The sequence below is a fragment of the Heteronotia binoei genome, chromosome 8 (genome assembly GCF_032191835.1).
Source record: "Heteronotia binoei isolate CCM8104 ecotype False Entrance Well chromosome 8, APGP_CSIRO_Hbin_v1, whole genome shotgun sequence".
NCBI classification, from domain to species: domain Eukaryota; kingdom Metazoa; phylum Chordata; class Lepidosauria; order Squamata; family Gekkonidae; genus Heteronotia; species Heteronotia binoei.
The window spans coordinates 5,891,703-6,978,672 of record NC_083230.1 but is presented as its reverse complement, the minus strand read 5'-3'; the positions used below and the strand labels follow the sequence as shown (position 1 = coordinate 6,978,672).

The window sequence follows — 1,086,970 nt, the reverse complement described above, 5'->3', positions numbered from 1 at the left end:
TTATGGATTTCTAAGCATGGGGAAAATGTCCCCAAAATTTCTTATGCAGTCCTTGCAACAAATATGGTCTTTATGGAAAGGCACTACCAGCCACAGGGAAGGCTTCTTCGGAAGAGTCCCCTGAACCAAGCACATGGAAAACCCACAGAGGGGCTCAGAAGTCTCCATGCCCAAGCTGGAACCCTCAGAAACGCTCTAAAGCTATCAAGACCCAAGCACTTAACGGTTCTGTTTCTTTGGATACGTCATCATCAACTATCCACTTACCAGGCTGAGATGGAAATTCCTCTGTATATTTCAAGTGCAGTTTCAATAATTTTTGTTTGTTCTCAAACCAGTATCTGGAAAGTAACTACGGTATATACGTATATTTTATGTGTGTGTGTGTGTGTGTGTGTGTGTATATATATATAAAAAATTAGGCCTGATGAAGCAGTCTGAGCAATAGTGGCTGCATACCCTGTCACACAGGAGGGATAACTCATGTTTTCAACTCCTGCCCACCCAGTTCTGTAGCATACATCCTCAGCCAGAATCAGCAGAGGTCTCTGAATCAACGGGAAAACCATAACCCTGGAGGCTTTTAAATCAGTTGCTGAGGGAGACCTCACAAGAGGGGTGGGTGTCAGGACCCTCCTGCTATCTTTGCACATTAATCTAAACAGCAACTTTTTGACTGACCACCATAAATGCCCCATTGTGCATGAGTTTTCCAATTTGAGCTGTCAAGTGAAGGGGCAGAAAATGAGAATATGTTGTTTGTTTCTTGAGGAAAATTTAAAAGATGAGTAATCCATTTGTTGCATATAAAAGAAGCAAACAGAAACACAAAGTTTAGGTAGTATTAATGTTAATAATTCCAGATATTTTTATTCATGAAACAAACATATTCAGGGTTCTAGTTTCAATCCTGGATAGAATTTTTCCATTTTTTTTTCCAGTTAACTAAAGGATACTATTTTAGTGACAACCATTTATCTTTTAACTGCTGTTCCACAGTTGCCTTTCAGAGATCTTTGAGCGTTCAGTGGATAAGTACAGATATATGGGAGGGGGAACTTTGACAGCCTCCTTTCCCAAACAGATCTTTTTCTCTACTGTAACTTTATTGCCAAGTTGTTATAGCATTAACTCTACAAGAATGAGCTATTTGCAAGTCATTTTCTGTACTGGACTTTCTTCATATTGGCGACAAGTCTCCATGGCAAGAGCCATTAGAAAAACGAGCCCCCCCCCCCCCCCAAAAAAACCCTTTTAACTAAAAAAAAACTGACACAGATTATTAAGCAGAAATTGTAAATGCTAAGCAATCAACTTTTAAAAGATGCAAAGGTTTTTTTGTAATATTTCTTTCTACATTAAATGAAACAATTTTGTTTAGCTGGTCTGCTGCAGAAGATGGTTCTTCAAATCTCCAATTATGTGTTATATTTATTATCCATGCATCCATTTGTATTAGAAGTAATATGAATTCTGTAAACTGAAACTGCAGATGTTCAGGGGAGTAGCATAAAATAATTATTGCACATTTAGCAGTGATCTGTATTGGTTACATTTGGTGCATGTTAAAACAGCAGAATAGATGCAAGTTTATTACAGAATAACAGAGTTTCAGCTGGCATTTTTCTTAACGTGGGTTAGAAAAGAAATAACCTGCTTCAGTGGCAGGAGACTAATTCAGCTTGTAGAAGGTCCTTGGTTCAGTCTCTCCTATCTCCACATAGAAAACCCTGGGGAAGGCCTGCCTGAGACACTGGAGAGCTGGAGTAGTCAGATGGTTTTAGATGAGGGGGGGGGGGAGCAGTTTTATTAGACCAAAATTGGATAGGGGTGCTTTAGCAAAGTTGACATGTAGCACATAAATCCAGAATTAATGCGGAGTACAGCTTGTGCGGAGATGTTCAAAACCTTCACGCAAACTATGTCTTACTACATGCTACCTTATAAAGTAGGTCAGTAATATTAATGCCAGGGGCCCTGTTGCTGAGGAATATTGGCTGACCTGAAGTCTCCGAGTGAATTCATGGCTGAGAGGAGATTGTAAGTAGGGATTCCCTGGCTCGCATCCATATTTGCAGATGTTACACTGTACCAGCCCTGGAATATTATGTAGGTTGCTTTAGCTAACACATCCACCTTTTACCATCAAAGCACATGGATGTGCTTTTAACATCTCATTCAATTTATGTTATTGTTTTTTTGTACAAGATCAGTTTTCCCATTTAAAAAATAAAAACATAGCTTAAAGTATTTACTAATGCATCAGAAAACTGTTGACAGAACCTGGTACTAATGGTCTGAGTTATTTGAAACTAGGCCAACATATGTTTAGGAATCATATTATTGTTTGGAAGCGACTAGAAGGATTATCTGATCCGGTCTCCTAGCCCGCCTCAGGATTAACTAATTCTAGGGCTTTATGCACTCTGTTGATATAAGAGATTAAAATTCAATGCTAAGGAAGTATGCAAAACAAAGAAAATTTGTCTACATGTTTTATGCAGCATATTCTAATTCTATGTATATTTTCAAAGAATTTGGAGAGTTTACAGAATGAACTAGATAGTGAAAAGGTGACAGTACAAAGATTGAGGTTGAATTAGCAATAGGCTCTATCTGAAATGACCTTGGAGAAGCTACAGTTTGCCCTGATGGGAAGACATACAAGTACATGGAATTCCTTGGGCTGTGTTTGTCCTGCTTGTACTATTAGAATGTGTTAGTTCGAACTCTGTCATTGCCTGTATGAAGAAAGTCTGACTTGTGGCTCTTGGCTTCAAGACGCTTCGTCATGTGAAAGGACAGCTTAAGTTCAAATTTTAAAAAATGTTCCGAATGAGGAATAAAATGATGGAAACTAAAATGAAAATAACAGGACACTTGAAGTTTGCCAGCTTTCAAAAAAGAGAAACATTTTGGTGCAGTGGTTAAGTGCACAGACTCTTATCTGGGAGAACCAGGTTTCAATCAATCAATCAACATTTTATTTATATCCGGCCCTCCCCGCCAAAGCAGGCCCAGGGCGGCTAACAACATCAAATACAGTAAATTATACAATAAATATTTAAAAACAGTAGCTAATTTAAACAGTTTAATTTAAAATTTCTAAAATTAACATTCTGGTGCTATTTCAGCATGATGGTGAAAATCGCTTAGGCGAGTCCCTCTGTCATTTTAATCGGCGAAGGCCATCCCAAAAAGGATGGTCTTGCAGGCCCTGCGAAACTGTTCAAAGTCCCACAGGGCCCGCACTGCTTTTGGGAGCTGGTTCCATAGGTGTGGAGCTACAATAGAGAAGCCCCGCATGCGAGTGCTCTGCAGCTTTGCCTCCTTCGGCCCGGGGATGGTCAGTTGGTTCTTCCCTGCTGACCTCAGTGCTTTCTGGGGTTCATATGGGGAAAGACGGTCCCTCAGGTAGGCAGGACCTCGGCCATATAGGGCTTTAAAGGTAATAACCAGCACTTTGTAATGAATCCGGTATGTAACTGGCAACCAGTGCAGTCCGCGCAGCCCTGGCTGTATGTGCTCCCATTTCGGGAGCCCTAATAGCAGCCTAGCCACCGCATTCTGCACCAACTGCAGCTTCTGGGTTCGGCACAGAGGCAGCCCCATGTAGAGGGCATTACAGTATTCCAATCTTGAGGTGACAGTTGCATGAATCACTGTTGCTAGGTCCTGATGCTCTAGGAACTGCCTTGCCCGCCTCAGATGAAAGAAGGCTGACTTAGCAGTGGCTGCTATCTGGGCCTCCATTGATAGTGAAGGCTCCAGTAGAACTCCCAAGCTCCTGACCCAGTGCGCCACTTTCAGCGGCACCCCGTCAAAAACCGGGAGAGGTATTTCCCTCCCCAAAGCGCCCAGACCCACGGAAAGGACCTCTGTCTTCGTCGGATTCAGCTTCAACCCACTCAGCCTTAGCCAAGTTGCCATGGCCTGCAGTGCCAGGTCTAAATTCCCTCGGACGCAGTCAGGCCGGCCATCCATTAGCAGATAGAGCTGGGTGTCATCTGCCCGTACCTCTGGGCAATCTGGGCTAGGGGGCGCATATAGATATTAAATAGCATTGGGGAGAGAACTGCACCTCCGGGACAGCTCACCCCCGATTGCCACCCTCTGTCCCCAACCCTCAAGGATGGAGGGGGAGAGCCATTAGAACATAAGAACATAAGAGAAGCCATGTTAGATCAGGCCAATGGCCCATCCAGTCCAACATTCTGTGTCACACAGCGGCCAAATATATATTTATATATATATATATACACACACACACACACTGTGGCTAATAGCCACTGATGGACCTCTGCTCCATATTTTTATCTAACCCCTTCTTGAAGGTGGCTATGCTTGTGGACGCCACCACCTCCTGTGGCAGTGAATTCCACATGTTAATCACCCTTTGGGTGAAAAAGTACTTCCTTTTATCCGTTTTAACCTGTCTGCTCAGCAATTTCATCGAATGCCCACGAGTTCTTGTATTGTGAGAAAGGGAGAAAAGTACTTCTTTCTCTACTTTCTCCATCCCATGCATTATCTTGTAAACTTCTATCATGTCACCCCTCAGTCGACGTTTCTCCAAGCTAAAGAGCCCTAAGCGTTTCAACCTTTCTTCATAGGGAAGGTGTTCCAGCCCTTTAATCATTTTAGTTGCCCTTTTCTGAACTTTCTCCAATGCTATAATATCCTTTTTGAGGTGCGGCGACCAGAACTGCACACAGTACTCCAAATGAGACCGCACCATCGATTTATACAGAGGCATTATGATACTGGCTGATTTGTTTTCAATTCCCTTCCTAATAATTCCCAGCATGGCGTTGGCCTTTTTTATTGCAAACGCACACTGTCTTGACATTTTCAGTGAATTATCTACCATGACCCCAAGATCTCTCTCTTGGTCTGTCTCTGCCAGTTCACACCCCATCAACTTGTATTTGTAGCTGGGATTCTTGGCCCCAATGTGCATTACTTTGCACTTGGCCACATTGAACCGCATCTGCCACGTTGACGCCCACTCACCCAGCCTCAACAGATCCCTTTGGAGTTCCTCACAATCCTCTCTGGTTCTCACCACCCTGAACAATTTAGTGTCATCCGCAAATTTGGCCACTTCACTGCTCACTCCCAACTCTAAATCATTTATGAACAAGTTAAAGAGGATGGGACCCAGTACCGAGCCCTGCGGCACCCCACTGCTTACCGTCCTCCACTGCGAAGACTGCCCATTTATACTCACTCTCTGCTTCCTATTACTCAGCCAGTTTTTGATCCACAAGAGGACCTGTCCTTTTACTCCATGACTCTCAAGCTTTCTAAGGAGCCTTTGATGAGGAACTTTATCAAAAGCTTTCTGGAAGTCAAGGTAAACAACATCTATCGGGTCTCCTTTGTCCACATGTTTGTTCACCCCCTCAAAGAAATGTAACAGGTTAGTGAGGCAAGATCTTCCCTTGCAGAACCCATGCTGAGTCTTCCTCAATAACCCGTGTTCATCAATGTGCCTACTCATTCTGTCCTTGATAATGGTTTCTACCAACTTTCCCAGTATTGAAGTCAGACTGACTGGCCTGTAATTTCCCGGATCTCCTCTGGAACCCTTTTTAAAGATGGGGGGGACATTTGCTACCTTCCAGTTCTCAGGAACGGAGGCAGATTTCAATAAAAGATTACAGATTTTTGTTAGAAGATCCACAAGTTCAACTTTGAGTTCTTTCAGAACTCTTGGATGTATGCCATCCGGACCCGGTGACTTATTAGCCATTGTAAAGCCAACCCCCTAACCCCTATGTCGGCAAGGCGGCGGGTCAGTAGTCGATGGTCGACCTTGTCGAACACAGCTGACAGATCTAACAGCATCAGCACCGCCATGCCACCTCGATCCAGATGCCACTGGAGGTCATCTGCCAAGGCGTCCAGTACTGTCTCCGTCCCCTGACCTGGACGAAAGCCGGACTGGCAAGGGTCTAGGATGGAAGCGTCATCCAGAAAACCCTGCAACTGCAACGCCACTGCCCTCTCAATAATTTTACGTAAAAACAGTAAATTAGAGACCGGTCGGTAGTTTGCCAATTCGGCCAGATTTGCTGTACGTTTTTTTAGGAGGGGGCGGACCATAGCCTCTTTCAAGGGTGTTGGAAAACGCCCCTCCAGGAAGGATCTATTTATGATGTCCCGTAAAGGACATCTAAGCTCCCTCAGCCAAGATTTAATAAGCCAAGAGGGGCACGGGTCCAGATCGCAAGTTGTTGGGCATGCAGAGGAGAGAATTCCGCCAACTTCCTCCAGGCTAAGTGGGTCGAAGTGATCCAGAACTAAACCAGAAGACAGGCATGGAGCCTCCAGTTCATGTACTGTATCCAATGTGATGGGCAAGTCCTGGCGGAGCGACATGAAAATTTCGCAAAAGCCTCACAGCCTATTTCTAATTCTCTCACATTTGTTCCGCCTTGAGGCAGTGTAGTTAAGTTTCCAATTATTATAAACAATTGTGCCGGGCACAAATTTGCAGACACAATCCTGGCTGCAAAGTAATCTTTCTTTGCGGCCTTGACTGCCATCTCATAAGACCTCATAAACGTTCTATAGGATGTTCTCGTCGTTTCGTCAAGAATACGCCGCCACTGCCTCTCTAGCCGTCTAAGCCCTTGTTTCAGCTGACGTAGCTCCAAGGTATACCATGGAGCCAGCCATTACACGAGGGCGCAGAGGGCATTGGGTGCGATCTCATTGATCGCCCTGGATAGCCGATCTTGCCAGGTTTCGACTAGGGCGTCAAGGGAGTCGCCAGGGGGCCAGGGATCCCGTAGAGCCATTTGAAACCATTCCGGGTCCATCAGGCTCCGCAGGCAAGCCAAAATAGGCTCTCCGCCCATACAGGGTTGGGACAGCGTCTCCATACGGGCCTTGAGGGCTAGGTGATCCAACCATGGTACCGCTTCCACCGCGATATCGTTCACCAGAATCCCAGATGCAAAGATCAAATCTAACGTACCCTGCCTGATGCGTAGGAGTCGTAACAAATTGAGAGAGTCCCAATGTCGCCATGGAAGATACTAAATCCATCGCCTGACTGAAGGCCGCGTCGTCGGCATGGACATTGAAGTCACCCAGGACCATAAGCCCTGGGTACGCCAACGCCCAGCCCGACACCGCCTCCATCAGGGATGGTAAGGCGCTGGCTGGTGTGTTAGGCGGACGGTACACCAGCCAGATCGCCAACCCCTCTCCGACATCCCACGCCAGACGGGCACATTCAATACCATCGATCGTTGGGGCCGGGAGAGCCCGGAAGGAGTAACCCTTTCATATGAATAACGCCACCCCTCCCTCCCGCCCACTAATCCGTGATTGGTGAAAGATCAAGTAACCCGGGGGGTCATCTGGGAGAGAGCCACCGTCTCCCCCTCTCGCACCCAGGTCTTGGTCATGCAAGCCAGGTCCACGTACTGCCGAAGCAGGAATTCCCTGAGGATCGAGGTCTTATTATTTACGGACCTGGCGTTGCATAACACCAATGACAGGAACAGGCAATTTCTCTTGGCCCCATTACCTGTCCCCATTGGGATGGGAAGTAGACTGGAAGGGAGCCGAGCACTGTTTTGTCTCCACCTCCTTCCCTTGCACTTCTGTCTATTCCCACCGTCATACCTTCCCCTCCCCAGGAGCACTGGAATCCCCTGGCCGAGCATCCACACCTATGCCCCGGTATGATCTTATTAATAATAGGACGGCCTCACCCACCTAGCTGGATTGTCTCAATTTATAGCTTAGATTCCCAGCCCACCCTCCACATTCAGTCCCCTGGTTATCTGACTCACTATAATTTGATCAAATTTAATTAATATCAAAACCCACCCTAATTCTCCCTCTAATTGATTAGTCAGAATTAGCTACTTTCTTTCTTAGCACATTAATATGCCCCAATTCCTATGCCCCCCCATTCCTATGCCCCAATTTAATGTGCTAATATAAATAAATAAATAAATAGATAAATATGCTTTGAGATATATAAATAAATAATAATAAATCCAATTACTAATCAATTACATAATCTCTAATTAAATTAAGTAGTAATTCCAATTAGTGGTCAGTAAGATCTTCTATCCAACAGAATGGAAGTCCAGGATACTGAATTAGAGAGGTAGATTAGAATATTGTTCTTAAGGTGCTGTTGTTAAAGTGCCAGTGCTTGCAGATGTCCGTAAATGTTCTTAAAGTGTGGGTGCAGTTCATGTGGGTGCAAATTCCTCAGGACCTGTTGGTACTCACAGCTTAGGTGGCCCGGGGGGGGGGGCGGTGAAGCCTTCCCTGTTCCCTCCCAGCTGTTTGGCTGGATCCCTGCAGCTTTGGCTAGGAGGTTATAGCCCCATCGGCGCCACCTCCAGCTGTTCCGCGGCTCTCGCACACACTCTGGACCTCCCGACATCCGAGCCCCGTACAGGGTTTCGCAGTCGGGAGAGCTCCCAGCTACCGGCCCAGCCGCGCTTCGTTGGCGTCCGCAGGGTGGGACGATGAGGGGAGGGCGAGGGACGAAGATTGGGATGCTCACCGAGGCCGACGCCCCAGGACCAGTCCACCACTCCGCCCACTCACAACACCCCAAGAGGTTCCCCAGCCTCCGTCTGCAGCGGCCACCGGCTGCACCGCACAGACTGCTCACCGCGCGTGTTCTCGCTGCACCGGCCTGTACTGCACTCCTTTCTCCGGCGTTGGTCGGGCTCCTCCCCTATGGATGGGTATTCCCACTAGGGATGGGCACAGGTTTGATTCCCCACTAGGGATGGGCACAAACTAAATCACAAATCATGATTCATGCTAAAAATGGCTGAATCGTGGTTCATTTCAAAACGGTTTGTCTGATCCTACTGCACCCAAACACGAAACAAACAAACCTTTTTTTCTTGGCATGTCATTTGGTTTGTGTTTGCTTCATTTTTCCAGATAACCTGGCTCTGGCATGTTCACTTCTGGTCAGTTTCCAATGAAACTGACTAGAAGCAGCAGTTCCACTCTCCCTGGCCCCCTGCAGCTTCTAGTCAGTTTCACAGGACACTGAATAGAAGCACAGGGGGCGGGAGAGTGGAGCTGCAGCATCTAGTCAGCTTCCAAGCTTCCTGGGGGTTAAACTGATCAGAAGATGCAGGACAGCTTGCCTTTCTTTCCCCAGCTTGTAGGAGAGCAGTTTACTGGGAGCACCTGCTTTGGGGGGCTGTAGCTCACCCCCCCAAAAAAAATCCAATTCACGCCGAACTTAGAAAGCAGGTAGAGGAGAGTCTGCTGAAGAGTTTGCCACATGTTAGGCATCTCTAGTCTACTTGGGGACCTGTTCTACACTTTCCCAAAATGAATGAACCAATGCACCATGAATTGTTTGGGAAATTGGGGGGAAACATGAAATGAACTGAATTGCCAATTTGGGCAACCCAATGAACCACAAAATGAAACAAACCACCATTTTCATGTTCTGTGCCCATTCCTATTCCCCACTCCTTTGCATGCAACTGCTGGAGTGACTGGGTCAATCATAATTCTGTCAGAGGCTGTTTTGTAAAGAACAGTCTCTGTTAGAGTTCTCAGCCTCACCTACCTCACAGGGTGTCTGTTGTGGGGAGGGGAAGGGAAAGGAGATTGTAAGCTGCTCTGAGGCTACTTCAGGTAGTGAAGGGTAGGGTATAAATCTTCTTCATGGTCTCTGTGCTTCAGACCCATGGGATGTAGTGCACCTGTGCTGGCCCCAATTGGTACTTCAAAGCCTAGATAGAAAGGGTTTTCACACCCTTTCCGGTGACATGTGCAGGGCTCCACAACGCATGCCCACTGGGACAGACACGAGGATCCCGCCAGTTCCTTTCTGACTGCCATAAGGATAGGATCTCTTTCCTTCATCTCATTGGTACTTACCTTCATTTGTTAAATTCATTGATACTTCTCTACCTTCTCATCTGCACTATTTCATCTTTCAACACCTAGAGAATGGGAAATTTGTGAATTAGTGACTGAATTCCTCTGGTTTCCCCTGCCTCCCTCCCCCAAGAGGGCCCAGGGCTTCGCTCTTTGCCCCTCTCTTTTACTCCTGCTGCCGCCATATGGAAAAACTTTGGGGGTGCTTCAAAAGGTGCACCAAGTGCAGTAGTAACAGTCCCCCAACAGATGGCCATGCACTCTGCCTCCTTTGCCTTGGGGAATCCCACCACCCAGAGACTTGCACCTACTGTGTGAAATTCTTCTAACAGATCCGCAAAATCTGAGCCACTAGAATATGAACCGCTCTTCTAGAATTGGCTCTGTTGGTATCCAAAATGACCTCCTCTCAGGATGACTCGGGACACTCCTCAACATCGACCCCATCAATGTCAACTTCCACCCAGGCAACCCTTGCTCAATCTGATGCCGGCTGGTCAGTGCCAAAATGCCTGACTGTGGCATCATATTCAGATACCTCCACTCCTGCTAAGAAACACAGAGAGGGTAAAAAGCATAAAAGGGACAAGGAAAAATGTCACAAAAGGGACTCTGACGAAGCTAAGAGCCTTCGCCATTGTCCCGAAACCTCTTTGCCTCTCTGCATCCCAGAGCCATCCTTGGTTCCTCCAGTCCTGCTGGACTCACCAATATGGACGATACAGCAGTCAAAGACATTGACCCAATCAACTTGTCCCTTGAATTCTGAGATTGACCTAACCCAACAAAGATCTCACTATTTTTCATCCAGCATGGAGGATAGTCCACCTACTAGACTGATGCTGACTCCGCACAGACCGGACTGGCCTACAGACCCACCCAACAGTCCATCACCTCCAGTTTTCAACCCTCTTGCACCTATGACTCCTTGCTTGTTTGGTGTAGTGGTTAAGTGTGCAGACTCTTATCTGGGAGAACCGGGTTTGATTCTCCACTCCTCCACTTGCACCTACTGGAATGGCCTTCGGTCAGCCATAGCTCTTGCGGGAGTTGTCCTTGAAAGGGCAACTGCTGTAAAAGCTCTCTCAGCCCCACCTACCTCACAGGGTGTCTGCTGTGGGGAAGGAAGATAAAGGAGATTGTGAGCCACTCTGAGATTCAGAGTATAGGACGGGATATAAATCCAATATCTTCTTGACCACAGATCCTGCAAGATCTGGACAAAAGACCTCACGCAACCTAGGAATTTCCACCTCTTCCAGATTCACCAAACAGAAATCCTGGAACAAATCTTGGTCATGGAAACCCTTCAACAAATCGACCAATCCTGGACCCCAGATCTCATCCAAGCCAATCAAAATCTTCTTATGAATCCAAACAAAAATTCTCACCATCTCAGATGGGCAGATCCAAACCAACCAAAGTATCCAAACAGGGTCTTTGACCTCCACACTGACCCACTACCTGTCATCTCTCATCCCTCTGTACCCACCCACCTTCCTACTTACTTACCTGCATGGAGACCAATAACATCAGACCAGTGGATGCTATCCATTGCAGAGGGATGCAGAATAGAGTTTGTTCAGACTCCTCCATATCCCAGCCTCATAGTCAATCCTCCATCTGCCGCTCTTCTGCAAGAAGTAGAAAATCTTATTGAAAAGCACACCATAGAACCAGCTCCATACACCCTGTACCCCTCTGGGTTCTATTCCTGATATTTTACAGTTCCAAAAAAAGATGAAGGATGGAATGTGGATGGCCACGTTAGACCTCCAAAATGCTTATTTCTACCTGACCATTCATCCTCACTTCAGGCCATATCTTCATTTTGGGGACCTTCATTTTCAATACAAGGCACTCTCCTTTAGGATATTTACCGCCCCCCATATTGTCACCAAAATGGAGGTGGTCATAGCAGCCCACCACCACCACCAAGGGATAACCATCTTACCCTATATTGTTGACTGGCTAGTTGTGGCACTATGGGGAAGCACTATTCATGAGTGTCCAGCCATTTAAGCACTCCTCTCTACTCTGGCATTCTGAGGGCCAAACCCAGAGGTTGGAGTTCTGTGATTGGATCGCTCAGCAGTTTATTATCAGGTATGGGGAGCAGGAAATTTGTATTGGGACTATGGTGTGTGTGAGAAGTTATTAAACTTTTCCCCACATGCTATTATCTTGACCTGAAAGTACCAGGAGAGTAGCTTGGAGAAATGTTGACTGCGGGGTGACATGATAGAGGTTTACAAGATAATGCATGGGATGGAGAAAGTAGAGAAAGAAGTACTTTTCTCCCTTTCTCACAATACAAGAACTCGTGGGCATTCGATGAAATTGCTGAGCAGACAGGTTAAAACGGATAAAAGGAAGTACTTCTTCACCCAAAGGGTGATTAACATGTGGAATTCACTGCCACAGGAGGTGGTGGCGGCCACAAGTATAGCCACCTTCAAGAGGGGTTTAGATAAAAATATGGAGCAGAGGTCCATCAGTGGCTATTAGCCACAGTGTGTGTGTATATATAAAATTTTTTTGCCACTGTGTGACTGGATGGGCCATTGGCCTGATCTAACATGGCTTCTCTGTCAGAACTTGTAACTATTGCTGATGCTTCACTGCCTTGTAACCAGTACTTGTATTGTGATCCCAGTATTGCTCATGTATGGATTGTAACTGAACCAAACTGACTCCAAGTTGTAACCTCCTAATAACCCCAAGTGCCTATGTAGCAATTAACCTTGCCCTACTGGTATCCAAAATATTTAGGGCTGTAGACTGAATTATGATGTGTCTCTGTACATTCTCACACTGGTGCCCTTTGAAGCCAAGCCGTGTGGCCTTCAGAGCGAGGAGGCAACCTCCCCGCTGATAGTGGATGGTGGGAAGACAGATGTGCTTGCAACGGTGTGAATTGTGGCTTTGTGATGTGTTTGCTTTAGTGTATAAAACTGCGCTGGTGCTGGCCCTCGCCATCACTGTTATCTCGTCTCTTCCAGTACTTAGTTCTCTCTAATAAAATCCTAGCTTTGTAACCAAGTATGGGATCCGTTTGAAGTTCTTAAGTTCTGACATTCTCTTATGTTCTTGCAAAGTGGAATTATTTGCCCTATTGAAGCAAAGAATGGTGAAGCCAGGAGTAGTAGTAGAAGAAGAAAAACAGGTTGCTTAGTAGCCACTGCATGGATTTATCCAAGTTATTTTCTGCCACTGCAAAAGCTTCTGTAGGTGTCCCAAAAGTAATTTCATCCTTACTTTTGTTTGGAAGTGAGCCTCATTGACTTCAAGTAAACTCTTTCTTTCTTTCTTTCTTTCTTTCTTTCTTTCTTTCTTTCTTTCTTTCTTTCTTTCTTTCTTTCTTTCTTTCTTTCTTTCTTTCTTTCTTTCTTTCTTTCTTTCTTTCTTTCTTTCTTTCTTTCTTTCCAATTTATGTCTCGCCCTTCCCACCGAAGCGGCTCAGGGCGGCTTACAACATATAAAATCTAACATAGGTTTAGCTTTAAAACATCAATTTACAACAATTTAAAACAGTAAGATAATAAAACATATAAACCAGCGGTCTGTCGAAATGTACACTACAACCGTCCAAAGTTTCCAGTGTCAGTTAGTTATAAGCCAGCTGGAAGAGGACTGTCTTGCAGGCCCTGTGGAACTGCCCAAGGTCCTGCAGGGCCCTCACCTCTTCCAGCAGCTGGTTCCACCAGCAAGGCGCCGTTACCGAAAAGGCCCGGTCCCTGGTAGATTTCAGACGGGCCTCCTTTGGCCCGGGGATTACAAGCAGGTTTTGAGAACCCGATCTCAGTACTCTCTGGGGAACATGTGGGGAGAGACGGTTCCTAAGGTAGGCAGGTCCTAGGCCATATAGGGCTTTTAAGGTAATAACCAGCACCTTGTACCAGACTCGGTATATTATTGGCAGCCAGTGCAGATTCCGGAGCCCCAGCCGAATGTGCTCCCATCTTGGGAGCCCTAATAACAGCCAGGCAGCGGCATTCTGCACTAACTGCAACTTCCAGGTTCAGCACAGGGGCAGCCCCATGTAGAGGGCATTACAGTAGTCCAACCACGAGGTGACCGTGGCGTGAATCACCATTGCTAGATCGTCGTGCTCCAGGAAAGGAGCCAACTGCCTCGCCTGCCTAAGATGAAAAAATGTAGACTTGGCAGTGGCTGCTATCTGAGCCTCCATTGTCAGTGAAGGCTCAAATAGTACCCCCAAACCTTTGACCTTGTGCGCCGCTGTCAACGGCGCCCCGTCAAAAACTGGCAGAGGGATTTCCCCTCTCGGGCCACGACGACCCAAGCAAAGGACCTCTGTCTTCGCTGGATTCAGCTTCAATCCACTCAGCCTAAGCCACCTAGCCACCGCCTGTAATGCCTGGTCCAAATTTTCTGGGGCACAGGCAGGCCGTCCGTCCATAAGTCGATAGAGCTGGGTGTCGTCAGTGTACTGATGACAACCCAACCCATACCTTCGGGCAGTCTGGGCAAGGGGGCTCATATAGATGTTAAACAACATCGGGGAAAGTACTGCCCCTTGAGGCACTCCGCAATCAAGCGTGTGTCTCCGGGACAGTTCATCCGCAATCGCCACCCTTTGTCCCCGACCATCAAGGAAAGAAGAAAGCCATTGTAGGGCCAGCCCCTGAATCCTCGCGTCGGCAAGGCAGCAAGCCAGCAACCGATGGTCGACCATATTGAGTGCTACCAATAGGTCTAACAACATCAGCACCGCCGAGCTGCCTTGATCCAGATGCCGTTGAAGGTCATCCACCAGGGCAACCAGCACTGTCTCTGTCCCATGGCCCGGGCAGAAGCCAGACTGGTGGGGATCAAGGACAGAAGCATCCTCCAGGAAACCCTGTAGCTGCAACGCCACTGCCCTCTCGATAAGTTTGCCCAAGAAGGGCAAATTCGAGACTGGCCGGTAATGTGCCAATTCGGCTGGGTCTAATATTGTTTTTTTTTTCAAGAGGGGACGGACCACCGTCTCTTTAAGCGATGATGGAAAATGCCCTTCCGTTAGGGATCTATTTATGATATCCCGTACAGGATATCTAAGCTCCCTCTGGCAGGTTTTAATAAGCCAGGAGGGGCACAGGTCCAGATTGCAAGTTGTTGGGCGTGCAGATAAGAGGATCCTGTCAACTTCCTCCAGGCTGAGAGCACCGAAACCATCCAGAACACAATCCAAAGACAGGCACAGAGCCTCGGGTTCGCTAGCTGTATCTAATATGGCAGGGAAGTCGCAGCGGAGCGACACGATTTTATCCACAAAAAAGTTTGCAAAAGCCTCACAGCCAATCTCCAATTCATTAGAATTTGGTCTGCCTTGTGGCAGCGTTGTAAGAGTCTGAATTATGCTAAACAATTGTGCCGGGTGCGAAGTTGCAGACACAATCTCAGCCGCAAAGTCTGTTTTCTTTGCGACTTTGACTGCCATCTCATAGGACTTCATAAACTCTCTATAAGATGTTCTAATCACTTCATCTCAAGTACGCTGCCATTGCCTCTCTAGTCGTCTGAGTCCCTGTTTTAATTGCCGCAACTCTTGGTTATACCAAGGTGTCAGCTTTAAACGAGGGCGCAGAGGACGCTTAGGTGCGATCTCATTGATGGCTCTGGAGAGCCTGTCATTCCAGGACTCCAACAGGTCATCTAAGGAATCGCCAGGGGGCCAGGGATCCCGCAGCGCCATCAGGAACCGTTCTGGGTCCATCAGGCTCCGTGGGCGAGCTAAAATACGCTCGCCATCTAAACAGGCTTGAGGTGGGACATCCACACGAGCCTTGAGGGCATAGCGATCCGACCATGGCACTGCTATAGCAGCAAGATCGTTCACTAAAATTCCCGCTGCGAAGACCAAGTCTAACATGTGCCCCGCCTGGTGAGTGGGCGTTGTAACAATTTGGGAGAGTCCTAGTGTCACCATGGAAGACACCATGTCCATCGCCCGATTGGGGGTTGCGTTATCGGCATGAACATTGAAGTCACCCAGGATCAAAAGCCTTGGGTGCTCTAATGCCCAGCCTGCTGCAGCCTCCATCAGGGATGGTAAGGCGCTAGCCGGTGCATTAGGCAGTTGGTACACCAGCCAGATCGCCAACCCCTCCCCAACGTCCCACGCCAGACTGGCACATTCAATGCCCTTGATCTCCGGGGCCGGGAGAGCCCGGAAGGAGTAAGCCTCTCGTATGAACAATGCCACCCCTCCCCCCCGCCCGCTAGTCCGTGACTGGTGAAAGACTGAGTTAAATAAACAAGGTTAGCCTTTCCTTTGTTTTTCTACGATTGCAGTGTTACCCATGGTGGAGTTGTTAATCTGAACCATACCTGCAAACATTTGAGACTGAAATCATTAGAATAAAACTACAGTTTTATTGTTGTGAAGTAGCTGTGAGTTAAGTAGTTGTTAAGTAGCCATTATGTTACTTGGAATTTCCTGATCATTTTGTCTCCACCAAAACAAAAGAAAACTCTGGCCCTCTAGCCCAACAAGCTGGAGCCAGGATGCGCTGAGGTTGCTGAGAGGCAGCGGGTGAAATAATTGGGAACAGAGCAAAGTGCGCTTTTTGTCAGAAATTAGATGAAATATTAAAGCCAGAAGCTGCTGTGGCACAAGAGGATCCTGCAAAGCTCGTGTCACGAAAAGACAAAAGAATAATTTGGACAATGCTTCTGAAATAAATGCAGGCATTCTCTTAGAAATGAGAATTAGTTTTTCAACAATTTGGAATGGGGAAAGGGACAGAGGGTGCATGAAAAGGCAACATAAAGGGAATGAATATTATATGTTAAGCAGCAAGTGTCCTCTTTCCACAGAAAGGTTCCAAAACTATGCCACCTGACCAACAAAGCATCTTCTGAAAGCACTCAGGCAACAAAACGAGACAAAGATATAATGTTCACAGAAATTGCACATGGTGCTTGGAATTATTTTGTCTTTCAGAGCAGCTATGGCCAGGGCGTTTTTTTGAGCAGGAACGCACAGGAATGCCGTCCCAGCTGACTTGGCATCAGGGCAGCAGCAGAGTTATTGTATGTGGCAATTTGCCATCACAATACAAGGGTAAACACAGTATCATATCCAGCTGGCTTGGTATCAAGGGGTATGGCCTAATATGCAAATGAGTTCCTGCTAGGCTTTTTCCACAAAAAAAGCCCTGGGTATGACCCTCCTGTAATAAATCTTATTAGCTAATGATATCAAGAGAGTCTTGGAAGAATTTGCCAAGAAATTAACATTTGATGGAATGTAGTATAGCCAAACAACTGAGGTACATGTTCTGCTAAGGTGTAGGAGATTACAGGAGGCAATGTTTTGATTGAACTGCACTTTTGTGGATAGTTTAATTTTTGATAAACGAATGATCTTGCTGATACCAGGCTTGGAATTTTGTATTTAGGAACCTATTTTGCTTGGGCTAAGTTTTTATGTTGTTATTTTGGAACATGTTATATTTTGTATACATTGTATACATACGGTTGTGATGACAACCCTCATCTACGGCTCCGAATCGTGGGTTTTATACCGTCATCACCTACGACTCCTTGAGCGCTTTCATCAGCGCTGCCTTCGCACCATCCTCAACATCCACTGGAGTGACTTTGTGACCAACACTGAAGTCCTCAAGAGGGCGGAGGTTACAAGCATCGAAGCACTGCTGTTGAAGACGCAGCTGCGCTGGGCAGGGCATATTTCTAGGATGGAAAACCACCGCCTTCCCAAGATTGCTCTGTATGGCGAACTTTCCACCGGCCATCGAAATAGAGGGGCACCAAAGAAGAGGTACAAGGACTCCTTGAAGAAATCCCTTGGCACCTGTCACATCAACCATCACCAGTGGTCTGACCTAGCCTCAGATCGCAAAGCATGGAGGCACACCATCCACCAGGCTGTCTCTTCCTTTGAGAACGCACACATAGCTGGTCTTGAGGACAAAAGGAGATTGAGGAAGAATCGCACTGCTACAGCACCAACCCCAAATCAGATTTTTCCCTGCAGCCACTGTGGCCGGATTTGCCTGCCCCGCATTGGTCTTGTCAGCCACCAGCGAGCCTGCAGCAGACGTGGACTACTGCACCCTTCTTCAATCTTCGTTCGCGAAGTCAAGCCGAGAGAGAGAGAGATATTTTGTATAGTTTTGTAAACTACTTTATTCACAGACCAAATGGGATATAAATCTTTTGAATAAAAATGTAAATAAAGCATATTTCAACTAACACCACAATATTAATCTTGTCTAGAAGCGAAGTCCACTGCATTGTAAGTATGCTTAGGATTTTAGGAGGATGATGTTTTTATGTGAATGTTTTGAATTATTTTTCCCAAAGAGCCTTTCTATCATCTCTGCTTTGCTGCCTTTTTGTTAGGGTTATTATTTTCACATTCTGACTTGGCAGTCTTTTTAGACCTCATTCAATTTTTACATGAAAATGACTGCACTATGCTAAGAAAGTCCTGTGAGCACAGTTGTAATCCTCAGGGTCTGCCGTGCAAGGGTAGGATGTGCTGTACAGTGCAAAACTGAAATTATTGATGAACAGATTCCTAGCCATCACGGGTTCAGAGCAAATATGGAAAATGGCCCTGTGGTCTTCTCCATATAGAAAAGGCAGGATTTTATAAACTGGATAAACTATGCAAATCTTAGAAAATGTATCGTAAGGAGGTTGGAATTTGTGAATGTGTCTCTTCTGTGAGCTTAGCACATTGGAGTGCATTAAAAAAGAGTAATGTTTCTAGACCATTGTAGGTATCTTCTGAGTGAGCCTTAAGTGTTCAGAAATGGCTCTGGCCAGTTGTCCATTATGACTTGGAAGAGGTAAGCCCCACCCTTAGCTGAAAGGAGGGGAGCAGATGGGTCTGTGCAAAAGAGAAGTGCAGTTTTTTATGTTGGAAGTGAAAGAACCGGACAGGCAATACAGTAAATAGGACAAAGCAGTGGAGGATCTAGACACTCTCAATGACTGTGCTATGGAGCAGATGGTCACAGAACCTACCAAGGGTGGAGCAATTCTGGATTTGGTCCTTAGTAATGCTCAAGACCTGGTGAGAGTTGTAAACATGATTGCACCGTTTGGGAGCAGTGACCATAATGTTGTTTGTATAAATAGGAAGTTGCCTAAAAACCCCCAACACAACCACTGAAAGGAAAGGTAAATAGGGTCAAAACCCTTGGGGAAGCTTGGAGGCTATTTAAAACTACAATCCTAGAAGCTCAAATAAAATATATACCACAAGTCAGGAAAGGCACAAATAGGTATTTTAAAAAGCCTGCATGGTTAACAAAGTAATGGAAGCTGTAAAAGGTAAGGATTCCTTTCAGCAGTGGAAAGCTAGTCCAAATGAGGTTAATGAAAGGGAAGTCTGTGATCAGGCAGGCAAAAAGGGACTATGAGGAGCATATTGCAAAAAACATAAAGACCAACAATAAAAATTTCTTCAAATACATTAGAAGCAGGAAGCCTGCCAGGGAGGCAGTGGGGACCTTGGATGACCAAGGGGTAAAAGGATTACTGAAGGAGGATAGGGAAATGGCTGAGAAGCTGAATGCATTTTTTGCCTCCGTCTTCACTGTGGAAGATGAGAAGTGTTTGCCCACTCCAAAGCAGCTGATTTTGGGAGGGGTGTTGAAAGACCTGAGTCAGATTGAGGGGACGAGAGAGGAGGTCCTACAACTGATAGACAAATTAAAAACTTCGAAGTCACCAGGCCCGGATGGCATGCATCCAAGAGTTCTGAAAGAACTCAAAGGTGAAATTGTGGATCTCCTGACAAAAATATGTAATCTTTCATTTAAATCTGCCTCCGTTCCTCAGGACTGGAAGGCAGCTAATGTCACCCCCATCTTTTAAAAGGGTTCCAGAGAAGATCCAGGAAATAACAGGCCAGTCAGTCTGACGTCAATACCAGGAAAGTTGGTGGATACCATTATTAGCGAATTAATAGGCATACTGATGACCAAAAGTTATTGAGGAAGATTCAGCATGGGTTCTGTAAGGGAAGATCTTGTCTAACCTGTTAGAGTTCTTTGAGGGGCTGAACAAACGTGAACAAAGGGGACCCAATAGATGTTGTTTATCTTGGCTTCCAGAAAGCTTTTGATAAAGTTCCTCATCAAAGGCTCCTTAGTAAGCTCAAGAGTCATGCGGTGAAAGGACAAGTTCTCTTGTCAATCAATCAATCAATCATTTTATTTATATCCCGCCCTCCCCGCCGAAGCAGGCTCAGGGTGGCTAACAACATTAGATCAAATACATTAAGTTATACAACAATGTTTAAAAAAGTAACTAATATAACAATTTAATTAAAATTCTAAGCTTATTAAAATTAACATCCTGGTGCTATTTCAACAGATGGTAAAATTACTTAAGCAGTCTCTTTCTTTTAATCGGTGAAGGCCATCCCGAAAAGAATGGTCTTGCAGGCCCTGCGAAACTGATCAAAGTCCCGCAGGGCCCGCGTTTCTTCCGGGAGCTGATTCCACAGGTATGGAGCCACAACAGAGAAGACCCGCATGCTTTCAGCGGCACCCCGTCAAAAACCAGGAGAGATATTTCCCTCCATAGAACGCCCTGACCCAGGCACAGGACTTCTGTCTTCACTGGATTCAGCTTCAACCTACTCAGCCTTAACCAAGTTGCCACGGCCTGCAGTGCCCGGTCCAAATTCACTGGGACGCAGCCAGGCTGGCCATCCATTAGCAGATAGAGCTGGGTGTCATCCGCATACTGGTGACACCCAAGCCCATGCCTCCAGGCAATCTGGGCAAGGGGGCGCATATAGATATTAAATAGCATCGGTGAGAGAACTGCTCCCTGAGGCACCCCACACTCTAGTGTGCGCCTCTGGGACAGCTCACCCCCGATTGCCACACTTTTGTCAGACTTGGAACTTCAAATAAGGACGAATCATTTTGTTTCAAAATTAATCCATTTATTCGAGAACTAGTAGTCTGGGATAGAAGCAGATTGAGTTTGATACATTCCAAGGTTACCCTTGGGTTTTTGTAGAAGACAGTAGCATAACAATAAAATCATTCTCACACTCTGAGAGACAGTTGTCTGTTCCCATACCCCCTTATCTCATTCCCAGGAAGGCTCCCTGCTGGTCACCTTGAAGCATACCATCTTCAAAGGTTTGGGGCGCCTGTGAATGCCAAATGAGAAATTCCTCCCATGGGATTTACAACCGTCCCTCTGCGTTTGAAATGCACAGCTTTTATACTCAGGGTTAGTAATAGCAAACAAGATGGCGTTAGTTAGGTCAAGAGAACTCATTTAAGCCAGATACCTTTTGAAGCAGTTACAATGTCTGACATACTGCCCCCCCTAAGCTCGTGCTCGGGGTTTGTCTGGGTGCAGTAGGTAAAATTTCTTTAGCAGTTGGGGGGCCCGTAGGTCGGTTGATTTGACCCACTCATCACAGCTGCTGGGAAAGTATTTCCAGCAGACCAGGTAATATAGTACCCCCCTTTGGATCCTGGAGTCCAGGATCACTTGCACCTCATGGTGGCTCTGGCCCTTCACTTGAATAGGAGGTGGCTCTGGAGGGCGGGGGTGCCAACACGTGGGTCCAGGATCTTTGCGAAGAAGGCTGCAATGAAAAACAGGGTGGATCTTACTAAACATCTTGGGTAACTCCACTTCTACTGTCACCTTGTTGATTACCCTCTTGATTTTAAAGGGCCCCAGGAACTTGTAGGCCAGTTTCCTGCATGCTTGAGGCAGGGGAAGGTTCTTGGTTGACAGGAATACACTCTCTCCCTCTTTGAACTCCCATTGCGGGGAGTGCTTCTTGTCAAAGTGGGCCTTATAGTCTCTTTTTGCAGCTTCGAGGTTTTCCTGGATCACCTCCCACCCTTTCCTGACTCCTTCCCACCACTGCCTGCATGAGCTAGGTGGCGCTGTTCCCTCCCCTGCAGGCAGCGTTGGGAAAGGCCTCCCTTCATAGCCGTTCATGATCTGAAAGGGTGAGGCTTTGGTCGAGCTGTGCAGGCTGTTGTTATAGCCATACTCAGCAAACGATAACAATTCGACCCAGTTGGACTGTTGGTAATTGATGTAGCACCGTAGGTACTGTTCTAGAAGCCTGTTCACCCTCTCTGTCTGTCCGTCTGTCTGGGGGTGATAGGCTGAGCTCAATCCTTGCTCTATTCCGGCCATTTTATAAAACTCCCGCCAGAAGTTGGCAACGAACTGCGGGCCGCGGTCACTAATGACCTTCTCGGGGAATGAGTGGAGTCTAACCACGTGGTGGAAGAATAGTAGGCTAGTTTTTTGGCGGTGGGGAGTTGCTTGCATGGTATGAAGTGTGCCTGTTTGGAAAAAGTGTCCACGACCACCAAAATTACAGTTTTCCCTTGTGAGGGGGGCAATTCGACTATAAAGTCCATTGATATTACCACCCAAGGTCTGGAGGCGGTGGGTAGGGGTCATAGTCCTGGCGGCTCCCCCCCCCCCTTCTTTGCCATGATGCAGGTGGGGCACGATCCCACGAATTCTGAGATGTCTTTTTTCATCTGGGGCCACCAGAATTGCCTATTCACCAGGTGGAGGGTTTTCACGTACCCAAAATGCCCGGCTATTTTGCTGCAGTGACAGTGCTGCAATATTTCTTGCTGGAGGCTTTTAGGGACATAAAATTTTCCATCATAGAACCAGAAGCCTCCCTCCTCTTTCTCCACACTCTCTGGTCTCCCTTCTCCCTCCTTCTCTGCCTCCTCTCTCAGCTGGCTGCCCCCCCCATGGTTCTAGTGGTCCCGTTTTCTTCCCCGATCTGGTAGTTTCTCCTCCCGCTATCGCGGAGGAGGGAATGAGGGAATCGACGACCTCCTCTTTCTGGCTTTCGTGTTGTGGGAGGCGAGATAGAGCGTCCGCCAGAAAGTTTCTCGAGCCCGGTATGTGCTTTAGCACAAAGTCGAATTTGGCAAAGAACCCTGCCCAGCGGATTTGCTTGTCCGTTAGCTTCCGCCGCCCGGTTAGGGCTTCTAGGTTCTTATGGTCTGTCCAGATCTCAAATGGGACCCTAGCTCCTTCTAGCCATGACCTCCAGGTTTTTAAGGTGGGTCACTGCGAAAGCCTCTTTGTCCCACACCGACCAATTTCTCTGCTCGTTCGAGAATTTGCGGGACATGTAGGTGCAGGGTCTGAGTCTCCCCTCTGGGTCTTTTTGCATTAATATTGCTCCGATGGCTAGGAAGGAGGAAGGAGGAGAGCCATTGTAAAGCCAACCCCCTAAATCCTACGTCGGCGAGGCGGCGGGTCAGTAGCCAATGGTCAACCGTGTCGAATGCGGCCAACAGATCTAACAGCATCAGCACCACCACACCATCTAGATCCAGATGCTGCTGGAGGTCATCCGCCAAGGTGACCAGCACTGTCTCCTTCCCATGACCTGGACGAAAGCCGGACTGGCAAGGGTCTAGGACGGAAGCGTCATCCAGAAAACTCTGCAGCTGCAACGCCACTGCCTTCTCAATAATTTTACCTAAAAACGGTAAATTAGAGACCAGTCGGTAGTTTGCCAATTCGGCCGGATCTGCTGTACTTTTTTTCAGGAGGGGGCGGACCATAGCCTCTTTTAAGGGTGTTGGAAAACGCCCCTCCAGGAGGGATCTATTTATGATGTCCCGTAAAGGACATCTAAGCTCGCTCAGGCAAGATTTAATTAGCCAAGAGGGGCATGGGTCCAAATCGCAAGTTGTTGGGCGTGCAGAGGAGAGAATTCCGTCAACTTCCTCCAGGCTGAGTGGGTCAAAGTGGTCCAGAACTAAACCAGAAGACGGACACGGAGCCTCTAGTTCATGTACTGTATCCAATGTGATGGGCAGGTCCTGGCGGAGCGACGTGATTTTGTCTGCAAAAAATTCCGCAAAAGCCTCGCAGCCTATTTCTAATTCTCTAACATTTGGTCTGCCTCGGGGGCAGCGTAGTTAAATGTCCAATTATTTTAAACAATTGTGCCGGGCGCGAAGTTGCAGACGCAATCCTTGTCGTAAAGTAATCTTTCTTCGCGGCCTTGACTGCCATCTCATGAGACCTCATAAACGTTCTTTAAGATGTTCTCGTCGCTTCGTCAGGAGTGCGCCGCCACTGCCTCTCTAGTCGTCTGAGCCCTTGTTTCAGCCGGCGTAACTCCAAGGTATACCATGGAGCCAGCCTCACACGAGGGCGCAGAGGGCGTCGAAGTGTGATCTCGTTGATCGCCCTGGATAGCCGATCTTGCCAGGCATCAACCAGGACGTCAAGGAATCGCAAGGGGGCCAGGGATCTCGTAGAGCCATTTGGAACCGTTCCGGGTCTATCAGGCTCCACAGGCGAGCCAAAATAGGCTCTCCGTCCTTACAGGGTCGAGGTAGCATCTCCATACGGGCCTTGAGGGCTAGGTGATCTGACCATGGCACCACCTTCACTGCGATATCGTCCACCCGAATCCCGGACGCAAAGATCAGGTCTAATGTGTGCCCTGCCTGGTGCATAGGAGTCGTTACAAATTGAGAGAGTCCTAGTGTCGCCATGGAAGACACTAGGTCCATTGCCCGAATGGAGGCTGCGTCGTCGGCATGGACATTGAAGTTATCGAGGACCATAAGCCCTGGGTGCTCCAACGCCCATCCCGCCGCCGCCTCCATCAGGGATGGTAAGGCGCTGGCTGGTGCGTTAGGTGGACGGTACACCAGCCAGATCGCCAACCCCTCTCCGACATCCCACGTCAGACGGGCACATTCAATACCATCGATCGTTGGGGCCGGGAGAGCCCGGAAGGAGTAACCCTCCCGTATGAATAGCGCCACCCCTCCCCCCCACCCGCTAATCCTTGATTGGTGAAAGACCGAGTAACCCGGGGGGGGTCATTTGGGAGAGAGCCACAGTCTCCCCCTCTTGCACCCAGGTCTTGGTCACGCAGGCCAGGTCTGCATCCTGCTGGAGCAGGAATTCCCTAAGGCTCTCGGTCTTATTATTTATAGACCTGGCGTTGCATAACACCAATGACGGACGCGGGCAATTCCCCTTAGTCCCACTACCTGTCACCGTTGGGATGGGAAGTAGACTGGAAGGGGGCCGAGCACTGTTTTGTCTCCACCTCCTTCCCTTACACTTCTGTCTATTCCCACCGTCATACCTTCCCCTCCCCAGGAGCACTGGGATCCCCTGGCCAGGCATCCACACCTATGCCCCGGTATGATCTTATTGATAATAATAGGATGGCCACACCCACCTAACTAGATTAGATTATCCCAATTCACAGCATAAATCCCTAGCCCACCCTTTACCTCCAGTCCCCTAGTTGTCTGACTCACTATAATTTAATCAATTTCGTTAATATCAGGATCCACCCTGATTCTCCCTCTGATTGATTAGTCAAAGTAATTTCTCTCATTCTTAGCACATTAGTAAAATGAAATCCCCCATTCCTATGTCCCAACTTAATGTGCTAATATAAATAAATACGTAGGTCAATATGCATTTAAATATATAGATACATAATAAAATCCAATTGCTAATCAAATTATAAAATCTCTAGTTAAATTAATAATAGTTCCCATTAGTGGTCATTAAGATCTTCCATCCGACAAAGTAGGAATCGAGGATATTGAGTTAGAGAGGTAGACTGGATATTGTTCTTAAGGTGCTGTTGTTAAGGTTAAAATTAAGGTGCCAATGCTTGCAGGCGTCCGTAGCGCTCTTAAAGTGTGGGTGCAGTTCTTAAGTGCAGTTCTTAAAGTGCGGGTGGTGTTCACAGTTTAGGTGGTGGTGGTGGGGTAAAAACCTTCCCCGTTTCCTCCCAGCTGTTTAGTTGGAGCCTTACAACTTCAGCTAGGAGACTATAGCCCCGTCGACACCCCTTCAACTGTTCCGCAGCTCTCACCCACACTCTGGGCCTCCCGGCATCTGAGCCCCGTACAGGGCTTCACGGTCGGGAGAGTTCCCGGCTACCGGCCCAGCCGCGCCTCGTTGACGTCCGTGGAATGAAGATGAGAGGATGAGGGTGAGGATGAGAGGGGGAGGGGTGGGGCGAGGGGCGAAGATTGGTATATTCGCCGAGGCCAACGCCCCGGGACCAGTCCACTACTCCGCCCACTCACTACCCCCCAAAAGACTCCCAGCCTTCATCTGCGGTGACCCCCGGCTGCACCGCACACTCCGCTCACCAGTCCTACCCTTTGTCGCGCCGAGCCGCACTACAGTCCTTTCTCCGGCTTTGGTTCGGCGCTTCCCATGCGCCAGCCCACGGCCGCGCCCCAGCTCTACTTCGGCGTCGGCCCGGACGGCAGCGATGTTCCTCACACAGCGGGCACCAGGAGCTTTCGTCGCACCGGCCTGCACTGCACTCCCTTCTCCAGCGTTGGCTCAGCCCTTCCCATATGCCAGCCCGCGGCTGCGCCCCAGCTCTGCCTCGGTGTCGGCCTGGATGGCAGCAATGTTCCTCCTATAACAGACACCAAGAGTCGCTGCCTGCGCCGCCACCCCTGTCGTCTTGTAAATTGTAAGTTGACTGTCCAGTTAGCGTTAGTCTGCTATTGATGGTTTGTTGTTATAGCTATTGCTATAGTTGTAGATGTAGTTGTTGTCAGCCGGCGGGAGCCCTAGCACCTAGGCTTCTACCGCCGTCGCCATCTTGCTCTGTGGATCAAAAACTGGCTAATTAATAGGAAACAGATAGTATAGATCAGCAATTTTCTCAGTGGAGGGTGGTAAGCAGTGGGGTGCTGCAGGGCTCTGTACTGCGTCCGATGCTTTTTAACTTGTTCATTAATTATTTGGAGTTGGGAGTAAGCAGTGAAGTGGCTAAATTTGCAGATGACACAAAATTGTTCAGGGTGGTGAGAACCAGAGAGGATTGTGAGGCACTCCAAAGGGATCTGTTGAGGCTGGGTGAGTGGACGTCAACGTGGCAGATGAGGTTCAATGTGGCCAAGTGCAAAGGAATGCACATTTATAGCAAATTTAGCACATTTGTATTTATAGCAAATCCTTGCTATAAATACAAGTTGATGGGGTGTGAACGGGAGGAGACTGACCAAGAGAGAGATCTTGGAGTTGTGGTAGATAACTCACTGAAAATGTTGAGACAGTGTGTGATTGCAATTAAAAAAGGCCAGCGCCATGCTGGGAATTATTAGGAAGGGAATTGAAAACAGATCAACCAGTTTCATAATGCCCCTGTATGAATTGATGGTGCAGTCTCATTTGGAATACTGTGTACAATTCTGGTCATCGCACCTCAAAAAGGGTATTATAGCATTGGAAAAAGTCCAGAAAAGGGCAACTAGAATGATTAAAGGATTGGAACACTTTCCCTATGAAGAGAGGTTAAAACGCTTGGGCTCTTTAGCTTGGAGAAACGTCGACTGCGGGGTGAAATGATAGAGGTTTACAAGATTATGCATGGGATGGAGAGAGTAGAGAAAGAAGTACTTTTCTCCCTTCCTCACAATACAAGAACTCGTGGGCATTCAGTGAAATTGCTGAGCAGCCAGGTTAAAACGGATAGAAGGAAGTACTTCCTCACCCAAAGGGTGATTAACATGTGGAATTCACTGCCACAGGAGGTGGTGGCAGCTAAAAGCATAGCCAGCTTCAAGAGGGGATTGGATAAAAATATGGGGCAGAGGTCCATCAGTGGTTATTAGCCACAGTGTGCGTGTGTATGTATGTATGTATGTATGTATATATATATATACACACACACACACACACACACACACATTGTGGCTAATATATATATTTGGCCACTGTGTGACACAGAGTGTTGGACTGGATGGGCCATTGGCCTGATCCAACATGGCTTCTCTTATGTTCTTGTGTCCCCCAATAGCTACCCTTTGTCCCCAACCACAGAGGAAGGAGGAGAGCCATTGCAAGACCAGCTCCTGAATCCTTGCATCGGTGAGGCGGTGGATCAGCAGCTGATGGTTGACCCTTCTGGTATGGAAAGAATTCCTGGATTCATTTAATGGTGTATCCTTTTGGAGGGAGGGCTGGCAAGTTGAAGGAGAGTTGCAGGTCATGTCTGGATAATCAGGCTTTGGCATTTATTTTTTGGGCAGTGGTGTGTGGAGGAATGACTAAAGGAATGGTTTGAGGCAGGCCTGGTGAAGGACTTAACATTTCTTGAGTTGTTCCCAATTGTGGTGGCAGTTTGGTTATGGACCAAGGTCCTCCCCAATCACACAGTGCACTTCTGGTGTGACAACCTAGCAGCAGTCCACTTGATTGATTTGCTCACTTCAAAGTCCTCCAAGGTTTTGGCATTAGTTTGGGCCTTTGCATTGTGCTGTCTTTGGTTCAACATATTCTTTAAGGCTAAACATATGGCTGGGGTTAATAACGGGGTTGCTGACACTCTGTCTCACAAACAGATGGAGAGGTTTCCTCAACTTACCCCATACGAATGCCACCAGAGCTGTGGCGGCTTGGAGGTCTAAGGCCTAAAGGGTGATTGGGCTAGTTCTGATGTCTAGCACCAAAAAGGCATATAAGAGGACAGGCTGCCAGTTCAAGCTCTTTAGGGCTGCAGCGGGTGTGGCCAATTCCTGTGGCCCGGTTGATGCGGTTTTGTGTAATGCACAAACCTACTCATTTTGAATTGGGGCAGCTGCCACAGCAGCGGCCCTGGGGTATTCAGACGCTGGCATTCAGAAGTTAGTGCATTGGAAATTCCACTTTTATAAATCTTATGCACACAAGTTTAATTAATTAATTATTTTTCTTTAATTTTTATTCTGCCCTCCCCATAGACTGGGCTCAGGACAACTTATAGGTCATGTAATATTATGATAGGAACAGAAATATGGTTTAAAATCCAAACAATTAAGATTTAAAGTCCATGCTTAAAACCAGACTAGAGTTGCCACAATAGTAACATCCAGGTTAAAAAGCTTCTGAACATTATCAAAGAATGTTGGGTTCTTAGCTGCAGTCTGAGCTGACTGACAGGGAGACCAAAGGATGGAAGGTTTGGGCACCCCACTACCTCAACTGAAAGCCCAGCAGAACAGCTCCATTTTGCAGGCCCTACAGAATTGCAGTCCCGCAGGGCGTGATCTCAATGTTGCCTGAGGGCTTTATTCACTACCAAGTTGTGTTCTTGTTTTAGGAGCTGCCAGGTGAAGCAAAGAATCTCCATCTGTGGCCATAGCATGGTTTTCCAGGCTTCTCACTGGGCATGGATGCTTTGGTTTGCAGTTGGTCTTGGTGAGTGGGCCTCTGTGGAATGGTTGGGGTGGAGAGGCATGAGATGGCCTGGCCTCATTCCGTTCTTATTTGAGGAAAGATGTGGTCCTCCACCTCACATTCTAGTGTTCCACCTGGACCAAGAAATTGGATTGGATTGTTGAAGGGCAAGGCCCTGGTCATTCAAACCTGGTGCTAATTAAGAGCAGGTGGCCCAGGCTGTAAATAGTGTTATCTGCAATGTTGCTTTGCCATGTGTGATATAGCATGGGGGATCCCCGATGTTTGGATCAGGTGTGCCATAAGGTGAATAGGGAAATGAAGAACGCAATGGAGGGTGGCCTGGGGCAATTTCTACTGCAGTCTGCTATACAGGTTGAGCAGAATGGCCTGCCTAGGATTGACAGGGTGCATCTATCAGACAAGAGCAATTATTATTATTATTATTTATATAAATATTTTTATGTTTTATTAATTCTTATAAAATTGACCATTACAACATATGTTTGTTACATTTACAAAGAACCCTTCCTCCCCCACAACCCTCCCCATCTACTCTTAGTCTTTCCCCCTCAGCCAAGGGCACAAAGTCTTGATCTTCCACTGAATGTCCTTCCTTGTTTCTTCCGACATCCATTCTAGATAGGGCTTCCATCTGGTCTCGATTTCCTTGACTTTATCTTCCCACGTGGAATTCTTGTTGATTGATGCCACGATGTCAGACTGTATGTAATCAAACAAATAGTTGTGCCAGGTTTCTATTGACCATTTAGTTTTAACTTTCCAATCCAAAGCAATGACCGCCTTCCCCGCTAATATCATCGCCTTGGCAAGGTTTTGAGTGGGTCTATTTAGTGCCGGACTTCCTGTTGTACTTAACAGCATCAGGTTAAAGCCAATGGTTAATGATGCATTGCAGACTTTTCTAATAGTTTCAATAATTTCCCCCCAGAAGGGCTTAACCTCTTCACACTCCCACCACATATGTGCAAACCAACCCTTAGATTGTTTGCAATGCCAGCACTTGGAACTCATTGGAACACAAATATATTGGCTATTTGTGCCGAGTGTCTTATACCATTTTGTGAGAAATTTATATTCCAGTTCTTTAAATTTGATTACTTTAATCTCTTCTAGTCCTTCCAGGATTTTCCCAGCCAACCTCTCTGTTATCTGGCCTTCATGACTCCAATTCTTTTGTAAATATACTATTAAGAACATAAGAACATAAGAGAAGCCATGTTGGATCAGGCCAACGGCCCATCAAGTCCAACACTCTGTGTCACACAGTGGCAAAAAATGTTATATACACACATACACTGTGGCTAATAGCCACTGATGGACCTGTGCTCCATACACTGTGGCTAATAGCCACTGATGGACCTGTGCTCCATACACTGTGGCTAATAGCCACTGATGGACCTGTGCTCCATATTTTTATCTAAACCCCTCTTGAAGGTGGCTATACTTGTGGCCGCCACCACCTCCTGTGGCAGTGAATTCCACATGTTAATCACCCTTTGGGTGAAGAAGTACTTCCTTTTATCCGTCTTAACCTGTCTGCTCAGCAATTTCATCGAATGCCCACGAGTTCTTGTATTGTGAGAAAGGGAGAAAAGTACTTCTTTCTCTACTTTCTCCATTCCATGCATTATCTTGTAAACCTCTATCATGTCACCCCGCAGTCGACGTTTCTCCAAGCTAAAGAGTCCCAAGCGTTTCAACCTTTCCTCATAGGGAAAGTGCTCCAGCCCTTTAATCATTCTAGTTGCCCTTCTCTGCACCTTCTCTAAAGCTATAATATCCTTTTTGAGGTGCGGCGACCAGAACTGCACACAGTACTCCAAATGAGACCGCACCATCGATTTATACAGGGGCATTATGATACTGGCTGATTTGTTTTCAATTCCCTTCCTAATAATTCCCAGCATGGCATTGGCCTTTTTTATTGCAAACGCACACTGTCTTGACACTTTCAGTGAGTTATCTATCATGACCCCAAGATCTCTCTCTTGATCAGTCTCTGCCAGTTCACACCCCATCAACTTGTATTTGTAGCTGGGATTCTTAGCCCCAATGTGCATTACTTTGCACTTGGCCACATTGAACCGCATCTGCCACGTTGACGCCCACTCACCCAGCCTCAACAGATCCCTTTGGAGTTCCTCACAATCCTCTCTGGTTCTCACCACCCTGAACAATTTAGCGTCATCCGCAAACTTGGCCACTTCACTGCTCACTCCGAACTCTAAATCATTTATGAAGAAGTTAAAAAGCATGGGACCCAGTACCGAGCCCTGCGGCACCCCACTGCTTACCGTCCTCCACTGCGAAGACTGCCCATTTATACTCACTCTCTGCTTCCTATTACTCAGCCAGTTTTTGATCCACAAGAGGACCTGTCCTTTTACTCCATGATTCTCAAGCTTTCTAAGGAGCCTTTGATGAGGAACTTTATCAAAAGCTTTCTGGAAGTCAAGGTAAACAACATCTATCGGGTCTCCTTTGTCCACATGTTTGTTCACCCCCTCAAAGAAATGCAACAGGTTAGTGAGGCAAGATCTTCCCTTGCAGAACCCATGCTGAGTCTTCCTCAATAACCCGTGTTCATCAATGTGCCTACTCATTCTGTCCTTGATAATGGTTTCTACCAACTTTCCCGGTATTGAAGTCAGACTGACTGGCCTGTAGTTTCCCGGATCTCCTCTGGAACCTTTTTTAAAGATGGGGGTGACATTTGCTACCTTCCAGTCCTCAGGAACGGAGGCAGATTTCAATGAAAGATTACAGATTTTTGTTAGAAGATCCACAAGTTCAACTTTGAGTTCCTTCAGAACTCTCGGATGTATGCCATCCGGACCCGGTGACTTATTAGTTTTTAATTTGTCTATCAGTTGTAGGACCTCCTCATTTGTCACCTCAATCTGACTCAGGTCTTTCAACACCCCTTCCAAAATTAGTGGTTCTGGGGCGGGCAAAAAGTTCTCGTCTTCTACAGTGAAGACGGAGGCAAAAAATTCATTTAGCTTTTCAGCCATTTCCCTATCCTCCTTCAGTAATCCTTTTACCCCATGGTCATCCAAGGGCCCCACTGCCTCCCTGGCTGGTTTCCTACTTCTAATATATTTGAAGAAAGTTTTATTGTTGGTCTTTATGTTTTTTGCAATATGCTCCTCATAGTCCCTTTTTGCCTGCCTGATCACAGTCTTGCATTTGATTTGCCACAGCCTGTGTTCCCTTTTACTAATCTCACTTGGACTGGTTTTCCACTGCTTAAAGGAGTCCTTCTTACCTTTTACAGCTTCCATTACTTTATTTGTTAACCACGCAGGCCTTTTCTTATGCCTGTTTGTGCCTTTCCTAACTTGTGGTATGTATTTTAAAGTATGTATTTTATTTTATCTTTATTTGAAATCATTTTTCTATATAATAACCCCACTAAACCCTTCCTTTGTTTAGCCATTACTTTATATATCTCTTCCATTGGAGCGTCTAACCAGAGCTCTCCCTTTTCACTGATCTTTTTAACTGCCTTATATAAGCCTGCTATGTTTAACCAGTATTGTTTACCTAAATCTTCTGTAATTTCCTGTAAAGGTTTTAGTTTACCGCCCCTAAACATATCGCCCACTCTATAATAGCCTTTATTTTTTAGCCTTTCCCACCATTTTGTAACTTGCACATCCTTAACAATAGCTTCTAGGGGCGTCCATCTTGAGACCTTCCCTAGCCACTGTGGGTACCATTTCATCTAGGTTTCTAATGATGCTCTTCTGGGCCCTATTGCTGATTTTAGATTTTTTGTCGACACTGTGGAAAAGATACCAAATCTTCCAATACCTCTATTAACTGCATTCTCGAAGTTAATCCACTTCTGTACCTTTTCCTCACTCAGTTCTAGTAACGCTCTTAGTTGGAAGGCCTCATAGTATTTATTTAAGTCTGGGATTCCCCAACCTAATTCTGATTTAAGGTTATTTAGGATTCTCTTATGAAACCTACAATTTTTATTATTAAAAATCCACACTTTAAGTGCTTTATTCCATTGCTCAATTTGATTTTTCCTCAAACCTAAGGGCAACGTTTGGAATAAATACATTAACTTTGGTATCCAGAACATTTTGAGGGATCTTATTCTAGTTGATATCCCTAGTAATTTATGATTCCATTTATTCATATCTCTCTCTATTTTCTTCCATACTTTACCATAGTTCTCCTTTATCATTTTGTCCATATTTTTTGCAGGACTATCCCTAGGTATTTAAGTCTCTTAGCCCCCATTCCTATATTCGTAATCCTATTTATTTCCTGTCTTTCCTCCCTATTAACATTAAGGTATAGAATTTCTGATTTTGCCATATTCACTCCTAGCCCTGAACACTTTTCAAAATCTTCTAAAATTATCTTAATCTCTTTAACTCCGTCTTTGGGATTTGACATAATTACTATGATACCATCCGCGAATAAATTAATTTTCATTTCTTCCTTACCTGCAGACAAGAGCAATTATATCCTTTTTTTTTTTTTAACATGCAGCAAGGGGTTTGGGCAGGTCTGGCCTGCCTGGTGAAGGCTGGTCCTAAGCAGAGGTTTGGCCTTCACAGTGGCAATTGTGCAGGCGAAGAAAAGCAGATCCAGTGAGCACCAAATAGCATATTCCTGGGGGTTATGGGGTCCATCAGGACCAGCCTTCAGTTCCATGGGCCAGAGCTAGGAATGGGGACTACCTTTGGGACTGCCCTGGCTAGGCTCCTCCTCACTAGTTTTGTGGCTTTGAAGGTGGTGCTCCAGGGCAGCTACCAGTTTGCTGTGCCAGCTGGTTATGAGCCAGAGGGAAGGCTTATGCCTGGAGCAAGTGCCTTCCCAATGGAGAGCAAGGAAGTGGTCCTAGAGTGACCCCGGACTTGCTTATTCTGGATCCGTGTTTTCCTCTTGCCACACAGGATGTAAATAGTAAATGAAGTCGCCCTTGTTTAAATCCAACACAGTGTCTGTCTCCTTCTTCCAATGGGGGTTGGGGGGAACAAACTTTATCAAAAGCTTTCTGGAAATCTAAGTAAATAACATCCATGGGGTCACCCTTGTTCACATGTTTCTTCACCTTCCCAAAGAACTCTAAAAGGTTAATGAGACAAGATCTTCCCTTACAGAATCCATGCTGGTTCTTCATCATTAGCGTTTGTTCATCAATGTGCCTATTAATTCTATTTTTAATAATAAATTACACCAACTTACCTGGTATCAATGTTAGACTAATCAGCTGGTAATTTTCCAGATCTCCTCTGGAACCTTTTTTAAAAGCTTGATACGAGTCCAGATTTTATCAACTCTTCCATTCAGCTGTCGATGGAATACCAACCAAGTTTATTATAAAGATTCAGGATGGGCATGAACCAAACCACAAATCATGATTCATGCTAAAAATGGCCGATTCATGGTTCATCTGCTCCCACTGCACATGAACATGAAAACAAACTGGCTTTTCCCCTTTGGGCCAGTTCAAATATCTGGTGATGTCATTCAGCCTCCAAGGGGCCCCAGGGGGTTTTATGAATTTGATTAATGAGGTGCTCCACAAATTCCTCTACAAGGGAGTGGTTGTTTAATTGGATGATGTATTGACTTATTCTAATGTCCTCCCATCCCGTGTGAAGCTTGTGAGAGAATTGCTAAAATCCTTGTATAAAAATAAACTGTACACTACATTTTCTAAATGTGAGTTCCACAAAGAGGAGTTGGATTTTCTGGGATATAGAGTGTCTCACCATGGCCTGGGGATGGACCCTGCAAAGGTCCAAGATGTATTAAACTGGGAACCCCCTAAGACCAGGAGGCAACTCCAATCCTTTTTAGAATTTGCCAATTTCTACAGGCCTTACATAAAAAAAGGAAACTTTGCACAGACAGTGCTGCCATTGACTGACTTGCTAAAGACAAAGGGGAAGGGGCCAAGTGGGGCATGACCAAGTGCCAAACTGAACTGGAGTGAGGACTGCCAGCAAGCATTTTGACAGTCCTAAAACCTTGTTCACTTCAGAACCTGTGGTGCGCCACCCTGATGGAAACAGAAAGTTTGTGGTCCAAGTAGACACAGGCAATGTTGTTGGGGAGAGATAATGCAAGAGGGCCCCAAGGGAAAACTGCACCCTTGCACTTACATTTCTAAAAAATTATTGGAGTCTGAGAGAAATTGGTTGGTATGGGACAAAGAGGGGGCTGCTGTCAAATTGGCTCTAACTAATCGATGCCACTGGTTAGAGGGCTCCCAAGCGCCATTTGAGGTCTGGACAGATGACAAGAACTTGCAGGCTTTACAATCCCCCTGGTGCCTTGGGACCAAATAACTTAGGTGGGCAGAGTTCTTCTAAAAATTTAATTTTACTCTCACACATTTACCTGGGAGGTCTAACTTCCTCATGGATGCACTGTCTCACCTCCTATGTTCACTCCTGCCCAACTAGGAGGAGCAGTAATCAGGCACAGGAAGCTAGCAAGACCCATTCCAGCCCCCGGGTGGAGAAAATCAAAGCACTACTAAAAGAAGCAGGGTGGGATTACTTTGAGGGGCTCATGCAGGGGAGAAATGACTTTACAAAGGAGAAAACCTGTATGTTTCTAAATCTTTGAGAGCTGAGAATTTACAACACTATCATGATAGTAAGCTAGCTGGACATTTTGGGTTTATCAAAACATTGAATTTAAAAAAGAGATAATTCTGGTGGCTGGGCATGCACAAGGACATATCCCAATATGTGTCCTCATGCCCCACTTGTTTAATGGGAAAGAACATAGGAGGGAAGCCTCCTGGTCTCTTGCAACCTTTAAAAAACCCATGGACTTACCTCCCAGCAAGGGGAAGACCATCATCTGGGTTGTAGTGGATACATTTTCCGAACAAGCCAAATTTGTGCCATGTGCAAAGCTCCCAACTGCTAAGAAATGAGCTAAGCTCTTCTTCTTCTTCTTTTTTTTAACTAGTTTTATTAAGTTTAAATGAGAAAGGGGAATAGAGGAAAATTATTGAAGAAAAAAAATTAGCTTACAATTGTTTCTACCATAAAAGAAAATACAGAGTTCATTATACCTGCAAGCATCCAAATTTTACCTAAATATTACCATTAAATACTACAAACATTTTGTGACCTTTTATGACTTTATATAAAACTACTACTTTGCATAAATACCTACTGATAAGCTCTCAATTAGTATCTATCGTGTTACAAATCAGATTCATATATTCTTAATACCTACAGAAAGAGAAAAGAGAAAGAAAAAAGAAAGGTAAAGGAGGGAAATGAACAAGAAATCTTAGTCTACCATAAAACCTTATTTACTACTGAAAGAAGAACAAGCTTACACTATAACAGTCTCAGTGTCAAGCATACAAAATCTTGCTAGCATACAGCTGTATTGTTTAGTCTTTTCCTCTGCTGGTGCATATCAAAGCTATGTAACCTATTCTCTAGTTCGCACCTCTTGTAACAAATGTAGAAATGCCAGCTTTGAAGATAGTACTTCCCAGGGAAGATTTCCCAGGCTTGAGCCTGGGACCCAGGATGTTGCTAACCACAAAAGATAACCGAACCTGTGATTGTAGCTTCTCACATGCCTGTGTGATCCTAGCGATCTCTAGTATCTCTTTGATGTATCCCTTAAAACCAGCTACTATATGTTATACTGTATCACTTTCAATCTGGTCCTTCCACAGACACCATGGATTATCAATAAACCAATACTTTGTTTCTAAATCATCGCTTGGTTCTTTTGAAATTCCTATGCTTGACATTTTGAAAGTGAGCCACGTTAAGGTTCGGCTGACCTGGCAACTTTCGAACTGAATGGCTGAAGGAATTCCAGATAACAGTGAACCTTTTAATCCACTGGGAGACAAGATAGAGGTGCGGACCCCCCCGTGGCACATCTTAGACGCAAGGAGAGTTGCAGGGCGTGGGTCCCTTCTACACATACAGCAGCTGTTCATCACCCCACAGAAGTGGGAACCGGTTTGAGGGATGAGATGCAAGCCAACGCCGCCTTCATGGCCCAAGAGATGTAGAGGCAGATCGACTGTTTACTGAGGCCAGGGGACCCGAGGGGGATACCGGGGGAAAGACCATCCCCAGTGCCACAGCTCCCCACTCAACCAGCGATACCACACACACCCCCTCGGCCCTGCCACTTCCCGCACCTCCATTAGTACCGGCCCAACCGCCGGTGGTTCCAGCCTCCTGCGACTATGGAAGTGGTTGGGAACTTGTTGCGACCTTTGACGGGGACCTCGAAGAAGTAGAATACTTCTCCATCCAGGCCATTGGGGAAACACATTTCCAGATGAATTTAGCAGAGTAGACTATCTGGGGTCCAAGCTCAAAGGGGGTGCCAAGAGATGGTATGAGAGCCTGTATGAGATCCGAAGCCCAGAGCTGGACACGGTAGCAGCATTCCTGCAAGCCCTACTCACCCAATACGAAGACCCGCTGCAAGAGACTAGAGCCTTAACCGCTTTGCGGGATATGCAGCAGGGCTCAAAGTTGGTGCGTGAGTATGCCGCCGAGTTTAGAGCTAATTCAGCCAAAGTCTGGGGTTGGAACGAGCTGATGAAAATAGAGCCGTTCCAGAGGGGCCTGAACGTGAGTGTACTGGATCGTGCCCTCCAGCAGGCGCGCCCCACCATGTACAGCTGGTGGGAGAGGTTGAGACCAATATGAAGAGAGTGGCCCTACAACGCCAGCAGCAGCAAGGGGGAAAGGGGGGACGTGAGTCTCAGGGGCAAAGATCGATGTGAGGAAGGCCCCGCAGGCGGGAGGAACCACTAAAGTCCCGCTGACGTGCAACTGCTACCGATGTGGGGACCCCAATCATCTGGTGGTTAATTGTCCGGAAAGACCTCGAGGCCCCCATCTGACTCCAAAGCCCATCACGGCAGCACTGAAGAAAGCCCCAGCTCGTGCTAGAGAATCGGCAAAAGGGAGCACCATCACTCCAACCATAACTGAGGAGGAAACCATCATCCTAGGCGAGTTGAGTGAAATGTCCTGGGAAGAGGAGCCGGCGGAAAATGAGGACGGCCTGCACTGAAAGGTGCCGAGCAGCAGGTCGTGGATTTAACGGCACCACTGAGGGTGAGAATAACTGGATCTTTATTTTTTGTTCTATTGACTTTACTAAATCCAAGACAAGAGATTTGTGCATGTGAGAGCCCTAATAGACTCCGGGTGTACAAGGGAAATAATTATCCCCAAATTGGTAGAAGCACTCGGTCTCTCACGAACCCCCTTTCCCCATCCCATCCAATTTGAGCAGATGGATGGTTCCGTAATGAATGGGGAGCCCTGTGTGGAACAAACTCAGGCGGTGCCTGTAGGCATAGAGAATCACCGGGACATAGAGCTATTTGTGATCGCCCCCTTCACCTCCTTCGATGTGGTCTTGGGAGTCGGTTGGTTGGTCAAACATGAACCAAACATTAGATGGGGGGATCAGAGATAGACTTTACAGACAGTAAGTGCAAGTGAAACCAGTGGATCAAGGCGTGGGGAGCAGACCCTCCCCCCCAGAATGAGAAATTGTGCTTAGCAGTGGAGGAGGTCTGGTCTATCCCTAAAGAATACCGGGACCTAAAAAGAGTGTTCAGTGAGGAGAAGGAGAATGAACCTCCCCTCCCCTCACCGGCACACAGACTGTGCAATTGAACTCATCCCTGGCCAGGAGCTACCCAAGGCGAAATTGTACTCCAGGGGGTGGGCTGAAAAAGCAGAGCTGAGAAAATTCTTAGACAAGAACCTCAAGAGGGGCTTTATCAAGTTTGGCTTTATAGTAGGTATTTAGCTAATTGGTAACATTCCAAAATAAACTTACTTGCAAGGTATAGTTCTGTTAAAATAGAAAAAGTATGTGTTGTGAGAGCAGGTGGGCATTCACCTCTTGGTGCCATCAAAATGGTGATCGTTACGGTGGAGTATTGGAGCAACAAGAGGCTCAAGGACAAGCCACCACTGATTTCCCAGGCCCCTGTTGAGCTCCCTGCTGTCAGGGTACCATTGCCTGAGCTCCCCCAGGGGTACCATAACTGTGGCACCCCTCCTACCACGTAATTCGGGGTGGGGCACTGGAGACAAGCTCCGTGGACTGCCGCCGATGATGAGGCGCCGAAACCTGGAAGCCCTAGAAATGAGATAAGCTTTTCGTGCAGCGCATTGTGCAATTGCATTCCTTCCCAGACAGAATAATTTCCGACAGACACTCTGACTGATTTCACACTAACCTTGCTCCATGGCAGGTTTCTCCAGTGGTAACTAGCGATTTCGCAAAAGCTGCTCTGCACCGCCATTTTTCATTGTGGCAACCCCTGATTTGATGCACAGCAATGTAAACCTGTTTTTTTGGAGTTGCTGCAATGAAAAATGATGGCGTGAAGCAGCTTGTGCAAAAATGCTAAGCTTGCTCTGGAGAAAAAGGGAAGCCTGCCACAGAGCAAGGTTAGTGCAAAATCAGTCTCTCTGTTTGTAGTCAAGTTCTGGAAGGAATTTCTTAGCTTAATGAGCATGGAACAGGGGCTTAGTTTGGTCCACCACCCAGACACTGACAGCCAAATAGAAAGGACTAATTAAATATTGGAACGGTTTCTGAAATGCTACATAAACTATCAGCAGGAAGATTGGGTGGATCTATTGCAGTAGAATACTGCTACAGTAACAATCTATGGGGACCTCTACCTTTCAGGTACTGCATGGGTTTGAGGGCAAGCCACTACCAAGGTTGGACAGGATCCCGTCTGAGTCAGGTGGAGACTCCAGAACTGCTGACTTCGGGAGGGGTGTTGAAAGACCTGAGTCAGATTGAGGTGACAAGAGAGGAGTTCCCATGACTGATAGACGACTTAAAAACTGATAATTAGTAGGAAGGGAATTATTAGGAAGGGAATTGAAAACAAATCAACCAGTATCATAATAAAAAGGTAGTCCCCTGTGCAAGCACCAGTCGTTTCCGACTCTGGGGTGATGTTGCTTTCACAACACTTTCATGACAGACTTTTTACGGGGTGGTTTGCCATTGCCTTCCCCAGTCATCTACAGTTTTCCCCCAGCAAGCTGGGTACTCATTTTACTGACCTCAGAAGGATGGAAGACTGAATCAACCTGGATCTGGTTACCTGACCCAGCTTCCGCTGGGATCGAACTCAGCTCGTGAGCATAATGTCCCTGTATAAATTGATGGTGCGGCCTCATTTGGAGTATTGTGCACTATTCTGGTCACCACACCTCTAAAAAGATATTATAGCATTGGAAAAAGTCCAGAAAAAGGCAACTAGAATGATTAAAGGTTTGGAACACTTTCTCTATGAAGAAAGGTTAAAACACTTGGGGCTCTTTAGCTTGGAGAAACGTCGACTGTGGAGTGACATGATAGAGGTTTACAAGATTATGCATGAGATAGAGAAGGTAAAGAAATAAGTACTTTTCTCCCTTTCTCACAATACAAGAACTCGTGGACACTCAATGAAATTGCTGAGCAGTTGGGTTAGAACCATTAAAAGGAAGTACTTCTTCACCCAAAGGGTGATTAACACATGGAATTCACTGACACAGGAGGTGGTGGTGGCTACAAGCATAGACAGCTTCAAGAGGGGATTGGATAAATATATGGAGCAGAGGTCCATCAATAGCTATTAGCCACAGTGTATTGATGGAACTCTCTGTCTGGGGCAGTGATGTTCTGTGTTCTTGGTGCTTGCGGGGGGGCAACAGTGGGAGGGCTTCTAGTGTCTTTGCCCCACTGATGGATCTCCTGATGGCGCCTGGTTTTTTTGGTCACTGTGTGACACAGAGTGTTGGACTGGATGGGCTATTGGCCTGATCCAACACGGCTTCTCTTATTTTCTTATGAGACCTACAGAAATGGTGGACCCAATTAGCAGTTTATTGAGCTATGGTAGAGGAAACCCTGAATAAAGCTAAAGAGGACTATAACAGCGCGCCTCGCGATCTCACTGGATCGCTTCTATATGTGGCTTATGGCTACCCCAGCTCCTCTTCCACCTCAGTTCTTCCTCTTGAATTTTTACCTCACGACTATGGAACTCAAGGGGTGGGTGTAATATGAATTTCTCACTACTAGTCTCTTCGGGGTGGGTGGGTGTTGTTTTGCTTTCAGATGGATATAAACTCAGTTTGTAGGGGACCACAGCAGCTTTGATAGTTTTCCTAATATACTGGCACCAGAGAACTTTAAAGTAAACCACAGAAATTTATTATTACACACCGTCTTCAACTGGGGAATGGGAAATATATACATGGGCTATATTGTATCTCAAGCAGTTAACAGTTTCTTCGTAGTTCAGGCTTTATAATATCTAGTTTACTTAGGTCTCTCAGGTTTCACAGATCATACAGCTTTCACTCTCCAACACTATTCTGGGTTGGCCTCTTGGGTATAATGTGCCAAGTCCCTTAAGTTGACTGGTGTCTCTTCTCCCAGCCCTTCAGACTTCTAGACCCACACCTTTCCCTCAACCACCTCTTTAGCTCTCAAGAGAAGTGTCTCTGTGTCTGTGACCTCTCAGGTCTTTTACTGTGACTCTTCTCTAGTCACACACAGCCCCGTGGCTGTCTAAATAGAGTGAACAGTGAGCTTTGCTTCTCTCGAAGACTCTCCTCAGCTCCTGTCTCAGCTCCTTCTCAGACCAACTGCTCTCTTCAGCAGTCTCCCTCAGACTCCGTCAGACACTAACTGCCCTCAGCCGTTAGCTGTCAATCACCTCTGAGAGTTCCGAGCACTCTGGCCCCCACCCTCAGATCACCTGACGCAGCCTCTAGGCATCCTTAGTTTTCTTGTTAACCTGTTCATTACCGTCACAAGGACTACAAAAAACTTGCAGATTGCAAAAAGTCACCCCAATGGGACATAAAAGAGGGAGACTCTGTATATCTCTACAATAAACTTACATGGTGCCCAGCAATGCAAAAAACTGACATGGAAGTACTTAGGACTGTTCTCTGTTTAAAAACCTGATCAGTAAGTTGTTGAACTGAAGAATCTTAAAAATATTCTCCTGTTTTTCATTGTAGCCTCCTGAAGAAAGACCCAGGACCAGACAGATGGCACCCTGAGACAATTCCTCCCCCCCCTCCCATGGTGGATAATGAACCTCACCAAAAAGTGCAACAAATTTTGGACCTAAATTACAATGGGGGTCTTTGTATTATCTCATAAAGTAGTAACATTTTGCTCCTAGTCATAACAAACAATTGAAAGCTTCTCATGTCTGAGCATCTGAACTTGTTACTAAATTTCACTCCCACTATCCTGATAAGCTTGGGCCGAGTTGATTTTCAGGTGGTGGGGGGATAATTAAATATACTATCATTGTAAGATTGTTATAGCAATGGTGATATCTTAATGTTTTTAATGTATTATGTCTAAATCTGTTTTAATTGATTTTATGTAACATTTTATTGATATGTAAGCCACCCTGAGCCTGCTTTGGTGGGGAGGGCGGGATATAACTCAAATAAATAAATGTCAGAACCCTCCCAGTTTCTGTAATGTTTGGTTATGAAACGTGATTTATGCTAAAGATGACTGATTCATGAATTGTTTGAATTCTGAAATCACTCTTATGCTGACCCTCTGTCAGACAATGGGATTTCAATTCAGCCAGACCTTGAAGTTGATACAAAGTTAGGTTTTATTTGATAATCCATAGGCAGAACATGGAGTCATTGAGACTGATAGTCTAAAGCTTGCGAAGCTAGGCTTTAAGGAGTACACATCAAAGGTTTACTACACAAAAGCATAATTCAAAACATTGCTAACAAGAGGTGCTAGGATTCACACAGGTATGTTTCCCTGCTTCTCTGGGACAGCCAAACAGTTGTCCCTGAGGCTCTTTATCTTCAAAGGGGAATTGCTGTTGTTAGTAGGAAGAGAAGGGAATGTTTACATCAAGCACTATTCCTTTGAAATGCAAGGCTTTTTCTCATGGTTAGTAACATTGGTTCAAGATGGCTACAGTTCAGCTAAGCATGCATCTCAATACAGGTTACATTGTCTGACACCCTCCCACCAGGGCCATCTGATGTGGCCTTTTGATAACACTTTTCCTCCTTAAGCCAAGCAGTGTTTTGATTACCTTGTTGTTTTTATTGCTGTGACTAGAATGTGGGGTTTAGTTGGGGAAGTGGGGGGAACCAAGCATGACAGAAATTGGGAGGGTTTTGACACCTGGGGAATCATGCCAGGCTCTCTGGAAAAAATGAACCAAACATAAACCAAATGACATACCAAGAAAAAAAAGCCAGTTTGTTTTCATGTTTGAGTGGAGTGGGATCAGACAAACCAGTTCAGAATGACCCAGGGAGTAGTTTAGACTTGTTTGCTGGATGTATGTTATTCTTGACAAGTCACCAGCAGGGGAGAGACCTCCAGTAGTAAATCAGAAATAAAGCTTCATCTGTCTTTAGAAAGAGAAGTCTATCTGAGTGCTACTGGCAAATCTCACACCAGCCCCCTGTGCTTCTAGTCATGTTCCAGTGAAACTGATTAGAAGCAGCAGCTCCACTCTCCCTAGCACCCTGTGCTTCTGGCCAGTTTCCAATGAAACTGATTAGATGGGACACCTGCTTTGGGGGGGGGGCTGTAGTTTGGCCCCCTGGAATCCAATTCTCACCGAACTTGGAGACCAGGTAGAGGAAAGTCCACTGAAAAGTTTGCCATGGTTTTGGCCTCTCCTGGGGGCTGTTCTACAACTTCCTGAACTGAATGAACTAATGAACCACCAAATCAGGCAGCCCAATAAACGATGAAATGAAACAAACCACCATTTTTGTATTCTGTGCCCATCCCTAGTAAAGATTTATCAAAACGTGATTTTTTTAATTATTAAAATGTGTTACATAAATGCTTTATTATTTACCAGTATCCTAGAGAGGAAGAGATGGTTTCTAATTGCAGAATATTTGTTACACAAAGCATAGAATCTCACCGTCTTGTCATATTAGGTCAAGAGCTATGATGTTAAACTGTTCCATCTCTTGTAAAGTCCGTCATTCCACAGAACATTAGAAAGGGGATACTCCTGTCACCAGTACTTGGTAATATCAGTAGCATAATATTTATTTATTTTATCAAATTTACATTCTGCTCCCTCCTCCCCAAAAAGGACTTTATATGGCTAACAGCATATAAAACACACCCTATAAAAACAGCACAAAAGATACAATAAGCAAACTTTAAAAATATAAATCAATCTATCTCCATTAAAATCTTTCCACTATATAGTAGGGTGATTGCTGTATCAAAATCACCCAAAGTCCACCCGAAAAAGAGCAGACTCACATGCCCTGCGGAACCCAGGGAAGTTCCACAAAAGACACAACTCTTCAGACAGTTGTTTCCACATGACAGAGGCCACTACTGAGAAGGCCCTTGCTCTTGTTGAACAAAGAGGACAGTTGTGGACCAGGGACCTTCAACAAATGCCAAAATGAAGATTAGAGAAGATAGGGAGGATGGTGCCAGGACAAGCAATCCTGAAGGTATGATGGTTTCGAGCCATTTAGGACTTTAAAGGTAACTGAGGCTGCTGTAGGATAGGTGTCACTTGCAATGACCAGAACACTGCTGTCAGCAGTCAGGCAGCTAGCTGTGTTCCCCAGTGGTCTGGGGTGGGACAGTCTTCACATCTGGGATGAAGCTCCTCCTTTTCACAGGCAGGGTCACCAATCTTTATGATTCCAGGAAGGGAGGGGCTTCTCCCACACATCCCCAGTCTTCAACCCTGTCTTTGGCAGCAGGACATCCTTGACAGCTCTCCAGAGAATGCCATTATTCCAACAAAAACAAAAAAACTCAGAAAATTAAAAGAGAACTGAGAAAGAGATAGATGCCATGTGAATATTCACACGTGAAGGCCACATCGGCTACAAGCATAGCCAGCTTCAAGAGGGGATTGGATAAAAATATGGAGCAGAGGTCTATCAGTGGCTATTAGTCACAGTGTGTGTGTGTGTGTGTGTGTGTATTGGCCACTGTGTGACAGAGTGTTGGACTGGATGGGCCATTGGCCTGATCCAACATGGCTTCTCTTATGTTCTTATGATCTGATGGGACTGTCTTCTTCCAGTGAGGAAGGATATTCTTCTGCAGGGTTCTATACAACACTCCAACTGGGCCTGCTAAATTTAACAGCTTGGAGGTTGAGCGATGGCAACTTGCAGAGATAGGATATTCAGAGGTATTGGTTAATACCATGGTAGTCTCTAGTAATGGGTCTAAACACCTGGAAGGTTCTCCAGTCTTGAAACTGCATGAAACATAGAATAGCCCTCCTTTGAGCAAATGTAAGAGAAGTACTTTCCTTCTCATAGGTAGGTTTAGACAAAGGGCTTAATATCAGCTCTCTCAAAAGACAGGTGGCTGCTATTTCAACTATTAGGGGAACAAGGAAAGGGCAATCCCTACCCCAACATCCTCATTTAGAAGATTCCTAAGGGGGACATCCTTAATTGATTATTTCCAGGTTCATTGTTTCCCAATCTGAAGTTTGAATGTAGTACTCAAGATGTTATCCAGGGCTCCCATTGAACCAATGGCTATGTGTCCTCTTAAGGAACTTACCTTTAAGATTTTCTTGTGGGCAGGCCCAGCCCTGGGGTGCATGGTGCCCCAGGTAGACCAACTACCCACCACCCCCTCTGCATGGGCACCCACTGTCCTCCATGGTGCCACAACTTAGCGCCGTGCTCTGCCCCCCCCTCCCCCGTGCGCTCACAGGAGCAACACCATCCTCCTGCTTCCCTGCTTCGGCGGGCATCGTAGTACTGCGTTCTCTTAATAGCAAGAAGGTAGAGGCTTCAAAGCCACTTCCTGCTGCTTGCTATTAAGAGAACACCCGCCAAAGCAGGAAAGCAGGAGGATGGCATTGCTCCTGTGAGCATGCCGGGGGGAGGTGGCCTCTGGGAAGCTCACAGGGAGGAGGCAGGGAAGGTGAACTAAGGAGGAGGAGAAGGGCCGGGCAGAGGAAGATGATGGCAGGCAAGAAGGGGCAGGTGGGCTACTGAGAAGAAGGGCCAAGTGGGCGGATCTACTGAGGGTGGGAAGTGGCGGGCGGAGGAAGAGGATGGCGGGCAAACTACTGGTGGGGTAAGGGAAAGGGAAGGGCTGGTGGTGGCAGGGGAAGGCAAACTAGGCAGTTGTCTTGGGCATCAGGAGGGGGGAGCCCAATTTGACACTCCCCCTTCCCAGCACCCTAGGCAACCACCTAGTTTGCCTAGTGGACGAGCCAGCCCTACTTGTGGACGTTACTTCGGCTAGAAGGGTGTCAGAACTGAGGGCCCTTTCAATAAATAAGGAACTTTGTAGTTTTCAAAATGACAGAGAACTGCTGCAGCTAGCAAGGTAGATTTCACCTTTCCATTTATTCCCAAAATAAATTCCACATTATTCTTCCCTCATTTTACCCCAGTCTTAAGCACTATCAGGAGAAGGAGTGGCATTGTCTGGATGTAAAGGGGGCTCTAAGTTTCTGTTTTGATAGGACAAGATCCTTTTGTAAGACTTACTCTGTTAGTATCTTTCAGGAAGGCTTTTAAGAACAAGGAGTATCCATATCCACTATGAGTAGGTATGTTAGAGGATGCATCATTCTGGCTTCTAAGGCCACAGGTCTGGATCTGTCCCAGGGTATCACAGCCCATTCCTTAAGAGGGGCAGCAACCCCAGCAGCCTATAGACCTTTTCCATCTCTCAAGATCATATGCAAGGCTGCTACTTGGATGTCTGTGCATTTTTTTCACCAGACACTACAGGATAAAGTGGTTTCAGCTGAAGCAGCCTTCAGAAACCTAGGAGCCTGGCCAAGGAGCCAAGTTTTTCCCTCCTTGGGGCACACTGCTTTTATATGTCCCATCTGTGAAGATTGAAGCAGCCCTGGACCACTGGAGAATGGAAGATCTGTCTCACTTACCATGACTCTTCCTTCTCAGTGGTCCAGGGGGTGAGGCAGGTTTTTCCCAGCCAAGGTATTGGAGCTGGCTCTCAGTGCTGAAGGGGTCTGCTGTCAGAATTCAAGTTCCTATCTAGCCACTGTCACTATCCATCTTGGTGTTTGTTGGTCAGGGAATTGGTGGTTTCCTCCATTCTAGTTCCTCAGATTCTGAGAGGTTTTTGATTAGTTCCAGTCATTAATCAGGAACTTAGCTAATGGTGTTTTCTGAATTGTTGATCGTTATGAAGAGGGAGAGTTAAAGCTTGGAAGCAGACTGGGGATCTGTGGGAGAAGCGCCTCCCCTCTGGGAATTACAAAGATAGATGGGTCTACCTGCAGAGAGGAGCAGCTACATTCCAGATGTGAAGACTGCCCCACCCCTGGACCACTGAGAAGCAAGATTCAAAGTAAGTGAGATAAATTTTATGTTCTGGAACACTTGCAGTGTCTGAAGCAGTTTCTTCAAAGGCAGCCCTGCATAGAGTGTGTTACACTAGCCCAGTCTCAAGGTGACTGTTGCATGAATTACTGTGGCAAGGTCCTCCCGCAACAGATAGGGAGCCAGTTGGCGGGCCCAGTATAGATGGTAAAGCACAGGGGGGGGGGGTTGTCACTGAGGACATGTTCAAAGCCCTATACATCTAGGGACCTGCATATCTCAGGGACCATCTTTCCCCATATGCGCCTCATAGAGCCTTGTGCTCATGGAGAAATATCTTCTGGTTGTCCCTGGTCCAAAGGACATTTGGCCAGCCTCAATTAGAGCCAGGGCCTTTTCAGCCCTGGCCCCAGCCTGGTGGAACAATTTCCAGTCAGGACCAGGGCCCTGTGGGATCTACTGCAATTACGCAGGGCCTGTAGGAGGGAGCAGTTCCACTGAGCTTTTAGTTGAGCCAGTGGGTGTCCAAATTCCTCCATCCGACTGGTAGCACTGGCCTTGTGACCAGTGGCCAACATCATCATCATCACCACTCAGAAGATTGCATCATAGCATTACTACCAAGGCATTATACTATGGTTTTATTCATTTTTAAAACTTTTTAAAAATACATGTGATAATTATGTTATTTTACTGTTATGTCACGGCTTATGTGACCTTTAACCTGCTCTGAGCCCACTTGAAGGGAGGGTGAGATAAAAATTCTTATTAAATAAGTAAATGTTTGTCCATGGAGAGCAAAGAATCAAGCCATATCCCCTAACTCCTGACAGTAGAAAGTTGAACCCATCAAGGGTCGGTAGAAGATACCACCCCAGAATAAGATTTAGAGACATCTGCAGCAAGAGAATGCCAACCTTCTTGCTTCCTACTGATTTAATGGCCCTTGATATATCCATGCCTAGATTTTTTTGATAAAAAGTGACAGTCAATTTATTTATTTATTTATTTGATTTATATCCCGCCCTACCCCACCGAAGTGGGCTCAGGGCAGCTCACAACACAAATGTTCTAACAATGAAATTCGAAATTATAAATACAAAAACAATTTACATAATTAAAACATTAAAAACATTAAAAAAACCATTAAAATCAGTACATCAATCCAACAATGTGCTATCTATAAACTTCCTTCAGTATTTTAGTACTTTGGTGCCGGTCAGTTATAGGCCAACCGGAAGAGGACTGTCTTACAGGCCCTGCGGAACTGTCCAATATCCCACAGGGCCCTGACCTCTTCCGGTAACTGGTTCCACCAGCAAAGGGCTGTTATTGAGAAGGCCCTGTCCCTGGTTGACTTCAACCGGGCCTCCTTTGGCCCGGGGATTACGAGCAGATTTTGGGAGCCAGATCGCAGTACTCTCTGGGGAACATATGGGAAGAGACGGTCCCTAAGGTAGGCAGGTCCTAGACCATATAGGGCTTTAAAGGTGATAACCAGCACCTTGTACCGGACTCGGTATATTATTGGCAGCCAGTGCAGTCCCTGGAGGCCCGGCTGAATGTGCTCCCGTCTAGGGAGCCCTAATAACAGCCGAGCGGTGACGTTCTGCACTAGCTGCAACTTCCAGGTTCGGCACAGGGGCAGCCCCCTGTAGACAGAAAATGGACCACTAACTTCCACCCAAGCAAGCTCTGATTTCACCAATCTTATGTTGTCCCACAGATTCTACTGATCCTTTATGTGTGAGAGTAATACTCAGTAGTCTCTGTGTATCCATGCTAAATCTTAAAGGGACTGTGGGATGTGTTGTAGAGAAAACTGTCAAGCATCACTGAGGAAAAACATACAAGACATTTGAGTTTTTTTCTAGTAAGAGTGATCATTTCACATTAAAGCTAATCCATACTGAATTATCCAGGACAGAGGGCTGAGGGAAAGCCAGTCTCAAAACTGTCATTGGTTCAAACCATTCTTCTCATACCCTTTTATGACTTACAAGTGCAAAACTACCCTACATTGTTAATTCACCACCACCATGTTCACTTTTTCTTTGAAATGACACTTTGAAAACATACTTCCAAAAAAAACCCCTGTGATAAATGGCATTAATTCCTAACAAAAGGAGTCTTCTGGGTGATTTGCCTGTTGGGATCTTTAATTCATGAGCTGCATGTCCTGTAGATTTGCCACCTCACTTGAGCTACAGAAGTTATTTATGAGGGAGGAAAGCTCATCTTTAACATCATGTGTCTGAGCTGTCAACAATGAGACATTTATAATGAGGTAGGCATGCCTCCTGAAGGTGATGCCCTGCTATTTCACTGTAATATTGTTCGTTTGGAGTCATGGGGGGGGAGTTTTTTGCTAGCAAATAGCATTTATTAAATGCACAACTCTGTACAGATTGATTGCCAAAGTATTTTCTTAATTTTCCACAAGAGAGCCAAGTTAGTGTTAAATTGTGCCCTGGTGCTCTTTTCCACACAGGTGTGCAGAACAACCACCACCACCACCACCTTTATTGGCTTAACAGCCACATTAGTGACAACAAGGAAAAGAGGCAGTCCAAGCAGTCTTGGCCATTTCTACCAATACATTACTCTTCTTATAGATACAAGGTACAAACATTTGACCAGTTTCAATCACCAATTGGTTTCAAGGAAATAATTTTAAAAGGGTTTTACATTCATCTTATTTCCCTACATGCTCTTTCAACAAGGGTTCAATGAATATGGAGCGAATATCAAGGTAATAAGTACAGTACAAAAAGACATTTTCAAGGCTTTCTATGTCCTGCCTACTACAAGTGCATAACCTGTTAGCATATGGGATTTTGTGAAATCTCCCATAAAGTAGATAACATTAAAACATTAACATTAAAATTAAGAAGAAGATATTGGATTTATATCCTGCCCTCCACTCCGAAGAGTCTCAGAGCGGCTCACAAACTCCTTTCCCTTCCTCCCCCACAACAGACACCCTGTGAGGTGGGTGGGGCTGGAGAGGGCTCTCCCAGCAGCTGCCCTTTCAAGGACAACCTCTGCCAGAGCTATGGCTGACCCAAGGCCATGCTAGCAGGTGCAAGTGGAGGAGTGGGGAATCAAACCCGGTTCTCCCAGATAAGAGTCCGCACACTTAACCACTACACCAAACTGGCTAGTGAATAAGCTCTATAATAATGCAGGGCACTTAAACAGGAGAGATACCTTACCACATACTCATAGAGTAGAGTCCTCAAACCCAAGGTGAACATCTATCTTTGGCAAAGCTCCTAGGATCCTGCATCTCAATGGCAAGGGGTCTTTGATCAGTACAACAGCTGATCTTTCTGTCAGAGAAGATAAGTCATCAGTGCTAATCCGTATTGATTTAATTTTGATCTAATGACTGAGACTTCCTCAACATATGAAAAATGAGGCTATTGTCATTAATCTGAAAATGAAAAATTAATAGTATTGATTCAAGCTTTGGTCACAAGGAGTCTTTGATTAGTTTCCAGGCAGAAGGCCACACAAGGCACAGCTGTGCAGAAGAGCAATGATAACAGTGAATCCCCACAATTAAATTCCAGATGTGATGTTATTTTGTGTATATGAGTGCTCCCTTTGATTGTGCTCTGTAGGCTTACCAACCTCAAGGAGGTTGTCTACTCAGACTGGCAGCGGCTTTCCAGGGTCTCAAGCTAAGGTTTTTCACACCTATTTGCCTGGACCCTTTTTAGTTGGAGATGCTGGGGATTGAACCTGGGACCTTCTGCTTACCAAGCAGATGCTCTACCACTGAGCCACCGCCCCTCCCCAGAGAAATGGTCCAAGACACCATTGGTAGCCTCAGATTAGGTGGGTTCATCACCATGATCCCTGTGCAATCCCACTTGGGTACTGTACACACAGACCTGATGCAGAGAGAATTTTGAAGCTCAAAAAAGCCTAGTGGCATTCTTTCCCACCCCACCCCACCCCCCATGCTGTTTCCCATCTTTTTCAGTATGATAAAGAGGGAGTGGGCCACCTTTTCCTCAGTTGTCTCTCTGCTCCTGCTGAGAGAGGCTCATCATCAGAAGCTCTGTCTTTTCTTACTCTGCCAGCCATAACTGCCAACAACAACCGACTTCTAATCATCCCTCAAAGAGCCTTTCCCCTAAACAATGGTGCAAAAAGTGCTCTTCAAGAAATGCAGGCCCTGTGGGTCCAAAATCCTCCACTCAGGTGACAAGTGATGACTTTTATGCATAGGCAAAGAGTCTGATGTCTCGCACTGCTCTATTTGTTGCCAGTTCACGCTCGAGGCAAGGTGCGACAGAGCTTCCACCTAAAAGCAGCATGTTGGGGGAAAGTTCTATCCATGCCAGCGGAGAAAAAATAACCAAGTTCTATTCTGCCCTCCGACAGCAAGAGGTGAATCCAAACATCCTTGGTTCCAACGGTTCCAAGACCAACACTGGTCATTTAGGATCTGGGGGGGAAAGCATGGAGAAGAGCACACAGGCTTTGCCCCTGCTTCCCTGGAGAGTAGCTCCTTGGAACCACCAATTAAAAAAAAATTCTGCATAAACATAAACACCTGGTGAAGCCTGCAACGCTGAAGTAATCATCTATCCCTTCTCACCCTCATCATAAAAGACCTAGTCCCTCAAAAGTCAGCTTTGGAACCAGTCCTAGAGTCAATCCCCATGCTGAGAACACCTTCCCTCTCAGGTCACTCAAAACCCACCTCCGTTCCATCTCAAAAGGCATAGTGCAAGCCTCAAAATCCCCTATCCCATCTTACCACCCCTCCCTTACGATTCCATTTGGAATCAATCAGTCCCAATGAAGTTATATAATGTCCTGTCAACTGCCAGGTTTTTGGATGAGGCAGTGGGCATCTATTTTGGACCAGCTGGTCTCCCCTCTACTGCCCTACTGGACTACTGGACGTGGCGCTGCACAGTGGTACCATTCTGTGCTACACCACCTTGCTGTCATATCATCTTGCTGAATTGTTTTGTTGCACTTTACTGAATGTTGAAATTGGTTTTATTATTATTTTATTGTGATTTTATCTCTGATGTACTCTGCTCTGAGCCCCCAATTGGGAGAATGGGCGGAATATAAACTAATAATAATAATAATAATAATAATAATAATAATAATAATAATAATAATAATAATAATAATAATAATAATAATAATAATAATAATAATAAAAAGTCAACATCTCCAGCACAACTACTATGGCCAGGGTTGAAATCCCCTCAGTTCCAACTTGGCTGGTGGCAAGTGAAAACTGAGTGATTTAGCCTTAGACTACAACCAGCCTACATATGAGGACAGAGAGACAAACTGTGCTTCTGAAACCTCACCCAAGCATAGCATACCAGAATTCTCTATATTCTCCCCTAGCAAGGACCTATGTATATACAATGGACAACTCATTTGAATGACCAGATCCCTCAAAATCTATGTTTCATGCGCAGCTCCAAGAGCTATAGATCTGGTGTTTAGAGTCATGCATCCTTGTAGAATGTAAATTCAGATTTGGGCTAGAACATGCAGAGTGCCAGATAGATTTCCATTAATCCTGATCAGAAAACTCATTTGCACTAACCTGCCTTGCACTACTGTTACCTTTAAACTATTACCTTCCAAGTGTTATATTTGCAGAACTTGCCTTAAAGTATATAGTACCTTTTCCCATGGATTCTAGGCCCAAAGTCTGGGGAACAAAGAACAATGGACTTCTATTAGAATCTTTGCTCAGCATATTAGATATGAGAGGAAGCCTCTTCGTTAGCAGAAACTTGTTATCATCATTTGTTCTGTAAACATCTTTCAGTGGAGAGTAAGATATCTTTTCTACCTCCAGGAGCCTCTCTCTCGGAGGAGGTCAAATCCCCCTGCTACAGCAGAATCTCTGTTCTTGCACATTCTGGAGCTGGGCCAGAAGTCTACACTGGAGTCAAACAGGGAAGGGGGAGAAACCGCAGATATGAGGTATGGGAAGTGAGAGTCGGAGGCCCAGATTAGCGACCACGGGTGATATCAATTCATCTCTCGCTTCTATGGGACTTATTTGACCAATGAATGTAATCAGAATGTCAAAGGCCAAAACAGGTGTAGCCAGTCTGTAAGTTGGCCTTTGTTTACAGGAGGGTATAAGATGTTGTGACTATGGGGAAGGATTTTGAAGGAGAACGAAGGAAGGGGGTGTGAAGGGCTGTTCTCCTTCCCACATTAATGTGAAAAGAATAAAAAGATCTGCACACCAACTCCTCTGCACCTCTGTTGTTTGGGAAGTCCTTTGTTTAGGAAAAAGGGGACTCTGCCTAAATACAACACAGGATCACGGGATCTATCACCTTCCCAGTAATGAAAGAATTGTAAGAAGGCACTACTGAACCTTGACTACACCAGCATTTGTGATGCCTTCTGCTTGGTGTATTGAAAACTAATACAGAGTCAAGCAACCCAATGCTAACTGAATATAGTCATGGACCATATTCAAGGGAAGAATAAGGACACTCCCATTGATAAGGAAGGCCATAAACTAGATAGGGTAGGCAGAAAGATCTATACATCCTCCACATTTGGCTTTTGATCACCAACTATCAATGTATTATGGCTTACAATCAACTCGTCCTTTAGGATGGCATCTCACCCTATCTAGAAACGTTGCCCGATGACAAGCATAGGCTGGCAAAACTCCTAATAGCTTCAAAGCTATCCAAATATCAAATATCAACAGCCAAACATTTGGCAGATTGTTTAGCCCACAGTCTTGTTATGGCAGTTGATCTACAAAGACACTCCTGGCACAGATCCACCATGTTTTCCCAAGAAACTCACACAAGAATAGAAGACCTACTCTTCAAGGGTACAGACTGCTTAAGCTCCAACATGGATGAGGTACTTAGCAAAATGTAAAAAGACTAGCTAACTGATAGGGCCTGAGGGATGATCAGATCTACCCTTTCCACCACCCAGCCCAGGCCATATTTCAGGCCACTCTACTCCATTACCAGAAGAAGAAGTTACTTTATACATCCCCTTTCCTCTATGACCAGAACTTGCTGTGTACCTATCAGCCAACTATCAGTACAACAAAATAGAAGGTTCCCTATTTGAAGGTGCAAGACCAAACCACAACACATAAAACCACCAACTGATGAAACTGGTGTTTTGACAACCACAGCAATGCACAACACAGTCCAATAGCCAACCAAGGATAGGAATTTCTCCACCCCACCCAGCAAGATGTCTTGCAAGACCAAGAGGGTCAGATAATTTCTGGTCAAAAAGAAAGTGTGTGTGTGTGGGGGGGGAATGAGGCCCATCCTAAACTTAAGAAGTTTAAACAAGTTTTTGTTAATAAAAAAGTTCAGAATACTTTCTGTTCCTGATGTCCTTCCTCTATGTCATAAGAGAGTCAGATTTGTGTAGTGGTTAAGAGCAGTGGACTCTAATCTGGAGAACCAGGTCTGATTCCCCTCTCTTCCTCATGCAGGCAGCTGGGTGACCTTGGTTCAGTCACAGTTCTCTCAGAGCTGTTCTCTCAAGAGCAGTTCTCTCAGAACTCTCTCAACCTCACAGGATGTCATTCCAAGAGTCCTTTTAAAAATGAGACAGGAATGCACATTGGCCATTTTAATAGCCCCTTTTGGTCAAGGCAAACTTCTCTCCCACAGGAGTATGATCGCTTTCTACAGAGATCAGCAGTCACCAGAAAGCCTTATGCTAGGTTTGTCGTCTTCAGAAAGACATGCCTAGATCAGAAGGTCAGGTTATACCTGGGCAGTTGAATGTGGGATGTTAATTTCTTAGCATATTATGCTGGAATTCTTCAAAACCCCAATATGAGTATCTTCTCTCCATCTCATCCTTTGTTTGTTTTGGTGGCCTCAAGAAGGGTTTCCAGGTTTCTCCTAAGACTCAAATCACTTTTGGTAGTCTCCACTATTTGGATCTGCTATTAAGACCACTCAAGGACTTCTTGTCTGCTCCAGGGCTGGTGCTACCCAGTAGGCCAGGTAGGCGGCCACCTAGGATGCCACCTGGCCACAGGAGAGGGTGGCAGGTGCCTTACCGCCCCTGGTGCCCTTTCCCTGCTGCACTCACCTTGCCAACACCTCTATGCTTGGAGGCACTCCAAGAGCCTCCGAGCGCATGCGCCACCCTGCCGCCCCCTCTCAGTCTTCCTGAGTCTGTGCTTCCAGTGGAAGTGCAGACCTGGGAATGCTGAGTGGGGGCAACACAGCGGCAGGTGTTCTCAGAGGCACTCAGAGCCTGCCCTCCCTTGCTGTGCTGCCCCACCACTGCCATGCTTGCTGCCACCCGCTTCTCCTTTGCTCTCCTCTGCCTTGCCATCCAGCTGGGCCAGGAGTGCTGTGGCGGGTGGCACCGGGGAAGGGGCTGAGTGGGGGCTGACTCTTCTTGATGTAATTCTTCTTCTGTGGGAGAGGCTGTCTGACAGCTCCGCTCCTTTTCCCTTGCCAGGGGCTGGCTGTGGTGGAAGCGAAGAGGTCTGGTCCCTCCTGGTGCAACCTTTCTGCTCCCTTCAGCATGCACCACCAGGCCAGGAAGGGGCCTCCTTCAAGACAGGGTGCAGCAGCCCAAGCTATCCTGGGCTCTTGGCTCCCGTCCAGGCCAGGAGAAGGTGCAGCACTCTCAGAGAGCTGCGCACACAGACTTTCATCTCTTCCTTGATTTCTCTTTTAACGGAGTGAGTCCGTTTCCTGCTTCTTTTATTTTCTGGAGGTCTCGCTTCTTTCTCTGTTTCTGCCATTTGTGTGTTTGTGTGAATGTGGAGATGAAATGGCTGTTGGTGTTATTTGAGGAGAGGTTCGGGCTTGGACAGGGCAGCTGCTCATAAATCCTGGGCAGGCCTTTCATCTGCTTGGGGGGGGGGGGACTCCTGTTAACCACAGAGATGGAGGGCCAGCCCCCAGAGAAGGGCTCCAAGCCCCAATAAAGATCAGACCAGAGAAGGGTGGAGAAAAGCCTGAAGTCCAATGGGATGGGGGTGGGGTGCCCACTGGCCTCTCTTGGCCAGCAGTGGAGCTAGGGCCAGACTCTGGCCACAAGTTTTGCCAGACACTACTGGATTCCACTGAATCCTGAACTAGGTGTTCCTAGGGTCATGGGACCTTGCATTTCCCTACCTGCTGGCTGGCTGGCCAACCTCCAGGCAAGGCCTGTCTGCATTACTGACCACTATTCCTTCAGAGGAGATAGTTGCTGTGGAGGGTGTCCTCAATGAAGGGAGGTCCCAACCTGCCCAGGCCCTCCCCCCGTCTGCAGGCATTGGCCATCCTCTGGGGCTGGTGACAGACTCATCTTGCCCGGCGACACAGCCACGGGGGATGGGTCTTGCCAAGACCAGGGTGGGGAGTTGGGGAGGAGAAGGTTTTCACACCATCCCCTGCCCAATTTGCCACCCACAAAGTTTACCCGGCAGTCCCCCCTTTTTTGCCAGCTGCTGGCTTGGGCTAGCCATCTTGCAGCCTTAGCAATAATACAATACCTGGCTGGGGAAGGGGGAAACCCTTTGCCTGACTCCCTGCCCCCCGCAACCTGGCTTGGAGGACACCCCCTCCATGACCCTCAGCTCTATCTGCCCACCCTGGTGCCTCTTTGCCTCCTCCTGGCTCCATATGAGGTGAAATCACCGCTGGGTGGGTGGAGCGCGGCTGGTGGGGGCCTCAGGGGGCAAAACACCCTGGCGCCATCCCTGGTCTGCTCAGCTGCTTTGCTCAGAATTGTGTCATTCTCAGATATCCGTAAAGCTGCTACATGGTCATCAGCATTTACATTCATCAAACACTGAGATGCACCTATGGGAAGAGCAGTGTTATGCAGCCTGTTTGAGAACTAACACCTGCCTCCTTGGTGAATAAGCTTGCTAGTCTCCTAATATGGGGCCATACAAAAGCCATTAATATAGTTAAAGTTATTTCTTTGTTTGTTTGTTTATGGTCCGCCTTTCTCATTCAGACTCAGTGTAGATTACGCAATATAAATCAGTGCAATCATGAAGAAATATCTAATAAAGTAATAAGACTAGAATTGCAGAAATCTGAAACGTGTATTCATGACATGTTTAATAGTACAGTAAATTGTATTACATAAGCAGAAATACAACGCAGTGAAAGTAAAGCAAACAGACAAAAAACAAAACAAAACACATGAGAGTAGTATAGTCCATAGTCTTGTACTTTCAATTCAACATCTTCCTGAATAATTCTGTTGTAATGCAGTCCTATTCTTTTATAAAAATACCGTTTTGAACAGTTCTGTTTTCCATGGTTATAATTAGGTGGTCTTTTGTATAGGCACACATTCCTCCTTCCTTTCCCTGTTATGGCATCGCTGAAGTTAGCTGTCTTCTAGGGCTCCCAAGAAACGAAAAGTGAATGGAGGTAAGGAGTGCTCCCCTCTCTGATCATGCGTTGGTTTGGGCAGGAAATGCCAGCATGCCAGGGAAGGCTTCACGCTCTTCTAACTATCAAAAGTTCTAGAAAGATGCAGAAGTAATCTCTTCTGCTGTTCTGTGCAATCCAGAGTACCAATATGCGTCTGCCCAAAAGACCACTCAGTTACCAGTAAGTGCAACCTTGTTTTATCTTGGGCTCACTCTGACTCGAGATGCTGTCCCTAATGCTTTCCAGTTTTGATACTTTCCAGTTTTGATAGGCATTTTAGTGATGGAGAGATTACTTCCCTAAAACATTTTGAACTAGTCCTGTTCAGTGTCTTTGTTTCCTCTTGCTCCTGCACCATTTTTTACTCTAGTAGCACACCATTCTCCTTCCACGATTAGTCCCACACAATCATCAGTATCATGCAGCAAACAGAGTGCTGTCACTCTTCTGAATGCACACTCAGATCTGGCCATATGAGAATGATATTGAAGGCAAGTAAAATAAATTTAGAGTGAAAGAGAACTAAATGTAGATAATAAATGGCACATTTTCACAACTGGTGAGAAATAGGTGCAGGGACAAATAACTGGTGAGAAATAGGTGTTTTTCAACCCTGCCAAAAAATGATCATGACAAGCTTTGTTGTTTTTTTCTTAGCTGTAATTTAAACACACTACTTTGCATTCTTGGATGCCTTGTGGAGTGATTTTAGTGGCGCTTAAATATGAAAAAAAAAGTTCAAATAGGTTTGCATGAAGCTTACTGATTCAGAATCCCACAAATTGGATAATTGCAAATTAACACAATATGCCTTTCTTCTTGACAAGGGGAACAGGGGCAGACAGCGAGGATGTGGCTGGCCGGATGAAACCCCATTCCAGGTTGTTGGCGAGGAAGTCCCACAGGGCTGCTAGCTCTGGTTCGGACATGGGGTAGAGCCGCCCATGGGCACGGGTGCCCCTGGGACCAAATTGATGGCGCAGTCATAAGGCCGGTGGGGAGGGAGCTAGTCGGCCCCGTTCTCCTCAAAGACATCAGCAAAGTCTGTGAAGTCCGGGGGAAATAGAGAACCAGCAGCCGGGGCAGCGATGGTCAGGGTGGTCAACCGGGCCTGGTGAGAACAAGGGTTCTTGAAACTCAGTTTTCCCTGTGCCCAGTCCATGAGGGGGCTGTGCTTTACAAGCCAGGAGAGTCCCAGAACGAGGGGAAAGCGGGGCATGCGAGCAACATCGAATTGTACTTGCTCGTGATGGTGTTGGATCTGGAGTGTGACCGGGTGGGTTTCCTGGGTCACCAGACCGGAGCAGAGGAGGCGCCCGTTGATGGCTTCGACCAGGGTCAGGGTGTCTTTGTCCTGCACCGGGATCTGGTGTTGCTTCACAAAGGCCACATCAATGAAGCAGCGGGCAGCCCCAGAGTCGACCATGGCACAGCAAACAGCCAGCACCCGTCCGGCAAGCCGAGTTTGACCAGTACAAGGTGGCTGCTTGCTGGGGGTTAGCAAAAGCTACTGCCATATGATCCAGGAAGCCCTGGTAGTCAGTCAGCAGAGGCAATGGGGCTAGAAGAAGCCCATTTAGCTGCCTGCCCCTTTAAGAGGCTGACAATGAAGTATACCTTGGTCTTGTCATTGGGGAAGTCTCTGGCACGTAATTTGATATACAATTTGCACTGTGCCAGGAATGCAGGAAACTCCTCCACCTTCCCAGCAAACTCTCTGAGGGGAAGCACCGGGCATTTGGATGGGGCAGCGACAGTGGCTTGCAGCTGCTGCTGCTGTTGCAGATGAACCAACATTTGGGTGAGGTGCTGCACCTGGGTGAGCAAGGCTGCTAGCTGCCCAGAGCCTCCGCTTACCTCCTCATCTATCTTCTGAAGTGAGTGTGTGGGTGGAAGCAATCTGTCACATTCTCAGGACACAGGCAGGAGGAAATCTAAAGCTGGTCTGAAGTCAAAGTTCAGGGAGTCAGTCAGGAGCCCAGTCACCGCAGCAAAATCACAAACCAGAAGCAGAACTCAGTGTCCAAAGCCAAAGGGTCAGGATGCCAAGGAATTCAAACCAGTCAGGAACTGGAATCAGGAAGGAGCGTGGATGCAAGCCAGGGAATTGACTTGTTGCTTCCATGAGGTTGCCGAGTCCCGGGCGTGAGTTATATGGGTGCCTCAATCATCCTGCTTCTTGGGTGGTCGTAGTTCTCCTAGTAATCAGGGCTAAGACAGTAGAAGCATTGGCATGCAGCGCGCCTGTGTTCTGCCAGTGTTTGTCGAAGACGGCTGCTCATTCTTGAGATGGGAGGGGGAGAGCTTGGAGGAGACTGATTGTCAACAGCCTGCGTGGGTGCCTGGAATGTGGGGAGAGTGATTGATGGGCCAGCTGTTGGTTCTTCCTGGTCTGTTAACCCTTCCAGCTCCCCCTCCTCAGGGCTCATGACACCCAGATCACACCATTGGTACTTAAATTCTATTCCCATTGAACAAGTTTCATGCTTTAAGTACCTGGGGGTCATGTTTCAAGCGAATGGAAGAAGAACCACCAATATAAACATGATTATCTCAAATGTCAAAACGAGTGCGGGGGCTATCCAAAAATTCTACTGGGGCAAAGGGGGTAAATGCATAATTGTGGCCCTTAGATTGTTTAAAGCTAAATCCCTCTGCCAGCTAACATTTGGTGCCCCAAACAACACCACTACAAACTAAAAGGAAGATTAGGCTGAGAGAGAGTGACAGGTCAAGGTCACCCAGCAGGCTTCCATGGAAGTGTGGGAACATGAACCTGGATCTCCTAGATACTGATCTGAAACTGCACCTTTTATACCACACTGGTTGTCAGTCTTCCCTCCCCCTGGCAAAAATCTGGCCAAGTTGCAAAAGTCATGCAATACCAAGTCATTCAAGTGAGTTGTTCTGTTGCCGTTGCTGGGTCCAGCCAAGTAATGCAAATTGTGTAGAAGCTGCTGCTGGACCCAGATGAGTTGTGTGGTATTATGTCATTATGAGTTGTGTGGCATTATGTCAAGAAAGGTTGAAACGCTTGGGAAATTGCTGAGCAGACAGGTTAAAACAGATAAAAGGAAGTACTTCTTCACCCAAAGGGTGATTAACATGTGGAATTCACTGCCACAGGAGGTGGTGGCGGCCACAAGCATAGCCACCTTCAAGAGGGGTTTAGATAAAAATATGGAGCACAGGCCCATCAGTGGCTATTAGCCACAGTGTGTGTGTATATATAAATTTTTTTGCCACTGTGTGACACAGAGTGTTGGACTGGATGGGCCATTGGCCTGATCCAACATGGCTTCTCTTATGTTCTTATGTCATCTCGTACACACCACATCACCTGGATGAGTTGTGCAAATTGCATGGCAGCAAGTTGGCTGGTAGTTGTTGCTGGACCTGGACCCAATTCCTCCAGGGCAAGAAGGAGGGGAACAGGAGTGGACTGGGATGTCAAAGCAGCCTTGGAAAGACCCGCCCCCCCAGCCCTTTAACCAACCAAAACCAAGATTTGAAGGCAGGCAAACCCCACAAAATCTCAGATGGCATCAATTTCATAAAACTACAGGTGACGCGTCTATTATTTTAGGGAATTTTAATCTCCCTCAACATTTTTTTTTTTAGATTTAATATTTTTCTTCAAATTTGGAGCTTTTCTCAGGTTTGCAGAAAGATCTGTCTAATCTGTTCATGGCTCCCATCTCTAAATTTTCATATCTACAAATGGGTTCACACTGAAAATTAAATATATTAGTATTTATCTGAAGATAGCATACATCAATACTCTGCTGTATAAAACAGCATTTAAATGAAGAATAAACTGCACTTTGAAGATGAAGAAAGGAATAATATTTTCCCCATGCCCTTAAGATTCACAAAACTCCTAATTTCTAGTAACTGTATGAAATATACATTTCAATATGTTGTTTGTAGAAAAGGCTTTCTTGACACAGGGCTGCAGCAGTACTCATGACACAAATTGCAGAGGACACAAAAAGGTGTTCAAATACATCAGCATGACCCTATGATTCTGTGACTGGGCTTGGTTTTAGAATGCATCCATTATGTCTTTCTGTTGCTAAGGAGGGCGAGGGACTTCCAGCTCTGTGATTTGTATATAGAAGCAGTAATCCCATTATCAATCATCAACAATAAACTATGTCACAGCAGGCATTCATATGGTCTGCGGTGATATGCAGAAGCCATTACCATGTTCACTATGACACAGTACACATGACTATGCTAACCAGCATTTGGATTATCAGGAGTTCAGATAATTAGAATACTACTCTGGGCCAAGCTATACTGACATGGTCCTGTTTGGGTGTGGAAAATAACATCTAGATAAGCAGGAATTTTGGAAAGCATTGTTAATTTTTATAGTGTGTAGCTGCTTACCATTTGGGGCAAAGTGCTTGTGGGCAAAGTGTTCTATGTAATAAAATGCATATCTGTAAGAGCTGCTTTGTAGATCATAAACTCTTGGTCAGAATTTTATGTAACGCTGTTAAGGCTGACTTAAGTTTTGAACTGGAAATCTTTGCACATCACTAAGTATGCAGACAATAGTGTTTGATTAACACTGCCTGCCTGTTTGATCCATGGAGAAGAGGAAGACAGATGGATTTTCACCATGCCTCATTGCAATTCCGTCTTCTGTAGGTCTGGTGAGCAATTTATAGGGATCATTGTTTGAGTATTTCTAGTAAAATGGTGTGTGTGTTTTAAAAAAGAAAATGGACCCAATTTAGACTTAGTGTGTAAGATATTTATGTATAGCAATACATCTGTGACTTGAATCAATTTATATATGAACTAGGGTTGCCATATTTGGTTTGGGTAATTAATTGAAACAGGAGGGTGGTGCGAGGGGAAGGCAGAGTTTTGGAACAGGAGAAATCTTGGCAAGGATTCTGTGTCCTAGAGCCCACCCTCTAAAGCTGCAATCCTTTTTGCAATAAAATTGCCACGGGTTAGCCTATGGATCCAGGAAGCACCTGCAACATATCTGCACTGAGAGAGAACCAAAAGAGATCTTTAATAATCTCTTTGTTCCTGAAGAACCTTGATGCTAAAGTAACTTTTCAATGCCCTTCTTCTCTGCATCCATTTCATACATTTTCAAGGGGAATGTCAATCATCTACATATAAACATGGGATCAAAGGTCTGTTTAACATGGGATTAATAATTACCTCATTGATGTGAACCAGAGCTTGCTGACCCCAGGGAAACTTCGCTGCCCTCTTGACATACTGTATGCTTAGAAGATAATATTAGATGATTGATTTCAATCAATACTTACAAATATTGGCTCAAGGAGTTGTAGCAAACCAAACCAAATGAAGCTATCAGTGACTTTAGCAATGTTCAGGCATCTTCCCCCCACCCATTATCTGCAGCAACAAAGCTGAGGTTTACTGGAGGAACAGTATTTTCATTTCAGTTCTAGGGGAATGCCTATTATTCATCAATCCAAGCCACCACAGCAAGTAGACTGAGAATGAAATGGAAACAGTTTAAGTCACAAATCTTTTGAAACCATGAAAAACAAGGAATGTTTGCCTATTGAGACATGAACATAAACCATTTAACACATAGTCCTCATGTATTACAATCTGTTCCCACATCTGCACCAGAATTTGAATCGCCATTTTAGGAATATTCATAAGATTTAGTACCTATAATCTCAAATCTCATATTACTGAAGTAAAATATAAGTGTAAAGATAAAGGGTGCAATATATGTCGGGTTTATAATAAAAAATACTGTCAAACACAAACTAATCTGGAATTAGTTGCACTGGTAAATGTGGGGAACAATTCAAATGAAGTGTATTGTAATTGGCTTGTAATGGAATACTTTCGTTTTCATTCTGATAATTTATATTCTTGCTTCAACTATTAATTGATTATAAATGTAGATAAATACAAATGTAATTATAAAGAGGGTTCATTCATTATCCACTGGGTTTTTTTTACCAAAATTACTCTGAATTCTTATTCTCTTGGACTATACAACAAAGTATGTACATTTAGCAATTCAAATGATTTCTTAAGAATGTAAGGAGGAAAATATGTTGCCTGCCAGAGTAGCATGAGGCATCCATATAAAAATTGTATCAGCAAGTGTCTACTACTTTCAAAGTAAAAATCAGAGGACTTCAAAAGAGAAGACATTTCTCCACTGTGTGACGTTGAAGACATTTAGTCCTTCCTTGAAAGGAAAATAGCCCAAAACAAAATGCTTTGATTTGGGGTTTATTTTTAAGTCACTAGTCACTTGTGAAATTAATATCAGATTACATTCCCTACATTATCTTGAAACCAGAGAAACCTAAATTTACAAAACATTGAATCAATAGTCTGTATGACTTAATAAATAACATGACAGTTAATAACTCCAATATAGAGGCATTGTCTCTAATCAGCTGCTTTTTTAGTCTGTCAGTGCCTGAACTTCACACTGGTTAATCACACAGTCTTGAGAATGTACTCAGCTTTATCCCACTAGGAGTTTTCAACTATCTTTTATTTCAGTTCAATAATCTAGGCTTTTGGTCACTTCAAACCAGTTGCCAAATTCTTATCTTCCAGGATGATAGTCTTTTCCCAGTGGATGTTAAGCTTAAAACTGGAAAACTAATTTCCCTCTCAAGTTATGTTTCTTTGTTTCACGTACAGATACTCTTTGTACTATTGGAGCAGTCTCTTCCAGAGTCTATTCTTTTTCCAAAGCCACCCCACACTGGCTCTGAAACAGACTCTGCTTTTTAGACACTTCTCACACTAGAGAGTCTCTCAAAAGCCACCACTCACTTCTCCAACCAACCTCCAACTGCCTGCACTCTTCTTAACAGTTAGCTGTGGTTCCCCAATCAGAGCGAGTTCTATGGGGTGCCAATTGGGTCAGCTAACTCATTCTCTTTCAAGCAGCACTGCCTTTAAGCATGCCTCTGCTTGCTGTCTGTCACACCTCCAGACCAAAGAATGGCATCCAGCAGAGGGAAGAGGACTGATTTGTCTCAGCAGGGGGAAGGGGGAAAGGGAAGCCCCTCCAAGCAAAAAGACTTACATGCAGGTTGCTGTGAGTTGGAGTGGACCCCCAGGCAGGCCACCCTCCTGGAGGTCATTCCCACGGGGATGCTGGCACAGCCAAGCAAAAGGGCTAGGGGGAAGGCCCAGGAGACAAATACTTGCCTAGTCAGTGAGATAATTGCCATGGATGGGCAACTTTTGACCATTGTGGAATATGTGGCCTTTCACTGGCTGCTGTGCTATGTTGTTCCATAATATTCCATCCCCTCACAAAGCAGAAGTCCATCAGTGGCTATTAGCCATGGCGTATTGTTGGAGCTCTCTGTCTGGGGCAGTGATGCTCTGTATTCTTGGTGCTTGGGAGGCAATAGTGGGAGGGCTTCTGATGTCCTGACCCCACTGATGGACTTCCTGATAGCACTTGAGTTTTTTGGCCACTGTGTGACACGGAGTGTCGGACTGGATGGGCTATTGGTCTGATCCAACATGGCTTCACTCATGTTCTTATGACCCACAGCCAGTGAGTCATGCCCTCCATGCACCACTATGCAGTGGAGATGGTCAAGACCAAGCTGTCCAGAGCATGAGAGTGGATCATGCACTTCATGGCAGACCTGTGGAGCAGAAACAGAATTTGCCGTGAGCTTTTGCTTCTGTTTCTGTATTCATACAGCTTCCTCCTCGTGTTGGTTTTACAACAGAGACTGGTGGAGCAGCCAGTAGCATGGCTACCTCTCCCTCACAGCCCACTGGTGGCAACGGGAGACGCTCCAGACTGCTGGGGTAAGACCAGGGCCCTCGGAGACAGGGATAGTCCTGCCGTCAGGCTACAAAGCAGTTCTGCTCCATGCACAGGGAAGGGTTGCAGACCACATGGCAAAGAACTTCACTGCCATGATCCATGCTAGCCTGAGGGAGTAGGTGGGCATGGGGTCGCAGCTACATGGTCATTGATGCCAGTGTCAACATGCTGGCAGCAATGAAGGCTGTGTGCCTTGGGGGCATCATCTGCCTGGCCCACACCCTGCATCTTGTGGTGAGGGGTGCTCCTGAGCTGGGGAGCAGTGTCAAGCCCACCTGGAATGCAGCAACACTCAAGATGCACTCTTTGTTGCAAGCCTGCTAGCATCTGGCTGCTCACTTGTCTTACAGTGTCAAGTCTGTGCACTGGCTGTGCAAGAGGCAAGTGAAGGGAGGACAGGCATGTGAAGTGAGGGGAGCCTGAACACCAGCTCAAACAGGACATGCTCACCTGCTGGAACGCCACCTATGCAATGATTGTGTATCTGGTGGAGTGGAAGAACACCATATAGGACATCATCTCCTCAATGCCCATCATGCACAGGTGACAGGAGCTCAACATACGCTCCAATGAATGGCTGGTCCTCTCCCAAATGGTGCATGTCCTGAAGCCCTCCCAGGACACCACTGACATCCTCTGCTCCCGTACAGCTAGCCTGGTGAAAGCCATCTACTCAGCTACTCAGTATATTCTACATTTTTCATACTATATTATAATTTTTATTTTAGTGATCTTGTCTATTATATGGTATATTCTAAATAACTTCATGGAAATTTTTATAGAATTTTAATTCAACCATTGTAATAAAAAACACAGACTAATTATACCCTTACTATATACTGTCATTTAGTGTTGTCATAGACTGTTGAACCATTAAATGTGTCTTAAACCATTCAGTCATGTAACTACAATGACTGATTATGATAATCACAGCAGATTCACAGAAGATTCACTGCTTATGATCAAATTCATCTTTCAATCTTTGATTAATGTACTTTGTTAATTTTGCCATAACTGCATATTTTTGCCCCTTGTCTATCTAGTTCTCAAGAGCTAGACAACCCTCAGTTTTCCACTTAGTTGCAAATATTACTCTTGTTGCAGTTAACATATCTGAGCAGTTCATGCATTCTATTTATGCTTACTGGTAGAATTCCTAATAGCATTGTCTCCAGTGGCAAAGCAAATTTAATATTCAATTTTTTTTTAATTTCGGTATATATGTCCATCCAGTATTTGCTATTTTTTCACAAGACCAACACGTATGGAAAAACATACCATCTATTTATTTAGAGTTCCAACATAATCCTTTTTAGTTTTTATCCATCTTCTCAATGTCTTTTGGAGTGATTTACCAGTGATAAAACATTTTATATTAGTTTTCTCTAAGTGCTTGACGAACTGTAAATTTTATATATTTTGTCTGTATCTTTCCCCATTGCTAAAATAGAATCTCCTTCTCAAAGTTCTGCAATCATTTAATCATATGTCTTGACTTATTCTGTATTGTATTGTAAAAGCAGTTTGTAGATATGTCCTAGAAGGTGATATTTTTTGTTCAATATTATTTTTTCAAATTGTCAAATTCCTTCATGTGTCTCCTTCTGAATGTTTATCTTCTTTCTTGATGGAAGTTGAAGATATGTTAACCATTGTGTCTTTCCCTCTTCTTTGTTAATTGCTTGCCAGGATTTCCGTTTTCCATTTTTATCAATCATGTCTTGATATGTTATAAAGTCATTGTTTCTCCTCTCAGTTTTATCATGGTAAGCATCTAATGGTGACATTAAAGATGATATTGAGGGACATATTATTGTATTATGTAACCACCAGGTTTTTTAAAATAAGCTGTCTCTAATAATATTGTCAGTACTTCTCAGATTTTTAAAATGTTTTCCTAGTGTCTGGGTAAGCCACCCAACAAATCAGCTGTTTCCAGTTTTATCAGTCTTTCATTTAGGTTTTTAATCCAGTCAGAGTAGACCAGGGGTGGCCAAACTGTGGCTTGGGAGCCATATGTGGCTCTTTCACAAATATTGTGTGGCTCTTGAAGCCCCACCGCCCCAAGCTGGTTTAGAGAAGGCATTTCTGTCTTAAATCACTTCTCCTGTCAAGCATGATATTTCTGAGCATTAATTTAGTATGCATTTTTGTGTTCATACTTCCCCCATCCTCCTTTCTATTATCCCTCTTTTCTGAATAAAGATCTCTCTTCCCCCAGTTCCCCCATCTGCGGACTCTCAAGGATGCAGGATATGCAAGTAATCTCCCTACTGTAAAGCAGAAGTGCCTCTCCCCCGAGTTCCCATACATACCAACAAGTCAGGAATGTGTGGGAATCGAGAGATGTTATAGTATCCAAATGGGTAGTTGATAGTATGCTTTGAACCTTCTATGCAATTCACATCTGTATGTTATGTTTTGAAGTTATCTGAACTTTGTCTTTGAAGTAGCCTTTAAGATGCCATGCTTTGTAACATTCTGTATCACTTCCAAGGTATCGTTCTTTGAGTAAGTGTTGGATTATCAATAAAACGAGTCTTTGATTTAAACAATAGCTCGATTATTCGAAATACCGATGCTTGACATCTCCAAGCCAAGCCAGCCAGCAGCTTGGAGAATGCATGCAAAGCTAAAGTTGCTTTCTTTAGACCTCCCCATCTGTTTGTCTTCCTTCCTGCCTTCCTGTCTGCCTGCCTTCAGACATCTGACATTCATGTCTAGCAGCTCTCAAACATCTGATGTTTATTCTATGTGATAAGCAAGTTTGGCCAGCCCTGGAGTAGACTATCTCTTCTAGTCTTCTTGAATTTTTCCCAAACTTTCAGTTACCTTAAAAACTTTCAGTTACTTTCTTTTCTAACAGGCATATTTATTCCCAAGTATTTAACTGAGTTAATGACAAAGTCACAGCCAGTGGTTATTTTAATATTATCTTCTTAATTTGATAAAAAATTTAAAATCTTAGTTTTTTAATTATTAATTTTAAATCCTGAAAAGGAACCATACTTTTCTATATGATCCATAATAGACTATTGTGTTTTGTGAGCTTAAAATTTCCAATACTACATCATCTTCGTAACTCTTTAATTTAAATTCTTCTATGTCAGTTCTGTGTTCTTTGATATTACGGTCTTGTCTGATTCTAGAAGTAAAAATTTCCATTGCAAGACTAAACATAATGGTGACAAGGGGCATCCTCGTGTCCCCTTCTCTATCTGGAATCCAACAGTCATCATACCATTGATTAATATTTTTGCATTTTGTTTCATGTAAATCCCTTGGATTCAGTTCAGTGCAAATAATTTCTTTAATTTTTATTTAAAACATTTAATGCCACCTTTCCACCCAATAGGGCCCCCCATAACCAGAGGCAGCTTGTGAGGGAATGTGCAGTTAGGAAAGGGTTAAACACATTTCTCTCCCAGTTCTGTTGTTGTTTTTTGTAGCCACCAACATTAGCCAAGATGTTTCACATAGCGGTTGAATGAAAAAATACTTTGCCAGTTAGAAAAAGCTTTGAAAATCTTGGTGGGCCTTTTGATAATGATTAATTATAAGAGGGAGGAGGATGTGAATTTTGGTTCTTTTTAATTAAGGGTACCTTTAATACTAATATTTTAAGTATAGTACACCGGCGGGGGTCAAGTAACGGGGGGGAGGGGTGGTTAGAAAGTAATATATGGGATAGAGGAAAAAAGTAGTTACTAATGATGTAAGAAATTGAATATACTACCATATGTTACTAATAAAATTGTTTGAAACATAGAAAATCTTGGTGGGCCAGATCATATGTACATCAGAAATACAGAACAATATTGAAATATGTAATGACACAGCAGAAGAATTCTGGCATGAAAGCTGGACTTTTAACACCATTTTGAATTATGGAAAGAAAAGTGTCCCAATTCTACCATCACTAAACAATAACTAGCAGATCAGCACCATTTCATCATGCAAAACAACTTTTTCACAGCAAAAGAGCAAGATGAAATAACAGCCACTCAAAGGAAGAATATGAAGAATAATAAATGAAACCAATCGAGAAGTAGGCTATAGAAATGAAGTTGCTCTTCAAAGACTACTATTCAGTAGCGAAATATTGCCAATACATCAGCTAACCTCTGTACAGGAAGAACTGAAGGCAAAAATCTTAGAGCGTATTAACAGCAAAGAAGACAAAGATTACCAGTGCTCAGAACAACAAGAAAGAATTTGCAAAACTAATTGAAAATATCAATGCAGTGATTGAAAGTATCAGGGCTTTTTTTGAGCAGGAAAACAGTTCCAGCTTTCTTGGTGTCGAGGGTGTGACCTAATATGCAAATTAGTTCCCGCTGGGCTTTTTCTACAGAATAAGCCCTGGAAATTATTAATACAAATAGAACTAAACAAACCAATTGTTGCGTAGTGCAGCAGTTGTAGTAACAAGAAAACTGGAAATTAAGAGAAAGGAAGTTATTTTAAGTCAAAAACAAACTGGTAAATGAGATTTGAGGGAGGGGAATCAACAAATGTCATTCAGACTTAAGCCCCTTAAAATAATTAAAAGAAAGGAAACAAGAAGGAAAGAATAAAAGTAAACCTCAGAAAGAAATATTGGTTAGATATAAAGACAATAGTCCAAGTTGCAAAAGAAATAAAATAATTGTTGCAATATCCAAGAACACCAAGAGGTACAACAGTAGTATCCAGCAATACAGACTAAACTTCCAGTTCTAGACTAACCAGAGACAGCTCTACAAATCACTAGAGGGAGATGAAAAAGTAGAAGTAAAAAACAGCAAGCTTCTGGAAAGAACTCTGGTAAGACTAAAAAAAGAATACAACAAAAAAGTCACCTGGATCACAGATTTGGAAAACAAACTAAAAGCAAAGCAAATGGAGGGTCTTACAACAACCTTGGAAAACCTAAACAAACAATTATAAAAGTGAAGAACTGAACAATGCCTGAAGATATGAAGTCCACAGCTATTGGCTTAAAAACGTTGGCAAGTCTTCATTCACAATTGGTGGAACAGCTTAATGATGTGCTCTGTTCCAAAATAGTAGAAGATTGGATAACAGCTGGTAGAACATTTATCATTCTGAAGAAGAGAAAAGAGTTGTACCAAGTAACTTCAACCCCGCTACCTGCCTCCCAACAACTTTTAAACAACTGTCAGGAATTGCAGACAATTCCAGTCAGGAATAGCTACAGCTCAGTTCAGTTTTACCACATGAACAAAAAGGATTTTCCTGAAAATCCCGAGGCACTAAAGATCAGTTTCTGATTGATAAAATGGTCTTACAAAATTGTAAAATGCAGAAAAACAACCTGAAGGTTGCTTGGATTGATCAAAAGAAGGCATTTGATTCACTCCCACATACGTGGATCCTGAAAACACAATAAATGATACGAATCAGACTGTAATAACTTTTATTAAAAATGCCATGAGTAAATGGAACCTCAAGATGATAGTGAATGGAGAAGAAATTGGAACAGTTAATATTAAATGAGGAATTTCCCAGGGAGACTCACTCACCTAGGGACCACGGCTCTTTGTCATTGCCTTAAAACCACTCACCATAATTTTCAATAGCTCAGGCCTAGGATACCAGCTTCCAAATACAGGCCCAAAGATGTGACACACTGTATATAGATGACTTGAAAATATGTGGAAAGTCATCATTGGAGACTGATTCAAATATTGAGCAAAGATATAGCAATGGAATTTGGCCTTAACAAATGTGCAGCATTAGCACTGAATAGAGGAAAGGTGGTTGAACAAGAAGAAATCAAGTTGCCAAACAACAACACACTGAACTTTGAAGAGAATTCAAAATATCTTAATACTTTGGGAGCTGACAACATCTAACATATCCTTCTTAAGAAAAATACAAGCAAGGAGTACTACCAAAGAGTTAAAAAATATATTGTGAACAAAATTAACTGGAGACAACATAGTAAAGGCGATTAACATGTGGGCAGTCCCCATTCTGATACACAGCTGGCATTATCAATTGGAAACAAGCAGAATTAGAAACAATAGATTGCAAAACTACCAAGATAATGACAATGTATCACTCACCACACCCTAGAAGTAATGTTAATTATCTTTACTTACCAAGGAAATTAGGTGGAAGAGATTGCCTGAAAGTTAAACAAGCAGCTGAAGAAAAGCAAGTACTGAATACATCAAGAATAGCAAAGAGAATTTTCTAGTAGAAGCATACAAAGCAGACTTACTTAAGGTTAAAGAAACAAAGAAATATTACAAAAAGATTGTGATTAAAACACACTCTGACAACTAGAAGGAAAAGCACTTGCATGAGCAATATTTGAAAGACATAAGAGAATAAAGTTGATAGTGAGAATACCTGTTAGTGGCTCCAAAATGGGCACTTGAAGAAAAGACTAATTCTAGCTGCATGAGAGTAGGCATTCGGAACAAACAGTATAAAGGCAAGGATTCAAAAGACCACTGATAACAGGAAATGTCGACTTTGCAAGAAAAAAGGATGAAACAATTGGCTACATGGTCAGTGTCTGCAGTAAAAATGCTCAAACTGACTATAAAGAATGTAATGATAGCTGCAACTTCATGTTGCAGTGAAATTTTTGCAAGAAGTATGGCTTACCATCAGCCAGAAATTCATGGGAGCACAAATTAGACAAGATCATGGAGAATTATGAAACAAAGATTCATAAATCTTTGATTCATAAATCTTATGAAACAAAGATTCCATTTATAAACAGCTAAAGCACCTGGAGCATAACATCCATGATAACACACTTCAGGGAATAAAAAAGAGAGAAATTAGGTTTGGATCACTGACATTGAAATCCTAGGAAATAGCAGAACAGAAAAAAACAGGAGAATACCAAGACCTGGAAGCTGAGCTAGAGCACCCCTGGGAGAAGAATATTACTGGCAGGTTTAGGGCAAAGGCTGGTGCTGTTATTCTACCTTGGGTTTCAGGGATACACAAATGCAATGACAATCAACAAGGCAAGAACAAGGTTTACAAACCAGTTCAAAGTCAAGGAAGCCCAAAGTTCAGGGGTGAGAAGAAAAGAGGGTCCAAAGCTTTGAACCAGTGCAGGATGCAAGGTCTGCGTTTCTAGCTGTGAATACAAAAGGATAGCAAGAACAGAATACCAAAGCAGCAAGCCAAGGTAAAGCTGGCCAGCGCACCAGCATCCAAACTTGCTTCCACACTGAGCCTTGCTCAGCATGTTCCTTTTATCTGCTTTATTCGCCCCAAGCCCAGGTGTTGCTTCGTACTGCTGAGTTCATTGTCCTCCAGGTGCAAATCCTTTACTTCCCTATCAGCTTGTCATTCTGCGCCCAGTGCCAAATCTACCATTGTGCTTAGGTGTGCTTAAGCACAGGGCCCCGTTGGACAGGGGGGCCCCATCTTCCTTCCAATTTTTTTTCAAAATCCTGCTGAAATGCATTAAAATATATCTCTATCTATTCAGCATAAGCTTTTCCACATATTACTAACCTAAAATCAGGTGGATCTACTTAAACTTTTCAGATATAACGAATTTAAAAGCTGCTCCATACGTGTAACTTGATAGCAAATGGTGAAAACAATTGCAGTTTTTAGCAAGAAAAGCTTGTCATTCAATATCAGAAAAGACATTGAACGATTCAGCATAACATTGTACACAATATAACATATTAAAAATATTGTTGTATTGGTGAAAATCTCAAGTTTAGCAGCCAGCAGCAATCAATTCATAAATGCAGTCTGCCATGTGTGATTTTTCCTGTTGCTGAGTGCGAGCGGCGATATCATTTGGTGTTAGGGGGATACAAAGGGTAAGGGAGAGTATGTGTGCCTGTGAGCTCGTGTGCATGTGAACGCTTCCAGTTATGTGCCATAGACAGCAACAGTTTTTGAGTGGTTTTCTTGAACAGGTGTGTGTGTGCGCCTCTCTCCTCTATCTTCCTTTCACTCCCTCTCTCTATTTGTGTTTGTGTGTTCTGTATGTGTGTGTGCATGTCCACGCAGTGTTTGTATATGCAAATGGATTTGCCTGTGGTCTACACAAATTTGTTATATCTGAAAAATTCAAGTAGATCACCCCAATTACAATAGTGAACAATGAGTTATGTATGTGTGTTGGAAAGTTGTGCGTACGGTACATTCTATCAGTGGGTGAAAACATGCTATTTACATGACGTGAATTGAACAGGACCTCCGCTTAGATGAGCTATGAATTCCAACAATATCAGAAAACAAAGACGCGAGCGTTGCACTTACATATATTGAGTGTGTATATTTACACACACATTCATATATAATTATATTTATTTATGGGTTAATTTTAGTTCGCTTTATTATTACACACTTTAGAACTTTCCATACTTTAGAGCTTCCATACCAAAGTTTGCCTTGATATTATTCGCTTAGGTGCTGATGAGGCGTTAAACACCAACTCTCTCTCTTTCCAGAATCGAACCCAGACAATTGATATTACTGCTCCAGCTTTTTAATCCTAACAATGAGTAGACGATATGAAAGTGGTGCAAGTAAAAGAAAACGTCAAAAAGAACAAAAAGGTATAGTCAAACATTTAAAGCCAATCACATCATTTGGCTTTGCATACCCGAAACAAACAAGTTCAACTGCAGATGCAGAAGATTCAGATGCATTACTTGGCACCCAGGAACATATTTTAGTTGCAGTACCAGTGGCACCCCAGAACCTTCGTCTGTAAATCCAAGTACCTGTGCCACCCAAGAACATTTGTCAGTAACTCCAAGTACCAGTAGATCCACAGACACAGTAGCTTTAGTTTCCTCACCAAATGTACAGAAGCGAGTGTTTGCTCTTCTACTGATTTCGTTGTCAAGAATGATGTAGGTTTATGGGGAGGGACGGTGGCTCAGTGGTAGAGCATCTGCTTGGGAAGCAGAAGGTCCCAGGTTCAATCCCCGGCATCTCCAACTAAAAAGGGTCCAGGCAATAGGCGTGAAAAACCTCAGCTTGAGACCCTGGAGAGCCGCTGCCAGTCTGAGAAGACAATACTGGCTTTGATGGACCGAGGGTCTGATTCAGTATAAGGCAGCTTCATATGTTCACATTGAGCGATGAAGAAATTTCATACTGGATAGAGAAAGGCCCTTTGGAATGTCAACACTGGGATGGACCTTTCACAACTTCAAAGAGAACCTACAAAAACCAAACTCATTCTTGTTCAAGAAGTTTATTCTTCTCCACCAAAATAAATGGAGAAACCTACCCTTAGGAATGGCTAGTATATTCTCCAACAAAAGGAAAAGTCTACTGTTTTGTGTGCAAACTTTTCTCAAAATTCTCCAAGAATGTTTTTTCAACTACAGCTCTAGCTTCTTCAGGATTTGATAACTGGTCTCATCCTCAAATTATTAAGACCCATGAAAATTCAAGAAGTCATATGGACTCTATGTTGACCTACTTAACAAGAAAACGCAGTCAGATGCTTACAACAAAGCTTGATGAGCAAATCAAAGCAGAACAGGAATACTGGAGGCATGTACTTCAACGAGTGATGGCAGTGATTTGTCTGTTGGCAGAATTTTAGAGGAGATGATGAAACCATCGACTCTCCAAAAAAATGGAAACTTTCTTGGTTTGCTGGAATTGATTGCCAAACTTGATCCCTTCTTACGTGCCCTCATAAACCAGTATGGAAATAAAGGAACTGGCCATCCATCATACCTATCCAAGACCATATCTGAAGAAGTTACCCAGCTAACGGCTAAAAAAGTTCTTGAAAAAATAGTGAAAGATATCAAAGAAGCAGGGTATTTTAGTGTATCAATTGATTCAACACCTGATGTTTCCAATGCTGATCAACTCACTGTAATTGTTAGATATGTTTCTCCCCTTGATGGAATACCAGTTGAACGATTTTTGGCATTTATTGAACTGAAGAATCACACGGGGCAAGGAATGGTGGAACTGATACTGAACTTCTTTGAAGATCTTGAAATTTATTTCAGTAAATGCAGGGGTCAATCATATGACAATGCAGCTAACATGGCTGGAAAGTATAATGGTGTTCAACAGAAAATTCTAGAAAAGAATATGTTTGCAAAATTTATTCCCTGTGCTGGACATTCCCTAAATCTGATTGGAAGAGCTGCAGTTGACTCTTGCCTGGATGCAGTGAATTTCTTTGCTGTGGTAAATGAACTTCATTGCTTTTTCTCTGCCTCTACAAGAAGTGGGCAGTGCTGAAAAACCTCTTGCCACCAGAGTCAGAAGTTTTGCAACATTTATCCGACACAAGATGGGAGGCCCATTCCAGAGCTACGACAGCCATCAGTGAAAGTTATGCAGACATTGTTGAAGCACTCAGTCACATCCATGATGATGACACTGAAAAGGGTGATACTAGACGACAATCTCAAAATCTTTTGCAGAAAATGGAAGAATTTGAATTTGTTTTCATGCTTCGTCTATGGATAGGTTTGCTTGAGCAGTTTCACAAAGTAAGTAATGCCCTTCAAAGTGCACAGATTTCATTGACCACATGTGCAGACCTATACAGTTCACTTCTGCAACTTGTTTCCAGCACACGGGAAAATTTTGATGAAATTGAGGAGCAAGCAAAAACTACTCTACCTGATGTAGAGTACAAAACTCTCCAAAGAAGGCATAGAGTGCGAAAACGACAACACAATGATGGCAGTGCAACTGAAGCCTTGGATGAAATTCCTCCAAGAGATAAGTTTAGGATACATTCATTTATCTCTGTAATCGATGTTCTTCACTCAGATTTGGAGAGAAGAGCCACTGTGTACAGGAGTGTTGCTGACAATTTTTCATTTTTAACTGATCTGCAAGCAACGAGGGAACAAATTCTCCATGGTGTCAAGAGACTAGAACAAGAATATCTGAAGGATGTTGATCTCAATCTTGTTGATGAACTCTTGCCTTTCCACTTGTATGTCAAACAGGCTCATGCACAAAAAGAAAGTTTCAGCCACCAAGACATGTACCAGATAATAAAACAGGAAAAAATCCAGGCTGCTTTTCCAAATGTGGAAGCAATTTTCAGATTGTTCCTGTGTTTGATGGTAACTAACTGTTCTGGAGAGAGATCATTTTCCAGGCTGAAAAGTATCAAAAGTGACCTTCGTTCAACCATGTCACAAGAGCGGCTGTCTGGTCTGACTATTCTCTGTATAGAGAATGTTAAACTGCAACATTGATTTTGATGATATCATTGATGAATTTGCAGTCAGGAAAGCTTGAAGGAAGATGTTTTGACATTAAATTACCTACCGTAAATGTGTAAATAGCCTTAACAGGGTAATATGAAAACATGGCAATTTGATTATCTGACTGTTTTGTGTAAACAATAAACCTCTCCATCAGTCATCACTGTATGATTTAAGATCGTTATTTTCAATGACATTTAAGATTAAAATTTTTGTCAATCTTCAAAGGTTAAAATGTTACATAATGTTTATATTTAATTACATGATGTTGACTATAATGACTGTCCTGTCTGTTCTCTTTCATCAAGTTTGACTATTTCATCATGTGACCTGGGTTGGGGCTTTGGTTAATATATAATAGCTTTCAAGTTTGTTGTAATGTACATATCTGACCTATAGCCCATACAGTCTAGACCTGAATTTAGCCATAAAACTCCCAAAAAACATTCCATGAGGCTGAGCTCTGATAATTCAAAAATTTGCCTAAAACTTTTGGAAAATAATGATTGATCAGGTCTCTCTCGGCTTGACTTCGCGAACGAAGATTTAAGAAGGGTGCAGTAGTCCACGTCTGCTGCAGGCTCGCTGGTGGCTGACAAGACCAATGCGGGACAGGCAGATCCGGCCACAGTGGCTGCAGGGAAAAGTCTGATTTGGGGTTGGTGCTGTAGTAGTGCAATTCTTCCTCAATCTCCTTTTGTCCTCAAGACCAGCTATGCGTGCGTTCTCAAAGGAAGAGACAGCCCGATGGATGGTGTGCCTCCATGCTTTGCGATCTGAGGCTAGGTCAGACCACTGGTGATGGTTGATGCGACAGGTGCCAAGGGATTTCTTCAAGGAGTCCTTGTACCTCTTCTTTGTGCCCCTCTATTTCGATGGCCGGTGGAAAGTTCGCCATACAGAGCAATCTTGGGAAGGCGGTGGTTTTCCATCCTAGAAATATGCCCTGCCCAGCGCAGCTGCGTTTTCAACAGCAGTGCTTCGATGCTTGTAACCTCCGCCCTCTTGAGGACTTCAGTGTTGGTCACAAAGTCACTCCAGTGGATGTTGAGGATGGTGCAAAGGCAGCGCTGATGAAAGCACTCAAGGAGTCGCAGGTGATGACGGTATAAAACCCACGATTCGGATCCGTAGATGAGGGTTGTCATCACAACCGCTTTGTAAACATTGATCTTTGTGCCTTTTTTCATTTGCTTGTTGCTCCACACTCTTTTGTGCAGTCGGCCAAATGCACGGTTTGCCTTTGCCAGCCTGTTGTCAATCTCCTTGTCGATCTTGGCATCTGAGGAGATGATGCACCCCAGGTAGCTGAACTGCTGGACTGTCTTCAGTACTGATTCACCCACAGTAATGCAGGGAAGGTGATAATCTTCCTGGTAACGTAATATTTTAACTACCAACTTTTCTGAGCATGTATGCCGGACTGCCTGTGTAAGCATGCTGGGCCTACCTCCTTCAGGGCCCAAGTAAGGGGTCTCATAACTAGCACAGGGCCTCATTTGTCCTAAATCCGGCACTTCCTGTGCCTGCAAAGATTCTGCTCCAGGAATTAGCACCGATTGCTGTTGGGTGATCAGACAGGCACTTCTTCATGTCTCTAAAGCTGTCAAGTGCTCTCTCCTTCTTTTGCACTCTGCTGGTTCAGGAGAAACCAGTGGCAGCTGATGCTCTGATCTCTGTGTCATTTCTTTCTTCTCCTGCCAGAATTAGCAGCCTGGCTGCAGCTGGAAAGAGTTCTCACTTCCTGATGTTTCTCTTGCTGAGTCTGCTTCTTGACCCAGCAGCTCAGGAGGTATTCTACCAGTGCGGGCCCAACTCTTCCATCTGGCTGACCTGTGACAGTTAAGATTGTGGAGTCCTTGGAGCAGTATCACGAAACACAATCTGGGCACTGAGAAAATAACACCAGCTTAGCTTCCAAAGACGGTGTTGCTTAGAACAGCAAGAGTCTTGTAAAGATACATCTGCAGTTCTCAAGAACTTCCCTAGATAACAAACTGCAGAACAGCATCTACCAGTCAAATATCTGACTGTGATCCTTCTCCTTTTCCTCCTCCTCCTCTCGTTGGGTCCATTTTTACACCTGGAACTAACTGAAGATGCTGGTTACAATTTATAAACCCACAATTTGAGTTCTACTGCTGTTTGCAATAACCAAGATCATTTGAGAACATCCCTTCTATTCTGGCATCTAATTCTGACTTCCAGATCAGTAGATTTATCTGATGCTGCTCATAGTACCTTTTTACGCACGTAAATCATATCAGACATCTACCTTAAAAAATCATGTGTGATATTAAGTCTAACTAATATATTTTAATAAAACTTCAATGGATTGTTACTAATGTGACTTTGTTAGTCTGAGTACATTTTTTAGGTAGTAGTTTTTGTAAATTTGTTTTTTAAAAACCAGACAAGTGATCAATAATGTATTAAGAAGAATGGGTCCTGTGGTGGTAGTTTTGTAATGTTAACACTGTTTGTCACATTAGGAAAATGTGCCAGATTTAAGCTTGTAGTCAAAGGGAGAAACTTTTTGAATATTCTCTTTTATATTCATAGTTCATTAAAGCTAATGAGCAACAACAAAATGGTAACTTAAGAACTTCAAAAATATGTATTGTGAAAAGGAGAGAGAAACAGAAATGTATTGTTACAGCTATTGACATTTAGTGATGAAATGATAAGATTTTAAGGCAGTGTAACCAATAAAAGATTTTTAAAAATCAATTGTTCTGAAAAATGACTTATGACAGAAAGAAAGTTGAGTATCATTCAGACTGGATATAAATTCTGCCCTGTTTAAGATCAAACTTTGTCCGAGGAGGAAGAAAAGATGTTATAACTCTGTTTCTGCCAATTAATGTGCAACCCTGAGCCTGCTTCGGCAGGGGAGGGCGGGGTACAAATAAAATTTATTATTATTATTATTATTATTATAACCCCTGGCTGGAATTCATCCAGAAGGAGCATTGGCTAAAGAATGCCAATCAGCCATGGTGGCAGTGGGGCCTTTGGGTGACAAAGAACTGAAAGATTGCTGAAGGAAGTAAGGAGACTGCAGAGCGATAGAATGAATTTGGCCCTGACCTGGAAAGTCGAGGCAAGCTCAATCTCGTCAGATCTTGGAAGCTAAGCAGAGTTGACTGTGGCAAGTACTTGGATGGGAGACCTTGAAATTTACAGTAGTTGGGAGGACGGGGGCAGGCTTTATTCAGCCACCTCTCTGAATATCCTCCAGGTCCCCAGCAGGAGTCAGACACAATATGTTGCCATGCCTTCCAGGTGAAAACATGCAAACAAAATACAAAAAATATCACCCCCTCCCCCCCCCCAAAAAAAAAGAGAAACAGAATGAATTTGACTTACTGGTTTGCAGTATGGAAAATCTCTCTCATGGATTGCTGCCTTGACGTGGCAAGAGGGCTTGTGCGGTTCAGTTAGGCTGTGGGCTATGCCATGTAGGGCCACCCAAGATGAACAGGCCACAGTTGAGATCCCAGACAAAATGTGTTCCACTGGCAAAGGAAATGGCAAACCACTCCAGTATCCTCCAGTATCCTTACCATGGATAGTAACAAAAGGCTAAAAGATATGGCACTGGAAGATGAGCCCCTCAGGTCAGAAGGTGCCCAATATGTTACTTGGGAAGAGCAGAGGGCCAGTACAAGTAACCACAGAAAGAATTAAGCGGCTGGGCCAAAGCCGAAAGGACGCTCAGCTGTGGATGTGTTTGATGGTGAAAGAACAGTTTGATGCTGCAAAGAACAATACTGTATTGGAATGTGGAATGTAAGATCTATGAATCAAGGTAAACTGGATGTGGTCAAACAAGAGATGGCAAGACTGAACATTGACATCTTGGGAATCAGTAAACTAAAATAGACAGGAATGGGTGAATTTAACTCAGAGGATCACTACATCTATTACTGTGGGCAAGAGTCCCATAGAAGAAATGGTGTGGCCTTTATAGTTAACAAGAGAGTGAGGAAGGCAGTAATGGGATACATTCTCAAAAATGACAGAATGGTCTCAGTCCATATCCAAGGCAAACCATTCAATATCACAGTAATCCAAGTCTATGCCCCAACCACTGATGCAGAAGAGGCTGAAGTGGACCATTTCTATGAAGATCTACAACACCTTCTAGAATTAACACCAAAAAAAGATCTCCTCCTCATCATAGGGGACTGGAATGCCAAAATAGGAAGTCAAAAGGTAACCAAAACAACTGACAAGTTTGGCCTTGGAGAACAAAATGAAGCCTGGGAAAGGCTAATAAGAGTTTTGTCAAGAGAACAAATTGGTCATAGCGAACACCCTCTTCCAACAACCTAAAAGGCGACTCTACACATGGACATCACCTGATGGGAAACACAGAAATCAGATTGATTATATACTCTGTAGTCAAAGATGGAGAAGTCCTTACAGTCAGCAAAAACAAGGCCTGGAGCTGACTGCAGCTCAGATCATGAGCTACTCATCGCAAAATTCAGGCTTAAACTGAAGAAAACTGGGGAAACCATTAGGCCATTCAGGTCTGTCCTTGATCATAACTCTTATGAATATACAGTGGAGGTGAAGAATACGTTTAAGGAACTAGAGTTGGTAGAGTGCCAGAAGAACTATGGACAGAGGTTCGTGACATTGTACAGAAGGCAGCAATCAGCAGCATCCCAAAGAAAAAGAGATGCAAGAAAGCAAAGTGGCTGTCCGATGAGGCTTTACAAATAGCTGAAGAGAGAAGGAAAGTGAAAGGCAAAGGTGAAAAGGAAAAATTCACCCAACTGAATGCAGATTTCCAGAGAACAGCAAAGAGAGATAAGGAGGTCTTCCTGAAGGAAAAATGCAAAGCAGTAGAGGAAAATTATAGAATGGGAAGGACAAGAGATTTCTTAAAGAAAATTGGAGAAATCAAGGGAACATTTCGTGCAAAGATGGCCATGATAAAGGAAAAAAATGACAGGGACCTAACAGAAGCAGAAGAGATCAGGAAGAGGTGGCAAAAATACACCGAAGAATTATACAAGAAGGATTTCTATGTCCTTGACAACTATGACGGTGAAATCGCTGACCTCAAGCCAGACATTCTGGGGTGTGAAGTCAAATGGTCTTAGAAAGCATTACTAACAACAAAGCAAGCGGAGATGACGGTATCCCAGTTAAACTACTCAAAGTCCTAAAAGACAATGCTGTTAAAGTGTTGCACACATTACGTCAGCAAATTTGGAAAACGCAACAGTGGCCACAGGATTGGAAAAGGTCAGTTTATATTCTAATCCTAAAGAAGGGCAATGCCAAGAAATGTTCAAACTGTCGTACCATCGCACTCATTTCACATGCCAGCAAGGTCATGTTAAAAATCCTACAAGCTAGGCTTCAGTAGTCTGTAGATCAGGAACTTCCAGAAGTTCAAGATGGGGTTCGGAGAGGTAGAGGAACTAGAGATCAAATTGCCAACATTCGCGGGATTATGGAGACAGCATGGGAATATCAGAAAGACATCTATTTCTGTTTCATTGACTACACTAAAGCCTTTGTGTGGATCACAACAAACTGTGGCAAGTCCTTAAAGAGATGGGAGTACCAGCCCACCTCATATGTCTCCTGAGAAATCTATATGGGGTCAAGAAGCAACTGTCAGAATGGGATATGGCGCAACTGATTGGTTTAGAATAGGAGAGGGGGTTTGACAGGGATGTATATTGTCACCCTGCTTATTTAATTTATATGCAGAGTACATCATGCAGAATGCCGGCCTGGATGAAGCACAAACCGGAATTAAGATTGCCAGGGAAAACAACAACCTCAGATATGCAGACGATACTACTCTAATGGCAGAAAATGAGGAGGACCTAAAGAACCTCTTGCTGAGGGTGAAAGAAGAGAGCACAAAAGTAGGCTTGAAACTCAACATCAAAAAAACTAAGATCATGGCATCCGGCCCCATCACACCTTGGCAAATAGAAGGGGAAGACATGGAAGTAGTGACAGACTTCACATTTCTGGGATCAGAAGCTTTTAAGGTGGTCGTGCTTATTTACTTTGAGGCTGTTCCAAAGTTTTTTCATGGTTCCACTGTTTCTCTTATTCTTGCCTTTGAGAAGTGAGACCTTTCTTTTCCCCTTTACCGTTAAGATGGTTTTTTCTGTTTGTATTACCCATTTTCTCCTATTACTCTCCCCTTCTTCTCCCATTTCTATCTGACAATCTGGGCATCTGTACTACTTAAACTGTGTCTTTTTCCTGACTCTTTGACTCCCTAGGAGGCATCGTGATTCACCTATAGGATTCTTCCTTAATTCTGCTAAATTGTTCTTAAATCCTATGGTTATTATTTGTAATGACTGACCTCCATTTTATATCTCGAAATTGCAATAAGGTTAATAGCCCGATCAAAGCAAAATGAATTTGTACATACTTAAAAAAACAAAATGCGAATGTTGCTTTCTTACAGGAAATTCATCTTAAAAATAAGGACAATTCAATCTTTCGTTTGCATTGGTTTCCCTTGTGTTTCGATTCCCCGGGTATCTCCCATGCTAGAGGGGTAGCAATATTATTCTCCAAAATCACCCGATTCACGTGTCAGGCAATTAAAAGTGACGATCATGGTAGGTACCTTTTTCTTAAAGATTCTTTAAATGGATTGGAGGTTACCCTAGCCAATGCATACACCCCAAATTCAGGGCAGTTACATTTCATTCAGGAGTTATTCTGCGATTTAAAGAAATTCCAAGAGGGACCCCTTATTTTAGGTGCTGTCCTCAATTACTTAGTGGACTTGTGTCTTGGTAAAAAACCTGCACACCCTACTAGGCATCATGCAGCTAACTCTTCTATTAAATTATCTAGCCTCTATAAGATTTTAGTAGATCATGATTTATTAGATGCCTGGAGATGCCAACATCCTAATGAATTTGATCATACTATTTTTCAAGCCAATTTCAAACATATTCTATAATTGATTATATCCTTATTTCAAAAAGCCTTGCTAATAATTTGAGGTCCACTGAGATTGAACCCATGCAGATCTCAGATCATGCAGGGGTCTCTTGTTCATTTTGAGAGGTAGCCGCAGTAGAAAAAAGTTTTTCTTGGCGTCTTGACCTTCTTCTTCTTAATGACAGTAATTTGTTAAAGAACTTATCAGAGCTTACGCATGAATTTTTTCATGATAACCTAAACAATGAAGTCCAACTGCACATAGTGTCGGACGCCTACAAAGCCTTTATTTGAGGTCACATTATTTCCCTTGCCGTAGCACACAAAAAGAAATTAGATGCATTACGAAATGAAACTGAGGCAATATTAAACTGCTGGAGTTAGAGCACACGAGAACTTGCAATAAGAAGACTTATAAGAAGTTGCTTGTGGAAAGGAATAAACTCAAAGCATTAGAGGTTTCTAAAATAAGGAAAAACCTATTGTTTACAAAGCAGTCATACTGGTATCGGAGCCCACAATCCTTGAGGCTACTTGCCTGGAAAGTAAATAACGCACCGCAAATTTTAATATCTCCCACATTTGTGATGCATCTGGCACTTTACTTACCTCCTCTAAATTGATCACCCAAGCTTTCCACTCTTTTTATTCAACCCTTTATCAGTCATCGAACCCATCAACAAATTCAATCAAATCTTTCCTTCAATCCTCCCCAGTAATGAAATCTCTTTCTGATTCGCACAGGGACTTCCTTGATCAACCAATTGATGAAATGGAATTATAGGCCGTCATTAAGTCTGCTAAGTGTAATAAGTCCCCAGGGCTAGATGGCCTCTCTGCAGAGTATTACAAATCTATGAACTCTATTGTCTCGCCATACTTGCTTGAAATTTTTAATCATGTTTTAGAATCAGGCTCTCTCCCCGCATCTTAGTCCTTAGCCAAGATCATCTTACTTCTTAAACCAGAGCGAGATCTTTCTGATCTTAAGTCATATCATCCCATCTCCCTGATGAACCAAGATTATAAATTATACACAAACATCTTAACCCAACGTCTCAATAAAATCATAGGGGAATATACTTCAATTGAGCAAACTGGTTTCATATCTAGGAGAGATATGACAGATAGTGTCAGAAAACTTGTTAGCACTTTATTTTATTGCAAACATCATTGAATCGCGAATGCATGTCTTTTAGCCTTATATATAGAAAAGCTTTTGACACAGTCGAGCCTGCTTTCTTGCAAGTACTCTTGAAAATGATGAATGTTGGGACTAAATTCCAATGCACAATAGCTGCACTTTATGCCACACCACAAGCTCTGTTGCAAATCAATGGTATGCAATCTTCAATATTTTCTATATCCAGAGGCACCTGCCAAGGTGTCCTTTATCTCCTTTAATATTTGCCCTCGTAATTGAACCTCTGGCTGCTAAATTACGAAGTGATCCTCTCGTCAATGGTATTTCTGTGGGAAATCAGAAAATTACAATTAATTTATTTGCAGACAACATGATTTTATTTCACATCCTTTGACCTCTCTGCAGTGTATCCACCAACACATCAACTCTTTTAGCAAGATAGCAGGCCTCAAGATCAACTCAGACAAAATGCTTTTACATCCTATAGGGCTTTTCTCAGAAACGCAAAGGTATATCAAAGCTTTGTATCCTTATAAATGGGTTTCCTCTAAATAGAGATATTTCAGAGTGCAGGTCCCTCTAAATTTGGATAACCTCTTGAAGTTCAATCATTTGGAAATCAACAAAATTATTAGGGAACAAACCTCCCACTGTTCCTCTAAATTGCTTTATTTCATAGAACATGTAAATTTAGAAAAAATGATTCTGCTTCCTAAGATCATCTTTTTATTCAGAGTGCTCCCTATTGACATACTGAAATTGCTTCTTAATAAGTGACGGAAATTGATCCTCAGTTTCATCTGGTTATATAAAAAGCCTAGAGTGAGCTTTCCTAAACTGCGCCTCCCCACTAAAAAAGGTGGATTGGCAGCACCTGATATTAGCCTATATTATGAAGCGATTATACTAACAAATCTAATCAAGCACTATAGAACTTCATATCTCACCGAATGGAAACAAATTGAAGATACGGATCTTCTATTTCAGGGAATCTATCTGGCACAGCGATAAAAAAATCTTTAAACAACATTTCAATCCTTTTTTACATGCAGAATATAAAGTCTGGCGCAAATGGGCATTTGGGAAGATGAGAGCATATCCAAGCCTCATACTTATCTCTTTTATTCTTACGGCTGCAAAGTGTGCAATCGCCTCTAAATGGAAATCTTCAGAACCTCCTTCTATCAGAATGTGGTCCCATAAGCTTTGGGAATATTTCCTCTTGGAAAAAATTACTTTTAAAAAAAGAAAATAATCAAATCCAGACTTTTCTTCTTCATTATTCACACACATTTGGTTGCCATATTTAGCATGGAAATTCAGCACCTCCATTAACCCCTCTTCTTTTTAAGTCGAAGAATACCTCTCTCTACTTACCCTTCTTTAATTTCTTATCTTCTTTTCTTCTCCCCTTCTCTCTTTCTTTTCCTTTTTCTTCTCTTCACTCTTCCTTCTTCTTCCCCCCTATTTTCTCTTCCACAATAAACCTTATTTTTTAAAATTCCCCACCAATATCTCACTTCTTGTTGATAACAAGTACAATTATACTATATAACAAGGTTAGTGGCTTTGTGTACTTGTGTTAACCCTGTTACTGTCACCTACAATTTTGCATTGTGTGATTTCTCTTTATTATTCTTGAATGATATAATATTGTACTCTTATGTTACTCTTAATAAAGCTTATTTGAAACTATATACATGTGTGCATGTATACACACACACACACACACACACATACATATTAGTTTATATTCCTTTACATAATCCCGCTTCATATATGTGCTGCCCATATATTTGATGTTTGTCTGAGCATTGCATCTGTATATGTGTGGCCTTTTCCTCTTTGATCACCACTAAGTTGGGAAAAGTAACTATCAAGTGAGGAAATACAATCCTTGCTGTTGCCCGCAGGGCAATAATATCTCCGTAAGTACTACATCCACTTGCATTGCATCCTAGTCCTTTAAAACTCAGTGAAATGTTTAATTTTATGCTAGTGACTGTGGAGATTTGTTTTGAAATCTATTTGAACTCGTAAGTTCTGGAATTAATTTTCACAATGGCGCAATATAGCTGGTATTCTGTTTTTCTCACTAGCAACCTGAGGATTTCCTAAACAATTTTGAAAAAGGGTGAGAAGAGCAAACAGAATGTTAACATTTTTAGTTATTGAAAAAGAAATCAACCATTGTCCTGGAGCTCCCATCAAAAGTGTTATTAGTGATCCCAAACTCAGAAAAGAATAATTTCAAAGGCTTTGATTTTGATGGCTTGTGATAAAGTATGGCTGCTTACTCAATAATATTATCTTCATCACCATTTTAGAAAATAGATTAAGACTGACAAAAATAAAAAGTGCTGATATTAATAAAAAGTGACTGAGAGAGATGGCTGTGTATAATCATTTGACAGCAAGTAAGAAAGTGTATCAGGTTGGAAAACCAAGGGGGGAAAACAAATTTTATGTGTACTGCTTTAAAACAGAGTTGGGCAGGCGTATGAATGATGGTCATCTTAATGAACCCCCAATTACCAATATGACCATTACTTTTCACAAAGCAACATGTCAACAGTCCCTTACATTGATAGCATTTGGTCCAGATTTCAATAGCCTACAGATGCTTTTCAGAATGTGTCAGGGGCGGATTAAGGCTCACTGGTGCCCTAAGCACCAAGTGGTGCCCTAAGTGGTGGGGGAGGGTGGTGGCTCAGTGGTAGAGCATCTGCTTAGTAAGCAGAAAGTCCCAGGTTCAATCCCCGGCATCTCCAACTAAAAAGGATCCAGGCAAATAGGTGTGAAAAACCTCAGCTTGAGACCCTGGAGAGCCGCTGCCTGTCTGAGAAGACAATAGTGACTTTGATGGACCAAGGGTCTGATTCAGTATAAGGCAGCTTCATATGTTCATATGTTCAATCTTGGTGCCCCCCTCCTTTCCACACTGACCCAGTCCATTTTAGTTGTTAACCTGTCTGACCAGATATACAATGCAGGTTGTAGCAATACAAAAAATTATTCATATGATAACACAATATACTGTACAAACTAAGCCAAGCTTGGGCTACATAAAGTTCTACAAAAATGCAATACAACATCTATTTTAATATTTCACAAGTTAAATGTTTCAAAGTTCCAATATTCATGACCTGAAAGGCATTTTTCTACATTTCATTTTCACAAAATCACTGATAACATCCTTGAAATAAATACTTCTCAGAATGTCTGCTTCAATTGTTAATATACACAGTGAGTTGAGTGTTTCTTGAAGCATAACTGATCTATTTGGGTTTTTTACACGTTTCAGTTGTGAGAAAGACCTCTCTGTTGTGCAGTTGGTGACCATTAATGTTAAAATATTCTTAAGGCAATTTCAACATTTGGAAAGGCACTCTCTAGTTTGTTTTCTGTAATTGTGTTGTAAAGTTCCATGTGAGTGAAAGATGTTTTCTTGGTTGTTTTAAACTTATGAAGAACATATGAATGGAACTGCTGAAGCTCTGTAAACAATGTGTTGTTCATGTCATCTGGATAAGCATCAATGAGTGTCTGACAAGTCTTTGAGTACCTTTTACTTTCTGATAATGTGGAATTAGCACCTTGTTGGGTGGCATTAGGAACATCTGTCAGACGAGAGAATCTGTCTGCTATTTCAGTGTACACCTTTTGTCTCCTCCTCATTTCCATTTCTAACTTTTCAACAATTACATAAAAAGTGGAGATAAGGAATTTGTCTCTGGCACTGAGAATGACCTCTGGTGCATTTTCATCATTGGGCATTATCTTTCTTATACGCTTATGCGTTTGAGTTGCTTTGTATTCTACATCAGGGAGCATGTCCTTTGCAAGTGATTCAAATCTCTCAAACTCATCTCTTGATGAGTGCAACTGGTCTGCCAATTATGAATACAAATCTGCACGTTTGCAAGATCACATTTTCGCTTTGAAGAAGTTGACTTTTCTAAAGTTTCATTCCAAAAATTTGGCATGAACACAAATTCCAGTTCTTGCATCTTGTTTACAATATTCTTTGCCTCCCTTCTAGTGTCACCTTTTTGCAACTGGTCATCTGATAATCTTCCAAAGCTTCCAGAATCTTGAAGAGTTGATAATTGCTGCAGTTGCCACAGCATGTGCTTCCCATCTGGTGTCTGAAGGTGATTTCAACACTTTTTCATTTCCAATGCAATCTTTGAGAATTCTCCACCAAGCAGTTGAGGCTGAAAAGAATGTATAGAGCAGTTATACAGTGAAAAATAAATCTACTGCAACTTGACAGCAATCCACAGCACTTCGTCCAACTAAATTTAGTAAATGAACTAAATAGCAAACTGATTTGCATCCAAAAGTTTTTGCTGCATGCCATTGTAACGTCCAGACATGTTGGCAGCATTGTTGTATGACTGCCCTCTGCATTTAGCAAAATCCAATTTACAATCATCACATATGTACTTCAACACCTGCTGTGCCATAGCTTCACCAGTATGGTTTTGTAATTCCAAAAATGTGATAAACCATTCAACTGGCTGTCCATCTTGCAAGTATCTGAGCACCATGCTCAGTTGGTCAACATACAAAAGATCAGGCGTTGAGTTCGCAGACAGACTGAAGTACCCAGAAACATTAATTTCGTCAATGATGATGGAGTGCATTTTCTTTGCTATTAACTCAATAAGTTCCTTACATATCGTTTTGGACAGGTACGAAGGGTTGCCTTTTCCAGCATTGCCATACCATGATATGTAAGCGGCCAAGAATGGGCCAAACGACTTATCAATTCGAGTAGTGCCAAATAATTCCCATTATTGAGAGACCCAAATTTTTCCACTTTTCCTCGGAATGCCAATCCTTGTTCAGACAGTGTGCAAATGACTGCTACAACACGCCAAAGCATATTCTCCCAGTGATTGTACTCCTCTTCAATTTATTTTTCCAGTGGCTGTGTCAAGCCTAAGCCTTGTTTCCAAGTTAAATATGTCAACATGGCATCTCAGTGAATTGTACTTTTTTCATGGTTGTCAATTACAGCAGCGTTTCACCAGTCACTGAATTCCTCATTTCTAGCAAAATGCGTTGACCCTTTGGGCACAAATAGTTTACAAACAAAACAGTAAACTGATCCTTTTGAAGGAAAGTACAACAGCCATTCTCACTTGTAGGGTTCACCATTGGCTTTTATTCCAAAAAATATCTTCTGTGAACAGTTATCTCTTTGGCTTCTCACTGATGAAATTGATACATGATTTGTCAAATGGCCCATTGTGATGCTGACATTCACTGGGTCCACAAGCAACCCAATAAGTCTCATCATCACCATAAAATTCATCCCACAACCCTGGGTCCTTAGCTTTGTTCATTTCATCCTTGGTCAGTTCTCTAAACTCCTTGGACAGTTCAAAAGCATTTACACATCTTGTCGTGGAAGTGGGTCCAGGTTGCGGCACTTCATCATGTACAATGTCATCATGAAAATCTGGCCTTGCACCAACACTGCCCGTTTCTGATGAAGGAGATAGATTTGATTCACTTCCTGCCTCTGAAGACTGACACTGGTTTTGATCTGGATCATCTTTGTCTGCAGTTTGTAAGAAGAAATCTGTCAGCTTTGCTGTCTTGGCTACAACAGACAGATTCTTTTGCTCATTCTCTTTTGCACATTTTCTCTTTTGCGCACCACTCAACTGAACACACTTCATTTTTGACGTTAACATGAGGCTGAAATTAAAAAGGGGCAGAGAAGGTCATTGAAATGACTGTCATGACAACTGAATTTGGCTCCATCATTTTACTTTTAAACACATGCATTTTACTTTTAAACATAGCCTATAACACTGCACCCCGCCAACAAAAAATAGAAGATAACCCTAGGGTGCACCATGATCAATTAGCACTAGTTTTATCATTATTACTTTTTTTTACAAATCTTCATTCTTTTTTTTTTTTCTCTTTTCACTCTTTTTCCAACTTTGTGGTGCCCCCTTGGCCCTGGTGCCCTAAACATATGCTTAGTCTGCTTAATGGTTAATCCGCCCTGGCTAGGCATAATCTTACAAAAATGTATTCCAGATTTGGATTAAACTAGATTTTTCATCTGGGTTCTAGTTTTCAGAGCCTGAAGATTCAAACATATGGAGCGCTGGAAGAAGATTCTGCTTTATAAACAAAACATAAAATAAAAAGGAAGAGACAAGATAAAAGTTGAAGGATTTACATAAGAGAGGAAGGGGCCGAGAGGGAGAGCTAATATAGAAATGTGGTGGATAGATCCCGACCCACTGGAGTAGGAGAAGAAAAAAAATCTAAGATAGAATTCAGCAACTCCAAAAAATTTTTGATACTGCTGACGACTTCAGAAGACATTAGAATCACTCTGATAGATCAATAAGATTTGCATTTTCCTGCCACCTCCCCCCCCCAACATTTGTTTTATTGTCTGTTCAACAAATGGCTAGTCTATCCAATTCCTGACTCAACCTTTTCTCATGTCAGTATTAACAGTTGGTTCCCTGAAAATCCCATCTTCTAGCTCCATGTGTGTCAGATATATTAGAGACCCTCCCCCACCCACATTCCACAAATGCATGACTACTTCTGTCAATTAGCAGTAGTACTTGCATGTTGAGTAGAAGATGTTTGTTACCTTGCATAATGTTGTGTACTTTGGAATAACTGCCCAAGGGAAAAAGCAGTGGAAATGCTGGGGAAACTTACCCAGAATGTGTTGTGCTGGCTATATCAAAGGCTATTTGCCTGTGCTATTTTGGCAGTAAAGTGTGGTATTATTTGCCTGTTGCATTTATGACCAGTGAGATTCATGGAACAGACACACTTTAAAAACAGCCAGCTTGATTCTCATCTGTGGCTTCCAGAAGGTTTGGTTTCCAAGGCATTAGCCTGTTGGAATGGACTTGTGAACTGTAACTTCACTGCAGGATGCTCCATTTACCTTTGCTGTGTGATAAATACTTGTGGTGGATTGTGTGTTTTCAAACTCCCATCCAGTTCTGACAAAAGTAATTTTAAAAATTCTCCCTTAATCAACATTTTGGAAAAAAATATGAAAAATGTTTTTAGCAATATTGTGTCTGTGAAGCAGGTGAGTTTTGGTTTAGGACAGATTTGGCATTGTAGTCAGATAAGACAGATGGCAGTGGCTTCCCCTTTTGGGCCTAGTGTGTAGAATACATGTCAAATGCATGGGAGACTGGCCAGGGAGGCAGCCTGTGTGAGGAAAAGGAAAAAAGGTAGACCAGCCACAAGATGTGTTCCATGTTATCAACTTGTTCTTCCTTGAAATGGGGGAAATGGGAATCTGTCTCTTTGGCAGGGAAAACAGCCCAACAGGCATTCCCTTGGACTGTGCCATTTTTGCACTTTAAAAATGCTGTCAGGTATGCTATCCTTTCCAATTACATTTATTGACTCCTGAATGCTCACATTGGTTATGCATGGATGCTGGATGGAGACCAACAAAGCTACATTAAAGCCTGGAATGCTGTCTCCTGTCTGCTGAGGCTGAGGTTCTCCAACCTGCTCATCCTGCATGTTCAAAACCAAATGCTTTTGTTATGAATTATTCCTTTAGCCTGAGATTTTTATTTGGCTTTTCATTTCTCCTCCTTGTTGAGTCCCCAGCACATTTGCTCTTTCCCCAAAGATATGGCTTGCTCTTTCTTGTCAATTACATAGGTCAAACTAGATAAAAAACAAGAGGCACACACGCAAAACAAACCAATACATACAGACACCCACCCACACACTAGAGCTTTAATCCTGGTTTAACTCTATCCCCAAACTGACTTTCTACACTAGAATCAGAGAAACCAACTTTATGACTCTATGATTCTATGGTTTTAGTGTAGAAAGTCAGTTTGGGGACAGAGTTAAACCAGGATTAAAGCTCTAGTGGGAAATTGGTTAAAACGATAGGAGCAAGAAGCTAACAATGTTAATGAGCATTTGTTGTGATTTCTGAATTAAATTTACCACTATGTCATGCCAGCATCCCTTTCTAGAGGAATAAAATAACAATTGGACATTTTTATTTTATTTATTTTATTCCATTTTTAACCCGCCTTTCCCATAGAACAGGCTCAGGGCGGGTTACATCATAAAAACAGTCAACAGTAAAAACAGTAAAAGACCAATTTTAAAAATATATATATATAATCTAAAATTACAAAGACTAAGATGGCAGATGCTGTCTCACATATGTGACCTCTTGTCCAGGTCCAGCGCTGGGATGGAATGAGGGGGGGGGGGGGGGAGGCTGGTAACATTGGTATATTGATAAATGTGTTTTTATGTATTTTACTGTATTAATTATTAATGCATTTAACCTGATTTACTGTTAGAGTTTTACATTGTGAGCCGCCCTGAGCCCGCTTCGGTGGGGTAGGGCGGGATATAAATAGAATGAAATAAAATAAATAAATAAATAAACAAGTGACGCCCACTGCCTCAGCTGAAAGCCTGGCGAAAGAGTTCTGTTTTGCAGGCCCTGCAAAACTGAAGCAGGTCTCGCAGGGCCAGGATCTCCAGGGAGAGCTTATTCCACCAGGCAGGGGCCAGGGCTGAAAAGGCCCTGGCCCTCGTCAAGGCCAGATGGACGTCTCTGGGGCCAGGTACTACCAAAAGTTGTTGGTTTGCTGATCGTAAAGACCTATGAAGCTCATACAGGGAGAGGCGGTCCTGAAGGTATGTTGGCCCCTAGCCATATAGGGCTTTAAAGGTAAGTACCAATGCCATGAACCAGATCTAGTACTCAATGCATAGCCAGTACAGTTCACTCAGCACAGGATGGATTCATGCCCATACAGGCAGCAGCATTCTGCATCAGCTGAGTTTCCGGAGAAGGGCTAAGGGCAGCCCCATGTAGAGAGAGTTACAATGATCTAGCCTGGAAGTGACCATTGCATGGGTTACTGTGGCCAGGTCATGGGGATCGAGATACAGGACCAGCTGTCTGACCCACCTCAGATGGGAAAAGGCGGATCTGGCAGTGGTGGTAACCTGGGCCTCCATAGGCTCTTCACCCTTGAAGTGGCCATCAATGGGAGCCTGATCTCTGATCCCAGCCCCCTGTAACCTAGACACATAACCTCCATCTTCAATGGATTCAGTTTCAACTGGCTCTGTTGCAACCAACCAGCCACAATTTGCAATGCCCTACCCAATTCCTCTGGGGCCGAATCTGGGTGGCCATCCATCAGCAGATAGAGCTGGGTGTCATCTGCATATTGGTGACACCCTAGCCCATACCTCCAGATGATCTGGGCAAAGGGGCACATGTAGATGTTGAATAACATTGGGGAGAGAATTTCTCCCTGCGGCACACCATATTGTAATGGGTACCACTGGGATAGTTCACCCAAAGCACCACCTTCTGTCCCTGACCTTGGAGAAAGGAGACCAGTCATTGTAGGGCCAGCCTCCATATCCCTGCATCGGCAAGGTGGTGGGCCAACATTTTGTGGTTGACCGTATCGAATGCTGCTGACAGATCAAGAAGGATCAGCAGCACCGAACTGCCTCAGTCCAGATGCCTCCAGAGATCATCCATCAAGGCAACCAACACCGTCTCTGTCCCATGGGCAGGGTGGAAGCTGGACTGGAAGGAATCCAGGACAACAGTGTCCTCCAAGAAAGCCTGAATGGCCACCTCCCTCTCCACTACCTTGCTCAGGAACGGCAAGATTGAAACTGGGCGGTAGTTTTCTAGGACCGTAGGGTCCAGATATGGTTTCTTCAGGAGAGGACAGACCAATGTCTCCTTCAAGGCCCCCAGGAATGCCCCTGTTGAGAAGGTCAAGTTGATGATCTTCCTCAGGGGAGTTTGTATGCCATCACTGCAGGCTTTAACCAGCCAAGGATTAAGGGGGCAAGTAGTGAGTTTCACAGCAGCCAGGGTCTTGTCAACTTCATCCTGGGAGAGCAGGCTGAAATGGTCCAAAACTGGACCTGAAGATGGGCAAGGGGCTTCCAGTTCCATTATTGTATCAATTATGGCTGGGAGGTTGCGGTAGAGCAACAAGACTTTATCTGCAAAATAATCCGCAAAAGCCAGGCAGCCTACATCCAATTCCCTAGCGTTTGGCATGCCCTGAGGCAAAGATGTTAAGGATTGAATCAGTCTAAATAATTGAGCTGGGTGCGATTTTGCAAAAGCGATGGAGGCAGCATAGAACTCCTTCTTAGCTCACTTCGTCGCCATCTCATAGGTCTTCATAAACGATCTATAAGATGTTCTTGTAGCTTCATCTCAAGTCTTTTGCCATACTCTCTCTAGTTATCTCAGCTCCCATTCATCCACCTCAGCTCCAGGGAATACCATGGAGCCAAGTTGGTATGGGGGCGGAGAGGGCGCTGGGGAACGACCACATTGATGGCTTCAGAAAGATGGCTATGCCAGTTTCCCACCAGCTCAGCCAATGGGCCACCAGGGGGAATTGGATCCTGCAGAGCCTCCTGGAACCTATTTGGGTCCATTTGGCTCTGAGGGCAAGCATAAATCTGCTCACCACCTGAACAGGGAGGGTTAGGTGTGGATAGCCGGGATAGCACTTTCAGGACAAAGTGCTCTGATCATGGCACCTCATCCATTGAAATATAGTCCACTCCAATCCCCGAGACAAAGATAAGATCTAGTGTGTGATCTGCTTGATGTGTGGGAGCTGAAACAACTTGCGAGAACCCTAGTGCTGCCATGGAGGACACCAGGTCCTTAGCCTGAGAGGAGGTCACATCCTCTGCATGGACATTGAAGTCTCCCAGAACCAATAGTCTGGGATACTCCAATGCCCAGGTGGATATCGCCTCCATCTGGCCAGGCAGGATACTGGCTAGTGCATTAAGCAGACTGTACATCAGCCAAATGGCCAAGCTCTCTTTAGCATCCCACACCAGGCCTACACATTCAATGCCAGCAATCCATGTCTCAGGGAGCATCCTGAAGGAGAAAGTCTCCCAGATAAGCATCGCTACCACCACCCCGCCCATTAGTCCAGGACTGGTGGAGGACTGAAAAACCTGGGGGGCCACCTGCCGCAAGGCAACGGTTTCACCATCTTGCACCCAGGTCTCAATCACACAAGCCAGATCTACTGCCTGTTCCACCAGATAATCCTGGAGGACAGAGATCTTATTATTGATAGGCCTGGCATTGCACAGCACCAGTGTTGCAGAAGGGTATACTTTCCTATCTCCTCAGCCAGCATCTCTCAGGATGGGACAAAGGTTGGAAGGGGACCGAGCATATCCATATCTCTGTCTCCTTCCTACAAATCACCTTCTCCCACTGCCATACTTCCCGTGCCCCAACAGCACTGGGATCCCTGACCCCAGTGTGGCCTCCCCCATTGGAACCTATTGGCCCACCCTGGGCCCACGAGGTCTCTGGAGGCAGACACTGCGGCGTACAGCTTTGGTTGATTCAACACTGCAAGCAACAATTTTCACTACATAAACTGACCTCCACCTCCCCAACTCGTAAACCTATACTTCCAGAAATAAACTAATATAAAATATCAATATAGTCTCAATACTGATTAATTAATAAGCCAATTCCATATGCAGGGAAATTTATCCTTACAATCCAGAACTACAAATCCCTCCCCACCCTACACTAATATTAGCCAATTGATCAACAGAAGAGAAAATTAAGGCAACCCTAATCCATGGGGTGTGTGGAAGGATATGATAAAGTCAGTTAATTCCCTCTGGAATGCAACAGCACAATGCTGCTGTGCTTGGAGCGAGATGATTTCCTCACTTATCTCTGGATGGCAGCAGTCCAGTTTATAGCACAGTTCAAAGTTGGGTTGTTAGGCAAGGAAGAATTTGTTCTCCTGCACGTGGAAAGAACCCTGCCATATTACATTTATCTTCCCTCCTTCCTCTATGTTTGGAAGAGTTCAAGAAGGAATTGGAAAATACACTTTCACAGCTTATATCCCCCCCCCCCCCATTTTTACCACCTGTAGTGTCTTGGGATTAACTAGAGCACCGCGCGGCCATGCAGCACAGGCGACCAGGGGAAGTCCCTTGGTCGCCCTGCGCAGCGCGGGAAAAGTATCCGCCAATCAAGATCGGTGGCGGGAAGTTTGACTGGCCGGGATTGGACTGGCCAGCTGGAGGGCGGTTCCGGGTTGAATGTATATAAAGCGGGTCCCGGCCCGCGTTGCTCTGTTCTGTGATGTACCATCTAATAAAGTATGTTGCCTTCTACACGTCTCGTCTCTGAGTACATTACACCACCCTTCCCAACCAGGATATGGTTAGGAGCTTTACTCTCTTTGCAGCTTAGAGTGGGAGGGATCCAAGAATTTTCCTAATTATCCCCACCCTCAAATTCTTTTCGCTTCAAAATGATCTGAGTTCTTGAAAGTCCAGAGCACTCTACAGTGTATCTGGGTGGTTAGCTGGTCTAAAATAGCAAGGATTGACCAAATGTCACTCCTGCTAGCCTTGTTCTTAAAGGAGGAGGAGTGGCTCAATAGAAAACTACCTGCTTCTCCTTCTCATATAGAAAGTCGCAGGTTTAATCAAGTGCATATTAAGTTAAGGTAAATTCCATCGTCGTGGGAGACTTTGGAGAGGATTTGTTACTAGGAAAAGACAAGTGCAAGGTTGACTAATGGCAGCTTTATATATATTGAATCCTGGGTTTGGAGGGCACTGAAGGCCATGGCCGACCGGTTAAAGCAGAGTTGACTGAAATTAAATCCATCTAAGATGGAGGTCATATGCCTGAGCTGCAGGGGAGAAGAATTAGGGATCCAGCTCTTCACCCTTGACAGAATGTTAATGTCAGCTCTGATGGTGAGGAGTTTTGGCTTGATCCTGGATGCCTCATTTTCAGTGGAGGCCTGGTACTTTGCCAGATCAAGCCTTTTATCATATTGGTTCCCTACGTCTCCCCTTGTGACTTAGCCACAGTGATCAATGCAATGATCACCTCCAGGCTGGATTACTGTAACTTACTCTTTGCAGGGCTGCCCTTGAATCTGATGCGGAAACTTCAGCTGGTTGAAAATGCAGCTGTGTGTGTCCTTACTGGGATGCCTGTGTGAGCACACTTACAATCAGTGCTCCACCAGCTGAATTGTTCCACGTAAGTACCAGATCAAGTTCAAGGATATGGCATTAACCTTCAAAGCCCTATGCCAGTGATGGCGAACCTTTTAGAGACCAAGTGCCCAAACCGGAACCCAAAACCCACTTATTTATCGCAAAATGCCAACACGGCATTTTAACCTGAATACTGAGGGTTTAGTTTAGAAAAACAACTCATAGTGAAATTAACAAACTGAAAGAACATTTGGTCTGGATAGCATTTGCTTAGGAAACCAACAAAACAGTAACATGTCAGAATGGGAGAATGATGGCGAGAGTGTCATAAGGCAATAAATGGAGGCTGTTCATTGCTCTGTTGCTTGCAAGTCTTGGTTAAACTGAGAACATGCCTTTCCCAGAGGTGTTCCTGTCCACCTAATTTACTTTTGAACGTGTAACATACATTATAAACATCATTCTAGTTTGCCATTAGGAAAAAAGAATACATTAAAATATAGTGTGTTTAGTAGGAGCTGGTAGTTAGGGTGTTCAAATCAGATCTGGGAGGTCCTGATTCATATGCCCACTCTGCCCTGGCAGCTTTCTGGGGAACCTTGGACCAGCAATATATTCTGAGTTAACCCGCCTCATAGGTTCCTTGTGAGCTCAAAAAGGTTGGAGTGCCCCATTATCTCTCTGAAGGAGGCCCAGTTAGGGTTGCAGGTTTGGGTTGGGAAATACCTGGAGATTTGGGGGAAGGAGCCTGAGTTTGGGGAAAGGTGGAGCTTCAATGAGATGTGACTCTATAGAGTCCACCTTCCAAAGCAGCCGTCTTCTCAAGGAAGACTGATCTCTTATCGCCTGGAGATTAATTGTTATCCCAGGAGGTTTCCAGCTACCACCTGGGGGTTGGCAACCCTGTTCTGCACCCATGCTCAGAAGGGTATAATGCCACAGGGTCCACCTTCGAAAGCAGGTATTTTCTCCAGGTGAACTGACCTCCGTCACCTGGAGATCAGTTGTAAAAGCCAGCAACTTCCAGCTACCACCTGGAGCAGGGGTGGCCAAACCGTGGCTCAGGAGCTACAGATGGTTCTTCCACAACTATTGTGTGGCTCTCGAAGCCCCCACCACACCATCAGCCAGCTTGGAGAAGGCATTTGTTTCTTTAGAGCCCTCTCTGTGGGCATGCACGCTCCCTCCCCTCCCCCCCCCCGTGCACGAGGCTCGGCTCCCCCCCCTTCCCTCCCTCCCCGGAGCTGCAATACAGTCCCCCTCACTTCTGGCTTCAAAGTGTTAGAAGGTGCCTCGGCCGCATTGAAGCCAGTAGAGGAGGGGGCGAGGGAGCGCAGCTGCATTGCCACTCTGGGGAGGGAGGGAAGGTGGGGGGGGGGAGGCACAGGGGGGGGGAGCTGAGCCTCGTGTGCGGGGGAGGGCGAGGGAGCGCGCATGCCCACAGAGAGGGCTCCAAGTGCCGCCTCTGGCCCCATTGCCCTATGCAGTCTGGGACCAGAGTATCTGCAGGACCATTTCTCACTGTGTCCCCTGAAGAGCCTTGTGTTTTTCAGATCAACATCTCCTGGTGATCCCCTGCCCAAGAGATGTCTGCCTAGCTTTGGCCAGAGCCTTTGTGGCTCCAGCCTGGTGGAAACCAGGGCCCTGCAGGACTTCCTACTGTTCTTCAGGGCCTGTAACAGAGACCAATTTCACACTAGATCTTTAATCCTGGTTTAACTCTGTCCCCAAACTGACATTCTACACTAGAATCAGAGAAACCAACTCTGTGACTCTCTGATTCTATGATTTTAGTGTAGATTGTCAGCTTGGGGACAGGGATAAACCAGGGTTAAAGGTCTAGTGCGAAATTGGTCACAGAGCTGTTCTTCCTGGCCTTTTGAGGTGGGGGATATCCAAGTATAATGCCCCCGCCCCAGGCCACCCACCTTCTCCATCCACCAGCATTGTGTGCATCACTTTATGCTGCTACTTTTGGGAGTCTTACCCGTTGCTAAACTCCAAAACATCTGACTATGCATGCCATGGAAATTCCTTGAAAGCACTTTAACCACATTGAAACTATCTTGTGATTTATGTTATAGTGGTAATATATTGAATTTTATTGTATTACTTAAAAAAATTAAAGATGTTCTATTTATATGTTGTAACCCACCCTGAGCCCTGCTCTCAGAGGAAGGTGGGAAGTCATTAGAATTAAAGTGTTAGAGACTGAGCAAGTTAATTTCGCCATTACCTTTTCCTTGTCTCTTTCTAACCAATGTTTAACTGTTTGCAACATCTCATACTGCCTAAATTCTGGGGGCCCTGGTGATTCAGGAGAACCACAGGGCTGGGCAAATCATGTTACTTTTATTTCATATCATTTTGAGGCTGGTTGTGGGTGATGTGAGGGAGACTCAGGGGAAATTTGGGTTAAAAAGATTAATTCTGGCAACCACCCATCTCGGAACAACAGCCAATGTGGTGTAGTGATTAGTATCACATTAGGAACATGATGGAACAGAGTTCTGGAACCTCTTCACAGAAACAAAATTCTCAAAAAAATGTTTAAAAGTTCATGAGGTGCACCCATGTGCCTTGCCTTTATTTCCCTCTTGAGATTTCCAGCACCTCTGGAAGGGGAGGGACGGTGGCTCAGTGGTAGAGCATCTGCTTGGGAAGCAGAAGGTCCCAGGTTCAATCCCTGGCATCTCCAATGAAAAAGGGTCCAGGCAAATCGGTGTGAAAAACCTCAGCTTGAGACCCTGGAGAGCCGCTGCCAGTCTGAGTAGACAATACTGACTTTGATGGACCAAGGGTCTGATTCAGTATCTCGGCTTGGCTTCGCGAACGAAGATTTAAGAAGGGTGCAATAGTCCACGTTTGCTGCAGGCTCGCTGGTGACTGACAAGACCAATGTGGGACAGGCAGGTCCGGCCACAGCGGCTGCAGGGAAAAGTCTGATTTAAGGTTGGTCCTGTAGCAGTGCGATTCTTCCTCAATCTCCTTTTGTCCTCAAGACCAGCTATGCGTGCGTTCTCAAAGGAAGAGACAGCCTGGTGGATGGTGTGCCTCCATGCTTTGCGATCTGAGGCTAGGTCAGACCACTGGTGATGGTTGATGTGACAGGTGCTAAGGGATTTCTTCAAGGAGTCCTTGTACCTCTTCTTTGGTGCCCCTCTATTTCGATGGCCGGTGGAGAGTTCGCCATACAGGGCAATCTTGGGAAGGCGGTGGTTTTCCATCCTAGAAATATGCCCTGCCCAGCGCAGCTGCGTCTTCAAAAGCAGTGCCTCGATGCTGGTAACCTCTGCCCGCTTGAGGACTTCAGTGTTGGTCACAAAGTCACTCCAGTGGATGTTGAGGATGGTGCGAAGGCAGCGCTGATGAAAGCGCTCAAGGAGTCGCAGGTGATGACGGTATAAAACCCACGATTCAGAGCCATAGATGAGGGTTGTCATCACAACCGCTTTGTAAACATTGATCTTTGTGCCTTTTTCCAGATGCTTGTTGCTCCACACTCTTTTGTGCAGTCGGCCAAATGCACGGTTTGCCTTTGCCAGCCTGTTGTCAATCTCCTTGTTGATCTTGGCATCTGAGGAGATGATGCACCCCAGGTAGCTGAACTGCTGGACTGTCTTCAGAACTGATTCACCCACAGTGATGCAGGGAGGGTGATAATCTTCCTGGGGTGCAGGCTGGTGGAGAACTTCTGACTTCTTCAGACTAACTTCTAGGCCGAATAGCTTGGCAGCCTCTGCAAAGCAGGATGTCATATGCTGCAGAGCTGATACCGAGTGGGAGACGAGTGCAGCATCATCAGCAAACAGTAGCTCTCGGATGAGTTGATTCAGTATAAGGCAGCTTCATATGTGCACATGTCTCTTTTCCCAGAAAAAAAGGCCTGACCACAGCTAATCCTGTTCCAATGCCCACTCCGCCATGAAAACCCGCTGGGTCACCTTGAACCAGTCACCCCCTGGCCCTCGCTCTTCATTTCCTCCACGGATTTTGTAGCGAGGGTGAAGTGGAGGAAGGGAAAACGAGGTGACCCTTTCTGTTCTTTGCGAGAAGAGCATGCCGAAGCTGTTGCACCAAAGAAGGGAGCCGCAAGCTTCGATATGCATCAGAAGGAGTCCTTTAACCCCCCCCCCCTCCAAAGCCCACTGAGGAAGACGAGCGCGGTGGAAGGCGCTGCCCAACTTCACGAGAGCAGCTGAGAAAGCGCCCTGGGGCGGGGGAGCAAGGGGAGGGGGGCGAAGAGGCGGCGGACCAATCCCGACCAAGCGCCCGTCTGTCTCCCCGCCGCTCTCTTTGCCTCGATTTGCAGCAAGGGGAGGGAGGAGGGGAGAAGCGGGGCAGCTTGGCCGAGGGGAAGAAGCGCTTTCCCGCTCTCGCTTTCCCCCGGCTCGCTCTCGCCCGGCCTCTGCTCCAGCCTTGGCCGCGCTCCCTCCACAGGACGCAGGACGCGCTGCGAGCGCCAGTTGCCCCGAAGAGGGCGCGGCCGGCGGGTGGGCGGGGAAGGCGGGCCGGGCCGGGCAAGCGCGGGCCTTTCGGAAGGGGCGCCGGAGCCCCGCCTCCCTCGCCTGCCTCTCGCGGCGCCGCTCAACTTTCTTGCCGCTACTTTGGCGCTCGCCCGGCGGCTGTGCGGTGCTCTTGGATGCGCGCGGGGCGGCGAGAGCTGCAGCATGGCCCGGGCTTGCTCCTCGTTGGCCCCGCTGCTGCTGCTGCTGGTGTGGGGGGCGCGGGGCTCTTCCCCGCGCTTCTCGCCCTTCTTCTTCCTCTGCACGCACCACGGCGAGCTGGCCGGAGACGCCGAGCAGGGCGAGGTGCTCGTGGCCCTCCACGTCGCCGGCAGCCCCACTTTCTACGTCCCGGGCCACGAATATCACGGTAAGGCTGCTCTCTCTCGCGCGCGCTCTCCCCCACCACGCCGCTCCCCGCGAAGCCTGCGCTCCTGCCGAGGGCACGACGTTGCGCTTTGCTGGGGGAGCCTCGGGGTGAGCCGCTGGGGAGGGGACTTGGGCGCGGCGGCGGCGGCGGAGTTGCAGGCCGCCTCTCGCTTCTGGGGCACGAGGGCGGCGACAAAAACCCGGCCGCTGGAGGTTGCGAGGCTGAAAGGCTGCGCGGCTGGCTTATTGCGAGGACTGCGCGCAGCAAGGGAGCCGGCCGCTTTGGGCTGCTAGCTGCCTCCCGAAGCAGGTGGAGGGGGACAGCTTTGGGGTCGGATCTCCGGGGAAGGGGCCTCGAGAAAGGCGGTGTCGAGCCCTGGGGTTCTTTTATTTCAAAGAGGGGTCTCTCGCTGTACCGGCTTGCTTGGCCGATACGTTCAGCGTGGGAAATGGGCAGGAATTTGGAAATTAAGGAATGCGTCGAAACCGTGCGGAGTCAGAAAACAGAAGAGTGGGATCTCCTCGACTCTTTTCTGGCCGACGAATGTGCTTTTGTTTTCCGGATGTAAACTTCTCTCCTCTAATGCAGCTTTCCCTATCCAGTTTCCTCTTTTCAGAATTTGCACCGTTGGTTTCTGAATGCCCTTCTTCGTTTTCAGCATTTGTGCGTGGTACCAACCCCCCCCCCCCCCAATCAAGGCACCCTTTCCCCTTTACTTTTTATATGCAGTACAGATACCTTGTGAAATAATAACACTTTTGCCCAACAAGGTGGTGTGCATGTGCTGAGTCCCATGGGGATATTTAGGAGAAAAGTTGACATTGTGAAAGGAGCACGGAAGAGACTTGTGTTTGCCTGCACACACTCAGGACAATAATTCACGGATGTTTTAATAATATGATTTATTGTTTAGGATGCTGTAATTCAGACGCATTTTGTTGAAACAAGAGCATTCAGAAAAGATGACCTTAAATTTCTGTGTCTTTGTTCATTTAAATGTCAGGCTATTGTAGCAGTAGCTTGTTGGATTGTTGTTTTTGAATCGGAGGGTGCTGGTTTCTAAGCCTTTTGTTGCTCCTGGGGTCTTGGGAGACCCATTATCGCAGCCAGCGGGAGGATATGAGGTTAAAATGGAAAAATTCTTGCATGCTGCTCTGAGCAACTTCTGTAGAACATGATCAAATATTAGCCGTGTGCCTCATTTATTTAAATATAAGGGGTGTGGCATATGGATTTTGGATTAGAATGGATCCCCTGAAAGGCAGGTGGAGCGAGCGGATGAGTTTGATGAGGGGGAGAGTTTGAGGTGGCTCGTTTGTGATCTATCTCGGCAACCCTGCAAGCATTTAGTTCTAAGTTCAGTGCAGTTTACTGCTGCAGCTGCACCTGCCTTTTCAGGCATGAGCCTCAGTGGACTTGGTGTGATTAATGTCTGCATAACCATGCCTACATTGTGGTTATTGATCTTATTGCAGGATTTAAGGCTTCCAAGACTTCAAGAATTTAAACTGCTGCTTGTCTGGATGGTTTCTGGGGGTGGTATTGTAACTAACCCTGAGTCTTCAAGACAGGGTGAGATTTTAAAAAAAAATACTAGTTAATAAAAAAGAAAGTGCAGACAGGTGCTTCTGGCTACTTTTCTGCCTCGGTGATTTAACATAAGGTTATTTTATTGATTTAATTAGAACTTCAGGAACATCTAGTTGAAAGGAACCTGTTCAGATAGATATAAGCTGTTGTCTGGAATATCTGTAGGTGCTTTCCAGCATTATTGTTAATTTTAACCATGACCTAAAAGGAAAATATGTGGTTCCTAATGACATTTGTGTGTTTTCTGTGTTGTAAATTATGAAAACAAACACATTTTTAGGGGCTCTTTTCCGTTTTGGTCTCATTCTCCGTTGGAAGTATGAATATTACTAGCCTCAAGTCCATTTTAGCTTTTCTTGTCTCAAACCACAGGTTAAAACCTGTTCCGCATTGGAGGGAAAAAACCAGCTGGCTTTCTCGATACCCTTCTCATGGGATACACGGCTATTCTTTAAAGGAAGTTCTGGTTCTGGAGAATCATGCAAGAGCCAATCCAAATCTCTCAGGATTTGGAGAGAGATTTCTTACTGTCCTTAATGGCTTTTGGAATGTGAGCCCCTTCTGTATAGAGAGTAGGGTTTTTTTTGTTTGGTAAATTCACATGAAGAAATAGAGTGGTGCTGTTTGAAGGCTATCCATTAACTTCCATAAGAGTGATCAGTATGATTGTGACACAGACTTGACCCTAGAAGTGATTGAGTTTTGTCACTCAGTATGACCTCAAGGTGGGGGCAGGGCGGCAGCTTCTATAGTGAAAACCACCACCATTTGGTTTTTCTCCTGCATTCTGTTTCTACATTGTCAGCATTCATACGGGATGTGAAAAGAAGTGAGAACATTTGCTCAAGTGGGCAAATTGTCACCACAAAAAACAAAACAAAAGACCCCCACTAAATAGAACAGGGACCACAGTGTGAAAGTAAGACTAAACAGAAGGAGGTAACAGCACAGTATAAAATGAATCAAAGCTCCAAAATATTTAAAATGTTCATTAATTATATGCAGACTCTATAAGGAGTAAATTGTCCTAATTAACTGTCTTATTAATTGATCAATTAACGTATTAATTAAATAATTCCAATAGATTGATCTACTGAAATGATTGGAAGTATTGAATCAATAAGTGAATTGATCAATTAATAAGACAGCTAGTTAGGATAATTTAGTAATGGAGTCTGAATGTAAGAATTAATGAACAGTATTTTGGAGCTTTGATTCATTTCACACAGCGTTTCATTATTCTGTTTAATTACATAGAAAACAGCTAAGGAATTCCTATTTTTTGTGTGAAGATGCATTGGGAACTTGAAGCTCAAGCCCAATGTGAAAGGAGTTGAATCAATTAGAGATATAGTCAATAAGGAATAAAGGCATCTGAGTGGAACCATGTTGCTTTAAGTCAGTTCTGAAAAGGTCTGCATTGGGGAAAGGGACGTAGCTCATTGGCAGAGGGTCATGTTCGTGAATAGGGTTCAGTTTCGATTACAGCATCACAAGTGAGAGGCAGGACTGAGAGAGACCTCCTGGGCACTGTCAATCAGTTACTGATCTTGATGGCCTATTAGACTTTTTTTATCCAAAAGATTCTATAGTGTTATGTTTCTTGTCATTGTCTGGGATATAACCCTCTCACATAAAGTTGAATGCTTATCACTTATTTTACATCAAGGGCTCAAGACTCACTGTACTTCCATTCCTAGGGTTGCCAGGTCCGACTCAAGAAATATCTGGGGACTTTGGGGGTGGAGCCAGGAGCAAGGTTTTGACAAGCATGATTGAACTCCGAAGGGAGTTCTGGTCATCATGTTTAAGAGGACCGTGTGCCTTTTAAATGCCTTCCCTCTATTTTGAAATAATGAAGGATAGGGGCACCTTCTTTTGGAGTTTATAGAATTGGACCCCCTGGTCCAATCTTTTTAAACTTTGAGGGGTGTGTGTGTTGAGGAGAGGCAACAGATGCTATGTGGAAAATTTGATGCCTCTACCTCAGCCCCCCCCCCCCGCCTCCGGATACCCACGGATCAATTCTCCATTGTACCCTATGGGAACCGGTCTCCATAAGGTATAATGGAGTGCCCAGCAGACATGTCCCTCCCCCCACTTTCTGATAACCCTGAAGTGGGGGGAGGGCCTCCAAACTGGGCAATCCCCTGCCCCCAGCTGGGATTGGCTACCCTATCCATTCCCAAATGAAAGCCTTTGGGCTGCCTTAGAGGAGGGATCAGGGTTTAATGGTAGAGTGTGCGGATGGTCTCATGATCAATCACCAGCATCCCCAGTTGAAAGGTGGTAGCTGATGTGAATTAATTTTACCTGAGACCCTAGAGAGCCAAGCCCAGTCAGAGTAGACAGTATTGACCTTGACCAATGAAATGACTCGGTAGAAAAGAGCTTTCATGGTTTGATATGCCAGATCAATGAAATGTATGAAAATTCTCCTATTGACTGGTAGACATAAGGAGTCAGGAATCTTTCACATATCTATAATATGAAACTGATGCTTAATTTAGGCATTTACAATTTTTCTTTGATCTTAGGAGCCAGTCCAAAAATTTAGGAGACTGGTTCATGTTTCAGCCTTCTGAGTTTTGTATTTTAACTACCATATTTTCTAGTTATGGCTTCCACAAAACCTAATCCTAAATTCTTCATTTTCTTATATAATCTTATTAAAGCTATGACAAAAATGTTCTAGTATTTAAATAAATTTGGGGTAATTTTTCTTGTCATTACAAGGACATAAAAGCTAACCTCTAATTTCTCCCCAGTTTCTCATAGTTTCATTATTGCTTTGCAAAGATTAACTGAAAATTGGAGGTGGTAAGAAAGCAATTGGTAAATAAATGATCCATTTTTCATCACTGAATTTGTGTAAACTTATCATATAAACAAGCAATGACACCCATGTACAACAAAACATTCTGATTTGAAATGACACATAAACTTTGTACTTCTGAGGATCACTGGCTGACACTATAATGAAATTTTTGCTGAAAATATGAGGCACAGCAATGAAATTTCTTGGCACTATGGCATCCTCATGCTTGGGATTAGTCAAGCTCTGTCTTAAATAATACAATAGCAATATATACACCAGAATTAGGTAATAACTAGGACCTGAATATTTCAAAGGTTTAATAGCACCCAATTCTAACAATACTTGGAAGTAAAGGAACATGCATTTCCAACAAACTTATTGCTAGTTAAGTGTGCAAAAGATTGCCATCTGGGAATAAATGCAATGAAACTTCTGAGTAATTACAATTTAGGACTGGGCTGTTAGATACATTAAACTTTAAAGCTGCATTCCTATGTATGTTTAGTGGAAGTAAACTGCCATGAACACAGAGTTAATTCTGAGCAAACATGTATACAGTGGGGCAAAATGACTTGGTTATTATTTTTTTCTCCTTTATCCTTGGTGTAATTTTATGACAAACAAGCTACTGTTTCATTTGAATCACCGTTTGAATTAAATGTACCTTATATACAATATAGCTAAATTTAAATGTAATTCCAAAGAGCAGGGGTGGGGAACCTTTTTTTCTGCCAAGGGCCATTTGGATATTTATAACATCATTCGTGGGCCATACAAAATTATCAACTTAAAAGACAGTGCTCCGCCAAGGGAGAATGTTTCAGGCTGGCAAAATTAATGCAAATAATTGTTTTTCTATTTGAAGTCGTGTGGGGAGAGCCTAATTTGGCACGCACGCACACCCAGCCCGCCGCCCTAGGCAAATGCCTAGGTTCAGGGATTTTTTTGTAGAAAAAGCCCAGCAGGAACTCAATAGCATATTAGACCACATCCTGTAATATTAGCATATTAGATCACAAACTCACTAGCATATTAGGCAACACCATTTGGGATAATCAAGTGCAAATTGAACTGGTGGTAGCTGGCTCCTACCCCCCACCCCTGTCACCCCTCCCTCCCTTCATGCAGAAACTGTAGCTGCTCCCAGCAGACCTCTAAAGGCATGCACATACCCCCAGCAGCAGTCCTTCACAATGCCCACCACTCAGGCTCCACAGAGAGAAAGAGAGGAAGGAAGGGGGGGAGAAAGGGAAAGAAAGGTAAATAAAGAAATGGAAGGAAGAAAGGGAAAGAAAGAAATGGGGGGAAAAAGGTAATAAAGGAAAATGAAGAAAGGGGAATAAAAGGAACTAAAGAAATGGGATAAGAAATGGAAATAAAGGGAGGAAGAAAGGGGAATTAAGGGAAACAAAGAAATGGGAAGAAATAGAAAGAAAAGGAAATAAAGAAATTAGGGGAAAACTTACCTGAACTGTGACAATGACTTTTCCATACCCTGCAGCAATCCTGGCCAGCCACCCAGGCCCCAGGAAAGCCACTGTGCAGTGCAGCTGGGCCCCATGATCCCTGCTGGCCAGCTGGGCCCCAGGGAGGCGCTACACAGTGCGACTTGGCCCACAATCCTCTCCGGGCCCCAGGGAGGCTGCCACATGGCTCGGCCCAGCAATCCCTGAGGGCCAGACCAAGTGATTTTGAGGGATGTAAACAGCCTTCAGGCTTGACGTTCCCCACCCCTGCCATAGAGCATTTTGATCCACTGCATGAGAACATAAAAGCAGCTGTACTGTATCAGTCCTATAGTCCATCTACTCCAGCATCTTGTTTCACACAGTGGCATACCGCTGGAGCAGGGCAGCCTGCATTGGGTCACTTTTCTCTGAGTGAAAGGTAGGTTTTGAAATATTTGAAATAAAGAAATGAATACTGTTACTCCAAACACTGGTAATGAGAGGACACACTTCTTTGTCCTTCCACCTGCCATGTACATGAGGCAACATTCCTGCCATGTGTATAAGGTAACACATGACTCAGACACTCTACATTTAGGCCCATTTGTTTACATACTTCCTTCACTGATCTTTTCCCAGGGAAAAGTAATGTACCAGAGCAATATCTGGTAGAGCATTGCTTTGGAAAGACTTTGTTTTTTATTGTTAAATTCCTATGTCATCCTGGTTTCCTTTTGATAAAATAATTGGCTAGTTTTGTCCTGAGTAATGCTGTAGGTTTGCATAAAGGCCCTGTGGAAACCCTGCTGCTCTTGTCTAACTCTACGGACCATCCATTAGTGTGCTCTAAACTATAGTAACCCTGGGTCCAGAAAGACTCCCAGGTGTGAAGTATAAATATGTTCTGATGAGTTTTTTTTTAACCTTTAATTTTAACTAAGTCCCTTGAATGGTGTTGCCAGGCCTGAGTTGGAAAATACCTGGAGACTTTGGGGGTGGATCTGGGAGAAGGTGGGGTTTGGGCAGGGTACAGCGACATAGAGACCACTCTTTACAGCAGCCATTTTCTCCAGGGGGGCTGATCTCTACCAGCTGGAGATCAGTTGTAAAAGCAGGAGATCTCCGGGCCCCACCCGGAGGCTAGACAAAAAGAAGAGGGACTTCTGGTGTAAAAGTGCAACACCAAGTAGAAAAAGTCAGGAAAATGCCATCTGTTATATCCAAACAATGATAACATTTGTTGTAAACATCTAAAAAATATTAGACGTTTCAGCAGTATTAAAAAGAGTCCGTGGCAAAGACTCATTAACACATTCCAGCAAGTCCACAACAAAGACTCATTCTCTGCGTTCTTAAAGATACCATACAGCATTAGGTTTCCTTCTTTGAAAAACATTCCTCACACCAAGTTCACAGAAAGATCCTTATGTGAGCAAAAGTCCCCCTCAATTCCATAATGGACATTGTGATCTCTGGCTTAGTGATCAGGATGCTTAAACATGCAGAACTCTCACATATCTGTACCAGGCATAGGCCTTGCCAAACCTATGCCAACTGTTTTAGGGTTTCAGTTATCCAGGCGGCAAACATACAGCTTGGAAACCAACATAGCTACACAGGCTCCCAGTCATCATCGCGTTCCAGTCTTGGCTCTGCGGAACAGGAGGAAAGCACGCCTGTCCTGAGCTGTCCAGCGCCATGGTTTCAGCATCGCTTCTCTAGCCTCACGGTTCCAGCCTCCTGATTCAAGGGAAGCCATTGCCCGGGCCAACAACAGCAGCTATCACCCTCCTGTCTCGTTGGGAAGCCATAGGAGCGAAGCAGGAGACCCACGTATGCAGGGGGTACATCGGACTTTGCATAAACTCATTGAACCTGCTGTAAGCTGCATCCTGCCAGTCATCCTAAGCCAGACACCAGACAATGGACTGTGTTACACCAGATGTGTGAAAGACAAAGGATATACCAGAGGTGGAGGCCGCCACCATTGTGTTTTGTTTCGACAGGCCTTTGATATCCAACCAGGAGAGAACTGCCACCCGACATCATATAGAGTTCAGAAAATAAGAACTCGCTTATATTGTAGTGACGCAGCACCACGAAATGGTTTTTAAAAGTTTAAATTGTCATTGTAATTATGTTTTATTGGTTTTTATTAGCTTTAACTTGAGAATATGAATGTTGTCAGCTGCCCCGAGTCTGCTTGCGGAGAGGGCGGGATAGAAATTTAAAGTAATAAATAAACAAATAAATAAATAATTTCATTGGGTGCCACTCTAGATAAATAATTTGGCTCTATGTTGACCCTTCCAGATAACCTTATCTAGGAATGTTAATCCCCTCACCCTTAATCACTTTCCAAACATCATCCTGGAGCATCTCACTTTCCGTATGTTATGCCCCATATGACCCTGCATCACTGCCCACCTGACCCTGTGTCACAGGTCATCTGACCTGTCCTGAGGGTACCAGGTAGTCTTTAGAAGGTCTAACACACCACTCCTCAGGTGCACAGCAGACAGTGCCTCTACCCTTCTGTTTAGATACACCCCCAGAACCTGATCAGTTCAGGGACCCAATAGCATTGATATGCAGGTCGTATTGTGCCCACCATTTCCTATTTTCTTCACCATCGGAGACTGAATTAGAAGACAGCTGGTAGGTACAGTATTCCCTTGCCTGTGTTTTACCCTCATGTTATCCCCTATCCAATTCTTACTGTTTTTCCTAGGACTGTATGATTGTGGAATGATTTAATATCTTGTATGCTAGATATATTTTTCCAATTAAAAACATTCATTTATTAATTAGTTTCCTCGTTATTTAAGGGGAAATTCTTGCAAGGCATCTCGTGTATAAACAAGTTCTGTATCCCACTGAGCCATCTTGCCCACTGCTTAAATTTCCCAACCTCTGTTGAGGGCAATTTGGCTTACACTTATAGGATTCAATTCATAAGTTAAGAAATCTGTAAGTCCAGTAATGTTCACAGAAAGTCTGTCCATGCTGACTGGCATCCCATGTTTCATTGCTTTTATCAAGACTGTTGACTTTAAAAGGAACCAATAATTCCTGTTGCTTTCACCCTAGTTACAAGCTCATATCTTGTACAAACCTCTTTCCAAATGCTGCTTTTTAATTTCATTGCATGCTGAAATAGGAGAAGAATAACAGATTTCTGTACAACTTCCTTCGTTTTACATCTTTATATCTCCTTCATGGCCAGTTTTAAAAGCTGTTGTGATTGAACACATTTGCTTAGGGCAATAGTTGATTAAAGCTATTTTTAAAAAGATTCCAAATGAGAGATTCTCCTACTTTCCCATCTCTTATTAATGTCTGGCGCTTGGGCCAAAACAGATGTGTCACTGCCCTCAGTTATGCAACCAGGAAAGAGAACAATATCTCACCTTCAATAGTGTCATGTGCAACTTTACTTTGTGATCCCAAAGTTGTTATGAGAATTTCAATAATGCCTGATAAAAACCGCTATCTTTTTTACATGCTTCCTTTCTTTCTGTAAACATTTCCTGCTTGCTCATCTTGTTCAGTGAGAATAATCAGTGTTTTGCTGTTCTTGATTCTGCCTTATCCCTGATAACGTAAGATTTTAAAGGCACCACTACAATGTTTGATATAGTGTGTCCTAACTGTTGCTGCTGTGTAAAACATCTAATCAACATACCTTCTTCAACATAATAAATCCATAATATTCCATCCTCACCAGACATGCTATTAAATATTTAAATTATGCTGGATATAAAATAATACGCTATTTGTGAAAAAAGTTTTTTGCTTGATATTTAAGTCTGTTTCCTAATTTGAGCATAGCAAATATTTATTGGTTTATTAGTCCAGTGCATTTGAATTTAAAAGGATTAGGATGATGATCTAGGCTAGCATAAACAGATAGGTTTGTGATATAGCTCTCATCACACCGTCTTTCCAGGCATTTAATTGGCTCTCCTAATAATCCTATAGATGTTGGAGGGATTAAAATAGTTTAAATCAAAATGTTCTGATTCTGGTGTTTTGTATTAAGGCATTACGATGAATAATAATCTGCCACTTTTTTCACTGTAACATTCTACAGATGGGAAGAATTCAGAATTCCATTTAGAATAAGACAATATGGTAACTGTAATTTTGGGGGAATCTTTTTAAGCTTTGGGGGGGGGGAAAGCAAAATTTAGTTCATATTCTTAATGTAGAATTAGAAGCCCACAAACATTTTTAGTATTCTGTAAATACAAGTACCTTGGAGTATGTACAGCCATTACTCTTCTTCCTTGCTTTTGATTTAGATAATAAAAATAAAGAGTACACCTTTCAAAACCAAGCTGAAATACTGATTTTCTGCACTGGAGTAGTATAAGTCAACTTCTAGGTGCTTGTCTTCCTCAGTTTCAGAACATGGACTTGGGAAGTCATACCAATGATAAACTAAAACTGTATGTAAAGTGGTAAAGAAAGAGTTGTGTCTAAGAGAGTTGCCCAAGAATAAGTGACAGAATGGCTAAGTAGTAGGTGGTTCTTATAAAGGGTCACAAGACCAGTTTGGAGATTGATTCCCTGGCAGAAAAGGTTATTGCTATTCTAGGATTAATTTAGAATATGTTCAGGTTAAACTGGAGCTCAGTAGCAGCTTCTACAAACTCTGCAACTTATGTTTATCATCTTCTAGTTTTGGCCAAAATGATGTCATCCCCAATGCAGATCATCCTCACTTGCTCATGAATACACACATGAAACCACTTTATACTGAATCAGACCATTGGTCCATTAGGGTCAATATTGTCTAGTCCAGGGGTGGCCAGACCTGTTTAACATGAGAGCCACATATAATAAATGCCAGATGTTTGAGAGGTGCAATACATGAACATCAGAGGTTTACGAGCTGCAAGACATGAAGGAAGGAAGGAAGGTGGAAAGAAAGCAAATAGATGGGGGGAGGGAGGTGGAAAGAAAGCAACTTTAACTTTGAATGCATCCTCCAAGCCTGGCCTCAGATTCAGCAGGAGCTCACAGGAGCAGAGCTCCTGAACCTTTCTGAGGGTTCCCCCTCTTCCTCCCCACCTAGCTTCTCCATTGAATAGTAGGTGCAGCTGCATAACAATCCTTGGATTAGGGAATCAACCAGCCAGCCACCAGGAGCTTTCCCACCTCCTCAACAGCGCTCATTAACCCCTGGAGAAGCCCACACCACCCTTTCTCCACTTCTTATGTTATTTTGGATGGTGGGTTGCTTGCTAACCTTTTGGTGGTGGGGCAGCCCAAGAGAGACCCAGGTGAGCGAGGCCTTCTGGGGCTGGCTGGATCTCTAGCCGGCCCAAGCAGGCCTTGCCCGTCCAGGGCTCTCCTTTTTTCCATCGGGTTGCTCTTGGCTTGGGGGGGGCAGTGACATATGCTAATTAGTTATGCTAATGGGCTTAACCACCTATTTTTCTACAAAACGACCTGCTCCAAGCTGACCAATAGCCAGTGTGGACTTTGAGAGCCTCACAATGTGTGTGAAAGAGCCATATGTGGCCCTCGAGCCACAGTTTCGCCATCACTCATCTAGTCAGACAGTCAGCTGCTGTCCAAGGTCTGAGACAAGTTTCTTTCACATCACCCATTGACTAGTCTTTTTTACTGGGGATTGAACCTGGGACTCTTTGCATACAAAATAGAGGCTTTTCCACTGAACCACACAGCCCCTTTCCCCACTCACTATAGGAAAAGGTTGATTCTGCTTACTTAGTCCAACCCAGGATCCATAATCTTGCATTGATCCATGTTCTCATGATAGTCCCACCTTCTGCATTTTATCGGTTGTGATCTAGGTCTATGATCAGGGGGAAGATCTGATGACTCAGGAAATGAGGAAGCCTGGGTTCCAGAATCAACCCAGCAAGCAGATATCCCACAAGTGACTCCCAAGGACAGCAGGAGGTACTCCAGGAGACAATATTGTCTCCTCTGTTTTCTTCTTTAGACTACTCTACTACTTCCTCAGAACCACATATAGTGCAGGCTAGCACTTAGCTGTAGTGTCAAGCCATGAGGCAACAGGAAGCATTCCAGCCCCTTTGGAGCAGTTCTTTCTGTAACAGAGCATATCCCCATTAATTTTCCCAGGGAAAGTGAGGCATTAACTGCAAACCTGTGTCCAGGGCTGCATAAGCCTATATCCAAACGTAGGCTACAGCAATACACCAACCTCTCTCCATACCATTTAGGCTTGCGTTCAGAGACATAGTAACATAACTATCCATGATCCTGACTGTTACTGACTATGCTGGACTCTTGCCAGTATGCCCCAGGGATGTCGGGACTGAAACAGAAGGTTGTCACAATAAGTGTGTGTTGATGGACTGCTCTTAAGAGGTTTCCTAGTACAGCAGTTTCAGAGAGCTGGGAGGTGAAAAGTTAATTCTTCACTAGAATGCAGAGCTTGAGAGACATGCAGCTCCCTCCTCCCTGCTTTCCTCTGATTGGCCAACACCAGTTGAATGCTGAGGGCATGGTCTTTTTTGGAGTCTTTTGGCCAATTGGTGTTTGGAAAGTCAGTCAGTCATTCAGCTTTTGACAGTGCTGGTTGGAGAATTTGGTTGTCAGTCAGACAGAGTCACCTTCGGAGTGAAGGGAAACGACTCCTTGCCTTAACAGTTTCCTGTCAATTCTGAGGAAGAATTCCATATCAGAACTGAATGTCCTTTTTTTTTTCATTTATTTATTTATTAAGTCTAAGGTGTGAGTCACAAATACAGATACAAAACATAAATAAATCTTAATACAGCAATATCTGTGTTACATACTACAGAGTACAATCATCCATGTGGAGGTGAGTGTGGATTACTTCCATATCTTGAAAGAACCTGTATGGCATACCGAGAAGATCAAGACGTAAAACATAGAACAAAAGAGCAAACAAACAGAAAAGAGGAATAACGAAAAGCTTGCCTTGCCTTTTCCATTATAGCCTGACAATGTGTCAATAAAAGAATTGCCGTGTTTACATTTAATTCTTGTAATTTTTTTTCTCAAGCCAATTGTAAAATTTCTCCCATTTTCTGCTAGCTTCCTCTTTGGACACACCTCTTAATAAACTGGAAAGTATGTCCATTTCGGCAGCTTGAAGAATTTTATCAATCACTTCGTTTATGTCCGGGCAGATCTTTTGTCGCCAAAGTTTGGCAAACACTATCCTCGCCGCTGTGATCATATAAACCGTTATATATTCATCCTCTATAGACACTTCTTTTTTCACCAGGGAAAGAAGCATCACCTCGGGTTTAAATTGTATATTCGTACCCAATATTTCCTTTAACATGTCATGGATCATTATCCAATATTTCTTAGCAATTTTGCAGCTCCACCAGATATGAAAACAACTTTTACCTCACTATTTTCAACCCCTAACTACACCTCTTCAATTCCAGCCTGTTAAATGAAATACATCTGTTTGAATATTATAGTGCCTCAAGTGCCATTTGATGGGGAAAACAAGAGGGTCGCTGCTTACCCCATCGAGTTCCTGGGCTGGGCTAAAAGACAGATTAGATCTTCATGATGGGGTGGGACAGTCAGACTTTTAAAACAGTAAGTAAACCCACACTAGTTGGGCCTGCTCACTAGTTGGGAGCAAATTTTTGGTGGGAAAATCTTCCTGAGAGTGGGAAAATGCCAGGGGCCATCATAGTATGCTTCCTTCAATGCGCCTCATTATGAATTTGCTTTTCCTGAACTTGCTATGGGGATTCTTTGGAAAATGTGGCTTTTTGAGTGTTACCCAGAGATCTTGGTAAAGTGCAGCTTGAAAGAACTGACCCTCGGCCCCTTTGGCCAGTTGTCCCTTTTGCTAAGCAAAGTACTAGAGGGGAGGGGGACACAAGGAAGAGCCAGAATGCAGTCTCAGATGTAATGCGGGTTTTGTTCTGAAGTTGTGAGCTGGAGCTGGGTGGAAACTGGGTTATTGTGGATTCTGTTTTGTATGAATGACTCCCCCAGGGGAAAATTGGGTTGCTTCATTGGCTTAAGCTAGCTGACGTGCAGTTGGATGCTCAGTCACGTGCACACACAGAAGAGACAACATGAAGAGGGGTACTGATGATGGTCTGGCCCAAAAGTGTTGAGAGGTCTGTGGCAGCAGTGAAACAAGCAGAGGAGGCAGGGAAGAAAGGCAGGGCGAGCCAGGAAGACCCACTTGCTAGGAGACAGCTGACCCGAGTGACACCACCATCACAGACTAGGGTTGCCAGCCAATCCTTAGTTGGAGGCAGTGGATCCCTTGGTTTGGAGGCTCTGCTCCTGCTTCAGGGTTATCAGAAAGCAGGGAGTGGGGTTGAATGTCCACTGGGCACTCTATTATGCCGTATTGAGACTGGTCCTCATTGGGTATAATGGAGAATCTGTCCATGGGTATCAGGAGCTCTGGGCAGTGGTTCCTCTAAGCTGAGTTAGTGTGAGCTAGCTCACGTTTTTTTAGCCTTCCAGCTCACACATATTTGTCTTTGCTCAGAAAAAACTAATTGATGCAATAGCTCACAACTTTAACGCCAGTAGCCAGAGCTTTTTTTGTAGAAAAAGCCCAGCAGGAACTCATTTACATATTAGGCCACACCCCGATGCCAAGCCAGCCGGAACTGCGTTCCTGTGCATTCCTGCTCAATAAAAGCCCTGCCAATAGCTCACAAAGTAGGATTTTTGCTCAGAAAACTCCACATCTTGGAGGGAGTATTGGCTATTGGGGGGGGATTTTTTTTAGATAGAGGCACAAAATTTCAACATAGAATCTGGTGCCTCTCCTCAAAAATCTCCTGAAGTTTCAAAAAGATTGGACCCGGGGGTCCAATTCTGTGAGCCCCCAAAGAAGGTACTCCCATCCTCTGTTATTTCCAGTTAAGGGGAAGCACTTGAAAGGAACACAGTCCCTTTAAATGTGATGGCCAGAACTCCCTTCAGAGTTCAGTCGTACTAATCACAGCCTTGCTCCTGGCTCCATACCCAAAGTCTCCTGGCTCTACCCACAGATATTTCTTGAGTTGAACCTGACACAGAAGGGGCCTGGAAACTGAGGCAGGGGATAATGTCCTGGGAGCAGCATTGGCTAGCAGATTATTTTGAAGCCTCAGGTCAGGTGGGGCTGATGAGGGAGGGAAACAGAGAGAGAATCCCATTGGCTCAGAAACTGTGAATGAGATAGGCCTCATCCCTAATTGGAGTGCATTGGCCCCACCTCCAGGTGGCCTTTATTAGATACAAGCCCCAGGCACCTCAGCAGTCGGAAAGTGGACCAAGGGTTGGGAAGAAAAGGTGTTGTAAACCCACTATGCTGAAACATGTGTGGGCTGTACTAAAGAACAGAGGAAGCTGGAGGACGCACCCACTCCAGATTATGACCCCCCAGGCAGAGTCTGTCATGCCTTATTCCTAAACCTTGGATTTTCCTGAGTGTGGTTGTCATTTCCAGTTGGGATGTGTGGGATGTGATCTTCTTATGCCTCTCAGCCCAATTTATAGTATCAGGAGGTACAGGATATCACATCCCACACGTTGTAGGACATAACACTAAGGTGTGCGTGTCTCAGCTTAAGAAAAGCTAGCAGACACAGGTCTGGTCCACCACAGGTCTCATTTTTACTTCCCCTCCCCTACAAAGATAAATTGGGCTAGAAATGAAAGAACTGAAAGGATAGCAAACACATATCACCAGTTTGAATTTCAAAGAAGCTTGGCCTCTACTTGTAACAGGGCATGAATTTCTGAATGGGAGATCATATTCCAACTCTTCCACTTCTGAAATACTTCCATCACTTGCAATGAACTTAACTACTCCTCCACTTCACTCTGTTAAGAAGGAACAAGACTGTGGAATCACAGACTATATCTCCTTAATTCTGCTAACCTTTATAGCTGTTTTGGATGGTTTTGCATGATCTTCTGATGAAGGACATTTGTACTTTTCTTAAGTTAGCAATGAATCATAAAACTACATTTTCTGGTTAGGAGATGGCATTTTTACATTGACCAGTGGGAGAGGAAGAGTTGACTCAATATACAGATATCACATTGTGGTCATTCTGTCATTTCCTCTGATCCTCTTTGTGGGGAGGGACCTCAGATATATTAATGGTCTAACATGCTCAACACACAGTAGTCTACGTATGGCTCTAATTTTGAGATTGAGTGCAACAGGCCTTTCAGCTCAAGAACATAAGAACATAAGAGAAGCCATGTTGGATCAGGCCAACGGCCCATCCAGTCCAACACTCTGTGTCACACAGTGGCAAAAATTTTTATATATACACACACACTGTGGCTAATAGCCACTGATGGACCTGTGCTCCATATTTTTATCTAAACCCCTCTTGAAGGTGGCTATACTTGTGGCCGCCACCACCTCCTGTGGCAGTGAATTCCACATGTTAATCACCCTTTGGGTGAAGAAGTACTTCCTTTTATCCGTTTTAACCTGTCTGCTCAGCAATTTCATCGAATGCCCATGAGTTCTTGTATTGTGAGAAAGGGAGAAAAGTACCTCTTTCTCTACTTTCTCCATCCCATGCATTATCTTGTAAACCTCTATCATGTCACCCCGCAGTCGACGTTTCTCCAAGCTAAAGAGTCCCAAGCGTTTAACCTTTCTTCATAGGGAAAGTGCTCCAGCCCTTTAATCATTCTAGTTGCCCTTCTCTGGACTTTCTCCAATGCTATAATATCCTTTTTGAGGTTCGGGGACCAGAACTGCACACAGTACTCCAAATGAGACCGCACCATCGATTTATACAGGAGCATTATGATACTGGCTGATTTGTTTTCAATTCCCTTCCTAATAATTCCCAGCATGGCGTTGGCCTTTTTTATTGCAAATGCACACTGTCTTGACAGTTTCAGTGAGTTATCTACCACGACCCCAAGATCTCTCTTTTGGTCAGTCTCTGCCAGTTCACACCCCATCAACTTGTATTTATAGCTGGGATTCTTGGCCCCAATGTGCATTACTTTGCACTTGGCCACATTGAACCGCATCTGCCACGTTGACGCCCACTCACCCAGCCTCAACAGATCCCTTTGGAGTTCCTCACAATCCTCTCTGGTTCTCACCGCCCTGAACTCTAGAAGTGTTTGGTCTAAAACACACTTGGAGGGAATTTGGAGTTGGTACTCCAAGTTTTGATTGGCCCAGGAATGGAACTCCCAAATTAGAGAGTAACCCATAAATAGGGGAGTTGGGATGCAAATCTTTGTCATACCTTTGTTTACAGAGCCCAGAGGCTGGTGGAAGAGAAATCTTGAACCATCACTCATGGGGAAATTTGTTTGTTTTGTAAGTAGATCAAGAAAGAAGCTGTATTTCTTTTAATTTTCTACTATTCTGCATTGTTCCACTATCTTCGCCAAATATCTTTGTATTCAGGATGTATGCTTAGTCAGGTTTTTTTTTTTGTAGAAAAAGTCTGGCAGAAACTCATTTGCATATTAGACCACACACCCTAACACCAAGCCAGTTCCTGTGTGTTCCTGCTCAAAAAAAGCCATGTGCTTAGTTAATAAAAGTAAAGCACACCCAGCTGGCTGTTTGAGTCATGGTGAAAAGACAGGAGGACAGGGAAAGACAAGCTTTGTTTATTTCATGTACACAGAAGTATACAGGCTGGCTGGGAAGAATCTGACCCATACTGAGACCAATATAATTCTACTGTCTGTGCAGAAAAGATTGGTTTTATGTTCCATGATTTAATGTCAAATTATTCAAGACAGTTGAGAGACTGACCAATATTAAGAGGGAGATTCATCACAACAGTATATTCCTTATCCACCATCTTCACATCATTAATGCTGATCTGAGGCAACGATGTTTTGGGTTTTGTATTTACATTTATTCATCTAGACAGTAGCTGCAAGCTCCTGTAGCTCCAGACCCCAAATTTTAATTTGCTATCCTTTTACAGAAATGTTTCTATAGCAAAACATCCAAATTTATGATGAAAGCCAAAGGGCACTTTCTTTCAAGGGGATAGTTAAGTATGTGCTTAAATACTTAAAACCTTTCATTTTAAATAAATGGGACTGAATATGCTTTGCTTTGGTTATACCCACTAAATTTTCTGGAGCTGAAATTTTTACACTATAAAAATATAAAGAAATAAAGCATGCATAATTCAGGTTTCCCTCAAATTTGCTTGAGAGCCGGTTTGGTGTAGCGGTTAAGTGTGGGAGAACTGAGTTTGATTTCCCCCTCCTCCACATGCACCTGCTGATATGACCTTGAGCCAGTCACAAGTTCTTGCAAAGCTTTTCCCCTCAAGGTGGGCTGTATGGACCTTTCCCTCCCCTAACCCCGCCTTCTCTAGGCTTCAACCCCTAAATCTCCAGATGTTTCCCAACCCAGAACTGGCATTCCCAGGACATCAGCCCACTAGGACTTTTCTCAGTGGCCTTATTAGACGATTTGCCCTTGAGCCAAGTATCATTCTGCCTTTGATGGTAGAATGATGGTAGCTTGGATGGTGAGGTCTCCAGCCCCTCCTTCCAGGACAAGAGGAGACAAGGAACAGGCAAGGTCTGGAGAGACAAGAAACTAACAGCCAAGTGCTGCTCTACCTCTGATGAGAAGGCAATTTTTGAATGCCTTTCCTCATTAAAGAAAACAAACCTGCAAATAAAAATAAATCTTTCTCATCAGAAAAAAGGATTTAGGCTAGGCCTTAATCTGCAGTTCTGGTTTTCTATTTAAAGGAAGTGTTACTATAGGGAAGTATGGGAACCTTCACCTACAGTTTAAAGTGGCAGAGTCTGTTCAGCCACTTCAGCCTTAAACTACTAAACTAGACCAGGGGTTGAGACTGATGGAGAATATTAGTGGGCGTAGGGGAGCTGGGGGGGGGGTGCTTTACAAATATATTTACCGTACTACTATTTACAAGCAAAGAAAATGTTTCTTGAAGAAAGTTCCTGTGCTGAAATTGGATCACCTTCTTTTCTTTATATTTGGCAGCTATGGAAAAATGTGTCATAATTTAAAAACCTGCTGTTTCTTTAGAAGAGACTGTTTGGCTTAGTATGAACTTTTAAAAAAGGCTTTGTTCCTATGCTGTAGTCCTCTTAATGTCTATTCATATTTGATTTGCATTGCCAACATTATGCATGTTGTCAGAGGCAGGGGGAAAATCTGTTTTCTAGAAAAATAACTATAAAGACCTTGAAAATATATAAATCGCTTTTTAAGGGGAATAGGGTTTCTGCTGAAATGAATAAGAGGAAGGGGTTTAACCAGAGTAAGTCAGTCAGATGAATGAAAAGATACACCTGTAACAATTATAATGTCAATTATTGTTTTTACTGTAGAGATATTGAAAGTTACAGTGCTGTTAAGACGATTAGTATATTTAAACTGAATATAAAGTGGTTGGAAGGGGTGATCTTGGCAACATTAAAACATATAACCCTTTTAAAACAAATAAAAATATCACTGCATTTATATCTGAAAACACAGAAGTTCTGCTTTTGACATCTTGTAGGAGATACAATTAATGTGAGCTAATGTGATGAGGGTTGATGTAAATACTGTAACTCACAAATCCTAGGTCTTAGAATTTTTTATGCTTTGAAGACCCTACTCAACATGTGGTAGCCTGAATATTTTTGATGGCATTGAATGGGTAACACTGCTTTTTTTCTATTAATGCGATGTAATTTATTAAGTGGTAGTGAATGTGTGTCTGCCTCCTATATTGTTTGACCTCGACAAAAGATTTAACAGTAGTGGAAGAATGTGGAAGACTTCTTGGACAGTTGTGTTCGTGTTGCAGAGTGCTGATATCTCCCTCTTTTGTATCACTGCTATATTACAGAATTTATGTTTCTGCCATTCTTCAACTACCACTATTAACAAAAGCAAAACCCAACAACCTCCCAAACAACCTGTGTGGTTAGATGGATTAGGTATGGTTGGCTGTGTTACCAACAGACATTTCCCCTGTTTCCTCTCTGGTTTTTGTGGTCTGTCTGTGTACATGTGATCTGTCTGTCCTGTTCTGTTCATTAAACAATATATCACAGTTTCTGACAGATCTATTATTTCTTGCTTCACAGTAGATGCATTATTAGGTTAAAAGTGTGTCTGCCTTGACAAAGCACAGACTATTTGGATTTAGTAATCTTTAGTAGAATTGCTTCTAGATGCAAACAATTGCATTTAAATGGATGCAAAGAAATGTCTTACAGAGAGGACTGGGCCTTTTAAAATGGTTATTGTTTTACACAGGTCCTGAATCTTCTTTTTTATTGGAGATTGGCATGTTGGAAGGGTTTGGGGAATATGCTGATATACCTTATGCTGAATGGAATATACTGATATGAGAATAGTATATTCTATATCATATATAGTATATGATAGTCCCCTGTGCAAGCACCAGTCGTTTCTGACTTTGGGGTGACGTTGCTTTCACAATGTTTTCATGGCAGACTTTTTACGGGTTGGTTTGCCATTGCCTTCCCCAGTCATCTACACTTCCCCCCCAGCAAGCTGGGTACTCATTTTACTGACCTCAGAAGGATGGAAGGCTGAGTCAACCTCCAGCTGGCTACCTGAACCCAGCTTCCTCCGGGATTAAACTCAGGTTGTGAGCAGAGTTTAGGACTGCAGTACTGCAGCTTTACCACTCTGCACCACGGGGCTCTTATTCTTAGTTTGCGAATATTTTCCAGTTGCAATCTTGACACATACCACAACTTTCATAAAACTTTCATACCACAACTTTCATAAAATGGGTTCAGAATGTGAAACTTACACACTCAGAAAGTCAATGGCATCTTGCTTTGATTATTCACAAAATAGGTGTCTGGACAGTTATGCTTTGAATCAAACCACTGGCTTGTCTAGCCCACCACTGTCAACACAACTTGGTTGTGTGTCTTATGTGTCTCTTTCCTGCCTCTGAGAATTCCTCCTGCAGGTATTGTCAGGATGTTCAGATAAAAAATTGTTTATTACTTTTACCTGTCCAGCCTAAAAAGCATATCCTTTATACTCAATAATATAAGAATATGTACATCGACTGCAAAGTCTGTGTGAATAACAATTTTATGTTATTATATTTTATACGACTATTTGAGCCACTATGTATTGAAGTTCCCCAGGTACTAGCACAACATGTATCCTCTAACAAAAAATAGAATTTATATCCTGTGGTAAAATCAGAAAGTAAGTATTTCATTAAGACCTGATTCTCAGGCTCCCACCCTTCGATGGCACTCAGTTGACGTCATCAACAGAGGTGAAGAGCCTGTGGGTGTTCCTTGATGCCTTTTTATCTATGGAGGTTCAGGTCACCACTACTGCAAGGGCTGCCTTTTTCCATCTGAGACGGGCCTGGCAGTTGGTCCCCTATGTCAGCAGTCCCCAACCTTTTTGGTACCAGGGACTGGTGTCAAGTCGGCAGATTCAATAACGAGTCTTTGTTGATAACAAAGTAGCTAGTTTATTGATATCATGGTTCTCGACTACAGGGAGATTGAAAGACTAAAGATCATACAGTAGAATGCAATCATATAGGTATACTTCAAAGGGATTCTTGAGGGAGGGGTACTATGCAGGGCACATTCACACATTGATGTTACAATTTCGTTCTCAGGCCTGCTTTGGCCTTGAGCGTCTCTTTGGCTCCAACCTCCCCCGATGCCCAGCCTGAGAAGGCCCAATAATCTCTTTCACATATTCCCATTTCAAAGCACAACTACATAATAAAGGAAAGGAGGGGGGTGAGGAGAGTTCAAGCTAGCATTGGAATACAGTATGGCTTTACCCAGGATGCTTCTCTCCTGAACCAAAGATTGAGTGCAGGCCTGACCAAAGTTAAAGCAGACTTGACAATTGGTTTTGTGGAAGACAATTTTTCCATGGATCAGGGGGTGAGGCAATGGTTTTGGGATGATACAATTGTGCACTTTATTTCTAAAGTGTTTGGTGTGTTGGTTAAGTGCGCGGACTCTTATCTGGGAGAACCGGGTTTGATTCCCCACTCCCCCACTTGCACCTGCTGGAATGGCCTTCGGTCAGCCATAGCTCTCACAGAGTTGTCCTTGAAAGGGCAGCTTCTGGGGAGAGCTCTCTCAGCCCCACCCATCTCACAGGGTGTCTGCTGTGGGGGAGGAAGGTAAAGGAGATTGTGAGCTTCTCTGAGACTCTGAAATTCAGAGTGGAGGGCAGGTTATAAATCCAAAGTCTTCTTATTACTACTACATTGTAATATATAATGAAATAATTATACAACTCACGGCTTGGTTACTAATAGGCCATGGACCAGTACTGGTCCATGGAGGAGGGGTTGGGGACCCCTGCCCTACCTTATCTCCCACGATCTAGCCACAGTAATTCATGCAACAGTCACCTCCAGATTAAATTATTGTAACTCTCTCTATATTGGGCTTCCCTTGGTCCTGCTCCAGAAACTCCAGCGGGTGTAGAATGCAGCAGCCTGGTTATTGGCATCAAGGCCTATGTGGGCGTGGATGCATCTGGTGCTGCGCGAACTGCACTGGCTACCTCTCGAGTACTGGATTTGGTTTAAGGTTACCTTTAAGGCCCTGTACAGCCAGGGGCCTGCATATTTTAGGGACTGCCGCTCCCCCATATGAACTCCCCCCCCCCAGGTTCTGAGGTCTGTTGCTCAACCCCTTCTCATAGTCCCTGGCCCTAAGGATGCCCAGCTGGCTTCAACGAGGGCCAGGGCCTTTTCGGTCTGGGCCCCTACCTGGTGGAATGAGCTCCTGTGGGAGATCCGGGCCTTGTGGGACTTATCAAGGTTTTGCAGGGCCTGTAAGTTGGAGCTCTTCCGCCAGGCTGCTAATTAATCCAGGAGTGTCCTTTAAAAGTCATCACTTTCCCCAGCATTTCACCATTATGGTGTTATGTCGCACTGTTAGTCATCAGCCACATGCTGTTGGGTGGTTTTGCCGCCTATGTCTGTAAGATTGTTTACTGTGCTGCTCCTATTTTTGAATGTCTATTTTTTATGATATTATCTTAACTCTGTTGCTTTTCTGTTGTAAGCTGCCCTGAGCCTGCTTGTGGGATTGGGTGGGATATAAATCCAAAAATTAAATTAAATTAAAATTAAACTTTAATTCCTAGTTGTCCATAAAAATAAAATGTATTTAATCACTTTGAGTTCAGGTGATAAAAACAATCCTGTCTCAGACTAAAATCAAATCCATAGTTTAATGCTATAGTATGTTTGCTGCTGAAGAATTTCTTCCATGTGATAATTTTTTAATTGTCACGATCACTTATAACCAGTACTTTTGCAGCCCAGACTATGCAGTTACTTCATTCAGAACCCTATAGCCCTTGGGGTTCCAACACTTTGCCTTTTCACAGTTTTCCTGTCAACCAAAGACACCCTGTTTCTACATTTATTTCTTGCTCCTTTCCTCAATGATTCCTCTTTCTGTGAACATTCTGCCTTGAACTTTTTACATTCTCAGATCTTTGTTTATTATCTTCCTTTGCTCAAGTTTGCTGCTTGATAGCAGGCATTTGTTAGACCTTCTCTCCTACCCAAGTACATGCAGATTTGGGGGAGATCTGTAGTCTACTTATAACAGTATGTAGTGTAGCTCACTCAGGCTAATAAGAGAAAAGTAGAAAGAATAATAAAAGTAAGAAATAAGAGATAAAGAGAATACATTGGTTTGGATCCTGTGGTATATTTATTATGTACATGTATGTATGCAATGGGAAAGTGTGCTCTTTAGGGTTGCCAATCCTCAGGTGGGGGCAGGGGATCCCCTGGTTTGGAGACCCGCCTCCCACTTCAGGGTCATCAGAAAGTGGGGGTGGGGGATGTTTGCTGGGCACTCCATTATTCCCTATGGAGACAGATTCCCATAGGGTATAATGGAGATTGATCAGCAGGTATCTGAGGCTCTGGGGAAGCTGTTTTTTTGAGGTAGAGGCATCAAATTTGCAGCATAGCATCCGATGACTCTCCTCAAAACACACTCCAAGTTTTAAAAGGATTGGACCAGGGGGGTCCAATTCTATCAGCCCCCAAAGAAGGTGTCTCATTCTTCATTATTTTCAATGAAGGTTTTTAAAGGGTGTGCAGTCCATTTAAATGTGATAGCCAGAACTCCCTTTGGAGTTCAGTTATGCTTCTCACAACATTTCTCCTGGCTTCGCCCCCAAAGTCTCCTGGCTCCACCCCCAAAGTCCCCAGATATTTCTTGAATAGGACTTGGCAACCCTAGTGCTCTTCCCCCTAATGTCTGTGTGATTTAGTTTGGTCCTATTGTTTCAGTTTCCAGTTTTGTATGTTGGTTGTTGGAGTTGTCTCCTTGCAAATAAACAACTGATGTTTTGAGCCAGTTTGTCTCTGCTGAATGGACCTATGAATGGGTGCCTGAGTGAGTAGCCTAACCTGGAAACCCATAGCCAAAGGGGGACATTACAGATCCAAAAGAGGATTTCTGCACACAGAAGACAGCATGTGATTTTTGCCAATTCCCTTCATCCTGTGGCAAACCTTTGACTCGCTCCTTATGCTGTTCCTGGAGGGGTCCTGATTCACAGATGGAAATCCCTTCCGTAAGTGGAAATTATCATTGGATTTAAGCCAACGCTTGGCCATGACAGAAAGTTCACCGTGTATATCTGCAAGGCAAATATTGTTCTTGGCTGCCTTTAGCAATAACAAACTTCCCTTTTAATATACTGTTCATTTCCTTTCCTTTTTAATATACTGTTTTCCTTTTCCACTAACATTTTCAAATATGTCCCATGTTGTACTAGTTTAATATTTCCTTTACTATGAAGTATTTTTGTTGTCTCAGTTCCTTTTTACTGTTCTTTCAAATGAGTCATTTTAGCAAAGTCATTTTGGTAGCCTAACACTTTCAGCAATTATTGTTTCATTGTCTTTAGTTATTAAGTTGGTATTATATTAATTTCTCAATAAATTGTAACCCATTATCACTTTCTTTGTGTAAATATAAGTTTGTATTTTATGCTTGTGGAAGTACACAATATTTTTTATTATTATTTAGGTAGATTTATACTCCGCCTTTTCTCAAACAGGCTTTGGGGAGATTACATCCAAGTAAAATCAATCAAATACAATAAAACCAATAAAATGCAATTAAAAGCAAAACAACACAGCACAGTGCTATAACAAAGGCGGGTGGGCTCATAGTGCAGGTTGGAATATAATCAGTGACCCAGATATAACAACTCAGATGATGGATCACTGTGGGGGAGGATCACAGATGGTATAGGCAATGAGGAGAAGGACGCCCGCTTGCCTCAACCAAATGCCTGGTGGAACAGCTCCATCTTCCAGGCTCTACAGAAAGGTAGCAAATCTGGTAGGGCCTGTATCTCCATAGGGAGCTGATTCCACCAGGTTGGGGCCAGGACTGAAAAGGCCCTGGCCCTGGTCGAGGCAAGACAGACGTCCTTTGAGCCAGGGATGGCCAAAAGATGTTGGTTGGCAGATCGCAGCAACCTTCGGGGCTCATATGGGGAGAGGCGGTCATATGAACATATGAAGCTGCCGTATGAATCAGACCCTTGGTCCATCAAAGTCAGTATTGTCTTCTCAGCGGCTCTCCAGGGTCTCAAGCTGAGGTTTTTCACACCTATTTACCTGGACCCTTTTTAGTTGGAGATGCCGGGGATTGAACCTGGGACCTTCTGCTTCCCAAGCAGATGCTCTACCACTGAGCCACCGTCCCTCCCTGCAAGTCCCGCAAGTATGTCGGTCCCAGGCCACGTAAGGCTTTGAACGTCAATACTAGAACCTTGAAGCGAATCCGGTACTCAGAGCAATTGCACAGCATCAGTCAACTGCTTGCCTGTACAGGCAATCCAGTTAGGAGCCATGCTGTCACATTTTGCACCAGTTTCTGGAGTTTCTAGATCAGTCTCAAGGACGAGCCTGAGTAGAACAAGTTTCAGTAGTCCAACCTGTAAGTGACTGTTGCATGAATCACTGTAGCTAGGTCCTGGGATGTCAGATAGGGTACCAACTGTTTGACCTGCCGAGGATGGTAGAAGGCAGATCACACAACTGCTGTGACCTGGGCGTCCATGGAAAGGGAGGCATTCAGTATCACACCCAAGCTCCTCACCTTCTGAGCTGGCACCAAAGGGGCACCATCTAGGGTGGGAAGTCAGATGCCCGATCCTAATCCCCCCCGACCCAGGTACAGGACCTCCGTCTTATTTGGATTAAGCATCAGTCGGCTCAGTTGCAACCATCCCGCCGTGGCGTCTAATGCCCTTTTAATTCAGATGGTCTGGGGCGGTGTCCAAATGGCCGTCCATCAACAGATAGAGCTGGGTATCATCTGGGTATCAACCTCAATATAACCAAAATCTCCCAGTTTACAGAAGGTTGCTTGTCCATTTGGCTGGAGAGAATTGTTGGGACAAGCCTAATAATAATCTGGGAATTCCATTTATAGGACGGCATATGAAACTCCCAAGCACTTTAAATACTTAGTGCTTAGGACTGATTTGTCTTGTTTGATGGCAGGGCTGTTTGAGACGAAGAAGATGGTGTAGAGAAATAATCCCCCCCCCCCTGCTATACCATCGTCCTGATCTAAATCAGGGTCCTGAGTCCTGACTATTTAAAAGGGGGGAAATGCTTGGTAATTCCTGACACAGAACTGTCAGCATTGTATCTGTTTTGGGCCTGTATGTCATGGGTGCTGGGGACCCTTCAGAGGAAGTTGAGTCTGATGAGGAAACTGTGCCCCTGCCACCTGCACCAGCGCCCCTGCCTCCTGCTGGAGAAGATCCCAGCCCCCCTGCCTCGCCCTCTCGGGTGGCTCGTGTGCGTGACCGCCTCCGGCAGGACCTCAGGGATCGGAGGAGGGCGGCACGCTCACAAGCAAGACGCTCCCTGAGCCCTGAGTTCTGAGAGGATTCTGGCCCTTCTAAGAGCAAGGATGCTTGAGTGGTAACAGGATCCTGGCTGCCTCCCTGAGCCAGCAATTAGCCCAAACGGGCAACAGCCAGCAGAGGGCTATATAGCTGTGGGCTTTGGGAGGAGGCTTTGTGGAAGCAACTAGTCATCTCCCTGACATTCTAGCATCCACTCCGGCTTGACTTTGGTTCCTGACTCCCTGACTTTGGCTTTGGACTTCTGGACTCCCTGACCTCGGCTTCTGGACCTCAGACCTGCGATACTTCTACAGTGATTCGGATTTGGCGCCTCGGACCCTCCTGCTTACTGGCTACAGACCTCGGACTGCCTCTGGACTTTGCCTGACCCGGCCCCAGCTGTGACACTGTACTTATCATAGTTATGCAGGTGTGCTTCTTATTCTTAACAGTTTTATACCACCATACTGTTAGTTATTGCCTGGTTTTCTGGGGAACCTTGAACTTCCTTAGAAATGTATTCTCAGCCCAAGTGTGGATTGAGTTTTAGCTGGGAAGGCCACAAGCATGCTTAAGTCACATCCTTAAGGGTTAACATACAGATAGACCTGACTGAGAAGAAAAGGCAGAAGAGGTACCAACATTCCAGTCTTATCTATAACAGAAACTTGCACTATACTTTACTGCATTTCTACTGTGTTTCTGAGCAACAATAGAAGTAGGGTGTTCTTAGAGCCCAAACTAGATTTATCTGGTCAAGGCACACGTAAAGTAGAATTTCTTTTAGCGACATAAATCCTGTCCAGTGAGCTGTTGCCAGCCTGGCAAGATGTATCAGTAGTGTGTAGTTGACTGTCACAATGAAAATATGCTGGATTTGGCAGCCAATTAGCATAGATATATGCTAACATGTGCCATTGTGTCATCAAGTGTATATAAGATCGTAACCATTTTGAAAGAAGGTAGAGCAACTTGGTATTGCAGGCTTTGGCTTAGCTCTGCTCTCCGTTTATTGCAATAAACTTTCCCCCCTTCCTCCTTCACCTGGTCTTTTATTGGTTTGGTGTAGTGGTTAAGTGTGCGGACTCTTATCTGGGAGAACCGGGTTTGATTCCCCACTCCTCCACTTGCATCTACTAGCATGGTCTTGGGTCAGCCATAGCTCTGGCAGAGGTTGTCCTTGAAAGGGCAGCTGCTGTGAGAGCCCTCTCCAGCCCCACCCACCTCACAGGGTGACTGTTGTGGGGGAGGAAGGTAAAGGAGATTGTGAGCCGCTCTGAGACTCTTCGGAGTGGAGGGCGGGATATAAATCCAATATCTTCTTCATCTTCTTCTTATCGGTCAGGGACATTCAGATTTGCAGATTTGCACAACATAGGGGTAAGTAATGGCAGTAAGTGAGTCTGTGCACATCTGCTAGAATATGCTTTCGCACCCTCTGCACACATACTGATAGATCTCAGGGGTTCCTCAGCAAACAAGCTGAAGGTTCCCAGACAGGAAAACTTTGCAAACCACTACCCTGGAATAAACTATGTCTTAGAAAGCTGGCTATCGTTGTTCTGTGATAGAACTGTGTGTAATCTGAGAATGATTTATCGGTGGAGTTTTGGCGCTGTCATAGCTAAAACTTTTTGGCACTGATTACACCAGAGTAAAAGAGTGAGAAGCCAAATGGGCTCTGTTGTGTTGCATTACAGTTCACACTGGTCAGTTTATTTATAGATAATGAAGAACAGTTTAAGTTCAGAAACAGTAAGGGTTTTTTTGTGCAGTTTTGGCAGCTTTCCTGGAGCGTGACGATCTAGCAACAGTGATCCATGCTAAGGTCACCTCGAGGTTGGACTACTGCAATGCCCTCTACATGGGGCTGCCCTTGTGCCAAACCCGGAAGTTGCAGCTAGTGCAGAATGCCGCGGCCCGGCTGTTATTGGGGCTCCCAAGATGGGAGCACATTCGGCCGGGGCTCCGGGTTCTGCACTGGCTGCCAATAATATACCGAGTCCAGTACAAGGTGCTGGTTATTACCTTTAAAGTCCTATATGGCCTAGGACCTGCCTAACTGAAGGACCGTCTCTCCCCACATGTTCCCCAGAGAGTACTGAGATCGGGAACCCAAAATCTTCTCGTTATCCCGGGCCAGAGGAAGCCCGCCTAAAATCTACCAGGGACAGGGCCTTCTCTGTTATGGCCCCTTCCTGGTGGAACCAGCTGCCGGAAGAGGTGAGGACCCTGCGGGACCTTGCTCAGTTCCGCAGGGCCTGTAAGACAACCCTCTTCTGGCTGGCTTATAACTAACCGGCACAAGAAACTAAGTGTAGTTCTATTAGACTTCTGTTATCCCTAATGTTTTAAATGCTTTAACTGTGTTAAATGCTTAAACTTAATATTTTTATGTTGGATTTTATGTTGTGAGCCGCCCTGAGCCACTTGGTAGGAAGGGCGGGATATAAATCATAAATAAACTAAAAAAACTTTCCAGCATTATCAGGGCCAATCTCAGGTTGGAGGGGGGAAGCAGTATCCCTGTGCTAAGTGCAGCACCAGGCCTCTTCCTCTGGCACTTCATCTGCCCCTTTCACACATGTGCTCATGCACACTGGCTAGCTGCCTGTCATGTTGAGAGTTTGAGAACGATGACTTCAATTCCTCTGGTTTCTCTACAACCATAAAATAATCCCAGGGGGATTTAGAAGTAATCTCCAATTTCCAAGGAGTGGTGCTTGGGACAACACTGGAATACAGCTTTCATGCAACCATGGCTCTTTTTCATGCATGCATTTGCATTTGTTTATATCCTGCTTTTGTCCCCAGTGGCCTAGAACTTTGTTCTCCCTTTGTTTTCTCACAACAATGCTGTAAGGTAGGTTAGGCTGAGAATATGTGATGGGTCCAAGGTCCTGCAGTATTACCATATATTCAGGGTTTTTTTTTGCAGTAGGGACTCCTTTTCATATTAGGCCACACACCTAGCTTACAGTAGGCCCTGTAAGAAGAGCCCTGTAAACTCTTGGAGGATTGGCTGCATCAGGGGTGTGTGGCGTAATATGCAAAGGAGTTCCTGCTACAAAAAGCCCTGCATATATTTATTATTAGGGATAGGCACAGACCTGAACCCAAGCCAAAGTCTGGCCTGGACTTTGCCCGGTTTGGAGTTTGCAAGCTGAGGTCCAGGGAAAGCGTCTTCCTCCAAACACTCACCAAGCTTTTCTGCTTGGTTTGGCTCCGTGTTCAGCTTCTGGGTGGTGGCAGGTCCCACCCCTGGCATGCCCATGTCATCCATAAGTGATGCAAGTGCATTGCTGATGTGCTCATGTCACTTCCAGTTAATGCAGGTATGCTGGGATTTGGTTCAGGGCTGCCCAGTTTGCGAGCCCTGGACCGACCTGTGCTTTCCTGGTCTGTGCCCGTCCCTATTTATTATTTATATAAGAACATAAGAAAAGTCCTACTGGATCAGACCAACGGTCCATCTAGCCCAGCATCCTGTCTTACACAGTGGCCAACCAGTTCCTCTGGATGGCCAACAACAGGTCATAGAGGCCAAAGCCTTCTCCTGATGTTGCCTGGCTCTGGGATTCAGAAGCTCTTGCCTCCGAAGGTGGAGGTTTCCCCTAGTCACCATAGCTAGTAGCCATTGAGAGACTTGTCATCCATTAATCTCCCTAATCCCCCCTTTAAAGCTGTTTATTCTTGTGGCCATCACTACATCCTCTGGCAGTGAATTCATATTTTAATCATTCTCTGTGGGAAGTAGTATTTCCTTTTGCCAATCCTGAACCTCCTGCCCATCAGTGTGCAGACTTTTATCTGGGAGAACCAGGTTTGATTCCCCACTCCTCCACTTACACCTCCAGGAATGGCCTTGGGTCAGCCATAGCTTTCACAGGAGTTGTTCTTGAAAGGGCAGCTGCTGTGAAAGCTCTCTCAGCCCCACCTACCTCACCTGTCTGTTGGGGGAGGGGGGAGGTAGAGGAGGTTGTGACTGCTCTGCGACTCTGAGATTCAGAGAATAGAGTGGGATATAAATCCAGTATCATCTTCTTCTTCTTCATTGGATGCTTCATTGGATGTTCTAGTATTTTGGGAGAGAGAAAAATTTCTCTTTGTCAACTATCTTTACCCCATGCATAATTTTATAAGCCTCTGTCATGTTCTTCTTAATCATCTTGCATTCTCTCCTCTGCACTTTCCCCAGCTCTGCAATGTCCCTTTTGAGATACACTGACCAGAACTGTACACAGTATTCCAAATGAGGCAGCACCATAGATCTATACAGGGGTATTACAATATCGGCTATTTTGTTCTCCTTTTTAAACAATTTTATTAATTAGCAATATATTGTTGGACTGATGTACTGATTTTAATGTTTTTTTAATGTTTTTTAGTGTTTTAATGATGTAAACTGTTATTGTATTTAAAATTAGAATTTTATTGTTAGAACCCTCTGTGTTGTGAGCCGCCCTGAGCCCGCTTCGGTGGGGTAGGGCGGGATATAAATCAAATAAAATAAATAAATAAAATAAATAAAAAATATTGTTATAGAAATCTATAAGAAATTTTAAAATAATACTAAATAAAACCAATACATCGCTTTCCACCCCTTCTCCTTGACCCCTGCCAATGTTTTAAAATTAAAGAAAAAAGAAACAAGGTAACTTAAATCAAGAATCCCCATTTTAGAACCTTATATCAATACGGAAAAAATAAAAATATAAAATAAGAAAAGTTAACTCTATAAGTTCGTTTTCATTTTTCAGTAAAAAATTTTTTTCCCTTTATAAATTCTAGTCTATTATTCTACCTCCTTCAGCTTTTATCAAAAATCACTAAGTTTTGAAATTTCTCCCATTCCTTTCTAAAGTTCTCCAAATCATAGTCCTTTAAGATTCTTGTAAGTTTATCCATTTCACTCCATGACAAAACTTTTAAAATCCAGTCCCATTTTTCTGGTATTTTGTCTTGCTTCCATAGCTGCGCATACAATGTCCTTGCAGCTGAAAGCAGATACCACACCATTGTTCTATCTTGTTTTGGAAAACTTTCCATTTGTAATCCCAACAAAAAAGAGTCTGGAGACCTCTTAATGTCATAACCTAAAATTTTTGACATTTCTTTCTGAATCATTTGCCAAAATTGTTTTGCTTTTTCACAAGTCCACCACATATCGTAGAAAGATCCTTCATGTTTTTTACATTTCCAACATGTGTCTGACACCTGATTATTCATTTTTGCCAGTTTCTTAGGTGTCATATATCATCTCTACATCATTTTATAACAGTTTTTTTTAATGTTATAACATGTCGAAATCTTCATAGAGTTCTTCCATAAATACTCCCAAGATTCCATTTGAATTTCTTTATTAAAATTAATTGCCCATTTTATCATTTGAGATTTAATTACTTACTCTTCTGTTGACCACCACAATAGTAGTAATTTATAAATCCTTGAAATCAACTTTTCATTGTCACCCAACAGCATTTTTTCCAATTCTGTTTGCTCCTGTCTTATGCCTTCATTTTTAATGTCCTGTTCCACCAAGCTCTTAATTTGTTGTAGTTGAAACCAATTATATTTGTATTGTAATTCTTCAGCTGATTTTAGTTCCACTTTTCCTCTATGTATTTGTAATAGTTGGTTGTACGTTAAACACATCCCTGCATCAGTTTCTGAAGATAATTTTAATACTTCCGTTGGCACAATCCATAATGGCTTTCTCTCATCACCATATTTTTTATATTTTACCCAAGTACGTAGCAAGTTTCTTCTTATATAATGGTGTGAGAAAAAACCATCCATCTTATTTTTCCCATAAAACATATATGCATGCCAACCAAAAATATTTCCATGACCTTCTAACCCCAGCAGCTTCTTGTTTAATAACGTCATCCAATCTTCAATCCATACCAAACATACTGCATCATGATACAATTTTAAATCCGGCAGCTGGAAACCTCCTCTTTCTTTTGCATCAGTTAAAATTTTCATTTTAATTCTTGGTTTCTTGCCCGCCCATACAAATTATGAGACTTTTCGTTGCCATTTACTGAATTGTTTATTGTCCTTCACAATTGGAATTGTTTGAAATAGAAACATAATTCTTGGTAGAACATTCATTTTAATTGCAGCAATTCTGCCCAGCATAGACAAGTTCAATTTATTCCATTTTATCAAGTCTTCATCATGTTCCTCCAAAGCTTTTCATAATTTTTTGTATACCAATCTATATTTTTCATAGTAATTTCCACACCTAAATATCTTACTTTTGAGGCAACTTCACACTCTGTTACTCTTTGCAGTTCTTCCTGTTGACTCTTTGTTATGTTTTTACACAAAATTTTCGATTTTTCTTTATTTGTATAGAAACCTGCCAATTCTCCATAGTCTTGAATTTTATGAAGCAGCAATGGTGCCACAGATAGAGGATTTTCATTAATAAACATTACATCATCAGCAAACGCTCTGAATTTATAAGAAAAACCCTTCAGTCTCAGCCCCTCTATTCCTTTATCTTCTTGTATTTGCATAAGCAATATCTTTAACGTCATTATGAATATCAATGGAGATAGAGGGCAACCTTGCCTTGTACCTTTGCTGATTATCATTTTCTCTGTCAAATCTGCATTTATACAGTCTTGCTAGTTGCTCAGTATATATCACCTTAACCATTCTTATAAAAGCTTCTCCAAGTCCTAATTTCTCCATCACTGCAAACATAAAGTCCCAATTCACATTATCAAAGGCCTTCTCTGCATCTGCAAAGAATAACGCCACTTCTTTTTCAGGATGCTTCTCATAATATTCAACAATGTCTATGACAGTTCTAATATTATTTCTAATTTGTCTTCTGGGAAGAAATCCTGCTTGTTCCTCTTTAACAAAATTGTTCAAATGCTGTTTGAGTACTCTGCTAGTATCCTAGCATATATTTTGTAATCGTTATTAAGTAATGAAATTGGTCTATTGTTTTTTACATTTGTGGTGTCTCTATCTTCTTTTGGTATCAACGAAATTATTGCTTCCTTCCATGCATTTGGTATTTTCTCATCAATCCTTATAATATTCATCAATTTTTGACGTTTTGGTACTAACACTTCTGCGAGGACTTTATAAAATTTTGCTGTGAAACCGTCTGGACCTGGTGCCTTTTCCAATTTCATTGAGTTTATTGCTGCTTCAACTTCAATTTTTTCAATTGGTTCATTTAAGACTTTTTCCATATTTTCTGTTAAGGGGCTTACCTGAATTTTCTGTAAATATGCATCTATTTTATTTTTATCCACCTTTTGACCTTGAAATAGCTTAGCATAGTATTTAAAAAATTCCCTTTTAATTCCTGCTTGGTCAACTATTTCTTTAACTTCCAGTACAATTTAGTAACAAATTTACTTTCCCTTTTCTTTTTCATTTGCCAAGCCAGGTGCTTTCCAAGTTTATTTGCTCCTTCAAAGGATTTCTGTTGTAATCTCTTTAGGTTCCATTCTACCTCTTTATTTAACAAATGTCTCAATTGATTCTGCAGAACTGTAATTTCCCTTATTATTTTCTTTTTTCCCGGGTTTTTTTTAAGTTCCTTTTCTTTTTTTTCCCAATCTCTTTTTGGATGTCCAACAATTGTTTCTCTTTATCTCTTTTGTCTTTATTATTCATTGTGATTAAAAGACCTCTAATTACAGCTTTATACGCATCCCACACAGTTTGGAAATGAATGTCCTCGTTTTCATTTATTTGAAAGAAAGTTTTAGTTTCTTTTTCTAGAGACACCACTATCTCTGTTTTCTGTAGCAAATCTTCATTTATTCTCCATCTCCTAGTCTTTTTCACACTTTTTGCCGACCACATCAGTGGATTGTGATCAGCCCTAATTTAGGAAGAATATCTATTTTTTTTGTCTTAAGTCCAAAATCTTTTGTAGTTCATAACATATCAATTCTTGAGAAAGAGTTATGCCTTGCTGAAAAAAAGTATAGTCACGCACCTTGGGATTAAATTTCCTCCATATATCTTCCAGATTTTCTTGCTTCACTAAATCAAAAAATGACTTTGGTAATTTCCCCTCCTTACTTCTTCTTCCTGATCTGTCCAAGTCATTTATAATTGTTCCATTGAAGTCTCCCATTATCATTATTTGATCATAAGTCACTTGGTCTAATTTTTGCATGATATCTTTGAAAAAAGAGTCTTTTGCCCTATTTGGGGCATACAATCCCAACAACGTCTTTTTATCATTCATCATCACTTCCACAGCTAGATATCTGCCTTCACTGTCCTTAAAAATCAATTTTGTTTAATATAAAACAAATAATATAAAAATCTTGTTTAATATAAAAAAATCACACCCCTTTTTTTCTCCTTAGCCAAGGAAAAAAATTCTTTTCCCAATTGTTTATTCCATAAAAAATTGTAATCCAATTGTTTAATATGTACTCCTTGTAGACAAATTATATTACATTTTTGTTTTTTTATCCATTGAAATGTAGCCCTTCTTTTTTGCGATAAATTTAGTCCATTTACATTCCAAGATAGTAATTTGTAATCCATAATGGTTCTTCTTTTTATTCTGTATCCCCAAATCCCCTATTTTCTTCAAAAAACTTTCGCAGTTCCAGTACATTTGTAATTGTAATCCTTTTTCCTGCATGTTCAAAACTTAGACCTTCTGGCAGTATCCATCTGTATCTCACGTCCATATCCCACAATTTATCTGTTAGCTTTTTATATAGTCTTCTGTCATTTATAACTTTTCTTGGCAACTCTTTCATGATTCTTACTCTCCTTCCCTCAATTTCCAGTGTTTTTTCAAATTGCTTTTTTAAGATCTTTCCCACCATATCTCTTGTAATAAATTTGACTACTACATCTCTTGGTAATTTGTCTTTCTTTGCATACTGGGAATTAACGCTATATATAGTCATACAAATAACTGGATTCATCAGAGTATTTCTAAAAACTCAGCAATGATTCTTATTATAGATATCCTTAAATCAGAACCTTCCTCTTCAGGTACTCCTCTCAAATGAATCGCAATCTTGCAGTGCTGCTTTCTCTTGCAGTTTATTAATCATGGAATCTTGATCTTTCACCTTATTTTCAACCACATGTACTTTGTTTAACATTGTTTGTGAATCCTTTCTAAGATCTTCAATCTCTTTCTTTATTTCTGACTTCACCACCTCTAGTTCTTTAACTACTTGCTTTTTATTTTCTGTTATTAGGTCCTTCATCACTTTGATCAGTCTTGCCTCCATGGCATCTAGTTGTTCTTGTATCTTTGGCATCTTTCCTTCCTCAAGTGAAGCAGTCCTCGCACATGTCAGTTTTGGCAGCTTCTGCTCTGACATTCCACTTCCCTCACTGCCATAATAAAATTTTGGGTTGATTTCGCCAAATTAAAAATAAACCACTGGATCTTAAAGATTAGGAGATGCCCTTTTCAATGCACCCAAAATCGCCGTCCTCAGGGCTTCCTAGCCTGTGATATTAATTTTTAAAGTATTTAAAATAGACAAAATGGTGGCCGCAATTTTTCTAGCCCTTTTAAAATTTTCTTTTTCTCCAAAAGGCCACCAAAACTGATACCTCCAATATATTCCAATATGTTTCACTCTGTAGTAGTGAAATCTGCCAGCTCCAATAGTTTTTAAAGTCCCGTTTTTCTTTCTTCAGAGTTTTAAATTATTTTGACCTTCTTTTAATGGCCACCGCAATTTTTCTATGATTGTCATGTCCTAGAGAAGGCCAGGAGGTCTTTAAATTCCCTTCTTTCAATGGCCTCTTCCTGCTTTTCTTGCCACGAAGTCCCGTTCTCGATGGTTGAAAGATCTCGCAATACAATCTATACGTTACTTCCTGTGCAGTCTTCCAGCTCAGCAACATAATGACGATGGTTTTTTTTTACAGAAACCGCAAGTATTCCAATCATAAGGGGTTTTTTTGCCTTTAACTTTGCTTCTAAGTCTCCCAAAAGTCTTAAAATTACCCCCTTCTCTTGTTTATAACTTTAGAATATTGTAGCTAATTCCAAATTTCAATCTTTATCTCAAATAAAGTTGGTTTTAGTCCCGGAATGAAAGATAAAAATCTTCTTACCTTGCAGACAAATTTAACCTTTTAAACACCGTCCTCTTCAAGGATTAAAATTTAGAAATTTAGATAGTCCAAAGAAAGCTTGAATCTTGATGAATTTAAGTCAATTTAATGACCATGGAGACCCTCTGTAGATGCTGGAATGCAATTCTTCGATGGGGACTCTTCAAAGTCTCAAAGGAACCCCGCTGGGACTCCTTTTTCAGCCAAAGTAAATCCCCTCAGAATATTCCATGCACATCTTGGGCTTTTCCCTCACTGAGAAAAGTGGGCAGCAGGCGTTGGATTCACCTTCTCTACCCAGAACAAAGGCTCCGGTCCGCTCCTCTTTTGAGAAACAGCTCAATTCTCCATGATCCAACCCCGGAAGTCGGCCATTTTGTTCTCAATCCCTTTCCTAATAATCCTTAACATAGAATTTGCCTTTTTCACTGCTGCACCACACTGGGTTGACACTTTAATTGAGTTACCCACTATGACCCCAGGATCTTTCCCCCTCTCAGTAAGTTCAGACCTCATTAGCCTATATTCAAAATTGGGATTTTTTTGTCCCAATGTGCATCACCTTACAGATACCCACATTGAACTTTGTTGCATTGCTGCCCTCTCACCCCATTTGTGGAAATCCTCTTGAAGCTCTTTATAGCCTTGGTTTTGACCATCCTGAATAATTTGGCATCATCTGCAAACTTGGCCACCACATTACCCATCCCCAGTTCCAGATCACGTATGAATAAATTAAATAGTACCGGCCACAGTACCTATTCTTGTGGGACCCCACTGCTTACTTTCCTCCATTGTGAGAACTGTCCATTGATTCCTACCCTTTTGCTTCCTGTCATTTAACCAATTGTTAATCCATAAGAGAGCATGTCCTTTTACCCCATAACTGCTATTTTTACTCAGGAGTCTTTGGTGAGGTACACATTGGGCCAGAGGGTTGAGAACCTACTGGGTGGGGGATTCCACCCTCCAACCGGGGTCTTGGCATACCTAGTTGTGGAAGCAACTGGACAAGGGGCTGAGAACAGCCAGTGGGGCTGAGTTCCTTGTGGAGACAGAGCTGGGCTGAGCTTCTGTTTGAGAGAGAGTTTGAAGTCAGAAGGGGGCAAAACCAGGCATCTTCTATGAGAGAAACTCTCTGTGGAAGATCTGCCAGCACATCAAGGCAGGCTCCTTGTACAAACTGAGATCACACAAACACTCAGAAGGGAAGACTGGATTCTGGTGGTCAGCAGGGTTTCCCAAGATTCAGACCAAAAAACTAGCTGGGACTGAGATACACAGGAGTGAGGGGCTGGTATTAGCTCTCAGAGGTGTGAGTCCTGAAAGCTAGTATGGATGTCTAGGAGGGAGAATTAATCTGGCACCAGTCAGGAGTTCTCTCTCTGTGTAGAAAAGAGTGACTGGCAATTTGTTATTTTTATTATTTGAGTAGCCAGAACATAGGGCTATATTACCTGAACTGCAAAGCATTCCTAGTGCCCAGTAGGCACTGCCTGCCTATCATAGAGTTCTGTAGAATTCTAAAGCCTACCTGTTTGGCAGGGCCGGATCTAGGGGGGTGCAGAGGGGGGTACTTGCCCCGGGTGCCAACAGAGGGGGGCGCCAAATTGGATATGAAGTCCATTGTACTCTATGGGACCATAAGATAGAATGGCCCATAAGGGAGCGCCATTTTTTAATTCCCCCCCCCCCCTCAAAAAACATGTAGATCCAGTCCTGCTGTTTGGTAGTTTAAAAATCTTCTGCCAGGGTTATATATTTAATTTTACCTCAGCCTGGCAAATCTCTGTTTAGTAATTGATTATTCTGCCAGCCATCTGCCTGCCAACTGATTCATCATTATTGATCAGATCTAATCAATATTAGATTATCTCCGTTGCCTTTTGTTATCCAATAAATCTTTTTTGTGGTTTTTGAATTTAAAACCATCTGGTGCCTATTTTTTAGAGGTCTGACAGGATTTCTGTGTGTGTGCCTGAGGGAAGGTGACTGGGGAAAATTTAGAGTGGTCACCCTCCCAAGCTGACTGTGACCGGTTTCTCACAGGTACATATACGGGTTAGTAGATCAATGATCTCATATCTGAGTTCCTCAGGAATTCTTGTGTGTATGCTACCAGGATTTGGAACGTACTGGGTTTTAATTTCCCCAGTAGGTCTAGAATTTCATTTCTGGTAACCTCAGTTTTGATCAGTTCTTCAGACTCCCTCTTCCTGAAAATAGGGACTGTGGCATGGGTGTATGTCCCAGGGCTGTAGCCAGGATTTCATGTTTGGTGGGGCCCACAGCAGCATTTCTTGTTTGAGGGGACCACCTGGTTTGGCCCTAAACACTTACTTTGCTTCTCAAGTAAAGTTGCAGCCCCCCCCCCCCCGCCATTGGTCTAACTCAGTGAACCTTCCAGGGGGATCAGGCTGCAAGTAGGCTTCTCTCCCCCATGCTGATCGAAAGCCCCTCCCTGCTGGTCTCTCTGGCCAGGCAAAAGCAAAGCCTCCTTCCCGCCCTCCCGGAAGGAAGTGCCCCCCTTGGATTCCAAGACCCCCCCGCTGCCTCTGGCCACTGAGGACCCAGCTAGCAGGGGCTTGTTTCTGTTCCGAGGAAGGCTTCCTCCCTCGGCACCCCAGCATTTGGAGGGTCTCTCTCTCTTTCCCAGCGCTCTTTTGTGCTGGTATGACGAGGTGATCCCAGGAGTGAGACCTGTTCCTGGGGCATGAGCACTCGGGAGGGCCAGCCGCTGCAGCAACCACAGGGGCCTGGTCAGCACAGTGGTGGCTGCTGCTGCTTGTTTTGAATGATGTGGCAGAGAGGAGACGAACAACAATGCTACCGTAGCAATGCTGCACTTGTTCAGAGTGGTGACAAGTGGTGGCAAGCAAAGGGGCAGATTGGAGGCCCTCCAATGGAGGGGCTATACAGATGGAAGGTGGGTTTGAATGGAGTAAACTGCTCCCTCCACTCGGACCTCACTGTAGCTACGGTCCTAATATATCCCATGCTTTCCACAGTGAACACAGAAACAAAGCAATCCCTTTATTCCTTTGTTATCCCTGCTGCTTCTCTGTCTGATTTCCTGCTCCAGATATATTTAAAGAAATGTTTATTGCTTGTCTTGATGCCTTTAACAACTTGCTTCTTAAAATCTTTTTTTTTTGCATGCCTAATTATTAACTTACATTTATTTTGCCAAAGCCTGAGGTTCCTCCTGTATAATTCACTGGGGCAGAACTTCCATTTTTTAAGACACCTTTTTACTTTTTATAGCTTTATATATCTTGCCTTTCGCTCCAGTGGAGACCCAAGGTGGTTTCCATCATTCTCTTCTTCTCCATTTTATCTTACAGCACCTTTGTGAGGTAAGTTAGACTGAGCGTATGTGACTGGCTCAATGTCACCAGGCAAGTTTCCATGTCAGAGTTGAGGTTTGAACTTTGGTTTCCCAGATTCTAGTCCCACATGTTAACCACTACAACACATTGACTCTGTAGTGGGGTTTTGCTGCTTTTCTCCAGCAGGCTTTTGATCAGGAAAAATAGGAGATCATCCCAGAAACACCTACAATATCACCTCCTTTGATTTGTGTCTTGAGGGAGTGAAATGCAACTTGTAGATGAGAAAACCAAGCTCTGCTGCCTTCTCTGGTGAAAGTCTCATCGTGAAATGGGAGGTCCTGTGATGTTGCAGGGGTGATTTCCTGCGGGAGTAGCAGCATATCAGTGGTGCTCACGCTGTGGCTCAGAGAGCTGCATTTGCAGTTGCCATCAACTGGAGGAGTCACATTTACTCCCACCCATGGGGAGGCAGGAGAGCTCCATTCTCCCATGGGAAAATTAATCTTGATCCAACCCACTGCTTTCAGGAATAGCCGGCTGTTACTTTTAATCTAAACAAACAGGAGGAGTTAAACTCAAAAGTTGCGTAGGAGTAAGTATTTTATTATTTGATTGCAGTAATCTAAGATTGCCCTTGATTTTTCAGCTAGTTATTGTAAATATATAGTTCCTTGAGGTGTCTTAGATTATACATGCCCACACTATAATAGGCCCAGGACATATTTTAAGGAAGAATAAAACAAGACTGTGATTTCTTATTTACAGCTCTATGCTCTAAATCAGAAACCATGTGGATCTCTTTCTTAAATTGGTTGAGAAGTAAGAATGTTCACAGAAATAGGGGTGTAGTGAGTCAGAAAGGCATTCACTGCCATGTATGTTTCCTTAGGAATATCCAGGGCTGCAGGAACGTAATTCTGGCTGGCTCGGTGAAAGGGGTTTGGCCTAATATGCAAATGAATTCCTGCTAGGCTTTTTCTACAAAAAAGCTTGTGTGAAAGATGGTGATGTCAGGCGGTGTGACCTAATATGCAAATGAGTTCCTGCTGGGCTTTTTCTACCCCCCCCCCCAAAGCCCAGGGAATATCAAGATCACACTCCAGGATCCATGGATCTGAACCATGTATCTTTGAAAACCTAAGCTGAAGCCGCATCACCACTTGCTGTGTGTACTCTTCAGTCATCAGGCAAAACTTCTGTATGCATGATAGAAGGGTCTGGGTTTTTTTAAAAAAAAAAGAAATGGAAAGATTGTTAAAAGTACAAATTAGGGCATTTTGAATTCCATGGTACACATATGATTCTTTAGTATGTATGCCACTTCCAGCTAGCCATTGTGTGACTGGGATTAGAGTAGTTTACAGTTTACAAATGTTTACAAATGTTCATTAAGGCTGGTGAATTGATCAAGAGAAACAAGGCTATAATATTTGAATTGCTCTTATATCTGTTGGTAGATGGAATTATATCACTATTGACCCCTTGCTATTTCTTCAGCATGATTGAAAGAGGTAATTTGTTCCCATCCCAGGCTACATCTGCACAGTTAAACCCAGCTGCTTGTGTGTTTCAATTGTGTTTTTAAATTTTCTTTAAACCCTTCCCTCCCTAGTGTTTTCTTAAGCAAATGGCGCTGAAGTTCTTTGTGGGTGGTGGTCTGTCTAGTGCTTTCTAACAAAGAATTTGATGATTTCTCAAGAAACATCCTCCAATTCATCTTTGGAGGCTGAGTATTTCACAAACAATGGGACAAGAGTGCTGGGACTTGATGATGCTGTAGAGAAAGAAATTGGAATAATGAGGGCAAGATGAGCTGAAAGATTTCAAAAGAAGCTCCGTTCAAGCAGCCTTAAGGGAACTTACAAACTCATTCATTGTTAGCTGATGATCTGTTTATATGACATAAACTCGGAACACAAGCATACAAACATTTTTGTGTATATAGGAATGTCTAGATGTCTCTTGTAGTTTATTGATACATTCGTTCCTTGTGGTCAGGCATTTGCCATAGACATTTTATAGTTTTTTGAGCATTCACCTTCTAGAATTTACCTTACCTGCGCAACAAGTGACATATTATAATTTATATATCTTGTTTTACTAGTAGACAACTTATGAACGACAATTGTCTTAATGGACTCCACTTCGTGTTGAATGTTGGATCTATGCGCACAGAACCCCCAGTTTCCTGTGAACTTCTGTGCAAACTGAGTGTGCCGTTAACCACAAGAATGTTGCTAAAACAGTCTCCCCATATTAAACAGTCCCCCCCTGTTGGGCGTTAGGTATAGAAACACTGTGGTGTGTTGGCTTTACATATTTCATGCTCATAGGACAAGGGAATTTACTCTTTTACAAGATCATAGATAGCTTGATGATGTCCCAAGGATGCCGTTTACTGTCAAATCTTCTGGTCATCATAACATCTCTTAACCTACCTAGTTAGTGTGTTGAAGCTCCAAGTAAAGTCTGGGAAAGTAGGTAACATTTTGAAATGCACAATATTATCTTACAAAGTACTTTATTACTTTGTTAAGGTTGTTTAAATATATGATATTAGCAAATCTCAGTGTTACTGAGAAGCGTACAAGAGAGTGTGAGAACACAGATTTTTCATTACAAATCAGTGGTAGACTACAACATATATAATGACATTGCAGTTTATATATCAAAGGTATTTACCAAAGAATGAGGAAATTTATTTTTTTAAAAAGAAAGTAAGACAGAAATTAGTATTAAAAATGGAAGGTAAAAGGCAAAATTACAACTTTTTGTGAGTACAAGTTCACCTACTGATGCAGAATGTCAGATGGTTCATTGTTTTCTTTCATGATATCCCTTCTAATTTTTTACTCGTAAATTAATGCAAAACATTGTAAAAATGGGACTTTTTATCCTTTTTGCACTTATGTGCCTTGGATGTTAGCTTATGCCTTTTCTTATAATTTGTGTTCTAACAATCCTCTTTTGTTCTTGGTGTGGGAAAGGTCAATTGCTTGAACAGTCGTTTGGTACTCTTCTCAGGTCTGGATTTAAATTTAGCTTTTGTCTCCTAAACTGAGGGGGAAAGCTGTGGAAAAAAGGAGGCCTTACTTGTAGCCAGTGACACTTGAGTAAGGAGACTACTTTGTGGTCCTAAATTTTCCTGGCTTATGTGACATTGATAAAATAGGCTTTGGCTTGTAAAAGTTTATGTAAAGATAAACCAGCCTTTTAAAGTACTATGGGAATTTTCTTATTTAACTACTTAAAATGTATTAAAACAATCACAGATGCATTACTGTGATCATATAGTAAACTCAGAGAAGTCAACAATAGTTAAAACCTTTAAAGGACAGAGAAAGAGTTCTTAACACTACTTTTAGGAATATTTTAAAGCAGAACAGAAATTAATTCTGCCATAATGATTTCCCAGTCTAGGAGAGAACAGAATTTGAATCAGAACCTAGAAAACAACAGCTTAAATCAAAGGCACCCCAAAACAAGCAAGTTCACCTAACCAAACATAGATAAAGTGCCAGACACATTTCAAGGGGGAGAAAATGACACAGATGTGACTGCTGAAATGTCAAGGCTGAAGAAATATCACAGATGTGGCGCTTCATCAGTGTTTGCTACTTTGCTGTCCTTGAAAGGTACATGGAGAAAAAGATTTCTTCAGAAATTCTTGATCGGACAGACATGCTAATATGGAAGAGGCTATACTTTAGATCAGGGGTGGTGAATTCGTTTGTTATGAGGGCCGGATCTGACATAAATGAGATGTTGTTGGACTGAGCCATGTCGGGTTGGGCTGAGCCATGTTGGGCCAAGTCATGTGTGTACCTATTTAAGATTAGGTGGCAGAAATATAAACTTTATAAAGGACATAAACACAATTAAATATATATATATATTTTAAACTTAAAACGTTAGCACTTGTTGGTCTTAAAGGTCCTTTCTTTGTATCTCTCCCATGGAATCCAGGGAACTGGGCTGGGCAAAGGAAGCTCTGGCTCTTTCCTTCCTTCTCCAGGGTACCTGGATGGGGAGGAGCCTCGGCCAATAGAAGGAAGAGAGGCTTGGCTCAGTAGCTTGGCTGTGTGATTGAGAGAGCCTGGAAAAACAAGCTCTGCTTCCCCCCTTTCCTCCCCAAGGGAGGAGCCTCAGCCAATGGAGAAAATAGAGATTTTGCTCTATAGCTCCTGTGCAATTGAGCAAGCCTGGCAAAGTAAAACAGATTTTACTGTTTTAGCATGTTGGAATCCGCCCTGAGCCCTTATGGGAAAGGACAGATTGTAAATGTACAAAATAAATAACTAAATAAAATAAAAATAAATATCAAAGATTTCAGGTTTTCACGGCTGGTAACATCATTAGGGTTTGTAGAATCTTTCGGGATCAAGTGCCGTGTTCTACTGGAGAAAGACTTTCTCCAGTAGAACATGCCACTTGATCCCGAAAGATTAACATAAGAACATAAGAACATAAGAGAAGCCATGTTGGATCAGGCCAGCGGCCCATCAAGTCCAACACTCTGTGTCACACAGTGGCAAAAAATGTTATATACACACATACACTGTGGCTAATAGCCACTGATGGACCTGTGCTCCATATTTTTATCTAAACCCATCTTGAAGGTGGCTATACTTGTGGCCGCCACCACCTCCTGTGGCAGTGAATTCCACATGTTAATCACCCTTTGGGTGAAGAAGTACTTCCTTTTATCCGTCTTAACCTGTCTGCTCAGCAATTTCATCGAATGCCCACGAGTTCTTGTATTGTGAGAAAGGGAGAAAAGTACTTCTTTCTCTACTTTCTACAAACCCTAAAAATAAATAGTTACCAAGTTACCAATAAATAGTTACCAAGTTACCAAGGGTTGTGCCCTGCGTTCCTAACTTTACATATGGAGTTACACTGGCACAAAATCACGCAAACACTGTAGTGAAGTCCCTTCCCTGATGATAAGATTGCAGGACGAGGCCCTCTTGACCAGGGGCAGTGAACGTAAATGATCTGGATCTGACGTAAATGAGACCTTGTTGGGTTGGCCACGTGTGTCATAAAATGTAATGCCAGGCAGGGGAGATATAAACTGTATAAAGGACACAGGCAGACACAAGTATATTATTTTTTACTTAAAGTACAAACATGCTTAAAACATTAACACTCTTGCAATATTCTGTTGCGGATGTTCCCATGCTGCCTGAAGTGGGAAGTTTACAAAATCATAATCTTCCCCATACAACTCCTGTGAGGCAGTACAGTAATAGAAGAAACAGCAATGTATAGTGATCAGTATCACTGCTATTTGGAAGGCTTATGTTCAAAATCCCCAGTCTATAAAAGGAAACGGATTTGGTGAACTCGGGCTGATTCCACATTAGCCTTTGCTCAGGTTCCAGCGCTGTTTTCCCTGGGGCAGATGTTGGTTTCTGCACATCGTGACCCGGGGCGGCAGTTGGACCCGCCTCCGAAGCGGTATTGCCCTGAGTATAGGAGATCGGCAAAATGCGAGAAATTTATTTTTGATGCGGTTCCGGGGCTCGAAATTTACGTGCAGAACGCACGCCAATGCGCTTTCAAACTTCTCGCATCAGTAGAACACACCCACATAACTCCACGCCCATGATTCCGCCCAGTTATTTCGTCATACTTTCTTAATTTTACTCCCTTTGAAAATTATCCAATATTTTCCTGAAATAGAGTAATTTTTTTAAAAACAACTTATTTTTTGCGTTTCAGCGCGAAAAATATATATCGATGTAACACGATTTTCTTTTACTGAATACATCCCTTGCTTCCACCTGCCCCCATTCTTTATGGTATTCCACGTGATTTTGATAATGTGTCATTGCATTATGATTACTTTCTTCCCCCCTCTGATAAAAATCACTCCTGACTATTATAATTTTTTTTTTCAAATAAGATCGTTACAACGCAACTAAATAAATAGCGATGTTACACGAACTTCTTTAAAGATGCACGATTGCCACCTTTGTCGATCCCCCCCCCCCCCATATGGCCTCAAACGGGAATGGAAATTTGATTAGGTTTATAGGTTTATATTTTGATGGGTTGGGGGAACTTTCTCCCTTAACCCCTTTGCATAAATCTCCCCCCCCCCCACCTTCATGCATCTGTTTGTAATTTGTTATAGCTTTTAATGGAAAAGTGTATGTGTCAGACACTGGAAAAATACTATGATGAAATGCTTAGTTTAAATGAATGTGATGAAATGCTTAGCTTAACTGACTCCATTTTCTAACCTCTATTACTAACCATGGGAAGAGACCTTGCATATCAAATTAGGAGCATAGTTGTTATTAACACTGGTGTGAATTCCTGTCCCTGGAACTAGCAAAGGCAATTCCCCTTTGAAGATAAAATGCCTCCGGGATGGCAATTTGGCCATCCCTGTGAGATCAAGGACCGCAAAGAGATAAGAGAAAGTTACTGTGTGAAAAGTATCACTTCATGCTAAGAATGCTTGGGAGTGTAGTTTTGTTTAGAAACCTTTGATGTGCAGTTCCTTAAGGTAACTCCTCACTGGCACAAATGTATCAGTTCCAATCTTTCCACCCTCAGAAACTATGAACTCTCAAAGCCTTAAACTTTGTATCCAATGGAGTCTGGTTGATTTGAAGTTCCATTGTCTGACAGTGTGCTTAACATTCAGCGTGTGTGGATAAAAATGGTGGATCGCCGACTCAGGGCAAAAGGAAAATAGATGACTTTGCCAGTATCATGCCTCTGGCATTACGTTGTAACACAAAGACGATTACGTTGTAACGCGAACACCCATGCGTGTTAAAAAAAAAAAGAAATGTATGAGGGAGGGGGAAATTGCTACGATTGTGGGGGAAACTCTGGGAGCAGCAGTAATGCAGGATCAGAACACACGGAACAGATTGGGAATTGAATCCGGGAGAAATCCTCTAGAGTGGAATCGGGAAATCACACCTGCATGGAACAACCTCGGAGTGAAAGGGAGGAAAACGCCAAATGCGGAATCAGCCACGGTCTGGATAAATACTTTCAGCTAATCCACTGCACTGATTTGCTTTGCACACACACAGACATGCGGTGGCAAGGGGAGGGGGAAGCATTCCCAGTTGCACCTGGGAGAACTGCAGCATAATGAGCTCAACAGAACACACACGCGCGCACACACACACACACACACACAGAGTAGCAAGGTACAGGAAAGCTCATACCTTGACGAAAACTTTGTCAGTCTTTAGATGCCACTGGACTCAAACTCAGGATGTAACCAGGATTTTTTGGCTTGTGGGACAATGTTTTTTCTGTGGGGCAGCCATTATGCTTATATTTATACTTAAAAGAACTATCTGCATACTTATAAGTTATAATGAAGACGAGTGCAAGGGAGTCAGAATTTACAATCCCTAATAAAGTGTGCTCTATTTGCATAAACCTTCCACAGGCCACTGCAATTCTTACTACAAAGAATTAGGAATTATCCGATGCACACAGTTCAGGATCTCCAAACAAAGCAAAGCTTGTTAGAAGAAAGCAGACTGTATAATTGTATTCACCAATCTCCATTATGTGTGCTAACTTGGGGTGGGGGGAGGACTTTTAAGATCCAGTGAACCTATCTAGCATCAGCATGAGTTTTGGAGCCAAATCCAGCATTCTCAGAGTTCCAGCTTTCATTTAAGAAAAAGGGGAGTTTCTAGCCCAAGTGGTCTCCCCTTGGTCTCGAAAAGAAGACTTTGGGGGATCCTAGAAAGGGAAGGATTCAGCACCAAGAGCAACTCTGCAGTACTCCCAAACTGCATGACAACCCCCCACCCCTCCCCTTTGGAATCCTGGAGCAAAGCCTGGAGGAAAGGGGGGGGGGCAAAGGGAGCATGACAAAGTGCCTCATTGGGGGTAGCTAAAAGCTGGAGAAGGAAGAGGGTGATGAGGGGCAGCAGTGGCAGCTCCACCACTGGAAACCAAGCTCTAATGCTCAGCAGAATCAAACTTTAGCACTACCCAAGAGCCATCTTGGGGGGGGGGGGTTGAATTCCTGGTGAAAACATTGTGGCAGTAAGGGGCTGAGATAATAGCTCTTTTGGTACCACATCTCCAGGCTCTTTGTTGCTTGCTGCCATCCAAGACAACAAATCAGCCGGCAGGCAGTCAGGGGTGGGAGCACTGGCTGGTGTGGCATGGCACACTACAGTACAACTAAAATGGATCTTAAATTTAAAATGGTTTTAAAATCCAGTTTTCAACAGGGAAAAGTTGTTGGGCATGGAGGGAGAGTCAGGAGGCGTGGCCATGGGCCATAGCGTTGCCAATCCCCAGGTGGGGGCAGGGGATCCCCCAGTTTGGGGGCCCTCCCCCTGCTTCAGAGTCATCAGAAAGTGGGGGGAGGGGAGGGAAATGTTTGCTGGGAACTCCATTATTCCCTATGGAGACTTATTCTCATAGGAAATAATGGAGAATTGATCCACGGGTATCGGGGCTCTGGGGGGGCACCATATTTGAGGTAGAGGCACCATATTTCAGTATAGCATCCAGTGCCTCTCCCTAAAATGCCCCCCCCAAGTTTCAAAAAAATTGGACCAGGGGGTGCAATTCTATGAGCCCCAAAAGAAGGTGCCCCTATCCTTCATTATATCCTATGGAAGGAAGGCTTTTAAAAAGGTGTGCAGTCCCATTAAATGTGATGGCCAGAACTCCCTTTGGAGTTCAATTATGCTTGTCACACCCTTGTGTCAGACATTGTAACTGCTTTAAACTGCTTTTAGTCTCTTGACCTGACTAACTCCATCTTGTTTGCTATTACTAACCCTGAGCATAAAGCTGTGCATTTCAAACGCAGAGGGAAGGTTGTAAATCCCATGGGAGGAATTTCTCACTTGGCATCCACAGGCACCCCAAACCTTTGAAGATGGTATGCTTCAAGGTGACCAGCAGGGAGCCTTCCTGGGAATGAGATAAGGGAACAGACACTGTCTCTCAGAGTGTGAGAATGGTTTTATTGTTATGTTACTATCTTCTACAAAAAACCAAGGGTAACCTTGGAATGTATCAAACTCAATCTGCTTCTATCCCCAGACCACTAGTTCTCGAATAAATGGATTAATTTTGAAACAAAATGATTCATGCTTATTTGAAGTTCCAAGTCTGACATTTTGAGTTTGACACCTCCAGTGTCTCCTGGCTCCACCCCCAAAGTCCCCAGATATTTTTTGAATTGGACTTGGCAACCCTAATGGGTCAACTCAAACTTTGCTTTGCACACGCACAGGCATACAGTAGCAAGTGAAGGGAGAGGTGGACCCAGTTGTGTCCAAGAGAACTGCAGCATAACAAGTCCAATGGCACACACAAAGTAGTAAGGCACAGTCTTGAAGAAAACTTTGTTGGTCTTTGCTTTGCAGTTTGCACACACACAAATGCCTGACAGCAAGGCAGGGGGAGGAGGCAGAACCAGTTGCACCCGGGAGTTGCACCTGGGCAGAACCAGTGGCAGCATAATAAGCCCAGTGGAACCCGTCTGTGCACACACACAGAGGAAAGCTCATACCTTAAAGAAAACTTTGTCTCAAGGTGCTGCCGGACGCAAACTTTGGTTTGCAAGGTAAGACACACGGCAGCAAGGGGAAGGCAGACCCAAGCAATGAGGGGGTGGGATTTGCATGGGAAAAAAGAGGAAGCATTTGATCACTACCTTAGGGACCGCCTCTCTCCATATGTTCCCCAGAGAGCACTGCGCTGCAGCTCACAAAATCTCTTAGCAAACCCTGGACCTAAGGAGGCCAAACTTAAAGCAACCAGGGAACTGGCCTTCTCTATAAAGCCCCCCAATGGTGGAATCAGCTGCCGGAGGAGGTGCGGGCCCTGCGGGACCTCAATCAGTTCTGCAGGGCCTGCAAAACTGCCCTCTTCCAAGAAGCCTTTAAGATGTAACCAGAATAAATATTACGCTGCCGGATAAATAGAGACTGTAGCACCACTGTACTGTTTTAACTTTTTAAAACTGATTTATATTTGTATTTATATTGTTATTGATTTTATCTGCTATTGTGATATCATGATTTCGTATCATGTTCTGTAAGCCGCCCTGAGCCTGCCTTGGCGGGGAGGGCGGGGTACAAATAAAAATTTTCTTTCTTACTTACAGCCACTGGAAAAAGCTGGTCAAGTGGAGCTGCCAATCGCACTGCTGACTCTAACAGTAATTGGCAGTACATTGTTAACGGGAGGGAGGGAGGATGGTGGAGTACTCTGCCCATGGGCCAAATTAAGACCTCCACAGGCAGCTTGCGTCCTGTGGGCCGTATGTTTCACACCTCTGCTCTTAACTGTCCCATCAAACAAAGAAGCTTATTTGGTGGGTGCATGAGACAAGGTCTTTTCAGTGGCAGTCCCACGATTATGGAACAACTTCCCCACAGAGTGCACTTGGCCCCCTCTCATTAGATCTTTAGCAGGTAGTTGAAGATCATTTTTATTTAGGACCACTTTTGGTTAAGTTTACTAGCATCCTTTTCTGCCTTATTGGAATTTAGATGCTATTATTTCAGTATTATTATTATTAGAAGTGTTTTGGAGGTTTCCTTGGTTTGTTTGTTGATTTTTGTCAAGGTATGAAATTTATATTTTAACATGGGCGTTTTAGGTTTTTATTTGTATTCTGGTCACAGAGTATAATAAATTGTATTACTATTACTAGTATCTTAAGTTGTGATTTTAAAAATTTTAAATGTATTTTATTTTATGGTTGTATCTGTTGTAACCCACTTTGAGGTCTGTAAGGAAGAAATGTGACTAATATTTTTATTTATTTAAAACATTTAAGTTCTGCCAGAAGATCATGGTGTTGGGAGGATTCTGGGTTTGGGTATTTTCTTGTAGTTGTCCTACTTTGTAGGGGTGGCCTGCAGTGGGTAGTTTTGGGGTTAATTGGTATAGTTAGTACAATTCCTGCTAGTTAGCAGAGTGCTAACTAAACTTTGAGCCCCGTGGCACAGAGTGGTGAGCTGTGGTACTGCAGTCCAAGCTCTGCTCGCAACCTGAGTTCGATCCTGGTGGAAGCTGGATTCAGGTAACTGGCTCAAGGTTGACTCAGCCTTCCATCCTTCTAAGGTTGGCAAAATGAGTATCCAGCTTGCAATCAATCAACATTTTATTTATATCCCACCCTCCCCGCCGAGGCAGGCTCAGGGCGGCTAACAACATCAGTACAATAGGTTATACAATAAGTATTTAAAATCAGTATTTAGCTTTAAAACAGTTTAATTTAAAATTTAAAATTAACATTCTGGTGCTATTTTCAATAAGCATGATGGCGAAAATCACTTAGGCGAGTCCCTCTCTCATTTAATCGGCAAAGGCCATCCCAAAAAGGATGGTCTTGCAGGCCCTGCGGAGCTGTTCAAGGTTCCGCAGGGTCCGCACTTCTTCTGGGAGCTGGTTCCATAGGTGTGGAGCTACGATAGAGAAGGCCCGCATACTTGCTGGGAGCAAAGTTTAAATGACTGGGGAAGGCAGTGGCAAACCACCCCGTAAAAAGTGTGCCATGAAAACGTTGTGAAAGCAACGTCATCCCAGAGTCAGAAACGACTGGTGGTCTACTCTACTCCCCTGAGGCAGGCAAGTGTTTGCCCCAGAGACACACGCAGAGAGAAAGCAAGATATCACTGTCCTTGGGGAGAGCTCTTTGATGACCAGATTTCCCAGACTTGAAGAGAATGTTATTCATTTCATTGCAGTAGCTCTGCTCCCCACCACGGGGGAGAGGGTCAACGAGATGATGATGATGACCCATGCTGCTCTGTCTTTTATAGGGTGTCCAAACCAACGTCCCCACACCTACATTACATCACCCTGGGCAGATTGAGTGCATATGTATCTTCATGGTGAGCATGTGCATTTCTGCATGCTTCCTGCATGTGCACTGTGCGTTGCAGGTGTTTTGGAAGAACAGAATAGGGGATCTTATCTTGACTTTTGGCACCATTTGCTCTCTGGGTCGGGATTCTGGATGACCTTCAGGCCTGATAAATCAGTCTCCTAGCTGTCTTTTGCTCAGCATGAAGGATACAATAAGACACTCTTCTTTCCAGATGGTCAAGCTGACCCTGTACTGACTTTGTGCTGCCTTTGTATTTAAGGAAATCCAGACATGCCTGCATGTTTCTTAACATGACTGTGCTTCAGACAATAGAGAGACCTAGCTATTTATTTTATTTATTTTTGATGACTTATATTCTGCCCTCCCCACATTCTAGAGCAGGCGTGGCCAAATTGTGGCTCAGGAGCCACATGTGGCTCTTTCATACATATTGTGTGACTCACAAAGCTCCCATCACCCCATCAGCTGGGTTGGAGAAGGCATTTAAAGTTATATCTATCTATCTATCTATCTATCTATCTATCTATCTATCTATCTATCTATCTATCTATCTATCTATCTATCTATCTATCTATCTATCTATCTATCTATCTATCTATCCATCCCTCTACCCCTCTACTCCTCTACCCCTCCACCCTCCATCCTCCATCTATCACCCCTCCCTCCCTCCCCTGTCTTCCGTCATCATCCCTCCCTCCCTCCCTCCCCTGTCTTCCGTCATCATCCCTCCCTCCCTCTTCTGTCTGCTCTGCTCCTTCCCTCCCTCCCTTCCTCATGGCTCTCAACCCTCTACCCTCTATCCCGCTATCCCTCTATCCATCCTCCATCTATCATCCATCCATCTATCATCCCTCCCTCCATCTTCTGTCTTCCGTCATCATCCCTCCCTCCCTCCCTCTTCTGTCTGCTCTGCTCCTTCCCTCCCTCCCTCCCTCCTGGCTCTCAAACATGTGACATTTATTGTATGTGGCTCTTACATTAATCAAGTTTGGCCACCCCTGGCCTAGAGAATGGCTCAGAAATAGTAAAGAAATTGATCTGAGCTTCAGAAAGGTGGCCTTACGCTGCAGAGTCAGTTTTCTCATCTGTCAATGGGAGGGGGCTTTTGCACTGTGACTATCTCCTGTTCCCACTTGTAGCAGGCATTGCTAACAATTGTTGAGGGAATAAGAGTTACTTATCCAAAATATAGTAGTATAATATGGTGCAGGAGAGGCATTTGCAGTACTCAAGTTTGAGGAAGATGATCCTCCTCCCATTCCAGCCTATGTGAGGCACGTTGTTCCTGCTTCTGCAGTTGGGGTAATAGAGGATCCATTATGCTGGTTAATGTTGGACCAGGACCGAGGGGGTTTAGATGCCAGGCGTGCCCGTAGTGCTGTCCATTTCTGGCCCTTGCACTGGTATGGCAGTACATTGGAATGATTCTGAGTTCCACCAGTGTACCACAAGATCTAAGAAATCAAAGGGAAATTTATAGCACAGGCATGCTGAAAGATCAGCATACAAATACATTAACTGAACAGGACAAAATAAAAAAAAATGATGGGAACAATAGACTGAAAAACTATACAAAAAAGACGAAAGGATGACAGATTCCTTCCAAGAAGAATCTTTTGAAGAAGACCCTGCAGTTTTAGAAAGTGAAGTGTAAAGCTGCATAGAGAGCAGTTGGGAGGAACAAATCACCTGGAGTAGATGGGCTATCAATCGAGCTGTTCCGAGCCACAGAAACAAAATCCATCAAAATCTTAACAAGAATATCCTCAAAAATGTGGAAAACAAAACTGTGGCCACTTGACTCACATTCCAATTAAAAAAGAGGAGCCACTGCAAGCTGGCTTCAGCTGACCCCGCCCTCTGCCTGAATTCTGAGTTTGTAACACAAGTGACCGACCCTCATTCTGGTTTTGGATTGTTGTATTTGTCACAGCTTTTGATGGCTTGGGATTGGGTTGGATCCATTTTTGGAGGAGGCCATACCCGCTTGTTTTGCAGACCCTGCTCTTGGAGCTACAGCTATGCAACCTCAAGCCCATAGCCACTAGGGTTGCCAAGTCCAATTCAAGAAATATCTGGGGACTTTGGGGGTGGAGCCAGGAGACACTGGGGGCGGAGCCAGGAGCAAGGGTTTGACAAGCATAATTGAACTCCAAGGGAGTTCTGGCCATCACATTTAAAGGGACAGCACAGCTTTTAGAATGCCTTCCTTCCATAGAAAATAATGAAGGTTAGGGGCACCTTCTTTTGGGGCTCATAGAATTGGACCCCCTGATCCAATCCTTTTGAAACTTGGGAGGTATTTTGGGGAGAGGAACTTGATGCTATACAGAAAATTTGGTGCCTCTAGCTCAAAAAACAGCCCCCCCCCAGAGCCCTCGATACCCGCAGATCAATTCCCCATCATTCCCTATGGGAATCTTTTGTGGAGGTGCATAATGGCTGTGGGGGTGGGGCTTCCCCCGCTGGCCAACTGGCTGGGGGAGGGGGGAAGCCTGTAAAACCAGGGGATCCCCCGCTGGGACCTGGGGATTGGGAAGCCTAATAGCCACCAGGCAGGTCACTGATGCCTGGATCCGTACCCTGTGCTGTGCTGGCCTGTGCTCCAATGACTGTCACCAGTAAAGTTGTAGCCAGTTTTTTCTCTAATCCATCTCTGGTCGGATTTTTTTGTTCACTTTTCTCTGGCTTTCCCTTTTAGTACTGCAAAGTACATTTATTATTATCATTGCACTTTTCAATATTTTGACAGGCATGTATTACTTTAATGTTGTATTTCTTTCAGTATACCTTTTATATTTTGTGGAAGCAGTATTTGGATAAACTGCAAATATTCCTCTGTATATTGAAACCCTTTTGTCAATATAGTGATGCATATCTCAGAAATGCAATTTATTTTCTATCAGTAACATACAAAGAGTCAAAATTGTCTTACTTTAAAGATGCTCCATTATTTTAAAGTAAATAGTTCACTGCTGGTGGTTTCATTTGCTAATCAGAAAGATAATTGTTTTACAATGGTAAGAAAAAACAGCTGCAGTTGCTATAGAAAGTGTAAGGAGTATTTTAGCATAACAATGAGGAGCAGCACCTGTCTTTCTGAAAATGTTCTGCAGTTGTTCTGCTGGCATTATTTCCATAAACCTGCACTTCACAGAAAATGCATTTAAAACTATAGTCATGGTTAAGAACTTATTTTCATTTTATTCTAACATTTATATCTCCTTGTATGAACAGAAAATATTACATTTTCAAATGTATTAATTCCTGAACTTAATATACAATATAAAAAATGGCTTCCTGAGAGTTCCTTTGGTAAAAGCAAGGAACTAAGTATATGCAGTGGAATTGTCTAGGTCAGAGATGTTGAACTAATTTGTTATGAGGGACCGATCTGGCAAAAATGTCACTTTGTTGGATTGGACCATGTGTGCCATAAAATATAACACAAAGTACCAAAGATATAAATATTATAAAGATGAGTTCAGATGCCCAGTGGCAATAGGCTTGATTGGATTAGGTGCGATATGCAGAGGGGTAGTAGGTGTGGAGATAGTAATGAGACAGGAAACCTAGGTCTCAGTTTGGTCCAGGAGGATGCAAAGAATAAATGGACATAAGTCTGAAGAAGTGAGCAGTGACTCATGAAAGCTCATACCCTGCTACAAATGTTGTAGGTCTTCAAGGTATTACTGGACTCTCCCTCTTTCTACAGCTGTAAGAAACCACAACATTTAAAAACCAGTGGGGGGAGTTTTTACCTTCCAGGACATTCAGTTGCTGACCTAAGAGCAGGGATTACAAAGGAATTTCAGAGGGAGGTTAGAAAGAGAGACTGCTGAATGGCAACTAACTGATAATGAAGCTCAATGCATCCTCCTGGGCTGACTTGAGAGCTTGGTTTCTTCTCTCATTACCAATGGCTGCTATTGTTATTTGGCATCTGAAATCATTTAACTCTTTAAGATATAAAGACAGATGGACTCACATTCTAGCTTTATCTGAAGAAGTGAGCAGTGACTCATGAAAGTTCATGCCTTGCCACAAATTTTGTTAGTCATTAAGGTGCCACTGGACGCTTGCTGCCTTCAACCAATAAAGATTGCAAGCGGGCTTCCGGGGTTGGAACATGGTGAGCTGACCTGTCTCTCACAGAGGGGCAGTACGAGTTCTTTGTTTAGGACATAAAAGGCATTTTAATGCCTGCTGTCTACCTGTTTCGAGTAAAGGAACTTGTCTAGAACATGCTTGTTATCTCGAGGGGAGAGACTTTGGCTGATAAGAGACCCCAGGAGGGGTTTTTTTTTTCGGCTTTGAAGAACCCCTGATGAGAGATTGCATCCCATCGTCTACAAAGACTCTCTGGAGTCATTGAATTGACTTAAACTCATCAAGGTTCCAGCCTTCTATAGACTATAATAACTTCTGAAGGAAAACTGGACAGTATGAGCAAGATTAGATGGTGCTAAGGTAAAAGTTTCTTATCTATCACTCCGGGAGCAAATTAAGACTGTTTAAAGAAAAGTGCTAAGATCCAGAACTATTTGTCAAAGTAAGAAATTAAGGAGAAGTGGAAGGGGGTAAAGATGGAATTTTTGAAGCTAAGAGAAAGCAGTAAAGTGCAGAAAAATACTTGCTGTTTGGAATTTTTGTGGCTTTGAAAAAAAACCCTAGCCATAACAAAGCTGCAGACTCTCATGACGAAGCAGGAAGTGACGACTCCTTCAAGTATCGTGAGATTTGCAATCATAGAGAACGGGACTTCATTGCCAGAGAGTCAGGAAGCAAGTGGCGAAAGAAGAGGAACTTCCAAACATCCGGGTATATTCCAGAACCAGGAACCATAGAGAATCATCGGAGGCCATTATCGAAAGGCCAAAGTTTTATTAAAAATAAACTGGATTTGGACTATAAAAACATTTAAAACCAACACAAATCATCCTCAAATGGCGAAATAGTTTGGACTATATATTTGGAAATAAAGACTAAGCCCTAGGGGGAAAAGGAAAACTTTTTAAAACAGAGGCTTGAAAACATCACAGCCACCATTTTGGGGAATTTAAGAACTTTAAAAATTAATATCTGGAGCTAGGAGGCTCCTAGGATGGCAATTTTGGCATTGCTGGAAAGGGCAGGCTCCAATCTATTGGATGCAACCATTGGATTGTGGATTGGTGAGAGCAACTAAGATCCCATTATAAGCAATGGGCAGACAGTAATGTCTGATCAGAAGCTGGGATCTAGAGTTACACGTTTAAGAGCAGCCTCAGTGGGAGAAGGGAAAATGTCTAAACAAGTCCAAGAACAATTGGACGCTATGGAAACAAGATTATTAAAGGCAATGAAGGAATTAATAACGGGCAGTGGAAATAAATTAACTAAAGAAATAACCAAAGAAATCAACTCTAGTGCTGAAGAAGTCAAGAAAGAATTTAAGAAGGAGACTGAAGAACTTAAAAAAGAGTCTCAAGCAACAGCAAAAAAACCTGAAGAGATTGAAGCTAAAATAAGAGACCAAGATGCTACTATCAAGAAATTGCAGGATAAAGCAATATTGCAAGACTGTAAGTTGATGGAGAATATGATTCGCCTAAGGGGAGTGCCAGAGGCTGACCAAGAGGATTTGAAGATGTATATGGCTACAATTTTGGCTGAATTTCTGGAAGAAGACCCAGTTGAGGTGGAACGTATGTGTGACTATATATATAGGGTCAACTCAGAATTTGCCAGAAAGCGCAAGCTACCCAGGGACGTGGTAGTGAAATTTACTACAAGGGATGTGGTGGGAAGGATCTTAACCAAGCAGTTTAGTAGCCCAATGGTTGTGGAGGAAAGCAGAGTGAAAATCATGAAGGAATTGCCAAGAAAGGTCATCAGTGACAGAAAGCAATTCAAGAAACTGACTGATAAGCTAAGAGAGAAGGGCATAAGATATAGATGGATTTTACCTGAAGGTCTCAGCTTTGAGTATAATAGACTGAGAAAAACAATAGTGAACACCCAAGGCATGAATGAATTTTTGGTGGACAATAAAGATTTCGAGGGTACAGAATAATTGTAAAAACCATTATGGGTTACAAATTAATCTCATGGAATGTAAATTAATTTAACTCACCTCAAAAAAGAAAGGCAATTTTTCATTGGATTAAAAAGCAGAAATATAATATAATTTGTCTACAAGAAGTACATATTAAGCAATTGGATTACAAATTTTTATGGAACAAAGCTTTGGGAGAAGAATTTTTCTCGCTAGCAAAAGATGAAAAAAAAGGGAGTGGTTTTTTATATTAAAAAAGAACTGGAGCCAAAATTGGTTTTTAAAGACAATAAAGGTACGTATATTGCGGTGGAGGTATTTATTAATGAGAAAAAGACATTGTTGCTGGGACTATATGCCCCTAATGGGGCGAAAGATGCTTTTTTCAAAGACATTTTGCAGCAACTTGACCAAATGACTTATGAGCATGTAATGTTAATGGGAGACTTTAAGAACATAAGAGAAGCCATGTTGGATCAGGCCAACGGCCCATCCAGTCCAACACTCTGTGTCACACAGTGGCAAAAAATTTTATATACACACATACACTGTGGCTAATAGCCACTGATGGACCTGTGCTCCATATTTTTTATCTAAACCCTTCTTGAAGGTGGCTATACTTGTGGCCACCACCACCTCTTGTGGCAGTGAATTCCACATGTTAATCACCCTTTGGGTGAAGAAGTACTTCCTTTTATCCGTTTTAACCTGTCTGCTCAGCAATTTCATCGAATGCCCACGAGTTCTTGTATTGTGAGAAAGGGAGAAAAGTACTTCTTTCTCTACTTTCTCCATCCCATGCATTATCTTGTAAACCTCTATCATGTTACTCCGCAGTCGACGTTTCTCCAAGCTAGAGTCCCAAGCGTTTCAACCTTTCTTCATAGGGAAAGTGCTCCAGCCCTTTAATCATTCTAGTTGCCCTTCTCTGGACTTTCTCCAATGCTATAATATCCTTTTTGAGATGCGGCGACCAGAACTGCACACAGTACTCCAAATGAGACCGCACCATCAATTTATACAGGGACATTATGATACTGGCTGATTTGTTTTCAATTCCCTTCCTAATAATTCCCAGCATGGCGTTGGCCTTTTTTATTGCAAACGCACACTGTCTTGACATTTTCAGTGAGTTATCTACCACGACCCCAAGATCTCTCTCTTGGTCAGTCTAGGGTGACCATAATGTCTGAAGGCCAGCCAGGGACACGTTGGGGGGGGGAGGTAGGGGTGCGCCGCCGGAAACAGGAAGTGACGTCACTTCCGGTGACGTCATGCCACCACAGGAAACAGGAAGTGACATCACTTCCTGTGACATCACTTCCCTGCGTCACCTGCCAGAAATGGGAAGTGACATCACTTCCTGTGACATCATTTCCCCCAAATGACATCATTTCCCCCAAATGCCACTGCCGGAAACAGGAAGTGACTTCACAGCACTTCCTGTGACATCCCCAAAAATCCCCCAAATATCACCGCCGGAAACAATTTTGTTCTGAAATCCTGTATATACTTCATCAGTATATGGGATAAGGCCCTTTCTCAACTGTGCTGCATAATGCAGCCTACTTATTTTGTCCTGTTTGCTCTGTTGGCTCTATCTGCGCCACCTTCATCACTTTCGGGGTGTGGATCCCCCAGTGGGGTGGTCTCCCGACTCCCTCCGCCGGCTGTTTCTGATAGCCCTGCGCCCCCTCTTTCATTTGATATGTGTCCCGTGCGGGTGCCACCCTCCCGCCGGGAGATGCCGCAAAATGAGCCCCCTTGAGGCTTATGGCGGCAGGGCTCGGGGGAAGCGAGCTAGACTGCTGTTCTTTTGAGGGGTTATAGAGTGTTTCGAGCCCGTCCCTGTGGCATCGGTCCCATCGTTGTGGGGCCCAGGGGGCCGGCGCAGCGGCACGCCGAAGCAGCCTGTCACTAATAACACAGGTCGAGATGCAGGACAGGAACCCGGAAGTGACCGACAGGCTGCTTCATATCACTTTACCACTATTACTCTGAATTAATTAATATGAATACATTAGATTAATTTAATATAAACTACTTCGACCTAGGACAAATTACTTAAGACTTTCAATCTCTTATAGAAATATTTAAGGTTGCTTTTATTAATTCATAATAATTCACAACATTTAATATTAAGCTTAGGACATGATTCAATGTACTGCTTAACCTTGAGTCTTTTTGTGCACCAGGGCATCTATCTTTGGTAGAAATGTAGTTCAATAATTATTGAAACAATATTTTGTTTAATCCACATGTTGAAGGTTTGTATTTAGAATGACTACTGCTTTGTGGATAAGATCTGTTAATTTTAGTATTGCTTTTATTGAATGTTAATGTTTAAAAACAAGTCAAGCTCTTTTCTTAGTTCTTACTAACCCAATGGATAATCTTATTAATGATCCTTTGGTTTAGTTTATATTTCATTAGGAAGAACTTTTGTTATATATTTATTAGGTTTATGGTATAAGTACTACAGTTTAAGGTTAGTTTATGACTTCACAGTAAGAAATCACTTGTTTAAAACTACAATCTCAGTTGTCTGTTTTATAAACCTAAATTGACAGGTAGAAGAAAATGCTAAATTGTGTCTAATTTATGTTATTTAAAACTTAAACCCCTCCTTTTTAGTTAGCTTATATACGTTTCTAGCTAGGGGAGTAAAAGTAATTTCCCCTAAACACTTTGAGCAGAAGGTTATTGGAACCTGTCCTCCTATAGTGAGGAGTTTGCATATTTTTCCCCCTTGATCGCGTTAGTCATAGGAAAAGGGGGAAAACTTATAAGCAAATTTGCACATTTCAAATACAGTAGAAATCCAAACAGAATAGTATCGAAAATTTCTTTGTCATGTAAGGTCATTACTTGGAATTGTAGAGGACTTAATAGTCCCATCAAGGTTAGAAGACTTTCTAATGTGGTTTGTAAGAAAAAAAGTCAATTTTCTTTGCCTTCAGGAAGCACATCTTGACGGTGCCAAGCATCTTAAGGACAAAATAGTTTCCAGGCCCCTGGAACATCCAAAGCCATCTTGATTTCGAAAAATGTCCTGTATGTATGCAAACAGATAATTTCAGACCCTAAAAGCAGGGGCATCTTTATTACTTGTGAGCTAGATGGCTCCCCCTTAATGGTGGCATCAATTTATGTCCCAAATTTAAACCAAATTGAGTTCCTCAGAGACATTTTTTAAATACTTCTGATTACCAGCAAGGAGATTTGAACATAGGTGGTGACTTTAATATGATAATCAACTCTAAGGTAGACAGAACATACAAGCACCAGAAAGGTAAAACCAGAAAACAGAAACAGTATTTTACAAACTTATAATTTGGCAGATGTCTGGTGAACTTTAAACCCAACATCAAAACAATTCACTTATTGTTCCACAGTTCATGATGTCTATACCCATATAGATAATTTATTGATATCAAAAACACGAGTTAACCAAATTTTAGATGCAGACAATGGCACATATACATTGTCAGACCACGCACAGGTGTCAGCCATTTTAGGTAAAAAGACAACAGATGGCAAAGGCTTAAACTGATCAATGAATACTTTATTATTACAAAAGGATCATATATGTACCGAAATAAACAGAAGAGTATTTCACTCTTAATTCCAGCTTTGGAGTGCCCCAGGAGATGGTGTGGGATTCCTTGGGGTACACTTATGTCAATGACTGCTTGCTGCAAGAGAGAGAACAAATTATAGCAGAGTTGCAAATGAAGATTAAAGCCTTAGAAAATAAGCATATGAAATACAGTGGTAAAAAAAAAACTAAAAAAACTAATCCTCTATTTCAGGGGTGGCCAATGGTAGCTCTCCAGATGTTTTTGCCTACAACTCCCATCAGCCCCAGCCAGCATGGCCAATGACTGGGGCTGATGGGAGTTGTAGGCAAAAAACATCTGGAGAACTGTTTGGAAGGCTTAGCCAGAGAACCAGTCCTACATAACTGTTATCTCAGCAGTATTGTGGTGTAGAAGAGAGAAAAAAAATAAGGCAAATATATTTCAGGCAGATCTATATGATTTGTGCTGTGTTTACTCTTTGATCATCAGGTCTGTTTGTGAATGTGAACTTGGAAGTAAGTTCATTTTAAATAATGGGTACATTGTTGAGCAAATGCAACACTGAATTTTGGAGTGCACCTCCATAATTAATTCAAGATCCATCTTCAAGGACTGTGAGCAAATTTATAATCTTTTGCTGTCTAGTCTTGTACAGCTCAAAAAGATAGACTGTGATACGCTATATGGGTGTGCCATCTCCTCTTTCAGATTTCTCTTAATTTCAGCTTAATTTATTAGGAGAGACTTTTGGCCTCTGGTTTGCTATTCAAGCACCTTGACTTCTGAGAGTCTAGAAATCACCCATTTTTGTCTTGGAGGCTTCTATGGATTCGGGCGCATAAGCGCTGCACTCCTGGTCCTCCCCCTTCAAACAACCTTTTTCTGATATCCTCTGCCACAAACTGAACTCTAAAACAATGGGAAAAGTGGGGGGAACTAAAGCTAAATCACCTCTGAGGACTTCAACAACTCTCAGGAAGTTTCTAGCACAGTGGGGGGTGATGACAGGTAGCAGGTCTGAGCTGAGGCTACATAACATGGCTGCCAGTCAGGCTTCCGACTGAATGACCAACTCGGCCCTCACTGTATGTTTCAGGAACCCATAGCCTCCCTGAGGACGAGCCTTCTGGAGGACTTACAAAAGATTTTACAGCCTTTAAAATCTCAACTTGCTGTTCTGCAAAGCAATGTGAAGGAAGTGGAAAGCACAGCAGAGACAGCTATGCAGAATGGTCTGGCAAATCAGGATGGTATTAGGGAAGCTGCAAAGGCATGAACAGTGGGCTAGAAAGAGAATCCTATTCCTGAAAAATAAATCAAGAGGAAGGAATCTTAAATTTCATGGCTGGAAGAAGATTCGGCGCATCTGACACCCTCTTTTGGTAATTTGACTGATCACTGCATTTCATATTCTAAACAGAGTTGTCCCGTTCGTCTTAAAGGCATACAGGGTTGGACCTGCGGCTTGGGATTGAGAGACATTGTTGTGGAAATTGCTGTTCCAAGGGTGAGGAGAAAGATTTTGGATGCATCTAGAGAGAACCATGAGCTGCTTAAGGATCAAAAAATTTCTGTGTTTCCTGATCTCTCAGCTGAAACTCTGTCTAATAGAAGGCTCCTAAAGCCAGTTGCTACTGCTCTCAGAGAAGCCAACGAGGACTATGTCAGGACGGATGATGGTCCTCTGTAGAGGCTCTACTCAGTTTGTCAAAGATCTGGATTCTGGGGTGCAGCTCCTGTGAAAACTTAACTTCCAAGTGTGGTTTGAATGTTCCGCAAGTCCTGGAACTGCACCCAAGAAGCCCAAGGGTCCAGGAAGAAGAAATTAACTAGAGTTCACTGACTGTTGCTTCATGTTTATGTTTTGTTGTGATTTGTTTGACAATCTAACGTGAAGGGGGGGGGGGAGATGCACTTCGTTCTTTGGTCTCTTTGGCAACAGAGGGATGGTGTTCCTGAGCTGTGAATGCTTTTTTGGCAGGGTTTCTGGTGGGTTCTTTTTTGGGATTTTTTGGGGAGGGGAGGGATTGGAACACAAGGGGTATGTTTCTATTCATGTGGAAGGGACGGGTTAGAATGGCGAGGGGGGAAGAGGAGGGTTTGTTTGCTTTTGTTGCCAGGCTTGCTAAGGTTTTCCCCTTTATTCGAAACACTAAATTTCTCTTGCAAGGCTTATTGTTACTTTTGGAGTTACAATGTATCAATTTAGCTGCTACTTCTTGCGCTTCCCCATGCACCAGGATCCGTTGGTGTGATGGTGCGAGGAAAACCTCTGCTGAGTTTGCTGTTCTCCATGCGCACGAGCACTCCTTACTATATATGCCACCTTTGTCTGTCTTAGTTTTAGTGATTACAATATCTATTCTCAAACACCTTCGGGGTGGCATTTGGCACGTTGGGTTTTATTGAAAAAAGGAACATCATGATCTGGAGTTCCTGCTTTTTTAGGCCGGGAGGCTTGTCAGGCTGCATTTTTGTTTACGCCTGGTCAGGATTGAATCGATATTCAGCAAGGCTTCATGCTCAGTATGCCAAACTGTCCAATCACTTATATGGATACCTCCCCTGTTCCCATTACTTGGCTTGGACTTTGTCTGTACAGCAAGTATATGGGCTGATTTCCTGTAATTTCTCTGTTATGAGGTCTTTCTCTCCCAGGCCATCCAAGCTTTCTTACAGGCCACTCCCCTGTCTCTTACATCTTGTTTTCATATGTTTCTTGACATCAGATGCTACACAGGGATGCAGAGGTGTGCCACTACTTAATTATGAGCATCAGTTCCTATATTTATGGCTCCTTTAAGAGTTTTGACACTTTGTCTGGGGGTCAACAATAGAAAGAACTCATGCTTACCTCAGAAGCCAAAGGGCAGATGTTGTTTTCCTCCAGGAGTCACATTTGAAGAATTCTGATAATTATCTTTTCCGGTCAGCATGGTTTCCTCTTTTTTTTTAAATGCTCCAGGGTCCTCTGAGTCAAGAGGGGTAGCAATCCTCTTTTCTAGACATACCAGATTTGTGAGCAATTCTGTAGTAAGTGATCCTGAAAGTCGTTATCTCTTTGTGTCAGGGTTGCTGGATAATGAGGCAGTCACTTTTGCAACAATATATGTGCCCAATGTGGGTCAGATTTCTGAGAAGTGTTTTTAAAGCTACAATCTTTTCAGCAGGGCCCAGTGATCATGGGAGCTGTCTTGAACTATCTAATGGATCTTACACAAGACAAAGGGTTGTGTAGTTTGCCCATTTCACACTCTGATGATTTGAGGGCTCATCCAACAGCCCTTAAGAAAATTAGAGAGGAGTTTGACCTGATCGATGTCTGGAGAGTTTTGAATGAGTCTGCTAAAAGACTACACCCATTTCTCAAGTCAATACAATTATTTTTCAAGGATAGATTGTATTCTGGTGTCCCGTTCATTTGGTAACTCTTTATCTTCAGCTAGTATTGAGCCCATGTGTTGGTTGGAGCATCCTGGTATGTGTCTTGCAAACTTCAGTTTTTTGATTCTGCTTTTATGTGGCGATTAAACACTCTGTTGTTGAATGATGCATCGGTTGTTTCAGAAATCTCAAAGAACATTGAGAACTTTTTAAGGGAAAATACAGAAGGTGAGATAGCTTTGCCTATTATATGGGATGTCCATAAAGTGGTTATCAGGGGTAAAATAATATCCTTGGCGACAGCATGCAAAAGGAAGAAAGATAGGTTAAGGTCAGATATGCTGACCAACATAAAATACTTAAAAGCTGCACATAAAAAGACAGGCAGTAATAGGATTTATAGGAGACTGTTGGCAGAAAGGAGTAAGTTGGAGGCTTTGGAGGTCAGTAAGATTAAAAGCAACCTGATGCTCTTGAAACAAACTGATTCGTACCAACATTCCCAATCCTCTAGGCTTCTGGCTGTCAAGTCTGCTTTAACTCTGGTCAAGCCTGCACTCAATCTTTGGTTCAGGAGAGAAGCATCCTGGGTAAAGCCATACTGTATGCCAATGCTGCTAGCTCGAACTCTCCTCACCCCCCTCGTTTCCTTTGTTATGTAGTTTGCTTTGAAATGGGAATATGTGAAAGAGTGCCTTATTGTGCCTTCTCAGGCCGGGCATCGGGGGAGGTTGGAGCCGAGGAGGTGCCCAAGGCCAAAGCAGGCCTGAGAACGAAATTGTAACATCAATGTGTGAATGTGCCCTGCATAGTACCCCTCCCTCAAGAATCCTTTTGATGTGTACCTTATATGATAGCATTCTATTGTATGATCTTTAGTCTTTCAATCTCCTCGTAGTTGAGAATGTGATATCAATAAACTAGTTACTTTGTTATCAACAAGGCCTCGTTATTGAATCTACTGACTTGACACTGGCTTGGAAGGTTAAAAAAAAGGAAACTTAATTCTGTTGTCACTGGTGTTAGAGATCGGCATGGTGACCTTCAAACCTCATCTGATTCCATTCTAGGTGTTTTTCAGGATTACTACTCCATGCTTTATGGTTCTACCAATCTGTCAATAGAATCTATTGACAAATTTTTATGTTCAGTCTGGTCATTGAGATCTCTTTCTGAAACCCATAGAGAATACCTTGATCAGCCAGTAGATGAATCAGAATTGGAGTTGGCAATATAATAAGTCTATATATAATATATAATAAGTTATATATAATAAGTCTATATAATAATGTCTCCAGGTATGGATGGTTTTCTGTATGAATTTTATGACCTTTTGTACATGTCTGAATCCGCATTTGTTAGAAGTATTTAACTATACTTTGGATACTGGCTCGATTCCAGACTCTTGGTCGAGGGCCAATATTATTTTGGTGCCTAAGAAGTATAGGGATTTGAGAGACCCAAAAGCATATAGGCCAATTTCATTAATGAATGCGGACTATAAGTTATTTACTTATATCCTCACTCAAAGGCTAAATAAGAAGAAGATGAAGAAGATATTGGATTTATATCCCGCCCTCCACTCCGAAGAGTCTCAGAGCGGCTCACAATCTCCTTTACCTTCCTCCCCCACAACAGACACCCTGTGAGGTAGATGAAGATATTGGATTTATATCCCGCCCTCCACTCCGGAGAGTCTCAGAGCGGCTCACAATCTCCTTTACCTTCCTCCCCCACAACAGACATCCTGTGAGGTGGGTGGGGCTGGAGAGGGCTCTCACAGCAGCTGCCCTTTCAAGGACAACTCCTACCAGAGATAAGGCTGACCCAAGGCCATGCTAGTAGGTGCAAGTGGAGGAGTGGGGAATCAAACCTGGCTCTCCCAGATAAGAGTCCGCACACTTAACCACTACACCAAACTGGCTCTCCATTATAGGGCACTACATAGGGATAGATCAGATGGGATTCATACCTGGCCAAGACGTGACCAATAATGTCAGGAAACTGATGTGTTGCACTACTGTCATGGTCATGGTGTTTTCTGGTGCTTGATGTAGAGAAGGCATTTGACATGGTGGAGCTGTGATATTTACATCGATTATTGGACCACATGTGCTTTGGGTCAAAGTTCCTGAAGGTGATTAAGGCATACTCTGAGCCAAATGTGTTCCTCAGGATTAATGGTCTTAACTCTCTGCCTCTGGTTTAGTCTCGGGGAACACAAGGGTGCCCATTGTCACATTTTCTTTTTGCTCTGGCAGTGGAACCTTTAGCATTAGCAATTTGTGAGGACCCAAATATATTTGGAATACATCTAAATGGTTTATGGGTGGTTATTAGCTTGTTTGCTGACGATATGGTCCTGTTCTTGTCAGGTCTATGTACTTCGTTACCTGCATCGAAATCTCTTCTCACTAAATTTGGTTTAGTGGCAGGCTTAAAAACAAATGCAAGTAAAACTATTGTCCACCCAATTAATTTTTCATCAGAGATGGCTTTGTTAAGAACAATTTCAATTATGAATGGGCAAAGACGACTTGGAGGTATTTGGGGGTGCAGATTCCTTTGGATCTGAAACATCTAATGCGTCTAAACTATGTGGCTGTGAGACAGAATATTCGGACGCAGCTATTGCACTGTAGCTTGTTGTATTTAACTTTATTGGAACGGGTAAATGTTATTAAGACTCTTGTCTTACCAAGGATTCTTTTTATTATGCAGTCAATTCCAATTGATCTTCCAAAGGGATGCCTGAGAAAATGGCAACGGGATCTTTGTGATTTCATCTGGTGCTATAAGAGGCATAGGCTCAGTTTTTCTGTAATCACAGCACCGGCTGAAGAGGGTGGCTTGGCTGTTGTGGTTCTTGGTAGATATTATGATGCTATAGTTCCAACCAATAATATTGTAAAACAATACCAAAATAGCTATAAGATGGAATGGAAGCTGTGGGAAGATTCTGTCCTGCAGGCCTCTTTTCATGAGACTTTATGGAGGCATTCAGGCTCAGCTTTAAGAAAGATTGATCACCCATTTTTGCAGGCTAGTTTTTCAGTTTGGTTTCATTATAAAATATGACTATCATTATAAAATATGACTATCTCTCCTCTTGCTGTTTTTTTGGGTCAGGAATGGTTCTATCCAGGTTGGCACTGCAAGGCATTTCCTAAATGGAGAGAATGTAATTTATCAAGGTTCATTGATGTTTGCACAAAGGGTGTGTTGAAAGATAAGTCAGTTCTGGAAGATGAATATCTAGTGCGCCTTCTGTGGTTTGAGTACTCACAGTTAAAGAGCTGGTTACATAAGTTTCCTATTAGGTTAATCTCACCTACTTTGAAAATGTGCTGTTTCACGAGGTGTAACCTGTTAGGGGACTTATTTCAAAAATGTGTATGTTGTTTTGATCACTTAAGCCTCTTGATACCTTTTGCCTTATCAAAAGGCCTGGGAAAGAGATCTTGGAATTACTTTTACCAGTGGGGACTGGAGAGATAGCTGGTCTTCGTCGTTATTTTCTTCAAAGTCCCTTAATATTAGAGCTCAAGCTTTTAAAGTTTTGTCTAGGTCAGGGGTCCTCAAACTACGGCCCACGGGCCAGATGCGGCCCACTGAGGATGTTTATGCGGCCCGCCGGGTTATGGCAAAATCAGACCGGAAGTGACGTTCGACCTAAACTCGCGTTAGCAACGCACACTTCCGGCACTGGGCTGAGGCGGTGGAGACAGAGTGTGAGGTGATACCGAGGTGAGGTGAGTTCCCAGGCTGGGGTGTGTGGTGTGGGGAAGGGAGAGAGATGCAGAAGACGGAGAACTGATGGCCCGCGGCCTTGTACAGTAACTGCAGTCTGGCCCTCCAACAGTCTGAGGGACAGTGAACTGGCCCCCTATTTAAAAAGTTTGAGGACCCCTGGTCTAGGTGGTATCTGACACCTGCCCAGTTATCGCACTCCACTCCTAATGTTTTTAGTTCTCTGTGTTGAAGGGGATATGGTGAAAAGGGGGTTTACTTTCATATGTGGTGGACATGTCCGCTGATTTCTTCATTTTGGTCACAAGTCATTATGGAAATGTTTTATATTATGGGAGTAAGGATTCCATTATCTCCTAAAATTTGTCTCCTGAACAATTCGGGATGCTTTTAGACTTTCTGAATTAAAGAAGGAGTTGATTTCTTTGCTGCTCAATGCGGCAAAGTATGCTATTGCTACACTGGAGACAGAATTCATCTCCTTCATTGGTGGCCTGGTTAAGCAAATGCTGGGGGTATTTAGTTTTGGACAAAATTACACATAATTTAGAAGGGAGGCATACTCCACATTGAAGGTCAACTATTTTAGCAAAGTGGTCCCCTTTTCTGGGTTACTTTTCTCATGGGAATTTTGGTTCAACTGCACATAATATACTGGCATTAATTTTTTAAATTTGATTTTGCACTTTTTTTTGTACTTGTGGTGCATTTGGATGATAATAATAATAATAATAATATTTAATTTGTATCCCGCCCTCCCCGCCAAAGCAGGCTCAGGGCAGCTCACAACACAGGCACTTCAACAATTAAAACAATACATATTATACGTACATACATATTATAAATCAAACATTTATAAAATTAATCATCATTGTAATTAAAAAAGCATTCTAAGATTAGATTAATATTAAAATCTTGATGTTATACATCGTACAGTTTTTCCTTGGCGACGGTATTCATTCAACAATATGTTGTAAGATCATTAAGTAAAGGCCAGCTGAAAAAGAGCAGTCTTGCAGGCCTTGCAGAACTGAGCAAGACTCCGCAAGGCCCGCACCTCTTCTGGCAATTGGTTCCACCAGTGGGGGGAGAGATCGAGAAGGCCCTTTCTCTAGTAACTTTCAGTTTGGCCTCCTTCGGCCCGGGGATTGTCAATAGATTTTGAGAACCAGATCGCAGTACCCTCTGGGGAATATATGGGGAGAGACGGTCCCTAAGGTGTGCAGGTCCTTGGCCATGTAGGGCTTTAAAGGTAATAACCAGCACCTTGTACCGAATCTGGTACACTATGGGCAACCAGTGCAGCTCCCCCAGCCCCGGCTGTATGTGCTCCCATCTAGGGAGCCCCAATAACAGCCTCGTCACTGCATTCTGCACTAGCTGCAGTTTCCGGGTTCGGCACAGTGGCAGCTCCATGTAGAGGGCATTACAGTAGTCCAGCCTTGAGGTGACCATCACATGGATCACTATTGCTAGGTTGCTGCGCTCCAGGAAAGGGACCGGCTGCCTCACCCGCCTAAGATGAAAAAAAGTGGATTTAGCAGTGGCTGCTATCTGGGCCTCCATTGACAGGGCAAGCTCCAGCTGCATCCCCAAGCTCTTGACCTTGCACGCCACTTGCAATGGCGCACCATCAAATGTTGGTAGGGGGATTTCCCTGCCCAGATCGCTGCGACTCAGGCAAAGGACCTCTGTCTTCGCTGGGTTCAACTTCAACCTACTCAGCCTGAGCCAGCCTGCCATAGCTTGCAATGCCAGGTCTAGGTTTTTTGGGACACAGTCAGGCCGGCTGTCCATCAGTAGATAGAGTTGGATATCATCAGCATATTGGTGACAGCCCAACCCTTACCTCCGGGCAATTTGGGCAAGGGGGCGCATGTAGATGTTGAATAACATCAGGGAGAGCACCGCCCCCTGTGGCACCCCACAATTAAGTGGGTGCCTCTGGGACAGTTCACCCCCAAACATCACCCTTTGTCCCTGACCATCAAGGAAAGAGGAAAGCCATTGCAAGGCCAACCCCTGAATCCCTGTGTCGGCAAGGCGGCAAGTCAGCAACTGATGGTCGACCATATCGAATGCAGCCAATAGGTCTAACAACATCAGTACTGCTGAGCCGCCTCGATCCAGATGTTGCTGGAGGTCATCCACCAGCACTGTCTTCATCCCATGACCTGGGCGAAAGCTGGACTGGTGGGGATCTAAAATGGAAGTGTCATCCAGAAAACTCTGTAACTGTAATGCTACTGCCCTCTCAATAATTTTACCCAAAAAGGGTAAATTCGAGACCGGCCAATAATGTGCCAATTCGGATCACAGCCTCCTTAAGGGGTGTTGGGAAAAGCCCTTCTGAGAGGGATCTATTTACGATGTCCCGTATAGGACATCTAGCCTCTCTTTGGCAAGATTTAATTAGTCAGGAGGGGCAAGGGTCCAGATCACAAGTTGTTGGGTGTACGGTGGAGAGGATTCTGTCAACTTCCTCCAGGCTGAGCATGTCGAAGCAATTCAGAATTGGTCCAGAAGACAGGCACTGGGCCTCAAGTTCACATACTGTTTCCAATGTGGCAGGGAGGTCGCAGCGGAGTGACGAGGATTCTTTTTAAATTCCACAAAAGCCTCACAGCCAGTCTCCAATTCCCTAGCATTTGGTCTGCCCTGCGGCAGTGTTGTAAGATTCCAAATAGTTCTAAATGATTGTGCTGGGCATGAACTTGCAGACGCAATTTTGGCCGCAAAGTAGGTCTTCTTTGTGGCTTTGACTGCCATCTCATAGGACCTCATAAACTCTCTATAAGATGTTCTAGTCGCTTTGTCTCGAGCACGCCGCCATTGCCTCTCTAACCGTCTGAGCCCTCGTTTCAGATGCTGTAATTCCGGGGTATACCACAGCGCCAGCTTAACATGAGGGCACTGAGGAGCGATCTCATTGATGTCTGTGGAGAGCCGACCCTGCCAAGACTCCACCAGGTCATCGAGAGAATCGCCAGGGGGCCAGGGATCCCATAGAGCCTTTTAGAACCGCTCAGGGTCCATCAGGCTCCGTGGGTGAGCCAAAATAAGCTCGCCGCCTAAACGGACTTAGGATGGAACATCCACACGAGCCTTAAAGGTGAAGTGGTCCAACCATGGCACTGCCTCAGCGGTAATATCATCCACCAAAACCCCGACTGCAAAGACCAAATCTAACATGTGCCGCGCCTGGTGAGTGGGCGATGTAGAGTCCCAGTGTCGCCATGGATGACACTAGGTCCATCACCTGACTGGAGGTTGCGTCATCAGCATGGACATTGAAGTCGCCCAGGATCACAAGCCTTGGGTACTCCAATGCCCAGCCTGCTACGGCCTCCATCAGGGACTGGAAGGAGGCCGAGCACCACCATGTCTCAGTCTCCTTCCCTTATATCGATGTCTTTTCCCACCATCATACCTTCCCCTCCCTAGGAGTACTGGAATCCCCAGGCCAGTCATCCCCCACTGATCCCTGAGCCGCCTCAGTGGGGAGGGCGGGATATAAATTGAATAAAATGAAATGAAATGAAATCTCTGCCTCAGCCTAGGCCAGATGTAAACACAACTCACCACCCCACAATTAATTAACTCCCCAACCCTCTCCGCCCTTGCCAATCCAATTTCCTTGATTTATCAATAACTGCCAATTCCAATGGTTAACTAATCAATGTTTATTGGTGGCTAGCTGACTTTGTTGGATCATAATTTTGATTATTATTTTGACTGTGATCCTGATTGTTAATCTGTTTATTGAAATAAACACACACACAGAGAGAGACAGAGAGCTTTTTTGTAGCAGGAACTCCTTTGCATATTATGCCACACACCTCTGATGTAGCCAATCCTCCAAGAGCTTACAGGGCTCTTAGTACCAGGCCTACTGTAAGCTCCAGTAAAAGTATCTTTCTTACAAAGTCATTCCTGCTACAAAAAAAGCCCTGTATGCATGTGTGTACACACACACACACAACTAACTATATTCCTTTTAAAGAGGCTTCTTCCAGCAATTTCTGTAAAGGCACTACTTTTAACTCAGGGATGCCTTGATTATGTACAGAGTAATAAGACCAAAACCAGAAAGACCCAGAACCAAAACAGTGGATAACAAATGTAATATATGTACTGTAAAACCGACTATATGTTTACTCCGCATTGAACATTTTTGTGTAATGGTAGTTTATTTCCCAAGCACACATTTACTTTTTTGGTTCTTAGTTCCTTTGTTGTCAATAATATTAACACAGGTTTCACAGAAGTCCTCTTGTTTGTTTGTTGACTCTGTACTGAAGCATAATTCAGCAGCATAGTTGTTTAATATTCTAGACCAGGCTTTGATCTACAGAAGAGGTACAGGGATGGAATGGTGGAAAGGGACAGATGGGCATCCTTTTAGTCCATGGTCTTTCAAAATTGAATTACCCTGAAATAATCTTTTTGAAATCCAAGGGATGCATCTAGAACCATGTAATATAGTAATGTGTTTGTGGGATCTACAGGGCTGGAATCATGGCTCAGTGGTAGAACATCTGTTTTGCATACTGAAGGTGCTATGATTAATTCCCAGCATCTGTAGTTAAAAGGATCAGTTAGTAAGTGATATGAAAATCCTCGGCCTGAGACCATGGAAAGCTAGTACTGACCTTGATAGACAGATGGGTCTCAATAAGTCCTAAGAATTTTTTTTCAAAACCTGAATAAAAGCATGTCAAAATTTATCTGGGTAGGGAACCCCCCCCCCCCGAATTAAATGGAAAATAATGCAAGATACAAGAGACCGGTGGGGGAGGGGGGGTTGGCATTGCCGGACTGGCAACTGTATCATAGAACTTGTGCTCTGGTATGGGTACGGGATTGGATTGCCTTGGACAATAAAAGGTTATTAGCCATTGATTTAAGACTAGGATGGCATGCTTTTACATGGTACAGCATTCGAGGCCATAAATATTTTAATAAATCTTTACTATCATCATGGAACAAGATAAAAGAAAAGACCTATAATAAAATACCACAATGGATCTCTCCATTAGAATCATTCACCCAACCTCAGCTACTTAAAAAAGATAAAATAATTAGGTACCAAGATATCTTGACATCAGAAGGTAACATGAAGGATCAAATAAAATTAGAAGAGCAAAGCTTGACATTAGATTGTTGGCCTAGAACACAATTGATATCAAGAGATAAAATGATTGGGCTTTGTAAGGAACAATGTTTATTTGAGAAATTAATATTAGGACCGGAGGAAAAACTGATAAAAAGTATGGGTATTTATTTCAGATCAAATTAGAAGAGGAGACAGTCAAAGAGACAATGATTAAGTGGTCGCAAAATTTAGGGGTTGAAATAAACATTGATCAATGGTCTCAAATATGGAAAATAAGTTATAAAATGACAAAATAGGTAACTCTTAAGGAAAATTTGGTAAAGATGTTTCACCGTTGGTATTTAACACCCAGTAGATTATCAAAAATCTATCCTAAAACCTCAGACTTGTGTTGGAAGTGTAAAGAGAAACCATACGTTTTTTCACGTATGGTGGCTATGTAAAAGGGCTAGTAATTATTGGGGGAAGATACACGAATGGTTACCGAAAGCGTTAGGCCTCCCAATCCCCAGGTCCCAGTGGGGGATCCCCCGGTTTTACAAGCTTCCCCCCTCCCCCAGCCAGCTGGCCAGCGGGGGAAGCCCCGCCCCCACAGCCATCATGCACCTCCATGAACGATTCCCATAGGGAATGATGGGGAATTGATCCATGGGTATTGGGGGCTCTGGGAGAGCTGTTTTTTTAGGTAGAGGTGCCAAATTTTCAGTATGGCATCTAGTGCCTCTCCCCAAAATACCTCCCAAGTTTCAAAAGGATTGGACCAGGGGGTCCAATTCTATGAACCCCAAAAGAAGGTGCCCCTATCCATTATTTTCTATGGAAGGAGGCATTTTAAAAGTTGTGCTGTCCCTTTAAATGTGATGGCCAGAACTCCCTTGGAGTTCAATTATGCTTGTCACACCCTTGCTCCTGGCTCCGCCCCCAAAAGTCTCCTGGCTCCACCCCCAAAGTCCCCAGATATTTCTTGAATTGGACTTGGCAACTCTAGAAAGCGTTGAAAAAAGTTAATAATAATAATAATAATAATAATAATATTTTATTTTTATATCCCGCCCTCCCCGCTAGGCGGGCTCAGGGCGGCTAACAGACACGGGAGTCTCATGTCTGTTAGCCGCCCTGAGCCCGCCTAGCGGGGAGGGCGGGATATAAAAATAAAATATTATTATTATTATTATTATTATTATTAACTTTTTTCAACGCTTTCTAGAGTTGCCAAGTCCAATACCTTTTACGCCACAGATTTTTTCTCCTTAGTATGATGCAGCAAGAAATTGAGAAAGAAGATAGACATATAGTAGTACATTTTGTAACGACAGCCAGAATTCTCTATGCCGCTTATTGGAAACAGATGCATGTACCTACAAAGGAAGAGCTCATAGGAAAAATTTTAGAAATTGCAGAACTAGATGTTCTGACTGATATGGTAAATGGTAAATCTAAGGAAGAGGTGTTAGCTAAATGGAATAAATTTTATGACTGGCTAAAGTAGATCAAAATAAAATATGTAAATAGACCATGTGAATGGAGGGAACAGTAAGGATAATGAAAATTGAAAGGTGAAATTTATAATTATTAGTTAATATTAATATAAAACTCTTAAAATTTGTAAGAGAAATGTATTACTAATTGGAAAGGATCTTAGTATGGGAAAACGGAGATATATCCCTCAAACAAGATATTGTATAGCTCATTCTACACCTCTGTACGTAAATTTAACTTGGTTTTTACAAATGACCTACTTGAGAAAACTGATGAGAAGTGTAAACATTATGTTTCCCCCCCCCCTCTGTTATCATATTTGTCATTTCAATGTTGTGATAATATGTGTGAAATTTTAGATAGATAGACAGACAGACAGACAGACAGACAGACAGACAGGCAAATGGGTCTGAATCAGTACAAGGCAACTTCATGTGTTCGAAAGGGGACATCTGGTGTTGGACATCTTGGTGAAGATGCATGAGTGTGTAAATTCACTAAGAATTTTTGCTGCAGTGTGATGTCACAACTCCTGCAGTTACTTGTTGCACAGGCAACAGGCTACATATTGTTTTCTCCAAAATCCTTGTTGTTTTCGTTTCTGCAACTGAATTTTTCACATGCCACTTAGATGACTGACCTATTTTTTAAAAGTATCTTTCTTAGAACAAATTCCTGTATGCTCTAGTTTGGAGGAATTCTGCTTAAGGAAACAAAATCATGGAAGATTATGTTGGTTGGAGTTCATACTCAGCAATGAAGAAATAGTTTTTCTACCCCATAATTTTCTTGCTGTCTACAACTACCCAGGAAGGATGCAATGTGTTACAAAAATAAGGGTGCTGGTCTTTATCTAGAGCAGGGATGGCCAAACTTGCTTAATGTAAGAGCCACGCAGAATAAATGTCACATGTTTGAGAGCCTCAAGACATGAACATCAGATGTTTGAGAGCCACATGACAGGAAGGCAGGCAGGCAAATAGATGTGGGGAGGGAGGAGGGAGAGAAAGAAAGCAGCTTAAACTTTAAATGCATTCTCCAGGCTGCCAGCTGGCTTGGCTTGGAGAAGTGATTTAAAGAGAGAAATGCCTCTTCAGGCCAGCTGATGGGGCAGTGGGGGCTTTGAGAGCCACGCAATATGTGTGAAAGAGCCACATATGGCTCCCGAGCCGCAGTTTGGCCACCCCTGATCATTTTTGTAGTGTAGTAGTGCATTGAGGCTTGACAACTGGCTTCAAGATCCATAGCTGAAGTAGCTGGTTTGTTTTTACAGTCCTCTAGAGAGATTCAGGGGGGTGGCCATTTTGGTCTGAAGCAGTAGAACAAAGCTTGCGTCCAGTGGAACCTCTAAGACCTTGAATTCTGGGAGTCTGCTGAAGCGTGCATGCATGTGGAAACTTATACACTTTGTTGGTCTTAAAGATGCCACTGGATTCAAACTTTGTTTTGTGCTTCTAGAGGTAAAAGATGAAATTTGTTTAACTTTTTAAAAATTGTGTTTGGAATTATTTATTAATTTTGATTTACTAGGCTGGGCTCAGGGCAGTTTACATCAGGAGTGAACACGACACATCATAGAATTAAAACAACATTTAAAATGCATTAAAACAATTCATCGGATGATGGATAATTTCAGTGTCCAACCCTCCCCCCCCCCAAAAAAAAATAGCTTGAAACAATAGGTTCCGCTTTGCTAATTTTAGAAGAAAAATGGTAATAGCAAGTGTGTTATAACTATAGCTCTCCATAGGCCAAATTGTTTAATGCAGATTGTGTAGTGGAGGAGAGAGTGAGCATGCACTCTACTTGTTCTATATATGTCATTAGTTAAGTATGTGCTGAAAAATGTAACACCCATTACATGCCTACTCATTGCGACTGGGTTTTCCTTGCATTTTAGATCTGGATGTACCACATAATCTAAGGCTACATATATTGCATTTGTTTCTATTTGAATGTAGTGTCAGAAGCAAGGAAGGCATACTGGATGGGTCTAGTAGAAATATATCTTCCCGTGCTCTCCTTCCCTGGCTTTGTATTGTCTGATCCAGTCCCAGAGGCTGGAGTTTTGACTGGGGGCGGGGGGTCTGAGTTCAAACCCCCACTCAGCCAGTCACACATTCTCAGCTGCCAGTAGAGTTTTGGATCTGGTTCAAGCTGTTGGTTCTAACCTTTAAGGCCCTGAGTGCCCAGGGGCCAACACACCTGCAGGACTGCCTCCCCCCCTTATGTACCCCAATGGGCCTTACGATCAGCGGATCACCATCTACTGGTATTCCCCAGCCCGAAAGACATCCGTCTAGTCTCAGCTAGGGCCAGGCCTTTTGGGTCCTGATCCCAGATGGTGGAATCCGCTCCCCATAGAGATAAATGCACTGCGAATCCTATTACAGTTCCAAAGGGCCTGTCAAATGGAGCTGTTCTGCCAGGTTTTAAACTGAGCAAATACACAATAACAGACGGTGGTTAAATTCCTAAAGATACAATTTTAGCTACTTACAAAATTTATATGTATATATTTTAAATTAGGATTTATGAGAAGTTTAAACCACCAAATTCTTTCAGAATGCATTCAAACAGTATTCTTTTGATTCCTGTATGTTGATACAGTAATAAAGTTCAATAACGTTTAAATCACCAAATTCATTCAGAATCCATTCCAACAGTATTCAGTTCATGGAGGCAGTTCTTGGGTGTCGAATACAAGATTCTGGAATTGACACAATTTATTATAAATAGAAGAGACATTGCATAAGGACTTTGAACTAGATGGGTTTATTATTGTTGTTCACTTGAGTCTTTTCAGTCCTTTGTCCCTACACTATGACACTTTCTTGGTCTTCACAGTTATTGGTAATGAGGGGGAATCAAACCTGGCTACTCAGCTTCATACCTGCCAGATGAAGGGCCTGTGCAACTACCAAGTAGATGTGATAGATTGAAATTATGTGTATTACTTTTAGCTAGGGTTTGTTTATGATTGTATAAAACAGATGCTCACCTCTTGGGCTTTGTGTTGCCCTCTGACTGACTGACCTGTAGTGAGGAATTTTGCATCTCAGTGGTAAAATGTCTCAAACTAGCATGAGATGGAACTTTGAGGAGAGGTTTTTGTGTGAATAAAATATCCTAACCAAAGGGAAAGTGATAGAAGTTCTGTTTGAGCAACCAACTTTTGTGCTCTGAAGACCTTACTGCCATATTGCTAGACATGCTGGCATGTCAAATCCCAGCTTCCATCACCTTCAGCCATTCAAGGTGCTTCTAATTGCATCCCTTGGGATTTGGAAGGCTTTCTGTAACCAGCTATATTCTGTATCAGCATTCATGCTGCTGCCATTGCTGCATTCTTTTTCTTCCAGAAAGCTAGTTACATTACAGTATAGGCTCCCAAATTGGTGTTTGCACCTGGAGCTGCAGAAGATTCACATTACTGTGGATTTCCAGACTGACTTAATCAACAGTAACATTTACTTGTACTGAAGATATTTTAATGCATTAAAATTGATGTTACCTTCTCCGAACCAGTTCTGGGAGAGCAGGTAACAACAACAACAAGGCATCCTTTTAAAGAAACCCCAAAGTCCATTCTCCAGTATTGAGTAACACCCCGATATCAGTGTTAATATACACAGATGATGCACTTTTGTTAGCTCGGTCTTCTGTGGGCCTCTGTCAGCTGCTCAGGACCTTTTTGGAATATTTTGGCAGTTAATCAAGGCAAATCTAAGGTTACTGTGTTATCTAAATCTAATGGCCTGAAGAAGTATAGAGCAAGTTATTTATTTTTGTTATTTAGGAGTCAGCTTCCAAGCTAATAATAGCACCTTAGTCGTGACAAAGGCCGTAATACAGTGACTCCTACATTTTTTTACAGCAAAGTTGACCAGTTTGTTCCTGCCATTATTTCAGTTTCTAGTGCAAAACTAGGTGGTTGGCTTCTCTGTGGAGCTCTGTAATGGATTGAGACCAATAGACGCTAGATTCCCTTTTGTTATTATTTTTGCGGAAGATCGCAGGGATGCTAAGTTTCATTTGATAACAGGCAAAAACGTAAATTCGTCAAAAAGCTAACACTGGCAGTTAGTGAAAGTATTCTTTACTGGCACAGACAGTGTTAGTTTTTACTAACAATTATAATATGATGGAGGATTAAAGATAGCGGCTAAACGTAAAAACTGTTTCGTAATAGGTGATTTTAACTACCTGCAGATTGATTGGGTCAATATGTGTTCTGGTTGAGAGAAAGAGATTGAGTTTCTTGATGCTCTCAATGACTGTGCTATGGAGCAGATGGTCTCAGAACCTACCAGGGGTGGGGCGATCCTGGATTTGGTCCTAAGTAATGCCCAAGACTTGGTGAGAAATGTAAAAATGATCGCACTACTTGGGAGCAGTGACCATAACGTTATTGATTTCACCATTTGTATAAATAGAGAGTTGCCCCAAAAGACCGGCACAACCACGTTTAACTTTAAAAGGGGTAAATTCTCTGAGATAAGGAGGCATTTGAAGAGGAAACTGAAAGGAAAGGTAAATACAGTCAAAAACTTTGGGGAAGCTTGAAGGCTATTTAAAACTACTATCCTAGAAGCTCAGATAAAATATATACCACAAGTTAGGAAAGGCACAAACAGGTATAACAAAAGGCCTGCATGGTTGACAAAGAAAGTAATGGAAGCTGTAAAAGGTAAAAGGACTCATTTAAGCGGTGGAAAGCTAGTCCAAGTGAGATTAATAAAAGGGAACACAGGCTTTGGCAAATCAAATGCAAGACTGTGATCAGGCAGGCAAAAAGGGACTATGAGGAGCATATTGCAAAAAACATAAAGACCAACAATAAAAATTTCTTCAGATATATTAGAAGCAGGAAACCAGCCAGGGAGGCAGTGGGGCCCTTGGATGACCAAGGGGTAAAAGGATTACTGATGGAGGATAGGGAGATGGCTGAGAAGCTGAATGCATTTTTTGCCTCCGTCTTCACTGTGGAAGACGAGAAGTGTTTGCCTGCTCCAGAACCACTAATTTTGGAAGGGGTGTTGAAAGACCTGAGTCAGATTGAAGTGATAAGAGAGGAGGTCCTACAACTGATAGACGAATTAAAAACTAAGAAGTCACCAGGTCCGGATGGCATACATTCAAGAGTTCTGAAAGAACTCAAAGTTGAACTTGTGGATCTTCTGACAAAAATATGTAGTCTTTCATTGAAATCTGCCTCCATTCCTGAGGACTGGAAGGTAGCAAATGTCACCCCCATCTTTAAAAAGGGTTCCAGAGGAGATCCGGGAAATTACAGGCCAGTCAGTCTGACTTCAATACTGGGAAAGTTGGTAGAAACCATTATCAAGGGCAGAATGAGTAGGCACATTGTTGAACATGAGTTATTGAGGAAGACTCAGCATGGGTTCTGTAAGAGAAGATCTTGCCTCACTAACCTGTTGCATTTTTTTGAGGGGATGAACAAACATGTGGACAAAGGAGACCCAATAGATGACAGCAGAGAAACAGAGGGTTGGATCTCTCCTGAATAGAAAAGGACAAGTAGTTTTAAAACATGTTATATCATTATAACAATTTATGGTTGAAAGTTACAAATGACACATGGCTTTTGTCCGTAATAAAGAATGGTTATTTTTTAATTTTAATTCATTACTTCTGAGAGCCAGTTTAGTGTAGTGGTTAAGTGTGCAGACTCTTATCTGGGAGAACTGGGTTTGATTCGCCACTCCTCCACTTGTACCTGCTGGAATGGCCTTGGGTCAGCCATAGCTCTGGCAGAGGTTGTCCTTGAAAGGGCAGCTGCTGTGAGAGCCCTCTCAGCCCCACCTCACAGGGTGTCTGTTGTGGGGAAGGAAAATAAAGGAGATTGTAAGCCGCTCTGAGATTCAGAGTGGAGAGCGGGATATAAATACAATATCTTTTTCTTCTTTTTTATGACAGGGACCTGTATCAATCATTCCTCCAGAGGCCTTTGCCTTATTGTACAAAGGGGCAATTTCAGAAGTTAACAGATTCCAGCCCCTGGGGTTTTTTTTACTGTGATTTTTCAATAGTAGATAAGAAAGGAGGTGGAAAGCATCCTATTCTAGATTTGCTAAATAGAATATTTATGTGTACCAAAATTTCAGATGTTGTCATTACAAGACATTATCCTTCTATTGCAAAAAAAAAAATCTTTGGTTCACCATTATAGATCTTAAAGACACATATTTCCATGCTTGTATTCACAAAATGTGTAGAAAATATCTCAGATTTATGCATGGAGGCACAGCCTATGAGTATATGGTTTTGCCCTTTGGCTTAATATCTGCTCCCAGGGTATTCACAAAATGCAGGGGTCATTTTGTAGAAAAATAGGTGGTGGAGCTCATCCAGGTATTGTTATGCAGCTGCACATACTATTCAATGGACAAGGAGGTGGAACTCTCAGAAGGGGGAGGTGGAACTCTCAGAAGGGGGAGGTGGAACTCTCAGAAAGGTTCAGGAGCTGTGCTCCTGTGAGCTCTCACTGAATCTGAGGCCTGACAAAATGCATGTCTGTTGTTCTTTCACACTTAAGACTCAAATGTTGTGTTGTTTATCCTTATTAGGATTAATGGCTTTTTGTGGCAGAATCTTGTATGACACTTCTATTTTCTGCTGATAAGGTTAGACAGACACTAGTCAATCTGGGACTGATAGTTAATGAGGATAAATCTTCTTTTGAACCCACTCAACGTATAGAATTTATAGGAGCCATTTTGGATTCTAAGAAGGTAAAGGCTTATCTACCCTATCAAGGGCTAAACTAATTAAGGCCTTAGTGCAGAAGTTTAGGTCATGTAGACCTAAATCAGCCGATCTATTCAGCAATTGTTAGGCTACATGGCGACCCAGTGCAGTTACTCCACATGGTGCAGTTACTCCTCATGGTTATTCATGAGACCATTACACAACTGGTTTATTTATTTATTATATTAGACTTGTTGGCCACCCTTCTGTGCAAGCATAGCTCAGGGCATTTTACATCAAGGAGAATACAATAATAAGATGGTTAAAACAGCATTAAAATATATAACATCCACAATAAAACAATACATTAACCAAGATGGGAAGAAATTTTTTCAGTGTCCATTTGTCCCCGGGTAGGTAAAATATAGGGAGGTGAAATGGGGGAGGGGCTGGGATGGGACAGTCACTGTCCTCAACCAATGCCTGGTGGAACATTGGTGCCTTGCAAACAATACTCCCTCTAAACTGTGGGGTCTTGTGAGCAAAAATTCTACTTTGTGAGCTACTGCATACATTAGTGTGCTCTGGGGCCATTTTTTTGTGAGCTAAGACAAAAATGTGTGAGCCGGAGACTAAAAAACTGTGAACTAGCTCACATTAACTCAGCTTAGAGGGAACACTGCTTGCAAGCCTTACGGAATGGTAACAAATCCCATAGAGTGTGAATGTTTTCAGGCAGAGAGTTCCACCAAGTGGGTGCAAGGGCCAAAAATGGCTCTCTGGCCCTAGTCAAGGATAGCTGGATCACTCTTAAGCTGGGGAGCACCAGGAGGTTCTTATTTCCAGATCCTAGTTCTCTCCCTAAGCCATATAGGGAGAGGCAGTCCCGAAGATATGTTTGTCCCTGACTTCTAAGGGCCATGAAGGTCAAAAACAGGATCTTGAATCAGATCCGGTGTTCCACCAGAAGCCAGTGCAGCTCGTGCAGCACTAGTTGTATATGTGCCATCCAAGGAGTCCCCGTTAGGACCTCTGAGCTTCTGGGTCAGGTAGGACAAAACTATAGTAATCATATAGGGCAAATTATAGTAATCTATTCTGACCATTGCGTGGATTACCATAGCTAGGTCGAGATGAGACAGGTAAGGAGCCAGTTGTCTAATCTGGCACAGTTGAAGGAATGCCAGATTGGCAACCTTTGCAACCTGGGCCTTCATAGACAGGGAGACATACAGCGTCACGCCCAAGCTCTTAATGGCTAGGGCTGGTGTTAAGAGCACCCAATCATGAGCTAGGAGATGACAACCCAATCTCAGCTTTCCCCCACCCAGCCATAGAACCTCTGTCTTATCTGGATTCAATTTTAGCTGGCTGTTTTAACCACCCAGCCACAGTGTCCAGTCCTTCAGCTAAATTCACACGAACAGCATTAGACTGGCCATCCATCAACAGAAATAGCTGGGTATCATCAGCATATTGATGACACCCAAGCCTGAAACTTCACACCAGCTGGGCAAGGGGGCACATATAGATGTTAAATAGTATCAGGGAGAGAAGTACCCCCTGAGGGACTCCGTATTCCAGGGGATACCTGAGGGACACTTTCCCACCCCCAGCGCCACCGTCTTTGCTCGACCATAGAGGAACAAGGTAAGCCATTGTAGGGCTACCACGCAAATCCCAACGTTGGCAAAGCAGTGAGTCAGTAGGTGGTAGTCAACTGCGTTGAACGCTGCTGTGAGATTGAGCAGTATCAGCAGGGCTGACCAGCCTCAATTCAGCTGCCAGTGAAGTTCATCTGGGAGGACAACCAGCCCTGTCTCCATCTTGTGGCTGGGGCAGAAGTTGGACTGGAATGGATCCAGTGCCAGTGTGTCATCCAGGAAATTCTTGAGCTGCTCTGCCACCACTCTGTAAATTACCTTACCCAAAAAAGGAAGGTTAGAAACTGGATAGTAATTGGTCAGATCTATAGGATTTGAGTTCAGTCTTTTAAAGAGAGGGTTAGCCACTGCCTCTTTCAGCCCTGCTGGAAACATTTCTGAGTCCTGGATAAGTTGATAATATTTTCTAAGGGGCCTTACAACCCCTCACTACTGGCTTTCACCAGCCATGAGGGGCACGGATCTAGGAGGCAAGTGGTTGTCAAGCATGGTAGGATTCCACTGGAAATTAATTGTTTTAGGGTCCTCCATAAATCTGGTCTGTTAAATATCATGGAGGACCCAGGTATGTTAACTCTGTTATTCTTCCCCCCTCCCCCTTCTTGCTTTATTACTTGTAAAGTAGAATAGAGAGAAACGAAATTAACTTGAGAAAGAATAATCAGCACCTTCCCATACATTCCTGTCTGGGAGTGTGAAACATCTGGGGAAAGCAAGGACGAGATACTGATAACATTGTGAGAATGTAGACATTTATGATAGTTTATGTGTTAGGGCGCATCCCTCGCCCCCACCTTTGGGAACCCTTGGAAGTATGCCTTAAAAGTATTGTATCAATGTATCTTTAGCATCATTCTCAAGAACCTGTACTAGGAAAAAGTATCAGTCTATCAATAAATGTAGTTTTGTATCAAACTTGACTCGTCATTGAAAACCGCATGCTTGACAGTGGTTGGCTTAACAGCACCCAGAATCCTGTCAACTTTGGCTTAGGAGAGCCGGCTGAAAGTGTCAAAGACTGAGTCCGGAGACAGCCAGGGGGCCTCCAGTTCATGTATTGTATTGGTGTTGGCTGGGTGGTCATGGCGGAGTAAAAAGACTTTATCTGTGAAAAAGCTCACAAAATGCCTCACAGTTTATAGACAAATTACTATTATTCTGGGTTTTCTCTGAGAGGGACGTAAGGGATTGAAGTACCCTAAATAATTTTGCTGGGCAAGAGCTGGCAGACGGAATGGAGGCCACATAAAAATCTTTTTTAGTGGTCTTCACCACCATCTCATAGGATTTTGTGTATGTCCTATAAGATATTCTTGAGACTTCATTGCAGACTTGTTACCAAATTTGCTTCAGTTACCTGAGTTTCTGTTTCATCCCCCTGAATTCTGTTGTATACAGGGGAGAAGTTTTCTGTCAGGGACAGAGAGGATGTCAGGGGCAATTTTGTTGATGGCCTCAGAGAAGAGAGTTGCAGGCCTCTATCAGCTCATCTAAGGAAACACTGGAGGGCATCGGATCCCAAAGAGCATTCTGGAATCCAGTGGGTCCATTTGTCTCTGTGGGTTAGCGAAAATCTGCTTGCTACCTAGGGAGAGCCTTTCAGCACCAGGGGGATGATCCCTGGGTTAAGCTGTCAATTCTCAGGCCTGTTATCTACTCTCTTGCTTGGCAGTCAGACATTACTAATCTTCTCAAAGTTATCCCCATGGGCTACCGGACCCATGACTGTCTTTACTGATGTCTTGCTGCCTGGTTGGGGATTATGGTTTCCATATGAAATTTACACATCAGTCTATTGGAGCGTAAAGGGGTAGACATGCGCTTTCTTCTTTTGCAGATCTCCTACAAGGCCATCATGTCCTTCTGGCCATGGACAATACCACTTCAAAATTCTGTGTGAACAAGCAAGGAGGCACAGGGTCCACTCAGTTATGTGCGCAGGCAACAAAGATTTGGAAGTGGGCAATAGAACATGACATACACATCACTGCAGTTTATATATCAGTGCAGTCCAATGTGTTAGTGGACAGACTGAGCAGAGGGCTTGTGTCCAGCAATGAGTGGTCACTTTCAGACTGTTACCTGAACCCCATCTTTCTAGACTGGGGTTTCCTAGAAATAGACCTTTCCACAACTGCATCACACAAAAAGTGCGCCCTATTTTGCTCAAGAGCAGCAGTGGGTCAGGGTTCATTGTGAGGTGTTTTCCAGTTTTCCTGGTCTGGTCACCTTCTCTATTAAGGCGACTGTTTCAGCTTCATATGTGTTAGTTAATGGTTCCGTTGTTTTTTCTCTGAATCTAATTTTTTTTTTTGCACAAGAGGTACTTTGTTTTATATCTCTTTAAATGAACTACTGCAAATGATGTCCTCAAGGTCCTGTATTTCATATTTTGCATATATAAGATGCAAGTTCAGTCCCTGAATCTCTAGTTAAGGAACTTCGTGTGTAAGGGCTGGAAAACACCGTTGCCGCAGAGAACTGAATTCAAGATTTGCACACTTTAAGACTGACAGCACTAAACTGAATTGGTAAATGGCATTTCAGGAAAAACAGCCCTGTGTTGATGATATTATCTTATTCAGAACCTTAGGAAACTTCTATTTTTCATTTACCAGCATGGACAATAAAGATATAATATACTGTATATCTGAGGGAGAAAAGACTGTACACTTATTACCCAGAATGCAGTTGATAAGAATTTGTAGTATACATTGTATTTGCATTTTTATATAGAAATCCACATTTGTCCTACTTTGTATTTACATATGTTCAGTATAAGCTTCTAGTACTGTAGAGTACAATGTTACATGGAAAGTAAAGGCTATTGTCATTTAACTCCGAGATCCCCAACCCCTGGGCCATGGACCGGTACTAGGCTGCGGAGTGAGGTAGAAGCACTGCACCGTCCCTTTCACCTGCCCAGGGCCCAGGTGAATGAAAGAGGCAGCGCATCCTCACTCCAAAGCACTACCTCTTTCATTCGACTGGGTCCCAGGCAGAAGGGGCAGCACAGCAGTGACTTTCACCTACTCCTCATTTAAAGACCCCCATGGGGGGCAGGGATGAGGCAGCAAAACCCCCAGCACTCCCACCAGTCCGTGGAAAAATTGTCTTACACAAAACCGGTCCTTGGTGCCAAAAAGATTGGGGGCCACTGATTTAACTAAATTGGAAACCATTGTGGGGGGCATTATCGTTTTGTTATTAATTGAATTGTGGCTAGACCAAAGAGCTGGCGTAATGTTTCTTGTGTAAAATAGTTTCATCACTGATAACAAAATGCACAGGGTGAGCTGGAGGAATTTGATCTGATTAACCTCCAAATGATTAGTGTCAGCGTGCATTACAAGACTTTTGGAAACATATGTTTTAGAAATGAGTGGCACTGTTAAAATACAATAATGGTTACTACTACTAAGACATTGCAGAGTAGTTGAGTAGGAAAGGGAAATTTACAAAGCAGTTCTAATGCAATATGTTTCTTGCTGATTTGGCCATCTTTCTTGCTGATTTACGGTAACTGTCCAGGTGTCGGCAGCAGGGTTGTGGGAGGAAAATACTTTCAATGACCATGATGGTCCCCTGCCAGCCAGCACCCTGGCCCATTTGTGCCCAACCCCAAGATAGCCGTGACCCTTGACCAGTCAACTTACAGAGGTGGCAGGAGGCAGCAGAAGCCAGAGGCAAGGCAGCGAGAGCCTGCAGAGGCAGTGCAGCAGCAGTGGAGGCAAAGGAGAGCCAGTGGAGACAAAGGCTGTACAGCTGGTGCCTGCAGCAGGCCCAAGGCATCTGGGCCCGGCTGAGACACTCAGGTGGGGGCAGGCAGCAACAGGCTCAATGAAGGAGGAGCCAGCCAATGGCTGGAGCAGAGGAGGTGGAGCCGGGTGAGCAACAAGTAGGCTCAGAAATCATGGGGACACCTGCTACAGCGCTAAAGGTAACATGATCCCACCCTTTGGTAGCCAGAACTCAGATGGGAATGGGGTGGGCATGGCTATTGCAGGGGGATTGCAGGAAGGGATGAAGGGCTGCCCCACCCACAGAGACCAGCCTAGGCCCAGTGGTTGTGGCAGGGGCTGGCTCCAGCAGGAGGGTGGGATGGATTCCTGGGAAGAGGAGGGAAGGATATAAAGGAGGCTCCAGTGGAAAGGTCGGGGAGGAAAAGAGCTGGGTGCTGAAGCTGTGGTGGAAAGTGTTCCAGCTGGGAGGAGGAGGACCTGGGTGAGCTAACCCCCTCCCCTCCCATTCTGAGGCTTCAAAGGAGTGTCCCAATGCAGGTAGCATGGTGGCAGAAGGTGGGGCAGGCAGAGCATGACAATGTGAAGAATGCAGGCACTACCTGCATAACTGGAGGAACTGATGTTGCCTCAGTGTGGGAGCGCTCTCTCTCTAGGGCATCCAAGGGCTTGCCCTGCTTGCCTACACCACCTGGCTGAATGAGCAGCAGGGATGACTACTAGGGTTGTGCAAAAGAAAAAAAAAATGGAAAAATTTGGATTTGGGGATATTCGGGGCTAAAAAATATGAGAGGCTATATGCCTCCTAATAGCAGATTCAGTAGCCAAATCTGATTTGGGAGATATATGGCTATTCCCGAAAATACGGCCCCATTATACCCTATGGGCCATTGAAATCAATGACAAAATAGGGTATAATGAAGTATGGCTGGGGGGCAGGGGGTTTGAGGTAGAAACTCCACATTTTCAGGGAAGCTTCAGGAGACTCTCTCCTACAGAACCCCCAAGTTTGGTTCTCCTGGATACTATTGTTGCTTTTTTTTTGCATGATTTTTTGCTGCACAGTGTGATTTGTTGTGAACTTAAGATTCCCAGGAATCCAGGTCTTTTAAAGTTCCCCCCCCCCCCCCATTCTGGTTGCTGGGGATGGGATTGGTGGTGGGTGTTAGTGGGTTGCTGTGTTTCTCTGTGTTGTTTTGTCTTATACAGACTTGTGTTTTTGCCCTTTTTTTTCCTGGATGGGCCTTGCAGCTGGTGTTACTAATACAGTCTTGTGTTACTCTTTGTGACTTGCTTCCTCTGGTTGCCTGATGATTCTTTCTATCTTTGTTGCAGTTTGAAATCAGGTTTGGGTTCAGTTGATTTTGGCCTTATTTGGGGGGGGGGGCATTGTTGCTGGGTTGGTTGACAGTCAGTAAGAACCAGTTAGAGTTTGTGAACCAATCCTAAGTTCACAACAAATCACATAGTGCAGCAAAAAAACATGCAAAAAAAGCAACCATAGTATCCAGGAGAACCAAATCACAAGACATAACCCCACAAAGGAAACACCAGTAAACTCTTTAAAAAACATCTGTCAATGTCCACACAACTGTAACAATAATTAAATTTGCAAACAACCACTAACACAACTTGTGATAAGAAATTTAACCAAACAATTAACAACAGTGAACAAAGCACCTTGCTCCCCATCCAGCAACAAAATAATAACAATAATACAGTAATATTTTGAAAAAAAGTTCTGAAATATTTCTACAACAAACTTTTAAACCCTACACAAAATTTTAATTTCCACCCCACCCCAAAAGAAAACCATAACCCACCCCAAGCAGGCACTCACCCTAAACAGGGTTATAAATAGAGACCAGACGCTCTTTTAAAACCAACAGTCTGAATTCGGGGGGAAATTAAGAGCTGAGAAAGTTATGATGTTCACTGAGATAGGAAGCCAATATTTCTATGAAGTCCTGGGGGTTCCTGGGTCTCAAGTATTTTTGCAGTGACTGGTCTCTCAGCTTTGTTATCATAGATAGGAATGCTTCTTTCTTCAGATGTGCCATGCCAGAACAAAGAACTAAAATAAGCACAGTGCAGTGACAGGTTTCCAAGTCACTTCCTTTTAAAATAAGCCTAGAGATGATATCCGTGCAGCTTATTGCCACGTAAGTCAAGGTTCCCCTTGAGCAGCCTTGTTTTTTCATCAGCTTCTTTTAAAACCCAAGTGCTCCAGTTTCAGTAACAAACAACAAGTGGAGTGTTGGGGGCTCTCCCTCAAACCCTCTGCTCCTCAAAAATCAGTTTTCTCACTGTTATTACAGTGGGAAAACTGACTGATTGCTTTTCCCCCACCATTGGGAGAAGTAGACCTTTTTCGGTCCGATATTTTTGAAATGTGGGGGATATGTAGGGGAGAGGCCCTTGCAGCTACCCTGCAAATTTGGGGCCTCTAGCTCAAACCCCTGCCCCCCAGGTGTACTTCGTTATACCCTATTTTGCCATTGACTTCAGTGGTCCATAGGGAATAATGGAGAGTTAGGGGCACCCTCTTTGGGTGCCCACAGAATTGGACCCCTTGGTCCAATCTTTTTTAAATATGGGGGTTCTGTAGGAGAGAGTCTCCTGAAGCTTCCCTGAAAATGTGGAGCCTCTACCTCAAACTCTTTGCCCCCCAGCCGCACTTCATTATACCCTATTTTGTCATTGGTTTCAATGGCCCATAGGGTATAATGGGGCTGAATGGCCACCGAATTTCGGCGGCAATTCACAGTTGCAGTATACGGCTCCCGAATCAGATTAGAGAATCTGATTCGGCTCTATACTGCTTTAAAACAGCTGAATCAGTATTCGGTTCGGCAGAACCAAATGCACACCCCTAGTGACTACCTGTATTTGCCCAACTCAGGACAGACAGTTGAGCCCACAATGGCAGGCAAAGATTTCAAAAAACTAGAAAAAGGAGGGCATCCTGGGAAGATGGAGCTTGCACAGTTTGGGCAATGGCTAGTGGAGCATCAAGCCAAGGTACTTTGGGAAGTAAGACAGCAACAGTATGAGGCACAAGCTGTCATCCTGCAGGATTTTTTATTATTCCAGGATGGCACTCAGTCACTCCCTGATGCCCAGAGGAGGTGGAGTTGGTCCTGTTGGGGGCCTGGGTAGGGGTACCTAGCTGGATCTGAGATTGAGATGGAGGCATTTTTGGAAATGTTTGAACACCCCACTGAGAAAGCCCAGTGGCCATGAATTCAATGGTCGGTCATCTTGGGGCTGTACCTCACAGTTGAGGCACAGGCAGCCTTGACGGCATTAGAGAAAACTGATTACACAAAACTGAAAGCAGCTAGTAAGAGGTCACCTTGGAAACCCATCATCAGAAGTTCTGTTCCCTGACATACCAACCAACAGGTTAGCCTTGGTCGCTGACCTGAAGGACACCACTACCCATTTGCTGCAGTCAGCTACAGAGAATGGGAAATGTATTGTTGACCAAATAGTCCTGGAGCAGCTCCTACAGAGCCTCCTGCCACAGACCTGGCACTGGATAGCCTGCTGGAAACCCCTGGGGCTGAATGAGGCCACTGAACTGTGGGAAAAATTCTTAGCCACCAATAGAAGGGATCACCCCTGGGAAGGCCCCAAGGCAAGCGGCTGTGGTGAAGTGGACCTTGGGGACTGCCTTGCAGATTGGCAGCCCGGGACCCTGATAGGTTCTGGAGTGGCCAGGCTTGTATCCAGACCTCACAGCCTGGGCTGCTGCTGCCTTGGTGGAAGAACCTAAACCCAGGTTTGGTTTGTCAGGGGACTCCCTTGCTCCCATCATGGCCTGAGAATAAGGTCCCAATGACCAGACGGAACTCCAGAGAGCATGGCCTGTATTTCATCTATGGGCAGTGCCTGTAGCTCACAACTTTAATACCAGTAGCTCACAAAGTAGAATTTTTGCTCATAAGACTCTGCAGTTTAGAAGGGACATTGGAGGCAGGTATGTCAGACCCTCCAGATATGGCAGATCTTCATGTCAATCCACCATACTCAAATGGATGGCCTCATTGAGTGAACGAACCAGACAGTGAAGACCATGCTTTGCAAGCTGACACACAACTGGTCCCACACCTGGGACCTCTATGACAAGCGTGTCAAACATGCAGTTCAGGGGCCGAATCAGGCCCCTGTAGGGCTCCTATCAGGCCCCCATGCAACTGGCTGTCATTTGCTTCCTTCTCCCTCTCTCTTGCTTCCTTCTGCATCGCCGCTTGCTTTGCCAGGCTTGCTCAATTGCACAGGAGCTACAGAGCAAAACCTCTATTTTCCCAGTTGGCTGAGGCGCCTCCCTTGGGGAGGAAGGGGGGAGGAATAGCTTGAAGAAGAAGAAGAAGATATTGGATTTATATCCCGCCCTCCACTCCGAAGAGTCTCAGAGCGGCTCACAATCTCCTTTACCTTCCTCCCCCACAACAGTCACCCTGTGAGGTGGGTGGGGCTGGAGAGGGCTCTCACAGCAGCTGCCCTTTCAAGGACAACCTCTGCCAGAGCTATGGCTGACCCAAGGCCATTCCAGCAGGTGCAAGTGGAGGAGTGGGGAATCAAACCCGGTTCTCCCAGATAAGAGTCCACACACTTAACCACTACACCAAACCGGCTTGCTTTGCCAGGCTCTCTCAACTGCACAGCAGAGCTACTGAGACAAACTTCTCTTCCTTCTATTGACTGAGCCCCCCCCCCCCAGTCCCTGGGGAAGGAAGGAAAGATCCAGAGTTTCCTTTGCCCAGTTCCCTGAATCCCATGGGAGAAAAACAAAGAAAGCTTCTTTAAGACCAATGAGTGCTAATTTTTTAAGCATGTTTTAAGTTTTTTAAAATATATATATTTGTGTTTGTCTGTGTTCTTTATAAAATATATAATTCTGCTACCTAATGAACATATGAAGCTGCCTTATACTGAATCAGACCCTTGGTCCATCAAAGTCAGTCTTGTCTTCTCAGACTGGCAGCGGCTCTGCAGGGTCTCAAGCTGAGGTTTTTCACACCTATTTGCCTGGACCCTTTTTTGGAGATGCCAGGGATTGAACCTGGGACCTTCTGCTTCCCAAGCAGATGCTCTACCACTGAGCCACCATCCCTCCCCAATCTTAAATAGGTACACACGTGGCCTGGCCCGACATGGCTTGGCCCAACCCAACATGGCCCGGCCCCTCAAGGTCTCATTTATATCAGATCTGGCCCTCATAGCAAATGAGTTCGACACCCCTGCTCTATGTGGATTACTTAATATTTGTGACTCTGGAAACCCCCGCAAGCTTCAATATACTTTGCACTTTTTGAACTCCTCTACAGGTGATCCTAGGTCTGGTGGGCAACCAGTGGATGAACAAAACTGCCAGCAATGGAAGCACCCCCCAGCAAATATTTTCAAAACCCAAGGGACTAGCTAGAGAAAGCCTTGGCAGAAGCACAGAGAAATCTGGAGCAAGCCCAAGAGGCTCAGAAAACGTGCTATGACTGAGGCATACAAGAATACTCATTCCAGCGGAGGCTAAGTTGCTAGTCAACCAAGAGGCTTTGGCTCTCACTGTCCTCTGAGTCCTGGAGCCCTCCTTGTACAAAGTGCAGTTTGAGCAGAACCAGAGGTAGCAGAAACACCTCCATGTCAATGAACTGAAGGAGTGGCTCCCTTGGGATTTGTTAGCCCCCTGCTGCTGACCCAGACAAGCTGACAGAAGGCAAAATGCCCTGGGGTCACCTTGGGCCAGATGGAGACAGGCCACCCCTTGATCCTGACTCGAACTTGGAAGAGCAGGAGGACATCTGGCAGCTGCTGAGCCAGGTACCAAGGGTATTCTCTCTCCAGCCAGGATAGACCAGCCTAGCCTCCCACTATATCCCCACCCCGTCAGGCAAGGTGTCTGGGTCCATTGGCAGTCCATACTCAGAAACAGTAGGATATGGTTGGCTGGGAGATTGATGATGTGCTATACTTCAGGATAATTGAGCCCTCTCAAAACACATGGAGGAGTCTCATAGTCCTTGAACCAAAGCCAGACAGTAGTATATGATTTTGTGTGGACTACCATGAAGTTAATAAAGCCACCCAGTTCGATGCCTATGCCATATTGAGGGCAAACCTGCTAATAGATCAGCAGGGAACCGCACAGTACTTAACAGCCCTCGACCTCAGAAAGGGGTACTGGCAGGTACTCAGGCTGACTGCGAGAAAACTGCCTTCGACCCCCACAGGGCTTATTCTATTTCTGTATGGTGTCCTGTGGACTCTATGGGGCTGCAGTGATGCTCCAGGAATTAAGTCAATTGGGCATTGGCTGTGCAATGGTCTACATTGACAGTATTATAGTCTGCATCCCTGACAGGCCCACCCATGTCCAGCACCTCAAGAAGGTCCTACAGGCCTTGGAATGAGCCAGTTTAAGAGCCAACCTGAAGAAAAGCCATGTGGGATTCTGGGAGTTGTGGTACTTAGGCTTCTTAGTAGGGAAAGGACAGCTCCACCCAATACTCAATAAAGTGACCACCTTGAAACGGAGCTTTCAGCCAGCTACCAAATGGTAGATGAGGTGTACCCTGTGCTTAATAGGGTATATACCAAATTCATACCCCACTTTGCCATCATAGCTAGCCTTCTAACAGAAAGCTTGCAGAAAGGACAACTGAACATGATCAAATGGGACCCGCTCAGGCTGAAGGCCTTTAATGCCCTTCAGTCCAGCTTATCCTTTGACCTGGTGCTCCAGAACCTGCATTTTGGCTTCCCATTCTTGCTCTAGACCAAAGCATCCAGAACCAGTCTGGGGGCTGTTCAGTCCCAGTTTGTAGCGGGGCAAAAGCAACTTTCTGTTTATTAGCCGTAAACTACAACTGGTGGAACAGAAATATACCACAGCAGAAAAGGAGGCCTTGGCCATCAAGTGGGCAATTGGAGCCTTCCAACACTACCTGGGTAACAACCACTTCACAATAGTGGTGGGTCATGCACTGTTACTGTGGATGTCTTGGATGAAGACCACAATCCCCTTGTACTGAGATGGTACCTGTCTTTCCTTCTTTGTAGTTTCACGACCCATCATCACCTGGGTGAGGCTCACCTCAGTGCAGACTATATTTCCCAACTCTTCAAAAATGCTTCCCCAGGTGACTGGCTAATGGGCCACAGGAGGAAGACACTTCCAATGTCTGCACTGGAGGCCCACCAGTTGATAACCCTGTCTGTAGCAGGGTGAGTGGTAGCAGTGGAGGCAGAGGAGAGACAGGGAAAGCCAGTAGAGACAGAGGCAGTGCAGCTGGTGCCCGCAGTAGGCCCAAAGCAGCTGGGGCCAGCCAAGGCATTCAGACAGGGCCAGGCAGCAACAGGGCCAACAGAGAAGGAGCCAGCCACACCAGGACTTCTGCAGCCAGTTTGGTGTAGTGGTTAAGTGTGCGGACTCTTATCTGGGAGAACCGGGTTTGATTCCCCACTCCTCCACTTGCACCTGCTAGCATGGCCTTGGGTCAGCCATAGCTCTGGCAGAGGTTGTCCTTGAAAGGGCAGCTGCTGTGAGAGCCCTCTCAGCCCCACCCACCTCACAGGGTGTCTGTTGTGGGGGAGGAAGGGAAAGGAGATTGTGAGCCGCTCTGAGACTCTTCGGAGTGGAGGGCGGGATATAAATCCAATATCTTCATCTACCTCACAGGGTGTCTGTTGTGGGGGAGGAAGGGAAAGGAGATTGTGAGCCCCTCTGAGACTCTTCGGAGTGGAGGGCAGGATATAAATCCAATATCTTCATCTACCTCACAGGGTGTCTGTTGTGGGGGAGGAAGGGAAAGGAGATTGTGAGCCGCTCTGAGACTCTTCGGAGAGGAGGGCGGGATATAAATCCAATACCTTCATCTACCTCACAGGGTGTCTGTTGTGGGGGAGGAAGGTAAAGGAGATTGTGAGCCGCTCTGAGGCTCTTCGGAGTGGAGGGCGGGATATAAATCCAATACCTTCATCTACCTCACAGGGTGTCTGTTGTGGGGGAGGAAGGGAAAGGAGATTGTGAGCCACTCTGAGGCTCTTCGGAGTGGAGGGCGGGATATAAATCCAATACTTTCATCTACCTCACAGGGTGTCTGTTGTGGGGGAGGAAGGTAAAGGAGATTGTGAGCCGCTCTGAGGCTCTTCGGAGTGGAGGGCGGGATATAAATCCAATATCTTCTTCTACCTCACAGGGTGTCTGTTGTGGGGGAGGAAGGTAAAGGAGATTGTGAGCCGCTCTGAGGCTCTTCGGAGTGGAGGGCGGGATATAAATCCAATACCTTCATCTACCTCACAGGGTGTCTGTTGTGGGGGAGGAAGGGAAAGGAGATTGTGAGCCGCTCTGAGACTCTTCGGAGTGGAGGGCGGGATATAAATCCAATATCATCATCATCTTCATCTGCAGCCAGGACACAGGAGGTAGAACCAGGCAGGCAACGGATAGGCTCAGAAGACATGGGGATGCCTGCTACAGCACCAGAGGTAACATGATCCCAACCCCCCATTAGCCAGAACATATCTGGGAATGAGGTGGGCACAGCCAGTGCAGGGGAAAGGGAGATGGGCTCTCCCATCCACAGAAACTGCTCAAGGCCAATGGATGTGGCCTGGTTGTGACAGGCATGGACTGTCACAGTAGGAATGGTGGTATGGACCCCTGGGAAGAGGAGGGAAGGATAAGAAGAGTCTCCAGTCAAGAGGCCAGGGAGAAAAAGAGCTGGGTGCTGAAGCTGTGGTGGAAGGTGTTCCAGCTAGAAGGACAACCTGGGTGAGCTAACCCCTCCCCTCCCATTCTGAGGCCTCAAGGAAGCATGTTAACACAGGTAGCACAGTGGCAGAAGGCAGCATCCCCCTGGGAAGGCAGGCGGGGTGTGACAGTAACATAGTTATAGAAAGTCATACAATACCTTGCTGAGCTTTTTTATTCATTGAGTTGGCATTGCTTTGTATTATTTTCATCTGCTTCCATGTTGACTGTATGATTTTTCTTCCACATCAGATTCCTGTAATACTGCTGGTATACATAAAGATATAAAGTTGCTTTTGCTGTGATTCCTTCGTTTCATTTATCCATGTCTAGTGGATGGCTTGGCCTTTGTAATCTAAGAGACAGAATAAGAGAGAGTTTCCCCTTGTACTCTTCTTTCATAGCTTTTAAACCCTTAAAGTCACTTGGACAATCCAGATTGGGGATGTTCCTGCCTGTCCCCGTCCCCCCCCCACATTAGTTCTAGCCCCATACTGGTTTGGTTTCTCTTGATATCCACGTGCATTTCTGTGTCTTCAGTTTTCACGGTTTGGATTCCCCACCCCCCCACCCCGAAGAGATTCCACTTCTTTTGAGACTACTTTTAATCCATTTTCCTCCTTGAATGGATCTTGAGTCTGCTTTTTCCTATTGCATAATGTTTCTATTTGTTTTCTTTGTCCCACCCACCTCCAGCCCACTTTTCAATGATCAGACTGTCATCATCATTAAACCGTTTCCTTCCGCAGAAGAGTGGTTTCAGTGTTTTAAGAAAGGGCCTAAAATATCGCTATAGTATTGTAATGATAGTTTAAGCAGGTTCTCTGAATTCACAGCTTTCTCTCTGTATAAAAAAAGTAAGGCTCTAGTGCCCTCCCTCACAGAGATATAACAGGTATATCTCTGTGAAGAAGAAATCAGAGGCTTTTTTTAAAAAAAATGAAAGCTGGGAATTCAAAGAACTTGTTTAAACTATCATTACAACACTACATTGATATATCTATATTTTAGGGCCATTTTAATAAAATGAGGGGGTGCTGTGACACCACCAATAATGATATTGATGCCCACAACACCCTCCCTTGAAAATCTTCATTACTGAAGGTATGTGTGGAAGAAAATAAACTGACTCTACAACTATAAAAATGCACAGGGAGGGCAGATGTATGGAAGAACCCTGCCCAGACTGATTCCAGTCCTTGTGGATTGGCTCAGGAGTAATTTGAGAGTGTGAAAGAGGTCTGGGACTCTTTTGCTGTTCTGGAATTAGTGATCACTCAAATCGTTTTCAAAAAGTCAATCTAGAGTGAATGATGGTATGTAGAGAAGGAACAGTGGCACATTCTGTCGATGTTAAAAACAGACCCTACTGAAGTACATGCTCCCCCTCCCGCTAAAAAAAAATACAAAGGGTGCCTCTATTTCTGCTCTCCAGGGTTGCCTGGCAGCAGGAGACTGGAGCGGGACAGGGATATGGAGGAGCAACCCTTGGCAACAATGTGACATCACTTATGGGAAAACCTGGAAGTGACATTATACCTCTTTAGGAATCACTGGGAACAGGTGAAGCAATAGAGTTTATGACAATTCCTAGAGAGGACTGATGTCAGATCTGGGTTTTCACACTATTGGACCGATGGCTCTTCCACTGGTGCTTCAAGCAGTGGTGGGAAATGGGAGAGTGGGGGATCCCCCACTTCTGGTGGGGGCCTGGCAATCCCGCTGCTCTCATAGTTTATTGAACACATTAAGGCTGGAGTGTGGAGAAGGTCCTGTTGCTGCCATCTTGCTCCTCACTTCCACATTAATTCACTGATTGTCTGACAAGAGTTCAGAGACACATATTGACATCTGTAATATCCATAGGTAGTTCTACAGGCGATCTTGGCAATGTATGTTTTACAGTAAACGAAGAACAGTTGGGTTGTATAAAACTTAAAAAAACCCTCTTTACATAAGTATTCAGGACCTTTGCTGTGCTGTCCTAGGTATGACTACTCAGCATTCTAATGGGAAGAAATTATGACGAAGTCTTTCAAAATACTGAAGCCTGCAAATTATTAACTTTCCATTTGAAACAACAATGTGATTTTATAGTCTTTGCAGAAAGTAGCTACAAACTTTGATTTAAAATAATGTAAAAAACCCCAAACCCCAAAGTCCCGGAATAATTAATGGCCCATATCCATTGTCTGTCAAGTGCAATTGCAGAATCCAAGGAAACTTTTTAATGATCTTGAAGTTTCATATTTGAAGCTGATCTTTCTAACTGTAGCTGCATGAAGGAAATGTAATATTACACGAGGATGGCTTCTGATCTAACGGATATGTATTGACTGATACCACCAATCTCCAATTTCATTCTTCCTGTGTAATATGCAAAGAACTGAAGCTTCCACATGTAGGTAGTAGAGTAGCTACTCACCATACACAGATAATGAGTGATGGTCACAACTGAAGCCGCTAGGTTTATTTTGGCAACTGTCAGGTACATGGAATGTACATTCTTTATCTAACTTTCAGTATTTAGCATGTAAATAACCTATGACAAAACATGTTGTTTATATAAGTGAAAACATTTCTTTGTTATATTTAAGAAGTATACTGTGAGGAAAATTTTTCCTGATTTTCAAAAGGAAAGGCGATGGCAGAGTTTTAATTTCATTTGAAATGGTGCCTCCTTGAAGGTGACTTGAATGCCATATGAGAATAATGAACCTGAGTGTAAGCAAACTTTGTAAATAAAGGCTGTAGACATGACGTTTTTAACATCTCTGTATATACCTGTAATTTGTGTGTGAATTTAAAACACCCTATTTTTCTTGATGACATTCTTTGTATTAGAAACCTAGTTAGGTAAATAGGTATATTATAAAAAGGTACTGTATTTTAATTTGTGGCTTCCTTAATTTCCAGTGTAATTAGAATACAATCCTGAGTGCCATTGGCTTCGCATAATCATAATTCATGTTCCATTAGAGGATATATTTCTTTTTAAATGGAGGGCAGTACTTTCAGAAGCCTATGTTTAGCTAGCAGATTTTTAATCTAAAAATAAAGCACAATTCATACAAGCATTCAAAGATCACAGGGTTATAATAACTTCCCAGTAGACAGAGATTATTGTATCTTTAGCAGTTTTTTTATTTAAAAATTCCATTAGTTATTATGTTTACAATGCTTGCTTATCTGATGATAGTAAGAGGATAAAGGGTTTTTGCAAAACAAAGCTGAAAATCTAAACACAATACTCATATTCATATACTTTTAATAATTTAGTGAGAGCAGGGCCAACAGTATGAAATTTTCATGTTCGGTTATCAAGCAGCCAACTTCACATAAACCTGAATAGCTTGAACAATAAAATAGGCTCTAAACACAGAGGCCAATACATTCTTGCTAGTGTTCCTGGTTTACATGAATGAAAAGTTAATTACGGTAATGAGATTGATCACTTTTTGGATTTAAAAAAAGGAAAAAGCGGAGGGTGGGAATAACTGGATGGTTTTCACACTGGAGGGAGGGAGTAATAGGTTCTTCCAAGATTTGTGTTGGGACCAGCACTATTGAATTCATAAATGATCTGGAAGTAGAGATTTGCAGTGAGGGAGCAACATTTGTGGATGTCACCAGGATGGTGAAAACACAGGAGGAGATTATGAAGAGCTCTTAAAAATATTTCCAGTTTGGCAGAATAGCATATGAAGTGTAAAGTCAGTACAAGGTGATGTATATTAGGGCAAAAGTCCTAATTAAACCTATGAATGGGGCTTGTACTGTCAATGACAAACCAAGAAAAAGACCTTGGGGCTTTACTGTATAATTCAGTAAAAATGTTCTCAGTATGCACTGGTGATAGAAAAGGCAAATTCCATATTAAAGATAACCAAGAAAGGGATCAAGAATGAAACTACCTTAGAAATAATGCCCTTATATAAATTTCTGGTGTGACCTATTTAGAATGCTGTGTAGTGCTGGTGGCTTCATCTCAGAAAAGATATAGAAAAACTGGGGAAAGGTGCAGAAAAGAGGACACTAAACAATTATGAGGCTGAAGTGCCAGACTACTAAGACAATTAAAGCATCTGGGGCTTTTCAGTTTAGAAAAGAGATTGACACAATGTTTGTGTAAAATGTCATCAAAACGCAGCAGATTTATGGGGACTGTATAGGATTCTCAAGGTGAGAGACAAACATAGATGATAGTCTTCCTCTGCATGGGGACCCTGGAATACTTTGGTGGTCTTCCATCCAAATATTAACCTGGGCCAACCCTGCTTAGTTCTCAATATCTGATGAGATCAGGCTAGCTTGGGCTATCCAGGTCAAGGTGATTGATGCAATATAAATCTATAGATTATGTATGGAGTAGACAAAGTACACACAGAGACATTTTTTCTCCCTCTCCTGTAATACTAGAACTCAGAATAACCCCACAAAACTGCTTGACAATAGATTCAAGACAGAGAATAGGAAGTACATTTTCACACCATGTGAAGTTGACTTGTGGAACTCGCTACCATACAATGTGTTGATATCCACCGGCTTATATGAGTTTACAGTAGGGTTGCTAGGTACCCCCCTGGCCACCAGCAGGGGTTGCTAGCCACAGTTTGGGAAACTCCTGGAGATTTGGAGATGGAGCCTGAGGAAGACAGGGACCTCAGTGGGTACATGCCCATAGAGTCAACTTTCCAAAGCAGCCGTTTTCTGGTGGGAACTGATCTCTGTAGTCTAGAGATGAACTGTAATTCAGGGGGATCCCCAGGTCTCACCTGGAGGCTGGCATCCCTAGTTTACAGATTTGTGGAGTACAGACAATCTAAGAATGTAATAACATAAGAATAGCCTTACTAGATCAGTCCAGCATCCTGCTTCACATAGAGATGAACCAGGTGCCATGGGGACCAACCAACCGGCCACAAAGGTCCTCACACAATGTTGCCTCCCAGCATTGGTTTTTAGAGGTTCACTGCCTCTGAATGCGGAGGTTCCCTTTAGATACTATTTTTTTATTTTTTATTTATCTGGGATTTATATCCCGCCCTTCCCACCGAGTGGCTCAGGGCGGCTTACAACATATATAAAACTAACATAAAAATAAATTACACTTTAAAATTAACATTTCATAAGAAGTAATTAAAATCCAACATTTGTTATAAATATACATATCGTTAAAAATCAGACAGCGGTCGTGAAGCTACACTCTATTCAAATTCAAATACTGATTCGGTATTTCAATATTCAGTAGTCGGTATACAGGTATACAGGGATACAGGGCCGGTTAGTTGTGGGCCAGCCGGAAGAGGGTTGTCTTACAGGCCCTGCGGAATTGAGTGAGATCCCGCAGGGCCCTTACCTCCTCCGGCAGCTGGTTCCACCAAAATGGAACTGGTAGCTACTAATAGACTGTCCTTCACAAATCCATAAATTGTTCCCTCTCTTTCTCTGGATTGCACAAGTGTGCATCTTTACTTGCTTCCACCTCTTAGATCCAGAAATGTCACTCACCCTGTCACCACCCAGAGGTACTGGTTTATAAGTTAGATTCCTTCAGGCCAGAAAGGGAAGGCTCCCCAATTCTCTTTCCTCAGGTCTGGATGGTAGAGTGACCTTAAAAAGACCAGCTCATGGTTGAAATAACTCAAAATTACTCTCCCCATGTAGCTGAATCTGTGACATTTATTAACTGCAGCATTCTCCTTCCCTGTTTTCATCTCTAGACCTCCCCCTTTGCAGAGAAACCTGTACTGATGAAGTTGAAATTATTTATTTAAAACATTCATTAGCTGCCTTTCCTCCTCAAGACAGCTTACAAAACAGATAAAATAAAATGCATTAAAAACATAAAAGCCCCAATTTAAAATCGCAATTCAGAACTGCTAATAAGTTTAACCAAATGTGGTCCTAAGTAAAACCAAATGCCTCCTAAAGTTCAAAAGTAAGGAAATCAGGCATACCTCCCTGGGAAACTTGTTCCGTAATTGCGGGGCTGCCACTGAAAAGGCAGTCTCTTATGTACCAACCAAAAAAGCTTTTTGATAGCACAGTTGTAATACCAGGGCCCTAACCAACAGACTAGCTGCAGCATTCTTCAGCATTACCATCTCCAAACACTCTTCCAGCCCAAAGCAGAGCTCACTGCAGTAGTCCTGTCTAGATGTATATAAGGCATGGATAAATGTGGTTGGATCTGACTGAACCAGGGACAGTTGCAACTGAAGAACCAGCTGAAGCTGGGCAAAAACATTCTGAAGCCACCTGGTTTTCTAAGGGGACTGCTGTTGAGTAGCACTCCCAAGCTTTGAACTTGGCTTTTCAAAGGGAGTATAACCCTATCTAAGACAATTTGGATTGTAAAATTAAATTCTGCACAGGCATGGAATGTGATTTAAGGTTAATTTCTATTTTGTATGTGTTGTGGCTGTTTAGACAGAACAAGCTCTGAAGAAGAAAACTTGTGAAATACCAGAGTTTTTCTGAATAACCTTCAGACTTCTTAATTCAAGTTATAGTAGTGAATTGTTTTCTCCATTACCCACCCCTGCCAATAGCATTCAGGAGGACAAGCATCACACAGTAGAGTTTTTCAAAACCATAGAATTTCACAAATCCTGACATATTCCAATCTGGTGGGGAGCCCCCATTCCCTTCCATTTCCTCCTGCTGGCACTTTAAATACCAGCAGACAACAAACTAGGGTGCCTGGAGGTCTCCCATTATAGCAAGAGACCTGGCAACCTTACACATACACTATTTTCCTGGTGAGGAGGTGTATAATGGTCACTTGAAACCTTTAGTGTTCATAAATTAATTAAAGATTCTAAGAGGCTGGGAGACTGATCACGGTAACATTGACCCAGTTCCAGATATTCCTTTACTTTGGCATATGTATCTGTGGCTGCAAGACTGATTTCTGTTTGTTGTTGTTCAGTCGCACAGTCAAGTCCGACTCTTTGCGACCCCATGGACCAAGTCACGCTAGGCCATCCTGTCTTCCACCACCCTCCGAAGTCCGCTCATATCCATATTTGTTACATCAGTAACGCTGTCCAGCCATCTCATCTTTTGCCGTCCCCTTCTTCTTTTGCCTTCTGTCTTTCCCAGCATCAGGGTCTGCTCCAGTGAGTGTTCCCTTCTCATTTGGTGGCCAAAGTATTTGAGCTTCAGCTTCAGCATCTGACCTTCCAGGGAGCAGTCAGGGTTGATTTCCCTTAGGACAAAAACTATACTAGTAGGGACCTAACAGAAGCAGAAGAGATCAGGAAGAGGTGGCAAGAATACACAGAAGAATTATACAAGAAGGATCTCTGTGTCCTTGACAACTATGATGGTGAAATCACTGACTTCAGGCCAGACATTCTGGAGTGTGAAGTCAAATGGGCCTTAGAAAGCATTACTGACAACAAAGCGAGCGGAGATGATGGTATCCCAGTTGAGCTACTCAAAGTCCTAAAAGATTATGCTGTTAAAGTGATGCGCACATTATGTCAGCAAATTTGAAAAATGCAACAGTGGCCACAGGATTGGAAAAGGTTAGTTTATATTTCAGTCCCAAGGAAGGGTAATGCCAAGGAATGTTTGAACTATTGTACCATTGCACTCATTTTACATGCCAGCAAGGTCATGTTAAAGATCCTACAAGCTAGGTTTCAGCAATATGTGGATTGGGAACTACCAGAAGTACAAACTGCCTTTTGGAGATGTAGAGGGTGACAGTTGGTCGCATCAGAGGATGTAGGACATCTGATCCCACGCTCCATCCTCTGACCCCCTAAAATCCTTCTCCGACGCATCAAAAATCCTGCTAAAAACATCCCAACACATGGGGAAGACAGGCCTGCCTTAATTTTAAGGCAACAACGCTTGGTTTTTTTCACCTAAATTACCTCAGCCTGAGAGCAGCCTGAACAAAGCAGTAACAGCTAAAATGGTGGCCGTTTACCCGAATAGTCCTGAAATACTGGGTTTTTGACACTGCTTCAATGACTCTATTAAAGCCATGGAAGAATCCTTGTTACAGACTATCTCAGATAAGATCGCTTCGTTGTTACAACCTGTTACATTACAAATAACTGAACTTACTGCTTCAGTCTCTTCCACAGCACAGATCCCTGATTCTGCTTATAACAACAGTTTAATGAACCAGGAAGCAGGTCAGAGGGCACAGGAAGAGATTATCATTTTGAAGGACAGAACTATACTTCTTGAAGGGTCTGTGAGATAAGGAAAAATTAAATTTCATGGGTTTGCTGAGGGCACTGAGAATTCTACAGATTTAACTGTCTTTATGGGGCAGTGGCTAGCCTCCACTTTAGCTTTGAAACTTTTCCAGCCATCTCAAGGGCTTCAAAATGAACTCTGCCTAGAGATATTGCGGTAACTTTTCTGGATGCTAGAGTAAGAAGATGAATTCTGAATGTGGCTAAAAAAAAAGGTTTCTTGCTGTACAATGACTGTCAGATCTTAGCTTTTCAAGATATTTCACCTGTAGTGCTCCAGATAAGATGCTTGCTGAAACCTGTTACTAAGAAACTGCAAGAGACTAAAGTTAAATATCGCTGGATCACTACTGAAAAACTGATGGTCTCTTTACATGGCAAGCAGTTTTTTTTGCTGATAATGAGGAATCAGGAGAAACCTTACTATACATTTAATAGACTCAATGAAAGGAAACTGTCTCTATTATCTACTCCTGAAAAAACATTTAAATCACCATCTCTTTAAGTTTAGTCTCCAGCTGAATGTTGTTATTTTGTAATTTCCATTGTCGTCTTCATCTATTGCTGCTGTTGTTCTGTAGTGTATCAAGAAATGTCATGCGACCCGACGGGGGGGGGCAACTGGACAGTCCCAGGAGCCCCAGCGCCGGGAGCCTGTCCCCGCCTATCTCCAGCTGTGGCGGGAAGTTCAACGGGGCTGGATTGGCCCGACCAACCCAGTAGGCTGTACCCGGGATTGTACATAAGCGGGACCCGGCCCGCGTGTTCGCTCTCTTGCAACGTGCTCCTAATAAACCATGTTGCCCTACTCTCGTCTCCGCTTCGAGTACGTTACACTGGCGACGAAGGTGGGATACTAGCCTCAGCGGCTACGACGGAGATCTGGGCAACAAGCGACTGCCGCCGCCATCATGGCCAACCAAGGCGGAATCACCGGCTACCTCGAGCCCTTCGACCCAACCAATCCAGAGGGATGGGAGTCCTACGCGGAGCGGGTCGAGTTCTACCTCCGGGCCAACAAGATCACTGACGCCGGAGCAAAGAGGGACGTTCTCATGAGCGTCTGCGGGCCTGCCACGTTCGAGATCGCCAAGGGTCTCTCGGCACCCGCCCGTCTGGCAGAGAAATCCTACGACGAGATCATCCGACTCCTCACGGGACACTTCTCACCACAGCCTTCGCGGGTGGCTCGCAGGTTCCTGTTCCACAAACGGGACCAGATCGCGGGCGAGTCCGCCGCGGACTACCTGGCGGCCCTCCGCAAACTCGCCGGGAACTGCAGCCTCCCCCAACTGGAGGAAGCCCTGGCGGACAGATTCACGTGGGGCCTCCGCGACGAGAGGCTCCAGCAGAAGCTCTTCGCCAAAGAAGAGCTTACTCTCCAGGCCGCCTTCAGCGAAGCGGTGGCATGGGAACGAACCGCACGAACGTTTCCCCGGGCCAAGATGGAAGCTGCCCACCACGGAGAGCTGGACCACGACGGCCCCGAGGAGGAGGAAGCCCATCAGCTACGCCGCCCAGCCGGGCCACCCAACAGAGCGACCCAACGCCCCCGAGCGACCGACCGACCACCAGCGTCGGAGAGAGCCCCGGCCACCAAGTGCGCCAGCTGCGGCGGCCCCCACGAGCGGAGAGACTGCCAATACCGGACCTGGGACTGCAGGAGCTGCGGAAAGACCGGCCACATTGCCAGGGCTTGCCGAGCCAAGCCCAACCGCAGGAAGCCGACCACGTACCACGAGTCCGCGGAGTCCCACGCGGTAGACTCTACGTCCCTACAGGTACTGAACTTGCCCCACGATTCCCCCGATAAAATCAAAGTGGCGGTCCTTATAGAGGGGAACCCCTGCCAAATGGAGGTGGACTCAGGGTCCTCCATTTCCCTTATTGCGGAAGAAACCCTAAGAGAACTGTGTCCCCGCCAGCGGCTGCAACTTCGGCCGGCAGACTTCATACTCCGGGACTTCCAGAAGAACCCGGTGCAAATTGCGGGGTGGGCGCGGGTACAAGTCGAGCGGGGGTCCTTCCACGGCCCGCTGGACATCCTGGTGGTTAAGCGCCAGCTGGCCACCCTGCTAGGTCTGGCCTGGTTCAAACCCTTGGGAATCCGCGTGGAGGGGGTGGGCCAGACCATAACGCCCCGGGGGTTCGGGGAGATTTGCAAGGAATTCCCCGAGGTATTCGATGGGTCCCTAGGGAGCTACCGGGGGCCGCCCATCTCCCTGCCCCTAGACCCCACGGTCAGACCGATTCGGCTCAAGGCCAGGAGGGTTCCGTTCGCCTTGAAACCTAAGATTGAGGCAGAGTTAGACCGCCTCACGGCACAAGGCGTCCTCGAGCCGGTGGACTACGCCACCTGGGAAACCCCCATCGTTACCCCCATCAAGCCAAACGGGGAGGTGCGGATCTGTGCCGATTATAAATGCACCATAAACAAGGCACTACAGGACAACCCCTATCCAGTGCCGGTGGTGAGCCATGTCCTGGCCGCCCTAGCGGGGGCTAGGATATTTGGGAAGCTAGACCTGGCCCAGGCCTACCAGCAGCTCCCAGTAGACAATAAGACGGCGGAGGCCCAAACGATCGTGACCCACAGGGGGGCTTTCCGGGTAAAGAGGCTTCAGTTTGGGGTTAGCGTCGCTCCGGGGATTTTCCAGAGCCTAATGGACGCTCTCCTTAAGGGGATCCCAGGAGTCCAGCCGTTTTTCGACGACGTTTTAGTCGCCGCCCCGGACCCCGATGAATTCGGCAACCGCCTTCGAGAGGTGCTCCGCCGGTTCCAGGCAGCGGGGCTCAAGGTCAAGAGAGAGAAATGCTTGCTGGGGGTTCCACGGGTGGAGTTTCTGGGGTTCGCCGTTGACGCAGCAGGAATCCACCCCACGGAAGAAAAGACCCGAGCCATCGTGCAAGCCCCGGCTCCCACTTGTAAAGCGGAGCTCCAAAGCTTCTTGGGGGTGCTCAACTTTTACCACTCCTTCCTCCCCCACAAGGCAGCCCTGGCGGAGCCCCTTCACCGGCTGCTGGACAAAAAAGCCCCTTGGGTTTGGGGCAAACGACAGGCCGCGGCGTTTCAGGCGGTCAAGGACGTCCTGGTGTCCAATGCGGTGCTCCACCATTTTGACGAGGCCCTCCCCGTCATCCTGGCCTGCGATGCGTCGCCGTATGGGGTGGGAGCAGTCCTGGGGCACCAGCTTCCGGACGGGAGGGAGGTACCGGTCGCATATTACTCCCGCACGCTCACTTCAGCCGAGCGCAACTACGCGCAGATAGATAAAGAGGCCCTGACAATCGTGGCAGGGGTCCGAAAGTTCCATGAGTATCTATATGGGAGAAGGTTCACCATTGCCACGGACCACAAGCCCCTCTTAGGTCTACTGGCCCCAGACCGACAAACCCCCCAAATACTCTCACAGCGCGTGTTGAGGTGGAACCAATTCCTCAACTCATACACGTACACACTGGTTCATAGGGCCGGCAAGGCTATGGGACACGCGGATGCGCTTAGCCGTTTGCCGCTTCCGGAGACGGGTCCGGACCCCGCACCCGCACACCAGGTCATGATGATAGAGAGCCTCCCAGAGCCGCCCCTCCACGCAACGGAGGTGGCCAAGGCCACCCAGAAACACAAGACACTGGCACGGGTGCTCGACTGGGTGGTGAGGGGGTGGCCAGAGGGAAACATGGGGGAAGAATTCAAGCCTTACAAGGCGAGGAGGGAGGAATTAGCCGCACACAAGGGCTGCATACTTTGGGGCAGTAGGGTAGTGATTCCACCCCCGCTCCAAAAGCGTGTTCTAGAATCCCTACACGAGACTCATCCCGGCATAGTGCGAATGAAGGCTCTGGCCAGGAGCTACGTCTGGTGGCCGGGAATGGACGGGGAGATCGAGGGCTGGGTCCGCGGGTGCCAGACCTGCCAGGAATCACGGCCCGAGCCGCCCAGCGCCCCCGTCACTAGGTGGGAGTCCACCCGGAAACCATGGTCGAGACTCCATATCGACTTTGCGGGCCCATTCCAGGGGCAGACCTTCATCATAATGGTGGACTCCTACACCAAATGGCTGGAGGTCATCCCCGTAGGGTCCACCTCGTCCACAGCCGCGATCAGAGCTCTGCGCAGGGTCCTATGCACACATGGCATCCCGGACACCATAGTCTCTGATAACGGGGCCGCCTTCACCTCAGCCGACTTCCAGGCGTTCCTGCAAAGATATCTGATCAGGCACATAAGGTCGGCTCCCTTCCATCCGGCCACCAACGGCCAGGCGGAGCGGATGGTCCGCACAACAAAGGAGGCCCTCGGCCGAATTGTACAGGGGGACTGGGACCACAGGCTGGCCGCGTTCCTCTTCGATAATCGGATCACCCCTAACCCGGTCACAGGAGTCAGCCCGGCTGAGCTCCTCATGGGACGCAAACTCATAACCCGGCTGGACCGGCTGCATCCCGACCGAGCTTCAGACACCCGCGGGAGCCCCGAAGTCCGAGACGCCGCCCGGGGCTTCTTCGCGGGCGACCCAGTTTTCGCCCGAAACTATGCAAGGGGCCCCGATTGGGTGGCGGGGCGGGTACTGAGGGTAACCGGGTCCCGCCACTACGACATATCAACGGAGGGGGGCCAGGTACTACGGCGGCACATTGACCAGTTGAGGCGCCGCACCCTTCCGGAGGCCTCCACAGACACGGACGAGGCTATATCCAGCGAGGAGCCTAACGGAGACCGCCTAGAGGACGCGATCCCAACATCCGAGATGCGGGCGCCGGAGGTACCGGAACCGACCGAGCCCGAGGGATCCGCTGAACCGGACGGGCCGCCCCCGTCCACTCCAGGACCTACCGAGGCACCATCCTCGGCGGCCGCGCCGCCGCCACCGGGACCCCCCAGACGGTCCACTCGGGAGCGCCGGCCCCCCGCATACTTACAGGACTTTGTACATTAACCAGGGGGGTAGGGGTGTAGTGTATCAAGAAATGTCATGCGACCCGACGGGGGGGGCAACTGGACAGTCCCAGGAGCCCCAGCGCCGGGAGCCTGTCCCCGCCTATCTCCAGCTGTGGCGGGAAGTTCAACGGGGCTGGATTGGCCTGACCAACCCAGTAGGCTGTACCCGGGATTGTACATAAGCGGGACCCGGCCCGCGTGTTCGCTCTCTTGCAACGTGCTCCTAATAAACCATGTTGCCCTACTCTCGTCTCCGCTTCGAGTACGTTACATGTTCATCATTCTTGCTGAATTTTTTCTCCATTATATTTAAAAATATGCATTATACACATGGGTTTGATGTATAGGTGACAGCAAGTAGGAGTTGTTTTTTTGTTTTTGTTTTTTTGATTTTCAGAATTCCAAGCTGATTATATGACTCTCCCTAGTAATGAGTGTGATAGATCAAGAACCTACTAAGGGGGTGGCTTTCATTAGAATGTTGTAGGGTTGCCAAGTCCAATTCCAGAAATATCTGGGGACTTTGGGGGTGGAGCCAGGAGACTTTGGGGTGGAGCTAGGAGACACTGGGGTGGAGCTAGGAGCAAGGGTGTGACAAGCACAATTGAACTCCGAAGGGAGTTCTGTCCATCACAATTAAAGGGACCTCACAACTTTTAAAATGCCTTCCTTCCCTCCACCCTCCCCTTCTCTGATTTCTTTCCCCCCAGCAAGCTGGGGACACATTTTACTGACCTCAGAAGGATGGAAGGTTGAGTCAAACTGGAACCGGCTACCTGAACCAGCTTCCGCTGGGATCGAACTCAGGTTGTGAGCAGAGGGCTCCAGCTGAAGTACTGCAGCTTTACTGTGTGGCCCCTTTAAATGTGATGGCTAGAACTCTTGTGCTTGCCACACCCTTGCTCCTGGCTCCACCCCCAAAGTCTCCTGGCTCCACCCTCAAAGTTCCCAGATATTTCTTGAGTGGGACCTGGTGTGGGAGGGGGAAGCCAGGCTCCCACTGCCCCCGCGATACAACTCCGCATCCCAGCAGAACCGGCCAAACTCCTGTCGCCCAGCAGCCGCCGCTCACAGCAATTGCCCCGAGCTGCCCTGAGCCGCTCTTCACAGCCCCGACATGCAGCTGCGCTGTAGAGGCCCGTACCACGTCGCTTGCCGCCTACGGACGCTGAAACCGACGACGTGGCTCTCCCTGTCGAGAGCCACGAGAGAACTGCGCTGCACAGGTGGGAGCCAGGGCTTTATAGCCCCGACTCCACGCCCCCCCCCTACAACTCCCGGATGGCCAGGAAGCCGACGTCAGCCTTCCTCCTTCCGGGAGGGCAAAGCACAGCCCCCAGCCCCTGGCTGGAAAGGGGGGGAGTGGATGCACCTGCCAAGTGCATGCGGGGGGGGGAGGAGGGAGGCTCTTCTCCGTTTCACTGTAGCTGCTCCTCCGAGATGGGCTCAGGCTGAGCCCATCTCGGAGGAGCAGCTACAGTGAAGCGGAGAAGAGGCAGCAGCCATTTCCCCTCCTCTCCCCCCACTTCCATTTTTTTGGGGAGCGGGGGAAGAGGCTGGAAATCCTGGGGTCCCCCGCCAGGGCGGGAGGGTTGGGAAGCCTAGAATGTTGTCATTACTTTCATTTCTCTTAATTTGAAACTAATTGTACATGGAGCTAGTGCTTGGTTATTGGCTAAATATAATTGTTGTTTTTTTAGAAATGAGATATATCAATGAGAAGAGGAAAAAATATCCAAGTTTGTTAGGTGATTCCCCTCTGTACAGTTGTTAAGGCACCTCATTAGGGTGATTTCATTACTTTTACTTCTCATATTACATACCTAAGTTTTGATTTTATTCTTCTTGAAAGGTCAGTGCTTTAAGATTGGTTATGTATGGGCCTAGGAGGTAATACAATGGGAAGAGAAAAAAAATATCCAAGCTTTTTGTATGACTCCTCTATATAGTGCACAAGGTATATTAATAGCTTTATTGGTCTTCTCCAAGCAATTATACGTGATCTCCTGTATGAAAATGTTGCTTTGTTATATTGTAATTGCAATTCCAGTAGGAGTCCAGGAAGCCTCTGAGTATTTCAGTAACTTTCCAAGCTCTCTGCTTTCAGATGAGCCTCCACACTGTAAGTCAAATGGCAACTTTGTTCAGTTACATGGCATCAAAGTGTTATAAGGTATCTTCCTTTTCCCATAGCTAGGTTTAATTACTGGTATGTATTCCAAAGAGTAAGACGGGAGGTTGGTTAATCTCATATACTCCAAGCCTTTAATGTGACTCTCCTCTGTATAAATTCTTTTGGTACTGATAAGTGAATTGTCAGCTCCAAGCTGCATATATACACTCCCCTGTATGTCTAAGATACTGTGTACAAGGAAGTATAATGGGTTCTTGACAGAGGATATTTTAGCTACTTGGAGAGGGTGGGGGGGGGGAGGAGGGCAATGTTGAAGGAATCGTTTGTCTCCATTGTTGTTTTTTTGTTCAGTACGTTGGTGTTTTCTTACAGAAGTCCGGTTTAGGTACGGACACTAATTTTCTAGTTTTTTCTTATTTCTTTGAAGGGTGAACAAACATGTGGACAAAGGAGACCCGATAGATATTGTTTACTTTGACTTCCAGAAAGCTTTTGATAAAGTTCCTCATCAAAGGCTCCTTAGAAAGCTCGAGAGTAAAAGGACAGGTCCTCTTGTGGATTAAAAACTGGCTAATTAATAGGAAGCAGAGAGTGAGTATAAATGGGCAGTCTTTGCAGTGGAGGACGGTAAGCAGTGGAGTGCCGCAGGGCTCAGTACTGGGTCCCATGCTCTTTAACTTGTTCATAAATGATTTGGAGTTGAGAGTAAGCAGTGAAGTGGCCAAGTTTGAAGATGACACTAAATTGTTCAGGGTGTTGAGAACCAGAGAGGATTGTGAGGAACTCCAAAGGGATCTGTTGAGGCTGGGTGAGTGGGCTTCAACGTGGCAGATGAGGTTCAATGTGGCCAAGTGCAAAGTAATGCACAATGGGGCCAAGAATCCCAGCTACAAATACAAGTTGATGGGGTGTGAACTGGCAGAGACTGTCCAAGAGAGAAATCTTGGGGTCATGGTAGATAACTCACTGAAAATGTCAAGACAGTGTGCGATTGCAATAAAAAAGGCCAACACCATGCTGGGAATTATTAGGAAGGGAATTGAAAACAAATCAGCCAGTATCATAATGCCCCTGTATAAATCGATGGTGCGGTCTCATTTGGAATACTGTGTGCAATTCTGGTCATTGCACCTCAAAAAGGATATCATAGCATTGGAAAAAGTCTAGAAAAGGGCAACTAGAATGATTAAAGCTTTGGAACACTTTCCCTATGGAGAAAGGTTAAAACGCTTGGGGCTCTTTAGCTTGGAGAAACGTCGGCTGCGGGGTGACATGATAGAGGTTTACAAGATTATGCATGGGATGGAGAAGGTAGAGAAAGAAGTACTTTTCTCTCTTTCTCACAATACAAGACTTTGTGGTCATTCAATGAAATTGCTGAGCAGTCAGGTTAAAACGGATAAAAGGAAGTATTTCTTCACCCAAAGGGTGATTAACATGTGGAATTCACTGCCACAGGAGGTGGCGGCGGCTATAAGCATAGCCAGCTTCAAGAGGGGGTTGGATGAAAACATGGACCAGAGGTCCATCGGTGGCTATTAGCCACAGTGTGTGTGTGTGTATATATATATATATTTATAAATATATAATTTTTTTGGCCACTGTGTGACACAGAGTGTTGGACTGGATGAGCCATTGGCCTGATCCAACATGGCTTCTCTTATGTTCTTATTTAAGGTACGTGCGAAGTGCGTAATCTCATTCTATAGAGCCAGTTTGGTGTAGTGGTTAAGTGTGTGGACTCTTATCTGGGAGAACCAGGTTTGATTCCCCACTCGTCCACTTGCACCTGCTGGAATGGCCTTGGGTTTGCCATAGCTCTGGCAGAGGTTGTCCTTGAAAGGGCAGCTGCTGTGAGAGCCCTCTCAGCCCCACCCACCTCACAGGGTGTCTGTTGTGGGGGGAAAAGAGATGGGAGATTGTAAGCCACTCTGAGTCTCTGATTCAGAGAGAAGGGTGGGGTATAAATCTGCAATTCTTCTTCTTCTTCTATATTATCTAGAGCTCTTTAGTAGTTTTTGAATTTATTATTTATTTTGCTGGTACAGGCATGGCCTATGTTACCAGTTTCTTTCATTAAATGTCAGAGGTCTTAACAATTGTATCAAACAACACAGAATACTATCTCATATTATGAAGTTTAAGCCACAAATAACATTTTTTACAGGAAACTCATATTAAATCTAATTAAGTCCCAGTTTTGAAATCTTCCTGGTTTAGTGCCCTATTTCATGCAGCTGGATCCTCAGAATCTAGAGGTATGGCCATTCTTATTGCAAAATCAATCCGTTTTGAACCCCACAACACTCTTCAGGACCCTCAGAGTCGCTTTGTTTTTGTAAAAGGTCTACTTGATGGTGACTCTTGGCTCCATATACGCCCCTAATGTTTTACAAATTCAGTTCCTAAAACATGCCCTGAAAATTTTACAGGATTTCTGAGGAGAGGTAATCTTGGGAGGAGATTTAAACTACATTGCAGATAGGATCTTGGATAGATCAGGTTCTAAAAAAATTAAAAATCACTCTTAGTCATCCGAACCTTACTGCATATTTTACTGCAAAAATATGCACTTTGTGACATATGGAGGTTAAAAAATCCTTTAACGAGAGACTACACGTTTTTTTCTCATCATTTTCAATCATACTCGTGCATAAATTTCATTCTAACCTCTCAGTCCTTGATTGGTAAAATCCTCACAGGCAGATATAGAAGCTAGAGCCTGATCTGTTCATTCTCCAGTAACCTGTTCTATAGAATCTTTTGAGCAGCAAGACAGGGAAAGACGCTGGGTTATGAATTTAGCAATTTTTCATCATGAGAGCATTAGACAGCAAATTTCTAAAAGTATAGCTGACTTCTTTAAGGAAAATTCCCCACATGTCACTGCACTTTCAGTTCAATGGGATGCCTTTAAGGCAACCCTCGAGGGCAATTAATTGCAGTTACATCTCACCTAAAAAAATATAAAGAGGCAATCAAACATCTAATGGTCAACATAAAATCCTTAGAGGCTCTACATAAAAGAACAGGTAGCAAAATGATTTTCAAAAAACTAACCGCTGAAAGAAATTTATTAGAAACCTTAGAAAGTGATAGTATTCAAAAAAGCTAATTTATACTAATTTGTACTAAACAAAAATACTGAATTAGATCCCAGATCAACATCAAAAAAACTAAGATCATGGCATCCAGCCCCATTACTCCTTAGCAAATAGAAGGGGAAGACATGGAAGTAGTGACAGACTTCACATTCCTGGGATCCAAGATCACTGCAGATGGTGGCTGTAGCCATGAAATTAAAAGACATTTGCTCCTTGGGAGGACAGCTATGACGAACCTGGGCAGTATAATAAAAAGTAGAGATATCACCCTGCCAACAAGTCCATATAGTCAAAGCAATGGCATTCCCAGTAGTAATGTATGGCTATGAGGGTTGGATAAGGAAGCGCAGAAGAATAGATGCTTTTGAGCTGTGGTGCTGGAGAAGACTCTTGAGAGTCCCTTGGACTGCAAGAAGATCAAATCAGTCAGTCCTAAGGGAAATCAACCCTGACTGATCCCTGGAAGGTCATCTCTTGTCCTTCCTATTCAATTATTTTCCTCTATTGCTTTGCATTGTTCCTTCAGGAAGGCCTCCTTATCTCTCCTTGCTGTCCTCTGGAAATCTGCATTCAGTTGGGTGAATTTTCCTTTTCACCTTTGCCTTTCACTTTCCTTCTTTCCTCAGCTATTTGTAAAGCCTCATCAGACAGCCACTTTGCTTTCTTGCATTTCTTTTTCTTTGGGATGGTGTTGATTGCTGCCTTCTGTACAATGTCACGAACCTCCGTCCATAGTTCTTCAGGCACTCTGTCAACTCTAGTTCCTTAAACCTATTCTTCACCTCCACTGTATATTCATAAAGGATGTGATCAAGGTCAAACTTGAATGGCCTAATGGCTTCCACAGTTTTCTTCGGTTTAAGCCTGAATTTTGCAGTAAGTAGCTCATGATCTAAGTCACAGTCAGCTCCAGAACTTGTGTTTGCTGACTGTAAGGAGCTTCTCCATTTTTGCTTGCAGAGTATAAAATCAATCTGATTTCTGTGTTGTCCATCAGCACATCAGGAAAAGGTGGAATATAAGTCTACTAAATAAATAAATAAATAAATAAATAAATAAATAAATAAATAAATGTCCATGTGTAGAGTTCCTTTTTAGGTTGTTGGAAGAGTGTGTTTGCTATGACCAGCTTGTTCTCTTGACAAAACTCTATTAGCCTTTGCCCGGCTTCATTTTGTTCTCCAAGGCCAAACTTGTTACCTTTTGACTTCCTACTTCAGCATTCCAGTCCTGTATGATGACGAGAACATCTTTTTTCGTGTTAGTTCTGGAAGGTGTTGTAGATCTTCATAGAACTGGTCCACCTCAGCCTCTTCTGTGTCAGTGGTTGAGGCATAGACTTGGATTACTGTGGTACTGAATGGTTTGCCTTGGATACAGATCAAGATCATACTGTCATTTTTGAGACTGCATCCCGTTACTGCCTTCCTCACTCTCTAGTTAACTATAAAGGCCATGCCATTTCTTCTATGGGACTCTTGCCCACAGTAATAGATGTAGTGATCCTCTGAGTTAAATTTGCCCATTCCTGTCCATTTTAGTTCACTGATTTTCAAGATGTCGATCTTCAGTCTTGCCATCTCATGTTTGACCACATCCAGCTTACCTTGATCCATAGATCTTACATTCCACGTTCCAATGCAGTATTGTTCTTTGCAGCATCGGACTTTCCATTCATCATCATCAGCTGAGCGTCCTTTTGGCTTTGGCCCAGCCACTTCACTCTTTCTGTGGTTACTTGTACTTGCCCTCCGCTCTTCCCCAGTAGCATATTGGGCACCTTCCGACCTGAGGGGCTCATCTTCCAGTGCCATATCTTTTAGCCTTTTGTTACTGTCCATGGTGTTTTCTTGGCAAGGATACTGGAGTGGGTTGCCATTTCCTTCTCCAGTGGATCATGTTTTGTCTGAGTTTTCTGCTGTGGCCTGTCCATCCTGGGCGGCCCTCCATGGTGTAGCCCACAGCCTCATCAAACCATGCAAGTCCTCTCACTGCATCAAGGCAGCAATCCATCTATTTAGGGAATTTTAATATCTCAACACAGAATTGCTTCATTTGTTGGTTCCGCTGGGGAATGGAACAAGGCTTTTGAGTCATCCCTTTCATTTCCCCCTAGGGATTACTCAAATGCTTGCCAGCAATTTCCTGTTTTGGGCCACTTCCAGTTTTGTCATTTGGGTCCCTACCCACCCCCAGAATGCTCCCCAAAGGCCTCTGCTGGAAAGGTAAGGGCAATCCTAGCTCTATTTTGTCCTTCCAGCTGATCCCAAGGAGGCTGTAGAAGACCTGAACTAGTACCTGGAGTCAGTTTTGGAGTGGATGTAGGCTAATAAACTGTAAATTCAATTCCAACAAGACAGATATCCTACTGGTGGGCAGAAGGTCTGACCCTTACCACCTGCTCTGGATAGGTTATACTCCCCTTGAAGGAACAGGTTCATAGTCTGAGGGTGCCCTTGAACCCAGGACTGCTGCAGAAGAAGAGGAGGAGGAGACTGGCCTTCACTACCTGAAGGAGTCTCAGAGCAGCTTACAATCTCCTTTCCCTTCCCCTCCCCACAACAGACACCTGGTGAGGTAGGTGGAGCTGAGAGAGCTCTAACAGAACTGCTCTTGAGAGAACAGCTCTTGAGAGAACAGCTCTGTGAGAACTTGTGACTGACTCAAGGTCAAATAAGCAGGTGCACACAGAGAAGTGGGGAATCAGACCTGGTTCTCCCAGATAAGAGTCCATGCACTTAACCACTACACCAAATTGAAGAAGAGAAGGAGGAGATAGGATTTATACCCCTCCTTCACTTTGAGTCTCAGAGCAGCTTACAATCTCCTTTCTCTTCCCCTCCCCACAACAGACACCCTGTAAGGTAGGTGGGGCTGAGAGATGGATAAGCAGGTGGCAGCTGTGGCCAGGAGGGCCTTTAACCAGCTTCAACTGGTTAGCCCGCTGCAGCTTTCTTGGGCTGAACGGATCTGGCCATTGTGGCACATGCCCTGGTTACATCTACATTACATTATGGTATGTGGTTTGCCCGTGAGGAATGGTCAGAAACATCAGTTAGTGCAGAATGCTACAGCCAGGATATTGACTGGAGTCGATTGTAGGGACCATATCACTCCAGTCTTGGCGCATTTACACTGCCTCTTAGTTTTTCTTTCAGGGCAGAATTCACTGTGCTGGTACCTTTAAAATCCTCTATGTTTTGAGACCAACATATCTGAAGGATTGCCTGCTCTCTCAGGAACCTACCCAAGCCTACGGTCATCTTTGGAGACCCTACTTTTGGTGCCCTTGCTTTCTGAATTTAGGCAAATAGCAACCCAGGACAGGGTCTTCTCACTCTTGAGACCAAAAACTCAGAATTATCTCCCCAGAGAGATTTATCTGCCTCATTCCGTTGCCATCTTCTGTTAGTGCATGAAGACTTTGTTTCATTTGGCATTTCCTCAGTGATTTTCCTGCCCAATGTTTTAATTTATATTTTAATATATATTTTAGCTCTGGTTTAAATTGTTTTCATGATGTATTTTTTGCTGGGTTTAATGTTTTTTTAAGCTGTGATTTTATAACGTACTTAGTAGCTGCCTTGATGAGGGCCTTACGAGGTGGGTATAAATTTAGTAAAATTTAAAAAGTGTACAGACCCTTCTGGGGATTTTTCTCTTTGACTGACTTATGTAATGTCAGGACCAGCACCACTCAAACAAGCTTTACTTTATGTTTCTATACGTATTTTAGCTCCAGTGTTAATTGCTACAGTTTTTTTGCTGGGTTTAATGGCTTTAATGATGCGATATTATTATGCATTTTAAAAATTATTAGCCATGTTATGAATGCAGAAAAAGGGGTATAAATATAGTAAACATTTTAAAATGCACAGACCCTTCTGAGGATTTTTCTTCATGAATACTAGCATATTTAATGTCAGAAGCAGATCCATTAAAACCAGTTCCACGTGATTTAGAGACGAAGCTGCAGATGTTATGTGGTAAACACAGTTGTTTGTTCACTTGTTATCATAGCAGTAGAGATTACATTTGTGCATGCGCATGTTGTTTTAAAACCATGCCCCGGAACTGCAGTCTAATCAAATATGCAAGTACAGAAATGTGTTTGCAGTGTACTCATTTTGTGAATTTTATCACTAGAGATTCATGTTGCAGTTCTTAATGAATAGCATTAAGGAACTGTTACTCCAGTTGTATATGTAGATTTGTGAGGCGCAGAAGCTGATTTTCAAGTATGTGCCCCTGTTTTGATTTGCTTCCTGCTTAAGGCAGGCCCTTCATTTCAATGTTGTCTTGATGTTTTCTTTATAGTCTGCAAAAGTGAATGTTCAGTTTAATGCCAGAGAAGAGGTTGACTTTCATTAAATACTCAGGGCACTGGCTATGAAGCTATTTAAGGACAAGTTCAGCGATCGTGCACTGCTTGTGTTTGCCATTCATGTATTCTTAACCTATATTTTGGGGAGTAAGATTTAAGCGTTTGTTCCACATCTGCCACATTTGTATGTCAGGTCCATGCAACCTTGCCATGCAAGTGGGTTGGGATTGGTTTACAAAACAGACATTTGGGTTAACCTTTTCCTTTTGGCAGCAACCGTAGGCAGTGAATAAAGTTTTAACAGCACGGGTGACAAAAAGTGTTGGAATCTTTCTTGGATTTGGGAATCTTCAGGTTTCTTTTCATTTCTTCTATTTCAGTGACTATTTCAACAAGCACCTTTTTTGATGGTTTGCTGGTCACAGGACTCTATACATCTACCAGTGTTCAGGCTTCCCAGAGTATTGGTGGGTCCAGTGCTTTTGGATTTGGTAAGTCCCAAATGATTTAATAAAAAGAGCATTATATGTAAATATATATATGTTAATATCAATCTGAAACTATTTGGCCACTCAGCTTTTAAAATCTTACTCTTTTAAAAAGCTTGACAAGATCTAAACAAGATCAGTCAGAATGTGAATTAAATAAAATAGTTTTCATTGCAGAGCACCCTGAAGAGTAGAGGGCCAAGAAGGAAGGAATTACTTAACCCTTCTCCTACCAGCCACTTTTCCTGAAACTGTCCCCCCCCAGCTATTTGCCTTGCATAGGAGTTGCCAAGTCAGACTCAGGAACTATCTGGGGACTTTGGGGGAGAAGCCAGGTGACTTTTGTGATGTCATGTCCTGTGATGTCATTTCCAGGTTAAAGTTCAAGTGATGTCACTTGGGGCTAGAATTTGCCTTAATCATCAAATACAAATACATGCTGCAAATAATTGAATAGCATAATATTATTAGTGAGAATTGCCTGCGAAAATTGGTGCCAGGAAATTCTCACTAATCACTAACTGCAGTTCTCTCTAATTACGCAATAGTTGTAAGAAGCAGCCCTTTCCTCACTCCCTACAGCATGGGGAGAACATTGTCATCTGAATCTATTTGCACCAATTTGCACAGGTAGTTCTCACTAATAATATTATGTCGTGTTATCTGATTGTTTTATTGTTTTAATATTGTTTTGTTTACTGTCTATTTTATGCTGTTAGCTGCCTTGAGTCTGTATGGAATGGGTGGGATAGAGATATAATGTAAATAAATAAATAAATAAAATGCCTCCTCTAGGCATTTTACAGCTAGGATAATAATCCAAAGCCAATAAAAGCACACCCATTAACAACAAAGCCAAAAAAACACAACCATAAAAAAAATAGGACAATATTATTACAACATGCCCGGGCATAACAATAAGATAAATTACAGAATGAGCAGCGTAAGATGATTTAAGTAAAGTGATCTGCAGTAGGGTTGCCAAGTCCAATTCAAGAAATGTCTGGGGACTTTGGGGGTGGAGCCAGGAGACTTTGGGGGTGGAGCCAAGATCAAGGCTGTGACAAGCATAATTTAACTCCAAAGGGAGTTCTGGCCATCACATTTAAAGGGACAGCACACCTTTTCAATTCCTTCCTTCCATAGGAAATAATGGATAGGGGCACCTTCTTTTGGGGCTCATAGAATTGGACCCCCTGGTCCAATCTTTTTGAAACTTGGGGGGTATTTTGGGGAGAGGCACTAGATGCTATACTGAAAATTTGGTGCCTCTACCCCAAAACACAGCTCCCCCAGAGCCCCAGATACCCGCTGATCAATTCTCCATGATTTCCTATGGGAATAAATCTCCATAGGGAATAATAGAGTTCCCAGCAGACATTTCCCTCCCCTCCCCCCGCTTTCTGATGACCCTGAAGCGGGGGGAGGGCCTCCAAACCGGGGGATCCCCTGCCCCCTCCTGGGGATTGGCAACCCTAATCTGCAGGCCCACAGCACACCATATAGCATTTAAAAGAGAAAACACATTTGTTTTAAAGTCTAGTTAAAAAGAGAGAGAGAGAGAGAGAGAGTATTTTAGGGTGGAATCCAAAAGAAAGAAAGGTGCCAGGCAAGTCTCCTGAGGGAGGGCATTGCAAAGGCAAGATTTCATGCAAGGAATCAATCAATCAATATTTATTTCAGTCAAAGACCAGAGCAGCAATAAAGAAAGACCACTCATAAGAGAAGGACTCAGTGCAGGCTCAGTGTTCTGATCTTCTTGTAACATCCCACTAGTGCTTCCAAGGTGTTGAGGTGGTCTTAATGAACCAAAATGACAGCCACGGCATACTTACAGGCAGCAGCTGCACACACGAATACACATAGTTCTCTAGGGGTAAAATAATGCGTTGAAATAAATGTACATAGGAGGGAAGTATGCTGGTTAGAGTACTCACTAGGTCAGGTCCATTGAGCAGAGACAAGCTGGCTCAAAGCATCAGTGCTTTATTTGTAAGGACATAACTCCAGGAAGCATGAGCTTCAGCTGTTATATAGGAACATGACATACATTGCAGCACAGACAAAGCTGAAAGGAAAATGTGGAATGGATCTTCATCAAGGTCCCTGGGCCCTATCTGTATGGACACAGAGACCTTAATTGAAAATCCACTCCACGTTCTCTCCGCAGCTTTGATGGAGAATCTGTTCCATGTTTTCCGTGCAGCTTTGTCTGCGCTGCAGGCTGCAAAGACAAGGTAGAAAAGGCAGGGAACTGAAAGAACAGGAAACTTTATCAGCCTTGGCGCTTTGAACAGTGAGGCCAGGAGGGGGGGGGGAAGGGGGAGAAGAGACCCAGGGGCCTTATTAAAGCCCTGGGTGGGCCGGTTCTGGCCTGCAGGCAGGACATTTGACATCCCTGCTGTAAGGTTACCTTCACGCTTGAGAGGAGATGGATGGAACATGATAGCAGGGTCTCAGTTAATCAGACCTTTTTTTGTAGCAGGAACTCCTTTGAGTATTAGACCACACACCCTTGATGTAGCCAATCCTCCAAGAGCTTACAGGGCTCGTAGTGCAGGGCCTACTGTAAGCTCAGGGGGGTGTGGCCCAATAAACAAAGGAGTTCCTGCTACAGAAAAAGCCCTGCAGTTAATTATTTTCAGCATTCCTCAGTTAAGGAGGGTACTTCTGCCCATCAGTCTCCAATTTATATGTATTTATTTCCTTCTCTATGTTTTCCTCCGGATTTAAACCAAAACAAATTATGACCATCAGGGTTTGGTTTGTTTTTTTTAGCAGGAACGCATAGGAGCGCAGTTCCAGCTGGCTTGGTGTCAGTGGGCGTGGCCTGATAAGCAAATGGATTCCTACTGGGCTTTTTCTACAGAAATGCCCTATGTGAAACAATGGTGATGTCAGTGGGGTGGCCTAATATGCAAATTAGTTCCTGTTGGATTTTTTCTATTAAAAAAGCCCTGGTGACCATAAAAACTAAGCTTGTTGTTCCAGCTTGGTCCTCTCACCTGTCATACAACGGTAGTATGCCATAGGCTAGTTTGCTGCTCACCCTCTACTTATATGTATGGACTATTAACTTCCATTTCAATGTATCTGAAGAAGTGTGCACGCATATGAAAGCTTATACCTTGAATAAAAGTTTGTTGGTCTTAAGGGCGCTGCTGAACTTGAACTTTGTTCTGCTGCTTCAGACCAACATGGCTACCCCCCTGAATCTACCAACATGCGGACGTCACTTATGGGATGACCCAACACTTATTGAGTGGGTAGGCACGTTTCAAATTTTGATAAAAGAAAGTGGGCACTGCCACAAAATGGCTGCTGTGGAGGCAAGGTCAATTACAAAATGTTGGGGAGTTACAGAAGATGGTAGAAGGTTCAGAGCCTGCAACAGAAACAGCTGCTTCTGAATGATCTTCTTAATAAATGAGCAGAGCAGAGAAAAGCTAGGATTAGCTCTTCCTTTGAGGGAAGAAATGCTATTTGGTTTCAGTTTATTAAAAAAGGGAAAAGTTTGCTCCCATGGGCATAGGGTGTTTTTTTTGTTTTTTGCTGTGTTCAAAACTTTTTGGATTTTATCCACAAGAAACAAGGATGCTCCAAGAAACACATTGGCACTCCAGGTGCCATGCTGGTTCCAATATAAAGTCTGCATCTAGTGCTGTCTGTTAAACAAAGTTTTCTCTCCTAGAAAATAATAGAAATTTCATCTGAATTTCTCTAAGGTGAATTCCTCAAAGTGATCCAGGGCTCAGAGTGCCTACTCTGAAGTATTGTATTTGGCTTTGCCAAGAGAACCGATGATTGCAATCAGTAGTTGCTGTACGGAAATAGCTGTGCATAACTGAAGTGTGCTTCAAGTCAGTCGAAGAACTTCATTGTGTGTACAGATGTTGTATCTAATTTTGTAAATGATCTGTGGATGTTAATTATACAGAGACCAGACCCTGGTGTGTAAAACAAAATTCACTTCCTATAGCAAGCTGAATGTATTCCACCAGCCACATAAGTGTCAAGCGCCAAGTAAGCAATAAAAGTGGGAATTGTATCATACTCCTGGGCTGAATTCAGATGACCAATTTGAGCCAATATAGGCAGCCCCCCCCCCCCTCAGCTGGATTAAAAAAGCAAAGTCAGGCAGGCACAACTGCTGCCTGTCCCACTCCTGCACTCACTCCATGGATCAGATAGGTGGCCTGATAAAAGGTATCTTTTATCCACAAGATAAAATTCTTCTGCCGCACTCCATCCATCTTTCTGGGCATCTGAACGCAGGAATGTTCAAGCGAGGCAGATTGGCGGTGTGAACCGCCAATCTGCTCTAGGCACTCACAGGTATTCCTCTTTTTAAAAAGAACTGCTCAGAGTGTATGAGCACGTGTGCTAAGGGGATTGTGCACAACGACCGCACGAGCAGTCCCAAGTGCCCTCGTGCAATATATGGGCACATTGTGCGGAAGCATCTGATCGGGATTTGGCTGTTCCAGTTTGGGGCACCACAGCTTGGGATGCCTCAGTGCTTGCGAAGCTGCCCTTCTATACCTCTGCCCTATTGGTGCTGCCAGTTCTATGGTCTGGCTACATTAAGGTTGATGGGTGGCAAGTGTAAGCGTGCCCTATAAGAGACCAAGACCTAAGTGTTTTGTAAATGATTAGTTTAGAGTAAGTTGCACTGCAGTCAGTCATTCCAAAGCAAACATGGATTGAATAAAGCTTCAAGTTCCAAATCTGGCTCATAGCTCTTGAGAGTCAAAGGACTAGGTTAACAACTGCTTTGTTTTATGCATGTTGCATTTCTCTGTTTTCAGAAATGATCTAACACTTAAGGCTTACGTGACGGACTGCCCTTAGCAACAGGTTTCCAATTTTAGAGAACTGGGAGGTGAAGAATTCAATGGAATGGAGAACTTGAGTGACAGGCTGCTGCCTTCCACCCTTTCCTATTGTTGGCCAGTGCCAGCTGAGGAGAACTATATGATTAGCTGATGAAGGCATGGTCTTTTTGGGCAGTTGGTCTTTGGGAAGTCAGACAGTCAGCTTCTAACAGAGGCGGCTGGAGTCAGTGAGTCTGACAGAGTCAGTCAGACAAGTTCACTTTTGGAGTGAAGGGAAACTTCTGTCAATTCTGAGGAAGAATTCAGTATCAGAACTGAACATTTAAGAGTCAGCTTCAGCTGAAATCAGTTTTACACAGATTGAGATTTTGGGATTGAGATTTTGGCAATGCCGATTGGGTAGCATACTGAAACTCCCAGTCAGGCCAAAAGCAAAGCATTGTCTCTTCCAAGAAGAAGAAGAAGAAGATATTGGATTTATATCCCGCCCTCCACTCCGAAGAGTCTCAGAGCGGCTCACAATCTCCTTTACCTTCCTCCCCCACAACAGACACCCTAGGTGGGGCTGGAGAGGGCTCTCACAGCAGCTGCTCTTTCAAGGACAACCTCTGCCAGAGCTATGACTGACCCAAGGCCATGCTAGCAGGTGCAAGTGGAGGAGTGGAGAATCAAACCGGGTTCTCCCAGATAAGAGTTTGCACACTTAACCACTACACCAAACTGGCTCAGTTGCCCAGTTGCGTAGGGGGGTTTGCTCTGAGGAGACCCCTGGTCTGTTATGAGGGAAATTATATTTAGACACTTTGGGATATTGAAATGAACTGTGGTTTCCAAAAGAGGAAGAGATTAAGTATACAAATAAAGAGACCATCTCCAGGAAACTTGAAGAGTCATAGGAAACTCTTTGAAAAAACATTGTAACTTTAAATAAAATAATCAAATGCCTCTCACTGTTAAGATCCAAGAATATATAAAAATAACTTCAACAACACTATTTCGATTGTTAAAAGAAGCATAATAAGTATTAACAACAATTTTTATGCCAGCATGTCCAACCCCTGACAACATGTATTCAATCCCTGCAAGTTAAATAAAATCATTATTTCTGTTTGAAAGTTATAAGAGGAGGAGATTGGATTTATACTCCATCCTTCACTACCCAAAGGAGTCCCAGAGCGATTTATAATCTCCTTTGCCTTCCCCTCCCCACAACAGACACCCTGTGAGGTGGGTAGGGCTGAGAGAGCTCTTCAAGAACTGCTGTTGAGTAGAACAGCTTTAAGAGAACTTGTGGCTGACCCAAGGTCATTCCAGCAGTTGCATGTGGAGGAGTGGGGAATCAAACCCACTACACAAAACTGGCTTTCGAGTGCCATTTGAAAGAGGAAAACAAGAGGGCTCCTGCAGGGCTGACCTGCCCACTAGGCAAACTAGGCATTTGTCTAGGGCGTTGGGAGGGGGCGCAGAATTGGGCTGTCCTCCCCTCCTGGTACCAAGACAAATGCCTAATTTCCCTCCCATGCTGTTGCCGTTTGCCAGCTTGCTGGCTTGCGGTGGGGGTGGGCAGGCCACCTTTCCCCCCTCCCCACCTGGCCCAAGGGCGTGTTCAGAGCAGCAGCGTCAGCCTCATCCTTACCCGCTTTGATGTAGCGACGGGCATCTCAGTACAGCCTTCTCTCTTGAGAGTGGAGGGAGTGAAGCAAGTAAGGATGACAGCATCGCTTCTCGGAGCACACTAGGGGATGGGGTGGAATGTGGTGCCACGTTGTGGGGCCACAGATAAGAGGAGAGGGGGGCCACCCAGGGTGTGTGCCTAGGGCCCCCCAGGTGCTTTGACTGGCGCTGCTTGCCCTGCGGGTAGTGGGGTGCTGCTGCCGTGGAGGGGGGCAGCAGACAATGAGTCTGCCTGGGGCGCCACGTACCCTAAGGCTGGCCCTGAGCTCCTGCTTTCCTGTCACGTTCCAGGGTTGGGCTAAAAGACAAATTAGAACTTTGTGATGGGATGGGATAGATGGACTTTTAAACTATAATTAAATCCACAGTACTTGGGGCTCCTCACTCACAGCTGGGAACAAATTTTTGGTGGGAAAACTTGCCTGAGAGTGGGGAAGTGCCAGAGGTCCATCATATTTAAGGCTTATGTTACTTCCTAATGGGAGTCATACAGCTCCCAGCTTTGAGCTCATTTACTTGAAATCAAATCCAGCTGATTTAAGTGGAACTGCTTGCAAGTAAGTAAATTTAGGATTACAGCTGGAGTTTGTCTCTCTGAATCACTGCACCAGAAGTAGTTAGGTTTGCAGTATAACACCTACTGCTGCATCCCACAGCTGGGAGCTTTATTGCACTGTGTTTTGATGCGACCCAAGATTAGGAGGCTTACAGTTTCACCATTGGAATTTTGGTGTAGAGGTTAAGACGAGTGGACTCTAATCTGGAGAACTGGATTTGATTCCCCTGTCCTTCACATGAGGCCTGGGCAGTCACAGTTTTCTCCGAACTGTCTCAGCACTTCCAACCTCACAAAGTGCCTGCTGTGGGGAAGGAAGGGAATGTGATTGTAAGCCACTCTTGAGACTCCTTGGGGTAGAGAAAAGTGGGGTAAAAATCCTACTTTTTTTCACCGTGGATACATTCGACAGTTCAGTTTAGCATGTTTTCTCTCTAAGCTGGAGGGCGTCTTGTGGGTAATTCCCATCTTACAATTAGGGAGGCAGGAACTAACTTCATTCACTTCCTATTCCTCTGGTGGGAGTCCCCCTCAGCTTCAGTTCTTTTCCTGCAACAGTAGGGAGAGCAGATAGGTTAGACTCTGCCTATCCCCAGGACTGGCTCACCTGCTAGGCAAACTAGGCGGTTGCCTATTGCGCCGGCAGGGTGGGGGCAGCAAGTTCAGCCTCCCCCCTCCTCCCTAGGCAAACGCCCAGTTTGCTCGCTCCCCAGCCGCCTCCTTCTTCCCTTCGCCACCCCATGTCTATTTCAATGCCGGAACAGGGCTCTACTGCCGCGTTCCTGGCTATCTAAAGGTGACCCCGCCCCTGCCAATCAACTGATCGATGGGTAAAACCATGCCACACAGCCCCGCTCACTGTCTGTCAGGACCAGCGTCCTGAAAGGGTGGCCCCATTGCTGCTGACTCTTCTCTACTTCCCAGGAGTTTGCGGGGGACCTGCAGGGGACTATTCCCTACAAAACCCCCAAGTTCCAAAAAGATTGGGCTAGGGGGTCCCATTCCAGGGGCACCCAAAGAGGGTGCCCCCATCCTACCATTATACCATATGGGCCATTGAACTCAATAGCAACATAGGGCTGCAGGGGGGTTGAGGGAGAGCCCCCAAAACTGCAGGGAACCTGCAGGGGGCTCTCCCCTACAAAACCCCCAAGTCCTAAAAAGATTGGGCCGGGGGGGTCCCTGTCTGTGGGCTCCCCAAAAGGCCCATTTTGCTGGGGAAAGCCCTATTAGCCACTTCCTCCACTATAATTGCTGTGGGAAAAGTGGCCAGAAGAGGGTTTGAAGGAGAGCCCCCAAAACTGCAGGGAACCTGCAAGGGACTCTCCCACATGCAACCCCCATGCCCCCAAAAGACTGCACCTATCTGTGGGCACCCCAAAAGGTACACTGCTCCCAATGGTGAGAAAAAACCAATTAGCCACTTTCCCCACTGTAATTATCATGGGAAAAGTGGCTCTGTGAGCAGGGTTTTTTGGAGAGAGCCCCCCAAACGGTTGTGGAGCTTCAGGGCACTGTCCCACACAAAACCCACAAGGTAAAAAAAAATTGGACCAGGGGGTCCAATTCCTGGGGCACCCAAAGCCAAACCTAACTTCAAACCAGAGAATCTCTATAGGATGCCAATGCACTACATTCGTCTATCTACTCTATAATATATGCACCCTGGCATCAACATAAACCCAACTGCCAACTTCAGTGCCACACAAAACACAATCTGGTCAAGGTCTGCTCTGCAGACCTGGTTTTAGCAAACTGAAATGCCAGCTCTCCAGCCCTGCCCCAAACAACACAGGGAGAGCTGGCCAAACACCAACCATGCTGGTTCCGGGTCTCTCACCCAGATGCCAGCTTCTCTGCCACAGAACACACAATCTGCAGATGCCAGCTCTCCAGCTCTGCCCCAAACAACTCAACTCTCAAACAACAGGAGCAGTGTACCACACCTAGGTCTACATCTGTATTTGACACAAAGCAAGATGAAGCATTCAGACTTACCTTGAGTGATGAACGGTTGGCTGATCTAGGCTTTTTGGCATTACCCAGGGTGTACCATGAGGACGCGAGCCATAATTGCATCCCAAATGTGGGAGATGTATGGGAGGGCCTCAGAGAGTGAGAGGGAGGGAACCATTCCCTATCTCTCAGCAGCAACACACACCAGCCATCAGTGTCCCACTAGGGAAACTTTAGCCAAGATGTGGCTGCCCTCCTCATCACAGCCCCCCCCCCCCAATCTTTCACCTCCAATGAAGAAGAAACTGAAGGAAAAGAAGAAATAGAGGACAAGAAACAAAGAAGACATTGGATTTCCTTCACTCTGAGTCTCAGAGCAGCATATACAACAAATCACACAGTCTCCCTTACGTCTCTCCGCCCCCCCCCCCCAGCAGATGCCCTGGGTTCAGTCAGTCAGTCACATTTTAATTGTATCCCGCCCTCCCCGACTGTCGGGTCTTTGGTGCCCCTCCCGGTCCCCCGGCATCGCCGTTGCCCCACCCGGGCACTCTGGGGCGTTCCCCGGAGGTCTCAGAAACAGGGGGGTGGGCACTGGGTTACTTCACCGCAGGCCCCCGTTCCCTCCTGGCTGTGCTATGGCTCCTGTCCCTCTCTCTCGCGAGGCAGCCTCTTTGCGCATCAGCCAGCTCTCCTCAGCGACCTCCTCCCTCCCTCCTTTTATGCTTCCCGACCCATCCTCCCCCCTCCCAGGACCTGCCCCTCTCTGGCTCCTCCCCCCTTCAAAGCCCCAGACACCCAGGAGAGGTGCGTCGGGGCCGGGCTGACTGGGCGTGCCTCAGGCGTCCCAGCCCTCAGCGGCGTGCTGCAAGGGAGCGTCTCGTGCTGCGACGAGCTGAATGGCTCTCCCTCTTGCTCTCCGGCGTCTTGCCCCGGCCAGACCTCACGGACTCGAAGCCGGGCTCGCCGTCTGGGAGGCGTCGCTCGGGTGGCTGCTTTCGCCCCGTCAGTCGAGGTGAGGGGTGGGGCCTCCACAGGGGCTTGGAGAGGTGGGGGGGGCTCTTGGGGCGATGCCGGGGGCTTGGAGCGGCTGGCAGGCGCCGGGGGGTCTCCTCCACGCAGTCCCTGCCCGGGCTGGGCGGGACACCGACCAAGCGGCTCAGGGCGGCTAACAGCATAAAATTCAATACATACATTATATAATAAATAACATTTGAAGACAAATTAAAATCCATAAAATTCTAAAAACATTAATACATTTAGTGCTATTCATCGGCAAGTTTACTTGGCAATTTAGTAGTATCAGCTGGTGAAGGCCATTTGGAACAGGATGGTTTTGCAGGCCCTGCGGAATTGTTCAATGTTGACCTGAGAGAGCTCTCACAGAAGGCACCCTTAAAAAAAAAAACTCTGAGAGAGCCATGGCTGACACAAGGCCACTCCAGCAGCTGCTCTGCAAGCAGAGGAGTGGGGAATCACACCAGTTCAAAAAAAGATAACAGTCCACACACTTAACAATTATGGCACTCTGACTGGAGCTGCTGGTTTTTCTTAGCCCTTTCAAAAATTCTATTGGCTACGATGACTTGGGGATTGGAAAAATTTTCTTTTACTGCTCTGTGCTGACTTCATGCAGCATTTTTTCTGAGTCAGGCAGGCAGCATGATGGGATAAATGTTGGGGCTGGGCCATTTTCCTGCCAATCAATTGACCAATTACTGGGCTCTGGGCTGGGGCTCTTTCTGGGCTCTCTCTAATTTTATTTTAGGGAGGAGTATTTCCCTGACTTCTCAGACCAGACTGAGAGAGGATGCAGGCACAACCAGGAAAAAAGTATCAGATAGTCCCTCCTAACACTAGCCTAAGAGATATGGATCCTATTTAAATGCCCTGCCCAAAAAAACCAAAAACTCCAAGAGTACCAGACCAGAAGACCAAAAAACAGCAGGCAAACCAAGCCCCCCCCCCAAAAGACCTTCAGGCCACAGACAAGTGGCCTTTGCCAAGGGTCCACCAAACTAGGCTATCAACAGAGGAGAGACCAGGAAGGGTTACCAGCCCCACCCCCACCCAACCAAAAGAAGAAGAAGAAGATGATGATATTGGATTTATATCCCGCCCTTCACTCCGAAGAGTCTCAGAGCAGCTCACAATCTCCTTTACCTTCCTCCCCCACAACAGTCACCCTGTGAGGTGGGTGGGGCTGGAGAGGGCTCTCACTATACATTTTTGTAATACTGCTTTGTAAAATATTTAATATACTTTTGGGATCAATCTTAAACTTGCATTTTAATATCGTTTTTCATTTCTGCATCTATCCAGTATTTTCTTGCTTTCTTAAATGTCTACCACACATGGTAAAATGTTCAATCCATTTTTTTTGATATTTCCAACACTTTCCAATGTATATCAGTTTTTGTACTGTATTTGTGTGTAATATACCATCTGAAATACATTTTTTACCAATTCTCCCTTAATATTTATTATTCAGTAAACTTATTTCCGTTCGTTCCTAGATTTCCCCTTTGGGTCATGAATATATACTTTCTCCAAAATTTTACTTCAATTTAATAATACAATTTTTTACTTGCTCTGGGGTTTTTATTATTTATTTATTTATTAATTATTTTCAATTTATCACCCATCCTTTCCCAAATGGGCTCTGAAATAAGAGGTGAGACCTGCAAGAAACTTGCAGTTAGGGGGCATTTCCCCACTTTCCCTCCCACTCCCCAGCTGTCTTCAGTTTCTCTCCCCTCCAATACCCTCTACCCAGAGTGGTCTGACCTACTTGCCCCCCCTCCCAGCAGCTGCTCCCTGCTGAGTGCCCAGGGGAGCAAGCCCAGGCCAAGTGGCATTGAGGGCAGAATCTCACCTGACAGGGAGAGCCAGAATAGCAGCAGGTGGAGAGGCAGTGGTGAAGAGAGGCTGAGGAGCACTGCTTCTTAGTCCCAGGAGTCAGACAAGGTGAGGGGGCACTGTTTGGGGGCTTTCTGACTCTCTGAGTACCTGGAGGAGCAGGACTAGCAGTGGCGGTGGCAGGGGGCCCATCTTGGCCTGAGGTGGAGAAAGAGGTAGTGGGGAGAGCTGGAGGAAACCCACTTTGCCTCAGGCCGCTGGGTGAGGGGGGTACTGCCACCATGGCTTGGAGGATGACCTGGCTCAGCTGAGGTGCCTCCTTCCCTCACTCCCCTCACCAGATGAGGTGCTAGCTCCTCCCTGAGGAAGAAGATGGAGGCCTGGCCTTGTCCTCTGCCGGGTCACTCTGAGGGAAGGAAGGCCAGTGTAGGGAGCTGTGGCCTCATTGTTCTGAGCCCGCTAGTGGCTAGGTAAGTTGTGTTGTCTGTACATGTGCAGACAGCACTTTTTACTTTGGGGGGGGGGGATTTAAACCTTTCAGTGTATTTTTGTAAGGTTTCAGATTTTTCTGCAAACCTGGGGAGTCCCCCAAGTATGCAGAAAAACCTCTTTTCCCTCCATGTGCCCCAGATGTGCAGAAATTAATATCTGCACAGAGGGGCCATGTTGGAAATTAGATATATAGTTAGCATTTTTAATTTTTTTCCCTAGTAGGTGCTTTGAATCTCCAACGGTTAATTGATCAAAAATTGTTTTCTCTCTTATTAGGCTATTTGTTCTTTGAATTTGATAACAATCACAAAATATTTTTCCTTCATCTTGAGTTTTTTACCAAGATTTTATTTTTCCTTGTTTATCCATCATATACTCATAATTTATATAGTCAGCTCTCTTTCTTATACTAATATTTCAATAGCCATCAATTGGTGACATCAGTATTGAGGTCGGTGGACTTATTCTATTTCTGCATTGAACCCATGTTCTTAATAGTCCTTCCGTCAAGAAATGATTGCCATCTTTACTTTAAATAGTTCTTAATGACGTCTTAGTCCATAAATAATTGAGGATTCCTTCTTTAGAATCAGTTTTCTCCAGTGTAATGTTCCTTATGTTTGGATTTTTGATCCATTCTGATATCCAGACTATTGTAGCTGTTTGATGGTACAGTTTAATATTTGCTACACTTAAATCACTTCTCCTCCCACCTCATCCTGTAATGTTCTTCCTCTTCCTCCCTCTGCTAAGGACACAAAAGCTGAGGACACAAACCTTTTATTGTGTGCACGTGTTGTTTTTGACTTATGGTAAATCTTATTCTTGGTTTCTTTCTGCTTCATACAAAAAATGTTTATTGTTTTCTGTCATTTTTAAAAAAAAATCTTTTCAACTATATGAATTTGTAATATTTGAAAGAGAAAATTTAGCTTTGGTAGTATGTTCATTTTAATAGTGAAGGTTCTTCAGTCTTTCCCATCTCTGTAAATCATCAATAATACTTGCCCAGTCATTTTGGTCAGTGGCCCCCAACTTTTTTTTTGTCCCAGGGACCGGCCCCAGGGCTGGCCGGCCCACCGCAGCCCCAGAGCCAGCAGCCATCCCCCGCCCTCCCCGTGGTGCCTCCCCCATTTCCTCCTCGCTTCTCTGCCCCGCCCCCCACAACCTTGCCGCCCACCCCCGCGCAGCCTCAAACCCCCCCCCCCCGTTTTTACCACTTTAAGGCAAGGGAAGGTGAAGCGCCTTCCAGATCAACCTCCCCCCCTGCTGATCAGCTGATCCAATTGGCTGGGAAAACCACAGCAGCGTGGCTGTTTCAGCAGTTGCTCACCGTTGCTGCCGTGGTTTTCCCTGCTGATTGGATCAGCTGATCAGCAGGAGGCAGGGGAGGTCGGCCTGGAAGGTGCTTCATGGCACCTTCCCCGGCCTTAAAATGGTATAAATGGGGGACAGTGAGGCTGCGTGGGGGGACGACGAGGCTGCTTGGGGGGCTGGGTGTGTGGTTGCGCAACCCATTTGGAAACAGGCCACGGACGGATAGCAGTCTGCAGCCCAGGGGTTGGGGACCCCTGATTTTGGTAATTATCCTTATATGATTTGGTAATTATCCTTAAATAAATCATCATTTTGCCCTTTTACATTTTATACCCAAATATTTTATTGATTTTTTTTTTTTTAGTAACAGCACATTCTGTTTTGTTCTATCTCTTCTTGTTCTGCTTTGGTTACTGCTAATCAGGGCTTTTTTTGTAGGAAAAAGCCCAGCAGGAACTCATTTGCATATTAAGCCATACCTCTTGACATTTCCATTGTTTCACACAAGGCTTTTTTTGTAGAAAAAGCCCAGCAGGAGCCCATTTGCATATTAGGCCACACCCCCAACACCAAGCCAGGCAGAACTGCATTCCTCCTCATTCCTGCTTAAAAAGAAAGCCTTGCTGCTAATAACATTACCTTAGTCTTCTTTTTATTTAATTTATATCCGGAATAAATTGGTTTGTTTGTTCCACTGTATATTTTAATGAGATGTTTGGTTTTGTTACTGATATTACAATATCAGCTGTGTAACTTTTCATCTTATATTCTTCTTTATCTTATTTATGTCTTGTCTGATTTTTATAGCTAAAATATCCAATGCTAGAATAAATAATAATGGTGATATTGGACAACCCTGTCGAGTTCTTTTTGCTATTTCAATTTTTCCTGATGAAGTGCCATTTATTAGAATTCTGGCTTGCTGATATGACTGATTTATATAGTTAATAGTAGCCTAATTGTGTATTGAAATGATTGCCTGCTGAGTGGAGCATTTATGCACTAAGCATCTGAGCGTGGCAATGGAGCTCGATCAGACTGTGAGAAAGTGCATGTGCAGAAGCCAATTGTGCTGGACTTGCATGCTTAGGAAAGACTGTGGTGCAGAAAAAAGCAAAGCAAGCTTTGAAACACTGATGAACAGATTGACAAATGATCAAACTGATAATAAAAACAGGGTCCGTGTATACAGCCTGTGAACAGGATGCAAGCCAAACTGACAGGTGTTAGAGCAGCCCTACCTAGGATACTCCATTGGTTCATTTTTTACTAACACAGTCAGTGTTAGCTTTTGCTATATATGCGATTCTGCTTGTTATCAAGTCTTTATAGATTGTATGACTGGTAGAGCTCCTTTCTTAGCACTCAGGATTTTCCTTCAGTATATTAAGAACCAAACTTTGGCTGATGAAGATTGTCAAAATGGATTCCTGTTTATCTTTTGGCCACGTTTTGTAATTCCTATGGAAGTTTCACAGTTGTTCGTTACTTGTTCAATCTTCTGTGGACTATGATGTCGATAGTGTATTTTTAGCATAATGTATTGTGATTTTAGAAACAGAGCGTGGCAGAGGTGGGGCAGGGGAGGATTGTGAATGGGAAAGAAGTTGCTATCATAGACGCACGCTGATTCTGTTGGTAATGTTCGAAAGATGCACAGACTATACTACTGCTACTACTATTATTATTGATATTAACAACAACAATATTGTGTAGTCTAGCCAGGAGATACTAAGATTGTCTGGCAGCCAGAAGTTCTAGCTCTTTTAAGCATTATGCACCACTAGGTGGTGAGCTAGATTTGTTTTAAAGGCAAGAGGTGTTTCAGAGGTGATTTATCATTGCCTGCATCTGCACCACAACCCTGGTATTCCTTAGAGATCACTCTTCCAAATACTAGCCAAGGACAACCTCACTTAGTTTCTAGCCTGGGCTATCCAGGTCAGGGCTAATACAGACTGACAGGCACAAAAGATGTAACCATTTTAGGGAAACATTGCTGGCACTAAGCTTGCTCCGTACACATAAGTGTATGCAGAGTTAATGCGCATGAGGGGATGTTCACCTTTTATGAGCACAGCACCTTTGTGTGTACATAGGCTCTCTCGTCATGGTTAGAAATGTTCAGAAAGCAGCACTTTTAGTCATGGAGACAGAGAAAGAGCCTTTGCACAACAGGATAAGTACTCTGTTCGCATGATGTGAGCACATATAGGTAGAGGCAAGGTTAGAATATTCAGTCACAAGCAGGGGTGGTGCCAGCATGCTCATTCCCACCTGTTTTCTTCAAGTCTTGATCCTGTGCAGACATGTCATTAGTGCAGAAGGCCATTACATCAAGGTGCCTGCCAGAATCTGCATTAAAGTCAGGTCTGAACACCACATTGTAATAAACATATTATGGCATTAACTGGGTGTTGGAAACAGAAAAATATTGTCTCCCCAAATGTTCCCTCTAAGCTGTGAAGTGTTGTTGTGAGGAGGGGTGAGCACAAACTGAAAAAATAGAAGGACGCAGAGATTTGGGGTTTGGGGTTTTTCACAAGCCCTGAACTTCCACAAACTGGTCCATTACATGAAATGGTTCATAATTTGTGGGTTTGTAGGCAGGAAGTGAGCTCTGAAAATAGATAGAGCGATAGACAGACAATTTTGAAGTATAATTTAAACTATTTTTAGAATGATTTAAACATTATAAGTGAAAACAGAGGGTGATTCTGCACTCACGTTGGTTGGGGCGGGCTTCCATTTTGGGGCAGAGCAAGTTGGCGATTTCACGCCAGTTGCTCCACGCCGGCATTTTGCGTGGAGCAAACCTGCGATTTGCCCCGCCACAGTGTAAACCTGAAAAAACAGGTTTACACTGCAGCAGGGAAAATCGCGGGGTTGCCCCACGTGAAATGCCAGCGCGGAGCAACTGGTGCAAAATTGCCAGCTTGCTCCATCCCAAAACGGAAGCCTGCCCCGGACCAACATGAGTGTAGAATCACTCAGGATCAAGCCAAATTTCATCACAAAAGATAATAAAATGGTATAATGCCATACAGTGCATACATACATGTAGTTTTGTTTGTTTTATTCTTTTAATTTGTAATCTAAAATTGTTGTTTTAAATGATTGTTCACTGCTCTGAGTCCGCTTGCAGAGAGGGTGGGATAAAAATCTAAAGTAATAAAAGAATAAAATAAAATAAGTCCATCCTCCAAAGCTGCCATTTCTTCCCAGGGAATTTTCTGTTGTTTGGAGATCAGCTAAAATTCTGGGAAGTCTACAGGCCTCACCTGAAGGTTGGCAAGCCAACTGGCATCACCAGCACTCTTTTTTATCCACAGGGTTTTTAGCCTGTGCTTCTAGGGCCCACCTACTCACCCAGTTGACCCCAAGGACCAATCCTTGTGTGTGTGTATATATATATATATATATATTTGGCCGCTGTGTGACACAGAATGTTGGACTGGATGGGCCATTGGCCTGATCTAACATGGCTTCTCTTATGTTCTTATGTTCTAATCCTGGAGAGCCAGTTTGGTGTAGTGGTTAAGTGTGCGGACTCTTGTCTGGGAGAACCGGGTTTGATTCCCCACTCCTCCACTTGCACCTGCTGGCATGGTCTTGGGTCAGCCATAGCTCTGGCAGAGGTTGTCCTTGAAAGGGCAGTTGCCACCCACCTCACAGGGTGTTTGTTGTGGGGGAGGAAGATAAAGGAGATTGTGAGCCGCTCTGAGACTCTTCGGAGTGGAGGGCGGGATATAAATCCAATATCTTCTACTTCTTCTTCTGTATAGCAGGCCGTATAAAGTAGGGTTGCCAACCTCCAGATGAGACTTAGACATCTGCCAGAATTACAACGGATCTCCAGACAACAGATATCAGTTCCTCTGGAGAAAATGGCAGCCTTTGATGCGTGGACTCTATAGCAGTTTACTTGATGAGAGCATTTCCCCAACCTTGCCTTCCACAGACTCCACCCCCAAATATCTAGGAATTTTCCAACCTGGAGTTGGCAATGCTGGTCTAAAGCCTGCTCCTTCTCCAAGCCCTTGTGCTCTTCTTGTGCTGTGCAGCAGGAGATGTTCAGTGTCTAAGACACTTCAGTTTAGCAACTGCCAAAAGCACTAACATTTGGATGCTGCATTCTTAATTAGAACTTTCCTACATTAAAGTATGGAGAATAAAAATGTGCAAGTTTCTTTGCCTGATACCTAGTATCAACCAACAGTGCCATTCTTAGATAACTGTTTACTTGTATTCAATTTAAATGCTTTCTATTTTAGAGAGCAGTTCATAAATTAAAGTACAGATTAATAGATTAACACTGTAAAACAATCTTTAATTTACATACACTACAGATAGGATTGCAAATATACACTCAATATTGTGCAAGCACCAAGTTGTTACCGTTCCATGGGGTGATAACATATCACAGCATTTTCTTGGCAGACTTTTAATGGGGTGGTTTGCCATTGCCTTCCCCAGTCATCTACACTTTACCACCAAGCTGGGTACTCATTTTACCGACCTTGGAAGGATGAGTCAACCTTGAGTTGTCTACCTGAACCCTGCTTCCACCAGGATCAAAGCTTGGACTGCATTATTGCTGTGCCACGGGGTTCCTTTGGATAAGATTAAACCAGTGTAAATAAAATTATGAAGAAGGAAAGGGGCGGAATTTGGAATGTGATACAAAGAGACAGGGAAAGTGAACTGCTTAACTGAAATCCCACCTTCCAGAAGGGCTAGATCCTGTCCGTTGGTATTAAAAGTTTAAAAAGTAAAATAGTTTTTGGTGGTAAATGAATACACTCATGGATTATCCTACAATCATTTTGTCTCCTCAGTATGTCAGAAAGTAAGTCACTGACTTCATATAGCTTGGAGATATACAGTTCTAATATCAACACACAATGTGTGATTACTCCATACCTAAAGATCACACAAACTGAAAATTATAGCTGTCCTTCTCTGCATGTACATTTTCTTTTCAAGTACGTATCTTTTCAAGACAAGCCTATTAATCTTTTCAATGATTATAGTTCTACAGCATATGTCAGAGCACATATCATGTTTAACTTTTGTATAAAGCAGCAGCAGAAGCTTGACTGGGGATGGCGGGGAAGGGAGCACACACTTGTCTGCCAGAAGACAGAGGGGATCTGTCTGAAGCAGCCTCCAGCAGCCCTGCCATGGGCAAGAGGAAGCTGCAGCTGCAGATGGCCACCAAGCAGGAGAACAGCAGCACCCACGAGCAGCCCAGCATCTTGGGCATGGCTAGCAGGCCCAGTGATGCATCTGAAACTGCTGCAGAGTGCTCCAGTGCCACATCCACGGAGCTACCTGCACCTTCTTTTCTAGCACACCAACAGGGGGCAGTTGGTGCTCAGTGAGGAGGAGCCGCCCCCGCAGCCTGGTATCAGCTGCTGGAAGTGAAACTGACTGCTGCCCAGGGCCGTGTGAATGCACAATAAGACGCAACAAGGGTTAGGGATGGGCACAAACTGTGGCGTTCTGTTTAAACAACTTTCAGAAGCAATGAAAATGCCCAGAAGTGAACATTTGGGGGTGACTGTATGTGTGTTGAGGGGAGGGGCAGGGGTAATAGTAAAGTGTTGTATATGTGAGCTGAAATGTGTATATTTGAGGGTGTTCTTGCCTGGCTTATTGGAGTCTGTAAGACTGAACTTGGGGACTTGGGAACAATATAGTAGGATCAAAATCCCTGCTGTCCTGCTCCAATCACAGGTCCCCTGCTGGTTTGAATGATCCAATAGTGTGTTTGCGTGGGAACCCTGAGTGTATATAGGTAGGCCCTGTTGGCCCAGTTCTCCAGTCTTAGAGTGCAGCCCTATACTATTCTGTACATAATAAAAGAGCTATGATCACTACCACCTTGCCTTTTCCTTGTATTGAACCCACTATATTACAGTGGTGACAAGGATGGGATCCTGGTGAGTGAGCCCAGCAACTGGCACCATGTCATGAGCCCTGAGGAGGGGGAGCTGGAAGGGTTAACAGACCAGGAAGAATGGCCTTCCAGTGCCTCAGCCGAACAACCAACAGCGGGCCCATCAATCACTCTCCCCACATTCCAGGCACCAGCGCCGGCTGTTGACAATCAGTCTCCTCCAAGCTCTCCCCCTCCCATCTCAAGAATGTGGAGCTGGCTTCGGAAAACACTCTCAGAACGCAGGCACGAGGCGTGCATTGCTTCCGATCTCTTAGCCCCGAATTCTAGGACAATTAAGGCCACCCAGGGAGCAGGCTGATTGAGGTTCCCATATAACTCACACCCGGGACTTGGCAACCTCATGAAAGCAACAAGTCGATTCTCTGGCTTGCATCCATGCTCCTTCCTGATTCCAGCTCCTGACTGGTTTGAATTCCTTGGCACCCTGATCCTTTGGCTTTGGACACTGACTTCCGCTTCTGGTTTGCGATTTTGCTTTGGTGACTCGGCTCCTGCTTGACTTCCTGAACTTTGACCTTGGACTGGCTTTGGACTCCTACCTGCCTGCGCCCTGAGAATGTGACACATCGCACCATGCCTCGCTGCCTATGTGCATTGCACCACCATCACTGAAGGGATGGCTGCTACACCAGGAACGGTTCCAGAGTTCTATGACGCCTGCCCCGAGCAATGGGAGACCTGCTGAAATGTCTGGAGTACTGCATTGAGTACCACTAGATCGATGAACCCAAGAAGAAGTCACTGCTTCTCAGCTCATGCAGCATGAATACCCAGGAGCTGGTTCAAGGACTCATGGCACCCACCACAATCAAGGAAGCATCATTCAAAGATATCATCATGGCACTCACAACCCATTTTGCACCACAGCTTACAGTCCTGGCGCGCCGTTTCGACTTCTCTGAGCGCCGCCAGCAACCCAATGAGCCTGTGGGTGACTACGTTGCTTTCCTGCACCAGCTGGCACTCTGCTGTGATTTTCCCCGTCTGCACAAAGCACTGAGGGATCGGTTCATCTTTGACTTATAAGACAAAAAGCTTTCTCAGAAGCTGTTGGGAAAGGACAACACCGATCTAAAAAAGCAAGGAGGTTACATCATACAAGAAGTCGCGGAAGGAGTGACCAACGGCCACTGCACATTGAGCCGCATCCTCATAATCTGATTCAGAAGACTCAGGGGCGATGATGCTCTCAAGTTCCACCAGGTGGACCCAAACTGCCTGCCACCATGTGCGACCAAGACTGTGCCTGCCCTGGTGTGCGCCAGCTGCAGGCAGCCACACAAGCACTGCTCCTGCACATTCAGGGACACTGTCTGCCACCAGTGCAGAAAGATGGGTCATCTAGTGCGATGGGTCATCTGCCATTGCAAATCGACCCTCCAAACATCGGGGGGGGGGGGGTACAACCTGGTGCCAAAATGGCTGATGCCACGAGGTTGCCCTGCTTGAGGAACTGCACTTCCTCACGGCAACAGCTGGACAGGTATGCCAACTTTCCATGCCTTCCCTGGAAAAACTTAAAATGACTGTTTTAATAGAGGGTGCTCTATGCAAAATGGAGATCAACTCAGGGGCCACCTATATAGTCATCTCGGCCCAGACCTTAAAGAAACTGTGCCCTAAGAGTGGACCCCAGCTGCATCCATCCCCAGTCATTGTTTGGGACTTCCAGAAACAGGAAGTCACCATACGAGGGGTAGGGTTCTTCAGGGTACAATACAGACAGTTCTCGGGAACTCTTCCCTTGATAGTGGTAGAAGGGGCCCATTGTAACTTACTGGGCCAGGCATGGTTCAATCCCTTGGGGATCCAGGTGATGGGAATCCACCAGACCCCCACTAGTATGGACTTCCAGAGCATTTGCGAGGAGTTCTGTCAGTTTTTGATGGTACTCTAGGGACATATATGGGACCTCGCGTGGCATTGCAATTTAACCCCAATGTGCAGCCCATAAGGCTGAAGGCCTGGTGCGTACCCTTTGTTCTGAAACCCAAAATTGAGGAGGAACTAGACCACTTCATGGAGCAAGGGGTCCAACGCTCAATGGGAGACCGCTATTGTCTCCCCAGTGAAGCCCAGTGGAAGTGTCCACATCTGCATAGACTAGAAATGCACTATCAATAGGGCACTACAGGACCACGCCTATCAGGTCCCTGTGGTCAGCCATGTCCTGGCTTCACTGGCAGGCACCAAATTTTTTCGCAAGTTGGACCTGGCTCAAGCATACCAGCAGCTCCCCATGGACATCACCACAGCTGAGGTCCAAACCATAGTAACACACTGGGGCACCTTCCGAGTCAAGCACCTACAGTTTGGTGTCAGCATGGCCATGGGGATTTCAGAACTTAATGGACTCTCTTTCAAAAGGCATCCCTGGGGTCCAGGCATTCTTCAATTATGTGCTGATCACCACTGCAACAGAGGAAGAATTCGCCTTCTGCCTCCATGCAGTGCTTCAGCGATTCAGTGCAGCAGGCCTTAAGGTAAAGAGGGAGAAGTGTATGCTGGGGGTCCCAACAATCGACTTCCGGGGCTACATGGTGGATGCTAGTGGAATCCACCCGGCGCAGGAAAAGACGCACCAGCCCCCACCAACAAGTTAGAGCTGGAGGCATTCCTCGACCTCCTGAACTTTTATCATGCCTTCCTCCCCCACAAGGCGGCAGTAGCAGAGCCTCTATATAGACTCCTGGACAACAGGGTTTGGAGTCACCGGCAAGCTACTGCCTTTCAGACAGTAACGGACATCTTAACCTTGAATTGTTTGCTGGTGCACTTCGATGAGCGGCTGCCTGTCATTTTGGCCTGCGACGGCTCCCTATGGGGTGGGTACAGTCCTGGCTCATGTGCTGCCAGACGGCTGTGAGGTCCCAGTAGCCTGCTATTCAAGGACATTGCAGAAACCAGAGCACAACTATGTGCAGATTGATAAGGAGGGTCTGGCTATAGTGGTGGAGGTAAAAAAAAATTCCATGATTACCTCTATGACTGACCCTTCACCATCCTTACAAACCATAAACCCTTGAGTGACCTATTTGCCCCTGACCACCAAATGCCCCAGATGTTGTCACCACTGGTCTTGTGGTGGTCCATCTTCTGGCAGCGGCGATGAGGCTCAGCTCTAGCACTTGGGCAGTAACCGGGCTGATTCTAAGTTATTTGAATAGCACTGAAGGAGGCTTCTCCCCCCCCCCCCATTTCCAAAAATGAGGGAGGGGGTGAAATTCATCCTCCTCCAGCCTGCTATTCAAACAACTGAATCAGCTGGGGGCCTGCTGAAGTGGGTAGAGCTGTCTCCAAGCCTCCTGGCCTTTCTGCTCACAGAGGAGGGGGAGGGGGGCAGAACACAGCACGGCGCTGGGGAAGGGAGGGGAGGGGAGATGGCAGTCCGTGGTGCCTCGTGTGCGGGGGACGGAGGGCAGTGCCGCTTTGCTGTGCTGCAAAGGGCAAGTGGGGGGTGGCAGGGGGGTGGAGGACAGGGAGTGGTGGCCTAGTTGCTAACAGGCCACAACCTGGTAGTGGGCCATGGCCCGGAGGTTAGGGACCCCTGCTTTAGTGGAAACACTGGTCTCTACCATTGCCACTAACAAAGAAGCACAGCATAACAAATTTACTTTATTTACTTCCTGGCATATATTCAAAAGAACTGATTGGAAATTGAGGGTTTGCAAATGATTAATTGTTCTAATATAAATTTATTCATTCCTGAGTCTGTTAATGTTTGATATTGAGGGGGGAAATAAAGATAGAAAGCAGCTCTTTCATTATAATAGCCAAGAACAAGGGAGATATATGAGAAAAAACCCATTCCTTAACCAGACAGAAAAGATTGATAGGAGAAGCAGGTATCAGTAGTAGAGGTCAAGGTATGATGAAATTTTTGTTTATTATTTCACAAACATTTAATATTATTGCCATATATTGTTCACATTCTGGGAATGTGAAGCTGCAGGCTGCTAGGATTATGCAAGACTGAGACTAGGACTTGGATCCAGCATTCAAAAATGGAAACATAAATGGACTTAGCACAGTTTCACTTATTTATTTATTCTTTTATTAGATTTTTATCCCACCCTCCCCACTGAAGCAGGCTCAGGGCGGCTCACAACAATAAAACAATGCACAATATACACAGTTTAAACAATTAAAATAATTAGAACAGTTTTTCGTGCTAGTATCATTTAGTATTGGTGGTATACAATGCTCTCAAGTATCCTCCTATATCGGCAGTTCAGTTAAAGACGAACCAGAATAGTGTTGTCTTGCAGGCCTTGCAGAACTGGGTGAAGTTCCGCAAGGCTCTAACTTCCTCTGGCAGTTGGTTCCACCAATAGATAGAAAAGGCTGTGGTTTTCAATCTAGCCTCCCTCGGCCCAGGGTTTGACAGTAGGTTCTGCGATCCAGATCAAAGTACCCTCTGGGGAACATATGGGGAGAGATGGTCCCTAAGGTAGACAGGTCCTCGGCCATAAAGGGCTTTAAAGGTGATGACCAGCACCTTGTAGTGAATCCAGTATACTATTGGCAGCCAATGTAGCTCCTGCAACCCTGGCTGTATGTACTTTCACCTGGAGAGTCCCAATAGCAGCCTGGCTGCTGCATTTTGCACTAGCTGTAGTTTCTGGGTTCAGAACAAGGGCAGCCCCATGTAGAGGGTGTTACAGTAGTCCAATCTCGAGGAGACCGTAGTGTGGATCACAGTTGCCAGGAAGGGGACCAGCTGTCTTACCTGGATAAGATGGAAAAAGGCAGATCTGGCAGCGGCTGCTATCTGGGCCTCCATTGATAGAGAAGGCTCCAGTAGCACCCCCAAGCTTCTGACCCTGGGCGCCGCTGTAAGTGGCACACCATCAAAAGCTGGTAGGGGGAATTTCCCTCCCTGGACCACCGCAACTCAGGTAAAGGACCTCTGCCTTCATCAGATTCCGCTTCAGTCAGCTCAACCTGAGCCACCCAGCCATGGCTTGCAAAGCCAGGTCCAGATTTTTTGGAGGGCAGCCAGACCGGCCGTCCATCAGTAGATAGAGCTGGGTATCATCAGCATACTGATGGAAACCCAGCGCATACCTCTGGGGAATCTGAGCAAGGGGGCGCACATAGATGTTGAATAGCATCGGGGAAAGCACCGCCCCCTAAGGTACACCGCAATTAAGCAAGTGTCTCTGAGATAACTGTATGAAATAATTATGCCAGGAGCTAATCTGCAGATGCAGTCTTGGCCGCAAAGTAAGCTTCTTGGTGGCTTTGGCTGCCATCTCATAGGACCTCATAAACTCTCTATAAGATGTTCTAGTCTCTTCATCTCGAGTATGCCTCCAACGCCTCTCTAGCCGTCTGAGCCTTCGTTTCATTGGCCACAGCTCCGGGTTATACCATGCAGCCAACTTAGAACAAGGATGCAGAGGGCATTGGGGAGCGATCTCATCAATGACCATTGAGAGCTGGTCATACCATGACTCATTTAGAGAATCACCATGGATGACACTAGGTCCGCCGCCTGATTGGAATTTGCTTCATCAGCATGGACATGGAAATCACCCAGGATCAGAAGCCTTGGGTGTTCCAATGCCCAGCCTGTTACGGCCTCCATCAGGGACAGTAAGGCAGTGGCTGGTGCGTTAGGGGGTCGGTACACCAGCCAGATCACCAAACCCTCCCCAACATCCCACGCCATACCGGCACATTCAATGCCATTGATCTCTGGAGACAGGAGAGTACGGAAGGAGTAAGCCTCCTGTATGAATAGGGCCACCCCTCCCCCACTGCCCGCTAGTCCGTGATTGGTGAAAGACTGAGTACCCTGAGGGAGCTACTTGGGAGAGAGCTACTGTCTCCCTGTCTCGCACCCAGGTCTCAGTCCTGCAAGCCAGATCCATATCCTGCTCAAGCAGGAAATTCTGAAGGACTGAGGTCTTATTGTTTATGGACCTGGCATTGCACAACACCAATGATGGAGGCAAGTAATTCAACCTGGCCCCACTACCTGCTACCGTTGGAATGGGATACAGGCTGGAGGGGGGGCCGAGCACCTTCATGTCTCGGCTGCCTTCCCTTATATCTATGTCTGTTTCCACCATCATATCTTCCCCTCCCCAGGAGTACTGGAATCCCCAGGCCGGTCATCCCTATTGGTCTCCGCAGCAGCCTCAGACCGACATATGGGATATGCAGCTTACAACCCTGTGTTATCCTGTAACTCTTCCCTCTCCACCCTTGCTAGCCAAGATCGCCCTCTCTAGTGTAACCTACAATATCCCCTTGCCAACTAATCTTCCTATATAGTTAATTAATTCTAATCCCTGCCCTCCCCTACTCCTACCCAAATTAATTAGCTAATAATATATTCAATTTACCCCATTGGCCAATTAATTCTAAAGACACGCCTATCCACAATTTATACTCCCAATCAGTTAGCCAGAACACAGTTAAATATCTTAATAGCCAATTAATTAAAAACACTCAGTTCCCCCCAATTAATTTCACTACCCAATTAATTAACTACTAATACAATAGGTCCAATTAATTCAGCAGCCAATAATCATATTTTATAAACCAATCAGTATAGACATAAATTGAAAGTTCTTATAAGCTAGCAATGGAAGCCAGCAATAGAGATTTTATTAAATGGACATTGACTAAAGTGCAAATTTAATAAAGTGCTGAGATATTAAGTGCAAAGACGTTAAGGCAAGTTCTTGTGCGACACACCTACCTATATGTTACAGTGTCCAGAAATTGGTTGCGCAATATCTTGTGTCAGCAGAAATGCATGTAGGGGTAGAATAAGTTAGACTAAGCACAAGCAGCCTCTACCTGGCAGCCCTGGACTTCCTTCGTGTTTATTTATTTAAAATATTGATTAGCCGCCTTTCTACCTTACAGAATTCAAGGTGGCTTACAATATAAACACAACTGACCCTGCTAACTTCTAAGATCTGAAGATATTGGGCTAGCCTAGGTTATCCCTGTCAGGGCAGTAAAATGCCACAAAATGAGCATCTAGCATCTCTAGCAGCATCTAATAATATAAACTCCTTGGGCTGGATACAATGTGATCTTCTTCGTAGTCTTCGTGCATCACACCCATGGACAGCCCTGTAGTTAACAACTTTTTGCTTGGGGGCCGCATGTGTGGCCTCTATTATATGTGTGAAGCTGCCATACCACGCTCATAAATAATAACTAATAAATAAACAATAAATACAACTGGTTTATTGCACAAAAATGTTTCAGGTTTATTGTTATTTAATACAGTAGTAGTCAGGAATGCATCCATATTGATTTATTTGTGAGTGATTTCTTATAACCAAGCAGCACTAAACTGTTTTTCCGGAACTGGGATATTGTTAGCCTCTGTGGTTTCAGAACACAAGAAAGGCAGGAGAAGGCTGACTTGCAGGTGTCGGTGGAGGCTCCAAAAGTCACAGTGGCTGCAAAGGCTCTGTATTTGGGGAATTAACCTTTATAAGAAAATAGCACACAAGAGCATTATGGATGCTGTTCTTTTCTTTCAATTGCTGACTTAATGGTGTTCTAATGTTCCCTTTAACAAGATCTACTTCTTTAGCAAAGTCATCCTCACTAACATGTACTAATTGTAGAATAGGCTTTAGTGCTTCCACCTCTAAAAAAGATTCTGCATTAGGAATCAGGGAATCCAAAGCAGACAAGTATTCCACATGGTGACTAGAAAACCGAGTTTCAGCCTCTGAAATGGAATAATCATGGACTTCAATGAAAACCTGTTTTAGGTACATATGAGAAGGCATGTCACGGCTGGCTCCAGCACCTCCTTCTTCTATGAAATCTTGGAAATGTTTTTCCTTCCTTTTTCTTTTGACTCTTCTTTCTGCTGTATCAACAGGTATTCCGTTCTGTTCACATACTGCAGTTGTTTTTCTCATGAGCTCTTCAACGAGATGTCTGCTTTATTCTCCTCCTTTTAAGGGCAGAAATGCAAGCATTCACCACCTCTGAAGCTTTCCCTAAGTTCATGTGTCTGTTTTGCAGTGCTGCATTACCTGGCTCAAATATAGACAACACCTCTTTCATTAGAAGAAAGCAAACCTCAAATTTACACATGTGGCATGTAGACCTCTTGCCTCCAATCGCAATTCATTACAAGCTGCGGCTTCCCCTTCAGGATCTGCTAGGTTATGGAGCACTTCCAGCACCTCTTTGAAGTTACCACTTACAGCTCTCTCTGTTGCCAAATGTCCAGTCCATCTGTGTTCTAAGAGTCTCTTGAGCTGTGAACTAGAATTCAGTTGGTTCACTCAATGCTTTCTGGTGAAGTTAAGAACATAAGAACATAAGAGAAGCCATGTTGGATCAGGCCAACGACCCATCCAGTCCAACACTCTGTGTCACACAGTGGCAAAAATTTTTATATATACACACACACTGTGGCTAATAGCCACTGATGGATATGGAGCACAGGTCCATCAGTGGCTATTAGCCACAGTGTGTGTGTATATATAAAATTTTTTGCCACTGTGTGACACAGAGTGTTGGACTGGATGGGCCGTTGGCCTGATCCAACATGGCTTCTCTTATGTTCTTAACTTCACCAGAAAGCATTGAGTGAACCAACTGAATTCTAGTTCACAGCTCAAGAGACTCTTAGAACACAGATGGACTGGACATTTGGCAACAGAGAGAGCTGTAAGTGGTAACTTCAAAGAGGTGCTGGAAGTGCTCCATAAGCTATTACATGTGTCAAAAAACTGCTTCACAGTTAATATTTTTGAGCATGCACTGACAATCACAAGATGCAACTGGTGATTGTAGTAGTGTATGTATGTTACAGTTTTACCAAGTTTCTCTTGAATTTTTTTTTTAACTCCACCAGACCTGCCCGACATAACACTAGCCCCATCATAGCACTGTGCTATTAGCTGCTTTGGATTAAATCCATAGTTAGGAAGAACTTTAAGTAGGATTTCAGATATGTAGTCTGCCGTTCTGTGAAAGTTCATACAAACCCAGAAGATGTTCAGCTAGTCTGCCATCTTTTACAAATCTGACAACAACTGATAAATTTTCAACACTACCGAGTCTCATCAGCTTTTATGCAGAAGAACCACTTCACTGGTTCTGTAAGGGGAGGCAATTTGTTCTACCACCATTGATCCAAGGCTAGAGCTTACTTCATTTTGAATTTCTGGGGATGTATAAGAAGCGTAGCTAGGTGTACCTGGAACGATCGCTTGGAGTTTTTCATCAGTCTTTATGGTATGAAGAAAGAAGACTGTGAACAGTCCATCAGGTCTGGGTTTCTCCTGTTGAGCTTTCTCGCTAATTGATCCATGGCCCTCACTACCATGGAAAGACAGTTCATTTACAGCAAGGAACTGGATGTGTTCTGCAGTGCTCCTTACATAATACCTGCTCTTCATGATCTGCTCTGACCCAAACAGAGTATGAATTTCTTTTCCTTGTTCTTCTCATTGTGACATTGCCACCATGTGGATATTAGATGTGCAATGTCTACTGAATTCCTTCTTGGACTCTAAAGCAGTCCTCCAGTTACCAAAACCAGAAACGATAGACACATCATCCCCTTCCCCTTCCTTGGCAAACTTGCAGCAGGGAAAACAGAAAACGTTGTCAGTTGTGGCAGCGTATTCCAGCCAAGGAAGGCCATTGTACCATCTGCTACTAAACTACCACTTTCTGCTCCCAAATCTTGTTTTAGGGAAATTTGATAGCCGAGACTGCGAAGGATTTTCTGCGCCTAGATCTGAGGGACAGGTTGGCGCTCTTCTCTTCCTGGCCAGCTGGGCTCCAGAGGATGGCTGGGGTCCAAAATGTCTGTGTCTACTTTGAATTATGAACCTGTCCATTTTCTGACAATAAATTATAGAAGTTTGACTGTTGGCAAATGAGAACCCGATATGCAAGCCAGAGTCATGAATTTTTTTTTTAAAGTTTCACCATATCAATACAAAAGGAAGGGAGAATCAGTGAAAATACGCCCCCCCCCATCTTATAGAAACAGGTGTGCCTTTGTTTTAATGCTGTGGAAAGACTTGCCAGCAAATGTATCACCTGTTGACAGGCACAGTGCCCTCCTACGTACCTACCTAGCCACAAATAATAGATCTGGCGGAGTTAGAATACTCAGGCTGGTGGTGGCTCTTCGGGGTCTCAGACAGAGCTCCAACTAGTAAACAAACAAATAAATTACTGTGAACAAAGATACACAAAGTGAATTGCCTGCTTAGACTGGCAGTGGCTCTCTCTACAGCACCCACTGCCAGAGCTCTGTAACTGACCCTGCATTGGGGTTAAGGTGAGCAAATAACGCCTTACTGCTGCTGCTCTGGTTATCAATATGAGACCAAAAAACAGGCAGGTAGGCCCCATAGGGTCCACACTCGGCTGCATTGAAAATACACAGAAGGGGAATCAGTGAAAAAATATCTCCCATCCTGTCAGAAGTCTGAGGTGCTTAGTGCCATTTCAGCTTCTCATTTCCAGCTGCAGATGGCCCAAAGCTGAAACAGGAACCAGGCCAGACAAGACACTAGGCCAGGAGAAGGGACTGGAGAAGGTTTAGCCCAGGGCAGTCAGCAGCATCCCCCCAGCCCACCTCAGACACCCACCACCACAACAAAAAACCCAGTAAAATCAAAAACACACCGAGAATCAGACCAGACAACAGCAAGCCCCCTCACAAGCCCAAAGAACTATACATCCGCAACTGCTACAACACTTAGCACAACTTCCATAACAACAAAAACAGCATCTTTCTATCATGCCATGCTGTAGATGTGACTTGAAAGCCCCCCCTGCCCCTACCTCAGCTGCTCTCGCTCTCACTCTAACCTGAAATCCGGAGAGTCCTGCTGAAGGCTGCACACAGGATAAGCGGAGCACTGGAAATGTGGAACAGGCACTGAGACTCCTCAGGAAAGTGAAAGCCAGGTGGGCTGTGCATGCTGGACAATGACAGAAGACTTGGGAAGACCTTGCCAGGCTACATGGGGCTGTGACAGCCAGGCGAGGCAGAGAGGCTCAGTCAGGCTGCAGTACTCTCAGAGCTGCAACTGCTGTGCCAGTAGAACCTTTTTACCTGGCAGGCCTCTACATCAGTGTTGTGTAGAGCCCACACACTTTTGAAACTGCCCAAATGAGAGCCCAATCCACTATGATGGCACTTTATACCACCAAACAGGGATAGATCCAGGAAAAGGAAGATGGGGGAGTCACCCACTCTGCCTTCCCCATCATGAATGATTGTCATAGGGGAGCCTGCCCTACGCTGAGTCTCCTCCTCCCAGCCAGCGTTGCCCACCTTTTTATCATCTCACAGATTAGACCACATGTACAGAATTCAGGAGGCGGGTGCTGAGCTTCTTTTTTCTCATCCCAAAACCCAATTTGGTTGTTTTCTGTTCATCCTCTAAGGCTGACAGGACCCATTCCTCCCTAGATGGTGTAGGCTGGAAACTCTATTCTGCCGAAGCTCTCAGCATCAAGACAGCCAGTTACACTGCTTGTATGGGCAGGTACCAATATGCCCTATGGGAGCAGCTTTCTGAAACTGCTGCAGATTTTCCTGATGAGAAGTTTGCCACTGCTAAATGCATTCAAGAGGAAGGGATGATTTTAGCAAAGCAACAACTTAGCTCTGCAAAACACATAGGGGACATCTTTGCAAAGACTCTCACATCTGCCATAACAGTTGTCATGCCTGGCTCCATTCTACTGCTCTCCAGCCAGACATGAGAGCTTTCATAGAAGACTTACCCTTCGATGGTAATGGTCTTTTCAACTCTATGATGAATTCTGTCCTACAAGAGAGGGACAAAACCATTAAAAAACCCCTTACATAATCTTGGGGTCTCTTCATCAGCACATCCCAACAACAAAAAGTCTTGGTCCAAGTACTTACCAGAGACAGTCCTTGGACCAGTCTTGGCACTTGAGACCTTCACTGCCATCTCCCAGGCTGTCCTTTGGCTCTAAGTCCAAGTTCTCACCTTTGGCTCCCCCAATTCTGCAGAGTGAAGGGTTCCAGGACACCAAAACAGGGTCTTTGACTTTTCTGGCAACCCATCTTCTGTCCCCCCCCACACACCTTGGACATTACCTGTCTGTCTCCATACCTACCTGCTTGGTGGTGCATCATATACAACAAATGTGTCCTATCATAGAGGAGGGGTGTATGTGATAAAATTCGCTTAGACTCTGTCTTTCCCTGTCTTTGTCTCAACTCCACCTTCTCTGGTCCTGTTGCAAGAAGTACAAAATCTACTCAACAAACAGTCCATTGAACAAGCTCATCAAGGTCAAGGATTCTACTCTTACTACTTTACGGTTCCTAAGAAAGATGGAGGCTTACGACCCATCAAGGATCTTTGGGCTCTAAATGAATTCTTCACTTACCACAAGTTCTGCATGACCTCTCTACCCAGTATCATGCCTCTCCTCAATCATGGGGGCTGGATGGCATGCTGGACCTATAGGATGTGTACCACAGGAAGTACCTCCGCTTTACCATTTGAGAATGCCACTACCAATATAGAGCTCTTCCGTTTGGAATCTCTACCACCCCCTCCCCCGGTCTTTACCAAGACCATGGTGGTCATTGCCGAACATCTTCGTCTGCAAGGATGAACTATATACATTGATGATTGGGTACTAGTTGTGTTAAAACCATGTCTCTTCCAGAACATCTCATCCACTTTTGTCCTGCTGGAAGAACTAGGTCTGTGGGTGAACATGAAAAAGTAAAATCTGACCCCATCCCTGCGTGTTCAATTCATAGGTGTGATACTGGACTCTCACATCTGCAGAGCATTCCTTCTGCTTTAGAGAGCTCATAAGATCATTCCATTCATACAACACCTTAGATCCTGAAGAATTGTGCCAGCTCTGCACATCCAATAGCTCCTAGGGCTGATGGCCCATAGGGAGGCCCATAGTTACCTCATCAGGCTCAACACCACTCAAACTTTGTGGAACTCTTGGTGATAATGCATGCCCTCCATTCATTCCACCCTCTTCGCTCTTGATATATGGGTGGATTGCAGCACCCTCAACTCCTTCCCAGGGGAGTTGAACATACAAGCCGATCTCATGAGTTGGAAGGGGCATCTTTACATGAATGGGAACTCAACTGGAAGTTTGGTGTAGTGGTTCAGAGTGCAAACTCTTATCTGGGAGAACTGGGTTTGATTCCCCATTCCTTCACATACACCTGCTGTTGTGATCTTGAGTCAAGTCACAAGTTCTCATAATGCTGTTCCTCTCAAGAACAGTTTCTGTTAGAGCTCTCTCAGCTCCACCTACATCACAAGCAGATTTTTAGTCTCCAGATCACACATTTTTGTCTTAGCTCTGGAAGGATGGCCCCAGAGCACAACAATTTATGCAATAGCTCACAACTTTAATACCAGTAACTCACAAAGTAGAATTTTTGCTTACAAGACTCTTAGAGAGAACATTGCTCACAGGGTGTCTGTTGTGGGAAGGAGAAGAGAAAAGTTGCTTTCCTTTGAGTAGTGAAGGGTGAGATATAAATCCAAACTCCTCCTTCCCCGCAACCAGTTTTCTGCTTGTGGGGTTTTCCACAGAGCAGCGTATTTACCACCCGTCTAAACAAAAGATGCCCAGCATTCTGTTGAAGGGGAAGGGGTTTGGACTTTGACTCTTATTTCCATGTTATTCTCTGTTCCCTGCATATGAAGAAATCCTTTTCAGGCTCTTCACTATCTGCTTTAGATTTTCACTATCTTGAATGACTGAGTGTCATCTGTAAACCTGACTTACCTCACTGACTACACCTGATTCTAGACCCTTTTATTAATAAGCTAAATAGCACTCATCCCATTGTATACCTGCACAGGACTCCAATACTAGCTTCCTTCCTTTGTGAAAGTTCATTTGCTACTGTCCTTCCTGTTCCTACCAGTTCTGGATCTATCCCATGACTACTAAGAAGCCTTTGATGAGGGACTTTCTCAAAACCCTTTTTGAAAACCACAATATCTACTGGATTTACCAGTAGATCTACATCTGTGCTGACAGTAAATATTCAAAAAGGCAGAACTTCCCTTTGCAGAACCCATGTTGACTCTTCCTCTATAAGATTTGTTCTTCTGTATGTTTTAAAACTCTGGCTTTGATTATGCTTTTCACCAATTTACATAATTAAAGAGATGTATAGTTTCTTAGTTCCTTCTGGATAATTTTTAATGATATGTTGCTTACATTAGTTTTCCAGCCTTTCAACAAAAATTTTAATAACCAGTGTACATTTTGAGTTAAGAAGCCAAAATGTCACACTCAGGTTCTTTGAGAACTTGTAAGTATAACTTGTTTAATTTTTTGACAGGTTTAGAGCATCATTTCTTATCTCATCTGTTCAACTAAATTCTTTGAATGTCCTCCCAGTGTTTAAGGTGCAGACACCTCTTCTGCATAGTCTGTGGTGAAGACACAGAGTTTTCATTTAATTTCTCTCCAGTTCCATATAAATGTGCTGTGAGATTGTGGAGCACTAAAGACATGAAAAGGAACTGTTTTTCAGCTGGTGTTTTCCAGTACAGGAAGAATGAACTATCACTCCGTGTAGGAACTGAGAGAGCTGCCAGGAAAGGCAAATGTCAGTTGTTGACTAAAACCATTTATATCCTCAATCAGTATGCAAAGTATCAAGTAAAATTACAGGGAATGTGAATGGGATGCTCTGATCTAGCTGTTGTAGAATGCCCTGAAAACATAACCTGTGCCATCTCCAGGAAACACCTCTACAAAAGAAAACAGCCTTGCATGGTGGTGAAGGAATCAGACTTTCCCACTTGAAAGGTCTGATTAGCTCTTTCAAACTGCTGATAAGTACCTTTGATTATTTATCATCCTCTCCATTGCAATCTTAAAAGGACACCCTTCAATTCTGTGTCTACTGGGGCCATGAGAACTCCTTGGTCAGATCCTAGTTGAAATTGTTATTTGACGAGTCACTGTCAGAGGAGCTGAGAGGGGCCCAGGTCACAGTGAGCTTAGTGCATTTCCAGATGTTCCAGGACACTGAGCAGAATGGGTCCACATGTCTCCGTGAAAGCTGCAATGTAAGTGCAAAGAGTAGAATTTTCTAGTTTTTAAGGCAAAGATATAGAGCGAAAAGTTTGAATACGAATTTATCTGCCTTGAAAACAAACATCCCAGAATGTGCTGAAAGTCTGTCAGACCATTACCACCATATCTTTTTTCATCCTTAGTTGTTTAGGTTCTTATCTGTTTAGTTACTGCTCATACAGCTATCGCCTTGGAAAATGGAAAAAACCTTACTTAATGTTATTTATGTGGTATTTAATTATTGCTCCTATATATTTTTGTCACGGGAAAGGTAATGGAATCATTTGTATTTGATAGTAACTGCATCACCTGAGCTGTCATATTAGACAATTTGGTATTTTTAAGTAGAGGAGTGATTAAGCTAGTCCTCAGCTACTTAAGTATGATATATTCCAGAAACATGCATTCAGTGGTTTCAGCTTTATCACATGAACATCTGCAGGTTCTGTTAGCATATGGTACTTTATAATATCTACCCTCCAAAACTGCTGAAGGAAGGGCCTTCATTCTTTGCTAGAGTAAAAGATCTTCTGAGCTTTGATACTGTCAAACAATAAAAGTACTTTGACAGTTGCATAGGAAGGACAGTACCTAAATGAAGTATTGAACGTACTCGACGCACCCTAGTGAACATAGTAATAATATCCAACTTTCTAACACACGTTTTTATTTGTCTAATTATATCTTTGGTCTCTGTTGACCATTTCTTTCTTTCTTTCTTTCTTTCTTTCTTTCTTTCTTTCTTTCTTTCTTTCTTTCTTTCTTTCTTTCTTTCTTTCTTTCTTTCTTTCTTTCTTTCTTTCTTTCTTTCTTTCTTTCTTCCTTCCTTCCTTCCTTCCTTCCTTCCTTCCTTCCTTCCTTCCTTCCTTCCTTCCTTCCTTCCTTCCTTCCTTCCTTCCTTCCTTTCTTTCTTTCTTTCTTTCTTTCTTTCTTTCTTTCTTTCTTTCTTTCTTTCTTTCTTTCTTTCTCCCTTCATCTTGCTCTCTCTTTCATCATCATCTGTTTGTCTAGTACTGCTGATGCAGTTATGCCTTAAGCAGAAGTTAGAATCAAAAATTATTTTAAAAGACTTTACTCAGTATTATTTCTTTTGTACTTGATTATTGTGCCTATGAATTTTGCCACTGAGAGGGTAACATGATCATTTGTATCCGACAGCAGCCATGACACCTGTGTTCGCACACTCAGCAATTCTTTATTTTTAAGTAAAGAGGTGACCAAATTAGCCATCAACTCATTAAAATTAGGGCACTCCATAATCATATGTTTGAGAGCTTTGATTTTATCATAAAAGCATCTGCATGTTCTATTAGAGTATGACTAGTAGTCGAGGCCCGCTGTGGGGAGACATGCAACAGACTCTAGGTCACTGACAAGTATAGCTGGGGGGCACTGTTATTTGTTTGCTGGGATGATTCGCATTGCTCCTTAACAACTCATCATTTTGCAGATTACTAACCCCATATTATAAATGTATTCACGACTACTAACATCCCTTGGATTTCTTAAACATTCAGTGCTCTCTGTTGTGGGACGTTCCCAGTTTGCACCTGTTACACAGCAGGGGCCTCGCAGGGCCTTCTACTGGCTGCCATGACTCTGGTAGGGGTCTGCATGGAAGGGCCCAGAGCACCCAACCACCCTTGTCTTCCAGTTTTCCAGTGCAGCCTCCTTCAGTGAGATCCAGGGGCTATGAGTTGGCATCCCCGCCCGCCGGAGCCCAAACCTATTCAAGTGAAGGGTCAAAGTCATCATGAGGTGCAGGAGATATTGGATGCAAGAGAGAGAAAGGGGGTATTATACTTCTTAGTGCGCTGGAAGTATTTTCCCCCTAGTTGTAATGAGTAGGTGAAAGCATCCGACCTCCGAGCCCCACTCCTCCTCAAAAGATTTTACCTACTGCACCCAGACAAACCCCGAGCAAGAGCTTAGGGGGGGCAGTATGTCAAGCATTGTATACCCCTTCTATATTACAGAAGTCAGACCTTAGAATTGTTATTTTTATATTAGAGAATTTAGATGGTAGAAATGTTACTAACCCAAAGTTAGAAATGTGAGTACACCAAAGTAGCAACCCCCACCTTTCTTCTTTCGCTTTTACTAACAGATGCAGGAATGTCCTCTTTGAAGATAAGACCTCCTGGGACTTGTTCCCAAGCCTAGCAAGGCCTGAACCCATGATGTGCTAGCCGCAATATAGATAAGGAATCCAGAGTGTGAATTTCACATGTGAATGTAGAATTGTTTATAGAACCTTTGATGTGCCATTTTAAAGGTTGTATTCTAGTGTTACAAAGTATCAGTTCCAATCTTCAGCTCGAATGAGCCACATGGATTATCAATAAACCTAACTTTGTTTCAAAATCCAAGGACTGGTTATTTTGAAATCTCATGCTTGACACCCCCAGGAGGACAGTCCAGGCCCTGCTGGCACAAGGTTGATCGTCAGCTGCTCCTAGGTGCTGAGGCCCACTATTTCCAGGTGCTGCAGCCAAAGGGGGAGGCCCAAAGGCTCACCTGCTGATGTGACTGTCCACTGCTCCCAAGACCCCGAGGCTTTCTGCTGTTTCTCCCACTCTCTCCCTCGGTCTCCACACTGCCCGGCAAATCAGTCACCAGATCCACAAGGTCTGCAAGATATCTCATCATCTTACCAAATCCCACGGGCAGGTAGAATTTCTCAAAGCTGCCTTAAAACCAATAACTGAGAATAAAATTCCGGCAGAGCTCACTCAGAACTCTATTCTGGCCATTATCTTTCTTGTTGCATTTGAAAGTAGGAATTAACAGTGCTCCACTTGCAGACTGGCAGGATAGATCACTTCTGGTTCCAGGACCTAGACTGCGACATCTTTTCCTGGTAAAGATTTTCCCAGAGTACAAACAAGACTCTGTTTGTCTCGTCTTTTGATTAAAACAATTTTATGAATGGCATTTTTTCGTTTTCTAAAAAAATGAAGAAAAAAGGAAAGGAGAAAAAAATAACAAAATATATACATTTGCATTCACAGGTAGTATGTCATTAACTTATGAATGGCATTTTTAAAAGTGTAATGTGTTACAGAGTGGTAAAGCTGCAGTACTGCAGTTGGAGCCCTCTGCTCATGACCTGAGTTCGATCCCAGTGAAAGCTGGTTTAGGTAGCTGGCTTGAGGTTGACTCAGCCTTCTGAGGTCGGTCAAATGAGTATCCAGCTTGCTGGGGGGAAAGTGTAGATGACTGGGGAAGCAATGGCAAACCACCCCGTAAAAAAATGTTGTGAAAGCAACATCACCCCAGAGTCGAAAACTACTGGTGCTTGCATAGGGGACTACCTTTACCTTTTAATGGGGCCAGAGGCTTGTTTATCAGGTCAACACACACGGCAAGGCTCCAAGAAAAATGCACGTTGTGCTGACCAGGAGGAAATGAGGTTCTTGAAGGCAGAAAATTTCTTATATGTTATAAGTCAGTGAAGCATGCTCTGAAATTCCTTATTTTGCTTGTCAATATGAATCTTAAGACATGATGCCTCTGGGACATTTGCTGTTTAATTATGAATAACTGCACTTTGCAAAAAACAAGTTTCCAGCTATGACTTTACTTTTGAATGTAACATAACCATAGTCTGAAGAAACCATTGTGTTTACTGAGTAAAAGTATACAGCTTTGTATTATGATTTAACTGAGTGCTTAACCTTAGACAGATCCTTAAGTAAACTACTTGGATTATACTAATGTTGCTGCTACTAGCTCTCTTAGTGCATATCTGTTGGTAATAACATCTTTTTAATAATCAAACAGCAGTTTCCATGTTGACCATGTGCATTCTGGAGCTGTAGAAAGATATTTGGAGCTGTCTATTCAGGGGTGGAAAATGGTCAGTAAAATCAGTAAAAGTCATCTTGGTCCTTAATATGACAGTTTTAAAAAACTGGTCAGTAAATCAGTATTTCTTTGTTTTCATTAATGTGGTTTTTTTTTGTTTTTGTTACTGTATTTTGGGGGAAACATGGTGACTTCCCAGTGAGAAGACTGCAAATGCAGTGCAGAAAGCTGTTGAGAAACAAAAGAGTTCATCAATAAACCAAAGATAAAGTAAAAACAAAGACAAGTCTTACCTTACAGTAATTATGATTTGTTCTCACAACGGTTATTTTATGTATGATTTTTAATATGTTTTGCTGTTTTATGGTCTGCAGTATGTGGGGTTGTCAAGTGTCTTCTGCCTGCCAGTTGGGAGGATTTGGGGGGGTGTTCCGGGGTGGGCAGGGACGTGGGTGACATGCTGACATCACTTCCAGAAGTTACGTCATTGCATCGGTGATGTTGGGGTGAACTTCTGTGGTAAAACCAGCTACAAACCATGGAGTTTTGTCCAAGAAGTAGGGCATGGCCCCCACATAATGACATCACTTCTGGAAGTGATGTCAGTGAGTCACTGATTACATGTCGGGACAGCTGTTTGGGGTCAGGGTTTCTCCTGTCAGTCAACTGGCCAGCAGTGGGCCAGAGCCCACAATTTCAGGGGATCCCCTCCCCCACCTGGGGACTGGCAAGCCTAGCAGCATGTGGTTATTTTAAAAAGGGAATTGTTTTTTGCCTTCAGTTTTGTATAATAATGAAAATGTCCTATCTTCATTTTAAAAATTAAAAAAAAATGGTGCACAAAGGGGAGTGTTATGTGGATGGTGGAGGTCAGATAATTTTTTTAAAATGAAGTCTCAGTTTTACTTTACTTTATTGATAGGCTGAAACTAAATTGTTCAGTAATTTGTCAGTTTTTGGCCAGGTTGTTTTGGAATTTTTCATCAGGCTTTGATTATATATAAGCAGTAGTTCCTATTTGGTTGGTATTCTGTCTTCTGGTGCTCTACCTGCTAGGTTCAGGGGCAATGTTTTGCTTGCATATCTTGGCACGAAACACTCAAAACTGGGAGCAAGGAGTAGTGGTGAATTACTTCCTTCCCCCACCCATGATATTAGATCTTTCTCTTGCTCTGCAATCATAGGGAATGTGAGAGATTGTGGATGGAAAATGGATAGAGGTATGAATGAATAAACTTTATTACAGTCATAGACCAATATCAAAGCTATAACACATCATGTGGAAACCCTCCTAAAATACATAAACACAATAAAATACTTAAAACTTTTCCCCAGCTATGCAGATCCAGGATAACTAAAACACATTTTTTACCAATTATAAAATCCAAAGTCAGTTCAAATTTATATAAAATCCTTTAGATCATAATATGTAAAATCATATATAACCTAGAATTCAACAGTTCATGCAAGACATACAATTTTCTTTCACAAGGTAATGGCAGAATTTAGCTATCTGTCTAGAGATAGATGGACTTGCATCCACCAAGAGTTTCTCTAAACACGCCCCGTCCGCATCTGCCATTGGTTTAACTACAAACGGGGAAACAAACCTATCCCTATGTACTTGGTGGAATGGACATCAAAAAAACATATGAGTCATCGACTCCACCTCTCCCGTAGCACAAGGGCAGCGTCGGTCTTCATACGGGACTTTTCTATATTTCCCTTCTAACACCTTCGAGGGCATGACTGCACATCAAGCCAATGTAAAGGCTCTTCTGTGAGCTGATACCTCCAAATAAGAAAAGTACTTGGCCATCCTCATAACATATTTAGTCTCAGTAGGCGCCAAAAAAGAAGGGGCCTGTTCTAGATCCCTTTGTGTCTCTATATCACAGATTCTTTGTTTAATAATACTTTTTGCTTTGGCATTACTCTGCGCCAAGAGGTTTTCAAGTGAGAATCCTATGCTTTCTAAATTGCTTCTAACCAATTGCAGCCACCTTGGCCTGTAGAGGACTTGAATTATTAGAGGGAAGAGACCTTTTTTGTTTGTATGGATCTTTAGCCATTGATATGCCGAAGATAACATAATTCTGGCCTCAATTCTCATTTGCCCAGTTTCTAATCGCAAAAGGGCATTTGGCACACCTGGCGGGAGCTGCAAGATGTTACGAAGAAATTTTGATTGCATTTTCTCAAGAGCCTGTAGTTTTTTAGCCGAAATGCCCAAGTTGATACCATAGAGCAATTGTGTTAAAACTTTGTATTGGAACAGTTTCAGTGCTGCCGGAACATAAAAGCCCCCCTTAGTACGAAAAAATCTCAGGATAACATACATTGTTTTCTCAGCTTTCTCCACCCTCATCTTACAATGTTCAGTGTAGGCGCCTGTATCCTGAATTACCATTCCCAAATAAGTAAATTTTGTAACTTGTTCTATTTTCTTCCCTTTCATAGTCCAGTACCTCTTCTTGGCTTTTTTACCAAATGCCATCACTTTTGTTTTTTCAAAATTTATTACCAATGAATGTGGAGTGCCATAGGGAGCTATTCTCTCGCCAATGATGTTTAACACCTACATGTGCCCTCTTGCCCAGATTGCCTGAGGTTTTGAGCTGGGTTGTCACCAGTATGCAGATGACACCCAGCTTTATCTGTTGATGGACGGCCATGCAGATGCCACTCCAGACCATTTGACCAGGGCACTAGAAGCTGTGGCTGGATAGTTGCAAATAAGCCGGCTGAAGCTTAATCCAACTAAGACGAGGGTCCTATACCTGAGCTGAGGAGGGTTAATATCGGACATCCATCTCCCCACCCTGGATGGTGCTCCTCTTGTGCCATCCAAGAAGGTGAGGAGCTTGGGCATGACACTGGATGTTTCCCTTTCTATGGAGGCCCAGGACACAGCAGTTGTGTGATCTGCATTTCATCATCTTCGGCAGGTCAAACAGCTAGCATCCTATCCGACCCACCATGACTTAGCTACAGTGATCCATGCAACGGTCACTTCCAGGTTGGACTACTGTAACTTGCTTTATGCAGACTTGCCTTTGGGTCTGATCCGGAAACTCCAACTGGTGCAAAATGCGGCAGCACAGCTGGTAACTGGATTGCCTCTATGGGCAAGCATGTCAGTAGTTGAATCTATCTTTACACAGTTTGACAGCTCAAATGTGACAGCAGGTGATCTAGCTGGCATGCTAGGTCACAGTGACCTTATCTACAGGCCGGTTCTAGCCGGCAGAGGACAGGTGGAAAGGACCTGCTGAGTCAGCATAACTGTGGACTGCCAGGATTGGCTGATGGAACTATATATGGATTGTGCTTGCAATGCACAGATCTCTCTTCGAGAGTTCACATGCTGGCGCAGCACTTTGGTCCTGTGTTTAATGTATCTTTCTGCACTAGTGAGCACGTTGTATATATATTGTAAATACACTGTTTTAGCACTAGCTGCAGGTGTCTGGCTCACTTCTTTACTGGGGCTCACCGTTGAGCACATCACACCGCTCTCTCTGCAAACACCCGCACCGACAGGGTTATGGGCCCAGGGCAGTTCCGCTGCGCGGAGGAGCAATGTGAGTGTTGAACTGACCGAGAGTTGTGAAGGAGCCGGAGGCGAGGAACGCCGGTTGAAGGACAAAGAAGTACCAGCTATCTCATTCCGAGAGCCAGAGGGAGGACGGCAGCCAGGTGTGTGGAGGAGTCGGTATCATGGCTCAGCAGCAGCTTGCAGTGGCCGTCAAGAAGCTTAACTCAGCCAACTACGCGGTGTGGAGCCTGCGAATGGAACACTATCTTAAGCGTGAGGGTCAATGGCTGTTTGTAAGTAATCCCCCTGCCGTGTTATCTCCTGCCGAGACTGTGTTGGCCGAGAAGGCCCTGGCAAATATTGTGCTAGCAGTAGGAGATGACCAGTTGATATATGTGCGTGGGAAGGACACTGCCAAGGCTGCCTGGGATGCGCTCAGTGGGGTCTACATTAGTACCACTGCAGGCTCCCTAATGTCCTTGACCAGGAAGATGTTCTGCACTTTAATGCCGGCTGGAGGGTGTGTGAGGCAGCACATCAAGAAGCTAACAGACTGCTTCGTTGAGCTTGAAGCCAGGGGCAAAACTGTAGCTCCTGATGACAGGGTGTATATTTTGCTGTCTTCGTTGCCGCCGGAGTTTACACACCTAATTACATCCCTGGAGACGGTTGATGTGGCGACTCTGACTATGGAGTACGTGTGTGCCCACCTGCTTGATTTCCAGGAGAGGATTGCAGCTGTGAGCTATCCGGGAGTGTCGGCTGGAGAGCGTGTGGCTATCGGCTCGTCTGGGAAGGCGTCCAAGAATGAGCCGGCTTGTGCTGCTGGCAGACAACCAAAGGCTGAAGTGGAGCCGACTGCACTGTCCGTCAGGCGTTGCTTTGGTTGTGGCTCTTCCTCGCACCTGTTGCGCGTTTGCCCAGAGAAAGGGAAGCGGTGTGGACGGAGGCAGCGAGGGCAGAGGACCACCAGCAGATGTGAGGAAGAAGCCCGGCTGGTCACTTCTGCAGGAGAGAGTACCGGGTCTGTCTGGATATTAGACTCTGGTGCAACAAGCCATCTCTGCTGCGACAAGGAGCTGCTGAGAGATGTTGATATTCCTGAACTCAGTCATGTTAGATTAGCCGACGGTACTGCCTCGGCTGTTACATGTACTGGCTGTGTAGAGTTTCCTGTTTTGGATTGCACATTCCAGCATGTTTTGTGTGTCCCCTCATTAAGGTCAAATTTGCTAAGTGTCAGCATGCTAATTGATGATGGCTATCAGGTAAAATTTGAAAAAACCTGTTGTAAGATCTTAGGAGGTGGGGGGAAGCTGCTTGCTACTGGGAAAAGAGATGGGAATGTATATGTGGTCCAGAGTCATTGTGCCCAGGCTGCACAAGTGTCAAATGTGCCAGTGCACAACCAATGCATCCATCTGTTACATAGAAGACTCGGGCACTGTGGGTTTAATGCATTGAAAAAGACCCTACAGATGGTGCCAGGTCTGAAGGTGAAGCCCTGCAGGTGTTTCTTAGACTGCCAGGTCTGTAAAAAGACTAAGAGCAGGGCTTGTGCAGTAGCTAGGAAAAGCACCAGAAAGAGTGAGCGTGCTTTAGAGCTCATTCACCTCGATGTGATTGGCCCATTTCCAAAGAGTCTGTCGGGGAGGCAGTATTGCCTAGTGGCTACTGACGACTATACCAGGTATTCCTGGGTGTTTGCCATGAAGCACAAGTCCGAGGTATACAAAATGTTTACTAAATGGGCAAAAGCGGTGGAAAGGGAGTTGGATATGCATATCAAAGCTATTCAGACTGACCGCGGGGGTGAGTTTCTGTCAAATGAGTTGAAACGTTGGCTGGAGAGCCAGGGCATTGCCCACAGATTAGCTAACCCTGCCACGCCCCAGGAAAATGGGCTGGCCGAGCGGCATGGAGCTGTATTACAGAATTTAATGTACAGCATGTTGGAGGATGCCAGATTGCCAATTTCTTATTGGGCCGAGGCCATGTACTCTGCAGTATATCTTTGTAATAGGATTTGGAGCAAGGCTGTGAATGACATGCCGTATAGAAGGCTATATGATAAAGTCCCTGACTTGCGTTTTTTAAAGGTTTTTGGGATGAAGGCTTGGGTTACCATTCCCTCGGAGAATAGGAGGGAGGGAGCTGGCCGGGCAGTAAGCCTAACTTTTCTGGGCTACAAGCCAGAAGCAAGGTGTTATCGCTTTTGCGATAACAGGGCCAAGCTAACTTTCAGTAGAACTGCCAGGTTTAATGAACACAGCAGGTGGCCTGAGTTACACAGTACTGAAAGAGAACTTGTATTGCTGTTAAGTACTGATAACAGTGCTGGAGTCCTGCCAAGGGAGATTAAGCAGGAACAACAATCTCCCGCCCAGGAGGTGGCAAGCAGACAGGCAGAAGAAGGTGAGCCCAATGCTGGCACAGAGCCTCAGGTGCCAAGTCAGGAAGTGGAACTTCCAAGTCAGGAGGTGCAACCTCTCAGTCGGAGGTGGAACCAGCCCAGGAGGTGGCAAGCAGTCAGCTTGAAGAAGTCGAGCCCGGTGCGAGTGCAGGGCCACGAGTATCTGCCAGAGCCACAAAGGGTATCCCTCCTGTTAGGTATAAAGTGCCATATGTAACACTGGTAGTTAAACCAGACCCACCAGGGTTCCAAGAAACACTCAGGAAAAAGGCTGAGACGTGGAAGGTCTGGGTGGCAGAGTGTGAGGCACGTAACAAGGAGGCTGAGGCCAAACGCCAGAGGGAACTGGCTGACCAGGACAATGATGATGAGTTCCTGGATTGGAAATTGTAAACCTGTAAATGTGATAAGTGTATGATACTGCTGTCTAGGAAACAATGTGTAGGCATGTGTGTGTAACATTGCATAACATTGTGTATGGTGTACAGTTGTCAAGTGTGTATGTAAACTGTGTCCAATGTTTAGATTCACTGTGTACGATAGATTAGGAGGTGTGTCAGTAGTTGAATCTATCTTTACACAGTTTGACAGCTCAAATGTGACAGCAGGTGATCTAGCTGGCATGCTAGGTCACAGTGACCTTATCTACAGGCCGGTTCTAGCCAGCAGAGGACAGGTGGAAAGGACCTGCTGAGTCAGCATAACTGTGGACTGCCAGGATTGGCTGATGGAACTATATATGGACTGTGCTTGCAATGCACAGGTCTCTCTTTGAGAGTTCACATGCTGGCGGAGCACTTTGGTCCTGTGTTTAATGTATCTTTCTGCACTAGTGAGCACGTTGTATATATATTGTAAATACACTGTTTTAGCACTAGCTGCAGGTGTCTGGCTCACTTCTTTACTGGGGCTCACCGTTGAGCACATCACACCGCTCTCTCTGCAAACACCCGCACCGACAAAGCAGTCGGCCGATGCTGTGCAGATTGCACTGGTTACCAATTGAATACCGAATCTGCTTCAAGGTTTTAGTACCGACATTTAAAGCCTTACGCGGCCTGGGACCGACATGCCTGCGGGACCGCCTCTCCCCATACGAGCCACGAAGATTACTGCGATCAGCCAGCCAACACCTACTGGCCATCCCTGGCCCAAGGGACATCCGGCTTGCCTCGACCAGGGCCAGGGCTTTTTTGGCCTGGTGGAATCAGCTCCCTGTGGAGATCCGGGCCCTACCGGATTTGCTTCCATTTCGTAGGGCCTGCAAGACTGAGGTGTTTCGCCAGGCCTTCGGTTGAGGCAAGCGGACGTCCTCTCATTTCACTGTTTATACCTTCTATTGCCCTCCCCCACAATGGGCTAGAAAACTATAACAAGCTGAAATATTATATTTTTTCACCTGAAAAACGTGCCTGCCCGCCTGTGTATATTTTTGAGTTATGTTTTTACTCGTATATTATTAAGTTATGGTTGTATTTTAACTGTTTTATTATGACTGTGATCCACCCTGAGCCCGCATGGGAAAAAGCGGAATATAAATTAACCAAATAATTAAATAAATAAATAAATATTTTCCAACTGCAAGGTGGGTGGGAAGACAGCAAGGGCGGAGGGTGAGTGAATATCATGGGTGGAGTTCTAAGGGTGCAGGGGAAGTTGAGAGGAAGAAGTGGTTGGGGGGTGGGGAGTAGTTGGAGGAGGGAGAAGTTGTGGGGGGTGGGCAAGGGTGAGGGGAGCGAATGCCTTCACTTGGGTGGATAGGAAGGCAGCAAGGGGGGACGCTTGCCCAGAGCCTCTTTCTTGAGCCGTTGTATTTTTCCTCTCAACAGGTCTTATTCCTAGACACTGTAATAATTCATGCACAGCAAGACCACAGCAGCTTAGCAAGTATGTCTCTGTTCACTAGAAACAAAGCAAAATTTTGTTACAAGATCATAGAGCTGTGCTATGCTGTGCTATGTGCTTTCTTAGGTATCCAAGTGCCTCCCTGTGTAAACAAGAGTTTTAATTGATTGCTAATTCTGTTTTGCCCTGCTTGAGGTTCCAAACTCCCCTGGAGGGGCTTTTCCTTTCTGCCTCCTAGCAGCTGCTATCACCACCTGACCAACATAGGAGTTTTGCTCTGAGAGGACCAGGACTCCTAGTTTCCCTTCCAAGCTCATAGCCTTTGTGTCAGAGTCTTCTGCTAGCCCATTGCCTGGCTACCACAGGGAAAGATGATTGCCTAGCCAGTTGCCTACTGCTTGCCTTGCTGCCTGAGGCTCCCCTTTAATATAGTGTGCCTGAAACAGTGTGCTGTGGGGGAGGTCTATGTGGTACAGACAACCACTCCCAGAATCCAAAGTTTAAAGTATTTATTAAAATGATTACAAGCATATTTTAGCACCATGCCAGGTTGAAGCAAGGAAGAACAAAAAAAGTGGTAAAATGCAAATCCCGTTCCTCTCTCTAAAACATGCCCTAACTAGATGTTAAACTTAGGACAGGCTCTTTATTTTATGTATCCTAGTTCTCTAAAGATCTGCCATTACCTTAACACTTGCTCTTTGGGCCAGCCTCATGGTCCAAAAATGGTTTCCTGCTCCCCACTTCAGACAAGAGGTCTGTCCAGGTCAGTATCCCAAGGAAAAGGGAGACCGCCTTCCCTTTGCAAGGCAGTTTTTTTTTGTCTCCTCCTCCCTCACCCTGGTCAGCTCAGGTCAAGTCTTCTTTTCCTGTTGTCTCCTGGAAGTCCCTTCCTGTAACCTATCTAGCCATTAATACCTCCACCTCTATTCCCTGCTTGAGGAAGGGTAGGGGTAAACTGGTCCATCCCATTGTCTCTAGCAAGACCTATTAACATTTCTTAAGAGCTGCATCTGGAAGGCTATGGGCTAACTTCCTTCCCCCCTCCTGCTTGTTCTTAGCTGAGAGGAAAAATAGTTAAAGTGCAGAGTGAAGTCTTGCTCATTGCCAGCCAGCCAGGAAACAATACATTTCTTCACAGGGTGTTTCAAAGACATTTCATGAAATAGTTCCGATTCTGTTTGTCGCCAAGTGTTGGGGCAATTGTGGAATCTATGGTATGTTCTAGGCTGCCTCAGGACATCAGCCTTTTACCTCACTGGCTAATTGGAATGGGAGATCCGTTGTAGACAGAGGAAATGCATGCCTCCTGCTATTATTGTATTGTTAAGGAAGGGGGAGAGAGAGGAAATAGGGTTCTGTATTTGTGTTTTTTGGTCACAGGATGTACAATTTAAAAAACAATATAGAATGACTGCAACATTTGGAGAAAGTTTTAGACTACCTTAGCATGACATTCTTGACCCACTTCAGTCCGGCTTTCGCCCGGGCCATGGGACGGAGACGGTGTTGGTTGCCCTGGTAGATGACCTTCAACGGCATCTGGACCGGGGTGGCTCGGCAGTGCTGATGTTGTTGGACCTATCGGTGGCGTTCGATATGGTCGACTATCGGTTACTGACCTGCCGCCTCGCCGACGTGGGGATTCAGGGGCTGGCCTTGCAGTGGCTTTCCTCTTTCCTTGAAGGTCGGGGACAAAGGGTTGCGATCGGGGGGGAACTATCCCGGAGGCGCACACTTGATTGTGGAGTGCCCCAGGGAGCGGTTCTCTCCCCGATGTTATTTAACATCTATATGCGACCCCTTGCCCAGATTGCCCGAAGGTATGGGCTGGGGTGTCACCAGTATGCTGATGACACCCAGCTTTATCTGCTTATGGACGGCCGGCCGGTCTGCGCCCCAGAAAATCTGGATCGGGCACTACAGGCCGTGGCTGAGTGGCTCAGACTGAGTGGACTGAGATTAAATCCTGCGAAGACAGAGGTCCTTTGCTTGGGTCGTCGGGGACCGGGGGGGGGGGGGAAATCCCCTTGCCAGCTTTTGACGGTGCGCCGCTGACGGCGGCGGATAAGGTCAAGAGCCTGGGGTTGCTATTGGAGCCTTCCCTAAAGATGGAGGCTCAGATAGCAACCACTGCCAAGTCCGCATTTTTTCATCTTAGGCAGGCAAGGCAGTTGGCTCCCTTCCTGGATCGCGATGACCTAGCAACAGTGATCCATGCTACGGTCACCTCGAGGTTGGACTACTGCAATGCCCTCTACATGGGGCTGCCCCTGTGCCGAACTCGGAAATTGCAGCTGGTGCAGAATGCCGCGGCCCGGCTGTTATTGGGCCTCCCAAGATGGGGCACATTCGGCTGGGTCTTCGGGCTCTGCACTGACTCCCAATAACATACCAAGTCTGGTACAAGGTGCTGGTCATTACCTTTAAAGCCCTATATGGCCTGGGACCTGCCTACCTGAAGGACCGTCTCTCCCCACATGTTCCCCAGAGAGTACTGAGGTCGGGAACTCAAAACCTTCTCACCATCCCCGGGCCTAAAGAAGTCCGTCTTAAGACAAGCAGAGACAGGGCCTTTTCCATAATGGCCCCCACATGGTGGAACCAGCTGCCGGAGGAGGTGAGGGGCCTGCGGGACCTTACTCAGTTCCGCAGGGCCTGCAAGACAACCCTCTTCCGGCTAGCCTACACCTGACTGGGAATAAATGTAGCTTATTAAACTCCTGTTAATTATATTGCATTTGATGTTAAGGTTTTTAAGTTTTTTAGGTTTTAAATGTTCTGACTTTTTAAATGTTAAATATCAATTTAAATTCTGTTTTATCGTCTGTTGTGAGCCGCCCTGAGCCATTTTTATGGGAAGGGCGGGATACAAATCATAGAACAAATAAATAAATAAATAAATAAGTGTATCTCTGCAGGCTGCTCAAAGGGCTTCATGTCCCTGGCTTACTTTGTGACAAGCCAAATGGGCTTCAGGACCCTCCCTTCACACCAGAGGCTCATGCCAGGAACCAAGCAGATGGTAAACCAGGAGAAATGACCCTCGGCATTCTCATTAGAACAGTTGGGCAAGTTTTAATAGGCCTCATTTGCCTTGTGCGGTATCTAATACCCTTTGAACTGCCACTTTTTTGTTACAAGTCAACCACCACCATGTATATTTTAATAGGGATTATCAAACACATTTTGTCCAGAAGATGTACCACTGCCCTCCACTGCTAATTAACCAAGTTTAAATAATCACTGAGATCTGAGATAATTGGAAAGAGATCCTATTTTTCTCACCAGTACATAATTACTAATTAAGAGGGAGATAAAATACCGATATCGCTCATATCTGGGGGAATCTAAAAGTAAATTGAATTGTTAAAAGGAACCAAATTGACATTGGTCAGCAAAGTTTACATTTTGATTTTAGTTGATAAATTTTCCTCTTTCATAAATATTTCTAGATGGGAATGAACCTTGAGAAACCCGTACAGATAAAAATTTGTTGTACTGCCAAGTATGCTTAATATACTTGTCAGAAGATGTGAAATTGACCTCACGGATCTTCATTGCATTCTACGCTATGCCTGTAGCTGAGGAGTGGAAGCATTATTAATCCAACAGATTTTTTTTTTCTTTTCAACCAGCTAATAATACATGCTCAGACTTTTTCAGTTTAGAAAACAGACATAAATAGAAACTGTACTAGTCTTTCTTATTGTGCTTGCAGCACTATATATTTCAGATTTATTCTCAAAAAAATTTAGAAATGCATTTCAGAATAACAAAAAGGGGTGCCTGGATAAATGGTTCTGAAATAATTATTTAATTATATTCAAGATAGATACAACATTCTTGCTAACATTTAGGACAAGCGTAATTTAAACTTTTAGGGATTAGGAACAGTCATAACAATTTTTTGCATTGCAATCAGTATTCTTTTATTAGTTTTAATTAACATACAGAATTTAAAGATACTATAGTATTTATTACGAATTATTTATCACATTTATAAATGTGATTCTGGAAATCATCCTTCCTTCAGTTACCTTTGTATGGTAGATATGGGGTCGTTCTGTTTTATCTTCCTAACAAAACCTATGAGGTAAATTATGCTGGAAGTTAGTTGTCTGCTAAAGTGAGCATCATGGCTGAGCAAGGTTCTGAATGCTGGTCTTTCCAGTCAGAGTCCTAGACACTAATCTTTATAATGCAAGGATTAATTTGCCCTGCAGCAATCAGACTCAAATCTAGCCCCATTGCAAAGATCAAATCCAAATTGTTAAGGTTAAGCAGAATAAATAATTTTCTGTACTTTTAGGAATTTTCACCTCTTTTCTTCCTGCTGCATTTTGTCCCAATATTACAGGCCTCACAAACATTAATAAAAACAGTTTTTCTGGGTTTATCCTCCTCCTCAAATAATACAGACCTTTAAAAAATAATACTATATTTTGTATTTGCAGTAGAAAGAATTATTAATACCCTCAAATATACAGTTTGATACCAATATGAGCATTCTGCAAGAATGTGAAAAAAGATCTTTTATCTTGCAAGCGATGGCTAAGGAAAAATGGGTATTTTTACAACTAATGTATTTGGCTTTATTGACTTAAAAGACTTATATTTTGACAAAAAGATGAGCATCTTATGTGAATTTTAAATACTGAAATGACCATATCTGCCATCTTGGAAAATGGTGGAAAAACATTCCAAATTAGAATGTCTTCCCAAGAAAAGAGCTTGGAGACTGTGGTGAGATGGTTAAAGCAGAGCTGATTGAGACTAAGTTCTATGGCTGGGGGGAGGGGGGACATGGGTTTGGAATGCCTGCTCTTGGCTCTTGATAGTATATGCCCTTACTACCGGCACCAACTGTCAAGTGTCTGGGTGTGATTCTGGATGCCTCCTTGTCACTGGGGGCCAGATCATAAATGTTGCCAGACTGGCATTCTTCCAGTTGTGCCAGGTCAGGCAACTAGCCCCTTCCCTGCACTGCCCTGATCTAGTTATGGTTATCCATGCAACGGTCACCTTCAGGTTAGACTACTGTAGCTTGCTCTAAATAGGGCTGCCCTAGAGGTTAACCCAGAAGGTCCAACTGATCCAGAATGTGGCTGTGCAAGTCCTTACTGGGACCCCCTGCACAGCACCCATTCAGCCTGTGCTGTGCAAGCTGCACTGGCTTCCAGTGGATCAGATTCAAGGTTATGGTGCCTTCTGGACCGCCTCTCCTGGTATACCCTCAGAGCCTGAGAGGTCATGGCGGTCCCTGCCAGAGGGGATGCCAGCTCTCTGAACCCATGGGCCCCAGTAGCTTGGGCCTCAAGATCACCCTTCACCATTCTACTTTTCACATGGGTGGGGATCCCCTGGACAGGGGAAAGCTTTACAGCTAAGAGTTACCATCTCCAAGTGTGAGGGCCCAAATATGCAGTTTCGGCAAGCATAACCAGAATTGAGGTGGGGGGTTCATGGGAGGGACTGCATATCTGTATGGGTGCCCAATCCCCTCACAGTGCAGGCTCTCAGCATTCATACAGCAGCAAGTGGTTGCTCCCAGCAATGTGGGTCCTGGGATGCTTCTGTGCTTGTGACACCTGTTTGCTCACAGGTATTGATGCCCTTCATCCTCATAGTTGGGGAAAGCAGAATGGGTGGGGCACACAACGTTGGCTGAGCCCCCTGCTCTTGCTGAGGGTAGCTGACATCTACCTCCAGACTCTGATAGCCAGTTGTGGGCCTGATCTGAATATCAAAATTTCTACCTGGGTTGTTGGAATGTGGTGGTGGCTCAGGATGCATGCCCCCAGGATTGACAGCCTTGGAGGATTCGGAGAGAGGGAAGGGCTGTGGCAAGATGGGGACTCCATGCCTGGGAACATGGCTATTGACAAGAGTTATCTCTGCGGAACCTGCAGCTGCATCCAATGGCCACAGGCAGTCAGGCTCTTCAAACTGGCCCAGGGATCTTCTGGGCACCACAGCCCTCCACTCTCACAAGCCATTCTTTTTTTCACCATACTCTGAACAAGGTAAGGAGTGACACTGACAATAGAGCTTGGGATTTCTGCCAGGTGTGATGGTAGTGGCATGGGGTTGCACCCCTGTCAGGAGGCCACATTGAGTTTTTTGTAAACCTAACATAAATCCAGGTCAGGGGTTCATGGGAGGGACTACTCCTGAATGGTTGGCCAATTCCCCCCACACCCAATGCAGGCCTCTGACATCCATCCAGAAGCAGGCGGATGCTCCTAACTCTGTAGCTACTGGGCCCTGAAATCATCTTGGGTTGCTGCAACCAGTTCGGCTGGTGTCCTGATGGCATTGTTCATTACTGTTACCATCGAGGGGAGGGGGAAGGCATCCAGTATGCTGATGGGCACATTCACTGTTGCACGTGTCATTTTGGCCAACAGAAGTTGGAGTTTCCTGGTATGTACTTTGCAAGCCCCTCATCTGCATGGGAAAATTCCCTGGGACATTTGGGATGCAGATGGCTGAAACAGGCCTCCATAGGGGACCACCCTCTGAAATTTTCCACCTCCACTCAGCTGTGCTCTGCTCTTGCCACCCAGCCTCAAAGAGATGTCAGCTTCTACAGGAACATACCTCGGTAGTGCCGAGGCTAATGCCTGGGTTATCAGCCCTCACAGTCTCCAGAGCATCAGGGTGTGCACCTGTCTTAATGTGCCCTGTCCCCATCCAGTCCCCCCCCCCCCAGCTATCTCCCTGATTGTTGGTAGCTTTTGCCTTGGCCCAGCAGCTTAGGTGGGGCCAACTGGGCATTTGATGGGGGGACAGTGCACTCGCACATCAGATCCTTCCCACATCTGAAGCTACTGCTGTGCTGGCATCAGCTATCAGAGGTGGTCCCACAGGTGTCCTGCCCTCACTGATTGCCTGCCCTGCATAGGACCCGTCACCCACTCCCACTTTCCATAGTCCACAACAATCACTGACACATGGCACGGTGGAAGGAAGTTATACTGTCATCCAAGGGGTAGGAAAAATGCTTACCCCGTTATTTCCCGGCCAGTGCACCATTTTAAGTAGCAGGTAAATAACGGAGCGCCACACATTTCTAGGTATGAAATGATCTACTTTGACATCAGAGCTGAACTTAGTCAGGCATAGCCCCCAAAATGACTAAGTTAAAGTTTTCCTCATGCAAGCCGTTTTTATTCAACCCCAAAACAAGCAGGCAAGCCTCCTCAACATTTCCCCACCCCCTCACTTTCCTTCCAGTAATTTTCCACTCCGCTGCCTCCATGCCTTATCAGCTTAGCAGAAGCTCCTTTGAGGGGCCTCTTTTATCTACTTTTACAACCTTGAATCCACTCCCATTTTGGGCTGTGTGGCCTCCAACAGTCACTCTAAATGTTGCATCAGACATTCTCTTCTGAAGGCAAAACCATATTTTCATTTATTATTATAGGGGTATTCGTTAATTATTCAGGGGTCCCTTTTCAGTAGCAACTTCCAACAGGTGTTGATATTTTCACTTGAAGACCACTAGCAATTTTCTCTCGTGAAGGAATTTCAAGAAGGCTTTCTCAGTCAAGCAGCCTAGCTGGGATATTAAAGCCAGGCTAGCTTGACCAGGGATGTAGATGACTGAGGAAGGCAATGGCAAACCACCCCGTAAAAAGTCTGCCGTGAAAACGTTGTGAAAGCAACGTCACCCCAGAGTCGGGAACTACTAGTGCTTGCACAGGGGACGACCTTTACCTTTTTTTAGCTTGACCAGAGTTTGTAAGGAACCAAGAAGCACCACACTGTTGTTTCAAGATGAGCCTAAAGTGTGTCACAATATTAGTGGATGCGACTGAAGCATAGATACAACCAGGGTTGTGTGTGTGTGTGTGTGTGTGTGTGTGTGTTTTTTAAGCAGGAACGCACAGGAACGCAGTTTTGGCTGGCTTGGCACCAGGGGGTGTGGTCTAATATGCAAATGAATTCCTGCTGGGCTTTTTCTACAAAAAAGCCCTATGTGAAACAATGGTGACATCAATGGGGTGTGTCCTAATATGTAAATGAGTTCCTGCTGTGCTTTTTCTACCAAAAAAGCCCTGGATACAACATATTAGGTTGTTAAATACTGCTCTTTAATTGCAATGCAAATTGCATATAGTTCTATATTAAAAGAATAGGTAAACTAAGTATTTAGTAAAATGATATTTAAACAAAGTATTTTTACATTATCTTGTGGCACTCCAGTAAAATACTGGTCAGTACTTATATCTATGGTCTGGTAGGCTTCCCAAACCTCCCGCTCTGGCGGGAGACTTCTGGGTTCGCAGCCTCATCTCCCGCTCTTCAAAACTCTGGAAGCGGGGGTGGAGGGGGGGAGAACATACCTTTAGGCTTCATGTTGTAGAGCTCCTGAGCCGTTTGCAAAATGTCTGCCCCTTTAAGGCTGGGCAGGAAGCAGAAAGGGCTTCTGAGAATGGCCCCTCCCTTTCTTTTGCTTTCGTTTTCACAGGAAGTAGAGTTGTCCGGAGGAAGATCTGGTAAGTGTGTGTGTGTGAGAGGGAGGGGGCAGGGGATTCCCTAGTTTGGAGGCCCTCCCCCCCTTTAGAAAGCGTGGGGGGGAGGGAAATGTCTACTAGGCACTCTATTATTCCCTATGGAGAACGATTCCCATAGGGAATAATAGGAAATTGATCCGTGGGTATTGGGGGCTCTGGGGGGGGGCTATTTTTTGAGGTAGAGGCACCAAATTTTTAGTATAGCATCTAGTGCCTTTCCCCAAAGTACCCCCCAAGTTTCAAAACGATTGGACCAGAGGGTCCAATTCTATGAGCCCCAAAATATGGTGCCCCTATCCTTAATTATTTCCTATGGAAGAAAGGCATTTTAAAAGGTGTGCTGTCTCTTTAAATGTGATGGCCAGAACTCCCTTGGAGTTCAATTATGCTTGTCACATCCTTGTTCTTGGCTCCACCCGCAATGTCTCCTGGCTCCACCCCCAAAGTCTCCTGGCTCCACCCCCAAAGTCCCCAGATTTTTCTTTAATTGGACTTGGCAACCCTATGGTCTGGGCATCTGCTAATTTAGGGAAACTGCTATATTTGATAAGGTGATCTCTTAGGTTTAATCCTGGCAGGTAACATTTGCGGTCATGTCAGCTTTTTGTACTTCATGATTATTAAATAGCTTTATTATTATTGAAAAATTGAGTTGTGAATGAATCTCTGATGTTACTTCCTCAACTGCAGAAACTACAAATACTCCTTTCCTGGGTCAGACCCTCCTTTCTTCACCTCTTCAAAGAGAAAAGCTTATTTCTTTGGTGCAGGGTAAATAACCTCAGCAATTTCCAAGAATTTGTTCAAACAGTTTTGCAGAGAGGTCTACAAAAATTACTAGCCTGCATATATCTATGTTACCCATTTGTAGGATAAGAGTACTCTGGAAAAAGATAACCCAACTTAATTACATTTTACAAAATCATCTCTGCTTTGTAGAGTAGAGAAGATGTTTATTAATTACAGGTGACTGGTGAAGGTTTTAAGGTTTTAAGTGTTTTGACTGTTTTAACTGCTTATATATTTAAATGTTAATTTAATTTTTGACTTATTGTCTGTTGTGAGCCGCCCTGAGCCATCTTTGTGGGAAGGGCGGGATATAAATAATAAATAAATAAATAAATAAATAAAATAGTAACAGTGGGAAGAGCAAGAGTCCAGTAGTACCTTAAAGATTAACAAAATGTGTGGTAGAGAATGAGCTTTCATGAGTCACGGTTCCCTTGTTCAGGCTTGTTTCCATTTAATCTTTGCATCCTCCTGGACCAAACTGAGGGCTAGGTTTCCTGTCTCATCCTGGGTTGCCAAGTCCAATTCAAGAAATCTCTGGGGACTTTGGGGATGGAGCCAGGAGACTTTGGGGGTGGAGCCAGGAGACACTGGGGTGGAGCTAGGAGCAAGGGTGTGACAAGCATCACTGAACCCCAACGGGAGTTTTGGCCATCATATTTCAAGGGACGGCACACCTTTTTAAATGTCTTCCTTCCCTCCCCTTCTCTGATTTCACCTCAGAGGCGGAGCGGGCGATGCCACTGCGCTGCTGCCGCCTCTTCTCTGCTTCACTGTAACTGCTCCTCCGAGATGGGCTCAGGCTGAGCCCATCTTGGAGGAGCAGCTACAGTGAAGTGGAGAAGAGGCGGCAGCGCAGCGGCGTTGCCCCCTCCGCTCTGCGCTGCTGCCGCCTCTTCTCCGGTTCACCTTAGCTGCTCCTCTGAGATGGGGCGGCTTGCCACGCTCCTTGGCGCCGTTTCCCCCCTCCCCCCGCTTCCATTTTTTTGGAGAGCAGGGGAAGAGGCTGTAAATCCTGGGGTCCCCCGCCTGGGCGGGAGGGTTGGGAAGCCTAGTCTCATCACCAATGCTGATATCTCCATGCCTGCTACCCCTCTGCATATCACATCTAATCCAATCACACCTGCTTGTTGCCATTCAGCATCTGAAATAATCTCTGTAAAGTTTATATCTCTGCTACCTCATGTTACATTTTATGGCATGCATGGCCTAGCCCAACAAAGTGACATTTATGTCAGTTCCTGCCCTTGTAACAAATGAGTTTGACACCACCGCCTTAGATGCAGGGTATTTCATTCCTCAGCCGATATACTGTCAAAATATTATGTGGTAGTTGTGTTTCTTATTTATTTTTATTCATTCACAAGATTTGTATCCTGCTTCTTGGTCTCCATGGGCCACCAAGGCAGCTTATAAATCTAAAAAAATACAAATTGAAATATAATCTTAAAAGCCATTGGAATTAACACACAAATATATAATTAAAACCAAAGCTTAAAATAAGCATAAAAGATAAAAGCAACAGTTAAAACATTGGGGAGGAAGGAGAGATCATTGAGGGAATGTCTAGTAAAAAACAAGTCTTTATCTGCTGGCACAAGAGGGCAACAGAATCTCCTTGGGGAAAGAATTCCAGAGTTTTGGTGCCACTAAGGCACGGCACCCAAAGCAGGCCCTCTGAAGATGACTGCAGTGGTCGTGTAGGTTTATCTTCACTGCCAATATTTTCTCACTTGAAGCCAAGAACCTGGCTTCCTTGCTAAGGTGTCTGTATGTTTTAGTGCTGTGCTTATTACTATTGGGAGGAGGGAACCTTGGTCACAAAGTCCTAAGAGCATTTAAGGGCTTAAAAAAACACAGAACACAAAAACTCTTTGCATAATTTTAAGGGTGATCCTGTTATTTTTGGAAGACTTGATTTATGACTTCTAGCCTCTGCAGTTAGTAAAGTGATTATGCAGAGAACAAGGAAGTACCAGGGAGAAAGAAGTCGCATTAGCATACTACAAGAGGGCTGAGATTAATGAAGGTTAAAAAATGGCTGAGCTTCTGATCTGCTAATCTGCTTTACAAGGAAAACAATTAAGAAGCCATATCAGACTCGCCATGTTCCTCTTACTTACCTATGTTCCTTTCAAAAACCAGTGGGGTAGCATAAATATAACTTGAGGGGAGGAATTTGGCAGCAATCCTTCATCTCTCACGAGAACACTTTCTCATTAAAGGCAGATTGACAGTTTGGAACCTCAGCCATTTTTATTCATTAATTTCTGCCCCCTGCTTCTGTGTTGGTGTGTCTATTTTTTAAACAAAATCACTGATGCATTAACATTATTACATCCTTACAGAAGTAAAAGTGATAATTACAAGACTCAAAATAACACGCTAAGATTTTAAGCATCATGTTTTTCAAATGGTAAGCTTGCATCCACCCTTCCTGTGCGGCAGGGGGATCTCCCACTAAAACAGGGGTGTTGAACTCAATTGTTATGAGGGCCGGATCTGACATAAATGGGACATTGGGGGCCTGGCCATGCATGTCATAAAATGTAATGCCAGGTAGCGGAGAAAAAATTCTCCATTTTTCTTAGACAACACAACATTCTGCATCTACTTTTCTCATCTTCAAAGATGCCATTATCACCAATGTCTTGCCAAACCACACACTTGCCAAGAAAATGCTGCAATGGAAAAGGGTGATTGTTTTTAAAAAGACTCATATCAATCCACAGCAGTGAGGCCATTTGATTTTAGTTATAATAGTGCTTTGCACTTAGTTTCAATTGCACATGGCATTTTATCATTTGGGGAAGACTGACCCTTTTAGTGGCTTCCCAGACAGAATCAGGCACTGCACAAGCATTGTAAGAGTTGCAGTGGTTGCAATAATACAACAAGCAAAATAATAATACAACAAACAAACCTGGGCAACTGTGACACAACACTCTCTCACAACACTATGACACATTTCCTAACACTCCAGCAACCAACCAGAAAACCACAGAATTGGACGGGACTTCGAGGGTCATGTAGTACAATGCAGGGAATTCACAAATACCTTCCCACTCCACCCCCAGGTACCCCTGCTCCATGCCCAGAATGTGGCAAAGAAACCCCTCCAGGATCCCTAGTCAAAATCATAGCATGATCTCGTCACATGTGAAAGAATTCCAGCCACTATCTGCTTAACTGCCAGATTACCAGGAACCTCCAAAAGAACAGAAAGGGTATGTACTCTGATGCAAGTCAGCTTCCTTTGGATTTTCCAAGGGAAAGCATATTCTCCTGAGGAAGCCATAAAAGTTTCCCAAGAGCCAAAAAATGTGGCTTTGGGCACCCCATGAAACTTAGTAGCTGTGCCAGTCTCTGAGTTCCTTCCAAGGTGGGTGAAACAACTAGAGAGGTGACTGAAATCATGCCAGCGAAATCATGCTCCCCCCTTCAAGTCTCTTCCTCTCCCGCTACAGAGCCCTGAGCCTGTGGTCTGCATATGCCTACGTCTCCACCTGTAAATATGATGACATTCTTCTGGTGGAGCTATCAAGAGCAGGGAGACAGCCCCAGGCAGGATGGAGGGCAGAGACCAATGCCCAACTGGGAAGATGGCGTTCCCAGAGGAACAGACACTGGTAGCACAGGGGAGTTGAACGGCTAGCCTAGGTTTGGATCCCCTTCCCTCCATTCCCCAGCACCCATCAGAACCAAAGCCACTGCCAATCACAGAAAAGTGTGCTTTCTTACACAGATTTCTTAACTCTTCCAGAGGCACATAGGCTGCCCCAACTTCTTGCAACTGCTGCTGCCACTGCCCAAACACTTTGGCAAGGCTGGGCACCTGGCTGCTGGCTCCCTCCCCCTGCCTGCTCTTCACACAGCCCCCACAGACGCACCCAAACACTTTGGCAAGCCTGTGCAGTTGCTCCTGGGGTCAAGGCCACTCCAGTAAGCTCTCCCATGAGAAGAGGCTGTGCGCCCGGCTGCCAGTGCCCTCCCCCAAGTCCAATTCAAGAAATATCTGGGGACTTTGGGGGTGGAGCCAGGAGACATTAGGGGTGGAGCCAAGATCAAGCATAATTGAACTCCAAAGGGAGTTCTGGCCCTCACATTGAAAGGGACGGCACACCTTTTCAATTCCTTCCATAGGAAATAATAAAGGATAGGGGCACCTTCTTTTGGGGCTCATAAAATTGGACCCCCTGATCTAAGCTTTTTGAAACTTGCGGGGTATTTTGGGGAGATGCACTAGATGCTATACGGAAAATTTGGTGCCTCTACCCCAAAAAACACCCCCCCCAGAGCCCCAGATACCCATGGATCAATTCTCCATGGTTTTCTATGGGAAAAAATCTCCACAGGGAATAACAGAGTCCCCAGCAGACATTTTCCTCCCCTCCCTTCACTTTCTGACGACCCTGAAGTGGGCGGAGGGTCTCCAAACCGGGGGATCTGCTGCCCCCACCTGGGGATTGGCAACCCTGGACATCACCCTAGAGTCGAAAACGACTGGTGTTTACACAGTGGACTAACTTTTTACTTGATCTTCATACAACCCCCGCAGATGCACCCAAACACCTCCACAAGGCTGTGAAATTGCTCCTGGGGCTGAAGCCACCCCTGCAAGCTCTCCTGCACGAAGAGGCTGTGCGCCGGGCTGCCCACTCCCTCCCCCTGCCTGATCTTCACATGGCTACCAGAGACGCATCCAAACATCTCGTTGAGGCTGTGAAGTTGCTCCTAGGGCCGAGGCCTCTCCAGCAAGCTCTCCTGTGGCAAACGGCTGTGCACCCAGCCCCTCACTCCCCCACCCCGATCTTCACAAAGCCCCCACAGACTCACCTAAACACCTCGGCAAGCCTGTGCAGTTGCTTCTGGGGCGGAGACCACTCCAGCAAGCTCTGCCACAGCAAGAGGCTGTGCGCCGGCCACCCACTCCCTGCCCCTGCCTGATCTTCACATGACTGCCAGAGACGCACCCAAACACCTCCTTGAAGCTGCGAAGTAGCTCCTAGGGCCGAGGCTGCTCAAGCAAGCTCTCTGGTGGCAAGAGGCTGTGCGCCCGGCTGCCCACTCCTTCCCCTGCCTCATCTTCACACAGCTGCTGCCCAGAGAACTTTTAGAAATAAATATATCTTTTTAGTTTGCTCACACTTAGCAGGGATGCCAGCCTTCAGATGGAACCCAAAGATCAATTCTTCTGGTGAAATGTTGCAGCCAAACCAGAACTATGCAGTAGAGAGGAAGCAGTTACAGCCAACGAGAAAATAGCAGTGGGTCACATGACCTGCTGATCAAACCAGGCAGCTTCTTGATCAGGCAGAATAACAAAACAGGTGGGAATCTGTCAGTCTGAGCCCTGGATTGAGCTGTGGGTTACATAGCCTACCCCAACTGGGTGTGGGGGAGTGGGGTGTGTGCAGGGGGTTCCCCTACCCACGTGGGATGGATTGAGAGCTTCGACGGGCCGGTTCTGGCCCATGGGACTGACGTTTGACACCCCTGCTCTAAAACAACATTTATCTAAAAAAAATTATCTCTGAAAAAATTAGTATCTCATGGTTTTTAGCATGCAGGACTTTGTTAATAGATGACCAATTTTTTTCTTGCACTGAGCACCACTGAATGGGAATGTGGATCTGGTCCCCTTGCTAGAGAATTTCAGCAACAGCCAGTAGTAGTCAAGTACTATGCAGGTACTTTTCTATAGAGTGAGTTGCTCAGTGGTACGTACTTTGCAGCTCACAAGAACCACATTCACAGTTAGCATGAACAGAAAGAATCACATTTACTTTCATCCCTGGCACACCGTCTAAGACTGGTAGGGGAATTTCCCTTCCTGGACCACGTCGACCCAAGCAAAAGACCTCTGTCTTTGCTGGGTTTAGTTTCAATCTACTCAGCCTGAGCCATCTAGCCACGGCTTGTAATGCCAGGTCCAAATTTTCTGGGACAGTCAGGCCGTCCGTCCATGAGTAGATAGAGCTGGGTGTCATCAGCACATTGGTGACAACCCAACTCATACCTCCAGGCAATCTGCGCAAGGGGGCATATGTAGATGTTGAACAACATCGGGGAAAGCACCACCCCCTGAGGCACCCCGCAATCAAGCGTGTGTTTTCGGGACAGTTCACCCCCAATCACCACCTTTGTCCCCAACTATCGAGGAAAGAGGAAAGCCATTGTAAGGCCAGCCCCTGAATCCCTGCGTCGGCGAGACGGCAAGTCAGCAACCGATGGTCAACCGTATCGAACACTGCCAATAGGTCTAACAACATCAGTACCGCCGAGCAGCCTCGGTCCAGATGCCGCTGAAGGTCATCCACCAGAGCAACCAGCACTGTCTCCGTCCCGTGACCCGGGCAAAAGCCGGACTGATGGGGATCCACTCTGCTGAATTCGTCAGGGAAGGTATTTCCCCAATAATGCATGAAGCTATTCGCTTGAATTGAGACGTACTCTACCTCTTCGGGATCCCCGTCGAAGGTGGCATCCAGATCTCGTCCTCTCCCGTAATCGCGGGGTATGAGCGGTAAAGGAGGTGGAGGTAGTGGCTGTTGCCTTACCAGAGGGGGTATTGGTCCCCCTCTTGTATCTGGTGGCTGCAGCGCTCTCTCCAATTGCCTCCTCATCTTTTGGGCCATGAAAATAGCATTGGCTTGCATCTCGTCTCTCAGCCCCTTGGCCATTTCTGCCATCTCGGTTCTCACTGTTTGGAGGAATTTCCGGGCGTCGGGATTTGGCTCTTCCTCCTCGTGGCTGTTCTCTGTCTCCCCTGTCATCTCCCTCTTCATCCAGGCATGGTCGCCCTCGATCATCCCGGCCATGTCTTCCGCTCGCCTCCGAAGTGCTCTGGTCGCTTTCCTCCCCCGCTCTTGAGCACAGGGAGGGTAATGGCAGGATCTCTTCTCTCCGAGCTGGTGCTTCGTCCATCAAGGAGGTGGACATTCTAGGGACCCACACTTTAGGGGTGATAAACAGCTGCTGCATGTGCAGGGGAGATCCTCTCCCTGTGGCTCTCCGAGCGTCGAGGATGTTCCATGGAGGTGTTTGCACCCTGGCACCTTCTCTTCTTAGCTCATCACATGGTCTCACTGGAGTTATGGGGAGTTTTCCATTGTCTGGAGTTCTCTCGGCCATACGGTCAGAAAGTTGCCAATTCGGTTACGTCCCTAAGTAAGTTTACTTCCAAATCATCATGTGCATGGTCAATCATCGATATTTCTCAATAATCAAGCTTTTATTGTTTTTTAATCAAAAGCTGCTTTATTGTTAAAACTCCATAGCTTGCCCAAGGACAGACTCCTTGGAAGTAATGACATACATAGCATTGCATAGTAACTTATAGGCATGCTTCAAAGGGAATGGTTACAGATAACTTCAAAAGGATAACATAAAGATGCAAATTGAGTTGAGGGTTCAAAGGCTACTCACTAGTATCTCTTTATGACTAAGGAATGTCAGCTAATAAAAAAACATCTCCCTTTCTCACACATTCTCTGGGAACCAATAAAACCTGGCTGTGTGAATCTGGAGGAGAGGCACTCTACACCGTTAGCACAAGGTTACTCTAAACATCCTGGGTCCAGATGGATTTATTATGCACCCTTTGGTTAGAAGGAGAAGACAGGGAGGAGAAAGAGCATGAAGAGTGTTCTGCTTTGCATCTGGCTTGTCTGCTGAACACCATTAGAAGTAGCATATAGAAATGGCATGCTTGACACCTTGTAGTTTTGCACCATTTCTGCTACAGAGAAAGCCAGGCCTGTGACAGAAATCATAGGCCACCTTTTAAGCCTTAAACACCATGGCCTCATTAAAATAAACCTATCTGTTGTCAGCAAATATGTACTGCTAGAAAAGTGAGGGAAATGGGGGTGGAGGAAAGAGTCTAAGCAGAAATTTCACATCTAAAGCCTAGCAGGTGACAAATTTAAAGTGTTATTTCACAGGAAGAAGAACAGTAATTACTATACTGCTGTGACTGTTTTCTGCTTAATTATTCTCATGCAAACATAAAAGGAAAAGTTGCATAAAGAAGTGGAATTACTTAGAAGTTTTATTCAAGAAGTGAAAAATAGTTTCCAAACGTGAACATGGTCATATATGTACAAAGCCCTCAATATGAGGTGTGAAATCTCTTCCTTCTCAGTTTGTGTAAGAGGACTACCAGCTACAGATCTTTGGCAGATCTGTTTCGAAAGTGGAAAAAGGCTGAGGTGTGTTGTCTGTGTGTCTGGGAAAGCAAAGGAAGCTAGAATTCTGATCTTTAAAACTAGGTTAGATGTAAGAAATAGTGGGTATTCCTGGGATGGGTGCTACTTATGGTGAGAAGGAGAAAATGCTGAAAAACCAAGGTGAGTTCATGACACATGATGACTGTGGGTGGCACTTCCACCCCAGTGGCCCCAGCTTCCTCAGCTGTCCCATCTTTTCCCAGTCTGGCCATCCTCCCTCTCTTCCTGTGATTATAACTACAAAGGGATTTGGGTATCCTTGGGAAGCACCGCACTGTCTTGCTTTTTTGGTTTTGTTCCTTAGCCTGGACCATGCACATGCTTTTAACATGGTTTTTTTTTTTTAAAATAGGGTTCCCAATCCCCAGGTGGGGGCAGGGGATCCCCCAGTTTGGAAGCCTTCCCCCTGCTTCAGTGTCATCAGAAAGTGAGGGGGGGAGGAAAATGTCTGCTGGGCACTCCATTAATCCCTATGGAGACCGATTCCCATAGGCCAGGGTATAATGGAGAATTGATCTGTGGGTATCTGGAGCTCTGGGAGGGGGCTGTTTTTTAAGGTAGAGGCACCAAATTTGTAGCATCGGATCCAGTGCCTCTCCTCAAAACACCCTCCAAATTTCAAAAAGATTGGACCAGGGGGTCCAATTCTATGAGCCCCCAAAGTAGGTGACCCTATTCATTATTTCCAATTAAGGGAAGGCATTTAAAAGGTGTATGGTCCCTTTAGATGTGATGGCCAGAACTCCCTTTGGAGTTCAATTATGCTTGTCACAACCTTACTCCTGGCTCCACCCCCAATGTCTCCTGGCACTACTCCCAAAGTCTCCTTGCTCCACCCCCAAAGTCCTCAGATATTTCATGAATTGGATTTAGCAACCCTATTTTTTAGCATAGTTTTCATTTCTTGTGAAGCCATTTTGACATGCTATAGCAGGACCGTACAGGAACTGAGCAGGGTGGTAGCTAACCAGCGGGCCGTGAGGCCCAGCCTCCCCGATAGTTTTGGGGGGCCCTCAACCCCCATCCCAGCATTTTTAAAGGGCCCAGCTAATCATTGGGCTCTAAATTGCACCGGAGGGACTGCAGAAGCAGCCACTGGCCTCCCAGATGATTTAAAGGGCCAACTGATCAGCTGATTTGCACGCTCTTTAAATGGCCTGGGACTGGCAGCAGCTGCTCCTGGGCTTTCTTCCTGCACAATTTGAATTGTGCAGGAAGGGGGGAGGGAGCCCCCAGCCTTCCCAGCTTCCATCTCTCAACTCCTCGGTCCCCTCCCCCCCTCCCCCATCTCAGCCCCCTCCCCCTAACTACAGGGCGGGAGCTGAGCTATTTGCTGCTTCTGTTGCCTATAGATTACATATATTCTTATCTAAAGCAAGATTTTAGCCGTGATTCCTCTGACCTGCAGGTTTTGGTTATACACTACTGATGTTGGCTCGGCAGTCAAAAGACTGTTAGGTGTTTGGGGAGAAAGTGGCTTGTGTTCTTTACAGTGTTTAAAGTCTGTGTTCAGAAAGAGATGTGGACAGAACTGCCTATAATACTTAATTATATTCTAGTGTTTCTTAAATCCAAAATAGTAAATTGACAACAGACACCAAAACTTTAATTTCTTTTGCATTCCTGCGTTGAAGTTGTAACTGGAAAAGCATGTCTTGCACTGTACTTCTTCTGGGTTTGTCAATTTAATAGCCTCCAAGTTGTAGTGTAGTGACTTGTTTTCCTGAGTCCATTGTTTTAATTTGGTGTTACTAAAGAATTGTCATTCTCTGTTGCTCTGCTGTTACATTTTTCTCTCTATCTGGTGGGGGTGCTGCCTTAGGTTTTTTGGTAAAATCTAGTTTGGAAACAGAAATTGTATTTGAGTGGTGGCTCTAAAGGCTGATATTGAATTGAACAATTTCTTAAGTTTGTTGAGTTAAAATGGTAGCTTAAAACTCATTTTTCAGCTACAAAGCTTTCATTTAGACCAGAGGTGTTGAATTCATTTGTTGTGAGGGTCAGATCTCACATAAATGAGACCTTCTTGAGCCAGACCATGTGTGTTATAAGATGTAATGCCGGATAGCAGAGATATAAACTTTATAAAGGACACAAACACAAATATTTTTTTAAAAAAACTTCAAATAAAAAATTCTTAAAACATTAGCACTTTTGCAATATTTTGTTTATTTAACAATCTCTGATAACGGACTTCTCTTGCTCTGAATTATTGCAACAAAATCTGGAGACAATGCCTGTGCTGTAGCAATCTTGAGTATGCTGTTCAGGTGTGTATCTGTAAGTTGCAAATCTACTTTTGATTTACTGACATTCATTACTGAAATCTCATGGTCAATTATTTGAGCCTAAGATGCAGAGGTAAACAAGTCAAGTCAAATTTTATTGTATTAGCCATTGGCCGCAACAAGATTGCAAAACTTTCAAGTACTACAAAAAATATTACAGTAAAATACCATAAAGCTAAAACTACAATTGCATGAATAAAATGATAGAATTAGACAATAAGATTGAAATAAGATAAACTGGTCTACATGTTAGCCCTTATGAGACTGCCCTGGCTCTGATCTTCTTAGCAGCAAAAGCAAAAAGAGCAACTCTATAGGATACAAATTCATCTATACAGGGCTTTTTTGTAGAAAAAGCCCAGCAGGAATCATTTGCATATTAGGCCACACACCCCTGATGCCAACCATTGTTTCACACAGGGCTTTTTTGAGAAAAAGACCAGCAAGAACTAATCTGCATATTAGACCACACCACACCCCCTGACATCAGGCCAGCCGGAACTATGAAGAAGAAGAAGATGAAGAAGATATTGGATTTATATCCCGCCCTCCACTCTGAAGAGTTTCAGAGCGGCTCACAATCTCCTTTACCTTCCTCCCCCACAACAAACACCCTGTGAGGTGGGTGGGGCTGGAGAGGGCTCTCACAGCAGCTGCCCTTTCAAGGACAACCTCTGCCAGAGCTATGGGGGAGGTTCTCAATGGCTTGTGAGCCACAAATGCAAATACGATGGTCTGATGGAATTTTAAATTATCAATCATCCGAAAATGCTGTGTACAATGTTTGAAGAGCCAGTTTGGTGTAGTGGTTAAGTGTGCGGACTCTTATCTGGGAGAACCGTGTTTGATTCCCCACTCCTCCACTTGCACCTGCTAGCATGGCCTTGGGTCAGCCATAGCTGTGGCAGAGGTTATCCTTGAAAGGGCAGCTGCTGTGAGAGCCCTCTCCAGCCCCACCCACCTCACAGGGTGTCTGTTGTGGGGGAGGAAGGTAAAGGAGATTGTGAGCCGCTCTGAGACTCTTCGGAGTGAAGGGCGGGATATAAATCCAATATCTTCTTCATCTTCTATCTTCTTGAAAGAGCAGGGCTGTGAGGGACATTCTAACATTGTAATTAGATAGTTTTGATAGATAAACAGCTCTAAAATGATCAAATATGAATAGCTGATACCAAGGAGCTACCTTTGACTTTATAATAAAGGAATGATCCATCACAGCATCTATGCTAAATATCCAGTTCCTAAGTTGTAATTTATCGCCTGAAGCTGCAAATAGTATCTAATATCTGGAAAGGATATTAGAAAGAAAACCAGAGTGTATGGGGTCTTTTGTTGTTAGCAATTTCAGAGATTGTTGGTTTAAAGCAGGGGTGGCCAACGGTAGCTCTCCAGATGTTTTTTGCCTACAACTCCCATCCACCCCAGCCATTGGCCATGCTGGCTCGGGCTGATGGGAGTTGTAGGCAAAAAGCATCTGGAGAGTTATGGTTGGCCACCCCTGGTTTAAAGAATTAGAACTAGACAGATTAAACTTCTTCCAATATTTTATAATTGCAAAATTCATCCTTGCCATAATAGAAGGAAGTCCTGTTTCGGCTCTCATAAGTGCTGCAGGAGCTCCCCTAGGGAGACCTAGGATTCGTTGTAAGAAATAATTTTGGATTACCTCGAGAGTAGATATAATGTCCTCTTTCCAGCCCCACACTTCCGCACATATAATAAGTGGGGGACAACCTTACATTTAAAAAAATTCAGAACTGGATCAATTAAACGCCCACCCTTTGTATTAGAGAAGTGTACAATGGACCCAACAATCCTTAGCGCAGATGATTTGACTTCTACCGTATGAGTTTTCCAGTTCAGTGTTTCCTTAAAAGTTGCACCTAAATATTTAAATGAACTACATTGTTCAATTTTTTGTTGTTGTTCAGTTGCACAGTCGAGTTTGACTCTTTGCAACCCCATGGACAAAGTCACACCAGACCCAGGTCACACACACCAGGTCTTCCACCAAAGTCTGCTAAATCCAGCCATCTCATCTTTTGCCGTCCCCTTCTTCTTTTGCCTTCTGTCTTTCCCAGAATCAGGATCTTCTCCAGTGAGTGCTCCCTTTTCATTTGGTGGCCAAAGTATTTGAGACTCAGCATCTGACCTTCCAGGGAACAATCTGGGTTGATTTCCTTTAGGGCTGGCTGATTTGATCTTGGGTTTCCTAGAATAGACCAGTGGGAGATTTTGGGTTTTCTTCTAAAAACAATGACTTTTGTCTTTGCATAATTAATATTTAGAGGTCCTTCTTTACAATATAGTCCTAGTTGATGTAAGAGCCTTCTCAGGCCAATTTTGGTCAAAGAAATTAATACCATATTGTCTGCATATAACAAAATTGAGATTTTGTGTTTTCCCAGAAAAGGTGGGAAGAATGGGGGCCTGACAAAAACTGAAATGGCTGGGCATTGAGAGCTTTTGTACATAAGTTGCTTAATGTTCTGATCAGCCAATGGAGAAAATAGAGGCTTTGCTCTGTAGCTTGATTGAGCAAGCCTGGCAAAGCAAGCTGTGAAGCAGAAGGAAGCTGGAGAGGGAGAAGGAAGCAGGCAACAGGGAGTTGCTCATGGGCCTGATAGGAGCCCTCCGGAGACTTGATCCATCCCCCAGGCCACATGTTTGACACCCCTGATTTAGACTGTTCTGGGCTTTAAAAAAAATCTAACCTTTCAATCAGTTGTTTAATTCATAATTGGAATAAGTTTCACATAAAACAAAACACTGCAAATTTATATCTTGAGTCTGAAATGTTTAATTTTTGAAGTTATATTTTTGTATTCTGTCTTAAGGCCTTTTTATTGTGTATGTGTCTTTCTTTTAAATGGGAGCAAGCTATTGTATCTTAGCAATGAGTAAGCATTGAATTGTCTCGAGGATAATGTAACAATGGTTATATCAGTTAAAAAAAAACAAGAACAATTCAGTAAACTAAATCTTCTAGATGTTTGTGGAATTTTTCAAGTCTCAAGTACTGATTACCAGAGAATTTGTAGCTTGATGAATGCCATCAAAACGAAGATTAGAAATCAGCTGGATATGGATCACCTGGAGAACTTTATTATTTATTTATTAATTCCATTTCTATCTTGCCTTTCCCACAGGCGGGCCCAGGGTGGGTCACAGAGTCACATAGAAATTGTGAGTAAAATGGCAATGAATAGAAATGTAACAATAAAATTAGTATGAAAATCAACCGTGCGCCAGACCAGGGCAAGCTTGCCTTGATAACATGAGAGGGCAGAACAATAACTGGGGTGTTTGAGGCTCTGAGATGAGGATGGTAATCTGGCAAAAATGGGACTCATAGATGTTATGGGATTTTCCCTGGCCAAGACACTGGGGAAAGATTCCCTGCTAACCGACAATATCCACTGTTTGTAGGAAATGGATCCTGAGATAGCTGAGTCCACAAAGGAGTTACTTTCAAAAATGAGAGTCATCCCTCCCATCTGAGGAAGTCACTGACTGGGGAAGGAGTTAGAGTGTCAGATTAGGATTGAGGATCAGTGGGCATTTTTGCAAAAGTCACTTTACTTTTCAGTTTACATATTTCATAGGATTGTGGTGAGGTAAAGGGGGTGGAGGGGTATGTAACATGAGAAACAGAGTCTGAGAAGTGGCCAGGGCTGATGCTACCCCAGAAGGCCAGGTAGGCCGCTGCTTAGAGCATCACTTAGGGGCAGCAGGCACCCCTCCCATTGTGCCACGTTGGGCGCCCCACCACTGTGGTTGCCCTTGCTGCCATCCACCTCTCTGCCGCTCTCCTCTGCCTTGCTGTCTAGCCTGATGGCCTACCAGGAATACTGCAGATGGGTGGCAGCAGGGACGGGGCTGAGCGGGGACAGTGAGGTGAGAAGCCCAAGGGGGTGCCAATCTGGATCTGGCTGCCCCAGCCCCCTGCTCTGCATGTATTTGCAGAGTGATGGGAACTGAAATGCTGTTAAAATACTATACCAAAATGGGTTTTTCTTCTTCAGTTACAGATGAAAAATATCATGCATTTTAAACTGGTATTTTAGAAACTGAAGTTGCTTAGTTCTGTGGATGCCCCCCATGTATACGTATTCAGTGCAACAAATCACAATATCATATATTATTTTGTAATTTTAATAAAATAGTAATACATGAATAGTATTATTAATACCAGGCATTTATCACTTTGCTTTTTCTGAGATGATGCCAATTTCTTAAACCTTCAACTTTGCTCAAAGCCTAATGTGGCTGAGCAAAGAGGGCAGGCCAGGGTGAGCGCCCCCCTCTGGTGGCTTGCTGAGCGAAGGGGTGGGGGCGCAAGTAGGTAGCCTCGCCTAGGGCACCAAAGCGCCTGACACCTGCCCTGGAGGCGGCACCAGGAAGTGCTCCGTGTTCATTGATGTGTTATTTCATTCTGCCTTCGAAACAGTAAGGATAACAAGGACAGTAGTGAGAGCTGCTTCCCTTACATCCCTTCTGAGGAACAATTACAATACAGATGTACAGTTGAATCATTTGGGGACTGTACCACTTCAGAATGCAGATTCCATATTTGAAATGCCCTCTTCCCATGGAAGTATCTCTGATGGCATGCATTAGCGTGTCAAGCAGAGAACTAAGCTCAAGCTTTTCTCTCTGGCATGGTGGCATGGCTGGCTTGCTGTGGTACTTTTAAAAACGATAGACTAACAAAATACAGTTTCCCACCTGTGCTCTGAACTGATATTGTCCAGGGGGGTCTATGCCATCTGCTATTTCTGTGTATGTGAACTGGCTTTTGATCTTAGTCTGGAAACCTGCAGAGAAATTTAATATTTTCCACTTATATGGAAACATTGCTATATTAATGTTAATTTTTAAAGAAAGAAATGTAAGAAAGAGTTATATGAATACTAGGTAGGAGAATAAATACATAAATCCTAACTATGGTGTAAGTAGTGCATCTGCAGTTCCATTTTTCCTGTTCTGAAATTTTCAGTAACTTCCTAAAATGCACACTGTCTGTGTGTATTTACTTTAAATCTCTGTTTACTTAATACTCTTCCCTTCTGACCGCTCCCTGCCATTTTATTTTCTAAGCATCCCTGACTGAGCGTGAACGTCCTTAAACAGTCTTTGTAGCAAGCACAGGCATCTCTTTCCGACCTCTCATCACAAATACATATGCTTAATAAATTGTACAAAGAATCTCATTCAGTTTCTTGGGGAATTATGCAAATCAAAGGCTATATTCTCCTCCCAGTGGGCTCTGATTTGCATATGTGTAACTCATGTCAGCTTGAACTCATAAATCCCTGAGAGGAAAATACATCTCTAGTGGATTCTGATGAAAGGCTTGCTTAGAAAATGTTAATTAACTGCTCATCACACAGAGGTCATTTTAAAAGATTAAGGGGGAAACTATTAAATCCATATATTCTGGTCCAGTTCTTACTCTATCTTGAGAGGTACTACATGAGTACTGTAGAGTGGTTGTATTTTGAATTGTTTTCACAGTGCTATCTTACACTAAACTTTAGGTAGGGGTATGAACTGAGAAAATGAGGTTCATGGGTTATGGCACACCTGATTTGTGAGCCACAAACCATCATAAACTTTTAGGTGCCAAACAAACCTGTGAAGTTTGTGATGAAGCAGAACAGCCCCACAGCATGCTAGAGACACTAAACTCACAGGGGATCTCTGGCTAACTCTCCTCTACTTGTCCTCCAAGTTTGGTGAGTATTTACAGGGTCAGAGTTATGGCCCCCCAAAGAAGGTGCCCCCAGAAAAGTGCTTTTCTGGGGAAATGACAGGCACAGGTTCAGGGTGTATAAAATGAACGACCTGCAGACTACACACACCAGACACACAGGGAATCTCACCCTGCCGCCTGTTTCCCTACAACACTTAAGTTGGGGGCAGATTACATTTCTGGGGTTCCAATTATGGACCCCTTTAAAAAGGTCTCCCCGGAGCTCTCTCTGGAAAAGACAGGTGCAGTTACAGGAGTTTGTACAGCTCAGGAGCAAGCCAGTGACACCAAATTCACAGGGAAACTTCACCTGGGTAGACGCCCCCCCCGCAAAAGCAAGACACTGGAAGCAAGCCAAGCATCCTCCTATGTTCATAGCCTCCCCCCCAAACACACACAAGTGTCCAAAGGCAGTTTCTGAAGGATTTTCTCAGGGATTTTATCAGTGGGGGAATTTCAATGAGAAAGGTTTGGGTGTGGGGTCAACCCACTCTCACCTACCAGAGGTGATCATCCTCCCACTCAAGAACACAACTTGCAGGTGAGATCACCCAGAGAGGAGAATGAATGATGGGATATGAAGGGGGACAACAGGAGGTCTGGAGCTTACCTTGTGAGAGCTAGAGAGGCGTAGTCCAGCAGAGGGAGGTTGACCTTGAGGAAAGCCAACTCGTCTATCCTAGCCAGGTCCAGGTGGGAGTGGTGGGGGCTGAGAATGTCTCCCAGGTGAGAGAACACTTGCTCACTTTAGACACTGCTGGGAGGGCAGAGAGGAGACTCATGGCTACACAAGAGAGGTCAGGCCAGATGACAGCCTTCGGTGACTAGTGCTCCAAGAGATCTGTATCAGTGGGCTCATGGGACTCTGTGATGTACTCCCTCACTATCACTCATGCTGAATCATCCACCATTGCATGCCTGTTATCCCCATTGCTGCTGACCTCTCAGTTTACTGCTGACAACCAGTAGAGGGGCTTCTCACTGGTTGGGCTCCTTGAGGCAGAGGTGCTGGGGTTGTGGCTTCTCCTCTACCTCCTTCTCCCCAATGAGTTCCTGCTGGGCCTTTTCCACACAAAAAAAAAGCCTTGCTGCCAACACTCAACAGAGGAGAGGGTGTGGAGCTGAGCTGAAGATATATATATATATCAGGGGTGGCCAACAGTAGCTCTCCAAATGTTTTTTGCCTACAACTCCCATCAGCCCCAGCCAGCATGGCCAATGGCTGGGGCTGATGGGAGTTGTAGGCAAAAAACATCTAGAGAGCTACCATTGGCAACCCCTGATATATAGCATTCTGATCCTATAGAGCAGAATGAAAACTCTGTTATTGGCAGCCAGCAATGCCTGTTAAGCATTGGAGGCTCCCTATTGGTGTTTTCAAGGCTGAAGAATCCCGCCCCCCATTTTGCGTTGAAGTTTGGTAAACATTTTGATTGAATGGAGACTGCCTGTCTGAAAATGTATCCATTCACGAAACTGCTTGAACATTCTGGAAAGTTCGTGCTGGTTGACCTATCATGAACTTTGCAAACCATAAACCGGCCAGAAATCATCACAAATAGTTCACAAGGCAGTTCATGCCCACCCATATTAAAGTTGGGCTAATAATACCAGATACAAAGCCAGTTCAGAATTTATTTTTCCTAACTCGTGAGTAATTCATGTGGGCAAGTGCACCTTTGGAGGCTGTGGAATATCACAGTGTGCAAAGCATTCTGGAAAATGCAAGTATTTCTTCAAGGAGATAACTAGTACAGTCTTCTCCGGGTGTCCATCACTCCCATTCTGCTGCTCACCAGACTGCTTACACGCATAAAAGTGGAGATTAGTATTCCTGCCCTATCAAATCAAGATTTAATTTGGCTTATGCAGCCCAATGAGGCAGGGAAAAAAATTTGGGCTAGTATGAACTTTATGTTTCTGCTGAAAAAGACAATTGCACAATCACTCAGGGATGCTTTGTGTCTGGATGTGTGAATGTGAGGCGGGAGATAAAGGAAGCAAACAAGATGAGTCATGTTCAGGAAGTTCACTGAGAGGTCTTGGATGAGTCTTTCAGCTGAACAGCTATACTAGAGTAGGCTTGCCAATCCCCAGGTCCCAGGGGGGGTTCTTCCGCTTTCCCAGTCTTCTTCCCACCCCCAGTCAGCTGGCCGGCGGGGGGAAGCCCCGCCCCCAAAGCCACCATGTGATTTTTTTCCTCCTCCGGAGGCTCCAGTCACTGATTGGAAAGGCTTCCTCTTGGGATGGGGTGTCTGTGTTACTTGGAAGAAGTTGGCTGCAACTCATGAGTAGAGAGGCCAATCCCTCACTTCAGAGTCGCCAGAAAATGGGGGAGGGGAGGAACGTCTGCTGAGCACTTCATTATTCACTATGTGGAGATCGATTCTCATAGGGTATAATGGGGAATTGATCTGGAGGTTTTGGGGGCTCTGGGGGAGCTGTTTTTTGAGGTAGAGGCACCAAATTTTCAGTATTGTATCTAGTGCCTCTCCACAAAGTACCCCCCAAGTTTCAAAACGATTGGACCAGGGGTTCCAATTCTATGAGCCCCAAAAGAAGGTGCCCCTATCCTTCATTATTTCCTATGGAAGGAAGACATTTAAAAAGGTGTGCTGTCCCTTTAAATGTGATGGCCAGAACTCCCTCGGAGTTCAGTTATGCTTGTCACACCCTTGTTCCTGGCTCCACCCCCAAAGTCTCCTGGCTCCACCCCCAAAGTCCCCAGATATTTCTTGAATTGGACTTGGCAACCCTATACTAGAGCCTATTTCAGACCACATTTCTAAGAAGAATATATGTGTGTGGGGAGTGGAAGTGAGGCAGTATGTAGGCTCTGTGCATACCTTCAAATGAACATGTGTAGGTTGGAAATGGAATCTGCTCCCATTATTTCACCATCAGCCCAATCCCCTGTATAGGCAGGGTGTTTTGTTTTTAAAGCAGGAACACACAGGATCACAGTTCTGGCTGACTTGATGTCGGGGTGTGGCCTAATATGCAAATGAGTTCATACTGGGCTCTTTCCACAAAAAGTCTTGTGTGAAACAGTGGTGATGTCAGGGGGTGTGGCCTAATATACAAATGAGTTCCTGCTAGGCTTTTCTACGCAAAAAGCCCTGTTTATATGTAGTCTGAAAAAGTCTTGGGTTTTGAGGTTTTAGAGATGTTTTGGAACCTACTATGAGCCCTTGGGGCAGGACAAGAAAAAAAATAAAATATTGATAATAATGTGAATATGGGCACCTTTTTTAAAAAAAATGGCCAACAGAGAGGAGGCCAAGGACTTTTATAATGCTCTTTAATGATGGCCAGTGTTTCCCCCAATAACCTGGGATCTAATTAGGGTTGCTTGCTCTTGAAATAAAAACAATAATTTTACTTGAATGGAGCCTTGGAGCAGAGCCTAGAAAATTCTTCTGGGCATAAGAGTCTCCCCACGCAGTTACATTTCAGTGGACCACAACATAGTACAACTATGCCATAATTGTGTGTGAGTGTGGGTGTGTGATATGCAGGCCAAACTGGTAATGCAAAGAAGTTAACCGAATCACAGATGTGTCACACATATTCAGTGTTTGTCAATGAATTCAAATGTGTAGAACAATATTACTCACTCCATGTATCTTGGAGGGCGGCTTTAGTCCTTACCATCAACCAAAAGAGCCACATGACTTGACTGCTATGTTCCTTGTGCACAGCCTCAAACACAACGCACATTCAATATTAATATTAATATTAAATGTATACAACCATAACTTTTTAAATTAATGGAGTACCTCTGAGCAAGTAGGGTTGTCTCTCCCTTCCACAGTTGAACATTAGCCAGCCCTTGTATGTCTAGAGTGGGAGGGCTTGCAAGTCAGACCTATGGCGCAGATCAGCATGCAGCTTCTCAAGAATGCCAGAATTCCTTGATTGTCTGGATGTTTTTTAAAAAAAGAAATGCTTCCCTATGCCAAAAGAACCCTTCAATCTGAACTCTAGTGTTGCAAGAGATTGGGTAGTTACAACTTCTCTGTACTCTGTGGGAACTACCTGTCATGGGTGCTGGGGACCCTGCAGAAGAAGCTAAGCCTGCAGAAGAAACTGTGCCCCTGCCACCTGCACCAGTGCCTCTGCCACCGGCACCAGTGCCCCTGCCTCCTACTGGAGAAGATCCAAGCCCCCCTGCCTCGCCCTCTCGGGTGGCTCGTGTGCGTGACCGCCTTCGTCAGGACCTCAGGGATCGGAGGAGGGTGGCACGCTCACGAGCAAGATGCTCCCTGAGCCCTGAGTTCTAAAAGGATCCTGGCCCCTCTAGGAGTGAGGATGCTTGAGTCTCAGCAGGATCCTGGCCGCCCTCTGAGTCAGCAATTAGTCCAAATGGGCAACAGACAGCAGAGGGCTATATAGCTGTGGGCTTTGGGAGAAGGCTTTGTGGAAGCAACTAGTCACTTACCTGACGTTCTAGCATCCACTTTGGCTTCTGGACCCCTTGTTGTTGGCTTTGACTTCTAGACCCCCTGACTTCGACTTCTGAACCTCTGACCTGCGATACCTGGACTGTGATTTGGTTTTGGCATTTTGGGCCCTCTTTGCTCACCATCTACAGACCTTGGACTGCCCCTGGACTTTGCCTGGCCTGGCCCCAGCTCGTGACACTACCTGCTAACCACAACCCCCAATGAGCAATCGCCTTGCCCACTTTCCTGAAACATGACATAGAAGTCACATTGGGGAATGGTGCACAGAAGAGCCATGTGTAGCTGCTGAACCACGAAGTATCACTGATGTAGAAGCTAGCCTAGATTTTAAAAAATGGATGGAAGACTACTCCCCAGGCAAAACAGGTGATTCCCTGTTAGAGAATTCAGAGACCACTTTATTACTGTCAGTTTGCTTTTACAGCATCCAGCATCCAGGGACAAGAAACATGCTGACAGGCACCCTTTTCCCCTTCCATGTTGAACTGGAACATATGGAACCCTAAATGTATTTTTAAATACTTAGCTAGCTGCTTCTAGTGATTAAACAATGGAATTCAATCCAAGCGTTGTAATTTTTGAAAGAAAATAAAATCCCTGATAGTCACAGAACTCGAATAAACTAAAATAATTCCCTTTTAATTCCCCTAATCCCCATACATCCCTTTCCTGTGACCCCTTCCTTTCTTTTAATGTGTGTGTATGTATATGGTCCAGTCTCAAACAAAACAGTGGCGCAGGGCAATCTCAATACAAATTGTGCTTGTCAAAAGAATCCCCCCTCCCTCCTCCTCTAAAGAAGTGTGCATGCACACGAAAGCTTATACCTTGAATGAAACTTGGTTGGTCTTAAAGGTGCCACTTGACTCAAACTTTGTGCTCTCTCTCGCAATTACAGTACCAATTATCAGTGTGATTTGTTAAGGAAGTCTGTTTGAGTCTTGGAGAAAAGGGAAGCTTAGTCGATCCTAGAACTTTTTGTTATGCTCAGGCTTCCCTGCGCCCCTAGGAGCTGCAGTCAGAACTGCACCTTAAAAATAAAGGGGAAAATGTTTGGCTGGAGGCAGCAGGATGCCTTCAAAGGTCTTCCTTAAGTTGTGCCCGGGGTGGGCTGCACCCTCCCCGTACCCTCATGGTATGTCACTGGTAACGGTAAACCTCATCCCATCCTAGAACTGTGGTCGTCTATTATCTTAATTTGTAGAGAGTAAAATCCATTTGTCAGCCCTCCGTTTTCAGTCAAGCCAGTTATGCTGTCAAATTTCCTTGTTGGACGAAGCTGTGATCCCCTAGTTCAACTATGGCAGAGTTTCCCATTTAAGGTGTAGGCCCTGATAACCTTTCAGCTCAGGGGAAGAAGAAGAAGATGTTGGATTTATATTCCGCCCTCCACTCCGAAGAGTCTCAGAGGGGCTCACAATCTCCTTTACTTTCCTCCCCCACAACAGACACCCTGTGAGGTGGGTGGGGCTGGAGAGGGCTCTCACATCAGCTGCCCTTTCAAGGACAACCTCTGCCAGAGCTATGGCTGACCCAAGGCCATGCCAGCAGGTGCAAGTGGAGGAGTGGGGAATCAAACCCGGTTCTCCCAGATAAGAGTCCGCATACTTAACCACTACACCAAACTGGCTCTCCGTTTGGCCAGTAGCAGTAGACTACCTGCTACTGCTGTCATCAGCAAGAGAAAATGTTTAAGATCAACATGACTGTGTTATGTTCCCAGGGATTCTCCAGAAGGCATAACTTCTGGAGAAAACCTGGAATTGACACAACACAGTAGTGCCAATGTCCTCCTTCATGTTTCTATCCCTCCAGACCTCTGTGGGTTGCCAGCTGCCATTCCAACTACTTGGATGAACTTGCACTCCCTCTTGGTCAGAAGACTGATCCAACACTTTACATGGCACATGTGTTTCCTGAACCTAACACTCAATAGTAGTTTTGTATCCCTAAAAATCTGTCTGACCATATCAGGAAAGTCTGGGTGACCCTAACTCTGCAGTGTCTTGGTGGCCCTAACTACATCTTTACTTCTGGGGAGCACCAGTTATCAGCATGGAAATCACAACGGCTTTCAGTTTTCACAATTATATTTTGCACATAGAGCAGATGTTGGAAAGAAAAATGCATACTGGCACTAATACAGGTATGCTGGGCATGATAGGAAGTCATTCCAGCCCTAAGACAGTCTTCTGTAGCACAAACTCATGGCCAATTTTGGCTGCATATACTTTCAATTGTTGTCTTTTCTAGTTCATGCAACTTTTTAAAGCTGTGTACAACTACTTTGGTCATTTGTATGACTAATACATGCCTTTTTACTGTGGTCACTGTCTGGCTATGCCTGGCAGATGGTCACTGCAATGGCCTCTCCTGCATTACTGCATCCGTAGCAACACCTTCTCGCTGGTCCCCCCCGTTTTCACAGAGTTTGCTACGTCATGGTGCGACCGAATTGTCCGGCGGTATAACCGGATGGGCAGGCTGGGCCCACCAACTTCGTCAGCCTACGAGAAGGAAAACTCTAACATCAAACCCGGGCAGATAGAGCTCGTTAATGTAACACCTACCACCTGGAGGACTCACTGCCGGCGTCCCGGCTTACTGGGCCATGGCAGATGACCCCCAGGTGAAAGGGTGGAGCCAGTACCGCGCACACTGGGCTTCACCTAAAAAATTCCTCTGCGCAGGCCTGAAGGGCATATCCACACACACAACCCACAACGCATCAAGTCCTGCAGCGATAGGCAAGGGGCGAAACGGCAGGTGGAAGGTGCCACTGGAAGCCGCAGTCCCGATCCTGCATGTAGGCGGTTCAGGATATTGGTCGCCTGATGCTAACCCGGAGATGAAAGCATCTTTCGGCAGCACCCTGAACGACCAAGCAGCCTTATCTAGGGACAGCACTGCTTGCTCCACACGGAGAGAGGCCTAGAAAAGGTGGCCTAAACAAAGCTCGTCTCCCCCACCCCAGTTGGCTAGCCGCGGTCAACGGGCATCCTTACTTGCGGTCGAAAAATAACAACAAAGAAAAGGCATGCACCTGCCTCACAAAGTGTGCAAAGACTAAAGCTTGCGTGTTGGAACATCAGAACCATGCTTGACACAGTAGGCAGTGGTCGCCCTGAACGACGCTCTGCTCTAGTTGCCCACGAACTTCTCAGGTTGAATATCGACATAGCAGCTCTCAGTGAGGTCCGTTTCCCTGAGGAAGGTAGTCTTCAAGAACATGGTGCTGGCTATACCCTCTACTGGTCGGGTAAGTCAAAGGCTGAGAGCCGCCTTTCTGGCGTTGGCTTCATGGTCAGGAACTCCATTGCCTCCAAACTCGAAAACCTTCCAACAGGTCACTCAGATCGCATCATGTCCATGCGCCTCCCACTTCAAAGCAAGCAGCATGCAACACTCTTCAGTGTGTATGCCCCAACCCTTCAAGCAGATCCTGCAGAAAAGAACAAGTTCTATGCTGATCTACGCAACCTCGTACGGAAGACCCCTACAGAGGACAAGGTGATCATCCTTGGCGACTTCAATGCCAGAGTAGGTAAAGACTCGGAAGCCTGGAAAGGAGTACTTGGCAAACACGGCATTGGCAACTGCAATGACAACGGGCGCCTCCTGCTAGAATTCTGCATGGAGCACCAGCTCACCATCACCAACACTATCTTCCAGCAGAAGAACAGTCTGAAGACAACCTGGATGCACCCACGGTCCAAGCATTGGCACCTTATCGACTACATTCTGGTGTGCCAGAGAGACCTTCGCGATGTCTTACACACCCGAGTAATGCCCAGCGCAGAATGTCATACGGATCATCGTCTTGTACGCTGCAATCTCCGTCTTCACTTTAAACCCACACCCAGGAGAGGAGGTATCCCTCGGAGGAAGTTTCAGGTTGGCAGCCTCCAGTCAGCCGAAGTTAAAGCTGCCTTCCAGGCAAAACTCCAGTCAAGAATTGAGGACCTCAGTTGCCCCACAGACCCTTCTCCAGAAGCACTCTGGGAACACCTAAAAACTACCGTCCTGCAGATCTCTGAAGAAGTCCTCGGGTTCTCCACAAGGAAGAACAAGGACTGGTTTGATGAGAACAATCAAGAGATCCAAGAATTACTGGCAAAAAAGAGATCTGCCTACCAAGCACATCTTGCTCAGCCCTCCTGTCCTGGGAAAAAAGCAACCTTTCGCGCTGCATGTAGCAACCTCCAGCGCAAGCTTCGAGACATTCAGAACGAGTGGTGGACCAAGCTTGCAGAGAGAACCCAGCTGTGTGCAGACACTGGTGATTTAAGAGGGTTCTACGAAGCCCTGAAGGCAGTATATGGTCCATCATATCAGGCTCAGAGTCCCTTGCATAGTGCAGACGGCCAAGTGCTCCTCACAGACAAGGCATCCATACTGAACCGGTGGTCGGAGTATTTTCAGGTTCTCTTCAGTGCCAACCGCGTAGTTCAAGATTCAGCAATCCACCTCACCCCACTTCAACCGGTGAAAACAGAGTTGGATGAGATCCCCACCCTAGAAGAGACTGTTAAAGCCATCAAGCAACTGAAAAGTGGCAAGGCAGCAGGAGTTGATGGAATTCCACCAGAGATCTGGAAGCATGGGGGCACAGTACTACATAGCTCACTTCACAAAGTACTTGTCACCTGATGGGAACAAGGCAAATTACCACAGGACTTTCGCGATGCAATCATCATCACCCTATACAAGAACAAAGGGGAAAAGTCAGACTGCTCCAACTACCGGGGGATAACCCTGCTCTCAATCGCAGGCAAAATCCTTGCCAGAATACTCCTGAACAGACTGGTGCCCACCATTGCAGAAGAACTCCTCCCAGAGAGCCAGTGCGGCTTCAGAGCTAACAGGAGCACCACCGACATGGTATTTGTTCTCAGGCAGCTCCAAGAGAAATGCAGGGAACAGAACAAGGGTCTGTATGTGACTTTTGTCGACCTTACCAAAGCTTTCGATACCGTTAGCAGGAAAGGCCTGTGGCAAATCTTGGAACGTTTAGGATGTCCCCCAAGGTTCCTCAGCATGATCATCCAGCTACACGAAGACCAGCGAGGCCAAGTCAGACACTGCAACGACCTCTCGGAGCCCTTCCCAATAGGCACAGGTGTAAAGCAAGGCTGCGTTCTCGCGCCAACTCTCTTTACGATCTTCTTTAGCATGATGCTTCAAAGAGCCGCAGTAGATCTAGATGAGGACGATGGTGTCTACATCCGCTATCGCACCGATGGCAGCCTGTTCAACCTGAGGCGACTAAAGGCACACTCCAAGACAATGGAAAAACTCATCCGAGAGCTACTGTTTGCTGATGATGCTGCACTCGTCTCCCACTCGGTATCAGCTCTGCAGCATATGACGTCCTGCTTTGCAGAGGCTGCCAAGCTATTCGGCCTAGAAGTTAGTCTGAAGAAGACAGAAGTTCTCCACCAGCCTGCACCCCAGGAAGATTATCACCCTCCCTGCATCACTGTGGGTGAATCAGTTCTGAAGACAGTCCAGCAGTTCAGCTACCTGGGGTGCATCATCTCCTCAGATGCCAAGATCGACAAGGAGATTGACAACAGGCTGGCAAAGGCAAACCGTGCATTTGGCCGACTGCACAAAAGAGTGTGGAGCAACAAGCATCTGAAAAAAGGCACAAAGATCAATGTTTACAAAGCGGTTGTGATGACAACCCTCATCTATGGCTCCGAATCGTGGGTTTTATACCGTCATCACCTGCGACTCCTTGAGCGCTTTCATCAGCGCTGCCTTCGCACCATCCTCAACATCCACTGGAGTGACTTTGTGACCAACACTGAAGTCCTCAAGCGGGCAGAGGTTACCAGCATCGAGGCACTGCTGTTGAAGACGCAGCTGCGCTGGGCAGGGCATATTTCTAGGATGGAAAACCACCGCCTTCCCAAGATTGCCCTGTATGGCGAACTCTCCACCGGCCATCGAAATAGAGGGGCACCAAAGAAGAGGTACAAGGACTCCTTGAAGAAATCCCTTAGCACCTGTCACATCAACCATCACCAGTGGTCTGACCTAGCCTCAGATCGCAAAGCATGGAGGCACACCATCCACCAGGCTGTCTCTTCCTTTGAGAACACACGCATAGCTGGTCTTGAGGACAAAAGGAGATTGAGGAAGAATCGCACTGCTACAGGACCAACCCTAAATCAGACTTTTCCCTGCAGCCGCTGTGGCCGGACCTGCCTGTCCCACATTGGTCTTGTCAGCCACCAGCGAGCCTGCAGCAAACGTGGACTATTGCACCCTTCTTGAATCTTCGTTCGCGAAGCCAAGCCGAGAGAGAGAGAGAGAGACATGCCTTTTAATATTTTGCTCGACAGATTTGAAAATGTCATCTTACATATTTTTTTCAGACTCATGGTATGATAGTTTGCTCATATGAATCCAATTGTCAATTTAAAATGGTGGTTTAGGCTTAAATGTTAAAAGGTTTTATGACTTTTGATAACTTTTTAATGAGTATCCTTAAAGCTTTTCATGGAATGCATTCTAGAATTAATCAGCAAAAAATTAGTCAGTGACCTAGATAAATAATTGTTTCCATTTTAGGTTGAGAGCAATATTTTCTATGCCACCTTGCTATGCTGGTGAGATTGCTAGTTGCTTAATAATAGAAGAACAACTGCTATAAAATAATCTCAATGCTCGAAGCAAGCTAAATCTGACATAACCTGCTGAGTAGTAAAAAAACCTCGGGTCTTCCAGAATTGCAGTGTGCTCTCCCTTTGTGATGGGTTAATAATTTATCAAGGCGTGCTGACCCCTAATTGATTGCAAAAGCCAGCAAGTGTTTCAGAAGTCTCTTCCATTCTATCAAACTAGATGGATTTTCCCCCCTGTGAAGCAGAATGTAATCACCCAGAAAAAAATCAATCAGCAGCTGTATGTTAGATATGCATAGTTCACTTAGGTGTTCATTCTAAATGCCAGTGAGTGGTTGTTAATTGTGTAGTTCTAGTTAGTTTAATGGGATTATTGTATGAGAGCTGGTTACAGAATCATTCTGTACATTTCCTTTTTAAACAGGTAAAGTATAATAATCACAGCAATGAAATATTTAGGTTTCCTAATAAACTGCTCTGTGCCATAAAACTGTCTTGTTGGCACAAATTATGACTTTGTCTAATTCCAGCAAACAGGGTTGATGTATGGACTCCTAACAGTGGCATCGTTCAATTTAGTTGGCAGGATTACCGCAGAGTAGAGTAAGTGATCATAGAGTTGCCAACCCCCAGGTAGTAGCTGGAGAACTCCCAGAATTACAACTGATCTCCAAACTACAGAGATCAATTTCCCTGGAGAAACTGGCTGCTTTGGAGGGTGGACTCCATGACGGGAGTCCTCTTGCCAAACCCCAGTCTCCCAAGTCTCCCCTCCTCCAAAGATCTCCAGGAAATGCAGCTGGTGACCCTATTATTAAATCTACTAAATAATGATGTCAAAGGAACAGGATTATCTTCTGAGAATCCAAAGTATTTCTGCATTTATCCTTTCCCCTTCAAGGTCCTTTCACACATTATACGGAAAGAAAACTTTAGTTTTCTGGAAGCGTACATTCAACAGGGACCTACAGGTTCTTGATGAATATAGCAGTAGGACAGGCATCTTTACATATAGGACACATTCAAGTTTTAACAGTATCTAAATGTAATGTATAAAACAGTCCCATGAAAGAAGAATTTTACATTTCATCAGATGCTCTGCATTAGAAGAACGAGATTAGAGTCCAGTAGCATGTTAGAGACCAACACAATTTTGGGGGTGTAAGCTCTCAAGAGATGAAGTTCCCTTCACCGTGGAGCTTTGACTCTCAAAAGCTTATACCCTGAAACACTTGTTCATCTCTAACATGCTACTGGAGTCTAATCTAGCCCTGGAGAAATGACAGCTTTATAATGTGGACTCAATTGAAGCTCCCTCTTCTCCCTAAACTTCACCCTTTCCAGACTCCACCCCCAAATCTCCAGGAATTTCCCAGCCTGGAGCTGGCAACTCGAGCTCAGGTTTCAGATAACTGACCATATTGTAGTGAAATCAAGTAGCACGGTGATGAAAAGATTCAGTTGTGAAATGGGAAGTTTCCAGTTTATGAACTCATGAGCTATAAGTAAGCTCACTCTGAGGTTTAACCCCCATCTGCAATTTGAAAGTCCTAATACTGAGCGAGGGTGTTCAGATCTTACCTGGCTCTGGGCGGGGGATGTCACCTGGAAGTGATGTCATTGCATTGGGCACATCGCACAGGAGACGCTCTAACGTTGGGTTAAAAAACCTACGATGCCAAAGAGTTTTAACCGAAATGCTAGAATGGGGTGGCCAAACTTGCTTAATGTAAGAGCCACATAGAATAAACGTCAGATGTTTGAGAGCCGCAAGACATAAACATCAGATCTTTGAGAGCTGCAAGACAGGAAGGAAGGAAGGAAGGAGGAAAACAAATAGATGGGGAGAGGGAGGAGTGAGGGAGATGTGGAAAGAAAACAACTTTAAATGCATTCTCCAAGCTGCTGGCTGGCTTGACTTGGAGAAGTGATTTAAAGAGACAGATGTCTTCTCCAAGCCAGCCGACAGGGTGATAGGGGCTTTGAGAGCCACACAATATGTGTGAAAGACCCACATGTGGCTCCTGAGCCATAGTTTGGCCACCCCTGTGCTAGAACATCCCCTGCATGGCATGCCGAGTACAATGACATAACTTCTGGGTGACATCATTGTGTTGGGCACATCGGGTGCTGATGGAGTTCTTTAGGGGTGGGGATCACCCTGCCAGCCAGCTCCATGCTGGTGGGTTGGAGGCCTCCAAATTGGGAGAAACCCCACCCCCAATGGGAGGCTGGGAACCTTATACTGACATCACAAGATTTCTGGAAAGATTTTTGAGGTTGTGAGGAAATAGTGACACATTAAAGTACCAAATAACTATACTTGATTATTGTAATTTTACTTTTTTGAGCCAGATATGGCTGCAGGCCTCTATTAGCTACTGGGACCCAGCTGGTATTGGTTTTACAGTGTCCTTGACCTGGCCTGAGTTATACAGGTGCTTTATTATATCACAGATGTAAGAGAACAGCGTACGTTATGTATTGCTGTATGGCTAACTTTTCATTTTCTGGTGTGTGTTCTTTTTTGTAGACTTAGGTCAGGCATGATATATAGCTAGTCACCTTAATGGCTTCACAGAAAAGTAATATACAGTTGAGAGAAAGACATAACTGGGTAGTATGGGATATAAATTATTTCAACACAGTGAGCACACACAGTAGAACTCAAGGGAAATAGAGTTCAGAGAGGTTCTACTTTACATTTAAGTAGTGTATGATATAGTGCTGCATACTTGCTACAGTCCTTGAATGTACTCCCTGGTGCCCCATATTCATGTACAGAATCTTGGAGGGGGATGTGCACAGTTACGGCTCTTATATGTGCAGTCAGAACATCTTAACGAATTACCTGAATGTTATGAGCACTTCCAAGCAGAAGCAGATTACTTTTTAAAAAGTAAGTTCTGCCACTACATGTGTGCCTTGCCCCTGCACCATGGCGCATATTGTGTGTGTCTGTTCATTCTCATATGCAAAGCTGATAGAGAGAAATCTTGTAGGTGGAGTGAATGGCTAGACTGCTTTGGAAACCAGTAACACAGCATTAGGGATGTCAGGAGTAGAGAACAAGATGAAAATATTAATTTTCTGCGTATGTGTCCCTCTGAAATATTGAACAACATTCCTTTTAGTTTAACAATTATTTTAATGTCCCAAATTCTTTTTTCCCCATTTAGCTCAAGTCTATCATTTGTTAAGCGCTAGGCTTGAAAGGAAGGATTTTTCTGAATATGCTTTATAAACAGATTTTCAGGGCTTTCATATTCTTGTTCAGGAGATTGTGTGACAATTCTTTTACATGAACAAGTGCCAAGAAGGGTCATAAGTCTGTGGTGAGGGTACATGATGAGTAAAATAGCATTTTGAGAATTCATGCTACAGCTCATAGGGTTGCCAGCCTCCAGGAGGGGCCTGGAGATCTCCTGCTTTTACAATTGATATCCAGCTGGCAGAGCTCCCCTGGAGAAAATGGCTGCTTTGAAGAGTAGACTCTGTGGCATTGTACCATGCTGAGGCCCCTCCCCTCCCCAACCCCCACCCTCTCCTGGATCCACCCCCAAAGTCTCCAGATCTGGCAAATCTACTCCTATTGCAATTCTTCTGCTCCACTTAAAAAATGAAATTATCACTATCCCAAGTGTAAAAGAAGAATCTTTGGGCAAATTAACAACGCAGGCCTTTGGAGTAAGGAATGTACTGCATCTGCTATCTCCTCGATGAAAACTATGCATTTATTTGAAATATTTAAATTCCACCCCCACCCCCCAGTCAACAGGACTCAAAGTGGCTTAAATCAGCTTAAAAACAGTTCACATCTCAGAAATATCACATAACAGAAATACAAAACAGGCAACAACTACTCACGAGCCGTCACGAGCCAGTTTGGTGTAGTGGTTAAGTGTGCGGACTCTTATCTGGGAGAACCGGGTTTGATTCCCCACTCCTCCACTTGCACCTGCTAGAATGGCCTTGGGTCAGCCATAGCTCTGGCAGAGGTTGTCCTTGAAAGGGCAGCTGCTGTGAGAGCCCTCTCCAGCCCCACCCACCTCACAGGGTGTCTGTTGTGGGGGAGGAAGGTAAAGGAGATTGTGAGCCGCTCTGAGACTCTTTGGAGGGGAGGGCGGGATATAAATCCAATATCTTCTTCTTCTTCTTCAAAGACCCTTTAGAAAAGCTCTACTTTAGAGTGTGCAGAATCTTGTCAAGGATGGTGCCTTCTTCACAACCTCAAGAAACCCATGTGACAGCATGGGGGCAGCCACTGCAGAATGGTGAGCCCAAACAGAAAGAGTTCTCACCAACTACCTGAGTAGAGGAACTACTAATAGTCCCTGACCTGATGATCAGAACTGTCTTGTGGACATGTATGGTTGGAGGCAGTCCCACAGATATGAGGCTCCAAGGTTATCAAGAACTGTGGTCTGAAAAGCATGGGAAGGTATTTTTTATAAAGCTAGTAGGGCTACCTTTATAGAAATATATGGGTCTGGTTCAGAAAGATGCTTATAAAGAAAAAGGGCTTGTGAACTATACCACTGTGTGTAGGATGTAGTATTATCTTGCTGTTAGTACATTATTTTTTGCTGATATAATACTATTTTTCTGCATTGTATCTGGATGGTCCATTGGCCTGATCCAACATGGCTCCTCTTATGTTCTTTCTTTCCATGTCTTTCTTTCCCTTTCTTTCTTTTCTTTTCCTTCCATTTCATTTTTCCCTTTCTTCCTTTCCCTTTCTCTTTCTTTCGTTCCTTCCATTTTTACTGGATGAAACTTTTCTGTTCATCATACTGTTGACATAGCTCTGCCAATGAAAAGTTGGCACCCCAGTTGTAGCCACCTGGCCTTCCTATGAAATTTCTGTGGGGCAGAAGAAGATTATTGGAGATATATACAGCAATAATGGAAGTGATGGTGCTATGTTATGTGAACTGATACGTTCCAGGAAGGGTTTACCAAGGTCCTTGTATATTTGGCGAGCTTACCAGACTAATTATTCCCTGAAAAGGGAACACCACACACACAGGAACAGAAAAGCACCATGCAAGGGGTAGGACTTGGAGGAGCCTAATTCTAGATGAAAACTGGTTACCAGGAGTTAGTTTACTCACAGATATAGAATATGCAGCCCTAGCTGGCTCTTTGTTTGGACTGCCAGGCTTGGAAGCAGGGAATGGAGGGAATATAAATGGGTCAGCTTGCCTAGTGGTAAAAAGAATCAATGGAACATCAGAAGTCATGAGTAACCTGTTGTTAGATCTCAAAGCAACAGAGAGGGCCACACCCCAAAAATTGTATGGCCATAGATTGATCCTTAGAGCAAATCATGAATGTGAAGAGTGTGAATGTGTTATCTGAACTGAAGTTCATTGTCTAACTTAAGTGACCATTCCCAATCCCTAGAAGCACATGTGAAAGAACAAGAGTTAACTAAGACACCATCAGCGAAGAAGTATTTGGAAACCTATTGGGAGGGGTTGGGAAATGGTTCCAAAGCCTGGGGGCAGATGTCAGACTTGTCCTCATGTATGCCTATTTATGCATAATCTTGTTTGTATGCTTTTGCACACTTTGGTATTCTTTTATCTGCTTTTGTATTCAATGTATGTTCTAGCTTAGGTCATGTTTGAAAGCTATAGCCAAAAGCTTCTCCCCCAGAAGAAGAAAACAGAAGACCAAGACAGAGGCGTGAGATTGATAAAAGTGGAGTGTACATGCCTTCCCTCCACTTGATCAAAAAAAGGAGGGAGCTGTAGAATGTAGATTCAGATTTGCACTAGAACATGCACAGAGTGCCAGATAGATTTGCACTAATCCTAATCATAGAACTATATTTGATAAACCTGCCTTAATATAGTTGACACAGGCACATAGTGGTCTTTGAGAACAAAGAGAGAGAAAGCACATTGCATATTATAAAGCTCTTTTCTTTAGCAAGAGTACATTTTCAGGGTATGTTCTGTAAACATCTTCTGGGAGAAAGTAACCAATTCTCCTATCACCAGGGAACAGGGCAGAATGACCCCACACAGTAGAGATTTCACTTACTGACACATTTTCTGGAACCAAGCCAAAAAAATCTAGAAGAACTTGCACAACATCCCTTGTCTATCTGCACATTCTTAGAGGAACACCTAACCACAGAGTTCTGTCCAGATGCTGGATGCCAGGAAGGCAGGAGATTGGGAGTAGAGAACAAAGAAATCCCCAAGGAATCACCTCGCCCTGAAAGAGATGAGTTTCTTTAAGCCAATGAAATACCACAAAAGGCCAAAAGCAAGAACTTTGTAACCAATCAACTAGACCTGTTTTGTTATCAAAATTGTACTGTTATTGTATCAAAATATACTGTTTTGTAAAGGAAGGGGGAGGAAAAATGGAGGATGTTGGTACAGAGAGGGAACGGCTTTTCCTCCTGTCACTAGTGGAAATAAAGGAATCTCTGGATCAACCCACTTGGACCTCTGGCTGTTGAGTCTCTTAAATTGGACTGGGGAACTCAACTATTGGCACTAATGGTGTGTGCAACACTTTCCATGTATTTCTTTTCCTTTCCTTTCCTTCCATTTCATTTTTCCCTTTCTTCCTTTCCCTTTCTTTCTTTCCTTCCATTTTTACTGGATTAAACTTTTCTGTTCATCATACTGTTGTTGCAGACATAGGAGCTCTGCCAATGAAAGTTGACACCCCCACTTGTAGCCACCTGGCCTTCCTATGAAATTTCTGTGGGGCAGGAAGAGATGTGGGCGAGAAAGAGATTATTGGAGATATACAGCAGTAACGGAAGTGATGGTACTATGAACTTGGCACCATTTTACTAGTCCTGCTTTTAACAGCTGTCTGACACCAAAATTAAGCTCCTCCTGTAGATATTAAAAAGGATGAAAGACATTCACTGGCTAAATATCTGCACAACAGGTTGCTTTTAAAGGCATGGGAAACACAGCCAGTAAAAAGCTGCAAGATCTTCATAAATATCCTTTTGGGGATAATTGCAGAAAAGCTTGTATGAACTTCATATAGCTTGAAATTAATTCATTAATTGCAGTACAATTCTCTGCTATCTTTCATAGCAATTTCCCAGTGTTTCAACCAAGGAAAAGTACAAGAAATAGCAGTTAAAAGATTTTCTTGAAACCAAGTAAGCTTGGTTGTAGCTTGAGGCATGGTTCCAGTAGTAGCAGCTGAAGGAAGGGCCTACTAAATGTGTCAGCATTTTGAGGTTGGGCCCAGTGTGGGTGGTACACAGTGCTGGCATTCCTGATGGCAATGGCAATAGCACTCCCAACTGCATACACTGGCCAGTGCTGTTGAGGAAGTTATGTGCCGGCAATTGAGCATGGGCATTAGGAGTGGTTGCCAGCTGGAGAAGAACGCACAAACAGGTGCATGCACAACCCATTTATCGGAAAACAGATAAATCAGATATTGGCTTATCCTCTCTTCTGGAAAATTATGGACTCTATGATGCATGGTGTCTTTTCCACCAAAATGAGAGAACTACACATACTATTTGGCAAGGCATAACATTTACACACGTATAGATTATATACTTTTATCTCAGACCTTTATGAAATCTCTATTGGACATACAAATTGGCATAAAAGTATGGTCTGACCATACACCAATCCTTTGTATGCTAAAACCATTCAGACACCCACAATCAGAGAAACGTTGGAAATTTGATTAAAAAAAAAATTATTAGTTGACACCATAAAAGAACAAATTGTCCAAGGCATACATAACTATTTTAAAGAAAACAGCACAGATGAAATCTCTAAATACACTATGGGACGCATCTAAGGCTGTTGTTGGAGGAATGGGATCTTCCTGTGCAATCCACTTGAGAAAAGAGGAAAAAAAATAATTTTAGAAACGCAAGAAAAAATTGGACACCTGGAATTCCTCCATAAAAAAACCTGGCAGTTCGCATATATTAGAGGCAGAATGAAAAATTTTGCAAGATAAACTGAAACAATCTATAGATAATTAACGTATATCAGACATAGGTACTGGAAAAAAAACCTCCAAAATCAACCAAATACTTAAAATGGAAGGTCAGGCAAAAACAATGATTCCCATATACACTCACTTGTACACAAAAAAAGGAGTTAAACAAATTGAAACACAGAAAATTGACAAAATTATGACTGCTTTTTATATGAAACTATATCCACCACAAGTCCAGAGACATCTAACATTAAAGAATTCTTAAGCAAAAAGGGACTGCTGTTTAAGCTGAATCCCTACCATATACAAATGTTGGAGAAAAACATTACAGCAACAGAAGTCCTAGAATCTGTAAAACAACTGAAATCAAACACCACACCAGGTAGGGATGGTCTTCCTCCCGAATATTATAAAATCTTTAAAGCAGAATTGGCTGGCCCATTGACAACACTTTGTAATCATATTTTGGAAACAGGCTCTATGCCTAGAACATAGTCAGAGGCCAATGTTATCAATTCCAAAACCAAACAAAGACCGTCAAGACCTGGCCTCTTACCCCCCAATCTTACCCCCAATCTCACTCCTTAATGTTGACAACAAAATTTTTACCAAGATACTGGCAAACAGACTAAAAATTATTCTACCTCACTACATAAAGCCAGACCAAACTGGTTTTATGTATAAGAGGAATATCGCAGACAACATATGCCTTTTAAATGTAATTTCCCACTGTAAATCCAATAACCTTGAAGCCTTATTACTTTCACTAGATGCCACCAAGACTTTCGACAGTGTGGAAATTCCCTATTTGAAAATGGTATTAAATGGCATGGGATTTGGCACTAAGTTTAACAATGCAATACGTGATCTGTATAATGAGCCCTCAGGCAAATTACTAATAAATGGACTCTTTACTGAATCAATACCACTGCAAAGAGCAACGAGACAGGAATGCCCCGTCTCCGCTTCTCAACCCCCCTAATTAAAGATATAGACATAGGAACTCTCATAAAATATCCTTATATGCTGACAATGTTGTCTTGTGTCTTTCTAAACCTTGAGATTCACTGCATGAAATACAGTCAGTTTTACACAACTTTAGCTTAGTCTCTAGACTAACTTTTAGTCAAACAAAATCAGATATCTATCCCATCAATGTATCCAAACTAAATATCCAAAACATTAAACAATCCTTTCCTTATAATTGGATTTCCAAAAATTGGAAATATTTAGGTGTGACTATACCCTCACAATATCTGTCACAAACTTCCACCCCCTACAAACAGAAATTAGAAATTCAATTTAAAAATTGAACTATTTGACACTAAATTGGACTGATAGATTAGATCTCATCAAACACTTTCTCCTCCCAAAATATCTCTATCTCTTTCGAACAATTTCAATTGAGATACCTAGGAAACATATAGATTCTTGGCAGAGAGAATTTGTACAATTCCTAAGGGCAAAAAACAGCTGCGAACCAACAAAAGGACTCTCTATAGAACAACACGGCTTGAAGTCCTTGAAATACCAAATCTTACATTATATTATGAGGCTTCCAATCTAGCCTCTCTGTTTAGGGCCCTAACCTCCCCCAAATTTGGCATGGGTCCAACTAGAACTACAAAATATCCTACCTTTAAATCTATTTGATTATGTATGGAACTCAAATGCTAAGAAATCCAGAACTAAAGCTACTCTCACAAAAACCTATTTACACACATCTATCAAGATTTGGAATAAATATAGGACATGGACTATCCCAAACCTATCCACTCAGTCTTCATATATGAATCAAGAATGGTTGCCTAAAGAAATTGCAGATATACTGACAATATGTTACAATGCAGGACTTACTCGAATTATAGATTTTTTTAACAAAGGGAAGCTCTTAGACAAAGACAAATTGGAGCAAAAAACTGGTTTTAAATTATTGTGGTTACATTATTTTCAAAATGAAGTTTTTTCTCTGTTCCATTAATACAGAAAGCTCTGACCAGACCTCTAACAGAATTTGAAAAACTGTTACATTCCTTATCTACAAATGACTCTAAATTTATCTCTAGAATACACAAAACTCTTCTTAATCTAGGTCATACACCATCTCTGAAATATCAAAAGTTTTGGCAAAAAGACTGCAATGGAAACTTCCTCACCAAAGACTGGAAAGAAATATGGTTGTTCCCATCTTACATCTCTAAAATCATACCTGTCAGATTACAATCTTATAAATTGATAATGCGGTGGTACCTACTTCCAAAGGTGCTCCACCACATAAATAGCGACATAAGCCTAAAATGTATAAAACAATGTGGCGAAATTGGAGACTACTTTCATTGTTGGTGGACCTGCACGTATACACAGAACTTCTGCAAACTTATCATACAACATATTGCACTTATTACAAATACATACCTACCTTTGAAACCTGAAGTGCTTCTCCTCAGTAAATGGGTGGATCCTGGAAAAGATAAAGCAAACTTGGAAAGAATACATATGTTAATGCCCGCACTACACTTGTGGCACACTGGATAGATAAAAATCCCCCATCTCTCCTAGCATGGCAACAAAGTCTTTGGGAATATTTTATAATGACTAAGATTTCTATTCAGTCCCAGGTTCCTTTGACCAAAAATTATGAAACCCTTTTTATTGCTGTATGGTATCCAGTAATAAGTTACCTATCTGAACAAAATGTCCTACCACGCAGAATGCTTTATAGTAAGATGTTATGCTTTTAAAATGGAAATGTTCGTACTGTTTTAGTTTTCTGTGAATTTTGTCTTTGACATGGATTGAACAATAAAAAAACAGGTGCATGCAGGTGTGGGGGTGGAAAGAGAGGACCCTGGGAATGGAATAAAAACTGCCATCCCTGTGAGATATCATGATGTGAGATGGCTAGGCTAGGCAATCTGTGATGTCATGGTAATCTGAGTGCTGTTGAGTTGTCTGTTTATAAAATGTTTTTATTGTATTTTATGGTTTTAGTATACGTTGTACTCCGCCCTGAGCCCTACAGGGAATGGGCGGAATAGAAGTTTACTAAAATAACTAAATAAATGAATGAACGAATGAATGAATGTATGTATGTATGTATGAAAAAGTTGCAGACCACCCACTTTCCACCCCCATTTTGGCTCAGCATGAGTTGCAGAGAGATTTTTCTGAAAACAAAGTTACTTCAGAAGAAGAGGCAGGTTTGGGGGAGTGCCCTGGAAGTGACATCACAGGGCGTTTTCATTCAGTGTGCCCTGGAAGTGACATCACTTGGCCCTTGACCTGGAAGTGACACCACATCATTTCCTGTCTCCTGGCTCCACCCTCAAAGTCTCCTGGCTCCACCCCTGAATTTTAGTGTGCCACAAAGAAGGAGTGTAGAAATAACCGGGCCACTGGAAAAAAAAGTTTGGGAAACCCTGCATAGGATATAATGGAGAATTGATCTGTGAGTATCTGGGGCTCTGAGGGGGCCTGATTTTTGAGGTAGAGGCACCAGATTTGCAGCATAGCACCTGAAGCCTCTCCCCAAAACACCACCCAAGTTTCAAAAGGATTGGACCAGGGGGTACAGTTCTTTGAGCCCCGAAAGAAAGTGCCTCTATCCTTCATTATCTCCAATGGAGGGAAGGCATTTAAAAGGTGTGCAGTCCCTTTAAGTGTGATGGCCAGAACTCCTTTTGGAGTTCAGTTGTGCTTGTCACAATCTTACTCCTGGCTCCACCCCCCAAATATTTCTTGGATTGGATTTGGTCAATCCTAAACAGTTGGGAATGCATACAAATGGCTGAAGTGGCCAATTTAGCTGGAATCTGTATTCTGTTGCATGAATGGTGATAAACACAGTATTTGGAAATGGTGTTACCAATGTTGTATCAAAATAATATAGCAGTATTTCGATTATGTAATTACCATTCTTGCTGATCATGCATGTTTTCTGTTGTTTGGGATCTTGGGCACAGCTCAGCTATTTGTGAATTCTAGTTGCACAAAATTTTGCTTTATTTTTGACAGTTAATTGAAGCTGGGGCCCAGATTTCCCATGGGTTGTGCCTGTGACCCTGCAGGGAGGAGGGAGGGCAAGGAAAATAACGGCAGTGGTGGCTCTTACCAGCAGGTTGAAGGCTGGGCTGTGGCAAGGGTGAGAAGCTTGGCCCTGCCTGGGTCCACAGTTGGAACTATCAAGGGGGGCCAGAGACGGCAGAGGGGCAGGGGTGGCCCTGCACTGCCTCGAGACTCCCTCAAAAGAGTATTAGATTAACTCAGGGCTTTTTTTTAAGAAAAAGCCCAGCAGGAACTCTTTTGCATATTAGGACACCCCCCCTGACATCACCATTGTTTCACACAGGGCTTTTTTGTAGAAAAAGCCCTGTGGGGACTCATTTGCATATTAGGCCATAGCCCCTGACACCAGGCCAGCCGACTGCGTTCCTGCTTTAAAAAAAAAGCCCTGGATTAACTGCTTCTTAATAGAGATTAAGAGTTCAGTTTGGCCTTCTTGTCTTGCTTTTAAAAAGATAGTGAGAACATACCAGATGTATTTTCATATGTACCTGTTGATTATATCCTACATACGTAGTTAAGAACCAATCAAGTATTTAGATAATAATCACATGATTAAGAGGGAGGAGATTTGGCATTAGATAAAACTGGTGTTTTTTTCTATAAAAATGCATCACCATGATAGCCAAATCTGAGATCTCTGAATGAAAGTCTCAGAAGATTAGGTGAGATTTTTGTGTGTGTGACTGGGGTTTATATGAAAATCCCTTTATGCCAGGGGTATCAAACATGCAGTTCAGGGAGTGAATCAAGCCCCCAGAGGGCTCCTATCAGACCCCTGAAGAACTGTCTGTCATCTGCTTCCTTCTCTCTCTCTCTCTTGCTTCCTTCCGCATAACAGCTTACTTTGCAAGGCTTGCTTAACAGCATAGGAACTACAGAGCAAAGTCTCTATTTTCTCCATTGGCTGAGGCTCCTCCCTTGGGGAGGAAGGGGGAGGAATAGCTTGCTTTGCCAGGCTCTCTCAATTGCACAGCAGAGGTACTGAGCCAAGCCTCTCTTCCTTCTATTGGCTGTGTCTCCCCCTCCCCAGTCCCCTGGGGAAGGAAGGAAAGAGCCGGAGCTTCCTTTGCCCAGTTCGCTGGATCCCATGGGAGAAATACAAAGAAAGCATCTTTAAGACCAATGAGTGCTAATGTTTTAAGCATGTTTTAGGTTTTTAAAAATATATATTTGTGTTTGTCTGTGTTCTTTATAAAATTGATATACCTGCTACTTAATCTTAAATAGGTACACACATGGCTTAGCCCCTGCGTGGCTTGGCCCAACCCCACATGGCCCGGCCCAACAAGGTCTCATTTATGTCAGATCTGGCCCTCATCACAAATGCATTCAACACCCCTGCTTTATGATGTTTAAAACAATAATTTGTAACCCATAGGATACTGGTAAAATATTACTTACTAAAATATGATTAAGAAATGGTAGTTTCTCTGACAAATTTAGCACTTGTTTTTATAGTAGCTATAGGCTTAATTTTCACATGCTTGTATCTTTGAATGTCTGATACTGGATGGGATCACACTGGGAATTTGGCATGGCGGTATCCCGACTTTGAAAAAGCTGTTGCTCTTTGATGGGTACTGCAGCAATCACAAAGCCCCCTGCCCTGCTGCTGGGAGAGGCAAGGGCCGCACGTGTGCAAGAGAAACATTCAGACTGCTCCTGCACGCGCGGGGTGGGTACATCATGTGCCCTGGCCATTCAAACAGCTGGGAAATGCGCCCTGCATGCATTTTAGAGATTTGCTACCGGGAAGTTCTCAGTGGCCATTTAATCTGGTCCCAGCCCATCTTAAAACAAGCATGGGACTCAAGGGGCAGGTGTGTGTGTGTGATCATACACATTAAATCTGGAGGAGAAGCATGGCTACATTGGGCCAAATGTCTCATGTGGTCTCGCCCAAAGTCTCTGAACAATTTTGGTCTGGTTTGCTGGCTTTTGTTCAAACAGCAGAACTCACAGTTATTTCATTTTGTACTATCAGATTCAAAGGTTGATAGACAGCCTTTAAGAGACAGATCTTGGAGATATCTTGTGCTAAATGTGTTCGTTATGATAATAAAATAGAAATAGATACATTCTTTTGGAAACTTTTAGTCCAGATTGTTTAATTACATCTGGGAATAAAACATCCCATTATAATAGTTTCATGTGAATGGCAAAGGCTGCAATGATCATCCATGAATCTGAGATTGATGCATTTCATGGGAAATGGGAAAGCCACTGTTGTCATAATGGGCGTTGATTATGTCTATAAGCTGCTAATTCATGCCTTGTTTATTCTGTACAAGTAAATACCAGAACAAAGTCAGGATGTCTTACATGGGGAAAAGTGTATTTGTGAACCATCAAAGTCAGAATGTCTTACGTGGGGAAAAGTGTATTTGTGAACCATCAGTTCATGGTAACTTTGTTGTATTTGTTTTCTTTTAATTACCTTTGTTATTTAAATTGTTGCAGGGTCAATTGAAACTGCTGGACTTTCAGTATATAAACATGTAGCAAAAATGCTGTGCAAGTCTACCTAGTGCAGGGATGTGCGTTTGACTGTTGCAAGAAATATACATGCCCTTTAAATATTCTTAGTAATTTTACTTGGGAACTCTATCCTGCTATTCTTTTTTGTGCATTTAATCAAGCAATGTGATTTTTTTTTTCGCTTGCAGTGTCAATATTTATTGTAAGTAATCACAGGCAAAGTATTTCCTTAGGTGCTATGTTAAAAAAGAAATTGTAAGTATTACACTAGGAAAGTATATTGATGAATTTTCATCAAACATTGTTTTGTTTAACTGAGTACTTAAGTTCAAAAGTCTGAAAATTAACAGTATCCTGCATTTTTAGCTGACACCCAATTGATTAAACACCCTTGTTTTAATTCATTACTTAACACAATCGTAAATCTCCAGGGGGGTGGACTTTGTGTTTAAATGCTAATGTTCCATTCTTATTTTATGTTTTATCATAGGAATTATGTCTGATCACCAGTTTGGAAATCAGTTCATGTGCAGTGTGGTTGCATCACATGTAAGCCATTTACCAACAACAAATCTCAGTTTTGTTTGGATTGCCCCACCCGCAGGAACTGGCTGTGTGAATTTTATGTAAGTATCTGGTGCTGTTATTGATATTGCTAATCTAAGGTTCTTTCACTGTGGCATATCTGCAGAAAAAAACCACCTAATGGATTGGATCCACCAGATTACTGTAGAATTGTTCTGTTCATAAAAGGATAATGTGAATGGAAGGTGTCCTTCCTTGAAGAGGAGACTTCTTCTGTGAACATGATTCTTCCATGAACAGAAGGGTACTTTTGGATCCAAATCTATGGAAATAATGCACGCACATTCATAAATCTCAGTGTCAATGAATTATATTTGAGGACCTTAATTCAGTAGGAAATCATAGAGTTGCTAAAGATCAGGAGGCCATCAACAATTGCTGCCAGGCAAAATAACTGTATTTAAAATGGAGATAATTGTTAGGGCTTTTTTCAAGCAGGAACGCATGGGAACACAGTTCCAACTGGCTTGGCATCAGGGGGTGGGGCCTAATACGCAAATGAGTTCCTTCTGGGCTTTTTCTACCAAAAAGCCTTGTGTGAAACAATGGTGACATCAGGGGTGTGGCATAATATGCAAATAAGTTCCTGCTGGGCTTTTTCTACTAAAAAAAAGCCCTGATTGTTAGACTTGGGGAGGATTAAGCAGTTACTTTCTTGGTTTATACGAAGTGCCTTCTGATAACTTTGGCAGTTTTATGAGTTTTGACACTCATAAATTGTTCTAATATGAAGCCACCAGAACGGTTTGACAGTTTGTTTAAGCATGGTGGCTGAAACATGCAGGTTTCTTGAAATGCTGCAAGAAGCAGCAGGTATAGATGAAGCAGGTAAGATATTGAACAAAATTTGAATCCAGTGGCACCTTTAAGGCCAAAGTTTGAGTCTTAAAGTTTTGTTCAAGGTATGAGATTTCATGTGCATCTGAACCTATGAACCTATGAAGCTGCCTTCTACTGAATCAGACCCTCCTTGGTTCATCAAAGTCAGTACTGTCTTCTCAGACTGGCAGCGGCTCTCCAGGGTCTCAAGCTGAGGTTTTTCATACCTCTTTGCCTGGCCCGTTTTTTGGAGATGCCAGGGATTGAACCTGGGACCCTCTGCTTCCCAAGCAGATGCTCTACCACTGAGCCACCGTCCCTCCCCAAAGAAGAAGTGTGCACACACATGAAAGCTTTATATCTTGAATAAAACTTTGTTGGTCTTAAAGGTGCCACTAGACTCAAACTTTGTTCTGCTGCTTCAGACCCACCAGCTACCCATACCCATCTGGATCTATCTTCAGGTAAGATACTTTTTTTCTGTGTGGCACACTGCTCTGAGTGGACCAGTTTACAGACCATCCTAGCTATCTTATGATGTACAACTAAATGTCTGAATTCAATCTGCAGTTTTATCCTGCTTTTCAAAGCTAGAGAACCTTTGCTTAAAAAACCCTCTTTGATCATTACTAATAGTAATCCAATATTATACAAATTATATTACTGCCCTCGAGGCTATCCGGAAACTCCAGGTAGTATAGAACGCAGCGGCATGCCTGCTAATAGCATCGTATGCGGCCAGTATTGTGCCACTTACACTGGCTGCCAATCAAGTACCAGATCCATTTCAAGATTCTGTTGTTAACCTTTAAAGCCTTACGTGGCCTGGAACTTACTTATCTGAAGGACCGCTTCTTCCCATACGTGCCCAGAAGAGTTTTGTGCTCACAGGATCAATATGGACTGGTTACCTCCAATCCAAAGGATGTCCATTTAGCCTCGACCAGGGCCAGGGCCTTTTCTACCCTGGTTCTGACCTGGTGGAATCAACTCCCCCTGGAGATCAGGGCTGTTCTACTAGGACTTTGGGTGAGGCGGCGGGCATCCGTTCTAGTTGGCCTTCCTGCTCTAATTCCCAGTTTATTAAAGCACTTAATTCTATCTGTGTGGCCCAAATAGGTCACCTTAATATTGCTGTCTGTGATTTATTGTTTTAATTATTTTAAATCAATGTAATTTTAAATTGTCATTTATTGTGATGAATTTTATTTGCTGTTGTGATCCACCCTGAGTCCGTTTGGGGAGGGTTGAATGGAAATCCAATAGATAGATAGATAGATAGATAGATAGATAGATAGATAGATAGATAGATAGATAGATAGATAGATAGATTTACTATCATTTGTATATTATTGGATAAATGATTCTGTTTAGGATATCTTAAGATTTGCAAATAAGGCATTAGAAAATGGTACCTACTTTGTATTGTTGGTTCTGTTTGAACTGAATGACTCATATAATTACACTGGTGATTTATCTGTCCTTTAAAATGAGTCGCATTTGGAATAGTTTTGCATAGAAGCTCTGGTGGCGTGCCACATGGTGGCTGGCCAAGTTCCCTCTATTTGTGGACATTTACAGTTAACTGGCTTTCTGGGTCTACATACATCCCAGGAATTGTGGACAGGTAATTTTAAAGCAAGTAAATTTGTAGTAACATTCATGCCTTTTGTGTATGCAATGTGTTGTAACAAAGTTTTATTATTACTGTTATTGTTAAGGTAATAGGATACAGAAAAGGGGGTATCAAAATCAGAAAGTCATTAATCAACAACAGTTAGTACATTTTGAGGTCACAGTTTTGATGTTTGATACGTATAACAAAAGTACAATATCTTTTCAGCTTAATTTCTCAACAATAATTTCTCAGTGTCCCTATTCTTACTAAAAAAGAAACAAAAAATACCCAAGCATGTCAGATTATTAACAGAGTAAAATAAGGTTTTCAAAGTAACATATATGATTCTTTGTTCTTAAAATATACTCTGAATATTGCTTACTTGGTATTATTAGGTAGATATATAGATTATAACATATATACATAACTATTAAAAAACCCCATTATACACTAATAGTGAATATAATTTCTTCCGCTCTCTGTTATCACTGACATAGGAATTCAGGAGATTGCCTTATAGTGGATCTCCTCCTTTCGCCATGGTCAGGGACAGAGGGTGGTACTTGGTGCATATCTCCTCACAACACCCACTTGAATGTGGCATGCCACAGAGGGAAATTCTCTTACCAATGATGTTTAACATCTGTATGCATCCCCTCACCCAGCTAGCCTGGGGGTTTGGGCTGGGTTCTCACCAATATGCAGATGACATCCAGATCTATCTGTTGATGAATAGCTGTCTAGACACTGCCACGGATCATCTTGCTGCAGAACTGGGGGCCATGGCTTGGTGGCTGCAGCAGAACCAGCTGAGGCTTAATCCAGTGAAGATGGAGGTCCTGTAGCTGAGCTGGGGTGGAGTGGAACTGAGTATAAGGCTCCCAGCCCTGGATGGCTCACCACTTGTGCCAGCCCAGAAGATGAAGAGCCTGGGAGTGATCCTGGATGCCTCACTCCCTATGGAGGTCCAGGTCACCACAGTTGTCAGGTTGGCCTTTTATTATCTTGGGCAGATCAGCCAGCTGGCACCCTGCCTCTCTCCTCAGGACTCAGCTATAGTGACCCCTGCAATGGTCACTTTCCAGACTGTAACTCGCTTTATGTGGACTTGCTCTTGGGCTAATATGGAAGCTCCAGCTGGTACAAAATGCAGCAGTGGACATGCCTTCAACTGGCGCTGCACCATTTGCACTGGCTACCTATCAAATACCGAATTCACTTCAGGGTTTTGGTATTGACCTTCAAAGCCCCGCATGGCCTGGGACCGACATATCTGAGGAACTGCCTCTCCCCGTATGTGCCCCGAAGGGCTTTATGCTCAATAAGTCAACATCTGCTGGTTGTCCCCAGCCTAAGGGTTTTCTGCCTAGCCTCGACTAGGGCCAGGTGGAAAATGCTCCCATTAGAGATCAGTTATTGTTTTGCAGGGCCTGCAAAACGGAGCTGTTCCACCAGGCCTTCGAATTAATCAGCGGGCATCCAAATTAAATTTAATTGGCCTTCCTTGCTGAACTGGATAGAGGTGGTTCGGTGGTACTGATGCTTTTAGACCTGTTGGCCGCATTCGAAACGGTCGACCATCAGTTACTGACCCACTGCCTTGCTGACGCTGGGATACAGGGGTTGGCCTTACAGTGGCTCTCCTCTTTACTCCAGGGTCAGGGACAAAGGGTGGCGATAGGGCAGGAGCTATCCGGATGGCATCCAATTGTATGTGGTGTGCCACAAGGGGTATTTCTCTCCCCAATGTTGTTCAACATCTACATGCACCCCCTTGCCCAGATTGCCCAGAGGTTTGGGCTGGGGTGCCATCAGTACACAGTTGACACCCAGCTCTATCTGTTGATGGGTGGCCGGTCCGATTCCTCTTCAGAAGGTCTGACCATGGTATTACAAGCTGACAAAGATGGAGGTCCTGTATCTAAACTGTGGTGGTCTGGGAACAGAGATCTCTTTACCAACCCTTGATGTCAGCCAAAAATTTTGCCACAGCCTCGCTAACCTCCCCCTCAGTATCATTCAATAAATAATAACAGGGTGGCAGAATAGACAAATCTGGGGAGAAAGAAAGCTTACAAAATAAATCTTTACAGAGATTATGATAAAAGGAACAATCAAGCAATATATGCTGAATTAAGTCGGGAATATTCGCTCCACAGGAACAGAGTCTGTCGCCTAAAGGGTCTTGATGATATCGCCCTTGTAAAACTTTGGAGGGAAACGCATTTAGTCTAACCAACATAAATGCCCTGCGATGGCTTGGAATGGTTAAGTCTGATAGATAATGGGGCATTTTGCCACAGAAAGCATAAAGACCTAAGGAAGCTGGGGAACAAATATAAGGGTCTGTTGGCTGTAGTTTCGTTTCCTCCAACTCCCATAGTCCTTTTTTATTTCATGTATATACATGAACATGTAAGCCACCCTGAGCCTGCTCTAGTGGGGAGGGTGGGATTTAAATAGAACAAAAGAAATAAATAAATAAAACTATTTCATCTTTAGATACCCCAATCAAAGTTTAATGACATCCTTTTGATTTACTGGTTCCAGCTTGAAACTGTATTAATTCAATCAATTTTGTCTCTTGCTCTGAAATCAGGTGGTTTTAATTGTTTCAGATGTTATGTTTTATTGATTTTAATTGTTTTAATCTTGCTGATTTTAATTGTTCTGATCTGATCTGCCCTGAGCCCATTTGGTGAGGTAGGGTGAAATAAAAATTCACTAAATAAAAATAAATAATAAAACAAATTATTCCAGGAGGTGCCTTTTTATATCAAATAATACAGGATAGACTTCACTTATTACCCTTGACCATAATATGAATAATATGCTTTCCACGTCTGCTGAAATTCTTCAATTGGTCTTTTATTTACTAGGTTCATTAACTTTGCTATTACAGCATATTCAGCTACTTTGTCACACCAGGCTTCTTTTGTTGGACAGTCATCTGTCTTCAAAATAGATGCAAACTATGTTCTTGCCACTGTTAACATATAGCTGAGTAATTCTTGTGACGTTTTTTCAACATTATTTGGAATCAATCCCAATAACATTGTCTCTGGATTTAATGGGAATTTAATTTTAAAAATTTTCTGAATCTCTTCATGAAGTTCAATCCATTATTTCCACATTTTTTGCAAGACCATCACATGTGGTAAAATGTGCTCTCTACTTCTTTACATTTCCAGGAAGTTCCTTTATAATTCTTGTGCATTTTGTGGATAAACTACCATCGGAAGAACATCTTGTACCAATTTTCTCTTAAGACCTGACAGGTTGTAAATTTAATACCTTTCGTCCATAGATTTTCCCAGTGTGAAAGGGATATCTCTTTGTCAATGTTCTGTATCTATTTTATCATGCATATTTTGACTTGTTCTATCTCTGTATTGTATTGGAGTAATAATTTGTAAAGCCGTCCTAGCAAATGGTCATTGTGTTATGTGATTAGTTTTTCAAACTCAATCAAATCTCTTACTCTTTATCCTTCTGTAAAATGATCTTAAGTCTGAAAATTGACTGAAAGTGAATTAGCCATATAAGAAGGGAAGGTGTTCTTCCCTTCTTCTTTTATCTTTTGCCAAGGGTTGATTCCATCTTTGGCATTTATCATAGCTTCGTGAGTTAAAAAAAAATCATTATTTCTTCTCTCATGTTTATTATGATATGCATATATTGGTGATATTATTGGTAGTATCATGGGGCTGATTCTTTTTCTTTTTTCTTTTCTTTTTTTTTTCAGTTTCATTAATTTTATTCATCCATAACAGTACATAAAAACCAAAACAGTAATACCACAAACAGAATAACATAACACATACCACAAAATAATGAAATACATACCTCCTTAAATATCATCCAATCTTAAACATCTTATTCAATCCCTGTACCAGAATTTATAGGATTAACATTATCCTATAACAACCTTCCTTCTTCCCGGTTAAGATGTAACTGTGGCATAAAATTCCCAATATTCAACTTATTGTGCGTTTTCCAAACGAAAATTAACTTTAATTTTAATAAAACTGCCATTATACAACGTATAGAGTATTATAATCTTTTTTCCTGACCTATTTTAATTTTTCTCTAACCACATATATACCTTTTCCCATTTTTTTATTGCGTCCTCCTTCAATTTTCCATGTATTGTGTTAACCAATACGTCCGTTTCCATTAACTGCATAATTTTGTCAATTAGCTCTTCCCTTTTTGGGGATGTTTTAGATTTCCAGTTTTGAGCCAGTAACATTCTAGCCGCCGTTATGATGTAAACTACAATAAATTCATCCTCTCTAGGAACCATCCCACGTACTAAGGATAATAACATAAACTCCGGTTTAAGCGGAAAATTAACCTTCAAAATTTCTATCAGAATTCTATGAATACCTTTCCAGTATTTTTTGGACACCTTACATGTCCACCATAAATGGTAATAGGTTCCTATCTTCACTCCGCATTTCCAACAATAAGGTGGGAAGTCATGGTTAATTTTATTTAATAAGACCGGTGTGATATGCCACCTGTGAAAAAGTTTGAAGAAATTCTCCCGATAGTTAACCGGTTTTATGATCTTAAAATTGTTCCGCCATAACATTTCCCATTGTTCCAACGTTATATTGCCTTTTAAATTCGATGACCATTTTATCATTACGTTTTTAACCGATTCATCCTCCAATTTTAATTGTAGTAAATAATTGTAAACCTTCTTAATCGTTTTCCCAGTCTTATCTGTTATTAACATGTCAAAATCAAAATTTGTTCTCGTAAACCCAACAATTTTATCACAATTATATTTAGCCAAAATTTGGGTCATTACCCACCAATCCAGAGAAATTCCACTTTGTTCTAAGTCATCCTTCCTCCTCATTTTGTTCTCATCTAATAAATCCGAATATCTTAGAGATTTTTCCGGAGACCACAGTTGTGGTCGAATAGATGCCTCCATTGGGGATAACCACCTAGGCGTTTTATCATAGATTTTCCTTTTTATTTTTGTCCAAGTTAGCAATAAAGACTGACGAATTAAATGATTTTTAAAATAATTTTGTGGTTTCTTAATATACCACATATTAGCGTGCCAGCCAGCTTGTAAATCGGCCCCTTCTATTGCTAACACACGAGTGTTTTCTAACAATACCCAGTCTTTCAACCAACAAATTGAACAAGCAGTATGATAAGTCTCAAAATCAGGTAGCCCGAGACCTCCATTCTCTTTTTTATCAGCTAGTATTTTCCAGCCTATTCGAGGTTTCTTTCCCTGCCAAACATAATTTCTAGCCAATTGATTTAATTTCTTAAGAAAAGAAACCTTCATAGCAAAATTCACCGATTGAAACAGGAATAAAACTTTGGGGAGAATATTCATTTTCAGTAATGACACTCTACCCATAAATGAAAGTTTCAAGTTAACCCAACATTTAAATAAAGACTCTATTTCTTTTAATAAAGGAACATAATTATTTTCATAAGTGGCACTACACTTATCCGAAACAACTATACCTAAATATCTAATTTTTTTCTCTCTTTTAAATCCTGATATTCTTTCCAAGTCCGCAATTGCCTGTGCCGTCATATTTTTGGTTAACCACTTCGACTTACTTTTATTTATTTTTAAGCCGGCAACCTTCCCGTATTCTTCCAGATGATTTAGAACCTTCTCTATTGAGTCCAAAGGATTTTGCAACACAAGAACCATATCATCTGCATAGGCTAGTATTTTATAGTTTTCTCCTTTGACCTTTAACCCCTCAACTTTGTCATCGAACCTAATTGAGTCAATTAAAACTTCAAGAGAAAAAATAAACAGTAAGGGAGAAAGGGGACAGCCTTGTCTCGTACCCTTGGTAAGATGGATTTCTTCTGTTAAGTCACCATTGACAATTATCTTAGCATACTGTTTGTCGTATATGGCCCGTATATTATCAACAAATTTTGCCCCACAATTAGATTTTTCCAGGAGTTCCAACATAAAATTCCATTCTAAATTATCAAAAGCTTTCTCCGCGTCAAGAAATAAAAAGGCTAATTGTTTGTCCCTATTAAACTCAGAGTATTCCAAAAAATTAAATAACAGCCTAACATTTGTGTGCATTTGTCTTTTTGGTAAAAATCCAGATTGATCAGGATGTATGATTTCCCTCAGTACCTGTTTTAATCTATTTGCCAAAATCAACGTAAATATTTTATAATCTGTGTTTAATAAGGATATAGGGCGATAGTTTCCAATATTATCAGGATCTTTCCCTGGTTTGGGGATAAGAACTACATTACTGTACCTCCAGGACTCTGGAATTTTAGCCGAACACCAAACCTCATCTAAAAGATTTTTAAAAGGATCTAATAAATTCTCCTTAAAGGTTATATAATATTCAGGAGGAATACCGTCGGGTCCAGGCGCCTTATTACTTTTAATTTTTGTCCAAGCTTCTACTATTTCAAACATCGTAATTGGAGCCGTTAAAGTTTCTTTCTGTTCATTGGATACTAAAGTCCGGACCCTGTTCCTCAAATAGTCTTGTTGTTCAGACTCATGCTTTTCCTGTTTTCTATATAACTTCTTATAGAACTCCTGCACTATAACTTTCATTTCTTCTAAAACCGAGGTATTTTGCCCGTTCTTATCCTTTAACGATTTTATCACTTTTTTCCCTCTTTCCTTCCTGACTTTGTACGCCAACCACTTACCCGGTTTATTAGCGTTCTCAAAAAAAAAAGCTTTGGAATAAGCTATCTTTCTTTCTACCTGATCTGAAAAAATTAAGTGAACTTTATGTTGGAGATTCCTAATCTCTGTCCTTAACTCCTTTAATGTGGGATTGGTTTTCAGCAGCGATTCCTTAATTTTAATTAATTCCGACCATTTCGTCAAATTACTGCTGTCTTCCTTCCACTTTCTAGCACTATAACTAATGACCAGTCCCCTAAAAAAAGCCTTGCTGGTTTCCCAAATAGTTGAATAAGAAACGTCACTCCGGGTATTTATATGAAAAAAATTTTTCATTTCTTCCTCTATGTATCGGATAAATCTTTTTTCCCTCATCAGACTTAGATTCATTCTCCATCCTGACTTCTTTTTTGATGTACTTAAAGATAACATAATAGGTGAATGGTCAGCAATTGTGGAAGGGAGAATTTCGACTTCTTGTACCGCTTTCATTAATCCCAAAGAAATCCAGGTCGAGTCTATCCTGGACCATGAAGCATGTCTATTTGAGAAATAGGTATAATCTCTGGTATTAGGATTAAGAGTACGCCAAGCATCCACTAAGGCGAATTCCTCCACTGTTCTCAGAAAGATTTCAGGGAGGGTATTACCACTTTTGACTTTAGATTTCCTTTTATCTCTTATTGAACTTCTATCTAACTCTGGATTTTCAACCGCGTTTAGGTCACCAATAATACATAGATTATCGTAATCAGCTTTGGAGACCCTAAAGTTTTCGGTTCCGGCGGGACGGTGCAGTAGCGTCTCGAGTGAGCTCCTCGCGACGAACTGCGAATTCAGCCTGTTGGGGGGCCTTCGGGTCCGCACAACCTCCAGTCGAGGGAGGTAAAGTGCGCTAGAGAGCAAGGGGAATAGTGGGGAGCCGGTCAGGGCAATCTCCAAGTGTTCACCCTTTGTCTTGTGCACCGCGGCTGAAGGCGTCTACGGACGAAAAAGTTCCAGCCACCGGTTTCTTGAGGTGGGCTGTGGTTGGCGGTGGTGGAGTACAAGAGGCGAAAAGACGTCTTTTTTTTTTCTTTTTTCATTTGTTGCTGTTTATTTGCTATCCTCCTAACTGCTCAGCGTTTTAGGCTCCTCCCCGGTTGGGGGAGAGAGTAAACGAGTTGGCATTGCACCGCGGCAGCAGGACGATTAGAAAGAAAAGTGCCGGCGTTTATTTGACATTTCCTTTTTTTCTTCTCCTTCCTGAGTGGCAAGTCAACAATACGAAGAGCTTTCTCCCTTTTTCTATTTCGGACTACTAATTGGAGGGGAGTAAGAGGCTTCCTATGTAGTTCTTTTCTGGGGAAATTGCCGGTCATGAAAAGGTTAACTAGAAGTATTGACGACGGAAGAGAAGCGTGGGCGTGACCGGGCAGGGACGTGGCCGGGCGTGTCGACGCTGTGGAGAGCGGGCGGAGAAGCTGATACGGGGCGGGCCGTCCAGAGAAGCATTCGGCGCGGCGGACAGACGCGGAGCGCTGCCGTTTAAAGAACAGGAAACAAGAATGGACTGTGAGATCTAATTGGATCCAAGGTCGGATACTTAAGGAAAACTATTAATGCTTAACGCACATTAAGATTCACATCGGTGGCTCAATCTTGTAGACTCTGACTCAGGCTTTTATCAACAGTGGGCGGAGTTACCCATTGTATTGACTACTGATGAAGGGATAATCGACAGTGGTCATCTTTAAGCTCTGCGATTTGGGCAGCTGGTGGGTCAGCTGTGTTTTTTGACTTACGTCTTTGTCCTTTTTTTCATGGTGTTGTGATATTGTGATACTGTTGCTCTTGCTGGTAGAAGAATACAATGTCCCAACCAGTGAAAACAAAATTTTTGCCTGGGCAGCCAAAGGCTGTAGGTGCTGCCTTATCACAAGAGGTGGTTAAAGATATGCAAGCCAGCTATCTAGATGCTTTAAATCAATTGAAGGCAGATCTAACCAAGCAGATGGAGGGGGTTGTCAATAGAATGGAAAGTCTGGATAATAAATTTAGCGATACAAAGAAGGATATAACTGAAGTAGTTAAATTAACCAAATTAATAGAAGGCAAACTTAGAACAATGGAAGGGAAAATGGAGGAAATAGAAGTTAAGCAAGAGAAATCAGAGGTGAAAGTGGTCCAGATGGAAATGGATCAAGCTGAGTATGTACTCAGGTTTTTAAACATCCCGGAGGAGAAGAATGAAAATCTGGTTAATGTAATGAGTGAAGCCTTAGCTGACCCGTTGATGATGGAAAAGTCAGATGTAGAAAAGGAATTTGATTCAGTATATAGAGTCAATACTATTTATGCTAGAAAGAACGGGCTCAGCCGAGAGGTCCACTTAAGATTTACACGCAAGCTGATTAAGGAGAGAGTTTGGAAGGAAGGAAGAGACCAGCAGCTGACTATCAAAGGGGTCAAAATAAAAATAATGAAGGAAATACCCTGGTCGGTTAGAAGGAGGAGGAAAGATTATTGGCAGTTGGCCCTTGCCTTGCAAGGAAAAGGGATTATGTATAGATGGCTGATCCCTGAGGGGTTGCTGTTCACATACGGGAATAATAGATACAAGATAGATTCAATTGCTAAAATGGAGGATTTTTTTAAAACCCACATAGGTAACTGGCAAAAAGGGAAAAACAAGGCGCAAAATTCCAATGACGTAGAGAGGCAATCAGACCAAGTAGATTCATCTAAAGAACTTCAATTATCAGATCTAGAAGAGCGTGAAGAAGGAGAGGTTTATCAAACCGAGGAAAGAAAAAGGGAGACTAGATTACAAAAAAAAAAGAGACTCCAATAGATTAGGGGAGAAGCTAATATGGCAAATAGATTAAAAATTATTTCGGTTAATGTTAATGGTCTCAACTCTCCTCAGAAAAGGAGGAGAATTTTTTTACAGTTAAAGAAATACGACACAGATATCACATGCTTACAAGAAACCCACATGAGGCAGAAAGACGGAAAGCTTTTACACTATAATAGACTGGGTAAAGAGTTCATCACTTCAGAGGTGGATAAAAGAAAGAGAGGAGTGGTGACATATGTCAAGGAAGGTATACAGGCTGAAATGATTTTTGAAGGTAAAGAGGCAAGAATGCAGGGAATCGAAATAATAAAGGATGGAAAAAAAATTTCTTTTGATTAATGTTTATGCACCCAACCAAAATCAAAGATTATTTTATAAGGACTTATACTCTAGGGGCTGATTCTTTTTCTTAAAGACCCCCAAATATAAAATAAGCTGTCTCTGATCATGTGGTTTTTATTTTTCAAAGTTGCTTTTTCAATCCAAAGAGAATAATGCCGTCCATTCTCTAGCCTGCTGCTTCTACTTTCATTAATACATTATTTGAACTTTTAATCCATTTTGCAATCCAAATTAGTTTAGGTGCTTGATAGTAAATAAATACATTAATTAATATCAGGAACTGCCAATCCTCTATTTTTTTCCCATCTTGAAACATTTTAAATTTAATTCTTGGGTTTTTGCCATTCCAAATAAATGCATTTATTTGCTTCTGCCAGTCTGTCAGATTTTTTCTCTTGTATAGAAATTGGTAGCATCTAAAACATAAAATTCAACTTTGGCAGCAAGTTCATTTTTACTGTGGATATTCATCTCAGCTAATGCTAATTTTAGTTTATTTCATTTGCCAAGTCTCCTTGTATCGTTGTCCATACATTTTTGCAGTTGTCCTTAAACATTTCCTTTTGACAGATGTATATCCAAATACTTAACTGTCTTTAATGTTGTTTCACATCCTTTAATTCTCTTATCAGTATCTTTTTGCTGTTGTGTTAAAAAAATTGTGATTATTATAGTTTCCCCCCCTAAAAACTGCCTGCCTTGTTCATGAATGGGGTAACAGACTATAGCATCATTATATGGCCCAAAATTTTGCAGTGTTGTCAGAGGATTGGTGGGAGGCCTCTTTTATTCTGCAACAGCTTTTCTAGTTAAAATGTATTTTGCTGTTGTAGCCAAGTTCCCTTCCTTTTTCTCTACTGTAGAAAAAATGGAAATTTTGTGAGCCAAATCACATTGTGTGTGTGTGTTTATATATATATATATATATAATACACAAAAGTATTTAGAGATCTTCCATCAGCCAGAAGTGCTTAGAGATCCCTGTGTTCTTCTGGCTCAGCTGTGTGTCATATATGTGCCCCAGGCCTACAGATAAACCCTCATTAGTTCCCCTGCCACCTGAGGAGATTTATCATACTGACTGCCTCAGGTAAGGTGTAAGACAAACACCTTAAGGAGATGTGTTCATGAATGAAGGGGTTAGCCAGGAAGGGGACATTCCATTCATACAATAGTATGACAGAAGTTGGGATAGGAAATCATATTTCAAACATCATACATCCATACCAGAGAAAGGTGGGCTAAGGCATGATCCCCTTATTTGCATCCGAAGGCAGACATTAGGCAGCATCTTAGCCATTAGAACATAAGAGAAGCCATGTTGGATCAGACCAATGGCCCATCCAGTCCAACACTCTGTGTCACACAGTGGCCAAAAACCCTAGGTTCCACTAGAAGTCCTCACACTGTTGTCCCTCCCAAGCACCAAGAATACAGAGCATCACTTGCCCCAAACAGAGAGTTCCAACAATACACTGTGGCTAATAGCCACTGATGGACCTCTGCTCCATATGTTTATCTAATCCCCTCTTGAAGCTGGTTATGCTTGAAGCTTCCACCACCTCCTGTGGCAAGAATTCCACATGTTAATCACCCTTTGGGTGAAGAAGTGCTTCCTTTTAACTTTTGAGACTTTGTGGCATTGGACAGTGATTAATTGCCCAGCTGCTGTTCCATGGACTCAGAAGTTTATTTTATCTGGGCCATGTGGAAATGGTATCTTCAGCAAGGGAGGCTGACATTTTTATTGGATGCCCACCACCTCAACCAAAGGCTTGGCAGAACAGCTCTGTTTTACAGGCCCTGCAGAATGGTAGAAGGTCCTGCAGGGCCATGATCTTACATGGGAGCATGTTCCATCAGGCTGGGGCCATGGCTGAAAAAGCCCTGGTCCTGGTTGAGGCTAAATGGACATCCCTTGGGCTGGGGACAATCAACAGATCATGATTGGCAGAGTTCAAAGCTCTCCAGGGCACATATGGGGCAAGGCAGTCCCTCAGGTATGTTGGTCCCAGGCCACCAAGGCTTTAAAGGTCAAAAACAGTACCGTGAAGGGTCAGGTATTCAATTGGTAGCCAGTGCAATTGGCATAGAGCTGGCTGAATGCATGACTGCACAGGCAGTGCGGTCAGCAGGCATGCTGGTGCAAAATGCAGTTTCCAGATCAACTGCAAGGGCAAGCCCACATAAAGCGAATTACAGCAATCAAGCCTGGAAGTGACCATTACAGGGGTCACTATAACCAAGTCCTGGGGGGAGAGGTAAGGGGCCAGTTGCCTAATTTGCTGAAGATGATAATTGCTCTGCACATCTTGATTTCTAAGTGTGTGAGATGTGCATACTTAAGTTTTCAACTGAGATTAATAAATTTTAGCACTTCGCTATATGTTAATTTTATATGTTAATTTTTGTAGCACACACAAATCCATTTTATGATCTGTATGGATAAAAAATATATCAAAGATTTCAGGTTTTCACGGCTGGTAACATCATTAGGGTTTGTAGAATCTTTCGGGCTTAAGTGCCGTGTTCTACTGGAGAAAGTTTTCCTTCCAGACGTTTCGTTCTCAGCTGCAGAGAACATCCAAGAAGGTCAGAGCGCCTGCTCCGGCTGCAACGCCACTGAGGATGTTCTCCGCAGCTGAGAACGAAACGTCTGGAAGGAAAACTTTCTCCAGTAGAACACGGCACTTAAGCCCGAAAGATTCTACAAACCCTAATAAAAAATATAACTGAACTCAAGATGTAATAAAAGTTTTAGTAAACTCAGTTTTTAGGAAAAGAATGAAATACTTCTTGCATGACCATGTTATACTGCCCCCTCATCTCCCACAGCTTGCCAGACTGGGCCTGGGAACCCTGAATCCACACTGAACATCTGGAGAAAATGCAGGATAAACATTTTAGATACATAAATAGATGTGTCTCAAAATTTCAAAGCATAACAAATCTATAAGACAGGTTGACTTATCTTCAAACTACATGCTGGTAGAGCAGGGATCCCTAACCTTTTTAAAGTATGTGAGCACCATTGGAATTTTGGCAAAGTGTTGTGGGCATCATCACCTGAAATTGGCTGCCACAGGAAGGAGAACCAGCTACAAAATGGCTGCCATAGGAACCTTAAAACGGCAGTGAAAGTTAAGCAAAACTCTGACAGCAGCTCCAACATGAAAGCCAGCATGATATATTGGTGAGAGTGTTGCACTAGATTCTGGCAGACTCAGGTATGAATCCCCAGTCTGCCAAACAGATTGTTGGGTTACCTTGAGTCAGTCACATACTAATAACTTAACCTTCCTCACAGGGTTTTTGTGACTTTTTTTTTTAAGTACATCATTTCAGTTTTGGACAGGTAAACCACTTTTAAAATTTAAAGATACTATCAGCATTACACTGTAAATATCAAAAAATTAATCCAGGTCTGTAATGCACTCGAAGACGAGACTTGTTGAAGGCAACATACTTTATTAGCTGGTACATCACAACAGAGAGAACACGCGGGCCGGGTCCCACTTATATAAATTCCCCAGAACTGCCCCCCAGTCTGACCAGTCCAATCCTGGCCAGTTAAACTTCCCATCACAGATCTTGATGGGCGGGGCGTCTAGCATGCTACATCCGGGGACCCATGGGTTTCCCTGGGTCGCCTCTGTAGTGGTCGCCATGCGGTACATTAGCTTATGTTTCAAGACATAACAAGGTCTGAACCATGACATTCTATGATGAAGATGATACAATAAAACCCCACAAAAGTAGTTTGCATTGGTATATAATGAGGGCTTGTGACACACACATGCACAGAGAAAAGCAGGGAGATAACCCGACCCACGGCTTTCCTTCCCCACCTCCACTTATGGGTAGCCCCTCCATCCCCGTCTGGTCAGTGGGTCCTTTAAATGGCTGTTTTAGCATACCCCTCCTACATGAGTTGAATCGCTGGGGAAGGAGGAGGACATGGCAGAAGCCATGGTGATGGCAGGGAGGGTAGGCCACGGGTTGGGGGGCTCTGCCTAGAAGTTAGGGGCTATGAGCCTGAGTTGAAATGATTACTAGAATAACTTGAATAGTAATTTCAGTGTCTTTAATGAAGAACATTCTGATGGCAAGTTAAACATGCAGGCATTAAGTCTGCTCACATTGAAGGAAGAATATGCATATTTGCTAAGTGCAGAGATGGTTAGTATGAGGCTTTTCTGACTATGGGTAAAAGCTGGCACTCTTTCATTTTCATAACTGTCAGGCATAGTCCAGCATCTCCAGTAGTTACATTGGCTTCCAACCATATCTGGTAACACAGTATTTGTACATTTGTGAATCAAATTTAGATGAAAAATTACCATTCTTCATCTCAAAAGCCATTTGCTGCTCATTTAATGAGCCTCAAGATGCCATTTGCAGCACATGATAACGCAGCCAACTGAAGCATCTGCCTGGGAAGAGATTATTTTAATTATGGACTTGTGTTTTTTGTACAAGTGATCCCTGAAGAACAGCTTACTGCTAAAGGAGAGGTGCAATCATGCGTGTTAAAACCTAGAAGTTCAAACTAAAAGGTCACAAAAACTGAGATGAAGACTACATACCTGTAGTCTAGTTCTTTTGTACTCTCATGGCAAACCACCCCATAAAAAGTCTGCCATGAAAACGTTGTGAAAGCAACGTCACCTCAGAGTCGGAAACGACTGGTGCTTGCACAGTCCTTCCTTTTCCTCAACAACAACATATTAAAATAAAATAATGGTCTTTCCAACTTTGAGTTTTAGGATGAAAATGAAGCCAACAGAAGAGCAAAGCCTGATGCTTGTTTTAATACGTGGACTGAGAAAATGATCATGTGATAAGACACCTTATGAGATACTTATTAGGGAAGTTAAACTCCCCAACTACTGATATATAGACAGTTATTCCAAGGAACGTTTTAAGATACTTGGCACACACACAAAAATCCTCCAAGTACCACACTAATGTCATACAAATCCTAGATTCAGAATAGTTTATACAAATTAGGGAAGGCTGAATACTTTTGTTGCACACACCCCTGATGTAGCCAGTCCTCCTGGAGCTTACAGTAGGCTCTGTACTAAGAGCTCTGTAAACTCTTGGAGGATTGGCTACATCAGGGGTGTGTGGCCTAAAATGCAAAGGAGTTCCTACTACAAAAAAAAAGCCCTGGGCAGATTCTTCGTATAGCAAATTGCTGTATCAGGTCATCAAAATCTAAACCTTCTGCCGCTTCCGTCCTGAAAACATGTGCCAGTTCATAAAAAAGGAAATTTCAGTTTTGAAAGCAGAATAAACTATTGCAACAAAAGTATTCAGCCTTCCCTAATTTGTAGAAACTATTCTGAATCTAGGATTTGTATGACATTAGTGTGGTTCTTGGAGGATCTTTGTTTATGTGCCAAGTATCTTAAAACGTTCCTTGGAATAACTGACTATATATCAGTAGCTGGGGAGTTTTAACTTCCCTAATAAGTATCTCATAAGGTGTCTTATGAGCATTTCATGTCTACATATCCAAAAGGACATTATACGACTTTGCAAAATGTATTTTAATTATATTATGCCTTTCATTTAAATGCTTGAATAGATTAATATTGGTTTAGTGCAGTTAAGGAGAACATGTCTAAGAGATTTTCTAGTCAACTCCTGTTCTTTGTAGCCAGGGCTGACCCTGCCACGAAGCAGACTAAGTGATTTCCTAGGGGGGCAGCCGTCTGGGGGTGCTGAATTGGGTGCCTCCCATGTGTCTGGGTGCTGTTATCAGTGCAGGGGAGGGGTGCCAGATTTTAGCCTTGCCTACAGTCCCAGACAGTCTAGGGCCGGCCCTGTTTGTAGCCTGTACAGCTTCTATTAATTCGAAATGTATTTCTTATTCACTGTAATCATAATGAATTGATAATAATGAATTCATTTACTATTAATGTGATTGTCAGGTCTGCTTCCAAGATGTAAAACGGCATTGACTAATGGAGAGTGTTTGTTTTAATTTGACCTTGTTAATTTAACAATCAAGAAAGGTTTTCAACAGCTGTGAATGAAAAGGCGGCTATCACAGTCTTGTAGTGCAAATAATTTAGTATTCCACGAATGGGATGCCATTAAAAATGAAGAGGCTGATGGGAGGGGTAATAGCAAGCCCTCACCATAACTCTCAGTCTTTGAGCTCTAAAAAAACTAGGAATGATCCCTCTACAGTTCATTTAATTCACTGCCAGAAGATGTAGTGGTGTTCATTTCCATAGATGACTTTAAAATACGATGGGACAAATTCAGGGATGCTGGCTAAAGTCATGATGTTGAGTTGTAAGGAATGCCATTTGTTAAAAGATTTTGGCCTGAGGCTTTACTTCTAGGCATTGGGGAGGGGGGGAGGGGTTGGCTGATCAGTTTGAGAAATAGAATTCTGAATCACTTTGATCCAGCAGAGCTATTCTAAGCTAGGAATGATAATTAAGCTACAATCAGGGGAGGGATGGTGGTTCAGTGGTAGAGCATCTGCTTGGGAAGCAGAAGGTCTCAGGTTCAATCCCTGGCATCTCCAAAAAAGGGTCCAGGCAAATAGGTGTGAAAAAACCTCATCTTGAGACCCTGGAGAGCCGCTGCCAGTCTGAGAAGACAATACTGACTTTGGTGGACCAAGGGTCTGATTCAGTATAAGGCAGCTTCATATGTTCAATCAGTTCCTATAAACAAGCACATTAAAATAACATATTGAACATATTAATTGAAAGCCTGCTGAAATTAATTTTCACTTGGTGCCTGTTTTCAGATGGGAGACTTAGTAGGCCATTCACAGGAGTATTTTCCATAAGTATAGCAACATTTCAACAGAGAAAGCCTTCCCTCCATGGCTGGTCAACCAAAGCCTATCAGAAATTTAACAGGCAATAGTAATGTCTGTTGAACTGCTGGTGGTATTTTATTGTTTTTCTTGGTTGCGTTGGGGTGTGTGTGTGTGGTTTGGTCAGCTTTTGGTTTCTGGGTGGTTGGCCTTTGCTTGGGTGTTCCTTCGGAGCCTGAGACAAGTTTGACGACGCCTGGTGGTGACCTGACCTGTTGAACGGCTGGTGGTGTTTTAATGTTTTTCCTGGCTGTGGTGTTTGTGTGCCTTTGTAAAGACTTTTGGGGTGTCCACGTGTCCTGTCTTTTTTGGCCTTGGACTGTTACTTAGAGGAGAATCCCCTGCAGCTGCCCTGCAGTTTTGGGGGGTCTCCCTCAAACCCCCTATCTGCCAGTTGCCTTTCATTATGTTGCCTTTCACTCTATGTTTTGCCATTGACTTCAATGGCAAATAGGGTATAATGGTGGGATGGGTATTAGGGAATTCTGTTTGAAATTCTATTTCTTTATCTCAAACAGTACAATGGATCACTGGATCAAATAATCATTGAGAGGCATTTAACATGAAAGCAAAAAACATATTTATTACTACAGGGAAAGGGTTCTGGGAGATGAAAATAACAAATACTAAAGGAACTACATCCTCACGCTAGAAAACCACATGCTTAATGGAAGACTACTTCCTCCTTCTTAAGAACATAAGAGAAGCCATGTTGGATCAGGCCAATGGCCCATCCAGTCCAACACTCTGTGTCACACAGTGGCCAATACACACACTCACACACTATGTGGCTAATAGCCACTGATGGACCTCTGCTCCATATTTTTATCCAATCCCCTCTTGAAGCTGGCTATGCTTGTAGCTGCCACCACCTCCTGTGGCAGTGAATTCCACATGTTAATCACCCTTTGGGTGAAGAAGTACTTCCTTTTATCCATTCTAACCTGACTGCTCAGCAATTTCATCGAATGCCCATGAGTTCTTGCGTTGTGAGAAAGGGAGAAAAGTACTTCCTTCTCTACTTTCTTTATCCCATGCATAATCTTGTAAACCTCTATCATAGGCTTCCCAACCCTCCCGCCCTGGCGGGGGACCCCAGGATTTCCACCCTCTTCCCCCACTCCCCCAAAAAACGGAAGCAGGAGGAGGGGGGGAAACGGTGCCAAGCAGCGCGGCGAGCCACCCCATCTTGGAGCGGGCGGCCGTTGCGCTGCTGCCGCCTCTTCTCCGCTCACTGTAAATGCTCCTCCTCCTTGACTCGCTCGGCGTCCTCCTCCTGCTGCTGCTGGCGGTGTCGGGGTCAGCTGGGGAGGATGCTGGGGGTGAACAGCATCAACAGCGGGGGTTGGGGGGGCCGCTGCGCTTGCGCTCCATGTGCTCCTCGTCGGTGCACTATGGGCGCAACAGGCGGGGCGCGGAGACCTTCTGCTATGGCTGGCTGCAGCGCTCACGCACCCTCAAGCCTGTCCTCTACACCGACCGTGTAGTCAGCCGCCTCTAGCAGCAAAGCCGCCGCCGCCCCAAGCCCCAGCAACCCCAGGTGGGTGAGCGCCCTGCCCTGCCCCGCTGCGGCACGGGAGGGACGGAGGCCGGGGGGATGGAGCTGCCGAGGCCCGGTGGGTTGCCCTTGCCGCCCTCCCTTCTCTGCTGCCTTCGCCGCTTTCCCGGGACAGGGCGGACGGCTTCTGTGGCCCCACACCCTCTTCGGAGGCCCAGTTGCCCAGCGGTGTTTCCTGCAGAAACTACCGGAAGAGCAGGGCCACTCTTCTTGGCTTCATTTTAGCTGCTCCTCCGAGATGGGCTCAGCCTGAGCCCATCTCGGAGGAGCAGCTACGGTGAGCGGAGAAGAGGCGGCGGCAGCGGCAGCCGTTTCCTGCCCCTCCCCCTAGCTCCACCCCAGTGTCTCCTGGCTCCACCGCCAAAGTCTCCTGGCTCCACCCCCAAAGTCCCCAGATATTTCTGAAATTGGAATTGGCAACCCTACTCTATCATGTCACCCCGCAGTCGACGTTTCTCCAAGCTAAAGAGCCCCAAGCGTTTTAACCATTCTTCATAGGGAAAGTGTTCCAAACCTTTAATCATTCTAGTTGACCTTTTCTGGACTTTTTCCAATGCTATAATATCCTTTTTGAGGTGCGGAGACCAGAATTGCACACAGTACTCCAAATGAGACCGCACCATCGATTTATACAGGGGCATTATGATACTGGCTAATTTGTTTTCAATTCCCTTCCTAATAATTCCCAGCATATCGTTGGCATTTTTTATTGCAATCGCACACTGTCTTGACATTTTCAGTGGGTTATCTCCCATGACCACAAGATCTCTCTCTTGGTCAGTCGCTGCCAGTTCACAACCCATTAACTTGTATTTGTAGATGGGATTCTTTTCCCCAATGTGCATTACTTTGCACTTGGCCACATTGAGCCTCATCTGCCACGTTGACGCCCACTCACCCAGCCTCAACAGATCCTTTTGGAATGCCTCACAATCCTCTCTGGTTCTCACCACCCTGAACAATTAAGTGTCATCTGCAAACTTGGCCACTTCGTTGCTTACTCCCAACTCCAGATCATTAATAAACAAGTTAAAGAGCATGGGACCCAGTACTGAGCCCAGTGGCACCCCACTGCTTACCATCTTCCACTGCGAAGACTGTCCATTTATACTCACTTTCTGCTTCCTATTAATTAGCCAGTTTTTGATCCACAAGAGGACCTGTCCTTTTACTCCATGACTCTCGAGCTTACTAAGGAGCCTTTGATGAGGAACTTTATCAAAAGCTTTCTGGAAGTCAAGCTAAACAACATCTATTGGTTTCCCTTTGTCCATATGTTTGTTCACCCCCTCAAAGAACTGTAACAGGTTAGTGAGGCAAGATCTTCCCTTACAGAACCCATGCTGAGTCTTCCTCAATAACTTGTGTTCATCAATGTGCCTACTCATTCTGTCCTTGATAATGGTTTCTACCAACTTTCCCGGTATTGAAATCAGACTGACTGGCCTGTAATTTCCCGGATCTCCTCTGGAACCCTTTTTAAAGATGGGGGTGACATTTGCTACCTTCCAGTCCTCAGGAATGGAGGCAGATTTCAATGAAAGATTATGTATTTTTTTCAGGAGATCCACAAGTTCAACTTTGAGTTCTTTCAGAACTCTTGGATGTATGCCATCCGGACCTGGTGACATTAGTTTTTAATTCGTCAATCAGTTGTAGGACCTCTTCTCTTGTTACCTCAATCTGACTCGGGTCTTTCAACACCCCTTCCAAAATTAGTGATGCTGGAGCGGGCAAACACTTCTTGTCTTCCACAGTGAATACAGAGGCAAAAAATGCATTCAGCTTCTCAGCCATTTCCCTATCCTCCTTCAGTAATCCTTTTACCCCTTGTTCATCCAAGGGCCCCACTGCCTCCCTGGCTGCTTTCCTGCTTCTAATATATTTGAAGAAATTTTTATTGCTGGTCTTTATGTTTTTTGCAATATGCTCCTCATAGTCCTTTTTTGCCTGCCTGATCACAGTCTTGCATTTGATTTGCCACAGCCTGTGTTCCCTTTTATTAATCTCACTTGGACTAGCTTTCCACCGCTTAAAGAAGTCCTTCTTACCTTTTACAGCTTCCATTACTTTGTTTGTTAACCTTGCAGGCCTTCTCTTGTTCCTGTTTGTTCCTTTCCTAACTTGTGGTATATATTTTATCTGAGCTTCTAGGATTGTAGTTTTAAATAGCCTCCAAGCTTCCCCAAGGGTTTTGACTATATTTACCTTTCCTTTCAGTTTCCTCTTCACATGCCTCCTCATCTCAAAGAATTTACCCCTTTTAAAGTTAAACATGGTTGTGCTGGTCTTTTGGGGCAACTCCCTATTTATACAAATGGTGAAATCAATAACGTTATGGTCACTGCTCCCAAGCGGTGCAATCACTTGTACATCTCTCACCAAGTCTTGGGTATTACTTAGGACCAAATCCAGGATCGGCCCGCCCCTGGTAGGTTCTGTTACCATCTGCTCCATAGCACAGTCATTGAGAGCATCTAGAAACTCAATTTCTTTCTCTCGACCTGAACACATATTTACCCAATCAATCTGCGGGTAGTTAAAATCACTTATTACGACACAGTTTTTATGTATAGCCGCTATTTTTAATCCTTCCATCATATTATAATTGTCCTCTATCTTTTGATTTGGTGGGTGATAACGAACTCCCATAGTGAAATTTCCTTTTGGGCCCTGTATTTCGACCCAAAGCATTTCTATTAGGGAATCTAATTCTTTGACCTCAGTCTTACTGGACTGTATGCCCTCTCTGACATACAGAGCTACCCCATCTCCAACCCTTCCCTCCCTATTCTTCCGATATAACTTATATCCAGGAATCACCGTGTCCCACTGATTCTCCTCATTCCACCAAGTTTCTGAAATTCCCACAGTGTCTATGTTTTCCCCCAACACTAAACATTCCAACTCACCAATTTTACTTCGAACACATCTAGCATTTGTATACAAACATCTATAATTTCCCAGGCAAGTTAGGCCCGCAACCTTCCTCCTGCTGCCTCGAGACCTTGGCAGGCAGCCCATACTGTTTTGTCACCATCTCAGTGGACAACTCTGATCCATTACCCGGTGGAAAAGTAAGAGCTAACCCTTCATCTCTTTGAGATGAGTCCTCTCGAGCCAGAGACATTTCATCTCCTGTTGGCTTTCCCCCAAGATTTAGTTTAAAAACTGCTCTGCCACCTTTTTGATTTTAAGCACCCGCAGCTTGGTTCCATCTGGGGACAAGTGGAGACCGTCTCTTTTGTGCAGCTCCCGCTTGTTCCAGAAAGCATCCCAGTGCCTAACAAACTTAAACCCTTCTTCCCTACACCATCATCTCATCCACACATTGAGACTTCTAATTTGTTCCTGTCTCTCCAGCGCTGCACGGGGAACAGATAGAACTTCTGAGAAAGCTACCTTGGGAGTCCTGGCCTTAAGTCTCCTGCCTAGCAGCCTAAATTTTTCCTCTAGGACCTCACGACTGCATTTCCCCACATCGTTGGTGCCAACATGCACCATGACCACTGGCTTCTCCCCAGCACTGTCTATCAGCCTATCTACAACACACGTAATATCCACTACCTTTGCACCAGGCAAGCAAGTCATCATATGATCAGTACGCACTTTTGCCACCCAGCTGTCTACTTGCCTAAGGATCAAAACACCAACTACCAAGACCCCCCCTCTCTCTGCCCAGGGATGGTTCCTTGACGTGAAAGGATACGTGCTCACCAACTGAAGAAGAGGTCCCTACTGAGGGCGCATTCCCCTTATCCTCAGCCCGGTGTCGTGTTCCCTCTTGACCCTCATGCCTCCCTGGCAGCAACGGGGATGCAATATTCAGAGTGGGGCTCATCTAAGACATCCCCAAGAGTCTTCCCCGGGTATCTAACTGACTGTCTCTGCTTCTCCAGCTCAGTCACCTCGGCCTCAAGGGTACGAACTCATTCCCTGAAGACCAGGAGCTCCTTGCATTGAGCACACACCCAAGACTTCTGTCCTCCAATGTCTTTGAGTGGTTGACCACCCTGAGCTCTCAGGTATGCAGGTTCAAGAGGTATTTTAGATTCTTTACATTCTCTCATGCCAAGAGATTCTATGAAGTCCATAATCTTTCATCTTTGGCACAGTTGAAAAGTTCCATCCTCCAGTCTCTCAATCGGTATTCCTAGATAGTGTTTAATATCTCCAAGTCTTTTGACTTCGAACACTTTGTTCAGCTTTTCAACAATGTCTTTAATGTCCCCTTTCTTCTTGCAGCTCATGACCAAATCGTCAACGTAAACCAGAGTCTAGTGTATATGCAGGATTTGGCTTTCCCTTGCTCAAATTCTTGTTGCTTTAGTAGTCCAGTTATTTTGTCATACCAACCTTTCGCGACCTATTTCAAACCATACAGTCCTTTGTTGAGTTTGAAAACATAGTTCTCTTTGCCAGGGACTTGAAAACCTTCAGGTATTTCCATATAGATTTCCTCTGATAGCTCACCATTAAGAAACACTGTCTTAATGTCTAGGTGCTTTACGGGCATATTTCTAGATGCTGCCACACTCAGTAGTGTTTTAAGGGTAGCACTTTTGATAACTGGTGCAAAAGTCTCTGAATAATCAGTTCCAAATTCTTGTGCATAGCCTTTGGCTACTAGCCTTGCTTTGTACAAGTCTATAGTTCCATCATCTTTGTACTTTATTTTGTAGACCCATTTGCATCCAACAGGCTCTCTTCCTGCAGGTAGCTTTGTAAGAATCCATACATCTTTTTCATAAATGGATAGTATCTCTTGTTCCATTGCTTGAATCCATTTCTCCTTTTCTTCATTAGATATATCACACACTTGTTTCCAGTTCTTGGGTTCCTCTTTAGGTTTCACAGTCTCTATACATCTCACAGTGTCACAGTATCCATATTTCTGTGGTGCTTCTTTCTGATCGTCTTAAAATGAGTGGCGGTTCTGTCGCTCCCTGTGGTGCGGTCCCTGTTTCCCCTTCTGGTTCAGTAGAGTCTTCAGAAGGTAGACCTGCCGGTTCACCAGTGGTCACTATAGGTAACCAACTATACAATCTTCAGAAGCATCATCAGTAACCTCAGGATCAGATTCAGGTACACAGGGTGCGTTAGGCAAATCACTGTCATCCACAAACACAACATTATAATGTTTGGTCTTATTCAGCTTTGGATCATAGACTCTGTAGCCTTTTCTCACTGAGGGATACCCTACTATGAATCCAGTCCTTCCATCAAGCCCCCCTCTATTTTTTCTAGGAACATATGCATAGGCTTTTGCTCCAAAAGCTTTAATGTGCTTAAGTCCTGACTTCTTGCCAAACCAAGCCTGGAATGGAGTAATTCCTGTTACTTTTGAAGGTATTCTATTGTGGATATTCACTGCTGTATTTACAGCTTCAACCCACAGGCCTTTAGGTAATCCAGAATGCATGAGCATTGCTCTGGTCATTTCCTGTAACACACGATTAAGTCTCTGCACTCTCATTATGCTGTGGAGTGTATGGGACAGTGACTTTGTGTTCAATTCCTTCTATTTTCAAAAAAATTTAAACTCAGTATTGCAATATTCACCACCTCCATCTGTCAGCAAGCTTTGAGGTGCACATCCAAATCTGTTTTTAACCATGGCAACATATTCTTTAAATTTATCAAGAGTCTCATCTTTTGATATGAGAATATAGACAGTGCTATATTTTGACTTTGCTTCTGTGAATACTGAGAAAAATTTATTTCTCCCAATCGAAGGTTTTATAGGCCCAACAACATCACTGAATATTGTATCCAAAAACCTTTCATTATGCACACTGCTTTTTCCACTGAAGCAAGGTGCGGTTTCTTTTGCTCTCAGACAAACATCACATCTTTCCTTGGATTTATCACAGTGCACAGCATCAAGTCCACAATCTTTTAGCAGCTTCTCAACACTCTGCATGCTTCTGTGTGCTAACTTTACATGCCAAGCATAAACACATCTCCTATGGTCACACTTTCTGCCTTCCGTCTGGCAAACAGTCTTTCCCACAACATCAACATCATCTGACCTTTCACTTAAGTCCATAATATAATGAGCTCCATTTCTTTCATCCAGTTTAAAACTAATTCCAGAATTCTGAATAATTTCACCATCATCTCCTTTATCAAAATATACAGCATAATTATTTCTTATAAGCATTTGGCTTGAAAGTAAATTTTCAATTGATTCAGGCGCATAAGCCACATTTGCCAGTCTTACTGGAAAATGGCATTAAATGGCATTAAATCTCCATCAGTGGTAAGCAATTTCAGTTTGATCTCACCCACACCACAAACTTGTAAGGGTTTCTGGTTGGCACCTATCATTTCAGGTCTCTGACTTTCATCCAACTCTGAAAACATGCCTTTATATCGACAAATATGCATAAAAGATCCACTATCAATCAAAAATCTTCCTCTTTCATCAATAAAATTCACATTATTAACATGCATGCTACTTCTGTTCTTTTCTTTGTTCCCACCTGGGCCATGTGGCTTGGGAAATTTCTGGTTTAAAAATTTCTGACTGCTATTATTTCTATGGCCACGAGATGGTGCCCATGTTCCCTCATTTGAAACATGTGCTTTAACATTGCTATCCCTTTGTTCAGTAGCAGCATCACAATTATTACAATTTCTTGCGATATGGCCTTTTTGCCTACGTCTATGGCATATTATATCTCTTCTTGACTTATTCCTATACTGTGGTTTCAGGCTTAATGCAGACATAGAATCAGACAGTTCAGTGTCCTTGTCCCCAGATCTGGAGGCTACTTCCTCCTTGATAGCATTTAACAGACCTTCCAGACTCAAATCTTTTTGCAGTCTCAAAATCATATTAATTGATTTGTAAATACTGGGTAGAGCTTTCAGTATAGTTGAGATTAAGTCTCGTTCTGCAATAGCCTCACCAAGCTTCTGTAGTTTGGATTGCATGCACATAAGTTCCTTCAGATGTTAAGTCACATTCTCCCCTTCTTGCACTTGAAAAGCAAATATTTTGCCCTTTAAATCATGAATAGTGCTTATGGGAGTTTTGTTATATTTATTTTTAAGACATTCAATCATTTGTTTTGCAGTTTTAAGATTGTGCAATTCAGGAATTTCATATGCCTCGAGAGACTGTAAAATGAGAGTTTTTGCAAAACCATCTAGCCGTTTAAAATTTGATTTTTCTTGCTCATTCTCAGGGGGATTTTCAGACAAAGCTCTTTCATCTCCATAAATCTCAAGTCTTTGCATTAGGAGCAAAAGCCAGAAAGAGAAATTATTCTTAGTTAACTTCAGGGTATTAAATCCTGTCATAGGTAGGTTACTCACGATCCCAAGACCAAAATTTGCAGTGGCTGCTCCTGAAGACATGGAAACAGAAGATCCAGTGGCTCCTCTCTCTGGGTTCGACATTTTTCACAGCAATCAGGCAGGACAGGTTAAAGATTCTTCCTTCCTCACTGGAGAGAAAAGGCGACTGAATGTGCGCGTGTGGTTACAGCAAGGCTCTTCCAAGGTCTCTGACATAATTCACAGAAAAAGGGTTAAAAAGCTCCAAAAATCTCTCGTTAGCACATCTGAGGCAAGTTAGACAAAAGTAGCAGCGTTTTCAGATCAAGACAATTTGAATTCAAAGCTCATTTAAATCAGGATGCTCTCAGTAATGGCCAGAGAAAAAAAAGCATCATTTTAAAATTGAGGCTTGTCTGCACAGCATAGCAGTTTTTTTGCCTATTGCTTTCCAAATGCTCTCAAAGGCGATCCAGATTTAAAATAAATCATTTAGAGTTCAAAAAACAATCCATGCTATAAGCTGCCAACTTGATGGCAAAAACCAAGAACCATCTGATCTGCTATCAATTTTGTTAGCAAAAACCATGCCATCTGCTAGCAATTTTGTTAGGGAATTCTGTTTGAAATTCTATTTCTTTATCTCAAACAGTGCAATGGATCATTGGATCAAAAAATCGAGAGGCATTGAACATGAAAGCAAAAACATATTTATTACTACAGGGAAAGGGTACTGGGAGATGAAAATAACAAACACTAAAAAAACTACATCCTCACACAAGAAAACCACATGCTTAATGGAAGACCACTTCCTCTTTTTTCTTGACCTCTCTGCCTGAATGAAGGAAGTCACCTGACTAACTGACGAAACAAACAAAACAGGTTTTCCTGCTTCTAGACCTTGATTGACAGCAGTCAGTATCTTCTTCCTAGGTCATGCAGACAACAGGGAATCAGGCACAGTGTTAACTCTATAATGACTGGAGCTTTAGAACATTGCAAAGGACATACAAATACACATATTTCCAACAATGGGGATACCCTCTTTGGGAGTCTCTGGAATTGGACCCCCTAGTCCAATTTTTTGGGACTTTGGGGTTCCTTGGGGAAGAGTCCCCTGCAGCTACCCTGCCATTTGGGGAACTCTCCCCCAACCCCTGTCCCCCCGGCTGCCTTTGATTATACTCTGTTTTGTGCCATTGACTTCAATGGCCCTTAGAGTATAATGGTGGGATGGGGGCACCCTCTTTGGGTGCCCCTGGAATGGGACCCTGGTCCAGTCTTTTTGAGACTTTGGGGTTCCTTGGGGGAGAGTCCCTCAAAGCTGCCCTGTAGTTTTTGGGACTCTCCTCCAAACCCCCTCCTCTCCGGGTGGCTTCTATTATACCCTATGTTGCCATTGGCTTCAGTGGCCCATAGGGTATAATGGGGCCGAGTATCTGGAAATATCCGGATATCTCCTATATATTCTGATATACTGGATACTGGTATTCAGAAATATCTTGACTTCCGGATACTTTGGCCCTGAATATTTCCGGATCTGGATATTACTGAATTTTTGTTTGTGTGTACAGCCCTACTGGCAAAATAAAGTTACAGAAACAAGAACAAAATCAATTTAAGGCCTTTTACTGGACCAATCAAATTAGTGCAAAATAAAATTAACCATGAAAGAAAAATGGTGTAAGCCAGAAAGAAGTGGCAAGTCCCAGTCAGAGAAACCAGCCTTGACTTTCTGGACTCCTAAAAGACTCTCCAGAAAAGGTTTGTTTTCAAGAGCTGTTGCAAACTTGACAGCCAGATAATCTCCCTGGGATGTGGGTCACAAGTTTGGAATGCAGAGTGAGAAGCCTCTCTCATCCCCACCTCCTTCCTTTCTCTATCTCTCCTTGCCTTCTGTCCCCCATCTTCCCCCTCATCAAAAGTAACTTGACAGGCCATGCATGCCCTTTGGCTGGCATGCATCCTTTTTCTTCACTTGGGGATTCCTCCCCCCTCCCCTCCACAGGAGGCAAAGAGCCAGTCAGTGGTGGCCAAGGCCAAGGCCAAGACCTCCCTCCCTACAAGCTGCCTCAAGTCTCTCCTTCCTTCCTCCATCTGTTCTCTCTCTCTATTCCCACCTCTTTCACTCTTTCCTCCCATCTGTCTCTCTCCCTCCCCTCCTTTATTTGTCTCAAAATGAGGGAGCTATTGCTTGTCAAATGCATCTCTCTGTGAAAGAGTTTATAGTGGTGGCTGTTGAATGAATACAATGGGAGACAGGTTGTTTGTGACAGGTGAGCTGCTTTTGCTTTTCCAGTGACTTCTTCTGGATCTTGTATGTCAGAATAGGATCTTGGGAACAGACACAATTCAAAAACTTCAGGAAACTAAGGGAAAGTTGGATTTTTTGCTGTGGGATGTAGTTTTGATGGAAATCTTTTCTTGCTGTTTTCTATGTGATGCACATTGCTGTTTCACAGTGCTGAGATATTGAGAACTTTGAAGAGTGAGATGCTTTCTATAGCTCGGGCAATTTTTCCCCAGATTGCCAGCTCTGAGTTAGGAAATACCTGGAGATTTTGGGATGGAACCTGAGTGGTGGGTGTTTCTTTCTGACACACTTCCGATGATGTCAGGGGGTGTGGCATATGCAAATAAATTATGCAAATAAGTTATGCTAATTAGTTCCTGGAAAGCTTTTTCTATTAAATGACCCCTGCTCTTCTCGAAGCCCGGCTTTCTGGCTGGGCTTGGAGGAGAACAGCCTTGCTCTGAGGCTGCCTCCTCTTGCAGGGGAGGCAGCCTCTGATTGAAGCACAGCAGCCCTGCGGACCCTATTACCTGCCCAGCAGCCTTGCAGGGGAGGCAGCCAGGAGTGAGGCACAGCAGCCCCACAGCCCCTTTTGCCTGCCCAGCACCTGGGTGGATGAAAGAGGCACCGCCGCCTCACTTCAACCCCTATGGGGGGGTAGCAGGTGTTGGGGTGGTCTGGAGTGGCAAAAACCCCAGCGCTACCCCTGCTTGCTGCAAGCACTTAATGATGATTTAGCCACCAAAAGATGAAGTTATATGGAAGAGAATTTTCTGTGTATCTGTTTGCCTGTCACATTTGTCTTACTGTTTCACTTTCCTTAACATTGGTTGCAAATATAGCTAATAATAATAATAATAAATAACAATGGCCTGGATCCCACAGGTCCCTTCTCCTGATGCAAGAGGCTAGTGGAATGGATCCAAGTGATCTAACCCAATAAAATGTGCAAGAATAAAATAATTTTAAAAATGATAAAGCAACAGTAAAAATAACTATAGCGGTAGAAAAAGCAGACAGACTAATTATTGGGGAAAGTGGAGGCCAACAAAGTGAGGTTAGTTTGGATTCCATGATATAGTAATGCAGAGGCAGTGCAAATATATCTAATGACAGAGTTCCATAGTTGGAACCCCACTTTCCTGGATGCCTGAGCTTCCCTATAGCAAACACAAGGAGCTTGGAAAGTGTGAACCCTCCCTTTCTCCATTTAAAAAATATCAGATAGTGATGTGCGCATAAGCGCATCTTTGCTTCACTGTTTTGAATCACCATTTGTCCATATCTGCACCCAACACTCTTGTCAAGAGTGGGAATCCCCAGGGGAATTGTATTTTAGTGACAGTTCTCCCCGCACCCCCGAAAAAACCCTTCTATTTCTTGAAGTTGGAAAGCCATGGAAACAGTTCCTAGTTAGGCTCCCATTTGGCAAGGAACCTGGGGAGGCTGGCAACCCTGCTCACTATCTCACTTCCCCCCATGCAAACTGTGTCAGCAGAAAAAGTGTTGCTGTTGGAGATCATCCCAACAGTAAATGTCCTGAAGTCAGTGGGGCTACTCTCATGTCAGTCTGCATGATACTTACACTCCCCTTTTCAGAAGTGCCACAGTACTTTGCAGAGGGATTGTGGAGCTGTCAAAAAGGAGCCAGAGCTTTGGATACATGCTTAAGCACATGAGCAAAATACCCCCCCCCCCAAAAGCTGCAACACTGAATAATTGACCACAGGCGAGCATGCAGTGAAACCAGTTCAGGGTAGCATATCTGATCAAACCTACACAATAAAACAGTGTATTTTGAGCTGCGGTCAAATCATGCCAAGCCTGTAGTGTGACCACAACCAAATACTCAGGTCTCAAACTGATGAACCTCTGTACTGTTGTTTAAATACATTAAAGTGCATTTTGAGCAACCTCGTCAGGAAGTCAAGGTTCAGAAAGTCCTAGACCAGTGTTCTAACAAAGAACAAAATGCCTGCTAATCTAGAACCATCTGAACCCTACCTTTGTGTAGTCTGTCAGTTCTTAAGGCATTTCCATACATCTGGCAGCAAGCTTGATTATACTAGTTACAAGCAGGCATAATTTCATTTTTTTTTCATTATACAAAACTATTGAGAATTGCAAACATGCAACGTCCACTATCGATATATCAAAATTGGGGGAAAAAAGAAACAAGCATATGATTATATACTGAAAGTCAAAACAAAGTTGAGTTGGTTGGTCCTTAATTCTATTACAAAAGAAAAGGGGAAAAACCTTAATACTGGTACTCAGTAGATAGCACTAGTCACTTCTTTAAAAGCTAATATATTCATCCTTGTTTGCTAAATATTCCATAAATGGGATCCAGTCAGACATAACTTCATGATACCTGGTCTTTCGATCTTTCCTGACACATTTCAATCTGGTTGTAATCAGAAGCAACTGTTCTGGTGCTTCAGAATGTAATTATGTTCAGATCTACTTAAGCAACATCTTGCTATGTCTTCTTGGCTGTATACATCAGCAGCTGGTTTCCAAGTTAACATGGTACAATAACTTGGTTTCAATGAGAAAATTTTGTTCATATCAGAGCCGATTGAACTTCATATTCCACTGAACCCAGGGCAAATACAAATATAATATACTGGTAAAAAGATTTTATTCATAGAAGAAAAGAGTTCAGTTGTCAGTGAAATCCCCTAATTAGGATTACAATGAAATCTGTCCTTTAATCCACATCTCATAAATAAACCCTAAATTTGGCATTGCTGGGACCTAAAACATTTGTTCTCATTTGGTGGATACATTGGTAGGATGTGTGCTTCTTGTGAGGAGTTTGGCTTCAGAATACATTTCATGGCTGATTTATGAGCTTCTTGAAAAAAACAAAGTTTGTAATGACATTTTAACAAACCCTTAACTGAATTAGCATAACAAATAGCACTGTAATAATACTTTTCATGCTTCTGCATTCTTGCAGATTAACTCTCACTAAGAGAGCCCTTGCCAAAGGCTGAAAGAAGTTTTGGGAGTTTTGACAGTCTGTTTCCTTACAGCAGCCTACTGCTGAGTTGTGTAAACCAGAACTAATTTATATCAGCAGCAATATCTGGCTCATTTTCTACAGACATGTTTTAAAAAAACACATTGATAGATTCACAACCAAATCATATTGACCATATATTTACACGTGAAGTTGCCTTACATAGATGTAGATCATTTTCCTTTTGGTCTATGAGAAGTGTCAGTTTATCCAGCAGGGGTTTCTGTTTCTTGTCCTGTTTCCCTAGAAGTAGGGTTTTGCTGAACTGCAGAGTGGAGAGTAGACGGAATTGTTTTTACTTGTTCCTCCTTTCCCTGGCCACCTCTTATACTGCCAAGAGGTGTCCTGTTTTTTCTCCTTGACCTGACTTCCTGCCTGTTTTTACTTGCCCCATAGGTCTAGTCAATGGGTGTGACCTCCAAAAGGATCTCTGCCCTGACGAGAAGTCCAGACCACGCACTGTTACCCAAAAAGGCAGCCTCCAATTTAGTTGGGGGAGTTACCCTAAGGAGACAGATCGCCACCAATGTATACCAGGAATTTTATTTTATTTTATTTTATTATTGGATTTATATCCTGTTCTCCTCACCGAAGCAGACTCAGGGCAGCTCAAATCAATAAAACGTTTTCAGTACTGAACTTTAACCATTAAAACATTGAATGGTATAAACAATTAAAACATATTAAAACAGTTTGGTGCTAGTGCTAAATTCCAATATCTTCAGCCCTCTTGAGTATCCTCATTTATTACTATCAGTTGAAGGCGAGTTGAAACAAAGTTGTCTTACAAGTCTTGTGGAACTGGACAAGATCCCGCAAGGCTCTTACTTCTTCTGGAAGTTGGTTCCACCAATAGCGGGCTGCTATAGAGAAGGCTCTCTCATGGGTGGTATTCAATCTTGCCTCCCTCAGCCCAGGGATCAATAAAATATTCTGTGTTCCAGATCTAAGTACCCTCTGGGGAACATATGGGGAGAGACAGTCCCTAAGGTAGACAGGTCCTCAGCCATATAGGGCTTTAAAGGTAATAACCAGCACCTTGTAGCGAATCTGGTACACTATCAGCAGCTAGTGCCGCTCTCGCAGCCCAGGCTGTATGTGCCCCTAAGAAAACTCTCAAACCAGGCAGATGTTCAGCCAGAAAAGCTATTTTATCAAAAGAGAAATAAAAGGGTGATACACACAATACAAACATACTTAAACACATACAAGTCAGGCTTAGAGAAAATCAAAGAGGAGCAGGAGTAATTGTTGTGGTTGTTATTGTTATTATTATTAAATTTATAGACTGCCCTCCCCCAAAAGGCTCAGGGTTGGTGTTCATTATAATAAAACATACAACAGGTAAAATACAATAGGAGATAATAAGCAAATTAGTAACCAATAAAATCAGTAAACATCCTCCAAAATAAATGGTATAATAGATAAGTTTTCACTCCCTTTGTAGGGCAGATCATGGAGTGGGCATGGGGAAGCCATGACAGAGTGATGGTACAAAAACTGTTGCTGCTCTCAACCATAGGGCCAGTGAAACATCTCTGATTTATATGCCCTGTTGAACTTAGTGAGGTCCCACAGGGCACAGATGTCACTAGGCAGAAAATTCCACCAGGCTGGGGTCATGGTTGAAAAGGGAGAAAGGGCTATAATTACAAGATTTTATAGAAGTCCACAGAAGCAGCAGCAAAATGACCAGTGTTTCACAGAGAAAAGAAGAAAAGACCCAAACAGATTTGGGGTACATGTTGTTGGTACCAGGAACAAACACAGGCACACTGCTATGGAGCAGAGTGCTACAGTTGTAGGGGGAAATGCTCCCTGCGGCAGTCTGATGTGGTTGCCTTCCAAATAATAACTTGATGGCGGCTTTGGAGTTGGACAATGATTTTGAAAAACCTTGATGGGTTTACCTGAGGTGAACTATAAGCATTAATGCTGCTTGATAACCCTGTAACCACCAGACAGGAAAACTACCAGGCTGTGTAAATACTATTAAATTTTGCAAAATTAGGGTACATGGGTGAAGGGAGGCTCGATCTTGATGAATTTAGTCTGTGAGACAAGATGTTTATTGGGAAACCAGTGTAGGGAGGAGGCTGTTAGTGAGTCAGCTGCTCTCCAGTGTAGGGAGGAGGTTGTTAGTGGGTCAGCTGCTCTTTCCTACACACTATTTGTCTTCACTTGTCCTGGCTGTCATCCATTTTGTGTCATTTTTAGGCCAAGCAGTGCATTGCAGCTTATGATATTTGAGGTAATATATATATAATGGACTTTTTAAAAAAACAAACAAGTCTAAATTTTAATAACATTTCCTTTTTCACATAGATTTCTAGGTACTTGTATGTTTCTTCTAGGGGTTTCAATCAGATATACACATGCTGGACTTACACCCAGAATTAGCTGTTTCGAGTCATCTTGGAGACACCTGAAAAGATGCAAAGCATTCCTGAAATTTTAGGAGTAATGCAAATTTACCTTCTAGAATTTCAAGGAAAGGGATGCTGGTCTGTTAGTTGGCATATATCTTTCTTTGGGAAGAGAGACACCCTCTAACAGCTGATGGTTGGGTAGATCTGGCTTCCACCCATGGCCCTTTCAATTTTAAAAGGCAAAGGATCAAACTAACCCTGAACTTGACTTTCCATTTCAGTATTGTCCCTGGGGGCTTCTCCCTGTCAGTCTCCCCAATTTTTTAGGACCCTCAAGAATACCCCAGCTGGTAGCAGCACTTCTGAAGAATGAAGGTGACAAAAACAGTGTCCCATTGGAAATCTGGACTGAAAATTACTATGAACATTTTTGAAGTGTGCACCACTGCTTTTTGCCATCTCAGCACTATAGTCACTTGCAAAAATATGACAGAAAATTTCTCAAATTGCTCATCAAGAGCACACTGTAATTTTATTTGTGGCTGATGTAGTAATCAAATTGAAAAACCTGTCTGAAGCTATTCTAGAGCTAAAGTATTTAAACAATATACAAAAATTCCATATAAATTGTGATAAATCTGAAAATCGTATTCTTAATTGTATTCAACAACAGATTAAAGAATTAAAACTATACTCTGTGACAGTTAACTGGGATACCTATTAATGTACCTGTAGCAGCAACCTTAGCTGCTGGTGGTCAGGCAGAAACAAGGCCACAGGCGAAATCAGGAAGAAACAGCCGTTTATTTAACGTGTACATGGACCCCAGATCAGACTCATGTCTAAATGAATCTGGGAGCCCCGATTTCAGGAAGGTCTACAGTTTTATAGTCACAGCCAATCATTTTCAGGAAACAATCGCACAATTACAGGAAAGGACCACCCCATATCCCATACATCAGTACAAGTGTCATATTACTAAAGGAACAAGGAGGAGACAGGGAGGGTCTTTCCATACATGGCATTGATGTTGCTAACACTCTTGCAGCAATATCCTTCATCAAAAACACATTTGCACCTTTGACCTGCTCCCAAGACATTTTCCAAGGTATATTTGCTCAATGCTTATTCCAGCCAGTTTCTAGTTCCTCTTTTCGGCAGTTGCAGCAGAGCCGGTGGGTGAAGGATTAACTTCCTCTTTTGCTGCCTTATGCTTCTACAAGCCGAACACACTACTAACTTCCCTTTCCTTACTTTCACAATCTAGGAGGATTATTTCACTAGCATCTAGCAAGCACTTTTAAAATCTCTTTGACCTTTTGTTTTCTTGCCCTTGTGCCTAATTGATGGCTTTCAATGTACCTTATTTAATATCTTTTTATTTCAGCCCTGCTTCATACCCAAGAAAGTGTCATAACTGAGGAAATATAGTCTTGATATCCTACTTAAATCCATTAAAACTTGCAAGTTTAGAGAAATATTTCTTACTTAGAATCTCTGCAGTAAAATATACACAGCTAAATTTGGTTTTTATTTTTGAAGTTACCATTTTAAGTCTGTATTCAGATAGTGGTAAAATACAATGTGAAAATGATACATCAAGAGAAAAAAAGGTATGTGTTAATAAAAGTGTCCTGTGGATGGATTAGCAGTGACATGCTCAGCAGAAAGCCAATGATGTCAGTGAGTTTAGAAAGTGTAACTCTATTTAAAATTCCACCGTGAGCATCAAATCTTAGATTTTACTTTGTTTTGTGTCAGTTCAATTAGATGGTCTTGTAGTTACAAAACTCTGAACCAAAAATCTGGATAGCAGTGAAGCTTCCTTTTTAAAATCCTGACAATTAAAGTGTTTTCAAATATCTAGTACAAAATCTTAAAAAGGCCTTCTGAGATTTTAAGCTCACTTGCTAGAAAAACAATTTGCACTTGTAGATAGAAAATTAGCTCCATTAATTTCACCTTAGTTTTATCACTTTATAGAATCCCTTTTTTATAACTAGGACATATTCCAACACTGTACAAACTACAAAAAATAAGGTTTGTATTGCTTAATTTATTGCTTCTCTATCACCCTCAATCTGGTGAGCAAATGATGAATAAAACACAAAATAGCTTCTTTGTAAAGATTTAGTCTTTTCATCATCTGTAATGTGTAATTCAGTTAAATATGAATAAAGTTGTATTTTAAAAAAATCCAATGATGTTTTGCTTTTAATTGTGCAGAACAGAGGGTCAACAGTTGTGAATCAACTAAATGAGATCAACCTTGAATATGCAATAAAATGTTCGCTATGGGTGCCAACCTCCATCTAGGGCCTGGAATTCTCTTAGAATTACAACTGATACCCAGACTACAGCAATCATTTCCCATGTAGAAAATGGTAGCTTTGGGAGGCAGACCCTGTGGCATCACATCCTTATTCCGCTCTCAGTGCTCACCAAAGTCTACCTTCCCAAAGCACCACCCCCAAATCTCCCAGAATTTCTCTAAATGAAACTGGCAGCCCTAAATTGTACACACTTCCTGTGTAATATCCAATGTAAATTAGAGATATGGGTCTCTTGACTGGTGGCAGTAAGAAAAGCCAATATTCACAATTTCCTTGTATCTCAGCGCTGCCTGCCAACCAGGCAGTGTCTTGATCTCCAGCTCTCTGCCCATTGCTTTGGTTCCACAGAGGAATTTGAGTAGCTTGCAGTAGTCTTGCCTTTTGAATTGCAGCTCTTTCGACAATGTAGTCTCTTGCAGAGAAAATATGAAAAGAAAAGCCTTCAGGCAAGTAATTGGCAAGTGAAGCCTTTAAGCTCTCTTTAAAGTAGAGCTATTTACTCAGCTCTGAGGAACCTGCAAATCAGGTTGGTTCTGATTTCAGATCCATTTCTGTTCACAACGCAAGGAAGGGCTTGATGCCTTTGTGTTACATTTATGGAAGAGGAATCATGAAATTTCAAATTATTGGTTCTAATGACTGACTATCAGTTCACTCAGTAAGATTTTTAATATGACATTTTCATAGCATTTCTGGAAAAGACGGTTAAGTGCTACATAATACGTACCTAATTTAAATATCTTAGATGGTGTAGAGGAAACTGATGAGCTGGGGTTTTTTTTGCTTAACTACCCTATGGAGGTGGTTTAACATCTGTTATACTCAGTGCATTGTACTTTGCATTTTCTGTGTTAGAAGTGTCATCAGAATAATGAAATAGATTCACACTGATACTGAGTAGCTATAGTATCTGATGTAAAGCTAAGAGAACATAAATAAAGAATGATGTTTAATTCATAATGAGCACCAGTCTGTAGCTTAAGCAAGTGTTATACTGAGAATGTCACAAACATGTTTTACAGTTACTTCTTTTGACTGTACAGAAACACCGTCTACATCTATTGGTGCAGATTATTAAAATTAATATGCAGTAGGGATGGGCACAAACCGGGAAAATGGTGGTTTGTTACATGACCTCCCTGAACTGGTTCATGGTTCTTTCTGTTCATAACTTTTGGAGGTGGTAAAACAGCCCCCCAGTGGGCTAGAGATGCTAAGCTCACAGCAAGGCAGCTGCCCCACTCGCCTTGTTCCGATCTCATTGCTCCTTTCCCCTCATTGTCATGTTCTCAGGGCGCAGGCAGGAGGGAGTCTAAAGCTGCTCTGAAGTTAAAGAAGTCAATCAGGAGCCGAGTCACCGCAGCAAAATCGCAAACCAGAAGCAGAAATCAGTGTCCAAAGCCAAAGGGTCAGGGTGCCAAGGAATTCAAACCGGTCAGGAACTGGAATCAGGAAGGGGCGTGGATGCAAGCCAGGGAATCAACTTGTTGCTTCCACAAAGTTGCCAAGTCCCGAGCGTGAGTTATATGGGAGCCTCAAGCAGTCTGCTCCCTGGGTGGCCAAAGTTCTCCTAGTACTCAGGGCTAAGAGATTGGAAGCATTGGCGTGCTGCATGCCTGCGTTCTGCCAGTGGTTGGTGAAGACGGCTGTGCATTCTTGAGATGGAAGGGGGAGAGCTTGGAGGAGACTGATTGTCAACAGCCGGTGTGGGGGCCTGGAATGTGGGGAGAGTGATTGATGGGCCAGATGTTGGTTCTTCCTGGTGTGTTAACCCTTCCAGCTCCCCCTCCTCAGGGCTCATGACACTCATCAGTTCTGCTGGATTTCGCACAAGCTGCTCCAAGGCAGTGAGTTGCCCCCCTTATTTTCAAGTTCCCTCTGCGGCAGGCAGAAACTGGTTTTCAGAGTACCCTGCCTGCTGCAGACGGGACTTAAAGAGAGGCGGAGCAAGTTGCCACCCCAGGGCAGCTTGTGCGAAATGCAGCAGAAGTGCCACGGGAAAAGGCACAACGAGACCAGAACAAGGCAAGTGGGGAATCGGTCCAAGTGTCCAGCTGACTCTCCTCTACCTCCTCTCTGCATTTGGTAAGAATTGGATTTAGGGGGACAGAATTACAGCACACTAAGCAGGTGCCCCCCCAAAAATGCTCTCCTAGGAGCGTGTCAAGCTGCCCCTGTGCAAGCTAGAGACATCCAACTCACAGAGGACTTCCCTGGGATGCCCATCTATCTGCCCTCCAGGTTGTGTGCAGATTGGCTTTTTCTTTGGGGGTGGGGGAAGGATCCTAGAGTCCAAAGTGTGACTGGGAGAGGTGTTTTAAAAATTGCCCCACTGTGTAGGGGGTGGGGGAAAGAATCCTTCAAAGCCTTCCCTAAAATCAGCCATGCAGCAAGCAACTCTCTCTCAATGACTAACTAAAGGGAAAGCAGTTGACTCAGGGTGGAGCATATATAGTCTGCTCCTATATAGCAGAATGGGAGCTCCGTGGTTTGCTCCCAGAGTTGCCAATCAAGCTGTGGACAACTGGTATGGGTGTTTCTAGGGCTCTCCACTAGTCTGTCCCCAGTGTTGCCTAGGAATTGCTTGAATCGGTTCCAGGCTGTCTGAAGAATGAAGTGCTTTAACAAACCAAACAAACCTCCACGGGGAAAAGGCAGTTCATTTTGGGGTTGAGGAATGATGCGAGCAAACAAACCAGAAGGGAAGGTTCAGACTTCCGAAATGGGTTGACTTCTCAAGAGGGAAGTTCAAACATCCAGAAATGTGAGTTGAATGTGTGGGGGTCAGTAAGCAATGGACTTCTTCCGGTGGCTATTTACTCTGCATCCAACTTGCCTTACAAAGGGTTAAGTATGACCTGGGGAATGGCTACCAGATGTGGCTGTGTGAATCCAGCAACTGTACTGGTCCAAACTGCCTGTCTAACTGCAGCTCAAGGCAAGGTGTTAGTGCTGAGGGTTTTTGGAGTGAGAAATTTACTGCTTGTGATTCTTCAAAATGAAAATCAGCAGTCAGTACCATATGCACCTGCAGGAGAATGCTTCCTGTTGCTTGAAAGCCATATTTTTCTATGTAATTTGATGTGTTTCTTTTATCCTAATGGGATGCAAAAAGTACCCAAGGAAAATGAAGAGCAATCTTGATAATTTCAAGCATTCAGTCAACTGAATTTTTGTTTTTTTTCTGAGACTGATTTAGGCTGGTTTGAACATTAACTACCCATGCATCTCATCTTGAATAGCTGTTCCCTGTGCTTTAGCTGACATCTGTAAAATACAGCAGAGGGAGAAAGGCTGTTTCTTTACAGCAGATTGTTTTGTGGGGAAAGTTTTGAATGGATGCTGAGAAATACATATATGCTGCAGCCAACTGGCAGGTGTTAACAACCATTACTTCCATTTCCCTATTTACAGCAAAAAGGGATTTGAAATCGATATTTTCCATGCAAGTAATGTCCCTGGTTCTTATATACATTGTTGGTGGGGAAGGCTGGTGATTGAATCTCTCTGGTGCTGGATTCACTTTTTGATTTTATATATCATGGGGATACATTTACCGTTTCTCCAAGAATCCTTTTTATCGACATATTGGCCATATTTACAACTGTGGAAAGATAAAGTAGAAACCATTTGTGTCCTTATCGCAACCACCCGACTAACAATGGCGACATTTTGGAAAAATCCTAAAGTTTGGGATCATTTTGTTATGGCTAAGTTAGCAGATAGTATGACACAACTTACAAATGCTAATCACACTAAATTTCCCACTATTTGGTACCCAATTTTGCAACACCTTTCAGAAAATGATATAATCCTTGAGCTATTTATAAGGATTTTTTTGCAGTTTTAAATTTCTGGTTGTTAATATTTTATGTCTCTGTGAAATGTTTTTGCTACTGTACTCTGTTTCTGAATACATTTTTCTGAGAGAGGGAGCATGCATGGGTGCCTTGCATGGTCTTCAAATTGTTAGTTGCAGAGCAGGTGAGCGCAACGCCCACTCTTTTTTCTCACAGGAGGGAAGGGAACAGGGTAGCTGCCCGGTGGCTGCTCTTGGGGGTGGGGCTTGGGGAAGGGCTGGAGCCTGCAAAATTGGGAGAACCCTTGCTCCCACCTGGGGACTGGCATCCCTAAATCAGGGAGTGTGTAGAGCAGCCAATCAGACAAGCTTTTCGCTTCAGGGAAGAGTAACTCCTTATCTCCCAGGTTCTCTGAAAGCAGCATTTTAAAACCTGCTTTTCAAGTGTAAACTGTCACAATAAGCTATACACAAGACTACAGAAAAAGCTTGCCTCACTAATTGGCAAAAGTTAATCAGAGTTCCTTCTCTTTCTCCGTATCCCCTCCACCCAGGGGGCTGGTGGATACTGAAATAATCTGTCATCTTGGATATAAGACATAGTATTTCTTAGTACTGCTTTTTGATGCATTGTTTTAATGTATTTTATATCATGTGTTGTGCTTTAGCAAACTGATGTAAGCCACCCTGAGCCCTGTTAGCAGGGAATGGGCAGCCTAGGAAATAAAAACAAGCAAACAAATAGAGATATGAATGAACTTTAGAAACTGGTTCGTTCTGTTTGACATCCCAGGAGTTTATCTGAAAGGAACAATTTGGTGATATCTTTGCTGTTCTTGTGAACTAGCTCAACTATGATTGCCAGAGTAACTTGAACCTAGCTGAACTACCAGAGTGGCCCCCTGTTTGACCTGCTGATTTTTTTTTTTTTTTAGTTCAGAATAATTTTTTTCAGAAATCATATACAGGATAACAAGTATACAAAGCCAAAATTGACAGTTTACAAATAGATTGTTACGTGTTAATATGATATAAAAACAACTGGTACATTAATGCCAAACCAAAAAACTAGAATTAGGTGCGCCCTGCCCCAAAATACCACAAATTAAGAATGGGAAGGCCCCCAGTGCAGATTTAATTCTTCCCAAACTCTTCAAAGCCAGGATATATTGGCAACTTCATTCACTCAGATAAATGTGAAAGGAGTTATGCCATTTGCTTGGAGATATGTCGTAATAGTAGACTGACCTTTATTGGCGTATCAAAAATAAAAAATACATTAAAGTTCATAATGTTTTTTTTTAAGATAGCAGTCAAAACAATTGTAAAGCCAGCCAAAACAAGATTAATAAGTTAATGGTTTCCCTAATTCGGACTGCAGACTGAAGAAAACAGGCAACATTAAAGGTTATGAAAAAGTTATAACTAGAAAGTAATCTCTGGACCTTAATACAATTGGGAAGACCACACCAAGTACAAAGAAAGGGGTTCAAAATTTTTTCTCAGGCCTTAATGTAAAAAGGGCAGTTTAATAAAACATGAGAAACCGTTTCCATTGTGCCCAGACTACAAGGGCACTGTCTAAATTCATAAAGGATTTTTTTACATCTTTCAGAGAAGAAGGCTGACGGTAACATGCTGATCATAATAGTATTTATTTATTGAATCTATAGACCACCCTTCCCACAAGCAGGCTTGGGACAGGTTCCATCAAACATGTACAACAATAAAAACACAACATTAATAAATGTTAACACAACAACAAAAACACAACAACAATAAAACAACAATAATAAAACACAACAATAAACAACAACAATAGAAACACAACAATAAAAACACAACAACATTCTACTCTTAGGACAGAATGGACTCCATTTTTTGCTATCAGCCCAAAGGGCAGAATGGACTGTATAGTAGCCTATGAATCCATAGGACAGAATGGAGTCCATTCCATCCTATGGGCCTATAGGATACAATGGAGTTCATTCTGTCCAATGGACCCATAACAAATTTGGTCTGGATAGCATCAGTTGTGTGGAAAAACAGTAAAGGCAATAAACATATCATAAATGGAGTACGATTGTGAGAGTTCACCATCCCAAGGCAATAAATCTAAAGTTCTCCACTCTCACACAAATACTTCAACCTCCCTAGCCTGCTGCAGATCCACCTTAATCAGGCCACCTTTCTAATTCTCTTTTTAATCTTCCTTTCTAATCCACTAATCAGTTGCAGTTCGATCATGGGTTGTTCCCTCTAGGGCTTTTTTGCAGAAAAATCCAACAGGAACTCATTTGCATATTAGGCTACACCCCCTGATGTCACCATTGTTTTATACAGGGCCTTTTTTGTAGAAAAAGCCCCGCAGTAACTCATTTGCATACTAAGCCACATCCCCTGACATCAAGCCAGCCAGAACTGCATTCCTGTGCATTCCTGCTAGTAGTAGATAGGGGGCCCCTATCATCATCAAGCCGCATTCCAAAGTGACAGCTGCCCTGCCCTCACATGCACGTGCACACGCAAAAAACAAATGCCATATATTTCCTTATGGGGGAGTGACACAACAGTCCCCGATGGGAGGCTAGGGATCCGCCCACCCCAAGGAATGCTGGATGTTTCCTAAGGGGGAAAGGAGGGTCAGCCACAGGTGTAGAAGGCTTCATATTGTTTGGGGAAAGCGTGTTTTGCAACGCAGACATTATTAAGAGAATTGTGGAGATGCAACGGCTCAAAGCGGACATAGTTTGGAGAGGAGTCATACCCAACGGATAAAATGATGGCCTTAAAACTGAACACGGCTAACCTTATACGTGTAACATGTCCCTTTAACATCAGGTTGCATCAGGTTGCGTGTCGATACAACTCATGCTCTTTAACTTGTTCATTAATGATCCGGAGTCGGGAGTAAGCAGCAAAGTGGCCAAGTTTGCAGATGACACTAAATTGTTCAGGGTGGTGAGAACCAGAGAGGATTGCAAGGCACTCCAAAGGGGTCTGTAGAGGCTGGGTGACAACGTGGCAGATGAGGTTCAATGTGGCAAAGTGCAAAGTAATGCACATCGGGGCCAAGAATCCCGGCTACAAATACAAGTTGATGGAGTGTGAACTGGTAGAGACTGACCAAGAGAGAGATCTTGGGGTCGTGGTAGATAACTCACTAAAAAAATGTCAAGACAGTGTGTGATTGCAATAAAAAAGGCCAACACCACGCTGGGAATTATTAGGAAGGGGATTGAAAACAAAGCAGCCAGTATCATAATGCCCCCCTGTATAAATCGATGGTGTGGGCTCATTTGGAATACTGTGTACAGCTCTGGTCACCGCACCTCAAAAAGGGTATTACAGCATTGGAAAAAAGTGTAGAAAAGGGCAACGAGAATGATTAAAGGTTTGGAACACTTTCCCTTTGAAGAAAGGTTAAAACGCTTGGGGCTCTTTAGCTTGGAGAAACATCGACTGCAGGGTGACACGATAGATTATACAAGGTTATGCATGGGATGGAGAAAGCAGAGAAAGAAGTATTTTTCTCCCTTTCTCACAATACAAGAACTCGTGGGCATTCAATGAAATTGCTGATCAGTCAGGTTAAAACAAATAAAAGGAAGTACTTCTTCACCCAAAGGGTGATTAACATGTGGAATTCACTGCCACAGGAGGTGATGGAGGCTACAAGCATAGCCAGCTTCAAGGGGGGGGGGGGTTAGATGAAAATCTGGAGCAGAGGCTATCAGCCACAATGTGTGTGTGTGTGTGTATATTGGCCACTGTGTGACACAGAGTGTTGGCCTGATCCAACACGGCTTCTCTTATGTTCTAATCATCATCTGCAACTTGTGTTTCACAACTTGGTGCACACTTAAAGTCACTGTTACTTACTTGAGCCCTTTTTAAGATTGGCAATGTGTGGTGATTAACATGTTCTTCTTCTTTCCATTGAAGAACCTTTCTGACTATCTCCATCAGAAAACACTGACTCCAATTGTCTTCTTCAGAAACCAACTCTTTGGCTACTGAGCCAGATGAAAGACCAAATGCCAAAGACCCCTTTTCCTCCAGGACAGCTGCTTTTATTTCTCTAGCAGCTGATGCTGACCAATCAGAGAGTGTGTAGAGCAACCAATCACATTAGCTTTCCACTCAAGGAAAGATTAACTCTCGAGCTCCCTGACTCTCTGAAATGAGCAGTATTTTAAAAGCTTGCTTTCCTAGTATAATCCATGGCAGGGCTGTTTGTGTGATGTGCTCTCAATTCCTATCTGCTGTCGCAGGCCTGTGGTTTTTTTCTCTGTCAGTTATGGATGATATAAGACTTTAAGGCTTTCAGGTCTTTAAAAATCCAGGCTTCTTATTTTAAAAGAAGTCAAAACTCATGGCTTGATCAAATCTTGAATTCGGACGATAATAAGGAAACAAAGGCAGTGTGTTCATTGTTTTAAAAATAGTGTCATTATTTCTCTGTTTGTCGGAAAGCTCTTGAGGTTGCCAGTAGTAAAATTGCTTTAGCTTCATCCACTATCCCCCCTCCCCACCATCTCTGGGCCAGGCAATGAATAAACGTGTATTATAGCCTTATAATCCTTGCCAAGTTCCCACATGGCTAATGCCATTTGCACGGCTAATTTCTCTCCACTGTTTCAGATGGATGTAGCTAGTGTAATTGGCTTTTCATGGTTAATTGATGAAGAGTCATAGGAGGAAAATCAGCCAAACAGTTTAAAATACCACAAATTACAAGTTGCATATATTTTTGTAACATTGATTTGCTCCTGCTGCTGGAGTATGTTACCATTGTTTTAATCCAGCAGACATGGAGGCCCGTAAGTGGAAAAGGAAGACCACTGATTGCTAGTCAGAACTGCTTTCCTTCTTCAGGCACTGCCAGCGCTTCAGGCAGGTCTTTAGGATGCTGTCTGTCTTGATTAATATATAAGTAAAATCTATGATGCCTGCCATCCCAGCAAAATGTAATCTAATTAGTGAAATTTTAAGCATTCCTGATGTTTTCACTCCCACACATGCATGGGAAGATTTCCGTGTTCTCAGCTGTGAAAAGTCATGGGCAATTTTGTATAAACTGGAAAATCCATTACTTCTCTGACAAACATGTATCCTTAGCTATGGTTTTAATCTTTAGATCCTACTCCAGATGGATGGGCTGGGTTTTCTCTATGTAATTCTGTGTTCTTGAAGGCTGAGCCAACATTTGTTTACTATTTTAGCCCTCTAGCCTTGGGAGCTCGTCTTTATGGCACACGTTTTAGGCTAGAGTTGTGTTTCTGCTTTGTTGCTTGGGTACACGTAATCTCAGCTGTTTGCATGATTGCCTGGAGCCATCATTAGTTGTTTCTTTTTTTGTCCCCTAGTCTGCAACTTCTGTGTCTGTGCCGACAATCATCAGTAATTTTACTGAAGCTAAGTCCCTTGGATAAACCTCGCCCAGAGGATCACCTTTCATGCTGGGATGTCGTGTGATGTAGCTGGGGAACATGGAGAAGGAAGGTTACTGAGTCCCAGTTTTATTCTTTTGATCCTAGCACAAGGAGTGAAAACTGCCAGTGGCATAGCTGAGGTCAGCACAAGGACTGCTCTGAGTCAGATCAAGCAAACCTGTGCTACAGTTCTTTCAAAGATTAAGAAACACAGCTGGCATTATTCAGGCAGTCCCGGACTGTAAGCAAAAACTTCATTGCCTTTGTTCCATTTTGGAAAAACATCATCATATCTTTTATATTTGTACATCCATCTACTAGAATCAAGATGTATGTCTTTCTAGAAATGGGTTGCACATTTGCACCAATATCTTCCTTGGTTAACTGGACCTTTACATGGAATTAGAACCTTGCTTGACCTATTTATCTGATCTGAGTAGGGCTGAGTGAATTCTCCTCTTTCTGTTCCAGGCCTCAGCACATTTGGGTGCCAGGCTGCCATTGCAGGTTGACATTTTGCTTGTGGCAAATACAAGATCTGGCACCCCCTTCCCACTTGTTTCTTTCATCTCCTACCTGCCTGCCCCACTTTCCCTCTCATCCCGTGCCTCACTGTCCTTCCACCCCACCTTTCCCCTCCCACCTTCTCTTTTTGTTCCTGCTCCTTCAGCCAGCCACTGTTCTGGTGGGTCTCTCTAGCAGCTCTCACCCAGGCATAAATAATCCCATGTTTTACTGCTCACGTGCTTGGCTTTCCCCCATACGATTGTTGGAGAGAGGAAGTGTGTGTGTGTGTGAATCCATGCTACCCTCAAGTCCTTGGAGAAAGTGTGGGATAGTTATATAATTGTGGGATGATTTTATAAAAACTGAAATTAGGCCTCTGTTGTCTCTGGTACATTCTGTATCAGTCTCTTATTCCTTTCTTTGGTTCATCTTCCCATAAGACTTTGCAGCCTTCCTGTTCATAGGCATTGCTTTGCCTGTCCCCTTCTGCCTGGGAACATATGAACATATGAAGCTGCCTCATACTGAATCAGACCCTCGTTCTATCAAAGTCAGTATTGTCTACTCAGACTGGCAGCAGCTCTCCAGGGTCTCGAGCTGAGGTTTTTCACGCCTATTTGCCTGGACCCTTTTTAGTTGGAGATGCTGGGGATTGAACCTGGGACCTTCTGCTTACCAAGCAGATACTCTACCACTGAGCCCCTCCCCTAAAGTCAGTATTGTCTACTCAGACTGGCAGCTCTCCAGGGTCTCAAGCTGAGGCTTTTCACGCCTATGTGCCTGGACCCTTTTTAGTTGGAGATGCTGGGGATTGAACCTGGGACCTTCTGCTTACTAAGCAGATGCTCTACTACTGAGGCACCATTCCTCCCCATAGCTTACATTCCAAGAGACATGGGTACCAAGCAGAATCTAAATATTCTGATTGCCAGTTTGGGAGGGAGATACCTTAGCTCCTCATCTTGTGTGAAAAGCTGTCTCAAGCTTCTTGACCTAACAGATAGTAAACTAACTCTGAACAAAGTTCATATGGTCAACCTATGTGGGACTGGGTGTTCTTGGCAAGTTCATCATTTTCTTGGTTTGACAATGCAAAAGATATATATTGCCCATGTTAACCTTTGTTCAGGGCTGTTTGCCAATAACTCTTGTGAGGGTCCTTGGTGAACAGACAAGAATATTCAGTCTAAATTAAATATACAGTGCACTTATAACAGGTATTAGGTTTTTCTGTTATTGGAATTTGCTATAATCTATTGAGTATTACTTGTGAATGGTTTTAAGAATGAATGAATGATTACTTATTAATGGGATTTCTATTCCACCCTATACAGCGTAAAATCATTCAGTACAATAAATATATTTTAAAAATTGCTAAGATTACCTCAAATCAAAGGACAGCAAGATAGCAATTGGTATTCATTTTTTGGGTCTAGTCAGATGTAAAAATCAGATATTTACTAAATATGTCTGCTCAATTTAGATGGACAATTTAAAAGAGTATGAGCAGGTTTTAGCCATTTTAAGCATGTCCTATTAGACATCTGCTACCTCAACTAAAAGCCTGGTGAAATAGCTCCGTCTTACAGGTCCTGTGGAACTGTGGCAGGTCCCACAGGGCCCTAATCTCTGTGGGGAGCTCATTCCACCAGGCCGAGGCCAGGACCAAAAAGGCCCTGGTCCTAGTTGAAGCTAGACAGACATCTTATGGGGCGGGGTTAATAAATAGTTTTTGTTCAGAGCAACAGTTATCTCTATATCTTACTCTCTGGAGGCCTGGGTTCCCTGGCCAGTCTTCATCCATCCATAAAAAAGAACCCTAGTGGAGCTGGGGATCCCAGGCAGAGTCCTGGATCTCCAGATTCCCCAAAAATAATGTAGTAGATTTATTCATAGATAGACAAAGAACTATGTGTATATTTATTTGCTTAATTTCTACCCCACTTTTCTTCCCAATGGGGAATCAAAATGGCTCTTCTCCCTTTTATCCTAGGACAACCCTTTGAGGTAGGTTAGGCTGACAGCATGTGTCTGTTCCAAGGCCACCAAGCATTCATTCTCATTCTCTCTCTCTCTCATCTAGCTATCTAGCCGTCCATCTGTCCGTCCGTCCATCCATCCATCCATCCATCCATCCATCCATCCATACATACATAAGTGCATTTCATATGTTAACTGTGCATAGCCAAGACAACCAAAAGGGTTGGGTTTTTTTTAACCCTGTAACATCAGGACAGTAACATCAGGAATCTCCTAGGGCCTTAATTGGGATATTGTTTGAGAGGATAGTTCAGGATAGGGTTGCCACTTCAGTCCTCAAGTCCCAGCAGGGGTTCTCTTGCTTTTGGGGGGGGGGGGCTTTTTAAAACAACTTTATTAGCAAACTTGAGATTGTTACAGCAATATCACTGGAAAGAAGACATACATGGTAAAGTGAAGCATGTACGTTAAACTATTAGTTACCAAACACAGATATGGGAGTATACAATCTAGTTACTGAAGCATTCTCGCATAGAAAATAGCTCTAAGTGAAGAACCAAGGGTAGTCTTAGAGATGCAGTATACAACCCAAAAATATGGAAGAAGGAAAAGGATATAAGGGAGAAAAAAGCTGAAAGAGAAGAATAGAATAAGATAAGAAGGGTAGATTTTACAATGGTAGACAGCCAAGGAGTGTCAGATAAGCTGGAGATATAGGTGAGAAAGGGGAACCATAGAAATTCAAAGTTAGAATCAAAGGTACCAGACTCTTTTTCACAAGTAATTGAGGTTATTTTATCCATCAAGCAAAAGACACATGCTTTAGATAACCATTCTGTAACAGAAGGAATACTATCAGCTTTCCAACAACGGGCCAGGACTGCTTTAGCAGCAGAACAAAGAATAGCCATGAGGTCTTTACGTATTAAAGGAATGTTAGTAGTAGTATCTCCCCAGTGGTTAAGTAGCATCAGTTTAGGAAGTAGTGGTATTGAATAGGAAGTGATGGTAAATATTTGTTGTTGGATGGTCTGCTGCTTTGGGGGGCTTTGATCTACCACCAGCCAGCTGGCAGGGGAAACCTCAAACCCAAACAGGGATGTTGCTGTGCAATGTCCCCGATGCAATGATGTCACTTCTGGGTGATATCATCATACTGGGGACATTGTGCAGCGACACTCCGGTTTTTTGGCAAATTCTATGGATCTTCATTGTTGTCTCAGTGGTGTCCTGCACATGGATACTGCACTCAAGCTTGAACCCTGCTTCAGAGACTCCAATAGCTAGCCTTAACTTGTTTTCCCTATCACTCTGGGGAGCAGGCTTCTATTGAATATGCCTGGAGTGAGGGGAAAGTGCCCTTCATACTCAGTTTCTTCTTAACCGCCGCTCAGGATACGCCTACCTCACTGTGTTCCTCTCCTAATTAATTCAGTGCCCACTGGTGGGTCATTGAATGAGTTAGTGGAGGACTGGTACCCCCAGTTCTTCACTGCCATTGATGACATCGCTCCCTGGCACCCTCTTCGTTGTTGCACCAAAGCTGCTCCTTGGTATACCATGGAGCTGCTGAGGATGAAACGGCAAATTAGACAGCTAGAGCGATTGTGACGACGTGTTCATGAAGAAGAGTCAAGAACCTCTTATAGAACGTTTATGAAGGTCAATGAAGGGGCTATGAAGTCCGCTAAGAAAGAGTTCTGTGCGACCTCCATAGAGTCTGCAAGGTCGCGCCCAGCCCAACTTTTTAGAGTAATTCGGTCATTAACAGTCTTGCCATCAGGCAATCAAAATGGTAGAGAATTGGATATTGGCTCTGAGGCTTTTGCGACATATTTCGCAAATAAAATCCTGACTCTCCGCCAGGACCTACCCGCCACAATTGATACAGTACACGAGCTGGAAACCCCTTGGCTGTCTCCTGGTCCTATATTGGACTGTTTCAGCTGGCTCTTACCGGAGGATGTGGACAAGATACTGGCTGCAGTGAAGCCTACCACTTGCCCCCTGGATCCCTGTCCATCCTGGCTGGTGAAAGCTAGCCCGGATGATATCAGGGGCTCTCTGGGTTATATTGTCAACCTGTCCCTTTCGACAGAGAAATTGAAGCAGGCAGTGGTTTATCCTCTTTTGAAAAAAACCATCATTAGACCCTGGGGTCTTGGCCAACTACTGCCCAGTTTCAAATTTACCGTTTCTGGGTAAGATAATTGAGAAAGCGGTGGCGGAGCAGTTACAGGTTTTCCTGGAAGGAACATCCACCTTGGACCCATTCCATTCCGGCTTTCGCCCAGGCCATGGGACGGAGACTGTCCTAGTCGCTCCCACAGATGACCTAAGATGGTACCTGGATCAAGGTGGGTCAGCGCTGCTGATACTTCTCAATCTGTCAGCAGCATTTGACACAGTTGATTACGACCTTATGACCCACCACCCTGCCATCACCGGATTTTGGGGGGTGGCCTTACAATGGTTCTCCTCCTTTCTCCGGGGACGGGGACAAAGGGTGGTGCTTGGCAAGCAGACTTCCTTGCGGCATCCACTTATATATGGAGTGCCACAGGGAACCATTCTCTCGCTAATATTATTTAACATCTATATGTGCCCCCTTGCCCAGATTTTCCAAGGTTTTGGGCTGGGTTGCCACCAGTACGCTGATGACACCCAGCTCTATCTGTTGATGAGTGGCTGGCCAGTTGCAGTCCCTGATCAGTTGTCTGAGGCTTTGGGAGCCGTGGCTGGGTGGTTACAACAGAGCCGGCTGAAATTGAATCCAGCTAAGACAGAGGTCCTGTACCTGAGTTGGGGTGGGATGGGTATGGGTATCAAGCTCCCAGATTTAGATGGTGCCACATTGCTGCCCAACAGATGAAGAGCTTAGGAGTGACCTTGGATGCCTCCCTTTCCATGGAGGCTCAGATCACGATGGTTGCCAGGTCTGCCTTTTGTTATCTTCGGCAGATCAGGCAGCTAGCACATCTATCCGCCAAGGTCCTGGCTACAGTGATCTATGCAATGGTCACTTCCAGACTAGACTACTGTAACTTGCTCTATGCTGGCTTACCCTTAAGACTGATCCGGAAACTGCAGCGGGTGCAGAATGCAGCAGCTCGCCTGCTGACTACACCACCTTTACGGGTGGGCATTCAGCCAGCACTCCACAGTCTGCACTGGCTGCCCATTGAGTACTGGATCCACTTCAAGGTTTTAGTTCTAACGCCTTACGTGACCTGGGACCAACATACCTGCAGGACTGTCTCCTTCCATATATGCCCAGGAGGTCATTACATTTGGCCTCCCAACATCTGTTGGCCATCCCTGGCCCAAGAGATGCCCGCCTCAACTAGGGCCAGGGCTTTTTCAATTCTGGCCCCAACCTGGTGGAATCAGCTCCCTACTGACATCTGGGCCCTTCCTGGCTTATTAGCCTTCCATAGGGCCTGTAAAACGAAGTTGTTCTGCCAGGCTTTTAGCTGAGGCTGCAGGCTTCTATTCTTGATCAGGTTGACCTCCCCAGCCAGCACTGTCATCTGTGCTAGAAAATGGAATAAAAACAGCCACCTCTATGAGATATCATGATGTGAGACGGCTAGGCTGGGCAATATGTGATATGGTAATCTGAGTAATCTGGAAGTGCTCTGGCTGACTTTTATTTAAGCATACTTATTCCTCTCCAGATGTTGACCTGGGAAGAAATGGCTGTGCAGGTTGCAGCAAAAGACAGTTGCACACAAGGTTCCCATTCCCTGGGAGGAGGTAGGGGATTCCCCACTTTTGGGGCTTCTGTCTGCCACTAGCCATCTGGCTGGCAGGGAAACCCCACCTCCAAACAGTGATGTCACTATGCAACATCGTCAATGTGATGACATCACACAGAAGTTACATCATCACATCAGAGACGTTGCTTGGCAATGGCGTGTGGTTTGAGGGCAAAACTCTGCGTATTGAGGACAATTTTACTGTAGAGTTTTGCCCTCATACCAGAACATCACCATGTGGCATCCCTGACATGATGATGTCATTTCCACATGATGACATCGCATCAGTGACATTGTGCGGCAGCACTGCTGTTTGGGGGGGGAGCCCCACCTCACTCCCAGAAGGCTCCCTCCCACCCCCCACTAGGTGCATGGTGAATACCTGGCAACCCTAGTTGTACACCTTATTGATTGGCTGACACCCCCCCATCATTTCACAACAAATTAAAGAAATAACCCTTCCACTCTCTCTACAGCATTGTTGCACTTTTTAAAAAGGTTTCCTTTTTCAATTAACAAGAGATAGGTCAATTGATAAACATTCATGCAGTAATGTTTGCTAACAGGCTTCCTAAATCATGAAAGAAGGATGAAACTGATGGTTGAGCTGGTACTGGATCCCCTGGTAAGCAGTAAGCACACGTCACAAATTGGTTGCAAGGTTGGACCTACCCTGTGGAGATCTCTTTTTATATGCATTTGTCTTCCCCCTGTAGCTAGTCATGACTAATTTGTACCACTGCTTTCAAATTAGTGTCAAATTATCATTGTTGTGTGTGTTTGTGTGTATTAAACAAGTACTGACATTCATGAAATCCTGCAGCATCCATTCAGCACAGGTACAGCTGGTTTTCTGTTGCCCGCCATTTTTTATTTTAGGTATAATGGGGAGATTTATTATTAGAATTATGCATTCAGAAGAGTTCTCACCAGGTAATAAATAAATGCATACATTGGATGAATCCTCTAAACTGGAGAATATATGGTTGGCAAATCCAAGTAGGAATTGAAAGACTTGCTATTGTGAACTGCAGTCAAAAGACAGTATGCCAAGAAATGTCAAAGCTGGTTGTGAGAACAATGGTGGCATACAAACATATATCTTTTACATGTTATTTCACTTCTAATGAATTGAAGCAAAGCTTTTCATACTTCAAAAAGTTAACAAGAACTTTATTTCCTTGAAATAATTATAAGCACTTGCATTTGTAATGAAGTTTTCATTCTAAAGATTTTTTTATGAATTGTGGCCTCAATAGGAAGTGATGAAAACATATGCAAAAATGCACAAGTTTTGATTCTAGACTTAATTTCAAGGTGTTGATCTTAACCTTTTAGGTCCTGAGTGGTCAGAGACTAACACACCTGCAGGACTGCCTCTTCCCTTGTGTACCCTGAAGGGCCTAATGTTCGACTAATCAACATCTACTCATAATCCCTGGCCTAAAAGATGTTCAGTTTGCCTCAACTAGGAGCATGGCCTTTTTGGCCCTGGCCCCAACCTGGTGAAATGAGCTCCCAATAGAGATCAGAACCCTGGTTGATTTGTTACAATTTCACTGGGCCTGCAAAATTGAGCTATTCCACCAGGCTTTCAGTTGAGGCTATGGATGTCCAGTTAATATCAGTCCTTCGTGCTCAAACTACTGCCCAAACCACTGTAAAATTGTTCTGCTTTGATCAGTGCTGGCTGGTAACTATGGAACTGGAGCCGATGAGGCAGGCGATATTTACTAATTGTTAAGACAGAACTGTAGCAGTAGAATTTTTTAGTATGTCATCTGATCGTTGTTCTAGTTTTAATCAATGTTTTGGGATTTTAATGTAGTACTGCTATTAATTTTTATGTTGTGACCTGCCCTAAGCCTGCTTGCTGGAAGGATGGGATAGAAATGAAATGAAATGAAATAATCTGCTTAGATACTCTTTGCAAAGTATCTGCAAACTAGGGTTGCCAACCTCCAGATGGAGCCTGGAGTTCATCTGCAGTTACAACTGATCTCCAGTCTGCAGGGATCAAAGAAAATGGCCATTTCTGAGAGCAAACTGTATGGTGTGCCATGGATTCCCCCTACCAGCATTGCTCCCCAATCTCCAGGGATTTCCCCAGGCTGGAGTTGGCAACCATAATTCATATATTGGAAAGCTGCTCTCTAGCATCTGGCTGTGAATTCTAGCTTGGAAAATTCCTGGAGATTTGAGAGTAGTGGGGAGTGGGAAGACTACAGTTTGGGGATGGGAGGGAATTCATCAGGGTCTACTCTCCAAAGCTGCCAGTCTAGAGTTCAATTGTAGTTCTATGAAAACTCCAGGCCCTACCTTGAGCTTGATGACCCTTGTGTGGCTTTGTGGTGATCCATATAGTGCCACATTTTTTGAAACACCAGGTCTCCAGTAGCTGCATGGTACAGCAGAATTTGCCTCATTGTTGGCTAGATACTGGATATCCACATCATTGCCTCTTCAAATGATTGCCAGTACCATGCACTGGATAAATAGGTAGCCTAGCCAACACAAATAGACCTCTGAATCCGCTTTATGTAGGCTTTCTTTTCCCCCAAATCAGTGTTTTCTTCAATGAGATTATATTGTGCTATTAATGAATGGTGTGCCTTGTTTGTTTATCCATTGTTTTTTTATATTTCTAGGGCAACAGCTACACACAGGGGCCAAGTTATATTTAAGGACGCCTTAGCCCAGCAGTTATGTGAACAAGGGGGTAAGGGTTTTTTCATTGAGAATATTACTCTCCAAAATTATATATATTATGCATTTACATATATTGCAGTTGTTTAAGCAGTTGGCCATAAAACATAACGAAGTTGCCTGTTCATAAGATGCTGCCGTGTTGTCATGCCAGTTTTTGCTGAAGCCTTGGGAAAGTTCTACCTTAGCTGCCTGAAATATAACAAAGCTGATCTATCATTGTCTGCTGTTTAGCTCCCAAATTTATATCTTTCCCACATTTGGGAGTGTGAGGAGATTAGGAGCAGCCAGGGGCAGTCATAGTCCATGGGAAATCGGGGCAGCTACTCCAAGCTCCCTGCTGAGGAGGATGACCACCCTTGGCCCCACCCCACCCTGGCCAAGGGGATAAAAGGAGATAAAGTTCCGGCTTTCTCTGCTGCAGCCACTTGCACCCAACCCCATCCTGGGGTCAGACAGCCAGCTTCTAGTGTTGGTTTCTGCCCACCTCACATGAGGTGAAGGCTGCCCCTTGCTTGGGCCCAGTGTGGGGAGGTGGAGGGAGGTCATTGATATGGGGCCTCATCTTGAGCTTTTGCACATGTAACCAGAATCGCTAAGACTATCCCTGGGAGCAACAACAACAACATACAACCCTCCCGCCGTTTTCTCTTACAGACATTTGTAGAATGTAAAAAAAAAGGTCTGTATCATGACCCACTACAAGGCTACCAAGCACTAGGGTGATCAGATGCTTACAGTTCTTTGCTGTCTTGTGGGCCTTATTTGGGTAGAAAGGTGGTATATAAATGTTTTAAACAAACACATTTGTTGACTTGAGGCATTGGCTCATATTAGGCCTGGTGGTGGAAAGTACCATTAAGTCACAGTCAACTTATTGCAATACTGTAGGGTAGGGGTGTTGAACTCATTTGTTATGAGGGCTGGATCTGACATAAATGGAACTTTTTAGGGCCAGGCCATGCATGTCATAAAATGTAATGCCAGGTATCAGAGATATAACTCCTGTATGGCCTGGGACCCGTCTACCTTCGGGACTGCCTTTCCCCACACGAGCCCCAGAGAGCACTACGATCAAGTTCGTTATATCTGTTAAAGATCCCTGGGCTAAAGGTTGCCCGTCTGACTACTACGAGGGCAAGAGCCTTTTCTGTGGCTGCACCAGCCCTCTGGAATGCCCTCCCTGAAGAGACCAGGGCCCTGCAGGATTTGCCGCAATTCCGCAGGGCCTGCAAGACATACCTGTTCAGGCAGGCTTTCAACAACTAATTGGAGGTGCTCTTAACATCTATGGGGGTGCGTAGTATCCACCATCCCACAGTATTAACATAAATAACTCTGAACAAGACAGAATGCCATCTGAAATGGTTTTTGAAATTGTATTTAAAATTGTTTTAATTTTAATATTTTAATAATGTTTTATTTTAATAATTTAAATTGTTATCAAATTGTTGACTGTTGTTAGCTGCCCTGAGCCCAACAGGGGAGCCCGGGATATAAAATAAATAAATACATACATACATACATACATACTTTATAAAGGATATAGACAAACGCAATTAAAGATATTTTTTACTTAAAATACAAACAAGCTTAAAACTCTTGCTATATTTTGTTTAAAATGGAAAGGTGGGGGAATAGTGGGAATTTCAATGCAATTTTTAAAATAAAACATCAAGAAAAAAAGACAAGGATCAGAGCAGATACAGAGCAGATACCTGGCATTTATAACCAAAAATATAAAATGCTCTGAGCTTAGGAAAACATGAAATGGCTGGGCATTGCAAGCTTCTTCTCCCTGCTCCCTGGTCTACTCAGATTGGCAGTGGCTCTCCTGTGTAATCTCCCCCTTTGGCTGTGAGTTCTCATGTTAAAGTACTCACTAGGCACCAGTTCTCAGGTCCATTCAGCAGAGACAAACTGACTCAAAGCATCAACCCTTTACATGCAAGGTCACACAACTCCAGCAAGCAGCAGCTTCTAACTAGCCATACAAAATGCTGGAAAGTGAAACTGAGCTCCACTCCATTGAAATACTTTGCAGCACAGACTAAGCTGCAAGGAAAACAGAGAATGGATTTTCCATTAAGGTCTCTGTGCCCAGATAGATTACTCCCAGAATAGTCTATCCGGGTACAGAGACCTTAATGGAAAATCCATTCCACATTTTCTTTGCAGCTTTGCAAGCTGAGAAGAGTTTCCTGCTGAAGCTGGCAAAGACAAGGCAGAAGGAGCTGGGAACTTTGGTGGCCTAGGAGTTTCAAAGGGTGAAGATAGGAGGGGGGAGAAAGAGCCATGGGTCTGATTAAAGCCCTGGGCGGGCCAGTTTCAACTTGCGGGCCATAAATTCAACACCCCTGCTGTGGAGTTTTTAAGGCAGATTTCAGAGGTGGTTTGACATTACCTGCCTCTGCATAGTGAACATGGACTTCCTTGGTGGTCTCCCATCCAAATACTAGCCAGGGCCAACCCTGCTTAGTTTCCGGGATCTGATGAGATTAGGCTATCCTGGGCTATCCTAGCCCTATACTTACATCATTCAAATATTTTCTTCTCTCCTTAAATCTCACAGCCTCATTTTCCATGCCATTCACTCACAATGATCTCTAAAATGGAAAGTGGATTTTTTTTTCTATGTGAATGCATTCTAAACAAGAAAAGCATGTGACAGCTTGGGTTCTTTGAAACATAATAAATGCTAGAAAATTGCTCTCTTAGGGCACTGACTATACTGAACATGCCTCTCTTGTTGGACTTGTTGCCTTTTTTACACTAAAGAAAAGGAAGAGGCTATGAAGAAAAAGCAATGATAAAACTGAAGCATGAAGACACACACATTCCAGGACTCCATATGTAGGAGCTTCCCATTCTTTTCTAAAAAGAAATACTTTGTGCACAAAAGTTTCCTCCTTAAGCATCAAGATGTGGGACACACTCTATGTGCATGGTGAATAGTTTTTTTTCATCAGCAAGAAAATGAAACCTCTACAGGCAAACTTCCAAATATCCATGGGGAGGAGGGCAGCTAATGTATTTGGAGCTGATGCATTAATTTGTCCAGAGTAGCTGCAGGGATGGTTGTCTCACCACAACAGGAGAGTAATCTGATATTTCTTTGTTTCTGTTTCACTGTTCTGTTTTTAATATATGTCAAATGTTGTTAAAAGGAAAAAAATCTGTGACTGCAAGTACACATTTTAAAAAAACCCAGCTTCATTTCAAACATTTCAAAATTCTACACATTTGCATCGTTATTTAATCCATGTTCAATCCAATCACACCTTTATTGGCATAATGAAAAGAGATATACAGAGACCTGTCAACCAAACGACAATCAGATATGTCTGTTCAAAGCATAAAAGGCTAAACTAAAATTAAGATCACAATAAAACCTGCTTAGAATAATTTTTGACAATTTCAGCCAAGAATTTGGCAACAGCTTTTGTGATATCGATTATGTTGTCATTTAGCAGGAAACGGCAATCAATCCTATTTTCTTGAATGTAGGACATTAAGGAAAGACTATCTAACAGAACTTTCCGAAGATTAATATACAATTGGCAGTTCAATAAAATAAGCTGGATGGAATCTGATGAGCTTGACCCGCATAGACAATGTCTATCGCTAATGGGGACTTGAAGAAATCTTCCATAGAGAACACTGGAGGGAAATGCATTCATCCTAGCCAGCATAAAAACTCTCCGATGTTGCGGATTATCTAGTTCAGATAAATATTTGGCCATTTTCCTGGCCGTCTGATCAAGTCCAAGTGAGGCAGGAGAGCAAGTATAGAATTGGACAGGACACAGTTTATGAGATTCTAGATCTATAATTCTCTGTTTGATAAATCTAAAATTATAAGATTCATCAGATGAAAATAGATCATCAATTGCAATTCCCATGTGTTTGAGCTTCGACATGATTCCATCTTGCCAAGCAGCATTATAAGGATCTCTTTTTAGGTAGCTGAGCAAGCTAGCTGGTTTAGCCCTATAAAACATCTGTAACCAATATTTAAACGTTAGAGTTCAAGCTTTTGTTTCAATCAGAGATTGGCCTGTTTCTGAACAGATTACAAAATAAGGAACGCAGTTGGGGATTCCTAAAAGTTGTCGCAGAAATGCAGCCTGGATATTTTCTATTTTTTGGTTCAGAGCATTAATCCACAGAGGGATGCCATACAAAATTTGTGATGGTGTTTTAGCATTAAAAGTTCTGATTGCAGCAGGCAAACATTGGTTACCTTTTTTATAATAAAACTGTTTAATTTGAGATGAAGAACAACCGGCTATATTTATTATTCTGTCACGGTGAACTGCCCATTTGAGATTGTAATTAAAGGTTATGCCCAGATATTTAAAGCATTTGAATTGCTCAATTTCCTGCTTGCCTATATACCATTTTTGTGGTTGCCAACTTTTAAAAAAGACCACAACCTTAGATTTGGAGTAGTTTGTAGCAAGTGAATTAAGCTGGCAGTAGTTGTTAAAAGCTTAGAATGATACATGCAAAAATATTCTTTGCTTCAAAACTCCTTTTCCGAGAGGAAAGGGCAGCAGAAGAGCTTTTACAACTTGGAGAGGTTCCCAAATTTTCTGTACAGGGAAAAGCTCCACATAGAAAGTTAGCAACAACAAAAATAGACTTCCAGTTTAATCTGTGTATTTCCTTTGAAGCAAGTTAGGGACTTCTGAATCCTATGTCTTTCAAGGGAGAGCTTCCTCTCACATTGGAATCCATAGGTCCTTACATTTGACTAAAAATGCCTATAATCTTTTGTGATGGTAAAAATTATAGAATGATGCAAAAATATGAAGTATTTGTTTTGCATGTGTGAAAAAACAGTACAAAATGCATAAATAAAAATGTTAATATCACATTTACCTTCCACCTCATTGAAATCTATTTTGTTTTTTGTAGCTCCAACAGAAGCCCCTTTGCATCCTCTTTTAGGTCAGTAAAATTGCTCTTGTTTTGTTTATTACACTTGGCATTTTATTTTACTAAATCTGAATTTTGTGCCTTTTATAATATTGAAATTGTTGCTTAAAGAAAACTCAGATGTTACACTTCCAAGATAAGTAAATATATTTCGTTTGATCACTGCTGTCCCATGGCTGTTCACTGATTTGTCTCAAACTTCCACATCCTAAATGTATAACCATTCAAATCTCTTGTCCTCAGGTGAGCAAAACAAGCTTTAAGAAAATGGGGGATTTTATTATGTATCTGCTGAGAATCTGACTTCCCTGCTTCTGCTGCACCAGAAATTGAAACCATTTAGCCAGAATAACTATCGGACGGAAATAGGGTTGCCAAGTCCAATTTAAGAAATATCTGGGGACTTTGGGGGTGGAGCCAGGAGACATTGGGGGCAGAGCCGAGAGCAAGGGTGTGACAAGCATAATTGAACTTCAAGGGAGTTCTGGCCATCACATTTAAAGGGACTGCACACATTTTTAAATGCCTTCCTTCCATAGGAAATAATGAAGGATAGGGGCACCTTCTTTTGGGGTTCATAGAAGTGGACCCCCTGGTCCAATCTTTTTGAAACTTGGGAGGTATTTTGGGGAGAGGCACTAGATGCTATACTGAAAATTGGGTGCCTCTATCTCAAAAAACAGCCCCCCCCCCGAGCCCCCGATACCCGTGGATCAATTCCCCATCATTCCCTATAGGAATCGTTCATAGAGGTGCATGATGGCTCTGGGGGCGGGGCTTCCCCCGCTGGCCAGCTGGCTGGGGGAGGGGGGAAGCCTGTAAAACCGGGGGATCCCCCTCTGGGACCTGGGATTGGGAAGCCTAGACGGAAGAGTGTTTGACCGCTTCCAAATGCTGGAAATCGTTTTGATTCAGAGCGTTTACTGCATATGCAAATAAGTGTATTTTGGGTCATGTCCTGATTAACAAATTTTATAAAATTTAAATCAATGGAAGAGAGTTGAGGTGTTTTTCAGCCACATCTTCTTCTATGTATAAGAACTGCAGTGAGAAAGGGGGGAGAGAGGTTGTATGCCTGCATATTAATTATTTTCCTTGTTTCCTTTTCAGCTGAAATGCACAGTGACAGCATTATTCTACGGGATGACTTTGATTCTTATCAGCACCAAGGGCTGAATCCTGCTATGTGGTTAGTTTCTGCTTCCTTTTTGTGGTTGTCTTTGTACATAGTATACTTTTGTTTTAATTGTCCTCAGTGTGTTGTTTTTCACTTTAAATGTGACAACAGCCAAAATACCCTATCATTAAACAGGTGAAAGGAAGGCCAGGCCATATCATCTGATGAGATAATAAAAGGATGAGGATGGGGAGATATAGAGATGGGGCTGCACAAAATAGGGAGAATACAAGTGGGGAGCCTGCAAAGACTCTAAGGCATGGGTGTCAAAGATATGGCCCAGGGGATGGAACCAGTGCATCCGGGGTTTTCATTAGACCTGCAAACAACTGGTGTGACAAAGGGAACAGGAGGCTGTTTGGGGAAGTGTGGGCAGGGCCACTCAGATTGTAGCTTCAGTATGGCAGAATAACTTCATATGCAGCAGTCAAACAGAACTCCTTTGCTTCATTGGCAGCCTCACTGGTAAGGTGGGAGCTGTCTCAGCCTTCTTCATGCTGGCTCAGGAATCAAGGCCTCCCTGCTTGGCCTGCAGCTCCAGGGATGTTGTCCTGAATGGGTGCAAGGGCTGGTGTTTACATGTATGGGAGGAGCAGATGATCCTCAGCTGGGGCCTGCAAGTGGCCAGCACTGCCACTGTATTTGCACACACCCCCATGCAACCCAGGGGGGGCATTCTTTGGCAGTTTCTTCCACACAGCGGGAGCCTAGTCCCGCCACTAAGCATGAGCCTCCTTCCCCCCCCCCCCCCCCCGAAACACCTGATGGCTTTCAGCCATAAGCAGCTACTGCCTTTGTGGGAGAGCAGGGCTGGCAATCCCCAGCTCTACTGGTCACTGAGTGGCCTGCGGTCTCTGCAACGTGCATGGCCTTGTGTGTGCAGTGCCTATCACCCATCAGAATAACTAGAGGCCTTTGGCCTGGGGTGGCTGCCACTGCATGGGGCTAACATGGTTTGGCAACAATCTCTGGCTTGAACCCCCAGCATTGCCTTCCCCCATGGATCACCTGGAGGCCTTGGTCAGAGGTGGTTGCTGCTGCACAGGCCTCTTCAGCCGATTGGGCTTTGCTCGGCCTGTGTCTTGCTGTGCGTCTGGCCTTGCACCTGCTTCCACAGGTGGAGGGTTAGTTCGACTTTTCTTCCCGCTCCTCCATGGTCGCTCAGAGTTGGGGGAGCTTGCAACACCTAGCTGCTTCATGCTTTTACCTTGGGGCCCAGGCTCACAGCGTTGGTGGCAGAAGGGGACTGGAGAAGGGGTTTATCCTCCCCTCCGGGCAGTGCAGGGGCCTCTGCACAGGACTGCACCCCTGGCTCTCCAGCAGCTAGTCCTCTGCACCCCCCTCCCCCAGCCCATGGGACACACCAATTTGGAGCTTTATAAGTTTGTAACTCTTGTGCCTGGCATTACATTTTACGGCACACATGGCCCAGCCATGACCCAGCCATTACATTTTATGGCACGCATGTCACATAGGCAACCCTATATGACATAGATTGTACTTGAATTTTCTGAAGTTTTTAAAGCCCTTTTTGAGGCTGTGGAGGGAATTCCAGAGCTAAGGTGCCATTCCAGAGAAAGGTCTGTTTCTCATCACCACTTGCCTGGTCTCTGAAAGTCGATGCACACAGAGCAGTGCCTCAATAAGATTTTTTTTGTTCATTTCATGTCTTCTGTGCTTTGACCTTAACTTTTATAGCAGTCCTGATTAGGTAAACACATCATACAAGATGAGCTACAGGTAAAATGATTCTAATAAATCTCAACAGCTGTGCCAGGATCTCATCTCTACCCTTTTTTCACAGCAAGCTGCAGCCTGACATACCCATTAACTGGGTGCTGAATAACAAAGCCTTTACTGTAATTTCTATTATTTGATTGACTGCAATAATTATTTCATGTGATTTTAAAGTGCTTTACAGAGACAAAGACTGAAATTAGAAATATGTGTGATTTCTAAGTATTCAGCTTTACCAGAATGAGTGCATAGATTAAATTTAATTTAATTTTTAGATTTACATCCCGCCCTTTCCCTCAAGCGGACTCAGGACGGCTTACAACAGAAATTTAGACACCTATTACACATTAAAAATAAAATATCATAAAAACATAACAGCATAAAAACAAAGGCAATACATCACAAACACAGACAGCAAGCCAAACAACAGTGTTTAGACTGATATCTATCAACACACCACAGTCAGCGTGATGTTAAGATGATAGGGAGACCAGTTAATATCAAAGGGATGGATGTTAGTATTAAAACTATAGAGTAAAAATGTAGAAATTCATGTTGAATTTATATGGAAGGATATCTGCACATTTCCCCCTATAGTTATATCTACAGTGTTTTAAGACTTCTCAATTGGTAGGGGTAATGTGTTGTTGAAAGAGGTTAAAAAAAAATCGAGGAACTCTTGCAATGGGTAACACACCCCTTTTTCAATATCTTTATATGCTTTTTCAGTATGTTTCTTCTTCATTATCAAAATGCAGATCAAATAATCTGTGACAGTCTGTTCCAGCTACAGTTAAAGGTTCTGAAAACCTGAGGGAAACACCAAATATGCATAACAATCCAGGATAAGGAACCATTCACCCTCTTGGAGAGGAGTGACAAGCGGAGTGCCTCAAGGATCTGTCCTGGGACCTGTTTTGTTCAACATCTTTATAAATGATTTGGATGAAGGAATAGAAGGAATAGAAGGAATGCTTATTAAATTTGCAGATGATACTAAATCGAGAGGGGTTGCAAATACAGTAGAAGACAGAAACAGGATACAGGATGATCTTGACAAACTGGAAAACTGGGCTAAAACCAATAAAATGAATTTTAACAAAGATAAATGTAAACAAAGATTTCAGGTTTTCATGGCTGGTAACATCATTAGGGTTTGTAGAATCTTTCGGGCTCAAGTGCCGTGTTCTACTGGAGAAAGTTTTCTTCCAGACGTTTCGTTCTCAGCTGCGGAGAACATCCTCAGTGGCATTGCAGCTGGAGCAGGCGCTCTGACCTTCTTGGCTGCTGTGCATTGAGTGAGGCCAGGGTTGCTGGAGAGCTGCTATTTCTAGGCTGGAGGGGGTGTGGTGAAAGGGCAATAGGTTTGTGGATGTGCCCATTGTTTGGTGGGGCTTCCTGGAAGGGTAGTGATAAGGAAACTGGCTGTTGAATGTGACCATTGTTCTGTGTTAATTGCTGGGAGGGTTGGAAGGGGTGTGAAGTAATAATAATAATAACAACAACAACAACTTTTTATTTGTATCCCGCCCTCCCCGCACAAGCAGGCTCAGGGCGGCTCACAACATAGGAATGCAATACAATATAGTAAAATCATAAAACAATAAAATTGATATACAATTACAATAAAATTAACATTGAGGTGCTAAATAGATCTTAATTCAGTAGAGGAGAAGAAACATACACAGCGACATTATCTTAGTTCGGTATGGGCGAAGGCTATTTTGAAGAGGTATGTCTTACAGGCCCTGCGAAATTGATTTACACATCGCAGGGCCCGTACCTCCTCCGGGAGTTGGTTCCAGAGTAGTGGGGCCGCAACGGAGAAGGCCCGATCCCGGGTGGTCTTTAATCTGGCCTCCCTTGGCCCAGGGATATTCAGCTGGTGCTTACCAGCTGACCTCAGTGCTCTCTGGGGCTCATATGGGGAGAGACGGTCCCTCAGGTAGACAGGCCCTCGGCCATATAGGGCTTTAAAGGTCATGACCAGCACCTTGTAACGAACTCGGTAGACCACTGGCAGCCAGTGCAGTTCGCGCAGCCCTGGCCGTGTGTGCTCCCATCTTGGGAGCCCCAATAACAGCCTAGCCAACGCGTTCTGCACCAGCTGCAACCGCCGAGTTCAGCACAAGGGCAGCCCCATGTAGAGGGCGTTGCAGTAATCCAGTCTGGAGGTGACCGTAGCATGAATCACCGTTGCCAGGTCCCGGCGCTCCAGGAAGGGGGCCAGCTGCTTTGCCCGCTGAAGATGAAAAAACGCGGACTTAGCAGTGGCCGCTATCTGTGCCTCCATAGATAGTGAAGGCTCCAGAAGAACCCCCAAGCTCCTGACTCTGTGGGCCACTTTCAGTGGCACACCGTCAAGAGCTGGCAAGGGAATTTCCCCTCCCGGGGCACCGCGGCCCAAACAAAGGACCTCCGTCTTTGCCGGATTCAACTTCAGCCCACTCAGCCTGAGCCAGCCAGCCACGGCCTGCAATGCAAGGTCCAGGTTTTCTGGGACGCAGTCGGGCCGGCCATCCATTAGTAGATAGAGCTGGGTGTCATCTGCATATTGATGGCACCCAAGCCCAAACCCCCGGGCAATCTGGGCAAGGGGGCGCATATAGATGTTAAACAACATCGGAGAGAGAACTGCCCCTTGTGGCACTCCACATACTAGTGGGTGCCTCCAGGACAGCTCTCTCCCAATTGCCACCCTTTGTCCCCAACTCTCAAGGAAGGAGGAGAGCCACTGTAAGGCCAGCCCCCTAATCCCTGCATCGGCGAGCCGGCGGGTCAGTAACCGATGGTCGACCGTGTCGAACGCAGCCGACAGGTCTAACAACATCAGCACCGGCACGCCGCCTCGGTCCAGATGCCGCTGGAGGTCATCCACTAAGGCGACCAGCACTGTAGGGATGTGCAAAAAAAAAAAAAATTGGTATTACACGGATTCAGAAGTATACGGGGGGAGAAAATTCGGAATCCCCGTATACTGTCGAATACCGCATTCGGAATAGCCGCATATACGGTAGATGCGCGGCTATTTCCTAATATACGGCCCTATTATACCCTATGGGCCAGAAATCAATGGCAAATAGGGTATATTTGAAGCCGCCTGGAGGGGAGGGGGTTTGAGGGAGAGCCCCAAAAACTGCAGGGAACCTGCAGGGGACTCTCCCCTACAAAACCCCCAAGTCCCAAAAAGATTGGGCCAGGGGGTCCCTGTCTTTGAGCTCCCCAAAAGGCCCATTGCCAACAATGATGGGGAAAGCCCAATTAGCCACTTCCTCACTGTAATTGTTGTGGGAAAAGTGGCTCTGGGGAGCAGGGGGTTTTGAGGAGAGCCCCCCAAACTGCTGTGCAGCTTCAGGGCACTGTCCCACACAAAACCCACAAGGCCAAAAAAAAATTGGACCAGGGGGTCCAATTCCTGGGGCACCCAAAGCCAAACCTAACTTCACACCAGAGAATCTCTATAGGACCCAAATGCACTACATCCCTCTATCTACTCTATGAACCCTGCAGGCCTGGAACCAATAAAAACTCAGTTGCCAACATCACTGCCACAGAAAACACAATCGGCTCAAGGTCTGCTTTGCAGAGACCTGGCTGCAGCAAACCCAAATGCCAGCTCTCCAGCCCTGCCCCAAACAACACGGGGAGAGCTGGCCAACCACAACAAGCCTGTTGGTTCTGGGTCTCTCACCCAGGTGCCAGCTTCCCTGCCACAGAACACACAATCTACAGATGCCAGCTCTCCAGCCCTGCCCCAAACAACACTGGGAGAGCTGGCCAACCACAACAAGCCTGCTGGTTCTGGGTCTCTCACCCAGGTGCCAGCTTCCCTGTCACAGAACACACAATCTACTCTATAAAAACAATAATGTGACCCAGCACACACAGCCCAAACACACCCTCGCCAACTCCCACACCAACCAGAGGTAATTTTAAAAAAACCAAAACAAAACCAGCAGAATCACAAAAGGCCAAGTGAAAAAAGTGGCCTTTTCACCAACAAGAAAGCTCAGGCCAAATAAGTCAACACCCCCTCCCCTAAAACCTGAACCAGGAAAAGGGGGACAAAAGTGGTCTTTTAAACAATGGAAATTAGGCCAAACAGCACCCCCCCACACAAGAACCAGAAGAGAAGAGTAACTGCAGCAGCACAACACAGCAGCAACAAATCAAACAGTAAACAAATCAAACAAATCAAACAAGTAAACAAATCAAACAGTACTTTTAAAACAGTAAAAAATTAACTTTTAACAATACAGGAACTTAGGAAATTAGGCCAAACAGCAACCCTGCCCCCCCAAGAACCAGAAGAGAAGAGTAACAGCAGCAGCAGAACACAGCAGCAACAAATCAAACACTGAATACTTTTAAAACAGTAAAAAACTCAACTTTTAACAATACAGGAACTTCGCCACCCCCCCCCCCCGCAACCCCCCCCCTTCACCCTAACCCCAAGAAATCCAAGGCACCCAAATCAGGAGAAGTAAAAGGACACTGCACTTTTAAAAGTCCTCTCACTAAATTAAGATATGGGCAAATTAGCAAACCCCCCACCCCAGGCCCCCACCCCCAGCAGAACCCAACCCCAACCCCAAATATGCTACCCACCCAGTACTCACCCATCCAAATCTGGATAAGTAAAGGGACCCCAAAACTGGATAAGTAAAGAACCCCAAAACTGTCTTACCTTGTCTTCTCTACGCCAGGGAAGTCTGGTAAGGCTGAGTGAGAGAGCAGCAGGCAGCAGCTGAAGCCAAGGGCCAGCCAGCAGCAGTACAATCTCTCTCACACCAACCAACATACACCAACACAGCAGCAATGGAGGAGTCCAGCCAGTAAGACTCCTTAAAAAGGTTCTCTGGCCCTACAGAGAGCAATTTCAAAAAATAGCACTGCTCTCTGATTGGCCAGACAACAGTGCTTACTTGGATACCCAAGTAAGCAAAAGATCAAAATAACAACAATGTAGCTGATGGCTGGGCCATCAGCTACACAACAGCCCTGCAAAGCATGCATTTGCAATGCATTTTGCAAATGCATGCTTTGGATTGGCTGCTGGGGCTCCTCTTCCCCCTGATCCCAGGGAGGCTATGGGAGAGGTGGGAAGAGGCTACTAAAGGCAGGAAAGTAGGCAAGCAGCTCCCCTGAGGCTGCAGAAGCTACTTTCCCACCTTTTGCATTGACAGCCGTATACTGCTGAATAGCTATTCGGCAGTATACGGCGAGCCGTATTCGGCTGCCGCATAATAGGCTTCAATGGGAATCGGCTACAGCCGATTCCGTATACAGCCGAATCAGTGGTGATTCGGCTTTATATGCGGTTCGGCCGAACCGAATGCACACCCCTAGTGTGAAGATAAGGAAGATGGTTGTTGACTGTGCTGATTGTTCTGTGGAATGTACTGGTTGTTCTGTGAATTTCTGTAATTTATAGTCTGTAGGGTGTTTTGCAGAGCTGGATACCAAGAATGGTGGATGGAAATGCCTTCTTCCTTTCTGTTAAAGTTGTGCTGGTGTTTGTAAATCTCAATAGCTTCTCTGTTCGGGCGGGTATGATAATGTGAGGCCGTAGAAGGTCAGAGCGCCTGCTCCGGCTGCAATGCCACTGAGGATGTTCTCCACAGCCGAGACGAAACGTCTGGAAGAAAAACTTTCTCCAGTAGAACACGGCACTTGAGCCCGAAAGATTCTACAAACCCTAATGATAAATGTAAAGTTATGCATTTAGGTAGGAAAAATACAATGCATGATTATAGGATGGGGCAGTAGCATGTGTAAAATGGATCTAGGGGTCTTAGTGGACCATACACTGAACATGAGTCAACAGTGTGATGTGGTGGCTAAAAAGGCAAATGCAATTTTGGGCTGTTTCAACACAAGTATAGTGTCCAGCTCACGTGAAGTGATTGTATCACTTTACTCTGTTCTGGTAAGACCTCACCTGGAGTATTGTGTTCAGTTTTGGGCATCACATTTTAAGAAGGATATGGACAAGCTGGAAGGGGTCCAGAGGAGGGCGACAAAGATGGTGAGGGGTCTGGAGACCAAGTCCTATGAAGAAAGGTTGAAGGAGCTGGGGATTCTTAGCTTGGAGAGGTGGCAACTGAGAGGTGATATGATCACCATCTTCAAGTACTCTAAGGGCTGTCAAATAGAGGATGGTGCAAAATTGTTTTCTGTGGCCCCAGAAAGTAGGACCAGAACTAATGGGTTGAAATTAAAAGAGTTTCTGACTCAACATTAGGAAGAACTTCCTAACCGTTAGAGCGGTTCCTCAGTGGAACAGGCTTCCTCAGGAGGTGGTGGGCTCTCCTTCCTTGGAGGTTTTTAAACAGAGGCTAGATGCCATCTGACAGCAATGAAGATCCTGTGAATTTAGGGAGAGGTATTTGTGAATTTCCTGCATTGTACAAGGGGTTGGACTAGATGACCCTGGAGGTCCCTTCCAACTCTATGATTCTAAGTTAAATTTTATGCTTGGGATAGAGAAGGTAGAGAAAGATGTACTTTTCTCCCCTTTTCACAATATAGGAACTTGTGGGCACTCAATTAAATTGCTGAACAGTCAGGTTAGAATGGATAAAAGGTAGTACTTCTTCACCCAAAGAGTGGTTGACGCATGCAATTCACTGCCACCGGAGGTGGTGGCAGCTACAAGCATAGACAGCTTCAAGAGGAAATTGGATAAGCATATGGAAGAAAGGTCCATCGGTGGCTATTAGCCACAAGGTATAGTTGGAACTCTCTGTCTGGGGCAAGTGATGCTCTGTATTCTTGGTGGGGGGGATACAGAGGGAGGGCTTCTAGTGCCCTGGCCCCACTGGTGGACCTCCTGATGGTAGGTGGTTTTTTGGCCGCTGTGTGACAGTGTTGGACTGGATGGGTCATTGGCCTGATCCAACATGGCTTCTCTTATGTTGTTATGTTCTTAAATATAAATACACAAATACAATTTGGTTATGAGGTGTCCCCCCAAAATTAAAGAGCAAATTCTGTTTATATGCAGACATTTGTGGGGGGGGGGGATGAAGTTTGGGCAGCTTTTGGACAGCACAAAATGGCACCCAATATCATGGCAGTACTGGTTGCCAGCATTATGAAGCAGAGGAGCTGAAGGTGGGTGTGGTGGGAACAAAGCAAGCGGTAGTAGGAAGAGGGAAGGAGATGGGGGAAGGAAGCTTGCAGGGTGAGTGGGACTGGGAATGGAATTTCCCCTCTTGCTGTGAGTTCTTGGTGCCCAATGCAAATATATGAAAAAGCAAAAAGAATCAATAAGTTATACAACAAATTAATTTCATACCTAGAGGCTGGTTGGGCTAACTGAAAATCCCTTTTGATGTTAATTATAAGAGAATGGCAAGTGTATCTGATATAACATTATTTAGACATGGATTACCAATAAAATTCTGTTTTGTCAGGGACTTTAGAGATGGATGAAGTTATTCAGTGGTGTCAGCAGCTGAGTAATTAGGGCTGGAAAGAAGGAATCATTTGCACGGAACTCTAAACAGTATGGCTGGATACAGAATGGGCAACTTGGGGCAGCAGCCTCCAGTTCAGTAAAAAAAGCCAGCACAGTCTGAGGCACCTCAGGGTGGTCAGACAATGCATGTCCCACTGCTGGAAGACGTACAGGCCATCATTCTGTATTCTGTCTGTATTCAGCCTGTGTCTCCCTAATGCTTTAGGACCATCATTCAGTCTATATAGGGGAAAGCTAAAAACATGATGGTCAGTTTTAGTATGTTTTCTCAGTATGTTTCTTCTTCATTATCAAAATGTACTTTGATGTAATAATCCATGTATTTATTGAGGAACCAGCTTTATTATTGTTGTTGATTATGAAGCTGCTGCAGTTATTGAATGCACTGTTTTGCATTTAGAATTTTACTAAATAGTGCACAATCAAAATGGACAGGTCCCTCCTAAAATGGCTTACAGTAGAATCAGTTTCTATTCACACAGGGGAGGAACAATGTGCATTGTAGCTGTGAGCTGGATATAGACACAGATTTTTTTTTTAAATTACATTTATATTCTGCCAACTTGTTTTTAAAAAACTATGTAGGCAGAATATATTCTAGACCAATCTATATCTTAAAGTAGTAAACAACAGAGTCAAATAGCTGATTAAAACATGGCTGTAATTACAATAGCATCAGCCAGAGTTTGCTTCCTTTTCATCGTGAATGGGCTGGCTTCAGCAGTCAGGAGCAGCATACCAGGCATTTCTTACTTCACGTGCACTCTTCCTCCTTCCCTCCCCTTAGCTAGCAAGAAATTCTTTCCCAGAGAAGGAAGCGATTGGGTTTATACCCCACCCTTTACTACCTGAAGGAGTCTCAGAGCAGCTTACAGTCTCCTTTCCTTTCCCTTCCCTTCCCCACAACAGACACCCTGTGAGGTAGGTGGAACTGAGAGAGCTCTCTCAGAACTGCCCTTGAGCAGAACAGCTTTGAGAAAACTTGTGGCTGACCCAAGGTCACATCAACAGGTGCATGTGGAGGAGTGGGGAAAAGCCTGGTTCTTCCCTATAAGAGTCTGCACACTTAACCACTATCCCAAGCTGACTCTACTTGCTGCCTCTTGTCTCCTGGGCCACAGTAGACATCAAGGGCACTTTGGCCACTTGTTCATTCACCCTATGGGCAGTAATAAATTCCATTTTATTTATTTACTTGCTTAATTTATATTCCATCTTTCTCACTGAAGCTCAAGGCAGATTACGCAACTATATGTATTTATTTAGTAAATTTTTATGCCACCTCTCCAGGAACCTGCTTGTGGTGGCTTACAAAATAAAAATAATAAAACGTTAAAGTTATTCATTGGAATACAGCATTAAAACCCCAGCTCAGATAAAAAACATATACCATAAAATAGACTACTGCAAGCTTAAAATAAAGAGCCCCGTGGCTCAGAGTGGTAAAGCGGCAGTACTGGAGTCCTAAGCTCTGCTCAAAACCTGAGTTCGATCCCAGCAAAAGCTGGGTTCAGGTAGCCGGCTGAAGGTTGACTCAGCCTTCCTTCCTTCTGAGGTCAGTAAAATGAGTCCCCAGCTTGCTGGGGGGAAAGCGTAGATGACTGGGGAAGGCAAGGGCAAACCACCCCATAAAAAGTCTGCCGTGAAAACGTTGTGAAAGCAACGTCACCCCAGAGTCAGAAACGACTGGTGTTTGCACAGGGGACTACCTTTTTTATGTTAAATAACTGTTAAAATAACAGTTAAAATAACTGTTAAAATAACAGTTCTTAGACTGCAATAATGTTTTTAAAAATCAACCTTTTAATTCAAAGCATGTGGGTAAATAGGAACTTTTGGCCTGTCAGCCAAAAGAAACCGAGAGAGGTGTCCGGTGAGTCCCAAGGGGAGGGCATTCCATATGCAATGTGCCACTACTGAAAGGCAATCTCCAGTTGCCACCCATCTCATCGTCTACCTCACAAGCCCTGCACAGAGAGCAGGGCTTATAAGGTAGTTCTTAAATGGCAGGCTGGACAATATGAGGTCCTTCCAGTACCCTGGCTTTAAAGGTAAGAAGCAGTGCTTTGAATCGTGCCTGGAAACAAATGGGCAGCCAGGTAAAATAGAAACAATGCATTAAGAACAGTATAATACATATACAGAATCGTGTAGTAAAACTGCATTACCAAGGTAGAGACCAGCACACCAAAAATATGAGAATACATACAATAAAACAGTAAGAAACATACAATAGTGCCACAAAAACGGATTACAATATTAGAGACATAGTGCAACAGTATAATACATGCTATGAGCAATGAAAGCAACCACAATTCCACAGCCATTACCATTGACCCTAATTCCTTTTGTAAACAGCCCCTTTTTTGACATTTCAATATTGACTGAGGAACTGTATATAGCTACAGTGTTGGGAGATTGGTAAAAATCCTTTCTTGCTTGGCTCTGAGTTTTCTTCAAAGCTTCCTTCAGTGCTTATTGTTATGTGAAAGGACAGCAGAGGAGAAATATAGCGCCTTGAGAAAATTAAAGTGATGATCTTATATGAGATGAAGAAGGCCTGAAGTAAGCCACCTAGGCAATTTATAGACTTGCTTACAGAGAGATTTGCTATTTAAATGGTAAGTGGTGCCAAGATGGTATGAACGTTGTAAACCGGAAAGTCTGGCTTCTTCTTTGATGCCCTAATGATGTGATGTGTGCTGCTGGCATCCCATCCCCCCCCCCCCTGCAAAGAACCAACTATGAGCCATTTAATTTCTGAAGTAATGCATTTCAAAGAGGACGTGAAGGCTTGGAATCAGGATTTACTCAAAACTGTTCATCATTTTATGAAGAAAATAATCCTAAAAGATATGAAAGATGATAAAAAGAGCTATCAGAGCTCTTCATGCTATTTCATAAACCAGATTAGTGAAGAGAAGTAGCCGAGCAGCAAAGCCACTTTATAATATGCACAGAATCTGAAAAATTAGAAAGAGAGAAAAGGCCTAATAAGGTCATTCAGATTAACCTATAACTGACGCTTGTGTCCCCTTTGCTATATTTACAGAGAATGTGCCTCATATTTGTACTTGTATTTTAAGCTTAGCAGCAGGGAAGGAAGAGTTAAGGAAAAGAACATTAAACTGATGATGGCAGTCAAGCTGAAAAGAAATACTGGACTGTAATTGGCAGCTGAACAAATACAACTACTTGCATCAATTTAGTAAGCAGCATCAATATATCATTTTTTTCTTCAGTGCGAAGTTGTTGAGGTTGTGCCTGGGCTCAATTAGGCCCTTGCAGCTGTGAGTGCTCCTCCCGGCTCCCAGTTGCCTCATTCCAAGGCGGAAGAGAGGGATCCTATGATTGCTGCTGAGGTTCAGTTTCTCAGGACTCAGCTAGATGATACACAAGGCTACCGAGAGCCACCACAGGCCCTCGGACAAAAATCCCATCTCCCCCACCCTCTGTAACCCTAATCAAAACCAAAATATTATTGGTTTGCTGCTACCATCCTTGAATAGAATAACAATTGTTCACTAGGAAACATTAAGGGAAATTGGGAAATGGTTATTGTAGAACGGATTTTATTTAACTTGTTTACACAATGCACGTTGCAATAAGGCACAGTGCAAAAACCCACTTCCAAATACCAACCACCTAGCTCACGTCAACATTAAACGAGAAGAGACAAAATCTAGCTCATAGTGTTCTGCAAGCTCTCTCTCTCTCACTGTCTTGCTTTGGAAAAGAAGGGTGAAGATCATTAGAGCTAATAGAGATACTGGTTTTTTGCAACTGACTCTCCTGGGCACCATGATACCCCTGTTTCTTAACAAGTACTTTCTTCTTCCATCAAAATACCACTTTTCTGAAGCAGACCTGGCAAGTGATCGTAGTCCTGCATGTGCGCTAACTTTAGAAAGCAACTCTAGACCCTAGAGTAGATACCGAGATCCCCCTGGCTCCTATTCTCCCCTCCCTCCCCTTCCATTCTGCTGCTGCTCCTTAGAGAGCAGAGGGAAACCACCCATCCTCCTCTCCAAGCCAGAGTGTGAGATTAAAAAACAAAGCAAAAAAACAAGCACATTCCCTGTTCTTAGACCTTGTTCTGTTAGCTATACAGTGCACACTGCAAGCCGCCCTGAGCCCGCCTGGGAGGGGAGGGCGGGATATGAGTCAAATAAATAAATAAGGTATGGTGCAAAAACCCATTTTCAAATACTAACCACCTAGCACAGGGCCCTTCCCATTCACCAGCACCAAATGCCCTCCTGCAATTAGCCTTACCCAGATCTAGGAGTTGCCAGCTTTTTTCTTTTTTTTTTACTAGCTCCTACTTCTGTGTTCTGACAGCAGCTTGAGCTGCAGGAACAAGCCAGTAGTAAGTGTTTGTTGGTTTTGTCAAAAGTTCCCTTGTAAATTTCTATTGAATCATAACAGCCATGCCCCCTCCATCATATTCTTCTCTGGGATAATTGAGATCCCCCGTCCCCCACTTCTTCCACTGCCATTTGCCAGATGTCAGTGCTGTTCTTGTAGTAGAGAAGTTTCTCTGTGCAGCTAAGAGAACAGAGACAGGGGACAGAGCAAATGTTGGCTTTTCGCAAGGCAGATCATGCAAAGAGGATGACAACAGATGAGGGACTGGCTGCTGTCATGTGACCATAGTACAAGGGAGTGCAGAATGTGAGTCAGGCTGGCTACACAGGAGCAGGTAGGAGGCAAGCAGAGGAAACTGAGCCAACCCCATCTGTCACTCTTGCTCTGTGTCTGGGGGGGCGGGGGCATACGAGTGGAAGAGAGAGATCACTGCCAAAAGGGCAGATCAAAGGCATTTCTGGAGAAGCTAAACTCTATTGTGTTGGCTGTTGTACAGCCCCAGCTGCAGACCTTCAAGCTGATATTTGGTCTCCTAAAATTTATGCCCTCCAGTTCCCCTCTCTCCGAGGCCCTGACAATACATACAGTATGTCACAGAAGTGAGTACACCCCCTCACATTTTGTAAATATTTAAGTATATCTTTTCATGTGACAACACTGAAGAAATGACACTTGGCTACGATGTAAAGTAGTGAGTCTACAGCTTGTATAACAGTGTAAATGTGCTGTCCCCTCAAAATTATGCAACACACAGCCATTAATGTCTAAGTGAGTACACCCCTAAGTGATAATGTCCACATGGGGCCCAAAGTGTCAATATTTTGTGTGGCCACCATTATTTTTCAACACTGCCTTAACCCTCTTGGGCATAGAGTTCATCAGTGCTTCACAGGTTGCCACTGGAGTCCTCTTCCACTCCACCATGACGACGTCATATAGCTGGTTGATGTTAGAGACCTTGCGCACCTCCACCTTCTGTTTCAGGATGCCCCACAGATGCTCAATAGGGTTTAGGTCTGGAGACATGCTTGGCCAGTCCATCACCTTTACCCTCAGCTTCTTTAGCAAGACAGTGGTCGTTTGGAGGTGTGTTTGGAGTCGTTATCATGTTGGAATACTGCCCTGCGGACCAGTCTCTGAAGGGAAGGGAGGGGATCATGCTTTGCTTCAGTATGTCACAGTACATGTTGGCATTCATGGTTCCCTCAATGAACTGTAGCTCCCCAGTGCCGCTGCACTCATGCAGCCCCAGACCATGACATTCCCACCACCATGCTTGACTGTAGGCAAGACACACTTGTCTTTGTACTCCTCACCTGGTTGCCACCACACATGCTTGACACCATCTGAACCAAATAAGTTTATCTTGGTCTCATCGGACCACAGGACATGGTTCCAGAAATCCATGTCCTTAGTCTGCTTGTCTGCAGCAAACCGTTTGCAGGCTTTCTTGTGCCTCATCTTTAGAAAAGGCTTCCTTCTGGGACGACCAGCCCTGCAGACCAATTTGATGCAGCGTGCGACGTATGATCTGAGCACTGACAGGCTGAACCCCCCACCCCTTCAACCTCTGTAGCAATGCTGGCAGCACTCATACGTCTATTTCCCAAAGCCAACCTCTGGATGTTTTAGGGTCTTGGCAATCTTCTTATAGCCTAGGCCATCTTTATATAGAGCATCAATTCGTTTTTTCAGATCCTCAGAGAGTTCATTGCCATGAGGTGCCGTGTGGAACTTCCAGTGACCAGTATGAGGGAGTGAGAGCGATAACCTGCTCCCCCTTCACACCTGATACCTTGTACCACTAAGGAGTCACATGACACCAGGGAGGGAAAACGGCTACTTGGGCCCCATTTGGACATTATCACTTAGGGGTGTACTCACTTTTGTTGCCAGCAGTTTAGACATTAATGGCTGTGTGTTGCATAATTTTGAGGGGACAGCACATTTTCACTGTTATACAATGGAGGATGGGGCACTTTGATCTTCATTGTGGTCTCAGTGCAGTTCCACACATGGGTTTTACGCTCAGCCACAAACCCCACCTCAGAGATTGATTAACAAGCCTCAGGTGATTTTTGGTGCACCTTCCTCATCGCTCTGGAGAGCAGGCATCCACTGCACATGCCTAGAGTGAGGGGAAGGCACTCCACCCCCTCAGTTTCTTTTCAATCGCCATTTGGATCACACCTCTCCTCAATTCTTCAGGCCTCATTCATCTTCGTTCCTTTCCCTATGAAGAAAAGTTAAAACGCTTTGGGCTCTTTAGCTTGGAGAAACGTCAACTGAGGGGTGACATGATAGAGGTTTACAAGATTATGCATGGGATAGAGAAGGTAGAGAAAGAACTACTTTTCTCCCTTTCTCACAATACAAGAACTCGTGGACACTCAATGAAATTGCTGAGTAGTCGGGTTAGAACAGATAAAAGGAAGTACTTCTTCACCCAAAGGGTGATTAACATGTGGAATTCACTGCCACAGGTGGTGGTGGCAGCCACAGGTATAGCCAGCTTCAAGTGGGGATTGGATTAACATATGGAGCAGATGTCTATCAGTGGCTATTTGCCATAGTGTATTGTTGGAACTCTCTGTCTGGGGCAGTGGTACTCTGTATTCTTGGTGCTTGGGAGGGGCAACAATGTGAGGACTTTGAGTGTCCTGGCCCCACTGCTGGACCTCCTGATGGCACCTGGGTTTTTTGACCACTGTGTGACACAGAGTGTTGGACTGGATGGGCCATTGGCCTGATCCAACATGGCTTCTCTTATGTTCTTATGTTCTCTTATTCTGGTAAGCAGTCACTGTACACCTGTTGTCTCTTCTACCATTCCAGCATCCACCTTCCTTCTATCTAGCTAGCTAGTCACCCATGTGTGGAACTGCACTGAGACCACGATGAAGATAAACAGGTTGCTTACCTGTAACTGATGATCTTTGAGTGGTCATCTGTGCAGTCACACATGCCCTCCCAGCCTTCCCCGCTGCTGGCAAATCCTTTCATTAGTTCTTTGATTGGACTTCTCAGTGGTGGTTGGAAGAAACTGAGGGGGTGGAGCACCTTTCCCTTGTTCTAGGCATGTACAGTGGATGCCTGCTCTCCTGAGCGACAAGGAAGGCGCGCCAAAAATCGCCTGAGGCTTGTTAACCAATGTCCACGGTGGGCTTCGTGGCTGAGCGTAGAACCCATGTGCGGAACTACACAGATGACCACTCAAAGATCATCAGTTACAGGTAAGCAACCTGTTTTTCTTGGGCCCATAGTATTGGACCCTGTGTTCCAATCTTTTTGAAACTGGGGGAGGTTTTTGAGGAGAGGCACCAAATTTGCAGCTTAGCTCAAAAAACAGGGGGCTCCCAGAGCCTCAGATATCCGAGATAGATTCTCCATTATAGCCTACGGGGTCAGTTGACTTTGATGGTCCCCAAAGGCTACAATGGAGGCATAAAAATGGGTTAGTGTTAGGGAGAGATAAAGAAAGAAAGAAAGAATTCATGAGGGAAAGGGGAGGAAGGAAGAGAGAAAGAAAAAGAAAGCAAATAGATGGGGGAGAAGGAAGAAACGAAGGAGGGAAGAGAGAGGAAAGAGAAGGAAGGAGGGAGGGGGAACAGAGAGAAAGACAAAGGGCGTTTTCGCACTGACCTTAATCGGCAGCGACGTCCCTCTTCACCGCGCAGGATCTGCGCGGATTTCGCACCAATTGCTGCGGAGCACCCGGAAGAGCCGCAAAGTCCTGCGCTTGCGGCACAAATGGAATCCGCCAAAAACCAGTTTCCATTTGCGCCGCAAAAGCCATGGGACTTCATGGCTCTTCCGGGTGCTCCGCAGCAATTGGTGTGAAATTCACGCAGATCCTGCGTGGTGAAGAGGGATGTCGCTGCCGATTAAGGTCAGTGCGAAAACGCCCAAAGAAAGCGAACAGATGGGGAGGGAGGGGGGAGGGAGGAGGAGGAGGAGGGAGGGAGGAACAGAGAAAGAATCAAAGCTTGGAGGCTTCTCTTGCTGGGAGGTTTAAATAGTCTGGGAAGAGAAGCTGGCCCCGGGATCTCTGCAGCGGGGAGAGTCCTCCTCACTGCACACAGACCCCAACTTAGAGGCTTATCTTGCTAGGCAGTTTAAGTTGCCTAGGAAGAGAAGCTTGTCCCAGGATCTGTATGGAAGCTTCTCTTGTCAGGCGGCTGAAACCACCCAGGAAAAGAAGCCAGCCCTGGGATCTCTGTGCAGTGGGGAGGTCTCTCCTTGCTGCATGAAGACCCTGCATGGAGACTTCTCTTGTCAGGTGGCTTCAACTGCCTGGGAAGAGAAGCTGGCCGCACGGTGGTCACTTTGCCAAGAGGGAGGTGCCCACAGCCTCCCAGCTGCCCCCATTCCCCTGACTCACAGACACTCACCGGCCACCTCCCCCAGCAGCACTGGCCACAGCAAGCCCATGAAGGGCACTGGACTATGTTGCCAAGGAGAAGGAGTGCACCCGCAGCCCCTTCTCACATACACACACACCCATGCCTGCCTCCCCTAACAGTGCTGGCCCAGAAGGCCCATGAAGGGTGCCAGGCCTGTTCCTATCCCTCTGACTCACACGCACACACCTGCCACCTCCTCCAAAGGCGCTGGCTGTAGCAGGCCCATGAAAGGCACCCAGCTGCGCTGCCAAAGGGAAGGAGGGTGTGGAAGGGTGGCAAGCCTTCACAAGCTGCCCCAGAAGGCTCCAAGAGCCCCATGCAGCTCACAAGCCAAAGTATGGCCACTCCTGATCTAGATCTTCAACTCTCAGGTAGCTGTCCTTCCCTTAGATGGCTAACTGTCAAGTAATTAGCTTGACATTTCCCAGCTGCAACCCATTATATTATGCTCGTGACCAATAACAGCAGCTAAGCTATGCAACTGACTCAAATCATTTGGATATCAATCCCAGAACCACTTACTTATGAGTATTGCCTTTGACAACGAAAAGGCTTGGAGATTTGTAATTTAGAGACTAGCGCTTACACAAAATGGAGGGTCAGTTTCTTGATAGCTTCCCATTCTGCTTTCAAAGGGAAAGGATCCTTGGAGATTTCTCCCCACACACAAAAGCATCCAAAGGAACCTAAAAGGACTTGTTTCTTTCAATCATTCACCTCTCCAGGAGACATCACCTGGAAAATTGTACTTCAGTCATTTAGCATATTGGGCCTGTTGGTGCTTCATTCTGTAGGGACTGTGAAACAGGCCACTCTGACTATTGCACAGATAGCAGAATGAATCTCTCTTACACAGAGAGAGAGTTAAAGGGGTGCCAGCTCTTAGAAGCCAATTTGCAGAACCTAGATCCATGCCGTTGGGACTGAACAAGGCTTTTTAATTTTATTTTTCCCACATGGGACAATATTTAAGCATTTGGGTTAAGGAAAGTAAGTTTTTACCAGAGAATAATTTTACTAATAACAGATCTGCAATCTCATGTGCATGGGTAGTCTTTTGGCAGTCTGTCCTCATGGTGCCCATCTGTTTCAAACATTTTTGCTGTTTGAGTGCCTAGCAACTGTTGTGCAATTACTTCAGCAGGGGACAGGATTGTTGCATTTCTGTGTGCATCTAGTACTAGATGGGCTCATCAGCAGGTACTTTTCAAGAAGGAAAAACTAACTCCTGCTCTGTCTCAGTTTGAGAAGAACATATAACGAGGTAACGGGCTGGCTGCCTTTAAAAATATTTATTTGGATGTACCATCACTTGTAAAGTCCATATAGTTAAAGCGATGGTATTCCCAGTAGTAATGTATGACTGTGAGAGTTGGACCATAAGGAAGGCCGAGTGCAGAAGAATAGATTCTTTTGAGCTGTGGTGCTGGAGAAGACTCTTGAGAGTCTCTTGGACTGCAAGAAGATCAAATCAATCAGTCCTAAGGGAAATGAACCCAGACTGCTCCCTGGAAGGTCAGATGCTGAAGCTCAAATACTTTGGCCACCAAATGAGAAGGGAGCACTCACTGGAGAAGATCCTGATGCTAGGAAAGACAGAAGGCAAAAGAAGAAGGGGATGGCAAAAGATGACATGGCTGGACAGTGTTACTGATGTAACAAACAAGAATTTGAGCAGACTTCAGAGGATGGTGGAAGACAGGAGGGCCTGGCGTGACTTTGTCCATGGGGTCGCAAAGAGTTGGACTCGACTGTGCAGCTGAACAACAACAACAACCATCACTTGTGCCTTCATGCAATCATTCTTGTTAAATTAATCCTTTCATTTCACCAGCCCCTTAGTGGGTATTGTGCCCAGTCAAGAGTGGGGAAGAAATGAGAACAGGTGGGGGAAAGAATGGGCAGAAAGTATATCTGCTTCAATTGCAATAGATCTTTGGGAAGACATCTGCAAATAAATTTTAGAAATCTCTCAAAATTCTGAGGCATTGGTGATCTGTGCAGCAGAAGCTGTATAATATCAGCCAGCACAGAAGCCTAGCTGTATTGCAGTAGGTAGCACAACAGAGCCAAGGTTCATTTGTCTGTTCATACTCAGATCACAGGTGGTGGCCAAAGAGGAAAGCCTGCCAAATACTCATTACGAATTACAGTGCCTTTTTTTTTTGCATGGTACAGATTGGAAATGCCTGCCTGCTTGTTGCTTTCGTAAATAAGAGATACATATACTTGGGTAGATCAGAGACTATAATTTTGATCTAGAGTTTAGCTTAATTAAATGCAAATCAGTAGTAACAAAAATAAACAGTCTTGAGAAGCTAGATGGGAAGTCTGGAGTAGGAGCAGAACAGAATTTGTATCAAAGGACACAATGTGTCCCATAATGCATGAAGCAGGTAATACATGGATCTCATGTTGCCCAGGTAGCAGGAAGCCAAAAATGATGTTCTCATACAAGTTAAAGTGAATTAAAAAATATCTGCAGTCCTCACACTTGAGGGGTGCTGCAAGTACAGACTATGTACCTGCTGATCTATCCATGTGAAATAACTCTTAGAATGTAGGGCTTTCTAAACAGAGACCATGCAATCTGTGTATATAGATCCTGGCATTAGACCTACTGCACAAGAAAGAACAAAATCAATCAAGCAGCAGATGAAAAAAAATGTGCTTGAATAACAAACTGCTATTAGAACAGTAATATACAGAAGCAATTTAAAATCAATTTCCAAATCACTGAAATAAAACAGATCCAAAAAAGAACGAATCCATCATAACCAGAAGAAGCAACTGGCTATTAAAGTAAAAGTTCTTTGAAACATGGCTGTCTTCTAACCCTCCTAACATGGTTAAAGAAGAAGCCTCCCAATAGCAATTTTTATTAATAACAAGATGTATTCCTTGAGAACAGAGAGATTTGAGGTCTTTTGTTAATTGTTATGTACATTACTTCGGAATATTTTCGTGACAGGCAATTTAGAAATATTTAGAACTATTTTAATAAATGGTTCATAACAGAGAGTGGAAGGGAATGGCAAGGGGGTATAGGAGAATGTTACCCATATCTTTTTCTGGAAGCCAATTTTGAATGGGCTTTTTCCTCATGTGCAATGTGTCTATTGGTTTTTCTTTGTCATACCCATCTTTATCCCACTTCTCTATTACTGGACTGTTATCATCATAAAACCACTATTTCTGTCCCCCGCCCCCAGACAAGTGGTTTTGGTTTTGATTTTTTTAAAAATACACTAAAATAGCAACATTATGCAGTGTTATGATGTTAGTCTAAGCAGATTCTTTCACATTAAAAAAAAGTAAGTCTCTAGTTCCTTCAGTCACTGAGATATAAGGGACAAGGCATATGGAAACAGGAGCATTTTGTTTTTCCTGGACTTGGAATAAATAGTAGTACTACTTGGAATAAGTACTACTTATGGTAGTAGTCAGACAAAATTATGAAGTCTGTAGTTAGTATTTCCTCAGTCCTTTCAATTGATTTTTAGCTTACTGTAATCACCATGTCATTGGCATAAGCAAACTTCCTGGATATTAGCTCAGGAACATCAAAAGTGCACATATTGAAAAGAATTAAAGCAAGGACTGATCATTATTCAGTTTCTTCTGCTTGTTGATTGACTGACCCATAAGTACTTGGGGGGGGGGGGGATCTTGTAAAAACTTGTACAACAAAAATTTGTACAGACTGCTTAGCTGAACTGCATAAACAGGGAATTTGTGTTATTTTGACAACATAGAAGGGGAAAGACTATGCTGTATTTGGAGTGAAATGATAAAAAAAAAACAACAGGTTGACAATAGGCTGTTCTTTTACCATCATATTAGGACTCCATTAGTTTTTTTTTCCTCCTTAACAGATTCAGTTACAGAATATACATTTATGTTTTTCCAGTGTTCCTGATTTATTACAATCCAGCTGAAACAGATGCTTATTGTGCATCTGTTGTATTTGGAAATTCTGACTATGGAGGGAATTAAGAAAAAACTATTCACTTGTTTTAAAGCTACTTATGTAAAGATGTGTATGTTGTTGAAAAAACTAGACTTGTGAGATAAACAAAATTATTGTTCCCAAGTTCTTCCAAGCATCCTTTCTGATTAGGATGATCATTTGCTTACTTCAATATAGGGACTCTAAAACAGATTATTCTGTGCAAAAGTTGGTATTATCGAGGCTCTAATTTGCTATCCAACTGCATTCTGTTTTCTTGCAGGTTTGAATGTAGTAACTGTGATGTTGGAGATCAATGTGGGGTAATTATGCATGGCAATGCTGTCACTTTCTGTGAGCCTTATGGGCCGAGAGAATTGGTAAGTGGCTGGCAATTTGACTGATTTAAGGGATTTCACATATTGAACTCAGAGCCCATCCAGGTGTCTCACTTGTCATTTTTAACCTCCCAGCTTTGGGGTTCTGCTTAGCGTTATTGCTTCTCCTAAAATGACTAAGTAAATATACTTCCCCCCAAAATAATTGTCCCCTTTTTCCATTCCAAGCCATTCTTTCAATTATATACCTTTAGAAATTACTGCTTTGTGTATTCCAGTTACATTTTGTTGTTTTTTCCAGCCCTCAAACCAAGACAAGTCTGCAGAGTATAGTTAATCATCTGAGACTATGGCTGTTCCACAGCAAAGGCCTTTTCACAGAATGAATTACCAGTGGTATAATGTGATACTTCAATTGAATTGAATTGAAGCAGGGTGTTGTTTAGTGGTTACCCAGCACCAGCATTGCAGCTAACATGGTGGGGATACAGAAAAGAAAACGACACTACTGAGCATTTTTATCTGTAGTGCAGGTCATGCAACATCTGATGTGCTAGTAAAGCTGCCAACTCTGATTTGGGAAATTTCTGGAGTTTGGGGGCAGTGCCTGGAGAGGGTGGAGGTTAGGAAAGGTAGGGAGCTCCATATGGATGTGTTGCGATAGAGTCCCCCTCTGAAGGGGGGGAGCCTGTTTGGTGTAGTGGTTAAGTGTGCGGACTCTTATCTGGGAGAACCGGGTTTGATTCCCCACTCCTCCACTTGCACCTGCTGGAATGGCCTTGGGTCAGCCTTAGCTCTGGCAGAGGTTGTCCTTGAAAGGGCAGCTGCTGTGAGAGCCCTCTCCAGCCCCACCCACCTCACAGGGTGTCTGTTGTGGGGGAGGAAGATAAAGGAGATTGTGAGCTGCTCTGAGACTCTTCGGAGTGGAGGGCGGGATAGAAATCCAATATCTTCTTCTTGAAGCTGACATTTCTTCCATGGAAACTATTCTTTATAGTCTGGAGATCAGTTGTAATTCTCGGAGTGACCAGCTTCCTTAGATGTCTCCTAGTTGTAGGCCATATTCCAGATGTAACAACTAACCATTGTATGCTATGCCTGGGAAATCCACCTTCCTTTGGGAAGAAAAAAGACAATATGTGAATGATTAGAATGGGATGAAGCACAAGAAAGGAGAGTAATTGTCCCTAACTCAAAATACTGTGGATTGCTTCTGCTTTCATAGCATACTCTGATTTGCTATTATGTGCAAATCAAAAACTCTTGTATGTTTATTTAGAAAATGTATATAGCACTTCTCCAGAATCCTGCTTGATGTGGCTTACAAGGTAACCAGAAAAGAGTTTTACTTTCAAACATAACAACAGACTGTGGGTTTGGGGGCTTTTTTGAGAAATGGGAGCTCCTTAATTACTGAGTCTTGTATGAATTCAAGACAAAGAGACATATGAGTTTGAGAATCCCCCTGTCCTTTACATCCTGGTTTGTCATTATGTCCGAAGCATGTCGTAAGTGTTCTGAATGAAAACAAGCAAATTTAACGCCATTCTACATTCTCATGTTGCCTTTTCCCTTAAATATTACCTTTGTATGATATGTGCATCAACTCTCTGGTTGTAATCACTACCCTCATTTGTGCCACCCCTCCTTTGGCCAAATAATGCTGCCATAACATTGAGAACAGCTGGCCTGATGCTCCCTTCAGTGCTGGAAGAGTGTTTGTGGGCCTTTTATCGCAGGATCAAAGACATAATTGTATAGAAATAAAAATACTGAAAGTGGAGAAGAATAGAATTTTTTAAAAATGTCTGTTCCTGCTTTTCTTTTACCTGTCGTGAAGTCATATTTTATGAGCCACTGTCATACCTTAGGGTACTAACCGTGAAACTTTTTTGCATTAAAGTTGTTAACCTGTCTATTAACTGTGCATAATTAAAATTAAAGACACAACTCTTGAAACAGGATTTAATTCTCCTAAAAGTGCCAGACCGTTAATTATTTCTGTCACATAATTCTGGATGAATAAGTATTCTATGTTAATAGAGATGTATTATTGATTGAGACGGGAAGCAGTGCTGCATTGAAAGTTCTCTTTTCCAAAACAGAACTTTTGCAGTGGTATTCACTAGATACTCATTAAGATAATTAGTTGCTTTAAATTATATTTACCTTAGGATATATTCACTCATGACAACTCACTATCCATTCTCCATGGATTGGATGGCAGTCCAGTCCACACTGGTTGCATTTAGCCATAGTACAGTGTTAGAACTTATGATCTGTTTGTAGAAAGTCCTCGCTGGCTGTGCTTCTTAAAGGACAGCAAGAATGGGAAAGATCTCTGCCAGAGACCTTGGAGAGCCACTGCCAGCAAGAGTAAATTCCTATTCCCTAAACTGTGCACAAGTGCAGTGCTAGAAATTTCCTCCTGGGCAGATTCTTCAGTATTTTTTGCTGTTTTTTTGTCTCCTTGCCAGATTGTGCAAGCCCTGCCTACAGCCTGTAGACTTGTACCAGACCAAGTGTTGCCTTATTGTGACAGTGTTGGCTATTCTTCCACCTCCTGGCTCAGAGGCAGCAAAATGCTGAAGTGATAGTGTTGGCCAGAAATTGCTGCCTTACAACTGGAGACTGTGGTCCAGTGGTAGCAAAATCTGGCAGGAGAGCCAGTTCGGTGTGGAGAGCCAGTTTGGTGTAGTGGTTAAGTGCGTGGACTCTTATCTGGGAGAACCGGGTTTGATTCCCCACTCCTCCACTTGCACCTGCTGGAATGGCCTTGGGTCAGCCATAGCTCTGGCAGAGGTTGTCCTTGAAAGGGCAGCTGCTGGGAGAGCCCTCTCTAGCCCCACCCACCTCACAGGGTGTCTGTTGTGGGGGAGGAAGGTAAAGGAGATTGTGAGCCGCTCTGAGACTCTTTGGAGTGGAGGGCGGGATATAAATCCAATAGCTTCTTCTTCATCTTCAGTTGTTTTTCCAAAATTAGCAGTTCTCAATATATTACTCTGTTCAAGGCTTCTTTGGTAGACAAAGCCCAGCAGGAACTCATCTGCATATTAGGCCACATCCCCTGACATCACCATTGTAGAAAAAGCCCAGCAGGAACTCATTTGCATATGAGACCACATACCCTGCCACTAAGCCAGCCGGAACTGCGTTCCTGTGTGTTCCTGCTAAAAAAAAAAGCCCTGACTCTGAATTTGTAGCATTTATACCACACCTTCCCCACCCCGTCTTGGAATGCCAATTAGTATACATAGGATTCCCAGGAAGTCTCCCAGGAAGTCATTGACTTGTATCCTCTCATCCATGGCTAATGAAGTCTGATGATGTGTGAGCAGAGTCTGTGATCCCCTGTATTCTCTCTAGGAGTTGCCGTTTTCAACAAGGGTGTATAGTTAACTCGGAAAAGGAGGATATGTGTTTTTTAAAAAATCCTGCCCAAATGTGCTGTTTCTCTTCTCTGTCCTCATCCTGTGTGAGGGGCTAGCAAAATCTGAAGTCACAACAGATGTCTTGCTGGAATTTGCCACCCCTTCCCTATATTCCCCTCTTAGCCAGGTAGACTTCCTTCCAGAATTTGCTGTCTCTTTCCTTAGTCTCAGCTGGTCTAGAGGAAACAAATCTGGACTAGATATTTAGGATGGTTGCTGCTGCCAGTTTTTGCTCCCCATTGAGTAGAGAAGATACTTCCGAATGAGACCGTTTTTGCACACAGCTTACCACACGGTCACATTCCTGTTCTCTCCACATCGTCTGTTGGATTTCCCATTATCTGCGCCGGAGTTACAGGAAGCGCTGTGGCTTTTGCGCAGCAAACATAAACCGCTAAAACCCAGTTTACGTTTGCTGCGCAAAAGCTGCGGCACTTCCTGTAACTCCGGCACGGACAATGGGAAATCCAACAGTCACTGCGGAGAGAACAGGAATGTGACCACGTGGTAAGCTGTGTGCGAAAACGGTCTGAGTATAATTAAGGCAGCTGCTTAAATACAGCTACAGTAGAGAGTAAATAAAGTTCCTCATAGTCTCCATGAAGCTTCTGAATTGTTGTTTTGCTTTAGATCAGAAATAACTAGGTATATGTTCTGGTAATCTTTGGAAGCACTAACCTCATTGTGGTCCTTATCAACCACCTGCCTTGCCTTTGTTGAAGTGTTTGTTTGTACATGCACATTTTGAGTTGCTGGTGGCTGCTAGGAAATAGGGAAGCAACATGATGGTAGCAAGTCATGAGGTGAGGTCTTACTGAATAAAATTTACTTTTGATAGGGAGCCCTTTTCCAGTGGGATCTCTGTGAACTCCATCAGATATTTTCTAACCCTTAGTGATTGAAGGCAGTTGTGACAAAGGTAAAGAGTTCATAATGCTTGTATTTTGTTAGAAACCAATAATTAGGAAAGCAGAACCAAACCAATCTTCATTTTTCTATCTGATATTAAGAAACAACTAACTAATGTACTCATGCAGACACCCGGTTGGAGTTTTCAGGCTTTCACCTGTATCCTACCTAACAAACTGATGAAGCTGAAAGATTCCCAGGAAAATTGTGATTAATACATTAATTTGCTGGCCTAGTGCAACGGAGTTTCTTTTCTTTCTTCCACAGACCACCAATGGCCTTAACACAACTACAGCTTCTGTGCTTCAGTTTTCAATTGGTGAGTCCATACATGACAACTTGACTTTTAAAAAAAGTGATCTATTAGATATAAAATGTTCAGTTAAATGTCCATTCAAAAGACATATATAAAAGCATTTGAACAAAAAAAAAATGCAACATAGAAGTCTGTTTAAATGTGTTTAAATTAGGGAGCCTGAGTTAATGCAAATAGGAATTTTGCCTTATTTTTCTGATTTTAGCTACTGTTTTCTGTGAAAGCCTCCTATTTAGTTTCTTATTGTATCTTTATCTACATTTGTTCAATTAAAATAGAACAGTTTCATTAGCCACAATTTATTTTTGTTGCTGGAAATTCCATCATGCAAATAATACAGCTGTGAAAGTCAAGCTGGAGTTTCTTTGTCCTCAGAATTATATACCAAAGTGATCCTTACAACCAGTTACAAATTATGGCATATTTATATAATACATTGAATGAAAAAGGCAAATGGTGGTTTGTAGTCATAAAGCATGATTTACTTCAATATGTGTGGATGGAAACCATTGAATTCAGTGTGCATGGAAGAAAACTATATAGCATTACAGATAACTCGATAAGATCAAGGAAGCAACATTTACTGTTTCCTCTGTGGAATCCTAGAAATGTGTTTCTAAATTAAATTCTCATTTTTAAACAATTCTTCTTGTAGGAGCATACTTCAGTAGAGATGTGATTAAGCAGTGGAGATCTTTGCTGGAAATGAAAACTATCAATTAAGTTGACACTAGGGTGTTTTTTCTATTTTTCATTAAAGCCAGACACCAGAAGTTTGAAGAAATGCATTATATATATTTTCATTGTGATTTATTCCACTGATTTTTAAAAAACTGCTTCAACAAGTAATGGGATCACAATTATTTACTGAGATAAGATTCCAGTGGAGAACTCTGAAACTGGCTGCTGAAAATGCTTTGCTTCTACCTTCCACAGCTAAATCCTGGTCATAGTAATATCTTAGCATGGTAACTGTTTTGTGGCAATGTAAATATTTGCCATGGGTTTTGGAAATGAAGGAAGCTCTCCTTTCAGCTTACACCACATATATGCACTGTCCGGTGTGCACCAATGGTATATAATAAAAGAGTTCAGGGTTTATGTATATGACCAGGGCTTTTTTTTTTCCTGGAAAAAGAGGTGCCAGAACTGTCTAGAGAAATGAAGACAAAACACACAGGTGCCCCTCATGAACTTATAATCAGGGCTTTTTTTGTAGAAAAAGCCCAGCTGGAACTCATTTGCATATTAGGCCACACCCCTGATGTCACCATTTTTACGCATAATTCATTTAGTCATAACTCATTTGCATATTAAACTACACCCCCTGATGCCAAACCAGCCGGAACTGCATTCCTGCTCAAAAAAAGCCCTGGTTATAGTTAGTTATAGTAGTTTATTTGATTTGATTTATATCCCACCTTCCCCACCAAAGCAGGCTTAGGGAGACTCGCAATTCTTAAACTTTTAAACATTTTTAGAGGATTTTGTTTCCAAAAGAGCATGCCATTGTGATCTCCAAGGAAAAAAGCCCTTCGTATGACCATCCTCCCAAAACACTTCCATCAACTGCACCTAAAATCAACAGTAATACATTGGCTAGTGGTCCAAGAACAGGATCAACAAACAGTATGATCGTATCTTTTTATTCAACAGTAAGTACAGTTGAGTTCCAAAGGACTTACTCTCAAATAAGTGTGCATGCAGCTGCAGCCAAGAAGATGGGAACAAATTAAGCAAAGAGTCAGAAAAGTGGTTGTGCCACTCCAGCAGGGTCTACTTTTCAGATCATGTGTTTCAGTCCTGTATCTCTTGGGTCACAGAGAGAGGGGGAAGATACTCATTATAGGGATTGAGAAAATACTATTATATAAACTGTGGGAGGGAGAAATGAAGAAAGGACTACTGCATAGAGAGTTGATAGTGTAAAATTTTTTTTAGGAAGAAATAGGTAAGAACTACCTTCTTTTTTGTATGTGAATGGATTCTTTTCAATATTTGGTCTTACACTTGCCATCTGAAGTGGTACAGTCTCAAGAAAGGCTGCTGATCATGTCCTTCAGCTTTGCATTCTGCTTCTTTAAAAGCATTTCTCAGGATCCTAATATTTGTTACATTATGCTGGTGGTAAGTGTGTACATTTAAAAGCCCAGGCAACAGTTAAATGTTCATTTTTCCTCCAGCTCTCTTTCACTGCCAAAACATCAGGCGTGAATGGAGTAATTTGAATGAAAGGAAAGGATAATGACTAAGGATTTAAGCAAAAAAAATGGCCCAGATTTCATTCTAAATCCCAAAGCTCCTTAGTTCATGTTCATGAAAGGATAATTTCCCTGAGACAATTTCATTAAATACAGTTTCAAGAAGTACCACATGTTCAATAGCTTTTGGGCTCTGCTAAAGACAACAAGTGTGCAAATTATTGAACCAGTGATTGTTTGGGTGTTGTTGCTGCTGCTGCTGTTGTGAAAAGAACTGGTATTTTATAAAAGTTTTATTAGTTTTCTAGAAATTAGGGGTAAAGGGTAAGAGGGAGTTAGAAATTATAGTTACAAATCTGTCTTAATCTGCATGTAGTATACTTTCATAGAATACAAATCTGCATCTAATATACTTTCTTAGAATACATAAATTATCACATATTATTATCTCTTAGCTTCAGAACATCAACATTTTGATACATTTATATTGTAAGTCTTCTTGTTAAAGGACCTATTCAAGTTGACATTTCCAACAAAGGCAGTCTTATAGTGAAAAATACAAGAGAAAGGAGATATAAGCTCACACCAAAGAATCTTAAGAGTCTTGAGTATCTAGCCAAGTATAGAATTTCAACCAGTATTTTCTTGCTTCTTCCTTAGATTTCCCAGCCAGCAACTGGGATAAGTAGTCCAGCTCAGCTATTTCCAGAATTTTCCCCACCAAGTCCACTCTCGTGGGAGTCTCCTGAAGCTTCCATCTCTGTGCCAGAAGAATCCTGGCTGCTGTGTTAATATGCGCCAACAAGTGTCTCGTCTCTTTGGAGTAGTCCTCAGGAAATATATTCAATAAAAATAGTTCTGGTTTGAATTGAATCTGTGTCTTCATAATCTTCTGTAATAGTTCACGAACCATTTTCCAATAGTCTTTCACCATCTCACATGTCCACCACATGTGATAAAAAGAACCCACCTGTTTAGTACATTTCCAACATTTTTTAGACATATTACTATACATCTTACACAATTTCTATGGAGTTATGTACCATCTATAAAACATCTTATACAGATTTTCTTTAAAGGTTACTGACTTAGTTTAATGTTGAGTTTCCAAAGCCTCTCCCATTCTTCTAATGTGATGTTATGTCCCAAGTTTTTCACCCATTGGACCATACAATCTTTTACTACCTCATCTTGCATCTTCATCTGTAATGTATGCATATAGTTTAGAGATTAGCTTTTCTTGAGGACCTAAAAAAGATTTTATCAAATGGATATTGCTCTGTGTTGAAGCCTATTATCTTGTCTTCGGCATACCTGGATTCAACTTGCATTCTCAACCACCAACTCATTTTAATATCCATGTTTTCTAGCTCTTCTCTGGTTTTCAATTAATTATCTTTTTCCAACAGGTCATCATATCTGTAACTCTGATTAGGTTTTAAAAGGTTTGGAGGAATGAATGCTTCCACTGGGGATACCCATCTTGGAATTTTCTGGTAAATTCTCGCTTTTAACCATGACCATGTGTGGTACAAAGATTTCCATAGCCAATGGTTCTTAAAATAAGAATGTCCTTCAAGTCTTTGGTACCATAAATATGCATGCCAACCCAAATTAAGATCATGTCCCTCTAGCAGCAATTGTCTCTTATCATTCAATAGTATCCAGTCTCTTGCCCACAGGAGCACAGGAGCTTTATAATATAATTGCGAATCTGGAAGTCCCATACCTGCTCTCAGTTTAGAGTCTTGCAGTGTCTTTAGTTTGATTCTTTGTTTTTTGCTTTGCCAAATATATTTAGAAACCATCTTGTTCAATTCTTGAAAGAACCCACTATTTAAGAGTACTGGAATAGTTTGTAATAAAAATAACAGTCTTGGCAAAATGTTCATCTTTATTGATGCTATTCTTCCCATTAAGGATACATTCAGGTCATGCCATTTTTCCAAATCTTTTTTAATTTCTTTGAGTAGTTTATCATAATTGTCCATTTTTAAACTACTGCATTTATTTGAGATGAGTACACCTAAATATTTGATTCTTTTCTCATACAGAAACCCTGATTTGTGTTGAAGAAGTTGGATTTGTTCTATCATATTCTTCGTCAGGAATTTTGTTTTATGATAATTGATCTTCCTGCCCAATAACCAAATTGGTTGATCTTGTTTATAAGACAGTCAATTGACTCTATAGGCTGTTCTAGTATAAAAACCAGGTCATCCGCAAAGGCTCTTAATTTGTATTGTTCACCTTTTGCCACCGCTCCCTTAATACTTGTATCTTCTCTTATTTGGTTATTCAATATCTCTAAGCACAAGATAAAAAGGAGTGGTGAGAGTGGACAACCTTGTCTTGTACCCTTTTGAATATCAATTGCTTCTGTTAATTCACCATCACCCTTGCCCTTTGGGATGAATATATTGATACTATTGCTCTCAAGAAATTTTCACCACATTCCATTCCCTTCAGTTGTTGCAGCATAAATTGCCAATGAACATTATCAAAGGCCTTCTCTGCATCCAGAGATGCAGAGATTAATGCCAATTGTTTCTCTAGGTGACTCTTATAGTATTCCATTATATTACAAACTGTTCTAACATTGTCTTTCAGATATCTTCTAGGAAGAAATCCAGCCTGGTCTTGATGTATTGTGGACTGTAGAACTTTCTTCAGACGTTGTGCCAGTATTGCTGCAAAAATTTTATAGTCCACATTTAAAAGAGAGATTGGCCGATAGTTTTTTATATCTTTCAAATCTGCACCTTCTTTTGAAATTAAGGATATTGTAGCTTCTTGCCATGAAACTGGTATTTGGGCTTCCACTTGAATCCTTTCAAAGAGACGTTTAAATGGTAATAGTAAGGGCTCCTCATAAGCTTTATAGAACTCCGCAGGTAATCCATCTGGACTGGGGTTTTACTGTTCTTTTGAGATGCCATTGTGTCTCCCACTTCCCTTATCATTATTGGTTCATATAAATTTTTTTGTTGTTCTATAAATTTATTAAGATTATTTTGGCTAATGTATTCTTCTAAATCTGCCTTTTGAACTTGTTTGTCTTCATATAATTTTTTTATTAAATCTCCTGTCTTCGAACTTTCTCTTTGTTATTCTCGTCTTTCAAAACCGGGATTCTTCTTTCGGCCTCCTCTTTTCTCATTCTGTAGGCCTTCCAGGTTTATTAGCATGTTCAAAAAAGTTTTGCTATCAAATCTCCTCTATAAGTAGTAAATTAAGTTGATGTTGTGTTTCTTTAACCTTATTTTGGAACTCCTGTCTTGTGGATTGTAAATTCTTTTCAGCTTCTCCTGCTTGCCACATTAATTTTTTGAAAATTTTCAGTTCTTTCTTTCTTTCTTTCTTTCTTTCTTTCTTTCTTTCTTTCTTTCTTTCTTTCTTTCTTTCTTTCTTTCTTTCTTTCTTTCTTTCTTTCTTTCTTTCTTTCTTTCTTTCTTTCTTTCTTTCTTTCTTTCTTTCTTTCTTTCTTTCTTTCGTCTTCTTCTTTGCACTATATCTGATTGCAAGGCCCCTGAAATATACTTTAGCAGTGTCCCAAACTACTTGCATCTTTACATCTTGAGTTATATTCTGTTTTTAAAAAGATTCCATTTCAGCCTTGGATTCTTTAAGAAAGCCTTTGTCTTTTAAAATAGAGGTATTTAACCTCTATGATCTTCTAATTCGTGTGCCTTTGAGTTCTGCCATTATAGGACTATGGTCTGATATGACTCTTGTTTGGATTTCTGTCTCAACTAAATCTTTAGCCAAATTTATAGAGAGCCAACACATATCAATTCTTGACCACGTTTGATGACTGGCCGAATAGTATGTAAAACCTTTTGAATTTGGATATCTTGTTCTCCATACATCAACCAGGTCCAGTTCTTCTACTAGCTTCCAAAAACTTGTTGGTAATTGAAGATTTTTGATTTTAGTATGTTTATGCATTTTTTTTGTCCAATTGTCTGTCAGAAACTGCATTAAAATCTCCTACTATGCAGTATTCTGCATATTCCAGATTTGACAACTTGAGATGTAAGTCTTGGAAAAAATTCTATTGGTGATCATTTGGGGTATAAATATTTGCCAGTAGGATTTTTTTATTGTCCACCATAATTTCCACTAAAAGGATTCTTCCATCTTCCGAAGCATACTGTAATTGTGATTTAAATTTATCCTTAACATAGGTTGCCACTCCTGTTTTCTTTTTGTTCATTTCTGTTGCTATAAACAAATTGCCAAGCTTCTTATTTTTCAAAAGGTGTTGATCTTTAGCTAAAATATAGGTTTCTTGTAAACAAATTATATCCATTTCCAATTTTGTCAGGTATCTAAAAGTCTTCCTCCTTTTAACAGGAGAATTAAGTCCATTCACATTAATAGAGATTATTGATGCCATTATGGATTTTTCTTATCACTATCTTTTTAATCTTTTTTAGTCTGTAATCTTGTTGGGTATTTCCGTGGTTCATTTGGATCCTCTTCATCAGAGCTTTCTTCTTCCTCTTCCTCTTCCTTCTTTTCCTTCCCCGCTTTTTCCTTCGCTCTATCCAGAAAATTCTGAGCTTTAAAGATTGAATTTATCCTATATCTGTTCTCTTCGTAAGTAAAAAGCAGACCTTCCGGCATTAGCCATGTGTAGGGTATTTCTCTTTCTCTCAGGAAACTTGTCAGGGTTTGATATTCTCTCCTCTTTTGTCTCACTGGCCATGGTACCTCTCTCAAGATTTTCACCATATTTCCTGCTGTCATCATTGATTTGTCCTTTGCTTGCTTCAAAATATCATCTCTGGTCTTCTTTCTTGTAAACTTCAAATGAATTTCGCTGGGCAATCTATTCCATCTCGTAAAGCTTGATGGTACTTGCTTAGCTTGATCAAACTCTTCTTCCATCCTTTCAGGAGTCACCTGTAGAATTTTTGCCAAGGCCTCACTTAGTATTTTCTGTAAATCTTCAGTTTTTTCTTCTGGTACATCTTGAAACCTCAGCATATAGGCTGCTCTATCTATTTCCAGCTGTAGAAGTCTGGTATCATGTGTATTCTGTTCTTTTCCCAACTGTTCCATCTTTTGTGTATTGTCCGTCACCTTTGCATCCAGTACCTTTAAAGCTTTGTTTGTCTCTGCTGTCTGTTTTCCGTTCTCTAGGAGCTCTTGTTTAATCTCTGCCATCTGTTCTCCTATATTATCTACTTAACCAGTCAACTGCACTATGGCAGTTAGTAGAGTATTTTGCATCTCTTTCATATCTCCCTGCATGGTCATAAATTTCCCTGGGCCAGATGAAGAGCTAGGTGAAGCAATCGGTGGTTTACCTTCTAGATTATCTTTTTAAAAAATTGTTTCTTTAAAACCAGTCGTAGCTTTATTTTCCATCCTTATTAATATATTTGCACTCACAACCACAAGATCCATACACTGCCTCTTGAAAATTTGTTTTGGAACTCAATGTTCCTGTTTGTATTAGATAAGTTAGTACCTGACAGACAATACCAATATTATACAGTGATTTTAGAAAAACAGCCTTCTAGCTTCTATCAACAATTTACCAAACACAGAACACAATGATAAAACTTATACTAAACAAGATCTTTTTAGTACAACATCTTTAGTGCCACCTAGCTAAAAAAGTTCGACTCACTGAAACAGAAACAGTTTACTGTGACGTCTTTTCTAACGATGATAGCTCAATAAAATCCAAGTCTTAAAAAACTGATCCAACTGCTCCAGGTTATGAATTGTAATCCAGGACTGGATGCCCCATTTATAATCCACAGGTGAAATCAGAAGTTAAAAATTAAACAAATAGCCCAAAAGAAGAAGAAAATAGAATAAACCAGCACAAATTAATCCAGATATTCCCAAAATAAAAATGAAAAATGAAAAACGCCAAATATGATATGGGAAAAAGGGAAAAATGAATATATAAAAATAAAAAGCTAAGAATATTCAAACCATATGAAAAATAAGACCAAAATTAAAGGGTTATATCCATAATATCCACCATCAGGAATTTATAATCCACTTTGAAGGTTTGCACAGGTATTCTTCCTTCAGCCAACAAACTAGCTATATTTTATAATCCAGTATACAAAGCCCAAAAATTTAAATGTCTATTTAAAGCTCACCTAAATTTGTTCAGAGCACTTCAGCATAAACTTCAAATTGCTTCTTGTACCAGCTGTCCTTCTCATCCATATATACTTGCAAACAACTTTCCCAAAGTCAAGTCTTTCTCCAGAAAGAAGTTTAAAACAAGTCAATTCAATTCAGCCATCAAGTCTTTTCTATATTTAGAAACTGGTGTTTCTAAATATTTCCCATGCAAGGATTGTTAAAGTCACCAAGTTAGGCAGGAACTTTTGGAAGCCTCGGAGGAGAAAGAGAGAGAGTCCCCCCCCCTTTCTCAGCCTTTGCCTCTGTCTATGTTCTGCTTCAATCCCAGCTCTCCACTCCCTCTGCTTGAAAGCAATGCCTCAGTACTCAATATTAAAAGGAAATAAAACTTACAGTCTTCATATCAATGATGCAGCTTGTCCAGCTTATGCAGAATTGCTAAGTGAAGAAAAGAAGAGAAGAAGTCTGGCAGTCAACCCCAATGTCATTTAAAAATGGCGATCGGGCAGCGAGGCTCCCAGCGAGCCAGGATCGGGAGGCAGCCACTGCTGTCACCCCATTCTGCAGCTCAAGCTGTCTGCCTTCCAGGAACCTTCCTGGGTCCCAAGGTCAAGTCTCCCGATGGGGGAGACCCCTCCACTGCCCGATTAAGGAGCGGCTCTGGACGCGCTGGTCCGAGTCGCTCCTAACAACGGGTTGCCAAAACCAGAAGTGTCTGAAAAGAACTGGTAAACAATTGTTTCTGTCAGTGACTTAAATGTGAACTTACTGAGATGGGAAATCATTGCAATCCTTCATAAAATGGAAATGTCTTCCTTAAAAGGCACATGAAATGGCCTTTTACTGAATCCTGGTCCATCAAGGCCAGTATTGGCTATTCAGATTGGCAGCTACCCTCTAGAGTCTCTTTCATATTACCTGCTATTGATGCCAGGCGCTGAACGTGGAACCTTCTGCATGCCAAAGTAGATACTCAGTCACTGACCTATGGCCCATCCTTTCCCTCACCCATGCCATAGTTTAAAAAAATAACAACCAGTATTTCTTGCATTGATGAAACAGCCTTTCAGATTCAAAATGGGATACTTGATTTGCACACTTGCTCTGAACTGGTACTGATGACTGCTAGAATCCCTTCATTCTACACCGAAATGGCACTCTGCTTTCACTTGCTGTCTGCTCAGATATTTCCAGCTATTTCAAGTTTCCTCTGTGTGTTCCAGCCACACTAAATGCCCTGAGTTAACACAATGTGCAATGGGATTATGCCTAATTAAGATATGTAAAGGCAGTACCTTAGGGATCTTTTCAGCCAGAGTTTTTAATTGCACAGTTTAGGGCTTTAGGAGGATCACACGAGAGTTTTAAAGCTCAGCTGCCATGAAATATTAGCATGGTTCATTAGCCAAAATAATCTTTGCATCCCACTCCAAAAGCCAGAGTTCTTCCCATAGCTATATCCCAGAACTTTCCTGAATGTGATCGTTCATAACCTAACTGTGGAAGGTGACTCACAATCAGGCCTTTTTTTTTGTCACAGGAGCTCCTTTGCATATTAGGCCATGCCGTCCGATGTAGCCAATCCTCCTGGAGCTTACAGTAGGCCCTGTATGAAGAGCCCTGGAAGCGCTTGGAGGATTGGCTGCGTCAGGGGTGTGTGGCCTAATATGCAAAGGAGTTCCTGCTGCAAAAAAAGCCCTTCTCACAATAATGATGGATTAATGACTGGACTGAGGATATAAATAGACAGCAAGGAAGGAAGGAAGGAAAAGCTCTAGCAGAGATATGAGCTAGGTGTACTATAAAATGAGAAGAGAATTTCTGAGAGTTAAGAGAGCTGGGAGTGGGTAAGCTGTATATGATGTCCCTTGGTAGGACCAGAGAGGAGCTCAGGATTCAAAATGCAGTCTTTGTCTAAATTAACACATCCTTAGTGACAGAACATGAGTGAAAAGCAAAGTGTCATTAGAGATATAAATACATGAGTCAAATATATGACCCACAGGGGTGAATATATACCTCTGTTATTCTGTGCTCATTTCAATGTGGTACACAGGCATACAACAACATGAGGAGACTGGAGAGATGTCTCTTTGCAACATTGGTGATGCCACTTTTCCTTTAATGTTAACAAGGCAGAGAGAGATTCTCTTACCACCATACTTTTGTCTCTGCCTTTCCTCTTCCACAAATCTTGTTCCCCCACCTGCTGTATTTTTAAGTATTTTAATAGCAGTAGGAAGAGGTGAGCGAGGGACCCAAGAAAAGTACCTGCAGCAGATTGACTGCACAGTCTCCTGTTCCATTGTGAAAAGTGAGATCGGTTTTCCCCAGGTAAAACCTCTCTGGCAGCTCTACCAGTTGGCTGTCTCAGCAGTGTACACTCAAGAGGAAAGGAAATGTTTTCGCTTGCCTACATTCTTTGATTTCTGGTTGGATGCAGATCCTGCCCAATTGGGATGAAATTTTGGGGGACAGTACTCCCACTCAAGTTCCTGCCAAATTTCAGGCAGATCTAGGTAGGATCCTTTATCTGGTTTCTAGATCAGTGTGCTCAGGGAGGCATTTGACACTCTAAGACAGAAGGAGATGATAGCATGGCAAGGTCAGGTGTGCCTACAGAGGATCATATCAGAAACATTTCGAAGATCAAGAGAAGTTTTGTTTTATTTTTTCAGTTATGCCACTTTTTTGATGGTTTGAGACAACAGATTAGGATGACAGGCCTAAATAAAGTTTTAGCTGCATTCAGATACTATGAACAAATCAGAATTTATTTGCAATGACAAGAACCCAGAAGACTTCTATTTTGCCTTGTCAAGATGAATAACTTCCTGTTTAAAATATCTAAATGCAGTTTGTTGTGACATCTTGAACTGGTTACTTTACCAAATTGCAGTTTGATTTTCCCTACAAAATAAGAATCTAAACAAGGTTCAGACAACAAATTGTGATCAGATCAAAAAAACCCAGAAAGTTCTTGATGCTGGAACAGGAAACAAGGGAAGGGGGGACTTCTAGTCTTTTCTTATCCATAACAAATTTTGGATCATTTATGACATCAACGTGCAACCTTTAAAGTGTCCTGGACTTCCAAAGTTGAGGTGGATGACATATAAAGTGGTGGCCATGTATTACTGAGATCTCAGTTCTTTGTACTCATATGTCTGCACCTTGACGGTCCTAATTGTCTGCATAAAGAATGAGGTAGAGCATAACTATGTGTTTTATTTAGTTTTGTCCCTAAATATTTGGATGTATGTAGAGTTGCAAAATTGTTTACTTTTTTCTTACAATAACCAGTTATGCACTGCCTGGTTTAAAACAGTGAAAAGATCCCACAAAGTTCAGTCTTTTCCCCTACAATAGCTATCTGATTTTTATGCTTTTCTATGCATGTATAGGATGATATGCCTACTGCTGTCTTTCTCTTATTAGCAGGCAAGCAGGGCCCATTAATTTGTGGAGGTATCCCTGACATGACAGACTGTGCAGTGGTTCTAAAGGACTGTTGTGACATGACCTATGTGGAGTTAATGAATAATTGACCTCATGGTTTCCATTTCCCTTCTTGAGCAATTGAGTCTGATGTAAAGGGGCAGAAGTATTGTAGAGGCAGTGGTTGCTCAGCATATCCAGAGGCATGAGGAAAGAGACGTAGGGAAGTGATCTGTGCAAGAGCTGTACTTTTGTCTTTATTTCCTTTCAGCTTTATTAGATCAGTGGTTCTGTTACTGATGAGAGTTGTCTAGAACTGTATTTTGAAGCAGCTAAGTACTTTCTTTTCAAATCTGTTTTCTCCATGAGTTTAGTCAAACTGTTTCTCTCTAGGACTTAAATCTGCAAATAGAACCTCTGGATAAATGTTGATTAGTCAGTTTTAGAGTTGGCTCATCTCATAATCCTTTTATATGAGGAGCTCAGAATAGAGATGTGCTCTTCCTGAACAAATATTTCTGCCCAAAGTGTAAGCTTTCCCCAGTAATTTCCTAGCAAAGAAATGCATTCATGTTAAATCATGTTAAAATAGGAGAAAGTGGTCCCTTGGCACTTTGGAGATTCTGCAGTCATTAAATAGCAATCTCTGCTTGTGTGGTGTCTCAGAGGGATGATGTGAAGAGTGGATTCTGTGCTGAAAAGCAGCTCAGCATCTGGCAACTGAGGTGTAAATATGTTCCTTAGGGCACCCCCCACCCAAAAAAATAATTCAATAAGGTCTTTATATGCAAGAACTCCCCCCTACACTCACACATAGTTGGGTTTTCTTTTGTTCCATTCACTTTTCCAGGTTTTTCAAATCACTTTGAGTTTTTACTAGCATGTCTGTGATCCCATGCAGTTTTGTATTATCTTTGGAATGTGTACATCCCCACATTCAAATAATGAGCCTGCTTTGGTGGGGAGGCAGGGTATCAAACAAACAAACAAATAAATAAATAAATGAAGAAGATGACTGACCAGTGCCAGATGCAACAGTGATCCTGGGGAATGCCACTGGAATGGCTGTCTTGCATAGATCAGATTAAGAAAGGAAGAACATGCCCGCAAAGCCCCACACAGCTCTGCTTGCTTTTCCTTTGTCCTGTAGCAATCTATGGTGAGGGGTTTTTTGGGGGGAGGGGATGTTTTAAAATGCATATTTTAATTCATGTTTTATTTGGATATCCCAACAAATAGTCTGAAGTTATAAGAACATGCCAGGGCTGAATTAACTAATGCTAAAGAATGAGTAAGATCTCAATCTTTAGAACTCTTTGTTGCCCCCCAAGTCGGAATAAAGAGGCGGACACAAATACATTGGTAAAGCTATGGGCCTCTTTATTAAATAAACACAGCAACGGCAAGGGCAACCAAACTGCGGCCAGGTCAGGGCCAGGGGTCTCCTTTTTAGCGGGCGAGAGACCCAGCCCCCCAGCCGGAGCTGTGTCTCACAGCTCCCATCAGACAGGCCAACAGGGAGGCTTGCACCGGAGGGCCCAGTTACCAGACGTGCGTCTCAGCGAAAGGCACTCATCCTGTCGAATCTCCAGGACAGTCTGCATTCACACACCTTGGGTCACCAATACCCAAAGGTTGATCCTGCCAGACCCCTAACTCCCCAAAAGGGGGAGGCTAACCGGTTCTCCCCAGGCTGCATGGCACCATAAACCCAGTAAAACCTGCCCTCAAAAGTGACCAATCTATAAGAAGGCACCTTCCCGAAGCCAATTCCTCAATCCACTGATATGCTATGCAAGGTAGGCAAAAAACACACCCCAGTCATAAGCCAAACAGCCGGGGAGCAAAAAATTCCTACCCAGCCTCTCACAAAAGAGGCGACCAGCACTTGCCTACATAACAAACAGGGCAGGCGGGAGGGCCAAGCACCGCAGAAGGAGTGAAGAGAGGGGGGTGGAGGCTTCCAGGGGCACGTTGAAGCCCCACCCCCCTAAAGACGTGCCTGAACGCGTGCAAATCACCCGCTCTCCTTCCAGGGAGGCAAAAGCTCCCTGGCAGCCAGGCCACGAGGCGGCAGGCTGCCGGAGATTCCATTGCCCCCCGAGGCGGACACAAATAAATTGGTAAAACTATGGGCCACTTTATTAAATAAACACAGCAACGGCAAGGGCAACCAAACTGCGGCCAAGTCAGGGCCAGGGGTCTCCTCAGACTGCTCCCCTGCCTTTTTAGCAGGCGAGAAACCCGCCCCCCCAGCCGGAGCTGTGTGTCACAGCTCCCGTCAGGCAGGCCCAGCAGGGAGGCTTGCACCGGAGGGCCCAGTCACCAGACGCGCGTCTCAGCGAAAGGCACCCATCCCGTTGAGTCTCCAGGACAATCTGCATTCACACACCTCGGGTCACCAATACCCAAAGGTTGATCCTGCCAGACCCCTAACTCCCCAAAAGGGGGAGGCTAACCAGTCCTCCCCGGGCCACATGGCACCATAAATCCAGTAAAACCTGCCACAACTAAGGCCAAGTCTCTACTTAGGACTTAGCACCTACCGAAAGGCCCAAAGCCAATACAAACCCTTGCCGAAGATCCCTCAGGAAAAGCATATTACCCTTTTCCGAGAGATGCACCCCCATCCCCTCTGTAGTGGTCAGGATATTCCGTAGAAATATCCGGATGGGGCAAATAGTGGCCCAAACCACCCTCCAATGCCATACGAATCTCCTTGTTTGCTCTATAACGAGCCCTCTCTATCCCAGCTGGATTCCAAGCACTGCACCACACCAAGTGCGGAATCATGGCCGACCACACTATGATGGTACCTGGACATCTCCTCCTAATGTACTTGAAATCATCTCGAGCCTGCAAGATCAAAGCCTTGCCTCAGCCCAAGATCACTGCCCAAAACTGATGTTTTGTCAGAGGGCTGCCTCCAAAATGACAAAACAACAACCCTTCGCAGCCTCCCCGCACTGCTAAATAATCAGCCAATGCGGAAACCAGGCAAAGCTCCACCTCTGAACGCACCTAGCTTGACTACAGTCCCAATGCCCTACTGGTCCATCTTGGAATGGCGGACTGTAATAGCCGCCTTACCCCCCGTTAACCTAACATCCCTCAGTGATAAGGCCCTGCCAGAAACATCATTCCTGGAGCTCGCCACCAACTCACTGATCCTCAGGATCCCGAAGAAGGCCACCAAAGAGGCTGCATGAAACAAAAGAGCCTCAAAATGAGATGCACAGACTGCACTCCACACCCCTTTCAAACCCCTAAGAATCTCAGGAGACATAGGGTTCCTGGTGTCAGGCCCAACCTCTCTGGACCACCCTTCCAGTATCTTTCGAATACGAAAATCTGCTGTTTCCTCCTTATACCCCAACGCCTTGCTGGCAAAAGCCAGCGCAGACAGGCGTCCTCTGATAGATTGCACGGCCAATCCCTTACCTTTTAAGGAAACACAATAATGGAGCAACTGCTCCACCGGGAGGGGCCAAACAATGTTATACCCTACCTCGGCCCTAAAGTCTTCAAACTGCCGCACAGCACGTTCGTAAGACTTCCTGGTGCTAGGAGCAACAGCTAGGCCTATCGCTCTGCAGGCCTCGGCTCTCCAATCAGCCATAGCTCCTGGGGCATTGGCGCCGCCTCTTGATTGGCATCCGGGGCCAGCTGACGAAACCTCTCCATCTGTTTACGAGAGAGAGCGTTAGCCACCCCGTTATTCACCCCAGGAACATGCTTGGCCAAAAACAAAATGTTAAGCCGCAGACAACGCAGAGTGAAGGCCCTCACCAACGTCATAACCTGTTGCGATTTGGATGAAAGGGAATTAATAACATGAACCACAGCCATGTTATCATACCAAAAATGCATGGTGTGATCAATCATATTACTCCCCCACAACCAAACCGCAACCAAAATGGGAAAAAATTCCAAAAAAGAGAGATCCCGGGTCAAACCAACCTGCACCCATGAATCCGGCCACACCTCCATGCATCAATGTCCACGGAAGTAGACCCCAAAACCTAATGACCCAGCAGCATCGGACATGACCTGAAGCTCCGCCTCAAGTCTCATGTCCTCTCTCCAAAAAGAAATCCCATTAAAAGATTCCAAAAACTGCTGCCACACCTGCAATCCTCCCTCATGCTGCTGTTACCAGTCCTGTGCTGTGGCAAGCGAAGGCATCACAGAACCCGCCATAGCATCACAGAACCTGTGAAGAAAGGCCCTTCCAGGGGCAACCACTTTGCAAGCAAAGTTAAGGTGCCCAACTAACTGCTGAAGCTCAAGAAGCATAACCTTCTTCTTGAGGAGGAAGGTACTAATCCTACCCCTTAAATCCTCCAGCTTCTGACAAGGAATCGTGGACGATTGCACTAGGGTGTCCAATTCAGTTCCCAAAAACACAAGGCATTGGACCAGGCCCTCAGTTTTTTCCTCGGCCAATGGCACACCCAACTCAGCAGCCAGCTCAATAAAGCCGGACAACAACTGAGCGCAACGTCCAGAACCCGCAGGACCCACAAACAGGTAGTCATCCAAATAATGAATGACATCCTGTAAACCCACTTTCTCACGCACAGCCCATTCAAGGAATGTGCTGCAACACTCGAAAGCAGCACATGAAACCGAGCAGCCCATAGGCAAAGCCCTGTCCATGTAAAATTGTCCTGCAAAAGCGAAACCCAAAAGCTTAAAATCATCCAGATGGACAGGGAGAAGGCGAAAAGCAGATTTGATATCACATTTAGCCAGCTCAGCCCCCTGACTACAGCGTCGCATGACGCCCATGGCCTGATCAAAGGTAGTATGCCTAACAGAGCAAAGTTCCTCGGGAATCCCATCATTAACAGAAGAACCCTTGGGGTAAGAAAGGTGGTGAATCAAATGAAATTCACCAGGTGCCTTCTTAGGTACCACCCCCAAAGGGGAAATCCTAAGGTTAACCACTGGAGGACTAGAAAATGAGCCCAAAATCCTGCCCTCTGCCAGCTCCTTGGCAATCATGTTCCAAACCATTAACCGAACTAAGGTTCCGAGACCAAGTTGGCACCCGAGAACCCTGAAAAGGAATTCTAAAACCCAATGCAAAACCATTCAACAAATATAAACTATCAGCCCTGCACGGGTACCTGCGTAGCCATCGCTCAAGAGATCCCAGCTTTATTGGGCTGGGGCCCTTTTCCAACTTGGGAAGAACCCCCGCTCCCCCCCCCCGTCTCTTCTGGGCCTTATGTGGCTGAACTCTTGGGTAGTTGTTAAAGGAATGAGGGCCAGCGCACAGGGGGCACTCGTGCTTGAACTGGCAAGCTTTCAGACTGCGCACCCCCTGTGACCCAAACTCCCAGCAAAGCAAGTGGGGTTGAACCGTCTGCCCCGCCGAACTGCGGGAAGATGATGATGAAACGGAAGGAGAAGAGGAGCCCTTAGCGACTAAATGACCACTGTTAGATCGGTCCCCCAAACTAGGCCGCGCAGGTGACATAACCTGCAGCCACAACTGTTGATGGATCCGATCCCAGGGGAGAGAAGGGTACAAAGTGGCCCTCGTCCTGAATTCCTCATCATATTGAATCCAGGCTGGGCCGCTGAACATCGTGTACCCTTTGTATATGATGTCCGTGTACTGGATCAGCGCTGCCGCCCGCCAGCGCTGCCGCCCGCCAGGGCTGAGTACGCGCTATCACTCCAGCATACACAAAAAACCCTGGAAGCCAATTGGCCCAGGTCCGATCAACCTTCCTCTTCTTTAGCTTCTCCTTCTCCTTATCATCAAGCTCCTCCTTGTCTTTCTTTTCTAACTCCCTAAATAAAAGGGAGAATATATCTACATATTCCCCCTTAAGGATCTTGTCTCTTGAGGCAGGCAGCAGGTGATCGCCCAAAGGTAAGGCGACCTCACGAAAGGGCATAGCACCAAAAGGAACCGCCCCATAAGGAGATGGAGAACCCCATCCCCCAGTTAAAGCCGTAGCGGCCCCCTGCTGCTCCGCCCCTGGCCAATTGCCGAATGGGCCAAACTGACCATGTGGCCACATCCAGTTATTCTGCTGCCCCACGCCCAAAGTTGAAGGAGTCCTAGGACCCCCTGAAGCCGCACCAGCCCCATTAGGGCCACACAGGCCCAGTTTAGCCGCACCAGCCCCAGGGCCACACAGGCCCAGTATAGGGCAAAGAACCATCCCCCGACTTACCAGGAAGTAAAGCAGGCACCAATGCAGTACCCACACCGACCACACAAGAAGATGAGCCAGATCCAGCATCCGAGCTGCCCAGCCCCACAGCTCCTCCATTGGCATTTGCAGCAGACCTGCCCTCCAAAATAGACAATCTGGTCAGTATATCAGCCTGCAAAGCCAGCTTGGAAACCCGCCCTTTCTTTGAAATCTGAGAAGGTGGAAACCCAGATGCCTGTTCAAGGGCCCGCAGCCTCTGGAAGATGACTATGTTCATCACGTCCTCTCCCTCCTCATCTGAAGATGAAGGGGGAGGAGGACGCTTCTGCAGAGGCTTAGGAGCCTTAAGTGCAGGCTGCTTACCCTTTGGAAGGAAGAACAAGCAACACCAGTTCCTCACAAAATGGCCGAAGCTAAACCACCAAATGGCTGCTGCCTTAAACCAACTTAAAATGGCTGCCAAGGCCACAAGGCCATGAAGAGAGAGGGCCGAGGAGTGAAAGGGGACCTTGGAAAATCGAGACCTTCAAATGAGGCAGCCCCTCGTCACCCTTAAAAAATGCCCCTGCAATCCCACCCTTAAAACCAGTAAAACAAAGAGGGGAAAATGGAGCACACCCAACCACCCAATACGCAGCACACGCTGCGTAGAATGATAAAAGGCCGCAAATAAGGAGGGAAGTGAAAACGCCCTGACACGCCGCTAAAAATGCGAGTCCCATGATGCAATCTCAACTCTCCGACACTGCAATACGCTCCACGATGGACCAACGGCTAATACAGGCCTAATCCCCCCAATGCCGGCTAAGAGCTTAAAAGCACGCTCCCACTTCACTGAGCACCACAGAAGGATTGAAGGGGGGGGGGGAGGCTTCCAGAGGCACGTTGAAGCCCTGCCCCCCTAAAGACGCGCCTGAACGTGCACAAATCGCCCGCTCTCCCTTCAGGAAGGCAAAAGCTCCTCGGCAGCCAAGCTGCGAGGCGGCAGGCTGCTGGAGATTCCATTAGAGCTGACTTGGTTCAGTAATACCTTCCCCACCTCCAGTTTGAGTGATTGATTTATTGTTTTAGTATAGCCACATTTTGCACCAATTGGATTTTCTGAACCATTTTCAAAGGCATCTCCACTAGAGATGTGCACAAAAAAAAAATCTGTATTTTCCAAGTTCAGGTATATTGAACTCCAAAAATATTGGTATTTCCTGATATCCCCAAATCCCAATATCAGTATGTAATTGGGATGTGGGATTGCCGACAGAGATCCCTTTAAATGCTTTGTAACTGCAACTATTTTTTGGGATGGCCATTTTTAGATAGCCCCATCAGTCATTGGCTGAGAAAATACCTGATAAATACCAATAAAGTATTTATTGGGTATTTTTTCAGCTCAGTTTATATTGTGGCAGGAATACCCCGCTCTGTCATACTTACAGCCGGTGCAATGACAGAAGAGGCTTGAGGCGAAGTCAGGAAAACAGCCAAGCTTTATTAATACACACGTGCGGGCTCCGATCAGGATGGGCATCTGAGCAAAGACCACAGAGGCACGCAGGCCTTATATACCCTTTGCACAATCGTTTCCCGTTTGACTCCTTCTGAAGGCACCCAAGACACCCAAGGCTCCCACTAGCTTCCTTTAGTGTGGTTCTTGTCTCTTGCCCAAGTATCATGGACTACGGGTTTCCTAGGCAACCTTAACCTCGAGCCATCTGTGCCTAGCCACAACTCATTTGTGGTTCCTCTTTTGCTAGTTCTGGTAGCCTCTACTGATGTTTCCTTGAGCACTCATTTGCATCAGTGCCGTTTTGCACCTGCTTTTCTGGCTGTGTTCAAAGCAAGCTGAATTTTCACTATAGCGAGTCTTCTATATGATCTGATAGCTTTGCAATACAACCTACTAGCTGGGCAAGTCCAGACATGTCTGGGTAGCCCTGTCTTTATTGATCCTTGTATCCTAAAACATTCCTTCTCCATAGATCTATATCCTTTCTAATATTTCCTTCTTGGCCTGCTGTCACAATATCGAATGCACATCCCCACATAGGACACCCATGCTCACACATTTGACAATGTTTTTATAGCCTCCCAGAAAAACAAGAGCTTTACTGAACACCTCAGTGGCCATTATGCATGCTTGACATGCTACAATGAAAGGGGTTAATTGTCCAGGTCTTTGCAGCAAGAGACTACATTGCAAGTAAAGAGTATGTGATAATTGTGGCAGAGAAGACAGGCATCTGCAAATTTCACAAGGCAGAACAAATATCCTTGGCAAGGTTAGAGGCCATAGGGTAAGGAATACAGGAAGGCAGGGCAGAAGAAAGTGAAGAATAGACACTTGAGCAGGTGGCAGACTAGTGCTGCAGAGCACAGTAGGTGTATGTGTGCTTGTGTTGCTTAGAGAGAGAATGGAAGCATACTTTGAGAGTACAAGGTATCGGGACTCCCAACGGTCAGGCTTCTGCACCACTGAAGCAGTATGTCTACCTATCAGAGTATGCCACTTTATTCTAGTCCCTCACCCGATGACTTGGAATCCTAATTCAGCTATCATTTGAGATGCTGAACTCACATGATTCCTGATAGGGATCTGTAGAACAGGAGAGAGAGTTTTCCTTTAAGACCCTCAAGGGGGCTCTGACTGGCTACTGATCTCTGTTGCTCCTGGAAACAGTTATCCCAGTGGCAAAGTAAGCAACAATCAGCAAGATACATGCAGTTTGGAGGTTACTCAAGGCTACTGTAAGGGCACAGGTAGAGAAGATGCAGACTGGTTTGTCTGACATCTGTAATTTCATTGAAAAGCATCCTTGGAGGGGGTAGAAGTTGGTTCAGGGACTTGCCACTATGAGAAATGTAGACTTAATACTTTTCTTGAAGCCATTTTCCTGTCTAAATCACCCTACCTGCTATCCCCTCCCCACTCCCAGGAAAACATGTAGAGCAGGTAGTTGGGGGGAAGATTAACACAAATGGTACAGAAATGGACTGAATATACACATGCCCCCAATTCACACCCCCCCCAACTGCTTTTAAATAAACTTAAAACATCTTAATTATTTGTGCCTTAAAAATAGATGTTTAGAATTTTAACTCTACTTTATCCTTTTGGGGAGAAATAAGAAATATATTTTGAAGAACTAGGACAGTGAAAAAAGCGAGATCAATAACCAATTGCAAATCTTCCTTTCAATTTAGGCCACCAAGAGTGCAATCCTAAACAGAGTTACATTCTTCTAAACCCATGGGACTTAGAAGGGCTTATTTCTGTTTAGGATTGCACACAGCAACTGTCATTTCTGTGACAAAAGAGGTTCTTTGGAATTGAGCACATGGAATTATAGAATTAGTTGTTTTGGATAATACACGCGGGATTAAAAACGGCTTTTAAAATATATATTGACTGGAATATTGTATTGGAATGGAATTTTTGTCCAGTTAAAATTCTTCCAGCAGTTTGGTCCGTTTGTGATAAAGAAAGCTTTTTCCCCCCTGTAGAATTACAATTTTGTCTTTAAAAATTTGCACATTATTCAAATGGGGATCATTAATATTGGTGGCTATTTTAGCGTTAAGAGACTCCTGAGAAATTGTCAGTCTTTTACCAATTAACACGTGGAAGATTTAGACTGCCTTCTTAAGCAGGTTTATCAGGAGGCAAGTGAATTCAGTAATCATTTAGCAGACCTAGACAGAATTCTCCACTCCTCCCTGTTCATTGACCTATGAACACATGAAACTGTCTTATACTGAATAAGACCCTTGGTCTATCAAGGTCAGTATTGTCTACTCAAACTAGCAGTGGCTCCTCAGGATCTCAGGCAGAGGTCTTTCACATCACCTACTGCCAGATCCTTTAACTGGAGATGGCAGGGGTTGATTCTGGGACCGTCTGCATGCCAGGCAGATTCTCTGCTACTAAGCCATGGCTGCTCCTCATGCTTGCCTCCACACACTTGAGACAGGGATAAGATCCACATGGCCCCAGCCTTGCAACCGGTGCAGCCTGGGCAGGAGAAAGAGGCACTGTCAAAGGGCCACTGCTCATTGCTCCACAAGCAATGCATCACCACACAGTCAAATTCCCAACGAAGACTGTGGGATGATGACACCGATGGCTACGTATGTGTGCTTGCTACTGCAGGCCGCTGAGCAGGTGTCATGTTTGGTTTGTGTGGTATAGCCTGCCATCCTCCTTTCCTCCAGAAGTCCTGTCCATCCCAGACTTGCATGGGGACGCAGCCTTAGCAGCGTCATGTCCCTCTCTTGGGCTCCCTTCCACCACTAGCATCCCATTTACCTGCTCCACTTAGGGCCTCAGCTCTGCTCACAGTTGTGTTTTTCTGAACATTCAGCAGGAATGCAGGATTTTGGTAATTGCAGGCAGGCCTTCAAAGAGGTTTAATGAGAAACATTCACTTTTCACTTGGGGGAAAAAGTCCAGTATCTTGGGTATTGTTTTGTTCAAATTTATCACTGTTGGGCTTAGTAGGATGAGATTGTTCTGTAAGTCCCATCAATTTCACTGTGGTGCTTGAAATAGCTTCAGGACTTTTCAGGACGTTAATATCAGCATGATCTGCATTTGAATTTGTCATGATTGCCCTCATGTTTATTTAAACATCACTTGAGTCCTGCACTAGTTTGTCTCATTTTTTTTCTTTAAAGTGCACATTGAATGTCATATACACTCAGACAATAACTGCTTTTACATACTTTCTGAGGATACAATTAAAGGGACACTGTGCTGAACAAAAACATTTTGGCTAAACAAAGTTGTCATTTGAGCCTATGACAACTACTGATCGAATTCTTACTTTTAAAATGCTCTTTTCAGTGACGATCATCTCAGCCAAGAGGACCAGTGACCTTTTGCCCTATGAGCTAATCTTCCTTACATTGTCTTCCACAACAAGAAAGTTGTGTTGCAGCCTAACTCCTCCTCCTTGCTAAAAGTAGTTTTGGCTTTCTACCTATTGCAACTGACAATACTTCCAAGTTTTTCCCCACAACCACAAGATGCATGTCAGCAAGCTTTACATTCACTCAATGTTAAGAGGGTGCTATCATTCTACTTGAGCAGGACTCAGCCATTCTGGTGAGACCATCACCTCTTCATCACCTATGGGAAACTTAAGAGCCAGAAAGTTTTCCCACTTTTCCACTTGCAGCTGCTGGAATGGCCTTGAGTTAGCCATAGCTTTTGTAGGAGTTGTCCTTGAATGGGCAGCTGCTATGAGAGCCCTCTTAGCCCCACCCACCTCACAGGGTGTCTATTGTAGGGGGAGAAGATATAGGAGATTGTAAGCCACTCTGTCTCTGATTCAGAGAGAAGGGCAGGGTATAAATCTGCAGTCGTCATCTCCCCCCAAAAGCTAGCAAAATCACTGATGGCCACTATCTCCCTTTGCTGTGAATTGGCCAAATAGTCACTATCTACCTGCCTGTGAACCATGGTGGTATTGACCTCTGCTGCCTTCCTCAGGGATGTTTCCCTTGAAGACATTGGTGTGGCTGCCATGTGGTCCTCTCCAATGACCTTCATGGTGCATTGTGCTCTAAATATGAGAGGCCATCCGGGCACCTCTTTTGGGCAGACAGTTCTGAGGCTGATCTTTCACTGACCTTTGTTCTCCTTGATGTATAGCAGGTAGGACTGTAACAGGTAAAGAGTTCTTTAAGTCTCTGGTTCACTCTATTACCAGAAATCTTCATCCTGATCTTTCCTGTTCAGCTTGCTAATCACCAAAGTGTGGGATTGCACAGAGAGCACAAAGAAGATAAACAGGTTGCTTTCCTGTAACTGATGATCTTGGTGGTCATCTATGCAGTCACACATGCTCTCCCAGCCTTCTCCACTGGTGGCATTCTTCATTCACTTACCTTGTGTTGATGGACTTACAAGTGGTGATCTGAAGGAACTGACTGGGATGGTGCTTTTCCTCGACTCACAGCCTGCTCCCAAAAGGCTTGAGGATGGCTCTTGAACTTTCCAAGGTTGGGACCAGCGCAGGTGCAGAACTCAAGTGTGCAACTGCACAGGTGACCACTCAAAGTTCATCAGTTACAGGTAAGCAACCTGCTTTCTTCTTCCCCTCCAAATACCTCCATATGGCAGTACAAGAATGCACATGCCTGGATTATTCCTGATCTGAACAGTTTGTGTGTCTTTCATGGTAACAAATGTCAGGTCATGCAGGTTTGGCGAGCCAACAGTACAGAGGAAAAACAAGCCACATCACCCACAGACCCCTCTTTTATCCATCAACTAAATTTTAGCAATGAGGATTTGGCAGACACTGGAGCTTTAAAAGCCTGTATTGTTCCTGTGAAGTAATACTATACTGTGCAGGTACAAATTTCTCCAGAGTCAGATAGTTATAAGGGACACAGAGCAAAAATTCATGACTGTAAGTCACTACCTGTTGAAACATGAATGTTTGGTGCACTTACAGAATGTAGCAAAGTGCAAACAGGGTGGGGGGGGGAGACTGTTGGTAGACAGTGCCTGAGTGGGAAGGTTAAATGTGATTGTGTATGTATAATTGCCTCCTTTTTTGTATGATTAAACACATTAGCTGCTCACAGTTTGTCGATCATTTGACTTCAGTGCTCATAATTTGTCTATCATTTGACTGTGGTGATCACAAGTGGCAAAGAGACCATAAGTAAAACCATCCCTAGTTCACTTAACAGACAGATTAACTGTTCGGCATATTATTAATTCAGATGCTAGGAGTTTGAAAATAGAAATTGTAGCTTTAATGCACTGAAAATACATTAGTTCTTATTGGCCAAACTGGCAGAAGGAACAGAAACTGTTAATTAAACGTGATCACTGGGCTACCCAAATGAACTGAAATGCCCACCTAGCTATACCTATAGGCAATATGTTGATAATTTTCTTGAGGGTGTGTTTGAACAGCCTCTATAACTGCTGCATTTTGACATATGCAGCCCTACTTGATGGTTTGTTTCCCATGAAAAGCAGTACAGAGCCAGCTCTTTTGTCTGTTCCATCCACTGAATCACTTGCATTGGCTCTCAAGAGATTCTCCACAGGCTCAGGGCACTGCAGCCCGTGGTAAGGAATTCGAAATCTCTTCATAGCTGACATCCTGCTTATCTGAGCAAAACATGCGAGGCAGTGGACTGTTGACAGGATGTCTGTTTTCCATAAACACAGCATAGTCAAGAGGCTATTCCCTCAGGCATCTACCAGCTCTAATTAAGTACCGATGTCAGTTTTGCCAAAGGCATTTGAGCACCTGGACGTATAAATCACAGTTTACTGAAGCTAAGAATACTTCTTTTGAGCAGCCTGCAATAAGTGGTGCAATAAGCCTGCAATAAGTGCCTCTCTGTAATCATAGTAATAAAAATGAGCACTATTTTCTGAAGGTTGCATTTCCTCCCTGTTCTGATCCTATATTCGAGTGGTACTAGATTCATAGGGAAAAAGAGCTGGATTTGCAGTATAACAAGTCTGCCTCATCAGCATAGATCCCAGGTCCTCTTATTAGACTTTGATCCACCATGGATTTCTGCGGAAGGAAGACTTTCTGGTGACAGAGTGGGACCTTGCCCCCCTTAGCTTGCTGCTGCAATAAGCTCTGAACTGCTGCCCCTAAGGGAGAAATCCTCCATGGGATATGACACTGGAATTCCTAAACAAAAAAACTTTATGGGCACCTCTAAGTTCTCTGGATCTCCATTGCTCTGCCTGCCTGGCTAATATTTAAACTGGATACAGACTTGACTGGAAGGCTATAATAGCTACTAGATTGCTGCAGTGATTGACATTCTTATTAAGAAGGATGGTTCGGTACATGTTGCATACTTGACTTTCAAAAAAATGTTTGGCAAGATCCTGACCTGGCTATTGTGGGATAAGAGGATCAGCAGCTGGATCAGATATCAGAAAGCACTCATTTATGGATCTGCAGCTGATTAGATATCAGAAAGCACTCATTAGGAATCAATGGTTTTTAGAATAAGGAGAGCAAGCAGTAGAATCCCCAAAGGAGATATGTTGGGACTGAGTCAGGGGTTGGTTAAGTAGTTAAGTAGCCAGTTATATAGAACTAGGAGTAAGGTCCGTTGTGAAGAAAAAATTCAATGGGCTCTAGAAAGAGGTTATGGGCAAGTCCCGCCACCATTGCTGTCTTCTCACCCACCCAAGTGAAGGCATTGATTCCCCCCTACCTCAAGGGGAGCTGATCTCTGCCATCTAGAGACCAATTGTAAATCTGAGTGATCTCCAGTGGTTCCTCAGGAGAAAATGGCATTGTACCTGTCTGAAGTCCTATCCCTCCTCAAACCCCACCCTCTCCAGGCTCCACCCCTTAAATCTTTAGGAATTTTCTAACCTGGAGTTGGCAACCCTATCTCCTTCTGTTTCTCTGCACCTCTGACTTCAAGTTTCCATTGCCTCACCCCTCATGCATCCTTTACATAGGCAAATGACAGTCTTTTTTCACAGTGGCGGGTGGGGGGGACACCAAAGCATACATCATTCTCCTCTTCTCCCACGTGATCTGAACAACAACCTTGTGAGGCAGGTTAGGCTGGAAGTATGTGACTGGTCTGAAATCACCCAGTCAGCTTCCACAGCAAGAACCTGGGTCTGGCAGAAACCATTCTGAAGCCCTAACTCCTATGCCACAGTGTCTGTCATAGGGTGGCTGCTGCTGAACAGTAGCAAGCAGCCAGGTGTACGGTAGCCAATCCTCAGGTGGAGCCATCCCTTTATCTGCCCTTCTGACTTTAGGTTGCCATTGCCTTCCCCCTCTCTGAAGACTCTATGTAAGAAAAGGCAGTCTGTCTTCACAGTGTGGGGGAGACCAAAGCAGGCCCCACCCCTTAAATCTCCAGGGATTTCCTAACTTGTAGTTGGCAACCCTATCTCCTTCTCTTTATCTGCCCCTCTGACTTTAGGTTTCCATTGCCTTCCCCCTCTCTGCAGCCTCTACATAGGCAAATGACAGTCTTTCTTCACAGTGTGAGGGAGACCAAAGCAGCTTACATCATTCTCCTCTCCCCTCTTTGATTTGAACAACAACCCTGTGAGGCAAATGACAGTCTTTCCTCACAGGCAAATGACAGTCTTTCTTCATAGTGTTGGGGGGGGGGGCAAAGCATACATCATTCTCCTCTCCCCCCATGTGATCTGAACAACAACCCTGTGAAGCAGGTTAGGCTGGAAGTCTGTGACCAGTCCAAAATCACCTTCCAAAGTCAGCTTCCACAGCAAGAACCTGTGTCTGGCAGACCCCACTCTGAAGCCCTAACTCCTATGCCTTCTTCAAACTCTACCACAGAATCTCCAGGAATTTCCCACCAACCTGGAAAGGAAGCACTAAAGGCCTCTGGGTGAGTGCCCTCCCCAGTTTTGCTGTCTTTCCACACACCCAAGTGAAGGCATTCACTCCCCCGCACCTCAAGGGGAGCTGATCTCTGCCATCTGGAATTTGCTAACCTGGAGTTGGCAACCCTGCAGCCTCTAGATAAAAATTGATTGGACAGTCTTTGTTCACAGTGGGAGGGGGGGAACCAAAGCAGCTGACATTATTCTCCTCATTTCTCTCCCCCCTTTGATCTGAACAACAAAACTGTGAGGCTTCCCTATCTCCTTCTCAGGCAACCACCTTGGGTGAAGCTGAGGAGAGAGGGAGGGAAAGACAGTACAAGTGGGACAGCAACGCCCTCTGTGGTGATGCCAGGCTCCCTGGCTATTGCAGCGGCCTTCAGAGGCTGCGTGTGCTAGGAGGCCATCTGTGTGAGCTGTTGATAGGGCCTTTTGTGAGGCTTCAGGAGCTTTGCAGTCCTTTCTGAAGCTGGTTGACAGAGAACAGCTGGAGAAGTGGCTGTCTCTAAAGTAAAACTGCTTTTGGCAGTGTGTTCAACATTCTTGGGCCTGCAGGAGGCGGGGGCAAGGGAGTCAGCCAATGTGAGGCCAGAGATGGGTGACCGACATGTGATGGGCCAATAGTATGTTCCCACAATAACTGCCAGAACTTAGGTTGATTGCATTTTACTGACAGAATCAGCTTTGCTGGCTGGCAACAGCCACTTATGCAGGAGAGAGGAGTGGACTCAACCAATGGCACACAAGTCCATTGATAATTTGACTGGCCAAAGACTTGTGTCGTACAGTCCCACTGAGCCCCAACGAATCAGGATGGTCAAAATTGCCACCACGGCGGGAGAATTATTTATAACAGATGCCAAATGGTGATATTCAAAATGCAAGCACTGAGATACTGGTAATATAACTGCGGAAGAATTGAAGAATTGTGCAGATGTTGATGGGGAAAGTCTCCTGAGGCCATCCTCATTGCCGTATCAGCTTACCAGCAATGCTGCTGTGGCAGGAAACCACCCGCCATTCACCCCCTGTCCCTACTACTACGTGGCTGGGTGGTGGGGGCAGAATGATAGGGGGGGAGTCAGTACATCATCACTTCTGATGCAAACCCACGAGTGATGTTACCACATTGGCATGATGCTCTAGGATCCTGCAAAACACTGTGTTTTTAATCATACAGTTTTTGGATGATCCTAAAGTGTCACATCAGTGCAATGACATCACTTATTGGCTTGTGATGTCATTCCCCTGTCTCATCCCCTCCCTCTCCTGCCAGTTGACTGCCAATTTCTGGCAACCATATCGCTATCTGAGGCTGTCTGGGGTGGGTGGGGGGGCAGTATTGGCTATATCTCAAACGTCATTTTGATTTCTTCCTCATCAGAAACTTGTTTACTCTAGTTTAAAACTGAGTGCTGTTGAAATAATGTGATGCCGTGAAATTTCTCTGCTAGAAATGGAGAAAATGGGAACAGATGTCAGTCAGTAAAAGCAAGGGCCCCGGCAGGTTGATGAAAATGGAATAGGCAGGCTTTTCTTACTTCGCTTGTTTTAATACTGTAAAGAGAAAAGCAGCTGGGTCAGTAAAAATAAACTAGTGACAGTTGTTAGTTGATTCCTCTTCGGAAGCATAATTGGAAACACAACAATTTGTTTGTGCAATATTAATTAGTCAGAGTCCTGTTGCCGCCATATTCATACAAAGAAGGCAGGACATATGTACAAGTTTGGCAAAGTTTATTTTTGTCATCTTTAACAATAAAAAAAAGGAAAGAATGGGTGAGGAGGATTTTTTTTTAAAGTGTTATAGATTCTGGTTTTTCTCTTTAGAGAAACCATTAATTTACAAATTAATGAAGAAATTAAATGGGATCCCCCCCCCACCTCTCTACTTATACTACTGTTTCACAGTTGCATACCTGAATACCTAACTGTGACTTTCAGAAAAGGTATATGGAGAGAATTGATATGGGACATATTACAAGAGTATAAGTAACACCCTTGAGGAAAGGCAGCATGGTATAGCCCGATCGTGTCAGATCTTGGAAGCTGAGCAAGGTTAGTACTTGGAATGGAGACCACCAAGAAAGACTGTGCAGAGGAAAGCAATGGCAGACCCACACAACCTCTGGACACAGTACACAACCAGAAACAGACCATAGTAGTTCTTCCTTCATGAGTCCCCATGATGCTATGAGTAGTAAACCCACATAGAGTATCCATAGTTTTCTGAAGAGAGGATGTGGGTTCTGTCATGGGAACAATGCTTCTATTATGCAAACAGTTCCAACAACATCATACAGAACACATGTATATTTCTGTCCAGTTTTATAGGGAGAAGGGAAAATATAGCAACAAGACCCATTACTGTTTCTTTTTAAACCCTCTATGTTAGGTAGCAGGTGGCATGGGCTCAGTTTTCATCCCAAGAAGATGCACCGTCACACTTTGGGGGCATCTTGCTAGCAAAAAGAATTGTAAATGGAGAAAGGATATGTTGATGGGTAGATTCCATAACTTTCATGGCCCAGAACGACATTTTAATAAGTGTCTTCTGCTGCTCAAGGTTTGTGAATTAATGAGTTTCTGAGGGTACAAAGGAAAGAACAACATTTTAACCACATGACTACAGATGAAAAGAGCTATGGTGGTGTTTGCATATACTCCTAAGGGTCAAGGGACATTATGGCCATTCCTCCCCAGCCCCATATGTAAATCAGAACTGATGGTGTGCTTTGTGGAGTGGTAGCTCAATAACATACAAAAGGTCCTGGATGCAATCCTTAGCTGTGACCTTCCAGGGAAAAGGGTCAGGGAGGCACATGCCTTTTGTGAGTACAGTTCTATTGCCAGGCTTTCTTCCTGGCACATGAATTAGTAGCTTCACTAAGATACCTGTCTGACTTATTATTCCACTAAGGTGCCTATCATGTTGCCCGATTCTCTCCATTCCACAGAGCCACATCCACAAATTCTCCACATTCAATAGGATGACTATCAATGTCTGCCACTTATATGCCCCAAAATTCCTTGTCATTAATTGCCCACCCTTCACATCATACAACGCCACTGCTCAGTTTATCTTCACACCACCAATAATAAAGGCGCACTGAAAGATGTGTTTCCCTGTGTCTCCAAAGATAGTTTCTTGCATGCATGTGAGAATGACCACATGTGGGGGTATATATCTGGTTGTACAACTCATCGGTAGTAATTACCGTACATGTTAGCAGGAAAAAACTGTGCTTGGAATCACAATGTAATCTGCATAAAGGTTTGTCCTCTGTGATTGCCCTGTATCTTTATCATTACCAATTAAAATATTAACAGTTTCCTTTCACCTAGATTGTGGACAATTCTCCAGAGTCCATATCATATGTGTAGCTTCCCAGAGAACTGTATTTTTAAAAGAAATTAGCAGTCCAATACAGCAATAAATGCACCTAAGTCTATTGACTCTTCCGTAAGGGACTTTAATCATACTTCAGAAACGGCTTCCAGAGCAGCAGCCATTGAATGTTTACCTTGGAAAGTGTGGCGCATGGTATTTTAGCTTTTGCTCGGATATTACCGCTGCATGCATTTTGAGTGAGAGGCAGACTGTTCAGTAATTTATTATATCTCCCCTTGGGAAATCTACCACAGATTTTGCTGCCTTGTTGTGATTTATCATTTCCACATTACTTCTGACTTTGAGAACGTGCAGTATTATGCATTTTCCTTCAGCAACAGATCTTGGCAAATTTTATCATCAATCAGAGAATTCTAAAATATGGAGAACTGATATTGATGGCAAGAACTCAGCCAGAAGAGTGTCTCTGAAGAGGATTTATGGCTTGACTGTGCTTTATTGCTCTTCCCAGGGTCCGGTTCATGTCGCTTTAGTTACTCAGATCCCAACATCCTTGTGTCCTACGCGAAGAATAATTCTGCTGATTGGATTCAGCTGGAGAAAATTAGGTTTGTTAAAAATGATTTTAAAAAACATTTCTTTACAGCATTGCTTAAAGTGTGTAAATCAAAAAACATTTTTTTTAAAGTTTCAAATACATTTGCAATGCAGAACCTGTTGATGCCGGTTGACTTAGAAAGGTGTGGCTCTGTTTAGGATTGCACTGTCAGATTTCTTTTCATGTTTCTTTTTATCTGTTACCGTGTGCTTTAGGGAACAGTCTAGGTAATTTTGTGCATTCAAGTACAACGTAGCAAACCGGACTATTAAGTGAATGCGTTGCAAAGAGGCAAAATCAGTATTTCCATTATTTGGGGTTTTTTTCTGCTTCTTCTAGAAGCATATTCCAGAATTTTGCAGTGATTTAGAGCCGTGTGGGCTGTTCACTTCCATCAATGGAAAGGACAGCTTCATTTGCAAAGCACATTTCATACACAGAGCTCTTCTTTCTGTTGAAGTTAGTGCAGAAGGCTTTGGGACAAGGACTTCCATTTACAAATTAGTGGTCCTGAACCCGAAAGCAATTTTGCATGTGTACATAATTCACAACTATGTCTGCTTGATTTCTGTGTAAAACTTTCCAAATTTTGCCTGAGCTCTGCTAAGGTATGTTGTTGCCCTTTTGCTGGAATACTGCCTCTCATGCTTTAGTGCATCCCATACTCATAAATGGAGTGGTGGCACTTCTGCAAATGTATCTCAGGGCTGGAATGGGGAGCCAGGCAGACTGCTGTCCTTGGTAATGAAGTTCAACCTCTTAGCTATGAAATCTTTCCCTGGCAGATTAAGACATGCACTTATTCAAGGCAATGGGAAGTACCAGCCAGGAACATTAAAGCGTTTTCTGGTTCCTTCAGATTCTCAGAGATAATATTCCTTTTATTCAATCTGTTGCACATTTCATTAGTGAATTTCCATTAGTTTAAATCAGCTCCTTCTGGAAATCAAAAGTTATTGAATGTTAAAACCAGGAGTTATAGGGGCACTGTCTAAATGGCTTCTGCCGTGTTCACCAGGCCATGAGCACTATCAAAGGAGATATATAGGTTTGCCATCTTCTTTTCATGGCTGAACCAAAGTATTGTTGATGTACGCTATAGCACGTTTTAATCTTGGCAGGAACAGTAATGATCAATATGTCAAGCTTCAAATGTTCAATTTTTACTTCAAATAGGAAGGAAATAGAGACCAAGTGTGGTGTAGTGGTTAAAGTGTCAGACTAAGATCTGTGAGATAAAATGGAGAGGAAAAGAATGTAAGTTCCTTTGTAAGCCAGTTTGGTGTAGTAGTTAAGTATGTGGACTCTTAACTGGGAGAACCGGGTTTGATTCCCCACTCCTCCACCTGCAGCTGCCGGAATGGCCTTGGGTCAGCCATAGCTATCACAGAGCTTGTCCTTGAAAGGACAGTTTCTGTGAGAGCTCTCTCAGCCCCATCCACCTCACAGAGTGTCTGTTATGGGGGAGGAAGTTAAAGGAGATTGTGAGCCGCTCTGAAACTCTGAGTGGAGGGCGGAATATAAATCCAATGTCTTCTTCTTCTTTGGGACCCCATTGGGGGGAAAGGCAGGGTGTAAATGAAGTAAAGAAATAAACAGTAAAACAAAAGGCTTATGCTTCATTGTCATTGTTCTGTACAGTCCCATATTAGGACTGTGAAGTTCCATTTTAGAACTGCACACACACACTGGGAAGATTTTCTAGGTTATTTTTTAAGCCTAGGAACAGAGCAGGGAGAGCCCCTCCCATCCATAGTGTTTCTGAGGTTATTTTCCTGATCAAACAGTCACATGCTCTGGGGAAGGTGCTCCCCCTTTTCCTCAGTTTGCTCTTTGTCACCACTTTGTGAAGACTGTTCTAGCTTTGCTCCTTGTCTAGTATAAATTTCTGAGTCTTTTTCTTTCTCATTTCTTTCATCATTAATAATGTCACAGAAGGCCCTTTTAAAGAAATGTTCTTCTTATGCCACCAAAGTGACCCACACAGCCTTCATATCTGGGGGAAGTCCATAACATGGCAGTCTGCAGCCTCTGCCAGCTGTTCAAATCTAAGGCCTGGGCAGATTACACTTCTCACCTCAAGGCTACTTTATGGGAGAGGGCTTTGTCAGGTTCTGATAACCATACAGCTAAACCAGCTGCTACAGTGGAACATGCCCCTCCTTCGACTTCAAAATCTGCTTTACATGATGACCATCCTTCTCATCCAGCCTCAATAATCTCCATTCAGTTGATTCTGAGATCGGATCTGACTCGAAGAAAATTGAGGTCCCCAGAAACTGGCCTGGTGTCATCTACCACCTGAAAAACATAAATCTAAGCTAAAGCATAAAGAACAGCGCCATTTGGTTTCAACTGAACCAACAAGACCAGTGGAACTTCTGGTGACACAATTGAGCTACCCTTATCTCCAATGCTCCCTCTAAGCTGTAGAGTCTTGTGACCAAAAATTCTACTTTGTGAGCTACTGACATTAAAGTTGTAAGCTACTGCAGAAATGAGTTTTTTTCCTGAGCTAAGACATAAGAACATAAGAGAAGCCATGTTGGATCAGACCAATGGCCCATCCAGTCCACCATTCTGTGTCACACAGTGGCCAACCCCTCCCTCCCAGGCACCATTAGGAGGTCCATCAGTGGGGCCAGAACATTAGAAGCCCTCCCACTGTACCCCCCAAGCACCAAAAATACAGAGCATCATTGCCCCAGGCAGAGAGTTCCAACAATATACTGTGGCTAATAGCTGCTGGTGGACCTCTGCTCCTTATATTTATCCAATCCCCTCTTGAAGCTGGCTGTGCCTGCAGCAGCCACCACCTCCTGTGGCAGTGAATTCCACATGTTAATCATCCTTTGGGTGAAGAAGTACTTCCTTTTATCAGTTCTAACCCGACTGATCAGCAATTTCATTGAATGTCCATGAGTTCTCGTATTGTGAGAAAGGGAGAAAAGTACTTCTTTCTCTACCTTCTCTATCCCATGCATAATCTTGTAAACCTCAATCATGTCACCCCTCAGTTGACGTTTCTCCAAGCTAAAGAGCCCCAAGCATTTTCATAGGGAAAATGTTCCAACTAATCATTCTAGTTGCCCTTTTCTGCACTTTTCTGTCACCATGTGCTTTATGTGTGAGCTGCAGGTTAAAAAACTATGAGCTAATTTATACTAACTCAGCTTAGAGGAAACACTGCTTACCTCATAACTTCATCAGGTTTATGTTCTCTGGCTCCATCACTCTCCGAAGGCAAAGTGGAAGCAGAACCAGTTGATTTCCCTGAAAACCCACTTTTGGTTCCATTAGGTCCAGCACCACATCTGTCTTGGATGCATACTTTTCTCTTGGGCCCTTGGCAGTACGATCCCCTCTTTTATCCTCCATTCCCATGAGAGTGGGAGGAACCATCTCAGCCCTGTTTGGAATGGATCAGGAACAAGGTCCAAGAGTGGTTCTCAACAACACTAATCTAAGGAGTCTGAACAGGCTCAGAAACCACTTTGAATTTCTACATTTAACCCAGGTGAAAGCACAGCTGCTGCCATTGACAACGCTTTTCCAGAGTTGGGTTCAGAGTCAGAGGTTTCATTCGAAAAATGGGCAGTCCAGAGTCTACCCTCTGATGATTCCCCTTATGGTTATTATGCAGAGTTCTTTCTAGATAATAAGCAAATGGTGGGTTAAGACCAATTTTGGATCTCAGAGGTTCTGCATGGTTTCTTTAATCTCTGTACTACAGTTTCTTAGTCCAAATTATTGGTTTACTGTCTTGGATTTACAAGGCCCATACTTTCATCTACTGATTCAAACAGGTCACAAGAGGTACTTATGTTTTAAGTACTAAGGAATACCTTACCAGTCTACCATGCTGCCCTTTGGTTTAGCTATTTCCTTTTGCATATTCATGAAATGTGTGGCCATTGTGGGAGCCCACTTCAGATCTCAAGGGTGTTCGGTATCCCCATGTCAAGATGACTGCTGTTCACTTCTCCTTCGGAGGAAGACCTGCAGAGACATCTGCCATTGTCAGTAGAGGTCTTATGTTGAATTGAGAGAAATCAAACACTAAGGCGAGCAGGGCTTTGTTGTAGCAGGAATGCTTTTGTATATCTGGCCACACACCCCTGATGTAGCCAATTCTCCAAGAGCTTACAGTAGGCCCTGTAAACTCTTGGAGGACTGGGTATGGCAGGGGTTTGTGTCCTAATATGCAAAGGAGCTCCTGCTACAAAGAAAGCCCTGAGGGCAAGAATATATTTCCCCTACTGTTGCACAATGCAGTTACTCTACGGTAGACCTTTTTGCCATGTGTTTCAATACCAAAGTGCCTGTTCATGGCTGTCCACTTGGATCTATGTTCCAGAACTGGTATAGGCCCACTTTCTCTGGGAAATGCCTTTCAGCATTTGTCCTTGGCAGTATGGCGACCATTCTTCCCTACCAGGGCAAGGGGGGAAATGCACAGAAAAGGGGATGAATCTAAATTAGCTGAAAAGGAGGGGGGGGGGGTTGTAGAAAAAGTCCAGCATGAACTTATTTGCATATTATGCCACACCCCCTGACATCACCCTTGTTTCACATGGAGCTTTTTGTAGGAAAAAGCCCAGCAGGAACTCATTTGCATATTAGGCTACACCTCCTGAGAGCGAGCCAGCCGGAACTGCGTTCCTGCTAAAAAAAAAAAAAAAAAGCCTTCCTTTCATCTAATTTAGATTCATCCCCTTTTCTGTGCATTTCCCCCCTTGCCCTGGTAGGGAAGAATGGTCGCCATACTGCCAAGGACAAATCACAGTGCATCCTTGTTACTTCTTTTTGGCCCCAGCAGATGTGGTTTCAGGTCTTCCTTCAGAAATCCAAGGGCAATTATATCCATCTGCCAGTACTACCTGTCATCTTGCAGATGGGGAATATAGGCTACCACGAAGTCAAGTGCCTGCATCTGACTGCCTGGCTGGTGACTCCAGAAAAGTAATTTCCCCCGAACTGGTAGCTGCCATTACCATGAATGCCCATAGGTTTTCCCCTAGAGTCTCCTACAGCCACAAATGGAGACATTTCTTCTCAGGGGCCCTCGCCTAGTAATCTAAATATAAAATTATTAGCTTTGCATGCATGGTGTTATTTGGGAACATCTCCTTCATTCTTTCCTTTTTATAGAGACTGAAGATATTGGATTTAACTGTGATTAAGTTGTTTGATTTGAAAATATGAGCTTTTAAAGGGAGATGTTTACTATTAATTTATTTATTCCATATCTTATTACTTTGCAGAGCTCCTTCTAATGTCAGCACAATTATCCATATTCTCTACCTTCCTGAGGAAGCCAAAGGAGAAAATATCCAGTTCCAGTGGAAACAGGAATATGTCCATGCTGGTGATGTGTATGAAGCCTGCTGGGCATTAGACAATATTCTGATAATCAATGAAGCTCACAAACAAATTGTTTTAGAAGATCATCTTGATCCTGTGGACACGGGCAACTGGCTCTTCTTCCCTGGAGCCACGGTTAAGGTGGGCTGAATTTAAATTTCTAATTTGTAAACATTTAAATGTATGCAGTATTTGTCTTTTGCAGAGCCGGCTGTCACACCCACTGGAATCAGATGCAAGAAAAGGAAGGTGCTTCTCCCACTAATTATTTCACTTTGTCAGATACTTTTTTTACAATGCAAATAGCTTGACACATAATGTTGTATCATGTCAAAGATTATAATGCAGAACATTTATCAAGCATCTCAGTTGTGAAACATAATACCATTAGAGTTTTGAAATTAATATTTGTTTTTACTGCTTCAGTTTTCATGGCCATCTTCCTCTGCTGCCTAAATAGAGGGAGGGTGTTAATTAAGAATGGCATAGTCATTCAGTTTTAATCAATTTTTCAAGGATTGTGTAATATTATTGAGAGTAGTTTTGTGTAGTAGTTAAGTGCACAGACTCTAATCTGGGAGAACCGGGTTTGATTTCCCACTCCTCCACGTGCAGCTGCTGGGTGACCTTTGGTCAGCCACTGTTCTATCAGAGTGGTTTTCTCATGAACAGTTCTCTGAGAGCTCTCTCAGCCCCACCTACTTCACAGGGTGTCTGCTGTGGAGAAAGGAAGGAAAACAGCTTTTAAGCTGTTCTGTGACTCTGAATGAAGGATAGGGTATAAGTCCAATATCTTCTTTTTCTATATTTACCAAACTATATGCAGCAGTATTATCAGTTATCTTGCAACCGATTGTTTTTAAAGGAGTCTGTGTGTACACACTTTCTTACATATAAAGAAATGCTGAGGGGCAGAACAGCCTTGCCTCATTTCCAGGGCAGTCTTCATGATCCTGGGATCCTGGGAACCTAGACAAAACTGTAGGATGGGGCTCCAGAAGCACTTAAGAAGCATGGGGGGAAGGCAATCAGCTGTAAATGGGGGGGCGAGCTACAGTTCATCACCCTTCCCCCTGTGTTCATCACCCTCCCTCATGTGTTGCATAAGTCTAAGACAGTGCAGAGAATCAGCAGGGGCTTGAAAGCAGTGGCTGGGCCGGCTGTGGGGGCTCCAAGCTCAGCTCCCCCCAGCATGGCTTAGCCATCTCACCTGCTGGAAATTCCTAGTTCTTTAGTCATTTGTTCCTTCCCCTTTTAGAGGATCCTAAGCAATCTAAAAAACAGAGTGCCTGACAGAACTGAGCCACCTCCTGGCCACAGCCATGTGGGCCCGAGGCCCACCCATTAGATGAACTTAGACAGTTGCCTAGGACAGCAGCACCCAGAGGGGGCACCGGATTGGGTGGCCCCCTGTGACTCGTGGGGACAGGGGCTGCCAGTGCCCAACATGGTGGGCTCTCACTTGCCCCCACTCCCTTTGTCTCCCTGGTACCGCTGCTGACTCTGCTCTTTGCACCCACTCCCACCTCGTGAGAAGTCACCAGCAGTGCTGCTGCAGAGGAGGAAGAGGAGGAGGGAGTGCAAGGACCAGCCAGGTAAGTGCCTGAGCACACATAGGAGCCTGGCACAACCTTCTCTCTCTCGCTCCTCCCTGGGCATTAAAGCCCCTGTCATGACTCAGGGGGTCTTACCAATTGCTGCCACCACTCTGGGTTAAGGGTTTCTCTTGAGAAGGCCCAGAGTACCCTCCCAAACCCTTCAGGCCTCCTATAGCCTAGTCCAAATAATAGGCGTTGAGGACCAGGCAGAGTGAACAGCAACAAAAGGTGTATTTCAGTGCAATAAAAATTAACAAGGTGCGTTAAACAGTAAAAGGGTGAAGGGAAAATAAACAAATGCCCTAACGCGTCTATTTATACAGTCCCTACCTAATACCCACACTTACCCCTTGGGTAAGGGTCTTTCCCCTGCTTCAAGCTCTCCAGGTTACAGCCTGTTTCCAGCTCAGCCTTCCAGGGAAAGAACACCCATTTCTTGGGCTTGGCCTTTATACATTCTCTTCCCAGGCCCCACCCCTCTCTGGGCCTGTTTCCCTCCAAAACCCTCGCTACTCAATCAGAGGGACAGAGGGGATCCTGGGAGATTTGGCTTTTCCCAGTAACTCCTAAGCAGGCTTCCCTGGGGCCTGCAGGCCTCACTAGGCCCAGGATCATGACAGCCCCTCTCGGTATGCCCATCATTCGAACCAAGAACCAGTAGAAACTGATAAATAAACAAAAAAAATCAGCTCTCCCCCCCCCCCCGCCTTCCTTCAGTCCCTCTCAAGCATTTCTTGCACCAGGTGACGTGAGCACTCCAAGCCAGGCAGAGGCTTTTTAAGGTGGGCCATCTCTGGGGCTTAAGTCAACAAAGATGTGGCAGGGAGACTCAGCTGACTCATAAAATGGGCCTCTACAGGAGCAGTGATTTGCAACCAAGGCTGGCAGTGAGGCTGGGGAAATGCCTCTGACTTCAGCCTGCAGAGGGGAGGGGAGGAGGAGAAGAATTGCAAAAATGCAAGCCAGGAAAGTTTGGGGAGGAGTAAAAGAGGTGGGGGAGTCTGTCCATAGGAGGAGGTTGAAAGCCTGGGGAAGAGGCAACCCTGGTCCCCAGAAAGAAAACCAGAGCATATGCAAGCATCACTTTTCTGGAAGGAGGAGGAGTCACAGTGCTAGAATTCCTGGGACAGGCTGGCCCTTCGAGGTTAGAGTGAGGCTGCCAATCAGGGGAACAGATTTGGGCTTAAGTAGGGTTGCCGACTCTGGCCTGGGAAGTTCCTGGAGATTTGAGTGAAACTCTGTGACTGGAATGTGCCGTCAAATTGCAGGTGATTATGGTGACCTCAGCAAGGGGCTTTCAAGGCCAACAGGCCATTCAGGCCATTCAAGGTCATTGCCTTCCTCTGCAGAGGCTCCCTTGATGGGGTGATCTCCCTTCCAAGTACCCTTCTTGTTTAGCTGCTGAGATCTGACCAAATCAGGTTATACCATGCTGCCTTCCCTCCCGATGTGTGAAAATAGGCAGCTGCGATGCCGTGGAGGCAAATAACATTATCTGATAAATAACGTCCTATTAAGCCTCTATTAAAGTGACAGGACACTTTTCTCCGTGTCTGCTGAGAACCCTGTTCCTTACACAAGAGGGGATTTTTATTTATTTATTTATTTATTTATTTATTTATTTGCAATTTATATCCCGCCCTTCCCACCAGGTGGCTCAAGGTGGCTTACAACACATAAAATCTAACATAAGAGTATAAAATCAAGCATAAAAGTTTAAACATTTCACAATTTACATAGTTAAAATCTAAACATTTCTCACAGTTATATACTTAAAACATTAGAAACATACAGCGATCTTACAAACTACACTCAGTTTCAAGTTTCAGTGCTGGTTAGTTGTAAGCCAGCCGGAAGAGGACTGTCTTACAGGCCCTGCGGAATTGAGCAAGGTCCCGCAGGGCCCTTACCTCTTCCGGCAGCTGGTTCCACCAGGAAGGGGCCATTACGGAGAAGGCCCTATCCCTTGTAGTTTTCAAACGGGCTTCCTTTGGCCCGGGGACAACAAGGAGATTTTGAGTTCCCGATCTCAGTACTCTCTGGGGAACATGTGGGATGCATCTCCCGAGGTAGTGTTCAGTGTGACACATGTCAGTTACCAAAACCAAGGACGGTATACTTTCATCCTTTAGAAATGTCTGTGTCTGACCCATTTTTTAATCTCCCCACCCTCCAAAAAGCCCAGGGCAGCAGTCATGGTTCTTCCCTCCTCCTCCTCCGTTTAGTCCTCATAAGTATCCCTCAGTTTTATCCTCACAACCGAATCCTGTCAGGTCAGTTAGGCTGAGAGAGTATAACTGCCCTCAAGGCACCCTCTGAAGCTTTGTGGCAGGGTGGCAGGGGATCTGAAAGTGGCAGTGCTACCTGAGGCAGAATTATACCTTCCTAAAACCCATTGCCCAAGGCACTGTGAGTCATTAAAGTTTTAGTCTGACACAAACCACTGTTAGCCGCCCTGAGCCTGCCTAGGCGGGGAGGGCGGGATACAAATGAAATTTTATTATTATTATTATTAGTAGTAGTAGTAGTATTATTATTATAAGGGGTATTAGTATTAATCAAAAGTATTACATTTTGATAGATTAGTGGTACCTTTAGAATTAACTGGAAATTTATAACTTCGGGGAAGTCAGTATTGGAGGGAGGGGGGTGAAATATCATATGGTTTAGTATAAGAAAAGTTAATTAAATGTTGTAACCATGTGTTATTAATAAATTGTTAAAACAAATTATTATAAGGGGTATTTTTGTTGTGGTGTACTTTCTCCCTCTGCAAATGTGTGTGGGGGGTATTTTGTTCATGGATGTATCTATATGGAGTTAATTCACTAATTAACCACCTAATCCTAGGCATATGTAGCTTCAGGTCGCACAACGTTTTACTGTACATTTTAAATTTTAGAACTGTAAGCCGCATTGAGCTACGAATAATTTAGTTTAAAAGCACTGGAAAGTTGTACAAGATTTATGTATAAATGAATATACCCCTCAGAAATAAATGATCATTTTAAGAAGAGGTAGTCAGTCTTGTGGAACCAAGAGCCAGAAAATAATCAAGCAATGGCCTTTGTAAGCAAAAAGGAGGGAGAAGAGACAAGGGCTTTTGTTTATTTTAGATATTTATACCCTCCTTTCCCCCTGCATTGGAGACCTAAAGCAGCTTGCAATAGCATTCTCCCTTATTTTATTGTCACAACAACCACCCTGTGAGGCAGGGTAGGCAGTGGCCTAACATCATGCAGAAAACTTCCATGGCCAACTAGAGATTTCAACCTGGGGCTGCCAGATCATAGTCTGACAGTGTAACCACAACATGATTGATTGATTTTACAAAAGGTATATCCCACCTCATGGGGGTCACCAAGGCAACTAACAAAACATACATGATAAAATCATATTTTAAAATTGTTAAAACTACCACCCCTGAAAAAAAACACAGGTAATTAAAAAGGAAGGACACCGTCACAGCTTCCTGGGATGGCACACAGGGAGCTCACAGGCCCACTGGCTGAAGACGCCTCCCCCCACCCCCTAGACTTTGAAGAGAACAAAGGACCGCTGCTGGCCCCCTGGAGGTGAGTCACATGGCCTGGAAGCTGGCAAGGGCTGGGCAATGGAGCACTGCAGTGCTTGGTCTTCCCCAGCTGCCTCCTTCAGCTCCAGCGCGTGGGGAACCTGCAGTGCTCAGAGCTCTCCCTCCGCTCCCTGCCTGGTCAGCTCTTCTCTTGGAGCTCCCCCAAGGTTTCCTTCAGGGATGGCACCACCTGGTGGCCCAGTGGAATCTGGCCTGAGTCCCATGCTGTAGATGCAGGGGCAGGATCCTGGGGCCAAGGGACCTTATCTTCTTCTCCCAACATTGGAGCAGCTTGGAAGCCCCCATCGTGAGGGCAGGATTCAGGGCTGTGGGGACCGAACCACAGGTAGGTACTGGATGAGAGGCAGAAAGAGCGGGGGGGGGGCGGAGGCAGGCATAAGTAGGTAGCCTTGCCTAGGGCACCAAAAATCCTGGCACTGGCCCTGCCTGAGGGTCCCAGGTGTACATGGCCCCCATTGCAGCAACTTTGCTAACGCCTCTGGATGCCAGAGACTTCCATTGCTCCAGCAGCTGCATCCACAGACCTGACCAAGCCCTGTAAGTGGCTAGATGCACCCAAGGGTGGCTCTGTGTTCGATCTATACTGGCAAGCAGACCGCCGTCACTTCCAGTGTCACTCAGATAGGGGCATGTGCTGGGGGAGGTCCAGCCCCCATTTGGAGAGGAAGCCCATGCACCATGGTGGGATTTGGGAATCATGGGCAGGCCACCGGCAGGTGTGTCATTCCCTGCCATGGCTGAGGGGAGGAGAGCCCCCCCCCCCACAACTGCTGGTGTGGCCATCAGGAAGTCTCTGCTGCCAGATGCATGTCTATACACACATCTGGTCAAGGTGGCCCTAAGTTCCTGCCTCACAGAAGCCCCCAGTGACAGCATGATGTCCTGTACCCTAGCCCATGGACCCTCCACATCAGCCCCACCAAGAGGAGGTGGGAGACACTGGCACATCGTGATGTTGTGGAGCATGGTGCAAACTGTGAACAACTATACCACTGCCAGAGACTGCATGGTTCTGTGGCCCCCCTGTATAGTAGTGGCATCGGAATTGCATCTTCAACTGGCTGAATGCTTGCTTAATAACTGTGTGTGTTTGTCAGTGGACTTGGTTGTAGGCTGTGTGCTCTGGTGGGGCATCTTCAGGATAGGGCATTGGCAAATATGGCCGCAGGGAATACCCTCAGTCACCTGGAGTGAATGGTGCATGAGGCATTAGGGTAGTGTCTTCTGCTATATGCCCACCGTACTAACTTACAAACCAACCTTTGTCCTCCAGCCATGCAACCAAGAGGCAATTGAAGCTAGATGCAGCAAAAATCTGGGCTTTATGGATGCTGCCCAAGAACATGGCCATAAGGTCTGTAAAGATGCCCTGGTGGTTACAGGAAGCCTGACCATTCAGACCGTAGAAGTGGTGGTGATCACGGTATACCTGCAGCTCTTCCCAGGGGGTGATGAGGGCTATATGGCCCTTACCACGTTGGGGAAACCTCCCAATGATACAAACCCTGCCCTGTTGAAAACAACATTGGGGCTCATCAAGAAGCCACTGGGGGACCTGTCTGAGTCTCTCAGAGCACCCATCACCCTTTTCCTCTCCTCCTGCTGTGTTGGCATGGGGGCATGCTTGATGGTGTGGGCACTCAGCATGGCATCCAGAAAGCTGTGTAGCCAGTGGCTTGCCAAGGACTGTGACACCTCAGCCACCTCTGTGATGAACCCCAGAAGGATCTGGTGGCCAGGAAACTCAGGAAGAGCAAGATTTTTTGCAAGAAAAAGATGGCACATGGAGTGAGAGCTTGGCCTTAGAGGGCTGGCCCAAGCTCCTGGCCCAGGGCCTGGATGGCTGCTCTATCTAGGCAAAGCCTATCAAGGTAGGTGCTGTCCAAAAGATGGAGAGTGCTGATGTGAATCTGGTACCGGTGAGCATGGCGCCTCCTCTACCATCACTCTGCTACCCAGATGTAGAGTGCTGAGCATGGAAGGTCCTGCCTGTGGTTGACCTGGCCTTGTGGGAAAAGGGAATTGTGTTCGCAAAGGTGACAGACAGCCAGAGCCACACTCACCCATGTGGCTGGCGTCCTTCCCTCCCAGATGTTACCTACTACCTCTGCAAGAGGTCCATTACCCACCACCTGCAGTCATTACTGGTGGGCGATGGCCATTGTGAGAGCATGGGGGGGAGCAGGGGATCAGTAGCTTCTCATGGTGGGATGACCTGCCTCTACATTTCCATGTGTGTGGGTGGCATGGCCACTGCAACATCTGGTGGACAGTCATTTCCAGCTGAAGTGGACCAAGGTTAAGAAAGCACTGCTGTACAGGTTGGTAGTGGAGTATGCAAGCATTACCCTTGCCACCACCAGGAACAACTCTGCCACCTCCCACTGCAATGTCTTCTGGTGCATGGCTGCAGAATGTCCAGACAGAGATGTCCACTCTGATGCACTGGAAAGATTCCTTCAGGTCTGCTTGGAAGAATGTCCAAGCCCTCATGCCCAAAGTTGTTCCTTACAAGAGGGCAGCTGTGGGGCCAGGTCCTGCCTCCCACTGCCCCCATTGTCCTGACGGATGTCCTGCAGGTGACTCTCAGGGTGAGGATGCTGCCACAGGCCTGTCCTCTGAGGTCAGTAAGGAGGGCCAAGGATGCTGTAGCAGCCAGAGCATCTGGGTGCCAACCGCTGCCTCATGGAGGAAGGCAACTCCGCCATCATTGTCCTCCCATCACCACAGCTGTGACACTCAGAGACCTATTGCCAAAGCAGGCAGGCTCCCAGGGAGGTGAGGCGCCTCCAGGGGGGCAGGGTCAAAGGAATTGGTTCTTGCATGTAAGCTTATGTGGTGTGACTGCTGTGTTTTTCCCCTGTGCCCAGGTCCCCGTTCCCTGACAGTCACTGATGATGCCATGGATCAGCTATGTACCCTGACCCTGAGGAGCTGCATGGTCCTGCAGTTACTTGGCATTTTGGGGTTCCCAGCCCTAGGGCCTGAGGATGAGGTGACCCAGAGGGTGGACTCAGAAGGGGGGGCAGTGGTGGGGCAGCTGCCCCTTGGCCAGATGTTGTGGCTGCTGGTGGCCTGGAGGAGAAAGGGAACTCCGGCCCCTTGCTGTGTCCTCAGGCATGGGGGTCCACATTCAGCACAGCTCATCCCACTTTTTTCTCCATGGGGTGGCAAGTAAGCAGGAGTAGCTGGCAAGCCATCACTACTGGCAGAAAGCCTTTTGCAGGGAGCAGAAATGGGCAGAGGGGCTGGATGCATTTGTAATGGTGGCTGTTGGGCCACCATTTACTGCCACAGGAGGTGGTGGCGGCCACAAGCATGGCCACCTTCAAGAGGGGTTTAGATAAAAATATGGAGCAGAGGTCCATCAGTGGCTATTAGCCACAGTGTGTGTGTGTGTGTGTGTGTGTGTGTGTGTATATATATATATATATATATATATATATATATATAATTTTTTTTTGCCACTGTGTGACACAGAGTGTTGGACTGGATGGGCCATTGGCCTGATCCAACATGGCTTCTCTTATGTTTTTATGGAGAGGCTTCTTGCCGTAGTGAGGGACATGGGTGAGCGATAGGGACTCATCAAGAGGCCACTGGGGGACCTGCCTGAGTCTCTCAGAGCACCCCCACACCCACTTCCCTTCCTCCTGCTGTGTTGGCGTGGGAACACCCTTGATGGTATGGGCACCCTGCTAGATACTGCGGCTTGCAGAGAGCAGGGGGAACCCTCACATCCATGTTCTCGTCTGCCATCACCCTCTGGAGCCCGGTGCACTCCGTGTGTGGGGCGCCATCGAGGGTTGCCTGCAGGGCTGACAAGTGATGCCTCCCTTTCCACTGATGGGTGACGGGGGCTTGTGACGGGAGTTGATCTCTTGAAGGGGGAGTGTGTGGCAGAGAAAGAGAACTGCTGCTGTGGCCTGCCCCTCTCTGCCCCCTGCCAGTGAAAGATGCTTGGCTTAGCCCCCTCCACTCCTGCGTGCCCTGTCTCTCACACTGCCTCCACCTCACAATAATGCCAAAATGGGACACTGTGGCAGGATTACCACAGAATAATCATGGACACTGCCATGGCAGCACCCATCAACTGTGTTGAGGCACTTTTTTTTCTCATACAGCTGCCAAGTAATTATCCCATAAGGGAGGTGACTAGCAGTGCTGAAACTGTGCCAACAACAGCCCCCGCAGCACAGGCAGAACAAAGGATTTTCTTCTTTATCTGTTTCTCTTTATTTCTTAAAAATCTCAGGGTTTTGCCACTTACTTGTCTTTTATCTAAGGTCTCTATTTTGTTCTAAATCTCATTTATTGACTCTTCAGGTTTTTCAGTTACATGATTTTCAAATGTTTGGAATTTATTTACAAGGAGTTCCTGAATATTTTCAACTGGGGTTTCAAGTGGCTCCTCAAAATTTCATTTCATGTATAAACCAGGTGGGGGTTTTGGTGACTTTTGAATGTTTAACTATAACATTTACCTTATTTATCTTAACTTTTATTATCTGGAGTAATTTACTGAATTACCACAAGTACATACCTAATTACCTAATCACACAAAAGTTTGTCAGCTGTAGATAGCCTTAAAAGCAGATTGGCAATTTTAAACCTAGATAATTACAACTGTTTTAGATAAGGTTAGCTGATTTAGTCATTTACCTCAGAGCAAATAAGGATAAGGAAGAAGCATTAATATCTTAATATGCATGGGATTAACTAAACTGCTTTTCCTAAATTGCATTTTCTTCAAGGGAGATTTACCGTATTAGAAAAGTAACTGTCAACTATTTTATTAAACCAAAACCTTCCTTAAGCAATTTGTTGGCATCTGTACCTCCAGTGCTCAAAATGCGCTTGTTTGAAGTGGTTTGAGGTGGGATGTGTGTTATTCATAGTTGACCAAATACAGTAAGATCATAGCTGAAGCTGAACTGAGCAAATATGTTGTGTGAGTTCATGAAAAGAATACCTATGGTGAATGTTGTACATGTGGCAAAAGGGATAGCCTTTCATATTATGAAATATATGTGATTGTATAATTCACATATACACACATAAATGGTCTTGTGAACATTCATTAGTGAAATTGGTAATGTTTTTGGCAAGTTTGCAAGAAACAAATATGGCTTACTGCATAAATTTGGCAGGGTTTCTTCTCTCCTCCTTTAAAATGCTTTGGTCCCTGAAAAACTATGGTGCAGCTGTGTGAAGACACAGGTCTTCATACAGCTGTACAGAAACAGATTCCTTAGCACAGTATAAATATATAACGAATTAGAGCTCAGCTCTGTTCTGCTGAATTGCTCTTTTTTTAGCAGATTAATTTATTTTATTACCTTCTTATCCCTCTCTCCACCTAGACTGAAGCTCAGGGTGGCTCACAACATGACGATACAGTAACAATAAGAAAAGGGTAGTTCTAATAAAATCCAATTAAATTAAATTAAAATTCAGTTACTTTAACACTCTGCTTTTGGCACAAAAATTCATTGTGCTAGGAAATTAGGAAAGTCCATCTAAATTACATTACTGGAATACTAAATTACATTACTGGAAGTCTCCTCATATAAAGCATTCCACCAGGTGGGGGCCACAATGGAAAAGGCCTTAGCCATTCTTGCATTCAGACAGCAAATCGAGCTCCAGGCACCTCCAAAAACCCACATGTGGCTGAACAAAGACACTGTGAGGAATCATAATGGGAGAGGCAGTGCTTCAGATATGATGGTTCTAGACTCAAGGCTTTAAAGGTTAACAGCAGCACCTTGAATTTAACTCAGAAAGCAATTGGAAGCCAGGACAGCTGCCACAAAATGGGCTTGATGTGTGTACGCCCCTGTGAATTGGTCAGCAGCCTGGCAGCTGCATTCTGAACAACCGGAAGATCTTCATAGTTTCTGTGCAGTCGCACACATACTGCGCCAGCGCTGAATCTGACATCAGAGAATGAAGAGCTGTCCTCAGCTGCTTTGGTGCTCTTTCCCCTCAGGCCTCAGGGAATGGGCATGCTCCATGCATGCCTAGATCTGAAGGGAAGGCATATCCTGCTTAGTTCCTTCCTAACCACCACCCAAGCCAGACTTCCCTTCAACTTTTCCATGATCCCTCATCTCTTTGCCATTTTGCTTCACTTTCTTATCATCCTTTCATCTTTGTCTCCTGTAAAACAAATACATATATATTTCTTGTTATAGTTCCCTTGGTGAGTCTTCGTGAGTGTTTTGATCTTCCTCCCCCCTTTCTCCTTACCTCAGGAGGTGGCATATGGGAGGTTCAGACTTGTTTAAAAACTGTTGCTCTTGTTGAGCTAAGCTTCCTTCCACCAATGGTCACCAACTCTGCCTTCTCTGTCTTGGGGAAGGACACTGGGTGGAGTCTCACCCACATTGTGCTAAATTAATGAAACAAGCCTGTTGGAATCACGCTCTTCAGCTCTGTAGTAATCTCTTTGAGCCTCCCTTGGCACCACCAATGTCTTCTTCAGCTCAATCTGTGTCTTCTACACCTTCTAGATCTGAAAAGGCAATTTGGTACAGATCAGAACATTATCTGCTTTCTCAAAGAAGAAGACAGTTAAATCTGCTAACACCTATCCCATTCATGGCCCTAGCCACAAGAAGTCCAAGATGACCCAGGCACTGACAATCATTTCAGTCATGCCTCTGTCATATCAAGCCTCTCAATATCTGCACCAATAATTAAGCATGCCAGCTTGTGATCCACTGCTCCGCCCATATCAGTTCCGGAGCCCCCATTCCTGCTCCTGTCTGTACCAACTCATACTGCAACAGACAGACTTTCACCAAGGCAAAGGGTTATTCCTATCCCTTCTCAGTCCCCATTGGTGAGGTCCATATCTCCAGGCCATCTCACACCCATGGACCTCTGTCATCTTGAAGACCACCAGATCCTAACTGTTCAGCTCATGCTGACTCTGGTTCCCACTGCTTGTGCTGTCGAACCTGATCCAGGAGCCCGAGTCAACACCATGATCACTTCTTCAGATCACCCTGCTACTGATGCAGTCATGCTTAATATCCCTTGAGCTCAAGAACACCTCGACACTACTACTCCCAGACTCAAGGCCACTTGAGAGATTATTTCACCCAAGACCATTCAATATAAAGATTTTCTCATCATCACTCTCAGAAAGTTCCAGGGAAGGGCACAAATACCACTACTCATGATCTTGATGTTCTTCTGGACATGCCTCTTCTTGGTACCACTCCTTGTTGGACCCCACACATGCCTGCTTTTGGACTCATACCAAGCACTTCCACAAGGCATCATCTTTTCTGATCTTGATGTTGATTGCTACTCAACCAGCTCCTCAACTTACTCCTCAAGTGCCAATGCTTGACAATATTGCTAGTACATCTTCTGAACCTTTGTATGACATCTCTAATTAATCTGGTTCTGAGTCTGGAGACCTACTCCAAACATACCCAGAATCAAAGATCCCTTGTCTCTTTATGATGGTTCCAAAACATATATGGCACTCATCCATTGGATAGTTGCAGTGCTGCAAATTCAGATGGCATCTAAGACACCGAAAGTCACAGATGTCATCCATAAATTAGTTTAATCCAGGGCCCCTCTGGGTGTAATTCTTCCAATGCTACTGGTACATGTAAAGGAGGCATGGGAGAAACTGACTTCCTTTCCATCCATGTCCAAGAGATTCAAAGCAAAGTCTAACAAACCGACAACCAATTTCTATTTTCCCATCCAGCTCCCAACTCGATTATTATCCACTCTTCCTCCTCCTCCAAGCAATCCTATCATCTGCTCCCCCAGATCACGAAGGAAAGAAATTTGAGAACCTTTCTGGAAAGGTTTATGCTTTGACATCACTGACAACAAAGATCCCCAACTATCTCTCTGCTTACTCCTTTCATCTTTTGAACCAGTTCACACCTTTCATCATAAAACTATCTGTGTCTGACCAGCAACAAGCCACCTCTGCTGTTTCTGAAACTTTGAGAATCTCCAAACAACAAATTAACAGCCTTAAATATGCTATCACCTCTTCATCAAGGGTTCTCATCACTGCTAGGTGACAGGTTTTTCAGCAGAATCTGTGTTCTACATGTTTCTGCCCCACCACTAATTTCCAGGTTCTATGGAAAGTCATCAATTGCAGAACCCATTGCATTCTCATTACTTCTCAGTGGCTGAGACAGCCTTGCTTTCCTCACTTCCTACAACTTTCACACAACACCTTTCATCATCCGCCTTTTGTGCAAGACCTGATCTCACAACAAGAAGAAGCAGATATTGGATTTATATCCCGCCACAAACATCCTGTGAGGTAGGTGGGGCTGAGAGAGCTCTCCCAGAAGCTGCCCTTTCAAAGATAACTTCTGTGAGAGCTATGGCTAACCCAAGGCCATTCCAGCAGCTGCAAGTTGAGGAGTGGGGAATCAAACCCAGTTCTCCCAGATAAGAGTCTGCGTACAACAGGGGAAGATGATCCAGCCTTCTTCCACTTGACAGCTTGGCATCTTTACCCTTAAACTTCCAACCTCTGTGCAGAAGCTCCTGCTGAATACTAGGAAACCAGCTACCTTCTGAATCTATGCGGCTAAATGGAAATGGTTCTCCTTCTGTGCCTGTGACAGAAAATTGGATCCTAGATCTGCTTCCCTAATCTGATGTGCTCTCTTACCGGGTTTGTCTTCAGGAATCTGGCCTTGATCTATCCTCAGTCAAGATACACATGACTGCTGTCTCTGCATTCCATGACCCAATAGAGGGAAAGACCCTTTTCTCCCATGATGTCTCCTGGACATTTCTGAAGGGCATACTATAGCGCCATCCACCTGTTAAGCCTATGGTGCTACTGTGGAATTCTATTTGCACAGCTGATGGGAAAACCTTTTGAACCCATGACATCAGCTCCACTATAGCTTGTCTCATGGAAAACAGCTTACCTGGTGGCCATTACATCAGCCAAACATTCCAGTGGTATCTGTGTGTTTCATGCTGATGCACCTTAAATTATTTTCCACAAAGACAAAGTAGTCTTACGACTGGATCTTGCTTTCTTACCAAAAGTGGTGTCTTCCTTCCACCTCTCTCAACCTACTGTATTACCAACTTTCTTTCACAGACTTTGCATTCTTTGGATGTCTGCAGAACACTCTTATTTTACCTCTTTTAGACATGGTCCTTTTGCATCTGTTTATTGCTCATGGCAAGCCTAAACAGGGCCTCAGAATTTCTTCCCATAGACTAGCCAAATGGATAGTATCTACAATTACTTTTTGCTATGAATTGGCAGAGCAGCCTCCCTCTGCTCACCTGTGGGCTCATTCAACCAGAGCTATTTCCACTTCCACAGCTTTCCTGGGTGGTGCTTCAATCAACATCTGTAATGTGATGACCTGGTCTTCTCCAACAACCTTCACCTCCCATTACTCTCTGGACATCAGGGGCTGTCATAATGTGTCATTCAGCCAACAGTGCTGTGGTCAATCTTCATGTAGATCTTCCTGTCCATTTGGACTTTCAGGTGAGCCTGTTGAATAACTCATTCTTTTTTCTTTCAATTACCAGCACCCTCCATCCTACTTTACTGCAACTTGCTAGTCACCCATGTGTGGGACTGCACAGAAATCACGAAGAAGATAAACAGGTTGCTTACCTGTAACTGATTACCTTCAAGTGATCTTCTGTACAGTCACACATGCCTTCCCCACCGCTGGCATCCCTCATTCACTTACCTTATTCTGGTGGGGCTTGCTGGTGGCAGTCAAAGAAACTAAGTGGGATGCACCTTCCCCTCAGGTCTGGGCATGCACAGTGTGCCCACTCCCCGAGGCCTGAGGAGAAAGTGCACCAAAGCAACTGAAGGCAGCTCTTCATTCTCTGACATTGGGTTTGGTGCAGGTACTTTACCTCATGTGTAGGACTGCACAGAAGACCATTTGACGATCATCAGTTGAACATATGAAGCTGCCTTATACTGAATCAGACCCTTGGTCCATCAAAGTCAGTATTGTCTTCTCAGACTGGCAGCGGCTCTCCAGGGTCACAAACTCAGGTTTTCCACACCTATTTGCCTGGACCCTTTTTTGGAGATGCCAGGGATTGAACCTGGGACCTTCTGCTTCCCAAGCAGATGCTCTACCACTGAGCCACCGTCCCTCCCCTATAGGTTAGCAACCTGTTTTTTTTTCCAGAGTGCCTTCTAGGGCAGCCCTGTGTAGAGCATATTGGAATAATATAGTCTGGAGGTGACTGTTGCATGAATCACTATAATGTGGTCACATCCAAGTGGGCAGCCGTGTTGGTCTGAAGCAGTAGAACAAAGTAGGAGTCAAGTTTCACCTTTAAGATCAACAAAGTTTTATTCAGAACATAAGCTTTTGTGTGCTCTAAGCACACTTCATTAGACGAGGAATCAGGTACAGTGAGCAGAGCTACATACAGCTGTTAGACCGTGGTTTAGAATGCAAAATGGTACAAATTTAAGATCCAATGACAGAATAGTAAAATTAACAAATTGAGCAAACCTTTGATCTGGGCAGCATGAGCGCGAGAAACCACTAAAACAGTAACATGTCAAAATGTGAGAATGCCTGTTAATCACTCTATTGTTATAAAACTGGGCCGAAATGAGGGAATTTCTTTCTCAGACGTTTTTCCCATCCGACTAATTTATCTTTTAACATGTAACATACATATAGTTTGCCATTAGAAGAAAAATACATCAAAATATAGTGGAAGCCGCCCTGAGCCTGCTTTGGTGGGGAGGGCGGGATATAAATCAAAATAAATAAATAAATAATAAGATGGGTTTAGTATATGTAATGAGATAAACAGCCAGTATCCCTATTTTGAGTATGCAATACAGCTAAAAGAGAAATACATTGGATAGTGCTCATCCACCTAATTTACTTTTTAACGTGTAAACATCATTCTGGTTTGCCATTAGAAAAAAGAATACAATAAAATATAGTGAAAATGGGTTAAGTATATGTAATGAGATAAACAGCCAATATCCCTACTTTGAGTATGTCCAGGCCTTGAATTCAGCAGGAGCTCACGGGAGTGTAGTCCTGAGCCTTTCTGAGGGTTCGCCCTCTTCCTCCCCACCTACCTACCTAGGGTTTGTCCTGTTTGCCCTATGTAGAGAACTGAAGGGCATTGTTGGCATTTAATGGCATATATAATGTTGGAAGATGAACAAGTGAATGAGCCTGAGATGGTATAGTTAATGCTGTTAGGTTCAGTGATTGTGTTGTCTGGGTGTCTGTGGCAGCAAAGTTGGCACCTGGGTTTATTGTAAGCTCTGGTACCGGTGTCTGTGCTCAGATGAGATGTTGTATTGTTGAGTTGTTTGAGATTAGGGGGCTGTCTGTGTGCAAGAAAAGGTTTACCCCCCAGTACTTTTGAAAGAGAGCTGTCACTGTCCAATAGAGGTTGTAAGTTGTTGATGATACGTTGAACTGTTTTCAGTTGAGAGTTGTGTGTGACCACTAGTGGTGTTCTGTTATTGCCTTTTTTGGGGTCTGTTTTGTAACAGGTTTTCTCTGGGTATCATTCTGGCTTTGTTAATCTGTTTCCTGACTTCATCAGGTGGCTACTTTAGTTCCAAAAAGGTTTGTTGTAGATCTGTAAACAATGCCATTTTAATTAATTTTCTCCATTCTCATTTCTCTTTCCCTTCCTTCTCATATCTAATCTGTTTGCGTTGCCTAGGTTTCAGTTTTAAAACCTTTCTTTTTCTCTAAGGAATTATCTGTAGTGGCAAAAATAATCACTTAAAATATTACGGTCATTAAATATTTGGCTGCTGACAGTCTCAGTTTGCGTATAAACGAACGTTTAGCTTCCTTTTAAAAATACACTTTGCATTTGTATTATATCGAAGCAACTACCCTGTCTGTTTCAAAACAACCCAGAACACCCCACCTCTTCCAACCGGGTGGGCTGAGTGACAACTCCTTAATGGAAGAAATTGATGACTGTCCACTCTTGTAAAGGTGCAGGAGCAGTGGGCAGATTTCTTTCCATCTGCCACCAGCCCTTTGCAAGCTGGCATTGCCCAAATGCCTGATATGCTCATTCTAGCATAACTGGAGCTGCCAAAAAATAAACTGTGACGTTAACAGCTGTCTGAAAAGATAATCACATCCATTGGGCCACTGAGAGATATTAGAGAGAGGGGCATCAGTGTTCATCTTTGGGTTTCTTTTTATTAAAAGCCTAGTTAAATGGTAGTAATGGAGACAGCAAATGCTCTGAAAGCCCAGAGATGAAGTCATTAACTTGGGAGCAAACTCAGGAAGACCCATAGCTGAAACGCAAAATCTATTGGAATGAGGGATTTTAACATAAATATTTCCTGCTGATGCGTCTCTGATTGGCAAAACCGCCTAACTTAGATACAGAACAAAGTAGGAGTCAAGTGCGCCTTTAAGACCAACAAAGTTTTATTCAGAATGTAAGCTTTCGTGTGCTAGAAGCACACTTCACAATAGGATGGAATTGTCTGATGAAGTGTGCTTCTAGCACACGAAAGCTTACGTTCTGAATAAAACTTTGTTGGTCTTAATGGTGCAACTTGACTCCTCATTTGTTCTACTGCTTCAGACCAACACGGCTGCCCGCTTGGATCTTAGATGCACTCTGTTCTGCTTGCCAAACAGTGAAAAGCTACATAGCTAAGGGAAGTAGGGGGAAAGTAATATTTTATTGACTCCCAGTTTTGAACGTAAAAGCGAAGTGGTATTTAAATCCCTGCGTGTAATGCACATTTGTTATGTAAAACAATCTTTCAGCCTCAAAAGGGGTTACTGCACATTCCCCGCATTTCACTGTCCTCCATTGTTTCGATCAAAATTTAATGTGTCCCTTTGGCTCATTTGTACAACTCCATTTCTATGCTACGGTATATGTAAGAAGAATGGCAGAGTGGCCCTATGGACTGGGCAAACTGTAGGATCTGTAGTATTTTCCATTTGTACAGCTCCATTTCTATGCTCCCATATATGTAAGAAGAATGTTAAAGTGAGCTTATGGATTGGGCAAACTGTAAGATTTGTAGTATTTTCCAAGATCTACTTTGGACAATTGTTTGGTCTTCATTAAATCACCTTCTGTTCATCTTTCCCTCCTCTCTTGCTGGAGCACTTTTTGCCTGTTTGAACTGCAGCTGTGGTCACTGACCCAGCGCACACACAATCATTCATTCAGTAGTACTTGTAGTGATCCTGTGCTGAATTTAAGATCTACACTGCCGCAATTAAACCAGTCATGTATGCGCAGCTGAGAGACTAGCATGGGGTTTTACTCCGTCGCCACTACAGCTTTTCTGATAGCAGCAGTAAGAATGCCATTCCTGTCCCTCTCTGCAATGGTCTGGGAGAAGTGCGAGGGTTTGCTAGTGGCCTGCTGAGAAGAGGGGTATTGTATGGTAAGAACTGTGATCCTTGGACTTAAGACTTGAGAGATCAGCAGTAGATGTATGGCAGGGCGGAGCCTGAATGGTATACTTCAGTGTTCTTACTTCAGAAATATGTGGACCCACCCAGATAACAGGGATACATAAACTACCAGTGTGGGATGGTGGTTAAAGTGCCAGACTAGGATCTGGGAAACTCAGGTTCAAATCCTCATTTGTGCTATGGAAGCTTGCTGGGTGACCTTGGGCCAATCACACACTTTCAATCTATATGGATACATTTTATTTATGGCAAAAGCTAACATCTTAAACAAAAGGGATAACTATACATATCCATAAGAGCTATCTGTAAAACATGACAAAAGTCTTGTAACATTATTAAAATCGAAAAATATACAGAAATGGCCATTAAACAAACGTATTCTGGCATTTTAGGCTACTAGTAATTTTCTCGTCCTAAAGGCAAACTAACCAAATTCAGCTATTTTAAGTGTAACTGCAGGATATTTGCCCTCCAGGAGTTCTTTAAGTTGGCATAATTTTTTGACTGCTCGTCGGGGGAGTAATCATGGAAGGCAGAAGGGATTCCCTACGCTTACTGTACACCTTGCAGTCGTAAAAGACATGAACTAATGACTCTCTGCCATCATTTCAGCAAGGGCATATACAAGCTTCATAGGGGATTTTCCTGTATCTACCCTCTAACTGCAGAAGGGAGGAATGTTCTTCTGTATTCATGGCTTTCTAGGTGAAAAAAATATGGCATGGAAGATAACCTATGAAACGGCTCTATAAAGGTGCGCCATTTTAGTGAGTTATTTAAGCCACCATCACTCTTGCCTTATCATATGCCAGGTTGCTAAGGTATTGACTTGAGAGGCCATAAAAGGGAAGTCTTTCTTCTATCGCTTTCAGCCATGGGGGCTCTATAATATCTTGATGGATTAAGCCTGTCAGGGATAAAAAATGAGTTTCAGCCGGTATTGGATGGACAGTATGCAGAGCCCTGCCTCTACTGGGACCAGGCCCAATTCAGTTCTAATAGGAGCATTTGGAATGCTGGAGGGGGCCTGCAGAATTGATCTCAAAAATTTTGCTTGGGCAGTTTCCAATTTTGGGGGGGTTGTGGTGATATTAAAAGGGGCACCAAATGTAAGCTGACTGAGAGTTTTTGCCTTGAACAATTTGAGGGCGGCTATCACGCATTTAACCCCCTTGTTCCAATAAAATTTCTGGATTGCCCCTGCACTGCTTTTGGCCTTTAAACTAGTGGCATCCGTATTACGCGTTCTTGAACCGTTTGCCTGGAACATAACCCCCAGATACCTAAAGCTTTTAACTTGCTCTATTGGGATATTATTATTAGTTTATTTCTATTCTGCCCCTTCCCCCTTCTGGAGGGCTCAGAGTGGAGTACAACGGTTTAAATTAAAATCAGAACAAAATCATAATAAAAAAATAATTCAAACTTCAGTAAGAGCAGTAAGTTAGTTCAGCAAGGTGATATGGGCAAGATGGTATAGCTCCACAATACAGTGATGCAGTGGGCTGTAAAGGCGTAGGGGGAGGCCAACTGATCTAATAGATGGATGCCCGCTGCCTCATCCAAAGACCTGGCGGAACAGCTCTGTTTTACAGGCCCTACGAAAGGCCAGTAGGCCAGGTAGGGGCTGGATCTCTATTGGGAGCTGATTCCACCAGGTTGGGTCCAGGACCGAGAAAGTCTTGGCCCTGGTAGAGGCAAGACGGGCATCCCTTGGGCCAGGGACTGTCAGAAGATCCTGGGAGGCCGAACGAAGCAACCTCCAGGGCATATATGGAAGGAGACAGTCCCGTAGGTATGTTGGTCCCAGGCCGCATAAGGCTTTAAAAGTCAAACCTTGAAACGAATCCGGCACTCTATAGGCAGCCAGTGCAGGTCATGGAGCGACGGCCGTATGCTCACCCATATAGGTGATGCAGTCAGCAGGCGAGCTGCTGCATTCTGCACCAACTGCAGTTTCCGAATCAGTTTCAGGGGCAAGCCAGTGTAGAGCGAGTTACAGTAATCCAGTGTGGAAGTTACCATTGCATGGATCACTGTAGCCAAATCTTGGGAGGATAGGTGTGGTGCTAGTTGCCTGATCTGCCATAGGTGGAAAAAGGTAGACCATGCAGCTGTTGTGACCTGGACCTCCATGGAAAGGGAGGCATCCAGAATCACTCCCAGACTGTTCACCTGCTGGGCCGGTACCAAAGTGGCCCCTGTCCAGGGCTGGGAGCTGGATGCACGAACCCATGGTCCCCCCTCGATTCAGGTACAAGACCTCTGTCTTAGTTGGATTTAACTTCAGTCGACTCTGCTGTAGCCATCCAGCCACGGCCTGGACCTCCTGCAGCATCAGTGTCATGTTTTCTTTCATTTCGCGTCTCAGGTCTCGGGCTAGGGTGGACACTTCTTCCCATAGTGCCTCAACAGGCTCCGGGTCTTTCGGGGAGGGTCCTTCCTCCTCATCCTCTGACTCTTGCTGCCTGTCGTCGGGTTTGGGGGACCCTTTCCCTTTGTACCCGCTTGGCAGTGAGTTGCTGCCGCTCCCCGGGTTCCCCTTCTGTCCCGGCCTGTTGAGGATGGCTTTGTGGCGGAGCGCGGCCTCATCCATTAAGGTGGTCGAGGTGCGGGGATACCACGCTCTTGGGGTGATGAAGAGCTCCTGTATGTGCGTCATCCCTTCTAGCTTGGCCGGTCTCCGCTGCTTGGTAACGTGCCACGCCGGGGATGTCGGGATGTCGATTGGGTCTGAAGGCTCTCGGTCGCTGGGTGCTTTTTCAGCCATCCGCTACAAAGTTACCAGCGCTGATAAGCCTTCATGAGAATCAGTTCCAAAATGTCAGCGAAGGTTCATCGAAGCTCCCAAAATAAGCAAGCTTGAATATTTGAAACAAAGTTGCATTTATTGTATACTCCAAAGTTCCTTCAGCATGATAGGCATTGGAACTGATGGCAAGCAGTTCGGGTCATTGGTATTTAACATTCTACATCAAAGCAATTACAACTACCCCCAATTCCCAAAACAAAGGCTGCTTTTGCATGTGAGACTTTTCACACGGCTCCCCCTTATCTTCTACCGTTGGCGATTACATTTCCTGGCGGCAATGTCCTTGCTGCCTCTAGGGAGGAGGTGAGAATCTGCTGGGCATTCTCCACTTCAAAGAATGCCTAACAACCTTTGATGTCCCTGGGAAGCTACTCTTTGGCTATTCCCTACTTGGCCCCCCTCTCCTATTCTACTAGCATAGGTTAGTGAGCATATATGTGAGTTAATCAATCTGGTTAGTAGTCAGCATTCAGCAATAGTATCAATGAACAGAGTCTGACAGTAGAAAAGGGGAAAGGGAAATAGGAAATAAATATTAAAGTTATCATCAACAATATTTTTATAATCCAGTGTGCATGTTGACAAATCTTTTAGATAAAATATTGCTGATATATTGTTATTCATTTTACACCATGTCTTTCTGATCTATAAAAAATAATATAAAGATTGTAAATCGTTACTTAGAGTATCTATCTAGCCAAATTGGATTACCTTTCCACATTTTGGTATACATCATAATAGATAAAAAAGATAAAAGTTCACAAAGATAAAAGTTCACAACAGTATGATTTAAGTGTCTAACCAAGTATATAGCTTCTCCCAGTACTTCTTTGCTTCTTCGTTAGATTTACCAGTCAACAACTGGGATAGATAGTCTGTTTCCACCGTTTCCAAGATTTTCCCCATCAAATCCATTCTCGGGGATTTCTTGAAGTTTCCATTTCTGTGCCAAAAGGATTCTAGCTGCTGTATTAATATGAGCTATTAAATGTCTCATCTCTTTTGTATAGTTACTGGGAAATATATTCAATAAAAATAGTTCTGGCTTAAATTGAATCTGTGTCTTCAAAATTTTCTGTAAGAATCCGTGGACCATCTTCCAGTATTTTTTCCACCACATCACAGGTCCACCACGTAAGGTAAAACGACCCTACATGCTTTATACATTTCCAACATTTATTAGACGTATTAGAGTACATTTTAGACAGTTTCTGGGGAGTCACATACCACCTATAAAACATTTTATACAAATTTTCTTTGAAAGCTACTGATTTAATTAGTTTGATATTAGATTTCCATAATGTCTCCCATTCATCTAACATAATATTGCGTCCCACATTCTTGGCCCATTGGACCATGCAGTCCTTTACGATCTCGTCTTGCATTTTCATCTGTAATAGATATGAGTACAGTTTTGAGATCAATTTCTCTTGAGGACTCAAATTTTTTTTTATCAAATGGGTATTGTTCCATATTAACACCCATTGTCTTGCCTTTGGCATATCTAGATTCTATTTGTAGTCTCGTCCACCAGCCTATTCTAATATCAGTATCCTCTAGTTCTTCCTTTGTTTTTAGAAGATTATCCTTCTTCAACAATTCCTCATATCTATAAGTCTGGTTTGGTTGTAAAAGATATGGTGGGGTAAATGCTTCCACTGGAGATAACCATTTTGGAATTTTCTGATAAATTCTTGGTTTTATCCAAGTCCAAGTATGGTACAAAGATTTCCGAAAACAATTATTCTTAAAATAAGAGTGTCCTTCTAGTTTCTGGTACCAGAGATATACGTGCCACCCCAGAGTGAGATCATGTCCTTCTAGTAATAACTATCTCCTGTCATTCAACAAGACCCAGTCTCTCACCCATGACAACACTGAAGCTCTATAGTATAGTTGCCAGTCTGGAAGACCTAGACCAGCTTTTAATTTGGAATCTTATAGTGTTTCTAATTTGATTCTTGTTTTTTCCTTTCTCCAGATGAACTCAGATATTGATTTATTCAGTTATTGAAAAAATACATTAGTTAACAGCACCAGTATCGTTTGGAATAAAAATAGCAGTCTTGGTAGAATATTCATTTTTATCATGGCTATTCTTCCCATTAATGATATATTTAAGTCTTGCCATTTTTCCAAATCTTTTTTAATTTCTTTAAGAAGTTTGTCGGAATTGTCTGTCTTTAGGTTGTTGCATTTGTTTGAGATATGTATGCTCAGGTATTTCACTTTTTTCTCATAAGAGAAAACCCAATTTTTGCTGCAAAAGATTAATTAGTTCTGTTGTCATGTTTTTAGTCAAAAATTTAGTTTTAGCATAATTTATCTTTAAGCCAACCCAGAGGCCAAACTGACTAATTTTGCTTGTCAGAAAATCAATTGAGTCTAGTGGTTGCTCTAGTATAAAGACCAGGTCATCTGCAAATGCCCTCAATTTATATTGTTCGCCCTTGATCAATACACCTTTAATATTTGACTCTTCTCTTATTTGGTTGTTTAATATTTCCAAACATAAGAGAAAAAGGAGTGGTGATAGTGGGCATCCTTGCCTTGTACCTTTCTGAATAGGGATTGATTTTGATAATTCATCATTCACCTTCACCATAGCTGTTTGAGAGGAATATATTGACTGTATAGTCCTTAAAAAGTTCTCACCACGGTCCATACCCTTCAATTGTTGTATCATAAATTGCCACCGGACATTGTCAAATGCCTTCTCTGCGTCCAAACATATAAATGCCAATTGTTTCTCTGGATGGTTCTCATAGTATTCAATTATATTACAGATATCTTCTAGGTAGAAATCCTGTCTGATCTTGATGTATGATGACTGACAAATCTTTTTTTAAACGTTGTGCCAATATTGAGGAAAAATTTTATAATCCACATTCAGAAGAAAGATTGGTCTCAATTTTTTTATATCTTTTAAGTCAGCACCCTCTTTTGGGATTAAGGATATTATTGCTTCTTGCCACGAATTTGGAATTTCCGCTTCTCTTTGAATCATTTCCATTAGTTGTTTAAATGGTATTGATAAACAGTCTTCAAAAGCTTTATAGTATTCAGCAGGAAGGCCATCTGGTCCTGGGGATTTAGCGTTCTTTTGTGCCCCTATTGCCTCACCCAGTGCCCTCATCGTTATTGGTTCATTCAAAATTTTCCGTTGATCTTCTGTAAATTTATTCAAGTTATTCTTTTTGAGATATTTTTCTAGATCTTCATCTCTAATTTGCTTGGTTTCATACAGCTTTTTATCGAATTGTTCCACAATCTGACCTATCCTGCCTTTGAAATTTTTCTTTATTGTTTTCATCTCTCAACACTGTTATTATTCTTTTAGAACTTTCCTTTCTCAATTTATATGCCAACCATCTTCCCGGTTTGTTGGCAAATTCAAAGTAATTTTACCTAGCAAATCTTAACTTTTTCTCCACTTCTTCTCAACTTAATAGATTAAGTTGATGTTGTATTTTTTAATCCTTTCTTAAAACTCTTGCTTAGTAGGTTGAGCCTTTAAATTCTTCTCAGCTTTTTCTATTTGGGTCATTAGTTTTTGAAAATGTTCAGCTTTCTCTTTTCTTTTCTTGGCATTAAATTTAATTGCAAGCCCTCTGAAATATGCTTTAGCTGTGTCCCAGACCACTTGGATCTTCACATCTTGGGTTGTATTCTGTTTAAAGAACAATTCCATTTCTATTTTTGTCTCTTGAAGAAAGTTTTTATCTTTTAAGATTTGTGTATTTAACCTCCAGGACCTTCTCACTTGGGGTCCCTTAATTTTTATAGTTATTGGGTTGTGGTCTGATATCACTCTTGGTTGGATTTCAGCTTCAAGTAGATCTTTAATCAAATCTATGGACATCCAGCACATATCAATTCTTGACTAAGATTGATGGCTAGCAGAGTAGTACGTGAAGTCTCTCAATTTTGGATATCTTGTTCGCCATGCATCAACTAGGTCCAGTTCTTTGGCCAGTTTCAAAAAGCTTGTAGGAAGCTGTAATCCTTTAGTTTTGATGTGTTGTTCTTTTTTGTCCAGCTGTATGTCAAAGAGCGCATTAAAATCTCCTATTACACAGCATTCTGGATATTCTGGGTTGGCCAATTTAAAATGCAAGTCTTTGAAAAACTTTTCTTGATGTTCATTTGGTGCATATATATTTGCCAATATATATATATTTACTTTCTATAGTGATTTCCACTAATAGAATTCTCTCATCAACTGAGGCAAATCGTAATTGTGGATTAAATTTATCTTTTGCATAAATTGCCAAGCCTCTCTTCTTGTTCAAGTCAGTCACTACAAATACATTTCCAAATTTTTTATTTTTCAGAAGCTGTTGATCTTTTGACAATATGTGAGTTTCTTGCAAGCAAATTATGTCCACCTCCAATTTAGCTAAGTATTTAAAAGTCTTCCTCCTTTTTATGGGGGAGCTGTCAATTTACATTAATAGAGACTAATGATGCCATTATGGATTTTTCTTATCACTATCCTTTTTATCTTTTGTGGTCTGAGATCTCGTTGAGTATTTCTTTGTTCCGCTTGAATCTTCATCCTCCGAGGTTCCTTCTTCTTCCTCTTCCTTCTTTTTCCTTCCCTCTTTCTTCTGATTTTTCTCCAAAAAACTTTCAGCTTTAAAAGTGGAATTAATCCTATATCTATTGTCTTCATACATGAAAAGCAAACCTTCTGGCATTAGCCAAGTATATGGTATCTTTCTTTCTTTTTAAAAATTTGTCAAGGCTTGGTATTCTCTTCTGTCTCACTAGCCATGGAACCTCTCCCCAAATGTTCACCGTGTTCCCTGCAATCACCACCGTCTTATCTCTTACTTGCCTCAAAATATTATCTCTGGGCCTCTTCTTTGTAAGCTTCAAATGGATTTCTCTAGGCAACTTATTCCTCCTTGTGAAACTTGATGGGACCCACTTGACTTGATCAATTTTACTCTTCTATCTTCTCTGGTGGCACTTGTAAAATTTCTGCAAAGGATTGGCTTAACATTTTCTGCAAGTCTTCGGATTTTTCCTCCAGCACGTTTTGAAACCTCAGCATGCAGGCTGCTCTGTCAATTTCTAATTGAAGGTATCTGGTATCATATACTTCCTGGTCTTTTTCCAGCTGTTGGATTTTTTGAGTATTGTCTGTCACTTGTCCATCTAAAGCCTTTAAGACTTTGTTAGTCTCTTCTGTCTGTTTTCTGTTTTCCTGTAATTCTTGTTTGATCTCTGTCATCTGTTCTCCTATATTATCCACCTTATGAGTTAATTGTGCTATGGCTGTTAGGAGAGTATTTTGCATTTCTTTCATATTTCCCTACATAGTTGAAGATGTAGATATAGTTGTAAATCTCCCTGGACCAAGTGCCAAGCTGGGCAAAGGGATCGCTGATCTCTTGATTGTCTCTTTTTTATGCCCTCCTTAAACCCAGCAGCCATCTTGTTATCAGGTTTCTCTGACATTTCAGCAAAGCAATTTAAGTGTTTACACCTCACAAAATTGTTATGTAACAGAACGTTCCTATTTTACCAGCTCAGACAACAGAAGTGTTAAATTGTTTGGGAACAGTGCCTTCCAACTTACTACAACAATTTCAGAGGCCCCCAAATAATGATTAGGAGAATAGTAAACAGTATAGTGTTACACTAACAATAACAGCCACTTAAATGCATCAAATGTCACAAAGTACTACAAAACCAGCAGTTTATATTCTCAAATCAAGCCCAGTAGTTCTGTCAAGTCAAATTCTGTGATGTCAGATCATGTATGAGTTCAACCAGTCAATGCTATATAGAGTTTAAATGATATGAAGTTTAAATTGTAATCCAGGACAGCATAGGGTTTACATTGTAATCCAGGGCCAAGCCAATTTAACACACACTACTCTGATTTAAAAAAAAAAAAAAAAAACAGAAAAGAAAGGGTAAAAACACAGCTCCTTGGCATGGGAGAAATCGATTCAATTTGGGATAGAACCAATAATAAGTCCTCTTTAAAGTAAGACTGGTGTGAATTAAGAAAGATATTTCCAGAGCAAAACTATCAAAAGTAAGTAGTTCAGGCAGTGTCTTTTGAAAGCCTTGATGAGGAGAAAGAGAGAGCCGGGTGATTCCCCCCCACCCTTTTCTCCTTTAAAGTCACCTCCACTGCTCTTTTCAGTCTTTCAATCTCAAGAGTCTTGCCACTCCAAACATATAAGAGGTGGGAAGAAAACACTTACAGACAGCCGCTTCAAGTCAGGTCATGCAGAATGGAGAGATACAAAGTTAAAAAACAGAAAAGAAGGTCCGGTGTTCAACCCCGATGTCATTTAAAAATGGCAATCGGGATGGCAAGGTTTTGCAGCGATGGTAGGATTAGGTGGCAGCCGTCGCTGCACTTCCCACTCCACACCTTTGAGCCGCCTGCCTGCTCAGACCCTCCCTGGGTCCCAGACTCGAGCCCCCCAAGCCCGGGGGACTCCTCCACCGCCTGATTAGGGAGTGATCTCCGGGAGCTAGCCAGGACCACTCACTATCTTGGGTCGCCGAAACCGAAAGTTCCCCAGCGGATCTCGGTGTTCTCTTTTCAAACGCCATTACTTTAGTTTTAGAATGATTTACCTCCAATTTATTGGACTGGCAAAACTGAGCAAAGGCTTTCAGTGCTCTTCTGAGACCTGTGGATGTTCTTGACAAGAGGACGGCATCGTCCATGTAAAGGAGAATTCCAACTTGTTGTTTCCTAATTTTGGAGGATGGTGATTTGATTTATGTATGCTACCAGATCATTAACATAAACATTTAAAAAGAAGAGGGGCCAGGAGGCAATCTTATTTAACCTCTTGACTGTACCAATGGTGTCTGTCAAGAGTCCCTAATGAGAGCATTTGACCCTAATAAATGTCTGGTCATGCAAGGCCTGGATAAGGGAAAGTAGCCGTCTGTCAATGTTAGTGGTGCTTAGTTTGTTCCATAAGATTGCTGTAGATACTGAATCAAAGGCAGATCTAAGATCCAGAAAGGCTGTGTATAGGGACAACCTCGAATTGGAGGAATACTTAAAAATCAGGTGGTCCAAACGCATGCAGTGATCTATCACAGAATGACCCTCTCTAAAGCCCACTTGCTCCTTAGCCAGATGGTAGTCGTACACCAGCCAATCTCTAAATTTACCCCATAGTTGCCTAGCATATAATAGGCTCACAGTGCTAAGCAAACGGATTGGCCTATAATTATTAGGGTCTTCCTTGTTTCCTTTTTTATACAAGGGGATAATGATGGCAGTCCCTCAGTCTTTAGGTATCCTCCCAGCCTGATCAAACAGGTTGGCTAGAATAGGCACCCACCAGTCTTTATTTCTCTTGATCATTTCTGGGGAGATTAGATCTATTCTGGGTTTTCCCCCAGATCTCAATATGTCAGTAAGCTGATTAACTTCCGAGCTGGATACTGGGGGCCAGGGAGGTAGGGCATGCAAGCACTTCAGATTAGGGGATTCTGAGATAGCCTCACCAAACAAGGATTTATAGTGATGGACCCACCGCTCTGGGGAAGTTGGTATATCAAAAACATTTGCAGACTGGCTCTCTAAATTAGAAATTAATTTCCAAAACAGAGTAGAATTCTTTTCTTTCGCTGCCATCCACAAATCTACCCACAAGGCTTTAACACTTTCCTGCTTCTTTCTCCTGAGCAGTGCCTTGTATTGGGCCTTTTGATATTTGAGGTTCATTATGGTAACAATCTCAGGGTTATTTCTGTACATACCATAAATTGCATTAGGAAAACCTTAAGCCTGTCTGCATTCTAGGTCGAACAATGATTTATGCAGGGAGGGTCTGGGCTGTATCCATTCTTGCTTAGACCTTACTAGCACCTGCTGTATTTCTGACATGATTAGGTAATATTCAGCTAAACATAAATGTATATCCTTTGCATTTATTAAAATATTGGTTCCTTTAACTACTGATTCTGAGGACAGGAGACGGATCAGTCTCCTTTCCAGTGAAGCTGTCCATCTAGGGCGGCTATAGCATGCTGCTTCTGCCAAATCTAATCTCTTAGCCCTTTGCCTAGCATGGTGCCGTGCTAGGTCGTGTGTCTCAACTTTCAGAATAAGTGATTGCTCTCACAATATGACACCACTTCAAAATGTTCCACGAATTGAACAACTTCCTCAGAAACTAAAATATAATCAATCGTACTCATTCTGGTGCCCAACCAATATGTATATTCTGCTGGGTGATCCTTAGGGAAAAAACCCATTCAGTACCATGAGATTGACATTAGTTAACAGCTGTTTAAGAAGCAGGCCCACATAATCGATTTTTGTGTCTTTTGAGGACCTCATTAGAATACGTTTTTCTTTCGAGCCGCTTGAGTGAATGGTGCTGTTCTTGACAGATACGCCAGGGTTGTCTGAACCAATACATGCATTAAAGTCACCACCTATAATGATGTAGACAGCTGGATGGGTAGAGATTAAATTGACCAAATGGGATTCCAAACCCATAAACCTGGCACAAAAATGATCATTTGGCCCCCCAGGGGGAATATGTACATTTACAATTATACAATGGATATTCTGAATCACAAACGTAAGAGCTAACACAAAATTATCATAGTGTGGGAGTGGAATTGCCTCTAATTGAAGCAGAGAGGAAATTAGAATACAAAGGCCCACTTTTGCTCTGCCATGCTCTGAAACCTGGGCTGGAAGGGCAAAAGTGTTATAACCACTTAGGGGTGGATCCTTTAGACACCATGTTTCCTGGCAGAGAACTATATCGAATTTACTCATAAAATCCATAGCACTGATCTCAACTCAGTCTGCAATGCCACCCTCTTATACTCCATAATATCAAGGACAAGACTGAGCCAGAGGGTCTCTTGATGTTAGAACTGTGGGTGAAAGTTGTATCTAGTCATACCAGAGAGGTAATAGTGTCCAAGCCACCGCTCACATCCAGGAAAACACAACCATTGCTGCCCTTCCTTCCCTTTACAAGGTGGGCCTGGACCTCCCCTTTATCAGGAGACACTGTCAACAAATCTGCCCCCTCAATGTTCGATAGACACAATACAGCCGATGCCTTCCTTATCTTGGACCAAGTGCTCGATCAGGTTCGATGGATTCAGAGAATTGCTTGACAAGAGGGATATTTGAAGAAGAGCGGCTCTTAGAACCAAGGGGGGAGAACAACCTTGCCTGGAGACTGTTGAGAGGACATTATGCAAATAGTCTGTTTCTTAACCCATTTAGTCTGTCTGTGATCCTTAGTTGCACCTCCCTATCAAAGCTTTCAAATGAGCTCAACAGGTTACCCTCCACTGAGTTTTCAAGTGTAAGGGATTCCACAACACTCATATGACAGACTGATGCTTCATCTACTGTTATCAGCTCAGTCTCCTCTTCCCAATGACAGTGTGACTGAAGTCCTGTAACTTGACTTTCCACATTGAGGCTGGTGTCTGCCTTTTGAGAAACAACCTGTGAAACACTCCGAGACCGCTTTGGAAGGAGGGAGGTAACTGCTGTGTTGACAAAGACTCTTGAAAAGGTGATCCCCTTGGAACGTAAATCAGCTTTCTGAGCAAAAAACAAAGAGGGGGGGGAAATAGGCTGCCAAAGGAAAGCATAACTCTTTGCCTATCTGGAGGAATTTAGCACTTCCACAGTTATAAGATCCATAGGATGTTTTGTGCCTTTAAATAGCTCCAGAATATGGTTAGTAGCTAACAGTTTGAAATTCCAAAATGGCAATTTGCCCCTGAAAGTTATAATTGTGAGGCTTATGTTGTTGGACTGCAGAATCAAATGCCAAGAATTCCTCGATGACTCCCCCTTCTGAGGCAGCAGTACTGGCTGTGCTGAAATAGAGGCTGTACCATTAAAATTGGCATTATTTGGAGCCTTTGCAGGTGAAGGGTTGACATTAGCATTAGAGTTTTCCCTCACAATTGGTTTTTGAACCAACTGCACCAGACCTGCAAGAGAACATTGTATCTTCTACAATTTGCTACAGTTATAGCGTAAGTTCTGGATAATTAAATTCAGCTGCTGTAGTTGGATCATAAGAGGGGTTGCTTCTACAGCCTGATTCCTGTTCCTTAATGGGATCAGACTCTTCAGCAGCCAAAGGAGAGTAATAGTTAGAGACCGAGATGTTGTATAAATCATTCTTATTTATTGTAAAAAACTCTCCTATCTCAGTTCGCTTTTGAGCTGGCTGCGGATTGGAGTCCTCCATTGCCTCTTTTTCATGCCGCCGTTTATTGCCACCCATTATTTGGGCTGCAGAAGAGGTGAAAAAAGTCTCAGTGAGTTAAAGGCTAATTTGTTATGCTGGTAACATTAATTAAAAACAGTTTAAAAACTGTTGAAGATAAGTAAACCAACAGGTGCACTTATCCACGAAGCTCAGGGCTGTGCTCCCACATCTGTCCTCGATGTCAATTTTTTGAGATTATCCACTTTCAGCCTAATCAACTTCAATGGATTATTGTGAAGATAAAATGGAGGAGAGGAGAACAATGTAAGGCACTTCGGGCTCCCATTGGGTAGAAAGGTGGGCTATACATAAAAACAGACGAGGCCTTGATTTTTCAACAGTCTAGTAGTTATCCATGTGGTGAGATGAAACTTTGTTCTGTATATTGGTATAAAAGGTTAAAGTAGACCCTCAGGGGATTGATTGCTGGGGTCATTGGAAGTGACAAAATCCACTAATCGTGAGTGATATGGTTCCCAATAGTGGAGGGGAGGGGACAAACTTCCCATGAAATTTAGTGCTGTCATGATTACAGTGATGATGCTGGAAGAATAAAAATGGGCTGAAGACAATGTCACTTAATCAAATTGTGGCCTGAGAATAAGTCACAAAACCATGAATGGCATGATAGTACTGTACAACTTTAAAATCTGAATGTTGAGTGTGCAGTTTGTGAACACTCAGAAAACAGGCAAGCAAAGGGTTGTGCTTCCAATCTGCAAAAGGTGGCAGGATGTCAGTTCATATGCTGAGGAGTTAGCAGAAGAACAATACAATGGTTTATGAAGCAAGGAGGAGCATATATTCAGTGAGGGTAGCAGGGCTCTTCTAGATTCTAACTGGTAATTTCCCACTTGATAGCTGAGGAGAGATTTCATAGACCAGGGTGTCAGGCATGCAGCCCGCAGAACAGATCTGGCCTCCCCAGGGCTCAAATGTGGCCCCCAACAACTTCCTTCTCCTGCTTTCTGTTTCCTGCCTCTTGCCTGTCTCCCCCTCCCCTTTCTCTCTCTCTCACACACAGAGCTCCATGCAGGAGAAATACAAAGATAAGCCTCTCTCCCCCTCCCCCCCCCCCCACAGAGCACTTCTTTCTTCTCTGGGACCACTCCTCTTTTGGGGAAGGAGAGGGAAGAAAGAGAAAGAGAGAGAAAGTTGGAGTCCATGATGGCAGCTTCAAGACCAACAATTTTTTATTCAAGATGTAAGCTTTTGTGTGCAAGCACACTTCTTCAGAGGGAAGGAGGGTGGATGGATTCTTCTGGCAAGTACAGTGTGCACTGAGGAAATTATTTTGGCTTATTCTGAAAAGTTGTTGCTTTTTTTAAATAAAAAGATTGGATTTCTCTGTTCCTATATGGATTTATTTTCTTTCAAAAAGACCTTGATTAGGAATTAGAACACTTTGGGTGATTACAGACTGGCACTTTGGGCCGACTCAGAGACGCCGCTGAAATCGACCCAATAAATCCTTCCACACACAAACATCTGCCACCCGTCCCCGTCCTGTACTCATCCCATCCTCCAGGCTCCTGAGAGTGGCTCTAAAAGCTACCACTTCCAAAGTGGTAGCAAATATTTGAGCCAACTGCCAGTCACCTCCTTGCCATCTGGATGGGGAAGAGCGCAAGTGAGGTGACTTGGCTGTGTGTAGGCACCAAGCCCCCCAAGCCGCTTCTGCTTTAAAAAACAACAACAACAGCCTGAGCACGCTTGAGTGCATGCGCACTTGACCCATTGGGGTTAATAAAGAGGAGTCTGGCTTCTGATGTGCCTCCCTATCTGGAGGCCCCTGGCTTTCTTGCAGACAGGATGGAGCCGCCTTGCTGGGGAGCGTGGGGGGGCTTCCGGATGACTCTTTTTGAACTGGCCCGATTTGGGACGCCTTCACTCCGCCCCAAACTGCCTGTCTGTTATCACCCTTGGATTGGTCCATATATTTTGGAGACTGGAGTAATTTCAGATGCCAAATGATAATAGCACACATTGGTAATGAGGCGGGAAAACTAGCCTTCAGTTCATTCCAGGAGCCTACATTGTCTTGAGCTTCATTATCAATTTCAATTCAGCAGTCTCTCTTTCTTGCCTCCCTTTTGAAATTTCCTTGTAAAAACACTGCCACTCTTAGGTCAGAAACTGAATGTGGTTCTAATGTCAGATATATCCATTTATTCTTTGCAGCCGCTTGGACTGAATCTTCCTGGATGGAATTGATACCTAGGTTTCCTGTCTCATTACTAATGCTGGTATGTCCATGCCTACTACCCCTCTGCATATCACAGCTAATCCAATCAAGCCTGCTATTGTCATTCACTTGCTATTGCAAATTGGGATCTGAAATCACCTTTATAAAGTTTATATCTCCAGTACCTCATGTTACATTTTATGGACCTGCCTACTTGAGGGACCGTCTCTCCCCGCATGAACCCCAGAGAGCGCTGAGGTCAGCTGGTAAGAACCAGCTGAATATCCCTGGGCCAAAGGAGGCCAGATTGAAGTCCACCCGGGATCGGGCCTTCTCTGTAGCGGCCCCCCTACTGTGGAACCAACTCCCGGAGGAGGTACGGGCCCTGCGATGCTTAGATCAATTCCGCAGGGCCTGTAAGACCCACCTCTTTAAAACAGCCTTCACATAAACCGAGCCAGAAAGTCCTGTTGGATACATCCTATGTTTTATGTTCTAATCACTGGAATTTATGAAAGATCTTAATTATAGCACCATAATCTTAACTCTAATGTAATTTTAATGTTTTTAAGGATGATTTTATATTGAATTGTATATGAATTTATAATTGACTGCACATGGTTTTATTGTATACTGTATTCATGTGTTGTGAGCCGCCCTGAGCCTGCGGGATACAAATAAAAAGTTATTATTATTATTATTATATGGCCAGGCCTAACAAAGTGACATTTATGTTAGATCCTTCCCTCATAATGATGAGTTTTCACACCTCTGGTCTAAGGCATGCAGAAAGTTTTTTTGTGGACTAAAGCAAGTATGGAATTGGGGTGAAGTTATTGCCTGGACTGTGTGGAACTTACTTCAGAACACCGTCAGGTTGGTCAGCAATGAGGGGAGAGATATATACCCAGGGATATATGGAAGAATTTAATCCTGCACGTTCCAATAAGTGGGGGAATCTACCGAACCCAAAAAATATTGGTATCTGCTGATAATCCCGATTCCCAGTATTGGCAAAATACTGGGGTTCGGGAATTATCAATATTGCCAAATTTATTTGGCTCAACTACACTCTATGGGGACTGTCCCCATAGGGTATAATAAATACCCCCCAAATTGGGGGGGGGGGGGGCGGCAGGCTCCCATCATTGAAGGGAAGGCAAATTGTCTTCCCTTCAATGAAGGCAGCATGCCATCTCTGGTGTGTGACAAAGAGCAGGGTTTTAAACTCTAAATGCCAACTCTCTGTCACGCCGCAGAGGCAGCCCACTGCCTTCATTGCCTTCCCTTCAATGATGGGAGCCTGTCACCCCCCACAGGACATCAGGGGTGCCTACTTGACTTTGAATATCAAGTGACATGTCTAAGGTTTTCTCCTAAATCCAGGGTGATTTGGACTAGAAAGGTAATTTTTGTTTGAAGAAAAGTCGCTTAACATACAGAAATACCAGGTTACCAGTCAAGAATATCTTTAAACCCCAACCTGCCGGCAGCACAGAGGGATTCTAGTTGTGCTGGTGGGTTGGAGTAAAGCTGGAGGAGTGACCCCCTCATAATGATCTAGCAGTTTGAGACCTGGGCTGAGTGAATTCCACATCCCTGCAATAGAACAAGCCATAACATGTACTGCAGTTGAGTATTATTTGTGGAACTATTGTAAGTCCATTGCAGACCTTAGCTATTGTAAATAAAGCTACACCTCTTTTATTCTCCAGTTGTGTCATCTCTTGTTGTTCTAGGTCTACCTAGAACAAAGAGCCAGTTTGGTGTAGTGGTTAAGTGTGTGGACTCTTATCTGCGAGAACCGGGTGTGATTCCCCACTCCTCTACATACAACTGCTGTTGTAATCTTGAGTCAGTCACAAGTTCTTGCAGAGCTGTTCCTCTCAAGAGCAGTTTCTGTCAGAACTCTCTCAGCTCCATCTACTTTAGGGTGTCTGTTTTGAGTCTCCTTCAGGTAGTGAAGGGCAGGGTATAAATCCAATCTCCTCCTTCTCCTTCTCCTCCTCCTCCTCCTCTTCTTCTTCTTCCTGTAAATAATCTGTGTATGCAATCCATAGAAGTCTTTTGGCATTTAACCATTTGTTTTCGTGGAATTAGAATTTGGATTTATATAGTAGCTCAGTCCCACTAATTATTGTTTCATTTCATTTTACGGTGGCGGGTGGAGACCCAAATCACAGGTGTCTTCTGTCACTACCAGGGTCATCACCTTGCTTCTAGGATGCATTCCCTTTTTGTTCTAGTGTACAAAGAGCTTGAGACTGTTCTAAGCCTCTTGCTGCTTTTTCTCAAATTCTCCATAGAAAATTACATGGAATGTTTCCAGATATCATTAAATTGTGTGAATTGGCCATTTATTTTGAGGACTAAAGCTGTTTTACTGCATGTGTTATTACATTATTTCCATTGTAACATTAGCTTCCGTTGTTACATTCCCAGGCCTCCTGTGACCAAAATTGATGACACCCAGATTTCTTCCAGTAAAATTGTTAGCAAATAGTCAAACTTAGTGACATGAGATTATCTCTGTTAATAAACTGTATGGGAAGACATTGCTGAAATGAAAGTCAAACTGATTCCTAGGTTGCCTAGAAAGTCTTGCAGCATTTCCCATCTGTGATATTGAACTGGATGTTGTGATGGTGTCTCTGAATTTGCCTTTAATGACAAAAGGGGCCTGACTTCACTTAGCTGTAAAATTATTGAATTTTGTGCTAACAAAACCTCAAATTATTTCTGAGCTCTTCTCTGTTCAAATGAAACATGATTAACCAACGAAGTCTGAGTAGGGTACTCTAATGAAAAAAAAAACACCTTGCTCCAGGGATTACCGTGGATGGAAAATTCAAATATTTGGACAATGCATCCTTTGGAATGAAGGCAGAGTAACACAATTTAAGGGGATTTATGCTTTGTGCAGATACAACCTCAGCATGATACTGCTGTAGCCCGGAACCGTTGAGATGGTCTTGCTCAATGGAATTTAACTAAAGATTTTGGACAATGTGCTTAGTGTGGAAAAGCATTTGGATTTTTGATACATTGCACTTTAACAGAGTATTTACTGTGCTATGGAACCATTTGTGGTTGGCAGTCATTGAGAGGGCAAGAGTTACTCCAGTCTTAACCTATTGGTTTCAGTGGGTTTAGACTGGAGTAACTCTGCATGATATTATATTCAAAGATGTGACAAAAAGCTATGTTGGGAACAGCCCTAAAGGTATCTAAATAAAGTATAGTATGAATAAATGATTAGATGCAGGAGAATTAAACACACACTTTCTCTTTGGCTGAGCATCTTTAATCAGTCAATGGCTAATTGTTTTTTTTAAGCTGCTGTACAAAACCAATTTAACCATACCCCTCCTTTTATCTACAGCATAGCTGTCAGTCAGATGGAAATGCAATTTATTTCCATGGAACCGAAGGCAGTGAGTTAAATTTTGCCACAACACGAGATATAGATCTCTCTACTGAAGATGCCCAGGAGCAATGGGCAGAAGAGTTTGAGAGCCAGCCCAAAGGGTGAGTGATCATTATCCTAAGGATGCATGCAGTGTTGTTTGATGGGGGATTAAGAAGCCTCTTTTAGCATATGTATATGAGTAAGAACATAAGAACATAAGAGAAGCCATGTTGGATCAGGCCAATGGCCCATCCAGTCCAACACTCTGTGTTACACAGTGGCCAAAAAAATTATATATATATATATATATATATATATATATATATATATATATATATATATATATATACACACACATACATACACATATACACACACACACACTGTGGCTAATAGCCACTGATGGACCTCTGCTCCATATTTTTATCTAACCCCCTCTTGAAGGTGGCCATGCTTGTGGCCGCTGCCACCTCCTGTGGCAGTGAATTCCACATGTTAATCACCCTTTGGGTGAAGAAGTACTTCCTTTTATCCGTTTTAACCTGTCTGCTCAGCAATTTCATCGAATGCCCACAAGTTCTTGTATTGTGAGAAAGGGAGAAAAGTACCTCTTTCTCTACTTTCTCCATCCCATGCATTATCTTGTAAACCTCTATCATGTCACCCCGCAGTCGACGTTTCTCCAAGCTAAAGAGTCCCAAGCGTTTCAACCTTTCTTCATAGGGAAAGTGTTCCAGCCCTTTAATCATTCTAGTTGCCCTTTTCTGGACTTTCTCCAATGCTATAATATCCTTTTTGAGATGCGGCGACCAGAACTGCACACAGTACTCCAAATGAGAGTACAGTACTCCAAATCACTTCTTATGTTCTTATCTCCTGCAGCAATTTCTAGAATGTAGTACAGCTTTTCTCTATGTTTCAGATGTGTTCAAACGGACACAGCTTTGATGATATTTTAGTTTATTTTGTATACTTGATGGGAAACCACAAACATTTCAATTGTACCTTGAATACTTTTCCTTTCCAATTGAATATTCAAAATAAGTGAAACCTTCCAATTTTCTGGCTACCTCTGATCTTTATCAGTCACCTAACTCCCCCCTACCATCTACCAACATTCACTTGTCCCTGGCTGCTTCTCCATTAGTGTTGTCTGCATAAGTTGTAGACTGTAAGCTCCTAGGCAGCAATTTATCTATGTGACATACAATAGTTAGCATATTCCAGCATTGTGGCCCCCATCTGCAGATATCTAAATCCTATGAATTTGGGGGACCCTGCCCCCGCAGTTTGCAGCAAAAAAATTGAAATTAAAAAAACACATTAGGGGGTTTAAATTCCCCCCAAATTAAAAAAAAAGCATGCACAGACAACACACTTAACCTTTCTCCTTCAGAGTGGGTGGCGTCAGCATATGGGAATTGCTCTGGGCCCTGATGCTGCATTGGCAGCTGGGAGCCACTCCTGACCTGGCCATGGTAGGGGTGGAATCTGGGAGCTGCCCTGGGCTCATTGCTCCCACGGCTAGTGGGAGGAGATTGTTAGAGAAGGACAAGGGAGAGAAATAGAAAGGGGGTCTGTTGACAAAGAAAGGGAGGAGTAGATTGACAGAGGAGGCATGTGGGACCAAAAGAGAGAGGGGGTAGGTTGACAAATAAGGGGATGGGAGGAAAGAGAAAGGATAGGTTGACAGGGAGTAGTAGAGGAAAATTGATCAAGAATGGTTGAGGGACAAAAGACAGATGGGGTAGGTTGACAGATAAGGAGAGGGGGGAAAGAGGGAGAGATTGTCCGAGAAGGGAAAGGATAGAAATAGAGAGTGGGAAGGGAAGAAAGAGAGGTGGGGAAGATTGACGGAAAGGAACCAATTGAGAAGGGGGGAGATTGTTAGAGAAGAGGAGAGAGGGAAGGAAGTGGAGGGGGGAAGGGATATGCCATCCTCATAATTTTCTTGCAGGTCCCTTCTTGTTATTATTAATTATCATAATCCACTCCATTGTTCACATATGTTATAATAAATTGTTTAATTCTATGATCACATACTGTTTTTCCACAGGATCCGTGCCTCATTCAGTGCAAAAGATGGACGGTGTTCAGAGAATGGGTAGCTATTCAGAGTTTCTTCCTATCCTCTTCTTTCTTTCTCTGGCTTCCAGTCCTCATGATTACCACATACCATGAGGCAGTGATCCTGTGAGCTGAAAATTGGATGTGACCATATATTGAAGACTGTAGTTGCTATGTAACAAAGTCAACTCAGTCTGTTGAGATGACCTCCTTTATGCCATAGTTTACAGTTTGAGATTACAATTTTGAAAGTTTCAGATTCTTATCCTTTAGTTATAAAACCGAAGCCATGGGGGCAATTCGTGGCATCCTGATTCATTGGTAGCCTCTCTGTGACCAGCCCACCGCTGGCCCTTTCAGGCTAGAACCTCATCAAAAAGCTACTGATCTTTGAGTGAGACAGTTCTCTGCTGAGAGGTTCTCCTGGAGCCTTACTGATTACTATTGCCTCTCCTCAGTCCATCTCCCCCCTCCCCAATGACAACATGGCCACTGTTTTGCTGCCTCCAACTAACACTCCCTGCCAAAGTTGCATTTACCCAGTACTTCCCCGCCCCGCCCCTACTGTTCAGGAGGTGAGGTATATATATTCTATTTATAAATATGCCAGAAACTCCTCCTGATTGGGCAATATTCCACCTCTTCATTTACAGCACAGTCTGTGGTTGAATCCAGTGTGAACTAATATCATGTGGGAGACATACTTGCTTAAGTAACATTGAACATCATTTAATAACTAGATACACTGAAGCAAACTCTGACAGAAAACAGTTAAATATCATCAATGGACAGAAAAGGAATGTTCCATCACAACGGGGGGAAAGGAAGTTCAGCACCAGAGAAACAGACTCTCTACATTCTATACTCTCTATACTCAAGCCCCCTTTCCACCTGCAAATAGTCTTCACTCTTTCTATTCAAATTAGGTTACTGTGGGCTGCTTGCTTTAAGAGGCAGGAAGCCATTTGAAGGCTGCCTTTTGCTCCCTCCCCACCAGTGGGTGAAAGGCAGGCTTCTAATGGCTGCCTACCTTCCTGCCTGCTTGCCTGTCTTCCTGTCATTTCTCTGTCTCCCTTCCTTCCTTTCCCTTTATTTTAATCTTTTCTCCCAAACCTTTACATAACTCTCACTTCATTCATTCCTTTCATTCTTTCTTTGTCTCTCTCTCGCTGTCTTTGGCTGTTTCTACACTTGAAAGGTGAAAGCAGCCAGGTGGGGGGTTAGGTTCTCCGAGCTGGCCTTCCCTCACAAGGGAGGCTTGACTCGGAGGAGAACACACCCCACCCAGCTGTTCTCGCCTTCAAGGTGAAAGCAGCTGGGCAGGGCGTTGGCACTGCTTCTCTGAGTGCGACTCAGAGGAGAACGCCTCCACAGTGCACTCTCGGAGGTGCTTCACACCTCCGAGAGTACACTGCTTAGGCCTGGCTCAGCTGAAATCTGCCCAGCCCTCCTTCCATGTTGTGTCACTTGCTCTCCTCATGGGCAGGAGTGCGGTGGCAGTGCAGGCATGGGGGGGGGGGCAGGGCAGGTGCCAGTCTGGAGTGCCCAAGGCCCTAGTACTGGGCCTGCCCACATCCCAGGCAGGCAAAAGAGGCAGTGGTGACATGTGCACTACTCAGTGGCTGCCTTCCTTTGCAAACAAACACAGCCTTTGAGTGGTGGAGAGGTGCCCCGCTGCCCCCTTCACCTGCCTGGGTCCTGGGCAGGCGAAAGAGGTGGTGCACGGCATCAGTGCGCGCACCACCGTGAAGGGCGGAGGTCCTTGCCTGGGGCGGCAGGACCCATGCCCGGCACATGGGAGTAGGCAAGGTTGACGGTGGCCTGGGGCGCCCCCTCCCCGCCACTCTTGGCTGAGAGCTGCTGGATGGTGCATTGGTGGCACTCTCCCTCGCAAGGGAAGTTGGACTCAGAGGAGAATGCCCTCCGCCCGGCTGCTTTTGCCTTGAAAGCAAGAGCAGCCAAGCGGGCACGTTCTTCTCTGTGGCCTGTGATAATATTCTGTAGATGTCACTGGTTAGGCATAAAAAGCGATATTCATTCTCTGAGACAGGACTGCTAGTGTGTCCTGCTTACCCAGTCACAGCAAATAATGAAGGGAAGAAAACCAAACCAAACCATCTCCTCGCAAAGCTGTTGCAGAGTACCCCTTTGATTCCTACAAGAAATGTCTGCTCTAAGAGGGTCCTTTGCACTTTGGCACTCACCCATATGCTTTTAAACTAAATGTAGTTGTTCAGATCTCAAGGCTGGCTTGCAGTTAAGTCAACTGGCATATTAAGGGCTCACAGGGTGACACTGTCTTTAGATTGTGCACAGGGCATCACCTTTGCTGAAGTTAAATATAGAAGAAGAAGATATTGGATTTATATCCCGCCCTCCACTCCAAAGAGTCTCAGAGCGGCTCACAATCTCCTTTACCTTCCTCCCCCACAACAGACACCCTGTGAGGTGGGTGGGGCTGGAGAGGGCTCTCACAGCAGCTGCCCTTTCAAGGACAACCTCTGCCAGAGCTATGGCTGACCCAAGGCCATGCTAGCAGGTGCAAGTGGAGGAGTGGGGAATCAAACCCAGTTCTCCCAGATAAGAGTCCGCACACTTAACCACTACACCAAACTGGCTCTCCATATACCCTTTCTCCAAAACATATTTAATGCTTCTATGTCTTAGAGCATAGGCCCTTGACTCTCTGGGCAGGTTTTTAGACCTGATGTAGTTGTGTTCAAAATATCCAAACCACTGGCAGTAATATGACAAGTTAATTTCCCTAGCAGGTTTTACTTATCCTCCTGCTCCTCTTTTTTTTTTGATGACAGATGAATTCTTGGGTTTTGAGTCTTCTCTGCATCACATTCTAGAAATAAAATACAGTAATACTATTTGGGGGTCCTCTGTTGTTCCTCCTCCTTTCTTAGATTGTGACCTTAAATTATAACCTTCCATTTTTTACTGCCTGACCTGATTTGTGCTGCTGCCTGCAATATGTCTAGATGGTGTAGTTTGTATCACCTCAGCCTCTTGCTTGTTACCATTTATGAGTCATTCTTTTAATTTCCTGTGGCTGTCCCCCTCTACATACGCATATAGAGCTAGTTTCCACTCGGTCCAGGACAGCCAGAATCACTTTTGTATATCATCCTGCTGTAGAACAGGGTTTTTTAAAAAAATTTCTTGGTCAGTTGCAGCTTCGATCCCTTTAGCTGATCCTTCTTTGCTTCTGTCCCTCTAAAATGCGACCTTGGCTCAGTTCCTGTGCCTTTGCCCAGCTACATTTTCCAGCCTTGGGGTGGCTTGAGGACACTGTCATTTTGATCATGATTTATTGCATCATGACTCCTATCAACTCTTTGCATTACAGAGATCCATTTAAACCAGATCTCAAAAGATCAACTTGGCATCACACTGTCCTTAAGCACCTTCTGGTGGCATTCCAAAAATCAGCTTCAATCTGATTTGAAAAGCAATAATGGGGGAAAAGCAGGATATTAAAGACAGACGGATATTTTTGTAGCCATTAATAGAATGGGGGAGGGGAGAGCTGATTTCAGATGGTTCCTTTGTTTCTGGAACCGATTTGAGTGAGGCAGCAGATGCGCTTAGTACGTCGAGTCTAGCCTCCCCTGTCGCAGCATTCCACCATCTATCGGGCCTATCAATATATCATCAGTTCCAGCTCCGTTTGCACTATGGCCTGATTAGTTGTCTTGCACCTGAAATGGAGTGATTTTATTGTGGTTTTTTTTGTTTTAACTGTTCAATTTACTTCCAAGTTTATTGCTTATTGTTATTACGTTTGTTGCAATCCGCCCTGAGCCCACTCATGGGATAGGACAGACTAAAAATTAACAAAAAGTAAATAAAAATAAATAAAATAATTAAAGATATATTTGAGTGGTATTCATGTGTGTAAAATGGTGGCTTTTGTTCACAAAATTCAGGCGGCCTAGTGCTTTCCTACGTGCTTTGTACTTGGGGTTCAGACTCACGGTAGCCTGGCATTGTAGTAAAATAATGTCTTAAATGTTTTTAATGCCTTGATATTTGCTGTTGTAGGGACCTTATTTGGGCGAAAAGGCACCATATGCATATTTTAAATAAATAAATAAATGTCTGAGGTTCATGATGCTTACTGCACTGGTGGTTTCGCAACCATACAGGTTTACCAGCAGCTGAACATTTGAATGGGGTGTCAGTTACTGAAAGCAATAGGGAAATGGACACAACATCGAGAGCATATTGCTGCCAAGCCTTCATTTTGTTGCTCTCTCTCTTCCTCTCCATCTTGGCAACTGAGACTAGCACTGCTGAGCCAGTTACACGGGGCCCAGAAAGCATATTTTGGGTCATTGACAGTACAAACATTGAGAACTAACAGAAAAGGAGCAGGAGCAGGCATAAGACTGCATCTTTTCATCACACTTGGCAGGCACAAAGGCAGCCTCAGAGAGAAAACAAATCTCATTTGCCCAACCCTCAGAACATTAATCAAGATCTCTCAGTAATTAATCAAGGTGCATTCAGATACAATGACCTAATTAGCATTCTCAACTAAAACATTCTCATTTAGTTATTTATTTATTTTTATTTGATCAATTTATATTCCGCCCTTTCCCGTGTGGGCTCAGGGCAGATCACAGTCATAGTAAAACAGTTAAAAAACAATGAGCGTTTTCGCACTGACCTTTTACTGGCGCGACCACCCTCTTCACACCGGAGGATCTGCGCGGATTTCGCACAAGAAGCGCCGGCGCACCCAAAAGAGCCGGCAACTTCCGTCGCGAAACCCGCTCAAACGGAAACCGCCAAGAAGCAGGAAAACGTTTGAGCGGCTTTTGCGACAGAAGTCGCCGGCTCTTTTGGGTGCGCCGGTGCTTCTTGTGCGAAATCCGCGCAGATCCTCCGGTGTGAAGAGGGTGGTCGCGCCAGTAAAAGGTCAGTGCGAAAACGCTCAGAGATAACTTAATAATATATGAATAAAACATAACTCAAAAAATATAAACAGGTGGGCAGGCACATATTTCAGGCGAAAAACATAGTATTTTGGCTCATTGTAGTTTTTTTAGCCCATTGTGGGGGAGGGCAATAGATGGTATAGACAGTGGAATGAGAGGACGTCCGTTTGCCTCAATTGAAGGCCTGGCGAAACAGCTCCGTCTTGCAGGCCCTATGAAATGGAAGCAAATCCAGTAGGGTCCAGATCTCCACAGGGAGCTGATTCCGCCAGGCCGGGGCCAGGCCTGAAAAAGTCCTGGCCAAGGCAAGCTGGAGGTCCCTTGGGCCGGGGATGGCCAGAAGGTGTTGGTTGGCCAATTACAGCAGTCTTTGGGGCTTGTATGGGGAGAGGCAGTCCCGCAGGTATGTCAGTCCCAAGCCGTGTAAGGCTTTAAATGTCAGTACTAAAACCTTGAAGCAGATTCAGTACTCAATCAGTAACCAGTGTAATTTACACAGCATCGGCCAACTGCTTGCCCATAGAGACAATCCAGTTACCAGCTGCGCTGCCGCATTTTGCACCAGTTGGAGTTTCCGGATCAGCTCCAAAGGCAAGCCTGTGTGGAGCAAGTTACAGTAGTCCAATCTGGAAGTGACCATTGCATGGATTGCTGTAGCTAAGACATGGGGGGTCAGATAGCATGCTAGCTGTTTGACCTGCCAAAGATGACGAAATACAGATTGCGCAACTGCTGTGACCTGGGCCTCCATAGAAAGAGAGACATCCAGTGTCACAGCCAAACTCCTCACCTTCTGGGATGGCACAAGAGGAGCACCATCCAGGGTGGGGAGATGGATGTCCGATCTTAGCCCCCTCAGCTCAGGTACAGGACCTTTGTCTTAGTTGAATTAAGCTTCAGCCGGTTTAACTGCAACCATCCAGCCACAGCTTCTAGCGCCCTGGTCAAATGGTCTGGGATAGCGTCTGCATGGCCGTCCATCAACAGATAAAGCTGGGTGTCATCTTGCATACTGATGACAACCCAGCCCAAAACCTCGGGCAATCTGGCAACAGGGCGCAAGAAGATGTTAAACATCATTGGTGAGAGAATAGTTCCCTGCGGCACACCACATTCAAGTGAGTGCCGCAGGGAGATCTGTTTGCCAATCGCTACCCTCTGTCCCCGATCACGGAGAAAGGAGGAGAACTACTGTAAGGCTACCCTCTGAATTCCAATATCGGCAAGGCGGTGGGTCATTAGATCGTAATCGACTGTGTCAAATGCTGCCAAAAGGTCTAACAACAATAGCAGCGCTGACCTGCCTTGATCCAGATGCCTTCTAAGGTCATCAGTGAGGGCAACCAAGACAGTCTCCATCCCATGGCCAGGGTGAAAGCCAGACTGGAAAGGATCAAGGGTAGAAGTATCCTCCAGGAAAGCTGGGAACTGCCCTGCCACCGCTTTCTCAATTACCTTACCCAGGAACGGTAAATTCGAAACTGGGTGGTAATTGGCCAGGACCATCGGGTCCAAAGATGGCTTTTTAAAAAGCAGGCGAACCACTGCCTCTTTACGTTTAGCTGGAAAAGTCCCCGTTTCCAGAGACAAGTCAACAATGTCAGCTAAAGGATCTTGGATACTCTTGCCACCTGCTTTAAGAAGCCAGGATGGACATGGGTCCAATGGGCAAGTGGTTGGCTTCACTGCAGCCAAGATCCTGTCCACATCCTCCTGAGAAAGACTACTGAAGTGGTCCAACATGGGACTAGAGGACGGACAATGGGCTTTCAGTTCCTGTACTGTATCAACTGTGGCTGGAAGATCTTGGTGAAGAGTCAAGATCTTGTCTGTGAAATAGGTCGCAAAAGCCTCACAGCCTATATCCAATTCCCTAGCTTTTAGATTGCCTGTCGGCACTGTAATTAATGAGTAAATTATCCTAGATAATTGGGCTGGGCCACAATTTCACTGACACAATGGAGGCTGCAAAGAATTCCTTCTTAGTGGACTTCACTGCCTTCTCATAAGTCTTCATAAACACTCTATAAGAAGTTCTAGACTCCTCGTCGTGAGACCTCCACCACACTCGCTCTAGCCATCTAAGTTGCCGTTTCATCCTCTTCAGCTCCAGGGTATACCATGGAGCTGATTTGGTACGGTGACGAATTTCACATTGACTCAATATAGGTTAGCTGGAATGTTCTCAGAAAATCCCAGATTAATAAAATAATTAACCTCTTCCCCACGCAGAAACTTCTTATTTTCTTACTTGGAAATATTCCCAGAAACATTCTTCCTTGACTTTCTGTTTGTCAGAGAGCATACTTATTAGCTCACTGGATCCCCTCCCATTTTTCCAGCCCCTGGAAAATTGAATTGCTTGTTTTCATTCAAGTATGAAGCCCTACAGCTGAAGCCAAAATCTACCCCAATGTTTCTATTAGTATCCTTGTGGTTCTAAAGAAGCTTCTTCTTGGCCCATCTGAAGTGCCTTCCTACCTCTCTTCCTGTCTATATCCATCTGGATTACTGTTAGGGTTCTCAGCCTCACGTTGAGGGTGGGGTTCTCCTGGTTTTGGGAGCCCCATCCCACTGGCACAGAGTTGGCCAGTGAGGGAATTCTCACCCCCAAAGAGTTCTGCTGCACCTGAAGTGCCCAGTGTGATGACGTTACCTGAAAGTCACATCATTACACAGGAACACTCTTAGCAATTTGGGTAAAAACTCTATGACACCATAGAGTTTTTACCCAAATTGCTAGAGATCCTTGCCCAACGTGCTTGGTGTGATGATGTCATTTCTGCGTGATAAACTTCCACCTGCTGGGAGCCAGGTAAGTCCTGGCAACCTTAATTACTATTGGGATTGTTGCTTTAGGCCTTGGTAGTGGGTAACACAATTCCACAGGGCCTGTAAGACATATCTGTTCAGGCAGACTTTTAATAACTAACTGGAGGTAATCTTAACATCTACAGGGGGGTGTACTATCTACCCCACAGTATCAACATAAATTATTTTAAACCAGACAGAATGCCATCTGAATTGTATTTAAATTGTTTTAATATTTTAATGCTTTAATAATGTTTTATTGATATAAGTGAATCTTTCATCAAACTGTGACTATTGCTAGCCACCCTGAGCCCGTTTGGGGAGGGCGGGATAGAAGTGCAATAAATAAATAAATAGTACTTTGTGTACTCCATTTGGGTTTGTTTTGTGATTCTACTTGTACTCTAAAGTTCAGTGCACAACCATTTCCAGTTGCTGCCCTTTCCTACTTATGATTACTTTTGGATTATTGGCTGTCAAATACTTGGACAGGGGTTTAGAATACGTTTGGATATGTAGCTACAATCCCCGTCCAGCCCGCACCCTCTTTAGCTCTTCCTCTTTCTTGAGTGAGACATGTTGCAAGTGTTTGAGGATGTTAGGAATAGTTGCATCAATGTTGTGTTCCAGTATTTCATGTGGATTCTGAAAGCCTAATATACAAATGTTTTAAATAAATTCATTTTGAGCATATGTCAGAAAAGTGGTGCAGACATATTTTAAATAAACAAACGACTTTATTATTCTCTTCCGTAAAGTGATCTCTGATTTCATCATATTCAAGGTCTCCTGATAGGCTTACCAGTCCCCATGTCTGGGTAAGGAATCCCCAATTTTACAGGCTCCTCCTCACCAACAGCCAACTGGCCGGTGGGAGGAAGTCCCACCCCAACAGCCACAATGTCCCTTTAGATCTTAGGCAGGGTTAGAAGCTTGCAAACTCTTTGTATTTTGGAATGGGTGGGTGTGTGCCTTTAAATCTCAGTGAGACTGATGCTGTATGGGGACAGGGCAAGCAGGCAGAGCCATGCGTGTGAAAGAGGATGAGAGAGATCCCAATCCCTCTGTTCCTTTTGCATGCCATTCAGAAGTTGTTTATATAATGAAAGTGGTAGTAAAGAGTTAACTAGAACCTGTTTATGGGACAGAGGAAAACTCCACCCCTACACCTCTCTCTCCTTAAGATGGTTGAAATACAGCAGATTGTTAAAATCAGCAACTCCAGTGAGTAAAGCTATCTATACCATTGCCCCAGGGTGATCACAAAAGTGTGGGCATGCAAACTGTTCATTTTGGATGCTTTGTGAATGCATGCGTGTGTGTGTTCTCTTTAATTTAGTGGCAATGCAGCTGCTGGAGAACAGAAAAGGCAAAAAAAAAAGAGGCGGAGGAAATGAAGACTGTATTCAGAGGAACTACACTTCTGTATTTTTATTTATATATTTGGAATGGAAAAGTCTCCTGGCTCCACCCCCAAAGTCCCCAGATATTTTCTGAGTTGGAGCTGGCAACCCTATCTCCTGGTTCTACTTCCAAGCTTGCATTGGGAGCCTTGCCAGTTTATCAGTTACTCAGACTGGGGAAACAGCCAGGTGTAGACGCAAAGCCAGTCATTCTTAGGAGCTAGTGAAAGGACAGTTTTTTCCCCTTGCAGTCAGGAAAACCAGGAGATCCAGTTTGGTGTAGTGGTTAAGTGCACAGACTCTTACCTAAGAGAACCAGGCTTGATTCCCCACTCCTCCACATGCTACTGCTGGAGTGACCATGTGTTAGTCACAGCTGTTCTCTCAAAAGCAGTTTCTGTCAGAGCTCACTCAGCCCCACCTACCTATCTTGCCAGGGTGTCTGTTGTGGGGAGGGGAAGGTAAAGGAGATTATAAACTGCTCTGAGACTCCAAGTGAAGGGTGGGGTATAAATCCAATCTCCTCCTCCTCTCCTCAGACTACCTTTGCATGAAGAAGAAGAAGAAGAAGAAGAAGAAGAAGAAGAAGAAGAAGAAGAAGAAGAAGAAGAAGAAGAAGAAGAAGAAGAAGAAGAAGAAGAAGAAGAAGAAGAAGAAGAATTGCAGATTTATACCCCGCCCTTCTCTCTGAATCAGAGACTCAGAGTGGCTTACAATCTCCTATATCTTCTCCCCCCACAACAGACACCCTGTGAGGTAGATGGGGCTGGAGAGGGCTCTCACAACAGCTGCCCTTTCAAGGACAACCTCTGCCAGAGCTATGGCTGACCCAAGGCCATTCCAGCAGGTGCAAGTGGAGGAGTAGGGAATCGAACCCAGTTGTCCCAGATAAGAGTCCACACACTTAACCACTATACCACACACTTAACCACTACACCAAACTGGCATGACTTGGGGCCAAACTGGAAAGTGGATTGCATTCACATCTACTTGTGTCTAAAGTACACATTTGCTTTTATCACACATACTCACACTGAGACTACAATACTGGCAGCAGAAGTTTTACTATACAGCCATAGAAAAGGAATTAAGCCAGCTAGACAGTAGCTTCTAGTATACACTATTGCTGATTACTCCCTGGCTTCCTCTTAACCATGCCCTTTGTGCCTTGTTTCATATATTAAATACTGGAAAATGTTTATACTTGGAAATATATTAAATACTTAGACATTTTCAGCTAGACTTACATAGTTGTAACAGTTCTAAGTGTACAGACACAAATTCTGAGTAGTCACAAACTCTGTTGCTTAGTATGCCCCCTGACTTTTGGTGACATCTGTTTGTTTCTTTTTGTCCCTCACGTAAATTAGATAGGGAGTTTTGATAGATTATTCTGACAATACTACCATGAGACTTTTCTTTACATTTTCAAGTCTTTAATGATTCATAATAATCCATTTAATGATTTTGTTGAAGCTTGGCAAAACAATATTTGTGATGGAGAAACTCATGTGGGTGCTTTGTGGTCTTTTATGTGTCCTAACATGAAGCCATGCTAAAAATAGGGTTGTAAATCATCCATGTCTCCATATCATTTCCAAGTATGGTCACTGGGCACCTTTAGATTGTGTTTAGATTGAATTATAAATCTAAATCAAAAGCAAAAGGTATGAATATAGAAAACAAAAGCCTGGCTGCATTCGGTCAATTCCTTATTTCTCTCCTGAGGAGGAATGCTAGTTGGTGCTTTTCTGAGGCTTACTGACAATTTCAGTGGTTTCTCCTGAATGCAGGTTTCATTTCATTAGCAACAGCCATATTACAAATATGTTACAACTTATTTAGTAGGGACAGCCCTTAATGTTTGATATAAGCTCCTGGTAAAACTGTATCCTAGTTTGCCTTTTCAGTAACTTTAAAGAATGTTGTTATTATACACAGATCCCCTCCTGTGGTTCTTTCAAAGTTACATTTCTGAGTGGAGACAGATCTGTATCGTTAGTTGTTTAAGTTGCAGCTATGCTTTAGTAAGCCAATGAGAAACTTTAAGAGAACCAATGTAGTGTAGCGGTTAGAGTATTGGATTGGGATCTGAGAGAACAACGTTCAGACTCACTTTCTGTCAGGCAATTGGTTGGATGACCTTCAGTCTGTCATATGTTGGTTGACCTTCAGTCTGTCAGGCAATTGGTTGGATGACCTTCAGTCTGCCTAACCTAACCCACAGGGTTGTTGAGAAGGTACAGTGTGGGAGGGAGACCCATGTATGCTGCTCTGAGCTCCTTGGAGAAAGGCAAGATAAAAATGTACCAGACAAAATAGATAAGTACAACTAGCTCAGCTCTGGCAAAGGGAGCTTTGACCCTCAGAAGCTTATACCCTCCAAAATGTATTGGTCTTTAAGGTGCTACGGGACTCAGTCTAGCTCTTCTACTGCAGACTAATATAGCTTCCATCCTCAAACTAGCTCCTCTGTGTAAGCTTTGTGTAACTAGCTCCATATACTAAGGCTTTCCTTAGTATATCTGCTTGAAAATCCAGTGGAGGGCAAGCTATGAATGCCAAGTAATGAAAATTTATGAAATACATCCTGCTCCAGTGGAAAGAAGACTTTAGAGTATGTAGTGGGATGGGCAGTGCTCAGGCAGAGATCACAAGACTATGCCAGTTTTCTTCTGTGAAATATAGGAACGCATGCATTAATACAACAGGGGTCGTTTTGCAGAAAATAAGGTGGTGGAGCTCATCCAGGGATTGTTATGCAGCTGCACCTACTATTCAATGGACAAGGTTGGGAGGAGGAGGTGGAACTGTCAGAAAGGTTGAGGAGCTGTGCTCCTGTGAGCTCCTGCTGAATCTGAGGCCTGCAAATTGTTCACTTTGTGACTGTCATAGGGAATAAATGTCATGTAGACAGGGTATGTTGGTTTGTCTTTTGAACTCTTAAATTTGTCTAGCCTTCCCCCCCCCCCCCACCTCAAGCTTTAAGCAGAATTAAGTCACTAAAATAACCGGTTATTGAAAATGCAGCTGATTGCCAATGCCAGTTCATCCTTTTTCAACTGCAGTACACACCCCTAACATGTAAACCCTTTTGTGAATGCTGCCCCAATTAAGAGCAGCCATTTCCACTCATTATCATTAGCCTAAACTGGTTTCCTGGGAGGTCTCTCAGTGAAAAAACAATCCTGATTAAATAGAGCCACTTCAGCACTTGTGCTCTAGCCAGGGGTCGTTTTGTCGAAAAATCGGTAGTGGAGCTCATCCAGGGATTATTAAGCAGCTGCAATACTATTCAATGGACAAGGAGGTGGAACTCTCAGAAGGAGGAGATGAAACTCTCCGAAAGGCTCAGGAGCTGCACTCCTGTGAGCTCCCGCTGAATCTGAGGTCTTCAGTGAATCCATAACTGCAGGCTTAATCTATACTTTTATTATTAATTTTATCTGTCACCAGCAAACAAAAGAAAATGGTACAATCCTGGGAGTAAGCCCAATGGAATACAATGGGCCTTACTTGCTTAAAATTGCTCCCTTAGAAAGTTAAAATGTCAAATACTTCATTTTATCACCTCTCGTACATTTTTGTAATATATTATGACACTTTCCTGTTGATTCCGGTCGTATCTTCTAAGCAAACTAAACAATTTTTTCCTCTTCAGTTATATAATTTTTATTGAACTTGTTTGTTAGCATCTCCTAAAAGGAAACTATCTATAGGAAAAGGCATAATACATATTCTTGGCTGTTTTGTGGGTCAGTAGACAAGAGTGTTTTAATTGCACTAAATGGAGCATAGAAAATGCCAATGAACCATTGCAAAATTTCCTTTCATAAGTCAAATTGGGTTCAGCTCCATTCTTCTATTGTCTTGGGCCCCCAAAGTCTACCTTCCTTCAACACATAATAATTGCAGTTGTAGCTGTACCACAGATGATCTTCTGAAATTAACAATTGCCTCCCATTTATAGCTATGGTAAAGCATAAACATGTTTTGCCAAAGATATACATGATAAATACTGTAGTTATTTACAATGTGCTTATATCAGGTTTTTGTTTTAAAACAATGTACAATACAATATAAAAGACAATGTATACAATCAATAAAAATGTCACAAATGAAAAATCCAACAAATTAAATCAAAAGGAATACAAACTGAAAAACGAATGGTAATAGGCAAGGATGTTATTACAAAGCTTGGTGAAACAGTTGTAACTTTACCTCTGGCTGAAAGGAGGGAAGTGTTTGGGAGGGCATTTAGTAATACTGAGGCAAAACTAAAAATGCTGCTGCTCTCCATGAATGCTGGTTTTGCATCCATGAACAATATTGACCTTGCTCTGATTTTTTGTGAGATAGCTTCAAGTGAATGTGTGTGTGAAATTTCCCAACATTCTTTTAAGGGCAGCTCCACATCACTTCTTGGCAAATAGAAGGGGAAGACATGGAAGTAGTGACAGACTTCACATTTCTGGGATCCAAGATCACTGCAGATGGTGACTGTAGCCATGAAATTAAAAGACATTTGCTCCTTGGGAGGACAGCTATGCAAACCTGGGCAGTATAATAAAAAGTAGAGACATCACCCTGGCAACAAAAGTCTGTATAATCAAAGCTATGGTATTCCCAGTAGTAATGTATGGCTGTGAGAGGTGGACCATAAGGAAGGCCAAGCGCAGAAGAATAGATGCTTTTGAGCTGTGGTGCTGGAGAAGAATCTTAAGAACATAAGAGAAGCCATGTTGGATCAGGCCAATGGCCCATCCAGTCCAACACTCTGTGTCACACAGTAGCCAAAAAAAAGGCGATGCTTGTAGCTGCCACCACATCCTGTGGCAGTGTTTTGAGAGTCCCTTGGGATGCAAGAAGATCAAATCAGTCAGTCCTAAGAGAAATCAACCCTGACTGTTCCCTGCAGGGGTCGTTTTGTAGAAAAATAGGTGGTGGTGATCATCCAGGGATTGTTATGCAGCTGCACATACTATTCAATACACAAGGAGGCGGAACTCTCAGAAGGAGGAGGCGGAACTCTCAGAAAGGTTCAGGAGCTGTGCTCCTGTGAGCTCTCACTGAATCTGAGGCCTGGTTCCCTGGAAGGTCAGATGCTGAAACTCAAACACTTTGGCCACCAGATGAGAAGGGAGCATGGAGAAGATCCTGATGCTGGGAAAGACAGAAGGCAAAAGAAGAAGGGGACGGCAAAAGATGAGATGACTGGACAGCATTACTGATGTAACTTACACGAATATGAGCAGACTTCGGAGGATGGTGGAAGCCAGGAAGGCCTGGCATGACTTAGTCCATGGGATTGCAAAGAGCTGGACTCGACTGTGCGACTGAACAACAACCACATAAAGTGCTGTCTGGAGATTAACTATGGCATGAATGATAGTGACTAGATCTCACCTTTCTAGCAGTAAGCACAGCTGAAATCAACCAAAATTCCTTTGGACAACACCCAACTACTTGGGTTCTGGGAGCAAGAATGAATCCAATAGCGCCTCCAAAATATGAAACCGATCCTTTTGAGCCAGCATAATCCCACCCAAAACCAGAATTTTTGCCAGTCATCAGGTTCATATCTGTGTTTGATTTTTTTTCTATCTTCAATTTACTTATTCCTAGTCCATTATTGACTTCAGATACCTGTTTAGCAATGATAATTCCAGAAAGGTAGCCATGTTAGTCTGTGGCAGCAGAATAAAACCTGTGTCTGGGGCACCTCACTTCATCAGATGTGCAGGAACGTAAGTCCATCAGACTATTTACAAAACAGAGAAGTAATTTTGAAGATGTTACAAAGAAAGGCTATTCAAAACAAGATTACTTCTTCACTTCAACATCCCCATACCCTATGTTCTTATCCATCATTGAGGATATTGCCAGGGCAAAACAAGTGGAGGGATATAGAAAAGAATAACTGAAATAGTCCTAATTAATCTTGTAAGCCATGTTGCTATTTGGGGTGATGCTGAACATAATTCAAAAGTTGCTGTACTTATTTTATTGCTATGGTCTCTTGTTAATGTATTAAATTAACATTTTAAAAAAAGAAGAGAAAATAGCTGAAATATGCTTTGTAGAATATAAATTCAGTTTTCTACTTTACACATTCTGTTTTTAGATATGTACTTATGTATACTAGGAATAAGGCCTGTTGTAAAGAAAAATGCAACAGGTTCTAGAAAGAGGCTCTGGGAGAATGCCCCCCACCTTTGCTGTCTTCCCACCCGCCCAAGTGAAGGCATTCACTATTCCCCCACCTCAGGGGGAGCTGATCTCTGCTATGCTGAAAATTTGGAAAGCAATTGTAATTCTGAGTGATCTCCAGCCCTCACCTGCAGACTGGCAATAGTGATTCCCCAGGAGGAAAGGGTAGCTTGGAGGGTGGAGTCTATGGCATTGTACCTGTCTGAGGTCCCACCTCTCCTTAAACTCCACCCTCTTCTAGTTCCACCCCTGAAATCTCCAGGACTTTCCTAACCTGGAGCTGGCAACTCTATCTCCTTCCCTTTATTTGCCCCTCTGACTTTCCATTGCCTCCCCCCTTCCTGCAGTCAAGGACAGTCTCTCTCCACAGTGGGGGGGAAACCAAAGCAGCTTACATCATTCTCCTCTCCCCACCTTGATCTGCACAACAACCCTGTGAGGTAGGTTAGGCTGAAAGGCTGTGACTGGTCTGAAATCACCTAGCCGACTTCCACAGCAGGAGCCTGGGTCTGGCAGACCTCACTCTGAAGCCCTAATTCCTAAGCCCTCCTCAAACTCTGCCACAAAATCTCCAGGAATGTCCCCCACCAACCTGGAACTGGCAGCCCTAGTTAGTTCTCCCTTTGAGGGCTTTAGTGATACCTTTCAAACCAACAATCTCTCTCTGATAACTTTGAGTCTCCTTCCCTCACTATCTCTCTCTGTCTCTCTGTATCTGGTCTGCTGCCATGGGACACCATTATCCCTCCATCTCTGGCTGTTTCGCTTCCAGAGGAGGAGAGGGAGGAGCCCTCAGCCAGTTGAGGGAATGCTTCCTCTGGCTCTTTCCCTCCTCCTCTCCCCCTCAGCCAATCAAGGGAAAGGTTTCTTTTTTCCCCTGCGAAGCAGTGGCTCAATCCTTGTCTGTCCTTGGGCTGGAGGGTGGGGGTTTCTATTCATTGAGATTGAGCGACAGGCACTCAGCCAATGGCTGGAGGGTGAGGGGTTGATCTCCATTGAGATTGAGTTATAGACAGCTCAGCCAGTGGAAGATTAGGTGAACCTATGATCAGCCTTTTTGGAGAATTATATTATAGGGGAGATGATGACGATGTAAAGCATGATTGTTCCAAAATCATGTATTATACAGCTGTGACTAGGAATAGCTTCCTTCTAAGAGTTAACTCTTCAGCAAATACTCTGCATAATATGTGAAATGACCTTGTCCCTTTTGTTTTGGTTGCTGTCATTAGGTGGGATATATCTGGAGCTGTCATTGGTACTGAATGTGGAACACTGGAATCAGGTTCATCTGTTGTGTTCCTCAGGGATGGAGAGAGGAAATTATGCACTCCATATATGGACACTACTGGCTATGGAAATCTGAGATTTTATTTCAGTATGGGTGAGTACATGCTGGTAACAAGCTTAGCTTCTGTACTCCAGATTGGAAGAGGAGAGTTATTCTTCTGCAGATTGAACTGCAAACAGTATTTCTGTCAGTCAGTCAGTCAGTTCTGGCTGCTTCAGTTTTTGTCTAACTATATAGGCTCTTCACATTCTTCTACTTCCAAGTGTTGTATAAGAAAGCCCTGTGAAAAATACACCAGGAATCTCTTTTCTTACCTCCTGTTCATTTTCAACCGAACTAGAAATTATGTGAAACATGGAGCTGCCTCCATAAAAGGCAGCAATGTCATTCCATCTCCTCAGCGTATAATAACACTTTCCAGAGTGCTGATGGGACATCAGTGCTCTGTGCATTTTCTCTTCCATTTGACATCATTGGCTGCATGGGGGGGGAGGGAGGAGTGCAAAGCTTGATGAAATCTGGACCTGGGTAAATTTTAATCCATGTTACAGAAAGGGCAAATTAAACATATGGCTGCCATTTCCCCCAGCAGCTTTATATATGTTAGTGTCAGATTCTGCTCTTTAGCTGCCATCTCAACCGCTGCTCCCCCCCGCCTTTGGGGGGTATTTTTGTACTTTTTTGTTGTGTGTATGTGTATGCTTGCACCTGGATGTGATGTTGACCTCTGGTGACTGACACCTACTGAATAAAGCCTGACTCTGTCCTCCCAACTTGGTATTTCAAGGAGGTCTCCCATCCAAGTACTTGCCAGAGTCAACCCTGCTTAGCTCCTGAGATTTGATGAGATCAGGCTTGCCTTGATTATCCAGGTCAGGGCCTAAACTACTGCTATGAGTTAGGAGTAAAAGTCCAGTTTCTTGGAGTATAATCTACAGATAGTACCAGTGCACAAGAGAGGACATAAAAGAAGTCCCCAAAGTGGAGGATTTGTGACTTCTAGCTAGTCCCTTGAAAGAGCTGCTGTTGTAACTATTTTCTGCAATATTTCATAGCAACCTAAATGGCCACAAACATATTTATTTATTCCATTGACTTTTTACTTAACCTTCCCCAAGGTTTGGGGACCCAAACCAGTTTACATTGTTTTTCTCCATTTTTATTCCCTTTCTTTGTATATCTTCATCACCACTACTTCTCTGTTTGGAAAATAATCAGTCTGAGGGGCTTACATTCCTGAGCATCTGATGAATAGGTTAGGCGGAGAGTGACTGGCCCAAAGTCACCCAGCAGGTTTCCATGGCAAAGTAGGGACCTAAACCTGCATTTCCCAGATCCTAGTCTGACACGCGAACCACACCACCACACTGGCTCCATGTTACTTCTTGGTAAAATACTTTTGGACATCTTGTATGCATGTTCCTGAGGATTAATTGTACAGAGAAGAGTGAGCACAGGGCAAAAACAGAACCATCTTTCTTCCAAACTTAGAGAGCCAGAATCACCAGGATTGGATAAACATTTCAAATGGTGAAAACCAAAATTTATACAAACAATTAGAAGATCCAAACAGCTCTGGCAGTTGTACAATTTTCTTTGCAACACTTTCCCAGGAATGTCGTTTCACAGACCCTCGCAAATGGGGTAAACTGTATAGGGCATTTATTCTTTCAACATGTCATGCATTAATGTGATATGGAAAGGCAGGAGAGGAAGCAGAGACTGAATTAGTTATCCTAATGAAGAGGTCTTCCATGTCAACAAGAACCAAATGCCTGCCTTCCTGAAGTGGAAGTTGTACAATAGATACTTTGAATAGTCATTTAACCTGTGCAGTGTGATGTACAAAAAAAAAATACCTGGGGACATTGCTTTACTTCCAGGTTTTTCAGGCATAACTACACCTACCTGAAAAACATCTACATGCACCCCCTTGCCCAGCTTGTCAGGAGGTATGGGCTGGGATGCCATCAATATGCAGATGACACCCACCTCTATCTATTGATGGGTAGCCAGTCCGACTGCACCCCAGATAATTTGGACCTGGCACTACAAGCCGTGATGTCATGGCTCAGGCTGAGTTGACTGAAGTTGAATCCAATGAAGACAGAGGTTCCCTACCTAAGTCATGGCAGCCCGGGAAGGGAGATTCCTTTGCTTTAGGGTTGCCAAGTCCAATTCAAGAAATATCTGGGGACTTTGGGAGTGGAGCCAGGAGACTTTGGGTGGAGCCAGGAGCAAGGTTGTGACAAGCATAATTGAACTGCAAAGGGAGTTCTGGCCATCACATACAAAGGGACCACACACCTTTTAAATGCCTTCCCTTCACTGGAAATAATGAAGGACAGGGGCACCTTCTTTGGGGGTTTATAGAATTGGACTCCCTGGTCCAATCTTTTTGAAATTTGGAGGGTATTTTGGGGACAGGCACCAGACGCTATGCTGAAAATTTGGTGCCTCTACCTCAAAGAACAGCCCCTCCCCCAGAGCCCCAGATACCCATGGATCAATTATCCATTATACCCTATGGGAATTGGTCTCCATGGGGAATAATGGAGTGCCCAGCAGACATTCCCTCCCCCCCACCACTTTCTAATGGCTTCATGGGGCAGGGGGGGATTGATAGGGTGAAAACATGACTGCTGATACTCAGGGAAAATGAAAGCTTGGTAAAAAGGAAAATAGCGTCATCTTTAAGATTTTAATTGAGATTGCAGACTAGAGACTGCGTCATTAAATAAATCTTCATACTTAAATAGCAGTCCTCCATCTGAAAGTAGGGTAGTGATAGAGCATCTGCTTGGCATGCAGGGAGTCCCAAAGTCAATCCAGTTAAAAAGATCAGGTTGTAGATGATGAAAGACCCCAACCTGAGACCCTGGAGAGCCACTGCCAATCTGAGCAGATAATACCAACCTTGATAAACTCAGGGTCTGGTTCAATATACAGCAGTTTTCATGTGTGAATTCTTCAGTGAAACAACCTCAGCAAAACAACACAAGTTGCTGCTGTTAATGTTGTTATTCTTAATGTGTGGATCAATACTATTCCTTCCTGTTCCCATGTAATAATTTTCCATTCAAATCTGAACAGGGCATATTTCATGGATGGTAATAATGGACAATAACCAGTTTTATCCTTTTCAAATATACAACAGATATGCAATTCCAGTGTAACAGAACAACTCCAAAATTGTAAAAACCTCCCTGTTGTGAAGATCGGTTCTAGGAAAAAAGCACAAAGGAAGAAAGCCCAGTGAAAAAACCCCATGGACATAAATGCTCACAGGAAAAAAGCCCCCATGGAAACATGCCTCCATGGAAAAATGCCCACATGGAAATAAACCCACGTGGAAAGAAGCCCACATGGAATAGGGTTGCCAAGTCCAATTCAAAAAATATCTGGGGACCTTGGGGGTGGAGCCAAGAGACTTTGGGGGTGGAGCCAGGAGCAAGGTTGTGACAAGCACAATTGAACTCCAAAGGGAGTTCTGACCATCACATCTAAAGGGACCACGCTCCTTTTAAATGTCTTCTCTCCATAGGAAATAATGAAGGATAGGAGCACCCCCCCCCCCCGGTCCAATCCTTTTGACAGTCCCCCCCAGAGCCCGAGATACCCGTGGATCAATTCTCCATTATACCTTTTTTTTAATTAATTCCAACTATGTTTATTGATTTCTTCCTTCCAGATACTTGCCTGCTTAGCTTCTTATATCTATGAGATCTACCTCTGCTATCACACAGCAGGCAGTAATTTGCCTAACCCAAAACCCATACATTTTGACATTCCTGAAACGTATAGGCAACTGATATGTCATGATTCCGATGTGGAAACATCCAGACAGAATTCTGGTTTTAAGTGATAGAGATCGTATGCTTGAATTAAACAAAGATACCATCTATGAAGATGGCACCTTTAATAAAATGCCAAATATGTTTTACCAGCTGTACACATGGCATGCCAAGGTGGGTAATTCATATCCACTGTGTATTTACATTTTACTTTTAAAAAGAACATAATAGAATGTTTGAAATAATGAAGCTATTGATTCCAGATGTGTCACCTCAAAAGGTTTTAGTGGATTTTGAGAAAGCTTGTATGAATGCAGTGAGGAGTGCCTTTCCACACGCTGAGGTCAAAGGGTGTTATTTTCACCTGTGTCAGAGTCTCATTAGGAAAATCAATAGTGTTGACTTGAAGATTGAATATGAAACTAATATGAACATAACAATTACACTGAAATCTCTTGCTGCATTAGCCTTTGTCTCAATCACTGATGTGAGAACTGTTTTTGATGAGCTTGCTGCCACATTTCCAGATGAAGACAGCTACAATGCAGTGCTCATGTACTTCTTTTTGACATATATTGAAGATGCAGTAGGTAGAGATCCTCATTTTCCTAAAATAATATAGAATCATCATGATGCAGCCCTGGAACGGTCACCAGACTATAAACTGTTGTGAGGGATTTCACAATGCTCTTAATTCCTTGTTCCATTGCAGTCATCCCAGTGTGTAGTTGGTCTCTATTCGATGGACTGCAGAGGGACCTGGCTTGTCACAAACTAACATTGGCTAATTTATTTATTTATTTATTTATTTATTACGTTAAGCTTATATCCCGCCCTCTCCGCAAGCGGACTCAGGGCGGCTCACAACATTACATTGCTACCATTAAAACCAATAAAACATATAAAACATAATTACGTATTTAAATTATTTAAAACCATTTCAGGGTGCTGTGTTAATACAATACAATATAGGCGGTTCTGAAAATTCTGTGGTGACCACCAGTACTCTACATGGTGCTCTATATGATGTCCAGTGGCAGCTCTCTCAGTTAGATATTGAAGGCCTGTCGGAACAATTCGGTCTTACAGGCCCTGCAAAACGTAGGCAGATCCTGCAGGGCCCTTATGGCCTCCGGGAGAGCGTTCCAGAGTTCTGGCGCTGCACAGGCAGGTCGCCTAGGGGTGAAAAAGAGGAAATATGAGGCACTACATGACATGGTTGCCACTTCTGTGCAGCAATATGAGCAGGTGGAAGATAAACTTAGTTGCTTAAAGAGATTGGCTAATCTGCAATGAAGAATTATATCTGAGTTATTATTGTTGTTAAATAATTGTTGCTTTTACTATTAGGGTTAGGTAGTCTTTTGTCGTGGTCACTGGGTGCACCACGACGTATTAGCATTTAAAATTTGACAAATGGTACATTAATAAAGTTAAAGCGTTTAATTTTATTTAAATATATTTCTATGTAAAGTTTAATTTCTGTTATTATTGTTTCTCTTTCTTAATAAGGTTCATTGATAACAAAATGTTCACTTCTTGTTGCATTTGAATATGACATTTTTAAATCCTAAAATAACAATATAAAAATAACAATATGGTCCCTTTTTGTTGCATGTGAATATGACTTATTTTAATCCTAAAATAACAACCAAATATTATTAATCGTTATCCACAATTATAAACATCTATGGTGTTTTACATATTTTTCCATGGGGGCTTTTCCCCATGGGCTCCTTTCAGTATGGGCTTCTTTCCATGTGAGCGTGTTTCCATGTGGGCTTTTTTCCTGTGAGCATTTATGTCCCTGGGTTTTTTTCTTTGGGCTTTTTTCCTTTGTGCTTTTTTCTGGTTATCATGAAGATCATATATCCTTTTCTGTTGCTAGGAGTCCTGATGCCAAGGTGGAAGTATCTATGAAAATAAGTGACAAGATTTCACACATCCCTAGCTATAACAGCTTCTTCAGAAGTGTTGTAATTAGTGTTGTGATGTCACAGCTAGTTTGCATTATAATTTATGGCTTTGTAACCCATCTGGATCTAGAGAAGAGTTTGTAATTTTAGTAGAGGGATGTTTTTTTTAATTCCCGGGAAGCCAATAAAGTAATTGTGGAACGTGGTGTGTGGCAGAGGCAGAGCGAGTGGGAAACATCACAGTTGTTTTATGGTTGTTAGGAATTAAAGGTGAATGCCTTTTTAAATACAAATTATTTGTATTTAAATATGCAAATTGTTACAGGAGGAAGCTGCGATGCTGGTGAAGCACATGAAAATGATGTCATTCTCTATGCAAAAATTGATGGTAGGAAGGATCACATAAATCTAGATACCATGACCTACGCTTCTTACAGGGTGAGTGTTTGAAACAGGACCTGAAGGTAGTACAGTGCAGGCAAGAGAGATTTCCCAGCTACCTTAGCCATTAGGTTCAGATGAATTTCTGAATCACTGAACAACTCTTCAATTCTGAGCCCACTTGTGGGGAGGGTGGGGTAAAAACTGAAAAAAATCAATAAATCAGTCAATCAATTCAGCATGAAAGTTGGATTGTTCTTGTCCTGTTGCATATCACTAGCAGATTCTGTGCCACTGTTGATATTGGGGAAGGACGGTGGCTCAGTGGTAGAGCATCTGCTTGGGAAGCAGAAGGTCCAAGGTTCAATCCCTGGCATCTCCAAAAAAGGGTCCAGGCAAATAGGTGTGAAAAACCTCAGCTTGAGACCCTGGAGAGCCGCTGCCAGTCTGAGTAGACAATACTGACTTTGATGGACCAAGGGTCTGATTCAGTATAAGGCAGCTTCATATGTCCATATTCTGTATTGATTGTACGTAACCTCAAGCAAACTGGCTAATAACTCAGACCCTGAGAATGAAAAAAGAAAACTTCACAATGGGTCAACAGAACAGCTGTTCCTTAATAAAGCCTTTAGGCTTGCTAATACTATGAGTTTCCATCACATTTTCAAGTAAAGTTAAAAGATTAGTAAAGTTTTCCAGAGAGTTATTATGAAAACCATTTCGCAGATTCCCAACGACCCTTGCTCAAAATCAATTTCTGGTGTGACCTTCAATGCAGAACAGCTCCTCTATAAGAACATGTCCGCACCACACGTTTCTCTTTTATATCAATCTAAGCAGAATGCTCCACCCACCCACCCACTCCAGCCAGGAGCTGTACTTTGATAAGTGCTAATAATCCTCTCTTATAAGTCCTAGTCCCACCCACGTTACTCTAGTCCCTTAGCAGAGCCATCCTAAGTCAACGTATGTTGTCCTTAGGCAAGCTGAGGAAAAGTAAGGCAATTACTCTATGGTTACGCAGAACATTCCCAGAGGTGTTGCAAACATTAGTTTTTAAAATGTTTTCCTTCATAGTTTATGCACAAGTGTAATTATTTTTATTTGTATTGAAGGTGTCTTCTTTGGTTTCGGTCGTTATCAGTCCAGAGCTGCAGACTCCAGCTACCAAGTTCTGCCTCAAGCAGAAGAATCACCAAGGGCATAACAGAAACATCTGGGCAGTTGACTACTTCCATGTCCTGCCAGTGCTCTCTTCCACTATCACTCATATGATCCAATTTTCTATTAACTTGGGCTGTGGAACCCATCAACCAGGTAACAGGTAAAGCAAACTAAAGTTCAGTTCTTGTGTATTGTTGCTTTTTTTCTAATCCAGGTGTCAAAGCACTCTGCCTTGTTTTCTTAGTTTTCTGAAAGAAAAGGAAAGAAGACAGTGTCAAACAAACTCATGAGTAAACTTGGGAGAAGTCTTTACTTGATAATCTTCTTCATTGTCTCTGTGCTTCACACTGATGGGATATAGTGCGCCTGCGCCGATGTCAATTGGTACTTCAAAGCCTGGAGAAAAAAGGATTTTCGCGCCCCTCCCACCGGGCATGTGAGGCTCCCCACCGCGCATGCCTAGTGGGACGGGCACGAGGATCCCATCAGTTCCTTTCTGACTGCTGCGCAGACGGGATCTTTCTCCCATCTTCTTGTCGGTACTTACCTTCGCTATCCTTCGATACCTCGTCATTACCCTCTCTTCATTGTTCACGACATACCTGAAGGACAACACAGACACTTTTAGTGCATGAGTTGTTTTCCACCCTCCCCAGTGAGGGGGGGAAGCCCCTCCCTTCTCCCCTCAGGCGTATGGAAAAACTGGGGGGGTGTTTCAAACGCTGCAAGAAGTGCAGCAGCAAACTCCCTCCTACAGACAGGCATTATCTTTGCTTACTGTGCCTGGGTGAGGGACACCGCCCAGAGACTGTGTGAAATTCTCCAAACAGACCCAAAAAAATAGCGCTACACGACTTCGCACGTGCGTATGGAAGCAGCGCTTATTCCCGGCATGCAGTCCCAGGGCGATTCAGGTCATGCATTGATGTCAATCTCATCCACGCCGACCCACTCAGCCCAGGCTCCTTCCAACGCTAATCGGTCGGTGCAGAAACAGTCGACCTCGGCATCCATCTTGGAAACCTCCACTCCTGCTAAGAAATGCAGGGAGGGAAAGGAGCATAAGAGGGACAGGGGCAAGAAGAGCAAGAAGGACTCCAAGAGCCCTCGGGAACATCCTAGCCAACCCTCCACCCTGATTGGTCTGGTAGAACCAGGCAGGGCTCCCCTGCAGCAGCTGCTAGCCTCTCCTATCCAACAGGCCTCTTTGCTGAAGGTACCCCAGGAGGAGTTCTTGGACTTCGAGATCAATCTGACACAGCAGACATCTCACTCCATATCCTCCGGCACTGAACCGAGTCCTCCACCTCGACAGGACCAACAGGGTCATACGCCTGCCTCCCCACTGATTCCACCTGGGCCGCGCACACCAGCAGAGGTTTCTATCTTGAAGGCCTCAGAGGATCGGCTTCCACCTCCTCCTCCACCTCTGCCAGCTTAGGACCAGTGACAATAGCAGTACTTGTACAGCATGTACCCCATGCCATCAGGCTTCCCATGGCTACCCTGCCTGCCACTGGACAGGGATTAATGCTCCATCGCATCTTACCACTCCTACCATCGAGATCCACACCGGGGCCTGGATCCTCTAGCACCGAAGCGTCCAGCTGAGTGCCCAGCTGCTCCGCAACCCAAACACATCTCGATGCCGACGCCTCCATGCCGACCCTCGACACCGAGGACCCTGGATTTGCCCCAGCAGCCATTGGAACCCGACATGGCTTCCTCCCGTTCCGACCCCGATTCGGACTCGGACCAACCTAATCGTCCCGATTCCCACACCGAACCCTCTCCACCTCAACACCCGATGTAGGAATCACTGGTCTCACCATCCAAAAGAGCTTATGGTGATTTTGTCAAGCACATGGCCCACTCCCTGTCATTGCCGATATCGCAGCCAAAACCCCTTGTGACTGACATGGTCTTCGATATAGTCCAATGCAACGTGTCCACACCGGTAGCCCTACTCATAATTTCGGTGCTTCTTCAAGCAGCCAAAGTCCCATGGCCCAAACTGGCATCCATGCCGATTTCCACTCGACGCACTGATCATATGTGTATAAAACACAGGACACGGAAGCTGGTTTTCTTTTCAACCACCCCAAACCGAACTCTGTAGTGGTCTCCTTTTCCTCAAAGTGTAAGCGCACCCACTCCACACACTCCAACAAGGAGGGGGGAAAAGCTTGACTCCTTCGGCCACAAGATCTACTCTGCGGGAGCCCTGGGGATTAAAACAGCAAATTACGAAGCATGCATGGCTAGAAACCAGTACACCCTCTGGGAAAAGTTAGCGGATGTCCTACCTTCCCTACCAGAAGATAAGGCTCTGGAGGTGAAACACCTTCAGAAGGAGGGCATGCTCGTTGAGAAACACCAAGTCAATGCCGCCAAGCATTCCGTGGACATCTTCGCCAAGACATTAACAACAGCAGTTACCCTTTGCCACCACACATGGCTCCGCATTACGGCACTGCCCCAGGACATGAGAGCATGGATAGAGGACCTCCCCTTCGAGGGAGATGGCTTATTCAGCTCCACCACTGACACGGTCCTACAGGATCTGGACAAGAGCATCAAGACCTCCAAGAATTTGGGTGTCTCTTCCTCATCCCACTCGAAACTCAAGTCTTGGTCTAGATCTTGGCCCAAGAAGCCTTTCACCAAGTCACCCCCTGAACAGTCGTGGACCCCCCGCTCCCAGTCGGGCCATTCCAGACCATTGTATGGAGCGAAACAGAAGTTTTCTTCACAAAAACAACAACAACACAGGCCTAAGGGGGGCAAGACGCCCTTTTGACTCTCCCCCATCGTCCTTTCCCCCCACTCGCATGTCCCCGTACTTACCTGCATGGAAAAACATCACTACAAACGACTGGGTTCTATCCATCATAGAGCATGGTTATCGCATCAAGTTCATCCAACAACCTCCACCATCAGGTCTCATTACGATGCCTCCCTCAGAGGTTCTCCTACAGGAAATCACAAATCTCTTATCAAAACAGGTCCCCCCGAATCCCCATTCTGGGTTTTACTCCCATTATTTTACTGTCCCCATTCGGAATGGGGGCCTCCGGCCCATTCTGGACTTACGAGCCCTGAACGAGTTCATTGTGTACTAAAAAATTCCACATGACATCTCTTCAACACATCCTTCCCGTATTAGAACAGGATGCCTGGATGGCAACCCTGGACCTGAAGGATGTGTACTTCCACATTACCATCCATCCCCACTTCAGGTAGTACCTATGGTTTGTGATTGGAAACCAACACTTCCAATACACCGCACTTCCTTTCGGGATCTCGACCGCCCCTCGGGTCTTTATGAAGACAATGGTGGTCATTGCAGCTCACCTTCGTCTCCAGGGAATCCTTATATTTCCCTACATAGACGATTGTCTGGTGGTGGCTCCAGCAACAGACACGCTACACAACACATCTCAACACTATCCTACAGCTTCTCCGAGACCTGGGGCTCCAGGTCAACAAGCAAAAGTCCCATCTCACTCCATCAACGGGGGTGCGGTTCATTGGAGCCATTCTGGACACACACCTTTGCAGAACATTCCTCCCTCAGGAACAAGCAGTGGCCCTGATTGACCTTATCTCTATGATCCGAGTACAGGGTGACGTGTCAGCACTCCAGATACAAAGATTCCTAGGGCTGATGGCAGCTACCACGGCCGTACTCCTCCACGCCCACCTCTGCATGCGACCTCTACAATTGTAGTTTGTGAGGACCTTCCAACCAGCTCGACATTTACAGTCTCGCTGCCTAAAAATCCCGGCCCAGGTCCTAGCCTCCCTAACCTGGTGGGAACAGGTATACAACCTGCTTCAAGGTGCACCCTTTCAACTGCCAGCCCCAGCCGCAGTGGTAACAACGGATGCCTCACTGTGGGGCTGGGGGGCTCACCTGAATGGCCTGATCTTCCGTACCCTCTGCCAGTTGGCTCTCGTTGGAATGTTCACCCAGTTCTGATATACCTGCCTAGCATCCAGAACATTACCGCGGATGCAGTAAGTATCTAAGACCCTCTTCAATGAGTGGGGTCAACTGGACATAGATGCCTTTGCGACCAGGAGCAATGCCAAGTGCCTGGGGGTTTGCTCCAGAGAGGGGTACAATCCCCTCTGGGGGATGGACTACTTTACCCATGGCATGGGAAACATCTCTTCCTTTTCCCTCTGCTGCCTCTGCTGACCAGGGTAGTCGCCAAGGCCCGAGCGCACAGACCTACCGGAATCTTGATTGCTCCATGGTGGCCATGTCAGCCAGGGTTACCAGTCCTTCTTCAGTTGTCCACCCAACACTTCCACCAGATCCTGCCGAAATCGGACCTCCTGGTGGCTCACGGGGGCCGTCTCCTTCATCACAACGTCCCACACCTGAAGCTCACGGCCTGGCGACTATGGTGATGTCCCTTCGGGAACTCATTGACCATGTCCTCCTGAATAGTAGACGTCCAGCCACTAGATGCTCTTATGAGTACAAGTGGAGAGCATTTCTGAAGCACAGGGATACTCTGCCGGCATCCTTGCTGCCGATGTTCAGCTTCCTCCTTTCCCTATTGGACAGAGGCCTTGCTCTGTCCTCTCCATGTGTACTTAGCAGCCATTTCTACAACTCACGATCTAGTGGGTGGGTTGTCACTCGTTCTCCACCCATCTGTTAAGAAGTTCCTGAAGGGCCTCGCCTGCCTTGCTCCAGTGCATAGGCGCTCAACCACCTCCTGGGACCCTCCGTTGGTACTATATCGCCTCACTCTGCCTCCTTTCAAGCCCATGGCAAATTCTTCCCCTTATCTCCTAACGTGGAAAACTGCATTCCTGGTTGCGATCACGTCTTCCAGGAGAGTGGGGGAACTTAGAGCTCTTCATTGTGATCCATCTCACATCTCCTTCTCGTAGGATGGAGTCTGCTTGATTCTGGACTTGGACTTTCTCCCTAAGGTTGTGTCCAAGTTCCACCTGTCAGTGGACATCAACTTACCCACCTTTTACCCTAACCCTACCAATGCAGAGGAGCATCGCCTACATATCCTAGATGTACGCAGAGCGCTCTCCTTCTATTTGCATCTTACCAGAGACTCCAGAAAATCTACTTCGCTATTTGTGTCCTACGCATCCAATATGCTCAGACAGGGTATCTCCTCCCAGCGTTTATCGAAGTGGATTGTAGAAACCATAAGACTTTGCTACTTACTTGCTAAATGGCCCGTACTGGGACCTGTGAGATCGCACTCCACCAGGGCATTGGCCTCCTCCACAGCTTTCCTCAGAGGGGTTCTGTTGCAAGACGTCTGTAGAGCAGCCACATGGGCCACACCTCATACCTTTGTTCGCCACTATGCTCTAGATGTCCGACGGAGTCAGCGTGCCTCGGTGGGCATGGCAGTTCTACAAGCAGTGGTTCCATAAGCACCTTCTAACACCCTCCACCAGGTAGGTCTTGTGGCTTGTCAGTCTCCCATCAGTGTGAAGCAGCGGTTCCATGAGCACCTTCTAGCACCCTCCGCCAGGTAGGTCTTATGGCTTGTTAGTCTCTCATCAGTCTCCCATCAGAGACCATGAAGAAGATAAATAGGCTGCTTACCTGTAACTGATGATCTTCGAGTGGTCATCTGTGCATTCAAACTATCCGCCCTCCTTCCCCACTGCTGTCGGTTCTCTAAGGGTTTACAGCAGTCAGAAGGAACTGGCGGAATCCTCATGCCTGTCTCACTAGGCATGCGTGGTGGGGAGCCGCGCATGCCCAGTGGGAGGAGCGCGAAAATCCTTTTTTCTTTAGGCTTTGAAGTACCAATCGAGATCGGCGCAGGTGCACTATATCCCATCAGTGTGAATGCACAGATGACCACTCGAAGATCATCAGTTACAGGTAAGCAACCTGGTTTTTTGCTTTCTGCTGACTCAGTTATAAATGTGAGAGAACTGACTGAAATATGTCTACTGCGTTCAGAGAGAATGCTTTTATCTGAACATTATTGTTGGGTGAAAACATGTGAGTTCTTCACACAGAAAGAAAAGCCTGACTGTGAATCTTTAAGACAGCTAATTAGCAGTAGTGAACAAAATGCAGCCATTTGGTAACTGACTCTGCAACAGCCCTGTGCAAATGCCCCATCCATGCACTGACTCAGACACAAACAGATTGGCCCCACCACGGCACTATTGCCACGTTTTCTGCTTGGTATGAATATATGCAGGAAGGGCTTGTGCACATGGCCTTTCCTCTTGATCAGCAGTGTTGCTGGTCACAGGGAGAGCAGCTTACAAATAGGCACTTCCTCTATATATTCTTGCTGTGCAGATGATTGGGAAGCTGCACAGGGGGCAGGCACTCATTCTCATTCTTCATTCCTGTGCTGTGAGTTATCACTCAGATGGGTCATTTTCACAGAATTATTCTAACCTGGGCTTCCGCAGCCCGTCAGGTGCTGAATGACTGAACAGTCCTGACTACCCATACCTTAAGAGGCATCCTTATAGAAGGCTCCTAGGCCTGCTTTGGAACAAAAGTGCCTCCAGCTGCAGCAGCCCAGGCGCTGCATATAGTGACTGTGTTAGATAATGAAGAATCCCAGTGTCAGACGCCATCTCCTGAGGGTGAGTGTCTGGGGTGGGTCCAGCCACTTCTTTTAGCACACTCTGCACGTGTCTCAGCACAGGAGAGGAAGAGGGTTGTACTCCCAGACTGCCTTTGGGTTGTGCCTAACAAAGATTCACCTGTGGGGGAGGCCATCCCGGGCTCTGTCAATGCCCTGCAGTTAGAGGTGGGGGCTAGCATTGCCAATCCCCAGATCTGAGCAGGGGATCTCCTGGCGTCAAGGTCTTCTTGCCACAGACCAGCTGGCTAGTGGAGGAAACCCACTCCAATGACCCCAACTCGATGACATCACCCAGAGGTGTTTTCATCACATCAGGGACATCGCTGGGGGGGGGGGGACAATCTGGTTTTGGGGCAAAACTCTATGGTTTGAAGGCAAATTTACCATAAGAGTTTTGCCCAAAAACCAGAATGTTCCCCCCAGTGTCACTGAGTCAATGATGTTACTTCCAGGTGACATCAGTGCATTGCACAATGTTGCACATCCCACAGTGCATTTGACTCATACGTGCAAGTCAAACCACACAATGTGTCAAAGTTTTTGATGGGTTAGAAACAAATTTGTCATCAGTTTCTTTGAACTGAAGCCAATAAAAACACAGATAAGGTGACAGGTATGTTTTGAATGTTTAGTCTAGTTTCTATGGAATTCTTTTGTGGGCTCCCTTAGGACCCTGGCAGTCATACTACCTGGCCAGCCTCTGGAACCAGCCATGTGTTTATGTGTAGTTTATGTGCTCCTCACTTAGACATTTATGTGCTCTGCCACCACAGTGCTACTGATCATAGAATTAAGCTCTTACAGTCTTTGATCTATTTTGAAAATTTTCTTTAGTCTCAACTCACAGTATTTCAGAGGCAGGGGGTTTGTGTTAACTTTTCATAGACCTCATCTGTATTTCAAAAACAATTCAGCAGTGCAGACCTGTGTTCCCTCGAGCATTATTTATAATAACACATGTATTTCATGACTGAGAGAAGAGGCTCACATGGAACGTGTGCGGTGAGTGCTATTCTCTCAGATATCCACTTCCTCTCAAATGAAAATCAGCGAAACTTCATGAACCATTTTAATACAGATTTAAAATATCACATGCAATAACTGTACAGCAAGACCTTATTGGTGAGTCATGTTCCTGAAATTATCCTGAATTAAATAAACCATGTTTTAACTAGTTGATGCCAGGCTGATTAATTATTAATCCATCTTAATGCTTCATTTGTAGACGTTAAAAATGCGGTATTAGAATTAAATTGCATTGCTGAAATTATTTTCTGTGTATATTTTTCAAAAGGGTATACTTTTGTGAACACTTCACCCACTGTCTGGTAGAAGCTTGCTCCTTGCTCTGAGCCAGGGGATTTAAAGAGTTTGGGAGATGCTTAGAATTTTGTTGGCAGAATACACATGGACACACATCAGGCTGCCTAAACTAAATCAGACCAGGTTCATCAAGGTCAGAGTGAAAGTGGCTCTCCAGGATTTCATGCTACCTATTGCTTGGTCCTTTTATCTGGAGACGCCAGGGATTGAACCTCAAACCTTCTACATGCAAAGCAGAGATTGTTCCACTGAGCCACAACTCCTCCTCAAAAAGCAACAGTGCGTCCCTTTGAATTATGAAGTACCGGCAGTGGAAGAAGAAAAAGCTTTTCTATTTGTCGGCGGAATCTCATCCAACTAAATTGTTTCAAGTGACTGAGCTCTATTAACACCTAGATGCAGGCCCTTGGAGGAGCTGGATTTGGTGAATAGCTTGCCAAACAAAGCTTGATATTTGGTTAATAACTTGCCAAACAGAGCTTCATAGGATAGTGTTGACTAAGTCTGAAAGTTGTGAATATTAGAACACTTGAGGGGAATCTAAAGAGTGTCACTCTTTAGAAAATGAGCAAAATATCTATTTTAAATGCATGTTAATTCAGTTTCTGGGTGGGAAGAGTGCATGGCTAAGTAGTGGCGAAGCACATCAATGGCAGGGAACATGGTCTATACAGCACAACGCTAGAAAACCCCTGTAGAAACATGAGATTGAGATGTCCTTTGTTAATGGTATGTTTATAGATCTAGCAGGGTGAACCAGGGCTCTCGACAAAGATCGTCACCCTCAAGGTTCTTGCACTCCAACTTTGGGTGAAGGGTCTCTGAGTCCAGCATCTAAAATAGAGAGACATTGGATTACAATATGAGTTTGGAGTGCTTGGGACTTATTTTGTGAGACTATTTCTCTCTACCTGTAGGATGTTGAAATGTTGCTGCGTTATGTATTATTCTTACGTGTATGCATTATGTGTTAACGTCTATTCCACTTTATAAATGTTGTATCCTTACGTGTCTGCATTATGTGTTAACACCTATTCCAGTTTATAGATGTTGTATCGCTTTAAGAGGATTAGTCTTTTTGTCATGGTCTGATTTTCTAGCTGGCTTTGACTAAGTCGTAGAGCATCTGTTCGGCACACAGAAGGTCCCAGTTTCAATTCCAGGTTTGGTTTCCCCTTAGAGACAGTGTAAACAGTGCTGTCCTTGGTGGACCGTTTGGTTCAATAAAAGGCAGTTTCCAAGTGTTTGTTCCCATAGGGATGGGCACAAATTGATCTATGAATAGCAATTTGTTCACAAATTAGGCCAATTCATGGTTTGTTTCGAACCAGTTTGGGAGAACTGCCTCCCACAAACCTCCCAACGTTCCCATGGAGATTCATTAGGCTTGGGGAGGGCTGGTTCCTTCCCTCTAAGCCTCAGCTTCCTCAGGCATCTCATGTCCCCCTCCATGCCTTAGCTTCCCTAATCATTCTGCAGCCACAGAGAAGTTGGGGAAGCCAAGGGGAGGCAGTTTCAACTGACCTCCCTCCTCATATTGGCTTCCCCAGGTACCCTGCAGCCACAGAGCACCTGAGGAAGCAGTTTTTAAACTGCCCCCTCCAAGCCTCAGCTTCCCGGGCATCCCATAGCAGCAAAGCACCTGGAGAAGCCGATCCAGGGAGGAGAGGCAGTTTAAACTGCTGCCCTCCATTCCTGGTCTTCCCACAGCTGTGGAGTGCCTGGGGAAGCCCATCTGGAGAGAGGACGCCGTTTAAACTGCCCCCTTCAAGCCTCAGCTTTCCCAGGTGTTCTGCAGCCGTGGGGCACTTGGGGAAGGCAGTTCAACTTGCCTTTCCTCAGGGCCCTGGCTGAGCCCACAGGGAGACCTTTCCCCACAGAATCAGCTGTTTTGTGGGCCCTGCTGGGCTGTCTGGCTTCAACTGGGTAGCCCAGCAGAACGCAAGCTGAGCCCACAGGGAGACATCTCCCCAGTCTTTCTCAGCTTCCCCTGCCAGCCTGTTATGGCTGACTGGATGGGGAAGCCAAGAGAGATTAGGGAGATATCTCTCCATTGTACCTTATGGGCCCATAGGATACAATGGAGAGATCGTGCCATGACTGCAGCACGACTCCAGAGGAGACATTTAAACTCCTTTTCTCTAGAGTTGCCTCACAGCAGTGGCACAATCTCCTCTCCATTGTATCCTATGATATGGCTTGATAGGGTACAGTGGAGAGATTGTAAGGTAGAGAAGAGAGGGGGAAGCATTTAAATGCTTCCACCTCTGTCCCAGGCCCATAGCTAACGGGGGGGAGGCTGGGGGGCACAGCCCCCCCCACCCAATCCCTCTTGGACCTTTATGGCCTTTTCTTTCCCTGGCTCCCACTCTCTCCGTCACCACTTTTCTGGCAGCCCCAATCTCCTTGCTGCTCTGGCAGCCCCACCCTCCTCTGTGTGGCACCTCCCCCACCCACCCACCCACCTACTAACCAATCCGGCAAAACGGTAAAGAGAGGGCTCCTGGGGCTCTTTCAAGGCCTCCCCCCCTGCCGATCACCTGAGTGGTGGGGAAACGTGGCGGCTGCCAAAGGGGGAGCCCCCACCCATATTTTTTCTGTGGGCCCCCCCAACTAGAATTTTCTGACTACAGGCCTGCTCCATCCCCCAGCAATACTGCTGCTGCAGGACACAACATTCTTTGACCAGATTCTAATCAGACAACAAAAAGTCCTACTGGGAGACTTCAAAGTTGTCCTTTAAATGAGGTTCCTTCCACTCAAAATTCAACAAGAATGCATTCAATAAGTCCAACAGATCAGATCGAGACTCCAAACCCAAACAAGCAGGACTATGGGTTGATGCCGGTGAAGGCACATTTACTCCATTTTCTTCCATCCTGCAAGGCCTCTCTGGCAGATTCTTGGGCACTAGAAGTCGTCATGCACAGTTATACCACAGTATTCCACCCAACAGGTTTGTGAGCTCCCCTATGGCCAAGAATCTCAGCAAGAGATCTATTATCTTCCAGGCTCTTCAACATCTCATCGACATCTGAGCCATCAAACCAGTTCTAGACGAGGAATGGGGCCAAGGGGTTTATTCTATCTTAATCACTGTGCCCAAGAAAATGGGGATTGGAGAGCCATTCTGGATCTCAAGTTTCTCAATCGGTATGTCAAACTTCAGTATTTCCAGATGGAAACCCTGAGATTCATAATGGATTCTCTTCAGCCAGGTGAGTTCCTCACCTCCATAGATCTAACAGAAGCACACCCCCATGTGCCAATTCATCCATCCCACAGATATTACCTATGGTTTGCAGTGGAGGACCAGCATTTTCAATACAGGGCCGTGCCATTTGGACTCTCCATTGCTCCCAGACTTTTCTTTAAACTACTCATATATCCAGTGGTACATCTCAGGAAGCATGGAATTCATGTGCAGTCATACTTAGACGATCTATTAGTCTGGTCCAGCAACAGGACCAAGTCAATTCGAGACATGGAAGCTACTATCAGGAATATGGATTCATAGTGAACCTTTCCATGAGAGCACTACAACCTATCCAAAGGATAAGCATCTGGGAGCAATCATCAGCTCCATAAGCAGCAAACTATTCCTCCCCGTACCCAAGACCAGGAAGATCAACGAAACAACTATACTGGTAATCAGGAGCCGATCCTCACCCCTCATGATGTTAGCCAAACTTCTGGGTCTGCTGGTGCTTTGCATAGGCACAGTTCAACGGGCACATCTTCATTCCTGACCGCTACAATGCTTTCTTTGATCTTACCAGCTCTCGATTATGGAATGACAGGCGATGACCTTTGAAGAACCTGCAATGTTCAGAGCTAGCCTACAATGGTGGCCTCCACTGAACAATCTTCAACAGGGCAAAATGTTCCACTTCCAGAAATCAAAGGAACTCTTCACCAATGACAATTTACAGGGATGGAGAGCAGTACTTCAGGATGTTCCAGCTCAAGGTCTCTGGTCTTCAGTTGACTGACAACTACTAATCAACATTTTAGAGCTTAGAGCAATTCATCTGGCCCTGAGTTACTTCAGATGCAGTCTCCACAATCAACATGTTCTGTCCTGTAAGGATGGACAACATCTTAGCCAAGATGTATCTGAACAAACAGGGAGGTTCCAGATTATCCCAATTGCACAGAGAAGCCATGAGGATACCGCAATGGGCAGAGGAGAACTTTGCCTCGATTCAAGCAGAACACATCAGGGGCCAGAACAATGTTTGGGCAGACTGGCTGAGGGGAAGTGGTCTCTTCATCCAAATCTGTTTCAGATAATATGTCAAAGACTAGAATGTCCCCTAGTAGACCTATTTGCCTCACCGGCCAATCATTAACTTCCCCGTTTTTTCTCCAGATACTATCACCAGGAAGCAGAGAAAATAGATGCCCTGACAGCTTCTTGCCATGAGGTCTCCTCTATGCGTTTCTGCCATTCCCTTTTCTTCCCAAGGTCATTTAGAGAGTGAGGGACCTGAGTGGCAAAGTCATTCTATTAGCTCCATGTTGGCCATGTTGGCCCCGGTTCTTGATACTACAAGAACTGTTGGTACAGACACCAGTTTTGCTACCAGTCTCCCCAGATATGTTACATCAGGGTCCGATCTAGTACCCGACCCAGAGTTGCTCTGTCTGACCACCTGACAGTTGAGCAGGACACCCTGCAACAGTTAGGATATTCTTCAGCAGTGACTGACATGATCCTAGCGTTTCAGAGACAACCCACTACCCATATTTATAACGAAACCTGGAGGGCTTTCATTCAGTGGTGCAGATGTAAGAAGGTGGATCCACTGCTTCCATTGGTCGCTTCTGTTCTAGTCTTTCTACAGGATGGTCTTCAGACCTCACCCTGCCGTGCCCTGATGGCCTGAAAGTATCTACTGTTCATTGACAAATGACGACTCTCTCCACAGTGTTACCTTTAATTGAGGAATATAAGTTATCCAAGCATCCCCATGTCCAGATGTTTGTCTTGGGGGCTACTGCCAAAGCTCCTCCTCAAGATCACCATTTCCCCATGTGGAAACTCAACATGGTGTTGTCAGCTCTTGCCAAACCTCCATTTGAACCTCTGAAAGAGGTTGGGCTGAATTGGCTTTGCATGGAGGTTCTTTTCTTGGCATACAAGACTTCGAACTTACCAGTCCCTAGAGGCATTACCGCATATTCCTTACACAGTGCCTCTACCAATGCAACCTTAATCAACCATGCATCAGTTGAGGAAGTCTGCAAAGCAGCCATGTGGTCTTCCATTTCCACATTCATCTGGCATTACAAGATTCACATTAGCGCTGGCAGATGCAGCCTTCGGAAGAAGAGTCCTACAGCACATAGTAACTACAGTTGAAGGTGATGATGACCCACCCAACTAAGGGACACTGCTCTGGAAGGTCTCACACAGAAGTCCTCCACCTCTGAGGGAAAACGGCCAGTTGGTACTTACTGTGAAGGGTCCTTCTCCTCAGAGATCAGGAGGACATCTTGCCTCTCCCTTCATCTTCATCATCTTATTCTGCTCTTCTCTTCTTCCTGGCCTGTTCCATCTTGTTCTAAGTTCTGTATGTCATAGTTAGGATATCACTATAGCAGTGTTTTTCTTCTCTGTTCTTGTTACTGAGTTATATTTTACAGTTTAGACAAGAGTTAGTTCAATTACTGCTTTCAGAGTCCCAAAATTGAAAGGAATGGGTTATTCCAAGGCATCAAAAGGAAGGAGTTTTCCTGCCCCCCTAGAGGATCATGGGAATAACACAGATGTCCTCCTGACCTCTGAGGAGAAGGACCCTTCATGGTAAGTACCAGTGGGCCGTTCTCACTCATCAGGTAAATAATTTCTGACAAGGCAGACCAATTTGTCTTTTAACATACTGTGCTTCATATCTGCATCTTGATTGTTTAGTACTCTGAGGCATTTCATACTTCAGTATCTGGGGAATCAATAATTTAATCAACCATGTTTTTAAAGCTTTTATGTGTTCCTGCTACAAATGCCAATTTATCTCATTTAGTTCAGAGTGGTTGAGCTGTCTCATTTTTTTGTGTTTGTGTGTGTTGCTAGCATCAGTTTGGAGTTCTCCACCAACCATGGCCGTTCCTGGTCCTTACTTCACTCGCAGTGCTTGCCAGAGATCTGCGCCGGGTCTCACCTTCCTCACAGCACAGTTTATGCCTCTGAAAACTATAGTGGGTAAGAGAGTTTTCTCTCAAAACAGTTTTGATATAAGAATGATGGGGAGATGAAATAACTCATGACTCTGCAAAATAGTGAAGAAGAGGCCTTGTGTAGCCTCTTATTTGTGGCAATCAGAGAGAAGCAAATGGAAGCTGTCACATTATGTTATGAAATGTAATTCAGGTTCTTCCTTGTAACTGTAAAGCCAACCTGGAAAGAATTACAGTCCTCTAACAGTTTTGCTCATTATAAAGACCCTGGTTCAGGCTTATAGCCAACAACATTCTTTCTCACAGAGATAGTTAAAACAACAGCGCTGTGACTTTCAAGATAAGCTGCTTGTATCTGGCTGAGGGAGGCATATAATCCTTCCCTAGGGTTCTTGATTGGCAAATTCCAAACATCTGAGAGATGGCCTTGTACCTGAGAAATGGACAGCTAATCTACAGTATGGTTTGTAGTTTTTCTTTCTTGCAAATCATGTGTCTCAGTAACAAGAAGAAGAGAGTTACATCACCTCTCAGATTCTGATTGGCTAATTTGGGCCCAAGGCCCATCAGAATCTTTCCTGTAAGTTAGCTAGCCTTTTGCCTTGTTCTAGCGTGGTGGCCATTCAGCAGAAACTATGTCAGTGGTTGCCCAGCTCAGCCTTGCTTGGGATCCATCTTGAATTGGTGTTCTTGTATGGGCTGATGCCCTGACTTGTCTGAGAACCAGAATTTTGCTTAGATATGTTATTTTACCCTTAACAGTCTTGTCTTTTAATATTTTTGCACTGTAATCAATTATATTTTTTAACTTTATATGGATTCTTGTCTCCCGTAATCTCAAAAGTCTAAATCCGGAAATCTTGAACCTAGACCACTTACCATGTAATATTCTTGTAGGGCTGACTTTCTTGTTAATTCCCTGAGAGACCCAAAGACTTGTTTTCATTCTGGTACTGTTGGGAAATACTCAAGAAAAGACTGGTGGCAGATACCATGTAGACTAGAGTGGGAATTAGTCTCTCTCTAGTTGTTTGTAACATGTTTTACTTTGTTTACTTAACAAGGGTCTTCTCATCCCAGGCTTGGAGTAAGAGGAGACTTGACACAGCCTTCACAAATCCCCCCACACCTCCAGTGACCCCTGTTCCATGCCCATCAGATGGCAAAAAACCCTCCAGGATCCCTGGACAAACTGGCCAGAAGAAAAATTGCTGCCTGACCCCAAAGTGGTAATCAGCATTCCCCTGGGTGTGTCAGAAAGGCCCATAAGAACTAAGCACTGATGCAACCCTTCCTGCCCTCCCTCTCATGATCAGCCGAAGTTCACAGAACTGTCAGATGGCCATCGAGCCTCTCTTTAAAAACCTCCAAAGAAGGAGAGCCCACCACCTCCCGAGGAGGAAGCCTGTTCTACTGAAGAACCTCTGTAACTGTCAGGACGTTCCTCCTTCCCCCACCCTTGCATCATTGATCACAGCAGCAGTGAACAACAGGAGTAGAGGGCAGGTCCTAGCAACCCTGCTGCTATTTAGGACTCAGACTTGAAGATTGTGCCATGTACCAATATATTAGAATTTTTTGCTTTCTTCTTTTTATGTTTCAAGGCTGTGCAGATTGTGTTGCCTACTAATGAGTTTGAGTATTAAGTCTTGAGTATTAAGATTTCATGTATTAAGTCTACACACATATAGAGGAAGGAAGGAGGGAGGGAGGGGAAGTTCTTCCTAATGCTTAGCCAAAACCCTTTTTGATTTAATTTCCACCCATTAGTTCTGAGCAGACCTTCTGGGGCAACAGAAAACAACTCAGCGCCATCCTCTATATGACAGCCCTTCAACTGGTTTGCCGCTTTGTAGAATGTCAGGGAAAGTCAGGGAAATTGGTCTGAAGTCAGGGAAAGTCAGAGAAATTGTGATTAAAATATATTCAAGCAGTGGATTTTTGACCTGCTGCTGCAAGAGCATGATCTGTTCTTGTGGAAACTGGAATAGAGAAATAGCCAGATACAGTAGAACAGTAGAATAGAGAATACAAGTAAAACTTAATGATGCCCTTTCCCTGCTCCACTTTTTTCTCAGCTCCACCCCCCAACCAGCCTAATGTGTTTGCTGAGCTCTGTCCCTGCATGATTTCAAAGGTAGCATTTGCAAAGCAAGACTAGTTTAAACGTTTAGCAATATACAAATTTTAAACATCTTACTGTTTTCATCCCTATTGCTAGTACTGCATTTAATTTATATATAAAAATAAGCATGCTTTTGGGTCATGCTTGTGTATGGAATGGACATTTTGTCTCCTGCTAAAACCCAGCACAGCAGCCCCGTGGCGCAGAGTGGTAAAGCTGCAGTACTGCGGTCTGAACTCTCTGCTCACGACATGAGTTCAATTCCAGTGGAAGCTGGATTCAGGTAGCCGGCTCAAGGTTGACTCAGCCTTCCATCCTTTCGAGATCGGTAAAATGAGTTCCCAGCTTGCTGGGGGGAAAGTGTAGATAACTGGGGAAGGCAATGGCAAACCACCCCGTATAAAGTCTGCCGTGAAAATGTCGTGATGCGGCGTCACCTCAGAGTGATTTCAAAGGTCTTGCCTCCACTGAGTTCTTTCTAGTAAATTTCCATGACATAGTCCCTTCACTTATCTTATTACAGCAAGGCGCCTCTAGGAGGCTGCTCTCTTATCTAATCATCCAGCTGGAGTTCACACCCGCTAGGTGGTGGTCAGTCTCCAACGGAAGGATTGCATCAGACACCCTTATTTGAAGGCAAAACATACTCTTATTCAATACAACAATTATTATGGGGGGTATTAATTAATTATTCAGGGGCTCCCCTACATTGATACATTGGTTATTTGTTTATATTCATATTTAGTTATTTTATTTTAGTTGATTTCTCAAGTTTTTAGCAATCTGTTTATGGAGCAACCTTGGCTTCTTTAGCCTTCTCCCACTTTTCTCTCTCATAGGAATTGTTTGTGATTGTGCCTTCAATATTTCACCTTTAAGAAACTTCCAACAGATATCTGGGTAATTGAAATCTCCCATGACCACCATGTCCCATCACTTTGAGAATTTTGCAAACTGTTCTAGGAGTGTCTATAGCAGACCCCCACCATAATATCACTATTATTTCTTACTCCTTTTATTTTTACCCAGAGATTCTTAACAGAATTTATATGTTCAGATTCATGCATTTGCTCACATGTATATACCTCCTTTATATATAATGTGACTCCTCTTCCCTTCCTTATTTGTCTGTTTCTTTTAAATAAGTTGTATCCCTCAGTCCTGATGTTCCAGTTGTGAGTGTCATCCAACCAAGTTTCAGTAATGCCCATTAGGTCATAGTTCCCTTCCTGTAGTAGGACTTCCAGGTTCTCCTGTTTGTTTCCCATACTCTGTGCATTAGTGTGGAGACATCGGAATCCATGTTTTATGCACCCTAAGGTTTTCATGTTTGTATTTACCTGCAAGTTTCTATTACTTAGCATATGACCACTCCCCGCAAAATGTTAACTTTTTATCTCCAGTTATTAGCATTGTACTAGGCTTTGAATTTTTGTCTCATTCCCCCATAGGATCTAGTTTAAAGCCCTCTTTATTAGGTTTGCAAGGCTCTTACCAAACACATTTTCCTACCCTCATGAGATGCAAGCTATCTCCCGATTGAAGAGCTTCATCTTGAAATCCATGGTCCAAAAATCCAAATCTTTCCTGATGACACCATCTATGTAGCCAGTCATTTATATGCAGTATTCTTCTTTCCCTTCCTAAGCCATGACCTTTGACAGGAAGAAATGACAAAAACACAACCCATGCTCACAGGTCCTTCACATTCTTACCCAGAGCCTCATTGTCTCTTCTAATACATTCTGGACTGTGCCGGGCAGTATCATTTGTTCCCACATGGATGAACAAGAAAGGATAATAATCTGTGGGCTTGATGAGTCTTCCTCCCCTTTTTGTCACATTCTGGATGCATGCATCTGGTGGACAGCATGTAGATAACACATGGTAGATAACACATAGTTGGCACACTTTGGGTTCCACCCCTCTTAGGGAATCCTCAGTTACGAGCACATGACTTCTCCTATATTGGAGAGGAAAAACTTGAGTCCTCTCATCCACAGGGGCCTGAGAAATGTCCTTCAAGCTTCATGGAGGCTGGGGAAGTAGTCCTTCTTCAGAAACAGTATTCATGGGGAGATCCTGGAACCAATTGCTTAGCAGCAGAGGCTCAGAATGTCTCCTGATTTTCTTGTTTCTGCAGGTTACATTCTTCCATGTGCCCTCCTCCTATGTTGGGAGCTCATCCATTGGATGAGATACCATTCCCTCCTCCTCCTGTTGCCCTCTCAGGAGCACTTCTTCATATATAGAGACATTCTTTCCATACTCATTTCTTAAAGTCTAATAGTTGAACAGCGGTTTAGAGCAGCCAAGATAATCAGGAGAAACTCAGGCATTTAACATATATATATATATAGTTGATCATAATAAACTACTTAGGCTTGATATCGTTCTTAGGGGATGAAATGGTCAAATATTCCATTGGTTGTAGTGAATCATATTTCATGTTCATAGGACCTGTAAACAGAAGAACTTTACGGTGACAAAGAAAACCTAAAGTGAATAACATTTCATAACATAATGTTACATTTTATTTATTTGTTTGTTTGTTTGTTTATTTTGATTTATATCCCGCCCTACCCCACCGAAGCGGGCTCAGGGCGGAATGTAGCAGCTTGTTATGAATAACATTTCATAACAGAATGTAACAGCTTTACTTTGCTTTTCTCTGTTTGCCACATAAAAAAGGCTCCAGTGGGAAGCAATGTTTGCAGTGTAAAGCCTTCTAAGTACCATGAGGACATTCCAACGTTTAAGTAAATCCCAGCATGATAAGGAGCTATCTGATGTTTTATTGTACTTTCTTGACCTGTCATAAAGGACGTGGTACATTCTTTCAATAATAATTTCTTGAAGTATTTTTTGAAGAGGGGTTTAGAACAGCCAAGAGAATTAGGAGTTTCAGTGATATGCCCCAAAGAATTTCAAGCTAAATTTAAATGGAAAGGGGAAGGACAAAAAGAGCTCAATTCAAGGTGCTGTTATTTACCTTTAAAGCCCTATATTGCCTGAGGCCAGTATATCTGAAGGGGACTGTCTTTCCCTATGTGAGCCTACCCATTCACTCAGGTGAGCTATGGGGCCCTGCTTCAGGTGCCCCTGCCACCTGAGCTTAGATGGGTAGCAACCCAAGAAAAGGACTTCTTGGTTGTGTCACCAAAACTTTGGAACTCCCTACCCAGAAAGATTCATCTGTCTCCCTCTGTCTTCCTCAGCAGGTGAAGGGTTTTTTTGTTCTGTTTGACATACCCTCCAGTAACTATTACTGGCCCTCCTCCCTGGTTGTATCATGTGTGTTTTTATGTTTTTTTTAATTGAATTGTTAAAAATCATTTATGTGCACTCTATTTTAAATGCTGTTTTAATGCCTTAAATGTTTTAATGTTGAAACATTTTAATGTTTTTGGTATTTGCCGCCTAGGGGACTGTTTTTGGATTGAGAAGCAGTATAGGCATGTTTTAAATAAATAAACAAAAGCAGAGATGAGTTAAGGGTTATGGAGAATGAAATGCTGTTAGGATTATATTGAATTTGTTACACAAGTTCAAGGTCACATCTACTCATAATTTATATAAACTTAATGTTTAAATCAAATTGTAACTTTGAAGGCATGAGGGCTTGTATGTTTGTTTCAGGTGGAACCGAATAACTATTCCCCTTCCAAATGCAGCACTAACCAGAGACACGAGGATTCGATGGAGACAAACGGGACCAGTCCTTGGAAACATGTGGGCAATTGACAATAGTTAGTATTCATTATCATCTTCATTGTGCCTTGATGGTGCTTTGACATGCGTGGTGTGTTCTCAATGGACTTAGTTGATGAGCAGGGCTGGCCCAAGGATTTTTGGCGCCCTTGGAAAACTATGATTTTGGTGCCTCTCCATTCTGCATACATACACTAACATAATAAAACATCAACCAGATGGTTCAAAGGGCTGCAATCCAATGCTTGCCTGTGAGTAAATTCTACTGAAGGTATTGAGATGGATGTCTGAGTAGGCATGGTAAACATGCATCAGAGGAATGTTGATTCAGCTACCTCTCTGCCCTGTGCCCAGGGATACCTGTGGCCCTCTTAGCTCTTTTGGCACTCCATCTATAGTGCCCTAGGGTCTCTTAGGTTTGTCTAGTGTATAGTCCAGCTCTGTAAAACAACCACTCTTTCTTCCTAGGTTGCTTTTTGCCCTAAAGAAACTAAATAACAATTTCCTAATCTAAAGTTATTGCAGAATTAGCATAAAATGCAACACACTGCAAAAGGCAACATAATTTACCTCTCCTCCATGCCCAGGCTAGGCTGCCACTAGCCATCCACCTGGAGCATATTTGAGTGGGGCATCTGATTTAATGCACACACAGTGCAATTCCAAGTATAATTACAACCTAACTTTGGTACGCCTGAAAAGGTATCAGTCTGCGAAGTATTGCTCTGTTAAGACTGTTCAATTGATTCTCAGATTTTATCAATTAGAGAACTAGCTTGTTCACATGTATGAACATTATATCCCCACACGGAGCAGTTCTGTTAGAGGTAGGAAAAATAAGCTTGATGAGCAAAAAAATAAGGCACACACTCAGTCCACTCCCTGCTTCCTGCAAAGGAGTACATATCATATGATCAAGCCAGACTATTGCATACAGAAATGTAGGCTGAGTCACAACAATGTAGGCTGAGTCACAACCTCCCGAGGAAAACTGCAGGACAATCAAAGCTGAACTGCACTACAATACAGCAGATTCTTTGTGAATGAGGTACTATATATTGCATGTTTTATGTTAAATATATAAGGGATATGAGAGAAGCACAATCATTCAATGAAAGAGTCACAAAGGAATGTTAAAACAAATCAATAATCCCTCTAAGAAACAGGACTATTCAATTAAAATACAAATTTTAAAACTGAAATTCTCTTTATTGAATTGCGAGGGTGCTTTTTCTTTAAAAAAAGAAACTTTTGCATCAGCCTAGGAAATTTGAAAGGCAAAACTTGTAATCTAGACTTTCAGCTTCATTTTTTATAGAAACCTGTTAAATGTACTAAGTCTAGTTCTGAAAATGCAAGTTTTGATACAGATATACTGAGGAAAATGACAGTTAATTCCCACTTTTTTGTTATGCTGCTATTTCTTTGTGTATTAAATTTAACAGGTAATTCTAAATGTTCTGTGTCACGTATGGTAGCACGTAAAATATTACCAAAAATTAAAATCAAACATATAGCTTATGCTATGCAGTGCTATTAAGAGAATAGCTGTGAAATCTTATCATAAGACCATAAGAACACAAACAAAGCACGCTGAATCAGATCCAGTGGTCCATCTAGTCCAGGTTACACTTTCACACAGATGCCAACCAGTTGCCCTTGAGAGCCAACAGACAGGACATAGAGGCCAAGGCCCTTATATTGTCTCCCAGCACTGATAGTCAGATGTTTGCAGCCTCTGTATATAGAAAAATCTAAATGGAAATTCATGCTGTTGTATCATGGTGCTGAACTGAAATGGGAGTTGGTGGGCTCCTATGGGAGCCCATGAAAACTCTGGAGCTCCCAGTGAACCACCAAGCATTGTGATGATACAGTGTGAATAACTGTGCTGCATATCTTATTTTCTACTGTGTAACCATTATCTTTTGGTTTTCACATACATAATAATATTCATATTAGCAGTTATGGCTTTTCTATATTAGCTTGAATTTTATTGGACTTATAATATGGACAGCAATTCCATTTATATAGATACTGTCATTATTTTCAGAACAGCACATCAACTTTTGCCTAAAAGGCTGTTGTCCTTAAAGATTTGCAATGTATCTCTAATTGCTGCAGTACTCCAAATAATGTAAATAATCCAGCAAATCCAAATTTTCAGGGTCAGCATACAAACCTCCCATTCATTATTAAGTTATTCTTCACTCTTTTATGTAATTACATTTCAGGGACTATTTCTTTGTCGTTTGATATTATGAAACCCACATGCTGGTATCTTGTTTATTTTTTGTTTGACTCTTGATATATTTTATTTAACTATTAATATCTTGCATTTTTACATCACTACTTTCTATTCTCTGTAGTTTACATTGGGCCATCTTGCCTCAAATTTTGCTCAGGGAGAGGACAATGCACAAGAAATGGTTGCAAGTAAGTCCAATAAGAACTCATTAGTCAAAGTCCTTTGTGCTTTGTAAAATAATTCTTTCTTGCCAGATATAATGGAATCTAATTTCTGAGACTGGTTTTCCTTTCAGTAGTACAGTCCTAGTTCTCAAAAATGACATCATGTAGGAGCAGAAGCTCCTGCATGCCTCAGACCATTTATATCCCAGTGTCAGACAGCATGGGGTTGAATCTAGACTAAATTTCCCAATGGAACATTTCTGCCTCCCCACTCCTACTGAAGTCCACTGATCTCCATGGAATAATACTCCTGGGAGATAGGGGACCCCGAGGAATATTATGATGAAGGTCTTCAGTGGCTACTGGGAATCAATAGAAATTGCCAAAATAGTCTGGATCCAAACCATGGTTCTTTGGGGCTCCTATTAAATGACATCCCGGTTAAGAAACTTAGGTGTTTAACATGGGTTTTTCTCTCTCCCAAACACCTTAAACAAGTTGTGTTAGAGATTAGATTTACCAGTCTAATCTCCCCCCCCCCCATTCCATCCCTGTGATCACTCAATGGAACAATTGGATGGAACAATGGCATGAAGGCTATGGCATCAATTCTAGGTGATATTGGAAGTGATGCCATGGCATCTACAGTTTTTTAGGAATTTCCCCAAATACCTATAGGGATGTTCTAGGAATTTCTCCAGTCCCTGCAATGTTCTAGGAACTCCCCCAAATTCCTATAGTATTCCTAATTCCCTTTATTGTATTTACCATGGAGATTAAGGAAATTCATCAGCAGCCCTTCCCCAGTCTTGCTTCCGTGGAATACAAGTACAGACTGGCAATCCTATAGAAGATGGCAGCTGCCCACAGACTTTGTGCTCATCTGCTAATTTTTTTTCTCTTCTAGTATTTCCTCTCCCAAATTAATGATGGCAAACAGCCATTTGTGAAAGAAAACATATATTGTCCCTTCCTTAGATCTAGGAAATATTCAGCTAGAGCAGTAGGCAAACTGGCAGATGGCTAAAGTGCTTCTGAGTGAGACCTTCAAGGCAGTTTGTGTGTGTGTGCGCACGCACCTGGAAGCCATGGTGGCTTCTGGTGACTGACCCCTAGTTGGGGGCCTGGAAAATATTCAGGGAGGTGGCTGAATAAAGTGTGCCTCTGACTGCTGGTATTCCAAGGAGGACTCTCATCCAAGTCCTTGCCAGAGTTGACCCTGTTTAGCTTCCGAGATCTGACGAGATCAGGCTTGCCTGGGCTGTGCAGATCAGGGCTCTTTAAAGACAGTTTAATATCATTTTGGTTGGTGCTAATAAAACTATTACATGGATTTTGTTTTGGATTTTGTGTGGGGAAATTCAGTTTGTTACAGCTTGTTTCTGTTAGAACTGTAGTTATCGATTCTCTGTGGTTTCATGGTCTGGTTGCTTGCACCAGGTCTGCCCATTCATGAAGAATGGTTTGCAGTAGATTTGTCTGTAACCTTTTAGCAGATTCTTCTCATTAAATATGTGGCGGTTTTCCACCATGCCCTTAAGGCTTCCTACAGATGTTGATGTTGGACACTTATAAGATCTAGCAGTAGAAACTGAAGATCACTTAGGCTTATGCTGGAACCCTTGTACACATGAAAAAGTACTTGATTTTATGCACACATTATACTTTAGATTATAGTTGCTAGTTGGAAGTACATTAATGGGGTTTTCTTCCAAGTACCCAGTTCAGAGCACAATAACTATTTGTGCTTTATTTGGAAAAATTCTTTGGAAAAAAGAATTTAAAGCTAAAGAAAGATATTAAACAGGTATTTTGAAGTTTATATGGAATGATGATTAGTATGCCTAATGACCTCCAACATGATTCTTTCCCAAATCATTATATTTTATTTGTCAAAAGCTGTTTTCATATATTTTCTTATTACAGATGTGATCCTGGCTTTTCAGGACCTGCATGTGAAATGGCTTCCCAGACCTTCCCCATGTTTATCTCTGAGAGCTTTGCCAATTCCAGGCTCTCTTCATATCACAATTTTTACTCTATCCGTGGTGCTGAAGTTAGTTTTGGCTGTGGCGTCCTAGCGAGTGGAAAAGCCTTGGTTTTCAACAAAGATGGGAGGCGACAACTTATCACTTCTTTCCTTGACAGCTCTCAGTCCAGGTAAACAGGAGTAAATGGAAATAACATATAGAAATTAAAGCCAGACACTGAAAACTCTTGCTCCTGACTAAATCCAGCATACCACATAGAGATGAATTGCCCTTATTTGACACAGAAAGTATACATAATATGTCCTTGTTGTATAGCAATGTATTCCTAAGCAAAGAAACACCATTCTAAGTCCAGTGACGTCTCTGGATATAGAAGGGTGTAACTCTGTTTAGGATTGCATTGTAAAGTGCTTAATTTGGTTACGTGGATAACATTTCCTTAAAAATAATATCCTTTGCTTTGTCTGCAGTGCTAAGCAGTGAAACATTCTAGGATAACTATTTTATGCCTGAGTTTGCAAGTATGAGGTATTAATATCAAAAACTGAGTATTAGTGCCAAGTGCTAATTAATTATTCATGAGGTTGTATTTATTTTGACAGCCTATGGCAGTTGATTAGATCCATTCAATATCTCCCCCACCCCTCCAGTTCCTAATAAATAATTTAGTGCAATAATGATTGGCATATTACATTGCTAGACTGACTACACAATTTCATCTCCACAAAGATCCGTAAACATTGCTTGCCTAAACTTGCCTACATTTTTAAAACTACACTTCTAAGTTTAGAAAGACAGAGCTGTATAAATTGTAATATACAACAATGCATATCCTTGTTGTTTAGGTTTCTCCAATTCACTTTACGTCTTGGAAGCAAATCAGTTCTGAGTACATGTAAAGCACCTGACCAGCCTGGGGAAGGAGTCTTACTGCATTATTCATATGACAATGGGATTACATGGAAACTCCTGGCACATTATTCATATGCCAACTACCATGAACCAAGGTATTTTGACAGTTTTCATGGACAGTAATACAGCCCAGTGAAACTGGAAGTCTTGTAATTTGCATGGTTTACTCTGATTTAGTTTAATTTCAGAATGTTAACTTCTGCTGGATTGTTGGTAAAAATAGTGTGATCCATCAAATTCTGTTCCTTGCTTGTAACCCCATGTTCAGGCATTCCACTGTTTTGAATGTAGAATATCTGAGAGAAAGAAATGCACTGGGAGAGAGTGCTCATGGATTGTCTTTGGCTCCTCTCTGTCAATCTAACCTAACTCACACAGTTGTTGTGAGGATTAAATGGAGGGGACAATGATATTGTAAACAGATTTAGTCCCTGAATGTGAAGAAAAGTGGGATACACAAATTTAAATAAATAAAGGACAATCGTTATTGTAAAATCACTAAAGTAAATCAATAATTTTTTAGGCTAGAAGAATCCTGCATAAGGAGGCATGCCCCACTGTGACAATGAAAACCAGCCCTGCATTTTTGAACCATTTTCCTGCAGTTTCTGAGACATTTTCTAGACTTCAGTTAAGCCTTTCTGTTGTCCACAGTGCAGACATTTTAGAATCATCCAGGTCTCTCTTTCTGAGAAGCACAGAGACAGCCTGTCTCTCCTAGAAAACAGTATATCAGGTAGATACCCAGAGCACTGGTTTAGCACCCTCAAAGGTCAGTTGTTTATTGCAGAAGAACAAGACCACCAAAGACCTGCTGTATAAGAACATACAGTCCAGATAAGATCCTAGAAGTGTCTGTCCTGTTCTGTATTGCAGAACACCTGCAACATGTACAGAAGACACAGAACATGTAGTCATACACATGGTTATGTTTGTTTATAGTGATGTGGTGTAGCCAAGACAAACTATTAGTTTGAAACCCTATAAAAAGGTGGTATTTAAAGCAAGATAGAGTCAACCCTCCTCTCATGGAGGAGTTTGTCAGACTATCATTGGAGCCCTAGGCATTCTAGCATGCATTCAGGTGCACCTTATCTCTGTGTGTGTGGGTGTCAGTTGGGTTGTTCTCTTGCCTTTGAGAGGTGGAAGATGACTTGCAGATACCACTCTGTATATATGGTGATCACCTTCTTCCCTCCCTCACACACTCCCTTTTCCCCCTTTATATTGATGTTGGCCCAGCCCAAAGAACTGAGGGAAGAGACAAAAATCACCTTATATTCAATTTCTGAAATGGCTCACAAGAGGCTTTTGAAAATTCAAAATAAATAAAATGTTTTATTTAACATAGAGATGGAAAGGTCAGGTGGAATCAGGGACAGGAGTATGAAGTGAACCAATAATAAAACTGAGGTAAATGTGTAATCACATTAACTCCAGATAATTTGTTGCCAACAAGTAAGTATACCTGCTATTCAACAAGGTCTTCTAAAACTTTGAGGAGAGAGGTTTTCTGTTCAGTTTCTGGTTAAGCTTAGGTTTCTGAGTTTCATTGACTCTTATCTAGAAGGGAGTAACATACAACCAAGTTCCAAACATGATCCTTCTATATACACAGACCAGGGATCACTCCTCTTTTAACAGCAGTCTCCCTTTTCACTGGGCAGGGATTACTTCTCCTAGAATCAATTTCCCTTTTCAGCCTGAATGGGGTTCCTCTCTGATCCTTTCACTCCTTTTACCTCCTTTCAGTCCACAGTCAGTGCTTAACTGTCTCTTTTTCAACTGTCAGTTCCCAACTGTCATTTCTTAACTGACTCTCTCCTCAAAATTCTGTTTGAACCGCCTGTCACTCAAAGGTTTTCAGACCCTATTAGTAATTAATCCTTGACAGGCTGTCACAGGCTATCTTTCTGTTGCTAAATAAACCATGCTTGACTGAGAACTTTCTTCTGTAAATTTCTGGGTGAAAGGAGGAAGTGGAAATTTCCTAACAATGCACAATCCTGTTGCTGTCAGAGAGGGACCCAATTCTCCTTTGTCTGATAGAGGTGTTGTATAATTTGACCTCTCAGAGAATTTCTCTTGGGTACAGTGTTAGCTGGTGGCTCACCCACTGCAGGTAATCCCTGCAAGGTAGGACAGTTCTAAGGAACACTCAGTCCCAATTTTTACGCTATCAACTGAGCTTTACATTGCAGTGCAATTTGTACCTATGACTCGTTCCTTTTCCTGAGGTATCTGGCAGTAATACTTTATCTATTTTATAAATTTGCCTAGAAGTCAAATTGCATTATTACAACTATCTTTTTCTTACCATTGGATTAAGGATTCATGGAAATATCACATTTCCCCTTAAACTAACTGATTTATATGAATTCAATTATAAGGAAATTTATAAAGAAATTCAGTTAGTTTTAAATCAGTGGCATACATTAAAACCAACATTAGCTGATCGTTTACATTTACTGAAATAATTTATTTTGCCAAAACTTTTTGTTTGTTTGTTTAGGGCCCTCCCATTATATATCATACCAAAAACAATATCCAAATGGCAAGCATCACTAAATAATTTTTTTAGACTCACAAACCCCCCAGGATCTCTGCTACAAAGATCCTAGGAAGGTGGTTTAGCACTCCCGAACTTCCTATATTATTATTACACAGCTGTTTTAACAAACCTTATATGTATGTATGTATGTATTTATTTATTTATTTAGTGGACTTATATCCCGCCCTTCTCACCGAAGTGTCTCAGGGCGGCTCACAGCATAATAAGTCATACAATTCGATTTAAAACATTTACAAATACAATTAAAACCATAATTAATAAAACAAGATAAGATAAAACCAGCGGTCTATAGAAGCATTTTATTCCATCCAGAGATGTTCTCATTATCAGTTAGGTGTTATAGGCCTGCCGGAAGAGGGCTGTCTTACAGGCCCTGCGGAACTGCCCTAGGTTCTCAGAAGACTGTTAATTTTAAAGGCTGCAGATTTTAGGTGTCATTAACATATCCTCTCACTCCAGCCGAATTTTGCTGGAATTCTAAATGTAATACATCATCATCTCGTTACTTGACTCCAATAATGGAAAACATGCTTAAGTTGTGGTTGAAATTATTATTGGACATCTCTCCATATGCCACTTTTTAAACCAATCTTGGTTTAAACCTGGACAAGATCCTTCGACTTCCTTGTTTTGGAGATCTGTTAATCGGACTAGATTGATAGATTTAGTCCAGAAAGGTAAACTGTTATTAAGGATGAAATCCAGAAAGGTAAATTGTTATCTAAGGATGAAATTGGAGCACAAATAAATGGTGCTATCCCATGATTTAAATATTATCAACGATATCATTTATTGACCTCTACACCAATAAAAGCAGCATTGTCACACCCATTATAACTATTTGAACAAACCCTTAAAGTGCAATCTGGTTCATTAACAGGTCTTCTGTCTCATATATATCATTACTTGTTCAACTTCGACACTTTCCCCTGCTTCTTCCCGCATGCAAAATAAATGAACTCAAGAGTGTCAGTGTTAACTGAATCCAGATGATTGGCCTGAATTCAGATGATTGAAGGGCTTCTAGTAATTTATCTCCTATTTTCTCTATTTGTTATCAGTATCTTAAATTGGCTCATAGATGGTACTTATCACCACACCATTTTCAGAAAATGTATAAACTGGTTCTGATAAATGTTGGAAGTTATGTGAATGTTCTTCTGACTTTTTCATAATTGGTGGGTGTGTTCTAAAATTTATGCTTTTTGGGATCTAATTCTTTATCAAATAGAACAGATTACAGGGATGCATCTAGATAATATACTTGAAATGGTTCTCTGTGAATATTGGTCTGCCCTACAACTAGATAAAATAGATTCTGAAAGGATGGTGATACTGTTAGCAGCTGCTAAACTTTTACTTGCACGAACTAGGGGGCTTAGTGTTGAAAGTAGTCTGATATAGAAAACCATTAAGAAACAATTGTTCTGGTTATATAAATGTAAACAGAGTTAATACATTCAATTTCAACATAGTAGTCTATGTTTCAACATACAGTATTTCAACATACAGTTAATACATTCAATTTATAATGGGGAAAATTAGTAATGCATCAATTCCTATTGATTTGGTAGACAACAGAAATTTATTACATTGTGGTCTCCTATTGCTGAATATTTGTCTGCTGCAAAGATTTTCCCCTCTAATCCTTATTTTCATAAAATGTATGCAAAATGTTTTATATCTTTGGATAATGCTAAGTTTTAGTATGAAGATAGTTCTTTATTTTTGAGTAATAAAAAAAAAGTAAAAGAACTTTATCTGCTTAACAGTACAGGTCTACACAAAGTTACCCTAGTTGAAGTCTACTGAAATCAGCGTTCTAACTTGTTTTTATGCCTTGTTTTAGTACAGATAAGTCTTGCATTTTTGTGATTTTAAAATATTTTTTCTATATATGAGCCACCTCAAAAGATCTTTGGAGAGGTGGAATATAATTTTTTTTCCTAAAATAAATTACTATAATATACCGTATTTTTCGGACCATAAGACGCACTCTTCCCCCCCAAAAAAAGTGGGGGGGGGAAGTGTGTGCGTCTTATGGAGCGAAGGTACCTTCCTCCGGGGGGGGGGGCCGATCTGCTGCCTCCGCCTCTGATCCTGGCGCTTCCCCCGCGCCTGCCTGCCTGGCTCCAGCTTCTTCCAGCAAGCGCTGGGGTCGCTCCACGCTGCCCCCACCACAAACCCAGCGCTTCGCGAGCGCCGGCTGCGGAGGGGGTAACATGCTTCCTCCGTGCCTGTCTGCCTGGCTCCAGCTCTGACGCTTACAGCAAGCGCCAGGATCGCTCCCTCCGCCCTCCGATCCCGGCGCTTGCTTTAAGCATCAGAGCTGGAGCCAGGCAGACAGGCATGGAGGAAGCACCTGCCCCCTCCGCAAACCCAGCGCTTTGCGAGCGCCGGCTGTGGAGAGGGCAGCGTGCTTCCTCCGTGCCTGTCTGCCTGGCTCCAGCTCTGATGCTTAAAGCAAGCTCCGGGATCGGAGGGCAGAGGGAGCGATCCTGGCACTTGCTGTAAGCGTCAGAGCTGGAGCCAGGCAGACAGGCACGGAGGAAGCACGCTGCCCCCTCCGCAGCCAGCACTCGTGAAGCGCTGGGTTTGTGGTGGGGGCAGCGTGGAGCGACCCCAGCGCTTGCTGGAAGAAGCTGGAGCCAGGCAGGGAGGCGCAGGGAAAGCGCCGGGATCGGAGGCGGAGGCAGCGGATCGCCCCCCAGGAGGAAGGTGTGTCCTATGGTCCGGAGCGCCTTATGGACCGAAAAATACGGTATGTATTCTTCTTGAAATTACTTTATCCTTGAACAGTAAATCTTAATCATAAATATTTTCACCTTGTTGCTAACTGTGTATGAATTAACTAGATATTATAAAATCAAGATTGCTGCTAACATAACAGAGCATTTTGGAGCAATTGGTAGGAAAATCAAGACATGTTCACTGACATCTGTAGCACAGGGATTCTACTGCATCGCTGCATCTGTCTGTCTGTCTGTCTGTCTATCTATCTATCTATGCCTCTGTAGAGTTCTGAGCACATTGAATGACTCTGTGAATACTTTTTTATCATTGAGAATGGTGAGGTGCTCAAATAATGTTACAGTAGTCATAGTTGAGGACACTGTGGAGTTATGGTAGCACGTAATGAGCACCTGCATTTGCTTGTTAATGAGCACAACACTTATACATTTGTTTAAATTTAAGCAGATTAGTCTAATTGATCTCAATAAACTCTTGTTGGCTGCAATTCAGTTAAGTTGAATATGCCCATGTGGGAGCAGGGAAGGCAATTCATATGTGGTCTGAACTTTCTTTCATTCCCCCCCACACACACTTTATTTTGCAACACCAGTTCCTCTGTCCCCCAAAGGCAGGTTGGCTTGCCTCTTTAGGAACTAGAGTTGCAGTTGGGTAAGACTGAAAAATTAGACTGTGTGGGGACAGTTGTCCTTTAAATGCCCATGTGGTTTATTTTGGGTATTGATCACCAAGATAATTTGTTGAGGCAGGAATAACATGCTACAACCCACCAATCCACCTATTCATTTGTAATTATTTATCTACCATTGGATTCTTCCCATTGTTTAAAAACAATCTGATCAAGTGTACAAATTTGTATTAAATGTTTATCTTTCTGCCGCAGTCTAACAATGCACAAAACCACGTGGCCTGGTGAGCCAGGTGGGTAGTGAGGCACTTTAAATTCCCCCCACTTGGTCCCACAACCTCTATTCAGGCCCGGCCATCGGCCAAACCCTGTGGGAGCCCAGATTTAATGCCATTGCAGCCACCCGACCCTCAGCTGATTGTGTGGCTGGGCATTCCATGCTGGTTCTGCCAGCCATGCCACTGTCACCTCCCTTGGCTCTCCTCATCCCCACAGGGCTGCAAATGCGATCTGCAGGTGAGTCGGAGCCCCAGCTTTGTACTAAATGTTATAACTTTGACTTTCTGCAACAATCACACAAAGCAGCTACCAAGATTTGAGTGTTTAACAGCAAATGGGAACTAAAACACACACATATCAAGTTTTAAAACAACAACAAAAAAGTAAATCAAGATTAAGAGCAATAAAATAGAATGAATCCAACAACAGAAGGATAATACAGAACAAATAACAGTGCAATACTCTGCAGAATTACTGCAGTCCGGGGCTTTTTTTTGAGCAGGAATGCTCAGGAACGCTGTTCCGGCTGGCTTGGTGTCAGGGGGTGTGGCCTAGTATGCAAATGAGGTTCTGCTGGACTTTTTTCTACAAAAAGCCCTGCGCAAAACAAGGGTGATGTCAGGGGGTGTGGCCTAATATGTAAATGAGTTCCGGCTGGGCTTTTTCTAGGAAAAAAGCCCTGCTCTAGTCTAAACTTGAGTCAATGGATTTTGAGTAACTCTGCATAGGACTGCATGGTAAAACAGCTAAAAAGCATCAACTACATAAAGTCACACAGACTGGAGTTAAAACCAAACCCCACTCCAGAAACCCTCCAGAGTCTTTACAGTATCCCGAGACAACAAAGGAACCAAATAAGCTTCCCAAGAAAGGGAATTTGAAAGCCTGAGTTCAAGAGCTGAAAAGACATTCCATATTAAGGTTGCCAGCCTCTAGGTGTGTCCCGGAGATCTCTTGGAATTATAACTGATCTCCAGACTACAGGGATACGTTCCCCTAGAGAAAATGGTTGCGTTGGAAGGCAGAGTCTATGATATTAAACCATGTTGAGGTCCCTCCTATCCCCAGGCTCCAACCCCCCCCCCCCAAATCTCTAGGAAATTTCTAACACAGAGATGGCGCATACTCATCTAGTTCTGCATTTGGAATACTGTCCCCAGTAAAATAATTTAGATCAAAACTATATATGACCTTATATGGAGCCAAAAGTGGCAGCCCTAGTCTGGTCCTTCTCCTCAGAAAGTTTCAAGCAGATCTTATTGTGCTGTTCCCTGCCTTGCCAACAGGAACCCATGATGCGGAGAGGTCATGAGGAGAACACAAGGAAAAGGACATATATTAGTCTGCAGGGGTCGTGTTGTAGAAAAATAGGTGTCAGGCTCTGTAACTCTGTAATATAATAATTACAAATGTAGAATATGTCCATATGGACTCTTTGTACTAACCCAAGTCTTTCATTATTCTGTAACCAATGCACATATCAAAGGGGGTAGCAATTGATGTGTAAACTTTGTTTATGTTGCCAAAGAACAAAAGAATGTGACCGTTGGTAGATAACGTGGTCACCAAGCATCTTCCCAGGGGTAAGGAGATAAGCAGAAACCCTTGTGTGAAAGTTTGCACCTTCACTCCCTTTTTGTTTTGAGAATAGGGACTTTGTTTAGAGAATCCTTTGATGTAGATTCCTTAAGAATAGTAACCGCCTGATTCCAGGCATTAGTCTCAACTTCTGTATCCAGCTATGAGTTTCCAATAAAGTATACATTGTTTCAATGAATACTGCCTTGAGATTCCATCGCCTGACAATAGGTGGTGGAGTTCATCCAGGGATTGTTATACAGCTGCACATACAATTCAATGGACAAGGAGGTGGAACTCTCAGAAAGAGGAGGTGGAGCTCTCAGAAAGGTTCAAGAGCTGCGTTCCTGTGAGCTCCCACTAAATCCGAGGCCTGTTAGTCTGACTAAACATTAACAAGAATGCTCTCAATGCAGACTGCCAATTTCAGTGGCTGCTCCATGACCATCATTGTTAGGTGAGCAGTTCAAATAGAATATTTCAGTTAGTGGTGTAGGGAGGAAGGGTTTAAGTTTGTTAGGCGCTGGGATGCTTTCTGGAACAAGCAGGAGCTGTACAAAAGAGATGGTCTCCACTTGTCCCCAGATGGAACCAGGCTGCTGGCGCTTAAAATAAAAAAGGTGGCAGAACAGTTTTTAAACTAAATCTTGGGGGAAAGTCAACAGGAGATGAAATGTCTCTGGTTCGGGAGGACTCATCTCAAAGAGATGAAGGATTAGCTGTTACTTTTCTACCGGGTAAAGGATCAGAGTTGTCCACTGAGATGGTGACAAACAGTATGGACTATCTGCCAAAGTCTCGAGGCGACAGGAGGAAGGTTGCAGGCCTAGTTTGCCTGGGAACTTATAGATGTTTGTATGCAAATGCTAGAAGTGCTCGAAGTAAAATTGGTGAGTTGAAATGTTTAGTGTTGGGAGAAAACATAGACATTGTGGGAATTTCAGAAACTTGGTGGAATGAGGAGAATCAGTGGGACACGGTGATTCCTGGATATAAGTTATATCGGAAGGATAGGGAGGGAAGGGTTGGAAGTGGGGTAGCTCTGTATGTCAGAGAGGGTATGCAGTCCAGTAAGACTGAGGTCAGAGAATTAGATTCTCTTCTAGAAATGATTTGGGTTGAAATAGAGGGCCCAAAAGGAAATTTACTATGGGAGTTTGTTTTCGCCCACCAAATCAAAAGATAGAGGATGATTATAATATGATAGAAGGATTAAAAATAGTGGCTAAACGTAAAAACTGTGTCGTAATAGGTGATTTTAACTACCCGCAGATTGATTGGGTCAATATGTGTTCTGGTCGAGAGAAAGAGATTGAGTTTCTAGATGCTCTCAATGACTGTGCTATGGAGCAGATAGTCTCTGACCCTACCAGGGGTGGGGCAATCCTGGATTTGGTCCTAAGTAATGCTCAAGACTTGGTGAGAAATGTAAAAGTGATCGCACCGCTTGGGAGCAGTGACCATAATGTTATTGATTTCACCATTTGTATAAATAGAGAGTTGCCCCAAAAGACCAGCACGACCACGTTTAACTTTAAAAGGGGTAAATTCTCTGAGATGAGGAGGCATGTGAAGACGAAACTGAAAGGAATGGTAAATACAGTCAAAACCCTTGGGGAAGCTTGGAGGCTATTTAAAACTACAATCCTAGAAGCTCACATAAAATATATGCCACAAGTTAGGAAAGAAGAAGAAGAAGATATTGGATTTATATCCCGCCCTCCACTCCGAAGAGTCTCAGAGCGGCTCACAATCTCCTTTACCTTCCTCCCCCACAACAGACACCCTGTGAGGTGGGTGGGGCTGGAGAGGGCTCTCACAGCAGCTGCCCTTTCAAGGACAACCTCTGCCAGAGCTATGGCTGACCCAAGGCCATTCCAGCAGGTGCAAGTGGAGGAGTGGGGAATCAAACCCGGTTCTCCCAGATAAGAGTCCACACACTTAACCACTACACCAAACTGGCACAAACAGGTATAACAAAAGGCCTGCATGGTTAACAAACAAAGTAATGGAAGCTGTAAAAGGTAAGAAGGACTCCTTTAAGCGTTGGAAAGCTAGTCCAAGTGAGATTAATAAAAGGGAACACAGGCTATGGCAAATCAAATGCAAGACTGTGATCAGGCAGGCAAAAAAGGACTATGAGGAGCATATTGCAAAAAACATAAAGACCAACAATAAAAATTTCTTCAAATATATTAGAAGCAGGAAACCAGCCAGGAAGGCAGTGGGGCCCTTGGATGACCAAGGGGTAAAAGGATTACGGAAGGAGGATAGGGAAATGGCTGAGAAGCTGAATGCATTTTTTGCCTCCTTCACTGCGGAAGATGAGAAGTGTTTGCCCGCTCCAGAACCACTAATTTTGGAAGGGGCATTGAAAGACCTGAGTCAGATTGAGGTGACAAAAGAGGAGGTCCTACAACTGATAGACGAATTAAAAACTAATAAGTCACCAGGTCCGGATGGCATACATCCAAGAGTTCTGAAATAACTCAAAGTTGAACTTGTGGATCTTCTGACAAAAATATGTAATCTTTCATTGATATCTGCCTCCGTTCCTGACGACTGGAAGGTAGCAAATGAGCCTGCCTAGGCGGGGAGGGCGGGATACAAATAAAATTTAATAATAATAATAATAATTAAAAAAATGTCACCCCCATCTTTAAAAAGGGTTTCAGATGAGATCCGGGAAATTACAGGCCAGTCAGTCTGACTTCAATACTGGGAAAGTTGGCAGAAACCATTATCAAGGACAGAATGAGTAGGCACATTGATGAACACGGATTATTGAGGAAGACTCAGCATGGGTTCTGTAAGGGAAGATCTTGCCTCAGTAACCTGTTACATTTCTTTGAGGGGGTGAACAAACATGTGGACAAAGGAGACCCAATAGATGTTGTTTACCTTGACTTCCAGAAAGCTTTTGATAGTTCCTCATCAAAGGCTCCTTAGAAAGCTTGAGAGTCATGGAGTAAAAGGACAGGTCCTCTTGTGGATCATAAACTGGCTAATTAATAGGAAACAGAGAGTGAGTATAAATGGGCAGTCTTCGCAGTGGATGACGGTAAGCATTCCTGTTTCCAAGTGAACCCAGGAGTTTGATACACACTTGTACTTGAATTAGTGTTCTGAGGAATTTGGTTTGAATTCTCTCAAGCAGGGAAAGGGAGGAGACTGAAGACCCCAGAAATGTTCCATAGGTTAGCTGGGTCTTAGCTTTAAACAAGTGAAGTGCAGCTGGAACATTGTACCACCCCTGTGTCTGATAGGATTTCAGGATACTGTTTGCTGATTTCTCTCCTGCATCAGCGGCACTGCTATTTTGAAATGTGTTGGAACAAGAAGCCTGCACCACTGCACCCAGATATTTGAAGCTGGATACTTGAAGCTCCCAGCACCTAGGCCTTGTGTTTTTCCCAAAGACCAGGACCTTACTTTTCTGGTGGTTAATTTTGAGATGTTCAGTTTCACAGTAAAGGGAGAATTTTTTCAGGGCCCATTTCAGTCCTATAGCATACATTAGCACTTGGATGTGACGATCCGCTAGTTTGTGGGGATGTAATCTGGGGTCTTTAATAAAGTTTACCAGGTTATTAATATAGAGAAGAAATAACGTGGGAGCTAAAAGGCAACCCTGCCTGACTCCCCTGAACATTGGAACAGGGTCTCTCAGGTGCCCTAACTGACTACCAACCTCAGTCTGAAGGCAGTTTGCTCATGGATAGCCGGAATAAGAAACAGCAGACATTTATCAATTGTGGAAGCCTGTAATTTTCCTTGTAGCCTGACTCTGGAACTGTGTCAAGGGCCGCTTTTAGGTCTACTGATACAGCATAGAGTGAGCTTGTCCTCTAGTGCCATATTTTTCTGTAAGGTATTAGAGCATCAAAATATGATTGATCATGGACCTACCAGTTCTAAAGCTAGCTTGCTCTTCCACTAAAATATCTTCCTGTCCAAGCCAGTCTAAAAATGTATTAAGCAAGTGTTTGGCATATAACTTGCTTATGGTTCTTAGGAGGCTGATTGGTCTGTAATTTGATGGCTCTTCTTTCTTGCCCTTCTTAAAGAAGGGGACAACAATTTCATACCCCACTCTTTGGTGATGCGCCTGGTTTTATCAATAAAGATGAACAGGGAGGCCATTAGAATCATCCACCAGTTCTTATCTGCTGTGAGTAATTCTGGAGGAATTCCATCTAATCCTGGCACGTTGGCATTCTTCAGCTGCCTTATACTGTATATGCTTTTATCTCCTGAGCAGATAAACTCTCCTGTTGGATGAACAGAAGGAGGTTAGATGAACTCCTCATTCATGGGCTCCACATACATTTTTTGGAAGTAGGACATCCAAGTATCTGGAGGAATACGGGAGGCTAACGCGGGGCAACTGCTGATGTTCTATTTGACACCAGTCTCCAGAATAAAGATGTGTTTTTATTTCTAGCTGCTTCAATTAATTTAGCCCATATTTCCCTAGCATATTATTTCTTATGCTTGGCCACCAAAAGTTTGTATTCCGTTTTTTTTTTTGGGGGGGGGGTGGCGAGAGGAGATTGTAAACTTCCTGCTTGTTCTTTCCCTCAGTCCTCTTTGCTAAGTTGTATGCCTTGGTTAGAGCATTTTTTGCTGTGGAGCAGCCTTGATCAAACCATGGTTTAAAGGGTATATTTGTCACTGCTTGCTTCCTTTTGGGAAACTTACTGAAATTGGCCTCACTTTTGAATTAGCTCCTCATACATTTCCAATGCATACTCTAGGTTTAAGGGGGCATTAAAAGCTTGGCATCAAATCTGGAGATTCTCATCTGTTAGGACTGCCTTCAGCTCTAAGTCTAGCTTGGGGGACCATTTCACCCAGCAACCTTGATGCTTCAGCAGTGTAACATTCATTGGGTATGTAGAATGAAGTGCCTCTATCTATATCTAGGCAAACTTGAAGATGGGGTGGGAAATTATCACCTTCTAGGTATGGGAGAATTTGAAAATTTTCCAGAGAGCAAAGCAGCACTTTATCCACCTGCATGTAATCAGCAGTGCTTGTTCTTGTCCCAGCCAGGAAAGTAAACTCACCTGGTCTATCTCCCTTGGGGGAACCATTTAATATGAATATTCCTAATATTGCAAAATTAGCAATATGGTCCTCAGAACAGCGTATTTAATACAGGGGTCCTAAGGCCCCATCTAAGCCATCCAGACAGATCTTATATTTAGAGGCCAAAATTCAGGCCCCATTCAGGCATTTAGGTCACCTGCCGCCAGAACTTTAGCCCTCAGATGGTCCACAGTGAGGGAACCTACGTATTGTTCCAACCGTTGCCAATTATTTTCTATGCCTGCTTTTTGGTGGGAGGTAGGAATTTACAATTAGAAGACTACCCTTGGCTACCCTGGGGCCAAGTGAGTAGAACTGCCATGGCTAAGGGTTTCAGAGAGCATAATTCACACAATCCACTTTAAGAGATGTAGATACAAGAATACCCAACTCACCTTTGAGCCTGCTTGGTCCTCTGCCCGGGGAATGCCTTGACTGCAAAGGTGTAGTAACAATCAAGTTCTAAGGCTGCTGAGGTCCAGGTTTCCTGGAGCAATAGAACCTCATAGTTTTGGTGGAAAAAAGAAATGTCCGGGGAATAGGATAGGCCATCTAGAGCAACTGCTACATTCCAGGAGAGGATGTTGGCAATGCTCTTTGGTTGTCAGTCATCTATCATGATTTTCTCTAACTTGCCCTTTGGGTTGAAGACTACACACCCTTTAATGAGGATGTGTCCAGTAGTATCTTGTTCGCCCAATAGAAGAGGCTGAAGCAATACATCCTCTTGAAGAGAAGTTTTTTCATTTGTTTCCTTGCTTCCCCTTAATGTTCAAAGCTAGAATAGGAGATGGAGAGGGAAATTGCTGCCATTTGTCACCTTTGGAGTCTCTTTTCTTTGAAAGGTCTATATTTACTTGTTGCCTGAGATTCTTGCTAGCACTTAGAATCTTGGATCTCAGATGTTCTCAATTGGAAGTGGTCTTTTCCTGATCTGGACAAGGTAGGTCTGTGAAAGAGTTCAGGAGGTTCTCCTCTACTGAATTGGCAAGAAAAGAGTATTCTGGGTCCACCTTAGTGCAAGTGACCAAGTTAAGCCTCTTCACTGGTTCTTGATGAGGCATGCCAACTAATCCATCTTCCAGGGGTCTGTCTTCTGCCTTTTTCAAATTTTGATTTCCCAGCAATGAGGAAAACACTAGGCTTTTCAAAACTCGAATTGGATACATTCCTTTGATATGCAATTCAGCCTTCTGACAGAGTAGAATAGAAGGTATCCTTGAGCTCCCAAAGGCAGCATAATTCTCTGTGTTTGGTTCGAGCTCTGCCTGAATCAGATCTAGAAGGGAAGTTTTCATATTTAAGAGGGAGATGTTTTGTCATTTGATGTTTAAATTTCCAGACAGGATTTTGCTTCCTGTAACAGCTCTACCTGAATCAGATCTAGAAGGGAAGTTTTCATATTTAAGAGGGAGATGTTTTGTCATTTGATGTTTAAATTTCCAGACAGGATTTTGCCTCCTGTATCTGCTTATAACTAAGCATACTTTTCTGGGCTCTAGTTTTAGTTGGTATGCAGAGCCTTCATTACTGATAGAAATCTGTTTATGTAAAACAGCTGGCCCATGGGTCCCCAAAGTCCTCTTACTCCTGTGGGCATCCTTATTATTATTGCAATTAGTGCACTCATTAGGGCAACCATGATGGTTGCTCATAAGTTGTTGGAGCAATTTATCTATCTTGGAACTGAGATAGCATGAGCAATCAGATACAAGAGCTCCTTCATGTCTCGCATGACTCCCTCCTCTTAATAACCCTTGTTAAACTGGTCTCCCTCCCCATTGCCATCTTCACTGTTTTGCTCTTTGCTATAGCCATCAACCTCTCTCTCAGCCAACAGAGTTTGAAATCAGAAACTCTCCCAGTATAGTGTCTTTTTTTTTTTTAGGGGGAAAAATCTTCCAGCTTAGTTTGTTTACAAGCTGTGAGTACGATCATGCTGTCCTCTGCCTCTCTCCCACTTTTATGCTTTCCCATGGCTGCCCACAAAGACTGCTAATACTCCTTTAAGAACAGCTGAGAACTCTCTTCGTTAACTACAGCCAAGTGTTCAAAGAAGAAAAGGAGTATTTACTATTTCCGTAGCTTACTGAATTAAAGTATCCCTTGTACAAAACTCCAGGTCTAGATTATGAAGATTATGAGGCATTAATCTTTGGCAGCTTGAGACCTTATCTGCAAGTGTGCGGTAGCCATTGGGAGGAGGATTCCTGTCAGCTTTATCTGGCAACTTTCTTGTTCCCTTTCTTCTGTCTTGGTGAGTTCAGTGAGTCAAAAAGTCCACTGACTTTTGAAGAAAGTGCAGTAACTCAAACAAGCTCTGGTCATTCTTCTAGAAGGAGAATTCTAGGAGGCGAGGGAGTCTCTTTGAACGCTGCTACACCATCACCGCCATCTTTCTTTATGCTGTTCTTAAATTATGTTCCTTTTTTATTTCTCTGACCTTTACATTGTACACTTTTCAACAGCTGACAGCTTATTCTTCATCAAAGAGTACCCCTTGTTTTACACCTTCCTTTCCATTTGTTTTATTTATTAGCTCATTTAACCAAAGTCTCAAGCTTAAACCACAGCAAAGTTAAGAATTATAACAACAAAATATTGCATAAAACAATTAAACAATTAAAACAGATCCAAAGAAACATTATATAATCATCAAAAGCTATCATAAAACCATAAATGTTGCAAAATAGATTTTAGATAAATGTTAAAATAGAAGATATCCAAGTAGCATAAATATATAATATGAAAAATATAGAAAAATATGATAAAATGAAATAAACTTTCTGCAAAAATCTCCAAAATATGGAATTAATTAAAAATTAAGAGCCCCTTAGCTCATATAGACTAGGCCATCGTTTCATTTATAAATAAATAAATAAAAATTATTATTATTATTATTATTATGGTTATCACAGGCTCATTTCTTGTGAATTTGAGAGAGATAACTACTGTCCGGTATTTAGGTTATGTCTGGGTCAGAATCTGCCATTAATGGAGATGTCACCCAGGATTACAGAGGAAGTTGATATTTTAAACCAAATCGGTGTAATCCAGAGGGACCTGGGGATTATCCATTGATGGCAGACTAGTAAAAGATGGTCCAGTGTCTATTGCACCATAAGCACAAGCACATAGCTGGGCCTAATATGGGATTTTCACAAAGCAACCCATTCACTCTGCAGTCTGAAAAGTACTCACCTGATCAATATTAGTCACCCTCAACCAAATGAGCTTTGGTACTTCTTTGTAGGTTTGTAGCTTCTTCCTAAGGCTTACCAAGAAACTCCCAACTGATGCAGAATGCAGTGGCGCATGTCCTTGCTCAAGCTGCGTAGGCTTTTGGTGGAGTACCAGATCCAGATTAAAGATAACTGTCTGGGACCCATGTACCTCTGGGACCATCTCTCCTGATATACCCCCAGCTTTACACTTGGTAGATCAACATCTATTGGTGGTCCCTGACCCAAGGGATATCCAGATGTCCTTGACCAGAGCCAGGGCATACTCTGTCCTGGATCCAACCTGGTGGAACTCTCTGCTGAATAACATCCATGTCCTGTGGGACATGATGCAGTTCTGCAGGGCATTTGGCTGAGGACAGTGATGGTTGCATCCTTCTGGCACTCCCATTCCCATCTCCCCACCCCAACGAGGTGATCAGCAAGGTGGTTGGCACTACTGACATTTATTTATTATTTGTTGGACTTTTATACTGGCCTTCCCGCAAGAAGGCTCAGGGCAAATCACAACAAGAGCGGATTCAATGACCCATTGCAATACAATTTATAATAAATAAAATAATTAAAACAGGTGGCAGAGCCTTACATAAAAACCTTTTAAGACATAGATGGAATCAAGTGGATACTGGGAACCACAGTACTACAGCAGGGAGGCCAACTAAAGTAGATGCCTGCTGCCTCACCCAAAAGCCTTGTGGAACAGCTCCATTTTACAGGCCCTGCAGAATGGCAAAAGATCCTGCAGGGCCCTGATCTCCAATGGGAGCTGATTCTACTAGGCTAGAGCCAGGGCAGAGAAAGCCCTGGCCCTCATTGAGGTCAATCAGACATCTTTTGGAGTAACCAGTAGGTGCCGGTCCAATGAGTGCAAGGCTTTTCAGGGCATATATGGGGAGAGGCAATCATTCATGTATGTCAGTCCCAGGCTGCACAAGGTTTTGAAGGTTAATACCAATACCTTGATGCAGATCCAGTACTTGATTGGTAGCCAGTGCAAGTGACATAACACTAGCTGAATGCATGCCCACACAAGCAATGCCATCAACAAGTATGCTGCCGCATTTTGTACTACCTGGAGTTTCCAATTAGTCCCCATAAAGCCATCTTGTAATTGTTACTGTGTTTTTATAGTTTTTAATTGTTTTATTATAGACTATGTGAGTTATGATGTTGTACACTACCTTGAGCCCTGCTGTAGCAGGGGAAGAAAGTTTAAGATATAATTTAATTAATAAATAAAATGAAAATGAAATTAATTTATTTATTTATAAAGGTCTTAGATCAACAAACAATTCATAGGAATCCAGTTCATAACAGATTAAAGGCAATAAAATTACAGGATAAGATACCCCCTAAAATATACATAAAATATAAGTAAAATTTAAAGCTCAAAACATCTAAAATTGGTATTAAAATCAAGGATAAACTCAAAACCCTATCCTAGTCTTCTTTGTTTCTTCCCTAATTTGATAAGCCATCCAGCCAAATTTGGCAACCATCGTAGTCAAGTTTTGATTATTGCCAGCCAACATAATTGACATAAGTATTGGTCTATTGTGACTGGAATAGGAATTGACAATAGGCATGACCAAAACTTTCCTGATGTCATGATATAAACTGCAGTCAAAAGTAATGTGTTCTAATGATTCATCACACAAGCAGCTTTTCTTCGATGATCTAGTAAATCTGGCCTCCAGTGTAGCTGAGGGTAAAGCATTGTACCTAGGGCTTTTTTAAAAAGGAACTCCTTTGCATATTAGGCTACACCCCCCTGATGTAGCCAATCCTCCAAGAACTTACAGGGTTTACTGTAAGCTCTTGAAGGATTGGCTATATCGGGTGTGGCCTAATATGCAAAGGAGTTCCTGCTACAAAAGCCCTAATTATACCTTAAAGAGTCAAAATTCTCCTGTGGTTACTGTTATATAAAAATTTAATATAGGGTCTTAAAATTATCTTGTTAAGTGTATTTTACATCAAATACAGGGTTCCTTCTCACATCCATCTGTCATTCTACATCAACTATTCTTTGATTTTATAAAGGCTCTAGCCTGAGCATAACTCAAGGACTGTATATACTGCTTAGAGAAACCATAATAACTCAGTTTGGCTTCTAACTTCTTCCACCATGCGGGAACAAAATTATCTTGCATCGTAATTTGAGTAAGGCCAATAGGTGAGAAAATCAGTTTTAACCAATAAAGAAAAGCGAAAGTCCATAATTTTGCCTCTACTGGAAGCAGGCCTGCTTTCAAGCATTACGTAGCATTAGAAACACTTTTTGAAACTTGGAAGATAGTTCTTAGAAATTTTGATTGCATTCTTCCAAGAGAAATAAGTTCAGAGTGGAGAAACAATGGAGCTCCATACAATAGCAATGGTAATACTTTAACAGACAATAGCTTAATAGCAGCTTCTCTGTTACAACCTCCTTTGGATCAAAAGAACTTCTGTATGGCACCAGCACTTTTCTCCGCATTAGGAGTTAAGTAATCAGCATGTCTTTTCATATGACCAGAAGACTGGAATACAATACCCAGATATCTATAAGAGTGAACCTGTTTTACGAAATGCAAATTTATGTCAGTTAAACATCCTAGACTTATTCACCAATACCATTACTTTGGTCTTAATATAATTTATTTCCAAGCAATTTTGACCACAATATTCCAAAAGAGTGCATAAAGCTCTCTTAAGGCCATTAGGAGTTCTAGAGAGCAAGACTGCATAAAGTAATAGCGGAATATGTCTATCTGCAAGCTTTGGGGGGTGAGATTCATAATTATACATAGACTCTACCATATCATTAATGTAAATATTAAATAAAAGTGGTGTCAAAATACATCCTTGCTTAACTCCTCTATCTGTTATGATCATCTTTGTTAGATGACCTTTGGGATTGCATCATCCCTTAATATAAGTATTTTTATGCATTGCTCTTAGTAAATGCATAGTAAAAGTGGTAGATTTTAGCTTATCCTATAAGATAGCTCTTGAGATAGAGTTAAACACAGATTTAAAATCTATAAAAGCTGTGTACAAAGAAATTAGGGAATTCAAAGGAGTACTTTGATATTAAATGGTTCAGTATAACACAGTGATTCAAACACAACGGTCCCTCTCTAAAACTTGCTTGCTCCTATCCCCAAAACCCTTCCTGTTCCATCCAGTCTTTCAACTTCTATTGTAGATATTTCTAATAAAGCTTTCTTATTATATTCAGCAGACTGATTAGTCTGTAGTTAGCAGGAGCCTCCCTATTTCCTTTCTTATAAATGGGAACAATTATCACCACCCCCCAGTCCTTGGGTATTTTACCTGTTCTGTCTATTGTTGTAAATGAAGTAAGAACTGGAACCCACCATTCAAGATTCCTCTTGATCAGGTCTGCCGATATAAGGTCAGAACCTGGGGCTTTATTGAATCTCAAGGTCTGTATAAGGTTCTTAATTTCACAAGGCTGGATGAAGGGCCAGGAAGTCTTCAATATCCAGCTCTTCCATAACATCCTCCTTTTGAACTCGATAGATATGTTCAAAATAGTTCCCCCAAGTTTCAGGAAGAATTATATTGCTACAGACAGAGCGGGAACCAATAGAACAATTAGTAACCATTCAACAGAATAAAATGGGGTTAACAGTATATCTTGAATTGCTAAACTAAGTTGTTCCCATGCAAAGGCTGTGGCTTCTTTCTTTTTCTGTCATTATCAAGGCCTTGTATTGATTTTTTAAATTTTTCATCTCCTTAAAAATCTCTATATCATCATTATATCTATATTTAACATGCATATTATTGAGTGCATTCTACATTATCAAACCAAGACTTTGAATTTTTTTAAAAAATGAACTATTTTGTTTGAAACAGGGCTTACCCATAACCTTTTGTAGTTCCTTTATAATTTGAGCATAGGCATCCAAATGCCCATCATCAATGGCCTCATTTCCCATCTTATTTAACAAACCATCAAAGACACCCTAATTCAGAAATTCTGCCATTACTTTCTCCTCCTTTTCATTTCAGAGTACCCTATAATATTCACTTCCTTTTACACTATCTTCCAAATATAACTCACCAGTACAGAAGTCAGAGTTTGGGATCACGAATCTCAATATAATAGGTAGATGATCACTGTCCATATAAGAGGAAACTTCAGGTATTTTGACCAGACTTAGCATATTTCCTGAGACAATAATATAGTCAATAACACTCCTCCTCCCGCCAGAGCAGTAAGTAAACTCTGCTGGATAATCTGTAGGATATGAGCCTTTTAAGATATGACAATTAATTTTATTAATCATTTGTAAAAAGCTATACCCTACAGAATTATACCTTTGATCTTCTGAACATCTCACAAAGTGGGGAGAGAGCCTTTGCTCTTCTGGAGGAAAGAAATTATATCTTTTATAGACAATGTCATTATTTGGGCCTATCCTCACATTAAAATCTCCCTCAGTTATCAGATATGCAGTTAAGTTTTCACTAATGAACTTCCAAATATATATTTCAAGACTTACCCTATTACAATCTGAGGAGGACAGTTAACATTGATAATTAAACATGAAAAATGAGAATACATTAGCAATAATGCCATAGCCAAATGCTGGCAAGAAGCCAATTGATTAACCCACACAGATTAGGATACCCAGACCCCCTTTTACTCTCCCCCTTTTAGAAGGCAGGGCCCAAAAATCATATATTTTGTATCCATTAAACAGGATGGAATGAACACACCAGGTCTCTTTGAGCAAAATGATATCAAACTTCCTTAAAAAATTAAGTTTCATCATCCCTCAGTCTATTGGTCAATCCCATTACATTCCATGACACTAAAGAGATCAGCTGTGTTATCATAAATGCACCATGGGAAGTTAAGTACTTTAGTCAATCAGAAGAAATCAAGTCCAGTTGCCCAGTAGGATCACTGAACATACATCCATTTCTTGGACTATCCTTGTTCTTCATGGGATTCTCATGGCTAGGTTTTCCTTTCATGACATCTCACAATCCATCATAGGATCTGAGTATACAGTCTCATTGATAGAATAGCATCAGAAAACTGTAATCTTATTTGGATTATTTGGATTTTTAGTATCATCTCCTAACAACAACAGGTTGGTCCTCAGTGTCTCCAGTCTATCCAACTTGAACCTCTTTTGGAAAATCTGAATAAGAGTTTATCAAATCTTCCTCTAGGGAGTTGTCAAGATTCAAGCCTTCATTCATATTAACTGTTGTAAGTGAATTCTTTCCTAAAGATTTATCTGCTTTGAAGGATGTTCTAGATGTTAAAACCCCTCTCCCTTGGCAGGACAAATCAATTAAATCAGATTGCAAGGAGTTCTGGTTTTGATCAATTTCAGTCCCCTTATGTTTCTAGATCAATAGTGGAACAGGTTCCCTAAGGCATGAACAGGTAAGATTCCTTTATTTTTAAAGCATCCTGCCTCATTATTAGCGAGGATATCCTTCCACTTGCAAATGTAAGAAGAACTCTTTGACCTGACCTGATTGGCTAATCATTTCTAGCTCTCTCAAATCAATTTCAGAAAACCCCATCTTAAGTAATTAGTTGAGGTGGCTTACCACTTTAAGTTTTGTATTCCATAGGGAAGCCAACTTCTATATCTACAAATTGTTAGGCATATTTTATTGGGTTGAAAAATCAGTTGAAATTTAGAGTTTCCATCATCTTTTTTACAGGGGAGGGATGAGTCAGCAATTAGATCTTTGTTTCCTGGCATAGTTGACACATTAGCAAAGCTATATTGAGATCCTCTAAGGTGGCAACAAAGCTTAATCTCTTCAGTTGCCCAAATCATAATCTCCATAATCTTTTCAAGCTTCTCATTAGTTTCATTTAGACGCCTTAAAATACATGTAACTGTCATAGCAGTCAAATCCATTAAATTATCAGGCTCCCTTTCATGATCGCAGCAGCTTCCGTTGCTTTTTAAAGGGGCATTGTTTATTTCTGCCTGAGCCTCTTCATTTCTCTCTGTCTGTTCACTCCCATTCTTATCAGTTAAAATGGTATATTTGCTCAGGACAGGAATATTATAAACAACCCTTTCTGGGAAAAAAAAAGTAATCTATCTTTCTCTGCTTAGACACTGAAAGAGAGGAAATTCCTTCTGCATCTCTTGGGTGTTCTCCAGCCCCTCATTAAGCTTTATTTTTTTAGCAAATATAATCAGTTATCTTCAAACACGCACTGGAAACAAGTCCAGCGATTAAAATATCCAGCGAACCCAGAAAAAAATGACAAAAAAGACAATATCCGGAGTATTTGGAGAAGGTGCTACAGGAGAACACTCACCAGCTGTCTGCCTAATAAATAAATGTTATTACGCAATGGGGGGTGGGGGGGTGGGCTCCCTCTGGGTGTCCTGCCCCCCCAGGGAAAATGTATGCGCAATACATCGCCTCTCCTTTCCCGGTGAACGCTGCGTGGTCACTGTCTGGCTACGCCTGGCAGATGGTCACTGCAATGGCCTCTCCTACATTACTGCATCCGTGGCAACACCTTCTCGCTGGTCCCCCCCGTTTTTCACAGAGTTTGCCATGTCATGGTGCGACCGAATGTCCGGCGGTATAACCGGATGGGCAGGCTGGGCTCACCAACCTCGCCAGCCAAGAGAAGGAAAACTCTAACATCAAGCCCGGGCAGACAGAGCTCGTTAATGTAACATCTACCACCTGGAGGACTCGCTGCCGGCGTCCTGGCTTACTGGGCCATGGCAGATGACCCCAAGGTGAAAGGGTGGAGCCAGTACTGCGCACACTACGCTTCACCTAAAAATTCCTCTGCGCAGGCCTGAAAGGTATCCACATCCACAACCCACAACATATTAAGTCCTGCAGCGATGGGCAAGGGGTGAAACGGCAGGTGAAAGATGCAACTGGAAGCCGCAGTCCCGATCCTGCATGTAGGCGGTTCAGGGTATTGGTCGCCTGATGCTGACCCGGAGACGAAAGCATTTTTCGGCAGCACCCTGAACGACCAAGCAGCCTTATTTAGGGACAGCACTGCTTGCTCCGTATAGAGAGGGGCCTAGAAAAGGTGGCCTAAACAAAGCTCGTCTCCTCCCCCCCCCCCCCCAGTTGGCTAGCCGCGGTCAACGGGCATCCTTACTTGCGGTCGAAAAATAACAACAAAGAAAAGGCATGCACCTGCCTCACAAAGTGTGCAAAGACTAAAGCTTGCGTGTTGGAACATCAGAACCATGCTTGACACAGTAGATAGTGGTCGCCCTGAATGACGCTCTGCTCTAGTTGCCCACGAACTTCTCAGGTTGAATATCGACATAGCAGCTCTAAGGGAGGTCCGTTTCCCTGAGGAAGGTAGCCTTCGAGAACACGGTGCTGGCTATACCCTCTACTGGTCGAGTAAGTCAAAGGCTGAGAGCTGCCTTTCTGGCGTTGGCTTCATGGTTAGGAACTCCATTGCCTCTAAACTTGAAAACCTGCCAACAGGTCACTCAGATCGCATCATGTCCATGCACCTCCCACTTCAAAACAAGCAGCATGCAACACTCTTCAGTGTGTATGCCCCAACCCTTCAAGCAGATCCTGCAGAAAAGAACAAGTTCTATGCTGATCTACGCAACCTCGTACAGAAGACCCCTACAGAGGACAAGGTGATCATCCTTGGTGACTTCAATGCCAGAGTAGGTAAAGACTCGGAAGCTTGGAAAGGAGTACTTGGCAAACACAGCATTGGCAACTGCAATGGTAACGGGCGCCTCCTGCTAGAATTCTGCACGGAGCATCAGCTCACCATCACCAACACTATCTTCCAGCAGAAGAACAGTCTGAAGACAACCTGGATGCACCCACGGTCCAAGCATTGGCACCTTATTGACTACATTCTGGTGCGCCAGAGAGACCTTCGAGATGTCTTACACACCCGAGTAATGCCCAGTGCAGAATGTCATACGGATCATCGTCTTGTACGCTGCAATCTCTGTCTTCACTTTAAATCTACACCCAGGAGAGGCGGTATCCCCTGGAGGAAGTTTCAGGTTGGCAGCCTTCAGTCAGCCGAAGTTAAAGCTGCCTTCCAGGCAAAACTCCAGACAAGAATTGAGGACCCCAGTTGCCCCACAGACCCTTCTCCAGAAGCACTCTGGGAACACCTAAAAACTACCATCCTGTTGACCTCTGAAGAAGTCCTCGGGTTCTCCACAAGGAAGAACAAGGACTGGTTTGACGAGAACAATCAAGAGATCCAAGAACTACTGGCGAAAAAGAGATCTGCCTACCAAGCACATCTTGCTCAGCCCTCCTGTCCCAGGAAAAAAGCAATCTTTTGCTCTGCATGTAGCAACCTCCAGCGCAAGCTTCGAGACATTGAGAACGAGTGGTGGACCAAGCTTGCAGAGAGAACCCAGCTGTGTGCAGACACCGGTGATTTAAGAGGGTTTTACGAAGCCCTGAAGGCAGTATGTCAGGTCTTTGGTGCCCCTCCCGGTCCCCCGGCGTCGCCGTTGCCCCACCCGGGCACTCTGGGGCGTTCCCCGGAGGTCTCAGAAACAGGGGGGTGGGCACTGGGTTACTTCACCGCAGGCCCCCGTTCCCTCCTGGCTGTGCTATGGCTCCTGTCCCTCTCTCGCGCGAGGCAGCCTCTTTGCGCATCAGCCAGCTCTCCTCAGCGACCTCCTCCCTCCCTCCTTTTATGCTTCCCGACCCATCCTCCCCCCTCCCAGGACCTGCCCCTCTCTGGCTCCTCCCCCCTTCAAAGCCCCAGACGCCCAGGAGAGGTGCGTCGGGGCCGGGCTGACTGGGCGTGCCTCGGGCGTCCCAGCCCTCAGCGGCGTGCTGCAAGGGAGTGTCTCGTGCTGCGACGAGCTGAATGGCTCTCCCTCTTGCTCTCCGGCGTCTTGCCCCGGCCAGACCTCACGGACTCGAAGCCGGGCTCGCCGTCTGGGAGGCGTCGCTCGGGTGGCTGCTTTCGCCCCGTCAGTCGAGGTGAGGGGTGGGGCCTCCACAGGGGCTTGGAGAGGTGGGGGGGGCTCTTGGGGCGATGCCGGGGGCTTGGAGCGGCTGGCAGGCGCCGGGGGGGTCTCCTCCGCGCAGTCCCTGCCCGGGCTGGGCGGGACACAGTATATGGTCCATCATATCAGGCTCAGAGTCCCTTGCATAGTGCAGACAGCCAAGTGCTCCTCACAGACAAGGTATCCATACTGAACCGGTGGTCGGGGTACTTTCAGGTTCTCTTCAGTGCCAATCGCATAGTTCAAGATTCAGCAATCCACCTCACCCCACTTCAACCAGTGAAAACAGAGTTGGATGAGATCCCCACCCTAGAAGAGACTGTTAAAGCCATCAAGCAACTGAAAAGTGGCAAGGCAGCGGGAGTTGATGGAATCCCACCAAAGATCTGGAAGCATGGGGGCATAGTACTACATAGCACACTTCACAAAGTACTTGTCACCTGCTGGGAACAAGGCAAACTACCACAGGACTTTTGCGATGCAATCATCATTATTCTACACAAGAACAAAGGGGAAAAGTCAGACTGCTCCAACTACCGGGGGATAACCCTGCTCTCCATCGCAGGCAAAATCCTTGCTAGAATACTCCTGAACAGACTGGTGCCCAGCATTGCAGAAGAACTCCTCCCAGAGAGCCAGTGTGGCTTCAGAGCTAACAGGAGCACCACCGACATGGTATTTGTTCTCAGGCAGCTCCAAGAGAAATGCAGGGAACAGAACAAAGGTCTATATGTGACTTTTGTCGACCTTACCAAAGCTTTTGATAATGTTAGCAGGAAAGGCCTGTGGCAAATCTTGGAACATTTAGGATGTCCCCAAAGGTTCCTCAGCATGATCATCCAGCTACATGAAGACCAGCGAGGCCAAGTCAGACACTGCAACGACCTCTCGGAGCCCTTCCCAATAGGCACAGGTGTAAAGCAAGGCTGTGTTTTCACGCCAACTCTCTTTACAGTCTTCTTTAGCATGATGCTTCAAAGAGCAGCAGTAGATCTAGATGATGACGATGGTGTCTACATCCGCTATCGCACCTATGGCAGCCTGTTCAACCTGAGGCGACTAAAGGCTCACTCCAAGACAATGGAAAAACTTATCCGAGAGCTACTGTTTGCTGATGATGCTGCACTCGTCTCCCACTCGGTATCAGCTTTGCAGCATATGACGTCCTGCTTTGCAGAGGCCGCCAAGCTATTCGGCCTAGAAGTTAGTCTGAAGAAGACAGAAGTTCTCCACCAGCCTGCACCCCAGGAAGATTATCACCCTCCTTGCATCACTGTGGGTGAATCAGTTTTGAAGACAGTCCAGCAGTTCAGCTACCTGGGGTGCATCATCTCCTCAGACGCCAAGATCGACAAAGAGATTGACAATAGGCTGGCAAAGGCAAACCGTGCATTTGGCCGACTGCATAAAAGAGTGTGGAGCAACAAGCATCTGAAAAAAGGCACAAAGATCAATGTTTATAAAGTGGTTGTGATGACAACCCTCATCTACGGCTCCAAATCGTGGGCTTTATACCGTCATCACCTGCGACTCCTTGAGCGCTTTCATCAGCGCTGCCTTCGCACCATCCTCAACATCCACTGGAGTGACTTTGTGACCAAAACTGAAGTCCTCAAGCGGGCAGAGGTTACAAGCATTGAGGCACTGCTGTTGAAGACACAGCTGCGCTGGGCAGGGCATATTTCCAGGATGGAAAACCACCGCCTTCCCAAGATTGCCCTATATGGCGAACTTTCCACTGGCCATCGAAATAGAGGGGCACCAAAGAAGAGGTACAAGGACTCCTTGAAGAAATCCCTTGGTACCTGTTGCATTAACCATCACCAGTGGTCTGACCTAGCCTCAGATCGCAAAGCATGGAGGCACACCATCCACCAGGCTGTCTCTTCCTTTGAGAATGCACGCATAGCTGGTCTTGAGGACAAAAGGAGATTGAGGAAGAATCGCATTGCTACAGCACCAACCCCAAATCAGACTTTTCCCTGCAGCCACTGTGGCTAGTCCTGCCTGTCCCGCATTGGTCTTGTCAATCACCAGCAAGCCTGCAGCAGACGTGGACTGCTGCACCTTTCTTAAATCTTCGTTCGCGAAGTCAAGCCAAGATTACGCAATATAGGGAGAAGACCTATATTACCTAATAACATTTATTCAGTGTTGCTGAATAATAATATTTATTATTATTCAAGCTTACTGTCTATATATCTTTTCCACACAACTCTGTAGTTATCCTTCTATAGCAGGTATAGGAGACCCCCTTGGGCACTGGGTGCCAAATAAAAAGTCTTAATTTGGAGGCAGTAATTGAGGCCCTAGACTAAAAAAAAATGTGCAAGGAGCTCAGATTCCTCTGCACATCTAGGGACTCCTGCCATCTGGCATAAAAACTGAAGTCTGTAATCCAAGGATTCAGAAACTTTGTTAATCCAGATGGCTGCCCCAAATATAATCTGGGGGATTATTTCAGCATTAAAAGCTGTAATGGCCATTGGTGTATACTGACTGCCTTTTGACCATTTAAAATAATTCTATCCGTTTCGGTTCCTGAGCAAATATGAGGTCTCCAAAACAGATTATAGCTAAATTTCACTCCCAGATATTTAAACTGAGTCATCTGCTCTATTTTCACTCCCTTAACCATATTTTCCATTTTGAACAAGGCTTGTTTGAAAAAAATGTTTTTGATTTATCTAATTTATTGGTAATTCCTCGTGATTGCGGTAATAAGTTAACGCATTTAGTATCTTGTGAAGACCTGATCTGGATAACAAGACTGTATCATCTGCATAAAACAGAATGGGGGTTTCAAATCCAGCTAATATAGGTGCATGGTGTGCTGATTTTTGGATGTAAGGAATCACTAGGCCTGTAGCTACAGGGAGGCCAGGCTGCTCTATGCAACCCCCCCCCCCTTCCCTCTGTAGGGCCCCTCTATTCCCAGGCTATTTCTCTCCTCCCCACATGAGAGAGCGATAGCGAGTTAGAGAAAGAGTGTATGAGAGAGAAAGCGACAGTGAGTGAGAGCACGAGAGGAGAGAGCAACAGCAAAAGAAAGAAAGACTCCATGCAAGTCTGGAAAACTTTGGCTTGAATCCTTTCTTTGGAAACCAGTCCTTTCTTAATATTGGCAAGTTGGTCGCAAAATCGTTCCATGAGCCACCGCCTATACCTTCCACTTGCTGCTTGCATGTTTGGTCTACAGAAGGGGGCAGTAGCTCTAAAGGTGATGCAGCAGATAACATCTGGGGTGGGAGGGGGGATTCACCCTTGCATTGGCCCTTTGCATTAATATCTCCCTCTGACAAAAAGCAGCCCCTTTTAGATTGCCTTCATGAAAAAGAGGGGCTGGGCAAAGAAACACTGAAAATCACGCAGGAGAGAATCCCTAAAGGGAGACTGTAATATGCATCTTTCTAGTTCATGGGACGCGAAAGCTCGGTGCGGAACTGGAGGGAGGGGAGAGAGAGTTTGAAAAAGAGCAACACCGAGTGAGAGAGCATGAGAGAGAGCGACACCAAGAATGACAGAGAGAGCAAGAGAGGGTGACAAGTGAGAGAGCATGAGAAAGAGCAACAGAGCACAAAAGAGCGAGAGACAGCAAATGAGAGAGAGAGCATGAGAGAGCAACAGCGACAGTGAGAGAGAAAGTGTGAGAGGAGAAAGTGATAGCAAAAGAGAGAGAGTGACAGCGAGTGAGAGAGAGAGTGCAAGAGAGAAAGCTGGGGGCAAGGGGCTGGCTGCTGGAAGAAACCGCCAAACCCCACGGCCCCCCTACCCAAAATTATATCCCCTGGGCCCCCCCACCAAAAAAATTCTAGCTAAGGGTCTGGGAAACACATCATTTATATAAAAGCTTAAAAGCATGGGGAGTAACAACTTTGGTTTACTTCTTTTAAAAGGAAAACGGTGCCAATAAACTGGCCCTCCATTCCACAGCAGATTTGTGCAGTGGGATTTTCATAAAGTTTGAAAAGCAACCAAAGTAGCCTTCTATCTATTGTTGTTTTATTTAACTTAGCCCACAGGTCGGACCTAGGGACTGAATCAAAAGTAGTCCTAAGATTCATAAAGGCAACCTCCTGGATAGGGGGAGTATTTATCAGCCAGGTACTATAGTGTGAGGCAGTGATCCAGGACTGAGACACCTTTCCTAAACCCAATTTGCAAATAGTAGCCCTTGTTTTGATAACTTTCTATAATATTAACTGCAATAATAGCAACTATAAATTTGATCACTCAGTTTGGGGAGAAGATGTTGAATCAAAGGCTTCACATTTAAACATATAAAGCTGCCTTGTCCATATATTGTCCGATAGCATGTTTGAAAGAGAAACAGCAGGGTCCAGTTCTCCCCCTCCAAGAAGGGAACAGAGGTATTAAATACTAGAGAGACTTCAGGAAGGAACTCCAGGAAGAATCTCTGGAAAAAGCTTCTCTGACCCAGCCTGACCTGGTCAGTGGGTGGGGAGAAGAAAGGTTATAAAACTCAGGGGAGAAAAAGGGAAGGTTTCTTTTGTGCTATTAGTGTAAACTGAACTATTAACTGAAGTCTGGAGGAGGCAGCCATTAGCCATATGTTGACCTGGACAGCTGAAGGAAGCTTCAAAGTAATGGTCTGTAACTTCCTAAACTAAGGAACCTGTCCTGTTTTTTAATGTCTGATAGGACATTTAGAGAGAGGGGGCCAGAGGCATTGGATATTACCCATTTATATTGACTCCCTTGCTCAGTCTGGTGCTGTGCTAAAATTTTGCTTGTGAACATTTTCTTTTTAATGAATACCTTATACATTTTGATGCTGTTAGTGGTTCTCTGTACCACATAAACCTCCACCACCTCAAACACAGTATTTTAAAAAGAGCACTGGGGGCAGGCAGTCAGTTGGCAAGCTATTCCTCCAGGGGTACACAAGGCAGCATGGTGACCAGGTACTGGGCAGCAGGAGACACAGAGGCAAGGCCTCATAACTTGGAAGGCAAACTTAGTGACCTGACCCTCCCAGTGGGCAATTCATTACAAAGGTCAGGTGGTGGCAATGGTTACCTGAGAGAGAGAGAGAGAGGTCTCTCCAGGTGTTGCAAAAACCTTGGAGGGTAGGATGGAAGAGGGCCTGCAGGCTGGAGCAGGCCCATCCCCCATACAGGGATTGAGGAGGGCCAGGGTTGAGGGGGATTTGAAGAATGATAGAAAGGAAACAGGCATAAAGGATGGCAAGCTATGTTCCCTCCAAGTCACAGAATCTTGTGAGCAAAAATTCTACTTTGTGAGCTACTGGTATTCAAGTAATGAGCTACTGGCGTTAAAGTTGTAAACTACTGCATAAATTATTGTGCTCTGGGATCATCCTTCCTGAGCTAAGACAAAAATGTGTGAGCTAGCTCACACTAACTCAGCTTAGAGGGAACACTGATGGCAAGAGAGGCTGGGTAGAATCATTTCAGAAAAGTTCCTTATCATGGAGTTCTAATGCATTAATTCTCTGTGTGTGTGTTTTAAAGAATAATCTCAGTGGAATTACCTGAAGATGCAAGACGATTTGGCATTCAGTTCCGATGGTGGCAACCGTATCATTCTTCTCAAGGCGAGGATGTATGGGCTATTGACGAGATCATCATGACCTCAGTGCTTTTCAATAGTATTAGCCTGGACTTCACCAACCTAGTGGACGTCACTCAGTCTCTTGGATTTTACTTGGGGAATGTTCAACCGTACTGTGACCATGACTGGACACTTTGGTAAGTAATCAATTTTGTCTGGCACTGTGGCTTAAAAAAAAAAAAGTTAGTTGCAATTCTATGCAGAAATAAGCCCCAACGAATGCAGCAGAACTTATGATCAAGTAAAAATGCTTTTGGAAGAGTGATTGACAAATCCTTTTTGTGAGGGGCACTGAAGAGGGATCGCATATCTTTATATGCTAATGAATGCTGGAAAGAGCTAATTGATTTCCACAAACGAGTCTCTTCTAAATTCCCTCCGGGTACACGACATGAACGACAATATGTTCTTTGACCTGTACCTAATGAGGGGTAAATTTTACATCACTGTGCAGTGTGATTCAAGTCTTACGACGAGTCTCTGCTCTCACAGTTCCTTTACCTGCAACATGGTGAAAGTTTATTCGAAACTGATCACAGATGTAAATTAAAGAATAATTAGTTACTCTGATTTCCATCAGTTGCAATAATTAATACATGCAAATTAAAGCAGTGAGATGATTAGGAGACATATTAAAATGCTATTAACAAAGGATTGTCTGTATTCTACTTGTTTGGTTTCTTGTTTTTATCAGGATCTAAGTGAGAACAACAATTTCAAATCTAGGATACAGTCCAGCCATACCTCAGCTTTTCATATTTCCAGATATAACTGGAAGTTAAATATCTCTTTCTCTTTAAAACAAATATTTTTTTAAAGTGCTTAATTTTTTAAAGTGCTTAATTTTGACAAGAATATTCCAGGATAGTGAAATTCATCAGATCTCAGAAGCTAAAAAGGATTGACCCTGGTTAGTACTTGGATGGGAGTCCACTAAGGAAGACCAATGACAAACCATCTCTCTGCTCATCTCTTGAAAACCCCTTGAGAAAAAGAAAGAAAGAAAAGAAAACCCCTTGAGGGGTTTCTATAAGTCAGTTGCCATTTAAGTGTAATTATTATTATTAGTGGTGGTGGTGGTGTTAGTACTGTGGGGGACAGAAATCCTATTGGGTATGGGTGATCTGGTGTGGAGATAGTGAGGTTTTCCCCCCATCATTCAGGGTTGGTTTGTTTTTAAACTAATTCTATATATACACTGTTGCCTGTTCATATATTGAATATGTACTTCTGACAAACCACACACAGGACCAGCCTGTATGAGTTTCAGTTTGATCATATGTTGTTTTGTTCTGTAACCGAGATATTTAAATGCATTAAAATAATGTCATGTAAAAATAATGAAACAAGAATGGCGTTGCCTAGATTATATTGATCTATGTTGCATTTGCTTTTGAAGGTTTTATTTTATAACTTGTTTGCATTTTAATATTGCATTAGTATTGTTGTTTTTTTCTATTACTATTAGCAATTCCCTAGGAATGGCATGGCAAAAATCCAGTGTTTGTTAACATTGTTCATCTCTTCAAATAACATTGAAAAGTGTGTTATTTGATCTTTAATGCTTCAAGCACAACAAAAAGATTGTAATGCCTTTGCTTTCATCAGACTTCAGGTGCTGGTTCATCCCTGTCTGGTGAAGATTTTATTCTGCTGTGGATTAAGTAGGTGCAGATCGAACATAGTTTGATCTTTGTTATGGGCAAACATAGTTTGATAGTTGTTATGGGCAAACAGTAAGCAATGGTATAATCTTCCCGTAGGACCAAGAACCAGCACTCTTAAGATTTTTATTCATAAGTACATTTTGAAGAGTCTGGTTTGACTTTCTGATCATCCTTCATATTAAAAAAAAGTCGACTTGGCTGTGAGCGCAACACAGAATCTGCTCCAGCAGTGATAATGAGGCAGTAGGATCTGCATTAACCACTTTAATAAGGACAATGGACGTACCCGCTGCTCATTAAAATGAAACAACACGGTTGGGCTCAAACTGTTTGCAGCATTTTAATCAAAGAGATCGAATGAAAGGCCTTGAATGCCATTGTTTTCCCTCTGGTCTTGTTAGGTTGGCATAGCATATGGGAAGTGTGGTTTTGATAGCATATGGGAAGTGCGGTTTTGTTTTTTGTTGGGATTGTGTGTGTGTGTGTGTGAGAGAGAGAGAGAGAGAGGATTTTGTAGTTCAAATGGCAAGGTAAAAGTTCTGTTCTCTTTGTGGTTTGTTTTTCTATGCCTCTCTTTTGATTCCTTGCCCCCCACAAATCCAAACCAGAAACCGCAATACTAATTACTCTGCAGCCCACTCTTCAAGTTGATTTCTTTCCTACCTTGAATCAGAAAGAAAATTATTGGGCATTGTTTGGGCACTTCGTAATATGTAACTCTTCCCATCACTGACCTTGTACCTCTCAAGGGAAATTTTTAACTTATATCAGGTCTCTGCAAATGGCTGGTAGTTAAATTAATTATTGTTGGCTTCTCCCAGCTGTGAGTCCATTTGCTTCTCATTTTCTAACTCATGACTTTCCATGAGCTTGGCTTGCGAAGGGAGGGCTCTCCAGGGAACGCACTGACAATTGCTTTTCATTAGAAGCGCTGCAGTCAATATGCTATAAATCATTTTACACCGTGTCATCGTCGTGCACAATTTCAGGAGAGTTTAAAAAACCCCAGCAAGCCTCGTAAGTGGTGGGACTCCCTTTGCAATGTAAATTTATAAAGTGAAAGCCCTTTCTACATCAAAATTAGTATTTAAACCCAAGCATTTATAAAGGATTTCATGGTAGAAATGACTGATTCGCCTACTGATGCATTTCTCTTTACCTGTTTGATATTAGGAAATTAGCCCCCAAATAATGCAGCTTATTGTATTAATGTGATACCCAAGGCTAATATTTGGCAATATCCTTAAATCGGGGTCCCCTAGTGATTCTAAAGTGGTGTTAAGAATATAGGAAGAAAGTAAGGTTTATGGTTCGTGTTTTGAAAGGTATATAAAAGGCATATAAAATACATGTATTTAGTAGTTGTATTTTTATTTAAGTTTTCAACCAAAACTTGGCTCCCAGAATGGCTGATATTATGAAAATATGGTTAGAGAGACAGGTCAGGATTTGTGAGGCCTGAGTTTGAATGCCCGCTTGTTCATAGAAGCTCATTGAGTGACCTTGAGCCCGTCATTCTCTCAGTCTAGCCTACCTCACAAGGTTGCTGTGAAGATAGAATGGAGGAGTGGAGTAGATGTTCTACGTGGTTTTGATCCCCAGGGGAGATAAAAGTGGGGTATAAATAAATACAAATATCAGCTATATATTTATTTAAATAATTTTCATGGCCGACACTGGAGGGCCTTTCCAACTCAATTAGGGCCCCTGAGGCAGTGCACATGAAACACCAGAGCAGTTAAAAACAGTGTTAATAGTATATATAACATTACTCAATAAAAGCACATAAAAACAACACCAGAACTAGGGAGGAAGACCAGTGACTTTTGGAAGAATGCCAGCAGAAGACAGCACCTCCCATTTAGTTCCTTCTTTACTGGCCACACCAGCAGGACAGATTTTTCTCCTCATCTTTTTCCATTGATACTCTCTTTGTTTTCAGCTTCTTGAGTATTTCTTTCACTTTTGCCCATTTTTCTTCCTCTGAACAAACAAACAAAAAACTCTTAGTTTTTTCCCTCAATTTTTTGGGGGAGGGGGTGTATTTTTGTATTTGCGTGTGCCTGCACTTGGAAGTCATGTCAACCTCTGATGACTGACTTCTACTTGGGGGCCTGGAGGATATTCAGAGAGGTGGCGGAATAAAGCCCCTGTGCTCCCAATTGCTGATATTTCAAGCAGGTCTCCCAACCAAGTACTTGCCAGAGTCAACCCTGCTTCTGAGATCTGACGAGATCAGGTTTGTCTGGGCTACCCAGGTTACGGCTTCCCTCACAATAAAAAAACAAACAAACCCTTTTCTCCCCTCACTCCCCCTCCCCTCCATTCTTTGTCGCTGAGGGGTGGTGCATAAATGGACTCCCTGTTTAAAGAGGTGCCACTACCGCAGCACTAAGGTCCCCCGAACTAGTGTTCCCTCTAAGCTGAGTTAGTGTGAGCTAGCTCAGATTTTTAGCCTCTAGCTCACACATTTTTGTCTTAGCTCAGGAAGGATGACCCCAGAGCACACTCATTTATGCAGTAACTCATAACTTTAATGCCAGTAGCTCACAACTTGAATACCAGTAGCTCGCAAAGTAGACTTTTTGCTCGCAAGACTCTGCAGCTTAGAGGAAACATTGCCCCCAACCCATGGCTATAACCACTGTTTGTTTGGCTTGGGGAGGACCAGCAGACTGATATTTGCCCTCACTGTGCCAAATTTATGAGACAGGCTGAGAAAAACAGTCATTCATCTCCATACACACCTGGTCGAGTTTTCTCTCTGACTGGCAATGGCAGTTCTCGGGTTCCCAATTGACACTGCCTCCCCCATCTAAATCGTGGAGAGATTTGGCTCCTCCAAGTTTGACCTCAGACACAGAGTGGGATCAAATCGAACAAAAGTTCCTTGTCATCAAAATTGGTGCCTCAGAAACCAAAGATTTTAAAGCCGTCCACATTGACCTTGGCTTTGAAGTTCACAATGACATTGACCTTGAAGGCTGTTCAACCCATTCAGGTCACAGGCCTTTCTACAGCTTCACCATTTGTGCAACCTTTGACCAAGTCTTCAGGTAGGATAGATAGATGCCCAACCTCAATCGCCTAATCTGGAGCCAGAATTTCCTCTGTTCCAACAACAACCGGTCACTGTCTCCTCTGTATCGATTTACTCAGCACCTCTAGTGATTTCGTTAGAATCAGAGGGCTGCCAGCCATCAAACCAACCACTGTCTCAAATCCAACACCACTTGCGCCTCTCAACACTGGGGTCATCTCATCTCTCTGGAGATGATTCCCAACTGCCTTCTTGTTGTTCTGCACGTGTTTGCTCTTAAAATTGAGGCATAGCTGATGGAACCCAGTGCTCCTTAGCATTGAAGTTTCCCCAGTCCTGTAGCATGATTCAACTATGTTCTCACCATGAACACTATTATCACCAGCCATCAAGATTGCAACCCTCGCTACCAAGCCTGATCCCAAGACCGCTCTTGGTTCCATCACTGTTCTTGTTCCTGCTACTACAAGCATTAAGGAACGTCTCATAACCACCAGCTGGACCAACACTCCTCAGCTTTACTCTGCTCTCTACCTTATCACCTCTCAGATGCTGACCATCCCATGCTCCAACCATTGGATACAATCATTCACCCAAGTGACTCTTCAAATCCCAAGCCACACTCTGTTCTGATTGTTGTGAAACAGCCGATTGACAGCGCAACTCAATGTCCTGATACAGAAGATATAAGATCTGACTTCCCTGACCCATCTGATGTGGAATTTGATCTTCCCGGTACTGTTACTGAAGACACTGTGGACCCTCTCGCTGAACATTAATCAGATAGGCAATCCACTCTCTCTCCATCAGAGGCTGCAATAGGATATTTGGGCCTTCTACAGTGGATGGCAATAGCTCTGGGCATGCAGCTTGCTACAAATGCCCCTGTAGTGATGGATGTTGTCCATGATATTCTGCAGTCTAACCTTTCAACCACATCAATCCTACCCACGCTACCTGTCCATGTCACCACACTGGAGGAAGCATGGTTCAAGCAGGCTTCCACTACACCAGTGGTCAAGCTTTACGAAGTTATATACAAAGTACCTGTAGGAGATGCCAAATTTCTACACTCCCACCCAGAGCCAAATTTAGTCATTGTGCATTTGTCTTCAAAGGCCAAACAAGTTTGGCACCTTGCACCACCAGTCCATGACAGACACAAAACTGATGTCCTTGAAAAGAAGATCTGCTCTCTTATGCCTGGCATTTAAAATGCAGACCTATTTATCCGATCAGGTAGCATACAACTTTAACACTGTGGGCATTTTCGCACTGACCTTAATCGGCAGTGACGTCCCGCCAAAAACCAGTTTCCATTTGCGCCGCAAAAGCCGCGGGACTTCTCGGCTCTTCCGGGTGCTCCGCAGCAATTGGTGCGAAATCCGCGCAGATCCTGCGCGGTGAAGAGGGACGTCGCTGCCGATTAAGGTCAGTGCGAAAACGCCCTGTGACTAAACCAACTGTATCAATCTATCATTTTCCCTCTGAAGTCCAAACTGAGGTGACATCCTTAACTCAGGAAGCTTGTAGGCCTTCCAAGCAATAGATCACTATGGTAAGACTCATTGTCACCTGTTTCTCCTGCACCTTAGCAACTGCAATCACTCTACTCATCATCATGTGTGGCTGCGGTCCACAACTCTACAAATGGATGTCAAACTGAAGACCTCCCATTTGATGGTAAGGGCCTCTTCCATTCCACCACCAATGACACACTGAACTCTGATGACAATGGCCGTAAACATACCAGAAATCTTGGTGTCGCTCCACCTCACCAGCACATCAAGCCCAAGCCTTGGAAGCTGTTGTATCAATGCTGACATTCTCCATCAGCTTCAGAACCTTGGAAACAATGCCAAACTTCAACAAAACAAACTAACCAGCTGAGAACGAAGACAACTAGTACCAAAAAGTTCAACAATTTAAAAAGTATTTTCCCCTTCCTGGTGAGCCACATAGAAGCCATACCATCTGTCATCACCCCACCTGCAGGAACCCAGTTACTCCCATATGTCAACACCTGGGAGAACATCACCACCGACACCTGGGTTCTCACCATTATCTGGGTGGAGTACTCCATAGGGTTCAATTCCATACCTTGAGCTCCTCTCTTCATCATGATGCTCTCATCTCCTCTGCTCCTGGAAGAGGTACAGAATCTTCTCTCCAAAGGGTGCCATCAAACCTGTACCTCCCACATAACATTGCCAATGTTACTATTCCAGGTACTTCATTGTCCCCAAAAGGGATGGGGGCAAACATCCATCATTGACGTCCGGGGACTCAACAAATACATCACAAAAATGAAATCCTGTGTGGTGACTCTACAGTCTGTACTATCACTGATTCTGCCCAAAGCATGGTTGGCATCGGTGATTAAATTGGCCTGATTTTGACTTACAGACTCGGTTTTGTCAGCCCCTTCCTGGGCTTGTGCCCCTTCTTGGAGGGTGCTATTCCACTTCCTGCCACTAGGGTGTGCTGCCACCACCTGCTCAATTTAGGGGTCCTCCTGTCTGAGAGGCACAGGACTGTCAATCCTCCTTTCCAGTTCTGAGACCCGGCCTCAAGATCTCCTGGTATTCAATGTCTAATTACCACCAAGGACCAAATTCCTTCTTTAGGGAACCCCTGGAGAATTGGCAACCTGTTGTCCTGGGCAGCTTGCCTTCCCCCTTCCCAAGACTCCCCTCTTAAAGTAGTCTAAGGTGGTTGGGGATTATGTGGCACAGAAATTTACTGCCAGCTTTCAAAATATTAAAGTGTTTGTTAAAAAGAAAAAAAGTTAAAAGCATACTTTTAGCACAGCATTAGATTAGCAACCAGAAGAACAAATAAAGTTGGTTGCAATCTCATTGTTCTCTCCCTGGTTTTACAAATGTGCTCTATTAGATATTGAAATAGAGCAATACTTAGTAAGTTACAAAATGTTCTAAGGATACATCATCACTTCAGGGTTCCTGCCTCCATCCAGAGAGCACAGTCCAGCTGCCAGGTTAATATGGCTGCTGGCTGCTGACTAGAGCTCAGCAGTCTGTTCTTTTCCAAGGACCAGCACCAAGAGATCCTCTCCCCTGGGAGAAACCACCTCTGACTCCACCCATTTTATATCACTTTCCACCCCTTGTTACCTGGTCTTCTCAGGTCCCAAATGCATCCTGGGATCACCCACAAGCATCTTGAGAACTCTTCTGAAAAGCATTCTGGGAAAACATCCAGGACTCACCTGGAGATTCCTGACACCAAATACCTTCATTCCTTTGCAAGCCAAGTCATTTGCATAACTATGACTGGTAACTGAAGTAGCTTCCTGCTGTTCCAGAGAGCAGAGACAAAGAATGGCACTTTTGAAACTCAGAGTGGAGGAGGGGGAAAGGCATTCTGTCACAGCATCCGTTGGAAGGATGCCTATTTTCACAGCAGCATTCAGCCTCAACATTGTCATTACCTCCATTTTGCCAGTGGCCACCTCCACTACCAGTACAGAGTGCTTCCCTTCAGAATCTCCACGACACCTTGAGTTTTCACAAAGTGCCAGGTGGTAATGGTGGCTGCTCTTCACGTTTATTTATTTCTATTTGTATTCCGCCTTCCCTGTGAACAGGCTCAGGGCAGCTAATAGCAAATTAACATCATAAAATATAATAATCTATTAAAAAACAGTACTGACATTAAACTATTATTAAAACCATTGTAAGGCTCATATCTGTCCTCTCCCCCAGGGATGTGGTCCCCCTCGCTCTCGGAGGGGCGGGGACACTTATGGCCTCAGAAACGGAGGGTAGGGTGGTTGACTGTACCTCTCTAACCTCTCCTGTGGAGCAGGGTTCGGTTTCTCTCTCTCTCTGCATGCAACCCTCTCCACATCTTCCCCCCCCGGCCGGCAGCATGCTATTACGTTTTATACCCTGTCACACTTCCGTCCCCAGTGCTTCCGCCTACCCCCACTTGTCTGGCATCCTCTCACTCACCCTTTTCTCCTCCCCATTGGTCTGTGTCATGGGTGCTGGAGACCCTGCAGAAGAAGCTGAGCCTGCAGGAGAAACTGTGCCCTTGCCACCTGCACCAGTGCCCCTGCCCCCTGCGGGAGAAGACCCAAGCCCCCCTGCCTCGCCCTCTCGGGTGGCTCAGGTGCGTGACCGCCTTCGCCAGGACCTCAGGGATCGAAGGAGGGCGGCACGCTCACGAGCAAGACGCTCCCTGAGCCCTGAGTTTTGAAAGGATCTTGGCTCTTCTAGGAGTAAGGATGCGTGAGTCTTAGCAGGATCCTGGCTGCCCTCTGAGTCAGCACTTAGCCCAAATGGGCAACAGACAGCAGAGGGCTATATAGCTGTGGGCTTTGGGAGAAGGCTTTGTGGAAGCAACTAGTCATTTACCTGACATTCTAGCATCCATTTCGGCTTCTGACTTTGGCTCCTGGACCCCCTGACTTTGGCTTTGACTTCTGGACCCCCCGACTTCGGCTTGTGAACCCCTGACCTACGATACCTGGACTGTGATTTGGTTTTGGCGCATTGGACCCTCTTTGCTCACCAGCTTCAGGCCTTGGACTGCCCCTGGACTTTGCCTGACCTGGCCCCAGCCCATGACAGTCTGCACTTCCACCCCTCCTCGCTCTCCCCGCCCCTGGGCCGTGCCTGTTTCAGCCCTCCTCTGCCCGCCTGCTCAGCTGGCAGGACCATTGTCCTCGCCACTGCTGGTGGGCCACGGTAGGGACTGACCAGGCTTGAGGTGCTGTGGACTTGGGTTGGGGTGGGCTGTCTTCTCCTCCACCCCCAGATGGCACATTGGGGCCCCAGTAAGCCCACCACCAGCAGTGGAGGTAGGGGGCAGCTCTTGCTGCACAGGCGTGGGCGTCGGGGCTTGTCGCTCAGCCAGGTCCGGCACCTCCGTGGTGGGTGGGGGAGCCTGGGTGGTAGCCACCGCTGCAGGAGAGGCCAGGACAACTTGGCCCAGATACACACACACCTTGAGGTCGTGGGATTCCGGTCCGGACTCGAAGGCTCTGGATAAGAAGTCAGCGTTGAGGTGGTTCTTGCCCACCCAATGGCGTACAGTGAACCTGTAAGGCATGAGGGAGACATACCAACACATTACCCTATCATTGTACTCTTTCATTTGACACAGCCCTTGGAGGGGACTGTGGTCTACGACCAGAGTGAAAGGATTGTTTGCGAGATAAAACCGTAGGGTACTCATGGCCCACTTTACTGCCAAAGTTTCCTTTTCAGCGGTGGAGTACTGGAACTTGGCGAGCTGGAGCTTCCGGCTGAGGAAGAGGACGGGTTACTCGCACCCCTCAGCCTCTTGGGCTAGGACCACTCCAAGTCCTATACCGGAGGCATCCATGTAGAGGAGAAATGGCCTGTTGAAGTTGGGCGTGTGGAGCACTGGCTGCCGGGAGAGGCTCGTGAGCAACGTCTCATACGCCTGTTATTGCACAAGATTCCATTGCACGCAGTTGGGTTGCCCCTTCTGAAGGCTATCGGTTAGGGGCCCAGCCATGGTGGTGAAATGCAAAATAAACTTCCTGTAGTATCCCACGAACTCCAAGAAGCGGCAAAGTTTGCACTTTGTTTGGGGTCGGGGAAGGTTCTCTAGGGTTGTCACTTTCTCGGTAGGGGTTGCACAATCCTGTGCCCAACCTGAAAACCCAGGTATTTGAGCTCCTGGAAGCTGAGGTGGCTCTTCTTTGGGTTCGCTGTGAGACCCTACCGTGTCCTATTGTTTGTGGGGAAGGGGTCGTAACCAGACTTTTATGACCACATGGAATACAGTGCTCAGTCAGAGGCGTGTGCCTGGGTTCCGTGGAAAAGACCGGGGGATTCGCTTGCAACAGCTGGTGGAGCTCTTGTCACTCGATCGTGGTGAGCTCGCCATCAAAGATTGGTTCTTGTCTGCCCTGGGTGGACCTGGACCACGGCTGTCCGTGCCCATCCAGCTTGCCCGGGGGCGTGGTGAGGTTACACATGCCTTGGAGGGGGCGCTTCCGGTGTGCTGGGTCATCGCAGATGCCAGGCTTTGAGCTCATTGACATGCAATGGTTTATGGTGATTTCGCCAAGACCTGCATCAGATCTCATAACGTCACAGGCCCTAGGACTCTGACTATGGGGTATGATCCCTGCCACAGGTTCCTGTGGGGGTTGTTCAAGACCTTCCAGGACACCAAGACTTGGTCGCCTTTCTGGAACACCCTCACTTGTGTCCTGCGGTTGTATTGGGCCTTCTGCTGGGTTTGTGCTTGCTGTAGCTGGATTTTAGCCAGGCGTTGAGCTGTTTCTATCCGACCGTGAAGCTGGCGTACGTAGTCACCCATGGGTTGGTCTGCTGGGACAGCCGGTAGTGTCCACCCCGCAGCCAAGAGTCCCAAGAGGTCCTGAGGAATGCATCCATACACTAGCTCGAATGGGGCACACCCGGTGGAGGCCTGTGGCATCTCTGGGAGGGCAAAGAGGATGGGGTCTATGTACAGGTCCCAGGAAGCAGGATGGTTGTGGGCACGGTGGCAAAGCATCTGCTTGATGGTCTGGCTAGTTCGTTCCACAAGCCTGTCCATCTGGGGATGGCAGGTGGCAGTATATAGTTGCCGGATGTGTAAGGCGGTGCATACATGTTGCATCAGCCGGGCCATAAAAGGGGTCCCCCGTTGGTCAACAGCTCACGAGGCAGCCCCACATGTGCAAAGAAGTGCATTAAGGCCCTCGCGACCCCCACACTCTATGTTGGGCAGGGGAATGGCCTCCAGATATCTGGTGGCATAGTATTGGGCTCTCCTCCATGTCCAAGGCAGGGGCCCGACAAAGTCCATTGGCACCCTGTCAAACGGGGTACCAATTGCAGGCAGAGGCAACAGGGGAGTCCAGGCAGGGGGTTGGTTGGGTTCTTTGGCACACTTCACTCATATGACAATGCAGGGCGAAGTCCTGGACCACTGTGGGCCAGTAAAACCGAGCCAGCACTCACCGCAATGTGCCCCGGCAAACCTGGTGTCCCACCCAGGGGTGATTGTGAGCTGCTTGAAGGATTTCCCACCTGTAGGCCCATGAGGTTAGCACCTGTCTTGCGACTATCCCTCTCTCCCGATGTTCCTGATACCATATACCTCCCTCCATCACCATCCGTGGTTCCTGGGCGACCCGGCATGCGTCTTGGATCATGCCTTCACTCACCACTACTCACGACCGGAGATGCTTGAGGGACTCATCCTGCACCTGGGCCTCACGAAAACTGGGATCGGGTAACCAGGTGTGTTTGAGGTCTGGTTCCTCATCCTTGGGGGGGGGGCGCAGAGGGACTTTTCCCAGGGTCTTCCTCTGCCTCTTCTGCCGGGGCTGCCCACTGTGGATTTCCCTGGCCATGGGACCATAGGATCGCCTCAAACTCAGGGGTGTCCCATCCTAGCAGGAGAGGGAAGGGGACAGTATAGACTCCGGCTATGTATATCCATCGTTTCTGTCCCAGGTACGTGACCAGTAAGCGTACCATCGAACACTCTTCCACATGCCCATGAGAGCAGGAGATGGCTGCCTGCCTGACACACACAGGTTCGCCTTCCACCACATCAGTGCGGACCATCAATATGGAGCTGCCACTGTCAATAAGCGCCTCCAAGTGCCGCCCCTGGAATGTGATCGATAACAGTAGTAAGGGTCTCTGTTGAGAAGTTTCGCTAGCGTAGTATGTAGACTCCCACCTGGCATCGCATTCCATGAGGGGGCAATCTCACCAGAAGTGCCCCCATTGGCTGCAGGTGAAGCAAGGCCCTGGATCCGGTGGATGGGTGGGCCCTGTCGCCCTGGGAGTCCCCACCTCCAGGGGTCAGGGTCTTGGACTCTCTGTTTTTGACCCTGATAATGGAAGCAGGGAGTTCCCGGGGAAGGGCAAGCCTTCCCCATCTTTGCAGTGGGCCCGAATCACGGACCCTCCCCACCCTGCGGCATTGGAAGATCCTGGGCCTCGGAGGCAGAGCCTCCCCCCTGTGGGGGCTTGCTGAGGTCTCAGGGCGTCATCATGGCATCGGCTGCCAGGAAGTTTTCCCACACTTCCAGGGCTTCATCTAGGGTGTGGGGACGCCAGCAAGCAATCCAGCATCGAATTCAGTTGGGAACGATCTGCAGCACTTGCTCCAGGATTTATTTTATTTTTATTTATTTATTTGGTCAATTTATATTCCGCCCTTTCCCATGTGGATTCAGGGTGGATCACAGTCATAGCAAAACAGTTAAAATACTACAATAACTTAATAATATACAAATAAAGCATAATTCAAAAAAATATACATTTGAATGCTCCACTCCACGTGAATGCTCCACTCCAACCCTGTTCGGGTGGCAAGCGCATTTTAGCTTGCCCACAGAGCCAAAAAAATATACACAGTTTTAGATGGCTCTGCGAGATCATTGGCCCCTTGATGATTCTCTAGATGAGTTCGTGGAGACCTGGCATAACAGGCTCTCCATGGACATTCAGTCAGTCAGTCACATTTTATTTGTATTCCGCCCTCCCCGACCAAGCGGCTCAGGGCGGCTAACACAAACGCTCAATACATACAATATACAATAAATAACAAATAATTACAGTTGATTAAAATCCGTTAAAATTCTAAAAACATTAATACTTTGTGCTAGAATCACTGGCAAGTTTACTGGTAATTTAATAGTTTCAGCTGGTGAAGGCCGTCTGGAACAGGATGGTCTTGCAGGCCCTGCGGAACTGTTCAAAGTCCCGCAGGGCCCGCATTTCTTCTGGGAGCTGGTTCCAGAGCTGTGGGGCCATGACAGAAAAAGCCCGAGTACGAGTGCTCTGGAGTCTTACCTCCTTTGGCCCGGGGATAGTCAGCAAGTTCTTCCCTGCTGACCTCAGTGTTCTCTGGGGTTCATATGGGGAGAGGCGGTTCCTAAGGTAGACACGTCCTCGGCCATATAGGGCTTTAAAGGTAATAACCAGCACTTTGTAACGAATCCGGTATATAACTGGCAGCCAGTGCAGTTCACGCAGCCCTGGCTGTATGTGCTCCCGCTTTGGGAGCCCCAGCAACAGTCTGGCAGCTGCGTTCTGCACTAGCTGCAGCTTCTAGGTTCAGCACAAAGGCAGCCCCATGTAGAGGGCATTACAGTAATCCAATCTCGAGGTGACCGTTGCATGTATCACTGTTGCCAGGTCCTGGCGCTCTAGGAAGGAAGCCAACTGCCTTGCCCGCCTTAGATGAAAAAAGGCTGACTTGGCAGCGGCTGCTATTTGGGCCTCTATTGATAATGAAGGCTCCAGTAGAACTCCCAGGCTTCTGACTCGGCGCGCCGCTTTCAGCGGTGCCCCGTCAAAGACCGGGAGAAGTATTTCCCCCCCAGAGCGCCCCGACCCAGGCAAAGGACCTCTGTCTTCGCCGGATTAAGTTTCAGCCCGCTCAGCCTTAACCAAGTTGCCACGGCCTGCAGTGCCAGGTCCAAGTTCTCTGGGGCGCAGCCAGGCCAGCCGTCCATTAGCAGATAGAGCTGGGTGTCATCTGCATATTGGTGACACCCAAGCCCATACCTCCTGGCAATCTGGGCAAGGGGGCGCATATAGATATTAAATAGCATCGCCGAGAGAACTGCTCCCTGAGGTACCCCACAATGTAGTGTGTACGTCTCTGAGAGAGCTCACTCCCGATTGCCACCCTTTGTCCCCGATCCTCAAGGAAGGAGGAAAGCCATTGTAAGGCCAACCCCCTAACCCCAACATCGGCAAGGTGGCGGGTCAGCAGCCGGTGGTCGACCGTGTCGAACGCGGCCAACAGGTCTAACAACACCAGCACCGCCACACTGCCTCGATCCAGGTGCCGCTGGAGGTCATCTACCAAGGCGACCAGCACTGTCTCCGTCCCATGACCCGGGCGGAAGCCGGACTGGCAAGGGTCTAGGATGGAAGCATCATCCAGAAAACCCTGCAACTGCAGCGCCACTGCACTCCCTATAATTTTACCTAAAAACGGTAAATTCGAGACCAGCCGATAATTTGCCAATTCGACCGGATCAGCTGTACTTTTTTTCAAGAGGGGGCGGACCAAGGCCTCTTTTAAGGGCGTTGGAAAGCGCCCCTTCAAGAGGGATCTATTTATGATGTCCCGTAGAGGACATCTAAGCTCCCTCAGGCAAGATTTAATTAGCCAGGAGGGGCATGGGTCTAAATCGCAAGTTGTTGGGCGTGCAGAGGAGAGAATTCCATCGACTTCCTCCAGGCTGAGCGGGTCGAAATGATCCAGGACTAAACCTGAAGACAGGCACGGAGCCTCCAGTTCGTGTACTGTATCTAATGTGATGGGCAGGTCCTGGCGGAGCAACGTGATTTTGTCTGCAAAAAAATTCGCAAAAGCCTCACAGCCTATTTCCAATTCTCTAACATTTGGCCTGCCCTGGGGCAGCGTAGTTAAATCTCTAATTATTTTAAACAATTGTGCCGGGCGCGAATTTGCAGACACAATCTTGGCTGCGAAGTAATCTTTCTTTGCAGCCTTGAGTGCCATCTCATATGACCTCATAAGCGTTCTATAAGATGTTCTCGCCGCTTCGCCACGAGTGCGCTGCCACTGCCTCTCTAGTCGTCTGAGTCCTTGTTTCAGCTGGCATAACTCCAAGGTGTACCATGGAGCCAGCTTCAAACGGGGGCGCAGAGGACGTTGAGGTGTGATCTCGTTGATCACCCCAGTTAGCTGGTCTTGCCAGGCATCAACTAGGGCATCAAGGGAATTGCCAGGGAGCCAGGGATCCCGAAGAGCCATCTGGAACCGTTCCGGGTCCATCAGGCTCCGCGGGCGAGCCAAAATAGGCTTTCCGCCCTTACAGGGTTGGTGTGGCGTCTCCATACGGGCCTTGAGGGCTAGGTGGTCCAACCATGGCACCGCCTCCGTTGCGATATCACTCACCCAAATCCCGGACGCAAAGATCAGGTCTAATGTGTTTCCCGCCTGATGCGTAGGAGTCGTAATAAACTGAAAGAGCCCCAGTGTCACCATGGAAGACACTAGGTCCATTGCTCGACTGGAGGCCGCGTCATCGGCATGGACATTGAAGTCACCCAGGACCACAAGCCTCGGGTGCTCCAATGCCCAGCCCGACACCGCCTCCATCAGGGATGGTAAGGCGCTGGCCGGTGCGTTAGGCTGACGGTACACCGGCCAGATCGCCAACCCCTCTCTGACATCCCACGCCAGCCGGCACATTCAACGCCATTGATCGTTGGGGCCGGGAGAGCCCGGAAGGAGTAATCCTCCCGTATGAATAATGCCACCCCTCCCCCCCCGCCCACTAACCCGTGATTGGTGAAAGACCGAGTATCCCGGGGGGGGGGTCATCTGGGAGAGAGCCACTGTCTCCCCTTCTTGCGACCAGGTCTCGGTCACGCAAACCAGGTCTGTGTCCTGCCGAAGCAGGAAGTCTCTAAGGGTCTCGGTCTTATTATTTATAGACCTGGCGTTGCATAACACCAATGACGGGCGTGGGCAAATTCTCCTGGTTCCACTACCTGTCACCGTTGGGATGGGAAGTAGACTGGAAGGGTGCCGAGCCCTGTTTTGTCTCAGCCCCCTTCCCCCACTCCTCTGTCCCCTCCCACTGGCCATTGATGAGATCACTCCCAGGCACTCTCTCCGCCCCCATTTAAAGCTGGCCCCATGGTATACCGCAAAGCTATGGCTGATGAAACGGGCTGAGACAGCTGGAGGGGCAGTGGTGGTGCGCCCGTGATGAAGTGACAAGAACATCCTATAGGTCGTTTATGAGGATGGCAGTCAAGGCTGCTAAGAGAGCTTATTTTGCAGCCACGGTTGCATCTGCAAACTCACGCCCAGCTCAATTGTTTAGAACAATCCGGTCATTAATTACCCTACCACAGGGTAAACTAAATGCTAGCAAATTGGATATCGATAGCGAGGCTTTTGTGAGGTTTTTCGCAGATATGGTCCTGTTACTCCGCCACGACCTTCCAGCTACACTTGAGACAGTAAAGGAGCTCAAAGCTCTGTTAACATCTAGTTAGGTTTTGGATTATTTCACTTCACTCATCCTGGAGGAAGTTGACAAAACGCTCTCCACTGTATGCTCAACCACTTGTAGTTTAGACCCATGTCCATCCTGGCTTATAAAAGCTGGCTGTGAACTACGGGTTCCCCTGAGGGAAATTGTCAACAGGTCCCTATCAGAAGGGACCTTCCCTCAGTCTCTTAAAGAGGCAGTGGTCGTCCCCCTCCTTAAAAAACCATTTTTGGACCTGGCCATATTGGCAAATTACCGGCCAGTGTCAAACTTGCCCTTCTTGGGCAAGGTTATTGAGAGGGCAGTTGCAGTGCAGTTACAGAGCTTTCTGGATGACACTTCCATGCTTACCTTTTCGATCCAGTTTCTGTCTGGGTCGTGGGTGGAAACGGTTCTGGTCGCCCTCACAGATGACCTCCAGAGGCATCTGGATAGAGGTGGCTTGGCAGTACTGATGCTTCTAGACCTATCGTCTGCATATGATATGGTCGATCATCAGTTGCTGACCCTCTGCCTTTCCGAAGCTGGGATACAGGGGTTGGCCTTACAGTGGCGCTCCTCCTTCCTACAGGGTCGGGGACAAAGGGTGGTGGCAGGGGAGGGACTGTCCTGACAGCACCCACTTGTATGTGATGTGCCACAAGGGGCAGTTCTCTCCCCAATGTTGTTCAACATCTACATGCACCCCCTTGCCCATATTGCCCAGAGGTTTGGGCTGGGGTGTCATCAGTATGCAGAAGATACCCAGCTCTATTTGCTGATGGGTGGCCAGTCCAACTCCTCCCCAGAAGATCTGGCCATGGCACTACAAGCTGTGGCAGGTTGGCTCAGGCAGAGTTGACAGAATTTGAATCTGACAAAGACGGAGGTCCTGTACCTAAGTCGTGGCAGTCCGGGATCTGAGGACCTTTGATGGGATGCTACTTGCACCGGTGCCCAAGGTTAAAAGCTTAGGGGTGCTCCTGGATTCCTCTTTAGCTATGGAGGCCCAGGTAGCAACCACTGCCAGATCAGCCTTTTATTGTCTTTGGCTAGTAAGGCAGTTGGTCCCTTACCTCGAATGCGACAACTTAGCGACAGTGATCCACACCACGGTCACCTCGAGGTTGGATTACTGCAATGCCCTCTACAAGGGGCTGGCTTTGTCTCAAACCCAGAAACTCCAACTAGGGCAGATTGCTGCAGCCAGGTTGTTAACGGGTCTCCCCCTACGCGAGGACATTCAACCTGTGTTGAAAGCACTGCACTGGTTGCCCATTTCATACTGGATTCATTTCAAGATGCTTGTTCTTACCTTCAATGCACTATATTGCAGGGGACCTGCATACCTTAGGGACCGCCTTTCCCCACATGTTCCCCAGAGAGCACTTTGGTCTGGGTCAAAAAACCTGCTTTCAATCCCCAGCCCTAAAGAGTCCAGGCTCATGACAACTAGAGCTAGGGCCTTTTCTGTAGCAACCCCACACTGGTGGAATGAGCTCCTGGAGGAGGTCAGGGCCCTGTGAGAGCTTGTACAGTTCCGCAGGGCCTGTAAGACAACACTCTTCCACCAGGCATTTGTAAGTTAGACCATTGACTACTACAGTCTCCAAAAAATATCTGGACCATCTCTAGCAATCTGCTCCATATAGAACATCTGGACCACTAAGATATGCTTCACGGAGAACACCCAGCTGGAATAGCAAGACAACACACTCAAGATCATAGCACCTGAAATGTCAATTTCTATGTTTTAAATTGTTTTTACTGCTTTAATGTTTTATTGTATGTTTATATTCATGCATATGCATGACCATGTGAGCCGCCCTGAGCCAGCCTCGGTGGGATGGGCGGAATATAAATTGAATTAAATAAATAAATCTTTCTGAGATTTCAGCTTTCCACAAGACAGTTGAACGTGCAACTCCTTTCTCCCATTCTAGTACCAAGGCGTTCATAAAAGGCATTCTAAATCTCCATTCACCTCATAAACAGTTGGTCCCAGACTGGAGTCTCTCTTTGATTTTGTCGTAACTCATGGGTTTTGTCGTAACTCATTTGCGCCCATGGTCACATCAGTTTTACATCTTTTGACTTGGAAGACTGGCCTCCTGGTGACACTCACCGGGATAGACCCTCCTTATATGATATCCCACACTGACAAAGTGATCATGAGCCCAATCCCTCCTTGTCAAAGATAGTTTCACTTTTTATTTATCTGAACCAGTAGTACTACCATTTTTCTTCCCTTAACCCACTGATCACAGCCAACATGCCTTACACATATTAGACATGTGCTGGGATCTATCTCAGACTGAGCCATTCTGACAAGGCTCTTGACTCCTATGTTTGTCTCCTATGTCAGTCCATCCAAAGGTAGACCTGTCTCTGCAGAGAGACTGTCCAGGTGGGTCTCTTTAACTATTGGACTCTGTTATCAACTGATAGTCAAGTCTTTACCATCATTGCCTCAGGTTTATTCCACCAGGGCCATGTCCACTTCCTTAGCTTTCCTGGCTGGCATCTCTCTGGAGGACATTTGTACAGCTGTTACATGGTCTTCTCTGTCAACCTTTGCAGCCCTCTATGCCCTGGACATCAAGGCCCAGAAGGACACTGCCTTTGGGCAAGCAGATGTTCTTTTCTTACTCTGAAAAAAGGCACAAAGATCAATGTTTACAAAGCGGTTGTGATGACAACCCTCATCTACGGCTCCGAATCGTGGGTTTTATACCGTCATCACCTGCGACTCCTTGAGCGCTTTCATCAGCGCTGCCTTCGCACCATCCTCAACATCCACTGGAGTGACTTTGTGACCAACACTGAAGTCCTCAAGAGGGCGGAGGTTGCAAGCATCGAGGCACTGCTGTTGAAGACGCAGCTGCGCTGGGCAGGGCGTATTTCTAGGATGGAAAACCACCGCCTTCCCAAGATTGCTCTGTATGGTGAACTTTCCACCGGCCATCAAAATAGAGGGGCACCAAAGAAGAGGTACAAGGACTCCTTGAAGAAATCCCTTGGCACCTGTCGCATCAACCATCACCAGTGGTCTGACCTAGCCTCAGATCGCAAAGCATGGAGGCACACCATCCACCAGGCTGTCTCTTCCTTTGAGAACGCACGCATAGCTGGTCTTGAGGACAAAAGGAGATTGAGGAAGAATCGCACTGCTACAGCACCAACCCCAAATCAGACTTTTCCCTGCAACCACTGTGGCCGGATCTGCCTGTTCCACATTGGTCTTGTCAGCCACCAGCGAGCCTGCAGCAGACATGGACTACTGCACCCTTCTTAAATCTTCGTTCGCGAAGTCAAGCCGAGAGAGAGAGACTAGTGAGCAAAAAGACCATGTTTTGTCAGTATTCAGTTACCTACTTGTCTCTGTGTCAGTTACTGGGTTCACATTCTCTGCCACCACCCACCATCCTTTGTCAGCCTTCTAGTCACCTAGTGTGTGGCCTGCACAGAGACCCCAAAGAAGATAAACAGATTGATTACCTGTAACTGATTATCTTAGAGTGGCCATCTGTGCAATCACACATTTCTGCCCAGCCTTCCCCATTGCTGGCATCTTTTTTTCACTTACCTTGAGTTGCACGGAAGGAACTGAGTGGGAGGTGGGGTTTCCCTCAGCTCCAGGCATGGCCAGTTGATTGCTGCTCCCCAGAGATGAGGTAAAGCACACCAAAAAGAGCTCTAGAAATTTCTTGATGAGGTCCAGCGGATGACTGCACAGATGACCTTTTAAAGATCATCAGTTACAGGTAAACAACCTGTTTTTGTTGTTGCTGCTGCTGTTTTCCTGCTTGGAAATTTGATGGGTACATTGCCCATCCACCTAACTGATAGGAACAATTGAAGGAGTGTTGATACAGTGGCTTCCCTTCCCACATTCACCTTCTGTTTATGGGTACCTCGCCTGAATCATTGGTTTGACACTTCTGGACTAGATAGAAGCTCGTGCCATGAAACTCAGTGTGATATACTTAAACATTTATTATGTGGTTAGATTGATCTATAGCACATAATGAACAGGGAATAAGAAGAACCTGAATTATATTTCTTGCTCTGCTCAAGCTTTCTCTTTTTCTTTGTGAGAGAGCATTCTACAGAATAGCTAATGACTGAGTATCTATATAACTACATGTGCCAATGGCACTCAATAGGAATGCCTTTCAAATATATATTTGTACTGAATCTGTGCAATTTAAAAAATTAATATATATAAAAATAGACCGCTTTTGTACAGTGAGCTTCATTCTGTGTATAAATTCACTAGGGTAGCTGATCATATTAGTCAAATATCTTCAGCTATTTAATTTGGATGGGGAAGAAGTGACCGGGGGTGGGGGGAGCCTATGGGAGTGTGATTGGCATGTTAATTCCTACTGTTGGTGATGAAGACCCTCTCTCAATTGCCCACATGGGGCATTGCCTCAGCATCCTTCAGCTCCAACAAGAAGGGGGAAAAGAGGATGAGAGTTTACACACACATTTAATTTTGAATTATTTCAGATTCCATACACAAATGCCATGAGCTACCTGCATACCCACTGGCAGTGTCTGTATGTGACTCTATCCTGTGGGCCTATAACTTCCTTCTTCAACTTTACTGTGTATCCCTCAGATGCCAGCTGTAAGCAGCTACTAGCTTTTGTGTGTGATGCCAAAATCAGTATATATATCTATGGCCACTGCTAATGAAAGGGAAAAATCACATTTCCCCCCTCGCACAGTGGTTCTGATTAACGCATGAAGCTCCATGCAGAGAACTACCAGCTTCTGATATGATTGGGGCAGTTCTTGTTTTAGTGATGCCCAATATGGTCATGGTGTCTCTGAGAGTTAGATGAGCATATGAAATATGTCACAAAGACAATAATAAAACACTTTATGTCAGGAAGAAGCATCAGATCAACTATGAGAATCTAGGTTCTGTCTATCCCATTAGCATGCTCCGTTTGCCTAATATAATTAACCTGTGTCCACATAGCTTTCCATTATTACTGAAAGGGAAGGTTCTGAAAGTACAGCAGGTGTAAAATCCCATTGCACTCTTACCAATAACAATGATTGGCTGGCATTCACTGTGGTGCCATTCCCATGTGTACCAATTAGTCTGCATGCTTGCAGGTAGACTGATTACTTTGGGAATACCCGTGGAAGTTGACTATTTCTGTGCCCGTGCAGTTTTTAATTAAATGTGCAAGTTGAAATCATTTCTCAGAAGAATATCTATGACAGGCCTCTTTGATTCATTGTTTCTGGGGAAGATTTGATTGCTCCTCCTTGATGACACAGGCAATATATTAGGCTACCTTCTGAGAGTGTTCAAATTGATTCTCCACACAAAAAAAGAAATAGTAGGGACTCCAGCAGAAAAATCGGCAGTAAGCAAGCACACTGGAGAATTTCTAGAGGAAGAAGTGGTGAAGGAAGTGAAGTTCAGGCCTTTAATGCAATTGATATATGGCCACAGGAAATCTGTGAGTAAAAGAAAAACTCACAAAGGAATAACATTATGAAAAAGGCACATCTTCGCACCTCATAGATATGGGATACTGCATGTTCTTTGAAGTTTTTTTTTAAATGGCCTGTGAGACAAAAAAGGGTCTCTTCAGAGTCTCATTCACCCCCCAATTACAAAAGTTAGGAAGTTCATAGAATCGTAGAGTTGGAAGGGACCTCCAGGGTCATCTAGTCCAACCCCCTGCACAATGCAGGAAATTCACAAATACCTCCCCCTAAATTCACAGGATCTTCATCGCTGTCAGATGGTCATCTGGCCTCTGTTTAAAAACCTCCAAGGAAGGAGAGCCCACCACCTCCTGAGGAAGCCTGTTCCACTGAGGAACCACTCTAACAGTCAGGAAGTTCTTCCTAATGTTAAGCCGGAAACTCTTTTGATTTAATTCCAACCGATTGGTTCTGGTCCTACCTTCTGGGACCACAGAAAACAATTCCACACCATCCTCTATATGACAGCCCTTGAAGATGGTGATCATATCACCTCTCAGCCGCCTCTTCTCCAGGCTAAACATGCCCAGCTCCTTCAACCTTTCTTCATTGCCCTCCTCTGGATCCATTCCAGCTTGTCTATATCCTTCTTAAAATGTGGTGCCCAAAACTGAACACAATACTCCAGGTGAGGTTTTACCAGAGCAGAGTAAAGCGATACCATCACTTCACATGATCTCAACACTATACTTCTGTTGATACAGCCCAAAATTTCATTTGCCTTTTTAGCCTCCACATCACACTGTTGACTTGTGTTCAGCGTATGGTCCACTAAGACCCCGAGATCCTTTTTGCATATACTACTGCTAAGAGGATCTCAGAGTCTTAGTTGGCAAAGTGTTTTCCCTTCCATATCTGTTGTAAAGGCAATGAATATAACAGGTCAGAATGTAATGTGTAAAGTCAAATTTCATACTGAGATTAAAGGAGAGATTCACATTTTCAAAGAATGTGCAGGCATTAGCTTTGGATAAAAACAATTTGGCTGGCATACATTAGAGTGATCCAGATTATTAATCAGCCAGATTTTTATTTTTTGCTTATTTGGACCCCCCCCCCCCCCAAAAAAAAATCGTTTCCTGTCTTCTTCTATTTTTGTTGTAGAATAGATGCAGATATAGACATGTATAATGTTTCTAGACTTAAGGTAAATAAGACCATGAAATATTGTGGAAGAATCTTGTTTGTTCTAATGGGAACTGAGTATAATAATAAATGGTGCATTTGTTGTATTTGTTTGAGGTATAGCAATATAATTTTTATCTAGATCAGGGATCCCCAGCCTTGCTGAACCTGTGGACACTTCTAGAATTTTAAGAAGAGGCATGATGTGGCGAGAGGGCTTGCGCGGTTCAATGAGGCTGTGGGCTAAGCCATGCAGGGCCACCCAAGATGGACAGGCCACAGCTGAGAACCCAGACAAAATACGATCCACTGGAGAAAGAAAAGGCAAACCACTCCAGTATCCTTGCCAAGAAAAATCCATGGACAGTAACAAAAGGCTAAAAGATATGGCACTGGAAGATGAGCCCCTCAGGTCAGAAGGTGCCCAATATGCTACTTGGGAAGAGTGTAGGGCAAGTCCAAGTAACCACAGAAAGAATGAAGTGGCTGGGCCAAAGCCGAAAGGATGCTCAGTTGTGGATGTGTCTGATGGTGAAAGAACATCCAATGCTGCAAAGAACAATACTGCATTGGAACATGGAATGTAAAATCTATTAATCAAGGTAAGCTGGATGTAGTCAAACAAGAGATGGCAAGACTGAACATCGACATCTTGGGAATCAGTGAACTAAAATAGACGAGAATGGGTGAATTTAACTCAGAGGATCACTACATCTATTATTGTGGGCAAGAGTCCTGTAGAAGATATGGTGTGGCCTTTATAGTTAACAAGAGAGTGAGGAAGGCAGTAATGGAATACAATCTCAAAAATGCTAGAATGATCTCGGTCTGTATCCAAGGCAAACCATTCAATATTACAGTAATCCAAGTCTGTGCCTCAAACACTGATGCAGAAGAGGCTGAAGTGGCCCTGTTCTATGAAGATCTACAACACGTTCTAGAATTAACACGCAAAAAAGAAGTTCCCCTAAAGGCTTTTCTGTGTTGCCTATTATTATCAAATTTGTGACCATTAGTTTAACCTATGCACTTGATATGCATGTTTGCAGATCTTAAAGTGACTATTCATTCTAAAAGTGAATTTCAAAAACAGGACACAGCAGGAGACTGCTGATATACCACTATAACCACTGGCCAACTCCCACCTTTTCCTGGGTTTGGCCCAGCTCAGGGGCATTGTTAGGGGGGTTCCCGCTAAATTTCTGGGAAGCTTCTCCCTAAATCCCAGAAGTAGTGATAATGGAGGTCCCTCCCTGTGATGTCACTGGCTCCTCCCTATGATGTCATTGGATCTCAGGTCTTTTAGAGACCTATCATAGCAATGCCTCTGACTGAGTCCCACACACACACCCCCGGGAAATTGGAAAGTCTACACCCCTGCCTCCATCTTCTCATGTGCCAGGAGGATGCCTAGCTCAGTAGCCAACTCCATGAACCCACAGAGGGGGGGGGGTGCTACAATTGCCCAAAGCACCTGGTCCACAAAGCAAGAAGTCATCAAGATAATAAACTGTGTCCTCAATCCCTTTCCATCTCCAGACAGCCCATTCCAAGAATGAACTTAATCTCTCAAATGCTGAACGGGATACAGAACAACCCACTGGGAAAGCCTTGTCCATGTAAAATGAACCTTGAAATGCAAAACCCAATAATTCAAAATCTGCCAGGGAAACTGGCAAAAGACAGAAAGCCAACTTAATGTTGCATTTTGCAAGCTCATCTGTGGGCCCACACATGTGCACAACCTTGATGGCCTGGTCAAAGGATGTGTACCACATGGAACAGAGGTGGTCAGGGATAGCATCGTTAACCAAAGCACCCTTTGGAAATGACAAATGATGTATTAAATGAAACTCCCCTGCCGCTTTCTTAGGTACAATCCCAAGCAGTGACACCCGGACCATGTGTGTTGGGAGGCAGGAAATCTTTTCCCATACAGCATTACTAACTTCAAGTAATTTCTAACTTCAAGTTCACAGCCATAAAACTGGCCCCTCCAATAGAAAGGCTGAAAGATGGACCATCACCTCTGCATTACAGCAGAATGTCACTATACACCTGGCCATCCGTGTGTCAACCTGGCCCCATACTAGGGCCATCCTGTGAGCTGCCTCAACGGCTGCAATCTGCTGTCAAATATCCTGCTGCTGCAAAACCTCCTCCTTGGCCTCAGACAAGGAAACTGGGTCCGAAGGATGTGTGGGCTGCTTTCCCTTCCCCAGGGCATCTCCTTTACCCTTCCAGCCATTCCCACCAAAGCAGACTTTACACGCTTCACTCTCGAACCTCTCTGTAAGGCACATGCACAGGATGCATTCTTAAACTTCTAATGTATAACAGCCCCCAGCCAAGGATACTGTAAAAAAAAATTAATGTCAGTTTTCAGTGTCATTGTCTAAACCTCTAAAGTACATGTTGACATTTATGGCACAAGCTATCCAGCAAAACACAGTCCAGATCAGTAATCTGAACTAAATTCTAAGGAAGAGCAGTAAAAAGAATCCTTCAGTGCCAATCCCAACCTTGTTACTGATATTCCCTGAAGCCTTGCCCTTCATATGAAAGGGTATTTATGTGCTACCTGAAGAATAGAATATGTAGTCTAACTACAAAAGCCAAGCTGAACTTGAACCTACAATCACCAGGTGTCCTAAAGCTCAGGCCCTGGAATTCAGTGGAAGCTCAGAGATACTACCTCATGAGCAAGGGGTAGATCCTGATGATTACTGTTAAAAGACGCCTTAATATTATTGTTCTGTCTCCTGTACAACTCTGTAACTCTTCTTGTGTGTTTTCAAAGCATATTTATTGAGCCTACCTTCCATGTCAACCTTTCAGGCACTCTACTCTATATGGGCTGGGAAAAAAACACAGTTGTTTAAACTTTGGAATGGAAGAGTAGACTAGGAATGGGCTCTGTAGAAATTAGTTTGTCTGCTCTATGTAGAGAGTGCATTTTTTCCCATCCTGAAGACTCCGAGTAGGTACTAAAATCTTAAAATTTAGGGGAAACCCTAAGAGCAGGCAAGGCTAGCTGAAAGAGGCCGGATCTGTGCTCTACTGTGCAGTGGCCCCTCCCCCCCAAAAAAGGGGGGAGGAGAATTTGGTTTTGAATTTTCAGAAGAAGCACACGTATTAGCTGGTGCCCTTCATCCAGCACTTGGAACAGGAGCCTCTTCCTATGATTAGCTTTGCTGCATTCTGACACCAGGGAAGACAAGTATATGTCATAGTAAGTTTCCATTCAGGGTGGACAGAAGATAGGGAAGGTATAAAAAGGACAATCCACCCACAGTTTGCAGCATGACACTTCACGGCTTTGCTGATCTCATTCCAAATGCACCAGTAAGGTTTAACAATAAGAATTTGCAGGTTCATGAAAAAACAGATGGTTGTATCCTGTGGATCCATTCACTAGCAGAGGCTTTTTTCCAATGCAAGAAGCTTTCTCTAGACACAAGAGGCTTGGTGGATGAGACCAGCTTAAAATACATCATACTACAAACAGTAGGTGGTACTATCCTTCTTTGTTCTGTATTTGCCTTGCTTGGCAGATTCTGTTATGGGCAGAAATCATTATTTCTCTCCTCTTTCTTTTAGTTTTATAGGAGATTCCAAAGTTGCTTCTAGTGTGCGCTATGTGGAAACACAGTCTATGCAAATTGGAGCATCGTATATGATACAGTTCAACTTGGTAATGGGCTGTGGGCAGCAGTACACAACTCATATGGACAACCAGGTGAAACTGGAATACTCTACTAACCATGGTCTTACTTGGCATCTGGTTCAAGAGGTGAGTTTATCAAAGAAGGTGTTTGTTCACTCATTGTAGATGTGAAATAAAGTTGTGACTGTTCAAACATTAATCTATGTTGTAAAACAAAACAATCGTCAAGGTAAACGCAATGCTCTGTGAAACAGTAGAAAGAACTCTAATATACTCTTGCAAGAAATGTTGTTAAATCAGAACTACAAATGTATGAAGAAATACATCCTTGACTAAGTTCAGAATTAGACTGTTTAGACTGCAGTTCTAGACCATCATTAATTATCCAAGACATACACTGGATCCCTCAAGCAGAACTTCCTTCAGCATGAACCTGTCTGCTTGCTTTGATCAGCTGGTGAAGCCTTACTTTGTGTTCTGCTCCTTTCAGAGGTTATGAGAGGGGAAATATGGCAAGGCCTTATTGGCAAGAGACTGAAACTCTCTTTTCTGGGATGTACATATGGCCCAATCTCTTTTGAGTTTTAGAAGACATATAAAGATCATCCGCAATACAGCAGATGTTTGGGCTGGATTGAAGTTGACAAGAATAGCTAGCTGTCTGCTGTTTTCAGTTTTCATCTTGGTTTGATTGATTGATTGATTGATTGATTGATTTAGGAGGTTTTTATGCCACCTCTAGAGTCCTGCTTGAAACTATTTACAATTAAAATAATCAATTATTAATATAAGAATGAACGTGTACATGGACATAAAACCAGCATAAAACTATCCTTAAAACAGAAGAAGCAGACCATAAAATAGCTGTAAAGATATTACCTCAAATTAAAAGACTGGGCAAAAAGAAATGTTTTGGCCTAAAAGATAGTAAAAATCAAATCTCCAGTGGCCAGTCAGAAACCCTACTGGGCAAAGGCCCCAGCCGGCTTCGCTCGCTTTCTATAACACTTGGGCATCAGGAAAGTTGTCTGTGGATGCCATGATGCCCACAGACAACATGTTAGGGACTCCTGACATAAGGTATGCTAAGTATTGGCTGGAATAGAATTAGGAGCCTGGAGTTGTCCTTGAATTACAACTGATGTTCATAGTACAGAGTTCAATTTGCCTGGAGAAAATGGCAGCTTTGGAGGTCAGATTGTATGGCTTCACATTTCTGCTGAGCTGCCTCCCCACACTCTGCCCTCCCCAAGCTTCATCCCAAATTTCTAGGAATTTACCAATCCTAGCTGAAATCCACTGGAATGATCTATCAAGACAACAGGCTGCAAATCATAGGCTAAGATCTCTTTTGTTTCCACCTAAAAGTTTGCACCCTGGCCATGCCCATGCTTTTTACAAAAACCTTCTACTTCTCAGAATTTTTATGTTAAATAAAATGGAATTCATTTTTATGCCTTTGCATTAATCCTAATATATCTGTTTTATTTTAGGAATGTCTTCCTAGTATGCCCAGTTGCCAGGAGTTTACATCAGCAAGTATCTACCATTCCAGTGAATATACACAGTGGCGGAGGGTGACAGTGCTTTTACCTCAGAAAACATGGTGAGACTACAAAGCCTTCCTTGTAAGAAAAGCATACCGTTGGGTGGGGGTGGGTTGGGAGACACAACAGATTCAGCCGTCCTTTAAAGCCGTGTTTGGATTATCTTTGATGATGCAGCTACATTTAGTAGCCTTAGCAGTCTGTTTTTAGCTTTGATGTCTATTATTGGTGAATGCCCGATATTCAATTTTTAAAAGGTCCTGGGTTAGTTTGACCATCTCAGTCGTAGGCTAGAGTCCTGTAAAGTGGGATGTCTGAATTTGGACAAGGAACCTGAAAACTACTTTAAGCATTTGCAGTTTATGACTCCAAAGGTGTTAATGAAAATCTGTAATCAGGACTGCATAGCTTGTACCTGCTTTTTGCTACCTGCTTAATTTGTGTAATATGTGATAACCTGATAAACGTTTTATTACAAAAGGCACTATAAGTCTACATTTACACTATTCTCAGGCAAGCAAAGTTTGTACAGTGGACATGTTATGGCAGGAGGGGTGTAGGATATGATAGCAGGTCCCACATCCAACCTGTGTGTATGTATTCGTTTGAAAAACCCTACATATATGTAAACTGTATGGGGGTGTGCTCTGTACATGGAATTGTTCAGTCAAACCTACATGGATATAGTTGGTACGTGTATATTTGTCTTTACTGAACAAATATAGGTGTGGGCCTGGTGCTATGGTTCTTCCTCTCTCATATGCTTTCATTATACACCTTCTGATTGCTGATCTCTCATCCAAACGAAAACTGACCATGTATAGCTGCCTTACAAATTTGTATTGCTCAAGGAAATGAGAAACATAACTTTGGCTTGGATCATATTCCAAATGAATAACAACTGTCATGTCTTTTAGCATTTCAAATGACCAAAATAACGTGAGTACATTTATTAACCATTAGTTTCCATTAATGTATAGCTAGATCATTTTAATCCATAGACGATTTCACAAGTTTTCCATGTTTCCAAAATGAAAAAAACAAAACACATAGAATGTCCTCCTTTGTTCTTTTGTCTTTCACCATAATGCTATTGTTGCTTACCTTTTGCTCATTTTGAGGAATTATTTTAACCATAGTTTCCAGCGATTCCTACAGGGGCATAACATCACCTCCGGATTACCCTGGAAATTATGTTGTTTTGCTGATGATGGTTATCTCCCATGTCCCCACCCCATAGTCTTCCCCCATCTCCCACAACCTACCCAGAAAGAGAAAGATCAATGTTGTATAAAGTGACTGAGTACAATTTAAGTTTGTGTAGCTCTTAAACAGGCATAACAACTGCTGCAGAAGAAGAAGAAGAAGAAGAAGAAGAAGAAGAAGAAGAAGAAGAAGAAGAAGAAGAAGAAGAAGAAGAAGAAGAAGACATTCGATTTATATTCCGCCCTCCACTCAAGAGTCTCAGAGCGGCTCACAATCTCCTTTATCTCCCTCCCCCACAAGACACCCTGTGAGGTGGGTGGGGCTGAGAGAACTCTCACAGTAGCTGCCCTTTCAAGGACAACCTCTGCCAGAGCTATGGCTGACCCAAGGCCATGCCAGCAGGTGCAAGTGGAGGAGTGGGGAATCAAACCCGGTTCTCCCAGATAAGAGTCCACATACTTAACCACTATACCAAACTGGCTTTTGCCACTACTTAACCTAAGAACACCACAATAGCACTTCTAATCTGCGTTTTCCTCCCAGCACTGCTCCCATACTTCCCTCACCATGTGATAAATGAAGCAAATATTCTAGGGAGTTCCTACATGCAAGATCTCTGTGACCCTGTTTCAATAATCTGCAGAGACTTGCCGGCTTGTCTATGAATCTGAATGTTCCCCTATTTTCCCCCCCACATCAAATCAATTCCAAGCTGGCAATGTCTTTCCTTGGCATAAGCTACCTTGAACATCATGTTGTTTTTGCAGCAATATCTACACCTGTAAATCTGGCGCATCTGGGCACAAAGGGCTTTAGAGGACCTTTGTGTTCCCTGAAATCTGCTGTTTGTGAAAATATGTGATGTGGGAAACTTGTGCTGGAAATATCAGCTAGCTGCACCTGCTCTTTGGAACTGTATTGTACATGAATTATATGTTTCTAAGACTGATGGAAATTAATTTCACTTTTATGGAAGGTATTTACATAAGAACAGGCTTAATGAGATACAAACAGCTGCCAGTTGCTGCCTTCATAAACAAATCAACACCTAATGACTAAGTTGCAGTATAATTGGGTAAATGTAATTAACAGTAACTCAGAAGGTAGCAAATATAATTTAATCAGCCTCTGATTCTTAGATTCTCCTAATAGGTTGAACGGAAGTAGCCATTTTGTGTTAAATCTTGTATTTAAAAAGGTTATGCAAAAGGAATCATTCTTGCTTTGCTTGAAATATATGAGATTTGTTGTGCTGGAAAAGTGGGGAAATTCGAGTTAAGTTTTTGAAGCTGCAACAACATAGCAATAGTTCCTTTTGTGATTCACTTCACTTAACAGGAAATGAGAGAGATGAAAGGGGATTATCATGGAAACAAGTGTTTCTACAATGCAATACATGAAATAGGTCTACATGAAAACACGAATTTACAGTAGTTTATGTGCTTCATTTAGTAAGTGTTACTAAATGAAGCACATAAACTACTGTAAATTCGTGTTTTAAAAAACTTATATTGCCACACCATCTTGGTTTCTTAGCTGCTGGTGGTCAGGCGGAAATGAGGCCACAGGCGAAATCAGGAAGAAACAGCTGTTTATTTAACATGTACATGGACCCCAGACCAGACTCATGTCTAAACAAATCTGAGAGCCACGATTTCAGGAAGGTCTACAGTTTTATAGTCACAGACAATCATTTCCAGGAAACAATCGCACAATTACAGGAAAGGACCACCTCATATCCCATACATCAGTACAAGCGTCATATTTCTAAAGGAACAAGGAGGAGATAGGGAGGGTCTTTCCATACATGGCATTGATGTTGCTTAACACTCTTGCAGCAATATCCTTCATCAAAAACACATTTGCACCTTTGACCTGCTCCCAAGACATTTTCCAAGGTACATTGCTCAATGCTTATTCCAGCCAGGGGGGGTGGGGTTGGGTGGGCTCCCTCTGGGTATCCTACCCCCCCAGGGAAAGTGTATGCGCAATACATAGCCTCTCCTCTCCCGGTGTAGTGAACGCCGCGTGGTCACTGTCTGGCTATGCCTGGCAGATGGTCACTGCAATGGCCTCTCCTGCATTACTGCATCCGTAGCAACACCTTCTCGATGGTCCCCCCCGTTTTTCACAGAGTTTGCTACGTCATGGTGTGACTGAATTGTCCGGCGGTATAACCGGATGGGCAGGCTGGGCCCACCAACCTCGCCAGCCTACGAGAAGGAAAACTCTAACATCAAACCCGGGCAGATAGAGCTTGTTAATGTAACACCAACCACCTGGAGGACTCGCTGCCGGCGTCCCGGCTTACTGGGCCATGGCAGATGACCCCCAGGTGAAAGGGGGGAGCCAGTACCGCGCACACTGGGCTTCACCTAAAAAATTCCTCTGCGCAGGCCTGAAGGGCATATCCACATACACAACCCATAACGCATCAAGTCCTGCAGCGATGGGTAAGGGGCGAAACGGCAGGTGGAAGGTGCCACTGGAAGCCACAGTCCCGATCCTGCATGTAGGCGGTTCAGGGTATTGGTCGCCTGATGCTAACCCGGAGACTAAAGCATTTTAAAGAAAACGGAGGTCTTGGCCTTCCGGATTTTGAAATTTACTACATGGCTTGTGCAACAGTATGGTTGCAGGAATGGATTATGCTAGAAGACACTCGTTTGCTAACAATCGAGGGTGTCGATTTACAAGCAGGCTGGCATAATAATTTATGGTATGTCCAAAAGCCACAAACGTATTTCCAAAGACATTTAGTGCGAAAAGGATTATTAAAAGTATGGTATAAGTTAAGAAAGAAAATTTATGACAAGACTCCAAGGTGGCTATCCCCGGTGGAGGCCATAATGCATCCACAATTATGGTCTCCGGAGAAAACACTAAGATATACCGAAATTTTAGACGAAAAAGATAGTATGAGAAAAAAGCAGGATATGGAGGTTAGTGGGTTTACAATAGACTGGTGGACGATGATTCAAATCGCGGCCAAGTTTAATTTGGATAAACACAAGGGATTCACAAAATCAAATTTCGATTTTGACACAATAATAACAGTCAGAACTGGCAAAATGATCAAGAAAGTATATAACTATTTCCTACGCATAAAACTTGAGGACGAGACGGTTAAGCACGTCATGATACAATGGGCCAAAAATTTTGAGTATAGCATCTCGCTTGAACAATGGGAAATTTTATGGAAAAACAATTTCAAGATTATAAAGCCAGTCAATCTACGGGAAAATTTTATAAAGCTTTTTTATAGATGGCATATCACTCTGATCTTACTTAATAAAATTAACAAAGCAATTTCTCCTATTTGCTGGAAATGTGAACAAACAGCAGGAACATATTTTCATTTATGGTGGTCTTGTAATATATCGAAAAAATATTGGAAAGAAATTCATAAAATTTTAACCGAGATATTGATGGTCAATTTTCCGCTCAAACCAGAATTTATGTTACTCTCACTAGTCAAAGATGTGGTACCAAGAGAGGATGAATTAATTACAATATATATAATTACGGCTGCCAGAATTTTATTTGCCCAGTACTGGAAATTGAAACATATACCAGATAGAGAAGAAATAACCCAAAAAATCTTAAATATAATCGAAATGGGCATATTAGCAAATATAATTAAGGGAAATACAAAAGAAAAAGCAACAGGAAGATGGAAAAAGGTTTATTTATGGTTAGAAAATAATTAAAAGGCAATAATAACATTGGTAATTTTCATGTTATAGTTTCTGTTTTGTCTCGATTCGGAAAACAACAGCTGATATTGGTTGTACCACTGCTTCACCCCTTTTCGAACTTTTCAGATGGTAGAGGTAAGATACCTCGTAGGTAGTTCGTCTAGTCCAGAATTTGTATGTATAAATTTATCTGTTACTTGTTTATGTAATAGATCTGTACGGTAAAGTGGGATTAATAAAAATAAGTATTCATGGGGAAAAAAAATTCCTCTGCGCAGGCCTGAAGGGCATATCCACATACACAACCCATAACGCATCAAGTCCTGCAGCGATGGGCAAGGGGCGAAACGGCAGGTGGAAGGTGCCACTGGAAGCCACAGTCCCGATCCTGCATGTAGGCGGTTCAGGGTATTGGTCGCCTGATGCTAACCCGGAGACGAAAGCATTTTTCGGCAGCACCCTGAACGACCAAGCAGCCTTATCTAGGGACAGCACTGCTTGCTCCACACGGAGAGGGGCCTAGAAAAGGTGGCCTAAACAAAGCTCGTCTCCTCCACCCCAGTTGGCTAGCCACGGTCAACGGGCATCCTTACTTGCGGTCAAAAAATAACAACAAAGAAAAGGCATGCACCTGCCTCACAAAGTGTGCAAAGACTAAAGCTTGCGTGTTGGAACATCAGAACCATGCTTGACACAGTAGACAGTGGTCGCCCTGAACGACGCTCTGCTCTAGTTGCCCACGAACTTCTCAGGTTGAATATCGATATAGCAGCTCTCAGTGAGGTCCGTTTCCCTGAGGAAGGTAGTCCAAGAACACGGTGCTGGCTATACCCTCTACTGGTCAGGTAAGTCAAAGGCTGAGAGCCGCCTTTCTGGCGTTGGCTTCATGGTCAGAAACTCCATTGCCTCCAAACTTGAAAACCTGCCAACAGGTCAGTCAGATCGCATCATGTCCATGCGCCTCTCACTTCAAAGCAAGCAGCATGCAACACTCTTCAGTGTGTATGCCCCAACCCTTCAAGCAGATCCTGCAGACCATATTGAACCGGTGGTCGGAGTATTTTCAGGTTCTCTTCAGTGCCAACCGCGTAGTTCAAGATTCAGCAATCCACCTCACCCCACTTCAACCAGTGAAAACAGAATTGGATGAGATCCCCACTCTAGAAGAGACTGTTAAAGCCATCAAGCAACTGAAAAGTGGCAAGGCAGCAGGAGTTGATGGAATTCCACCAGAGATCTGGAAGCATGGGGGCACAGTACTACATAGCTCACTTCACAAAGTACTTGTCACCTGCTGGGAACAAGGCAAACTACCACAGGACTTTCGCGATGCAATCATCATCACCCTATACAAGAACAAAGGGGAAAAGTCAGACTGCTCCAACTACCGGGGGATAACCCTGCTCTCCATCGCAGGCAAAATCCTTGCCAGAATACTCCTGAACAGACTGGTGCCCACCATTGCAGAAGAACTCCTCCCAGAGAGCCAGTGCGGCTTCAGAGCTAACAGGAGCACCACCGACATGGTATTTGTTCTCAGGCAGCTCCAAGAGAAATGCAGGGAACAGAACAAGGGTCTATATGTGACTTTTGTCGACCTTACCAAAGCTTTCGATACCGTTAGCAGGAAAGGCCTGTGGCAAATCTTGGAACGTTTAGGATGTCCCCCAAGGTTCCTCAGCATGATCATCCAGCTACACAAAGACCAGCAAGGCCAAGTCAGACACTGCAACGACCTCTCGGAGCCCTTCCCAATAGGCACAGGTGTAAAGCAAGGCTGCGTTCTCGCGCCAACTCTCTTTACGATCTTCTTTAGCATGATGCTTCAAAGAGCCGCAGTAGATCTAGATGATGACGATGGTGTCTACATCCGCTATCGCACTGATGGCAGCCTGTTCAACCTGAGGCGACTAAAGGCCCACTCCAAGACAATGGAAAAACTCATCCGAGAGCTACTGTTTGCTGATGATGCTGCACTCGTCTCCCACTCGGTATCAGCTCTGCAGCATATGACGTCCTGCTTTGCAGAGGCTGCCAAGCTATTCAGCCTAGAAGTTAGTCTGAAGAAGACAGAAGTTCTCCACCAGCCTGCACCCCAGGAAGATTATCACCCTCCCTGCATCACTGTGGGTGAATCAGTTCTGAAGACAGTCCAGCAGTTCAGCTACCTGGGGTGCATCATCTCCTCAGATGCTAAGATCGACAAGGAGATTGACAACAGGCTGGCGAAGGCTAACCGTGCATTTGGCCGACTGCACAAAAGAGTGTGGAGCAACAAGCATCTGAAAAAAGGCACAAAGATCAATGTTTACAAAGCGGTTGTGATGACAACCCTCATCTATGGCTCCGAATCGTGGGTTTTATACCGTCATCACCTGCGACTCCTTGAGCGCTTTCATCAGCGCTGCCTTCGCACCATCTTCAACATCCACTGGAGTGACTTTGTGACCAACACTGAAGTCCTCAAGCGGGCGGAGGTTACCAGCATCGAGGCACTGCTGTTGAAGACGCAGCTGCGCTGGGCAGGGCATATTTCTAGGATGGAAAACCACCGCCTTCCCAAGATTGCCCTGTATGGCGAACTCTCCACCGGCCATCGAAATAGAGGGGCACCAAAGAAGAGGTACAAGGACTCCTTGAAGAAATCCCTTGGCACCTGTCGCATCAACCATCACCAGTGGTCTGACCTAGCCTCAGATCGCAAAGCATGGAGGCACACCATCCACCAGGCTGTCTCTTCTTTTGAGAACGCACGCATAGCTGGTCTTGAGGACAAAAGGAGATTGAGGAAGAATCGCACTGCTACAGCACCAACCCTAAATCAGACTTTTCCCTGCAGCCACTGTGGCCGGACCTGCCTGTTCCGCATTGGTCTTGTCAGCCACCAGTGAGCCTGCAGCAGATGTGGACTACTGCACCCTTCTTAAATCTTCGTTCGCGAAGCCAAGCCGAGAGAGAGAGAGAGAGAGAGAGATATTCCAGCCAGTTTCTAGTTCCTTTTTTCGGCAGTTGTGGCAGAGCCAGTGGGTGAGGGATTAACTTCCTCTTTTGCTGCCTTATGCTGCCGAACACACTGCTAACTTCTCTCTCCTTACTTTCACAATCTAGGTGGATTATTTCACAGAGACATCTAGCAAGCACTTTCAAAATCCCTTTGACCTTTTGTTTTCTTGCCCTTGTGCCTAATTAATGGCTTTCAATTTACCTTATTTAATATCTTTTTATTTCAACCCTGTTCCAGTCCACACGAAAACACGAATTACAGTAGTTTATGTGCTTCATTTAGTAAGTGTTACTAAGTGAAACACATAAACTACTGTAATTCGTGTTTTTAAAAACTTATATTGCCACACCATCTTGGTTTCTGAAGTCACAAAATGCACAGGCAACAAATTTTTATCACTAAGAATGCTGACACTAAGTCTTTCATTTTCAGTCTCAGGTTGTTATAAAGCCATCATTTACTATTGTAAATATGGTAATCTTCATATGATATTATCACACAGAGGTATAACACTAGTGAGAAAGGTTGACTTTGGAGAAAGAGAGGGATTATTTTTTGTAAATTCTGGGAACTGGTGCTAAAATTACCCTGCTGGAACAACTGAAAATGGCATCATTTTTTTTCATCCACATAAGACCCAAATTTGTTTTGTTACTCGAAACTTCACAATATGCTTTATCATGGTCCTCACCAGTATTCCCTCTAAGCTGTTAGTGTGAGCTAGCTCACAGATTTTTAGCCTCCAGCTCACCCCTTTTTGTCTTAGCTCAGGAAGGATGACCCCAGAGCACAATAATTTATGCAGCAGCTCACAACTTTAATGCCAGTAGCTCGCAATTTTGCTACCAATAGCTCACACAGTAGAATTTTTGCTCACAAGATTCTGCAGCTTAGAGGGAACATTGGTCCTCACTGTATCATGTTAACACCTTTTTCATAGTCAACAACAGAGTCTTGGAGGCCAAAATCTCACACAGTACTTACAAAAGCTAAAGTTGCATATTCTGTTGATTTTGCAATGTGTTTTGTGCTTTTGAAAAGTGGCTTGTTTCACATTTTTTAAAAAAAATGTGAATAAAAAGATGAATTTAGGTCAGAAACAGAACAATAGAACAATTTAAAGTAATTCCCTCACCACTACAACCCACCCACCCCCCGATTTTAGAAAATTTTAGACTTTTAAAAAGACAGATCCAAGAGTGTTGGAGGAAAAATCCCCCAAAATGTATTTAAATATATGGGAATTATAGAATTGGAAAACAGATGAAAGCAATTTCACATATTTTTCAGATTGACATCACTCATAAGAACAGATATGCGATGGATATCAAAAATTTTAATGACAAAAGTTGGGAAAGCAGGGATTTTGCCAAAAAATGCCCCATCACCTGCTCTAAGTCCTCACAGCCGGAACCTCTGAGACAGAGTTCCATGCCATGCGCCCTTAGTTGTGAGAAGGGCTTTTTTTGTAGCAGGAACTCCTTTGCATATTAGGTCACGCACCCCTGATATAGCCAATCCTCCAAGAACTTACAAGGCTCTTATTACAGGGCCTACTGTAAACTCTTGGAGGATTGGATATATCAAGGATGTGTGGCATAATATGCAAGGAGTTCCTGCTACAAAAAAAGCCCTGGTTGTGAGAGGTCTTGGCAAAAGATTTTTATTACTAAGTGGCTGGTGAAATCTTTAAAAATTGTGGAGGGGAGCACGCTAATGATATCCAAGGCGCAATGGCTGGGTGCAATGGCGATTGCACGTAGAGGAAGACCCAGGGACATCTTGGTGCAATTTACTTTCCCAAAAATGAGGGATTTTGTCTTAAAAGAGGCAAGGTTACATAGTGCCTTGTCCTATAATGGCAAAAAAATTTTGGCCCTTCTGGATCTCCCTCTGGACATCTTGGAGAAATGGCGGGAAATGAAGCCTTTTGTAACGAAGCTACACGCAGCTAATGTGTGTTTTCGCTGGAGTCCTGCGTCAGACATTTTGGTGTTAAGAAACGGTGTACTGCACAAAGCTTCAGATATTGAATTGGGCAGGGGCTTGCTGAACTCTCTCTCTTTGAATATGTCTCCTGCCGAAGAGGAAGAATTGCTGAAAGCCAACCCCCCCAGTGGAAGACCCCCCTACTTAAGAAGACGTCTATGTGTCGTTTATCAGATCGTGGTTCCTAATAATGTACTTTTGAGTTTTTTGCTGAGACATCAGTTAACGGACTTGTTTGAAACATTTTGGCGGTCCTTTTTGATGGTTTTGCATTCACTCTTTGCTTATGTTCCAATATACTCTAATAGGGTTAAAGAACGTTCTATATACATTAGGTGATCTTGGATGAAATGTATGTATGTGGTGCATCGTACTTGTCTTATACTTGATCAGGAGTGAATGTTTTTGTGCCGATCTGAGTGTGGGTTAGCTGACTGAAGCGATAGGATAAGTGCATACATTATTGCAGGCTTTATAGTTTTAGGTGCTTGCTTTATTTGTTTTATAGGCATGCATGTGACTAGGTGAGGAGTTTGGAAGACAGGGATATGGCAGATTTACTTGTGTAGGTGTATAACTGTGTATGGTTGAAGGTGGTTGCTGGGGGAGAATAGAATAGTTTTTTTAGGGGTTTTAACTTTTTCGCAAATTACTTGAGGAAATGGGTCTTCTAATCTATTTACTTATTTATTTGCTCTTAATGAATTGTTATTTATTCTTTAAAATTAAATATATGTATGGGTGTATATGTGGTTATGTATATTTGTAGGTGTGTGGATGTATATAAGTATGTATGTATATTGGTTTGTATGTCTGGGATTGTCTTTTTATGTATTGTACAGCTGGGTATGTAGGACGGTGTGTGTTTGGGTATGTATATGCATATTTGTATGTATATATATGTGAGAGAGTATGAGTAAGTATATATTTGTATAGGTGTGTGAGGGTGCTTGTATGTGTCTGTAGGTGTATGTGTATATAGGTGTGTATGGGTGGGGCTGTGAACATATATATGTTTGTAGCTCCAGTTACTGTGCAATTAATTAATGATGGAATTAAATGATCTTTAGACAGGGTTTAATGCCCCAATGGTTACAATCAAATTTTTATATGGTTAAAAGTGATTTTTTATTAGCAGTTGTAGCCTATCGTTGTAGAGGTAGTAAGTTAATTATCATTACTGGGAGAGTTCTTATATAAAGTGTTTTTATTATTCTATTAGATTAATAGCTATTTTTGGAAGTTTTATATGCCTTTATCTCACTAAGTGTGTTAACATGAAATAATGGAGTATTTGGAACTGTTGGTTTTTGGATTTGATAAAATTGTGTTATACTACTTTTATACTGTTAAACTCCCTATTGTTGGACTGTGAGAAGTCTGGTTGGATATGGGAGTCTGATTATATATCATTTTTTTTGTGGGGGGGGGGGATGATCGGAGTGTCAACCTTCTTTCTATTTAAAGTTCATACACTGTAGTTTTCCCCATGGGAGTAGGTTGGTTTGGTTTCGCTATAAGGGAGTACTGATTGTATTTCTCCCTTGCCCTCTTAGTGTGAGGAGGTTGATGAAGCCAGTTCCCTAGTTTGGGGTGTTTTTCTGGTTTTTTTCCGTTTTGTTTTTTGGCCTTGTCTGCCAGCACAAGTTTGCAATGCTGGTGTATGCAGGGTGTGTTGAATGTTTCCTATGATTTTATTGTTATTTTTTTGGTGTATTAGCCTTTCAACTCTTGGTTACGAAATGTCTCACAATCTTAAATTTGCCTCATGGAATTGTAGGGGTTTTCAAAACCCCACTAAACGTCAACGGATTGCCAACTATTTGGAGAAGGGTAAACTTAACATTGTCTGCCTACAAGAAACGCATGTGAAAGCCTTAGCACAAAATGTCTTTAGATCTCGCTGGTTCTCTCAATCTTTCCAGGCCCGGGTTCATCCAAAGCATGGAGTGTAGCAATCCTGATATCTAAACATACTCCTTTCATTTGTCAGCAAACAAAAAAAAGACCATAAGGGTAGGTTTTTATTTGTCAAAGGTGAATTGGATGGGGTGAGTACAACTATTGCCTCAATCTATGCTCCTAATAGTGGACAATTAGATTTTCTTAGAGACACATTACAAGAATTGCAAGCCTTCCAGCAGGATAACGTACTTGTTGGAGGAGACTTAAATTTTGTTGTGGATCCCAAATTGAACAAATCAAATTCTCCCTTAACTTCATCAGGGAAACCACCCCCTCTGACTAAACTGAGCAAAATTCTTCAGTCCTTCAATCTAATTGATTATCAAAGATTTCAGGTTTTCACGGCTGGCATCATCATTAGGGTTTGTAGAATCTTTCGGGCTCAAGTGCCGTGTTCTACTGGAGAAAGTTTTTCATCCAGACATTTTGTTCTCAGCTGCGGAGAACATCCTCAGTGACGTTGCAGCCGGAGCAGGCGCTCTGACCTTCTTGGCTGCTGTGCATTGAGGGAGGCCAGGGATGCTAGAGAGCTGCTATTTCTAGGCTGGAGGGGGTGTGGTGAAAGGGCAATTGGTTTGTGGATGTGCCCATTGTTTGGTGGGACTTCCTGGAAGGGTAGTGATAAGGAAACTGGCTGTGGAATGTGACCATTGTTCTGTGTTAATTGCTGGGAGGGTTGGAAGGGGTGTGAAGATAAGGAAGATGGTTGTTGACTGTGCTGATTGTTCTGTGGAATTTGCTGGTTGTTCTGTGACCTTCTGCAATTTATAGTCTGTAGGGTGTTCTGCAGAGCTGGATACCAAGATTGGTGGATGGAAATGCCTTCTTCCTTTCTGTTAAAGTTGTGCTGGTGTTTGTAAATCTCAATAGCTTCTCTGTTCAGGCAGATATGATAATGTGAGACCATAGAAAGGACTTCTGTTCTTTCAAAGTGGATGACGTGGTCTCCTTCTTGAAGTGCATGTTCAGCTACAGCTGATTTTTCTGGCTCAAACAAGTGACAGTGTCTCTTGTGTTCGGTGAGGCGGGTGTTGATACTGCGTTGGGTAGTGCCAATGTAGACTGCACCACAGGAGCAGGGTATTTTGTAGACTCCAGGGGTTGAAAGTGGATCAGACCTGAGGACTGGAAGGTAGCAAATGTCACCCCCATCTTTAAAAAAGGTTCCAGAGGAGACCCGGGAAATTACAGGCCAGTCAGTCTGACTTCAATACCGGGAAAGTTGGTAGAAACCATTATCAAGGACAGAATGAGTAGGCACATTGATGAACACGGGTTATTGAGGAAGACTCAGCATGGGTTCTGCAAGGGAAGATCTTGCCTCACTAACCTGTTACATTTCTTTGAGGGGGTGAACAAACATGTGGACAAAGGCGACCCGATAGATGTTGTTTACCTTGACTTCCAGAAAGCTTTTGATAAAGTTCCTCATCAAAGGCTCCTTAGAAAGCTTGAGAGTAAAAGGACAGGTCCTCTTGTGGATCAAAAACTGGCTGAGTAATAGGAAGCAGAGAGTGAGTATAAATGGGCAGTCTTCGCAGTGGAGGACGGTAAGCAGTGGGGTGCCGCAGGGCTCGGTACTGGGTCCCATGCTCTTTAACTTGTTCATAAATGATTTAGAGTTGGGAGTGAGCAGTGAAGTGGCCAAGTTTGCGGATGACACTAAATTGTTCAGGGTGGTGAGAACCAGAGAGGATTGTGAGGAACTCCAAAGGGATCTGTTGAGGCTGGGTGAGTGGGCGTCAACGTGGCAGATGCGGTTCAATGTGGCCCAGTGCAAAGTAATGCACATTGGGGCCAAGAATCCCAGCTACAAATACAAGTTGATGGGGTGTGAACTGGCAGAGACAGACCAAGAGAGAGATCTTGGGGTCGTGGTGGATAACTCACTGAAAATGTCAAGACAGTGTGCGTTTGCAATAAAAAAGGCCAACGCCATGCTGGGAATTATTAGGAAGGGAATTGAAAACAAATCAGCCAGTATCATAATGCCCCTGTATAAATCGATGGTGCGGTCTCATTTGGAGTACTGTGTGCAGTTCTGGTCGCTGCACCTCAAAAAGGATATTATAGCATTGGAGAAAGTCCAGAGAAGGGCAACTAGAATGATTAAAGGGCTGGAGCACTTTCCCTATGAAGAAAGGTTGAAACGCTTGGGACTCTTTAGCTTGGAGAAACGTCGACTGCAGGGTGACATGATAGAGGTTTACAAGATAATGCATGGGATGGAGAAAGTAGAGAAAGAAGTACTTTTCTCCCTTTCTCACAATACAAGAACTCGTGGGCATTCGATGAAATTGCTGAGCAGACAGGTTAAAACGGATAAAAGGAAGTACTTCTTCACCCAAAGGGTGATTAACACGTGGAATTCACTGCCACAGGAGGTGGTGGCGGCCACAAGTATAGCCACCTTCAAGAAGGGTTTAGATAAAAATATGGAGCACAGGTCCATCAGTGGCTATTAGCCACAGTGTATGTGTGTATATAAAATTTTTTGCCACTGTGTGACACAGAGTGTTGGACTTGATGGGCCGTTGGCCTGATCCAACATGGCTTCTCTTATGTTCTTATGTCTCATATCTTTGGCAGAGCATAGCATGTGGCGGATCTGTTGTGTGGGCTTGAAGACTGTGTCAACATTGTGGCGTTTGAGAATTTTGCCAATGCGGTCGGTGACAGATTTTATGTAGGGCAGGAAGGCTGTACTTACATTTGTGTGTGGCTTGAGATTTGGTGTGGATGGTCTCCTGGGATGGAGGGCTCTTCTGATTTCTTGTTGAGAGTATCCATTGGCCTGCAGTGACTGGTTGAGGTGGTGTAGCTCCTGCTGGAGTTGGCTTGGTTCACAGATGCGTGATGCTCGGTGGATGAGGGTTTTTACAACTGTACGTTTTTGGTGAGGATGATGATTGGAATTCTTATTTAGATAGCGGTCAGTGTATGTGGGTTTCCTGAATACAGTGTGGCCGAGTTTTCCGTCCTCTTTCCTCGTGCTGAGGACGTCAAGAAAGGCAAGTTGACAATTGTTTTCTTTCTCCACGGTGAACTGGATACGAGGATGGACTGAATTCAGATGAAGGAGAAAGTTATTCAAAGCAGCCTCTCCATGACTCCAGATGGAAAAGACATCATCCACATACCTGAGCCAGCAACGTGGTTTTAGGAGGGCAGATCTTAATTCTGTATCTTCAAAGGTTTCCATGTAAAAGTTAGCAATGACAGGGCTAAGGGGGCTTCCCATGGCAACTCCATCGATCTGTTCATAAAAGTTATTGTTCCATTGGAAGTAGGTAGTGGTGAGCACGTGGTGGAATAGGGCAGTGATGTCATCAGGAAAGATGTGTTGTAGTTGAACAAGGGTTTCTTTGACGGGAACCATGGTGAACAACGAGACGACATCGAAGTTTACTAAAAGATCGCTGGGTTGGAGTTTTAGGGGTTTGATTTTTTCCAAAAAATGTGATGAGTCCCTGATGTAAGAGGTAGTGTTGCCCACAAGGGGTTGAAGAAGGCCGGTCAAGTGTTTGGCTATGGCGTAGGTAGGTGAGCCGATGGCATTGACTGTCGGCCGAAGAGGAACATTGGGTTTGTGGATCTTAGAGAGGCCATACAGTCTGGGGGGCAGAGCTTCAGACTTTCTGAGCAGGCGTTGATCCTCAATCGGTATTGAAGAGCCTTTGATGAACAGATTTGTTTTCCGAAGTATTCTTGTGGTGGGGTCGCAGCGAAGTCTTCTGTATGTATCTGGCTTGAGAAGGTCCTGAATTTTGTTATGGTAGTCTTCTGTATTGAGAATAACTGTGGCGTTCCCCTTATCCGCTGCAAGAACCGCTGCAAGGCCTTCTAAATAATAATTGTAGGCTTACATTGTGCACTGTTGATGTAATTTTTATGATGTTTGTGCTAGAGGTCGTTTGCAATATAATGTTTTAATTTTTGCTGCTGATTTTAACAAATTGTTGTATTTTATGAATTTCTTTTTGGAAAACAACTCAAACAATTATTGAAAAGGCAATATAGAAATAGTTCAAGTAAAGTAATTATGGCACAGCACAAATGTTTATTGTCTTTTAAGGTCTAGCGCCACACGATTCCGTTGGAGTCAGTGCTATTACACAGTGCAAGATGAGTGGGCTTTAGACAACATCTACATTGGACAACAGTGCCCAAGTATGTGTAATGGGCATGGCTGGTGTAACCATGGCATTTGCAGGTACTTCATGTTTTTTGTTATACAGATTGGGTTGCTATTCTGAACCTTGCAGTTACTTGTTTTCAAAAGGCAGCTAACCCAAAATTTAAAGAAATTATCTTGATGTCTAGGTTATTCTGGTCTTCCTTCTCCTATTCACAAAGGCTTGGTGCACTGGCTCAGCTAGTAGCAGGAGACCCCATAGTGGCAATTAATAGTAACAAGTAAATTAAAGGGCCAATGCTGGTGTTAATGAGTTCCACAGAAAAAGTGCAGGATGAAAATATATCAAGCCAATAATGGTGTTGTCATGTCACAGCTGACATATGGTGACCATGTAGGGTTTTCAAGAGAAGAGACAAACAGAGATGGTTGCCACGACCTTCCTCAGCATAGTAACCCCAGTCTTTCTTGGTGATAGCCCATCAAAGTACTAAGCATATCTGACCCTACTTAGCTTCTGAGATCTGTGAAGATTAGGCTAGCCTTATAGTAAGAATAATAGCGGAAGTCTGTAACAAAACCATAGTGGAACAGACTGCCTCCATTCTTCATAATATGATTGCTGCTTTTACCTAGAGTGTTTTAGCAAAGGTACAGTCTGTATTACCTTCTTGCTGCACAGTACTTGCAAGATGCATCCCTCTTTCTGCTCTGGAAATACCACTGCTGTGCCAAGAGTGCATTTCACCTTGAAGCATACTGTTGTCAATCCTCTCTGGCTTCCAGATACACAGCAGTATCAACCCAGATGCAAGAGCCTTGGTTGGGTGGATGCTTCAATATGAAGTGACCTTGCAGTGAATGCCCCATCCTAGAAGTCCTACTCTTAGTATGTGGAGCGAGCAACATCTATCTAGTTATGCATATTCACAAATTCCATGTTTAGATTTAATAGGCATGCTGGTGTGCTTATTTCTTCAAACGTAAACATGCATTTGTGCGCCTGATGGGGGGATTTATTTTCTTGCAGGTGTGATTCTGGATACCAAGGCAATGAATGTCACCCAGAAAATCATCTTCCTTCAACTGTAATGTCTGATTTTGAGAATCCAAACAGTTTGGCCACAGAATGGCAGGAAGTAATTGGTGGAGAGATTGTAAAACCAGAAGGCGGCTGTGGGATTATCTCATCTGGATCTTCTCTCTATTTCCACAAGGTTTCTGTGCATTCCTTCTTAACATAGGGATTTTATTTAATCTAATGTAACTAAGAAGACAAATGTTACTGAGATATAAGATTAAAGTTGAGTTTAGATGATGTACAGCAGTGGCCCCCAACCTTTTTGGCACCAGGAACCAGTTTTGTGGAAGACAATTTTTCCATGGATTGGGAGGGAGGCGCTGGGGGGTGGGTTGCCACCCCAGGCTCCCCCCCCCGCCCATGCCACATCCCTGCCCCTCATGGGGGTCTTTAAATGAGGGGGAGACTGGGGCTGTTTCTGCCTCCCCCTCCCATTTAAAGTGTCTATAAATGAGGGGTAGGCTAAGATCACAGCAGCGCTGCCTTTTCTACTGGTCTGGGACCCTGCAAGGGGAGGCAGCCTTGGAGTGAGGCCGTGCTGCTTCTTTAGTCCAGGGCTGCTCTGCCTTACTCCATGGCCCGGTTGCTAGCTGGCTATGGACCAGTACCGGTCCACGACCCGGTGGTTGGGGACCCCTGATGTACAGGAAGAGTAGACTGGTTTTGGTATTGTACTTGGTAGTGTACTTTTTAAAATTAGAATCAACAAGGTACTTTCATCCCTTAAAGACATAACTGATCTGTGTTATTGTTGGATAATGTTAAGTATGTTCTGTTGCCTAAGAAGGACCTTGCTGTTCTGTTCTTGAAGGTACCATTATTGTAAAGCATTTCTGTAGGGGAATCTTAAAGGACAAAAACATCGAACAAGCCTTATGTCAGAACTGTGAAGCGTCTTCGGTGGCCCTCCGAGTCTCAGTGGCAGCATCTCTAGCCACCAGAGCGACTTATTCAGGGGCACCAGAACTGTCAAAAGCAGACAAAAAATTGCCCAAGGAGGCCAAGGACATCTTTGGAATGGGAACAAACATTCGCAGCCGATGCTACACTAGAGGCAATACAACAATTTGCAGTGCCACAACACATGGCGTCGCAATTGGGATGCGGACCTGGCCACCAGGTCCAAGGTGGCAGTGGTCCCCTTCAAAGGTGAATTCTTATTCGGAGATGGACTGGACAGGTATATAGTGGAGGATAGAGACAAAAAGAAGGTCCTTCCTTTCAAATGTTGTGACAACAAAGGAAAAAGGACGTTCCAGTCCTTTCGTGACTCCAGAAGAGACTCTAAGTCTATTTATAGCCAGTCATCCCACTCCAAGTGGCAGCAGAAGCCTAGATACAAGCCCTTCTCCTTTAACAACAATAAGGGCCAATCGACCAGGGGCACAAAAAGGGCACCCCCGCATTACTATGCCCAATGTAGAGAATTTGCTCCCATAGGGGGTCGTCTCCAGTTGTTTGCACAAGAATGGGAGCAAACAGTGATGGACAGATGGGTCCTGGACCCCATTTCGAATGGTTACATCATAGAATTTGTTCACCTACCCCTCGACCGCTTCCTGACAGTCAACAAGAACAAGTCTCCTCAGAAACATGCTTCGATCCAGCTAGCTATCCAACACCTCCTGGAGATTGGTGCTATAAAACCAATTCCTTCGGTGGAAGACCTTGAGGAATTTATTCAGTATTCTTCACAGTGCCCAAAAAGAATGGGGATGTTAGAGCTGTCCCAGTGATGGACAGATGGGTCCTGGACACCATTTCGAATGGTTACATCATAGAATTTTTTCACCTACCCCTCGACCGCTTCCTGACAGTCAACAAGAACAAGTCTCCTCAGAAACATGCTTCGATCCAGCTAGCTATCCAACACCTCCTGGAGATTGGTGCTATAAAACCAATTCCTTCGGTGGAAGGCCTCGAGGAATTTATTCAGTATTCTTCACAGTGCCCAAAAAGAATGGGGACGTTAGAGCTGTCCCAGACCTCAAGTGGGTCGACAACAGGATGGCAACGAGGAAATTCCAAATGGAAACCTTGAAATCAATTCTGCTAGCCATTCAAAAGGGCAACTTCTTGGCATCAGTAGACGTATCCGAGGCCTATTTGCATATTCCCATCTCTCTCACCCATCTCAGGTTCCTGAGGTTTGCCTATGACAGGGAGCATTTCCAATACAAGGCACTGCCCTTCGAGCTAAAGAGCACTCCCAGAGTGTTTACCAAAGTTCTAGTAACACTGATTGCAGTGCTACACCTATAGGGGGTATCATTATTCCCATACCTCGACAACATCCTGGTAAAGGCGGCATCGCTACCCCAGGCTCGTTGGGACATGGAGAGAACAACGATTATGCTGTCCTCCCACAGTTTCGTGATAAACAGGGAGAAAAGTTCCCTCATTCCGGCTTAGTCAATTGTATACCTGGGAGTAAAAATTGACACCATGACCAACAAGATGTTCATCACCTAAGAACGACGCCAGAAAATCCTTCAACTACTGTCCTCCACATTGCAGAAGTTGGAAAAACTTATGGCACTGACACAGCTTCTGGGGATGCTAGTATCCTGTCAGGACATTGTACAGTGGGCATGCTTCCACACATGCCCGCTTCAATCTTTCCTTCTTCCTTTCCAGAAGCCCATAGCCCAGATGAAATCACTGAAACTCTGTGTCCCGAGGTCTCTGAAGACAGTGCTATTGTGGTGGATGGCCCCCAACAGGCTAACCTCTAGCCAGTTCCTGAGGGAACCCCAGAGGACAGTGATAACAACAGGTGCCAGTCTGTTCGGATGGGGAGCCCCCTCAGAGGGAACGGTGACACAAGGCCGGTAATGCAGCCAAGAAACCTCCAGGAGCATAATGCAGCTTTTCCCGAGCCTGGAACATTGCCATATCCTGATACAAATGGACAACATGACAGCAAACAGGCAAGGCAGGACAAGGTCGAAGCTCCTTCAGTCCGAGGCCAACCTTCTGTTTCAGTGGGCAGAGACCCATCTCCTATCGCTGAAAGCCACTCATGTGGCAGGAAAGGAGAACGTACTGGCGGACTGGCTGAGTTGTCAGATGCTGAACTAGGCAGAGTGGTCTCTCAACAGAACAGTCTTTCGACAAATAAGTCAGAGATTCGGAACTCCAACAGTGGATCTCTTCACATCAAACCACAACAAACAGGTTGCACGGTTCATATAAAGAACAAAGGATCCAAGAGTCATAGGGGCAGACGCACTCCACGTGACTCAGCCAGAAACTCTTCTGTACGCATTTCCTCCAATTCAAATACTACCAAGAGTACTACACAGAATTCAGGATCTCAGAGCAGAAGTTATCCTGCTAGCATCCTTCTGGCCCAGGAGAGCCTGGTTTCAGGACATCAAGAGACTAGCAGTGACAGACCCTTGGAGCCTACCGCAGAAACAAGATCTTCTCCAGCAGGCGAATGCATGGCACCCCCAACTAGACACTCTAAAACTCACTACATGGAGGTTGAGTGGCAAAGCCTAGCCAGCCTCGGTTATGCAGAGGGGGTAGTAGAAACCTTACTGGCCCCAAGACAGTGGTCAACCAATAGGGTTTACAATGTGACTTGGCAAACCTTTTGTTCTTGGTGTCGGGAAAAAAGGCTCCCATTGCAGACATCCTAGCCTTCCTGCAGTCAGGACTAGAAAAAGAGCTCAGTACCAATACGCTCAGGAGACAGGTGGCTGTATTTCAGCTGTGAGGGGTAGTAAGAAAGGGAAGTCCCTCTCAGGCCACCCCCACGTTCAACATTTTCTGAAAGGGGTGGCACTCCTCAATCCACCCAAGAGTCACTGGTTTCCTTCATGGAACCTGAATACTGGGCTAGAAGCCATCTGCTTACCGCCCTTCAAACCTATGGCTTCCTGAAGCCTAAAACACCTGACATTCAAAGCTGTATTCTTGGTGGGAATCACATCAGCAAGCAGGGTTTCTGAAATCAGAGCCTTATCCACACATGAAGTTTTGTGTATGTTTCATCAGGACAAAGTTGTGCTACTTCCTGACCCAGCCTTCATTCTGAAAGTTAACTCGACCTTTCATAGGTCGGAGGACATATATGGACATATGAAGCTGCCTTATACTGAATCAGACCCTCGGCCCATCAAAGTCAGTATTGTCTTCTCAGACTGGCAGCGGCTCTCCAGGGTCTCAAGCTGAGGTTTTTCACACCTATTTGCCTGGACCCTTTTTTGGAGATGCCAGGGATTGAACCTGGGACCTGTTTACCAAGCAGATGCTCTACCACTGAGCCACCGTCCCTCCCCTATGTTAATCTTCAATACATTAAATTAATCTTCAATACATCCTCCTCCTTTCATTCTGCCCTAACCCAAAGCATGAGAAAGGAAAGCACTGGCACTGTCTGGATGTCGGAAGGGCCCTGAATTTTTACTTGGACAGGACAAAAGCCTTTAGAACTACTGACTCCTTGTTTGTTTCATTCCGTAAAGCCTGTATGGGCAGGTCTATTTCTACATCCACCATTAGTGGGTGGATGAGAGGCTGCATCATAGAGGCTTACAAGGCCAAAGGTTTAGTTCCTCCCCAAGAGGTGACCACACATTCACTCAGGGGTGTGGCAACTTCAGCAGTCTGCAGATCCTTTCCATCCATGGAGGTGATCTGTAAGGCGGCCGCTTGGCAGAGTAGACAAGGTCGCCTCAGCAAAGGCAGCCTTTGGCAGGAGAGTGCTTCAACATGTTGTCTGATCCAAGATACAGTACATACCCACCCCAGGTCCACTGCTATTTGATGTCCCGTGAGTCAGGACTGACCCACTACTGGGACCACCAAAGAACGGAAGATTCTTTTCACTTACCGTGAAGTCTTCCTTCTCATTGGTCCCAGAGTGAGTCAGTCCTCCCAACCTATGTTGGAGATGTACTGGTATCCGGATCTATCTGATGTCTGGTCTTATGAGACAATGTTGTTTAACCTGTTGGCAGAATCTGAGCTTGGCTAGATGCCATGTGTTCTTTCTTTCTTTCTTCCATTTTGTACAACATTTATACAGTTGTACTACTGTGTTTCCTTCAATGCGATTAAAGCAAGTTGTTTGTTCACTGCAGACACGATGTTGATCGTTTATTCATCGTCCAGGAGGGGAATGTTATGGTGCTGTTTGTCATACAGTCTCTTTCCCAGTACGGGAGTTACCATTAGGTACTACATGAGACAATGGCTTGTGGAAGAACTGAAGAGAAGGGAATAAGCCCCTCGCCTCCTGGACTAAAAGTTGCTGGCCCTGCCTATGGAGAGGAGGAGCTAGATCCCAGGAGTCAGAACTGACCCACTCTGGGACCACGGAGAAGGAAGACTTCACAGCAAGTGAAAAGAATCTTCCATTTCCTAACACAGAATTGGCAACCATACCTTCTGCCTTCTCCTCCCTAGCTATTTTCCACTATCTGGCTATAGGCGCATGTTCAGAAATTAGCATTCATTTTAATAGCTAGATGCAGTTTGAGAAGCACATACATTCCTTTTGTTAACCACCATATGTTAAGAAGAATAAGACTGCAGATTTATACCCCATCCTTCTCTCTGAATCAGAGACTCAGAGCGGCTTACAATCTCCTATATCTTCCCCCCCCCCCTCCACAACAGACACCCTGTGAAGTGGGTGGTGGGGCTGAGAGCGCTCTCACAGCAGCTGCCCTTTCAAGGACAACTCCTGCAATAGCTATGGCTAATCCAAGGCAATTCCAGCAGCTGTAAGTGGAGGAGTGGGGAATCAAATCTGGTTCTCCCAGATAAGAGTCCACACACTTAACCACTCAGTGTCTAAAAATATAAGTAACTGCTTAATCTTCAATACCCTTCCTACCTTGGCTATCATCCAGCTATTGATCCAATTCTACTATTCTAACATAATTCAGAAATCTCATGCTGGTGTAAATTATTATGTTTATAGTGAAGATGTTAGATATTTTATTTCTTGGAATTAGTATTTAAATTGACTGTAACATCTTTGTCTATAACTCATAGGCCATGTGTAATTTCTGCCTTTTCACAACTGGTTTATTGAGTTTGAGTTTATTCTTCTGAAGCTAATTTTGTGTATGAGGAAAGTGATGCCAATTGACAGAAGTGTTTTGTGCTGTTTTCATATTGCCTGTGTGTTTTTTGGATATTATGATTAATTGAAGAAAATCCTTTTTTCCCTTCTGATTCCTGCTACTACAATTATGCAACTATTTTAAACCATAATCGAGATCTAAAATATTAGATGTGACTCTGGGTTTTGGGTGTATATGAACAATGAAACAAAACAATCTGAGTGCTATTGGGAGAGCTGTGCTGTATCTGGAGTTTATGCACTCTTGTCAGTGCTGAGCATAAAAAGAAATTTGCTTAAATTAAGCCTGCACAATTGTGACCCTGATTCAGCTCACCAGTGGAATCAGCAAACCTGATTCAGCTCACCAGTGGAGTTGTCAGCTCTGGGTTGAGAAATTCCTGCAAGTTTTGTTATTGGAGATTGGGGACGGTGGAGTTTGATGAGGGAGCACAATAGGAATGAGATTTCATAAAGTCCATGTTCCAGAGCAGCCATTTCCTCCAGGGGAAATGCTCACTCTAGTCTAGAAATCACCTGCAATCCTGGAAGATCTCCAGGCTCCACCTGAAAGTTCACTTACTAAACAGACCATGGTGTAAAGTTTATAACCATTAAATAGAAGGAACCATGTGCAGAAAAATTCTAACTATATAATGCCACTTTGCCAATATACAAAGGTTATCAGAGTTGCTATACAGTATCAGTTTCATTGCAACTATACAATGTTCCACACTCTAATCTGATGGGCTTCTAACTTCTGTTTATTGCTAACTTTTGCTGATTATCAACTATACAAATTATTAAGATATTGAGGACCTATGTTTGGTCCACCTGAAGGTTAGCAAGTCTATCCACCAGCCATATGTGGAGGTCTTCTAGGAACTGAATAAACATCTTGGTTTTATTGCTTGACCAGACCAAAACAGGAAAATAGGATCGTTGGTGAGCATCTTGCATGCCACAATTAATCCTGCCAAATATGAGGAAGAAGGGCATACTTTGTGGAAATATGGCTTATGCTTTGGAATTTAGTAGAATAATCAGTCAGTTTACCACATTTTGTACACAGTTCTCATTCCCATAAATAGTATCTGACAGGTTTATTTAAAGAGATTTTTGCCTTCTAAAGCACAGAGTGACTAAGCTGAAATTCCCAGTTTGATGATCTATTAAAAAAAGAGAATAGGGAACATCTGGGGATTCAAATATATATTCTTATTGAAGACTACCTTGACAAATAGAGATTTCATGATACTCTGTTGCTTTTCCTGTGATCTCTCCCTATTTGTGCTGAATTGTCTAATAATTGTTTTTCCTCTGCAGTCACATTCCATTGTATATAAGGGCTTATACATTTGAAATAAAATAATAATTGTTTGTCACGAATGGCATTAGCTCTCTCAGTGGATCTCTTCTGTGTGCTTCCCTTCTTGTTTCATCTACGCTGCAGGCTGGAAAGAGACAGCTGGTGAGCTGGGACTTGGATACCACTTGGGTGGACTTTGTCCAGTTTTACATTCAGATAGGTGGAGAGAGTTCTTCCTGTAATAAACCAGACAGCAGAGAAGAAGGTGTGTTATTACAGTACAGCAACAATGGAGGTGTCAACTGGCATCTACTGGCAGAAATGTACTTCTCTGACTTCAGCAAACCCAGGTACCAATTCCGTCGGGGGTGAGGGGAGTTCTTTTTTCATTGTGTGTTTCTGTGCATAACAGCATACCAAAAGTGCTGCTACATATGTGCTGTCCATTACACATGAACTCTTCAGGAGTATAATGTATAAATTCAAGGAATGGTACGGGATTGTGTTTTAAAAAGACTATTGGATTAAAGTAACAAACTACCCAAACCTCCAAGTAGCAATCTGAGTCCCAAAACTATGTATTTTATCTTGAATAAAAATACTAATTGCATAATCTTGACCTTAACAATTATTATCCCAGATAAAACTATTAAATGGTAACAGTATGTGGTAAACAAGGTTGGGGGGAAAAATCCTCAAGTAAATTGGTCAGTGGCACAAAGTAAAAGTGATGAAGGTGGATTGGGTATTCCTACTTTAAAATGATATCATGATGTCATAAGTGGATGTGAAGAACAGTATTATGTAAAGATGTCATTGAAGACCTTTGCGTAAACCATAGCTTTGTGTAAACACAATCTCAATAGTTCTCTGTTGAAGGGTTGTTATGACAGCAGCTTCTCTTTCCCCTCCCTTCTCCACATCACCATTTTGTATTTAGCATCCCTACTGCATTAGGACATTGGTGGCTGAGCCTGTTGCTAAAGTAGCTCTGCAATCTTAGTCTTTTAAATATAGGTATACTATATTGTACTGAACTGAAGAAACTAGAGAAGAAGAAAGGGGGAGAAGGTGAGAGAGAGAGAGAGAGAGATTATTAAAGAGAAAAATAAGTGTTAAAAGCAGACCTGTTACTTTTATATGTAGTTAATGATAAAAACTAAAGATAAATTTGCATAATTTTATTAATTAACTTGCAGTTGAATTACCCATAAAATGTATAAGTTTCTAATGAAAAAGAAAAAAGGAAAGCTGGTGATGATAGTGTTTGCAATGAATAAAATATAGCTGCTATAGAGGAAACTATGCAAGAATCAACTACTAAACGATCTATATTAGTATGTAAGAAGTGTAAGGGAAAAAATTCCAAGCCTTGTTTAGACAATAATGATTATATGAAACGGGGCTCCACGTTTTCTGGTAATGAAAACAATCCTTGTCCGCAGTGTTTGTGAAGAAATGGGGGCAAAGTTTAAAAAGCTTCTACTACACACAGAAGTTTGTTGGCTCTCAAGAGGTCGAGGGCTTTGTTGGGTATACAAATTGAGGGAAATGATGCTTACACTATTTGTGGAAAATCAGCAACATGAATTCTGCAGTTTATTTCAAAACAAACTTTACTGTGCAAAATTGGCATATCTTGCTGACATATTTGAACATTTGAATAAAATAAACACAAGGATGCAAGGAAAAGGAGAAAATAAACAACAGTAGATAAAAGATTGAAATCTGTTAATGATGTATGAAGAGGGAGACATAGACAACTTTTGGATTTACATTTTAAAAATACATCCAAATGTAGCCTAAAAAGCATTAAAAATTCTTCTGCAGTTTTCTACTACATACATTTGTGAAGTTTCCTTTTCAGCAATGGCAAACTTAAAGACACTGAAATGTGAAAGCTTAAAAATGCTTGATGACGAAATGCGAGTGTCCTTGTCTAATATTCCACCAAATATTCAGAAGCTGTGTTCATCCCATCAACCTCATACATCCCATTAAAATGATAAGAAGTTATTGGTGTTATTCAACAATATATGTTATTATCTTACAAATCAAATATTTGTCAGGGGAGGGCAGGATATAAATATGATAAAATGAAAATAAATGAAAATAAATGAAAACGTTTCATGAGTTACGTTGTGTCCTCATATATTTTGTTGTTACAATGCATGTCCATATCTCTTATAACAAGTTAGTTTAAACTGAGTTTGCTAGTAAAACTGAATTACCGTGTCACCAAATGATGCATGTCTAAATAAAAAGTGAGTTACCAACATGAAAAGTTTGGGAAGCTCTGGTGTAAACACACAAATATACAAGGCAAAGAGGTATACACTGTAGGAGTATCGAACTCAATTGTTACAAGGACCGGATCTGACATAAACGGAACATTGTAAGGCCAGGCCCTGCATGTCATCAAATGCAATGCCAGGTAGCAGAGCTGTAATAAAGGACACAGACAAACACAAAGGTTTTTTTTTTTTTACTTTAAATACAATCCTGCTTAAGGCATAACAATTAACAACAATTATCAAATTATTAAATTAACAATAATTAACATAGATTCAGGTGAGGTAACTATGTTGGTCTGATACAGCAATACAACGTTTACATTCAGTGGAACCTAAATTAAGACCGACAACATTTTATTCACAGTAAGCTTTTGTGTGCAAGCACACTTCAACGGATATTTTAAAGATGCCACTGAACTCAAATAATTGACAAACATCTTCGGATATTTTGATTATTTAATGGTCCTTGATTATTGACAACTCTTGTTCTGAATTATTGCATCAAAATCGGAAGACAATCTGTGCTGTAGTGAGCTTGAGCATGCTGTTCAGGTGTGTATCTGTGAGCTGTGAATGTACTTTTGGTTTATTGATGCTGCAGTGGAAAAGGGTGATAATTTTTAAAAGGTTCTTGCAACTCCACAGCAGTCAGGCTGTTTGATTTCAGCTGCAATAGTATTTTGTCCTTAGTTTCAATTGCACGTGACGTTTTATCGTTTGGGGAAGGCTGCCCCTTGTAGTGGCTTCCCAAACTGCAATCAGGCACTGCACAAGCTCCTAGGAGAGTTGCAGGGCATAATACAACAAGGAAGCCTGGACTTAATAGGGCAAATGTGACATAAGTGCTGCTTCCGAACATTCCAGCAGCCAACCAGAAACTCACAGATTTGGAAGGGAGTTCCAGGGTTCTAATCCAACCCCCTGCACAATGCAGGAAATTTACAAATATCTCCCCACCCCCACCCCCAGTTACCCCTGCTCCATACCCAGGAGATGGCAAAGAAACCCTTCCAGGATCCTTGGCCAAAATCATAACATCATCTCTTCACATGTGAAAAGATTCCAGCCACTCTCTGCTTAACTGCCAGGTTACTGGGAACCCCAAAAAGAACAGAAAGGTTATGCACTCTAATGCAAGCCAGCTGCCTTTGGGTTTTCCAAAGGGAAGCACATCCCCCTGAGGCTGCCACTGTCTTAAAAGAATAACTGTGTTCCAACTGAGTCACAACCCCAGGGCCATGGGGTTTTCAAGGCGAGAGAAGACCAGAGGAGGTTGTTACTGCCCACCAGTTTTTCTTGGTGGTCAAGTACTTCTCATTAGCCATAAAAGTTCCCACAAGATGTGGCTCTAGGCTTCCCAACCCTCCCGCCCTGGCAGGGGACCCCAGGATTTCCACCCTCTTCCCCCACTCCCCAAAAAAATGGAAGCGGGGGGAGGGGGAAATGGCGCTGGGGAGCATGGTGAGCCGCCCCATCCCGGAGCAGGCAAGGCCGCCGCGCCGCTGCCACCCCCTCCCCGCCCACCGCAGCTGCTCCTCCGAGATGGGCCCAGGCTGAGCCCATCTCGGAGGAGCAGCCAAGAGGCGGCAGCAGCGCAAGCAAAACCAGGGGAAGGCGGAGGCAGGCCAGGAGCATGGCGAGCCGCGAATCCGGGCCCTTCTAGGACCCGGACTCGCGGCTCGCCATGCCCCCGGCCCGCCTCCACCCCCCCCTCCGATTCCACCCCAGAGGCGGAGCGGCCGAGGCCGCTGCACCGCTGCCACCTCTTCTCCGCTCGCCATGGCTGCTCCTCTGAGATGGGCTCAAGCTGAGCCCATCTCGGAGGAGCAGCCACAGCGAGCGGAGAAGAGGCGGCAGCTGCGCAGCGGCGTCGCCCGCTCTGAGACAGGGCGGCTCGCCACACTCTCCAGTGCCGTTTCCTCCCCTCCCCCCTAGCTCCACCCCAGTGTCTCCTGGCTCCACCCCCAAAGTCTCCTGGCTCCACCCCCAAAGTCCCCAGATATTTCTGGGGTTGGACTTGGCAACCCTATGTGGCTCTTGGCACTCTGTGAAAACTGGCAGCAGTGCCAGTCTCTGAGCCCCTCTCTAGCCGGCTGAAACAATTAGAATTGATGACAGAGATCCTGCCAGCCTAGTCCCCACCCCCCACCCCCATCTCAAGTCTTTTTCTCTCCTCCTGCTGCAGAGGCCTGGGCCTCTGGTCTGCATATGCTTACCTCTCCACCTGTAAATATGTTGACATTCTTCAGGTGGAGCTGTGAAGAGGAGCGAGAGGGCCCTGGGCAAGACAGAGGGCAGAGACCCATGCTAAACTGGGAAGGCAGAGCTCCCAATGGAACAAACACAGTGGGGGGGTCGAACGGCCAGCCCAGGTTTAGAACTTCATCACTCCATTCCCCTGCACCAATGAGAACCACAGCCACCATCAAGCAGAGAAAAGGGTACTTTCTTACTTAGATTTATGTCCACTGCCAGCCAGGAGAGGGGCACCACAGGCTGCCCCTACTTCATGCCAGCTGCCACTGCCCAAACATATTGGCGAGGCTGTGCAGTTGCTTCTCAGGCTGAGGCCCCACAAGCCCTGTGCCTGGCCATGAGCTCCCTCCCTCTGTCTGATCCTCACACCACCATCATCCCCAAACATTTCGGTGAGGCTGTGCTGTTGCTCATCTGACCGAGGCCACTCAGGCCTGCTCTGCCATGGCAAGAGGCCATTGGCTCCCTCCCTTGCTTATCTTCACACAGCTACTGCCACATCCAAACACCTCAGCAAGGCTTTGCGGTTGTTCCTGGTGTGGCAAGAGGCTCTTGCGCCTGGCCATTGTCTACCTCCTCCTGCCTAATCTTCATGCCCCCCCCCCAAAAAAAACACCTCGGCAAGGCTTTGCAGTTGCTCCTGGGGCCGAGGCCACTCCAGCCCTGCCTGCCACTGCAAGAGGCTCTGAGCCCAACCATTGGCTCCCTCCCCTGCCTGATCTTCACACAGCCGCTGCCCAGAGAACATGAAAAATGTATATTTTCTAATTTGATCACGCTTAGCCAGGGATGCCAGCCTCACGGTGGGACGTGGCTGAGCCAGAAGCATGCGGCCACCAAGTGGTAACACAGTACAGAACAGGAAAAAACAAATAGCTGTGTACAACAAAATAAAGGAAATATTAAAGAAATGTCATTTGTATTTCTAGTTCCTATCTTCTATGAACAACATATTTTCATACAAAAGATTATAATATATAAGCTAAACTCTCTAAAGCTAAAAAAGAATGGTTCACTTAGAGAAATATATTCAAGAGACATAAGGAAACAGATTAAAGATGCAGTTTGGAGAAGGGAAAGGGAGCAACTTATTAGATCTAGAGGTCAGAAAAATAAAATAATGAAAGAGATATTATGAATAATTAGGCATTTAACTCCAAAATCAAGAGTGGTTTTAAATAACCAAGAGAGAAATTGGCGTAAACGGAAGAAATACCAAAAATGGAGGATTCATCAGGAACGTATGGAATTTTTCAAAATTAGATAATTGGATGGTGCTGCTGAATGGAATACCAAAGCAAATAGAGTCCTCAAGGTGGTGAATATCCAAACATTAAAATATTTTTAAAATGTATACAATTCAATAAAAATGCAACTATATATCTGTTGAAGTTTTAATTTTCTCAAAAATGCTGACTCCTCAAGCAACACAACATTAAATTATTTGCAGTGAAGAACTGTTGTCTCAGTTATTGAAACTTGTCATTAACAGATATTGCATAATAATTCTTTGGTGCACAGAATTTTTGGTGTTCTTTCTTTGCTGCATAGTCTGTCATATTTCTCTTTTCACCTTAGATTTGTATACTTAGAGCTCCCTAGTGCTGCGAAGACACCATGCACCAGAATCCGCTGGTGGCAGCCAGTTTTTTCAGGGGAAGGATATGACCAGTGGGCTATTGATGACATCATCATTCTAGCGGAAGAGATGAAACAAATTATCCCTGTTGTTAATCCTACTTTGCCTCAGGTAATAAATGAGGGCAACTAATGTGTTGATTGATTAAATGAAGTTGCAACTGAGGCTGCTTGCAGTAGTCTTCCATGTTCAATTTCCATTCTAGATTTTTTAAAATTTTATTTCACTCGTACAGATGAATATTCTTGATGCTTCTGTGTTATTTAATTGCCATCTGGGGGAGGAGATTCTTGGTGGCTGGGCATGCAAAGGCTTTTATATGTTGGCAGAGAAAAAGGATTGAGGTGGTTGGATGTGCAACATCTTGCATGATATCAGAGAATGATGCACGAATCCTTTCTCTGTGGAGCTAAAGAAGATGAGGGGCTGAGCAATAATGCTTTACTAGAAACGTGAATTGTTGCATGAGCAGCCAGCAGTTGTCCTGCTAAGAGGATATCACATTTTACTAGCATTCAGGTAGCAATACTTTATTATTGGAAAACCCTGTTGTTCCTCCAGCTTTTGCATCTGTTGCTTTTTCAAGTGCTGCATATCTGAAACAAACCTTTATGGGATGTCAGACAAACAGCACCTTTATTGGCATAGTAAAAAAAATTAGATTAACATTTAAGATCACTAGATAAGGCTAAGATCATATACAAAGGTTAAATACATGTGATTAAATTTAAGAAACCCTCAATTTTATAACAGAACACAATTGGATTTAATTTTCAGAATATTCTCTAAAACGTTGCCACTTCTCTAGTGATGTGTCCACTATGGAATCATTCAGTAGGAACCAACAATTAACTACCTTGTTTCTAAGATCAATTACATGGGATAAATTTTCAAACAAATTCCTACATAGGTTTTCATAAAGCTGACAATCAAAAATTATATGTTGGATTGATTCAGAAAGGTTCACTCTGCAGGGACAAAGTCTCTCATGAAAAGGAATGTGTTGGTAAATCCCACAGAGAATATTAGAGGAGAATGCTTTCATTCTAGCCAGCATAAAAGCACTACATTGAGAAGGAATCTCAATGTCATATAGATAATGGGACATCTTTCTAGATTGAATGTTGAGAACCAATGAAGCAGGAGAACATGTATAAGGCTGGATAGCACAAAAATTGTGGTATTCTAGATCCAAAAGTCTCTGTTTGATAAGTCTAAAACAATGTAATTTGTCTGACAAAAATAAGTCATCTACTGCAATCTCTATCTGTTTGAGTTTAGACACAATTCCAGCTACCAGGTCCAGCTCTAAAGTAAATTTTGAGCCAGAATTTGAAAGTTATAATCCACACCTTCATTTCAATCACAGTTTGACCCATTTCTGAACAAAGTGTGAAATATGAGACACACTTAGACATTCCCAAAATCTGTCTAAAGAATAATACTTAAATTACCTTCACTTGCCAATTAAATACATTAATGAAAGATTTGTGATAATGTTTGAGCACTGAATACAGTGTTTTAGCACTGAATTGCAACAGAAACACATTGGTTACCACTCCTAAAATAAAATTGTTTAATTTGGGATGAAGAACATTTAGCTAGGTTAATTGTCCTGTCCAGGGCTTTTTTCATAGAAAAAGCCCAGCAGGAACTCATTTGCATATTAGACCACATCCCCTGACACCAAGCCAGCTGGAACTGCGTTCCTGTGCATTCCTGCTATTGAAAAAAAAAAAGCCCTGGTCCTGTCACAATGTGTTACCCAACCAAGAGGATAATTGATGGTGATTCCTAAATATTTAAAGCATTTGGTTTGCTTAGTTTCTGGATTACCAATTGGCCATTTCTGCAGGTGCCAACTTTTGGGAAAGACTACTACTTTAGACATAGAATAATTGACTGAAAGTGAGATACATTGACAATAGCTATAAAATGCATTCAAATATCTTTGTAAGTCTACTCTTGCGTTGGCAAGGATGGTTGTATCATCTGCATAAGGTAACAGAGGAATGGCAAAGCCTCCTGATTTAGGTGGATGTCCATTTATAGGACTAAAAATTTGTGCCAAATCATTTTTAAAAAGATTTAAAAGCTGGCGGGCTAACACACAACCTTGTTTAACCCCCTTTAATATAGGTATTTTGTCAGTTAAATGACACGTTGAGGGATATTTAACTTGGCAAGTGGTGGCCATATGAAGTTTCTGCAATAAAAATAACAGTGGTAAATCTATGCTCATGTTCTTTAATTTACTCCATCATTTATCTCTAGGTACTGGATCAAAAGCACTTTTCAAGTCATCAAAAGTTGCATAAAGTTTTCCTTCCCTGTGTTCATATATTTGTCAATAAGAAATGCCAAGGTGATACAATGATCTATAGCAGCTTTTTCTTTAGAAAATCCTACTTGCGCTGGTCCAATAATGTTGTTTGCTTGCATCCAGTTTTCTGTTGTCTTTAATGCATTGAAGAAAGCAATTTGTGAAAACTGTATTTTTTTAAAAAATAAATAATATTTAATAACACACACCTGTGATGCATGTTACTGTATTTATAAAAGAATATTTGCTATACAGCCCTGGCATGAGAGTTCTTACCATGCATATTTTGATTAGCCAACGAACCCTTAAACATGGGTCTAGTTCACACATCCATGTTCATCACTTAATGACTATCACAAATGTAGCAACATAGATAGAACATTCAGATCAACGTAAACAAAATGCATTTCAGCAGTCCTCTCACATGTTCAGCTGCCAGTAATCCAGTGTCGAGGTATCAGTAGATTTGTGCTTATGTAAAAAAAAAAGCAGCTGATTATATAGAATTTAATTCTTTATAAGCATGCCTAGTTTTGATTGAATAGATCTGTTTATACCCTGATACTCAGCTAACTAACTCATGGATAAAGCTACAAAAATCTTCCTGTTAGTCCTAATCTAGGGTGGTGGTGGTTGTTTTTTTCCCCAATAGAACTTCTATGAGAAGCCAGCATTTGATTATCCTGTGAACCAGCTCAGTGTGTGGCTAATGTTAGCTAATGAAGGGCTGCCCAAAAATGAAACTTTCTGCTCTGCCACCCCATCAGCAATGATATTTGGGAAATCAGATGGTGATCGCTTTGCAGTGACTCGGGATTTAACACTGAAACCTGGATATGTCCTTCAGTTCAAGGTATATTTCCTTAAACTTTAACTTGGGGGGAAGAATTGCTCTAATTCACACAGGAATGGTTCTGAAAAAAAGTGTGCTAGGAATTTTTCACTGTTTCATGTTTTATTTCTAAATTTTTATAAGCATACATAGTTTGCCACAGTTTTCATGCTTTCCCATTCGGTTGCATCCCTCCCAGGCTACCTTTAAAAAGCAATATCAAAGTACAGCTGATTTTTAAAAAAGTGTTATATTTTATCAATTCATGGGAATGTGTGTGCCCACCAATAAAACATCACACACAAAAGTCTTGATTAATGATTACATCAGAGTTGGTTTTTTTAGTGTTTTATTAATGTGCATGGGTAAAGTGGGGAGAGATGAAAATGAACTGAAAGTTGGGGTAGACTGTACATGCTTCAATTCTGGAATTAATTTAGAAATTCTTCTAGTTAAACCAGGAGAAATGAAATCCTTTGTAGAGTGAACTTTAGAGGAGAAATCAATTCTCACTCAATCATCTGGGAGCGTTAATGTGATTCCAAAATTTCTAACTGAAGGGACTCTCAAATAGAACTTCACCTTTATTTGGAACTCATGTTATAGCCAAAGGCCTTTGACCCCCGCCCCTCCAGTTGGAAATAACAAGGCATACACAGGATTTTGGGTGTTAAACAGGGCCACTTTATTAATCAATGTAAACCAGCATGGGACTAACAGAACTGACAGGACAAGCCAAAGGTAACCCATACCCTTCCTTGTCCTGTAAAGGGAGAGCCCCAAACCCGCAGCATGAGTAATTAACAATGGCTAATGCCAGGCTGACATGCCTAGGTTGCCCGCTGCCTGTCCAGGCATCCCCTGCATCAAGGGAGCCCAGCGAGGTGAGGGCACCCTGTGGCCGGCATTCACAGCAGAGAGCCGTACAGCCTGGCTGCTGATCCAGCCTGCCACTTACCCCCAAATGGGAATGCAGCACTGGTGCTCACCATTTTCTAATAGCCTAAATTCCCTCCTGCCACCGCCACCGCCAATGTCAAGCCTCTGCTTAGGCACTTGCACCCACCAGATGGCCCAGAGCCACCTAAAGCCCTAGCTGGTTGTCATCCAAAAATGCCCTGTTGCCTTCCACTGAAAGGTGTACCCCATCAGAACGATATAGGTCTGCCCGCTCAACTCATATGGCCGGATGTGATAGGTAAATATCCAAGCCTTCGCCCATGGCCTTCTGCAAGGCCCTGTTGGCTTTACATCTGGCCCACTCGATCCCAGCCAGATCCAGAGCGACTTGCCAGACCCGGCAAGAGAGGGTGGCAGACCATAAAATCAACCTGCCCCAAATGACCTGGAGATTCCCAACAGTCTGCAGAGAAAGGGCCTTCCCTTTCATTAGGTCCAAATCATTTCTACCAAGGTGGAACACCACCATGTGGGGTGGAGGACCCTTCCTCTCCTGGAACAATAGCAGCAGGAGCCCGTACCATCGCAAGCCCTGGCGCCCCTGCCACTCCACAACAGCTCACTCGCTGAGCCCCAGCTGGGACCCAGTTGGCATCCGCTGGGCTTGATGAGCTGTCCAAAACACCATGCTGTGCCCACAGATGTGAATCCTCCATCTCTCCTGATGAGCCACAGCGCCTAAAAAACAAGGGGACATTAAGAACATTAACATAGGCCCAATAGGGCCCAACCACAACAGAACCGGAACAGTATAATTATATAACACACAGAGGACGCACATAAGAGCGGTATGCTGATGACTGCCAGCAGCCGACCCACTGAATTGCTAGGCCTGGGTACCCCATGACTGTGGTGGTAGAAGCAGCACCAATCCAGAAGGAGTGGGTGCCAAACTTAACTCCACCTAGCCCAAGCTTTTCTAAGGCCCTGGAGGCAATGTCCCAAAATTGATACTTTGTCAAGGGGGAGCAATCACTGTGATGAAATAAGACCTCAGTGCCCTCTCCACAGACTGCAATATACAGTTGCAGGACAAGGACTGGACACAGATCCTGTTCAGAACAGGGGCCTAAGGTAAGCACAGTGCCCCTCTGTCGTTGGTCATTCTTGGAACACCGTATAGTCATGGCGACCTGCTCCCCAGTAAAATTAAAGGTCGTCCACCTGCAAAGTGCAGCCTGATTAGTCCTTGTGCGATTGCACAACTAACTCGCTTACCCTGAGAGCCCCCCAAAATGAAGTCAATGCAGCCGCATGGAATAATGCGACTTCCTAACTAGTTGTGCATATCTCTGTCCAGACCAGGTGCAACCCTTTAAGTACTGAGGGAAAAATGGGCTGCCTTGAGTCAGCTCGGAGGCCACACTCATGTGCCCAACCCTCCAACATTTTTCTTAACTTGAAGTCACCCGTGGCCTCAGTGAATCCCTGGATCTTGCTGGTAAAAGCTAAGGCGGCCAGTTGGGAATGAATGGACTTAACCGCCAGGCCCTTACCTTTCAGACGAACACTGAATTGCATCAAATGAGTAACTGGAATGGCCCCACACTCCAGTAACCCTACCTGCTTCCTAAAAGAATGAAACTGGGTGGCCACACAATCATACGCCCTCCTGGTGCTTGGAGCCAAGGCTAATTGCATTGCCCTGTTAGCCTCAGCCCTCCAAGCTGCACTGAGGAAAGACCCTCGGTCTTCTCGTGAGCCAACAGAATGCTGAGCTCCTTGGCCAACCCCACAAATGACTCCAGCAGGTGAGCACATTCCCTGGACCCGCAGGGCCCACAAGAAAAAATCATCCAGGTATGCACTGTGTCAGCAGCATAACCCTAAGTGCCCACTCCAAAATGGTACTAAAACGCTCAAAGGCAGCACATGAAATGGAGCACCCCATGGGCAAGGCTCTATCCATGTAAAAGTTGCCTTCGGACGCAAAACCCAACAGCTCAAAGTCATTCGGGTGGACAGGGAGAAGATGAAATGTCAACTTAATGACACATTTAGCCATCTCTGTGCCCACCCCACAACAACGCACCACCTTGACTGCTTGGTCAAAGGAAGTGTAACACACTGAACAAAGGTGTTCGGGAGTGGCATCATTCACTGACCCACTCCCTGGGTATGAAAGGCGATGTATCAGGTGAAATTCACCTGCCGCCTCTTTGGGCACCACTCCCAATGAGGATATATGCAGGTTGAGGACCCGAGGGGGGTTGTGAAAGGACCGAGAACCCAGCCCTCTGCACACTGTTTTGCTATCGTTTCCCTAACAATATCCTCCATGCCCTGGACTGAACATAAATGGCACGCCATCACTGGGCCCTGGAGGCCCTGAAACAGGATCCAAAAAGCAAAAGTAAATCCTTGAAGAAGATAAGCCTTGTTGACTGCATTGGGATGTCCAAGGCTTTTCCAAATTCAACTTCACCCTAAAGCACATCCTGGGTTCCTGCAATTTTCTGGCTGACGCGCTCTCGCACCTCTAAGAGTTCCTTAAGTACCTTCAGTTTGATGGGACTGGGTCCCTTTTGCAGGGGTTTGGGCTGCACCCCCGGCTCCGGGGTGCTTGTTACCCCCCTTTTGCTTGAACCTATTGCAGACTGAAAAGGCATACACTCTGCCACACAGTGGGCATTTGTGCTTGTACTTACAAGCCTTCCTCACACAAACTCCCTGGGATGTGTACTCCCAACAAAGCAGTCGGGGTTAAAATGACTGCCCTGCAGCCAAGCGGGGTCCCGAAGCATTTCCCTGTTTATGCACTAAATGGCCGCTATCGGATCCATCCCCCGCATTGGGTTTGGCCGGAGACATCAACTGCAGTCAGAGCTGCTGGTTGATTTGATCCCATGGAATAGTGGAGTTAAGGGCTGCTCTCTCCCGAAACTCCTTGTCATACTGAAGCCAAGCAGCACTAGCAAAGTCAGTGTATGCTTTATAGACAATAACACAATATTGAAAAAGTGGTGCTGCCCGTAAAGGCTGTGCACATGCTATGATCCTCGCGTAGATCAGGAAGCCTGGCAGCCAATTGGCCCAGGTCCTTTCGACCTTCCTACACTTCAGTTTCTCCTTGTCTTTGTCATCCATCTCTTCTTTATCCTTCTCTAGCTCCCCGTAAAGAAGGCTGAAGACATCCACATATTCACCCCTCAGGATCTTCTCCCTTGTGGCCACAGTAAAATGATCCCCCAATGGCATGGCCATATACCAAAGGGGTGGCATTGAAATGGTATTGCTCTGTAGGTGTTTGGGATAATACCCCCCCCACCCCGTGAGTGCGAGGGCCACCCCTGGGGCAAATGCATTGGGGGTGCTGACCCCAAGGCAGCGATTTCATGGATGCCTGAGAGGTAGAGTCCCCCTGTGAGGGTGCATGTACTACCATGGCTGCTAGCAGTTGCACGGGGCCCCATGCATAGCCCGAACCCTGCACCTGTGATGCCTGCATCCTGGAAGTACTTGGCTGTTTAAAGTGGGCTCCTGCCCTGAGCTGCCCATACATGGCTGGAGAGAACCCCGCAGTGGCTACTGTATTCTGAGCTGATGGGTGCATCCAGTGCCCCCATGGCCATGTAGTGTTAACCTGTGGTGTGCAAGGCTTCCCTTCCACAACAGCTGGAATAACCACAACAGCCACGGGGCTCGCCTCACTTGACTTGTCCAGCCTGCCCCCAGAACCTTGTGTGCTGCTCTCTCCTTCAGGTGCAGCATCCTCCGACTCGTTTGGATCCTGCCCCAGATCCTCCCCTCCAGCTTCCAGGTCCAGAATTCTCTGCAAAACAGAAAGCCGAGCCAGGACTTCTTTTTCAAATGACATCTTAGGGGTTCTAGCAGCTTTACAGCCCAATGGCCAATTGTAGGGCCTGGCACCCACACCCTTTTCCTGTTCCAGCAACTTTAACTGTTCTAAAATTGTCAGTCTGGCACCAGCCTCATCCCCCTCCCCAGAGGTGGGGCTACCCAGATGCCCCCACTTCTGTAGCTTTCTAAGGGGCCCCATACCCCACAAACCAGGCAGTGTCCATCCTATCCCTTGTGGCCAAACTACCCTCAAGGGGCCCCCTCACCTTCCTAATGCTGAACGTGATGGTTGGGGGGGGGTCATCACCAGCCCATAGAGGGGTGAGGTGGACGCTCCACTGAAGGAGGTGATGGGGGGTGGAGCCCCCCACATGCTGAAAGTGGTTGCTACACCGCTCGCTGCCTGCTGCAGCAGCTCTCAATGCTGCCACTTCACTCTTCGCCGCTCTCCCTGCCTCCTTGCCGAACGCCGCTGTCGGGGCTGCAGCAGAAAGAGCCTCGCTGCCACCAAGCCTTGCCACTTGCCTCATGCTGCAGGCTAATCCATGGCCTCCACTGACTCTGCTCTCGGCCTCAGATGGAGGGAGTGCAAACAAGACGTCCCTCCAGGCCGAGAGCCAAAAGAAACTGCGTGGTTTGGAGCGGGGCTGGTCCTTTTATAGCCCAGTGCCCTGCCCCCTCAAAGTCGCCGGATGGCCGGGAAGGCAACGTAAGCCTCCCTTCCTTCCAGGGAGGCAAAGTGTGGCCCCCTGCCCTTAGCTGCTGTGTCAGCATGGGCGGGTAAGGGCCTATTTATAGCCCATCTTATCGTATTTGTGTCAACTACGCCCCTTTCTGAAAAGTTTCATAAGGTCATGAGTCAGTCTGGTATAGCGGTTAGAGTGTTAGACTAGGATCTGAGAGACCCAGTTTTTAAAACCCCACTCTGCCATGGAAGCTTGCTGGGTAACTTTGTTCCGAGCTTCATATATCTCAGCTTGTTGGTATGAGGATAAAATTCAGGTGAGAAGAACAATGTAAGCTGCTTTGGGATCCAAGGAAGCATGATTTAAATGAAGTAAACAATGAATATGATCCCCACATCTCAAAAAGTTTCAGTATTCCATGGTGGTAGTTGTAGTAATCACAGCCATCTAACCACAAAGTGTTCATTTCTGGGAAACAGGTAGCTACTGGATCCCATACTGTAACACATTTTGCGTGAGAGAGAGTGTGTACGCACATGTGCATGCATGCCTGGAAGCCATGGCACCTTCTGGTGACCCCTAATGGGGCACAAAAGACATTCAGAAAAGTGGCCTGATACAGTCTGCCTCCTGCTCGTGGTATTCCAAAGGGTGGGTGGGTCTCCCATGCATGTACCTGCCAGGATCAGCACTGCTTAACTTCCAAGATCTGATGAGATCGGGCTTGCCTGCGCTATCCAGGTTAGGGCCACTATAACACCTTTTATTGCTGGTTTGCTACAGAAATTGTATCCCAGGGAATATCCAGTGATATTGATACTGACTTTGCTGTATGGTCAAAGATGGAAGTGCATCAGCAGTTAACACATCAAAGGACAATTTCTTATATTAGTACAAGAGGATATTTGTAGTGCTGAAATTCTCTGTAGCGCCACTGGTTTAATTCCTTTTTCACCCATTGCTGAAGTTGTACATCCAGAAACTCTGTATCACAGCATATATATTTTTTAAAATTTCTGTCAGTAAAACAGTACATACATATTGGTATCCTGCTTTTAAAATATCCAGTCTTCTGAAATGAAGATTAAAACAAACACATGCACAAACACTCAATTAAACCCTGGGTTTTTCAAATGGCTCCCAAAACCTAGTTGTGTTACTGCTTCATGCTAATTCAGCCAGGTTTTTTTAACTCGTTTGTGCTGACTTCTAGCCTCACTATCATGAGTGGAGAAGGTTGTGTGATTGCAAACAGGCACATACAAAACTCTTACAGTTGTGATTGAGCGCAAAACTCTAATCCATATAGAATTATGCACTAGAGTAATTTAGAAATAACATGATAATCTGAATTTGCGGCATTTCTGCTGAAAAGCAAAACCTCTAGAGCTATGAGCTAGTCATGGGAAGGAGCCTTCAAAGTGGGGATTGAAAACCATGACTTGCTGTAATTTCTTCAATAAAATGGAGGGTGTGGTTAGGCAAAATAGAATTAGCAAGCTGAATCTAAATCCAGATAAAGTGGAAGTGATGTTAAACGGTAATAGTGATTCCTGAAAATGGTCATGGAACTTCCCTTTAGGGAAAGCATATCTTCAGCCTTGGCTTGGTCACAGGCCCAGGGGGTTCTGAAACAAGTGTTATAAGTTACAGTCCACCATTGGTGACCTTTCTTGGCAAACAGATGACTGTTGTTAACATTTCCATAAACTCCAGTTTTCACTGTTTCAGAGCACTCGATGTGGGGGTGCCTTTCAAAAGTCTTACTGCTGGGTGTAAAGGAATGTTGAAGACTATATTTATACTGTTTTCGCACACAGCTTACCTCGCAGTCACAATCCTGTTCCCTCCGCAGCGTCTGGTTGGATCTCCCACCCTCTGTGCCGGAGTTACAGGAAGTGCCGCGGCTTTTGCGTAGCAAACGTAAACCGCTAAAACCCAGTTTACGTTTGCCACGCAGAAGCTGTGGCACTTCCTGTAACTCCGGCGCAGATGGTGGGAAATCCGACAGACGCTGAGGAGGGAACAGGATTGTGACTGCGAGGTAAGCTGTGTGCAAAAACGGTATTAGTCTAGTACTATCTGCCAAGTCCAGTTTTAAGTGCTGGGTTTACCCTTTGAGGTCCTAATTTGCCTGGATCCAGCATATCTTGGGGAGGATCTCTCCTTCTAGTCTGGGCATGGCTGCTATACATCCTGACACCATGAGAGCCTTAAAGCCATGTCAATTATCACTTGCAGTCGCAAGGTGTTGACCATTCACAGCAGTGACACTTGTTGCATAGAATTCCTTCCCATGCCTGTTTCTGTCAAGTATGTAATGGGCAAAGCAATCTTGAAGTGCACCATTGTGACCAGCGGCACTGTAACTATGGTGTTATTAGTCCACTCCCTGTAGGGTTTGGTTCTGCAGTGATCGGCAGGAAAAGGGGGAGTTGGCTTTCAGTGGCTGCAAATGTGTTAGTGTCTTCAGCAACTATGCCACTGCATTCCTTGGAGGTGTTGGGAGGGGCAACAGGGCCATGATAGACAAGGCAGCCAGAACCAATCAGATTGCCAGGCATGGGGCCCAAGCCAAGCACCTCTCACAGCCCAGGGTTGGAAATGGGTGGGGCTGCAGGTGCTTGTTCACTGTCAGCAGGACCCCCCACATTGCAAGTTTCATTGCAAGTACCTGGCCATCTGCCAGTGATGGCATGAGGTCCAGCAGTGCCTCCCATGGACACTCCAAGCTGGTCATCTGCCTACATGGAGCAGCAGGGGCCCAAATCCAAGAAGGAGGAGATATAGTGGGCGTTTCATTTGGTCACAGGTGCTCTCCAGTCACAGGGGCCATGCCATCCAGCAAATCACCCACACTGCCTAGAGTGCCCCCCACATCATTCCAGGCCACCCCTGTTGGTGGCAGAGCAGGAAGGGGGCTGCTCGGGTGGAGGGTTGTGCAAGGACCCAAAATGCCTCTGACAGGTTCCCCAGAAGAGCGAAGTTTGACTTTAAGACCAACAAAGTTTTATTCATCGTGTGTGTTATCTGCCAAGGGCACCCTGTTCAGGGCCTCCTGCATAGTGTCCCTTGGTCTAAGCAAGCAGATGCAAAACTGTTACTTGCAGGACAAGTACCATCCACGCCCCAGGCAAACTGAAGCATCAGGGTTGCTATTCAACTTCCCCAGCAACCCTCAGACAACACAGGCACACACAAAGACATAGGTGCAGCAAATGAGAACCCTTTATTGGAAAGCTTTTGGGGGAATGATGCCAAAAGAACCAGAATCCACCTCTGCTTAACCACATGGGGAAAGAGCGTTCCACTCCTGGGGTGCAGTCCAAATGGCACAGAGGGTGTATGCAATTGTTGGCTTTCAAAGGCAGGTTTAGTCTGCTGCCAGGACACTGTGGGGTGGGGAGGATAGCAGCCTGAGCTAGAGCTTGCTCTGGTGGATCGTCACCTGCAGATGGATGAAACAGAGACATGTGCATCTGCAGTAAGGGGTCAAGAGTGACTTGGTGGGTGCATAGACGTCCATCATAGGTCAGTGGGGAGCCCACTGCATGGCCACAGCCACACATCCCAAGGCTGGTGCCATCCAAAACACCTGTCTGGTGTAAAGGTCCACCTTGGCAGCTCCACAGGAGTCCATGCCTACAAGGGAATGAGTACAAGGATTGTGTGTTTACCCACTCACTCAGCTTGGTGGGACTCCATCTGCCCACAGCATCCTGTTCAAGGGGGAGCCCAGCAATCAACTGATCTGTCAGTCCAGTACACAGCAGAGAGCTTGGGCACCCTCCCTGGAAGCTCTCCCAGCCAGACCTTACACACCAACCCCGCAAGTGTGGGGGGTCCATGGTGGTGGGTTCTGTGGCTCCTGCTACCTCAAGTGGGCTGCCATACTGATGAACTCGGGTACGGGAAACAGCTTTGCCAGGGCAGCTATAAGCCGCAAATGAGGGGAAAGCAGGAAGTAGGTTGGGGGAAACCTGTTAGTATGCAGGTGCCCATTTGTGTCTTGCCTTCAGAGACAGGGTGCCTTTTAGAATTCAGAACCGGGAAGTCAGTCACAAGTGTGGACTTTGGTCTCCCTGTTGGGTGTCGACACAAAGTGCTCACTCAGTGGTGCTAAGTGCCCTCTCTGTGTTTTTCTGGCCAGCAGCACTTGCTCAAAGTCTGCACAGCAGAAAACTCTCAGTCAGCATCCTGTGCTACACTCCCTGCCTCATGAGGTGGACTAGCTGGGGTTTTTGTAAAGCTGGGTGGGTTGTGATTGGGTGCTGGGAAGGAGGCTTGGCAGCCACAGAGGAAGAAAGTGATTGGTTGTGCACTGGGTTGACATTCTGAGCTGCTTGGAGCCTCATGGATGTGGCTGCAGCTATGGGGGGCACTTGGGTTTTTTTCCGTTCAATGGCTGCCTATAGGCTGTGCCACTTTTTTTATTGGCTGCACCTTTGTCAGGGAGCCTTCCTGGGCTGAAAAGCATGAGGGAATGGACTAACGCCAGCCATGCCCTGTGATCCACCCACAACAATGCCAGCACAGAGCCATGTGCCAGAATTATACCACGCACAGCCACTGCTGAGCTGCACTGATGTCCGAGAGCGGTGCAGCAGATCTGGGGTCCTGCTCTAGCATAACTGGCCAGCGTATCTCCAAACTATGCTGGTCTGTGGGTCAGTCCACTCCTGAAGCTAATTATCGCCCCCCTAAGGATTGTGCAGAGGCAAGTCAAACCATTTCTCCTTAGATTTGTTTTCTTAGAAAACTGTTTAACTCTTAAATAAATTATTTGCTGTGAGGCACTATGAGTAAATACTTTGCCCATGCCATGTTGCAGAATAATTGAGAAGTGGTTCAAGGTTGCAGAATAATTGAGAAGTGGCTTCAAGGCTGCCATGAAATATCACAAAAGATGGTGTTGTTTTGCTATCTTTTCCTTGAATTGTGGGTCAGCATTTTTTAAACCATTAAAGTGACTTATTTCTTTCTCCTGCTCTGTTCAAACATGGTGAGTGAAATAGGTGAAGGTATGAACTGAGGGAAATTAGGGGGTGGGCGAAGCTTAGCTAGGGAATAACCTTGTTCACTTGCCTCTCCCATGGGGCTTCCAAGGTTCCAACATTTGTGGCATAACAAGAGTTGAAGCTCCAGGAGAAACGGCAGCTTTGGCATTCTTATAATAATTGTGCTTTACATTTTAAAAAAGAATATTTACTTTGACAAGCTTAGGTTTCTGAATCCTAATCAAAATTTTATTGAGCTTATTGCAAAATCCCATTGTGAATTCTAAGGGTTGACTGAAATACAGTTTTAATGAACTCGCTGCAAGTACACAGCCCTTACATAATTGGTGGATGCAGGCGCTGAATAATTTACAAAGAGAATTATTAAAGACATCAGCTGTTTATAGACAGGTTTTCAACTATAATTCCAATAGAAAAGTTGGCAAGGAGGATGGGATTTTGTAAAACAGTCTCTTGCTGTTTTAACATTACCATGATGAAATGTACAAAACTGTGATGTGCACTGTATGCCTTTGTATTCCTTGTGGGTTCTTCCTGATGCTATCCTAAAATCACTACTACTTAGTTCCTTACGTCAATGTATACATTGAAAAGGCTGTTTTTCCAGAGTGGTGGGATGCACGGCAAGCTTCATTGGTATGTTAATTCTGAAGTGAAATAAAAGCCAATTGAGGTCTCTTCGCTGTAGAAGACAGGGTGGTGATCCTGCTCTGATTCTGCTACTCCACCGAGCAAAGTTTATTCATTTATTCTTCCATTTATTAAAATATTTATACCCTACCCAACATTTCATCATGCCCTTCACCTGAGCACTCATCCCAGGCCCAGGAATTCCACTCTGGAGGCTGTCATTCAGGACCAGGGCAGGTTTCTTATAATCTTTCCTGCATTTTCATTGCAACTTACGTGTGCTGTACTGTATTTCAATGGAGCTATGCAAATCAATTGGCATTCCTGGTTCCCATTATATTCAGTGGCTCTTAGGGCATCTTCCATTGGTCCCAGAAGGCATTACTGTCAATTTTTTAAGTATATCCCACCATTATGCCCTATGGGAAACTTTTGGGGGGGGGGGGGCTGAAATGGCTGTTTTCAACCAAACTTACAGCAGAGCAGGTGCTGTCTACCAAAGGTGACAAATTCCATGGGCCCCTTAGCAAGCTATCCCAGCTGTCTATTTTCCCAGGCATAGTACTTGGAAAGTAGAAGAAAAGGGCTCCAAAACCCCCCAATAAATGAGGGAGGGAAAGAGAACTGCAGCTCTCTGCAGCTTGTCTCCAAGGGTGATTGGCTAGAAGTGTTTTGTGTTTCTCCCTTGCAAGGATCTAATTGGGAGAAATGTGATATCTTGAGAAATCAGCAGAGTCAAGGAAAAATGCAAGCAGGCTTTGTAACCAGCTAACAGCATCTGTACTTGAAAACAACATGCATTTCTTTGGGGAGGGTAGTTTCGTTTTATTAAGAATTCCATATTCCTAATACAATCATGGTGATAACTTAAAACAGTGATTTTCATGTATATCTTCTGCTTGGGAACTTTGTTATGCACACCTCCTAGTTAACACTGTGCCTTATCAGACATCTTCATGGATTCCAACAGAACACAAGGACACATGCCAATAGAGGTCTGTCGGCTGGTTTGTTCCAGAGAATTTAAAATCTACACACACGTTGTTAAGAGTTACATCATTTTCAGATGTTCATTTAGTTATGGATTAGGCTGCTTAAAGAGATCCTTGGCAAGAGAGTTGGGCAGTTCCCAGATTCTCCAGTAATGTCACTGGCAAGGAAAAGGCATCCCAGTGAATGTAGCTAGTGAATGGGAAGAGCACAACGATTCTATTGTGGCAAGAAATGTTGCCACTGACTTGGGCCCAAAAGTGTATTGGAAGGCATATGATACAGCAACTTTGCTGAAGCACCTCTTAGTTCTGTCAGTTGGCTAGAGAGAGACCTTGTGAAAATGAGAGGCGAGCCAGTTTGAGTTCCACAGAGGACAAACAGTAGGAAATAAATGTACTCAATGAATGACACGACCAGGCTTAGCTTTTATCCTAGATTGGCCTGAAGATGATTTTTTTTTAAGGGGGCAAGTTCATGGTTTGCAATCCTGGGGCAAGGTGGTGGGGAGGAAAGGGGGAATGCAGTTGCAGGAGCATGATGCTACACAGAGCATGGATCCAAGCACTGGGCAACCTGCCTGCCAGCCAGTAGCTCCAACCACCCTGCCTGCTGGGGGAGCAACACAGGATGGAAGATCCAGTGGTCCTACCTGGGTGTGCCCCACTGCATGGTTCCCTTGCCATCAGGGAGATAGTGCCAGATGACATGCCAAGATGGGCATACCACCGAATGGCCCCACCTGAAAAGCCCTGACCAAGGTAAGCAGGCTTTCAGGCTCAGCCTCCCCACAAAATTGGATCTGGCCCACTGCGCAACCATCCAAAAGCCAAGTATGGCAGCAGTTTGTTATGTATAGAATAGGCAGGCCAGAGTGGGAACTCTGGGTGCCAGGTCCACCTGAAATCCCCCAAAGGGTAGTTATTCCCAAGGGTCCATCTATAGAAGGATATAGGTGCTAAATGGATGCCCATTATTTTCTGTGTTAGGCCCCTCTCTTTCAAGTCTGCAGATTCAATAATGAGTCAATGTAGATACAAAGAACTAGTTTATTGATACTGGTTACTTGGCCAGAGCTTGAAAAGACTGAAGACCGTATAATAGATACACTGCATATAAGGAACACTTCAAAGGGATTCCTGCAGGCCGGGGAATCTTGCAAGGGGAACATTCACACATAGATGTTACTAATATATTCTCATGTTGATTAGAGGCCCATGGCCTTGGTACTCCCAGGCTTCCTGTCTCCCCCGAGCCTGAGCTGAGAAGGTTCAGATAAGACTTTTCACACATCACCATTTCAAAGCAGGGACATTCTCTACAGACGGGAGGAGGGAACACTTGTCCTTTTAAAAAGTAAGAAATGCTGTCACAGCCTGCAAGTGAGAGCCCTGAGTGGTGAGCATAATAGAATGGAGTACTTTCTCTGTGTCACTTATCACCAAGAGCCCACAGCACCTCCAGGACAGAGTCCTGGTATTGATTCACATCAGGGCCAATACCCAGAACCTCCTCACCTGAAAGCAAGACAAGGCATCTGCAATGTCATTATCTGTGCATGCAATGCTCTAGGCTGAAAAGATGTTCACAGAGAGGCAGACCAAGATGAGCCTGTATACCAGTCTCATGACCCAGAGTGTGAAGTCCTGACAATTGCCTGGCTGTTGCCTCAAAAAAAAGATATGCTTGTTCCTGAACAGATCTTGCCAGTCTGTAAAAGCCATCAAGATAGGAAAAATGTCAAGGAAAGTGAGGTCACTTAGAAGGCTAGTCCCTGCCAAATGAGGGGTCACTGGTGAGTGCACCAGAAGCCTGTGAGGTAAACTCTGAAACCCCAGCTGCCTACAGTGCCTGAGTGCCCTTGCAGCAAACTGCTCATGTCTGAGGGCAATTGTCATATGGACATCCTGTTGAACTCTAAAAGGAAGGTGAACAAGACTCAGAGATTGGCCTTCATGCCCCAGATGACCCTGATGTGATGGTGTGAGGAGGTAACCACTGCAGTGGATCTTGCAGTGTGGGTGCAGAAAACCTGTCCTGGCAGGCAACATTAACGTACCTGAGGAGTGCCTGGAGCTCTTCAGCATGCACTTCCTGCTAATCAGGGTTTAAGATACAGAGTATGGGAAACAAGCAGGAGAAACTGGAAGTCCAATACAGGAAGGAGAGTATGACCTAATAGGTCTTACTGAAACTTGGTGGGATAACACTTACAACTGGACTACTAGGATTCAGGGGTACAACTTATTTAAAAGGGACAGACCGATGAGAAAGGGTGAAGGCATAGCAGTATATGTGAAGGAGGTATATACTTGTGATGAAATCTGTGAATCTGAGCATGGCAGCTCAGTTGAGAGTCTCTGGGTAAAAATAAAAGGAGTAAGAAATAACAGTGATATTATGGTGGGGGTCTGCTATAGACGACCAAGCCAGGCAGAGAACTTGGATTAGATACTCCTACAACAGACTGTAAAGTTCTCCAAGAGAAGAGAGAGAGTGCTCAAGGAAGATTTCAATTACCTGGACATCTGTTGGAAGTCCAGCTCTGCTGAAAATGAAAGGTCAAATAGATTCCTGACTTGTCTTGCTGACAACTTCCTTTTCCAGAAAGTGAAGAAGGAAACAAGAGGATCTGCTATCTTGGACTTGATTCTCGCCAACAAGACAGAATTGATTGAAGAAGTGGAAATAATGGGCACCCTGGGCAGTAGTGACCATGTGTTTCTGGAATTTACAGTCTTGGGGAAGGGGAAAGCTATATGCAGTCAGACTTACAGGATGGAATTCAGAAAGGCAAACTTCGGCCAGTTTAGAACTATGCTGGGTAAAATCCCATGGTCAGAAATACTTAGGAAGAAGGGGGTTCAAGAGGGGTGGGGATTTCTTAAAAGCGAAGTACTGAAAGCGCAATCACAGACAATTCCTATGAGGAAAAAAAATGGAAGAAGCCTAAAGAAGCCAAGATGGCTCCATAAACAGCTCTCTAAAGACCTGAGAAATTGGAAGGAGGGCTTTATAACCAAGGATGAATATAAACAAATCATCAGTGCTTGTAGAGAAAACTTTAAGAAAGCTAAAGCTCAGTATAGGCTGGCCGAAGATGCTAAGAACAACAAAAAAGGGTTTTTTTCTTATGTTCATAGTAAGAAAAAGAGCAAGGAGATGGTAGGCCCATTATGAGGGCAGGAAAGTGAAATTGTAACAGGTAATGAAGAAAGGGCAGAACTGGTCAATTCCTACTTTCCCTCAGTCTTCTCTTCTGAGGGAAACAGTGCTCAACCTGGCATAAACAGAACATATAGTGAGGGTATGGAGTTCCAACCTAGGATCAGCATAGAGGTAGTACATAAACACTTAGTTTCTTTAAATGAAACAAACTCCTCAGGGCCAGATGAACTGTATCCAAGGGTACTAAAAGCACTTGCGGATATAATTTCTGAGCCTCTGGCTATTATTTTTGAGAATTCTTGGAGAACAGGAGAGGTGCTGGAAGATTGGAGGCGGGGAATGTTGTCTCCATCTTCAAGAATGGGCAAAAGGAGGATCCGGGTAACTACCGACCCATCAGCTTGACATCCATACCTGGAAAAGTTTTAGAATAAATCATCAAACAGTCAGTCCTGGAACATTTAGAAAGGATGGCTGTGATTACTAAGAGCCAGCCTGGATTTCTGAAGAACAAGTCATGTCAGACTAACCTGATCTCTTTTTTTTGAGAAAGTGACTACCTTGCTGAATCAGGGGAATGCTGTAGACATCGTTCATCTTGTTTTCAGTAAGGCTTTTTTTTTAATAAGGTTCCACATACTATCCTTGTTGACAAGTTGGTAAAATGTGGTTTGGATCCTGTTACCAGTAGGTGGATCTATAACTGGTTGACAGATCACTTCCAAAGAGTGCTTGTGAACAGTTCCTCATTCTCTTGGAGAGGACTGACAAGTGGAGTGCCTCAAGGATTTGTCCTGGGACCTGTTTTGTTCAACATCTTTATAAATGATTTGGATGAAGAAATAGAGGGAATGCTTATTAAATCTGCAGATGATACTAAATTGGGAGGGGCTGCAAATACAGTAGAAGACAGAAACAGGATACAGGATGATCTTGACAGGCTGGAAAACTGGGCTAAAATCAATAAAATGAATTTTAACAGGGATCAATGAAAAGTTCTGCATTTAGGTAGGAAAAATCCAGTGCATGGTTATAGAATGGGGGAGACTTGTCTTAGCAGTAGTATATGCGAAAAGTATTTAGGGGTCTTAGTGGACCATACGCTGAACATGAGTCAACAGTGTGATGCGGTGGCTAAAAAGGCAAATGCAATTTTGGGCTGTATCAACAGAAGTATTGTGTCCAGATCACGTGATGTGATGGTATTGCTTTACTCTGCTCTGGTAAGACCTCACCTGGAGTATTGTGTTCAGTTTTGAGCACCACATTTTAAGAAGGATATAGACAAGCTGGAAGGGGCCCAGAGGAGGGTGACGAAGATGATGAGAGGTCTGGAGACCAAGTGCTATGAAGAAAGGTTGAAGGAGCTGGGCATGTTTAGCCTGGAGAGGAGGTGATATGATCACCATCTTCAAGTATTTGAAGGGCTATCATATAGAGGATGGTGTGAAATTATTTTCTGTAGCCCCAGAAGGTAGGACCAGAACCAATGGGTTGAAATTAAATCAAAAGAGTTTCTGGCTCAACATTAGGAAGAACTTCCTGACTGTTACAGCGTCCTCAGTGGAACAGGCTTCCTCAGGAGGTGGTGGGCTCTCCTTCCTTGGAGGTTTTTAAACAGAGGCTAGATGACCATCTGACAGCATTGAAGATCCTGTGAATTTAGGGGGAGGTATTTGTGAGTTTCCTGCATTGTGCAAGGGGTTGGGGCAAGATGACCCTGGAGGTCCCTTCCAACTCTGATTCTAAGAGATGATAGTTCTTAAGGCAGACAGCTTGTCATCTGGAAGGCAGGAGATTCCCTGGACAGAATCTAGAAAGATCCCCGGGTACATTGGTTGAGTGACAGGAACCTCATTTTTACCCTGGGCTTAGTAGAACCCCACTTTTGTCTGCCAGAGCCTGGAAAGTGGCCAAATGGGAAGTGTATGTGGGCCTCCCAGCCCGGCCAGCAAACAAGAATTCATCCAACTAGTGTGTGATGTGGGAGAATTGGATGTAGTCCTTGATATCCCACTCCAAGAATGTGCTGCATATCTCAAAAGCCACACAGGCCAGAGAGCTACTCTTGAGTGTAGCCTTGTCATAAAGTTTAAAGCCCAAGACGCAAAAGACTTCAGAGTGCACCAGCAGTAGCACATTGCACTTGGCCTTTCCCCCCGACCACAAAACGACACCAGACTGATCACATGGCTATGATAGCCTGGGTCTGACATAATTGAGGGACTTCCTCTTCCCTGCCCATTTGCAGAGTAGGGTGGAATAAAATCCACGAAATAAATACATCAAAAATTAAAGATGCATTCCACACCTTGTGAAACTCCTGGGGGATGACATTGACTACCAATCTGTTGGGGTAGGATAGGTGTTGGATTATCCAAAGCTCACCCAGAGCCTTCTTACGGACCACCCCTAACAGGGACACCCCCAGCCAGCCATCATGTTATCCCACTTCTTCTGGATTCACATTCCTTGGTGACTTTAGCCAAAATGATTTCACGAATCTCATGGGCGGATTTCAAGTTGCCTAGTTCCACAGGAACCTTGGGCCCACGAATGGGATTCAAAAGCCACAAGTGAATCCATGCCAGAGGAAATAGGCCATGGTGTGATCAGATAACACTGTAGTGGAAGGCAAAGGTCTAAAGGAAGGTGGGCATGCAAACAAGGCCCAGACTTGCACCCCCAGAGTGCTGGGGATTATTTGAAGGGACCAGAAGTGGTGGTGGGGATGACCGCTGACCCCCGCTCCATCCTCTTGTTGCCAACTGATGGGGGTTGGCTTTTCTGAAAGGGTTGGGAATTGCTGTGGCCTCAAGGGCCTAGACTGCAGACTGAAACAGCTGTCACAGTTGTGTCTGAACTTGCAGTGAGCACAGTGGCATTTGTTCATGACAAAAACTTTGGGAAACCATAATTTATCAGTGATCAATTCCCACTTGACTGCCTAGCTGTGAGAGGCGCTCTTATGGAACACTCATCAAAATCCAAGGCTGTGGCACTGCCCACCAAAGCCCACTTCCTTAAAACATTGCCCATGTGGTTGGATAGATGCCAGCCTCAGAATAAACAACCCCCATGAAAACTGCATCTCCTACCACCAAATTATGGAATGTGCTGTTGGACTCCTCTCTCCCCCATTTTTCAGGCTGTGACCTGTGCCTGCTGACCTTGGCTTTTGACTTGGGAAATGAGAATATGCCCACGTAGTATCACTCTCCTTACAAATGAGAGGGATACCTGGGGGGGGGGGAGTTCCTCATAGACACCATATGTAAATGGAGGTAAAGTGATACCTAGGGTGCTTAGCCTCCCAGATGGCCTCTGGGCCCAACCCATCCCCACCCCCCTCTGTATGCAGGCCCGTAGCCATGGTGTAGTAGATAGGCTGATAGACAGTGCTGGGGAGGAGCCAGTGGTCGTGGTGCATGTTGGCACCAACGATGCAGGGAAATGCAGTCGTGAGGTCCTGGAGGAAAAATTTAGGCTGCTAGGCGGGAGACTTAAGGCCAGGACCTCTAAGGTAGCCTTCTCAGAAGTGCTACCTGTTCCACGTGCAGGGCTGGAGAGACAGGCACAAATTAGAAGTCTCAATGTGTGGATGAGAGGATGGTGTAAGGAGGAAGGGTTTAAGTTTGTTAGGCACTGGGATGCTTTCTGGAACAAGCGGGAGCTGTACAAAAAAGACGGTCTCCACTTGTCCCCAGATGGAACCAGGCTGCTGGCGTTTAAAATCAAAAAGGTGGCAGAGCAGTTTTAAAACTAAATCTTGGGGGAAAGTCGACAGGAGATGAAATGTCTCTGGTTCGGGAGGACTCATCTCGAAGAGATGAAGGGTTAGCTGTTACTTTTCTACTGGGTAATGGATCAGAGTTGTCCACTGAGATGGTGACAAACAGAATGGACTGCCTGCCAGAGTCCAAGGCAGCAGGAGGAAGGAGGTAGGCCTAGCTTGCCTGGGAAATTATAGATGTTTGTACACAAATGCTAGAAGTGTTCAAAGTAAAATTGGTGAGTTGGAATGTTTAGTGTTGGGAGAAAACAGACATTGTGGGAATTTCAGAAACTTGGTGGAATGAGGAGAATCAGTGGGACACGGTGATTCCTGGGTATAAGTTATATTGGAAGGATAGGGAGGGAAGGGTTGGAGGTGGGGTGGCTCTGTATGTCAGAGAGGGCATACAGTAAGGCTGAGGTCAGAGAATTAAATCCCTTCTAGAAATGCTTTGGGTTGAAATAGAGGGCCCAAAGGGAAATTTAACTATGGGAGTTTGTTATCACCCACCAAATCAAAAGATAGACGACTATAATATGATGGAAGGCTTAAAGATAGTGACTAGAGGTAAAAACTGTGTCATCATAGGTGATTTTAACTACCCGCAGATTGATTGGGTCAATATGTGTTCTGGTCGAGAGAAAGAGATTGAGTTTCTAGATGCTCTCAATGACTGTGCTATGGAACAGATGGTCTCTGACCCTACCAGGGGTGGGGCGATCCTGGATTTGGTCCTAAGTAATGCCCAAGACCTGGTGAGAGATGTAAAAGTGATCGCACCACTTGGGAGCAGTGACCATAACGTTATTGATTTCACCATTTGTATAAATAGAGAGTTGCCCCAAAAGACTGGCACAACGCGTTTAACTTTAAAAGGGGTAAATTCGCTGAGATGAGGAGGCATGTGAAGAGGAAACTGAAAGGAAAGGTAAATACTGTCAGGCAATCAGATTTCAAGTAACCAGTCCCTGAGTTGAAACAAAGTAAGGTTTATTTGATAATCCATATGCAGTGAACAAGAAGATTGGGACTGATACTAAGTAACGTTGCAGAGCATACTTAAAGGTGGCACATCAAAGGTTCTCTAAACAAAGCTACAAATTCTAAACAATGCTGTATTCACGTGTGAATATTCACACGGTAACATCCCCTTATCTTTCCCCTGTGGTTTTCCTTCCTGGGACTGGAGAGTTCATCCCTGGAGGCGCTTTTATCTTCAAAGGACAAATTCCTGCATTTGTTAGTAATCGTGAGAGAGGCCCAAGCAGGGCACTAGCAATATTCTACTTTGATGTGCCCAGCTTCATTTATGGTTAGTAACATGGGTTAGGCATTGCAACTATATTTAATAAGCATCTTTCATTCAAGAAATTAACATTTCCTGACAAATACAGTCAAAACCCTTGGGGAAGCTTGGAGGCTATTTAAAACTACAATCCTAGAAGCTCAGATAAAATATATACCACAAGTTAGGAAAAGGACAAACAGGTATAAGAAAAGGGCTGCATGGTTAACAAACAAAGTAATGGAAGCTGTAAAAGGTAAGAAGGACTCCTTTAAGCGGTGGAGAGCTAGTCCAAGTGAGATTAATAAAAGGGATCACAGGCTGTGGCAAATAAAATGCAAGACTGTGATCAGGCAGGCAAAAGGGGACTATGAGGAGCATATTGCCCTCCTTTAACAAACTCGAATGTGGACATATTGCAAAAAACATAAAGACCAACAATAAAAATCTCTTCAAGTATATTAGAAGCAGGAAACCAACCAGGGAGGCAGTGGGGCCCTTGGATGACCAAGGGGTCAAAGGATTACTGAAGGAGGATAGGGAAATGGCTGAGAAGCTGAATGCATTTTTTGCCTCCGTCTTCACTGTGGAAGATGAGAAGTGTTTGCCTGCTCCAGAACCACTTATTTTGGAAGGGGTGTTGAAAGACCTGAGTCAGATTGAGGTGACAAGAGAGGAGGTCCTACAACTGATAGATGAATTAAAAACTAATAAGTCATCAGGTCCGGATGGCATGCATCCAAGAGTTCTGAAAGAACTCAAAGTTGAACTTGTGGATCTTCTGACAAAAATATGTAATCTTTCATTGAAATCTGCCTCCGTTCCTGAGGACTGGAAGGTAGCAAATTTCACCCCCATCTTTAAAAAGGGTTCCAGAGGAGATCCGGGTAACTACAGGCCAGTCAGTCTGACTTCAATACCGGGAAAGTTGGTAGAAACCATTATCAAGGACAGAATGAGTAGGCACATTGCTGAACATGAGTTACTGAGGAAGACTCAGCATGGGTTATGTAAGGGAAGATCTTGCCTCACTAACCTGTTACATTTCTTTGAGGGGGTGAACAAACATGTGGACAAATGAGACCCGATAGATATTGTTTACCTTGACTTCCAGAAAGCTTTTGATAAAGTTCCTCATCAAAGGTTCCTTAGTAAGCTCGAGAGTCATGGAGTAAAAGGACAGGTCTTCTTGTGGATCAAAAACTGGCTGAGTAATAGGGAGCAGAGAGTGAGTATAAATGGGCAGTCTTCACAGTGGAGGACGGTAAGCAGTGGAGTGCCACAGGGCTCAGTACTGGGTCTCATGCCCTTTAACTTGTTCATAAATGATTTGGAGTTGAGAGTAAGCAGTGAAGTGGCCAAGTTTGCCGATGACACTAAATTGTTCAGGGTGGTGAGAATCAGAGAGGATTGTGAGGAACTCCAAAGGGATCTGTTGAGGCTGGGTGCATGGGCATCAATGTGGCAGATGAGGTTCATTGTGGCCAAGTGCAAAGTAATGCACATTGGGGCCAAGAATCCCAGCTACAAATACAAGTTGATGGGGTGTGAACTGGCAGAGACTGACCAAGAGAGAGATCTTGGGGTTGTGGTAGATAACTCACTGAAAATGTCAAGACAGTGTGCGATTGCAATAAAAAAGGCCAACGCCATGCTGGGAATTATTAGGAAGGGAACTGAAAACAAATCAGCCTGTATCATAATGCCCCTGTATAAATCGATGGTGCGGTCTCATTTGGAATACTGTGTGCAATTCTGGTCACCACACCTCAAAAAGGATATTATAGCATTGGAAAAAGTCCAGAAAAGGGCAACTAGAATGATTAAAGGTTTTGAACACTTTCCCTATGAAGAAAGGTTAAAACGCTTGGGGCTGTTTAGCTTGGAGAAACGTCGACTGCAGGGTGACATGATAGAGGTTTACAAGATTATGCATGGGATGGAGAAGGTAGAGAAAGAAGTAATTTTCTCCCTTTCTCACAATACAAAAACTCGTGAGCATTCAATGGAATTGCTGAGCAGTCGGGTTAGAACGGATAAAAGGAGGTACTTCTTCACCCAAAGGGTGATTAACATGTGGAATTCACTGCCACAGGAGGTGGTAGCAGCTACAAGCACAGCCAGCTTCAAGAGAGGATTGGATAAAAATATGGAGCAGAGGTCCATCAGTGGCTATTAGCCACAGTGTGTATATATATGTGTGTGTGTATGTATATAATTTTTTTGGCCACTGTGTGACACAGAGTGTTGGACTGGATGGGCCATTGGCCTGATCCAACATGGCTTCTCTTATGTTCTTATGTGTGACACAGAGTGTTGGACTGGATGGGCCATTGGCCTGATCCAACATGGCTTCTCTTATGTTCTTATGTGTGATACAGAGTGTTGGACTGGAGGGGCCATTGGCCTGATCCAACATGGCTTCTCTTATGTTCTTATGTGTGACACAGAGTGTTGGACTGGAGGGGCCACTGGCCTGATCCAACATGGCTTCTCTTATGTTCTTATGTGTGACACAGAGTGTTGGACTGGAGGGGCCATTGGCCTGATCCAACATAGCTTCTCTTATGTTCTTATGTGTGACACAGAGTGTTGGACTGGAGGGGCCATTGGCCTGATCCAACATGGCTTCTCTTATGTCCTTATGTCCTCTGGGTGCCCTGCCCCTGACTTCCTGTCAGGTGCCTCTAGTCAGGTTCCCCAACCTTCCCTCTTTCCCCTTTCCACAGCTTGAGTGACCACGGGAGTGAAAATCATGCAATCACAGGAGTGTGCAAGAGCAGCCACCACCCCTCCCGTTTGATATAAAGTGCCCCCACCCCTGTTTAATCATGCACAAGGGGCAGCAGTAGAAGGTGCCAGCTTCCCACACAATTTAAAGGTGCAGGAGGCTGGAACATGCTCCTGCTGCCCCTTGCACACAATTAAACAGGGATGGGGGGATCCCTTTAGGGCTGCTGCAGGGCCTTATCTGTCACCCAAGCCAGGCTACCCATGCTGCAGCAGCAGCACTCCAGAAAAGCTGCTTCAGCTGCTGCTGCCGCCACTGTTGCCCAGTGTGGCTCCGGGAGAGACTTGGATGTGTCCAGGGCCAAAAGATGGAGGGAGTTCCCAGTCAGTGGCACAGAGGGAACAAACAGAGTACACAGCCCAGGGAAGGAGGGAAGGGGCTCGATGGCTTCATCCTCCACAGCTCTCCTGGAGAATTCCCACTTCCCAGGCGCTCCCCACCCCCTCCCGCCTTTGCTCAGGCAAGAGCCTACCCCGGCTGCCACTACTACCAACCTGCTCCATCAGACTGTCCATTGGGAGCAGCAGGGCCCCAGTGGTCTGGGTGGAAAACCCCTCGTCAACTCAGGGGCAGGCAGGGGGGGTTGTTGTTGTATTGTATGTGTGTGCGTGCATGCGAATGGGCCTGACTTTGCCTGCCTGGAAGTCCTGGTTGACTTCTGGTGACTCGCTAAGTGCCCCCTGACCATTCTTCATACCCCCCCCCCCAACCTTAGAAATCCTGGCTACAGGCCTGTCTGTATGCCCTATGCAGGCAGGGGCAGGAAATGTGCCACAGACACCCAGTATTCCCCTGCCACATAGGCAGATCCCGCATTAGAGAATAACTCACCAGAAGTCCTGTCATTGCTGGATTTCTCTCCTCCTAAAGACATCTTATTAGCTTTGCATTTCTGGGTGCGCTTCCTATTGATCACAGCCCAATTCTACAGGGCCTTGTCCTCCAAGCTACTGGGAAGATGGGGTCACTAGGAGACCAGACCTTTTGGCTACTCTAGGTGGGCCTCTTGGTCTGGCTATGCAGGTCCCAGCATGCCTTTGCTTGGAGGGCCCCAGGGAGACAGCCATGGCATCCTGAAAGAGGGGAGCAGCTGTTGGACATGCTCGGTGAGGTTCATCCATACTTGCATGATGCCCTGAAGAACAGCTGTGTTTCCTGTCCCCAGAAGCCCCAGACCTTGTGTAGGAGCCTTCCCCTTACTGTGAGGGAGTGGGATCTGGACAGTCCCAGGGTGGTTCCCAGGGTTCTGCAATGGTGGGCAAAAGGCCACAGGCCATTTTGCTAAGGCCTCAGCCCCTTGATGGAGGCCAATGGCCACCTGATCAAGGGCTCAGGCCTTTTGCCCAAAGAGGTGAAGGAGGCTTTCGCAGAAGCCTTTCTAGGTAGCATGGCCCAAAAATTCTGTAAAGACCTTCCCACCTCAGTATGGCTGAGGGGAAAGAAAATGTGTTGCATGTGTTCCCTTCCAACCCCTAAGGCAAGGGTGGGGAACCTTTTTTCTGCCAAGGGCTATTTGGATATTTATAACATCATTTGTGGGCCATTAAAAATTATCAACTTAAAAAACAGTGCTCTGCCGAGAGAGAACAATTCAGGCTGACAAAATTAATGCAAATAATTGTTTTTCTATTTGAAGTCATGTGAGGAGAACCTAATTTGGCACACACACACACAGCCTGCTGCCCTAGGCAAATGCCTGGTTCCAGGGCTTTTTTTTTGTAGAAAAAATCCAGTAGGAGCTCATTAGCATATTAGACCACATTCCCTAATATTAGCATATTAGGTCACATACTCATTAGCATATTAGGCCACACCATCTGGGATAATCAAGTGCAACTTGAATTGGTGGTAGCTGGCTCCCACCCCCCACCCCTATCTCCCTCCCTTCATGCAGAAACTGCAGCTGCTCCCAGCAGACCTTTAAAGGCACCTACATAACCCAGCAGCAGTCTTTCACAATGTTTTCCACTCAGGCTCCACAGAGAGAGAGAGAGGAAGGAAGGAGAAAATAAAAGAAAGGGAAATAAAGAAATGAGGGGAAGAAAGAGAAATTAAATGAAGGGAAGAAAAGGGGAGAAAGGAAAATAAAGAAATGGGGGAAGAAAGGAAATAAACGGAAATAAAGAAATGGGGGGAAGAAAGGGAAATGAAATGGAAAAAAGAGGAAGAAAGGGAAATAGGGAAATGGGGAGAATAAAGGGAAATAAAGAAATGAAGGGAACAAAGGGAAATAAAGAAATGGGGGAAGAAAGGGAAATATAAGAAAGGGGGGAATAAAGAAATGAAGAAAGGGAAATAAATGGGGGAAGAAAGGGAAATAAAGAAAGGGAGGAATGAAGAAAGGGAAAGAAAGGGAAATAAATGGGGGAAGAAAGGGAAAGAAAGAAATGGTGGGAAGAAATGGAAAGAAGGAAATAAAGAAATGGGGGAAGAAAGGGTAATAAAGGAAAAGAAGGAGAGAAAGAGAAATAAAGAGAAATAAATAAATGGGGGTAAGAAATGGAAATAAAGAAAAGGGAAGAAAGGGAAATTAGGGGGAAAAGAAATGGGAAGAAATGGAAAGGAAAATAAAGAAATGTGGGGAAAACGTACCTGAACTGTGACAATGACTTTTCCAGGCCCCATAGCAATTCTGGCCAGCCAGCCAGGCCCCGGGAGGCTGCCTCATAGTGTGGCTGGGCCCCACAATCCTCGCCAGCCAGCCAGGACTTATGACTTATGCAGCAGGAAACTTTTAATTGAGATCCCCTTAATAAGATTCTTCTTTTTGAGTGAAAAAAAACTCCTTGGAGTACAGGAATTATTCATTGGGAGAGCTGCTCTTTGATGAAGTCACTTACCTAAAAAGGGCTCCATCCTTGAAACGCATACGTTTCCGGAAATTGCGTTGTATTATGCATATTGTTCTACAGCATGTCTACAACAACTGAGGATGAAAGCTGGGCTACAAAGAGAATTGTGTGCTACTGCTTTAAGAATTTGACTGTTTGGACATTTATCCTAACAACACCTATGGAGGAGTATGTCTAGCACTGTGTATAATTCATAATTGATTGTATATTGTGGAATATTGTGGAATATCTTCTGAATATAATTATTTATATAATCTAAGTGTAGCATCTTACAGAACACAGTTATTCTGCATTTAAAAGGTGTTTCATCTGTGTTCTCCTTCTGACTTTGTGTATCTCCAACAGCTGCCCCAGCTTCCCTGAGGCTGGTTAGCCTAGCTGTCCCCATCTGCCTCTCCCCATCCTCACCAGTGCTACAAAACCAGGGCCCCAGTAAGTCTGACCCTTCATCTTTCTGCCACCACTGAGGGAAGTGCCTTAGCCTAGCTGCCACTTGCAACTTGGCAAGCCACCCAGTCTAGCAATCCTCACGCAAGAACTGAATGGTGGTGCTGGGCCCAGCAGGGTGATGGGTTGTAGCCTAGTCTTCTCCCCAAGATGCTGAGTTTTTATGCAAAGGGGAGATGTTTGTTGTTGTTTAGAAATATATTCTACCTTGTCCCGGCTGCATTCTGAAATAGCACAGTTCAATTATAACGTCACCAGTTTTGTAATGGTATCAGCGAAAATTCAGCCCATATTGCACAAAAGAACCCCCAAATCCTCAAGAAGTTCCATGAATAATTTCAGCCATCCCAAAGAAAGCTAGAGTCATATTCCATAAGGCCAAGGACAGTATAACCAGATTGTATATATTGCTTTAAGTAACTGAAGCTTGAATAATGTATATTGTTCTTCTTTCAGCTGAATAGCAACCTCTTACTAATCTTTACCTAAAACACTATGATCCTTAATCTGAACTGTTTGCTTTCATAAATAATCAAATACAGATTGGAAGTTTAGATTCTAGGAAGCAAATTGTGGAAGCAGAGTTTCCCATTTTCTAATACTCCAGGTAATATATAATCTAAATCATCTCTCTCCATGGAACCTAAGGGCAATGATAATATATAATTAAGCATAGGACATTATCTTCTTGTACATTACTGAATTTAGATCACGGAATGGGCCCTAGGCACTCCTGCTCAGGGAGTATTTTGAGCTGCTACCTCACAATATGTGAAATTATTTCAGATTCCAATTGAGTAGGAATTAACTCACATACAAAGTAGTGAATAATCTTCCTTCCTTAGTTACACAAGATTAATGGCTCTTTGTACATGTTATTTCCTCACTTGTGTGCCCATATGGTGTCCTTTTCTTTTATTTTGTGTTTTGCTCCTGCTGGGACTGGTGCTTGCACAGGGGACTACCTTTACATTTTTAGTGGTCACTTTGATATTTCATTGCTGTATCTCCAACTTATTTACAAACTCAATAAAAGTGTTTGATATTGCATCCCTGGAGATGCAGGGATGCAATATCAAAGTGACCACTAGAGGGAGGAAAACACATGTGGAAAGGGGAAGGGGAATCCGACACAATATAGGTACACAAGCAATGAAAATAAGACGTCCGGAAAAGTCTTTAGGCACTTGCAATAAGTGTTTTTCACCCTTCTTCTTGATGGTGATGCCATTGCAGTTTGGAAATCATGGGCTCTGAACACAAACTTAATAACTAGATGTGTTCCAGGAAAGCTCCATGGTGCCCCCCCCCAAGTTGTTTGTGTTATTTTAAATTGCAAGGATTTCAGTCTTTTGCTTTCCTGTTGCACCTACTGTATTGCCACATGTTCACTGATTGTTGAATTTACTTGGGAATCACAATTGATGGTGTTTAATTTACAGAACAATTCCATGGCTTCTGCTCTTCAATTTCCTGTCTATAGTTAGTTTACAAGCTTTGAAATCATGCTAATGACCTAAGTGCAGGCCATGCATACATGGCACTTCATACAAAGCTTACCCTTGGTCATGGGGGGAAAGAAAAAGAAATCCCAGTATTATCATTTTGAAAAAGAAAAGAAAAAATCTTTATTAATAACCAATCAGTTGGTTATCAGAAATCAGAAATTTCTCCAAACAAATCAACCTACTTAAAAACCTCTCATGTTAACTTGTTCACAACCAAATAAAATTGTAAACGGAGCCCCTGAAGATTTTTTTAAATGCCGGTTCCTGCACCATGCTCATTACTACTCTGTTTTGAAGGAGCTATACAATTCCCAAACCCCAGGATTAGAATATATCAGTGTATACCCGAGAAAGGAAGTGCACATACATACCAAGTTACAAACTGATTTAGAAATGGATCCTTCATCTGTATAGTCCCTGCTAACACTTGCAATGAATGGATCATTTCCACATCAAGATTTGAGATGGGAGAGGTTAACTGAGCCAAGGGGAAAGGAAGGGTGTACATTTTTAAATAAATAACCAAATCACTGTTACAAGCATCCCCTTAGAGGCAAATGATGTAGTACCAAGCAAACCTCCTGGTCGTCCCCGGGCCAAAGGAAGCCCATTTGAAAGTTACAAGAGACCGGGCCTTCTCCGTAATGGCTCCATCTTGGTGGAACCAGCTGCCGGAAGAGGTAAGGGCCCTGCGGGATCTTACCCAATTCCGCAGGGCCTGTTAGACATCCCTCTTCCGGCTGGCCCACAACTAATCGGCACAGAGCACTGAGTACTGAACATCGAACATGGAACATCGAATATTGAACATGCAATCGATGAGTGTAGCTGTAGGTCCGCTTTGTGATTTTAATGTCTATGTATATAACAAATGTTTAGATTTTTAACTATAACTTATGAAATGTTGATTTTAATGCTTAATTTTAGATTTTATGTTAGTTTTATATGTTGTAAGCCGCCCTGAGCCACCTAGTGGGAAGGGCGGGATATAAATCTTAGATAAATAAAATAAAAAAATAAATCTTATGTATAAATGCTGAAGGATAAGACATTACCCCACCCCCATTTTGTAGTATTTGCTTCCTTCCTTCCTTCCTTGTAATTACTTCCTGTTGGGCATGAATCAAACAGTGCTTTGGATCCATTAGAGAGTTTCTGTGTGCACTAGGGAAGGGTGATTTTTATCTCTTTTGACCTTCTGCATCAGACTTCCAAATCTCCCCTCATATGAGCCCTGGTGTTTCCCGGTCCCTGAAGAAGGGTACTTTAGGGGGCTTTTGGACCACAGCCATACAGAGGAGTTGGGGAAGCCATGCTCCATGGATGGAAGCTCCTTCCACTGAGGGAAACCTTCCCATGGATCCAACCCAATTAATACCAGTCAAAAGTGAGTGACAGTCATCCAATAAAGCAAACTTCTGTTTTGCACGGACAGGCCAAGAGGCAGGAAAGCAGGCTCACCTGCTTGTAGCTTAGTGACAGTTATTTTAAAAGTACAGATTTCTACATCTTTTTTTCAGATTTCTACATCTAATATTCACAACTTTGTACTTTTTCTTCACCCTATGTTTATTTTTGATGCCTTTCGTTTCTTTTGCAGCTTATCATAGGTTGCACCGACCAGTTCAGTAGTTCAGCTCCAGTTCTCCTTCAGTATTCCCACGATGCTGGCATCTTCTGGTCATTAGTGAAGGAGGGCTGTTACCCAGCATCTCCGGGGGTCAAAGGATGTGAAGGAAGCTCTCGAGAACTGACTGAGCCAACTGTGTATTACACAGGAGACTTTGAAGAATGGACAAGAATTAGTGTCATCATTCCAAGATCTCTTGCCAACAGGTATGTTAAAGAATCATAAAGTTGGAATGGACTTTCAGGGTCATCTGGTCCAACCCCCTGCACAAGGCAGGAAACTCACAAAGACCTCCCCACACTCATACCCAGTGACACGGGCTCCACGCCCAGAAGATACACTTACTGAACACAGCAATTTGTGATTACTTTATCATTTACTTTGTAGCATTCAATATTTTGTCAATATTCCTGTTTTTCAGGTTGTAAGCTACACTAGATGATGAAGAAAGCCCGGAAAAGCTGTGTTCTGCATACTATCATAACAAAACACGGCAGAGCATTTTAAAGCGATCTTTTAGACATGTAACTTGCAAGTCTTAGTAAACAAGAATGCTGTAGTAAAGCTCATTGGGACAAAGAGTGTTTTTAGGGATTTCCCCCCCTTTAGGTTTATCAGTTTGGTCAGAAAGGCTGGTAATAAGCCCCAGGAATAAAATAGGATATCTCAATAAGGACTAATTCCATAAACAGGTGCTCCCAGGTGAAAAAGAAAAAGAAGGGCCACTGAGCACATTCGCACATTGTTTTGTATCATTTTGGTTGGTGTTAGTCAAAGGAAATGCATTGCTTCTGTTTTAAAGTTTTTATTTGGGTCAACAGAACTACCTGGAACCTCTGCTAAAGAGAGAGTTGTTTTACTTACATGAGTGGAACAGCAGCAGGAAAAAAATGCAATCTTTTTTTCTCATTCCTGTAACCTGATTTCCCCTCCTGTTCTACAACTATTAGTAGTGTTACATCTGGGGGGCCATTTGCCCATTTTTAATGAGGCAACACTCCCCCTTGCCAAAGCACCACTATTCCCAGGGCCATAGCCAGAATTTCATGTTGGGGGGGCCCTACAGGGCTGGCTCACTCACTAGGCAAATGAGGCAGTTGCCTAGGGTGCTGGGCTCCCCCCTCCTGGTGCCCATGGCAAACACCTAGTTTCCCTGCCTCCCTCCCCCCGCTGTCTCCGCCCCCCCCCCCCCGGCACGATCAGAGGAGCACACTGAGGCTGGTCCTTACAAGCTTTGATGTGGCTGGCACGGCTTCTAATCCTTTGAAGAACCTGCGAGAGGAGGCTTCCCTCCCCCTCACTTCCGGTTCTAGGAGGGATGGGGAGCGAAGTCTCCTCCTGCGGGCTCTTCCAAGGATGAGATGCTGTGCCAACCGCATCAAAGCTGGTAAGGCCCCAGCGTGGCATGCGGGGCTGGGGGGGAACAGAGCGTGGTGCTGCCTTGCAGCCCCATGAAGGGAGGGAGGGCAGCAGTGGGAGGGCGGTGGGCAGGCAGCCTGCCTGGAGTGCCACACACCCTTGGGCCAGCGCTGGGCCCACAGCAGCACTTTTTGTTTGGGGGGGACTAGGGAGCCACCCAGTTTGGCCCTAAACGCTTTCTCTGCTTCTCAAGTAAAGGAAACACTTCCTCTGCGTCTCTGTTACAAGGAATGTTTCTTCCCTTGGCACCCTAGCGCTTGGAGGGTCTCTCTCTTTCCCGGCACTCTTCTGTGCCAGTGTGGCGAGCTGATCCCAGGAGTGAGTCCTGTCCCTGGGGCATGAACACTGGGGAGGGCCAGCTGCAGGGGCCTGGTTGGAGAATGCCCAGTGCGCAAGTCAGGAAGAAAGTGCTGCTGGATTGGAGCAGCAGTGGCAGCTGGTACTACTTGTTTTGAGCAACACATCAGAGAGGAGACTGGCAGCAATGCTACACTTGTTCAGAGCGTCAGCGAGTGAGGGGAAGCAAAGGGGGCAGATTAGAGGCCCTCCACTGGAGGGGCCATACAGATGGAAAAGGGGTTGAATGTTGTGGCCAGGTCCCACCGTAGCGATGGACCTGTCCCCACCAGTGCTCAAATGAGTGTTATGCTACAGTGGGTGTGATCAGGGACAATCATCTGTAATTTTTGGTCACAGAAGTAGCATGAACCAGACCATGAGGCAATAAGAGGGAAGCCAGCAGATGAGGCCAAGCCGAAAAAGATGGACCCCAGGAGGCCCAGAAGTTGAAGATCACAGGGTTGGAAGGAAAAGGGGAGGCAAGTCTCCTTTTCATAGAAGCAGTGGGAGTTCTGGGAAACTGGCCCATGGGGCAGTCAGAGGGATGCCAGAAGATGGTGAAAGGATGTGTGTATCTTGGCATTTACATTTGTTGTTTCTGACTCTGGGGTGTTTCTGACTCTGTGGTGATGTCACATCACAACATTTTCACGGCAGACTTTTTACGGGTGGTTTGCCATTGCCTTCCCCAGTCATCTACACTTTGCCCCCAACAAGCTGGGTGCTCATTTTACCGACCTCGGAAGGATGACAGGCTGAGTCAACCTTGAGCCGGCTACCTGAAACCAGCTTCCGCCGGGATCGAACTCAGGTCATGAGCAGAGCTTGGACTGCAGGACTGCAGCTTCTCACATTGCTCCATGAGGCTCCAGGCAGAAGATGAGGCCAGGCTAAAAAGGGGGACTCTAGAAGGTGCAGAAGTCAAGGACCACCGGGTCAGAAGGAAAGGGGGTGATTCTCCTTTTGCTAGAAGCAGTGGGTGTTCCAGGAAACTGGCCCATGGAGCAGTCCGAGAGAGGCCAGAAGATTAAACCTGGTCAAAAATGGGGATCCCAGGAGGCCAAGGATTGCAGGATTGGAAGGAAGAGAGAGTCCCTTTTGTAGAAGAGAGTCAATTGGGGACTCCCTGTGAGTTTGGCATCTCTAGCCCACGGTGTGGGGGGGGGGGAGCAGAGCTGGGTTTCTAAATAGGCCGACGAGTCACAGGCCTAGAGGCCCCGACACCTTTAAAGGGCCCCATGCCAGGCCCTTGCCTCTGCAGCAGAGCTTTCGCCAGTCGTTTGGCTTGGAGAAAGCAAGCAGGCACTTAGAAAGGCTCCTGCCTCTTAGGCTTGCCAAGACTCCAGGTGCTAGTTTTGCAAGCTCCTCCTCTCCATCAGCCAGCCGGCCAACAGAGGGAAGCCCCAGCCCTAACAGCCACCAAGTGCAGCCTTTCCAGACGGAGGCTCTTTAGGAGGCAGACTGAATGGAGCGGGGAACAGTGGCTGTTCCCAGGGCTGTGGGTAAGAAACTGGTCCCATCCCTGTGTTTCTTTTTGCATTCCTTTTAGTTAGAACTCCTTGCACAGTAAAATAGAGAGACAAGAGTAAGCTAGAACCTTTGGTTTCCCTGTGTTGGTCTGGAGAAATTGGTTGCATTCAAAAGCTTTCCTGTGTGTGCGTTTGACTCTGTACTAAATCTGGAGCCATAGGTAGCAGACCCCGAAAGACTGAAGACTTGCATCATTTATAGCTGTTTCATAGATTTTGGATTCAGTAACTGAGTGCTTCTGTATATTCCAATTGCAAAATGTTGTGGTGCTTGAGGGGGGGGCAGCAGTGAGAAGGCTTCTACTGTCCAGGTCCCGCTGGTGGGCCTCCTGATGGCGCTGGCCTGATCCAACACTGCTTCCCTTGTGTTCTTAGGGAACCTGCCTTTTATGTGTGTTGGTCAGCGGTAGAAGAGCTGGATTCTAGTATTGTATCTATCTCTATATTATATTATCTCTATATTATGCTTAGAAAGAAAATGAAGGATTGTTGTATTATTTTTTCTCACAATATTTTTTTTAAAAGCAATTTCAAGTTGGTTAATTTGATATTTCTTTTTTTGTGTGTGTTTATGTGCGCGCACATCTAGAAGCCATGGTGATCATTCATCTTTTCAGTTAGCCTTGTCTAGGTCATCAGATAGGCTAGGGTTGGCCCTGAGGATCCTGCTTAATTTCCAAGGGCTGAGAAGATCAGGCTAGCCTGGACTATCCAGCTCAGGCCAGGCACTTGGAGCTTTGCTTTCAATATAATTTATTAACTTCATTTATGTTCCACTTTTTCCGCCAATGAAGATCCCAAATGGCTCACAACATTATCACCTCCATTTTATCTTCCCACAAACCCTGTGAGGCACAGGGTGGCCATAGGTAACCAACAAGGTTTCATGGCATCAGTTTCCACCACCATTCATACACACACACACAATGCCCTGGGGTGTTGGTGGGAGGATCTCGAGAAGTCCCCGGTCTTCAACAGCAGTTATAATCCATTCAGATATGGTATATAGATTTCTTATTTAGCACTGGTTGCTAATAGATTCTGTATTATGAAATGCATTATTAAATGCTTGTATGTCTGCTTCTAAGTCTGTAGGAACTAGAAAACAGCTAACTGTTAACTGCTCTAAGTTATTTTATATTTCCAGCAACTTTAACTATGCCAATTTCCTGAGCTATATTTTAAGACAGAGAATGCTTACAAGTGTGTGTGGGAAGTATAAATATCATATAGGTGATATTTCCCCCTCTCCTCAGCCCATGGCCCAGAAAGGTCTTATTTGCCCTAGAGTAAAAGGACTAATGTCGATAAAATATCCTGTTGCCACCAGGCGCATACAAACTGATTAGCGACATTTGGTGAATGAAGACTTCTCTTGAATCTGGAGGATGGCTTTGTAAAATGATGCCCAATAATAGCAGCTAGATGTTCCAAGCACATTGTAAAGCTTTACTTTTAGGTAGGCTTGCTGAGTAAAGTTAAGGAGGTAGTTTTTTTCATGAAAGACATCAGAATTTGAGCTGTTCCCGCCTACGCACTATACTTTTATAGCACTGAAGATGTTCCTATGCTACTATGAACTGATGAAAACTCGTTTGCACCCAGTTTGGTATGTAGCCAATGTTATGCAGGTCAGTGTGGTACTGCTTCATGCTTTAGGTTGGTGAAAGATGGTAAATCGTTTGACAGTTTCAGAATTTCCCTGTATGTCTAGGATCAAAAATAAAACCACCTATGATGATATAATATTACTTATTCTCACAATATTTTTTTAAATTAAAAAACCCTATAAATTACAAATGTAAATAGTTTCAAGTTCCTTCACTTTTCCTATAATTAATGTAGTAGCTCACAGCTTTAGTGCCAGTAGCTCACGAAGTAGAATTTTTGCTCACAGGGCTCCATAGTTTACAGGGAACATTGCCACCCGCTTAGAGAGGGTCTCAGAGACTGGCAAAGCCGCCATGCCTCACATGACACCCAGACTGGGGTGGGGAGTCAGCCTTACCTAGCAGTCATAATAACTCCGTCTTTTGGCTCTCAGAGGAACTGTTATGGCTAATGAGAAGTACTTGGATGAAAAGGCCATCAAGGAAAACTTGTGAATAATAATAAACCTCCTCTGTTCATCTCTAGCCTTGAAAAGCTCATGGGCCTGGGGTGGCTATGAATCACTGGGAACACTGTTGTTCCTTTAAGACAGTGGTAGCCTTAGGGGAATGTGCTGCCCTTAGGCGAATCCAGATACAGCTGGCTTGCATCAGAGTGCATACTTGCAACACTGTTCTGCTCCTTTTGGGGTTACCATAATCTGGTGGTTAAGCAGAGAGTGGCTGGAATCCTTTAACATATGCAGAGATAATGTGGTGGGGGGGCACCTGAAGTGGAGAGGGAAAAGCTGCAGGTGTTGGCAAATATAAATCAAATAAAATAAAAATAAATAATAATATTTAATAATTCTTGTTTATAACATAACGTGTTAATTTTTAAAATAACATTAATAATGGCTAATGTTTGTTTTGCGTAATAAAACTGGTTTATTAAAATTGTTGGTCGTTAAAATTTAAAACGTATTAGGAGGTAATTTGTGAAGGGGGCCCTGAGATTTAGAGTGCCTAGGGGCCTTCACAGGGTTTAATCCGGCACTGCCGTGGGGTACATTCCACCACCTCACAAACCAGTTCAGTAAATAGGAAGGTTTGTGAGACCCCCAGCTAGTGCCCATCACTAGTTACAATAGCTGCAGTTTACTAACTGGCACAAAATGCAGTGGTAGCTTCTGCTATGGCAGCGCCTGCATGGATTCTGACCATTGTGTGCAAGAACCACATAAAGGTATCTGTACAGCATGTCTATTGGGGGAGGGCAGTGATGCTGCTGGTCCCTTCATATGGTATCCTGTGGACAATTTCAGCATATCAGAAGTGTCAGACATTGAACGTTGAAATAAGCCCGAATCATTCTGTTGCAAAATTAATTCGTTTATTCAAGAACTAGTGGTCTGGGATACAAGCAGATTGAGTTTGATACATTCCAAGGTTACTCTTGGATTTTTGTAGAAGAGAATAACATAACAAAGAATTCATTCTCACACCCTGAGAGACGGTTGTCTGTTCCCACATTCCCTTATCTCATTCCCAGGAAGGCTCCCCGCTGGTTACCTTGAAGCTTGCCATCTTCAAAGGCTTGGAGAGCCTATGGATGCCAAGTGAGAAATTCCTCCCATGGGATTTACAACCTTCCCTCCCCGTTTGAAATGCACAGTCACAGGCTCATGGTTAGTAATAGCATACAAGATGGCGTTAGTCAGGTCAATAGGCTAAAAGTGAGTTAGAGCAGGTACAATGTCTGACAAGAAGCTCCATCAGTGCAACTGAGCAGAGTTTTTTTTTTAAATGGTGTGCAGATTCAAGAGATTTGTATGACCAGTAGAAATGAGCTGTGTAGGGAGCTACTTTAGCTGCAGCAATACTATCATATGGAAATAGTCAGGTCTCAGAGTCAGCAGGAGCTCACAGGAGCATAGCTCCTGAGCCTTTCTGAGGGTTCCCCCTCCTCCTCCCCACCTAGCTTGTCCATTGAATAGCAGGTGCAGCTGCATAACAATCCCTGGATTAGGAGAACAGGCAGCCATCCAGCCACCAGAGGCTTTGCCATGCTCCCAGCAGCTCTCATTATCACCTGGAGGAGCCCGTGCCACCCTTTCTCCACTTCTTATGTGATTTTGGGCGGAGGGTGGCTTGCTGACCTTTTGACTGTGGGGAAGGGGGGTGGCCCAGGAGAGCCCCAGGTGAGCAAGGCCTGCTTGGGCTGGCTGGATTTCTAGCCAGCCCAAGCAGGCTTTGCTCACCCGGGGCTCTCTTTTCTTGCATCGGGTTGCTTTTGGCTGGTGAGGGGGCAGCATATGCTAATGAGCGCCACCACTTATTTTTCTACAAAATGACCCTCGGAAATAGTTATTTTATTTACTGTTGGGGAGGGTGGGTAGCTTATAGAGGAAATGAGTATTGTAGCCCTGAATAGTATTATGAAGAATCGTGCCCTCGGTCCCTTGCCCCCAACCAAAAAGCAACTGTATCGTATAGCCAGGAATTTGTTATTGGGCTCATGCCTATTGTGTGTTCTCATCTCCCAAGTTTTTTTACACAATTATTTATTGATTAGATAGATCATTTCTATGCTGCTTTTCTTCCCAGCACAACTTAAAGAAATTTCCAAAATACTAGACAGCCAGTTTAAACAATGGCCGTTTTCCCACTCACGTTTTACTGGCGCCACGACCATCCTGATGCCGGCGAATCTGCCTGGATTTCGCATCAGAAGCTCCGGCGCTCCCAGAAGCGCCGGCTACTTCCGTCGCTAAGCCAACGCAAACGGAAATCGCAAAGATGCAGGAAAACGTTTGCACTGGCTTAGCGACGGAAAACGCCGGCGCTTCTGTTGCGAAATCCAGGCAGATTCGCCGGCGTCAGGATGGTCGTGGCGCCAGTAAAACGTGAGTGGGAAAACGGCCAATGTCGTTTAAATAAACGACAAAGAAACACATTGTGGGTGGGTCCTCATTTACTAGGCTGCCTAACAGTCTCTGAACCGAGGGCTCCTTTGCAACACTTTGTGCCTCACGCCATACCCTGCAAGCATAGGAGAAAACAAGCACAGTCCAGATGATATTGAGCTGCTACCGGCAGAACCTTTCCTATTTCTCCCCTTTCCTCTGCTCTTGCTCTAGAAACATAGCCAAGATATTTTGCCTTCCTGTCTGTGGGTTTTCTGGCTGTCATGGACTCCTTCTGTTACCCTCTTAACAATATTTACAGTGTTATGTAGCAGGGAGAACTGGTGTCTTCATGGTAAGAATGAATCAAATACTCAGTGTGTACTGTAGTTTAAGTCTTTTCCCCTTAATTAATCAACAAACGTAAATGCCAAGATACACAAATCTGACACTAATGAGTTTGATCTGCCCAACACAAATGGCACCAAATCAATAGCAGCAGTCTGCTGAGCATTATGTTCTGTAACATAATCAAGAATAGGCAGCCATAGCAAAGTAACATGTGTTATCACCATAAGCACCACTTGCCATTACAGATTGGGTGACGCCTCCTAAAACGTCAGCTGTATAATGGATGTTTTTCTTTTGACAAATTTACAGCATGGTCCACAATATATTCTCCTGAAAATAAGATCCTTTGATGACAATGGAATTTACTTGGGAACCTAGAAGTTGTTCTAGTATAGTTCAGTTGTGGGGCCACATAAAGGATACAATTTCATGTTGCCATTCTGCTATTTTAATCAATATTTTACTTAATATTTTAATTTAAATGTGAATGTTATATGATTTTATGATATCTTCTTGATTGTTAATTCTATTGTTGTTACCCGCCCTGAGCCTACTTGTGTGGAAGGTGGGTTATTTATTTTATTTTATTTTATTTTATTTATTTAGTAGGCTTATATTCCGCCTTTTCCCGTAAACGGGCTCAAGGCGGATCACAACGTATAAAAATAACAATAAAAACTTACATATCAAAGTTAAAATACCAAATTAAAATTACCAGTAAAAACAATAAATAGAATGCACCACCGGCGGACGGGGCATAGCATATCAATAACCAGTTGTAGGCCCACCTTAAACGATGGTAATAACAATAGGATAGCACTGTAACAAAGCATGATGTCACCACAAGGGAGGCCAAATGATGGAATAATAGGACGCCCGCTGCCTCAGCCATAGGCCCGGTGGAACAGCTCCGTCTTGCAGGCCCTACGAAATGGCAGTAATTCAGGTAGGGCCCGGATCTCCACAGGCAGGGGCCAGGGCTGAAAAGGTTGAGGCAAGTCGGACGTCCTTAGGGCCAGGGGTGGTCAGGAGGTGTTGCATAGCCGATCGCAACGACTTCTGGGGCGTATATGGGGAAAGGCAGTCCCTCAGGTATGTTGGTCCCAGACCACGTAAGGCTTTAAATGTCAGTACCAAAACATTGAAGCTGATCCAGTACTCAATAGGTAACCAGTTCAGTTGGCGCAGCACTGACTGAAAGCTTGCCCATAAAGGCAGTGCAGTTAACAGCACTAGCTGCAGTTTCCGGATCAGCCGCAAGGGTAAGCCTGCATAGAGCGAGTTACAGTAATCCAACCTGGAAGTGACCGTTGTATGGATCACAGTAGCTAAATCCTGGGAGGATAGGTAGGGCGCCAGCTGCCTGGCCTGCCGAAGGTGGTGAAAGGCAGATCGAGCAACTGCTGTGACCTGGGCCTCCATGGTAAGTGAGGCATCCAGTATCACTCCCAGACTCCTCACTTTCTGAGCCGGTGCAAGAGATGCATCGTTCAGGGTTGAGAGTCGAAGGCCCAACTCTAATCCCCCACAGTTCAGGTACAGGACCTCCATCTTGGTTGGATTGAGTTTCAGCCGGCTTTGCACAACCATCCAGCCATGGCTTCCAAGGCCCCGGTCAAATGCTCTAGAGTGATGTCTGAATGGCCATCCATCAACAGATAGAGCTGGGTGTCATCTGCGTATTGGTGACAGCCTAGCCCAAAATCTTGAGCAATCTGGGCAACATATAGCTGTTAAACATCATTGGTGAGAGAATAGCTCCTTGTGGTATGCCACACTCAAGTGCAGGGGTGTCAAACCTGCAGCCCACGGGCCACATTCGCCCCACAGAGGGTTCCAATCAGGCCCTCCAGCAACTGGCTGTTGTCTGCTTCATTCTCCCTTCCCTGCTGTGTTCAGTCGCCATTTTGTATTACTCCCCAGGGATCAGCCTGCCAGCAAAGCAGCCTTTATTTGCTCCTTCTCTCCCCCCTCCCTTTTCCCAAAGGGAGGAGGAGAGAGGAGGAGCCTTAGCCAATGAAAGGTACAGGACCTCCATCTGGCTCTATAGCTCTGCTAGGTGATTAAGTTTGCCAGACTCAACTAATCAACCTGCAGAGCTACTGAGCCCAGTCTCTCTTCCTTCCTGGCTGAGGCTCCTCCCTCTCCTTGTGCCCTGGGGGAAGGAAGGAAAGAGTTCCAGCTTCCTTTGCCCAGTCCTCACCATCGGAAGAAATACAAACAGCACTTTTAAGACTAGCAATGTTTTATTGAAGGTATGAACTTTTTGCCTTGCTACAGAGAGAGAAAGAGGGAGGGAGATTTGTTGGGCTTGTTATTGGTGCAGCTGGGTTCCCCTCTTTTCATTGTGTTCATGCCCTCCAGTCTTTCTCAATAGGAAAGTATGTGAACTATTTAGAAGAGAAATAACAACAAGCTAGCATTAGGCTGAGTGTGTGTGTGTGTGTGTGGCCCAGGTTTACCCAGGAAATTTCCATTGCTTTTTCTTTCACATTTTCCTTTGATTGGGGGGTCTTGAATTTAGACTTCCCAGATAGTAGGCTGATACTAATCATTGTACGTGGCTGCCTCTGTTCTTGTACTGCCACATAGGAGTTGTAGTTATTTTTGTGGAGAAGACTATAGTTTTGCAGACAAGCACATAGCCCTCAGTCTGTGCCATGGTGCCTTCACATAATCTTAACCAGCATATGAAGCAATTTATGTACAAAAGCTCACAATGCCCAGCTGTTTCATGTTTTCCTCTGGGTCTGAGGCTCAAAGCATTGACTATGAAATCTTTGTAATGAATGTCAATAAATCAAAAGTAGGTTTCCAACTTATAGATGTGCACACTTGAACAATACTTGAACAGCATATTCAAGATTGGTACAGCACAGACATTGTCTGCCATTTTTGATGCAATAATTCATAGCAAGAGATGACATTTATCAGATTGTAAAACAAAATATTGCAAGAGTGCTAATGTTTTAAGTAAAAAAGATTGTGTTTGTCTGCGCCCCCTTTATACAGTTTATATGTCCGATACCTGGCATTACATCTTATGACACAGATGGCCTGGCCCGACAAGGTCTCATTTATGTCAAATCCAGCCCTCATAACAAATGAGTTTGACACCCCTGCTTTAGTGGGTGTTGCAAAGAGGTCTGCTCACCAAGGCCACCCTTTGTCCCCACCCACGGAGAAAGGAGGAAAACCACTGTAAGGCAATCCCCTGGACTCCTGTGGGTCATTCGATCATAGTCGACCATGTCAAATGCTGCTGAAAGATCTAGCAATAGCAGCAGCGCTGACCCGCCTTCATCCAGATGCCTTCTGAGGTCATCTGTGAGCACAACCAAGACAGTCTCTGTGCTATGCCCACGGCAGAAGCCGGACTGGAAAGGGTCAAGGATAGAGGCGTCCTCCAGGAAAGCGTGAAACTGTTCCGTCACCACTTTCTCAATTACCTTACCCAGAAACGGAAGATTTGAGACTGAACGGTAATTGGCTGGGACCGTAGGGTCCAAAGATGGCTTCTTCAAAAGCGGACATACCACTGCCTCTTTGAGCCTAACTGGGAAAGTCCCTGATGACAGGGACAGATTAATAATATCAACCAGTTAAAAATTAAAATATCAACCAGTTAACCAATTAAAAACCAAATGAATAAATATATCCTATGTGGTGCCTGCAGGCCCCATGGCCCCCACCAACACCTTTCTGGTGCTCATCAAGTGTTTTTTGAAAGTGGGCATAGCCAGGTGGTACTTTTGCCAGCAAGGCTTCTAGTTGGTCATTGCAGACCTGGTCAGCTGTACAGATTAAAATAATGTTTTGGCAGCAACTGCCACCATGGTGCTGTTTCTTTTCTCTCTCACTACTTTTTTTCAGGGTTTCTTTTAAATTACTCCACATGTCCTCTGCACTTGGGCTTCCTCTATGTGTGTGTTTTCCACAGTGGCCATTTTGTGATTGGCTCTGCCTCCTGCAGTGGCCATCTTGTGGTTGCACCCACCAACTGGCAGAATACTAAAGGTGCCCACAGGGTCAAGAAGCTAGATTACCTGGCCCTGTTCTAGAAATGTCTTTATTAAGCTGTATTCTGCCTCTAAGTTGGTCAGGGTGGTGCATATGGATTTCCAGTGTGGTGCAGTGGTTAGCATACCAGACTAGGATCTGGAAAACCCATGCTGGAATCCCCACTCTGCCATGGAAGCTTGCTACGTGATCTTGGGCTAGTTACACACTCTAAGCCTAGTCTACCTCACCGGGTTGTTGTGTGGATAAAATGTAGGAGAGGAGAATAATGTAAGACACTTTTGGTCCCCACTGGGAAGGAAGACAGGATATTAATGAAGTAAATAATGTTATCCCAGCTAGGTACTTGCCACTTAGTAATAGAGTGCCTTTAGACTATTTGAGAAACTCAGATTTCAGGATGTAGATTCTGTTTTTATCATCTCTGTGGGGAAAAGCTGTATGTGGAGTAAGGACAGAGGTGGACTGGCCATTTGACTTACAGGGAAAGTTCCTGGTGGGCCACTGCCCCTGGAGGGCTGCTGGTAACCAGGATCATACAGAGCCAAGCCCTAGTAGCTTTGCTAGTATTGCAGGTGCCACTCAGCCTAGATTGCTCCTGGGCTATTTTAACTTCCCTGTCCGCCCATGGGCACAAACCAGGGAAATGAAGGTTCATAGTGGTTTGTGAGAAACCACGAACCCCCATGAACTTTTGAATTTCCTGAACCAAAGCATTGGTTCATTGGTTTGTAAGTTGGAGGGAGCTTCCCTGGGGGAAGGGGGCATTTTAAGTGCCTTCCCTTCACTCACTGAGGCAAATGAAGGGAAGGCATTTAAAGAGATCTACAAATTGAATGAACCACCACAAAAAAAATGGCAGTTTGTGAGCAGAGGCAGTGCATGGGAGTAGGTGGGGTAGGCAACCATCTGAGGCACCACCCCACCTTCGGGGTGCCACTGCACATACCCCCTCTCCCCAGTCACCTCTGGGGTTTTGCAGTGCCCCCTGACCCCACTCACGCTTCTCACAATCTGGGAAACCTGAGCAGGGCTGGGGCCGGTGCTTGCATAGTGTACTCCTTGCAAGAAGTGCGGTACACAAGTGTCGTAGTGCCCCCTGACCCCACTCAGACTTCCTGTGACCCAGGAAGTCTGAGGGGGGTCGGGGCTGGTGCTTGCATAGCTTGCTCCTTTTGAGGAGTGTGCTATGCAATCATTGTAGTGCTCCCCCTGTGGCCCAGGAAGCCTGAGCGGGGTTGGCAGGGCACTGCAGTGGCAGATGCGCTCAGAACCTGGCTCCGAGCGTGCCCACTGCTGCTCTGCCCCCCCAACTGGAAGTTGGGGGTGGGGCCCTGCCTGGGATGGCAAAAGTCCCAGCACCGGCCCTGTTTGTGTGTGGTTCACAAACCAACGAACCGGCCCAGTTCATCACAAACTTTGGTTTGTAAGTCAGTTCATGCCCGTCTCTGTTCATCTCTCTTTCATTGGTAGTAGCCAGATTTATAGACACAGATATTGGCATCTCCTCACAAGAAAGTACTCTGTATTTTGATGTTGTTATTGAGCCACAATGCAGCAGACAGTTTTCTGGTGTATCACAGTTTAACAGTCACCATGTTTCCATGCAGTGGGCAGGCACAAATCCCCTGTACCCTGAGAGATCATCTGAACTAGGATACCCCCCCACCCCACAATTTTATATTACCAGTTTAGTCTTGCTCATGGTCAATGGTGGGATATGCATTGTTTTAATTATTTAAGTAAAAGGTTTGTTTGCATTTAATACATAAATTGATTTTGTGCATATACAAATATATAGCTAAATACTATGTGCATATACTTTACATGCAGTGCCTGGTACACTGTTTAATAGTATCAAAAACGAAAGGGTGTTTAATAGTAGCAGTGACACACATGCAACGGATAGGCATTCAGCAACCATTCTTCTGTTATGGTTTTTCCTAATATGCAGTAAGACCAGATTCCGATGGATCCAAGAGAGCAGTTCACAGAAGGATGTGCCTCCTTTTGGATTAGATGGGGTATACTTCTCAGAGCCATGTCCCAACTATTGCAGTGGTCATGGGGATTGTATCTCTGGGGTCTGCTTCTGCGATTTGGGCTACACAGGTAAGACAGAACTGTTCTGGTGAGTCTGGATGATACTTTTAGGTTGTACTCTCCTTCAAGGACTTTTATTCTCTATTTTTTAATTTCTGTTTGCTTCCATTATCTTTTACTCCTGTTTGTTATAAGTCTATTTTAGATGCTCCTTTTATCCCCCCCCCCTTCTTTTATTTGGACTACCTTTGTAGGTGATTATTTTCAGCAAAAACAAGACCTGGAGCTGACCTGCTCAGATCATGAGCTACTCATTGCAAAATTCAGGCTTAAACTGAAGAAAACTGGGGAAGCCATTAGGCCATTCAGGTTTGACCTTGATCACATCCCTTATGAATATATAGTGGAGGTGAAGAATAGGTTTAAGGAACTAGAGCTGATAGAGTGTCGGAAGAACTATGGTCGGAGGTTCATGACGTTGTACAGAAGGCAGGTCAGCACCATCCCAAAGAAAAAGAGATGCAAGAAAGCAAAGTGACTGTCTGATGAGGCTTTACAAATAGCTGAGGAAAGAAGGAAAGTGAAAGGCAAAGGTGAAAAGGAAAGATTCACCCAACTGAATGCAGATTTCCAGAGAACAGCAAGGAGAGATAAGGAACAATGCAAAGCAATAGAGGAAAATAGCAGAATGGGAAGGACAAGAGATCTCTTCAAGAAAATTGGAGAAATCAAGGGAACGTTTTGTGCAAAGATGGCCATAATAAAGGACAAAACCAGTAGGGACCTAAAAGAAGCAGAAGAGATCAGGAAGAGGTGGCAAGAATACACAGAAGAATTATACAAGAAGGATCTCAATGTCCTTGACAACCATGACAGTGAAATCGCTGACCTTGAGCCAGACATCCTGGAGTGTGAAGTCAAATGGGCCTTAGAAAGCATTACTAACAACAAAGCGAGTGGAGATGATGGTATCCCAGTTGAGCTATTCAAAGTCCTAAAAGATGATGCTGTTAAAGTGATGCACACATTATGTCAACATATTTGGAAAACGCAACAGTGGCCACAGGATTGGAAACGGTCAGTTTGTATTCCAATCCCAAAGAAGGGTAATGCCAAGGAATGTTCAAACTATCGCACCATTGCACTCATTTCACATGCCAGCAAGGTCATGTTAAAGATCCTACAAGCTAGGCTTCAGCAGTATGTAGATCGGGAACTACCAGAAGTTCAAGCTGGGTTTCGGAGAGGTCGAGGAACTAGAGCTCAAATTGCCAACATTCGCTGGATTATGAAGGAAGCACGGGAGTATCAGAAAAACAGCTATTTCTGTTTCATTGACTACGCTAAAGCCTTTGATTGTGTGGATCACAACAAACTGTGGCAAGTCCTTAAAGAGATGGGTGTCAGAACTTAAGAACTTCAAACGGATCCCATACTTGGTTTCAAAGCTAGGATTTTATTAGAGAGAACTAAGTACTGGAAGAGACGAGATAACAGTGATGGCAAGGGCCACCACTAGCACAGTTTTTATACACTAAAGTAAACACATCACAAAGCCACAATTCACACCAGTGCAAGCACATCTGTCTTCCCACCATCCACTATCAGTCAGGAGGTTGCCTCCTCGTTCTGAAGGCCACACGGTTTGGCTTCAAAGGGCATCAGTGTGAGAATGTGCAGAGACACACCATAATTCAATCTACAGCCCTAAATATTTTGGATACCAGTAGGGCAAGGTTAATTGCTACATAGGCACTCGGGGTTGTTAAGAGGTTACAACATGGAGTCAGTTTGGTTCAGTTACAATCTGAGCATAAGCAATACTGAAAGTACAAAGCAGGTACTGGTTACATCACAGTTAAGCCTCAGCAGTAGTTACAAGTTCTGACAATGGGAGTACCAGACCACCTCACATGTCTCCTGAGAAATCTGTAAGAAGGGTCAAGAAGCAGCTGTCAGAATGGGATATGGAACAACTGATTGGTTTAGAATAAGAAAAGGAGTTCGACAAGGATGTATATTGTCACCCTGCTGATTTAATTTATATGCAGAGTACATCATGCGGAATGCTGGCCTGGATGAAGCACAAGCCGGAATTAAGATTGCCGGGAAAAACATCAACAACCTCAGATATGCAGATGACACCACTCTAATGGCAGAAGGTGAGAAGGACCTAAAGAATCTCTTGTTGAAGGTGAAAGAGGAGAGCACAAAAGTAGGCTTGAAACTCAACATCAAAAATACTAAGATCATGGCATCCGGCCCCATCACACCTTGGCAAATAGAAGGGGAAGACATGGAAGTAGTGACAGACTTCACATTTCTGGGATCCCAGATCACGGCAGATGGTGACTGTAGCCATGAAATTAAAAGACATTTGCTCCTTGGGAGGACAGTTATGGCGAACCTGGGCAGTATAATAAAAAGTAGAGACATCACCCTGCCAACAAAAGTTCAAAGCGATGGTATTCCCAGTAGTAATGTATGTCTGGGAGAGCTGGACCATAAGGAAGGCTGAGTGCAGACGAATAAATGCTTTTGAGCTGAGGTGCTGGAGAAGACTCTTGAGAGACCCTTGGACTGCAAGAAGATCCAATCAGTCAGTCCTAAGGGAAATCAATCCTTACTGTTCCCTGGAAGGTCAGATGCTGAAGCTGAAGCTCAAATACTTTGGCCACCAAATGAGAAGGGAGCACTCACTGGAGAAGATCCTGATGCTGGGAAAGACAGAAGGCAAAAGAAGAAGGGGACGGCAAAAGAGGAGATGGCTGGACAACATTACTGATGTAACAAACACGAATTTGTGCAGACTTTGGAGGATGGTGGAAGACAGGAGGGCCTGGTGTGACTTTGTCCATGGGGTCACAAAGAGTCAGACTCAACTGTGTGACTGAAAAACAACAAATTTTCAGCATACAGCCAGCTCCCTTATCTCACTCCCTATCAGGTTTACTCACAGAGGGAGTGACAGGAAGTTTCTAGCAATTCTTTAACTGTATTTATTTTATGTCTTTTTTTTTCTTTATTTATTTTCTGTTTACTGACTATCTTGAACTTTCAGAAGACCTAGAAGATGTATTAAACTCTGACAATCTTCTTTGCTTTACCCTCGTTATTCCCAGGCAATGGAGTGTAGGGTGGGGGGCAGGCTGAAGCTGCATGTATGCTTTGTTTTAATAATTTTCAGTTGAACTTAGTTTAGGTTAGTTAAGGCTTTTTCACTATTATTGCTTTGTATTTTATTTTATTAGACTCCTATTAGTTATATTTAGTATTTTATTATTATTAATAGTTCGAATGTTTTTTTAAAAAAGCTAGCAGGTGGCTGTCGGCTGTTTCCTCATTCTTCCCTCCCCTTTGAAGACATTCAGTTTCATTGGTTTATTACCTAGGTTAAAAGGGGAGTGTTCTTCTCTTATTTATTTATTTATTTAGGATTTATATCCCACCCTTCCCACAAGTGGCTCAGGGCGGCTTCCTTTTCATTTGTTAAAATGAGTAGAAAATGGGCGTGAAAGATTGATTGTGAACCTTTTATAAAAAGCTAAGCAAAGTATATTGGAGAACTTTTTAATAAACAAACTGCCCTCTGTGCCACAGTTTGAGGTTCTGGAGAATGATTTTGATGTGAATGAGGGACATAGTTTAAATCAGGATGCAGAAGATGGGCCTTTTTTTATTAAGCTTAGATATGGAATCCCAAATCAAAAGGAAAACATTTGAACTTGCTCTATTAGGCACTCAGACTCTTCTTATAGCTGATACTTTAAAACTAAAATATGAAAAAAATGGAGTTTATAACTATTTATTGAATTCTTCAATAAAGAAGCAGGGTGACCCTGCTCAAAATCTGGAGGAGTGTCCCTACTCTAAGGCAGTTAATGGAAAACATCCTACAAAGAGGAAGCCCTTGCTGGGTAACATCCTCTCTCTGTCAGCTCCTGAAGGAAAGGGGAGATTACAATTAAATAGATTTCAAGTGATGATCACAGTCTTTCCCAATCAGGACAGACGGATAAATTGTTTGGGAAAAAGAAACAGTTTGTGTCATTTCTCTCTCTTTTTTTAAAAAATGAGTTTATTAAACCAATATAAACTACAAATATGTTGACACAGGGATACTAAAATCATATATTAGATCTATAATACACATGCATAGACAGACCAGTATGAACAGGATTATAAACAAATTATCAGAATTAAAGGATGGATTTTCTGGACCTCGGACTCCAATAATGCCATTACAAAGGGCCTGCAGGATTTTGAAGTAATGTTCAGCTAACAGAGCTGTTGGCATGGTTTGACACTCGATTGAGGCTATTCTGAGGTTGTGAGAAGGAATATTAACCAAGTAGGAGGCTTTAACATGGTCCCTTTTGAACAATTTGAACTGTTGGGAGAATTTGGAAAGGGAGATTGACCGCCTCTCTGTCCCGGGTGCTGAATCCAGCTATAGGGACACCCTGGGTGTCATCAGATATGGAATAACAGTGGTGGGTGTTATTATAACTGGCTAACTGGGCAGTGGTATTGATAAATTTTATGATCCAAATCCAAGCATGGGAAACCTGCAGGGGAAACCCAGAATAGTCAAATGTTAGCATTCTCCTTGATCACAATATTGTCTCCTTAGATGTGGCTAACCTGAATTCATACTAAAGATGTGCTCATGGAATATTGTGGGGTGGGCTACTAAGTACAATTCCTTTGAGCTTAGAGAATATTTAACTCAATTCAATATGATTCTCTTACAAGAAACATGGCTGACCGAGAATGTTTTCTCCCTTGTTATGTCTCCTTTTTCTTACCAGCAAAAAGGAACGGCTGGAAAGGGAGAGCTAGTGCTGGCTTGTTTCCTTCTCCCTCGCACTGAATGTGTCAGAGCTAAAACTCTGTTCGTCTTTGGCCATGGCAGTGAAATTCCAGACAGAAAATAATAATTTTGTAATAATCATAGTTTTATAACAATCATTGTTTATATCCCCTATTCCTAAGTTTAATTCAACCAAATCAAAATTTTATGGCAGTAGAAAACTGTATTGAAAATATGTGCAATGGATTTCTTAAGGCCAGTGTAATCGTCACTGGTGGTTTTAATGCAAGGTTGGGTAATATTACTCAAGCAGATCTGATAGAGGTGGAAGGGGGGGATGGAATTGATTGGATAAGCAGTATGGTTATGGAAATATTTACCAAAGATAAGTGAAATTCAGCAGGGAATAGGTTGCCACCCTATTCAGGTAAGAAGTGTTTTTAAAGATTGGTATGGAATATTTCATTTATTCATTTAATATATGCAAAGAGGAGGTAAGGGACACTAGACTTTGAATGCTGTAGCTGGTAGAGCATGTGGGCCCAAACCTGTTGTGATACGTACAGCAAATGGCAGCCATGCAGGGAAGGAGAAAGGTAATTTATCCACTCCTTCACTTGCCATTTTTCTGACCAAGCTATGTGTGCACACAGGCTTACCAGCTGAGCACTACAGAAGTGTACTCCTTCTTGTATGGCTATAAGGGCAGAAGCCTGCTGAACTGTAGTATATGTAGTATATGGGTTGCCAGCTACAGGTTTGGAAATGCCTGAAAATGTGAGGATGGAGCCTGAAAGAGTATGGTTTAGGGAGGGAAGAGATCTTGGCCGGGTATAATACCAAAACAGCCATTTTCTCCAGCAGAAGTGGAATAAATATTTTAAATACTTAACTAATAAATAAATAAGCTGTTTATGTCGTCTGGAGATCAGCCCTGGCAGATACCCAGCTTCTGCCTGGAGGTTGGCAACCCTAACTCTGACAGGCCCTTCAGAAATTCTGTTCGCGTCTGGGCTGGGATGTTCCTTCATTTTTTTCTTTTGAATCTCAAAAATGGGACAGGATCAAGGTAAAGCTTTTGCCGTTATTAAACACAATAGATTGGATCCCTTTCTTTCAGCAGAATGGATCAGTTTCCACTAGTGCAATGGATCCATGGAGTCTAACCCAATATTAGGACCTTTTTTTTGCTGCTTGTAGCCCACTTTAATGCCAGTGATTTTTAAATGTTCAGTTGGATATCTTCTATTTTAGAGAGATGATTTAGAGTCGCTAAGAAAATTATGTAGCAGTAGAAAGGATTGTTTGCAAAATTTACATAGATAGTCAAAAGGTGGAATCTGCTCACCCCAAGCGCTCGTTGAAGAAATGAATATGTATGAATCATATGATGCTGGTCAATACTTAGTTTGTTGTCTGTAATTGTTTCAGCAAAGCATGATCTCCTATATATTTCTTCTTCCTCTTTTGAAGCCTCACATGGGACCTGTGTGTCTAACGTGCCCAACCACAATGAGATGTTTGATAGGTTTGAGAGGAAACTGAGCCCTCTCTGGCACAAGATAACTGGAGGTCAGGTTGGAAATGGCTGTGGGATACTCAGTGATGGAAAGTCTCTTTACTTCAATGGACCTGGCAAAAGGGAAGCAAGAACAGTGGCTCTGGACACCACAAGCATCAGGTCAATTGTATATTCTGCTTCTCACATCTGTACACTGTACCACTTTTATGTACACATCGGTTTGGAGGTTCAGATACTTGTCATGTGTCAAATATTTAATTTAAGTACTGCAGAAGTGGAGTTCTAACTCATGAAGATAAACTGCCTCGGATGATATGAGGCTACTACTACTGTCTCCTAGAACTCAGACTGGTAAAAAAAGAATAAGAATTATGTGTAGAGCCAGTAACTCTATAAGATACTTAACGTGTGTGTGTTCCTGGATGTGTTTATACACACAGATATGTAAACTGAAATTTAATTTTCTAAATATATCTTTTGTTTTCTGTCAACTAACACAAGTAGATAAGAACAACAGCAATTGTATCCAAGTGTTCTCTATTGTGACATCATGACATCTGGGGCGTTTTGGGAATCAATAAGGAAGGCAGATGTTAAATAAGAACCTGATACAAATAAAAAGTAAAATGAGATCTAAAAATGATAATAACAAGCAGGCCAGGTATTACAGCTGCCAATCCGCGATTGGGACTTGGAGAGCTCCTGGAATTACAACTGATTTCCACCAAGACCAGGGCTGGCCCATCCATTAGGCAGCCCTAGGCAGCTACTTAGAGTGCCGTCATGGGGGGGGGTGATGATTTGGGCCCTTCCCCCCACCCTCGCTTTCTTGGCAAGGGAAATGGGTGAGCACGGTGGGGCCTCCATCTCAGAGCGTGTTCACTGCCCGGCTGCCGTCACGCAGCCCAGCCACCATCACTTCTGGAAGCACTCTGGGGCACAGGTGCCATGCTGCTATCATGGTGTTCACACTTGTTGGGGGCGAGGGAGGAAGGGTGTGACTGGCAGGGCAGGGGGCAGTGGATCAGGGCCTCGTGTTGGGCAACAGATGCCCTGAAGCTGGCCCTGGGGAGGACAGGGAGGGATGAGCTGGTGCTCGGCTATTGTGACCCTTACTTACATGCCCAGGGTAATGCCAATCACCATTTTGGGGTCAGGAAAGAATTTTCCTCCAGGCCAGATTGGCCAGGGTTCCTGGAGGTTTTTTTACCTTCTTCTGTGCATAGAGCAAGGGTTACTGGGGGAATGGGGTGGGTGGGAGGTAGTTTGTGAATTTTCTGCATTGTGCCATGAGTTAGACTAGATGGCTCTTGAGATTCCTTCCTGCTCTGTTTCTGTGTTTCTAAACAAAAAAGCAGGCAACATAAACAGGGAAAGAAAAAGACAGAAGAAAATTCATTGTTTTCTATCTGCCATTTATGTACTTTTCTGTATGTCAGTGAAAAAAGAGTGTGGATCCTGTGCTTCTGAAGAGCGGAAGGCCTCAGAATGAGGGTTAACAATTCTGGCCTGGGAAATTCATTCTGATTTCCAAACTAGGCTTCCCAACCCTCCCGCTCTGGCGGGAGACCCCTGGGTTTGCAGCCTCATCTCCTGCTCTTCAAAAATCAGGAAGCGGGGGGTGGGGGTGGAGGGGGGGGGAGAACATACCTGTAGGCTTCATGTTATTATAGAGCTCCTGAGCCGTTTGTAAAATGTATGCCCCTTTAAGGCTGGGCAGGAAGCAGAAAGGGCTTGGGAGAACAGCCCCTCCCTTTCTTTTGCTTTCGTTTTCACAGCAAGAGTTCTCCGGGAGAAGATCTGGTAAGTATTTGTGTGTGAGAGAGAGGGAGGGGGCAGGGGATTCCCAAGTTTGGAGGCCCTCCCCCCCTTTAGAAAGCGTGGGGGGGAGGGAAATGTCTACTGGGCACTCTATTATTCCCTATGGAGAACGATTCCCATAGGGAATAATAGGGAATTCATCCATGGGTATTGGGGGCTCTGGGGGGGTCTATTTTTTGAGGTAGAGGCACCAAATTTTTAGTATAGCATCTAGGGCCTCTCCCCCAAAATACCCCCCAAGTTTCAAAACGATTGGACCAGAGGGTCCAGTTCTATGAGCCCCAAAAGATGGTGCCCCTATCCTTCATTATTTCCTATGGAAGAAAGGCATTTTAAAAGGTGTGCTGTCCCTCTAAATGTGATGGCCAGAACTCCCTTGGAGTTCAATTATGCTTGTCACATCCTTGTTCTTGGCTCCACCCCCAATGTCTCCTGGCTCCACCCCCAAAGTCTCCTGGCTCTGCCCCCAAAGTCCCCAGATTTTTCTTTTTTATGTAACCAAACTTTTATTTTGCAATATATTGAAATACATTCATCTATTTAAATTCAAATATACTTCTCCAATACATTACGTATTTTCCTCCCTCCCACTCTTATTCATGACCTCCACCGGTACTTAAAACAAATTAAAAGCATATTAAAGGTAAATTCACAATTATAGAATCTTTAGAAAAGAAAGGAAAAAAAAGTATATCATTCACTAACCTTCTCTCTAATAATCATCTGCCCGCCCAACAACTTGTAAACTGGACCCATGCCCTTCCTGGCTTATTAAATCTTGCCAGGGGGATCTCAGATATCCTATACGGGATATCATAAACAGATCCCTAACGGAAGGGCTTTTCCCAGCGCCACTTAAAGAGGCTGTGGTCCGCCCCCTCCTAAAAAAACCATCTCTAGACCCGGCCCAATTGGCACACTATAGGCCGGTCTCAAACTTGCCCTTCTTGGGCAAACTTATTGAGAGGGCAGTGGCGAGGCAGTTGCAGACTTTCCTGGAGGACGCTTCCGTCCTTGACCCACTTCAGTCCGGCTTTCGCCCGGGTCATGGGACGGAGACGGTGTTGGTTGCCCTGGTGGATGACCTCCAAAGGCATCTGGATCGGGGTGGCTCGGCGGTACTGATGTTGTTGGACCTATCGGCGGCGTTCGATACGGTCGACCATCAGTTGCTGACTTGCCGCCTCGCCGACGCGGGGATCCAGGGGCTAGCCTTGCAGTGGCTTTCCTCTTTCCTTGAAGGTCGGGGACAAAGGGTCGCGATTGGGGGGGAGCTATCCCAGAGGCGTTCACTTAATTGTGGGGTGCCCCAGGGAGCGGTTCTCTCCCCGATGCTGTTTAACATCTATATGCGACCTCTTGCCCAGATTGCCCGGAGGTACGGGCTGGGGTGCCACCAGTATGCTGATGACACCCAGCTCTATCTACTTATGGACGGCCGACCGGTCTGCGCCCCAGAGAACCTAGATCAGGCATTACAGGCCGTGGCTGAGTGGCTCAGACTGAGTGGACTGACACTGAATCCTGCGAAGACAGAGGTCCTTTGTTTGGGCTGTCGGGGGCCGTCGGGGGAAATCCCCCTGCCAACTTTTGACGGTGTACCGCTGAGGCCGGCGGACAGGGTCAAAAGCCTTGGGGTGCTATTGGAGCCGTCCCTAAAGATGGAGGCTCAGATAGCGGCCACTGCCAAGTCCGCGTTTTTTCATCTTAGACGGGCAAGGCAGTTGGCCCCCTTCCTGGACCCCGACGACCTAGCAACAGTGATCCACGCTACGGTCACCTCGAGGTTGGATTACTGCAATGCCCTCTACATGGGGCTGCCCCTGTGCCGAACCCAGAAATTGCAGCTGGTGCAGAATGCTGCGGCCCGGCTGTTATTGGGCCTCCCAAGATGGGGACACATTCGGCCGGGTCTTCGGGCTCTGCACTGGCTTCCAATAACATACCAGGTCCGGTACAAGGTGCTGGTCATTACCTTTAAAGCCCTATATGGCCTGGGACCTGCCTACCTGAGGGACCGTCTCTCCCCACACGTTCCCCAGAGAGTACTGAGGTCTGGCACCCAAAATCTCCTTAATATCCCCGGGCCCAAGGAAGTGTGTCTCAAGACAACTCGAGACAGGGCCTTTTCTACAATGGCCCCTATGTGGTGGAACCAGCTACCGGAAGAGGTGAGGGCCCTGCGGGATCTTACTCAGTTCCGCAGGGCCTGTAAGACGACCCTCTTCCGGTTAGCTTACGCCTGACTGGACTAATGTAGCTCTCTAGATATCTGTGATTACCGTATAGTTAATACTAGTTTTAAGGTTTTTAAGGTTTTTAGGTTTTTAAATGTTTGATTTAAATGTAACTATCTTATTCCGATTTTATTGTTTTATTGTCTGTTGTAAGCCGCCCTGAGCCACTCGTGGGAAGGGCGGGATATAAATCCCGGAATAAATAAATAAATAAATCACTTAGCACTTATTAAACACAACGCTCATAATTATTAATTCAGTTCCAGAGTTCCCTCTATCTTAGTCTTATCTTAACTCTCATATATATATATATTTACCAAGTAGCTATGTTCTACTAATACTTTTATCACAATAGCACAATACCTCTTTATCATTAAAAGTTCAATTAATGTTGTCATACACTACTAAATATCTTTTCACCATTATAAAATTTTTACACAAAGAGTTATCTTTCCCCAACCCTTTCTCTGTAATTCACTTAATACTTATTAAACACAAAACCCAAAGTTATAAAATCAACTCCGGAATTCCAACTGTCTTCATTTTATCTTAACTCATATATGCATAATTACCATGTAACTATATTCTACTAATTCATTAATCACGATTCTTCTTTATCATTTAAATTTCAGTTAATGTTGTCATAAACCACTAAATGACTCTTCACCCTCCATTGTATTTCCACGTAACTTTGAAATTTACTCCAGTCTTCTTTAAACTTCTCCAAGTTGTTGTCTTTTAAGATTCTAGTAAGTTTGTCCATTTCACTCCAGTTAAGAACCTTTAAGACCCAGTCCCATTTTTCAGGTATTCTGTCTTGCTTCCACATTTGCGCATACAATGTTCTCGCAGCTGAAAGCAAATACCACAACAATGTTCTGTCTTATTTCGGAAAGCTTTCCATTTGTAATCCCACCAGAAAGACATCTGGTGCTCTCTTAATATTATAACCCAAGATTTTCGAGATCTCCTGTTGAATCATTGTCCAAAATTGTTTCGCCTTTTCACAAGTCCACCACATGTGGTAAAAAGAACCTTCATGTTTTTTACATTTCCAACACCTATCTGAGGCTTGATTACTCATTTTTGTTAACTTTTTAGGTGTCATGTACCATCTGTACAGCATTTTGAAGCAGTTCTCTTTTATGTTATAGCACGTTGATATTTTCATTGAATTCTTCCATAGGTGTTCCCACGTCTCCATCTGTATTTCTTTATTAAAATTAATCGCCCATTTAATCATTTGAGGCTTCACCACCTCTTCTTCTGTAGACCATTTCAATAACAGTTTGTACATCCTTGAAATCAATTTTTCATTCTCGCCCAGCAGCATTTTCTCCATTTCTGTTTTTTCTCGTCTTATACCTGTACTTTTAATGTCTTTCTCTATCAAGCTTTTAATTTGTAACAGCTGAAACCAATCAAATTTGTCCTGCAATTCTTCAATCGATTTCATTTCAACTTTGCCCCCCTTGAACTTTAGCAGTTGTTCGTATGATGCCCATTTCCCTTCCCTTGCACTTTGCGGCATACTTATTACTTCTGTTGGCACAATCCAAAGTTGTTTCCTCTCATCTCCATATTTACTATATTTTTTCCAAGTATTCAGCAAACTCCTCCTTATATAGTGATGTGAAAAAAAACCATCCATCTTCTCTTTCCCATAGTACATATACGCATGCCAACCAAATATATTTCCATGTCCTTCTAGCGCCAATAATTTTTTGTTGATCAAAGTCATCCATTCCTTAATCCATACCAAACAAACTGCATCATGGTATAGCATTAAATCAGGTAGTTGGAAGCCGCCTCTTTCTTTCGCATCTGTTAAGATTTTCATTTTAATTCTTGGTTTCTTGCCCGCCCAAATAAACTCTGAAATTTTTCTTTGCCACAGATTAAATTGTTTCTTATCTTTCACTATTGGGATAGTTTGAAATAAAAACATCATCCTTGGTAGAACATTCATTTTAATTGCAGATATCCTCCCTAACATGAATATGTTTAGTTTATTCCATTTTAACATATCACCTTCTATTTTATGCCAGAGCTTTTCATAATTGTTCTTATATAAGTCAATGTTTTTCATCGTCATCTCCACACCTAGATATTTTACCTTGGAGGCAACTTCACATCCAGTGGCATTTTGTAATTCTTTCTGTTTGTTTAGTGTCAGATTCTTAGTAAGGATTTTCGATTTTTCTTTATTAATATAAAAGCCAGCTAACTCACCATACTCTTTAATTTTCTTTAACAACAAAGGCGTCACTTGTACTGGGTTCTCGTTGATGAACATCACATCGTCTGCAAAGGCTCTATATTTATAGGAAAAACCTTTCAACTTCAATCCCTCTATTTCACTATCTTCATCAATTTGAGTCAACAAGACCTCTAGGGTCATTATAAACAACAATGGAGATAGAGGGCAACCTTGTCTAGTGCCTTTGCTGATCTTCAGTTGTTCAGTTAAGTCTGCATTCACACAAAGTTTTGCCTGTTGTTCTGTATATATTGCTTTAGTCATCCTTATAAAATCATCTCCTAAATTCATTTTCTCCATGACTGCAAACATAAAATCCCAATTAAGATTATCAAAAGCTTTTTCCGCATCCGCAAAGAATAAGGCCACCTCCTTTTCTGGATCCCAGATTTTTCTTTTAATTGGACTTGGCAACCCTATTCCAAACACATTTTTGTGCCTTTTGTTTTTGCTATTTTTTTGTTTTGTTTTGTTTTGCTTCTTTGGGATCCCCCCCCCCCCCGGGTTAATTCCAGGTTTTTTGAGACCCAATCTTTTTCTGGGAGCTGATTTTGAATAGTTTTTTTTTCCTTATGCATAATATTTCTGTGGCTTTCTTTGTTCCATCTACTCCCATCTTCCTTGCCTTGCTTTTTGATGATTGAACTGTCAATGTCAAACACCACCATCCCACCCTAAAGACCATTGGTTTTATTTTTTAAAAAGGCACTAAAATGTTGATATATCAATACAGCATTTTAAGCACTGTATTGATAGATTTAGCAGGTTCTCTGAATTCCCAGTTTTCTTTTTTTTTTTTAAGTAAGTTTTTATTCCTACCTTCATGAGGGAAGATATAACAGAAAGGTTGCATCTTTGCAAGGGAAAAGACTAGAGATTTTTTAAAAGAAAGAACCTATTTGAACTGTCATGACAATGTTAAATCATTATAAGCATGTACAAAAAATAAAAAGGGGGTACTGTGAAGCCACCAGTGACACCACCGATGACAGCATCTCCCATGAAAATCCGAATTATTTAAGGCACGTACGAGGGGGCAGGCTGACTGCACACCTGTGAAAATGCAGAGGAAGGGCAAACGTGTGGATGCCCAAACTGATTTCCGTGCTCATGGACTGACTGCCAAGAAAACCAGGAGTAAGTTGTGTATGCCAGCCGGAGCCTGTTAGGGGAGGACAGGATACAAATCTGATAAAAGAAATAAATACGTGGAAAATTCCCTTTGGGATCTGGAGGTGACGCCTGCAGCAGGAGGAAATTTGGATAGTGGTTGCACCTAGAATCCATGGTGTACCATAGAGTTTGCCAACTAAAGCTTCCATTTTCTCAAGGGGGGTGGATTTCTGTAGTCTGGAGGTCAGATGAATTTCCATGAGAACTCCAGGCCCCACCTGAGGTTGGCAGATCTATCTGAAGCTGGTTTAGCAACATCATACGATTGTCATCGAAACCTGTGGAATCCCAGGGAAGTAAAGTTTACTCTGCAAACCACTGCATCTGCTGATACTTTGCTACAGTTTTACAGAGGCATTTTAAATAAAATAATATATAAATAAAGTGTATATGATGAAGAAACCATTGTTTGATGATACTGTCTCACAGCTTCTGTTTTGTTTTGTTTATATCTTCTAAGGCAATTTTTAAAACTTTTTTTGTTAACAGACTAGTTCAGTTTTATGTTCAGATTGGAAGCAAGTCCATTGGCACAGGCTGCAGCAAACCAAGAACCAGGAATGAAGGTAAATGTGCTTGAAGCTTCTGCCCTCCACTGACCTATTTTGCACCATTAACAGCATACTATTGATATTCTGCTTCTTATTGTTAAGCCATTCTTGCACACATGATTCATCACAATGGATGTCTGTCATTATGATGAGTCATGTGTGCATGGATGGCTTAAATACAGCAAGGGTTCTTCTGGCCCATATTGCACCCGCTGTCCACACAGGACTCTAGTCAGTGAGAACTGCACACATAGTCAGATGATAAGGAGGTCACTTCAACCTTGACCCCAGGTACAGCACTTTACTTTTCTGCATGGGGATGAATGGCAACCATTCATTTATACTAGAGAAAATAAATAAAACACTAGGATAGCGGAGCTAGTTTATGATCCGGGTAGCCCCTTCTATTGAATCAAGTCTGCATTTATTTTCATTGTTCCCGGTCTGCCTTGGGCTTCTTGATGATGATAGAATGGGGCAGAATGTTGGGAACTGGCTTTTCTACTGAGGAACGGTTGTCTATTTCCTAGTCCAACATTATCTAATTCATGCAGTTATGCTTAATTCACCTTGTTCACTTTGAATTTTTTAATAAAATAGTTGATCTTTTATTTTGATATTTTTCTGTGACCCCATTTTGATGTTCTGCCCTCCCCCATACACGTTTTATTGATGTGGGGCTCTTTTGTGGCTGAAAACTATACTGTATTTTGAGAAACTAGAGGATGTATCATTATCACATGCAAAATGGCTTAAAGCGGGCCTACGTTATTTTCACCACAGAGATTAAAGCCCCTGTGATTAATTGACCACCCCAGCCACATTCAAAAAGAACTTTCAAGCTGTGAGTGAGGTCCAACAAACAGTGTATTTCTTCAGGCCCAGTCCACACCAATAGTGGTCACTGGTAGGGAAGCTCACTCTATGACGACTTTGATCCATACAACAAAGTTGAACTCAAGTAGCACTTTTAAGACCAACAAAGTTTTGCTCTGTAGCTCCTGTGCGATTGAGCAAGCCTTGCAAAGCAAGCTGTTATGTAGAAGGAAGCAAGGTATAGGGAGAAGGAAGCAGGTGACAGCCAGTTGCTCAGGGGCCTGATAGGAGCCCTCCGAGGGCCTGATTCAGCCCCCAAACTGCATCTTTGACACCCCTGGCCTAGGGAGTAGGAAATTCACAGAAGTGCTAATACAGAGTATTGCTCTGTGACATTCGCTATAGGAGCCTGTGGATGACATGATTTTTACATGTCATGGACCACCAAATATATTAGTATTGTGCTAACATGACATTAACAGTAAAGAACACCAGCTGTTAGAGACAAATTGGTCAACCATGTCTGTATCTTATGAAAAAATAATTAGGATGTTTCAAAGCCCCATTTCTCAGTTGGTTTGGCAGGGAAAATACTGTATTATCTGTGTGTTTGCTGCTTGGTTTTTAACTTGCCAGCCATGTTATAAGAGTGCCACTCTGTTATTCACTTTTGAAAATATTATTAGGTTTGTATACGTGGCCATAAATTAATCTCAAGATTAATTGTGCTTGAACTCAAAATTAAATGAACGGTATATTAGAAGCTACCTCTATGTGATTTTGTGGCTGATTCCAAAAGCTAGCTTCCTTTATCCCTGGTTACTTCCAGCATCATAGGTGTAATCCTTTGCAGGCATATGTTGTAACCAACCACAGCATCTCCCATAACTGTGACACTAGTGGCCTAGCTCCCCATTTGCTTTCCAACTCAAACATCTCTCAGCTTTAATGTAATGCTGTATATCTGCTGAAATTCTTGAACTGAATACTCAGATTAGTAAATGCCAGTTCACAGGGCTCGAATTCAGCAGGAGTGCACAGGAGCACCGCTCCCGAACCTCCTCCAGCCAGGGACTCGCTGCACGTAGATCCCAGGGTCAGCTTCTGTTCCCGGGCAGTTTCAGCCGCCGGGCAACAGAAGCCTCCAGTCAGGGACTGCATGCAGCGGGGAGAGAACTCCCTGCTGCACACAGTTCCTGGGGCTGGCTTCTCTTGCCATGCAGCTTAAAGCACCCAGCGAGACAAGCCTCCGGCCGGGGTCTGCATTAGAGTTGCCAAGTCCAATTCAAGATATATCTGTGGACTGTGGGGATGGAGCCAGGACACTTTGGGGGTGGTGCCAGGATACATTAGGGGTGGAGCCAAGATCAAGGCTGTGGCAAACATAATTAAACTCCAAAGGGAGTTCTGGCCCTCACATTTAAAGGGACGGCACACCTTTTCAATTCCTTCCTTCCATAGGAAATAATGAAGGATAAGAGCACCTTCTTTTGGGGCTCACAGAATTGGACCCCATGGTCGAATCTTTTTGAAACTTGGGAGTTATTTTGGGGAGAGGCACTAGATGCTAAACTGAAAATTTGGTGTCTCTACCCCCCAAAACAGCCCCCCCAGAGCCCCAGATACCAGCAGATCAATTCTCCATGATTTTCTATGGGAATAAATCTCCTTAGGGAGTAATAGAGTTCCCAGCAGATATTTCCCTCCCTTCTCCCCTCTTTCTGATGACCCTGAAGCGGGGGGAGGGCCTCCAAATCGAGGGATCCCCTTCCCCCACCTGGGGATTGGCAACCCTAGTCTGCATGCAAAGGGGAAAGTATTCCCTGCTGCACACAGATCTCAGGCTGGTAGACTTCCTGGGCAGCCTAAACTGCCCAGCAAGAGACGCCTGTAAGCAAGCTTTCCATGCAGCGAGGACAAACATCTCTGCTGCATGGAGTTCCTGGCCCCAGCTTCTCTTGCAGGACAGTTCCTTCCTTCCTTCCTTCCTTCCTTCCTTCCTTCCTTCCTTCCTTCCTTCCTTCCTTCCTTCCTTCCTTCCTTCCTTCCTCCCCATCTTCTTTCTCGCTCTTTCCCCTCTCATTTGTTTCCCCTTCCTCTGTATTCCTCCCTTCCTTCTCCCCCTCCCTCCCCTATTTATTTGCTTTCTTTCTTTCTCTAGTATAACTTTCTTTCTGTTTGATTCTGTTGTTAGCATAGCTCATTTACATATGCCACATCCCAGGAGTGTAGCATATGCAAATGAGATATGCTTCTGACCTCCTGCAACTTTTTGTTTACAAAACGACCCCTGCCAGTTCTACATCAGTGAAGAGCAGGTATGAATGCACAGGGACGGTTTTAACTTGATGGTTTTTTTCCCAGTCAGCAAGAAAACTTAGGTCTTGTACAAACGTTTGTTTATACCCCTTGTAAGTTAATCAAGAGAAAAGTTTTTAAAAATTGATGAGGTCTAAATTAATGCCTGTGCCTATCAATGGTGTGGTCTCCTTTGGACGATGGTGCGGTCTCATTTGGAATACTGTGTACAATTCTGGTCACCGCACCTCAAAAAGAATATTATAGCACTGGAAAAAGTCCAGAAAAGGGCAACTAGAATGATTAAAGGTTTGGAACACTTTCTCTATGAAGAAAGGTTGAAACGCTTGGGGCTGTTTAGTTTGGAGAAATCATGTCACGTCTATCATGTCATGTCGACTGCGGGGTGACATGATAGAGGTTTACAAGATTATGCATGGGATGGAGAAAGTAGAGAAAGAAGTACTTTTCTCCCTTTCTCACAATACAAGAACTCGTGGGCATTCAATGAAGTTGCTGAGCAGTCAGGTTAGAATGGATAAAAGGAAGTACTTCTTCACCCAAAGGGTGATTAACATGTGGAATTCACTGCCACAGGAGGTGGTGGCGGCTATAAGCATAGCCAGCTTCAAGAGGGGTTTGGATAAAAATATGGAACAGAGGTCCATCAGTGGCTATTAGCCACAGCATATTGTTGGAACTGTCTGGGGCAGTGATGCTCTGTATTTTTGGTGCTTGGGGGGGGGCAAAGTGGGAGGGCTTCTAGTCCCGCTTGTGAACCTCCTGATGGCACTTGGGGTTTTTTTGGGGGGGGGCACTGTGTGACACAGTGTTGGACTGGATGGGCCATAGGCCTGATCCAGCAGGGCTTCTCTTATGTTCTTATGTGACACAGAGTGTTGGACTGGATGGGCCATTGGCCTGATCCAACAGGGCTTCTCTTATGTTCTTCTGTGACACAGAGTGTTGCACTGGAGGGGCCACTGGCCTGATCCAACAGGGCTTCTCTTATGTTCTTATGTCTATGCCACAACTTTACATGGACTTGCTAGGAGAATTGCCAAAATTTGATCTTTAGCATCCACCACTGAAAATAAATTTTGCATCACAGGTTTGCTGAGAGGCATGACAGAGCTTACTTTATTTCACTTTGTATTTCAGGACTTCTTATTCAATATTCAAACGACAATGGAATAAGCTGGCATTTGCTACGGGAACTGGACTTCATGTCTTTCTTAGAACCACAGATAGTATCAATAGAACTGCCTCGTGAAGCCAAAACATCAGCAACTGCTTTCCGATGGTGGCAACCTCAACATGGTGAATAATCTACATAGAATTATAGCAACAACAATTATGTTTAGATTCTTCCACCGCTGTTGTTATAATTTTGTCTTAGCTTTATGTATTTTTTTCTCCCCCCCAAAAATCCTACTTTGTTAGATTTTAAGTTTTTTCCACTTGTTCTTCTGTTGTTGTTTGTTTTAAATTATAATATAGTGGGTTCAATGCAAGGAGGAGATGAGGTCGCAGTGATCATCGCTCATTTATTCAGTGCAGCATAGTAACGGCTGAACTTGAGACGAGGCTAACTGGGCCAAAGGGGCCAACTATATACACTTCAGGGTTCCCGCGCTAGGACTCCATTAGATCATTCAAACCAGCAGGGGGCCCTTGATTGGAGCAGGGCAGCGGGGATTTGGATCCTCCCGCCCATTGTTCCGGAGTCCTCAAGCTCAGGCAGGCAGGCCGGCCCCAGGCAGGGACATTACTACTTATACACAACCTTAGTCCACATACACAACATAAATCCATTAAAAAAACCCCAAGTAGTAGATAATAGTTCAGTAGAATTGTACCTAACATTTCAGAACATAAGAAGAGCCCTGACCAAGGGTCCATTCAGCACCCTTTCTCACACTGTGGCCAACCAATCACTATGGAGGTCAGCAACAGGGCATAGAGACTGACCCTTTTCCTGACGTTGCCTCTTCACACTGGTGTTCAAAGGTTTATTGCCTCTGAACGTGGAGGTTCCCGTTAGTCACCATGGCTACATCCACTGAAAGACCTGTGCTTTATAGGGAAAAAAAGACCTGTCCTTCATGAATCTGTCTAATCCCCTTTTAAAACTGTTCATGGTTATGGCTGTCAGTACATCTGGTAGTGAGTTCCACATTTAAATCACTCATTGCAGGAAAAAAGTGATGTTTTTTTGTTTGTCCTGAGTCTAAGGTAAGGTAAGGTAGTCCCCTGTGCAAACACCAGTCGTTTCCGACTCCGGGGTGACGTTGCTTTCACAACGTTTTCACGGCAGACTTTTTACGGGGTGGTTTGCCATTGCCTTCCCCAGTTGTCTACACTTTCCCCCCAGCAAGCTGGGTACTCATTTTACCGACCTCGGAAGGATGGAAGGCTGAGTCAACCTGGAGCTGGCTACCTGAACCAGCTTCCGTTGGGATCGAACTCAGGTCGTGAGCAGAGGGCTCCGCCTGCAGCACTGCAGCTTTACCTCTCTGCACCACGGGGCTCTTGAGTATGAGTCTACTGGCCATCAATTTCATTGGATGCTTTTCAGTGCTAGCATTTGGGACACAGAGAAGTCCTCTCTGCCCACTCTCTCTGCCCAATGCATAATTTTATAAATCTCTATCATGTCCCCCTTTAGTTGTCTCTTCTAAATTGAAAAATCCCAGAAAAATCCAGTACCTTAAACCTCTTGGTTGCTCTCTTCTGTACTTTTTCCAGATTTGCAGTGACCTTTTTGAGGTACGATGGTCAAAATTTCACACAGTATTCCAGATTGACCGCACAATAGCGCTATACAGGGGCATTTTAATATTGGCTGTTTTATTTTCAATCCCATTCTTAAAAATCCATAGCACAGAGTTTGCCTTTTCCATTGCTGCAGCGCACTGGGTTGACAGTTTCATTGAAATCTCCACTATGCCCCTGAGATCTTTCTCTCTCAGTCTCAGCAAGTTCAAACCCTATTACCATACAATTGAAGGGGGGGCGCGTTCCATCAGCTTACACTTACCTGCATTGAACTTATCTTGCCACATTGTTGTCTACTTACCCAGTTTGTGGTGATCCTTCTGGAGCTCTTCAGTCACTAACACTTGCATTGTATTCTTTTACACTTTAGTAAGTACCTAATTTTTCAACCATCCAATGGTTGGGGAAGTTACAATTGACATTTCTATTTCTTTTCTACAAAAGCAGACACTGCATACCACTGGGAAGTTCAAAATGTAGGATGTAATGCAATAAATGTGCTCTTAAATTCAGCCATGCATAACTGGGCAATGAATTATGTGTGTGGTCTGTGGCCCTGATCCCCCAAATGTGTTGAATTCTCACTTCAGCTGATGATGGAGCAAATTCAGGGTATACATGAGATGTTTTTCCTTTGCATCATTGGTAGTGGGGTGCCCCACTTGTACATATGGGACTCAGAGCCAGATTTCACAATACATCTGACACCTGACAGGTCACAGATGCATGGCCAAACTCACTGTCAGAGGAACATCGTGGGGGGGGGGGGCTCACCTTTAAAAACATTTGTTTGCCTGATGCTAAAGGGGAGGTTAGTTCATCTTATGCATTTCTGACTGTGAATCCAACATATGTCAGACGTCATGGTTGTAAGCCCTAATTCACTGAATTAAAGCAAATTGTTTGAGGGTTAGGCGTGACTTGGTAAAATCTGAATAGATTTTCCCCAGCTGGCCTGCAGCGTGCATATTTAGGGGGAAGAATTTTATGAGACTCATGAGATAATTTGACTCCCCACCTTGTTTCATCGATTCTTTCCACCTCCCTTCATTTTTCTTCCTGACTATCACACAAACAAAGCTCACAAATTTGATAAGGCTTTTTCTGTAGCTTTGTACTGCAACTTAGTCAAACTGGTTAATGTATAATGTGAAGAATACTGCTCCCATTTTTCTGTTTGTTTACAGGGAAACATTCGGCACAGTGGGCTTTAGATGATGTGCTTGTAGGAATGAACGACAGCTCTCAGGCTGGTTTCCAGGATAAATTTGATGGATCTGTAGATTTACAAGCTAATTGGTACAGGATCCAAGGAGGGCAAGTAGACATTGATTGTCTGTCCATGGACACAGCACTTGTATTCAGTGAAAATATAGGTAAGACTCACATTAAATGAAATATGGATATACTGATTTCCCCCCCCACACACACAAAAAACAGTTGTAATACTTTCTTGTTGCCCAATAGGGAAGGAAACAGTCTACTGTTCTGAAATATCTGTTTGCAAGTCAAAAGCAGTATAATGATTTCTTTCTCTGATCTCTTTTTAGGAAAACCGCGTTATGCTGAGACTTGGGATTTCCACGTGTCTGACTCTACCTTAATGCAGTTTGAACTGAACATGGGCTGCAGCAAGCCATTCAGCAATTCCCACAGTATTCACTTTCAGTATTCCCTAAACAGTGGGAGAGACTGGCATTTGGTTACCGAGGAATGTGTTCCTCCAAAGATAGGCTGCCAACAATACATGGAGAGTTCCATTTACATCTCAGAAAGATTCCAGAACTGGAAGCGAATTACTGTCTACCTTCCACAAGGAACAATGTGAGACTGCCATTTTGATTTCATACAGTATGAACGAATGAATGAATGAATGAATGAATGAATGAATGAATGAATGAACTTTTTATTACGGTCATAGACCAATATAAAAATTATAACACATCATGTAAAACCCCTCCTAAAATACATAAAATACGATAAAATACTTAAAACTTTTCCACACCTATACAGGTCGGGGATAACTAAAATATAATTTAACCAATTTTAAAATCCAGAATCAGTTCAAATTAATATAAAATCCTTTAAATCTGAATATATAAAATCGTTTATAACCTAAAATTCAAACAGATCATACAAAACCTACCATTTCTTGTTTCTTAGTATGCAACTTCACCAGGTAATGGCAGAATTTAGCTATCTATCTAGAGATAGATATCTAGAGATATCTATCTCTAGATATCTAGAGATAGATGGACTTGCATCCACCAAAAGTTTCTCCAAACGTGCCCTGTCTGCATCTACTATTGGTTTGACTATTTCATACAGTAATTCCAGCTTTTTAATCGTATTTCTTTTACTGCAAAAACGTTGGTTGATTTTAGCTGCATTGCTGGCCTTATAGTAACAGAAACTGTGGATGAACAATTTTACGGATGGTTGAAACCAAATGTTCAATGTTTAGGAACTGGAACAGTTAGAAACAGAGTCCTCTTTGTGGGTGCAGAAATGCATTCCACTTGTGTGAACAGGAGTTTGGACTGAAACCCATTGATTCTAATATTGCTATTAGGCATGCTGTGAACTTTGACATAAACATGATTGCCAGGCAAATTTAACTTGTTCAAACCCCAGAGGTTGCAAGATACATGAGCCTCTGATCAATTGGCTTCCGTGTCCCTGGCAAAGTTCATTTTAAACATAGCACAGTGCTGAGCAGCATTAAAGCCTGTGCAGTAGCCACTGGTGGTTCCGGCCCAGGTCACTGCAGCTTGCGGCTGCCAAGAACTAAATTACTTAAGTTAATGAAACAAAAGAAACACTAAATTGACCAACTTGTAAAAAGCACAGAATCACTTGCTGTTCATTCCATATTCAGGCCTGTGCTGTAAGATACCAAAAACACACAAACACCTAAATAGTAAATGTCAAAAAGAAAAAAAAACCTCGTGAATTTATATCTTTTACTGTACGTCTTAAAAATTTGAGGCATTGGCAGACAGGCAGCAGAAGGCAGTGGCGGCAAGAAAAAACTATTAATGTGAGAAAGCACTGTAATACTGCCGCTTCTTTTCTAGATTTCCTTCGATACAACTGAACAGACTTTTTGTGATTGGTGGGCAAGACATGAGTTGAACTGGTTGGTGATCAAGCATGGCTAATTGCGGTTTCATTTTCCTCAGCTCCACTGCGTTAAATGGTTGAAACGTTTGAACCAGAAATCTGGCCTGTTAAGTCATCGGCCATAAAAATCAATCACAGAGAAAGTATTCCTATAATCAAATAAGTCTAGCTATTCTACATGCTGAAGAATAAAGGGAGAAATCCAGTGGTGGGATTCAAATAAATTAACAACAGGTTCTATGTCCTAATGACCATTTTAACTATACCAAAAGATATACTGAAAGGTAGTTTAATAATTCACGCATTAAATACTGCAATAAGAACAGTAAAAGAGGTTAAGACAACTTGTTCAATGTTTGAATCAAATTCAGAGCTTTCTACAGCTGCAGTAGAGGAAAAAAATTACATTGGGGCATACTCCACATATCTCTCACATTAAATGGATAGATTAAAATGTGTAAGATTGATTAAAATTTCTTTAATCGGGTGACAGCCCTAATTATGGAATTTGATACAGGCTTAATTCAAGATACACCAATGACTAGAAAAGTCTGCAAAATGGAGGCTCCCCTTGAACTGGGAGACATGAAGAGTATCCCCAAAATGGTCAAGGATCTTACACAACCAACTGATGAATAGAGGTGATTTGCCACTGGGTAATCTTGTGCCAAGTCACTATCTCTCAGCCTAATCTACCTCACAAAGTTGTCCTGAGTGTGAAATGGACTAGGGGAGAACCATATGTGGTTACCCTGAACTCCTTGGACAAAGGGTGAAGTAAAAAATGTGATCAATCCTTGCATTTATACACTTTAAAATGCCTGTTTATTTGTTTACTTCATTTATGTCCCACTCCCTGCCCTGCCCTGGATAGCCCAGGATAGCCCCATCTTGTCAGTTTTTGGAAGCTAAGCAGGGCTGGCCTTGGTTAGTATTTGGAAGGGCAACCTCCAAGGAATACCAGGGGCATGACGCAGAGGCAGCAACTGCAAACTGCCTCTGAAATTTCTCTTGCCTTTAAAAAAGTCTAGCTCACTACATAGTGGTGCATAATGCTACAAGAGCTAGAATTTTGACTGCCAGACAATCTTAGGATCTGGTAATATTACCACACTGCCAGATGATGATGATGCATTGTGTGTAGTATAGCCAGGAAATCCTAAGATTGTCTGGCAGCCAGAAGTTCTAGCTGTTTTAGCATTATGCACCACTAGGTGACAAGATAGACTTGTTTTTTAATCAAGAGATGTTTCAGAGGCAGTTTGCCACTCCCTCTGCATCAGGACCCTGGCATTCCTTGGAGGTCGCCCTTCCAAATACTAGCCAAGGCCAGCCCTGCTTAGCTTCTGAGATCTGATAAGATCAGGCTAGCTGGGCCACTGCCTACTTCTGCATAATGACCCTGGACTTCCTTGGTGGTCTCCCATTCAAGCACTAACCATGGCTGACCATACTTAGCTTCTGAGATTTGACGACATCAGACTAGCCTGGGCCATGGTGGTCAGGGTGAACACCATGTTACATTATCTCAAATGCTACACTTTTGAATGGATTCAATTCACACACTTGAAGTCTGATTCACACATGCACCTACATCAATACTAAGTGGGGAAGAGGCATGCCAGAAGTTCATAAAATTGGTGCATGGCCTGTACAGGACAGAGAGAAATTATTCAATACCCTCTCATAACACAGGAATGTGGGATGTCCAATGAAATCGATGTTTGGTAGACTCAGGATGGAGAGCCAAAAGCATAATAAACATGGAATTGATTGTCACAAAATAAAGTGATTGCCACTAGTTGCTTTTGAATGGGAACTAGACTAATCCATGGATGATAGTTCTATTAATAGCTGTTAGCAACACTAGTTAAATGAGACTCTAAATTCTGATTAGCAGACTCTGGGTAGGGGTGGGGCCTGTTCTGTTTGGAGCTTCAAGATGAGATCTTGCTGACCTCTGCAAGAAACTGGATTTTGGACTTCAGATCTTTGGTCTGGACCATCTTTCTACTTTTTTCAGCACCTGCCAATTTGCAGCTGAATGTGTAAACAGATTTCAAGTACTGGTGTTGTAAGTAACAGAGCTGATATTCCCCTACTCTCCCCTGCAAATTTTAGAGTTGACTCCCCGCCCCACCCTTCAGTGGAATTTACTTCCAAGGAAACATGCACTTTTAGAACCAGGTGGGCAGCTGTGTTGGTCTGAAGCTGTAGAACAAAGTAGGAGTCAAGTTTCACCTTTAAAACCAACAAAGCTTACATTCTGAATAAAACTTAGTTGGTCTTAAAGGTGCTGCTTGACTCCTACTATGCACTGTTAGGTTATCCTATGCATGTTTTCCGGAAAGCAAATTACAGCAGTGAGGCATGCAAACACTCTAGGATCAGGCATTTAATTGGGTAAATGGTGGCTAACGTTTCACAGAACGTTGTACAAGAAAGGCAAAGCTATGTAACATGGGGTAGGGGCTGGAGTTGAAAAATTCTGACTAAGCTAAAGTGAAGTCCCCTTTGGGCAAGAAACTCCGTGCACGCTTATTTCTCATCCTTTTCCTACTGATAGCATTGCCTGGTTGCATACGCCAATATACTACACCTTTTCCGCGTAGGGATTGCAAAAATGCAAAACAATTCCAAACCTCAGGTCTTTAAAAAAACTTCCAAGACCTCATATGCATGGGGCCAACGCACACAATGCTTTTTAAAAAGCATTTTCTAAACAAGCAAACAAAAAAACTTTCCTGCAGTTTTTGGAGGACTCCTTTTGCGTCTTAAGTTTGCAATCAATCTAACAAAAAAGGGGATGTCTAACTACACAATATTCGCCATCTGAAATAACAAGTTACACAAAAGTCCCGCTTGTTTGGGGACCAAATTGCTATAATGCTTGAGCTAGCTGCTATTGATGATGATGACACTAATAAGGAAAGACGAGGGAAATTAATAGAGAATCGGGGAATCGGTGATGCAATGGCTTGCTGATGTGCCCAGGAAAGAAAGAATGAGAAAACTGAAGGACAGAGAGGAGGGAAAAAATGACCAAAAGTCTTGAGTGTTGATTTATTGCACAAGCCGCTGGTCATTTCCATATATTGAAATGCGCCCAAGTGGCCAGCCAGGCAATTTCCTTTGAAAAGCGACTGCCGTCGTCCCCGGCCGGGCTGTTCCCACGTGACATCTCCCTCCCCCTCCAGAGTCTTTACACCTCCCAGCTCGGCAGGGGTGGGGAGTTGGTGCTCAACGTAATATGTGATTTAAGAAGTAACCGGGAGTACGATCTTTGCCAGGAGGAGGAGGGTTGAGTGGCAGGGACAGGTGGGCTGGGGCGAAACCAATTTCCAAACTATCATTCCACCTTCCTTTCTCGCCCCCCCCCATCCCCGCGCTGCGTGTTTGCTTCTTTGTGTCTTCTACGCAGATGCAGAATCAGCCAGGGAGGTTTGGGAGCAGTCCGGGCTTACTCGGGAGTAAACATTGCTGAATGCAGAGTTCGGAGCAAACCTCAATGGGATTTCTTAGCAACAGCATAGGATTGTAGCTGTCCAGGGCGCGTTTAGGCTGCAAACCGGTGCGCTTTTACTCCTAAGTAAGCCTTACAGAACTCGCTGGGACCTAGCCTGACGCGCCTAGCAGCTAGATTGCCCGGCTGCGCCGCTAGTCGCGTTTACTTAAAAGTAACTCCCCTTGAATCCCGTGTGGCTTACTTTCGAGTAAGCATGCAGAAGGTCAGACTGCCGTTTACCGCGATCCTCTGGGGGTGTATCTGGGTCCTTTGAGCCTTAGCTGCTCCTCCGATTTGGGCTCAGAAGGACCCGGACTTGCAGCGCTCCTTGCCGCAGTTTCTCCCCCCCTCCCCCCAGCCAACAAACGGTTCTCAGAACCAATAGAACTTTAGGAATCGGTTCTATAGAACTGGTGCAAACCGGCTGAATCCCACCACTGGAGAAATCCTACACATTTTTCCAGTTATTTTTATCTGTACAGAGTTTATTTACACTCAAATTTTGCCTGAAAAAACTGCTTTCCCCCAATTTCTCCCTTTAAAAAAAAAGCTCTCAACTATGGAAGCAATCCTAAGGTTGTCTTCTAAAAAAAACTATTCTAATCAATGGTTTTTACACAAGGAAAATGTTCTCAGAATTTCAGGCTAGATCCCCAAATGCCAGACTTGAGTTTTTTAAAACTTTAAAAAGGGATATGGGAACCTTCTGACAGACCGATTCTGAAAGGTGTGGGAGAATCAGATTCACGTTCACTGTTTTTCTTCTCTGTTTGGGACTGTAAAAGCAAAACAGACTATCAAGCAATTGTGAGCATGTAAAATAGTATCAGTTTCAGGCAGACAAGTCATATAAGTTTGCTGCATGTTAATTCCTTCTCTATTGCACATGGTCATGTAAAATCATAAGTGTACTTGAAAACCATGGTGGACATTTTAGAATTTTATTTTTATTTATTTATTAAAACATTTATATCTTTCCTTGTGGTTCAAGGCTTTCCTCATGATTCAGAGACACAGCTATCACATAATAATAGCACTCACCACCACATACATGATTGTGTTAATTCACCCTAAGTCCCCTTTCCTTACAGAAGTTTTCAAACATTACACTGCCACAAATTGGAAATGGAGTTCTTTATTAGAACTTCACGTTGTATATTTTCTCAGTGTATATCTGAAACAGTTATCTTATATAAAGAGAATCTGGAATAGATGATCATTTGTTTTGCGCTTTTACTTACAATCTAATAAAGTTTAAGACTAACACCTTTAAGACTAACAAAGTTTTAAAGGTATGAGATTTCATGTGCAAGGACACTTCTTCAAATAAAATGCAATGGAAGAAAACCATTCAAAATTATAGACAGGGTTGAAAAGCAAATTAGTATATAACATGATGTAGGTATTTGAGACACATTTGAACTCCTGGATGTAAGTACAAGTATATTATTTTCTGTACATAATAATACTATTACTGTTTTCGCACACAGTTTACCTCGCAGTCACAATCCTGTTCCCTCCGCAACGTCCGGTCGGATTTCCCACCATCTGCGCCGGAGTTACAGGAAGTGCCGCAGCTTCTGCATAGCAAACGTGAACTGGGTTTTAGCGGTTTACATTTGCTACGCAAAAGCCGCTGCACTTCCTGTAACTTCAGCGCAGATGGTGGGAAATCCGACCGGACGCTGTGGAGGGAACAGGATTGTGGCTGCGAGGTAAGCTGTGTGTGAAAACGGTAACTATGAACCATAATACTTAATGCAACATACTGAATTATTCTGTTCATTTCTCTTTTCTCAGCTCACCCAGGACACGATTCCGATGGATCCAACATGATTATACTCATGGTGGAGATACATGGGCTATTGATAATGTAATCCTAGCCACTGGATGCCCATGGATGTGCTCTGGCCATGGAATTTGTGATGCTGGCCGCTGTGTGTAAGAGACAAGTATTGCATTTAGTTAATTATATGTCTTATTAGTGTATCTGATTTGTCCAGAGAAATAATGCTCCCTTCATATGCACTTTCCACAATTTGTTATCAGGTGTGACAGAGGCTTTGGGGGGCCCTACTGTGTTCCTACTACTCCTCTCCCTTCTGTGCTGAAAGACGACTTCAATGGTAATCTGCATCCTGATATTTGGCCAGAAGTCTATGGAGCCGAAAGAGGGAATTTGAATGGCGACACTATCAAATCTGGAACAGCTCTTATCTTTAAAGGGGTTAGAAGTTAATATCCAACAATTTAATTAAGAGTACACTGAGTTCTTGTTTTAAAAAATCCTTTCATTATTCTCTGGTTATTTTCCACAAGGTCCTTTTTCACTGTATTCTCCATTCTCACTTTAATCCCGCGCCCCCCCCCCCCTCTCTCTCTCCATGCTGACCCATTTAATGTTTTCTTAAGCCCAGAGCATTTTACATTTTTGGTTTATATTTGTAGTTTCTGCTGTGATCCTTGTACTTTTTCTTGATGATCTTCTTTGTGGTCTCTGTGCTTCACACTGATGGGATATAGTGCGCCTGTGCCAATCCCGATCGGTTCTTCTAAAGCCTAAAAAAAAGGATTTTTGCGTCCTTCCCAGTCGGCATGTGCAGTGCCTCTACCGCGCATGCCCACTGGGATGGGCATGAGGATCCTGCCAATTCCTTTCTGACTGCCACATGGATAAGAGCTTACTTCTCTTCCTCTCATTGGTACTCAATTGCCTATTTTCTTCACCTCGCCTTTCCTTTTTTCATTTCCTATAACAAAAGTGGACTTGGTGAATTACGATCACCGGTAGCAACTCCCCCCCCCCCCCCGCCGAGGGAAATTTTTCCTTTCTACATCCAGCCTTCCATCGGCGCATGGGGGGGTGTTTCAAACACTGTAAGTGCAACAGCAAGCTCCCACCACCCGACAGCCATGACCTCTGTCTTCTCTGCCTCGGGGAAGCGTACAAACCAGAGACTGTTTGAAATTCAGCAAACCTGAAAGAACCGGGCAGCGAGGCTTCACACAGCTCTTCTGGAGGCCACACTTACCACACCCACTATGGTGTCCCCAGCGGACTCGGGCCTCGCATCCACGTCTACCCCCTCCATGTTGATGGTCCTGATGCCAGTTCAATCCAATGCCAACCGATTGGTGCTGAAACGCCTGATCTCAGCAACTGACTCGGATACCTCCATTCCTGCCAAAAAACGCAAGGAGGGTAAAGAGCACAAATGGCACAAAGATAAGAGCCACCAGAAGGACTCTACTAAGAGCCCTCATGGCCACTCCGACCAATCCACTTCATACCAAGTGCTAACACCAGGTACCTTCCAACTTCTCAGGCTCCTGGATTCACCAATTTGGCAGCTAACACAGGAGGAGTTCCAAACCCAAGGGATTGGCACCTCCAACTTTGAGATAGATTTAACCCAGCAAACTGCTAACTTTATCTCATTGGGAGCAGAGAGCAGCCCGCCTCCTAGACCAAAGACTCCACCTCGAGATGTCCCTAAGGAGACTCCTCCTAGACAGCCTGAGAAACCGAGGGAACCACCGACACTGAAACTAGCAGTGGAACACCCGCCTCCACCACCACTCCCACCTCCCAACTTGGACCAAAGACAGTGGCAGTATCTGTATGGGGCTTACCCGATGCCGACTGCATTCCCGTGACCGCCACCGAACTGGGATACTTGATCTACAGTCTTATGCCACTCTTGTCATTGGGACCCACACCGAACCCCAGAAGCCCCAATGTTGAAAGTGCCATCTAAGGAATAAAAACCACTGGCGCCGAAAAAGACTCCAGCCCAACCACCGAGGCCAAATACTCCACCTAGACAACCTACAGAACCCTCTGAAGGTGAAACATCTTCAACCCACTCAGAAGCTGACTCTGACATCCATCAATGGGAAGCTACAGACTCCGACGCCGAACCCTCCTCCCCACAACACATCGTATAGGAAGCCTGTGTCTCTCCCTCGGAGGATCTCAGAGTTTACGGGGATTTTGTCAAGCACATGGCCCAAGCACTAGCCTTACCGGTCACACTACCTCAGCCGATCATTAATGACATGGATTTCGATACAGTCCAACATGACTTCAGTGCTTCTCCAAGCAACCAAGGTCCCCTGGGCAAAACTAGCTTCCACACCAATCTCGTCCAGACGCACAGACCACATGTACAAGATAGATTTTCTATTTTCTTCCATAAGGACAGGGTTGTGCTACAACCAGACCCTTCTTTCCTACCCAAGGTTATCTCCCCTTTCCACCTATCAAGGTCAACGGTGCTTCCCTCCTTCTTTCAGCATCCCAAGGACAATGGCTAGCTAGCCTTGCATAACCTTGATGTGCCTACAGCACTGGTTTTCTTTTTGGATTGAACACGACCCTTCCGTAAGGATTCCAGACATTTCATAGCTTATGGAAAGCATAATCAGGGTTGTATCAGCTATAACCCTATGCTATGAATTGGCCAAACAGCCCCTAACTGTGAATCCCAAGGCACACTTCACTAGGGCTGTCTCCACTTCATCTTCCTTTTGCCAGGGCATCTCCTTAGAGGACATATGTGCTGCTGCGACATGGTCCTCTTCATCTACATTCACCTCACATTACGCCTTGGATGTCTGTGCATGGCGAGATGCTTCATTTGGACAAGCTGTGCTTTGCTCCATTTTCCATTGACGTCTCTTTGTCAAGTGGCTTGTCATGATTTTATATTCTGCCATTTCTGTAATTTGCCTTATTATAGTTCATTGACACTGCTGCTTCGCTTCCCTACTTTTGGCCTCGCTTATCTTTGTAACTAGTTACTCCAAGCATTTCCGCCGACCTGAACTGCAACTTCAAGGCCGGTTGCTGAATCAGACACTGATTAGAAAACACCTGCATTCCCAGGACTTTTGGAGGGAAGGCCGTAAATTGCCCACAAAATGTTCCTGCTTAGCATTCCCGCTTTTACTTGAAATTATAACAGTTATGATAACATATGTAAGGGGGCCTCTGAGAGAAAGTGTCAGTCTTTGTAAAACTCATTTTGCCTCCATGTCTGTCAGTAAATAAACCTATTTTTTTAAATGGACCATGTGATTTCCTGAACTGTAAGTACAGAATTTTAACTTCATTAATTTATGCATTACCTGTACACATGTTGTTTCTTAAGCCAGCACCCGCCTTCTGTAATGCAAGCTTACTAGTCACCCATGTGTGGGACTGCACAGAGACCACAATGAAGATAAACAGGTTGCTTATCTGTAACTGATGATCTTTGAGTGGTCATCTGTGCAGTCACACACGCCTATCCAACCTTCCCCGCTGCTGGTTGATCTTTTCATTCCCTTTCATTGGTCTTCTCAATGGCGGCTTGAAGAAACTGAGTGCATGGAATACCTTCCCCTCGCTTCAGGCATGCACAGTGGATGCTTGCTCCCCAGAGCAAGAGGAAAAGCGCACCAAAAACGCCTGAGAGTAACTAATCTATTCTCTGAGATCGGGTTTGTGGCTGAGTGTAGAAGCCATGTGTGGGACTGCACAGATGACTACCCGAAGATCATCAATTACAGGTAAGCAACCTGTGTTTTTCCTCTTTGTTTGGAATTGTAGATGTGGGTTCAGTGACCAAACCACTGCAGACCCCATCATACATTGATTGACTGAGTTTAACTTGGCAAGTCACATTTTCAGCAAGCTTAATCTGAATTAACATGTGTACAAAGTATCAGCATCTCCATTCCATAGTGTAATAATATCTCATGGTACTTATACATGTCTTTACAGTACCAACTTGGAACTGTTAAGCAAAATTGAATAGAAATGCTGAATTTATTTTGAGGGAAATAATTACTCTGTATTGATTCTGAATTTTCAGGAAGGGCTGAGAATGCTTGTTTCAAGGGACTTAGACTGTACTACTACAATCTACATCCAGTTTTCATTCAAATTTTTAGCCAAAGGTAAGGTGAATGTTTCTATTTACTTTAGCAATTCTACTTGCCCACTGTAATATATAGAGTAACATAATCTATGCTGTTCAGCAAAATGGGATTGCTCCAGACTGTTAGCAGTTCTGAGCCTGAAGATGCAGTACCCAATGTTTTATTGTCACAAAGTTCATGAAAATGCAATTACTGCAGCTCTTGTACCCCTGCAAGAACCTGCAGCCATTAACAACATCCAAAATGCCACTGTGGACAGGAGATTAGGTCTGCTGCCTGATTTCCTGATGTTTTTCATTGACTCCTGCATGAGGTGTCAAGGTTATATTACTAAATATGTATTAATTTTGCTAATGTAAACAGTTTCTATTGATCTGTACTCAGACCTTACATAGAATTTGTGAAATGCTGCCAGATTATAATTAAGAATTGAAGAATATCCATAATTTTGAGATTTGAACTGAATATTTGAACTACTATTTCGTATTATGTCTGTAAACCATATTTGGAGAAAATGTTGGTCCTTCTTAAAAAAACAAAAACATGCCACAATAAACTCCCATGTTATTGCCATTGTCAGCGCAGGAACATTGAAGTTTCAACAAGGAACAGGCTTAGCTTTGTTGAAAACAAAGTTTCTGTTTATTGATTACAGCAATGCATTCCACAACGCAGGTTCATTGATACTAATAACGAAAGGGGTGCAAGCATGAGCATATAAGAATACACATCAAAGGCCAGGGGGTTTAAATCATTTCCCACCATAAAACTGGGGCTTCTCTGCTGAGAAAAGCCAGGGCGGCTATCTGTTATCTCCCACCTACATAGCAGTCTCTCCTCCTCTGCAATGGCCTTGCTTGTCTCTTTCAGGCGCCTGGGAACAGCTAGATGTTTTACACTTCAAAGGCCTGCTGGTATTCTGGCTTCCCCCCTCCTGGCCATCTCTCTACAATACTAGGGTTAGTGTAGCAAAAGGCATGGGGTTAGTTCACAGTAAATAAACAGTTCAGGTCATAAAGTAAGACTTCAATGTATACAAGCTGACAGCCATATTATAAACCTTTAGGACCACACTGGACAATGTCTGATATGAATTAGGCTGGGGGTTCCCTAATCTGACTTGCAGTCCCACATAACACCAAGATTCCCAAGCACTCTGGGGCCTGATTCAGCTCAGAAGCCTGGTGGGAGGAAGAAGGGCTTCAGCCGCCCTCCCATGCTGTTTTTCTGAGCTGAAACAGCCATGAGGGTGGAGGGCATTTGCCCTGATGTGGGGCACTGCATTCTGTAGAGCTGAACAGTGCATCTCCACAGCTGTTTGGCTCAGAAAAATGGCCCAGGAGAGAATGATGAAACCTCTACTCCTCCCAAGCCACATTGGGCCCTGTAGCTCTTGGGAATGTTAGATCCCCATTGTTTTGTGTGACTCAAGTTGGGCCAGGGAACCCTTCAACCTGACTCATGTCACAGATACCAACTAGTTTACCGTTAGCCACTGGCTGATGGGTGTTCAGCTCAAAAGGTGAGCAGCAGGCAGCAGGATCCTCCAGGTTTCTGTGGTTTCAGAATAGCTCAAACACAGGCAAAGGGATCTTTCAGTACTGCAGTTTGTGTTTCTTTCAGGTATTGTCCCTTTTGTTTTATCTCTATGATTTTTTTTTTTTTTGGCAAATTAGCAGAATGACTAAGGTTTTTGTTTCTGTGCTTTTCGTTAAGAGCTCTGCAACCACAGTAAGCCACCTAAGCATTCATCCTCCCAATGACTGTTTCTGTGCTGTTATGGTGTCTTCCCTTTGTTCTAGGTATACCAGAGAGGTCTCATTCAATTCTTCTTCAATATTCCATCAATGGTGGCATTACTTGGCATCTGATAGATGAGTTTTACTTTACTCAAACAACTGATGTTCTCTTCATTAACATCCCACTGCCATACACAGCACGAATCAACGCTACACGGTTCAGACTCTGGCAGCCTTACAACAATGGTAACAAGGAATCCAAAACTACAGGTGTCCTCTAAAACTAGTTGAAGACGCTTGCTTTGGCTTAGCAGCAATAAGACTGAAAATTTTGTAATGCTTTTGTTCATGTCTTCACAATTTTTAATGATGCCATGTGAAGTTTCACTTTATCTGTACTAAAAAAAACCAAACCAAAGGGTGCACTTATCACCAGAAGCTTACTGTTTGATGGACAGAGTAATGTCAGGAAAAGGTTTTATTCAAAACTTAGCAATAAATAGAGGAAATACTCAAGGCAAGTTGATGTGGTCTTCCAGATTCCAGCCACAAGATAACCTCTCCAAAATATCTGACCGTGTGTGTGTAAAATGATGGCAATAAGTTGTAACCAATTTATGGCAACCCAGTAGAGTTTTCAAGGCAAGAGACATTCAGAGGGTTTTTTTATTATTTATTTATTTATTTATTTATTTATTACTTTCAATTTATATCCCGCCCTCTCCGCAAGTGGACTCAGGGCGGCTTACAACATCATAAAATACAATCAATCCAATAAAACTTATAAAACCATAATTTACTTATATCAATTTTAAAACCATTCTATAGTGCTGTTTCAGTACAGTACAGGCGGTATTGAATTCTCGACTGTGATCGCCAGCATTCTATAAGATGTCCGGTGGCAGCCCTTTTTCAGTCAAACAGCAAAGGCCTGTTTAAACAGTTCGGTCTTACAGGCCCTGCAGAACGTAGACAAATCTCGCAGGCCCCTTATGGCTTCTGGAAGGGTGCTCCAAAGTTCTGGTGCTGCCACTGAAAAAGGCCTGGATCTCATCACACACAGCCTGGCTTCTTTTGGGCCAGGGGCAGGCAACAGATTTTTTGTCCCTGATCGCAGTGCTCTCTGGGGGATATATGGGGAAAGGCAGTCCCGTAGATAGGCAGGTCCCTGACCATAAAGGGCTTTGAAGGTTAATACCAACACCTTGAAGCGAACTCGGAACACAACAGGCAACCAGTGCAGCTCCCTCAGCACTGGCTGAATGTGCTCCCATCGCAGCAGCCCCATTAACAGCCATGCTGCAGCATTCTGCACTAGTTGTAGTCTCCGGGTTAGCATCGAGGGTAGCCCCATGTAGAGAGCATTACAGTGATCTATTCTTGAGGTGACCGTAGCATGGATTATCGTCGCTAAGTCATTGCGCTCCAGGTAAGGGGCCAGCTGCCATGCCTGCCGAAGATGAAAAAAGGCAGCTCTAACAGTGGCTGCTACCTGGGCCTCCATTGTAAGGGAGGACTCAAGAAGCACGCCTAAGCTCTTGACCTTAGGGGCCGGTATTAGTGGTACCCCGTCAAGGGCCGGCAGCTGGATCTCTCCCCCCGGACAGGCTCGACCCAGGTAGAGAACCTCCGTCTTCGTCGGATTCAATTTCAGCCGAATCATTGCCTAGTCCTGCATAGTAACCCTGGACTTTGTAGTGGTCTCCCATCCAAATATTAACCAAAGCTAACCCTGGCTAGCTTCCGAAATCTGATAAAATCATACTAACTTGGGCTGTCCACATCAGAGCTTTACCTGGAGATTTTTCTTCGGTGACTTTTGGTTGCTGCAGGACCAACCTCCTTATTCCAGTGTGTACATAATAAGGCCTGTTGCTTCTAGGAGAGTGGCCTATGATCACTCAACCATTGCGCACAAACAAGTTTTCATTTGAAAGCTTTACAAATAATTACAATGTTTGCCAGTGTGATCGCAGTCACAGTTAAACCAGCTGAAAGTGCGCCCCCACAAACTTCACAGTCAGCAGGCACACCACAGCATTTTGCACTACCTGGAGTTTCCAGATCAGTTTCAGGGGTAATGCGCCAGGAAAAATTACACAAGCTAAAAGCAGTGGCTTCCCATTTCAGATTGTTAATTACCAGATGTTGCCTGTTTTAAAAAATTAAGATTTTTCTGCTCACCTGGGGAGTCCCCCAAGTGTACAAAAAGATCTGCTTAGGCTCCATGTAGCCCTGATCTGCAGATTTAGCTATCCACTGATGAGAGCCATTGGGCGGCTAATACTATATAGACAGGTGTTTTGTTTTGCATTCTTTTTTAGCAACTAAACTGAAAGTCAAAAATTCATTTTTCCCCCGTAGGTAAGAAAGAAGAAATCTGGATTCTAGACAATTTCATTATTGATGGAAACCACCTGAAGAATTCCGTTATCCTTTTGGATACCTTTGACTTTGGACCAAGGGAGGACAATTGGTTTTTCTACCCTGGTGGGAACATTGGACTCTATTGTCCATACTCTTCAAAAGGAGCACCGTGCGTATTACTGTATAAGTGTTGTGAAAATAAAAAGGCAGCACTAATAGAATAATTTATTTATGAAGCATGACCTTTGTTTCTCTAACAGGGAAGAAGATTCTGCTATGGTATTTATTTCAAATGAAGTTGGGGAGCATTCCATTACAACAAGGGATCTGAATGTGAATGAGAACACCATAATCCAGTTTGAGGTACTCACCTTTCCTTTATGGTCTTCTGTTCTTAATTGTGGAGCGTTAAACCTCGCCTTGTTCTGGTATATTACCGCCTGCTTGGCATTTTTAAAGCATAAGAAACAAATCCCTATTGTTGAGGTGCTACTGAGTTTCTAGGATTAGCTCAATCCTCAAAGAATTAGAAAAATTATGAATTCTAGAAACTCAGTAAATTCTAGAAACTCAGTAGTTTATACAAGGGGGATCTACAAGAACGTAATTTGGTGAAGGAGTGCCAGTTTGGTATAGTGGTTAAGTGTGTGGACTCTTATCTGGGAGAACCAGGTTTGATTCTCCACTCCTCCATTTGCAGCTGCTGGAATGGCCTTGGGTCAGCCATACTATCGCAGAGCTGTCCTTGAAAGGGCAGCTTCTGTGAGAGCTCTCTCAGCCCTACCTACCTCACAGGAAGTCTGTTGTGGAGGAAGAAGATAAAGGAGATTGTGAACCACTCTGAGACTCTCTTTCAGAGTGAAGGGTGGGGTATAAATCTACAGTCTACGGTCTACTTGTGGGAGAGGGAAAGCCTCATTCCCTCCACCCCTTACCACTAGTCTGGTTCCCCCCATCATTACCACTACTGCTGCTGGCTTTAACCTCCAGGTTTACAAAACCCTAAATAATAGGTGTGGCTGGCTCCACTGTATGGATTTGCTTGACTGCGATAGAGGCCAGCCTGGGATCTAAAGAGTCTCATTTCAAAACTGCAGCTGAATCACATACCACATTTCTACATATTTAGCTAATTCCTACGAAGCATCACTAACTGCAGCACATTTCAAGGGAATTACAATAACCAGCTAAAAGTATGCATTATGTATTCTTAGAAACTTTGCTTTGTGTGTGTATTCATGCATATTTCAATGTGTTGTGACAATTAATAAATAATATATAGATTGCAAATTATCTTTGTCTTAAAATATAGATTAAAACAAATGCTTTTACGGTCACATTTAGGCCGGCAGGAGTCTTCAGTGGTGTTTACCCCATAAGACTTCCTACATGCTCTCCTCGGAATCTAACAAAAGCATTTTGCTTTTTAAAAAAAAAATTAGATGACTTTAGTTAAGATCTTGGAAGAAGCTAGGAAGCAAGAAAGTCTTACGTATAGTGCAGTGAAAGCTGCACCCTGCATTTCTGGATTCTAAGCACTAGATCTGCTGTACCATTTATTTTAAATTCCAAATCAGTTGGTCCATGAAACAGATAAATTAAGTTAGCAGCATTTGTGGACTGTTTGTACAAATATTATGCTTTTAATATTTGCACTCAGAAATAACTTGGTTTTCTATCAAGCTTTCTCCCTTAGTTGTTTCTTTAGTTTTTTATCACATTTATATCCTACTTTTTCCACAAGGAATGTAAGAAAAAATGAGAGCACAGCAGATGATTTCCCAGTGGGAATATGTGGAAATATTTGAGGTTGCAATAGGAAACCTGGGGTTGCTGTATTGAATAGCTGATTGTACAAGGACAAGGTGGTATAAGGGTTTTCTGTACCACAAAATGGTATAAGGGAGGTTGTTCCTCTGTTTCTCTGACATTAGAACTAGAATTTTCCCTGATAACCCACCATAACTTTTTAATTTCTTCTAGTTGCATCCCTTGTTCTTCTCGTGTGGTAGGATTCTTAAGGCTAGTCTAGATTCATGTCTTTTTATTATTTTTGAGGATACTTAAGTGGTTCTTCTAACAGTTCTTTCATTAGGAGCTATTGACAAATTACCACCAGCCCCACCAGAGGCTTGATGAATGCTAATAAGAGACATTTCTTGAAAGAGAGATGGAAAGATTGAACTTGACAGCACGGCAGCATTCTTTCTGTCCCTCTCTTTTTCTTATTCATGAATGCTGATATGAATACCCTGATCTTCCAAAAACAGCTGTAGATGGAAGCGTTTTTTTAGTTGCTAGCCTGATATTCCCTGATCTCTGCATTAACAGCTGCACTTAAGAATGCAATCCACTGTGCCGGTTCAAACCTCAATGCCAACTCTGTGAGCTGAAGGGGCAGGACCAAGGGAGGCAGAGGAACAAGAAGTGAGCAGACATTAGTTAATGTCCTGTGTCTTATGACTGCTTTTGGTCTAGCATAAGTTCATGACAGTGGTACATGGGGTCTTAACTGCAAAGTACTATAGCAAACCCTTTTTCTTGCATAAGCCCTTTGTTAAAGAATCTTTCACAATATGCTCATTCCATTTTGTTGTGCAATTGTGTTATGCTGTGTCAAGCTTTCAGAGCATGTTCACTTGAAATGCTGTACCTCTGAATGACCTGCCCAGAAGAACATAGTTTGGCTAATAGAGAAACATTGGGGACATGCAATCTTGTTTCATTCTGCTTCAGATAAATATTGGATGCACAACTGATAGCTCGTCTGCTGACCCAGTGAAACTTGAATTCTCCAGAGATTTGGGGGCAACCTGGCACCTGCTTCTTCCTTTATGCTATAGTAGCAGTAGCTTCCTTAGTTCTCTGTGCTCCACTGAGCATCATCCAAGCAGCACTTACTATTCTGGAACAACCCAGGGCTGGAGGAGAGAGGTCATCCACTTTGGAAAGCTGCACCTCTGTGGGTAAGCAATGGTTTTGGCACTCCCTCAACTTTAATCTTCATCTGGCTTCCCCCCCCTACACTAACCGTTCTAAGGGAGAGAAGACAGCATGCTAGCATCCTATTATGTAATTTTTGCTCTATTTAATGTGTCATATTAATACTTACGCTTTGCTTCAGATCTGTTTTTAGATTTCTGATTGATTCCAGAACCCTAATCCTGTTGTATTGTTCATTGAATGTCCTATCCTGTTGGTTATATTGACTCACTCTATCTAATCCACCTTTATCCAAGTAAAAAAACAGATTATAATCAGCATAAAATAAAAAATAAAATATCGTCAGATCTCAGAAACTAGGCAGGGCTAGTGCTTGGAAGGGAGACCACCAAGGAAGACTCTGCAGAGGAAGGCAATGGCAAACCACCTCTGCTTTTCACTTGCCTTCAAAACTCCTTGCTGGGGTCGCCATAAGTCTGCTGCAGCTTGACAGCATTTTACACACACAACTGGACCATGATAGATAGAGATATCTTGATATCCACTACCATCACTCACATATCATCATCCACTAGATATCACTCACTGTGACTGTCAAATTATGTTAAATGTGAATTGTGAATGTGAATTTAGAATGGTTTTTAGATAATGTCGATTTTAATGTCCTGTATAACTACTGTATTGTATATTTTATGGATGTTGTTAGCCTCCCTGAGCCTGCTTAGGCGGGGAGGGCGGGATATAAATAAAATTTTATTATTTTATTATTATTATATTAAATACATTTATTAGAATATAAGTGCTATGAATTTAACTGGGACATACTACTGATAGATATAAGGAACACAGCCAATTCTAGTCAAATTGTTTGGGAAAAAGCCGCTGTTATTTCAGTGAGATCGAGGCCCTTTCTACACTAGCCATTTGATCCTTTGTGCTCATTTCAAAGTTACCGTCTACATTACATATCACCTTCAGTTCTATCTTGCCTCGCAGTTTCTTCTAGCTTCTACGTTTGATTTGTGCAAATGAGTACCAACAGCAGTTTCACTCTGCTGTTGCTTTGCAGTTCTCAAAACTTGTTTTGGCCTGGAGCTTTCTCCAGTGTCAAGCATGGTAGAATTCCATTAGTAATTGATTATTTTAGGGTCCTCCATAATGCTGGCCTGTTAAATGTTATGGAGGACCAAGGTCTGTTAACTCTGTTATTCTTTCCCCCTCCCTCTTTTTTACTTTATTGCTTGCAACGTAGAAGTAGAGAGAAACGAAACTAACTTGAGAAAGAGTAATCAGTACCTTCCCATACATTCCTTTTAGGGAGTGTGACACATCTGGGGAAAGCAAGGACGGAGTCCTGATAACGCCGTGAGAATGTAGACATTTATGATAGTTTATGAGTGAGAGCGCATCCCTCGCCCCCATCTTTTGGAATCCTTTTGAAGTATGCCTTAAAAGTATTGTATCAATGTATCTTTAGCATTACTCTCAAGAATCTGTTACACTGAAAGTATCGGTCTATCAATAAACGTAGTTTTGTATCAAACTCAACTTGTCATTGAAACCGCATGCTTGACATTTTGAGAGTAAAATTATAAGAAGTTTAACCACCCTGGCAACTTTATAATCGAATGGCTGAAAAGATTCCAGTGAGCAGTGAACTTTCAGAACCTGAGGAAGGGGCAAGAGCACCAACACCGCCGTGGCACGTGCTGGATACCTGGAAAGTCGCTGGGAAGGGCTCCCCTCTCCATATTCAACAACTCTTGGTAACCCCGCGCGGGGCCGTGCCAGTGGCAACCGCATACCTCCACCACCATGATGGATGAGGCACCGGTGCGCAGAGATGCCATCCTAACCAGGCACATGCGCCGGGTGAAGATGGCCAATGGAGAGGGCGAGGCGGCCGAGCCTGGAGAGGAGGGGAGCATAGCAGCGACCTGCACGGAGATCGATCCACCTTTGGCAGAGGTGGAAACGGCAGGGGCCCACGAAATAATGGGCCTGAGGGAAGAGGAAGACGAGATTGCTCAAGAATTCCGATCGATGGTAAGAAAGGAAGTCAAAGAGGTCGCCAAGGGGTTGCGGGATGAGATGCAAGCGATGACCACCATGATGGCCGGAGAATTCAACAGGCAAGTTGACCAGATTATAAGAACGACTGACCTGAGAAGAGCCCCGCAACTGCCTGCGGCTAGACCCTCTACAATACCGCCCAGGTGAAGTACAAAAGGGAGAGGATGGGTTCTGGTATAAAGATGGCAAACTCTACGTCCCTAAGAGCTTCTGCTCAGAGGTACTACAATTTTGCCATTCCAACAAGTTGGCCGGGCATTTTGGGTATGTGAAGACAACTGCATCTAATTAACAGGCAGTTTTGGTGGCCATCTATGAAAAAGGACGTCTCTGAGTTTGTGGCTTTCTGCCCCATTTGCTTAATGGCTAAGAGAAGAGGGGGAAAGCCCCCTGGGTTGTTGAAGCCTCTAGAAACAGCCACATGTCCTTGGTCTGTGGTGTCAATGGATTTTATAGTCGAACTACCAGTCTTGCAAGGGAAGACCGTAATTCTGCTAATAGTGGACACCTTTTCCAAACAGGCGCATTTCATTCCTTGTGCACAATTGCCATCCACTAAGAGGCTAGCTTATCTGTTTTTCCACCATATTGTGAAACTCCACTCATTCTCCGATAAGATCATTAGTGACAGAGGCCCACAGTTCATTGCCAACTTCTGACGGGAGTTTTGCAAACTGATGGGAATAGAACAGGGGTTGAGCTCAGCATACCATCCACAGACGGATGGACAAACGGAACGGATGAACATGCTTTTAGAACAGTATTTACGGTGTTATGTGAACCACCAACAGTCTAATTGGGTGGACCTCTTGCCGTTTGCCGAATATGGTTACAACAACAGTGTGCATAGCTCAACCAAAGCTTCCCCGTTTCAGATTGTAAATGGATATGAAGGCAAGCCTGTCCCCTTGTTGCCGGGGAGAGAGCGAGCCCGAGACCCCATCTCTTTCAAGCAATGGTGGGGTAAATTGGAGGGCAGCTGGAAGGGAATCCAAGAGAATCTAGAACTGGCCAAGGAAGCTTATAAAAAACAATATGATAAATCCCATGTGCCCATGTGGGATTTCAAAGTGGGTGATTCTGTGTTTGTGTCAACAAAAAACCTTCCGCTGAATCAGCCTTCCAAGAAGTTGGCTTATAGGTTTCTGGGTCCATTCAAAATCAAAAGGGTAATCAATAAAGTGACAGTAGAATTGGAGTTACCCAAGATGTTTAGTAAAATACACCCCGTCTTTCATTGCAGTCTTTTGCGAAGAGACCCGGGTGGTACTCCTTGGCACCCTTGACCACCAGCTCCACAACCTATCCAGATTGGGAATCAGAGTCATCATGAAGTAGAAGAAATTTTAGATGCTAAAGTGAAACATGGAGTGTTGTATTATCTGATTAAGTGGAAGTATTTCCCTACCAGCCAAAATGAATGGGTAGCAGAACAAAATGTCTAAGCCCCTGATTTGGTAAACAAGTTTTATAAAGCATTCCCCCCAAAACCCCGACATTGATGTTAAGGGGGGCAGTATGTCAAGCATGGTAGAATTCCATTAGTAATTGATTGTTTTAGGGTCCTCCATAAAGCTGGCCTGTGAAATGTTATGGAGGACCAAGGTCTGTTAGCTCTGTTATTCTTTCCCCTCCCCCTTTTTTACTTTATTGCTTGCAAAGTAGAAGTAGAGAGAAATGAAACTAACTTGACAAAGAGTAATCAGCACCTTCCCATACATTCCTGTTAGGGAGTGTGACACATCTGGGGAAAGCAAGGACGGAGTCCTGATAACGCTGTGAGAATGTAGACATTTATGATAGTTTATGTGTGAGAGCACATCCCTCGCCCCCACCTTTTGGAATCCTTTTGAAGTAAGCCTTAAAAGTATTGTATCAATGTATCTTTAGCATCACTCTCAAGAATCTGTTACACTGAAAGTATCGGTCTATCAATAAACAGTTTTGTATCAAACTCGACTCATCATTGAAACCTCATGCTTGACATCCAGATCTGGCTCTAAGTCTTAATTGTAGAACTTTTCCTTTGGGTTTTCAAACTCCTCCCCAAACCTCCATAACTTGCATTTAAATTTAAGATTGTTGTGTTAGTTTACATCCCAGTGTGTGTTCCATGGCGATCTAGCTTCTAATTTTAATTTGTATGGGAATCACAGTTCAGTCATGACATGGTCCCATCTTCAGCACGATGACAGAATCTGTAGAGGTTTTCAGTGAGTGAAAATAATTGTCACTTTTAAACTAAGGCAAAATTAGTTTTGTTAAACATATCAAGCGTAAGGGGAATCTTGCAGAGGCACCACTATCTAATGCACAGCCTATAGAATCACAAAATGCTAATTTTTAAAGAAGAATATCGCTCAGAAGTGCATTAAACAATGCAAAAAAGAAGTAAAAATCCACAGATTTTTCTGTTTCATTTGGAAAGGTGTGAAGCAATTTTTTAAACGCAGAATCAATTTAGGTGATGTGGATCTGTAGCAGGTGGATTGAGTGCTCACAAAATCTGGATCAAACCTGAATGTTGAAAAGGCCCTAATCATGTGTTAAGATTGCTGGCAGTAATATTTCCTTTTCCATTGTTAGCTTCTACCATGAACACAGGAGCAAACTGGAGTCTAAGGACTTAGCCACTAACATGCTTTCTCTGGTAACTTGATATTTTGACTAGTGCAGTGTGCTGTAGATAGGAATTGTCCTTTAAATAGCTTGGAAATTTGGTCCAAAATGAAGCAGGCTGGCAAATGTATAATACCATTGCTTTTGAACTTTTCTTGGCTAGGCACCAATCTGTTTTGGAACTGACTTCAAGCAATTGACTTTGACTTCTAAATCTAGGGCTGCCAGCACAGGGGGTCCACCACCCCTACTCCCATTGCCTTCTGCTGCTCAGAGCAGTGGTGGGAGAAATTTTTTACAGGTGCAATTATCACCTCACCAGCTGCAGTATCAGCTCACTTCACATAGGAATTGGCATAGGGTAGCTCTAGGAATCTCTGGAAACTCTATAGACTTACCAAAAAAGTCTCCCGTGATTCCTAGAGCTATTTATGTTACTTCTGGTTTTTAACAGAAGCCATATGACACCTCAGCCAGCATCACAGCACCGCCCCCCCCCCCAATATCTCTATCCAAAGCTTTCTGTCCAGTTGCCAGACACTGCCATAAGAACATAAGAGAAGCCATGTTGGATCAGGCCAACAGCCCATCCAGTCCAACACTCTGTGTCACACAGTGGCAAAAATTTTTATATATACACACACACTGTGGCTAATAGCCACTGATGGACCTGTGCTCCATATTTTTATCTAAACCCCTCTTGAAGGTGGCTATACTTGTGGCCGCCACCACCTCCTGTGGCAGTGAATTCCGCATGTTAATCACCCTTTGGGTGAAGAAGTACTTCCTTTTATCCGTTTTAACCTGTCTGCTCAGCAATTTCATCGAATGCCCACGAGTTCTTGTATTGTGAGAAAGGGAGAAAAGTACTTCTTTCTCTACTTTCTCCATCCCATGCATTATCTTGTAAACCTCTATCATGTCACCCCGCAGTCGACGTTTCTCCAAGCTAAAGAGCCCCAAGCGTTTCAACCTTTCTTCATAGGGAAAGTGCTCCAGCCCTTTAATCATTCTAGTTGCCCTTTTCTGGACTCTCTCCAATGCTATAATATCCTTTTTGCCAAGCAACCCTTGTAAATCCCTAAACATCCTAGGCCTGGGAGACCTCAGAGAATGTATATTTTTAAATGACTAGTGAAAACATATTTTTCTGCCTTACTTTTTACAGTTCTTGAGTTCCTTGAATTATATCTCTGAGCATTGCTATAGTCTAGTGAAATCTGAGGAAAATGTAATGTGTTTGGGTTCTGCTGAGTAAAAGTTGGACATGCTTTTTTTTCTGAAAGGGTTGGGGGTGTCTTATCCACTTATAATATACAAAAAGCTATTGTTCTAATGGTTAAGCCTTAAAATGCCAAAACCATAATAAAAAAGGTAAAAGTAGTCCCCCGTGCAAGCACCAGTTGTTTCTGACTCTGGGGTGACGTCGCATCACAACATTTTCACGGCAGACTTTTTACGGGGTGGTTTGCCATTGCCTTCCTCAGCAAGCTAGGTACTTTCCTCCAGCAAGCTAGGTACTCATTTTACCGACCTTGGAAGGATGGAAGGCTGAGTCAACCTTGAGCCATCTACCTGAACCCAGTTTCCACCAGGATCAAACTCAGGTTGTGAGTAGAGAGCTTGGATTGCAGTACTGCAGAGTATTGCACTCTGTGCCACGGTGCTCCTCAAAACCATAATAGCCATAAGAAAAAAAGGTAGCACTGTATTGGCTTTTATAGTAAACAATTTGGACACTGCTTTCTAAAGGATTTTGGGGTGCTGTATCCATTTCTCTGAATTTGAAATTTCTCTTATTTCCTCAGATAAACAGTTTGTTCTATGCCAGCAATTAATTCAGCACCCTAAAATCCTTTGGGAGGGGGAATCTGCCAACTTGTAGTTTAAAGAAATGCTCAAAATTTATTATAGAGGCACTTTATCCAAGTTTTTCACTAGACTATTACTTTTTTATTTAAAAAAAATTAAAATAGTATTTTTTGATGTTCTAAGATAGTTTGATCAGACCTTTTTGGAGTAATTACATATAAAATAAATACATATACTGTACAGATAAACCGGCTCAAAGATATCCCCCTCAGTCTATCTTCTGTACTATACTTTGAAGGTGCTGGGTAGAAACTCTGGGTTGGACCCAGGGAACTATTTGCATAAGGACCATGAATCTCTCCCAGGTCCCTCCCCCCCCCCTTAAAAAAAAGCTGTTTTAACCAAACAACAGATTATTTCTGAAATTGTGGTATCTAAGTGAACTAACAGCCGCACTGGTTTCAGGGAGCAGGAAAGGAAGCAAAAGTGACCTTTTCTTCCTCATGACTTCTGGGCAGTATACATGGGATCGCGCTTGCATAGGCCAGCCACAGAAAAATGTTTTCAAAGTTTCTCAGTTCTTTTGTGGAAGCTTCAGAGCACTCCCCTCTCCCCTGATGTAAGCCAGCAATTTCCCACCCAAACTGGGATGTAATAGAGGCAGGATGAGTGCTCCCTCCCTCAGTTTTATCTTCACTGCCAGGGAGACAGGACGCTTTTTTCTTGGCTCTTCAAACTTACCTCAGACCATTTTTCTTCTCAACTGTTAGCCAAATTGCCCTCAAATGAGGTATAGGAGAACTAATTTAGGTGGGCAAAGATGTCAAACTATGTGGGGTCAATAACCTGTGTATACAAGAGTCAATCTACCCTGGAGCAATCTTGAAATAATGAGATTTGTAAACTAAAAGAGGTTTTTATTAAGAAAATTATTCAAGCATGCAAGAAAAATAAAATCATACAACAATCTCACCGTCCTGGGAAAATATAGAGGGGAAATTGAATAGAGAAACATATAAGGGAAAGAAACACAGGGTTATACTTTACCTCTTGATGAAGCAAAAGGAATGATCCAGTAGCGAAGACAATAAGGGAAGGGGGAGCAAGAAACAACCAGCGTACCTTGCAATAATGAGCCCAATACTGATCAGGTAATTGGGGGTGGCTCAGACAGCAAAGGTAGGGACACATGGAACTGGTCAAAAACTGTCGGAGAAACATGGAACTGGCCAAAACCCCAGCCGCCTTATAGCCAAATTTGTGTCCTGAGGAAATATCATGTGGTACCTGACATCACCCTGGAGATGGCTCCCAGGAATTTGACAAAAGGATTAATAGTGCAAACCATTGTTAAAACAAAGAAATGTAGGGGACATGGCATCGGAGCAGGAAATGGCGGACGCCTAAAAGCTAGGCTCCTCCACCTTACCTCCTCCCTACTTGGTTCAAGACGGCATTTAATCTTTTTTTTTTAGCTTTTTTTGGTATGGGGAAGACTAACTGAGTCAAATCTAAGCAAAAAGTAAGCAATACATCTATCACAGCCTTTACCACTCCTGGATCGACTTCCTCTTCTCAAACGAACCCGAGACTCAAAATGGCTGCCAGGACCGGAAATATGGCTATAATGAAGAACCTGTGACCAAGGGAGACCTTTTTATTTTTAAAGAAGAATTGTTGGGCATGATCTCAGATCTTCTAAAGCCTATTGCAGATCAGCTAGCTGAAATACAAACTCAATTCCACGATGTAGCACAAACAGCAGAATCCACTATGGAACTGAGCAAAATGGCACAAGATAACACCAAGCACTTTTATTTATACGAGGACTGGTCCAGAGACAGAATTATGTAATTGGAGCATAAAATACACTAATATCACCTGAAGCTGCACAGAAACCCGGATCACTACTGTTCACTACTGATCTTGCTGCATATATTTCTTCATGGCTGGCTTGCAATTGGAAGGAAACGTAGCACCATTGATTAATCATGCCTATCGTATTGGATCTGCACCTAAGAGCTCACAAAGAAACTCCAGGAATATAGTTATAATTTTGCAGCACAAGGTGCAAACTGCTTGTGGAAACCAAAGTCAAAGGCTTTTTTCTACACAATGAGGATAAAGTGCTTGTTTTTCCTGATCTCTCCCCAGAAGCCTTACAAATCTATTTTCAGATGAAACCTGTCATTGCAAAACTACATCAAGCAAACATCAGATTCAAATGGCTTCCTTCTGGGAAAATTCCGGTAAATTCCCAAGGCAAAACTTATTTTACAAATGATCTGGAATCTGGACATACTTTGCTACAAGCACTTGGACTGGAACCTATCCCCAATATCATGAAAAAATCCAACAAAAGGAAACTGGATTTCACAATTTCACCTTTTAAGTGGAGCAGCATCCCAGTCTGTAAAAAAACTTGAACAATGTCTTACTGAACTAAAGACACTTGTTATAGATCTTCTGCTCGTATGGTTCTGCTTTCAAGATGAACTAATAACGGAACTTTACAAATATATTTTATTGATGAAGCAGTATCCTAATTTACAACATGAACTGGAACTTTATGTCAATAACTGTGCAGACTCTGAATAGAACTCCTGTCTCCACTATTTTTTTATTATAAGATGAAGAGGCACTCTACATCGTAATCAAACTTGAGTATCATCTTATTTCAGTTGTAATTGTTATATACACTTACGTTGTTTTTATTATTTACTCATTACCTAATAGACCATCAGCTTAATCTTTAATTTTATTATAGCTTTAAAATTATCATTTACGAGAGGTTAGAGGGAGGGGATGGACATAGTTTGGATATGTCCTCTAATTTGAATGGGATTTTCTGAAAAGGCATATGCCTGATCTTCATCGTGGTCTCTGTGGGTTATCTGCCTGGATCGAACCCAACCTTGGAGAATTCAAAGCAATTTTATGCGTTAATTTTGGCGCGCACTCTCTCTTGGTCTGGGGAGGAGGCATCCTCTGCGCATGCCTAGAACGAGAGGAGGGCGCTCCACCCACCCAGTTTCTTCTTTACCGCCATCCGGGAAACACCTACCTCGCTGAGTCTCTACTTTTCTGCAATCTCACCGTCTACTTCTACATTTCACCGTTTTTTTCTTCATCTTTCTCCACTCACCAGCTCTGGTATCATAATATATATCTTTACTATTTACCTTTCCCTCCCCCCCCCCAACCTTCCCGGGCGGATGGAAGGGAAGGATACCAAAATTACCTTTAAGAAGTGTGTCCAGTACGGGGCCAAGATCCCATCGACAGACGGACATTCTTTGTGCCTTTTCTGGCTGGGGGAGACCCATAGAACAGATACTTGTCTTCATTGCAGTCAATTTGGGAAACAGGCTAGGAAGAACCGCACGGCTAGGCTCAAAAGCCACCTCCTGGAGTCATCCCTACGGCCTGTAATGTCCCAAACTTCGCCATCTTCCCTAACTGTACAAGGGGACGTGGCTCGACCAGCAGCTTCTGTGGCATCGGCTCCCAGCAAGCATAAGTCTGGAAAACACTCTAAGAAGTCTGACGATTCCAGGGAAAAACACTGCATGGAATCGACTTCTAGAAATCTCTCAGATTCGACATCCTTGAGATCAAAGCCGAAGACGGATCACCGGTCCTCAGATTCTAAGTCTCCCACCATGACTTCAGCACCGCACCCAACTGTTTCCACTTCGACCTCAATGCCGACAACACTGGCTCCACCAGAACTGTCTACACCCATCGACATTGTGCCTGCTGAGTTCGTCCATATCCAATCTCGATCTCCATCGGTTCACGGGTCCCTACCAGAACACATTCTGGAAACCGAGTCTCCAGAGTCAGAGCACCATCGGGGTCAGCGAGTTAACCTGCTAGGAGCACACTCCTTTCAGGAAGTTTCCATGCCCTGCAAGCAGCAGACAGTCTCCCCAGTGTCTCCACTCTGAAGAGAGCCTCCACTCTGAAGAGAGCCTTCAACTCCCAAAGAGCCATCCACTCAAGTTCTGGCCGAACGATCCCCATGTCATCGCAGGGAACACTATTACTACTACAGCCCATCACGCTTGAGGTCACCATCCCCTCGTAGATACCGACGATACTACAGGTCGCCTTCTTCCGACTCACATCGGTATCGGTACTATGAAGAACCATTCCAGCCTCAGTACCGAGAGATGGCCTATCAACCTACATACCGAGAATCTCGATACCACGAAGACACCTATCAAGAACATCGGTACCACGAAGACACCTACCGATCTCGGTACCGTGAAGATGCTTCTCTTGCCTGACATGGAAGTCCTTACCATTACCCAAGGCATTACAGCTTAGTCTCTAAACCGCTATCATCAGCCAGGTCTACATCAGCTTGTTCAGTCTCTTTGAAACAACAGCCTGAACAACCTTCCGTGTCTTCTAAAACCGTGTCAATGCCCACTAAGACCACTTACACGACTCCTATTGATACAACCATGGATGCTCCTGAAGAATCTGAAGCCAAGCATTCTGACTCGTCCCAGTCAACGGCCTCCACACCGCCCTCTCCAATCTCTGACATCTCCAAGCCGGCCGACTTCTCACCATCAGAAGGATCCAAGGCCTACTTGGATTTACTTACTAACATGGCTAATGCCCTTAACATCAAACTTACCACTGACTTACTGAGAGTGTCAGATATAGTCCACGACTTAGTTCATGCAGACCTGCTGGCAGGCTCTTTTCTACCTATCTTCCTGTCCATTTGGAGGGCTTAAAAGAGGCGTGGGATAAGCCCGCATCTGTCCCACCTACATCTAAGAGGATCGAGTCCCTTTACAAGATTCATGCACCGGATTCAAAATTTTTATTCAATTATCCGGCACTGAACTCCATGATTGTCCATTCATCATCAAAATCTAAGCAGACACACCATCCAGTTCCACCTGAAAGGGAAGGAAAGAAACTGGACACATTAGGGAGGAAAATCTACTCCCTCGCCATGGCTACTTCAAAGATTCATAATTATTTAGCTTATTTTTCAGCCTATTCTTTTAATTTGACGTCTCAACTTAATACCATGATCCCCTCCTTACCTGACATGGCACAAAAGCAGGCATCACACATCCTGCAGGAGCTCTCCCGCGTGAGCAAACAACAGATCAACTCAATACGTCACGCAGTGGCCTGCTCATCCAGGACCATGGCCACATCTATCGCTCTCCACCGTCATGCCTGGCTCCGTTCCTCTTCACTGCAGCCTGACATTAAATGCAAAATTGAGAATCTACCCTTCGACAGTCAAGGCCTCTTCAATGCCACTACAGACGACATTTTAACCACTGTTGATGACAGCAGGAAAAGTGCTAAGAGGTTGGGAGTTATCCAACAACAATCCCAACCCAACCGACAGAGAGTATGGAAACCATCATACTATAAGCGTCCCCACTCACCTCGATAGGCTGATTTCTGGAAACGCAAGGCTCCACCAGCAAAATAACCGTTCCATCAAAGGGCCCGCCCTCAAACCACAAAAAAGACAGCCCCGGCTTCGAAACAGTCTCTTTGACTCTCTTATGCCACCCCTCAGTTGATCACAACACCACTCAGGTATCACCAGACTACGTCCATTCTACCCCATGTGGGAATCTATAACATCAGATTCATGGGTCCTGGCAATCATCCACAGGGGCTACAACATAGAGTTTGATTAGCCCCCGAAGCTGTCGATAAGCCGAAGGGAAGAGAGCGGAACTGATAGTGTTGGCTCCCGACGGAAAACCTGAGGAATCTTCTGTGAAGATGACTGATGGAGAGGTGGAAGTATGCGTCTTGAAGGTCTATCGACGCCATCCAGGCCTGCTCTGGAATCAGTGGCACGGAGAGTCTTCACAAAATGCATGGCGGTGGTAGCAGCTACACTCCGCCAACAAAAAAATTTCCATCTACCCCTACATAGACGATTGGCTGGTTGTAGCTCAGACCAAAGAGCAACTCCAAAAGGACATCTCTACCATTCTGTCTCTCCTGTCTTCGCTAGGTCTGCAGGTCAATCTAGCGAAATCCAACCTAATCCAGACGCAGGACATTCAGTTTATAGGGGCACGTCTGTCAACACTATCCCACAAAGCCTACCTCCCGATGGACAGGGTAGACCACATCCAGTCCCTGGCCAATGGTATCATCAGACACCGTACCCAAACAGCATTCATTTTCCAACGAATGCTGGGTCTCATGGCGGCCACGACTTCCGTCCTCTGCTTTGCGAGACTCCACATGTGCCCTCTTCAACTGTGGTTTGTCTGCACATTCCACCCACATCGGCAACACCAAATGACCCTGCTTACTGTTCCAGCCCACATTGTCCCATCCTGGGAATGGTGGACATTGGGAAGCCATCTTCTGACAGGAATGCCGTTCATACGGTCACCCCCGTCTGCGATGTTAGGGAAACTGCTCTCAAAATGAGATTGGGGAATTAGATTGAGAGACAGCTGGCCCTAAAAGGGAATCTTTTATTATCTGTGTATACCAGGCTCAACCGTTCAGATAGTCAATGCTCAATAAAGGACTCTAATTTAATAAAAACCAATTGTAATTTATTTAGAATAGTAGTTCTTTCACACAAAGTAAAATACAAAACATTCACACATTCATACAGGTCTAGGAAAAATAGATAGATTGATAGGGACACATATCAGGGTAGACATACAGGGCGATATTTACCATCGTAGTTCTTCCAGGAAGGTTCCAATGGCGACATGAGAGGACAGGGGAAATGGACCCAAAACTGTGGCCAGAATTGGGGATGGATCTAGACAGCGGAAGGTGGGTTGCTGAATAGAAGCACACATGAGTGGAGTTGGGTCAGAGGTTAAATAGGCTTCCTCAGACCCTAAGGGACTGGGAGGTCTAGGGGAGGAGCAGGGGGAGGCTCTATGATGACCAAGAAGGCTGGACATCCCTTGCTGACACCTAATTGGATGCCAGTTTTGACCAATGAACTTCACCTTAGTCTGGTGAAGCTGGAAATTTCCAAGCTGCGATGCTGCCTGGGGCGGCTCCAAGGTATTAGACTAGGGTGAGAATGGAAATGGCTGGATACTTAAGATTAAATGGGATTAGCTGGGAAGGTGACAATAGGGAATCAAATGCTGGCCTAGGTACCACCCGGTGTAGACAAAAGACTTGATGGAGACAGGAGATGTCCTTCCTCTTTCTCATCTTCTGCTGGGCAAGATTTATTGTTCTGGTATTGCTGAGCAATTAGGATCAACAGTGGAGCTATTAATCCATTCATGAGGTAAATGAGTTGCTTGCAGGCTCAGGGTGTGTACGTGTGACTTTCCCACTAAGAAGGAATGAGTTCAGCCTGGTGGGGTATGCTTGGGTCAGGAAAGCAAGATGGATTTCTGCTGTTGTTAGCTTTAGGTCCATGGAGCCAGGCTGGAAACATGGTGGCCTGGCTTCTTCCACTGCAGTGGCCAAGACTGGGCACACAAGGAGCAGCTGGAGCATGTCTGTAGTTCTGGCTAACACTCTTCAGAGACGTAGAATGCAAAGCTGAGGCTTATGGTATCCACATAAGCCTTAGAAACTGCAAGCAAAGTCCACTTCTTAGAGCAGAGGTGTGAGAGTCAAATCTCCAGGCACCCTGGCAACCATGCTGGTGATCATGATGTTCACATGTATGAAAAGTAGGGGGCTTTTCCTCACAGTTCCCCCCCTCAAGACCTACGTCACCATCTGGTGGCGAGGTCTTGCAATAACACAATGTCCATATCTGTAGTTGGCAGGCAGCGAGTCCACGTAGCTTCAGGGGTCTACCGGGGTGTACCGTCTATCTAAAAAGGTTGGAGCCACTATCTAAACTACTCAAAAATTAATTTGGAAAAATATTCCAATAGGCCAAAGGTTCCTTCCTTTGAATACTACGATGCAGGGATAACAGGCATTGGCAACATTGTAGGGCATACAGTATTAAAACACAGGGTTACAATCATTGAAATAAAAGTTGAGTTCATAAAATCATTACTGCCATTTAAACCAGATAAATAACAAGAATTGATCTATAAATCACACACAATCATGACAATAATTGATTAGGAAAACACACAGGTACATTAGAGTTCATGGTTACAAGTGAATCCATATCTTAATCTTGAGTCTTCTTTTCTTCTTCTCCCCCCCTTGATAAGCTTCTTATACTGGGGGTTTGAAGAGGATCTTCTTCCATGTACCTATTGGGTATGTGAAAGTCCTAGTGGAGGGTGAACTAAAGAGTCTTCCCACCCCCCCTAGCACCCAGCGAAATCTGTCTTTATTGTTGCTAAAAGGGAATTCTTCCTGTAACCCAGCATGGACTTGGCAATGGTGCTTTTATGCCTGTATAACCGACGGTCCATAGAGCAACAGCGGGCTTTGAGGAAAGAACCAAAAGGAACCAAAAACATTCACACATGACAACATGGAGATGATTCTGTACCATTGTAGGGAGCAGTGAAAGCAGATCAAAAATGCATACATTCAACCATGAAGAAAGGAGTCTTAAAAAGCTATTAGTGAAGTGTCCTCCTGTCCAGAGTGTGGTGACCAGTGAGCTTTTACGTCACAAGCTTACATATGTCATGTTAGGGGCCTGCATTGGGCAGGTTTGCCTATTACACTAATCATTCAGGACTTTAGGAGGCTTTTTCCTTGTCAAGGAAGGGAAGTAACATACACAATTCAGAAAACACAACCCCAAATATACTTTGTTGCAACATAAAACTTAAAATAAAACATTGTGCGCAAGGTTGGAGCTCCAGGAAACTGACCATAGTTTGGGGCGTCCCCCATATGATAAAAATAGTTCCACAAAGAAGAGATAAAAGAAAACTTTTGCTATAGCCTTAGAATATAATAAATTGTCAAAACAATATAAAAACTGCAAAAACAAAAACTGAGGCCTCAATAGAACAATGCTAGCTAGCTTTATATGAGAGGTGAGCTAGATCAGAGAAATTAAAAACCTGGACATTAGTGAGCTGATCAGGTCCCACTAAATCCAGTTTTTCTCTGGGCTAGTTCAGCTAAAACGATCTTGGCATGGGGGTCTCACATGTGAGCACAGATTTCGACAAAACTTAACAACACAAGAATTCTGAAAAGTAACATAATGGTTACACATACATAAAACAATTCTTAACAGGCTTATCAACAACTCTTAGAACTACTGAGCATGCATTAGACTTGATTTGCAGGTCCAGATTCCCTGCACATCTATATTGAAAGAAAAGATGAGCAAACTTAACAAAACAAATCCTAGAAATCAAATTATGGTTAATACCTGGACAAACACACTAAAACAATTCATAAAAAGAGAAAAGATGTGGCAAGGCATCTGTAGTACCAAGAGAAAATGCTGAGTTGTTGCAAGAACAAGTCAAAAGAAAGACTTGAGGCATGAAAGCATATCCCTTTAAGAAGAAACCTTTTATGGAGTAAAAGGCAAAACTAAGATGATGGCACAATGCTCCAGGTTTAAGGCTTGTGCCAGAGAATGATTTTCCTCTGTGCATACACAGAGTGCAAAGAATGTGTTGCTGGAAGGCAACATGCTGTCAGAAATACCAAGTAGACCAAAATTTGAGCATAATACAACAAGACTTAATTTGGAGAGCCTTGATAGGCTCAGCCAACTGGTTATAGATGCCAAAAATAACACAAAAGGACATTTAGTAGCAAGAAGAAAATCATGATCAGAAATGAGCCCTGAGGAATCTACATTAAGAATCTAACAGGTTATTGCTCATTTCCTTGAGAACATGGGAAAATAGAAAAGGGTTTTCACTCAGAAAGTCTAGCTCTAACAAAATATACAGTAGGTGGAGGCAGAACCATTCAGTGGTCATTATATTGCTTAAGACCAAACAAAGATTTTGAGCCCACAAGGTGGGGCCTTTTAAGAACATGCGGATACTTCTTTCCACAGGCAGACAGGATTAAATTAGAGTTAAAACTCAAGATTCACCAAATAGCTAAAAGGGAAGATTGATGATGCAAATGGCATTCAGAGAGAAAATGAAGATATCAATAGTTGAAGTACATTTGAGGAATCCAGATTTCTAATGGAGACCAAGAACTTTCAGGAATTCTGCCAACAACCAGGGTATTAGTTCTTGAGGCTTAAGAGAGAAAAAGCACAGGGAGAGGGTAATTTTACCCCAAGGAAGTGTACAGATGTCCTATACTTCTTGTAGGAACCAAAATTGGTGAGATAAAGTTTTCTTAGCTCTAATGTTTAGCAAAGGGCCTATAGATTGCAAAGCAAAGCACTGGGATTGCCCAATAGACCTTGAGGAGCAATTTCCTAAAAGTGCTTCCCTTAAAATTAAAGCTACAAAATCTGAGTATAGAAGAGATTGGTACCAGTCACTAGAAGAAAAAAAAAAATTTAAGACTTAAAAGGTAAAGCAAAAATAAGTAACAGAAAGCAAGCTTCTAATCTAGGAGATTTCTTAGTATTAGGGCAGTTTACAGGCAGAGGATTTTCTCTAGCAGAGAAGGATTGGCTGTAAGTAGAGCTTTGGGATGCCAGCTCCAGGCTGGAGATTCCTGAAATTTTGAATCAAATTTGGAAATCACAAGGCATGCAGTCCATTTCCTTGGACACTTATTTCCTCCAGAGGCTTAGCCTCAATGTACTGGGGAAAAGGCTATGATTTTGGGAGAGACCTCCAGGTCCCACCTGGAGACTGGCAACTTTACAAAAACACAGTAGTATGCACATCTTCCACCCAGGTATTTCTCTGGCTGGGAAGAGGCTGTCTCTGTGAGAGACTGCAATATAAAAAAGTTTGGTAATGAAAAACTTTTGAAATTATATCTTTTTAGACCCAAAATCAGAAGATGGGAATTCAAAATAGCACAAAATACCTCAACTGTATTTCCACACTATTTCCACCCTCCCCCCCTAGATGTGAAAGGAGGGGAAGGTTTGAACAGACAAACCAAAATTCCTTCCCTCTTGGATTAACTGAATGCTTAGCTTTAACAAAAGGCTAAAACAGACACAATGGATTTGGCCAGTACTCTCTTATCTGACACTGATAAGTTTTTACAAAGAAAGGTGGAGGAGGAAAATAATGAGCTTTCTGCCTGGGTGGGGCTCAAAATTGTAACTCTTTTCCAGTTTCTTTAACTCAAGCTGAATTTGGCTGAGTTTATTTCAAGAGGGTCTGCATGAGATTTGCCAATCAGTACTACATTAGTTGTTGCTGCTCCTGCAGCTGGAGGTTCTACTTTCTGTACTTTCAAATTTAAATGACAGACTTGCCCATTTGAGGTTAGCTGTCTTGTGTTGCTGTGACCTTTGAGAAGGAGAGGCAACACCTCTTATAAGACAATGAGGCTCTCTCTCTCAAAGACACTGAGTTGCTTGTACCTTAGGGAGACCTGAGATAAACAAAAAAAATTTACTGTCTCAGGGCAATGCATTTAAAATTCTATTCCTTTGCCTTAGTTACTTATCAGATCTTTACTGCTACAGATTTCCATTGAGCAAGAGGGAGAACAATTAGCATTTCTTCCTGATGGCAGGAGTGCTGAGCATTTGCAATACTTTAGCCAGTTCTATTTGGGCCAATCTGCAGGCACTCTGTACAAGCTCAGAGGCTATACCATTTAAAATTCATAGAACTGAGGAAATAAATATTTTTTTGACTTTATAAGCAAGAGAGAGGAAGATGAACTTGGGAGTTTCACAGATTTTCATTCAGCCAATTTGAAAGTTAAAACAGTTTCTTACATCTTGCTCTGAAAGCTTTGAATTAACAAAAACTAGTTCAGTCTCTCTTTCTCAGGTGCTTGATGCTGGCATCTCTAAAGGGTTAAACTAAATATATATTACATCAAGCTCCCATTACCCTGCAGAGAAAACTAACTCTGCAGGCTGGAACCCTTGCTGGGATTCCAGGAGATCTCCAGGCCTCACCTGGAGAAATTGCCTGGTCTAATTGTAGTCCAAGTCATTGCTTGTATGTTTTCTTATTTAGTCAAGGGAAAGGCGCCCTTGTTACCTTTAAACCTAATAAAGCCAGATCTCTCTGTTTTAAGAGACATTCAAGTCTAGATGTTAGATTCTCCTTTGGGTGGGGGGAGGTTCAGAGACAAAGGAACCTTGCCTGCCCATGTGGGATTACCATTCTCTGAAGTTCCACAGAATTCTGGCTTTCAAATTCCCCAAATGGGATGAGATAAAGACAGTAAATTTCTAGCCAGAAGGGCTGAGACTTGCTCATGTAGGAGTGTCTGGAGCAAGTCCTTGCTAAAATGAATACCTTGTGCCATGATTGTGGAACTCTGCATAGGCTCAGAGACCACATTTCCTTCATGATTCTGGGGTAAGAGAACTGAAATAGGGACTGTTTTCTCATTTTCATGGGGGAAAGAAGTCTGGGGCTGCACAGCTGGGTTTGCCCCGCCATATTTCCTTTTATCCTGCACTTCCAGAATTTCCAGTCTCCTCTCTGTGGCCCTGCAAGACTCCAGGACATGTTGCAGGAGACTAGCAGTTTCCTTTTCTTTCCTAGCTTCTAACCTTTGCTGAAGTTCCTGATTTTTCTCAGCAAGCTTTTGGATTTCTAAATCTTTTTCCTGAGTAGGATTTGTAAGTTTCCCTACCCTTTCCTTATTAGGGAAATTTTCCAAAGCAGTAGCTTTGGGGAAGCTATCTCCATTTTCTGCAAACCCTGTGGCATTGGGAGCCATGTGCCCTGGTGGCTTCATGGCTTCTGAAAGTGCAGCAAGTAGCACATGTGTGGGCTGCTTATCAAACTGCCTCATGTCTGCTCCAGTGGCTCTAAGCTGGGACCAAGCTGCCATTCTGACTTTGTCTCGAGGGGTCCGCTGAGGCCAGGGTTGCCCAGAGGCTGACTGTGTCTGCCTAGGAGCATAAGCCTGCTTGTGAAGGGGAACCTTTGGGGCAAGCTGGGGATGGCAAGAAGAGCTGGAACCAAAGCCACTGTTTTGGAACTTCCAGTTCTGGCTCTCTTTTCCATGCCCACCCTGCTCTTGATTATATTGTGCCTGAGTGAGCTGTGTTTCTAAAACAGCAACTCTTTGTTCAGAGACTTGGGCATGCTTTAAAGCATTCTCCAGTCTCCATTTGACCTCATGGAGAGAGTGGGTTAAATTTGCTATCTCCTTCTCATGAGCACTTAATCTAGCTGTGTAGTCTTCATGAACTATTTCCCTTTTTGCATAGTCAGCTTTCATTCTACTCTCTCTTTCCATAAAATTGCCAACTCTGTCAAGATTAGCCTCTAGATCTTTCCAGGTGGTGTTTACCAGGGCTGTTATGCCATAGCACCTCAAGGTGGGTATATTGAGACCTCTGATCACATCGGATATGAAATTTTGATTCTCATAATCTGGTTCCCCATTGTCTTTGGGTAATACTACCTTAGCTGCTTCTGCTAGGAATTTCTTCCTTATTAGATAGTTCACTGGATGCTCATCATGACCTTGTAAGGTCTGATGGTAGAAATCTTTTATATCCTCTCCATCCCAGGTGGCAGATAGTACCTCAGCCATCCATTCTAAGATGGTGGCATTAGACAGGTTCAGGCGATACATTACATTTCTTACTTTGTCTAGTTCAGGGCCTGAGGCGCATAATCTCAGCACATGGTTTAATTCAGTTAAGGAGGCTTCTTTGTAGTGAATTCTAGCGCTGGCCATCCACAACACTGAGGTGTCTATGTTATAGGGGCCAAGGAAGCTGGCAGTCATTTTAATGTCCTCTGCTCCCCAAGATCTGGTTTCCTTCACTACTTTTACAGATTCAGCTTCATTCTGTTTTCTGGCTGTGGTCTTTTTAGTGACCACAGGACGGACTGGGGCTGAGCTGTTTTTATTTCTGTCTACCACCTCTTCATCCTCACTCTCCTCATCGGATGAAAACTCATAGAGGCCAGGTGTCGAGACGGCCGCTATGAAGGTTTTCTTTAATTCTAATTTCTTTTGTAGGGCGGCAATCTTCTTTTTACATGCCTCATGGTTGGCTGCTTCTCTAGCTTTGCGGTTTTTTTCCGCAGCGTATTCAGCAGCATGTTGCAATTTATTATTTCGGTCTTTTGTTTGCTCCAGCTCTTTGCTCAACGCCTTTACCTGCGATTGAGCCTTATTTAGAGCGGACATGGTGCTTTGGTAGGCTAGATTTAAGGTGTGTTTCTCTGCCCTAATCTGCTCTATGGTTTGACTTGCATGTTGCCAGTCGAGGCCCAAGCTATTGTTTTCCTCCGCCAGTCTATTTATCTCTGCGGCGTGTCTTCTATGTAATTCTGCCTTTTCTACCTCATGGTTTTGCCGAATTGTATCTATCTCTGCTGCATGGGTCTGGAGTACGAGTTCCTTTTCCGCGGTATGCTTCCGGAACTCATCCTCCAGCACCTCTGCATGTCTCTTAAGGCTTGCCTCTAATACTTGTTCCTTCTTTCCTGTCTGCACCTCTTGCCGTTCTATTTGCTGGTCCCTTTGGGTAAGCTGTTCCCTGAGTTGTTTAATCAAGGTTGAGCTATCCCGCAGGGCTTCAAACAAACCCCATGTCGCAAAAAGGTCTCTTTTGCCCGAACTTATTGTTTTGTTGCTGCAGTTCTCCTCAAATATATCTCTAAAGGACTGAAGGGGATCAGAGCCTTGGTTAAAGATTCCCCTGTTCCAGGGGTTGTCTCCTTTCTTTATCAGCCACTTGTCCAATTTGGGGATCTCTTCCTTTTGGGCAAGAATATCCATTGTGGCGTGTGGGGATTTCTCTCTTAAGTTCTAACTTTACTTGCAGGGCTGGTTTTCCTGCACTGTTAGGTGCCTAACCACAGGCCACCAAAATTAACTGATGCAGGAGCTTTCCCTGGGACTTTTCCTGCTTATTGGGGAGCAAAGAACTTGCAGGACACCTCTGTGTGCCTCACAAGTAAAGGAGGGAGTTGCAGGACCTTCCTTAGTTCTCTGCAACACTAACAAATGTTTGTGGCATGGGCTTATGGCCTTGCACACATTGTTGAGCTCCTCAGGAGGACTTTTCTCTAGCCTCTGCCTCCAAACAAATCAAAAGTCACTGGCCCTGCACCTTTCCTTAGTGAGGCAGTTCTGAGTTTACCACAAAGTTTTAAAAGTCTCAGAGCCTGAGCTTTTCCTCAGTTGGCCCTAAGCAAAAGGGAAATTTTTCGGCTGAGAAGAGTTCCTATCTCCTCAGACCCGGGACAAATTTTAACCCCAAGGGAGAGCTTCTTGCTCCTTCCACTAAATTCTCTTAAAGGCACAGCCAAGTGAGAGAACTAGCAGCATATTTCCAGATGCTTCCTGGCTCCTATGTGCTATTTTACACTTGGGCTGACAACTTTACTTATGTTCCTTTTTTTGTTTTGCCTACTGCCAATCTCTGATTGCGCTTCGGCTTGGGTTTAGGGGGCAGCGAGCCAGTCCTATGATTGCGTCTCGGCCAGAAAAGGGAGCCACAAGCCGACCCAACGATCGCGTCTCGGGCGCAGTTTTGGGCAGCGAGCCAATCCTATGATTGCGTCTCGGCCAGAAAAGGGAGCCACGAGCCGACCCAACGATCGCGTCTCGGGCGAAATTTTAGGCAACGAGCCGACCCAACGATCGCGTCTCGGCCTTAGAAAGAAAAGTTGCCCGGCAGTCAGATTGCAGCGGTCCTACGACCCACCTGCCTTCTTGACTGTCGGGTGCCTTAGACTAGCCTTGGCCTAGACTCGTGTAAGGACTTGGGTGTGTGTGTGCAAGTGTCTGAGTGTGTATGTAGTGTGTGTGCGTGTGTGCACTAAGCTCTGAAGAAAAGGGAGAAGGGAAGGGCGCTCTTTCCAGGTCTTAAACAATCCTAGCCTGTCCTGACATTCCCTCCCACGATAGACGCGTTTAGAAGGCCTCGGGACGGCGGCCAGACTTCACGGGACTTCCCCCTTGCGTTCTATCGGGCTCAGTCCTCTTTCGAGGTGTCTGGCCTCCTAGGGGCGGCTGAGAAGTCCAGTTGAATGATAGAAATGGGGGCAGCCCAACCCACAAGTACAGAGATGCTCGCTAGAGCCTTTCACACAGAACTCATTCACTCAATCACTCATGCAATAGCCTCGCTAGCAAGACTTTCTGAACGGTGCAACCTTACGTCTGTCTGTATGAGGACACGCGTGTGTTCACACAAACAGGATAATGCCCAAGCTTTCTCCACCAATTTCTGTTAGGGAAACTGCTCTCAAAATGAGATTGGGGAATTAGATTGAGAGACAGCTGGCCCTAAAAGGGAATCTTTTATTATCTGTGTATACCAGGCTCAACCGTTCAGATAGTCAATGCTCAATAAAGGACTCTAATTTAATAAAAACCAATTGTAATTTATTTAGAATAGTAGTTCTTTCACACAAAGTAAAATACAAAACATTCACACATTCATACAGGTCTAGGAAAAATAGATAGATTGATAGGGACACATATCAGGGTAGACATACAGGGCGATATTTACCATCGTAGTTCTTCCAGGAAGGTTCCAATGGCGACATGAGAGGACAGGGGAAATGGACCCAAAACTGTGGCCAGAATTGGGGATGGATCTAGACAGCGGAAGGTGGGTTGCTGAATAGAAGCACACATGAGTGGAGTTGGGTCAGAGGTTAAATAGGCTTCCTCAGACCCTAAGGGACTGGGAGGTCTAGGGGAGGAGCAGGGGGAGGCTCTATGATGACCAAGAAGGCTGGACATCCCTTGCTGACACCTAATTGGATGCCAGTTTTGACCAATGAACTTCACCTTAGTCTGGTGAAGCTGGAAATTTCCAAGCTGCGATGCTGCCTGGGGCGGCTCCAAGGTATTAGACTAGGGTGAGAATGGAAATGGCTGGATACTTAAGATTAAATGGGATTAGCTGGGAAGGTGACAATAGGGAATCAAATGCTGGCCTAGGTACCACCCGGTGTAGACAAAAGACTTGATGGAGACAGGAGATGTCCTTCCTCTTTCTCATCTTCTGCTGGGCAAGATTTATTGTTCTGGTATTGCTGAGCAATTAGGATCAACAGTGGAGCTATTAATCCATTCATGAGGTAAATGAGTTGCTTGCAGGCTCAGGGTGTGTACGTGTGACTTTCCCACTAAGAAGGAATGAGTTCAGCCTGGTGGGGTATGCTTGGGTCAGGAAAGCAAGATGGATTTCTGCTGTTGTTAGCTTTAGGTCCATGGAGCCAGGCTGGAAACATGGTGGCCTGGCTTCTTCCACTGCAGTGGCCAAGACTGGGCACACAAGGAGCAGCTGGAGCATGTCTGTAGTTCTGGCTAACACTCTTCAGAGACGTAGAATGCAAAGCTGAGGCTTATGGTATCCACATAAGCCTTAGAAACTGCAAGCAAAGTCCACTTCTTAGAGCAGAGGTGTGAGAGTCAAATCTCCAGGCACCCTGGCAACCATGCTGGTGATCATGATGTTCACATGTATGAAAAGTAGGGGGCTTTTCCTCACAGCGATTGTTACAACTGATGCCTTGAAGTGGGGATGGGGAGCCCATTTCGGGTCACTTACAGTTCAGGGACAGTGGACAGACTACGAGAAATCCCTCCATATAAATTGCCTGGAACTCCTGGCAGTCCACAGAGCTCTAAGGTCCTTTCTACCATCCCTTCACGGCCAACACATTCAAGTCACTTCGGACAATGTGGCCACTATCTTCTATATCAATCGTCAGGGAGGCACTGCTTCTGTCGGCCTGTGCAGGTGAGCCCTATCCCTATGGCATTGGAGCATCGCTCACAACATATTTCTGACAGCTGTGCATCTTCTGGGAATCCAGAATGTTCAAGCAGACACACTAAGTCGCCAGCTCATCAACGACCACAATTGGACCCTCAACCGTTGTTACCTTCAGACTGTCTTCGAAAGATTCGGGGTTTCAGAGATAGACGTCTTTGCCTTTCCACACAATGCCCAGTGCCCGCGTTTCTATACTCGGGGCTCTCCATCCCTGCAATCCGTGGGAGATGCCTTCCTCCATCTGTGGTCTGGACAACTGCATTACCTATTTCCACCAATCCCTCTCATCACGAGAACGTTGCAAAAAATCAAGTTAGATCGAACCAACTGCATCCTAATCACCCCGTAGTGACCCCATCAACCTTGGTTCACCACTCTCCTTCTCCTTTCGAACAGCATATTCTTCCGTTTTCCCCAGGCCCAGGATTTAATCTCCCAACAGGGAGGCAAAGTCCTGCACCACAATCCAGGACTTCTGAGGTTGACTGCTTGGAAAATCAGTTTTTGAATTTCTCCTCCGACATTTGTCATGTCATGCTCAATGCCAGGAAACCTTCCACCAGAAAAGCCTACTCCCTGAAATGGAAACGTTTCTCGGCGTATGCTGCCCTACATAACTTTCACCCTGAACTCTCTTCTATAGCCCAGATTTTGACTTACACATTGTCTCTCTCTAACTCAGGGCTATCCTACTCTTCTTTGAAAGTGCATTTGGTGGCCTTCTCAGCCTTCCATCCACACATTGAGGGACACACCATTTTCTCCCACTCTGCGACTAAGGCCTTCCTAAAAGGGATCCTGCATATTCAACCTCCAATCCATCAGTTACATCCCACTTGGAGCTTATCTCTTGTGCTGAACCAACTTATGAAACTGCCCTTTGAGCCCATGGCATCCATCCCATTGCACCTTTTGTCTTGGAAGATGGCACTGTTGGTGGCACTTACATCTGGCAGAAGAGTCAGCAACATTTGTGCTTTCAGAGCAGATCCTCCATATACTATCTTCTACCATGATAGAGTAGTATTACGCCCTGACCCTTCTTTTCTACCCAAGGTCATCTCGTCATTTCACTTAGGAAAACCGTCCACATTACCCTCCTTTTTTCAAAGTCCTGCTGACGCCGGTCAATGGACCCTATACAATCTGGACATACGCAGGGCCCTTGCTTTCTACATTGAATAGAAACGTTCCTTCCACAAGGACAATAGACTTTTTGTAGCGTATGGAGCCCACAACCAAAGTCACAAAATCTCAACTCAGAGATTTTCAAAATGGATTGTGGCTGCCATTACCTTATGCTACCAACTGGCTAAGCAGCCTGTACCCGTACAACTTCGAGCTCATTCCACTCGAGCCGTTTCTACATCATCAGCCTTCTACAAGGGCGTCTTGATTGAAGACATCTGTGCCGCTGCGGTCTGGTCTTCTCCATCTACGTTTGCCACGCACTACGCATTAGACGTTTGTGCTCGGCATGACGCATCCTTTGGACAGGCTGTACTGCGTTCTATTTTTGACTGACGTTCCCAGTTTTCTATTCTATGAGTACATTATTTTATATCTTATATGCATAATTAATTTCTGACTTTTATTACAGATCCAGCACCCACCTCCAGGCAGATCAGCTTGCCAGTCACCCATGTGTGGGACTGCACAGAGACCATGATGAAGATAAACAGGTTTCTTACCTGTAACTGATGATCTTCGAGTGGTCATCAGTGCAGTCACACATGCCCACCCAGCCTTCCCCGCTGCTGGTTTTGTTGCTCGCCTTACTTATAAATTTCCTTTATTCAGCGGCTATAAGAAACTGGGTGGGTGGAGCGCCCTCCTTGCTTTCTAGGCATGTGCAGTAGATGCCTCCTCCCCAGACCAATAGGGAGTGCGCGCCAAAATTAACGCATGCTTTGAATTCTCCGACGTCGGGTTCGATCCAGGCGGATAACCCATGTGTGTGACTGCACAGATGACCACTCGAAGATCATCAGTTACAGGTAAGAAACCTTTGGTTTTTTTTGTTTTTTGGCTCTATTTGATGTCCTTAGGGGAAGTTTTGAATACAGAGAGTCCCAAATTTTATTGTATATTCTTTCTTTTGCCGTCAATAAGTTGGGCTCTTATAGTTATTTTTCTTAATGTGTTATTTAGAGAATGGTTGACACAGAAGGAGGGTACTGAGAATGGGGGAAGGGGATGGGTTTGGTTAGTAGTTTATAGTTCTATAGTTCTTGAATTTACTTTACAGGAAGAGTGTGTTCAACTCATGAGACTTTTGATAATAGATAGACTTAAGATTTATTATAATACCTCTTTAGATTTTATTATATTGGGATCGCCATTGCACATTTTATATTTAACTATTTTAAAACTTGATAAATTTATGAGCATTTCAAATAGACATGAGAGGTACCATGCTTTATTTTTATCTATGCAGTATTGTGTGATTTTATTTGGATTTCTTGCAAATAGTGAAATGTGTCTCAACTTAAACCTAGATTTTTTTTTCTCCTTTATTTGAGCATAACCTGCCCATTGAGGATAATCTTAATTTGAAGTGCACTTATGGGACAAATTAACATATATAATATAATATAATGAACAACAACATTAAAGTAATTTCTTACAACTGTCCTGGCCTAAACACAGTGTTTAAGAGGAGGAAGCTTTTATATTTAAAAAAGGAAAAGGCAGACTTAGTTTTCCTGCAAGAAACACATACTAAGACTAAAAATTTGCATATTCTCAAAACACCATTGTATCCATACCAGTATAGTCCTTCTGGATCTTCTAAATCTAGGGGAGTTAGGGCTGCCAAGCCCCCGGTCTGGGTGGGGATTCCCCTGCCTGGGAGGTTCCCAACCCCCTGGCTCACATTGGGGAACCTCCCCAAAACAGTTCAGTCTTACAGGCCCTGCAGAAGTGCTATAAGTCCTCCAGGACCCTGATGGCTTCTGGGAGGGAGTTCCAGATTTAGCCTAGCTTCTTTTAGCCCAGGGACAGTCAAAAGATTATGAGAACTTGATCAAAGTGCTCTCTGGGGAACATGGGGTAAGGCAGTCCCACAGATAGATAGGTCCTAGGCCATATAGGGCTTTGAAGGTTAATTCCAGAACCTTGAAATGAACCCGGTATGCAACAGGCAGCCAGTGCAGCGCCCTCAGCACAGTATTGTTTAGTAATACTACTTTATGCATAACTTGTTGATGCTTATTTATACATATATCTCTTGGTGCCTTTGGACTTGTATTACTCTTGTGAGTGGAACAATTCTAACGTATTATTGTAACCTTCCTGTATTTAATAAGCTTTGAAAAGTTAAAAAAAGCCCAAAGAAATGTAAGTGGTCAATCTAGCACCAAGTTGTTATCTATTGTGACACCATAGCTAACACAACAGAGAAGGTCTACATGACAGAATGAGGCAGTTGACAGAGATCACCTTCCGTAATGTTCTATTGTGTAAGACACTTGCCTTAATGGTCGGCAGGAAGAATCTTTTGTTAGGTGTGAAGATGTTGCAGCAAGCCTATTGTTGACTATAGGCATCTTCATTTACATCTCCAAAGCATATCTGGTCCCTGGAATGCAGGATGTGGGTCACACATCTTCTCTGCATGGCAGTTTGCAGGAGCTGAAGTTGTTGTTTTGGGACATCTTAGGAACATGGCTTCTGTCAGGGCTGCTTCTAGTGCTGTCTTCTGGATGACAGGAGTGCAGTTGCAGTCTGCAAGGCTTGGCAACTCATCTGGGAAGCACAGTTCGGAGTCCTCTTCGCAGGGCATACACAAACAGTAACGCAATAGTAGGCACAGGCAGGAAGCTGGCTGGAGCCTAGATGGAAACACTGCTGCATAGTCCATACAGGATAATTGTCCATATTGGGGTTGGCAGAAAGGTTAAAATGCTTTTAGTCCAATAAGACTGAATGTCCATAATGCAATAAGCATATAAATATAAGTGATCATAGTCCATTATGACTGTAAGTCCATGTGAGCCTGGCATCAGAGCCAGAGACCAGTAGTCCATAATGGTGGGAGAGGGGGTCCAGGGCTAACATTGTAAAAGTCTAAAAAAAGCCAGAAGAATTCAGAAGCGGCTGGGACTGATAGAAGGGGAGCAATCCAAAACTTCTTTCTCTTCATCTTTCAGTTGTTGCTTTTTTCCTTTTTCACTCAAGGTGCTGTTCAAAATATGTTCTAAATATGGGACCAGAATTACTCAGTCCAATGATCAGGACTGTTTCTGGACCTGTCAGGGAGAGTCCCACAATGCCAGGGCTCACCCCATCTGTTGGCAGTTCATACACAAAAAGCCCATCAAGAAAGGTCTTCCCAACTGAAATCCTTTCTCAGGGAGAAAGGTTTGTGGGCTCCCAACAAAAACTAACCAAGTTGGAAGGGGTTGGAACCTGAGCAGAAGAAAAAGAAGAAAACTGTAGATTTATACCCCACCCTTCTCTCAGAGTCTCAGAACGGCTTACAATCTCCTTTATTTTCTTCCCCCACAACAGACACCTTGTGAGGTGGGTGGGGCTGAGAGAGCTCTCACAACAGCTGCCCTTTCAAGGATAATCTCTGCAAGAGCTATGACTAACCCAAGGCCATTCCAGCAGTTGCAAGTGGAGGAGTGGGGAATCAAACCCGGTTCTCCCAGATAAGAGTCCGCACACTTAACCACTACACCAAACTGGCTCTCTCAGATGGCCCACACTCTCTCAGTGGGTTAAGTGCTCTCAGGATCAAGGTCAGAACCAGGAGCATTTTTGACAGCAAGGCAGCTGTCAGTTCTACACAGCTCTTTGGAGCCACCACTACAGAAGGAGAAGTTGAAACATCAGGCTACTGACCCATCCTCTGTAAGGGGATTTCCTTCTAGAACTGGGCCTGTGGCACTACTTGCCCTACTACTACCCACTCTGAGACCTATTGAGCATCCTCTGTCATCTGATGAAGAAGTGGTCGAGGTGCATCCACCTCCCTCAACAGGCATTGAGCCTCCTCCAACCAAGAGGCATAGATTTGCTTTGCAGGAACTGACTGCTCCTTCAGTTCCATATTACTGGGGCCTGCTTCAGGGACAATGGGATCCATAGTCCATGACTCCACCAATTTTTTGCAAGCTAATGTACTTTGGGACCAAGCATGGTTCCTTCTGTCTACAACTCCAGCGCTGAACCTAGCGATTACCACCAGCAGCCATCATCTTTGACCTGTTTTCCACCACATTGCTTTAATCCTAATCCTTTGGATGAGGATGTAGTCCATTGATGATCAGCTCTGATGCTCCATCAGAACCATCCCTGGGTAAGTCCCTCAGTGACACTACACCCATATCTCCAAAAGAAGATCTTCACTTCAGAACAGTTAATACAAGTGGTGAGTTCACTGAAGCTTGATGTTTTGTGCTTTGAACTGACTACTTCGAATCCAATACTTAAAGTCTTGCACTGTCTTAATTCTGGCCCTGTGGCTTTTCCGATGTTGCCGGGTCTGTCAAATATAGTGAAGGGTATTTGGGTAAAACCTGCCTCTGCATCTCTCTCTGTCAACAAAACATGACAACATGTGCAAAGTGTGTGAAGAAAGATGTGGTTTTTCTCTTCAACTACCCTGTCGGCATCTCTATTATAACGGAGGTTATACCTTTGAAGGAATGCTTGGGCTCTCACTATTTGCCCTTTGATAAAAATGATTTAGGCAGCAAAATTTATTTGTCAGAAGTGCTCACCTCAACAATGGTTGATTTCCACACCATGTTATCAAATGTCCTTATGGGAACAATAATCCCAATACATTGACAGACAATATTGGCTAAGAAGAACAGCAGCTCAGTGCCACCAGGTATGTAGCTGATTTAGCCAGCAGATCTATGGCATCAGCAGTGGATCAAAGAAGACATTCTTGGTTGAGATGTATAGCTTCACCAAAGAATACCAAGGCCAAGATCAAAAACCTTTCCTTTGAAAGGAAGGACTTGTTCAGTAAGCAAACTGACAGGGTGTTAGACTGCATGCACAATAATAAGTTACCAGCTAAAACCTTGGCATAATTGATCCTCCTGCCCAGATCTTCAAGCCAAAGTAACTTCCCAGACAAGGAACACACCCACATGTTCAGCACTGTTATAGATTCCAGTCTCCTTATCAGGATGCCCGCTCTCACATGCTTCACCTCAATTAGGCAATAAGCAGCAAGGGACACAGCATAGCAAACATACTTTTCATTCCTCTAAGGATGGGTCTGGTGAGGTAAATCCCCACATTGACTAATATCATGCCCTTTGCCTGCATTGCAGTTTCTTTCTGGGTTGTCCCCCTTTATTCATGTTTGGTGAGAAATTAATAAGGATTTATAGGTGTCCACCATAACTGAAGATGGCTATTTAAAAAATGTTCTTGTTCTACCTGTTGCTTGTTTACCTTTTGAGTCTCCCACACCTTCCCCTCCTGAACTGCAACAGGAGGTATTGCACCTCCTTAATAAAGGGGCCATTGAACCCGTGTCTGAGGCTAATATCATGAATGGTTTTTATTCCGAGTTTTTTTTGTTAACAAAAAAGATGGTGGGAGGTCTCCCATTCAAGTACTCGACACACCCACGCACATATTTTAAAAAATACAAAAATAAAAACAAATAAACAAAAAAAGGTGATGGGGAATGACTCTTTTTGGATCTCAGAGGCCTTAATAAGTTCCTGAAACTCCTAAATTTTGTATTACCACTCTTCCTGAAATTCTGTCTGTTTCAAGAAATTTATTGGTTTTCCATTATTGACTTTAAAGTTGCATATTTTCATATAACTATACATAAGTATTGCAGGAAATACCTGAGTTTTCAGTGTGTGGCTACTAATTATCAATATGCTGTTCTACATGGCTTCAACTGTTGGTGTGGTCTCCTTTGCCTATCTCTTCATGAGACTGCCAAAGAACTGGTTTCTAAGGTCCTTTAATCTCCAAAATGATTTATGGGGTGAAAGTGCTCTATCCCTAAAACTGTAGTATGCTCCCTTTCTTGGTGGTTCTAGTGAGATAATTTACTGTAAGGATGTGAATTTGGGATCCAGTCCCGTAACCTGCAGATCTTTTCCAGTGCTGTGCTTTTGGGGTGGGGAGCACATTGTGGTAGGCACTCAGTTTGAGGTCATTGGTTCAAATATAAATTAAACTGCACATCAGTCTCTTAGAGCTCATGGCAGTTAAGTATGCTTTGGTTTCTTTTGCATCCCTAGTCAACAAGAAATGTGGTCTTATAACTACAAGAAACGTATAACTGCAGCAAAAATTTATATAAACAAACAAGGAGGCATTCATCCATTGCGCTGGCAACAGAAATGTCTCATTTGTGGCAGTGGGCCAGACATTATTGAATGTTCCTCGAGGCAATAAACATTGTGAGGACTGCAAACTCTCCAGCAGACTATCTATGTTATCTCTACCCACAAATGAAGCCTCAGGGACTACTCCTATACCTTGTTTTCCAACACTGGGGCCTGCTTGGAGTGGACCTCTTTGTCTTTGGGCTCAACATGAAATGTCCCCATTTTTGTTCACTAGCTACAGCCAACACAAAGTCATTGGGTATGTATGCCTTTTACATGATGTGGAAAGCTACTGTTTTTATACCTTTCCATTCATTCCCATCCTGGACAGGGTGCTTGCCAAATTAAGGGCAGAGAGTGATTGCCCCATTTTGGCCCAAATATGTGTGGTTTCCAAGTCTGTGGGCCCTCTCGAGGGGCAAGTACCTCCCCTTGCCAGAGGCAGATGATTGCTTAAGGCCCCTCCGATCACCATAATGTCCAGTCTCTTGATCTGACAGTTTCGTGGCTGGATGGGGATTAAGTTGGGCTGACATGATGGCTGTTGTACTTCTCTCTTTGAAACGCGTCTCTGCCAGGAAGTCTTACATCTTAAAGTGGGCTAGATTTATTCACTGGGGCTTCAGGTTCTGTCCCTTGAATGACCTTTTTGATTATTTGCTACATTTAAAGGATAGAAGTTTGTCTGTTACCTCTGTTAAGGAGCACGTGGTGGCTATTTCTGACTCTCATTATTTCATTATTCAATTTTTACCCTCCAGTCCCACAATGGACTCTGGCTCTGGTTTTGTTGGTACTTCTGTATAAACTCTTTGAGCCTCTTGCTACATATTACTTGTCCTTTTTATCCTACAAATTAGCCTTCTTATTAGCTTTTACATCTGCCATTGGAGTGGGAGAACTAAAGGCACTCCATTGTGCACCTCCATTCACTAGGTTCCATACTGACGAAGTGGGTTTTTATCCAAATCTGGATTTTCTTCCAAAAGAAGAAAATCTATTTTCCATATTTTCCAGGACATTGTCCTCTCCATGTTCCCCCCTTCCACTTATGTTAATAAATGCACCCTACACAGCTTGCATAAGGAAGTCTGGTCTGTTGGTCTGTTTTTGGCCCATGGAAAGAGCAGGCAGCCTCTGTCCAGACCATCTCATACTGACTGGTCACCACAATCATACTAGCTTACTCTCTCTCTAAGATTGACTGTCACTTCACTCTTAAAGCTCACTCAGGAAGGCCACACACAGTCTTCTTCAGCAGCATTCCTGGGTAATGTGCCCTTGAATAGTATATGCAGAGTGGTCATCTGGTCCTCTCCGTCAATCTTCATTGAATATTAAACTGTCAACATGGATTCCAGGAGTGATGCGACTGTGGGAAAAGCAGTCTTACAATCATTGTTTTGTTGAGAACCTCATGCCTACCTCCTCTGGTTAATGAGTTTGCTAGTCTCCCATATGGGAATGCACAGAAGCCTCGATGATGAAAAGAGGTTTGCACTTACCTGTAACTGCTGTTCATCAAGTGGTCTTCTGTGCAGGTATACATCCTTCTCTCCTTTCCCCACTGTGGGATCCTCTTCTGCTGTGTGAGTGATTTTCCATGGTGATGAAGGGAGGACTGAGGGGGAAAACGCTCTCCCTGCTTCCATCATGTGTTGGTTTGGGAGGGAAATTTCCAGCTCATGTCAGAGGGGAAGGAGAGTGCTCTGAACCTTCTGGGAAGAGCTAGGAAGCTTTGAAAACATTTCTCCACAGCTGGCCTGTGCAAGCATGGTCCCATCTGTGCCTACACTGAAGACCATTTGATGAACAACAGTTACACGTAAGTGCAACCATGTTTGCTGTTTCTTCTGCATGCGCCAGTGCTACTGACACAAGTTGCCTGACAACTGCTGGGTGAGGGGAGAATGCAGAAAAGATCTGTGACCATTATAACTGTCCACTGGCGGGTCTCTAAATGCAACCCTCAGAATAACTACCAGCTCGGAAATGTCATATGGGCTGGAGGCAGACTTGTGAATTTAAAAACTTCCAATACAACCCCATGCATGTTTGTCGGAGCGGGAGTAGCAGAGTGAGGGAGATGACTTGCCCGACACAGGGCTTCAGGAAAGAAAATCAGGCAGACACGTGCAACTAGTGCCAAAAGGTGTATTAACATATATACACAACAAGTGCTCTCTTGTGCAGTCTATACAATATCACCTCCACGGACAAAGTGCTTCGCCTAACCACCATCTCACAGGGAGAGACCTGTGTGATGCACGCACAGATCATATATAGTCCAAGCAGCCAATCCTGGCCATGCTGACTCAGCAGATTGCATCACTTGGCTTCTGCCGGCTCAAGCCGGTCTGCTGATCAGGTCACTGTGACCTAGCCTGGCAGCTAGATCACCAGCTGTCATACTGTAGCTGTCAGACTGGGTTTATGTAGATTCTTGCTCCAACACACCTCCTAATCTATTTAAACCCAGTGCACCAAAACACTTTACACAGTTTACATACATGTCCACCAGCAACATTACAGTTCATATTTACGTAGCTCGGAACCCTTTCCGGAATTCGTTCAGGAACTCATCATGATTGTAAAACACATCATCGTGTTCCTGTTCAGCCAGCTCTTTCAGACGCTTGGCTTCAGCCTCCTTCTCCCTTGCCTCGCACTCTGCCACCCAGGCTTTCCATTTCTTAGCCTTTTCTTTTAACATTTCCTCAAATCCGGGTGGGTCTGGATTGACAGTCAGAGTGACATAGGGACACTTGTACCTAGCGGGACGTTGGCCTTTGGTGGACCTGGCAGACACCCGTGGCCCTGTGCTTGGACCAGCTTTGTCTTCTTCGGGTTGCTCTGTTCCCACCTCCTGGGCTGGTTGCTCTGCCCCTGTAATTGGGTGTTGAACCTCCTGACTCTCACACTTTACCTCCAGTTCCTGCATTTGAGGCTCTGCCTCCTGACTCTGCTCGTCAGGCTCTGTGCCAGCATTCGGCTCACCTTCTCCAGCCCCACTGGGTGCCACCTCCTGGGCTGGAGTTCTGGGCTGCGCTCCAACATCGTTATCGCTACTTGGCAGCAGGACAAATTGTTTCTGCAAGGAGTGCAACCTTGCCCAGCTGCTTTCTTCATTGAACTGGGCACTCTTACTAAGTGTTATCTTGCTTTTGCTATTGCAGAAACGATAACACCTGGCCCTTGGCTTGTAGCCCAGAAAAATTAGGCTCTCTGCCCGGACATCCCCCTCCCCGCTACTCGTGGAGTGGATGCCAACCCGAGCCCGTGACCCAAAGACTTTTAAAGAACTCAAATCTGGGGTCTTGTTCAACAGTAACCTGTAAGGCACATTTTTCACAGTATTACACCAAACCCTATTTTGCAAAAAAACAGCTGCATGTATGGTTTCTGCCCAATAGGTCATTGGCAGTTGTGCATCCTCTAACATGCAATACATCACATTCTGCAATACAGCCCCATGCCCATTTTCTCGGGGCGTTGCCGGGTTCGTCAGACGGTGGGCAATGCCCTTGTTCTCCAGCCAACGTTTCATCTGGTTAGATAAGAATTCCCCCCCTCTGTCGGTTTGTGCAGCTAGGAGATTAACCCCTAATTGTCTCTCCACTGCTTTGACCCACTTGGTGAATGTCTTATACACCTCAGACTTATACACCATGGTGAAAACCCACGCGTACCTCGTGTGGTCGTCGGTGGCCACCAAGCAGTATCTCCTCCCCGACAGACTCTTTGGCAATGGGCCAATAACGTCTAAATGGACTAGTTCCAGGGCTCGTGTGCTTTCCCTTGAGCTTTCTTTAGCAACAGCACACGCCTTGCTTTTGGTCTTCTTGCAGACCTGGCAATCCAAGTAACATTTGCAAGGATTTACTTTCAAACTAGGCACAAGCTCCAGGGTTTTCTTTAACGCCCTAAATCCGCAGTGCCCAAGTCTCCTATGGAGCAAATGTATACAATTATTGTGCACAGGCTCATTCGACACCTGAGCCACCTGGGCACAATCACTCTGGACCACATACAGTTTACCTTCCCTCTTTCCTGTCACAAGCAACTTTCCCCCACCTCCCAGGATTTTGCAGCAGGTTTTCTCAAATCTCACCTGGTATCCCTGGTCAAACAGTGTGCTAACACTCAACAGGTTAGACTGCAGTGAGGGTACATACAACACATTTTGCAACATACATTTCAGTGCAGGAAATTCCACATTGCCTGAGCAAACAGAATTGGCAGTGGTCCCATCAGCCAATCTCACATACTTATGCTCAGGACTGTCAATGTTTTTCAACAACTCCTTCTCGCAGCAGAGATGGCTCGTTGCCCCGGAGTCTAAAATCCAAGCAGACCCTGTGCTCTCTACTGCAGACGTGACCAGCCGGGTTGCTTCCTCACACGGGCTGGCGGTCCTCCGCTCTCGCCGCACACGCCCCCGCCTCTTCTCCCTCTCAGGGCAAGCTCGGAGCAGGTGCTGCGACGACCCGCATCCATAGCAGCGACGGACTGCAAACGCAGTCGGCTCCACTTCCTCCACCTTCGGACGCCTGCCAGCAGCAAAAGCTGGCTCATTCTTGGCTGTCTTCCCGGACACACCGATAACAGCACGCTGCCCGGCCGACACCCCCGGACAGCTCACGGCCGCAATTCTCTCTTGGAAGTCAAGCAGGTGGGCACAGACGTATTCCATGGTCAGGGTCGCTACGTCCACCGTCTCCAGAGAAGTTATCAGGGGAGTGTACTCAGGTGGCAACGACGACAGCAAAATGTACACTCTGTCGTCTGGAGCTACAGTCTTGCCTCTTGCCTCCAGCTCAACGAAACAGTCCGTTAGCCGTTTGATGTGATCTTTCACACACCCTCCAGCCGGCATAACGGTGCGGAACATCCTCCTTGTCAAGGCCATGAGGGAACCAGCAGTGGTGCTAACATGCACCGCACTCAACGCGTCCCAGGCAGCCTTGGGAGTGTCCTTCCCTCGCACATAAACCAGCTGGTCATCTCCTATAGATAGCACTATGTTGGCCAGTGCCTTATCCGATAACACAGTCTCGGCAGGAGATAAGTCAGCAGGGGGGTTACTCACGAACAGCCATTGCCCTTCACGCTTGAGGTAGTGTTGCATTCTCAGGCTCCACACCGCGTAGTTGGCTGAGGTGAGCTTCTCAACGGCTACTCCAAGCTGTTGCTGAGCCATCGTGCCGACTCCTCCTCACAGCTGGCTGCCGACGTCCCTCTGGCTCTCAAACAGAGAACGGTGGTGCTTCTGTGTCCTTCACCGGCGTTCCTCGCCTCCGGCTCTTTCCAAACTCACAGTCAGCTCAACTCTCAACTCTCTCCTCCGCGCAGCGGAAGCGCCCTGGGCCCATAACCCTGTCGGAGCGGGAGTAGCAGAGTGAGGGAGATGACTTGCCCGACACAGGGCTTCAGGAAAGAAAATCAGGCAGACACGTGCAACTAGTGCCAAAAGGTGTATTAACATATATACACAACAAGTGCTCTCTTGTGCAGTCTATACAATATCACCTCCACGGACAAAGTGCTTCGCCTAACCACCATCTCACAGGGAGAGACCTGTGTGATGCACGCACAGATCATATATAGTCCAAGCAGCCAATCCTGGCCATGCTGACTCAGCAGATTGCATCACTTGGCTTCTGCCGGCTCAAGCCGGTCTGCTGATCAGGTCACTGTGACCTAGCCTGGCAGCTAGATCACCAGCTGTCATACTGTAGCTGTCAGACTGGGTTTATGTAGATTCTTGCTCCAACAATGTTAACTTAGAAGGAGGTCCTATTTTATTAAGTGTGCAAAGAACTGCAGCCTCTGTAAGCCACAAATCTGTCTTAGAACCATAACATGCATATTTCTCAGACAAGACATTTGGGCATCTTTTTAGACAACTGGAGACATCCCATGTCTTTTAAAGCATGTCGTGAGAAGCAGTTAGAGATTGCTTACAAGAGAAAGTTGTCCCACTGGGCAAGCACCCTCATATTTGATAGCAAAATGCAACAGCCCCCTCATACTGCTGTATGAGGAAACTGGAAATGCTGGTGCTGAATAATGGGCAGCCCAATCCAAACATATGTGGTGTGCGGGCGCTTGGGCATGGGCGGATCTACAGCGCCGCTCATTGGCTTCCAAAGGGAAGACGGAAAGCCACGCTGGGAGAGGGAAGAGAGGCCCGACGAGCAAGAGAGAACCTGTTGCCACGGTGATTCTGCCCAGGCGCATGGCATTGACCCACTGCCAAGGCGGGGGTGAGGGAGGCGCAGGCTTGCGCAGGACCATGGGATTAGCCAGCCCATTGCATGTGACTAGGCGAGGGAGCAGAAAGCCCGCACCTGAGAGGCCATCAATCCCCCCACTCCCTCTCGCTGTCAGAGACTCTGCCAATGGCAGGCTGGCAGCCAGGGGCATGCGCGGAAAGCAGGAAGTGCCAAGTGCAGGAGTTCCCTGTCCTAGACAGCGGCTGGAATGTGTGTCTGGGAGTGGGCAGACCAAGTCCAAAAGACACTACCACCACCATCCGGGGCCCCCCCCTGGTGTTGCCCTGCTGCCGCCTCCCACTATGTGCAAGGAACACCTCCCCTGGGGGCTGCAGAAATCAGAGTGCGAGCCGCTGGGCATGCATCCACTTCAGCAACCCCCCCCCCCAAGTGCCCAGTGCACAGCAGCCCTGTGCGATCAGGTAGGCCGTCAGCCCGGGCAGGCTAAGGGGTGGCACCCCCCCTCCCCTGTCCAACCATGCTGGGGGCAGCATGGCAGCTCATAGCCCATTCCTTGCCCCCAAGAACCAAGTCTGCCCACCCTCCCAGGCACTCCCTCAGAGAGGCCACTTACAGAGGGGGAGGTTGCCCCGGGAACGTGCAGCATATGCCAGGCAGGAGAGACAACAGAGGGCACAACTCAGACTTTATTTTTCCGGAACAGAGTGCAATAGTTTCCCTGGTGCGCGCTTGGCAGTCTCACCGTGGGTGGGGCTCTGCTCCAAGCGGCGGGCAGAAGCAGCTGAGGGAGTGGGAGGGCGGTGGAGTGGCACACGCGGAAGCCTCTGTGTTGGAGTCCCACCTGCAAAACGGAGACAGAGATTAAGAGCACCTGCAGGGGCGGCAGCTGAAAAAGCAGGCTGCGTTTCAGTCGGGCATTCTCTTAAAGGGACAGTCTCTGACCCACCTCCCCGCAACAGGGCAGCTGCCACACACACATGCCCTGTGCCCCGCCAGAGGTTGGGAACGTGGCAGAGGGCAGACCAAGGGAAGGGAGCAGGTGGCAGCACATGGGAGCAAGGTCAGCAGATACCCCCTGCCAGAGCCCACTGCCTGGTTCAAGTGCCAGAGATGCTCGCACACCGAGGGGTTGAGAGTGAGGGGAGGGGGAGGCAGGGGGGGCAGTGGAACTTACCCAGACATGGGCGACAGTCCTCGCATGCAGAGCCTCCAGGAACCCGGAACCTGCAGAGACCTGGAAACAAGAGCAGTTAGCCCCAGGAGAGAGACCTCTCTCTTCCCCTCGCAAGTCAAAGATACTGTCAAAGCAACCGCGAGGTGCAAAACCCATCACCAACGTGCCTGCCTGTCCCTCACTCTAAGTCTGTATGGCCGGGGGCTTGCTGGCAGAACTTCCCGCCACACACTCCTCTCCCTAACAACTGAGTTGTTTGAGGCCAGAGCGGAAGTATTTCTAGGAGGGGGGGAGACCAACTCCACCCCCTCATCCGCTTGAATGCTGTGCTCCGCCTCACTTCCGCCCATGTTCGGGCGCAGCCCTCAGGTGCTGCTGCCCTTGGGCAGAGCGGCGCTCAGGCAGCCCCCCGTCCATGTACCTCTCCTCTGCTGTGGTGGTGCCGGTTGTGCATCGGCACAAACCCTTCCTGTGCCCATGTACCAGCTCATCTGCTTCCAAAAGACTTTCAACCCCCACCCCCCGGATTGCGCTCTATAGAAATGATTTAAGTTTGAAATATGAACATGCATATTTTATTATTGATAACTCTTGAATACCTGGAAAACCTGTTGTGTTTTTCTGGTTTCCCAATTCAAACTCAGTAAGTTCTTCCCTCAATCTTTAATAAACCTTTCGTTGTTGTTGTTGTTGAGGAAGGACCCAAATACAGACCAGTCTTTTACTCATCACCTATCAGAACTATTTGAACACACACCAGATTCTTTCCGTTTGGATTTGTTTTCCTTATTTGCCTGCCTTTTGGAAGGGATGCCTGTTCAGGGCTGGCCCTAGACTGTCTGGCACCCTAGGCAAGGCTAAATTCTGGCCCCCCTCCTCCTTCGCACTGATAACATCACCAAGTCATGGGGACACCCAATCTGGCACCCCCAGAAGGCCAGCACCCTAGGCAATTGCCTAGTTCGCCTAGTGTCAGGATTGACTCTGTGCCTGCTGGTATGTCTTCCTAACATTTCCGCCAGCTTCAGCTATAGAAATTAATGAAACCATATTTCTCATTGCGACTGATTCAAAATATATGTATAAAATAATCTTAGGCTAATCCTCAGCAGAACCATAATAACTATACTGTGGTTCTATTCAATCATTTCTTTTGGTCTTCCTTTGCCTTGCTTCACAGCCCCTCCATATAGTCACAAAATAGGGACAACAAACCTGTGAGCCATATTAAAGCTGTCCTTCCCCTAGTGACCTGACCTCAATAAAATTGCTACACGGTAACAGAACACTGCTAGAATTCCTGAGGAAAAACGCACCAGGTCTGATATAGTGCATGGACCTTGCATGGATAATGCTACCGTATATCAGGTAGAATAATACATTTACTTTTTTCATTGGAGTTGTAAGTTGATTGATTTGTGTTAGTTCACTGCATAGTTTTCTAAATTTGTAATCTGAATTTCTCACATCGATACTGCATCACTTCTATTTTCTTAGGCAAGACTTTTTGGAGAAACAGAATATGAATATTGCTAGGAATAAAACGCATTGTGGAGAAAAATACAATGGGCTCTTGAAAGAGGCTCTGGGCGAGTGCCCTCCCACCTTTGCTGTTTTTCCACCCACCCAAGTGAAGACATCCACTTCTTCCTCTCTACTACCCCCCCCCCCCCACTCTTGACATGCCACTATTCCCCCACCCATTACATTCACTCACCCCACCCTTCTGTCTACCCACCCATCCACTAATCCTTGGCTTCCACTAACCCTGCACCCAACCTTGCTGTCTTCCCAGCCACCCCATAGCTGAAACAGATGCTGGTTTCTCCATCCCGTGCGTGTGTGTGTCCCCATGTCTGTGGTGGCTCAAAGCCCTAAGAGTGGCCCAGAATGAAGATAAGGAACAATAATTATTGGGGTGCAGGAGGGTATGAAAACAGTCACACAGACACTGAAGCTCAGCATTGCTTTAGTTTGCAATGCATTTTTGCCACCTTTTCTTGTCATATTCAGCCTTGTGGCATTTAGCATCAGTGTGAGCTTATGACATGATCCGGGTTTTTTGGGTTTTTTTTTTTTTTTTGCCTAGCTTGGTTGTGACTATGTATACCATAGAGTATGCGCATCTCAAGGTGGCTGTTTTCTGTAGGGGAACTGAACTGACTTCAGCTTTCCATCCCCCTGTGCAGCCTCTGCCTAGGAAAAGTACAGTCTTTCTTTACAGTGTGGACCAAAGCAGGAGAGAAGCAGCCTCAGCAGGTTATAATGACACAGACTCCACCCTGCAAAGCATCTTTTTTCTCCAGGGGAACTGATCTCTGCCATCTAGAAAGCAGTTGTAATTCTGAGTGATCTCCAGCCCTCACCTGGTGATTGGCAACAATGCTTCCTCAGGAAGAAATGGCTGGCTTAGAGGGTGAGGTTTATGGCATTGTACCTGTGTGAAGTCCCATCCCTTCTCAAAGCCCATCCTTGCCAGGCTCCGCTCCTAAAATCTCCAAGAATTTCCCAAACTGGAGTTGGCAACCCTATCTCCTTCCCAGCAGCAGTAGCAAGCAGCCTGGCCTAGGGTAGCCAATGTCCTGGTGGAGCCTGAAGATCTCCTGGGATCATAATTGAACTCCTGGAGAAAATAACTGCTTTGGAGGGTGTACTCTATGGCATTCTGTTCAGCTGAAGCCTCTCCCTTAACTGACTGAAGCAACCTTGGTTATCTAACAACAGCATCTGGCTAGCAACTTTCCCAGTGGCCCAATTCTCGTCTGTCCTGGGGTGAGGCTGAGGGGAGGAGGGAGAGATGGAGTGACAGGAAAGAGAAGGCAGTCATGACCTCTGAGGAAATGCTCCTGGTGAACACCTTGCTTTCTAGTCACGTTACAATGGTGGAAGCTCCCTGGCTATTTTGGTGGCCTTGGGAGGCTGCATGTGCTTGGAGACCATTTGTGTGGAGCACTGATGGGGCAGCAGAGGTCTGTTGCCAGCAGTAGAGTGGTAGCCCTTTCTGAGGCTGGTTGACCGAGAGGACACAGAGAAGCTTCGGAGATGTATCTGTCTCTGAGATAAAACTGTTTTGGCAGTTTGTTTAACATTCCTGGGCCTGCAGTAGGCAGGGGAGTCAACCAATGAAAGGGCAGAGATGCTGACTGAGCCATCATAGGCCAATGGTTTATGGAGTGCATGGAATGAACCCCTCAGACACTGGGAGACCTGAATTTGGCCACCCCACAGGGCTTTTATTATTATTTTATTATAGAGAGTAAATATTACTGTGAATAAATAAGAAAGCAAATACATAAGAAAGCAAATACATTTGTATGATCGACTCACATACACAGAACTGTCATTAGGGCAGTTTGCATTATACATAATGCGATAAAATAGCAAGTAATATAAAGATATTATTTTCTTTCAGATTAGTCCGATTCAGATGGTACCAGGGCTTTTATCCTGCTGGGTCTCAACCTGTGACCTGGGCAATTGACAGTGTATACATTGGGCCACAATGTGAGGAGATGTGTAATGGTCATGGTAGCTGCATAAATGGAACTAAATGCATCTGCGATCCTGGTTATTCTGGACCAACCTGTAGAATATGTACCAAGAATCCCGACTTTCTCAAGGATGATTTTGAAGGTATGTTTGACTGACTATATTGTCAACTATTATGCTTCAGTTCTGTAGAATATTTTGTATTGCCGCTTGTCAAGAGGTCTGTTAAAGCCAAATTAGCATTTTAACATGTTTATCTGATTTACCTCAGTAAAACATTTTACAACTGAGTCCGCTACCCCTGCACTCTGCACCAGCTCAGTTCGCTTCTTGTTCTTTCCGGGTTTCTGGATCACAAATATTTCTTGTGCTCCTCACAATCTTCTGCAGCCTTCGTATCACTTGCAAAACTGATCTAAAGCACTGGTTACCTGCTTGCTGCCTAATTTAAGGTATTGGTTCTTACTTTTAAACCCCTTCATGACCCGGGATTCACATATCTGAAGGACCACCTCTCCTCATATGAATCTATGTACCAATTACAATATTTAAACGAGCTTTTCTTCACCACCCCTTCACACAGGGCAGGACGCATGTCTCTCACCACTGCTTGCACTTTGTCCCTTGTTACACCCACTATGTGGAATATAAAATAGGAACAGATGAGGTGGGCATTTCTCTGCAAATATATAGAAATAACTGCATGTCTGTTTGTTGACGAGGACTCTTAGTGCTGTTTGAGCGGAGTCATTGGGTTGGATCACACTTGGGATTTGGCATGGCAGCATCCCAGGTTTGAAAAAGCCGATGCTCTTGGATGTGTGCTGTGGCAATCACACAGCCCCCACCCTGCTGCCAGAAGAAGCACAAGCCACACACATGCAAGAGGAGCATTCAGACTGCTCCTGCACATGTGGGATGCATGCATTGCACACCCTGGCCATTCAGACAGCCAAGAAACATGCCCTGTGTTGTGCTATTTAATCCAGTCCCAGCCTGTCCTAAGACGAGGTGAGTGTGGGTGGGACTTGGGGGGCAGATGTGCACGTGTGATTGCACACATTCAATCCAGAGGGGAAGCGTGGCTAGATCGGGCCAAATCTCTCATGTCATCGCACCAATTGTCTTGTGCTTTTCGTGTTATGTATTTTATTGCATTATTGATTGATTCAAGCCACCTTAAGTTTGGGGGGGGGGGAAGTGGGTTTAAAATATTTTAAATGAATAAAAAGGAACTGATTCAAACACAAAGCCAGAGTCCTAAGAAAACTTACATGGGAACAAACCTATTGGATACAGAAGAATCGAGTAAACATACATTGGATGGGGATGGGCCATGACTCAGTAGTAGAATATCTGCTTGGCATACAGAAGGTCCCACGGTCAATCCCCAGCATCTGCAGTTAAAAAGGCATCAAGTCATCAGTGACGTGAATACTGTACGAGATGGACGAGAAAAAGGCAGTTTCGGGTGTTCGTGTGTGTTCAGGATCAGGCTGCTCAAGCAGTGTCCAACCGTGTATGTTAAAGAACTGGCCACAGACTCAAATTGCCATACATCTCAAACATGGTGGCTAACGACGTTAGTTTGTAGTAGCAGCAGAACAAATGTGAGTCTAGTAGCAGCTTAAAGACCAGCAATTTTTTTCTATGGTATAAACTTTCATGAATCAAAGCTTACTTTGTCAGATTATCAGTGAAAAAGTTACCAAAAGGCAAGATCTTGTTTAAGACACTAGCCATGCACAATCTTCTCCTTAACCCCATTCAAAACAATGCTTGCTTCTGTTATTCATAATTTAACGCATTCAGCAGATAACCAGAATCTTCCTGGAAGGCTGAAAAATGTAAACAGTTCTGTGTATTATATTTAATTTCAGTCTCTCAGAGACTTCCATGAAAGATGTTAGGGATGAAGAATGCTTGTACAAATATTTGTTTGCTTGGGACCTAATGGTTTATTTCTCTCCCTTAACTGTTCTAGTGGCAATGCTGCAGAGTAAATCCTCAATAACTATGTCCTGTGCTCTCAGGTCAACTAGAGTCTGATAGATTTTTGCTGGTGAGTGGTGGAAAACCATCTAGGAAATGCGGGATCATGTCTGGAGGAAACAATCTATTTTTTAATGAAGAAGGTTTACGCATGCTAATGACACGAGACTTGGATCTGTCACAAGCCAGGTAACTTTTAAAAAAAATGTTTGCAATTTCTGCTGGAACAGCAGAATATCTGTAGCTTTGGAATAATGGTATAGTACATTTCTCTTATCCCAGGTGTACAAGTAGGAACTTGTCTTGTATAATTTAAGAATTGGAGAGCATGTTAATTAATGTCATTGCAGTTATCTGCAGGAACAACATAGTTCCCTTTGAGTTCCAACCCCCACAGTGTGTCCTGAGATGGTTAGCATATGCCGAGTTCCATGTGCATTGATTTTTAACACACTACCACAAGCAGCCACTTATGGCCAGTGGAACCAGAGTGCTAATAGTGAATTTATACAGAGCTTGGAATGCACAAGTAGCTCTTTCTTTCCCTTCAGCACCATCCAGCTGCAGGGGTTGGAATTCACTGCAGGTTGATTTGGGGATGGATCCTGGGGAAGGCTGTGTTTCAGGAGACGAGGGACTTCAGCAGGGAATCATTCCATAGAGTCCACCCTCCAAAGCATCCATTTCCTCCAGGGAAACTAGCCTGGAAATCAGTTGTAATTCTGGGAGATCACCAGGCACCATCTGAAGGTTGGCAACCCTACTACATGCTGTTGGAGTTGGGTGACTTGACTCACCCCATCAGAGCTTCCCATGCAGGATGATGAAACATTTTTCTGCAGGCAGCAGGTGTTTGCATATTAAAGAGCTGCAATGGGTAAATTGTTTTGGTTTTTTATTATACTTTTGCCACCCAGGAGGCTGAGGAAGACCAGTGGAATGCATGCTGTTTGGGCTTTTTGCCTCTGGCGCCAAAATGTCTCATGTTCTCTCTGTCTTTGATATGATTTAAATAGTAGCCTTAATCATTGCCAGTTATGGATCAGACTAAATGTGGCCTGCAAAATGAAGCTGCAAGCATCTTGCCTTGCACATTTGTTTTGATAAATAGCATATTAATCTCATCGCACTGAAATCAGTTGCACACTAAGTGCTCTGCTAACGGGAAGCTGCATCATGAATCACAACAATATTTATTGCCAGGGTAACTTTGCATTCGTCATTCTGAATTCTCAGATAGCCAAGCTTGCAATGAATTGCAGACATTTGTTGACACTAATTCACTGACAGGTTCCAATTAAGCCATCACCAGTTAATTAGAGCTAAAAAGTCATTTTAAGTAAAAGATTACATTTTGTCATTGGGGCCTGGAAATGACATGTTTGATGAAAAAGATCATGTCTATCTAAAAACATTAAGCCACCCAAAAAGAGCTCGTTTCAACTATCTTGAAATGGAATTCTTGTTTACAAATAACTGAATGCTTATTAGTCTTTCCATTATTTGACCTTCAGTCTTGTGTAGTGACTCCTAGTGAAGATGTACTTCACAATGAAAACCTGATTAAATTTGGTATGGAAATTGTATTTAATGTACTCTAGCTGTTTGGGGCTTTTCTTATTACCATAAAGGCTTAGCAATTCCTTTTAGTATATTAGGGTACTCTCAAGGACTTGGGGGGGGATCTCTTTTTCTCCTCCCCTGTTTTTTTCTTCTCTCCCTTTCTGCCTTCCTTCTGTCCTTCCCTCACACCAAACACCTCACTAGGATAGTGCCAAATGCCAAATGGAGAGTGGTCAAAAATTACAGGCAGAAATCTTAAATAAAGTTTTTCAGACCTTTGTGTGTATTTCTTATCAAAATAAGTACAAAAATTTCAAAGCATTTCAGATATTGAACATCACATTGGTTAATGACAAGAACAAAACTTGACACAAATGGTAATCCCTGTATGAAAGGTAAAAAATTTTCAAAGTTCATTCAGAGGTTCTCTTTCTTTATACAGACTCCTGTGGATCAAAAAACTTGATTGTCCCTTGCAATCCAGCCACACCACTTTTGCAGTGGGGCTGCTAGCTAGAACAGCCATTCCACAAATTCATTGCTTCTTCAAGCTCCAGAACAGGGACTCACTCATATCAACACACTGCTTGCACCAAAATCACACTCCATTAAGTCAAGAAAATGCTGGCCTCTCCTGAGTGGTGTAGCCGGATTGCAAAAGGTTTGAAAAATTTTATTTAAGATTTCTGCCTGTAATTTTCTACTGCTGTCCGTTTGGCATTTGGCACTATCTTCCCACACACCAGCCACATACCTCCCTTCTTCCCTCCCCCTGGCAGCCTCTCCCCAGGAAAATCAGTTATGTAGTGCAGACTACTAGGCTGGCCCCAGTTGTACATGGAGAATCTGCAAGGACTTGCAAAAGGCACCTCATTCTCCACTGAATCCTCTTTCCCTCATCCTGGCAACCCACATATCCTCACTCTTATGTGACTCTTTCTCTTTGTGACCCGCCTACCAAACTTACCTTCATCTGCCCCATCTCCAGTTGTATTTATTATTTATTTTCCTCACTTTTACCCCACACTCTACACAGTGGGGACCCAAAGCCTTATATCATTCTCCTCTCTTCCATTTTACTGTCATAAAAACCCTGTGAGATAAGTGAGATTGGGCATATGTGGCTGGCCCAAGGTCACCTAGTGAGCTTCCACAGCACAGTGGAGATTCAAACCTGGCATTCAAGATCTCACTCTAAAAACTTAACCCCTACACTACATTTTTATGGAATGGCTGCTGTTAAACTTTAGTAAATCGTCAGTCCTGAGTGAGGTATTCAAATCATGAAGTATCAAATCACTTAGTGGTTGCTGCTTGGTGGTAGCCTGACCCCTCAAAGGTCAAATAGCCCTAGAAAGGGGCCTGCTTTCTCTGTTTTTACTGGAAGGCTGACAGTAGCATTTGTTTCTAGCAAAAGCATTTGTTTCTTAAAGCTACAGGAACTGCTTTTGTTATGGGCGGGGGCTAACCTACTTGTATTGTTTTGGGGTTTTATGTAAAAATGGGGCTTTTCTCAGGTTTATAGAAAGATCTATGTTGACTATCCATGGTTACAATACCGCCCTGAGCCTGCCTTTGGCGGGGGAGGGCGGGATACAAAAATAAATTTACTTTACTTACTTACTTTACCTGACTGTAAGTATTCACAGATTTGCCATGTTGAGAATTTAGATATCTTGACAAGCAGGGGACCTACAAGGACTTGTTGGGTGTGTGTGTGTGTGTGTCTCATTTCCCCCTCCCCCTGTATTTCCCCTTTCCATTTCATGAAAGCTCCAATAGCCAATCCTCTTTTTCTGCTCCCTTTTCTTCTTTCCATCTTCCAGCTGACCTACCTTTATCTTCCTCCCTACCTTTAGCTTCTCTCCCTTCCCTCTTTCTGGCAGACACCCTGGGAAACTCCTGCCAAGTTTTGCACAGTGGGGAACACTTTATTTTCTCCTGTATTCACCATCTGACACTATTTCTTATTTCTTTCCTCCTGCCAGTCCCCATATCTTCTCTCCCTTCCCTTCTCTTTCCCACTCCACAACTTTTTATCTGCTTCCTTAACTTCTGTTGTATTTATTATGTATTTAAGTTTATTATTAAGACATATAAACATTTTATCCACAATGGAGACCCCAAGCAGCTTTTATTGTTCTTGTCTCCTCCATTTTATTGTTACGACAACCCTGTGAGGTAAGCTAGGCTAAGAACGTATGACTGGCCCAAAGTCCCCCAGGGAGGTTCCTCAGAAGAATGGAGGTCTGAACCTGGATCTCCCAGATCCTATTCTCAAACTCTATTCACTAAGACACACGGGCTTTCCTGACCTAGCTGCAGCTGAAGAGTAGCTAGCAGCCAGGGTTGGGTGAGTCAAGCAAGAAACAAATAGACCTCACACCTTTCATGAAAAGAGCAGCAAATTTTATGGTTCTTCCACATTACCTTCCATAATGCTTCTTTTAGCATTCTATCAAAATGGCTTTTTGAGACTGTATTCAGTTCCAGAATAGCCAGACACATAGCTGTGTTTTCCACCCCCTGTACACTGGCAAAGCAACAAATATACAAGGCTGAGTTTGAATCACAGTCAGAGTCCTTATCATTGTTAGTGGAGACAAAAACCAATTAAAGATAGGGTTGCCAGGTCCCGTCTTCTCCCTGGTGAGGGGATTTGGGGGGCTTTCTGAGTGGTGGTGAGACTGTCCCCAATGTGATGACATCACACAGAGTAAAATAATCACATTGGGGGTGCAGTGCCATGTTTGCATGCCCCCCACTTTTCTCCAGCCATTTAAAGGGAACCTTCCCTTTAAATAGTTGGTGGGGGAGCAGGCACCTGCCCTGCAAGCTGCACGTGGCCCCTGCTTGAAAAGAGTGGGTGCCCCGTGCACCGGCTCTGCAAGCCATGAATTTGCATCTTGTGGGGCAAGCACACATAGCTCCCGCTATTTTCAAACAGAGCCACAGATGGAGGTGGGGCTTCCCCTCACTGACCAGCGTCTGGGGAAAGCCCAAAAAATTGGGGGAGACCCTGCCCCCAACTGGTCGGGACTGGCATTCCTAATTAAAGAACATTTCAGCAATTAATAGTCTTTAAATGAATTGATTACATACATATTAATTGATTAAATACATGTATTTTTAAGAGTCTGAATGATGGTGACATGTTCGTTACATATGAACATTTATATGACTTGAAGACCCATACTTTTTAGTTTACATTACCTGTATTCTTTGGGGAGGGCTGTTGACATTTCTAGAACACTTGGTTGAAAGTGCCTCCGCCACACTTGTTTAATCAGTTCCAGTTTTTCTCTTGAGCTGCTTATTTGTTTAAGTAAAGGGCAACCGAACCTCATTAAGGGCCAAATTAGATGAGATGGTGTAAAATCCCTGATCAGATTTCCTGGTTTTGTTTTAAAAGCTAATAACATCTACAGGGCCTCCCAAACAGAACTGGTGTGGAGTTAAGATGTTCTGAAATATTTCTGTTGTTTCTAACTGTGTTTTCACATACACAGAGTAATACACTTTCAACCCATTTTCAGTACACTTTGCAACTGGGTTTTAGTGTGTAAGATGGCAAAATCCACTTGCAAACAACCTGGAGCGATCCTAAACAGATCTACTCAGAAGTAATCCCATATTATTCAGTGGCATTTACTCCCAGGAAAGTGTTTCGAGGATTTCAAGCCTGAGCAGGTCCCTACTGAAGATGAATCCGCACAAGGCAAGTAGCCCACACAAACAGTGAAATCAAAGGAGCTCAGAGCCAACCACAAAATGGCTGCCATTATTACCTTACCAGCCAACCAGAGAAAGTCAAGGAGGGGGGTTATTCATATCGCTAATAGTAATTCTTCAACTTTTCAAACACATGCACTGTCTAATAGGATGCCTTTAAAATGAATTTATTGCTTGAAAATATTTTCTTGCACACCCCAATCTTACCTTCAGTCACTGCGGTGCTGTTGCTGCCAAGGCAATGGTTGCTTAATCTGCACAGCCAATCAGATCTCCAGTGGCCAATCTGAAGCCTGCTGGCCAAAAGACTCACCAGGCCCTGCCCACTTTCTTAAAACACTTGGCAGACACCAAGAGAAGCAGTGGCAGGCACCATGGTGCCCATGGGCACTATGTTACAGACCTCTGCCATAAGGTAATAATGATTAAGATCATGTCAGTTCAAAGTTAGCCAGATTAGTGTTATGCAGTTCCAGTAGAGGCAGGACTCAGATTCAGCAGGAGCTTACAGGAGCATAGCTCCTGAACCTTTCTGACGCCCTCCCCCCTCCTCCCCACCTACCTTGTCCATTGAATAGTAGGTGCAGCTGCATAACAATCCCTGGATTAGGAGAGCAGGCAGCCAGCCAGCCCCCAGCAGCCCTCATTAACCCCTGGAGAAGCCTGCACCACCCTTTCTCCACTTCTTTTGCAATTTGGGGCAGTGGGTGGCTTGCTGGTCTTTTGATTGGGGGTGGGGGATGGCGGCCGAGGAGAGCAAAAACTGCTTGGGATGGCTGGATCTCTAGCCAGCCCAAGCAGGCCTCGCTTGCCCGGGGCTCTCCTTTCTTGCATCAGGTTGCTTTTGGCTGAGGGGGGGGCAGCATATGCAAATGAGTTGTGCTAATGAGCTCCACCACCTGTTCTTCTACAAAAGGACCCCTGATGTAGAGGGATTTCTGTGTCCCTGCCTCCGAGCATGCTCAGGGACTCCACCACGCGTGCTCAGGAGGCAGGGCATGAAAATCCCACCAGTTCTCTTCTGACTGCTGCGCAATTAACATTTACCTCCTCGACTCTCTGGTCAGTGAACTTCATTCTTTAGTCCTCTCTTCTTGTGGCTCCATTCTTCATTCTTCTCTACTCTCCGTGGACTTCCACAATAGAACAGAGTGCTAGTTAGTTTCTGGACAGTGGGCATGCCTCCCCATTCCCTCCCCTCCCCTCCCATTTCCCACAGCCACTGCTGGCCTATGTGGGGGTTTTTTTTTCAAAAGGTGTGCACAGTGTGGTTGCAAATTCATCCCTTTGGGCAGACACTCCCTGTGCCTCCTTTGCCTTGACAAAACACCACACGGACTCCTGCATCCATTGCTTAAAATTCAGAAAACAAAGCAGAGAAACCAAGCAGCTCGACTCCATATTGCGCTCCTCACATCGGCATTAGCACCTCCAGCAGTGGAAATGAGCTCCACAGCAGAGGGCGCCACCTGGTCAGCCTCAGTCAGTTGGCCAAACGCTGGGGACATTGGCAATCAACAGCGGAGCATCAACCTCGAAAGCCAAGTTGGGATCGGAATCAAAGTCTTTTTCTACCTCCCCAATCAAGAAACGTAAAAAAAGACAACGAGCATAAGCCAACCAAAGAATATCAGTCATATGCTGCTAAATGTCCCTCTATGGCCTTGCTGCGCTCTCATCAAATTCTGACAGCATCGCTACCAGACCTGAAGCCACTAAAGTCAGTACCTAAGCAAATTCTAGCATTGCCATGTCGGGTGGACTCCCCTGTTCGCACCCAGGCTACTCAATCTGCTCACATCTCAGACTCCAACAAGGAACAAATTGATCTAACTGAGCAGTCACAACATTTTTCCCCCCAAGAGGAAACTAAGAGACGCAGAAAAGTGAAATAAACTAAGGGCCACTTTTTAAACATGGAACTGCAAGGGCTGGATAAACTGCGGCATGGATGGGGCCAGGGCTCTCAACAAACCCCTCTCCTACTGAGCTATGGGAAAGCAACCCTGCCCCCTGCTGGAGCCATTCATCATGGCTCAAGCCAGGAAGTGGGCAAAACCCTGAAGATCAATCCACAAGTCGTGCAGCTGAATGAAAGGATCCCTCCAGGTGAACCCAAGGCAGTCTGCATTTCCACCCCAGATCACACAACCTAAAGGCAGCTTGTACCAGACCCCAATCCCCAAAACAGGGGTGCTATCTGGTCCTCCCCTGGCCGCATAACATCAAATCCAAAACAATCCTGCCACAACTAAGGCCAAGCCTCAACTTAGGCCTTCATGCCCATCGAGAGGTCCAAAACTACCTGCAGCCCTTGATGAAGATCATCCAAGAAGATATCATTCCCCTTCTCAGAAGGGTGCACTCCATCACCTCTGTAAAGGTCAGAGCACTGGATCTGAACGCATGGATGGGACAAATAGTGGCCCAAACCCCCTTCATGGGCCTTCCAAATCTCTCTATTAGCCTTACAATGGGCCCTGTGAATCCCAACAGGGTCCAAAACACTCTTCCAAACCAAACAGGGAATCGTGGCAGACCAAAGTATTAAGGTCCCAGGCCATTTCAACTTAATAGCCCTCAAATCTTCTTTAGCCTGCAAAGCCAGGGCCTTGCCCTTCATGAGTCCAAGATAATTACCTCCCAAGTGGATAATCAATTTTTTTTGGGGGGGGGGGCAAGCCCTGGTCACCCTGGAACAACAAAAGCATAAAGCCTTGCCAATGCAGGCCATGGTGCCCACGCCATTCAATGGCGACCCACTGGCTGAATCTCAGCTGAGAGCCAGCAGAGGTTCTCAGAGCACAATGAGCTGCCCAAAACACAAAACTGTATCCACAGATGAGAATACACCTCCTCTCACCAGGAACAACAGCACCTAAAAGGAACAATCAGTTAAACCAGGCAACAAGGAAGAAAGAAAGAGCAACTAACCCAGTAACTCAAGGGCCGAGAAGAGGCCAAACATATGATTTATAGGCAGATGAATGCCATCTGCCCAAATGCTGGATATCAGCGAGAGAATAGCCCATGGCTTCTGTCATAGAGGCTGCGCCAATGAGAAATGCATGGGTGCCAAAATGTACCCCAGACAACCCCAGTTTCGCTAATGCTCTGAATATCACAATCCCAAATTGTTATTTAGTCAATGGACTGCCATCCACATGACAAAACAAAAACCTATCCCCTGGACCTTGAGCAACCAAATAGCTTGCTAGTGCAGAGAGAGGGCACAACTCGTGATCAGAGCATGGGTCGAGCGTAAACGTGGTCTCTCTTTGACGCTGGAGCATCACACAGTGATGAAAGCCTTTCCCCTCTCCAGCCTCACATCCTTTCCTAGCAGCAAAGAGCCAAGAATGGGCAACCAGCTCACTGACTTTGAGTGCCCCAAAAAAGGCCACCAGGGAAGCAGCATGAAATAAGCTGGCTTCAAAATAGGATGCACAAACAGTGCCACACACCCCCAGTAAGACTTTAAGGACTAAAGGGGAAATAGGCCTCCTAGCATCTTGTTTAGGGCCTGACTCCCTTGACCAATCCTCCAGCATCTTCCATAACTGGAAGTTAGCGGCCGCTTCTTTATATCCCAAAGCCTTGCTAGCAAAGGCTAATGCTGAAAGCAGGCCCCTGATGGATCGCACAGCCAGTCCCTTACCTCAGGAATGGAGCATCTGCTCCACTGGGAGGGGCCATACTATATGATACCCTCCCTCTGCCCTAAATTCTTCAAACTGCCGCACAGCATGCTCGTAAGCTTTCCTGGTGCTGGGCACTATGGCTCTGCGAGGCCTATCGCTCTGCAGGCCTCGGCTCTCCAATCAGCCATAGTTCCAGGGGCATGTGTACCAGATATTGATTGGCATCTGGGGCCAACCAATGGTTTCTGTCTATCTGTTTACAAGAGAGAGTGTCAGCCACCCCATTATTTATCCCAGGAACATGCTTGTTTAAAAACAATATATCAAGGTGCAGGCAACACAGAGTGAAGGTCCTCACCAACCTCGTAACATGAGCTGATCTGGATGAAAGGGAATTAATGACATGAACATTTTCCAATAGCCCTTCACCATCTCACATGTCCACCACATATGGTAAAAAGAACCAACCTGTTTAGTGCATTTCCAATGTTTGTTAGACTTATTAGTATAAATCTTACACAATTTCTGTGGGGTCAAGTACCATCTATAAAACATCTTATGCAAGTTTTCTTTAAAAGTTACTGACCTAGTTAATTTAACGTTAAGCTTCCACAGTCTCTCCCATTCTTCTAATGTAATATTATAACCAAATTTTTTTGCCCATTGGACCATACAATCTTTTACAACTCCGTCTTGTGTCTTCATTTGAAGTAGATATGCAACTGGAAGTCTCCAGGACCAAAGAGTTTTGATGGACTAATTGTCTTTTTATTACTTATTTGGACCCATCCAAGGGGAACAAGGTCTCCTCCAAAAGACTTTTCAAATGGACTGTTGAGACCATTAGACTGTGCTATTTGCAAGCCAAGAAGCCTCTACCTGGTTGCCTCACACTCTACGAGAGTGCTCGCAACGTCAACAGCCTTTCTCAAGGGTGTTCCTCTCCAGGACATCTGTAAAGCCATGACGTGGGCTGCCCCTAATACCTTTGCCAAGAATTACGCACTCGATACCCTCAAACGACGGTGAATGAAAGTGGGGTGTTCCGTACTGTGGGCTGCAACTGCTTGACTGCCAGCTCCCTCCTCCAGGTAGGCTACAGCTTGCTATTCTCCCAAGGGTGTGATGCACAGAGGTTGCTTACCTGTAACTGATGATCTTTGAGTGGCCATCTGAACATTCATACCACCCACCCTTCCTTCCTTCTGCTGTCAGCCCAGCTGTTCAGCCGTCAGAAGGAACCATGGGACCTTCATGCCTTGCCTCCTGAGCATGCATGGTGGAGTCCCTGAGCATGCTCAGAGGCAGGGACACGAAAATTCCTCTATTGAAGCTATATAACATTGATCAGAACCGGTGGCACAGGCACCATAGATCCCAAGGGTGTGAATGCACAGATGACCACTCAAAGATAATCAGTTGCAGGTAAGCAACCTGGGGTTTTTTTACAATTGACAACATTTAGCATCTGTAGACACTAATATCTAATAATGCAATACTTCCAAACCTATTACTCAGTTGTTGGGATGCTTGTGTTTAATTTAATTTAGTGAGAAAGAAGCAATCTTTTATCTCAGTATGGCCCCACCAGTGGGCAGCAGGACATCATAAGTTGCTTCCAAGAACAGCAGTGACTCACCCAGACACAACTGTGCTCCTTAAGGTTCTCTTTATTACATTGAGTAAAATTCACACAGGTTTCCTCATGAGCACAGCTCCCTTCACTCACCCGCTTTTGTTTCTTCAAAACTTCAGTTGACTGAGCTGTGCCTCTCCCTTGGGGCAGTTCTACTAGGTCTGCCCAGATCAGGTAGCCTTGACTTGCCTAAGACCCCAGCTCCTCATTCAGGTTACTCTTCTTCTCTTCTCTGCTTCTTCTCAGCCTTTCCCAGCCAGCTTGCCTCTTCCTGTCTCTCCTGACATCTCCCTTTTTATCACTAGGACTCCAGCCATGATAGGAAAAGCCCAGTGCTGTACTTCTCTTCTCCGAGCCTTATCCCTCTCGTAACCTCTTTTTTGCCCCACCCTATCTGGATTTGCATAGGGATAGCTGTTCCCCATGATCCAAGATGATGTTGGGTCTGGCAAACCTCCTACCCCTTCTATTGTGCTCAGCCACTGACTGGTAGAAGGGAGATTCTCCTGTAGATGGCGCTCTCCCACTCCTACTGGGCCCATCAGGCTGCTTCTGCCTTCTCATGCCCTGCCCTGGAACAGCTGCTGCCTTTCACCCAGTAGATGCGACCTCTTCTGGTCTCTGTGCCGCACCCAGATTAGGATCTGGTATGTCTTCATATTTACTATGCTCGGGGCTTTTTTTGTAGCAGGAACTCTTTTGCAGGCTCCTGATGTAGCCAATCCTCCTGGAGCTTACAGTAGGCCCTGTAAGAAGAGTCCTGTAAGCCCTTGGAGGATTGGCTACATCAGGGGGTGTGGCCAAATATGCAAAGGAGTTCCTGCTACAAAAAAAGCCCTGACTATGCTGTTGCAATGTGCTCAACATGGGATTACTTTTGAAGGTTGTTCAAGCGTTAAAGCTAGTGCCAAACACACCTCACAAAGGGAATGGCTTGTGGAAGCACCTTCCATTAGTACTCCAGAATCATCAATGGCTTCCCATTATTGCCTGGGCATAATGTAGGAGAGCTAGGTCCGACTCAGAAAATATCTAGGGACTTTGGGGGTACAGCCAGGAGCAGTGATGTGACATCATTTTTGTCACTTCCAGGTCAACTTTCAAGTGATGTCACTTTCCAAGCTCCACCCCTTCAGTGATGTCACTCCTAGTACACTGCACCAAAACCCCACCTCTTCCTGTGATGTCATTTTCATGGTACTCCCCAAGCCTGCCTCTTTCTTTGAAGTCATGGATGGGGGAGTAGAGTTGCCAGCTCCATGTTGGGAAATTCTTGGAGACTTGGGAGTGGAGCCTGGGAAGGACAGGGACCTCAGTGTCAAGACCTCGAGTCAAGGAATAACACAGTCCAATAATTCAGCAGTTTATTCCATAAGCATCATAAGGCGGTACACCATCTTTGCTAAGACTAACGTCTTAGCCCAGGGACTCTCCTTTTAACCCCTCGCCCCAACCGTTACATTTTCAAGTGCAAGCGCAACAAAGCAAAAGTGAGAACCAGGTTTTGACGGGACCCCTTCCCACCCTCCTTTGGAGTCCATCCCTAGTTTCACAGTCCAGGTGTCTAATCTATACTTACCCAGCATCTGGTAATCTATACTTACCCAGTCGGTGGAAACAGCTTGACTAATAAGTTCCCAAGATAAGCATGTAGAGAGGATGAGGAAAGCAAGAATGCACCCAGGCAAATTGGTTATAGCACAAAACATGGCAAGAGGAATACAGAGGAGATGACTCTTAACACTAAGGGGGTACAACACCATTGTGTTCACCCTCCAAAGCATCCATTTTCTCCAATGGAACTGATGTCTATACTCTGGAGATGAGCTATAATTCCAGGAGATCCCCAGGTCCCACCTGAAGGCTGGCATCCCTATTAAACTAGCAACTACCTCCTCTTAGATGTTTTACCTCAGAAAGCACTTCCAAAGATTGACCCAGATATATATGCCATAACCATGCACCTTCTGCTTTAACAGATAATTTTCTTACATCTTGTGGTTTGGCAATCTCTCCCTGAGACTAATAGCTATGAACCACAGTTAATAGTTATGAACCTATCACTTTATATTGGTTAACATTTCCTGAAAATAGATACCTGAGATTGTTGCAAATGTACTTCATTCACATGCATCAATAATGTGTATTCTTTAAAGAGAAAACTATAGTGACAATTACACTAGAATCATCAAGCAAGCTGAAACACATCTAAGCAGAGATACAGGTTGAGATACAAACCCAGGAACAATTCCTCCCCCTCATGTCAATGGCTTTGTTGTTATAATGCTTATTTATTTATTTAATTTATATCCCGCCCTCCCCGCCAAAGGCAGGCTCAGGGCAGCTCACAGGTTAGGGTCAAACAATGACCGAACAAGATAAAACAGCAATAAAATAAGACATAAAACAATTATTAAAACATCAATATCAATAGGTGCTAATGCGATAATTCATACAATTAGAATTTCAGTGATAGCAGATGGTGAGTTGGTCAGTGTTAGGTGTTCCAAAGAGGACCGAGGGGCGCCACAGCGTGGAAAGAGAAATCCAGAGTAATGTTTAAATTTATGGGCCTAATCTGTTGCTATAAAAGTTACCATTATGGGAAAGCATGGTGGAAGAGTGCCCTAACCTCCTCCGGCAGCTCATTCCACCAGCTAGGGGCAGCAACGGAAAAGGCCCTGGCTCTAGTTGACTTAAGCCTGGCTTCTCTGACACTGGGGACTGTCAACAGATTTTGAGACCCGGACCGAAGTGCTCACTGGGGAAAGGCGGTCCCTAAGGTATGCAGGACCCTGGCCATATAGGGCTTTAAAGGTTAAAACCAGCACCTTGAAGCGAATCCGATACATTGGTAGCCAGTGCAGCGCTTTCAGCACAGGCTGAATGTGTTCCCGTAAAGGAACTCCCATTAATAGCCTGGCGACGGCATTCTGCACTAGCTGGAGTCGCCGGATTTGGGACAAGGGCAGCCCCATGTAGAGGGCATTACAGTAAATACAGTCAAGGTGACCATAGGATGGATCACAGTTGCCAAGTCGTCGCATTCGAGAAAGGGAACCAACTGCCTTACCATCCACAGATGGTAGAAAGCTGACTTGGCAGTGGCAGCTACTTGGGCCTCCATTGTTAGAGAGGAATCCAAGAGCACCCCTAAGCTTTTCACTTTGGGTGCTGGCATAAGCTGCGCCCCATCGAGGGTCGGTAAGCGGACCTCCAGTCCCAGGCCGCAACGGCTTAGATACAGAACCTGCGTCTTCGTCGGATTTAATTTCAGTCTACTCAGCTTGAGCCATCCCACCACAGCTTGTAATGCTGTGGACAGATCATCCAGGGTGGAGTCGGACTGGCCACCCATCAACAAATAGAGTTCGGTGTCATCTGCATACTGGTGACAACCCAGCCCATGCCTCTGGGCAACCTGGGTGAGAGGGCACATACAGATATTAAATAACATTGAGGAAAGAGCTGCTCCCTGAGGCACACCCCACGTAAGTGGATGTCATTGGGATAGTTCATCCCCAACCACCACCCTCTGTCCCCGACCCTGGAGAAAGGAGGAAAGCCACTTCAAGGCCAACCCTTGGATCCCAGCATCTGCGAGGCGACAAGTCAGTAGCAGATGATTGACCATGTCAAATGCCACCGACAGGTCTAATAGCATCAGCACTGCTGAGTCACCTCTGTCCAGGTGCCTCTGGAGGTCATCTGTGAGGGCGACCAGAACCGTCTCCGTCCTATGACCCGGACAAAAGCCAGATTGATGTGGGTCCAGCCGGGTCCAGAGATGGCTTTTGAAGAAGGGGGCGAACCACAGCCTCCTTAAGAGGCTGGGGGAAGGTTCCTTGAAAAAGGGACCTGTTGACAATTTCCTGCAGGGGAACCAGTAGCTCTTCCTGACCGGCTTTTATTAACCAGGAGGGGCACAGGTCTAACCTACAGGTAGTTGGGCATGTAGTGGAGAGTATTCTCTCAACTTCCTCCAGGCTGAGTGGAGTGAAATGATCCAAAACCTGACTAGAAGACGTGCTTAGGGCCTCAAGTTCATTTACTGTTTCCATAGTGGCTGGGAGGTTGCAGCGGAGTGACAAGACTTTATCTGCGAAGAAGCCCGCAAAAGCCTCACAGCCAATGTCCAATTCTATAGCATTTGGTATACCCGATGGTAGGATAGTTAAAGATCAAATTGTTCTAAACAATTGTGTTGGGCACGAGTTCGCAGACGCAATCATAGCCGTAAGATATATTTTCTTAGCGGCCTTGACTGCCACAACCTATAAGCTGTTCTTGTCACTTCATCGCAGGCTCGCCACCACTGCCTCTTTAGCTGCCTGAGCCTCTGTTTCATCTGCCATAGCCCTGGCATATATCAGGGCACCAGCTTTGTACAGGGGCACAGAGGATGCCTGGGAGCAATCTCATCAATGGCCGTGGCGAGCCTGTTACGCCAGGTCTCCACTAGCTCATCTACAGAATCGCCAGGGGGCCAAGGATCCCGGAGAGCCATCTGGAGCTGCATAGGGTCCATTTGGCTCCGCAGGCAAGCTAAAATACGCTTGCTGCCCACACAGGGTTGGAGCGGAATATTCAAACAGGCCTTCAGGGCATAGCGGTCCGACCATGGCACTGCATCTGCAGTAATACGGTCCACTGTCAATCCTACCACAAAGACCAAATCCAGAGTGTGTCCAGCCTGATGAGTGATTGCTGTTATATATTGAGAGAGTCCCAGTGCCGCCATGGATGATGCCAGGTCCAACGCCAATGTGGAGCCCATGACATCGGCATGGACATCGAAGTCACCCAGGACCAAAAGTCTAGGGTGCTCCAACGCCCAGCCTGCTATGGTCTCCATAAGGGCCAGTAGGGCATTGGCTGTCATGAGCCCTGATGAGGGGGAGCTGGAAGGGTTAACAGACCTGGAAGAGTTGCCAGCTAGTTCCTCAGCTGAACAAACAGCAGGTGGCCCATCAATCACTCTCCAGGCACCAGTGTCAGCTGTTGACAATCACCTCCAAGCTCTTCTCCTCCCATCTCAGGAGTTCGAAGCAGGCTCCGGAAAGAACTTTCAGAGCGAAGACATGAGGCACGCCGATGCTTCAGATCTCTCAGCCCTGAGTTCTAGCAGAGTCACTGCCACCCAGGGAGCAGGCTGATTGAGGCTCCCATATAGCTCCCACCCAGGACCTGGTAACCTTGTGGAAGCAGCAAGTCTATTCTCTGGCTTGCATCCACGCTCCTTCCTGATCCTGACCTGCTTGATTTCCTTGGCACCCTGATCTTTTGGCTTTTGGACATTGACTTCTGATTCCGGTTTGTGATTCTGCATTGGTGACTTGGCTCCTACTTGACTTCCTGGACTTTGACTTTGGACTGGCTTTGGACTCCTGCCTGCCTGCACCCTGAGAACGTGACATTGGCTGGTGCAGAGGGCAGTCCGTACACTAGCCAAATAGCCAAACTCTCTCGCGCCTCAACCACCATGCCGGCATATTCAACACCAGGATTGCCTGGAAGGAGTAAGCCTCCCAGATTAACATCGCTACTCCTCTGCACTGTCCGCTAGTCCGTAATTGGTGAAGGACCGAGAACCCAGGAGGAGCTACTTGGGAGAGAACAACTGTCTCCCTGTCTCGCACCCAGGTCTCATTCATGCAAGCCAGGTCCATATTCTGCTCTATTCTGAATTCCCAGACGTTTGGCAGGGGCAGTTGAGGAGCCCGACTGCCAGGAGGGCTCACATCTGCTGGACTGAATGCCAGCCCCTGTATGTCCTGGCAGGCCTTTTCTGAAGCAGACCTCTATGTTGCAGGGTTGCTGGCTTGGCCTGAGTTCTTTGAGCATGTAAAGAATGCCTCTTCGTAGCATTGCAACTACAGCGTTTAACATAGAACTATAACGTTATAAAACAATATTCCATCCTGTGCTTCCCATGTTCCACGGCTCCTTAGCCCTGCTGTTTCTTCTTTGTACACCTCTTACATAAAATGTCTATAAAAATTTAAGGTGCCGCTGGGCACCTCAGTACATTTTAAGGGTCACTGTCTTTCTATACCACCCCCCCCCCCCAAATGAAAGATGATAGTCTACCTTGCAGGGCTGTTGTCGAAACCCACACCTGAAAATTAACTGCAAAGCCACCCACACTCTTGTTATGGACAGAACAAAGCAAGCATCAGTAGTCTCTGGAGAGACGTGAGGGTCAGGTTGCCTGCTTTCAACTGGGAAATTCCTGGAGAAGTTCCTGAGGGACCTCAGTGAGGTATAATGCTAGAGTTCACCCTCTAAAGCCACTATTTTCTCCAGATGAATTGATCTCTGCATTCTGGTAATCAGTTGTAATTCTAGGAGATCTCCAGGACCCACCTGGTGGCTGGCAACCCTACAGTCCGGTCCTCCTAGCCTCAGCAGAACATGATGCAGAACAATGTGATTGGTGGACCAGTTGGGGTTCTTCTTGGGTCTATAAAGAACAACTAGGCCTAATTGGAAGAACACTTCTTTACCTGTGGAAGTAGCAGAACTGTGCACTAAATAATACTAATTTGATTGACAGTAATAATAACAAGTAATAATATCAAGAAGTAATAATATCAAGATGAGAGCCAGTTTGGTGTAGTGGTGAAGTGTGCGGACTCTTATCTGGGAGAACTGGGTTTGATTCCCCACTCCTCCACTTGCAGCTGCTGGAATGGCCTTGGGTCAGCCATAGCTCTAATAGAGAGCCAGTTGGGTGTAGTGGTTAAGTGCGTGGACTCTTATCTGGGAGAACCGGGTTTGATTCCCCACTTCTCCACTTGCACCTGCTGGAATGGCCTTGGGTCAGCCATAGCTCTGGCAGAGGTTGTCCTTGAAAGGGCAGCTGCTGTGAGAGCCCTCTCAGTCCCACCCACCTCACAGGGTGTCTGTTGTAGGGTGAAAAGATATAGGAGATTGTAAGCTGCTCTGAGTCTCTGATTCAGGGAGAAGGGTGAGGTATAAATCTGTAATTCTTCTTCTTCTTCTAACAAACACCCCTAAATGGAGATGCCAAGGACTGAATCTAACACTGTTAAGCAGTCCCTCCTTTGGGGAGGGACGATGGCTCAGTGGTAGAGCATCTGCTAGGTAAGCAGAAGGTCCCAGCTTCAGTCCCTGGAATCTCCAACTAAAAAGAGTCCAAGAAAATAGGTGTGAAAAACCTCAGCTTGAGACCCTGGAGAGCCGCTGTCATTCTGAGCTGACAATACTGGCTTTGATGGACCAAGGGTCTGATTCAGTATAAGGCAGCTTCATATATTCATATGTCCCCAAGTCCTTGTTATTATTTTTCAACCCCAATCCACAAAGGAATAGGGGGGAGCACATTGTTCTGCTGTCAATTTACGGAGGGAGGGGATTTAAGCCTTTGCTGAGTGCAGCAGTTTTCTCAAGAGCAAGTTAAGTCCTACCCAATAAGAACAAATTAAGCCTATTCCATTTCATCAAATCTTTGTCCATTTTGCACCACAGTTTTTCATAATTATTTTTGAATAGATCAATATTCTTCATTGTTATCTCTATTCCAAGGTATTTAACTTTGGTTGTGACTTCACAACCCGTCACCTCTTGTAGTTCTTTTATTTTATTTGGTTGCATATTTTTACATAAGAATTTTGATTTCTCTTTGTTTATATACAATCCTGCTAGTTCTCCATACTCTTTTATCTTGGCTAACAACAATGGTGACACTTGAATTGGATTCTCCAGTATAAACACTATATCGTCTGCAAAAGCTTTGTATTTATAAGAGAATCTTCTAATTTTTAAACCTTCTATTTCTTCATCTTTTTGAATTTGTTGTAGCAATATTTCCAAGGTCATTATAAACAACAGTGGTGATAACGGACATCCTTGCCTTGTTCCTTTACTCACTTTCAGTTCTTTAGTAAGATCTGCATTTATACACAATTTTGCATATTGATCTGTATATATTGCTCTTGTCATTTTTATAAATTGTTCCCCTAAATTAATTTTTTCCATTACCGCAAACATAAAGTCCCAGTTCAAGTTGTCAAAGGCTTTCTCTGCGTCAACAAAAAATAAGGCCGCTTCCTTTTCTGGATGCTTCTCATAGTATTCCACAACATTAATGACAGCTCTCACATTGTCTTTTATTTGTCTTTTAGGAAGAAATCCGGCTTGGTCTTTATTTATAAAATTGATCAAATATTGTTTCAATCGCTCTGCTAAGATTCTTGAGTAAATCTTATAGTCGTTGTTCAACAATGAAATTGGTCTATAATTCTTTACATTTGTGATGTCTTTATCTTCCTTAGGAATCAAAGAAATTGCAGCTTCCCTCCATGTCTTTGGGATCTTCCCTTCTTCTCTTATTGTATTTAACAGTTTCAACAGTCTGGGTGTTATTTCATCCTTAAGAGTTTTATAAAATTTTGATGTGAATCCATCTGGTCCAGGGGCTTTACCCTCTTTCATTGCTTTTATTGCTGCTTCTACTTCAATTTTCTCTATTGGGTCATTTAATATCTTTTTCATATATTCCGTCAAAGGCGCCACCTGTATATTCCGTAGATACTCTTCCATTTTTTCTTTGCTTATATTTACACCTTTAAATAAATTTGCATAATATTTAAAAAATTCTCTTTTAATTCCTTCTTGATCCACTATTTCTTTCCCATTTGCCGTGATTTTATTTATAGTCTTATTTTCTTTCTTTTTTTTCAATTGCCAGGCTAAATATTTACCAGGTTTATTCGCACTTTCAAACGATTTCTGTTTCAAATTTTTTAAATTCCATTCTAACTCTTTGTTCAGCAAATGCTTAACTTGGGATTGTAATATTGTAATTTCTTTTATTAATTTCTTTTTCCCTGGTCTTTTTTTCAAATCCTTTTCTTTATTTTTTATTTCCTTTTGCAAGTTAAGTCCACTCATGCTTAGCTTTAGCTTTTTTTGCTGCCAGGGAAATCCTCCCCCCCCCCCCGAAAAAAAAAAAAAGAATAGCCCAGCCAGACAACCTATCCCAAGTCCCACTCTTAGGCTCAGCGAGTGAATGAACGCTGAAGAGCTTACTGCTGGTCACTTCCAACTCAGCTTTCTTTCTCTTTCTGTTCCTCTTCAGGCACTGGCAATAGCCTGGACAGCTCCAGGTGCACGTATGCACACACACACACACACACACACACAATGTTCTTTTTCTTTCCACGCACCCGCCTCTCAAAGCAGCTCTTTCTCCCATTCAGACACACAAGCACTTTCTCTCTGTCTGTTTTACACACGGACATGCACATAGGCACACACACCATGTCCTTTTTCTTCCATCCCCTCATCCTACTCAGGGACAGGGTGGAGGCAGAGCACGTGGCCTCAGACCCAGGAGAGAATCCTGGGTGGGCTGGTGGCAGTGCTGCCAGATACCCTCCTCCACCCCCAAGCACCAAGTGGCTCTGAAAAGTGCTGCATGTGCCACTGCCACAAGGGCCTGGGTTGGGGGATGGGAAGTAACACCACCCACACCTGCAACACCACTTGGGAGCCTGGCCTGCCCACCCCAAGAGAAAAAAGGCTGTACCTGTACCCAGCAAGGAAGATGACCCCGAATGGCTCAGTGTTAATCCAGAGTGTGGCAGCAGCTCACCTTGTTCTGAGGCCTCAGGTCAGGCTTGGGTCTCGGATGACACCGGCAATGGCCAGTAAGCAGGTCGCCCACCTAATGAGGGCTGCCGGGACCATGGGCACCCTTATAGGCAGCTGCTAAGGAGGGCGGGGTGAGCCCAATGGAGCCCACTCCTCAGAGCCGGAAAGTTCCCACCAGCCAGTTGGAGACCTGTGCACTGGTTGGGGGCACTGCCAGCAGGGGAAATCAGCTGCATGCCAGCACACCATACTGGGAACTCAGCAAAACACGTGGCTCCCTGGAGGACTCTGGCAGTGGCGATCTAGCCTTTCGTATCTATCGCTCCATAGAGACTAATACCACAGCATCACAACATTACATGGCCGCCATTTTGTCCCCTGCGTCCCAATTCTTGAAAAAGCGGAGATGAGGGTCTCAAACCAGGGGGTGCCATCCCAAACCTGTGGGATGGCAAACCTAGCATAATCCGAAGTGTTCTACTTTTGTATCCGCAGATTCTGCTTAGGCTACATCATTCCCTATGTTCCCTAACATCAGCCAAAAAGTCCCTCTTCACAATTCCACCCATTCACCAGGTTAGAATATAGGTCCTGTGAAGAAGCATTTTGGTGAGAATTCCTTGGAGATTTATGAGACCCTTGGGCTTAGCATATTTCAGAAGCACTGGGAAATCTTTCTGTACAAGCAACATTTGCAGTTAAGGCAAAACGAGTATGTAGCACATGACTAGGTGATGAATTATTGCATAGCTTCTCTTTGAAAAGATATCTGTAGATGTTTCCTTTTAGATGAATAAGTATTTATTTAGAAAACTTTACTACTGCACTGTGCCAGCGATGAGAATGGAAAGGCTATAATAAGCCATGCCTCTAAAACAGACAGGGTCACTTGTCTTGCTTTCTGTGTATTACTATATAAGCATCAGGAGAAATTTCCTAAGCTTACCAGCAGTAAATCTACTCTATTCCAGCAGACAGGCTACTGCATATAGCTCCCCAATGTGCTTCCCTTGTACCAATAATAAATTTCATTGGAGCAGAGTGTTAAATATGATCCATGTTGTGAGGAATGAAGCATGAATGATGGTGATAAGAACTAACAATATTCTTGAGCACTCAAATTCATTCTGCTCTCTCAGCATCTTCCTTTGGCAACCTATCATAGTTTCACCCATAGATCAGAACACAGCATAATAAAATAAAAATACCACATATATAAGGACAAGAACTTGTTTTACTGTTCTCAAAGTCATGAGATGCTTGGACAAAAGCAATTGTAACTTTATAATACAGCAACATATTGTTCAACATTGAAGACTGTGCTGGAAATATAATATAAGATAATCACAAAGGACTTCCCATCTACCAAAACACTGTATAGATACCAAGAATGAGGCAATAGAGTCCAGCTGTGAGAGAATAGATTGTGCCACTTTAGATTATTCATCCATCATATCTTTAATATTATCTGATGTAAAAAATAAATCCGTCTACAAATATAAAATAAATCTGAGAGCAGCTAACCATAACGTTTCCCTCGGATGTTCTTGTTTTCTGCTTACTGAGATTTTTAATAGTAGATTGTGACCTCAGAGAATCTCAGATATTTCATAGTTCATCTCTTTCTGAAGGACAAATAGCATCAAGTTCTATGTGTGCGATGGCAAAAGCTCAGCATTATTTTAAAACCAAATTTAAATTTTGTGCCCTTGATCTTGAAAGGAGAAAATTAGAACAAAAATTAGAACAAGAAGGGTTAAGGAACTAGAGCACACAAAGCAGGGCTGAAACCTTCACTCTGAGCAGACTGTGGAATTGTACACTTGGGGTGCAGCCAGACGCACCATTAGTGGCGACACAGCTCCGTCTCGCTGACGGATTAAATGTGTTCGTTCAGACATCCACATCTGGCAATCGAGCATCATCCAGGGTCATTCCGACTTGCTGCGGATCAGTGCCGCATTAATTTGACAGTGCAGAAAGCCCGGCTCTTTTTCAAAACAGCGGCACAAAATCGGCTTTTTCCTTATTTGGACAGCTGACGCGCGATACTGCCCCTTGGAATGTTTACCGCCCCTCCCACCTTTTTTTTTTTTTTTTTAAAGCCGCAGCAGACATGCGCATTGCCAGATCATCCGGGAATCTGAGGTGACGCTTCTGCTTCTCCAATCACCACAGGATCGGAGAGGGGGGAAAACGTTATCCCACTCTTCAGAACAGGAAAAAAAATCTTTTTTTTCAATGTGGAGGATTTCCAGATATCATTGTCACTGCCAATTTCTAGGAAATTAATTCCTGGCAGTTCCCTGGTTTGAAACCGCAATGTTAATTCTGGAAATTTTCCCCCTCCCCCCCTGCCTCTGAAGCATTGTTTGATTTCCCACCTCCAAACAGTTGGGCTCATGTTCAATGGACCCCCCCTCCCTGATCACGCATGCTCCAAGAAAAGAGCGTGATAGTTTTGGATGTGTGATCGCTCAACAACAGAATGAGTCGCATTCTTGGATGCTCGTCTGAACAACCCTGCATCAAATCAATATTCAGCGGTTCAGATTGGAGCGCTACACACCCGCTTTTAATGTGAGGTGTGGCCGCACCCTTGAAACATCTTCCCTTCCAGTGTAAATTCCCCCTTCCGACTGCTCTGTGTCATAAAGAGGAGGCCATGCAGAAGTTGCATAGCCACATAAACGACATCAGGAGGAAGCCCTGAACTGAACTGGTGCTGGTAAAAAATGAAGTGAACTGGAACTGAAAATAGATTCTGGTGGGTAGACATGTTGGTCCGAAACAGCAGAATGAAGTTTGAGTTCAGTGGAATGCACACAAAAGCTTATTCCTTGAATAAAACTTTGTTGGTCTTAAAGGTGCCACTGGTCTCAGACTATTTTGGAACTGGGAAATGAAATGAGTTTTGCAAGTGGCTGCATTCCAGCAGTTCTTAGTGCAGCGAGCAGGGTTGCCAACCCTACTGGTGTTCCCAGGTGCAAATGGGGTAAAATGTAGAAATTTGGGAGAGGATTCCTAGGATGTCATGTGACACGGTGTCCCAAGTTTTTCACCAGAAATGACATCACAGCATCGTGTGTTAGTGTTCCCACCTGTCTTCTCCCCACCCCCACTCCAGTTCTCCCATCGAATTCCCAGCTAGCAACTCTAAGGGTAAGTCAGGAACACCCACCTTAGCTATAGTTATGGGATAAAGTGGTACTGATATTGACAGTAAGACTAAACCGAATTTGAGGCCTGGATTTGAAGCTGGTTAACAGAATCCAGGAAAGACCCTAGTTTAGGCTTAGCTGTGGTTAACCAGGGTTAAAGCAGAAGGGTAGAATACACTCAAAGGAGAGGAGTGAAAAGAAATGCAGGAAGGAGAAAAGGTAGGCACATATTGTAAGTATGCAAGTTTACATTATTCTTGTGTTATAAAACGGAAAGAAGCTTTAGTTGCGTATCTATGTTGTTTCTGTTTAGGATAATCTAGCAGCCTGCAATAAAACTGTCAGATTTTGTTTTAATGCAGGGTAATTGTAGAAATCTTGTTTTTATATCATCCTCAGAAATGTATCATCTTCTGTTTTAAAAGGCTGGGGTGTTTTGTTGTGGGGCTCGTTTTGTTTTTGTTTTTTGCACATTACAAATCCTGGAGAACTGAGAAATTATTACTTTCTTCTATCAATAAAAATAATTACTATAGCCTCAGGCCAAGCTTTTATGTGCTGTTTTTTTTTTTTTTTTAAACAATCTCTGGACTTAAACATAGTGGAATTTCAAGACCATGGTCAAATTTACAGAAATCCACATTACATGAATAAATTAATCTGTTTATTGGTTGCCTCCTAATGCCGGAAAGGACAAACAAATAGCTTTATTCAGCTTTATGATGCTGCTTCCATGTATAGACCAAACATGTAATAATCAACACAGTTTATTGTAATTATAACTGTGACCCAAAAAAAAGGAAGGCTTCAAGCTGTCTCAGACTACACATAGACTTCTCTCACTTTCAAAATTAGAATATTTGCTGCCTATACTCAGAAGAAAACCCATTTCTCTTATCATGAGGCTAAAGCTGCATATTTATTTAGAAGTAAGGGAAAATCTTTTTGAAGAGCCTCCAGGATCCCCTTGGTCTTTTAATGGAGAGGATGTTTCTCCTAAGAATTAATATTTTGTTTTCACTGTTAACTAATTTTATAGGTTTGTACAGTTCTTCATGAGGCTAGGGTGTGGCAAAGCAATACCAGACCCCAGAAGCCAGCCTGTGTTGCTACAATATTCTCTGAATGGAGGCCTCACCTGGAACCTTCTTCAGGAATTTCTCTTCAGTAATTCAAGCAATGTAGGACGGTACATTGCTTTAGAAATCCCCTTAAAAGCTCGTTCTGCTTCTACTCGTTTGCGATGGTGGCAACCATCTGAGAATGGACATTTTTATAGCCCCTGGGTAATTGACCAGGTATGTTGTGCTGTCTGCTTTGGAATGTAGGTAGTCTTCATGTGATATTAACTATGTTCTTATGCTTTCCCAGGACTGTGTATCTTTTTTCATTGATGATTTCTTTTTAATTATACATAATAACAAATCACAAGCTACAGCCAGAAAGGGGATGCTTGCATCACATTTTTCTTCGTTGCCTTCTGTAATATACGGCAACGCTTTCCCATATCCTGGTGTCATCATGTCGTTCGTTTTTCTACATCCATGCCATGCCACTGTCTAATAACGTTAGTATGCAGGATAACTTTGACATATATTGTGGAGGGGATGGTGTAAATTTGACACAATACCACTTTCAGTGGCAGTCCAATGTTTCTCATACGAAGTTCCTCCACTCCCTAGGAAGACATCGGCTGTGTTCACCTAATATGTTTATTTAGTGTAGTGTGAACTCACCCATTGTGAGTGCATTGTTCATAGGGCTGACACCTTCCAGCCGGTGCCTGGATATCTCCTGAGATTATCTCCAGGCAACAGAGATCAGTTCACCTTGAGAAAATGTACAGTTTGGAGCCCCTCCCCTCCCCTCCTCCTCAGGCTCCACCCAAAAAATCTCCAGGTATTTCCCAGCATGGAACTGATAATCCTAGTTGTTCAGCACAAAATTTTAAAGGCACATTGAAGTTTCTTTTTCATGGTAAACTAGATTGGATTCATACTAATAGCTGAGTTGGGAAAGACCCCAAATCCATCAAAAACTAGTTACAGGCATGATATTCATGTCTGTCACTGGATAAGCAGCTGTACAAGAGAAACAGTTTTACGCTGCTTTCACATATAGAAGATTTTCCATGTTTCAACCACCTGACACATGCATTTCCCCCCCCCCCCTCGTATGTACATGATGTTGTTATATATTCGTGCACCTGCTCTTTGCACTGTCTGGATCTCCCCATTTCAAAGATTCTGCCTGCATATTGGAAATTTTTAACTGTACCCAAATACAGAATACTTTTTACTGAGGCCAAATTAAATGTTTTACCATTGGCGAAGTTTGCAGGCAGGTTTCTAGGGATTCCCTTCTCTGAACAATTTTATGAATGTAAATCAGGAAATCTGGGCACTATTTGGCACCTTTTTATTGATTATAAGAAGCATGAAATAGCTAGAGATAAATGGATTACAGTCTCAAAACAAGAAGTAGTTACAAAGCTTTTGGTTGACTCAAGTGTAGCTCTTGCTGTGGCAAAATTTTTATCTATGGTTTTTAATTATTCCTTTTCTTAATGGAATATTTTATACTTTTTACTCAGTATTCCTTGCTGTTCGGTTATTTTCTGTATTATTAGACTATATTATTCTGTGCCATTAGATGGTATTATTCTATTATTCTGTACTATAAGGATTTGTTTGTTTAGACTGTATTATTCTGTACCATAATGAATCTGTTGGCTTATGACCCATTGGTCCATGAGCATGAAATATAGAATAAAGAAATAAATATTCATGCACTAATGTGAACTGCCCAATCCTTCCTTAAACCCCCACCAACACCTGCCCATTCTTTCCCCAAAAAACAACAACACAACCCCGTTTATTTTAAACCTGTGAAAAGCCCCAGTTTTCCCCCATCATAGGTGCTTTCGCACAAGAGATTTGGCCCAACCTAGCCCCGCTTCACATTTGGATTAAATGTGCACAATCACACAAGCACATCTGCCCTCTGAGCCACACCCGTTTTCACCTCGTCTCCAGACGCCTCCTATCTGGATTAAAAAGCCACCTGTTTCTTCCTGTTAGTTTCCCCCTGAATCACGTTTAGGTTGCTTATTTGCTGGCAGTCTGAACTCCCAGGCGCGGCTCATAAGCAGAAGAGCAGTGTGATCACACCAAGCTGTTTCTGGTGTGTTCAATTTTTTCCCCCTAACCCCTCTCCAGAGAATGCTTGTGGATATCTCTGCTTGAGTGCACACACCAGGGAACTTTAAAAAAAACAACACAAACCTTTCTGCAGCAGGTCTGTGGTTGAGGCACACTAGCTGTCTGAATGGGCAGCCGCAGACTGCAGCTCATGAGCAGAAGAGCAGTGTGATCACACCAAGCCGTTTCAGGTGTGTTCAGTTGTTTTTTCCTAACCCCTCTTCACTGTGGAAGACAAGAAGTGTTTGCCCGCTCCAGAACCACTAATGTTGGAAGGGGTGTTGAAAGACCTGAGTCAGGCTGAGGTGACAAGAGAGGAGGTCCTACAACTGATAGATGAATTAAAAACTAATAAGTCACCAGGTCCAGATGGCATACATCCAAGAGTTCTCAAAGAACTCAAAGGTGAAATTGTGGATCTCCTGACAAAAATCTGTAATCTTTCATTGAAATCTGCCTCCGTTCCTGAGGACTGGAAGGTAGCAAATGTCACCCCCATCTTTAAAAAGGGTTCCAGAGGAGATCTGGGAAATTACAGGCCAGTCAGTCTGACTTCAATACCAGGAAAGGTGGTAGAAAGCATTATCAAGGACAGAATGAGTAGGCACATTGATGAGCACAAGTTATTGAGGAATATTCAGCATGGGTTCTGTAAGGGAAGATCTTGCTTCACTAACCTGTTACAGTTCTTTGAGGGGGTGAACAAACATGTGGACAAAGGAGACCCAATAGATGTTGTTTACCTTGACTTCCAGAAAGCTTTTGATAAAGTTCCCCATCAAAGGCTGCTTAGTAAGCTTGAGAGTCATGGAGTAAAAGGACAGGTCCTCTTGTGGATCAAAAACTGGCTAATTAATAGGAAGCAGAGAGTGAGTATAAATGGGCAGTCTTTGCAGTGGAGGACGGTAAGCAGTGGGGTGTCACAGGGCTTAGTACTGGTCCCATGCTCTTTGACTTGTTCATAAATGATTTGGAGTTGAGAGTAAGCAGTGAAGAGGCCAAGTTTGCAGATGACACTAAATTGTTCAGGGTGGTGAGAACCAGAGAGGATTGTGAGGCACTCCAAAGGATCTGTGGAGGCTGGGTGAGTGGGTGTCAATGTGGCAGATGAGGTTTAATGTGGCCAAGTGCAAAGTAATGCACAATGGGGCCAAGAATCCCAGCTACAAATACAAGTTGATGGGGTGTGAACTGGCAGAGATTGACCAAGAGAGAGATCTTGGGGTCGTGGTAGATAACTCACTGAAAATGTCAAGACAGTGTGCAATTGCAATTAAAAAGGCCAACGCCATGCTGGGAATTATTAGGAAGGAAATTGAAAACAAATCAGCCAGTATCATAATGCCCCTGTATAAATCGATGGTGCAGTCTAATTTGGAATACTATGTACAATTCTGGTCACCGCACCTCAAAAAGGATATTATAGCATTGGAGAAAGTCCAGAAAAGGGCAACTAGAATGATTAAAGGTTTGGAACACTTTCCCTTTGAAGAAAGGTTAAAACGCTTGGGGCTCTTTAGCTTGGAGAAACGTCAACTGCGGGTTGACATGATAGAGGTTTACAAGATTATGCATGGGATGGAGAAGGTAGAGAAAGAAGTCCTTTTCTCCCTTTCTCACAATACGAGAACTCGTGGGCATTCAATGAAATTGCTGAGCAGTCAGGTTAAAACGGATAAAAAGAAGTACTTCTTCACCCAAAGGGTGATTAACATGTGGAATTCACTGCCATAGGAGGTGGTGGCGGCCACAAGTATGGCCACCTTCAAGAGGGGGTTAGATAAAAATATGGAGCAGAGGTCCATCAGTGGCTATTAGCCACAGTGTGTGTGTGTGTGTGTATATATATAGGCCACTGTGTGACCCAGAGTGTTGGACTGAATGGGCCATTGGCCTGATCCAACATGGCTTCTCTTATGTTCTTAAGGAGTGCTTGTGCGTGTCTCTGCTGGAGTGCACACACCAGGGGACTTTTTTTTCCCAATCGTTTCTGCAGCAGGTCTGTGGTTGAGGCCCGCTAGCTGTCTGAATGGGCAACCACAGACCGCTGCTGGGATCCTGCTGCTTCAACAGTAGCTGTCTAATAGCCAGGAAACGTACCAAACTTAAGCATTTTGAAGCCGAGATAATGTGTCAATTTCCCAGTGTGACAGCACCCCATGAGTAGTTCCTTTTTTCTGAAAGGGAAACTATGACTTGCATTTAAATGAAAGGAAATGCTCCCTTTGCTCCAATCCTTCCGCTGCATTTAGTCAGTGAACTACCCTGTAGTAGCTGGGAGGTTCCTGTCTGCATATCTAGTTCCCATGAATGTAGACATTTTCCAGTCATGAACACGCAGTGGTCAATGCAATACTATCATCTCTGGCAAACCAGTCAGGCTGGAGCAAATACCCTTCTTACTATGGAGCTGGTGCCATCAAAGCTGACAGTGAATTAAGCAGGGCTACATTTGCAGCTGTTACAATATGCTAAGAGCTCCACTGTCTAAAGGGAAGTTTACAGCTATTGTAGTGTAAAACAGAACAGAAGCTTTGGGGTGAGCCTGCTGTTGAGTAGGACTTGAAATCTTTCATTTAAAAATATAGTTTATCTATTTTGACTTTTACGTTTGAACCATCTGCCTCTGGTTAAGAGTCTCCAAAATATTTGGATATCAAATTCACAGCAGAAACAAATGCCAGGAACGCAAAACATAATTTTATTTCTTTTGCTTAAAGGGAAAACACTGAAAAGAGTTCATAGTTATTCACTGTTAACTAGCTGTTGTCAAAGTAAATAATATTAAACTGGATTCAGAAGATAATTAATTTGGAGCTGGCAGATGGGGGAAGGCAGCAAACTAGATTTAAGGCTTTTAGAGCAACAAAGCATTTTAGAGCAATAAAATGTTTTTATTGTATTTTATTGTTTTATCATATGTTGTACTCTGCCCTGAACACTATGGGGAATGGGTGGAATAGAAATATACTAAATAAAATAAATAAATATAAATATTGTCTTAATCCTGGAAGCATATTACAGCTCTGAGCAAGTGTAGGAGTTTAGTTACTTTATGAACAAAAACAATGATTGTAATCCTTGAATACTTATGTGGTCATCTGCATACAAATGGCTGATTTCATATTATGCAGGTTTACAAGGTCAACTTTTGCCCTGCAGTTTTCATTACTTTTATTTATGTTCGTAATTTAAGCATTCTTTTGCTGCATTGGGGGGTTTACAATATTACCAAAATGTAAGTCCACGTAGTAAACTCAAACCTGTCTAGATGGCCCCCGAATGAAATGTAATGAAACCAACACTCCTAAGCACAGCACTAGCCTACTTCCCAGAAATTGGATTGCCAATCTCCAGGTGATGTCTGGAGATCTCCTGGGATTACAGTCGATCTCCAGGTAATAGAGATCAATGCACCTGGAGAAAATGGCCACTTTGGAAGGGGGACTGTATGGTATTATACCCCACTGAAGGACCTCCCTTCCCCTAACCCCACCATCATCAGGTTCCACCCCCAAAATCTCTAGGTATTTCCAAACCCTGAGCTGGCAACCCTATACTCAGAAAGCAGGAGAAGCCCAGGCTCTTCACCTGACCAAACAGGGTAACAGTAACCCCATCTGTTAGGGAAATTCATCCTTTTCTGTACATTGATATCCTGGGATATACAGCAAAACTTTCCCAGACAGGAGAAGGAAGATAGAAAGGGTTACACCAGTGCTTAGTTCTTGTGACCCTTTCTTATATGCCCAGGTAAATGCTGATTGCCAATCTGGTGTCAGTCAGCAATTTTTCTCCAGGCCAGTTTGGCAAGGTTTTTGTGTCTTTTGAACATGGAGCAGGAGTCACTGGGGATGTATGTCGGGGGGGGGGGGGGTGTATTTGTGAATTTCCTAAATTGTGCAGGGGGTTGGACTAGAATCAGGGGTAGGGAACATTGGCTCTCCAGATGTTTTTTGCCTACAACTCCCATCAGTTCCAACGACTGGGGCTGATGGGAGAAATCTAGAGAGCCAACATTCCCTACCCCTGGACTAGATGGAGGTACCTTCCAATTATAGGATTTTATTATTCTGTCCCCTAAAGCAGGAGTTCCCCAACCTTTCTAAGCCTGGGGGCACCTTTGGAATTCTGACATGGTGGTGGCATAACTACAAAATGGCTGCTGCAGGAAGCAGAGCCAAAGGTAGGGTTGCCAAGTCCAACCCCAGAAATATCTGGGAACTTTGGGGGTGGAGCCAGGAGACTTTGGGGTAGAGCTAGGGGGAGGGGGGGGAAACAGCGCCGGGGAGCGTGGCGAGCCGTCTCGGAGCGGGCGACGCTGCTGCGCAGCTGCTGCCTCTTCTCCGCATGCCGTTGCTGCTCCTCCGAGATGGGCTCAGCCTGAGCCCATCTCGGAGGAGCAGCCACGGTGAGCGGAGAAGAGGCGGCAGCGGCGCGGCGGCTTCGCCCACTCCGCCTCTGGGGTGGAATCGGGGGGGGTGGAGGCGGGCCGGGGGTGTGGTGAGCCGCAAGTCCAGGTCCTAAAAGAGCCCGGATTCGCGGCTCGCCATGCTCCTGGCCTACCTCCGCCCTTCCCTTCTTTGGTTTTGCCTGCGCTGCTGCCGCCTCTTGGCTGCTCTTCCGAGATGGGCTCAGCCTGGGCCCATCTCGGAGGAGCAGCTGCGGTGGGCAGGGAGGGGGCGGCAGCGGCGCGGCGGCCTCACCCGCTCCGGGATGGGGCGGCTCGCCATGCTCCCCGGCGCCGTTTTCCCCCATCCCCCCGCTTTCATTTTTTTGGGGAGCGGGGGAAGAGGGTGGAAATCCTGGGGTCCCCCGCCAGGGCAGGAGGGTTGGGAAGCCTAGCCAAAGGAGATGGAACCAACTATAAAATGTCAGGAAGTGAACTTATGAATAACTCTAATAGTAAATCTTCAACATTTCAAGCAGTAGCTCGGTTTATCAGGATGCTTTTTTAAATGAAAGTATTGTTTAAAATATATTCTTATTTACTTTCAACCATTCAGTGAAGATCCTGTGATCTGCTGCTAAAGTAACTTTTAAAAAACCTGCATAGCCAATTAGATCTGCAGGCTCAATCAGAAACTCTGCTAGAAAAAGCACCACATGGCCCTCCTCACTTCCTAGTAGGACTGCCAAGTCCAATTCAAGAAATCTCTGGGGACTTTGGTGGTGGAGCCAGGAGCAAGGTGGTGACAAGCATCACTGAACTCCAAAGGCAGTTCTGGCCATCACATTCCAAGGGACTAAACACCTTTTAAATGCCTTCCCTCCACTGAAAATAATGAAGGATAGGGATACCTTCTTTTGGGGCTCATAGAATCAGATCCCCTGGTCCAATCTTTCTGAAACTTGGACAAAGCAAGGACTGTTATCACTGCTAGATAGCCATACCATGGTATTGTTGGCTATCATCCACTGAGTCCTCCAGGTATACCAAAGGACTTTTGCAGGAATGCTCTTATCTTGTTTTCAACCCTTGCCAGCTGTTTTTAAAATCCCCACCCCTTTAGAAGCAGTTTATAATGCGGAAAACAGGACCTGCGAGAGTTCTGACAATAAAAAGCACTACCGGGCACATGAAATGGCACCACATCTGTTCATCTAGTACAGCGCCTTGCCAAAAGGTCAGGGAATTCAGACCTTTTCTGAATTATCTTTTCTGTTCTCCTTCAACAAGAGGATTGTAATTCTTTTTGCAACTTACTCCATAGACTCTTAACCGTACATACAGTTGAGATTCACTTCTTAATATTGATGTTTAAGATTACCTCCTTGTTTTATTCTCACAATTAAACAAATTCTTTTTCTTTCTTTTTGTATGGTAGCCTCATTTTTCCATATGTATTTAAGTATTTTAAATTACATACAATTCACAGAAACACAAAAATGTAAAAATAAATCAAAATACAGGAATATCAGCTGATACATTCTGTTTAAACCACAGGTATTACCATATAGTTCTCAAAATAAATTCTGAATTTAGTCTTCTATTCTTCCCAACATTCATCTAAGTGAGTTTGCTTAGCCAAAGCAAATTCCAGAGCAGTGTTTCCCAACCTTTTCGACATAGCGGTACCCTTGACCTCACTCTTCATATCTCACGGTACCCTTGAGGAAAATACCTATTTTTAAAAAATTGATTTACTTTCTAATTACGTGAGAGATATAATAGTTTATTGCTGTTAAGTTTCTGTTTATTCATTAATTAATGATGTGAAAATAAATGTAATTTAAACTAATTAAATTGACAGAATGGTATGATATTTTTAAATTCTTCAAAGCACACAACAGACGCAAGTCCCAACAGTAATGTTAAGAAACTGTTCTGAATGCGATTTATAAATGTCCACCAAACTGTAACACAAAAATTTTCAGTGTCAGAACTGATGCTAGCCTGGAATGCGCAACTTGTGAATGAAAGCTTTTGTATGCTAAAAGCACACTTTCATCAGACAATGGTATGGGTTCATTCAAATATGACTGGAAGCAGAAGAAAGCACATTTTTAACTGAATGCTTCTTCTAGCCAGTATAGTCTTTACATTCAAAGTTCCAATGTAGTTCTTAAAATCAATAGGAGTAGCATGTAGGAAAAACCAGGCTGACAGTCCGATCCGAAATGGAGTTTCATCCTTCTAAATTCATCGATGCCAGTGGGTTTAGGGTGTGACTCTGCTTAACACAGTATGGTTAGCCCTTGATTGGGTGCTCTACAACTTTGCAGCCATTCATCCAGGAGTGGCTACGCCAAAATAAGCCTAATTAGAAAACATGTCTGAATACTCAATACTATTCCTTCAGATCATTAAAAGTGAATGGGAGCTGAGGAGGTGACCTGCGGGGGAGAGTTGTGCTGCAACTTAGTGCAACTCGTGGGAGGATCTCTCCCCATACCACTGAGGGAGGGGGTCCATTTTGCACCAGTTCGGCACCTACCATTTTACGTGCCTTAAAGAAGAGAGGCAGAGCTCTTCTTTAAGGCCGCCTGCACAGCACCTGCTCTCTGCCTCACCTCCCCATCCCCTCAACCCACTTATCTCCCAGTAGTCCCAGCTTTGTGCACTTGCCTTGCCTCACTCCCTCTTGCTCCTTCTGTGCAAGTGGAATCACACTCAGCAGCCTCAAGAGCCCTGGCCCCCAAGGCCCACCCAGCCAACTTTCCCCTGCATGCCCTCCTCCTGGCACGGCATGTTGCTGAACTTGCTGCTTACCAGTCTGCTGTCAACTCAGTACTATTGCCAGCAGTGGCGCCCAGCCGTCAGTTAGAGGGATGGAGGAGGAGGAAAGCAGCCAGGTGATCTGCCTGGTGGGGTGGTGGAAAAGGGACAGAGGAGTCGGGCAGTGGCAGCAGGTGACACATGCTGCTCTGCTCGTTGCCTGCTGCTGTTTGTCTCAGTGTGCACAAAAAGGAGGATGCTGAGGAGGTGGGGTCAGGCAGAGCCTCCTTGCGTGTGCATACGGCGGCGCTGCCAGCCTTGTGTGCGTGCATTTTTTGGAGTTGTCCTGCGCAGAGGGAGGTGGCAGGTGGAGGGGGGTTGGCTGGCATTGCAGTACATCTACATCTCGCGGTACCCCTAGGAAGTGTTCGCGGTACCCCAGGGAATCTCTGTTCCGGAGGCTTTCAACCAATCCTCAATTAAAGAGCCAGTAAGAAACTTTTGTCCATAGGCCAGTTGAAGCCTTGCTGCTGTAATTATGTTGGTAATTGTTGGTAAGACCTGGGTGCGGGATGGTGAAATGGTTGCCTTGCAACAGTTAGCCCCTCCAGACTTTTCAGTCCTCCACCACTCCCGGAATAATGGGCGGGGGGAGGGGGGGTTGTGGCGATGCTTATCTGGGAAACTTTCTCCTGCAGGGCACTCCCTGAGACACAGATCGCTGGCATTGAATGTGTGGGCCTGCTGAGGAGAGCTTGGCCATTTGGCTGGTGTACCGTCCACCTAACACACCAGCCAGTGTCCTGCCTGGCCTGATAGAGGCTTTATCTGTCTGGGCACTGGAGTATCCCAGATTATTGGTTCTGGAAAACTTCAATGTCCATGCTGAGGATTTGACCTCCTCTCAGGCTAAGGACCTGGTGTCCTCCATGGTGGCACTAGGGCTCTCCCAAGTTGTTTCAGCTCCCACACACCAAGCGGATCACACACTAGATCTTATCTTTATCTCGGGGATTGAAGTGAACTGTATTACAACAGATGTAGTGCCATGATCAGACCACTTTGTCCTGAAGGCCCAGTTATGCACGCCTAACCCTCTCTGTTTAGGCGGTGAGCTGATTTATGCTTGCTGGCCCGAATGGACCCAAATAGGTTCCAGGAGGCTCTGCAGGATCCAATTCCCCCTGGTGGCCCATTAGATGAGCTGGCAGAAGACTGGCATAGCTGCCTTTCTGAAGCCATCAATATGGTTGCTCCCCAGCGCCCTCTCTGCCACCATACCAACTTGGCTCCTTGGTACCCCTTGGAACTGAGGTGGTTGAAACAGGAGCTGAGACAACTAGAGAGAGTGTGTCAGAAGGCCCGAGACAAAGCTACAAGAACATCTTATAGGTCATTTATGAAGACCTATCAGATGGCGACGAAGACAGCAAAGGAGTTCTATGCTCCCTCCATCACTTCTGCAAAATCGTGCCCAGCTGAATTATTTAGATTAATTTGATCCTTAACATCTTTGCCTCAGGGCATGCCAAACGTTAGGGAATTGGATATAGGCTGAGTGGCTTTTGTGGATTATTTTGCAGATAAAGTGTCACGGCTGGGGCCGGGTCAGGCAAAGTCCAGAGGCAGTCCGAGGTCTGTAGCCAGTAAGCAGGAGGGTCCGAGGCGCCAAATCCGAATCACTGTAGAAGTATCGCAGGTCTGAGGTCCAGAAGCCGAGGTCAGGGAGTCCAGAAGTCCAAAGCCAAAGTCAGGGAGTCAGGAACCAAAGTCAAGCCGGAGTGGATGCTAGAATGTCAGGGAGATGACTAGTTGCTTCCACAAAGCTTCCTCCCAAAGCCCACAGCTATATAGCCCTCTGCTGGCTGTTGCCCGTTTGGGCTAATTGCTGGCTCAGGGAGGCAGCCAGGATCCTGTTACCACTCAAGCATCCTTGCTCTTAGAAGGGCCAGAATCCTCTCAGAACTCAGGGCTCAGGGAGCGTCTTGCTTGTGAGCGTGCCGCCCTCCTCCGATCCCTGAGGTCCTGCCGGAGGCGGTCACGCACACGAGCCACCCGAGAGGGCGAGGCAGGGGGGCTGGGATCTTCTCCAGCAGGAGGCAGGGGCACTGGTGCAGGTGGCAGGGGCACAGTTTCCTCATCAGACTCAACTTCCTCTGAAGGGTCCCCAGCACCCATGACACTATCCCCCCCCCCAGGGCCCCCCTCCGTCGAGGGACCTGGAAGGTCGGGGTGGTCGTTGTGGAACTGGTGCACCAAGTCCGGGGCATGAAGATTGTCCTCGGGCTCCCAAGACCGGTCTTCTGGGCCGTATCCCTCCCAGTCCACCAGGTACTGGAGGCCTCCACGATGGTACCGGGAGTCCAGGATCTGGCGCACCTCATATTCTTCCTCGTCATCCACCAACACTGGTGGTGGCGGCGGTGGGGAAGGAGTCCGAGCTGGGTCAGGGGGTGCAGCCGGAACAAGGAGGGAGCGATGAAACACGGGGTGAATGCGGAGGTGGGGTGGCAACTGGAGCCTGAAGGCGACGGGGTTTATTTGTTCAACGACGGGGTAGGGTCCAATGAACCGTGCATCCAGCTTGTGAGACCGACCAGGCCGGCGCAGGTAGCGAGTTGAGAGCCACACCTGATCCCCCGGCTGCACTGGAGGGCCTTCTTGCCTCTTTCGGTCCGCAGCCCGTTTATATGCCTCCTTGGCTTGCTGTAGCTGCTCTCGGAGCAAGTCTTGGCTGGCACGGAGTTCTTGCAGGTAGGCATCGACGGCGGGGACATTCGTGGGTGGTAGGATCGCTGGGAAGAACCGAGGGTGGTACCCGTAGGTTGCAGCAAACGGGGTCATTTGGGTGGATGAATGGACCGCGTTGTTGTATGCAAACTCCGCTAGGGGCAATAGAGTGGTCCAGTCATCCTGCTGGTAACAGGTGTAACAGCGGAGATATTGCTCTAGCGTGGCATTGGTGCGCTCTGTCTGGCCATCTGTCTGTGGGTGGTAGGCCGAGGACAGGTGCACTCGAGTACCCAGGCTGGAATGGAGGGCTTTCCAGAACCGAGAGGAGAACTGAGGGCCCCGATCGGAGATCAGATGGGCTGGGAGTCCATGCAGACGAAAGATGTGTTGCAGGTAACGCTGGGCCGTCTCCTGAGCTGTGGGGAGTTTCGGGCACGGAACAAAGTGGGCCATCTTGGTAAATAGGTCGACGACCACCCAGATACAAGTCTGACCCTTGGAGCGTGGAAGTTCCGTGATGAAGTCCATCGAGATGGTATCCCAGGGTCCTGAAGATGTGGGCAAGGGCTGCAGCAACCCTGAGGGTTTGGCTGGGATGTCTTTGGCCCGTCGGCAGACGTCACAGGAGCTGACATAGCGGGCAACATCAGCGCGAACTCGTGGCCACCAGAATTCCCTTGTCAGCAAGTGGGTGGTCTTATGCTGTCCAAAGTGCCCGGCGGGTAACGAGTCGTGGGTCAGGCGTAGCACTTCTGCCCGCAAGGGCCCGGGCGGCACATAGAGGCGTTCGCGGTGTAGCAAGAGGCCGCCTCGAGTCGTGAACTCCCCTGTTGGGTCATCTTGGAGAGCCTGGAGGTGTTGCTGGACCCAGGGATCATTGGCCTGGCTAGCCCGAATGTCCTCCACGAGTGCTGGTGAAGTGGAGGTGGCTGCAAATACTGAGGGCGGCAGGATTGGAGCAGCGGGCGCGGTCTCAGTTGAGGCAGGGGCGTATTCCGGTTTCCGGGAGAGCGCGTCTGCTTTCCGGTTCTGGGTATGGGGGATGTAGGAGATCCGGAAGTCGAAGCGAGAGAAGAATAGGGACCACCGGATCTGGCGCTGGTTGAGACGGCGGGTGGTCTGGAGGTGTTCCAAGTTCCGGTGATCGGTGAGCACTTGAACAGGGTGGCGAGCCCCTTCGAGGTAATGTCGCCAAACCTCAAACGCCGCCTTGATCGCGAGCAACTCCCTCTCCCAGATGGTATAGTTCCTCTCTGCAGCAGTGAGCTGCCGCGAGTAATAGGCGCAGGGCTGTAGTGGCTGGGACGGCTCCTCGCGCTGGGACAGCACTGCTCCCAGGGCCACGTTGGAGGCATCAGCTTCCACCGTAAAGGGAAGCTGGGGGTCGGGGTATCTCAGGAGTGGCCCGGTGGCAAAGCGAGTCTTCAGGGTGGAGAAGGCGTTATCGGCCTCTGGGGACCAGTGGAAGGGTTCTTTGGGGCGGAGTAGTTGAGTCAGGGGTGTGGTCAGGGATGCGTAGGCCGGGATGAATTGCCGATAGTAGTTGGCAAAACCGAGGAACCGCTGCAGGTCTTTGCGATTCTGAGGAGCCTGCCAGGTCAGGACCGCTTCTACTTTTTTCGGGTCCATGAGGATCCCCTGCGGTGACACGATGTGCCCAAGGAACTCGACGGAGCGCAGGTCGAAGTCGCACTTCTCCAGCTTGGCGTAGAGACCATGGGCTCGTAGGCGCTGCAGGACCTGGCGGACGTGCTCGGCGTGCTGGGCAGGATTGCGGGAGTAAATTAGGATGTCATCCAGGTATATGATCGCGAAGCGGTCGAGCAGGTCCCGGAATATGTCATTCATGAACCTCTGGAAGACAGCGGGGGCATTGGTCAGTCCGAAGGGCATTACCAGGTGCTCGTACTGCCCGTATCGGGTCCCAAACGCGGTCTTCCATTCGTCTCCGGGCCGTATGCGCACCAAATTGTACGCTCCACGGAGGTCCAGCTTGGTGTAGATTTGGGCCCCCTTTAGGCGATCCAAGAGTTCAGGGATCAGTGGTAGAGGGTACCGGTCGCGGATGGTGATCTTGTTCAGGGCCCGGTAGTCATTGCACAGCCGGAGCTCCCCACTTTTCTTCTTCACGAAGAGCACTGGAGCAGATAGGGGAGAGGTTGAGGGTCGGATGAATCCGCGTTTCAGGTTCTTGTCCAGGAAGTCTCGCAGAGCTGCCAACTCCGGCTCCGACATTGGGTACAGACGCCCCACCGGGAGTGGTGCCCCAGGTACCAAATCAATGGCACAGTCGTAGGGCCGGTGAGGGGGAAGCTGATCAGCTCCTGTCTCTTCGAAGACATCAGCAAAGTCCACATACTTCTGAGGGAGCTGAGGACCACCACTCGGGATGCCAGCTGCTAGAGTGGTGGGAGGAGTCAGATGGGGGCATGGGTCTCGGAAGCGTAGTTCCTGCTGGGCCCAGTCCACGATGGGGTTGTGCAGCTTCAGCCAGGAAAGGCCTAGAATCAGCGGGAAGCGAGGCATGCGGGCGACATCAAACCGCAGCTGTTCTTGGTGCTGCTGGACGTGGAAGGTGATGGGACAGGTCTCCTGGGTGACGGGGCCAGAACGGAGGAGGCGCCCGTCAATAGCCTCCACCAGCGACGGAATCCCTTTTGTCTGCACAGGGATCTGGTGCTGCTTCACAAAGGCGGCATCTATAAAACAGTGGGCCGCTCCCGAGTCCAGCATGGCATACACGAACAGCCAGCGTTCGTCAGGCAGACGGAGTTTGACTGGTAGCAGGAATGGCCCTGGGGTATCAGCCCGCTGTTCGGAGGACCCAGCTAGTCGCCCCAGGCTGGGGGGTCCACTTACGCCTGGGGCTGCCCTTTTGGCGGCGGTGGCAGCGAAGGTCCAGGTATCCGATGCTTAGCAGGGCAGCCAGAGGCATAGTGGCCTGCCGTGCCGCAGTAGAGGCACAGATTCTGCGTGCGGCGTCTGGTCTTTTCCTCTGGGGTCAGGCGGGGTCGAGCAGCTCCAAGCTGCATAGGCTCATCCTTGGTGCTGGTACTAGCTGGGGACGGGCGAGGAGCCAGGTAGCACGGCGCAGGGAGCTGGCGCCCTCTGGTCTTGGCTTGGCGGCGACGTTCCAGGCGGCCATCGATGCGGAGGCAGAGGGTGATAAGTTCTTGGAGCGTGGGTGGCTGCTCCACCCTGGCCAGTTCATCCAGGACCTCCTCTGCCAACCCCTCAGTAAACTGGTCCATCTGGGCAGCCTCATTCCACGCCAAGTCCTGGGTCAGGAGCTTGAATTCAGTGGCATATTGAGCCACCGAGGAGTTGCCTTGTTTCAGTGCCCTGATCTTCCGGTTGGCTGTGGCTGCTTGGACTGGGTTTGAGAAAGCAGCAGACAGGTGGGCCTCAAACCCCTGGTAATCAGTCAGTAGGGGAGAGGACGCGACCAGTAAGGGTGTGGCCCATTTGGCCGCCTGCCCCTTTAACAGACTGATGACGAAACACACCTTGGTTTTGTCATTGAGGAAGTCCCGTGCTCTCAGTTCAAAGTACAGCCGACACTGTGCTAAGAAGGCAGGAAATTCTTCCACGGCACCCCCAAATCTGTCAGGTGGGGGAACTGGGCACTTGGCTGGAGCACTGGCCGCAGGTTGTTGCTGCAAGTGCACTACTGCCTGTGTTAGCTGCTGTACCTGGGCTTGGAGCGCAGCCAGTAGTTCTGTGGTTTCACTTGCTTCAGCATCCATCCTGTGGAGTGGGTGTTTGTCGGTGGAAGCAATCTGTCACGGCTGGGGCCGGGTCAGGCAAAGTCCAGAGGCAGTCCGAGGTCTGTAGCCAGTAAGCAGGAGGGTCCGAGGCGCCAAATCCGAATCACTGTAGAAGTATCGCAGGTCTGAGGTCCAGAAGCCGAGGTCAGGGAGTCCAGAAGTCCAAAGCCAAAGTCAGGGAGTCAGGAACCAAAGTCAAGCCGGAGTGGATGCTAGAATGTCAGGGAGATGACTAGTTGCTTCCACAAAGCTTCCTCCCAAAGCCCACAGCTATATAGCCCTCTGCTGGCTGTTGCCCGTTTGGGCTAATTGCTGGCTCAGGGAGGCAGCCAGGATCCTGTTACCACTCAAGCATCCTTGCTCTTAGAAGGGCCAGAATCCTCTCAGAACTCAGGGCTCAGGGAGCGTCTTGCTTGTGAGCGTGCCGCCCTCCTCCGATCCCTGAGGTCCTGCCGGAGGCGGTCACGCACACGAGCCACCCGAGAGGGCGAGGCAGGGGGGCTGGGATCTTCTCCAGCAGGAGGCAGGGGCACTGGTGCAGGTGGCAGGGGCACAGTTTCCTCATCAGACTCAACTTCCTCTGAAGGGTCCCCAGCACCCATGACATAAAGTCTTGTCGCTCCACTGCGACCTTCCAGCTACAAGTGATGCAATAATGGAACTGGAAGCCCCTTGCCCATCTTCAGGTCCGGTTTTGGACCATTTCAGCTTGCTCTCCCAGGATGAAGTTGATAAGACCCTGGCTGCTGTGAAACCCACTTGTCCCCTTGATCCTTGTCCATCATGGCTAGTTAAAGCCTGCGGTGACGGCATACGAACTCCCCTGAGGGAAATCATCAACTTGTCCCTTTCAACGGGGCATTCCCGGGGGCCTTGAAGGAAGCAGTGGTCCGTCCTCTCCTGAAGAAAACATCTTTGGACCTTACTGTCCTAGCAAACTACTGCTTCAAACTTGCCGTTCCTGGGCAAGGTAGTGAAGAGGGCGGTGGCAACATAGCTTCAGGCTTTCTTGGAGGACGCTGATGTCCTGGATCTCTTCCAGTCCAGCTTCCGCTTTGCTCATGGGACAGAGACGGTGTTGGTCGCCTTGGTAGATGATCTCCGAAAGCATCTAGATCGAGGCGGTTCAGCGCTGCTGATCTTCTCAATCTGTCAGCAGCATTCGATACGTTCGACCATAAAGTGTTGGCCCACTGCCTCACTGGTGCAGGAGTACAGGAGCTAGCCCTACAATGGCTGGTCTCCTTTCTCCAAGGTCAGGGACAGAGGGTGGCGCTTGGAGGTGAACTATCCCAGCAGCACCCACTACAATGTGGTGTGCCACAGGGAGTAATTCCCCCCCCCCCAATGTTATTCAACATCTACATGTGCCCACTTGCCCAGATTATCTGGAGGTATGGGCTTGGGTGTCATTAATATGCAGATGATGCCAAGCTCTATCTGCTATGGATGGCCGCCCGGATTCGGCCCCAGAGGAATTGGGTAGGGCATTGCAAACCGTGGCTGGTTGGTTGCAACAGAGCTGGCTGAAATTGAATCCATAGAAGATGGAGGTCCTGTGCCTAGGTTATAGGGGGCTGTGATCAGATATCAGGCTCCTATCCTTTGATGGGGCTCCATTGATGCCCATGTCGAGGGTGAAGAACTTGGGGGTATTCCTGGATGCCTCTCTAACTATGGAGCCCCAGGTTACCACCACTGCCAGATCAGCCTTTTCCCATCTGAGGTGGGTCAGACAGTTGGTCCCATATCTCACCCCCCCCCACAGCTTGGCTACAGTGACCCATGCGATGGTCACTTCTAGGCTAGATTATTGTAACTCTCTCTACATGTGGCTGCCCTTAACCCTCCTCTGGAAACTCCAGCTAGTGCAGAATACTGCTGCATGGATGCTGACATTGTCACCTGTCCAGGCATACATCCATCCTGTGCTGTGTGAACTGCACTGGCTACCTATTGAGTACCGGATCCAGTTCAAGGTGTTGGTACTTACCTTTAAAGCCTTATACAGGCAGGGGCCAGCATACTTTTGGGACTGCCTCTCCCTATATGAGCCCTGTAGGTCTTTACGATCAGTGACCCAACAACTTTTAGTAATACCCGGCCCCACAGACATCCATCTGGCCTTGACAAAGGCCAGGGCCTTTTTAGCCCTGGCCCCTGCCTGGTGGAATGAGCTTCCTTGGAGATCTGGCCCCTGTAGGATCTGCTCCAATTCCACAGGGCCTGTAAAACAGAGTTCTTTCGCCAAGCTTTCAGCTGAGGCAGTGGATGTCACTTGTTACCGGCCTCCCCCCTTCATTCCATTCCAGTGCTATAAGATCTGCTGGACCTAGACAATAGGACATATCTGTGAGGCAGAACCTGCCATTTTCATCTCTATTGTCACTCTGTAGTTTTAGATTTTATATATTTTAAATTGTTTTTTTATTGTTTTTTTAGTGTTCATTGTTTTATGATGTAATCTGCCCTTGGCCTGTTCTACAGGAAGGGCAGGCTAAAAATGGAATAAAATAAATAAACTAATGTTTTATAACAATTTTCTCTATGGTTAGTAGAAAACATGCCACCCCTTTTCTGAATATCTGAATTCAGTCTCTAAGTCTTTTCCATTCAATGCTGTTTATGAGCTTTGATCCCTTTTTGTGATTAGTCAATAGTCTTTTAAAAGTCTAAAGCCACATCCACCATAGTTCTATTCAGCCCTGGAACTAGGTGTTCTGCCACGCGAGGCAGGCCCCCGCGCCACACCCCTCCCCCCGCAAGCTCCTTTAAGTGGAAATATTGTCTCGTGCGCGTGGCTCGATGATGTCACTAAAAGTGACATCATCACACAGGGTGGGGAGAGGGAGCGATGGGTGGTGTACAAGAGTTCTGCCGTGCCCTCACTTTCCCTACAGTATGCTCTTTGGAGGCTTCCACGGCAGGCTTGGAGGAGTGCTCTGCAGAGGCAAGAGGGAGTGAGGAGGTGCCTAGCGGCACCCCCAAGGTAGGGTAGCGTTCTAGGCAGTTGCTGACCCCGCCTATTCCCACGCGCCGGCCCTGGTTCTGTTCTGCTTGCACTAAGAATAGTGGATGCCTTGGGGCTAAACTAAACTTGACAATTTTCATAATTGCTTCCCCAATCTGACTTTCAATCTGGGCTGTTGTTTCCCCAATCTGACTTTCAAACCATTGCCAACATGTCACATTGCTGGGAATTAATTTCCCAAGGATTCAGAGCTTGAATTCAGCTCAGGACTATGGGATGGAGGGAGAAAAGGCTTCAGCTGCCCCCCCCCCATTTTGCCAACCTTAAAATTCAGCAGATTAGTTCCCATCCATGTAATGTGTGTATGATGGTCTGAAGTCAAGTGGGGGAACCCAGACTCAGTGAAAGATCTATAGAGACTGAAATATTATCTGATTTATAGGGATTGTTGGTTATGTAATTTTTAGAATTCTTTTCCACACTAGTAATCTGCAGTCATTCTCCCATATGGATCAAATCTCTAAACACTCATTGACTGCAGGATAAATCAGAACTTTTCTGTTCTATAAAAGTTAGGTGAAAACATCACCACATATATGCTAAGTTTGGGTTGCTTCCATTCTATTGAGAGAAAAGGATTTTTTTCTATCTTCCCATTCCTTCTGCACAAAAACCTCAGTAATAAGAATACTCCCAGGAATCGCGTGAGACACAGCAGGATGATCCGCAGAAATTGCCTCCCTTCTGCCTCTTCAGAGAGCTCTTGCACAAATGGAACAAAAGCTCATGGCAGGAGTGGTTTTGTGATTCACCCTTCCCACTGCAGGCCCTGAGTGACCACGATGCTCAGAGAATTTTTTTTCAAAAGGGCTGGAGAGAAAAAATACTGCCATATTATCCATCAATTAAGACCTGCCTCACAAGGCTTGTCTCTGCTTTCAGAGCTGAAGTCAGCGACAACCAGAGAGACGGCTTTTTTCAATAGGGGCGCCTTGCTTGTGGGATGCCCTTCCCCTTGACACTCGCCTTATACTTACATTGCTTTCTTTTAGGCACCAGGCCAAAACATTTCTGTTCACCCAAGCTTTTAATTAAGGGTTTTATTTAAACACTGTTTTAGTCTGGGAATTGTTAAGCTGTCAGTGGTCTATTTTTGTGGTCCATGTTTTATACTGGGCTGGATTTTAATGCTAGATTTTAATTACTGTCTTTTATTTAAAAAAAAAAATCGCAAGGCATCTCACCTAAAGTTTATTTTATTTTGTAAGGCACCTCAGGAAGGTTCCTGGATAGGCAGGATAAAAGTCTTCTAAATAGATTTTTAAAAAATGAAAATAAATGCAACAAGGATCCCTTCCATTGGTAGCACTGTAGACAGATTCGGCGGGGGAGGGCGGGATATAAAAATAAAGTTATTATTATTATTATTATTATTATTAAATGTACCCACTGAATGTAAGCCTGAACACTCTTTCAATGACCCAGCCTTTATTTTTACTGATTTATTTATATATTCATACCCAACTTTTGTATCCAGTGGAGACCCAAAGCAGCTTACATCATCACTCTCCCCTCTTCCATTTTAGCCTCCCGACAAAAAAACCCGAGAAGTAATTTAGGATGAGAGTGACTGGTCACCAAACATGCTTCCATGACATAGTGAGGACATGAACCTTGGTCTCCCAGATTCTAATCCAATCATGACACCATGCTGGTTTGCCAGCCTTAAGGATGCCTGCAAATCTGTCCTATCAATATCATGTTTACTTTTACTAAAGATAAATTAAGCAAACTCTTATTTTTTGTTTTTAGATTCTTATTGGTGGAAACATCTCTGGCAACACAGTTTTGGAAGATGATTTCAATACACTGGATAGCAAGAAATGGCTTCTCCACCCCGGAGGAACGAAGATGCCTGTGTGTGGTTCTACAGGGGATGCCCTGGTCTTCATTGAGAAAGCTAGCATCCGCTATGTTGTAACCACTGACATTGTTGTCAATGAGGACTCTTTCCTGCAATTAGACTTTGCTGCTTCTTGTTCTGTCACTGATTCTTGCTATGGTAAAGGCTTCTGTATAAATTACCTACCTGCCAATGTGCTCTGGCATACTTCAGCCTTTGCTTATCTCATATTTTTCCACCTGTGTTTTGTAGTATAGAAAATGCAGCCTACAAGAATTTTATGAACATGTTAATTCACTCAGTGGGATAGGTTCATGTCCTAGATGCTGATATAGGCTATGGGTCCACATATGTGGAAGGCTTCCCAGTACATAAACAAATCACGAACTGAACATGCAAAAGAGGCAAAAGAGACCTGATGCAATAGAAACTCTCTTGAGGCAGCAGTGTATGCTTGAACACAGATTTTATGGGCCTCTGTGAGGACAGATGGGGGAGTAGCATAGGCTGCACATGGCCGCCATGTGACTTATCAGTTCCAAGTGTACAAAATGAGCACACCGAATTCTCAACACCAGCTTCTACATTCTGAATTTTTCCTATTTTTCCATATGCTGATCCTGAACTTGAGTTGACCTACTGATGCATAAATGATTCTCCCTTCACTTCAAAACATGTAGACCTTTCATTTAAATAAATTAGGAAGATCTTGTGGATATGAGTTCTTTGTCTGTGCATCAGGACTCCCACAAAGATAGAAGATATGCGCAATTGCAAGGAAGGGTTGTGATTCTTTATTCAGCATACCTCGAATCTAGGATAACACAGTTTGATGTTTCCAGCATAATCTTCTTGTTCCAATATTGGTTCTCCGTCATTTTTCATTTTACAGTGCATCGTAATTTAAATTGATCCGGTTCTTCTAATCAAAATCCTACCTTAGACATGCAGCTGTATTCTGAAGTGTAAGTTACATTGATATACAGCTGATGTGAGACCTGAAGAGACCTCGATCATGAATAACTGCAGGCAATTACTTCAGAATGGCACATTAGAAATGGAAATGAGATTGGAAGAAAATCCCTAAAGTAGATTAACCAATTTATTTATAAGCAGCTATTTAATTCTATAAATTAATGACTGGCCTGAAATGTGATCATTACATTTCATTTTAGAGTTGTAGTTTATCTTAACTCCATTGTAACAGAACTGTTAATTTTTGTATAAATAAGGTTTTTAATCTGTCTGCATCTTTAATCAACCACTATATTAAGTGAATTTCAGTAAGACAGTCAGCATCCACATGTGAACCAGAGGGAACTGTGTTTCTAATAAGGAGATGACATTTTAAAAATTATTCATCCCTCCTTATAAAAAGTCATATAAGTATCCCTTTGTGATAAAAATAGGAACATGCAATAAATTACAGTGACTGGGGTGGTAAAACCTCACAGGCTTTATAGAGGTAGAAATTAATGATCACTGAGCAAAATAGTCCATACGAAACAGTCCATTTTTATGTCTTGGTAAATTTTCCTTATAAAAAGTTATTGAGAGAATGATTAAATGACATATAATAGCAGGAGTTTGGTCATACAACTGTAGCTTTAAAAATCTATTTTTAAAACTGAAGGCCTTCCCTTGCAGCCATTATACTCAGCAATTAGCTGTCAGGAAATAATTTCCCTTGAAGTTTTTCACTTTCCTCTGGGCATAGACCAGTGGTCGGTGGAATAGGGAGGAGTAGCTGTGTCATTTCCTGCTTTGTGCAGAGGGTTGGACTAGAAGAGCCAGGAAGAGAAGAGTTGGACTAGAAGGGGTCCATTCCAGGTCTATGTTTCTGTGTTTAAATAAACTTTAGTTATGAAATATGTTCAGAACTTGATTGGGTTTAGTAAGTAGCCTTCAGTGGAGGATAGCAGCTGAAGAAAAGCAAGTAGGCTGTCATTTTTTTTCCTTGCAGCATGGGGCTCGAAGGGGATGTGTGCAACTAGCTGTGGAGGATATATACCCTTACAGTGCCATCAGAATTACACCTTTCTATGCCCATTGTCTTCAGTGTACTTATAACAGTGTAACTCTGCACAGGATAGCAATGCTACATATGTAAATCTGACACTGATTTCTCCCCATATGGTAGCATTTATTTGTTTAAAACATTTATGTGCTGCCTTTCTACTGTGACCGCTGTGACTACAGGCCTTTCCATACTTTCATCTCCGTGGCTTAGGAGGCCCTTCCTTGAGCTGCCACCTTTCTATCCTCTGAAGGTGGGGTGCCTGAAGGGGGTCCTCTAAAGATGACCAGAGAGGTTGGGTGGGCTCATATGGGAGAGGTGGTCTTTTAGGTATGCTAGTCCCAGGCCATAGAGGGCTTTAAAGATCAAAAGCAGTATATTGGTTTGAGCCTGGAAGCAGATGGAGTGACATGGTCCATATGACCCACTCCAGTCAGCATTCTGGCTGCAGAATTCTCTACCAGACAGTCTTCAAGGACTGCCCCATGCACAACGCATTGCAGTGATTTAATCTAGTTATCAGGGCATGCACTGCAGTGGCCAGATGTTTCCTGCCCAGTAACAGCCACAGCTGGCTCACCAATTGAACCTTTGGAACATTGCCTCTGGCCACCACTGCCAGCTGTCTATCCAACAGATGACCTGTGCCCAGTAGCTCCCCCAAGCTATGAACCTGCTCTTTTGGGGGAATGTAACAGCCATCTGGAACAGGAGATATCGATTGAATTCAGATGGCTAATTTGAGCCACCATAGGGACAGCCCCCAGGCGGATTAAAAAAGCAAGGTCAGACGGGCACAGCCGCTTCCCATCCTGCTCCCATACTCACCACATCCTTCAACGTCTCTGAGACAGAACAAATAGCTACCACTTGGAAGTGGTTGCAAATTCTTCTGCCGCACTCCATCCATCTTTCAGGACGTCTGACCACAGGAACGCGCAAGTGAGGTGGATTGGTGGTGTGAACCCACCAATCTGCTCTAGGCGCTCACTGGTATTTTGTTCTCTTTTTAAAAAACTGCCCAGAGCACATAAGCGCATGTGTGCATGAGCACATGGCCACTGAAAATGTAAGAGAAAAAAAGAAACTCAAACTGTGCAACAACCATATGACTGTGTCACAGTGCCCCCTGTGTGATATACGGACACATCGTACGGGAGCATCTGATTGGGATTTGGCTGCTCCAGTTTGGAGTGGCACAGTTTGAGACACCTCTGGTGCACCCAAAGCTGCCCGTCTGTATCCAGCCATCCAGTTCCGGGGTCAGACCTCTCTGCATATGGACCATCCTATCACATGTTTAAAACCACAGGTGAACGGTGTGATGGAGTAGCTTCTGGGTATCAGCTGCATTTGAAGCATCAAGACTACAGCTTCCTTAAATCCTTTAAGTCAAGGGGAGTGGCCTCCTTGAAGCTTACAAGATCATTAGGGGAAGATTAGCCTTGGAAGTCCATACCCTTAAATTTGTGTTCCCTGGATCCAGCCTTTTCTTCTCATAGAAAGGGAGAAAAATGGAATCAACGTTCCGGTTCACATGGCCTATCTTTATAGCAAAGTTTTCAGTGGAATGAGTATTCAGATGCACATCAAAGTGCACATCCAAGTGTCCATTCCATTGCAAGCAAGGTGAAACGGAACAGATGCATTCCAGGGTAGCTGCTGCTTGCACTGCATTACTTTCAGTGGGATGCACCTCCATTTTTGTCATTTCTCCTTGCCCTCCTGGCTGGTCTGCACGCTGGACACAAATCCAGCTACCCTTCAATAAGGGTGATGGTTGCCAGCTCTAGGGTTGCCAGCTCTGTGTTGAGAAATAACTGGAGATTTTGAGGGTGGGGCTTGGAGAGGTGAGAGGCCTCAGCAGGGTATAATGTCACAGAGTCCATCCTCCAAAGCAACCTTTTCCCCCCAGAGGAACAGATCTTGGTCATCTGAAAATAGTAATCGTGGGAGATATCTAGGTCCCACGTGGAGTTTGGGAACCCTAGTTAGTGCAGCCTCTTTGCTGGCAGAAGAACAATTGGTTTTTGTACCCCACTTTTCTCAACCTTAAGGAGTCCTACTGTGGGAAGTCTCCTTCCCTTCCTGTCCTCACAGTAGTCTCATTGCAGGTAGGTGAAATTGAGAGAGTTCTGAGAGAACTGTCACTAGCCCAGGGTCACTCAGCAGGCTTCATGTGGAGGAGTCGAGAATCAAACCTGATTCTCCAGATAAGATTTCACCAACCTTGACCGCTACACCAATCTGACAATCCTGCCCTTCCTCTCTTAGATTTAATATTCTTTTGCCAGTATTTTGAATGACCTTCGATCAGGCCTCATTTGGGGCAGGAGCTCACAGGAGCAGAGCTCCGGAACCTCTAAATTTTATTGTGCTCTTTCTTCTCCCCCCCCCCCAAAAAAAAACCCTTGCTTCTGGGCTCCATTGTTCAAACCCCCTGTGAGAATTTTGCAGAATTCTAAGATTTGACAAACTTTCTAATATTTCCGCCCACATAAAATGGGGAAATAAAAAAACATAAAGCAGACAGATGGAAATCTTCATCATACTACTGTGGCCACATAGAAGAAAGTAATTTAAAAAGTATGATTGGAGGAAGGTTTGATTATGACAATTCTAATTCAAGAAGCATTTTAAGGTAGATGCTGAGCTGATATAATTTAGTGCCCCTCCCGGTGATGTCAGGGGGGTGTGGCATATGCAAATGAGCTCCAGCACCTCTTTTTCTACAAAATGACCCCCGCCTTTGATCATGTCTTTGAAAGCAATGCAACGCAATGCGCACTAGAATATGGCTCTGGGTACATATCCTGAACCCAAATTAATTTTTATTTGTAATAGAACCTCTCTTGTAACTTGCGAATAACATTAGTGACCTTTAGTGTTTGAACATGGAGCATCAGTGGCTATTAGCCACAGTGTGTGTGTGTGTGTGTGTGTATATATTTTGGCCGCTGTGTGACACAGAATGTTGGACTGGATGGGCCATTGGCCTGATCTAACATGGCTTCTCTTATGTTCTTATGTTCTTAACATATGGATCAGAATATCGTTATACTGACTAGTCCGTGTATTTATTTATTTATTTAAAGCTATTGAGCTGGAGTACTCCATTGACCTGGGCTTGACGTGGCACCCAGTGATGACCGACTGTCTTCCCACTAACGTGGACTGCAACAAATACCACCTCCAGAGGATTCTGGTGTCAGATACTTTCAACAAATGGACAAGGATTACTTTACCACTTCCTCCTTATACCAGGTATATTGTGTTTAATGCATCTTTAAATTTTTGGGCAGATATTAGTTTTGTATTCAACATCTGAAATTAAGTAACCATTACTATTCAGGCCGCGTACACACGCACTAAACAGAGTTAAACAAATTTATTTTCTACATTTGCTTTTTGTCTGCACTACTGTCGTCTTTGGAAACTTACCTGAGGTGTAAATTTAAAAAATATTTATTGGAAATGAGCAGAATTATTATTTTTTAAATATTTTAAGATGCTTCAGATTAAAAGAAACACGCTGAATGAAAAGTAAAGCGTAATTATACAAAATCATTTCACATTTCATTAGCATGAGCTTAGCTAAATCAAGCTCTGAATTCTCTAGGCCAGTGTAGGCAAATTTTTCAGCTTGAAGACTACATCTGGGATTGGAAATTGTGTGGCGGGAGATAAATAGGGGAGGAGCCTTTGGCTCACTGCTAGAGGAACTGCTTTGTATGCAGAAGATCTCAAATTCAATCCCCAGCATCTCCAGTGAGAATGATCAGATGGCAGGCTATATGAAAGACCTCCAACTAATACCCTGGAGAGCTGCTACCAGTCGAAACAAACCAGAGACCAATGGCCTGACTCAGTGTAAGGCAGCTTCATGAGTAATTCAGTATGGCATTGTGTCACTTCTGGTCAGAGTCAATGATGCTGGTCAGGGCATGATACCACCTGCGTTTCTGAGCCTCCCAACAAATGTTTGCAATGCAATGCAGCTGGAGGGCAGGATGAAAAGCCAGAGCTTTCTCACCCATTCTCCGGGTGGATCTAAACTGTGGACAGTGGGAGAGCAATTGCCCCTGCATAAAAACAGGAGACTATGAATAGTTGTATATGGGCAGAGGAAACTGTATTCCATTATTCTTTTGAGGCTAATGTCAGGAAATGCCTATAATATTGGAACAATAATCAGTGCTCCACAAAAGGCTCTTTTAGCAGTTTTCTATCATCTTAAAATGAAAGGGCACCAAATCCTTAACCAACAAACATACAGATAATGTAACTATTTTAATATCCTGTTCTTACACAAAAACGCTGGTTGTGAGCTTCAAGCTTAACGAGGCAGACATGTAGAGTAGATTCCACAGTCAAAACTGTGGGTACAATCTGCTGGGAAGTTCTCCACAAGCTCCCATGAAATGGGAACCGTGGAAGAGCTCTGTAGGATTTTCAATGGGAACAGGATAACTTCCTACCAAGGTGTGCTCTCTGATGTTAAATAATAACCAGATGTTAGAAAATCAGATGTGCACCTTGTATTTTTATGGCTGGAAAACGTATGGAACTGGTTTTATTGTATATTCTGTTTTTTAATATTCTATGTGGTTTTTAACTGTTGTTAGCCACCCTGAGCCCGCAGGGGAGGGCAGGTTATAACTTTGATAAAAGATAGATAGATAGATAGATAGATAGATAGACAGACAGACAGACAGACAGACAGACAGACAGACAGACAGACAGACAGACAGACAGACAGACAGACAGACAGACAGACAGACAGATAGATAGATAGATAGATAGATAGATAGATAGATAGATAGATAGATAGATAGATAGATAGATAGAGCTGTTGTAAAATTCCTTTTAAATACTAAACTTTTCCAGAGGATCAAACCCTTGGACTTCAGGCCAAACTAGGAATGATGTGGACAACCATATGTATTAACTCACATATTCACCTGTTTGTGTAGAAATTAGATTTCTTCTTGTTATTGTTAAAAAAACAGCACACAGAAAAGCAACAGAGACCCATGAGGTAAATGGAAAGGAGGGAGCAGGGTTTAGCTGCTTGTCCATACCTATGGGCTATCCTTTTTGTTTTATAAATATAAAATAGTTTATATTCTAGACATGGGCTCATTTGGGGAAAGGGCAGAATATAAATTAACTAAATAAAATAAATGAATGAATAAGAACTCAGAGCATCTATTAACAATAAGACCTATGCTCTACGTAATTACTTCATGGAACAACAGATAGACCTGGGATGTGTGACTGCAACCTGCGTTTGTGAGGGCCAGTCAAATCGCCCTGAACCAGCTTGCCTCACCTGGGTTCTCAGTCCTTCACCAATCACGGATTACTGGGCCAGGGTGGTGGTGTTTGCAGGGCTCATTCATGAGTCCTTTTCTTTCAGGGCACTTCCCGGTCCAAATATCATGGGATTGAATGTGTTGGTCTGGTATGGGAAACCAAGGAGAGTTTGGCGATCTGGGTTGTGTACAGGGCGCCCAACAGACCCCCAGAGAGCCTGCCCACCCTGCTGGAGACGCAATCGACCTGGGCTCTGGACTTCCTCAGGTTATTAATCCAGGGGGATTTCAATGTCCATGTTAATGATGCAGCATCCTCGCAGGCCCAGGCTCTGGAACTCAGCCAGTTTGTTTCGGCTCCCACCCACCAGGCCAGTCATACTCTCAACTTGGTCTTTGGAGCTGGGATAACACCGGATCTGATAGCTGTTGATATGGTTCCATGGTCAGATCACTGTGCCCTGAAAGTTCGACTGGACCTGCAGCCCTCCTCCTTTTGGGGCGGTGAACAGATTTATGCTCGTCCGCGGAGTCAACTAGACCCAGAGAGGCTTCGGGAGGCTCTGCAGGATCCAATGCCCCCAGGCGGATCACTAGATGAGTTAGTGGAGGACTGGTACTCCTGGCTCTCCACAGCCATCGACGAAATTGTGCCCCGGCGCCCTCTTCACTGCTGCACCAAAGCAACTCCTTGGTACACCTTGGAGCTGCAGAGGATGAAGCGACAGCTTAGATGGCTAGAGCAAGTGTGGCGGAGGTCTTATGACGAGGAGTCTAGAACTTCTTATAGAACACTTATGAAGGTCTATGAGAAGGCAGTGAAGTCCACTAAAAGAGACTTTTATGCAGTCTCCATTGCATCTGCGAAATTGTGCCCAGCTCAATTGTTTAGAATAATTTGATCATTGACTATAGTGCCAACAGGCAATCAAAAGTTTAGGGAATTGGATATTGGCTGTGAGGCTTTTGCGACCTATTTCGCAGATAAGGTCTCAACTCTCTGCCATAATCTCCCAGCCGCAATTGATACAGTGAGGGAACTGGAAGCCTGTTGTCTGTCTTCAGGTCCCATGTTGAACCACTTCAGCGGTCTCTCTCAGGAGAATGTGGACAGGATCTTGGCTGCAGTGAAGCCCACCACTTGTCCTCTGGACCCATATCCATTCTGGCTTGTCGAGGCAGGTGGGGATGACATTCAGGGGCACTTGGTGGAGATTGTTAACTTATCCCTGGCATCGGGGGTATTCCCAGCCAAGCTTAAAGAGGCAGTGGTTTGTCCACCTTTGAAGAAGTCATCTCTAGACCCTTTGGTTCTAGCCAATTATAGCCCAGTTTCAAATTTACCGTTTCTGGGCAAGATAACTGAGAAAGTGGTGGCAGAGCAGTTTCAGGCTTTCCTGGAAGATTCATCTGTCCTTGGCCCCTTCCAGTCCGTCTTCTGTCCTGGTCACCCTCACAGATGACCTTAGAAGGCATCTGGATCAAGGTGGATCAGTGCTGCTATTGCTTCTAGATCTTTCAGCAGCGTATGACACGGTCGACTATGATCTAATGACCCACTGCCTTGCCAACACTGGAGTCCAGGGGGTGGCCTTACAGTGGTTTTCCTCCTTCCTCTGTGGTTGGGGACAAAGGGTGGCTATCGGTGAGCAGACCTCCCTGCATCACCCATTAGAATGTGATGTACTGCAGGGAGCTATTCTCTCGCCGATGATGTTCAACATCTACATGCGCCCCCTTGCCCAGATTGCCAGAGTTTTGGGGCTGGGTTGTCACCAGTATGCAGATGACACCCAGCTCTATCTGTTGATGGACGGCTATTCAGACTCTGCCCCAGGCCATCTAACCAGGGCATTGGAAGCAGTGGCTGGTCGGTTGCAATTGAGCCAGCTGAAACTTAATCCTACCAAGATGGAGGTTCTGTATATGTCGGGGGGGGGGGGGCTAGGATTGGGCATTTGGCTCGCCACCCTAGATGGTGCATCTCTTGTGCCAGCTCAGAAGGTGAGGAGTCTGGGTGTGATACTGGATGCCACCCTCTCTATGGAGGCCCAGGTCACAGCAGTTGCACAATCTGCCTTTTACCATCTGCAGCAGGCCAAACAATAAGCGCCGTATCTGGCTCCCCAGGATTTAGCTACAGTGATCCACACAACAGTCACTTCCAGGTTGGACTACTGTAACTCGCTCTATGCAGGCTTGCCCTTGAGGCTGACCTGGAAACTCCAGCTGGTGCAGAATGCGGCAGCACATTTGCTGACTGAATCGCCTGTATGGGCAAGCAGTCGGCCAATGCTGCGCAGCCTGCACTGGTGGGCAATCGAGTACTGGATCCACTTCAAGGTATTAGTACTGACGTTTAAAGCCTTGTATGGCCTTGGCATACCTGAGGGACCGTCTCTTCCCATATGAGCCCTGGAGGTCATTACGATCGGCCACTAAACATCTTCTGACCATCCCTGGCCCAAGGGACATTTGCCTTGCCTCGACCAGGACTTTTTTGGCCCTGCCCCCGACCTGGTGGAATCAGCTCCCCATAGAGGTTTGGGCCCTCTCGGATCTGTTGCCATTCCAAAGGGCCTGTAAGACGGAGCTGTTCCACCAGGTCTTTGGCTGAGGCAGGTGGGCTTCCCTATCTTGCTATACCATCTAACTGGCCTCTCAACAATGACAACACTTTTACCACCGACTACCAATACTGATTACCATCTGGACTGAGGAGAAAATCAGGCCGATATAGTTGGCATCTTTGGACACCAGGCTGTGTATTTAAGCGTCCACACTATGCACGCTGTTACTGGCTTAACTGTTTTAATGTTTAATGTTTTTAATTGTTTTACTGTTTTATTGTAATAGTGTAATTATTGGTTTCACTGTTTGATATGTTGGAATCTGCCCTGAGCCAAATTTGGGAAAGGGAAGAATATAAATCCACAGAAATAAATAAATAAAAATAGACAAATCAATGATGTATCTTTCTGTTTCCAATGTTATACTTATTTTCGCGTGAGATTTTCCTGCCTGCCTAACCGGAGGCCATGGTGATCTTTTCCACTTGGATGACGAAAAGCAGCATGAGATTTAATGCTGCCATCTGCTGTTTAAATTATGAACTTGTATTTAATTGCTTGGTAAATGGAGTTATCAGGAGCTAGAGGTGATTAACTCATGTACTGACTCTGGAAGCATTACTTTTCCTTATTTCCATTTTCTCTCAAGGTCCCAAGCAACTCGTTTCCGTTGGCACCAACCAGCTCCATTTGATAAGCAACAAACGTGGGCCATTGATAACGTCTATCTCGGTGATGGCTGCATAGATATGTGCAGTGGGCATGGGAGGTGCACTCAGGGGAATTGTGTGTAAGTATTGCAATCCTCACTTGACCTGGTTAGCCCAGGCTAGCCCAATCTCATCAAATCTCAGGAGCTAAGCAGGATTGGCTGTGGCTACTGTTTGGATGGGAGACCTCCAAGGAATACCAGGGTCACAAAAGGGAGGCACGCCACCTCTGAACATCTCTTGACTAGAAAACCCTATGGTGTCACCATAAGTCAGCTGTGACTTGATGGCACTTTCCACCACCACATTTTGATCCCCCATGGGAAACACTGTGGGATTTAATTCAAATTCTAGTTGGGGGTTCCAAGTATGCAGGTGAGAAACAATATTTATTCTTCCAAATTCGAAAGAGCTGCCAAGACAAAGGAAGACTAGCCATAAGGGATATCCAGAAAAAGTCCCAACGGGCCAATCACCTCCCCTCCTCCTCCAAGGCCACCCCACTTCCAAGTGAGAGGTGGGTCTCATCTCACATACTGCAGGTGATTGCCTCTGCAAGGCAGCAGGACTCACTTTGTGTGCAGTGAGTGGCAGCTTCGGCTTGCAGCCAATGCCTGGAGCCAGTCAGGGAAGGGAGCGCACGGCCTGACAAGCCTTGTGCCATGAGGGGATGGAAGCATGTGGCCTAGCCGAGATCCATGCTGAGCAGAGAAGGAGGTACATGGCCCAGCCAAGTCCCACATGGTGAAGGAGACACTTGGGGTTGGTGGGGCAAACGTTTTCTCCCCTCTTCCTTTGGGGGAGTGAACCTTTTTCCTGGGCCAGTTTTTCCTCCCAGTCCACCCCTGTGCCAAGTGTACAATGTTATAAACCGATGACCATATTGCAGCACAAATCTGATGGAAGGCATATTCCTTGCATGGGGCTACTTTGGTACATCTCTTGCTCAGAAAAGACAGGATAAAAGAAAACTGGGAAACTTCACTTTTCATCAGTCCGAGCTGTCTTCATTACAGAAACACCGGAGAGAGTCAAGGGATTCCCTCACAGCAGCAGAGGTGGAAGAATGTCTGCGGAATACATGGCTGGCATTTTAGGCACCTGCCTAGGGTGCCAGCCTTCAAGGGGGCGCTGATTTGGGGACCCCCAACATGATTAGTGGCATCACAGACTGCAGGAGGAGCAGCATGACCTCGTTTGCTGCCACTGGCTGCCTGCTTCACTCCCAGCTAGGTTTGCCCCTGCCCTCAGGCAGCTGCACACTGAAAGGAGTCACAGGGCACTTGCTGGCTGACCTATGCAGCGCCACAAATGGGATATGGCCTCACCAATTTTTTTTAATGTGCACGAGCCTGCATAGGGTTTTACTGCTCGGTAGGAGAAAGCCTAGGCTGGCCACAGGCACACCCCACCAGCTGGCCAGCTTCCAGGTGAGCCACTTGCAACTGGCACACAAAAGAAGGGCCAGCCATTTGTGGGTTGGGCACCACACTTAGAGCCTGCCGGCCATTCGTAGGCTGGGTGCCTGTCTGAGCCTTCCATGCTCCTGCAATTCTGGCGGGCGACAAAGAGTGAGGGTGCACTAGGACCCTGTGGAGCAGACCCTGGTGGCTGCCTGTTGTCAGCTGGCTGTGACTTTCTCGAGGCCGCCAAGAGCCTCTATAAATTTTACCAGCATTTCAGTATCTTTAAAAAAAAAAAAAAAATTATTCGACACCACAGAAAGACGAACATAAAATAAAATTGTATACATACAAAATAGTCAAAAGAATCCTTCTTAAAAATATGTGTACATATATCCTCAAAAAACCCTAAACAAATTGTAACCAAATATTTCGAATTACAACCAAACGGCCTGCCCAAAACTAACCATATTTACATTAGTAACAGAAAATTATAACTCTCACATTTCAAGAGTGAATTTACATAGCAAGGATTGTTGTCTAACTTTTCAATTATCGGAAACCATTTTGCAATAAACTTTTCATGGGCCATGTAGGGATCTATAGAATTAAGACCTGATGCAATTTTTTCCATGGCCATATGGTCCCAAATTTTGGAAAACCATTGATCAACACTTAAATAATTAGGGCTTTTCCATGTGGTAGCTATGACAGATTTCGCTGCTGTCAGCAGAGTTACCAACAATGAGCGATGCCTAGATGGAATTTTCGAATCTAACCAGTTATACAATAATATGAAATCTGGAGTATATGGAGTGCGAACACCCATAATTTCTGACACCTTTTGGATAATACATTTCCAGAAGCTTACGACTTTCTCACATTCCCACCAACAATGGAAAAAAGAAGCTTTCTGGCCACACCCTCTCCAACACAAAGGGGAACAGTCTGGTAAAATACGTGCTAAACGTATAGGAGTATAATACCACCTTAAAAGTATTTTATAATTTAACTGCAAAGTATTGAGTGAATTGGTGTTAAAAGCTTCTGATGACCATATAGAATCCCAATGGTCTGCATCAAGAATCATATCACAATCTCTATGCCAACGTACAACATAAGAAGGCGGCTGTCTAAAATGATCTAACAATAACACGTGATACAATTTAGAGATAGTATGTTTACTGTTTTGGTTAAAAATCATCACGGTTTTGGTTAAAATCGTTCAAAATCAGTTTTAGGACATAATTTAGCTGCTAACAACATTGGGGAGTTTAAAAGGTGTGTTAGCTGAGTATACTCAAACCAAGAAGGAAGGCAATTTAGTTTCTTTCTCAGTTCAACCGTTGACAAAATTGAGCTCCCAACGATTAATTGAAACAAGAATTTTATTGAGTTTCTGCTCCAAAAACCGTAAGAGTCCTGCTTTGCCACTGGAACAAACCAGGGTTGCCTCAAAAAGGTAGCAATTAAAGAGATAGGAGGGGCCAATCTCTTGCGATTGTTATCCCATATACTCACTATTGCTTTCAAAAAGGGGCTCTGTAACAGCCAGCTTGGTCTGCATGACCTTTCCAGCCACATATATTCATGGTATTTCAGTGGAGTTAAATGTTGTTCTTCTATTACCACCCAGTCAGGAGTATCTTTAGCATAAACTGCTTTTAAAAAGCCTGAAAGTACCTTCGCTGAATAAAATAAATATAAATTTGGGTAGGCTAGGCCACCACTGTCGGAATGATGGCAGAGAGTTGAGAAAGCAACCCTTGGTTTTTTATAGCTCCATACAAAATGATTCAGTAGGGTTTGCCACCTACTAATGGTACTATGTGGTAAATGAATGGGTAAAGCTCTAAACAAATATAAAAATTTGGGGAAAATAAAAGTCTTAATCACATTCAAATGTTCCAACTTGTTTTAAAAGTTTAGAAATATTAGTGGAGTACACTGTATTCCTCATTTACTTTTTAAGTTTCAAACTTCATAACTAATCCATTTTGACTACACTAGTTTCATCATTACTTCATATTCAGCATAACGTATGTTTGCAACTTTTACATATTCATTAGAACCTTTAATACATAAGTAGTATATCATGGTGTAAAAGAAAGTCTATGATATATCTCATATAGAGAACTCATTTATATTTGTGATATTAAATTTGGAACAGGTTTAAATTCTTCTTCGATTTCATTACCATACATTTGTATATGATATTTTCTCACATTATGTTTGTCTCCTGCTAGCATAATAAACATCCTACTCCATCTTTCCTTAGATTTCGTAATAGACCTGTTTCTCAAATAGGTTAACTTTGCCATTACTGCATATCCAGCAAGTTTATTTTCCCACTCTTCTAAATGTGGACAGATGTCTAATCTCCATTTTGCTGCATAAATAGTTTTAAACTTTAATATATTGGCATATATCAGGTTATAAACAAACAAACAGCTACAGAAATAATAAAAACAGTCATATGCATTGTCTGTACATTGGACAATTGATCCTTGATTACCAGACTCAAAAATAAAGCAACCTTTTCAGTTATTTCAGATAACAAATCATTCAGAAGATGGCAAACCTTTACAGCATCTGAGCAACCTGTCATATTGAACAGAATTGGATCTTGAAACCTAAGGTGTATAGTATCATATAGGGGACAATAAAGAAGAATATGGGACAAGTCAACTTGTTTTAAATTACATATACAAAGTCTTAATGAAAGTGGGATTTTTAGTATCTACCATAGGTAACTGCTGATGGGATTGTATTGCATCTGGAAAGGGTAAATTATGCAGTTTTGGAACATGGAGAGTTGATAAATAAGAAGGCAGATGACCAATAGTTGGAGAAATTCCAAAATTCAGAGGGGAGCAAGATTTATTTGCAGCACTCATTAGTTTTTGTAATATCTAAAATTCTGTGTTTAATTATATAATATGCGTTTGTAAGAGGAAGCATATAAAGAGAATCCATAGACAAACCTAAGGTGATTATTTTCCTCTCTATGCAGGAAATCCATTTGGACGAGGGGGATTCAGACAGCATTTGATATAAATAACTCCCACAGTTAGCGGAATAGTGCACACATAGCCAATATCTGATTGATATAAGCCATGCTCTAGTTTCTAACATATTGAGGCCTGTTTCTAGACAAAGAGTGGCATATGAGACACAGAATGGGAAGCCCATGATTTTCCTAACAAATTTGGAGTGAATTCTTTCAATATTGGACTCAAAGGACTTCTGTTAGTACAGGACCCAAGCTGGAATACCATACAATAGCTGTGAGATTACTTTGGCCTTATAGATTTTTAAAGCCGCTGGAACAAACTGGTTGCCCCTATTAAAGAAAAACCGGGAAATGGCTGATGTAGTAATGGCTGCTAAGTTAACTGTAGATTTACGGTGACATGACCAGGACATATTGTGACTAAAATGGAGACCTAGGTATTTAAAGGAAGAGCCCCGAGGCACAAAATGGTAAAGCTGTAGTACTGCAGTCCGAGCTTCTCTGCTTATGACCTGAGTTAGATCCCAGCAGAAGCTGGGTTCAGCTAGCTGGCCTGAGGTTGACTCAGCCTTCCACCCTTCCGAGGTCGGTAAAATGAGTACCCAGCTTGCTGGGGGAAAGTGTAGATGACTGGGGAAGGCAATGGCAAACCACCCCATAAAAAAGTCTGCATTGAAAATGTTGTGAAACGACGTCACCCCAGAGTCGGAAATGACTGGTGCTTGCACAGGGGACTATCTTTACCCTTTTTTTTAAGGTATTTAAAATGCCTAACCTTTCTATTTCTTTCCCATCAAATAGCCATTTGTGGATTTTACAAGACTTAGCAAAAAACAGAATCTTAGATTTTTCATCGTTCAGATGCAGTTTGTTTTCTTGAAAAAAACTGAGACATTTATTCAACAGTCATCTGAGCCCAACCCTCATACGAGAAAGGATTACTGTGTCATCTGCGTTGAACAAGATGGGTACACGCAAAGAGCTCATTTTCGGGGGGTGGCAGTGTACTTCTGTTGGTACAAGAGCCAAATTGTTGAGGAACAGAGTGAATAAAAAAAGAGCAAGTATGCATCCTTGTTTAATTCCTTTATTGAAGGGAATTTTAGGTGTAAGTTCCCCAGTAGTTGAGGTTTTGATTTGGCAAGTGATGGAGGAATGTAGAGTTATTATTAATTTGAGAAGTCTCTTATCGATGCTCAGTTGATGGAGTTTAATCCATAGTCGCTCTCTATCTACAGAGTCGAATGCCCCTTTAAGGTCCAAAAAAGCTGCATAAAGTTTGGAATTCCTAGGGGTAGTATATTTGTCTGCCAGGTGTGCTAGAGTGATACAATGATCTACAGCTGATTTACCCTTACGAAACCCGATTTGTTCAGGGCCCGAGACTCTTTGCTGGGACATCCAGGGAGTTAATTTAGTTAATAGATGCTTGGTGTATAGTTTGCCTATAATGGAAATTAAACTTTATATATTCCGCATTTTGTGATGTATTTCTTTCCTATATCCTTATGCTTGTTTACAAGTCCACTACATCTGAAAGGTTCCATCTGTGTCTTGACATTTTCAGCATTTTCCTTTGTAGTTTTTATGTGCTTTCTCAATGTCCTTTGCAGTTATATACCATCTGAAAAACATTTTGTACCAATTTTCTCTTAGTGTCTGGCTGACTGTAAATTTGATATCTTTTACCCATAGTAGTTCCCATTGTTGCATAGGTATCTGTTCTTTAAGATTTTGTATCCACTTAACTATACATTTTTTTTTCACTTGTTCATCTTCCATTGCTAGCTGGAGTGGGGCCATAGCTAGGATTTTTTAGGTGGAGGGGGGGCTTTCTAAAAATTCAGAGGGTACCTGAATTTTTAAAAATCCCTCTATCACCTAAAAAATCTATGCCCCCCCAGTCCACAGCCTCCACGTGGCTTGAGAGCCAACCCTGTCAGCAATTCAAATCATGTGGGAGAGCCGGCAAAACCAGCCACCAGCCTCCTCATGCCATTTAAAGGCCTCATCAAACAGCTTCTGCCAGCCCTCCAGTGTGATTTGAATTGCTGGCAGGGATGGCCTTCAAATCAGGCAAGGAGGCCTACAAATCGCACCCAGGGAGGGGGGGTGCTATAAATCATGCAGGGAGACTGGCAGCTGCCCCTGCCACCTCTCCTGTGTGATTTGGATTGTGGGGAGGGAGGAGGAAGAAAGGAATTAAGGTCATCAGTTGGGGGCCCAGAGTTGGGGGGGGCTTCCTAGAAGTTGGGGGCAGGGCCCCATAGCCCCCCCCCCCCCGGTGGCTACAGGCCTGAGCTGGAGTAAAATCTTATATATCTATCATAGTAAATGCTCTTTTTATTTTAAAATCAGTTGCTCAAATTCAGTCACATCTCTTAGAACTCCACCTTCAATACGCATGAGCTCCTTCAGTCTTGAGACTAACTGATAACGTATCAACCATTGAATGTTTACACCTGAAGCTGGGGCCATGGGTGGCAGGGCGGGCGTTCCGACTGTGAGATAATTTACATGGGGGCCCCGAGATTTTGACTGCCTAGGGCTTTATCCGGCACTGCCTCCCAATGGTAGAGAGAGGGAAAGATGTGTCAGTCCGCATCTTCAGCATCTCTGGCCATTGTGTCTGGCTTTGTGGTGATCTCTCTGGAACTGCATTTGGGGGGGGGGAGTGACTCTGGGCCCTCTTCAGCTTGTATCCTCCAAGTGAGGAGCACAGGTGAGTGGGAAAACAGGCGGAGGGAATCCTCTAGCAGGATGCACAGATGCCTCATGATAGTAGAACATACTGTACTCCATCTCAAACTACTTTATCAGTGAGAAAGAGGCACTCATAGAGGGAACAGACCGCCTACTGAGGATGCTTATAGAAAATCTGTTCCACTGAGTTGTTTGCCTTTACTTGTAGGTGTGATGAAAACTGGGGTGGGCTCTACTGTGATGAGCCTGAGATAGCTCTCCCCACCCAACTTAAGGACAACTTCAACCGTGCGCCATCCAGTCAGAACTGGCTAACAATCAATGGTGGGAAACTGAGCACTGTCTGTGGAGCTGTGGCTTCTGGGATGGCTCTTCATTTTACTGGGGTTGGTATATCTGCTGTTCATACTAGTTGTTTTTACATAATTTTGGCATGCAACCCAAACAAGAAGAAATACAAAGTAGTTATAAAATCTGTTTTCATCCAGCATTAATTACGGCATCTTCATCCAGCCATTGGTCATGTGCTAGCAGTAGGGAAACAAGTTCAAAAGGCAGCACATATTAATCTAATAATGCATGGAAGTTATGTTGTAAATCTGTGGTAGTCTGAACAGTTTCTGGCCCTTTACAGATGTTGCATAATTACAGTGAAACCATCATAAGCTTGTGTGCTCATCTCCCTTTGCCTTATTTCTGGAACTCTCACCAGGCCTTAACTGTAGTAACAACAATGATATTAAACAGGGTTAAGATGAGCCAAGGTTCCTACTAAGCAGAATTTGAAGCCAGTTTGAAACTTTGGTTTCCATGAATAGTCCCCTTACTTTAACTGTAGTTAAGCCATTTCTGCTAGTGGAAACAGGATGGTTTTTCCTGATCCTGCCTTCCAGTTCACCCCTCATATATTCCTGGAGTCCTCTGCCTCATTATATACCATCTGAGATAGATATATATCTCAACATTATAAGGAGATCAGCGGGCAGCACTCGGAGGGTGGCAAAGGAGTTTCATTTTGCTCAACAAAGTGCAAAATACCTATTGTTCAGGCTCTATATATGTATTTCTAAAATATAGTCATTTGCTTGTTAAAGGTAGCATTACTATTTAATTCAAGCAAGTTAGATTTCTGATTCAAATCTTGGGCTGGGATCCACAAAGAATAGAATATGTGCATAGAAGAGAACAGTGTGTGCAGCTGGACTTTGTTTCTGGCTTTCATTCCAGTCACATTTACTGCCAACCTACTCTTCATTGTAGACAGAAACTTGTATCTGACCCTGCACATATAGCAAAACAGTAAGCAACACACACACACACACATACACTTACACACTCCTTTTCTTTCTGTCTTTGTATATTATGTCTTTGAGGCCTGGGTTTTGCCTTTGAGAGTAGTCATTTTTCCAAGTTTCCCAATGGAAAGGGATTTTAAGTAATTTGGGCTTTCTAATAAACTAAACAAACAAGAAGCATTATTTTCTCCTAGAAGTCATAACACTGTTTTTCTTTCTTTCTCCAGGGATGCAGCCGATTGTTGGTTACAGTGGATTTAAACCTCACTAATGCAGAATTCATCCAGTTCTATTTTATGTATGGATGTCTGATTTCTCCCAACAGTCGTAACCAAGGAGTTCTCCTCGAGTACTCTGTGAATGGAGGCATTACCTGGACCATCTTAATGGAAATTTTTTATGACCAGTTCAACAAGCCTGGGTAATAAGTATATTCTTGTTGCTTTTACAGACTCAGTCTTGACTATAAGCTTTTCTTACTTAATTTTGAAAAGTCTTGCTTCACTTCAGTAGGTTGGACAGCAGTTGATAGGAAATAAGCCATATATTGGTGTATAGCACCAATGTACCTAGAGAGAGGTGTGGAAGAGAGCATGCTGGACTCACCCCTATTGCCCTGCCCGTTTGTGCACACATTAATCACATATAGGTACAACCCTGTTAGGAACATTCCTTCTCCTACTTGTCACTCTTCAGACCAAAGGATGCCTTCCTGTCCTTCCACTAGGAGGCAGGTTCTCTCTCTTTTTTAAAAAGTTGGTTGAGAGTTCATTGGGAAGCCCAACACACTTCCTCTCTCTACAGTCCATCTTTTCCTACCTTCTCAGTGAATAGTTACAGGTTCTGTCTAGTCTCTTCCTCTTGTTAAGACAGTTGGCTGGTCAATTCCTTGACAAGAAGAACATATAAACATTTCCTGTTCTTTCAGTAAAAAAGACTGAGCAGCTCAAATAACATCACAGGCTAAGGCCTAAGGTAGGGTTGCCAGGTATGACTCAGGAAATATCTGGAGATTTTGGGGGTGGAGCCAGAAGATTTTGGGGGTGGAGCCAGGAACAAGGTCATGATAAGCAGGATCAAACTCCAAATGGAGCTCTGGCTATCACATTTAAAGGGACTGCACACCTTTTAAATGCCTTCCCACAATTAGAAATACTGAGGGATAGGGTACCTTCTTTTGGGACTAACAGAATTTAACCCCCTGGTCCTATCTTTTTGAAACTCCTCCCCTCCCCACCCAAGTTTCAAAAAGATAGGACCAGGGTTAGAAGAGGCACAAGATGCTATGTTGAGAATTTGGTGCCTTTACCTCAAAAAACAGCCCCCCAGGTACCCATGGATCAACTCTCCATTATACCCTATGGGGACCAGTCTCCGTAGGGTATAATGGAGTGCCTAGTGGACATTCAGCATCTCCCCTGCCCCCACTTTCTGATAACCTTAAAGCAAGGGGAAGGCCTCCAAACCAGAGGATCCCCTGCCTCCAACTGCGGTTTGAGCAACCCAATGAGAATCACCGAAAAAGGTAGCAAAAACCAAACCACAGCCTCTGTGTAACCTAAGCCTCGATATATGAAAAAAAAACTTTTTACAACACAACAGTGAATACATTATTTTCAAAGTTCTATTTCATTATCAAAAGTGAATTCTCATAATAATATCCATCCAGTAAGAATAACGTATTTCACAACATCGAGCAGAATAACTCAATATTCGATATTCCTACATTCTTTTAAATTTTCAGTCCATAATTTCATCCATAGTCCATTTAAATTTTACAGATGAGAGTCTTCTGCTCTTGATGTCAGCTTGTGCAAATACACTGTTACTCATCTCTGCTCACCTCTACACCTCTCTTCCTTGAGTCAAGAGGAAACCATTTGTGGGGTGAGAGTTTCAGCCTTGTGGCCCTACTCTAGACATTGGTTCTGTGCTTCTAGCAGATTCTTTTGGGATTACAGATAAAACCTTGTTATAATGCCAGCATGACCTACAATAACAAATAGTATCGTTTGATTTTCATAAGAAAGCAGTTTACATAAGAATACATACATGAAAAGAAAATTGCAAAGAATTCTAGTAGGGCCTAAGAACAACACATTTCTAAAAACAAAAATTGGCTCTGCTGTGTGGCAAAAGCTAAATCAGGATTGAATTCCTTGTCATGGTAACTTGGCAGAGAAAATGTGTCCACTTGAATTGTCCTTGTAGTTAATCATCATTACAGCAATGCACAGAACAGTCATTTAACTCAGCTCTCTCTTTATGATCTGGTGCACAGGCCCGTAGCTACGAGGGGGCCTGTGGGGACACAGCCCCCTGACTGCTAGGCAGGGCCCCCTGACTTGGGGCCCCTAACCAGCCTCCAGGCCTCAGCTGCATCCTTCTCCATTCTGCCATCATCATACAGTTGCTTCTGCTTGCTTCGGAGCCAGAAGAATTCTCTGACCCCTCACCAAACAGAAACAATGGGGCACTTTCAGCTCCCAGGACTGAAAGTTAAGCTCCACCTTGTTTCTGCTTGCTTAGGGGCTGGGAGAATTCTCTGACCCCTCAACAAGCAGAAACAACGGAGCACTTTCGGAGCCCAGGACTGAAAGTTAAGCTCCCTGTTGCTTCTGCTTGCTTAGGGGCTGGAAGAAATCTCTGACCCCTCAGCAAGCAGAAACAATGGAGCACTTTCAGAGCCCTGGACTGAAAGTTAAGCTCCCTGTTGCTTCTGCTTGCTTCGGGGCTGGAAGAAATCTCTGACCCCTCAGCAAGCAGAAACAATGGAGCACTTTCAGAGCCCTGGACTGAAAGTTAAGCTCCCTGTTGCTTCTGCTTGCTTAGGGGCTGGAAGAAATCTCTGACCCCTCAGCAAACAGAAACAACAGGGCATTTTCAGCTCCCAAGACTGAAAGTTAAGCTTCACCTTGTTTCTGCTTCCTTAGGGGCTGGAAAAATTCTCTGACCCCTCAGCAAGCAGAAACAACAGGGCACTTTTGGAGCCCAGGACTGAAAGTTAAGCTCCACCTTGCTTCTGCTTGCTTCGGGGCTGGAAGAAATCTCTGACCCCTCAACAAGCAGAAACAACGGAGCACTTTCGGAGCCCAGGACTGAAAGTTAAGCTCCCTGTTGCTTCTGCTTGCTTCGGGGCTGGAAGAAATCTCTGACCCCTCAGCAAACAGAAGCAATGGAGCACTTTCAGTTCCCAGGACTGAAAGTTAAGCTCTGTGTTGCTTCTGCTTGCTTAGAGGCTGGAAGAAATCTCTGACCCCTCAGCAAGCAGAAACAACGGGGCACTTTCAGTGCCCAGGACCTTGGGCTGACGTTGGGCTAGAGGGTGCCTGCAAGAAGAGGCCGTTTTGGCCCTCAAGTGGGGCGGTGGAGGTAGAGGGCAGATGGCTCCATTGCAGACAGGGCAGGGTAGGGTAGGCTGGTGCACACAAGTGGAGGTCTTGGCTGCAGTCCGGGGCTGGGGATCAGTGGAGAGGTGATGTTCGCCTGCAGGGGTTTTCTGGCCTGGTCTCGCTAGCCACCCGAGTGAGGGTGGGAGCTGCGCTTGGGTAGCCTCAGCTCGCCCTCTAACAGGAAGAAATCCGAATTGGAGGTCTTATAGCCCCAGAAATCAGTTGCAACTTCCACACACACCCCTTGTCCCACCGGTCTTGCCTAGCTGGATCATGCTACAGGTAAGGGCAGGAGAGTGTGCGGCATGTATCTAAACCTCTTGAGTGGCTCCCCACCAGAGCTGCTGGAAGAGGGGTGGAAAGGGATCACCTTGGGGCAGCTGTGGGGAGGGGGGAGGCTGTATGGCAGCGAGCTGGCAGCTTTCCTCAGCGGTGGTAGGAGAGAAAGCCATGGAGGTTGAGGCCACTATGTGCCCCCTGAAAAAAATCAGGGGCCCCCAATTCTTCAAATCCTGGCTGCGGGGCTGCTGGTGCAGAAATAGTGGAGCAAATCATAGAATATGAACAAGTGGAATTTAAAGGGCCATGGAACTGCTTATTTTTCCCTTTTTTAGTTTCTGAAACATACATTTAGATAATAAAAAAAGGTTTCACATAGCCTCTCTTAATTGCTGCTTTTTAGTTTTGTGAACATTCTCCTTCCTCCTGATGCCAAAGAAATGGGAACCCGTTTCCGGTGGTGGCAGCCCAAGCACGATGGCCTTGATCAGAATGACTGGGCTATTGACAACATACTGATATCAGGGTCAGCTGATCAGAGGACAGTGATGTTAGACACTTTCAGCAGTGCCCCTGTGCCACAACATGAACGCTTGCCTGCAGATGCAGGACCCGTGGGGAGGATAGCTTTTGATATGTTCATGGAAGACCAGACAACAGGTAGGAGTCCACGTGGAAGAGAACCTGAGAAGCATGTCAGTGTTGTTTCCCCCCCCTCTTGGCAATATTTATATGCCTTAATTGGTTGCAGGAAAAGCTTCACCTTCAGAATTGCCGCAAGCTGTTTAAATCACAAGAGCACTGCTCAAAACAAAGCTGGTATCTCCAGAACAAGACATAGCAAAAAAAAATGTATTATAATGCAAACTTCTAAAAAATAATACAAACATAGTTAAATAACTTTTGCTTTAGCTTGGAATAATGAAGAAGAACATAAGAGAAGCCATGTTGGATCAGGCCAACGGCCCATCAAGTCCAACACTCTGTGTCACACAGTGGCAAAAAATTTTATATACACACATACACTGTGGCTAATAGCCACTGATGGACCTGTGCTCCATATTTTTATCTAAACCCTTCTTGAAGGTGGCTATACTTGTGGCCGCCACCACCTCCTGTGGCAGTGAATTCCATTATTTCATTATAATTATTTCATTATAATTCATTAATAATGTATTAAAGGTTCAACAATCTTGTAATTGTCTTCAAGTATTAACACAGTCACCAGTTTTAATTCTTAAATGTTTTAAAGTACTGATCAGAATGTTGTTTTCTTAAGTGAATGAGCATTGGCTGTTCCATGATGACTGTTCGATTGAAAGGTTTTGTGACTCTCCTGATGGTGTCATGATGTGTGGTAGTCATGATGGCAGAGAAGTTTATGCTGTCACACATGATCTAACTCCGACAGAAGACTGGATTATGCAGTTCAAGGTAGCAAATTTGATTTCTAAAGCTTACGATGCACTGCTTAAACTACAAAACTGGTAAACAGCTTTTGAATGGTAGAAGGCCATGTGAAAAGTATGGATTTTAGTGCCTGTACTGCTGATTTTTGCTAAATGAAGTACCCTCTGTAATTACTGGGGAACAATAGAAGTTGCTGCAATGGTCATATCAGAATACTCTTTAAAATAAGAATGCAAGAACCACTCTGCTGGATCAAACCAGTGGTCTACCATCATTTTTCACACAGTGGCCAACCAGTTGTCTTGGAGAACATAGAGATCAAGATCTTTACTTGATGTTGCCTCCTGCCACTAGTACTTAGAGGTTTGCTAACTTCTGACTTTGGAGGTTGCCTTGGTGACAATGGCTAGTAGTCAGTCATGGACTTATTCTGCATGAATCTGTTTGATCTCTTTTTAAAACCTTCTATGCTCATAGCTGTCATTGCATCCATTATCACTGAATTCCAACATTTAATTACTCATTGAGTGCTGAGGTATTTCCTTTGTCCTTCCTGAATCTGTTTCCCATCAACTTTATCAGGTGCTCTTGAGTTCTAGTATTATTGGAGAAAACATTCTCTTCATCAACTTTTTATACCTCATATATCCTCTCTATAATAAAAGCACTGTGGAGTGGCCAAATGTAGGTCTCCCATTGACTGAAGGATGTGCATTAACCACTGGCCCATCAACCGCCACTCAAAGTCTGTTGCATTCCATTGGCTGAGGACTTTGGCACTGCTTCACATAGGAGAGAAAGAAAGCCTTCCCTAGATTGGCTGACAGAGGGATGAAGGAAACTGCCACTGAAAGCCTTCCCTTGATTGGCTTAGGGTTCCTCCCCCTCCCCCTCTGGGGAACCAAACAGCCAGAGAGACAAAAAGTTGCATCACTTGCCAGCAGAACAACGACATTTTATTCTAGAAACAGATATAGGGGAAAGGGAGAGAGAAAGAAAGAGAATATGGTATCCTGTATTTAAGACTGGGCCACTGGGGAAGCTGCCTTTGCTTTCCACTCAATGCCTGTCGCTAGTCAACCAACTTGGTCCTGTCAGTAAAAGGTGGTGGGGAGGAGGCCCTTTCAAGACCTATTTAGGTCTTTGAGGGAGAACTCATTGGGGCCACTCCTGACTACAGTTGCCAGCTCCAGGTTGGAAAATTCCTGGAGATTTTGTGGTGGAATCTATGGAAGCCACACTTTGAGAAGGGGAGAGGCCCTAGCTGGGGACCCACCCTCCAAAGCAGTTATTTTCTGCAGTATGGGGAGAAAGATCTGTTGTCTGGGGTTCAGTTGTGATATCAGATCTTTAGCCTCCACCTGGAGGTTTTCTACGCTAGGCATGGCTGACATCTGACTGGCATGACTTAACTAGGCCTTGCTACTTGTTCCAGTTTGGTGTAGAGAGCCAGTTTGGTGTAGTGGTTAAGTGTGCGAACTCTTATCTGGGAGAAACAGGTTTGATTCGCCACTCCTCCACTTGCACCTGCTGGAATGGCCTTGGGTCAGCCATAACTCTCGTGGGAGTTGTCCTTGAAAGGGCAGCTGCTGTGAGAGTCCTCTCAGCCCCAACCACCTCACAGGGTGTCTGTTGTGGGAGAGGAAGATAAAGGAGATTGTGAGCCGCTCTGAGACTCTGAAATTCAGAGTGGAGGGCGGGATATAAATCCAATATCTTCTTCCTGTTCAGCAGCAGCCCCCCATGACAGCCACTGTGACATGACAGTCAGCACTTCAGAGCGGGGTCTGCCAGACCCAGATTCCTACTGTGGACACTGACTGGATGATTTTTGACCATCCAAATACTTTCAGTCTAACCTACCTCACAGGATAGTTGTGCAGTTCAAAAGGGGGAGAGGAAAGTGATGTAAGCTGGTCCCCACTGCAGAGAAAGACTGTCCTTTTCCTAGGCAGAGGCTGCAGTGGGGGGAGGAGATGGAAAGCTGAAGTCAGAGGGGCAGATAAAGGTAGGTTGATGGTTACAGCTGCCTTCTTCCCACACCTTGCCTCCCTCTATCTTTTCCTTCACTCCCCAGCACCCCCAAGGCCATGACACTCACCCACAGTAAATCTCTAGTGCCTGTTGTATTTCTCCCCACAGCAAGCATTATTATTTATAAACCTCAGTCATGTCACCTTAGTTGCCCTTTTTTCAAAACTGAAAAGCCCCGGACTCTTTAGCCTTTCCTCATAGGAAAGGTGCTGCAGTTCTTTAATTGTCTTGGTTGCCCTTTTCTGCATTTTTTCCTTTTTATGCTATATAATTTGGAATGTACTTGAAGCCACAACAACATTTTCAGTCATTTGTTTTTCTCAATAAATTTAAAATAAATTTTATAATATGTACAATAATATTGAAGTAACTAAAACAACAAAAAATCTCTCAACATCAGATATATAGAGCAGAGTACAATTGGCAGATGCAAGGGGTTCATATAGACAAAACTGCTCATTGAGATACCTAGGATTCAAATCATGAAGATCTAAACTGGGGAGTTTTGTTGGATTCTTCCATTGCTTAAAACATAATGCAACTCAGGCCAATTTCACACTCACCTTACTCCACCCTCACGTCCATCTTCTCTGCGCGGCGTCCTCCCGATTTCCCACTATTTGCGCCAGGACTGCAGCAAACATCGTGGGTTTTGTGCAGCAAACGGAAACTGGTTTTTAGTGGTTTCCATTTGCTGCATGAACACTGCAATGTTTGCTGCATCCTCGGCACAAATAGTGGGAAATCAGGAGGACGCTGCGTGGAGAAAACAGACATGAGAGCGGTGTAAGGATGAGTGCAGAATCGGTCCCACTGATCCCTGTTCCAAACCTAAGAAATCAGAATGTGTATTGGTTTAACTATGGCAGTAGGGTGCAGCAGTACTCTGCATATTTAGTAGTTCACCATACAAATGGAAGGAATCTCAGAAGATGTGATAATATAGAAATGTAAAAAAAAAAATCCATATGTAGCTTTCTTCATTGAACTCCAGGAAGATTGTTCATTGAGGCTAAAAAATATTACGAAATTTGTCCTCTTCAATAATGAAGTCTTATTTTCTCTGTCCTTTTGAAACACACTGCTGTAGTGTTACGTTGAACAATGTAGCATGTCTGAGATGGTCAGTAGAAGCAGGCCCTTAAAAGGTTCCACACAAGTCAGATTTTAACCTGTATACATCAAAGTACATTTGCACGGGGTTTTCTTTTCAGATCATTGGACTCATCAAGTGCCTTAATCCCTGCAGTCTACCTACCCATAGTTCTTCAGTCTTCATTATTCCTTGGCCCAGTTGCAGAGCAGATGTAGGCAAGATTTTGGAGTACTGTTCCTGCACAACCTTTTCTCCCACCATATTGTACCAACTCGTTTAGAGGAGATTTAATTTGTGTTGTGTTTTGTTACTAAAGTGGAACTTTGCTTGTTGATTCACCTTTTGCAGTTTTATAGAATTGAAGCACAGGAATCTTGCACACAGGGCCAGATTAACAATTAGGACAAGTAGGCACTGGCTATGGGCCCCCACGCCTTTAGGGGCCCCGGGCCAGCTTTCCCCCGATACTCCCCCCGCTTGCAGCCCTCCCAGCCAGCAACTGAGCCGCTCTTTACCCAACTTGTCTGGTGGAGCTGCTGCTGGCATTGTCATCAAGTTTGCCTCTCTCTGCTTCTCCCCTGCAGCTTTGTCAAAGGGGTTTTTGAGAAGGTGCCTGCAGGCTGTAGGGGTGGTGGTAGAGCAGGCGCTCCAACTCTGAGGGCTCCCCCGAGATTTTGACTGCCTAGGGGCCTTGCTGTTTGCTGTTTGACTGCCTAGGGGCCTCCACAGGGTTTAATCTGGCACTGCTCGCACACTTCATAGCCAAGTTTAAAAATGGATGTAAGTTCCAAACACACAATTCCCAGAGCATGCCTCGTTTGGCCTGAGAAAAACGGCCTGATAACTGAATAAATCATTAATTTATTTGTCATTTATTCCCTACTTTTCTTCCTATTGGGATCTTATGCCCTTCTTTTCAACTAGAGGGTCTTACATCATTCATCCCTCCTCCATCTTAGCTTCCCAACAGCTGTGAGGCAACTTAGAGAGAGTAACTGGCACAAGGTCACACAGTGGGCTTTCTTGGCAGAGTGGGTTTTCAAACCTGGGTCTCCCAGATCCTTCCTAGTCCAACATTCTAACCACTCTTAAGCTCCCCCTTTTTGCTCTTCCATTGACTTGTGATAAAACTTTCCGCTGGCCTCCCCGTGGCTCACTTTCCTTCTTAGAACAGCACAGGGGTCATTTTGTAGAAAAAGAGGTGCTAGAGCTCAGTAGCACAACTCATTTGCATATGCCACACACCCCTGACATCACGGGAAGGGGCACTAAATTATATCAGCTCAGCATCTACCTTAAAATGCTTCTTGAATTATAATTGTCATAATATAATCTTACTCCCATCCAGTGTTCCCTCTAAGCTAAATTAGTGTGAAGTAGCTCACAATTTTTCAGCCTCTGGCTCACCCCTTTTTGTCCTAGCTCAGGAAAAATGGCCCCAGAGCAAACTAATTTATGCAGGAGCTCACAACTTGAATGCCAGGAGCTCACAAGGTAGAATTGTTGCTCGCAAGACTCCACAGCTTAGAGGGAGGATTGCCTCCATCATTACTTTCTCCTATGTGGCCACAGTGGCATGAGGAAGATTTCCATCTGTCTGCTGTATATGTTTTGGTTATTTCCCCATTTTTTTGTGAGGAAAAATATCAGAAAATTTGTCAAATCTTAGAGTTCAGCAAAATTCTTACAGGGGGTTTGAATAATGGATAGGGTTGCCAAGTCCAATTTAAGAAATATCTGGGGACTTTGGGGGTGGAGCCAGGAGTCTTTGGGGGTGGAGCCAGAAGACATTGGGGGCAGAGCCAAGAGCAAGGTGTGACAAGCATAATTGAACTCCAAGGGAGTTCTGGCCATCACATTTAAAGGGACGGCACAAATTTTTAGATGCCTTCCTTCCATAGGAAATAATGAAGGATAGGGGCACCTTCTTTTGGGGCTCATAGAATTGGACCCCCTGGTCCAATCTTTTTGAAACTTGGGAGGTATTTTGGGGAGAGGCACTAGATGCTATACTGAAAATGTGGTGCCTCTATCTCAAAAAACAGCCCCCCCAGAGCCCCACAGATCAATTCCCCATCATTCCCTATGGGAATCGTTCAAGGAGGTGCATAATGGCTCTGGGGGCGGGGCTTCCCCCACCGGCCAGCTGGCTGGGGGAGGGGGGAAGCCTGTAAAACCGGGGGATCCCCCTCTGGGACCTGGGGATTGGGAAGCCTAATAATGGAGCCCAGAAGCAAGTATGGGGTGGGGGGTGGGGGTGGAGAAAGAAAGAGCACAATAAAAGTTAGAGGTTCCAGAGCTCCACTCCTGTGAACTCCTGCCCCAAATGAGGCCTGGAACAGCATATGTCTTAAAATGTACATGGAATGTCAGTGTTACAGTTCTTGCTTGAAATAATCTCCATTTATGTGTATTAGATTTCTGTAGGATGTAAAACGTCTGAAAAAATTGCCCAGAACCATGTCCACGTTCAGTATTCCACTGATTTTGGAGTAAGCTGGAGCTACCTAATCCCTCAGTGCTTACCTGCTGACCCTAAATGTTCCGGGGGTGTTTCCCAACCATCTGTCTTCTTTCCCACAAAAGGATGGAAAAGGATAACTTACCCACTCCCTGAGAGCCTCGTGGGAAAGTAAGTATGAAAAACTATCTGAACCCAGCATGAGACTGAGTTTGGCACTCCTATGAATTGGCCACCAGGCCCTCAGTTTTCATGTAAAACAGCTGCTTGTAAGTCAGCTATAATTTTATCACTGTTGCAGCAGTGTGTGTAAAAATGTCCTGCTCATTATTAATCTGCCAAGTTTGAGTCACAGCGGTTCAAATGATTTTACTGTTTTTAGGTGAGACACCTCAAGGTGTCTCAAGGGGTGAAAGGACAGCATAAAAACAAGAGAAATAAAACAACTTTGAGAAGTTATTAAGAAACACTGTACCATACCATTCATAAGAACATAAGAGAAGCCATGTTGGATCAGGCCAACGGCCCATCCAGTCCAACACTCTGTGTCACACAGTGGCAAAAAAATTTATATATACACACACACTGTGGCTAATAGCCACTGATGGACCTCTGCTCCATATTTTTATCTAAACCCCTCTTGAAGGTGGCTATACTTGTGGCCGTCACCACCTCCTGTGGCAGTGAATTCCACATGTTAATCACCCTTTGGGTGAAGAAGTACTTCCTTTTATCCGTTTTAACCTGTCTGCTCAGCAATTTCATTGAATGCCCACGAATTCTTGTATTGTGAGAAAGGGAGAAAAGTACTTCTTTCTCTACTTTCTCCATCCCATGCATTATCTTGTAAACCTCTATCATGTCACCCCGCAGTCGATGTTTCTCCAAGCTAAGGAGTCCCAAGCATTTCAACCTTTCTTCATAGGGAAAGTGCTCCAGCCCTTTAATCATTCTAGTTGCCCTTTCTTCCTTCTGCAACAAACCATGTCCTGCAAGCCCTACACATATATGTACTTCATGGATACAATGATTTCTCCCCATCTTCTCTCTTTCTTTCTTTTTGTTAATACAGCCCAGTTCGGTTTAGATTCTATCAGAAGTATTCTGACTTGCAGTGGGCAATTGACAATTTCTACCTGGGACCTGGCTGCCTAGATAACTGCAGAGGCCATGGAGACTGTCTGAAAGAAAAATGCATCTGTGATCCAGGTTTCTCTGGTCCAAATTGCTACTTGACTCAGACTTTGAAGGTAATCAAAATAGATTTTGGTGTAGACTACACACGGAGGATATGATAAAAATACCAGAACCTAGATACCTGTGGTAGATTGTTTTAGGCATACAAAAACAAAGCTAGAGAAAGCAGATAGAGAAATTTAAAAATATTCTACAATCAAAACCTTTGAGAAGAGATAAGCCACTTAAAAATTAACCTGATCTGCAAATAGCATGGAAATTATAAGTTAAACTTAACATCCATACCCTGTAAGCAAGAAGCACATTCTACACACAGTCTTACATATTATGGTTATGTACAGATGAGATGCCGTACAAACCTGTTTGCCTCGTTTTTTCAGCTTTGGGCTTGAGGGATTTGTCTAGGCAGAAATTCAGCAAATGCACCTTTCTCAGACACTTGCCACAAACACACCAGGTCTAGGCTGGCTTTCTCTGAACATTGCAGTCAGACTACCCAGTCTCAAAAGTGGAGCAGGAATGATCCAGCCGCAAGACATCATCATGTTGGTGCTGCTGTGAAATATGTGGCACAGTCCTCCTAGCTTCAGAAGGCAGGAGAATCAGTGCAGGGGCATCAGGCTGCCACCCAGAAAAGGTGGTGTGTTGTGCTGCTACCATTGGAGCTACCCTGTGTGCTGTCAGCCCAGCCTTGGAGAGAGGGTGGACCGTGCCCCGGGGACTAATGTCCTAGCACAAATGGAGAAACCAGTGAGGATTGCCACAATGATTTTGGGCCTTTTCACACTTACCGGTGCAAACCGGAAGGGAGTCAGTATTGTGCCGCCTTGCAGTAATCTGAGACAGGGATGGGAGTTTTCAGACACATGTTTTTTTCCCCGGTAGGGTTCCGTGATTGAAGCAAGCCATTTCACACTGTTCCGCTTTTATCTCGCTTCCACCAGCGCCAGCCGTTTTCGCCTGCCGGCTTATTTTTTTTTTGGGGGGGGGGGACATCGGGCAAAGATCGCTATAGCGACGTATCACAACAGCACCACCATAGAGATGGCTAGGCTCCATTGAGATAAGTTACCAAGTTTCAGCGGTGGCGATCTCTGGCATCTTAATGGAGCCCAGGCATCCCTATGGTGATGCTGTTGTGATATGTCGCTATAGCACTATAGCAATCTTAGTCCGTCGTTCCCCCCAAAAAAGCTGGAGATCGCGCACCGGCGGGCAAAAAAGGGCGCAAAAACTGCTCCCGGATTAGATAGTGGACATTTCACACAGCGCCCCATACCGATTTCAACCCGGAAGGAGGGGTTGAAAAGTGGAAGAAGCTGCTCTTTGTTAGTAACGACTCAGGCATGCCTCACTACCGGGACAGCCGCGGGACTGTGTGAAAAGGTGACAGTATTCCGGTAGCAGCCAGTTACTGAGTTGGGTCTGTCTGAAATGCCAGCAGAAACCCGTTACAGTTCAGTAACTGACCAGCTTCCATACCGGAATACATAGGCTGTGTGAAAAAGTTCTTTATTTCTGCCCTCCATGGCCCACTGAGGAACTGCACTGGAGTAGCCAATACTTCAGAATGAAACCACAGTAGTACCTTCTTTGTCCTATGACTGAATGCTCAACTGATTTTCACCCAATGAAACAAGCACAGCCTGAGCAATAAGCCTGAGTTTGGGATCCAGTTTAAGCAACAGAATAAAAAAAAAATTAAAGGTAGTTTTACTGTGCAGAGCCAATGTTTGTAAAATTGAAAGGTGAACATATTTCTTTTAAACTGCACTGACTCAGCAATTTCCTGGGGGGAGGGGAGCAAAATTGGCCTGGATTTTATGACGGATAGAATTTTTAACCATTATAATGGTAGGACACTCTTCTTCCTCTTCCAGTGTGATAATTTAAAGCCTTTGCGTTGGATCCTGCCAGCTTTTCAACTGGCAAAAGAGGAAGAAAGGGACCCCATTGGATCCTTTTTAAAGGCCCTGTTAGGCAACATGGGACCCAAGTAGACAACATGCATCATAAGACGGACCTGCAACAACAAGAGCAAAATTGCCGTTCCTCCCCTCTTATGCTAGCAGCAAAGCTGATAGAATCCCATCTTTTGAATTATCTTTTATCTATTCTGCAAACAGGGTTAAACTTCTCCAAGAATTAGGGTTGCCAAGTCCAAATCAAGTATTTTCTGGGGACTCTGGGGGTGGAGCCAGGAGACACTGGGGGTGCAGCCAGGAGCAAGGGTGTGACAAGCATGACTGAACTTCAAAAGGAGTTCTAGCCATCACGTTTAAAGGGACCGCACACTTTTTAAATGCCTTCCCTCCATTTGGAAATGATGAGCATAGGGGCACCTTCTTCAGGGGCTCATAGAACTGGACCCCCTGGTCCAATCTTTTGGAAACTTGGGGAGTGTTTTGAGGAGAGGCATTAGATGTTATGCTGAAAATTTGGTGCCTAGACTCCCAGATACCCACAGATCAATTCTCCATCATATCCTCTCCTTAGAATATAATGGAGTTCCCAGCTGACATTTCTCTCCCCCCCCCCCCCACCCACCCTGCTTTCTGATAACCCTGAAGCAGGGAGAGGCCTCCAAACCAGGGGATCCCCTGCCACCACCTGGGGATTGGCAACCCTACAAAGAATATATGCAACATGTACCCAAAAAGGGGACATTTTTAAAAATCACATTTTGCTAAGATTCTTTTCTACAGCAGTAGAAATGATGTGAGTTAACCCCTGGATTCTCAAATGTTGCACTCCTTTAACAGACTTTTCTGAAGGAACGCTTTGACAACGAAGAAATCAGACCAGATCTGTGGATGTCTCTTGAAGGCGGCACTGCTTGCATGGAATGCGGGATCCTCGCAGAGGACACAGCTCTGTATTTTGGAGGGCCAACTGTGAGACAAGCCATCACCCAGGACTTGGATCTGCGGGGCGCAAAGTATATCAAGATATTTCACAGCATTGGTCTTGAACTAAAGCACTTCAAACAAGATAGTTCTTAAATAAAGAGAGAGGAGCAGTCCTGACAGAAACAGGAGGCATTTAATGCTTAGGCCTAGGGTTGCCAACTCTGGGTTGGCAAATTCTTGGAGATTAGGGGGATGGAGCCTGAGGAGGGGCATAAAGAAGCTTGGGAGGGGCATAAAGCTATAGACCAGCTGGCCCACAGGCTGGATTTGACCCCTGCAGGGCTCCAAACCAGTCCATGAACAACTGATCTGCCCTTGTGCCTGGCAGGGCTTTCTTCCTGCGTTTGCTCCCCTCAGCCAATCTTTTTGAAACTTAGGGGGAGTTGAGGAGAGGCCTGAGCAGCTGTGTTGCAAATATGGTGTCTCTGCCTCCAAAAACAGCCCTCCCAGATACCCCCCCCCCCGATTGGTTGTCCATTGTAGCCAGGGCTGGCCCTGCCACTACGCAAACTAGGTGATTGCCTACGACACCAGCCTTCTGGGGGTGCCAAATTGAAACAGATGAATTATCACCATGACTTCCAGGTGCATGCACACACACACACACAAATACCAAAGAAACTTTGAGCCAGAGCAGTTAGGAATGGTCCCCAGCAAAGCTACATATGTGGCCAATGGAACTGAAAATCATGTTCACATATACAGTCTTTCTCCCTATTCTGCCTTCCAGAAACTATGAATAGAAAAGTTTCCCTTTCCTAAAAGTTTTGTTTCATAAATTAGGCCATAATCTCCAAACATTTTTGAGTGTCGACTGAAGATCCAAATCATATCTTACTCCTTGAGTGATGGTGAAAAGGTCAGCGATTTGGGCCCTTGACCTAAGAGAAGCGTAGAGTACTGATGTTCCTTTTGAACTTGTTTGTGTTAATGACTCTGTGCCCATTGTGCAAGGTCACGCCTATCAACAGAGATTAGATCAATTTTCTTTCCAAAAGGACAAAGAGATGGAAAAAACAGCTTGGTAATGCACGTCTGATGTCAGAACCCTGTCACTGCGGCTGGGTTGAGAAAGGCTTGAGAAAAGTATTGATTTATTATGTCAAAGAGATGGGTAGCTCTGCTTTCTTCAATGCTTTTAGTCTACATAGCTTTGCCATCTCCAGAATCCTCATGTTCAGAAGGTCTTATAGGTGTTGACAGGCCAATTCAACATGTATGACTCATGTACTCTTTCTGTAATGCTCTAAGCATTTATTTGTTTGTTCATTTATACTGCACCTTTCTCTCCCTCCAAGTGGCTTACAGAGTTCTCCCCTACTCCACTTTATCCTGCTCGTGCCAGTTATACGGCCTTGCTTCCAAATTACTTCCTGTCTAGAGTTCTTCTTCAGCCACATATTTGTTTGGTAAATTTGGCTGTTTATGCCAGGATCCAAAGCATAGATAATGCAGATTTCTGCAGGTCGAAAGAGACCGTGTTACCATCTTGATGTGGGAAGGCTGGTGCACCAGTGCACTGGAAATAAATTCTAAGAACATTCTGTTGCCTTATGATCCAAAAGAGTCTAATTCTGGACCGTGTAAACTTAAAATATAGTCTTTATCACTCTAACTATTAGTTCTTTGCCCTTTGTTAATTGATGTAGCTATAACTGCCCCCCCCCACATATATACATCCCCAGTGACCCTTGCTCCATGCCCAGAAGATGGCAAAAACCTCCAGGATCCCTTGCCAAACTGGCCTGGAGAAAAAATTGCTGATTGACCTCAACATGGTAATCAGCATTGCCCTAGGTGTGCAGGAAAGGGCCACAAGAACTGTAATGTGTGTGGACTCAAGTGAGAACTGAGTTGGGTGTTCCTGCCTGGCTCATTGGAGCCTGACGGCCAGAGCTTGGGGACTTGGGAACAATGGGCAGCAGGATCCAAAACCCTGCTGCCTGCTCCAGTCATGGGCCCCCTACTGGTTTGAATGGACCAATCAAACGCTTGCACGGGAACACGGGTGTGTATATAGTTGGCCCCGTTCGGCAGTCTCATGCTTAGCCTTGATTATGCTGAAATCAATAAAGAGCTGACGTTGCACTACCACGTTGCCTCTTCATTGCCTAGAACCTACTATATTATAAGAATTGAGCACTGATGCAACCCTTCCCGCACTCCTTCTCATGATCTGCCTAATTCTCAGAATCAGCATTGCTGTCAGATGGCCGTCTAGCCTCTGTTGAAAAACCTCCAAGGAAGGAGAGCCCATCACCTCCTGAGGAAGCCTGTTCCACTGAGGAACCGCTCTGTCAGGAAGTTCTTCCTAATGTTTAGCCAAGAATGCTTTTGATTTAATTTCAACCCGTTGGTTCTGGTCCGACCTTTTGGGGCCGCAGAAAACAATTCTGCACCATCCTCTGTATGACAGCCCTTCAAGAGCTTGAAGATGGTGATCAAAACTCCTCTCAGTTGTCTCCTCTCCAGACTACGCATACCCAGCTCCTTCAACCTTTCGGATATGATCTCCAGACCCCTCACTGTCCTAGTTCAGCACTCTAACCACCATGCTAGTTCTCTGTGTCTTTGACTACTGTCTCTGATCGTAATTTTCCTTTAGGATATATGTGGTGGAACTGTGGAGGAGGCAAGTCCCAGTGTCTGAGAATATGCAGAGTACTTTTCCTGAACTCTCAGGCTGGGTCTCTCTCCTTTCTTAAAACCTTTTAAAACATTCGCTGCTACCAGATAACTCTTCTTAGGCAATCAGCATGTTCTCATGCTTCTGTGTAAGTGCTTCGGTTTAGAAAGTAACAGCTGTGCTGAAAACAGTGCCTACCACTGTGCTAGGACTGCAGCAGGGTCAAAGCACCAGTATACACATTTAGCACTGAGATGTAAGATGCTGAAGACTGGATATTGCTCAGTTTTGGTTCTGAATGTATTTTAGATTTAACCATGCAATCAATGTAAGTGTTCTTACTTGTTACATGATTGTCAGCTGTGCTTATTTTTAGTCCCTCTTAAATATTTTATTGTGGGGGGAAATTGGGCACTATTTGTTGGAAACAGTGGACATTTACAATTACCCGTTAATGTGTTCTCATCCAGATTTTTACAATACTGGGGAAGAATTGGGAGTGAAAACATGACAACTTGCCACAGGCCCACATGTCGGAAGGAAGGAGTTCTGCTGGATTATTCAACAGATGGAGGCAAGTGGCCATTTAAATTATGTCTAACAAGCCTTATGAAGAAATGCTTTGTTTCTTGGGTGTTTGGAAAGGAAAGAAACCTCCACTTTGCATTTTAACAATCCCACCCACTCCAGGCAGAGAACAGGCTGAGAAGAAGGAAGTCAATCAATGGATGTCCAGGCTCACCTCAGCTACCTCTTAAGAAATGCTAATAGGTCTAACTAGAGACAATGATATGGCCAAGCTCCCCCCTTCTTCCCCCCTTCAAGCAGGGAACAGAGATTTGGAGGAATATAATACTTGAGTCTTCAGGAAGGTGATTCTTGGCGATCTCCAGGAAATGCTTCTTTGACCTAGTGTGGCCTGGTCAGGAGGGGAAGCATATGATAAAAACTCCTTGCAGCAGGAAGGAGGGCTCTTTTCCATGGGTGCTGCATCCATGAGCGCATACAGACCTCTCCACTGGGAAGACAGCCATTGACCATGTGCTTGCCTCAAGAACTGGAGCAAGCTTCAAGGTAAAGGCAGGATATAGGGATCTGTAACATCCTAAGCAAAAGGAGCCTGTTCTATTTTCATATCTGATAGGGCATGTATAGAGAAAGGGATAGAGGAGTTGCATTTTACCAATTTCTTTTGGACTCCTTTGTTCAGTCTGGTGCTGTGCTAAAAGTATACTTGTAAACATTTTCTTTTTAATGCTATGTTATAACTTTGGATGCTGGTAATTGGGTCATTTCATAGAAAAAGAGGTGCTGGAGCTCATTAGCACAACTCATTTGCATATGCCACACACCCCTGACATCACCAGAAGAGGTACTAAATTATACCAGCTCAGCAATCCACCTTAAAATGCTTCTTAAATTATAATTGTCATAATAAAATTTTACACCCATCATACTTTTTAAATGACTTTCTCCTATGTGACCACAATGGCATGATGAAGATTTCCATCTGTCTGCTTTATATGTTTCGGTTATTTTCCCATTATTTGTGTGTGTGTGGGGGGGAATATTAGAAAGTTTGTCAAATCTTAAAGTTCAGCCAAATTCTCACAGGGGGTTTGAACAATGGAGCCCAGAAACAATTTTTTTTTTAATGCGGGAGAAAGAAAGAGGTAAAACTTAGAGGTTCAGAAGCTCTGCTCCTGTGTGCTGCTGCCCAAAATGAGGCCTGCTGGTAATGTAGGCATCCCCCGACCTGAGGCCCCCACCCCCGCTAAGGCCCCCATCCCCGGCGGGGGACAAAATGGCGGCCATATTGTGATGCTCTAGGATTTATCTCTATGAAAACCATAGAGACGAATCCTAGAGCAGCACAGCTGGAGTTCTCCACTGAGTTTTCCTTACCCTGTGCTGGTGCACATTGTGTCCATAGGCAGCTCCCCCAGCTTGTGCGGAGGTCTGGAACTGGCCAGGGGGCTCTGGACTCGCCCGCCTTCTTAGTCCCACCTGCTCCCAGCAGCCCTCATTTGGTGCTGGGCGACCTGCTTGCTGGTTGCCTGTGTCCCTCTCTCCAGCCTGCAAACCTGCAGAGCAGACCAAGCTGAGCAGCCTCACCACTATGGGTTGTTTTTTTCCTTGTTGGAGCAGGCTGGGCTCCTGTTGAGTCCCCATGTGGCTGCATGACCCTACCGGGTATGCAGGAGGCTTGCCGCGTGAGAGGGGGTTGCTTCTACTCTAGAGGCTGAAGCCAGGGAGTAGGATGTGGCCAGGTCCCTTGCCGGTGACTGCTGTAGCTGGGCAGGCAAATTAGCTGGAGCTGGAGGGCTGGGAGGCTTGGGAGCTTTTGGAGCCATGTGCTCAGCGTGGGTGGGTGAGAGTTTGGCAACCGCTGCTCTAGACCAGGGGTGGTGGTCAAACTTGCTTAACATAAGAACCACGTAGAATAAACATCAGGTGTTTGAGAGAAGGAAGGAAGGAAGGAAGGAAGGAAGGAAGGAAGGAAGGAAGGAAGGAAGGAAGGAAGGAAGGAAGGAAGGAAGGAAGGAAAATAGATGGGGAGGGAGAGGTGGCAAGAAAGCAACTTTAAATGCATTCTCCAAGCCGCTTCCTGGCTAGGCTTGGAGAAGTGATTTAAAGAGAGAAATGCCTTTTCCAAGTCAGCTGATAGGGTGGTGGGGGCTTTCAAAGCCACACAATATGTGTGAAAGAGCCAGTATGGCCACCCTGCTCTAGACAGTTTTTGGCTACCTTACCAAGTAATTCATTTGCATTGTTTTCCAATTCTGTAATTGTAGTCTTAATACATTGTTTATTAGAGACTCTTGCTGTCTGATTGAACTGCTTTTAATAGTTTGTATTCTGCCTTGAGTCTCAGTGAGGAAGGTGCACTATAAATTAAGCTGATAATAATACTGATGTTATGTGTTGGATGGCATCTGTCTCGGTGTTGTATGTCTTCTAAAATTAGTTATGGAGTTTATGCAGAAGATATTCTGTTAGCATCTATTCTTATTGTTAAAGCACAATGTGATGGCACTGCATTTTTGTGGTGGTGAGGTGTTTTTATGGCCTGTTTTGAAGCTATGAATTATGCTTGGTGTGTGTGCTGCTGAGAGGAATAAGTCTGCTGGAGTTCTCTATTGCTGCTTTAAATTAGACTCTCTTATTTTGGCCAGCCTTGTTTTCTGCTGACATTTGAACTGCTTTAAAAAGAACCCAGAGTGCTTTGGTCAGGTTCTTGATTCGCTTATTTTGGTACAAGTAAATGTATATTTTGCTATTTGGTCTATCCCCACCAGTAGGGTTCTACAGCATCTTTGGTGCTTTCTGCAAAGTTTTTGTTATATTTATTTATTTATTTTTCGTATTTATATCCCGCCCTCCCCGCCGGAGCAGGCTCAGGGTGGCTAACAACATTGTATATCAGCAATAAAACAATAAAAACAATTACAATAATATCAGTTAAAATTAAACAATTTACAATTTAAAATTATTAATGCAATTTTAAAACAACAGTTTTGGTGTTAATTCCATGCCATACATTTGGTGATGTTGGGCATCTATGTACTTTGGCTGAAGGCCATTTGAAATAATGTTGTTTTGCAGGCCTTGCGGAATTTGGCAAGGTCCCTCAAGGTTCTAACATCGTCTGGAAGTTGGTTCCACCAGTGGGGGGCCACAATAGAGAAGGCTCTTTCTCTGGTAGCCTTCAATCTCGCCTCCCTCGGCCCGGAGATTTCTAATAGATTTTGCACTGGAAGGAGGCCGAAAAGCCTAGAGGTAATGTAAACTGGGGGAAAAGTTGGGGTGGGAAGTTACATATGAAGGTACATTTGAATTTTGAAAAAAGAAAGTTACTTTACAGAAAGAGGCAGGTTTGTGGGAGTGCCCGGAAATGACATCACAGGAAGAGGTGGGGTTTTGGTGCAGTGTGCTGGAAGTGACATTGGAATGACTTGACCTTTGACCTGGAAGTGACATCATAGGAAATGACATCACAAAAGTCTCCTGGCTCCACCCCCAAAGTCTCCTGGCCTCACCCCCAAAGTCCCCAGATATTTCTTGAGTCGGACTTGGCAACCCCTATGGTAATGGTTCTCTATACTACATAGAACTCCACCACCTTGGACACATTATTTTAAAAGGAGTGCCAGCAGTTGTCAAGTGACAATTCCTCCAGAGGTGCACAAGGCAGTAACCTGTCGCTGTGGTGACCCAGTGCTGGGCAGCAAGAAACAGAGGCAAGGCCTCAGAATTTGAAAGAGACTCTGGGAATCTTGACCCTCACAGTGATTAATTCCTGAAAAAGGTTCAGGGGGTGGTGGCAGTTAGTGGAGAAAGAGAAAGAGAAACGTCCCTAGATGTTGAGAAAATCCTAGAGGGTAGGGAGAAACGGGGCCTGCTGGCCAAGAACAGGCACATTCTGCCACAAACCTCTCTACCTGCATCCAACCAGAAAATAAGCAAGGAAGATCTACATTCTAATTAGATAGTCAAATATATATTTTGTAATGGAAACAAAGTCTGGCTGAATGTTACCTAAAAGTCCTAGTAATCTGTAACCAGTAGCTGGAATTCTAGCCTCTACATTTGCTCCAAAAGCAAGCACACATATGTGCCTGGACATCCACACACAGAGAGGATCCAACTAGAAAAAAAACCACAGAAAATCTTAATTAGGACCATATATCAAAATAGTCTTGTGCAATGTTCCCTCTAAGATGCAGTCTTGTGAGCAAAAATTTTACTTTGTGAGCTACTGCCATTAAAGTTGTGAGCTCCTGCATCAATTAGCCAGTTTGGTGTAGTGGTTAAGTGTGTGGACTCTTATCTGGGAGAACCAGGTTTGATTCCCCACTGCTCCACTTGCGCCTGCTGGAATGGCCTTGGGTCAGCCATAGCTCTGCCAGAAGTTGTCCTTGAAAGGGCAGCTGCTGTGAAAGCCCTCTCCAGCCCCACCCACCTCACAGGGTGTTTGTTGTGGGGGAGGAAGGTAAAGGAGATTGTGAGCTGCTCTGAGACTCTTCGGAGTGGAGGGCGGATATAAATCCAATATCTTCTTCTTATTATTATTGGGCTCTGAAGCCATTTTTCCTGAGCTAAGACAAAAATGTGTGAGCTGGAGGCTAAAAATCTGTGAGCTATCTACGCTAACTCATCTTAGAGGGAACACTGGTCTCATGTAAGCAGACTCTCCAGTTTATTAAAAAATTACTGAATGTTCAGCTATTTTGGAAGCTCAGATATTTGTCTTCCAAGCCAGCAGCATATATACAATTGCACAGTGTTTTAAAATATATGTTCATACCTTCATTATTCCTCTCCTTGAGTAATATTTATCTGTATTACAGAAGAAATTAGATAGTGTGTTCTTTCTTCTACTCACATTTCTTATTGTTTACAATGGGACTATTTATTACAATTAGGGTTGCCAAGTCCAATTAAAGAAAAATCTGGGGGCTTTGAGGGCGGAGCCAGGAGACTTTGGGGGTGGAGCGAGGAGACATTGGGGGTGGAGCCAGGAACAAGGGTGTGACAAGCATAATTGAACTCCAAGGGAGTTCTGGCCATCACATTTAAAGGGACAGCACACCTTTTTAAATGCCTTTCTTCTATAGGAAATAATTAAGGATAGGGGCACCATCTTTTGGGGCTCATAGAATTGGACCCTCTGCTCCAATCGTTTTGAAACTTGGGGGGTATTTTGGGGAGAGGCACTAGATTCTATACTAAAAGTTTGGTGCCTCTACCTTAAAAAATAGCCCCCCCCCCAGAGCACCAATACCCACGGATCAATTCCCTATTATTCCCTATGGGAATCATTCTCCATAGGGAATAACAGAGTGCCCAGTAGACATTTCCCTCCCCCCCCACGCTTTCTAAAGGGGGGGAGGGCCTCCAAACCAGGGAATCCCCTGCCCCCTCCCTCTCTCACACACACAAATACTTACTAGATCTTCTTCCTGCAGAACTCTACTTGCTGTGAAAAGGAAAGCAAAAGAAAGGGAGGGGCCATTCTCCATGGAAACTATTACTGACCCTTTCCAATGAAGCCCTTCCTGTTTCCTGCGCAGCCTTAAAGGCACACATTTTACAAACGGATCAGGAGCTCTACAGCTACATGATGCCTACATGCATGTTCTCCCCCCCCCCCCGCTTCCAGATTTTTGGAGAGCGGGAGAGGAGGCTGCAAATTCAGGGGTCCCCCGCCAGGGCGGGGGGGGGGGGTTGGGAAGCCTAATCACAATGGAACTATTGACTTTTAAGAGTTAACAGAATTGATAAGAATTGTCCACTGTCATATGGACTCTGTTCAGACATCATCAGGGCTTTTTTTGTAGCAGGAACTCCTTTGCCTATTAGGCCACACTCCCCTGATGTAGCCAATCCTCCAAGAGCTTACAGGGCCTACATCAGGGGCGTGGCCTAATATGCAAAGGAGTTCCTGCTACAAAAAAAGCCCTGGACATCATAATTAACTGTGTCTTATTTTGTGACTTTAAGATTCATCTCACAGATTAAATACTGAAATCCTGGTTTTGTTGCCTTCTCTTTGTAGCCTGTGATGGTAGCACAAGGAAAGAAGCAAGCATTAAGCCAGAATGCCTGCACTTTTACATCTCAGGAAACCATAAATAAGACTAAAGCAAGTTTTGATTGTGGTTTTAGGTCCAAGATTAATCTACCATAACTAACTATAGTTAGTGGAATAACCTGCATTCAGTCAGACTAGCCATAGTTTAGTTAAACCATGATTCTATATGCTGTCTGAAAGATTTATTCATCTGGAAAAATCAAAGCTTCTCAGTTAGAACCAGCCGGATTTTCACTCATTTTCCTCTTTACCGTAGCTTTTGTCCCACATGGCTTTTGTGTTTGCAGAGTCTTTTTGGGTGGTTAAACAGGATCCCTCCTTCCTTTTCCACTAGTGAAAAAGGTTGCTGGATCCAATCTATTATTTTTATCTTTCTACTGATCAAGATGATTTCTTTTTTATTGTATTGCTTATACAGCAGTATCTATAGGGGATTGCTAGCACTATCAGAACCAGATACAAAAAAGCCCAGCAGGAACTCATTTGCATATTAGACCGCACCCCCTGGTATCACCAGAAATGTCACCCATTCAGTAGGTTACTTTCCACATATTGACACAGAACAGTACAGTGCCATCAGCTGCATTTTATGGAGGTCTGTTCTCACACAGCCCAATGAGAGACCTTGTTTCACCCCACAGACCTGTCATCTCTGCATATTGCTCCACAACCAATTATTTCAATAGTAAGCAAACTAATCAGGCATTTAAAAATAATGTGTTTTTAAGAAGTATTAATGTTTGGTGTTCCTTTTTAGTTCATGTTACTAAGTTAGTTCAAGTTACTGAGTTTTCACACAGTATACTGGGAGAAGTAGTCCCCACATAATATAATTTTTACTCTTACTTTATTTATAGTCTGCCTTTCTCACTGGTGTAGAGTGTTAAAGCTGCAGTACTGCAGTCCTAAGCTCTGCTCACGACCTGAGTTTGATCCCCAGTGGAAACTGGGTTTACAGGTAGCTGGCTCAAGGTTGACTCAGCCTTCCGTGGTCGGTAAAATGAGTACCCAGCTTGCTGGGGGGAAAGCATAGATGACTGAGGAAGGCAATGGCAAACCACCCCGTAAAAAGTCTGCCGTGAAAACGTTGTGAAAGCAACGTCACGAGGACTTCCGGGCTCCGTCATCTTGCCTTTAGAGGTGTCTGCAGATCGTCCTCCTGCAGCATCTCTGATTCTGGCTGTTGGAGGGGTGTCACCAAAGTGGCGCCCCCATAGAAAAGCCCTGGAGGGGTTTTTCTTCGGCATGGGACTTTTGTGGGGAGCTAGGAGTACAGTGGCAGCTGCCCCCGTGCTTCCTGCATGTCCCGAGGCTCTGCAGCCATGAAAGCTGGTGCACCAGCAGAAAAAGATGAATGTCCAATTGCTTTTTTTCTTTCGTTTTTCTCAATACACCTTTGATGTAGCATCTTTCTACTCCTAATGTGGCAATTCTGCTTGACAAATAAGTGACTTTTCAATACCGCTGGCTAATGGGTCACTTTGCATAACAACGAGAGGCTAGCTCAAAGGAAAAGAGAAATGAGGCCTCAAAAAGCCTATGAGCAATCTTAAGTATCGGTAACTATTTAAATTGGATTGAATACAAATACTAAAATCGACCCGGATTATAATTGGACATATGCTAAAGAGACTATTGTTAGGCTACAATATGATCTGAACATAAAGGAGATATATTTTAGAGAGATCTGTCTCTGTCGCCTGACTGTATTTGAAATGATAACATTTGAAATCTCAGCTGGAGCTGTCGTGGAATGTGGATTTAACAGGATCTTGAAGCTACTTTTTAACTTGGATTAAGAGACTGAGTTTGCTGTCAGAAAAAAATGGCACTGCCTAGCGAAATGTCTTATAAAAAAATCTTACAGAATATTAATTCTCTGAGACAGGATCTTGGCTCATTAATGCAGCTTATTAGAAAGCAAATGGGTTTTCTTATGCTGAAAGCTAGCGAAATTGCAAATCTACAGGAGTTGAGTGCTAAAGAGATTCTGCTGACATCTGTGGAATTGAAATGGGAAAGTGATACGCTCTAAAACGAACAAAAGAAAACCAAAATGGATCCCTGTGTCGCAGCAGTAAAACAAGATCGGAAATTAAGATTCAGTGAAGTCATGCTGAGAGGGGAAAATGGCGTTGAGTTCTTCCTCTCATTGTCGAGAGGGCAGGCCACATTGAGAAGCAAAAAGGTACGTCCCGACCAGCAAATTAAGATGTGGAAAGCTTTCAGGAAGAAGGTTCTTGAACTTTTCTCATTTTTGTGGATGGCTGCATATGGAATCCTCATTAAGAAGTGACATGTGATTTCAAAATGCAAAGTGTGATGTTTGAGTCACATCAAGTGGGTTGTCTCTGGTGTAATAGGGATAGAAGTTAAAGGAATCAAAACGTTTTTAAATTTTGGGAAAGATTCCTGAACTTTGATATTTCTTTTTCTTTTTTTTGTCGGTAAACAAATATGCAGTTATTAATAATGAATAGATATGTGATTTTAAAAGAACAAGAGAGATCCTAAAGAAGGAAGGGAGTTGTTAAAACTTTAATTAAATATATAGTTAATTTGGATTAATGCTAGAGAGTGCAGATAACACATTTTTTTATATAGCAGATTTATTCATAGTATGTTTATTTGGTGAAAATGCTCATATTGATGTAAGAGTTGGATTAATTGTTGAAAAGGCAGATAGCACAATTGTTTTGTAATCTGGTAGATTTGTTTCTAACATGCCCCTTTGGAAAAACTGTTTATAGACAAATTAAGTTGTATCTTTTGTAATTTGTTAAAGATAAATATATGATTTTTATGTGTTTATTTTAACAAGGATTTTGTTAAACCAACAATTTAATTTGTGCTTATAATAGGGTTAAGCTAAATCAGATAAAATTGGTGTTGAGATGGTTTTGAATTTTTTTTTTTTACTTTATATACTTAGTGTTCAAGAAGAATTGTTTCGATTCATATTGCTAGAGTTAATTTACTAAAAATTTTCTGTAATGAAAGAAAGGATGGTAAAATATATGATCTTTATACTTGCAGGTAGAATGACCTGGGTATTTTATTTGGAGGTAGAATTATAATTGATATATTTGTACTTTTTTCTGTTTCTGCTTTTCGCATTCTGTAAATGCCCCTTTCCCCCCTTTATGTATCTTTTGCACTGCTTTTTCTTTTTTTGTAGTTAAAATCAATAAAAATTATAAAATCGAAAGCAACGTCACCCCAGAGTCAGAAACGACTGGTGCTTGCACAGGGGACCTTTCCTTTCCCACGGGGACTCAAACTGGATTATACAATATATGTGTAATTCTGAATATGGCCCTAGATGCAGATTGATAAATTCATAGAACATGTTAAAAGATGAAAAATATTTCTGCAGACTTGGGAGGACACCCAGGGTTGCAGGAAAACTGTATACATTTAAAACATTGGGGGACGTGTTACCAAAAAACCCCCAAAAGGAAATGTGTTGTCTGCAGCACAGGCAATGTAAAAACAAAATGATTCTTGGTTGCCATTACAAAGGCCCAGCTTCTCCCAGGAGGGGTGCTTATGGGCGGCTCCACATCTCTCACTCTCTTTGCAAGCTCATTGGAGGCAGCAGAGAGGACAGAGGGCATGGTCTGGGAGTGCGTGGCTCCATAGTGCCTTCCCTAGGAGACCTTTTTTTTAGCTGGAGCCCTGGCCAAGTCCACTGGAAATGCATTCCTGTGTGTTCCTGCTCAAAAAAAGCCCTGATCAGCACTTATAAAAGTTTAGGATCTGGCATTCTAACTGCTCTGATATTAAACATTAAAGCCAAGGCATTATGCAGGTATTGCGTCGCTATGACTGCTGTAGTACTTTACAGTTTGCATCTTATTGAGAACTGCTCTTTGAAATCAGGCTGCTGCTATTCTTATTTTAAAAGTGTGTGTGGGAGGGGGGGTAATCAGGAACTACAGTAACAGTCTCAAAGCCATCCCCTGAACTGTGGGAAACAAGTGATGTGAATTCATATCTTCAAGTCAACCTTAAAAGAGATGTTCAGATTTTGACTCACTTTTTGCTGTAACTTGAATCCTTGTACTGCAGGAATATCTTGGACATTGCTTCATGAAATGGATTATCAGAAGTACATCTCCATCAGACATGACTATATACTGCTACCAGAAGATACTCTGACCAATACAACTCGCCTGCGCTGGTGGCAGCCATTTGTGATTAACAATGGAATTGTGGTGTCAGGCTTTGATCGTGCTCAGTGGGCTCTAGATAATGTTTTGATTGGAGGAGCAGAGATCAATCCCAGTCAGCTGGTCGATACATTTGATGATGGTAAGGAGACAATAATGTTTAAATGATGTGATTGTTCCACATCTGCTTAATGTTAAGAGCCACATAGAATAAAAGTCAAATGTTTGAGACCTGCAAGACATGAACGTCAGATGTTTGAGAGAGGAAGGAAGGAAGGAAGGAAGGAAGGAAGGAAGGAAGGAAGGAAGGAAGGAAGGAAGGAAGGAAGGAAGGAAGGAAGGAAGGAAGGAAGGAAGGAAGGAAGGAAGGAAAGTAGATGGGGGGATGAAGGAAGGAGGGAGACATGGAAAGAAAGCTACTTTAATTTTAAATGCATTGATTTAAAGAGATAAATGCCTTCTCCAAGCCAGCTGATGAGATGGTGGGGGCTTTGAGAGCTACACAATATGTGTGAAAGAGCCACATGTGGCTCGCAAGCCGCAGTTTGCCCACCCTGATTTAAACCATGTATCGATAGAGAGCTATTATTATTAGAAATTAAGAAAGAATACATTTTTATTTACTCAAATTGTAGGAAGACTGTTAAGATAATTACAGTCTTATTATAAAATCAGGGAAGAATTCTAACAAGTTATGCAGGTTTCTCTATGTCTGCCATATATTGAAATGGAGTCATTTTAATACCATTTGTAGTTCATGACAATGCCATAGCTGACACCAAAGATCAACAAGGTGGAATATATGCTAGGTGTAGTGATCGTGGTATAAAGGTAAAGGTAGTCCCCTGTGCAAGCACCGAGTCATTACTGACCCATGGGGTGACATCACATCACAACGTTTTCTTGGCAGACTTTTTACGGGGTGGTTTGCCATTGCCTTCCCCAATCCCCAGTCATCTACACTTAAGTTTCTGATCTTATCCCTCTCCCCCAATGGTATTGTGTGTTACTTCATTTTCTGAAAATGAGAAGCACAGAAAACAACCTTGTTCTAATTTTCACCTAGAGTTACATGGTGCAACCTGATTCTGTAGTGTAAATGTTTTCTTAGAAATACTGTACTTGTTCAATAGGCTGTATTCAAAAGGAGATATGTGCTTAGGATAAGATTGCAAACCACCAAAATACTCCAGTCTTAACAGATAAAAAAGTATGGGCGGTAAGAGACCACACCCCGCAGGCCAGGACAAGTTTGGTCCAGATCCAATGGCCATCTCTCAAGCAAAGTTAGGGCTGCCACACTTTTTGGGGATACATTTTTCAGTGTAATTATAACAGCCTCGTCCACTTCCCTCCCTCAGAGGCAAGATTTTCTCTCTGTTTTTCTTTTCCCTTTACTAACAGAGATACTCTAATAATGTATTTTCTTCTTTGCTGAAGAACTCTGGCTTTCCCTCTCTGTCACAGTATGATTTTTTTAGGAACCTGAGGGAAGGATCAGGAGCCCGCTGTGACTTAAACAACTTAAATGGCACTTGAGGCATTTTGAAATTCAAAAATAACAAAATATTCTATTAAACATAAAGGAGAAAGGTCAGCTGAAATCATGGGTTGAAAGTTCTGAGGTAAAACCAGTACATGCACAGACTTTAGTTCTGACGTTTCAGGCGAATGAGAGTAACTTCCTAGCCAGTTTTCCCCCCAGCTCTCCAGTCTGTGTTAAATTGCTCTCAGCTAAGGCTGGAATCACGACGTTTTCACAAAAGACTTTTTACGGGGTGGTTTGCCATTGCCTTCCCCAGTCATCTACACTTTACCCCCAGCAAGCTGGGTACTCATTTTACTGACTTCGGGAGGATGGAAGATTGAGTCAACCTTGAGCCAGCTACCCGAACCCAGCTTCCTCCAGGATCGAACTCAAGTTGTGAGCAGAGCTTGGACTGCACTACTGCAGCTTACCACTCTGCGCCACATCAGAGTGGTAAGCTGCAGCATCACGCCAGAGTCGGAAACAACTGATGCTTGCACAGGGGTCTACCTTTACCTTTAAGGCAGGAATCAAACTGAACTCAGTCAAAGCAGAAATCTGTCTCCTCAGCATGCAGCTCTCAAGTCTTTCTCTGCTCAGCTGATGCTAACCAAACAGATTCCTTGGAGCAGAATGTCACTCAGTGCTCTCTGTTTCTGTGAAGAATTAACTCTTCACAGTCCTTTACTCTGTTTGTACAACACTTCGAAGCTTTTAAAAAGTGCAGTCCATCACAGGAGAAGTTTGATCCAGATCCAACAGCCATTTCCCAAACAAAATTATGGCTGCTACATTTTTTGGGGATACATTTATCAATGTAATCATACAATCAAATAAATATAAATTGGTATTAGGGACAGCTGCTTATCCTGGTTAAAACTGTCTCCCCACAACCTAGCGTCCGCACTCTCTAGTGGAGACATGGGCATCCATGAAAGCAAAGTTTATGAAGTTTTCATGAAGGTGGATTAGGAACAAATAATCTGAATGTCCCTGCTTCTCATGCTAGACTGAATGAGTTAACACCAATGTCTCTGCAGATGTGGAGCATGTCATAGAGCACTGATATTTTCTCACACAGATTTTTTTTAACAGATGAAATGAATGAAAAATTTACATTAAACTATTGAAGTTTAACATCAGGAAAAAAACAATGATGCAATCAATAACATAAGAGAAGCCATGTTGGATCAGGCCAATAGCCCATCCAGTCCAACACTCTGGGCGTTTTCGCACTGACCTTCAAGTGGCGCGACCACCCTCTTCACACCGGAGGATCTGCGCGGATTTCGCACAAGAAGCGCCGGAGCACCCAAAAGAGCCGGCGACTTCCGTCGCAAAAGCCGCTCAAACATTTTCCTGCTTCTTGGCGGTTTCCGTTTGAGCGGGTTTCGCGACGGAAGTCGCCGGCTCTTTTGGGTGCTCCGGCGCTTCTTGTGCAAAATCCGCGCAGATCCTCCGGTGTGAAGAGGGTGGTCGCGCCACTTGAAGGTCAGTGTGAAAACGCCCCTTGTCACACAGTGGCCAAAAAACCCCAAATGCTATCAGGAGGTCCACTAGTGGGTCCAGGACACTAGAAGCCCTCCCACTGTGCCACTGCAAGCACCAAGAATACAGAGCGTCACTGCCCCAGACAGAGAGTTCCAACGATAAGCTGTGGCTAATAGCCACTGATGGACCTCTACTCTATTTGCTTCTCCAAACCCCTCTTGAAGTTGTCTATGCTTATAGCCACCACCACCTCCTGTGGCAGTGAATTCCATGTGTTAATCACCTTTTGGGTGAAGAAGTATTTCCTTTTATCAGTCCTAACCCAACAGCTCAGCAATTTAATTGAATTCCCACGAGTTCTCGTATTGTGAGAAAGGGAGAAAAGTACTTCTTTCTCTGCCTTCTCTATCCCATGCATGATCTTGTAAACCTCTATCATGCCACCCCTCAGTAGATGTAACTCCAAGCTAAAGAGCCCCAAGCGTTTAACCTTTCTTCATAGGGAAAGTGTTCCAACCCTTTAATCATTCTAGTTGCCCTTATCGGCACTTTTTCCAATGCTAGAATATCTTTTTTGAGGTGCGGTGACCAGAATTGTATACAGTACTTCAAATGAGGCCGCACCATCAATTTATACAGGGGCATTATGATACTGACTGATTTGTTTTCAATTCCCTTCCTAATAATTCCCAGCATGGCATTGGCCTTTTTTATTGCAATCACACACTGTCTTGACATTTTCAGTGAGTTATCTACCACGACCCCAAGATCTCTCTCTTGGTCAGTCTCTGCCAGTTCACATCCTATCAACTTGTATTTATAGTTAGGATTTTTGGCCCCAATGTGCATTACCTTGCACTTGGCCATGTTGAACCTCATTTGCCACGTTGACACCCACTTGCCCAGCCTTGACAGATCCCTTTGGAGTGGCTCACAATCCTCTCTGGTTCTCACCACCCTGAACAATTTAGTGCCATTTGCAAACTTAGCCACTTCACTGCTTACTCCCAACTCCAAATGAACAAGTTAAAAAGCATCAGAACCAATACTGAATCCTGTGGCACCCCACTGCTTACCATCCTCCACTGAGAAAATTGCCCATTTGTACTCACTCTCTTCCTATTAATTAGCCAGTTTTTGATCCACAAGAGGACTCGCAAGCTTACTAAGGATCCTTTGATGAGGAACTTTATCAAAAGCTTTCTGGAAGTCAAGGTAAACAACATTTATTTGGTCCCCTTTGTCCATGTGTTTGTTCACTCCCTCAAAGAAATGTAACAGGCTAGTGAGACAAGATCTTCCTTTACAGAACCCATGCTGAGTCTTCCTCAATAACTTATTCAGCAATATGCCTACTATTTCTCTCTTTAATAATGGTTTCTACCAACTTTCCCGGTATTGAAGTCAGGCTGACTGGCCTGTAGTTACCCGGATCTTCTCTGGAACCCTTTTTAAAGATGGGGGTGACATTTGATACCTTCCAATCCTCAGGAACGGAGGCAGATTTTAATGAAAGAGGACATATTTTTGTCAGGAGAGCCACAATTTCACCTTTGAGTTCTTTCAGAACTCTTGGATGTATGTCATCTGGGCCTGGTGACTTATCAGTTTTTAATTTATCTATCAGTTGTAGAACCTCCTCTCTCGTCACCTCAATCTGACTCAGGTCTTTCAACACCTCTCCCAAAATTAGCAGTTCTGGAGTGGGCAAACACTTCTCATCTTCCACAGTGAAAATGGAGGCAAAAAATGCATTCAGCTTCTCAAGCATTTGCCTATCCTCCGTCAGTAATCCTTTTACCCCTTGGTCATCCAAGGGCCCCACTGCCTCCCTGGCTGGTTTCCTGCTTCTAATGTATTTGAAGAAATTTTTATTGTTGGTGTTTATGTTTTTTGCTATATGCTCCTCATAGTCCCTTTTTGCCTGCCTGATCACAGTCTTGCATTTGATTTGCCACAGCCTTTGCATTTGATTAACCTCACTTGGACTAGCTTTCCACCACTTAAAGGAATCCTTCTTACCTTTTACAGCTTCCATTACTTTGTTTGTTAACCATGGCTTTTTAAAATATCTAAGAACATAGGAGAAGCTATGTAGGATCAGACCAATGGCCCATCCAGTCCAACACTCTGTGTCACCCAGTGGCCAACCCCCCCCCCCAAGTGGTATCAGGAGGTCCACCAGTGGGGCTAGAAGCCCTCCCACGGTGCCCCTCCCCCAAGCACCAAGGGTTTTGACCTATTTGTGCCTTTCCTGACTTGTGGTATATATTTTATCTGAGCTTCTAGGATTGTAGTTTTAAATAGCCTCCAAGCTTCTCCAAGGGTTTTGAACCTATTTACCTTTCCTTTCAGTTTCCTCTTCACATGTCTCCTCATCTCAGAGAAGTTACCTCTTTTAAAGTTAAAAATGGTTGTGTTGGTCTTTTGGGGCAACTTCCTATTTATACAAACGGTGAAATCAACAACATTATGGTCACTTCTCCCAAGCAGTGCAATCCTTTTTACATCTCTCACCAGGTCTTGGACATTACTTAGGACCAAGTCCAGGATTGCCTCTCCCGAGTACAGTCATTGAGAGTGTCTAGAAACTCAATCTCTTTCTCCCGACCAGAACACATATTGACCCAATCAATCTGTGGTTAGTTAAAATCATCTATTATGACACAATTTTTATGTTTAGTCGTTATCTTTAATTCTTTCATCATTTTATAATCATCCTCTATCTTTTGATTCGATGGGCGACAACAAACTCCCATAGTTAAACTTCCTTTTGGGCCCACTATTTTGATCCAAAGCATTTCTATAAGGAAATCTAATTCTCTGACCTTCTCTATCTTACTGAACTATATACCCTCTCTGACATACAGAGCCACCTCACCTCCTACCCTTCCCTCCTTAACCTTCCAATATAATTTATATCCAGGAATCACTGTGTCCCACTGATTCTCCTCATTCCGCCAAGTTTCTGAAATACCCACAATGTCTATGTTTTCCCCAACACTAAGCATTCCAACTCCCTGATTACACCTCGGACTCTTCTATCATTTGTATATAAATATCTATAATTTCCCAGGCAAGTTAGACCTGCAACCTTCCCCCTGCTGCCTCGAGACTTTGGCAGACAGTCCATACTGTTTGTCACCATCTCAGTGGACAACTCTAATCCATTGCCTGGTAGAAAAGTAACAGCTAACCCTTCATCTCTTTGAGATGAGTCATCCTGAACCAGAAACTTTTCATCTCCTGTCAGCTTCCCCCCAAGATTCAGTTTAAAAACTGCTCTGCCACCTTTTTAATTTTAAGCAACAGCAGCCTGGTTCCTTCTGGGGACAAGTGGAGACTGTCTCTTTTGTACATCTCCCACTTATTCTAAAAAGCATCCAGTGCCTAATAGTGTGAGCCACGTGATGCGCACACCAGAAAATAGCAAATCCTTCTGCATCCTGAAGTGCAGCATGCTTAGCTTTGAAGGGGTGCTTCTTTCCCATGCACTTCAGAAGAGGCAAGCTTTCTGAACCTCAGCTGGAGTAACAATAGTTAGCCTTGAACTGACACCTGGGCCGAGGTCAGACGCACATAAACTGACAAGATGGGCATGGATGAAAGCCAGATGCATGTCGGATTTTATGCGGTTGTCCAAACATCAGCATCTGGCAATGGCCGTTGGCTCGTTCGTGCCCCGAACTGCCACGACTGAGACGCGGACTTTTTTGATAGTACATTAAATCTGGAATAAGAATGCTTCCGACGACTCCCGTGCATACTTTCTATGTTTGAACACTCCATTGTAGCCAACTCGTCACAAGCGCACATCCGCTTCCCTGCGAGAGCCCACTCCAAATGATATCATTGTGCCAGCAATTGTTGACTCAGCCTTCCAACCTTCTGAGGTTGGAATAATATGTACCCAGCTTGCTGGGGGGGGGGGGGGGGAGTGTAATGACCGGGGAAGGCAATGGCAAACCACCCTATAAAAGGTCTGCCGTGAAAACTTTGTGAAAGCAGCATCACCCCAGAGTTGAAAACAACTGGTGCTTACACAGGGGACCATTCCTAAATGGGGGGGAGGCAGATCGCCCACCTTTGCCATCTCCCCGCCAGGCGGAGAGACAGCAAAGAGAGTTGCCGTGCTCCCCCCCTATTTAAACACCACGTTGGGGTGTTTAAATGGGGGGGAGGAAGATCACCCATCTTTGCTGTCTCCCCGCCAGGCGGAGAGACAGCAAAGAGAATTGCCCCCATTTAAACAAATGGGGGGTACTCCCCCCCCATTTAAACACCACGGCGGGGTGTTTAAATGGCGGAGAGACAGCAAAGAGAACTCCTGGGCTTCCCCTTCCTTTCCGGGTGTTTAAATGGGGGGGTGGGTTGCAGATTGCCCACCTTTTCTGGCACCTTTAAAAAAAACCAACTGCTTAGAACTGAAGGATGGAGGGATGTCTGATCAGGAAATTCATTGTAAAAAAGCTACGGAGTATAATAGCGACGGGTTAGGGATGGATTTAATGGTGAGTGTGACTGCGGCCCATGGTGTTGTGTTTTGGGAAAACTCTCAAATTAACGCAGGTCGCAGCAGACTCTGGGTGAACTTCCATGTCTTCTCACCAACCATCTGCTGGCCTCTCTGTAAGGTTCCCCTGGACCACACTACATGAAATGCTGGATGCTGCATAAATAAGCACCCCGCAGAGGAGGAGGAGAAGAAGGAGATGATGATGATATTGGATTTATATCCCACCCTTCACTCTGAATCTCAGAGAGCAGCCTACAGTCTCCTTTACCTTCCTTCCCCACAACAGACACCCTGTGAGGTAGATAGGGCTGAGAGATCACTCACAGAAGCTGCCCTTTCAAGGACAGCTCTGCAAGAGCAATGGCCGACCCAGGGCCATTCTAGCAGCTGCAAATAGAGTAGTGGAGAATCAAACTCCCAGATAAGAGTCCGCGCAGTTAATCACTACACCAAACCGGCTTTCTTCTTTAAAAGCAGTCATGCCCCCCCCCCCCACAAAAGCACTCTGTTTAAATGTGGGCAACTGGAAAATGTCCAAAATTCAGGGAGGTCTTGGGAATCCCAGAATGAACTGAGGCCTCAGACATTGGGCACACTATGGTCCAGGATGCCATTGAGCCAACACCAAACCATCTATATCTGTTAATAGTTGAATATTTTCTTATTATGTCATCAATTTACATTTCCAAACTACTTTAGAACTTCAGTATGTACATTTCATTAATTGTGTATGATTGATATTAATAGAAGGCATTTCCCATGAAGAAAACTGGAGTTTCTATCCAAATGCAGTCAGAACTGCAGGATTCTGTGGCAACCCTTCATTTCATCTCTACTGGCCAAATAAGAAGAAGGACCAGACGCACAATATCCTGTCCTCCAGAGAGCTCATTATCCAACCAGGATATATGATGCAGTTTAAAGTAAGAATCTTCTTCTCTTTCCAAGCAAAACATTGACTCAACAGACAACAGATTAGTTTAGAAATTCTGACTAGTGGATGCCCAGTTCAAAGCTTGCTTATTGAAATTGATGTGAACCACACCAGTGCGTCGATCAGTAACACCGAAGTGGCATTAATACATATCTGGTTTCTATGCCAAGCTTTAGCTAGTTGAAAGGACAGTTTTCTTGTGGCAGTCTTGTCACCATGTCTAAAGCAGAATGTCTTTATAGCAATGCTACAGTAGCTCAGCCATGATAAACTAAAGTTCAGGAAAATTTAGGGTTGTCTGGTTGGAAATTTTGGATCTGTGCTATGAATATTGTTCCTATCAGGAGAGATGGAAGAGAAAGAGAGAAGGTCAACCCTGGAGGTAAACTTATACTGTGTTTTTTTTAATTGTTTCAGATTGTGGTTGGCTGTGAAGCAATGTCTTGTGGAGACCTCCATTCAGTGTTGCTGGAATACACCAAGGATGCCTGGTAAATTGCCACAATGGAGATAATTCATCAGCATGAAGATATTTCTCTTTAAAACAAAACACATCTATAAACATTTTTATAGCGAAAGGGAAGTCAAATGTATAAATGCATTATGTCCTTTACAGAAGCACACACCCCACTGTGAAAGTATAGGTCAATAAAGTTAGTCTGGATTAAGTCTAAGCCACTAGCCAGTTAAGAGGGAAACTGGGATGATTCAAACATGCAGGCACATACCTTAAGGACAAGACCGGCACCAGGTTTTTTGGTGCCCTAGAAAAGCCCCCTACCTCTGACTTCCTGCCCCAGTGCCCACACCCTTCCTCCCCTCCCAGTCTGGCTCTGAGCATGCCAGCAAACACTGCCCCCTCATGCAAAATAACCTCCCACATGCAGCCACAGAGCATTGAGCCACTCCCCCAGAGCACACAGTGCTTTGTACCCATCCTTTCCCTCCGTCCTTTTCCAAGCTCAGGCTCCAACTATGCCTGTACTTGCGGGGGGGGGGGGGGGGGAGAAACGCCAAGCCCCACAGAGACTCACAGAGTTTGTAGTTCACAGCTGCTGCCCTTAAAGTTTAAGATGATGGCCCTCATAAAGACCGCCCCTTGGAAGAAGTTGGTACGAGGTGTGGGGACAGTGGTGGGGAAAGGGGACAGAGCGGCAGGAGGAAGAAGGCCTGCGTTTGCTCAAGGGCATGCAGGGGGCCTGCCAACTTCGTTGTTTGGGAAGGCTGCTGCTGGGCCTTTCAAGCGAAGGCAGTTGCTGATGGCGGGGGTGAGCGCAGTGGCAGCAAGGGATCCAAGTCAAGGGAGCCCCTGCCCACCTCTGCCCACAGGTGGCATGCTGGGAAGGGGAGTGTGCCCACTGAGCACACCTGCAGTACTCCTGCTAGGCCACCAGGCAGAGGAGGGCAGCAGAGAGGAGGGCGAACACGGCAGTGGTGGTGGCCCAACCGGCTGTGGCTCACTGGGCCTGGTGCCTGCCTGGCCTGCCACCCTGTGGAGGAGGCATGCAGGTGAGTCACCAGAACAGAGCCAGGCTTGGGGATGGTGGAAAGAGCTATGCAGGGAGGGGGCGCCCACCACCCCTGTGGCCAGGTGGCACCTTAGGCAGTGGCCTATCTGGTTTACTCGGTAGCGCCAGCCTTGCTTAAGGACTTATTGTCTGCCTTCACTGCTTACAAGTGATGAGAAGTAAAAGAAAGGCTCTCTCTGGTGTACTTTTTTGTGGTGGCCCCACGTGCAGGTTAACTCTGGGGACTGCAGCAACCACATCATAACTGCATGTGGACATTACTCTAAGAATTAAATCATCAGGTGTAACCTCTCATTTCCACAGCCCCCTAGCCTTTCCAGATTTGCTCCTATTACATGAACAAAGCTCCCAGATTTTTTTCTCCTTCTAAAATCAGGCATGTAGGGAACCTATTCAACTTGGGAGGGGAGTTTAAACTTTCCCCTCATGCCGTATTCCTGATCTGAAATGGCCCAAGGAAACTGCTGTTGGCCATATCAGGGATACTACAGATATCCATATAAGTCTTTAATACAGTTGAATAATATTTTTTGAAAATACACACATTTCCACAATTTGGGGTAGGTATTTAACTTTTTCTATTATTCCTTTCAGCTGCTGTTATAACATTTTCTTTTGTTTTCACAGGTCAGATTCCTGGCAGCTTGTCCAGACACAGTGTCTCCCATCCTCTTCTAACAGTGTTGGCTGCTCCCCATTTCAGTTCCATGAAGCCACCATCTATAACTCTGTCAACAGCTCTACTTGGAAAAGAATAACTATCCAGTTGCCTGACCATGTCTCTTCCAGGTAGGTTAACAAAAGATCATCTTGCTGTATTCCTATACAAGGTTGCCTGTTCTAACAGGACTGGTTAGTGGAACAGAAGAGGCAATTTAAGGCAGCACTTTCTCTCTGCTAGTACATATTATTCTGGAGACATTCCCTCTTAGTGAAAATAAATTGGGCCTTCCACAAAGTATCTACAAGAATGAGAGCTTGTATAAATAAATATATTACTTTGTTATTTCTGATGTGCTGGAAGAGTGGCCTTCAGATTTCAAAGCCCTTTAAAATACAGGTTGAAAAATCTGTATTTTAAAGAACATCATCCATCGCAGCTGCAAGCATGCATAAATCTTCCCATTGCTACTCATTGTCTAAAATGGCTGTCATGTTCACCAGTAGGATATGTACAATATCATGTTGCTGAACACCGACATGAGAGGTCTCTTTTATTTGTAGCGCAACTCAGTTCCGGTGGATTCAAAAAGGAGAAGAACCAGAAAAACAAAGCTGGGCTATCGATCATGTATACATTGGAGAAGCTTGCCCAAAACTCTGCAGTGGCCATGGATACTGTACAACGGGAGCCATTTGCATTTGTGATGAAGGATACCAAGGTCTCATTTTATTTCTATTTAAAACCAGTTTGTGTAAAATAATTCTAGATTAAACCAAAAAGGGGGCCTGCACTCCACCATACCCTTCCTTATGACTATGTATGTAACCATGTGCCAAGACTCCTAGATAAAGTCAGCATTAGAATGCTCAGCTATGCCAGGAAAATTATGACCATTGAGCACCCTATTCTCTTGTCAGTAATTATACACTAAGTGCCCTAAACAATTGCTGAATAGGGCTTTTCTATCACCCCCATAGTTAAACATCAGACTAGTAAGGAAGGCACAGTATTGCTTTTGTGATTTATACTGTCAATTCAAAAGGTTAACCTCCTTGCAGACTAGAAAAGGCAAAAAGCAGGACAGAAATAATCTAAAACAAAATAAAAAAAATTTAAATCTGTATGAAAACCCATAACTCCCCATAGGCATAATGAAAATAATGCCAATGAATAAAGTTCTAAAAGAGGGGGAAACTTTTACAATGGTAGAAGACAATAGTAAACGATACCGTGAACTGACATTCATTAGCAGCACCCAGGTACAAGAAGGATCGAAAACAGCAAAGACAGTGACTGCTTAAGTTAAATTTATATGTTGAGGATCTTGAGCGGGAATTCCCTTTTGCCAAATTTATAATCATGGGAGATTTTAATGCTAGGGTTGGGCAGTAACGTGATACGGGGGGTACAGTGACTCTCACTCTAACTTGGATGGCCCAAGATAGCTCAGTCTCGTCATATCTCAGATGCTAACAGGATGGCCGTGGTCAGTCCTTGGATGAGAGGTCACCAAGGAAGTTCAGTGTTGCTACGTAGAGGCAGGCAATGGCAAACTGCTTCCATTTCTCTCTTGCTTTGAAAACTCTATGGAGTCACCATCATTCAGCTGTTTCTGTCAAGCATAGGAGTTTCAAAAAATCCAAACAATGTTTAGAAACAAAGTATTGGTTTATTGATAATCCATGTTACTTATCCAAGGACCATATTGAAAGTGGTACAGTGTATTGTATAGCAGCTGGATTTAAGCAGTACATCAAAGGAATACTAGAGATTACTAAGTATTCTAACATAGGTGGGTGAAGTGCTACCTTCACAGGTTCAGTTATCTTTTGTGGTCAATAACATCCTGGGTCCCAGGCTGAGGCCTGGGAATCTGTCCCGAGAGGCGTTATCTTCAAAGCTGGCATTCCTGCATTTGTTACAAGAGGAGTAAACTAGAGAATGGGTTACATGGCTTTGATATGCACCAGCAAAGAGCAAGGATAAACAATACAGTTCTGTACTAACAAGAATACATATGCTTGACAGTTTCCAGCACTTTCCACCACTACCACAATTATTCTAACAACACTAAAACTAGTGAGTGCCCTTCAAAAAAAACCATATAGACAACTAAGATCAATAAAATGCTTATGAGAACAGTTACATCTTAAGCGGGTACTGAAATTTTTAAAAATTCATAGCAGGCTATGATTGAATAGAAAAGAGGTTCCATAAGTGGGGCACCATCATCAGGAAGAGCCAGTTTTTTGTCACAGCTCACTTCAGTTCCAGCCAGTCATTATATCCATGGCTTCCCAATAAGGCCAAGAGCACCCAGCCTGGGAGGCTGAAGCCCATTCTCCCTGCGTGCTGTGATCCCAATCGAAATCACTTGGGAAGTGAGTTCCTAGTAGGAAACTCAGGGCTGATGTGTGGCAAACTGATCCCAAGTCAAGTCAGGAAACCGAGACACACGTTAAAAATTGTAATATGCATTTTGCCCAAATAGTGCTCTAAAGTGGCAAGACAAAAATATTTTCTTAGTTAGTAGATTTCTGTTATATATAGCATCCACAACCTTCACATTGCTTCCAGCCTTCTTAAATAATCAAAACTGAAACTCTTAGCTACAGTAGTTCAGTGGTTATCAACGTTACATTCTTTATTTTTATGATTTTTTTAAGGTGACGACTGCTCTGTTTTCAGCCATGAACTTCCAAGTTATATTAAAGATAATTTTGAATCAGCAAGAGTCACCGAAATAAATTGGGAAGCCATTCAAGGTGGAGTTATAGGGAATGGGTGTGGACAGCTGGCGCCGTATGCTCACGGGGACTCTCTGTATTTCAATGGATGTCAGATAAGGCAAGCTATAAGTAAGGCCCTGGATTTGACCCGAGCAAGGTAATTTTGTATTATCATGAATCTGAAATGCTGCCTTTAAAGAGCATATGAGAAAGACTGTGCCCTAATGATAGCAATTGCGTGCAGGGGATTAGTGGTGTGGATGAGCAGTGATAACAGTGAGCAACAAAACTCCAGGGGTTATTAGCAGCATGGTCACATGTAATTATTGAGCAGGGAATGAGTTCCATACCAACGGTGCTTTAGCAGCCTGGAGCTAGAGAAATTCTTTACTGTCTAATATTTTTCAGGCATTAATTTATAATATGAGAATTTAGTTTTAAGAATGGAATGGAATGTAGGGCTTTTTTTGGAGTCCTGTTTGCATGAACTATTATTGGACTACAGCAAAGCTTACTAGAATCTGCATTGCTACTAATGGATGCTATCTTACTCCTGTGCTGCCACACTGCACTGCGCTGCCCATGATGTGTTGGGAAGGGTACTGGTTCTGGTGGTCCAGATACTTCTTTAGTTAGCAGAATGCACAAGGCTTTAATGCAGCAGTGTTTGTATTAGACCTGACCATATGTTTGCAAAGTTACAGAGTTAAACAGAGCCATGTTTCAAGTTGAAACAAAATAATATTCTAGAAATGCATGTTAGTGCAGGATAGAGAAGTATAGGATCCCTAGGCTATCTAGCTAGCATATGGAATGGATGTAGAGAGGAGCATCTTGGACACACACGCACCCATCTTGTGTTCATGGAAGAGAGGGGGGAAAGAGAGAAGATGGAAGGAAATTGCTTTTCCCTAAGGAGTGTTTATCTGCACGAAGGGAGTTCGTGACAGTAGAGAGTAAACAGGAAGACGCTTGGTGTTTGCCTAACTACCTGCTACTCTATTATCGCTTGGTTCTGGAGGTCTGCGACACAGGGACATAGCACCAGATACTTCCAACATGATACAGTGTGTCAGTGGATCACACACACCTGAGCACATGCAGGCCTATTTAAAAAAAAACGTTACTGAAGGTTGTTAACCTTTCACAAATATTAGGAGGTGGTGATCTGATTTGCTAATAGTAAAGATTTTTAAATTTGCCTTTTACTAATCATGGTTGCTGTTTGGGGAATGATTCTGTTTCTACCTTGTGCGATTTCCTCTTTTTATACCACTATCTTTTATCATTTTTTCCCAGCAAAATAATGTTTGTTTTGCAAATTGGAAGTCTGTCACAAACAGACAGCTGCAACACTAATCTGAGTGATCCAAACACTGTGGATAAGGCAGTGTTGCTCCAGTACAGTGTAAATAATGGAATTGCGTGGCATGTCATTGCTCAGCATCAACCAAAGGACTTTATACAAGCCCAGAGAGTGTCTTACAATGTACCCCTGTAAGTACTTCATAATCTCACACCTTTTCTTAAGGCAGAGAACTAATTTTAGTAAAAATAACCATTGATCAAAATGGGTAGGAGGGGAATTTTCCAAAACTAAACTTAAGCTGGAGGATACAACTGTAAATTATCGCTGACATCATGATATTTTAATATTAAATAACTAAATCCTTTACGTTTGATATTGGAGGAAAAGAAACATCATCACAACGGTATACTTATTTTTTTTTAATCAATACAGTCTAAGCAAAAACTATATTGCTGAGGATTCACCCATATTTTTCCAAAAGATGACATTTTTAAAATTTATGGGAAAGTGTGCAGCAGACATTGGGGGGGGGGGTTGTTTTGGTGATTGCTATTAAGGCAAACAAAACTGTGATGGAACTGAATGTTTGGCAGCAAATTCCCTCTGGGGAGGAGGAAGGCTGGGAGCAGCATCTTTTCCCTCCTGCCTCTTTTATCTCCTACTCCCCCCCCCCCCACACACAACTGTTTAACCATAAACCGGCTCCAAATTGAAGTTCCCCGTCAATAAAGGAAAAACATCTGGGTGGAAGGCCTACAGTGGCCCATCTGTTCCTTCTCTCCTGCAAATATCCTCCACCCTGACATGCATATCAGAGACAAAACCAGGATTGAGAACCCGAGGATTGCTATTTAATTCCTCAGACAAGCACCTTAACAGAACCAAAACCACAACTAGTTTGCACCAGAGAAGGATCACAGTACCAAATAAATAACAAAAAACCCAAATACTATGATATGGACACTTATAGAATAAAGAACTATGATAAAATTACTTATCTCTCATGTATTATTGAATAAGTATCAAGTAAATAAGCTCTTAGCTGACATACAAACAGAATTAAAATTTAAAGATAAAATCTTTCAAGGTATAGAGCAGTCTTTCAAAAACTCTTTTAACTCCAAATATTAGATAATATATTTTATGTATTTATTTTTATTACATTTATATCCTGCCCTCCCCTAACGGGCTTAGAGTGGCTAGCAACATTTAAAACAATATAATGTTAAAACAGTTACAATAAAATAATTTAAACATTTTAAACAAGTAATACAGTTTCAGGTTCACTCCCTAGGATCCAAGATGGTGGATTTTAGTTCTTATTAAGCATTACATATATGTTATAGGGTGTTATGTAGCACTCTGCATTTGTATTGGGATAGGTTCAGGTGTCAGTGCTTTGGGATGGTGGAATAGTGGTCTCCTCCCTGTTAGTTATTAAACACTAGTTTAAACAGTTCTGTCTTGCAGGCCCTGTGGAATCGTGGCAAGTCCCACAGGGCCCTGATGTTTTCTGGGAGGGTGCTCCACAGAGCAGGGGCTGCCACCGAAAAGGCTCTCGCTCTAGTGGTAGACAGCTGAGCTTCTTTTGGCCCAGGGATCATGAGAAGATTTTGTGAACTTGATAGAAGTGCTCTTTGAGGCTCATATGGGGAAAGGTGGTCCCGGAGGTAGACAGGTCCCAGGCCGTATAGGGCTTTAAAGGTCGTAACCGCACCTTGAAGTGAATCCAGAACGCCACAGGCAACCAGTGCAACGATTCCAGCGCAGGTTGAATGTGCTCCCGTAAAGATAGTTCCATAAATATACCTGCTGTGTTTTGCACCAATTGCAGCTTCTGAATTTGCGTCAAGGGCAGCCCCATGTAGAGGGCGTTGCAGTAGTCTATTCTCGAGATGACCATCGCATGGATCACTGTTGCCAAGTCGCTGCGTTCTAGGTATGGGACCAACTGCCTTATCCGCCTAAGATAATAAAATGAGGATTTGGCAGTGGCTGCTACCTGGGCCAGATATTTTTGTTTGTTGATCATGATTTAGGAACTCAGTAGAGAGTTTTGTCTTTGAGGAAAATTTAAAATGTCAGCTGGATGCCACATCGTACAAGACCTTATAAAGTATGAATCTTATGGGACAGGAGATTTTATTAAAAGCACACCTTGGATTCAATGGGAGCTCACAGAAGCGCAGCTCCTGAACCTTTCACCCTCTACATAACACACCTCCAGGAATCATATGCTATACCCCTCTACATAACACACCTCCTCCTTCTGAGAGTTCCACCTCCTTGTCCATTGAAGAGTAGGTGCAGCTGCATAACAATCCCTGGGTGAGCTCTACCACCTATTTTTCTACAAAGCAACCCCTGATTAAGAAGAATATCTCTGTGTGAAATCTCTTCATTCTGCTTCTCTAGAGATTTTTGAGAGTGCTCCATATATTGAAAGACTGTAGGTTTAAATTTGTATTCAGTTTGTATGTCAGCTAAGATCTTATATATTTGATCCTTATTCAATAAGACATTATAGGTAAGTAATTTTATTACAGTTCTTGATTATATAAATGTCCATATCACAGTTTTTGGGGTTTTTTTACAACTAGTTTGTGCATCATCTAAACTAGGCTCTGCATATAGTTTCACTATCACAGCAATTGCTAAGTAACAGCTAGCAGATGCATTGTTGCTCTTATGGACCACTTCTGTAAATCACTGTTCTGACAGCTGGACTAGACCATACATCTCCCAAAAGCTGGGTTGAGGTTCCTGGCCTGTTTTACAAACAGATGTGATGATGGGGAATTGATGTTTCTAATGTTTGGGGGCCTGACTTGGCTTGCCAGTGCAGTGTGGGGAGAGAAGGAGTTTCAGCTTTATGCCATTTCCTGAGCCAGAATGGCTGTTGGGGAACCTATATTTGCACTGCTGTGGGGTTCCATGTGCTCTGAGGAGGTTCCACAGGAAATAGCTTTTGTATCCTACAACTTGGTGTGACACTCAGCTGTTGGGAACTGTAGTGTACGACTGCACTGATATTCTAAAGTACTGAAGGCTTCACAATGGCATCTGGAGCCTAGGTTGGCATCTGGTCAACTTCAGGAAGCCTTAAAAGGCTATGTCACTGAAAAGCCCATTTATACAATAAGGCTGCTTGAAGTAGCCTTGCGATTCACAACACTAGCAAACCATACACATGGCTTTTATTTCAGATGTTTTTGTTTGTTGATCGTGAAATACAAAATTGGAATGGCATGTGATATACAGCTTCAGGTGGGGTAGCCATGTTGGTCTGAAATGGTGGAACAAAGCTGGTCTTCAAGGAGCCACTGGACTTCTAGCTTTGTTATGTGATATACAGATAAAGAGATGGACTGCAAGAGCTGGAATTGTCATTAAATCTTCTCTGTACTTCTCTCGTTTGTGGATAATCTGTAATGCATACACTAATCTGAGTGATCCAAACACTGTGGATAAGGCAGTGTTGCTCCAGTACAGTGTAAATAATGGAATTGCGTGGCATGTCATTGCTCAGCATCAACCAAAGGACTTTATACAAGCTTGGAGTTTGTTTGCTGCTTAGACTGCTTTCTTTGTCTCTTGTCCCAGGGAGGCACGAATGAAGGGAGTGTTGCTTCGATGGTGGCAACCCCGTCACAATGGCACAGGCCATGACCAGTGGGCACTGGACCACGTAGAAGTTGTTCAGTGAGTATAAAGAATCATATCTCCTGTGGCCACTGCTCCATTTTGGAAAGAACTGAAATTGATGCATCATGGTACAAAGATTACATATATTATTCCTGTTTACAGGAAATCCCCCTCCCCTTTTAAACATCCTTCTCTGGACTTGGAGTTCAGCTACAAGGCAAAGGAATGTACTGCTGTAAAATGCAAAAGGGAAAGCATGAGGTCGAAAGAATTTTGAAATGCTCATATATTTGACCATGAGTGCCTTGTGCTTTGTCTCTATACAAGAATGTGTATAATGCAGTCGACAGTTAAGCTGACGTGTGAAGCTGATTGGCATTCTTCACAGCACACAGCAAATAGTAAGAGTGTTACTTTTAGCGCAGAGCCATAGTGGGTTGGACCCTGTGAACTTTGAACAAGCACAAGATGCTTGTAGAAGGGGATATTTTCCTTCCTTCCACTTCTCCAGGCAACCTTGAATCCTGCCTCCCACCGCAAAGCTGATGCCAGGAGTTGAAGGGAACTCAGGTACAAAATCACACAAGTAGGGCCAGTGCGTGGGAGTAGGCCAAGTAGGGCGACCGCTTAGGGCACCACTTGGCCTAGGGATGCCACAAGGCACCCTCTCTCCCCAAGGCCCACGCGGCTGCCGTCCTTTGTCAGGGTCTCCCAAGCCTCAGGAGACCTTGGCAAAGGTGGGGGTGGTGGAAGCAAGGGCGCTCAGAGCCCAACCCACTTCACTGTCTTCCCTTCCGGACTCTGCCAAGGTCTCCCAAGGCTCGGGTGAAACAAAAAACCCCGGGGGGGGGGTGGAGGACCGTGATTTGGCCTAGAGGCGCAGGCACCTCTAGCCCCAGGCCTACACACAAGGCTTGGGAGCTGCAATAAGGACAGGGGCATTGGATAAGTTCACTGCCCTACTCCCCCTACTGCTGGCATTGGGAGATACAGTGGAATAAACTTCCTTTTCATAAGGAGGAGGAGGAGGGAAAATTTCACTCACTTTCTTTTTGCATCCTGCTTGCCCCTGGTTCTTTGTGGTATTTTAGCCACCTCTTTTGACCCAACTTTTTGGAGGTCTTGGGAAGGCAAGGAAAGATCTTCCACTTGCACATTGTCCTACCAGTCCAGCAATCAAGTAATATAAATTTCAGTTTTAAAACTAAGTCATAACCCATGATAGCGTTGATTTTTGTCAAAATCTCGGACCAAAAAGATTTCATAACTGGGCAAGACCACCAGCAATGGATGAAAGTACCTTCTCCACCACACTTCTTCCAACAGAGACTGATTTGGCGAAATATGGTACAGTCTCTTGGGTGTCAAGTACCAACGTAACAAAAATTTTTGAGTTTATTTATTTATTTATTTATTTATTTATTTATTTATTTATTTATTTATATTAAGATTTATACCCCGCCCTTCTCACCTAAGTGTCTCAGGGCGGCTTACAACATAATAATTCAAACACTTCAGTTTAAAACATTTAAAATACAATTAAACCATAAATTAATAAAAACAAGATAGAATAAAACTGGCGGTCTATAGCTACATTTTGTTCCAGCCAAGATATTTTTCATTGTCAGTTAATGTCATAGGCCTGCAATTGAATATTTGCAATTTGCATAGGTTTGCAATTGAATATTTAATTAGTTGGATGAGTAAGAAGGTGAGGACCAATTGTGTTGCCAAACTGCCTCAGTAAGATGAGTAGAACAATACCTCTGCCAAGCTTTCTGATAAGAGTTTAATTCCTTACAATCTTTATCCCTTATGTCAGACGAGGAACTTCAAACAAGAACGGACCATAGTGTTGCAAAATTAATCCATTTATTTGAGAACAATCAGTCTAGTATAGAGGCAAGTTGAGTTTGATAACTTTCAAGGCCGAGCCTTGCCTTTTTGTACATTTCAAAGGAAGGAAACAATATGCATTTTCACACTCTCAGAGACAGTCGGTTCTTCCCATGCCCCTTATCTCACTCCCAGGAAACTACCCACTGATTGCCTTGGGCATGCTAACTTCAAAGGCCCAGATGGTTTCTAGGCCGGGTGTGAAATTCTTCTCCTTGCGGTTTGGAATTGCTTTGGGGAAGGCTACAGGTTGCTGTTCTCACAGTTAGTAACAAGCAGGGTCATAGCAGAGTACAATATGGCGTTAGTCATGTCAAGCAGTACATTACATATATCATAACACTACAGCTAAGTTACACGTCTGACACGTTATAAATAAAAGAAATCAATCCTTTGGGCTTTGAGGAAGGAGAAGATAACAAATGTTCAAAAAAGGTGAGAGCACAACCAAAATCATGATTTTTGGAAAGCGAAGTTACCAAGTGCTTAATTTGCAAATACTCGAACCAGGGTAGTGATTTTCCAATTTTATTCTTCAAGGACTGTTTATCAGGCATATCGCCATGCAAAAAAATATCCACAAAGCGACACAAATTAGATTGTTTCCATGCAGAAAATGACGTGGTTAAATACCCAGGTAGAAACCAAGGAAGTGAGAAATTGGGGAGGTTAAGGGAGCAAGATAGCTACGGAGTTTATCCCAATGAAAGACACCTTTGAGAAAAAGGTTTGATGATAAGTTAGATGATCTGCATCTTGGAGATTCCCATAAAAGAGCCCAAAATGATCTATGACCAAGATAGCAATCCTCCAGAATTTTCCAATTGACTTTCATAGAAGAGTTGTAATATTTAATAAGCCCTCCTAAAATGGCAGCTTCATAATACTTTCTGAGGTCTGGGAAAACCAGACTACCTGAAGATGTAGGATGAATTAAAGTTGAATAACCTATTCTAGGTATACCATTATTCCATATGTAATTAAGAAAAGACTGTTTCCAACCCTTAAATAAGTCTTTTGGGAAAAAAATAGGGATAGCTCTAAATAAAAACAATTTTTTGGGAAAAATAAAAGATATAAGGATCTGAATTTTCTCATTCCAAGGAATAAAAGAGGAATTCTTATTCTTCTGAAGAGTAACTATATCATTATTTAAAAGATGATGATTAACCTTAAAGATGTCCCCCAAATTTATGGGGATATTTACCCCTAAATAGGTCCAGAACTTATCAATCCTTTTGAAATGATAATTGGAATTAATAAAATCTTGAAGAGCATCTGAGATTTTAATAGGATAGAGATCTAAGTCCAGAAATAGAGGAAAATAGTTAATAAATCAGAGACGGCTTGTAATGAGGATTCAGGATTGGTGACAAAAAGTGTTAAATTATCAGCAAACAGAGAAAGTTTGATAGACTGATTATTAACAGGAATACCAACAATATCAGATAAATTGCGAATACTATTGGCAAGGGGTTCAATCACTATAGCAAAAAGTAAAGGGGAGAGGGGACAGCCCTGTCTAGTACCATGGGATAACTGAAATGCATCCAAATCTAGGTTATTGATATGAATGATAGCTGAAGGCGAATGATAAAGGGCACGGATAATTTTAACAAAGACCGGACCAAACTCCATTTTTTCCAGTAAAGTAATAATAAGATAAGGAATCTTAACTGAATCAAAGGCTTTCTCAAAGTCTATTGATAAAATAAAAGAAGAATCAACATTAAATTTCCTACAGTAGTGAATAATATTAAAGACCTTCCTAGTGTTGTCCATTAATTCACGGTTCAGAATAAACCCTGATTGATCAGGATGAATGTAGTTACCAATGAAGGTATTAAGTTGAAAAGCCAGAGTTATAAAAAAATTATGATCATGATTTAAATGTGAAATGGATCTATAGGAACTAGGATCTAACAAATCTTTATCTTTCTTAAGAAGAACTATTATTTTCACTTGCAACCAGGTAGAAGGAAAGTTACCAGAATTTACAAACTGGTTACAAGAATCAGCTAGTATAAGAGGCCAACATAACTAAAGATTTTATAAAACTCCAGTATAAAACCATCCCAGCCCGATTATTTATTGAATTTCAAAGACTTAATGGTCACTTGTATTTCAAGTGCTGAAAACGGTTGATCCAAGAAAGTTCTAATTGTAGAGGATATTGGTTTAAGTTTTGAATGTGTGTCTTAAAAAGATTTAATGAGGTCAGATGAAGGATGCCTAGATGAATATACAGCAGAATAATATTTCTTGAAGACCTCCACTATATATTTGTCTGAATATTTCAATGAACCTGATTTACCTTGAATAGAAGGGATGGTGATCAAGGTTAGCCTCTTTTTAACCTTCCATGAAAGAAGTTTAAGTGACTGAGGAGTCCAAAACCAATACTTTTGTTCGACAAATGCAATTTGTTTTTAATACTGGTGACTTCAAGATATTCTAGTTCTTTCCTTTCGATAAGAAGCTTAGAATAAACCTTTTTACTTCCAAACTTTTTAAAGTGTTCCTCTAGTTTAGTGATATTGGAAACTAATTCTGATCTGATTTTTTCTTGATCTTTCTTGTAAGAAGAAGCAATAGCCAAAAATCAGCCCCGGATGACTGCTTTAAAGGAGTCCTAAATGACATGTTGGAGAACCCCACATTCCAAATTAAACTGAAAAAAATCCTTAATGTCTTTTTCAATAGTAACAGATTTCATACAAAGAAACTTTTTATCCGGCCTCCAATTAAACAAAGATGAGCTGTGAGCAGTCTCATTCATATAGCCTGATCCAACCATATTATCGGGCCTATGTCCACACAGGAAAAAAATATTAGAAATGGAATCAGAAACAAAAAGAAAGTCTATCCTAGAATGGACTTGATGACGAGGAGAAAAAAAGGTATAATCTCTCTCTGTCTGATGCCTAAGTCTTCATACATCACATAAATTATAAGACTGTAAAATGTTAGTTAAAGCGTTATGAGAATTTGACCCTTGGGATTGAGGCCTGGAGTTAGAAAAAGGAGATGAGAGACCAGAGTGTGATCTGTCAAGAGAGGGATTAACTACATAGTTAAGATCTCCTCCCAAAATAATAAGACCTGAGTGAAAGTTCTGAAGTTTTGAAAATATATCTTCAATAAATGCAATCTGCCTTTCATTTGGTGCACAAACTGATGCCAATGTGTATTGATGTCCATTAAAAACACCATTAATAAAAAAATATACTGACCACAAGGATCAATAGAAGATTTTTCCATAGTAAAGCAGACTGTTTTACTAATTAAAATGACTACTCCTCTTGCCTTAGAGGAATCCTGGGCCTGAAATTGATGAGCAAAAAATTTAGAATGGAAAACAGTGGATTGAGAACCCTTAAGATGGGTCTCTTGCAGAAAAATTATGACAGGTTTTTGATGAGAAATGGCAGAAGCTATACACTTTTTCTTGATTAAGTTGTTTAGTCCTCTGCTGTTTAAAGACAAAAATTTTAACTGACAATCAGCCATATCTGAAAGCATAGCCATTGAGCAAAAAATGACATTACAGAATGCTGGAGAATCAGCTAGAAACTCGCAATGTAAACTAGCATGTAACCCAACAGAAGCATCCCCAGTATAACATGAAGTTTAGCGGGAAATCAACGCTGCCTATAACTTTAACCAAAAACAACCAACTCCAGTGGCTCAACATATGTAGCCACCAACCACTAAGCCTACCAACCAACTCTGTTAACCCCAAACAGGGACAACAACAAACAGTATTGAAGAATTGTAAACCTGAAAAATGGAGTCTCACTTCAGAAGACTCCACATGAGTGTAACAACAATATGGAGCTAGAAGAAAAAACTGAAAATCCCTGTTCCCCCTCCCCCATACCACCTGCTAAAATTGAAACTACCATTAACAACTCAGCTCATATGCAAATTGATAAGTTGATTAAAAACTTATTGACCAAATATAACTTTCATATAGAGATCTCAATAGTCACAAACACTTTCTTATAAAACTGCAACAGATAAAATGGAGAAGCAAAAGTTGATGAAACCTAGTACATTTTCATAACAAAATGCAATTGTATGTATATACACTTTTGAATAACAAGAAAGTTTAAACACTCTCACGCACACCCACCCACCCATAAAGTGTAAATCTTCAGAATAAACACCTCTACACCAACAAACCCATATATATATACGAACACACAAGAATTTTCAGAACTATCAACCATTAAAACCATTAATCATCCATTCACAGAACCAAACATAGCCTTACATACCCTGAAAAATTCCAAGATTTCAAAGAAGTTTAAAAATCAGTCACACATGCTTGATTATATACATAAAAAATCCAAGCCATACTAACTCATTGACAATTAATACTAAATCAGCTTTTCCCATACACATATCTTTACATACACACACACACACACACACACACAAATAATATGAATAAAAGTAACTCAAAGCACATCTTCACACCACCACACACCCACACCTTTACATACATAATAAAATCCAATATTTCTGACATTAGCAAGTAATTCTTATGCAGATCCTCACAAACACATACCCAGCATACACAAAACACTATAACCAGATTTCAACAAGAAAGAATTCAATTGGTTCTCGAGAGCAGTAATTTTATCTGTATTGAAAGCAGAATGGGCAGTTTCAGCTTCCTTGTCTAAAGAGGTTTTAAACTCTGACATTTGGGCAGAGTGGCTGAATCACAGCAGAAATTTTATCAGTCATATTTTGCTCTAGTTTTAAAGGCTTCCATTTCCTCTGAACTGAAGTTAGCAAGATCGTCCAATGCAGGATTCCCACCTCCTGATACCAGTTTGTCTGGAGGACTAGATGCCGCCGCTGAAGCTCTCAGTCCAGGTTCTTTAGGAAAATAGTCCTGAAGTAGTCCTTTTGAGGAGCCCACTGGCTGTGATTTCAGTCCCAATAACTTTCCCATAGTAAGAAGTTAATTAGAAGTAAAGCTGAGCGCTCTGTGGATGAAATTATATGGGGCAGAAGCGGAGCGTCGCTTTCAAGCGTCCATCGCCAAAGTCCACCACACCCCAGAGAAATAGATAAAGGGAAGGAGATGGGGTTGCCAACTCCAGGTTAGGAAATTCCTGGAGATTTAAGAGGTGGGGTCTGGAGAGGGTGGGGTTTGAGAAGGGGTGGGACCTCAGACTCCATCCTTCAAACCAGCCATTTTCTCCTGGGGAATCGCTGTTGCCAGTCTCCAGGTGAGGGCTGGAGAATTACAACTTCTCTCCAGATGAAAGAGATCAGCTCCCCTTGAGGTGGGGGGGGGGGAATGAATGCCTTCACTTGGGTGGGTGGGAAGACAGCAAGGGTGGGGGGGTCACTCACCCAGAGCCTCTTTCTAGAGCTCATTGTGTTTTTCTTCACAATGAGCTTATTCCTACCATTCAAATAAAGCATTTATGTAACCAAAATAAAATGTTTTAAACCAGTGTTAAATCCATAAAGAATGTAATCCTTGAAGAGCCATCCAAATTTTAAAGCAACTACCCATAGAAATGAATAGATGGCTTAGTAAGCTCTAGAAGGAGATGGACATGCTATAGTAAATCTCATCTATCTGCCTGATGGCCAATCGATAGGGTGACTGGATGCAAAAGAAGATAGGGCTTCTTGTACTGTTAATTAAGTGGGCAGAAGAAGGAATGCCAGTAGGTGTAGTTTTTTCCACATCTGTTTGATAGGCTGGACTGCCAACATTCTCTTGTCTATAGAACTGTCCCTGACTGTCTTTTAATCTATTTACTCCGCCTGTCGGCACACAATTCCAGCAAGTTGTATATATGGGGGTGGGGTACATAAGCAACCCTGGGGTTCACATGCAGCCACTCTGCACCCAGAACCTGGATAGGATAGTTACATGAATACAGCCCAGTTGCATGATTTATCTGCCATGAAAAGGAAGGGAGTTCACACTAAAGACTATGCACGTTGACGGTGCATGTACAAATCTGAGGTAGCTACTAATCCTGCATGCTAGTAGAACTGCATGATAAAAGAGGCATTTCAGAAGCAATTTATGGTAAGGCATGAGGATTCTGATGCTCAAAGAGGGAAAGGCTAGACATGCCATAAGTGTTTGCTATAGTTCTTTGCATCCCAAGCAGAGGAATCAGGTATCCTGCTGCAGTGGGACACCTCCCATCCCCAGTCCTTTGTGGCCGCCCAGTGCAGCAGCAAGACAAATTGAGCCTGCAAAGTGACTGGTTACTTAACCATAAGTGACATCACATTCCACTGGGACACCCTAGCAAGTCCTCAAAAACTCTACAGTAAAATCATAGTGTTTTGGAAGGTCGCCAGCACATCTCCAGCAACATGTGCTGTCTCTTCCAGTTAAATGACAGGAAGTGATGCTACATGATGCTCAGCCCTCCCCCCGCCACTCCCCCCAACTCCCAGGAGTTCCTAGCCCTTGGCTTGCAGCCCTCAAATGGGGAAGAGGCATCTCACCAACAGAAGGAGGATCAGCTTCAGAGCATCTCTCCCTTTGGCCGTGAGAGAGAACCCCAGTTACATTCTGGAGGTAGTATATATTAACGTTTTTTTTAAAAAGCATTTCCGTCACATAGTCAAATTCTCTTGGCCATAGAAAACAATATCTAGCAGTAACTTTCTGGGCTGAAAATTCAGAACCTAACCACATTTTGAATTACCAAGAAAAGGCCCTGTAAATTCCTGGTACGATAATTTAACGCAGACCCAATATATGCAAAGAAAGGCCACAATCTGACCTCATGAGTAATGTTCTTCAGTTTAGGACACATTGAACCCTAACATAGAAGAGAATAAATGTACCTGAATTTGGTATATAATTAAATAATATTGATAGTCATTTAATTAAAAGCATGTAAGCCTGTCCCTTCTCTTCAGACTAATTTCTGATGAGTATTTGGCTTGTCCCCCGTGGCACAGAGTGGAAAAGCTGCAGTACTGCAGTTGGAGCCCTCTGCTCACAATTTGAGTTCGATCCCAGCAGAAGCTGGTTCGGGTAGCCAGCTCCAGGTTGACTCAGCCTTCCATCCTTCCGAGGTCGGTAAAATGAGTACCCAGCTTGCTGGGGGGGGGGAGTGTAGATGACTGGGGAAGGCAATGGCAAACCACCCCATAAAAAGTCCGCTGTGAAAACATTGTGAAAGCTATGTCACCCCAGAGTCGAAAACGACTGGTGTTTGCACAGGGGACTACCTTTACCTTTATTTGGCTTGGCAAATATCCTGGATCAAAGTATAGTTCCTTCAAGAATAAAGACATCCTTTCTTTCTTTTAAGGGATTTTTTTTCTACATTCTTGTAATTCTCAGGATAGTTTAGATCAACTTTGCATTCCCTATGCATGTCAGTTCTTCCCTAACCAAAGCATACAGTGGAGCTACACACTTTCGTTGGCATGCACACCTTGAGTAACCATTTCTTTGTGAAAAGAGCAAACCTTTACACATTTACCAACAACAAATGTTGGTAATAGCTGAAGGGGCTTGTCTCCTTCCTGGCATATTTTTGACTAGCCTCATCAGAAGCTGGGAAGAGCCTCGAAACTTATTTCTGCAGTTGTACCTTTCTTGTGAAACCAAATACCAGAATAATAACTTTTTAATTTCGGTCTTATAACCATGTGGTTAATATTTCCATGACTACCAGCATTATGCTGTTCATAATTAAGATAATTTTATATTTTGGCACAAATTATTTGTAAAGGTTTTGTTGCAAAGAATCATCATGCTTTTTCTTACCTGCAATATTTTGGTATTCATTGTGCCTTCTACAAGTAACAAATTGCATTCATTTAGCTAGCTGTCTTCCTTTGCTTTGTCTATTCTGTAGAAAGCCATTTTATGTCTGTATCTTAGGAAAAAATGTATCTAATGCAGAAAAGAAATTGTTAGAATCTTGCAGAATTAAAGTTTTCCTCTTTCTTTATGCCCTACTTTCAGTGTGATGATTATATATTTTAGCGTTATTTATAATGTTTATTAAAAGTATTTGAGATATGAAATGATCATACAGGCTTTAAAAATGGAAAGTAATTTGTTCATTTTTTTATTTTTAAAAGAGATGAAAAATCCTATATTGCCTCTAAACCTCATCAGGCTTTTATGACTAATCACAGTGCTGCACGCATTGAAATACATTTTCTAATTTGTGTTGTATTTCATTATTTGCTGTCATTGGTTTTACACTAGAATAAGGTAAGTAATTTCAGTACCACAGTATAAGAACAGCCATTGTACTTCTTAAGTTATCAGTGCATTGATTTTGCTGGTAGTGATGTTGTTATTTGAAACTGAAACGGATCAGGTTCAGTTATATCCTCAAAGCATATTAAATGTGAAATGTGGTGTCACCTGAAGACCTAAGCCTATCATTATGGATTGTTCAGTACTTCTGAAAGTTGCAAATGGTTAGTTCAAGGTGTTTTGTCACCCCAAGTACCATCACCTCCTTAGCCTATGCTGCAGGGATTTGTGTTGTACCTGGCCAGCAGTGGTACAGGCCTAGTAGAGAATGCCAGTCCCCTCCCATGCTGGTGATGGCTGGGAGCAAGCAGAGCCTCAGAGATGTATCAGCATCCTTCTCAAGGTGATGTTCTAGTCACCCATTGGGATGGCTTGGCCCAAGAAACATACGTTAAGTGTTTGTAGAACCCACATTTTATATTCACAGGAGTTAGACCATTTCAAAAGACAAGCACAAGAGACACAGCCAGAGCAGTTCCTAATGTACAACTCAGAGCACAGAAGAAAGGAGTGTTTGAATTGGTCTTTTGTCATCCACTTCCAGTTTATAAAAGCAGTCCGATAATTATCTATTAGTAATAAATAATCTGATGCCCGCTGCACAGGGAGTCTAGTTTTCAATGGAATGTGTATCATGCTGAAGAAATGAAAGGGCAAAAGGAGCTCCCACCCTTAAATGCATTCATTTTTGTAGACCCATCTGTCTGATGGGATGTGATTCAGCCCTCACCAGTTTTACCTTGGACAATGTTAATTCATTTACAGACCAGGGGGATCTATGGCATCCATCGTTCTGCTCATCATAAAGTCTAACTGAATTGCTGAGTTGCAGCCATCCATGTGGAGTCTTCAGTGGCTGGTCCAAAATATTTTCTCTTGATAATTTTCAGGACCTTCAGTTTGGCAGGAAATCTTGCCTGCTAAACCAATAGGTGGGATTATATCTAATTTTCAGTTCAAAATTACTCTGAAAAGGCCTGTGGCATTAAATTTCTTTGGAATTCAGCAGCCTGTTACTGACTGTGAATTCCACTAAAAAGGAAGTCTTCACCTAGAACAAAAGCTGTTCCTTACCTGAAGAAACATCTGCTGTAAGCCATTATTTGTTTAGTGGCTAAACCATTAAAACACCATAGCTATCTGGATATATATTCATAAACTCATTAGCAGCACTTATACTCTGGCACTATTCTAATTATAGAGGCTTTCTATAAGGAAATGATATCTTCAGATATCAATTAAGCATTCTATGTGGGATTTTACTCCAAAAGATAGAGTAGTATCCCTTCAAAAGTTCTGGGTTCATTGCATTCAAAACAGTTTGCTATAGAACAGTTTATAAGGCTGCTAATCCCCAGCTGGGGACAGGGAATCTCCTGGTTTGGAGGCCCTCCGCCCACTTCAGGGTTATCAGAAAGTGGGAGGGGGGTGGAAATGTCCTATGGAGACCAGTTCCCCATAGTGTATAACGGGTAATCCATCTGTGGGGCTCTGGGGGAGCTGTTTTTTGAGATAGAGGCATGGAATTTTCAGTATATAATCTGGTGGCTCTCCTCAACCCCCCCTCCCCCAAATTTCAAAAAGATTGGACCAGAGGGTCCAGTTCTAAGAGCCCCAAAAGAAGGTGCCCCCATCCTCCATTATTTCTGATGGAAATAAGACATTTAAAAGGAATGCAGAATCTTTAAATGTGATGGCCAGAACGGCCTTTGGAATTCAGTTGTGCTCATCACAACCTTTCTCCTGGCTCCACCCCCAAAGTCCCCAGAGATTTCCTGAGTCAAACTTGGCAACACTAACAGTTTATCATTTTTTAAAATGTATCTAACACAGTGAACTGCCTGAGGGTACATGAGATGCTGTTTCAATGTTAAAGTAACACAGGGCTGGATCTGGTGACTATATTGGAGCTCCACATAAACCCAATGACTCTTCCAAAGGAAGAGTAAAGCATGGTTAATATGGGCATCGTCTCATGCACACACCAAACTCCTGAATGCCTTGAGATGCTCAATGATTTCACTTGGGGAATATAATCTCCATGTTCAGAGGTATGTTGTGGGTATGGATCTATTTTCTACTTTGGAATGAATGAGAAACTCTTGCAGACTTCATACATCAACTATCACTCAGTAGCCTAAACTACATATTACTTCTGCATAGCTGTGACATTTTAAGCCAGAAAGTTTGATTCCTAGGCCATAGTTCTTAAATCAATTTCAGTTCTTCCTTTTCTTTTTGCAATCTCCATGGACAACTAGGGAGGGCAACACAACTGGCAACAGCAGGGCCTCCAGTGCTATAATGTGAGAGGACTGCATAAATGCTAAATCCTTGCTAAACAGAGAATGGCCTTCCTTGTGCAGTTGCTTTACCCTACTGCATTTGGTTGCAGATCTTTCAAGATACATTAGTTGTACGTTTTAGTGTGTGTAGATCCATGCCCTGATAATGCCTAGCTCAGATTACTGCAATCTACTGTACATGTGGCTGTCCTTGAAGACTGTCCAGATTTCACAGTTGGTACAGAATGCTGCAGCTAGAACACTGGCTGGAGTAAGTCATGAGGACCGTGCCACTCCAGTTTTGTTCCATCTGCACTGGTTCCCAATTTGCTTCCAGGCTCAATTCACAGTGGGCGTTTTCGCACTGACCTTAATCGGCAGCGACGTCCCTCTTCCCTGCACAGGATCTGCGCGGATTTCGCACCAATTGCTGCGGAGCACCCGGAAGAGCTGCAAAGTCCCGCGGCTTTTGCGGCGCAAATGGAAACTGGTTTTTGGCGGTTTCCATTTGCGCCGCAAAAGCCGCGGGACTTTGCAGCTCTTCCGGGTGCTCCGCAGCAATTGGTGCGGAATCCACGCAGATCCTGCGCGGTGAAGAGGGACGTCGCTGCCGATTAAGGTCAGTGCGAAAACGCCCAGTGTTGCTACTGACCTTTTAAGCCCTATATGGCTTGGGGCTAGCATACCTTAATGAACTATCCAACCCCTCCAGTCATCTTCAGCTGCTCTGCTTTGAATGCCCCCACCACCTGAGGCTGCAACTGTCCCAGATGACTCCTGGTTACTCAGTAGACATCTATCTCTGTACAGTACCATACAGTAATATTAGCACTGCAATAAGACTTTTACATAATTTTGTATGGACATCAGTATGCACTTGTAGAAGAATGAGATTTTGTACCCTCTGCTCTTGCTAATATGTTTAACAAAAAGATACTAAGGTTTTCTCTCCATTCTCTTTCCGCTGAACAGCACTCGCAAACAAAATTACATGATGAATTTTTCACGGCAACATGGGCTCAGGCATTTCTACAACAGAAGACGAAGGTCACTTAGGCAATACCCATGAAGAGCAAGGCCTTTCTTTTCTTTCCCTCGCCATCATGTGATGTGTCGCTTTCAATTCTTTTGAGCTAGCACTGCAGTCTGTTTTTTTTTCGGGACCTTTTTCCTAATGAATATTTTGAAAGCCTCCCATCGGAACAGAGCATTACACCACTTTTTTCGCACTGTGATCTCATGAGAAGTGACTTATTTTCTCATAGGTAAATGTTTTCAATGTTGATGTGTCTGGAAAAATTGTGATCTGCTGTAATGCAAGTTACAGTGGCAGTATTGGAAGTAAGCAACTGGCTCTGTTTTTAACGAGAAAGTAACAAACAAGCCTACATTTAAGCACAAAGACTGTTTCATATTTGAAGTATGACTACTACAATATGAAGTATAATATTTAACATTCTTTGTCACACAGATATTTAAATGTACTGTGCTTTGGCTCTGTATCATATTTTCTATCATTATCATTATTTGTCTTTTCTCTGCATTCTGTTCTGTGAAATTACATGTTGACGCTGTATTTGACTTATAACATTTTTGCTGCTTCTAACAAGTCGATTGCACTGTGTAACACAGCTCCAGATGCCTAATCCATAAAAAGGCAATTGCAGAAGTGGTTGAACAAGACTTTGATATCCTTCATTCTTACTCTTGGATGTGTCTGTCAGGTATTGTTGTTTTGTGAATAGGAAAAATGTTTAACATTTAAACTTAAAAAAAAAAAATAACACTAAGCAGCTGTGGATTTTCCCCTCCAAACAAAAGCCCCCGTTTTCCTTGTCCAGATGTAAAGCAATTCTCTGTAGATGATTTACTTACAGTAACTGCCATTAGATCTCTGTAGTGATAGAGTGATTTGTAAACAGTGAGCGTTTCTTTGTGGATTTTTGTGGTTTGTTATTGCGGGTCATGTTTGTATTTTCTGATAATGTAGCTACACCAGCGACATTAAAATGGAGCCTACAACTCTAAACTATATCATGAATAATTTAAAAACATGTTTCACTCTACAGTGAACCAAGCTGAAATCCTATGCTTCAATAAAGATAATGTCAACAAATAATGTTTGTGGCATATTTTTCTCCTATCTTGTTGAGAAAAGGGAGTGATAGCAAGCCATGCACACTGTATAGTCCAGGGAAGTTTATGAATGCAGTTTTAGAAGAAAGAACAATTATTCCTGCTTCTGAGACAAACTGATTTTTTCACGTATGTGCTCATGTAAGAACAGCCTTGCATTGTTAAATGATTTGGTTAGCTTATATATTAACATTTCCATTACATGCATTTAGACCATCACATCATATGACATTTCCTTCTGCAGGGAAATAAACTGAAGGGATGCAGACCCACCCACTCAACAGAATCTGGAGATGGTAAGGTTTGACTTTCGACACAAAGGGGGAAGCCCACAAACCTAAGGCACACACCCAACAGTGGACAGAAGTGTTTGCTTTTTGCTAAGCCAAAGAACACGTGTTATATTGTACAAATAGTTTCTTGCATGGAGCTAAACACTAATGTTAGGTGTTCAAAAGTATGGCTAGGCTTTAAAAGCTCTTGAACAACTTTAAAATAATGGGAGCCAAACAGTGCATTATCAGAGCATCTTGAGGAAATTGGGTAGGTTATTCTAGTAAGTCAAGAATATCTATATGTCTTGTTCCTTTAAGCTAATGGGCTTCCAAGAGCCACAATAGCCCTGATGGTATTGCACTGGGATTGAGGTTACCAACCTCCAGATGGGGCCTGGAGATTTCCTAGAATTACAGCTTATCTCCAGACTACAGAGATCAGTTCCCTGGAGAAAAAGGTAGTTTCAGAGGGCAAACTGTATGGTATACCATAGATACTAGTGAAATCCTTCCCCAAATTCCATCCTCCATAGTGTTATGCCTGGACCTCTCCTCCCTTGAAGGACTAGTTTGGTACCTTGAACAAGGTGAGGAAAGACAACCTTCTTTCTTACTTTGTCATACTCCTCTAGACCTGCATTGGTCTGCAAATAGGATCCAAATAGGTATATCATCAAATACTGGCCAGAGGCTTGTCTGGGAAACTGATCTTAAAGGTGCAAAGGTGTGGGTTTGGGCAATTGTGTTCCCTCTTTTAAATCCATCAATGCAAAAGATTAATTTCCAGAAAAGGCAGTACAACTAATCCATTGCCTGACATTCCCTTACCTGGTTTATACTATGTAAGTCTATAATCAAAACAATTTTAATCCCATAATCCTTTGTGTGATAGTTGTCCTATTTTTTGTTGTTGTTCGATCGCAGTCGACCCCCTGGACCAAGTCACGCCAGGCCCTCCTGTCTTCCACCATCCTCCGAAGTCCGCTCAAATTCATGTCCTATTAGAGGTCACCAAACACAATAGACATTTTCACATGAATGTTACATTGCATTCGCAACCCAGGGGAAAGTTATGAAGCTTCCTTGGTTCAAATACATTGTTTCATTCACACCATCGTTCCAGGAATAATTTACAACATAGCTCAAAGGCTATATCCATAAGCACTCTGCTTCTTCTCGAACTTTCTTGTGACTGTGTATGTGTCTATGTGTTACGCACACATACATTATCTGGACATGCACTAAATTACACTCCCAACACGAAACTGGGTACAACTTCTTCTTTGAGTGGAATGCTTGTTTATTCTGTTCATCTTTCTCATCAAATCTCTGTTCTGTAATAGGTAAATATAGTCCTGTGTGAAATAAGTTCCCTTCTTGTCTCCATAAAGCTACTACCTTTATTTTCTGAACTTGTATGAGTGTTTATAGCGTTTTTTTTTAAATAAATAAGTTTTATTTCTTTTAATTATCTTTAATAAAAACCATTTCATTAAGGCCTGGTTCATTTGAGAGTTCTACTGAAGGGAAGGAAAATGTCGAGCTGAGCTGCTTCTCATAATGGGAGCAGGCTGGAACTTCTGTTCGGGGTAGTGGAAGGCAATTTAATGCCTACTGCCTACTTTTCTCAGTCAGAGATTAGTCCTAGATATGCACAGGAAACTTTGAGGAGATTTACCTTGGCTAAAAGGGAGTCCCGGTGGGGGGGCTCCTTTGAGGCTTTGAGAGGTCTCTGGGAAGAGTTGCATTTTCATCATCTGCAGAAGTTTTGCAGAGTCATTTATTTGACATAAGCTCGACAGGATCCTAACCTTCTTGGACATTGCTAAACATCTAAAGCTTTGCTAGACCAGTGGGAATTGAATAATTGGAAGAAAAGGTACAGATTACTATCTTTCATTCTGGAACTATTTACAGATTAATGAAATAAATTTAAAAGGTGGGAAAGGAAAATGTAGAAAGTTTGGAAGAAGAGGGGAGGAAGAGGTGAAATTTGAAACTGAAAGAAAAGGTAAATACGGTCAAAACCCTTGGGGAAGCTTGGAGGCTATTTAAAACTACAATCCTAGAAGCACAGATAAAATATATACCACAAATTAGGAAAGGCACGAAGAGGTATAAGAAAAGGCCTGCATGGTTAACAAACAAAGTAATGGAAGCTGTAAAAGGTAAGAAGGACTCCTTTAAGCGGTGGAAAGCTAGTCCAAGTGAGATTAATAAAAGGGAACACAGGCAATGGCAAATCAAATGTAAGACTGTGATCAGGCAGGCAAAAAGGGACTATGAGGAGCATATTGCAAAAAACATAAAGACCAACAATAAAAATTTCTTCAAATATATTAGAAGCAGGAAACCAGCCAGGGAGGCAGTGGGGCCCTTGGATGACCAAAGGGTCAAAGGATTACTGAGGGAGGGTAGGGAAATGGCTGAGAAGCTGAATGAATTTTTTGCCTCCATCTTCACTGTGGAAGATGAGAAGTGTTTGCCTGCTCTGGAACCACTTCTATTGGAAGGGGTGTTGAAAGACCTGAGCCAGATTGAGGTGACAAGAGAGGAGGTCCTACAACTGATGGACGAATTAAAAACTAATAAGTCACCAGGTCCGGATGGCATACATCCAAGAGTTCTGAAAGAACTCAAAGTTGAACTTATGGATCTTCTGACAAAAATATGTAATCTTTCATTGACATCTGCCTCCGTTCCTGAGGACTGGAAGGTAGCAAATGTCACCCCCATCTTTAAAAAGGGTTCCAGAGGAGATCCGGGTAACTACAGGCCAGTCAGTCTGACTTCAATACCGGGAAAGTTGGTAGAAACTATTATCAAGGACAGAATGAGTAGGCACATTGATGAACACGAGTTATTAAGGAAGACTCAGCATGGGTTCTGTAAGGGAAGATCTTCCCTCACTAACCTGTTACATTTCTTTGAGGGGGTGAACAAACATGTGGAAAAAGGAGACCCGATAGATATTGTTTACCTTGACTTCCAGAAGGCTTTTGATAAAGTTCCTCATCAAAGGCTCCTTAGTAAGCTTGAGAGTCATGGAGTAAAAGGAAGGTCCTCTTGTGGATCAAAAACTGGCTAAAGATATATGCATAAGCAATTATGTTTGAGACAATCTCCTGTATTTGTATAAGGACTGTTGTTTGTTGTTTTTCATAAAATAAAAATTTTAAGTTTGAAAAAAAACCTGGCTAATTAATAGGAAGCAGAGAGTGAGTATAAATGGGCAGTCTTCGCAGTGGCAGACGGTAAGCAGTGGAGTGCCGCAGGGCTCGGTACTGGGTCCCATGCTCTTTAACTTGTTCATAAATGATTTGGAGTTGAGAGTAAGCAGTGAAGTGGCCAAGTTTGCAGATGACACTAAATTGTTCAGGGTGGTAAAAACCAGAGAAGATTGTGAGGAACTCCAAAGGGATCTGTTGAGGCTGGGTGAGTGGGTGTCAATGTGGCAGATGAGGTTCAATGTGGCCCAGTGCAAAGTAATGCACATTGGGGCCAAGAATCCCAGCTACAAATACAAGTTGATGGGGTGTGAACTGGCAGAGACTGACCAAGAGAGAGATCTTGGGGTCGTGGTAGATAACTCACTGAAAATGTCAAGACAGTGTGCGATTGCAATAAAAAAAAGGCCAATGACATGCTGCGTATTATTAGGAAGGGAATTGAAAACAAATCAGCCAGTATCATAATGCCCCTGTATAAATCGATGGTGCGGTCTCATTTGGAATACTGTGTGCAATTCTGGTCACCGCACCTCAAAAAGGATATTATAGCTTTGGAAAAAGTGCAGAAAAGGGCAACTAGGGTGATTACAGGTTTGGAACACTTTCCCTATGAAGAAAGGTTAAAATGCTTGGGGCTCTTTAGCTTGGAGAAACGTCGACTGCGGGGTGACATGATAGAGGTTTACAAGATTCTGCATGGGATGGAGAAGGTAGAGAAAGAAGTACTTTTCTCCCTTTCTCAGAATAAAAATATATAAATTATTGGCAACTGTGTAATACAGAGTGCTGGACTGGATGGACCGTTGGCCTGATCCAACATGGCTTCTCTTAGGTTCTTATGACTTTATAAATATAAAGGACAGTGTTAAAAAGTGCTAAAAAGTGGAAAGAAATTTATTGTTTAGTCTACTTGCGGTTTTGAAAAAAAGAGCACCATCATCACATTGTCACAGACCTGCAGTACATTCAAGCAAGACAGGAAGTACGTCAAGTATCGTGAGATCTCCTTACCAGTGTGAATGAGACTTCATGGCAACAAAAGCAGGAAGTAGTGGAAGGAAAACCTACTCTAGGAATTTACTACCATTGAGAAACATCGGCGGCCATTGCTGGGAGGTCAAAATAAAAACAATGTTTTTAAAGATTTCGGGACATTAAAAATTGTTGGAGTTAACTGAGAAGAGGGTAAGAAGATAAATACTATTGGTCATATTATTTGTGTGGACCTCGGATGTTTTTAAAAGGGGAAAAAAAATGTAAGGGGCAGTAAAAAGTTGTGACCCGCATTTTGGAAGATTTAAAGACTTTAAAAATAAATATTTTTACTTTGGGAGCTCCGAGGATGGCAAAATTGGGCTTGTTATAAAGAGCAAGTCCTACTCTTTTGAATCTGATAGTTGAATTGGAAATTGGTGAGGTCCAAATTTTCACTGTTTTTTAAATGTCTGAACACAAGCAGCCCCGTACAAGGGCTACTTCATTGGAAAAAATGCAGGACCAACTGGAGGCAATGGAGGCCAGAATGATGAAAGGGGTGAGAGAGATGATAAATGAATCGAAAAAAGAAATTATTGCAGAGATTTAAAAAGATATTGAAGATCTCAGAAAGAAAACTGAGGAAACATCTAAGAAAGTGCAGGAGGTAGAAGGCAGAATGAAAGTATATGATTCCACCTTGTTGAAAATGCAAGAAAAAGTGACAATCCATGACTGCAAATTGATGGAGATTCAGATACGTCTGAGAGGAGTACCTGAAAAGGAGGATGGTGATTTAAAATAATATATAATAAAAATAATTACAGAATTTTTAGAGGAAGACCCTGAAGAGACTAAAAACATGTATGATTATATGTATAGAGTGAACTCACTTTATGCCAAGAAAAATAACTTACCAAAAGATGTTGTCATAAGATATATGACAAAGGAAATGGTGGGAAGGATCATGAATAAAAACTTTGAAAAGACATTGATAGTGGGAGGCAGTAGAGTGAGAATCATGAAGGAGCTGCCAAGGCAAGTGATAAATGATAGAAGAACATATAAAGAGTTGACAGAAAAATTGAGAGACAATGGAATGAGGCTTAAATGGATAATACCTGAAGGTTTGAGCTTTGAACTCTAGGGGAAGAGAATCACAATTACAAATGCTCAGGAACTACGTAGATTTTTTGAAGAAAATAAAGAATTTGCACCATGATGGATTACAAATTATTGTCTTGGAATGTTAATGGACTAAATTCACCACAAAAAAGAAGGGCAACATTTCATTGGATTAAGAAACAAAACTGTAATATAATTTGTTTGCAAGAAGTGCATATCAAACAAAAGGATTATAGATTTTTATGGAACAAACAATTGGGAGTGGAATTTTTTTCATTGGCTGAACAGAAGAAAAGGGGAGTGGTTTTGTATATTAAACAAGAATTGGAGCCAAAATTAGTGTTTAAAGATAAAGATGGACGATTTGTAGCAGCAGAGACAATATTAAATGGGGAAAAAAACGTTGTTATTGGGATTGTATGCACCTAATGGTGCAAAGGATGCTTTTTTAAAAGACATTGTACAACAGCTTGATGAACTGACCTATGACCAAGTTTTGATAATGGGAGACTTTAATGGAACATTGGACAATTTTTGATAATGATTAAGTTTTAAAAAGAAGAAGAATATAATTTTTTTTGTTTTAATAGTTAAGGGTACCTTTAAATATTTGCTTTTTAAGTAAATAACACTGGCGGTGGTCAAGTAACGGGGGGAGGGGTGGGTAGAAAGTAATATATGGGATAGATAAAAGAAGTTTTTAAGGATGTAAGATATAGATTTATTACCATATGTTACCAATAAAAATGTTTTAACACGAGAGTTCTACTGAAGGAAAAATCTCCATAAACATAGGTGGAGATCCTGCTTGTTGCTCCTTGCATAGCCTAGGAGTCTCCTTGCTAATTCCCCCGACAAACTCAGGAGACCCTCACAACCACTTAGCGTAACACCAGATACTGCCTCAAATGTTCAAGAATTGCCCAGGCTGAAGTCAGCAATCCTAACTGGGACTGGGAGCCAAACTCAGCTGCTGAAACAAAGAAATACAGAAACAGCTGTAATATAAAAGAATCCAAGCACATGTTATCAGCTCAACTCACCAGCTGCCTTGTCTCTATCTTTTATAAGACCAATAAACCACTCTATCTACTAATAGCTACCAGAGTATATATTATTATCCACGTCCCTAGGCCTATCAAAACAAGTGCTCAATAAAACATGATAACTTATCTGTTGATGAGATACCTTGACCCAGTAAACTAGGAAGCTGGTTGACTTTATTCTTTCAGTCTTTTTCAAAGTGTCTTATATTATATACAATGACAAGGAAAGCAGAATCACTACTAAAGCATGCAAATACCCTTCTGTGACCATTTTTCTGTTTATTTTATTATGTAAGAAGGGTGTAACTTTTATTCAAGCAGAGTACACTTGCCACCAAGCAAAGAATTATCATGCTGAAGTTATACTTACCTTCTAAGGACGAGCAGGATTTTGGACCATTCTTAACAAAAGCACAAGTCCAAGCTAATGAACATTAGAGATATGGTGGATTCGTAAATCTCCGTGGAAGCTGCAGTGTGTTTTTAGGCTCCTCTGTGTGCTTAGCTGTGAAGCTCTCTTAATGTCAAACTGCATCAGGAATTCTGGATGTTTAAGGGAACAAACTTTGACAAGAACTGGAATCCAACTATAATGTCATCATAACTAAGACACATTTATGTGGGTCTAGAAAATTGCAGTGCTGCATTCCTGCCCCCATACGTAAAGCTTCCTACATCTAGAAGCCAAAAAGAACATCACCACCCCACTTCTCTGGACATGCTGGGGGTCTCTAGCAGAGCCACTGAATGTAGCTCAAGCAAATGTTCTCCCATACTTGGTCTGGTTGAATGATTTAGTTAATTTTTATCTCAAGCTGAGGATGGCTTACATGGTTTCTCCTCCTCCATTTTATTCTCTCAGCAAAAAATCTGCAAGGTAGGTTAGACTGAGAGTTTGACTGACCCAAAGTCACCCAGAAAGTTTCATGAAAGACTGAGGATTCAAACCAGTGTTTCCTAAATCCTAGTCTAATCCTCTAATCCAGGGGTGTCAAACTCAGGAGGGCTGGATCTGACACAAATGGGACTTTGTGGGACCGGGCCATGAGTGTCATAAAATATGCCAGGTAGTGGAGATATAAACTTTATAATGGACATAGACAAACCCAATCAAATATATTTTTTAAAACTTAGAATACAAACATGCTTAGAACTCTTCCAATGGTTTAAATTGGAAAGGGGGGGGGGGACTAGTGGAATTTGGCAATGCAATTTTTAAAATAAAACATCAAGAAAAAGCACAAGGCTCTGACTCTGTGGAAGCAACGAAATGACATTGTAAACTTCTCTCCACAAATGTACTCAGATTGGCAAAGCCTTTCCAGTATAACATCCCCCTTTGACTGTGAGTTCCTACATTAGAGGACTCACTAGGTTAGGTCCATTCAGGAGAGATAAGCTGGTTGAAAGCATCAACCCTTGTTTTCAAGGACACAACTCCAGGAAGACAATTCAAAAACCCTTCTTCCTGAAAAATTTCCACATCTTGATTTTTTGGCTGAGATGCACCTTCCCTCTCCTTAATGCAGTCATCCCTCTCAGTAAAAGTAGTAAGAATTCCACGCCATTTGTTCCTCTCAACAAAACTTCAATCAGTCTCGATTTCCGGTCTTTCTTTTTAACTGCGCCATAGGGTTCCATATTGGTTTTCTGTTGTTCATTTCCCAGCGATTCACTCTCCCTTTCCAATTCCGCAGACGTCACCAGGATCTCTTTAACACTCTGCTCATGTAGATTTGAGATTTCGCTAGCTTTCAGCACAAAAGCTCCCATTTGTTTCTTAATCAGCTCTGTTCATGAACCAAGATCCTGCTTCAGAGAATTTATGTTACATAATATGTCTTTTTTATAAAACATTCCGCTTGGCAATGCCATTTTTCTCTGTCAACAAGCTCAGTCTGTTAATCCAAGTTGAAAAGTAGCTCAGAGACTCAGTCCGCCTTTCCAAATCTTCTCCAGCTGTGAGTTTAAATGTTACCATTTCAGTTGCTATCAGATGACAAAGACAAATCTCTCTAGAATATATCTCATTTTTGTTCACACCATATTGCAGCCAGATAATAGCCTCTTTAACACATATCCAATTATAGTCCGGGTCGATTTAGGTATCTGTATTCAGTCTAATTTAGGTTATTTCCAATACTTAAAAATGTTCTTTTCGAAGCCTCATTCACAGGGAAAGTGGAGATGGAATAGACCTCTTTCCCTTCCTTTGAACTGACCTGCTTGTTGTTATGTAAAGCGACCCATTAGCTAATGGTATTGAAAGCACACTTACTTGCCAAGTAGAATTGCCATGCTTGAGGTAGAGAAGCAGTACATCAGAAGCTTATTGAAAGAAAGAAAAACAAGCGGTCGGGCGTTCACCTCTTCCTGCTGAGTTAGCTATCATGGCGGAGGAGCCTCAGGGCATACAAGGAGAACAGGAACAGCTGCCACTGAGCCCCTGGCTTCCTGTAAAAGTCCCATGCCGAAAGAAAACCCCTTCAGGGTCTTCTGAATCAGAATCACCCGGCTGATTCAGAGGGGCCACAGAAAGGATGATCCGCGAACCCCTGCTCAGCTCAAGGCGACAACCCTACATTAGAAATAATGGATAGGGGCACCTTCTTTTGGGGCTCATTGAATTGGACCCCCTGGTCCAATCTTTTTGAAACTTGGAGTGCATTTTGCGGAGAGTCATCAGATGCTATGCTGAAAATTTGATGCCTCTGCCTCAAAATACAGCCCCTCCAGAGCTCCAGATACCCCCAGATCAATTCTCCATTATACCCTATGGGAATTGATCTCCATAGGGCAGGGGTGGCTGCTATCTCCTCATAAGGAAATCTCCAGAACTGAAATCATCCAAAACTAGGTTTTTTTCTACAACTCCCATTGACTGGGGCTGATGGGAGTTGTAGGCAAAAAACATCTGGAGAGCTACCACTGGCCACCCCTGCCATGGGGAATAATGAAGTGTCCAGCAGATATTTCCCTCCCCCCACCTTTCTGACAACTCTGAAGCGGGGGAGGGCCTGCTCCCATCTGGGGATTGGCATCTCTACTCATGAGTTGCTGAACTTTCAACTTCTTCAAAGTAACACAGAACAACCAAAGGTTCAAATTTACCTTTCCTATGCAAACACCTCTGAAAAGATTTTGCAACCAATGGAGGGTCTGGGCTGCTTTCACAGCCACAAGGAGCAGCCATGTTGTTCTTCCTGCTCCCCGCTCCCATTCAGCCTTAAAGACACAGACACACCATCCCAAGAGGAAGCCTTTCCAAGCGGAGTCTGAAGCCTCCGAAGGTGGAAAGGCATAGGGTGGCTGTGGGGGTGGGGCTTCCCCCACCGGACAGCTGACTGGGGGCGGGAAGGAGCCTGGGAAAGTGGGAGAACCCCCGCTAGGGCCTGGTGCTTGGCAAGCCTACAGGTAAACCTAATCCTACACACCAGACCTGAGAGGATACTACATGGTGTCAGAAGTTGGAGTTTGCAGAAGGGTACTGAAAAAGGAGGCAAGGCATTGGAAATAAATAACAATCTGCCTACTATCTATACAGACCTTGCAAACAATGCATTCAAAATTAGCATGAATACAGAATAGGCTTCCCAATCCCCAGGTCCCAGCGGGGGATCCCCCGGTTTTACAGGCTTCCCCCCTCCCCCAGCCAGCTGGCCAGCGGGGGAAGCCCCTCCCCCACAGCCATTATGCACCTCCATGAACAATTCCCATAGGGAATGATGGGGAATTGATCTGCGGGTATCGAGGGCTCTGGGGGGGTGGTTTTTTGAGGTAGAGGCACCAAATTTTCAGTATAGCATCTAGTGCCTCTCCCCAAAATACCCCCCAAGTTTCAAAAGGATTGGACAAGGGGGTCCAATTCTACGAGCCCCAAAAAAAGGTGCCCCTATCTTTCATTATTTCCTATGGAAGGAAGGCATTTTAAAAGGTGTGCTGTCCCTTTAAATGTGATGGCCAGAACTCCCTTGGAGTTCAATTCTGCTTATCACACCCTTGCTCCTGGCTCCACCCCCAATGTCTCCTGGCTCCACCCCCAAAGTCCCCAGATATTTCTTGAATTGGACTTGGCAACCCTAATACAGAAAAAAACCTAGTTTTGGATGATTTCAGTTCTGGAGATTTCCTTATGAGGAGATAGCAGCCATAGACTCTGTTGCAATGTTCAAGGAGAAATCTGAGCACTATGAATTTGGGGCCTCCACATACTTGATGTTCAGAGACAAGATTGTCTTCACCATTTATGATAGCAAAGTTAAGGAGCAGCTCCTGGAAAACCCCAATTTAACTATGCCTCAAGCAATTAATATTTGCAGAGCAAAGACCTTTACCGGGACTCAAGAATCTACAGTGGGTGAAGACCACAATTATAGCAGTTTAGCACAGGAAAGAACAAGCCATGTACCCCCTCAAAGAAAACAAGCCGCCAGGGCACTCCTGTTCAGCGGAGGGTTTGGTAATCGCAAAAAGCAATTATTGCAAGAGATGTATGTATGTATGTATGTATGTATGTATTTAATTCAATTTATAGCCTGCCCTTCCCACAAGCAGGCTCAGAGCAGGTTACATCAAAAAGTCACAGTCAAACAGTTAAAACCAGATTAAAATCATATAGAAGTTAAAATTACAGACTAAACGTTAAGAACATAAGAACATAAGAGAAGCCATGTTGGATCAGGCCAATGGCCCTTCCAGTCCAACACTCTGTGTCACATAAGAACATAAGAGAAGCCATGTTGGATCAGGCCAATGGCCCATCCAGTCCAACACTCTGTGTCACATAAGAACATAAGAGAAGCCATGTTGGATCAGGCCAATGGCCCATCCAGTCCAACACTCTGTGTCACATAAGAACATAAGAGAAGCCATGTTGGATCAGGCCAATGGCCCATCCAGTCCAACATTCTGTGTCACATAAGAACATAAGAGAAGCCATGCTGGATCAGGCTAGTGGCCCATCCAGTCCAACACTCTGTGTCACATAAGAACATAAGAGAAGCCATGTTGGATCAGGCCAATGGCCCATCCAGTCCAACACTCTGTGTCACATAAGAACATAAGAGAAGCCATGTTGGATCAGGCCAATGGCCCATCCAGTCCAACACTCTATGTCACATAAGAACATAAGAGAAGCCCTGTTGGATCAGGCTAGTGGCCCATCCAGTCCAACACTCTGTGTCACATAAGAACATAAGAGAGGCCCTTTGGGATCAGGCCAATGGCCCATCCAGTCCAACACTCTGTGTCACATAAGAACATAAGAGAAGCCATGTTGGATCAGGCCAATGGCCCATCCAGTCCAACACTCTGTGTCACATAAGAACATAAGAGAAGCCATGTTGGATCAGGCCAATGGCCCATCCAGTCCAACACTCTGTGTCACATAAGAACATAAGAGAAGCCCTGTTGGATCAGGCCAGTGGCCCATCCAGTCCAACACTCTGTGTCACATAAGAACATAAGAGAGGCCCTTTGGGATCAGGCCAATGGCCCATCCAGTCCAACACTCTGTGTCACATAAGAACATAAGAGAGGCCCTTTGGGATCAGGCCAATGGCCCATCCAGTCCAACACTCTGTGTCACATAAGAACATAAGAGAGGCCCTTTGGGATCAGGCCAATGGCCCATCCAGTCCAACACTCTGTGTCACATAAGAACATAAGAGAGGCCCTTTGGGATCAGGCCAATGGCCCATCCAGTCCAACACTCTGTGTCACATAAGAACATAAGAGAAGCCATGTTGGATCAGGCCAATGGCCCATCCAGTCCAACACTCTGTGTCACATAAGAACATAAGAGAAGCCCTGTTGGATCAGGCCAATGGCCCCTCCAGTCCAACACTCTGTGTCAGATAAGAACATAAGAGAAGCCCTGTTGGATCAGGCCAGTGGCCCATCCAGTCCAACACTCTGTGTCAGATAAGAACATAAGAGAAGCCCTGTTGGATCAGGCCAGTGGCCCATCCAGTCCAACACTCTGTGTCACATAAGAACATAAGAGAGGCCCTTTGGGATCAGGCCAATGGCTCATCCAGTCCAACACTCACAGTGGCAAAAAAAATTATATATACACACACACTGTGGCTAATAGCCACTGATGGACCTGTGCTCCATATTTTTATCTAAACCCCTCTTGAACATTACGCTAATTATAACTGTGTGGCCTATCAGCCCAGATCCATCAGATCCTACAATACTAGAATGGAAGGGAGGGAGGGAGGGAGGCCAATAAACAAGTGTTGCCTGCTGAAGGCCTGGCAGAAGAGCTCTATTTTGCAGGCCCTGCAGAACTGGAGTAGGTCCCACAGGGACTGGATATCCAAAAGAAAGGAAATTGCTGAACAGCTGGGTTAGAACTGATAAAAGGAAGTACTTCCTCACCCAAAAGGTGATTAACATGTGGAATTTACTGCCACAGGAGGTGGCGGCGGCCACAAGCATAGACAACTTCCAGAGGGGAATGGATAAGCACATGGAGCAGAGGTCCATCAGTGGCTATTCACCACAGCATATTGCTGGCGCTCTTTGTCTGGGGCAGTGGCGCTCTGTATTCTTGTGCTTGGCGGGGGGGGGGCAGTGGAAGGGTTTTTAGCCCCGCTGGTGGACCTCTTGATGGCATTTGGGTTTTTTGGCTACTGTGTGACACAGAGTGTTGGACTGGATGGGCCATTGGTCTGACCCAACATTGCTTCTCTTATGTTCTTATTCAGGCAATAAAGAAGGATATAATGCCTATTGATGTGTCCAATGTTTTCTTTGGCAAAAGGGTGATTAACATGTGGAATTCACTGCCACAGGAGGTGGTGGCGGCCACAAGTATAGCCACCTTCAAGAGGGGTTTAGATAAAAATATGGAGCACAGGTCCATCAGTGGCTATTAGCCACAGTGTGTGTATATATAAAAATTTTTGCCACTGTGTGACACAGAGTGTCGGACTGGATGGGCCATTGGCCTGATCCAACATGGCTTCTCTTATGTTCTTATGTGAGAAGAGTGGAAGTGCGCGTGCCTCCCATCTCCAGGTGCCTGAATGCTACTCTCTGCCCTTACTAGTGTTGCCAATCCCCAGGTGGGGGCAGGGGATCCCCTGGTTTGGAGGCCCTCCCCCGCTTCAGAGTCGTCAGAAAGCGGGGGGAGGGGAGGGAAATGTCTTCTGGGAACTCTATTATTCCCTATGGAGATTTATTCCCATAGAAAATCATGGAGAATTGATGGAGAAAATCATGGAGAATCATGGAGAAATCATGCGGGTATCTGGGGCTCTGGGGGGGCTATTTTTGGGGGCAGAGGCACCAAATTTTCAGTATAGCATCTAGTGTCTCTCCCCAAAGTACCCCCCAAGTTTCAAAAAGATTGGACCAGGGGGTCCAATTCTATGAGCCTTAAAAGAAGGTACCCCTATCCTTCATTATTTCCTATGGAAGGAAGGAATTGAAAAGGTGTGCCGTCCCTTTAAATGTGATGGCCAGAACTCCCTTTGGAGTTCAGTTATGCTTATCACACCCTTGCTCCTGGCTCCACCCCCAAAGTCTCCTGGCTCCACCCCCCAAGTCCCCAGATATTTCTTGAATTGGACTTGGCAACCCTAGCCCTTACTGTGATCACAGTCTCCTATTACCCTAAATTATTTTTGAGCCACTATTTGCAGAAGCAAGCACACAGGGAATTTTAATATCTGGTTAAAGCATTGGAACTGTGGTTATCATACTCCCACAATTAGATCTTGGTCCTCTTTGGGCATCTTCCTAGAGTGAAGATTCTGATATTCAGAGGATTTCCCAGGAGAGAAGAGTTACCTTCCAGGGACTTCCTTGAATTTCCTAGGAAGTGATCCAGTCTGGTAAAAGAAAGAAAATGTTGTTATCTGTGAGACACTGCGTGGCTAAAAGTCTCTGAGCAGGACAAAGCACATTACAGCTTTTACATGGAAACCTTTAATAACTTTCTTCTTCATCTGAATTCAGTCCATCCTCGTATCCAGTTCACTGCGGAGAAAGAAAACAATGGTCAACTTGCCTTTCTTGACATCCTCATTACCAGGAAAGATGACGGAAAACTCGACCACACTGTATTCAGGAAACCCACACACACCGACCGCTATCTAAATAAGAATTCCAATCATCATCCTCGCAAAAGACGTACAGTTGTAAAAACCCTCAGCCACCGTGCATCACGCATCTGTGAACCAAGCCAACTCCAACAGGAACTACACCACCTCAACCAGTCACTGCAGGCCAATGGATACTCTCAACAAGAAATTAGAAGAGCCCTCCATCCCAGGAGACCATCCACACCAAATCCCGAGCCACACACAAATGTGGGTACAGCCTTCCTGCCCTACATAAAATCTGTCACCGACTGCATTGGCAAAATTCTCAAATGCCACAATGTTGACAAAGTTTTCAAGCCCACACAACAGATCCGCCACATGCTGCGCTCGGCCAAAGTTATGAGAGATCTACTTTCAACCCCTGGAGTCTACAAAATACCCTGCTCCTGTGGTGCAGTCTACATTGGCACTACCCAACGCGGTATCAACACCCGTCTCACCGAACACAAGAGACACTGTCACTTGTTTCAGCCAGAAAAATCAGCTGTAGCTGAACATGCACTTCAAGAAGGAGACCACGTCATCCACTTTGAAAGAACTGAAGTCCTTTCTACGGTCTCACATTATCATACCCGTCTGAACAGAGAAGCTATTGAGATTTACAAACACCAGCACAATTTTAACAGAAAGGAAGAAGGCATTTTCATCCACCAATCTTGGTACCCAGCTCTGCAAAACACCCTACAGATTATAAATTGCAGAAAGTCACAGAACAACCAGCATATTCCACAGAACAATCAGCACAGTCAACAACCATCTTCCTTATCTTCACACCCCTTCCAACCCTCCCAGCAATTAACACAGAACAATGGTCACATTCAACAGCCAGTTTCCTTATCACTACCCTTCCAGGAAGCCCCACCAAACAATGGGCACATCCACAAACCAATTGCCCTTTCATCACACCCCCTCCAGCCTAGAAATAGCAGCTCTCCAGCAGCCCTGGCCCCACTCAATGCACAGCAGCCAAGAAGGTCAGAGCGCCTGCTCCGGCTGCAACGCCACTGAGGATGTTCTCCGCAGCTGTGAATGAAACGTCTGGAAGGAAAACTTTCTCCAGTAGAACATGGCACTTGAGCCTGAAAGATTCTACAAACCCTAATGAGTTAGGTTTAAACTGCTAAGATATTATAACACCATAATGCTGAGACAATATCTAAACAGTTAAGTTAAAAATGTCGTAAATCCAATGAACCCATTTATGGTAAATATCAATATACTATAAAATTATAGACGTCTAAAATAAATTCAACTAATCTAAAGAGGCAGTTTTGGCTCTGATTTTTTAAGCAGCCAAGGCAAAAAGAGACACTCTATAGGTGACAAATGGATCAGTATCAGATAACAAAAAGACCAACTTATCGGTGTCAGAAGAAAATTTACATCCTGCTAACAGATTATCAATAAATTTGGCTCTAGCCTCTTTGTACATGGGACAAAATAAAATATAATGGATTAAATCCTCTAAAACTGTAGCTCCACAGATACAAAAATGCTGAGCCGTTGGGATTTGAAGATATCTTCCCTTAAGAAGAGCCGTTGGCATTGACTGGAAACGCAAAGATGTGAATGCCTCCCTGAGAATTTGAAATGAGATGTTCACTAAGTAAGGGGACCTAATGTGGTCTCTTTTAAATAGCTTAAACCACGTGAAAGATCTAGACTGGGCAATTAATTGTAGAACTGTCCAAATGGGCATCACATTCATAGACCCAGTTTCGTAAGTTGGAATTATTAATCAAAGCCCCTAATAGATCATCTGGAATAGAGTACCGAACAAGTATGTTATTATAGCAAGCAGCCCAGGGCGTATCCTTACGTGTCATTAACTGATTACATTGTTTGCTATATATGTTGGTGCTGTTACCTTTATTCCAGAATTTAAGCAAAGCTAGATGAACACGAGCTCTGAATGAGGGCAGGCCCAGTTCTGCAGGGGTTCCCTTGAGTTGAGCGAGAAGTCTTCTAATGAACAGATTTTGTATTGTTTCCAGTCTGGAAATAATGTTCCTTCCATCCCCAGCCTTCTAAGCCATAAAGGAGGTGGGGAACTGCCTTACTTAAAAATAGTTTTATCGCTGGATCCACAAGACACCCACCCTTGGTATAGTAAAATCTCAGAATTGCTCCTATAATTTTTATTGTGGAGGATTTGACAATATCAAAATGGGTATTCCAATTTACGGTTGCACTAAAAGTCACTCCCAAGTATTTAAAAGAGCTGCATTGTTCAACGGGAATAACATGGATGCTCCATGGATGCATATAAAAGAATCGAGATTTTCTGATGACCAAGTGTAGGAGCGACAAACTTGGGAGCTGACAACCTGTGTACTATATCATTTAAGTACAGGTTGAAAAGGAGGGGGGCAAGGACACATCCCTGCTTTACCCCCCTAAGTATTGGAATTTCATTTGTTAGGGAACCTGAAGTGCCCACCCTAATTTTAGCAAAGATGTCTACATGTAGTTCTTGAAGAAGGTACAACAAATGTTTATCTATGTTTGTACTAGATAACTTCTGCCAAAGACTGTTTCTATCTATAGAATCAAATGCAGAAGCAAGATCTATAAATGCTACAAAAAGTACTTTACAGCTATCTCCTTTAGTGCCATTCTCAGACATCACTAGGAAGCAGTTAATTTACCTTCAAGATTAATCCCTGTTGAAATCACAAAGCCCAATTTTCAGTATAAGAAACAGGGACTTGTATGAAGTCATCACAGACGTATAGAGTTGCCAAGTCCAATTCAAGAAATATCTGGGGACTTTGGGGGTGGAGCCAGGAGACATTGGGGTGGAGCCAAGATCAAGGCTGTGACAAGCATAATTGAACTCCAAAGGGAGTTCTGGCCATCACATTTAAAGGGACGGCACACCTTTTCAATGCCTTCCTTCCATAGGAAATAATGAAGGATAGGGACACCTTCTTTTGGGGCTCATAGAATTGGACCCCCTGGTCCAATCTTTTTGAAACGTGGGGGGTAATTTGGGGAGAGGCACTAGATGCTATACTGAAAATTTGGTGTCTCTACTCCAAAAAACAGCCCTCCCAGAGCCCCAGATACCCGCGGATCAATTCTCCATGATTTTCGATGGGAATAAATCTCCATAGGGAATAATAGAGTTCCCAGCAGACATTTCTCTCCCCCCGCCCCCGCTTTCTGATGACCCTGAAGGGGGGGGGGAGGGCCTCCAAACCAGGGGATCCCCTGCCCCCACCTGGGGATTGGCAACCCTACAGACGTAACTAGTCGAATCATTAGGCCAGGCTGCTACCATGTTAGCATTTCTCCCAGGTATTTGCTCTGCAACACATGCCATAAATGTTCCCAGCTCCTTCTGTCTTCTCTTTGCAGAGGCTAAAGCTGAAAGCAAAGCTGCAAAGAAAATGTGGAATGGATTTTCTTTTCAGGCTTCTGTGAACAGAAAATCCTAGAGTTCCTATGGCCAGCTGAAGCTTCTTGGGGTTGTGTGGCTGCAAACAATGTTCCCTCTAACCTGCTGAATCCTGTGAGCAAAAATTCAACTTTGTGAGCTCCTGGCATTAAAGCTGTGAGCTGCTGCATAAATTAGTATGCTCGGGGGCCATTGTAGCAGCTTCTCCTGCTACACCATCCTTCCTGAGCCAAGAGAAAAATGTGTGAACTAGAGGCTAAAAAACTGCGAGCTAGCTCACACGAACTCAGCTTGGAGGGAACATTGGTTGCAAACCAAGTGTTGATTCTTTGAGCCAGCTTTATTTCTTCTCAGCGGAGTGAAAACTAGTGCCTAGCGAGTACTCGAACTTTGGGAACCCACAGCCAAAGGGGAGTATTATACTGGAGAGCCATTGCTAATCTGAGTAGACGGGGGGGGGGGGGGTGTGGAGAGAGAAGCTTGCAAAGTCTTGCTATTTCATATTTTCCCAGGCTGAGAGCATTTTATTTTTTTTAAGTTTCTGCTGTGATCCTTGTGCTTTTTCTTGACGTTTTATTTTAAAAATTGCATTGCAAAATCCCACTATACCCCCCCCCCCCCCAATTCCCTCTTTCTGTTTGAAATAAATTGAGTTCTATTAAACATCAACCAATTTTGCACTAGATCTTTAATCCCAGTTTAGCCCTGTCCCCAAACTGGCCATCTGCACTAAAATCATAGAATCAGATAAAGCAACTTTATGACTCTTATGATTTTAGCGTAGAACGTCAGCTCGGGGACAGGGCTGAACCAGGATTAAGTGCGACATGGGCCATCCTCTTGCACAGATACAACGAACTCTGACTGTTTCCTAATTTTCTTTTTTCCTGGAAATCTCAGTCTGCACTCTTGCCAACGCAGCTGCGCGTTCTGACAACCGCTGCACGAGACCCGGGCTCCAACCAAGCCACGAGCGGCTGCCTTCCCGCTCTGCAAGCTTTCCACGCCAGCCACGAGGCCGGCTGCCCTTAGACTCCGCGCCCCGCCGCCTGCTGGGGCTTGTAGTGCCGCGGAGCCTCTCGCAGCGGCCGCCCGCACGGCAGTGGGAACTACCCATCCCAGCAGCCCGCGCGCGGGGGCCGCTCCTGCTCGGACCGCCTCTTCGGGGGAGGCAGCCTCGCGCAGGGAGAGGCGCTGCCAGTTGATGCGCGGGAGCAGCTGCCCTTTGCCGGGCTCGGGTGCGAGGCGGACGGGGCTCGGCAGGAGGTAGGCTGTCGGTGCAGGGAGGAGGGCGGGACCGCGTGTCTTTTGTGCACGTGTTCCGGGGCATGTCTGAACGGCCCCAGGTGCAGAACGGGATCCCCCCAAAGTGCATTTGCTTTGAATGACACCGGCGCCAGGCCCGGAGGGAAAGATGGCAACCCAGCTGTGGGGCCCGGCGGGGGAGGAGAGGAGAGGAAGCCTCGGGGCTGTTGCTGGATGCATTCCGAACAGGGCTCATCTAGGGTTGCGGCTGGCTTTGCAAGTCCTTCCACGCGCAGGCAGGTGGAACCCCTACCCTTCGCTGGCTTTACGGTTGTGTCTGTTGATCTGGGAGCCTTTGCTGGTTTGGGTTTGTCAGGGCGTGTGGCAGGACATTCTGTACATGCCCAATGGCGTCCCGTAATTTGCACAGCAAGCGAAGGGCAAGCCCTGTCGTTGGAACAAGGGTGCTGCAATTTGGCAAGGGTTTTATCTGGGAGTACTAAAAAAGTTGGTTATAATAACTCTGCTGCTTTTTCCAGTATGGACTCTTCCCCAGAAGGTGCAGGAAAATGCTCTTGTGCCGCTTTGACCTTGGCACCTACAGAGAGGCTTTTTGGAACCTGTTTTGGATTTGGAGTACAACCCCTCCTTTAGGGTCCTTGCTGCATCCCTTCTGGCGCTGCTCTCGTTCTGCCACCTGTCCCCCTTTTCTTGTTTCTTATTACAGGGATGGCCAAACTGTGGCTCTTTCGCACGTATTCTGCAGCTCCCAAAGCCCCCACCGCTTCATTGGCCAGCCTGGAGAAGACATTGAAAGTCTCTTTAAATCACTTCTCCAAACCAAACCAGCCGGTGCCTTGGAGAATACATTTAAAGTTAACGTGGCTTTCTTTCCACCTCTCCTTCCCTCCCCACCCCCAAATTATTTGCTTTCTTTCCGCCTCCCTCCCTCTCATACATCTGACCTTCATGTCTTGTGGCTCTCAAACATCTGACATTTATTCTATGTGGCTCTTACGTTAAGCAACTTTGGCCACCCCTGTCTTACTATGTTTAGTGCCTGAAATTGCTTTGTGCATTTCCTCTTCTGACACTTCCCTTACTCATTCATCCTACTTCTGTCTTGCTTCTCTATTTGTTTAATCACAATTCATCAGGAGGAGGGTAAAGACAGGTCAGTGTGGCTAGAGTGCAGAGAAGACAGGCTAGATAAGTATTCTGATCCCATGATTTGAATGGAGGGGGTGGGGCTGCATTCAGGAGAACCACTTACTAGGGACTGGAGCTGTAGACACTATTTAAGCCTTAAGTGTTGGGTGAACTCCTGTCTTGCTTTCCCCAACAATGTTGCTGTTGGATCTGTATAAAACTGTGTTGGGAAATTGGGGTAAAGTTCACAAGCTTTAATTTTTGTGTTTAAAGAATGGTGAGGAAAGGGGGGGGGGAATATTCTCTGCCCTTCAGTTGTGATAATATGGTCTTGTGAATTTAGGGGGAGGTATTTGTGAATTTCCTGCATTGTGCAAGGGGTTGGACTAGATGACCCTAGAGGTCCCTTCCAACTCTATGATTCTAGGATTATCACTGTGCTAATAAGGCTGTAGGAATTTAGTACAATAAGCACAGCAGGGAATGACACTTTTCTCCTCTTCTGTCTTCCAGTATATGAAATGTGACATACCAAGGAAAGGTGTGAGCACATGCCTGGATTCTGTGATGCTTGACGACTTGGGTAGAATCCCAGAAACATTACCATTGCCTGGAAAGCAATGTCCTATCCCTGAGCAATAGCCACCGGTAGGGGATTGGGAAGTTAGGACGGCCAGATCCAGGTTGGGAAACACCTACAGATTAGGGGATGGAATTGGGGAGGACAGGGACCAGAATGGGGTACAGTGCAATAGAGTCCAAAGTATCCATTTTCTCTGTAGTTTGGAGATGCACTGTTAATTCTGGGGGATCCCCATGTCTCAGCTGGAGGCTCACATCCCCTCCAGCCCTGATTGATTCTGCAGAATACAGCATAGGCTTCTGAGAAGTGTTATTAATTACATTCTGCTGCATTTGCAAGGAGGATACCTGCTTCTTGTTCTGGCAGCTGAGTGAGAAAAAATAGAGGTATTGCTTTTTGAGTTTGGAATTAATGTCCATGTCTCTGATTCCATTTTCTGTTTTTTCCTCATCTTGTAACTGGCAGAAGCTGAGGGAACTTCAGCATGAGCCCATCTTTACTGATTCTGGAACACTAACTTGACTGAAAGCTTCTTTTGTGTTGTGACCCTGCCAAGAAATGGGTTAGTCAATGTAATCCTCAAGCCAGTGTCAGCTTGGACTATAATGGAACAGCTTTCCTGTTCCAGAAATTACAGAAAATGGATCAGAAATTATACCTCTCACACTGTTTTTCAGAGGAGAATCTGCAGGCCTTTTATGAAGAAAATGGAGGCCATTGCTTATCTAAGTGGACTGTAGGAAGGCTTTGTTAGCTGTCCAGTGAGGCTCACAGAGTATTGAACTGTTTAATCAAGGTAGCATATCAGGATCATGTGATCCAGAAACAGGCATTAGCAGCCTTCTAAAACTGACCTCTGTGAAGAAGAGACATACACGCAGGCTGTGGGCCCAGGGAGATTCCCAGGGAAGAAAGCATTTGCTCCAAGCTACCACTGTGAAACTGAATGTTCTTAATTTTCATTTAGACATATAATTAAGCATAAAATGGCAGTAATCAAAAACCACTTGTCGATCCTGAAAATCAGTAGTAGTTAGAATGTCAGACTAGGATTTGGGAGATTCTGGTACGAATCCCCACTCTGCCTTGAAAACTTGCTGGGTGACCTCGGTCCTGTCACACACTCAGCCTGACCTACCTCACATAATTGTTGTGAGAATAAAATGGAGGAGAATGGGAGCTGCTTTGGGTCCCCATTGGGGAGAAAGTGGACAAAGAAGTAAATAAATGATGTATGGGGTAAGAATTGGTTACAATAAGATCTCCCCCCCCCACCCCCCCCAAAAAGTATGTCTAGGTCAGTGAGGGCCTGTGTGGGTTCCATTTACAAAAGCAGGGGGAAAAATAATTTCTGAATGTTACACACTGTTCCTTTAAGATTGACTGTAAACATTCCATTAGCTGATTGCTCCGACATAGCCCAGAGTTCAACTTTTAACATTTAATGGATTAGGTAGTCCTTTATGAAAGCCCATCTTGTATAAAAGAATCATTTCCATTAGTCTTTCTATTTGCATTGTATTTTTCTCTCTTAATAAGTTCTCTAAAATATCTAGTTATCCAAATGCCCTATTGTGTTCTTACTCTAGCCTAATCTATATAGTCCAGCAGGTAAGTAAGAGCTTTTTGCCTTGTCCCCCCCCCCCGCCCTGTGTTGTCAAGCTGGTTTTTCCAGGGCTTTCCTGGGTGCAACTGATTTCCCTCCACCTTTTCACTGTAACACTGCCACAAGGCAAACCAAATATTAGAGAATTAGAGATAGGCTGTGAGGCATTTGCAAAATATTTTGCAGATAAAATCTTGTCGCTCCGCCAAGACCTGCCTATCACATTAGATACAGTAAGTGAAACTGAGGCTCCGCGCCTGTCTTCAGATTTAATACTGGACCACTTCGACCCGCTCAGCCTGGAGGAAGTCGATGGAGTTCTCTCTGCTGCTCGCCCAACAACATGTGATTTGGACCCTTGCCCCTCTTGGCTGATTAAATCTTGCCAGAGGGAGCTTAGATGTCCTCTACGGGACATCATAAATAGATCCCCCCTAGAGGGGCATTTCCCAATGCCTCTGAAAGAGGCCTTGGTCCGCCCCCTCTTGAAAAAATGTACAGCAGACCTGGCCGAATTGGCAAACTACCGACCGGTGTCCAATTTACCATTTTTAGGTAAAATTATCGACAGGGCAGTGGCGCTGCAGCTACAGAGATTTCTAGATGACGCTTCCGTCCTGGACCCGTGCCAGTCTGGCTTCTGGCCGGGTCACGGGACGGAGACGGTCCTGGTCGCCTTGGTGGATGACCTCCAGCGGCAACTGGATCGAGGCGGTGTGGCAGTGCTGATGTTATTAGATTTGTCGGCTGCATTTGATACAGTCGACCATCAGTTGCTGATCCGCCGCCTCGCCAACATAGGGGTAGAGGGGCTGGCCTTACAATGGCTTTCCTCCTTCCTCATGGGTCGGGGACAGAGGGTGGCGATTGGGGGTGAGCGATCCCAGAGGCGCACACTAGACTGTGGGGTGCCCCAGGGAGCAGTTTTCTCCCCGATGTTATTCAACATCTATATGCGCCCCCTCGCCCAGATTGCCCGGAGATTTGGGCTGGGTTGCCATCAATATGCAGATGACACCCAGCTCTATTTACTAATGGACGACCGGCCCGCCTCCACCCCGGGGAACCTGGACCGGGCTTTGCAGGCTGTTGCAACGTGGCTTAGACTGAGCGGGCTGAAGCTGAACCCAGCGAAGACAGAGGTTCTCCATGTGGGTCGTGGCACTCTGGGGAAGGAAATATCTCTCCTGGCCTTTGACGGGGCGCCACTGAAGACGGCGCAATGGGTAAAGAGCCTGGGTGTTTTACTGGAGCCTTCATTATCAATGGGGGCCCAGATAACAGCCACTGCCAAGTCAGCATTTTTTCATCTGAGGCGGGCGAGGCAGTTGGCCCCTTTCCTAGAGCGGCAGGACCTAGCAATGGTGATCCATGTGACGGTCACCTCAAGACTGGACTACTGTAACGCTCTCTACATGGGGCTGCCTCTGTACCGGACCCAGGAACTGCAGCTAGTGCAGAATGCGGCAGCCAGGCTGCTACTTGGTCTCCCAAGACGGGAGCATATACGGCCGGGGCTACGCGGACTGCACTGGCTGCCGATTGTATACCGGATCCAGTACAAAGTGCTGGTCATAACCTTTAAAGCCCTATATGGCCAAGGACCGACCTACCTGAGGGACCGTCTCTCCCCATATGAGCCCCAGAGAGCACTGAGGTCAGTAGGCAAAAACAGACTGAATATCCCTGGGCCAAAAGAAGTTAAACTTCAAAGCACCCGCACTCGGGCCTTTTCAGCCGCGGCCCCACAACTCTGGAACCAGCTCCCAGAGGAGGTGCGGGCCCTGCGGAGCTTAGACCAGTTCCGCAGGGCCTGCAAGACCGCCCTCTTCAAACAAGCATTCACCAATGACTGAGCTAATGTTTACTGCTAAATTAATAATGTGTACCGCCAATGTTAGTTTTAGGAATGTTTTGATTATTGGTTGATTGGTTTTAATGTGAACTTAATGTTTTATTATTGTACTGTTTCACTTTTAAATGTTGTTAGCCGCCCTGAGCCTGCTCCGGCGGGGGAGGGCGGGATACAAATAAAATTTTACATTACATTACATATTCATGCCCTCAGAATCCAATCTTTCTCAGTAGGAAAACAATGTGAACTGTTTAGATGAGGAATAACAAGAAGCCAGTGAGGTGGAGACTTGGGATTTTGAACTTAGACTTCCCAGATAGTAGGCTGATATTGACCACTATACATTGCTGTCTCTCTATTTTTGCATTGCCTCATAGGCTTTGCAGTTATTTTTATGGGTAAGAAAATAGCTTTGCAGATAAAGACATAGTCCTCAGTCTGCGTCATGGTGCCTTCATATGTTCTTGATCAGCACACAAAGCAAGTAATGTACAAAAGCTCACAATGCCCAACCATTTCATGTTTTCCCCTGGGTCCTAGGGCACAGAGTTTTGACCATGAGATTTCTGTAATGAATGGCAATAAATCAGAAGTAGGTTTGCAACTTCCAGATATACACCTGAACATCACCTGAACAGCATACTCAAGATTGCTGCAGCACAGACATTGTCCCCAGATTTTAATGCGATAATTCAGAGCAAGTGGTGTCAGTTATCAGAGACTGTTAAATAAACAAAATATTGCAGGAGTGCTAATATTTTAAGCATTTTTGTTAAGTTTTTGAAAAAAGTCTTTAATTGTGCTTGTCTGTGCCCTTTATAAAGTTTATATTTCTGCTACCTGGCAGTACATTTTATGATGCACATAGTCCTGCCCGACAAGGTTTCATTTATGTCAGTCACAAATGAGTTTGACACCCCTGGTCTAGAGGGTTTTATTCCACAAAAATGAAACTTCCTTATTTATTAACTACATATTATCCCACCCTTCCACCAAGGAGCTCAGAGCAGCACATGTAGTTCTCCTGTCTTTCATTTCATCCTTCCAACAAGTCTGTGGTAGAGTAGGCTGAAAAAAGTGCGGCTGGCCCTGGATCCCTTAGTTGTTTTCATGCTGAGTGGGGATTTGAACCCTAGTCCAACATTCTAACTACTATGGCACCCTGGCTCCAAAGAGTTTTGTAAAGCTTCAAAGCTGCCTCTAAGGCCCATCAAGAAAGAAAAACCCTCTCTTAATGAAGCATTGACCACAGGGCCACTGCCCCGTAACAGATTTTATTAGCCAGGATGGTAAAGTGGTCTTCTGTTCTCCAAGGAACGTTGCTGCATCTTCAGAAATGCCTCCATAGAAACATGATAAACCGGAACCTCAGACATATTCAACTCCACAAATACGATCAAGGTAGAGTCAGTTGTATCTGTAAACTGTTTTGCAGATGGGTCATAGTGAGTCACTGAGCAGCCCATTAGTTGCTTCTGGGGCACAATATGTAGCAGTTCCTTTCCTAACCAGGTAAACCACCTTGTATGGATGCAGTGATAGTAAGTCGGTAAAATTATCCCAGAACAGCAGTTTTTTTCATTCTCTTTCAGCCCTGTTTGAACAGTGAAGGGTAAATTGCTGGGTTAAGCTGTTGGGTTGGCCTGAATGCAGAGCTGGCGCGTGGGAGTCAGCGAACTAGGCAATGGCCTGGGGCGCCAGCTCCCACAGGGGTGCAGGTGGGGGGTAGGCACCCCCTCCCCGTCCCTGCTTGCGCCATCCCTGAGCCTTTCTCGACTCTGAGGGGTTGGAGGGGCTTCCTGGATCCCTCAGAGCCGAGAAAGAACGCGGTTTCCCCTGCCAAGCGCACTCCAAACTCAGAGAATGCTGGGCATGGAATGCACGAGTGCTCTTTCTGGGCTTTCAGGGATCGGGCGAGTGCCCCAATCCATGAAAGCACAGAAAGAACGCAGCTTCCCCTGCCCAGAGTGCTCCGAACTCAAAGCACACTAGGCAGGGGAAGGCGCGAGTGTTCTTTCTGGGCTTTCAAGGATTGAGAGAGCACCCCCAATCCCTGAAAGCCCAGGAAAAATGTGGCTTCCCCTGCCCAGCATGCTCCTGGGCAGGGGAAGGCACCCGACAACCCTGTCTTGCTTTATAATGAGCTCAGCAGGGGCTGGGGGGGGGATTGTTTCTTCGCTGGGAGCAATGCCCCTGCAGCCCCTGCTCAGCTCATTATAAAGTGGGACAGGGCTGCTGGGCAGATGGCGCCCCGCCACGATGACATCACTTCTGGTGACGTCATCACAGCGCGCGGGCGAATCATGCGTGTGATTAATGTGGGACGGGGGGACGCCGGTGCAGGGTTCTGCCTCAGTCGGCAGAAATCCTAGTGCCGGGCCTGTCTAAATGCAAAGTACTTCTGGTTGTGTGAAGGTTTCCAGTTGGTTGTTTTCCAGCTGGGGTATATGGTGTGACATGGACTGTACTCCAGAGGTGCTCATGCAACCTGCGCAAGCGCTGAATGTTTTTTTTCCCTGTTCTCACTGAATGCTCAAATTGCTTCTTAATTTTCTTAATTCTTTCCCCAGTTTTTTTTTAAAAGAAGTGGTTTGAAGCTTGAGAGTTATTGCACAAGAAATTGCTGCTGAGGAAGTGCATTTTCCCATTTCATTTTCTTTTTCAGTAGTTCTCGCTGTAGTTGGCAGCACTTCTTAAAAGTTTGCAAAGGGGGAATGGAGAGTGTGGATGGGTAGAAGCAGCAAAGGGGAAAACTCTTGGAAAACCCTCCTGTGTATGCATGCCCCTGGATCATGGCCTTGGTCATTATCTTGGACGGAGTTCAGAACTGTCAACAAGAACAGGGTGATCTGAAAGTGTCCTCTGAATGACCCATAATAGTGTGTGGTTATGTTTTCAGGTAACTGTGGGGTTTCCTGCTTGTAAAAATAAGGGTTGTTGGACTGGGCTAAGACCCCGGAAGGATCAAGAGTGGTCTGTAGGCAGGCTGGCATGGGAGATGCTGTGTCACTGTGTAACTGCAGTTTTCATGTGCCTGTGGGGACAAGGAGTCATCAGAGAAGTCAACTGCCTTAATGGGGCGAATGGCGTGGCTTGGGGGCAAGAATCCTGGGATTTGTTGCAGGTTTGATTCTTTCTGCATTTTTCTTTTTCTCTGGTTTGAAAGTGTGAAGGGTCTCCAACATTTCTGAGCCTGTTAGGCTCTGTTGAAAGGTTGTGGCTACAATTGGGGTGGGCAACGGCCTTCACAAAATGGCTGCTGTGGGGACAGGCCTAGCTGTTTGACTTAGGGAAGAAAGTCTATTTAGTTTCACTTCCCAAAGAAAGTTGCTATACAGCAGGCAGTTTCACAGTGTATGTTTTTTGGGAGGAAGACACGTTACCAGAATTTTAATTTTTTTTAGCTAACAGTGTAATAATGTGTGAACAAGAAATGCATGTATTGAAAAGTACACTTATCAGAACACCTGGCTTAGCTGAAGTTGTCTCCTGTCTCTTGTACTTGGTGGCCAGCCTGGGTTTGAAGCTGAGTAACGTAATGCACTACATGGAAATTCCTAGAGGGCTTAGAAATACGTTTGATATTGTTAAACTCTCTTTCCATCCTGTCAAAAAATATTTAATCTGATAGTCTGCAATACTATCAATCCACAAAACTAATCCAAAGCACTCAAAGGGGCAGTTTCTAGCTTGCTTTAGACAACTCTGTGAAACACTTTTCAGGTGGTGTTTTTGGGGTTATTCAGCATCCCAAGGAAAGGTAAATAGGATCAAAACCCTTGGGAAAGCTTGGAGACTATTTCAAACTACATTCTTAGAAGGTCAGATAAAATATACACTGCAAGTCAGGAAAGGCACAAATAGCTATAGAAAAAGGCCTGCATGGTTAACAAAGTAATGGAAGCTGTAAAAGATAAGAAGGATTCCTTTAAGTGGTAGAAAGCTAGTCCAAGTGAAGTTAATAAAAGGGAACACAGGCTGTGGCAAATCAAATGCAAGTCTGTGATCAGGCAGGCAAAAGGGGACCATGAGGAGCATATTGCAAAAAACATTAAGACCAACAATAAAATTTTCTTCAAATACACTAGAAGCAGGAAACCAGCCAGGGAGGCAGTGGGGCCCTTGGATGACCAAGGGGTAAAAGGAGGATAGGGAAATGGCTGAGAAGCTGAATGTATTTTTTGCCTCTGTCTTCACTGTGGAAGATGAGAAGTGTTTGCCCACTCTAGAACTGCGGATTTTGAAAGACCTGAGTCAGATTGAGATGATGAGAGAGGAGGTCCTACGACCGATAGACAGAATGGCATGCATCCAAGAGTTCTGAAAGAACTCAAATGTGAACTTGAATTTGTCTATGCTGGGCAGAATTATGTTCCTTTTTCAAACAATTCCTATAGTAAAAGACAACAAACTATTTAATAAATGGCAAAGGAAACTTTCAGAATTTGTATGGGCCGGGGAAAAACCAAGAATTAAAATGAAAATCCTGACAGATGCGAAAGAAAGGGGCGGATTTCAACTGCCTAATTTAAAGCTGCATCATGATGCAGTATGCCTGGTGTGGATTAAGGAATGGATGGCATTACTAAATAGAAAATTACTAGCATTAGAAGGTCATGGAAATGTTTTTGGATGGCATGCCTACATGTACTATGGGAAAAAGAAGATGGATGGCTTCTTAGATGGATTTCATCTATAAGAAGTAATCTGTTAAATACTTGGTCAAAATATAAAAGATATGGAGATGAGAGGAAACTGCTTTGGATTGTGCCAACAGAAGTAATAAAATTGTATTCAGATATTAAAGATGAGAAGTGGTTATCATATAAACAGCTTTTAAAAATTCAAGGAAGCAAGGTGGAATTAAAATTAGCTGAGGAAATACAGTTTAAATATAATTGGTTTCAATTGCAACAAATAAAGAGTTTGCTTGAACAGGACATTAAGAACTATGGAATAAGACAAGAGCAAACAACTGGAGAGAATGCTGTTTGGGGAAAATGAAAAGCTGATTTCAAAGACATAAACTATTATTGAAATGGTCTGAAATGGAAGATGAAGTAGTTAAATCACAAATGATAAAATGGGCGATATATATAAATAAAGAAATACAGATGGCGTCATGGGAACACTTATGGAAGAACTCTATGAAAATATCTACATGCTATAAAATTAAGGAAAATTGCTTTAAAATGTTATATAGGTGGTACATGACACCTAAGAAATTGGCAAAAATGAACAATCAGGTGTCGGATAGATGTTGAAAACATAAGAAACAAGAAGGATCTTTCTACCGTATGTGGTGGACTTGTGAAAAGGCAAAACAATTTTGGCAAAAGATTCAGCAAGAGATTTCGAAAATATTGGGATATAATATTAAGAAGGCACCAGACATCTTTTTGTGGGGATTACAAATGGAAACATTTTCAAAACAAGACAGAACGATAATTTGGTATATGCTTTCAGCTGCACGGACATCATATGCGCAGATGTGGAAACAAGACAAAATACCAGAAATGTGGGAGTGGACTTTGAAAGTTATGCATTGGAGTAAAATGGACAAGCTTACAAGAATCTTAAAAGAACAAGATTTAGAGAAGTTTAAAAATGAGTGGGGAAAGTTCCAAAAGTATGTTGAAAAACAATGGAACGTTAAAGGATATTTGGCGATTTTTGATAATGGTTAATCTCTAAAGAAACGTTATATGGGTTATAGTAAAAAAGCGAAATTATTGGAATATATCTTTTTCGTTTCTTTGTTAATGACTAAAGGACTACTATGAAGATGGATTATAATTATAACATACGTTTTTTTTTCTTTTTGAGGTTTTTTCTATGAAGTAAGGTTCTTTAATAGATAAAGTATATTACCATTTTAACAATTTAAATAAAATACACTGCCGGGGGTCACCAAAAGGGGGGAGGGATGGAGAAAATGTAATGTATATTTATTAATTTTTAATAACAAATGACAATGTGTTATTACAATATATTACAGCATAATACATTGTTTTAAACAAATAATATTGGTGAGAGGATAGCCCCCTGTGGCACTTCACATATGAGTGGGTGCCGCACGGAGGTCTACTCACCAGGCGCCACCCTCTGTCCCTGTCCCCAGAGAAAAGAGGAAAACCATTGCAATGCTACCCCCCATACTCCGGCGACGGCGAGGCAGTGGGTCAAAAGGTCATAGTCGACTGTGTCAAATGCTGCTGACAGATCAAGAAGATCAGCAGCGCCGACCAGATGTCTTCTTAGGTCATCTGTGAGGGCAACTAACACCATCTCCATCCCATGGCCCGGGCGGAAACGGGTCTAGAAGGGATCCAGGGCGGAAGTTTCATCCAGGAAAACCTGCAACTGCTACGCCACCGCTTTCTCAACTAACTTTCCCAGGAATGGTAAATTCGGAACGGTAAAAGGAAGTACTTCACCCAAAGAGTGATTAACACATGGAATTCACTGCCACAGGAGGTGATGCAGCTACAAGCATAGACAGCTTCAAAAGGGGATTGGAAAAACATGGAGCAGTGGTCTATCAGTGGCTATTAGCCACACAGTTGGAACTCTCTGTCTGGGGCAGTGATGCTCTGTATTCTTGGTGCTTCAGGGGAGGGCAATAATGGGAGGGCTTCTAGTGGCCCGGCTCCACTGATGGACCTTCCTGGTTTTTTGTCTACTGGGTGATACAGAGCGTTGGACTGGATGGGCCATTGACCTGATCCAACATGACTTCTCTTATGTTCTTCAATTCCAGTGTATCTCAGGGTAGTTAAATGTCCCTCTGAGAAAAGAACACCTATTTGTCATGGGAGAAATCAGATTGTTTCCAATTTGCAGAAACTATTGCAGATGTCCATAGTCTAGATTCACGCTTTCGTATGAGGTGGAATGTTTGGTTAAATCCCCCCCCCCTTTTTGTTGCGTATTTAATAACTCACAACAGTTCTGTGGGATGTTATCAAGTCATCCCTGTGTGAAAGTGGGAGGTGGAGCTCTTCAAAGCACTTAAGAATGCTTCCCTGGATCAGGGACTTCTGGGAAAACTTACGGGACTATTATTGTAATATCCTAATAATGGCCGATTAGTACTTTTTGTGAAGTTGCTTTATGTTTGAGATGTTTTTTTGTTTACAGAAAGACAACTCCTAGCAAAGCCTTTGTTTTCTCATTGACCAGCAGGACTATTATCCAATATTACATTATCTGGGACAAAGGAAAATCCCAATGGCAAATTAGTACTTTTTGTGAGTTTGCTTTATGTTTCAGAATTTTTTTTTTTGTTTATAGAAAGAAAACTACAAGTGGCTTTACTTTGAGGACATTGTTTTGTAATGTCTCAAAAGGAAAACATTCTACAGCTACTTCTGCCTCCTGTCAAACAAGTGACATCCAAGGAGGAATTTCATCTCAGAAACTTGTCTATTCAGAAGACTCAACAATTGTTTTTTTTTAAATAATATACAGCACCCTTGCTTCAGACTAACTTTCTACTTTGTCTGCCCAGCAGAGATCTTAGTTTAAATTGATATATATTAATTTAATACATGCACTAATATATTTTTCATTTGCACTACTATGGCATTTTAAGCACAACCACAACTGTGTACACAATGCCATGTAATCTGAGCCTTGCCTTTAGTTTTTGCTTTCTTGCATTTTTGTTGACGATGTATAATTGACTAGTTTCTAGGGATTTGATAATGTGATTAATCTTTGAAAGCTGTAATACAATTTCAAAACTACAGTTTAAACCAGGGGTGTCCAATGTGCAGCTTGAGGGCTGGATCAGGCCCCCGAAGGGCTTCTATCAGGCCCACGATCAACTCACTGTCATTTGCTTCCTTCTCTCTCTCTTGCTTCCTTCTGTGTTACAGCTTGCTTTGCCAGACTTGCTCAATCATTCAGGAGCTTCAGAGCAAAGCCTCTATTTTCTCATTGGTTGACCAGCACACGAAGCACCTTATGTGCAAAAGTTTGCAATATGCCCAGCCATTTCATGTTTTCTCCTGGGTCTTAGGCTCAAAGCATTGACCATAAGATTTCTGTAATGAATGTCAATAAATCAAAAGTAGGTTGCAACTTACAGACACACACCTGAACAGCATAGGGAAGATTGCTACAGCACACACATTGTCTCCAGATTTTATTGTAATAATTTAGAGCAAGAGGTCTTAATTATCAGAGACTGTTAAAGAAACAAAACATTGCAAGAGTGCTAATCTTTTAAACATATTTTATTTTAAGTTTTAAAAAAATATTTGTGCTTATCTGTGTCCTTTACGAAGTTTCTGTCTTTGCTAACTGGCATTACATTTTATGACACACATGGCCTGGCCCAACAAGGTCTCATTTGTGTCAGATCCATCCCTAATAACAAAATGAGTTTGACACCCCTGCTCAAGCTGCTCAGCTCTATCATTCTAAGCAATGTCATGCAACCAAATCATGCAACATTTTATTTAAATTTTTGTTTTGCTTCAAACTCAACTGCTTTGTGTAACTCTCAGCCATCTTGAGTATTAGATGGCCTTGGAAAGTACTGCCACAAGGGTTCGGCATTTGGAGGTTGTTCAAGTGTGCCTTCCATAGCACTGAACTGCTTTTCTGGACAGTGGTGTCACCATGGTGCTTGCCATCTTGTATTCCTGCCCTCACTCACCGCTCTCTATCTTGCTGCCCTTCTTAGCAGTGGCTGAATCCCAAGCGTGTGTCCAGCTGGCCTTGGTGGCATGGCCAGCCGCTTCCATCCCCTACATGCTCTCTTTTCTCCCTTGGCTCTTTCACTCTCTTTTCCTGTTCTAGGTCTCCATGCAACTTCTGTGGTGGAGGAGAAGAGCACGCAAACCTGTGTATTTTCCCCTCCTTCCCTGCTTCACAAATGGTGGAAATAGTCACCTATATATTGGTCAGTGTTCAGAGGTCCTGCTATGCACACTTACTTGAGATTAAGCCTACATTAAGTTCTTCCTCAACCTCCAGGAGCCACACAATGTGTATGAAAGAGCCGCATAATGCTCCTGAGCTGCAGTTTGGCCACCCTTGTTCTCGTTAAAGGGAATTCATCGATAGATATTTTTTTTTCTCTGTCTAATGGCCTCTTTGTTAAATCCATGGTTGTCAAGATTGTGGTATTTCTGCAGCAGCCTGGAGTGTGTGTGAGTGGAGCTGATCACCTTTATGTTCGCTTTGAGCTCTAGTTTACTTTCACCACATTTGTAATGACTATAATTTGTTAAAAGGTATCTCCAACTTGCTACGTTGCATTAACATTCTTCTCAAAGGGTTCCTTGTGCTAAACAGAGCTGGCTATGGCTCTCCCCAGGGGAGAGCATTGTTTAAGAGCTGCTTGGGTGTTTCAGCCTTTTTCATTTTTTTGTTGTTATTAGCAACTGCAAGGAACAGCTCTTCTGCTTTACTCATTCATTGAAATGTACCATGGAACATGTTGGAGAAGATGAAATATGCCTTGTGTCAGACCAGATGTACTGTGTGGAAAGGAAAGTGTATAATCAAGGAGTCCTACAAGGCCAGCTGCACAAGAAAGAAAAGACCTCCCAACCTCTTGGTCAGAAGATAGCACATTCTTGTCGGTAGGACATTTATACTTGGTAGCCTCATTTAATTTATACATTGCATCCCGATGACTTTCTCAATGCAAACAAACATGCAGTGGTCTTAGTATCACTTTGTAAGAGCAAATCTACACATTCCCAAAAACAGTGTGGAGCCACTTTGGTGTGATGTAACTCCTTCAAGATGCAGGTGGTAGATTGTATAATTGTCTTCCCTCATTTTTTTTTTTTTAAATCACAACCTCCCTACCTCCAGAAAGTTAGCATGTCAGAAGAAAGGGCCAGATTTTCTTCCTAATGGATTAGCTTTCCTCCGAAAAGAGACACTTCTTTTTTTAAAGAGAGAGATAGTTCCCCTTGTGAAGGCATGCACATCTTGTGGCTTACCCACATTATTCTTCAGAGTGCCTTGCGTGATCCTGATTCGTCTTCTTGCACATACTATCACTATAGTTTAAAATTCTTTTGTCTAAGTCAGGGGTAGTCAACCTTAATTGCATGTGTTAAGTGGTTGCACATAAGATGGTATTGCTTGGCACTGAGGGGTGGTTCTCTGCCTGAACGACTGCTTACTTGGTGCTGAAGTTAAGCCATGACTTAACAGTGTCCATTCTTTGTTCGTGCACTGGTTAATTTGTATGTGACTTAGTTATTCTGTTTAAACCAGGGGTCCCCAACGTGGCACCCGTGGACACCACAGTGCCCACCAACATGTTTCCTGACACCCACCAAGAGTTTTAGAAAGTGTGTAGGACCAGATGGGGCTCTTGCCCAATGGGGCTTCTGACTGGCCATTGAAGTTCTGATTGGCTGTGCATATTTTTTTAAAGTTGCCTTGCAGTAGTTGTAGCCATGGGGTTAGTTCTGTTCTCTTTAATCTATTCCAGTGTATTTATCAAATTTATATCCCACTACCTCTCCCCTGAATGGGACTTGAGGCAGCTAATAACATATTAAACACACCAGATAAAAAAATGCAATAAACTTTTAAAAACACAATTAGAAATCTATCATGATTAAAATCTATCAACAATCAGGCAAGGATAGGATGCATGGATTCTTAAGACACAGTGAGAGCATAATTTACCAGTTGCCTGGTGGATCTCAATCATCCAAAAGCCACCTGACAAAGAGTAGCCTTGCATGCCCTGCAGAAATTACTCTTCTTGTCCCCTGCATTGGGCCTTTGTATGGACTCTGCTTTCTGTGGTGGCCATTTTGTGCTGTACTCCACCTTTGTGGCAGCCATTTTGTGGTTGCACACACCATGCTGTGTCAGAATTCCAGAAATACATAAAGGCTCCAGAAGGCTTTAGACATCCTGGTCTAAACCGAAGATTCCCCACCCCACCCCTACCAGTTTTGAAGAGGAAAATTACTACGAGAGCTGCACTGAAATTCTGTGTTCAAATATAATTCAACAACAGGCTGTTTTTGTTGGTTGAGAGGGCAACTCCCATTTTCCCTTTGCCCTGTGTCCCTGGAGTGATGACTAAAATTGTGGGAGAATTTTTTTTTAAAAAAGCCACAGATAGCTCTCGGGCAGAGTGGATAAAAATCAGTGTTTTTTTTAAAAAAAATTAAATAAGCTTTTAAAAATTTAAATCAGATTTTTAAAATTTAAATTGGTTTTTTTAAATAAAATGCCTCTTGAGGAAAAATCTATCTAAAGATCATTTTCTATTTAATATACACATTATAGTACAAAGATTATTTGTCATGAAATAAGGATTAGTTTTTAGTTATGTATCATGAGGCTGTATATTCATGCACTATTTAATTTTTTTGGTAAATGAATTCCATTAATCCATTCACAATATCATGCTTCCCCCAAAGGTTTCTGTAAGATTGTTTTGGTGAGTTTTTCTGTCTAGAAGATACTTTAACAGATGCTTGGTTTTGCAGTTCTCAAAACTATGAATTTGCCTGCAGATATAACATGCCTTTTCTTTGCAGCAACAATGTTATAAAATAAAAATACAGAGTTAAGAAGCCTGAGTGCTACTAGTCCTCTGCAAATCGATGCACACAGAATCATCCCCATCTCTTAAGTGCTAAGTTTCAAGAAGTTCAATGAATATAAGATTGTTTGGGGTGGTCTAGGTCTTGGATGAGGAGGGAATGTTAAGGGCTAAGGAGGGAGGCGCAAGCAGTGCAAGTGGAAGTGAATACTCCAGAAATCTTGAGATCTTTATGTACGCCTCCTCACAGAAGTGTAAGTGAATACAAGAATATATATGCTATATAATGGCATTGTTTTAGTTAAATAAAACAATTTAAATGGTTATTGTTAATTATTTCTCTCCTTTTAATAAAGCACAGTAAAAAAGTTGTCCAAATATGAATGATTAGCCTATTAAACTAGAGATAGTTTACCTTGCAATGATCTTATAATTATCTATATAACTAAAACTTAACCTGAAAAAGTTATTATATTAAAATGAAACCTTCATCTGAGTTGTAAATATTAAGGCCAGCAAGAATTAGCCTTTATGTAGAAAATTATTATTTAAATAGAGTCTTACTGACTCGTGATTTAAATCAAATCTACCCTGCTCTAGAGTGCTAGCCAGCTCAACTCTCTAGTTCACAAAGCTTCAGGCAGCTTCTGCTGGTGTGAGGAAACACGGATGCTTGATTCAACAAGAAAACATGCACTTAGAAAATAGCCAGGAGCTGTATAAAATTACAATGGAAATTGTAAAGCAATTTTCATTGGAGGGAAAGGCACACTGCAGAATAAACCTGATTTTTAAAATAGTTTTCCCCAGGCTAAAAAATGTTGCTTGTTCCTGAAGATCCACAAGCTGAATGGAATTATTTAAAACTTGGTCATTTGGTATTGTATTTTTTCTGAAATTTGGCCAGATTTACATCCGCCATAAAATTTATACTCTGTGCTAATGGACACAAGTTATATAGACTATATAAAATTGAATTTTCAAATATGATAGTGATTGGATTATATATTTTCTGTTATAAGAACATCTGTTTTTGAAGTTTCTTCTTGTTGATTTCTTTCAATTCATATTGTACTTTTTTGTATTTGTTTTAGCTGTTCTTCCAAGAAAGCCAAATTTGTTCTCACTAGTTTTTTGCCAATCTTTAAATGGCTCCCAAAGTATCCTGTGAAGGAGTATTTGCTGGGAGACATTGTCTCAGGTATTAGTACTGGAGTGATGCAGCTTCCTCAAGGTTGGTGAAATTTAACTTTTACTTTTTCTTTGAACATTTTCCAGAACAACCATTTGAGAGGTCTTTCTGATAAAGGAGTTCCACCCATTTCCTTATGTGAATATGCAGAAAACATATGTAATTAGTGCAGTGTAACAGATGTTAGGACGGGGATGTCAAATTCATTTGTTATGAGGGCTGGATCTGTTATAAATTGGACTTTGTCAGGCTGGGCTATCTGTCATAAAATGTAATGCCAGGTAGCGGATATATAAACTTTATAAAAGACACAGACAAACACAGAGGTACAGCAGCTATTCCATGAAGTCCCACATTAGGAGGGGTGTGTGTTAAAACTATTATTTATCTGCAAGACTGGCGTTCCTTCAGTTTGTTGAACTCTATATTTTTACTGTGGTTGGTCCCTAACTTTTCTCCCCCCCCCCACTTAAAATATAAACTAAAAATATAAATGGTCTGAGCCTAGGATTTAGGAGAAAAACATAAAATGACTGAGCATTGCAGGCTTCTTCACCCTCCCAGGTCTACTCAGAGTGGCTCTGTTGGGCCTCAAGGGTTTTTTACAGGGTGGTTTGAGATAATAATACTGGTTTTCTTCTTCAGCACTTGTTCTGCTATTATTCCATTGGAGTCCCACGTTGGCAGAGTGTGTGTGTGAAAATTAATGCTTCTCTGCAAAAATGGAGTTCCTAGAGTTTGCAGAGCTGTATATTTTAACTGTGGTTGGTCCCAAACCTCCCCCCCCCCCTAAATTGAAAAGGTGGAGAATAGTGCAATTTTGCAGTTTTTTGAATAAAAAGCACAAGGATCACAGCAGAAGTACACCCCTCCCCCCCCCCAGTCTACCTGTGAGTAAAACCTCGGAGGCTGGAGCAGTTAGGCAGACTGGGAAGTTAGGCAGCCCCACCCTCTGCTTCCTTCTTTCAGAGGCACCCCCACCCCATGCTTTTTGCACTCAGATGCAGCCATGCCCACTTTTCTCTATGCTCAGAACAGCAAGGTGCCTCTTGGACTTTTGTAAACACAACACACAAGAGGCAGAGCAGAGCAGAGAAGAACAGCTGATCACAGCCATCAGAAAAGCCAAGCAGAGTCGCATGGGGCCGCTGACTGCACTGCCAGTCCCAACAGGCAGCATGATTTAACGGCAGTAAATCTTTAATGGGGGGATCACAAGGGGGTGTTCTACCCATGGACAGGATTAAAGGCCTGGGTGGGCCTGGCCCATCCCATGGACCATATCTTTGACATATCTATCTTAGGAGTGATTCAGATGGATATTAGCTACGATGGCACATTTCTCTCATGGGAGCTGTACCACTTTAATTTTTTTTAAATACCTTGTTCGATAGCGTCCCCATGTAAAGCTGAAAACTTCAGAGAGAAGACTTAATTCTTCTTCCCATTGGTAAATTTAACATGGACTGCTGTAGCCTCCCCTTCACATAGGAATAGGGTTGCCAACGTCCAACTGGGGGTTGAAGATCTCCTGGAATTACAACAGATCGCCAGATTACATAATTCACTTATTTATTTATTTTAAATTCCAGTTCTCCTGAGAAAATGGTATCTTTGGAAGGTGGACCGCATGGCATTATACCCTGCTGTGGTCCTTTCCCTCCCTAAACCCTACTCTCCCAGGTTCTTTCCTCAAATCTCCAGGAATTGACCCTAAGGAGCATGATCAAACTAAGGAACTTCCCATGTGAAACGGGAGTCATTTTCTGTAAGGAAGGAGCCTGTCAATAAGTGAATGTTTGAACAAGCTTTGAGACCAGTTTCTGTGAGAATTAGCTTGGTTAGTAGCCAGAGGAGTAAACTGGAATACCAAAATCCCATATTCAAATCTGTACTTGGACATACCAAGAGGCCTTGGATAGATTACAGTGATCTTATGGAATTCTGGGAGAAAGGACAGGCTACCAAATTGAATATGTTGACTTTGGTAAATACTACAGAGAAAAATATATATCTGGGCCTGAGTCCTGGTTCTTACTGGGGTAGCAAACTTGTGTCTGGGGTATACCACTTCTTACTGTTGGAGAGACAGACACAATTAAATTTCCCCCCATTAAAAGAAAAACAACTCTCCACATAGAACTAGTTTGTAGAAGATGAATTCCAACCTGCTCTTTCCCTGAAATTCCAGGTCTCTTTTTGTAAGAATCTGTTCCTTCATTCCCACAAGTCCCAGCTTTCAGTCTGAAGTATTTCAGATCCGTATTTACCACCTCAGTGAAAAATTGACTTAAGACTAACCATTTGTGGACTGTGGAGCAGGGAGTGTGTTTGTGTTTAGCCATATTTCCTTTCACTGACCACTTTATGAAGTGTTGCTCGAGCAGTTTGTCTTGGGTGGGAGCAGGGTTGAGTGCAGTAGCCCTGCTTGCATGCATTTCCCACAGTATGCCATATAGCTTAGAGTTTGTACAGGTACGTGGTCTGTGGGCGTGTTGTGATAAAGCATGCATTAGTGAGACGGGATCACCATGCTCCTGTGATTCTGCTTCTCCTCTGTGAGCATTTCCCTGTATTTATGGAGCTGTTGTATTCAACCCATTCCAACCTTTCCAGCTGTGGTGGAGAATTTAGCTTTTGTGTTGAATCTCCACCATATATCGGATCTGTGAAGAGTCTTCATGTAGAAGACTCCAAGTCCACCTGTCCTTACTATCCAGCAATTGATCCCAAACATCAGGGTCTTACTTATTTCATTTCTCGTAAACAAGCAACAGTTTGAGTGAGCAAAGACAACAGTATGAATTCAGCTGCAGAATTAAAATGTCACTTCTTGCCATTCAGTCTGCCGATCCTGTGAGAAATCTGGAGGAGCCAGTTGTGAGGAGACTTGCCAGGGTACAATAAAACATATTGTAGGGATCAGCAAGTTGGAGGCCCCTGAGCCAAGTCTGACCCCATAAAATCATGGAGTTGAAAGGGACTTCCAGGGTCATCTAGTCCTACCCTCTGCACAATGCAGGAAATCCACAAATACCTCCCTTCAAACTTACCCAATAACCCCTGCAGGCTCCATGCCCAGAAGATGTCAACAAAATCTCCAGGTTCTCTGGCCTGGAGGAAAATGGCTGCCTGACCCCAAAGTGGCAATCAACATTCCTCTGGACATGTAAGAAAGGGCCATGAGAACGAAGCCCTGATGCAGCCCTTCATGGCCTCCTTCCCATGACCTGCCTCAGTTCATAGAATCAGCAATGCTGTCAGATGGCCAACTAGCCTCTGTTTAGAAACCTCTAAAGATCACTACCCCACAAGGAAGCCTGTTCCACTGAGGAACCACTCTAACCATCAGAAAATTCTTCCTAATGTTTAGCCAAAAACTCTTCTGATTTAATTCCAATCCATTTGTGCTGGTCTGACCTTCCGGGACAACAGAAAACAGCTCCACACCAGCCTCTGTATGACAGCCCTTCAAGTACTTGAAGATGGTGATCATAGCACCTTTCGGTCATCTCCTTTCCAGGCTAAACATACCCAGCTTTGTCAACCTTTCCTCATAGGACTTGGGCTCCAGGCCTCTCATCATCTTTGTTGCTCTCCCCTGGGCACATTCAGATACCAGTTTTATCCCTCTCTTCAGTCCCCACCTAGAACCAAGAGAAATAAGTGGAAGCGGCAGATGGGTTTCCAGAATGAGGGGTGATGGTCTGGGACTCCCAATATCTTCTTGCCCAATGAGCATCCTGCACTCTTATTTATTTATTTATTTATTTAATTTATTTATTTATTCCGGGATTTATATCCCGCCCTTCCCACGAGTGGCTCAGGGCGGCTTACAACAAACAATAAAACAGTAAAATCGGAATAAGATAGTTACATTTAAATCAAACATTTAAAAACCTAAAAACCTTAAAAACCTTAAAACTAGTATTAACTATACGGTAATCACAGATATCTAGAGAGCTACATTAGTCCAGTCAGGCGTAAGCTAACCGGAAGAGGGTCGTCTTACAGGCCCTGTGGAACTGAGTAAGATCCCGCAGGGCCCTCACCTCTTCCGGTAGCTGGCTCCACCACATAGGGGCCATTGTAGAAAAGGCCCTGTCTCGAGTTGTCTTGAGACGCACTTCCTTGGGCCTGGGGATATTAAGGAGATTTTGGGTGCCAGACCTCAGTACTCTCTGGGGAACGTGTGGGGAGAGACGGTCCCTCAGGTAGGCAGGTCCCAGGCCATATAGGGCTTTAAAGGTAATGACCAGCACCTTGTACCGGACCCGGTATGTTATTGGAAGCCAGTGCAGAGCCCGAAGACCCGGCCGAATGTGTCCCCATCTTGGGAGGCCCAATAACAGCCGGGCCGCGGCATTCTGCACCAGCTGCAATTTCCGGGTCCGGCACAGGGGCAGCCCCATGTAGAGGGCATTGCAGTAATCCAACCTCGAGGTGACCGTAGCGTGGATCACTGTTGCTAGGTCGTCGGGGTCCAGGAAGGGGGCCAACTGCCTTGCCCGTCTAAGATGAAAAAACGCGGACTTGGCAGTGGCCGCTATCTGAGCCTCCATCTTTAGGGACGGCTCCAATAGCACCCCCAGGCTTTTGACCCTGTCCGCCGGCCTCAGCGGTACACCGTCAAAAGTTGGCAGGGGGATTTCCCCCTCCGGCCCCCGACGGCCCAAACAAAGGACCTCTGTCTTCGCAGGATTCAGTGTCAGTCCACTCAGTCTGAGCCACTCAGCCACGGCCTCTAATGCCTGATCTAGGTTCTCTGGGGCGCAGACCGGTCGGCCGTCCATAAGTAGATAGAGCTGGGTGTCATCAGCATACTGGTGGCACCCCAGCCCGTACCTCCGGGCAATCTGGGCAAGAGGTCGCATATAGATATTAAACAGCATCGGGGAGAGAACCGCTCCCTGGGGCACCCCACAATTAAGTGAACGCCTCTGGGATAGCTCCCCCCCAATCGCGACCCTTTGTCCCCGACCTTCAAGGAAAGAGGAAAGCCACTGCAAGGCTAGCCCCTGGATCCCCGCGTCAGCGAGGCGGCAAGTCAGCAACTGATGGTCGACCGTATCGAACGCCGCCGATAGGTCCAACAACATCAGTACCGCCGAGCCACCCCGATCCAGATGCCTTTGGAGGTCATCCACCAGGGCAACCAACACCGTCTCCATCCCATGACCCGGGCGAAAGCCGGACTGAAGTGGGTCAAGGACGGAAGCGTCCTCCAGGAAAGTCTGCAACTGCCTCGCCACTGCCCTCTCAATAAGTTTGCCCAAGAAGGGCAAGTTTGAGACCGGCCTATAGTGTGCCAATTGGGCCGGGTCTAGAGATGGTTTTTTTAGGAGGTGGCGGACCACAGCCTCTTTAAGTGGCGCTGGGAAAAGCCCTTCCATTAGGGATCTGTTTATGATATCCCGTATAGGATATCTGAGATCCCCCTGGCAAGATTTAATAAGCCAGGAAGGGCATGGGTCCAGTTTACAAGTTGTTGGGCAGGCAGATGAGAGGATCCTGTCGACTTCCTCCAGGCTGAGGGGGCTGAAACAGTCCAGGGTATAATCCGAAGACGTGCTTGGGGCCTCGGTTGTGTTAACTGTCTCAAAGTTGACGGGGAGGTCGAGACGGAGTGATGTGATCTTGTCCGCAAAGTAGTTCGCAAAAGCCTCACAGCCTATTTCCAATTCACTAGAATTTGGTCTGCCCTGGGGCAGAGTAGTCAAATCTCGAATTACTTCAAACAATTGTGCCGGGCGCGAAGTTGCGGACGCAATCTTAGCCACAAAGTATGTCTTCTTTGCGGATTTGATTGCTATCTCATAGGTCTTCAAACTATCTCTATAAGATGTTCGGGTCACTTCGTCTCGAGTACGCCACCATAGCCTCTCTAGTCGTCTGAGGTCCCGCTTCAATTGCCGCAATTCCTGGTTAAACCAGGGAGACGGTTTGAGGCGGGGGCGCAGAGGACGCCTAGGCGCGATCTCCTCGATAGCCCCGGAGAGTCCATCGTTCCAGGACTCAACCAGAGCCTCCAGGGAATCGCCTGTGGGCCAGGTATCCCGCAGAGCCGTCAGGAACCGTTCCAGGTCCATCAGGCTCCGCGGGCAAGCCAAAATATGCTCTCCGCCTAAACGGGTTTGGGGTGGCATATCCACACGAGCCTTGAGGGCAAAGTGATCCGACCATGGCACTGCTTCCATTGCAATGTCGTTCACTTGTACTCCCGCCGCAAAGACCAGGTCTAACATGTGTCCCGCCTGATGAGTGGGCGTTGTAACAACCTGGGAGAGTCCTAGTGTCGCCATGGATGACACCAGATCCATCGTCTGGCTGGAGGCCGCGTCGTCGGCATGGACATTGAAGTCGCCCAAGACCAGAAGCCCTGGGTACTCCAACGCCCAGCCCGCCGCGGCCTCCACCAGGGATGGCAAGGCAACGGCTGGTGCGTTAGGCGGTCGGTACACCAGCCAAATCGCCAACCCCTCCCCAACGTCCCACATCAGGCCGGCACATTCAATGCCCGGAATCTCCGGGGTCGGGAGAGCCCTAAAGGAGTAAGCCTCTCGTATGAGTAGTGCCACTCCTCCCCCCCGCCCGCTAGTCCGGGACTGGTGGAAGACCGAGTAACCTGGGGGGGTCATCTGGGCGAGAGCCACGGTCTCCCCATCTCGCACCCAGGTCTCGGTCACGCAAGCCAGGTCCGCATCTTGCTCCAGTAAAAAGTCCCGGAGGACGCCGGTCTTGTTATTAATGGACCTGGCATTGCATAACACCAGTGTCGGAGGCGAGTAGATTCGTCTGGTCCCACTACCTGTCACCGTCGGGATGAGACGCAGGCTGGAAGGAGGTCGAGCACTCTCATGTCTCAGCCTCCTTCGCTTATAAAACTGCCTGCTCCCACCGCCATACTTTCCCCTCCCCAGGAGTACTGGAATTGCTGATTAGGGAGGTTTCAGAAGAACAGTCTGCATTTGTTTTGGAGCTAAGCACATTATCATTAAGTTTATTTCGATTTGAGATCAGAATTCAGTATCAAAGTTGTAGGCAAACATTTACATTGGTTCCATATCTTAAGTACACTAGATTTACTAAGCATAAAATGCAATATTGGGTTAAAATATTAAGACTGGAGCATACACTTCTGTCTAATTAAATGCCTGTGCACAAAATCTGGCTACTTTAAGGGTCATTTCACTGCAGCAATTTCTAAGGAGAGAAATGTAAAACTTATTGGTTCTACCTGGGAAATTGGATAAGATTATATTTTGAATATTCTAGCAAAATCAACAGTATAATAAAACATGTTGGATTGTCTACGATATCTGAATGTCATGGGTAGAGAATTTCTCAGACTGAATTTGAGCAAATCTCCCTTCAAGAATGGAAGGGCATTCAGTTGGGCAAAGGTGAAGGCTCTGATATGGAGGGTATTCCAGCATATAGAGGTAAGAATAAGAAGAGATTGGATTTAAACTCCACCTTTCACTTGGCGTCTCAGAGCAGCTTTACAATATCCTTTCCCTTCCCCTGCCTACAACAGACAGGTAGGTGGGGCTGAGAGCCCTGACAGAAACTGCTCTTGAGCAGAACACCTTCTAACAGAGTTATGACTGACCCAAGGTCACTCCAACAGTTTCATGTGGAGGACTGTGGAATTAAACCCAGTTCTCCCAGATAATAGTTCAGGCATTTAACCACTACACCAAACTGCCTTCATGGTTGGGGCGAAGCTTTTTTTTAAGAGCCAGTTTGGTGTAGTCGTTAAGTGTGTGGACTCTTATCTGGGAGAACCGGGTTTGATTCCCCATTCCTCCACTTGCACCTGCTTGCATGGCCTTGGGTCAGCCATAGCTCTGGCAGAGGTTGTCCTTGAAAGGGCAGCTGCTGTGAGAGCCCTCTCCAGCCCCACCCACCTCACAGGGTGTCTGTTGTGGGCGAGGAAGGTAAAGGAGATTGTGAGCCGCTCTGAGACTCTTTGGAGTGGAGGGCGGGATATAAATCCAATTTCTTCTTCTTTAATTCAAAACGTTTTATTGAAAAATAAATTACATACAGCATTAGAAATATATAAAACTGTAATGTACAGGATTTTGAGGTAAAATATTTTCCTTTGTAAGGGAAGTCATGACTGGAAACCAAAGTACCACCACTTTTTTCTCATAAGCCTGAGGAGAAGACTGTGAAGAAGAATATGCCAATTTTGTTAAAATAAAATAATCTCATATTTTGTTCTTCTAATTCTTCAAAGATGGGGGCGAAGTTTTGGTTGCAATTCCCAGCTGTCCAATTGAAGGAAGAGATCCCATAACCTTTGCGGGATTATAGTTTTAGCTCCTTGAGAGCCAAGATGCAAGAGAGCTCTGCTGGAAAAACTTAAACATTGATGTTTCACCTCTGTTGCTTCTAAGCATCTTGAATGAAAACTATCTACCAAAATTAAGGAAATTAATGTAGAAGGGTAAAGATTTAGCTTCAGCGAAACCTATGATTTTAGGGTTACCAAGCTTGCTTCTAGTCTTGGCATTGGATACACACCAAGGTACTCCAAATAAGGATCTTAAAAATTTAGACTACGGTAAACAGCATCCAGTTTTTGGTAATCCATATGTAAACAGACTAAACAAGTTTCAAGAATGCTTCTTATTTCTCCTCTCCCTAATTCTTTTTTCCTAGGGTTGGCTTATGCATTGCTGGCTGCTCTGCCCCCCGTTTTTGGTCTGTATTCTTCATTTTATCCAGTATTTCTGTATACCTTTTTTGGAACCTCCAGACATATATCCATAGGTAACACTTATTAATGTATAAAATTGTATTTTCTCTCACATGCTTTAAATAGAAAAGGAAATATGTATTCCCTTCTGTTAACTCTCTTACAGGAACCTTTGCCGTCATCAGTCTGATGATTGGTGGAGTTGCTGTCAGAGAAGCTCCTGATGAAATGTTTGACATTACTGACACCAACTCAACCAACACCACATATCCTGAAAGCTTCAGAATCAGAGACAGCATGAGGATTAAGGTTGCTGTTGCGGTAACATTGCTCTCGGGCATCATGCAGGTAATGTGCTTATGTCTTGGTCCAGAAGCATATTCATATGTTGTTGTAAGAAACCTCCTCTCCTGGAGAGGAGCCATGGCTCAATGGTAGAACATCTGCTTGGCATACAGACGGTCCCAGGTTCAGTACCTGGTATCTCCAGTTAAAAGGATCAAGTAGTAGTGTTTTGCAGCGAGCCCCACATAAATGGTTATCTACCTACCAGATGGAAATCATGGTTATGTGCTCGTTGCATAGAACTTTTGGCTCTCAAGGAGCAGGTTCATTCCCTTGAGGCTATGGTTGCGGACCTGGAGAAGTTGAGGCAGAGAGAAAGCTTTAGGGAAGAGACCTTCAGGGAATTATGAGTCCCTGAGGAATACATGTCAGCACCATTGACATTAAAAATGTAGTCATGTAGTCCTGGAGGGAAAATTTTTGGTTATTAGGCAGAAAGGTAAAAGCCAGGCGCTGCATTATTTTGCTGTGCCTCATTTACCTTGCTAAATATACAACACTATTTGTAGTAGGTATCTCAGAAACATGGTGGAATGGGAGAATCTATAGGATACAGTTTTTTTGGTATAAATTCTGTAGGAAGGACAAGTAGGAAGTGTTGGTTGAACGTGTTGTGTTGTACATGAAAGAGGGCATAGAATCCAATAAGTTAGAAAACATCAGAGGAATTAAATCCCCAGCAGAAGCAATTTGGGTGAAAACGCTCGGTACTAAGGGTTACTTAAAAATGGGGGTGTACTATTACTCACCTGATCAAATCCTTGAGGCTGATCTTGAGATAGAGAAGGAAATAAGGGAGGTAACTAAAGCAGATGTTATACTGGGAGACTTCAACTGTCCTCACATTGACTGGGTAAACCTGGGCTTGAGACATGCTGTAGAAATGAGATTCCTAGAAATCATAAATGACTGTGCACTGAAACAGTTGGTCACAGAGCCAACCAGAGCGGTAATGATCTAAGACTTGATTCTGAGTGGGTCTCAAGATCTAGTGAGAGATGTAGAGATTGTTACACCAATTGGGAACAGTGACCACAATGCTACTAAATTCAGCATTCATGTCAATAGAAAGTTACCCCTTAAAGTACAAAAGGGCAGGGCTTTTTTTGAACAGGAATGCAGTTCTGGCTGGCTGGCTATCAGGGTGTGTGACCTAATATGCAAATGAGTTCCTGTTGGGCTTTTTCTACCCCAAAGCCCTGTGTGAAACAATGGTGATGTCAGGGGTATGGCCTAATATGCAAATGAGTTCCTACTGGGCTTTTCCTACAAAAAAAAAGCGCTGCAAGAGTTTAACATTTGATTTCAAAAGAGGGAACTTTACAAAAAAGAGAATAGTTAGAAGGAAGCTGAAATGGAAACACAAGAGAGTCATATCCCTAGAGGCTGTTTGGAAGCTATTTAAAACTATATTAATTGAAGCCCAAATAGAATGCATTCCACAGATTAGGAAAGGCACTGCCATCTAAAAGAATGCCTGCATGGTTATCAGTGCAAATCAATAAAACTAAAGAGGCACCTTCCGTATGAGGAATGGCCAAAAAATCTCTGACTGTTCAGTTTAGAAAAGAGATGACTAAGGAGGGGACATGATAGAGGTTTATAAAATTATGCGTGGGGTGAAGAGAGTGGGCAAAGAGAATTTTTTTCTCCTCCCCAACTAGTAGAACTTGAGGGCATCTAAGGAAGCTGATGGTCAGTAGATTCAGGACAGACAAAGAAAATATTTCTTTACACAGTGAGGGATTAAAATGTGGAATTTGCTGCCAGAAGATATAGTGATGACTACAGGAATAGACAGCTTTAAAAAAGGATTAGATAGATTCATACAGGATAGGTCTATCAGTGGCCACTAACCATGGTAACTGAGGTGAACCTCAATTGCTCAGTTTGCTTTATTACGGTCCATGACTAAATACACAGTACAATGCAGACCAACAACACCCCCAGAAAAATGGTAAAACTCTAGACGGACCTAAAAAGGTAAAACATATTATATAAAAATACAGATAAAAATTAAAAGATGACTTCCTGTTTGGCTGGAAGACAGTCTGCAGCTCCCTAACAGAGGGGGATTTTATTGTCACTGTTCAGGGTATTAAAGACCCCTGATAAGGTCTATGCTCATTAACCCTAGGCAAGGGTTAACCCAAGACGACTTATCTTCCTTTAATGCTGTTGATATCGAACTGGAGCAGTCAGAGAGCTGACTCCTTCATTTCTTGATGTCCGGCAATGGAATGTCAACCATCGTCTGCAGTGACTCTAAAGTGACTTCGGTCACTTAAGGCTGTCGGAATCCAAGCACGCTAGAAGGACTGATTTTAATTGCAAGAAAATAGCAGCCGGGGGAGTTGAGAACATCTAAAAGGTAGACTCATCATTCTTATCTTCACTCTGAGAGACTTTGAATATAGTTTAAACACTGAGTGGATTAATAACAGACGAAGGCAAAGCATAATTGAATGAAAAAAAAACTTTTACCTTGTTAAGCTGAGCTCTGTGGCTTTGGATGTGAACAACAGCAAAAAAAAAAAAAAACCTTTCAAGATAAGAGTGAAAGTTGGCAATGGGAGGTTGGTGACGCAGAAGAAAGAAAAGAGAGTTGCCGTGTATATATGCCCATAAACTGCAGAACCTAGAATGAACTGAGCTGAGTGGGGGCACAGCAGGAAAAGAATTCAGCTTGGGAAAACTGAACGCCGTAAAAACAATTGCCTTCAAAGATATTTTGGAGAAAGGACATATTGTTGTGAATTTTTGTGGTTGCGGTTTCTTCATGCAGCTCAAAAAACTGCGAGACTAGACACGAGATCAGTCTAAGCTGTGACAGGAAGTGAAACTAAAAGGGGCTGGACAATAAATCAGAGCCTATAAGGACAACAAGAGCTGTGACATCCGACCTTTGAACTAGGAAGGAATTGAGTCCAAGACTCAGATCAAGAAAGACGAAGAGAGACCTCTCTAGGCTGGAACTGTACCATAGAGAAATAACGATTGCCATTTTAAAAGGGAGAAAAACTGTCAAAATTGTTAAAATTCAATATCTTTGCTCAGGAAGAAGGGAGAAAAACGAAACTAGTCTCATCTGAAAGAACTGGCTCTAAGCTATTGGATTGGATGCTAAATTTTATGTGGGGATTTTTTTAAGGTTTGGTGATTTTTTATATGTCAGTAGAAAGAACAACACGTGCAAGAGCCCAATCATTTGACAAGATGCAGGCTCAATTTGACGCTCTGGAGGCAAAAATGTTAAAAGCTATGGACAAATTGCATTTGGCAATAAAAAAAGATATTAAAAAAGAAGTTGGAGACCTTAAGAAGGAGATAGAGAATTTTAAGGAAGAGACTCAAAATAAAGTGAAAGAGGTAGAGATGAAAGTGGATACACAGGCCTCTGCCTTGCTAAAAATTCAAGAAAAGGTCATAATACACGACTGTAAGTTGCTGGAGTCACAAGTGCGTCTAAGAGGGGTACCTGAAAAAGAAGACACAGACTTAAAAGGCTATATGGTGGATATCATCACTGAGTACATAGAAGAAGACCCTGACAGATTTAAGAGTATGTTGGAGGGTGCCTACAGAGTCAACTCAGTTTATGCGAAAAATAAAGGTCTGCCAAGAGACATCGTCATAAGATTAAGATCAAAAGAAGTGGCAGAGAAAATTTTGAGGAAAGGGTACCAAAAAGCCTGGGCAATAGAAGGGAGCAGAGTTAAAATAATGAAAGAGCTACCAAGAGAAGTGATCAGCGATAGGAAAAAGTACAAGAAGCTAACCGATCAGTTGCGTGCAGAGGGCACAAGATATAGATGGATAATACCAGAGGGTCTTGGATTTGAACAAAATGGCAAAAGGATTACAATAAGAAGCGAACAAGAGATGCATAGCTTTTTTGAAGAAAATAAAGAACCAACATCATAATGGAGTACAAATTACTATCTTGGAATATAAATGGACTAAATTCACCACAGAAAAGAAGGAGAACATTTCATTGGATTAAAAAGCAAAAATGCAATATAATTTGTTTACAGGAAGTTCATATACAACGCAAGGACAGTAAATTTTTGTGGAATAGAAATTTGGGGTTGGAATTTTTTTCACTAGCAGAGCAAAAGAAAAGAGGGGTGGTTTTTTACATTAAAGAACAACTTGACCCAAAATTAATCTTTAAAGACAAAGAAGGAAGATACATTGCTGTTGAGGTGACGATAGAGGCGAAAAAAACGTTACTACTAGGACTCTATGCACCCAATGGAGCGAAAGACAAATTCTTTAAAGACATAAATAGACAAATGGACGAAGAGACTTATGACCAGGTATTGATGATGGGCGATTTTAATGGGACAATACAAAATAACCTTGACAGATCAAGTCCAAAGAAGAATGATAAAGAAGGGAAGCTGCCCAATTCTTTCTTTGAGTTGATTAAACAGGAAAATCTAGAAGACATTTGGAGAAAGTTCAACCCTGAGGTAAGAGACTATACATTTTTCTCAGCAAGGCATAATTCTTTTTCCAGAATTGACATGTTGTGGGGTTCCCAAGGCTTGGGCCTCATAACAAAAAAAAATTGAGATTCTTCCAAAGGTTTGGGCGGACCATAATCCAATATGCTGGTCAACAAAATTGCAAAGAAAATCAAGAAGATGGAGAATTAATGAGGATTTACTACAAAATAAAGACACTGTATCATTCTTAGAAAAGGAGACTGCAGCATTCTTCCAAATAAATGAAACGGATGATATGGAATATCCAACAGTATGGGACACTTATAAAGCAGTAATGAGGGGTATATTAATTACATTGAATAATAAAGACAAAAGAGCAAGAGAAGAAAGGCTGTCAGCACTGCAAAATGAAATAGATAAAAAAGAAAAGGACTTAAAAAAAAGACCAGGGAAGAAAAAATTAATAAAAGAAATTACGATATTACAATCCCAAGTTAAACATTTGCTGAATAAAGAATTAGAATGGAATTTAAAAAATTTGAAACAGAAATCGTTTGAAAGTGCAAACAAACCTGGTAAATACCTGGCCTGGCAATTAAAAAAAAGGAAAGAAAATAAGACTATAAATAAAATCATGGCAAATGGGAAAACAGTAGTGGATCAAGAAGGAATTAAAAGAGAATTCTTTAAATACTATGCAAATTTATTCAAGGGTGTGAATGTAAGTAAAGAAAAAGTGGAAGAGTATCTACGAAACATTCAGGTGGCACCTTTGACGGAACATATGAAAAAGATATTAAATGACCCAATAGAGAAAATTGAAATAGAAGCAGCAATAAAAGCAATGCAAGAGGGTAAAGCTCCAGGGCCAGATGGATTCACGTCAAAATTTTACAAATCTCTCAAGGATGAATTAACACCCAAACTGTTGAAGTTGTTAAACACGATAAGAGAAGAAGGGAAAATCCCAAAGACCTGGAGGGAAGCTGTAGTCTCTCTGATTCCTAAGGAAGATAAAGATAGCACAAACGTAAAAAATTATAGACCAATCTCATTGTTGAATAATGACTATAAGATCTATACAAGAATTTTAGCAGAGCGACTGAAACAATACCTGACCAACTTTATAAACAAAGACCAAGCGGGATTTCTTCCTAAAAGACAAATAAGGGACAATGTAAGAGCTGTTATTAATGTTGTGGAATACTATGAAAAGCACCCGGAAAAAGAAGTGGCCTTATTTTTTGTTGACGCAGAGAAAGCCTTCGACAACTTAAATTGGGACTTTATGTTTGCGGTAATGGAAAAAATTAATTTAGGGGAACAATTTATAAAAATGACAAGAGCAATATATACAGATCAGCATGCAAAATTGTGTATAAATGCAGACCTTACCAAAGAATTGAAAGTGAGTAAAGGAACAAGGCAAGGATGCCCGCTATCACCATTGTTGTTTATAATGACTCTTGAAATTTTGTTACAACAAATTCAAAAAGATGAAAAAATAGAAGGTCTAAAAATTAGAAGATTCTCTTATAAATATAAAGCTTTTGCAGATGATATAGTGTTCATAATGGAGAATCCGGTTCAAGTGTCACCACTGCTGTTAGCTAAGATAAAAGAATACGGAGAACTAGCAGGATTATACATAAATAAGGAGAAATCGAAATTCCTCTGTAAAAACATGCAACCAAATAAAACAAACGAACTACAAAAGGTGACAGGTTGTGAAGTCACAACCAAAGTTAGGTACCTTGGAATAGAGATAACAATGAAGAACATTGATTTATACAAAAACAATTATGAAAAACTGTGGTGTAAGATGGACAAAGATTTGATGAAATGGAATAAACTCAACTTGTCCTTACTGGGCAGGATAGCTGCAATCAAAATGAATATTTTGCCAAGGATAATGTATTTGTTTCAAACCATCCCGATTGTAAAAGAAGCAAAACAATTCAACAAATGGCAAAAGAAAATCTCTGATTTCATTTGGGCCGGAAAGAAACCAAGGATAAAGATGAAGATCTTAACGGATGCCAAAGAGAGAGGAGGTTTTCAACTTCCCGATCTAAGACTATACCACGATGCAGTTTGTTTGACATGGATAAAAGATTGGATAATGCTGTTAGATAAAAAACCTTTGTGGTTAGAAGCTCACGGAAATAGATTCGGCTGGCATGCATACATGTACTATGGGAAGAATAAAATGGATGGTTTTTTCTCTCACCACTATGTCAGAAATACATTACTAAATACTTGGATAAAATACAAGAAATACGGGGACGAGAGAAAACCATTATGGATAGTGCCAGCAGAAGTAATAAAAATAACAGCTGATTCTGAAGAAAAAAGAGAAATGTCATATAACCAACTGCTTAAGATTCAAGGAGACAAAATTGAATTAAAAACCTCAGAAGAGCTAAATAACAATTATGATTGGTTTCAAATACAACAAATTAAAAGTTTGATGGAAAATGACATAAAATCAGAGGGGATTAGACGAGAACAAACAGAACTGGAAAGAGTCCTGTTAGGTGACAATGAAAAATTGATATCAAAAGTATATAAGTTATTATTGAAATGGTCTACAGAAGAAGAAGTAGTAAAGTCTCAAATGGTCAAATGGGCAATTAATGTGAATAGAGAAATACAAATGGAAACATGGGAGCACCTCTGGAAGAACTCAATGAAGATATCAACTTGTCAAAGCATTAAGGAGAACTGTTTTAAAATGATGTATAGGTGGTATATGACTCCGAAAAAATTGGCTAAGATAAGTAAGAAAATGTCGGATAGATGTTGGAAATGTAAAAAACATGAAGGTTCTTTCTTCCATATGTGGTGGACATGTGAAAGAGCGAAAGAATTCTGGAAGATGATACAACAAGAAATCACCAAAATTTTGGGCTATGATTTTAAGAAAATTGCAGAGACGTTTTTACTTGGATTACAATTAGAAAAATACCCAAAAGAAGACAGGACTTTAATTTGGTACCTGTTATCAGCTGCTAGGACTTTGTACGCGCAGCTTTGGAAGCAAGAAAAAATACCAGAGAAATGGGAATGGACCATGAAAGTTTTATCATGGTGTGAAATGGACAAATTAACCAGAACACTAAGAGACTATGATTTAGAGATATTCAAAAGGGAGTGGAGAAAATTTAAAGGATATATGGAGAAAACTTGGAAAGTAAAGAAATATTGGACATTTTTTTAGTTGTAAGAATATATATACGGAACTTTGAGCAATCAGAAGTGCCTTTAGTATGGATTTGAACTTATAACCTCGGGGAAGTCAACATTGGAGGGAGGGGGGATGGAAATGTCATATGGGTTAATGTGAAAAAAAAGAAAAAATTAAGAAATAGATAAGCTTTGTAACCATATGCTACCAATAAATTGTTTAAAACTAAAAATTAAAAGATTATACAGCTCCAGTAAAATATTAACTAGAATACACTGATTAACATTTGTTTCAGTTTCAGTAGAATTTATGGTAGTATATAGAGTACTCAGGGATTAGGATAAAGTAAAATGCAAGCTTGGGAATATTCAAAAATAATTAAAAAACAGACCATTTCAAGACCCCTTCGTTACATAATCCTCACGAATTCTCCTAGCTACCGCCAAGAATTTGGCACAATTAGATGTAAATTGGGGGTTAGAATCTGATAACAGCATATTTCTGATTTTATAATCAGAGAACCCCAGGCATCCGTCAAACAGAGAATAGATGTACCTGGTGCGTATTCTGAGGTGAACCTCTGTGTTCAGAGGCGGTCAACCTCTGAATCCCAGTGCTAGGAAGCAACATCAGCAGAAGGCCTTGATACCTGTGCCCTATTTGTTGGCTCCCTAAAGTAACTAGTTGGCCACTGTGTGAGCCATGATGCTGTCCTAGAGGGACAACTGGTCTGATCCAGCAGGGCTCTTCTTATGTTCTTAAAGAGCCTTTTGTATAAAAACAAATCATAACTTTATTACTACAACAGGAATGGGGGAACTGGGATGGAAAACAACAAACTCTAATCGCTACATCCTAACACAATGACACATGACTATTGGAGTATTACTTTCTCTTTCTTCCTGACCTCTGGATACTTAGACAAAGAAGTCATCTGACTAACTGACCAATTAACACATAAACAGTCTTTTCCCGGGCTAGCTCTTCATTGGCAGGGAGCCAATTTCTTCCTGGGTCAGGCGGACAATAGGGAGACAGGTAAACAGCATTAACCCTGTAATGACTGGAACTTGGAGCACATTTCAACAATGTGAACCATAATAAATGAATGTAGATGCAACAAAATAACCTGATTAGTTTGCTTTGTATAACTTATTCCACTTTGCTACTCATGGAGGAGATAGCTATACATAGTTTTATGATATTCTTTTTGCTTGTAAGTGTAGCAGGAAAAGTCCTGTGTTGTCCAATTAATAGTAAATCATACTCACAAACGAGGTCTGAGGCAAGGTCAGGAAAACAGCTTCTTTATTTAACGTGCATAAGCGCTCTATACACGGGCTCCAGACCCGAGGGTCTGAGCAATGATCACAGTTACCTGCCATCCCTTATAGGGGGCCTCCACCCACGCACTACCTTAAAACACCCATGTTCTCCTTCTTGTGGGAAGGAGCCTTCGTCATATTTTCACCACAATTCAAGTTGTTTTCCAACCTTCTGGGTCTTTTTAGGGCCTTTCTTAGGGCCTCTGTAAACCCTTGTTCCTTTTTCTCTAGAAACATTCTACCCACACGCCCACGATTTCTTGCTCCATCTCCTGCACCTGTCTTGCTTCTTCTTAGGCTCTGTTCTACCGTTTTCAGCTTGTGGTTTTAACAAGGTCAATGACCTGGCATAGTTCCCTTTTGCAAGCTAACACTCCTTTGTTTCAAGCTGCTATAGAAGATTATTTCTCAAAAGCACTCTTACATATTTCTAACATTGCTATATTGATTAGGTATTGGTATTGTTTTTGGATCGATGCTACATTTCCCCTCTTTCAAACGGAGTTTGATTACTTATCATGACATCCACAAACCATCACACACCTACTAAAATCAACCTATTAAAACTAAACATCAAAATCATAGGGGAGTCGTCTCCTGATGCCTGTGGAATCCTGCCATCTCCGGTAGGCCAGGATCCAGAGGGCGTTGCCTGTGGAACCTCACTGCTGCCGGTGAGTGAGGTCCAGAGGTCGGGCTTCAAGCAATTAGGTCTGGGAGCAAGGCTGCACCTAGAAAGCCTATCTAGGAAAACCTCAATCAAACTGCATAGCCAAAACAATACAAAGTTCAAAACAAGCCTATAATTCAACATAACATTTCTTTCTGGGGCTGGGTTTTCTCATTTTAACAATTTTCCAAAAGGCCTTTCATGAATAACATCACAAATCACAAAGGACTGAATCTTCTCTCTTACTTAAGCATCACAATATATGGCCAAGGCACTGAGCAATGTGTCAAGCTAAAGCTAGCTTGGAGCACATTTTGACTACTTACCCCTAGGGACCATCTTATTTTCTTCTCTTCTTCTGGGGCAAAACAAGTCTTATGCATAGAGCTGTTGCCATCAAAGGAAAGTGGCTTCAAAACATTAAAAAAAAATCAAAATAACCCAGAAATTACTTAAAAAGGAACAAAAGAGTCCCCTCTTTGTAGCTTCATACAGAAACTTAGCAAGTTGGACTTTCTTCCGGACTTTCTTCTGGGCCCTCTCCCTTCTGGAGAGGCTCTTGCAGGCTCACACCTCGTTCGGGGACTGGGACAGCTGCTTCTTCCGTGCTTCTACCATTTCCTGGCCATCTCCCTCTGGCGCAATCCGGCTACAGCCTTCAGGCGTGAAACTTCCTTGATGCCAGTCAGTTCCCCTTTGTGGATCCGCTCGATCTGCTTCGCTTCGGGGCAGCGTTCTCTCTGCCAGCTGCTTGGCCCCTCTGCAGCCACCCAAGAGCTCAAGCGTCGCAGACATCAGGACCTTCAGATGACCCTTGGATTCCTTATCTGGATCGGCCCTTCTGCTAGGGTTTTCTCTCTTATCTTTCGCAGCAACAGCGACAAAGAAAAAACCATCAAGGAAGCTTTCCAGCCCACAGTTTCCTCCACAGGCTCTCTACTTCTTTGGGCCAGCTGTTTGGCTCGATAGTCATAGCCTTACATCTTACTGGCTGAACAATACTCTTCCAATCTCCTTCAGGCTGGACTCAGCTTCCTGCTGCCTTCGCCTGATATCTGGAGCCGACTGTAACTTCGTGGTTGGTGGACAAAATACATCTGGTGGGCTTCACACAGGCATCTGGCTTCTGGAGGATTTCTGCTGCCTCACACGTCTTAATGGGTTTGTGCCTGCTGGTAGAGCTTGTTGGCATTGGCTTACTAGGCAGATGGGAGCCTCCCTGTTGGCATCTTACTCGAGGGCAGTTGTTTCTTCACTTCCGCAATTTTGGAGGATTATTTCAGAGACGCTCAGCAAGCACTTTAAAAGTCTCTTCTCCCTTGTGTCCAATGAATACTGTAGCCTGTCATGGGCCAGGAGCTTGGGAGCCCTGGATCTGCTGGACATCACATGGCTGACGGGGATTTCCTCTGAGAAGGTAAGCTGACCAGAGGCAGGGGACTTGCTTCTGGAGAACTTCTCTCTGGGAGGGCCCATAGATCTGGAACTCTTCAGCTCTTAATCAATAAAGGGGGCGAGGGTGAGGTCTAAGTGGCAAAAGAGGAAGAAGCTGGGAGCCTTGTGTTGGGCTTAAAATCAGCTCCCCATAAGGGGCAGCAGAAACACTGCTCTATATCTTGGCATCTAATTCCCAGGGGCTTCCTAACTAAAAGTGCCTTGTCCTGAGACTGAGATGCCTGTCCAGGGACAGTATATCTCACAACCATATGCTACTTAAAACTACACATTAATACGCTTAAGTAAAAGGGGAAGCATATCAAAACACAAATGTGACATGATTAATGCTTTTAGGTGCTCTTTCACATGGTCTCACACGGCAGTATTATTGTAATCATAAAACAAAATAAAGCACAGTTTTCCTGGTTAATAGATAGCATCTTTGGGGTCTCCAGGAATCTATCCTGGGGCAAAACACATACATTTTGCAAGTTGCTAGGTTCACACTCGCACTTCCCGTTTTTCTGAGCGAGGGTTATGCAATACTGCAGAAATATTTCACATCACCACAACCAGCCTTTACACTATTCAGCTGCTCTAAACACCTTTTGGAACCTCGGATGGGGGGCTCCACTGAGGCTGATCTTAAGAAATATGCAGTCAAGGGCGTCCCCCAGACTGTAATTCTCTTATGGTTAACCAGACGGACAAAACATTTTTAAACACATGGGACACACAATTTCCCTAAACATTAAACACAAAATTCCCCCAATAATTCCCTATTGGTGGCAGAAGGGTCGATTTCGTCCCTTCCCCAGACAGACAGGCGAATGACATGTAGGCTCCCTGCAGCCGCGTTGGTAGGGAACCCTGGTCTGTCAACTTCTCAAGGCAAGCACATTTTCCAGGGCGCTGGTATGGAGAGAACCACTACCCCTGCCAGCGGGCTGTACTAGGGTGCTGCCGGTGCATGCGGGTGGTTAGGCCGCCGGGATGGGCATCAGGCGACCCGTTTGGTCACCTACCCTGCTAGAGAGGTTTTATTACTGCAATCAGACTGTTTCAGGTGGAGGAAATCTATCACGTTGAGCACAAGGTCCTGCACTATCAGGGCCCTGGGTTCAAGGCTCTCTACTTACACTCCGGAGTCTTCCAAGCAGAGCTGATTCCTGTTGCCCCCTCACCGGTCCGAGATCAGGCCATCGGTCAAAGGTCAACTGAAGACAGGGCGGGCAGATGACGGTCAGCCAGAAAGAAGGCTGGGAGCTCCTTACCGTGAATCTGGTCCTCCCTGCCAACAGCAGCACTCGGCCGGGCTAATCATCAGGGGCTAAAGGCCCCTGTCCCATCTGGGTCGCCAAATTTATGTAGCAGGAAAAGTCCTGTGTTGTCCAATTAATAGTAAATCATACTCACAAACGAGGTCTGAGGCAAGGTCAGGAAAACAGCTTCTTTATTTAACGTGCATAAGCGCTCTATACACGGGCTCCAGACCCGAGGGTCTGAGCAATGATCACAGTTACCTGCCATCCCTTATAGGGGGCCTCCACCCACGCACTACCTTAAAACACCCATGTTCTCCTTCTTGTGGGAAGGAGCCTTCGTCATATTTTCACCACAATTCAAGTTGTTTTCCAACCTTCTGGGTCTTTTTAGGGCCTTTCTTAGGGCCTCTGTAAACCCTTGTTCCTTTTTCTCTAGAAACATTCTACCCACACGCCCACGATTTCTTGCTCCATCTCCTGCACCTGTCTTGCTTCTTCTTAGGCTCTGTTCTACCGTTTTCAGCTTGTGGTTTTAACAAGGTCAATGACCTGGCATAGTTCCCTTTTGCAAGCTAACACTCCTTTGTTTCAAGCTGCTATAGAAGATTATTTCTCAAAAGCACTCTTACATATTTCTAACATTGCTATATTGATTAGGTATTGGTATTGTTTTTGGATCGATGCTACATAAGCTACCTTGAGTAAAACTCTGGAGAGGCTGTATATACATTCCCTAAAAACAAACAAACTAAGGTGCCATCCCTTCCCTTTCTCTTCCCCCAAAATCCTGCTGTCACCTTGATTGTAGTTCTCCCATTACCACTCTCTGCCTTGGGATGGGAATCTTCTACTCACATGAAGATGCCTTATAATGAGTCAGGCCATTGGACCATTGTCAATATTGTATACTCTGTCAGTCCAAGGTCAAGGTTTTCATGTTGCATACCACCTAATTATTTTAATTAAAGATGCGGGGATTGAACCTCGGACCTTCTGCATGCAAAGCAAATGTCCTGCCTTTGAGCTATGGTTTGCTTTTGGTTTATGCCTATTTCTCTCAAACTCACACACTTACTCTCTCCCCATTTCTTCTTGCAAAAACAAGCATATGTTAGATCTGATAGAACCAGCATTTGGGCTAGAACTCATGGTTCCAAGAATAGGGAGAAGAGGATGAACTTTCAGTGGAGATTAACTCACACCTGGTCCATGTGTTGAAAGTGTGTGTTAAATCAGCAACTTCTGAGCTGTTTTGACCTTAAAATTGCTGCAGATAACAATGGTAGATTCCTCATATGTGAAGCTTCTGTCTTTCTGTCAGTTGTGTTTAGGTCTCCTTCGTTTTGGATTTGTAGCTATTTACCTCACGGAGCCCCTGGTTCGGGGATTCACCACTGCTGCAGCTGTGCATGTCTTTACCTCCCAGTTGAAGTATCTTCTTGGAATTAAGACAAAAAGATTCAGTGGACCCCTTTCATGCCTTTATGTAAGTTACAGTGACATCACATGTGATCAGAGCATTGCTTAGTACTTAAAGTCAACTGGGTTTAGAAAGATTGCAGATTCACAGTTCAAGAGGACAGAGAAATTTCAGTCAGGTTTAAATTTGATCTGTTGTCTTTCATGGATAATTTCTCAGATTGTAACTTTGTAAGTGTTCTTAGAGGATTGACTGTGATTTGACGTCTCACACTAGTGAGCAAATTTGCTTACTGCTTTGTGGACTCACTCCTAATATAGTTATTGTTGCTTTTGGATTCTTTTCTTTTCCAGTTGGGCCTGCCTGGAAACATGCAAATTTTATTTAGCTTTGTAATGTAAATGTTCCTTTTAAAAAATCTAGACTTTTTTAGTGTTCTGAAATAGGTACAAGTGCTGAAAACCTTCAGACATGGACCCTCAGCTACCATACACCAGTCCAGAACCTGGTGATTAAAAAACAGACAGTGATTTCCCAGGGTATTGGGATAATCATTGCTAGAGACAGAGAACTGACATAAATGAGACTTTTGTCTGATTTAAACAAAGGAATTTCTTTTCTTTTTTTGCGTGCCACTCCAAACAAGTTATCAAATTTTATAAGTAGCCAATGGTTTTATAGACTTCTTCTTATCCCAAACCAGCATTTAGTATAAGATGTTTATCTGATGAATCTTATAATTTTAGATTTATCAAACAGAATCTTAGATCTAGAATCTCATAAACTGTCCTGTCCAATTTTATACCTGCTCTCCTGCCTCACTTGGACTTGATCAGACAGCCAGGAAAATGGCCAAATATTTATCTGAACTAGATAATCCGCAACATCGGAGAGTTTTTATGCTGGCTAGGATGAATGCATTTCCCTCCAATGTTCTCTATGGGAGATTTCTTTAAGTCCCCTTTAGTGAGAGACATTGGGCCTTTTCACACTTACTGGTGGAAACCGGAAGGGAGTCGGTATTGTGCTGCCTTGCAATAATCTGAGACAGGGATGGGAGTTTTCAGACACATGTTTTTTTTCCCCAGTAGGGTTCCGTGATTGAAGCAAGCCATTTCACACTGTTCCACTTTTATCTCGCTTGCACCAGTGCCAGCCGTTTTCGCCTGCCAGCGCGTGATCTCCGGCTTATTATTTTTTTTGGGAACGTCGGGCAAAGATCGCTATGGCGCTATAGCAACGTATCACAACAGCATCACCATAGGGATGCCTGGGTTCCATTAAGATGCCAGAGATCGCCGCTGCTGAAACTTGGTAACTTATCTCAGTGGAGCCTAGCCATCTCTATGGTGGTGCTGTTGTGATACGTCGCTATAGTGCTATAGCGCTATAGCGATCTTAGCCCGACATTAAAAAAAAAAGCCAGAGATCGCGCGCGGTGGGCAAAAAAGGGTGCGAAAACTGCTCCCGGATTAGATACTGGACATTTCACACAGCGCCCTATACCGATTTCAACCCGGAAGGGGTTGAAAACTGGAAGAAGCTGCTCTTTGTTAGTAACGACTCAGGCATGCCTCACTACCGGACAGCCGCGGGACTGTGTGAAAAGGTGACAGTATTCCGGTAGCAGCCAGTTACTGAGTCGGGTCTGTCTGAAATGCCAGCAGAAACCCGTTACTGTTCAGTAACTGACCAGCTTCCATACCGGAATACATAGGCTGTGTGAAAAAGTTCATTGTGCAGGTCAAGCTCACCAGATTCCATCCAGCATATCTTACTGAACTGCCAACTGTATACTAATCTCCGGAAGGTTCTGTTAGATAGTCTTTCCTTACCATCCTGCATTCAAGAAAATAGGATTGATTGCAGTTTCCTATTAAATGACAACATAATTGATGTCACAAAAGCTGTTGCCAAATTCTTGGCTGAAATTGTTAAAAATTATTCTAAGCAGGTTTTATTGTGATCTTAATCTTAGTTTAGCCTTTTATGCTTTGAACAGACATATCTGATTGTCGTTTGGTTGACAAGTCTCTGTATATCTCTTTTCGTTATGCCAGTAAAGGTGTGATTGGATTGATTGGATTGGCAAAAGATGGACATTATGTACAATAACTTTATCACTTAAGAATTTCAGTACTAGGTGAGATGTACTGATCTGAATCTGAGCTTTTCTATTGCAGGTTTGTAATCAGCATAGATATCTTATCATTAGTTTAATGTAGGTATATTTTATATTAAATGTTATTGCAGACTAAGAAAAAGTGCATACATTTGCTCTCTTTACAAAGTTAATTATACTTCCGTTGTACCTGGGAAGCTTCTCTTCATGGGACTGAATGCCCTGATTCACTGACCACTAAAATCCTTTTTGGCTTTCTCTAGTTTCTGAGGTTTCGTGAGCATCATCCATGTATTTTCAGACCTATATTAACACCCATAAGGACTAGAAATGTACTTAGTTTAAGACGGAGAGCCAAGACTCTCATGGTGCTGAATTCTTCACCTGACATCAGAGTCCGTGCGTGGTGTGCTCACTGACTTCTGGTTTGACTGTCTCATATATGAACAGCTTCTCATATTTTGTATTCCAGAGTTTCATTGCTGTGTTTTCAAACATCACCAAAACCAACGTTGCAGCATTAGTTGTGGGACTGATTTGCATGGTTTTATTGCTGAGCGGGAAGGAAATCAATGACCGCTTTAAAAAGAAGCTACCTGTCCCTATCCCCATGGAGATCATAGTGGTGAGTGTGGAATGAATTAATGTGATATTCTTCTTCGTCTCTGTGCTTTGCACCTGTGGGATTGATGACCCCTGCGCCAGCTACGACCGTTATTCTAAAGCTCCAGCAAGGATCTTTGTGCCTAGCCACTGGGCATGCTCAGGAACTCTACTGTGCATGCCCGGGGAGGGTGCCAGGATCCTGTCAGTTCTTTCTTGACTGCAAGTGCATTTGGACATTTCTCCAACTGCTTTGGGCAGTGAATTCTTCTTTCTTCTTCTCTTAGTGTAGCTCCTAAAGAGAGAAAAGTTTCTGATAGTTATTGTAGTTGTTAGTCTAGCAATAGTATAGATAAATTATTCTCCAAGTTCTTCCCCCCTTCCTAATCCATGCTAAGCCCTTAGTTTATGTGGGGCTGCTTCAGACATTGTTCCTGCTGCATGAGTAAGCTCTCACTGACAGAAGAACATTCTCTATGTCTATTTTGCTTGGACTAATACCTGCCCTCACTGCCTCAAATTCTGGAAACAAACTCGTAGGAAATGTGCAGCTTGACTCTACTGCCTTACTGGAATCGGCTCTTGCTCTTTGAGAAATGGGCGAAAAATTGGTCCCCAAGGGAACTTTGGCATTGGCAGTAGCTTCTTCCTGCCTTACTATGCCATCAAAGAAAGCCACATCAGCATCAGTGTTAATGTCCACATCAACCTCAGTGAATCTGGGCGCATCCACATCGAAACGATCACTATCGACCTCACAATCCTTTTCCACTTCGCCCAGCAAGAAGTGGAAGAAGGAAAAACATCACAAGTCCAGTGATAAGAGCTCACACTCCAAAAAGAAGCACTCAGCAAGCCCCTAATTCATCTGACACCCCAACTGTATATGCCAGACTCAACCATCTCTGCTTTGGTGCCACTTCACTAATCCTTCAATCACCAATTTGGTGGGTGAACTCCCTGGTACAGACACAGCCAGTAGGCTTTACACAAGATGATGCCACTGTGGATGCCAAAGAGATCTAACTCAACAGAGCCCTTGCCTGTTGAGATCGGCATCAACCAGCAGGGCCAGCAAACCAAGCCATGACCCACCAAAACTGGAACCTCCTCCCCGCTCAAGGTTTTTCCCCTTGGCTCTGACTCCCCATCGACTTCAATATCTGGAGATGTCAGAAGATTGTTTTGCTCCATGGTGGCTGTCTCCTCCTTGGCTTCCTACATGGGACCAGAGACAGATCTACTTATTTATTTATTTAGTAGGCTTATATGCCACCCTTTTCCATAACGGACTCAGGGTGGATCATATATGGATCATATTAGCCATCTTATCCTTGGCTTCCTCCCAAATATCCCCAGGACTGGGACCAGCACTCCACCTTTCTCATTCTGATGGAATTGAGACTGGCGCCTAAGTTCAAACCGATAGAGACGCCATTGGCTTTTATCATACCTCCACAACTCCTGTTGGAATCGAGTCACTCCAACCTAGGTGATACGGCTGATGAGTTGGACTTGAACTCCACAGATCAGAACTTGGCCACACCAGCCCCACCCTCTTCAGTGGTTGAGGGGCTCCCTATTTCTCCATCAGAAAACCTCAAATCCTATGGAAAACTGATTAGGAGAATGGCTACTACTCTTGGTCTCTCCACTGTGCAACCACAACCAGAAATTACTGATTTGGTCTTCGACATTGTCCAGAAAGACACTTCAACTGCAATTGCCCTTCCTATGACAACCATCCTTCTTCAGGCCGCAAAAGTGCCCTAGGAAAAACCTACCTCCATGGCTGTTTCATCATGCCATCTAGATAACATGTATAAGGTGCAGGAGGTGGGGGCTGAATTCTTATTTTGCCATCTGAAGCCCAGTTCCATGGCAGTCACATCTTCCTCTAAAGGCCATCATGCATCCTCTATACCTATGGACAAAGAGTGGTAGAAATTTGATTCTTTCAGCAGGAAGTTTTTCTCCACCTCAGCCCTTGGTATCAAGAATGTCAACTATTTAGCTTGCCTGGCTTGCTATCAGTATGCACTGTGGGAACAAATCACTGAATTCCTCCACTCAGTCCCAGTGGATTCCAGAGCAAAACTCAAGAAAATCCAGAAGGAAGGCATGCTTGTTGCTAAGCAGTAAGTGAATTTCATCAAACACAATCTTGACACATTTGTAAGAACTCTGACTTCAGCTGTGGTATTACGGAGACACTACTGGCTCTGCTCCACATCTCTCACTCAAGACACTAAGACCACCACTGAGGGTCTTTTGTTTGATGGTGTCAGTCTCCTCCATGCCACCACTGACTCTGTCCTCCAGGATATAGGTAGAAGTTTGAAAGCCTCCAGGAATCTCAGTGTACCTTCTTCCAAATCATACAAGGCCAGACCGTGGTCTAGATCTTGGTCAAGACACTCTTCTAATAGAAGCTCCTCTGACCGATCATGGTGGTCTCGCCCCTACAACAATCAGCAATCCTCCTACCAGCCAAGGCCCAAGTTTTCATCGGCCTTGAATGAAATCTTCCAAGGGATCCAAACAATCTTCCCCTGAGTTGGACCACCAGACCCCAATCCCCAGTTGCCCACTACCTGCCTCTACCCCTACCTAACATCTTGGCAAACAGTTACATCAAACCAGTGGGTTTTATTCATCATTGCCAATGGGTGTGTGATTGAATTCCAAAGTACACCATCCTCATTCTGAGTAGTCTTCACCCATCCATCAACTGTTCTGCAAGAAGAGATATAGTCCAAAGGAGCAGTAGAGCTTGTTTCCTGCCAGAGCAGAATCAGGGCTTCTATTCCTGCTGTTTTACTGTGCCCAAGAAGGACAGATGGCTCAGACCCATCATGGACCTCAGAGCTCTCAATTAATTGATATCACTCAAGAAGTTTCACTTGACTGCTCTGATGCAGATCCTACACCTACTGTCCGTGGGTTGCTGGATGGTGACAATAGATCTTTAAGATGCATATTTCCATTATCAGTATCCACCCCAACCACAAACGTTTCCTGAGATTTACGGTCAGGGACCACCACTACCAATAAACTGCACTGCCTTTTGGGATCTCCACCGCTCCAAGGGTGTTCATGAAAACCATGGTAGTGGTGGCCACCTATCTATGTCTGCAGGCATTACCTCTTTCCCACACATTGACTGGCTTCTGGTGGCCAACTTGGAACTGCAACTTACCTGCAACATATGGGATATGCTTTCCCAACTCTCGGATCTAGGCTGTCTGGTGAATTTCGAGAAGTCCAATCTGCATCCCTCTCAAAGAATCTAGTTCATAGGGGTGATCCTTGACTCTATTGTGTCCAGAGCTTTTCTTCCTCCTGCAAAGTCTCTAGCGATCCAACAACTAGTTCAAGAGATCACCTCTTGTCAGTCAGCAATAGCCCAATGGCTTCTGGGCCTGCTGGTGGCCACTTCATCAGTCATTGTGTTCGCCAAACTCAGGATGAGACCACAACAACTATGGTTCCTAACTTGCTTCAGCCCAATGGGACATCCTCTACACATGGTCCTCCACCTGCCGGACCATATCCTCCTCTCTCTTGCCTGGTGGGATCAGGATCAAAACTTACTGGCTGGGACTCCCTTCCATCACCCAATTCCAACAGAGATTCTCACCACGGATGCATCGCTGTGGGGGTGAGGTGCCCATCTCCATGGGACTTCTGTGGTGTGGGACTCCCAACATCAAAATGCTTACATCAACTTTCTTGAGCTGCTGGTCATTCAATTTGCTCTCAGATCCTTCCTGCCTCTCCTAAAGAACAAGGTGGCTGCGATCCTTATGGACAATACCATGGCCGTCAGCTATATCAGTAGACAAGGGGGTACAGTGTCCAAGAAAATTGCTAGCCCCACATCTCCCAGGGGATCAGAATACTTAGGCAGACTTCTCACAGAGGAGGAGCAGTCCTGCATGAATGAGAACTCAACTACCTCTGCCTGACTTCTTTGAGATATGCAGGCACCCACTTGTGGACATTTTGGCAACCAGGACTAACAAAAAGTGTACACACTTCTGCTCCAGGGCAGCAGAGATCCCCTGCCTTGGGGAGACAACCTATTTTTTCCATTGTTAGGCCTCTTGTTGAACTTGTTTTCCCCGATTCTGCTCATCACACATGTCATCAACAAGATACTCAGAGACAGCACAGAGTGCACCCTGATAACTTCTCTGTGGCCCCACCAACTCTGGTTTCTGTTCCTCCTACACAGCAGTTTCCCCTGGCCTCAGATCTCCTGCTCAGTCATGGGGGCGGCATTCTGTACCATGATGTTCTCCACCTGAAACTAACAGCTTGGCTCCTCTGATAGGCACCTTCACCCCACACATTCACGAGGTTCTGGAAAACTGCCAGAAGTCTATAAGTGGGGGAAATTCCAGGCCTTCCTTTCAGTTTTCATATTCTCCCCTCCTATGGCCTCACTCTTTTGTATTTTTTTTGCTTCTCTCATTGTTGGACAAAGGTATGAGCCATTCCTCGCTTGAGAGTCTACTTAGCTGCTATCTCAGCTTATCACTCACAATTACATGGAATTTCAGTGTTCTCTCATCTGTCCAGTAAAAGATTCCTCAAGGGTGTATTCCACGTGCACTGACCTGTCTGACATCCTGTCCCTGCATGTGACCTGCACTTAGTCTTCAACATGCTTACATGGAGACCTTTCAAACCACTAGCAACATGTGACCTTTGTCTGTTATCATGGAAGACAGTCTTTCTGGTGGCTATACTGTCGGCAAACAAGTCAGTGAACTTATGGCACTTAGAGCCGATCCTCCTTATCTACAGTTCTCAGCAGAAGGTGTCACATTAACCCCCGATACCAACTTTCCTCCCAAAGTGGTCTCCAAGTTCCACCTTCAATCCGAAGTGGATTTCCTGACCTCCTTTTCCAATCCAACCACTGATGAGGAGCGGAGACTACACTCCCTAGATCAAGGGTGTCAGACATGCGGCCTGGGAACTAAATCAGGCCCCCAAGCAAATAGTTGTCATCTGCTTCCTTCTTGCTATCTCTTGCTTCCTTCTGCATAACAGCTTGCAGAAGGAAGCCTCAAAGCAAAACCTCTGTTTTCTCCATTGGCTGAGGCTCCTCCCTTGGGGAGGAAGGGGGGAAGGCAGAGTTTGTTTTTCCAGGCTCTCTCAATTGCACAACAGAGCTACTGAGCCAATTCTCTCTTCCTTCTATTGGCTGAGGCTCCTCCACCCAGCCCCTGGAGAAGGAAGGAAAGAGCCAGAGCTTCCTTTGCCCAGTTCCCTGGATCCCATGGGAGAAATACAAAGAAAGCACTTTTAAGACCGATGTGTGGTAATGTTTTAAGCATGTCTTAAGTTTTTTTTTTAAATTAAATTGTGTTTGTGTCCATTGTAAAGTTTATATCTCTGCTACCTAATATCAAATAAGGTCCACACACAGCCCTGCCCAACAAGGTCTCATTTATGTCAGATCCGTCCCTCATAAGAAATGAGTTTTGACACCCCTGTCCTAGACGTCTGCAGAGCTCTCTTGTTCTACCTTAAGAAGACATGCTCCTTTTGGAAATCACCCCACCTCTTTGTCACCTACACAGACAAGCAGCAAGGGCTCAAAGTGTCCTCCTAGCATCTCTGGTCGAAACTATAAAGCTGTATTACCTTCAAGCCAAATTACCACTTCGGGGTCCTCTAAAAGTGCACTCCACCAGAGCAATCTCTGCATCAGCGGCCTTTCTGAAAGCTGTTCCACTGCGTGAAATCTGCAAGGCAGCCTTGTGGTTGTTGCCAAACACATTCATGAAATACTACACATTAGATATCCGGTGGTGTAACTGAGCGATCGTTGGACGTTCCATTCCTCAGTCCAGCTGCAACTGATCTCTGCCAGCACCCTCCTTCAGGTAGGATTCAACTTGCTACTCTCCAATACATATGAAGCACAGAGACCACGAAGAAGATAAACAGGTTGCTTACCTGTAACTGATGTTCTTTGAGTGGTCAACTGCGCATTTGCACCACCTAAGAACATAAGAGAAGCCATGTTGGATCAGGCCAATGGCACATCCAGTCCAACCCTCTGTGTCACACAGTGGCAAAATTTATATATATATACACACACACACACACACACTGTGGCTAATAGCCACTGATGGACCTCTGCTCCATATTTTTATCTAACCCCCTCTTGAAGGTGGCTATGCTTGTGGCCGCCACCACCTCCTGTGGCAGTGAATTCCACATGTTAATCACTCTTTGGATGAAGAAGTATCTCCTTTTATCCGTTTCAACCTGACTGCTCAGCAATTTCATTGAATGCCCACGAGTTCTTGTATTGTGAGAAAGGGAGAAAAGTACTTCTTTCTCTACTTTCTCCATCCCATGCATTATCTTGTAAACCTCTATCATGTCACCCCTCAGTCGACGTTTCTCCAAGCTAAAGAGCCCCAAGCGTTTTAACATTTCTTCATAGGGAAAGTGCTTCAACCCTTTAATCATTCTAGTTCCCCTTTTCTGGACTTTTTCCAATGCTATAATATCCTTTTTGAGGTGCAGTGACCAGAATTGCACACATTATTCCAAATGAGACCGCACCATCGATTTATACAGGGGCATTATGATACTGGCTGATTTGTTTTCAATTTCCTTCCTAATAATTCCCAGCATGGCGTTGGCCTTTTTTATTGCAATCGCGCACTGTCTTGACATTTTCAGTGAGTTACCTACCACGACCCCAAGATCTCTCTCTTGGTCAGTCTCTGCCAGTTCACACCCCATCAACTTGTATTTGTAGCTGGGGTTCTTGGCCCCAATATGCATTACTTTGCACTTGACCACATTGAACCTCATCTGCCATGTTGACGCCCACTCACCCAGCCTCAACAGATCCCTTTGGAGTTCCTCACAATCCTCTCTGGTTCTCACCACCCTGAACAATTTAGTGTCATCTGCAAAAGTGGCCACTTCACTGCTCACTCCCAACTCCAAATCATTTATGAACAAGTTAAAGAGCATGGGAGCCAGTACTGAGCCCTGCGGCACCCCACTGCTTACCATCCTCCACTGCGAAGAATGCCTGTTTATACTCACTCTTTGCTTCCTATTAATTAGCCAGTTTTTGATCCACAAGAGGACCTGTCCTTTTACTCCATGACTCTTGAGCTTACTAAGGAGCCTTTGATGAGGAACTTTATCAAAAGCTTTCTGTAAGTCAATGTAAACAACATCTATTGGGTCCCCTTTGTCCACATGTTTGTTCACCCCCTCAAAGAAATGTAACAGGTTAGTGAGGCAAGATCTTCCCTTACAGAACCCATGCTGAGTCTTCCTCAATAACCCGTGTTCATCAATGTGCCTACTCATTCTGTCCTTGATAATAGTTTCTACCAACTTTCCTGGTATTGAAGTCAGACTGACTGGCCTGTAATTTCCCGGATCTCCTCTAGAACCCTTTTTAAAGATGGGGGTGACATTTGCTACCTTCCAGTCCTCAGGAACGGAGGCAGATGTCAATGAAAGATTACATATTTTGTCAGAAGATCCACACGTTCACCTTTGAGTTCTTTCAGAACTCTTGGATGTATGCCATCCGGACCTGGTGACTTATTAGTTTTTAATTTGTCTATCAGTTGTAGGACCTCCTCTCTTGTCACCTCAATCTGACTCAGGTCTTTCAACACCCCTTCCAAAATTAGTGGGGTTGCCACGGTCAGAGCGGGGCTCATCTAAGACTTCCCTGAGAGTCTTCTCCGAGTGCCTAACTGACTGTCTCTGCTTCTCCAGGTCAGTCACCTCGGCCTCAAGGGTATGAACTCATTCCCTGAGGACCAGGAGCTCCTTGCATCGAGCACACACCCAAGACTTCTGTCCGGTGGGCAGATAGTCATGCATGTGACATTCAGTGCAAAACACTGGAAAGCCCCCACCCCCCTGCTGGCATTCTACCTTCATGATAGCTTTTTTAAAAATATATACAGTCCCCTTTTAAATCCTGTTTGTTTGTGTGGCTCTCTTTCTGGAGGGTCAGCTTACCTTATTGGGAGCAGAAGAAATCTGGGTTCCTGGTCCTTACAGAGCCCCCAGGCTAAGAGCCACCGGCCAAGAGCCCTTTGGCTCTCTGGCAAGGCACAGCTTAAAATGCAAAGAGGGTGGGGAACACAGCCACTCCTAATCAATCAGCAGCAATCACCTTCACCTTCAGCTCACTCAACCAAACAAACAGCAGTTCCCAAGCAACCACAAACTCAGAATTTTCAGCAGTCACACAAACTCAGAAATTCTCAGCAACTTCCCCAGCTGTCTCAGCTTATCTCAGAGCTTCTCTGCCCTCTCTCAGAACTCTGAAATGTGCCCTTCCCATCTGCTGTCAGCCTAGTTGAAAACTTTCTGGGTTGTTCAGCAGACAGAAAGGACTGGCGGGATCCTGGCACCATCACCGTGCATGTGCAGTGGAGTTCCCAAGCATGCCCAGTGGGCATGGGTGCAAAGATCCTCGCTGTAGCTTTAGAATCACCGTTGGAGCTGGTGCAGGTTCCATTTATCTCACGGGTGTGAGTGCATAGATGACCACTCTATTTTAAAACTTTGGTTGAAATATCCAAAGTGAAGCTGGCTTCTCTTCTGCTACTTGATCGTTTGTGTGTGTGTTTTAAAGGTTGTAATTGGTACTGGCGTTTCATCTGGAATGGATCTGTCAAAGACCTATGGAGTGGATGTAGTTGGGAATATCCCCAAAGGGTGAGTTAAGTGTAAGCAATTAAATGATCTTGTTAAGATGATATTGTTAGGTACTGCTGTTACGTTGTCGTCTTCTCTCTTATTATTCTCAGGTTACGGCCTCCAGAAGTACCCGATATCCACCTTATACCATCGGTTTTTGTGGATGCGATAGCAATAGCCATAGTTGGCTTTTCCATGACCATCTCAATGGCCAAGATCTTTGCTCTTAAACATGGTTACACTGTTGATGGAAATCAGGCAAGTTTGTTTGAATATCATGTTTCAAGGTGGGTCAAGGCCGGTCAGCGCTGCTATTGCTTTTAGATCTCTCAGCAGCATTTGACACAGTCAATTATGATCTAATGACCCACCGCCTTGCTGACGTGGGAGTTCAGGGGATGGACTTACAGTGGTTTTCCTCCTTTCTCCGTGGTCGGGAACAAAGGGTGGCGATCGGCGAGCAGACCTCCCTGCGTCATCCACTAGAGTGTGGTGTGCCACAGGGAGCTATTCTCTCACCGATGATGTTTAGCATCTATATGTGCCCCCTTGCCCAGATTGCTAGAGGTTTTGGGCTGGGTTGTCACCAGTATTCAGATGACACCCAGCTCTATCTGTTGATGGATGGCCACTCAGACTCCACCCCAGATCATCTAACCAGGGTGTTGGAAGTCGTGGCTGGTTGATTGCAACTGAGCCGGCTGAAGCTTAATCCAACCAAGACGGAGGTCCTGTGCATGAACCATGGGGGGCTAAGATTGGGCATCCAGCTCCCCACCCTGGATGGCGCATCTCTTGTGCCAGCTCAGAAGGTGAGGAGTCTGGGTGTGATACTGGATGCCTCCCTTTCTATGGAGGCCCAGATCACGATCTGCCTTTTACCACCTTCGGCAGGCCGAGCAACTAGTGCCCTGTCTGGATCCCCGGGACTTAGCTACAGTGATCCATGCAACGGTCACTTCCAGGCTGGATTGCTGTAACTTGCTCTATGCAGGCTTGCCCTTGAGGCTGTTCTGGAAACTCCAGCTGGTGCAGAATGCGGCAGCACGATTTCTGACTGAATCGCCTGTATGGGCGAGCAGTCGGCTGATGCTGTGTAGTTTGCGCTGGCTACCAATTGAGTACCGGATTCGCTTCAAGGTTTTAGTACTGATGTTTAAAGCCTTGCGCAGCCTGCAGGACCGTCTCTCCCCATATGAGCCCCGGAGGTCATTACGATCGGCCAGCCAACATCTTCTGACCATCCCTGGTCCAAGGGGCGTCCGGCTTGCCTCGACCAGGACCAGGGCTTTTTCGGCCCTGGCCCCAACTTGGTGGAACCAGCTCCCTACAGAGGTTCGGGCCCTGCCGGATCTGTTGGCATTCCGGAGGGCCTGTAAGATGGAGCTGTTCAGCCACGCCTAGATGAGGCAGGTGGACGTCCTTCTCTTATGGTACCATCAAATTGGCCTCCCAGCACTGTTGCTTAAATCGGGCCGATACAGTTGACATCCTTGGACACCTAAAGCTATACTCTACTGATATGCCCACACCATCCCATGCTGCTTTAAATCAATTCCAAGCCAATGGCTTAACTTGTTTAAATTGTAATCCGTTTTTAACTGTTTGTTTATTATTATTTGTTTGACCGTTTTGCTGTTGGTTTGATTGTTTTATTATGTTGGAATCCTCCCTGAGCCCATTACGGGAAAGGGTGAGCTATATATCGACAAAAATAATAAATAAATAATTTCTCCATCTGATCAAAAACCAGTTGAAATTAGTGGAGCGTTTGCCCAGTAGGCTGTAGATGTCTACAGCTCATATTCCAAAAATATATTATGCTTCTGCTCTATTTGCAGGATCCAGCCTCTTAAACATATTTGTATTCTGTTGGATTCAGGGTCTGAATATTTTTATGCAGGTCTTTTTCAATAATTTAACACATCACAGATAATATATGTACCATCTTTGGAAAATCTGGCAGTGTAAATTTATTCTGTTCTTTCCTTTTGCCATAGGAACTGATTGCATTAGGAATATGTAATTCTGTAGGATCCTTCTTCCAGACTTTTGCTATCACTTGCTCGATGTCTCGGAGTCTTGTCCAGGAGAGCACTGGGGGGAAAACTCAGGTTTGTAGCATTAGTTTTCTCGTTTGGACCATAGCCTTTTCCACAGCCATCCTCTGAGATGGAATTTGAATCCACATATCTCCAATCCAACATTGTTTCCACTTCCACATGCCAGGTCTCAGAATTGCTGATTAAGATATCCAAGGCTGCTTGCCTCCATTTGTACCCCAGATACCTACCAACTGAACAGATTTTATCAGGTTAAAAGGATTATAGGAAAAATAAGAAGAGTGTGCAGGATTGGTACACCCTTGTCAAATGCTCAATAGACATGTGCTTTGTGTGTGTCTTGTTCAGATCGCTGGCACCCTGTCCTCAATCATGGTCCTGTTGGTCATTGTGGCCATTGGTTACCTCTTTGAACCACTGCCGCAGGTAAGAGCTTTTTTATGTGTATGTTTTCGTACAGGTGAAATCAGATAATAATCTCTAGCAAAACATCTTTTGCCATCTGCAGTGTTTAGGATGACAGAATTTTAATGTTCTCTGCTGCAATGGCAATATGTTTTCTCTGAAATAGTTTCTTAAATGTAATAATTGCTCAATATTTGCAAATATTTTGTTGGCTTCCAGTGGCTTGCACCAGCTTTCTGCATGTCTGTCCTAGATTGGAGTGAAGGTGCCCTGGTCTAGAATGTGAGCCTTATTTTTCTTTTCTTTTTTTTTGGCACCTGGCAGTGGTCTCCATACTGGTTCATTCCTTAGTTTTTCTGTTTTCATTCAGACATCAAGATAAGCCATGGTTTGTTTTGAAACCAGAAGGTCCCCCACCTTGTGGAGCCTGAGGGAACTTTGGGAATTTATGAGACGATTGAGTGGGCACACATAACAAAATGGCTGCTCTAGGGGACAACCAACAAACCACAGTACATTGTATTGCCTTCATTCAGACAGTTGATCAAACCACGGTTTATAAATCGCCGTTTAGCATGATGCCTGACTGCAACTTCTGTCCCTTAACATGCATGGAATTGATTGTCATTTAGAAGTGGGATCTTCACACCGTGATAGTAGGAGTGTATTAGTCTGATGGGAGTCTTGTGTCGAGTTAGCTTAGTTTGATGGTCATGTGCAAATATGTTGGCATGTTCTCCCTTATCCTTGGAATACTGCCAACTAGGTTATTGAGATACTGATTGAAAAGGGTGATCAGAAAACACAATTATGTCTGTAAAGCTATATCTGTTCCTTTTGGTGGAGTGGTTGGAGAAAGAAATGTGTGTGTTGCAGCTGTAAAGATAATAATAATAAAATTTTATTTATATCCCACCCTGCCCGCCGAAGCGGGCTCAGGGCGGCTAATAACATTTTCATAAAATTATACAAAGTTTAAAAACACATTAACTTTAAAACGTTCCAGTTAACCAAATACAATACAAATTTCCAGGTGCTAATTCCATTTATAAATGATAGTAGCAAAAGTCACCCAACAGCATGCTCTCAGTCAGCAAAGGCCATCCTGAAAAGGGTGGTCTTGCAGGCCCTGCGGAACTGGTCAGGGCACTGCAGGGCTCGCACTTCTTCCGGGAGCTGGTTCCATAGATGTGGAGCTGCGATGGAGAAGGCCCGCGTACGAGTGGCCTCCTTTGGTCCAGGGATAGTCAGCTTGTTCTTCCCTGCTGACCTCAGTGCTCTCTGGGGTTTGTATGGGGAGAGACGGTCCCTTAGGTAGGCAGGTCCTCGGCCATATAGGGCTTTAAAGGTGATAACCAGCACTTTGTAACGAACCCAGTAAGTAACTGGCAACCAGTGCAGTTCACATAGCCCTGGCTGTATGTGCTCCCATTTTGGAAGCCCCAATATCAGCCTAGCCGCTACGTTCTGCACCAGCTGCAACCTCTGGGTTCGGCACAGAGGCAGCCCCATGTAGAGGGCATTACAGTAATCCAATCTTGAGGTGACCGTTGCATGGATCACTGTTGCTAGGTCCCGGCGCTCCAGGAAGGGAGCCAACTGCTTTGCCCGCTTCAGGTGGAAAAACGCCGACTTGGCAGTGGCTGCTATCTGGGCCTCCATTTATAGTGAAGGCTCCAGTAGAACTCCCAAGCTCTTGACCCGGTGCGCCGCTTTCAGAAGCACACAGTCAAAAACTGGGAGAGGTATTTCCCTCCCCAAGGCGCTGCGACCCATGCAAAGGACCTCTGTCTTTGTCGGGTTCAGCTTCAGCCCACTCAGCCTAAGCCAAGTTGCCACGGCCTGCAATGCCAGGTCCAAATTCCCTGGAACGCAGTCAGGCCGGCCGTCCATTAGCAGATAGAGCTGGGTGTCGTCTGCATATTGGTGACACCCAAGCCCATACCTCCGGGCAATCTGGGCAAGGGGGCGCATATAGATATTAAATAGCATCGGGGAGAGAACTGCTCCCTGTGGCACCCCACAATCAAGTGTGTGCCTCTGGGGCAGCTCACCCCCGATTGCCACCCTTTGTCCCCGACCTTTGAGGAAGGAGGAAAGCCATTGTAGGGCTAACCCCCCAACCCCTATGTCGGCGAGGCGGTGGGTCAGTAGCTGATGGTCGACCATATCGAACGCGGCCAACAGATCTAATAACATCAGCACCGCCACACCGCCTCGATCCAGATGCCATTGGAGGTCATCTACCAAGGCGACCAGCACTGTCTCCGTCCCATGACCTGGGCGAAAGCCGGACTGGCAAGGGTCTAGGATGGAAGCGTCATCCAGATGACCCTGCAACTGCAGCGCCACTGCCCTCTCAATAATTTTACCAAGAAACGGTAAATTAGAGACCGGTTGATAATTTGCCAATTCGGCCGGGTCTGCTGTACTTTTTTTCAGGAGGGGGCAGACCATAGCCTCTTTCAAGAGTGTTGGAAAACGCCCCTCAGAAAGGGATCTATTTATGATGTCCCGTAAAGGACATCTAAGCTTCCTTTGGCAAGATTTAATCAGCCAAGAAGGGCAAGGGTCCAAATCACAAGTTGTTGGACGTGCAGAAAAGAGAATTCCGTTGACTTCCTCCAGGCTGAGTGGGTCGAAGCGATCCAGAACAAAATCGGAAGACAGGCACGGAGCCTCAGGTTCCTGTACTGTATGCAATGTGATGGGCAGGTCCTGGCACAGCGACGTGATTTTATCTGCAAAATATTTCGCGAAAGCCCCGCAGCCTATCTCTAATTCCCTCACATTTGGTCTGCCTTGAGGCAGTGTAGTAAGACTTCCAATTATTCTAAACAATTGAGTTGGGCGCGAATTTGCCGACGCAATCCTGGCCGCAAAGTAAGCTTTCTTCGCGGCCTTGACTGCCATCTCATAAGACCTCATAAACGATCCATAGGATGTTCTCGTCGCTTAGACTAAGTTGCCCCCAGGAGATACTTTTGCTTCCTCCAGAATACCCTCTTTAATTAATAGATGGGAAAAGGGGCTCCATGATAGAGGAGTTTTCCCAGTGAGGGTTTTTGTGAACTCAATTATTAAGCCTTTGGTTGTTAAGCATACAGGAAATTTGTTGAATAAGCTGCAATCCCTGGTAGTGGCAGAGAAGGAAAGTAAATCTCCGGATAAATAGTCATTATAGAACAAGCTCCTAGTAGCCACCAAGCAAACTTGGTGGAGGATGGTCTTATTAGCTCATTTGAAAACATATCCTGAACTGAACAACAAGCCATTGAGCCATTCGTGGGAAGGGCGGGATATAAATCTCAAATAAATAAATAAATAAATTGTTGAAAGATTGGATTTTGTAATGCTGAAATTAAAGGAAACTATGACTGTAGAAACCTCCCCCCAGGATGACCTAACGCTGAATCTGAAGGATACCATGGAAGTAGAAACCCCCCCTGCAGGATGACTTAATCACTTTAGATAATATTCCTCGTTCTGAGGATTTATTAATTACAAGTGAATTACAAAAGCAATCAGGGTTTAATAATGAGGCTGTGGGAGTTACTTAAACTTGGATGTCAAGGAAAGAGTGATGGAGAAGGATCAGAGAATAAGTGGTGGGGGTGGCTGTGTTTACTTTGATTCTGAGTGGTTGTTAGAAATGATTACTCGTGATGCCTGATGCCTAAAGCTTTTGTTTGGAATATAGGGGTGGGGTGGAATAAACAATGGGATCCTGAATTTGAAAAATTTCTCAACCATACAGATATATTCTTATTACAAGAGACATGGGCTCTGGAGTCAGCCCCTCCCATGATAGAAGGTTTTAACATATATAACTCCCCTACAGTTAAGATCCAAGTCTTGGCTCAACAAAAGGAAAGCTCTGGCTCTTTCCTTCTTTCCCCAGGGTACCAGGTGGGGAAGGAGCCTCAGCCAGTAGAAGGAAGAGAGGCTTGGCTCAACAAGGTCTCCCTTATGTCAGATCTGGCCCTCATAACAAATGAGTTCAACACCCCTGATTTAATGCATCCCCTGCAAACAGGATTTTAAAAAGGCCATTCTACAATTGAACATTGTCAAACATTATATACCTTGACTGTTGAGACTATTAGAGGTCCAATGAAAGCTTTATACGTGGCCTTTATTGACCTGGCTTTGGTTTTTGATTCCCTTATCAGGGAGAGATTATGGTGGAAACTCCTTAACATTAATAGGTTGGTCTATTTGATAAGCTGATCGCATTGAAACACTACTGTGGAAATCAAGGTCTGAAAGAAAAGTATGTTAATGGATGATATTCCTGTTAATAAGCGTGTGACCTGAGGATGAAATGAGGGAACTACGGTATCTGCAGGCTAGTCCAACCATTTCCCACAAGTGCAAATCATGATGTCTAATGGATTAGAATGTGGCTAATTGGTTATCATGGTTTCCTCCTTGGAAGTGATAGAAGCTTCCCTCCTTGTACCTGGCTATTATCTAGTCATGAGATCAGCTTTGCTGAATCTTCCCAGCAGCAGTTATTTTCCCACAAACTTTTCAACTCAAGTTGTGGCCTAGAAGCAAACCAAGCTTGAACCAGTGTTTGAAAGAACAAGGAAGTAGGCAAGGGTCTCCATTCCTTGATATTGGTTACTCAAAAAAAGAACCTCTGACTTCAGGGTCAAGAAGTTCCTTTTGCCTATATGGATATTGTATATGTTGCCAATGAAGGGGATGGGTGGTGACAGTGGTAGAACATCTTCTGGACATGTGGTAGCCCCCTGGGCTCATTACCTGTCATCTCCAGTTAAAGGAGTGGATAAGAAAGAATACCAATATTCCAGTTCATTATGAGGCATCTTCAGGATGCAAATGGTTTCAAGACCACCTATTTAGGAAGCTCGGTCAGACCTCACACCTCTGTTATCTCCAGTTTCTTCTCCCTCATGGGAAGGCATCTTTTCCTTCCATTAAGCATCTTTGGCTATGCTGGCACCCCAAGATTCATCTTTCATATTTCCTCTCTCATGTCTCTCACTCCATACACAAGAAGAGCAGGCCCAAGGAAATCCTCTGAAGTGGGATCTTCCTTGGCTGCCGGGACCATCATGCCATAGCTTGTTCAAAGAACTGATACTAGAAAAGTGTAAGACCCATTTCTTCGGACCACGTTATATGATCTTACGTGTCCTAATCCTACCCTAGCTACTTTTGCTCGCTGGAATCTCAGTGGCACTGTCTCCACAGTCTATACTATTATTCCCTCTTTAATCCACTATGTTGTCTTTCTGGAGGTGTTTGCCTCCCAAGATTCTGATTGCCTCAGCTGCAAATTCAGCAAGTGGGATTTCAGAGCTGGGAACCTTGGCATCACTGGCCCTCATATCTCCCTTGTGATGTAATGTCCTTGAAACAGACCTAAATAACCACAAGGATAATTCCAATTTCTTGACCAAAGAGTTTTTCTTCTAATACCCTTGTATCAATCTTCGCACCAACTGAAGGAGTGGTGTTTGTTGGTTTCAGGTGCAAATCTACATTTTCTCCTCAAGAGAAAGTTTTAGTAGGTAATTTGATTTCTCCCCCGTTCCTTCCACCTTCCCAGATGGGTAGAATGTCTCTAGTCTAGCACTGAGCAAATGACTTCGGCAATGTGTGATCCATGTTCATCCAAATCTACCCCAGCATCACAAGGATCGCTGTAGTAGGGTAGTAGCCATTGCAGTTCCTTGCCCCAGTGCCTCAGTTGAGATTATTGGTAGAATCTCCACCTGTGTTTTCCGTTTACTGGTACTTAGATATCCTGCATCAGCTAAGTGCAGCCTTGACAGATGTGTGCTACATTAATTGTTCAAACAAAGCAGGTCAGCCACTCTTACCCAGCATGGAAGTAACTGCTTTCAGACAGCCTATGCTAAAATGCCCTCTCCCTCAGAGTGAGAAAGGGGCATTGGCGGTATATGATGAAGCACGCATGCAAATGAAAGCTTATGCCCAGAATTAAACTTCGTAGATCTTAAAAGCCCAACTACCCCCCCCCCCGATAATTTCTGCAACTTAAAACCCCATTAAAATCCATTGCAACTGAAAATCTAGTGGATTTTTTTTTGGGGGGGGGGGGAGGTGGGATTTGTGAATTTTCTGCATTGTGCAGGGGGTTGGGCTAGATGACCCTGGAGGTACCTTCCAGCTCTATGATTCTAAATGTCTTTCCAGTAATGTCTTAAAGATGGTATCTGCCTTTCATATCCTCAGGGAGCCTGTTCCAAAAGATGGGGGCTGCTATAATGGGCTCTAGGAGATGCCAGGTGGCTGACATTAAATGGAAGAACAACTAGATGGGGGCAGTCAGAAGACCACAATAGGTGCATGGGAACATCTTAGGAGAGATAGTTCTACAGTTACAATAGTAGGGTGCACTTCAGGTTGGTTAGTCTACAGATTGTGGATTTTTGGGAGCAGGAAGAATTTCACAAGAGGCTTGGCAAATGACTTGGAAATGAATGTGCCCAGGGCTTTTTTTCTGGAAAAAAAGGTGCCAAAATTCTCAAGAGGGAAATGATGGAGAAACATGCAGTTGCCCCTCGTGCTTTTAAACATTTTTTAAGAATTCTGTTTCCATGAAGAAGTTCCAGAGCTCCATTCCACCATGTTCCCCCAGAAAAAAAAGCCTAGAGTGTGTCAAAGAACCTAGAGGTAAAGTTTATTTTCATGTAGGTTCCAGGGTCAATACTGTACACAGACGACTTAAATGGAAGAAGCCAGAACAAAGTTCTTGAATAAAGATTACATGTCATTGGACTGCTGTTTTAGTAAATTGGCACAAATCCATTTTAAAAACTAGAATTTAATGAGGCAACATCATTGTTAGTCTTTCCAGGAGTGGGCGTGCAGTAGGGGTGTCTGAATTATTAACGTATGAAATGAAAGCACACATACCAATAGACCTCTTGTCCTGTTGTTTTACATAACATTTGCACACCAATTCAGTTTTAAAACAAGTTCAGAAAGTCAAAGTTTACCCATTATGTTTTTCTAGGCTGTGCTTGCAGCCATCGTAATGGTCAATCTAAAAGGCATGTTCAAACAGTTTGGAGATATTGCCCTCTTCTGGAGAATCAGCAAGATTGAACTGGTAAGTGAGTTCTTGGAAATCCAAGTATGCCTTTAATGTTTTTTTGCAAGACATCTGTTAATTTTGTGCAATGGTCCGATGTTCTGCTCATACAGAGGAACTTGCTCGGGAAGAATCAGAGTGACGGAAAAATAAGTTTTAGACCTCAAAACTTGCAGTGTAAAGAGGCTGAGAAGAATAAGGCATAAGATATGCAGGTGATGGCATGCAGGCATTGCAAGGCTGCATCTGTCTGGGGCGGGGGTGGCCAACGGTAGCTGGGGTCAGCCATAGCTCTGCAGAGGTTGTCCTTGAAAGGGCAGCTGCTGTGAGAGCCCTCTCCAGCCCCACCCACCTCACAGGGTGTCTGTTGTGGGGGAGGAAGGGAAAGGGGATTGTGAGCCGCTCTGAGACTCTCCGGAGTGGAGGGCGGGATATAAATCCAATATCTTCATCTACCTCACAGGGTGTCTGTTGTGGGGGGAGGAAGGTAAAGGAGATTGTGAGCCACTCTGAGACTCTCCGGAGTGGAGGGCGGGATATAAATCCAATATCTTCATCTACCTCACAGGGTGTCTGTTGTGGGGGGAGGAAGGTAAAGGAGATTGTGAGCCGCTCTGAGACTCTCCGGAGTGGAGGGCGGGATAGAAATCCAATATCTTCATCTACCTCACAGGGTGTCTGTTGTGGGGGGAGGAAGGTAAAGGAGATTGTGAGCCACTCTGAGACTCTCCGGAGTGGAGGGCGGGATAGAAATCCAATATCTTCATCTACCTCACAGGGTGTCTGTTGTGGGGGGAGGAAGGTAAAGGAGATTGTGAGCCACTCTGAGACTCTCCGGAGTGGAGGGCGGGATATAAATCCAATATCTTCATCTACCTCACAGGGTGTCTGTTGTGGGGGAGGAAGGGAAAGGAGATTGTGAGCCACTCTGAGACTCTCCGGAGTGGAGGGCGGGATATAAATCCAATATCTTCATCTACCTCACAGGGTGTCTGTTGTGGGGGAGGAAGGTAAAGGAGATTGTGAGCCGCTCTGAGACTCTTCGGAGTGGAGGGCGGGATATAAATCCAATATCTTCATCTACCTCACAGGGTGTCTGTTGTGGGGGAGGAAGGGAAAGGAGATTGTGAGCCACTCTGAGACTCTCCGGAGTGGAGGGCGGGATATAAATCCAATATCTTCATCTACCTCACCGGGTGTCTGTTGTGGGGGAGGAAGGGAAAGGAGATTGTGAGCCGCTCTGAGACTCTTTGGAGTGGAGGGCGGGATATAAATCAAATATCTTCATCTACCTCAGAGGGTGTCTGTTGTGGGGGAGGAAGGTAAAGGAGATTGTGAGCCGCTCTGAGACTCTCCGGAGTGGAGGGCGGGATATAAATCCAATATCTTCATCTACCTCACAGGGTGTCTGTTGTGGGGGGGGGGGGAAGGAAAGGAGATTGTGAGCCGCTCTGAGACTCTTCGGAGTGGAGGGCGGGATATAAATCCAATATCTTCATCTACCTCAGAGGGTGTCTGTTGTGGAGGAGGAAGGTAAAGGAGATTGTGAGCCGCTCTGAGACTCTTCGGAGTGGAGGGCGGGATATAAATCAAATATCTTCATCTACCTCAGAGGGTGTCTGTTGTGGAGGAGGAAGGTAAAGGAGATTGTGAGCCGCTCTGAGACTCTTCGGAGTGGAGGGCGGGATATAAATCAAATATCTTCATCTACCTCAGAGGGTGTCTGTTGTGGGGGAGGAAGGTAAAGGAGATTGTGAGCCGCTCTGAGACTCTCCGGAGTGGAGGGCGGGATAGAAATCCAATATCTTCATCTACCTCACAGGGTGTCTGTTGTGGGAGAGGGTAAAGGAGATTGTGAGCCGCTCTGAGACTCTCCGGAGTGGAGGGCGGGATAGAAATCCAATATCTTCATCTACCTCACAGGGTGTCTGTTGTGGGAGAGGGAAGGTAAAGGAGATTGTGAGCCGCTCTGAGACTCTTCGGAGTGGAGGGCGGGATAGAAATCCAATATCTTCATCTACCTCACAGGGTGTCTGTTGTGGGAGAGGGAAGGTAAAGGAGATTGTGAGCCGCTCTGAGACTCTCCGGAGTGGAGGGCGGGATAGAAATCCAATATCTTCATCTACCTCACAGGGTGTCTGTTGTGGGAGAGGGAAGGTAAAGGAGATTGTGAGCCGCTCTGAGACTCTTCGGAGTGGAGGGCGGGATAGAAATCCAATATCATCTTCTTCTTCTTCTTCTCTCCAGGTGTTTTTTTTGCTTACAACTCCCATCAGCCCCAGCCTTTGGCCCTGCTGGCTGGGGCTGATGGGAGTTGTAGGCAAAAAACATCTGGAGAGCTACCGTTGGCCACCTCTGGTCTAGGGGAAACTCCTTGCTTGCTTCCTTCTCTTGGCAATTCTTAACAACCAGTAGTGTATCCCCATCTGACCTCCAGGGTTCCCCTTTCTGAATAACTGATCCATGAGTGAGTTGCCCACACTTGGTGGCCCAGGTGAGGTCTACCTTTGTCTTAGAATGCAGAGCAGAGCATTTGTTTGTAAATGACCAGGAAAACAACAACGGGTATGGTTAAAGAGTCTGGGAGTGCAGAAGTGGGAGTGAATGCTGGGATACCACCTTACAACCCTTATTTCTAGCCACTCCCTCAGCCCAGGATGCTGCAAACTTTTAAAGAATTCTTGCCACTCTGAAGTGGCCTGCAGGAAATTTAGAAGGACGGAAGGACAAGTGTTTCTCCAATCCAAATCAAGCTTGAAGTCATATGTCCTCTGTGTTGGCAGAGATGATTGGTTCTTTTGTAATGCTATTTGAGAAAAGGCAAATGCATAATTTAGAGAGGAATCCTAAGCAGGTCTACTCAGAATCCTACTCAGTTCTATTCTGTGGGGCTTACTTCCAGGAAAGGGTTCTTAGCATTGCAGTGTTAGAAACTGAGAAACAGCAAAAAATGCAGGATGTTAGAAAATTTCCTCATGGTGCTGTTTATAGGAACAATTGGTTATGTATTGCACATTAATATAAAGGTGACTTCAGAATAAGGCAGTATTTGCTTCAGACGACTGGATTTGAGGTGAGCAAATAGATTCAGTCGCCAGCATTACTATATGGTGGTCTGTGCTAGGGTTTCATCCATCCAGTCACTGTTCAGGCTCTTGAGTTGGTCTACCCCCAAAACCCAACCTTTTTAATGGTTCAGTCTGACCATGCTGACATTTGTCATCTCTTTCATGTTGTCCTTGGTGTCTGTGTTTGATTTGGCCTAACCAGCCTTTTATAGGAAAGTAGAGATCTGTAAGAGCTGATCAGATTTTTTAAAAATGTTTAGGCTATCTGGATTGTAGCTTTCCTGGCCTCCGTTTTCCTGGGGTTGGACTATGGTCTGCTCACGGCTGCAGGTTTTGCACTGATTACCGTTATATACAGAACACAAAGGTGAGGCAAACTCTTTTTTTCCTATTCTCCTATCAGAACTGTTGTGGGGGAGATAAAAAAAGAAATAATCTTTTTCTGGGTCAACTGCATGTGTTTCTACAGCAACATTCAGCTCAGGTTTTGTTTTATAAAGCACAGAGCTTCTTAATCCAATAACACAGTTGTCTCGTTAAAACAAAAGTCTTTGAAAGATGATGGAGATCCATATTGCTGCCGAAGTAACTGGCTATGCTTGTTATTGGTTAAATAGCTATTACTTGGACTTCTCCCAAAGAATTCTTCCCCCAGCCGGAGTAATTTGAGGTATGTCACTAGGGAGCAGCAATTCTGCCTCATGAGCAAAAAAAGCTCGTAGCATTGAAGGTGTGAGGGAGACTACATTTGACTAGAGCATAAATTATTTAGTTTACTTCCGTAACCTTGTAAAAATCTCAGAATAAATTATTTTAAATTATATTTAAACTATATTTTAAGAATAATTTAAACATTATAAAAGAAAACAGAAGTCAAATTTCACCTACCCCTTTCCAGTCCCCTGGAAAACAGGTTTACCCACTCCACTCCAGTATATTGGTAGACCTATCCTCTGGAGGACATGTTTACCCACCTCTTTCCACTATATGGGTAGAACTGGCATGTGGAGAACAGGTTTACCCAGCACAGTCCACTATATTGGAAGACCTGTCCTCTGGAGAACAAGTTTACCCACCCCAGTCCACTGTATTGCTAGACCTGGCCTCAAGAGAACAGGTTTACCCACCCTTTTCTACTGTACTGGTAAACCTGGCATCTGGAGAATAGGTTTACCCGCCCCAGCCCACTATATTGGTAGATATGGCCTTAGACCATCATCCTGTGCTGAGCCTTAGGAAAAATACCAAAACAGACACAATGGGGGGCAGTGTAAATATCAGTCACACCAACTGCTGTTCAGACCACTATATACTTATGCGAATAAAGTATATAGAAACCAATAATTTATCTCATCCACAGGTTCATATGATATGGTTTGTGGTCCAAAACTAACATAGTGTACAGGATGAACATATGCCTAAAGCAAAAGCAAATAATTTACAAATCATATTGTCCAAAGTATAAGTCCCAGTGCTGAAATTATCTCCTCTTCAATCTAAAAGTATATTCCATAGTTCCTTTAGGAGTGGACTGATGCTCATATGATTAGATTCCGAGGAGCCAAAAGATGATGTGTTTCCAGATACAATAGCGTGTTTTGAATGGTTCTTTATCCAAACTATATTGGCTTCTAAGCAGGACTAAAAATGAAAAATTACAGTAATTACAGTCAAACACAATAGACAAAACATGTAATTATACAAAACATTTAGTTGCACAAGCATAATTTACCCAAATCTCAGCATCATTTCAAGCAGACTAAAGTTCATGTCAAGAACTATAATTTTGTCTCCATGGCTGAATATGATGCTTTCGCTACTCACAAAGATTTTTTTCTTTTGCATAGGCAATTAAGGCTACAAGTTTTTTATTAGCTAATGAGGGCAAACAGGAATGCTTCTGCCCCAAGTATACCTTTAATTCAGCTGTGCTAAATCCTTCTATTGCTGTTTTCTAAAGATCAGTTCTTAAAGATATAGAACTGGCAGAGCATAATAGGAAGTCTGTAAGGCAGAATATTACTTGCCTGGAAAGAGCAGCTCTTAGGAGGTTGACAGTGACTCCCAGATTGTCATAAAAGAAGCTGACAAAGGTCAGGCAGAGTGGTAAACTGCAGTATTGGAAGTTCAAACTCTGCTCACGACCCGAGTTCGATCCCGGCAAAAGCTGGGTTCAGGTAGCCGGCTCCAGGTTGACTCAGCCTTCCATCCTTCCGAGGTCGGTAAAATGAGTCCCCAGCTTGCTGGGGGGGAAAGTGTAGATGACTGGGGAAGGCAATGGCAAACCACCCCATAAAAAGTCTGCCGTGAAAACGTTGTGAAAGCAATTTCACCCCAGAGTCGGAAACGACTGGGGCTTGCACAGGGGACTTGCTTAATAATACTTGCCACTACACCCCCCCATCAACAATGACCCTACTAGGCATTTTCAGACCAGGATCAGGATCCCCATCACTGAGGCTTTATCTTTAAATATTATTAGCGAAACATTATATAAGCTTTCTCAGGTTGCCCACCATAGAATACCAGTGCTTTGTGCAGTACCTAAAACGCATAAAAAGGGCAACCCACCCTTGGGCCGACCTATAATCTTGAGTGTGAGATCTATATTCGAGCCCATTGCACAGTTTTTGGATTATGCATTACAACCCTTTGTGGTACGGATCAGATCCTGTATTAAGGACATGACCCGCTTTATCCAGCTGTTTGAAAATATGTCTGTTTCTTAGGATTGAATTTTGGTTACTCTTGATGTGAGGGCATTGTATACCAATATCCCTCATGGGGAGCTCAGACAGATGATCATTAACCTTTCGGGCAAACATCAGGATACTTCAACTCTTACCTACTTTTTGGTGGAAATTCTGGATTTAATATTGGAAAATAATTATTTTCATTTTGACAGGTCCTTCTATATGCAGAAATGCGGTATTGCTATGGGCAGCCCAGCAGTGCCTTCACTGGCCAGTTTATTTATGTAGCAATTTGTGGGCACACTTATTTTTCCATGCTCCCACGCTGCTTGACTGCTGCAGACAAGGTTGTTCCACTGGGCTCCACCCACTCCCCTCCCCAAGCAGTCTTCTGTTTCCTTTCTTACACCAGTTGCTCGCTGGCCGCATAAGAGCCCTGGAGGGGCCAGTTCAGGCCTCCACACTTTTTTGTTTGACACCCTGATCTAAGCATTTGAGGGAGGGAACCACCTCACCTGGGAAATGTTAACAGAGCTGTCCTCATTCGAATGGCCTGGACTCTCAGTCTAATTCCTGCCTGTTGCTTCCTCTTTGGTGGCCTTATCATTCCTTATATATCCTTCTCAGTTTGCTATGGTACTTTAATTCCCCTCCCCTCTCTGGGAAATGGGCCATTCTTTTCGGATAACTGGCCCCTATCCTGAGTGAGCCTTCCAAAGAGAGACAGTTCCTGACAGAGAGATTTCTTTTGTAGTCTGTCAGTACCATGATAACTTTTGCTAATTTTTCTCCACAGTCCACAGTACAGAATCCTTGGCCAGATTCATGATACAGACATTTACTGTGATGTGGAAGAGTATGAAGAGGTAGGATGGCATTAGCTATCTTTATATGTCTTAGGAGGTAGATAAGAATCAGCATCATTGTGAGAATTTTACATTGGAGGAGATTGAAGTGGGGAAGTCGGACCATAAGAAAGTTCTTTAGGCTTCTGTATTCATTATCTCATGAGAGTTAATCTGCTTGCACGAGTCTAGACCTTTACATGGAGAGCCATGGCTAGGGAGGAACTTGCTGCTATATCATTTACAATCAGGGAGTAACTAAAATCCTGAGTGGAGATCAGAAGGGAATTCAACGTGTGCACACATGCACTGTGGAGTGGCTTTTTCTCACAAATGTTGGTAAAGTTTTCCCCCATGCTTCACATTTTCCATGGACTAAGATTGTGAGCTAAATTCCTACTCTACTGTCTGTAGGGTTGCCAATCCCCAGGTGGGGGCAGGGGATCCCCCGGTTTGGAGACCCTCCTCCCGCTTCAGGGTCGTCAGAAAGCAGGGGGAGGGGAGGGAAATGTCTGCTGGGGACTCTGTTATTCCCTATGGTGATTTATTCCCGCAGAAAATCATGGAGAATTGATCCGCGGGTATCCGGGGCTCTGGGGGGGGGGCTGTTATTTGGGATAGAGGCACCAAATTTTCAGTATAACATCTAGTGCTTCTCCCCAAAATACCCACCAAGTTTCAAAAAGATTGGACCAGGGGGTCCAATTTTATGAGCCCCAAAAGAAGGTGCCCCTATCCTTCATTATGTCCTGTGGAAGGAAGGAATTGAAAAGGTGTGCCATCCCTTTAAATGTGATGGCCAGAACTCCCTTTGGAGTTCAATTATGCTTGTCACAGCCTTGATCTTGGCTCCACCCCTAACGTCTCCTGGGTCCACCCCCAAAGTCCCCAGATATTTATTAAATTAGACTTGGCAACCCTAACTGTCTGCCACACTTCTAGCCTGATGTGCCCTAGTAATACAATGGAGAGGTGGTAGAAAGGATACCACATTAGGTGGCAGGTGGAGAATCATGTTTTTAGTAATGTTCCCCTACATTAGAGTCACTAGCACAGCAGTAATGTAGTTACCATAGAACTTTTCAACCCGATATGTTCGATTTTTAGCTGGGGGGGTGGCATTCGGAAGTGGGCTGCTAGGCCAGTGATACCATTTATAAAGAACTAGATTGACTGCAAACAAACAAAATTCTATCAAAAGGTCCCATTTTAGGAGAACTGTGGGGGGGGGGGGAAGAATACTTTGATGAAGAACAATGGTCAGTAGGATTGCCAGTTGCCTAAAGGGGAAAATGTCCCTTTAATAATAATATTAAATAATATTATTATTTAATAATAATATTAAAGCTATTAATAATAGCTTAATGGGATGTTATTTACCAGATGATGATATTTATTTCCATGCCATCAAAAGCCTCAACTGCCCATTTCTGCACATTAAATATATACTAAAGGGATGGAATTTCCCCCCCTCCAGGCAGTTGGCAGCCCTAATGGTTACTCTTTAGAGATGATAACTGCAAGATTCTGCTTTTGAGTGTAATTTTATGGTTCCTCATCCCTTTCCCTGTCACCCTCCATCTCAGGAAGTCTGGTATCAAAGAAACAGTAATCTGGGACCTTCACATACGAGTATATACATACTTTCTGGTCCAATACATGGTGTATTGCAGGATGATGGAGCTTCTCCTTGGCAAAAATATCAGCACAGCCTGTGAAAGGAATGCTTACTTTCTCTTCCCCCCCCGCCCCCCCCCCTTCATTCCTTAGGTGAAAGAATGCCCTGGGATCAAAATATTCCAAGCAAACGCCTCACTGTATTTTGCCAACAGTGATTTGTATGTCAGTGCACTGAAGAAAAAGGTGAGCTGCCCCAATTCCTCTGTCCTACTGAAAATGTTAAAAACCTTTTAGCAATGAGACAAATTGTACAAAAGGAAGGCTTATGCAGTTTAGCAGCCGTTGAACTACAGTGCTTCAGTCCACAGATGGACTGGGCTATTTAATGTTTAAAAATTCTTCCATCTTTAAAAATTATAAAAGGCAAAATGCCCTACATTCATGTACAAATGCATCATGTTTTGGAGAATGCTAGCCTAGAATTATAGTTTAGTACACAGCTGTATTCTTGTATTTTCAGATAGAGAAGTATTCAGGCATTCTGGCTGCAATTAGTAGTGCTTAAGGAATGTTGAACTCCTTTGTTCTGAGGGCTGCATCTGACATAAACGAGGCCTTGTCGGGCCAGGCCATGCGTGTACCTATGGAAGATTAGGTAGCAAAGATATAAACTTTATAAAGAACACAGACAGACACAATTAAATATATTTTTTAAAAAACTTAAACATGCTTAAAATGTTAGCACTTAGTATGAGAGCCAGTTTGGTGTGGTGGTTAAGTGTGCGGACTCTTATCTGGGAGAACTGGGTTTGATTCCCCACTCCTCCACTTGCATCTGCTAGAATGGCCTTGGGTTAGCCATAGCTCTGGCACAGGTTGTCCTTGAAAGGGCAGCTGCTGTGAGAGCCCTCTCAGCCCCACCTACCTCACAGGGTATCTGTTGTGGGGGCGGAAGATAAAGGAGACTGTGAGCCACTCTGAGATTTGGAGCGGAGGGCAGGGTATAAATCCAATATCATCATCATCTTCTAAATGTGTTTTCTTTGTATTTTTCCCATGGGATCCAGGGAACTGGGCAAAGGAAGCTCTGGCTCTTTCCTTCCTTCCCCAGGGGACTGGTGAAGGGAGGAGCCTCAGCCAATAGAAGGAAGAGGGGCTTGGCTCAGTAGCACTGCTGTGTGATTGAGAGAACCTGGAAAAACTTCTGCCTCCTCCCCCATTCGTCCCCAAGGGAGAAGCCTCAGCCAAAGGAGAAAATAGAGGTTTTGCTCTGTAGCTCCTGTGCGATTGAGCAAGCCATGCAAAGCAAGCTGTGATGCAGAAGGAAGAGCGAGAGAAGGGGAGAAGGAAGCAGATGACAGCCAGTTGCTCAGAAGCCTAATTTGGGCCCCGGCCGCATGTTTGACATCCTTGGCTTACATGCTCCACTGCCCCTTTCTTCCTCCCCTTATGTGCGATGTATTATTAAAACATCTTATTCTTTGAAGCCCAGGATCCAGTTCACTATGAGCTCCACATGCAGGCACCTGGACAAATTGGAATGTGCTTCCTCCCCACAGGTCAGGAGTTGATGCTTTAACTTTCTAAAGCTCATCATTTGAACATCATGACCAGGGGCAAACTGGCTCTTTAACTGGCTGGGAAAGCTCCTGCTGGGCCACTGCTGTGGAGGGCCTCTGCTGACCGGGAACAAGCAGACTCAAGAGTCCACTGAGGTATTAGCAGAGCCACAAGGTCCACTAGACTGAGACCCAGTCTGATCAATAGTGGTAACTGATGTAGCCTATCCCACTTGCCATTGTCACCACAACCTGGTTCTAAGCTGTTTGGCTCTGTCAATGGTTCAGTTGACACCAAGGTTTAGTATCCAATTCAACCCCTGGATCCTGGGCTTTGCAAGACAGGCATTTCTCACCAGCCACCTGAAGGAGAATAATCCATCCACAGAGAACAGGTTTTAGTTCAGTAACACTTTTAAGACCAATAAAAGTTTATTCACAGTATGAGCTTTTGTGTGTGTGCACACACTTCTTCAGATATACAGAAATGGAAGCTAACATTTCACATATATAGGCAGATAGATGCCTTTATAGGGAAACAGCAAAAATTAGCATACAAAAACCAATTAACCTAATCAAGCTAATTTGCTTAATTCTCATATCTTGAATAAACTTTTGTTTGTCTTAAAGGTGCCACGGGATTAAAAATCTGTTCTGCTTCAGAGCAACATAGTTGCCTCATTTTGCTATGTTTGCAAAGCAACATTTTAACAATTAATAATTGTTTTATTGCTTTAAGAAAGAGCACTACCCTTAAGCTTGTGAATCTTTGATGAGTTTGAGCTTGCCTTTCTTTCTGTGGTAGACTGGGGTTGATGCCTGTGCTATATTGGCCGCAAGGAAGAAAGCGCAGAAAAGACATGTCAAGGAACTAAAGCAACTGCATAAATGTGAGAAGAAAGCAGTCCTGAACCTGGTAAGCGTGGCAAATTTCTCATTAATTACAGTTAAGAAATCGAGAATCATCCCTAAGGTGGCTATGAAATAGATCTTGGCTTGATTACCAGAGCAGGCATCCCTCTGAAGCCAACATAAAATTGTGGCATCACAACTTCTCTGTGAGCCGCTGCATTTGTTTGTCTTACTAAATGTTGCCCTGGATGTTCATAGAAGGCCTCCAAAAGTAAAACAGAAGTCCACCCGCACCATAAAGACTAACAGTATTCCAGCATGAACTTTCATGAATCCAAAAATAAAGCATGAATGTAGGATCCCAAGTTAGGTTTACATATAAAAAAATCTGCTTTGAAATAAGGATAAACTGTTGGCTGATTCACACAATCATGAGTGGGGAGATCTTGTGAAAATGCAGGCTTACATACAATGGTTTTCTAACATATCGAAAGGGGTTTTGCTGCATAGGAGGAGTGGCATCTTTCATGCAATAATTTCGCTTCGTGGTTACTAGAACGAAAAGCTACTTTGTGGAGACTCTTCTGCCCCCAAATAATCAGTGGATTGATCCAAGATACCAACAAAAGGTTTGGAAAGGGGTAGAGTAATTCTTTGATTATACACAGATCAGGAGACACCATTGTGTTAAGTCTCTGCATATAAATATTTAAGTAGAATGAATTTTTTACTCCAGATTAATTAAATGTAGATCAGCTCTGCTTAAGAAACTATTTTTTTCTAGCATCTAATTAATCTCCAGAAATGGAAATATGTATTAGTCAGATTTTTAAAAAGTCTGTATTAAAGTCCGATTTTGTTCTCCCTCAAAGACTAGTGATGATGTAGAAAACGGCACGAACCAGGAAGTGCCAAAGGATGAGCTGTCAGTCAATGGAAAATTCTCAGCCACAGAAGCCACAACACAGAACTCCTCTCCTGCAGAACGTGAACATTTTATGAAATCAGGAATAAACATACATTCCATCATTTTGGATTTTTCACCAGTGAACTTTGTGGATTCAGTTGGAGTAAAAACCTTAAAATCAGTACGTATCAGTTGTCATTCCCTCCTCACCCTAAATTGAAGACACATTGACTTTTAAGGTATTTATAGAATAGAAAATTGTGTGTCCCAGGTTGAAGGGCACAAGGCATTAGAACGCTGTCCTACACAACCTCAGAGCTTGAGCCAGAGATCTGGCTGTTTTGGGTTCTTAGACCAGAGGTCCGCACCATCTTAGTGAGCCAGTGAGTGCTTTTGAAACTTTGAGAAAAGGTAATGGGTGTCAAAATGGCTGCCATGGTTTTCTGGGACCAGTAATAAAATGAACAGCTTTTTCCCTGCAGACCTAAAGATGATGCCTTCTGGTTTCTGTTGTGATTTTTCTACCAAAAAAGAGCCCTGCAGAACACTAACCGCAAATTCATTTCTGCTCTGCTGTAGATCATAAAAGAATATGAAGATGTTGGTGTTTCTATGTATATAGCTGGCTGTAATGGTAAGCATATTTTTGTGAAGAGGGACACTGCTCTGGTTTCTCTCCTATCTGTTACACTGTTATAAATATGTAATTTTTTTACCTCCTCGCAGGATCTGTGATGGACAATCTTGTTAGGCTGCAGTTCTTTGACAAGCCCACCCAAAGAGACTTGCTGTTTCCCAGCATTCATGATGCTGTACTTAGCAGCCAACTGAAAGTCCTTTCTGACTCACAGAGGTCATTAGAGGCTGACTGTTTTATGCCTGAAGAACAGGAGCTGAACTGATTTCATGGAAGTCCATGGATGGTACCTCTCTATTTGTGCTTACTTTGCACAGCTAATCCAGAGCTTCAGACTGTCTACTCAGGGCATGTGATATGGCAGTGGGGCAGAGAGAACTGCCCAAGGAATTCAAAGCCTTAATACTCTCTCAAAATGTTTATGCTGCAAACATCTACATAAAATTGAACTGCCTGGGGTTTTTTCTTGCAGGAATTCTTCAGGTGTTTTTTTTATTTTTTTAGATCCATGCCAGCAGATAATATTGCACTATGTTGGAGAGGGGGGAGTGGGAAAAGGGACGGATTCCTGTTCTTTCCCCTGGAGATGCCAGTCTGCCCTTGTTACCAAAAGGCATTAGGATGCCAAACACCTGTGATTTGCATTGTTTAAACATTTTAAAGAATTTTCCAACCAGACGCCATTGCTTTTGATTTTTAAAAAGAGCACCTTCCTGCAGCTGGAAAATTCTTAATGTTCGATGTTATTTTGTACCATTTGTGTATTCCCATTCTCAACTGAATCAAGTTTTTACTTAGTGACCTACCGTGTTTCCCCGAAAATAAGACACTGTCTTATATTTGTTTTTTCTCAAGAAGACACACGAGGGCTTATTTTCAGGGGATGTCTTATTTTTATTAAGTATAATACAACAATCTACATTTATTCAAATACAGTGGGGCTGGTGCTAGTGATGCGTGAACTCCTTTCCCCTAGCCGTTCGTGCATGCGCAATAGGATGCCTGCAACCGCGGTTACCACATGCGCGAACAGCTTGAAGAAAGGAGTAATGTGGTTTTCACTCACGCACCTGCGCAAGTGCGAATGGCTCGGAGAAAGGAGCTGTAGCAGATAAAAGGTATTTCAGTCTTCCTTACCGCTCCGTGCTGAAATGCATGGCGTGGCTATGCAGATACGCTGCATAGCCACGCCCATCACTAGGTATTACTGGGGTAGGGCTTATATTTAACAAATGCATAGAAATCCTGCTAGGGCTTATTTTTTGGGTAGGTCTTATATTCGGGGAAACACGGTACATTTATTAGTACATGATGATGGAGCACTTCTCCATACATTAAGGTACTCTGACTGCACTGAAGCAGACTTACATTGAAGGGAACGTTGGTATTTTAGCGGTCACTGCTTTGAAGAATCTATTTGGGAGGTCAAATGTTTTAAATAAAACAAGCATGAAGCAACAGCTGCCAGTTTCATGAAGAATGCAAATGTAGAGTCACCAACAAAGGTACACGGTGTGCTGAAACGCAAGCAGGTAGCTGATGGGAAAAGGGAGATTTCGAAGGCATCTTCCCCCCCTTTTGTTTCATGTGTGATGTAAAAGTCAGTTTTTATAAAGCCTCTTTCAAGTGCTGCTAGTGCTGTTGTAGTAGTTACCACCCTTGTTATAATATGGCAGCTAAGTCAAAGGCAACCAAAGTATGGCAGGCGGGCCAACCCAAGCCAGCTATAATGTAAAAGCACTGTTATGTCTTGGTGACTGCCGTGGGAGGCTGAAGCACGTGTGTCACTGTCTTCCAGTGAAACCAAGACCATGCAGGTGCCCAATACTCTTGCAAGAGTTCCTTTCCAGCCACGTCCTGTCAGACCTCAGGCCTTGCCACATATTGCAGGCATACAGAATGGTGTGGCATTAGGCTGCTTTTCTCATCCTGTGCAAAGGCAGCTGGTGTTACCAGCGGGCTGTTCAGGTAGAAGAGAAGTCTCTCAAGCTCAGAGCCCTCTGTGACAGTTTCCCCACCGACAATTAATTTGAGCCTTCCTTGGAAAATAACTCGTGACGTGGCTCTGAAGAGCTGCCGCTTCACAATCGAAATGGGAAATTGGGTCACTCGGTTTATTTTCAGTTAACGCACGTTGTGTAGTACCGTTTGTTATAAAAGTGAAACCTCTCAATGCAGAGCTGGAGGCACTATCCTGCGTCATAGTTGTGTGGGAGAAGTGAGTTACTGCCAGAGATTGCTTGAACTTGCCAGAATGCATCATGAGCAAGTAATATTAGTTGGCTTGGATCCTAAGGTGCTCTTCCATTTGGGGAGAGGAGGGTTTGGGGGTTTTGTTTTTTTGCCAATTTCTGTCTTCACACCTGAGGATCCAAGCCAGTTTTATACCACAAATCAACCGATGTTTGTATGCTTAGACTACATAACGTATTTTGTCTGATACGTATTTGCAGTACAACATTTTTAACAAATGAACTTCCCCTCCCCCCACAAAGTATTGTTAATGTGTAAAAACCTGACAAAGGCAGACATTACATTTTGACATTTGCTGCTAAAGCTTGTGTGCGTATTCTTGAAATGAAAGCTTTCCCCTTACACCAGCTACTGCAAACGCTGAGGGCTGCATTTCCTGAGGCTTCTGTTATGTACACCCTTGTACAGACTGACACTATGATTTTGGAAGTGATCTTCAAAGGGTCCCAGTAATATGAAGAACATCCCCAGGGTTCCTGGAACTTCAGTGGGAGCTGAGTTTCTCAAGCAAAATGATCATTTCTCTATTTTAAAGTACATGCATGTAGGGACCAACTCTATAGAGAGGGCTTTTCCTTTCTTCTGCCCATAGCAGAGGAAGAGGGGCAGTGTCTCTAGTACCTGTCAGTAACCTCCTGTAGCCACAATGACTTTGGGAAACTGGGCCCAGCACTGGCTGGCAGCTCTTGAGCTGCTTCCTGCATGATGGGTGGGGCATGCAGTCTGTGGGCTTCTCTGGTCTGTGGCTCAGGCTGAAAAGACACTGGGCATTCAGTGACTCTTGGCAAAGACCCACTGTCCCATCCTATGTTTTCGGGCTTTATTTTCTGTGTGGCTACTAGTAAACAGGGCCAGGAAGGAATTTTACTCAGGGCTAATTGCCTGACAGGCCCTAGAGTTTTTGCCTTCTCTTATAGCAAAGAATATACACTGTATGCTTTTTTGTACTGTCACAACTGGCTGCTGGCATTTAGGCATCAGCTGGAGAACATAGTGCACTGTGTGACTGAAAGGGGATCTCCTGTCCATATCCTACCTCATTTAGCTAACAGGAGTAAACAAGGGAAATAAACCCAGTTTATTTTAAACCAGCAATAAAAAAGGGAGGAAGCCCACCTAAAAGCATGTTTAAAGAATAACTTCAAACCAGAGGAACACCTGAGGTTGTGAGAGTGGGCCACAGAAAGGGGGGGGGGGGAGAGAAACACTAGAGCTCTGTTGCACGTGCTACTAGTTAGGCAGGCAGAGCTGAGGGGCTCTCCTACTGCAGGGGATATCCTACCAGACAACTGGAATTATCCCTACCTACTCATAGTAAGAGCAACCTAGCTAGCTGAATCTTGAAAGCAAAGCCAGGTTGGCCATGGATGGGAGTTGCAAACCATCTCTACTCATCTCTTGTCCTGAAAACCACCTGGTTGGTTGCAGCTTGAAAGTACATTACTGACAGCAAGGGAGATTTATCATTTTCTGCCAAGCACCTTTAACCGCAGACAGAGAACTGGCAATGATTAAGTGCACATCCTTCTGGAAATTAACACTAAGAACCCCATCGCCATCCTTTACTGACAACAATAAAAATGAATTAGCAAATAACTTACAACCTGTAGCTTGGAATGTTCCATTTATTTCTACACACTCAACTAAGTTATGGTGCACACACATCAGATTCTTACGAGAATAACAATTCGGAGAGACCTTTTGAGTTGCCCAGGATCAGTTGTAAGTCATATAGCGAGGTGTAGCGCTGAACTTGGCGTATGACTTAATGACTTTGTTCACAGCCTCCAAAAAGTCCTTTTCAGTGGCAATTTTCCTTCGTGCTCTGATAGCAAACATACCTGCCTCTGTGCAGACACTGCGGATTTCAGCTCCTTTTAAAGGGAAGGGAAGGGAAGTGGATTTAGTGGCAACTCTGAGCAATTCATCAGCACAAAACAGAAGAAGATCGTAGTCTATGACTTACCCGTGCTATTTGGACACAGTCGTGCCAGCAACTCAAACCGTATGTCTCTTTCAACACTCATTGACCGAGCATGGATCTTGAATATGTGAGTTCGTCCCTAAAAAAGGAGTTCAGGTTAAGGCTGAGAGCTTAAGAATAAAGTGAATTGCTCTACAAACATCTCCTGAAGCAAATCAGAAGGCTTGCACCTGGCTTGCTAGTTAAGTCATTTTTAAGTGCGTTTGCGATTCAAAAACTATCAGGGAACTCCTACAGAGTTATTTTCAGTGTATAGTCCTAATAAAAAGGAACGCTTGCTTTGTACAAAAGGGAAACTATTCTGACCTCTAGATCAGGCAGACTGAACTCAATCTTCCTGTCCAGCCTTCCGGGCCTCATCAGTGCCGGGTCTAAGGTATCAGGTCTATTGGTTGCCATCAGCACTTTAATATTGCCTCTCGGATCAAAGCCATCCAGCTGGTTTATTAATTCTAGCATTGTGCGCTGGACTTCGTTGTCTCCTCCAGCCCCATCATCAAAACGAGCTCCTGAGAAGAGGGTACAAAACATTAAGTGTCACTGAAAGGAGAAGCCATTTGGCGAGATGCAGGTCTAAGCCACCTTCATCAAAAGCTGGTGAAGGGCCAGCATTGCCTATCAACAGCAAAATCATGACCCCCGAAAGGGAAAAAACCCACAAAAGTATTTTACAAAGATGTTCTTTAATTGCACGTCAACTAGATTTTCTTGTTCCCTGAATGTGCAATGTTGACATAACTAAGCCCAAGAGACAACTTGATCCCCGCCTCCTTTGTGTGGCTCTCCCCCCATTATGCTGATTCTACATGGGTACAGAGCATCCCATGTGAATTGTTCAAAGGAGCAACACCAGCACCCTGTACCATCTCAAGTGGCACAAACCCATATGGGACTATACCCCAGAATTACCTTCTGATAGCATCTAATAAAGAACTGAATAGCCTGTTACAATAACTTGTTATCCTATAGTATACTGGTACACAATATGATTTTTGTGCCCTTTTTGAGAATGAGGATAAGGCTCTAGCCCCTTTCACTGCAGAGACAGGCCTTCTTAAAAATGTTCATCATAAAAGGTGACAGAGATAACTTTTAAAAAATTAAGGCTGGGAATTCATCTCATACAGACTGGTGTTAACACTATTCAATTGTAAATTAAAAAGCAAAACAAAAAGTCCCCAGTGGCAAGGGGAGAAAAATGGCTGCTGCATCCACAGGACTGAGAAAGTCCAAAGTTTCCCAAATTCACAGCAGCTACTCAGGCTTTGCTGTGGTCTTTCTCAAAACTTTGTAGTAAAGTAGGTTTGGGAAAGACTGCATTAAAAGCTGTGGAAACGGGAAGATGCACGAATGCAGCTCAATGCTGCTGAAAAGCAGGGAAAAGCCCGCTTCCCTACACCACTGGACTTGGAGCAAACAACCCATGTGAGAAAAGCCTTTATGTGAACAGCAGGCGGGGAAAGAAGCGCTCCAGAATAAGGATAAACACAGGGAAGAAAGAGGATAACATTATGGCCTGTTTTCTGTATAATGAAAAAAGGGAAGTTTGCATTCAATATTGCACAATATTTTGAACAAGCATAATACGTAGGTAGATACAAACCTCCAATGGCATCAATTTCATCAAAGAAGATAAGACAAGCCTTTTTTGTCCTGGCCATTTCAAAGAGCTCCCGGACCATTCGAGCACCCTATTTTGTACAGAGAAAGACGCCATTTTCTTAAAAGCCAAGTGTCCTGGGGGTAAGACTGAGGGCAAATGTTGAAGCTTCCCAAAGCACTCAAGATTCCAAATAGACACATTCATGTGTGAAATCATTTCAGTTGCATTCAGCTCTATGTTGTCACAGACAGCATCCACTACCAAGTTGTACTGATAGCCTATCCCACCACATACACAGCTCACACAAACATAAGGTTCTGACTCCAAACAACAGGACTGCCACACAGCAAGAAAACAGGTCTACAGGACCAGGTTTCAACCATATTGCAGAAGAGCAGCATCAGAAACACTTTCCAAATAAGAAGCTCCTTATTTTTATGCAATTAAGCTGCATATAAGTACAACACAAAAAGATACGGGCAGAGCAAAGTACAATTTATGCAGTTCTTGTGAAAACATTTCAGCTTCGCACCCAACCTGCTCCCATGCCTGAAATGTGTTCCGGTTTAGTTACCTCTCCCACGTATTTCTGCACAAGCTCAGATCCAATCACACGGATGAAACAGGCATCGGTCCGATTAGCAACAGCACGAGCGCAGAGGGTTTTGCCTGTCCCAGGAGGACCAAAGAGAAGCACTCCTTTGGGGGGCTCAATCCCAAGATTGACAAAGCGTTCTGGCTGCAGGGAGGGGAATAAAAAGGTAATGCCAAGTTGTACAAACATGCCACAAGGATGTGTTCCTATGCTGGCGCTAAACCCAACAACATTCCCACAGGAGCCTGATAAAACACTAGATCAACAGAACTGCGACAAACTCATGAGCTGTCAAAGAACTGCTCTGTTTAACAGAGGAAGAGCACAAACACACAAAGGGTAAGACAGATCTGACAGAGGTGCCAAGTACCCATCCAGGTGCCAAAAACAAGCAACATCACGAGTAGAGAGCTGCACAAGATTGCTTCCTTCTTGGAACAGCTAGTAATCTCTCCTTTCTCCAGATTGCCAGTGACAGTACAAATGTAAGACTAGATTTTTCCCCAGATACACCATCCAAAAGAGAGAGGGAGTCATCTGACATTTACCTTCAAGCTACAGTTATGTCCAATAAGTTTTGTGTCTATAACATTTCTTGAGTGGTTCATGTATCTTTTGAAAGAACGGATTACTGGGGGTCAATAATAGGGGGAAGCCATCTCTTTCACACACCGCTTACAAGAGAAGGGGAATTGCTGGGATATACCTTGGGCTGTTCTATTTTAAGAAGTGACCTCTGGCCCACAAATGCTCTAACTGGAATAAATGTTGAGTCTTTAAGGTGCTGCAAGACTACTGCTTTGTTCTGAATCAAATTATGCCTCCCCTCAAAAGCGGGTCATGGGAACACATCTTGACAATTTCTAAGGAAGTCTTTCCAGAAGAAATGTTACTACGGAAGAACTGTTTCACATTCCTCTGCTATCTACAAGGAACTGTTAACAAGCTAAATGTGGAGGGGGGACCATTTGATACTTACATGAAGCAAGGGTGTTTCCACCACCTCTCTAAGCTTCTCAATTTGTTCTTTACAGCCTCCAACATCGCTGTAAGTGACATCAGGTTTTTCTTCTACCTGTTGTGAAGAGATATGTACACACAGCAAGTTTGGTGTAGTGGTTAAGTATGCGGACTCTCATCTGGGAGAACCGGGTTTGATTCCCCACTCCTCCACTTGCAGCTGCTGGAATGGCCTTGGGTTAGCCATAGCTCTCACAGAGCTGTCCTTGAAAGGGCAGCTTCTAGGAGAGTTCTCTCAGCCCCACCTACCTCACAGGGTGTCTGTTGTGGGAGGTAAAGGAGACTGCGTACAATTCTAGTCACTGCGCCTCAAAAAAGATAGCAATAGAAAAAGTGCAGAAAAGGGCAACTAGAATGATTAAAGGGGTGGAACACTTTCCCTATGAAGAAAGGTTGAAACGCTTGGGGCTCTTTAGCTTGGAGAAATGTCGACTGAGGGGTGACATGATAGAGGTTTACAAGATTATGCATGGGATGGAGAAGGTAGAGAAAGAAGTACTTTTCTCCCTTTCTCACAATACAAGAACTCGTGGACATTCAATGAAATTGCTGAGCAGTCAGGTTAGAATTGATAAAAGGAAGTACTTCTTCACCCAAAGGGTGATTAACATGTAGAATTCACTTCCACAGGAGGTGGCGGCGGCTACAAGCATAGACAGCTTCAAGAGGGGAATGGATAAGCATATGGAGCAGAGGTCCATCAGTGGCTATTAGCCACAGCCTATTGTTGGAACTTTCTCTCTGGGGCAGTGATGCTCTGTATTCTTGTGCTTGGGGGGGGGCACAGTGGAAGAGCTTCTAGCCCCACTGGTGAACCTCTTGATGTCACTTGGGGTTTTTTGGCCACTGTGTGACACAGAGCGTTGGACTGGATGGGCCATTGGCCTGATCCAACATGGCTTCACTTATGTTCTTACTGTGACCGCTCCGAGACTCTGAGATTCAGAGTATAGGGCGGGATATAAATCCAATATCATCATCTTGTATCTTTGCTATGGAAAGTTTTATGAATACTCTGGAAGAACAGTAGCAGGTTGCAATGAAGATGTTTAATTACAAAAGTGAAAATTCCAAGGAAAGAAATGGAAATGGCCCTTACCTGCATCATAGTAACAGTTGGGTCAATCTTTGGAGGCAGGGGGATATGTATCTGGTATTTGTTTCTGTCAACACTGAAAAAATCGATCAAAAAGGCACTTTCATTGATTAAAATACCCCCCAAACCCGTTGAAAAAAAGATGCTTATGAAATACAGGAGGAGTAATGTAAGGTCTCATATCCTGTCTCCACTCAGCCAACTCATTTGGCTGTCTTTTATTACAAGTTAATTGCAATAGTATGTAGAATATTAGGACTGCACAGCAATATAGTAAAAGAAATAGAACTGGATGGGTGGCTTACCCAACTCCCTGACAACACTCCCCTTCTTCCTAATGCCACTGTGCCTCTTATCCCATTATAAACATTTGAAGCCGGTTCACATTTGGTTATTAGCCTTTTCACTTCTATACTGTTCTGCTAGAAGGGCATTTCTATTAAGTGTATGAGTACTCCAGAAGAAAAAAGTCTAAACACTGACTTGTTCTCCTTACAATCCATCCTAATGACTGCCAGGTAGTAACCTAACTATCATTCATTTCATAATCTGATACTAAGTGCTCACAACACTTGCAGTAAAAATCTTGTAGCCAGAACATTAGCTGGAAAAGGCAGAGCAATCACACGGGCTATGCAAACCCCAAAACACCACCACTGCTTAACAGTTTGGGCAGAGGTGCTGGTTTGACCTTTAAAGCCTACATAAGCTGACTGCTGTTCATCCAGAAGTACACCCGTTATATTCCTTTACTGGGCATTATGAAGTCTGTCTCTTGAGTGTGTTACAACAGTCTTAGATGTAGGCCCCCTAGTTATCAAGACCCTTGCCCAGGGATCAGGTATTGCCAAAGTTCTGCAAATTCCATCCTCAGTGACTGATCCAGAATCAAGACAAAATTATTTCTATCCACTCACCCAACTCTCATCCCTTCTTCGATGTCTGTAGGGGCCACCTGATCACTGAGATCCACCACGAATTTGGCAAATTGTTTCACATTGATAATGTACTTGGGGTCTTCAGAATCTGCATTGATTATTTTGGTGCACCTAACAAGAATAATAAATTAGCATTATCTCCATTTATAATCCTCCTTTCTCAATCAGCTGATTACCAATATGATAAAGAACTTTTCAGTCAATCAGTAAGTGGATTACAAAATATGGTTATCAGGCATTCAAACAAGCAGAGCAGGGGTCCCCAACTCCCGGTCCGTGGACCAGTACCAGCCCGTGGCCTGTTAGCAGCCAGTCCGTGAATTGTATAATTATTCCATTATATATCACAATGTAGTAATAATGAAAATAAGAAGACGACAACATTGGATTTGCATCCTGCCCTCCACTCCAAATTTCAGAATCTCAGAGCAGCTCTCAATCTCTTTTACCTTCCTTCCCCTCAACAGACACCCTGTGAGGTGGATGGGGCTGAGAGAGCCCTCCCCGGAAGCTGCCCTTTCAAGGACAGCTCTGTGAGAGCTATGGCTAACCCAAGGCCATTCCAGCAGCTGCAAGTGGAGGAGTGGGGAATCAAACCTGGTTCTCTCAGATAAGAGTCTGCGCACTTAACCACCATGCCAAACTAACAGAAACAAAGTGCACAACTGTATCATCCCAAAATATCACACACACACACACAAAATTGTCTTCCACAAAACCAGTCGCTGGTGCCAAAAAGGTTGGGACTGCTGTATTAGAGGATTTAAAATTTGAATCTAACAGCAAATATTCTTACTAAGACAAAGTGATGCAATTGGGCTGGAACTGTGGAACAGTGGGAAAACAAACAATGCAAAAATCTGTTTAAGGCAAAAGGACAATCAGTGTAAAAGAGACTTTAATAAGAGAGACTTTAATACAAATCCCTTCCTGAGCTGATCAGATACATCAGCTGATGTACCCTGCAGTTTTGTTCCTTCTACAAGACTGTCCTTGAGAACATTTGAGTTTTGCACATTTTGCAAAATGAGAGCTGGGTATTATTTGTGGTTGCACGGAACACTACATCTCTACTGCTATTGCCTAAGCAACTAGTACAAACTATTCCCTTGCACTGTATTTTTGTTTCTCTTCCTAAGTGACGAAGCCTATCATGAAATCTTAAAAATCCACTCATTTGCAGTGTAAATTTTATTTACCTAGGTTTCAAATACCTTGGTCTTAACATCTGCATCACTTCAGACTGGTAAGCAATGTTCCCTCTAAGCTGAGTTAGTGTGAGCTAGCTCACAGATTTTTAGCCTCCAGTTCACACATTTTTGTCTTAGCTCAAGAAGGATGACCTCAGAGCAAACTAATTTATGCAGCAGCTCACAATGTTAATGCCACTAGCTCCCAACTTTAATGCCAGTAGCTCACAAAGTAGAATTTTTGCTCACAAGACTCTGCAGCTTAGAGGGAACATTGCTGGTAAGCTACATATTAATTTGCAAAGGACCTCAGCTATGGCTGAATGAAACATGCATGCAACTGACAGGCAAGAAAGTAATTTCTGAGACACAAATCTGTATGAAGACTAGTTTCTCCCGAAATCTTTTATGTTATGCTGGAAACTGCCCTGAGACAGCTTCCATTTGGAATGCAAGCTGCTCCACAGACGAGAGGAGCAGCAACGGAACAGCTATGTGCCTGTGGTTGACCAGGAAATGTCTGCCTACCTGGCTACTTGCAGAGGCTGCTCACTCTGCAGGGTTTGCTTATCTGCTGCCAGATCCCAGAGGGCAGGGGGAGCCAAGCCTGTGTCCGACTCTTTAATGCCTGCAAGGACAGGAAGCAAAAAATAATGTCAATACCGACACTCTGCTCAGTTATTGTTAGGAAATTTTCGGAAACCTTTCCTAGGACTCACAAGAGTCCTTGTATGACTGGCAAGAGCCCCATAATGTTAGAGAGAGAAAAACCTGTTTCAAAGTTAAAACTATTTATTTAAATCAAAACCATAAAATCGAAACCTTCCAAACATATAAGGATCTAGTATGCAGCATACAACATTAATTCAAAATGCAATACTTAAAACACTGCGCACAGTATCTTATAAAGGATATCCTTGGATGCTCGTCAAGGCCCAGAGAAATTGGTTGTTGGCAAGAACAGCAAAGAACGAGAATAAAATCACATATGAAATACCCTTTTCCATCCATAGGAGCTAATGTAACTGTCCGTCAGGTCTGTAATGAACCTCTGATGTATCTGACAAAACCCAACCCCTTTCATACTGTAAGGCAGGGGTGTCAAACAAGCGGCCCATGGGCCAAATCAGCCCACCAGGATGGGGGCGGAGCGTCAAGGGCTAATGGCGGATGCTTAATTGAAGAGCTCTCCCCTCCAGCTTACTTGAAGTGAAATCTACTTTAAAATCATTGGGGGTTATTCATGGGAAACCCTTCAATAAATAAAAAGAGCACAAAACGAAAGGATTTGGCATCCGGGAGCGAGGACAAAGCAAGGGGGGGGGAGAGAAACAATGTTGGCAGGAAAGACACCTAACGGCTCAGCATTACAGGAGGATGACTCAGATTCAGCGCCATTAACTAGAAGAGATCTATTGTTAAGGTAAGATTTAAACAAGGCCTTTAAGGAAGCCATTGCCAATTGTATAGCCGATAAACAAAAAACGTAATGACTTGACAGCAGAGCTTGATGTAACGGCCAAAATGGCGGAACAGGCAGCGAAAGCCTCTATAGCCTTAAAAACTGAAATAAAAGCTATCCATTCTAATGAGCAAAGATTGGAGGAGAGAATAATTAATTTGGACAGTGCTGGAGAAATCAGAACCTGAAATTCTGAGGCGTAGAAGATGGCACGGAGGGACAAACTGATTTATCTACCTATATTTCAAACTGGCTAGCCTGCGCTCTCACTATGGATGAAGGAACTGCACCGGCAATAGCAAAAGCAATAAGACTGGGGCCATTAGCTATGGTGCAAAGGAAAAGACTCTGGAACATCTTAGTGCAATTCATATATCCGAAAGCAGGGATCGAATTCTGAAGGACGTCAGATCAAGGGAATCGCTAATCCACAACAACCAGAGTGTGATTGTTATTTTGGATCTGTCACAAGAAGCCCTAGACAAACACGAAAAAGCTGAAATTCTTTGCATCCAAATTATTCAACACTAACATTAAGTTCCGATAGAATAACGTCTCAGATATCATTATCTACAGAAATGGATCAGCACTTACTATAAACTCATTAGAAACTGGTAAAGAAGAACTCTCCCAATTGAACATTAAACTAACGGAAGATGAAGATAAAGAACTACATACAAACATGGACTCTACCTAAAAGACGTTTTTGCTCTGGAGTTTGTAAGACTGTGTTATCGTTTATGCCCACAAGATGGTGCTAGACATTATGATTGCCTTATCCTAGCTAACTTAATATGTAGAGTTTTCTAACTTTAGAGTTAATAAGTTGCACACTGATAGTTTTATATGTTTGGATGGGAGGTAGCAAAGGAGTTCTGGATGATAAGTGAAAGATTGAAAAGTGATATGTGAGAGTGTGAGTAACCATGATTTTTGAGAAGGAGAAAACTAAGAAAGAGAGTGAGTGCATGTATGAGTGTAGGATCTGATAGTGAAAGATTGCAAGGGGATATGTGAGTGCATATGTGACCATGATTTTTGAGAAGGAGAACTCAAAGAGAGTAAGTGCATGTATGAGCGTATGATCTATGGAGTGACAGGAAGTATAAAAGAGGTGGAGTGGGAGGGGACAGGTGTGATCAATAAGTAACAAATCAATTTATTAGCATTTATAATGAAATAAAGTCTTAATGGAATACTTTTATAAATTCATAATGAAGCATTTTTAGATCACGTGAAGAACAAGTTTGTTGAATCAAATAATTTGTAGAATTAATTCTTTAAAAATATGATTTGGAGGGTTTGAATGAAATGGGAATCAATTTGTTTTATTTTTTATAGTTGGTTAGATAATACTGGAAAATTAGTAACAAAATAGTTCTAATATTGTTAATGCATTAGCTATCTATATATGAAAAACAATGGGTTTCAGTAAGTGAAGTATAGAGGGACTGTTAATGGTATTAAGAAGCATTATCTATAAGCCAATTAAGAGATCTTATTGTAAGAGATGGAATAGAAAAATGTTTAATATCAATGCTTTTATCTGTAAATTGTTTTTTTTAATTTTTATTGCAATAAAGGTTTTTAATTTAAAATAAAAATCAGGCTGCCGGAGGGCTCCTATCAGGCCCCCAAGCAACTGGCTGTCATTTGCTTCCTTCTGCATAACAGCTTGCTTTGCAAGGCTTGCTCAATCACACAGGAGCTATTTTCTCCATTGGCTGAGGCTCCTTTGGGGAGGAAGGGGAAGGGAGAGCTTGCTTTGCCAGGCTCTCTCAATTGCACAGCAGAGCTACTGAGCCAAGCCTTTCTTCCTCCTATTGGCTAAGGCTTCTCCCCCTGATCCCCAGGGAAGGAAGGGAAGAGCCAGAGCTTCCTTTGCCCAGTTCCCTGGATTCCATGGAAGAGTTACAAAGAAAGCACCCTTAAGACCAACCAGTGCTAATAATTTAAGCATGTTTTAAGTTTATATAAAAATCACAGAATCATAGAGTTGGAAAGGACCTCTAAGGTCATCTAGTCCAACCCTCTGCACAATGCAGGAAACTCACAAACACCTCCCCCTAAATTCATAGGATCCTCATTGCTGTCAGATGGCCATCTAGCCTCTGTTTAAAAACCTCCAAGGAAGGAGAGCCTACCACCTCCTGAGGAAGCCTGTTCCACTGAGGAATCGCTCTAACGGTCAGGAAGTTCATCCTAATGTGGAGCCAGAAACTCTTTTGATTTAATTTCAACCCACTGGTTCTGGTCCTACCTTCTGGGGCCACAGAAAACAATTCCACACCATCCTCTATATGACAGCCCTTCAAGTACTTGAAGATGGTGATCATATCACCTCTCAGCTGCCTCCTCTCCAGGTTAAACATCCCCAGCTCCTTCAACCTTTCCTCATAGGACTTGGTCTCCAGACCCCTCACCATCTTGTTCGCCCTCCTCTGGACCCGTTCCAGCTTGTCTATATCCTTCTTAAAATGCGGTGCCCAAAAATGAACACAATACTCCAGGTGAGGTCTCACCAGAGCAGAGTAAAGCAATACCATCACATCATGTGATCTGGATACTATACTTCTGTTGATACAGCCCAAAATTGCATTTGCCATTTTAGCTGCCACATCACACTGTTGACTCATGTTCAGCGTATGATCTATGAAGACCCCTAGATCCTTTTCACACATACTACTGCTAAGACAAGTCTCCCCCATCCTATAACCATGCATTGGATTTTTCCTACCTAAATGCAGAACTTTACATTTATCCCTGTTAAAATTCATTTTATTGATTTTAGCCCAGTTTTCCAGCCTGTCAAGGTCATCCTGTATTTGTCTTTTTCTGTGTTTGCAACCCCTCCCAATTAAGTATCATCTGCAAATTTAATAAGCATTCCCTCTAATCTTTCATCCAAATCATTTATAAAGATGTTGAACAAAACAGGTCTCAGGACAGATCCTGGAGGCACTCCACTTGTCACTCCTCTCCAAGAGGATGAGGAACCATTCACAAGCACTCTTTGGGTGCGATCTGTCAACCAGTTACAGATCCACCTAATGGTAATAGGATCCAAACCACATTTTACCAACTTGTCAACAAGAATAGTATGTGGAACCTTATCAAAAGCCTTACTGAAATGAACGATGTCTACAGCATTCCCCTGATCCAGCAAGGTGGTCACTTTCTCAAAAAAAGAGATCAGGTTAGTCTGACATGACTTGTTCTTGAGAAACCCATGCTGGCTCTTAGTAATCACAGCCATTCTTTCTAAATGTTCCAGGACTGACTGACTGATTATTTGTTCTAAAACTTTTCCAGGTATAGACGTCAAGCTGATGGGTCAGTAGTTCTTGAAGATGGGGACAACATTCGCCCGCCTCCAATTTTCTGGCACTTCCTGTTCTCCAAGAACTCTCAAAAATAATAGCCAGAGGCTCAGAAATTACATCCGCCAGCTCTTTTAGAACCCTTGCGCTTGTGTCCTTTATAAAGTTTATATCTCTGCTTCCTAATCTTAAATAGGTACACACACAGCCCGGCCTGATATGACTGGGCCCGACAAGGTCTCATTTATGTCAGATCTGGCCCTCATAACAGATGATTTCCACACCCTTGCAGTAAGGCATGAACTCTGACTTATTTAAAACTGAGGGTGTTTCTTCTGGCATTTCTTCAAGTGTATATCATCTGTACCAGTGAGTCAGGAAGCTACTGGACAAACACCACAACCTGAGTTCCTGTGGAGCCTGGCAACCTAGTGTTTAGGCTATGAAGCTAGTACCGCTGATACAGAAAATATAAGTTATTTTCTAGAACAGGGTGTCGAACTCATTTGTTATGAGGGCCAGATCTGACATAAATGAGACCTTGTCAGGCCGGGCCATGTGTGTACCTATGGAAGATTAGGTAGCAGAGATAAAAACTTTTTAAAGGACACAGACTAAAGATTACATTAGCACTTGTTGGTTTTAAAGGTGCTTTCTTTGTATTTCTCCCATGGGATCCAGGGAACTGGGCAAAGGAAGTTCTGACTCTTTCCCTCCCTTCCCAAGGGACCAGGAGGGGAAGGAGCCTCAACCAATGGAGAAAACTGAGGTTTGCTCTGTAGCTCCTGTGCAACTGAGCAAGCTTTGCAAAGCAAGTTGAGATGTAGAAAGAAGCAAGAGAGAGGGAGAAGGAAACAGACGAGTCAGTTGCTCAGGGGCCTGATTCGGCCCTCGGGTCGTATGTTTGACACCCGTTCTAGAACACGGGTCACTTGCTTAAGAACAATGCACCACATCTGTGCTACAGAGAGTTATGGGAGAGAACTTGCGTTTCTAACAGGCAGGCTGTAAGTGACCAAATGTGAACCAAATGGATGTATACATGAATCTTCAAGTCTCCTCACTTAAATTCCATTGTCAGTTCTCAGACGACATGCATGACAGGTTCTCAAATACTGCAGAAACATTTCAGGTGAAAAACATGTAGGAACAGAAAGTCAGCCATCTATTGCTGACAATTACGATTTTCTGTAATGCTTTCATTAAGAACTCAAACTCACAGCTGAGGGCAGAGAGATTATGGCTTGACTATACCTCGTCAATGAATTCATTGTTTACATCAGTTTAAGTATCCAAGAGCACTCATGCACTTTGTCGCTGGCTTTTAAAGTCTCCCTCTGCCTTTCTACACCAATGTTGCATATGAAGCTCTGCCCTGCAGTTTCCTTTTCCACATTCCCCTATTTCCCCCCTTGGTTTATTCAGAAGCTCCCTCCCCTGTCAGCTTCTTCAAACTCCCTTTTTGCTACAGAGTTTTTCCTGGGAGTGGCCAACACCCAATTCTATGGAAGAGGGAGGGGATTTTTTCTTTAAGAATTGAGTGTTGTGTTCCTCAAGAGACACAACAGTTTGAACAAAGAGGGACATGAAAGAGAAATATGCTGCCAACAGATGCCTGCAAAATACACACCAGTGAGTTCATTGATCTTCTTAAGTAGCTGCTGAATGTCATCTTCTACTTGCTTGATCTGCCTTGAGTAAGTACTCTGGCCCTGGTCATTTTAAAAAGAAAATTAAAGGTTTGAGGTTCAGGAAATAAAAATATGTTGGCAAATACATCATCAAGCTTACAACCAAGCCACCTTTTTATAATTAAAGAGCCAACCTATGTCAAAATTCAGAGCAAAAGCTCAACGAAGAGCCCGTGCAAGAAAGTCTGTTTTATAACTGAAGATATACAACTTAATGTTATTGATAATGGAAATAGTGATTAATAAAACAGGAAGCCAAACACTAGTTATGAGTCCTTTATCAAAAAGTACCACACATGAGGTGTCACAATAAAATGATTGTTTTAATCCCCTCACATAGATGTAATGTAATGTAATGTAAAATTTTATTTATATCCCGCCCTCCCCCGCCGAAGCAGGCTCAGGGCGGCTAACAGCATTTCAAGTAAACAATACAGTAATAAAAACATTAGATCTATGCAAGGTTTGCGATTGTATTACTAGAAGCTTCCTATTGCTCTCACTTTCCTTTCTGAAAAGCCTTTTGGTCCCGGAAAAGACTTAGTCCGCCACTCTTTCAAATATTGGTTATTCATCCCACCTACCAACTCATTTTCTTTTTTTGAAGAGCCATACTTTCAAGCCAAGCCACATCTGGATCTATAGCCATTGGCTGCAGAGTCCTGCATAGTCAGGTCCTAACACAACTAGAAGCTGTTCTTCAAGATCTCAAGCAAAGCTACTTTCTTAGCCCAGTTATGAGAAGACAAGACTCACTGGAAAAGACAATAATGCTAGGAAAAGCTGAAGACAGCAGGAAAAAGAGAAAGACTCAGTATGAGGTGGATTGACTCAATAAAGAAAGCCCCCCCCCGCCCCCAAAAGGAAGCCAAGGTCTTCAGTCTGCAAGACCAGAGCAAGGCTATTAATGAGAAGACATTTTGGTGGTCATTCATTCATAGAGTTTCCATAAGTCAGAAGTGACTTGATAGCGCATAACACACACAAGCTAAAGCCTTGTTCAGATCTTGCCTTGGTTTAGTAGAGTGACATATACTACCATTTCAGAGTTTATGAACTTCAGTGCCAGCTTGTACATATGTGGACAATACTTTTAGGACTTGTTTACGGGGCTTGAGTCTCTTCACAGCTCTTTATTTCTGCAGGTAAAATATCCAATTACAGCACAGGCTGCTTGCCCTAAATTGTATGTAAAGACCCAGCTTAATCTTTGGACCCACTTCTGGAAAGCGTAATTTTAAAGCCTTCCATTTGAATCTTACAAGATAGATTTTATTTAAGAATGTCCTTTTGCTAAGTGAAATTTTTACTAACATTAAAAGCTGTCAGGTACTGCAACAAAACTTAGGCACTGTTTTAAGGCAAGCCAACTCGGGCAATACAGATGTTTGCCAAACTCTTCAGGGTAACAATTTCTTGGGTTTAATTGTATAAAGTACTTACATAGGTTTTCAACAGGGCGATGTCACCTTCATCCAAAGCTGCAACAAAGAGATACAAACCCAGATTACCTTAAAGGGTAAATAAAGTATGTTTTGCTTTCCAACAGATTAAAGTCACAGTCCCTGTCCCAGAGAAGAATTCCTTCAATAGTTTTATCAGCTTGACAAAAAAGCCAACACTGTATAAATAATAAACAATATTTTATTTATTTACTTAAATTTATGGTCCACATTTATCACTGAGACTCAAAAGTGGATTATGTGGTGTCAGGAGATGTCTAATAAGGAATGTACTAGGACTAGGGTTATAGAATTCTGAAACCAACAGAGAATATTAAACACACTATAAGACACAAATACAACACAGAAAACAGCATTATATAATTCCATATGATGCTGAAAACTGGTATCCTACCAGCAGAAAACAATGCAGTGACAATACGTGTACCGCAAACAAACAAATACATCCTGTACACAGCAATGTTGGCCGCCGTCTCTTTCCCTATATTAAGGCACCTTCTTTGTGAAAACATCCTCCTGAAGAATTCTTGTTCTGCACAGCTTGTGAAGCATTACAAATACTGAAACTGCGCAAACCTACAAATTCTCACAACCAACCCGCACTTTGTTCGGAGCACCGAACGCTATTCAAGGCGAGGCATTAGCAAGGCGAGGCCCAAACCAAGCCAGAGCGCTGGGGAAAGCGAGTTCCTCCCGAGCGGAGAGGAAGGCAGGAAGCGCCCAACGCGGACGGCCACTGGGGGGACGCTCCGGCCGCGCTCTCACCGCGGATGGGCTTGTCCTCCTTCTCCTCCTCCTTGGTTTTGCGCTGGTCGGCGCCCAGGTAGTCCGGCATCGCGTCGCCCCCTCACAGCTCACAGACGACCGCTGACCACGCATGCGCAACTCGGTATGACACAGCGCCTCACGAACACTTTCGCAGCGCCGGGACAGGAAATGATGTCAACAGTAGGCGCCAATTTCCGGGCTTAGGGAAGAAGGAAGAAAATAGATGACGGACCAGACCAGTTCAATTGTAGATTCGTAAAGACTCTGTTGATTTGCAGTTTTAAATTGGAAGCCGCTCTTGGCCCCTGGATGTGGGCAAGAATGTTCCATAGAATCTGCCTTATCAGGATTTTATTTCTGCCTCCTCGGCCGTTGACACCCAGTTTCTGAATTGTGACAAGCAGATGGATTGAAGGATTATGATAAATTTGGCCAAAAAGGAGGGGCAAGACAGAGAGGAAAGAAAACCTCTTTTGTGCCTGTTCTCAAAGAACAGTTCCGGTGTGAACGCTGAACTTGTGTGAACTGTAAACTCATGAATTCTAAACTTGAATTTAAATTTACTTTCTGATAGAAGTTTTTGGACTGAGTGATTATTGGAATTGTGGAAACAAATATTGAATATTGTACCGGTAAACCTAACTGATTATTGTATTGTAAATGGAATTTCATATTGTTTTTGTATTATGATTTAACTCTGATTATTGAAAAGAAATAAATAAGAATTGGAGAATAGGAAATAGAAACACACTGAGTTTAAAATGGGGTATATTGGAAAATGCTATTACAGCCAAAAATTATTTTCTAGATTTATGTGCTGTGATGCTTAAAAATATTCTACTGTTCTCAAAGAATAGTATGATTCCAGTTTTTAATAACAACTATTCTTATATCAAGAGCCTTGTGGTGCAAGAGTGGTAAGCTGCAGTATTGCTGTCCAAGCTCTGTTCACAACCTGAGTTTGATCCTGGCAGAAGCTGGGTTCAGGTAGCCGGCTCAAGGTTGACTCAGCCTTCCATCCTTCCAAAGTCGGTAAAATGAGTACCCAGCTTACTGGGGGGAAAGTGTAGATGACGGGAAGGCAATGGCAAACCATCCTGTAAAAAATCTGCTGTGAAAACGTCATGATGCGATGTCACCCCAGAGTCAGAAACGACTGGTGCTTGCACAGGGGACTAACTTTTCCTTTATCCTTAGACCAACAATAAAAATTTCTTCAAATACACCGGTCTCCCCTCCCCCCCAACCAACTTGCTTCCGGGCTCGGAGCAGAAGCAGCCACCAGTCCCCCCCCCTCTGGTGAGTTAAAGGGCCTGTGGATCAGCTGTTTCGCGGGCCCTTTAACTTGTGTGGGGGCTGGGGCCTGCTTCTGCTGCCAGCTCACACGCTGCTTTAGTGGCAGGGAACGGAGGACTGTAGGGAGCTCACCACCGTCCTCTCTTCCCCACCAGTAAAATAATGCGGAGCCGGCAGAAGAAGCAGCTCCAGCGAGTTAAGGGCCAGTGAAACAGCTGATCCACAGGTCCTTTAAGGGGGGGGCTGCTTCTGCTATCAGGAGCTCTAGGGCGAATAGGCCCTAGGCAGGTCACCCCCTCCCTGGTGCCCCCAGCCGCTGTGCTCCACTCACTGCTGTGGTGCTCTGCTCGCTCACCCCCCCCCCCCCCACGATCTGCTCACCTGCTACCGCTGTGGCGCTCCCCTCCTCCCCCCACTTGCCGTGACTGCTGCCAGCCCCCCGCGCTGTTTTTTGTGGCAGCGAATGGAGGGCTGCGGCGAGCTCATCACCACCCTCTCCTCCCCACCAGTAAAATAACGTGCGGGCTGGCAGCAGAAGCAGGCCCCCTCCTGAGTTAAGGGCCCACTGATCCACGGGCCCTTTAAGGGGGGGGGGCTGCTTCTGCTGCCAGGAGCGGGTCTAGGGCGAAGAGGCCCTCCTCCGCCACCGGCCCCACCGCCCTCTGCTCGCCAGCCACCACCGAGGCGCTGGAAGCCTGATGCTTGATCGAAGGGAGGGAGCCCGCCCGCCCCGAGCAGCGTGCTGCTGAGCTTAGGCTTTACTTCTGTGCAAGGCTGCTCCCGACCCCAGCCGGCCTCCACGAGCCCTTCGGAGCCGCGTCTAGCAGCAGGCAATGACCGACTCCCCCGCGGAGATAAAGCGGAAGGAAGTCCGGGCGGGTGACCCCCGCCGTGACCCGGAAGCGGTGGCCGGGCTCCTGCACGCGCCGGCTCCTAGTAACCAGCGACGGGGGCCGAGAGGGAAGCCGCGGGGGCTGCTCCGGTGGTGCCATGATGCTGCGCGGGGCTGCGGAGGGCCAGGCCACGGGGGTCACCCGGCCCCTGTCCACGGGTAGGCCGTGGCTCGGCTGCCCCGTCGCGGGGATGGCTGCCGGGGGCTCATTCCCAGGGAGGAGGGGTGCTGCAGAGCTGCCCCTGTTGGGTTTGCTTGTTGCGGCCAGAGGGAGGGAGGGAGGGCGGGCAGGGCGGGAGCCAGAGAGGGAGGCGGTGCTGGGGGTGGGGGAGGGTTTCGGGGGCCTCTGTCTTCACAAAGACTTCTTTCGTGGAGGGGGGGGGGGTGTGTGTGTGAATTTTATAACTTCGATTTGGTTTAACTGTCTGCCACCATGCTGGAATGATAAGCTTGTCTTTTCCACGGTGAGGCTTCCATCCTTCGGTTTTGTGGGAACACTTATTTCAGTGCAGTGAATCGCTTAATGGACCGTTCTTGTGGACAGAGCAGGTGCGTGTAAAGGAAAGGGCAGTTCCTTGGTTGCTGACAAACGACCCTGATCCCACTGGTCTTTGGTAACCACAAAGCAATGGAATGCTTCAGGTTTTCCGTCTTCTCCAATTAAAGCAATCTGCCACAAAATTCTGCTTCTGTGTAAACTTTCTCATAGGTCACTATGAAACTCTTCTTTAAAACGGCCACAATTATGACACAGAAGAGTGTAGAATTCATAGTTGCTAACAATGTAATGTGGCTTTTCAAGAGCACCTCTAAAATGAGGATTTGGGTTAGCCATCTTGGTTACAAACGTTGCCCTACTGTTAAAAATGGGTTGGACTCCTACCAGCTTTTCTGCAGATGTAAGAAGCAGCAGAGGCTCTTTTGACACCACTTCCCTGTGCTACACTGGGAATTGATAGATGGTGGGTAGGGCTACAGCTGGCAAACCAGATTGCCACTCCTTCCTCTTGCACAAGTGGGAAAACTTTGGAATCTAAATACCATGCATTTAGTGGCAATAGTACTTCATTTTGACCAGGTCTACATTTTCATGTGAAAATGACATAGAACTTCTGGTTTCATAAGAAGCAATGATGGTTTCAGGATGTAAAGCCAGCATGGTGTTGAGCAGTGGACTATAATCTGGAGAAATGGGTTCGATTCCCCATTCTTCCATATGAAGCCAGCTGGATGACCTTGGGTCAGTCACAGTTCTCTTAGCGCTCTCAACCCCACCTACCTCACAGAATATCCTGTTGTGGGGAGAGGAACGCAAGGGAATTGTAATCTGTTTTCAGACTCCTTTGGGTTGTGAAAGGTTAGATATAAAAACCAATTCTTCTAAATCCTGGAGACATATATACATGCTCAGTTTAACTATTATAATAAATTAGTGCTCAAATCTAGGAATGTGCCTACATATTTTGAGGATATAGGGTTTATGCAGTTGTATTCACTTTAGAAATACTTGTATGGGCTAGGTGACTTAACTACTTATTATATGGAGGGAACTCTTTGTATTGGCTAGTACATTTGATACCATAACTTAGGCCAACTAACACTTGCTTCATGTTGCATTAATAGAGCCATTGGTTTGGGCTTAATAAATTGGTACATTTGTTTTTCTTGAGGTTTGTCTAACACCTATGTTATTCTCTTTTAGGAGCCAGGCTTTAATTGAGCTGATTTTTTAATACTATCTTTATAGTGTGATTTTAGTCTGAAGGCTGGCATTCATCTTTAGCTTCTCAACTATCCAGGCTTTTATGATCCAGTTGGTTTTTTTTCAATTAACAACTTTTAAATGTTTATGTTTTATTTTGCAAGCCACCTCAGGCATAAAAATGTCCTAAATAAATACTTGCAAGGCAGCATAGTCTCCCCTTCTCTATTGTACTTTCACAATATGCCTGTGAAGTAGCTTAGGTTGAAAGACAGTGACTGGTCCAGTGTCACCTAGTAAGCCACATGGCACAGTGGGGATTTGAATCTGGGGCTTCTAGTCCAACACTACACCAAGCATGTTATGCAAAATCTACATGAATCAAGATTGCAGGTAAAGGAAAAAGGGGTTCCCGATATTCAGTTCTTTTCTTAGCAAATAGGTCATGTAGTATTTTTGCACCAAATATCTTGTTATAGCCAATTCTTGAAATGTATTATAACTTTTTTTAAATTTGTTGTTCCAATGTGAGCAAATTGGGAAAAAATTTTTGTGTAAACCAATTTTATTGTTTTGCGATATATTGAAAAATATTCATCAAATAAGACCTCCGCCGGTGCTCAAAACAATTAAAAAGAAAATAAAGGTAACATTCACAATTCTAGAATCTTCACTAAAAATTGCAGTTATCTTAACACAAGATGAACCAAGACTATGTAATAATTATTATTATAATTAACCTTCTATTTATCTCATAGTCTAACCTTCTCCTAAATTACATATTAAAACAAGAGTCAATATTTGCAGCTTTATCTTCTCAGTAAATAATTCAGTTAATATTGTCAAAAACCACTGTGTGTCTTCACTTTCCATTGTTTTTCAATATATTTTTGAAATTTCTCCCAGTCATCTTTAAATTTTTCTGAATTAGTTTTTTAAGATTCTAGTAAGCTTATCCATTTCACTCCAGTGTAGTACTTTTAAGATCCAGTCCCATTTCTCTGATATTTTATCTTGCTTCCATACTTGCGCATATAATGTCCTCGCAGCTGAAAGCAAATACCACTCCAATGTTCTATCTTGCTTCTGAAAACTTTCCATTTGTAATCCCACCAAAAAGATCTCTGGTGCTCTCTTGATGTTATAACCCAAGATTTTCGAAATCTCTTGTTGAATCATTTGCCAAAATTGCTTCGCTTTTTTGCGAGTCCACCACATATGGTAGAAAGAACCTTCATGTTTTTTGCACTTCCAACACCTATCTGATACTTGGTTATTCATTTTTGCTAATTTCTTAGGTGTCATATACCACCTATACAGCATTTTCAAACAATTCTTATATATTATGACACGCCGATATTTTCATAGAGTTCTTCCATAGGTGTTCCCATGTCTCCATTTGTATTTCTTTATTCATATTTATTGCCCATTTTATCATTTGAGGTTTCACTACTTCATCTTCTGTAGACCATTTCAATAGTAACTTATACATCCTCAAAATCAACTTTTCATCCTCGCCCAACAGCATTTTTTCCAGTTCTGTTTGATCTTGCCTTATCGCTGTAATTCTAATGTCATGCTCCACCAAGCTTTTAATTTGTCTCAGTTGATACCAATTAAAATTATCCTGCAATTCTCCCATCGGTTTTAGTTCCACCTTGCCTCCCTGTATTTTTAGCAGTTGTTTATATGATAGCCATTTCATCTTCCTGTGGGTCTGAGGACAACTTTATAACTTTTGTTGGCACAATCCATAATGGTTTTCTCTCATCACCATATTTGTTATTTTTTTTCCAAGTATTCAACAAGTTTCTTCTTATATAATGATGTGAGAAAAATCCATCCATCTTCTCCTTTCCATAATATATATAGGCATGCCAACCAAAAATATTTCCATGGCCTTCTAATGCCAATAATTTTCTATTAAGCAAAGTTATCCAGTCCTTAATCCAAACCAAACAAACTGCATCGTGATATAACTTAAAGTCAGGCAATTGGAAACCACCCCTTCCTTTTGCATCTATCAGAATTTTCATTTTGATTCTTGGTTTTTTACCCGCCCATACAAATTCTGAAATCTTTTTTTTGTCAAAAATTAAATAGTTTATTGTCTTTCACTATTGGAATTGTTTGAAAAAGAAACATCATTCTTGGTAGAACATTCATTTTGATTGCAGAAATCCTACCCAGCATAGACATATTCAGTTTGTTCCATTTTAACATATCTACTTCAATTTTATGCCAAAGCTTTTCGTAGTTATTTTTATACAAATCAATATTTCTCATTGTAATCTCTACACCTAAATATTTTACTTTTGAAGTAACTTCACATCCAGTTAAGCTTTGTAATTCTTTCTGTTTGCTCAATGACAGATTCTTACTTAAAATTTTTGATTTTTCTTTATTAATATGAAAGCCCTCCAACTCTCCATACTCTTTAATTTTATTTAACAACAAGGGCGTCCATTGTAGTGGGTTTTTATTAATGAACATCACATTGTCTGCAAATGCCCTATATTTGTAGGAAAAACCTTTCAACTTCAGTCCCTCTATTTCTTTGTTCTCTTTGATTTGCATCAGCAAAATCTCTAAAGTCATTATAAATAACAACGGAGATAGAGGGCAACCTTGTCTTGTTCCTTTACTAATTATCATTTGTTCTGTCAAGTCTGCATTTACACAAAGTTTAGCTTGTTGTTCTGTATAAATTGCTTTAACCATTCTTATAAAATCATCTCCCAATTTCAATTTCTCCATCACCGCAAACATAAAGTCCCAATTCAGATTATCAAAAACTTTCTCTGCATTGGCAAAAAATAATGCAACCTTTTTTTCCGGATGCATAGTATTCTACAATATCTGTTACTGTTCTGATATTGTCTCTTATTTGCCTTCTTGGGATGAAACCTGCTTGCTCCTCTTGTATAAAAATATTCAAATGCTGTTTGAGACGTTCTGCTAGTATTCTAGCATATATTTTATAGTCATTGTTAAGTAGTGAAATTGGTCTGTAATTCTTAACATTCGTGGCATCTCTATCTTCTTTTAGAATCAATGAAATAACTGCTTCCCTCCATGTATTTGGCACTATCCCAACTTGTCTGATACTATTCAGCAATTTTTGAAGTTTGGGTACTAATGTATCTACCAGAACTTTATAAAATTTTGCTGAAAAACCATCAGGACCCGGTGCTTTTCCTAATTTCATTGAATTTATTGCTGCTTCAATTTCAACTTTTTCAATTGGTTCATTTAAAGTTTTTTCCATGCTTTCTGTTAAGGGCTTTACTTTTATTCTCGCAAATACGCTTCTACTTTCTTTTTGTCTACTTGTTTTCCTTTAAATAGTTTAGCATGATATTTGTAAAATTCCCTTTTAATTCCAGCTTGATCCACAATTTCTTTACCTTCCAATAAAATTCTGTTTATAAATTTATTCTCTCTTTTTTTCTTCATTTGCCATGCCAGATATTTCCCAGGTTTATTAGCACCCTCAAAGGATTTCTGCTGCAGTCTTTTTAAGTTCCATTCCACCTCCTTATTCAATAAATGACTCAATTGGCCCTGTAATATTGTAATTTTCCGCAAAATTTTCTTTCTCCCCGGTCTTCTTTTCAGTTCCCTTTCTTTTTTACCTATTTCTTTTTGCAAGTCCACCATTTGTGTTTCTTTGTCTCTTTTATCTTTATTGTTCATTGTAATTAATATTCCTCTCATCACAGCTTTATACGCGTCCCACACAGTTTGAAATTGAATGTCCTGATTTTCATTTATTTGTAAGAAAGCTTTGATTTCTTTTTCAAGAGATGCCACTACCACTTTTTGCAGTAAATCTTCATTTATCCTCCATCTCCTCACCTTTTTCCTATCTTTTGCCAACCACGTTAATGGATTATGGTCTGCACCTACTTTCGGAAGAATCTCTATTCTGTTTGTAATAAGTCCCAGATCTTTAGTAGACCATAACATGTAAATTCTTGAGAAGGAGTTATTCCTTGCTGAAAAGAAAGTATAGTCACACATATTAGGATTGAACTTTCTCCATACATCTTCCAAGCTTTCTTGTTTAATTAGTTCAAAAAATTACTTTGGCAGTTTGCCATCTTTATTTTTTTCCCTCGAATCTGTCCAAGGAATTGTTAATAGTTTCATTAAAATCTCCCATTATCATTATCTGATCATATGTCACTTGATCTAGTTGTTGCATAACATCTTTGAAAAAAGCATCCTTTGCCCCATTTGGGGCATAAAGTCCCAGTAACAACATTTTTTTCTCATTCATCAGCACCTCCACTGCAACATATCTACCTTCACTGTCTTTAAAAATCAACTTTGGCTCCAGTTCTTTTTTAATATAAAAAATCACTCCCTTTATTTTTCTTTAGCTAATGAGAAAAATTCTTCACCCAAAGATTTATTCAATAAAAAATTATAATCCATTTGTTTGCTATGTACTTCTTGTAGACAAACTATATTACATTTTTGTTTTTTAATCCAATGAAACATTGCTCTTTTTTTTGCGGTGAATTAAGTCCATTTACATTCCAAGAAATTAATTTATAATCCATAGTGATTCTTCAATTATTCTGTATCTCCAAATTCTTTATTGTCTGCAAAAAACCTCTCCATGCCTTGAGTATCTATTATTGTAATTCTCAGTCTTTTATACTCAAAGCTAAGACCTTCAGGTAAGATCCATCTGTTTCTTATTCCCTTCTCTCTTAGCTTGTCTGTCAGTTTCTTAAACTGTCTTCTGGCACTTATGACCTTCCTTGGCAGCTCCTTCATTATTCTTACTCTGCTTTCCTCCACTACCATTGGATTTTCAAATTGTTGACTTAAAATCCTTCCCACCATATCTCTTGTAGTAAATTTTACTACCACATCCCTTGGTATCTTGCGTTTTCTAGCAAATTCTGAGTTGACCCTATAAACATAGTCACACAAATGTCCATCACCTCAGGGTCATCTCCCATAAACTCACCAACGATTGTTGAAATGTACTTAAGTCCTCTTGGTCTTTTTCAGGCACACCTCTTAAGCGAATCATGTTTTCCATTAGCTTACAGTCTTGTAGTATTGCTTTCTCCTGCATCTTCTTAATAGAAGCATCTTGGTCCTTAACTTTAGCTTCTATCTCCTGTGTCTTCTGTGCTGTTGCTTGTGACTCTTATCTGAGATCATCAATCTCTTTTTTAATCTCCTCCTTGACTTCCTCAGCACTGGAGTTTATTTCTTCAGTTAGTTTCTTCTCACTTCCAGTTATTAAATCCTTCATCACCTTCACCAGTCTTGCCTCCATAGGATCCAGTTGTTCTTGCACTTGTTTAGCCATTTTTTCTTCCCCCACAGAGGCTGCTCTCAGACGTGTAAGCCTTGGTCCCAGCTTCTGGTCAGACATCACTGTCCTCCCATTTCATAAAATGGGTTCTTGAGTTGACTTCACCAATCAGCAATCTGATGACAGAGTTCAATAGATTAGAGCATGCCCTTTCCAACAAACCTAAAATCGCTGTCCTCTGAGCTTCCTAGCTCAAGGTATTAATTTTTAAAGTTATTAATTTTTCCAAAATGGCGGCCGCAACTTTTCCAAGCCCCCTTTTTAAAAAAGTTTTCCTTTTTCCAATAGCCCTTAAATTTTGATTTCAAACATATAGTCCAAATATTTTACCTTTTTTGGATGATTTCTGCTGGTTTTATAAATTTTTAAAGTCCCATTCTATTTTAAAAAATTTAAAACCTTTGACCCCTCTTTAATGGCCACCGCTGTTTCTCTATGGTTTTTGGTTGTAGAGGTGGCCAGGAGGCTTAAAGACTTCCCTTCTTTCAATATTCACTTTCTGGCCATGAAGTTGGAAGAAAGCATTATCAAGGACAGAATGAGTAGGCACATTGATGAACACGGGTTATTGAGGAAGACTCAGCATGGGTTCTGTAAGGGAAGATCTTGCCTCACTAACCTGTTACATTTCTTTGAGGGGGTGAACAAACATGTGGACAAAGGAGACCCGATAGATGTTGTTTACCTTGACTTTCAGAAAGCTTTTGATAAAGTTCCTCATCAAAGGCTCCTTAGAAAGCTTTAGAGTCATGGAGTAAAAGGACAGGTCCTCTTGTGGATCAAAAACTGGCTGAGTAATAGGAAGCAGAGAGTAAGTATAAATGGGCAGTCTTCGCAGTGGAGGACGGTAAGCAGTGGAGTGCCACAGGGCTCGGTACTGGGTCCCATGCTCTTTAACTTGTTCATAAATGATTTAGAGTTGGGAGTGAGCAGTGAAGTGGCCAAGTTTGCAGATGACACTAAATTGTTCAGAGTGGTGAGAATCAGAGAGGATTGTGAGGAACTCCAAAGGGATCTGTTGAGGCTGGGTGAGTGGGCATCAATGTGGCAGATGCGGTTCAATGTGGCCAAGTGCAAAGTAATGCACATTGGGGCCAAGAATCCCAGCTACAAATACAAGTTGATGGGATGTGAACTGGCAGAGACTGACCAAGAGAGAGATCTTGGGGTCGTGGTAGATAACTCACTGAAAATGTCAAGACAGTGTGCGTTTGCAATAAAAAAGGCCAACGCCATGCTGGGAATTATTAGGAAGGGAATTGAAAACAAATCAGCCAGTATCATAATGCCCCTGTATAAATCGATGGTGCGGTCTCATTTGGAGAACTGTGTGCAGTTCTGGTCACCGCACCTCAAAAAGGATATTATAGCATTGGAGAAAGTCCAGAAAAGGGCAACTAGAATGATTAAAGGGCTGGAACACTTTCCCTATGAAGAAAGGTTGAAACACTTGGGGCTCTTTAGCTTGGAGAAACGTTGACTGCAGGGTGACAGAGGTTTACAAGATAATGCATGGTATGGAGAAAGTAGAGAAAGAAGTACTTTTCTCCCTTTCTCACAATGCAAGAACTCGTGGACATTCGATGAAATTGCTGAGCAGCCAGGTTAAAACGGATAAAAGGAAGTACTTCTTCACCCAAAGGGTGATTAACATGTGGAATTCACTGCCACAGGAGGTGGCGGCGGCCATAAGCATAGCCTCCTTCAAGAGGGGTTTAGATAAAAATATGGAGCAGAGGTCCATTAGTGGCTATTAGCCACAGAGTGTGTGTGTGTATATATATATATATATATATAAAAATTTTTTTGCCACTGTGTGACACATAGTGTTGGACTGGATGGGCCATTGGCCTGATCCAACATGGCTTCTCTTATGTTCTTATGTTCTCAATGGTTGGTAATCCCACGATAGTTATAAAACGTCACTGCCTGTATCATCTTGAAGATCAGCAACTCTGTTATATCGGGGGGTTTTTTCCAAAGCCACAGGTATTTCAAACATCAGTTATTTTTCTGCACTTTCCTGCTTAGCTTAATTTCCAAAAGTTCCAAATTTACCCTCTTCTTCTTCTTAACTTTATGCTCTTATCGTTAGTTCCAGATCTTAATATTGTTATTTTAAAAGTCTTATTTTAGTCCCGAAAGTCTATTCTTCTGTACACCATCCCGTTCACATTCAGATGTTATTGTAATCCATAGAAAGTTGGAGTCTTGATGAATTTAAGCCAATTTAATGACCCCGGAGACCTTTTGTAGACGATGGAATGCAATTTTTCATCGGGGACTCTTCAAAGCTGGAAAGGAACCCCACTGGGACTCCTCACCAGCCAAAGTAAATCCCCTCAAAATTCTTCAAGCACGTCTTAGACAGTTCCCTTTCTGGAAGCACGTCTTAGACAGTACCCTTTCTGGAAAATGTAGGCAGCAGGCGTTAGGATCGCCTTTTATGCCCAAAACAAAGGCTCCGGTCCGCTCCTCCTAAAAGAAGTGGGTCAATTCGCCATCTTCCAACTCCAGAAGACCCCAAATTGGAAGATTTTTTTTAACTTTTCAGAAACTTTATTTAAATTTTTAAAAGGTACAGCAAAAATATAGCAACAAACAGCAATGCAAATTATTAACAGTTACAAAGGTGAGAAAAATATACAATAAAATCAGTTTGAGTTCCCCGACATTAAAACTTAGAGCAGCCTGAAAAACACATATCTAATTCTCACATCAAGTTAATGATATTATAATAAGAATTAGAGTTAAAGGATTGTCCATTACAATTATGATTAAAGGATGATTCAAGAAAAGGTAGCCCTTTATATAATGGAGATGTAATACTATTAGAGCCAGCTGTTGATTTCAAAATATCTGAGATCTTGTCCATAGCACACACTATTGGAAGGTCTTAAATAAATTGTAGACCTGTTTATTTTTGAAGTTATTAGCAATAGAATGTAATGATGCTAGAAATTTATTTATTTATTTATTTATATTTGGACTTATATCCCGCCCTTCTCACCGAAGTGTCTCAGGGCAGCTAAACCAGTTTAAATGTTAAATGTTAAACCAGTTTATCTGTGAACTCTTGCTTGATCACTGGCAAAAATAGTCTAAACTCAAATAATGAATTGAATCTATTTTATTTATTTTTGAAAGCAGAATGCAACATAAGAGTATAAAATATAAATAAAACAACTTTAAAACCATTACAGCTGTTCTCAGACATGTGTATAAAAGAATGACAGTATTGAAGGGAAAGAATTCTGTTAAATTCAGCCAGCACAATCCTGAAGAGTCAGGTGACCTCTGCAATTCTGAGAAAGTGGCCAACTATCCTTCCAAAAGCTGTTTGTTCCAGAGCATGGATGATGCTACAGAGAAGGCCTGGCCTCCTGTCTTCCCAAACCTACAAAAGCCAGGACACAGAGAAGGGACGGTGGCTCAGTGGTAGAGCATCTGCTGGGAAAGCAGAAGGTCCCAGGTTCAATCCCCGGCATCTCCAAAAAAGGGTCCAGGCAAATAGATGTGAAAAACCTCAGCTTGAGACCCTGAAAAGCCGCTGCCAGTCTGAGAAGACAATACTGACTTTGATGGATCAAGGATCTGATTCAGTATAAGGCAGCTTCATATTTTCATATAAGTGGCCACTCCCCAGCAATTCTGAAGGATCAGGAAGGACTCTGTATGAGGAGAGACAACTCTGTAAGTTGATCTTGTGCTTTCTTTCACAGCTTCTGTGCTCTGCCAAGTTGAGCCCGTGGGACGATGGTTTGAAGCATTTATTAAGAGGCGAAACATGCATGTTTCTGCCTCTTTCCAGGAGCTGGAGGATGAGAAAGAGCTCTCTGAAGAGTCGGGAGATGAAGAATTACAGCTGGAAGAATTTCCTTTGTTAAAAACACTTGATCCAAAGGACTGGAAGGTATGTGGGGCAATTTTTTTCCTTACAATTTTCATGACAAGTGCCTGTGATTAGCAGTGACTCTCTTATAGATTGCAAGATTAAATAATTATTTTTTCCTTCTGTGCATGGTTTGTTCATAGACTTTTCCCCCTAGAAGATGTGAGATGTGTAAAGTGCAAAATATTTTGAGCTTACAAATTCAAAAGCAGATTATATACAATATTGTGAAAGGTGTTGTTGGGTTGATCTAATATGAAAAACTTACTAATAAGTCTATCTCATATGACTCTTACGGACTGGTCAACCTATTGTTGATTCTGGGTAAGTCGGTGGAATCTGTTATTAAAGATAGAATTAGTAAGTGCATTGATAAACGAAAGCAATTGAGGAAGAATCCGCATGGATTCTGTAAGGGAATATCTTGTCTCACTAACCTGTTTGATCTGTGAGGGTGAACAAACGTGGCCAAGGGTGACCCAACAGGTGTTGTTTACGTAGGCTTCCAGTAAGCTTTAAAGTTTCTCATCAAAAGTTCCTAAATAAACTTAGTAGTCATGGGATAATGTGGATTAAAAACTGGTTAATTAACAGGAAACAAATGGGCAGTTTTCACAGTGGAGGGTGGTAAGCAGTGGGGTACCACAGACCTCAGTACTGGGTCTGGTGCTTTTTAACTTGTTCATTAATGATTTGGATTTGGGAGTAAGCAGTGAAGTGGCCACGTTTGCAGATGATACTAAGTTGCTCAGGGTGGTGAGAACCAGGGGCAATTGTGAGGTGCTCCAGCATAATCTGTCAAGGCTGGGTGAATGGACATCAATGTGGCAAATGTGATTCAATTTGGGCAAGTGCAAAGTAATGTACATTGGAGCAAAAAACCCTAACCGTAAATACATGTTGATGGAGTCCAAATTGGCAGAGACGGACCAAGAGAGCTTGGAGTCGTGGTAAATAACTTGCTGAAAGAGTTTAACAGCAATAAAAAAGGCAAATGCTGTGTTGGGGATTATTAGAAAGGGAACTGAAAACAAATAAGCCAGTATCATAATGTTCCTGTATAAATTGATGGTGTGACCTCATTTGGAATAGTGTGTACAGTTTGGGTCATGGTACCTCAAAAAACATTATAGCATTGGAAATAAAGCAGAAAAGAGCAACTAAAACGATTAAGGGAATATAACACTTTACCTATGAAAAAAGGTTGAACATAGAGAAAGTACTTCTCTTCCTTTTTCACAATACAGGAACTTGTTGGCGCTCAATGAAATTAATGAGCAGTAGGTTAGAACAGATAAAAGGAAATATTTCTTCACCCAAAGAGTATTAACATGTTGAATTTGCTGCCACAGATGTGGTGGTGGTTATTAGTATAAATGACTTTGAGACGATTATAACATATGGAGCAGAAGTGCATCACTGGGAGTTAGCGATAAGATATAGACGGAACATTATGGGCTTTTTCACACAGCCTAAGTATTCTAGTATGGCAGCTGCCAGTTACTGAACAGTAATGGGTTTCTGCTGTCATTTCAGACAGACCCATTTCAGTAACTGGCTGCTACTGGAATACTTTTACCTTTTTAGACAGTACCGCAGCTGTCCCAGCATTGAGGCATGCCTCAGTCATTATTCACAAAGAGCAGTTCCGTCCAGTTTTCAACCCCTCTTTCCAGGTTGAAATTGCTATGCAACGCTGTGTGAATTACCCCGTAGTGATTCTGGGAGCGCTGGCTGTTTTTGCGCCCTTTTTTGCTGGCCGGTGTGTGATTGCTGCTTTTGGGGGGGGGAGTCGAGCTAAGAGCGCTATAGCGCTATAACAATGTATCCAAACAGTGCAACAGCACCATCATTGGGATGCCTGGGTTTCACTGAGATGCCTGAGATCGCTGCTGTTGACACTTGGTAACAAGTACCCCATTGGAAATCTGTGGCTTCCCCCACCCTGAGATTTATAGCTGCTGCAGCTTGGTGGTTCTGTTGCACTGTTTTGATGCATTGTTATAGCATTATAAAAGAGCCCCGTGGCGCAGAGTGGTAAAGCTGTAGTACTGCAGTCGGAGCCCTCTGCTCATGACCTGAGTTTGATCCCAGTGAAAGCTGGTTCAGGTAGCTGGCTCCAGGTTGACTCAGCCTTCCATCATTCCGAAGTCGGTAAAATGAGCACCCAGCTTGCTGGGCGGAAAGTGTAGATGACTGGGGAAGGCAATGGCAAACCACCCTGTAAAAAGTCTGCCGTGTAAACGTTGTGAAAGCAGCGTCACCCCAGAGTCGAAAAACGACTGGTGCTTGCATAGGGGACTTTACAGCGTTATGGCTCTATAGCCAGTTTGGTGTAGTGGTTAATTGTGTGGACTCTTATCTGAGAGAACCAGATTTGACTCTCCATGCCTCCGCTTACTGCAGCTGGAATGGCCTTGGGTTAGCCATAGCTCTTGTAGGAGTTGTCCTTGAAAGGGCAGCTTCTGGGAGGGCCCTCTCAGCCCCACCCACCCCACAGGGTGCCTGTTGTGGGGGGAGAAGATATAGGAGATTGTCTGGGTCTCTGATTCAGAGAGAAGGGTGGGGTATAAATCTGCAGTCGTCTTCTATGGCGCTCTTAGCCCGACATTCAACAAAAAGAAAAAGGTAGAGATGGTGTGCCAGCTAGCAAGAAAGGGCATGAAAATGGCTGGTGCTCCCGGAAGCAAGATAAAAGCGGAATAATGTAAAATGGCTCGCTACAGACATGGAACTAAAATCCTGTGTTTGAAACTCCCATCCTTGTCTCGGATTACTCCAGGGCAGCACAATACCAATTCCCTTCTGGTTTCCTTTGGTGAGTGTAAAAAGCACCTATCTCTGGGGCAGTAATGCTCTGTATTCTTGGTGCTTCTGGAGTATGGTGCCACTGGCTGACCTCCTGATGGCCCTTGGGTTTTGGCCCCTGTGTGACACAGAGTGTTGGACTGGGTGGGCCATTGGCCTGATCCAACATGGTTTCACTTATGTTGTTATGTTGTTACTTTTTGAAGTAGCCACTTTTCCCCTTTTGGGAAATTAATTCCTCCCCTCATTGAGTGGAGTTACCCAGTAGCATTTGGTGCTATGGTTTGTCTTTTCTGATAGGGTTGTGCTTAGGACAGGCAGTTTTTCTAGTCATTGTAATAGTACCCTAATAATTGCAAATGAACCTCATAATGTCAGTTGATCTTCTTGAATAAAAGTAAGACTGCTGGAGCTTCAGCCCTCTCATACAGTGCATTTTGTTCTCTAAAATTTCAATATAGGACATTATTTCTGTCTTGTACTGAATTTGTCTGTTATGAAACATTTTGTTAGTTGTTGATGTGAACACTTTCCTTCTAACAATTCCATCTTTCTTTCTTTCTTTCTTTCTTTCTTTCTTTCTTTCTTTCTTTCTTTCTTTCTTTCTTTCTTTCTTTCTTTCGCCTTTTCTAGCTGAAGCAGTACAGCTCTGCATGTGTTTTTTCTCTTGTACTTTAAGCTCTAAAAAGGTCCAGTATTACACAACTTCAAGGTTGATGATAAAGAAACTGAAATTGTTCGAGATTTCTGTTCTTTGGCTCCATCATCAGCCAAGAGGGAGACTGTTCCCAAGAAATCAGAAGGAGATTGAAACTGGGAAGGGCAGCCATGAAGTAGCCAGAAAAGATCCTTAAGAGTAAGGATCAAGTTAACTCATGCCATAGTATGGGTGTGAAAGTTGGACAATGAAGAAAGCTGAGAGGAAGAAAGTAGGTTCCTTTGAAATACGGTGTTGGTGGAGAGTTTTACAGATATTGTAGATCACCAAAAAGACAAATAGACCAAATCAAGCCTGACCTCTCCCTAGAAGCTAAAATGATTAAACTGAGGCTGTTGTACTTTGGTCACATTATGCAAAGACAAGAGTCAGTGGAAAAGACAATAATGCTAGGAAAAGTCAAAGGTGGTAGGAAAAGAGGAAGACCCAACATTGTGGATTGATTCCATCAAGACCTGAGAACAGCTGGTAATAATAGGATATTTTGGAGGACATTAATTCATAGGGTCGCCATAAGTTGGAAGTAACTTGACAGCACTTACACACAAACACACACACACGTCTAAAGACTAGAAAGACAGCAGTAATAGGGAAAGGTTAAAGGGCAGAAGAGGAATAGTCAATAGCTATTTCTGCTTGCATAGGCAGTTGCTACTTACCATAGATGATTGGCCAATTATACAATGTTTCAAGCTACCTATTTTACTGAATTGATTCACAGTGATTTTTTCTAGTAATCACATCAGTAATACCTTGGAACATTTTGCCAGTTGACTATTGATCTTCAACCTGCTGCACGTGTGCTTTGCCAGAATTGGAAAGGCTTCCTTATTTATTGATGTGTTTATCTTGTAAATATACTTAATTTCATTTAGCTAGAAGTTAATATTTGCATTTCTTTCTCAGAATCAAGATCACTACCTGGTTCTTGGACTGGGACATATGCGATACAAGGCCTCTCAGAAACAAATCAAAGCAGCTCGTAAGTATCTTGCAGAGATTCTCGGTTCTTCAGCTTGTGTAGACAGTTCTGTGCTGGTTATTAAAAATATTGATTTCAAAAAGAAAACATTTGATTTGCTTTATATTGCTTTTCAACAAGTGTTTTAAAACCTGTTCCTGGGGCAGCCAAAGCCAAACCTAACTTCAAATCAGAGAATCTCTATAGGACCCCAATGCACTAAATCTATCTTTCTACTCTATGCACCCTGGCACCAGTATAAACCCAGTTGCCAACTTCAGTGCCACATAAAATACAATCTGCTCAAGGCTTTAGCAAACCCAGATGCCAGCTCTCCAGCCCTGCCCCAAACAACATGGGGAGAGCTGGCCAAGCACACCAAGCATGCTGGTTCTGGGTCTCTCACCCAGATGCCAGCTTCCATGCTACAGAACACTCAATCTACAGATGCCAGCTCTCCAGCCCTGCCCCCAAACAACACGGGGAGAACTGATCAAGCACAACAAGCATGCTGGTTCTGGGTCTCTAACCCAGATGCCAGCTCACCAGCCCTGTCCCAAACAACACAACTCTCTAAACAACAGAAGCAGTGGACCACACCTAGCTCCATATCTGTATCTGACACAAAGCAAGAAGCATTTAGACTTACCTTGAGCAATGGATGGTTGACTAGTCTATGCTCTTTGGTGTTACCCAGAATGCATCACGAGGTGAGCCAGAATTGCACCCCAAATGAGGGAGATATCTGGGAGGGCCTCACAGTGAGAGGGGAGGAACCATTCCCTCTCTTTCAGCAGCAACACACCCCAGCCATCACTGTCCCATTAGGGGAACTTTAGCCAAGGTGAGGCTGCCCTCCTCATCACAGGCCGCCCCATCTTTCACCTCCAATAAAGAAGAAACGGAAGGAAAAGAAGAAATGGAAGAGAAGAAAACAAAGACATTGGATTTCCCTCCTGCCCTTCACTCTGAGTCTCAGAGCACCTTACAGCAAGTCACACAGTTTCCCTTACCTCTTCCCCCCCACACACACCAGACACCCTGAGTTGACGTCAGAGCTCTTACAGAAGCCACCCTTTCAAAGAAAACTCTTGAGAGCCGTGGCTGACCCAAGACCACTTCAGCAGCTGCTCTGCAAGCAGAGGAGTGGGAAATCACACCAGGTCCAAAAAAAATAACAGTCCATACACTTAACCATTACAGCCAGGAAACCCACAAATACAATATGGCACTCTGACTGGAGCTGAATTCATGCAACATTCTTTCTGAGTCAGGCAGGCAGCATGATGGGAGAAATGTTGGTGCTGGGCCATTTTCCTGCCAATCAATTGACCAATTACTGGACTCTGGACTGGGGCTCTTCTTGGGCTCTCTAATTTTAATTTAGGGAGGAGTGTTTCCCTGACTTCTCAGACCAGACAGAGGATGCAGGCACAACCAGGTGCTCATTTCATACACCCTCAGAGTCCATGTCTGGGCAGCCAAACAGTGGCATGTTGACCTTCAAGAAGACCAGCATCGCCACTGTGTTGGGATTGAGGCTTGTGCTATGTGGGCTGACAATGTCGCCTTGGGGAAAAAAGCGCTCACTCTCAACGCTTGTCGGTAGGCACGAGAGGAACGCCTGGGCCACGGCAGAACGGTCCGGCTAGACCATCTCCTTTGAGACCCAGTAGTCCAATGGACAAGTGTGCTGCTACTCGCAGGGTTCCTCGAGGTATGCCCTGACCTGGGCAGCATCCCTGTCCACTTTCACGGGCCCAACACTCCTGGAGGGGCCAACGAAACACGCATAGAGTGCCATCTCTTCTGTCTTCGCGGTGGGAGCCTTGTGGAAAACTCCGCCTAGTGGGGGAGGTGGGGGATGAGCAGCAGCCACCAAAGCAGAGGAGCTGCTTTCACCCCTTGCTTCCTCAGCTCCTGCCGACCTTGCCCTCTTGGCCCACCTCTGCTCACCCTCCTGGGAGAGCTCATCTCACCATCGATTGAGCTTGTTGACCCACTCAGCGACCTTGCCTTTACCACGTGGGTCGCGCATGGTCACCAGCACATAGATCTTCTGCTTCGTGATTGCCCCAAAATGTTGCTCAAGCCCTCTTTGCAGATGTCTCATGAGCGCTCGCACAGCTGGAAGGAAGTCTGCACAGTCTTTGTGTTGCACCAGAAACTGGGCTAGTATCTCATAGTCTATGTGGACCATAGAAACGACCAGTGCAATGCTCGCCGTGTCAGACAAGAGCATCTCCGTAAAGGCCTTGAAGGGCTCAAGAACCTCCACAGTCTGAGAGATGGTCAACCAGTCCTCCTGGTTCAGCCGGTTCTCCTCTGAAATGACCTCGCTCTCATCAGTCAGGGCATCCAGGGCTGCTCTCAGCTCCACCAGGCACTCCAGCATGTCACAGGTGGAGCTCCAGTGAGTGCTTACATCTCCCATCAGATGGTGATCTGGCAAGCCGATCAGGCCTGTTTCTCCTCTAGCAAATGAATGTTGGTATTGCTGTGGGGTAAGTGATTCACGATGTGTCAGCATTTCTGGAGCAGAAACCAACACTCGTGGGTTGCCGCAATGTAATCAGCATCCTTTTGGAATGACTGACCCAAGGCATCTGTCACCATGTTGTGGATTAGGTGGGCTGTGCAGGGAATGCGTGTAATGCCCACACACTCGGTCATCATGATCATGTTCGTGTCACCATGTAGCCCACGATGACCCCACTGCCTACCCAGTCCTCTATCAACCTAGTGATGATGGCACTGACGTTGTCCCCCATGTGCGGCCTGTTGATTGGTTCAGCATGCAGCAAGGCCTTGCGATAGCCGGCCTGGCGGCCCTGATCCTGCCTGCCGCTTCCACCACCCCCACCCACCTCCCTGGCTTGCCACCAGTGTGCAGTCAGGGACAGATACCCTTCAAGCGAACTGTGGGGAGTCCACAGATCTGAGGTGAAGTGAACAGTTGCCCCAGCAGCATGGAACAAATGCTCCCTCGCCACAGACTTCATTGCCCTGAAAAGTTTTGGCACAATGCTTGCACTCATCATGGTGTGGCAAGGAACCTTGTACCAGGGGGCAAGTGAACGGAGCATCCCCCGCAAGCCATTACTCTCCACTAAGGAGAAGGGACATCCCTTGGCGATCATCTCAGCAATGTGTCAAGTGACCTTCGCACTAATGCACTTCCTCACCGCCCTTGTTGGCGTGCTAAAACCACTCCCACCAAGCATCTCGGTTACAGTTGCCTGGCGCTCCCTCCTTACCATGGAACTCCCTGGGAGAGCTCTGGAGGTGGATGCAGCAGGAGGACCCACCTCCATGCTGGGTGGCGTGGCCCGCTTGGGCCCCCTACCGGCAGCATGTCTCCCCTTGAAGAAGCTCCGCTGCATGGTGCTTCTTCAAGTGGTTCCACATCCCCGCAGTCGAGAGATGGGCAAGATCCCTCCCACGACTGATGCGGTCCCTACAGAGTTGGAACTGCACAAACTGGGGATCTTCCATGATCTGGAAGTGCTTCCAGACATCGGAGGAGAATGGATGCCCATGCTTAGGGGAAGCTGGGGTCACTGGAGCTACCTCCTGTGAGGGGCTCGGGATGTGGCTTGGGGTGGCAGGAGGAGATGGCCATCGGGGAGGAGAGGGTGGAGATGGCAGCACCAGGGGGTGCCTCTCCATCTCTTCCTCCTCCACCTCCTTTGGCAGCATCTCCTCTTGTCTATTCCCAGGAGGCCTGCTGGAGTTCAGAGGAACCGGAGAAGGGGGTTGGTCGGTGGCCACCGTCTCCTCCAGCCCTGCCATAACCCTCCGCGTCCTTGGGGTGATGCTGCGAGACAGAAAACTGTCACCCAGCCCCAAAGGCAACTGCTCTTGCTGCCCCTCTTCCCGCTGCTGAGGCTGAGCAACGACAGCTGGAGGAACGAGTGCCTGAGCAGCAGACCCCTGCCCAGTGCCAGCACCTACAGGCACCTCTGCTGGGGCAACCCCTGAGGCAGCCACGGGGGAGAGGTGGGGCCTCTTCCTCAAACCACTGAACCTCCAGGGTGGAGTAGTGAAAGGCCCCTCTGGAGCGGTCTTGTGCCCCCCTTCTCCTCCCCTCTGCCCCTTTGGTCTTCTCTTTCGCTTTGCCCCCAGGGCCCCTCTGAGTTCCCTTCCTGCCACTCATCTCTCCTCTTGGCCAAGCTCTGTCTAGACTGAGACTGGGGTGTTTAAGTTACTTAACCACTTGCTACACTATGCAACCTGACCAATTAGATCCTGACTCCTTTTTAGTTACCCTCCTCCAACCAAAGCTTTATTTTTTAAGAGGTCCCTAATCTATCCTGTTAAAAAATTTATTTTTTGTGTTTGAGCTGGTAGTAGTGGTTTAAACTAGGGAAACCTGACCGTACCTGGCTGAATGTTTTAAAAGGCTTCCTTGAGATGGACAAGTAAACCTTTGTAGTGGGATTTAAAAGCTTCTCCTAACAGGAATCTACTGGGACAAACCTGATTTCCGTTTAAACAAGAAATGCAAGTGTTCCCTAAATGAAGGAAAATCTGGTGTAACCCTAACTAAATCAAAGAGGCTGGCACTGACCAATCACTGAAGGTGAAGTGCACTTTCATTGTGCTACTTAAGCTAGCCTACTTAAGCTGCCTTTATAAAGTAAAGCCTTTGCTCTTTTTAACAATCCTGACACTTCCTATTAAAATGCCAAACCGCAGCCCTACACTAAGTTAAGTTAAAGGAAACACACATATCAGACAGTCCCTCCTAACACTAGCCTAACAGTTATCACAGGATCCTATTTAAATGCCCTGCCAAAAAACCCAACAGCTCCCAGAGTCCCAGAAGACCAAAATAAAATGTCTGCCACTTCACGAGCAGGCCACAGACAGACAAAAGCCAAAAAAGGCTACCAGAGGCCCAAAACAGCAGAGCAGACCAAGAAGGGTAACCAGCCCCCCCCCCCCCCACCACCTACCCACAAGCACAACAAACACACCAGGGAGGCACTCAGGCCACAGAAGAATGGCCTGTGCCAAGGAACCAAAGCAGACAACCAGAGACCCAAAACAGCAGAGCAGAGCAAAAATAATTTTAACAAACAAGGCAATGTGATAAAATTATAAAGTGATTAAAACAAACAATCCCAGCCAGGCCAGAGCCACCCCCAATCTCCCCCAACACCAAACCACCCAGACACCTACCCAAAGCAGGAGGAAAACAGGTTTTCCTAAAAGAAACAAAAACCTGGTTCTAAAAATTCCCCCTTTCCCATGATAAGGAAAGGAAAGAAAAGGAAGGATCTCACCCAGTTGCTGAAGTCCAGGTCCAGGATCAGGATCACCACACCAGGCCCCAGAGAGCAGAGCAGCAGAGGCTCAACACCAGCTCACAGTCTCTCTGTGGTAACAGGAACAGCAATGGAGTGCAGGGGGCAAGAGATGGTAAATAAATACTCTCTCTCTGCTCATGGACAGAACAGAACAGTTTGAAAATAAATTGTTCTGTTCTCTGATTGGCTTGAGGGGGGAAACATGCAATTCCATTGGAGAATTGAAGTTTCTCCCTTCCCCCTACTTTGCACAACAGAAACAGCCCTGCAGGGTCCTGCAGAGCCAGGGAAAGGGAATCACAGACTGCCTTTTGCCTTTCCCCATTGTTTTCTATGGAAGGAATAGCTTTACCAAATATTTCTGATTAATACCATAATTATTTGGAAATCAGGTATTCGGAAATACAAAATAGGCTCAAAAGCCTATATGGAATACCTATTTCCGAATATTTACTGAAAGGCTTCTATATGGTAAATATTTGGTAAACCCTTTACTGAACTGACAGCCCTAGATCCATGCTCTAGTACCATCCAGGCTAGATTACTGTGATGTGCAGTCTGCTGTAGTGGTTAAGTGTGCGGACACTTATCTGGGAGAACCGGGTTTGATTCCCCACTCCTCCACTTGCACCTGCTGGGATGGCTTTGCGTTGGCCATAGCCCTCTCAGCCCCACCCACCTCACAGGGTGTCTGTTGTGGAGGGAGAAGATATAGGAGACTGTAAGCCGCTCTGAGTCTCTGATTCAGGGAGAAGGGCGGGGTATAAATCTGCAATTCTTCAATTCTTCTTCTACATGAGTCTGTTTTTGAGAAGTGTTTGGACTTCAGCTAATGCTAAATGCAGTAACTGGTACTTGCAGCCAAAAATGCAGGGTTAAAAGTGGAGGTGTGCACAACCTCCCCCCCCCCCCCGCAACCTTTTTTAGATTCATGTCCATTGGACCTGAAAAATATTGATATTTGCCAGTATTCAGGCAATAATCAGGATTGCCAAATTTATTCAGCATTTTCAAAAGCCTTCCCTTCACAAGCGGAGTTGTGCTGCTATGGCAGCACGCCTCCACAAGTAAAAGGAAGGCATTTAAAAATTGACACGACTCTGGAGAGTAAAGGGGAAGGCATTTCCGTTCGTGCCTCCTCAGTGGTACGCCTCCACAAATGAAGAGAATGTCTCCCCCAAGCCACCTTGTACAGTGGCAGCACAACTCAGTGATATAGCTGGCCCAAATAAAAGTTGAATAATATTGGCTTTTATTCAGGCCAGCTATATTGGTAGCCAAATCAAATTGTCTAATCTGCATTTGGCTGGATAAATACCCAAAAAATACCAAACAAGTTTTGGGGGGTATTTATTTGGTTTGGTTTATATCGAATGTACACCCGTAGTTAAAAGATAACTGCTTGCAGTCTGTTTCTGGGCTTAATTCAAAGTACTGCCTTAAACTTTCAGAGTTCAAAATGCCCTCAGTAGCTGTCAGTACAATTCTCACTTTGCTGAAAATAAGGCCATTGAATAGACTTCAGTAGGATTCTGAGGTTTAGGATTGCATTGCAAAGGATGAATTTCTTCTATGTGCGATCCCTGCATGTATTCCTCTCTTTGGATATGGAATGGACATTTATTGGAGGGAGGGCCTTTTTTGTGTTGGCATGCACATTTCAGAGCCCTCTCATTAGGCATATTCACCTGGCATGATAGCTGTTAATATTTAAATGCCAGGCAGAGTCCATCCAAAATATGAAATTTTTTGTCCATCAAAATTACAATGCATCTTTTATTAATTTCTTTGTTTTTTGATGTCTTTAAGATGTAGGAAGGGAGTGTATAGATCGGGATACAGACAGTGGTGACATCTTTGAACTTTCTACTTACTTAAACTTACTTAACCCCCTAGACAAAGCCATGGTGTTGAAACACCATCCGGACAAGCGAAAAGCAGCAGGAGAACAGATAGGTGAAGGAGACAATGACTACTTCACCTGTATAACAAAAGGTAAGAACTGAAGTGAACAAGGTTTTGAATAGTCTTGATAGTGTTGTATAATGTGTTTCTATAGGAATATATGTAAAAATAATGCACTAAATTTGTGTTGCTTGCTTTTGTAGCATGTAATAAGTAATTCAAAAGTTAAAAAAAATGGAGCTTCCCATTTTTGTTCGCTTCCAGCAAATGGAAAGCTAATTTCCACTGATACCTAATGTTCCTGAGATAGCGACCTAGTTGCCCTTTCATAGCATATTCCTCATCCCCTTAAACTCAAAACACAAGGACTTCTGTGTGCTTCCTTGATTCAAGTGTCATAATGTGTCAAGTAACAGACAAACTGAATAGTGTCAAGTAACAGACAAACTGAATAGTGAAATGGATATCTGCTTGCTGGTCTAGATTTGCTGCTGTTGCACTAGCTACTGTATTTTTCGGTCCATAAGGCGCTCCGGACCATAGGACGCACCTTCCTCCTGGGGGGGGGGGCGATCCGCTGCCTCCGCCTCCGATCCCGGCGCTTCCCCCGCGCCTGCCTGCCTGGCTCCAGTTCTGCTTCCAGCAAGCGCTGGGATTGCTCCACGCTGCCCCCACTGCAAACCCAGTGCTTTGCGAGCGCCGGCTGCGGAGGGGGCAGCGTGCTTCCTCCGTGCCTGTCTGCCTGGCTCCAGCTCTGACACTTACAGCAAGCGCCAGAATCGCTCCCTCCGCCCTCCGATCCCGGTGCTTGCTGTAAGCATCAGAGCTGGAGCCAGGCAGACAGGCACGGAGGAAGCATGCCGCCCCCTCCGCAGCCAGCGCTCGCGAAGCACTGGGTTTGCGAAGGGGGCGGGTGCTTCCTCCGTGCCTGTCTGCCTGGCTCCAGCTCTGATGCTTAAAGCAAGCGCTGGGATCGGAGGGCGGAGGGAGCGATCCTGGCGCTTGCTGTAAGCGTCAAAGCTGGAGCCAGGCAGACAGGCACGGAGGAAGCATGCTGCCTCCTCCGCAGCCGGCGCTCGTGAAGCGCTGGGTTTGTGGTGGGGGCAGCATGGAGCGATCCCAGCGCTTGCTGGAAGCAGAGCTGGAGCCAGGCAGGCAGGCGTGGGGGGAGCGCCGGGATCGGAGTCGGAGGCAGCGGATCACCCCCCCCCCCCCCGGAGGAAGGTACGTCCTATTGTCCCTTCGCTCCATAAGACGCACACACTTCCCCCCCCACTTTTTTTTGGGGGGGAGTGCGTCTTATGGTCCGAAAAATACGGTAATTTATCTGCTTCCCCTTTGGGTGTCACTGTTGAGCCTATAGTGTTGCACTGCTTTCCAGAAGTCTGCAGAATTGCAAGAATTGGGAAGCCTTGAGAGCATCAAGAGGGATAGCTCATTCTGTGGCTGATGTAATAGTTACTTTAGAATAGTGCTGAATAGCCTGACTAGAAGTCCTAACCTTGTTAGTGTGAAAATAAAGTAAGCCTCCAAATGTGTCTCGAATAAGACTTTTTGAATGGTCAAAAATATTCCTTGCCTTTTGTTAAAAACAATTTGATTGCCATTTTAATTCCAAAAATTGATTATTTACTATGAATCCGTGCCGTTCTTTAGTTACGTATTGCATAAGCTGCTTCTGTCCTGATAATGAAAAAGCCAGTTGCAGCATGAAGATCTGCAAAAGTAAATGATTACAGAAAGATAGGATCGTTACAGAATATTGTTCCCTCGCATCAAATAACTTGTGGCCATGTAATCTCATTTTTCAGCCTATGAAATTTTGTCAGATCCTGTGAAAAGGCGAGCTTTTAACAGTGTAGATCCTACTTTTGATAACACAGTCCCTTCTAAAAGTGAAGCAAAAGAAAATTTCTTTGAAGTTTTTTCACCAGTTTTTGAAAGAAATGCCAGGTGAGTTATACTACAGGCTCTTTGGGGGGCCTTTATTCTCAAGGTGCCTGATTGACAATGAACCGCTTATCCCAGCCGGTATGGGTGCTTGACTGTCTAACAGCTCTGAAGGGCAGCAGAGTAGAGTGCGATCTTGCTGCTTGAGAGCTGTGTCCACAGCCTGATGAGACTGATATATTTGAACTGTATACCTTGATAGCTAAAGAAATGCATATGGTTACTGCAGTGTTCTAGCAGAGTATGCTGGCAGAACCAGTAGAGCATAGTACAGTAGATAAACAGAGAGGGGTCTCTTGGTTCAAAAATCATAGTAATTTCTTAATGCAGAATGAATCCTGCTCAGGCATTTGCCTGTATAGAGGTCTTCACAAGATCTAGCCATCAGGGTAGTGCATATTCTCTAATTGGGCAGGCTGGGGACAGGCTATAGGTAAAAAATGTCTGATCTTAGCCCAGAAATATGCCATTTTAGAGTCTTGTATACCAGTGCCCTATTGCACGTGCCATTTTTGATGGTTCATTATTTTTTTCTAAAATTTTGTGTCATGGGATTTATTCCTTTGCACCCTCCCTTCATCCTTGATCAGCTCACCAGTAGGGTGATGCAAGTCATGACAGAACGGTTGCATTGCTGTTCTGCCTTATTCTAAAGAGTTTATTTATTGGACATCAAAGGGTGGTGCTGGAAATCCCACTGCAATCGGTGAAGCTGTCAGATTTGTTGTGAAAATCCATATACTCCAGGTTGAAATGTCTCTTGTCTCATACCTTGAATACATAGCCCAAACACCTACTTCTTTTGGGGAAATGCTTATCTTAAATAACCTGTACCATAACTGATATTGTCTGTGTATCTCTTAATTGTGCAGGTGGTCAAACATTAAAAATGTGCCAAAGCTTGGAGATGCAAACTCATCATTTGAAGAGGTAGATGCATTTTATTCATTTTGGTAAGTGTGCCAATTTCTTTTTTTCACAAAATAATATATTAATGTATGGAAAAAATTGCATACAGAAATCTCTGAAAATTTACAGTTCTCGTACATTTGTGGAAGTGTGGTCTGAGGTCAGTTTTATGGATATTTTTATAGTGTTCTTGGCTTTTTAGTAGCTTGTTTTGTTTTTATATCGATCATTCATAATATATGTTATTGTTTTTCTTGTAAGCTGCCTTGAGTGGGACTCTCAAAAGTCAGCAGAAAGTTTCATTTATAATAACAATTTTTGCTTTCTCTAAGATTATTTTGCTTTCTCTAAGATTATTGGCCTCAAAGGGAGAAGGAGGCATTTTGATCCTTTTATTGCATCTTCATTCTAGATATCTATAAAACTCGTTTCCTTTGCAATTCCTAAAACGGGCTGTTATAAATAAGTGTTTTAGGATAATGGTAGTAGAATCTCTTCAGGTGAATGGCTTGCAGCTTTTCCTAGCAAATGTCTCTGATCAAACTCTTAAAGTGCAACCCTATATAGCATCACTGTAGTCTACGTCCATTAATTTCAGTGAATTTAAAGTAATTCTACCTAGAATTGCATATTAGTTGCTTCTGCCCCATAGCTTCATCTATCATTTTGAGATATACATGTAAATTCAAAAATCAGGGAGACTGTTCTGTTGTCATTTTCCACCAGCAGGTGAAGACTCATTTCTGTTGGTGTTCCCTCAGTGATCCCTCCTCCTTCCTGCCCAATGTATAAATTGTTGTTTTTATGTTTTTGGATGTATTTTAGCTCTGATTTCCATTGTTTTAAGGATATGTTTTTGTTGGTTTTAATGAGGAGATTATGTATTCATTTAATTTGTTAGCTGTCTTGGTGGCCCTTTTGAGGTGATATAAATTTATAAAATGAGTAAATAAAAATAAACATCTGGGGTTGTTTGGGGTGGATGGAAGAAAGTGTGCTTCATGTGCATTCCATTTCATTTTTTGACCTCTGAGCCTGGCATGGTTCTTCCCATGTGCTTTGTGTTCTCATATTACTAGAGTAGTGAGTCTGGCTCCACACTGCTATTCCCAAAAGTAGAGATGTCATTAACAGAGCAATCCTGTGTCATGCCTGCACTGCAGTGACTGGCTGCTGTGTAGCTATGGTGCCATTAGTCCATTCCCTGTGGTTATGAGTTACACAGCTGCCAGCAGATAAAGTCAGTGAGTTCACAGTATTTTCTTATCATCACCGGGATAGCATCAGTAGCAGCTGTGCTGCTGTGGTCAGTGCTGGTGTTGTGTGAACTTGATGGACTATGATGGACAGGGCCGCCAGAACCAATCAGGGGCCTTGTGGCAATGGGGTAGAATCCCGTGTCCATCTCAGGCAGGAGGCAGAGAGGGGCAGGCCACAGGAGTTCCATTTGTCAGGAGCACATACCCCACCCCCTTAAAGGGACCAGCTCCTGTGTTAGGGTAACTGCTCTCAAAAAGAGTGGAGTGGGAGGAGGAGGGGACCACTGGGGTGGGCTCAGGTGTGGGGGCATGCAGCACCACCCTCAAGTCCCCCAATTCCCTTCTCAATGGGGCAGAGATGGTCTGGGGCTGGAATGACCATCATTCTACTCCGGGCTCTGTCATTCCAGTCCCAGAGACTGGCATTCTAAATCCATTCTGCAAGTCTTCACACCTAGCCGTGGTTTGCAGTTCAATAAAGTCTGTGTTGTGCCACAGCTGTGGCACTTCCATGGGTAGTAATGTAGTAGTAATGTATTGCAGTGGAGACCATGCAAGTCATTTGGCATTCCTGGCTGCCAGTATGTCCCCCAAGCCCCTTTCCCTTCCAAAAACATGGTCTGCCTGTGGCACTGGCTTCCCCCAGCCATTGATTCTGGAGACCTCTGTGATTCCCTGCCCCCTCCACAGACGTCTTCCTCCAGGTGACAGAAGCCCCCCCTTCCTAGAGCAGACATGCAGTTATGAACTCTGTTCATATTTCTATTTATTTGCTGACTTTTCTCCCCAAATGGTTTACATCATTCCTCTCTCCTCCATTTTATGCTTACATCATCAGTGTGAGTTGGTTAGGCTGAGAGTGTGCATCTGACCCAAGGCCGCCCACCTAGGTTCTATGGTACAAGTGGGGGACAGAATCTGGGTCTCCCAGATTTAGTGTCACGCTCTAACCACTGCATCAAGCTGGCTCATTCTCCCAGATTACCCTCTGACTTCTCCCGCCTCCACACAGCAGCCTGTGAGGTGATGGGAAACAGGCAAATGACAGAGCATTCCCCCACCCCCACCCCGACTTTCCTGGGATCTTTTCCCATGACCTGTCAAGGGCCATGGCACTGTGCAGCCACGGCTTGTGCCACCCCTACACAGACGCAACGCTGGGCCTGAGTGCAGGAGGCACTTTTACGGCACACTGTGTCACATGAGGGGAATGGGGCAGCAGGTTTGGGATCCTTGTCCTCGCTTACTTGTCACTGTGTGGTTGCCCCTGTGAGTCAAGCCTCCATGGTGGGGTGCCCGTTAGGGTTCTGAAAAGGGAGAGGTCAGCCACAGAGTATGGACTCTGCTCTCCTCCTTGGGTGTTAGCACTACAGGGTGGGCACTTAGCACTCCCTGTGCTTTTCCCACTACCAAGGTGTCTTGCTCTGAGTCCAAACAGCAAGGAGTTCTGAGGTGGAGTCCTGTGCCGCTCATGCTAACTACAGAGTTGTAAAATGTCCTGGCTGAAGTTTTTGTAGGGTGGGAGGGCTGCAGTTGGGTGCTTGGCCACCCTGGGGAGGGAGGTGATTTTCCAAGCCTGTAGTTGGCATCCTGAGATCTTCTGAGCCTAATAGGCGAGGTTGCAGCAGCAGGGGGACAACATGAGTTTTGTGTGCCCTGCTTTTTGTGTGTATGTGTGTGAACTTTCTGCCTCTGGCAGGGGGCATTCCCAAGCTGAAAGGGCTCAGGAAGCCAGCTGACTTTGGCCATACCCCTGAAACAGCCCACAAGCACAGCAGCACAGGGGCTTCTGCATTGGTGGCATCAACGGGTGGCTGCCGTGACTCTCCACCAGCACCTGAGAGTGACAGAGCAGTGCCCTCATAACTGACCCTTCTGCATCTTGGACATACGCTGATGCAAAGGACAGTTGGCTCCCTCAGCACTTAAGTTTGCACTGAAAATACCCAGCAGAATGAACACAGTATTTGCTAGCATCATGTGAGTTTCCTTAAACTTGGTAAAATGCATATAGGAGAACACAGTAGACAACCATCACTACTGAATCCTCAGAACAGGAATTCAGACAATTACAAAGAAGCATAATTAGAAAAGTCAGCATTGTTACACATCTGTGCTGATTTTCTCTTTTTTGACCTTACTATGTATTGTTTCAGGTACAATTTTGATTCTTGGAGGGAGTTCTCTTACTTAGATGAGGAAGAAAAAGAAAAAGCAGAATGGTATGTAAATTAGAAGGTTGTTTTAAATGTGTGATTAATATTATTTTTAAAAAATCAATGCATCATACCAAATTCCAGATGTGATTTACAAATTTTAAGGAAGTGTTGTGATAGTAAATCAAGTGTTTATTCACCAAGTCACCAGTGTGACTAAGAATGCATAACTGAAACATTAACTAACATTAATTAATAGGCCAGCCCTTTTAAAGCTTAGAGAGCAATTTTGAGCAGGCTAACTCAACTCTTCTGGGAGTAAGCAGCATAGAATAGAAGAAGAACAACACCGTGGATTTATACCCCACCCTTCTCTCTGAATCAGACTCTCAGAGCAGCTTGCAATCTCCTTTATCTTCTTCCCCCACTACAGACATCCTGTGAGATAGGTGGGGCTGAGAGAGCTCTCACAGAAGCTGCCCTTTTAAGAACAACTCTGTGAGAGCTATGGCTGACCCAAGGCCATTCCAGCAGCTGCAAGTGGAGGAGTGGGGAATCAAACCCAGGTCTCCCAGATAAGAGTCCACACACTTAACCACTACACTGAACTGGCTAAAAAGTTCTTAAGATTGTGCTATCAGGGATCCTTTCATACTCTGTATAAATGTGGTTAGAGAATTATATGCGTATTGCTTTTTAGTTCTTTAAAAGTATATTGATGTGTGGAATGTTGATTCCACTTCCTAAGTAATTTTGGGTATTGAAGTAAGGATTGTTGTTAACTAAGAGAAAAGATGATCTTGTATTCATCCCATTTATCTTTTTCCAAAATAATCATGGCCGATTTAGCTGTGTTCGAATAGTTCAATACACAAATTTATTTTGGTATCTTGTAGGAAAGCAGACTGTTTTCATCCTGGGAGAAAGATTTTTAGGGAACATGAAGAGGGGGACAGGGTGGAGCAGGGAGTCCCGCAAGGATTGACTTGATTGGATAAAAGGAAAGCAGATGACTGACGATGAAGGAGTGCATTAACTCTTCTGTTTTCAATAATATTTATTAGGTTTTGAAAATGGATACAGGGAGGGAAAGGGAAAAGGGGAAGAGGAAATAAGGAAGAGGCTTGAAATCCATAACATAAATATTTCTACTGTCTCAATTTCTACAATAAATTCTCATTGTCAGCCATAATGTCTGTAAATCTGTTATCATGAGTCCTTTTTAACAGTCTGTTACCATAATATGATTATTCGTTGTAACTACAATCAAGTTGTTCTAGAGGTCTAAAACATATAATATACATGCTTCTATATTCAATAGTTTGTTTAAATCCATTCATATAGTGGTGTCCAAAGTTCCTTTATATCGTGGTTAGTGCTTTCTTCCAGAATATCAGTCAAAATGTCCATTTCTGCTATTTCCAATATTTTTTTCCAGAAGTAGTTTTTTTGAAGGCACTTCTGCCATCTTCCAGTACTTAGAAGCCTAGAGTTCCACAGGACAAAGCAACTTATACAACAACACAAAAAACTGTGGAAAATAACGAATGAATCATGAAAATTACTTCAAAAATATAATTAATTTTTAAACACTACAACATCACATATTATTGCATATTATCAAGAATTCATGAATACAAGGTACAAAGTGCAGAGAATAAATTTTCAAAAGTGCTTGCAGTTAATCCTGTCCATTGCCGACTTAAGACGCTTGAAGACTATTCACCCGACTCCACGGGACAAATAAAGTGCCAGTGTTAACCATGTTGCAAATGCAGATAGTTCTTGTTTTTCAGAACAAAGTTTTTTGATTTTAAGACGTTACTTTAGACTTTCATCCTTTAAAGAAGCTTGATATATAGTGGATAGTCATCAACCTCTAACAGTAAAGCCTGTAATACTGTTTCAAGTGTCTTCATCCGAGAGACGCATTCCACTTATCTGTAACCAGCACAATGCATCATTCTAACATGTATTTCAACACGTCATACAATTTATCTGAATCCTCCAGGGCATCACAACTCACCAGCACCCAGCATACCACATTCCTGTGACACTAGCTCTGGAGAAAACCTCAAAGCATCTTCCCGCACAATCTGACCTTTATCTTTACAAATTGGAAACAGCTGGTAAAACTTTTTAAAACGACATTCAAACCTAAGGGCTGGGAACCCGAGCCTTATTATTATATCACAAGTCATCACTGAAAATTAAATACCAAAATAACTATAAATGATAAGAAGCAAGATAAATCCAGGGCTGAATTTAAACCTATGGGTTCTAACGCATTCATTTTAAAGATCAGGGCAGCTTCTTCCCTAAATAATATCCTTTGGATTTCACTTTGAGTTTTGTTAGTCCCATGATATTTATACAGGACACAAATCCTCATGCCTCTGTTAGTATGGTTTGCAGATACATAATGTTCCGTGAGAGGAGCCTCCATGTTTTTGAGACGAACCCGAGAGGAGGTGCCCACAATGATTCTTTTTTAGGCAGAGGCACGGGCAAGAGGAATTTTCGCAAGACTTAGTAATTAACCTTTCATCCCGACCCCTTTCCAATACGGAATGTGAGGTCTTGAGTTTGGGATTGGGATTTGTTCCCACCTCACAATACACTGCGTTTAGGACTAGAGTTGATCTTTTTAAAATGATAAGACAAATTAAATTTAAAAATTTTTTTGAAGGAAAAGGAAATACAGAGTGAACCCTTTTTCCCCAAGTCGACTTTTGTATGTAATATCTCTGATCCCTGCATAATAACCTTTGAAAAAATGGTGTTGAGAGATTTGAAAGTAACTGAAACCTCCTTTAAATCTGGGTGGCATAATTTAAATATGCAGCAGAGATTAGCGTTAGAGAATCTGCAAAGTGAATCCGACATTGTCGTAAAATCTGCTGACAAAGGTGGTGCGGTGGTTGTTCAAGATAAGCAGGAGTATGTGAGTGAAATCAAAAGACAACTAGCTGATGAAATGACATTTTCTTTGTATAATTTTATGTAGTTATCTTCCATCAGTGAACTACATTTATTAGTCAAATAGATTCCTACGTATTTTACTCTTTTCTGTGAAATCCTGATTTCTCTGTCAATTCTTTAGTTGGGACCTTTGTCATATTTTTTTTGTGATTATTCCATTTTCTGGTGGTTGACTGTCATGCCTGCCACCTCGCCAAACATTATCTCTGCAGTGTGTGACTTTCAGTTGCTCAATAATAAATTGCCAACTGACATTATCAAAGGCGTTCTCTGCATCCAGAAATACTAGGGTCATTTGTTTTTTCTGGATGTGCTTCATAATATTCCAAAATGTTCGATACAGCCTTTATGCTGTTCCTCAGTTGTTTTTAAGGCAAAAATCCAGCTTGGTCTTGATGTATTATTTAAGTACTTTCTTCAATCAAGGAGTGCATTAACTCTTGATAGTGCGTAATAGCAAGTGTATTTCAGGGACAGAGAATATTGGTTTGCATTTAAGATTTTAAATGGGTTTAGATAGGGAAGCATCACCTTTGTATAATTGTTGAACTACTGGTCTTTAAGCTGAATCAAATTCACCTTCTTTGAATAATTATTTTTGTTGCTGTTGCCCTTCCCACAATGGAGTCAGGATGGGTAACAATAATAAATATAACACATAGTTAAAAACAGTTTATATAATTAGCATAATAAATTATCCATTAAAAGAAAAGTCTTAAATACTACAGATGGTGGCATCAAATTTCATGTACTCCTGAATATCCTCCACCAGTTTGCATAATAGATGACAGTACCCTTGGATAAGGGGTCATTTCAGCAAGAAGGTCACATGTTGATGAAATGCCCCAACGCCTCAGCCAAAGACCTGGTGGAACAACTCTGTCTTACAGGCTCTGCGGAACTTCAGCAGTCCCTGCAGGGCCCTAATCTCCAGTGGGAGCTTGTTCCACCAGGTAGGGGCCTGGACAGAGAATGCCCTGGCTTGGATTGAGGCTAGGTGGATTTATTTCAGGCCAGGGACTATCAGCAAATGTTGGTAAAGTGTAAAGCTGTCTGGGTGGGGGGGGGGGGTATATGGGAAGAGGTGGTCCCCCAGATATGCTGGTCCCAGGCCATTCAGGGCTTTAAATGTCCCGAACCTTGAACCAGATCTGGCACACAATTGGTAGCCGTGCAGCTGGCAGAGCACTGACTGCATAGGCACTGCAGTAAGCAGGTGCGCTGCTGAATTCTGCACCAGCTGGAGTTTCTGGGTCCGATTCAAGGGTAAGCCTGCATAAACTGCAAATTGCAGTAATCCAGTCTGGAAGTGACCTTTGCATGGGTCACTGTAGCAAGATCGTGGACGGAAAGGTTGGGAGCCAGCTGTCTAACCTGCTGTAGATGGTAAAAGGAAGACCTGGCTACCGTGGTGACCACAGCCTTCATAGAGAGCAAGGCATCTGGGATCACCCCAAGGCTCTGGACTTCCAGTGCAGGTCGGCAGACCTTCAGGGTGAAGTGATCTGACCATAGTACCGGCTCAGCAGATTCCAGATCCACACATATCCCTGCTGCAAAAATTAAGTCCAGTGTGTGGCCTGCTTGATGCGTGGGAGTTGATATAAATTGGGAGAGTCCCAGTGCCTCCGTGGACGACACTAGGTCTCTACCCTGAGAGGACATTGCATCGTCAGTGATGACACTGAAGTCCCCCGGGACCAAAAGCCTGGGGAACTCCAAGGCTCACCCCAGTATGGTGGCTAATAGGCCAGGTAGGCTGTCTGGAGGTGTGTGAGGAAGCCGATATGCCAGTCAGACAGCCAAGCTCTCCTTGGCATCCCAGAGCAGGCCAACATGTTCAACACCAGCAGTTTTTGATGCAGGGAACACCTAAAGGAAAAAGCTTCTCAAGTAAGCAATCCCAGGTGGGGTGAGTTGATCCTGGGTGACCGTCTCGCCCTCCCTCACCCAGGTCTCAATCATGCAAGCCAGGTCTTTTTTCTACTCTACAAAAAATCTCCTAGAACTGAGGTCTTATAAGTAATAGACCTGGCATTGCACAGCGCCAGTGTCAGAGAAGGGTGTGCTTTCCTGTGCCCCACAACCAGCATTTCTTGGAATGGGATGTAGGTGGGAAGGAGTCTGAGCATTCTTATATCTCTGGCTTCTTTCATTCCTTTTGAAATTACATTGATGCCCTGTTATATCTGATGCATATAGGGATTGTACCCAGTGTCTAAATTTGTCCTGTTATCTCTTGAGTTTAAAAGGGCTCCCAGAATTAATCTAGTAATGGAGCGCACATGGGATTGTGTTGCTACTGACCACTTTTCTGACTCCCTTTGCAGTCGAGATGAGAGGAGGTGGATTGAAAAGCAGAACAGAGCAACTCGAGCACAAAGGAAAAAGGAAGAGATGAACAGAATAAGAACACTCGTTGGTAAGCGTGAGCTCTGCATTTTCAAGGAAACTGGCTCATTAAATTCCAGATGTTATGTATTATCTTCATAGATGCATCTTTCTATTTTTAGACACTGCATACAGCTGTGATCCTAGAATAAAGAAGTTCAAGGAAGAAGAAAAAGCAAAGAAGGAAGCAGAAAAAAAAGCAAAAGTAGATGCAAAACGAAAAGAACAGGAGGAAAAAGAGAAGGTAAGTTTAAAACTGTAGATATTGATGGCATCACTGACTTCATATAAAATCCTCTGGTCTTCAGCTGGTTGGATAAAATGGCATGTTGAGTAATTACCTTATTTTTTGTGAAAATGTTAGGCAGTGGCTGTTAACTGTTCAGATTTTTTCAGTTGCAGTTACTCTTTATACTTAGCTCAAGTAATGTATTGTGACTTACTGGGAGACTGCATCCCCATCCTATCAGCGTTTTCTCTGCAACATTCAGACCAATGTCAATGATTAAGCAGAATGTTTAAAAGCAACCGCTGCCAATTAGATGTTCCTGCCAAGATGCATTTTCTCTATCATATCTATTGGTCATTTGGGGCTCTTTTGGTGAAGCCAAAAAAAACACCTTATGGGTTCAAATGGATGCTGTTATATTTTGGGACACAAACCCTAGAAATTTAAGAAAAGCAAGCTGCTTAAATTATGGAACTTTATTTTAAACCTGTTTCATTGGCTTAACAATGTGAGGTATACTCCCAGGCTGAAGTCTTCTCAAGTAGAATGATTTTGGGATGCAGATGTTTATTATAATGCTGCAATTATTCTACTAAAACAATCTAACCTACCAGCACTGGAAACTTCTAGCACCCGTTTTGTTAACTAGTTTGGTTACTGGGCCTTGAAAGCATAAACATATGTATTTCGCAAAACTCACAACTAAGGGAGTATAGAAATTTGATATCTGGTATTGTATTGTTGGTGTTTCTATTTCAGCGGCATCAAGCAGTGCTCTCCAACATGGTGACTGCTGTTAAATTTCCTAGTGCCCATTTTTCTAACCCAAAGCCAAGAGCCAGTCCTAGCTTTCCATCTTATCGTTGGAGCAGAAAGTGCTTCAGAAGAGGCATCAACTCTGTGTCTTCAGGGAGAGTCCATCTGAGAACAGCTGCTTCCATCATAGGAAGATGCTTAGCTTAGAACTGCCCGACATTTGTGACTGGCTCCAGCCTCCGTGATAGCAGATTTTTGTTGGGGATTGCTGATGTTCTCAACATGGTAAAAGGGCCCACTCTCTCCTGACATAGAACTTTACAAAGTGCTTTTGGGGTGTGTGCAGACTACAGTGATTCTAGGATTTCCTTTTGTTTCAGCAAAGGCAAGCAGAATTGGAAGCAGCTCGGTTAGCCAAGGAGAAAGAAGAGGAAGAAAATAGACAACAAGCACTGCTGGTGAAGAAGGAGAAAGACATACAGAAAAAAGCAATTAAAAAGGAAAGACAAAAGCTGCGAACCATCTGCAAGGTATTTGGGTGTGGGTGGGTGTGTGGAGCGCTGTCATCACTTCTGACTTATGGTGACAGCATGAATTAATGTCCTTCAAAACATCCTATCGTTAACAACCATTTCCAGGTCTTGCAAACCAAGGACCTTTGTGGCTTCCTTGATGGAGTCAATGCATCCCATGTTGGCTCTTCCTCTCTTCCTTCTGCCTTCCACTGTTTCAGTGAGTCTCGTCTTCTCATCATGTGACCAAAGCACAATATCTTCAGTTGAGTCATTTTAGCTTCTAGGGAGAGTTCAGGCTCGATTTGATCGAGAACCCACTTAATGTCTTTTTGGCAGTCCACAGTATCTATAAAACTTTACTCCAACACCATATTTCAAGAATATTTCTTCCCATCAGCCTTCTTCATTGTCCAGCTTTCATGCCTGTACATAGCAATGGGGAATACTATGGCAAGAATTAACTTGATCTTGTTGGCCAGAGCCACATCCTTACACTCAAGGGTATGCTAGCTCTTTCATGGCTGCCTTCTACAGTCTCAATCTCCTTCAGATTTTTTGGCTGCAGTCTCCCTTTTAGTCAGTGATGGAGCCATGGAACAGAAACTTTTGGAAAATTTCCATTTCTTCATCATGAACCTTAAAGCTGTATAATTCCCAGTAGTCGTTTCTTTTGACTTCTTGATGTTCAGCTACAATCTGGCTTTGGCACTTTCTGCTTTTAACCTTCCTCAGTAATTGTTTCCAGTCTTTACTGTTTTCTGATGGAAATGTGGTGCAATCTGTATATCTCAAATAGTTGTTCCTTCCACCAGTTTTCACTGTTCCTTCATCTGACCCAATTTTCCTTATTATATGTTTAATATTCTGCATACAGATTGAAGAGAGAGGGAGATAATGCATCCTTGTCTGACACCTTTGCTGATTGGAAACCATTCTGTTTGTCCCTATTCTGTCGCAGCTGCCCCTTATCTGGACTGCAGGTTGCACATCGAAACAATCAGATGCTGCGGCACACCCATTTCCTTTCAAACCAACCATAGCCTTTCATGATCCACACAGTCAAAAGCTTTGCTGTAATTTGTGGAACAAGCTGATTTTCTTTTGAAATTTGGTTTTTACGGCAGCGTAAATGTAGACATTTCATGTTTTCCAGCTCTCAAATCCTTGAACATTGGTCTGGAATAGGGGTGCTATTCTACTAAAAGGGGGGACTTGGAATCCATACCTCATTTACATTTTACACTTCTCATTTAAAATATTATAGCCTTGCTTTCATCAAGGCGAAAATATCACTATGCAACTTATGCAGGTTACCTCAGTTGATAGGATTTCAGCCTTAGTATCTCTTCTTTAAATCATATCTTCATGAGAGTGTGTTCTGTTGAGCTTAGTTCAATAAACGTTTGAGTAGGCCTTCTTATTATTGCATCGTAAACTGAACTGCACTAATCACATGAACAAAATCACTAGTCTTGCTTTCTACTGATGTTCAGCTTGCCTTGGACAGACAACCCTTCATAATGGCTCTCTGAGGTGTGTGAATGTGCAGACAGAGGAAGAGCACTTACCTTTAGAGTTTGGGCTATAAAGAAACCCACACAGAAATGCTCACTTCTGCTTTTCCCCCCTAATTGTTTTAACTGAGAGCCTATTCAGTGTACCAAGTCAAGATTGCTGACTGCTCAAAGACATTGCTCTACCCATAATACATTCCTGTATTTTTCTAAATGTTTGAATTTTAAAAGTAAATACACATTAAATTAATTCTCATATCCACTTTTGCTAATATCCTCATTAATTTCATTTATTATTATCCATGATGGGCTGGAAAGCTGGGAGGTGCCCGGGGAGCCGTGGAGGGGACATGAGAGCTTTCCAGATGTTCCCTGGGTGCCTACCACCTGCTCCTTTTCTGAGCGCCATCTGGAAGCTCTGGGGCGCTCCATTTCCGGGCAGCTCTCTTCAGGACAGCTTGAAGCTGACCCAATCTGGCCGTCTGGTATCAGCCATAAAGGCAGAAGCTAAACGCAAAGCTGGCTATTACTTTTAAAGCCCTATATGGTCGAGGGCCTGCCTATCTGAGGGACCGTCTCTCCCCATACGAACCCCAGAGAGCACTGAGGTCAGTGGGAAAGAACCAGCTGAACATCCCTGGGCCGAGGGAGGCCAAATTGAAGAACACAAGGGAACGGGCCTTCTCTATCGCAGCTTCACACTTGTGGAATCAACTTCCAGATGAAGTGCGGGCCCTACGGAGTCTTGAGCAATTCCGCAGGGCCTGCAAGACTACTCTTTTCAAGATGGTCTTCGCTGAATGCTGAGTTAATGATAGATTTGCTGCTGTTGTATTCCACCATCAATTTATTAAAAACCTGAAATTTAGCACCATAAATGTTAATTTTAATTGGAATGTTGATTTAAACGATGGTTTTATAATATAGTATTTATTGAATTATATGATTTTATTGTATTATATTGAATTAATATGTGAGCCACCCTGAGCCTGCTTCGGCGGGGAGGGCGGGATATAAATAAATAGTATTATTATTATTATAAAACAGTAAAAATTCTTAATTAGCACTTATTTTAGTAATTCAAGGCAGTTTATAAAATAGAAGTATTTGCTTCCTTATCAGTTGAGCCAAAACAAAAACCTGGCCACTTTAAGAGTTATTTCATTAAAGCAATCTGGAGGAGAATGGATATATAAAATTTATCAGATCTTCCTGGAAATTTAGATAAAATGGGGGTAATCTGCTGGGAATAAATATCCTTATAAAGTAAGTGATGAAGTAACACATGTTCCGCTGTTTCTATGGCATTCATTTCACAAAAATATAAACATTGGGAATAAGAGAAACCTAGATATCGTGTTGCAACAGAGCTGAAGTAAAATGTCTAAATAGACCCAGAGTAAATGCTCTGCAGTATTTTGGAAATTCTAGGGCATAGAGATAATTTCCTGGAACAAAATTTTGACCATGATTCTCTACAGCTGGATAAGAGTGGACTCAGGTGCTATCAACTTAAAGAGGTATATCTCAAATTCTTTGATCTTTAGCCCTCAAGAGCCCAAGCTGACATAGAGCTGAAGGGACAAGATCGTAAGATTATAATTTCTTCTCATTGGCTTCCACCCAGCCTGATGAAAATTATTTAAGAGAATTAAAACAGCTAATCCAGGAGGGTTCAAATTTAAGTCAAAAGCACACCACTTGGTACTAATTGTGCGTGTTTAATGACGCTATGAGGAGGGCATTAGAAAATACAGCATGTGACACCAAATAAGGATATGAGAAATTTAGATATAGTAGCTTCCAGAATCAAAGCCAGTTTCTAAGACCATAAGAAGAGCCTTGCTGGATCAGACCAACAGTCCATCTAGTCCAGCATCCCGTCTCACACAGTGGTCAACCAGTTCCTCTGGAGGGCCAACTACAAGGCATAGATACCAAGACCTTCCCCTAGTTTGTTAGGCACTGGGATGCTTTCTGGAACAAGCCGGAGCTGTACAAAAGTGACGGTCTCCACTTGTCTCCGGATGGAACCAGGCTGCTGGCGCTTAAAATCAAAAAGGTGGCAGAGCAGTTTTTAAACTAAATCTTGGGGGAAAGCCGACAGGAGATGGAATGTCTCTGGTTCGGGAGGACTCGTCTCAAAGAGATGAAGGGTTGGCTTCTATTTTTCTACCGAGTAACGGATCAGAGTTGTCCACTGCGATGGTGACAAACAGTATGGACTGTCTGCTAGAGTCTCGAGGCGGCAGGAGAGAGGTGGCGGGCCTAGCTTGCTTGGGAAATTATAAATGTTTGTATGCAAATGCTAAAAGTGTCCGAAGTAAAATTGGTGAATTGGAATGTTTAGTGTTGGGAGAAAACATAGACATTGTGGGAATTTCAGAAACTTGGTGGAATGAGGAGAATCAGTGGGACACGGTGATTCCTGGATATAAGTTATATCGGAAGGATAGGGAGGGAAGGGTTGGAGATGGGGTGGCTCTGTATGTCAGAGAGGATATACGGTCCAGTAAGACTGAGGTCAGAGAATTAGATTCCCTTTTAGAAATGCTTTGGGTTGAAATAGAGGGCCCAAAAGGAAATTTAACTATGGGAGTTTGTTATCGCCCACCAAATCAAAAGAGAGGACGATTATAATATGATGGAGGGATTAAAGATAGCGGCTAAACGTAAAAACTGTGTCGTAATAGGTGATTTTAACTACCCGCAGATTGATTGGGTCAATATGTGTTCTGGTCGAGAGAAAGAGATTGAGTTTCTTGATGCTCTCAATGACTGTGCTATGGAGCAGATGGTCTCAGAACCTACCAGGGGTGGGGCGATCCTGGATCTGGTCCTAAGTAATGCCCAAGACTTGGTGAGAGACGTAAAAGTGATTGCGCCGCTTGGGAACAGTGACCATAATGTTATTGATTTCACCATTTGTATAAATAGGGAGTTGCCCAAAAAGACCGCCACAACCACATTTAACTTTAAAAGGGGTAAATTCTCTGAGATGAGGAGGCATGTGAGGAGGAAACTGAAAGGAAAGGTAAATACGGTCAAAACCCTTGGGGAAGCTTGGAGACTATTTAAAACTATAATCCTAGAAGCTCAGATAAAATACATACCACAAGTTAGGAAAGGCACAAACAGGTATAAGAAGAGGCCAGCATGGTTAACAAACAAAGTAATGGAAGCTGTAAAAGGTAAGAAGGACTCCTTTAAGCGGTGGAAAACCAGTCCAAGTGAGATTAATAAAAGGGAACACAGGCAGTGGCAAATCAAATGCAAGACTGTGATCAGGCAGGCAAAAAGGGACTATGAGGAGCATATTGCAAAAAACATAAAGACCAACAATAAAAATTTCTTCAAATATATTAGAAGTTGGAAACCAGCCAGGGAAGCAGTGGGGCCCTTGGATGACCATGGGGTAAAAGGATTACTGAAGGAGGATGGGGAAATGGCTGAGAAGCTGAATGCATTTTTTGCCTCCGTCTTCACCGTGGAAGATGAGAAGTGTTTGCCCGCCCCAGAACCACTAATATTGGAAGGGGTGTTGAAAGACCTGAGTCAGATTGAGGTGACAAAAGAGGAGGTCCTACAACTGATAGACAAATTAAAAAACTAATAAGTCACCGGGTCCGGATGGCATACATCCGAGAGTTCTGAAAGAACTCAAAGTTGAACTTGTGGATCTTCTAACAAAAATCTGTAATCTTTCATTGAAATCTGCCTCCGTTCCTGAGGACTGGAAGGTAGCAAATGTCACCCCCATCTTTAAAAAGGGTTCCAGAGGAGATCCGGGAAATTACAGGCCAGTCAGTCTGACTTCAATACCGGGAAAGTTGGTAGAAACCATTATCAAGGACAGAATGAGTAGGCACATTGATGAACACAGGTTATTGAGGAAGACTCAGCATGGGTTCTGCAAGGGAAGATCTTGCCTCACTAACCTGTTACAGTTCTTTGAGGGGGTGAACAAACATGTGGACAAAGGAGACCCGATAGATGTTGTTTACCTTGACTTCCAGAAAGCTTTTGATAAAGTTCCTCATCAAAGGCTCCTTAGAAAGCTTGAGAGTCATGGAGTAAAAGGACAGGTCCTCTTGTGGATCAAAAACTGGCTGAGTAATAGGAAGCAGAGAGTGAGTATAAATGGGCAGTCTTCGCAGTGGAGGACGGTAAGCAGTGGGGTGCCGCAGGGCTCGGTACTGGGTCCCATCCTCTTTAACTTGTTCATAAATGATTTAGAATTGGGAGTGAGCAGTGAAGTGGCCAAATTTGCGGATGACACTAAATTGTTCAGGGTGGTGAGAACCAGAGAGGATTGTGAGGAACTCCAAAGGGATCTGTTGAGGCTGGGTGAGTGGGCGTCAACGTGGCAGATGCGGTTCAATGTGGCCAAGTGCAAAGTAATGCACATTGGGGCCAAGAATCCCAGCTACAAATACAAATTGATGGGGTGTGAACTGGCAGAGACAGACCAAGAGAGAGATCTTGGGGTCATGGTAGATAATTCACTGAAAATGTCAAGACAGTGTGCGTTTGCAATAAAAAAGGCCAACGCCATGCTGGGAATTATTAGGAAGGGAATTGAAAACAAATCAGCCAGTATCATAATGCCTCTGTATAAATCGATTGTGCGGTCTCATTTGGAGTACTGTGTGCAGTTCTGGTCGCCACACCTCAAAAAGGATATTATAGCATTGGAGAAAGTTCAGAAAAGGGCAACTAAAATGATTAAAGGGCTGGAACACCTTCCCTATGAAGAAAGGTTGAAACGCTTAGGGCTCTTTAGCTTGGAGAAACGTCGACTGAGGGGTGACATGATAGAAGTTTACAAGATAATGCATGGGATGGAGAAAGTAGAGAAAGAAGTACTTTTCTCCCTTTTTCACAATACAAGAACTCGTGGGCATTCGATGAAATTGCTGAGCAGACAGGTTAAAACGGATAAAAGGAAGTACTTCTTCACCCAAAGGGTGATTAACATGTGGAATTCACTGCCACAGGAGGTGGTGGCATCCACAAGCATAGCCACCTTCAAGAAGGGGTTAGATAAAAATATGGAGCAGAGGTCCATCAGTGGCTATTAGCCACAGTGTGTGTGTGTGTGTGTGTGTATATATATATATATATATTTGGCCGCTGTGTGACACAGAATGTTGGACTGGATGGGCCATTGGCCTGATCTAACATGGCTTCTCTTATGTTCTTAGTGTTGCCTCCTGGCTCTGGGATTCAGAGAATCAGTGCCTCTGAACATGATGGTTTCATCAATGGCTAGTGCTCACTGATAAATCACTGTTGGAATATGGAGTTTTCCCTCGGCCCTGAGCCCGACTGGGGAGGGCAGGGTATAAATGCAAATAATAAATAAATAAATAAATAAAACGTAAGAAGAGCCCTGCTGGATCAGTCCAGTGGTACACTTAATTCTGTATACTTTTTAAATCTTTGCATTTTTAAAGGAAATACATGTTCATTTTAATGTTCTGCTTTTGCCATTATATAAGAACAGATCTTTCTCTCAGTAGAGACCTTCAGTTCCCAGTGTTTCTGTCACAAGATTTCTTGTGCGTAAACCAATTTTATTATTTTTGCAATATATTGAAAAAATATTCATCAAACATATACTTAAAGACATTAACCAATACACTACAAAATTTCCTCCTCCCCCCACCTCCTCTGTTTCATGACCTCCGCCGGTGTTTAAAATACTTACAAAAAGAAAATAAAGGTAAATGTCACAATTATAGAACCTTCACTAAAAGTTACAGTCACCTTAGCATGAGAGAAACAAAACCTATGCAATTATTATTATAATTAACCCTCTATTTGTCTCTTAATCTAGCCGTCTGCTAAATTACATAGTAAATCAAACCCCAATGTTTACAGCCTTATCTTCACATTAAAAATTCAATTAATGTCAAAAATCACTAAGTGTCTCTTCACTTTCCATTGTTTTTCAACATATTTTTGAAATTTCTCCCAGTCATCTTTAAATTTTTCTAAATTACAGTCTTTTAAGATTCTAGTGAGTTTGTCCATTTCACTCCAGTGTAGTACTTTTAGAAGATATTGGATTTATATCCCGCCCTCCACTCCGAAGAGTCTCAGAGCGGCTCACAATCTCCTTTATCTCCCTCCCCCACAACAGACACCCTGTGAGGTGGGTGGGGCTGTAGAGGGCTCTCACAGCAGCTGCCCTTTCAAGGACAACCTCTGCCAGAGCTATGGCTGACCCAAGGCCATGCTAGCAGGTGCAAGTGGAGGAGTGGGGATTCAAACCCGGTTCTCCCAGATAAGAGTCCGCACACTTAACCACTACACCAAACTGGCTTTTAAGATCCAGCCCCATATCTCTGGTATTTTATCTTGCTTCCACATTTGCGCATATAATGTACTCACAGCTGAAAGCAAATACCACACCATAGTCCTATCTCGCTTCGGAAAACTTTCCATTTGTAATCCCACTAGAAAAACATCTGGTGCTCTCTTAATATTATAACCCAAGGTTTTCAAAATCTCTTGCTGGATCAATTGCCAAAATTGTTTCACTTTTTCACAAGTCCACCACATATGGTAGAAAGAACCTTCATGCTTTTTACACTTCCAACACCTGTCTGATATTTCATTGTTCATTTTTGCCAATTTCTTAGGTGTCATATACCACCTGTACAGCATTTTCAAACAGTTCTCTTTTATATTATAACACGTCGATATTTTCATAGAGTTCTTCCATGGGTGTTCCCATGTCTCCATTTGTATTTCTTTATTCATATTAATTGCCCATTTTATCATTTGAGATTTCACTACTTCATCTTCTGTAGACCATTTCAATAAAAGCTTGTAAATCCTTGAAATCAATTTTTTGTCATTGCCCAGCAGCATTTTTTCCATTTCTGTTTGATCTTGTCTTATTCCTGTGTTTCTAATGTCATGCTCCACCAAGCTTTTAATTTGTTGCAGTTGGTACCTATTAAATTTATCCTGCAGTTCTTCCACCGGTTTTAGTTCCACCTTGCCTCCCTGTATTTTTAGCAGTTGTTTATATGATAGCCATTTATCTTCCAGTGGATCTGAAGACAACTTTATCACTTCTGTTGGCACAATCCATAGTGGTTTCCTCTCATCACCATATTTGTTATATTTTTTCTAAGTATTTAACAAGTTCCTTCTTATGTAATGATGTGAGAAAAATCCATCCATCTTCTCCTTTCCATAATACATATAGGCATGCCAACCAAAAATATTTCCATGGCCTTCTAATACCAATAATTTTCTATTAAGCAAAGTTATCCAGTCCTTGATCCATACCAAACAAACTGCAACATGATATAACTTAAAGTCAGGCAATTGGAAACCACCCCTTTCTTTCGCATCCGTCAGAATTTTCATTTTAATTCTTGGTTTTTTACCCGCCCATACAAATTCTGAAATCTTCTTTTGCCAAAAATTAAATTGTTTATTATCTTTCACTATTGGAATTGTTTGAAAAAGAAACAATCCTTGGTAGTACATTCATTTTAATTGCAGAGATCCTACCCAGCATAGACAAATTCAGTTTATTCCATTTTAACATATCATCTTCAATTTTACGCCAAAGCTTCTCATAATTGTTCTTATACAGATCAGTATTTCTCATCGTAATTTCTGCACCTAGGTACTTTACCTTTGAGGTAACTTCACATCCAGTTAAGCTTTGTAATTTTTTGTTTACTTAATGACAGATTCTTACTTAAAATTTTCAATTTTTCTTTATTTATGTAGAAACTCGCCAGTTCTCCATACTCTTAAATTTTGTTTAACAACAAGGGTGTCACTTTGTAATGGGTTTTCATTAATAAACATCGCATCATCTGCAAATGCCCTGTATTTGTAAGAAAAACCTTTCAGTTTCAGCCCTTCTATTTCTTTATCTTCCTTAATTTGCATCAACAAAATCTCTAAAGTAATTATGAATAGCAACAGAGATAGAGGGCAACCTTGTCTTGTTCCTTTGTTAATTGTCACTTGTTCTGTCAAATCTGCATTCACGCAGAGTTTGGCTTCTTGTTCTGTATAAATTGCCTTGACCATTCTTATAAAATCATCTCCCAATTTTAATTTCTCCATCACCGCAAACATAAAATCCCAATTCAGATTATCAAAAGCTTTCTCTGCATCAGCAAAGAATAATGCTACCTCTTTTTCTGGATGCTTTTTGTAATATTCCACAATGTCTATTACTGTTCTGATATTATCTCTTATTTATCTTCTGGGGAGAAAGCCTGCTTGCTCCTCTTGAATAAAAGTATTCACATGCTGTTTGAGTTGCTCTGCTAGTATTCTTGAAAATATTTTATAGTCATTAAGTAGTGAAATCGGTCTGTAATTTTTTACATTCGTGGCATCTCTATCTGCTTTTTGTATCAATGAAATAATAGCTTCCTTCCATGTGTTTGGCACTTTCCCATCTTGTCTAATATTATTCATCAATTTTTGAAGTTTTGGTGCTAATGTATCTGCCAGGACTTTATAAAATGTTGCTGAAAAACCATCAGGACCTGGTGCTTTACCTGATTTCACTGAACTAATTGCTGCTTCGACTTCTACTTTTTCAATTGGTTCATTTAAGATTTTTTCCATGTTTTCTGTTATGGGCTTTGCTTTTATTCTCTGCAAATATGCTTCTATTTTCTCTTTGTCCACTTGTTGACTTTTAAATAATTTAGCACAATATTTATAAAACTCCTTTTTAATTCCTCCTTGATCCACAATGTCTTTACCTTCCAATATAATTTTGTTTATAAATTTATTTTCCCTTTTTTTCTTCATTTGCCACACCAAATATTTCCCAGGTTTGTTAGCACCCTCAAAGGATTTCTGCTGCAATCTTTTTAGGTTACATTCCACCTCCTTATTCAATAGATACCTCAGTTGACTCTGTAATATTGAAATTTCCCGCAAAATTTTCTTTTTCCCCAGTTTTTTTTCCAATTCTTTTTCTTTTTTACTTATTTCTTTTAGTAAGTCCAGCATTTTTTCTCTTTGTCTCTTTTATCTTTATTGTTCAATGTAATTAGTATTCCTCTCATTACAGCTTTGTACGTGTCCCACACGGTTTGAAATTGAACATCCTGGTTTTCATTTGTTTGAAAGAAAGCTTTGGTTTCTTTTTCAAGAGATGTCACTACTTCCACTTTTTGCAATAAATCTTCGTTTATCCTCCATCTCCTCACCTTTTTCCTGTCTTTTGCCAGCCACATTAATGGATTATGGTCTGCACCTACTTTCGAAAGAATCTCTATTCTGTTTGTAATAAGTTCCAGATCTTTAGTAGACCATAACATGTAAATTCTTGAGGAGTTATGCCTTGCTGAAAAGAAAGTATAGTCACGTATATTAGGACTGAACTTCCTCCATACATCTTCCAGACTTCCTTGTTTTGTTAGTTCAAAGAGTGACTTTGGCAGTTTGCCATCTTTGTTTTTTCTCCCAGATCTATCCAAAGAATTCTTGATAGTTCTATTATCTGATCATATGTCACTTGATCTAGTTGTTGCATAATATCTTTGAAAAAAACATCCTTTGCCCTATTTGGGACATATAGTCCCAGTAACAACATTTTTTTCTCATTCATCAACACCTCCACTGCAACATATCTGCCTTCATCGTCCTTAAAAATCAGCTTTGGCTCCAATTCTTTTTTAAAATAAAAAATCACTCCCTTTTTTTTTCTTTAGCCAATGAGAAAAATTCCTCACCCAAAGATTTATTCCATAAAAATTTGTAATCCATTTGTTTAATATGTGTTTCTTGTAAACAAACTATATTACATTTTTGTTTTTTAATCCAATGAAATATTGCTTTTCTCTTTTGCAGTGAATTTAGTCCACTTACATTCCAAGAAATTCATTTGTAATCCATGGTAGTTCTTCAGTTATTCTATATCTCTGAATTCTTTATTGTCTGCAAAAAACCTTTCCATGCCTTGAGTATCTATTATTGTAATTCTCAGTCTTTTGTACTCAAAGATAAGACCTTCAGGTAGAATCCATCTATATCTTATTCCCTTCTCCCTTAGCTTGTCTGTTAATTTCTTGAACAGTCTTCTGTCATTTATGACCTTCCTTGGCAACTCCTTCATTATTCTTACTCTGCTTTCATCCAGTACTATTGCCTTTTCAAATTGTTGACTTAACGTCCTTCCCACAATGTCTCTTGTAGTAAATTTTACTGCCACATCCCTTGGCCCTGGAAACATAATCATATGAATGTCTCGTCTCATCAGGGTCATCTCCCATGAATTCAGCAATAATTGTTGAAATATAATACTTTAGGTCATCTTGTTCTTTTTCAGGCACATCTCTTAGACGAATCAAGTTTTCTGCAATCTTGTATTATTGCTTTCTTAATCTTCTTAATAGAGGCATCTTGATTTTTAACTTTAACTTCTATCTCCTGTATCTTCTGTGCTTTGCTTGTGACTCTTTCCTGAGATCCTCAATCTCTTTCTTAATCTCTTTCTTGACTTCCTCAGCACTAGAATTTCTTTCTTTAGTTAATTGTTTCTTGCTTTCAGTTATTAATTCTTTCATCACCTTCACCAGTCTTGCCTCCATAGCCTCCAATTGTTCTTGAACTTTAGCCATTTTTCCTTCTCCCAAAGAGCTTGCCCTCAAACGTGTAAGCCTTGGTCCCAGCTTTAGGTCATACATCACTGTCTTCCCATTGCACAGAATGGGCTCTAAAGTTGATTTCACCAATCCACAATCCAATGGCAGAATTCAATAGATGAGGGCTTGCCCTTTCCAACAAGCCCAAAATAGCCATCTTCCGAGCTTCCTAGCTCAAGATATTAATTTTTAAAGTTTGTATTTTATCCAAAATGGCAGCTGCGACTTTTCCAAGCCCCTTTTAAAAAAAGTTTTCCTTTCTCCAGTAGTCCTTAAATTTTGATTTCAAATATATAGTCCAAAATATTTTAGCTTTTGGGGATGATCCCTGTTGGTTTTGTTAATTTTTGAAGTCCCGTTCTGTTTTAAAAATTTAAAACCTTTGACCCTTCTTTAATGGCTGCCGATGTTTCTCTATGATCTCTGGTTCTAGAGATGGCCAGGAGGCTTAAATATTTCTTTTCTTTCAGTGTTTACTTCCTGACTTTCTGGCCGTGAAGTCTCGTTCTTGATGGTTGATAGTCTCACAATAGTTGTAAAATGTCACTTCATGTGTCGTCTTGAAGATCAGCAGCTCTGTTATGTCGGGGGATTTTTTTTCAAAACCACAGGTGACATCAGTTGTTTTTCTGCACTTTTCTGTTTGCCTTAAACTCCAAAAGTTCCAAATTTACCCCCTTCCTCTTCTTCTTAACTTTATACTCTTACAGTTAATTCCAGATCTTAATCCTTTTATTTTAAAAACCTTATTTTAGTCCCGGACTGATAGATAAAGATCTTTTACCTTAAAGAAAGTCTGTTCACCTTTACACCGTTCTCTTGACCTTCAGATGTTATTGTAATCCATAGAAAGTTGGAATCTTGATGAATTTATGTCAATTTAATGACCCCGGATACCCTTTGTAGATGATGGAATGCAATTCTTCACCGGGGACTCTTCAAAGCCGAAAAGAAAGCCTGCTGGGAATCCTCATAAGTCAAAGTAAATCCCTCAAAATTCTTCAAGCATGTCTTAGACATTTCCCTCACTGGAAAATGTAGGCAGCAGGCATTGGAATCGCCTTTTATGCCCAAAACAAAGGCTCCGGTCTGCTCCTCCTGAAAGAAGGTCAATTCTCCATGTTCCAACTCTGGAAGTCCCCTGTCACAAGATTTCTGCTATCAAAAACAAGTTCTCTGGGAGCAATTCTCTCTCTCAATCTTTTGTGGTCTTCTGTCTTTTGATATTTAGAATATCCTGGAAAACATTACATGTTTGAGACAATAAGATGAACACAGATATAAATAATAATAATTTTAAATGAAAATGTACATTTCATTGTTGGCTTCAGTGTGTGATTTTAATTTTTTGTAGATTTTGCTAGTCTTGTTGACATTTCTACAGTAAGTCATCTTAAGGTAGGCAATGCAGAAAATGAAACAATTCTTAAGGAGGAATGGCTTGAAAAAAGGTGTGAATTTGTCCCACAATTTATGGTGCTGTTCAGTTTCATCTCCAAACTTGTCTGAAAAGGCTGTGAAGAGGATGACTGACAATGATACATCATTATCATCAACATGTGAAGCAGTACTCATTGTTGCACATAAGTTGGTAGTGGGAACACAACAGTGCATGAATTCTCCCTTCTAATATAATTCAGGATCTGAACATGGCAAAAGTAAAAAATGAATTTTAAAAGATCTTGAAAATTGGCATTTGAATTCTAAAAGTAAATTTTGCCCACTTTTGAAAAGAGAAGTTAGTACAGGTTTTGAGCAGTGTGTTATCTGTGTAGATAGAATATGGCCACAGTCATAAAAGCAACAAAGTAATTACTTGGGAGATTGTGTGTATATCACATTTTCTTGTCTGAGGTATGTGTTGCTGTGCTTTCAGAACTGGAATTACTTTTCTGACAATGAGGCAGAGTGTGTTAAGATGATGGAGGAAGTGGAAAAACTTTGTGATCGTCTGGAATTAGCAAGGTATGCTTTCCTGACCTACACACCTATTTTTTTACCTTCAGCTTTCCACTAGATCTGAAATATCGTTCAATAATTTATTTTTAGTCTGCAGTGCTTGAATGAAGCACTTACCTCAACAACAAGGGAAGAAGGAAAGGCTGCTGTAGAAAAACAGGTAATTATAAATTATAAATCTTTCGTCCTGTAAGAGTGAATCAGAAAAATGAAAATACTAGGGCAATCCTATAGAGTCACATGAATACTGACTATGTACATTATGTTTAAGAAAGAACTTGCACAGGAAAACCAAGTTTTTGAAGAAGCTGCTTCCAGAGCTAATCTGGTTGCATTACTTTTGCCAAACCTGACCAAATTTAATTGTGTATATATGCAAAAGACAAACACTTTCTAGAAATTAGCATGTAAGCCTTTGTACACAGCACTGTTGCAATCTCAGTGGGGTATGCAAGAGGGGAAAAATTTGACACTGCTGTTATTTCTCAGGAACGATGGAGGTAACGTGGAACCTCTGAGCCCTTTAAGAACATAGAAGAGGGAAAGGTTGTGGCTCTGTGGTAGAGCATGTGCTTGGCACACAGAAGCTCCTAAGTCCAATCCCTGCCTTCTCTAGTTAAAAGATCAGGTGACAGCTGATGTGAGACCTGTGTTTAACACCTCAGATAGCCGGTTGGAGTGGGCAGTACCAGCCTTGATGGATCAATGGTCAGATTCGGTGTGAGGCAGCTTCATGTATCTAAAGTGTTGCTGAATCAGACCAGTAGTCCTTCTGGTGTAGCATTCTGTCACACAGAGGCCAGCCAGTTATTCTGGTGGGCCAACAACAGGGCTTAGATGTCAAAGCTTTCCCTGCTTAATGCCTCTTCCATCACTGGGGCTAGTAGTCACTGATGCATCACTGATTGAATAAAGTAGTATTTCCCGCTGTCTGTCCTGAATCTTTTGTCCAACACCTTCATTGAATGCCCCCTAAGAGAGGAAGAACAAGTTCTCTCTCCCCCTTGCGTAACTTTATAAACCTCTACCATGTCTTTTCCCTAAACTAGAAAGTCCCAGTCTCTTTAGCCTCTCTTTGTAGGAAAAGTGCTCCAGCTCCTTGATCATCTTAATTGCCATCCTCTTCCCTTTTCCAACTCTGGTAATACCTTTTTTATAAATAGGGAGAAAAACTGCACCCAGTATTCCAAAAGAGGCTGCACTATAGATCTATACACATGCACATATCTACGGCTTCTAGATGGAAAGTTCTTGTGTGTGAATATGGTTTGAATGCTGTGTTTTTGTAGGAAAGATTTTATTCCCCCAACAAAATGATTATTGACTGAAAGGAGGAAAACATTTTTAGCAGAGTGGCTTGTCAGAACTTCAGTGTGGTCTGTATGCAGTATAGCAACAAACATGACCAGTGTGGCACTCACACATGGTGAACTCCTTTATAAACTGATGATAAAATTTCTTCTTTCAGTGGCCTTGAGAATCAGCAATCAGTTCAACTCGTTCTATTATGTGTGATGTCTTTGACCAAATCCCAGAAAAAATCTTAATCATTTTGAGAATTTTATTAGCAGACATTCTAGGGTCAGAAAGGTTACTTTTATTGCTCTGCAGAAGCTATCTTTATTTATACGCACACACACACGAATGTACTTGCGCGCAAATTCTGTTTGCATGGGATACCAACCAACTTCTCCTACAGTGATTATTTGAACAAAATAAGCCAGGAAATTTGTAACAGTTGCCTAGTAGCTTGGACCGAAGAGTTTTGTTTGCAGAACTTCATTACCAGAATGTCTGTTTTTTTATATTCACATAGATAGAAGAAGTAAATGAACAAATAAGAAAAGAGAAAGAAGAAGCAGATGCTCGTTTGCGACAGGCAACAAGAAGTTCTGAGAAATCAACCAGTGGAGGTGGTGGTGGAAGTAAGAACTGGTCAGAAGATGACTTGCAGTTGCTTATTAAAGCTGTAAACCTCTTCCCTGCTGGGACTAATTCAAGGTATGTATACATTTGTAAAAAGTATATGCGCATGGGTGTGAATTTATGTTCTTGCCCTTCCATCTGGAATGTTCCATCAAGCCACAGCTGGTCTTTATTAGATAAGAATTTTCAGAAATCAGTTCAAAGGTATCTTGGACATACAGAAGAAGTATTCTATCTTTGGGTCTTCATAAATCAGCTATCAACTGGAATGATTTTATCTTGCCATTTTTCTCTTCAAACAATACTCCATGTCACTAACTCCAGGAAATGAGTTGAATATCAGTGCATTTTCCAAGGGAAATCCTTTCCACCTTCAGCTGTCAATGTATTGCTTAAAAGTTGTTTTTAAGGCTATTGTATGATTGGCAATTGCTAAGTGTATACCTGAAGCAAAGTCACAATTTTATTAAAAAATTATCCACCCTAAAATAATATAGTTTCATCCTGCAAGCATTTTTATTTGTGGATTTTTTAAAAACCCAAATTCCTTGCAAATGCCATGGTACTTTTTAACTGGTTGAAAGCATAGACATACTTTTTTCAGAAACATTTGTAAACTGTTCTTTTTCTTGTGCACATGTAGGTGGGAAGTTATTGCCAATTATATGAATTTGCACTCTACTGCTGGAATAAAACGAACGGCAAAAGATGTCATCAACAAAGCAAAGAGCCTCCAGAAACTTGGTATCTTTAATCTTTGTAAGATGGTCTGCATGCTTCTATTTTATGTACAACTGAATTGAACTTTCATTTTACAAACTTGTTTTGGATGCCAATCCCCCCACCTTGCTAAATTGTGAGAGTAAAATTCCTGCACTCCTCCGATCTACAATGAACAAGAAAACACACTGTGCAAAAATGTCAGTCGTTTTTAAATACTATATTATTAACTATATAAATCTATGTCATCACAAATACTACTCATAATCTTAGTACAAAAACACTTGTTCTTTTGCAATTCCACTTTGCATTCCAAAACAATGTATATTGGTAAACCAAACAGTGTTCCAACAAAACCCAAATAAACTATCTTGAGACCAACTTGGTTGAGTGATGTAAATCCTTTCTCCAAGACTTTTAAATAATAAATTTTCATGATCCAACAGAAACCCAGTTAAAGTCTGTTTCAAAGTTTTTCTCAAGAATCATAAGTTTCCTGCTCATTTCTCTGTGTCCTCCTGCAAATATTGTAATGAAGCCAATCAAAGTGGTGGGTCACTTTAAACACAGGCATTGTTCCCTTTGCTCTTTATCAATGGAAATTAAAGAACTGGCACATTCATGGGAACTTACGATAAGGTTAAAATGCTTTTCTAACTGTAACACTAAAAAGATAGTGTATTTAATCAAATGTCCCCGTAATTTATTCTACATAGGTAGCAGCAATAGATCGATTAAAAACTAGAATTTTAGAACACAAATTCTAAACAGAGTTTTTGAGGTACCATTAGTCTGTTTTGCAGATAAACAACATGCACCTGAGGATTTACTGTTTTGTGTTCTATATAGGTTTACACCACCTCTTTATAATCATTCAGATTGTTCAAAAATTCTATTATGTCAGGAAGCCTTTTTAATATATAGGTTACATTGGTTTCTTCAAAGAACTTTGTGGCCATTGTAAAGTTGGTACTGTGTCTTTAATTGTGAAATTCTCTGAATGCACCTGAATTCAGGAGTTGATTGAAAATGAATTGCTTGCATTTACAATGGTATCATAGGCTCTGAGAACACTTTATCATTACTAGTAAAACTGGGGGTTGTTCCACTGCAAAGAATGGAAAATGAATTTCCTGTGTAAATTTTGGAGATATTTTATAATGTTCATCTCTATTTGTGTGTTGTGTGTGTAGAGAAAGAGTGCTAATTTTTAGATGTGATCAGAATAACCTGAAGAATTTTGATTAGTTGGTTCAGAATATCCAGAGCAAGGATGTCAAACTAATTTGTTCTAAGGGCCAGATCTGACATAAATGAGACCTTGTTGGGCCATGCTATGCCGGACTTGGCCGTATGTGTACCTATTTAGGATTAGGTAGCAGAGATATAAACTTTTTAAAGGACACAGACAAACATGACTACATTTTATTAAAACTTAAAGCATGCTTAAAACATTAGTACTTGTTGGTCTTAAAGGTGCTTTCTTCGTATTTCTCCCATGGAATCCAGGAAACTGGGCAAAGGAAGCTCTGGCTCTTTCCCTCCCTCCCCAGGGGATCAGGAGGGGGAGCAGCCTCAACCAATGGAGAAAATTGCTCTGTAGTTCCTGTGCGATTGAGCAAGCCTTGCAAAGCAAGCTGAGATGCAGAAGGAAGCAAGAGAGAGGGAGAAGGAAGCAGACAAGAGCCAGTTGCTCAGGGACCTGAGAGGAGTTCTCCTGAGGCCTGATTCGGCCCCCGGGTTGCATGTTTGACACCCCTGGTCTAGAAGAATACTGAAACACTGCAAGAATGCTATCTGAACAACTTAAAGAGAGTTTTGATTTACTTCATTACAATATTTGAAGGAGGCTATGGAGAATTATAGCACTGGAAAAAGTCAAAAAAAGGGCAACTAGAATGATTAAAGGGTTGGAACACTTTCCCTATGAAGAAAGGTTAAAACGCTTGGGGCTCTTTAGCTTCAACTGAAGGGTGACATGATTTACAAGATTATGCATGGAATAGAGAAGGTAGAGAAAAAAGTACTTTTCTCCCTTTCTCACAATACAAAAACTTGTGGACACTCCATGAAATTGCTGAGCAGTTAGATTTGAATGGATAAAAGGAAGTATTTCTGGTGGTGACAGCTACATGCATAGATGGCTTCAAGAGGAGATTGGTTAAACATTGAGCAGAGGTCCATCAGTGGTATCAGCCAGTGTATTGATGGAACTCTCTTGTCTTGGGCCAGTGATGCTTTGTATTCTTGGTGCTTGGGGTAGCAACAGTGGGAGGGCGTCTGATGTCCTGATCCCAATAGTGGACCTCCTGATGGCAGCTGGGTTTTTTAGTCACTGTGTGACAGTGTTGGACTGGATGGGCCATTGGTCTGAACCAACATGGCTTCTCTTATGTTCTTATGATCAGGAAGCTTATGATTCCAGAGGAAAACTTTGAAATGGACTTTAACTGGGTGTTTGTTGGATCACAAAAATTTATTATCTAGAAGTCTTAGAGAAAGGATTTACATCACACAACCAAGTTGGACTCAAGACAAAGTTTGTTGATTCAGGTTTTGTTGGAACATTGTTTGGCTTACCAATATGCATTGATTTATATGGTTAACAATGCATAGTTTTTAAAGGTATTCTAGTTGATTGGCAACATTTTTGTGTGGTATGTTTTGTTGTTTATTATAGTTACCATTCAATCGTGGTCCCCATCTACTTATAATCCTCCATTCTGTGGCATGTGGCTTGCCTGCATTGCTAGCCACCCCTGTTAATTTCCACCCCCTAATTAGGGGCAGATGTGGCTATGTAATGTGGGTGGGGACTTGGGCATGTTCCTTTGTGCTCTGCTAGAATTTTGAGAAGTGTGATGAAACCTACCGCAGCCTGCTGTGCTCTTCTATGGTCTAGAGCCCCAGGACTGTCCGGGTGGGGAGGTGGGGTCTGCAGAGGAAGGATGGAAAGAAGTAGAAATCTGTCACAAGTATAAATACTTTAGCATCTGGCCTAGTGTAAATAAAATTCAGACTATTGTAGAGATAACTGCCTGTGTTCACGAGAGGGAGCCAATTCAAGCATCACTGTTGTTGGCAGAAGGTACTAGGCTCAGTGGCTCCCAAATGAAAAAGGCAAAGAAAATGTTGCAGTCTTGTTTGTGCTGCTCATTGGAATTATGCCGATGGGTAATCCACGTGCTGAACTCCCCTGTTGTATTTGAGAAAGACAAAGAGGAAGGGAGTGCTAAATCCACACTTAGGGATCACTGATCATGGCCAAGTTAAACCCGATCAGACATTCACTAATCGAAGAAGTGAACTGCCTTTCAGTTGCTTTCCCTGTTGTGGAACAAAAATGAAGAGCCAATGTGATATAGTAGTTAGCGTTGAATAAGGATTGACAGATCCTGGTTTGAATCCCCTCTGCCATAGAAGCTTGCTGGGTGGTGACCTTGGTCCAGTCGCCTACATTCAACCTCACAGGTTGTTGTGAGAATAAAACGGAGGGGAGAATGATGTAAGCTGTTTTGGGCTCTTACTAGGGACCCAAAAAATAGGTAAATAAATAGACAAATGAAGAGGCCTTGTCCATGATTCATATGGCTTAAATCTAGACTCTTTGTATGGGGAAACCTGCAGTTGCCAATATAAGGTGATTCTCATAATTCAGTGTAGAAGTAAAAAAAATTCTGGATCTAAACATTCTATAAAGCTTTCTTACAATGAGCCCATTTAAAGCAAGCTTAAATTTCTAAATGCCAGTCCAGTTTCTGTCAAATGTCTGTTTGGGCCATGGTATATTTTGTACTGAGATCAGCTAGTCAGTCTCTTCTTTTTTCCAGACCCCCATCAGAAGGATGATATCAACAAAAAGGCTTTTGATAAATATAAAAAAGAACATGGTGTTGTGCCACAGACAGAGATTGCTACACCATCCGAACGGTTTGAAGGTAAATATGAAAAGAACTCTTTTTCAATATTCTGGAAAGTAGTCTGCTCTTAAATCACACTTGGTTAGGATATGTGCCTACCAAAGATTCTTCAGTATTTTATCAAGATCACAGTAGCAATAACCAGAACAGGTCATCTGTACTTTAGTGCCAGTTTGATTTTTGTCTGTGAAACCCACTTCTAAATTAATTGAAACTCTTGGGGTGCCAGATGAGCTGTGATCTCTCTCTAGAGGTAATAAATAAATTCCTGTAGTCCAGTGTTTATACAGTTGTGGGCAGAAGATGTGCTAGAAGATGATCACACATCTCTGAAGGTATAAAGCTTACTGAACTGCAAAAAAGCTATTCATTTCCTCTGTCCCAGGAGCTTGAACTAAAGGCAGCCATTTGGTGAACTAGAAAGTTGCCAGTAGAACTTCTGTAGATCTATCTTTCATTCAGGATTTGTTTGTGTAACCATTTAATTTTCATATTTATTGCATTCTTTACCAGTGCCATTTACAGACTCTTCTCCTTGGACCACAGAAGAGCAAAAACTTTTAGAACAAGCTTTGAAGACCTATCCAGTGAATACTCCTCAAAGATGGGAGAAAATAGCAGCTTCTGTTCCAGGCCGCTCTAAAAAAGACTGCATGAAGCGATATAAGGTAAGCAAATGCTGTTCCTGGTTTTAGCATTATTAGACATGGAGAAAAATGCTTACAGCACATAAATGTTCTCTTTCACAACAATCTTTACTCCCTCTTTGGCATTACAGAAACAGCAACTTTTCCTTGGGCAAAGACTTGTGCCCAAAGTTAACAGTTGTTTGCTGAGAATCATCATTAGCAACTCTACTTCTCTAGGCTACTCCAGATGGCACAGCAAACTGAAGAGTAGTTTTCCACAGCAGGATAAAAGCTATCAATCTGAGATTGGCTACAGTACATTGCTGGCTCCCAGACAGCCTTACTTAGGGAAGTTCTGGGGAAATCTGTGCCATAAGTGAATTCATGTTAAGAGCCTCCTTCGTAATTAAAGGTGTGTGGGTAGGAAGAAGCATCTCTACAAGAAAAACGGGCCACTCTGTGGACAGAGCAGGATACTGTGCTTATGCTCACTTCAGCTGTGTGCTGCTTAGGTTAGAAGCCAGCAAGGGTGACTGTTCAGATCAGTGAGAGCAAAAAGGTTCAAACTCCAGCCAGCCAGAAACAGTCACTCACCACTGGAAATTATCAGGACCTTCCCAGGAAGTGCTGTTAGTTAAGGGGAATTGAGTATGAACAAGCTTCTCTCTCTCTCCCGTTTTAGGAACTTGTTGAAATGGTGAAAGCGAAGAAGGCTGCCCAAGAGCAAGTACTGAATGCTGCTAAAACTAAGAAATGAGATTCTCAAGGACAGTCTTAATGTGTTTTGTTTTATAATAAAAATACAAATACAACACCTGGTTTTTTTATTCTTTGTGGACAGTTGTACAGTTTTCCATTTGTAGACTTCAATTTCTTCCGTCTTATTCATCATGTCATATTTTGCCTCCAGTTAATAAGTTTTTGTACTGTTTTTAAAAACCCATATCCTACCTCTTAATGCTTATTTAGATTGCTGTTCATCAAACCTGCATTTTAATAGGTGAAAATAACTTTGCCAATCTTTAGAGCTGCTATCTCTCTCTAATCTCCCAAAGTGTTCCTTCTGCTTGCAAGAGAGTTTTAGAATGAATGCCTGGTTAAACTCGAAGCCAGAACATGCCATTGCAGAGTCGGTTGTAATCTGGGAGCTGTTCAAGGGGGCCTAAAAATATAAAAACAAAAATATTCTTAGAGTAAGAGAATATTTTTTTTAAAAAATGCCAGGTAGTAATGAAAAGTAGCTTACCTACAGCGGCAATAGCAGGACACTTATCATAGATATACTTTGTGCAAACATCCCTGATGGTTTGAGCATCAATTGCCTAAAATAAGAAGTAGACTCCATCTTAACTTTTGCCTATTTCCTCTAATTTAACCATCTAGTTATCAAAACAATCACAAATGACATCATGAGCTTAATTGAATTCTGCATCAAAGCAATACAAATTCTACAACTTTTTATTCTGCAGATTTTGCCAGTCATGGGAAGAATCAAAGAACTATACTGGACACTGAAACAGTTTCTATAGCTGTATCTTGCTCCTGAGATTTCGGCAAGCATAGCCAACACACTTTCAAGGATACAGGCTAGAAACCTGGTTTTGTTTGTTAAAGATGCAGCAACTATTCCTAACTGACGTGACTTTTTTATTTAAAAAAATACTCCTTACTTCAATTCTTGCTTCAAGTTCGGGAATTGGAATTCGACGATTGTAACATAACATTTGTCGTCCAATGTCTTCACAAATTGGAGTGGAACCTAAGATTACACACACTTAGCATATATTCAAATTGATTACCGATCTTTTTATAATGGAAAAAAAACAATCCTAGTTCTTACCATCCAGTTGTAACAGCATGTTAGTTTTCAGGAGATTCTTGGCACGGGCTACTTCACTGTCCGTAACACTGGTGGACAGCCTTACCCTGAAAGACATTGAAGTCAGTGAAAGGAAATTTGATATTAGTGAAAGGACATTATTGTGTACTGCTGTTGTTCACAGTACTCAGTCCTTTTATTTTTACGCTTCAGTAGGACGGCCTGGAATAACTAGCTGCATGGTGTAAATCAGGGATGTTGAACTCAGTTGTTCTGAGGGCCAGATCCGACATAAATGTGTGTCATAAAATGCAATGCCAGGTATTGGAGATATAAACTTTACAAAGGTCACAGACAAACAGAATTAAACACAGACAAACACAATTAAAGGTATTAAAGCACCTACATTAGGAGGGGTGATGGTGTTAAAACTAATATTTCTCTGCAAAAGTGGAGTTCCTTGAGTTTGTTGAACTCTAAATTTTAACTGTGGTTTGTCCCAAACTTTCCCCCCCTTAAAATAGAAACTAAAAATATAAATGGTCTGAGCCTAGGGGGAAAACATGAAACGGCTGAGCATTGCAAGCTTCTCCCCCCCCCCCCGGTCTACTCTGAGTGGCCGTAGCTCTCCAGGGTCCAGGCCCATAGCCATGGGTGGCCTGTAGAGGCCTTGCCACTGACTTCCAGCACAGGGACCTGACTGGGGGCCCCCATCTATTGGCGCTATGAGGAAGATTACGGAGACTGGGAGTGGTGGCTGGGAAGTTTGGCAGCCCCGCCCTCTGCTTCCTGCTCTCTGGCAGCCCCGCCCTCTGTTCTCTATACTGAAGAGGCAGATCAAACTCAGAACAGCAAGGATGGGCAGAGGAGGGGAGATAGAAGAGAGCCCCCACTCACCAGGACGAATTAAAGACATGGGTGGTCTGGTTCCAGCCTGTGGCCATAGGTTTGACACCCCGGGTGTAAATATTTTAGCACGAGTCCTTGAGAGATCCTGCTGCTAGGCTCGTTCCTGTCGTATCTGATACAGTGCAGCAACAGAATGCTGCTACATAGTGAGATGGCCACTTCCACCCCCAAGCAGTTATTCAGCAATCCTTACCATTCTCTCTGAACAAAGTGCATCATGTCCTCTATGGTAGTTGCCTCACAAACCATGTAGACGCCCCAAAGGCCGGTATCTGTGTAGCAGGTGTTGAAGGACTGGAAGCTATGGCAGAGGTTACCATGGCATGCAGCCTGAGCAAGCTTACTGGACAGATTCTGTAGGAACAAGATTGGAGATAAGCTAAGAGGGTGGAACAGTACCTTTCAATAGTGCCATCATTATAAAAAAATAGCAATATTATCCTTTTAAAGCCATTTTTAAAATATGCATTTCCTTTCTGCCCCAGTTCCTTTTATAAACTAATCTCTGCACACTACAGATTAAATCCTAGCAAAGTAATCCTGAAGAGGAAGCACGGCTTTTAGAAGTCTGATATAACATGGTTTTCCATTTCCACCAAGGACGATATTACATGGCTTTCTCTTCAATATCCTGGAAAAAAGCTTGAGCAGATTAGTAAATTCTTATACGAAGCAGAATAAGGACAAAGACTTGAACAGTAGATTATAAATGTCAAACAGAAGTCATCAGTAAACTTAGTTTCATCACAAACAAAAAAAGGATTTCTTGAGGACGTTGGATCCAAATGAAGGAAACTATCTGACATGGTAACCTTTATCTGTAATTTTTTGAGAACTCACCACTCCACCACCAAAGGAACGATCCCAATTTCCTATCAGTGTATTTGCCACCATGAGAGGAATTGTGTCTGGATGACACCAGCCAGCAGCTTCAACAGCTATTGCAATGTGCGCCAAAGGCATTTTATTATCCGGCACTCTGATCTGCTCAAGAACAATTAACAGAGGGGTTAGAAAGTTCTGATTAGCAATGTGACAAACAAAAGGGATTGAAACTATAAGGAGAGTGAGCAACCACATTTCAACATGTAAACAAAACAATGGTAACAGCTTTAGTTTTATACTTCAATAACCCCATGATAAAGTGTAAATGTTATGGAAAATGAGGTGAATTTATTATGTATTCAAGTCTATGCCACCTTTCTCCCCAATGGGGACCCAAAGCAGCTTCCACCATTCTCTTCCATGTTTCTTCACAAGAGCACAGCGAAGTAGGTGAGACTGAGACTATGTCACTGGCCCAAGGTCACTCAGCAAGCTTTCATGGCAAACTATGGATCTGAACCTGGATCTCTCAGATCTTAGTCTGACACTTCCATCACTATACCGCACAAGAGCCTTCCCCCCCCCATACCATTTGCCTGATTTGATTCCCTCCCCCCCCCCCCCGCTATTTGCTTACTATGCGCCTCTTGCAACAGGGCAAACAATGGACCTATGGCCCCACTGCAGATATGGAAAATGGGGCAGCGGGGAAGGCTTAAATCTACCCCCATTCCCCTTGTGCCTTGTCCAGAATGAGTTACACTGCATAATTTGTATTTGAAGTTGGGAGATCTAATATGAAACCCAAGAGACCCTGAGGGACTCGCCTTTTTCCTCTGTGGTTTGATCCCCTTCTGTACACCTGAGTATGAGCCCAAAAATAATAAGAGGAGCCTGAATTAAAGTGATATCAGAAGGGAGTGAGCCATGCCAGAGGAGAGAAGGAATGCAAGGCTGTTGTTCTGCCAGTCGTATGCATAAATCTACTCTAAGCGGGATTCAACAGAGTGCCATTTTCTCCAAGGACCCCGGAGCTTCCTCCCAGATAATCTGGTCACAACTAACCTCCCAGATTTCCCAAACAATAAGTAATGGCCAATCCCAGCTATGTCTTTCCTATCTAAATGCCTCCATCCCACCTTATACCTTTCAGTTTACTATCCCCTCTCCCAGTATTGGTACTGAGGCTGAGCATTCTCAGTAATTGGAAAGTAGTATCTGTGCTGTTTAAACAAATATGTCTTTACCTTGTCTATTTTCACTGGTGGGCAATAATCAAACTGAGTAGGATGGGTTTATCAGTTTAGGGAAGAAGCAAAGAAGTATCGACAGGATCATTCTTTAGTCTATCCTTGATTTTGTACTAAATTTAGATGTTTATAGTTCTAAATAGCATTTTCTTTTCTAATATAGTTGTATTGCCTCCTGCTTGTTATTATATGGATTCTTATGGACAAATGCCTAATAAAGGTTTCAGTTAGTTGCATCTAAATGACTGTACAGGAAGACTGCAGTCTTTCCCAATCATGACCAGTTCCAGCTCGACGATGAAATCATATCTGAGTTCCAGATTGCCCCAAGGGAACATTTTGACACTCCAAACACCCCTCCACAATACAGACAAAGGTTTCACATACTTGCACCTCCCCCCCCCAAAAGAGTACTTTTTATTATTTTCACCTTTATGCCAAAGATCCCTTTGGCAAAAGGCATTAAAAGTCCCCCCTTCAGCTCCAAATTTTGTAGATGGTTTGGAATCACCCTGTTCCCAAGCCTCAACAGTTGGTCTCTCCCGGATCTGGAATCTCTGTTCTGCTGATCTAGCATTGTGATTTGTGCCTTCTAGTCAGTTTCACTTTCTGAAGCAGCTTCTTCAAGGCTTTGGACAGCCCCACCCCCAATCAGACTCCTATGGCTTATTTTCTTTTGTAAGGTTTATTTCTCTATAGGAAGGCAGTCATTCTATAGAAAGGTTTGTGTTTTATTGCTGCTACATTCCTATGCTGTATTTTTCATGACCCTTCTACTATATTGCACAGACTATCTGATTTCTTTTTTTCTATTGGCAAAATAAAAACAAACATTTGTTTAAGAGTCTTTTCCCCCTAGATTTTCCAAGTATTGATCTGAATCTGCACTTCCACATACATAATGCAATATAATCCTAAGTGTTTAAGGGCTCAAAATACAAGTGTTTGTTCTGGGGAGGCAGGGAGATGCCTCTGCATGTTACAACCCTGACCCATGTCTATCGATAGATACAGAATCTCTGGTGTCTTGATCCTCAGAAGAAAAAAGGCCTAAAAGAACCACAAAAGAGGAGAAGAGAATCAAATTATTATAGCCATTTAACACTCTTCTGAATCACGGGTGTTGCTTTGAAACATGCTAACAGCCTCTGTCTCCTTCAGCAAGTTTTGTAGCTGTTTCTGCAATCAAGGCTAGAATCAAGCTTAGAAGATATCTTGTATTACTATTGCATTAGCAGTTATTTGTCATGATGCTGCCTTGCTAGGAAAAGTGGCAGATGTCCTGCCTCAACTTACTTCACTGCCTGTGAAGCGGCAAGGGGGCAGGGCTGGTGCTCCTCCTTTCACCACAGATGGCAAGTTACCAAAATGATACTTCGCTAAATCCAGCAATTCATCATGAGGGACTCCTAAATAATTGACATAAAACTACAATTTAGAAGGTGACACACAAACTAATCATATATGTGACAAATATTCCCATTTAGGGGCCAAAGTTACAATACTTTATTAACTAACATCCACCATTGATAATATAGTTGGCTTTCTAACATCTCTCATATCCAGTTTAGCTAAAATTTTATGACTACAATTTACTACAAAAATTTTACTACTACAAGCTACAATTTTCTTCCCATGCTTTACTGCGCTGAACACAAGGAAAAGATCAGCAGTGAATCCATCTTTTCTCTTTTAGGAGATAAACATTCTAGCATTTGGATTTATTTTATTTTTACCTCATTTGCAGCCTGCTTTTCTCCTCAGTGGGGACACAAAGCAGCTTGCAACGTCGTCTTCTCCCTTTCATCTTCAAAACAATCCTGTGAAGCGGGTTAGGCTGAGAGTGCGCGACTGGCTCAGAGTCACCCAGCAAGAGTGGGGATTGAAACCTGGATCTCTCAGATACTAGACCAGTACTAACCACTTCAACATAATGGGTTATGTCCTTATCTCCAAACTGAAAATAACATTATGCGGTACTATGGCTTCACCTTTTGTTTTTTAGAGGCCTTTATGATACCAACCACAGAGGGCTTCCTTATTTCTTACCAACATAAAAATTATGGTTTGCGTACATACCTCCAGCAGCAGCCAGCACCATTCTAGGTCCTTTGTAGTGTGTTGTTATATATTCCACCAAGTCACTACGCATTATGGACCTGTGAGAGGTTCAGCAAACAATGAAAGGAAAAACATAAAATGCATGTGTGACACACATTAAATGGTTAAGGCTTTAACCTGGTCTGAGAGCCTTTAGGGACAGGAGAGTCAAATGGCATTATTCAGTGGAAAGTTTCAGTTAGCAGTTGACAATTAAGTGAGAGATCAAAGCAGACTGGGAGAAGATCAAGAAGGATCATGAGTTAGAAAAGTGGGATGCGGAGGCCTTCCCTAGCAAGACTGAAGGAAATAGTGCCTAGTGCAGCAAGGTGATCCTATCAAGTCTGAGAGAAATAGCTCCTAGGAGTGATCCCTGGCCAGTAGATAAGAAAGGAAACTAGAACTTGTGTGAATGTTCCTGTGGCAGAATTATATGCGGGACTGGGGCAGTTCTGTATTTGCTTAGGTCTCTCTGTTTGGTTGTCTTCTATAAGACATTGCAGGAGGCTCTTCAAGCCTGACAATGCGCCCTGCACTCTGCTCTAAAAATAGCTATTTATATTTATGAGTTCCAGTCTCGAAGTCAAAACATCTAGATATGAAGACCTGTGGCTCCAAGTTCTTGAGAGAGGGAGGGTGTTTCTGACCTAGCAATGTAATGGCTCTGGTCTGAGCTTTTTGGTCAGAAAAAGGAAGGGTTGGGTATCCATCTGATTTCTTGATTGACAGTTAATCTGGATTCTAAAGGTATTTAACAACACTGTTTGAAATGCTAAGGGCCCTCTGCCAATGCTGTGGTTAGGATTTGACAGAGTGACAAAATGCATTCCTAAATAGATAAAGGTGTACTATTGGTTTATAAATATTGGTTTATCTTTTTCCCTTTTGTAAAATGAACGCTGAAATGGCTTCTTGCTTAAAAATGTGTGCAGACTGATTTTTTTTCAATAAATGGTTTTATGGAATGGGTTTCTCTCTCTCTCAAGTTATGAGGTTCTTGCCAGTCATTCCTCTCCCTTACTGAACCTGATGGGAATGGGAGTTCTAGGAAAGGTTTCTATACTCCCAAAATTCCCTAACAGTTCCTGCCTTCACCACCTTTAGTGTCTGTTAGACAAAGAAGCTTATGCTAGTTTATGTAAAAAAAAGAAAAGAAAAGCCTGCCAAGAAATCTCAAATCTTGAAGACCTATTTGAATAACAGAAAGTTACTTTTCCTGACAAATTATCTAGTGTTCATTTTAATACAAGATTACCTCATTTCTGTTGCCTGTTCACCTCATAAGTCCTAAACCTGATTCCTGCCTGATCATTTCCCCTCAAAATGAAATAAAAAGTTTTGTTATTTTTGATTTACCATCAGCCTCTTATGCCCATTATCAAACCAGGACAAAAAGAAGGAATTTAATTTCCCCTCTCAGTTCCCTAGGCTGGGTCAGCATCTCATAATATACATTCAAACAACTGTGTGGGACAGCCGGAGAAAAAAAAGAAAAAGGGAAAAGTTGCTGCTCAGAAAAGAACACGATAAAGGGAAACCCTGTGAGGGTGGGTGAAATCGTCATAACATGTAATAAATGATAAGTGCTAGAGCTCACTTAGTTGAACTAAACAGGAACCCTTGGCTGAGGCTGAAGAGCAGTGTATCACCTGCTAGTTCAAGGTGCATCCAATGAAGTTGATGGACTACTGTCCATAAGTTCAGATTCAAGAAACATAAAAGGAAATACTTCTTTACTCAAGGAGTGCTTAAAATGTGCAATTCACTGTCAGAGGATATAAGGATTGACCACAGGCACAGGCAGCTTTAAAAGACAGATTAGACAGATTCCTAGAGGACAGGCCTATCAGCAGCTACTAGCCATGTGACTAAAGGGAACATCCACATTCAAAGGCAGTAAATTTCTGAATTCCAATGGTAGGAGGCAACATCAGCAGAAGGCCTTGACGCCTGTTTGTTGGCTCTTCACAGTAACTGGCTGGCTATTGTGAGAGATGAGAGAAGGACCACTGGTTGGATGCAGCAGGGCTCCTTCTGTGTTCTTTAGCTGGATAATGCAAATTTCATTTTAGCAACATGCAATGCCTCATTTGCACGTAATTAACATAATAAATAGCCACAGCTTGCCACTTTAAAAAAAATCAGTAGATGTGCAGCCTAGTCTGTTATTTGTACAGCAAGCAGCACCCACTTGAGTGGGCAGGCAGAGGCCTCTTCTCACTAGGCAGGAGTTTCTGGGAACCCTGCCATTACAGCCAGCCCATAACCTGTTCAAATGACCTTTACAAGAGTTTAAGCTGCAAGTTACATTTGAGAAACTAGCAGAATTTCATAAATAATTTTTACAAATCTGTATTGCCTGTCAGTAGTTATGTCACAGGGAAGAGAAGAGGACAGAAGATGAACTGTGAAAGGACAAACTTGAGCATTAGGCTATCTATCTATCTCTCTATCTTCAGTCGGTCTGGTCTGTCTGTCTGTCATTAATAAATATACATCACAAACCATATTGTGGAACTATCTAGCATTTAACAATAGAAATATTCATTTCCTGGGGGGGAAATTGCATTTTTCTAGGTACAAAATATGCAAGAGTGCTTGAAATCTGTCACATCCCTACAAGAAAAACAAGAGCTAGAAGAAAGACATGAGGCTCATACAAGAGCGCATGCTCTTTTAATTTTTATGTACATACATATCTATGCAGGAAGGCCCTGACAAGCTGTTTTTTTCTTTATTGAGAGTCAATTTCTTTCCAACTAGGGATCTTCATTTTATGGATTTAAATATCATTTTAGAAACGAGAGCAATGGTGAACCATACTTGATATTTTCTGTGGGTCCTAGAATAGTCCGTCCTAGTGCAGTATCTTGATAAGCTGTGGCGTGGAGATAATCAAAGACCACTTCCTGCAAATTGGTTTCAACTTCCTGCATCTCTCGAAGGATCACACCACGCTCCCGCTCAATTTCAGCCTCCCCAAGTGTGCTGTTCTGGATGATGTCAGCAAGTATCTCCACAGCTGCAGGGATAGGTAACAAATAATGACAGCAATAGAGAAAATTTAAAAGTCTCTTCACTATATTCTATCAACCATCAAATAAGTATCATGCAGTACAAACCTATGTAGAGTTAGTCCACATCTGTTGAAGTCACTTAGACTGGAATAACTCTGAATAGGATTGCAGTGGTAGCCATATACCCAATAAATAGTGTCATATGGGTGAATAAATGAATAGGATTGCAGTGGTAGCCATATATGCTATAAATGGTGTCATGGGTGAAGTATCAAGATGCATAAGAGCCCCGTGGCACAGAGTGGTAAAGCTGCAGTACTGCAGTCCAAACTCTCTGCTTGCGACCTGAGTTCGATCCCAGCGGAAGCTGGTTTAGGTAGCCGGCCCAAGGTTGACTCAGCCTTCCATCCTTCTGAGGTCAGTAAAATGAGCACCCTACTTGCTGGGGGGAAAGTGTAGATGACTGGGGAAGGCAATGGCAAACCATCCCATAAAAAGTCTGCCAGGAAAATGTTGTGAAAGCAATGTCACCCCAGAGTCTGAAACGGCCTACCTTTTTATCAAGATGCATATCATCCTCTCATAGTATACATGATAGGATGGACTTCTCTGTGTGCCTGCTAATAGTCAGCCCTGATCCTAGACCCACTGGCAGCATAGTAGTAGCTATTGGCCCCAATTTTCTGGCACAAATCCCTGATGCTGGTTGTAGTGCTAGGCAGGGATACTTGGGTTGCATCAGCAGCTCTGAGGAAAAGTATACTGGATAGCTAGAATGAGATGGGTAGCAGTGCCGGATTAAACCCTGTGGGGGCCCCCTCACAAATTATCTCAAGAGTTGGAGCACCCACCCCAATGCCCGTGGCCCCCACTGCAGCCTGCAGCACTGGTGGCTAAAAAGGCAAATGCAATATTGGGCTGTATCAACAGAAGTATAGTGTCCAGATCATGTGAAGTGATGGTATTGCTTTACTCTGCTCTGGTAAGACCTCACCTGGAGTATGGTGTTCAGTTTTGGGCACCACATTTTAAGAAGGATATAGACAAGCTGGAACGGGTCCAGAGGAGGGCGACAAAGATGATAAGAGGTCTGGAGACCAAGTCCTATGAGGAAAGGCTGAAGGAGCTGGGCATGTTTAGTCAGGAGAGGAGGTGGCTGAGAGGTGATATGATCACCATCTTCAAGGACTTGAAGGGCTGTCATATAGAGGATGGCGCAGAATTGTTTTCTGTGTCCCCAGAAGGTAGGAGATTTATTTATTTACTAGTAATAAGGCCAGTTGTGGAGAGAAATACAATGGGTGCTAGAAATTTGCTGTGGGTGAGTGTTGTGGCCTTAGTGGGAGGGCTGGGGAGGAAAGGGAAAGATAGAGGGAGGCAAGGTATGCTGAAAAGGCAGCTTTTGGGAACGGAAATGGAGAAATTGGGGAAATGTGGGGTAGGTTATCAGAGAAAGGGAGTAGATTGAGAAAGAAGGGTTCAGGGGCAAAAGAGAGGGGTAGATTGCTTTCCATTTGCTCCCCCCTCTCTGTATCCTTTACATAGGAAAAGTTCAGTTTTTCTCCACAGTGGGGATGAAAGCAGCTTACATCATTCTCCTCTCCCCCTTTTGATCTACACAGCAACCCTGTTAGGCAGGTTAGGCTAAAAGTCTGCAACTGGTCCGAAATCACCCAGATCAGCTTCCGTAGCAAGAAGCCAGATCTGGCAGACCCGGCTCTGAAGTGCCAATTGCCATGTCACACTGGCTGTCGTGGGTGTGTGTGTGCGACCTCAGCAGGGTATAATGACTCAGAGTGTACCATTTGCTCCAGGGGAACTGATATCTGCCCATCTGGAGAGATAAGTGATCTCCAGGCCATGCCTGGACACTGGCAACAATGGTTCCCCAGAAGGAAATGGCTGGTTTGGAGGGAGGAGTCTATGCCATTGTACCTACCTGAGGTACCACTCCTCAAACCCCACTCTTTCCAGGCTCCACTCCTCAAATCTCCAGCATTTTCTGAACCTGGAGTTGGCAACCCTCCCTCCTTCCCAGCCAACCACCAACTTACATTTATCTGCCCCTCTGACTTCAGCTTCCCATCTCCTTCCCTCTCCCTTCAACCTCTACCTAGGAAAAGGACAGTCTTTCTCTGCAGTGGAGACCAAAGCAGCTTACATCATTTTCCGTTTCTCCTTTTGAGTTTCCGTTCCTCCTTCCGTTCCTCCTAACCTGCACAGTAGGTTAGGCTGAATCATCCACTCAGCTTTCACAGCAAGAACCTGGGTCTGGCAGACCCTGCTCTGAAGCGCTGACAGCCACAACACAGTGGCTGTCATGGGGGGGCTACTGCTGAACAGGAGCAAGCAGTCAGACCTAGTTAAGTCATGCCAGTCAGATGGCATCAAGTCACCCAGAGAGTGCTGCCAGGCCTAGGGTAGGAAAGCTTCTAGGTATCACAACTGAACTCCAGACAACAGATCTCTTTCCCCCTGTAAAAAAACAAGTGCTTTGGGGGTGGACTCTATGGCATTATATTCAGCTGGGGCCTCTCCGCTCCCCAAAGTCTGGCTTCCATAGACTCCACCACAAAATCTCCAGGAATTTCCCAACCTGAAGCTGGCAACCCTAGTCAGGACTAGGCCCATGAGTTCTCCCTCAAATGCCAAAATAGGCTTGGAAAGGGCCTCCTCCCCGTCTTTTACTGACAGAACCAAGTCAGATCCAACTCAGGGTTCTACAGTTGCCAAGTCCAACTCAGATAATACCAGAGTACTTTGGGGTGGAGCTGGGAGACTGTGGGTGGAGCCAGAAGACTTTCTCATTTCTCCAAAAAAAACATAATAAAAAATATAGCCATGCAGTTCCCTGGAATACAGTCTTCATTGCCTTGTACCCCAGCAGCTGGCTGCACTTCTACTAAATGAAACTGAACAGGCGCACACACACACACTCACAAAGCAGACAGATAAACACAAATCCTTGGAGGTCTCCCATCCAAATACTAGCCAAGGGAATAAAAGACAGGCAAACATCACACTACCAACCTTCTCTTAACCCATCATGCTGAACCACAGCTTCAAAACGAACATGGAAAAGTATAACAAAGTAGGAATCAAGTTTCACCTTTAAGACCAACAAAGTTTTATTCAGAACGTAAGCTTTTGTATGCAGGCATACTTCTTCAGACGAGGGGATAAGATACAGAAAATATGTTCTGAATAAAACTTCGTTGGTCTTAAAGGTGAAACTTGACTCCTACTGCTTCAGACCAACACGGCTGCCCATCTATCTACATGGAAAAGTATGCCACAGAGAGGAATAAGACCATCTTTTGCTAGCCCTTGTAAACCAAGTTAATGTCTATAGAATCTCTTTTCAAGGTTAATGTATTCAGAAAAAGTGTATTAGGAATTTATGGTTACCTCTTGGCAAGTCTTTTGAAAAAGCCTTTGCATAATAGACAGTTTGTTCTCTTGATGTATAAGCATTCAGATGAGCTCCCATGTTTTCAATTTCCAGCTCCAGATCTAATTGAGATCTCTTTTTTGTTCCCTGTAATTTAGAGAGAGATAATTAGTTCAGAGAGCAAAAGAGCCAAATGACTTCAGCGGAAAAGGAAGAAACAAGTTTGATAAACGAATATAGCCCCCAACCAGAAAAATAATCTACAGGTGCCCAGCAGCAGGGATTCCAAGATCTGAATCCTACTAGTTTGTCTGGCATGTGACATTTCCAGATTATTGGCAATAAGCCAGATGTTTTCTCTACAAGGCAGTAGAGAAAACATCTGGCTCACAAGGTGAGAGACTGATCAGCTAGACCTCAGAAAATACTGTAGCGACAAGACACAGCATCATCACTATGTATGCAAGGACAGCCATAACAGCATCTTTCTCAACAAATTATGATTCTAAGTGGAAACTAAGGTTTCTAGATTTGGGTTGCTGTGGTGTTTTATAGGCAGGGTCGGCCCCACCACTAGGCAAAACAGGCAATAGCCTAGGGCCCTGGCCCTGGGGGGCACCACATTAGACACCTCCATGTGACTTGGGTCACCCCTGAGCTTTTTTGAGTGGAACAGAGGGCTGGAGCCCCGCAGCGCCAAGTTGCAAAAATGTGGAGGGCTAGAGCCACTTCACAAGTTACAGATAAGCGTGCACACCACAGTGTGAAGGGTAGAATATTGTTGTTTCCCCCTTCAATTTCCACACAAGCATTTAGAATATATTAAACTTCTACGGGCATTATTCCTCTCCCGTATTCTCATTCTGGAGTCTCACTGAGTGTACTGATGTCTCTTGTAAGGTAAGAGTTAGGCAGAATTTTATACAGACCTTTTTAAAAAGCATGTTTCCCTTTGTACTGTAGTCCTACCTGAGTTGTGCTCTTTTAAATCCTCAGATTTAAATAGAATTAGAAAGACATAGCTCTGTTTAGGATTGCAGTGTACATGTACTTTATCCCTTTAAGTGTTTAAGACAGCCAGTTTAGTGTAGTGGTTAAGTGCGCAGTAGGGTTTGGGATGCCCAGGTTCAGATCACCATCTTGCTGTGGAAACTGACTGGGTGATTTTGGAACAGTCACATACTTCAGCCTAACCAACCCCACATGGCTGTTCTGCAAATAAAAAGGGGGAGAGAATAATGTAAGCTGCTTTGGTCCTCATTGTGGAGCAAGACTGTAGTTTTCTTAAGCAGAGGTTGCAGGAGAGTGGGAAGGAGAGAGAAAGCTAAAGACAGAGGGGCAGATAAAAGTAGGTTGGCTGTTAGTGGGAAGGAGATAAGAGTTGCCAACTCCAGATTGGGAAATTCATGCACATTTGTGGGGTGAGGCCTGGAGAAAGTGGGGCTTGAGAAAGGGAGGGACACCAGACAGGTATAATACCATAGACTTAATTCTCCAAATCAGTGATTTCCTCCATGAGAACTACCTTTGCCAACCTCCAGATGAGGGCTGGAGATTACCCAGAATTACAACTGCTCTCCAGATGGCAGAGATCGGTTCTCCTGGAGAAAATGGCTGCTTCAGAGGATAGACTCCATGGCATTATAGCCTGGCTGAGGTTGTTTCTCCCCCTGAGCCTCAACATCTCAAGACTCCACCCCCAAATCTCCAGGAATTTCCTAACCTGGAGCTGGCAACTCTAAGGGGAATTGATCTCTGTAGCTGGGAGGTCCGTTTTGATTTTCTGGAGAGCAGCAGCCACCACTAAAATGGAATGGACTATAAGCCGTATTAAGTTACTAAAGTGCACACATTTGAAGAAAACATGTTTATCTTATATTCCAATAGTGAAGTCAGGGTATCTTTGGATACTTAAATCCAGTGACTGGAGCTATGAACAGATCTTTCTACGAAGGGAGGCTGGAAGAGTGACGGGGCAGACAGAGAAAGAGTTATGAAGCGGAGAGGCAGAAAAAGAGAGGAAGTGGCATGCAGGGAGGAGTGAGAGTAAGAAAAAGGGTGGCAGAAGGGAGAAAGTGTGTGGGAGAGGTAGGGGGCGAAGGGAGGAAGCAAAGGCAGGGGGAATAGGATAGCCACCCTGCAAGTTTCTTGCAGGTCCCCAGTTGTTTGATTCTAATGCAGAACAATATGATTCCTCAGGAATGCCTCTGAAGTATAAGAGAGCAGCATAAAAGGCTGCCCCTGTGTTATAACATATGACAAGAACAGACCCTGCACACAGAGAAGTCGACAGAAAGTTTCCCCACAGAAAATGTTCCATTTCTAATTTTTATTTCTTTATCAAAACATTTATCTTCCACCTTTCCTTGTGATTCAAGGCAGCTTACAATAAGAGTTCAAGCCATTTCCACTTAAAACCAGAATAAAATAACAAACCCTAAATCTCTCTGAACAGATACCACTGCCAATGCAACGCTAGGCAAGCTTGACAGGTTCAAAGTTTTTGTTTTGTCAGGTGATCATCCATAGGTATTGCATGAAACAGATGTGTACATTTTGCTCATTGTTAATGGAAGGGCAGGGTGAGGGAGAATAAAACCAGAAATACATATAACAATCCAAATTTTAAAAATCAAGTTTTTACTTCACCTGACTGGTTACACAAACCAATCAAAACGAAAGCTAAATGCCTCCTCTCTTATTATATCCCACACGGTAAACAATCTTCACTTTGCTCCCAGAGGATATAGTGTTGGTCATAAGTATAGGCAGTTTTAAAAGGGGATTAGACAGATTTATGGAGGACGGGTCTATCAGGGGCTATTAGCCAAGGTGACTGAAGGGAATCTCCACGTTCAGAGCCAATAACACTCTGAATCCCAGTGCCAAGAGACAACATCAGGGCCTTTCTGCCTTGTTGCTGGATCTCCAGAGGAAATGATCGGCCGCTGAATGAGACAGGATGCTGGACTATATGAATCACTGGTCTGATCCAGCAGGGCTCATCTTGTGTTCTGCAAACCCATCCTGCTGAGCACACTGCTACATCCCACACAAGAATCAAGCTCTCTCTCATTGTGAGTAATACAGCACTTTGTTATGCAAGAGGCAGATCTTCCTAGGGACAGCCAGACAGTCCTTTCAGCCACAAGCAATCCATATGGCCCAGGTCACAGAAGTAGGATAACAGTAGAAGTAATAACAGAATCAGTCACCTGTAGACTGTAAATGCCACTTCTTTAGCATTTATAGTCACCTTAAGCATCTTGAAGCATGAATATTTTATGCAAGATTCCTTAACCTTGTCTGGAAGACCTAAATTACCTACTTACTTCCTAGCCAAAGGCTGGGCATAAGGTCTAGCCTTATGGTCTAGCATTGAAGATAAATTAATATAAGGTCTAGCATTAAGGAGACGTTACTATTTCAGTCCAAAAGCTATACAGAAAACCTGTTTTAAAGACTTGCCTTAAAAGCCATGTGCTCCAGGAAGTGGGCTGTTCCGTTGTTTTTCTCATTCTCGTATCTGCTTCCGGCATCAATCCAAAGTCCCACCTCATTCAAAACAAATTATTAGTCTTACCAACTGATGGGGAGGAAAAAATACTGTTTTCAGCATTCTGAGGGAAAGAACTGTTCATTTTGCTCAAATGGATGAAAATTTACTATAAGAAGTTTTGTATCCAGAAGATAGAAAATGGAGAGACAGCTAGACGTGCAGTCTGCTCTCAGCCTCACCAAACACCAGCTCCATCTTCAGACATACTTCAAGATGCAATCGTTATTACTATGTACTTTTGATGTCAACCAAGCTACTTCTTCTAGCACTACCAACACATGATGCTGATCTCTCCGTAGAGCTCCTTACGCCCAAGAATGTAGGCATAAAGGTATGCTTGAACAGTCAGCAAAGATGGGGTATAGAGTACCTTTATGGAAAGGAACTGGCAGAGAATTGGCAGTCAGAGCACAGAAAACTGCAGGACATTAAATCAGTTTTCTTCCCATTTTGGAAAAAAAATTATATGACGGACACAGTATTGTAAAATTAGTAATTGCTGCTATACCCCCTTTCACATCATGTACATTATACACCCACCTGTATCTATCAAAAGCTACTCATCTTTTGCAGACTCCCCATGATAAACACTGATGAGGTTCAGAGAGCTATGCTGGCATTCTCCACAAGGGATATGAATGAGCTCTCTCCTGCCACCTCACCACTGTTGCATATCAGGTGCAGACAATTCCATGACAGCTGAAATGGCTTTTGAAGAGTGCACAAACAAGTCGGCCCAGGGACTTCTCTATCACTACATATCTCAAACCTCCATGTTTGAATAGGCTATATGATGAACCATGGATGGTAGCTATTACTGGTGTACCCCCTCTGGTCTCCTCTGTTGCACTAGTTTGATATTCAAAATCAAACTGCAACATCAGACTACTGCTCAGGTTGCCATAACAGCCACTGAGCTCCATGACTGACTGCTTCCCTGTTGATGCAGCAATCCAGACCTTCACACAAACTTTTTCATCATTATCCATCTCCTACGTAAAACCAGGGAAGGGAAGGCAGCATGGTATAACCTGATTTTATCAGATCTTGGAAGTGAGACAGGATTGGTGCTTTGATGAGGGGCCACCAAGGAAGATGCTGCAGAAAAAGGCAATGGCAAACCATCTCTGCTTCTCACTTGCCTTGAAAGCCCCTCTGCTGGGGTTGCCGTAAGTTGATAACAACTTGATAGCACATCTGTACACAAAATGTATATACATTCCATGTCCTTACATTCCATGTAAGAAAAGTGAACTGTAGCTACTCCAACATCCCAAATCTGAACACATTTGTTGAGAAACAAATATCATTGGGAATAGATGAGATTGACTTCTGAGTAGGTATTGTCATGAGCCCTGAGAAGGAGGAGCTGGAAGGGTTAACAGACCTGGAAGAGTTGCCAGCCAGTTCCTCAGCTGAACAAACAGCAGCTGGCCCATCAATCACTCTCCAGGCACCAGTGTCAGCTGTTGACAATCTCCTCCAAGCTCTCCTCCTCCCATCTCAAGAGTTCGAAGCAGGCTCCGGAAAGAACTTTCAGAGCGAAGACATGAGGCACGTCGATGCTTCAGATCTCTCAGCCCTGAGTTCTAGCAGAGTCACTGCCACCCAGGGAGCAGGCTGATTGAGACTCCCATATAGCTCCCACCCAGGACCTGGTAACCTTGTGGAAGCAACAAGTCAATTCTCTGGCTTGCATCCACACTCCTTCCTGATCCTGACCTGCTTGATTTCCTTGGCACCCTGACCTTTTGGCTTTTGGACACTGACTTCTGATTCCAGTTTGTGATTCTGCATTGGTGACTTGGCTCCTACTTGACTTCCTGGACTTTGACCTTGGACTGGCTTTGGACTCCTGCCTGCCTGCACCCTGAGAATGTGACATGTATGGTATAAGGTCACAGTTTAAATAATATTTTCAAAGCTTTCTTAATTTAACAATAGTGGTAAAAAATTACAGATGGGGGTAGAAGAGGGGAAGCAATTCACTCACAACTGTCACCTACTGTGCACGTGGAAAGTCCAGAATCTTCAGAAGCAACTCTTAAGCCATTTTCCAGGGATGACACCTTTGTCTCAGGAACATTGACAGCAATCTGGAGTGCTTCTTTGGTGGCTGTGTATTTGCTTCTTCCAGGGTGTACAAACTGTGTGCAAAAACTGTCATGAGCCAAGACAAACCACTGCTTTGTGAAAGCCATGCAATGCAAGTGTGTGCCTACACTTATAAGAAAAGAAGATTCATTACAAAGAGTGTGTGAGAGACTGACAGTCTAGATATTGTCAGAGCGTACAAGACAATAAATAGTTCCCGAGACTTTCCAGTGACTTTACTGTAGCCAGCACTAATTTCTACAACGGCAGGAACCAGGAACAAGGAGACCAGCTTAACTTTTACTAGTTTATATTAAGCCTGAAAACCTCAGTTTGCATTCCAAGAAGTGGGGATTTTTTTAATGTCTGGACCACACTTTCATTATCCCAGAATTATGGAGTACAAAGAGTGTTTATTGCATGTCGCCAAAGGCCATTGCAACCAAACACAAAGAACATAAAACCTAAATCATGAATAACATTACTAAAATAACCAGACAAAAATATTCATCAAAATAAAATATTTCACTCTCTTGATACAGCTTTTGCTTGTATTTTCTTAGTTGCCAAAACAATGACACTCTGTATGAAATGAGTGGGTCAGCATTCCAGAGACGAAATAGCTTCATTGCTTCCGAGAAAAAGGTTAAGCCCTTTAAATGTACTGTATGAATTTTGATTCTAGTCTCTGCTTAAAGAAGAAAGGACAGAATATAATGGGGTCAATCCTCTGGAACAAGAGCTCTACATATACAAAATCTCAAAGAAAATGGTTTTCAGGAAGATCAGCCACCAAGTAAAGCCATTGGCATGGTCTCAGACTGAATGACTGCAAAGGCTATTCTGAGATTATGAAGAGTGATGCTGGACAGGAGGATGCAATGTGGTCTCCTTTTAAAAAATTAAACCAGAGAGGAAACTTGGAGAATGATTGTCTGTGACGGCACCACACTTGAACACTCAGTCATGAATACTGGTGCTGGTTATAGGCACAACTGTGGGTATCATCCAAGATGGAGTGGCAGTGAAAAATATTGTTATAAGTTACCCAGGCAGCATCTTTCTGCATCGAAATGAGGCAGTGCTAGCAGAGAGGACTAGCAGCGTCATTTTTGGGTGTGTGTGTTTTTCTTCCAGAATCTAAGCATTTTTAACAATTAACATTAACCTTAACAATGACAATAACAAAAATGTAAACAGTAAAAACACACAAAACTGTAATTGAGAATATTGACACTAACCAAATTAACCTAGTACAAGTTACCTAGATTTTTTTTTTCAAAAAGAAAAAGAAAGCCAGCTTTACAAAATTAAAGCAGGTAAGGGTGATTGGGCACTTTGTCAATCAAAACTATATAATTTAAGAATAGTGGCCATCTTTTAGTCATAAAACCAAAGCCATGGTGGCAAATTCTGGCGTCCTGATTCGCTGACACTCTGTCACCACTTCCCACTACCATTGGGTAGCCTCTGTCACCCACCTACTGCAGCCTTCCCCACATTCTTGCAGGATTGGCTTGCAATCCATCTCTGCTGTGCCATTGGCCGATTCTGCCCTCCCACGCCCACTACCAGCCCTGTCAGACAAGAACACCATCAGATGGCCACTGACCTCTGAGGGAGACAGTTTTCTGTTGGGAGCTTACTGATCACTACTGCCTCTCCTCAGGGCCCTTCTTCCTTCTCATTTTTCTCTCACTCCTTTCTCCCCCTCTTTTTTCTACCTCCCCCTTCTGTTCTTTCTATCTCTTTCAGTCTCTTTATTTCATTCTGTTTGTCTACCTTCCTCCCTTTAACCCACACAAAGAGTAGTAGTTAACATCAACTTCAACTGAACAAGGAATGTTCGTTCACAGCAGGAAGGGGCCGTTTCAACAACAGCAGATAAACAAAGGAAGAAAAGGGAGGCTTGTAATAGTTTTCTTCACAGTGACAGCTGCTTGATGCTATCACCCATTTCCTCCCAGGGAACCACTGTTACCAACGTCCAGGTGCTTGGTTCCTCCCCTTCCTGGAGAGCCAGTTTGGTGTAGTGGTTAAGTGTGCAGACTCTTATCTGGGAGAACCGGGTTTGATTCCCCACTCCTCCACTTGCACCTGCTGAGATGGCCTTGGGTCAGCCATAGCTCTGGCAGAGGTTGTCCTTGAAAGGGCAGCTGCTGTGAGAGCCCTCTCAGCCCCACCCACCTCACAGGGTGTCTGTTGTGGGGGAGGAAGGTAAAGGAAATTGTGAGCCACTCTGAGACTCTGTCCTTGAAAGGGCAGCTGCTGTGGGAGTCCTCTCCAGCCCCACCCACCTCACAGGGTGTCTGTTGTGGGGGAGGAAGGGAAAGGAGATTGTGAGCCGCTCTGAGACTCTTCGGAGTGGAGGGCGGGATAGAAATCCAATATCTTCTTCTTCATCTTCTTCTCCCCCCCCCACCCACTGTGAAGAAAGACTGTCCTTTTCCCATGTAGAGGCTGCCAGGTTGCCAACTCCAGGTTAGGAAAATCCAGATAGCAGAGATCACCTCCCCTTGAGATGTGTGTGTGTGTGTGCGGGGTGGGGTGGGGGAATTAATGCCTTCACTTGGGTGGGTGGGAAGACAGTAAGGCTGCGGAGGCACTTGCCCAGAGGCCTTTAGTGGTACCTTTCCAGGTTGGTGAGGAATTCCTAAGGAATCACTACAGGCCTCTGAGGGAGAGGTCTTTCCTCCTAGGAACCACTGTTGCCAATCTCTAGGTGAAGGCTGGAGATCACTCAGAATTACAACTGCTGTCCAGATGTCAGAGATCAGCTCTCCTTGAGGTGGAGGGGGAAGAGAATGCCTTTACTTGGTTGGGTGGAAAGACAGCAAGGCTGGGAGGGGCACTTGCCCAGAGGCTTTTAATGGTACCTTTCCAGGTTGGTCGGAAATTCCTAATGTATCACTATAGGCCTCTGAGGGAGAGACCTCTAATCCTGGGAACCACTGTAGCCAGTCTCCAGGTGAGGGCTGGAGATCTCACAGAATTATAACTGCTATCCATATAGATGTTTCTGTTCGTGTTTGTCTGTTTTGACTGGGCAGTAGCTGATTGCATCATGTGATCACTGCTGATTGGAAGTGTCTGTGTTGCCTGAGGCTGAATGCTGGCCCCACCCTCTTTTCATTTGTAAGGCCAGAGTGAGGAAGCCAGGGGGAAGAAGCCAGGCCTTAGTCTCCTTGTGTTCCCAATAAGGTAAGTAGACTTTCCACAAGGAGAGCCACATAAACCCAAAGGGTATAAAAAGGGGGATTGTATATATTTATTTAAAAACAATTTTAAAAATTAAAAAGCAATTAAGAAGGCAGAATGCCTGCAGGGGGTTGGGGGCTATCCAGTGTTTTGAACTAAGTATCATATGTATGACTATCTGCCCACTGGACAGAAGTTTTGGGTGTGTGCTCGGTGCAAGGAGTTCCTGGTTCTCAGACAATGAGTTCACACCCTTGAGGCCAAGGTGGCTGACATGGAGAAGCGGAGAGAGTCAGTTAGGCACATGGAGAAGACTCTCGGGGACTTGTTAGATGTGTCCCATTCTGGAAATGGCAGCCCCACCACTGTCAGGGAACATGAGGCAATAGGATACCAATGAGGCAATAGGATACCATGCTGAGGATAAGGGGAATTTGCCCTCAGAAGGGACCTCTTCTTCAGCTGGTATGTGGGTAGGGCTTTTTTTTTTAGCACAAACACACAGGAAAACTATTTTGGCTGGCTTTGGGTCAGGGGGTGTGGCCTCATATGCAAATTAGTTCCTGCTGGGCTTTTTCTACAAAAAAAGCCCTGTGCTTGGGTATCCTTTCGCACCAAGTAACCATCCCTGGGCAGGGAAGGAGGGGGACACTTGGTAGTTGGTGATTCGATCCTTAGACAAGTAGACAGCTGGGCGGCAAACCAGCGTACTGCCTGTATGGTGACTTGCCTGCCTGGTGCAAAGGTAGCGGACATTATGCATGTTCTAGATAGACTGTTATACAGTGCTGGGGAGGAGCCAGTGGTCGTGGTACATGTTGGCACCAACGATGTAGGAAAATGCAGTCATGAGATCCTGGAGGAAAAATTTAGGCTGCTAGGCAGGAGACTTAAGGCCAGGACCTCCAAGGTAGCCTTCTCAGAAGTGCTACCTGTTCCACACACAGGGCTGGAGAGACAGGCACAAATTAGGAGTCTCAGTACGTGGATGAGATGATGGTGTAGGGAGGAAGGGTTCAAGTTTGTTAGCCACTGGGATGCTTTTTGGAACAAGCAAGAGCTGTACAAAAGAGATGGTCTCCACTTGTCCCTGTCAAGCAATGTTTCATTTTACCATAACTGTCTATGTTTATCAGAATGTGACTGCTGTACTGTACCTGTTACTAACATTGAAACAAAGCTAAGGCACATCAAAGTAGCAGAGTTAGCTGGCGCCGCCTCCCTGCGCCTCTCTCGCTTTTACTAACAAATGCAGGAATTAGCTCTTTGAAGATAAAGCCTCCAGGGACATTTTCCCAGGCCAAGTCTGGACCCAGGAAGTATAACCACAGGGAGATAAAGAAAGAACTGTGTGAACTTTCACACGTGAATACAGGACTGTTTAGTAATTGTAGCTTTGCTGATAGAACCTTTGATGTGCCATCCTTAAGTATACACTTTGCTATTACTCTGTATCAGTTCCAATTCTTGGCTCACCAGAAGCACATGGATTATCAATAAACCTATACTTTGTTTCAAAATCAAGGACTGGTTACTTGAGATCCGATTGCTTGACAGTCCTGAGAAAGAACCAGACTGTTGGTGCTTAAAATAAAAAAGGTGGCAGAGCAGTTTTTAAACTGAATCTTGAGGGAAAGCCAACAGATGAACTGTCTGCAGTCCAGGATGGCTCATCTCAAAAGAGATGGTTAGCTGTTACTTTTCTACAGGGCAATGGATTAGAGTTGTCCACTGAGACGGTGACAAACAATATGGATTGCCTGGCTAGGTCTCGAGGCAGCAGGAGGAAGGTTACAGGCCCAACTTGCCTGAGAAATTATAGATGCTTATATACAAATGCTAGAAGTGTCAAAGGTAGAATTGGGGAGTTGGAATGCTTAGTGTTGGGGGGAAACATAGATATTGTGGGCATTTCAGAAACTTGGTGGATGAGGAGAATCAGTGGAACACGGTGTTTCCTCAATATAAATTCTATTGTAAGGACAGGGAGGGAGGGGTTGGAGGAGGTGTGCCTCTGTGTGTCAGAGAAGGTATACAGTCCAGTAAGACAGAGAAGGTAAGAGAATTAGAACGGCTTCTGGAAATTGTAAGGGTCAAAATAGTGGATCCCAAAGAAAGCTTAACTCTGGAAACTTGTTATCGCCCACCAGATCAAAAGATACATGCTGAAAGATTTAAAGATAGTGGCTAGATGTAAAAACTGTGTCATAATAGGTGATTTTAACTACCGACACATTGATTGGGTCAATACATGCTCAAGGTGGGGGAAAGAGACTGAGTTTCTAGACACTCTCAATGACTGTACTATGAAGCAGATGGTCACAGAACCTATCACAGGAGAGGCAATCCTGGATTTGATCCAAAGTAATGCCCAAGATCTGTTGAGAGATGTAAAAGCGATTGCACCGCTTGGGAACAGTGACCATATTGTTATTGAGTTCACCATTTGTATAAATAGGAGTTGCCCAAAAAGATCAACACAACCACTTTTAACTTTAAAAAGGTAAGTTCTCTGAGATAAGGAGGCATGTAAAAAGGAAACGAAAAGGAAAGGTAAAAAGGGTCAAAACCTTTGGGGAAACTTGGAGACTATTTAAAACAACAATCTTAGAAGCTCAGATGAAATATATACTGCAGGTTAGGAAAGGCACAAATAGGTATTTTAAAAGGCCTGCATGGTTAACAAAGTAATGGAAGTTGTAAAAGGTAAAAAAGATTCCTTTAAGCGGTGGAAAGCTAGTCCCAGTGAGGTTAATAAAAGGGAACACAGACTGTGGCAAATCAAATGCAAGTCTGTGATCAGGCAGGCAAAAAGGGACTATGAAGAGCATATTGCAGAAAACATAAAGACCAACAATAAAATTTTCTTTAAATACATTAGAAGCAGGAAACCAGTCAGGGAGGCAGTGGGGCCCTTGGATGAACAAGGGGTAAAAGGATTACTGAAAGAGGATAGGGAAACGGCTGAGAAGCTGAATGCATTTTTTGCCTCGGTCTTCACTGTGGAAGATGAGAAGTGTTTGCCCACTCCAGAACCGCTGATTTTGGGAGGGGTGTTAAAAGACCTAACTCAGAATGAGGTGACAAGAGAGGCGGTCCTACGACTGATAGACAATTTAAAAACTGGTAAGTCACCAGGCCTGGATGGCATACATTCAAGAGATCTGAAAGAACTCAAAGGTGAACTTGTGGATCTCCTGACAAAATTATGTAATCTTTCATTAAAATTTGCCTCCATTCCTGAGGACTGGAAGGTAGCTAATGTCACCCTATCTTTAAAAAGGGTTTCAGAGGAGATCCAGGAAATTACAGGACAGTCAGTATGACGTCAATACCAGGAAAGTTGGTGGAAATTGTTATTAAAGAGAGAATTAGTAGGAACATCGATGAACAAAAGCTACTGAGGAAGACTCAGCATGGGTTTTGTAAGGGAAGATCTTGTCTCACTAACCTGTTAGAATTCTTTGAGGGGGTGAGCAAACATGTGGATAAGGAGGACTTAACAGATGTTGTTTACCTTGACTTCCAGAAAGCTTCTGATAAAGTTCCTCATCAAAGGTTCCTACATAAGCTCAAGAGTCATGGGGAAAAAAGACAAGTCCTCTTGTGGATCAAAACCTGGCTAATTAATAGTAAACAGAGAGTGAGTATAAATGGGCAAATTTCACAGCAGAGGGTAGAAAGCAGTGGGGTACCACAGGGCTCAGTACTGGATTCAATGCTTTTTAACAGCAAACTGGGTACTTATTTTACCGACCTCAGAAAGATGGAAGGCTGAGTCAACCTTGAGCTGCTACCTGAACTCCGGTCATGAGCACAGCTTGGACTGCAGTATTACAGCTTACCACTCTGCGCCACAGGGCTCTATCAAGGTTGTACCCTCATTATTAATGCTTTGGAAGCTCCAGAGCTGAGCCCTAACTCTGAAACTTGTTGCAGAGATTGATTTCAGTTCCAGTTATGGTTTGGGTACCACTTCTGTCTCCTGTTAAATTCTTGCAGGCAGCTGGAACCATAGAAAAAAGTCATGAAGCACCCAAAGCAAATAGTGTCCCAGCAATGCACTACTTTGAAAGCTCCATTCTCCACATCAACCAAGCTAAAGTACTCACTACAGGGGGTGTAAGGGGCTGGAAGATACCGAACTTCCAGTAGTGTGGAATATAGCAACTGGGTGGTGTCAGCAACATTTTCCAGCAGGGCTTGTAAAGGCAATGCTCTTCCGTAATGTTGCTCGATGACCTGGGAATGCTCTTACCATGATTTTGTGTTTTTATCTGAATGGTCTTGTTTCTTGTTGAGCTGAGACTTTTGAATGCATTCACTTTTGTAATAGCATTCTGTAATTTTAAGGACATTGTTTGACAGAGCCTTTTGTAAGACTATTTTGAAGCTGCCTTGAGTTTTACGGATATCTGTAAGTATACCAAATAAATAAATAGTCCCTCCTTTAAAACATGTTTAAGAGACAATGTTGAAGACTGGTTTCAAAGACCTCTTAACACTGCCCTGTTGTACAGGGACTCTGAAGCAGTATAAAGTGTGTGTGTGTGGGGGGGGAGCTTAGTGAGTCTATTTTATCATCAAAATAACAAAACTGCCTTGAGTCAAGTTAAGCAGAGAACCAGGATAGTTTAGGTCATTCAGAGTTCAATCCAATATAGAGTTACATCTTCTAAATTCATTAACGTTAATGAACTTAGAAGAGCCTGTTTAGGATTGCACTGTTAATGAACTTCATGGCAGAGGCTGTATTTGAACCCTGCATTCATATAAACTATGTTCATTCAGGTGGCATGCATATAGAGATCTATATTCCAAAACTCTGCAAAACTGCTGAACTTTGGAAATGTAAAGAAGAGAAGAGGAAGAATAAGAGATTAGATATATACCACACCCTTCACTCAGAGCAGTTTACAATTTCCTTTCTCTTCCCTCCCCACAACAGACGGGAGGTGTGGTTGACAGAGCTCTGACAGAAACTGCTCTAGAGAGAACAGCTCTGAAAGAACTGTGACTGACCCAAGATCAGCTGCGTGTGAAGGAGTGGGGAATCAAACTCACTTCTCCCTAATTAGAGTTCGAACACTTCACCTCTACACCAAACTGACTCCTTAAGTACATGTGCACCTGCCAAAAATGTTTGGTGTGATAGGATATAAGAAATGTTAATAGCTGACAAAATAACTGCAAAAATTTAAACCACATAAAATTCCTTTTATATAAAACCCCATATGGTAAAAAGGATTTTCATTTTATCATCCACTGATGCAAAGCACTGTAGATCTGTAGCAAAATGCATTTTTATTTTATTTACATTAGGACCACCAAGGAGGCTAACAATTTAAAAACAGATGTAATAACACATCTTAACACCAAATAAAGACCCATAATTAAAACCCAAGGTAGAACACGTACACAAAAACAGTGATTAAATCACAGGGAAGTTAGAAGGGAACCTCAGATGGGGAAAAAAAGTATTCCCTCTGATGCAAAATGGCAACAAAAGGAGACAGTCGAGTCTTCCTGATGAGAGATCCGGACTCTTAGCGCCAGGAGCAAGGCTGTCATTTGCTTCAGAAGGCCGCAACAGCCAAGGTACAACCTCACCAGATGACAACAGAGGAGTATGCAGCGCTTCAGGTTTTTGTTAGCCTTTAGCCGGTTCTTACCGCATTCTTAATCTCAAAACTGCACTGCATCATCCTCTGTTCTGACTAATGGGCTGTAAAGATCGTTTGTAAATGTGTACAGAAGCCGGCTGGGACACTTAAAGATTTGGGGGAGGCTGCATTTCAGCAGGCCTCAACAGAAATGAAGGGCTCTTCCTACCACGGCGTAATCCTGCAGCACGAACGACACTTCTCAACATTCAGTGCACGCAGGACAGACTCCGGGCCGCCGCCATTCATCGCATCCGGGGGGGGGGGGGACAGGAGAGAAGCGGCGCTTTAAAAACTAGCAAGAGCGCGTCTCACGCATGCGCGCAGCTCGTCTCAAAGACGCCGCCGCGCTTCCGCTTCGTCGCGCTTCAATGAGAAGCCCCGCCCAGAAGACAGCGCGGCTTGGGGGAGCCGCGGGACTACTTGTCCCAGCATGCCCAGCGCCACGACTGCCCTGGCGGAGCGGCGAGCGGCCTTTCTTCCCCTCTCTGCGGCGGCCGGCCCCTTGCCCGCCGGGCCCTCTACTCACTTGCTTCAGGGAGCTCCGCGCGGAGACGGGGCCCAGCCAAGCCCATAGGAGGCTCCTGCCGGCTCGGCGACCCACAGACGCGGCCCCCGCCGCCATCTTAGTGCCAAGCGCGGCTGGGGAGGCGGGACGGGCGGGGGCGCTTCCGGCGGATGCCGCGATTGAGGCGATCCAAAATGGCGCCGGACAGCAGGGGGGGGGCGGGAGGCTGCGCGGCTCTCCAGCAGGAGGTCAGGAGAAAGAACTAAACGGAGCAGTCTGTGATCCGCTGCAAGGTTAGTGGGTCTCATTCGAAAGGCGTGTTGTGCACAAGGAGCAGTGAGTACTGGACATTAGATCTCAAAGTAACCAGTCCTTGGATTGAAACAAAGTACGGTTTATGGATAATCCGAGATGCTTCAATTGAGCTAGGTGTTGGAACTGATACATAGTGACATCGGAGGGCATACTTAAAGATGGCACATCAAAGGTTCTCTAAACAAAGCTACAATTTCTAAACAATGCTGTGTTCACCTGTGAATCTCCACAGGGTAAACTTCTTATCTCCCCTGTGGTGTCTTTTCCTGGGACTAGGCCTGAGAACCTGTCCCTGGAGGCGCTTATCTTCAAAGAGCACATTCCTGCATTTGTTAGTAAAGGCGAGAGAGGCGCGAATGACACGCCGCCTATTTTCTGCTTTGATGCGCCCAGCTTAGTTCATGGTTAGTAACATTCATGGAGCCTTACAAATACATTCAGTTAGCATCATACTACCAAAGATTCACATTACTTGACAGGTGGGTGGTGCCGCCGCTTCCCTCAACTCCGCTTCGGGTGGATTCGACTGAAGTCTTACTTAGGGAAAGAATTGCCAAGCAGATGCTTACAAAATATCAGCGTAGTTGTTTTGAGACTCTTTGTTAAGAACCTCAATATTCTACGTTGTTTTGTACAATTAAGTCAAAGTAATTATAATTATTTCTCTGTGTATACCTAAGACAGACTACTACAAGGAATTTCTCGTCTGTTTTAAGTGATATATGACATTCTAATAAAAGACTTTATATAAAATTTCACTCCAGAAATTTGAATTAAACGTAAACCTTTTGTCCTGACCTGGATCACCCACACTAGCCTGACCTCTTTCGATCTTGGCTGCTTTCAGCCCTGGTTAGTAGGAGGGGAAACCACCAAGGGAGTCTAGGGTTGCTAGACAGAGGCAGACAATAGCAAACCACCTCTGAATGTCTTTTGCTTTTAAAACTCTATGGCAGGGATGTCAAACGTGCAGCCCAAGGGGCCAGATCAAGCCCCTGGAGGGTTCCTATCAGACCAGAGAGCAACTCACTGTTGTCTGCTTCCGTCTCTCTTGCTTCCTTCAGTGTCACAGCTTGCTTTGCCAGGCTTGCTCAATTGCACAGGAGCTATAGAGCAAAGCCTCTGTTTTCTCATTGGTTGACCAGCACAAGGCAGCTTATGTACAAAAGCTCACAATGTCCAGCCATTTCATGTTTTCCCCTGGGTCTTAGGCTCAAAGCATTGACCATGAGATTTCTGTAATAAATGTCAATCAAAAGTAAGTTTGCAACTTACAGATACGCACCTGAACAACACCTGGACAGCCTACTCAAGATTGCTACAGCACAGACATCATCTCCAGATTTTCATGCAATAATTCAGAGTGAGGTGTCAGTTATCAGAAACTGTTAAATAAACAAATATTGCAAGAGCCCTAATCAAGAGTTTTGTTTTTTTTAAAAAATCTTCAATTATGTTTGTCTGTGTCCTTTATAAAGTTTATATCTCTGCTACCTAGCATTACATTTTATGATGCACATGGCCTGGCCAGACAAGGTCTCATTTATGTCAGATCCTGCCCTCATAGGAAATGAATTCTACACCCCTGCTCTATAGGGTTTGTCAAAACTGGGTGGTCTATTTTTAAAAATTATTTTAAAATATCCTGATTTAGTCTTTCTCTTAAAATTTGTTCAGGAATTGTAATAATGCGGGGGGGTGTCTGGTTGCTGTTGTTTTTTCATCAGTTAGATTTGCTATGGGAAATTCCATTGCATTGTGGGGGGATATTTTACTTTTCTTCAGTTATACAGTAATGTATGGAAAGCTGGAAAGAGCACAGAGCTTCTTACTATACTAGTAGACATATTTATTTATTTCCTTTGGATTTATCTGTCGCCCACTCCGCAAGTGGACGCTGGGCAGCTAACAGTCATGGTAAAAACAATTTGAATTAACAGTTTTAAAACAATAAAAATATGTACAAACAATTTAAAACAAGATATTTGGTGCTATGGAAATTTTTTTTTAACATAGGTGGATCAGGTTATATTGATGTTTCAGTTCTTCTGTTACTGTTTGTGGTCCTACAGATGGTATTTCTCAGCAGCATAGCAGCATATGCAACATGCATCGTTGAACTAATGTTCAGTTATATAATTTTTACTTCCATATCCATGTAGTTTCCATATCACCAGATTGTTTTGCTTTTTTGTTCTGCTCTGATCCAAATAAAGATCTTCAATGTGCATACAGTATTCTTTTTTGAAGCAAGAACCAGGCATGTAAATCTGCATCCAAACACAAGTTCCATCTCTCCACATAGTGTTACTTCTATCTGGTTATGCTCTAAATGGCCACTCATCCTGGCTCAGATAGTCACCTTGGGTGCTCTACATGCAAACAGATGAAAAGGGCTGGTCTACATGCAAATGATCATGGACAAAATAATGAACATTGCACATTTGTGTTGTCTGTCTGATGGAGTTGTAAATGTGGAAGAATATATTCTTTCCCATACTGTGAGATAAGCAACAGTTTCTTATGGTAATGAGCATGCCACAGAAGCTTAACATCTAATATAATTGTATTTGGTGATCCTATCTGTATAGTGGTGGCCAAGTGATACAAGTTAGTGTGTGTAGTTTTCAGGTGTGAGATCTATTTGAAATCATGAGTGGTGTCAACAAACCAATTCAAAAAGTTCAAGGGACAAATCAGTTTGGAGAAAATTAAGTTTAGTAAAAGGTAATCAAGGGGTGACATGACAAGTGTACAAGATGATGTATAGAAATTTCTCTCATAATACTAGAACTCAGAGTCACTCTACAAAGCTGACTGTCGGTAGATTCAAGACAAGTAAAAGGCAATGCAACTTTGCACAATGAGTAGTGGACTTGCCAGAACTCACTGCCACAAGATGTAGAACAAAGTTAGCATATTTATATGCTAATTTGCTGTTCAGCCTTCATCTATAAGTTTGCGTGGTTTTCTTCCATTTCATTATATCTGAGGAAGTGTAAGTGCACACAAAAGCTCATACCCAGAATCAGGGCATCTCTCTTTTTTGCAGAAAAGGCCCAGTAGGAGCTCATTTGCATATTAGACCATACCCCCTGACATCACCAGTGTTTCACACAGAACTTTTTTGTAGAAATAGCCCGGCGGGAACTCATTTGCATATTAGAACACACACCCTGACACTAAGCCCGCTGGAACTGCATTCCTCTGTGTTCTTGCTCAAAAAAAACCCTGCCCAGAATTAAACTTTGTTGATCTTAAAGGTGTCATTGGTAGGGTTGCCAAGTCCAATTCAAGAAATATCTGGGGACTTCGGGGGTGGAGCCAGGAGCAAGGGTGCGACAAGCACAATTGAACTCCAAAGGGAGTTCTGGCCATCACAATTAAAGGGGCCGCACAACTTTTTAAATGCCTTCCTTCCATAGGAACTCATGAAGGATAGGGGCACCTTTTGGGGCTCATAGAATTGGACCTCTTGGTCCAATCTTTTTGAAACTTGGGGGGTATTTTGGGGAGAGTCACTGGATGCTATGCTGCAAATTTGGTGCCTCTACCTCAAAAAACAGCCCCCCCCCAAGCCCCAGATACCCGTGGAACAATTCTCCATTATTTCCTACGGGAATAAGTCTCCCATAGGGAATAATGGAGTGCCCTGCAGACATTCCCCTCCCCTCCCCCTGTTTCTTGATGACCCTGAAGTGGGGGGAGAGCCTCCAAACCGGGGGATCCCCTGTCCCCACCTGGGGATTGGCAACACTAGTTGGAAGGGGCCTCTAGGGTCATCTAGTCCAACCCCCTGTACAATGCAGGACATTCACAAATACCGCCCGCTAAATTCACAGGATCTTCATCACTGTCAGATGGTCATCTAGCCTCTGTTTAAAAACCTCCAAGGAAGGAGAGCCCACCACCTCCCGAGGAAGCCTGTTCCACTGAGGAATTGCTCTAATGGTCAGGAAGTTCTTCCTAATGTTGAGCTGGTCCCCTTCTTTTTTTTTTTTGCCTTTCCCAGCATCAGGGTCTTCTTCTCCAGTGAGTGCTCCCTTCTCGTTTGGTGGCCAAAGTATTGGAGCTTCAGCTTCAGCATCTGACCTTCCAAGGAACAGTCTGGATTGATTTCCCTTCGGACTGACTGATTTGATCTTGCAGTCTGCATGCTATGAGGAGCAGAGAGGCCGATCCCTTCTCCCTGGTACACGTCGCCACCAATATTCCCTCGAAGCTGCAGAGTCTTGGGAGCAAAAATTCTACTTCGTGAGCGACTGGCATGAAAGTTGGATCCAGGTGGGCAGCCGTGTTGGTCAAGCAGTTGAACAAAGCAGGAGTCAAGTTGCACCTTTAAGACAAACCAAATTTTATTTAGAACGTAAGCTTTCGTGTGCTCTCTAAGCACACTTAGTCAGACGAGGGGAAGCAGGTATTGCGGCTGGAATACATGCAGTTTGTCGATTAAGAAGGCAAACTGATCACATGGTCACATAAAACAGTGTGGCTTGGCCATTTGGTCTGGATAGCCATAAAAGGTAGTAAAATTCCCTGCCAAATGGTGTTTCTGCAAAGCTAGGTAAATCGCAAAAGGACATGTATGTCCTAGTTGTAGTCCATCCAATTAAAGTTGTGAGCTGCTGCATAAATCAGTGAATTCTGGGGCCATCCTTCCTGAGCTAAGACAAAAAATGTGTGAGCCGGAGGCTAAAAATCTGTGAGCTAGCTCACACTAACTCAGTTTAGAGGGAACACTGAAAATCGCCACCGTTGTTCCCAGCAGGTGGAGCCCAATAGCATAACCCATTAGCATATGCCGCCACCCCTCACCAGCCAAAAGCATCCCAATGCAAGGAAGGAGAGCCCCAGGCAAGCAAGGCCTGTTTGGGCTGGCTAGAGATCCAGCCACCCCGAGCAGGCCTCGCTCACCTGGGGCTCTCCTTGGCCGCCGCCCCCCAGTCAAAAGGCCAGCAAGCCACCTGCCGCCAAAATCACATAAGAAGTGGAGAAAGGGGGGTGCAGGCTTCTCCAGGGGTTATTGAGGGC

General features: G+C 43.9%; 5 protein-coding genes across 7 annotated transcripts; 3 read left to right on the top strand and 2 right to left on the bottom strand.

Annotated features, from left to right (window-relative positions):
• The first annotated feature begins 221,934 nt into the window (after positions 1-221,934).
• Positions 221,935-881,280, top strand: RELN (reelin). The gene is made up of 65 exons (XM_060246073.1): positions 221,935-222,016; positions 222,250-222,360; positions 320,371-320,506; positions 376,590-376,660; positions 381,568-381,600; positions 382,699-382,777; positions 404,989-405,085; positions 409,651-409,702; positions 440,862-440,958; positions 446,213-446,453; positions 483,598-483,743; positions 485,681-485,728; positions 502,297-502,448; positions 508,391-508,503; positions 509,565-509,773; positions 523,624-523,752; positions 529,492-529,601; positions 531,933-531,999; positions 533,902-534,135; positions 534,812-534,973; positions 565,511-565,747; positions 592,552-592,744; positions 594,112-594,224; positions 610,103-610,240; positions 611,193-611,379; positions 618,779-618,984; positions 624,763-624,934; positions 627,799-627,999; positions 657,490-657,725; positions 671,627-671,784; positions 678,002-678,209; positions 686,031-686,107; positions 690,368-690,526; positions 693,172-693,360; positions 693,535-693,808; positions 700,413-700,553; positions 700,662-700,839; positions 704,471-704,555; positions 706,340-706,522; positions 708,641-708,812; positions 708,904-709,006; positions 711,380-711,609; positions 754,005-754,225; positions 756,115-756,262; positions 780,464-780,722; positions 801,067-801,316; positions 806,270-806,438; positions 811,709-811,849; positions 819,097-819,274; positions 820,411-820,604; positions 824,258-824,514; positions 825,134-825,288; positions 830,812-831,026; positions 831,928-832,105; positions 834,815-834,990; positions 838,058-838,161; positions 848,254-848,496; positions 856,637-856,812; positions 857,241-857,314; positions 858,980-859,141; positions 859,577-859,734; positions 861,683-861,902; positions 863,045-863,242; positions 866,658-866,756; positions 880,134-881,280. Exons 1-65 carry the CDS (start codon positions 221,935-221,937, stop codon positions 880,228-880,230), a joined length of 10,281 nt encoding a protein of 3,426 aa, XP_060102056.1. The 3' UTR covers positions 880,231-881,280.
• Positions 881,281-915,296: 34,016 nt separating this feature from the next.
• On the top strand, positions 915,297-976,080 carry SLC26A5 (solute carrier family 26 member 5). 2 transcript variants are annotated; one of them, XM_060244696.1, is made up of 18 exons: positions 915,297-915,496; positions 918,534-918,673; positions 927,302-927,412; positions 927,505-927,686; positions 941,340-941,504; positions 944,033-944,185; positions 952,814-952,896; positions 952,989-953,136; positions 954,879-954,992; positions 955,290-955,367; positions 962,362-962,457; positions 965,768-965,874; positions 968,997-969,066; positions 970,816-970,908; positions 973,030-973,140; positions 973,949-974,164; positions 974,563-974,617; positions 974,710-976,080. In XM_060244696.1, the coding sequence occupies exons 1-18, from the start codon at positions 915,342-915,344 to the stop codon at positions 974,883-974,885; spliced, it is 2,253 nt and encodes a 750-aa protein (XP_060100679.1). In that variant the 5' UTR covers positions 915,297-915,341; the 3' UTR covers positions 974,886-976,080. The 2 variants fall into 2 exon arrangements, with proteins under 2 accessions (XP_060100679.1, XP_060100680.1); XM_060244697.1 differs by lacking the exon at positions 944,033-944,185.
• A 2,400-nt stretch (positions 976,081-978,480) lies between these two features.
• Positions 978,481-994,202, bottom strand: PSMC2 (proteasome 26S subunit, ATPase 2). The gene is made up of 12 exons (XM_060244695.1): positions 994,001-994,202; positions 993,216-993,253; positions 991,712-991,793; positions 985,828-985,927; positions 984,089-984,220; positions 983,175-983,247; positions 982,035-982,130; positions 981,035-981,199; positions 980,461-980,548; positions 979,164-979,366; positions 978,840-978,936; positions 978,481-978,747 (listed from the first exon to the last, which is right to left on the bottom strand). The coding sequence occupies exons 1-12, from the start codon at positions 994,068-994,070 to the stop codon at positions 978,590-978,592; spliced, it is 1,302 nt and encodes a 433-aa protein (XP_060100678.1). The 5' UTR covers positions 994,071-994,202; the 3' UTR covers positions 978,481-978,589.
• A 1,829-nt stretch (positions 994,203-996,031) lies between these two features.
• Positions 996,032-1,054,103, top strand: DNAJC2 (DnaJ heat shock protein family (Hsp40) member C2). The gene is made up of 17 exons (XM_060244692.1): positions 996,032-996,350; positions 1,006,957-1,007,147; positions 1,011,559-1,011,634; positions 1,018,822-1,018,920; positions 1,020,642-1,020,783; positions 1,021,653-1,021,733; positions 1,025,105-1,025,170; positions 1,030,417-1,030,508; positions 1,030,600-1,030,721; positions 1,031,843-1,031,992; positions 1,046,014-1,046,102; positions 1,046,187-1,046,256; positions 1,047,913-1,048,097; positions 1,048,666-1,048,766; positions 1,052,573-1,052,680; positions 1,053,176-1,053,330; positions 1,053,974-1,054,103. Exons 1-17 carry the CDS (start codon positions 996,290-996,292, stop codon positions 1,054,046-1,054,048), a joined length of 1,863 nt encoding a protein of 620 aa, XP_060100675.1. The 5' UTR covers positions 996,032-996,289; the 3' UTR covers positions 1,054,049-1,054,103.
• PMPCB (peptidase, mitochondrial processing subunit beta) lies at positions 1,054,059-1,081,771 on the bottom strand. 2 transcript variants are annotated; one of them, XM_060244693.1, is made up of 13 exons: positions 1,081,646-1,081,771; positions 1,072,168-1,072,308; positions 1,070,071-1,070,157; positions 1,066,620-1,066,749; positions 1,063,018-1,063,216; positions 1,060,174-1,060,253; positions 1,059,391-1,059,503; positions 1,056,860-1,057,003; positions 1,056,213-1,056,373; positions 1,055,132-1,055,217; positions 1,054,962-1,055,050; positions 1,054,538-1,054,613; positions 1,054,059-1,054,453 (listed from the first exon to the last, which is right to left on the bottom strand). In XM_060244693.1, the coding sequence occupies exons 1-13, from the start codon at positions 1,081,739-1,081,741 to the stop codon at positions 1,054,389-1,054,391; spliced, it is 1,467 nt and encodes a 488-aa protein (XP_060100676.1). In that variant the 5' UTR covers positions 1,081,742-1,081,771; the 3' UTR covers positions 1,054,059-1,054,388. The 2 variants fall into 2 exon arrangements, with proteins under 2 accessions (XP_060100676.1, XP_060100677.1); XM_060244694.1 differs by lacking the exon at positions 1,081,646-1,081,771 and having other exon boundaries at positions 1,066,620-1,066,744; positions 1,070,065-1,070,157; positions 1,072,168-1,072,310.
• Positions 1,081,772-1,086,970: the final 5,199 nt, after the last annotated feature.

Excerpts from the sequence above, each read along its gene's own strand:
- PMPCB (XM_060244693.1), bottom strand. The coding sequence starts at position 1,081,741 with ATGGCGGCGGGGGCCGCGTCTGTGGGTCGCCGAGCCGGCAGGAGCCTC. Across the intron at positions 1,066,750-1,070,070 it reads TGGAGCACATGGCTTTTAAG|GGAACAAAAAAGAGATCTCA; the intron begins GCAAGTCTTTAA and ends TCTAAATTACAG. Across the intron at positions 1,055,051-1,055,131 it reads CATGCTGTTACAACTGGATG|GTTCCACTCCAATTTGTGAA; the intron begins GTAAGAACTAGG and ends GTGTAATCTTAG.
- RELN (XM_060246073.1), top strand. The coding sequence starts at position 221,935 with ATGAAGCTATTTAAGGACAAGTTCAGCGATCGTGCACTGCTTGTGTTT. Across the intron at positions 780,723-801,066 it reads GCCCCTGGGTAATTGACCAG|ATTCTTATTGGTGGAAACAT; the intron begins GTATGTTGTGCT and ends TTTTGTTTTTAG. Across the intron at positions 863,243-866,657 it reads GTGTCTTACAATGTACCCCT|GGAGGCACGAATGAAGGGAG; the intron begins GTAAGTACTTCA and ends CTCTTGTCCCAG.
- PSMC2 (XM_060244695.1), bottom strand. The coding sequence starts at position 994,070 with ATGCCGGACTACCTGGGCGCCGACCAGCGCAAAACCAAGGAGGAGGAG. Across the intron at positions 983,248-984,088 it reads GAAGAAGGGATGAGAGTTGG|TGTTGACAGAAACAAATACC; the intron begins GTGAGTGGATAG and ends CGATTTTTTCAG. Across the intron at positions 982,131-983,174 it reads CAACTGTTACTATGATGCAG|GTAGAAGAAAAACCTGATGT; the intron begins GTAAGGGCCATT and ends TCTTCACAACAG.
- DNAJC2 (XM_060244692.1), top strand. The coding sequence starts at position 996,290 with ATGATGCTGCGCGGGGCTGCGGAGGGCCAGGCCACGGGGGTCACCCGG. Across the intron at positions 996,351-1,006,956 it reads CACCCGGCCCCTGTCCACGG|CTTCTGTGCTCTGCCAAGTT; the intron begins GTAGGCCGTGGC and ends TTTCTTTCACAG. Across the intron at positions 1,048,767-1,052,572 it reads AAAGAGCCTCCAGAAACTTG|ACCCCCATCAGAAGGATGAT; the intron begins GTATCTTTAATC and ends TCTTTTTTCCAG.
- SLC26A5 (XM_060244696.1), top strand. The coding sequence starts at position 915,342 with ATGGAACATGTTGGAGAAGATGAAATATGCCTTGTGTCAGACCAGATG. Across the intron at positions 955,368-962,361 it reads TCTTTGAACCACTGCCGCAG|GCTGTGCTTGCAGCCATCGT; the intron begins GTAAGAGCTTTT and ends ATGTTTTTCTAG. Across the intron at positions 969,067-970,815 it reads ATGTGGAAGAGTATGAAGAG|GTGAAAGAATGCCCTGGGAT; the intron begins GTAGGATGGCAT and ends TTCATTCCTTAG.